This window comes from Sarcophilus harrisii, chromosome 4 (assembly GCF_902635505.1).
Source record: "Sarcophilus harrisii chromosome 4, mSarHar1.11, whole genome shotgun sequence".
NCBI lineage: Eukaryota > Metazoa > Chordata > Mammalia > Dasyuromorphia > Dasyuridae > Sarcophilus > Sarcophilus harrisii.
The window spans coordinates 258,126,936-259,280,368 of record NC_045429.1 but is presented as its reverse complement, the minus strand read 5'-3'; the positions used below and the strand labels follow the sequence as shown (position 1 = coordinate 259,280,368).

Genomic DNA, 1,153,433 nt, shown 5'->3' with positions numbered 1-1,153,433 from the left:
TACACCACCTTAGGTATGGTAGCAAAATAATATTTGATAAATGAAAATAAATTCAGGCAGACAAATTTTCCAAATAGTTTTCAGAAGAAACTGTCATTTCCTCACTCTCTTCTGAAGCGTATCCTTTGGTGAGCCAATCCATTTTATAGCCTCTTCACAGCAGAAAATTCAGTCTGCCCATAAAGAATTCAGTGTTCCAGGAGGAGGAGGAGGATCACTTTTTCATGAGGGGCTGGGGCTTCCCTTGGAAGGTTTTTTCCCAGGCCATTTTATCCACCAAGAGTAAGTGTGTGGCAGGGGATAGAGATCTGACATTAGCAGATCCAGGAAGACCCTACTCCACCCTTTTTCCCTCCTTCCCCAGATATCTTTCCTCTTTTCACTGATATCTGAAATTCCAGAACAAAATCTTTTAATCTACAAGGAGAGGGGAGAGTTATGTTTAATTACCTTATAAATTAATGGAAAGGAAAAAAAAAAACACTAAATTTGGAGTTAGAAGATTCTGAATTAGCTTCTACTGCTTCATAAATGACTTTAGACAAGACAACTAACCTCTCTGGATCTCAATTTCCAGATGGGTAAAAGCCATCTTGAAAAGAACAAGAATTCTGGCTTTGGAGTCAGACAATCTGGATTGAAATTCTATCTCTGATGCTCATTATTTGTGTGGCCTTCGGCATACATATCCTGGGCTCCAGGTTCACAACTATAAAATAAGAGATTTAGACTAGATAATAGCTGGAGTCTCCTCTAGCTTTTTATTTATGATTCTATAATTTTTATAGTAGTGGTGATAGTGAAGTTAACAATCTGGTTTGAGCTGTTGTTCAGTCATTTCAATCATGTCTAACTCCTTGTGACCCCATTTCAAGTTTTCTTGGCAAAAATACTGTAGTGTTTTTTCCTTTCCTGTTCTAGTTCATTTTACAGATGAGGAAACTGAGGCAAACAGGGTAAAATTACTTGACCAGGGTTATAGAATTACTAAGTATCTGAGTCTAGATTTGAACACAGATCTTCTTCCTGATTCCAGACCCAGAATTCTATTCATTGCACCACCTAGGTAACCCTAAAAGACTGGCTACATTTACACTAACTTTCAATATTCTACTCCCATCTTTATGTCTTTGTATGATCTATCTCCCATCCTTAGAATCAATTACCTTCGATCTTAAGGATATTAGTTTTCTTTGAAAATCAGCTCAAGGGGCAGTTAGGTGGCGCAGTGGATAGAGCACCAGCCCTGAAGTCAGGAGGACCGGAGTTCAAATCTGATCTCAGACACGTAATATTTCCTAGCTGTGCAACCCTGTGCAAACCACTTAACCCAATTTCCTCAGGTGAAAAAAAAAAGATCACCTCAAATGACATTTTTTGAGGCTTTTCCTTAGTTACTATTTACTAATGCCCCTTTTGTCAATTGTAGTTATTTTGTCCGAAGTTTGTACTCTCTTCCGTGTTTTTGTACATGTTGTCTCTCCTAATAGAACTGTTAACTGATAAACGATGGAGATGGTTTTATTTATTTATTTATTTATTTTTGTATTCTTGGTGCTTAGCATACTTGGGGATACATAATAGTTATCAAATAAATGTTTGTTGATTGAAACTATAAAAAGCTCTTTTAATAGAAATGAGGGAAACAGGTAATAGGCTTGGTATAATAATTACATCTAGCATTTATTTGACCCTTTAAGGTTCGTAGAGCACTTTACAAACATTATCTCCATTAATCCTTATAGCACTGTGTGATAAACCTAAAAAGTACTATTATTATCCTTAATTTACAGATGAATATACAGGACTGAGAGAGTTTAAGTGACTTGTCCAGGGTAACATAGCTAATAAGTATATATCTGGAAGGCCCTGGGGTTGGAGAAGAGATGGAGGAGTGGTTAGGGAGAAGAGAATCCATAAATGTGATGTTATGAATTCCAAAGACAAACTTTATCTACTCTACAATTTCACCTAGGGTAGCTGCTGATTGTTTCCAGAAATCTGATTACTTTGGTGAACTCTTAGTAATCCACATCTCTTGGTAGAATAGAAAAATATGGCCTTATATATTCCTACAATTCTGATATTCTGAAGAGCTTTGGTCCAGAAGTACTTCTAAAGGCAAGATGTAAAGGGAAAGGGAAAGAAAGTTAAAATCTGCCTCTGATTCTATCTTAATAATTCTGTGTATTTGGTCACACATAATATTTTAGGGTAACTAAATGGTACAATACATAAAGCACCAGACTTGAAGTTAGGAAAATTCATCTTCCTATGTTCAGGTCTGTCCTTAAACATTTACTACTTTTGTGATCCTGACTGAGTCACTTAACCCTGTTTGCCTCAGTTTCCCCATCTATAAAATAAATTGGAGAAGGAAATGGGAAACCCCTTCATTATCTGTGCCAAGAAAGTGCAAATAGGGTCATGAAAAATTGAACATGATGAAATGACTGAATGATGATATTATTTTCATTGTACCCTATAGCATAATACTATGGGATCGTAGATTTAGAACAAAAAGGAATATCAGAAATTATCTAGTCAAACTTCTTTATTTTTACATTGAGGAAACTAAAGCCTAAAGTGGTTAACTGCTTTGCATGAAGCCATAAAAGAAGGAAATAATACTATTGGCATTTATATCCAGTTCCTTTGCCTACAGATTTAGCATTCTTTCCATTGTACTACACTGTCTTCCCAGGAATCAGCATTATTTATCAGGGTATCCTCACCACATAACTGAGAAATTATACTAAAGTGCTTTGAGATCTGATGTGGAAAGGAGGATTCAGAAACTTTCCCCCAATTTTGATCTTTGCCTTTAAGAACAGGAATTTGGGTTACAATCCATCTGCAATAATAGTAGACTGAGGAATCTACTGAGTGAAAGCCACTTGCCATTGCCAAGGAGGGGATGAAACAACCAATCACACACAAATCATCTTGACACAAGAAAGAGGCAACAGGTAGTGGTTATCCCATTGTTCTTGAAATTGATCCTTTCCATTAAGCTTCGTCTGCCACACATCATCCTAAGAAAACAAAAGTAGAAAACACTATCCTTGTGCTCCCAGAGCAGCCAACTATCCTCTCCTACAAATCAGAAAAGGCTTAATTGAGAAAGTCCCATTTCATAGTACTCCCTGGAGGTCTGTAAACTAATGTTTAGCTAAGAGAGAGGAAGGATGTTTAAGAATTTGGAATAGGAAATCTACAAGTAAGAGGAATTGGTAGTTAATGGTGATGAAAAAAAAAGAAACACAATCTCTAGAGTAGCCAGTTTCCCCTTATCTTTACACACAAAGATCATAATCTACAATTATATTTGAAAGTAAAAGGGGGTTGATAGAAAAATATCTTATTAAATAATTTTTTTCTTTATGTTTTCACTGACATGTAAGTGAAATCTCAACAATTGAAATCTCACTAAGTGTTTATTTATACAAGCAACATAAAGTGTTGGAAATGAGAATGATATATAAGGACATAGATCAAATGCCTTTTAGTTCTATTTGGCATTTATTAAGTACTTGCTGTGTGTACAGCACTGAACTTAGTAAACATTTAGCCCTTTTTGAAGATGGTATGATTCAATATCAGAAAACTTGGGGTCTGGATTTGCCATTTACTAATTGCCTGATCTAGGGCAAGTCAGTAAACTCTCTGACCTTGTAAAATGAAAATAATAAAACTGAAGTATCTCACAGGGCTGTGAAATGTAAATGAAATTATCTTCTATAATTGTGAAAGGATATATAAGTATTAGTTACTGTTATATCCAAAAGGATGCTAATTATATTAATATATTTTTTTAATTAACAAGCATTTGTAAGAACAAACATCTTTGAAAGATATCTCATCAATGCAATGATCAAGTATGATTCTACAGGACTGATGGTAGTACATGCCACCCCCTTCTTGACAAACAGGGTGCTCTCAGATTGAAGAATGAAACATATATTTTTAAATACAGTCAAAATAGAATTTGATTGATTTGCCTCTATATTCAGTCTGAAGGAAATCATTCCATTTTCTACCACTGGCTCTTAGATATTAAATCAATTAGTACTGATAGATATGAACTTTGGGGCACTGTACTTTCTGTTCATGAATGCATACATTCAATTCAATCCCTACTTGGACCATGTCCCTACTAAGTTCCATAGCAACAGACTATGCAAAGCAAAAAACAGTAAGAAATCAAAAAGGCCTGATTTTCAGCCTTGACTCTGACATATTAAAGAAAGTCTTTCATCATTTCACTGTATCCCTATCAGTTATTGTCCAAATATCTATCCTTAGTTACTAGAAAACTGAATGAAAGGCTCAACTCAATCTATTCCCATTCCTGGAATAAAAAAATACAGAGCATATGCTATTTTGAAAAGGGATTAAAAACTGAGTCATCTGATTCTTTGTCTTTTCTCACTCCCTCAAGTCCAATAAGTTGCCCAGTTCTTTTAATTGTACCTACAAAATATCTTTCTCATCTATCCACTCTTTTCTACCCACATGAGATATTTTCTAGCTTATTCCTTATCACTTCTCATCCAGACCATTGTAACTAATAATTCTTCCATCAAGCTTACTGGTTTTTTGCCCAGGAATTCTTTTCATGGGTCCCATGAATTTAGTTGATCTTTCTATCTATGTTTATGTTTATGTCTTTGTATAACTATAAATATAAAATAGAAGAAATAGAACTACAAAGGAAATAAACTACATTGAAATGTTTATCTAAATTATACCCACATATATACATGCACACATTTGCATCCATATATGTATGTATATATATATATATATATATATATGTATGTATGTACATACATAAAGAAATAGAGATAAATGATAGATATGACTGATCTTAATATAATTAATTTATATAACTTGATGGACACTTTTTCAGGATGTTTTCTTTATCCATTTATCAATTAAGCATTCATTAATTCATTTATTTGATTGTTTATCTGCAAGACAATAAGTATTAAATGACTTGGGTCATACAACTATTATGTGTCAAGTGTCTGAGGCTAGATTTGAAGTCAGATTCACTTGACTCCAGGACCAGTGGTTTATCCAACTGTACCACTTAGCTGCCTCTACAGTGTTTTTAAATATTAAAAAAAATACATAGGATTACAAAGGAAATTATATATAAATAGATTAGATACATAACTACTTAAATTATATGGGAACAAATTAGATTTCAACTATTTCAATCTAACCTATTCTATCTATAAATAATAGTAGATTGCTACTATTCATATATATTAGAGATACCAATCTGTAGAAAAAGATAGATGCTAGATAGATACATAAAACATTTCTCTATAGTTAGCTTCCTTTGTAATCCTATGTATTTTATTTTGCATATTTAAAAACATCCTGAGACCCAGTCCATAGACTTCAGCAGATGTCTAAAGGGCTCCATGACACTCAAACTAAGTTAAAATCTCTGTTGAATTCAATCCTTTCCACAGCTATCAAACTAATCTTTATAATGCAAAAGTATGACCACAACTCTCTCCTGTTCTAATACTTTCAGTGATTTCCTACCACCTGTTGGTTAAATTCCAAATTCTTTATTTTTGATACTGCCTTCATAGTGTGATATCTTACAAACATTTGTTCTATCTAGTCCCTGTTTTGACTTCTGTATTCCAACCAAATCTTCTATAACTAGTTGATTACTGATCTTATCCTATTATTTTCCACCTTAGGGAATGTATACAGTCAATTTCCACATGTTGAACACATTTTTTCCTTATCTCACATCTATTAAAATCTTTCTCTTTTGTCAAGAGGCAGCTAGGTGGCAAAGTGGATAGAGTGCTGAATCTGGAGTCAGGAAGATTCAGCTTTTTGAGTTCAAAACTAGCCTCAAATATTTACTACTGTGATCCTAAGCAAGTCATATAACTCTGTTTGCCTTAGCTCCTCCACCTATAAAATGAACTGGAGAAGGAAATTGCAAAAGCATTCCAGTATCTTTGCCAAGAAAATCCCAAATCGGATCTTGAAGAATTGGACATAATTGAAGACGTCTGAACAACTTGAACAAGATTGAACAAGATCCAATGTGAATAAAGTTCCATGACCTCCATAAAGCTTATCTTGACTTCCCCTATTCAAATATCTCTCCCTCTCCAAATAATCCTAGTGTTCTTTGTCCAAATTTCTCTTCTGCTCTTCCACAAACAACCATTTATGTAGCATGTGTATATATGTGACATTTATCTAATAGGAAAACAATATTTGGTATAGTGAAAAGAATGTTGGACTTGAGTCCTGGGTTTGAATCCTGCCTCTGATGATTTACTAGCACTATAATAATTCACTGAATTTCTTAGGGCCTCAAATTTTTTTTAATCTATAGAATAATACCTGTATTAGCAACCCCACAGAGTTATTGTGAGGAAATGATACATATATGTAAAGTGCCATGTAAATTTTCAACTATTATTACTGAAAGCTCATTGAGGCCAAAATTGGCATCATTTTTCACCTTTTACCCACAGTGCTTTGTGTGTTTTATTTATTTTGATATTTTAATTCTCTTTATTTTTCTTGTTTTGATTGGATTTTAGTTTTGGCTTTTTGGTCTGTGTTTTCTTTTACAACTTGTCTAATATGAAGTACATTTTACATGACTGTGCATGTATAATCTGCATCAAATTGCTTGTCTTCTCAAAGAGGGGGGAGAGATGAGCAGGGATAGAATATAGAACTTAACATTTTTAAAAGAATGTTAAAAATTGTTATAACATATAATTGGATGAAATAAATATAAGTATTAAAAATTAAAAAAAAAAACATGTCCTCATATCTACTCCAGTGCTCTTTCTACTATAACACATTGCACCCATTCAGTTGATTCATTTAAATTTTACTCTTGATATTATCAACTCTGTATCATTTTGTTATTTTTTCTTTCAACCAAAATTTTGAATATCATATTATATATGGAACAGGCATATATATATATACATATATATATATATATGTATATATATATATATATATAGTGCATTACCATTATTTTTACTGATCCCATGCTTGAAATCTGCCAAAAGTTGTGATTTAATTTCTAGCTGGACAGATTTACTGTCAAGATATCTGTGTCCAACCTAACACTCAGATGGACAACATAATTCAGATGACAATTTTTTTTAATACACTAATGGATTTACTTTAATCTTTTTGAAGATTAAACTTTCTGAAATTTGTTTTCCCCCTTTACCCAAGGAAGGATCTTTGATTCACACTTAAGAGAACTTGAAAGATGTATCTTGCATTTTGTGAAAACTGACATATTAGCATTCTGGATGAGAATCAGGTAAGGACCAAATGATTATACCTTCAGAAGATTGATCTAACGAATGGTGTCAGAATACATACTTCACTTTGTCTCTGTCTGGCTTTTGTTTTTCAAATCATTTACCCCCTCCCCACTTTTTTTTTTCTTTTCTGAAGTTGCCGAGCCCATTAATTTGAAACAGTCTAAGTTGGTAAAATTAGTCATTCCCCAAAACTGTGGGTAGAAAAAATATCCTTTGATCTTCACCTTCCTAAATTGCTAAGATACCAGAGTTATTCACACCCCTGACATCACTACTATGTGTTTGTATAACTGGTCTTTATTACATAGATTGAGGAAGGATTGTGAATTGGGAACACCCATCTTTAGTAAGTGTCTTTACTATCTTTCTAGATACACTAAGGCAGTGTGGCTCATGGTGCAGGGCAACAGATATACATAGCTGGCAAAAGTACAAGAAATATTTTGTCAGATTATTGACAAAGCCATCTGAGAAACCAAGACATTGGAGGCAGAAAGACCAGAAATGCAACTGATAGGACATCTCAAAGATTGTTTCATTTTAAAAGCTTAGTAGTTGACTTTGACCAGTATGTCAGCAGTTCAAGAATAATCCCTGAAGACAGAAAGCTGAGTTTGAAAATATGAGTTCCAGTCTGAACCCTGAGATTCCAAATTCTGATCATAAATCCCAGATTACAAGTCCAGGTTATTTCTGGGGCTTGAAGTTCCTATAACAATCTTGAGGATCTCAGTTCCAGTCTCAGTCCTGAAGTCTCATCCTTGGGGGTTTAAAGTTCCAATAGCCCTAGTACTCACAGAGTTTTTATCTGAGCCATGAGATTATAAATTCTGATCACAAGGCTGGGTGTTCCAAATTCTAATCTCAACTCTGGGGTTTTGAGTTATAATTCCAAAACAGGTTTAAGTTTTAGCCCCAAGATTCTGAGTTTTAATCTTAGCCTCGAGGTTCCTAATTCCAAACTCAGACTTGGGTTTCTGAGTTTTTGGTCTTAGTTTAAATACTGACAAATTGTAATCAAAGCATTTAAGAAAAGTGAACTTTGTTTTCCCCTTCATTCAGAGAGAAATAGATAATAATCCTGATATTCTTTATAATCATGTAAGAAATAATTCATTAATTGAATAGCTATTGCAATTAAAAATATAATGCAACCTAAACTTAATGATTGACTTCATGACATGTTAGTGCATTCCCAGCTGAATTTGACTTGTTCATAAATAGTTGTAGCATCTATTTCAAGTCTTCAGCCACATAAAGACAGAGATATGTGTCATATATGACATTTAAATATGAACATGTTTTGGGTTATTAAAGTGTTTACATATATGTACCCATTTATATATTGATACCCACATTTTAATATATAGATAGATTAGATATAGATATAGATATCGCTATACTCAGCCATTTTTCAGTAGTGTTCATTTTTTCATGACTTCATTTAGGGTTTTCTTGGCAAAGATACTGGAGTGAGCATTTTTTACTGAGCATTTTCTTCTGTAACCTACTTTATAAATCAGGAAACTGAGACAAACTGGGTAAATGACTTACCCCAGAATCACATGGGTAATAAGTACCTGAAGGCAGATGTGAACTCATAAAGAATCTTCCTAACTCGGTCCACCACTCTGTCCACTGCACTACCTAGTTGCTATGTATCTGATGATATCCAAATAGACCTTTGTTCATACAAGAGTTGTCTTGCTTAATATTTGTATATAAATGGAATTTTCATAAACAGAATCATATTTAGACTTCTGGAAAGTGGGGACCATGTTTTATTTTTATTTGATGGTTACAATGATCAGGAGAATCTTGCTAAACAAAAGAATCCTGTAAGAATCAGCTTATAAAGTGAATTGCCCCTTTCAAGTGTACAGAAACATATCTTAACTTGTATGAATCCGAGAATCATAGAATTTGGACCTGAAAAATCCCTTAATTAACACATGAATTCAATCTCCTTATTTTATGCAAGAGGAATTTGAGGCTTCTAATGAGGAAACAACTTTTTCAAAGTTACATAGGTAGTGAGTAGTAGAGTTAGGATTTAGATCACCCATTTTCAAGTTCAGACTTTGGTGTAGAATAATTAGCAGTTACAAAGCACTTTAACATTTGCAAAGGATTTTAAATATTCTAGCTCAATTGATCCCCTCAGAAATCCTGAGAAGTAGGCAATATTATTATCCCTACCTTAAATAAGAATAAACTGGAGGCTGAAAATTTAAATGACTTCTCCAGGATTATACAGCTAGTGAGTATCTTAGGCAGAGGTTGAACTCAGTTCTTTATAATTTCAAATTCGATATTTTATCCCCTAGTCAATTCAATCTGTCCTTAGTAACAATGTTAATAGTTTCTTAGAGAATCTGCCCATTTCTCCTACCTTCAAAAAACCCAAAAACAATAAATATAAATAAACAATAAATATTGTGATGTACAAATAAATAAACAACAAATATTACAATACAAGCAACCATCATTGTCCATTTGTACAGATCTTAAAGCCCCAAAAGTTGGCCCTTCTAAATTAAAATATGATGAATGGTCACTGTGTCTCTACTGATTGTTCAAAGGAAATCACTCCCTAACAAGGTGGCAATAAAGATGTCTTCCTACAACTCTCTATTCATTGTTTCACCAAGTCTATCTTAGGGATTTCAGAGTTTATTGATTGTCACAAAAAAAAGAGAGAAGGTAGTAATGAAAACCTCATGCTAAGCCTCCTGAACTTATTCATTTTTTTTAGCAACTTTCTCTTAATTCTTAAAGATGTTACCCTGCCCTGAAAAACCATTATTGATTTCACTAGTGACTTCAACATACTAACAGTTGCAGACTAAGGGGAGCCAAAGGGAACAATAGTCAGTTTTGTTTTTCCAAATATTTCCTGGAGCTCTTCCCTCCTCTTCTCCATGGAAATCCTTCCAAGCTGCTCTACAAATAACTACAAACCATTTAACAACTCTTTCAAAATACTTATACTAGCACAGCCTTCTTTCATTTGGTAGTAACAAGAGGATTAAAAAAAAAAAAAAAAAAAAAAGGCAGTGAAAGCAGTCTTTTTTCCCCTATTGGCTAGGAGACTAGCCATTACTCATCCTAGGCAAGCAAATAGGAAAGTGATGATTAGAAAAGAAGGCCGGAACAAGGAAGCATGGAACCTTGTTGGAAACTTACAGTTAAATTCTATCTACATGCAGATCACTTTTGACTAAAGTCATGAAGAAAAACGAAACATATATTTAAAAAAAGACTGGAATAAAGAAAAAAAGATAATTACACCCATAAACTCTTCCACTTCCACACCCCCTCGTTTTATGTCTAAAGTTGCTTTAATTTAACTTTAATTTTCAATTAGTTATTTTAGTGTCATACACATGGCCTAATTGTATGGTACTGGTCTGTGTTTGCTACTGCCCTCTAATGGATACTTTGTGCAAGTGCATCTTTACTTCATACTACTCTTCTCCCACCCTCCATGGAAATATGGAACATTTTGTTGTTCATCTTTCTTTTTTGAAATAGACCAGTGATCTTGGGTGATGTCAAAGGCTCTTTGATCACATCTAATTCAAACAAAGGTATGCTGGTCAACATGACAAATATGGAAATGTGCTTAAAAGTATTGCATATATTTAACCTATATCAAATTGTTCATTGTCTTGGGGAGGAGGGAGATAAGGGAAGGAGGAAAAGAAGTTTGGAACACAAAATTTTACAAAAATAAACGTTGAAAACTATTTCTATATGTATTTGGAAAAATAAAATACTATTGAGAAAAATATAGATGTAGGAAGACAATTTTTAAAACTGGTCCAAGAAAGCCTTTTATTAAATTTTCAGAGTGATTATTTAGATCTCTATCGACACAGGCAATATATCTATATCATGTATATTTATATTTATCTATATCTAAGCACACATATGTTTTACATGTATCTATATACATATCATATATATGATATCGAGTATGTTTATAGAGCTTTAAGGCTTATAAAGTTCTTTACAAACATTGTCTCAGTTCATACTCACAATGACCTTGGGAAGTAAGCACTAAAATTATCACCACTTAATTTGACAGATGAGGAAAGTAAGGCAGGTGGAGGGTAAGTGATTTGCCAAAGGTCACACAGCTAGTAACTTTGTAAGACAAATTCAAACCATGGGTTCCTGATTCCAAGTCCAGATGTGCCACATACATGTATACATACACATTATCTGGCTATTGTGTGTGTAAATGCGTGTGTATGTAATTATATGTGTGTCTATATATACATATGCATATGCATATATATATATACATATATATGTGTATATATATATATATATAAATATATATAAATAATGTGTGTATGTGGAGTTAGTAATGTATACTACCATACATTAGTAGTATGGTAATGCTACCATAATAAACTCTATGGAAGGAAGTAGAAGAAAAAACCTGATCCTGGAGTCAGAGGAACTGGATTTAAATTCTTTGTCTTCCACTTGTTACTTGTATGATTTTTAAAAATTCACCAAATTTTCTCAGGGCTCCATGTTATCATCTGTGAATTAGGACTTTAGATTAGATGGCCTCATGTCCCTTCTAGCTTTGGGTAAATGATCTTCAAAAGATGGTGGAGGAAACTGAGGCAGAAGAGATTTATGTGACCTGTCCAAAGTCTTCCAATTTGGCATGACAAAAACTCAAACTAGACCTCCAGTTTTGTTACTCAGCTTCCAGGTATGGAACTTTTCCATTCCCCTTTCAACAAAAATGGAAATGGTTTTCTATGATTTAGGCTTTCTTAGTTTCTTTCTGAGTCCTTATTCTGTTGCTATGTTTGTGCATGCGTGCGTGCGCGTGCGGGCGCGCGCGCGCGTGTGTGTGTGTGTGTGTGTGTGTGTTGTCAGTGAAGCAGATGGTTATGATGTTCAACCTCTATTGCTCATGGATATAGTCACAGGTCAATGGGAGGTTGGTGGGAGAAGCATTAATAGGATATAGTGATGGCTCTGCTAGAGTCAGAAAGGAGTGGGCCATAATAGGGAGAAATACAGAAATCATTCATTTTCACATTAGAAGCTGCTGAACTGTGGCACCTGCTCTACTATAGCAATCTGGACTGATGGCATAAAAGGCAGGGTGTAAAAAAAAATTGTAGACACTATAGCAAATGGAATAGAGCTCTCTTTGTCCTCTGAACACTAAGACAAGGCTCATTTAGAAAAGACTACGTGGCTTGGTTTTTTTTGTTGTTGTTGTTGGGTATTTTTGTCTCCCTAGAGTTTTGCCTGTATCAGACAGTTTTGCAAGGTCCAAATGTAAGCTCTTGTAACCTTCTTTAGAGTTTTGGCATTGCTATTTGTTCAGATGGCTTTTAGCTAATTAACAATTATCAACTTAGATGGGTATAAATAGGGCAATGGGCATAAATACTTTATCTGGAGATAGGAAGACCTGAGTTCAAAACTTGCCTCTGACACTTACTATCTCTGTGATGTTGGGAAAGTCATTTAACCTCTCACTCTCAATTTTCTGGTGTACATAATGGGGATAATAATACCTACTTGACAGAGTTACTGTGAAGATCAAATGAAATAATTTATGCAAAATATTTTGCAAAACTTAAACTTCTATCTAAATGCCATCTGGCTATAATTATTTATTAAAACTTTACTATATGTCAGTTTTTGTGCTCAGCAATGGGACAACCAGAAAAAAGACCAAATTCTAATTGTGATTATTCTAATGAGTTGGGAGGAAGAAATAACATACTTATACCAATATAAGTACAGAACAGACAGGAAGTTAATTTATAAGAGACAGTACTAGAAACATAGTCATTCCAAGTTATTAAAAAAAAACTGAAGATACCTATAGAATCAGAATATTGGATGAAAGAATGAAGAATTTATTAAGTAACTATACTTACTATTATGCAAAATGGTTTTGAATTATGGGGGTACAGCCAGACTTCCAATATAAGGGCACCAAAGTGATGGAGTTACCCACAAAAATGATGAGGTATGAAAATGATACCCAAAAGTATATTGAGCTTACGTTACAGGTTGTCTTAAAATAATTTACAGGTTTAAATGTTCTTCAAATCAAGGACACAGATTTTATTATGTTTCTAAAAGTAGGCTAAATCCATAAAGGTTTTTAGAGAAGAAATGGTGTTTTTTTTTTTGTTTTTTTTTTAATAACTAACAAGGAACTTAAGGCACTGTTAAGGAGAAAGACTCCATTAATATATGGCAAGTGGAGGATTATACCATGATGATGGGCTAACACTCAAAAGGAATTAAGGTTCCTTCCCTTCCCTTCCTTTCCCTGGCAGAAAGATTAAAAGGAATAGAAGGACAGAACAGAGAGAAATACATAGTTAACAATAATAATTATGAACATGAATGAAATGAACTCACTCATAAAATGGAGAAGAGTAGATGAACTTGATAAAAGAATCCAACAGTATATTGCCTATAATAAAATATTTGAGAAACAAAAATTCACGCAAAATTAACATAAGGGAATAGAATTATTTTATGCAACAAACCCAAAGATCCCAGCTTTTGGGATAAGAACTTACTGTTTGATAAAAATTACTGGGAAAATTGGAAACTAATATGGCAGAAACTAGGCATTGATCCATACTTAACGCCGTACACCAAGATAAGGTCAATGGGTTCATGACCTAGGCATAAAGAATGAAATTATTAATAAATTAGAGGAACACAGGATAGTTTACCTCTCAGACCTGTGGAAGGGGAAGGTCTTTATGACCAAAGCAGAACTAGAGATCATTACTGATCACAAAATAGAAAATTTCGATTATACCAAACTGAAAAGTTTTTGTACAAACAAAACTAATGCAGACAAGATTAGAAGGGAAGCAATAAACTGGGAAAATATTTTTACAGTCAAAGGTTCTGATAAAGGCCTCATTTCCAAAATATATAGAGAATTAACTCTAATTTATAAAAAATCAAGCCATTCTCCAATTGAAAAATGGTCAAAGGATATGAACAGACAATTCTCAGATGAAGAAATTGAAACTATTTCTAGTCATATGAAAAGATGCTCCAAGTCATTATTAATCAGAGAAATGCAAATTAAGACAACTCTAAGATACCACTACACACCTGTCAGATTGGCTAAGATGACAGGAAAAAATAATGATGATTGTTGGAGGGGATGCGGGAAAACTGGGACATTGATGCATTGTTGGTGGAGTTGTGAACGAATCCAACCATTTTGGAGAGTAGTTTGGAACTATGCTCAAAAAGTTATCAAACTGTGCATACCCTTTGATCCAGCAGTGTTACTACTGGGATTATATCCCAAAGAGATTATAAAGAAGGGAAAGGGACCTGTATGTGCACGAATGTTTGTGGCAGCCCTTTTTGTAGTGGCTAGAAACTGGAAACTGAATGGATGTCCATCAGTTGGAGAATGGCTGAATAAATTGTGGTATATGAAAATTATGGAATATTACTGTTCTGTAAGAAATGACCAACAGGATGATTTCAGAAAGGCCTGGAGAGACTTACATGAACTGATGCTGAGTGAAATGAGCAGGACCAGGAGATCATTATATACTTCAACAACAATACTATATGATGACCAGTTCTGATGGACCAGGCCATCCTCAGCAACGAGATCAACCAAATCATTTCCAATGGAGCAGTAATGAACTGAACCAGCTATGCCCAGAAAAAGAACTCTGGGAGATGACTAAAAACCATTACATTGAATTCCCAATCCCTATATTTATGCCCACCTGCATTTTTGATTTCCTTCACAAGCTAATTGTACAATATTTCAGAGTCTGATTCTTTTTGTACAGCAAAATAACGTTTTGGTCATGTATACTTATTGTGTATCTAATTTATATTTTAATATATTTAACATCTACTGGTCATCCTGCCATCTAGGGGAGGGGGTGGGGGGGTAAGAGGTGAAAAATTGGAACAAGAGGTTTGGCAGTTGTTAATGCTGTAAAGTTACCCATGCATATATCCTGTAAATAAAAGGCTATTTAAAAAAAAGAATTATTTTATGCATTAGGTGAACACACATACAGATATAGATAGATAGATAGATAGAAATATATATAAAAGTTTATATACTGATTAAATTCTTTTTTTCTTTCCCATCATTACACATAAGCATCATAGGCATCTTGAAAAACCCTAGTATAGTCTTCCTCTTCCTTTGCATGTGTTTTCTACACCATTATACACAGGACAAAAAATTATGAATGTCTGTATTAATGGAAGAAATATTGATCAGGGAAGTTCTATATTCAATATACGTACCTTCCAATATGTACCTTCCTTAATATCTTTTTCAGAAACAAGGATAAATCCTAATGGAGTCCTGGGCATGTTGCTCCTCCAAAAATAAGTAGTTTGATTTAGAGACATTCCTTATAATGTATAAGGCAGGATCTCTCAATCATGATATAGATACCCCTAGGAATGTGAGAAGTTTATCAAGAGAGTACATGGAATATTTGGCCAATATTTATATTAGCCTATGTTAATGTGGGAAGGAAATTTTTAAAAAAACTATTTTATCTCATTTTTATGTACATATACATTATAATTTATAATGTGTTTTTTTTTCATATCAGGTAGCATATAGGAATATGCTTACTGAAAGTCAAGGGATAGAGGGACTAAAAAGTTGAGAAAAATCTCTCCCTGGCAATGAATTTCAGTGACTTGACTGACTTTTGAGATCAGACTTAGTCTATGGGCTTTGGGGGGCCTGGATCATTGGTTTGACATATAGTCATATGATACTAAGACCAATATCAACTATCTACAACCTTTAACAAATAGCACCCTGAGAGCAATTTTAAATGCCTATAGAAATTATTATATTCCCTCCCAATGTATAAAACAACCATCTGTAATACCTCTCTACATGTATGGCATGGCTTTCCTAAAGTCATTTTATTTGAGTCTTTAACAACCCTTTCCAACATTCCATAATGGCAACTGCTTGAGGGCAATATGGTATATGGAAAGTTCATTTTATTTTCTGTGTTCCTGGGCCAAATATTAGACTTTCTTGGTGTAAAATGGGATTTTTGATCGGAAGCTATGGAGTATGGAATTCCATAGCAGTTTATCAAACACTCTGTTAGTTTCCTAATGGTTGTAAATGTTTTGTTTGGTGGCTTGGGAAGGCAGAGCCAAATCCTGAATAAAGATTACTAACCAGAGCCAATTTCTGCTTGTTCCATTCAGTAAGAGACCCCATGAAACCAATTTGGCACCAGGTTCTGGTTGACCTCCTCAGAGAATTTCTCCATATCTGGGGCTTATAATCTTAAGTTATCACAGGGAAATGATTATGTTTACTTAATAATATCCTGTGACACATAGTCTCTCCCCTTTCTTTCCTACCTACTCTGCTCATGGACACACTAGGCAAAGTATGAAATTCATAAAACCTTCTACCATACTGTGTGTGTGTGTGTGTGTGTGTGTGTGTGTGTGTGTGTAATGGGGATAAAACTTGATCAAGTGACAAACTGTACTAAGTACTAGGAATTCAGATAGAAAAAGCAAGAAAGTCCCTGCCATCTAGTTCATAGTCTAATAGGGGAAGATGGTATTTATAAGAGAGTTTAGCTACAGGACAGATAGAAAGACTCTATAGTTCTTAAGGGACAGTAAGAGAGCAACTGGCAAGTCCTAGAGATACTTAGGGTGCCTTGTGCACAAAAAAAGTTCTTGTAGAGGCCATTTGGTACCCAATAGTTATGTCACAAGGTATTGGTAATATTGTTTTTCTGTTCCCCTTTGATATTTTAGAATTCTTTGGCATGACAACTTCATTCAGTGGCTTTCTCTCTATCCATTATACAACAAATTAGCAAGTATTTTTGTGCCCACTCAAGTGCCAAGAATTTCATCTGAGCCTGGAAGCCTTGTTCTATATTGCATTATCTCTATTTTCTACCCTTGCAAAAAAGATGCCAGCTCATTTGTTTATGAATCTGTCTAAATATGCACAATCTTCCAAGTATCATCCTTGGTTTTCCTTCAACACAAACTATGATAAGGTCAGTTAATGGGGATTATTTGTCTTCTTCTTTACCTTATATTATCAAACTAGTGAGGCAAACTAGTGGTTGACTCCTATTTATTGACTGGTGATTTCTTTCACTCTCCAGGAAGGCATGGTTTTCACTTCTACTTTTTGAGAAGGATGGAAACTCTATCACCCTCTACTTCACACAACCATTCAGAGTGGTGCTAACATTGGTTAGGCCTTCTTCAGGAACAAAAGACCATCACTATCAATAAGGAGATCAATATAACATTTATTCCAATTATTTCATATGCCTATTCCTATAATACATTAGGAGGCTAATGAAAGCACTGCAGGGAGCCCACAGATCTTATGATTAAGCAGACTTTCATCATTATTTTGTTATGTATCTAGTGTTCAAAAAGTCCTTAAACATCTGGTTGGTGATTTCCACTTTATCCATTTCATGTTATCAAAGATCTACACCTGGAAGGGACTTCAAAGTCCATCTATTCAAACTCCTCATTTTCTAAAAAAAAGAAGTTGAGGATCAAGGAAGCTAAAAACTCGTACAAAGTCACATAGATGTTAAATCCAAATATCAAAATCCTTCTTAATCACATAATAGACTATGAGTTCAGAGACATGATGTGACAGCTAGGTGGAATAATTGTTAGAGAACCAGCCCATGGAAGACCTGAGTTCAAATCTGACATCAGAGATCTACTATCTTTGTGACCCTGGGCAAGAGACAATCTCTGTTTGTCTCAGTTTCCTCATTTATAAAATGATCCAATTGTGAGGATCAAATGAGATAATATTTGTAACATGCTTAATATAGTGTCTGGCACATATTAGACATTATATTCATTTTATTGTTATTCCTATTGTTGTCCTTCATTATTGAAGAGAACCATGTTATCAGGGAGGTGATGCTATGACAGGTAAGTGAATTGGAGTTAAATGAGGGAACACTGGATCCAGTAGCAAGTTAGAGATCAAGGCAACTAAAGACAGCCCTGGCATAAGTTAACTTTCTTTTATATGTGTTTAAATTGATTTTTTTGAACTTACAAAATTCTATTTTCTCTCGTTTTTTAAAAAGAGAAAAAAATCCTTAAAACAAATATACATAGTCAAGAAAAAGAAATTATCACATTAGCCATGTCAAATATTTAGGCATATATAAACACACACACATATATACATGCACATACATACATACAATTCTCAATCTGGATCCTGAGTCCATTATTTCTTGGTCAAGTGATGAGTAGCATGTTTAATGAGCTCTCTAGAATTAAAGTTGATAATTGAATTGTTCAGAATTTTTAAATCTCTCAAAATAGTCTGTCTTTATAATGTTGTCATTACCTAAATTATTCTCCTGTCTCTGCTCATTTCACTCTGTGTCAGTTCATATAAGTCTTCATAGATTTTTCTGATACCATTCATTTCATCATTTTCTTTAACACAATTTTTTTGCATTCATATGCTATATACCATAATCTATTGAGGCATTCTCCAATTTAGGGATACTTCCTTAGTTTCCAGGGTTCCATGGTACTATAAAAAAGAAATACTACTATTGTGTGTGTGTGTGTGTGTGTGTGTGTGTGTGTGTGTGGTACATGTTATTTCTTTCCTTCTTTCTTTGTTCTCTTTGGAGGATACAGAACTAGTATTGGTATTGCTAAGTCAGATGGTATGAACAGCTAACTTTTCTTTGGAATGTAACTCCCTTTATTGATGTGCACAATCCAAGCACAGAAATATAATCAGACCATTTTCAGCAACCACCAGAGATTCCTGCAAAATTTTCCCTTAATGTAGTCCTACTTCCACTCCCTCTGCAGTTTACTTGGAGTACTGAGCAACAGACAAGTCAAGTCCACATTTTCTGGGCTTTTCTTGTTAACAACTTTCTCAGGAAAAACCATTATCCGCTCCTATTCATCCTCTCCTATTCACGTGAGTATCTCCTTGAATCCACAGAATCAGAGGGAAGGTCACTCCAATATGCTCCAAGAAAGATGGCTCATTCAGTACATAGGATATTAAAACTGGAATCAGGAAGAGCTGAATTCAAATACAGCCTCAGACACTAGCTGTGTAACCTAAGAGATATTGCTTAATTCTCCTTCTGCCTCATTTTAACTCAAGTGCAAAATGAAGATCACAATAACACCTACTTTTCTGGGTTATTTTTATAAGTATGAAATGAGATAGCATGTGTAAACTACCTAGCACATAGGTGCTTTCCATAAAATGAGTGGGTGGTCCTCCACTACAAAACTAGAAGGTTATCTTTGATCTTTGAACTGGCTTTGAAACAGCTATTGTAGCATATCATTCCTGTGGTATCTAAGGAGGATACTCTTGTATCCAAGTTCATCATACAAATGATCTTCAGCTAGAATTTCTGCGCAGCTACCTTGGACACCAATATGCCTTTCTCTGGAGGTAGAGCTTCCTTCAGGTTAAGTCATCATGACATGCATCTTGTATTCCAGGAAATTCTAGGTCATTATGGAACTAAATTGTCATGGCATTCCTCAAGTTCTTGAAGCATCCAACTGGTCTTTTTGATCACTGTGTTTTATTTACTTGCTGATACTATTTCTGCCATACTTGTGGCAGATTATGAGAGCAATGGAGAGAAGTCAACTGAGTGAACTCCTACTAGTAATCAAAGAGACAAAGGCCTCAGTGGGATGCCACTAATTGATAGAGAAGGAGCAGAATGAATGTAACAAGCATTGTATAGTAAAAATCTGTTTAGTTAGTATATTACGTGATATACATATATAAACTCACATACATGTGTGTGTGTCCCTTCTATTTAACTAAGGAGAATTTTATTTAGTGAAATGAGTGACTATAAGTAAATTTTGATCTGATGGACCATTCAAAATAGAAGTCAAATTTTGTGTAAACAGTTTTGGAGTAAAGGGGAGGATGTGAAGTTGCTTACTGATAGTATGATTAAGAGGAAATGAGGGAAGAGAGAATGGAATAAGCATTTATGTAGCACCTACTATATATGACATTGTTTTAAGTACTTTACAAATATTCTCTCATCTGTTGCTCTCAATAACCCTGGGAAAAAGAAGTTATTTATTATCCCAATGTTATGGATCAGGAAATTGAAGCACATGGAAATTAAGATTTGCCTAGGATTACAGAGCTAATAATTTTCAGAAGCTAGATTTGTACTCAAGTCTTCCTGGCTTTAACCTGGAATTTTGTCCAGTGAATCACATAACTGCCTCAGAAACAGAAAAGATCCCAAATTTTATAATTGCTTTTATAAACATTAACTTGTATGTGATTCTTTTCATTCCTCCAAAAATACAAAGACTGAAGTAGATTTGTTGGTAAACAATTTGAAGCTTTATTTGTTTTATGTATGGTGCAAATAAAAAACATTGCCCTATAAGCTTTGGAACTTTGATTTTAGTTCTGTCTTTGCAAATTACTTCAAATTTTTCGATTTTCTTTTTTTTTCTTCTATAAAATGAACAGGTTGAATTATAGATTTAGAGACAAAAGGTCCATTAGAGGTTATCTAACCCAATACCCTCATTCCTTATTTTAAAGAAGGAGAAATCAAGGTTATTAAGTTCAAGAAACTTATCTAAAGCCATACAGATAGGAAGAGGAACTAGTTTTTTTTTTTTTTTTTTTTTTTTTTATTGTAACATGAAGATCTCTCCTAGGACAATCATAACAAATCTCTTATTGTTCAGTTGTTTCAATTTTTTTCCAGCTCTTTGTGATCTCATTTGGGGTTTTCTTGGGAAAGATACTAGAGTGGTTTACCATTTCCTTCTCCATCTCGTTTTGCAGATGAGGAAACTGAGGCAAACAGAGTTAAATGACTTTGCCAGGGTCACATAACTGGTGATTGTCTGAGACCAGTTTTGAGCTCAGATCTTCTGACTCCAATTCTGATGTCTACCCACTGTACCACTTAGCTTCAAATCTCATCCTAGAATTATGATTCTCTAATTATTTCATGTATTAATTTTCTTCCCTGATAACATTATAAATTCCATGAGAACAGGAATCATATCTTCTGCTTTTTTTCCATATTCCTCAGAGTATCCCTCCCCATTTCCACCATGCTGGGCTTATAACAGGTGGTCATCAAACAGTTAACCACCAATTCATTGATCTAAAATGAGAGTAGGATTGGGAACTAAATGTCTTTTCTTTGGTGCATGGACCAGATCTTTCTAAACACTGTAGAGGTTATATGCATGTGTGTATGTGTATATGTGTGCCTACCTACATTTCGGATCCCTTTTAGCTCCCGGTAATGTTGAGTCAACCCCAGACCATTAGCAATCATTCTGAGTTTACAGACATTCAGAGATGAGGATCAGACTGCACTTTTAGAAAAATTATTACTAACAAAAGAGCTTGCATCCCAAGGGCAAGAGTTGTGTTCTTTTGCGACTAATAACTCAACATGGATGGCAGGCAGGAACACTTTATAAAACATCTTCATTCTTCACAGGTGAGAAAAGTGCTAGCCGAGGTAGGCTGTAGTATTTCACTTAATTCAGGGGTGATTTGATTACTCTGATTTTTAAACATTTTAACTTTGCCCCCAACAGTTCCCATAGACAGTTGGGAAAAATGAGAAGACCCTGTGGAAACACACATCTCATTTTATATTGTAGATGTGGTAGTAATTGTACCCTAAGCAGCATTAGTGCTAGTTCTGGAGGAAAACAAAATTGCATGCAATGAAATTCTGGAGAAAATGGATTTACTACCTAATAGAAACACCTTCCTTGATGAAATGGCTAATAATAAGTACATGGAGAGGGAGAATTATTATTATTTATTAAGTTTCATTTGTTTACAAAGCAATTGGAACAGACCAATGACTAGTACATGTATGAGGTTTGCTTTTTTCTTCATGAACAAAGAGACTCTTTTCCTCTATGCATGGGCTTCTTGGAAGCATGGTAGTTAGAGGAACAACTCTTGAGATCCCTTTAATTCTAAAGATAATAGTCTTACTTAGAGACTTACTAACTCTGTGATCCTAGGCAAATCACTTACTCTATTTGCCTCAGCTGAGGAAGGAAATGGTAAACCATGCCAATATCTCTGTCAAGAAAATCACAAATGGGATCACAAAGTATTAAACACAATGGAAAAATGATTAAACAATGGTGCCATAGTCCCTTATATCTCAAAATATTAAATATATAGAATTTCGAATGGATAGCTAAATGGTGCCAATAGATTAAATAGATTGAATTACTCCTAAGCAGAGTGAGCAATGCAACATGCAGAGCATTAGACCTGGTATTCGAAAGATTTGAGTTCAAATCTGACTTTGGATACTCATTAGCTATATGACTTTAGGCAAGTCGCTTTATATAAATATGCCTCAGTTTCCTCAATGGTAAAATTGGGATAACAGCACCCACCTCTTAGGGTTGTAGTAAGAATCAAATAAGATAATATTTGTAAAAGTGCTTAGCATAATACCTGGCATAAAGTAGAATGCTATATAAATATTCATTCCCCTTTTCTCATTTACAGAATGCTTTAAGATTTAGTGAATATGATACCTCAAAAGATTATTTCATTTGGATCTAGGTAACAATCTTGTCAGATTAGTAGTACAAATATTATTATTTCCATTTTTCAGATGAAAAGAAACTTGAGGGATAGTGAGGATAAATGACAAGTGCCCAAGTTCATAGAACCAGTAAAAAACAGAATGAACTGAGTCCTTATGACAGTTTACATTCCATTAGATATGAAACCAAAATAAATGGACCTAGACCTAGTCTACTTAAGATGACATTCTTTTTTTGATATTTTTAAGCAGCCTTCTGTGGGGGAACAAGATAGTTTAAATTGTTAGATTATTCTATGCAATCATAGATGTACTTAGAACCTGTTTAATTTCTTCTTAATAAGCTAATATGAAACTTTTATCCTTACATTTATCTAAATCCTTTGTACGTATAAATATGTATATATATATGTATATATTCATATATTCACATATATACATATGTAGATACACATTTACATATATATAGATATAGATATAATTTTCTCCTCTAATTGTGATAGTAATTTCCTTATATTACCTTTTGAATAGAAAAGTGCTTTCTTTTATTTGTATTTAATGTTTCAAAGGTTAACCTATAATTTTATCATTATAAGATTGGGTCTATCATTTTCACCTTTTCCATATCCTACATGATATCTGAGTTTTTAATTATTTCTCCTCTTAGTCTCATGTTTGCAAATTAAAAGAATCTATTTTGTTTTCAGCTTTCCTAGAACTGTAAATCTTTAAAGAAAGTGTTCTAAGAATTGCCTTTATGAAAGGCAGTTGAGTGTTTTCATGATAATGGAGATCTACTCTCCATTTATTTAAGTTACTGCTTCTATATCAAGCTTCCTTCTTTTTTCATTTGAAAAGTAAGTGCCTCTAATTATCACATGGATGGTCCCCAACAAAGAAAATTGAAAGGGAGAGTAGTCCTATAGATGTATAAGGAATTATTGTTATATAGTATACATGAAATTTGAATAGTGAGGATTTCACCTTCATATCCAATTTAGAAAATGGAGAGAGTTGTTCTACCTCTATTTCTGAAAGTCCCTCACTGTGAAAATATCTAGATTGCAATTATAGAAAGCCCTTCTAGATGGACATCATTTCCTTGGGAATTATTTAGGAATCAGTGGTATTGGAGATAGCTGAATTTGGATTTAAGAGAAAGTGAGTTCTATTCTTTCCTCAGATACATTTCATGTGACTTCTAGGCAAGTCACTTGATTTCTCTGAGGCTGTTTTCTCATATAAAAATGGGAATGATAATAGAACTTATTTAATAAAAGCCTGAATGTGGGAATTCTATGAAACAATGCATGTAAAGTCTTGCAAAACAAATTACTGTATAATGTCAATTATGAGGATAATGATGTTTTAGGATACTATCCATAGGTTACAACAAAAATATAACTTGACAGCACGTCAGTGTCCCAAATGTTAATCTCAGAACAATTATACCTTAATTCAATAAAATTATTGAGAAGACTGGCAGAAATGACCCAAACAAAAAGAGATAATGGGTAAATTTCCTAAGAGTGACTCTAATAACATAATGACCCTATCTTTTGTACTCTTTGGGAAGTTACAAGTCACCCCTGGAACATCATGAAGCTTTTAACTCTTGCATGGCAGAGCTCACTGCAGGAAAGTCCTGAACCTAAGATTTAGAGCTACAAAGATCCTCATAGAATAAGTAGTCTTCATGTTATATATGAGGAAACTGAGAGTGCAAGAATTTAAATTACTTGATAGCTGGATAAAGTTCTGGGCTTGGAAACAAGAAGATATTTAAAATCAAACATTTATTATCTGTGTGAATCTGGGAAAGTCATTCTAACTCTACCAATACCATTTTCTTCATTTGTAAAATGGAGGTAATAAGAAAATAGTAGCTTTGTAATCCTTTGCAAGACATTTAAATCTTGTCTGCCTCAGTTTTCTCATCTGTAAAGATTATAATAACGTTATTGTAAGAATTGAGATAATAGTAATAAAGCACTTAGCAAAGGGCCTTGCATACAGTAAGTACAATGTAAATGTTAACTATTTTTTTAACCACTACATGAATACTAACTACTTTAAAATATAAGATTTGGGGCCAGAATATCCTGCTAGTTATACCCTTGCTAAGACTAAATGTAAGGAGACTGATGTATTCCACCTTGATATGCCAATTGTAGGAATGCAGATCCTCTAAGAGAATATCAGGATACTGAAGAAAAAAGGGTACATGCCAACTTGTTATAAAATATATGTAGGTTTTTTAGGGTTTATAAAGTTAATTGAGTTGTTCGGAGAGTTTACTTGTGAGACCCACTCTTTTGTGGCAGGAGGACAAAATGATGAAAGGGATCACTGAACCAATCATAGGCTAGGTCAACTATTATAAAAAAATAAAACAAAGAAGGCATAGTACCAGAGATGACTCAAGGTAATGGGCAAATTCTCCCATGGATAATTGGAACTTCTTTTGCTATTTACATTTACTCAAGTTAGTTTACATTCTCTGTGAGACTTGAAATCATGTTCCTGTCAAAGTGTTCTTATTGTTTTTGTTCTTATTGTTGCTATTCTTATTTTTATTATTGCTCAATGAAAAATAAATATGAAGTGGCAGACAGAATTTCTCTATGAATCCAAACCCATATCCCTTTCCACTGTATCATGTTATTGGGCTAGATAGAAATAACTGAAATTTCCTCTCATCATGATATTCCTTTGAGCAATACTAAAGTTATCTCACATCTACCTTTCCCCTGCTAAATTTGCATGATTAATGCTTTGCATCTTCTAGAAATAAGTCTAATAATATTAAGCTGTTTGCTTATGGTCACACAAGCAGTTGATGAAAGAAAGTGACTTTTAGGCTTCAGTGATTGATATTCCTTGGAGAGCAACTTTAGACTCTTCCAATGTGTTAGATTAAATGCATACTGAAGGTTGTATAAGAAGTAAATTCCCTGAGGGAAAAACTATTTTGTTTTTTCTCTTTATATCATGGGTCTATGTGAGTGTTTTATATATAATAGGTTCTTAATAAATACTTACTGAATGAAACAAGAAAAAAAGAAAAGACATGTTTTGCTGGGAGTCATATTCATGACCAGACAGCCATATCTGAGAAATGTAAATGTTAGAAGTAAAGACATGAAGTTGGTTTGTTAACTCTAAACTTAACATATGCCATTCTGCTATTATTATCATCCCATCTGAGTCTATTTATTAACTGTGTGACATTGAACAAGTCAGTTAACAAAAGCTGTGCTTGCCCACAGAAAGATGGTTATATGGCTGATATTTGAGATATAGGAAGATTCATGCCCAAGGCTCTAAAAGTAATATACATAGATTAATGGAGTTATCATGTCTGTATGGGGTCTTGGAGCAAGTCTTATTTCAGAGGAGGAAACTAAGTTCTAGATAAATGAAGTAATTTGCCTCAAAATCATAAAGTTAATAAATAGTACAGGTGGAATTAGAACCCATGTCACCACAGCTATTTCTGCTACTTGTTTATGGCCTCTTTCATGAGAAGAGGCAGAGTTATGCAAAGTCATAAGCCTCATTCTCTCCTCCAGAGTCATCAGAGTCCATTGTCAAGACAAAAGTCAAAATGACTGCCAATGTCTCACAATGATCTTTATCATCAGCCTAACCAAGATAATTCTCCATAATAATGCCTAGGATCCTTAAGAAACATCCCTACTTTGACAAGGTACAGAATTAGAATTAAACCAAAAATATAATAAAGTGACCAGAAGGAATTCAGGTAATTTCTATCTATTTTCTGGGAAAAGAACACATGAAAGAAACCAGAAGAAATTATTTTTAAACCAATGTAACAGGTTTTTGTTTTTCCCTTTTAATTTCAGGGTCCTTTAGTGTACTTCAGTTAACCCCAGTATAATAAAATGACAGTTAGACAGAACTTGAATTGATTGTAAAATGTAACCATTTGAACAAACTGTACCCTCTCCAGTCATAAATAGAATATAATTGCATAGAAGATAGAAGATCTTATTACTGTCACTTCTTTTTATGATCCTCTGTATAGTCATTGACTGTTTTAAGTTTAAACATCAGACCGCAGTCTAATTTCCTTCAGTTGCCCCACACCAGTTTCAGCAGCTGGTTTATTCCAGCACAGAGCCATTTTTCCCCCTTGTCAACTTCTATTAAGTCAAATTAATTCTAATTTCAATACTGACAAAAATTTTGTTTGACAGTCTCTGTGACCTCTGATTTCCTCACAAGGACATGGTCTTTATCTAAATAAAAAAATAAATAAATGGACTATCTTTGGGAAGACACCAAAGAATAAGGTGATGATATTCTCTATTTTCACAAGACAAAGCGATAAGACTTTTACGACATTATGAAATATGGGAAGCCAAAGGAAAAATAAATTGCCCACTATAATGGAGGTGAGAGTCTAGAATTTGTTTCTAATGATTCATTTTCTCAGGAGACTTTTGAGAAAGATATAGACAGTTATTCTTTGGCACAATAATAATAGGTAATATTTATATAGCACTTAGTGTGTGTCAGCACTACTAAATACCTTAAATTTATTTAATTCTCACAACAACCCTGGGAAGTTAGTTGCTATTATTATCCTCATTTTACAGATGAGGAAACTGTGGCATATATAGGTTAAATGACTTGCCCAGGTTCAAAGAGCTAGTAAGTATCTGAGGCCAAATTTTATCTTAGATATCCTGAATTCTCTCCCCAATGTACCACCTAGCTTTCCCTGGCTCAGGAGTACTATATTGACACTATGGAACTGACTAGGTAATCTCCTGTTTTTCCTTCAAGTTCTATTTTCTTCTAAAGTGAATCATGAAGATTTTATGAGACTATAGTGGAGAAAGGGGGCAGGGGAGGAGGAGGATGGGATGGATGGACAGAGAGACAGAGAGACAAAAAGAGACAGAGGCAGAGTCTTATCATCTACCATAGAAATTAACATTAATTTTCATTGCAATTTTATTTTATGTTGAGGTCAATACCTGTGATTTCATTGGTGTGAGAAACCCTCAGAGTGGAAATTCTCTCTATTGATACAGATTGGCTTCACAACTGTGTATAATCCTAAAAAATTTCCCAGAACTATACCAGGCCCTTGGGATTGACTTGACCAAGGTCACATAGTCAGTATGTGTTAAATTCAGGATTTGAATCCAAGTAGCCCCAGGGCCAACCATTCATTATTACATCCTGCTAAGATACTATCCCTTCATAAAAATTTTAATCAAATACCTGATTATAATATAGAGGTGATTCTGAGTTTCTGTCTCTGAGTTTTTTTGCTGGCTGTCCCCTGTGCCTAGAATGCTCTTCTTTACATATATCTTTTGGAGTCTCTCTTTTTTCTTTTAAACTCAATTCAATTATCATTTTCTATACAGTCTTTTCTAACTACCCCCTTAACCCAGTTATAAATGTGATTCCCCCCAAAACCTATCTGGCATTGTGGTGTGTGTGTGTGTGTGTGTGTGTGTGTGTGTGTGTAATTATATACTATATATATGTAAATATATGTATATTGTGTATATGTGTGTGTATGTATATTTGGGGTGCAAATTGTCTCCCTCAACACAATGTATGTTCCTTGATGTCATGTCCTTGTATTCCCACCCTTCCTAGTATACAATTTGCTAGCATAAAGTAAGTACCTGATAAACATTTGTGGACTGATCAATTAATTGGCTGGTTCTGCCTTCTATATTTTCTGTGTGACAATAAAACAGTTTCAGATATTTCCAACTTTGTCTTTCCATCAGGCTGTCTATTCCTTCATCATGTTCCTCTTCCATCTAAGCACCCGTCCCTCCTGCTGTCTCTTCTGTGACTATCCTCTCTCCCCACAATATCTAGAAATCTCTATACTTGAAAAAATTAAATTTCTAGCTTATTTCAAGGTTCTTTACTAATTTCAAGAGTGAGAAACTAATCAGATTCATCAAATGGGACTCCTCCCTTCCCTATAAAATATATGAAGTGTTCTGATTCAAGTGGCGATGATACCTAAGCTGAGTCAACTGTGCTAACCCCTGAAACCACCCAGAAATCCTAGAACATAGTAAATTTTGTCATGTTGTGATTAATAGCAATCATGTTGTGAGGCTGCCATATCTTTGAAGTTATTCCTCCTCTTCCCTTTCTCAGTCTTGTTTTAGTTTTAGTCTTATCCCAATATAAACAGAAAGCTAGACTTGGAATCAGGAGACCTGGATTCAAATCCCAGCTTTGGCTCTAAATATTTATGTGACCTTAGACAGGCCATCTAATCACTCTAAACCACCATTTCCTTATCTATAAAATAAAGGGATTAAACTAGATGATCTTTAATTTCCATTCCCACTTTTAATCTATGACTCATGGTTTGTGCTGCTTTTCCTTTACTCTTTGATACCTCTATCTAAGCCTTCACTTTTGACCCTTTCCTCAGTTATGCCAAATAAAATTGCCTGTAGTCTTTACCATTCATCTAATTCTTCTGTGAAACTTCTTCTTTTCTCAACAATGATCTCTAACAGTGTTCTTCTGTTGATCTCCATTTGTTAATAACCTGAATAGGGTATGCTACATTTTAGGAAAGAAAATAATAAGGGTTTTTTGAACATAGGTGTTCCACTTTGTCCCCAAGTGGAAGTCCCATGGATTAATTTGAGGATAAAATAGTCACACTGTGTGATATAAATTATATATGCAGATTAAGATTACATTAATAATATGAAGTCCCTTCAAAATATGATATTTTAAAAATCCAAATGAAAATTATTCTCATCAAAGTAGCCCTCTTAGAAGGATGTGCAATTTTCCAGAAATGTCACAATTGATCAAAATATTTTGAAGGTGCAAGGGAATGAATGGGTAATAGATTTGAAGTGAGATAACTGAACTTGGGTTCAAATCCTTGTTGTAATGATTATTATCTATGAGATCCTAGGACTGGATAATTGTTTTCTCATGTGCAAAATAGATAATCTAGATAAATTTGTTGTTGTTTTTGTTCAGTCACATCTAATTCTTTGTGACCATATTTGGAATTTTCTTGGCAAATATATTGGAGTGATGGTTTGCTGTTTCCTTTTCCAATTTACTTTATAGGTAAGGAAAATTGAGGCAAGCAAGATCAAGTGACTTGTCTAGAATTATACAACTTGTTAATGTCACTCTAGATTTGAACTCAATCATGCAATGCTATGCTTTTACTAGAAATAGTTCACAGCTTGCTCTTTTCATTTTCACCATCATTGTCTTTGACTATTGATTGGTTAAAAAAAAATCAAATATATTGTTAGAGAAGGCATATTTGCCAAAATTGAGTTTATTAAATATTGCAGTGTAGACAAAGGGAAAGGCTTCTTAAACTTCTTCACAATCCCTTTTCATGTGATAAATTTTTATGTGAGCCTGAGTATAAAAATGAGAAAGAACACAAAAAGCCTTTAAAAAAAAAAAGGATGGAAATTTGAGGAGAGATTGGGCAGCTTTTAGCAAAATGATTCTATACTGCACATTATTTCATTGTATCCACATAAATGATTTGAGGATAAGGAAAATACAAAATTTCTATCTGTTTGGTGATTTTAAGAAAGTGACTCAATAGCGCAAGATTTCTGCCATTTAAAATCAATTTTTTTTTTTAATCAGACAATTTAAGATCACACAAGAATCTATGATAATGCAATGGAGATAACTTTTTCAAATACCCTCTAATACAAATGAAACATAAAATCAGGAAAACATGCTTGACCAAGATATTTTCCATTGTCATGAGAATTTCCTGTGTAAAGTTCACTCAGAATGGTACTTTCCCCCAAAAATGAGGAGGCTCTCTAAAGACTCCTATTTGCTGATGACATTCAATGAATTATATCAAACTTTAGAAGACTCTGGACTCAGTGAAATCTATAACAATGGAAAAGAGATTGATTAAAACATTTCTAGCACAAAGTAAATGGAAAAAAAAAACAATGCATGATACTCATAAATGACAGGCATCTGGAAAAAGCAGGTCATTGTATTTGGTACATTAATATGTGTGTGTATAAATATACACACACAGAGACATAGACACAGACACACACACACACACACACACATATATATGTGTGTGCGTGTATTTATGTGTGTATGTCTTCAAGATATGCCACAAATAGTCACTAAGTAGCACAGTGACTAGAGCTCTGAGCATGGAAATCAAGCAAGAACTGATTTCAAATCCTGCCTCATTTGGAAGCAAATAAGTGACCCCATTGGGCAAGTCAAATAACTGATTAAAGCTTCAGTTTACTCACCTATAAAATGAAAGGATTGAACTAAAGTTTAAAGTCTCTTCCAAGTTAATTTTATGATCCTTTGATTGAAAACCAAAATTGAGTAGGAAGATATCAAAGAGAGTTTCTCCCACAGCTTCTTTTATCATCGTAACACATACGTGGGAGACATCTTGTTGAAGAGCTTTCAAAACTGTGTTTTGCTCTATTGAGTCAATTGCTTGAGTGGTGGGAGGAAACTTAGGAAATATTAGAGTATGATTTTGTATTCTCTATATCTCTGCATTAGTGAACATGAAATTTGTGAAAATGTGAAATGTGGAAAAGTGCTCAATAATGCAGAAAAATATGCTAAAGTCTATAGGTATCCTTTTCATATTGCCTACCCAAACAACTACTCTAGAAATAAAAAAAAAAAGAAAAGGTTTTGAAGTAGAACATTCTAATCACCATGGCAACTTCATAGAAAAATTTGAGCAGGAAAACATTTTGAATACTTTAGAACTCCCTCCTTCCCTTTCCTCAATTTTGTGGATTGTTTTTGTTTGTTTGTTTGTTTCTTAAAAAGGCAACCTTGGAGTATTGTCATTAGACTAGCTTCTAACACATATTGGTTTTCTCATCCAAGCCAGTCATTTGATCTTTTAGTGCTCTAGGATGCTCCCTAAAGCTTACAGAGAAGGTGAATATATGCATTGCTAGACAGTTTCCTCTTCTGAGTGTTCCTATGTCAGTGAAATCATGGGATCTGACTCTTATCTTTACCCTGATCCCTATCCAACTAATTAATTAATTTGCCAAGTAAGTAATTTTGAAAATCATCTTTATATGTATAATAAAACTTTAAAAATAAGAGCAGAATCTACAATCTTCTTTGCAGAATTATGAATTCGTGGATAGTAGTTTCCTTTAAGTCTCAGCTCAAGTTTTCCTAGCCACTAGTGCATCCTCTCCCAAAAGTATCTTATGTTCATCCTTTATATATTCTGTATGTATTATTTTGTGTACATATTCATCTTTCTCATTAAAATGCAAAGGTCCTTCAGATGAGGAACTATTTTACTTTTTCTTCTGTATTCAGATGACAGCATAATATTTGGCATATAGTAAGTATTTAATAAATGCTAGCTGAACAACTGATTAAAGAACATTGCATAGGCTGTGACATTTTTTTGCTGCATTGGGTAGTTTTCTGAACAACATTTACCTGTCTCTTTTTTATTCTTTGTCACAAAGAATAGCTTGACAATTGGTGGGGGGGGAGATATAATGTAAACATACACATGTATAAAACCCAATACTTAAAAAAACACAAATACTTATTAAACATAGAGTACCAAGGCTAAAAGATCTTCCTGAATAATGAAGTTATCCTAATAATGTCATTCTGGGGTATGATGAAGAGTTAGTTAGAAGTATTATATAATTAGGGGTGGGGAGAACAGGCTAGAAGTATGTGTGTGTGTGTGTGTGTGTGTGTGTGTGTGTGTGTGTAAGGGAAGGGATTAGGAGCCAGGTACTACCAACATGAATCTGACTTACCTTGAGCTCCCTGCGTTGCTGCACGTACCAGTTCTTGTGCTGAATCATGTGTTCTGAATCATGTAGATATCGACACATTTTTCATTTTTTATATTTTCTGTTACCTGTCTTTTCCTTCAATTTTAGTTGTGTTACTCCAAAGCTGATTGTGCCATGTTTTACTGAAAAAGGGTCCAGTGAACAGGAAAATAGGGCTATATAAACAAATAAAGAGGAAATCAGATGTTTAGTATTAACCCCCTGCTCTGCTTTCATGTAAGGATAGAATGACTCTATAGATGCATTGTGCCTACATTTCCCAGAATGCATAGTCTTACTCAACTGTAGGCTGAATAGAAGCAAAGGTTTGCAGGAAGCATGTAGCTATAACTATTCTATTCTAATGAACTCTAGTGTCCCCCCAAATACATAGAGTAAGCTCCAAATAAGCTTTCTTAAGCCTATATAAGAGAAAAATCTAAGCCTCTTGGTGAAGCAACTAAGACTGTGGTTGTAATAACAGTCCAGGGATAAGCTAAAATTCTTTTGAAAATGGGAGGGAGAGAAGTTGAGAGAGAAGAAAAGTGTGGATATGTGTGTATGTATGCATATGTGTGCATGTATGTATATGTATACATGTATGTATGTGGGTAGGTGTTTGCTGGGGTGGATAAGCTCAAATAGGTCAGAAATGATTTGAATGCCATATGGGTAATGGTTTTAGCTTTTCATTTTACTTTGATGTTTCATACTAAGTTGGATAATCATATCATAAATTGCCGCACCCAATTAAAAATGGTTGTGTTTATCTTTGTCTTCAGCCTAATGGCAGATCTAAAAGAAAAAAAAAAAAAAGAAAGACAATTTATATTATCTCTTTCTTTTCTAATCTCCCCCAAACTCTGTCTAGATCTCTCTGTAACTGTTATCATAGTCTACCTTTTAATGATTTTTGCTTCCTTATATGTTGTAATATCTTTGTGTTTCCTCTAGCAATATATAAACACATACCTTGAGTCAGAGGCCATATCCCCAGTACTTTGAACACACAGTTGTTGGCCAGTCATTTAGTCATCTCCAATTGTACATAACCCTATGGAATTTGTTCATTTCATAGCATTTTCTTGGCAAAGACACAGAAATGGTTTGCTGTTTCCTTCACCAATATGTTCCCATTTTACAGATGAGGAATTGAGGTAAATAGGAGTTAAATGACTTACCCGTGGTCACACAACTAGTAAGTCAGGAAGGATTTGAATTCAGATCTTCTTGATTCCGGGTTGTGTATTCTATTCACTGTACCACCTAGCTGTCCCCTGTATCCAGAGTAGGTGCTTGCTAAATGTTTATTACTATCGTGCTCAACTACTATCTGAAAAAATACTTTTTTTTTAATAGATGGCAATAGACTATATATTCTTTAGTCTCCTAATAATAGTTTACATGGACAAGGTGATTTCTATATATAATCTAACTTGTATCTCATCATAGTCATATAAGAGTGGGACAGATATAATTCTATCTCTTTGAGCTAAGGCCTAAAGGAAGAAAATAATGTGCTTAAGGTAACAGATGGGAGAGAATCATATACAGTGAAGTTTTCTGATTCTCATTCAATTTTTTCCCATGGTTTTTCTTTTGTAGGCACATTGCTACTGAAGACAAATAATTCTTATTAGAATTTAGCTTGTACAGAATTATAAGTAACCTGTGTCTACATGATGAGAAAACCAATGGTGCAGGGAAAAGTGTATTAGTTTATGGAGTCAGAGGACCTGGATTCAAATCCTGCTTCAATTTTTCCACCTACATGACCTTAGACAATTCATTAACTCCACTGGCCTTAGTTTGCTTTTTTGTATAATTGTATAATAATAGAGTGGTTTACTCTATATAGCCTCTGTGATTCCTTCTAACTCTAAATCTAGGAGCCTATAAACTCTGGGGAAATGACCATGATTAGATTGGTCTAATGAATTCGTGGACAAGTCATATACTTTTCTCCTCTTATCAATTTAATTTTAGATCTTTATCACCTCTAATTTAGATTATTTATTGCAACAGCCTCCAAACTGATCTCCCTGTTTCAAGTTTCCTATCATTATAATCCATTCTATAAATACTGCTGCTGAAATAATTTTCTTTACACAGTGATCTGACTTCATGTCTCTCCTATGGCTCTCTATGTAACCACTAATTTCTCATTGTCTGTAGAATAAAATTGTCAGCTCTTCAATACAACTAGGCATCATCCTACTTTTCCAATTCCATTGGATGTTACTCTCTCTCCTGCACTTTGGGATTGAACCAATGTGACTTTCTTTCTATTCCTCACCTGCAAAATTCTATCTCCTGTCACCATACTTTTACATTGAATATTGCCCATGTCTGGAATGCATTTCTTCCTCATTTGAACCATATCAAGTCCCATTTTTCCTTTTAAGATGCAGCTTAGATACCATCTTCTACACAGAGCCTTTTCTGATCTCTCCCACATTACCAAACTGCTTTATATTTGCTTCCTATGTGTTTGTATTCATTTACTTTATATTTAAGATACAGGAGATATAACTAGATAGATATAGACATAGTTTTAAATGTATTTTTTGTCTTCCCTACTAGAAAATAATTTCATTGTGAGTAGGGATTGCTTCCTTCTTTGTAATTTTATATCCACCTCCCAGAACAGTATCTAACATATAGTAGGTGATTAATAAATACTTGTCACTTGACTTCTGTTAGAGCAAGCATCTTGATAGTTATATAGTCCCATGAAGACATGATCCCTAAATTTTTATGTCTATCAATTTTTGTCTATGATTATCACTAAAATGCAGTTCACATGTTCTCCCCTGCCTTCCAGCTGGTGTGTTTTTCTAAGACAAATCAACTTGAAATGTAATTCTTGGACAATTCTTTCAGGAATGTTTAGCCTGTTGCAACCTGTTAAATTGCAAGAGTTTCCCAGAAGAGTCAAAATGTATCTTCCAACTCCAATAGTCTCTTTGTTGCCTCCTCAGACTAGCTTCCCTAAAATAGATTAAATAAAACCACAACCATTAGCTGGCCCTCCATCCCTTTGCTGCAATGGTAAGTGGATTGAACAAGAGTCTGTCAGCTCTGTGGTGAATTAGCCATTCCACCTTGGGATAGTTGAATATTTTTGAATGAATCAGAACAATCATACTGCCTGAGTAATTACCAGAGGTCAAGTCTGCTGAAAGTATTTTGCCTATCTATTTCCCCATTAAAACGGCAACTCAAAACCATAGCTACATGGTATGGAATCTATTCCCAGATGTTTCTGAAACCTGACACCATGCAAATATCTTAGTAACTTAATACAAGCTTATATTGAGCAGGTTCAAAAGCAGCTTCTTCTCAATTGCTCCTAACTTAATTAATATTTTCATAATTAGCCAGGAGACTTCCTGAGTGAAGATGAGATACTTGGATACTTTCAGCTATTAGTGAATTATCTGGGCACCAAAACATCCCTATGTTGCTTTCAAGCAGAAAAAAAAAAATGTTACTTTCATCTGCTTCTAATTCTAAACTAGACAGGATGAATTTGCTTTAACTTTTTTTTTAATCACCTTTTGGCTGAGATCATACCATGGAAAAATTTAATCCCAGAGTATGGAATTTTGGGGCATTCTACACAAGTGAAAAGGGGATAGGGAAAACAAGGAAAGGATGTCTGGTTGAAATCAGTAGATAATATAACTTAGCCTATTAGGATTTGCTTCTGCAACTATTGTCTGGAGAAGATTTGGGCAGTCAGTAAAGTCACCTAGGGATATTCTTACAATACTTAAACTGGAGAAGCTTAGTGAAATTTGACCAGTTTGCCAACTTTGTGGTAACCAGTGGCCATATTTCTCTCTCCTCAACCAAATTGAGCCTAATGTCAAAGAAAAGAAAATGATAGCGCAAGAGATGAAACTTGTTTATAATTTATAAGTTATAAACTTCAGTTTTATTTCTTGAGCCCCAGGGGTCACAAGCATTATGTTCACCTAAATCTGAAAGGCTAGACAAGCTTCTTAATCCTATTTTAATAGGAAACTCTAAATATAGAGTAGATCAAGTGCTAGAATTAGAATAGGAAGACCTGGATTCAAAACCTCTCTCTGCTACTTTCTATTTTGGTTTTGAACAAGTTACTCAGAATCTCCTAGTTAGAAGGGACCACAGAAACTGTCTGATGCAATCTTTACTTGAACAAATGTTTTTTTCCCATAACATATTTTACAAATGGTTATTTAATTTTGCTTGACAGTCCTCAGTGAAGAGGAATTATTACTTCCCAAGACAGCCCATTCCACTTTTGACTTTCTTTATGATTAGTAAGTATTCTTTATATTGAACCAAGATCTTAGTTTTCACATCTTACTTCCATTGCTCCTTGTGATCCTGGATCATCTCTAATCATCTTGACTTTTGTCTTGACACTGAGCACACATGACTCTGGATGAACGAGTAAGGCTGATGATTTTGCAAAGCTCTACCTCATTTAATCCAATTCACATGCAAAACAAGACATCATCCTTGTGATGTCATTGTTCCTCTTTGAGAATGAAGGACAAACAACAGCAGCAACCCATTACTGCTACCTTTGCCTTCTAAGACTAAGCTGAATGAAATGAAGCTCCTTCTTATTGTAATAACCTTTGTCATACTTGAAAACATGCTTGCTAGATTTTCTTCTCTTCTCCAGGCTATACAACACTAGTTGCCTCAACTGATATTCAAATAATAAAAATCAATGTGCTTTATCAATCTGGAAACCTTTCTCTGACAATATTTTCCAGTTTATCAGTCAGCTAATAAGCATTTATTAAGCAATTTACTATGTTTCAGAAACTTTAATAAGCTCTGGAGTTACCAAAAAGAAAAAAAAAAAAGAAAAGAAAAGATTTAAAACATAGTCCCTGACCTGAAGGAGCTCATTTTGCAATGGGAAAGATAACATGCAAACAACCATGTATAAATGAGACATAGATATGAATATAGATATAGATATGTATATTCCTATATTCTGTTCTGTATTCACTTTTCGTTCTTGCCAGAGGTTCCAAATCAAAGCACTGAATCTGCTTGTGTAATTGGTTTGTTCCTCTTCTAGATAATCTGTACCTCTATAAGACAATTAAGTGGCACAGTGGGTAGAACTCTAGTCCAACCTACTTAATCTCTGCTTGCCTCAGTTTCCCCATTATAAATGTGGATAATATAATAATAATAATGCCTTTTTCCTAATGTTAATGTGAGAATATGAGATAATGTTTGAAAAGTGCTTTACTTATCTTAAAGCATCATATAGTTACATTTGTAACTATTACCATCATGATTATGATATTTATCACTGATTATATAACATTAAATCATTAAATTACATATGACATGAATTATTGGCCATGGTATTCAAGTGTAGAACATGTGGAAATGGCCATGCAATTGTTCACTTTTCTTGGTTCTAAAGTCTCACTGAACATGCCAGCGTTCTTATAAAATGAACTGAAAAATCACCCAGAGAGTGATGAAAAAGAACTGGGGAGGGGAGGAGGAGTAGGTGCTCCCAAGAAGGAACACTTTCCAGAGAAAAAAGAAAAAAACTGAATTAGGTATATGCTTCCATTGCAGGCTAGATCTTACACAAATTAAAATTTGACCAAAAGGTCTTTCTTTTGTAACCCAAATGTTTAAACACAGTGCTTGGCACATATTGTGAGTAAGAGGGGGGGAGTAAACAAGCATCTGTTAAGCACCTATGTGCCAGGTACAGTGCTGAGAACTTTACAAATATTATCTCATTTAATTCTCACAACAACACATACAGGGATCATTTAATAAATGCTGTTGGCAGTTTTCATTTGACTATTTATTGAACATTTATTTTGTTTAGATAACTACCCTCATAAACCCTGTACTCTGGTAATCTGTCAGATTAGAAAATGGCTCACATTCTGTGATTTGAAGAATCTTTAAGGATTTGGCCAAACACATAACCCCTGTTGACTTTCCATTGTAGCTATATGACTTGGGTCAAATATCTGAGCTTCAGTTTTTAAAGCTACAGTATGGTAATCATATCTGCCCTTACTGTTTTAGGTTGTTGTGAGGATTAAAAGTGGTATGATTTAAAATTGTAAAGTGCTAAATAAACATAAAGCATTTATTGCTCTTGTTATTCTTTCTTCATAAAAACCTTAAACCATTGATTACTTAAACCTTAAAATCACTAAGTACTTCTATATCTTAGACTTAAAAAGTAGGAACATTGTCATACTGCATTAAATAGAGACCTATAGTTGCAGCCAAGAAGACCTTATTCAGAATACTGTTTCAGATATTTATTACCCATTTGATCCTAGGCTATTTAGTTTTAGAAATTGAAAAAAAGGTAAAGAGTAAATGATTTTGCTAAGGTCATACAATTGGTAAGTGCTTAGGATCGGATTTTAATTTTGATCTACTGACTCTCAGACTATTGGCCTATCCACAATGTCACCAACTGTCTTGTTAAAAGCATTGAAGGGTCATGAGATTATAGACCTAAAATGACCTTCAGAATTCCTCTAGTCCAAGCCCCCTCATTTTATAGATGAGAGGATGATAGGTTTGGAGCCAGAAGACACCTAGAAATCAAACAACATTTTATGGATGAGAAAAACAAGGGCTAAGAAAAGGTTAAAGTTACTTGCTCAGGATCATATATGTAATAAGTGACAGAGGAAGGGCAGAACCAAGATGATAGAGAGAAGGCAGGAGAGCCTGAGCTCTCCTCATTTTCCCTCAGAAGTAATATAAAATCAAGTCTCTAAAAGAATTCTGGAGTGACGGTATCCACAAAAAAGATGAAGTGAAACAATGTTCCAGCCCAAGATACTTTTAGAAGGATTTTAGGAACCATCTGTCTCACTTGGGTGAAAGGAGAGTGGAAGCCAACACTGGTGATGTCTGGGCAAGTCAGTAGAAAGTGATTAGCCACAGTATAGATCAGCAACTGAGGCCCCATAGTTCTTGCTCAGGAGGCCAGTAGCATAGCAGGTCAGTTCTGAGGCCTGCAGCATAAGAGCATCAGTTCCAGAGGCTCTGGCACAGAAAGCCAGGGCCTAGTTCCTTAGGCCCCAGTGCAAGATGCTTGGGACAATGTTGCAACCTCCCACCAAGGTTACTATTTGCCAGGGCCATACATGCCAATATTCCCCAGATACACATGAAGATGAGCCGATTTTGAGGTGCAAAACAGCCTTTCTTTATTGGTAATCTTGGCAGGAGTTACCAGGAAGCAAGAGCAAGTGTATGTATGTCTCTGCATTTCTCTCTGTGTGTATCTCTCTACATCTCTGCCTCTCTCCCTTTTCTGAACTCAAAGCTGGTTATTTATATTTACTGTCCTCTGGGAGTACTCTGCATAGGTGGATCTGCAGAAGGAAGTCACCTGGAGTTAGTGCTGCATCCTAAGAAGAGATCTAGCAAGAGGACACACTCCCTCATCATCTCAAGGAACCTTTAATGTCTGTGAGATACAACCTCCTGACTCAGAGGCCAAGCCCCTTTTTACCTCTTGAGCTCACCCTACCAGCTGACATGGCATACATGGCAATTCTCAGAGAAGGAGAAATGTCCCTAATGCAATATCCCCTGTACCCCCGGAACAGAACTCAACTTTTTAAAAAAATGAGCAAGGAGGTTGAGCAAAGGTCACAAAGGCAGGGATTCATCTGAGTTCTCTTCCAAACCCTTTCAAATACTTTTAAATAATCACTCTAAACATATTCTAGAGCAAGATCAGCAGGGTCCACAAAAAGACAGAATGAAACAATTTTCCAACCTAAAACAACTTAGACGGTTGGCAGGAAAGATCTGTCACACCAGAATCAGAGTGTGGCAAAGTCCAGCACAGGCAGCATCAGCATAGCTCTGGCCTCACAAACCAGGAATAGGCCTTGGGTCTACTGAATCAGTGACAACAATGGCAGTTTCCAGATGTCTCAGCCCACAGATGCCAAAAACACTTTAGAAGGTAGGAAAAGGTTTGTCATACTGGGATGAGAGTGAAGCACAGTTCAACACAAAATATGCTAGCACAGGCCCAGCCCCAACAAGTTTGGAGCAGGACTTGGGAGTCACTGAATCAGCAGCAAGGAAATAATGGAGGTTCTCAGATCATAGATGTTAAGTGAATTGAACAACTGCTCTGAAGGAGACATCAGAAAGATATCTCTTTGCTAGCATTCTAGTTTTATCCATACACAAATCCAGCTTGCAATCCTGTATGGCAGTCCTATGGTAAGAAGGGAGCATTAAAAAACCAGAGGTTGTAGTTGCAGTGGGGCAGGGCCTCTTCCCATAGGATTAGGGCAAAAAAAAGTTCTTGTGGTCACTCATAGATCAGAATATGGACTGAGAATTGTAAGCACATCTCATTAGATCATACCAGCTGGGAAAAAATGAAAATGTATAGTCCCCTAGAAGTAGCTCAGAAAAGAACTGCACAAACCCCCTGAATTTTGTGACAGTGCACCCTCCACCCTGGAGGCAGAGCCCTGCCTTAGCAAAGAATTAAAAAAAAAAAAAACAATTAATAGGCTGGCAAAATGAGTAAACAACAGAAAAGGATTCTGTTACAAGGAAGATCAAAACAAACGTTCAGAAGAAGAAGACAAATCTCCTATATCCAAAGGCTCAAAGAAAAATACAAATTGGTCTCAGGCCATGGATGAGCCTAAAAGGAATTTTGAAAATCAAGTAAGAGAACGAGAGGTAAAATTGGGGAAAAAAATCGTGAAAAATAAGTCAACAACTTGGTAAAGAAGGCACTCACACACACACACACACACACACACACACACACACACACACAAATGCTGAAGAAAGTAATGCCTTGAAAACAGACTAGTTCAAATGGTAAAAGAAGTACAAAAAACCTGTGAGGAGAGAAATGCCTTAAAAAGCATAATTGGGTAAACAACTCCTTTAAAAGTAAAATTGGACAAATAGAAAAAGTGGTATAAAAGTTCACTGAAGAAAATAATTCCTTTAAAATAAGAATTGAGCAAATGAAAACCAACGATTTTATGAGAAATCAAGAAACAGTAAAATCAAAAGAATGGAAAAATAAAAAATAATGTGAAATATCTCACTAGGAAAAAAAAGAACAAACTGGAAAATAGATCCAAGAGAGACAATTTAAGAATTATTGGTCTACCTGAAAACCATGACCCAAAAAAGAGACTAGATATCATCTTTCAATAAATTAATGAGGAAAACTGTCCTAGTAGTCTAAAATTAGAAGAGAAAATAGAAATTGAATGTATGTGGTGGGGAAGGGGGTTCTGGGGAGTTGAAAGAGTGGGGCATTAACTTGCAAACTCTCCAATTTTCCCCCCAACAGAACAAATTTGAGCTTCAGGTGAACATAAACTGGTAAACAAACAAACAAATTAACAAAACAAAGAAGACTTGAGGCAGAACAGAGTTCCTCCTGAGACAACCCAGGAAGATTGGAAGGAACACCTCAGACTGGAGATAAACTAGTGTGAAGTGCAAACAACTGCAAGCTAGCTCCACAGAAACAGCAATTGGAGATCCCTGAAGCCAGCTGAATTTGCCTGGAGCCTCAGTCCTAACCTAGAAATTTTCACCTCCTAAAGATAATAGAGTAAGGGTGGGGTGAGCTGAGCCTGGGAAGACTCGGGGAACCTCCATTGATTAGGAATGGCAGGTGTAATTGTGCTATAGAGACCCAGACCTGGGCAAGAAGGAACCAGCAAACATGATGAGTGCAGAAGCAACAGAGTAATGAGCACTTGCTGGAGGGTGGAGCTTTTGGTTTGCAGTTGCAAGTCAGAGGGGTGAGCTGAAGTGAAGCTAGAGACACAATCCCTCCAGAATTAGAGGTATTTACACCAATACTTCTCATTTTAAAAAAAAGCAAGTGACAAAGAAGAAAGAACCCAACCATAGAAACTTACTATCGAAATAAGACAGACTGGAGTTCATCTTCAAAGGATTACACGGAAGTATTAAAAAAAAAAGACTCTTCTACCCCACAAAAAGTAACATTGAATGACTACTTGCTCAGAGAGAATTTCTAGAACTCAAGAAAGACTTTAAAACCCAAATGATAGAAACTGAGTCAAATTTTAAAAAACTGAAACAATCAAAGGAAAACAAGATTATGAAAAAAGTTATTAAGCTAGAAAAGGAGATTCAAAACCTTAAAAGAATAAAATAATTTGAAAATTGGAATTGGGCAGGGGAAAGCCATTGAAGCTATAAGAAAGCAAGAAATACCAAAATGAAATATAAAGAATGAAAAAATAGAACAGATTCTAAAACATCATATAAGAAAAATAACTGATCTGAGGAATAGATCAAGAAGAGAAGAGAAGAATTATTGGACTACCTGAAATCTATGACCAAAAACCCCTCAACAATCTTGATATAATAATGCAAGAAAGGGACAGAGGCAAGATGGCAAAGAAGACACACACTTCATTCTGAGCTCCCTTCTATCCTCACTACTGATTACCAAATTCAATCTCTGAAATAGTGCTAGACTGGTAGAATCCACAAATATTGGGAGTACAACAAATTACCAGCAGAAAATAATCTGAAAGATCACCAGAAAAGGTCTGTCTTGATCAGGCAGGAGGAGGCCAGTGCAGGCAGGGAGGCAGAACACAGAGGCTAGCCCAAGCTGAGTGGAATGGGGAAAGGGGCAGTCTCTATGGGTGGAGAATTTGCAGGAAGGACTCTACCACAGGTGGGCTGCTATATTTTGGTTGCGAAGCAGTAGATCAGCAAAGAAGTTACAGAAATGCCAAAGGGAGGGTGTACCTCAAAATACCAGACACAGGACCTGGCCATACCCACCCAGCACTGGGAGCAACTCAGCATAACCACAGTGCAGCAACATTCCACACCACAGCCACATTCCACAGCTTGGGCTCTGCCCAGGGCAGTCACACCTCCACAGCGCTGCTGCTCTTCACATCCATTTCACAGGACAGCTACTGTTCATCTGTCCTGTTCTGTAGAGGAGGCTGAGAACCTCCTTGCCCTGAAGCCAGACCCCAAAGATTTTCAAAAAATGAGTAAAAAAGCAAAGCGAACTTTAACTATAGATAGCTTCTATACAGAAAGAGAGCAGATTTCCAACCCTGAGGAGACAAATAACAGAGAGTTTCCAGACAAAACCCCAAAGAGGGATATAACCTGTTCCCCATCACACAAGGCCCTTCTAGCAGAAATTATAAAAGATCATAAAAGAGAGCTAGAAAAATAAAATAGGGAAAGGAAAGAGAAGCTCTGCAAGAAAGTATGGAAAAGGCATATAACTTATTAAAAGAAAGATTTGATAAATTGGAAAAAGAAAACAACTTCCTGAAATGTGAATTGAAAAAGGTAAAGAACTCACAGGGAAATAAAATTTGTGAATTGGAAAAGATAAAGAACTCCCAGGAAAGTAGGATTTGTGAATTAGAAAAAGAAAAGAACTCATTTAAAAACTAGTAAAATGGAGAAAATTCCATAGAGCAAAACAACTCATTTAAAAACTCAATTAGACATATACAAAAAGAATTTTTAAAAGTTAATGAAGAAAATAACTTATTAAAAATCAGAACTGAACAAACGGAAATGAATGATTTGTTAAAACTTCAAGAATCAAACAAAACCCAAAAAATGAAAAAATAGAAAAAATGTTAAATATCTACTTGGAAAAACAACAGATCTGGAAAATAGATCCAGGAGCAATAATCTAAGGATTATTGGGCTCCCTGATAACCATGATGAAAAAAAAAAAAAGCCTAGACATATTTTTCAGGAAATTGTCAAAGAGAACTGCCCAGATGTAATAGAATCAGAAGGTTTAAAAAGGCATTGAAAGAATTAGAATACCTTCTGAAATAAACCCCAAAATAAAAACTCCATGGAATATAGTGGTTAAATTTCAGAACTATCAGACTAAGGAAAAAATATTACAAGAAGACAGAAAAAAACAATTCAAATACCAAGGAACCACAATAAGGATCACTCAGGATCTAGCAGCTTCCATATTAAAGGATCAAAGGGCTAGGAATCTGATTTTCAAAAAGGCAAAAGAACTTGGAATGCAACCAAGAATAAACTACCCAGCTAAGCTGAGCATTTTCTTCCAGGGAAGAATATGGACATTCATTGAAACAGGTGAATTCCATTTATTCCTAATGAAAAAAACAGAGCTAAACAAAAAATTTGACCTCCAAATATAGGACTCAAGAGAAGCATTAAAAGATAAAAAGAACTCTTGAGAACTGTATTTCTGTTATGGGCATACATAAAAAGTGCATGTATAATTTTATTTTACTGTTATAATATTTAAAAAAGGAAATTAGAAGTGGAAAGGGGATTCTATCAGAAAAAAGGGAAAAGTGGAGATAAAAAGAGGGAAATTACATCTCACAAAAAGACAAAGGAAACCTATCATATCTGAGGGAATTAAGGGAGAGGAAGGAATATTTTGTGAATCTTATTCTTATTAGATTTGGCTCAAAGAGAAAATATTAGACATATTTAGTTTACAGAGAAACTTCTCTCACCTCATTAAAAAGTGGGAGAGGAAAAGGGAAAAGAAAAAGAGTAGACTAAATAGAAGGGAATACAGAAAAAATATGGGAAAGGTATAAGAAAGGGAGAGGGACTATAAAAAGGGAGAGCTGCATGAGACAAATGATTCCCATAAGTTTAATACTTGGGAGGGGAGTAATGGGAGAAAAAAAATGAAAAGTATAATCTGGAGATAATAATATGGCAGGAAATACAGAATTAGTAGTTTTAACTGTCAATGTGAATGGAATGAACTCTCCCATAAAGCAGAAGCAGATAGCAGCCTGGATCAAAAGCCACAATCCTACAATATGTTGTTTAGAGGAAACACATTTAAAACAGGGTGATACATACAGAGTAAAGGTAAAAGGTTGGAGCAGAATCTATTATGCATCAGGTGAAGGAAAAAAAAAAAGTAGGGGGAGACATCCTGATCTCAGATCGAACAAAAGCAAAACTTGATCTAATTAAAAGAGATAAGGAAGGAAACTGTATCTTGCTAAAGGGTAGCATAGATAATGAAGCAATATCAATACTAAACATTTATGCACCAAGTAGTATAGCATCTAAATTCCTAAAGAAGTTTAGTGAGTTGCAAGAAGAAATAGATAGCAAAACTATAATAGGAGGGCATCTCAACTTTGCACTCTCAGAATTAGATAAATCAAACCACAAAATAAATAAGAAAGAAGTTAAAGAGGTAAATAAAATATTAGAAAAATTAGGTATGATAGATCTTTGGAGAAAACTGAATGGAGACAGAAAGGAATACACTTTCTTCTCAGAAGTTCATGGAACTTATAGAAAAATTGACCATATATTGGGACATAAAGACCTCAAAATTAAATGAAGAAATGCAGAAATAGCAAATGCATTCTTTTCAAATCATCATGCAATAAAAACTATATTCAACAAAAAGTTAGAAGTAAATAGAGCAAAAAGCAATTGGAAACTAAATAATCTCATCCTAAAGAATGAATGGATGAAACAGCAAATTATAGACACAATAATTTCACCCAAGAGAATGATAACAATGAGATGACATACCAAAATTTGTGGGATGTAGCCAAAGTGGTAATAAGAGGAAATTTTATATCTCTAGAGGCTTACTTGAATAAAATAGACAAAAAGAAGATCAATGAATTGGGCTTGAAACTTAAAAAGCTAGAAAAGGAGCAAATTTAAAATCCCCAGTCAAATACTAAACTTGAAATTCTAAAATTAAAAGGAGAAATTAATAAAATTGAAAGTAAAAAACTATTGAATTAATAAATAAAACTAAGAATTGGTTTTATGAAAAAACCAACAAAATAGATAAAACTTTGGTAAATTTGATTAGAAAAAGAAAAGAGGAAAATCAAATTGTTAGTCTCAAAAATGAAAAGGGAGAACTTTCCACCAATGAAGAGGAAATTAGAGCAATAATTTGTAGTTATTTTGCCCAACTTTATGCCAATAAATTTGATAACCTAACTGAAATGGATGACTATCTTCAAAAATATAGGCTGCCCAGATTAACAGAGGAGGAAGTAAATTGCTTAAATAGTCCCATTTTAGAAAAAGAAATAGAACAAGCTATTAATCAACTTCCCAAGAAAAAATCCCCAGGATCAGATAGATTTACATGTGAATTCTACCAAACATTTAAAGAACAATTAAATTCAATGTTATATAAATTATTTGAAAAAGTAGGGAATGAAGTACTCCTACCAAATTCCTTTTATGACACAGACATGGTACTGATACCTAAACCAGGTAGGATGAAAACAGAAAGAAAATTATAGACCAATCTCCCTAATTAATATCAATGTAAAAATAATAAATAAAATATTAGCAAAAAGATTACAGAATATGATCCCTAGGATAATACACCATGACCAAGTAGGACTTATACCAGAAATACAGGGCTGTTTCAATATAAGAAAAAACTATTAGTATAATTGACTATATCAATAACCAATTTAACAAAATCATATGATCACCTCAATAGATGCAGAAAAATCATTTGATAAAATCCAACACCCATTCCTATTAAAAATACTTGAGAATATAGGAAAACATGGACTTTTCCTTAAAATAATCAGTAGCATCTATTTAAAACCACCAGTAAGCATCATATGTAATGGGAATAAACTGGAACCATTCCCAATAAAATTGGGAGTGAAGCAAGGTTACCCACTATCACCATTATTGTATTAGAAATGCTAGCTTTGGCAATGAGAGTTGAGAAAGAGATTAAAGGAATTAGAGTAGGTAATGAGGAAACCAAATTATCACTGTTGGCAGATGATATGATGTATACTGAGAGAACCCCAGAGATTCTACTAAAAAGCTATTAGAAATAATCCACAACTTTAGCAAAGTTCCAGGATACAAAATAAACCCACATAAATCATCAGCATTCTTATATATCACTAACAAAATCCAACAGCTAGAAATACAAAGAGAAATTCCATTTAAAGTAACTACTGATTGTATAAAATATTTGGGAATCTATCTGCCAAAGGAAAGTCAGGAACTATATGAGTAAAACTACAAAGTACTTTCCACACAAATGAAGTCAGATCTAACAAATTGGAAAAATATTAAGTGCACTTGAATAGGTCAAGTGAATATAATAAAGATGACAATACTACCTACCTAAACTAATTTATTTATTTAGTGCTATACCAATCAGACTCCCAAAAAACTATTGTTTTTTCTTTTTAATAACTTTTTATTGACAGAATCCATGCCAGGGTAATTTTTTTACAACACTATCCCTTGCACTCACTTCTGTTTTGATTTTTCCCCTCCTTCCCTCCACCCCCTCACCCAGATGGCAAGCAGTCCTATACATGTTAAATAGGTTACAGTATATCTTAGATACAATACATGTATGCAGAACCGAACAGTTCTCTTGTTTCTCAGGGAGAATTGGATTCAGAAGGTAAAAATAACCTGGGGAGAAAAACAAAAATGCAAGCAGTTTACATGTATTTCCCAGTGTTCTTTCTTTGGGTGTAGCTGCTTCTGTCTATCCTTGATCCATTGAAACTGAGTTAGATCTTTTCTTTGTCAAAGAAATCCACTTCCATCAGAATATATTCTCATACAGTATTGTTGTTGAGGTACCTAATGATCTCCTGGTTCTGCTCATTTCACTCAGCATCAGTTCATGTAAGTCTCTCCAAGCCTCTCTGTATTCATCCTGCTGGTCATTTCTTACAGAACAGTAATATTCCATAACATTCATATACCACAATTTACTCAACTATTCTCCAATTGATGGGCATCCATTCATTTTCCAGTTTCTAGCCACTACAAACAGGGCTGCCACAGACATTTTGGCACATACCCTTTCTCTTCTTTAGTATCTCTTTGGGGTATAAGCACAGTAGAAACACTGCTGGATCAAAGGGTATGAACAGTTTGATAACTTTTTGAGCATAATTCCAAATTGCTCTCCAGAATGTCTGGATGTGTTCACAATTCCACCAACAATGTATCAGTATCCCTGTTTTCTCACATCCCCTCCAACATTCTGCGTTATCTTTTCCTGTCATTCTAGCCAATTTAGCAGGTGTGTAGTGGTATCTCAGAGTTGTCTTAATTTGCATTTCTCTGATTAATAATGATTTGGAGCATATTTTCATAAGGCTAGAAATAGTTTAGATTTCTTTGTCTGAGAATTGTCTGTTCATATCCTTTGTCCATTTATCAATTGGAGAATGGCTTGATTTCTTATAAATTAGAGTGAATTCTCTATATATTTTGGAAATGAGGCCTTTATCAGAACCTTTGACTGTAAAAATGTTTTCCCAGTTTATTGTTTCCCTTCTAATCTTGCCTACATTAGTTTTGTTTGTACAAAAACTTTTCAATTTGATATAATCAAAATTTTCTATTTTGTAGTCAATAGTGATCTCTAGTTCTTGGGTCATAAATTCCTTCCTCTTCCACAGGTCTGAGAGGTAAACTATCCTATGCTCTTCCAATTTATTTATAATCTCATTCTTTATGCCCAGGTCATGAATCCATTTTGAGCTTATCTTGGTGGATGGTGTTGTGTGGGCCAAAAAACTAACTATTTTAATGACCTAGAAAAAATTACAACAAAATTCATCTGGAAGAACAAAAAGTCAAGACTCTGAAGAGAATTAATGAAACAAAAAATCAAATGAAGGTGGCCTAGCTATACCAGATCTAAAACTATATTTTAAAGCAGCAGCCACTAAAACCATTTGGTATTGGCTAAGAAATAGATTAGTTCATCAGTGGAATAGATTAGGTTCACAGGACAAGATAGTCAATAACTATAATAATCTAGTGTTTGACAAACACAAAGACCCCAGCTTTTGGTATAATAATTCACTGTTTGACAAAAATTGCTGGGAAAATTGGAAATTAGTATGGCAGAAACTAGGCACTGACCCACACTTAACACCATACACCAAGATAAGGTCAAAATGGGTTCATGGTCTAGGCATAAAGAATAAGATTATAAATAGATTACAAGAACACAGGATAGTTTACCTCTCAGACCTGTGGAGGAGGAATGAATTTGTGACCAAAGAAGAACTAGAGTTTATTATTGATCAAAAAATAGATAATTTTTATTATATCAGAATAAAAATTTTTTGTACAAACAAAATTAATACAGACAAGATTAGAAGGGAAACAATAAACTGGGAAAACATCTTTACAGTCAAAGGTTCTGATAAAGGCCTCATTTCCAAAATATATAGAGAATTCACTCTAATTTATAAGAAATCAAGCCATTCTCCAATTGATAAATGGTCAAAGGATATGAACAGACAATTCTCAGATGAAGAAATCTAAACTATTTCTAGCCTTATGAAAATATGCTCCAAATCATTATTGATCAGAGAAGTACAAATTAAGATAACTCTGAGATACCACTACACACCTCTCAGATTGGCTAAGATGACAGGAAAAGATAATGATGAATGTTGGAGGGGATGTGGGAAAACTGGGACACTGATGCATTATTGGTGGAGTGGTGAACAGATCCAACCATTCTGGAGAGCAATTTAGAGCTATATTCAAAAAGTTATCAAACTGTACATACCCTTTGATCCAACAGTGTTACTATTGGGCTTGTATCCCAAAGAGATCTTAAAGAAAGGAAAGGGACCTATATGTGCAAAAATGTTTGTGGCAGTCCTTTTTTGTAGTGGCCACAAACTGGAAATTGAATGGATGCCAATCAATTGGAGAATGGCTGAATAATTATATGAATGTCATGGCACATTATTGTTCTGTAAGAAATGACAAGCAGGATGATTTCAGGAAGGGCTAGAGAGACTTATATGCTGATGCTGAGTGAAATGAGCAGAACCAGGAGATCATTATACACTTCAACAACAATACTGTATGATGATTAGTTCTGATGGATGTGGCTTGCTTCAAAAATGAACCCAATCAGTTCCATTTGTTCAATAATAAAGAGAACCAGCTACATCCAGCAAAAGGACTATGGGAAATGAGTGTGAACCACGACATAGCATTTCTACTTCTGTTTTTGTCTGCTTGCATTTTCTCAGGTTATTTTTACCTTATTTCTAAGTCCGATTTTTCTTGTGAAGCAAAATAACTGTATGGATATATGGATATACTTTAATATATTTAACATGTATTGATCTACATGTCATCTAGGGGAAGGGGCAGGAGGAAAGAGGGGAAACAGAAGGTTTTGCAAGGGTCAGTGCTGAAAAATCACCCATGCATATATCTTGTAAATAAAAAGCTATAACAAAAAAATAATAATGCCAGAAATAATCCAAGAAAATTGTTCTGTAGTGATTACAGAGTGGATTAAAAATTATTATTCTACAATATGTTCTTTACAAAAAACACGTTCAAAGCAGAGAGACACATAGAGTAAAAGGTTGAAGCAGAATCTATTATGCTTCAGCTGAAGTAAATAAATAAACTAGAAACAAGTACAGCAACCCTGATCTCAGACAAATCAAAAGAACAAACAAACAACAGTGGCAGAGGTTAGATTTTAACCCAGTTCCTCTAAATCAAGTGTTTTTTTTTTCCACTGTAGCATGATACTCATTTCTCATAGAATTAGATATTTGTTCCTTGTCCTTTGTTTTTGAAGAGAATCCCTGATATCAGGGTTGATGTCTTGACATATGTGAGAATTTGATTTAACTGAGGTAAAGTTGTACAGTCATCAATCTCATTTTCTCTTCCCAGAATTATTGATATAATGACAAGAAAAAAATCAAGACAACTGGTGATGATCCAGCATGCAGTGGATGATCTTGGCATCTTTGATGTGTGACTAAGTTCTTAGCACTTCATAGTGCCAGTTGAGTCACTTCCATGGCCACTGAAACAATTTGTTCTTATTTGCCCATTCCAGTAGAGAGAAATTTTCACATACATGGGGTAGACATCTCCTAATTCACCAAGAATTTTAAGGTTTGTTAGTTACCCTTAACCTTATTTAACCCATATGATAAAATGGTTTTACTTGGTTGTAATCACTGTACATGCTACAGCTTCTTGGAACAACAGGTGAGTATTAGCTGAAGGAGATTAAAAGGAAATAAGTTTATGAAAGAGAGGAAAAGGAGAAAAGAAGAAGGGGTAGAAATGAGGGAGGAGAAAGAGGGAGAAAAAGATAGAGAAAGGAGAGAGGGGAGAAGAGAGACAGACCTTGTTAAGTCTACATTTTAATAGAAGGCAAGACATAAAGGAGGGAGATGGGGGGGAGAAAGATTGAACGATTAAACTTCAATGTTGATAAAGTGCTTAGTTTAAGTGAAGTATGTCAATTTATCATGAAATGGACAGTTTTTAGTTATGTGCCAAGTATTGGATGTACAAAGGCAAAATTTAAAACAAACAAAAAACAATCCTTGTTACCAGGAAGTTTACATTGCATCAGGAAAGATAAGTACTTTTTGTACCTTTTCTATTCAATACCTCTGTTTTCACCCCACTCTTATTGATACCACCCCACCCCAAACACCCAATCATTTTATCCTCACAACACCAAGAGTTAGCTTCTGTCCTTATCCTTACTTTATGGATGAGTAAACAAAGGCTAAGACATTAAATGACCTTTCCAAGGTCCCACAGCTACTAAATGTCTGAGACAGGATCATAACTCAGGGCTTCCTGACTCCAAGTTTAATGCTTGATCTACCATGTTACAATTCTTCTCTTAAGGAATACCTTGAAACTAATTTTTTAACCAATTGGGTTAAATTCACATGATACAGTGGAATAGTTCTGAATATAAAATTAGGGAGACCTTGTTGTGTCCTGCTTCCTAGAGTCCCCAAGTTGGGGTGACAAAATGTATCATGATTTCTAGAGTTCTCATACCTGGGTGATTAAAATATACTGTCTTAGTGGAAAAGTGATGAGGCTGGATTCCTTAGGATGGTGGAAATATGGAATATAATGGAATTCTTTTCAGTTATGTTGTAATATAAAGAACATTAATTTGGTATCAAAGGACCCATGAGACCCACATTCTTTTTTTCCAAATCCATCACTTCTCTGTAATGAATAGCATGTTTCATCATGTATCTTTTAAAATTATGAATAATCATTATACAGCTGTCTAAGTTGTTTGTTTTTAAATTGTTAGTATGAATTGCTGTCCTAAGTCTATTTATTCCATTCTTCATCATTTTGTAAAATGACTTCAATATTATTCATTTTTATAATGTTAATGTTATAATAAAGGTGTTTTTAGGAAACTTATTTCATTATACATGTTGATATTAGTTCCATGCCTTTTTGAAATCACCTGTTTCCATATGTCTTACAATACCACACTTCTCTATCATATTTATGTATGACTACTTACTCAGTAATTCCTTAATGGGTGGGCATTCCCTTACTGCAGTATCTTTAGCATTTTTGTCAACACAAAAGAGTGACTTTTGATATTTTTGTACATAAAGGATTTTTCTTCCTTTCTTTGATTTCTTTTGAGTACAGGCCTGGTAGTTGAATAATTGAATCAAAAGACATTTTTTGTCTTTTGTTTAGTAATTTTTTAATATTATTCCAAATATCTTTGCAGAATAGTCGTACAACTTCAGAAAACAATCTATACTTGGTGTCTCCACTTCCTCTTTGTCACTCCTAAGCTTTCTGCAATTCAACCTCATTATAAATTTAAACTGCTTTCTTCAAGGTACCAATGATCCTTAATTACCTAGTCTAACTGTCTTTTTTTTTTTTTTTTAATAGCCTTTTATTTACAGGTTATATGTATGGGTAACTTTACAGCATTAACAATTGCCAAACCTCTTGTTCCAATTTTTCACCTCTTACCCCCCACCCCCTCCCCCAGATGTCAGGATGACCAGTAGATGTTAAATATATTAAAATATAAATTAGATACACAATAAGTATGCATGACCAAACCGTTATTTTGCTGTGCAAAAAGAATCAGACTCTGAAATATTGTACAGTTAGCTTGTGAAGGAAATCAAAAATGCAGGTGGGCATAAATATAGGGATTGGGAATTCAATGTAATGGTTTTTAATCATCACCCAAGTCTAACTGTCTTTTATCAATCCTAATCATTCTTGACTTTTCTCAAGACTTTGATATTATTGATCACCATCTTCTCCCAGATACTTCTCTTTAGTTTTCTGATAACTCCTCAGTCTCCTTTGCTATATGCAAATTCATGCCATACCCAGAAACCTTGGGTACTCCTCTTCCAAAGACATGTTCTGGTATTATCTTATTCTTTCACTGTAGTACCTTGCTCGATGATATTATTAGCACTCCTGAATTCAATCACCATTGACACATGCTTCCCAAATTCATATATCTAGCCATAACCTCTTTCCTGAACTACAATCACTTACCACTTGCTTTTTGAACATTTCAAACAGGATGTTACATGGGCATTTGGAATTCAATATATTCAAAACAGCATGTTCATTCTCTTTCTCCTTAAACTGTATCCTAAATGTGTCCTATTACTGTTGAAGATATTACCATCTTCTCAGTCTTAGAACCCTTGGTATCTTTCTTTAATCTTCATTCTCACCATACATATCTAATTTTTTTGTCTAATCCTGTTATTTTTATCTCCATAATTTGTAAGCAACTTCTTTTTCTTTACTATTACTAACTACAATTTTAGTTCAGTTCCTTATCTCTGGCCTAGTATCCTGCAAAAGCTGCATCATTGGTTCTTTCAGTTTTTCCCCTTCTCCCTTCCATATTTTCATGGAAGACATTTTCAAAAGTGCAAGGCTGGGTGCATCATCCCCTTACTCAATAAACTCTAAAATAAAGCTTTAGTAGAGATTATTTATTGCTTCTAGGATAAGATATAAAATCTTTTATTTGTAATTTAAAACCCTTTATAATTTGGCTCTTTAGGAATTTTCACTCTTCTTATATTCTTCTTTCCTATATGTGGTCTGCTATCCAGGCACACTGGCCTACATACTGTTCTTCATACACAGCTCTTCAACCTCATCTACATGTCTTTGCACTGGTTCCCCTCCAAGTCTGGAATATTCTTCTCACCTCCACTTCTTAACTCCCCTGGCTTCCTTCAAGACTCAGCTAAAGTTTTACCTTCTGCTTTACCTTTACTAGGTGCTAGTCTTATTTTCTCTAAGAACTTTCATGTTCTCTCTCAGTCTGTCTCTCTCTCTCTGTCTCTTTTTCTGTCTGTCTGTCTCTCTTTCAATATCCACACATATTTTATGTAAATTGTTGTTTATATATTGTCCCCACTATTAGAACATCAGCTCCCTGAGGGCATACATGGTGTTTTTGCCTTTCTTTAAATCCTTAACACTTAGCATAATGCCTGTCACATAAGAAAGACCAAACAAAATACTTCATCATTGAGACTTCAGTTTATCATTGTCCCTTCCTAACTGTAATGCTTCAAACTGGACATGATATCCTATAAGTGTTTTGACAGGCGTATAGTACAATGGCATCACTCCCTTGTTCTATAAATGTGACTGGTCTACTTTAGCCTTAGGTCATTTAGCTGCTACATCAAACTGCCTACTCCTAGTGTACTTGTAGCCTACTAGATGCCCTAGGCTTTTCTCATATAAATGACTGCCTAGATAAAACTTCATTGCATTTCTTTGTTGGACTTTTCCATTTGGGAAACAAAAATGAATTCACTGTTCAAGTTAATGATGATAGAACCCTACCATCACAATTTCCTACCACCAAATTCCCTAAGCATGTCAAATTATATCCCCAAAATCCTTGTGCATAATCATTCTTCCCTCTTATTTTCTTTTTCAATAATCAACATTCATTCTGTCCTTTTACCCTTTACTTAAACACCTGTCCATTGCAGAACAGGTGTCTTTTTTTCTTTTTCTGATCCAGCTTTAATTTCTACCTCAGGATATATCCCCAGATGTTTTCTATTTCTAGTTCAGTGATGCTATCTTTAGACATATAAGTTCACCAATAGTTAGCTCTAAGTTTCTAAGGTTTAATTTTCTTTGAGTTCAGCAATATGCCAAGTGAATTAAATTCAATTCAAAAAGCATTTATTAGTTATTGTAAAATTTAAAGCCAAAATTTAAATTATGAAATTTAGAGGCAACTTTGTGATGCAGTGGATACACTACTGAAACTGTAGTTGAAAAGACTTGGTATTCAGCTGGCTTACTATAGCTAATCCTTAGGGAGTATCTATAAAGGCTAATAACAAACTTTGTACACATTACACTTTCCATATTAAGTTGCAGTCTACAAAATAAGTACCTAAACAGACACTAAACTGTCATAATTGGCAATGTTTTTGTTTTTTTATGATGTCATTGGTAAAAGGAAACCCCAAGTGAGCAAATTATACATTTTTTATAATCAGAGAGATTTTGGGGGGAAATGGGATGTTAAATGATTTACCCAGTATCACACAGTCAGTACATGTTGGAGCTGGGACTTGAACCTAGATCTTCCTGATTCCAAAGTAGGCTTTCTATTCACTGCTTCACACTGCTTCTATTTAATTATAATACCTTCAATGTTTACAGTACCTCAAATATCATACTTTGAAATATAGTGCCTCAATAAATCAATAACCAACAATTATTTATTAAACTCTTACTATAGAGGCATCATGCGATAGTGAATTAAAAAGCCAGCTTCAGTGATACTGAGAACTGGGCTCAAATTCTCCTTATTAAATATACTGGCTGTAGGTCTCTCAGCAAGTTATATTTTCTGAGAGCCCTATCCAACTCCTTAGGACTATAAATTGAATAGAATGTGTCAATGTGCATTGGCAGATGAAAATAGTCAACATGAATTGCCCATCTCTTTTCAATTTTTGTTGTGCTAAGTGTGGGAATACAAAGTAATCCCTGACCTTGAGGAACTTAAATTCAATGGAAGTTTAGAATTTATGCACACAAATAAGTTTATTTGGAAAATATACAAAATAAAAAACTAATATATTTTGGAGAGGGAGAACATTGAAGGCATAAACCTCAATATTAAAATATAGTATGCCTTCATACTCCAAGAAGAAAGCAATCTTGATGATAATGGTGATGCTAACTATGCTAACTAATATCAATATAGAAAATTGAGACTTCTTATTAAGTACTAATTGATGATTGTGACTAATAACAATCTATTCCAGTTAAGGGGTGATACTTCTTTAAAAATGATTCTTTGGGTGTTTCCTAAAGGTATTTTCTTTGTTTTCTTTTCTTTTTTTTTTCTCCTTTTCTTTTTTTTTTTTTTTTTTTCTTTCTTTTTATTTATTTATTTATTTGGTCTTCTCTTACAACCATTACTGCTTGGTCTTAGCCAGTACTCTTGTTTTATTCAAATGTGTTTGCCCCCAAGTCAAACAGCCAGCTGTGCTCTACTGGGTGATGATGTATGAAACAGAAAGAACACAATCTAATTTTTAGATCCATTTAAGCTTGAAGAACCTCAAGATAAGGTGGTGTGGGGGAGGAGTGGGATCTCACTGAAGCTCAGGAATTAATTTTTGTAGCCAGCACTTATCAGTAAGCCCATGACTCCCCAAGACTGGTTTCTTCTCCTCCCACACCCTCAATTAACCCCTCAATCACTGAATAGTAAAAGTAAACAGGAGGGACTTCATTACCTAATTAAAATTAATTGGTCGTGTGCCAATTAAGAAAGAGATAGGTAGGTTGGTCTTTGGGTATGAGTGTGTGTGTGTGTGTGTGTGTGTGTGTGTGTGTGTGTGTGTCTTCCCTCAGCTTGGAGCAATTGCCCTCTGGTCCTTTTCCTGTACATTTCTTTTACTTTTAACTTAGTTGTAACAGTGGCAGGTATTGGGGTTAAGTGCTTATGCAAATGAAAGAATGTCTCAGACTGCTTAGTTAGAAACCTCCTCAGGTGGAAATCCTCCTTGAAAGAAAGATGCTTCCATCTGGACCATTTAGTTCTATCAATATCCCCTGGCTTTTAGATTTTATAATATTCTTTTTGTTGTTATTGTTGTTTTTAGTTTGTTTTTTACCTTTCTCTACCCACTTCAAAAAAAAAACACATACATATTCATGTTTAAAGATAATTGTGGTAGAACCAAACATAATTAAAACTCATAACCTAGTGGTGAGTCAACTGACCTTGGATTTAGGAAGGGTCCAAATCTTGTCTTTGGAACGTAGTACCTGGGTGACAATGGGCAAGTTATTCAATCTTTCAGTGGACTTAAAAAAATCTCTAAAATAAAACTTTACAGATGAGTTAACTTATCTGAATAGTGGAAGAAGGGTGTTTGCACATTGAAAATTTTCTATACCAGTGGACTTTCAGGACTGGACCACCACCAACATCAACAATAAGAAAACCAAGAACAAAAACAGAAATATATGGAGAGAGCTTACATGCTGGTATAATATCCTTCTGCATCCAAGCAAAAATCAACAAACAAATAAGCAACAATGAAATACCAGACATGGAATGGCGGTCTCATTTATGCTGAAAAGATATCAAACAAAATATTATTGGTGGGAACTTCCATGCCTAGGGACTATTGATAATTTTAATATTATCCTTATTGACTTTTGCCTTATTTGAAGTAGCATTTATAAAACATCTCTGCATATTCCATATAATTTAAAAAGGGGGTAGGTCATATCTATAAAATTAGAAAATCACTCGGCTCCAGAAACTTCCATCCAGTAAATTCAGGATTTTTGTTGTTGTTGTTTTTGTTGTTTTCTGTTTTAGTTTGGTTTGGTTTGGTTTTGTGTGTGTGTGTGTGTGTGTGTGTGTTTTAATGAATGACTTGATAGCATTATACTTGATCCAATAGGTAATGCCTTTGGAAAATGTGCTCATAGCTCTTCCAATGGAAATAGACCAAAACACTCAATTCCCTGACCACCCACAGATAAGGCTTTAGAATGACACATATGCCAAAGAAAAGGTGACTTAAAGAAATTTAAACAAGCTTAGCTACTTTTCCAGTTCACCAGTCACCAGAAATGTGATGCACCTTGTTGTGACCTCAACTGCTCTCTTTGGAGTTGGAAGGTGAAATAGAAGGTAGGAGTGGCCTATGATAGTATTTTCTTTGCACTTGCCTGAAAGCAGTAGGTATCTTGTAGAATTCCTGGCAAAGCTATTTCCTTTATTTATTTTTTTTTTATCACAGCCTTAAATAAGACTGTAAATACTTTGTCTCTGATTTCTCCTTTGCCTAAAAAAATCTAACCCATGTTTAAAGGTTATCATAAATTCCCAACTTTTATTTGAAGCTTTCACTGATAACTCAAACCCTCATTAACTTACACTAAATTACAGCATTTATAATCTATAATCTATTATATACCATTCTTATTTATTTCTTTCTCTTTTAGATATTGATTTCATTTCTCCAATTAGATTGCAAACTCCTTGAGGTTCAGAAAAAATGTCTTTAAAATATCTTTGAATTGAAGTGATATCAGAAACTATAATATTTCAACATAAAAAGGAATTCCCAGTATTATGTCTTCACTGAAGTTATTTAAGTTCCATTGGAAGACCTCCACTAGGGGACCCGATACTTCTTAAGGCAGAACATTTTACTTTTGTAATTTTTAGGAAGTTTTTGTTTTTCATTATATTCATTCAAAAGCTCCATATCTACATCTATGCTCCATTCTCATCTCTGGCTTCTAAGGTCAAAAGACCTAAGTCTAGGTGCTCTTTCATATGAAAACCTTAAAATATCTGATAACAATTTGCTCTTCTTGAAGCTAAACATCTCACCCAAAGCATTTCATACAGTGATAGGCCCATAGTAATGAATTGTAAATCCCCCTGAGGGCAGGCATCATATCTCATTCATCTTCATGACTCAGTCAGCACTTTACACTCTGTTTTGTACAACATTTGTTAAAAACTCAAGTGGAGTTCTCAATAAATGCTTAGAATTAAAGAAACTCAAAGCTGGAAAAGATCATCTATGAATAAGTATGAATTGTCTCTTTGATATTCTTGATGTGGTTGTTTAATCTCTACCTGCATAATCCATTAATGAATAAACAAGCATCTATGTATTTTGCCAGCCATTGTTTTGGTACTATAAAGACAAAAATGAAATGCTCCCTTCTTCTTAAGGGCTCTGGTGATGAAGAATTTCATACCTGACAAAATTTTATACTTGCCATAAATTAACACAACCCTTTCCATTTTTATACATCTCTTCTTCACATGCTTTGGACTCACTTTTGCCTTCTCGAGCAAAGTAGAATAAATCTAATTCTTCCTATGTCACAGCCTTTAAATATATATAAATATACATATATATATATATATTTATCCCCTTTTATTCAAATTTTACATCCTCAGTTTCTTTGGATTGTATAATAATTTTGATTTCCCCATCCTGATTATCCTTCTCTGGATATTCTAGCTTGTCTAAGTCTATTCTAAAATATGGCTGAGAACCAACCATAATCCTTCAGATGTGATGTGACAAGGACTGTCCTTTCAGAATACACAATTCTATCATTTCTCTCTGTGTCTCTCTGTCTGAATGTTATTTTATTAAAGCACTCTAAGACTAGCCATTAAAGCAGTTTTATATAGTAGATTTTAAGTCCCACCTTTGACACCTATTACTTCTATGCTCCTGATAAGTCCCTAACCATCTCAGTGGCTCCAGGTAATTCTCTAAGGTTATGAATTGGAGAGCAAAGCAAATATGGCTATACATTAGTAAAGAAGGTTTATTGACAGGTGATCCCTATACCAATAAAAACATCAATCTACTTCCCACCTAACCTCCCAAAAGACTGAAAAGTTGCTTTTTCCTATCCATTTTGATTCATATTACTTTCAAGAAAGAGTAGTGACTACTGAGTCTGTATCACAGAGAGATAATACAATGGGGAAAAGGACCTACATTTTCAAAAATGTTTGTAGCAGGTCTTTTTATTTTGGCAAAGAATGCCCATCAATTGAGGAATGGTTGAGTGAGTTATAGTATGTGAAAGTAATGGAATGCTATTGTTCTATAAGAAATGAATAGGATGATTTTAGAAAAACCTAGAAAGAATTACATGAGCTGATGCTATGTGAAGTTTGAAGAGCCAGGAAAACATTGAAGCATTGTACACAGTTAGAAGATTGTGTGGTGATCAATTATGATAGGCTTAGCTTTTCTCAAAAATTCAGTGATCCAAGGCAATTTCAATAAATTTTGTATGGAAGATGCTATGTACTTCCAGAAAGAGAACTATGGACATTGAATGCAGCTCGAAGTGTTTTTTTTTTTTTTTCCCTGTAAGGCAACTGGAGTTATGTGACTTGCCTAGGGTCACACAGCTAGTAAATGTTAAGTATCTGAAGCTGAATTTGAACTCAGGTCCTCCTGACTACAAGGGTAGTACTCTATCCACTATGTCATCTAACTTCCCCCACAGCATAGTATTTTCTCTCTTTATTTCCTTCTGTTTTTTTTATTATGGATTTTCCCTTTTGCTCTAATTTTTATTCCCCAGCATCTCATATAGAAATATGCTTTTAAAAATGAGATATATAAATTTAAAAAATATTTAAATACAAAAGAAAGAGTAGTGAAGTATAGACAGAATTTACTTCACAAATTGATGACTATTGCCAGTAATCAATTAATCAATCAACAATGATTAAATGCCCAGTGTATGCCAGGCACTGTGCTAATCAGGGATGCAAAGGGGGCAAAAGAAAGTTTATGATTTCTAGGAGCTTATGATCTAATAAGTGTTATTTTTACATCGTATTCATTATAGGCTAAATACTAGTGAAAGGTAGAGTAGGGAAAACATAACAACAAATGCTATTATTCTGCAGAAGTAATACATTCAGCTACATTCATTAACTCAGTTTTAGAGATTATGCTATACATATTTATACATATCTTTCTATTAATTTATCATCTCTCTTTTTCTTTCTCTTTTCCTATCTCTCTGCCTTTTTCTGTCCCTGATATATGTGTGTGTGTGTGTATCTATTTATCTATGCATCCATTTATTTATCTATAACTTAAATCCTCAGACTAACTGACTGTCCACTTGTAGTATCTAGTATTTACACTAATGGATAAGCTCTGTAAGTTTTCTTTTTTATGGTAGTAAATTTGTTTATTTTTAATACACAATGCTTTACAAATCAGGTTGAGAGTGAAAAATCAGAGCAAAAAAGAAAGAAAGAAAGAAAGAAAAACCATGGAAGAGAGTAAAAAACAAACAAACAGAAAAAAGAAGTGAACATTGTAAGATTCTGACTAGCTTTCTGAAGTTTCTCCAGATGGGCCTTAGTCTTAGCAGGATAGTCACCATGAGGATGGATAGGAATAAAGTCTAAAATCTTTATTGTCTCCTTTACAGTCTGTCTCCTTCATGGTCTGTGTCTGTCACAGTCTAAACTAGTTTTGATCTCAGTGGACAAAGTGCAGGAGGCAGGAGAGCCATCAGGAGGGTGGTCAAAGTTGGAATGTGTCATTTCTAGTCCTCTCAGCCATTAAATACCTCAGTATAATTACATCATTACAGTGCACCAATGTATTATTGGTTCTGCTTGTTTCACTCAGCGTCAGTTCATGTAAATCTTCTCAGGCTTTCTATAGGCATCATTTTTTATAGATCAATAACATTCCATTACCTTCATGCACCACAACTTGTTCATCCATTTCCCCAGTTGATGTACATCCACTCCTTTTCCAATTCTTTGCTACCACAGAAAGAACTGCTACAAACATTTATGCACATGTGGGTCCTTTTCCCTACTTTATGATTGCCTTGGTATATAGACTCAGTTATGGCACTGCTGGGTCAAAAGGTATACACAGTTTTATAGCCATTTGGGAATAGTTCCAGATTATTCTCCAGAATACTTAGATCATTTCACAATTCCATCAACACTGCATTAGTGTCCCAGTTTTCCCATATTCTCTCTAACATTTATCATTGTCTTTTCCTGTCATCTTAGCCCATTTGAGAGATGTGAGGTGATACCTCAGAGTGAATTGTTTTAATTTGCATTTCTCTAATCAAAAGTGATTTAGAGCATTATTTCACATAACTATAGATGGCTTTAATTTCTTCATCTGAAAATTGTCTGTTCATATCCTTTAACTATTTATGAATTGGGGAATAACTTGTATATAAATTTGACACAGTTCTTTATATATTTTAGAAGTGAGATCTTTATCAGAAATACTGGCTATAAAGATTTTCCTCAACTTTGTACTTCCCTTTTAATCTCATTTCTGTTAGTTTTGTTTGTGCCAAAACTTTTTAATTTAACGAAATCAAAGTTGTCCATTTTGCCTTTCATAATGTTCTCTATTTCTTCTTTGGTGTTCTGTAGGTTTTATATCCAAACAACTAGTAGTACTTCATGGACACAAGGTACTCTTTATCTACTTTTCCCCAAAAAATGTCTTTGGGTGATTATCTAGGAAGCTCTGCAATATTCTGTCAGGAGGAAGAAAATTGAGTGGATTATCTTTAGGAAATGATAAAAAAATCTTTTAAGTACCCTAAATTTAGCAGTTATGTAAAGCTGAAACATGGTATATTTTGAAAATGAGCTGCATTGGACAGTCTAGTAGACCATCAGATGAGTAGGCAGCAACATATTACATCACAGTGCAAACCAACAGTCTTAATGGAAAAAGGTTAAAAAGGAAGTCATCAGGGATGTGAATAAATTAAAAAGATAGTGTGATTATCAAGGAAGGGATAACTGATAACAGCTCATATACTGCATTAATACCTTCTTAGCACCAAGAAAAATTAAGCATATTGAACAGACCTTCTATGGTTAACTCAGGGGAGAGTTTGGTGTACAGTATGACACACACTGAATCATCCTAAGAATAGAGGGAGAACATTTGCCATAGGCCCGGCAATTTGGAGCTGGGGTGCTTTTTTTTCTTTCATCCTCAGTTTCTACCATAGTAATTGTCACAGAGTAGGTGCTTTAAAAATTTATTGATTGATTTTAACTAAATATCAACTCTGCTAACATTTTATATGATTTACCCATATATATTGTCTTGATTTGCAAGAATGAATCAGATTTGAGTGAGGTAGAACTAGGCAAGACTATTAGTCCCATTCTCTCCTCCAGAGTCATCCATGAGGAGAAAGCAAAGAAATCTCAAGGAGGACAGATTAGGTTTGAAATAGAAAAACTTTCAGTCAGAGATATGTGGCAGAGGAAGAGACTTCCTTGGGAGGATAATGGATTATTTCTCACTCAATCTTCCATCTAAATGGCTGATGACTTTAAAAATTTAATGCAGCAACAGTAAAAATATAATACCTATGTAGTTACACAGAAAGAGATTTTTATTAGCTTAGGGATCCTCCAGGTGACTATCATCCCTCTAACAATTCAGTTTGGTATAGTCTCTATAATTTATAAATAGTTTTATAGTGTTACCAATCACAGCGGTATCCAACTTAAATATTAATTGGGTCACTAATTTAAACATAGGAATCCCTGTGAACCACATAGTGATTCAATTATTTAAATTGATTTTTTTAAAAATGAAATAGTATCTATTGTTTTATAGAATCCTTATTTTTGTCAAATGTTTACCAAGTAAATTTTAATCTGGTTCTAGAAGCATTCAAAACTGTTTCAGGCCTTAAGTTTAACACCTCTCAAGGTAAATTATTAGTTTTGGGTTACATAGACAGTATGTCTAAGGGGTAGACTAGAATTCGTTCTTTAATTTGATTTGCTTATATTTGGAGGGGGTCATTGATCTTCCATATCCTTTAGTAATAGGTATGGGATATATTTTCTTTAAAAGGTGGAATCAAGCTTATTTCTAAGAGAGCATTTTTACCCAGAGAAAGGACTGTGGGAATTGAGTGTGGATCACAACATAACATTTTGACTCTTTTTGTTGTTTGCTTATATTTTGTTTTCTTTTTCATTTTTTCCCTTTTGATCTGATTTTTCTTGTGCAGCATGATAATTGCATAAATATCTATATACACATATATTGGATTTAACATATGTTTTTCTGATATAATTGACATATATTTGGAGTACTTGCCATATTGGGAAGGTGGTGGAAGGAAGGGGGTGGAAATTGGAACAAAAAAGTTTTATAAGAGTTAATATCCATATATTTTTTCTTCTTTTTTATTTTTTATTTAATTATTTATTTTTTAAATAACTTTTTATTGACAGAACCCATGGCAGGGTAATTTTTTATAACATTATCCCTTGCACTCACTTCTGTTCCGATTTTTCCCCTCCCTCCTTCCACCCACTCCTCGAGATGGCAAGCAGTCCTAAACATGTTAAATAGGTTACAGTATATCCTAGATACAATATATGTGTGCAGAACTGAACAGTTCTCTTGTTGCACAGGGAGAATTGGATTCAGAAGGTATAAATAACCCGGGAAGAAAAACAAAAATGCAGTTTACATTCATTTCCCAGTGTTCTTTCTTTGGGTGTAGCTGCTTCTGTCCATCATTGATCAATTGAAACTGAGTTAGAGCTCTTTGTTGAAGAAATCCACTTCCATCAGAATACATCCTCATACAGTATCATTGTTGAAGTATATAATGATCTCCTGGTTCTGCTCATTTCACTCAGCATCAGTTCATGTAAGTCTCTCCAATCCTCTATGTATTCATCCTACTGCTCATTTCTTATAGAACAATAATATTCCATAACATTCATATACCACAATTCCATGTATTTTTTGAAAATAAAAAGCTTTAATAAAAAAAATAAGCTTACTTCTGAGAGTAAGTTGGTCAAGTTTCTTGCCAGTGTGGCACATGCTCAAAAGATACTCTTTCAATGCCTACTCACATTATTTGGGTGCATCTCCATAGGGAGATCTCTCTAGACCTCTGCAAACCCCTACTACATCCTCTCTCAGGGTTCTAGGAGTAGGCCCAAGGGTCTAGAAATTGTTTCATACTATTTATCTATTCCCACTAGTGTGTTTCCCCTAAGAATAATTATTCACTGATATCAATCAGATAGACTTAATTAGAAAAAGGTATTTGCTATAATAGTAGAATTAAAAACATTTAGTACAAAACAATCCCCTCCAAAAAATCAGTACGTACTTTCTCATCAATACAGAGAGCCATGAGGAAAGTAACCTCAAATTCACAAAGCACATGGAGCAGAAAAGGTAAGTCACAGCTCTTAATTTCTGAAAAAATTTTTCTCATCTTTCATTTGATACTTATGCAAAGAATATCTGTTATATTTGTCTCCTTAAAGACCATTGAAGTTTATTTTCCTTGGTGGGTTTTATTTGTCCTCATCTATTGATGCAGACACTGTGTCAGCTGCTTTAACAATGCTGCTAGTATCAGAAGACTAATGGGAAGTCCAAAATCCTCCAGGCCCCTGAATTTCACAAAGTTCTTCCCTGGTCAAAGAAAAGAAAAGGAGACCAAAACATTCATTCTCATGGACTTGGTTGAAAAAGCTCCATTGACAGAATTTAGTACAATTGAATTTGCTAAGAGGATCATGGGAAATATATGGGCCTTATCCTGTTTCCACATTATCTTGATATTAGTCAATATTCTCTTTTATTTTACTTTTGTTGTTGTTGTTCTGAACTTCTGATAGAGAGAGGGAGGGAGGGAAGGAAGAAGGAAGAGAGGGAAGAAGAAAGGGAGGGGGGAAGAAGGAAAGAAGGGAAAGAAGAGAGGAAGGAAGAAAGAGAAGAAAAGAGGGTTTCATGGAGGGAGGAAAGAAGGAAGAGAGAGAGAGAGGAAGGGAAGAAAGAAGGAAGGGAGGGAGGAAAAAAGAGAGGGAGGAAAGGAGAAAGGGAGGGAGGGAGAGAGGGAGAGGAAGAGTACATACATACATATACAAAAATAGAATGGAAAAAGAATTATCTGATACACTATGTATCTCTATTATGTACAGTTTGATAAAAATGTTTATATTTATTATATTTGTAAAACATTCAGTATGTTATTTTTAAAGCTGTTTTGCTTCTCTGTGTTTCTTTCTTAACTTTCTTCTGATCTCATATGCACATTTTGAAAGCTCTGTTTTTTTTTTTTTTATCTTTTCTTCCTCCTCCTCTTCTTTCTTTGGGGAACACTATTGCTAGTTTCCCTTTCACAATTTTTTTTTAAAAAGTAAACCTATTCTTGCAACAAATAAGCTTGATCAAGCAAAACAAATCCACAAGTTGTTCATGTCCAAAAGAAAAAGCATTTTGCATTCTGTACCCTATGTCACACTTTACTTTTGTCCCATATGTTCTCAGTGGTCATTGTTCCTCTGGTGCTCAAAGTGAGTAGTCTGAGCACCAAGTTAATATAGGAAGATGGAGGGTGCCATCCTGTTACATATATTTAGAGATTCACAAACTGTCAGAGCTAGAAGGGACTCTAAAGATCATTAATTCTAATCTCCTCATTTGGAAAATGAGTAATCTGAGACTGAAAAACCTGAAATGACTCATTCAAGATCACAGTGATCACTCTTCCTTTGACCATAAAAGGAAAAGTTCTGTGTACAGGGAGAGACCCAGGATAATCTCTTTGCTTTCACCAACCTTGATGGCCCCTGAATTTTAGCTGCCCCTAGGCATGTATCTGATGAGCCTGTTGAATAATCCAGGACTCCCTCTTTGGCTATATTTTTTTTTTTTGTATGAGGCTGGTACCCAGAGATAACTAAAAATTTGCATTTATGTGCATGATTTAAAAAAAAATCCAGTTTTGTATATATTCTTTTTCCTTTAAGTTCAGATAATTTGGTGATAGGTACTAAGACTATATCTTAATGATATGTGTTTATATAGATTTTTAATATAAAATTATATATTGTATATATAGAAACACATATCTATCTATCATCAATAGTCTATCTGTCTAAGTCTATCATCTATCAGTTTATCTATCTCTCTGTCATTCTATCATTCTGTCTGTATCATTCTGTGTATCTATTCTATCTATCTATCTATCATCATTGGCAGTCATGTAATCAGTCATCACCTGTGTTACATAAATCTCCAGTACCTTAAACATTGTAAATGCAGTTACACTTACCTTGTATTATACTCCTAACACACTTTCTGAGGCTAAGAGTTTTCTGTAGAAAGCACAATATTAAATGCTCCGTTTTACATATTATACATCTCAAAACGGCAGATGCCATGAAAGATATATTTTTTTCCCCATGAGGAGAGGGAGGGGCCCAGAGAGAGATTCACCCGAAATGATAAATCACTTTCTATCAAGGGGATGTTCAGTTAATTCGAGTGACATTTTGACAATAGCATGCTGTCAGTCCAATGGTTTGACCTATACAACAACCTCTAATTATTGCTAATTAAATAATTAATTATTCATAGAAGTGCGTGCCATTAGCATAGCAGAGATGTGTTAGAATATGAGTTATGTGCGGTTTATGAATCTTCAGAAAATAGATTCTTTAATAAATTAATAAAGGGGCTCTGGGGTTTCATTAAAAGGTGGCTGGAGGGGGTGCTTGCCTGTTTCCAAGGAGACCACAGGTGGTTCGCTTGCTTTTTTTTTTAAGTTAAACTTGTTTGGGCTAGATGATTTTTTCACCCTCTTCTCCCTACTCTGTCCTCAGGCAGAGAATGGAACATTTTAATGAAACCCCTGTTGTCTTCCTATCCCTTTGATCCCTCTGTGTTCTTGCCAGTCTACACATTGGCCAGTTGGATAAAGGGTTTCGGGGTTTTTTTTTCCACTAGTATTAAAAACTGTGGCATGTCCTCCATGAATAAACAACATCAGGATGGAGACCCTTTGAAATAGAAATATAGAGCAAACAAAAGGAAGAAGGAACAGGCACAAATCTGCACAACACCATTGTCATTTAGCCATTTAATTATTACCCACTCCTCACTTAGCTACTTCAGTTATTTTTTTTTTCCATTTAAGCTTGAATGAGGGAAATTACTGGATTTCAGGAGAAATGATAGTCTCATCCATTCCCCCCCCCCCAATACTGCCAATGTTCTCAATGCCACATGGAGTTTAGTTTCTTCGTTATCTCATGGTAATAATGATAATGGTAATATGAATATCTTCCAGCACTGTTCACTAAATAGTGATATAAATAGTAATTTTAATGTTTTTCAACATCCATTTTGATGCTCTGAGGCACATTATAAATTCTGTCTTTGTTTAAGCAGTGGGGGGGCCACAAAGTACCATTACTGTTATCATTAGAACTCAAGGGCACTGTCTAGAAGTTGGTGTCTGAGTAGGAATCAGCTAGCTGAGAATTCCAAGGGCCAGTGATGGAAAGAAGATATTGAAAGTGAAGACCTTTTTTCTTCTTCAGTGCTCAAAATTGGTACCAAATTAGTATTAGAAGTAGAATCATTTTTGCATGAGAAATATAAATTTGTTTACATTTTAAGATAATTATAATTGATTACTTAGAAATATTAATTATATGTATCTGTATATATATATATACATACATACGTATGTATATTCACTAATGAGCTTGTCATTTGACTTTGGAGTCATGTTTCATAATATCCCTAAATTTATAGTTGGAAAGGATCCTAAAGACCATTCACTGATTGATCAACAAATATTTATTAATTTCTGTTTCTGTTATTCAGTCATTTCAATTATGTCTGATGCTTTCTGACTCCTTTTGCGGCTTTCTTGGCAGAGATATCGGAGTGAATTACAATTTCCTTCTTCAGATCATTTCATAGGTGAGAAAACTAAAGCAAATAGGATGAAATGACTTGCCCAAGGTCATACAGTAAGTGTCTAATTCTGGATTTGAATTCAGGAAGATGTCCTCCTGACTCTAGGCCCAGCAGATAACCATCCAGTTAACCCTTATTGAATAATTATGTTTTACCAGACACTGCTAGGTAACAGAGATAAAAATAAAATAAAATAAAATAAAATATCCTCTGTCCTTAAGAAGATTAATTTTTCCCCAATGAGAGCTATATACATATAAAAATAAATGCAAAATACATGGACCATAAGATTCTAGAGTTGAAAGGAATTTTAGAGATGATCTGGGTCAATCTTACTTTACAGATGGTGATCATGATGATGATATGGCATTAATATGTTTCTTAATGGATTATAAATGGCTTACTAAGAATGTAACATAACCTACATAAATAAAAGCTCTTTGGAGTTCTCAAAAAATTTTAAAAATATAAAAATTTTTGAGACCAAAAATTTTTGGAAGCATGATTTGCACCCATCAAATCATTGGTGTTAGTATGTCTACTTGTTTGTCAAAAATATTGTTAAGTACCTATTATGTGCCAGGCACTGTACTGGGTATTAGGAATAGAGTATTAAAAATGGGGGGAAAAGTCACTACTTGTAATGAGCTTAACTTCTAAAGGGGAAGAAAACAAGTTAATAAGATATAAAAAGAAAATATAAAGTCAATTTCTATCCATCTATCTATCTGTTTATCTATCTATCTATCTATCTATCTAACATCTATACATCTACCTATCTAGGTAGAGCAAGTTGTTAGAACTCCAGAAGCAGACTTTATAATATTTGAATTCAAATTTAAGTAAAGACACTTACTAGCTGTATAATCCCAGACAAAACATGTTTGCCTCAGCCAAAATGAATTAGAGGGGAAAAAAATGGCAAAGCATTCCAGTATCTCTGTTAAGAAAACCCTAAATGAGGTCACAAAAAACCAGAGAGGACTAAAAACACCTGAACAACAAAAAGCTAACTTTTTACTTAATATTTATATAGCACCTAAAATACATTTGGAACTGTGTGCTAAACATTTTGCAAATATTATCTCATTTGAAATCCAATTTTGGGATGTAGATGCCACTATTATTCCCACTTACAGTTAAGGAAATTGAGGCAGAGAGAACTTAAGTGACTTATCTAAGGTCACATACCTAACAAATATCAGAGACAAGATTTGAACTCAGGTCTTCCTAACTCCAGACCTGGCACTATATTTACTGTGCCACTTGGATGTCTTTTATTATTTCAGATGAAAATTAATAAATTCAAAGCACTGAGAAAATAGATGAAGTATCTTGAGTGAGATTTGGAAAGAAGGCCAATTTGGTTTTTTTTGCACTGTGGGAGGAGAAGTAATAGTCCATTACATCTGAGAGGTAGCTTGGTACCAGACTGTGTAAAGCTTAAAGATGAACAGATATTTTTTTCTTCCTAGAGGCAATAGAAATCTACTTGTATCTATGTATCTACTTATCTGTCTGTCTGTCTCTTTCTGTCTGTCTGTCTGTCTCTCTCTTTCTTTCTCTTTATCTCCCTCCCCCTTTCCTTCTTTCTTCCTTTCTGTCTGTCTCTTTCTATCTCTGTCCACTTATGACTGTGAAATTAATTTTCTTAAAGTTTCTTCACCATTATCCCCTCTGCCAATCAGTCTGATGAACCAATTATAAGATTTAAAGTAACCAGACTTCAGGGTTTATGACCATCACTTATCAGTAAGATTAGATATATTTATTTTCCAGTTGAAATTCAATGTTAGATGACCTTAGTCTTACTCTGACACCTTGTTTTTTCCTTTTTCTTTTAAAGATCCTTGACTTTTTCTCCTCATCAGCTTTCACATACTATAATATTCTCTTTATGTATCATGGATCTATTATTATATATGTACCTGATATTATCAGCATAGAAAGATCTTCTACAGATGTAATAGTGCAATTTTTCTATAATTGAGAATCATAGAGAATGGTCTGGGAGCACTGAAAGTTTAACTAGCTTACCATGGTCACATAAGCAGCATGTTGCCAAAGTAGAACTTGAACCCTTTTCTTAGATCCAAGGCAAATTCTCTACTTATTATACCATAATTTCTTTTCTAAAGTACTTGTATAAATATGAGTTAATATTGTTATTCTCATTTTTTATCTTTGCTTATATCCTAAGAGAAATGGTATTAGAACAAGTTATTATCATGCTACAATTCTTTTATATTTAATATTGTGGTCTATTAAACAAGTGGATAAAATAATTGCTTTAGATATTTGAATTAGCAAAAATTTATTTTCTATAAATTCATTGAAAGCACATTGCAGATAATTCTAGTTGCAGTTACTATAACAAGATCGATTTTATCTTAACATGCTCCTGTATAGTTTTGATTTTTCCCTATACATGTCAATTTTGAAAGCTTTTCTTTCCTTAGAGCTTGTAGATTATATATTTGGTAAAATGACATCTATTGGAAATGTTGTTCTTAAATTTTTACGGTTCAATGTTATATCCAGGAAATTGTGGTTAAAAGTTTTGTCTGTCATAATGTTCTGATTTCAGTCCCATTTGTTGACACATTTAGGGATGCATACTTGTCACCAATATTTGCCATTATTCAGTAGACTGATATCTATTTCTTCTAAAGTCTTTCTGTAAGTTTTTAACTTTTTCATTAGGTGCTCAGAGAAAAACCATGAATCCTCTTGCTTCTTTTTTGGTGAGGAGGTGTTTTCTTCTTTTTTTTTTTTTTTTGTTCTTAGGAAGTGTTAATGTTTCCATAGTTGCTTTAGATTGATCTTCCTGTGTTTCATTAATTTAATATCTTAATAATTAATTTAATTTTTTTGCTAAGATACATTCTAGAACTATTATTGTCCATTTCATATTTCCAAAAAAATGTTTTTTTTTAACATTGGTATAGTATAGTTGTTAATTACTTTAGTTGTCATTCCTTATCTTTAAACTTTGATTTCAGAATGTCAGTAAATGTGTTGATGGTAATATTAATATTTCTTCCCTTATATGTCTGTTTGGATATTTTCTTAATATTTTTTGCTGAGAATACAGTCTTATTTTGTTTAGTTTTGCTTTTAAATTCAGAAAGAATATAATATAGATGGTACAAATAGTTTCACAGATATCTGGAATGGAGCATACAATCAAGAGAGGTAAAATAATATCAACCCATTAAAGTTAATTACAAACACAAACGGATGTTTACTAATATATATTATAGGAATAGGAATCATTTTTGGAAAATATTATCAACCCCTATGGGCATTCAGTTTCCCCTCCCCCTTTTAAAAACGGGCTCAGGGAAGATGAAAGCCTTAATTAAACACATACTTTATTTCTGTATTTAGTTTTCATAAACTGCATCCTTTTAATGTAAAACTGACATTCTGGCATTGCTTGTATGCCCAGAAGAATCAGATAATCAACAACAGTTTATAATAACAGTGCACTGGAATAATTAATAAAGTATGAAGTTCAATAAAAAAAAAACACACGTGTGTGTTCCTTAATAACATGGCAAGGAGATATCATTTTCACTTAGGATTCTTAAAAGATTTGAAGAAACAGAAGGTGAGTGGTAGAGATGGGAGAAAAAAAGAGACAAAAAAAGAGTTTCCTGTGTCCACTTTTTCTATTTTTTTTTCTTTCTTCTTTTTCCATCCTGTATTACTCCCTTTCGAACTCACCTACTAGAAGACAGAGTATCAGTTTTCAATTTTGGAGTTTCAAAGTTGTGTGACCCCTAAAGCAGAATAGTGTTTGGAAGTATAAAAGGACATGACATCACAAAACCTTATCAGCTTAATGAGGAGCAAAGATTTTTTTTGTTAATTTCTTAAAGACATTTCTCTATAACAGTGGTGAATATTCCAAGGACTCTTCATTTGAGACATTGATGACACATCTTTGATGATTGGGGGCTTATTGAAAACTGAGCCTAAGATTAGATAGGGGTGGTAGATAATTTATTGAATAATAATTATGGATCTGAGAAGAGAGATTTAACAAGAAGTTAAACTGAGCAGGGTTAAAGAATAGAGAGAACAGAAATGCATATAAAAACTATACCTTCTTCACAAAACCTTCCCCAAGAAACCTCTAAGCTTTCTAGGCAGGAGGCAGAAAGTGATAAGTCGCAGCTGGGGAAGGAGGGATAAGGAGGTGCAGTGACCTAGGGACTAAGGACAAGTCATTATATAGAAGAGTACCTGAAGGCATTTTCCTACAGAAGGAAAAAAAAAAGAGAGGGTTCCTCAACCAAACCTCCAAAAGAGAAGACCAAATAGCAAAATACTCTTCATACAGTATCAAAATTAAGAATGAAATGAAAACATCCATTCCCATAATGTACAAAGAGCTATCTTCAAAGCTTGGACAAAAATCTCAATCCTTAGTTCTATATGGTTTATCAGAAGAATAAAATTAGGTTTTATCTAGAAAACTGATCTACTTCCCCTTAGAAAATAGAAATGTGTTTATCGATCTGGAATTATTTAGTAGGTAGAGGAATAAACTAGATGCCCTCGTAATTCATTCTATCTCAGAATACCATTTTCTACCAATGCTAAGGCCATGACTATGCAATGTCTCTATATCTTACCATTTTCCCTTAAAATCAGATTAACTGTGGTTCTGCACACATATATTGTATCTAAAATATACTGTGACATATTTAACATGTATAGGACTGCTTGCCATCTGGAGGAGGGGGTGGAGGGAAGGAGGGAAAAAGTCAGAATAGAAGTGAGTTCAAGGGATAATGTAAAAAATTACCCAGGCATGGGTTCTGTCAATAAAAAGTTATAATTATTAAAAAAAAATAAGATTAACTGAAGAATCTTGAAGGCACATAGAATTTTTGGAACAGTGTTTCTTAGTCTATGTAGTAGAATTGTAGAACTGCCTCAGGAAATTATGAATCTCCTTTCTGGTGGTCTTCAAGAAGAGATTGAAAGAACATTTGCTGGTTGTGTTACAACAAGGATATCTTTTGTTTGATTTGATAGCTGCCAACAAACTGTCATGCTCAAAAATTTTGTACTTCTATGACTGACTTTATATATCATCTTTCCCCAACACTGTCATTTTACAAATGAATAAAAAAAGCCTTAAAAAGTGAAAATAACTCAACCAACACATATGAACTTCAATCATTAAGATGACTGTAGAAACATCAAGTCACTCTTTCTGCAACACAGTGTTTTTTTATTTAGATAGTATAGCTAATAACACTTTCAAGTTTGTAATATTTAATATTTCACTTTATCCTTCCAATAACCCTGTACTGTAAGCATTATAATCATTCCCATTTTTTTTGCTTCATTTTGTGACCTCATTTGTGACCTCATTTGGGTGTTTTCTTGGCAAAGATATTGAAGTGATTTGTCATTTCCTTTCCAACTCATTTTTACAGATGAGGAAATGGAGGTAAGCAGGAGTAAGTGACTTATCCATGGTCAAGTCTAGAGTCAAGAAGATTTATTTTCTCTAGTTCAAATCTGACCTCAGACACTTACTAGCTTTATGACCCTAAGCAGGTCACTTAACTGATTGCTTTAGACTTCTCATCTGCAAAATGAGCTGGAGAAGGAAATGGCAAACCACGTAAGCATTTTTGCCAAGAAAATCCCCAAATGAGATCACAAAAAGTTGGACATGACCAAAACAACCTAACAAGAAGATGTCACTTGAGGGTAGATTTAAGGAAGCTAAAACTACTAAGAGATGAGACTCAGAATGGAGTAAATACCATAAAGAAGATAGGATGGTAAAGACTCTGCTATTAAATAAGTTTTACTGGAATTTAGATTGTGTGAGAGGAAGAAATGTGAACTAAGTCTGAGAAGGTATTTTTTTTGTTAATCATATCTGAATTTTTATGACCCTCATGGATAATCCTTTGTGTGGAATTTTCTTGACAAAGACACTGGAGCAGTTTGCAATTTGCTTCTCCAATAGATTAAGGTAAAAAGAGGTTAAGTGCTCAGAGGCACCTAGATAGTAAATGTCTTGGGCCCAGTTTCCTGACTTCAGGCCCAGAGCCAGAATCATTTAGCTGCCCTGTTGTTGCTGTTGTTTGTCCTTTCTAGGAAGACCAGAGAGGTGAAGCCATGACATGCAAATGAATTGGATTTAAGTGAGGGAGAGATGTGCAAGCCTCACTTTCCTCTCCAGAGCCGTCTGGATCTAGTGGTCAGATATAGATCAGGTCAACTGAAGATGACCCTGGATGAAATGGGAGACCTTGACTTTTTTAAGCTAATGTCTTCAACAGGTCTCAGTTTAACTGTATCATACCCTGCATTGATTAAGGTTACATAGTAAGTGAAGCAAATAATCTCTTCTTTCACCTAGTCAAAAAAAAAATATAAATATATAAATCTGGAAGGAGAAGACTTTCATAGTTTCTGGCTGAAGCAGAAATGATTGCTATTTACATTTAATCTGAGACAATAAGGCCCCAGACAACAATTAAATGAAGCTTGGCCTGCGACCTATTGGTGGCCATCTATGAGAATCAGACTGGTTTTGGTTCAAGTTTTGGTTCAAGTTCTTAAGAAAGAAATCTAGCCAGTAAACCCCAAGATACCTTGGGAAGGTTCAGAGATATCCTTACCTACAGGTGCTATTTAAAAAAAAAAAAAAAAAAACCAAAATTTTTTTTTAGCTGCTCTGAGAAGGTGTGTAGGAATCAAAAATTTTACAACTTTAAATACCATGCTGAGGAGTTTATATTTTTCCTAGGGGTAATAGGGAGACACTGAATGTTTTTAAGAAGGAAAGTGATAAAGTAGAATCTATGTTTCACAATTGTTACTTGATATTTCTGTGGAGCATGTATGTCTGAGAGGGGAGAGGAATCAAAGGGAAGGTAGAGAGATGATACACTAACACATACTATTTTCTCATTTTTAACAAGTAAAATTTGGGGAAAGTTTATTGTCAAGGGCAGACTCCCTGGAAGACTGCCACTTTTAGGTTTGTCAAATTTAAGGAATATAGCTTCTAGGGGTAACAATTAGTAAAGAGGTCCCCCTGACCTCTGGGACAATCTGTCAGTCTTCTAGCTTTGGTATCTGTGATCCAAGGTGCCCCTCCCCAACCTTGGAGTTCTACTGTTCTGACAATCTGTCCATCAATGATTATAAAAGTCCTCTGACCTAGGAATATATATTTCTTCCCTTAGACTTTAGGGAAGATATATTAATGATCCTGAAGCCCTCTGACCTAAGAATGTTATTGTTCTAACAATCGGTCTGTGAGTGATTTCAGAGTCTTGTGGCTTTATAATAATCCTACAAACATTACTGTCAGATAGATAATCTGTTGATCAGTGATAACCAAGTTCTTGAGACAATAGATCACTCTTCAAATCTATTTGTAAGCCATGAAATTAGCAAATAAGTAACATGAACCTCTTATCAACTTTGCCCTATAAATCTATCTCTTTTCGCTTGGGTCCTTGCTAGATTCTTTTGGAACTTAGGCTGTTTCAATTGGCATTACAATTACAATAAATGTTGTACTTGACTTAGATATAAATTCAAGTATGCAAATTCTTTTGAGACACCTCCTGATACTGGTCTGCCACCACCAACCTCTTGGTGTCCAAACTTCCCAACCTCACCATAATCACTAAGTAGTAGTTAGCACTTAGTCTTATAAGAAAGGTTAATTGCATTCAATGTATTTTACAATGACTTAGAAGTCTAAAGAAGTACATTTTCCACAATCATCATATCTGGTCCATATAGTTGGATTTCTTTGGGGCATTGGCAGCTGTACTCTTCCTAACTTAGAGCAGGGACTTCTGAACCTGCTCTAACTCCCACACAGAGAAATAAGTTCATCTCACTAATTTCAACAACAATTCTTCTCCTGCTCACTAATTTCGGCAAGAATCCTTTTCCCTGTCTTTGGGCATTTCTGCTGCTTGCCTTAGTTGGATATAGGAAATTAAATTACGTGCAAATGTGAAAAATTTAAATGAGAGTCACCAGCACATTTGAAAACCTTTGCCTCTGGCTCAGTTCCTCAAGTGGGAGGGCACATGAATGTGAGCAAAGTTGACCATTTTCTCCTTTCCAAATCAGGATTTTTGTCCTATAGTTGCTGGTGAACCAATAAACATTTGGGGCATTTTTGCACTTTTCTTTCCAAGTCTAAAATTTCTTTCAGAGTTCTTTTCAAAGAAGACTTAACAATTCAAGATGCCTTCCCCCCCCCCCCCAATTGTTCCTGAGAGTCAAATAAAAGTCCCAACAATGGTTTAGGGAAGATATCACATCATGAAAGTTGTTATAGCAATGCTTCTCTAGCCCCTTTCCTCCTACAATAGTACAAGGGTCCTAATTTTCAAACGAAAAGGTTTTGCCCAATCTCCTTGGATGAAGTTATGTGAATGAATGTATGAATGTATAGTGAATGAATTAATGAAAGCATTGAATAAGTGCTTTCTCTGTTCTAGACTTTCTCTGCTCTAGATGAGCATTTTATCAAGAACTTTACTGACTCCCTAATGAATCCAGGAAAAGAATTTATGTTCCTGAAAGAGCAGGTGTCTTGCTAGTAGGTATATTCTTGAAGTGCAAAAGCACAGCCTTTTATTCTCTATCCCCAAAAAGCAAATCTCTCCCTCCCCCATTTCTCTTAACCTACAAAGGTTACAGACTATCTGAAGTACCTAATTCTGTGACCTTAAGTCCCTACCCTTAATTACATTTCCTTTGGTGTTCACATTATTTATTCATAGTTTCCCTTGAGTGACTGACTATATTGACAATTCCTCTGTAAGTTTGGTTTCTTTTGTCAGTCTAACCTAAACTTTCATTTCTTAGTTTTTAGTTTCATTTCATTAATTTGTTTCATTTCTCTGATTTTTTACGGAACTCTGTGGAAACTGAATCGTCATCCAATTCTCATAAGACTTAACCCCTTTCACACTTAAGTCATTTAACTTAATTTGCCTCAATTCTTCATTTGTAAAATGAGAACACAAAAGGAAATGGCAACCACTCTAGGACTTTTGCCAAGAAAAACCCATGAAGAGGTATATGGAGTATGAATCAGTTATGACGGACATAACTGAACATCAAATGTTCCAGACACTATGATAAACTAGGGATACAAAAGCAAGACAATGCTTACTCTCAAATGTCTTCTATTTTAGTGGAGAGAGACAACACATAGAAAAGGTATTGACTTTTATTTTTCAGTTTGATTATAACTTTAAAAGCTTTTGTCTGTTTGTGTGTTTTAAGTTATGTCTCCAAAGCTGTCAAATTAAATGAGATTGAAAGAGTAATTAAACTTGACTTGGGGTCATGAAACTAGAGCTGAAATAAATGGACCATACATAGAGAACATCTAATCCAATCTTCTTTTATCAATAAGAAAATTAAGTCTCAGAAAGGTAAAGTGATTTGGCCAAATTTACTTAGGTTGTGTGACACAGTTGGGATCTGAATTCAGGTCCTACTTATGATAACAAGTTTTGATACTCAACACTTTCACTGTACCATGCACTGCCTATTTCATAGTGATCCTTGCTATGAAGGCCAGAAATATCACCCACATGTGGGACTATCCAAACCACATAAACACAGACATTCTGAAATGAAGCCTAATTGTTTGGATAATGTGACCAATATGATTTGATCCTTAAGGATAACACACCTCTATATTTTCTCAAGAAATGATTTTTCATAAGTTATATAAAGAAATGATATTTTTCAATCATTTAACAGTATTCTTGGTAAGAAGTATGTGCTTAATTAATGTTTGTTTCCTTCCTTACCAAGTTGTGAATATCCTAAAAATCACTGAACTTTTTGTCTTCTGTTATCACTAGGTAAAAAGTAAGTGATATTGCTTCCCCTTTAATGCTCCTTTTCTGATGCTACATGTTTTTCTGTTCATGATTCTCTTTTACTTTGGGTTGTTTTTGGCATTGTGACCTTATTTCACCTGTATAAAAATATTATATGAAAAGGTCCAGACTTCTTTACTCTTGTCACATCCACCCCACCATGATTGCTACATTCCAGTCAAACTGACCATTTTATCCCCTTTGCATACTTATAATCCCCTGACTTCATGACTTTGCATAGGCTGTGCCTCCTACCTGGCATGCACTCCCAACTCATCTTATCCTTTTGGACAACCTAGCTTCAGGAAAACTCAGTTCTAACTGCTACTTCCTAAATGAGGTTGCCTGATTCCTAGCACCCAAATGAATTACTTCTGGCTTATTTTATATATGTACTTCTTGCATTTCTATTGACATCTGTGTATATGGTGTTTTCCTCTTGAAAAAAATGTAAGATCCTTGAACCACAGAAACTTTTTTCATTTTTATCTTTGTAACTCAGAGGCTACCACAGTAAATGGTACATCATGAGGAAAAAGACTAAGAGACTACTAGATTTAATTGAATTCATTTTTTTCCACTACCCATCATAGCCCTCTCTTAGTCATTATCCAAAAATGTTTTCTTTCTCTTTATCCCTTGAAGTTCAGGATCTAAGGTGAAATTGCAAATATTCTCTAAACTATTGACAACTTTGGCCTTATATATCAGGAAAAAAAATATTCTTGTTTATTTTTAGTCTGAACTACCAATAATATATCAAATTTGTCAATATTTCAAGAACATAGAGGGGAAATAAGGAATGGATCCCATTTTGTGTGAAGCTGGATTCTTTCATAAAATATCAAGGATAGCACACATTCACAGAGTAAACTCCTTGGGATGTAAGATGAAAGTGTATCAAATCCACTGATTATTGGTGATTTAATCATTTTCTATCACCAATTCAGAATTCTAGACTTTATTCAGTAACTTTCATATTTTCTTTGTCTCTATATCAGACAACTCAATGAATGTATTATTGTATTTAAAGAAAGGCAGGAACACCTATTATAAATTCCTACTCCAGCATTTAAGGAGATTATCAGAGAACTCATGGGAACAATGAACATAAACTTGGACAGATCTTGAAAAAGAATAGATGATAGAAGAGTCTGCTTTGGTACAGGAGATCATGGAAGAGTCAAACATAAATGAATGACAAAACAATAACAATGGGATTTATCAATTCATTCCAGCAGGAATTTTTAAGTCAACCTAGAAAGGAGTTTCTTAGGGAATAAATTCTATTCTATTCAATTGGGGGGAAAATATTATATATAAGATACTCTGCAAGTCATTGAGGTTTAAAAGGGAAAAGATATCATAGGATCACAAAATTATAGGTCAAAAGGTACTTAAAAAAACAATTAGACCAATCTTTTCTTTGTACAGGTAAGCAAACAAAATCCTAGAGAGGTTAAATAGAGTGGTTCAAAGTTACACAGGTAGTAAGTGATGTGCTAAGATTTGAGCTCCTGAGTCCATGCAAGCTTTGTTTTTTCGGTTATCAAATTCCACATTCTAACTGCTCGTCATCTACCCATTTTAAAGCTAAGAAGGGCCTTTATTGGTCTAAGTCAAAGCACTCATTTTATAGATGAGGAAATGGTATAATGGTGAATTAATTTTCCTCAAGTCACAAAGGTAATAAATCACAGAGGTGGATTGGGAGCACAAATCTATTACTACTACAACACACTGCTTTTCAGGGTAAAAAGTTTGTAGGAAGCTATGTATTTTCTAAACTAGGAAATTAATACATAAGAGCTAATATTTACATAAGTGCTTCAATTTTGGCAAAGCACTTGTCTAATTTTAAACTTCCAGCAATCAAGGAGGTACGTGCTATTATTATCCCTATTTTATATTTTAGGGAACTGAGGCTGAGAGAGATTAAGTGACTTGCTGTGGGTTTCATAAATAAGTGTCTGAGGCCTGTTTTGAATTCAGGTCTTAGTGACTCCAGGTCTAGCTCTATCCACTCCAGTTCTTTGATATTTCTAAATACTGCTGAAAAAAAGGGTGGGTGGGGGAAACAAAACACTTCCAATTGATCCTTGCATGTATTCAGCACTACAAACTGGAGGTAGAAAATGTAGTGTAAGAGAGATTGGGAGAGAAGTAGGATCCACCCAATTCCAATTTCACCTTTTTTTTCCCAACTACCATTTATTAAGCTATTATTTATTAAACACTATTTATTATAGTGTTATAGTATAATAGTATACTATTATAGTATAAAAGTATATTATTATAGTATAATAAACACCATTTATTAAACACTATGCTGGGGGGAATCTGGGGGACACACATATTAGTCAAAGTCTGTTACCACAAGAAGCTTTAGATGAGGCCATAAGCTAATAAAAGACATGCTGTACACACAAATACACACATACAAATATAAAATATTCACCATAATTAAGGTGGAAAAATCACTGGTTAAGATCTAGGTCCAAATCAAACCTCATATGTTTGCTCTTTGTGTGACCTTACACACTTTTTCACTTAACCTAATCTACGATTCAGTTTCCTTCTGTCAAAATAAGGATATTGGAATATCTCAACTTCTTAAATTGTGGATCATTATCCTATCATAACTGAATGTGTTGTGAAATTATGATTTATTTTCAGTAAATGTTTGAATTGTATACCTATTTTTATATCTATATATACAGAGTCATGTGAAATTTTCTCAGTTAAAAAGGGATTGAGAGTGGAAAAAGTTTAGGAAGCCCTGGTCTATGATATCTGGAGTCCTTGCCATCTCCAAATCAAGGATCCCATATAATAAATATATAATGCCTCTAATTAAAAAAAAAAAAGCATGATTTTTTTGATTGTCAAGACTAACTCATTTTTCATAACCTCATTTGGCATCTTCTTGGCAGAAACACTAGATTGGTTTTACAGTTTCTCTTCCAGCTCATTTTATATGAGGAAACTGAGGCAAACAAGCGTAAGTGACTTCTCTCTCTCTGGTTACAGAACTGGAAAGTGTCTGAGACTGGATTTGAATGCATATCATCCAACTCCAGTTCCAGTGTTTTATCCACTGTGCCATTTAATTACTCTAGAAACTATGATAGATCCACATGAAAATCTATCCTTTTCTCCTGCTACTAAAGGTTTTGAAAAGTACATAAATAGCACTCCATCTTCACAAATTTTCTTTCTTTTCTTATGAGAACTAGTAATGATTAAATATCTCAGATATTACCTGATTATCTCCTGCTTTCCTCATGCTAAATTAGACTCCCTCTTCACATCTACCCTGTGCATTGCATGCTCACTGAAAATTCTCAATGGACCTGTTGTCTTCAGTGAGAGACAATGAATCTCATTTAAAGGAATTATTTACAATAGGAAAAAACAGCTTAAAAGAGAAAGAGAGAAAGAGAGAAGGGAAGGGGGGAGGGAGGGACAGACAGTTATAGCAAAAGGCCTGATTGTAAAAGCATTCTTCTAATGGGTATCTGGCACTCACCATCTCTTTTCCTGGCAATTTGCCAACCTCCTCTCCAGTTCAGAGATGGCTAAAGAGTTTTGTTACAGTTTCCGCTGATGTTGCTGTGGTGTGACTCATTTCCGCATCAAGTGTGCCCGGGTACATTAACAGCCATGTCCTCTTTGATCAAGTGACTTCATGGCATCCGCTCATGGATGCCCTGGCCGGATTTTGCAGAGCCCTCCGTTCATTCTCAACCACACCCAAGCCGAAAGCAGAGCATCCTTGTTCTTTGGAAGCTGCCAAGACTGAGCCCATGAACAGAAATGAGATACTGAGGAAGGTCGCCAGGACTGAGTCCATAATCAAAAATGAGAAACCCAAGGGAGTTAAACCTCAATTCTCAAACCTGGCTTTTTATTGCTAGTTTGTGCAGTTTCCCAATTGGCATGGTACCTTGGACAAAATTGTGAAGGAAGTGACATGATGGCTAGACTTTCTCTAGAAAGGGCATAGAGAAAGAGCAATCACCCTCTCTTACCCACTCTGTAGGAGCCACTCACCTCATTCTCTTTGTATCATCACCCTGAAAATCCTGCTTTTAAGAAAACATTTTGAAAGTCATTCATCTAAGGTAAAAATTATAAGTTCTTAGATCTATAGCTAGAAGGAGTTTTAGAAGTCATCTTTTCCACTTTATTATATCTTACCTGGTGGTTTACATTAATAGTTGTATTATTTTTATTGGATGATTCTCGGGTCATCCAATAAAATATATGATCTAATTCTAGCCTCTCTATGGAGCTAATCACACATCTTCGACCGCCTTTTGAACATTGCAAACTCAACAAGTTCAAGGAAAAACTCATTATCTTTCTCCAATATTAATTCCTTTTTTGAACCTCCTTATCAAGTGTGCCCCGCCCCTTCCATCACCTAGACCAAGGGTTGGCAAATTATGGCCAAAAGGCCAATTTGCTGGTATCTGTGTATAACCAGCTTCAAGATAAGAATGGTTTTTGCATTTTTAAATACAAGGAAACTGAATTTTAAAATGTAAAACCCATTATTAAATCACAAAGATAGAATGGAAAGGATTAGCCCTCAGGCTATATAGTTTGTCAGCTACTGTTGTTGGTAACAGTGGTGTTATTCCCAAATCCTAATTGTCATTTACCCTATATGTATAGTTTATGGGCAATTGGGGTTAAGTGACTTGCCCAGGGTCACACAGCTAGGAAATATTAAGAGTCTAAATTCTGATTTGAAATCCCCATCCTCCTAACTTCAGGGCTGATGCTCTATCCACTGCGCCACTTAGCTGCCCCAATCTTTATTCTTTAATCTAACCTTATAATGTCTTTGGTATATATTCTCTTCTCTCTACTCATAGAGTCACAACTCTTATTAAAGCTCTTATTTCTTATCTTGGCTCCTACAATAACCTCCTTTTCAATCTCTTCAAGTATTTCCCCATTTCAATTCATTCTTCATTCCTAAGCTTCCAAGGTAAGTTTTCTAAGGCTGTGATAAGTCTGATCAGTTATTGGCTTGTTTGAGAAGCTCCAGTGGTTCCATATTGCTATCATGATCAAAGATAAATTTCTCAGCTTGATATAGTGTGGTTTTCTGGAAGTCTTGGAGCAGTCTTCTTTTCAGTAGAGTAATCACTACAAGAATAGCCAGGTGTTAAAGTCCAAAGTCTTTATTTTCTTCTTCACAATCTAGTTTCCTTGCCTGGGTCCTGGGCCAGCTTTCTTAGAGGCCTTCCAGAGTCTTGATTTCAGTGGAGAAGCTAAGGAGGAGAGCCTGCCACCAGGGTGGTATGAGATGGAATAAATGAATCTGGCTCTGAATACGAGGGCCTCCAGCCATCACAAAAGTGGACGAGGTAATGAATCTGTCTCTCCTTGCCTCCAAAAGCTTGAACTCCTGCTTCCAGTCCACTTGTCTTCTCTGGTTCTGTCTCCTAGTCTCTCGGTCCCCAAGAGAGCCACCAGGAGCCTGACTGAAAATGGAATGAAAGTATCTCTGAGTCCCTTTTCTGTGTCTGGCCCTTCTGAATCTCTCTCCAAGCCCTTCTGAGTCTGTCTTTGGCTCTTTTAGGCCTTGGTCTCAGTGGGGGAAGTGCAGGAGTCTAGTCCAACTATAGTGCTGATGAAGATAGAATGAATCTGGCTCTGAATTTGAGTCCTAGCTTATATGCTCTACACTGAGTATAAACCAATCACTAGGAAACCATTTTGTTGTAATATTAAATCAATCATACTGAACTTAGAGAACTTTTAAGCATCTTGCTAAACTAGATAACCATTTTCTTTATCAATTCCACTGACTTAACATCATTTAAGAATCCTTTTTCAGAGTTCTGGCCCATAACAGTTTGACATTTAAAGCTTTTCATAACTTGGTCCTATTCTACTTGTCTAGTCTTCCTACATCTTCTTCACCTCACACAATTTTTGGCCTAACTGCATTGAAATGATCCTACCTATTCTCTCTCTGCCTATGTACTGGTTGCCGCCATCCCTGCAATGTTTTACTCTTCACTTCTGCCTCTTACTTTCCCAAATTTCCTTCAAAACACAACTCAAATTCTACCTTTTGTTAGGCTGCCTTTCTTGGTATAAGTCAAGTCATCATCCTCTTGATGTCCTTGGTTCTCTTCAAGAACAAAAAATGAAGAATAACAATTGTTAACAGCTGGCTTTTCCCAAACTATTCTCATAAATTCTGTATCAAAATGTTTGCTAAGCATCTTAAGTGATGTAATGAATAGAATGAAAGCCTGGAGTCAAGAAGTGTCATCTTCCTGAGTTCAAAGGATATTTTAGTTGTGACTCTGAGAAAATCACCTAACCCTGTTACTTCAGTTCTTCATCTATAAATCTGTAAAATGAGAAGGGAATGACAATCCACTCAGATATCTTTGCCAAGAATATCCCAAATGGGGTCGTAAGAGTCAGTAACTGAAAATGAATGAATAACAATAAATGTTTATATATTGTTTCTCCTTTAGAATATATGTTCCCTAAGAGTGTTGTGCCACAGTTCCTTTTAATTATCCTAACTTAGTTTCCCCAATTGCCCTGACTCAGTTTTCCTAAAATTGTTCTGCCTCAGTTTCCTTGAATTGTTCTACCTCAGTTCCTAATTATTCTGCTCAATCCTGCAACACCACCCCTCCCTCTTGTCATCAGGATGTTTGATAAGAAGAAAGACCTTCTATCTTAGACATCATCAGAATGTCCAGTGCCTCTCACCATCCCAATCTATCAGAATGTCCTGTGCCTCCCCACACCCTGTCAGAACCAGATTGATGGTCCATTCCTGCTCTCAGTGCTCGAACTCTGCCCCTCCTTCAGTTTACCCCAGAGCTGAGCCACATGTGTGCGTATATATACTTCATGGGTAGCACACATGAGCTGCTGGATGCTTTGGACATCAACCCTGGAGGCAGCATGCCCCAGCACAATCTTTCCCTTTCAAATAAAATATTAAAAACTCTCTAATCTCTATTTTGCCTCAATTTCTCCGGCATTACAAGAGAAGGGATAATGTATCTTTTCATTAGGGAAAAGAGAGAGAGAAAGGTGCTTTTTGGTCGTGTGTGTGTGGGTGTGTGTGTGTGTGTGTCCTTAGGGCTTAGCACAGTGGTTGGAACAGCAAATAAATAGTTGGTGATCAACTCACAGGAAAGAAAAGAATGAATCTGTGTAATTTCATATGTCCTCAAACTAGGAGTAGGTAAATGAGAGTCAAGAGACCTTGTTGCTGTCCCTCTATTCACAGTATTGTAATTAGCTGCACATCCTGCCTTTTTGTAAGTCTATCATTTCAGGTACATTGGCCAAGTCACTAAAAAGATTCACAGCATTTGAAAACAAAAGTATGGCTTTGCTATTAGTCTGATTCTTATTTTCATCTCTTTACTGGACTATTGACTTATTTATTTCCACTTTTATTTTATTTATTCAATTTGTTTCAAATTGTGCCATTTGCTACTCTGCCTCAGGGGGCACAGGCTATTAAAATTACCCTAATAATTTTAAATGGCTTTTAAATGATTTGAAAATAGCACAGCTGCCAAGAACTGCAACACCTAAGTTGGTGAATGGAATGGTACTTTAGCCAAATTAAGGCTTTGCTGTATGGTTCTGTCCCATAAAACTTAAAGTAGGACTTTGTAGAGGAGACAAGACATTCTTTTAACAGTATAAATTCAGCTAACACTCTCTTTAAGTTAAGCCATTATCTGAAAATCTTAAACTATAAAACAGATGGGACTGGGTCTTTGACTTACAAAAGGATTCTCTATGGAACTAATTTTTCAATTTTTCTTCATCTATCTCTTTTGCCTTTGTGTTTTCTCTAATCATTGTGTCTCTACCTATAATAAGTGTCTAATAATAGTTGACATTTATATTTAACTTTGAGATTTACCAAGAGCTTTACGATATTCTCTGATTTAATCCTCATCATTGAGGTGGAGATGGTTATTATCTTTGTTTTACAGATGACAAAACAGAGGCAGAGATAACAAGTTTCTTGCCCACTATCAGCTATTAAGTGTTAACTGATTCACTAGCCTCAGCCTTCCCCAAAAGAAAGGATCATAGGCATGTATCACCATGCTTGGATATTTTATTTATTTATTTATTACATTGGAGCTGTTTGCACTGGACATTGCTTCCTTGGGTTAAAAAAATCTGTATTCTCTCCAACTGTAATCCTGATTGCTTTTCTATTGATTAATGACATCAGAGTCCTGAATTTCTAAAGACTCTCTAGGTGTAACCTCAGCTGCTATCATGCCCCACCTGTCTTTTGATTGAAACTTAGGAGCTGGGCCCTGCCTCTTACTTCTCTGGGTCAATCTACATTCAGAGGCCCAGTGGAAGCCTCGGCTGCATTTTGGGCATGGGGTTTTGGGTTTTCTCTCACCCTGTCTTCTCATTCTATCTCTCTGTATTATCATCAGGATAGAGAAATCCCAATGAGAAGCTTCTCATACCTAGGCAGATAGACATTTTCTTTGCAACTTACGGAAATACATTTAGGGTTAATGGAAGGTTAAGTGACTTGTCCAGGAACCAGGGCCAATATCATTTCACTTTCATGCCCACTTCTTTACTCTGCCATGTTTCCCCTTACTCAATCAATAGATACAGTTTCTAAGATTTTCTAGTTAAACAGCTCCCAAGATCTAGAACCGAGGGAAACCTTATATTTTCTTCAACCTCATTTTTGCATATGAGGAAATAGTCCCAGAGAGAGGAAATAGTTTATTATTATTATTATTTATGAAAGTCATTCAGGTAGTAAGGGGAACCTACTAAGCTACTGCTGCCTATCAACTCTGGCTGATTAGGAAATATTCCCCTAGGGTATTACATCTTAACCAACTAGATTGCTGAGGCCTTAACCATTTCAATATGGTAAAGAATCGAAATAAAGCCAAATTTCTACTCTGCTTCTTAAAAAGCAGGCCTCAGGCCAAAAGGTGTGTGTTTCCTGCTTTGTGGCTGGTGTAGTGGAAAAAAGCATAGTCCTGCTTTTAGGAATTAGGAGGCTTGGGTTCTATACTAGAATCAGAATTTTTCTGGGATTCTAAAAATTGTGTGAGCTGAAACTGAATGGTACAGTAGAAAGAATAGTAACTGTAGCACCAGAAAACCTAGGGTCCAATTCTATAACACTAATCTGCCTTTTCTGGTTATCCTTCTGTGACGTTGGAGAAATACTTTAACCCTCAACTGCTAAATGAAAGGACTAGATGGCTTCTGAAATCTCTTCCAACTTTAGAGTTAAAATCTTCTATCTTAATCTTATAATCTCATTACTTCATAATGTACCTATAACTTATAAAATTAAATGGTCTATGCCATGCCTTTGTATTTCCACAAGTATTCTGCAGTCACCAGAATCATAAAAGTCTGCCCTGAATAGAAAAAAAAAATAAATACATACCGGATGAGTCCCTGTCAAAAGATAATTATGACCCCATTTCTAATATCAAAACTACAGACCCAAGTTACAGTCTCCAAGAGCCACCTGTGAATGTGGAAATACCCCATTTCCTGTCTAAAAATGACCCTTTTTAGACATGCAGAATCTCGTAATAGACACATTTGTCTGGTTGATGCATGAGTCTGTTTCTGTAATTGACCAAGAACTTACCATTAGCCCTAGAGTGATGTGATGGTCCTCACAAAGTCTTCATTTGTACTTCTCCTTCATCTCAGGTTTCCCATAAATTCCAAGGGACAAAGCAGTGTGAATGACCTATTGTTAAGGGGTACTTGCCACAGCTTGAGTTTTATAGAAGCTGGCACTGGATGACAGAGGAAAACCATACAGCTGTGGAGTAGTTAAATGCTACACATCTGTCTTGGCTGCCAACACTAATAGACATGTACTGATGAAGGGGGTGGGTCCAGAGGGAAGAAGATATATGGACTCTCTTTGGAAGGGAAAGGATTAGTGGAACTGGAAATTTAAGTCTCAAGTCCTTTGCATATTGTAGCACCTATCATTGTCACATTTACCTGACTTTCCAATGGTTTCATATTATTTCTTTTCGCTCCCTTTCATTTTAAGATAACCTTGCTGACAAGACACCTGAATTCTTGCCTTAATGCTATTATATCCTGGGAATACCCTTGCCCTCTTCCTCTCTCTTCTTACCTCTCTCTGCCATTCAGAATTCCTTTGTTATTGTTGTTGAGTAATTTTCAGTCTTGTCTGACTCTTTATGACCTCATTTGGGATTTTCTTGGCAAAGATACTGGAATGGTTATTTTAAGATGAGGAAACTGAGGCAAATAACCTTAAGTGACTTGTCCAGGATAGTGATAAAAGTGTGTGAGGCCACATTTGAAGTCAGGAAAATGAATTTTCCTGACTCCATGCCCATCTGCTTTATCCACTGCACCATTTAGCTATCCCCTTATACAAAACAGATACTTAATAACTGTTTGTTGAATTAACCTCGTCTTACAAAAGAAGACTAAAACTTAATCACAGTTAAGCAAAAGATCTTACTTGGCTGAGACTGTCCCTATGACTTAACAAGACATCTGGGACTACAACACACTGATCTTGAGACTCCATGTGATAATCATTGTGCTACATATATACCCTCCCCTGACACAAAACTCATGAATTCAAAAGAAGAAAACTTTGTGCATATTCTCTACCTCATAAGATTATAGGGATGCTTTGATTTTGCGAAATGCTGGGAGATCTTTGAAAAAAAATAAGTTTGCTCAAATTTTGTGTGAACAAAACCTGTTCATTCATCTCTGCCCATCCTTCCAAACAAGTTTCAACTACAGAAACATTTCCAAGAAACTTCTATAAGAGAAGCTGTAAATAAGCAGATGAATGGCTGTTTGCAGCCGGAGGTTTCTTAATGTTCAATTATTTGAACAACTGCCTAGTTTATTATGAATTAGACAAAGTATGACTTTACAAGATGACTGATAATCTTTAAGGAAGAAAACATATTTATTGTCGAATATTAAAAGAGCCATGTTGGATGAACTGTTTTATTTGGATTGGACAATTTGTTGTAATACAATGTTGATGCAACTTCCGTTGGAAGGCAACTCTGAAAGAGAGATAGACAGATAGAAAGATAGATGATAAATGATAGGAATAGAGATAGATGATAAATGACAGATATAGCCAGAAAGATAGATAGATAAATAGGACATTTGTTATTTACTATGTGCTAAATGCTAGGGATACAAAAAATAAGATGAATCCTATTCTTGAACTTACTAGTTCAAGATATACAGGAGAGCTTAAGAATAGAGGAGAGTGGAAAGGTAGACATTTGAGACTATTTGAATGGTCTTTTTTTCTTAGAAGTAACTTCTAAGTATTATGTTTTTCTGTGAGTGTTATGGTTTTCTGTGATATTCATTCTGTACATGCATATCTGAACATAAGCCATGAAATGAGAAATATTATAATGCTCTGCTAGGACAAAGGAAGTAATTATAATCTCCTTTTCATTCACTTTTCTTTTTGCTCACCTCACTCCAACATTCTGTACACATTAGGTATTTACTAAATGCTTGTTGAATGATAGAATAAATGAATGAATGAAGATATATAAGGTTGACCTTTGATTACTCAAACAAAGTAGCATTGGCACTCGGGATGCATGATGCACCTGGAACCATTCATCCCTGCCAGTGTTACAACTAAGTTCCAAAAGCTAGGCAATAAGAAAAGAAATGAGGTAAGCAAAGAAGCTCCAGGGAGAATGAATAAAGGGTTGTATAGGGGAGTGAGTAGGAATTGCTTCTTTTGTTGGCTTCCTTATAATAACTTCTTTCATTTTCTTATCTTGTACCCCAGCATGATGATAAGATTCTGAGAAGTTAAATGGAATAAGTCTGAACATCTAACAATAAACAAAATATTGCATAAAAGTGAAAATATTTTAACATCACATCTTTAGACTTCCCTTTTTTTGGCTTATTATTTATGAGTGTTAAAATTATATTCCATAAAAATAAAAAAACTAATTTGGGGAAACAATAGGTTAGAGGGTATTACAAAAAATTTTCGGGAAAATTAACTGATTATCAGTCTTCAGAATGGTTGTCCAACTACTTTATTAATCTAGAACAATTGAGAAAAAAACCACAGAATTTTGTTAGGTAGGAAACAAATATAATCCAAAGATAAATAGCACATTCAAATATAAGATAGCTATATGATAAACTAGGTAGCAGGGATCTGAGAATGTGGTTTATTATTATGATGGTAAAATACTTCTTTTAATGATCAATCACAGTATGATTCTGCATGGATATAAATAATAACCAATTCCTATTTTATTATTCTGCATGGTTCTTATTATATCTTTTCAATTTTTTAAAATCACTTTCAGTTTTTATGCCATTTTCATTTCCCCTTCCTCACAATGCTAAACTTTTTCTTGCAATTAAAAAAAAACATTTAATAAATGGCAAAAAACACAACATCATGGTAGCTGACTATGCATTATAATTTTCTTTGTTTATAGTAATATATCTAACTATATGTAGATATAGTTATATTAGCACCCTGATAAGAGGCAAATAATTCCTTTTCTTTTCTATTCTCCATTGTTATTGTCTTTTATAAATCCTCTATTGAGAAGCACTTTGATGAGCAAAGGTCTTACTCTGGTTGTTTTAATTTGTAACGCACTTGTGTAACTTTCAATTTTTCAGTCCTTTATCCCTTGCTCTTATGACATGACCAAACTTAATTGCTTTTCCATTTGTCCCTGCATTTGATGTCTCTATACAGTTCTTAAATTGTTGGCAAAATGTGATAGCATATTTCATCAGCACTTAGGTGGCTCAATGGCCTGGAGTAGGGAAGACTCATATTCCTGAGTTCAAATGTGATCTCAGATATTTACTGGTTTTGTGACCCTGGGCTCTTAATCTAGTTTGCCTTAGTTTCCTCATCTGTAAAATGAGTTAGAGAATAGAGTCATGAAGAGTTGGACACAACTGAACATATATTAGTTTCCATTGTCCTTTGAGTCATCTGGATTTTGATTCCTTGAATAACTTGTAGTCAGATATCATGATTGATAGCAAATTGGCACAAGAGAAAGGGACTTTGGCATAGTGAACAGCATAGGCTCATTGAAAATGCTGTAAAATTTCTGAAATTTACCTCAGCTTGATCTCCTATTTAACTGTGATAGTCACTTGAAGTGGGAATACAAAATATAGTTGCTTTCAAGCTTACTTTAGCAAAACATAAACATAGGTAGATATTGTGCACAGTAACTCATGATTAGTACATAAATGGAATACAAAGATGAAAAAAAAGTCATGAGATTTGAAAGACTTCATGGAGAAGACATCGTTTGAATTGGACTTTTAAGGATTGATTATTAATTTTATAATTTACAATATATACATATAATATAATATATAAAATAATAATTTTATAAGAGAAATGAAGGACTAGGGAAACATTCTAGCAAAACTATGGAAATGGGAAAGCAGAGCCAGGACTATATTTAAAGGACTGAAAATAATCCCGTTTGACTGCAGTGTAGATTACAAGAGGAAAAACTGGATAGGGAAGGATAATGCCATATTGTAGAGGATCTTGAATACCACTTAAAATTTGAACTTACTTTGGAAGTCAATGAGGAGATACAAGTTTTCTGAGCAAAGGTGTGGAATGACTACATTTATGCATAAGGAAGATTATTATGCTTAAGCTTTGCTTCTTTCAGCAACTGGAGGGAAGTTTTTTAGGAAATTATGATAATAATCTAGTCATGTAATAATGATGGTCTTTACTAAGTTAATTTCTTAGAAGTTGTAGGTAGAAATGGATAGAAGATATATTGTAGAAATAGATTTAAAAGACCTTGTAAACTGACATTTCCGTTTCTCATCTTTCTTATCTAGTAAAAAATAATACCAAATATGCTTTTACCTGGTGAAAGGTGGTGTTATTGATCTCAAAAACAGAATTGATGTGACTAAATCTATATGTAAGAATGAATCAATATCACATGAAGAAGAAGAAGAAGAAGGAGAAATAAGAGGAGGAGGAGGAGGAGAAGTAAATAAGAGTGCATTACAGTTATAGATTTCATGGGAGAAAGAGAGAATTTCTTAAACATATATCTTTGATTTTCCTTCTCTAACAGCATAGGCAGTGACATTTTTGGGCCAGTTAACTACAAGTAGAAGTCTAACTAGAAATAAACAATAATTATTGTTTTGTTGAGTTGAAGTAATGATCCAGAAGAAGATATTCTTTAGGCAGTTGGATATTGAAGTCTGGAGCTTTGCAAAACTATTAAGGTGATCAATATAAATGTAGATGTGATAATTGAAGATGTGAATGACCCTCCATTTTCCTGACTCAGGATATTTTCAATGACTGTCTCCCATGCTTATAATTCTCTTCTTTTCTAGGTCTCCTGTATTCTCTGGCTTTTTTCAAGTTTTAGCTAAAGTCCCATTTTCTGCAAGAAATATTTCCAAAGCTTTCTTAATTTTAGTTACTTCCCAAGTTCAAATCTAACCTCAGACATTATTATCTATGTGCCACTGAGCAACTTAACTCTGTTTGCCTCAGTTATTCATCAGTAAAATGTGCAAGAGAAAGAAATGGGAAACCATTCTAATATCTTTGACTTCAAATGGGGACATTAAGATTTGAACATGACTGAAACAACTAAACAACAACAATAATAAAAAAAAATGTGTGTTTATCTATCTGTCTGTCTGTTTGTCTGTCTATCTAGTCTCTCCCATTGGACTGTGAGCTCCTTAAAAAGCAGGAATTGTTTTTGGTTTGCTTTTTTTTTTTTTTTTTTTTGCTTCCACAAAACTTAGCACAATGCCTGGCACATTATAGGCACTTAATAAATGTTAATTGAATGAATGAATATCATTGCCAAGGAATATACTTCTGGGTGAAAATAAGCCTAGGACAAAACTTAGGTTAACATCATGTTAAGGTGTCAGGAAGATGAGAAAAATCTAGCAAAAGAGAATGAAGATTAGAAAAAATTAGAAAAGTAGGGGAAGAAACAGAAGGGTGCTATCTCAAAAGTCAATGGATGTAGTGTGTATATAATATAAAGTATTAGTAGACTGTCAAAATTTGCAGAATATAAGAAAGATGGAAAATAACTAAAAGCCATTAAATTTGACAATAAGTTGGAAACCACTGCTTACCTGAAAGAAGTTTTACTAAATTAGAAAAAAGAGAAGCAAAATTACCAAACATTGAAGAAAGAGTAAATGTTGAAAAAGTACAGCTCTACCCTGCCAAACCATTCTTCAATATCCTTTAAGAGAGCCAAAACTAAGTGATTTCTTTGATTCAATATGAGTTATTAAACAAAATTACTTACTTGTTGCTCTGTGCCTGATACAAAGTAAATGATGAATAATAGAGTGCCTGGCATTTAGTAAGTGTTTAATAAATGCTTGTTGATTGATTGATTGCATGACTAGCAGCAAGTTTGTGACTATTTTGCCAGGCATACAATGATTTTCCAAGTATATCAGCTACACCCTGATTGTTTAGATCATCATTACATAAAGCATAAATCTGCCTCAACTTTATTCCTGGCAAGTCCCTGGGAATAAAAAGGAGTTGGCAGGCAAGGCTGGTGCTTGTACATAAAAATATCCCAAGGAGGACGAAAAGCTAAGCGTGCAAATCTGGCCACTGGCATCACCAAAGCCTACATTCTGAAATCTCATATGAATGACTTCCAGTCTGATTTCTTGGCCTTGGTTCCTGTTTTCTTCTTCCCTGAATTCCTCTGCTCAGTTAACTTTACCCAACCTGTTTGTTGTCATTATGATTATCTATCCCATGTCTGGACTTCCTTGTTTCCAGTTATTGGTTCACAGCTTCTTGATTTCTTTTATTGGATTCTAAGTAGGTTGTTCCATACCTTTGGTGAGAACAGAATTCTTGATATGATGTGACCTGTGAAAGACTTTGCTTTAGCTTTATTGAACATATAGCATATGTTTCAAGCCTCCCTAGTACGTCTTCACACCCCATTAAATTAATTAATTTTATTAATATTGTAACTCTACAGTTACGATAAGAACAATACATTAATCACCAATTGTTCAGTCCTATCTTTTAATCTTAACAAGTTAAAATATTCAGATCTCATATTGGCTGCCCATACAATCCTCTAAAAACTGTGTCTGATCAATTTTATAGACATAAACATAGGAAAATAATGCTTCTGAGAGTACTGGTAGTCTAATACACAATGTTCTCATGCATGGAAAACATGTTTTTTTTTTGTTTGTTTTTTTTTACCTATATGTATAAAATATTTATAGCAACTTTTTTATTTATTTATTTATTTTAATAGCCTTTTATTTACAGGATATATGCATGGGTAACTTTACAGCATTAACAATTGCCAAACCTCTTGTTCCAATTTTTCACCTCTTACCCCCCCACCCCCTCCCCTAGATGGCAGGATGACCAGTAGATGTTAAATATATTAAAATATAAATTAGATACACAATAAGTATACATGACCAAAATATCATTTTACTGTACAAAAAGAATCAGACTCTGAAATATTGTACAATTAGCTTGTGAAGGAAATCAAAAATGCAGGTGGGCATAAATATAGGGATTGGGAATTCAATGTAATGGTTTTTAGTCATCTCCCAAAGTTCTTTTTCTGGGCATAGCTGGTTCAGTTCATTACTGCTCCTTTGGAAATGATTTGGTTGATCTCGTTGCTGAGGATGGCCTGGTCCATCAGAACTGGTCATCATATAGTATTGTTGTTGAAGTATATAATGATCTCCTGGTCCAAGCTCATTTCCACTCAGGATCCAGTTCGTTAAAAATCTCTCCAAGGCCCCTTTCTGAAATTATCCTGATGGTATTTCTTACAGAACAGTAATTATTCCAAATATTCATATACCATAATTTATTCAGCCATTCTCCAACTGATGGACATCCATTTCAGTTTCCAGTTTTTACCCACTACAAAAGGGGCTGCTACAAACATTCTTAACATACAGGTCCCTTTTCCCTTCTTTATAATCTCGGGATATAATCCCAGTAGTAACACTGCTGGAGCAAAGGGTAATCACAGTTTGATAACTTTTTGAGCATAGTTCCAAACTACTCTCCAAAATGGTTGGATTCGTTCACAACTCCACCAACAATGCATCAATGTCCCAGTTTTCCCCATCCCCTTAACAATCATCATTATTTTTTTCCTGTCATCTTAGCCAATCTGACAGGTGTCTAGTGGTATCTTAGAGTTGTCTTAATTTGCATTTCTCCTGATTAATTGACTTGGAGCATCTTTTTTCATATGACTAGAAATAGTTTCAATTTCTTCATCCTGAAATTCTCTGTTCATATCCTTTGACCATTTTTCAATTGGAGAATGGCGTTTTTATAAATTAAGTTAATTCTCTATATATTTTGGAAATGGGCCTTTATCAGAACCTTTGACTGTAAAAATATTTTCCCAGTTTATTTGGCCCTTTCTAATCTTGTCTGCATTAGTTTTGTTTGTACAAAAACTTTTCAGTTTGTTATAATCGAAATTTTCTTTTTGTGATCAGTAATGATCTCTAGTTCTTTTGGTCATAAAGACCTTCCCCTTCCACAGGTCTGAGAGGTAAACTTATCCTTTCCCTCTAATTTATTAATAATTTCATTCTTTATCCCTGGGTCATGGCCCATTTTGACCTTATCTTGGTGTCGGCGTTAAGTATGGATCAATCCTAATTTTCTGCCATATTAGTTTCCAATTTTTCCCAACCAATTTTTATCAAACAGTAAGTTCTTATCCCAAAAGCTGGGGATCTTTTGGGTTTTATCAAAAAACTAGGTTGCTATTTTTTAAACTGTTTTTATCCCTTAACCTAATCTATTCCACTGATCAATAATCTTTCTTGGCCAATACCAAATAGTTTTGGTAACTGCTGCTCTATAATATAATTTTAGATCTGGTACAATAAGGCCACCTTCATTTTGATTTTTTTTTCATTAATTCCCTTGAAATTCTTGACCTTTTTTTCCATAGAACTTTGTTTTATTTTTCTAGGTCATTTAAAAATGTTTTTGGGAGTCTGATTTTATAAGGCTAAAATAAATAAGATTAGTTTAGGTAATATTGTCATCTTTATTATATTTCTCGCTCTATCCAAAGACATTTAATATTTTTCAATTGGTTTAGATCCAGACTTAATTTGTGTGAAAAGTGGTCGGTAATTTTGCTCATAAAGTTTTCTGATTTTCCTTGGCAAGATAATTTCCTAAATATTTTTATAAATTATCAATGAATTTCTTTAAATGGAATTTCTCTTTGTAACTCTGACTGTTGGTTTTTGTTAGTGATATATAAGAATGCTGAATGACTTATGTGGGTTTATTTTTATAATCTGCAACTTTGCTAAAGTTGTGGATTATTTCTAATAAAACTTTTGAGAATCTCTGGGGTTCTCTAAGTATACCAATCATGTCATTCCAAAAGTGATAATTTGGTTTCCCTCATTGCCTATTCTTATTCCTTTAATCTTTTCTCAGCTCTTTTTTGCTAAACCTGGCATTTTCTAATACAATATTAAATGTAACGGTGATAGTGGGCAACCTTGTTTCCTCCAAATCTTTATTAGGAATGGTTGCAGTTTGTCTCCATTACATATGATGTTACTGATGGTTTTGAATAGATGCTTGCTGATTATTTTGGAAAGAATCCATTTTATTCCCTATACTCTCAAAATTTTTTTGACAAGGAATGGATGTTGGATTTTTATCAAATCTTTTCTATTATTAAGGATGTCATATGGTTTTTGTTAATTTGGTTTATTTCTTGGCCAATTATATTGATAGTTTTCCTAATATTGGAAACCCCTGCATTCCTGGTATAAATCCTACTTTTGATCCATAGTGTATTATCTTGGAGATGATTTTCCTGTAGTCTTTTTTGCTAATATCTTATTTAAGGATTTTTAGCATCAATTTCATTAGGGAATTGGTCTATAATTTTCCTTTTTCTGTTTTCAAACCTACCGGGTTTAGGTATCAATTACCATGTCTTTGTCATAGAAGGAATTTGGTAGGACTCCTTCCCCCTATTTTATCAAATAATTTATATAAGCATTAGGGCCAATTGTTCTTTAAATGTTTGGTAAAATTCACTAATAATAAATCCAATCTACTCCTGGGGTTTTTCTTAGGGAGTTGTTTAATTGCCTTTCTATTTCTTTTTCTGAAATGGGACTATTCAAAAACTTCCTCCTCTGTTAGTCTGGAAGTCTATATTTTTGGAAATTAGTCATCCATTTTCATTAGGTTATCAAATTTATTGGCATAAAAGTTGAGCAAAATAATTTATTATTTCTCTAATTTCCTCTTCATTGGTGGAAATTCTCCCTTTTCATTTTAAGACTACTAATTTCATTTTTCCCTCTCCTTTTTCCTAATCAAGATTTACCAAGGCTTATCTATTTTTTGGCTTTTCATAGAACAATTTAGTTTTATTAAATAGTTCAATAGTTTTTTTTTACTTTCAATATTTTTAATTTCTCCTTTTAATTTTAAATTTCCAATTTATTATTTGGATTGGGGGTTTTAATTTGGTCTTTTTTAGTTTTTTAGTTGCAAGAATTCATTAATCTTTTTTTTCTCTGTTTTATTCAAGTAAGCCTCTAAGGATATAAAATTCCCTCTTATTAACCTTTGGCTGCATCCCACAAATTTTGGTTTATGATGTCTCATCATTGTCATTATCTTGTGAAATTTTAATTGTATCTATAATTTGCTGCTTCACCCAATCATTCTTTAAGATGAGATTGTTTAGTTTCAATTACTTTTTTGGTCTATTTCCCCCTAACTTTTATGTTGAATGTAGTTTTATTGCATCATGATCTGAAAAAAGCATTTACTATTTCTATTTTCTTGTATTTAATTTTGAGGTCTTTATGTCCTAATTATGGTCAATTTTGAATAGGTTCCATAACTGCTGAGGAAGAAAAATATTTCCTTTTCTTCCATTCAATTTTCTCCAAAGATCTAACATACCTAATTTTTCTAATATTCTATTTACTTCTTTAATTTCTTTCTTATTTGTTTTGTGGTTTGATTTTGTCTAATTCTAGAGTGCAAAGGTTAAGGATCTCCTACTTTACAGTTTTGTTGTCCATTTCTTTCTTGCAACTCTCTTAATTCTCCTTTGGAAGTTGGATGCCATACCATTGCATATATTTTAATATTGATATTTTCGTTTGTTTATGCTACCCTTTAGCAGGATGTAGTTTCCTTCCTTATCTCCTTTTTAATTAAGATCCAATTTTTTTTTGGCAGTCTGAGATAAGGATGGCTTACCCTTTCCCCAAACATAATAGATTTTGCTCCGGCCTTTTACCTTTCTTATTATCTCCTTGCTTTAAATGTGTTTCTTGTAAACAAATTTGTAGGGGTTCTGACTTTTGATCCAGTCCTTCCTTATGCCTCCTCTTTATGGGGGGTTTCATCCCATTCACATTTACAGTTGGAATTACCCTAAATCTGTTTTTCCCTTGCCATCCTAATAACCCCAGATTACTTTCTTTTATTCTTGCCTCCCCAACCCTCTTTCCCCCTTTTAAGGTTTTACCCCTCTTGTATCCTTGATGCTTCCCCTCTTTATAATCCCTCCCTCCCCTCCTTTTGAGTCTTTCCCCTTCCTTTTATTTTTTTCTTTCCTTTTTCCTCCCCCGTTTTTAAATGGGGAGGAAATTTTCTCTAAAACAAGTGTCAATTATTTTTTCTTTGGGCCAACTCTGATGAGGTAAGATTCCCTGTTCCTCCCCTCTCTAAATTCCCTCAGATATGATAAGTTTCCTTTGCCCCGGGGATTTGGTTTCCCTTTTTTTTTCCCTCCTTCCCACCTTATTCTGCCATCATCCCTTTTTCCTATCTCTTCCCCTTTTTATGTTATATCAGTACAATCAAATTATACATGTATTCTTTTTGTATACCACAAAAAATACAATTCTCCAAGGTTATTTTTACCTTTTTCTGCATCTCTTGAGGTTCTGTGGTTTTGGAGAATCAAATTTTTGTTTTAGTTCTGGTTTTTCTTCAAAACAAATGGAATTTCATTTGTTTCATTAAAATTTTTTTTCCCTGGGAAAATGCTCCAACTTAATGGGTGAAATTCTTGTTTTAAAAGTTCTTGTGCCTTTCGGAATATCATTGGGCCCTTCTTTTCCTTTAATGTGGGGCAGCCAGATCTTGGGTAATCCTTATTGTGGCACCTCGGTATTTAAATGTTTTTTTTTTTTTTTTGCCTTGTAAAATTTTTCCTTAATCTCATAGTTCTGAAATTTGGCCCACTTTTCCTTGGGGTTTTTATTTTGGGTTTCTTTCAGAAGCTGTTCGGTGAATTCTTTCAATGCCTATTTTACCTTCAAATTCTCTTACATCTGGGCAGTTCTCTTTGATGATTTCTTGTAAAAAGTATCTAGGCTCTTTTTTTTTGTCATAGTTTTGGGAAAATTCCAATAATCCTCAGATTATCTCTCCTAGATCCTTTTTCAAGGTCTGGTCCTTTTTCCAAGTAGATAATTCATGGTTTTTCCAGTTTTGTCATTTTTTTGTTTTTTCTTGGCCCATTCTTTTGCTTCTTAATGAATCATTAGTTTCCTATTTTCAGTTTAATTTTAAAAATTATTTTTCTTCATTGGCTTTTTTTTTCTTTTGTATAAAATTTGGGTTTTTAAATGTATTGTTTTGGTCCGTGGAATTTTTTTCCATTTCACTAATTTTTTTTTTTTTGGTGATTTTTTCTTTTTCAATTCCCGGATCCACTTTCTTGGTGTTCTTTTCTTTTTAATTCCCAGATCCTACTTTCTTGTGGTTCTTTTTTCTTTTCAATTACAAATCCTCTTTCTTTAAAGATTCTTTTTTTCAAATTCCAAATTCTTTTTCCAAAGTTTTTTATTTTTTAATTAAATTTTGTTTCCCTGCACAAATTTTTTCTTTTCCAATTCATATTTCGGGAAGTTGCTGCTCTCTTATAAGGCTTCTCTTTTTTCCCTTTTATCTTCTAACTCTCTTTTTTGGGTTTTTTAATGGTCTCTTCTTAAAGGGGAGGACAGTCGTGCATTTTGCTGTTTGAGGTCTCTTCCAGGTTTGCTGACCTGCTCTTTTTTCTGTAGGCTTGGAGTGGTTCTTTTTTCTTTTTATTCATGTTTTAAAGCCTTTAGGGTATGTCTCCTGGGCAAGGGGGTTTTCCAAACCTTCCCTGCAGGCAAGGGGAGATTAAACGGTTTCCGGCTCGGGTTTGGGGTGCTCCTTGGGGTTTTCCCTTCCCCCAACAGGAAAGGGGATTCAGCCTTGGCCGACTATCAAGGGTGCCCAGTAAGGGCTTGTGGGTTGGCGGTGCCCTCGGAAACTCTTGCCCAGCGTTCTGCCTGATGCAAATCCACCCTGGAAAAGCTCTTGGCCCCAAGCCGGCTCCCCACTCCAAGTTGGGGTAACCAGGGCCCCAAGTGCAGGATCCCAACTGCCCCAAGGGAAAAGCCCGTCTGCGGGTTTGGGGCTGCAGGCTTGTGGGGATCTGTCCCTTTCACTTTCGGTTTGAGGGCTCTCCCCTCGGAACCTAATTTCTCCCAGTCCACTTTGGTCTCCCCCCCTGGCCCTAAAGGACCAACCTTTTTTGGGAGACTTGCAGTTTTCTTTGGTTTTGGCGATTTGTTCTCTTCTTATCTTTTACGAATTGTGGCAGTCAAGACTTTTTTGAGGGCTCGATATATTTTGATAAAGAGGGGTAAAGAAAGAGCTTAAGAGAAGGCGTGTGCCTTCTCTGCCATCTTGGCTCCGCCCCCAAAAACATGGTTTTCAAAGAGATGCAGATCCACAAATTATAAAATTTGTTTCCTTGTTTTTGGGTTTTAATTGGGGGGGTTGGAAAATTTTTGGGATTTCCTGTTGGGAAAGAAATATTGATGCGGCTTTAACCTTGTCTGTAACTTAGATTTAAGAGAATTACCAGAGACATTGAAAGGTTTTAAGCGGATTGCCCATGGTTATATGGCCAATGTGGAGCAAAAACAAGAATTGAATCTGAGACTCCTTAAGGAAAGTACTGGTGCTGTATCTATTGGGTCCTTCTATAGTCAAAACCCAAAAGGCAAGAATCCCCAAATACGAAATATCATTGACATTGGTGTCAGAGGGACCTAATTGGGAACTTACCCTTTCTATCCCACTTATCTGACCTGGATCTTGGTTTCATCCTCTGTTGAAATGAAGGGATTAAGACTAAATGATATATGAGGATCCTTCCAGCTCTAACCTATGAGCCCATGAAATATGGATAAATGTTTCAGAAGCTTATTGTGACAAGAAGAATAAGAAAAATCTAGAACTATTCTTTTTTTTTTTTTTTTTTTGGTGTAAAATTTCCTGTAATTCCATACATCTTCCTTAAAGAAAGAAGGCCTTTAAAACCAAAAAAATTTCAGGTTGGAAGTAGGTTTTGTAAACCCAATATAATCTTTCCAGTGGAAAAATGGAAACCAGTTTAAAAATTGGAATTTTTTTGGCTTCCCTTTGAATACGGGTTTTAAAGTAACCAAAGGGATTTTTTTGGCTCAAATGCCAATAGGAAATTAGTTTCTAATTTTTTTCTTTGGGATTTTTTAAAAAGTTTTAATTTTTCATAAGTCAAATCAAATTTTTTAAAGGGGATTTTGGAGGTCTAAATAACCACAATTAAGGCCACCTTTATAAAATTGGAATTAGGAATAAGGAGGCATCTTTTGGTTTTAAAGGAAACTTTTTGGGTTAGTAAGTCTCCTTTCCATAGGATGTTAATTTTAAGCTTTCCTGGTCCTAAAACAAACTCTTAAGTTTAAGGGACCTTGGAGGGTCTTAATCATAACCAACAATGGAAATTTTAGGCCAAACTTAATTAATTAGGATGTAAGGAAATGGAAAAGTTCTTTTTAAACCTTTTAGAAATTGGAGGTTTTAAATTAAAATTCTTACAAGAAAATCTTTTTATTAAAGAAATTTATTTCACCAGTATAAAATTAATAAAGAGGCTTTCCATTAAAACAAATTATTCCAAACAACTTTACCAATGGTTCCTTTAACAATATTTACTAACCAAATTAAACTTTTTTAATTTATTAATTACATTTAATTGTCCAAAGTTATTCTTTTAAATTTCTTAAAAATGAAATTCTTAAAATAAAAAATTTTTAACAAAATGAAAAACACCAAGGAATTTAATTTTTAAAGAAATTTATATTTCTTTTCATAAGTCATAAATTTATTTCTTCCCTTATTTAAAAGGGAAATTACTTTTAATTTAAATAAGGAAAATCAACAAAACAATTGAATGGTTTAATTATTTATTTGGGAAATTTTTATTTTTAATTTGGAAATTCTTTTATTTAAAAGCCAAGGTTATTCTTTTAAAAATTTAGAAACCATAAAAAAATGCCAGAATACTTAAAATGGAAAATCCAATTTTTAAAAAATGAATTTTGTTGGTAGAAAGGGGTTTTTTTTGGGAAGAGGAGGTTTTTTCTTTTAAACTTCATAAAAAAAATTTGTAATAATTTTTCAAACTTACTTAAACCTTTAAAAGGAAAATTAAAGCCAAATTTTTATTTATAAGGAAAAATCAAGCATGGATACTGATTGACTATGAATTGAATTATTTGGGTTATTTTCATTTTAGATGTAAAGGATGAAGATTCTTTTTTATTTACAAACAACACAGGTCTGTAACTTGTTAAAAAAATTACTTCTCCCCCCCCCCCCGACATGCTCATGCAATTAGAGACACAGGAAAGTGTCTAGTAGAGATACTGTAAGAAATGGAAAAGTCAATTACAATGATTAAAATGTAGTTTTACAATCAATTTTACATTTATTTGAAATAGATGATGTCAAAAGTTCATGGAAAGGCATATGAACTATTAAGAAGTGAAGTAAAGTGAACCAAAAGAGCAATTTATACTATAACATCAATATCATAAAAATAAACAATTGTGAATACTTTTACAAACTACTGAAAAAGAAATGAAGAGAACTAGGATGAAGAGAATTACACAATGACAATAAAAGTATAAAAAACAAACAACTTTAAAAACTATGACCAATAAAATGACCATCCATGATTGCAGAGGACTGATGATGAAACACTGTCAATTTCCTGTCAGAAAAGTGATGGATTTAGTATATAGAAGGAGACATACATTTTTATATACATCCAATGAAGAAATTTATTTTGCTTGACTATGCACATTTTGACAGTGATTTTTTTTTCTTTTCTCTTCATTCAGTGAAATGGAGAAATAGTAGTTTTCTGTTAATTTTTCTTTTTTTTAAGCAAAAATTTTCATTTTTATTGTACTTTAGAAAAAACAAAATAGAAAAAAAGAAAGACAGAAAAGGAAAATTAAAAAAAAAAAAACAGAATGTTCTCATGTACTCAGCAAAACATCAGGAAGGATTCAAAACATTATTAAAGTACCCATCTTACCTCTTCTTCCTTGTGGCTTATTCTTTTGTTCTTTGCTGTGTACTTTCTTTTTATTTTATTCTTTTTTCTCCTTTTATCTTCCCTACCTCCTCCAAGCAGACTACAGTTAAACACACATATATTTATTTATATATATAAATACACACACATTCACATATACATAATATACATTCCCTCCCACTCACAATATTTCCACAAAACACATACATAGAGGTGTATGCATACATACCTGCATATGTTCATACTTACACATACACACATACATATTTACTCATATGTATACATACATCTAAAATATTAATATGGTTGACATAATGTAGATTCCTTTCTTGATTGAATTTTTATGTTTGACTTTGTCTAAGATCAATGATTACTAGTCCTACTTTTTTTCCCCTAATAAATTCTCTTCCTAATTCTTGTTATACTGTGTATGTATATCTCTTTATTTCCTATTCCTACTAACTCTTCTATTTCAATGCTGCTCCTTAACTTGCCTTGCTATTACTTAATCTCCCCTTATCTATGCATCCCTCACTTATCCTCTCTCACTTTTTCCTTCCTTCTCCATTCCCCCTTATGTCTTTATAGATTTTGGACGGTGCTATACTTTTCATGGTATATATGTGGTGTTACCTATTAAACCCATTCCTAATGTAAGTAGGTTTTCAGAACTATGAGTCTCCTCTCACCAATTCTTGTCTCTGTATCTATTCTTCCTCTGCAACTCATTTGTATAACATGATTACTATTTTTACTTTTTCCTAGACAGTTTTGCTTTTTAGAATCAGATCATTCTCAATTCTAACCAATCTTTCTTTTGAGTTACCAAATTATTGATGTCAATCTTTAACATATGGTATACATTTCCATCTAAAAAACCTAAACAATTTGTCCACTTAAGTTCCTTGAAATTAATTTTTGATATTAGCTTTTATATATTAAATTTCTATTAAGTTTGGGTTTAGTTGAAAATTCTGAAAATCTGCAAGTTCATTGAATGTCCATTTTTATCATTTAAAATTATGGATAATTTTGCTGCATATGATATTTTTGGCTGCAGGCCTAGTTCTTTTGATTGCTGGTATATATGATTCCAGGACCTATGTTCTTTCACTATGGCTACTGATAAGTCCTGTATAGCTGCTGATAAGTCCTATGTGATTGTAATTGTAGGTCCAGTATATTTGACTTGTTTTTTCTTGTTTCTTTCAAATTTTTCCTTTGGTGTGGGGATTTCAACATTTGGCAATAATATTCCCATATGTTTCCAGAAATGATTTTTTTTTCTGTTCCTACTTTTCCCTCATATTCTATCACTTCAGGACAGTTTTCTTGGATTATTACTTGCATTTTTATGTCAAGATTCTTTTTTTTTGGTCACAGCTTTCAGATAGTTCAATTATTTTTATTTTTTTTTTTCTTCCTGGTTTGTTCTCCAGCTATGTTGATTTTCTTATAAGATGATTTGCATTCTGGTCTATATTTTCACTCTTTATATTTTGTTTTGCTATTTATTGGTCTTATAGCTTCACTGACTTCACCTTGCCCAATTCTAATTTTCAAAGAATTATTTTTTTCTTTAAGATTTTGTCTATGTCTTTAAGACAGAGTAAAATAAGGAACTTGCTCAACATCTCCCTCAAACTGCTCCAAATTCCCTTAAATAATGATTGTAAACAAATCTTAGAGCCTCAGAATACCCAAAAAGACAAAGCAAAACATTTTTCAACTAAAGACAACTTAGAAAACCAGCAGAAAAAAGTCTGTGACATTAAAGTGGGAGTCCAGCATAGTCTCAGTGGATGTCTCACCAGTGTAACCAAAGGAGAAATAAATCAAAGGATCTCTGAACCAATAGCAGTACTGATGGCTTCCAGAATTCTCAGTACAGAAACACCAAAGAAGACTTGAAAGGTCAGCACAAAAGATCTGTGGAAGCAGGATGGGAATATAGCACTTAGTCTCAGAGCAGTATTAATGCAACTCTGGCCCTATCAAAAGCAAAGTAGGAGTCGTCTAGAGACCTCTGAAACTTTGGCACTGATGATTTCTAGACCTTTCAGCCCAGAGATACCAAAGATGACTTGGAAGATCAGTAGGAAAGATTTGTTAGTAAGGTAAGAGGGCCTTAGAAAACCAACAAACCAAGATTGGGAGTGGGCAGTGGTGGTGAGGGCAGCTTCCTGAGGCCTCAGCTCACAGAAAGACTATTTATTACCAGGGAGGAAGATCTCTCGTGCTTAAGCACACTAGATCATACCGTTTCAGTGAGGCAAGCACACTACACATAATTACAGGGCAGAAAAGAGTGTTTGTTTTTCAGGTCCCTAGAAGTATTTCTGTAAACAGCTGCACAAATCTCCTAAAGCTTGGGACAATACATCCTTCACCCTGGAAATTGAGCCCTACTTTAACAAAGAGTTAAAAGACAAGTAATAGACTAGGAAAGTGAGCAGACAACAAAAAAATATTTCTGACCATAGAAAGTTACTATGGTGACAAAGAAGGTCAAAACACACACTCAGAAGCTGTTAACAAAGTCAAAGGTCTTATATCCAAAACCTCCAAGAAAAATAAGAATTCATCTCAGGATATGGAAAAATTCAAAAGGGATTTTAAAAATCAAATAAGAGAGAGCAAAAATCAGAAAAAGGATTGAGAAGTGCAAAAGCAAATACAAAAAGTTAATGAGGAGAGAAAAAAGTCTTAAGAAGTAAAATTGGCCAAAAGGGAAAGGAGGTACAAAAGTTCATTGAGGAAAAAAATTCCTTAAATTAGAATTGAGCAAATGGAGATTAATGACTTTATCAGAAATCAAGATAAAATAAAACAAAATGAAAAAGAAGAAAAAGGAAGAAGAAGGAGAAGGAAAAGAAGGAGAAGAAGGAGAAGAAGAAGAAGAACAAGAACAAGAACAAGAACAAGAAGAACAAGAAGAACAAGAAAATAGTAAAAAAAAAAAAAAAAAAAAGTAAAATATTTCATTGGAAAAACAACTGACCTGAAAAATAGATCCAGGAAAGATAATTTTAAAATTACTGGTTCTATTTGAAAGTCATGATAAAAAAAAAAAGATCCTGGATATAATTTTTCGTGAAATTATCAAGGAAAACTGGCCTCTTATTCTATAATCAGAGGGTAAAATAGAAATTGAAAGAATCCACCACTCACCTCCTGAAAGAGATCTCACATTGAGACCTCAGGAATATATAGCCAAATTCTGGAACTCCCAGGTCAAGGAGAAAATTTAGCAAGCATCCAGAAAGAAACAATTCAAATAGAGGAGAGGCACTTTCAGACTAACATAAAATTTATCTCTTCTACATTAAAGGACCAGAGGGCTTGGAATATAATATACCAGAGAGCAATGGAGCTAGGAATTACAAATTACAATGTAGGACTACAACCAAGAATCATCTATCCAGCAAAACTGTATAATCCTTTGATGGAGGAGGATGAAAATCAGTGAAATAGAGGACTTTCAAACATTTATAATGAAAAACTGAATACAAAATTGATTTTCAAATATAGGGCGCAGAAGAAGCATAAGGAGATAATCAAGAAAGTGATATCATGAGGGAACTAATAAGGTTTATGTGCTTATATCCCTACAAGAGAGATGATACTTGTAATTCATTAGAACTTTCTCATTTTCACGGCAATTAAGGAGTATATATAGACAGGTATGAGTTGAATATGAAAGGATAATGTCTTTTTAAAAAATGAAATTAATTTTGTGGGGGAGAAATGTACTAGGATAAAAGGAAAAGGAAAAGTGGAATGGTATAGATTATCTGCCAAAAAAGCAGCAAGAAAAAACTTTACAATGAAGGAGAAAGGGAGAAAAAAATGAATGAGTGAGAATTGGCTCAAAAGGGAAATAAGATATACATTCAATATGAGTACAGAAATCTATCTAACCCTGAAGGAAAATAGGAGGGAAATGAGAAACAGGATGGGTCGAGGGTGATAAAAGAGAGGACATATTGGGTGAGGGAGTGGTCAGTAGCTAAACAGTTTTGAGGACAGGGTGAAAGGAGACAAAAAAGAGAAGAAATATAGGAAATGCAGTTAGAAATAATAATTACAAAAAAAATGAAGCAAATTTCTCTGATAAGGCCTCATTTCCTAAACATAGAGGGAACTGAAACAAATTTATAAAAAAATAAGAGCCATACCCCAATTGATAATGATCAAAAGATATGATCTATGTCCAAAGGACTACAAATTCATGCATATCCTTTGACCCAACACTACCACTACTAGGCATGAATCCCAAAAGACATATTTTTTTCCAAAAGAGATTTTTAAACAAGAAAATTACCTTTAAGTACAAAAATATTTATAGCAGTGCTCTTCCCAGGATAAAAGTTGTAAATTGGGAAATGGCTGAATAAATTGTGGTAACTGATTGTGGTGGAATATTATTGTTCTTTGGGAAATGATAAGCAAGTTACTCTCAGAAGAAAAATCTGGAAAGTCTTCCATGAACTCAAACAAAGTGAAATGTACCACATCCCTGACTACTCTGAAGGACTTATGATAAAAATCCTATCCATACCTAGAGTAGGAATTAATAATTGATTGTATTTGAATATAGATTGAAGGATTCTCTCTCCCTCTCTCTCTCTCTTTCTCTCTCCTAATTTGGTGGGAGATTCATGTTTTCTTTTAAAACATGACTTTTATGGAAATGTTTAGCGTAATACCACATGTGCTTTCTTAATTGGGTGATAGGGAGTGAGGATAAGGGAGAGAATGTGGATCTCAAAAGTTGTAAAATCAAATGAAAAAATTGTTTTAAATCTAACTGGGGGAAATGTTAAATAAAAAACAATACACAAAGACAAAAGACTATCTTCTTTTCTAGCTGATTAACTTTTTTTTTCATAATCTTGTTTCTTGGATGGTTTTTATTTTAGTTTAATTTAGTTTAGTTTTCCCTCAATGTCTCTTATTTGATTTTTAAACTCTTTTTTAAATTCTTCTGTAAATTCTAACATTTACAAGGAACCATTTAACATTCCTCTTTGGAGTAAAAGAAACGTTTTTTACTTTATTGTCTTCCTACAAAGATGAACTCTGATCTTCCCTATTCCCATAGTAAGTTTCTATTAATTGAGTTTTCTTTTGCCAGTTCTTTTTTTTTTTTTTATGAGAATTGTTAGTATATGCATCTCTAGTTGTGGGGATGGCAAAATGGTGCCTCTAGATTCACTTTAGTTCTCACCTCTTATTTAGAATCCCAAATCAAAAACTCCCTCTTCCTGCAAGTGCCTGCTGCCCCCTGCTTCTGTAATCACTGGGCATAGATATCCATGTCTCTGTAACACAGCTAGGCCTGGCATTTCTAATCAGCTAAAGTTTTTTTTTTTTCAGTCTTTGTGGACTTGGATGTCCAACTTCACAGTATCTGAAAGATGAAAGTTTCTATGGTTCCTGCTGAGTATCTAGCCAAACCCAGCTAACTTCAGGGTCTCCACATATTATGGATGTGGAGCTAGCCTGGACGTATTTGCACTTCACACTGGATAATCCTGGCTTGGGATCTTTTTTGGGGTCTTCTTGAGTTGTACAAGGAAGACCCCTGTTCTGCTCAAGTTTTGTTTTGTTTTGTTTTGTTTTGTGTGTGTGTGTGTGTGTGTGTGTGTGTGTGTGTCTGTATGTGTTTCACCAGTCTATTTTTGCCCTGAGGTACAAATTTGTTCTGTTTGTGTGGAGAAATGTGTAGGAAATGTGGAAATCTTGAAATTTAAAAAAAAAAAAAAGAAAAAGAAGACAGTAGGAGTAATGGCTATGGAATTTTGCATGTCCTTTTAGATGAGATCACAGTATAGTATTTTGGTTTAATTGTTTTACTTTGTTAGGGGATGTCTCATAAAGTAAATTGTAGATGTTTAGAAAGTAAAAACAAAGCATGTCAATAAAACTTAATTTTAAAAAGAATCTAATTTCCAATTTTAAAAATGGAGACATTCAGTTTTTTTTTTAATAGCTACTTGAATTGTTCTTGAGGGCATAAATTGTCAAACTTTGGTCTAAAGAGTCTATGAAAGTCTGTCATCTGCTCCATAGGCTGCTATAAGCACAAGCAAATCTATAGATTTGCTTCAAACATCTATGAAATATAATTGTGTGATAAAAACTGCTTGTCCAGCCATTCTCAAATTGATAGATGACCAAAGAATATGAACAATTTTCAGACAAATAAGACTATTTCTATTCATATGAAAAATGATTTAAATCACTACTGATTAGAGAAATATAAATTAGGACAACTCTGAGATACCAGTACACACCTCTCAGATTGGCTAAGATTAGATGTGGGAAAACAGACATTATTGGTGGAGTTACGAACTGGTCCAACCATTCTGGAGACCAATTTGGAACTATGTCTGAAAGGTTATCAAACTGTGCATATACTTTGACCCAACAGTATCTAAGAAAATCATAAAGTAGGGGATATGACCCACATGTGCAAAAAATGTTTGTAGCAGCCCTTTTTTGTAGTGGCAAGAAACTGGAAACTTAGTGAATGCCCATCAGTTGGGGAATAGCTGGATAAGTCATGGTATATGAATGTTATAGAATATTATTGCTCCATAAAAAATCATCAGCAGGATGATTTTGGAAAGGCCTGGAGAGACTTGCATGAATTGATGCTATGTGAAGTGAGTAGAACCAAGAGAATATTGTACACAGCAACAACAAGATTATGTGATGATCAACTGTGATGGATTTGGTTCTTTTCAGGCCAATTTCAGTAGATATGATGGAGAGAGTCATCTGCATCCAGAAAGAGGACTATGGGGACTGAATGTAGATCATAATATTTGGTCTTGGTTTCTTGGTTTCTTTTTCTTTTTTTTTTCTTTTTTCTTTTTCTTTTTCCTTTTTGATCTGATTTTTCTTGTGTAGCATAATAAATGTGGGAAAATGTTTAGAAGAATTGTACATGTTTAATCTGTATTGGATTACTTGCTGGCTAAGGGAGAGGTGGGGGCAGAGAAAGAGGGAGAAAAATTTGGAACACAAGGTTTTGCAAACGTTGAAAGCTATCTTGGCATATATTTTGAAAATTAAAATTTATTATTAAAAAAGAGAGATGAGAAAATCTGGCAAAGTAAAACAAAACAAAAGAAAATAAAATATTTATCTAATGTCTCCTCATGGTGTGAAGATCTTGAATGCTATCAGGAGAATGCAAGCTCTTATCAGAGTTTGCCTATCAATTGATCAGCTAGCTAGCTAGCATTCAGTTATGGGGTGTAGTAGAGAGAATATTGCCTAGAAACATGCAAACCTCATTTCAAATTCAGCCTCAGACACTTCATAGGATATGTGATGCTGGCCAAATCACCTAATGGCTGTCTGATTTCCAGGGAGGGAGGCAAAGGGAAGGAAGAGGTGGGGGAGAGAAGGGAGAGACTAGAAGAAGTGAGAGAGGGAAGGAGAAAAGGAGAGGAGGAAGGAATAGAAGTAGGAAGGGAAAATGGATGAAAGGAGGGGAGAATGGAGGGAGGGAGGAGGGCTAGAGGGAAGAAGGAATGATGGAATAGAAGAAAAAAAAGAAAAGAAGGAAAGATTAAAAGATTTGAACTTTTAACAGCTGGCTGCATTTGGGGTGTTTATTGATTTGAACTGAACCTAGAGCTGCCTCCAGAAGCCCACCGAGAAACCTGCTCCCAGAGAACCATTATATTTTAAAAGAAGAGAACACTACATTTTGGCGCCCAACATGGGGCAGACACGATCCTGATTTCAGTGGAAAAGCCTCTGATCTTGATCCAGTGGAAAAGTCTCTCTGACCCAGAAATTAGGGTGAGTACAACAAAGACACTTTGTTAAAGAGCTAAAGTAGAATTTCAGCTGAAATGGGACAGATATTTAGAAAACAGCCTTCTCTTCAAAGAAAATGTTTAAAGAATATCATCAGGGTTATGAAAAGCCAAGGTTTGATTATAATTTTGGAGCAGATCACTGAACTTTAAAAAACTATACAGTATATATCTCCTTGGTTCTCTATGGAAAAAGAATTAGATCTAGAGAAGTGGAAATTAGTAGGAGAGCAATTATGTCAATTCTACAATAAAAATGGACCTGATTCAATTTCCAGACACACTTAATACATATGATTTAATACAACTGGCTTTAGGAAATTATATAAGTGTTAGAATAAGGAAAAAAGAAGAAAGATCAGGAGGGGGAGGTGCCAACTAAACTAGGTGAAAAGGATGAACAATCAGATAAGAATTCACAACTGGAGGAATTAGATTATTCCCAATCATCTGACCTACTTCCCTCAATTAACTCTTCATGAGTGGAGGGAGAAGGAGGAGGGGGAGAGGCATTAATGCAGTCAGAACCACCTATTAAGGAACCTGTGACAAGATTAGAAAAGGCATTAGTTAAGGCAAAAAATGAAGGACAGGATGTATCTGATTTTATAAATGCATACCCTGTGATTGAAGAGCTTGACTCTTCAGGTCAAAAAAGGAGAAGATACACTCCTTTTAATTTGGAAAAAATTAAGGATTTGAAAAAGGGTTGCACTCTTTATGGGGCTACATTGTCTTATATTAAGATGTTACTAGATAGTTTGGTTTATGAAATCTTAATCCCAAGTGATTGGAAATCCATAGCTAGGACATGTTTAGAACCTGGACAAAACTTGTTGTGGCTTTCAGAGTATCATGAATTATGTAGGATTCAAATCCAACAACATAGGCAAATAGGAATTAACATACAAATCACTTTTGACCAACTAGCCGGCGAAGGTCAGTATGGAGAGAATTCTGAACAGATTAATTACCCCACAACAGCTTATGAACATATCGCAACTGCAGCTACAAAAGCTTGGGGTTCTCTCCCAGGACAGAAAGATAAAGGTAAAGCCTTCACAAAAATAGATCAAGGTCCCAATGAACCTTTTGCAGCTTTTGTGGGACATTTGCAAACAGGTGTAACAAGAACCATTGGAGAAAATTCAGCTACAGAAATAATGACCAGATATCTAGCTAAGGAAAATGCTAATGAGATTTGCAAAAGAATTATATGGGGACTACACAAAGATGCTCCTTTAGAGGAGATCATAAAATGCTGTGCCACAGTGGGCACAAATGCTTATTATACCCAGACTATGATCAACATGAGAAGACAGGATCCCTCTTGGCAAGGGACTTCTAGAGAAAATTGTCAATGTTTTCAGTGTGGAAAGATTGGACATCTGAGAGCCCAATGTAGATATGGACATATAGTAAGAGGGCAGGGTGAGAGAAAACCCAAAACCCCATGTCCAAAATGCCACAAGGGCTTCCACTGGGCCTCAGAATGTAGATTGACCTAGGGAAATGAGAGGCAGAGCCCAGCTCCAAGGTATCATACAAAAGACAGATGGGGCATGATTGTAGCTGAGTTTACACCCAGAGAGTCTTTAGAAGGTCAGGACTCTGATGTGATCAATCAGGAAAAAAGCAATCAGATGGGAGAAAGGGATTATATGATCAACCAGCAGAAAAGCAATCAGATAGCAGAAAGAGATTACACTTGGGGAGAATACAGGACAACCAACAGGGAGTGTCCAGTGCAAACAGCTCCAATGTAATTGCCAGATGATGATAAGAAATCCCAAAAGTGGTCAACAGAGGGGAATTAGATAGGTTAACGGCTTGGGGAAGAGAGTTTGCTTGTATTTCTACAGATGGAGAAGGAATAAGATGGGTGCCAATGAGCCATATTCGCCTTGTCCATCAGAGAGAGACAGAAAAAGAGAAAAATTTGGAAACAAAGGAGAAGACCTAAGAACAAAAACCAGCAGGAATCAGTGAATTCCTTGAGATGAAAAATTGTTGATGAGACTATTGCAAGAACTTCAAAACTTGCAGGAATTATTGGATTCCTGGCACAAGAACAAATGGACAATGGATTTCTTTTGGACTATTTCTAGGACTTATGGACATGTATAAATTATTCATGTTGATTCATGTTGTTATATCACTCCTAGCCTGTGTTATATTGCTATGTGCTTATGTAATTTATGTAATTATGTATAATATCTCCCATATTGGTGGATTTGTATATACCTGTTTTAAAAGTGAGCCCCTTCAGAAACTGGATAATCTGATTTGATTTCCCATTTTCTTTGGTGTTTTCATCTCCCTTCCTGAGAAGTCAGGGAGAGTGTGACCACCTCCTTTTTATGGTGTTTTCACTTCTTTTTTGAACAGTCAGGGAAGGCATGATCACCTTCTTTTTGGGGATCTCATTTCCTTGAGGAATCAGGGAGGTCATGACCACATATGTTCTAAATCAAAAGAATGCGGGATATGTTAGTAGTCATTCAAAGTGATGTCAGTTGTCTAATTTTAGCATTGTGCTTAGCAGTTCTCTAGTTCAGAGTTCACATCTTTCATATCTTTAATAGTTCCCACATTAGTTCACATGTAGTGTTTTCTTCTTTAAAATATAATGGTTCTCTGGGAGCAGGTTTCTTGGGGGGCTTCTGGAGGCAGCTTTAGGTTCCGTTCAAATCAATAATCACTTCAAATGCAGTCAGTTGTTAAAAGTTCAAATCTTTTATTGTCTCTTCCAAAATAGCCCAGTAAGCTTTCCTTGGTTCCAAGAGCTCTTGCCACTAGTCCTTTGTCTCTTCCAGCTTCAGCTTTAGCCTCCAGCTCCCTCTGAATCCTGGCTCTCTCAATCTCCTCAACTGACTCCTGGCTGAGGCTTTAAGAGCTTCTTATATATGATCTCTTAAAAGTGTGAACTCAAAGGTTGACTCCTTCTCCAAGAGAGTGGGATTGTGGGTTCCTGACTTGTGAATCTCCTGGACTTGTGAATCTCCAGCACTAATGTGTGAACTAATGTGTGAACTCTTAAAGGTGTGGAAGGTGTGAACTCTGAACTAGAGAACTGCTAAGCACAATGCTAAAATTAGATAACTGACTTATCACTTTGTAAGAATCCTAACAAAAGATTTATTCAATATTTAATATGTATCAGACACTGTGCTAAATGCACTCTAGTTTCTGATTTGAGTCTCACAAAAATTCTGTGCTATTCATTTTAAAATTGAAGTAATTGAGGCAGGCAAAGGTTAAATGACCTGCCGAGGACTTTACAGTTATCCATATTTGTTTCTGATGTCATTTTTGAACTGGGTATTTTGGACTTCAGGCTTAGCACTCTTATCTATCCAGTATCCAACTGCTTTGCTACCACAAAAATGGAACTAGTCCTTGACTTTAAGCTTACATTTCCTTATGCATATGCATAAAAAAGTATATGCAAATATATATACAAAGTAAATTCCAGGAAGAAAATTTTATTGACCAAAAGGATTCTGAAAGTCTCAAGTTGACAATTCTTGAGCTGAGCTTTCATGCTCCACCCCAACCCCTCCCCTCTCCAAGATTCTTAATGAGCAGAACTGAAAAGATTTCTGTGATGGTTTGTAAATATTTTATCTGATGATCAACCTAGCTAGGTTTAGAAAGATTTATTTATATAATTTCATTAATTGAACATTTCCATGTATCTTCATGTGACTGTGATTCTTAGTAGAACTTATAGAGATGTCATCTTCCTTTTTGCTATTCAAGAAAACATTTCAGGGGTTCTAAATCCTTTCTTGTAATATAGATCCTTTTGATAATCTGATTAAATGTATGTATTCCTTTGCAGTGTAATGTTTTTGAATGCAAAAATAAAATACATAGAATGAAAAGTAAACCATTATTTGAATTAAAGTTTTCTTTTTTTTCTTATCCAAGAAATCCTGAAATCTACTTAGGACCCCTGTCCTAGAGGGTATCAAATGTTATTTTTTGTCCATAGCAATTAAAGAAGGTAGCCTACTGAGGTATGGTGATTTTCGTATGGTGATTTTATTATCTGTGTATTTTCTAGACTAAGTTTATTGGGATTGCTTTGGATCACTGAGAAGAACCAAGTCTTTCATCATTGATCATTGAATAATCTTGCTGTTACTGTATACAATGTATTCCTGGTTCTGCTTGTTTCACTCAATAGCAGTTGACGTAAATCTTTTCAGATCTTTGTAAAAATCAGCTTGTTCTCATTTTTCCATTACTTTCAGTACTCATAAATTATCCAGCCATTGTCCAACTGATGGGCTTCTACTCATTTTCCAATTCTTTGCCACCACAAAAAGAGCTACTACAAACATTTTTTGCCCATGTGGGCCCTTTTCTCTCTATGATTTTCTTAGGATATAGACCCAGTAGTATCACTGCTGGATCAAATGGTATGCATAGTTTTATAGCCCCTTGGGCATAATTCCAAATTGCTGTCCAGAATTGTTGTCTGTATCATGATTTTTATAACCTGTTTCAGTGAAGGGAGTAGCCCACATTGAATAAATCAAGAATTCTTGAAATACTGAGATGAAATACTTCATCAAAAAACAATGTCAGTTTTCCCTTTAATCCTGATTAGGATTTTTGGTAACCACGACTGGATTTGGGGTCAGTAGAGTCTTTTGTTATTTCCATAATGATAGATATTTAAAAAAAAAAGATTACAAAAATATTTCCACAACACTTTGTTGACTATGCTGATTACTAAAGGGAAAGAAGAAGTCTCATTTCCACTAAGAGGTTAAAACCAAACACCATTTCAAATGTATTTTCAATTAATAAAGTCCTATTGTAAGTGATGAAACTTTACCTATTTCATCACCTTGGAAACTCTGGCTTTCCTTCCTAAATCCATTCACTAGACTTTGTACTTTTCCTTCTGTTTATGTCTTTGAGTTTCTGCAATTAGTTCTTGTCTTTTGCTATGTTGTGAAAGAAAATAATTTCTTAGCTTAAGTAAGCTCTTGTGTTTTTTAGAGTATTATCATTCTGCCAAAATATTGGCCTGAGGGTGACTCCTGATAGAAAACCTAAGAAGTTCTTAAATTCCAAATGACTGGGAAACTCAAGCACATAATCTCTTATTGATAGGCAGCAATGAAAATAATCAACTAGGAGGACTGCAGTCAAATGAATGATAGTTTCTAATAATAAAAGTGACCCTGATTTGTGAATTTGCTAAAGAAAAAAAGTTCCTTATTGCTTATACAGCTGACTTATCCATTCTATTCCTTACTCAATATATTTAATAAGATTTATTTCTAAAGTGGTTTATGACTTCTTTATATATAAGTACAAACTTATTTTTATATATAAGTACAATGAACATATCTATTTTATATTGTAAACCATTATATTTTTATACATTTTTATTTTTATAAACTATTTTATATATTTTATATGAATATTATTATTTATATATAAGTACAATGAACATACCACACACACACACAAATACACATTGCCAAATAAGTTAAATCATGCAAATCTCATTTCCATTTTACGGAAATAAGGAAACTGATTCTCAAGGAGATTAGGCAACTTGATCTACTTCATAACTTGTAAGGAGTAGAACTGGGACTGAATCCCAGATCTTTTGTTTTCAAGTCTAGTGTATTTCAAACTATACTATACTACTGTATCTATGGTCATCATCTACAACAACCAAAAAAATATGTGCTGTCTGTAAGGCATTGTGCTAGGTACTAGTGACAGAAAACTTCTCACTGATTTTTGAAACAAATTGCCTGTACTTTGACCATCTTCCTCACTTCCTTCTCATCAAGACCCTGGACACTACCTCTGGTGAGCTTTCTTCCTATTTTGTGAGGAACTAGACCTTTTGTTTTTTATTTTATTTTATTTTTTTATTTTAATAGCCGTTTATTTACAGGTTATATGTATGGGTAACTTTACAGCATTGACATTTGCCAAACCTCTTGTTCCAATTTTTCCCCTCCTTCCCTCCACCCCCTCCCCCAGATGACAGGATGACCAGTAGATGTTAAATACATTAAAATATAAATTAGATACACAATAAGTATACATGACCAAACCGTTATTTTGCTGTACAAAAAGAATCAGACTCTGAAATATTGTAAAATTAGCCTGCGAAGGAAATCCAAAATGCAGGTGGGCAAAAATAGAGGGATTGGGAATTCAATGTAATGGTTTTTAGTCATCTCCCAGAGTTCTTTCACTGGGCGTAGCTGGTTCAGTTCATTACTGCTCCATTGGAACTGATTTGGTTCATCTCATTGCTGAGGATGGCTAGGTCCATCAGAATTGGTCATCATATAGTATTGTTGTTGAAGTATATAATGATCTCCTGGCCCTGCTCGTTTCACTCAGCATCACTTTGTGTAAGTCTCTCCAGGCCTTTCTGAAATCATCCTGTTGGTCATTTCTTACCAAACAATAATATTCCATAATATTCATATACCACAATTTATTCAGCCATTCTCCAATTGATGGGCCTCCACTCAGTTTCCAGTTTCTGGCCACTACAAAGAGGGCTGCCACAAACATTCGTACACATACAGTAGACCTTTTATTTTTAAACCATTCCATGTTACCAATTTCATACCTCTTCTTGTTTCCCTTGCTGTATATAAGAGAAGGTAAGCTTCTTAATGATAGGGATTATCTTTCTTGCTTATATCTATATCATTAATACTTTAGGATAGTGTCCACATACTAAACGTTTAATAAAGCTTGTATCATTCATTATTTTATAGTACTTTCTCCTCAGTGATTTTCAATCTAGCTGGAGATATAAAATATGAAAATAAAAATGACAAACAATAATGTTAAATATTGCATTTAATTCAACAAATATATGTTGTGTTCACTATATGGAAGATACCATGTTTGGTTCTAGAGTCCTTTTCTTAAAAAGTGTTTGCATGAGTTTTATAGAGGAAAAATGGTGTATATAAAAAGCAATGTAAGTTAGGACATAAAGAAAGCAAAGAACTGATTTATTCCAAAGCTTCTTAAACTGTGGGTTGCAACTCTATTTGGGATCATGTAATTGAATGAAGGAGTTTACTAATAAATGTTTGATTTGCATATCCATTACACACACACACACACACACACACACACACAGGATCTTGTAAAAATTTTTCAGAAGAAAAGAGGTCATGAGTGAGGAAAAGCTTAAAAAGCTCTGATCTAGGCAGTTTTCTTTTTTAAAAGAGATGCTAAAGAGATTCTTTATAGTTAGAAGCATCAGAGAAAATTTCATGGAAGCGGTAGCAACTGTGTTGTGTCTTCAAGAAAAAGAAAGATTTCAAGAGGTAGAGATGAACAGAAAATATGATAAAGGAATTTATATTGAAATACATAGGCAAAAGAATGAAGGACAAGAATGTAGAATAGTCACCAGCCCAGTTTGTTTAAAATATAAAGTATATGACAACAAATGATCTGAAATCACACTGAAAAGATAATATAGAGCCAAATTGTAAAGGATCTAAAATTTCAGATTAAAAAATTTGAATTTTATTTTATAGGAAATAAAAATTGACAAACTTATTGATCAAATTCAGCTCAAACTCCCTTAACAAAAAAGTTCAATTTTATTCTGTCAGATTTATGAAAGAGGGGTTGAAGACAGGAATGAAAGAGTCACCAAAATCAATTAGGAACTAGTATAAAAGTCCAAATCTAAGATGATAAGGGTAAGAATTAAGGTAGTAGATATATAAGAAAGAAGACAAATAAAAGTTATAATTGTCATTTTATAAAGTATTTCTCTCTATCAGAAGTAATGTGCCCAAGATTAATTTTGATCTATGAGATAAGCAATGGAGAAAAAAGAGAACATATGAGAAATACATTTACATTTTCATAATTGATAAGGACATGTCCAAATAGAACTCTGGATTACCATAGAACTTGGAAGGATAAGAATAAATATGGAATGAGTCAATTGGCAGAATGAGGGATGATTTACAGGTTGGCATGGTATATCTTAGATCCTTTTAAGCCTGTTCAAATAGTATTACGAAAGCCAAGAGAGGAAAGAATATTTTGATAGGGTAAGAAATCATGTGCATCCAAAGAGTTGAGAAATGATGTGACCCCTAGAGTTACTTAAATCACCCTGTGTTGTTAATATGAAACAATATTGAGTTCCATGGTGGTTGTGGTAGGAGATATGTAGAAGGTAAAAGATTTATTTTTCTCTAAGAATGAAAATAAAAGAAATATCAGTACTTCACCATATCATCTTTCTTGGTATGACCAATGAAATGGTTTATTTTGGACTATATTGGGATGAATAAAGTTGTCATGCTCATCACTACAGCTGAATAATGGAGACACTGAGTATAGACAAATTTCTGTTAGGAGTGAAAGGGAGGAGAGAAGGCTTTATATGTCTCAGATTTCCCATCAAAACAACACAGATATTTGGATTATCATAGCATATGTGAAAATTTTAGATATTCTGTATAGTACATCATTAGTAAAACTGAAGAAATTGCTTTCTTAGGTTTTACCACTCATTGATGGAATACTCAATTATATTCCCTTTTAGTATCTTCTTCTGTAAAATTATATTTTCTTTGAAGACATAAAATTGACATTTCTTTTGTAGTATTCCAACACACCTAGTGGATAGCAAATAAATGGTAATGATGTCTTGAAACATATCCTGAATCTGTAGCAATAATGTTCTGTAGATATTAGGTAACATTGACATCATGCTTCTAAAGTTTGGTAAAAGCTTAACATATATTACTTTATTTTATTCAGACAGTAACCTAATGACAAAGTACTATTTTTATGCCCATTTTATAAAAAAGAAATTTGAGGCAGAGAGAGAGATTTAGTGTCTTGCCTAGAGACTCACAGCTAATATGTGAGTCAGGTTTTAACCCAAACCTTTCCAATTAATTAGCTATATGATGACTCTGTATGGTGGCAAGCCATTTAACTCTGTTTACCTGTTTCCTCATCTATAAAGGAACTGGAAAAGAAAATGGTCCAGCACTCCAATTTCTTTGACAAGAAAACCCTAAATATCACTGAAATGACTAAACAATAAGAGCACCAACTTCCCAGACTAAACATTGTAACCTTTATCTATTCTACCACACTGTTCCCCAATAAAAAAAATAAGGACAAAGGCTTAGGTAAGTATTCAGAAGCAGACACAAAGCTATTTTCTTCAGGGATTAAGTTTAGGCCCTTATTTCCTAAGAAAATCATATTGGAAGCATATGGTAAATTAAAAATCTTTTCATCTCACTACATATTCCAGATAAATGAACACAACCTCAAACAACTGAGGACCTCTCTCAGAGGTGAGAAAGTGACAGGATTAGAACCAGGATACAAATGTCTTTATATACTCCTTCAATAATTGTTTGTTACTTCTTGTACAAAGTTGTTTATATGTTATCTTCCCCATTATAACATAAGGTCCTTGAGGATAAGGGCTTTTCCCTCTTTTTTTTGTAGCCTAAGTAATTAGAATTATACCTAACACAAAGAAGGAACTTAACAAATACTTGTTGATTTGATCTGATGATTTATTGAGCACTTATTATATGCCAAGCACTATGCTAGATGCTAGTCATGATCTCTTCCTCTGCTCCATAAGGCAGGAATTTTCAAAGGATAATAGAATCATAGATTTAGAGCTAGAAGATACTTCAGAGAAGAAAGTTATGGGTGATTATTTTTAATGGATTTTAGTATTTGTCAGAACTACCCAGAAAGTACTAACATTAAATTTTACCCATTGAGAATGCAAGGGTTTTTTTTTTAAATAAATTAGATTTATATGAACATGAGCAAAATATCTTTAGTACACAGACTCAGCCTGAATGATTTTTCATAGCTCTACCTCACCAATCTGTGAAGTTGGCTTATCTCCGCTTGAAAAAAAATCACATATTTTTGCCTTATGATGGCTCAAATTTTAGCAAGAAAATAGATATAAAGTGCCAAGTATATATATATATATGTATATATAGTGCTTAATTCTTGGCAATTAAGCCTGGTGATAATTGTTTTTGTGCATTAGTCATAATCACTTTTTAAGCAGCAAAGCCTATTACTGCTGTAGAGTGAGTTTCAGATGCCCTGCAGATTTGAGTCATTTTGGGTAATGCAGCTGTGTGTGGTAAAAAGATTTTACAATGCCTATAAAATGTTGCCTCATGACATATTCAGCAGTGAATCTGTGGCACCGTATAGCAATTTCAGTGCTTTTCATTAAATACCAGATACCATTTACATTGTGCAGTTCTTAAACAAGAGCCATCCTCTTAGAATGGGGGAATCTGGGAGCATGTGAATCTTGCAGATAGTTTTCAGGAATCTTGAACTGTGAGAAACCTATTTGGATTATGAAGTTTGCATTGGTTTCTCCAACAATAATTTTTGGCATCTCCTCTCCCTTCCATCCATCCCTGCTTTCTTTTGCTGCTTCACACTTTAATAGGTCATAACTGACTGAGGACTCATCAGTTACTTGATGAATATGACTTCCAAATCTTGATGACTTTAACTCTCAAATATATATTTAACAGTAAAGTTAGACTCTACAATCAAGAAAACATAGTTTCTCTACTGTTTCTGTTCTATATTGGTCAATATTGGCTTAAGTCTTGTCTCCATCACTGACAATGGGACACTGACCAAATCTTTATGTCAAGTAAAAGGACATTTGGGAAAGCACAATAAATCTTTTGCTTAGCCCCCATGGAAAGAATTAGGAACAACATAGTAGATTTTATAAAAAAAAATAGATAAATGTAAGATGGAATAAAGGAAACACATCTTGTTAAAGCTATCTGAAAATGGAATGGGTTAAGCCCAGAGGTTGCAAGCTACACATCATAGCATATATTAACGAAAGAGGGGGACAACCATTTACTGGGTATGATATATGCAAATAATTGTTCCTATATAGGTTGGAATGGAGGACATGAGGATTCTTAGAGATTAATGAGATTCTATGATTCAGAGACAGTTCAACACAAATTACCCTTTCTACACCTGCTAAAATATTTTACTGATTGCTTCTGCTACATGCTTGTTCCTATTCCACCTTCATAATCTTACCTATGACATTACCTCTTTCTGAAATGCCCTTTTCCTTGATTAACATATGACTGAATGCTACCCAATCATCAAGGTTCAGTTCAGTTCTCATTTCCTTTGAAAGCAGATCTTGATCATTCTATTTTAGCCCTAGAAGACCTCGCTTTCACCTCAACCAAAAGGCAATTCTTAGTTGTAGCATTCATTTGCCACTTAATTTCTCCCCCCTTCCCTTCTCCTTCTCTCCTTCCCTCCCTCCTCTCCCTCCTTTTACTCCCTCCTTCTCCCTCCCTTCTTTTCTCTCCTTTCCTCCCCCTCCCTCTTCCTCCCTCTTTTTTTTTCCTCCCTTTCCCTCTCCCTTTGCCTTCCTCCTCCCCAGCTCTCTCTCTATCATGCTTCTAAGGTTTGGTAAAGGCTCTGTTGGTGTAGGAGGAACAGGAATTTCTTCTACTAATGTGGATCAGCAGTGTCTCTGCACACAGTAGCTACAAAGTAGCCCAGGGCACTCAGAAATTTAAAGACTTGCCTGATTTCAAGGCATTGATGTGTCAGGAACTGGACACAAACTCAAATCTTCTTGAATCCAAAACCATCATGGTGAATCTTGTACTTAGCAAATACTCCCTGGTACTGTTGGTTAGTTTTTCATGTATGTTTTATGTCCCTTACTGGATTGTGATATGCCCAAAAGCAGGAATTTGTACACTCTATTCCTAGCTTCTTAAACTGTGGGTTATGACCTGATATGGAGTCTCATAATAGAATGTAGAGGTCATGAAATTATAATTTATTGTCAGTAAAAATTTGATATGTATATCTATTTTATATACCTATATACCCAGGGTCACATAAAAATTTCTCAGGCTAAAAATAGTCATAAGTGAAAAAGTTTAGGTAGTACTGCTCTATACTACCTATCTCATTGTAGTTATACAATAAATGATTGTTTTATTTAGTCCTGTCACTTAATTTTTTTTATTAAAATCACCCTCCATTCTTGAATGCCCAAAATAGTCAAGATATATACTTAACATCAATAGTTAAGAAAAATGATATGCACTTCATTCACTTACTCTTTGACCAAGGGGTGCATATGATATCCAAATGTTGTTTGATTAGAAATTAAAACCCTTATTTTTCTCTTCTCTGAAATAATTTATCTTTATGTGCTTCCATGAGTTTTGCTAGAAACTCAGAATCAGAGAGTTCAAAAGTTCTTTCCACCTCCAAATCTCTATATCCATAAATCCATTGGTTTCTACTTTTGCAGCTAAATTTGAACCACTCACAATTAGTAAGATGTTCATGGGCAAAAGAATGAAATTGTAACTTTTAATAGTTTCTGTTCCTGGAAAGAGGTGTGTCCTATACTATTAATGTCCTTCATGGAAATTTCTGCTACTATAAAGTCAATCCAGAGGAAGCAAAAATGATGTCATGGAGAGAGATGCCCGAGATAAGGCAAGTATCAGGCTGCAATGTAGAACCTCAAGCATGTCTTACTCTAGATATAAGTGTGATTCAAGTTTTCAAAATTCTACTCATTGGCTCCTGTTGGTGGTTTTTCTTGGGGGCCAGCCTTAGTAAATTAGCCCGGTTAGTTGATGCCCATCTCTCTGTCTGGCTCCAAGAGATCTTGCCGCTTTGTCCTTGGCTTCTGCCTCTGCTTTCTTCAGCCTCCAGCCAGCTCCGACTCGTGGTTTCTCCATCTCCAATCTGTGGCGAGTAGTCTATTCTTCCAGAGTGTTCTGTCTCAGAGCCCTGTTGATGTTCCGGAGAAATTCCTCCTTTGCTCCAAGAGCTTCCTTCATTTATGTGATCTCCCAAAGGTTAACTCTGCCTTCTCGAGGCAGGGATTATGGGTTATCTCCCAGAGTGCTCTCTGGTCCTAAGGGAGGTGTGAATTCAGCTCTCATACTATCCCTGAACTCTCATGTGAACTCCATTGAGTACTTAGATACTTGAGCTCTCTAAAGGTGTGAACACAAGCATTGTTCAATCAGTTCCACCTAATACCTTGTTTCAAGTTCTGGCCCAAAATCAGATCAAATCAACTCCAATGTCTTCACACTTTGTAAAAGATTCCAACAGGCTCCAGTGTGAGTAGTCTAACACTGACTCTCAATCCTCAAAACCCAGACACATTATTCCATAATTTTTTTTCTTATGCTATGTTTCTTGTCACAAAGGATAAACTTCAAAGGATATATAGTGGATTACAATACTACATGCAGAGTTAGAAGACCTGCCTTTAAATCTTGTCACTGCCACTAGTTTACTTGTGTGGCCTTAGACCAGTCACTTTTCCTGTAAGCCTTATTTTGAAGGGCTTAGGTTACATGACCTGAAAGGTTCTTTCTACCTCTAAATTAAGGATCCTATGATCTTAAAATTAAGACTAGGGGAAAAAATTGTTAATGGTTTTGTATATTACATGTGCCAGAAGAATATATATGTTAACAAAGGATCTCAAGACTAAGGCAATAATAGCACTGAATGGCAATGACAAATTCATAGAAGACGCTCTCTTCAACACATTGTCAATGATATCAGTGGTAGTGATGAATGGTAGAATTTTAGATACCAAGATACCTGAGCTATAACAGTTATCATTTTATAATTTTACTTTTTATCATTTTAATTGCCTTAAGTAATTTTATTTCTGTAGGGCCAAGGACTGGAGGAGTGATTTAACAGTTTAGGGAAATCTCTGTGGTAAAAGAAGTTCCCTTGACTACATACAACACTGAGAGCTTAAGTGATTTGCCAGCAGTAACACAGACAGTCCATATCAGAGGCAAAATCTGAACTCAGATCCTTCTGCTTTCCCTGCCAGCCCTCTATTCAGTACACCCCATTGCTTCTTTTTTTTTTTTTTTTCAACTCCATCTCTATTTCTAGATTTCTCTCTCCCTCTTTGACTTTCTGTCTACTACACTATCAGAGTGGATAGACCAGCAGGCCTGGATTCAAATCTAGCCTCAGGGATTTACTATCTGTGTCACCCTGTGCAAGTTACATAGACCCTGTTTGTTTCAGTTTCCTCATCTAAAATATGTATAATAACAGCACTTAATTAGCAGGATTGTTGTGAGGGTCAAATGAGATGTTAATTGTAAAGTACTTAACACAGTGCTTGCACATATGAAGTGCTATATTTTTGTTATTATTCAGTTACTTTTAGTAGAATCCTACTACTTGTGCTCCATTTTAGATTTTCTTGGCAGATACAGCTCGTTTAATAGATGAGGAAACTGACGCAAAGAGGGTTGAATAATTTGCCCAGGGTCACAAAGCTAATAAGAGTATAAAGGCAGATTTAAACTAAAGAAGATGAGTTTTCCTAACTCTAGGCCAGGCACTCTATCCACTTAGCCACCTCGTTGTCCCAAGTACTATATAAATATCAACCTATTAGTACTATTAGCTGTAATAATGATAATGATACTTATGTACTTCTTTAAGGTTCATGAAGTGCATATATCCAGTGTATCACTTGATGTTCATAACAACATTTTGAAGTAGGTAGATGCTATAGTAATAAATATGCCTGCTTTATTGATGAATGAACTGAAAATGAGAATAAGTGACTTGCCTAGCATCAAATAACTAATAAACAAAAAATAAGATGTGAACTCGACTACTCTTTGCTTCAGGTCCAGAATAGTCCTTGATATACTGGTCTATTTTTCAATTGCAAACAAGAAAAATGTATTTACTGGTAACTTTCTCTATGTTTTGGAGTTTTTATTAGATTCCTAAGAACTGACCATCTTCTAATCTCCAGATATATACTTTATTATTCCATTGATATGATTATTATAGAACAATCAACAAGCAAACAAAAAATCACTAGGGAATGATATCCTATTTTTGCAGTAATGATTTCTGATACTCCATAAATCTTTTAGTAAGGGAATTATAGCAAAACACCTCTTGCCCAATTTAAGTCTATTTTACTGGTTGCAAAACTTGAAATTTTGCAGGAAAATGATTGTTCTACTTTACATGCTATCTAAGGCAGGTATTACATTTCAACATCAGGTCAGTTCTGGATTAATGAAAACAGTGAAAATTTCTTTCAGTCTAATCTAAGACCAAAATAATTGAAATTTCTTTAATAAATGATTGGTTTCAGCCATTTTGCCTCTACCTGAATGTCCCCTCAGTGGCACTAACCAGGTAGAGGTTAGACTCCCAAAGATGATGCCTATTCTTCTAAGCTCCCTCTACTATAGTTATTATCATTTGGGAGAGTGATTTAGTGGTCATGTGAAAAATTAAATCAGTCCTTAGCTTTCATTGTGTAGGATTACATTCTAAATTACTTGGGAAAGAAGGTGAAGTCCACTTGTTTTAATAAGATGCTTTGGCAAGTAGGAAAACAGACAGGCCTAATTCTTTGCTCTGTTTTCCCCAGTGCCACCTACTAATACTCTTCCCCCTCCTTGCTGCTGTTTGCCAGCTACCTATTGTCAACTGCTGTGCTCCGGTGAAATTAAGGAAAACAATAATGGCTGCTAATGCTGTCAACACCTTGGCAATATCTGCCTTTCTTCAATTACTTTTGTTTACAAATTACTCCTAATTTTGTTCTTAAAAGCTAGTTAAGAACAAATGCTGGTAGGATTGATGGGAAACTAACTGCATGATTAAGTAATTACATTTTTAAAGCTTGCCTTACACTAGGACTAATGATATGTCACCCAGTAGCAGAAACCCCAGATAATGAATGAGAAATGTTTATATGTACTTAGTTGCTTTTAAAGCTCCCTTCACGCTAGAGCTGGTGCCATGCATGGGGTAGCTGGGTGGAAGAAAGGGAAAGTCTGGGCAGCTTCAATCACCTTTGTGCAAAGTGGCAAAGTCCCATAAGGTCTCTTTTCTACCCCAGTCAACATTTTATTTTGCTTACAGGGGGCTGTTCATTGTTTGACTTGTGCACCTATCAAGATGTAGCATCATTTTCCTGACTAAAAGGGTGGAGGATGGGGGAATTTGCCCAGCAGGCAGTTATGCTTTCACCACAGGGACCAGATTTAGCTTTGCTCTTCTGAATACATAGAATAATACCAGAGTCTGAGCTAAAATGACATATTTGGCACTATGACATCCTCCCCAGGCTTCAATACACTTTTTTTTTTCTTATCCTCACAGTACTAGGAAGGGAATAAGAATTACAATGTGTGCGAAGGCATGCAAGGCATCCCTACAGGACCTTATCTTAGGTAGGTGAAACGGGGCAGCTGACACTCCATTGTTCAAATTAGAGGCCATCCATAGGGAGAGAGAGTTGAGAGAGGAAACTTACATATTTTTAAATTATATAATCTCAAATAGGGTCAAATGACAGTGTTAGCTTGGCTGCAAAAGAATTTGGAACTACTGGGCAGCTCCTCTGTCAATAAAGAACATCTACCACTCAAGGTCAAAATAAGTGGATTCCAGTTTCAAAAAATGTGCTATCTTCCTTTCTATGTTAGTAGAGTGATTTTTCTTGGCATGGTGAAAAGAGTATGGAAGGCTGAAGTTTCAGTTTTAGGTCAGACACTTGCTAAATGTATAATCTTGGGGAAACTCACTTTTTTCCCGTTTAACAATAGGCTGCTCATTATACTAGATAGCAATTAGATAAGGCAATGGATAGAGATTTGGAACTGAAGTCATGAAGATGAGATCACATTAACCTCAGATGCTTACTAGCTGGGTGATCCTGTATTGGCAAATCACTTAATTTATGTTTACCTCAATTATAAAAAGGGGGTAAAGTACCTCTTTCCCAGGATTGTTGCAAAGATCAAATGAGATAATATTTGTGAAGCAATTAGCATGATCTTTATTAGTAGATCAATTAGTAGTGCAACTGAGTCTAAATTTGAACTCAGCTCCTAACTGTCTCCTGGGTCTCTGTACCATGCCATCTAGCTGCTCATTTTCTCTGGCTCTAGTTCCAAAAATGTTTCACTTGAACAATCCAACCATTCTGGAGAGCAATTTGGAACTATGCCCAAAGGGCTATAAAACTGTGCATACCCTTTGACCCATCAGTGCCATTACTAGATCTGTATCACAAAGAAGTGATAAAGGAGAAAAAGGACCCATATGTGCAAAAATGTTTGTAGCAGCTCTTTTTGCGGTAACAAAGAATTGGAAAAGGAGTGGATTCCCCATTACTTGGGGAATGGCCAAACAAGCTGTGATACATGAAGCTAATGGAATTTTATGATTCTATAAAAATGATGAAGAAGCTGATTATAGAAAGGAAAGATTTACATGAACTGATGTTGAATGAAACAAGTAGAACTAGGAATACATTGTACACAATAACAGTAAGAATTTGCAATGATCATCTATGAAAGGCTTGATTCTTCTCAGTGCTTTAGTGATCCAAATCAATCCCAATAGATTTTGGACAGAAAATGCCATCTGCATCAAGAAAAAGCTCTAAGGAGACAGAATGGAAATCCATATATGCTATGCTCACTTCTTTTTTTTCTGTTTTTTTCTCTCTCCCATGGTTTTTCTATTTTACTATGATTTTTCTCTTCCAACATGATTCACAAAGTAGTGTGTATTAAAAATAAATAAGCTTACTACAAAAAATTTCACTTGAAATTACTAGATTAATAGATTCCTTCCAAATAATCATTCAGCAAGCATTTACTTTTTGTCACTTCAGTCACGTCTGCCTCTTTGTGACTCCATTTGGGATTTTCTTGGCAAAAATGATTTGCTGTTTCCTTTTCTAGCTTTACAGATGAGGAAACTGAAGCAAACTGTGAGACCCAGTATCGTACAATTAGTAAGTATATAAGGCCAGATTTGATTTCAAGATTTCCTGACTTCACTAACCCCAAAACTTACTATGTGCAGGGAATTGTACTGGGCATCAGTGATACAAGTACAAAAAAAAAAAAAAAAAAAGAAATGATTCTTACCTTCAAAGACATTATATTCTAAAAAGATATGAGTATAGAATATAGAGTAGAGTATATAATAAACATATTCTATATATATAATTCTCTATATATAATAACATATATATAGAATAAACATATACTCTATAGACTATAGAATAAACATAAAATAAACATAAGAATAAAAATAAATGAAGAAATGGGATCAATCAGGAAAGACTTCCCATAGAAAATGGTGCTTCGGCAATATCCTGAAGAAAGGCATTCTATAGGGCGGAGGTAAAAAGACAGTGTATTTCAGGCATGGAAGATGGTCAGTGCAAAGAAGAGATAGAATTGTATGTGGGGGGAAGAAAACAAAAGTTCAGCTCAAAGTGCATGATAGTGGCATTGTCCAATGATATTAGAGAGATAAATTAGGCACAGGGTATGAAGGGCATTTAGAGGCAAAGATGAGTTTATGTGGATAAGCTAAAATGGGGGTATTAATGTCCTACTTCAAAAGTTGTGAGGAAAATTCTTTGTAAAATACACGTGAATTATTGATATTTATATAATTCACTTCAATTCAACAAGGATCAAGTTCTACTATCTGAAGAGTACTGTATTATATATACATATACACAAAGATGTTGATATAGATTTAGACAGAACACCTCATCCTTAAATAGTAAGCAATCCACAAGCATTTGTTAAGGGTTTGCTCATTTGATTTCAGGTCTTCCTGGTCCCAAGGCCATTCCTTTAGATGCTACAGCTATATTGATGCATAAAATCTCTAAAAGAAGAAAAACATTTTTAGAACTAGAAGGGAGATGCCAAAGAAGATGGGGAAAATGGCACTGCAAATAGAGCCCTGGGGCATGGAGACAGTAAGGATCTGAATTCAAATGGAGCCACAGATAATTTATTATTTGTGTAATCCAAGGCAAATCATTTAACTTCTGTTTGCCTCAGTTTCTTCATGTGGAAAATTAGGATAAAAACAATTCCTATATTGTTGTGAAGATCAAATAAGATAAATGTAAAGTACTTTGCCCAAGGCTTAGCACACAGTAAGTGCTATAAAAAGTTATCTATTGTTATGTACTTACTATTTTGAACTCAGATTTTCCTGACTCCAAATTCAATATTCTATCTATTGTATCACTAAGAGAGACAAACACACACAGAGAGACAAATAGAAATAGAGAAGCAGAGACAGACACAAAGAAACAGAGACAAAAAGATACAGAAAGGAGACAGAGACAGAAAGAGACAAAGAGAGACAGACAGACAGAGACAAAGACAGAAAGACAGACAGAAAGACACAGAGAAAGATAGCAAAGAGAGACATAGACACAGACAGACCAACAGAGATAGATAGAGACTGATAGACACCAACTGACAGAGAGACCGACAGAGTGAGACAAAGACAGAGAAAAAGACAAAGAGAAACAGAAAAAAATAGAGCTAGCACATAGCCTTCGAATATACACACAGTCTTGGAATATGTGTGATGATTAAACAAAGGAGAAAGGCAGCACTCAAAACAGAGAGAAGAGAATGGGGAGAAATAAGAGGAAGTTACAGTTAGTTTTAGTTTTAAATTGGATGGGGGAGAGAGGTAGAACATAAAACTGAAAGTTATTCCAAAGTGAAAAGGTCTACAATGAGAGATGCTGTTTGCTCTGTTTACCCCTTTTCTGGTGTTTTCAAGGATGAATGATTACTTATCAGGGATGCTGTTAAGTGGACTCCTGTTCAGCTATCGATTAGAATAGATCAAAAAATTCTTAAAAGAAAGTTATTCCAAAGTGAAAAGGTCTACAATGAGAGATGCTGTTTGCTCTGTTTACCCCTTTTCTGGCGTTTTCAAGGATGAATGATTACTTATCAGGGATGCTGTTAAGTGGACTCCTGTTCAGCTATCGATTAGAATAGATCAAAAAATTCTTAAACTATGCATCATGATCCCATATGTGGTTTTGTAATAAAAAGGGAGGATCATGAAATTATGATTTATTATCAAGAATATTTTATATACCTATATACCCCAGGTCACATAAAAATTTCTGTGTGAAAAGGGGTTGCAAGTGGGAAAAGCTTAAGAAACTATGGTCTGGACTTAAGAAATTGAAAAAAATAATATGTTAATGATGTAAATTAAATGTAGAAGCTTGTGGGAAAAGCTTAGGAAGCCCTATTCTAAATGATCTTTGAGATGCTTACCCACTTTGATATCCTATAATGCACTCACACAGACATATATTGACACAGACAGATATGCACACAAACATACATCTTTCTTTCTATAGTCTGCTTGAATTGAGACTGTTGGAAACAGGGAAGGACAAAAAGGAAATTCATGAATCTATCCACAAATGGAATACACTAAATTAAGAATAAGGAGACCTGGATTCTTTGTACTCTTGACTCTGTCACAATGTACTATGACCTCTTAAAAGATATTTCCTCTCCTATCCAAACTCAGCATTTCATTAGCTACTCTGAATTTTCCTAAGCTGACTCCTTTGCCTTCTCAAAGCCATCTCTCAGAATTCTTACCTTTAAGTTTTTCTTCAAATTCCATCATCTATAGGCAGCCTTTCCTGATCTTCTCAGTGATTGATACTCTTGCCTTCTTCAGATTACCTATTTGTTTACTAACATTTAAATATAGTGTTCCAGAAGTAGAATATGAATTCCTTGAGATTAGGCATTTTGTGTCCTAAAACAGCCTTATATAGTACCTTACTTCCATAAACAGTTAATGAACACTTCATTTCAAATAGAGATTATAGAAGAAAGAGCATTATATTTGAAATTAGTTTAATATTGAAGGAGTCTTTAAATTCCACCTGGGTCTTACTTTGCTCATCTGTAAAATCAGACAATTATGCAACAAAACCTGAAAGATCCATTCTAGCTCAAAATCACTGATGCAAGGAATTTCTCTTTCTGACCCTCATTTTCCTCCTCTGAATGAGAAAGATGTTGAATAAGGTGAAATCTAAAGCTCTTTCTATGTTTAAAACCCAAGGTCTTAAAAATCTTTTTTTCAATTTCCAAACTTGAAAGGGTAATTGTTCCTTGTCTTTCATGATGTTAATTTAATGATAATCATATTGCAAATATCTAGCATCCCCACCAGGATTAAACATTTGCAGGGCTGACCTTACCACAGTAAGAAAAAAGGCAAATGTTCTGGGCCCTCCTGTGTACTAAAACCTTTAAATGAGCTAGTGTGGATTCTATGAGGCAGATAAGTGATACAATGGATACAATGCTGGGCCTCAAGTTAGGAGGACGAATTTTCCTGAGTTCAAATCTGGACTCAAACACTTAGTAGCTGTCTGAACCTGAACAAGTCCCTTAACCCTGTTTGCTCAGCATTTATAAAATCATCTAGAGAAGTAATGGCAAACCACTCCAAAATCTTTAGCAAGGAAATCCCAAATGGGCTCATGAAGCATTGGGCATAAATGAAAAATGAAATAACAAACAGCAATTCTATAGCATTCCTTAAGTCAGTGAGTGATAAACTCAAATGGTATTTAAAGTCAAAATTGCTTAAGAAGATTCAAAATGGCAATGACTGACTAGAGCAGACTTTTCTAATTCTAGTTCTAATCTAAATTTCCAAACCTGACCTGCTAGTCATAATACCATATTCTACAATTCAATTTACCTCCTCTTCCTTCTCTGATTGTACTTTCTAGTTGTTCAATACTTTTAGAAAGAAGTCAGAAATCCCATGATGATTAATTTTTCTATAAATGCATGCTATTTAATCTCAAATGGACTAATCACTACTATATTGCCATCCTTTTATTCATTTCTAACAGATAGGATCAATGGATACACATTTATGAACAACCTACATCAGGCTTTGTTCTAAATTTTTGTGATGCAAAAAAAAGGCAAAAAAGAGCTCTATGGGTTTACATTCTAATGGAAAAGAAAAAAATTGAATAGATGCATGTAAGATACACACAGAATAGATAGAAGAGGTGACTTCATTACTTTCCTTTCAACAGCTATTCAGAACTTTCTCTTTCCTCAAGACTGCAATTACTCTTAACAGAGATTATCTGGTGCATAGTAGGTATTATATGAATGCTAGTTGTTGCTGCTATTATTATTATTTTACTGAAATGATTAAGTACATTCTACTAAAACTCCTTCAACTCCTGTCCTGCACTTCTTTAAAGCTCTCATTGTTATCAACCATCCTGTCCTCTTTCCCTCCTTTCTCAGATGAAAAGATTTTCATCTAAGGTTAGTGCCTTAAATCACATCCTTGCTTTGTGTTTTTCTCTACGTCCTTCTTGATCTGTTTTATCCCTGTTACACATATCCACAATGTTTCTTTATATTCTGATTTCAGCTCCTAACCTTCTCCCTGTCCCTTTTTAATTAAAAAAGAACTAATCCATTTAAATTTTTTTTATTATAGTAATTTTTTATTGACAGAATCCATGCCAAGGTAATTTTTTTACAACATTATCCCTTGCACTCACTTCTGTTCCGATTTTTCCCTCCCACCCTCCACCCCCTCCCCTAGATGGCAAGCAGTCCTATACATGTTAAATAAATTACAGTATATCCTAGATACAATATATGTGTGCAGATCCAAACAGTTTTCTTGTTGCACAGGGAGAATTGGATTCAGAAGTTAAAAATAACCTGGGAAGAAAAACAAAAATGCAAACAGTTTACATTCATTTCCCAGTGTTTTTTCTTTGGGTGTAGCTGCTTCTGTCCATCATTGATCAATTGAAACTACGTCTCTTTTTCAAAGAAATCCACTTCCATCAGATTATATCTTCATACAGTATCGTTGTTGAAGTGTATAATGATCTCTTAGTTCTCTCATTTCATAGCATCAGTTCATGTAATTCTCTCCAAGCCTCTCTGTATTCGTCCTGCTGGTCATTTCTTATAGAACAATAATATTCCATAACATTCATATATACCACAATTTACCCAACCATTCTCCAATTGATGGGCATCCACTCAGTTTCCAGCTTCTAGCCACTAGAAACAGGGCTGCCACAAACATTTTGGCACGTATTGGTCCCTTTCCTTTCTTTAGTATCTCTTTGGGGTATAAGCCCAGTAGAAACACTGCTGGATCAAAGGGTATGCACAGTTTGATAACTTTTGGGGCATAACTCCAGATTGCTCTCCAGAATGGTTGTAATCCATTTTAAATTAAGATTTATTTCTGAGTATATTCTTTTTTAGTCTAATATTATGCATATGTATATATATGTGTGTATATATTTAAACAAGAATAAGATGGAAAAAGAAAAAATAAATTCAGAAAAAAATTAAATACATCAACTAAGTTGTGACACATAGAAAAAAGTTCCACACTCATGGTCTTTCACATCTGCAAAGAAAGGAGAAAGGCTGATTTTTCATCTCTTCTTTGAGGTCAAGTTTTCTCTCCTTAGCTTTAATTTTTTCCTTTGATCTACATGTCCTCTCAAGCTGTTACTTTATCTTTCCCATCAATGGTCACACTATTAGAAAAACTAGTCTATACTTGGAATCTCCACTATCTCATCATCTACTCATTCTTCAAACCTTTCAAACTGCCCCTCCCAACCCTGTTGAAATAGTTATTTACTACATTGCTCATGACCTCCTCCAGTTGCCAAAGGAACTGTGATGGAGGAAGTATGATGGAATGGTTAGAGCATTCATCTGGTAATCAGAGTAACTTTTTCTCAATTCTTATCTCTGATACCATATAGCCATAGAAAATTTAAGCATCTTCTTGATGGGTGTGCTTTGGTTGAAGGAGGAAGTTTCCTGGGAGTTCTCCCTATCAAATCAGAAGTCTGAATAAAAATAACAACAGCAGCAATAAAAACAACCACAGACATAAATTTTAATGTGTTCTTATCATTATCCTTGACTTTTCATTACAATTTAATAGTAGTGATCACTTCTGCTTCATGATACTCTCTCTTACCTAAAATTTGACTATGCTGTCTCTCTTCCTACCTTATATCAATTCTTGATCTCTTTTATTGGCTCCTCCATTTTGCTCCTTAAATATGAGAGTTCCTCAGTCTTTTCTTTTGGTTTTTCTTTATTTCTTCCTCTCAAGGTTGAGAATTCTTGGAGTTTTCATGAACTTCAGTTTTTAAAAATTATTATTTCTATGCAGTTGACTCTAGTCTCTCTCTTTCCTAGGCATCTATATGCAGTTGCCTTGAGAGAAGCAGATTCAAAATGATCCAAGTTATGATACAGCAGAGAGAAGGCTGAATTTGGAGTTAGTAGGGCAGGAGTCCAGTCATAGCTCTGTAACTTACTCCCTGTATAAACTTAAAAAAAGTCATTTACCCTCAATGAACCTGAAGAGTAATTGGAGAAAGTTAGCCTAAATAAATTAATAATCAAGTTTTTATTAATTACTTATTATGTATCAGTCACTGAGTTAAGTCTAAGGTTGGAAAAAAAGAAAATAAAAATCAATCTTAGTCCTCAAGGAGTTTACATTCTAATGAGGGAGAGGAATGATAAATACATGTGTGTGTATGTGTATGTATATATGTATGTATATGTATGTGTATACACATACATACATATATACATACACACACATATATAATTTGTTTCCCCCATTAGAATGTAAATTCCTTGAGGACCAAGACTAATTTTAGGAGAGGCAAGAGTGGTACATCTTGCAGCAATCAAGGGAAGAGAGAATATGAAGAATTAGAAATGGTCAAGAGTATGAAATCAATTAAGCTCCTACTATGTGTCAGGTATTTGCTAAACATTGGGGATATAGCAAAAGATAGTCCTGTCCTCAAAAAGCCTATCAAATGAGATCATGTTGAAAGGTGTGTTGAGGTAAAGGTAAAGATGTTGAAAGGTAAAGAATAAAGATAATTAAATTTGGTGATTTGCTGTTGTTCCAAATCATATCTTCATTGATGTAATAATAGTTTTAAATTTTTTTTAATCTTATAACTTTTATATGCTTTAAAATGATTAAGGATCTCCCCAAAGAGCTTTTATTTACAGAAATTATATCTCTATTAACTACATTGGAAATTCCAATATCTTATTTGCAAAAGTAGTTTTGATCCCCTGAAACGGACTGGGAGATTCCCAGAAATCCCCTCACCATGCTTTGAGGACATACCAGTATGGAAATGACAACTAAGACAAAGGATAATACTCTAAAATATATAGTTTTAAAGAACTGCCTGGAGATTTTGAAAGGTTTACTTTCACCTGAAATCACCAGGAAAAGATTTTTTTTTTTGTTTTTTTAATAAATTCCACTTTCTTGAAGGAACAGAAACACTTGAATAGGTGGATCCCGGAGGAAATCTGTTTCAGACATGAACCATCATCAATTTATCAACACTTAATAAGTACCAATATATGACAGGAACTTGGGCCAAAAAGTAAAAATCTCTGCCCTGATAGAGATTGCTTTGTATTCCATAGATGAAGACAACAGATACATGAATATAAAAAAAAAAATTTAAAAGTAAAATTGTCTCTGGGATGGAGAAACTAATGAGTGATGAGATCAAAGGTTTTAGTTTGCTTAGAATATGCAATATTTGCAGGCTAATAGTATGAAACTGGTAAATTTTGTGTACTAAACATGGAAATTTTTATTGTTTCTTTTTTGAGAAAAGGTATAATATTGTTAAAATAGAATATTTTTAAGATTGCATATCTTAAATCTGTGTAACCCCACTGATTTTGGCTTTCTTGCCTACATTAATATAATAGCTCCCTAATTAGTTTCTAAAATTCTATCAATTACTAGTTCTGAATACTTTCTTCATACCATTGATCAATTAATCTTTATAATTCACTGTTCTGAACATATAAGTACTCTGCTTGAATATATTTCTGATCTTTTTTGTCTCTGTGTCTCTTCTCACACTATTAATCTTCTTTTGGTTCAATCTACAGCTCTTTGTGTTGTAATTGAACCAAGAAAGATACCACTATATATACATATATGTATGTATGTGTGTATATATTTTCATTATTACCAAGTCATAGCAATCTGTTTATTAAGCAACAAATATGAGGCGGAAAAATACTTTAGAAATTTTAATACTTATTCTTTATTTTTCTTGGGTTTCTGTCTGTCGTTTCTCATATCATGGTTTACATGAAAAGATGTTTTGTATGATTGCACATATAAAATATCTATGTCAAATTACTTGCCTTCTCAATGGTGGGGGGAAGGGAGAGAGGAGAAATAGAATTTTAAACACAAAATTGGGGGAAATAATGTTAAAATTGTTTTGATATGTAATGGGGGAAATCAAATGTTAAATTAAAAAAAGGAAATACTAAAGATCACTAAATGATATCATGAATAAAATTCTAGGCTTAGAGTAAAGAGGACTTGATTCATATATTATCTCAAAAACTAACCAAATGGACAATTCACTAACCTTTCTCAACCTCATATTTTTCTTTTCTAAAATGAATTGGGGCATGGTGCTTTTAGGGTTCTTTCCAACTTTAATCCTATGAGTCCATATTATGTAAATCATCCAGTAATCCCTAGGTCCCTCTAAAGACTATGTGAGCTATATTATAACACTAAATTAATGGATGGGCCTTGGAAAAGAAAGAAGTATCTGCTCTGTTATGTGCGGTTATCGTTCAGTTGTTTTTCTGCCATGGCTGATTCATAATGACTCCATTTGTAGTTTTCTTGGCACAGATACTGCAATGGTTTATCATTCCTTTTCTAACTCATTTTATAGTTAAAGAAACTAATGCAATCAGGATTAAATGACTTGGAGTCACATAGCTAATAAGTGTCTGAAGCCAGATTTGAACTCAGGAAGGTAAGTCTTCCTGCCTCCAGACCCAGCTCTTTATCAATTGTGTCATCCAGCTACCCTTCTGTTATTGTATTTGCTAGTCTTCCTTTACAAATTTCCTAATCTCTCTTGCTTCATAAACTCTATCATCATTTCCTATCCTTGGAACAATACCTGCTCATGAACCAGCAAAGGTGTTCTTATTATGAATGAAGAAGATATGTAAGTATTTTGATCTCATTTGGTAAGTCTTCCTCCTTCCCTCACTCTTTGACCTCTAATTCCATTGATGGAGGCATCTCCTAGTGAGCAAATTCCTTCAACTAGTGCAGATTAGTGACTGTTCTGTAATTAGCTGAAACACTGAAAAATTAAGTCCTTTTTCCAGGGTCACTCAGTTTATATATATATATCAGAGTCAAGATGAGATTTGAATCTGTCATTCTTATACCAAGGCTGGCTCTTTATCTGCTCTTCCACCTTGTCTCTTTTTGGTAATTTACACTATACAGTACAGTTTCTACTCCCCAGGGATTGTCCTTAAATTCACCCCATTCAGAGAACTTTTTCTTTGAATGCATAAGAAGAGGAATGAAACAATGAATGAGGAAACATGACCTGACAACATAGCCTGCTCCCAAATGTCAATGGCAGCTAAGCTTACTTTGTTTAAGAGCAGAGGAGAAAAAAAGAAACAAAATAAAGCAAAAACAGATCCACTGTTACCATGCTTTGGGACATTTTCATGCAATATAAAAAAATCAGTATCAATAAGATTCTCATTTTCTTGGAGGCTTCAGCCAGAGTAGAAGCCTGAAGCATTTAAACAGAGACTGCTGAGGGTTTTAATGTTTAGCAATATTAGTCAGTTCTTCTCTCTTTTTTTTTTTTATAACTCCTCTGTTAAAAAATAATGAAATATACAAAGGAATGTAGTTTCAACTGATCATAGTCCTCTGTCTAGAGTGAACTGGCTTTAAAGTATAGATTAAACAATGAATTATGAACAAACAAAAAGAAATTTTGGAATACATATTCACAGTCATGGGCTGGAGGGAGTTAAAACATTGTCTCATCTTTCTCATATATCCTAGTGAAAAATGTTCAATGGGCCTCAGTCTATTGCCACTTCAGAGTCTTGACATACATAGACAGGAACCAAACTGCTGCAATACCTCAAACTCTAATCCCTCCTATTTGCTAACACTCAGTTGACTCCCCTTGAATCCTATATTTGTCCAAAAATAAAGGCAAAAATGTCAAACTGCAACCACTCTTGCTGCCAACTCTGCACCTTGTATCAAGCTCACAATAGACCTTCAGTGCCTCTCTGATAGATGGATGGAAAGAAATACACAGTGGCACTGCATTTCCTAGAAACTCACACAGCTAAGCTTTGAAAATACTCTACTCCCAGAAATTTATCTCACAAATCCTGCTATACAAAAACATGACCCCTGTTCTCATAGGGTTCATACACTAAATGGGAAATGGAGAGTAAGATTAATAACTATAGAATTAAGTAATTACTTCCTAAGATTGTTTTAAGGATCAAATGAGATAATATGTATAAAGAAATTGACATAGTGCCAGGCACAAAGGAGGTACTATTTAAATATAATTGTTATTATTATCATGATTATTTCTAGGGATTCAATTTTCTCTACTAGTCTTCCTCCTGCCTGAAAACTCCTTCCCAATTTCCTTTCCTAGATACTTTTCTAGATCATATTTTCAAATCATAAGTGTTCCCCAAAGTTCTTCTCTTTTTTTTATATAACACTTCATTTGATGATATCATCAGCCATTTCTATGCTGATGATTCTCAAATTCATCTATCCTTCCCCAAACTCTCTGCCAGTCTCCAATTTCATATCTCCAACTGTCTTTCAGCATCTTGTACTGAATGTCCCATATATATCATAAACTTTACATGTCCAAAATACAATTATCTTTTTTTCTAAATTCCCTCTTCTAAACTTTCTTATTCTGTCCAGAACACTGCTATCCTCTAAGTCCCCCAGGCACCCAACATGGGTGTCATTTTCAAGTCTTCACTATCTTTCACACTTCCCCCTTCAATCTTTCTCCAGTGCCTGCAAATTTCACCTTTGTAATCTTGCTTCAATATATTCCAAGTCTCTTACTACTCTTATACAAGCCTTTATTATCTTACGCTTTTATTATTGAAATAGCCTGCTGGTGGATCTGCCCACTTCATCTTATGACCCTAATCTATCATACAGTCAACCACCAAATTTGTGATGTTCCTGAAACAGTTCCAACACTCCTCCCCAACTAATAACAGACACATACACATACACACAGACACTCAATTAACTCCAGTGGCCTTCTATCACCTCTGAGATCAAATACAACATCTTTTCTTTTGCTTTCAAAGCCCTTCATAATATAGCCTTCTCCTACTTTTCCAATCTTCTAACATCATACTTCCTTCTACAGTCTTTGATCCATTACTAGTTTCCTGGCTGTTCCATGAATAAGACACTCTATCTCTCAGCCCCAGGCATTTTCTCTGAGTCTCCCAGAAGCTTGGAATGCTCTCTCTTCTCTTATTGCCTACATTCTTCCCTGGTTTTCTCTAAGTCTCACAAAAATATTACATTCTGCAAAAAGCCTTTTCCAATCTCAATTCTAGTATATTCCCTCTGTTAATTATTACTGATTAAACTTGTATATTGTTTGTTTGTACCTACTTCTTTGTTATCTTACTCATTAGACTATGAGCTCCTGGAAGATAGGGGCTATTTTTCCCCTCTTTTTGTATCCTCAGAGCTTAGCACAGTGCCCAGTAAATAGGAGACACTTAACAAATGTTTTTAATTAATGTATCATCAAATATTTATTTAATTAATTTGATTTGTGTGCATATATATACACATATGTTTAAAATTTTCAATAAAAATTCAACAAAATTTTATATAGGATTAAAATAAAATATAAATAAATATAAATACAAAATATAAATTCCCTAAGAGCAGAAATTGTTATTTCTTTGTATTTTTAGTACCAAATATTTTTAGTACCAAATATTTTTAGTACCAAATAACAGGCACTTTATAATTTTTTACTGATTTATTTATTTATTCAAGAAGAAAGGAGAGGCTATTTATAGTTCAATATAAAGGGATTACATAATCAAACAAAATCTTGAATTGAACCTTGAAAGAAGGAATGATATCACCTGGCAAAAATATAAGGATTGGCAATATAGGATGAGGGAGAAGACCTTAGACATGAAGGAAGGCTTTGTAAAGGCTTGGAGGCCAAAGAAATGGTATGTCAAGTTTGTAAAGTACCATTATTGTGATTTTTAAAATTATCTCTCATTCCATTAATTTTTTCACATTTCTTTTCCCATAATAAATGATCAACATGCCAAATTGATATGAACATCAAGTTGAAATTTTGGGGAAGAAGATGGATTCTCCTAAAACTATGTCTTTTCTTAGTAGTTAATACAAAAGACAACTCCACTGATATCCAGTGAAGTTCTTGTTGCTCTGTCAGTTCTGGGACCATCATCCATGACAGATATGCTCCTGGTAATTTTACCCCTCACACGTCACCATTTTCATGTCAGCAGTTCTATGTCAGTTTTCCCAGATCCCTTCTGTCAGCTCCCATTCAATTTGAGAAGTCAACCTTACACCTGCAAGCTGGGGCCCTGCCAGTATTTTAGGAAGGATCTGTCACAGTGGGATAGTCAGCATGCTCCATCAGACAGCAAGCTCAGTCAATGGCAACTTTAGTCAGAGTCTGGATGGCTTTTCTGACTATGACTTGTGCCAGTATCAGACATCTGGAATACAGGATAAATAATACCATTATTCAGTTGTTAGATATAATGCTTTTGAGGAAGAGGAATAGGAATGAGAATAGGAATATTAAAAGGTTACTTGTATCTTTTGGAGCTACTTCTACTGACAGATTGGTTTTTAGATAGGAAGACTAGAACCACAAATGCGTACTAAAATTTTTTAGTATTGCCTTGAAAAAATATTTATAAATCACAAGGCTTATTACTTTCCAAGACAATGGGAAGAATTCTTTTTTTTTTTTAGTTGAAATTTTTAATAGCTTTTTATTTGCAAGTTATATGCATGGGTAATTTTATAACATTGACAATTGCCAAATCTTTTATTCCAATTTTTCTCCTCCTTCCCCCCACCCCCTCCCCCAGATGACAGGTTGACCAATACATGTTAAATATGTTAAAGTATAAATTAAATACAATATTAGTATACATGTCCAAACTGTTATCTTGCTGTACAAAAAGAAATGGACTTTGAAATATTGTACAATTAGCCTGTGAAGGAAATCCAAAAATACAGGCAGACAAAAATAGAGGGATTGGGAATTCTCAATGGGAAGAATTCTAAAGTCAAAGAAGAAAGGCTTAATACTGTCTCTAAGTTTACTATCAGTATCATACTGATCCAATTAAGTCCTTAGCTTTCTTAAGTCTCAATTTCCTTATCTGTAAAATGAAGGATTGGACCAGATGGCTTCTGTTGTCATTTCCAGTTACCAATAAAAAAGAGCATTCAAGGAATAGAAGGCAAACAATATTTTGGAACAGCATATATTACCATAATTCTGAATATTACTTAAGTGACTTTTCCATTCAGTTAGGTCAAGGTCCTGTAAGTGAGAAAAGACTGAGTCAAAATGGTTTGAATAGTTACCACTGAATATTATCAGTTGGGTGATCTTAGTCAAGTCATTTCATTTCTCTGAGGCTCACCTCATTTGTAAACTTGAGAAAATAATACCTTGAGTTATTGTAAGGATCAGCCATATTGAAAATGCTTTACGAATACAAATGCTGAGTAAATGTAAGCTATATAATTTTTCCCAATGAATAATGTTTGTCTTATAAAAATAAGAATAATTTCCTAATATACTCTAACTCACACACAAATCTTTCCTCTTAACAAAGAAATGCTTCAACAAAACTCAAAATTCAACTCTATTCTGCATTCTACATCCATAAGACCTCACCTCTCTACTGAGAGAGAAGAGGAAAGGGGGAAGGGAAAAAAGTTTCTATATAGTATTTATTGTGTACCAAGTACTGTGTTAAATGCCTAAGCACTGAGAGAAGGAAAAAATGTTTTTCTTACTTTTTCCCAAGGGACCAAAGATTCTTCATAGCATTTTCATCTCAAATTGAGTAACAAGCTATTCTTAAGGAGACATAGGAAATGGACAGGTTTATTAGTATATACACTACTCAATAGAATTATTTGGAAGCTTGGTTCTAATTCCAAAACATTTGTAATTCAGGTATGATGTTGGAATAAAATGAAACACTTTCAAGTCATTGAACATTTAACAAAAGGAGTCTTACTTTGTCCTAACAAGGATATGCAGCAAGGTGTTCTTCTCCTTCTCCCTCTACCCTTACAAAAACCTATCTGGTCAGTAAGGAAGTATAAGGTGATTCATATGGACTTCAGAAATCATCAAATCCAATAAGAATCTATGTGGCCAAGACTTTTATGTCCTTTAATGATAGAAATCAAGTCCAATCAAATCCTGGGAATAGTTTAGCCTTACTTTATGTAAAGCTACCACCATCACCACCCATTATGACCATCAACTTGAGAATAGAAGGAAAGAAGTTTTATTAGGGGAATGCTGGAAATAATAAGCCACACACAAATTCATTTGGGAAGGCAGGGACCAATCTTTATAGGTAGAAGTAAGAAGACTTACTGGCAGCTACTTATACCAATGAAATCATAACTATGGTCTAAAAAGGGAAGGAAAAAAGAGGAATTTTCCTGAAGAAGCTGAATCCAGAGATGAGTATTACATTCTAACTCCTCCAATACCAATACTGGTCAGAAATGAAACCTTCAAAGCAAAAACGGCCTTCCAATCCCAAGTACTAACTTTAAGATTGATATTCCAAATGGAATGGAAATTGACATTTCCAAATTGTACTGGGAAGGGCAGCAGAGGAAATGCAATATAGTGGGAAGCACATTGTGGAATTGTAGAAAGGATATGAATTCAAGCTATTATTCAACATGGGCAGCATATAAGAGTAGCAACCAGCCCATTTGATTAATTTCAAAATTACCCACTTGCTTATGAATGGCTTTCCCAGTAGTCTCAGAACATTTGTCTTGAATGCTTTATTAAGTAGCTGTTCCTTGTCACCAAACAACTGCAAATGCATGTAAATATACTAAGGCTGCATGTGTTATGGAATTGTCAATGACTCATTAAAACTATGCAACTATATACTTCTAACATATCCATATATATAGCTATAGTTATAGTTATTATAGTTATGTATGTGATCTTGGGCAAATCACCTAAATTTCTTGGGTCTTTTTATAAAGTAAGTTGGTAGAACTAGATGGTTTTTGAGATCCTCTACATACTACGGAGCCAATAGAGCAGACATGGTTAGAAGAGGGGACCCATAGTAGCTTAGATGCATCCTCACTGTAAGATTGCTGAAGTGTTTCATAGGGAGAGAATGAGTCTCAGTTGGATGGATCTGATTGGTCCCTTATCCCTGAGGTCACAAGAAGGGAATTGTCAACACCATTTTTGCAAGGACACTGTGTTTTCAGCTTTGGAATGTTCCAAATATTCCCATTATTAGGAATTCTTAAAAAAAAAAAAAACAAGTGAGGGAGCAAGTCTGTAGGCTGGAAGCACCAGGAAGGAGAACAGGAATGCCTAAGGAATAGACAGCTGGACCTGGTAAAGTCTAGGCCTAAAACAAACGAGCTTTTCTACAACAATTTCCTTGTTTCTTTATTTTTATAAATTAGCAAACACCCAGAAAATAAAAAGCTACAGGGCCTTATAGCTAGTAAGCTTTCAATAATATTTGTTGAATGAATGAATGAAGGAGGGAATGAAATTTAAAGGCAGTTATTCTAATCTTATTAATTTCTGTCTTCAAACATCCTTGGATTGTATAATTGTCCTAATGAGAATTCCTTGGTAACAGTTTATTTCTGGCTTGTCTATATGAGAGTACTAAAGCATTGATCATTTGGCCTAATAGCTTTTGTGTGTATTGCAGATTGTTAGAGTTAGAGATGGAAATATATGGCAGAACCGACTGTTCTACTTGTAAGCTATTATTCAACGTGGGCAGCATATAAGAGTAGCAACCAGCCCATTTGATTAATTTCAAAATTACCCACTTGCTTATGAATGGCTTTCCCAGTAGTCTCAGAACATTTGTCTTGAATGCTTTATTAAAGAGCTGTTCCTTGTCACCAAACAACTGCAAATGCATGTAAATATACTAAGGCTGCATATGTTATGGAATTGTCAATGACTCATTAAAACTATGCAAACAGTCTGAAAATTCACTATATCCTTATAGACTTGACTCAAAATCAGGCATTAAATAAATCTCTTACCTCCTTCTCCTACAAATCTTCCCCCTAAATATAAACTTGTTTTATATATCTGATGACAATGGCACCTTCTTCTCCTTTCCTGAGATTTTAAAACACCAAACCATCCTGCTTAACCATAACATCCAAGATCAATTTCTAATTGGACTTCAGTCCATCTTTTCTCTGATTTATTCTTTATATCACTACCTCACTTCCCACTTCCTTGGAACCTGGCTTCAAACAATAGCACTTTAATAAAACTGTTCCCTTCAAAGTTATCAACAAGGTATTTAAACTTATCTTTATTTTTTTCTACAAAACGTTTATTTTTCTCTACCTTCCACAATTTTCCTATTAAAAACAAATAAAACCTTCAAAACAAATACGCAGTCAGACAAAACAAACCCAATTGCCTTTTCTCACTTCTCATCTTAAAATTGACCTCTCTAGCTTTTGACTTTTGAACATTCCCTCTTAATAAATGTCATTGCTTCTCTGAGCTTCCATAGCATTTTTTATCCCTTTTCAATCTTCTTTGTTAAACATTCATTTTTCCCATTTGTTAAACAATCTCTCAGTACCTTCCCACTAATGGCAGACGTTTCCTTTTTCCCTTCAGTTTTACATGTGAAATCATACAAAGCATATTTCTATGGTAGCCATATCACAAAAAAAGAAAGTTATTCTTTGATTTGCACTGAGTCCATTGATTCTTTCTTGGAAAGCATTTCCCCCCATCATCACTCCTTTAGAATTGCCCTTTAAAATAAGGGCAAAACAAATCAATGCCCAGATTGCATTCATCAGAGTAGCTAAGTCTTTCACAGTTGGTCATTATTACATACTACTTTTACTGTGCACAATGATCTCCTGGTTCTTCTCACTTCACTTTACATCATTTCATATGCTGCTGTATTTGTTTTGTTTTTGAAACCATCTTCCTTGTCATATAGTATTTTATCCCAATCATATGCACAATTATTTAATCATTCCCCAATTGATGAGCATTCCCTGAATTTTCAATTCTTTGTCACCACAGAAAGACTTGCCAAAGTATTTTTATAGGTTCTTTTCTTATTTTTTTATCTTTTTGGGGTACAGACCCAGTAGTAGTATTTCTACCAAAGGGTATGAACAGTTTTATCATCTATAAGCAAATTGTTCTCCAGAGTGATTGAATCACTTCACAATTTCACCAGGAGTTATTAGTCTACATATTTTTCCTCATGCCCCCAGTATTTATGATTTCTGTTAGGATTAAAGTGGTATCTCAGAGTTGTTTTAATTTGCATTTCCTTAATCAATAGTGATTCAGATCACATTTTTTTCATATAATAATAGATAGCTTTGAATTCTTTTTCTTAATTTCCTTATTTATCTCTTTTTGTTTTTGTTTTGAGATCATGATTGTTACCCCTGCCTTTTTTTTTTAACTTTAGTTGAGGCATAATAGATTAATTTCCCCCTTTATTTCGACTCTGTGTTACCTCAAGTGTGTCTTTTATTAACAACATATTGTAGTATTCTAGTATCCATCCATTTTGCTATCCATTTCCTTTTTATGTGTGAGCTCACCCCATTCACATTCAGTTATGGTTACTAACTGTGAATTTACCTTCATTCTTTTTTCTGCTGTTTATCTTCTTTCTTTTTATCTTGTCCCTCCTCAAAAGTCTGTTTTGCTTCTGACCCCTGCCCTTCCTTTTATTATCCCCCATTAAATTTCTTATCCCCTTCCCTTCCTATTTCCCATGGATAAGATAGATTTCTATTCTCAACTAAGGAATAGTTATTTCTTAATGCTTTATCCTTTGCCTTTTTTTCTTTCTAGATTCTTTTCCTTGATGATCTCATTGTGACCCATGTGAGTTAAGTTATCTTTATGCAAACAATATCCATAACCCTCTGTCTCTGTCTCTGTCTCTGTCTCTCTCCCCTCTTCTCTTTCCACCTATCATTTATATGTAGGTGTTGTCTTGGATCATACCATGAGTGGCTACTTTACTTCCAGCTTTAAGAAAGTTGTAGAAATCTTGTCTTTAAAAAAATATTTTCTGAAAACATTAACTTGACAAGCATCAATTAATATGAACATCTCCATAAATAATAAAGAAAATAAAAAGGATCACATACAAACTTGTGAATATCCAATATGTGTAAATTTATAAAGGGACACATGCTGTTGGCAAAGCATGATGCTTTGCCAACAGCGTGTGTCCCTTTCTGAATATACTTGTTTCCTTATTTACAGTTTTGTTTCATTAAAACTCTTTTGTTTTTGTAGGATTGTCATCTATTTGTTTATTTATTTTAATTATAGCTTTTTATTGACAGAACATATTTATGGGTAATTTTTTACATTATCCCTTGTACTCACTTTTGTTCCAACTTTTCCCTTTCCTCCCTCCACCTCCTCCCCTAGATGGCAGACAGTCTTATACATGTTAAATATGTTATAGTATATCCTAGATACAATATATGTTTGCAGAACCATACAGTTCTCTTGTTGCACAAGAATTGGATTCAGAAGGTAAAAATAACCTGGGAAGAAAAACAAAAATGCAAGTAGTCCACTTTCATTTCCCAGTGTTCCTTCTCTGGGTGTAGCTGATTCTGTCCATCTTTGATCAATTAGAATTGAATTAGATCTTTTTGTCAAAGATATCCACTTCCATCAGAATGCACCCTCTTGTATGATTGTCATTATACACTCACTTCTTTAAAAATAAAATCCCTCCTTTGTAATAACTGGTCAAAACAAATTCATACAGTGTTTATATCTGGGAACATGTCTGTACCTATTTTCCAATATCTTTTTGCTAAAAAACAGCAAATATATGATCAGTTTTCTGATTGTAATTTGTTATTGCATCAATCAGAGTCTTAATCATGTCTTTCAAAGTTGTTTTGCTCACAATATTATATTATAATCATTATATTGTATTATGTATAATATAATATATGATATAATATAATATACATATTATACTATAGTCATTGCATTAATTGTTCTCTTGGTTTTACTCCATTCTGCATCAATTCATAGAAGTCTTCCCAGATTATTTGCATCTATTCCTTTTGCTATTTTTTTCTGGCAATAATATGTGGTTACATTTCAATGCCATAATTTTTTTCAGCTATTCCCAAAATTGATAACTACTCACTTTACTTTTAGTTCCTTGTTGTTGAGTTGTTTAAGTTGGGCCTGACTCATCTTGACCCAATTTGGAATTTTCTTGGCAAAGATACCAGAGTGTTTTGCTATTTCCTTCTCTGGATCATTTTACAGATGAATTTTCCTGACTTCAAGACCAGCACTCTATCCATTGTGCCATTTAGCTGCCCCATAGTTCCTTGATAAAATAAAAGGTATTGTTATAAATATACATTTTTTTTTTACTTCATTGTTTGAGTTCTTGGGATAAATACTTGTATTTATATTGGTGAATAAATGGGAATATGTGTTTAATTTAGCTACTCTGTAGTATGTACTTCCAAGTTGCTTTCTAGAAGATTAGGTTTCTCAATAGAATATAGAGAAACTGTCTTCCTAGACCCTTACTAACAATTTCTTTCTTAATTCTTTCCCTCTTCCCTCTCTCCCTCTGATCCTTCCTTCCTTTCTTCCTTCCTTCTTTCTTCCTTCCTTCCTTCCTTCCCTCCTTCTTTCCTTCCTTCCTTCCTTCTTCCTTCTTTCCCTCCTTCCCTTTCTTCCTTTTTTCCTTCCTTACTTTTCTATACTCTTTAGTCACTATCAAAAAATTTAATAATTGTTACTTTGTATTATAGTTTAAGATATGGCACTGTTAGGTTCCCTTTCTTTCTGCTTTCCCCAGCCCCCCCCAACTTATTTCTTTTGAGATCACCATATTTTGTTTCTCCATATGAATTTTATTATTATTTTGTGTTTTTCCTTCTATAAATTAATCTTTTGGATTTGAACAGACAATTTTCAAAGGAAGAAAACTCAACTATCAATAGTTATGAAAACATGCTACAAATCACCAATTATTAGAAAAAATGAAAATGAAAGTGATTATGAAATTTTTTCTCACACCTCAGCAGTTACTTATAAAAAGGAAAATAATGGGACAGCTAGGTAGCACAGTGGATAGAGCACCAGTCCTGAAGTCAGGAGGACCGGAGTTCAAATCTGATCTCAGACACTTAACATTTCCTAGCTGTGTGACCCTGGACAAGCCACTTAACCCCAATTGCCTCAGCAAAAATAAAAAAAGAAAGAAAGAAAGAAAAGAAAAGAAAGGGAAAAAAAGAAAATGACAAATGTTAGAAGCCTCCTAATGCATAATGTTAATTGATAAAGTCATTCTGAAAAGCAATTTGGAACTATGAATCTAAAGTCACTAAATCATAGTTTTCAGCCTAGCAAAGCATCACCAGGTCTATATCCTCAAAGAGATATAGTTTTAAAGGGACCCATAAGTACAAAAAATATTTATAGCAGTTGTTTTTATGATAGCAAAGAATTAAGGTAAATGAATTAAGGTAAAGAATTATGGTAATGCCCATCAATTGAGGATTGATTGAACAAAATATGGCATAAGAATGTAGGAATAGTTTTGTGCCATGAAAAAAAAGATGAAAGGGATGATTTCAGTGAAACCTGGGGGGATTTGAAACAGTGAAGTAAGCAGAACAATTTATTCAATTAAAACAACACTGCAAAAATAAAAACTAAAACTTGGAAAAAATAAGTAACTCTGATATATGCAATGACCACCATGATTCTGAAAGATAGAAGAAAAAAAAAAAAGAAAAAAATCTCCTTTTATCTTTTGTTAATGAAAGTATTTAGAATGTATATTTTCTCCTAAGGGCTGTTTTGGTTACATCTCAGAAATAGTGACAAATTTTTTCATTGTCATTTTAATACATTTGATACATGTAATACAATACAATACATTTAATATATTAATACATTTTAATACAGACATTTTAATACTTTAATTGGAAGTTATATATTGTTTTTATTATTTGTTCTTTCACCCACATATTATTTAGTTTTAGGTCTCCATTTAAGTTTCTTTACATGCTCTTTAACAATTATAATTTTAATAGTTTTTAATCATAATTACATGTTTAATATGTCCATTTTTCTATATTCGTTTATGAAACTTAATAAAACATATGGCCAACTTTTGAACAGATATGTGCACCTAAAATTACACGTATTCCTTATGGTTCTTATCTAGTAGTTGCAAGAGGCATATATAACTTTTAAAATATTTTTATAGCATTTCTTATTTATATCCTTTTTAAATGGGGCTACATCTGAATAGAGTTCATTGTTTCCAACTATTATATGTTTGCTGTTTATTTTTTCTTATAATTGAATTGTCTTCCTTTTAAGTACTATGTTTGGTGCACATATATTTGCTAGTATTATTTCATTACTTATAGTTTTCCAAACATTATATATTTTCTCTTCTAATCTCTTTGAATGCTACCTTTTTCATTATGATTTTTTTTTCTGAGATCAGTACCACACATCTTACAAAGATCAGAGGCAACATTTGAACTTCTGAGGTAATTATTAAGCAAGTCTTCCCCTTTATAACTTTTTAATAGGGAAGAACATTGGATAAGACACCAATAGGTTTTTTGTTTTTGTTTTTGTTTCTGCAACAATTGTGATTAGAGTTCTTCATTAAACATACTAGGTTGAAAACAAATGTGTAAAAAAAGCTCTTGTTCTCTAATAGTTTTCAGCATAGTAGAATACATGATTAACAGTGCCAAATGACATAAAGGAAGAGTTGTGAAATAATAAACACTCTAAAAATTCCTGATAATTTCTACCCCACCATATTTAACCCAGATAAATACCATTTGTGTGGATACATAAAAATTCATATGAATGGAGCTATAGTATGATTTTCTGTGGAACTCTGTGGTTTTTTCCTTATCTCTTCCTCTTAGAATACTCAGTTCCTCCAAAGATCAGTTCCAGAGGCATCTCCAACATAAGGCCTTTCCTGTTTCCTTCAGCTGCTAATAACCTATTTCCTGCTAAAATAATTCTATTGAGTTTGCATAAATGTTGTACTTACTTATATGTATTATTTCCATTGTTATAATCTTTAAAAAATATTTCTCAGCCCAATGTACTGAAGTATTATGTACATGTTCTCTATCTTAAGAGACATTTTTCACTCTGAATCTGTAAAAGGAATGAGAGAGTTTGTGACTCCTTTGGGAGTCAGAACTCTAATAAGAAGATTTAGGCTCCCTCTTCTCACACACTTTGTCTTGTTATGAGAGGAAATTGCTTAAGGCTTAGGTTTTGGCTCATATCTCTACAAAGGGCAGAATATAAAGATACTCAATATATAATGGAAGTGAGAGTGAGGCAGGCATTTATTTTTCAATATTTTTATTTTCTAAAAAATAGTATATCCAAAATACTTATATGTGAACATTGGCAAGAAGTCTTAAAACAAGATTCATATTATCTTGGGAAACTGACACTTCAAAACTTAAAGCAGTTTATAGGACTTATGATGAGGCATTACTATATTTCATTCCAATTTTACACTGTCTGCTCAAAGTCCTTTCTTCTTTGGCCACAGATTGTTCTTTTTCTCTTTTGGGGGGTAATTTTTTCTCTACTCAGTTCCAATCAAGGCCACCAGGATTTATCAGATTTATAAAGTCTTCTTTAAGCTGGACACATCCATTTTGAGATTGATGTTCAGTCACCTATGCTCAAGAAAGAAACACAAAACAAAAGAGTCATCTAGTGATCTAATATCTAATATCAGCCTCCCCTAGGAAAGATGGGTACTTTAATAATCAAAAACTCATAGCCACATGGTGACCAGAATTGTGAAACTGTAGAGTTGTTCTTCCTCCATCTCTCCTTTGAAGTTGTAGATTAATGCAAGACCACCTGGAAGGTAAAAGGAATAAAGGGCTAGTAGAATCATTCCTCTTTTTATAGGTCTACTGATTTGCAAGATTTCTCTGCTCAGTGATTCATTTGTTACTTCATTTATCCCCAAATAGTCTAAGCACTGAATTAGCAAATACCACTGGCTTAAACAAAGCAAAGTGACACTACATATGTAGAGTGTTTATGCTTCTATATGCTGTCAGCCATCCCCACCAACTACCAACCAAATGGCAGTCAAGAGCAGGCATGCCAGCTTAACTGAGGGAGAGAAAAGAGATTCTGTAACAGGCAAGTTGAACCTCTGCTACCTTGACTACCATCTTCCCTTAAATCCTGGTACAGACAGCTCAGGGCTCTGAACCCAAGAGCCTTTGTAATAGCAATGCCTTTATCTAAGTACTCTTAACCATGATAATAAGAAGTAATGCCTAGGGAGATGCTGTTTGGCAACTGTTCCTGCAGATGCTGCAGTCACATCAATCAAAGATCAAGAAAAGAAAGTTCTTCACATCAAAGTCCTTGATGTTGTCATGATATCCGAAGCTGATATGATTTTATCAATAGAAATGACATTAAAGAGGAATTAACATCTTTTTTTCATCTTCATCCTACATACAATGAGACTTTTCCATCTGACTTTCAACTGAAACTTTGAGTCCCTTGAGAGTAGAAGCTGATGTGATTTTCTGTATACCCAGAGCTTAGTACACACCAACTTCTTTCTAATGCTTTATTCATTCCTATGCATATTTATATGTATCTCTGTGTATATATATATATATATATATATATATATAGTTGTATATTTACACACATGTGTATATACAAATATACATACCTGTACACATATATTTGTAGACATACTCTTCCACATGGTACTCCTGTCATAAATATCATTCAATATTATTGGTGAATCATCCCAAGAGAATAAGGTTCTAAGATTAAAGGTACATATTCACATATTAGTGCCTGAAAGGAAGGGGAAGAGAACAAGCATTTTATATCTCCTACTATGTTTCAGGCACTGTGATAAATGCTTTCCAAATACCATTCCATTTGATCTTCACAAAAGCCCTTGAAGGAAAGTGCATTTATTGTTCCTACTTTATAGATAGGAAACTGGAGGATGCAGGTTAAGTGACTTGTTGAGAATCACACAAGTAATAAGCATCTGAGTCTAGTTTTAAACTCAGGTCTTCCTAACCCCAGTCCCAGGAAACTATCTATTGCACCACCTAACTGCCTATAAGTCAAATGTCAGCCTGAAGCCAGATGGACAAGAGAAAATCACCATGAATCCATATCCTTGGCAACTCAGGGAGCTTAAAAAAACTCTAGTTCTTCTGGACCATCATATGCTTATTTATTTCTCCAAGTTCTTATTTTCTAATTGCTTTTTTAAAACCCAGTTTTAATCACTGATTGGGCATTATCTTAGTCAAACTGATACGTGTTAAACACCTTAGCCTAAAAAAGTCAAGGTCTCACACTGGCTCCGGGTCATCTCCAGTCATTCTGATCTATATTTTGCCACTTAACCTAATAGCTTCAGAGGAGAAAGTGAGGTTGGTGATCTTGCACAGCTTTCCCTCACTCAAGTCCAATTCACTTGCATGTTATGGCTTCACTTCCCTGATGTCATAGTCATCTGTTCTTGAAACTGTACCCAACTGTATCAATAAAGAAAACAAAACTATTTACTTCTTTAAAAAAAAAAAAAAGTCCTAGAAGTGTATTGTTCAACTTGATGCCAGAAATTAATGCTTTCCCCCACTGTGAGAAAGATTTTTATTTCATTCCTCTCCTCCCCCATTGTCTCCCCTGCTTTAAAAAGACGGGGGATTTCTACAAAATTTGGATTCTGCCCTTTCTAATTACAAATCACCACCTGTGGTAAAATTATTGAAAAACAGATGAGCTTTTCATTCTAGCAATAGCCTTAGAACAAGCAGCAGTTCCAACTGCCAGTGTGATGTATAGACACCACAGAGGGCAGATGAGGGATTAATTAGGTCTGTCCTTGCACATTGCCAGGGGAGCACTTCTGTAGAGGTGATCGAAAACTAGAAAGAGTGGCATTAGTCTTCATTGTTGGTTAAAGGCAACAAAAACAAAGATGCAATTGAGTTGACAGAGCTCGAAGGTATGTGGCTGAGTCATTTGGAGGTGTCAAAACGATCAAACCATAATTAATTAGCTAAAGTGCTATATTTAATTCCTCAAGTTTAATGAAGAATTCTGCAGCCGAGAACAAATAGAAGGCCATCAGTTTCTGAGATGGGAGCTGGGGGCAGGACGCCAAAGTTTCGCTTGGCTGAAATAATCAACCCCCCTACTCTTAATCTTATTGTCATTTCCCTCTTATTATAGGAAAGGGGGGAGGCATACTCTGCATTTCTATTACAGGTTGCAAACTTTCATTATGGAAATTCATCCTTTCAAGGGGCCACTTGATGTATTTTTATAGTAAATCAGAAGATCTTTTGGCATCTCCTTTGGCAAGTGTTCTTAAATTGGGATGTAAAGACTACCAGGGGATCCATGGATAGATTTCAGGAAGTGCATTAAGTTTCATGGAATAAAAATAATATATCTTTATTTTCAACAACCTTTATATTTCTTTATAATCCTATGTATTTTGTTTTATGTTTTAAAAATAATAGCTTAATAAATGAGCCATAAGTTTCAGTAGACTGCCAAAAGGGTCCATGAAAGACATTAAAAGGTTAAGATCTCTTGCCCTAGGAATTCCCAATATGTGTATATTGTGAATTTCCCCAGAGTTTAAGCTTTATCAGCTTAAAACTAACCTAAGATTTTTAAGACAACTTCTATATGCCTATTAAAACAGCTCCAAGACTTTAAGGACATTTTCTAATAACTAATAGTATTCCAATTATCTTAGTTTTTAGTTCAGAGATTCAAGACTAAGATTCTAAATAGTTTCACCATCATCTTCATAATAATAAACAAAAGCAAACCTACAAAACTCTACTCTTAGTAGGGCACTACCAGAGATTCTTGCCCACCCCTAACCAGATGCATTTATGCTCACGTGATGCATCTCTATTTTCCTTTTCTATATTTTTGGTTGTCTTACGCTCTTATCCACATTATCATCATCTACTTAGATACAGATGCAGCAGATGTGTCCAGATAATTCTAGTTTTAGAAACTTGTGCTGGACCAGATAATACTATTTAGATATAGAAACAGAAAACAAAGAGAGAGAGACAGGACAGAGATGGGAAAAAAGGTCAGAGACAGAGAGACAGGTATTTCAGACATACAGAAAGGCAGACAGACAAGCAGATTAACGAGTAGATAGATAAATAGATGGATATTTAAATTGCAAGATTAATACATACATATATATAAATAAGTAGAAAGACAAAAATAAATATTTAAAATATTTTTTTGATATTTTAACAGTATTTATTTGTGAAGGTTGATTTGCATTCTCCCTTATGGCTTAGACAAGGTAGGGGTAGAGCACTGGTGAGCAGCAACTTCTAGGAATGAACCATAAATTTTGTTCTGACAGATTGGGGGTAAAGAAGAATCATAAATTCTGATAAGTTGGGAAGCTAGGAGCCAGGATATCTGAGATAGAATATATGCCCACCTATCTTGAGATAAATCATCTACATTTTATGACTCTTTGGAATACTAGTGGTCAGAGCTCCCAGCCCTAATAATCTCAGTCCCAATGGCCAGGAAGGGAGGTTGCCACCAAGGATACTGAGACAGAACAATTTAAGGAAATTGTGGCAGAACAATTAGGTAAATTGAGGCAGGGAAACTAAGGCATAATATACTGACACTGACAGAACTTTTTAGTAGCAGTAAAGTATAAAAGGAAATGATTGTAATGTCTTTCCCAACTCAGAAGTGTTTTTTTGTACATTTATTATCAGTTTGGTTAAATATTTCATGTAGTTATTAGTAATTGAAAGTCATTCTGGAAAACTTTATTAATACTCTTTGATCACTTCTGTATTGGGGAATGTAATTTAATCTTTTATGTTTATGTTTTTATTTATTTATTTTAATACACATTGTTTTATGAATGAAGTTGGAAGATAAAAATCAGAGCAAAAGGGAAAAATCATGGGAAAGGGAAAAAATGGAAAAATGAACATAGTATGTATTGATTTACATTCAGTCTTCACAGAGTTCTCTTTATGGATACAAATAGCATTTTCTGTCCAAAGTCTATTGGCATTTCTTTGAATCACTAACCCACTGAGAAGAACCAAGCCTTTCATATTTGATCATGGTACATTCTTGCTGTTATTGTATACAATGTATTCCTGGTTCTGCTTGTTTCACTCAACATTAGTACATGTAAATCTTGCCAGGCTTTTCTAAAATCAACTTGTTCATTATTTTTATAGAATAATAATATTCCATTATCTTCATATACTACAACTTATTCATCCATTCCCCTATTGATGGGCATCTACTCCTTTTCCAATTTTTTGCTACCACAAAAAGAGCTACTACAAACAATTTTGCATATGTGGGTCCTTTTCACTTTTTTATGATTTTCTTGGGATACAGACCCAGTAGTGGCACTGTGCTATTTGGGCATAGTTCCAAATTGCTCTCCAGAATGGTTTGATTATTCAAGTGAAATATTTTTTGGAACTGGAAGGGATATGACAGAGAAGATGAGCATTTAGGTGGCACTGTAAAAATTGCTCTCCAAAGTGATTGGATCATTTCACAAGTCCACCAACATTGCATTAGCTTCCCAGTTTTCCCACATCTCCAACATTTATCATTATCTTTTCTTGTCATCTTAGCCAATCTGAGAAATATGAGGTGATACCTGAGAATTGTTTTAATTTGCATGTCTCTAAACAATAGTGATTTAGAGCATTTTTTCATATGATTATAGATGGCTTTAATTTAATCATCTAAATATATTTTTAATATCCTTTATTTATCAATTGAGGAAACACTTGATTTCTTATAAATTTGACAGTTCTTTTTATATTTTAAAAATGAAACCTTTATCAGATACACTGACAGTAAAAAATTTTTCCCCAGCTTTGTACTTCTTTTATCTTGTTTCTGTTGGGTTTGTTTGTGTGAAAACATTTTTAATTTAATGTAACCAAAAGTTGTTCATTGTGCCTTTTATAATATTGTCTAGTTCTTCTTTGGTCATAAATTCCCCCTTCTCCAAAGATTTGATAAGTAAATTATCCTCCTTTTTCTCCTAATTTGTTCATAGTGTCACCCTTTATGTCCAAATCATGTACCCATTTTGAGGTAGGAAATGTAGGTCTATCCAACTTTCTTATATATTTTCTAGTTTTCCCAGAAATTTTTGTCAAATAGTGAATTCTTATTCCAAAAGCTAGAGTGTGGAGCTTTATCAAATACTAGATTACTATAGACCTTGATTATTGTGTCGTGTATCTAATCTACTCCACTGATCCACCACTCTATGTCTTAGCCAGTACCAAATAATTTTGATGACTGCTGCTTTATAATATAGTTTTAGGTTTGATACTGCTCACCTATCATCCTTTGTATTTTTTTTCATTAATTTCCTTCATATTCTTGACCCTTTATTTTTCCAGATGAATTTTATTATTATATTTCCTAGCTCTATAAAATAATTTGGTAGTTTGATTGGCATGGCACTGAACAAGTAAGCCAATTTAGACTGACTTGTGTTTATTATTATTATTAGCTCAGCCTAGCCATGAGCAACTGGTATTTTTCCAATATGGTTTTACATACATTGTATTTAATATTTTAAGGAAAGCTCCCTGTATCCCTATTCTCCCTCATGTTTTTTTTTTTTTTTTAAATAGGAATGGGTGGTGTATTTTTTTTCATCTATTGAGATTATCATATGATTTCTGATCATTTTGTTATTGATATGGTCAGTTATGGTAATAGTTTTCCTGATACTGAACCTACAATCCAGGTATAAATCCCACTTGGTCATAATGTATTATCCTGATAAGTTGTTGTAATCTCTTTGCTAACATTTTATTTAATTTTTTTTTGCATCAATATTCATTAGGGAGATTGGTCTGTAATTTTCTTTCTCTGTTTGGCTCTTCCTGGTTTAGGTATCAGTATCAGATTTGTGCCATAGAAGGAATTTGGCAGGAATCTTTATCTATTTTCCCAAATAGTTTACATAGTATTTTGTAGAGGGCTGAAACTCTCGAGTCGACGCACTGAGGTCAGGACAGCTGAGCACTTGAGGCTAACTACCGATTGGACAATATTCTATAGGCAAATGCTTGGAAAATAGCCCTCCCCACTATCCTGTGCTGGCTCGATGATTGGTGTATACAGAGGATTGTAGGAGGGACTAGGGGGTGGAATAAGATGAGCCAGACGCACTTTTGTGGAGGATGAAGAAGGTGGTTCTGGAGATCCTACTTCCATCCCCTTCACTTCTACCCCTAAAGACCAAGAATAAAGACTAAGGACTTTTGCTTATCCTGACTCTGGCTGATTCTAAGGTAAACTGGGTACTAGTGCAGTTGTAACAATATTGGAATTAATTGTTCATTCATGAATCCATCTGATCCTGGAGACTTTTTCTTAGGGAGTTCACTTAGGGAGTTTGTTGAATTTCTTTTTCAAAAATGCAATTATTTAAATAGTTTATTTCCTCTTTTGTTTATCTGGGTAAGTTATATTTTTATAAGTATTCATCCAATTCAATTAGATTGTTGTATTTGCTGCTATATAGTTGGGAAAAATAGACCCTAATTATTGTTTAATACTTTTTCATTAGTGGTAAGTTCACCCTTTTCTTTTTGATGCTGATGATTTAGTTTTTTTTAAGCTTTTTATTTTCAAAATATATGCATAGATAGATTTCAACAGTCACTCTTGCAAAATCTTGTATACCAAACTTTTTTCTCCCTCACTTTCCCCACCCCCTTGCCTAGACAGCAAGTAATCCTATCTATGTTAGCATTCTATACATATTTCCACAATTATCATGCTGAACAAGAAAAATCAGATTAAAAAGGGAAAAATGAAAAAAAAAAACAAAAAAAATGCAAGCAAACAACAAAAAAGTGAAAATACTATGCTGAACATACTCAGTCTCCACAGTCCTCTTTCTGGGTGCAGATGGTTCTCTCCATCATAAGATCATTGGAATTGGCCTGAAATTATCTCACTGTTCAAAAGAGCCATATCCATCAGAATTGATCATCTTTTTATCTTGTTGAATATATAACATTATATTTTGGTTCTACTCACTTCACTCAGTATCAATTCATGTAAGTTATTCTGAAATCAATCTGCTGATCATTGTTTATAGAAGTATAATATTCCATAACATTGATATACCATAATTTATTCAACCATTCTCCAATTGATGAGCAATCACTCAGTTTCCAATTTCTTGCCACTACAAAAAGGGCTGCTACAAACATTTTTGCACACATGGGTTTTTTCTCTTTTTTATGATCTTTTTGGAATACAGGCAAAGAAGAGGCACTGCTGGATGAAAAGTTATGTACAATTTGATAGCCCTTTGGGCATAGTTTCATATTGTTCTTCAGAATTGTTGGATCAATTCAAAACTACACCAGTAGACTCAGTTTTCCAACATCCCTTCCTGCAAATTAAGTTCTTATCCCAGAAGCTGAAGTCTTTGGATATATCAAACATTAGATTATTATAATCATTGACTATTGTGTCTTGTGACTAATTTATTCCAATGATCAACCTTCTATTTCTTAGCCAGTTCCAAATGGTTTTGATGACACTGGTGTATAATACAATTTTGTCTAGTACAGATAGGCCACTTTCATTAACATTTTTTTTTAATTTCCTTGAAATTCTTGACCTTATGTTTTCTAGATGAACTTTTTAATTACTTTTTCTAGTTCTGTAAAATAATTTCTTGGGAGTTTGATTGGTATGGTACTGGATAAGTAGAATAATTTAGGTAGAATTGTTATTTTTATCATATTAGCTCTGCGTATCCATGAATACTTGATATATTTCTAATTGATTAGATCTAACTTTATTTATGTTGAAAGCATTTTGCAATTGTATTCATATAGTCCCTGATTTTGTCTTGTCAGGTAGACTCCCAAATATTTTGTGTTATCTACAGTTATTTTAAATGAAATTTCTCTTTATATCTCTTACTGCCAAATTTTGTTGGTAACATATAGAAATGCTGAATATTTATATGAATTTATTATGCATCCTGAAACTTTGCTAAAGTTAAAAATTGTTTCTAGTAATTTTTTAGTTGATTCTCTAGGATTCTTTAAATATACCATCATATATCTGCAAAGAGTGATAATTTGGTTTCCTCATTGTCTACTCTAATTCCTTTAATTTCTTTTTCTTATTGCTAAAACTAACAATTCTAATACAATATTGAATAGTAATGGTGATAGTGGGCAACTTTGTTTTACCCTTGATCATATTGGTAATAGTTCTAGTTTATAACCTTTACATATGATTCTTGCTGACGATTTTAAATAGATGTTATTGATCATTTTAAGGAAAATTCGATTTATTCCTATACACTCTAGTGTTTTCAATAGGAATGGATGTTGGATTTTTTCAAATGCTTTTTCCTGCATTTATTGACATAATCATATGATTTCTTTATGATCTATGATCAAGTGTATTATCCTAGTGATAACTTGATGTAATCTCTTTGCTTGTAATATTCTTTCTAAAATGTAATGTTTTCTGTTGAGGTTTTCTTAAGGTCTCTGGAGGCAGCCTTCATTTCAGCTCAGTAATCACCATGAGAGTAACCAGGGTTAAGTCCAAATCTTTTATTGTCTCCTTCAAAGTCCTATCTCTTTCACTTGGGGCTCAGCTAGTTTTCTTAGAGGCCTATCTCTCTCCTTAGTTCCATGAGCTTGAGCTCCTGCCTCCTCTGCCCTCTGAATCTCTCCAAATCCAAAGGTTTATGCTTCAGCCTGCAGTCACCACAAAGGTGGACAATGGAATGAATCTGTCTCAGCCTCCGAGAGCTTTTTGTGCATTTGACCTTTTTTGGTCCTGAGAGCTTCTTCCTTATATGTTCCACACTCAGTATAGACCAATCATATCACTAGGAAACCATTATTTGTTGTAGGATTAAATCAATGCTAAACTAGATTTAACCATTGTCTCCTCAGTTCCACTTCGTACCTTGTAAGAATCCTTTGTTTCAAGTTCAGAGTTCTGGCCTATAACATCTCCCACTTTCTTTTGTTTTAGAACATAGGTGGTCATGACCTCCCTAACTTCTCAAGGAGGTGAGAACCCCAAAAAAGGAGGTGATCATGCCTTGCCTGACTGCTCAAAAAAGGAGTGAAAACACCATAAAAGAAGGTGATCACACCACCCTGACATCTCAGGAAGGGAGATGAAAACACCAAAGGAAATGGGAAATCAGATCAGATTAATGGGTTTCTGAAGGGGTTCACTCTTAAACAGGTATGCACAAATCCATCAATATGGGAGGCATTACACATAATTACATAAATTACATAAGCACATAGGAACACAGCCTAGTAGTGATGTAACAAATAGCATCAATCAACATAAGGAATTATATATGTCCATAAGTCCTAGAAATAGTCCAAAACTAGTCTATTGTCTATCACTTGATATGCCAGGAACCCAATAATTCCTGCTGGTTTTGAAGTTCTGTATCAGTCTTAACAATTTTTTTATCTAAGGAAATCCAATGATTCCTGAGGATTTTGAAGTTCTGTAACAGTCTCATTATCAACCATGGTCTTTTATTGTCAAATGTTTTTTAGATCTTTTCCTTTGTTTTGAGGTTTTGTTTTTTTTTTTCTCTTTTTCTGGCTCTCTCCAGGTACTCGTTGGCACCCATTTTATTCCTTTTCCATCAAATAGAGATATAAGCAAATCCTTTCTCCCAAGCAGTTAATCTATCTAGTCCCTTCTATTTATCACTTTCTAAATCTCTTCTCATCACCTGGCAGTCACATTGGAGCTACTCGCACTGGACACTGCCCTTCTGTTAGGTTAAAAAAGCCTACATTCTCTCCAATTGTAATCCCTTTCTCCCATATGATTGCTTTTGGATTGATTGATCATGTAATCCCTTTCTGCCATGTGATTGTTTTTTGGCTGATTGATTACATCAGAGCCCTGAACTTCTAAAGGTATAATCTCAGCTGCCATCATGCCCCACCTGTCTTTTGTATGAAATCTTGAAGATGGGCCCTGCCACTCATTTCCGTGGGTCAATGTACATTCTGAGGTCCAGTGCAAACCTTGATTGTATTTTGGACATAGGGTTTTAGGTCTTCTCTTACCCTGTCCTCTCATTCTATCTCTATACCTAAACTGGGCTTTCATACGTCCAAGTTTTCCACACTGAAAGTATCAATAAGTTTCTCTAGAAGTCCCTTGCCAAAAGGAACCTGTCTTCCCATATTCATCATAGTCTGGGTATAATAAGCATTTGTGCCCACTGTGGCACAGCATCTTATGATATCCTCTAAAGGAGCATCTTTGTATATTCCCCATATAATTCTTCTGCTAACCTTATTAGCATTTTCCTTAGCCAGTTGTCTTATCATAATTCTTGTAGCTACATTTTCTGCAATGGTTCTTGTGACAGCTGTTTGCAAACGTCCCACAAAATCAGCAAAGGGTTCATTGGGACCTTACTATATTTTTGTGAAGGCTTTCCCTAGATCTTTCCCTGGGAGGGTGCCCTAAGCTTTTATTGCAGCAGTAGCAATTTGCTCATACACTGCTTTGGGGTAATTAGTCTGTGCTGAATTGTCTGCAAATTGACTTTCACCTGCTAGTTGATCAAAAATGATTTGTATGTTAACTCTGCTTTACTTATTGTTTTGGACTTGTATCCTGCATAATTCATTATATTCAGAAAGCCACAAGTTTTGTCTAGGTTCTAAACATGTCCTTGCTATGGATTTCCAATCATTAGGGGTTAAGATTTCATAAGCCAAATTCTCTACTAACGTCTTAACATAAGACAATGTAACCTCATAAATAGTGCAGCCCTTTTTCAAATCCTTAACTTTTTCCAGATCAAAAGGAGTATATCTTCTCCACTGCTGATATGAAGAGTCAAGCTCTTCAATCACAGGGTATGCATTTATTAAATCAGACATATCCTGTCCTTTTTTTTTGCCTTAATCAATGTCTTTTGTAATCTTGTCATAGGCTGCTTCATAGGTGGTGCTGATTGTGTTACTGCCTCTCCCCCTCCTCCTTCTCCCTCCATCCATGAAGGGTTAATTAAGGGAAGTAAGTCAGGGGATGGGGAATGTCCTAATAGTTTCTGCTGTGAAACACTACACTCAAAATTGTACTTAACTCCATTCTTATCTGATTCTTCATCCTTTTCACCTAGTTTGTTTGGATGCTCCCTCTCCTGATCTTTCTTCTCTTTTCTCATTCTAATACTTATATAATTTCTTAAAGCCAGTTTTATTAAATTATATGTATAAAGTGTTTCTTTGGAAATTGAATCAGGTCCATTATCACTGTAGTATTGACATAGTTACTCTCCTACTAATTTCCACTTGTCTGGATTCAATTCTTTTTCCTTAGAGAACCAATGAGATGTGTACTATACAGGTTCTAAAAGTTCAATGATCTGCTCCCAAATTACAATCAACTTTGGTTTTTCATAAGTCTGAGATAAAAAATGAAAAGGGAGAACTTTCCACCAATGAAGAGGAAATTAGAGAAATAAAAAGGAGTTATTTTGCTCAACTTTATGCCAATAAATTTGATAACCTAAGTGAAATGGATGACTACCTCCAAAAATACAGACTTCAGACTAACAGAGGAGGAAGTAAATTGCTTGAATAGTCCCATTTCAGAAAAAGAAATAGAACAGGCAATTAAACAACTCCCTAAGAAAAAATCCCCAGGACCAGATGGATTTACATGTGAATTTTACCAAACATTTAAAGAACAATTGGCCCCAATGCTATATAAATTATTTGATAAAATAGGGAATGAAGGAGTCCTACCAAATTCCTTCTATGACACAGACATGGTACTGATACCTAAACCAGGTAGGCTGAAAACAGAGAAAGAAAATTATAGACCAATCTCCCTAATGAATATTGATGCTAAAATCTTAAATAAGATATTAGCAAAAAGACTACAGAAAATCATCTCCAAGATAATACACTATGATCAAGTAGGATTTATACCAGGAATGCAGGGCTGGTTCAATATTAGGAAAACTATCAATATAATTGGCCATGTTAATAACCAAATTAACAAAAACCATATGATCATCTCAATAGATGCAGAAAAAGCATTTGATAAAATCCAACATCCATTCCTATTAAAAACACTTGAGAGTATAGGAATAAATGGACTTTTCCTTAAAATAATCAGCAGCATCTATTTAAAACCATCAGTAAGCATCATATGTAATGGAGACAAACTGCAACCATTCCCAATAAGATCTGGAGTGAAACAAGGTTGCCCACTATCACCGTTACTATTTAATATTGTATTAGAAACGCTAGCTATAGCAATAAGAGCTGAGAAAGAGATTAAAGGAATAAGAATAGGCAATGAGGAAGCCAAATTATCACTCTTTGCCGATGACATGATGGTATACTTAGAGAACCCCAGAGATTCTGCTAAAAAGTTATTAGAAATAATCCACAACTTTAGCAAAGTTGCTGGTTATAAAATAAACCCACATAAGTCATCAGCATTCTTATATATCACTAACAAAATCCAACAGTCAGAGTTACAAAGAGAAATTCCATTTAAAGTAACTACTGATAATATAAAATATTTAGGAATCTATCTGCCAAGGGAAAATCAGAAACTTTATGAGCAAAATTACAGACCACTTTTCACACAAATTAAGTCTGATCTAACCAATTGGAAAAATATTAAATGCTCTTGGATAGGGCGAGCAAATATAATAAAGATGACAATATTACCTAAACTAATCTATTTATTTAGCGCTATACCAATCAGACTCCCAAAAAACTATTTTAATGACCTAGAAAAAATAACAACAAAGTTCATATGGAAAAACAAAAGGTCAAGAATTTCAAGGGAATTAATGAAAAAAAAATCAAATGAAGGTGGCTTAGCTGTACCAGATCTAAAATTATATTATAGAGCAGCAGTTACCAAAACTATTTGGTATTGGCTAAGGAATAGATTAGTTGATCAGTGGAATAGATTAGGTTCAAGGGATAAAACAGTCAACAAATATAGCAACCTAGTCTTTGACAAACCCAAAGATCCCAGCTTTTGGGATAAGAACTTACTGTTTGATAAAAATTGCTGGGAAAATTGGAAACTAATATGGCAGAAACTAGGCATTGATCCATACTTAACGCCGTACACCAAGATAAGGTCAAAATGGGTTCATGACCTAGGCATAAAGAATGAAATTATTAATAAATTAGAGGAACATAGGATAGTTTACCTCTCAGACCTGTGGAAGGGGAAGGTCTTTATGACCAAAGCAGAACTAGAGATCATTACTGATCACAAAATAGAAAATTTCGATTATACCAAACTGAAAAGTTTTTGTACAAACAAAACTAATGCAGACAAGATTAGAAGGGAAGCAATAAACTGGGAAAATATTTTTACAGTCAAAGGTTCTGATAAAGGCCTCATTTCCAAAATATATAGAGAATTAACTCTAATTTATAAAAAATCAAGCCATTCTCCAATTGAAAAATGGTCAAAGGATATGAACAGACAATTCTCAGATGAAGAAATTGAAACTATTTCTAGTCATATGAAAAGATGCTCCAAGTCATTATTAATCAGAGAAATGCAAATTAAGACAACTCTAAGATACCACTACACACCTGTCAGATTGGCTAAGATGACAGGAAAAAATAATGATGATTGTTGGAGGGGATGCGGGAAAACTGGGACATTGATGCATTGTTGGTGGAGTTGTGAACGAATCCAACCATTTTGGAGAGTAGTTTGGAACTATGCTCAAAAAGTTATCAAACTGTGCATACCCTTTGATCCAGCAGTGTTACTACTGGGATTATATCCCAAAGAGATTATAAAGAAGGGAAAGGGACCTGTATGTGCACGAATGTTTGTGGCAGCCCTTTTTGTAGTGGCTAGAAACTGGAAACTGAATGGATGTCCATCAGTTGGAGAATGGCTGAATAAATTGTGGTATATGAAAATTATGGAATATTACTGTTCTGTAAGAAATGACCAACAGGATGATTTCAGAAAGGCCTGGAGAGACTTACACGAACTGATGCTGAGTGAAATGAGCAGGACCAGGAGATCATTATATACTTCAACAACAATACTAGATGATGACCAGTTCTGATGGATCAGGCCATCCTCAGCAACGAGATCAACCAAATCATTTCTAATGGTGCAGTAATGAACTGAACTAGCTATGCCCAGAAAAAGAACTCTGGGAGATGACTAAAAACCATTACATTGAATTCCCAATCCCTATATTTATGCACACCTGCATTTTTGATTTCCCTCACAAGCTAATTGTACAATATTTCAGAGTCTGATTCTTTTTCTACAGCAAAATAACGTTTTGGTCAGGTATACTTATTGTGTATCTAATTTATATTTTAATATATTTAAACATCTACTGGTCATCCTGCCATCTAGGGGAGGGGGTGGGGGGTAAGAGGTGAAAAATTAGAACAAGAGGTTTGGCAATTGTTAATGCTGTAAAGTTACCCATGTATATATCCTGTAAATAAAAGGCTATTAAATAAAAATAAAAAAAAATAAGTCTGAGATAATGCTCTCTACACATTTTCCTTGAATTGGAAAAGAAGGCTGTTTTCTAAATATCTGTCCTATTTCAGCTGCAATATTACTTTTAGCCTTTAACAAATTTTCCTTGTCTATTTTTGTACTTACCCTAATTTCTGGGTCACAGATGAAGGTTCTTGATCCCACGTTCTGGTGCCAAAATGTAATATTCTCTCTAAAACATAATGCTCTCTGTTCAGGTTGTCTTGTGGTTTCTAGAGGCAGCCTTCATTTCAGTTCAGTGATCACCAGAAGAATAGCCAGGGGTTAAAATCCAAATCCTTTATTGTCTCCTTCAAAGTCCTTTCTCCTTCACTTGGGGCTCAGCTAGTTTTCTTAGAGGCCTATCTCTCTCCTTAGTTCCAAGAGCTGGAGCTCCTGCCTCCTTCTCTGCCCTCTGAATCTCTCCAAATCCAAAGGTTTGTGCTTCAGCCTGCAGCCACACCAAAGGTAGACCATGGGATGAATTTGTCTCAGCCTCCAAGAGCTTTTTGCGCATTTGTCCTTTTCTGGCCCTGAAAGCTTCTTCCTTATATGTTCCACACTGAGTATACACCAATCATATCACTAGGAAACCATTATTTGTTGTAGGATTAAATCAATGCTAAACTAGATTTAACAATTGTCTCCTCAATTCCACTTAGTACCCTATTTCAAGTTCTGGCTCATAACATCTCCTTGAAGGATTTAATCAATTATACTGAACCATCCTAAATTAGATAACTATTGTCTCTATCAATTCCACTGACTTAGTACCTTGTAAGAATCCTTTGTTTCAAGTTCAGAGTTCTGGCCCATAACATTTGCTAATATTTTATTTAAGATTTTTGCATCAATATTCATTAGAGAAAGTGGTCTATAATATTCTTTCTATGAGGTCACATGCACAGACAGAGAGGGAGACGTCTCCCATTATTAAGCTACCTCAATGCAGCTAACATGATACGGTCTCTTCTGGCACACAGAAGTTACTTTCGGGGCTCTCAAGTCCAACTTCCTGGTTGCATTGAATGTGACCTTTTCTTGACCCTAACAATTCCCTTCTTTTATAAATCAGGAACCACTGACCTTATCAAGCTAACTTTAGCATCAGCAATAGTTCACTTGATCCATGAGATCACAGAGTATCTGTGGTAGGTAGGTAGGTAGGATGAAACAGAACAACAAACAAAAGTATGACAGTGAGAACTAATGCTCAACAGTGGCCAAGTGTTCAACCCATTCAATAAAGTAATAAAGTCATACTCAAGGAGGTAGGATGCCAAGAAGTAGGATGTCAACGAGGTAGGATGTCAATGAGGTAAGGTGTCACAATTCTATAGTTACAATTGTATACATCTTTTGAAAGAAAAACACAGAGAAAAGTGTACACAAGCAAAGACATTCCCTGTAGCATTGCCTCATTAGCTTTGGCAGGTGGGCATGCTGGTTTTTCATGCACTAATTTAGAGGCATAGTCTATAAATGAAAAATAGGACAAAGCCTCTCCCCAGGCCACCATATGGCAAGTAGCCATGGAAGAAGCACATAAGCTCATTGTACATTTAACTGTCTGTTTGTATTGCATATCACCCAAGAAAGTCCAATTCAGCTGCTACACTGGAGCTGTATCTGCTGTCTCTGGTGTCATGGTCAGGAGGGACATGGCTCCATCAGGTCTGCTAACGCCATCGTCTGGTCCTTCTCTTTTTGGATCCTCAGGTCACAGATGTTTCTGATGGGGATCCACTCCTCTGCTGTTGAATCTGCATCTAGAATGATAAGAGTATGCTCAGGGCCCCAAATCCTGACCCAACCTGAGCCCTTCCAGATGCCATCTAGGCCTTTCCACATCACTGTGGAGAAAAAGTTTTTGTCTTTGTCAGTCAGTCTGTTAGTTAGATGCACTTTCTGTGTGTGCCAGGAGCACATTGCTGGGGTAAAATCCAAAGAATTTGAAAATTGCAGGCAATTACATGTATGTATTGCCACATCTTGTGCAAATCCCAAAATTCCCTTCTCCTATATGGACGGGAACATCTTGGGGGTATAAATAGTCTGTCCAGTGATGGCTTGGCTAGTAGGGTTATATGAAATGCCAATGGAATGGGCAATGCCAAATTCAATGCAAAAAGACCTAAAGGCAGAAGATGTATAAGCTAATCCATTACCTGTCTTAAGTGCATATGAGATTCCTACAATAGAAAGATGGTGGATGACATACCTAATTGCTTCTCCAAATTGGAGTGAAATGTATATCTACAGTTACATGGATGCTCTGCCTCTTAAAATGAGTGATGTCCATTTGCCTTAAAGCATTTAATCTCAAACCACAAGGGTTTTATCCTAGAGGGAGCATAGGAGAGTGAAAAAGAAGGCAAACTGCACAGCCCTTTTCCATGCTCCTAGCTTCCTCTTTAGTTGTCACAATTTGTAAATGTAAGGCTCTAGCAGCCTGATGATAAAAGATAGAACTTGAAAGTCCACTATGAAAATGGACATGCAGGATATAATACTTACCTGAGTGCCTTCTCACTTGCTCTTAAAGTTCTTTAAAGAGCTGATGATATATATTAAAAACTACAAATTTTATTTAGGCTCTGGCAATTCTTTGTACCACATCTACTGAATAAGCTGAATCAAAAATTATTTTTACATATCCATGTGCAAAGTTTGGAGCTGTGGCCAATAAATTTTTCCACTCTGGGATGATTTCACAACACACATCAATTTGTGCATTGATCTTGTACCAGATAATTTTCCTATTCTCTCAATGTGCTTTTATTGAAATTCTAGCCATAAGCACTGGGTAGAAAATAAATTTTTTATCTGATTATGATGGGAGGTTCACCCACTTCATCATACTGTCTCCTTGATGAAGGATTGTTGTGGGTACCTTTTTTGTAACAAAATTTGATATTTCCAATACTTTTTGAGTTATTTTTTCAGCCATATTGTTGAGGTGTAGACCACATGTTGAGGTCTACATTTGAGGTACCTAAATGAAATTAGGGTTTAGTTAAGGTCTAGTGGCAGGTTTGGGGTACAGGGAGTCAACAGAGTTCCCCTGCAACCCCCTTAGATTCGGCGCAAGGATACAGTGGTATATGAGGTCTAGTAGTGGCGCGGAATTCCCAATAAAAGCATTTATTGGCCCAGAGAGCTAGATTAATAAAAGAGGTTTATTACTGAGTTTAGAAGTAGGAGATAGGTGAAGATAGAGATAAGGAGGGCACTGGACAGAGGGTCCAGTGGACAGAGGGTCCTCACATAGTGACCATGTTTGGAATCTCTGCAAAGAAGGGTTCCCAGTGTGGTCCTTTTAAGTCGGAGACTTAGCTCGAGGGGCTTTGGGGTGTAGCCCCAAAGTTGGCTCAGATCCGGGTGGGACTGGGACAGGTCCAGATCTTCTATTGGAATTCAAAGGGACCAGGATTTGTGAGTCAAAGGGTAATTTACATTAGCTAGGGGGGGGTGGGAATTTAGGGTTACAGATAATAAGCAAAGGATGCTCAGCTATAAAAGCTTTGGTCCAGCATATCTCTAAATTCTGTTGCCTGAAGTTAAAGTTTGAATAACTATCACCAAATTGTACTTCAGAGGCATGAGTCAATAAATCTAATGTTACTTTTCCTCTTGGGTCACAGATCACACAGTGTCTTACTAGTGATTGGGACACTGTTTTATAAGTACTCTCAGAGGGTGGGGCAATCAAGTCAACAGTGTATGGCAATGAAAAGTTCACAAGGTGAACAAAAAAGAGTTCCAGCTCCCCAGAGACTAACTTTGCAGTTCTATAGGTATAAAACTCCACTCTCTCTAACTTCAATGTCTTACCCCAGTAGGCTTGCTTAGAAACTAGTTGATCTGCATTTTCAAAGACTTTCTGAACACAATAACAATTGCTGTACTCAGGATGCCAGGAGTCTCCTTTGCCTCTGGCCATGAAGCTTATTCCCGCCTTTTGAAATTACATCATAGGGGGTTGTATTGGTTAATGGGTGGTGCTGAAGATATCATCACCTCTCCTATTCTTCCTCCTCCTCTCCCACCCAAGAAGGTGGAGTTGAGGGAGGAGGATCAGGAATTGGAAAATTTCGCAAAGGCACTTGCTCCCTGGCAGGCCAAATTAAAGCCCAAACCCAGTTTTTGCAGAGTTCCCTATGTCAGGGTAGTCAATAGATTCCCTAAGGCAATAGTCAACCAACAAAATGCTAAGGAGAATTTCTCCCACTGATTTTTACATGGCTTGCTCTTCAGCTTTTTCCTTGTATTTTTCCTTGTCAGCTTCAGCCAGTAGGCTGAACTCTTTCTGTTCTAACTATTGTAACCCAAGTTTTTCTCCTTTCTCTAACTCAAACTGTAATTCAACCTATAATTCTATTAACTCTTTTTTAATTGTTAGTAATGTGATTTTTCATTTTTCCTCTAACTCGACTTTTAACTGTTGTATTTTATGTTTTCTCAACTCAATCTCTCTCAATATCTCAATCATCTCTATTAGCTCTAGATTTTTCCCTTGCTGAGCTATTCTTAATGGGTGCAGGAATAGCCTTCTCAGACCATACAAGCTTCCACCTGTTCTTCAGAAGTGATCTTTATTAAAAGAACATCCATCTGGCTCTTTAACCTATTAATATGCACTATATGCACAGATATGTCCTTGAGCTTGATCATAGGAGTACCTAGATCCATGTTGCCTCTCTGCCTTCCTTCCTAGGCAGGGTTTCTACCAAGTCTTCCTGAATATTAATTCCAAATATTACTTTTTGGGGATCTAGCAATCTTTGATGCACTCACGTTGGCACCATTTATTAAAAAAAAAGTTTGACCCTGAGCATTCACTTCATTTGCGAATGCCCTAGTACTACTCTACCTTTTTTACCAATGTAAAAAAGAGTAGCAATCTAGGCTCTCCTAATTCCCAGGCCCTCAGAGAATCTTCTGGCCATTGTCTTTTGTGGCGTATAAACCAATTTTATTCAGCTTACCTTGTTCTGGGGTCTTCAGAGGTCTCTGGCTATAGTTTCACAAACTGTAGTTTAAAAACTGGTAGTGGGCTCAAGAACAGCTACATGCAAGCTTAAATTCTTTTATTCATGTGTTCATAATCTGCCTCCAACCTCTCAGCTACTCCCAGATTAAAGAGACAGACTTCCTCCTCCATAGAGCTTAAGTAGGATCTACGAGGTCACAAGCACAGCCAATCAGAGAGGGAGACATCCCCCGTTATGAAGCTACCTCATTGCAACTAAGAGTTTCTGCTTATGATATAATCTCTTCTTCCAGTACACAGAAGTTACTTCCAGGGCTCTCAAGTTTAACCTCCTGGTTACACTGAATGGGACCTTTCCTAGACCCTAACAGATATCTTTAACAAAATATAATTTCCTTCCTTATCTCTTTTAATTAGATCAATTTTTGCTTTTGCTTGATCTGAGGTCAGGATCGCTACCCCTGATTTTTTTTTTTTTTACTTTAGCTGAAACATAGTAGATTCTGCTCCAGTCTTTTACCTTTACTCTGTATGTATCACTCTGCTTTAAATGTATTTCTTGTAAACAACATATTGTAAGATTCTGGCTTTTAATATAGTCTGCTATTTGTTTCTGTTTTATGGGAGAATTCATCCTATTTACATTATAGTTAAAATTACTAACTCTGTATTTCCTGCCACTTTATTTTCTCCAAATTATCATCTTCTCTTTCCTTTACCCCTTTCCCTCCTCCCTAGTGTTTTCCTTCTAATGACACTTCCCTCAAACAGCCCTCCCCTTTTATAATCCCTCCCCCTTTTTTATCCCTTTTCCATTCTACTTCTATTCTCCCTTGTATTAGCCTTTCCCTTTTCTTCCCCCTTTTCTTTCCTACTTCCCTATATAGTTAGACAATTTTCTCCATGTAGCTAAATATATTTGATATTTTCTCTTTGAGCCAAATCTGATGAGAGTAAAGTTCATACAATGTTCATCTCCTACTCTTCTTTCCCTCAATTGTAATAGGTCTTTATTGCCCCCTTCATGATATGTAATTTATCTCATTTTACTTCCTCTTTCCTCTTCTTAAGGTACAGTCTCTTTTCCACCTCTAATTTTTTATATCATCACAATAAAGTCTAATTATACCTATACTCTCTAAGTATGCCCCTAACAGAGATACAGTTCTCAATAGTTAAATGTGTCATCTTCTCATATAGAAATGTAAACTTTTTAATTTTTGAAAGAAATGTAGTTATTTTTTTCTTCCCTTTTTACTTTTTTATGCTTCTCTTAAATTCTATGTTTGAATATCAGATTTTCTGTTCATCTCTGGTCTTTTCATCAGAAACAAATGAAATTCACTTATTTCATTGAATATACATTTTTCCCCCTGCAAGATAATGCTTTATTTTTTCTGGACAGGTGATTCTTGGCTGCAATCCTAGCTCCTTTGCTCTTCCAAATTTCATACTCCAGGCCTTCAATTCTTTAAAATGGAAGCTGTTATGTTCTAAGCAATTCTGGTTGTGGCTCCTTAGTATTTTAATTGTTTCTTTCTGGCTACTTGCAATATTTTCTCATTGATTTGATAATTCTGGAATTTAGCTAGGGTATTCTTTGGAGTTTTCATTTTGAAATCACTTTCAGGAGGTGATCAGTGACTTCTTTTAATGGCTATTTTGCCCTCTGATCCTAGGTCATCAGGGTAGTTTTCCTTAATTATTTCCAGAAAGATGTTGTCTAAGCCTTTTTTTTTTCAATCATGGTTGTCAGGTAGTCCAATAAATCTTATATTGTCTCTTCTAGATCTATTATCTAGTTCAGCTGTTTTTCCAAAGAGATATTTCACATTTTCTTCTAACTTTTATTTATTTTTTTAAAATTTTGTTTGACTGATCCTTGATGTCTCATTAAATCATTCCCTTCCATTTGTTCAATTCTAATTTTTAGTAAATCATTTTCTTCACTTAGATTTTTTATCTCTTTTTGGATTTAGTCAATTAAACTCTTAAATGGGTTGTTTTGTTCATTGGATTTTTTCCATTTCACAAATTCTTTTTTTCAAGTAGTTGATTTCTTTCTCCATTTCAACAAATTTATTTTGTAAGGAGTTATAGGCTTTTCCATTCCACTAAAACTATTTTAAAGACTTTTCTTCAGATGATTTCTGTGTTTCCTTTTATAAACTCTTCTGCAAAGTTCTAATTCTCTTTGCCCATTTTTCTTCTAATTCTCTTTTAAGATCTTTTTGAATCCTTCCAAGAGAGCCTTGTGAGATGGAGACCAACTCATATCATCCTTTGGGACTTTGTCTGGATACATTTTGCCATTAGTATCTTCAGGGTTTGAGGTCTGTTTTTTCTGTATCCATAATAACTATCTATTATCAAAGCTCTTTTTGCATTTTTGCTCATTTTTAAAGGTTGAGGTCTGCTTTTAGAGCAAAGAGGAGACTGTCTTAAGCTTCCTCTACAGGCAACAGCAGCTTCAAGCTTCCCTGGATCAGATGCTGCCAGCTTCTTTCCAGTGCTTGGTGAACATGGCCAAGTACTGCTTGTTTTGCTGGGATTCAAGAGCTCACTATTTGCCTTTTGTAGTTGCTTTGGATGTCTCACACCTAGTCTGATGATTCACTGGCTTCTGAACTAGGACAGAGTAGTCAATGCTGCTGTGTTTTGGCTAAAGAGTTTCCCAATAGACTACCCTACTGCCCAGAAGCCACTCTACTCTGTGTCCCCACACTGTGTCTGTGCTTGGCTGTCTCTCCCTGCGTTCCATTGAAGTAGACCTTTTTCTGAAGTTCTTCCAAAATACCTTCTGCTGAAATGTTGTTATACTCCAAATAGTTGTGGGTTTTGTTGCTCTAAAACCAGTTCAGAGGCTTGATCTTGTTTTGATCTGAGAGAAGCCAGGAAGAGCTCAGACAAAGACTTGTCTATTGTGTGCCATCTTGACTACATCTCATTATGCTATCCTCCTAAGCATAGTTTCACCATTTTTTAATTTTTGTTCCTACTTGACAGATGGTCTCAGTGCAAAGTTAAATTGCCAGTCACTCTCTGAGGGACAGTGGGTCTTCTTATTGTCTTAGCCAGAATTCTAGAGTATAGAAGTTTTGTTTCTAAGGCAAACATGCATTGGTACTCTGATTTTAATCCTCACCCAGCATAATCATTTTTTTTTTTTTATTCTTAAGCTTTCATGGGCAAATTTGTGTCTAACACAGTTGGCATTTTTCTGTACCTTGCCTAGTACATCTGAAAGCTCATTAGCAGCTTCTGTATCTTTTTTAAGTCCATCAAATGAAATTTTTTCTCTTTTTTCTTTTTCTTTTTCTTTTTTTTTTTTTTGCTTCTCAGTCTTTCTCAGTCTTTTAGGGTTTTTATTATAAAGTGAGCAAGTTTGATTACATCTGGAAGACATTAGAGATCAATAGACATAGGATACCCCAAACTATCAAACAACATAAACCCCAAACCACTAACTCCTGTTTCCAAATCCCAATGCTCAATTCAAGTACGGCATAGTATTAAACTGCATAAGATGAGGAGGGCATTCAACAAGAGATACATTAAGCAGGGGACACACTTAATCTAATTTGAAAACATGGTACACATATTTAGTCCATCATTTTCCTTCCCTGGGAAATTGTTAAAATTTCCACAAGCATCTTTTTCCCCCAGAGAGTTAAAAAGAATGACTGGGAATACAAGAGGGATTTGGATGGAAGTGAGTTAAACATTTTTTTTTTTAAGTGAGTGAAAGCTTCATTCATTTTTCAAGTGATTTTGTCTGTAATAATGAAATGTTTATTGATGATTCATTTAAGTCAGCAATCTGAGTTTACATACTGGAGGGTAATATGAGAAGGGGCCTGGGTAGTCCAACAATTAGTCTGCTTGGGAATAAAGATAGTATTTCCAGGGCTACTGCCAGTAGCTGAGTCCATGAAGACTCATAATAATGATTCTGAAGCCAGCCAATCATACAAAATAAGTTGGTTTTGATTGTTGTTCTCCTGCTTTGTTGTAATTCAGTCATTTTCAATCATGTCTTATTCTTCATGACCCCATTTACAATTCCTCATTTAAAGAAAGTGAGGCAAACACTGAAAACTTGCTCAGGATTGCAAGTATCTGTTGTGTCTAACACTGGATATAAACTTAGGAAGAAGAGTCTTACTGACCCCAAGTCTAGCACTCTATTCATTGAACCACCCAATCACCCCTCTTCTCCTAATAGTTAAAAGAAAAACTAATGTAAATGTTATTTGGAAACCCCAAATGTCCAACATACAACCATGATGATACATGTATATGTATGTGACATTTATTTTTTATTGATAGGACAACTTGGATATTGTAAGCACTTAAAAATTTTACAAATGAATTTTTGAAGGCTATCAAAGTACTTTGTATGAATATGCTTCATAAAATTTTATAGTTACAAGAGACTTCTGAGATTATCCTCTATTCACTCATTTCAGTCATGTCCTACTCTTCATGACTCCATTTGGGATTTTCTTGCCAAAAATACTGGAGTGGTTTGCCATTTTCTTCTCCAGCTCATTTTACAGATGAAGAAACTGAAGCAAATGAGGTTAAGTGACTTACCCTGGGTCACAGAGCTCCTAAGTATCTTGAGGCCAAATTTGAATTCATAAAGATAAGTCATCTTGACTATAGGTTCAGCACTGTATCCACTGCACCACCTAGCTACCCTGAGATTATTTAATCCATCCCATAATGAAAAGAAAAAGGATCCTTTCTCCAAATTACCCAGTCTCACAGATGGCATCATCAGAATCTGAAAAGTGGTCCCCAGATTCTAATGCCAATGCTCTCCCATGAACCCATATTATATCTTTTCTTAACCCAGCAAACAAAAGTATACAATACAATTTTCCTGGGACTTTTAAATTGTTCAGAATAGTTTAGATCGTATTCATAGCTAAAAGTTCATTAAATTATAGAACTTAAATGTCATCAAGCCCTAAAATTCTTATTATAGATAAGATAATTGAAGTCCAGAGAGAGCTTTTTGACCATTTAGACCTTTCCTATTTCTCCCTGTTCCCAAGATGCAGGATCTTGTAAGCTATAACAAGGTCTATCTTCCTGTGCTCTTTTGCTAAAATGAAAACTAATTGGTTTGCTTTTGTTAATGGCCCACAGATTTGAATTTCTGAGGAATGGGAAGAAAATTTTTCTGTCTAGGATTCTCTTGCCCTTCAAGTTAGACAAATCCATGTTTGTCTACCTTTAAGTCATAGTATGAAATTCATACATTTTAGTAAGGGAACGTATATTTGTAAGTTCTCTCTCTCTCTCTCTCTCTCTCTCTCTCTCTCTCTCTCTCTCATTGTGGTTTACTTTGATAAATAGACCCCAGGGTCCAATGTATATGTTTTCACAAATCTAACAAATAATTTCACCTAGAATGCCAGGCACTACACTCAGCTCTCATTAGCTATGGTTGGATTTGAACCAGTGACCTCAAGGTGAGAGGCCTTTGCATCCCATTACCAATGCCCTAAGCCATGCAGTTCCTTAGTTGACTGATTCTTTAATGTAATTGCCAACAGCAAGATCAGCTGTGGGAATTCTTCCCAGTCTGAGGATCCTAAGGTCTTAGAAATGCAGCATTTGACTCCTCTTCTAGTTGCTTTCCAGTTTGGACCTATTAACCAGCCACATTGCTAGAGAAACTGCTGAGGGATAAAGGATGGAGTATATTCAGCACTGTTCTCCTCGAGAAAAAGTGAGGGTATCAGGTAATAACCATCTGATTTCCTGTCAGGCTGGTTGATAGCTTGAGTCACCACTAGCCGTGTTAAAGGAAATATTTGAGAGCATTAATGATTTGCCAGTATCAAGAGACGCAATGCACAGTTTAAAAATACTGCCCCTCAATGGGAGAAAATGTATTTCTATTAAGGGACTAGAATTGTGCTACGCTTGTTGGAATTTTTGCTTGTGCACAGGAATTTAGCTCGAGGTCTATGTCTGTCACTAAAATTGACAACTGCCTATGGCTCTGTACAATTGAAACGTAGATCTTAAATTTCACATCATTATCCAAATAAAATATATCTGCCAAGGGGGACTGGTATTACACAGTTAGAGAACTGTGATACCAGTTGTCTGATTAACATATTGAGAGGAATATAAGAATTTCTCACCTATTTTCCAGAGGGAGGCTAACTGGGGAGTTCATGCTAAATGGACTAATTGAGCAGGCTCCCTTGGCTAAGTACAGGGCTGCCCTGAAACGTCTGTTTCTTTCAGGAAGGGTTTTCCCCATACATGCAGGATTAGCCATAGACTTTGTAGGAGAACCAGAAGAATAGAAGAAACTGAGCCAGACATTGTCATCCTAATAGTTTCTTCCAAAGGGGAGAACACGGAAACTAATCAGGAGAAGTTTTCAAGTTCTGACAGAAGACATTTGCTTCTGATCTATAGCATGGAAGAAAATTATTTATCCTATAGAATCTTTTTAATTGTTTATGGGTTCCTAAAGACCAATGGGAAGAATTCATAGGATCAAAAATTTAGAGCTAGAAGGGTCCTTATAGGGTATCTAGTCCAGTCTTCTCATTTTAAAATTGAGGAAACTGCGGTCCAGAGTGATCAAGTGATTTGTCCAATGTTATATTGGCAGTAAGTGGCAGAGATGAGATTCAAATACAAATCTTATAATTCTGAATCCACTGTTCTTTCCACTAAACTGTAGATTCTTAACTTAGGGTGTTTGAATGGTACACATACACATACACACATAAACACACATGCACATAAAATATATTATATATACATATATCCTTTATTTAAATATAATTGTTTTCATTTGTAATTCTAAGCATCATATTTTCTGCATTAATTTTTTTTCTGAGAAAAGGTTCCTAGGGTTCACTAGACTTCCAAAGTAATTCATAAGCATATAAAAGGTTAAAATTTTCTTCACTAGTCCATGATGCCTTCCACCAAAATATTCTATTAGTACAATCATGATAAATGCAGAATTGATGTATCAAGTGTTGCAAAAGCATTCACATGTTAATTAAACCTTGATGAGACTATTTCCTTGGGACCCAGCTGGGAAGACAAATAACCACTCATTGGAACACCCCTCTTGTTCATTCTTGTTCTATCAAGGTTGATTATTAATCTGAGAAGAACTCAGTTCCCCTCTGTAAAATGGGAATGGAAATATTCCTTTCTTTTGTCTAGCTCAGGAATTCTTAAACTTTTTCATCTTAGGACTCCTTTAGACTTAAAAATTATTGAGGATCTCAAAGTGTTTTTTTTTTTTTGCATATTGTTATATTCAGGAGTATGTATTCCAGAAAGTCAGCTCAATTGACTTTTGGTACTCAACTTTTAAATTTTCACTCAGAGCATATATACCTTAAAATAAACAAATGCTACAAATAGAGCCTTTATTTACTAATTTATTGATTTCTAGACTTTAAAAAGAGTTGGAAGAAATGTTAATAATATGAATTAAACTTAAAAGTGTGTTATTTGTACTTTTTTTCTCAAAAGAACTCATTGTTAACCAAGACACCACTGAATGTATCAATTGATATTTACCATATTAGAAATTAAAATAAATTAAAATGTAAATACTTATTAATCTGTCTAAAAATGATAAGCATAATCCCATAAAGATATTTTTAAAATAAAAAAGTGAAAATTGGCATTGTTTTACATATTTCTTCAAATTTCTTTGTCTTAGCTTAATACCAGTTTTAGCACAGTGACTGGATACATAGTAGGTGTTTAAATAAATGTATATTGATTGATTGATGTCTTTCTTAGTTGAAGAATACTGGATTCTTATATCTGTTTATGCATTCAATTTTCTTATGCTTGAAATATAAGATAAGAATCTGACCTCCTACAGACATGTGTGAGAAAGAAAAGAGTGTTTTTAATAAACAAATAATAATACCTTTGTATTTATTATCAAAATAGTTTTTATTTTGAGTATGAAAGAGTCTTAGGAACTTCTTGGGAGAACCATACCTTGAGAATTAATAGTCTAGTTCACAGAAGCAAGTAGACAGACAGGTGGTATAGGATATAACAGGGAGCAGGAAGCAATAAATATCTGAGTTATGATATAAGCTGGCCAGGTCACTTAACCTCTACCTCAATTTCCTCACCTATAAGCAGAGATCATAAAAACTTATATCTCAGAGTATGTGCTGAGGACAAACAAGATAGTAATAATAACTTCTATAGAAACCTTAGAGACTATCTAGTCAAAGCTGCTGATTTTGTAGATGATGAAATGAGTTCCAGAGGTATCAAATGATGTATAGCTAGAAATATATGTATTGTACATTTTAATTTATATTTGTATATACATAAATATATTCATTTGCATATATTGCATATATGTGTATCTACATATACATACATAACTTTAGTGCAGATGGGCTGGCCACATCAATTGAATGCCAAACATATGTTTGTTTAAAAGACTATTTTACTGAGTATTGAACACAATTTAAGTGCTCACATGGAAGAAGCAGTACATGAACACTTTGAAGGACTCTATGAAGAACATTGAAATTAATTGTTTGACATGAGTGATACTGGCTCAGAACTGCCGAGAATGATATGTCCATATCAAAGAAGGTACTATATTCTATGAACAAAGCAGAATTGAAGTAGCTAAAAAACATGAGATGTACAAATTAAGAGGTATCTCCACTACAGATATTCATGTGAACGATTTGTACCTGATGTGTGTAGAGTCTTTTGAGCTTAAATTTGTCTGACCAGTCATTGATGGACACATTGTACATTGACTTCAACATAGTGCTGTCATTTTGGTTCACTTTGAGAACAAATTACCATAACCAACCAATGCATAAGCACATATACACAGACATGTGCAGATGTATACAGATACACATACACATATACAAACAAAAGTAAACCTGTAATAATTATTCATCTGCACCTGAAATAAATTACTGAAAGCTTTAGCTTTCTATAAAATAATTGTCTATAAAATTATTAACACATTTCAATTTTTTCCCAGTCTACAATACTCCCTCAGCTCTTCTATAGTTTGTGGTGTCCTAAATGACACAACTTTTAAAAAACATGGATATCTTCAAAGAGGCAGCAAAGAATCTATGTGTTACCCAATTCTTTTGACATTTGGCTTGGTATCTTTGAGTCTGTGTTAATTCACCTGACTGAGTTCAGCTAAGGATGAGAATTACAGACTACAAAGACCATCTTTGCTCTCTAATTAACTGACTGTATGACCTCAGGTAAAACAACTTTTTTTTTTTCAGAGTCTTACCTCCATATTGTAAGGGATTCTCTCTCACTCCCTTCTCAGTCTTGCTCTGGGCCAAGACTGACAAAACATTCCCTGCATATTATATAGAATATGGATTTTACGAATTCAAAGGATAAAGGCAATTAAGGAGTTAATTCCTCATCTTTGCTCTACCTGATGACTTATACTGGGTTGTGTAGCTCAGTAGTGTAGGCTGTTCCTGGAGCTCTTTCTCAGAACTTTGAATAGAAGAGGATGGTGGGAATCCTACCATCCACTGCATATATGTTCAAATAGAAAGTCATTTGCAGGAATGGCAAAGCATAAGAATATAATTAGCTTCCAGAAAATAATATCACCACCTTAAAGCATCTTTAAAGTTTATATAACACTTAAAAATATTAAACAGAATATGAAATGGATAATACAAGATTTATTTTCCCTATTTTTAAGAAAAGAAAACTCAAGGGAAGTAAAGGGAAGGGAATAAGTAGTGTTTATATATAATATTTTATTTTATATATATAATAATTTATATATATAATTAATAATATAATAATACAGTGTCTACTCTATGCCAGGCAATATGTTAAATATTTGTAAATAATTATTATCTCATTTAACTCTCACAACAGCTCTATGAAGAAATTTACAGTTGAGGAAACTGAGGCAAATAGATTAAGTGACTTGCCTAGGGACACACAGCTGGTAAGTATTTAAGGCAGAATTTATGAAATTAAATGACTTGCCTAGTGACATTCAATTAATAATAATTGTTATAATCACAATATTGTTATTAATGATAATAACTAACATTTATATAGCAATTATAATGTGCCAGACATTATGCTAAGCATTTTACAATCATTATCTCATTTAATCCTTATGACAATCCTGGAATATAGGTGCTATTATAATGCCCTTTTTATAAATGAGGAAACTGAAGTAAATATAGGTTAAGTGGCAAAAGTTACATGGCCAAGCAAACTTCTGAGCCAGTGAATTTTGTCTTCTACTTCCAAGGTCAGTGAACTTTGTGCTTTAGCACATTGCCCTTAAAACAAGCATGTTATGTTTCAACTATTTTTTTTTTTTTTGGCTAAAACAATTAAATAGATTCTGGTGTCATATTATTCTTTTACAGAGACGTTTAGGTAATCAGGTTAAAGTGGACAACATTCCACTTTACATCTGCTATCCTGACTGGTTTCAACTTTATTTTGATTGATTATTTGTCTGGCCCTAGCTTACAAGCATTAATATGTAGTAATCACCACTCAAAGGTTCATGATGATAAGGTAAAGGGCAAATAGGACCAAGTCAATCACATGACCCTTTATATGAACACAACTTTAGTCCTTGCTCTCTATTTTGAATACTTGATGTCCTAACTTTTGTTCTAAACTTGGAGAATGCATGTTTCTCTGGAAGAATGCTGAAAGTTTTGAACTGAACAGTTAAGAGGAAATAAAGAAAAGTAAAAAATGAAAGAGGATGCCAATCCCCTGAGTTCTTTGTTGACTTTGCTTGTTCTCCCCTCTCTCTCTGGCCTTTACTTAAGCTCATCAGAATTTTTTTTTTTAATCAAAAAGGGTGTCAACCTCTTCAGGACCCAAAGAGTTTATACTCCATATAACTTCCCTGTGGGTCTTAAATTCAGTCTGATCAGTATTCATCATTCCTCTGAAGAGCAACACAAACACAGTCCCACTGGGAGAAAACGGAACTCAAGCATGAGTTGGACTGTTTTTGTTCTCTCTCTTTCTTTCTTTTCCTTGAATCCACAACTGACAAGCAGCATGCACTATTAAAGCATTAGTCCTTCCAAGCTTCTTTACTAAATGTGCTTCTGTTGCATAGTGGGGGATGAGTGAGGTAATAAAATTTTCCTATTTGACAAAGTACTTGAAAGAAAATATTTTTGGAAAAGATAACTCTCATGAGAAAAGAGAAAGCAGACAGAAACAGAGACACAGACAGAGATAGTGACAGAAACAGTGATGGAGATATAAACAGAACAGGCAGAGAGTAATATGGGAAGAGAGAAATAGAGATAAACAATCACAGAGCAAGAAGGCAGGAAAAAAACAGAGATAAAGAGACAGAGAAAAAGAGATAGGAACAGAAAGAATGATGGCAACAGAGAAACAGGAACAGGGACAGAAACAATGCATGCAAGAAGTCATGAATATGCTTATGATTTTTAGGTTTTTACAATATTCCCCGTGCTCTCACATATATACTTTTGAAGGTTAGTAAAAGACAAAGAAGAAAAAACCCAAATGAGAGATTCTTGATTGAATATATCTGTATGCTGAATATCGTGTGCTGTTTGCTAGCACAACTGATTGATTAAAATATGGAAAAAAGAAAAGCCCAAAAGGACTCTTATTCTTTGAATTTTTAAGAATCATTTCTTTCCTGTACATATCTAAGACAAAGAGGCAACTTGCATCACTATCTGTTTTTCCCTGATCCACGTAATGGACTATAGAATTGAATTAGTCTGCATAGATTCCAAAATCACACAAGATTCTGTGACTGGGAGTAAACTTATGGTACAATCCATTCTTAGCCTTCAGGAAGTATTGGAATAAATTATATATATATTCCATTTTAAATGACCTTTTGGGTGAACTGGCATATACCCTTGTGACCTTAAAGACAGATTTAGCTGACTTAGAAATGGAGTTGGAGTCAGGAAGATCTAAGTTCAAATTTTACCTTAGATATTTACTAGCTGTATGACCATAGTTAAGTTACTTAATGACTCTCAGATTCAGTTTTCTCCTCTGTACAATGGAGATAATAACAGTACCTGCCTCAGAGGTAATATATGTGTAACATTTAGAATAGCTCCTAGATCTAAGGGGATAGGATTCTGTGCCTTCTTCTTTATTAAAAGATTCTTTTTCTATGGGACTATCCAAGTAATTGTCAGATTCAACTATTTACTTAGAAATTAGGTTTTCTTCTCTCTCTTTCTCTCCCCCTCCTTCCCTGTCCCTTCTTTCTTCTTCTCTTTCTCTTTGTCTCTCTCTCTCTCTCTCTCTCTCTCTCTCTCTCTCTCTCTCTCTCTCTTTCTCCCTTCCTCTCCCTTCTCTCTTTCTCTATTTGGTTCTTTGACACCTTATCTAAAATGAAGAGTCTAGGGAAAAATTATTCAAAGCTTTCCCTCTACTTACACAGGGAATAGAAAGATATTGAATAGAAAATAGTTGCTATTTAAGTCCTCCAGACAAAAGAAAAGCTAAATCCAAAAAGCTCTCTTAAATTCATATTAAAAAATATTTGAAGTAAGATATGGTAAAATAACTACTCTTACATACTCCTGGAAAGTTGACTGAAAAATATCATAGCAGATTTTCACTCTGTAGTATTGCTCACATATTGAAGTATTGCTAAACAATGACATTTCACATATGTATGCATGGATATAGATAGATTTTATATATATATATATATATATATATATATATATATATATATATATATATAAAGAGAGAGAGTAGCTATATATATATATATATATATATATATATATATATACAGAGAGAGAGAGAGAGAGAGAGATTAATCTTCCACAAGGTAATGATGAGGTTTACTTACTCTTTCTGGGAATGCTAGCACTTGTGAGAATAGTAGTGAATTATCTTCCAGTTTAACAGAACAGCAGCCAAATTCTGTTGAGTAAGCACCTTTTCCCACAACTACATTACCATTGGCCACGCTTAGGATACATAGGCAGGTAGTCAGAGCTAGCAGTTCTATAGAGTGACGCTCAGATAAGGAAGACATTGGACAACTCCCTGGTCCCAATCAAGAAATCTATTTTTAACCTTATACATATGCATAACCCAGAATAAAAATTGGAGTATAAGAGCAGAGTTTATCTAAGACTAGAGAGAGAGCTTTTATTTCACTAAATAAAGATGACTTAGAATCATTAAAAGAAATGTAGATGTTTCTAGTTCAATAGCTTTTTAAATTGGAGCACTGGGTTCAAATTCTAGTTCTTTGGCTTACTATACTAGTCCAGAAAGACTGTACTTTTCTCAGCTGTTTAAAAAAAAAAAAGAAAAAAGGTAGTTTGTATTTTAGGCTAATAAGAGTAAATGATAGAAGAGACTTTAGCAGTCATCTAATCCAACCACCATTATTTTTGTTACATGTGAGGGCACTAAGACTCAAAAAGACTTATGTAATTTCTACAAGGTCACAAAGGTACTATGTGGCAAAATCCAGAGATAAACCCAGGTTCTCTGACTTCAAATCCAGTATTCTTTGTACTACATGAACTGGATGATCTCCAAGGTCCTTTCTATCTCTTGGTCCTATGAAACTATGAATACCTTTTGTGGCAGCCCTGGTATACAGTTATTTGATTTCTTCTGGATATATGATCAGTGAATGAGAAATCTCATTACTCTCACAGGTATCTAAATTATTTGGGGAAAGCCATCGTGTGGCTTCAACATTGAGTATTCAACATAGAGCTGAAAATTTCCTCCATGTCATGCCAATTGAGACAGAATTTTATTCTCTGGAACTGTACAGACTAATTATTTTATATAGCAATTTTTCAAAAGTTTGAAAATATCTATATGTCCAAATTAGGTCTTCTTTTCTCCAAACAAACATATATATAGATAGAGAGAGATATAGATATATTTTCTTAAAATTTACCTCACATGAAATTTCAAGTCCCCCTCTTATCTATCAATATTCTTTTGACATACACAAGTTTGTCAGTAATACTTTTAAATGTAATCAAAGATGTCAGAATACAGTCAACATCTTCCTCCAAATAACTTTAAACCATGCCTCAAATCAAGGTTTGGACCAATAGAGAAAAACAACGATAAGGTCAGACTTTTTTTCAGTTCAAGATAACTTAGGAGATTGACAAAGAAAGGTCAGTTCAGAATGCAGCTCATGCCTTGGCAACACCAGTAAAAGGCCTTGAAGATGGCTGTTATGGGGAGCTCTTAGTTCTGAGAGAGCAGTTAGAAAGAAATAATAGGTGGCCCTTTGGTAGCACTGGGTATAGGATTCCATTACATTGTCTCTCTGCTGGATCATGATTTAAAAGCAAAGAAGAACACTAGGATTTGCAGACACAAGGTTGCAGGAGTCTGTTCACAGTTCAGTGGTAGAGTAGAGAGGACTTATTGTTACTCACAAGAGAGAGAGTAGTGTTCATATTCTCAGTTCAAAGAAGAAAGGAATACTAGCATTTGTGACTGCAAAAGAACAGAGGAACCTGGTGACAGTTTCAGGATCAAGAGGAGCAAGAGACCAGTAACTATTAAAAAATCTTGAAGAAAATAATGCCTTAAAAAAACAAATTGAACAAATGGAAAAGGAGGTACAAAAAGAATTACTTAAAACTTAAAATTGGGCAAGTGGAAACTAATGACTCCATGAAACATCAAGAAACAATAAAACAAAGTTAAAGGATTGAAAATAAATGGAAGAAAATGTGAAATATTGAATTATAAAGACAACTCATTGGAAAATATATTAAGTAAAGATAACTTAAAATCATTGAACTACCTATAAGTCATGACCAATAAAAGATCCTAGGCATCATCTTTCAAGAAATTCTCAAGGAAAACTGTCTTGATAGCCTAAAAATAGAAGACAAAATAAATATTAAAAGAATCCCATGATCACCTCCTGAAACATTCCATAAAGAAAATTCTCAAGAATATTATAGCTAAATTTCAGAATTCCCAGGTCAAAAAGAAAATACTTCAAGCAGCCAGAAAGAAATAATTAAAATAATATGAAGCCACAGTCAGCATCACAAATGATTCAGCAGCTTTTATATTAATGAGGGAAAGACTTAGAATATAATATTCTTGAAGGCAAAGGGACTGGGATCATGATTTAGGATAATGTAACAGCAAACCTAAATATTCAATGAAAGAGGATTTTCAAACATCCTGATAAAAAGATTAGGAGTGAAAAAAATAACTTTCAAATACAAGACTCAAAAGAAACATTAAAAGAAAAACAAGAAAGAAAAATCATAATGGATTCAAAAAGGTTAAATTGTTTACATTCCAATATGTAAAAGTGATACTTATAATACCTAAGAACTTTATCATTTTTAGGACAATCAAAATTATCCAAAGATAAAGATCATGGATATGAATTGACTATGATGAAATGATATAAAAAATAAAGGGACAAGAAAGAAGAATGTTCAGAGAAAAGGGGGAAAGGAGAGGGAGAATGGGGAAAACTATCTCGCATAAAAGAAGATTGCAAAGAAGTGCTTTTAGAGTGAAGTGGGAAATGGTGAGGGGAGGGTTTCTGTGGTAGTGATGCTTGAACTTTACTATCATTGGAATTGGTTCAAAGAGAGAATAATATATATTCATAGTTGGATAAAGAAGTCTATCTTGTCCAACAAGGAAATAGAAAAGGGAGAAGAGAAAGGGCAAGTAGGGATGACAAAAGGGGAGATATATTGAAGAAGGTAATGATAAAAAAGAGAGCTTTAAGGAGGGGTGAGAGGAGAAGAGTAGGGAGTATAAACTGAGGAGAAATAGAATAGAGGTAAATAAATAGTTAATAATCGTAAGTATGAATGGAATGAACTCACCCATAAAAAGGAAGGGGCTAGCAGAATGGATTAGAAATTAGTACCCAACAATATGTTTGTTACAAACAAACAACAACAATTAAAAATAATAATTGAAAGAGAGAAATATTTACAGATTCATATATGGAATTCAGGGCTGATTTAATATAAGGAAAATTATTGTTGTAACTGTCCACATCAGTAATGTAAACAACAAAAATGATATATCATCTCAATAGATACAGAAAAAACTTTTGATAAATGCAAAATTTATTCTTAGGGAAAAAAACACTGAAAAACTGAGGAGAAAATAAAACTTGTCTTAAAATAAGTAGTTTATCTAAAATCCTCAGCAAGCATTAACTTATAATTGGGATAAGCTAGAATAAGATCTGGAGTGAAGCAAGGATATCTATTGTCACTACTGTTGTGTTAGAAATGCTATTTATTGGTCAAAAGATATGAACAGACAATTTTCAGATGATGAAATTGAAACTATTTCTACTCATATGAAAAGGTATTCCAAATCATTATTGAACAGAGAAATGCAAAGACAACTCTAAGATAACACATACCTGTCAGATTGGCTAAGATGACAGGAAAAGATAATGACGAATGTTGGAGGGGATGTGGGAAAACTGGGACACTGATGCATTATTGGTGGAGTGGTGAACAGATCCAACCATTCTGGAAAGCAATTTGGAACTATATTCAAAAAGTTATCAAACTGTACATACCCTTTGATCCAGCAGTGTTACTACTGGGCTTATATCCCAAAGAGATCTTAAAGAAGGGAAAGGGACCAGTATGTGCAAAAATGTTTGTGTCAGCCCATTTTGTAGTGGCTAGAAACTGGAAATTGAATGGATGCCCATCAATTGGAGAATGGCTGAGTAAATTATGGTATGTGAATGTTATGAAATATTATTGTTCTGTAAGAAATGACCAGCAAGATGTGAGGCTTGGAGAGAGTTACACAAACTGATGCTAAGTGAAATAAACAGAATCAGGAGATCATTATACACTTCAACAACAATCTTATATGAGGATCAATTCTGATGGAAGTGGCTATCTTCAACAATGAGAGGATCCGATTCAGTTCCAATTGATCAGTTATGAACAGAACTAGCTACACCCAGCAAAAGAACATTGGGAAATGAGTGTGGACCACAACATAGTATTTGCACTCTTTATATTGTTATTTGCATTTTTGTTTTTCTTCCCAGGTTATTTTTACCTTTTTAAATATGATTTTTTTCTTGTGCAACAAAATAACTGTATAAATATGTATACATATATTTTATTTAACATATACTTTAACATGTTTAACATGTATGGGACTGCCTGCCATCTAGGGAAGGGGGTGGAGAGGAGGGGAAAAGTTGGAACAGAAGTGTTTGGAAGGATCATTGTTGAAAAATTATCCATGCCTATATTTTGTCAATAAAAAGGTATAATAATAAAAAAGAAATACTATTTATAAAAAAATACAAGAAAAAATGTTGAAAGAATAAAAATAGACAATGCAGAAATAAAATAATCACTCTTTATAAATGATATTATGATATACTTAGAGAATCTTAAAGAATCAACTAAAAACTAGTTAAAACAATTAATAGCTTTTAGCAAAAGATATAAAATAAGACTACATAAATAAAATATCAGCATTTTTGTATTTTACTAATGAAGTACAGCTGGAAGAGATAGAAAGAGGAATATTTAAAATAACTTCAAACAACATAATATATTTGAGAGTCTGTTTACCAAGATAAGTTCAGGGAATATATGAACACAATTACAAATAAGGAAAGATCTAAATAATTGAAGAAATATCAATTGATCATGGACAGACCAAGCCAATATAATAAAAATGACAATTCTACCTAATTAATTTATTCAGTGTCATGTAAATTAAACTACCAAAATATTTTATAGGCTAAAAAAATTACTAAAATTCATTTGGAAGAACAAAAGGTCAAAAATACATAAAGAATCAATGGGGAGGAGTCAATGTACAGAAAGGTAGCCTAGCAAAAACAGATTTCAAAATGTATTATGAATACATTTGATTATAGTAATTATAAAAACAATATGGTATTTACTAAGAAATAGAGTGGTGGGTCAGTGGAACAGTTAAGATACACTATACAAAATAGGAAGTAAATATAGTAATTTAGTGTTTAGTAAACCCAAGATCTAAGCTTTGAGGACAAGAATTCATTGTTAGACAAAAATTGCTGAAGAAACTGGAAACCAGTTTATCTTAAACTAATATCTCACACTGTATAATAAAGTCAAAATGGGCACATGGTTTAGACATAAAAGGTAATATTATAAGTTAATTAAGGGAACACGCAATATTTTACCAGACCAATCTATGGATAAGGGAAGAATTTATGATTAAACTAAAAATAAAGAGCATCACAGGATACACAATGGATAATTTTAATTACATTAAATTAAAGTTGTTTTCACAAATAGCATCAATGCTGCCAAGATTAAAAGGAAAGCAGGATCTGGGAATTTTTTTTTACATTAAGTTTATCCTAAAGTCCTCTTTTCACAAATAGAGACCTGAATCAAATTTATGAGACTATAAGTCATTCCTCAATTGATAAATGGTCAAAGGCTACATACAAGAGGTTTTCAGAAAAAACAACTCAAACCTAACTTATAATAATATGAAAAAATGCTCTAAACCTTAATGTTGATTAGAGAAATGGAAATTAAATAACTCTGAACTACCACCTCAAACTGACTAAATGACAGAAAAGAAAAATTATAAATATTGGAGGGAATGTGGAAAATTAAGACACTAATGCACTATTGGTAGAGTTGTAATCTCATGCAATCATTTTAGAGAGCAATTTAGTACTACACCCAAAGGACTATAAAACTGGATATACTCTTTGACCCAGAAATATTAGGTCAATATCCAAAAGAAAGCAAAGCAAAAAGCCCTATATGTACAAATATATTTATAGTAGCTCTTTTTGTTCTGGCAAAGAACTGGAAATTGAGAGGATATCTATCAATTCAATAATATTTGAACAGTTGTGGTATATAACTATGATAGAATGCTATTTTGCTATATGAAATGAGGAACAGGATGTTTTCAGAAAAACCTGGAATGAGTTATGTGAACTGATGCAGTGAAGCCAGAAGAACCAAATTATCATTGCACACAATAATAATATTGCATGATATTCAAATGTGAATAATTTAGCTATTCTGATCAGTAGAATGCTGTGAGACAACTCTGAGGAATTTATGATGAAAATTGCTATCCACTTCCAAAGAAAGAATGATGAAATTTGAATTCAGATTCAAGCATAATTTTTTTTCCACTTTCAATGTAGTGAGCTTCTGTCTGCAAACTCCTTCAAACAGAAAACACATCAGACTGAATCCTGATGAGGAAATCCTCAAAAAATTACAGTAAATTGTTTATCCAGCTAGTTCAACATAGAGAGATAGTTGGGAAAGTCTGAGGATCTTAAGAATAGGGACAGCCAAGAGGATGCATTTTGTAATACTCCAGAATTCATGGAGAGACCATGTACCTAGGCAAGAAGAAATCCTAGACTCAGCATTCTTAGAGACATGTCTGAAACTGGCAATTTTGTTTCCTACTACCCAATCTTGAATCATATATTCAAGGTATACTGAGAACAGAAATTGGCAAAAGATATAGTATTCCAGGGTAGAAAACCCTGGGTGGTATAAGAAAGGATGGAAGGAAGTTTAAAAAGCTATTAGCAACAGTAACAGCAGTGTCATGGCTCAGATACAGAAGTGGAGCAATTTCTAATTCACAGTAGCTAACTCAATCTGCAGAATAACCAAGGCAAAAATTGTAGACCAAAAAGGAGCCTATACTTCTTTCACTCTAAACTGATAAAGCTTTCTAGTTGATTCATAGAGATTCTGCTAATATTATACTATTGCTCTGTTAGAAACACAGGTCAGAAACTCAAAGAACTCAGGCTACAGTAAGCAGTAATCAGACTTTGATATGATTCAGATGACTTTGGGAGCCCTGAAAGTATATATGTCACAAGTTTGTCTCTGAAATCCTAAAATGGTACAATATAAGTACACCAAGTAAGCATCAACAGAAGTAACTCAGATTTTCCCTCCAGAAGAGTGGTAGGACTCAGACCTAACAAAATATTCAAAAATAATAAGGAGGCTGAAAGAATGATCATGCAAACAAAGAATTCCTGACTATTATAATGGCAGATTTCCCCAAGATACACACACAAAAGAAGAGATTGGCTGTAAAACATTTATAAACAATGTCTGAGAGAAAAACACAACTTGGACAAAAACTCAGCTAGGATTTCTGATAGAGATAAAGCAAGAGTTCTTTTGTTTTTTGGAGTTTTTAAATTGTTTTAAAGATTTAAAATATTTTTATAAATCAGAGAAAACATAGAAAAGTAATGAGGGCTATGGAAGAAAGAATTGGAAAGGAAATTAGCACTTGACCAAAGAAGTGTAAAACCTTACCCAAGCAAGAAACTTACTAAAAATGAAAATCAACTAAAAAAAGAAGCAAACAATTCCATGAAGCAAAAACAAAACAAAACAATATTAACACAAAGCCAAAAGGCTGGAAAAAATTAAAGAAAATATAAGGTATCTCATAATAAAAAGAACCGAATTGAAAAGCAGATTTAGGAGAACTAATTTTAAAATCATCATCTGGCTATATGCAAGCCATGATAAAAAAAATATCTAGACATTCTCTTTTAAGAAATCTTTTTTTTTAAATGCCCAGCTCTTTTGGAACCAGAGGGCAAAATAGAAATAGAAAAAATTCACCAGCCACCTCCAGATAGAAACCCCCAAATGAAAACTCCCAGGAATATCTTAGCCAAAGCCTGAAGCTTCTCAGTCAAAGAAAAATGCCATAAGAAGCTGTAAAGAAAGAATTCAAGTACTAAGGAGCCACAGTTAGGGTCATGTATGATTTATCAGTCATCATTCTAAAGGAATGAAGTGCTTGGATATTATATTCCAGAAGGCAAATGATGTGAGCTTCCAGCCAAAAATAACTCAGAAAAACCAAGTATAATTCTACAAGGGGAAAATGAATTTTTAAAGAAAGAGAGGGCTTCCAAATATTCCTGATGAAAAGATCAGAATTGTGGAGAAACTTTGAAGTTTAGATATATAACTGAAAAGAAATATAAAAAAGTAGACATGAATGAACAATGATTAAGAACTAAACATGATATACTGCTTACATTCTAATATGGAGATAAGATATACATGTCCCCTGTAAGCCCTATCATCATCAGAGTTCATATAAAGAAATCAGCTGCATATACAAAGTCTGTGAATAACTTTGTTGTCTTGATCTTGAGAAATAAGTGAAAAAAGAAAAGAAAAGCAATATATAATCAAGTGGAGAGAGAAAAAAGGAAAGTTAGGGGAAATTATTTCACATAATTAGGATGAGACCTCTACACAAATGAAGATATGAATAAAGGGAATATCCAGCAATCTAATTACTTTCATTGCAAATGATTAAGGGAGAGGAAAATGAACATATATAGAGCTGGTATGAAAATACATTTTACAAAACAGTGAATTCAGGAAAAAAAAAGACAGAGAAGGGAATGGGGAGGAACAATTAGAGGGAGAGTAAATTAAGGGAGTAAATAGTCCTAAGCAAAAAAAAAAAAAAAAAAAAAAAACCTCTAAATATATAAAAATAATTATTATTCCTTCTGAGAAGGAAAAGAATAATTTAAAAGAGTATCTATATGTTGAGGAATATATGAGGATATGTATATGGTATATAAATGTGATGGAATCCTGTGAGGCTAAATTCTCTTAGCATAATGATCAACTAGGTACTAGAAGATTAATGATGAAACATGTTTTCCACCTGTTAAAAGAGAGGTGAAAGCCTCAAATATGGAATGAAATAGAAATGTTTTAGACATGGTCAATGTAGAAATAGGGCAGCTTGCTACTGGGAATACTGAGCTTGGAATCAAGAAGATGCATCTTCCTGTGTTCAAATTCAGCCTCAGACACTTACTAGCTCTGTGATCCTGGACAAATCCCTTAATCCTGTTTGCCTCAATTCTTCATCTGTAAAATGAGCTGGAGAAGGAAATGTCAAACCATTCCAGTATTTTTGCAAGAAAAACCCCAAATGGGGTTACAAAGAATCAGACATGACTGAAAAATGACTGAACAAGTAAAGCAAATGCAGAAATATATTTTAATTGACTATACAAGTATGTAATACGCTTTGGCTTTTTGTGTTCTCTTATATGAGTCAGGAGAGCAGCATGAGAAAGCAGATAATAGCTGACTAAAATTAATAAAATTCTAAAATTAAAATAAAATCTAATAGCAAATGCAGAATATATAATATTCATAAATCATATAAAACAAGACTATAAATATGATCAAAAACAAAGACACATTAAATCTAATTGGTTTCATTGGCAGGATATATACTAATCTTTGACAAAAACTTCACTGAGAGAAAAAATAGTTTCTTGGAAATTGCAAAGGATTTTTTGTATAAAGCCTATTAAGACTTTATAAAGGGAGGAGATTAAAATTAAAGTGGAGCAAATTAAGGACAGTGATGGACATACATAGAATATGTGTGGAAACATTTCCCCCAATTAACTGAATATAGTCTTTGTGAACAGAAACATTAAACCCTCTAAATCTTCTATTTATCCCAAAATAAATACTACATGGGAAGAATAAGCAAAAAGCTTTCTGTACCTTAGTCCTCTTTTCAGCCCCCAATCTGAATTCAAAACTTTGAAATGAACTTTAAACCTTCCTGTTTCTTTTACTACATGCTAAGTGAAGATTATTTTGAGCAATACTAGGTGTTGAACTTAGTGGTAACTGATCACATCAAACCATTACTCCAAATCTCCTTTACTTTCATTATTGTTTTAATAGGAATATAATTTTAAAATATATATGTGTGTACATGGATGTTATAATATTTATAATCCTGATAAAAATAAGAGATTCTTTCCTTTGCAAGGATATATGTGTATATGGAAAGAAAGGGAGGTGATAGGAATAAGAGAAGAGAAGAGAAGAGGAAGAGACAGAGAGAAAGAAATAGACAGAGACAGACAAAGAGACAGAGACAGTCAGATAAAGAGAATCAGAGACAGAAACAGAGGAGATCTGAGTTTGAAAATCAGTCTTTGACACAATGACTGGATAACATTAGGCAAATCATAACCTCTGTTTACTTCAGTTTGCAGTCCCCAATCCTTATACTGGACAGTGTGACCCATTATAAAGAGTGCTGGAATTTTTAGAAAATCTCCTCTGTTTGAATCTTAGCTCTGACACTTATTATCTTTGTGAACTTGGGTAATTTTTAGGATCTCACTTTACCCTCTACACAATGAGTACATTAGAGTACATAATCTTCAAGGTTCCACCTATATAGGAGTATGCTGGTAAATGTTTAATGATCAGCTCTCAGAGTGGAGAGAGGAAAGGAAGGAAGGAGGAAAAAAAGGGAGGGAAGGAAGGAAGGAAGGAAGGAAGGAAGGAAGGAAGGAAGGAAGGAAGGGAGGGAGGAAGGGAGGAAGGAAAGGAGGGAGAAAAGAAGGGAGGGAGGGAGGGAGGGAGGAAAGGAAGGAGAGAGGGAAGAAGGGAGGAAGGAAAAGACACATTTTTAATCTGCATTATCAACTCTGAGATATAAATACTCATACTAGGTTTAACAATCATATCTTTATATCCTTATTTGTACTTAAATCCCAGGACTTGGTACAATGCTTGACACACAGTAAAACTCCAGTGAAGGAGAATCCAACACCTTGAGAGGCAGACCAGCTCATCATTTAACAATTCTGTGAGACCTTTTTTTCTTAACTTGAACTAACATCTGGTTCAATATAAAAGAAACTGAAACTCCTTGCAACCTCGTTTCTAATCTCATCACTCAAAAAACTGTTCTCTCCAGTTTCCAATGATCTCTTACCTGACAAATCAGATGCAAGTCTCTATCATTCTTTATCCTTTGTGACATCTCTGTAGCATATGACAAGATTAACTATTATCTTCTCTCTTTTTTCTTGTGCTGGATTTCTTTGATTTCCTTTCTCTCCTGGTTCTCTTTCTACCTATATGATTGCTCTTTCTCAGTCTTCTTTGCTGAATTATCATGCACATCCCCACCTACCCAAACATGGACAGATATACTCAAAGCCCTAGGCTAGACCTTCTCTATTTCTATCTCTCTCTTTTTCTGTCTCTGTGTGTGTGTGTGTGTGTATCTTTCTATGTCTCTGTCTTTCACTCTGTCTCTATTTCTGCTTCTCTCTGTCTCTGTCTACCCTGTATCTCTCCATTTCTTTGTCTCTGTCTATTTCTGTCTCTCTTTCTTTGTCTCTCTCTGTTCTCCCTTTCTCTTTTTCTTTCTTGCTGTTTCTCTGACTCTCTCTGTATCTCTTATCTTTCTCTGTCACTCTGTCTTTATTTTCCTGTGTCTCTGTTTTTGTCTCTGTGTGTCTCTGTCTCTTTCTCTGTTTCTTTCTCTTTCTTTGCACTCTTTTTCTCTCTGTGTGTCTGTCTCTTGTCTATCTGTCTCTGCTACTCTGTGTCTCTGCCTCTATCTTTCTCTGCCTCTCTCTGTCTCTCTATGAGTCCTTGTCTGTCTCTGTGTTTCTCTATTTCTCTCTGTCTCTGTTTCTCTCTTTAGCTCTCTTTTTCTTTCTGTCTCTCTGTTTGTTGTCTATATCTGTGTCTCTGTTTCTCCTCTCCTCTCCTCTCCTCTCCTCTCCTCTCCTCTCCTCTCCTCTCCTCTCCTCTTCTTCTTATCTCTCCCTTTCTTCTCCTTCTTTCTGTGAATCTTGTTCTTGTGATTGTAGAAATCAGTTCTTGTGATTGCAGTTATCTCCTTAGAAGTAATTCCTAGATCTATATAACTAGTACTATTCCATTTCCTGAGTTCAATCCTGCGCTTATCAGATATTTTGAATAACTCAAACACAACATGTCCAAAATACAGCTCATTTTTTGATCCAAAATAAATCCCTTTTCTATCCTTTTAGCCACTCTAGTTAAAAACCTTGTTTCTATCCTGCCTCATTTGTTCTATTCCTCACCCCATATATTTTTTAAAAATTTTATTTATTTTTAATGCACATTGCTTAATGAATCATATTGGGAGAGAAAAATTAGAACAAAGGAGAAAACCCCATGGGAGAAGGGAAAAAAGCAGAAAAAAAGTGAATATAGTATGTATTGATTTACATTGATTTTTCTGGATGCAGATTGCATTTTCTATCCAAAGTCTATTGGGATTGCTTTGGATCACTGAACCGCTGAGAAGAACTTTCATAGTCTTTCATAATGGATCATTGTTTATTCTTGCTGTTGTTGTGCACAATTTATTTCTGGTTCTGCTTGTTTCACTCAGCATCAGTTTGTATAAATCTTTCCAGGACTTTCTAAAATCAGTTTGTTCATCATTTTTATAGGACAATAATATTCCATAAATTTTCATATATCATAACTTATTCAGCCATTCCCTAATTGATGGGCATCTGCTCATTTTCCAATTCTTTGTTACCGCAAAAAGAGCTTCTACAAACATTTTTGCACATGTGGGTCTTTTTCCCTTTTTATGCAATGGCACTGCTGGGTCAAAGGGTATGCACAGTTTTATAGCCCTTTGGACACAGTTCAGATTGCACTCGAGAATGGTTGGATCATTTCACAATGCTACCAACAATGCATTAGTGTCCCAGTTTTCCCACATTCCCTTCAACATTTATCATTATCTTTTCCTATCATCTTTGACAAACTAAGAAATATAAAGTGGTACCTGAGAATTGTTTTAATTTGCCTTTCTTTAATAAATAATGATTTAGAGAATTTTTTCATATGACTATAGATGGCTTTAATTTCATCATCTTATCATTATATACTTCAACAACAATACTATATGATGACCAGTTCTGATGGACCAGGCCATCCTCAGCAATGAGATCAACCAAATCATTTCCAATGGAGCAGTAATGAACTGAACCAGCTACACCCAGCTAAAGAACTCTGGGAGATGACTAAGAACCATTACATTGAATTCCCAATCTCTATATTTTTGCCCACCTGCATTTTGGATTTCCTTCACAGGCTCATTGTACATTATTTCAGAGTCCGATTCTTTTTGTACAGCAAAATAACGGTTTGGTCATGTATACTTATTGTGTATCTAATTTATATTTTAATATATTTAACATCTACTGGTCATCCTGCCATCTGAGGGAGGATGGGGGGGGGGAAGGAGGGGAAAAATTGAAACAAGAGGTTTGGCAATTGTCAATGCTGTAAAGTTACCCATACATATAACCGGTAAATAAAAGGCTATTAAATTTTAAAAAAAATTATCATCTTAAAATTCTCTGTTCATATACTTTGATCATTTACCAGTTCTCACCCCATATATTTAATCATTTGACAAATCTTGGAAATTCTATTGTTACCTTTCTCATCTGTGGATTCTCAACTTGAATGCCCACCACCTTAGTATAAGCTCTCAACACTTTTCTATTGAACTATTGCAATAGAGTCCTAACTACATTCGCTATTAAAGCATCTCCCTTCTCTCATTCATTCTCCTAGCTATCCTAGAGCAGCACAGATAAAAAATTAGTATTAAAAAGATGAACTTTTGATTTTACAAAAAAACTTGAGGTCACTAAAAAAAAAAACCTTTGCAATTTCTTCAAGTAATTTCTTTATAGCCCAGTTTATTGTCCATTTGTATTGTCTGTCCTACATATAGAAACCATTGGATAAGTTCTAGAAAATATTCAACCAAATGCATTTTTTTAAAATTTGTGCAATAAACATTCTTCTCCCACTCATTCTTTCCTCCACAGACAGGTCATACTCCTTTGAGTGATTATGGAGCATTTCTAGAAGTTTCTACAATGTCCTGAGGCTTGATACATTCAGCACAATGTCACAAGAAATCCTTCTTCAAATTGGATTCTGCACTCTCTCCCATCATAGTGGCTAATAACTTTGGCCAGCATACATCTCCCTGTTTTATGCCTCAATGATATTTATTATTTCTGTCATTATGTCTATTAAAGACTTCTAAATAATCTTGATTTGTGGATTGGAAATATCCTGCTGTACAAGAGTGTATAAGGTGACATTTTATTCTTTCTAAACAAATGTTTTTTCTTAATTAACAAACAGTAAACTCAATATGTTTTTATATTTCCAATATTCCCTTTATACTATATACCACAAAGATGTCCATCTTGTCTCTGCTTGAGGATCCATAAGGAGCAGCAACTCACCATCTCTCAAAAAGATCATTCTACATGTTGTTATTTTGTTTGGTTATTATTTGGGGAGATTAGAGTTTTTGTTTTTTTGTTTTGTTTTGTTTTTATTTTTCATTCATTAGTTTGTTTTTCTCCCCAGCATTGAGATTAAATTTGTCACTTGCAACTCCCATGTATTGTCTTTGGAGACAAAAATAATAAGTTTAATTTCCCTTCCCTATGATAGCTCTCCAAGCCTTGAATATCATGTTTTCCTCGAGTCATCTTTTATCTAAGCTAAATGTGCTCAGTTCTTTTTGTATGAAAGGGACTCAAAACCCTTCACCCATTCTGATTACTTTTGGACAATCACCAGTTTATCAATGTTCTTTTTAAACTATGGCATTTAGAATTGAGCACAATACTGCACTTGAGGCCTGTGCACACTGGTGCTTTCCTATTCCTAAAAGTTATGCCTCTCATTGCAACCTGAGATCACACAACCTTTTTTAATTAAAGCCCTATCTCACAGATTGTCTCACTTTTGAGGTCACTATTCACTAAAATCCCCAGATCCCTTTCAGAATAACTTCTATTTAGCCGTGCCTCAACAATACTGAATTTAAAAAGGTTTTTTTTTTTTTTTTTTTTTTAATACTCAACCACAGGTCTTTATATTTTTCCTTACAGAAGGTCATTTTATCACATTCAGTTCAGAACTCTAACTCTATTAAAATCTTTTTGGATTTTGACTCTATTACTTACTGTTTCATGCTACCCAGATATAAAACCTACCCTGTCAACTTCTATGGAGTTTTGTGTGTGTGTGTGTGTGTGTGTGTGTGTGTGTGTGTGTGTATATGCAATGAGTAATCTGGTTTTTCAGATATTTTTATTTACCCTTTTAGAATTCACAGAAAGCACACAGGGAGATCGAATTTTTGTCTAACTTTTTAAGGAAAGAAAATAAAGGGAAACATGCAATCATGGCTTCATGAATTTAACTCATACTTTCTGTCATCTACTTCAACCACACAATCTTCTCATGAGACATTTTATATCTATGTGAAATTTCTGTTTCCAAATTAAATAAAAATGTGTTAAATTTTAAAGAAATTAACACATTGTAAAGGCCTATGAACAACCACCACATTAGATTGCAATTTTTAAAATAAATTAAATTCTTCAAAACTTTAACTAGAAATTGATAGGCAGAAGACTATCCTCTGAGCCAGACATAGCCCTGCCTTGTATGTTCAAGGATTATTCCACTAACAGTAGTTTATTATAATTAATATATTATTAAAAATAATGATCCCTGCCATAACACCAAGTGATAACTTCTGCCCTTTGGGAAACAAGTTGAGTTGTCTATAAACTTCTCGACTAGAAGTTTAGCTTCCTGTTTGCCTTGTGGTCATAAGCCATAAAGTTTTCATTCAAATTGAGTGAACTGCTGGGCTGTCTGTTGCTATTACTAATCAGGTGTCCCTGTGATTGCCTCATTCTTTCAGCTTGTCCTCCAGTGAGCCCTTGAAATATTTTTCCTCTCTATCTGGATTATTGTTCTTAGTTGATGAGCAAAGAAACTATCCCTACTATACTCACACCAACACCAAGGGATTCTGAAATTCTTCAATTCAACCAAAAATGTCCTTTTAAGGCCCGTCAATATTTAACACAAAACAAAACAAAAACAAAAACAAAACCCAAAGCTTCTGAACTCTTAAAACAATGGCATTCTCATTAAAGAATGGAAATTCTGGATCATTTAATCATTTTTCCAGTTAGTAATTAACCACTTTCAGAATCCAGGATAGCTGGGCTGAGAGAGAGAAAGCAGATAGGGATTGGAATCCATTATGTGTCTGGGGCTTCTGTCTGGTCGATCTTTTAAGCAGATTGTAGCAGAGCTCTAGTCTCACATAACCGCCCTAGGTAAGAAAGCCTATGTTCCTGTGGGGTTATCAAGCAGATCAGGCCTTGAAGGCAGAGCAAAACCCTTCCACTGGGGAAGTTCTTCCTAAATGCTTGCATGGCATCCCCCGGATTATCACACCACACTAACGCATCATCTGGCTTTAAATTTCAGCCCCTCTGGCTAAGGAGAGACTAAACCTTCTATTCTTCCCCCTCCTACCCCTTCCTTCTTATCCCCTAGTTCTGCCTTTCCTAGCCTGTTTCCTAACAGCCGTTGGCCGAGGCCTGCCCTTCTCTGCCAAGCACCAGGCTGGATTAGCTGCAAGCCAATAGCTGGGGGTCAGGATTAAGAGGCCAGCATGCACTTTAATACAAGCTGCCTATAATTAATGGCATTATTAATAGCTTGACTGAAAAATTCATTAAAAAATCCATTAAAAATAAATACCCTTTTACAAAAGGCATTGCCTTGGGTAAGAAAAACAGAAAAAAAGATAAAGGAAAATTGATTGGTGGCTTTCAGTTCACAGAAAGACAGACCATAGTTCAAACTGATTAAAATTGAACATTTTAGATTAAGCACCCGTGCCAAAATATTCTCTGTAGTTACCCAATATGAAAATATTATGAGATGTCACATATTTACATTTTTTATATATTAAGGACTGGGATAGAAGACAGGCAGGTAGCTACTTGTAATAACTTCATACTGGTGATATGCTTTCCCTGCAGGAATAGCAAGACTCCCTTCTGAAACTGAGGTTAACTGTAACTGATAAACTCAGAAACTCCATAACTAAGTGTCTGAAAGAAAGGCCAATTGCTACCCACAAGCTCATGACTTCACCAATCTGTCTTTAGACTTGATAGTTGTCCAAGAGGGCAAAAGAGTTTAGGCTTTCAGGAGAGCTATCCAACTAGGAGGCAAATTTAGGATGATGTCAAGAGAAAAAAAAAAAAAAAAAACATTCTCATCATTAGAACTATCTCAAAGTGGGAAGCACTGCCTTGGGAGGCAATGAATTCCTGTTACTAGAGGGATTTCAGCAAAGATTTAATGAGATACTCACTTGCACGTATGGCAAGGGGAATTCTTTTTCAAATGTGAGTAGGGATAATTGGCCACTGAGGTCCTTTGCAACTCTGAAAGTTTGGGATTCTGTAATTTTGTGAACCAGGAATCTAATCAATTATGTTTTGTTTTAGCCCAAGTAAACAGTTCTGGTGGTGATTAGTATGTATGAGTTATTAATACATTGTGAAAATCAAAGACCAACTGTGTGGGGGAGGGGGGAAGGGGAGGTCCCACCATGACCTTCCTTCAGATTCACTGATAACAAATGACCATTAATGTTTGAATTAAACTGGACTTTTTGAGAAAATATTTCTCTGGGAAGAAGCTAATTACTGGTATGAAGTGAACAGTATCTTCTAAAGGCATGGGAGACTATGTTCTCAAGAGAAGGATCAGTTTATGAAATGGTGTGATAGAAGAGAACATTCACTCACTTCACCTGAGTGAGCACTTTAGTCTGAAGCTGGGTGTACTGAATACAAAATGAAGTGGCTCTTAGGCATTGATCTAACTAATAGAATTAGCATGTTCCATGTATCTGTTCAAGATCATAGGAGCATAGATTAAGAGCTGGGAGATATTACAGAGGTCATTTATTCCAACTCCCATATTTTACAAATAAGAAGCCAACTGAGGCCCATGGAAGTGAAATGAATCAAGGTCATACAAGTAATAAGAGGCTAAATTGGGATTTCAATCTAGGTCTTTGACTCTCAATCCAGCACTTTTTTCATGATAAACCATTCTTCCATTACTAGATATTTAGATCATGATGTATCTTCCCAATGTCCTCTGGCTGATAAGCAATTTAATTTCTCCATGGTTCATGGCCTCATTTCGACAGTGGGAGAATATCAGCATTTGAAAGATGGGCTTTTCATCTTGAGTAGTTGATGGTGTTGTATCTTTCCAAGTGTGAGTCAACCCATTGTCTTACCGTTGAATTATGGGCCCTGAATGGAAGTGGCCTCAATCAAACTGAGATTTCTTGAAGACCTTAGCTTAAAAAAGCCAAGGTCTCCCATTTCATCCAGAGCCATCTCTCATCATCCTGGTCTATATCTGGCCACTTGACCAGATGGCTCTGAACAGAAAAATAAGTCAGATGACCTTTCACAACCTTCCATCACTTAAATCTAATTCACTTTCATGTCATGGCATCACCTCCCTGATATCATGATCCTCTTAGAGAACAAAAGACAAACAAAAACTGAATATTATCTAGGGCAACCATTGTCAAAATTTTTGGTCTCAAGATTCCTTTGCACTTTTAAAAATTATTGAGGAATCCCCCAGCCAAAAAAAAAAAAAGTATTTGTTTATTTGAGTTATATCATTTATTGATATTTATCTTACTTGAAATGAAAATGTCTAAGTATTATTATGAAAATAGTTTTAATACTATGGACCACCTACAAGGATCTCACCAACTCTTAGGGGTCCTTAGAGAACATTTTGAGAACAACTGAATATCCACTGCAAAGCACTATACAAAATACTATAGAAGATATTTGTTAATACAATCATAATCATGTAACAGAGAAAAGGCAACAACAGAGGAAGCAAATAAAATATGATTTCAAGGTAATATATGAATAAACTTACAATGGTACAATATTATTTGTATTAGTTCTAAGGAAATATAGGTAAGGGAGAAACCAATGTGCAGTCATGTATATATATATATATACATATTTATCAATATACTTATCTGTTATTTATATTATTTTATCTGCAACTATGATTAATACAGGAAATTCCTCCACCAATTCAGATCAGTACCTCACCTACAACTTATAGCCAGAGAGAAATGCCTGGTACACTGGAAGATTGAGTGACTTGCCATTACTTATATAGTTTATATGTGTCAGAGGCAGAATTTGACTTCTGGTCTTTCTAACTCCCAGGCTAGACATTATGCCAAATCATCTCATTAATAGACACAGGGTCAAAATATGTGTACATATACATATTGAGTGAGCATATGAATACATATCTCTCCTAAATTCCATACTTTTCAGCTTCAAAATGTAAATGTTCCTAGGAATTAGATTAGATTCTTTTGCTGGAACCTACTGGAATAAATTTTAATTTTAATTCTGTAGTTTTTGAGGAATAAGAGAGTTTCTAAATCTGGGAGGTTTTTATAAAAATGAAATCACAGAGCCCATTCCTATTCCATCCTAAAAAGTAGGGGGGAGAAATTTGGAGAAGGTAAAAGGGAATAATCTAACACATCCCATGGATGACTGGACATATATTGAGCTTGTTCTCAGGATCTTGACTATTGAATGAGAAAGTGCCCTAAAAATTAAAGTCCCAGACAGCTATAATTCACTTAGTAAAATAGGAAAAATAAATAAATAAAATTAATTAAATAACATGAATGAATAAATACATAATAAAAGTAAAATAAATGCTTGTCTTAGAAAATGAAAAAAAAACAAAAAAAGCGACATTAAATTTGTTTGAGAACAAATTTTTTACTAAGTTATACTATTAATCTAAGTGTAATAACCATTAATATTCACTCAGGGCTTTTCTTCTATATTACATATATTGAGGTATCTTTCTTTTATTGGATGAATCATAAGATAAGGGCCAGCACTAGAACAGGTCCTCAGGTACTTACCAAATATTCTGTGTCCCTAACAGACTGAAGCTCCACAATATAGATCACATTTCTTTCAGTTTGCATTTAGCTCTTAGAAATAGTTGTTGAGAGAACAGTTTGTTCTGGGTATTTCAAAGGCACTTATCTGAATGAAATGAAAGCTCATTGATTCAATAGCAATTTTTTTTTGTTGTTCTTCCTTCTTAATCAGTGTGGAAAAATTGATAAACATTAACCACAGCTCTGAGGTCTTTAGAAGAAAGTGGTTCATAATTTATGAATAATATGATTGATCCTTGAAAAGATGAACTTCTTCAGAAGCAGAATTAGGACAAATCAACATTTCACATTTCCTTCAATTCAATATTAAAGCCATTGTTAAATATCTCTTATATACAAACCACTATATACAAACCATTCCTTTATGGTTAGGCTCAGGGTGTTAGATCATAAGTCATAAGCCTATGGACAGATTTAGGGGCAGCTAAATGGTTCAGTGAAGGGACTGCCAGGACTAAAAGTCAGAAAACTCATCTTTCTAAGATCAAATCTGGCCTCAGACACTTTCTGGGTAAATCACTTAATCCCATTTGCCTCAGTTATCTCATCTGTAAAATGAGTTGGAGAAGGAAATGACAACCCCTTCAGGTATCTTTGTCAAGAAAAGCTTAAATGGGATCATGAAGAACAGGAAACAAGTGAACAACAACATGATTCCAAATGTTAAATATGATTAAGTGATAATGATTATATATAATAATAATGATTATTGATACATGGTTCCAAACATAAGCAGATGTCTGAGATAATCTTTCTTTAAGTTAATAAATGGGAAACGGAATTATCTTAATTATGATTTATATTATTATTATTAATGATTTGGATATATCTGCCCCAATGGCCAAAAACAGTGGAAAAGTCATATAAAAATATCTATAGCAGCACTTTTGATTGTAGCGATCATCCTCACTTTTATGCCCCAATTCACTCCCATTCTGTTTCCTCCCACCATTGGGCAACTGACCTAATAAACTTTCTGTATCGCTCTTTTTCTATACAGCTGTGTTGCTGTTTCTTTTCCAAAACATAGCCAGGTGATAAAAGAGTTCAGATCTTTTATTGGGTCCTTCAATATAGCCTGGTTAGCTCAGAGGCCCATCTCTCTGCTTGGTTCCAAGAGCTCCCTCCGAATGTCTCCAAATCCAAAGGTTTGTCCTTCCGACTCCAACCAGCACCAAGGTAGAAGATTCGATGAATCTCTCTTGCCTCAAAGATAGCGCTTGTAGGCTTTCTTCCAGAGTTATCCTCTCCACTCCTGCAAATGCTCCCAAGTAACTCTCCCAAGTAAAAACTCTTTCGAGTGACTTACTGGAACTGTATTTATGCTACTTCTCCAAGAGTAGGATTGTGGGATATCTCCCAGCATGCTCTCTGGCCCTAAGGGAGGTGTGAATTCAGATATCTCTTTCTAAACCCTGAATTCTCCCAAACGTGTGAACTCCATTGAGTACTTAGATACTTATGAGCTCTCTAAAGGTGTGAACACAAGCATCATTTCTATTAGCTGTACTTAGTACCTTGTTTGAAGTTCTGGCCCAAAATATCTCCTTCTAAGATCAAATCAATCATACTGAACCATGCCAAATTAGATAATTATTGTCTCTATCAACTCTAATGGTTTAACACTTTGTAAAGATTCCAACAAGCTGTCAGGACAATTATACTCTAACCACTATTCGGGTACCACAGGAGTACCTGTGCAGGTATATTCTCCTGTCTTCTAAGCACACACACTTTTTATCCTCCAGAACAGTTCATGAGTAAGGCAGATTTTCTTCTTAGGGGAGGCATGAGCCTGCTTCTCTTTTCATTGAATGTCACAGAATGAGAATGAAGAAAGGATTTGCAATATGCATCATATATCTAATGTTTTCTTCCAAAACCTTTTGTTTTCTGAATATCAATATTTCTGTGAAGAGTATCACCACACACACTTTTGTCCAGCTTCTACCATATTTACAATTACCCACATCTTCTCATCTTTTTCAGTATTACATTTACACTTTATTATCCTTCAAATCACATCAATCAACTTTCAAATGTCTTCATTTCTTCCTTTACAACAATTCTTGCAGCTGTCCTTTTACTGTTCACTCACAAAATCACTCCACTCAGGCCCTCATCTCATTGTCTAGATCAGTGTAATTGCCTCCTATTCTGCTTCCCTTCTTCATCAAATTTCTTCCTTCTCCAATCTGTCCTCCATATAGCTATCAAAGTAATTTTCCTAAAATGCAGAACTAACTTTGTTACTACTCTACTCAAAAACCCTAGAGGCACTCTTTTGACTTCAGGATAAAAAAATATTTCATCTTTATCTTATCCCTTTGTTTAATTTTTTTCCATTTTGTGTAAATTGTTAATGTACACGATTATTAGTTCAATTTAGAAATACATACATATATATTGGAAATCCATACGATTTTTTTTTTACTGTAAACCATGATCAAAAAAAATTGAAGCAACATTGCTCTACTCAGGGTTTCTTAGCTTATAAACTTATATTAATATAGATAGATATAGATAGATAGATAATTGTTTGAATATAATTCACTTACTTTATAACTCTATGCATTTACTATTATGCATTTTAAAACATTGTTCTGAGAAGAGATTCATAGATTTCACTACTCTGCCAGAGGGGAAATGACATACACTTAGAAGGATAAGAGCTCTTGATATTAGGGCAATTGGATGGCACAGTAAATAGAGCACTGGCCCTAAAGTCGGAAAGACTTCAGTTCAAATCTGGCCTCAGATATTTAATACATAATAGCTGGATGATCCTGGGAAAGGAACAACCCCAATTTCCTCACATACATATATAAGAAAAAACTCTTATTCTGGATAATTCCTCAAACCTTCTTATAACATTGTTTCTATGATTCTACTGTTTGTGGAGGCAAAATGATATATGAAGTTCTTGACTTAGATTTTCAAAGACACATTTAAAAATAACACTTTAAGATTTGTGAAGTCTTTTATAAATATTGTCTCTCATTTTGTCCTTATAACCACCTTGGGGGATAGATGCTGTTATTATGATGTAGGCAATATTATTATTCCCACATTTACAAATGAGGAAAAGAGCATAGAGAGGACACAGAAAGTTTGTGTCTGAGCCTGGATTTGAATTCAGATCTACCTGACTATCCCAGCACCACTTAACAGTCTTTTTGATTCTCAGTTTCCTCATTGATAAAGATAATAATAGCAACTAACTCACAGAATTATTGTGAGGATCAAAAAGGAAAAAAATTATGGGGAAAAAATTATAAGCTGAAGAACTTAATAAATATTACCTATCATGCTTTTTTCTATAGTGTTTGTTTATATAGCAGAGGCATATAACATTGAATGGTAAGTAACACAAAACATGATATATAATAAAGAGTAATTGGATTTGAAGTCATGGAATTATTCTCTCTCTCTTTTTCTCTCTTTCTCTCTCTCTTTCTTTCTGTTGATAGTCGTATCCATCCATTCAGTGATCTATCCATTTGTCTGTCTATCTATCTATCCATCCATCCATCTACCTACCTACTATCTACCTGTCTGTAGTTCTATCCTTCCATCCATCTATCAATCCATCTTTATGTCTGTACATCCATCTATCTACCTATCTATCCATCTATCTCTAGATGTGTCAATTCTAAACATCTCTAAATCCACCTATCTTTCTACCTATATTTATTGATATATTATCTATCACCTACTTCTAGTTCTCTCTAGCCATCTTTTTATCTCTATTCATCAAACTATTTATCAAAATATCTGTCATTCACCTCTATCTCTATTCACCTCTATCTATCTGTCTGTCTAAATATCTATCTAATGATATATTGGAGAAAATGCTAGACTTGTTATCAGCAAGACCCAAGTTTAAATTCTCCTACTCCTATTTTTTAGCTTTGTGACCCAGTGCAAATCATTTGTCTTCTCATCCTCAGTTTTCTCATCTGCAAAATGGGAATCATAATAGTATCTACTTTATATGGATTACATGAGAATCACATGAGACATCACAAATATCAGGTGTAATAAAAATGTTCTTATATGTCTGTGTGACTCAAAAAGTAATTTCATATCTCTGATCCTCAACTTCTTCTGTAAAACAAGAATGTTAACAGAAAATCTTTAAAAGTCTCTTCCAGGTTTAAATTCAATATCCAGGATGTGTGGATTATGATCCAAATAATAGGATTTCAGGGAACAGAGTCTTCCTGTGCAATATAGAATCTTGGAAAAGATGTCTAGCACAGCTTTTGTATTTTATGATTCTACCTCAATGTTTGTATCTAGGTCACACTAATACTCACACAGCTTTGTAAAACTTGCCAAGTGGGGCATTGATGTACACTAAAGGAAAAGAGGTATACACAACTCTGAGTGCCCTAAAGCAGGGTCAGGGGTTATAGATAACTAGATTAAGGAGTTACCTACAATGTGTAATTTTATCACCAACAAGAAAATTGGCTTCCCCTAAAAATATCACCGCTGCTACTACCATGCCCACATGCATATATAGGTACACATACATCCACTGTGTGATGCCTGATATCATCATTTCTCTCTGTTAGTTTAAGCTTTTTCAAGCTTAAGCTTTTTACAGTCACACCTGGGAGGGGGTAATAGCTCATTTCTCCTTCAATGCCCTCTCTTGCCATTTTGTGAATACCCTCCTTGACGCAGTAGGGGAGATGGAATTTTTCATGCCCTTCATGGTATTCTCCACTGGAGACATACCAGGCCAGAGCAGCTGCTGCTATGACTGGGGGATAGCTATGCTTGCTTTAAGCTGAGAATAGTTTTTCCCCCTGCATTAGCCACCTGGTGACTAGTCACCATAGAAGATTCTCTATAGCTATGCTAATGGCAGCTCTGTCTGGTTCAATGTCTCCGGGTACTTCACCCACCTACAATGTAGGCCATAGCCCTCTTTTTAGGCCTCATATATCAGTAGGATTAAAATCATTCCCAATAAATGGCTGCTAGGCTCTTGTGGTATAGAACATGAAGGAGTGATCCTTTAATTAGACCTGAGTGACCCCGATCAAGTCATCTGGTCTCAGGTTTTGTTTTTATCTATAAAATGAAGAGGAGAACTTTTATATAGGATACTGTGTTTGGATCTGTGATCTCATTAATGATAGCACTCTATTAGTTCAAACTATGATCCATTCATGCAGGCTTATCTTTTTAATTTTCTCCTACAAGTCCTCCATGGGGTTCATCCAATGTACTGAGAGCCTTCTTCTAGTTCTCTTGACATTGTGTAAATTTACACACACACACACACACACACACACACACACACACACACACCATATAAAATGAACTACTTAATTTTGAGTGCTTATCGCAGTGGTTCTCAAAGTATGGTCTAGAGAATCCTGGGGATCTCTGAAACCCTTTTAGAGGGTCTACAAATTCAAAAATATTTTTTATTTCCAATATGGTAAATGTCCATAAATATAATCCAGATAAACAAAAACACTTTGGAGATATCCTCAATAATTTTTAATAGGATAAAGATACTGAAAACAAAAGTTTGAGAACCACTGGCTTATTAGGTAAGAATATTTCTATTTCAGATAATGCCTGAAGAATATTCAGATATTCAGATAAGGGATGCTTAATGCCTTTGTGACCATAGAGAAATTATGCTTCCTGAAGTCTAAATCTAAGACTATATCATAGTCCCAATGCTTATTTATTGAGACAACATGAGCAAACTACAGAACTTCTCTGCTCCTCATTTTTTTCATTTGTTAACTAAGACTACCTTCTTCATAGAATAGTGGTTAAGGATCAAATGAGATAATACATGTAAAGTACTTTGTAAAACTTATAGCACTATATAAATATTAATTATTTTTATGGAAAGCCACAATGTAGTATGAAATAAGGAGCTGGCCTCTGGGTCAGGAACACCTAGATTTAATTGCTGTCTCTAAGATCCAATGATTCTTTGAACTTGGGCAAGTAAGTTACTTAACTTCTCAAATTCTCTAAGAATACAGGTGGCAGAGAAACTAGCAACCTGCATAGGTAGGAGTTTCCTACACTGAAGAAATAGATCTGATCAGCAAAACAAAACTATTTTATTTCCTTTTTTTCTCCCTTTGTCCCTCTCTTACTCCTTCCTTCCCTCCCTTCCACCCTTCCTCTCTCTCTCTTTCTCTCTCTCTGTTTCTGTCTTTATCTCTGTTTCTGTCTCTCTATCTCTCTCTCCTCATCCCTCCCTCTCTCCTTTTGCTTTATTTTCTCCCTCCTTTCCTCCCTTTTGTCTTTCCTCCCTTTTTTCCTTCTTTCCTTCTTCTCTCTTATTTTGTCCTTCTCTTCCTTCCTTCTATTCTACCTCCCCTCTTCTATCTCCCATTTTCCTTCACTCCCTTTCCCACTTCTTATACACTACTACTCTTCTCATCTTTCTCCCTTCTTTCTTCCTTCCTTCCTCCCTTTTTTTACTTTCTTTCTTCTTTCTTTCCTTGTTTCCTTTTTTCCTTCCTTCCTTCTTTCTTTCCTTCTTTTTTCTTTCCTTATTTATTTCTTTCCTTCCTCCCTCCCTCCCTTCATCTCTCCCTTACTTCTTTTCTTCCTTTCTTCATTCTTTCCTTCCTTCCTTCTTGGTTTCTTTCCTTCCTTCTTTCTTTCCTTCTATGTATCTTTTCTTCTTTGTTTCTTTCATTTATTCTTTCTTTCCTTCCTTTTCTTTTCCCTCTCTTCTTTTCTTTTTTTCTGCCTACCTTGACGTTTTTCTTCCTACCTACCTATATTCCTTCCTTCCTTCATTTTCTACCTTTCTTCATACCTACCTATTTTTTACTTATTTACTTTCTTCCTACCTTCTTCTTTCTCCCATCCCTTCATTCTCTCCTTCCTTCTCTTTTTATTTACTTCCTCTTTCTCTTTCTTTCCCTGTCTTTCTCAGTGTAATGATGAGAATCAGCAAGATCTGAATTCAAATTCTCTTCTGATTTCCTCTTATAAGCTTTATGACCCTGAGCAAATCATTTAGCTGATAAGGCTCAGTTTCTTCAGTTTCCTCCTCCTCATAACAGCATCCAGGTTCTTGTTATCAAGTGAGATAATACAAATAACACAATATATGAATGTGCTTATCTAATTAATTTTGCTAGCTATTTTTCTGTCTAGTTAGCTAGCTATTTTTCTGTCTGTCTAGTAGTGATCTTTCTATCTGTCTATCTAGTTAGCTCTATTTATATAGTTAGCTACCTTTTTATCCACCTATTTAGTTAGCTACCTTTCTATTTAATACAATCAAAATAGAGGAATTGGTCCATTTGTATTCTCAGTGGAGAATTCTCAGTATTCTCAGTGGATATAAATGGGAGTTACTTAACCCTAAAGTGTGCTTCGTTATTTTAGAAACAGCATTATAGAACCAAGAAAAAAACAGAACATGAAATTTAAAGCTTTGATACAAGGAGGGAGGGAGGGCTTAAATTGGAAGCTTAAGTGAAACCAAGGCAGAAAACTTCACAAAGACAAATGGAATAAATCTTGGTACTAAGAAGGTTGGTGTTCAAGGAACAAGAGTTTCTGGACTATTTCAACAATCACTTCTAGCCCTGCTATTCAGACAACATGGAGCAGGGGCTCTCCCTAGAGTGTGAACTTTCCAGTTTGAGGTTTTGTGGGGGGCAGAAGGTAGGCCAAGAATGCAACAAGGGAGGTTCACAGAATGTAATATTTCCATGTTCATTTTATTTCAAGTTGTACATGCCACTTTGTAGTCTGTACCACTCACTTAAGCATTAGGCAGGCAGACACAGCGCTTCAATCGGCATGTGTGCTATTCTGTATGCAAAAGATATCCATGAGTATTAACTAAGTTTGCAGGAGGAATTAGGATCAGTAATAAATGGTTTAGCAAAGAGGCTTTTGGGAATCAAAATGTGTCTTCAGGCAAAATTCTCATAAACTAGACATCATCTTTGATTTACAGTTTATAGTATTTTCTTCACTGTATCCAATATCCCCAGCTCCAGGGCTCCTGCTCTGTCTGCTATGATTGACTGCTGAAGGTGGGAGGGCAGTCCCATGGATTGAAGTTAAGTCAATGGAATTAGGAATTGGGCAAAACACAAAATTTCAATTTTATACAAGTTGGATCAAACAGTTTTCAGTTCCCCTCTCAACTGCCAAGAAGAAAGTCACTCTCCCAAACACTGCTGCTATATAGAGAAGAGGTTACTTATCTTACTTTTTTATACTATCATTTTGTAGCAGCCAGAAGATGGAAGGTGATGCCTGTGAAGCCATGTGCCTTTCTTATATCATTCCTGAAAAGTATAGAATCCTCAGCAATATCTGACAGCACAGCTGTACTTGGAATATTTTTAATACAGACAACCAAAATAATTATTCATATGTGATATAATTAAAGTTTTAATTCCCAGCTAGGATTCAGAAAATCCTTGTAGGTTCAGAGAGTATCTATACAGTACAGAAGGTGATGTGGCAGAGTGTTCTAAGTGTCACATTTGGAATCACAAGACCTGGGTTCAAATCCTGGATGTTCCTGGGCAAGTCATTTGAACACTGTAGGCCTTTGTTTCCTCCTTATAAAACTAGGCATTTGGACTAGATAATCTCTTAGTTTTCTTTCAACTCGAGATCTGATAAAAATCATTTTACAAAATAATTGTAGCAGTAAAAACAGAATGACAAACAACCAAAGTGTAAGTGGCTATTGCCATTATTTTTTTTTTCATAGCAAATTGGGAAAATCTTTATAGAATCATACAAGCCAATTAAATAGAGATAGAAGAAAAATTCTTATGATAAAATCATTATAGAGAAAGACAACTTTGGAAGACTTTAAAACTCAGATCAGCACAATGATAAACCACAAATCCAAAACAGTGGAGATGAAACACCTACTGCTAAAGAGATAAACTTAAAATGCAAAATGAGATACATTTTTGGATGTGTCCAACATGGGAATTTGTTTTACTGGATTATGCAGAAATAATTTAAGAATTTTATTCATTGATTTTAAAAAAATGGCTTGATTGGTGAAGTTGCAGAAGAGGGAGAGATTAAAACATTTTTAAAAAGAAAAAGAATGCCATAGAAACAAAAAGTATCTCTCTCTCTCTCTCTCTCTCTCATATATATATATATATATATATAAAAGTATTTTCAGTCTCTTCAAAAACTATTCTGAATGATTATAAACTCATTTAGGAGGCTTTATAGTTCCAGGTTTTGTTATAATGAGGCTATCATCCATAAACAATGTTTCTAAGGTTAGAAAGTAATGTTTGTAGTGGTACTATGTATTTATAACTGACTTGTTTTTTTGTGTGTGTGTGTTGTTTTGTTTTTAATAGCCTTTTATTTACAGGATATATGCATGGGTAACTTTACAGCATTAACAATTGCCAAACCTCTTGTTCCAATTTTTCACCTCTTACCCCCCCAACCCCTCCCCTAGATGGCAGGATGACCAGTAGATGTTAAATATATTAAAATATAAATTAGATACACAATAGTATACATGACCAAAACATTATTTTGCTGTACAAAAGAATCAGACTCTGAAATATTGTACAATTAGCTTGTGAAGGAAATCAAAAATGCAGGTGTGCATAAATATAGGGATTGGGAATTCAATGTAATGGTTTTAGTCATCTCCCAGAGTTCTTTTTCTGGGCATAGCTGGTTCAGTTCATTACTGCTCCTTTGCAAATGATTTAGTTGATCTCGTTGCTGAGGATAGCCTGGTCCATCAGAACTGGTCATCATATAGTATTGTTGTTGAAGTATATAATGATCTCCTGGTCCAGCTCATTTCACTCGGCATCAGTTCGTGTAAGTCTCTCCAGGCCTTTCTGAAATCATCCTGTTGGTCATTTCTTACAGAACAGTAATATTCCATAATATTCATATACCATAATTTATTCAGCCATTCTCCAACTGATGGACATCCATTCAGTTTCCAGTTTTTAGCCACTACAAAAGGGCTGCCACAAACATTCGTGCACATACAGGTCCCTTTCCTTCTTTATAATCTCTTTGGGATATAATCCCAGTAGTAACACTGCTGGATCAAAGGGTATGCACAGTTTGATAACTTTTTGAGCATAGTTCCAAACTACTCTCCAAAATGGTTGGATTCGTTCACAACTCCACCAACAATGCATCAATGTCCCAGTTTTCCCGCATCCCCTCCAACAATCATCATTATTTTTTCCTGTCATTTTAGCCAATCTGACAGGTATGTAGTGGTATCTTAGAGTTGTCTTAATTTGCATTTCTCTGATTAATAATGACTTGGAGCATCTTTTCATATGACTAGAAATAGTTTCAATTCTCATCTGAGAATTGTCTGGTCATATCCTTTGACCATTTTTCAATTGGAGAATGGCTTGATTTTTTATAAATTAGAGTTAATTCTATATATTTTGGAAATGAGGCCTTTATCAGAACCTTTGAGTGTAAAAATATTTTCCCAGTTTATTGCTTCCCTTCTAATCTTGTCTGCATTAGTTTTGTTTGTACAAAACTTTTCAGTTTGGTATAATCAAAATTTTCTATTTTGTGATCAGTAATGATCTCTAGTTCTGCTTTGGTCATAAAGACCTTCCTTCTACAGGTCTGAGAGGTAAACTATCCTGTGTTCCTCTAATTTATTAATAATTTCATTCTTTATGCCTAGGTCATGAACCCATTTGACCTTATCTTGGTGTACGGCGTTAAGTATGGATCAATGCCTAGTTTCTGCCATATTAGTTTCCAATTTTCCCAGCAATTTTTATCAAACAGTAAGTTCTTATCCCAAAAGCTGGGATCTTTGGGTTTGTCAAAGACTAGGTTGCTATATTTGATGACTGTTTTATCCTTTGAGACCTAATCTATTCCACTGATCAACTAATCTATTCCTTAGCCAATAACAAATAGTTTTGGTAACTGCTGCACTATAATATAATTTTACATCTGGTACAGCTAAGCCACCTTCATTTGATTTTTTTTTTCATTAATTCCTTGAAATTCTTGACCTTTTGTTTTTCCATATGAACTTTGTTGTTATTTTTCTAGGTCATTAAAATAGTTTTTTGGGACTCTGATTGGTATAGCGCTAAATAAATAGATTAGTTTAGGTAATATTGTCATCTTTATTATATTTGCTCGCTCTATCCAAGAGCATTTAATATTTTTCCAATTGGTTAGATCAGACTTAATTTGTGTGAAAAGTGGTCGGTAATTTTGCTCATAAAGTTTCTGATTTTCCCTTGGCAGATAGATTCCTAAATATTTTATATTATCAGTAGTTACTTTAAATGGAATTTCTCTTTGTAACTCTGACTGTTGGATTTTGTTAGTGATATATAAGAATGCTGATGACTTAAGTGGGTTTATTTTATAACCAGCAACTTTGCTGAAGTTGTGGATTATTTCTAATAACTTTTTAGCAGAATCTCTGGGATTCTCTAAGTATACCATCATGTCATCGGCAAAGAGTGATAATTTGGTTTCCTCATTGCCTATTCTTATTCCTTTAATCTCTTTCTCAGCTCTTATTGCTAAAGCTAGCGTTTCTAATACAATATTAAATAGTAACGGTGATAGTGGCAACCTTGTTTCACTCCAGATCTTATGGGGAATGGTTGCAGTTTGTCTCCATTACATATGATGCTTACTGATGATTTTAAATAGATGCTGCTGATTATTTTAAGGAAAAGTCCATTTATTCCTATACTCTCAAGTGTTTTTAATAGGAATGGATATTGGATTTTATCAAATGCTTTTTCTGCATCTATTGAGATGATCATATGGTTTTTGTTAATTATTTAACATGGCCAATTATATTGATAGTTTTCCTAATATTGAACCAGCCCTGCATTCCTGGTATAAATCCTACTTGATCATAGTGTATTATCTTGGAGATGATTTTCTGTAGTCTTTTGCTAATATCTTATTTAAGATTTTAGCATCAATATTCATTAGGAGATTGGTCTATAATTTTCTTTCTGTTTTCAGCCTACCTGGTTTAGGTATCAGTACCATGTCTGTGTCATAGAAGGAATTTGGTAGACTCCTTCATTCCCTATTTTATCAAATAATTTATATAGCATTAGGGGCCAATTGTTCTTTAAATGTTTGAGTAAAATTCACATGTAAATCCATCTGCTCCTGGGGATTTTTTTCTTAGGGAGTTGTTTAATTTCCTGTTCTATTTCTTTTTCTGAAATGGGACTATTCAAGCAATTTACTTCCTCCTCTGTTAGTCTGGGAAGTCTATATTTTTGGAGGTAATCATCCATTTCACTTTGGTTATCAAATTTATTGGCATAAAGTTGAGCAAAATAACTCCTTATTATTTCTCTAATTTCCTCTTCATTGGTGGAAAGTTCTCCCTTTTCATTTTTAGGACTACTAATTTCATTTTCCTCCCTCCTTTTTCTAATCAGATTTACCATAGGCTTATCTATTTTATTGGCTTTTTCATAGAACCAACTCTTAGTTTTATTAATTACTTCAATAGTTTTTTGACTTTCAATATTTTTAATTTCTCCTTTTAATTTTAGAATTTCCAATTTAGTATTTGATTGGGGGTTTTAATTTGGTCTTTTTTTAGTTTTTTAGTGTAAGCCCAATTCATTAATCTTTTCTTTCTCTGTTTTATTCAAGTAAGCCTCTAAGGATATAAAATTCCCTCTCATTACCGCTTTGGCTGCATCCCACAAATTTTGGTATGATGTCTCATCATTGTCATTATCTTGAGTGAAATTGTTAATTGTATCTATAATTTGCTGCTTCACCCAATCATTCTTTAAGATGAGATTGTTTAGTTTCCAATTACTTTTTGGTCTATTTCCCCCTAACTTTATGTTGAATGTAGTTTTTATTGCATCATGATCTGAAAAGAAAGCATTTACTATTTCTATTTTCTTGTATTTAATTTTGAGGTCTTTATGTCCTAATATATGGTTAATTTTTGAATAGGTTCCATGAACTGCTGAGAAGAAAGTATATTCCTTTCTATCTCCATTCAATTTTCTCCAAAGATCTAACATACCTAATTTTTATAATATTCTATTTACTTCTTTAATTTCTTTCTTATTTGTTTTGTGGTTTGATTTGTCTAATTCTGAGAGTGCAAGGTTGGAGATCTCCTACTATTACAGTTTTGTTGTCTATTTCTTCTTTGCAACTCTCTTTAACTTCCTTTAGGAAGTTGGATGCCATACCTACTTTGTGTCATATGTTTATATTGATATTGCCGTTGTTTATGCTACCTTTAGCAGGATGTAGTTTCCTTCCTTATCTCTTTTAATTAGATCAATTTTACTTTTGCTTGATCTGAGATAAGGATGGCTACCTCTTTTTTACTTCACCTGAAGCATAATAGATTTTGCTCCAGCTTTTACCTTTACTCTATGTATCTCCTGCTTTAAATGTGTTCTTGTAAACAAACATATTGTAGGGTTCTGACTTTGAGTCAGTCTGCTATCTGCCTCCTCTTTGATGGAGTTCATCCCATTCACATTTACGGTTAGAATTACTAAATGTATTTCCTGCCATCCTAATAACCCCAGATTATGCTTACTTATTCTTGCCTCCCCAACCCTCTTTCCCCTTTTAAACTTATGTACCTCTTGTATCACGATGCTTACCCTCTTTTATAATCCCTCCTCTCCCCTTTGAGTCTTTCCCCTTCCTTCCTTATTACTCTTTTTCTTTTCCCTTTTCCTCTCCCCCATTTTTAATGAGGCGAGAGAGAATTTTCTCTACAACAAGTGTCAATTATTTTTTCTTTGAGCCAACTCTGATGAGAGTAAGATTCACACAATGTTCCTCCCCCTCTCTAAGTTCCCTCAGATATGATAAGTTTCCTTTGCCTCTTTGTGGGATGTGGTTTCCTCTTTTTATCCTCCTTCCCACCTTATTCTGCCATCATCCTTTTCCATATCTACTTCCCCTTTTATGTTATATCAGTACAATCAAATTATACATGTATTCTTTTTGTATATCATCAACAGAAATACAATTCTCAAGAGTTATTTTACCTTTTCTGCATCTCTTGAGTTCTGTGGTTTGGAGATCAAATTTTTGTTTAGTTCTGGTTTTTCTTCAGAAACAAATGGAATTCATTTGTTTCATTAAATGTCCATCTTCTTCCCTGGAAGAAAATGCTCAGCTTAGCTGGGTAGTTTATTCTTGGCTGCATCCCAAGTTCTTGTGCCTTTCGGAATATCATATTCCATGCCCTTCTTTCCTTTAATGTAGAGGCAGCCAGATCTTGGGTGATCCTTGTTGTGGCACCTCGGTATTTAAATGTTTTTTTTTTTTTTTTTTGCTGCTGTGAATTTTTCCTTAATCTGATAGTTCTGAAATTTGGCCACAATATTCCTTGGGTTTTCATTTTAGAGTTTCTTTCAGAAGCTGTTCGATGAATTCTTTCAATGTCTATTTTACCTTCTGATTCTATTACATCTGGGCAGTTCTCTTTGATGATTTCTTGTAAAATAGTATCTAGGCTCTTTTTTCATCATAGTTTTCGGAAAGTCCACAATCCTCAGATTATCTCTCCTAGATCTATTTTTCCAAGTCTGTCGTTTTTGCAAGTAGATAATTCATGTTTTTCAGTTTGTCATTTTTTTTTTGCTTGACTGATTCTTGCTGTCTCAATGAATCATTAGTTTCTATTTGTTCAGTTCTAATTTTTAAAGAATTATTTTCTTCATTAGCTTTTTTTAATTCTTTCTGTTTATGTCCAACTGAGTTTTTAAATGTTTTGGTCTGTGGAATTTTTTCCATTTCACTAATTTTTTTTTAGTGAATTATTTTCTTTTTCCAATTCACAGATCCTACTTTCTTGAGTGTTCTTTGTCTTTTCCAATTCACAGATCCTACTTTCTTCTGAGTTCTTTGTCTTTTCCAATTCCAAATCTACTTTCTAGTGAATTCTTTATTTTTCAATTCACAATTTCTTACTTTCCTGAGATTTTTTATTTTTTCAATTCACCAATTTTGTTTCCCTGCACTTCCTGGGAATTTTTAACTTTTCAATTCGTATTTCAGGAAGTTGTTGCTTCTCTTGTAAGGCTTTCTCTTTCCTTTCCCCATTTATCTTCTAACTCTCTTTGAGACTTTTAATGGTCTCTTCTATGAGAGCATCATGTAAGGAGGACAGTCTGATGTATTTTGCTGTTTGAGGTCTCTTCCGGTTTGCTGACCTGCTCTTTTTCTGCATAGAAGCTGTCGATCATTCTTTTCATCTTTTTATTCATGTTTTAAAGCCTTTAGGGCATGCTTCCTAGGCAAGGGGGTTACCAGCTTCCTCTGCAGAGCAGGGAGAGATGTAAACCGATTTCCAGCTCCGAGGTTTGGGAGTGCTCTGAGTGAGAGTTTTCCCTTCCCCCAACAGGAAGGGGATTCAGCACTGGCCAAGCTATGGAAGTGCCCAGTTGGGCTGTGTGGGTTAGCGATTGCCCTCGGCTAGAGACTAAGGGGTGAAAGTGTCACTGCCCCAGGGCGGAGCCTCTTGTGGGACTGTGAGTATTAGCAGCTGACCGCAGACCTCCGCAAACTCTGCCCAGCGTCTCTGCCTGATGCAAATCGGCCCTGGAAAAGCTCTATGGCCCCAAGCCGAGCCCCCTACTGCGCAGATTGGAGGCTAACCCGGGATGCGTCCTCCTGCAGTGCAGGATCACAGCTGCCCCAAGGAAAAGCCCGTACTGCAGGTTGGAGCTGCACGCTTGTGCTGAGATCTGTGCTTTCACTTTCGGTTTGAGACTCTCCTCGGAACCTAATTTCTCTCCCAGTCTGCGCTGATCTCCCCCCTGGCCCCGGAACCAACCTTTTTTTTGGCGAGACTGCAGATTTTCTTTGGCTGGTGAGTTGTTCTACTTCTTATCTTTTAGAATTGTAGCAGTCAAGACTATTTTTGAGGCTCGATATAATATTGATAAAGAAGGTAAGAGAAGGCTTAGAAAGTCGTGTGTGCCTTCTCCGCCATCTTGGCTCCGCCGGCTATTGCCATTATTAAATTAAAATCTACAATATAATAAATATTTATTAACTATCTATTGCATATAGAGTACTATGTTGAGCAGAAAATAATAAATTTAGATAAAATATATCTATGCTTTAATGGGACTTACTTAAGGATATGTGGGGATAGGAGAGAATGGTTTAGATCAGCAGAGATAGCTAAGTGGTATGGTGGACAGAATGCTGGGTCTGGAGTCAGGAAAATGAGTTCAAGTTTTGCCTTAGATAATTTATTAACCAGTACGACCTTAGGCAATTCATTTAACTTCTGATAACATCATAAGATTTTACGTTAAACCACCTTGGTCTACCTTTCCATCCCTGGTCAATGCAGGAATAATTGAAGGTCTTGGGTCTAGGAGTGGAGTGAGTTGGAGTGGTATTGCAGGAAGTGACAATTGGGGATTCCAGGAGGTCTAAGGCAAGTAAGATAGCAGTCAAGTCTTCTATATGGTTCCCACCAGGGAGCTAGGTAGTACAGTGGATAGAGTGCTAGATTCATCTTCCTGTGTTCAAATCTGGCTCAGATTTGAACATACTTCTAATAACTTACTACTTCTACTACTAGCTTACTTCTACTACTTACTACTAGCTAGTAAGTGATTTTTTGAAATCACTTAACTCATTTGTCTCAGTTACCTGATCTGTAAAATGAGCTGGAGAAGGAAGTGGCAAACCAATCTTTGATAAGAAAACCCCAAATAGAATAGAATAGAAAACTCCAAATCCAATCATGAAGAGTCAACACAACTAAAAATGACTGAACAAAAACAACAGGCTTATACCAATGTGGGCTAACCAGATACCATGCTGGAAGAGACCTTGATTAGTATTATAACATGAGAACAGTTAATCACAAAATCAGGTAACTACATGGGCCTGATACAACCTGGACTTATAATCATTCTGGTAAAAAGAATAATGGATTGTATCATAAATATCCAATCAATATTTGAATGTGTGCTAACTTGCTAATATAGTGACAGTATTTATGTGGGAAAGATTCCTATCTTTGATTCCCAACAACTCCCCACCACCACCACCACCACCTTGTTAATGTAATCACCCTTTAACTCACAAATCCTGGTCCCTATGAATTCCAATAATTGATCCGGACCTGTCCCAATCCCCCTTGGATCTGAGCCAACTTTGGGGGCTACACCCAAAAGCCCCTCGAGCTAAATCTCCCATTATAAAAGGGAGACACTGGGACTCCCTCTTTGCAGAGATTCCAAACATACTAGCCATGTGAGGACCCTCTGTCCACTGGACCCTCTGTCCGGTGCCCTCCTTATCTCTACCTTCACCTATCTCCTTACTTCCAAACCCAATAATAAACCTCTTTTATCAATCTGGCTTTCAGGCCAATAAATGCTTTGGTAGGGGACTCACACCCCTACTAGACCTCATTTACTGCCATATCCTTGCGCCAAATCCAGGGAGATTGCAGGGGAGCTCCATTTGGCTCCCTGTACCCTGAACCTCCCACTAGACCTCAACTAAATCCTAATTTCATTTAGGTACCCCAAATCTAGACCTCAACAGTATCATTGCAGGAGATTATCGTTTAGAAGAAAGGAAGGAAGGAAGGAGGGAAGATAGGAAAGAAGGAAAAAACAAAAGGAAGGGAGGGAAGAAGGAAGGAAGGAAGGAAGGAAGGAAGGAAGGAAGGAAGGAAGGAAGGAAGGAAGGAAGGAAGGAAGGAAGGAAGAAAGGAAAGAAGGAAGCAAGGAAAGAAAAAAGGAAGGAAGGAAAGATGAAAGTAGGAAGAAAGGAAGAGAGGGGGAGAGAAAGGAAGGAAGGCAAGAAGACAGACAGGAAGGTAGGCAAAAAGGAAGGAAAGAAGGAAGGAAGAAAGGAAAAAAGAAAGGAAGGATAGAAGGAAGGAAGGAAGGAAGAAATAAAGAGAAAGAAGGACAGAGAAATAAGGAAAGAGGAAGTAAAGGGAGAAAAGAATGGAAAGAAGAAAAGAATATAATAAAAATTAATTTCTGTTCTGAGCTATGATATGTATTCTCAGCATGTGATACATTTTTACAATAACCCAGAGGTCCTTTATTTAAAAAGACAATAAGATGGTTAGCAGCAATGATGAGTGTTTTCCACTGAGAAACCTGATGTTATTATCATTAAGTAATTTATTTTATTCTAAATGACTTCCTTAGAGTTGCAAACATTGTATTCCTCTTGTCCTTCTCTCCTTCCTTTCCCTCCAAAGATTTCCATTTTTGGCCTGAAGCTATGGGAAAGCTCAAGAATGTTATGTGATTATTTCCAACAAGATGTACTTGTTAGTAAGAGAATGTAAGTTTGTAATAAACAATATGAGGAAATAGAGAAGTAGATAGCAAGACTGTGTTGGAACAATGACATTTTGAGCAGTGATGACTACTTTCAGGTATGTCTCCTGAGTCAACAACCCACCTATCGACAGACAGAATGAAAATCACTTTGGGACTTGAGGACTTTGAAAAGTGTGCTCCATTAACATGAAATAATGCAGAAAGGCAGAACAAAACAGTTCCATAAGAGAATTGCTTAAGCTATCCCCTAAAGGCTAAACATTTTTTTCAGGGAGCTTTTCACTATGTTTTGAAAGGGTTTATGTGAATTTCTTATGTATATTGGTTCCAGATCACCAGCTTCACTTTTGAATTTGAGATTTGCCATCTCCAATAACTTTTCCATAAGTTTCCGGGATAATCCTTACAATTATAACCTTTAGGTTTTCTCCAAGATATAGCAACTCCCTGAATGAAACCAAATCTGAATTCAAACTCTAATCACTGCTTCATAAATGGAAATGTATCAGATAAACATGTTTCATCTCTGCTAATTATAATTTATCAAATGTAAAATATTGTTAGATTGACAAATACACTACTTTTTGCTTTTGTAACTTTTAATTTTCCCTTCTCTCAATTTTATTTTATGATTTGATATTCAATGACTTGCAAATACTCTCTATTTTATGACTTGAAAATAACATGGAAACTTTTATTGGGGATATTCTGAAATCACAAGATTCTTGAAACAAATGCAATAGTATCATCTTCCAGAAAAATAGACCTAAATTTAAAGAGCATTCTCAGAATTCATGTAAACATAGGGATGAGGCAGCTAGAGCTTTTTTTATTATTGTTATCACTTACACATTAATATCACCCTCTAGGGGCAACATGAGAAGATGGATAGTGTTGGGCTTGGAGTCAAGAAGCACTAGGTAAAAATCTTAAATCTGATACTTACTGTTAGTATGACCTGTAATGAGTCAGAAACTAAAAGAATCAGAGTTGGAAGAGGTGATCTAGTCTGACTCTCTCATTTTACAGGAAAGGAAATGAAGACCATTGAGATTAAATGATTTTCCCAACATCACATAGATCAAGTGTTAAAGAATGGCTCTGAGCCTAGGTCCTCTGATGCCAGAAACAGTAATTTTGCAATTTACCATTTAAAATTTTTGTGCCTCAGACAGTTCCCTAAGATCATCTATTAATTTATAGCGGTTTTTAAGGCTACTTTAGTGTAAGAATGAGAAATAGCATAGGATAGTGACTAAAGATTCATTAGGAGCATGTATATTCCTTTTATTATTGCAGGGTAGTACCATTTCTGTGACTTATAATTGTAAAAAATTGTCTAGCACACTGAGAAGTTAAATGACTTGTTTAGGGTCATGCTGCAAGTATTTGCCAGAGATAAACCTTGAATTTGAAACTGACATTTTCAAATGGCCTGAAGGCCAATTCTCTGGCCACCCATGTTGCTTTCAAGAGCTGAATTCACCTTCTGCTTGAAGTCATTCCCAGATTCCTTACTACTCTCACCCCATTCCCCCAATTGCATTATATTTATTTTGTATATATCTATGCATATTCTTTGTTGTTTCTCAGGATAGAATGCAAGCTCCTTGAGTGCAAAGAACATGTCATTTGTTTTCTTTTGTACTCCCAGTATCTGGCACAGTGTCTATAATTCTGTAGTTAATAAATGTTTTTGGCTTGATGTATTATTTGCATTCTCTGATGATATAAGTCTATACAACATAAATAAGCATGGGGCAAATTTTCCCTTCACATAACACATAGAACCCATTTAATAGATTCAATATTTATTAAATATTTCCATTTATAATAAATGTAGAGGGATTGTATTATCTAATGAATAGTGCACTAACCTGGAATTAGGAAGATTTGAGGGACAAACTTTCCTCAGAAACATACTGAATGATTAATGAATGAAAAACATTTGTAAGCACTTGCTATGTATCAAACATTAGATCTAAAAATACAAAAAGAAGACAGCTTTCACCCTCACGGAACACACATTTTAGGAGAAAAAGACAATACATGTAAGATTATGATGCCCAAGTAAGAGTGTCTTGGTTTGGAAAGTCACAGGAACAGGAAGTGGAGCCACAAGAAAATGAAATGACATGCCCATTCCATAAAACAATGATAATATTGGTCAATTACTGTTTCTAGAGTATGAGGCAGAAAGGGGAAGGAGAATGTATATCCAGACAGGAAGGGTGACTAGGATGGACAGTTAGATGGGATGTCACTTAACTTCTGTGATAATGGTTGCTTATCTCTAAAATGGCAATAATTTGTTGCCACATCATGTTTTGAAGATCAAATAAGATAATAGGAATGCTGTGTAATCCATAAAGTAATAACATCTATTACTTTACATAGAACATAGTGAATGTGCCTCAACACATTGTAATTAAAGAAGACTGTTTTCTTGGTTAATTTTCCTTTGTTCCCCGATATGCATTGTACTATACACATAACATTCAATAGTTATGAAAGATTATTAATAACAACATAAATAAGATAAGCAGAAACCACATTTGGGACATGAAAACATGCAAGAATTTCTCATTTGTAAATTTTTTTTTTCCTTTCATAAAAGGGGAGGAGAAAGGGTTTGACTTGATTACTTCTGGGGTCCCTCCTGGATCTTAATCTGTGATCCTAAGACTTGTTTCTGCTTCCATTTCAGAGCTAATGACCTTTGCCTTACCCTTTGCCCAGCAGATTCCACAAAATAACAACAAAACATATTGGAAATTTTTAAGAGATTACATAAGGAACTGAACTTTGAATAACAGAGAAGAATACTAGTCCTTGAAAACAGAGGAGAGGTGAGGGACTTTAAGGGCAAATTATTGTATATATTAGTCAAACTTGGTCACTGTTTGACTTTTTCTTTAAATTTTTGATAGGGTAGGGGAGTGAGGGGGTCAAAAATCAAGAAGATTGACCTTGAGTCTGACATTGACGCATAATAGTTTTGTGATCCTGGATAAATCACTGTATACTTGAGATTGCCCTATACCAACAAAATCACAGTTTTACTTAATTAAAAATGTGTGTCAATTACAAGAGAGGCAGTTTTAATAGGAATTCAATTTATCTAGAAATTAAAGAGATATAAAAGCAAAAGCCACTAATGATTTTTTTAATTGCCTAAACCTAGAACTTTTCAGGAAAAGTTGTGAAGCAATGGAACTCCCTTCTCTAGGACTTCCAATTGAGACCTAAGAAAAGGATCAACTTTGGGATGTAATGCCAGTCTTTCTCCATTGGTTCCCCATTGGCTTTCAGTATACAGTGGGACAGCTGTATCTGCAGACTGTGTCAGTAAGGGGTGGGGGTTCAGTCTCTGTTTGTATTGTGTTTGTGTTAGTCTAACACCCATGTCAAATCGCCCCAGCTCTGAATACACTTGAAAGGTTCAGTCTGTGAGGTAGCAAAGGGATTTAGAGAGGGAGGTGGAGGAGTAGGGGGGAACTCCCATTGTTTTTTATCTCATTCAAATTGGATTGTCCATCTCTGGTACCATGTGCCCCACAAAGAACCATCCCAATAAAGATAAGTGATCTCTTGGGGGACATATAGTCCCTGTCAGCTGAGGATTAGGCCCCCACAATCTGTCCCCTAGTACTTTTATCCTTCCCCATTTAAAATAACTCTAGTAACAAAATCTTTCAATGACTCAGAAGATGGTGGGGGGTGGGAGGCCTCTCAGTATGATTGTCATTTTGGTTCAAAGAAGAAGAAAGAAGCTGATTTGATGCCTTGTATTCCAGTAACAATATGTGAAAGGTTTCTTTTAAGTCCCTGATCCTTGTTTGTGGTGGGACCTAAAAGGATCTGAGCATTTAACAGTTTCACAGCACTCTGCTTTTTTGAACTGTTTTTCTTATTTATGTCCTAGTTGTTAAAGCTAGAATTGTTTCCTTTATTGTTCACTGAAGAAAAAGGGAGAAAAAAGATGACAAATTGATATCAGCCTCTTGCAAAGCAATGGCTCTGTAGTTAATTTTTTTTTTTATTTAATAGCCTTTTATTTACAGGATATATACATGGGTAACTTTACAGCATTAACAATTGCCAAACCTCTTGTTCCAATTTTTCACCTCTTACCCCCCCCCAACCCCTCCCCTAGATGGCAGGATGACCAGTAGATGTTAAATATATTAAAATATAAATTAGATACACAATAAGTATACATGACCAAAACGTTATTTTGCTGTACAAAAAGAACCAGACTCTGAAATATTGTACAATTAGCTTGTGAAGGAAATCAAAAATGCAGGTGTGCATAAATATAGGGATTGGGAATTCAATGTAATGGTTTTTAGTCATCTCCCAGAGTTCTTTTTCTGGGCATAGCTAGTTCAGTTCATTACTGCTCCATTAGAAATGATTTGGTTGATCTCGTTGCTGAGGATGGCCTGATCTATCAGAACTGGTCATCATATAGTATTGTTTGTTGAAGTATATAATGATCTCCTGGTCCTGCTCATTTCACTCAGCATCAGTTCATGTAAGTCTCTCCAGGCCTTTCTGAAATTATCCTGTTGGTCATTTCTTACACAACAGTAATAATCCATAATTTTCATATACCACAATTTATTCAACCATTCTCCAACTGATGGACATCCATTCAGTTTCCAGTTTTTAGCCATGTAGTTAAATTTTTTAAAAGAAAAGGTGACTAGATTTCTTTATCCTGGAAAAGTCTGGATTAGAATATTCTTTTTAAATAATTTAAAACAAACAAATTTCCTAGGATGACATATAACAAATTAGTATCCTATAAGGAAATATGGATTAATGAAACTCTGTGAGAATTAGCCCCCTCAAGCATCTAATTAATAAGCATTAATTAAATGTCTTATGATAAGCATTAGAGATACAAAGGACAAAAAAAGAAGCAATCATTACTCTCAGGAAGGTTACATTCTATTAGTGGAAGTGATATAGTATATGTAGGTACATACAAAATAAGTACAATGCAATTTAGGGAGTGGGTAAGGGAGAACACCAGCAGCTTGGAGAGATCAAGAAAATTACCTCTAAAAGGTAGAATTTGAGCACTTTTAGAGGTACAAAATTTATGGGGTGAACTAATGAAAAGGAGGAGGTGTGGGCTTAGCATCACTTACAGATGATGTAGCAACATCTAGTCTAACTCAAGACTCTTTCAATTCGTTCTGTGTTTCTAAAGAAGTGAAGTTCATGACTGTGCATGAGGCTCTCCTGACCCAGAATGGTATAGTAACTGACTATGCAAGATGTTGTCTGAGATTAATAATTGATTTTTTTTTCAAAATCAAGTGAGGAATGCTGGATTTTTAGCAAGAAAATCTGAATTCAGCTTCTGAATCTACATCTTCCTTTCTGGACCTCATTTTTTCTCATCTATAAAAGAGAGTTTGAGATTAGCTTCTAAAATCCACTCCAGCTTTAGATCTATTCACTATTCTCTTATCTGAGCTGGAAGCAAAAAGAATAAAAAAAAGAAACAAGGAAGACAATTAATAATAAAATTAAAATTAAATAATTTTGGTTAAAAGTAGCATAACAGGATGGAGATAGGTGAGAATTTTCTGTAGGAGAAATTGTAGCTCAAATTAATGTATGGAAATAAATAGCAGAGACTAAATGTTAACTTCAAAGAAGAGAGAAAAAAGTAAGTTAATAAAATAAATTAGATGGAGCAACAAAAAACAAATTTAGCAATTATCATTTTATATATGAATTAATTCAATGCCTCAAAAAAAATAGAATTCTATTCACCTGAGGGAAGGTTATAAATTTAACAATTTGTTACACAGAAGAAATATATTTGAAACAAAATAATATAAAATTAAGGTGCTAGAGCATCAGGAAATTTCAAAAAAAGCTACATTTATAATCACAATTTTAGAAAATGAATAGAAATAAACAGGGAAAGTATAATGTACGGCATAGGCAATTAAACAATATTATTTAGTTTATTATCAAAATTCTTAAAGGTAACTGATAATTGTAACAATATTTAGTGTACCAGTAATTATAGGAATTATATTCCCTTTTTATAGAAGTGAACTTTATAGAAAATGCTTTTTAAAGAAGAAAATTAATCTGGAAAAACTAAATGTGAAAGCTCTATGGAGAATTCTTACTATGAATATTAAAGACTTTAAAATATTGGCATCAATATTGAACAATATTACAATATCACAATTGCATACAAATATAAAATAAAAAAAATGAGTAAAAGATACATAAATGAAAACTGAAAATGCCATGAAACATAAATAATAATGTGAAAGAGAATGACAAAAATGGGGTAACATACAAAATTCATGGGATTCATCTAAAAGCATTTTTAGAGAAAAAAATATCAGTAATAGAAAAAGAGGATAAGTGAAATAAAAATTGATAATACATTTAGAGAATCAATAAATAGTCTGGTGTAATAATTGCAAAATATTCTTGACACTTATTGTAACAAATTTTTTTTTTAATTAAAAATACAGAACTGTAAAGTAGGAAGGGGTTTTTGTTTTTTTTTTTTAATTCCAGCCAAATTCAATTAAAAAATTCACCTAATTTGATAATAAAAATAAGAAGAAAATAAAATCACCAACATTAAAATAGGAGAAGGTGAATTCACAATGAATAATAAAATTAAGTATCACTAATTACTATGCAGAATCATATTTCAGTAAGCTGAGAATGTAAAAGAAACAAAAGGTGATGTATTAAAAAATCAAAATTAACACAATGATAGAGATATATCTCTACCTAATCTGAAAATAAAAAAAAATTGAACAAGCCATAAATGAACTTCCAAACAAAACAAAAGTGAATCAGGGTACAGGTTAATTTATAGGTGAACTCATTACTGATGAACTGATTAATTAAATTTGAAAATATGATTCTCAGTAACTAAGAAAAAATACATTCTTTGAAACTCTTTTTGGGGGGACAATTGTGGTCTTGACATCCTAAGTTAGGAAAGATGAGAGAAATAGTGATGCAAAAACATTAAATATGTGAACATGACAAAACAAAAATTATAGTAGTTTATTTTTTTAAAGTTTTCATTATGATTACATTGGATTGAAACCAGTGATATAACTTCAGGGGATCATTTGGTATAATTAATTAATCTGACAAACAAATATAAACAAGTCACATGATCATATCAGTTGACACCGAAAAAACCTTTGACAAAATACTTCCTTGATATTTTAATAGATCTGTGGACTGCTCAGTATGACTAATCCCTCCAACAATGTAAAATGCAAGTCATCCAAGTTTTTATCTTATGCTCTTATTTACATATTTTCTACAAATTCCTCACATAGGAATCTACTGAACATTCTATGCGACTTTGGCTGGTTCTCTTAATAGTATGTATTTATAAAAGAATTATTTAATTTGTCCTGTTAGTTAATAGATCAATAAATAAGAACTGATTGATCCTAATTTGTGCCAGACAGTGGTCTAGGTACTTGGGAAACGAGGTCTTGCTTATTCTTTTCTCTTGCCAAATGACCAGACCACCTCCTTCTCTAATTATAGATTTCTCTGATGACATCCTTTATGTTCTTTCCTTTATAAAATTCTTGGTTGGTAAAATGCTGTAGTACATTTATTCCCTTCATGTTCTTTCACATTGCCCTTTTGATGATTCAACTTTTGATTCTTCAGAGACTTTTTTTTAGTAACAATAAAACTGGAAGAACATTTTTTTTATGAAGACTAGGCTTTGTTTCAAGAAGAAAACCCCCTTGGAATATGGAGTCTAATATCATCATTCAATTGCAATTACCCTCTGCAAAGATTTCAATGATTTCTTAATTAAGAAATCTAATGGCCTTTTCTCAATCTTCATCATTCTGTCTACAGCCTCTGATATTGTTGATCATTTTCTTTTCCTGGCTACTCCTGTGTATTTTCATGGCTCTGCTGTCACTTGATTCCCTCCTCAGGCTTCTTCAAAGCTTCACCCAAATCATACCCCTAAAAGTTTACCTTAGTTCATCTTGGTTTTTTGTCTCTACTTTCCTCTCCTCTCCTCTCTTTTACCTTCTTTTCTTCTTTCTGTTTATTTTTTTTACTCTTCTCATATCTCACTTGATTTTTTACCAACTCCCATTGGTTTAATTAAACCTTTGTGTAGATAATTCTTATGAGGTACAAGTTAGGAAAATGGTGAGTTGTCCAGAATGAATGTTTTATTATGATGTTAAGGAAGCCTGCAACTTAATGAACTCTGTTCCCAAGAAGGAAAATATAAGGTTTTTGTTTTGTTTTGTTTTCTTGTTTTTTTTTTTTTTAATGGGAAAGGGCCAAAAACAAGGTATGTTACCTATGTTAATTGCGTACACCAGTAAATCACCTCCAAGTTCTGGCTTCCCTGGCTTTATTTAGGACTCAGCCATAATTCCTAGTACAGAAAGTCTTTCCCTGTCCTCCTGAAATGATAACACCTTTCTTCTGAGAACACCTTCCATTTAAATTCTATATACATCACAAACACACACACACACACTCACGTGTTGCATTGTTTTGTTTTTTTTCATTAGAATGTGATCTCCTTGAAGAAAAGGACTATATTTTCTTTTTCATATCTTCATATTCATAGGACTTATCTTCATGCCTGGTACATAATAAGCACTTAAATTCTTGTCAAATGACTGATTGTAGTCAGTAAATATCTGCTACAATTTTTGTAAGACAGTCTGGTACTGTCTGAATATAGTTCATTGTCCATATTCAATGTCCACTTAAGAGATATATATTATATAGATATATGAGGATACATCAATATTAATATTAATATAGATATATAGCAAGACAATATAACAATGTGATTTCAAGAAATCTCTTCTGCCATATAGTAATTTTCTGACTCTGACTAAGTCACTTAACCTCTCTCAAACTCTGTTTCCTCATTTGTAAGATAAGAAGATTGGATTAGATAATTACTAAAATCCATTCTAGCTCTCAATCTGTAAACAACTGGTACAAAGATAAAATGGCTCCATACCAGCTCTAGCTCTATTCATTTATTTTGAAACACTAAATGAATTGGATGCAAAAGGCCTTCTTTAAAATAACCAAAAGTACATCTCTTAAACCAAAAATTTGCATTATGGGCAAAAGAGAAATATTGGAAGTTTTTGTATTAGAAAAAATGTTATTGTTAAAATGAGAAGTTAAAAACATAAACATTGGGGAAGAATAAACAGTTATTTCTATAGGGAGAGACATGAATATGTACATAGAAAACCCAAAAGAATTAGCAAAGGAATTAATAAATGCTCAATAGGTTTAGTAAAGAAACAGATTCATAATAATTTCACAAAGCTCCTCATAATACTAACAAAAACCACCAGGAAAAGATAAAAACAAATCCATTCAAAATAAACACAACAGAATAAAATTTCTAGAAATTAACCTCTTGATTCAGGGTTCATATGAATTCAGCTACAAAACACTTTTTATAAGATTAAAAACACTTAAGTATGATCCTAGTTTGATTATGGTAATATATTTTTAATAATTATAAAAACATTTAATAATAAAAACAATAAAATGTAGAAAATAAATTTAATAAATAACAAAATAGCATTTTAAATAATATTTATAATAATAAATAAAATATGAAAGTCTAATTTTATGCCAATCAAACTAACAAAGTGGTACTTTATCAAACTAGACAAAAATGATATTTTAAAAATCATTTAGAGAAATGAAAAGTTCAAGGATTTCAGTGTAAATTAAAAACTAATGATGAACCTAATCTAGCACTACCAGCTATCAAACCATATTATAAATCAATAAGTATCAAAGCTATTTAAAATGAAAAATTGAAAGGAAGATCCCTGAGAGAAATGAAATAAAGAAATATAAAAACTATCAACACAGTAGGACAATGTTTGATTTTTTAAAAAGAGTACTAAAGGAAGGAGTCCTTCTTAGACAAGAACTACTGACAAAACTAGAGAGTGATTTGAGTTCATTACCTTATACCACTTACCACAGTATAGATTGATATGTGATTAAAAAATACAAAGTCACAGTATTTATGAGAAAAAAATAGACAACTATAGGGTATACTTTGTCACAACTGTGGTTAGAGTTTTAGAAGATAACATACATATACACACACAACAAAAGAAAATACTTAAATTATATACTTTTTTAAAAATAGAGCAACTAGGGTTTTTTGTTTGTTTGTTTGTTTGTTTTTGCTGAGGCAATTGGGGTTAAGTGACTTGCTCAGGGTTACACAGATAGAAAGTTTTAAGTGTATGAGGCCTGATTTGAATTCAACTCCTTCTAACATCAGGGCCAGTGCTCTATCCATTATGCCACCTAACTGTCCCACGAGTAGTATTTTTAAAAAAAGATGTTGGAAGAAAATTTCTTTGCATCAGACATCTCAGATAAAATTTTGTTATTTAGGTCATGGAAAGCCTGGCTTCTTAAAACTATAGGATTGCAATCCCACATGGGAAATCAAAACTTAATGTTTGGGTCGTAAAATTATGTTTTTTTAAAAAATTAATCAATATTTGGATTTTTTATATCTATATACCTGCATCACATAAAACTTTCTCAAATGAGTAAGAGTCATTAGTTGAAAAAGTTTAAGAAGTTTTGAATAAATGTAAGCAAACAATAGTCTTTATACCAAATCTAGCCCACAGCTGGTTTTAAAAAAAAATCATGGGTCATGAAAAAAACAAACTGACAATGAATTGAATTTGGCCTTTAGGCTCTAATTTACCTTGAGCTAGAATATTGATGCAAATATATAGGAAAAGCCATCCCTCATTAGCTAAGTGATAATAGAACAGAAATTGTTTTTGAAAGAAAAACAAATTATAGTCACAAGAAACAGTTCTCCAATTTAATAATAATAATAATAACTAATAATAACAACAGCTGAAACAACTTTGAGATTTTACCTCATATCCAGAAAATTACCAAGGATTAAAAAATATGGAAAGAGTAAATGTTGCAGAGATTGCAGGAACAGAGGCACACTAAAATCTGGCAATTTTCATAAACTACCTAACATCCAGTTGATTTTACTTAAGTGTTTTTCGTTGTTATAAGGAAGGATTTTATGTAGGAAAATGGCTATTGGGAAGTAGCTATGATGTATAAAACAAAAAAGCATCAATGAAACTTTAAAAGAAAACAAAACACGGTCATTTATGCCTCTTCAAATGTTCTAACCAAGTATTCAGAACATTTCTTGTTTACAAACCTTTCAAAGCACCAGGGGAGGAACTACAAAGAGAAAGAGAAACATTTGCATATTTTCTCCTTAAAATTTCAAGGTGAGCTTTAATATTTGGGGTTATAGGGATATAAAGAAGGACATACATACATAGGTATGATATTGAAGCATTTTTTGCATGCACACATACACACATGTATGTATATAAAAGTCTTCATTCATATATGCATATACATACACATATATGTATACACATATGTGAGGATGAATACATCTATCTATCTCTTCCATATACATACATATATACTCATGTAGATGATGTGTATAGAAACATTTTAAAAATATACATCCTTCATATAACACAAATATATATTCACACATTTGTGATTTGCATATATTTTACTACATACCCCTTTCACATACATCTTTTATATATACATACATATAATTTATATCCTTCATATGTATTCATATATACATATGTATGTACATAAATATGTATGGTTTGCTTGTATGATTTCCATATTGACATCCTTCATATATATATATATATATATGAATGTGTATAATATACCTATGTGATACATCTATATTAAGATTATATCTACATTCTTCATATATACATATTATGATGCACATATGCATTTTCACATTTTTAATTCATTCATATATAAGTACATCCTTTATATATTTACATCTACATATACACAACACAAATGTGCATATATATGTATATGTATTCAGACATAAGTGCATAATGCATACACATGCTTTTTCATGTGTATATCCTTCATAGACATATGAATGAGACTTTCCCCAGTAGTAAATAAGGATTTTATTTAATTATTTTTATTAATATTAGGATTTTAATTAATTAAAATGACTGTTGTGATTTCTAAATTAGGTGCTTTATAGTGCAGAAGTTGAAAGGCCTAGTTTAGTGGGGTATCTGCCTTTTCCTGGTTATGAAGGAACAGTTTTCTAGATATACACCAAGCAATTCAGCAGTCAATGGATAAATACATGAATCAAATAAGAGTAAACAGCTGCAGCACATTCCATTGGAGAGCAATCAGATTGGGGTCCATGGTCAACTCAAGTAAAAAAAAAAGACAGCTGAAATCTACCATCCTTTCACTTTTAATCTCATCATATTCCAACACTGGTCAGAGAAAAGCTCCCAATTCACTTATATCTTAAGTTTAGTGCTTAAAGTGAGCCCACAAAATCATAAAAACAAATACCATTACTCCTATTTTACAGATGGTAAAAGTGATGTATAGAGAAATTCAGTGATTTGTCTAGGGTCACATAGATTTTTTAAGTTTTGAGTTTTGAAGTCAGTGAATATATATTTTTTACTATGACTTGCTATTCCTCATGACAGCTGCTGTCTTATATTGAATCTTCTACTTAAAAAAGGAAAAAAAAAAAAAAAGACAAGTCCATATAAGGCAAATATAAAAAATAAACGCAACCATATGGAAGATAATGTCACATGCATCACAGCCTTATGACCTGCTTAAAAAGCTGGGGTGTGAATTGCATTCTCCAATAGTCCTTGTCAAAGGAAATAAAGGGTCTTTTTTAAGGCCTTAAGCTATGCAGAATATGCTTCCTATTCTATAAAAGGACAGGAAGAGACCAGATGATCTCCTTCCCTCTTTGATTTGCTATGAGCCTTTGAAATACTCAGTTATAGAAACCAGACTAGTGAGAGAGACTATATGCTAAGTTCAATGCTGACCTCAGAAAATAGCATGTTACCCCTTGAATTTCTAACACTGATTTCTTAAATATTGAACCTGCAGGAACAAGTCCAGATCCATGCTCTTTGTAATTTTTTTTAGATGAGAGAAATAAACAGATTCTTTCTTTGGACCTCATAGTCTATCAATTCCACCATGTTGGCATCTCCCCTATCTACTTTTTCTTTACCCAAAAATCCCTTTATCAGATAAACATGTTGGTGTGGGATCAATCTGCAGCAAATATGGTAACTTTATGGAATGGTGTAATTTGTAGGTCATCAGAAAAGCCCCCAGCTCCCAATAGATCCTTAATTGATGCTTAGATTTTAACTTAAGATTTCTTTCTTTGTGGCAATTGTTACACTCTTCTTTAAACCCCTTTAAAATGAAATACTCTATAAATGGAACATATTGAGTTGGATACATTTAACAATACTTTTCTCCAAGGTGATAGAAGATACCAAAACAGCAAGAAAGTATTGGAGATAGGGAGAAGTAGAGTCTTGGGGAAAGTAGAAAGAGCAGAGATGTTGGTAGTGAAGAGAAACTTCTATTTATTTTAGTCTACTATAATGAAATAGGCCATGGATCCCAAGACCACATAGGATCATAGACTGAGAGTTAGAGGGGACCTCTGAAATCATATAGTCCCACAATTTCATTTTATAGATGAAAACCATGAGACCCAAAGAGATGAAGTGGTTTGCTTGAGGTCACACATGTCAGAAGAGGGATTTGAATCCTGATCCAACTCCACAGTCCTTGATCTCTGGAGAATTTGCAGCTTATCTAGTTCCACCAGGTCTACATAAGAATGTCTCTAAAATATCTTCAATCAGTAGCCATCTAGTTTTTACTTGAAGATTTTCAGTGAAATGGAAGGGAATGCCTATCTGGATAATCTCCTTTTGGGCTTGATAGGATTCAAGTCAAATCAATTCAGTTTAGTGCAATTTGGTTCTATTGAACTACTGTCGTTCATTCATTCAGTTGTGTCCAACTTCTTGTGACTCTGTGGACAATAGCATGCTAATAAACCCCATGGGGTTTTCTTAGCAAAGTTACTAGAATGCTTGGCTATTTCTTCCTCTGAATTAAGGCAAACAGAGGTTAATTGACTTGCCCAGGGTCACATAGTTAGCAAGTATCGAAGACTAAATTTAAACTCAGGTCTTTCTGGTTCCCAGCACTCTGTACATTAAGTCACCTGCTGAGCACCTACTATGTGTAAGATGCTGAGCTAAATAATAGAAAAACAAAGATAAGAGCGAAACAATCCTTGTTAATGAAGGGACCCTGAAACTCTAAAACTCCCTGAAGGACAAATTCTTTTTGAATCCTGCCATTATGGGAACCGTACCTGAGGATAAGCAGCTTCATTCTGTTATCTAGGTGGGTTGGTTCATTTCTGAGCTAAAGAATTCCAACCCTATTCAATTGAAGATTTTCTATTCAATTCCAAGTTGGGATAGCTAGCTCAAGCTGAAATCCACCTTGTAAATAAAAAGAGCCAACCTGGAACTCCACCCATTAGCCCAGCCCCCATGGAGCAGGACTAGCTTGTAGCCAAAGCTCCTATTATGAAAGAGACAATTTTAAACTCATTTCCTTGCAGAGGATCTGCCATGCCATGCCATGCTATGCCAAGGAAATTTCTGCTCACTGGGATAATATTCTCTTCCAGCACTACCCTCTCTTTATCCTCACCTATTTCCCTAACAAGACTTTATGCCTGTTGGGATTTCTTTAGACTTTACTTCTCTGTCGACTTTGCCACTAAGAAACTCAACCTTTCTATCCTTGCATAGCAAAGACTGACTTCCCAATGCCTATAATAAGCCTCTTTTATCAACCTAGGTTTTTGGGTCTGTAAATTCCTTTACAGAGAATCTCTGTGCTGCCAGAAGGGGCTTCCCCAAAACTCCCTACCCTTGTGCCAAATCCCAAACTGGTGTAGGGGAGCCAAACTACTGCACTTGGTTCCCTGAACCCTGAACCTCCCACTAGACCTTATCATTTAACTCCCTGATCACCAGGAACCCTAATCTCATTTTGGTTCCCTAAATCTAGACCTCATCATTTGGTTCCCTGACAGATGGGAACCCCAAAACCTAAACCTCATCATTATCATGGAGCTTATAAATTGTGGTGGAATGGGAGGAAAGGGTATTTGCAAAAAAGAAGTAAATTCAAGAGAAATTGAAAAGGGGAATCAGGAAAGACTTCCTAAAAGAATTAATCTAAATTGAACCTTAAAGAAGGCTGTAGATTTAAAGATGCCAAAATGAGGAGGGAGGGCATTCCAGATAGAAAACAGTTTATAGAAAGACTGGGAGATAGGAGATAGGGAGCAGAGATTTGGAAAATATTCCACCAAAAAGATTGCTCTTCTAAAATCTGTTTGATTTACATACAAAACACTGGTATGGAGTTTCTTTCTGTTGATGAAGTGTTAAAAAAAAAATCCTTCAGGGAAACATTCCAATAAACTAAGATCAGAGAGACAGATAGATCAGATTCCAAGCACTCTTTCTCTCATGAGAAAGCCACAAATAAAACCCCACAAACATAACTTTTAAGCACAAAATGACCCCAATTCTCCATCTTAAAAAAATATAATCTAAATAATCTCAGAATTGTAGACAATGAAAACTTCATATGATGGTATATGTCACACTTGAGAAGGACCTTAATAATCAACTGAATTTCCTTAATTCTAAAAAAGAAGGAAAATTTATTTTTCCAGTTAGAGGACTCATATTCACAGCTCAGTTCTGTCACTTAACAGCTCTGGGTGCTTGGGAAAAAGACTTTCTTTGAACCTCAGTTTCTTCATCTATAAAGTGAAGTCAGGCCCCCCTAAAAAGTATTGAGGCTCTCACCACTCCAGAGGTTTTGTTTATATGTATTTACATCTATTAATATTTACTGCTTTAGAAATTAAAAAATCTTAGTGTTTATATAAAAATAATTTTGACTTTGAGTACTTCATGAAAAGGCCTCAGGAACACCTGGTCTATATTTTGAGAAGCACTGATCAAGATGAACTTTCTAGTGCTGTACTGCTCTAAATTTTTGAAATTAATGACAAAATAGGGGCCAAAATCAGTCCCCTGCCTTCTCCTTTCTCCTTGTGGTCTCTCATTTTAACAAGTAGACAAACTTTAAGGGACTACCTGAAACATATTGTTGAGTAACTTTCTTATTTTCTCCAAGGCCTTAAACCCAAACTATTGTCACTCATTATAGCTCTGGCCACTATGATTTCTCACCCTAACCCCTTAACCTACTTAGTCTCTACCTCACCCATCCACCTCCAAAGCTCCCCCTTAGGAAACTTATTCCAAAATAATTTCTCAAGTGTGATAGTCACCCAGTCGTGCCCCAAGCAGCACCCATAATTAAAGCTTGTTCTTGGCTTAGTTTAGTATTAAAGTCTTTTGTATATTTGCAGAATGATAGTGTCCTCATCTTGCCTGAAACAATTTGCAAGCTCTACCTGGAAGTATTTACTGGAAGGATATTTAAAATATCAGATCTCTCTCTCTCTCTCTCTCTCTCTCTCTCTCTCTCTCTCTCTCTCTCTCTTTCTCTCTCTCTCTCTCTCTTTCTCTCTCTCTCTCTCTCCCCAGAACCACTAAATTAAGTCTAAAGAAACAAGTAGCATGATGTAGTGAAAAGAATACTGAGTTTGAAATTCAAGTATTAGACTTTGAATGCTGGAAAACTCATATGGAAGTTTGGGCAATAGTTTAGCCTCTCTAAGCCTCAATTTCTTTGTTTAAAATGAGAGGTTGTGATAGTATGGCTTCTAAGATTCCTTTTAGTTAGAAATCTATTATCTAATGGCCTGGATTCAGGCTCTGATTCAAACTGGCAAGTCTCTCTGAGTACATAAGCCTATGAGGAAAACACTGTAACTCTTAAAAATCTATGTAAATGAAATCATAGATTATTTTAACTAGTACTACTGTATTAGTAGGTAATCACAGTAACAATAGCAGCAGCAGCAGTAATAATAGTAGTGATAGTAGTAGTAGGAACATTAAACTGAAACAATAGTAACTGTAACAGTAGTAACATAATAGTAATAATTTTAATAGTAATAATAATAGCAATAAAAGTAATAGTAGCCACAGTAGTAACAGTACTAGTAGTAAGAGTAGCAATTATGGCAGTAATAGCATCAGTGGCAAAATTGGCACCAGTAGTAGTAGCAGTAGTGGTGACAGTAATAGTAGCAGCAGTAGTAGTGGTAGCAATAATAATTGCAATAATAGTAGTAATAGTGATAGTTGTTATGGCAATAGTAATCACAGCATCAATTATAAATAGTAATAGCAGCAGTAGTGGTAATAATAATAGTAATAGTAGAAGGACAACAGTAGCAATAATAGTAATAATAATAGTGGTAGTAGTCATAACAATAATAGTAGTAATAGTAATAGTGGTAATAGTAGCAGCATTAATAGTAGCAATTGAACAAGTAGTGGTGGTGGTGATAGTAGCAGCAGCAGTAGCAATAGCAGTAGCAATAGTAGCTGATCAGCTCTATTCTTTACTGTAGAGGAGCTAGTGGCACAATGCATAGTCAGAAAAACTCTTCTTCTTGAATTCAAATCTGGCTTAACACATTTGCCAGCTGTATGAGCTACATGGTTTCAATTTGATCATCTGTAAAATAAGCTAGCACCAACTAAATGGAGAGTGGATAGAGCATTAGCCCTGAAATCAGGAGGATCTGAATTCAAATTTGGCCTCAGACCCCTAATTATTATTAGCTATATGGCTCTGGGAAAGTCACTCCTCAAAAAAAGAAAGAAAGAAGAAAGAAAGAAAGAAAGAAAGAAAGAAAGAAAGAAAGAAAGAAAGAAAGAAAGAAAGAAAAGAAAAAACAAGCAAAAAAGCCAAACAAACTCAGCTGAAGAAGGAATGGCAAATCATTCCATTATTTTTGGCAAGAAAACCCCAAATAGCTTCTTTCAATTTTTTTCTGCCAATTTGGCAGAGGAAAGGCAGGGATTTACCTGAGTTCTCCCAAATTCAACTCCAAAAAATTTTAAATAATTTTCAAAAAAAATTTTGGAGCAGCAGAATTCATAAAAGGATGACATGAAATCATTTTCCATCCCAAGACAACTTAGAACTTCAGCAGGTTAAAAAGGTACATTCAAAGTCTTAAAGAAAGTTGTGATTTGGTCTCAGACCCACAGAAATAAAATCCTAAAAGAGCTCAAAAAGAATTTTAAAAATCAAATGAAAGAGGCAGAGGAAAATGTTGCAAAAATAAATGACAGGGAAGCAAGAAAATCATGGGGAAAGAGTCAACAGCTTGGTAAAGTAGGCACAAAATATATGAGGGAAAATATTACCTTAAAAAACAGAATAGACCAAATGGTAAAGGTGACACAAAAAAATCCATTGGGAAGAATGCCTTCAAAAGCAGAATTAACCAAATTGGAAAAGATATTAAAAAACCCACAAAAGAAAAGTACTCCTTTTAAAAAATAGTATTTTATTTATCCAAATCAATGTAAAAATAGTTTTCAAAATTCATTTTTCTAAGATTTAGTGTTCTAAGTTTTTTCTCCCTCTCTTCCCTTCCTCTCCCCAAGAGAGCAAGCAATTTGATATAGGCTAAATATGTGCAATCCTTCTAGACATATGCCCATATATGTCATGTTGTATGAGAAAAATCAGGCCAAAAGGGAAAAACATGAGAAAGAAAAAGACAAACAAACCAAAAAAAAAAAAAAAAATGAACATACTATGATTTGATCCACATTCAGTCTGCATACTTCTTTCTCTGAATGCAATTGGCATTTTCCATCCCAAGATTATTGGAATTGCCTTGGATCATCACGTTGTTGAGAAGAACCAGTTAGTCACCACATAATCTTGTCATTTTCATATACAATGTTCTCTTGGTTCTGCTCAAAGAAGGAGAATTTGTCACATGGGAAAAAAAAGAAACAAAAATTCACCTAAGAAAAGAACTCTTTAAAAAGTAGAATTGGATTACATTGTTAGCAGCTTCTTAATGAAAGAATTGGAGGTCTTAGAATGTGATTTTTCTAGAAATCAAAGGAGCTTGGATTACAATCAAGAATTACCTATTCAGAAAAACTGAGTATAATCATTCAGGGGGAAAAAATAAGTATATTTAATAAAATAGAGGACTTTAAACCATTTTTTATGAAAAATCCAGAACTGAATAGAAAATGTTCCTTTCAAATGTGAGATTCAAAAGAAATATAAAAAGATAAACAAGAAAGAACAATCATATGATATTCAATAAGGTTAAACTGTTTGCAGGTTACATGTAACATGGAAATAATAACTATAATTCTTAAAAACTTTCTCATTATTAGGAGAGTTAGAAAAAATATGCATAGGCAGACGGCACAGGTTTGAGTTGAATAAGATGAGATGGTTATCTAAAAATATAAAATTAAGTGTGAGAAAGAGGAATTCAAAAAAGATTTTCAAATTCAAAAAAAAGAAAAGGGAAAGGAAGAGGTATATTTGCATAAGTTATTTCACAAAAATGAGTCACAAAAGAACTTTTACAATGTCAAGAAAGAAAGGAAGGGGTGTGTCTGAACTTCACTCTCACTGTAATTAGCTAAAAGAGGAATATATATATATGTATATATATTCAGTTGGATGTTGAAATCTATCTTATCCTACAGAGAAGTAGTAAAGGAAGAGATTGGGGAGTGAAAAAAAATTTTTACAGAAACTTTCTCTGATAAAGACTTTATCTCTCAAATACATTGAAAACTAAAATAAAATCCTTTCCTTAATTGCTAAATAATCAAAAAATACAAATAAACAGCTTTCAAAAAAAATCAAAACCATATATAATCATATGAAAAATACTCTAAATTACACAATCCATTAGAAAAATGCAAATCAAAATAAGTCTGAGGTACTACCTATCTGATTGATATGACAGAAAAAGAAAATGACAAATGTTGAAAGGATGTGAGAAAATTAAAACACTAATACACTTTAAGTGGAGTTATGAACTAACTAACTCTGGAAACTCTGGAAACTAACTCTGGAAAGCAACTTGGAACAATATTCAAGATCCAGAAAATGATGCATAATTTTTGACTCGGCAAAACCACTATTAGGTCTGTATTTCATAGAGATTTTTTAAAAGCTAAAGTAAGAGAATTTCTATGCACAATAATTTTTGCAGCAGCTCGTTTAATGGTGATAAAGATTTGGAGAATGAGGGGAGGTCCATCAATTGGGGAATGGTTGAACAAATTATGATATGCAGTTGTGATGAAATACTATTGTGCTACAAGATATGTTGAGCAGAAGAAATAGATTAGTTGATCAGTGGAATAGGTTAAGTTCAACAAGACAAAATAGTTAATAACTATAGCAATCTAGTATTTGACACACCCAAAGATCCCAACTTTTGGGCTAAGAATTCATTATTTGACAAAAACTGCTGAGAAAACTGGAAAATAGTATGGCAGAAATTAGACATGGACCCACACTTAACACTGTACACCAAGATAAGATAAAAATGGATCCCTGATTTAGGCATAAAGAACAAGATTATAAATAAATGAGAGGAACATAGGATAGTTTACCTTTCAGACTTGTGGAGGAGGAAGGAATTTGTCACCAAAGAAAAACTAGAGATCATTATTGATCACAAAATAGAAAATTTTAATTATATCAAATTAAAAAACCTTTGTACAAACAAAATTAATGCAAACAAGATTAGAAGGGAAGCAACAAACTGGGAAAACATTTTTACAGTTAAAGGTTCTGATAAAGGCCTCATTTCCAAAATATATAGAGAATTGACTCTAATTTATAAGAAATCAAGCTATTCTCCAATTGATAAATGGTCAAAGAATATGAACAGACAATTTTCAGATGATGAAATTGAAACTATTCTCACTCATATGAAAGAGTATTCCAAATCACTGGTGATCAGAGAAATGCAAATTAAGACAACTCTGAGATACCACTACACACCTGTCAGATTGGCTAAGATGACAGGAAAAAATAATGATGCGTATTGTAGGGGATGCGGGAAAACGGGGACATTGATGCATTGTTGGTGGAGTTGTAAACGAACCCAACCATTCTGGAGAGCAATCTAGAATTATGCCCAAAAAGTTATCAAACTGTTTATATGCTTTGATCCATCAGTGTTACTACAGGGCTTATATCCCAAAGAGATACTAAAGAAGGGAAAGAGACCTGTATGTGCCAAAATATTTGTGGCAGCCCTTTTTGTGATGGGTAGAAACTGGAAAATGAATGGATGCCCATCAATTGGAGAATGGTTGAGTAAATTGTGATATATGAATGTTATGGAATATTATTGTTCTGTAAGAAATGACCAGCAGGATGAATACAGAGAGGCTTGGAGAGACTTACATGAACTGATGCTAAGTGAAATAAGCAGAACCAGGAGATCATTATATACATCAACAATGATACTATATGAGGATGTATTCTGATGGAAGTGGATTTCTTCGACAAAGAGGTCTAACTCAGTTTCAGTCGATCGATCAATGATGGACAGAAGCAATTACATCCAAAGAAAGAACACTGGGAAATGAATGTAAACTGTTTGCATTTTTGTTTTTCTTCCCGGGTTATTTTTACCTTCTGAATCCAATTATTCCTGTGCAACAAGAGAACTGTTCAGTTCTGCACACATATATTGTATCTAGGATATACTATAACATTTTTAACATGTATAAGACCGCTTGCCATGTAGGGGAGGGAGTGGAGGAAGGCAAGGGAAAAATCAGAACAGAAGTGAGTGCAAGAGATAATGTTGTAAAAAAAAAAATTACCCATGCATATGTACTGTCAATAAAAAATTATAATTATTAAAAATATATTTAGCTAAAAAAAAAAAGATATGTTGAGCAGGATGCTCTTGGAAAAATCCTGAAAACACTTACATGAACAAAGTGAAATGAATAGAACGCAGAGAACACTGTATATAGCAACAGCAATATTGAATGATGATAACTGTGAATAACTTGGGTATTCTTGGCAATACAATGATCCTAGACAATTCTGAAGAATTTATGATTTAAAAAATGCTATCCATCTCTAGAGAAATATCCAATGGAGTATGAATAAAGATCAAAGCATATTTCCTTCACTTTTTAAAGTTTCTTGTTTTTCTTGTGTTTTTCTTCTTGCTAACTTTCAAGGATCAGGTCCTTACTCAGCATGGAACCCTGAGCAAGTCACTTATTCTTTCCAATAATATAAAGGGCTTTAAGCTTTATAAAGCACTTTACAAATATTACCTTATTTTATCCTTACAGCTAGCTTGGGAATTAGGTTCTATTACCATGTCCATCATATAAATGGAAAAACTGGCATAGACAGCTAAGCCACTTAGCTAGTAAATATCTTAGGCTAAGATATGAACTCAGGTCTTCATAACTCCACATCCAGCACTTATCCTATCCACTGTGGCACCTAAGTGCCTTAGTTTCTTTATATGAAGAATGGGAATAACATTTGTGTTACTTGTCTTTAAGAATGTTTCTGAGGATATTATTGTTCTGTAAGAAACGACCAGCAGAATGAATACAAAGAGGATTGGTGAGATTTACATGAACTGATGCTGGGTGAAATGAGCAGGACCAAGAGATCATTATATACCTCAACAACGATAAAGTATGAGGATGTATTCTGATGGAAGTGGATTTCTTCAACAAAGAGAAGATCTAACTCAGTTTCAATTGATCAAGGATGGACAGAAGAAGCTACACCCAAAGAAAGAACACTAGGAAATGAATGTAAACTGCTTGCATTTTTGTTTTTCTTCCTGGGTTATTTATACCTTCTAAATTCAATTCTCCCTGAGCAACAAGAGAACTGTTCGGTTCTGCACACATATATTGTATCCAAGATCTACTGTAACCTATTTAACATGTATAGGACTGCTTGCCATCTGGGAGAGGGGGTGGAGGGAGGGAGGGGAAAAATCGGAACAAAAGTGAGTGCAAGGGATAATGTAAAAAATTACCCTGGCATGGGTTCTGTCAATAAAAAGTTATAAAAAAAAAAAAAAAAAAAAGAATGTTTCTGAGGAAAGTGCATTGGAAATGTGAGCTGCTCTTTTCACAATGCATAGTAGAGTACTTCCTCATAATAACTTGGAAATTCCAACATCCTAGTCAGTAACATTCTTACTCTTTAGTAATGACTCAGTCACTAAGAGGATTTGATTGTCATACTTATCTTCATACTGGCTAGCCAGTCTTATGACTTCTCCCCTCTAACTCCTCAAAACTGAATGTTACTAGGATTTGCTAATTTCCTATGTAATCCTGAACAAGTAACTTCCCCTATTTGAAATTAATTTTCATGACCTGAAAAATCAGAGAGAGCTTTTCTAGATGACATTTAGCTGTAAATCAAAAATATTTTGACCATATATGCATCAAAGCTTTACAGTTTCAATTTGCTACATGTCCATCTAGTGGCATGAATGAGTAATTCATATCTTCCTATTTCTGAATACTTTGAGAGAGTATGAGTAACTATTTAATGGTTTTGAGCTCTTTAGAAGAATGGCAATACAAGTTATATCTCTTTCACAACAAACATCAGTATGATAACAACATTAATCTGCGTGTAAGGGAAAAGATTTCCAACCCAGGTTCAGATTTCCAAGGCATAGTTATCTGAAGCATATTGATATTCATATAAATTGATTTGTTAACTAATATTTTACTTATGATAATTCTATTTTTTCAAAAGTATATTAATAGTAACATTCATCATAACAGAAATGCAGTTTGTAAAAAAAATCATTGGAATTTACCCTGTGGCCCATGGGAAAATGGAATTCGGTCTACCAATAGATGGAGACTTTTAGGATTATTTAATCTGACCATTTTTAAAAAGCAACTGAACCAATAAATTCCCAAAGTCCTTGTTTTGTTATAATTTGAAAACCTGAATGTTTCTTTGTGTGTGTGTGTGTGTGTGTGTGTGTGTGTGTTTGTCTCATTTCTTCAACCCTCCACCTTCTTTTTCTCTTTCTTTTTCGAACTCCACTCCCTCCTGCCAGTTTGCTAAATCTCACTTCTCACTGTCATCAGGAGAACTGGTGAGATCATGAAGTTAGTCCTAATTGTAATTTATCAAGTGCTGGGAGAGACCATTACAGCATTTGATCAAAAAGTCAAGAAGAGAGATTCATCACACACACACACATACACACACACACCCCACTCCACCCCTATGCACAGAGACTTCTCCTGGGCCCCCTGTGTACATTAGCATTGGACAGGACAAATGGCCTATTTTCGATCCCTCCAAGTCAGCTGCCTTGCACGTGCCGCTGCCTCTCTAATTCCCCATTGTTCTCACAGCCCCCTAGCAGCAGGAGGTAGGGCACATGTGGAGCCACTCTCACCCTCTGGCCTCAAACCCAGGCCTTTTCATCACACCACAGACAGACACTGTCCACAAACCTGAATGGGGAACTGCAGCTTCCCCTCCTCTGATGGCTCATTAATCTGCCTGATCATACATTCCTCTGGCTCTTAGCCACCCTTCTCCCTTTCCCTCCCCAGCAGGACAAAATCAGGGTGGATCCTCTTCTTCTAATCAGTAAGTACAACTCAAGAACTTCTTGGCTTGTATAGGAAACAGCACAGAGTCTAGCAAAGAGTAGGTTCATGAAAATCCAATGTCCGAATGTACATGCTACATCAGGTATATTGGTGTTCTCTTTAAATGTAAATATTTAAAGACGTATATCCATTATGTATTTGGCACAGTACCTTAGATTGTTCTGGATCCTTATTTTGCACACATGTATGTATGCCATGTGTATATACAGAGGTATGTATATATACACTGCATATATACATGTATGTATATGTGCACACATATGTATATATATTCTGTATATATGTATGTATATAAATATATATGAATCATACAAGAGAGGCAGCATGGAGTAGTAACTAGAGAACTGGTTATAGGAAAGAGCAAATTTTTGTCTTTAACACAAACTGGGACTGTGATCCTAGATGAGTTACTTAATGGGCTTTTCAGTGGTCCAGACAGTTCTGTAAATTGATGAGCTGGGGAATATGTGCTGTAAAGTAGAGACAACTAGGTGGTAGAGTGAATAGAGCACTAGAACTGGAATAAGGAAAATCAGAGTTCAAATACAGCCTCATTCACTTATAGCTGTGTGACCCTGAACAAGTCAATTATTCTTTACTTCAATCTTCCCATGTGAAAAATTAAGATAATTAAAAACTACTTCTTAAGATAAAGTACTAAGCATATCAATGCTTGACAGATAGTAGGCACTACATAGATGTTATTTATTAAATATTATTATTCTTGTCACCATTATGGGAGGGTGTTTAATGCTTGGGGAAGACTATATGGATGAAATCATTTATCAATCAATCAGACTTTTACCATATGCCAGGCATGATGCTAAACACTAGGTATACAAAGAAAAATTCAAGAAGTGGCTCTTGAAGTGATTATTGAATCAGTCAAGGATTCTAGTTGACATTTGGGAGAGAAGTCAGGAAAAGAGACCATCTAGTTCATTCAGTTGACTGATGAGCATCTACTATATGACAGGTAGATGCTAGGAATACAAAGAAAGGCAAACTTTCCTTAAGAAACTTCCATTGTAATGGGAAAATAACATGCAAATATCTAGACAAAGACAAGATATGTAAAAAATATATGAAAGAATAAAGATAATCGGAGAGGGGAAGTCACTAGCAATTAAGGGGAATAAGGAAAGACTCACAAATGGTGATTTGAGCTGTGTCTCGAAAAAGCCAAGGAAACAAAGAGGTAGAGGTGAGGTCCCAGAACATTCCAAACATGAGGAATAGAGAGTGCAAGGACAGCAGATATAAGATGGAATGTCATGTACAAGGAGTAATAAGTAGACCAGAATGTCTATATCTTAAAGGGCATAGAAGTTGTAGAACTGAAAAAGACTGAAAGATGGGGAGGTGCCAGATTCAAGAGCTTTAAATACCAAATAAAGGGCTTGTTATCTGATCCTAGAAGAACTGGCCATTGGAATTTATTGACGAGTAGTAGGGATAGAAGAGACAAAAGAGAGGAGTAACAAGGTGAGATTTATAGTTAGGAAAATTATCTTGACAATTGTCTGGAAGATGGAGTGAAGTAAACAAAGAATTGAGTAAATTAATTGATTAGAAGATTATCACATTAGATGGAAGTCTAGACTATGTGTATGTGTGTGTGAACACACACACACACATATATATGTTTAGATGTGTGCATATATATTATATATAATATAGGTATATATGTACATATAGATATATACACATATGTGTGTATCCAGATGATTCTCAACTGAACATTTACTGTTTAATGAAGCAAATTCTCATGCCAGCCTTGTTTCACAGGAATTCCAGGATGCTCTTGAAGAAACTAAATGATACCCTCGTCAGCCCTGCTAGAGTACTATCTAAATACTCTGAAACAGCAGCTTCTTGAATGATACCCCAGGGGTCTGAAAGAATCTTGTTCAATTTGGGCTGTCTCCTCTGCTCTCCTACAATACATCATGACTTTTTCTTACATTCATGTCTTTGCTTTTATTGCTATCTTTACCTTTGAAATACTATCCATCCTTCCATGCCCAGTTTAAGTGCCACCTATTCCATGAAGTTTTCTCCTAACATCTCAAGCTGGAATTGATCTTCCCTTTCTCTGAAGTGTAAGCCTACTTTATATGGAATGTGGGAGATACAGAATATATAATAAATACTTATTGAACTGAATTGAATTAAAATCCTATTTAATGTAAGAAAAAGACTTTCTAGTTTAAACCTATAAGGTAGATATATTATTCTCTTCATTTTGTGTAAGAAGAAGCAAAGACTTAGTAAGATGAAAGCTATGGCCAAGGACACAGCTAATATAACTCAAAAGGAACCTATTCACTAATTCCAGATCTAGAGCTCTTTTCACTAAGCCATATTATCTCTTAATTTGTTGTCTCTCATTTCTTCAAAGAAACCATTACTCAGTCTTATTATTCAAAGAGCTACTTCTCACATACCAGTTCAGAATTCTCTTATCCTTGTATACTTGGAGGCATCTCCTTTTTAACCCAATACAAATCATGTACAATATTTCAATATTTTTTCTGTTATATATTCTGCTGAGAGGGAAAATTTAGAGTGAACATCATTTTATTTTCTCCTTTTTTTACCCTGGTCTGTTTGTGTAACTGAAGCAAGTAAACGTCTCAGTGAATAGTGCACTCACCCTGGAGTGAGGAAGTTTTGAGTTCAAATCTTCCTATAGGTCCTAGTTGTGTGATCTCTGGCAAGTCACTTAACATCTGTTTGCCTAGGAGTCAGATTGGTACTTTAGTGGAAAAGTAGACTCTTCCTGTCAGTGTGATCCAAGAGAAGTCACTTAAGCTCTGTCTGCCTTAATCTACTGGAGAATGAAATGGTGAATCACTCCAGTTTCTGCCAAGAAAACCTCATGCACAGTATGGTCTGTTGGGTCACAAGGAGTAGGACATGACTAAATGATTGAACAACTTATGTAATTAGACTTGAGAAGAGGCGATGCCACATTTAGAGTTACTGAAACATTAAGGGACAGGGAAAATACATGTAAAATCCCATGCTATACTGGGAGAAGAAGAATAGTGAATTGTAGTAGATAGTACTTGACTTGGAAACAGAAAGATAGGTTCTAATTCTATCTCTAAAACATATTAGTTGTATGAACCTGAGCAAATCACTTCATGCCTTAGCTGTGGTTTTCTCATCTATAAAATGAGGAGGAGGGTATTGGACCAGATGGTCTCAAAGCTCCTTTCTAGCTTTAGGCCTATGTCTTCTGGACTAAGATGATAGGGCATATTTCCAGATGCTCAGTAAAATATTTTAGGGATAGGAAAAGAAATGTCCATTTTACCCATAGATTATTAACATTAAGAAGTGTAAGCTCAAGAAGAGGAGAAAAAAAAAGACTGGAAGAAAATATGGCTATTACTTGACCTTCCCTTTTCCCATTCCTCTCTTTCTGTTTTCTGCTGACTCATTTTCACATGGCATGGCCCTAAAAGCCCATGAACAGCAGTGATACCAGGGATAAAAAAGTGAACACCTCTCCCATCATCCCATAGCACACATGTATTCCTCCATTCTGCAGGGACAGAGCTGATCTAACTAATCACTGGAGCCTTGCTTGGTACAAGCAAATAATGAAGAACTCAATATATGAAGATGGATTACATTTATTATCTATACCCATCTTGCATGCTCAACTTATATTCTCTTCTCTTTTTTCCTCCTCACCCCAAGCATTGTCCCAATCAGCTACTCCAAATTCTTTCCAAGTGTTGTCCAAGTAGCTACTCCAAACTCTTTCCAAGGGTTGTCCAAGTACAGTTGTCCTGATATCATCAAGTGCACAGAATAAAGCTGATATTGTTGTGAAGGCATTTGTTCTCTGTGTTTCCACAGCTGTCTTCTTCATGGTATATACTTTGGATCTCAATATTGTTTTGCTGGAGTGCTCAAGAAAGTTTGAGGTTCTTCGAGAGATTTGGATTTCTGGCAACCTCATCTAGTGGTGAATAAAATGATCTCCAGGAGTGGGGAAACTAAATAGTCTCCTGTGTTCAAACACAGACTATTATGAGGCCTTTGGGTACCATTTTGTTTTCAGTAAGAGGTTCTTTGCCAAATAGTACCCTGGTGTCTAACAAGGGTTAATGGTTTAGCTGTTTAAAGCACAAAAAATATTTTATTGATCCTGGCGCATTCTGTTTCCAGATAAGATTGTATAAAAAGAAGCAAAACTAATCCTATGATTTGATTACATTTGGAAAAAACCTCTATTTTTTTTTTTAAAGAGTTTGCTGTACTGTATGATTTAAATCTTTGTGCAATGCTAATAGAAGGTAAAAAAATTGCTATGGGAACTGAGATTTGCTACAAGTGCCCTTTAGAGAATACAAACCATCATATTTTATCCACTTGTTTTTCCAAGCTACTAATAAGGCCTACACAGCATGTACAGAGAGCTGCTCTACATAACTGGTGGTGAGATAGAGATACACGGATCAGAGAATCTGGGTCAAAAAGGAGAAAATGGTACAGACTTCCTGGACATGCACTGAGGAAGATTCATTGCTTTAGGCAATCTATGATAAGAAGTTACTAAGGGAAGAAATATGAATTGATCTCTTCCAGATTCAGGAACTTGCAGCCCATTCCAAAGGAAAGAGAAGAGAAAAAAAAAAAAAAAGGAAGAAAATTAAAATAATCAAATGTTACACTTTGGCAATTTCTTCATTATTAATATTTTATTTAATTCTGGCTTTGATAAATGTAAGAAATGAAAATAAATTCACAAAGAATTTTTTATGTGTTTTAAATTTATTGTGTGAGAAAAAACTGCTTCCTTTAAAAGTAGCAAGAAGAAGAGATATCTTGTATTGACCTCAGACTTTTGTACCTCTATCTGGAGGCATTTTTTAGTACTCATTTCCAATGCCCAGTCTGTTTACATAAACTTTATGATCATATATCATATATTTGGAGCTGCAAAATACATAAGTGCTATCCAATCTTCTCATTAAACAAAGACAACAATAGAGTCCCAAAGAGGAAAATTAACTTTTACTCAAGGTCACATAGGTAATCAATAAGTAACAGATTCAAAATAAGTACTTCTTAAAGATAGTACAATTTGGGGAGCACAGTGGAGAGACAAAGTCAGGAAGACTTAAGTTCAAGTTCTGCCTCAGACACTTCCTAGCTATGGAACTTCGGGCAAATCACTTAATCTCTCTGTGCCTTAGATTCCCCAACTATAAATAGAGATACAAATGAGATAACACATGTAACATGTTTTGCAAAACCTTAAAACATGATGTAAAAGCTAGTGATAATAATGATAATTGTGGCAGTGGTGGTGATGGTGGTGGCAATGATTATGATGATGATGGTATAGATGATTATAGTGAGTGGTAGTGATGATGATGTTGGGTGCTGATGTTGATAATGATGCTGGTGGTGGTGGCAGTGATTGATGATGATGATGATGATGATGATGATAGTGATGGTGATGATGGTGGCAATGATGAGATTTGTAAACAACATCTTGAATTATCTTTTTATGGAAGGAAGCAGAGATATATTCTGGGAATATCACTGGATGAGTATGAGCAATGAATTAGACAAGTACAGAGATGTGTCATCAGGACTCTATGGCTCTTTTTTGGGAGAAAGACTTACCTAAATGAAAAGATTATACAATATAATATTTGGAATTAAAATTAGTAAGAGATTATAGATCTCAGTGCTAGAAGGTCCCTTTCTTCCTCTAACTACCCTGTTCTCATGCTTGGTGAATTCCTACCTATCCTTTAAAGTTCAATAATATACATTACTCCATGATCTCCACAAACTAGTGCACAAACTCAGTTATTCAATGATCTCCAAGACAGCTACATGGTATAAACAGATAAATGTCTGGGTCTAAAATCAAAAAGAGACACTTACAAGCTGTGTAAACATGGGCAAGTCACTTAAACTATGTCTGCCTCAATTTCTTCAACTATAAAGTGGAGATAACAATAATACTTAGCTTCCAGGATTGTTGTGAGGATCAAATGAGAGAATAATTGTAAAATGCTTACTTAGCACAGTAATTGGCACATAATAAGTGTTATAACATATAAATCATTTTATTTGATATAAAGTCCTTCATAACCTAGCCCTATCCTTTCAAGGTCATGGCATATTCCCCTTTTCCATGAACTCTACATTTTGAAAACACTGGTTTAGTTGCTGTATACCACATTCCATTTACCATCTCTGTGCCTTTGAATAGGCTTTTGCCTGAATTGCTCTCTCTGTTTCTCCGTCTGTCTCTAGTCCTTGGTCTCTGTCTTTGTTTCTCTATCTCTCCCAGATTAACTCTTTTCCTTCAAAACTTAGCTTAAGTACTATCTCCTACAAAAAGCAAATTCAGATCCATCCATGTGTATAACTCTAAATGTTTAAAAATTCACTCTCTGGGCAGGGAGGATGGATAGGATGCCTCTGATCAGCTTTCAAGATCTAATCTATAATCTCAGTTCTTCTTTAAGCAGTTAAAACAAAACAAAAAAACCCTTTCCTTGATGCCTTCCTCCTTGATTCTTCACTATCATCTCATACACTATCTTTTGTAATAAAGAACAGTTAGACAAAATTAAATAACAGTGACTAGGACTAGCAACATGCAGCATTCTGTATCTATGGCTCCCTACCCTCTAAACAAAAGGAAAACAAATTTGCAATTGTCCTTCATAGCATTCCTCTTAGGTCTGTAGAGGGAGAGTCAAAAGAATTCTGTTTTAAAAATAGAAAAATAGAGACACGGAGTAGCTCAGTACTGTTCAGTACTCCAAACCTACATTAGTTCCCCGGCTTTTTTTTTAGTTTTTTTTTTTTTTTTCTGGGGGGGGCAATGTTCAAAATGCAAACACAAATGAATTTAATTTTGATACAGATCTAATACAATTCTAAAATTATGTAATTTGATTATGAAAATTTTGTTTCTACCAAAAGAATCTTTGTAAAATGATTACGTTGTTTTGGTACCTAGTGAACCCACTAAAGAAAGGAAAGAAATGGATTTCTTCTTGAGTTATGCTGTTGTATGAACCATAGTTTCCCAGTCCTAGTAGTGGTGCAGGTGGGAAGGGGCATCTTTGTCTCTCTTAAGTTCATTTGCAGGCACCGAATTACTATTTCTTGAGAAGGGAAAAAGCCTAAAGACCGTGGTAACCTTTCATTTTGAGAGGTGGTGGGAAATATGTCATTTGATCATCCAATGACCTCTGGCAGATGAATCTAATTGACAGGCTCAGAGGAGCAAGAAGCAATTGTTTTCAATGTTCATTGGCCTGCATTTGATCCTTACCTCAAAAAATATAGCCCATAGTTTGACACCATTTTCTATGATTATTTTATAACCCCCTTATCTGTTCAATTTTGAGACAAACATTTAAAATTTCCAACCAAAACTCTCCATGCGGAGAATCTTGATGGTCTAGGTTTCTGACCTTTTAGATACTCTAGTGCTCCATTAAAGCAGATTTGTTTAAAAAGTAAAAAGCTAATGAGGTTCTAAGATATCAAGAAATCATAAAACAAAATCAAAAGAATGAAAAAAAATAGAAGAGAAACATTTCATCAGAAAAATAATTAATCTAGAGAACAGATCAAAGAGAAGAAATATAAAAATAATCAGACTACCTGAAAATTATAATTAAAAGAGAAATGCAATGCAATATTACAAGAAATTATTCAGGAACATTGCCTTGAAGATTTAGAATAAGAAGGCAAAACTAAAATAGTAAAAAGATCCACTGACCACAACTGGAAAGAGATTTCAGGAGGAAAACTCACAGCAAAATCATAGCCAATTTTCAAAGCTTCCAGATTAAGGACAAAATCTTGAAAGCAGCAAGAGAAAAATATTAAATATTATGCAGCTACAATAAGGATTAGAAAAAACCTAGTAACTACTCCTTTGAAGTACCATGGGTCTTGGAATAGCATATCCTATAAAGCAAAACAGCTGGGGTTACAACCAAGGGTAATTTACTCAGCAAAGGTAAATATAATACTGAATGGGGGGATATGTATACTTAACAAACTCAAAGACTTTCAGGTTTTTTTGTGACAAAAATCTCATAACTTAAGGGAAAATTTGACATTTAACATCCAGGAGAAATATAAATTAAACATTAAATACTAATTATAAGGGACTCAATAAGGTTACATTGTTTACTTTCTTTATGTGACTATATTAGCAGTAATCTTATGAGTGTCATCATAATTTGGGTAGTTTGAAAGAAAGACTTGGGCTGAGCTGTGTATGATGGAGTGATTCTCTAAAAATAAATAAAACTTTATAGAGAGAGATAAAAAGGAGTAATTATTTCATGCAAATGAGGCATAAAAGAGTAAGTGCTGAAACCTTACTCTTATTGAAAACAGGTAAAAGAGACAATACATATATAACTAAAAGTGTATAAAAAACTTCTAAATTCAGAAAGAAATAAGAGGACAAGAACACAGGGTCAAGAGAAATGATAAGGGAGGGACTTTTAAAAGAGTGGGCATGTTAAGAAATAGGAGGACAAGGTAGAGGGTAGAAGTAAAGCAGAGGAGTGAGGAGAAAGGGAAAATGGGGGAAGAAGGATAGTGAAGAAAAATAGTAAGGATGAAAATATACAACAAATAATTGTCTCTTAGAAGTAAATAGGACAAATTTATCTATAAAGCAGAAATGGATAGCAAATTAATATTTTGAATCCAACAATATGTAACTTTCAAGAAACTATGACAATGAGAGACACACAAAGATAAATGGATGGGAATAGGATTTATTTTATTTTAGAACACAGGGTTAATTATAATCTCAGACAAAATTAAAGTTAAAATAGATTTAATCAAAAATGAAAAAAATAGAGAAACCACATTATGTCAGTAATACTATTCAATATTGTTTCAGACTATTCAATAAAACCCTGACAATATAAAATACATGAGCACATACCTGTCAAAACAAAGGAACTATATAAACATGAATATAAAACAATTTCTATTTAAATAAACTCAAATCTAAACAACTGAAGTAATATTTATTGTTTCATAGATATGTAAAGCCAATAAAGTTTTTAAAATAACAATTTTACTTAACTAATCTATTTATCAATGTCATTGCAATTAAATTACTAAAAGAATTATTTTACTGAATCAGAAAAAATAATAACAAAGTTTATTTGGAAGAACAAAAGGTCAAGAACTTCAAAGAAACCAAGAAAAAAGATGTAAAGGAAATTGATTCAGCAGATTCAGACCTTGAAAACTATGTTATAAGGGAAGTCATTGTTGAAGGGTAAAAAAGTTAATTTTGACTATCTTAAAATTAAATTTTTGTTCAATAAATAAAACCTGTGTAGCCAAAAATAAAAAAATGAAGAAAATTTAGGGAAAAACTTTCATAAACAATTTCTCAGGAAGGGTGTGATTGGGTTAGAATATTGCTGTGGTATAGGAAATGATGAGCTGGTTGGTTTAGGGGAAAAATGGAAATATTTGCACCTGTGGAGAAAGGTGCTATCCACTTAAAAAAAAAAGATAACAGGTGGAAATAAGCATAGTACAGTCTTATATCATGTGTATAAGTGAATATGTGTATAAATGAATATGCTTATACATATTTCTGTATATATGTGCACATTGTTTAACCCACCTTTGATGTCCATCTGGCACTCAATTCTCACCTATGAGTCTAAAAAGCTGTAGCATGCCCAGTGCCCACAACCCAATAAAACCATCTTGGCAGATGAGCTAAACCAGCTTGAGGTTAACCAATAAGCCTAATTGAAACCTGTCAGTGAGTTAGGGTGAAGTCTTCTTCAAGAATGTGAAAACTTTCCCCCAGCAGAATGGGCTGATAAGAAGAATTATGGAAGCAGCTAATTCATGTTCTATGGGGTGCTTAGAACTTGGTCTGTGATTAAAGACACCTCAGTCATCCACTGCATTCCAGCCCATTGCTAGTTATCCTGACTTTGACCCTGCCACTGGACTTTAATGACACTAGATGAGAGATTGAGAATGATGACTTTGCACAAATCTACTTCACTTAAATTCATGCGTGATATCACTGGCTTTCTTCAAAAAGGAAGGACAAAAAACATGTTGAAGTTGGACTCAAACTTGAACTCTTCCTGACTCTAGTTCCTACCTTATTCCCATCAGTTTCTGTTGTTTCTCAATGTAAATAAACTTTTTTTTGGCAAATTTTCAACTCTACATGATATACCAAAAGTTTTAGTACAGTTTTAAGTTTTAGTAACTTAAAGCTGCATTAAGCTTTAAATAGGAGGCTTTTTAGGAAATCCTGTATCTTTGTATAAATGTTGACTACTGTTATCTCTCATCAACATCATGATAAGCATCATACTATGATAATATTAACATTACAATTATTAATAATTGCTAGCATTTATATGGTGCCTTAAGATTTGCAAAATACTTTAAGTTATCTCATTTGATCCTAACAATACTTCTAGGAGTTAGCATCACCATTTTAAGAAAAGAGATAAGATAAATGAGACTGAATGAGGATAAGTGATTTGCCAAAGATCATATAGCATAAATATTTAAGGTGACATTTGAATTCAGATCTTCCTAAGTCCATCACCCTATCTACTATGTCCCGAAGATGCATGTATAAATATTTGAACATAAAACAGTTTGCATACACATCATTTTTACTATCTCCCAAAACTCTGTGATTCAGTGATTTACTTCCCTTGCAATTATTGATTAAGACACTTCATTTCCAGATTCTGGGTATTTTAGCTAGTTGGACCCCACATCCTATAATCTCCTGACAACCTGCTTACCTTCAAATACCCAATAAAATTCTACCTTCTAAAAGAAACATTTTTTGATGTCCTTCTTTCTGTCAATTATTTCTAATATACCCTGTATATAGCTGATATATCTTGCTCAATAGATGGAGAGAAAAGGGGCTATCTTGCTGCTCTTTGTATTCATTGCATTCATCAGAATGCCTGGCAAATAACAGATGCTTATTGAATGTTAATTGACTGATGGACAACTATTTCTCCCCATATAAATAACATAAATCAGATGACTGGTACTCTATCTCTATTATCTCTGCTTTTGACTCATACTTTTTCCATCACCTCTTCTGGGGACAATAGTCATTTTGAATTTTATTCTTTGGCTTTATGAAAGACCATGATGTAATGAGGGTTATGGAAGTTTAAAACTGAACTGGATCTTAGAGTTCTTCTGGACCAGGAACTCTTATTCTGGTGAAGCCTATGGCTTCCTTCTCAAAATGTTTTTAAATTCATGAAATAAAATACCCAGGATTATAGAAGGAAACAATCAAGCCAAAATATCACTATCAAGAAGCAGCTAGGTAGTTCAGTATATAGAGTATTAATCCAGAAATTAGGAAGACTCATCTTCCTGAGTTCCAGTCCGGCCTCAGATATTAGCTGACTGACCCTGGGCAAGTCACTTGACTCTGTATTCCTCAGTTGCCTCATCTATAAAATGAATTGAAGAAGGAAATAGAAAACTATGCTAATATCTTTGTCAAGAAAACTCCAAATGAGGTCATGAAGAATTGGACATGACTGGAAAAAATGATTAAATAATAAATTTATCAGACTTTTAAAAAGGGTTTAAGAACCTCTGTTTAATTTAACATCTGTCTTTTCTAGATAAGGAAACTGTCATTAAAAGATACAGGAAGACTTAAACTCATAGAGGTTGTATACTAAGGCAGAAGAACTGGGTTTCAATATGGAGACTGGGTTTATATTCATTAACTGTGTATGTGACTGACTATAGACAAGTCACCTCATATTTTTGAACCTCAATTTCCTTATCTGGCAAATGAGATTAATAATACTTGAAAGGGTTTGGTGAAGATCAATTAATCAAACAATTCATATTTATCAAGCACCTACTATGTGATTATGTAATGATGGATTTCTTAAAGCAGTAATATTAAACTCAAATACAAATGGGTATCACTGAATTGTATATAAGGACTGTTGTATTTTTTTCTATTTCAATAAATATTTCCCAATTGCATTTTAATCCTGTTACACAGGTGAAAAGCATGTCATAAAGTATTAATTTAAATGTGAGCTATTCTCATAGGATCTTAGATTTAAAACTATCAGGAACCTTAAAAGTTATTGAGCCCTGTCTTCTCATTTTACAGGTGAGGAAATTGAATCTCAAAAAAGTGAAGTGCCTTACCCAATTACACACAGATCTAAGTCAGAGAAGTAGAATTTGAATCCAGACCAATTAATCAATAAGCCTTTCTGACTTTAAATCCAATTTTTTTTTTACCCACTGTATCAAAAAATCTCAACCTGTCTCCTATGAGGCACAAGCATCATGAACACCTAATCTAAGAATCTGTCCAATCTCATACTCAAAATAATTATCTGCTCTAAAGCATCCCTTTCAGGTGTTTACTCCAGTCTGTTTCAGCAGACTTCTAGATAAAAGTCCAAATGGCATTTTATTTCTGAGACTCCTGTTTTTTCTCAATCCCTGGCAGTCATGGGATCCTCAATTTCCAGCTTGTCTATCCCTAGCCTGCACTATTACTTGACCTGACTCTTGCCTAAAGCAAAATAGAAAAATGAATAAGTTGGAGAAAGGATTAGTATCTAGCTTCTTGCTTTCCTGTCCTGTGTTCTTTCTCTTTCCCTGAATGGGATTAGATTTATGCTTACACATAGTCTGGTAGACCCAGATTTGCTGATAACACACTTTAATCAACAATACCAAATAAATATTAGCTTAGTTCATCTTGACCAAAACCCAGAACCATGTTCATTTGTATATGTATCTTCAACCTCACCTAACCTCCCATAATTATGGTAAATGATTTTCATTAAGGTTCTACCCCAAAGCTTTATCACAGTATGGACCTAGTATTAAGTTTTAAAAAGCTTTGACAAAATAGCAAAACTCTGTCAAATCCTACCATCCTGGAAGGATAGCAATTATCAAAATGCTTTTCTCTGTCATTTCAGGACCAACTAACTCAGAAATGATAATCTCTAGAGTTTTTGGACATGAGGTCTTTGGATTCTGCAACTCATGCAAACTACCTATTAAAAAGCAATTAGGGTGTTTTCACACCAATGAAATCATAACTCTTTAGAAGAATTAAAAAAAATTAATTACCAATAGAGTATACATGGAATATTCTCTCTCTCTCTCTCTCTCTCTCTCTCTCTCTCTCTCTACACATACACACACACACACACACACACACACACACACACATGTTTTATGTTCTGAACAGAAACTCTAAAGTTCTTCCCCCCAGAATGATAGTTATATAATGGTAAATTGGGGTATCTTTTATTTCAATTTTGGACATTGCTTCAGATAAACTGAGACCTGAAAAGATCTTAATTTAGAAAAGCCAAAATTATCTAAGGCATCCTGGGCCATCACTAGTGATTCATAATTATGAATGTAATGGAATATTATTGTTCTATAAGAAATGATGAGCAGGTTGATTTCAGAAAAGCCTGGAAAGACTTACTTGAACTGATATTGAACGAAGTGAGAAGAACCAGGAGAACACTATCCATATGTACAGCAAGATTATGTGATGATCAACTATGATGGACTTAGCTTTTCTTAGCAATGTGGTGATCAAGATAATTCCAATAGATTTGGGATGTAAAATTCCATTCATATGGAGATTGGATATGGATTGAAGCATAGTATTTTCACTTTTTTGTTTTTTGTTTTTTATGGCTTTTACCCTTTTGGTCTGATTTTTCTTGTACAACACAAAAAATGTGGAAATATGTTTTACATGATTGTATATGTATAACTTATATCAGACTGCCTGCTGTCTTGGGGAGAGGGAAGATTAGGGAAGGAGGCAGAAAAATTTGAAATGCAAAATCATATAAAAATGAATGTTGAAAACTATCTTTGCACATATTTGGAAAAATAAAAAACTATTGAGGAAAATATTTTTAGAAATTTGAAGAAAAAAAGATATCACTATTGTAATATAATTGGTCCTCTTTAGGAATGGAGGATGAAGAACAACATATATACATATAAGTGTGTGTGTATAAAAATGAAACAGACAAGATATCATCTATTTTCATAACCAGCATTGGCCTGTAAGCATAATTGAAATGTCCACAATAAAATACAATTCTAAACTCTAGATTTAGAAATATAAAGGACCTCAGAAGATATCTGGTCAAATGGCCCTATTTTATACAAGACAGAACTGAGGCCTAGAGAGGCAAAATGGTCTTCTGAGTGGCTAAAATCTTGTGTTTTACCTACTAAATCATAGTGCCCCACTTCTAAATTCTTAGGTTATACCACATATGTGCATATGGAATCATACACATATGCAGCAGTAAATTTACTTTGTATAACTTCTCTATATCATTTTTCAAATTTGAGAAAAGTCAACATTATTTACATAAAAGGACCATTTATATACAAAGTCAATTGTACTCTCTCTCTCTCTCTCTCTCTATATATATATATATATATATATTCATACATACATACACACATCTATAAGTATGTGTGCATATGTGTGTGTATGTTCATATATTCCCTCTCTAATTTATTTCAATTTCTGGTAACAAACATTTCTTCCTAGCTGCCAGAATGTAGGGGAAGGGGAACCACACATATATCCAAAATGACAATAATGGATATATGAAATCCTTTATTTGATCTCAAACATTAGAACATGCAATATTACCTCAATGTGATACAACCTAATTATAGCATAGAATATAATTCAGAGAAGGGCAATGAAGAGCTTAAATGTCTTTGAGTTAATGCCATAGATGGATTATTTGAAAGTACAGTAACAACACAGTTTTAATCTTAATGCATTAAGATTATTTACACATATTATTAAGATTATTAACACTCCCCCTCATCACATCAGGACAATTAATGAAACAGGAATTCAATCCCTGATTTGTATCATTTGCTAATTCTGAGGTATAAGTGTTCATACTGAAAGTTTAACAATTTGCTTTTATAAGCCAGTTCAAATTGACTCCAGTCAATTATGTTCCTAAATGTAACACTGATGTTTGTTGGAGGAGGAGAGTATAGTACACTCTTACTACTCACAAGTGTAGTTCTGGGGCACCTCTTTTATGATTCCAATTTTCATAAAAGTTAAAGCAATCTCATTGACAAACATAAAACAAGTATGACACAATAAGGCAAAACACCAATAATCATTGATTTTCCTCATTAGAAATTAAAACAAGAATAATTCAAAAAGCAGAGCTCCCCTACAGATCTGGGTCACAGTCTTCTGCCTATACTAGAAGATCCATGGAAGACCATGGCTAGGCAATTATAGAACCCTAGAAAGGATGCATATAAGCATGGTGGAAGTCAATGTATGCAGGCTTTTGATAATCTTGGAATGCAAGACTTGACGTTCCTCCCTTTGATCTAGCAGTGCTTTTACTGGGTCTCTAGTCCAAAGAAATTATAAAGGAGGGAAAAGAATCCACATGTACAAAAATGTTTATAGCAGCTCTTTTGGTGGTAGCAAAGAATTGGAAGATGAGTAGATGCCAATCAATTGGGGAATGGTTGAACAAGCTGTAGTATATGAAGGTAATGGAATATTATTGTTCTATAAAAAATGATGTACAAGCTGATTTTAGAAAGGACTGGCAAAATTTACATGAACAAATGCTGAGCAAAACAAGCAGAACCAGGAATACATTGTACACAATAACAACAGTAATGTGTGATGATTGCCTATGAAAACTTTACTTCTTCTCAGTGGTTCAATGACCCATCAAGCAATTCCACTAGAGTTTGGACAGAAAATGCCATCTGCATACAGAAAAAGAACTGCAACAATATAAATCAACACCTGCTATGTCCATTTCTTTTTTCTGTGTTTTTTTTTAATCCCTACCATGTTTTTTTTTCCCCTTTTGCTCTGATTTATCTTTCCCAACATGATTTGTAAAGCTGTGTGTTTTTTAAAAAAAAGTTTTTTTAAGTTTTTTTTTTAAAGACTTGATGTTCCTGGTCCTTAAAGAATAACTTGCACTACATAAGAGTGAGCATATTATAGTGCTTTAAAGTTTACAAAGTGTTATTCATATATTATGTCATTTGATCCTGACAGCAACTTAGGAAGTGAATGCAATTGTTCCCATTTTATAGATAAAGAAATAGGGAGTTAGAAAAGTTAAGGCACTTGTATAGGGTCATGTAGCCTGTCAACATATGAAGCAGGAGTTGAATTCAAATCTTACTAAGTTCAGTGCTCTTCACTACTATGTCACCTAGGTGGTACATTAAGACATTTCTATGCTAAGTGCTTCCCATCTAGTTCTCATAGCTCTTCTAAAATTGCTTCCCTTATGCTCTTGAGCCAATGAAGTGAGAAGCTCTTTTTCCTCACAGCCACCTTAAATAGGGTGCTGAGAAAGTGTTATGTTCTTTTAAAGGGAGAAACAATTACTATTGCCCTTATCTAATGCCCAGTAACTCCCTTAAATTAGAGAACTGCACAGTTCCACATGTTGATCCCTTGGGCAATGCAGACCAAATCAATCATCAATTCATTCAACAGGAGTCTGCTTTCTTCAATCATCTTCTACTAAAGGAAACTCTCTTTTTCACCCATATGTATGGCTCACACCAAAACCAGATACAAAGCCTTTCTATTCCCTTTCTATTCTTCCTTTCAAATCACAGTGAACAACCAACCATTCTGCCTGATTTCTTCTTTCTCTGGCTGTAGATGGCACCAGAGAGCAATAAGTTAGACAGCTGCACACAGATTTAGGCTAAGATTCTCTTTCAATCAGCATTACAACAGAACAGCTCTTGGCTGACATAGCCTTTCTTCAGTCAATTGGCAAATGACTATTCGGATCAGCAGATTCCCAGAAAAGCCGTGGAAGAGTTAGCTGTCTTAGTTCAAGCAATATATCTTCTGTCCATGGCTCTTTGTGATTTCTACTTAGGTTATTTAGCTTCTATTTATCTCTCCTCTAGTTTCTTCTCTTTATATATATATACATATATATATATATTTTTGATTGGCTTCCCCTATTTCCCAATAAGTTAAATCAGAACCTATTGATGGTTGTGATTCATTTTTACCTTATGAAATAAAATTCAAGAAATCAAGCTTTCTCTTTGTTAGGAACCCAACAATACTTTGTAATCTTCACGTGTCACAAGATTTTCATTTAATTTACATTTTTTTCAGTTAACAAGTTTCAAATTTTTAAAAATTGTCACATCTAAATGAATTGATAGAGTATAATGCCCTGCAGCTATCCCTGTATCAGTCATTGCTCTGCCTTCAAACAACTCCTCAGCATATTCACCTGAAGGGCAAAGCCTATGCCTTTATCACATTTTATCTGAGAGATCTGGTTTCTTCACTAGTTGATTTGATATACAATCGTCCTCTTTTTGTCACAACAATCAGACTCCATGTATGCAAAAAGGGCATTGCCTAATCTCACAAAAGTATTATATAACTCCCATTTTATAAATGGAAAAACCAAGGCTTATTTGGTGTTACATGAATTTACTTCAATCACAAAGATATTGAGTTTGAGATTATTATATAATAAGCAGTGATTATGTAGCCACTGCCTCATATGTATTTTGTATATTTGTTAGTGACTGTATGGGTTTAGGGTTAATACCTCAAATCAACCTATCCAAAAATAGCTTTATTACTTTCCTTCTATACATGCTCTCTTATTTCTGACAATCTTTTCTGTAAATGATACGACCAATCACCTCTTCTCCCATGTTCAAAACTTTCTTATTCTCTTTGACTCTTTTCTATCCCTGATCTCTTATATTCAAACTGTCCACATTCACTTTGTATTGATTCTACACTTACATTTATCTCATCTGTCTCTTCTTTTCTACTTTCTCTTTAGTATAAGACTCATTGCCACTTGCCTGAACTATTACAATGGCCTTCTAGCACATATCTGTGTTTTCACTCACTTCCAATCTTGGTTAAACTAATATTGTCCATGCATAGATCTGTTCCAACACAACTCCAATTAAAAAGGATCAATTAGTTCCTGTTGTCCACCGAGGAATGTCTAAACATATTTACTTGCTATTCAAGGACTTTTAAAATTTTTCATCCACTTATCTTCTTTGCCTTGTTTAATATTTATCATCTCTTCTGTATTCTATCCCAACTTTTTTTCTTTTTCTCACACATGCCTGTCAATTCTCAAACTCCATGCCCTTGTTAATATCAATCTCTCTTCTTTGAATGCTTTTCTCTCCCTCTTCTCCCATTTATAAAGCCTCAGTTCAAATACTACCCCATGCATGAATCCTGCCCTGATTTTCCCTGTGGGTGACATTCTTTCCTCTCAGACATTGCATTTCTTCTGTACCTCCCCAATGTACTTATGTAATAATTGCTTATTATACTTTTCTATATTATTTTAATATCTCAACCAGACTGTAGATTCCACAATAACAAGAATTGTACCTTGAATAAAATTTTTTATCTCCTCCAGTGCTGTCACAATGCTAAGCACATAGTACATGATTTATAAGTCTGTTCAATTAGTTGGTGCAAAAAGAACTCAATCAGTACTTTGTGCCAGTTACTATGTTAGATATTAGATATACTAAGATAAAATAAGACAGACCCTGCCCTCATGTTGCTTAAATTCAAGTGGGGGAACAAAGAGAAACAAGTTAGTAAATTCAAATATGTTCAAAGTAAATGCAATACAAAATGACAAATGGATGGATGGATGAAAAAGTTTAGATTATGTGAACTAGCTGGCACCTTGAACCCATCACTTCTTAGAGCTGGTCAGCTTCCAGATTTAATAAGATATGAATAGTAAGTCCTCCTCCTCTCCCATTTTCAGCAATAAGTTTAGGAACTCATATACTCTAGAAACTCTGACTAGTTTGCAGAATTTTTTTTTTTTTTGCATATTGAAAAGTGATTTATATACTAATAGAAACTGAAGATTCTAGAGCTTCATTCCAATGTGATCCCTAAACTTACAGTCATAGATTCCCATCTTTACCTCTATAAGTCCACTAAGCAGTGTTTGAGCATGGTTTCAATGATACCTATAACATACTTGGGATTTTCTAGAGAAAGGCACTGAACATACAAGTTGGGAATGTCCTTTCCAAATATATGTAATCCTGAAAGTGCTCTTGCTTTTTGTTCTAAATGCGCAGTTAAAAACATACTTACTATGAACATTTCTGATCTACACTATAGCACCATAAAATTACTTTGACACAGTGGGATCAGAGAAGGAAGCCTTATGTGTCTAGTTTACCCAATGCGTTCAATAAATAAAAATGAGCCCAGTTCCCTCAAGCACCATGTTCTCTTGGATGCAGAGGATAGAAACTCCTCTTTTTACTGGTTCTATATACCCCAGGAGATGATAGTTGTAAAGTACCCCAGAGAAGCATTTTGCTGCTGTCACAGTCATAAGATGATTTGCCTAATTTTCACACATACCCCCTTAACTTTTTACTAGAGTAATATTGAATTATTCATGGCAAAGAGATGAAGATAGGGCACAAGACAGAAATGAAAGCCCTCTTTCCACCTTATTTCTATATTTTTTTTGTTAGAGGTAGTGCAGAAGGAAGAGAGAGGAGAAGAATCTAACCATCTGTACCCAGGCCTGAATCCCACAAGCTGATTTCCAAATCTTATGCATTGATTCCCATCATAGCCAGGGGGTAAGATGCCGGAGCTTCTCCACCTAAAAGGGAAAGAGGACAATAGTCTTAAACATGAATTTGAGGTTATCTTAAATTGGTTCAAGTCATTCACCATTTACCCTTTCCCTCATGATCTTTTTTACTAGTCCAAATCATCTTTTTTAGAACACAGATTCAAGGCTCTCTTTCTAGACCACACTGAGGGTTGGTGAGAGTTAATGGAACCCAGCAAGGCTTTTAGAAGAGCAAGGTACACCCTTGAATTAACATGGGAAATATTAAGATGACTTAAAATGCAAATCATTCTTTCAACTCTTTCTCTCTTTCTGCTGACCAGATTTTATTCTTGTGATGAATTGTGAAAACAAAGCAATAATCAAACCAAAGGCCTGTCCCTGAGCCTATACAATCTGAAGACTAAATTCATCTTGGGTGACTAAAATACAGAAGTGTTTAGGCTGCCTTTCATTTTGTTGTTCTCAATCTATATCTATTACCATTTGTTGTAATAGAAAGAAGACAGAGTTGAATAGAATCAGATGTCAATTTAATCCCAGGCTTCAAGAAGAAAACAGAAAATATAAAAAGAAGAAGAAAGATTTGGGTCTGTTGTTTTCGTGTTTCCATTTCTAAAATTCCTGTAATTATGTACAATTACCTATTATGTCAGAAATTGGCTCTCTAAGATGTAGAGCTGACTTTGTTGTGTGTTTCTTTAAAAAAAAAACTGTACAAAATATGCAATTTTAAAAGTGAGCAGTTTGGAGTGTGGAGAAAAAACGAGGCTACAGCTGTAGGATTTTGTTATGCTTTTAGTACCAAATCACAAAACCCATTAAATTATTTATCCTACAGGCAGGCGTTGTACTGCAAACATTGAACACAATTGCAGATTCCAAGAAAAGAAATGTGTGCATTTTAATTGCCTCTGATTTAAACAACCCTTAATTTCATTAGTCTTATTTTTTTCTTCTACAGAATTAAAAGAATTCATTTTTAGTCTTGGGACACAAATCATTCTAATCTGTTTTTTTCTTTTTTTGTTATATTTATTTTTATTTGTTTTTTTTTAAAGAAGTGAATGATTGACGAACAAGCCATATAGAAACACATGTCCATATATACATGTGTGCTAACTGCATACACATACATTACACATACACACATACATATCCCTTGAAATACCCCCTCATAGATTTACCATGCCCCTTCAAATACAATGTTCTTTATCCATAAATTCATATTTGTTTACAACATTTCACTTTTATTGTTTCTACATTAAATCTAGACCAAATGAAGACATCTTCCAGGACTCCTACTTACAAGATAAAATGTTATTTCCAAATTAAAAAAAAAAATACATTGAAATGGAGCTAGAAAGCAAGACAGGGTTGGGGAGTTCTCTCAAGTCATACTTTTTGGTTCATTTGAAAAAATCTTGGCTTTGCCACACACTGTAATTAAAACTCTTCTGTCTTAAGATTTATTGGTGCAGTGGGGAACGCATTTTCAAAATGTTTCTTTACAGCAGCTATTGGAAATCTCTAACTCTGCCTCAGGCAGGACGCTGCTGTTGTACTTTTTGGGGTCTCTTCTCCCCATGATAAATGAGCTTAACTCCAAAAAGAAGTGGCAACGACTCTCTGAGGGGAAATCTTTATTACTCTTAATATACGTTGCTCTCTATCAGTGCATTTCAAACACCCTTGCATGGAAAATAGACCTCATCCCTCTTCTTAGAGCTACTATTGTCTATGTAGTAAGGTAACTTCCATGGAGAACTTGATTGAAATATTGCATAATTAGCTCCTTCAAGTTGCCACATGAAATATTTTCTCTGTATGAAAGGGAAAAGTGGGTGCTGAACAATACACAGTTTTCCTGTGGAGGCACAAATCTAAATAACAATGATAATCACAATGTCTATTTATCATATCATGATATTTAGTCAATATCAATATTCAGGCAATATCAAACTTCATTAACCATTAATATTCTGTTGAAATGAACCTTTTTCTTTTGGCCAAATGATCATGGAAACTTCACCAATGATAGATAAAATTTTAACAGGGCTATGATTATCCTCTTTTTTTTCTCCTGGTTTTTGGCTTTTACTTTGGTCCTCATATTGTGTTGCCCAATAGGTTTTGAAAAACCACAGAACAAGAGAATGGTCTGAAATAATTCCTGATTTTGTGCACATTTTTTAGGAGTATTAATTTCTCCCAAAAGGCATCTTCTTTTGCTCTTCTATCCTGAGTGTTCATGTCCTCCCTTTCTAGGCATTTTGCCTCCTCTCCCTGAGTTTATTTAGATAAAGTAACAAATAGGTAAATTCATGTATACTGAAGAACTACTCTCTTTCTCTTGTGAAAGAGTTAAAGTAATAGGGATCCTGGTGGTGTTGATGGTGGGGGAAGGGAGATGTTGGGGCTGGCTAGTTGGCAGACCGGGGTATGAAGGGAAGGAAAGAGAAGAAAAATAAAAGGTTAGTGTTTTCTGTCCATTAAAGGGAGTATTCTGTTCTGAAACCAAATTTGTCATGCATTCCAGAAGCGTTTCCTGGTAGAGGGGAGTTTGACGGGAGCACCTGCCTAGCTATTGTATACTGAGGCTGGGCCATTCTCCACCAGCCTTTTCCTTTATCCTAGGCAGAATCTGTCACTTATTACGGACAGATTGTTCTTGGACCCAGAGAGCTTATGAGGGGCTGAAGGGAAAGGAAGAAAATATTAACAGCACTATCAATCCACACAGAGCCAATCATTTAAACAGACTTTTTTTTTTTTTCCTGTGGGTCTCTTAGTCTTTTGGAGGGGGGAGGAATGTCAAAGTTGTTCACCACATGCAGTAGACTCACCAATGGACTCCAGCCCCAACTGGACCCAGGATGAGAATTCATGAAGACCAGTGTAACATCCCATGAAGGAAGAGTAAAGATAAGCTTTTGGGGTTCTGGAGAACAACAGAAAAGGGGGGTCCCATGAGTAGATTGACTGCTGCAAGTGGGATCTATTAGTTCTATAATACCTTAGGTAAATAATCAGTCTTGGCTTGGTGGATGCTAGAAGGAATTCCCTGGAGTTACAGCTGTGTTTTGCTGTACCACACAGAACATCTGCTCTCTAGGTTCATACCCTGGGTAACCTTAGCATCAAGGAAGAGGAAGGACACTTGATTCAGAAATTATGTCAGCAGCAAAGTCTGCTACATAGAATGACAATGTGTTGTTGTTTGCTGTTGTCTTCATGTTGAAAGGTATGTTGTTGAGGAATCACACATGCTGTGGACATTGTTAAATAACACTTTTAATTTGAATATCTCTTATCAAGTTCCTCTTCATCACTGACACCTACTATTTTTCCTATTTGAGGAACATATAATGAACAGAAAAAAAAACCTCCCTCTTATAATTTTTACTTTTTAAAATGCTTGTACATTGAGGGGAACTTGCTATGATAAAATCCAGTTGTGGATTTTTCACATTGCCCTGTGGCTATCTGTTCAGATTAATGAAAAGTACCCTTTGTAACCAAATCTTCCTAGCTCCAGGGTAACCTTTTTAGCCCTCTAGAACTATCCTGCTGAACATTAGACAGAAATACAGACAGACCTGAAATATTTTGGTCTTTGCTGCTCAGATTGATGTCTGTGAACAGATGTTAATTATAAGAAAAGCAATAGTAGAAATGCAGATGGTATAGAAAATGTCTGTTAAAATTCAATCTGCTCCTCCTCACCCCCCTTCTTCTCTTAATACCCAGAACTGCTCCTTTGCTCTGAGGCTGGTCTAGAAGAGCACACTGAAAAGACTTAGGCAGAGCACCCCTACCCCCTTGTGGCATAATGACACTTAGAATGGAAATTTCACTCTATTTGAGAACTATTGCAGCTTTGGAACTCAGACACATCTGAAATAGATCCCAAAGCACCACAGGGCCAATTGCTAGAAAACCATTTAGCCATAGTTCCAGGGCAGAAGGGATAAACAAGTCAGACTATAACAAACAACCTATCTCTTTACCCTGTGAGAAAAGGAGGAACATTTTGTTTTTCCATTTACAGTCATGATTTGTTTTTTTCTGTATGTGCCTGTGTGTGTATATACATACATACATATCACATGTGTATATACGTGTGTTATGTGTATATACACATATATGTGTGTTTGCTTTTTATTTTTTAATTAATGTAGCCTATTAAAGCATGTTCATCATCAGGTTTTTTGAAATATCAACATTGATAATTAGCTCACACTCTATTATTAGCACGACACATAATTTTATATTCTCATATAGAGAATCAACATGGTATGATATAGGGTTGTGGTAACAATCTCAAATAAAAACAAGGGCTACCAACACATACATAAGAATCCCTTAGAGGCTTCATGTTAATTTGGCTTTAAAATGTAATGTTACCTGTATTTTCTTGTATTTTTATTTATTTTGTTAAGTATTTTCCAATTACATTTTAATCTGATTCAGAGGCACTAGGGAATGTTATAGGCAGATGTAAACCATTGAATTCCATGTTTGAGACTTCTGGTGTTGGAGATAGTGTTGAATTTGAAGTCAGGAAAATCTTAGTTCAAATCTTGATTATAAGACCTTGAAAAAAAATCACTCAATTTCTTTGAATGATAGGAAATTCTCTGAGACAGCAGGCAAACTATGGGCATCTGTGAAGAGAATCGACCCCATAGAAGAAATGATAGGTCCTCTAGGAATCATCTTAGAGCACTTTGTATCTTTTCCCCTTTGTTATTATCCTCAAATTTACTTTTTGGTTATTTACTTATATGCCTTATTTCTCATATCAGATTGAAAGCACCTTAAGAGTAAGAACTAAGAATTGTATCTTTTTTGTATCAGCAAGGTAACAAAGTCTCTTGCAAATTCTCCTCTCTTTTGGTCCTGATTTGTGATTTCATTTTTAGGAAGAACTCTGGGTATGAAAGAAAATCCCCCCAACAAAAAAAAAAATAAACTATTCATCTGTGGCTTACAGTTATGGAGAATTATGATGAGAGTCACTGAAAGACTCACAAAGCTTTTCAAAAAAGGAGCTGTCTAGAGACCCTGGGGTCATCATCACCTTTCCTCCCAGAGTGTGTTCACTATATACTGGCATATGATCCCATTTTCTGTGTCCACCTATGAAGCAAGAAGCAACACTTGGAATCAGGTCTTTTTAACCCAAGGTGCTTAATATATGTTTGTTTAAAGTGAACTGGATTGAATGACCACTGATATTTCCATAGTTTGCTGACAAAGTCACTTAATTATGTTATCTCACATGATTCTCATAATAACTCTGGCATAACCACTCTGGGTATGATAATTTAATAGTTCCATATATTTTTATTCATTTATGTGAATATCTACATTATAAAGACTAGTGAGGTTCAGTGGATAGAATGGTGAATTTGGAAACAGGAAAACTTGATTTCATCTCATGCCTCAGAACATCACTTGATTTTTTTATACTTCAGTGTCCTCTTCTGTAAAATGGGAATAATAACATTTATGACTCAGGTCATTATGTGGATCAAATATATGTAAAGTGACTTGAAAAGCTGAAAGTGCTATATAAATACTAGTCATTATTATTATTACTAAAAGTCTCTCTAGGGACAGCTAGATGGCCCAGTGGAAAGAGCACCAGCGCTGAAGTCAGGAGGAATTGAATTTAAATCTGGTCTCAGACACTTAACATTCCTAGCTGTGTAACCCTAGGTAAGTCACTTGACTCCAATTGCCTCAGCCAAAAAGGATAAAAAAAGTCTTTCCAAATGCTATAAATGGTAACTTATCCACACTTTTTCTTCTTGTGGAATTCTTCTCCAAGCTTTCCATTCAATTGAATGGTCAAAACACAGAGTCCTTCCTTTGTGGATTTTAATATTTTATGAACTCCAATATACAACTTGGGTTGTTCTTCTATTATCTATAATTTGTTGTCTGTCTTGCTCATCTTTTTTCAATATTTCCTGACTGAGCAATACCTATATTACAAATCAGGAAACTAAGTCTTACAGAGGTTAAGAAGAAATGAATTTATCATTTAGAGAAAAGAGTGATAGATTTCAAATCTTCTACTCACAAGGTTGCGTGGTTTTGGATAAGGTCTCTAAACTCTGGACCTTTGTTTCCTCATCTGTAAAGTAAGGATGGCACTTCTGAGGGCAGCTGGTTGACACTATGGATAGAGTACTGGGCTTAGAATCAAAAAGACTCATCTTTGTGAATTCAAATCTGACCTCAGATGCTTATTAGCTGTCTGATCTTGAGAAAGTCACTTAACTATTTTTCTCAGTTTCCTCATCCATAAAATGAGCTGGAGAAAGAAATGACAAGCTCCAGTATTTCTGCCAAAAATACTCACTGGGGTCATGAAGAGTTAAATGAAAGATTAACTCATGAAGAGTTAAATATGATTGAAAAATTATTGAACAACAACAAAAAGTAAGGATAGGTTTCTTTGAAGTTTTTTTTCCATGTATACATCTATGATACTACATTTCTAAATCTGGGTCTCCTTCATGAGATTGTCCTCCTTCAGACTGTTCTGTTGTTTCTTTTTTAAATCCTACCTGCCGTTCCAACCTCACCTGAAATTACCCCTTTCCTCAATTAAATTAAACAAATTCAACATATAGTGTTCAAGACATTTTGCTTGTTTCTATGTATGTGCCCATTGATGACTTGAGATTTTAATCCCCATGTAAGAACTCCCTCCACCCATAAAGTTTGCAGCCTATCTATAATTTATAAGCAGAGCTTTACCTCAAAGGAAGAGAGATTAAAAGTAACTGGTCTATAATCATATAGCTGCTAAGTATCAGAAGCAGAACTCCACTCAAAATTTTAACTCTATATCTAGCATTCTATATATTTGTTCTCCATTCTGGATATGCAACAATGAAAACTAACAATTTCTGTCAACAAATATGTTATTGGAGGTGTTGGGGGGATAGTAACAAATAAACATAAATAAGAACATATGAGATGTCAGAGAAAGAAGATTCTAGAGGCACTGATAGGAAAGATGAATTAGACAGACACAATGCCATATCCAGAAAATGAAATAGCTTGGGGATATGCAGCCTACCATTTGGGTTTGGAAAGGCAAGTTAGGACTATTGCAACGGCCCACACAAAGGCTAAGCTGTATGGTGAGAACATAAAGAAAAGGACAAATACAAGAAATATTTCAGAGGTCAAATTAATAAGATCATACTCTTTATTTAATGAAAATTGAAGTGAATATAGAAAATGAGAGAATGAATATAACTGAATTGTTTATTCTTGATTATTGGCATCACTAATGGAAATAACTCACCTTTAAGTAACACTTTTAAAGTTCACAACATACTTTGTCAATATTATCTCATTTGCACAATTCAATTAAATTCAATAAATAATTATTAAACACTTATTATGTGTTAAGAGCTGAGCTAAAGATATGAATAAGGAAAAGAATAACTGCTCCTGTCCTTAGATAGCTTCAAACTAATGAGGGAAAAAGACATGCAAAAGAAAGTTAAAATTGGCAGGTGGGGGGCATTGGGAGGTCTGGGTGCTTCAGAGAGTATGACATTCATTGTAGTCAAAACTGGCAGAGCTTATCATCAAAAGTAGTTGCTGCACAACAAAAATTATTATTATTTTTTAAATCCTGTGATTTCATCAATATAGGGAATTCCTAGTGAACATACATATACCTAACATATTTTCTCTGTAACTTTTGGTTGTTGTCATTTTTCTCAGTAGTATTCTACTTTTCCATATACATGCAAAGACAGTTCTCAACATCCACCCTTGTAAGACTGTATTCCAAATTTTTCTTTCTCCTTCTCCTCCTCTCCACCCCCTTCCCAATACAGCAAACTATCTGATATAGGTTAAAAGATGCAATCTTTTAAAACATATTTCCATACCTGTTGTGTTGTGCAAGAAAATTAGACTAAAAGGAAGACTACCAAACCACATCTAATCTCCATAGTTCTCTCTCTGCATGAAGATGGCATTTTCCATCCCAAGTTCATTAGAACTGCCTTAAATCACCACATTGCTGAAAAGAGCCAAGTCTATCACAGTTGACCAGCACAAAATCTTGATGTGTAATTTATAGTTTTAGAGATCTGTCTGGGGAAACTATAAGGTTATTATACTCCTGCATTTTGGAAACTGAGGCTCAAAGAGGTTAAGTGGACTTTTTCTGGTTACACAGATAGAAAGTAGCAGAGAAAGGATTTGAAACTGAAATAGTTTGAGTGGAGATATCATGAGGTCCCTTTTAGTTCTTAATTTATCCTCCTCAATCCAAGTTTCCTCACAAGGAATTCAGTACTGTGTACTACACTGTCTCTTTAGAAGAGCTAACTGGAAATTCTGTAAAGCTATTTACATGCATTCTTATTTGACTTTCATAGTATAATCTTATCTATAAGCTCTTCATCCAGTGAGTGCATCAGATTTGGTAGTTATTATTCATTATTATGTTCAGTACCCTATACTTTTATGATTAGAGGACTAAGAAAAGGGATCCTCTCTAAGCCTTCATTTTAAGAGAGCTCCCAAACTTCTCTTAATTTTCCACCCAACTGTACTCCTTTTGACCTTTGGACAGGACTCAATTATATCCATCTGTTGGCTAACTTCCCTTTCCCCAGCCTCACCCTCCATTTTTAAGCTTTCTGTTATGTTTCATTTTCCATTAGATTATAAGATCCTTGAGGACATGGAATATATGAATATATTTATATTGTTTTTATTCCAATGACTTGCACAATGCCTTTAGTTGTTTAGATATGTGTTGTTAGGAATGTTTGTTGTTTAGTCTTTTCAGTCATGTCTGATTTTTTGTCATGTTCCCATTTAGAGTTTTCTTGCAGAGATACAGGAGTAATGTGTTTTTTCCTTCTCCAGGTCATTTTATAGAGAAGGAAATTGAGGCAAACAGGGTTAAGTGATTTGCACTGGTTACATAGCTAGTCACTGCCTGAGGTAAGATTTGAACTCAAGAAGATGAGTGTTTCTGACTCCAAGCCTAACACTATGACATCTAACTACCCCAGCACAGTTCCTGGTATATAATAAATCTTAACTGATTGTTTGACTAATGTAGGAAATTTGGAGAAGTAGACTGGAAAGGGGGCCTTTGAATTTGGAAATTAGGAGGTCATTGGTCATTTTAGAGAAGTGTATCTTCAGAAAGAAGTAGGAGAAAGCCAGATTGCAGGAAGTTGAGAACTGAGCGGATGATAAGGAAGAGACTGAAAATTTTGACTCCTCATTTTAGAGATTTTGCAGCTAAGAAGAGAAAAGAGAAATGATGGTATCCAGCAAAGCAGCAGGAATCATAAAAGAATTTTGGCATATTGCAAAGAGGAAGCAATTAGAAGAGAAAAGAATATCTGAAAATAAAAAGGGGAGAAATGATTGATAAATTCACATTATAGAAATGGAAAGGGATGGGATTAAGAATACAAGAAGTAGAGGGATTAGCTTTGGTAAATATAAGGCTCTTATCCTCAAAAATCTTAAGAAAAGAAAAGAAGATAGAGACAAAAAGAGGTTTTTAAGTATGGAAGAGAGAAATCTTAATCTTTTCAGTTAAAAAAAAGCCCATCTGCCAGGAAAAAATGTGAATGAGGGTTGAAGTGAAGGCTTGAGAAGAAAGAAGACTTGAGGCAATCACTAAGACTACTAGACAGATCTGGAAGAAAACCTTGGAAGTCATTGAGTTCAACTACTTCATTTAATGGATGAGGAAACCTTTAAGTACTGTCAGAGGCAAAATTTGAAAAAAAAATTTCTTCATTCTATCTACTCTGCTATGTTGACTCTAAGAAAGGTCAATAGAAAATGTTATTTAATAAGGCAGGAGAATGTCCTGGAGTTGAGGTACAAAGTATGAATAGGTAGAAGAATTAGGAAGGGTTGGTACAATCTAAAGGCAAGAAGATGCTGTTGAGTCATGGTGTAAAAGCAAGAAAGTGGAAAAATTAAAGTGGCATTGAAGAGCAAAGAGTAAATTTTTTTTTATGAGCCCAAAAAGCCAGGAAGAATTTTTAAAAGGCAGTAAAGTAATAATGGCAAGAGTATTAGATTATAAAGTCAATTCATGCCTCAGTTACTTACAAAGTGTGACCTGAAGTAGTACTGCAAATAAAACTAGACAGCTTATTCATATTTTGAAAGCAAAAGGAATATAATATTTAGCTCGCTAGGAATGTAATCTTCTTTCTTGAACTTACCCATCTCTTTCTCAATTTCAAGGGGTATACTGAATACTTCCAGCTTTTTCAAGTGATCCATGAATTTAAAATAGCCTAACATCATTTAATTTCTGGGTGATTTTTGAGGAAGTCATACTCTTTAGAAGTCTGTTTCCCAGGCTATAAAATGAGAAGGTTGATTTAGATTATTTCTAAATTCTTTTTCTTTCCAAATCTAAATTTAATTTTCCTTAGGAATGATCAGCATTGGGGAGAGAGTCAAGTGAAGTAATATTCTTGAGGAAAAGCCAACTTTTAGTTTCTGGGAGGATGTATAAGGAGCAATGACATTTTCAGCAGCATAATCTTGAACCTGTATTCAAATCCTATTAACCTCTCTGGGACTAAATTTTCTCATCTATAAAAGAGAGTGTTGAACTGGACAATTTCAAGGATCTCTTCTAGTATTACCTCTATGGTCCTTTTAAATGTAAAGAGAAAGAAAAAAAGAAAGTAAATGAAAGGAAGTTGTTGATCAACAAAACTGCAAAAGGAACCAGTGGAGAGGTAGGGCTGAGGTGGGTTGAAATGAGAACTAGAGATAGCAGAAAGCATTGTTTTCACTTTAGCAAAGTTGATTTTGTATAACAGATTAAAAACGCAAAAATTGATCAGTTGGGTTACTTGCTGGACATAGAATAAGAATATGAAATAGACAGAAAAACTGAAAAAAATGGCCCATGGTTCTAATTATTTACCACGATAAGGCCAGTTGTCCATGGCTTGACTTTTGCCTCAGAATAGCCATTCTGACCCCAAATTGATGAAATATTTCCAAGACATTTTCAGGCTTCATTTTTTGGGTCCTTTGGGGAGGTCTTTCAGAACTAGGTTCATTCCAATAATGCCAAGCCACGAGGCAGAACTGGTAAGGTTGGCAAATCCCTAGTGCTCTTTCCCTGATCCTACTAGTTATCTTTAATAGATTAACGCACAAATCATGAAACAAAAATCCTAACTGCCTCTTGCCACAGCCTGACCCTGACCCTGCCTTCTAGCACCAGCAGCATCCCAAGAGTGATAACAAACATTCCCTGATGAGTGTTCCAATCCTGTCCCCCTCCCCTCTATTATCCCATTATGCCCTAACCTAGCACTTTCAATGAATTAAGAGGTCATACAGAGCTGAGTAGCTATCTATGGGATAGCAAATAAACATTCTGAATGAAAACATCCTCTCAGCATGCCTGGAAACAACAGTTATGGTGACTCATTTCTCTGAAATGTTTTTCAAGGTCCTCCACTAAAACTTCCTTCAGAGGTCTCATCTTAACATAGAATTGAGTATTGTAGCCCCTCCACACTGGAAAAATTTCAAGCATGAGTCCAATATCTGTATTATCTATCAAAAGTTGATATTGGAAACAAAGAATGATTAATCATTTGGAGATACTTAAAAACAACATGGCTTGATATGGTAAACTTTTTGAAATGATTACCTATCAATTATTTTTTTCTTTTATTTCAAGTATCTCATTTGAACAACCTTGAAACATGAATATGTTTTTAATCTCTATTTTTAAAGATCAGGAAACCAAGGCCCAGAAAGACCTGCCCCAAAGTCACACACAAAAAAAAATTCGGTTGTATTATCAGTACTAGAATCCAGGTTTCTTGCTCTCTAGTCCACTGTTTCTTCTACTCTTTCAATTCCCACTAAAAAATACTTGGAGGATCCAGCAGCATTTCTACTGGGCTTATACCCCAAGGAGATACTAAAGAAGGGAAAGGGACCAGTATGTGCCAAAATGTTTGTGGCAGCCCTGTTTGTAGTGGCTAGAAGCTGGAAACTGAGTGGCTGCCCATCAATTGGAGAATGGTTGGGTAAATTGTGGTATATGAATGTTATGGAATATTATTGTTCTGTGAGAAATGATCAGCAAGATGAATACAGAGAAGCTTGGAGAGAATTACATGAACTGATGCTAAGTGAAATGAGCAGAACCAAGAGATCATTATATACATCAACAACGATACTGTATGAAGATGTAATCTGATGGAAGTGGATTTCTTTGACAAAGAGACCTAATTCAGTTTCAGTTGATCAATGATGGACAGAAGCAACTACACACAAAGAAAAAAACACTGAGAAATGAATGTAAACTGTTTGCATTTTCGTTTTTCTTCCCGGGTTATTTCTACCTTCTGAATCGAATTCTCCCTGTGCAACAAGACAACTGTTTGGATCTGCACACATACATTGTATCTAGGATATACTAGGACATATTCAACATATATAGGACTGCTTGCCATCTAGGGGAGGGGGTGGAGGGTGGTAGGGAAAAAATCGGAACAGAAGTGAGTGCAAGGGATAATGTTGTAAAAAAATTACCCTGGCATGGATTCTGTCAACAAAAAGTTACTATAATAAAAATAAATAAATAAATAAATAAAATAAAAAAAAAAATACTTGGAGATAACATAATCTATTTTCTTTATGCTTCTCTTAATCACTTATTATATTCTCTATTGCAAATTTTTGGCTTACGTTTTATATCCCTGACTTGATTTTAAATTTCTTATACACAAAGGTCATTTCTAATTTAATTACTCTATTATCCAATTACATATTGTCCATTATGTCCCATAATATTTGGGTCATAGTACCTCCATAATATAATCTATGCCCATTCTGTGTCTTCAACCATTTTTGAATTACTATTTTCTTCTTGGCCTAAAAAAAGATGATAATTCAGGGAGAAAGAGAATGGCAAATTTGAATACAATACCTAAGTTTTGCAAAATATCAAATGGGAAATTGCACAAAAGTATATATGGAAGATAAGATTTGTAGTCTAGGAGCTCAAGTTCAGCGTCTTCTTCCTACTGCCATTTATGAGATGTGGACTTCCTGATTGATAAGTGGAAAATTAGGGAATGAGGTAGCTGCCATTGGAATTTGCCTTGCTAGTGACCACATGAGGGTATGTAGTTGAGATGCAGCTAATACTAGGACTTCTGAGCTTACACAAGGTAGACCAGAATAGCTAGCTGAGACTGTGAGCTGAGGCTTTGAAACTATTGTGCAACATGTTCAGTTGGTGAATGTTACAGCCTAAAAAACTAACCCAAATCCTAGACATGAGAATTTAAATGAGAGAAGATTCCTGAAGCATGAAACTATTAAGAGTCTTGTACATTAATGAATGAATGAACTATTTTTTTTCTCATTGTTCTTCCCCCTAATTTTTTCTATTAGAGTCTGCTATATTAATACGTTGTCTAGGACATATTTTTATGTCTTTATTTTTTTCTATCTGTCCATACCAATAATTATTAGTGGCTTACTATGTGACAAGCATTGTGCTAGGTGATGATGATGTAAATGCAATAATTTGTCTCTGAATCGGAAATTTCCTTGACCTTGAAAACAAAACAGGTACTTTGGAGGAGTTTTGGAGATATAACCAGTAGTGAATAAAATATGTTAGAATATTTTTTCTTTTCATTTTTTGCCATATTTAATATATTATGTGTTCATAATATTTTGGAACATAAGTCTTATGAATGGAAAAGAAGGGTTATGACAATGTATGGAGAGACAAAATGTATGTCACAGGTACTAGAGTGCAATGCTGACGTTATCAATTTCATGCTTTTGATTATTTGAGCAATTTTCTGTCATTTCTTAGACAAACTCAAAGAGCATGAGTTAAAACCATTTGAAGCCAGACTAAAGGCAGTACCCAATGGCCTAGCTGTATTCAGGCTAAGCACCCTCTAGTTTTCTAAGGGTATATTGCTATCTTTTTGGAAGCTTATTTTAACCAGGAAGAAGAGGAATTAAGATATATCCTGCAGAGCACCATCTAGTGAACACTCATATTATACTCTTTTGCTAAATACAATAACCTTATGTCATTCTTTAAATTTAAAGAAAACAATTTTTGAGTTGATTTTTATTGCTGCCACTACTGAAATGCTTCAACTACCATATGCAAAACAAAAATGTTTCACTTTTTTAAATAGTTTGTTGAATGTTTAAACATAATTTATGTAAAGGATCATTTGACAAAATGTGTTTACTCTTGCAAGAAATAGTTACTAAGCTTGACTATTTGCACTAGGTCTTGCAAACCGAATTTAATAATGTTGAGAATATGCTTGTGAGTAGAAATAAAAAAAAATTTAAGCAACTAATATGATAAGTGACAAGCACAAAACAAAACAAAAGATAGTCCTTGTCCTCAAGGGATTTAAATTCTTTATTATTATTATTATTATTATAGCTTTTTATTGACAAAACATATGCATGGGTAATTTTTCAACAATGACACTTGCAAAAACTTCTGTTTCAACCTTTCCCCTCCTTTCCTCCACCCCCTCCCTAGATGGCAGGTAGTCCTATACACATTAAATATGTTAAAGTATATGTTAAATACAACATATATGTATACATATTTATACAGTTGTCTTGTTACACAAGAAAAATCGGATATAGAAAGAAGATAAAAATAACCTGGGAAGAAAAACAAAAATGCAAGCAAACAATAACAGAAAGAGTATAAATGCTATTTTGTGAGCCATACTCATTTCCCAGTGTTATTTCACTGGGCATAGCTGGTTCTGTTCATTGCTAATCAATTGGAACTGATTTGGATCCTCTCATTGTTGAAGATAGCCACTTCCATCAGAATTGATCCTCCTATAGTATTGTTGTTGAAGTGTATAATGATCTTCTGGTTTTGCTCATTTCACTTATGTAAGTCTCTTCAAGCCTCTCTGTATTCACCCTGCTGATCGTCTCTTACAGAAAAATAATATTCCGTAACATTCATATACCACAATTTACCCAGCCATTCTCCAATTGATGGGCATCCATTCAATTTCTGTTTCTAGCCACTACACAAAGGTCTGCCACAAACATTTTTGCACATATAGATCCCTAACAAACTAACAAACTAACTAAAACAAATAAACTAACAAAGAGTTAGTATCTCTTTGGGATATAAGCCCAGTAGTAATATTTCTGGATCAAAGGGTATGCACAGTTTGATAACTTTTTGAGCATAATTCCAAATTGCTCTCCAGAATGGTTGGATCCATTCACATCTCCACCAACAATGCATCAGTGTCCCAGTTTCCCCACATCCCCTCCAACATTCATCATTATCATTTCCTGTCATCTTAGCCAATCTGAGAGATTTATAATGGTATCTCAGAGTTGTCTTAATTTGTACTTCTCTGATCAATAATGATTTGGAACACCTTTTCATATGGATAGAAATAGTTTCAATTTCATCATCTAAAAATTGTCTGTTCATATTTTTTGACCATTTATCAATTTGAGAATGGCTTGATTTCTTATAAATTAGAGTTAATTCTCTATTTTGGAAATGAGGGCTTTATCAGAACCTTTAACTGTAAAGATGTTTTCCCAGTTTATTGCTTCCCTTCAAATCTTGTCTGCATTAGTTTTGTTTGTACAAAAGCTTAGCCTATTTCACTGATCAACTTGTCTATTTCTTAGCGAATACCAAATGGTTTTGGTGATTTCTGCTTTATAATATAATTTAGAGCAGGTACAGCTAGACCACCTTCATTTGATTTTTTTTCATTAGTTAAGGGATTTAAATTCTAATGAAGAAAACATGGAAGGGAGAAAGAAGTGACCAGGAAAAAACATTTTGGTCAAAAAAAATTCATATTAGAGATATGTTTAATGGAGTCACAGAGGAATAGATTGATATATCCTTTCCAATAGTAATGATAATATTGATTTAATTGAGACTCCAGAAACAAAAAAGAACTGAGAGTTACAAGGAGTAAATGTATGTGAAATCAAGGTAGTTAAGGAAAAGATGTGAAATTAAAGGAAGAGGTAGGCATTTAGGACCTCATGCAAAGCAACCATGGGTTGCTGGTAAATGGTAGGGGCAGTAAGATGATAAATTATCTACTCTTTTTTTAAAACAAAAAGTAGAGTAAAACCAGCCAATTTGATAAATATTTATTTTATCTATTTTTTCTCCTGTAGAAGATCATACATGTATTTCTAGATGAAATCCAATGGAGACTATTACTCACTTAAAATGAATTCAGCAAATCTTTAGGCAGTATAGTCTCATAAATTAATGCTTCCCTATTTCATTAGGGATGTAGTAGAGGGGAAATTATCATCACTATCAGGAAAATTATCATCAGGTTAGAAAAATCAAATAAAACATGGTGAATAATTTTGCTTTTGTTATTACAGTCCAGTTGTGTCTGACTCTTTGTGATCCCATTTGAGGTTTTCTTAGCAAAGGTACTAGAATGTTTTGTTATTTTTTGCTACAGAGCATTAACAGATGAAAAAACTGAGGCAAATAAGGTTAAGTAATTACCCAAAGGCACAGCTATTATCTTAAGTCAGATTTGAACGCAGAGCCTCTATGCTCCAGATCTGAAGCTTTAGCCAATGTGTCACTTAGCTGCTGTAAGGAATACCGTGTCATAGTAAGAGTATACCATGATATTCAGGTGAACTATCCTTGTAGAAGTTGAAAATTTCACTGATAAGCTATTATCTTTGAAAGATCATCAACAAAGGGAGAGAGAACACAAGGAGAGAGAAAGTCAGATACTTCTATCTTCAAAAAAGATAAACAAAATGTATAAATTATAGATAAGTGAACACAACTATGCCTCTTGGTGAATTTTTAGAATATAACATAGGGACTGATTTAAAGCATGAAGTGACCTTAGAGATCATGTAATTTAATCCCTTCATTAAGAAAATGAAAGCAGAGGCCTGGAGTGTTAGACAACTTGCTCATAATTACACAGCATCAAACCCAGAATCTGAACCCAGATCTCATAATTTCCAAATCTACCTCTTTCAACTATGTTATTCTTCCAATCATACTAAAAAGACACTTACATAGAGTTAGAAGGAGCAATATAAGGACACTTTCAAAGTCTCTCTGAAGAACTTTGGAATTCACTGGTTCTGTCAAAGGACCATCCATAATGTCATGTCCATATCAGAAAATATGCTGTGTTCTACGAGCAAAACAGAATTAAAGTAGTTCAAAAGAAATATAAGATACACAAATTTAGAAAATCCACCCCAAATGTTCATATGGACTCTGCTCAATCTGTGATAGAACATTCTAAGTTTTTATTGATGGACACCCTGTAATTTGATATTAACATAGTGATGTTATTTTGGTCCTCTTTGAGAATGAAGAACAACAACCAATTTTCCAAGAGATCTTGGAGATCAAAACAATTAACTAAATTATATCAAATGAAACTTAATAAAAAATATATGAAAAGTCTTAAACTTTGGTTCAAAATTCATTTGCACAATCACAACATGAAAGAGGATTAAATATGGAACAATTTATTTTAAAAATTAGGAGAAATAATATGATTCAACAGAATGACATGCCAGAAAATTAATTAATTAATTAATTGAATCCCATGCTTAACTTTAAGAGAGAGCGTGTCCAGAACTAAGAAGACAACAGTAATCCTGTACATTGCCTTGATTAGACTTTATCTGGAATACTGTTTTCATGACACATTTTAAGAAGAACGTTTCTAATCTTGAGAAAGTTTTTAGCAAAGAGCCTCTGGAATGGTGAAAGATCTTGAATTTATGATATATGAGGATTGTTTTAAAGAATTGCAGGTATTTAGCTTAGAGAGGACAAAATCTGGGAATACAAGTATTTGATGGATTGGAATATGACAAAGGAAGTAGACCTGTTCTATTTAGCCCCAGAAGGTAAAAATAAAAGAAATGATTAGAAGTTTCAAAGAGGCAAATTTAGGATTAATGTAAAGATAAATTTGTTTAAAATAAGCTTCCAGTAATGAGATAGGTACATTTAAGAAGTAGACAGTATCCACATCTTTCAGGAAGAAAATGGATGACTACTTGTCCCAAATGTTTGTCCAGGATAATCCTAAATTGGATAAGACACCAAACTTTTTATGTGTGTATACATAAGTATGTCTGTGTTTGTATACTCCTATTTTCATGTATCACAGTTATGAGAAAAAACAAACTTGTCTCTTTTTCTTCTTTCCACATTAATATATTAATTTTGCTCTCCCTTTCTTTTAGCTTCTTAAAATTTTCAGAAAAAGAAAACATATTTTTCCTTCCAATTTTCTTCTTTAATTCCTGCAATACTCTTGGCATATGTTAGATCCTAAAAGGGCTCATGTTTCTTTACCTTCTTTTAGCATAGTAACAATGCATCATCATACAGTCAATTGTTAAAATAAATTTATTTTTCTAGGTTCTCTTTAGTCATTTGTTTGTATTTCAGTTTCTATCCAACTCTAATCATTCCCTCAGAAATGATTAATAGTCTCTGTTTTACTAAAGATCCATTTTCCTTATAGATTATTCTCAATTTGCAGGATAAGCTATCCTTGATCATAAACCTATGTGTTTTAACTTTATGTAATACTGTATTCCAAGATCACCTCTTGTTTTCATGGCAGCTGAAAGATCTTGTGTTCTGGTTCCTTGATAATATTTGAATTTTTTCTGGAGGTTGCTTGATGTATTTTTGTTTTTGTTTTTGATGTGTAAATGCTGGAATTTGATTATGGCATTTCTGAAATTTCTTTTTTTTTTCAGGAGACAATTATTGAAATATTTCTATCTTCATTTTGTTGTCTCCCTCCACCCTATCCTTTTACTTGATTCTCATAGATCTGGGCACTTAGCACTCTTTTAGAACTTCTTTCTTGAAGTATAGTATCTGAGTTTGTTTGATTGTTTGTTTAATCATTGTTTTCAGGTAATCTGATGATTCTGGCTTTACCTTTCCTCAAATAGTTTTCTAATTCAGTTGTTTTTTATTTTGTTCTGCTATTTTTTGTTGTCTTTTTGAGCCATTAATTTCTATTTGGTCTATTCTAAGTTTTCATGGATTCCATTGATTGAATAAACTGTATCCCTCCCTCATTTAAGATTTTTATACTCCTTCAATTTTTTCTCTCTATCATTTCTTTTTATCTATTGCTTAATGTCTTCTAATTTTTCATGTAATCATTGTGGGAAAATCTCCTTTTTTTCCTTTTGAGTCACTACTTACAATTCTTACAAACTGTTTTTTCTTCTTCTTGGCTAGCTATTTGGGCTTCTCTTTACTTTTTAAAAATACTGATCAGTATTTTCTGGTTTGCTCATTTCTCTATCTTTAGTTCCCGAATTGGACTTTGTGCCAAGAACAAGCTCTTCAGTAATTGTACTTTTTGTGGCATGTTAGTATCCATGAGGAATCACACTAAGTCACCTATAATGATATGCTGATTTCTACTTCTTGAGGTTATACCATATCTCCAAATCTTTGAGATTCTTAGTACTAGATCTTCAGGGGTATTATTCAACTATTGATTCAGAGTATTGTCTTGAGTTCTGAGTACATTTTTGGAGGAAAAAGTGGAAAATATTCCATTGAAAAAGTGGGAAATATTCATGGAAAGGTCACTATTATATTAAAAACCCTGAAGAATGACTGCAATTGGTCTCAGACTTGAATTTAGTGTTAAAAAAAAACTGAGGATTCATAATATTTTTCAAAAAAGAGGAAAGGATAGTGCCATAGATTTCATGTATTATAAAAAGTGAATACTGTCTGAAACCAATTTGTTTTCTTTTTTAATTAAGATATTAGTACAAAAAGTCACAGAATTTTAAGGAATTGGGAGTAAGAAAAAGTGTTTTTCATGTTAACAGTTTTATTTTGTGCAACACATTTTGTGGGTTATTTCACGGTTAGGAAAAATGCATATTATCAGAATTGTTATTTTGCTAAAAAGAATTATATGCAGTAAAGTGGTTTTGTGGTTGTTTTTTGTCATTGTTTTAGTAATCTCTAGTGAAAGATTAATGTTGGATGTTGGGTTTTTTGTTTTGGTTTTTGGTTTTTTTGGTTGTAAGAAACTAACCTATTTCCATTAGGTTCAGTGTGTCAACATTTCCATTTTTTTCACATCATTTTCATGAAAATTTAAGGTTCTTTATATTATAATAATAATAGTAATTCACATTTATATAGTACTTCAGTGATTTCAAAGTGCTTTTCTCTCACTAGTCCTTTGGGATCAGTAGTACAATTACCATTAATATTATTTTGTAAATGGAGAATCAGAGATGATATATAGTTAAGTGATCTCCTCCCCAAATATGTAGCTAGTAAATATCTGTGACAGTATTCAAATTCAGGCCTTTATTACTCCAATTTTATCACTGTGCCATGTTAACAAATACAGGTTAGAGTAGATTATCTGAAGTCCCTTTTAAGGGTAAAGCTATAATCCTATGTCACTTGGGAGCTTTTTGTTTACTTGCTTTTCTTTTTCCTGTCATATGGTAGATGCCACTAGACTTGCCATGAGGAAAAATTACCTTTGAATTCTTTGAAGTCAGACACATAGCAATGTGTGATTCTGGACAGATCATGTAATTTCTCTGAATTTCAGTGTCCTCATTTGTAAAATGTGGCTAATAATAGTATAGTACTTACCAGGTCAGTTGTTGTGAGGCTCAAATGAGATACTGTATGGGAAGCACTTTGTCAATGGTAAAGAGCTAATAAAATGTGAGGTGTTAATATTATTACCAAAGATGGACTTGTGATCATAGTATCCACATTTTCCTATTCTAATCCATTTAACCAAAGACAGGTGTTTGTATGATATGCATTTACAAACAGACTGAGGTTAGTGGGTATGGGGTAGAACAAAGTTTGCTGGTCTTTGTGAGGACTGACCTCAAGACCTTCTTCTCATTAGTACCATACTTTATGCCATTGGAGTAATTGGACACAGACAGATTATTCATTTTATGTGGGTAGTCAGGATATTTTAACTGACATAATCTGGAAACTACTTCCACTGGAATTTTAAAATTATACATCAGGATTGAAAGGATAAAGCACTTTTTCTCTAGTCTTCAGGCTTTATATAAGGCTCCATATCAAACAGATTAAGGGAGAAAATATACATTATGTTACTTTATTTTTCAGCAAAGTGGGGAAAAAAACAGTTAATCATAAGTCTTCTCCCTCTTGAAAAATCAGAAGTATTTGCTATGAAGGAGCAAAAGTCTATAGTACATATTCCCTTCACATATGCCTTTTTCTGAACATTTGATAGCTATTTAAAATAAACACTTCTTTTCCTTGTGGATAAATTGGCATACATCTTAGCAATACAAAAAAAATCATGAAAATAATGTTGGAAAATGTTAGCAAGGAAAATTTCTAGGTTTTTAAGAGGATAAATCATGATTGAATTTTAGCTATGTAGTAGTTGAAATAAAGAATCAGTATGATGTCTGATAATCTCTCTCTCTCTAATACCCATAGTAGACTATAATTTTTGGTCATAAAAAATAAAAGCGTGGTGGAAAATGGGAGAGGAGGAAAGGAAAGAAGAATTTTCAATGTATAGGAAAGAAGTAAGATAATGTAACTTAACAGGACAAGGATAAGAGATACTATTTCAATATGACAATTTTAAAAGAAATACTCTGTTCCTTATACAAGTCAGTCAAAGGAGGCTATTTCCACCTACATGGTAGAGGAATGCAAAGAATCAGGGTATCTCCATATTAGGCAATCTGGGAATGATCCAACGCCCCATTACAAAGGGAAAAAAGAAAAAAAAAGGTCAAATTTAGAGCATGATTCTATCTATTCACTGGGGGCTGGGGAAGAGACATAAAAACAACCTAGACCATAGAGTCTTTCTCATTGTCTAACAAGACAAAAGAGGATACCTTTTGGAAACAAGTTTGTGAAACCAAGACCAGAACAAATCTTATTTTCCCAATATTTTACACTAAATTTCTTAACCTTATTTTTGTTTTTTTAATATCCAATGTGATTTATATCCCAACAGTTCAAGCATTTTAAAAAAGAACAAAATTAAGAGTTCATGAGCATTTTTGGAGTCCTTATATGTTAAGATGAAAGTACATACTAGGTATTATCATCAGTATTATTATGTATTATTATTCCCATTTTTTTCAGAGGAAGAAATTGAAGTTTTGAGAGATTACCATATTTGTCCATGTTTAGTCATCTAGTAAATGGCAGAGTTAGGACTTAACATGAGATCTACTTTATTAAAGATCTATGGTATTTCCTCTACACCACTTTTTTCAGCTGAGGAATTTGACAATTTCCTGATCTAATAGCTCTTTTGATAGTATATCTATCATAAAGCAAGAATATGCTTTATCACTCCTTCTTAGATATTTGTAGCTCAGCCATCTCTAGGTAAGGTAACTACTACCAGAAATCATAGGTCAAAAATATATGGAACTATGACACAGTTCACAATCAACCTGGATTCTTTCCCTAGCAGACACTTGGGTCACATGGTCAAATGATCTGAGACTGTCAATACTATATTTCTAGCCATGCCAACTGTTTTAGATATGTTGCAATCTTCATCACGGAAAGGACTATTCAGATCAATGAAATTCTAGATCCATTGATTTAATTATTTTAGTCCATATGAGATTTTTATCTCCTTGAAAAGGCCTACCTTCTTTGTAATCTATATTTATATTCTCCATGTTAGCACAATGACTTGCACAGAGTAGGCACCTGAATAATTTTTTTAATTGAATCAAAAGTAATCAAGACTAAAACAATCAGTCAGGAAGGAAGTAGAAATATGCTTTTAAAAAATAGGCTCTATGGAAGTCACAGTCAGGGTATCCCATGCTGCCAACACTGCCAGATACATCAGATTTTGTGGGCTGGTAAGCAGTTGTATTGGCCTGAAGCCTTTCTGAACCAGTTGCTAAAGCTAATAGATAGATATCCAACTAGCTGGAATGGTTTAGGTGCTGTCTTGCCTAAAGGTACACTTCCAGATGAGCTCCTGGGATCCTCTCTAGAAAGATATTAAGGTAAGAAATACTACAGAACAAAACAAAAACCCCATTTGCCATATTTATGCAGTCATTCAATGAATTCTTATTGAGTCATACTCTATATATAAAATGCCCCCAATTCAATATCCTACTGGATACTGGAGGCTGTAGTAACTTCAAGTCCACTCTTCCTACTGAGATATCCCCTTCCTTAACAAAAGTTTCCCAGATAAGTACCAAGTGACTTGAATGCTATGCAGTAGTCAGTCATTCAGTGAAAAACCAAATTACCACTAATTATATTATGGCATGCTGTGGTGCAGCCAGTATGACTCCACAAAGGGAAATGGGCATCAATGGCACTAGGTGGCACTTTTTGACACATTTACAGACCATTACCCAGGGCTAATATCATTTCACAGGGGCTTGTGTGGAAAAGAGGAAGGATTTCTTGCAGCATCAGTCAGCTGCATGTGATCTATGAATGGAAACTGTCTGCTTCCAGTGGGCACAATGCCAATTCCAGCTCTATCCAGAAGGCTTGAAATTAGTAGCAAACAGCCAGCCATACACCTCAGCAAACAAGGTGGCAATTCTTGAGATGGGGTATTCAAGGAGGACAGAGGGAGAGCAGAGACAAGAACATAATTTTTGCTCATCTGGGAATTCTGCTTGTAGGCAGTCTCTCTCTTTCCTCAAATATACACCATTCTAGACCATGCAGGGTGATTTACCCTTTGGAGTTTGGAACTCATCTCAGAAGTCTTTGGGGAATATCTTCTATTTGGGGAAGCCCATGAGGAAGGGTGCTGAATTCAGTCAAAGAAAGTTATTTCACCCAGCAGATAGTAAGTGCCCAATAAATGCTTGTTGACTGATCTCCCTGATCCTCCATTTCATCTTCAAAATAATAGCATTATGCAAGAGCCTCTCAAAGTTCTGATAGCACTTGATCCAAAATGATCCTATCATCCTAGGAATGTCAATGTTTCTTAGGAGATGATGCCACTATATTACTTCAAAGAAAAAAGTTCCTATCTCATTTTGTAAGGATCCTGGTGGTCACACCTCACATAAACTCATCTAATAACAATTGATTTAAAAGGAGATTTCTGTGATTTGGGCCTTGATAGCTGTTTCAGGAGGAAGACGAAATAGTAAATGAAGTTAGCATTATACTGACTTTGTCAATGTGACACAATGGAAAATGGACTGGATTTAGAAGACAAGAATTTGGTTTTGGATTCTAGATCTTACCACTTATTCCTGTATAATCTTGGCAAATTTACTTAACTTTTCTAGTCCTCTATTACCTCTTCTATAAAATGAAGAGATTAAACTAGATGTTTTCTAAGGTCTTGCTTAGGTCCAAATCTACATTCTTCCAACTCCCATCCCATACTACAACTTGGTGAAAGTTGTCTATATCTTTCCTGAGCTAAATGCAAGACACTACTTTCTTATGATCTTTATGAAATATAAAATTTTGCTTGCCCTCTTCACCTCATATCCCCCACTATCCCTTGTCCCCATTATCCACTTCTAGAATCAAAAATCTAATTGAGCATTCCTGTGTCCAGGAATTAACACATTATCTATTAATTAGTTGCCTTATGGATCCATTCACCACTCCTATGATTTTTCAAAGTGAAATCTCTTGGGGCATTACACTGAATTTGTGTTGTTCTCCTAAATTAGAATGTATATTCCTTAAGGACAGAGACACTTTCTTTTTATAGTTCTATCATCAGGGCTTAGCACAGTGATAGACACATGGTAAGCAAATTCTGAATAACTGCTTTTTCATTCATTCATTCATTCATGTTATGGGCCAGAATTCTGAACTTAAAACAAAGGATTTTTATAAGGTACAAAGTGGAATTGAGGAGACTATAGGCCAGAACTCTGAACTTGGAAACAAAGGATGCTTACAAGGTACTAAGTAGAATTGAGGAGAAAGTGGTTAAATCTAATTTAGCATTGATTTAATCCTACAACAAATAATGGTTTCTTAGTGATATAATGATTTGTTTATACTCAGTGTAGAGCATATAAACTAGGAGCCTCAGCCAGGATTGATTTGGAGAGATTCAGAGGGAAGAGAAGGAGGCAGGAGCTCAAGCTTTTAGAACCAAGAAAAACATTGCATATTCATTGATTCATTCTTTCATTCTTTTATCCATGTATTCTTATTATCTTAGATGATCAATGACTGATAGATTTCACAACATAATTAAGTCCTGGGGAGTTAGTAAATAGAACCAGAAATAACCAAATTTGTCCTCATGATTTAGGCAACCATCTCATATTGATACATATACATACATACATAAGTATGGCTGTGTTTATATATATATATATATATATATATAGTTATAGTTATAATTCATCTTCAAAATTATAAGATTGAGCAAGAGAGCCTCCAAGTTTCCTTATAGCACTTAATCCATGATGATTCTATCATCCTACTAAAGTCAAGGTTTCTTAGGAGAAGATGCTATCATATTACTTCAAAGAATAAAATTTATGGGGACCCTAATAGCCCCACTCCGCATTTACTTACTGAATATGTGTGTGTGTGTGTGTGTACATATATATGTGTGTGTGTGTGTTTATTTGTATATATATATATATATATATATATATATATATAGTTCCATATAGTCATATATAGTTATAGTTGTGCATGTATAGTTATATGTATTTTTATATTTATATATGTATGTGTAAATTCATGCTTTCTTCAAAATTCTCCAGGAAAGATTCTACAACTTCTATCAGCAGTTCATTCTGGTATGGAAGCCAACCCCACACAGAAATATTTAACTAAGATTCTGATCAATGACTCCTTACCTCTGCATTTTCTACTGTTGACTCCTAAATTAGCATACATTCTTTCCAAATTCTCCAAAACATCAAGTAGCTTCCTTGAGGCTGCTCATATGTAGAGGCATAAGTAAGAAATGTTGAACCCAGGGCAAAGACCACAAATTGTACCTAAGGCACCCCAGCCTGCCATCTGGTAGTTTCCAATGTTCACTATTTTGTTGCTAACTAGGTGATAAGATATGCTATTTCCAGGCTGCTAATGGGGTTTGCATACTATAAGTCTGCACCCCCAATTCAGTGCCCCCTATACTTGGTTTCCTATGAATTTAGAGCCCTAGAGGAAAGTGGTGATGTCTTTACCTAGTTACAATTTTGGTCTTACATATTGAGAAAATAGTTACTTCCATGGTATGTTGTTTTGTTTTGTTTTTTAATTTCCCTATGAGGTGATAGGAAGGTCTTTTTGATCAAGAATGACTTTATGTATTATCCTAACTCAAATGAACATTAGAAAAGAAGGTTCTGGAGATACAATGCTTTACCTGTGAGGAGTGACTCCGAAGATGGGAATTCAGGAGCAGATATCCCTGACCCACCTGCTAGTGCCTCAAGTCTTACAGTCTCAGTCACTGCTTAGCTTTCTCAGGCACTACTGTCTCCAGGAGTCTTTATTAAAAATCAGGATACTCATGGTGTTAAGGCACATTAGTTTATCACTTATTTACATCTTATCAGGGATTAGCTTATCAGATATTGGCAGATAGTTGACTCAAAGTGATTTACAGGAACAACAGGTAAGTTTTACTAGTGAGAAAGTGAAGTAAAATAGCGAAAATAATGTCGAGCCAAGCAACAGCACTGAGGCTTTAGTAAACCTCGGGATTAATAAAAGCATTAGAGAGAGAAGCTTTAGCCGACTAGTATGTAATCTCTCTGATCTTTGCCACTCATTCAGTTGGTCATCAAGCATTTATTAAAAAGCTTATTCCATGACAGAAATTGTACTGATCATTGGAGAAACAACAGAAGGAAAAACAGTCTCTGTCTTGAAAATATTCAGATTCTAGTAGTAGAGGAGGGAAAAACAGCCTGAAAATAACTAAGTACACCTAAAATATTACACCTAAAAAAGTTACCTAAAAAGGTAACTTGAGAGGTAGGTCTGGGAAAGATCTGCAGAAGGTAGAATTTGAACTGAGTCTTAAAGGAAATCAGAAAACTGAAAGGGTAGAGATGAGGGAACAAAACATTCCATACATGGGATATAGTCATTGAAAAAACCCAGGAAATAAAGATGTGTCTTCAAACATAAGGAACAGCAAGTATTCTGGTGAAACTGAATTGTAGAGGTTGTAGAAAGTACCAAAGTGTAACAAAGACTAGAAAAATTGCAAGGGACCAGGTTTGGGGGAATGGGGGGGGGGATTAAAAACAACAACAAAAACAAAAACAACAACACTTTAAATAACAAATTAATGACTTAAGATTTGATCTGGGAAGTAATTGTGAGTCACTGCCATTTATTGAGGAGGGTAATTATTAGTTTGTTCATGCAACATGAAAGAGGAAAAGAGAAAGGTGCTTAACTTGCTGGGCTCCTATGGTGAATATGTAGGAGGACGTAGACAAAAGCTAAACAGAAATGACTTTCAAAAATAGGTTGTAATCTGCATCATTAGAAGGGCTATAAATCTATTGGAGCATCTGTTTATTGCATTTTAAATATGAGAGGCTTTAGAAAAACTCATTGAATTAACAAATGAATTTGTATGGCCTTTGTATGAATTTGTATTTATACTGAATTTTATTGTTTTCAAACCACATTATGTACATTATAGAATTTGAACCTCACAGTCACCTTGTAGATGTAATGATTACCATAAGTTGTCTTGGCCAGTGTCACAGCTAGTAAGTGTCTCAGTTAGGAATTGAACTCAGGTGTCCCTGACTACAAATCTAGCCTTCTATTCAGCATAACACATTGCCTCTTTATGCCTAAAATGGACTCACCTCCTCTCTATCTTTTACTGTTGATTTTTTTCTTTTCTCAAGATACAAGTTAAATAGTACAATTTTCTTTATAATTTTTTTTCCTTGATAAACCAGCCCCCCTTTAGAAATGATATTTCCCTCCACCTTGTTTTTTGTTGCTCCATCAAAGCTGACTCTTTGTGACTCTATTTGAAGTTTTCTTGGCAAAGATACTAGTGTTGTTTTTATTTCCTTCTCCAGCTCATTTTTCATATGAGGAAATTGAGACAAACAGGATTAAGTGACTTGCCCAGGATCACACAGTGAGTATCTGAGGTCAGATTTGAATTCAGAAAGATGAGTCTTACTGTTAGCAAGCTTAGTACTCTATTCATTGTACCACTTGTCTCCTCTAATTTCTCATATTATCCTGTTTATCCTTTCCTATGTCCTTACTCAGAGCCATCATACCATTTATTTTCTTGATTGGTAACTCCTTTCAGACCACTATTTTAGGAAGGGTCACAGGTTGTTTTTTTTACTTCATTCGTGCCTTGACACCCTCTTGTTTTTTGCTCTTCCTCTTCTCTTAATCTTCCTCCCCCTCCTTCTAATCCTTTGAAGCTCATTTATTTCATACCCTAAAGCAATCACTGAAAATGGAGACCCAGAACAAAAATGTTAAATCAATGTATTAAAAAGTATTCTTATCTAGATTATATGTGATTCAAAGATAAAGTACATTCAAACACATTTTCATCATATCATAAGGCCTGTATTATATAAAATGATTGGTTTTCATTGACATTAAATAGATTCTTTAAGGATATGATTTTATAATTTACTTAATAGGCAGGTATAGTTTCCCTAAATAATAAATGCAAATGGAAGATTTATTGTGCCCAAAACTTTAATTCTAGGATTTGATCTATTTTTGATTTCCACTTGATATGCCCAATCAAGGGAATTTGGGTTTATAATATCCAAAAGAAATATCTTTCATCTTGTAGAATATAAAACTCAATGTGTTTTTTTCTTTCCAACTGGCTTGTTGAGTGTATTCCCTTTCAACCACCTTTCTTCTAATTCTGTTTCTTTCTCTGGGCCAGTGACTGTTACTGTCCTGAGATCTCTTTCTATTCTAGTCTATCTCTATTGAGTTATTTTCTACCTCTTTCCCCAAACTGATGCATCTTTTCTATGGTTATTGATATCACAAGTCACCTCCACCTCCAACATTTCTTTGTTTCTCCTCCTCTCCTGTGCTCCATCAATGTTCTCTTTCCATCTTGGTCCTTAAGACTTAGAGAAACTTTTTGGATTAGATGTAAATTCTCACTGGTTACTATAAATTGTCTATCCAAGCCATCCTTTCATCCATCCATCCATCCATCCATCTATTCATCTGTCTGTGCATCCATCTGTTCTTCTACTCATCTATCCATCCATTCATCCAATTATCTATCTATCCATTTATAGTTATATGTATTTGTCTATCCATGAATCATCTATTCTATCTAATCTATTCTAATATCAATGTAAATCATTAGATTTATAGTATTAGCTGCCTAGAATTATGGATAGATGAAATAACTTGCCTAGGCACACTCCAAATATGTTTAGAAGTGAGATTTGAATCCATGTCCTCTTGATTTTAAGGAAATCTATTTACAATATGCTGTGAACTGCCATAATATTCCATGTGCTTCTACTCCTCTCACTCAATATCCAAGCCAGTTCATTTAGCCATAGTCATTTGGCCCTAAACAGAAGCAAAATAAAATTCCAATCTGAATTGACTGATTACTTACAGATTAAACAATACCATTTCATATTTTGAGGATGTGTGAGGTAACTGGTCTAAGTCTTCACCTTAGTAAAAGATGGCATTATAGATGCAAGCTGATTAAGAAAGAATAAAAGAATTTCTCCTTTCCCCTGGATATCATAGATGGTCCCAGCTGGAATTTCAAAAGTCAACTTAGTTGAGCCAAGATGGCAGAGAGGACACATGCTTCATTCTGAGCTCCCTACTACCCTTACTTACTGATTACCAAATTCAGCCTCTGAAATATTGCTTGACTGGTAGAATCCATGAATATTGGGAGTACAACAAATTACCAGCAGAAAATAATCTGGAAGATGGCCAGAAAAGGTCTGTCCTGATTGGGTGGGAGGAGGTCAGCGCAGGCAGGGAGGTAGAATACAGAGTTAGCACATGCTGAGTGGACGGGGGCAGGATGCAGTCTCTTGTCTCTGCGGGTGGAGAATTTGCAGGGAAGACTCTGCCACAGGTTGGCTGCTCTGCTTTGTTTGCAAAGCAGTAGATCAGCAGAAAAGTTACACAAATGCCAAAGGTAGAGCATACCCCAAAATATCAGAGTTTAACAGGACCTGGCCACACCCACCCAGCACCAAGAGTGACTCAGCATGGACCATAGCGCAGCTGCAGTCTGCAGTGCAGGGCTTTGCAGTCACACTTCTGCTGCCTTCCCAGGGCAGTAGCACTTCTCAGGGCAGTCATACTTCCACAGCTCTGCCACTTTTTGCAGCCCATTTGCTGGACAGCTACTGTCTCTCTGTCTCTCTTCTATAGAGGAAGCTGGTAACCTCCTTGCCCTGAAGGCAGACACTAAGGACTTTTTTAAAAAAATGAGTAAAAAAGAAAAGGAAACTCTAATTATAGATATCTTCTATACAGAGTGATTTCCAATCCTGAAGGGACTAACAGCAGATAGTCTCCAGACAAAACCCCAAAGGAGGATATAGTCTGGTTCCCATCACACAAGGCTCCCTAGAAGAAATTATAAAAGATCTTAAAAGAGAGCTAGAAGAAAAATGGGGAAAGAAAAGAGAAGCTCTGCAAGAGAGTGTGGAAAAGGCATATAACTCATTAAAAGAAAAATTTGATAAAGTGGAAAAAGAAAACAACTTCCTGAAATGTGAATTGGAAAAGGTAAAGAACTCCCAGGGAAACAGAATTTGTGAACTGGAAAAGATAAAGAACTCCCAGGAAAGTAGAATTTGTGAACTGGAAAAAAGAAAATAACTCATTTAAAAAAATTATTGTAATGGAAAAAAATTCCATAGAGCAAAACAACTCATTTAAAAACTCAATTGGACATACACGAAAAGAAGTTAAAACAAAAGTTAATGAAGAAAATAACTCATTAAAAATCAGAACTGAACAAATAGAAATGAATGATTAATTAAAGCATCAACAACCAGTCAAGCAAAATTTAAAAAAGAAAAGAAAAAATAGAAAAAAATGTTAAATATCTACTTGGGAAAAAAAAGACCTGGAAAATAGATCTAGGAGAGATAATCTGAGGATAGTTGGACTTCCTCAAAATTATGATGAAAAGGAGAACCTAGACATTATTTTACAGGAAATCATCAAAGAGAATTGCCCAAATAATGGTTTGGTCATGTATATTTATTGTGTATCTAATTTATATTTTAATATATTTAATATCTACTGGTCATCCTGCCATCTGGGGGAGAGGGTGGGGAGTAAGAGGTGAAAAATTGGAACAAGAGTTTTGGCAATTGTTAATGCTGTAAAGTTACCCATGCATATAACCTGTAAATAAAAGGCTATTTAAAAAAAAGAGAGAGAGAATTGCCCATATGTAATAGAATCAGAAGGTAAAATAAGCATTGAAAGAATTCATTGAACACTTCTGAAAGAAACCCCAAAATAAAAGGAATATTGTGGCTAAATTTCAGAACTATCAGACTAAGAAAAAAATATTATAAGAAAATAGAAAAAACAGAAACGAAAACAATTCAAATACTGAGGAGCCACAATAAGGATCACTCAGGATCTAGTTCCACATTAAAGGATCAAAGGCCTGGAATCTGATATTCCAAAAGGCAAAAGAACTTGGAATGCAGCCACGAATCAACTACCCAGCTAAGCTGAGCTTTTTCTTCTAGGGAAGAAGATGGACATTCAATGAAACAAGTGAATTCCATTTATTCCTAATGAAAAAACCAGAGCTAAACAAAAAATTTGACCTCCAAATATAAGAATCAAGAGAAGTATAAAAGAGAAAAAGAACTCTTGAGAACTGTATTTCTGTTATGTACATACATAAAGAGCACATGTATAATTTGATTTTACTGTTATAATACAAAAAGGGGGGAATTAGAAGTGGAAAGGGATTGTATCAGAAAAAGGGAAAAGGGGAGATAAACAAGGGAAATTACATCCCATGAAGAGGCAAAGGAAACCTATCATATCTGAGGGAATTAAGGGAGGGGGAGGAACATTTTGTGAATTTTACTCTTATCAGATTTGGCTCAAAGAGAAAATATTAGACATATTTGGTTTACAGAGAAACTTCTCTCACCTCATTAAAAAGTGGGAGACAAAAAGGGAAAAGGAAAAGAATAGGTTAAATAGAAAGGAATATAGAAAAAAATAAAAGAAAGGTATAAGAAAGGGGATGGGACTCAAAGGGAGTGGGAGGGATTCTAAAGAGGGAGAGCTGCATGAGGCAAGTGGTGCCCATAAGGTTAATACGGGGGAGGGGGTTAAGGGGGAAAGAAAAAGAAAAGCATAATATGGGGACAATAAGATGACAGGAAACACAGAATTAGTAGTTTTAACCATAAATGTGAAATGGGATGAACTCTCCCATATAGTGGAGGTGGATAGCAGACTGGTTCCTACAATATGTTGTTCATAGGAAACACATTTAAAGCAGGGTAATAAATACTGAGTAAAGGGAAAAGGCTGGAGCAGAATCTATTATGCTTCAGGGGAAGTAAAAAAAAAAAAAAAAGCAGGGGTACCCATCCTTATCTCCAATCAAGCAAAAGCAAAAATTGATCTAATTAAAAGAGATAAGGAAAGAAACTATAGCTTGCTAAAGAGTAGCATAGACAATGAAGCAATATCAATATTAAACCTATATGTACCAAGTGGTATAGCATCTAAATTCTTAAAAGAGAAGTTAAGAGATTTGCAAGAAGAAACAGACAGCAAAACTATAATAGTGGGGGATCTCAACCTTACACTCTCAGAATTAGCTAAATCAAACCACAAAATAAATAAGAAAGAAGTTAAAGAGGTAAATAGAATATTAGAAAAGTTAGATATGATACATCTTTGGAGAAAACTGAATGAAGACAGAAAGGAGTACACTTTCTTCTCAGCAGTTCATGGAACCATACAAAAATTGACGCTATATTAGGACATAAAGACCTCAAAATTAAATGAGAAAGACAGAAATAGTAAATGCACTCTTTTCGGATCAAGATGCAATGAAAACTACATTCAACAAAAGACTAGGGGTAAATAGACGAAAAAGTAATTGGAAACTAAATAAACTCATCCTAAAGAATGAATGGGTGAAACAGCAAATTATAGACACAATTAATAATTTCACCCAAGAGAATGACAACAATGACTCAAAATACCAAAATTTGTGGGATGCAGCCAAAGTGATAGTAAGGGTAAATTTTGTATCTCTAGAGGCTTACTTGAATAAAATAGAGAAAGAGAAGATCAATGAATTAGGCTTACAACTTAAAAAGCTAGAAAAAGAGCAAATTTAAAAACCCTAATCAAATACTAAACTTGAAATTCTAAACAAATGTCTAAATTAAAATTAAAAGGAGAAATTAATAAAGTTGAAAGTAAAAAAAAAATTATTGAATTAATAAATAAAACTAAGAGTTGGTTTTATGAAAAAACCAACAAAATAGATAAACCTTTGTTAAAATCTGACTAGAAAAAGGAAAGAGGAAAATCAAATTGTTAGTCTTAAAAATGAAAAGTGAGAACTTTCCACCAATGAAAAGGAAATTACAGCAATAATTAGTAGGTAATTTGCCCAACTGTATGCCAATAAATTTGATAACCTAAGTGAAATGGATGACTACCTGTTATGAAAAGCAAAATGGACAACTTTGATTAATTACATTAAATTAAAAAAATTTTATACAAACAAAACAACAGAAACAAGAGTAAGAGGGATGTATGAAGCTGGGGAAAAAATCTTTACAGTTTCTGCTTCTGATAAAGGTCTCATTTCTCAAATACATAAAGAACTGTGTCAAATTTATAAGAATACAAATTATTAAGGGCAGGTAGGTGGCACAGTGGATAGAGCACCAGCCCTGAAGTCAAGAGAACCTGAGTTCAAATATGACCTTAGACATTTAACACTTCCTAGCTGGGTGAACCTGTGCAAGTCACTTAACCTCGATTGCCTCAGCAAAAATAATAATAATAATAATAATACAAATTATTACTCAATTGATAAATGGTCAAAGAATATGAACAGATAATTTTGAGATGATGAATTTAAAGTCATCAATAGTTATATGAAAAAATGCTCTACATCACTATTGATTAAAGAAATGCAAATTAAAACAACTCTGAGATACAATCTCATACCTCTCAAGACTGGCTAAGATGACAGGAAAAGATAATGATAAGTGTTGGAGGAGATGTGGGGAAACTGGTACACTCATGCATTTTTGGTGGAGTTGTGAAATAATCAACCATTCTGGAGAGCAATCTGGAACTATGCCCAAAGGACTATAAAACTGTGTAGTCTTTGACCCAGCAGTACCATTACTGGGTCTGTATCCCAAGGAAATTATAAAGGAAGGAGAAGGACCTACATGTGTATAAATGTAGTAACTCTTTTTGTGGTAGCAAAGAATTGGAAAAGGGGTGGATGCTCATCAATTGGGGAATGATTGAACAAATTGTAGTACGTGAAGGTAATGGAATATTATTGTCCTATAAAAATTGATCAACAAGCTGATTTTAGAAAGGCCTGGGAAGGTTTTCATGAATTGATGCTGAGTGAAACAAGCAGAACCAAGAATACATTGTACACAATAACAGCAAGAATGTGCGTTGATCAACTATGAAAAGCTTGGTTCTTCTCAGTGGTTCAGTGATCTAAAGTAATACTAATACATTTTGGACAAAAAATGCTATCTTCATTCAGAAAAAGATCTAGGGAGACAGAATGGAAATCAGCACATGCTGTATTTACTTCTTTTTTTCTTTTTTTTTCTCTCTCCCATGGTTTTTCCCTTTTGCTCTGATTTTTCTCTCCCAACATGATTCATAAAACAATGTGTATTAAAAAATAAATTAATTTACTACAATAAAAAAAATCTTAAGCCAGTCCATTGCTCCATGTTCTGTTTTGTTGCTTCTTGATCACATACAGATTTCTCAGGAGACAAGTAGGATGATCTGGCACTTGCATCTTTTTTGAGGACTTGCCATATTTTGCTGTAATTCACGTCAAAGTTCTTAGAGTAGTCCATGAAGTAATAATAGATGTTTGTCTGGATATTTTTCTTTGTTCTTTTTCAGTAAATCAGCAAATATTGGCAATTTGATCTCTAGGTTATGCTATCTCTTCAAAAACTTATTCTCAGTCCACATATTGCTGGGGTTCACCTGGAATTCATCACTTCCACTAAACTTAATGTTAACAATATTTCTTAAGGCCCACTTAACTTTATTAACTCTTTAAAGTCTGGCTCTAGATCAGTAACCACAGTATTATGTTTACTATTGATACATCTGACTTTGTTTTGGTTATCTGTTATTCTTCTCTGAATGTGCCCTCACTCTTTTTACCTTTCTCTCCCTTCTCTTACTTTCTCCTATTTTCTTATTGAGTTGAAACTATTTCTTTTTCCAAACTCATTGTGTATGTATATGTTCTTTCTTTGTTCCCTCCATTCCTTCCTCCATATTTATGGTCTTCTACTTATACATTCAAATTATATAAGATGATAAATTTTATACCTTCTGCCTGCCTTTTTTCTTTTTTTCCCTATATTTTCTTTCTATCCTTAAAATCATCTGAACATAGCAAAATCACTCAAACTTATATAACTCCCTCTATGACATTTGAAATTAGAGCTTAAAGGGACATATTTTCCCCCCAACTCTTCCTCATTAAGATATATAGACTCTCATAGTCTTATAATCCTTTCCAATTACTCAAACATATTCACCTTTCAATGTTTACCATAACCTTTTCTTATAAAAGTTTCTAATCACCAGTGGTCTTTTTCACCTGTGAAAGTTGTAAATTTTCCATTTTGTTAATGTCTTTGTTTTCTCCTGAAGATTTCTTCTGAATTTTGTTGGATAAGTTGTTCTTGATTGTAAATCTTTCTTTATCTCTTGGCATTTGAAATGTCATAATAAAAATTCTCCTCTCCTTTTAAGTGGTAACTGTCTAGTCTTATGTCATCCTGATTATGATGCCTTGGCATTGAACTCTTTCTTTGTGGATACTTGCAGAATCTTTTCATTGACTTTTAAGCTTTGAATATTAGCTATAATGTTCCCAAGAGTTTTCATTTGGGGATAGCATTTAGAAAGTGATTAATGAATTCTTTCTATTTTCTCTTTGCCCTCTGGTTTCAATCATTCCAGAGAATTTTCATTCATGATTTTTTGAAATATAATATCCAGGCTTAATCTCTCTCTCTTTCTCCCCCCTCCCTCCTCTCCTCTCTCTTTCTCTCTTCCTCTCTCTCTCTCTCTCTCTCTCTTTCTCTCTCTCTCTCTCTCTCCTCTCTCTGTCTCTCTTCCCATATAATTTTCAAAGAATCTATTTCTTGTTTAAGAGTCCCATGATAAAATGTTTATTCTCTTTCCCAGCTTTTTCCTGTAGAACTCTCATTTCTTTTCTATTTCTTTCCTCTAAAGTTCTCATTTTATTTTAATATCATTTTTTAAAACCTCTTCTAACAGCTCCCTTTTGCCCTCAGAAATTTTAATGGATCTTTTGTTCAATCTGTGATTTTATTGATGACTTTGCTTATAGATGTTGTGGAGTAAATTTCTTCTTTTATATTGCAAACTATAATTTCAAGGAACAAGTATATACTTTTTTTCTAAATATGTATGACTTCCTTTCAGTCCCTGATTCACATTTTTCTCTCTAAATAACATTATTTTCTTCATCCCTCATCCTGTTAACTAAAAAAAAAAAAAAGAGTTTAAGAGAGGGAGATGAACGTGGCTAACATATAGTTACCTATGGCTAAGCTATATTACACAAGTGACTTTGGCCTCTAATGGTTACCAAGGAGGTTCCTTTGAATTCTTAGTTGATTGTTTCATTTATATAACATGGGACAACAACACAGAATGGACTTCTATTATTGCCTTTTCTCTGTGATGAATATTTTTTAAATTCAGATTTTCTTGAGGCCAACATTCCCCCAGCTGTAGCTTGTGGCAAAAGATACTGTTGCTCTCTGTCCTTATACTCTATTTGAGAAATAATAACAGATTAACAGGCATGGCTTCCGGTGACATATACTATTTTCACCTTCTATTGCTTGAGAGGGAGAAGGGATAGAGTGAGGGGAAGATAGAGAGAGAGGGGAAAATAGATATATATATATATATATATAGAGAGAGAGAGAGAGAGAGAGAGAGAGAGAGAGAGATATTTTTGATTCCTTACATTCATTCTGCCAGATGCTTAATTTCTTCTGTGTGTCTCTCCATCTCTCTTTTTCTCTCTGTCTCTCTGTGTCTCTGTCTCAGTTTCTCTCTGTCTCTTTGTCTCTATCTCTATTCTGTCTCTATCTTTCTGTCTCACTTTCTCTTTCATATACACACATATACATTGTTTATCTCTCTATTTATTAAACTTTATTTGAATCCAGTATATAAGGCAATAAGTGAATGAATGAAAAACAATCATTTATTAAATATTTAACTATATGCTACCATGAGTGAAACAATTCCTACTTTAAAGAAACCTGTGTTTTGATTAGGGAAAGCCACAAGAACACATATAATTATATATATATATATATATATATATATATATACATACATAAATACAAAGTCACTAGGCTACAATGAAGTTTGGGGTGCAGGAATTAATAATCAGGAGGATCAGAAAAAAGTTTTATGTGGAAGATTGTAATGTTCTGTTTTAGCTTTTTGGAGGTCTTGGGACCAGCCTTCATTTGAGCAGAGTAATCACCACAAGAATAAAGTCAGGCCTTTGATCCAGCAGTGTTACTACTGGGCATTATATCCCAAAGAGATTATAAAGAAGGGAAAGGGACCTGTATGTGCACGAATGTTTGTGGCAGCCCTTTTTGTAGTGGCTAGAAACTGGAAACTAAATGGATGCCCATCAGTTGGAGAATGGGTGAATAAATTGTGCTTTATGAATATTATGGAATATTACTGTTCTGTAAGAAATGACCAACAGGATGATTTCAGAAAGGCCTGGAGACACTTACACAAACTGATGCTGAGTGAAACGAGCAAGGCTAGGAGATCATTATATACTTCAAACAGTACTATGTGACGACCAGTTCTGATGGACCTGGCCATCCTCAGCAATGAGATGAACCAAATCATTTCCAATGGAGCAGTAATGAACTGAACCAGCTATGCCCAGAAAAAGAACTCTGGGAGATGACTAAAAACCATTACATTGAATTCCCAATCCCTATATTTATGCCCACCTGCATTTTTGATTTCCTTCACAAGCTAATTGTACAATACTTCAGAGTCTGATTCTCTTTGTACAGCAAAATAACGTTTTGGTCATGTATACTTATTGTGTATCTAATTTATATTTTAATGTATTTAACATCTACTGGTCATCCTGCCATCTAGGGGAGGGGGTGGGGGGTAAGAGGTGAAAAATTGGAACAAGAGGTTTGGCAATTATTAATGCTGTAAAGTTACCCATGCATATAACCTGTAAATAAAAGGCTATTAAATAAAAAAATAAAAAAAAAGAATAAAGTCAGGGATATAGTCTAAAGTCTTTATTATTTCTCCTTCACCTGGAGCCCAGCTAGCTTTCGGGAGGGCTTTCAGATGGACCTTAGTCTCAGTGGAGAAATTAAGGAGGACAGGCCAGCCACCAAGATGGTGAGAGATGGAAGGTCTCTCTCCCAGTCCTTGTTGGCTCTTATATACTCTACTATAAGTAAATCATCTTAGGTATCAATTTTGTAGAATAGGTGTCAACTTGTAGAACTATACTAAGTACATATAAACTAAAGAATCATTATCTTAATTCCACTGAGTTTATGCCTTGTTTTTGGATTAAATGAATTATACTGAACTAGAGAACTATTAATCACCATGCTAAGCTAGATAACCATTGTCTTATCAATTCCTTTGAGTTAACACCTTGTTTCAAGTATACTTTTCCAAAGTTCTGCCCTTTATAGAAGGTGATTTTTGAGTTGAGATTTCAACTCAAAGAAGAACTCAAGAGGCAATGGATGAGCAATGGAATGAAATTTGTAAGGAACAAAATGAAGACCAGTTTTGCTAAATTATAGTGTGGAAGGGGGAGAACTGTTCAAAGAGAAATATTGTTCCTAAAAAGATTGGTATAGTAGTTCATGAAAGCTACAAACAGAAGTTTATATTTTATCCGAGGCAAATTAGTCATAGAAGTTTATTAAATTGGAAAGTAACATGGTCCTGTTTGACCTTAAGGAAAATCACTTTGGCCTGTGTAGTATGGATTGGAATATTAAGATTTGAGGCAGGGAAACCAATTAGGATCTGCTGAAAATACTGTAGGTAAGAGTCCAAAATAGTGTCTACTAAATGAGTAAAGAAAAAAATTCCTTCCTACCTTCTCCTCTTCTCTTCTCTCTTCCTCTTTTTTTTTTAATACCCTTTTCTTTTTCCCTCTGCTCTTACTTCTCTTTCCTCCATGTCTCTTTTCTCTCTCTTCCCACAAATTTCCACTTTCCTCTTTTAGATTATTCTTCTTATTATTGGTATACTTCAGTATTCACAAAGAGGCAATCCTCTTGCAAAATAAAGCCTGTAAAAAAGGGCAGGAAGATATTACCAAGGATTGGGGATTTTATAGTACAGTGCATATATGGGAATCAGAAATTCAGTCCTGTCCTTGAGGCTGTTTTAGAAGTTCTTTCAGGAAACTTTGGGTCATTAGTTACTTTCTAACTTTCCATTACTCTTTTAGCTAATGTAGCCACTGAGCATCATCCCTAGCATAAAACTAGGAGGAAGATGATTTATGGAACAGCAGCAGGCAGGAAGAGTGAGATTTTTGTGAATTAAACTGATGAGATGGTTCTGAAAATACTTAAAATTATAAATTAGTTGTAACAAATGGCAGGAGATGCAAAGGAAATATAGTCATTATTAGAGCCCCTGCTCTCCAATCTCACTTAAAGGCTCATCATCTGCCTATGTAATCCACTTGGTATTTCATTATATTGATTCTTTGTTCTTGAGTATTCACTATTCATTTATTAAATGGTTAAAAAATAAATTCATCCAAACACTTGTTAAGCACTCACTGTGCATTCCTGTAAACAGATAGGGATAATTTAAGGAAGTTCTAGGATCAGATCTGAAGCCCTTTCAAACAAGTTGATGAGATTGTAGGATATGGATATTCATCTGAATGGCTTATTTTAAGGAGGTAACCAGTGTCTAATCCCTTCCTTAGAAAGCAAAAGTAATTCCTCTCATTGATACCTAGTGAATAGAATTGCCCCCAAGATTATTAGCAATTTACAATTCACAGGGGTTTTTGTCAGCAGAATCATCTCTTCCAAATAGTCTATAAAAGCAAACTGCAGAAAATCTCCCTAGATTTCTGACTAATTCATAACAAGAAGAAAATGGAGGGATTTTTTCTTTACCTCCCCGACATACAGGTTAAAAATTTAAAATGGGGAATTGCAGTAGAATATGCGCCTGATATTGGATCTTTGGTTTTTTAACTGCTTTCTCCTACTTTTTTTGTTTCATTTTTGAACTCAAGCTAGAGAGACCAGAATTCACAATCAGCAGCAATCAATAAACATTTCTTAAATCTTAGATCACCCTCAGCATCTGTTAATCGGCAGCTAGTTGGCACAATGGATAGAGCTCAGGGGCTGGAATCAGAAAGAATACAAATGGAGTTTCAAACCATTTATTAACTGTGTGACCCTGGACAAGTCACTTAACCCTATTTGCTTCAGTTTTCTTATGAGCTGCAGAAGGAAATAGCAATGCTTTCTAGTGTCTTTTCAAGAAAAGCTCAATTGGGGTCAGGAAATGGATAAAATGACTGAACACACACACACACACACACACACACACACACACACACATACACATTACAAGCCGGTAGTATCAGTACTCAGTTTTGTAAAGAGATAAAAGAGGTAAACATGTGCAAAAATGTTTGTAACAACTCTTTTTGTGGTAGCAAAAAATTGGAAAATGAGCAGTTGCCCATCAATTGGGAAATGGCTGAACAAGTTGTGGTATATGAATGTAATTTTAATTTAATGAAATCCAAATTGTCCATTTTGCATTTCAAATGTTCCCTAGTTCTTCTTTGGTCATAAATTCCACATTCTCCAAAAATCTGAAAAAAAAAATGATGACAAGCAGATTTAAGAAAGGTTTGGAAAGACTTACATGAACTGATGCTGGGCAAAAAAAGCAGAATCAAGAATACATTGTACACAGTAACAACAAGAATGTGCAATGATCAACTATAAAAGACTTGGTTCTTCTCTGTGATTCAGTGATCTAAAGCAAAAAAAATGTCATCTACATCTAGAAAAAGAACTAAGGAGACAATTTTAATCAACACATCTATGTTCACTTTTTTTCTGTTTTTTTTTTTCTCTCTTCCATGGTTTTTCCCTTTTGCTCTAACTTTTCTCTCCCAACATGATTCATAAAGCAATATATACTAAAATAAATAAAAAATAAAATAAAAAGCAAAAACTCCCAAAAATAAAAATTAAAAAACAGCAATATTTGTTAATGAGAAAACTTTGCAAACAAAAAATTTGGTTCATCTCTTTTTTATATCTGTTCTTTTTCTTCTTTCTTCTTCATTTCCTTTATCTGCTTAAAATACAGAGGTGAAAAGTAAAAGATATTTCTAAATTCATTAAGTAGAGTTTAATGTACTATATATGTATTTTTAAATATATATTACTTTATGAATCATGTTGGGAGAGAAAAAATCAGAAAAGGGAAAAACCATGAGAGAAAAAAAAAAAAACAGAAGAAAAAGAAAAAAGTGAACAGCCTGTGTTGATTTATATTCATTCTCCATAATTCTCTCTTTGATGTAGATGGAATTTTCCATCCAAAGTTTATTGGCATTGCCTTGGATCACAGAATCTCTGAGAAGAACCAAGTCTTTCATAGTTGATCATTGCACAATCTTGCTGTCACTATGCACACTGTATTTCTGATTTTACTTGTTTCACTGAACATTAGTTAGTGTAAATGTTCCCAGGCCTTTTTACAACCTGCTTGTTCATCATTTTTATAGAATAATATTCCATTACTTTTATATAGCATAACTCATTCAATCATTCCCCAATTAATGGGCATCTACTCATTTTCCAATCCTTTGCCACCAATAAAATGGCCACTACAAACATTTTTGCGTATGTGCAGATTCGCACATTCCCTAATTTATGATTTCTTTAGGATACAGATTCAGTAGTAGCACTGCGGAATCAAAGGTATGCATAGTTTTTTAGCTCTCAGGGCATAGTTCCAAATTGCTCTCCAGAATGGCTGAATAAAGTTACAACTTCTCGACAATGCCTTAGTGCCCTAGTTTTCTCACATCCCCTCCAAAATTTATCTTTATCTTTTCCTGTCATTTTAGCCAATCTGACAGGTGTGAGGTGGCTCCTCAGAGTTGTTTTGATTTGCATTTTTCTAATCAATAGTGATTTAGACAAAAAAATGACTTTTCATATGACTATAGATGGCTTTAATTTCATCATCTGAAAATTGTCTATTCATATGTTTTGACCATTTATCATTTAGGACTTGCATTCTTATAAATTTGGCACAGTTTTTATATATTTTAGAAATAAGGTCTTTATCAGAAGCACTGGTTTAAAAAAAATTTTTTCCCTAGCTTTGTACTTCCCTTTTAATCTTGCTGGTGCTAGATTTGTTTGTGCAAAAACTTTTCAATTTAATGTAATCAGACTTGTCCATTTTGCATTTCATAACGTTCGTTACTTCTTTGGTCTTAAATTCCTCCCTTCTCCAAAGATCTGATAGATTAACTATCCTTTCCTCTCCTAATTTGCTTATGGTATCACCCTTTACATTATATACCCATTGACCTTATTTTGGGTATGGGGTGAGATGGAGGTCTATGCCAAATTTCTGACATATTTTTTTCCAGTTTTCCCAGAAAGATTTGTGAAATAGTGAGTTATCCCAGAAGCTAGAGTTTGGGGAGTTATCAAATGCTAGATCACTATATTCATTGATTACTGTGCTATGTGCATCTAACCTATTCCTTAATTGACCACTCTATTGCTTAGCCAGTACCAAATGTTTTTGATGACTGCTGCTTTACAGTACAGTTTTAAGTTTGGTACTGCTGGGCCACCTTTGTATTTTTTTTTTATTAATTCCTTTGATATTCTTTACTTTTTATTTTTTCCAGATGAATTTTGTGGGTTTTTTTCCCTAGCTCTGTAAAATGATTTTTTGGCAGTTTGGTATGGTGTTGAATAACTAGATCAATTTAGGTAGAACTGTCATTTTTTATTATACTAGCTCAGTCTGTCCATTAACAATTGATATTTTTCCAATTGTTTAGATCAGAATTTATTTGTGTGGAAAGTGTTTTGTAATTGTTGATATAGTTCCTAGATTTGTCTTGGCAGATAAATGCCCAAATGTTTTATTTTGTCTACAGTAATTTTAAATGGAATTTCTCTTTCTATCTCTTGCTGATGATGGCTTTTGTCAGTAATATATAGATATACTGATAATTTCTGTGGGTTAATTTTATATCCTGCAATTTTGCTAAAGCTATTAAGTTTCAAGTACGTTTTTCCATGAGTCTCTAAAATTCTCTAAATATATCATCATATCATCCATAAAGAGTGATAGTTTTATCTTATTTCCTATTCCAATTCGTTTAATGTCTTTTTATTCTCTTACTGCTAAAGCCAAAATTTCTAGCACAATGATGAATAATAGTGGTAATAATGAGCATCCTTGTTTCACCCCTAATTTTACTGGGAATGTATTCAGTTTTTCTCTATTACAAATAATTCTTGCTGCTGGTTTTAGATAGATGCTGCTTATCATTTTAAGGGAAACTCCTTTTATTCCTATGCTCTTTAAGTGTTTTTAGTAGGAATAGATTGTTCTATATATCTATATATACACACATTGATATACATATATAGGTATGTGTACTGTATATTGTAAATGCCTTGAGGATAAACACTGTAGTCTTGTTGTTTTTTTTTTAACTTTCTTTGTATCCCCAGTACTTAACATGTTGCCAGGCACACAGTTATGTATATGTATTTGTATATACACATTTGATATTGCCCCTCATAGACTATGTGCCTGGAACATGTTAAACTTTTCAAAAATGTTTGTTAATGATTGTTGATTAGTGGCTTAATTGTAATGCACCAAATACAAAAGGACAGGCATTTATTAAGTACTTTATGATGATTATTGTGATTTGCCTTTAGTTATGATATGAAGCTTAGGCAAATTTCCTTTTCTACTAGAGAATACAGTTTATTAAAATGAAAAATCTAAGGATTATGTTTATATATCTATTGCCAACTATGAACATTTCTTTATTTAAATTGAACCTTCCTTGTTTATAATAGTTAACACTGCCTAGTGTTAGGAAGTAAAGGGGCTGAAACTCATAGCTCTTAATGCATTTAGAGCCCCCACATTTTCTAGCACTGACCCATTATGAGACAAAAAGTTTATGACAGGTATCAAGATTATTCTTTATAACAGAACTCCTAATTGTACTTAATCTACTAATGAATACATTTTCAAATAATAGCTCACAAGAATTAGTACAAGTGCAAATATTTACCATGATCAATATGAACTTATAACAGTTAATTTTTGCATAACTTTATGCTAAAAAAGCATTTTTTCTCAAAACAAGCTAGTAAATAATGTTATATATGCATATCCATATTTTATCAAAGAGAAAACTATAGCTCAGAGAGTTGAAGTAATGTGTCCGAGAATCAAAGAATCTCGGAAGTGGGAATGATCTCAGTAACCATCTAGACTACCAGTCAACCACACACCTGAACACAGTGCTGTTCAGCCTACAATTTATTAAATAAGAAGAGATCCAATTTCTGCTGGAAATTTTCCACTATTATTTTCCCTTCGGGGATAACTCTAAAAATTAGAATATTTAGCCTAATTTGCTTCTCTGTAACTTCAGCTGATTGCTCCTAGATCTTCCTTTTGGAACAGAATAAAACAAATATTATCTCTCTTCCATATGACAAATCTTCAAATTCTTTAAGATAAATCATGTCCTCTCATTAAGTCTCTTCTCCAGACTAACCCTCCTCAGTTGAAACAACTAATTTTTATATGGCATAAATTAGACACTCTTTACTATCTGGTTTTCCTTCTCTAGATGTTCTACATTATCAAAGTTTTCTTGTTTGTGTGTTGTTGTGTTTTTTTGATGTAGTACTCCCTTGTGGATGATTGAAGGGGTCCTCCCCCTTCTCTCAAATTACACTGTCTTCAGAGAGGTACAGATGGCCTCTATTTCTTATCATCCATTAATAACAACTAATTATCTGCCAGGTTGTAGTCCTATGAATGTGATAATGCACCTCACTAGGGTTCTCTTCTTTGTTGGCTTCAAGGTGGAGTGATGACTTTGCAAGCTCAAAATGGAATGATGACTCTGTGACCTCCAGTGGGTTTGTAGGGAAATGGCCTTCCCACCAGTGGGCCACAAAATGTTAAATACTGATTTCTTAAACAATTAAGTATCTATGACAGGGCTACCTCCTGTTTTTTTTTTTTTTTTCTTTTCTAGAAAGCTTTGTGAGATGCCAAAGTCAGATGAAATTTCCTCTTCCTGAAGACATGGGAAGTGAAGTTTCAATACTGAAGCAGTTACAATAGCAATATTAGTGTCACAGGTAGAAAGAAGTAACCCAACTAATAGGGAAAGAGTTACCCACAGAGGGACAAATCATCAAATCACTGAATGAAAGAACCTACCTAAATTTGATCAGATTATATTTTGTGGAGGTAAAACAGAAACGAAAAAGTTACTCTCACTTGCTCCAGACAATACTTGAATATTAGCACCTCAACTGGTTATAATCATTCTATTATTATTTATTATTTAGCTCTTCCTTTGTTGTATGTGGGAGTAAAACTTCCTCTTCCGTACCTAATTTACATTTGTAATCTGGTTACCTTATTACACATCTCCTCACACATGTGCTGGGAAGGATTCTTACATTAGAGGGTAAAATAGAATTGTTCCTCAGAAATCTTGATGAAGAGAGGTAAGAATTAAAGCCTGGGAGCCTATTTCACTATTTTGAGGAGAAAGACAAACTCAGAGCAATGAATATAGGACAAAACTAAAGATCAGGGACTGGGGAATGTCATCAGCACTTATAGCATAAACTGAGCAGTGCCTGGAAAGTCACTGGCCTAGACTAAATTCAGCACCATGAATACAACACCATACTAAATTCAGTTGCAGTCTAATTGGCATAATACAACACTATACCAAAGCCTTACATCTTGTATAAAGATTGCCTTGCTATTCGTTGTATTTTTTTACCCTGAGTTTTATTATACTCCTTTCAAGGAGGGCTAATACTTGACTGATTGAGTGATAGCTTATAAACCAATATAAGCCCAATGCCCAACTATCCCTTTCCTTATAACATGTATCCCTATAGTTCACAAATATAGCAATGAAAAGTAGAAAAGTGAATCATTGTGATGACAATGATTATCACTGACAATTAATCCTAATCATTTAAATCATGATGTTCTTGAAAACAACAGCAATGTCATGAAAGGGGAATAAGATGCCTGATGATATTGATAATTGTCTCAATTTTTGTTCCATCTCTGTAGTGTTGCTTTAGGCAATGAAACAACCCCTTCAGAATAAAACCTATTTTTAAACTATTCATACAATTTTCTGGATAGATATCAAAGTGAAAATAGGGCAGATAATCATAAATTTAGAGTAGAAAGATATATTGGGGGCCATGTAATTGAAACCCTATGACCCCATTTTACAAAGAAGGAAAATGCTGATATTTAAGTAATTTACATAATCAGAGAAGTTAAATGATTTACTTAAAATCATTCACATAGTAAATGAAAGAGTAGGAATTTGAACCTATATTTTCTGACTCAAAATTCAACACCCTTTCCACTAGAGTACTAGAATACTGTAGATGATGCTATGAAATGGTCCAATCATTCTAGTTGTGTGTTTGGAACAATTTGAGAAGTTACTAAACTATTCCCATTTTTTACCTAGTGATCTGACTACTGTATATATACCTCATGGAAATAAATAACAAAAAATCTTACATGATAAAATATTCTCAGCAGCACTCTTTGCAACAGAAGGGAGGAAAACTAGAAGTAAAATAGTTTCCTATCAATTGGGAATGGCTAGAAAATTTGTTCTGTGTGAATATAATGTAATGTCATGGTACCAAAAGAATCCAAGAAGGTGAAGAACACAGGAATAAAAACAAACAAATAAATAACATGGGTAGACTTCTGTGATTTAATCCAGAGAGGAGTAAAGCAGAACCAAAAGAGAAATGTGTAATAAATAATAATTCAGCAAAATTCAATTAAATAATAAGAAATGTCAGAATTCAAATTATACACTGTCTAATCTTGCTTCAATAAACTGTTGACATAGCATACTTTTCTCCTTTCATTGGCTATCTGTAGGTATTGTTGCATTTGTTGTCTCTAGTAGACATGCCAATTTATTTTATTTAACTATTTTCCTTGTTATAAATAAGAGTTTTATGAGGTAGAATTGTTGGGAGTCGAGAACTGTGTAAAATACAAAAAAAAAGCCTAAATAAAGCATTTTTATGATGCCCAGATAAAGGAAAATTCCATTCACATAAAAATGTAAGCCTTTGGACGTAAAAGAACGCTAGTAATTTCACTGCCCTCTTCTCTCCCATCACTCTCTAAAGATGAGGAAATGAAAGACCCCCTTTTAGAAAAAGATTAACCTTCAATGTTGAATTGCCCAGGTAATTTTACACAGTCTGCTCTGAGGTATATTCAGAAATAACACCAATAAGAGGCATTATGATACTGACTTCTTTCACATATCCTTGGTTTTATAAAGTCTTATGGAAGGCAAAGAACCATATTTAGGTAAAAAGAAGAGAATCCACTGATACTGCTTGTATTGTTCTTCTTTGTGGATCTCCAGAAAGGGGGGAAATACTCAGCCTGGGTTTTCAAAAAATGGTTGTCAAATTAAATTTATAAAAAGATGTTTTGCTGACATCTAGAGGCATTTGGATACTAATACTTATTAATAATGATCCTTTGGCACTCAGAGTGCCTTGCCAATGCAGGGCAATCCCATAGCTCTTTACAAACATTAATTAATTACAAATCACAAGACCCCTGTGAGGTAGAGTAGGTAAGCATTATTATGTGCAAAGGATTTATTGATTTTTTCAGAGTAATATAAACCTGAGATACACTGAGAGGGGAAGCCATAGGAGTAAAATTTTAAAACAAGGAAACATATATAGATAAGCCATTCAATAGAAAACAAATTATATGGATTCTCCCATCCCCACCCCATGTCTGTCTGAGGAAAGGTATTCTGAGGACTTGAGACTCATTGGGATGATAGTGTATTTTACCAAGTCATAAAGAAAATTAATAGAAGGATCTCATCAGTATTACTTCAAGGTTATCATTTCTTTCACTATATTCCTTGCAGCTTAACTTGGACATGAATTCCCTCCCAGTCAGACAGCTACTATAACCACTAGAGGGTTTGGAGAGTGGGAATTGGGGAGATGGATTTGTGACAGAGCATTTCTGAGAGGGACTAGGTGTTGGTAAGGACTGAGTGGCAAAATTTTGCTTGTGCTCGTCAATTTAAACTCTGCCAGTGAGGAGAGCTATATAATTTGAATGGCTTCTGTAATTTCTTTTCTTTGTATTATATGCAATGGCCCTTTTGTAAATTTTGCCTTTTTAAAATTTAAATACTAATTTTATAAAATTAATCATTCCATAAAGCAAAACAAAACAAAAATATTATTCATCATGTTAAAATTCTTGATGCTAACCTATTCTAGATCTGAAAGGCAATACATACTGTATTTAGAAAAGTATAAAATTATTAGATTGCAGACATGAAGATATGGTCAGTTTAGGGGAAAAACACTCTTATAGACTGAATAGACTATTGAAATGCATTTTGATTGTTAATATTTTGTTTTCTCCATTTACATATCAAGACAATTTTTAGCGTTCATTTTTTTCATTTTTTTATTATAGCTTTTTATTTACAAATATATGCATAGGTAATTTTTCAGCATTGACAGTTGAAAATCCTTTTGTCCCAACTTTTTCTCTCCTTCCCCCAACCCTTTCCCCTGGATGGCAGGTTGATGAATACATGTTACATATGTTAAGGTATAAGTTAAATAAAATATATGTATACATGTCCAGTTATTTTGCTGTATAAAAAGAGTTGGACTTTGGAATAGTGTACAATTAGCCCTTCCCACTATTCTGGCTGGTTTGATCTTTTGCTGTATACAGAGAATTGGGGGAAGGATTAGGGGGTGGAGTAAGACAAGCCAGAGTCACTTTGGTGGTAGAGGAAGGGAAGGAAGGTCATGGAGATCCTGCATCCATCCCTTTCACTTTTACCCCTAAAGACCAAGCACTTTTGCTTAGCCTGACTCTGGCTGATTCTGGGGCATCCAGGGTGCTAACTCAGTCTTCACAGTATATGATTTAGAACATAGATGTTTAGTGTTGATATTATTTCATTGTCTATGGCACCTTTTAGCAAAATGAAGTTCCCCTCCTATTACTTTTAATAAGGTCTATTTTTTTTTTCTTTTTCTCTGTCTGAGAATGATTTCTACTCATGTTTTACTTTACTTCAGCTGAACCATAATAAATTATGCTTCAGTCCCTTACCTTTACTCTGCGTATGTGTTGTTGTTTTGCTTCAAGTGTGTTTCTTGTAAGCAACATATTATAGAATTCTGGTTTTTGATCTACTTTACTATCCACTTCTGTTGTATGGGAGATCATCCCATTCACATTCACAGTTATAATTATTAATTATATTTCTCCACAAACTATTTTTCCTCCTGTTTATCCTCTGTCTCCTTTCATCCTTTCCCTCCTCAACAATGTTTTGTTTTTATCACCTTTCCCAGTATACAATCTCTTCTGTCACTCACCCTTGTTCCTGACCTCCCTAGTCTTTAATCAATCTCTTCCCCTTCTATTTCCCTGTCAGGAAAGATAGATTTCTATGCTTAGATTATTGTGTATATTATTCCCTCTACAATCCAATATTGATGAGAATAAGGTTCAAAACATGTCCATGCCCATTGTCATACTTCCATCTTTTTCTCCATTGTAAAGTTTTTTCATACCTCTTTGTGTGAAATAATTTACCTCAATTCTGCCTCTCTCTTCTTTCTTCACCCAGCATATTTCTCTTTCTCATTCCTTTTATTGTCATTTCCTCAAATTTATCTTATACCTGTACCTTCTCTCTCTCTCTCTCTCTCTTTCTATATATATATATATATATTTCTAGCTATACAGTTAGTGGTACAATTTTAAAGAATGAAAAGTATCTTCTTACAAAGTAAGAATGTGAACAGTTCAGTTTTGTTGAATTCCTTATTTTTTCCCCTTTTTACCTTTTTTAGGCTTCATTTGGATCTTAATTTTTGAAGTTTAGATTTTTAGTTCAATTTTGGTCTTCTTTTGAAAGCTGAAAATCCTCTATTTCATTGAATGAACTTTTTTCCCTTGAAATGTTATGCTTAAATTCTCTCGTTAGGTAACGCTTAGTTGTAATTCTAGCTCCTTTGCCTTCAAGAATATTATGATCTGTGACTTTTGATCCTTTAACACTATAGCTGCTAAGGCATGTACAAGCTTGATTGGGGCTCCCCAATATTTGAATTGGTTTTTTTTTTGGCCACTTGTTTTTTCCTTGACCTGACAGTAATGTAATTTAGTTATAATCTTCCTTAAAGATTTTATTTTGGTATCCCCTTCCTAAGGTGATTGGTGAATTCTTTCAATGGCTATTTTGCTCTTTTCCTATTTTTTAAAATTGTTTGGATTTGTTTGATTCTTGATGTCTCATAGACTAATTATCTCCCACTCTTCCAATTCTAGCTTTTAATTGTTTTCCTCAATTAGTTTTTGTGCTTTCTTCTTCCATTTGGCCAATTCTACTTTTTAATCAGTTGTTTTCTTTTTACAAGTTGTTGACTTTTTTCTTAATTCTATTGCATCACTCTCATCTCTTTTCCCAGTTTTTCTTTTAACAGTTTTCTATGATTTTAAGCTCTTTTTTGAACTCTTCCATAAGTTCTTTCTGATCTTGAGATCATTTTCTGTTTTTCATTGTTTTTTTTTGCCCAGAAGTGTTTTGACATTGCTGTCCTTCTCTGAGTTTATGTTTTGATCTTCCCTCTCATCACAATGATTTTTTATGGTCAGTTTCTTTTTTAAAATTATTTTTGCTCACCTTTTTTGACCTTTTTCCCTTTTATTTAAATTTGAGCTTAGCTCCTAGGGTAGAAGGGGCACTGTCTCAAGCTTCTTGAGCCAGAGTCTGCCAGAGCTTATTTACGTGGGACTTCATTAATGTTGCCCTGAAACCCACTCAGGACCTTCATGTGTGGTGTTGTATCAAGGAGCTGGGGTAGTTTATGGCTAGTATTGCTTGAAGCTGTAGGAGTCTGGTAGCTAATATTTAGTACATGCTTTCTTATGTCCTCAGTCAATAACATGATGAGAAAACATGACACTTTTAAAAAAGCAATGAATTCAAAGTAGACAAACAAAAGAAGATATAAAAATAGGAAGAGTTTCAGGATTCTTACCCTAGCAGTAGGTTAATATGGGATTTCTTTATCTAAGAATATTACCTGAAATTCAACATGTTGGAAACATTTATGTTAGCAAGCATATGCTTTTTGAGATACTAAGGAACCTAGAAGGTTTGAAGTTTTATTCACACTTAAGAATGAATCAGTTTTCTATCCTTCTAGGGAAGTTTAGACTAAAGAAAAAGAATTGGTATTAGGTAAGTGAGAAGTAAATTGTTGGCAAGGGAAGGGAGGTGGTTAGATAATGAGTGGTAGCAAAGATGAAGTGTCACAATGACCCATACACAACTGTTTAGAGCAGTTGATTGGGAAAGAAGATCCAACTGCAAGGAGTTGGAAAAAGGAGAACAGGAATTCAACAGAGAAAAGCCAGGGATTTCGCCTTTTTGCCCAACCCATGACCAAGACAATGTTGAAGGAGTTCTCTATCTCTTTTTCTTTCCTTTTAGATCTCTTAGCCCAATTTTCCCAGACTCAAAACTGAAATAAATGCTATAGCTGTTTTTTTAACTGATCTGGGAACATAATTGTTATACAAAATATGAGAAAATATATTCTAAGTTAAAAAAGAACTACCCTAGAAGTGAATTTTGTATTACAGCCTATTTGTATATTTACAGATAGAACAGACTATAAGAAATTTAGATGCATTATGCACTATCCTATTGTCCATGGATAGTAGTATCCATGTCCCCAGTTCAGCCAGAACCAGATTGAAATGTAATTGAGAAATATTTAACAAAATAAATAAAAATACAATAGAACGTAGATAATGGTAATTAGATTTTCCAAGTCAATAATAGCCCCCATAAATCTTTATGTGTAGTTTGATGGTCCCAATGAAAAAACTGAATCTTAGAGAGATAAAGTGAACAAAGAAACACAGTTAATGATGATGGAGCTGGAATTTCAACCATAGTCTTTTGACTCAAAATCCATTATCTTTCTACTGCAACAAAAGGTGTCAATTTCAAGCTGTATGAGGAATTTATAGAGAACATATTTTTACTTGTTTTTATACCTACATGCCTCCTAAGTAAAAAGGTGAAAAGACATGTTCATTGTTCTTCAGTCATTTCAGTTATGTCTGACTCTTGATGACTCCATTTGGATTTTCTAGGCAAAAATACTGAAATAGTTTGCCAATTCCTTCTCCATCTCATTTTATAGAAGAGGAAACTGAGGCAAACAGGGTTAAGTGACTTGTTCAGGGACACACAGCTAGTGTCTGAGGCCATTATGCTATTACTAAATGCTATACTAGGCACTTTTTATGAATATTTTCTCATTTGATTTTACTTATAAGTATAATAAGAAGAAATTACTTGCTGATAGTAATACATGGTATAGGCAAGATTATTGATAACGTACTTTGTACATCTTAAGATGCCATATAAATGTTAGCCATTATCATCAATGGTAATAGAAGAAGGAGCAAGAGGAAGAGGAAAAAGAAGACAACTAGGTGGGTTGGTGCTTGGAGTGCTAGCTCTGAAGTCAGGAAAACTTATTTTCAAAAGTCCAAGTCCCAGATACTTACTAACTATGTGTGGGTGGGTAAGTCATTCAATCCTGTTTGCCTCAGTTCCTCATTTGAAAATGAGCAGGAAAAGAAAGGGGCAAACAACTCTAGTGAGTGAAACTTTGCATTCTAAATTGTAGAATTGTAAATACAATGTCCTAAGTGATGCAGTAGATAAAGCAGTTAGCAGCCAGAAAAATGTAAATTCAAATCCAACCTTAAATGCTTCCTAGCTTTGGGACACTTAACAAGTTACTTAACCTCTGTCAGTCTGTCTTCTCATCTGTAAAATGGGAATAATAATAGCACCTGCCTCTCAGGGTTGTCATAAGAATTAATGAGATAATATTTGTTAGACGCTTTGCAATCCTTAAAGGTCTATATGAATGCTACATATTATTCTCTGCTCTACCTTGCAGTATCACCATTGTATTATAGAACAGTATCAGTATAAACATCTTTATATTTTCCAATTTCTGCTTCATTCTGTTAAATTAGAGGACTGAACATCTTTTATCTTTTGTAGTAGAAATAAACAGGCTACCAAAATGTGACTCTCCTAAGTTCCAGTTCCAGTTAAAGGGCATCCTTTTTTTTTTTTTTTTTTAATTGGCTTCTCCTTGGTCTCTCCCTTTGAATTCCTGCTTCCATTCTCCTAATCATCGCACACCATATGAACATCCTAGTGATAAGTTAAGCTTTTTTTTTTTTTTTTAATTCAGGTACTCATGTTGTAAGTTAATAACTTTCCAGGTGGGGAACTTTATACTGTCTTTGACTCACTATTTTTTGTCATTGAATTTTTAAGTTAGAAACACTAAATAAGAGATGAGAGTCTCACAGAGGGGAAGTTTTCCTCACAATAAATGCAGTAATTTTTTTTTTCAATCATCTGTGAATTGAAGGCAAAATCATCCTTACTTTCAGGTTTGTATGTACATGAGATAGGGAATTTTAGCTCATTTTGTGAATGCTATGTTGATCATGTATGTACTAAATAAGTAAAATTGATATAAATAATTTTAAGCAACTAATTTTTTTATCTCCAACATCCAAAGTTTTGTGGAATATTAAGTAAAATTCAAATAAAATGCAGACTATTGTATACTATTATATCTTTTAATAATAATAATAGCTAACATTTATTAAGAACATATTGTGTGCTAAGCACTATACGAAGCATTTGCAAATTATATCTTAATTGATTTTCATAAGAATCTAGGATTTAAGTACTCTTATCATCACCATTTTACAGATAAGGAAATTGAAATAAACACAGGTTAAGCTATATGTCCTGTGTCATATAGCTAGTAAGTATCTGAAACTGGATTTCAACTCAGGTCCCCCTGATTTCAAACCCAGCCCTCCAATCACTGTACCCCATCAACCACCTCTTCAGACACCACATTAACTTATGTGAATTTTTAATTATATGTCAGGATGAGTTTTGAAAAAAAGATTTAAGTACATAATTTTGCTTTAAGTGTTTAATAGATATTTGTTGATGAGAAAGGTACTAGATGTATCTACGCACAAATATAAGCAACTAAAAGGAACTTAAAACTGTCTTCATTGTGTCTATTCATTAGAGCCTTACCAGGAGGTATCCAGGTACTACTAAGATAAAATGCTTATTGTTTCAAAGTCCTAAGACAGGAGATCATAGGATTATAGCTTTAAGTAGAAAGGTACTTCAGAGGATTTAACTCTAAGGTTTTGAAAATAAAGAAGTTGAGACTCAAGCTGATTGTGACCTGCCAAAAAACAAAACAAAACAAAACAAAAAAAAATTTATATATATGTATATATATATATATATATATATATATATATATACATATATATATATATAGGTTGTAAGCATCAGTGGCAGAATTTGAATCTATATCCTTTGTCTAGAAAATCAAGGTTATTTCTACCCTACTGTGCAGTTCTTACATACTTCATATGTGACTACATGATCCTCAATTGGTAAGTTTAAGTGTGTAGAGAAATTAACTTCTTTTAAAGTGGCCAGTTGAACAAATTGAAATCAAGGATAAAATTATGTCATCAAGTATTTAATGAAACTGCCACAAATTCACTCAAGGCTGGCCAGATGATTTCAAAAGCAATGTGGCAAAGTGTATCTATTTTTGAGTGATAAATGCATATTCAACTGCTAATATTTCCCTTAGAAATTCTGGTGTGTAGCTTCACTGAAGCCAATTTATAAACCTTAACTACTGTAGCTAATTTAACTCACTAATTTCAGACAATGTGCCAAATTAAAATCTGCATTTTATCGTATATCAGTTTGTCTACTGCTGGCAACATTAATATACATTTTGTAGTGTGGAACTACAGACTTTTAAATTTCCTCTTATTTATGCTTTAAGAAGATTTTATGTTTACTGGATCTTTTTTTTTTTTCTTTTCTTTTCTGAATTGTGAATGCTACTTAGCTTATATAGATATCAACTAGGAAAATTGTGCACAAGGTCTGAGAAGGTCCAGCAAAGCCAAAAGAAACCAAGGTAAAGAAATAAAAAGCATTAGCAAAGCTTTTAACCAGCAAAGATGTTAAATGGTCTTTGTTCAAGGGTGTCAACTTTTAGGGGGCATCCTTCTTCATGCATTTGCTCCCAGAAATAACCTTTCGGTACAATCTTCCCCCCTGAACACACACACACACACACACACACACACACACACACACACCCATGCACAACTCACCAAGAAAATTTGGGCTAGCACACCATTGCCACATTCTCCCTCAAATGGTACTCCCTCCTGGTATTTATTCTCTCCAGCTCCCAAATCCTAAACAGATTCCCTAGGAGACAGACTACATTTTTCTACTGTATCTTTTCTTGAAACCAGACTGTCTTTTCACTAATAGACTGACTTCTCCCTTCCTAATCTCACTGGAGTTTTTGTTTTGTTTTGTTTTAATTTTTTGTTCAAGATGTAAAAATGTACTCTATGTAACTCTGTCCTTCATTTCTAGTCCCTTGTTGTTGGGGGGTGGGGGGTGGAATGCATTTATGTGAGTACCAAAAGTGCTGTTTATGATTAGGTAACTTCTTGTAACCATTTAGGTTAGTGATAGGAAATTACTAGTGGATGTTGTAATGAGAAGATAGAGAGTTATGGTAGAGGGAGAAAAGTCAGAATAAAGTTTACTAGCTTTCTTGTGGAAAGCTAAGGTCCTTCTATTCCACTTTGATTATTCTATAACTCTCCATCTGTTCAACATCAATAAAATAAAATAAAATCTAGTTCACATCACTTGGCAATTATAGGACCCAAAAATTTACTCCTGGAAAAGACTTCAGAAACCATCTCATCCAAAGTCCTCATTTGACAGCTAAAAAAACTGAAGTCCAGGAAGACTGTAAGACTCACTGATGTTCTCACAGATCATAAATATTAGAGTTTGAACCCAGGCCCTTTGACCACAGAGTATGTATTTTCTTTTCTTTTCAATATGTGACTCTTTAAATTGTTTTTATGCCATTTCCTCTGTGTGTGCTCACTCTCTTTAAGTAGGTTGTGAATTTCTTGAGGTCAGGAAATTTGTCTTTGGATTTTTATTCTTTAAACTTCTACTCTCCCCCACTTATCCCTGGCCACTATTTTTATCTCACCACTGAGTATGATGTCTACCTGGTTACAGGTGAAGCTCAGTTATACATACATATGCACATATGTATATAGCATGTGTACATACATACACATATACATGTATCCATAATTTTTGTGTGTTTATTGTATATGTATCCATGTGTTAATGCATGCATAAGCATGTATATATGTATATATAATGTTCTTAGTTATTTGCATGTTGTCTCCCCCTTAAAATATGGACTTCTGGTAATAGGGACCACAGTTTTGCCTTTCTTTAAGTAACCATTTAATAGGTATTTATTCATTGATCAGCCAGCTGACTGTACAATCCTAACAGTCATTTCACTTTCCAAACTTTGTTGGTATGATGGAAAGAGAAAATACAAATTGTACATGGTAAAGGAAATTGACATAATATTTCATATAACCTCAGGTTTTTTTTAAAGTATATTGATGAGTTTTGATGTTTTTTTCTTCTTTTTAATTTTTAAACATTTTCAATTTTTTTCCTTTTAGAAATCTTTTGTTATAAGGGATTATTTCTTAGAGGAACAGAAATAAAATGGGAAATCTAAGTGATATAAAGCAAAATATAGAAATAATCTGATTTTATTGGGGTTTTATCACCACCAAAAAAGAGTAGTAGAGGCAGGAGATAAGGAAAAAAAATCATTTGTAATTGTTTTCATTAAAGATAATTACAAAGGGGAGATTTCAGAAAGTGGATGCTAAAACAAGAATAGAATAATGATCAAAATATTGCTTCTAGAACCATAGATCTAGAGCTTGATGGGGACTCTTAGACTCATCTAGTTTTATTCTCCCATTTTATAGATGAGCAACCTTAAGTCAAGGGGTATGATGTTCAAATCATATAGGGAATAAACATCACAGATGGGATTTGAACCTAAATCCATTGAAACCAGGACCTGTACTCTTTCCTCTATATTATAATAACTGTTTTATGCCTTTTTGAGAAACCAGTATATATAGCACTGGACTTGGAGAGAAAATGGACCTGAGTTCAAATCCTGATTCAGGCAGGAGTTATATGATCTTAGGCAAGTCATTTATCTTGTTTGCCTCAATTTTTTCATTTGTAAAATGAGAGGATTAGGCTACATAAATTGTAAGATCCTTTTCATGTACAAATTTATTATTTTTCTAAATTATTTTATAAAGCATGCACCAATATTTATCACTTGATTCTCATAGTAACCTTAGTGAAGTGGACAAGTATTATCATTCCAGTTTTACAGATGTGCACATTGAGACTCAAGAGTTGAAATGTGAGCTTATTTAAGGGAAAGACTATTTTTGACCTTTCTTCATATCTACAACATTGTGCATAAAGCACTGCCCATAATAAGTACTTAGTAAATGCTTATTGATTAGACTCTTAGTAAGTGGTTAAGTCATCAAATGTAATCTTTCTAACTCCAATTCAAATATCTCTTCTACTATGACTCAATTAAAAGATAACCAACAACATCTTAAATACCATAAATATCTTTTATTTAGTAATCAAAATATTGCCCATATCACTAATTTTCAAGTTTTTCTACTTGCCCAGGAAATTGTGCTTGGCACTCCAATGTAAGCCAATGAATATTTATTGTATCTTACGATCAAGACACTGGGTTAAATTGTAATGATTACAAATGATGAAAACAAGCATCCTCAAGGTTCTTGCAACCCAATAGGGTGGTTATTAGGACATGTTTATAAATAAATAGGACAAAAAATTGAAAGTGATAAAAAAATGGAAAGAGTCAGACAAGGAAAATTTGAATAGGGTAAGATTGGTTTAAGCTAAAGGAATAAAGGCAAGTTTCATGGTGGAGGCAATTCTTGAGCTAGGTCTTGAAGCAAGAAAAAAATTCCAACTGAAAGAGACAAAGAGTAAATTTATTTGATACAGAGTAAAGGATAGAATAAAGAGTTTGTATTTTAACTTATAGGCAACATAGAACAACATGTTATTAGTGTGAAGAAACTAAAAGTTGATCAAATTAAGTGGTCTAATACCATGACAATGTGAGTGATAGGATGTGGGTGATTTGATAATGATAATCAGGATGAAGATCCACAACTGAGATAACTTATATGCCAGAAGGATAATAACAGAGATCAGGTTTAAGTCTGCAATGAAAGAGACTTGCAGGTAACAGGTATTAGTCAGGCATTATTAATATATTTTTAGCCTGGGTTATTTTTCAGGTCCCTTCTCACTCCAATCAATAAATGTAATAATTTATATTTTTATTACAATGTAAGATTTCTAAAGCACAACAAAGGGAGAGGATTAAGTACAAGGACATAACTTAAGGTAATAGTGTCAACAAGAGTGTAAGGGCAAGAGCAATTGAGGAATCATGATACCACCCTGGTATCAAGTATCCTTGATTTTTGAAGCTCTTTCTAGATCTGGCTTCTGGATTTTCCTGTGGTTCCTATGGGGCCAGAACCCGTACCAGGACTCTAGATCCTACAAAAGAGGAGCAGGCAAATGGTGGCCCCTGGTGGATATGGAGAACATAGGGGCAGGAAATCTGCCACAGCCCCTGGTGAGCAATCCTTGAAGTGGGAACAACAAAGTAGAAGTCTGGTTGACAGCAGGACTTAGAAGTCCTGGCTCCCAGTCATCTGTCCTAACCACAAGATAAATCTCTATTGCACTCAAAGACAGGGAACTGGAAGATATACGGCCTTTCCAAGGGATGTCAGCAGCACCAAGAGAACCCATCTGTCAGGAATGCCAGCAAGGCCCAGCAGCAAATAATCAGTGAATTGTTTTGTGGCTTTTAATTTCCACAGGACCCTCCAATGATATTCATGTCTTTTGTCTAACTAAATGCACCAACAAATATTCACAGAATACTTAATAAATAAAATGTACTAACAAATACAGGTATGGCTTGGGGAAAAAAAAAACTGTTAAGAAGCTAAACATTTTTTTGTATTTCTTCTTCCCTATTCTTCCAACTTCATTATCTCTCCCTACCCCCAGAGACTTTAAAACAATTAAAATATGGCTTGGTCCAATCATGTGCATTTTCATTTTTTCATTAGAAATTATATTTGTGCATTTGTATGTATAGAAATCATATGCCGTGTATTTATGTATGTATATGTGCAGGTGTATTTGTTTGTACAAAGCAGCAAAAAAAAAAAAAAAAAAAGGTAAGGCTTTTCCTACAAATGTCCCTAATGGGATACAATCAGGGAAATATCCACACATAAGGCATTCTTTAAAAATGAAAATTGTCTTCCAGCCCAGATTGAGTCCTTCAGCACCAAGGGGAGAGGTGACAACATATAAAGGAGGAGCTTGGCAAAGATCTGGGAAGGAGTCATAGCTGCAGCCAGCAGTCACACAGAGAGACTGAGTTACACTTATAATATGTTACAGAAGTATAAACAGAACAGTGATAAAAAATTCTTGCCACTTTCATGTTTTTCAAGAACCATTTCCTTTATTTTGTTATCCACTCTCTCCCCCTTTCACTTTCTCTCCTTTACCTCTATTTCTCTTTTCATCTCTTTGTCTTTCTCCTTTTCTCTTTCTCTGACTCTCCTCTCCTTTTTGCTCTTTCCTCTTCTCCCTTTCTTTCTTTCCTCTTTCCTCTTCTCTTTAACCCTTCTCCTCCAGCCCCCTCTCAACTCTGCCTTTTTCCTTATACTTTCTCCTTATTCTTTTTCCTTCTCTCCTTTCTGATACCTTTCTCTCACATATCTTTCCCTTTCTCATTTTCTAGTTCTCTCTCTTGATTTTCCTTTCTCTCTTTTTTCCTCTTTTTCTCCCCCATATCTATATTCTCTTTGTCTCTTTCTCTCTGTGTTTCCCTGTGTATCTCTCTCTGTCTCTCAGTTTCTGTCTATCTCTGTCTCTCTCTGTGTGTATCTCTGTCTCTATGTCTCTGCTGTCTGTCTCTGTCTCTGTCTCTACTTCTCTCCTCCTCCTCCTCCTCCTTCTCCTCCTCCTCCTCCTTCTTTTTCTTCTTCTTTTCTCTCTCTCTCTCTCTCTCTCTCTCTCTCTCTCTCTCTCTCTCTCTCTCTCTCTGTGTGTGTGTGTGTGTCTTACATCCTCTTCCCCCCACCTTCCTCTTATTTGCTCTCCCCTCTCCAAATATTGTTGTCTTCTCCCTCTCACACTCTTATTACAGAGCCTTTGTCCCCTTGCCAGAAGCTGGCCTCCAGGCTACATCCACTTTTCTAATAAAGCAGCCCCTTTGTCAATGACAGCAATGATTACCTCTTACAGCTGCCCATGGAGTTGCATTTTGTAACACAATTTGGTCTCCTTTGGCCCCAGTTAGTCCTATTTAGCGTACTGCAGGGGTTCCCTGTTTGATCTCTAATTGATATAATTGACTGGGAATAATCAGAGAAGCTTTATAGATTTTTATTGATAGCTAATTTTCCTTCGTCCATTGTTTAATTCGATAAGAGCATAACCTAATTTATTGTCACTCCAATAGGGATCCATTACCCTTTTGATAAATGCTTCTGGGGCCGACTTGTCAGTAACTGATTTCAAAGAGCTGTTAAAGCCTACAGAGCCCATCATTAGTTAATGGCAGTTTAGAAAGCTAATGGTGTTATAAATTACAATCAATAAGTACATGGAAATTACAGTTGTTGAGCAAGATAGCACTATATTATTAAACAAACATAATCCTGTACTTTTGCTTAATATACATGTAGGGAGTTTCTGAATCCATTTAAGAGTAACTCTGATTAGCCCAAGAAACCATTGCTTGGGATGAAGATTGTCTTCCCAATGATTAAAGGATAGCATAGGAAATCTAGGAGAGGGAAGAAGAAAAATGGGGGGTTTTGGTGGAATGGCAACCTGAAACAACAATGACAAAATTCCAACAGTATCCTTTCTACACACAGGTAAAAACAAACAAATAAACAAACTCCTTTGCCTCCATCTAGTCCAGCAACACATTCACACCAAGTCATGCCAATTAGCAAAGAGAACATTGTTGTATTCATCACATAGCATGCTCAAAGGCAAACCCTTGGCAGTCTCAGACAACTTCCTCTCATTTTCTTTAAGTGTCTGGTTGTCACGGATAAAGTTTTCTAATTGAGAAATACCATGGTTGTGTGGCGTGTTACTGTACAATTAGCCGTGTCCAAATGCTTATTATCCACAACATCCTTTCAGTATTTGTATCTTCACTCAGTGGTATAGCCAGCAAATAATCTACAGCTGTGGGCTTCAAAGGACATAAACACCTATTACATTACTTCCTTACTGAGCTAGAATTGATTCATAAGATAGAATTGGGTTTCTTCTATTCTACTCTTGTGATAGCCTAGTTCTCTTTGAAAAGATGGCCTGATTCTAGTTTGCTCTGACTGGTTCGTTTTTTGAGTGATTCAGAAGCAAGCTTCAGAGTAGTTTCTAAAGCTTGATGATAGATTAGTCAGTTGGCTAAGGCTTTCAGAGTTGTTTTCTAGTGCTCAAAAAATATTCTTTCTAGCTTGTATTATAAGATGTTGGGATCATTAATATAGAGTTAGAAACTAGTATAGAAATCATCTGGTCCTTCCCCTTTATTTGAAAGATGACAAAACAGAAACTGGGAGAAATGTATTAACTTGTTCAAAATCATAGTCATATGAATAAGAAGTAGAAATTTAATCCTGTTCTTCCTGGCTTCAAGGGGTCAGTTCTCTTTCTACTATGTTAATGATGCTTGGCTATAATCTAGAAAAGGAAAAATGGAGTTGCTAAACAAAAGTGATTCTCAAAAGCTAGTTCTGTTAAAAAAAAAAAAAACTTAATAGAATTGAATAAATGTCCCATTATCTTCATTCCCCCCCCCAAAAAAAAGAGGAAAAGGGCACATATTTACAAACAATATGAAAACTAATAATAACATTTGTCATAGAAGAGTCATCAATTTCAGAATGGCCGAATAAATTATGCTATACAAATTTAATAGAATATTATTGTGCTGTTAGAAATGACACAGTAATAGAGCTTAGTGCTTTAAGTCAAAAAGACATGAGTTTAAATGTGACCTCAGATACATATTAGCTGTATGTGACCCTGGGCAAGTCACAACCTTTATTTGTTTTTGTTTTCTCATCTATAAAATGAGAATAAAAATAGCACCTGACTCCCAATACTATCATGAGGATTAAATGAAATAATAAGTTTGAAACACTTAGCATAGGCTCTGGCACATTGATAAGAACTACATTAATTCATTCATTTATTTATTCATTATATCATGGAGTCTGAAAAACATAAGAAGACTTGTATAAACTGGTACAGGGTGAAATAAGCAGAAACAGTAGAATAATTTATATGATGCACAAAATAATATAAAAGGAAATACTGCTGGAAAAACTTTAAAGTCTTATGGAAAAACCAGTTACAACTAAAGAAGATTGATAAGTAAGCACTCTTCCTTCTTCTTAGTAGAGCTGATAGACTATAGGAGAAGATTGAGAGAGATATATTCCAATCTGGATTACATTTTGATTCACTTTACTTGAATAAACTTGTTTTTTGTTTTGTTTTGGATTTTTGTTTGTTTTTTTTTTTTAAATAGATTTGTTTTTCACATGAGGGGTTTCTGAATAAAGGGGAGGATGATTTGGGAACTGGAATAGGGATACAAAAAAAAAACTTCAAAAAACACCTCCACTAATAAAACATTTTGTTAAATGCAGAAAAACAAAGAAGAAATTGAAAGAGGGAAGAGAAAAGATGGGGCAATTTTGTCAGTATTGTGATAAGTTTACTTTTTAAAAAACAATATATTCAACAAAAGTTCATACACAATCTACGTTTGATCTTTGTTCATGTGTGTTGATAATGGTTAAATTCATATTTTTTTAAAGTTAAAAAAAAGTCATCACTGGAGATATTTTAAACTAAATAGAACTCCAGTCCTACAAGACTTTAAACAACTTTGTAGCAAATATCTAAAATATGTGTTCATTTGTTTATTTCGATACTAATTTCTGCCCCTTGATAGAATCTTATAATTATTGTTAAAGGCCATGGGAGAAGTACATGAATAACACAAAACCCAAATTTCACTTTCCAGGAAAATTTGTGATGATTTCAAAAGCCATTTTCCCCTCTATATAATCAGCCTTTGATCATTCAGCCTTTATTGTCACCATGGTGAGGAATCATATGGAATATGTCATGGGGTTTGGACTGTGGCTCTCTCCTAGTCCAAGTGAATATATTTTCTATGAATAGGAACAATTAAATATTTTTTCCATTCAGGCTGAAAACTGAAGATAAGGTTATTCAAATAGCGTCTTAAGTCAATTACCAAAAACACAGAATTGAACCCATGGTGATGTTTTTCAGTCATGTCTGATTCTTTGTGATCCCATTTGGAGTTTTCTTGGCAAAGATACTAAAATAGTTTGCCATTTCCTTTTCTAGCTCATTTTACAGATGAGGAAACTGAGGCAAACAAGGTTAAGTGGATAGGCCAGGGTCCCTTATCTAGTAAGTGCCTGAATTCAGGTCTTCTTAACTTCTGGTTCAAGGTACTCTATCTGCTACACTGCCTAGATATCTCAACCTGTGTTTCAGAGGCTAAAAAGATGTCTAGATTCAAATCTACAGTGAGATTCAGAAGGAAGCAAATATGAAAGAAGGTTAAGCCAAAGGATCCAATGCTAGCAGAAAGAAGAAAGTCTAAATTCTCTATCATGTTGAAAACAAATTATGGCACTCAATTTGATAGATGCATGAAGTATTTTATGCCAGAATATGTGTGGATTGGATGTCCCTCAACTTCCCCTAAATTTGTTGCAGGTGGTGAATTTCCCATTATTAGTTACGCTATTACACTTAGGGTAAATAGTTTAACTTAGAATCTATGAACCTTTTTCATATTTTGAAAATCATTTCAATATAATTAGTTTTATTTATAATTCTATGTATTTTATTTTATGCATTTGAGAATATTGTTGTAAAAGGGGGTTCTTGGGTTTCACTGGACTAACGAAGATATTTTTGACATACTCACAAAAAGTTAATTATACTTAAGTAATAACCACATTCTGTCCCCACTAATAGTGCGATCATAGGTAAATCACATAACCTCTCTATTTTCTCTTCTGTAAAATGAGGTTTTTAGTCTACATCTGAATATTTGTGTTCAGTTTGGGATGTCATATTTTTAGAATAAAATTCAAGAACTTGAAAGTATACAAAAACAACTAGGATGATTAAGGACTTGAATTCAGAGCAGAGGAGGATTTGATGAAGGAAATGAATGTGTTTTACCTGGTAAAAAAGAAGGGTGTGGGGAAAATTTAATTTAATCAAGCATTCAAATGTTTTTTGTGTAGAAGAAGGAATGGTTTTATCCTATTCCGTGCCAAAATTTAAAAATGACAACTTAATGGGCTGCCTCAGGAGATATGAGTAATCCACCTCACTTCATTGGAGATAACACACACAGATTTATTGACTACTTGTCTGGATATTATAGAGAGAATACTTGTTCAGTTATAGGTTGGACTTCTGAGAAGCCTTTAAAGTTCATTAGAGGAAGCTAAGTGGTACAATGGTTAGGACAGGGGGATTGAAGTCAGGAACAGACAAGTTCAAATTTGGCCTCAGATATTTATTAGTTATATGGCTCTGGGCAAATCTCTTAGGATCAGATTGTCTCAGTTTCTTCAACTATAAAATGGGTTTAGTAACAACATCTGGCTTACAGAGTTATGAAAATCAAAAAAGTTATTTGTAAATACCCTTTGACCAGCAGTTACATTACTGGGTCTGTATCCCAAGGAAATCATAAAGGAGGGAAAAGGACTCATTTACGCAAAAATGTTTGTAGCAGCTCTTTTTGTGGTAGCAAAGAACTGGAAAATGAGTAGATGCCCATCAATTAGAGAATGGTTGAACAAGTTGTGGTATATGAAGGTAATGGAATAATATTGTTTTATAAAAAATGATGAACAAGCTGATTTTGGAAAGGCCTAGGAAAATTTACATGAACTGATGCTGAGTAAAACAATCAGAACCAGGAATACATTGTACACAATAACAAAAACAATGTGTGATGATGATTGTCAAAGACTTGGTTCTTCTCAAGTGATTCAATGATCCAAAGCAATTCCAATAGACTTTGGATTGAAAATGTCATCTGCATTCAGAAAAAGAATTAAGGAGATTGAATATAAATCAACACATGCTATGTTCATTTCTTTTTTTATCTCTTCCATGGTTTTTCCCTTTTGCTCTGATTTTTCTCTCCCAACATAATTTATAAAGCAATGTGTATTAAATATCAATATTTTTTTTAAAAAAAGAAATAAACAACTTAAGTAGCTGGGAAAAAATAAAATAGAATGAAGACAAATATATTTGTAATGTGCCTAAGCACAGTGCCTGACACATAGCAGGCATTATATAAATGGTTATTTCCCTTTTTCTTTACCCCATTTAAGTCCGGACATTCTGGTATTCTTTGATTCTGTTACTGGATATTTTTAAATTTTCTTATCACTCTAAAGTTCTATCAGTCAAATATCAGAAGTTCAATACTAATTTTATATATTGTTCTAGCATATTATGGTGGTTTAATTAAGGTCATAACTATCCAGCAAGATAGAAAGCTCATATACATTGAAAGACAATGAAAAAATTTTTTGACAAAAAGATTATCCTGGAGGAACAGATGGTAACAGTTCAAGCTCGAAATGTATTCTTACCATATTTTAATAAGAAGAGCCCCAGTTTCCCTCCCAATATGGTAAAGGTTAGACTAGAGGTTCTGCATCTGAAAGTTTGTGTATAACCCAAAAGATCTTTTTGCCTGTGCATTAACTTATTTTTAATTTTTTTTTTTACATTTTCTTTGTCTGGAAGCCAACTCAAAGTCCAAAAGTGAAGAGAAAGTTTGATCTTTGACATATCAGTTTCCATTCCTTCCCTTTCTATTTCCTTCCCTCAAGCATCCAGTGCTCTCTATCTGCTTCATCTCCTCACAGTGTGTGCTCAAAGTGCCTGACTCTGTCCTATCCCCAATTCCTGATGATGCTCTTTTATGTTTTGCTCCCCCTTCATCAAAATGTATCTGTTTTGTAGTCCATTCTCTTGAGGCTACCCTCATTAATCCAGTAAACTAAGAATGGCTGATGTGTTAATAGGTCAATATCCTATGTCCCCAGATATATATTTGCATTTTCTTCATCCTCCCCTTCCTCCTCTTCTTTATTATCATCATTACTATCGTCATCATCACCATCATAGTTAGCATTTTTATGGAGTTTGAAAGTTTATAATATGCTTCATACATATTATATCATTATTGAACATTATATATATATATATATCATTATTACATATTATACACACATATATATCATATCACATATTACATCATTTTATCATCACAATGACCGGGGCGGGGGGGTGTGGTGGAAGGTGTATACTATTATTACCTCCATTTTGCTTATGAGAAAATGGAGGCTTTAAGGCTTAAGGCTTAAGGACTGAGATTAAGTGTCTTGCCCAGGGTCAGAGTAACTATCGGATGTGAAGTCTCAACCAAAAGGACTATAATAGTGGGAATTTTAAGCACGTGGGCACAATGTGACAGGAGATACTTTTTGGCAATAGTGGCTTTTCAGTACAAATAATTTAGTCAAGAACCTATTATACAAAAGAAATAAACAGAGTTGAAGAGAATCTGTAGCCATATAGGACTGGGCAAAGCATCCTTCATCAGCTCAGTTTTCTAAGGTCAACATATATAACCCATGCAAATGATCCAAACTGGACTCATGCATATGGCCATCTGGATTTCTGATGAGGACCATACAGGAGATCAGGGTCTTTATTCTCATTTTTATTTGTTTCAACACATTTTCACATTATTATGGATCATGGCTTGGTTCAGAAAAGGAAGGAGTATCATAGAACCTAGCACAAGCACTCCATTAAGGTCACAAGCCAGATATTAAGGAATAGCACCTGGAAGGAAGCACAGGGGTTATCTAGCATAATCCCTTCATTTAACAAAAGAGGCAACTGATGGATCAAAGTGGTTAAACAACTTGTCCAGGGCCAGACAGGTGGTGAGTAACCTTTGTCTAAGTTCAAAAAACAAGTTGACTTATGGTTCAAAATCCTACTAGCTGTGTCATCAGAGATGAGTAACTTTTACTTTCTAAATCTCATTTTTCTCACCTATAAAACAGAGATAATACTATTTCTACCACCTATCTTATAGATTGTGGGGTACTGTGTAAACCTTAATGTTTATTTATTTATTTATTTATTTAATAGCCTTTTATTTATAGGTTATATGCATGGGTAACTTTACAGCATTAACAATTGCCAAACCTCTTGTTCCAATTTTTCACCTCTTACCGCCCACTCCCTCCCCCAGATGGCAGGATAACCAGTAGATGTTAAATATATTAAAATATAAATTAGATACACAATAAGTATACATGACCAAACCGTTATTTTGCTGTACAAAAAGAATCAGACTCTGAAATATTGTACAATTAGCTTGTGAAGGAAATCCAAAATGCAGGTGGGCATAAATATAGGGATTGGGAATTCAATGTAATGGTTTTTAGTCACCACCCAGAGTTCTTTCTCTGGGCGTAGCTGTAAACCTTAATGTTTAATACAAATATAGTCATTGTATTATCTGCCTTTCAGTAAGCTGCATTTATACACACTGTAAATTAAAAATTCCCTCTAGATTATTTCTCCACCTTGTATGCTGAAACCCTACAGAACAGCCTCTACTTAAGAGTTCTGCATGTAAAGTGCCTAGAGGTTTCCATCTAGAAAATTCATAAAATCAATATTTGAAGGGAGACAACTTGTATATATTCTTTTTTATAAGGAACAAATGATAAGAGACAGAGTGACAGAGAGAGAGAGAAAGAGACAGAGAGAGAGATAAAGAAGATAGGAATAGATAGAAGATATCTATCTATAATGTTCAGTTCTTCATTTGGAAGAGGACTAATAACATCAAGAAGTAATGTCTTGACTTGTATGTGATATAGATTTAAGTGATGCAAAGTTGTACAATGCCATCAGCCTCATACTCTCTTCCAAAGTCATCAAAGTCCAGTAGCAAGACAAAAGTCAGAATGACTGGCCATGGCCCAGTGGCTGGCCATAAATGACTTTGGCATCTTCTATGTCTAACCAAGTTCTAAGCAATCCATAGCACCAGCTTCAGCTGCCTTCATGATTATTGGAACAAATTTTTCTCATCCACCTGTTCCATGAGGGAAGACTTCACATCCCCTCAACTTACCAAAGGGTTTGAGCCCTATCAGTTATCCTCTAGTCCATATGCTGAAATGGTTTTTACCAGGGTATGGCCTTATCACATGTTATAGCTTCTTGGAATCACAGGTGAGAGTTGGGTGAAAGATGGACACCAAAGGTGTCTACCAAAGGTAGAAAAGGGCTGAGCAAGCCCTTTTACAAGATGTGCTAGTTCTTTTTGAATACCCCATATATTCCATTTATAGATACCTTATTGATATAGAGATTGATATAGTCAATAGGAATAGATAGATGACATATAGATGGAAACATAATAGCAACCTGATAGATAATAAATTATATAGATGATAAGTAGACAGTTAGATAACACTAATTTCCATGTTGTTTCCAAGGATTCAATACACATTAACTCTAAGCTCCTATGTCTATCACATCTACAGCCATGGAATTGAAAAATGAGAGTAGATTAAAAAAAAAAAAAGAAGTCCCTGAGGCATTTCAAAATCCTAAAATATCTTCCTAATTGTCAAAAATAAATTATATCATGCACAATATAGTCTTGACATTGCGAATTTTATTTCTCCTGGTTCTTTGGAAGTTGGTTATTTGACATTTGTTCCAACTCTATGATTCTTGAATGAATAGCAATAGTAATAATTAATTAATTGTTAATTAACAGTAATAACATTTATATAGTGATTTAAGATTAACAAAATACTTACCCAGATTATTTTTTTATCCTAAGACAACTCAATAAGGTAAGTTTGGTTATTATCCCTATTTTGTTAAAGAAAGAAAGAAAGGAAGGAAGGAAGGAAGGAAGGAAGGAAGGAAGGAAGGAAGGAAGGAAGGAAGAAAGAAAGAAAGAAAGAAAGAAAGAAAGAAAGAAAGAAAGAAAGAAAGAAAGAAAGAAAGAAAGAAAGAAAGAAAGAAAGAAAAGAAAAGAAAAGAAAAAAAGAAATGGAAATAAAGTAGGAAGTATAAGAGCAGATGACCCAACTGACTTCTACCCAGCAGAAATACACTAAAGTAGGTAAGGCAGAACTCTAGAAGATTATCCTAAAGAGGCCTCAGACTTTAGGGTGTCATTAGGTGCAATCCTGCCATCTTCCTTGCGGAATTAGTGGAGAGGGAGAAAGTGGGAACTGGAGTATAGTAATTGGTGCTACAAAAATTAGGGATTTCTAAAAGCTGTCCCTGCCTCTTTGAAGATCTGGAATGATATGAGAGTTTGGAGGAATTATTGGAAGAGGGCTTCTGACAAATTAGAGTAGAGAAGGCACACTAAACACATCCCTTATCTGTGCCTATAGTTGGAGATAGGATTTGAATACAGTCTTCCTGACACCAAGTAAAGCATTACTACCATACCATAAAGTTTCCCATATGGTTAGGTAAATAAAATATTCATTTAAGCATGATATCCTTTTCCTCACCCATTCATGACAAATATGAGTTGTTTATGGCATTATTATTTAATTGAAAATGACACAATTATCATGTTTCTCTCCCCTCACCTAAACCCCCCCCCCCAAATGTTACAATTGTGTGCTGGTTAAGGTTTATCAACCAGTTCTCCAAAAAAAGTACCCATAATCCACTTTTTATTTTAATCTGCAGTATTACTATTTTCTCCATCGCTTTCTTAAGTCTAGACAATCAACAGAATAATAAATGAAACTGATTTACATTTACTGATTTCTGAAATATGTGATCACTCTAAAATTTTAAGAAGCTAGCTCCAGCACTCTCCTGCACTCACACTGCCTCCATCAATGTAACTTTAAAGTATGGGTTGTGATGGGGGAAAAAAAAATCAAAAGCGGAGAGTATGTGAACAAATTGTTTCCTATAGATATTAAGTCATTACCTTAATATACTAGTTTAATTACTACTACTTGAATTAAGTTGATAAGTAAAGAAGTAGATTCTCTGCCATGATGTGTGCAAAGAAAGTGTAACAATCAATATTTGTGCTACCTTCATGCTTCACTTGGCATACTACATATAAATTCCCTTTTGATGTACCAATATGGATAAATATAAATAAAGTTATTTTGCCCTGTTGTGCACTTCTGATGCATTCTAAGTGCTTCCATAAATGTATAAATTGTGTTTGGTCCTGGAAGATCAGGAAATCAAGTACTGGGGGACAGGGCCCTACTGAAGATCTGTTTCTTTCTTGTTCTCCTTCCCTAGCATCTCACTGTACCATCCTAGTATCCACTTTTAATCTGGAGGATAAGGGGGGGGGGGGAGAAGTTTATTATGATGTTAAGTTTAGGATAAACAGCAGAGCAGATGAAATCTTTAAAAATAAATGAAATATCCTGTGTCCAAGCATGGGCCATTAACGGTAAGTGAGGGAAGAGAAATACAAGTCCCACAGAGGGAGATGGCTCCAAATAGACTATTTATCTGTGTTCCATGAAGCATCACTGCTTTTAGGTTCCTTCCATTCCTTGCCACTTCAAAGATGCAGCAGAGGGGTTAGCGACCAAATCGAGGAGCCATTGAAGATTGATTTCATTGCTTCAGTTGCTGCTGGATACTGCAAAGTTGGGGCCCTGTTCTGTCCAAGAAAATGACAGTCCTGCCAGAGCTGAGTCTCACCACCCATCTACCACGCCCAGCTGTGAATTAATCCTAGCTGCCAACTAGCAGGGGAAAGCATTGTGATCCTAATGTTTCCTGATGATGTTTTCACTGCCTGGAAGAAGGAGAATTTGTCCTTAAGCTGCTTATTTCCAAACTACATGTGAAGACAACAAATTGTATGGCATGTTTATCCAATAAGCCATAGCAAGGAGACTGAAGAATCTGACGGGGAGGGAGGGAAAAGAAAGAGGGACGCTAACAGCCAGCATGCGGCAAAGAAAGAGGGCGAGATTACGAGACACATGTACAATTCTCCACGGTCCCTACAGTCTCTTGCGAAAAGGTAGAAATGAACTAATTTATTAGTAAAATCACATCAGGGCCAGTAATTTCATGTTAGTGAATTTACATGTAATAACATTAGGCTCCCAACCTCCATTTCCACGCAGTGTGGCCCTCTCCGATGATGAATGAGCTGCCTAAAGAAAGATGATGGTTTGATTGTTTTCACAGCAAACAGATCAGCATTTTAATTTCTTGCCTCTGTGTTTATTGCTTATTTGGCCCCTTGCTCGGCTTGTAAAAACTTGGCTAAATGGAAATGAATAAATGTAATTACTGCGGGTGACAGTGGTAATCTGTGTGGGTTTTTCATATTGGCTTTGCCAGCGTTAATCTAATCACTGGAGAATATGTGTCACTGCACAAACGCACTGACGGAAAGCAGAGGCCTCAGTACCAAACATACGCGAGCTAGAGAACACAGCTCTGGACTATAACTCCGGCCCCACGCCCCCTTCTGCTAAGGGCAGGAGAGAACACCCAGTTCAGAGGAACAATATGTTCTACTCAGGGGCAAAAGGGACCCTGAAGGTAACGTGGGGTGCGTCTGGGGCTTGTACAGACACCTCCAAATAATACTGAAATATAATAAATATAAATAGGAAAGACATGCTTTCTTTAGTGACCGAGGGATGGTTATAGCTCCGTGCATAGGCTCTAAAGTACAAAGACATCACTAGCAATTTCTACACTTGAGGCAAAAAGGCGAGGACCACTATACAGGGCATGGAAGAAGCAGATAATATGAAATGTGATCATGAGAGGACGAAATAAATTTTTAAAAAATGAGAGGATAAAATATACCTTGGTATAATACAGGATTGCTAAACTGCTGAACAGGGAGTAAATGTTCCTGAAATGAGGCTATTGCTGTAGCAGGGGAAGGGTGGGAAGCAAGTGCCCTTCCGTTGATATTATTGTGCCCTCTAAATTTCCAGCATCAGAACAAAACCCTGGTCACCTCATCTTAGTTGAAACTCTGCCAAAGTTTTAGTCTCTCCCACCACCCCCATATATCTTTGTTTCTTCTCCTTTCTGTCTGTTAACCTATCTGAAACCTTTATTTTCTAATTATAAAAATGAGAATGGGACAAATATGCTTGTTTGGTGATTGTATTATAGGAGGTCTGGATCATGGAGAAAATATGTGAGACTAAAGTTTTTAGTCCCAAAAGAGCTTACATAGGTGAAAGTCCTTTAAAAAGAATAAAGTACTATAGAAGAGGAAAAAGACTAGAATAAAAAAAGCACTAACTTTTGAGTCCACAGATCTGGTTCAAATCCTAGCTTTGTTTCTTACTATCTATGTGATGATGACTAAGTCAAATGGCCTCTCAAGGTTTCAGTTCATTACCTATATAATTAAAAAGTTTCAGAAGCTGATTTCTCAGAATCTTGACTCTAAATCCTATGCTCCTTTGAACAGTGCAAACAGACAAGAAATATAAAATCTGATGCACAAATCCTTAATATGAGTATGAGATAATGTGATATAACCTAAGAGCATGCTACATTAGTTATGCAACAAAATGTCTCATCATAGCCTTTTGGACAAGATGAGAAGATGTGGTCTTTGTAAACTTGCCTAATGAATTACTCACAAAACAGTAACCAATGCTAAATTAGAGGAAAGTTCCCAGTAGACTGTTCTATGGGACTATACTTATTTCTGTTCTTCTTTCAATGTAAGATCATAGATTGAGAGCTGGGAAGAACGACAGCAGTCATATGGTCCTATCTCTTCTTATATCTGAGAAAAATAAGGCCTATCTGAATTGAGATTTGAATCCTTAGGCTATCATTCCAGAGTTAAAGTTTTTTCTACTCTATCATATTTTTTTTTCAGTGATTTGAAGAAAGTCAAAAGTAACTTACTTATCAGAATTGCAGATGGAAAGAAAGATTAAATAAGCATTTATTATGTACCTTCTTTGTGTCAGGTATTATTCTAAACACATTAAAAATACGATCCCATTTGACTATCACAAGAACCTTGAGAGGTGGATGACAATATCACCTTTTTATAGATGATAACTCTGTCTGAGGCAAACAGGGGGTAAGGGACTTACCAAAGGTCACGCAGCTAGTAAGTGACTGAGATAGGATTTAAACTAGAGTCTTTCTAATTACAGCTCTGGTAATCCATTCACTGTGCCACCTAATTGCCTCTAACACATTAGAAAACAGAATCAAGATCCCAAAAGGTTTTGACTGGCTAGAAAATTAGGCAGATTCTAATCAGATGAAAATTTACAGAAATATAAAATTTTATCTTTAAGTACAAAAATTTACACAACTCTAGGTTGTAAGGAATAATACTAGGCAATGATTAACAGAAAAGAACCCAAGGGATTTAGGGGACTCCAAATTCAATAAATCAATAGTGCTTCATGGCAGCAAAGATGTTAACACAATCTTAAGCCTATTAATAGAAGAATTATTTCTAGGATGAAGTAGAAAATGGTCCCTTCTATGCTTCCCTAGGTAGCCTACATCTAGAGTATGTATTTGTTTCTGTGTGCCACATTTAGGAAGGACTTTGAGTTGTCCAAAAGCCATCTGAAATGAAGAATGGAATTACAGATTTTTAGCTTGAGAAAAGACAAACTTGAGTGAGTTTTGAATGTTGTCTTAAGTATTTAAATTCTGTGATATAAAATACTTGTTCTACTCTATCTGAGAAGGCAAAACTAAGAAAAATAGGCAGAAGTTGCAAAAAAACCCAAAAAGGTTAAGTTGTAACTCATTATAAGGAAAAAGACTTGTTAATGATTTAATTCAGTCATAAGTTCAAGGGGTTGTTTTAATGAGTGGTTGTATTTCATTCCCTAGAAATCTTCTAGTGAAAGAGAGATCATTTATCAAGAGGGAATTTCTTTTGAAGTATGAATTAGAGTGCCTGATTTTCAAGATTTTCATCTATCTCTGAAGAGCTAAATTTGTAAATATATAGCACTTTGTGCACACACGCAAATATATACACATATATGAAATGAATATTATATATATATATACAAGCACATATATGTATGTATATATTTTACATACATATAGATACATTCTACTGTGCGTATATGTGTAAACAGATATAGATCTCCTACTTTGTATAAATCATGATTCTTTTAATGTTAAACCCCCCATACTGTTCTTTATAATTATTAAGCTATGTTACTTATTAGGAAAATGAGTTATACATTTATATTTATGTATTTGTTGCCTTGACTGTCTATTCATCTATCACAAAGTGCCTTATTTTTGTCTCTTTGATCCAGAATTGTGACCTCATCTTTTTAGGAATCATTTTTGGTAAATGCTCCCTCTTTCCATCAAGATAAAATTGCAACTTATTCATAACTTATACTTCTCTTTAATTCTCTCTATGTTTGTATATATATGTGGGTGTGTATGTATACTTGCATACATATATACATATAATTTTTCCCAGTTACATGTTAAAACTATGAACATTTTTAAGTTTTGAGTTCCAAATTCTATTCTTCCCTCCCTTTCTCTCTTCCCCCTTTCCTGAAACATAAGCAATTAGATACAGGGTATACATTTCCATATTGATAATTTATATTTTTAAAGAGACATCTGAAAAGCCAAGTGCTTTGCTCAATGCTACATAATTTTGTTTTCTTTAGTACTGTGAAACACTATGTATTTTTAAGATGGATTAATTATAGGCAAGACTTGACAAGACAGGAATTCCCAACACTAAGTTTGGCCCTCTATCCATTATACCATGCTGGTTATTTAAAGTATTATATTTAAATAGAGTATTATTTAAATTATTCAAATAAAGTATTTAAAGTAATATTTTCTTCTCTTTGACCTAAATTTGCCTTTTTAAAACTTCCAGGATTACTACCTTGTTCCAATATACCAGTCATAGTCATTAATTTATTTTGCTCTTTGTTCTAGTTAATCTGGGGACCAACTGATCAGTGGCTAAGTATACCAGAATACCTAGTTAAGCAATAATTGGCCATGATGCTCCTCCAGCATGTAAGGTTACAGCCTCATCCTCTATGCACGCTATGCTGAGGACATTATCTGAGTCTGTCTTTGCATTTCAGTCCCAAGTTCTTTTAGAAGAAGATAGCAAAAAACTTAGAGATCAAAATAAAACCCACCTATCCTGATTTGTAGTTTTTGTTGTTCAGTTATTTTGATCCTGTTTAATTTAATAATCTGGGATTTTCTTCACAAAGATACTGAGTGGTTTGTCATTTTCCCCTCCAACTCATTTTACTGATGAGAAAACTGAGGAAAATAGGATTAAGTGACTTGCTCAGGGTCACACAACCTAAGTATTTGGGTCCAGATTTGAACTTAGGTCTTACTGATTCCAAGCCTGCCACTTATTTGTCCTGATTTATAATTAGCAGAGTCCAAAGAAAAACTCTCACTAAGGGATATTTGGACAGATTATACAAAGTAAATTTCCATTTACTAGCAAATTATTTTATCTAGAGTAGGCAATTATTGATTTAACTTGAATCTAGTTAACTGAGTTAACAATGGTTCTATAAGGCCAAAACTAGGATGTATTTCCTATTTGTACTAGGCAAAATGCCATAGTGAGCAAGAATTGAGTTGTTATGCTCCCCAAACATAATTCAAACTAGGTTTGTTTTTCCGAAGCAGTTATTGTGATAATTTGAGTTTGGAGCAACTACTAAGTTATTTTTATACACATTTTTATTTATATAAATTTTTTAATTTATCCATATATCATGTGTATCTTTATTGTACTTTTAAAATTTTTGATAATAGCTTTTTATTTTCAAAATACATGGAAAGATAGTTTTCAAAATTCACCCTTACAAAATCTTGTGTTCCAAATTTTTCTCCTTCCCTTCCCTTTATTCCTCTTCCCTAGAGCAAATAATCCAATATAGGTTAAACATTCATGCATATTTACCCAAGAAAAATCAGATTTCAAAAAAAAGCAAGAAAAAAACAACAACAAAAATGGTGAAAATATTATGTTGTGATTCACATTCAGTCCCTATAGCCCTCTCTCTGGATGCAGATGACTCTTTCCATCACAAGTCTATTGAAACTAGCCTGAATCACCTCATTGTCAAAAAGAGTTGATATTTCTACATGCTTACTTAAATAGAGAAAGAGAAAATCAATGAATTGGGCATGCAACTAAAAAAGCTAGGGGGAAAAAACAAATTAAAAATATCCAATTACATACCAAATTTAAAATTCTGAAAATAAAAGGAGAGCTGAAGTGAGAGACTTACATGAACTGAGTAGAAGTGGAAGTAGAAGTCAAGGGAAATGAGTAGAACCAAGAGAATATTGTATATAGCAACACCAAGATTATGTGATGATTAACTGAGGTGAACTTGGCTCTTAAAGTCCTGATAGTCTTAATGGAAAGGCACATGGATTAGAATGTTTGTTTTCCTTAATTGAGAGTAGAAAAACAGTTTGCAGCCCAAAAGAAAGAGTTCTGGTTTTGAAATGAGAAGTCCTGCATTAAGTCCTGATTTTGCTATTTATTAACAAGCTGTGTAATCTTGGACAAGTCATATTGACTCAGTTTCTTCATCTATTTGTTGAAAGTATGGATTAGATGATCACTAAAATCCCTTGATAGGGACAGTGTAGATGGGGCGGTGACTAGAGTAGCAGGCCTGTGTCAGGAAGACCTGAATTCAGATGAGACCGAAGGCATTTACTTAGCTGTCTGATCTGGGCAAGTCACTTAACATGTTTGCCTCAATTTCCTTATTAATAAAATGAGCTGGAGAAGGAAATGACAAATTACTCCTGTATCCTTGACAAGAAAGTCCCAAATGGGTGCATGAAAAGTTAAACATTTCTGAAAGAAGAAGAATAATGGACTAAAAAGTGAAGGAAATTAAAACCATTAATTATGGGGAAATATGGGGATTTTTTTGCCTTATTTTTTTTGTTTTGTTTTGTTTTTTGGGGGAGTTTTTTGGTAAATAGAAACAAGGACAAGGACCAGTTGTCTAGTTAACTACAAGAAGAACTTGGGAAGGGGGCTTTTAAAAGGAAAATAAAGATAAGGGGTGAGGAAAAAAGTTAAAGGATTGCTGAATATTACCATACTGAACATCTCTGATCTAAAATGAAGATATCCATCAAGATTCTTTCAACCTGCTGGTGTTATGGTAGGGCTGTAAGGGATGTAAGGCCTGAGGCAATCTGTCAGGAAAGCTGGCTGACAGAAGGCAAGCTGCTTCTGAAACTTAAAAGAGTTCAGGAAACCAAAGTGAAGCCCTCTCAAAGAGGAGGAACATAGCATTCAAGCTGACCCAAACCACACTGGGTAGGCCTCTACTTCTTAATAACAAAAAAGGTCAATCAAGTTAAATGTGGGGAGGTTGAAGTTGTCAGACCCAGAGAATAGCTTCAAGTTACAGCATGGCAATGAGTGGAGGCCCCCTCCCAGGGAGTATCTCTCTTTCAGGTTTTGCTTTTCCCAGTTGGAAAAAGAAGGGGTTGGGGAGATTACAGAATCATAAAATCCTCAAATTGGAAAGGATCTCGGACATCATCTAGGCCACCCAAAGTATGGGATTACTTCCAATTAAATCTAAATCCCTGTCGTTCTCTGTACATTAAACTTGAACAAAAGAGTGAAACAGAAGTTTGGGCAAATCTACACCCAGAGAGATAACTGTGGGAACTGAATGTGGATCACAATATAGTATTTTCACTTTTTTTTGCTGTTGTTTGCTTGCATTTTGTTCTCTTTCTCACTTTTTTTTTTTTTACTATTGGATCCGATTTTTCTTGTGCAGCATGTTTGTGGAAATATGTATAGATGATTTGCACATGTTTAATATATAATGAATCATTTATCAACTGGAGAAGTGGGTGAAGGGAGTAGAAAAATTAGAAAATAGGCTTTTGTGGGAGTGAATGTCAAAAATTATCCATGTATATATTTTGAACATAAAAAGCTATTGTTAATTTCAGACAAGATTAGAAGGGAATCAATAAACTGGTAAAACATTTTTACATTTAAGCATTCTGACAAATGTCTCATTTCTAAAATATATAGAGAATTGACTCAAATTTAAAAGAATTCAAGCCATTCTCCAATTGACAAATGGTCAAAGGATATGAACACGCAATTTTCAGATGAAGACATTAAAACCATTTCTACTCATATGAAAAGGTGCTCTAAATCACTATTGATCAGAGAAATGCAAATTAAGACAATTCTGAGATACTACTACATACCACTCAAATTGGCTAAAATGACAGGAAAAGATAATGACTAATGTTGGAGGGGATATGGGATTAATGGAATTGTGAACGGATCTAGCCATTCTGGAGAGCAATTTGGAACTATGCTCAAAAAGTTATCAAACTGTGCATACCCTTTGATCTAGCAGTGTTACTACTGGGCTTATATCCCAAAGAGATCTTAAAGGAGGTACCCACATGTGCAGAAATGTTTGTGGCAGCCCTTTTTGTAGTGGGAGGAACTAGAAACTGAATGGATGCCCATTAGTTGGAGAATGGCTGGATAAATGGTATATGAATGTTATGGAATAGTATTGTTATATAAGAAACGATCAGCAGGATTATTTTAGAGTCCCAGAGAGACCTATATGAACTAATGCTAAGTGAAATGAGCAGAACCAGGAAATCACTATACATAGCAACAAGACTGTATAACGATCAATTCTGATGGATGAGACTCCAACAATGAGATGATGATACTGTATCAATGATCTTATAACAAAGAGAGCCATCTACATCCAAAGGGAGGACTGTGGGAACTGATTGTGAATCACAACAGAATATTCTCATTCTCTTTGTTGTTGTTCCCTTACATTTTGTTTTCTTACTCATTTTCTTTCCTTTTTGATCTGATTTTTCTTGTGCATCAAGATAATTGTATAAATATATTTACATATTTTATATATATTTTAACATGTATAACATATATTGGATTTTTGCCATCTAGAGGAGGGGGTGGGGAGAAAGTGAGGAATTTTGAAACATAAGACTATGCAAGGGTCAATGATGAAAAAATTATCTGTGCACATGTTTTGAAAATAAAAAGCTTTAATAAAAAATAAAAAAAAGCTATAGTTAAAAAAAAAAAAAAAAGAAGTTTGGGTGAGTCAGAGTAGCTAATTTCTAAGGATATTCCTAGAATCAAATGCCATGCATGTAGTGTTTTCTCCTTTTAGTGTAAATATAAACTCTTTGAGGGGAAGGTCATTTAATTTTGTCTTTGCATCCCCGTGGCTGAACACAGTGGCTGGTAATGTGGGGGGATATAATATTAATAATAGCTAGAATCTATATAGCTCTTTAATGTTTTCAAAGTGCTTTACATATGTTTAATTCATTTGATTCTACCAACAGCTATAGGAGGTAGGTGTTATTATTCTCCCCATTTTACAAAAAAGAAAACTAAGGCAAACAGAGATAAAATGAGTTGCCCAAGGATATGCAACTAATAAGCATCTCAGGCTGGATTTAAATTTAGATCTTTTGTGACTGAAGATCCAGTGCTCCTCTATACCCCACAGCCTCCTCAATAAGCTACGTAAATTTTTGTGTCCTTATTAATTGGTTTATTAGAGTGTGAATGACACAGTTTCTTGAAAAGTCACATGATTGCTGTCCCTTCCAGCAAAAGGATATTGATCCATACTTTATGACCCCCTTATTTCTGTCTTTCTGCAAGCATGATGCCAAGGTAACTTTGGATATGATAGAAACAACAATACTGCAATATTTCAGTCAAATCTATGGAATCTTTGCTGTGTATATTCCTTGAAGAATATAGCTCTTATTCGGTTCTTTTGCCATGTTTTCTTGGAAGAATCTATTCCTTGGGGAATCTATTCAACATGATGAAAGCTTTTTTTTTAGTATTTTAGAATTTCATTGGAAGAAGTATAACATTTTTTGGTCTTATCTATTATTTTTGCTATCCTTATATGTTCTACCTGACTTTCTTTCCAAGCATTTTCCAGTGATATTTTTTAACACTCAGAGGCAATTAGGTGGTACAGTTCATAGAGCATTGGGCCACAATCAGAAAAACCTCGGTTCAAATATGGCTTCAAACACTTAAATCTCTGTGTGATCTTGAACAAGTCACTTAACCTGTGTCTGCCTCATTTTTTTTTCATTTGTAAAATTAGGGAAATAATAGCACCTATCTCCCAAGATTGTTGTGAGAATCAAATGAGATAATGTTTCTAAAATGCCTTGCAAACTTTAAGATGCTGTGTACAAGCTGTTTCTATCATTATCACCATCATTATTATACTGCTTCTCATGCATAAGTTATTGTTAATATGTCCTTCAGCCTACATACCCTGAGAATATTTTCATTGTCCTATAAATTAGCAACAGATCCAATTCAGGATTATTGTTCTTTAATCATTTTATTCATGTCCAACTCTTCATGATCTATTTGGGGTTTCCTTGAAAGATATTGGAGGTTTTTGCCATTTTCTTCTACAGCTTATTTTGCTGATGAGGAGACAGAAGTAAACAGGGGTATATGATTTGCCCAGGTTCACACAGTTTCTGAGGTGGGATTTGAACTCATAAAGATGAATCTTTCTGATTCTAGGTCTAGCGCTCTATGCATGTGGTGTCCCCTAGTTCTCTATGATAAATGATATAAAATTCAAATGGAAATAAAGTCCACTAATCCATACTTAAGGATGCCTGTTACTATATGTTAATCTAGTGTTAACATATAATGCTATTTGTTTATTATATTTTTATTTATTTTGTTAAATATTTCCCACTTACCTTTTGATCTAATTTGATTGCCGTGGAATGTTGTAGGCTACCAATGCATCCTGCAGGCTACATGTCTGACCCATCTGCTGTAGTCTCATTTATATCCTCATTTATATCCAGTCATAAATATCCTCATCATGACATGCCCTTTGTTGCATATTTTGTGTGCTTTATTAAATCCAAGTCAACATTAATGATGTTGTCTATTTACAACAACCATATTGTGATACCAATCACCTGTCACTCAACTCTAACTTGTGTCTCCAAGAAACTAGCAATGTTCACTCTTTAGTAAACCATTTTCACAAATGGAATAAACAAGATTATGAGTAATAATTTCTTCCAATGGCCATGAAGGTGGCTGAAGCAGGCATTGCAGAGGAGCTTAGAGTTTGGTCAAACGTTGAAAATGCTGAGGTAATCACTGCAGCCTGGGCTACCACCAACTAACCTGATTTTGTTCTTGCCACTGGACTTTTATGATTCTAGAAGAGAGAATAAGGCTGATGACTTTGAATAATTTTGCCTCATGTAAATCCAATTTATGCACAAAATCAACATATTACCCCATGATGTAATTGGTTTTCTTCAAAAATGATGAACAGCCATGATTCTTTAACCCTAACCTTGACATCTATCTCTTTCCTTACTTATCTCTATTAATTAAATGTGTTTTTACTTTTGGTTTATCTGAGATTGGAATTGCTGCCCCTGTTGTTGTTTTTTTTTAACTTCTGCTAAAGCATAATAAACTCTATTCCAGCCTTTTACTTTTACTCTGCATGCATTTCTGTATCAAACATGTTTCTTGTAAAAAAAAATATTGTTGTAGTCTCTTTTTTAATCTACTCTGATATTGGCTTCTGTTTTATGGGAGAGTTCATCCCATTCAAATTCACAGTAATGATTACCAGTTCAGTATTTCCTTCCATCCCATTTTCTCCCTTGTATATATTTTGTTCTCTCTTTCTACCCAGTGCTTAGAAGTGTTTCCCTTAAACTGAGTGGATGCCCATCAATTGGAGAATGGCTGAATAAATTGTGGTATATGAATGTTATGGAATATTATTGTTCTATAAGAAATGACCAGCAGGATGATTTCAGAAAGGCCTAGAGAGACTTACATGAACTGATGCTGAGTGAAATGAGCAGGACCAGGAGATCATTATATACTTCAATAACAATACTATATGATGACCAGTTCTGATGGACATGGCCCTCTTCAACAATGAGATGAACCAAATCAGTTCCAATAGAGCAGTAATGAACTGAACCAGCTATACCCACGGAAAGAACTCTGGGAGATGACTATGAACCACTACATAGAATTCCCAATCCCTCTATTTTTGTCCACCTGCATTTTTTATTTCTTTCACAGGCTAATTATACACTATTTCAAAGTTCAAATTTTTTTGTACAGCAAAATAACTATATGGACATGTATACACATATTGTATTTAACTTGTACTTTAACATATTTAACATAGATTGGTTAACCTGCCATCTGGGAGAAGGGGTGGGAGGAAGGAGGAGAAAAGTTAGAACAAAAGGTTTTGCAAATGTCAATGCTGAAAAATTACCCATGCATATATCTTGTAAATAAAAAGCTATAATTTTTTTAAAAAGTGTTTCCCTTTTGTTGGACCCACCCCACCCACTATCTTATTGTTTATCACTCCTTCCTCTTCTCTTAGTAGTGTTTTGTTTTTTTAACCCACCCCTCACTACTTATCTTCTATCATCTCTCCCCACTTCTCTTACCTTTTTTCCTAATATTTCTATCCTTCTTTCTTTCCTTTTCTTTTCTCTTTATTCATAAGGATGTTAAATATTATTGTTATTTTTATTTACATTGTCATTATTTTTATATTTCCTTTACCTGTACCCTCAGGATTTTCTGAATAGCCAGATTCATTTATTTGTGTTATCTTCTCTAATCAGAATTCAAGCTATTGAAAGCAGGAAGTGTATTGCTTTTTTTTTTCTTTTCTATTTGTAACTAGAGAACATATCATAATGTTTGACATATATTAAGATCTTAAATTTTTTTGTCAGTCAGTCATTCAAGTCATAGAAAGATCATGATCTGCATCAATGGAGAAAACACAGCCAAAATTTGCAAGCCTTTCTGGACATTATAAGCATTTCATGATACATGTCAAAAAAAATTATAATAGCATTAACCATACTATAGATCTATATAGCACTTTACAATGTTAAAATGTTTTCACATGTCATTTCCTTTGATCCTCACAATAACCCAAGGAAACAGGAAAAGCAAGTTATAATGACTATTGTAAGAAAAATACCATAAAGAACTTTTCTGGTAACTTCTGATAGGAAGAAGAGGAGCTCTTTGTCCCTGGAAATTTTTAAAACAATAAGCTTTGGCAACTAACAGCTAATTAACTAATTAGCTCTCTGCCCTGTCTGCAGGCCTTCTCCTCTCTACATATCTTCATACTCTTTCCAGCTAAAACTGGAATTTTATTTTGGCATTTGTTGAATTTTCCCCCATCTTTCAGCATCTGGTTTCACTTTCAACTCCAGGAAACCCTTTCTGGTCCTCCAAGTCAGAGGAATAGCCTTTTTTTCTTCAGACTTTTTTTTCTTTTCTTTTTCATATAACGAGCAGTACTTTAGTCATTTCAAGAAGGGTTTGCAATTTTTGCTATTTTCTACACTGATGGAGATCCTGACCTTACTGAATTGAATGAATGAATGGGGGAAAAAACATTTATTAAGGACTTGGCATATACCAAATACTGTGATATATTCTCTGGATACAAATAGAAAGAAAAAATAAAAATAAAAGCAACACAGAACCTGCTGTCAAGTAGGTCAAATCCCGATTAGAAGAGACTATTTTGTCTCTTTAAAATTTTGAAATTTAAAAATCAGCTACTCAAAAGTCCTAGGGTGCAGATTAGGGAAACACAAAAATAATGATATTAGAAACAAAATTAAAAATGATAACTAAAACTCTTGTAGTACTGTTAAATTAGCCAATAGAACCTTTTATAAATATTATTTATTTAATCTTACCAATGACCCTATGAGGTAGATATTATTTTTATACCCATATTATAGATGAGGAAACTGAGGCTAAGAGCAAGGTTAAGTGACTTGCCCAACATGACATAGCTAAGAAGTTTCAGAGGCTAAATTCCAATCTAGGTTATCCTGTATTCAAGCCCACTGCAGTAATCTATATAGAACTATTATTTATGGTATTAGTGATGATGTAGAGTTAGAGGACTGGATTAAATGGTCACACAGACATCTTCCTAAGGTTGTGTTTCTAAGGTTCTTTGATTCAATGAATCTGTTCTCAACTTTACAAATTAAGTAATGCAAAACCACCTCAATTATTACTCTGCTAGAGGTAGCTCTGTAGCCCAAGGGTCAAAGACTTTAAGAGCATGGGTTCAACCCATCTACTTTTACACTCTATGGGCAGTGGGAAAAATTAAAGAAATTTTATTGCCTCTGGTTTTTAACAAGAGAACTAAAGCACAAACAGAGAACTCTCACTTGGAAAAAAAAAAATAAAGATGGGAGAGAAAGTTTCTTTTATGTTTCAGGAAATTATTACATTTGGTGAAGTGCTTAGAGGTATAATATGTGCTGGATAATTTTCAGAGCATTTGATGTGGAGAGTGTTGTGGGGCTTTTCCATGACACATAATCAGTATTAAACCAACATTTATAACATAAAAAATGAAACCAAGTTTCTCACCAGGAAAATTGGTTTCCATTCAACATGATATCCTACGGCATCCTTATAATTTTGAAGTTTCAGTTCCTGATACTCATTTTACCTTCAGAGATAACTATCAGGAAGTAAAGTGTCTTTGAGGTCCCATAAAAGCAAGTAAAGTCAATCCTTAAGGAAACATCTATATGAATATTGGAGAGCCTCTATAATTCTAAACTCCAGGATGCCTATTGATTTGGACTTTCTTGTCACTTCTCTTCTCCATTTCCCCCATCCTTTTTGGTAGCTGTTATATACTAAAACCACCTAAGAATAATCTTTTCAGTATTCTTCCTATCCTAATGATTGATTTCCCCCCCCAATGTTATTTTACTCTTAATCTCTTTTAGAAAACTCCTTTTCAATCAGAAATAAATTCAATCTGCATTGGGAATAACACTTTACTTGTCTGAGAAGTGCTACATTAAGCAAGTCATCAATTCTTTGTTGAATATTTTCCATATGTAAAGTGTACTTTGAGAGGGTTAATTTTTTTTAAAGTATAAGATAAGATTTCAATGTCCCAGAAATTTATAATCTAGTATGGGAATGAAGAAAATACAAGTTTCAAATGAACGATAATCCAAGGGAAATTATGACAAAAGCCAAAGAAGAAATCGTAGTCCTCAGAAGACCATAGAGATACAAGATCAAGAAGTGTTATAAAAACTTAGGACATGAAGAGATCTTTGTTTTATGAAGTGATCAGAGGAGCCTTTGAAGTTTTTTCCTGTTAACATTTTCCTTAGATATTTATTTGCTTATGTTCAAGATTTCTGAGTTTTCATTTTCCTGAGATCTTTGATAATTTCAGTTTTTCCCCTTATTTTTTTCCTATTGTTCCTTTTCTGACTCCCTCCCCTCTGTTTTTGAGACATGGGTCTCAAAACATCTTAGTCTTTTCATACACTGGGTAATTCATAGTTCACCATCCTAAGTTTCTCTCTCTCTCTTTTTTTTTAATAGCCTTTTATTTACAGGTTATATGTATGGGTAACTTTACAGCATTGACAATTGCCAAACCTCTTGTTCCAATTTTTCCCCTCCTTCCCCCCAACCCCTCCCCCAGATGGCTGGATGACCAGTAGATATTAAATATATTAAAATATAAATTAGATACACAATAAGTATACATGACCAAACCGTTATTTTGCTGTACAAAAAGAATCGGACTCTGAAATATTGTACAATTAGCCTGTAAAGGAAATCAAAAATGCAGGTGGGCAAAAATATAGGAATTGGGAATTCAATGTAATGGTTCTTAGTCATCTCCCAGAGTTCTTTCGATGGGCGTAGCTGGTTCAGTTCATTACTGCTCCATTGGAACTGATTTGGTTCATCTCATTGCTGAGGATGGCCAGGTCCATCAGAACTGGTCATCACATAGTACTGTTGTTGAAGTATATAATGATCTCCTAGCCTTGCTCGTTTCACTCAGCATCAGTTTGTGTAAGTGTCTCCAGGCCTTTCTGAAATCATCCTGTTGGTCATTTCTTACAGAACAATAATATTCTATAATATTCATATACCACAGCCATTCTCCAATTGAGGGGCATCTACTCAGTTTCCAGTTTCTGGCCACTACAAAGAGGGCTGCCACAAACATTCTTGCACATACAGGTCCCTTTCCCTTCTACACCATCCTAAGTCTCTGCCCCAAATGACTTTTAAAGGGAAAGAATTAGCCCCAACTGAGTAGAGTTCTTTTTCTGAGCCTTAGTAGATTGCCATACAACCTTCCATCCCTAAACCCTTTCCCAACACATATACATGTATTCTCTTCTTCTCCTTCTCTTTCTACATTCTCTGATCTAGTAAGCTGCCACACTGGTTATATAGGGTTCATTTCTATACCTTGATTTCTTGAGGCTCTAGAAAAAGAGGGGGGTGTCAGAGAGAAGGCTATGGGAACTGAGTGTGGATCACAACATAGCATTTTCACTCTTTTGTTGTTGCTTGCTTGCATTTTGTTTTCTTTCTTAATTATATTTTCCTTTTTGGTCTCATTTTTCTTGTACAGAAAGATTATTGTATAAATAAGTATACATATATTATATTTAACATATATTTTAAACATATTTAACATATATAGGATTGCTATCTAGGGAAGGAGGTGGGATGAAGGAGGAGAAAAGTTGGAACACAAGGTTTTGTTAGGGTCAGTGTTGAAAAATTATCCATGCATATCTTTTGAAAATAAAAAGCTTTAATTAAAAAAAAAAAAGAAAATGTTCAGGGATTGTTGAGGGATAGGCACATGAATACATTGTTGGTGGAGTTATGAAATGATTTAGGTATTTCATAAAGCAGTTTGCAATTATGTAAATAAAACAACTAAAATGTCAAAAAAAAAAAAGTATTTAAGGCCATTTCACAAGTTTGGTAACATAAAATGTTTGGAATATAGTAGCAGCCAGGGCAAAAATAAAACATCTCAGGGAATGTAATTATCCATTAAAAAAACAAAAGAGGGGGAATAAGAGAATGCCATTGAACTTCATTTTGAGTCTAGACATATGCCCTCCCCTTTTTCGTCTGTTCCTCTCTGCTTTACTGTAGAAATATTTTCCAGAACTGCTCCTGTACTAGTTATAGTAGCCCCAGCAAGCTTCTATACTTGTACTATATCTGTGTGATACTGCTGTAGAGTACTACTGTGATACTATCTGACTATTATGACCCGAGTAAGTTTCCTCCACAGCCTGGAACCATAATCTCAAGAGTTCTGGGAAAAGCGAAAGGGGCCTAGATCTTGTTGAAAGTTCATTTGTCAGGTGCTTGGACTAAGTGCAGAATTAGTTACTGGTAGAATGGTAGGCAACGGGAGAGTAGTGCAGAGAGAACTCACAATAGTCGTCAATTCATTAGACAAGGGGAAAGTAAATTTTTGGAGAGAGCAATATGAACAAAAGGAAAAAGTAAAAAAGCTTAAGTCATATTTGTAGAGTGGGTTAGACCATTGGGTTGACATTAGAAGTAGAAGTAGGAGGAGAAACGTTTGATAGTTATGTTATGGAGGTATTTGAATGTCAGACCAACAATTGTTGCCTTTCCTAAATAGGAGGTTATTAGCAAGTTAAATTTCATCATGTGTTAGGTTTCAACACTACACACCATACTCAAATTCCTAAAATAGTCTAAGCAAGATAAATTCTAGAATTTTTTTTCAAAACAGAACATCATTATAAATTCTAATCCTAATTCTGAAGCAGTATGCCAAACAATTTGAACTTTTTCTTTACTTTTTTCCCCCTAAGCCTGGACTAAATTTTATGCATCTGGCTTTCCCTTTCTTTCCTCTGAGCTCCTGTGAAAACTTCAGACTTGGACCTGGACCTTCAAAACTGAGAATTTGTTTCTTCTCTGAAATAATTGGAGGAATACTACTCTATTTATTTAGAATTCCCTTCTTACTATATTTTACATGGAGATTGCTCTCTCTGGGCAAGTAATGCTCAAGCTTATGCCCTAACTGTGATTGTGTCTCTGAACCCCCCAAATTGTTGTTATATAAATGTGTGTCCAGGAATTTATATCCAGTCCTTACTTACCATAGTAAACTCATTACATGTGCTTTTCTTATGGTGTTTATTTACAAGAGAAATGAACTTCCATAGAAATATGCTTTTGTTATCTTCTGGTAGAATACTAACCCCTTGAGGGTAGAGATTTTTCATTTTTGTCTTAGATCCTTTGCATCTAACATAGAACCTGCCACAAAGTAGACACTTAATAAATGCCTTTTGATTGATTGGTAATAATTGTAAGGTTCAAGTAATGCATCCAGTATTTACTATATGGTTCACAAGCATTCTAAATTATTTCACATTATTAACATATCCACAGGGCGAAAACCACCTGCTATAAGTTCCCCCATCATTCTCACAGTTTGTCTGAGAAAAAAATTTATCCTTTTTGCTTCAAACAGTTAATGATGACCTAACTCATATCTCTGAATGAAAGTTTATGTGTCCATAGCTAAAATTGCTTAGCCAATCAGGAAGCCTCTTTATTAATGGCAGGTGTTTTAATGCTCCAACCCTACCCAGTACACTTACCCACTGACCCACTATCTAATTACACAAATGACATATATCTCCCTGAGAGGGATGTGATGAAGGATATAACACTGGAAACATTCTGGTTAAAGCTTATAAAGACACTCCCTCTCTTTTTTGGTTGTTTCCCCATCTTGGACCATATAGCTTTCTAGAACCAACTTAATCTCCTAAGAAAAAATACTTTCAGGCCAAAATTTGGAGGAATACTAAAGTTCATAGGCCCTTAGAGTAAAAGTCCCTACATTCCCAAAAGCCCAAGACTTCCAAAATCAATCTCTATTAGTCAGTTAATTGAAACATTTAATAAATTCCTAAGTGGAACTCCAAGCAAGTTATTTAACTTCTCAGGTCCTCAGTTTCTTTATGTGCTGGGCACAAGGAAGGGAAATAATCCTTATTCTCAAGGAATTTATAATCTCATAATATTTGTATGTAAGGCACCATATAAGAGTTGGTGTTGACATAAACTTTTTTTTTTTTGGTGTTCTTAGAAACAGAGGTGAAAAGGAGTCTATTTCAGTCATGATACAAAAAAAAATCAGTGAAAAGTTAGGAGAAATGGAGATGGATGTTATGTGTGAAGGATAGTAGAGAAAGCCATTTAGACTGGATTAGTTGAAAGGTATTAATTACAATAAAATGCCAAGGTAAACTGAAGTCAAATTATGAAGAACTTTTAATAGAAAACAAAGGAATTCATATTAAATTGTTTCTGTATCTCCACTTTTCCTGCTGAAGTTTTCTATTCCTTATCTCCTCCTCACCTCTCCTAATTTTATGACTTTATCACCTATGGCAAAAAGGGATAGAAAGAAAACACCATCTGTACCTCTCCATCCCAGAGATGAAGGTTGCCCTACTTCTTCCCAATTATTTCTTCTCATTGAGTGTATCTCTTTAACCATTCTTCAGTCTGATTGCATTTCTGTATTTGTTCCTTAAGCTCTTCCTTTATATTCTTCTATTGGATATGTGGTGAATAGGACAGCCTATGGAGCCTATACATAGCTATAACGATGTATGGGAAGCCAGTGTGAGACAATGAAATAAGGGATGCTTTCTATTTAAAGGGATTAGTATGACCTTGCACAAGTCAAGGTTTTCCTGGGTTTCAGTTTCCTCATCTCTCCAAATAGAGGATTTAAATAGAAGACCTTCTCAATTTTTATTTGACCAGGATTTGAGACAGCATGCAATAATGGAAGGAAAACTAATTGGGTAGTCATTTCACCTGGGTTCAAATACTAATTCAACTACCTAAACATGCATAATTTCAAGGGTTTTTTTTTTTAATTTAACCTCTCAGGTCCTCAGTTTCTTTATGTATAAAATTAAGGAACTGAACAAACAGACCTCTAAGGTCCTTTCCTATTCCATGGTCCTATGGTCTATGAATCAAATCTCTGTGGTTTAGCATCTATATAACTTTAAATACTCTGTGATTTATCTATAAAGTGTGTCAGGTTAGGTGATTTCTAAAGTAACTTTTGATTCTCAATCTATAATCCCCTGATTTTTCTCAGGTCCAGATGTCCAGCAGGCTGTATAATTTTCTATAGTCAGCTTAATCAGAATGAAAGGGATTTGGTAGAGACAAAGTTGTTCTCTCAATCTTTCTCCCAGAAAGGAAAAAAAAAGAGAAAACACAATGACTCCCTGCAGCTTTAAAAATTTGATGTTATTGTTGTTTTGTTTTGTTTTTTTTTTTTTTGCTGAAAAGATTTCCATCGATTTAAAAAATGAACAAAATAGATGTTTCTGTGTTAACAGAATGGAGACTACTTTAGAACTATCCCTGGTCTGTGCAGAGCAGTACTCAGAGCCCCATTCTGCTTTCTCTTATGACTGTTAGTTCAGCTTCAAAGATATGAAGAGTTGTGGGGGATTGGGGGTCAAGGAAGGTGGGGGCAAGGAGGGGAATTAAAGAAAGCATTGCTCTTGTTTCAGGAACTGCCAGTTTGGTGGATAGCTCCTCTATTTTCTATTTTTAATACAGAAAATTCTGAGCATTTACCAAATCTTTCTGGTTTCAGTCGATTCTAATGCATTTCATCTCTTATAAAAGAACGGTGGGGGTTGGGGAAGGAAAAAAGGAAAGAGAATATTTTGGCAATGAAAGCTTGAGCCCTTCAGTGCAAAACTGATTATCAGAAAGTTTAAGGCACCTGTGCATCCTGGGCTGACTTAACTCTCTATTAGTCAACTATATCTGAAAAAAACTGAGGATGAGAGGAGAAAGGACCTTCTTCCACACACATTTATTAATTGCCATCTATATTAAGAATTACTAGGCTTAAGTGCAGGGGTTACAAAGAAAAAGGAGGAGGGGAAAGCAAGGATCTCATCTTGTAGGGCTCACATTCCAATGTACATCCAAAATATATCCTCTATAAATAAGTAATCTTAGATATAATGAACTAGTTGAAGTGAAGGACAAAGGAATAAAATCTTCTAGAACAGGGGTGGGGGAGATATGACCTACAAAATTATTTGATCTGGTCCTGCCAAGGCTACTATAGGTGATGATAAGCTAAAAACTGGAAACAGCAAATTCCCACTGCTTGAGTTCTTTAAGTTTATAATTTTGTATGGTCCATGAATGATGTTATAAATATAAATATAAATTTTATGTATACTTATTCTCATTTTCTCTGCTCCAGAGAGGCTGATGTTAGATGGAGAAAGACAGAAATATATTAAAAAGAAAGCAATCTCTTGCCTTCTCTCCTCTTGTTGCATTCCTCCCTGAAAGTAGAATGATGGAGGAGAAAAAAAGTATACAAATTCTCTGCATTAGTGGAACTGAGTCTATAAGTATATATATGTATATGTACACACATATATTAATATAAATGTTATAAACATATATAAATATATTTAAATGGCTTTTGACAGAAAAAAAAAAGATTCCCTATCCCTTTTCTATAAGAAGCTAGTGAGGGGGAAAAAGCAGAGAACTAGAGGCTTGGTGGCAGATATCGTAAAGGCTTAAAATTGAGAGATGGAGCATTAAGTGTTAGAAATTAGAAAAAGACCAGTGTACCTGGATCTTAGCCATGAAGAGGGACAAAGTGTTAAGTTTGGAAAGTGTTAAATTAAGCAAAAAGAAGCAAAGAGATAAATTATTATTATTTTTCTAGATCAGATATGTTTTTTTCAATTGTTAGAGAACAACAACTTAGGAAGCATCCTTTACCAATACAGACTAGTACCTGCTCTACAATTTGTAGTCTTAGAATGTTACCTAAAGTTTCTGAGAAGTTAAATGACTAGCTCAGGATAGCACAGCTGGTTTGTGTCAGAAATGGGAATTTAAGCCAGGTCATCCTGATTTTAAGACATAAGTTAAAGAAAAACATCCTAAGTCCACTTTTTTTTCATTGTTTCTTACATGTGTACACAGGATGTTTTAGACTGTGAGATAGGAAAGGGAAATTACAATGAGGAATAGAGGAATGAAGAAGAGCAAACAGAGATAGAGAAGGAAGGAACAGAAGGATGAAAGAAGGAAGGGAGAGAAACAAATGGGGGTGAGAGACTGACCATTCTTAATACAATTATGGAACTAAAACACTACAACTAAAATTATAAAACTAAAACTATCAGACTAAAACACACCTGAGGAAGATACAGCTACAAATAAAAGTACAGTATTTTAAAGGTTTCTTCTCTTTCTCAGGATATGTATAATGTTCTTTTCACTATAGCTGCACTAGTGAGCCGCTGCAAATCAACTTAAAAAAAAAAAAAGCTTCAGACATATTTCTAAAATCTACACACAGATTTCTAAATTCTGCAACATTAGCAACAGGCATGAAAAATTACACTTTTTCAAAATCTTCCTCCTTTAGGGAGGGGAGAGGGAGAGAGACAGAGACAGACAGAGAGACTGAGAAACACAGAGAGATAGAGAAAGAGGAACAGAGATAAAGAGACAGAGACAGAGAAAGACTGAGAGAGACAGAGAAACAGAGAGAAACCTTGGAGTATGTCCTCAAAGCCTTTGTATTCTACTATGATGTTTTGGAATGAAAAGCAACTTAAGATTTAAAAAAAATATCTCTTTGTATATACTCACACACCTGCTGTGTACTCTTTTCCTACACATCTAAAGTAGTCTCCCTTTTCCCCTATGAATCTGATATGCCCTTCTGGGCACAGATGGACTAATTCATTTGGACTTATTCTCATTTTTTTCTGCTCCAGACAGGATAATGCTTGGATGGAGAAAGGGAGAAGTGTCCTTTCACCTGGCAGGGGAGAAATAGCTTTTTAAGCTATATATTTTCTTTTTAAGAAAAGAATTTCTTACCCCCTCTCCACTGCATTCTCCCTTCAGCAATATAAAGCAGAATGATGGAGGAGAAGAAAATGTGCAAGTTCTCTGTATTATCAGGATTCAGTCTTCAGGGAAGGAGAGGGTCAGTGCCTGTTAACCCTTTAAGGTTTTTTGTTTGTTTGTTTTGTTTTGTTTTATTGTTGGGTAAGAGGGCAGGGTCACTATGTGTTAAATCTGTGAGTTAATCAGGCAGAAGGTAATATAGAAGACAGGAAGCTGACTCTAGAACCAATCATGACCCAGTCCTGGTTCTGATCCCACCTTTGCCACTTATTACCTAAATGACTTTGGTCAAGTCATCTAACTGCTTTGGACCTCACTTTTCTCATCTGTAAAATGGGTGGGTTGGACTAAATGGCCTCTAAAAGTCCCCGCTCCAAATTTATGGTTGTTAGAAATAAAAACATCAAATATAATTTTAAATATACCTCACCATTTGTTTTCTGAAGAATCTAGCAGGACAAGATTTCTATGTTACCCATAGCTATATGTAACACTCCCTACAAATTTGTTGGCTACAAATGGGCTATGAAGTTAAAAATGAAGAATGGAACATGGGGCATTAATGGATGTCTAGAGAGGAGGGGTGATTCAACAACTGGAAGAAGTTTCTTCAGATAAAAGACTTCAAAATTAAAACGAAATTGGCAAAAAGAAGTAATTAGAAATAATACTCTAATCTAATTTATATATTAATATATTTAACATCTACTGGTCATCCTGCCATCTGGGGGAGAAGGTGGGGGGAGGGGGTAAGAGGTGAAAAATTGGAACAAGAGGGCTGGCAATTGTTAATGCTGTAAAGTTACCCATACATATAACCTGTAAATAAAAAGCTATTAAATAAAAAAAAAAAAGAAATAATACTCTAACCCTCTTCTACCCAAACTTTCTAAGCCACTGAAATCTGTCTTTTGGAGATAGATACACAGGTGGTCCAATGAACACCAGACAGGAAAAATAAGGAATGGAAACTCTCAAGTGAGCTCTGTTGTCTAGACTAGAGATTAAATTGATTAGCTGAAATAATCAAAAAGAAATTTGCCAAAGAAAATAGATTTGGCAACCAGTCCAATGATTCCTGTCCCATATTCAAGTTCAGTAACTTCTAATGGGTGCTAGGAAGAGTTCAAACTATTATTACTTTTGATCTAGTCTATCTTTCTGTCTGTTCTTTATGAATGGAAAAAAACTAAGCCCTATCCTTATTACTTAAATCAGGATAATATCTTCAAACTTTGACTGACAACTAACTAATCTGAAATAAGAAGTGTGAGTGGAGAAAGCAATGAAACAATAGAGAAGGAATGATATAACTTTACTAACTAAACTTTTTTTGTGTAGTATTTTGAAAATTTTAATGTATTGAATTCTATAGGGCCTTACATTGCACTAAATTTTATTGAGGAGAGGAAGTAGAAATTTTTGAGGATAGGTCCTTGAAACAAAACAGTCAAACCATTCATACAAAACCACAAATTTAAATCACATTAAGGCAGCCTTTTTACAGTAAAAACAACAAAATTTATTTTTTTATTATTTTTTGACTTTGTCTTTTATTTATTAAAGCCTTTTATTTTCAAAACATATGCATAATTTTCAACATTCACCATTGTAAAATCTTGTGTTTCAAATTTTCCCTCCCTTCTCCCTACCCTCTTCCTCAGACAGCAAGTAATCCAAATATTTACTAAATATGTGCAATTCTATACATATTTCTACAATAATCATGTTGCATAAGAAAAATTAGATCAAAAAGGGAAAAATGAAAATAAAAAACCAAAATGCAAGCAAACAAAAACAAAAAGAAGGAAAATACTATGTTGTGATCCATACTCAGTCCCCACAGGCCTCTCTCTGAGTGCAAATGGCTCTCTTTATCACAAGACCATTAGAACTGGCCTGAATCATCTCATTATTGAAAAGAGCCATGTCCATGAAAACTGATCATCATATAATCTTGCTGTTTGCCACAACACTAAATTTTAAATCAAAGTGTTTGAGTTCAAATTCTAAGTCTATGTATACAACTGTGGACAAATCCCTTAATTTCTTTGGACCTTAATTTCCTTATCTGTAAAATGATAGGGTGAGACTAGGTGGGTTCTAAGGACCCAATTCTAGATCTATGAACATATTTTATTCTCAATTCTTCACATATATAAAGCTATGACTTACTAACTACTGTGTGATCCTGAGCAAATTACTTAATTTCTCTGGGCTTCAGTTTTCTCAACTGTAAACTGAAGGGCATGTGCAGCTCAGCCTTCAAAACATAAAGCCTTTGGTATCTAGACCACCTTAGAAGACTTGGGTATTATTTGAGACCCTCATACTTACTACCTTTTATTATCTTGGATATTATGTTTCCTCTCTGTGTGCTCCAATTTCATCGTCTATAAAATGACAACTTTGGACTCAATGATCTCACAGGTGACTTCCAAAACTACATCCTCAGAACTCTTCCTAAGAGGAAATAATAAATGTATTACATTAAGATCTCCGTTTTAAGAAATTATTATAGTTGACAAAGGAGAAAGATGATCATAATTAAGGAATTAGATCTAGTTAGCCTCTGGTTAAAGACATCAATTCTAGCCATTGTTCCATATTTAAGCATAATATTTATAATTCAACAAGAATTTGATTCAACAAGAGAGAAGCAGCATAGCAAAGTGGATGGAGGGCCAGTCTGAAAATGAGGAAGGTCTGGCCTTCAAATATTGCCATTTACACATACTGTCCATGCAACCCTAGGTAAATAACTTACTCTGGACTAGAGCAGAGCTTCCTAAACTTTTCCCATTCATAACTCTTCCTCCCCCCACCCCAAGAAATTTTTATATGTCCCTGGGTATGTAGGTACATAAAATAACTATACAAATCAAACATTTACTGATAATAAGTTCCAATTTTACAACCTCACATTCAATTATGTGACCTCATATGGGGTCACAATTCATAGTTTAAGAACCTTTGGCACAGAGGTCAGGTAGGTGATCCAATGGATCACACCTGGTTTGAGTTAAAAAGATCTGAGTTCAAATTTGATCTCAGATACTTATTAGTTGTGTGATGCTAGGCAAGTCACTTAACACTGTTTGCTTCAATTTCCTCATCTATAAAATAAACTGGAAAAGGAAATGGCAACCCATTCCAGTATTACTGCCAAGAACATCCAAAATGGGGTCATAAAGTGCCAGATATAACTGAAAAGAAGAATTTTTTTTTAATTTTTAAATTTTTAAAAGGGAAAATGAAAGAAAAAATATTTTGAATGATCTAAAGGAGATTTGTTTTCATGAGAGAAATTAGGGAAAGCTTCATGGAGGAGATGACATTCATTCTGGATTTATAAAAATGGAAAGAATTTCAACAACTGGCCATAGTAGAGACAACATTCTGAGCACAGAAGATACCATTCATAGTTGAAGAGGAAGAGGATGACATAAGACTAGAAAGATAAGTTGGAATTTTTTGAAGGCAAAACTAAGGAATTTTTGCTTTATTGGAAAGTATGGTGTACAGATATAATAATAACATTCATATAGTGCTTTATGATTTGCAAAACATTTTAGTGATAGTGGTAGTAGTAGTAGTAGTAGTAGTAGTAGTAGTAGTAGTAGTAGTAATAGCAGTAGTCGTAGTAGTCATAGTAGTAGCAGTAACAGGAGGAAGAAGAGGAGGATGAATAATAGCTATTAGTTACAAAGCACTTAATATGTGCCAGGAACTATGCAAAGTACTTTATTTATTATCTTATTTGATATGTGTACTAACCTGGGAGAAAGATGCTACTATTATCTCCACTTATAGATAAGGAAACTGAGATAATCAGAGATTAAGTGGCTTGTCCAGGGTTTTATTTAATTCCAAGTCTTTCTGATTCTAGGTCCAATGCTCTGTTCACTGTGTAACTCAGTGAATAGTGAATAGCTAGGTGCAGAAACTGAAAAACATTTTTCATGTATCAAGGTAAGAGCACAAGAACGATTCTTTTTCCATTATGACTTTATTGAAGTATGATGCAACTGGATTGAGTTGAAAATTGTAAATCGCAACCTATAAAGCACCTAAATAAATGTTTAGGATTAAATTAAACATCAATGTTCAGCCACTAAAGGCAATTTGGAGGCCAATTAAATTAACTGGACTTAATGCCTCGTTCAGAACTCAGTCACTGATATAGTTGCTCAATCACAACAACAATGATATGAGAAATACTGGAGTTATAGGAATAAGAATTTAGGGACAAAGTCAAAGAATGTCATTTTGAAAACTTATAACTTGGAGTCTAGATGCAAAGGGCCTTGAAATCTCTTCATAATCTTCTTACCCACTGTGTTTAATTAAGACTCAAACCATCATTAAAAAACACAAGTGACATTTCTTTTTCATCTGCTCTGCACATATCAATTTCCAACCCTCCCTACCCATGCTGGCCAAAGGAAATAAAACCAACTAATGTGGCAAAACATTTGTCTTACTTTCCCTTAACCTAAATTTTCTTGAATATTTTTTTTTCTTTTGGTGAGACAATTGGGATTAAGTGATTTATCCAGACTCACCCAGCTAGGAAGTGTTAAGTGTCTAAGGTCACATTTGAACTCAGGTCCTCCTGACTTCAGGGCTGGTGCTCTAAACCACTGTGCAATCTAGCTGCCCCCTTGAATGCATTTTCACAACTGAATACACATACACATAAGAGTACTATGTGTTCTTATAGAAAATAGACATCAAAAACTTTTAAATATATAACAAAATAAAATAAAAACAAAAATAAATTTAAAACAATAATTAAATTTTCTTTCATTTAGTAGAGGGGAATCATCGGTTCAAATCCTTCTCCTTATCAACCAAAAAAAAAAAATTTACATTCATCAAGTGCCTACCATATGCAAGGCAGCATGCTAGTTATGAGTGAATTGCTACTAACCTTGAAGTCAAAATCCCTTAGATTCAAATCTGTGATTTGGCAATTATTAGAGTGGACAAGCCCCTTGATGTCCTTGAATCTCAGTATCATCTGCTTCTCCTCCTGTTCCTCTCCCCTCCTACTCCTATTTTTGAGGTAATTGGGATTAAGTGAGTTGCCCAGGGTAGTTACTCAGCTAATAATTGTCTGATGCCACATTTAAACTCAGGTCCTCCTGACTCCCAGGGCTGGTGTTCTGTCCTCTGTGCCAGCAGCAGTCCCTTGTAAAGCACTTCTAATAATATTTGTATTATCAGGGCTGATTAGAGTGCCACATCTGGAGTCAGGAAGACTAACTTTCAAATCTGGCTTCATATACTTACTGGCTATGTGACCCTGGGCAAATCACTATTTGCCTCAGTTTCCTCATCTGTAAAATGAGCTGTAGACGAAAATGACAAACTACTCCAATATCTTTGCCAAGGAAACCCTAAAAAAGGTGACAATCACCTATGACTGAAAAATGACTCATCATCATCATCTACCTCATGCAGTTATTGTAAAGATCAGATAAGATACCACATATAAAGCACCTTACATATATTAAAATGAATGTTATAGGGTAATCTATCTTGTGTGTTGGAGGAGGGTGCCCCCATTTGTTATAGACTATTTTATATTACTCTTACATTTTAAATACTTTACAATTATTTTCTCTCATTTGATTCTCACAACAACCCTGGGAGGAGATATTATTATCTTCATTTTACAGATGAGGAAACTGAGGCAAATGATTTGGCCAGAGTTACTTAGCTAATAAGCATCAGAGATTGGATTTTAATTCAAGTCCCCCTGATTTCAGGCTTTCTCTCATACTAAATCCACATATCCAGGCATTTGCCAAATCTTGTAATTCCTTTCTCTACATTCTCTCTCACAAACTCCCTATTTTCTGCACTTGTATAATAATCCTGATTCAGACTCTTTCCATAGACTACTATATTACCCTTCTAATTGTTCTCTGCATCTCAAATCTTCCCCCAATCCAACCTATCCTTTAATCAGGTGCCAGAATGATTTTTTTGAAACACATATCTGGCCACATCAGTCCTACTTCTCTTTTTTTTTTCTTTTTTCTTTTCTCTTTTTTTTTTTTTTTTTATTACATAGCTTTTTATTTATAAGATATATGCAAGGGTAATTTTTCAGCATTGACAGTTGCAAAACCTTTTGTTCCAACTTTTTTCCTCCTTCCCCCTTATCCCCTCCCCCAGATGGCAGGTTGACCAATACATGTTAAATGTGTTAAAGTATAAGTCAAATACAATATATGTATACATGTCCATACAGTTATTTTGCTGTACAAAAAGAATTGAACTTTGAAATAGTGTACAATTAGCCTGTGAAGGAAATAAAAAATGCAGGTGGACAAAAATAGAGGGATTGGGAATTCTATGAAGTAGTTCATAGTCATCTCCCAGAGTTCTTTCCCTGGATGTAGCTGGTTCAGTTCATTACTGCTCTATTGTATCATCTATAACCACCTAAATTTTTCCAAGTTGTTTTTCTCTATAATAACAATATTTGTAATGCTTAGCCCTTTGTCTTCCCTTATATATGTTATTGCCATTATATACGTTGTTCTCCCAGTCCTATTGTGTCACTTCATAAAGATCTTCCCAATTTCCTCTGAAACTGTTCATTCTGTCATTTCTTATAGTATACTGATTTTCAATTATATTAACATAATTTGTTTAGCCATTCCCTGATAAGTTCCCACTTAATTTCCAGTTTGGATAAGTTCTGTCTATCTGTCTGTCTGTCTACGTATATATCTATTTGTATTTATATAGATATATCTATCTATAAATATAGATATATATAAATAAATATACATACATATATAAACAGATTTTGCCCTATTTCCTTTATCTTTTGGGGATATAGTCCTAGTATTCATGTAGCTGAATCAAAAGTGATGCATAATTTTGTAACTTTTTGGATACTACTACAAATTAATTTCTAGAATGGCTTGATCCATTTTAATTTCCAGAGTCTATTTTACTTGGGTAATATTTTGTACCTCTTGTTAATTTTCTTTCAAAGTGTTTCTTCCAACTTTCTCACTCCTTTTTCAATTTTTTTACTAGCACTTTCATTTAAATTATAAAATCATTTTAATTTTTAAACAACAACAAAACCTTTTGCTTTATTTCTTCTGGGAATTCTAGGTGGTCTTGTGATCAAGGTATACTTTTCTTTGAAGTTTTATTTACAACTGTTTTAGAATCTTTCTCTTTTTCTAGGCAATATTTAAGTATAGCTAGCTGTGGATCCAGTAGATTCCTACTGTTCTCAGCCTCTGTCCAGTAACTGAAAGGTTCTGCAGATTCAGAATTACAGATCCAGGATTACAAATGGTTAAATACAAAATCCAAGATATCTTTAGGGTCAGTCATACAGCTGCTGATTATTTCTGTTTCTGCTCCTTACCCTAATAAAGCCTCAAGCCTTACTACCATTCATTACCCTGGAATAGAACATAGGCTAGTCATTCCTCAGCACAAGCTGAATTTGAGACCCACTTCTGGGTTGAAAGTGTTACAGGGGTCTGTTTCATCCTGTTCTTGCTCCATAAATAATTTCAGTCTTGGCTCTTTTGGATCTGCAATTGCAGGCCTTCCTCATTCTCTTCTTTCTCTGGACTAGAAGACTTTGCAAAATACCTTCCAGATTAGACCCAGTCATCAATGATGCAATTTAACCACTTTTGGTTTCCCTAGTCTTACCTCAGCTGGAAAAAAAAAAAGTGACAATGTAAATTTTACTTTTATTTTCTGATCATGACTTGATTTAGTGATCTTTCTAGGTCTTTGTTACCTCAGTTGTAAGGTAAAGAGAACTGGGTTGAGCTGTTCCCTTCTGTTCCACCATTTTTGATAGTCTATTTAGCATAACATATTATATATTATTACTTTCTAAGGTTTATGTGTGGATATATAAATCCTTGAAAATGGGTTAACTGACTATAAAACCTCCTTATATTTGTTGTTCTCAGTCTGGGAAGAGAAGAAACTAATGGAAGAAAGATTTCATATGCCTTAAAAGTAGGGATTTAGTGATTCTCAAGGAGAACTAGGAAGGGAGGGGGAAATGACAATAGTAGCACTATAGTTGCTCTACTAGGTCAGCATATTGTTTCTGCCACTTTATCATCCCCCTTCTTTAATATCATGAAAAATGATCTCTAGTGAGTAGTATGTTGTTATTTAGTTAAGTTATTTTAGTGTATCTAACTCTTTGTGCCTTCATTTGGGGTTTTCTTTACAAAGATACAAGAGTGCTTTTCTATTTCCTTTTCCAGCTCATCTTACACATAAGGAAATTGGCAAATAGGATTAAGTGACTTGCCCAATGTTGTATACTTATTAAGTGTCTGAGCCCAGATTTGGACTGAGATTTTCTGACCTAAGCCTAGCATTCTTTCTACTGTGCTATCTAGTAGTATACTGGAACCAACTTTAACCAGCTTGAGAGAACCATTGTCAAATTTTTCAGTATGAACATTTATACCTTAGAAATAAAATCATTATAAATTAATCCCTTATTTTTTTTATTTTCTAGGCTTATGAAAATGTTAATAATGTACATTCAACTTAAAAATAGACTTTTAGAAAGCCTAATTGCTTTATATTTACTAGCATTCTCCTATATTACTTTATAAACATTTCTTGAGTTCATTAGAAGTACAATAAAATTAGACTCAGAGAATGAAATCATTGTCAAACAAAAGTCTGGTAATCATAGAATAATTATAATAATAATTAATAAATAATAGTAGTAGATAACATTTACATGTTTTTATTGTTTTCTTTTTCTATAATTACATATAAAAACAATTTTAAAATATTTGCTTCATAACTCTTATGATGACCTCAGGCACATACAGGTAGGTGAATAGAATGCTGGGCCTGAAATCAGGAAGACCTGAATCCAAATCCAGCTTCAGACATTCACTAGTTGTGTGACCTTTGGAAAAACAATTAATCTTTTTGCTTCCATTTCATAAACTAAAAAATGAGTGTGATAACAATATCTACTTTGTAGAGTAGTTATGAGAATCAAATAAGATAACATTTGTAAAGTGTTTTAGAAAGCTCAGTGCCTGGTACATAGTAGAGTCTATAAAAATTATTTCTTCCCTCCTAATACTACAAATGGACACTCAGTAATATAATAACAAGGGTGACCACAGATGTTTAGGAGAAGTATTTATTAAATCCACCAGATAGGTTTTTTTCCTTGAGTAAATTTTTAAAAAAAGAAATAAAACTAGGGCAGGGTAGAGCATGTTAATTCCTTTCAACTAGCTTGTGGCAGCACTCCTGTAAACTGGTGTGCTACAGCTGGAAATAAAATATATACAATCACTTTCCCATCTTAGCTTGTTCATTTAGATGGAGGTAAGAGTGTTGTGAGGCTCAAACAGGGAAACTGGTGTAAAGCACTTTGCAGACTTTAAACTGCTATATAACAGATCAGAACATACTTTTTAAAACTTTATTTTTCTTATGGGTTTTTTGTTTTGGTCTATGTTTTCTTTTACAATATGACTAATAAGGAAATATTTTACATGATTACACGTATATAAGTATCAAATTGCTTACCTTCTCAATAAAGAGGATGAGGAAGGCAGAAGAGAATTTGGAACTCAAAATATTAAAAACAAATAAGGAGAAGTTTAATAGAAAATTTTGCTCTAGGAATGAATTGAACCAGCTACACCCAGCAAAAGAACTCTGGGAGATGACTAAAAATCATTACATAGAATTCCCAATCCCTCTATTTTTATCCACCTGCATTTTTTATTTCCTTCACAGGCTGATTGTACACTATTTCAGAGTCTGATTCTTTTTGTACAGAGGTTTGGACATGTATACTTATTTTGTATTTAATCTATACTTTAACATATTTAACATGTATTGGTCAACCTGCCATCTGGGGGAGGGGGTGGGGGGAAGGAGGGGAAAAAATGGAACAAAAGGTTTGGCAATTGTCAATGTTATAAAATCACCCATGCATATAACTTCTAAATAAAAAGCTATAATAAAAAAAAAAAGAAAAAAAAAGAAAATTTTGCTCTGTAAATAGGGACAGAATTACAAGCCATAAAAAACTGGAAACTGAGTGGATGCCCATTAATTGGAGCATGGCTGAATAAGTTATGGTATATGAATGTTATGGAATATTATTGTTCTGTAAGAAACAATCGTCAGGATGATTTCAGAGAAGCCTGGAGAAACTTACATGAACTGATGCTAAGTGAAATGAGCAGAATCAGGAGATCATTATACATGGCAACAAGACTATACGATGATCAAGCCAAGACATAGCTCTCTTCAACAATGAGATGATTCAAACCAGTTTGATTGTTCATCAATGAAAAGAGTCATCTACACCCAGAGAGAGGACTGTGAGAACTGAATGTGGACCACAACATAGCATTTTTGCTATTTCTGTTGTTTGCTTGTATTTTGTTTTCTTTCTCAGTTTTTTTTTTCCTTCTTGATCTGATTTTTCTTATGCAGCAAGATAAATGTATAACTATACATACAGATATTTGATTTAATATATATCTTAGTATATTTAATATGTATTGGACTACCTGCTGTCTAGGAGAGGGGGTAAGGGGAAGGAGGGGAAAATTTGGAACAGAAGGTTTTGCAAGGGTCAGTGTTGAAAACTTACCCATGTATATGTTTGGTAAATAAAAAGTTTTCATTAAAAAAAAAGTGCAAGCTATTTCATAACTATCCTTCTAAGTGCACAATTACTATGAATGTAGGCCCTATTTTATAAATCTATCCCATAGACAATAGTCAGTAATTTGACTTTTAATAGCATGCATTAATTACCATTTAAATATCATCTATTAGCATTTAATAACATATGTTAAACATTTTGTATACCTACCTAAGTTGTAATAATTATGTGGTATTCTTTGTATCCTTCATAGTGTTAAAAGATCTTCAGTAAATAATTGTCAAATGATTATCATTTTATTAAGAATACTATTTTTTATATCAGATCATCTGAATCTCATATAATCTTTGACAATTCACAGATGCCTTTACCTTAATAGTGACAACAACAAGGCCTATTCCTTACAATATATTAAATTTATCCAATAACTCACTTTCCATTTAAGTTAAACTTGCATAGTTTTTAATATCTCTGAGATGTAAGATTATTCCATTCATATTGGACTTTGTTGTTCTTAGTATTTCCTAAGTATAAAGTTCCCATAGAGCTTTTTTTCCCCAACTTTTTATCCTTTTTATTTCAAGTTTTGACTTCCATATTTTAACCCTCCCTTCCTCTCCTGCCCCTCTTGGAGATGGTAAGCAATCAAACATAGATTATACATGTGCAATTATGTAAAACATTTTCATATTAGTAATTTTGTACAAGAAGACATGAACAAAAGGAAAAATATCAAAGAAAGTGAAAAATATAATGCTTCAATGTGGATACAATCGATATCAATTCTTTCTTTGAAGTCAGATGGGATGCTTCATCATTAGTTCTTTGAGATTGTCTTGGATCATTGTATTACAGAGAATGGCATTCACAGTTCCTGCTTAAACAAGATTGCTCTTAATATATACAACATTCTCCTGGTTTGGTTCATTTCACTAGGTAGGTCATTTTCAGGTTTTTCTGATATACTGCTTGTCATTTCTTATGGCACAATAGTATGCCATTATAGCTTATATCCCAGCTTGTTAAGTCATTACTCAATCAATGGGCATCCTTTCAGTTTCCAATTCTCATCCACTACAAAAAAAGATTTGCTGTAAATATTTCTATAAAATAGGTCTTTTTCTCTTTTTTGTGTGTTTTTGGAATATAAACCTAGCAATGGTAATGTTGGTCAAAAGGTATGCACAGTTTTATAGCCCTTTGGGCATAATTACAAATTGCTCTCCAGAATGACTGGATCAGCTCACAACCCCACTGACCATGCATTAGTGTCCCAATTTTTTTTTCCCATATTCCTTTCAACATATAACACTATCCTTCTCTGTCATATTAGCTACTGATAGAGATGTGGGGCAATATCTCAGAGTTGTTTTAATTTGCATTTCTTTCATCAATAGTAATTTAGAGTATTTTTTCATGATTACAAATAGCTTTGATTTTTTTTATCTGTAAACTGCCTGCTCATGATTTTTCAATTTGGAAATGGCTTATATTTTTTATTTATTTGACTTGGTTTTCTGTATATTTAAGAAATGAGGCTGTTCCTCATTTCTAAAATATACAGAGAATTGACTCAAATTTATAAGAATTCAAGACTTTCTCCAATTGATAAATGCTCAAAGAATATGAACAGACAATTTTCAGATGAAGAAATTAAAATCATTACTAGTCGCATGAAAAGGTGCTCTAAATCACTATTGATCAGAGCAATGCAAATTAAGACAGTTCTGAGATACCACTACATACCTCTCAGATTGGCTAAGATGACGGGAAAAGACAATGATGTATGTTGGAGAAGATGTGGAGTTGTTAGTGGAGTTGTGAAGTGATTCAACCATTCTGAAGAACAATTTGGAACTACACCCAAAGGGCTATCAAACTGTGCATACCCTTGTGTTTCTACTGGGCTTATATCACAAGAAAATTTAAAGAAGGGAAAGGGACCTACATTTGCAAAAATGTTTGTGCCAGCCCTTTTGTAGTGGCAAGAAATTGAAAACTGAGTGGATGCCCATCATTGGAGAATGACTGAATAAGTTATGGTATATGAATGTTATGGAATATTATTGTTCTATAAGAAATGATCAGCAGGATAATTTCAAAGAGGTCCGGAGAGACTTACATGAACTGATGCTAAGTGAAATCAGCAAAACTAGGAGATCATTATATACTTCCACAACGATACTATATGGGGATGTATTCTGATGGAAGTGGCTCTTTTCAAAAATGAGATTATTCAGTCCACTTCCCATAATCTTGTGATGAAAAGAGCCATCTACACCCAGACAGATGACTGTGGAAACTGAGTGTGGATCACAGCATAGCATTTTCAATCTTTTTGTTGTTGTTTGCTTGCATTTTATTTTTTCTCATTTTTTCTTTTTTGATTTGATTTTTCTTGTGCAGCAAGATAATTGTATAAATATATATACATATATTGGATTCAACATATAGTTTTACCATGTTTAACATATATTGTATTACTTGCTATCTAGTGGAGGGGATGGGGAAAAGGTGGGGGTGGGAATTGGAGAGCAAGGTTTTGCAAGGGTTAATGGTGAAAAATTATACATGCATATCTTTTGAAAAATTAAAAAGCCCTAATTAAAATAATGGGGGGGAGAGAAATGAGGCCTTTATCAGAGATAGTTGTTAGAAAAATATTTCCCCAGTTTTCTGCTTTTCTAATAATTTTGGTTGCAATATTTGTATTGTATGTGTGCAAAAAAAGTTTTTTTTTAATTTTATATAATCAAAATAATTTATTTTACATTTTGTAATGTTCTCTATATTTTCACTGGCCCTAAATTCTTCCTTTATGCAATAATCTGATAAACTATTCTATGCTCTCTAAATCTGCTTGTGGAATCATCCCCTTGCAGGATCATACCCTGTAATTCATGTACTTTCTTTCACATTTATATTCATTGACTCCCTTAATATTCTTTTGTTCTTCCAGATGAATTTTGTTATTTTTCTAGGGTTTTTTTTTTTAATAATCTGATTGGTATGACACTGAATAAATAGATTAATTTTAGGTAGAATTGTCATTATTATTATTATTATTATTATATTGGCTCAGCCTACCCATGAACAATTAATATTTTTCCAATTGTTTATTATAGTTGTATTTATATAGTAACTGGGTTTGTATTTTGTATTGTTTACAGATATTTTAAGTGGAATTTCTCTTTCTAGCCCTTGCTGATATATATATATATATATATATATGTATATATATATATATACATATATATATATAAATGCTGATGATTTGTGTGTTTATTTTGTATACTGCAGCTTTGTTAAAGTTGCTAATAATTTCAAGTAATTTTAGTTGATTATCTTTGATTTTCTAAGTATATCATCATATCATCTACAAAAAGTGAGTTTTGTTTCCTCATTGTCTATTCTAATTCCTTTGATTTTTTTTCCTTGTCTTATTGATATACCTAACATTTTTAGTATAATAGTAAGCAATATAAGTGATAAAGCTTGCTGATGGTTTTTAAATAAACATTACTTATCATTTTAAGGTAAGCTTCATTTATTCCTATTCTTGCTAGTGTTTTTAATGCAAATGGATATCTTTTGTCTAAATTTTGTCAAAGGCTTTTTCTATATCTCTTGATATGATTTCTGTTGGTTTTACTGTTGGCATAGCCAATTACAATAATAATTTTCCAAATATTGAACCAGATCTGTATAACTTGTATAAATCTCACCTGGTTATAGTGTATGATTTTTGTAATATGTTGCTGTAATCTCTTTGCTAGTATTTAATTTAAAATTTTTGCATCAATTGTTCATTAGGGAAATTGGTCTATGATTTTGTTTCTTGGCTCTTCCTGGTTTGGATATTAGCACCAAGTTTATGTTATATAAAGGAATGTGGTAGGACTCCTTCTTTGCCTATTTTTCCAAATAGTTTACATAATATTGGGATTACTTGTTCTGTATATTTTTATATTTTGCCTGTGAATGCATCAGAACCTAGATATTTTTTCTTATGAAGATTATTGATGGGTTGTTCAATTTATTTTTTCTAAGATAAAGTTATTTATTTTATTTCTTCTTATGTTAATATGGGCAATGTATATATTTGTACATATTCATTCATTTCATTTAGATTGTCAAATTTATAGGTACATAATTGAGCAGAATAGCTTCTACCAATTTTCTTATTTTCCCTTTCCTTGATAGTGAGTTCATATCTTTCATTTTTGATACTAATAATTTGGTTTTCTTATTTTCTTTCCTTTTTGATTTGATTTTTCTTGTGCAGCATGATAATTATTCAAATATATATTGAAGAATTGCACATATTTAACATATTGATTGGTTGCCATATAAGGAAGGGAACAAGGGGAAGGGAGGGAGAAATTTTTGCACACAAGGTTTTGTAAGGGTGAATGCTAAAAATTATTTACGCATATGTTTTGAAAATAAAAAGATTTAATTAAAAAATACATAAATTTTATTTAATATAATAAAAATTATCCATTTTGCATTATATGATGTACTCTAGTTTTTCTTTGGCCACAAAATTTTCCTTCTCTGCAGATTTGAGAGGTTGACTATCCTTTGTCCTAATTTTCTTATAGTATCACTCTTTATGTCTAAATCATGAACCCATTTCCCTCTTATCTTGATATAATGTGTGAGATGTGAGTCAATGCCTAATTGCTGACATAATAATTTCCAATTTTCCCAACAATTTTTGTCAAATAGTGACTTCTTATCCCAGATGCTGGGGTCTTTGGGTTCATCAAACACTAGATTATATAGTCATTGACTATTGTGTCTTGTGAGCCTAACTTATTCCACTGATCTGTTACACTATTTCTTAGTCAGTACCAAATGATTTTGATGACTACTACTTTATGATATAGGTTTAGTCTGATATATCTTGGCCACCTTCATTTGCATTTTTTTCATTAATTGTCTTGAAATTCTTGAGCTTCTGTTCTTCCAGATGAACTGGGAGTTTGATTAGTATAGCACTGAATAAATAGATTAATTTAGGTAACATTGTCATTTTTATTATATTATCTCAGTCTATCCATGAGCACTTGATATATTTCTCACTGATTAGATCTGACTTTATTTGTGTAGAAAGTGTTTTGAAATTGTGTTTATATAGTTTCTGACTTTACCTTGGCAGGTAGATGCCAAATATTTTATATTATCTACAGTTACTTTAAATGGAATTTCTCTTTACATTACTTTCTTCTGGCCTTTGTTGGTAACATATAAAAATGTTCATGATTTATGTTGATTTATTTTGTATTCTGTAACTTTATAAAAGTTGTGAATTGTTTTTAGTAGGTTTTTAATGGACTTTCTAAGATTCTCTAAGTATACCATCATATCATCTGCAAAGAGTAATAATTTGATTTCCTCATTAACTACTCTAATTTTTAAAATTTCTTTTTCTTCTCTTATTGCTAAAGCTAACATTTCTAATACAATATTGTGTAGTACTGGTGATAGTGGGCAACCTTGTTTCACACATGATCTTCTTGGAAATGATTCTAATTTATCCTCATTACATTTATGCTTGCTGATGGCTTTAAATAGACGCTACTGATCATTTTAAGGAAAAAACTCCATTTATTCCTATATTCTCTAATGTTTTAATAGGAATGGGTGTTGGATTTTGTCAAATGCTTTTTCTGAATCTATTGAGATAATCATAGGATTTTTGTTAGTTTGTTTACTGATACAGTCAATTATGCTAATAGTTTTTCTAATATTGAGCCAGCTCTACATTCCTGGTACAAATCCTACTTGGTCATGGTATATTATCCTGGGGATAACTTGCTGTAATCTCTTTGCTAATGTTTTATTTAAGATCATTGCATCAATATTCATTAAGGAAATTGGTCTATAATTTTCTTTCTCTGTTTTGACCCTACCTGACTTAGGTGTCAGAACCATATCTATGTCATAAAGGAATTTGGTAGGACTCCTTCTTTCCCTATTTTTTCAAATAGTTTGTATAATATTGGAATTAATTGTTCTTTAAATGTTTGGCAGAATTCACATGTAAATCCATCTGGCCCTGGAGATTTTTTCTTAGGGAGCTGATTAATATTTTGTTCAATTTCTTTTTCTAAAATGGAACTATTTAAGTAATTTATTTTCTCCTTTATTAATCTGGACAATTTATATTTTTCAATTAGATTATCAGATATAGTTGGGCAAAATAGCTCCTAATTATTGCTCAAATTTCCTCTTCATTGGTGGAAAGTGCACCCTTTGATAATAACAATTTGATTTTCTTCTTTCCATTTTCTATTCAAATTAACTAAAAGTTTATCTATTTTGTTAGTTTTTTTTTTTTTTTTTTTTAGAAAACCAACTTTTAGTTTTGCTTATTAGTTCAATAATTTTCTTACTTTCAATTTTTCTCTCTTTTTTTATTTTCAGAATTTCAAATTTGGTATTTAGTTGGGGTTTTTAAATTTATTTTTCTTCTAGCTTTTTTAGTTGCATGACCAATTAATTGATTTTCACTTTCTCTATTTTATGCAAGTAAGCATCTAGACATAAAAAAAAAAAAACTTCCCTTAAGAACTGCTTTTGTGCATACAATAAAGTTTGGTATACTGTCTCATTATTGTGATTTTCTTGGATGAAATTATCAATTTTATCTATGACTTGTTTCACCCACTCATCCTTTAGGATTAGATTTTTTTTAGTTTCTGACAAATTTTTGGTCTATTTTCCCCTGGCCCTTTATTACATGTAATTTTTACTGAATGATGATCTGAAAAAGATGCATTTATTATTTCTACCTTTCTGAGGTTTTTAATGTCCTAATACATGATCAATTTTTGTGTAGGTTCTATATGCCACTGGGAAAAAAGTGTATTCCTTTCTGTCTCCATTCAATTTATTCCAAAGGTCTATCATACCTAACTTTTCTAAAATTCTATTTACCTCCTCAATTTCTTTCTTATTTATTTTGTGGTTTGATGTATCTAGTTCTGAGAGAGCCTGGTTGAGGTCCCCAACTAGTATAATTTTGCTGTCTAATTCTTCTTGCAGTTCTTTTAACTTCTCTAAGAGTTTGGATGCTATACCATTTGATGCATATATGTTTAGTATTGATATTACTTCATTATCTTTGGCATCTGTTAGTAAAATGAAGTTTCCTTTCTTCTCTCTTTTAATTAGATTTGTTTTTGCTTTTGTTTGATCTGAGATTAGTATTGCTACCCCTGCTTTTTTTTTTTAATTTCAGCTGAAGCATAATAGATTCGGCTCCAGCCTTTTACCTTTATTCTGTATGTATCACTCTGTTTTAAATGTGTTTCTTGTAAACAATATATTGTAAAGTTATCAAACTGTGCATCCTTTGACCCAGTAGTGTTTCTACTGGGCTTATGCCCCAAAGAGATACTAAAGAAGGGAAAGGGACCTGTATGTGCCAAAATGTTTGTGGCAGCCCTATTTGTAGTGGCTAGAAACTGGAAAATGAATGGATGCCCATCAAATGGAGAATGGTTGAGTAAATTGTGGTATATGAATGTTATGGAATATTATTGTTCTGTAAGAAATGACCAGCAGGATGAATACAGAGAGGATTGGTGAGACTTACATGAACTAATGCTAAGTGAAATGAGCAGACCCAGGAGATCATTATATACCTCAACAACAATACTGTATGAGGATGTATTCTGATGGAAGTGGATTTCTTTGACAAAGAGATCTAACTCAGTTTCATTTGATCAAGGATGGACAGAAGCAGCTACTACCAAAGAAAGAACACTGGGAAATGAATGTAAACTGCTTGCATTTTTGTTTTTCTTCCCAGGTTATTTTTACCTTCTGAATCCAATTCTTCCTGTGCAGCAATAGAACTGTTTGGTTCTGCATATATATATTGTATCTAGGATACACTGTGACATATTTAACTTGTATAGGACTGCTTGCTATCTGGGGAAGGGGGTGAAGGAAGGGAGGGGAAAAGTCGGAACAGAAGTGAGTGCAAGGGATAATGTTGTAAAAAAAATTACCTAGGTATGAGCTCTGTCAATAAAAAGTTACAAAAAAACAAAACAAAACAATATATTGTAGGATTTGGGCTTTTAAAACCAGTCTTCTATCTGCTCCACATAATGAGAGAATTTATCCTATTCACATTCACATTTAGAATTGCTAACTTTGTATTTTCCACCATCTTATTTTCCCCAAGTTACATTTTTCTCTTTCCTTTCTCCCTTCCTCTCCTCCCCAGTGTTTTGCTTCTGACCATCACCTCCCTCAAACAGTACTCCTCTTATTTATAATTCCTCCCCTTTTCTTATTCTTTCCCCTACTTGCCCCTTCTATTAGCCTCCTTCTTTCCTTTCCCCTTTCCTCTCCTACTTATAGAGTGAGACAAGATTTTCTGTGAGTTACATATTCTGAATATTTTCTTGTTGAGCCAAAAATAAGACTAAGGTTCACACAATGTGAACCTTCCCTTCTTTCCCTCAACTGTAATGTCTTTTTTGCTTCTTTGTAAACTGTAATTTACCCCATTTTATCTCCCCTTTCCTCTTCTTCCAGTATAATTCCCTTTCCAACTCTAGTTTCTTTTTTATATCACCACAATAAAGGCGTTATACCTACATTTTTTTGATATACTCATATCAGAGATATAGTTCTCAAGAATTAAATATACATCTTTCCATATAGGGAGGTAAACTTTTTAACTTTTAAAAGAAATGTAGTTTTTTTTTTTTCTTTCCTTTTTACTTTTTTATCCTTCTCTTGAGTTCTGTATTTGAAGATCAACTTTTCTGTTCAACTCTGGTCTTTTCATCAGAAATAAATGAAATTCATCTGTTTCATTGAATTCCATCTTTTCCTCTGAAAGATAATGCTTAATTTTGCTGGATAGTTGATTCTTGCCTGCAATCGAAGTTCCTTTGCCTTTCAGAATGCTAGATTTCAGACGCTTTGCTCCTTTACAGTGAAAGCTGCTAGGTCCTGAGTAATCTTGATTTTGGCTCCTCAATATTTGAATTGTTTCTTTTTGGCTGCTTGCAATATTTTCTCCTTGATTTGATCATTCTGAATTTTAGCTATTATATACCTTGAAGTTTTCATTTTAGGGTCTCTTTCAGGAGGTGATCACTGAATTCTTTCAATAGCTATATTATCTCTGGTTTTAGGACATCAGGATAGATTCCCATAATGATTTCCTGAAAACTGTTGTCTAGGGTTTTTTTTTTTTTTTCATCATGGTTAACTTCCTGAAAACTTTCCTGATGATTCTTAGTTTGTCTCTCCTAGATCTATTTTCTAGGACAGTTGTTTTTCCAACAAGGTATTTTACATTTTCATCTATATTTTTCATTTTTTTATTGATTCTTGATCTCTCTTTGAGTTATTCACTTCCATTTGTTCAATTTTAATTTTTAGTGAATTATTTTCTTCAGTTTGCATTTTTATCACTTTTTGCATTTGGCCAATTGAACTTTTAAATGAGTTGTTTTGTTATATATATTTTTTTACATTTTGTTCATTTTTGTTGTTGTTCTTTTATATATATATATATATATATATATATATATATATATATATATATATATATTGCAATTTCTGCTTTTCAATGAGTTGGGGTTTTTTTCTTCCCATTTCATCATATCTATTTTGTAAGGAGTTATATGCTTTTTCCATTTCTATAAATCTATTTTAAAGAAGTTTTCTTCAGATCATTTCTGTGTTTCCTTTTCCAAACTCCCCTGCAAAGTTTCATTTTCCCCCATTTTTCTTCTAATTCTCTTTTAAGATCCTTTCTGAATTCTTCCAAGAAAGCCTTGTGAGATGGAGCACAACTTATATCACCCTTTGGGGCTTCATCTAGAGACCATTTGCCTTTTAAGTATCCTCAAGATTTGAGAATATGTTCTTCTCTGTCTCCATAAATGCTATCTATAGTCAGAGTTCTTTTTGGTTTTTTGCTTATTTTTAAAAGTTGAGATCTGCTCATATAGCAAAGGAGAGATTGTCCCAAGCTTCCTCTATATGCAACAGAGGCTTCAAGCTGCCCTGGAATTGAAACTGCTGACTTCCTTCCTGTGCTAGGTTGCCATGGATTATTCTGGGGTTCAGTGCCTCACTATTTACCTTTTGTAGTTGTGTTGGATCATAGCTAGTCTGCTGATCTACTGGCTTTTGAACCAGGACAATGTATCAAGACAGCAATATTTTGACTAAGAGCCTCCTAGCAGAATCCCTTGGTGACTGATTGACACAGACATTTCCTGAAGCTCTTCCAAAATATCTTCTGCTAGAAATTTGTTACACTCCAAATATTTGTGGATTCTGTCACTCCAAAACCAGTTCAGAGGCTTGATCTGGTACTGATCTGAAAGAAACCAGGAAGAGCTCAGAAAAAAAGCCTGCTAATCTCTGCTAGTTTGGCTCTGCCCCAGATTTATCTATTTCTAAGAAGGGAAAGTTAAGGTTCCCCCACTGGCATAGTTTTGTTATCAATTTCTTCCTATAATTCATTCAGGCCTACTCTTTCCCAAAGGAAATAGTGCTTGAAATGAACCGTGAAAGAGTGTTCCAAAAGGTAGAGGAAATGAGAGAGGTAATTCAAGGCATGAGTTCAAGGGGAGAAAGAGCAGCCTAGCAAAGGCTCAGAAGTGGGAAATGCAATGTCATTTTCAGAGAATAACAAACAGATAGGCAGAATTTAATCTGCAAGGGTATGAAATCAGTCTGGAATAATAAGGTGGAACCATATTGTGAAGTGTTTAAAATGTTATAGGTAAGATTATATTTAATCTTAAATAGGGAGCCATTCAAGCTATTTGTATAAACCTATCGCATACCTGTGCTATTCTAATATGAGTGCATAATCCTTTTGGAAAATATAAAAATGAGAAAAGATTAGAATCTCAAGGAGGAACAAGACAAGTTATAAGTTATTATAGTTATTCACTTGCCAACATAAAACCCAAACTGAGCCATTAAAGGGAGGGCTGGTAGCTGCTGGACACAAGCAGCTCCCATCTAATTATGTTCAAAAGGATTTAGGGCTTAGGGCTCCTAAACTCTATGCTGACTTGCATAGCTATTAGAGCTGATACATTAGATATATTAGAGCTTAGAATACCATCTGATCCCAGTAGAATATATCAAAAATGATTACAGAATATATCTTAGTGATAGAATTTATGAATGAATGAGTGAATTAAAAGTGTTTATTAAATACTTACTATATGCTAGCACTGTGCTAGTACCCACACTGGAGATACAAATATAAAAAGTAGGCAATCCCAGCTATCAAGACTTGTATTCTAGTAGGATATGACAATGCACATGATGGAGTAGTGCCCAGAAAAGATTGGTTTATTTGTCTGTTTTTAGAGTAATAGGACAGTAAATAGAATCATTGGAGGCTGTCTTGACATATCTTATCCATAAACAATTCTGATGTCAATTTGATAACAGTTTCCTGGACCCGAATTAGAAAGCCAGAAGGGGAGGTACATTTATAGCCACAGAGAAAGGAAAGGATATGGCTAGGAAGAATAGTTGGATGGGCTGTGAAACATGTTCTGGATTCTAGGTATGGCAGTATATTAGCCATTTTTGTGTTCATACTAACTGACTCACCCATCAAAACTGCATGGGCCCAGGGCCCAGGGCCATGGTTCCAAGGTTATGTTATTCAGAAAATGACTGATATCAGGAGATTTAAGAATTCATGTGATCTAAAGAAGAGAAAGGGACCTGTATGTGCAAGAATGTTTGTGGCAGCCCTCTTTGTAGTGGCCAGAAACTGGAAACTGAGTAGATGCCCATCAATTGGAAAATGGCTGAATAAATTGTGGTATATGAATATTATGGAATATTATTGTTCTGTAAGAAATGACCAACAGGATGATTTCAGAAAGGCCTGGAGAGACTTACATGAACTGATGCTGAGTGAAACAAGCAGGGCCAGGAGATCATTATATACTTCAACAACAATACTATATAATGATCAAATCTGATGGACCTGACTATCTTCAGCAATGGGATGAACCAAATCAGTTACAATGGAGCAGTAATGAACTGAACCAGCTATGCCCAGTGTAAGAATTCTGGGAGATGACTAAGAACCATTACATTGAATTCCCAATACCTATATTTTTACCTGCTGGCATTTTGGCTTTCCTTCACAGACTAATTTTACAATATTTCAGAGTCTGATTCTTTTTGTACAGCAAAATAACAGCTTGGTCACGTATACTTATGGTGTATCTAATTTATACTTTAATGTATTTAACGTCTACTGGTCATCCTGCCATCTAGGGGAGGGGGTGGGGGAAGGAGGGGAAAAATTAGAACAAAAGGTTTGGCAATTGTCAATGCTGTAAAATTACCCATACATACAACTTGTAAATAAAAAGTTATTATTAAAAAAAAAAAAAGAATTCACGTGATCTAGAAAGAATTTCAGCAAATCAGAAGGTTAAAAAGCTGATCAACATGGACAATCTAATAGGTGGTAAAGTCGGTGTAAAAAAATTATTTCATATGATATTTCATAGGAACCTCCCTCTGTAAATAACAGAATCAGAAATCTGCTGGGATACAAGAAAAATATGATTCATCAGATTTGATTGATTCAAGACAACCAAAAACACTTTTCTTTTCTGTGCCTAAAACCATTATTGTTTGAACAGAGAACCTAGTTAATCCTTTTATGAAATCAGATGTCAATGAGAGATGCAACATTGATTTGCCATTATTATCTACACGGTGTTCATAATGGCAGAAATACCAACTCCACTGCTTACAGGGCCATCTGAGGGAGATATAGGCTATTGAAGGTACTGGATTCTGGTTCTGCTACTTACTGCCTCTTTGACTTTAGTCAAGTCATTTTGACCAAGTTTTTTGGTCTCAGTTTGCTCATTTGTAAAATGAGGAAGTTGGATTAGATTGTCTCTGCTATAATGATGATGGTGGTGTGGTAGTGGTGCTAAGATCTTCCAGAATTTTTTCTTCTTTGTAGATATGTATATTAGAAAAGCTAGGTATCACAGGAAGACTCATCTTCATGAGTTCAAATCTGAATTCAGTTACTTATTAACTATATGGCCTTGGGCAAGTCACTTAACACAGTTTGCCTAAGCTTTCTCATCCAAAAAAAATGAGCCGGAGAAGAAAATGGCAAATAATTCCATTATGTTTGCCAAGAAAACCCCAAATAAGGTCATAAAGAGCAAGACATGACTGAAAAAAAAATGATTGAACAACATTTATAGATATATTTCCAGATTGCTGGCTAGATTCCAATTTATAAGACAACATCTTATCCTTATTGTTAGGGAAGTAGGGTGGGTGGCAAGAGTCTCAGTTTTTAAAATTTAGTCATTATAATAATTTTACAGAATTGATTCCATTTGTTTTCATAATCCTTTGCAAAATCTATTAGAATGGCATTTAAATCTGATGAGATTTGGAGCTAGATTGAGCAGTCACATCTTATCACGAATATATTAGAATAATAACAGTGATGAAATTGAAGCAACAAGATGACATAGGACATGGAGTCAGGATGATCTGAGTTCAAATCCTGTCTCAGATATTTACTGTATAGTCCTAAGTCAATTAACCTGTCTCTATTTCCTCAACTGTAAAAAGAGGATAATTATAGTACTTACCTTCCAGAGTTCCAAATTGTAACACATTATAATATTCATTAAGTGCTTAGTACATTTAGGCCTTGTATAAATGCTAGTGATGATAATGATGATGATGAAACAATGAAGGCAGATCTTTGCCTGGTGATGATTTAAGATTTGTAGAATTCTTCCTTCACAATAATCCTGCAAGATAGGTAGTGCAAGAATCATCATTATCTCATTTTTCAGTGAAGGAATAAGCTGACTTACCCAGAATCAAACAAAATGGTGAATAAATATCAGAGCTAATCTTTGGTCTCAAGTTTTCTGAATCCAAGATCAGTATCCTTGCTTCCTTCCTTCTTTCCTTCCTTCCTTCCTTCCTTCCTTCCTTCCTTCCTTCCTTCCTTCCTTCCTTCCTTCCTTTTCTTCCTTCCTTCTTTTCTTCCTTCCTTTCTTCCTTCCTTCTTTCCTTCCTTCCTTTCTTCCTTCCTTCCTTCCTTCCTTCCTTTCTTCCCTCCTTTCTTTCTTCCTTTCTTCCTTCCCTTCTTCCTTTCTTCTTTCCTTCTTTCCTTCCTTCTTTTCTTCCTTTCTTCCTTCCTTCCTTCTTTCCTTCCATGATGTATTTTTGGGTTTGCAGTTTACTAGCTATATAAATCATTTCACTTTTCTTAGCCTCAATTTCTTCATTTGTAAAATGAATATCACTTATATTAATGATTTCCTAGGTCTTCTGGGAGAAAGACACTTCGAAAATTGAAAAGCATTATATACTTTTAGAGACAAAGTGACATACTTGATGGTGCTTGATACATAGTAGGCATGTAATGGTGTTTGTTGTTGTTTGTTCTTCCTTTTTGTAACTTTGTATAGGATGAAGGATGGTAGCATAAAGAAGATTAGTTAAATAGCACTTGACAAGGTTAATGAGATAAAGCCCTTGTAGAGACTCTAAAGAAAGTCTTGGAATGGTCATGTTTTCTTCTTCTAACCTTCTTGTTGCTGTTGTTTCTTAAGGAGAACCATGACATTAGGGAGGTGATGCTATGATATACAAGTGGGTTAGATTAAAGAAAAGGTGGGCTGTGTGAAGACCAAGCTCACTTTCTTCTCCAAATGTGAAGATCGCGTATTTTAAAATCAGCAGGAGCCAGGAATTCAGGTTAGGGGAAAATCGTCAGTCTTTATTCTCAGTGAAGAAGGATCGGAGGTGGAAGAGAATCGGCGATAGCAATGTGTGCAGCTGAGTCAAGAAGCTAGCTAGACCAGCAGCCACACGACCAGCAGCTAGGAGTATGGAACCCAGGCCAATCTTTCCCAGCTTCTCTTCCTGTCTCTCTCTGCCTCCACCCACCAAAATCGTCCTTTCCTATACAACACATCAGGACTTGCATGGAGAGTGGGCAGGGACCATTCTTTATCCAATCATGTATATTAATTACTATTTAGCCTCAGGTACTTGGGACCTCAGTGCATCAACTCAAACATCAGCCCATTACACAGAACCATCTCGGTCCAGTGGCAAGATCAAAATGAATGGAGATGGACTTGGATACAGTGGGAGACCTTGGATTTTTTAAACTAAAGTCATTAATGGTCTCAGTTTGACCCATTTCTTGATTAAGATTAGTTAAGAATTGAAGCAAAGAATGGCCTCTTTTACCTAACCAAAAAAAAAAAAAAAAAAAAAAAAAAAATCCAATCTAGGAAGGGAGGACCCTTAGGGTTTCTGGCCAAAATAGAAACAATTGCTATTTATATTCACTTTGAGTCAATCTGAGCCCAAACAAAGACCAATTGGGGCTTGGCCTGGAATTTATTGTTGGCCAATTGATTTGGGATAAGTCCTTAAGAAAGAAATCTAGCAGGTAAACCCCAAGATATCTTGATACTTAATAAAGATTTGTTGATTGATAGCTAGTCCTAGACTCAGGAATGCTTTGCTTCATATCACACCTCTGACACAAACAAAAGATATGTTTCTGGTAATGTCACTTAATCTCTAAGTGCTCTTGGCAATTCTTAAGACCATAAGTGTCAAAGATATCCTCCTGAATTAGTAGAATTTGACATATCTGGTAGTTCCCTATGCCAATAAAATCACAGATCTCTATCCATATAATTTATATGTTAAGATTCTTATTTTTCATTATATAGTATGGTTGTATGTATATATGTATTTGTGGGTCCCTATTTTACTATGTTATTCCTAAGGGTATAGGATATGTCTCATTTTTCTTTGCATCTCCCAATGCCTTAACCATGGTATATTGCTATTAAATATTTGATATATGAATGAATGAATGAATGAATGATCAGCCAAAGGAACAGTGTACCTTTGCTTTTATTTAGGCCATCTGTTTGGAAAGATAGATGATCCACAAATTAGCATCAGGAATATATTGCTCCCAATGCAAGTATTAAAATCCCATATCACTAAATGTTCCAAGACCCTCCTCCCTTAGTGAATTTGAAGCTTGGGGGATTCCTTGACCCCTTTAAGCATTTTTTTTTCTAATCAGGACAAGTTAGAAGCAGCTCATTTCCGCGGACATTATGCATTTCCAAAATGGTCATTTGGGACATCACCAGCATTAGCCATTATACCCCTTTCCTCAGTAAGGAGATCCATCTTTAGACAATATCATGGAATATTGTATTGCAGATGTGACAACACATTATTAAAACAGCAAAATCCCAGCTTCCATCTGCCAGTTGAGATGCAAGGGATTGCTCTTTTCCCTGTAATGTTAGACTTTATTGGGTTTGTCAGCAGTACACTCCATTTTAATATTTGATAAATAGATACAGGAGGAGTTGTTTTAAACTACAATCCTGCTGTTTCTGTTATTCACCTTTCTCCAACTCTGTCTCTCTTCAAACTAATATCCCCACTCCTTCCAAAAAGAGAAATCAATTTTAAAATGACTATGAAAACAAGTTTATTTTTTTTCTAGCCCTGGGATTGAAAAAGCTGAGGAATGATTAATTATTTGCTGGGAAGATAATGCAGGCATTTGGGGGCATAGCAATTTTACATCTTTAATTTTCATCAGGTCTAGCATTTTATCATTAAAACTGCATGACTATATATGAATATATAAAGAGTCTGTGTGTTTGAGAGAGAGAGGAGAGAGAGAAAGGAAAGAGAAAGAAAAAGAGAAGAGATAGAGAGAGTAATACCACATATCTTTTAGGCAGTATTTCCTGTGTTTCAGATTTCTACATTGTCTGACCCCATTTCAGTCAATTTTCCCTACCCTGCCTGTCTCCTATCCTCTGAGGGAGAGCACACACTCCTGCTCTGTTTATGCTAATTTTATGCTCTCTGAGTTGTGTCTGTTATTCAAAGCAGTTGAAGCAGTTATTGCCAGTAATCTTATTTCTGTTGGAGCCCCAGGGCAGACTAGGCCTCAAAATCAGGCCTGCAGACCTAGGCAGAGCCCATCATAGCCTGCTGGTAAATGGCAGTTCTTTTCCTCAGAATCTGATATCAGTTACTTCGCAAACACAGTAATAAAATGAAACAAATCAGATTTTCAAGTAAATAAACCAGACTTCAGTAGGAAGCGACAATGGTCAGGACAACAGGAGTTTAATAAGTGATACTGTATACATAGGGAAAAAATAAAAGGCCATTGTACACTCCCTACTCATCTCCTCTTCCTCTTTAAACATATTCACTTCAGTCACCCCCTCTCCATTTCATCCCACACACAAAGTTGTTTTATTCCCAACAGAGAAAAAGGAACAAAAATCTAATAAAACTGCTACTGGAGTTGATAGTGACTTTTTGCTTGCCTAAAATAAAACCCCAATGCTGAAATGTGTCTCACTGTTCATGGAGCAGCTGTGGATGAGTTGCCAGTGATAAAGTACTTACTCATCAAGCATGCAAGAAAGAAAATCAAATAGTCCTTTCCCCCCATCCATTAAGAGAAAGAAAAAAAGAATCTTAACCCAGGAGACTATTAAAGACCCCTTATGGAGACAGAAACAAAGCCAGTAGCTATGATTTGTTGGGGAAGGGAGGTTTGTGCAAAGGTAACAAGGGAACGATGAATGGTTTTGATTTTATAATAGCAGTTGTCAGTAAGCCAACAATTTTCTCTCTTCATTTTGACTTCCAAATAATGTTAATTTGTATTTCTATAATCCTTTAAGCTTTAGAAAACACTTTCTATATTTTAAATTATTTGACTCTTTAACACACATTTAACACACAGATTAACATCTATTAGTCTAGAAGCTACAGGTGTTAACTCCATTTTATACTTAGGAAAACTGAGGTTAGTAAGGGAATATAAGTTTTCTATAGTGACACATTTAATGTGGAAGGAAGGATTCAGATTCAGGTATTTCTTCATTCTAAGTCTCACATTAAACCACTCAATCTCTCAAAATAATAATGAAAATAATAATAGCAGATTATAAATTCAGGATTGCAAAGTGTTTTACTTGTATTATGTCATAGAATTAATTCTTCAATGACAGGACTATTCACTTACAATTCTCCAAATGAACATTATCCTTTTAAATGGTGACCTTATTTGAGAGCATTTCAGGAATTTTCCAAACCTAAAATTATATGATTCTAAAATGTTTTTTTTTTTTTTTTAATAGCCTTTTATTTACAGGATATATGCATGGGTAACTTTACAGCATTAACAATTGCCAAACCTCTTGTTCCAATTTTTCACCTCTTACCCCCCCACCCTCCCCTAGATGGCAGGATGACCAGTAGATGTTAAATATATTAAAATATAAATTAGATACACAATAATATACATGACCAAAATGTTATTTTGCTGTACAAAAGAATCAGACTCTGAAATATTGTACAATTAGCTTGTGAAGGAAATCAAAAATGCAGGTGTGTCATAAATATAGGGATTGGGAATTCAATGTAATGGTTTTTAGTCATTCCAGAGTTCTTTTTCTGGGCATAGCTGGTTCAGTTCATTACTGCTCCATTGGAAATGATTTGGTTGATCTCGTTGCTGAGGATGGCTGGTCCATCAGAACTGGTCATCATATAGTATTGTTGTTGAAGTATATAATGATCTCCTGGTCCTGCTCATTTCACTCAGCATCAGTTCATGTAAGTCTCTCCAGGCCTTTCTGAAATCATCCTGTTGGTCTTTCTTACAGAACAGTAATATTCCATAATATTCATATACCACAATTTATTCAGCCATTCTCCAACTGATGGACATCCATTCAGTTTCCAGTTTTTAGCCACTACAAAAGGGCTGCCACAAACATTCATGCACATACAGGTCCTTTCCTTCTTTATAATCTCTTTGGGATATAATCCCAGTAGTAACACTGCTGGATCAAAGGGTATGCACAGTTTGATAACTTTTTGAGCATAGTTCCAAACTACTCTCCAAAATGTTTGGATTCGTTCACAACTCCACCAACAATGCATCAATGTCCAGTTTTCCTGCATCCCTCCAACAAATCATTATTTTTCCTGTCATCTTAGCCAATCTGACAGGTGTAGTGGGTATCTAGAGTTGTCTTAATTTGTTTCTCTGAATAATAATGACTTGGAGCATCTTTTCATATGACTAGAAATAGTTTCAATTTCTTCATCTGAGAATTGTCTGTTCATATCCTTTGACCATTTTTCAATTGGAGAATGGCTTGATTTTTTATAAATTAGAGTTAATTCTCTATATATTTTGGAAATGAGGCCTTTATCAGAACCTTTGACTGTAAAAATATTTTTCCAGTTTATTGCTTCCTTCTAATCTTGTCTGCATTAGTTTTGTTTTGTACAAAACTTTTCAGTTTGGTATAATCGAAATTTTCTATTTTGTGATCAGTAATGATCTCTAGTTCTGCTTTGGTCATAAAGACTTTCCCCTTCCACAGGTCTAAGAGGTAAACTATCCTGTGTTCCTCTAATTTATTAATAAGTATGGATCAATGCCTAGTTTCTGCCATATTAGTTTCCAATTTTCCCAGCAATTTTTATCAAACAGTAAGTTCTTATCCCAAAAGCTGGGATCTTTGGGTTTGTCAAAGACTAGGTTGCTATATTTGTTGACTGTTTTATCCCTTGAACCTAATCTATTCCACTGATCAACTAATCTATTCCTTAGCCAATACCAAATAGTTTTGGTAACTGCTGCTCTATAATATAATTTTAGATCTGGTACAGCTACCTTCATTTGATTTTTTTTTCATTAATTCCCTTGAAATTCTTGACCTTTTGTTTTTCCATATGAACTTTGTTGTTATTTTTTCTAGGTCATTAAAATAGTTTTTTGGGAGTCTGATTGGTATAGCGCTAAATAAATAGATTACTTTAGGTAATATTGTCTTTTATTATATTTGCTCGCCCTATCCAAGAGCATTTAATATTTTTCCAATTGGTTAGATCAGACTTAATTTGTGTGAAAAGTGGTCTGTAATTTTGCTCATAAAGTTTCTGATTTTCCCTTGGCAGATAGATTCCTAAATATTTTATATTATCAGTAGTAATTTTAAATGGAATTTCTCTTTGTAACTCTGACTGTTGGATTTTGTTAGTGATATATGTTCCCTTCCTACTTGATCTTAACCTTCTTCCTAGATGAAGATAGCTAATTAATAGTAAACAACTTCTACCTAGAACAAATTCAGAACAAAAGAACATTTTCCTTTAACAGTGTTTTAGAGGAATGGAATAAACTATCAAGTGATATGGACCAGATAGAGGGAAAAGTTTAAAGTGGTTTGAGTAGAGAAGTATTAAAATAATCTTCTTCAAAATAATTAGTAAGTTAAAAGAATGGAAGGGTAAACTAATTAAGCATCTTTTGGTCTTAGCAAAAGATTGGAAACAAAGAAGGTGCCCATCACTTGGGGAACAGTTAAGTTAGTTGCTATGAATGAATTTAATGGAATATTATTGTATTGTAAGAAATAATGAATAAATTAAATAAAAAAGCATAGGATGTATTCTCTTTAGGGTTGTTTTCCACCTCTCTTATATTGCCATTTTGGGTCTCCATAGTGAAATTACTACTGTTCTTCTCAGGGTTTCAGGGGAAAAAAAGACCAAAGAGAATTTCTGCAGTATTGTGACTTTCTAACCCTCATCCACTTTGCTCCCCCATTGATTTTTCAGTCAGTCAGACTTAATTAGATTTTAGAAAAGGGTATTTACTAATGTGATAAGAGCAGTTAGTTTTAAAAAAGAATCCCTCTTTACCTTCCCAACCTCCTTACCAGCTGTTGAATTGAACAGAGTATAGTGAGCTCAAGTTAAGACTTACATGTGGCAAAGGGATACTTTACAGATCCTGATTGAATGAAATTCCTTTTCTTTCTTGCTCAATTCTTCATTAATTTTCTTTTAGCCATAGGTCTCTGCTGAGATGCAAAAGTTGGTGCTTTTGTAAAATCTATAGCTGCACTTCACTCCACCCCTAAAGAGATCCTACTGTCACTCTACTCCATGGAGCTGCCTTTTCTTGGTGTGTCCAATTTGTCATCTCATCTCTTGACTGGACGCATTGTTTGTTCCTAGTTTAGTTTCTTTAATGACATGTTCAGTATTGGGGGAAGGAGGGATATTCTTTTTTGGCTTGCTTCTCTCTGGTACAAACACATGGGATTTGCCTCCTCAGGGAATTCCCCAAAACTCCACTACTGATCTACATAGGCCCTGAGGAATTTCTAATACTTTAAACCAATCCTAATATATTTTCTGTGTAGTTCATTTGACATCATCCAAAGGCTAACTGATTAAAGACTTGTTTGCACTTTGATCAATTCTATAACTCAATCAAAGAGGCATTCTCACTTACTAAAGTTATCTAGGAATAGAACATTTTGCATCTTAGTAGTTTTATTAATTAGGTTTGAAAAGTATAGTTTACTCCTTTCATACATGGAAAGATTTATATAAACTAATACAAAGTGAAGTAAAATCCTCAAAGTAATATACATAATAGCCATCAAAATATACGTGGAAACATAACAATCAAAATCCAATGCTTCAAAATTATAAGGACCAAGCAGAACTCCAAAAAAGAGAGAAGAGAAGGGACTTCCCATCTTTTTATTGCAGTGGTGATAGATTATAAATATGTAGAATACAATATATATAGCCGGACTTTTTCAGTATGTTGGTTAGTTTTGGTGAACTATTTTTTAAAATCTTTATTCTTTGTTATGAAGGATAGACACTGGAGAATGTTGGTAATGTAAAACAAATTGATGATATTTAATTAAGCTTAATGATCTTTTTAACTAAATAAAAATTCCTTATACTTTTACTTATTTTGATCTTAATGTCTGTTATTAACTCAGTGCTTTAAATATATATATATATATATATATATATATATATATATATATATATATATTTGCTATACATTGGTTTTTGTTTGACTTTGATATTACGCTTTTAAGTAGGTCTACTGGCTGATTTGTAAATGAGATAGTTTTTATATCCTAGTCTTAGATATAAATGCCTAATGACTATGTGAAGATTTATGTATTTAGGTATGGGTTAGTTGAATGGTGTAATGGATAGCTCAGTGGCCCTAGACTCAGGAAGTTATGAGTTCAAATCCAACCTCAGATGATTACTGGTTATGTAACTTTGCGCAAATTATTTAATTGATGTCTGCCCTGATTTATTCATCTGCAAAGTGGGGATAATAATAGCATCTACATAGGATTGTTATCAGTTTTAAATAAGATTAGATTTATAAAGTCCTTTATATAAAAGCCTAAATCCTTATATAAATGCTAGCTATTTATTATTATTATTTTGTGTGTGTATATATGTATATGTGTGTGTATATATATATATGTATATATATATATATATATATATATATATATATATATATATATAAAAATGTGTGTGTATATCCCTTCTGAAAGTTACCTATTTTTATATAGACACATCCTTATTCTACTCTCTCATTCAACCTCCATAACTAAATAGTTGCCAAGACTTGTCAATCCAACTTTCATAGTCATTCAAAATGTCTATCCTACTTTCATATTTTTTTTCTGCTCAGCTTCAAACCTCAGTTGAAACCCTTTTCACCTCTATACTGGATTATTGTAATAGCCTCTTAATTGATCTTCTAGCCTATCCAATCCATCCTCAATGTAGCTACCAAAATGATTTTCTGAAAATGCAGATATAACCAGGTTATCCTTTGTCCCCACACAAAAACTGTCAATTATTTCCTATTGCTTCTAGGATAAAATATAAAATCCTTAGACTGATCGTTAAAACTGTATGCAACTTCCTAACTACCTTTCTGGTTTATTTCATTTGATTACATTTCTTTCTTCTCCACTATAACAAAACCATCCTGCTTACTATAATTTAGATATGTCATGCTGTCTCCTTTCTCCAATTCTTGTTTCCCAAGTGGTTCCCTATATCCAGAAAACATTCTATTTCATAGAATCCTTAACTCTTTTGAAAGTGAGGTGGCACTTTTAAATACAATTTAAGTGTAATTGTACCCAAGACCTTTCCTAATTTTCAACTCCCTCCAATTATTTGAATTGCATCCCTTTCAAAATTGCATTATATATTGTCTCTAAGTCTGGCCTATTGTAATGATATTTTAATCCATCTCTATGCCATGAATCTCTCTCTATACCCCAATCCATCTTCCATTTTGATGTCAAAAGGATTTCCTAAAGAACAAGACTGATATCAGCACCTTCACCCATCCACATACACACACACACACACACACACACACACACACACACACACATTCCAAACCAGTGGCTCCCTATTAACTCCAAGTTCAAATGTAAAGTCCTCTTATATGAAAGGAGTGAGATCTCATTCTTCCCATGATGCTACAGCATATTGATCAACAAGATAAACTTTCTTAGCAAAGAAAGAGTCTGACAGATTCCAGAATAGAGAAAGAACAGGTGAGAGAAGGGGAAGTGGTTAAGGCAGAGGCTGCCAATTAGGAAGGATTTGCAACCCCATACTATATTAGATACCTTATCTTTGTGACCTTATTTGAAGGCAAAACAAAATTATCCTAAAGAAACAATGAAAATAAACATGGGCCCACGTAATAATAGTCTGAAATTAAGAGAAACATAATTCAAAATAGACAGTGAACTTCTAATTTGATCTGTTTCTTTGGAATATTACTCTAAAATTCTTGTTTTACCTATCCTTAGTTGTAAATTAATAATGCTTCATATTTCTATAGAAATAGAACTTTACTCAGTACCCCTGCAAGGTAGGCAAAAACAAACAAAACCCCATCATACCAAATCATCCACATTTTATGGAATTTATAGAATGACAATGAAGATCAGAGAGATCTCATATATTCCCTGGGCTCACATTCTTAATACAGTTCAAAATTGGGACTTTAATCCAGTTTTTCTGATTGTGGGATTGATGTGCATTCCATAATCACACTGCTTTTCAAAGATATTCTTATTACTGCTGTATTGAATCTAGTCCTTTAATAGAGACTTGAGGACCATTATGTAATGAATCAGGGGCCATAACTCAAAACACTGATGTTCAACCTCCTGATCTCTTTCTGATGTGACAAAACACTTCTTATAATATCAGTTGGATGAAGAGGAAAAATGTCATTTCTACTATCCTCACAGTGGCGGTATGGAGAGAGATTAAGATAGTAAGACCAATCAGGAGACTATTATAATTGTAAAGACCTGAGAGAAAGCTTTTTTATTGGTTGATGAGCCATGCTCATGTGTACTGATAAAGGCATGCTGAAAGGAAAGTTCTCTGCCTTAGCTCCCAGTAAGGAAGAATTGTTGGGGTCTTCTCTGTGGGGAAAGGCTTATAGGCTCTTTCAAGTAGTTACCATGTGGCTTGGAACTCCTAGCATTGGTCTTTTTAGATTTTTTTTTTTCAGATTTCATGCAAATGAGTATTTGAGAGGAAATAGACCTTAATATGATCTTTTGAACTTCAAAAATTCAAAGGTTAAGGTTCTTTTAATATTTAGAATTGATAGCTGCAGCAGCCAAGCCTGATAAATCAAGATCCGGCCTATGAAGAAATGTCCTTGACCCAGTAGTGGATAAATTCACAAGTCAAAGTTCTACTGTCTAAGTAACTATGGACTCATGCATGAACTATGTCACAGCCAAAAGTGGTAGAGAAATATTTTGTAGGCACCATTTCCAAGTCTGAGATTCATCCCCAACTCCTACCCTCAGTTTATTATTTGGCAATGTAATTCACCAAATATAACAAGGGAAGAGGAGAATTATTCTCCTAAGAGGATAATTATTGGAAAAACTGAAAATTAGTTTTCAGAAGACACATACCCCAGTTCTGACTTTATTCCTACATTGCTGTGTAATCTTGAGCAAATGTTAACATCTCTCTTGTCTAAAAATAATACTATTCCTCCCTCTTCCTCCTCCCCCATGGGAAAATCACTTATGAATAAAGGTACTTTATAAATGCAGGCAATTATTATAATTATTATGAAGTAGCTTATTAGATCAGACTTGTGATAATTTTTTCTTGAAGTCCACTGGTAACTGCATATCCTTCTTCAAAGAAATAGACAAGTCCTTCAGAGTTCACCTACACAATTAGAAGGAATATCAACAAAGAAACCCCAAAGGGGGAAAGGAAATATTCACCAGCAATGGTAATATCCTGACTTCCATGTGAGTACCATGATAAAAGCCACCTTGACTGAAATATTCAAGAATTTAAGAATACTTACTTTTTTTTCCTGTTGAGTGAGAGGGAATACATTGAAAAGAGTCATTATCAGGCTTAAATGTGTTACTGTCCTCATGAGGAGAAAAAAAATTTTTTTCTAACACATCTCTAGATAGTTCTGACACCTTTGAATTATGAGGTCTCTCACCTCTCTCAAAAATGAATTTCAGGTCCCAGAGATGTCAGTTATTCTGTACTATGTGGAATCCTTCCCTCTGCTTCATTATATATCATTTAAAGGAGATGCCTTTGAAAGGCTTCTTTTTAGACCAGGGTTGGAATAAATTTTTTCTGAGATTTTGGTCCAGATAGACACATCTTGTTTTAAGCAAAAGCAGTACACAAAAGTCTGTCTTTCAAAATACAATATATTATATTTTGGGGAAAGCCTGGTACTATTCATTTCACCAAAATGTTAAGCTTTAGCAACATTCAAAGTGGTATTTGATTTACAAAAATTCACTTTTCATGTTACTTTGGGGGACACAATGATTTCACAAGGGGGATAAGGATGTTAGCTTCTCTCATGGATGAAACCACTCTTCCTCTTCTGAGACTATAGTAAATTTTGTATTTTCAGCTCCTCAATGCTCGTCTGAATGGTACTAGTCAGGGTAAATGGTGAATTTGGCCCATCAGCCAGTGCTGGTTTCACATGGGTTGGGATAGTGTATAGAAAAGGAAGGATGAATTAAAGAGAGAAAGAAGCTGAAGGTAGAAACTAAAAAAAAAAAAAAGTAAAAATGTTTTCATTTATTTTCTTCTGAAATTGAGGGGAAAAAAAATGAGCCTAGGAAAGACTATAAGAAAGGGCTTTTCATTGAAACCAATGAAGATTTTTTTTTTACTCTCCCTTTTGGGGGTGGGGAATGTACTTTATTTGTTTTAAGTGTCCTGAGAATTAATACTCAAAAATGTTCCTTCCTTGTTTCCTGATCCAGGCATAGAAAAGTTTTGTCTTATGACTTCTGTTTCTCTCTTCCAGCTAAATAAAGTCCATTGCCTCATCTAACTATAATAAGGCAGAAAATATAATATTGAATGACTTAAAAAATAATAGAAAAACCCTCCAAATATTGTGTGTTCAAACGTTTCTCCCCTCACTCATATAGAGAGGCTGGGGAAGAATTTAGTGCTAAATAAATGCTGCCTCAAACCAGGCAAGATAAAACATAAATCATTGCATTAAAAACCTCTAACAAGTCTATCTGCTTTTTGAAATGACTGGGAGATGAAAGAGAGGAGTCTCATTTAAAAAGGCCCAACGGATCAGTTCTGCATTTATATAGCTGTTATCAAAAGCAATTCATTTGGAGATCAAATAGACTGACAGATAGGACAAGCGGGGGATCACTACTGCCTAGAGGCAGCCAAAAGCCAGGATGGCTTCCCAGCACCATCACTAATATTGGGTGTAGTCAATGCTCATGTCTATTACTACTTTCAGCCCCAGCCAGATGAATGTTAATACACACTCAGCTCCCAGGCCAGTGGACTTATAGGGAAAAGAAGAAATAGTAGTAGCATTCCCCATCTGGGCTGGTTGGGAGATCTCTGTCCCATTATGTTGAATTGCAGGCCCTGTTAATCCTGACTCTAGGCAAAGGGAATAAAAGGAAGAGAGGGGTAATAAAAGGGGCCCTTTCTCCAGGCCCTGAGGCTCTACCATTGCTTTGTAAATTGCCAAATCTAAAAGAATAATAGCCCATATTTACATAGAACTTAACTATTTCAAAAGCACTTTCTTTTTGAAAAACAAAAATAAAAAATTTAGGCAACCAGTTTTCTGCTAAAATCCAAATTTTGACACCTATTGTCAGTTCCTAGTTCTATTCTAGGCCATTCAAATATTCTCAGCTTCAGAGAAGGTATCGACCTAAGTTTGCAATAGGAAAATCTAAATCAAAGAGTTCTACTTAATTCAAGGGAATTCTATTATTTCATCTCACCTCTGGCTCCAAGAACCTGAAGAACGCCCAGAAATCACATGGGTAAAACTATCTCAGCTGACAAACCATACCAGTTTGAGGGTAACTGAAAGGCCTCAAACAAGTCAGTGAATTAGGGCGATGTCTATCCCAAGTAAGTAAAGACATCCTCACCAAAATGGGTAGATAAGAACATTTTTTTCCCAATAGTCATGAATTTGGCTGAAGCAGGCTTTGTGAAGTCGTTAGAGTCTGGTCAGATATCAAAAATGTCAAGCTCATCATTGCATCCCAGGCCATTACTAGTCTTCTTGACTTATGTCTTGCTACTGGACTTTGATTATTCTGGAAGAGTGAGTGAGCTGATGTATGACTTTGTGCAACTCTGCCTCACTTAAATCCAATTCACATTTGAATTAAGACATCACCCCTTTGTCCTTGGTCCTTTTATAAAATGAAGGTCAAACTGTTGTGCCAAAGTTCCCTTTTTAATGTGGTGACCCAGTTTCTCCAATTGTCCTATTTAGTTATTCTGCCTTAGGTTATAACCTTTCCCTCTTAATGTTTGAGATAAAGGTTTTATAGACATTCCTTCTTAATGTTTGACAAGATAAAGGTTTATCCATTTTAGATGTCATTAGAATATCAGTAACCTCCCCCACCATTAGGTTATCCCCATCTAGGTGCCTCCCCCACTATGTCATTGTTCTTGTTATTCTATAAAAAGCTTGCTGTCCCTATACTTGGGGCTAGACTCTCTGAGATGATAGTTTCATCTAGCCTTGGGATCAACCATGGATCCATTGGTCCCAATATTTCTCTCCATTTAATAATCTATTGAATTGGTCTCTAATCTCTTGTCTTGCTCAGTTTCTTTGGCATTACAAAACAATTGAGTACTATATCTTTAAATTCACAAGTTGGGTTTTTATAGTCTTTTAAGTAACACTTTACAATTTACAAAGCACTTAAGGACTTTGTAGTGACTCTGGATTCCAAGAATTGAATTATAATCCTGCCATAGATGATTAAAACCTAAGGGACTCAAAACGAATTATTTGATATTTCTTGTTTTCAGTTTTCTCACTCATAAAATGAAGGGGTTGGACTAGACAGCCTCTGAGATTCCTATGAGTCATTGAGAGTGATACAGTGAGTCAACAAGAAACAACCCATAAAACTAGATAGGAAAATATTTTTATCCCCATATCACAGAAAAGGAAACTGAATGGTTGTAGTAGTCTAATAGACCTAAAGTTTATGGGTCCCCTTAGTGAAACTTATAAAATTCATTTTAACAAGCCCTGTCCATTGTGGAAATTGAATCTGACTCTTATTTTTCTTTGCTTAATTTTATTTTTTTGATTATACATCACTTTGATTCTAAATATGTCCTTCTTTGCCCCATCCTGACTCCACAAACTGTCACTTATAATGAAAATATGAGAAAGAAAAAAATATCAATTCATCAAAATCATCACTTTAGATAATAGACTAAAAGCTTCAAGAAATGGTAGAGGCCATGACTTCTAATGACTTCATTTTACAAATGAAAAAATTGAAACACAGAAATGGTAACTGATCTATCCAGGACTATATAGCTAATAAGAGTCTTGAATAAATCAGGTCTGAACCAGGGCCATTGCCAGTTGTCTTGACCTATGACTTACAATCTATAGCACTGGACTCTGATGGCTGGAGGAGGAAATGAAGCTGATAACTTTGCATAGCTTCTTCCTCACTTAAATTCAATTCACTTGCAAGTCAGAACATGACCTTTCTGATGTCATTGGTCCTCTTCAAAAACAAAGGACTGTGAACAGCACTTACAAACCTTAAGCCAGGACTATCAAATACAGTAAACCTTTCACTACAACAAAACTTTCTGCAAAATGGGCTGAAAGAGAATTGAGAGGCCATCTGACTCAGTCTCTTCATGTTAAATATGAACCATTTCTGACAGTATATATGCTATGGAATATCCAAAGTCTCCACAAAGAATGGAAAGATCTGCTTTTTAATTTTTTCCCATTTCTCAGGAAAAAATTAACCCCATCTTTCAGGGTTAATCTTGTTTATTATAATTGAACCACATTCAATATCATATTAGCATTCTTTCTATTTACATTATCAAAGTCACTAAGAATATTTTTTCCAAGTTTAGTTTATTTCACTCTATATTATATCATATAAGTCTTTCTATTCTTCTCAGAATTCTTCATATGTATGGTTTCTTTACAGAGCACTATTATTTCTTTATATGTCATCATTGTTTAGCCATTCTTAAGTCATGTTTTCAATATTGCTTCCAGTTTTTTGTAACTATAAAATATATTTCTACAAATATTTTGGCATATTTGAGGACTTTGGTTTTTTTGTTTATTTGTAGGTATAGATTTAGTAAGAATGCCCCTACTCCTTTTTTTTTTCTTATCACTTATATACTTCCCCTCTTTGGAAAACTCTATGCCCAATATTATGATTTTCTAGCCAATTCCAAGCTGTTCTCTGCCTGTAACAAAGATGACATGAGATGAGGAACTAATAAGACATGACTATGTGAGATTTTGCCCCTCCCTATCAAACTTGTGATTTTTAGCTGCCTCTATTACCGGTACCTAAAGATGTCTAGTATTCTACTAGGAGGATTGATAAAAAGTCTGATGAAGAGGTCTTTTTCCACATCAGAATTCAACTTTTCTAAAAGACCAACAGTGATATTGATGTGTCCTCTGATGTGGAATTTGTCACCAAATGATGGCAGGCAAATGATGGGGTTCAGTCATGTGAACAATTCACGATGGCCATTCTCTTTGGCAAAAAGAAGGGTTATTTAGAGAAATAGGTTACAGGCACAATGAAAGAATACAATAAATACCGGGAATGGTAAATATAAAATAGAGTAGGAAAGCATATGAAAGAGAAGCTCCTCAATGGAACTCACAATTACTCAGTAGAAAGGAAGCACCCCATGAAATCCTGAAAAGTATTTAATACACTAAAAGAGTTAGCTGTAAGGAGAAGTGAGGTTAAGAAGCATAGTGGAGTTAGGAGAGAAACCATGTGGCATGGTGGGAGAAGAGGTAAAGAGAAAGACACCAGGAGGAAGAGTGCTTTGGTGAACTGACCCAAAGGAGGACAAGCAAAAAGCCATGAGCCATAAATTGTTTTATAGGAGAAATTTAGCTTCAGGGTCTTGACATAACTTGGATTTCTGTCTGGATTGCCTTTAGAGGGTGGGACCAAAGAATTTAAGTGATCTCCTTTATATGAGCTTTTTTCCTGTATGCCCCCAGGGAACATTTATCAATTCCTCTGCTAACCACACCTAACACTGAAGACCTCATCAAGTTCTTCCTATACATACATACATACATATATATATATATATATATATATATATATATATATACCTACCTTCCTCCTCTTACAGACTTGAAGACTCTGTAAGAAAGAACACACACACACACACACATACACATTTTGTTGTTGTTCAATTGTTTTCAGTTGTATCTGGCTCTTTGTGATGACTTTTGGGGTTTTCTTAGCAAAGATACTAGAACCTTTTGCCATTTCCTTCTCCAGCTCATTTTACAGATGAGGAAACTGAGGCAAACAGAGTTACTCAGGATCACACAGCTAGTGTTTCAATCCAGATTTGAAATCTAGATGCCTTTATCACTGTACCATTTTGTTGCCTTACATACAGACAAAGAGACAAACAGAGATTACCAACAGATACATAGACATACAGGCACACACAGACACACATACTCTTTCAGCTTTGGGGATTGACTCATCCTATTGATGGGGTACAGCTTCTAGGGGAAACATAGCAGTGATGAGGTCCCCTGATCTTAGAGATCTTTTGTTCTAACAATCCATCTGTTAATTATTCTAAACTCTTCTGACCTTAGGATAGTTCTACAAACATTGCTGACTGGTCAGTGATAACCAAATTCTTGAGACAATAGTGAATAGACCACTCCTCTAGGCCACTTTTACCTCTAGGCCATAAAATTAGCATGTCAGTGACAGAAGAACTACATAAATTTGTCTCCTTGATTCTGGTTCTTTGCTAAATTCTTTTGGAACTCAGCCTGTTTCAATTGGAGTTACAATTACAATAAACTTTGCCCCTTGATTTGGAGATGGGTTAAAAGCCTATAATTTTTTTGAGATACCTTGCGACACCAATCTGAGATCCCCAACCTTTTGGAGTCCCTTCTGAACCTCAGCAATATGAGACTGAACTAGTTGTATGCTTTGCCCCAAATTGCTCTACTTTCCTTGCTCCTGTTCCCCAATGTTCTTGTCCTTTCCCCTACCAGGTGTTTTATGTTAAACTTCCAAGTTCCCTTTTGTGTGAGTTTAAAATAGAAGCAATTTGTAAATGTTTATAATGTAAAAACAAAACAAATTTGAAAAGACTTTAATCATTAATAGAAACTTGACTTCTAAGTTCTATAACTAGTGGGGAAAGGCAGGGTTGGGGGAAGTGACTTCTCTGAGGCCATATAAACAGTAAATTTTGGAAATAAGACCTGAATTCAGATGAACAAAAGCCAAATTGCTCTTCTCTAACTGTATCTCAATAGACTAACAACTACTTTTAAAACATTCTAATTGATATCGCCTCACTTGAGTTTCTGCCTTACTTAAATCCAATTCACTTACAAGTCAAAATATCCCCTTTCTGATATCATTGGTCCATTTCAAGAACAAAGGACTGTGAGCAATACTTACAAACCTTAAGCCAGGACTTTCAAATACAAAGAAACCTTTCATTACAACAAACTTTCTGCAGCATGGGCTGAAAGGGAATTGAGACCCCATCTGAGTCAGTCTCTTCATCTTAAATATGAACCAATATAGAATGGGCTTAGATAATTGTAAATATATATGTATATAGATGGTACATTGACTTTTGCAGAAGCAGAGGTTTCCAACTCATGATCAGGAGAGAACTCACAACAATCTTCTGTGTAACCCAAAGCAATTTAAATGTAATTGTGATGACCATGTTAGCATCCAGGATACCTTAGAATCAGCCGGAGTTAGGATAAGCAAAAATCCTTAGTCTTTATTCTTGGTCTTTAGGGATAGAAGTGAAGGGGATTGAAGCAGGATTTCTGCAACCTCTTTCCGCGTCCACTGCCAAAGTGATTCTGGCTGGTCTTACTCCACCCCCTAGTCCCTCCTACAATTCTCTGTATACACCAATTATTGAGCCAGCACAGGATGGTGGGAAGGGCCATTTTCCAAGCATATGCCTATAGAATATTGTCCAATCGGTAATTAGCCCTAAGTGCTTTAATCGACCTCAGTGCAATGACTCAAGAGTTTCAGCCCTCTACATCTAATAGGAATCTATTTAATTATTTAATAAAATAAAGATATAATAAAACAAAGATAATATAAATATGAATTTTTCTAAGTCATATAGCTCACAAGGATCCTTATGTATAACTTAACAATCCTTGTTTCTATTTCAGTTTGACATCATTGGTCTGGAGGATACAGTGAAATTTGCCACTCCACACTAAGCCTGATTATAGAAGTCTTACCTCATACCTTATAATCCTACAGGATCCCTAAAAGTATATTCTAATGTTGGATTGTTTAGAACATTAGGTTAGGCTTTCAATTCCTAAAAAAGGACAATCTAATGATACAAGACAATTTTGATTATAGGAACTATCAGACTTAAAACTCAAGATTCCAGACCCTAAAATAGATATTTGCAAACTATGATCTGAGTGTCAGATCCAGCTCTTTGATTGTTTTTGTACTAGCCCGTGAACTAAATAGCTTTTACATTAAAAACCATTCTTACCTCCTGGCTAAACAATTATAGACAATTGAATTTGGCCCTCAGTGATAATTCATCTACCCCACTACTACTACAACCCCTCCCCTTCCATCTTCCCCCCCCCCCCCCTACAGCCCCATTGTAGATAATTAGCATCGGACTAGATAAATTATGACCATCCAGCACAGTAGCTTCTACAAAAAATGTTCAGGGTCTGATGACACCAGACAATTGGTACTTAAGGAGCTGCTTGAGGCTCCTTTAAGAATGTGACTTGCCCAGGGTCACAGAGACAATAGATATACAACACATTGAGAGAAACTATATAGCAGTGGTTCTCAAACTTTTGTTTTCAGTATCTTTATCCTATTAAAAATTATTGAGGATCTCTCCAAAGCATTTTTGATTATCTGGATTATATTTATAGACATTTACCATATTGGAAATAAAAACTATTTTTGAATTTGTAGACTTTCTAAAAGGGTTTCAGAGATCCCCAGGATTCTCTAGACGATTCTTTGAGAACCACTGCTATATAGGCTTAGTTTTCTCTCTTACCCCTCCTAAATAATGATGATGGCAAAATTTGGGCTAGTTACAAGATGACATTTTCCTCATCAGCATGGGTCTTAGTCCTTTGCCTCTTTGTATTGCTTCTTTTCTATTTTAGATGAAAGAAACTAGATATGGTTAGAGCTAAGTGAGCTTGAGAAAAGGTCAGGCAAAGAAGGCACCAGAAATTTCAGACCTGGAGTACATGTACAGATCTGCTAGAAGTCAGACAATGAAAAATAAAGTCTCTGAGGACCAGATACGTCTAGCAGTAGTAGAGAGGCAGACTCATCCATCCATCAGTCAAGCTGCATTTGGAAGTGGAGCTAGTATGGTTAATGCTATATAAAAAATTCAGTAAGTCTGAGTATAGAAAATAAAGTGGCATAAAGGATAATATGCCTTCAGATATCGTGTGGGACAATCTTTTGTAATTTCTGTTCTTGCTCTGTCTTTAATGTAAATATATTTTGGTAAAAGCTTAAACAACAACAACAACAAAATAAATTAAAAAACATCCTATATAATTTGATCCATTTTCCTAGTCTTTGAGATTATCTTATATTTTGACGGTCATCCAATATATGACCTACCTTTCCTAGCTTCATGTCTTTTTCTTCATACCCAATTAACCTGTCATCCATAACATTAAATATGCTATTGAGGTCACTGATAAAAAAACAACACAAGACCTGAAGACACATTCCTGGAGCACTCCACTAGAAACATCCCTCCAAGTTGACATTGATCCATTAATCACTATTGGAGACATAGGACAATAATGTAAAGTATAAATTAGAGACAGAAATATAACATTTGTTGGATATGTGATAATGGGCAAGACAGTTAACCTTCCTCTTTTTCAGTTTCCTCATCTCTCAAATGTGGAGAGTAATATCTTTAGTATTTCTTTCACAAGGTTATTGTGAGGATCAAGCAAATAAGATAAAATACGTAATATACCTCACAAACCTGTTAATGTTGTCATTATCCTTTTCTTTCTCTACCTAGGCACAGTCAGCAAAGTCCTAGATCTGGCACCAGAAAGATGCTAATTAAAATCTGGCCTTGTACACATACTATGTATTACTAATCCTGGGCACATCACTTAGACTCTGTCTTCTTTAGTTTCTTCATCTTTGAAATGGGGATAAGAATAGCACTTACTTCACAGGGTTGTTGTGAGGATAAAATGAGATAATATTTGCAAAAACTCTTTGTAAAACATGGAGTGTTATATAAATACTATCTATTATTATTTTTTCATATTTTTGTTGGGGTTCAGATAGAAATGGCCTGAGGACAAGTCACAATTATATTATTATCCTTTTATATTCAGTGTTCTGCAGACTATTATAGATGGATAAAATGATTGCTTTTTGTAATTCTAGAAGTGCATTGAGATGCAAGCTCATCTTTTGTAGAAGTATATTCAGAACAACTCAAGTAAAAGACAAGATGACAGGAATAGCAAATATGTCAGCATATTTCCACATAATTTTAATTTTTCCCACTAGCTCTTTATATTTTGAAAGCTTTTTTATTATGTGCACTTTGGAGATTGAATATTTAACATAGTGACATCTATTTAAAACATTGTTCTTAATTGGAGGGGAGGGAGTAACAACATCTTGGCAAACCTCTGTAACATCTCTGTCAGAACAGCCTCAAATGGGCGTCAGAGAGAGTCAAACATGACTAAAAATGACAACTGTTTTCACTTCTTCTGTTCTCTTAATCTTTTGGATTTTTAAATTTTTGATTAAGAGCATTAAGAATTTCTAATAGGTTTTTGTCTTAAGTCAATTCTGTAAACTTTTCTTATTGCTTTTAAGTGAGGGATACACTGTTTTAGTTTTCTTAACTTGTTGCCATAACGATATTTATATAATCTTCTACCTTGATATTTCAAAAATTCATCAATGACATCTTTAATTTCAATTAATTTAATCTTAAGGATGAAAGGTCTTTCTTTTTTTCTTTTGGCATGTACTAGTCAGAAGTAGATTGTTGCATGACATGAAATAGAGGGCATAAGTGATAAAAATAGTATGACACCTTTGTCTATACCTGGAAAGATTGTTTCCAATTTTGCTATGATGTTTAATAAGTATAAAATCAAAATATTTATGATTTCTATAAATTTCAGCCATATTTGGAGTACCAAATAGGATTAGCCAACAACTCTATGCTACCTTATCTCTTTCTTTGACTTTTAGGAACACAGTGACTCAAGTGTTCATTCAAATGGATAGCTCAAATGCTTAAGTAACCAATCTTTGTGGATTCCTACTAAGTTTCCATAGTTATAATAGTATCAGGACAGATAAAGTCATTGTATATTGCTTTTCTTGGTATTCCTTTGCTGAAGAAGCATTGAAATTTCTTTGAAAGTTTCTTCCTCCTTCTTTTTTCCTCCTTCCTCCTGTTCCTCCTCTTCCTCTTTTATCTCTTCTTTCTCCTCTTCCCCTCCTCTTTCTTCCTCTTTCTCCACTTTCTTTTTCTCCTCCTCTTCCTGCCCCTACTCCTTCTCCTCCTCCCCCTTGCCTTTCTCCTTCTCTTTCTCTTACTTATCCCCCTCTTCCTTCTCCACTACACAATATTTGTGTAAAACATTATAGAATATATATTAGCATTTGAAGTCATATTCCTTTGCCCATAGTATTCAGACTACTTTCTTCTCTATTGAAATTGGAATACTGGATTTTTCTCATGTCCTGTAACATCTCCCCATACCAGCAATCCTTAAAAGATCACTGACAGTGACTCTATAATTATATCTACCTTGTCATTCAGAACTGTGGGATATACTTTGTCTGGAGAGCTAATTCAAACACATAAAGGGTACTTAGTTGTTGTGGGGGTTTTGTTTTTGTTTTTGTTTTTTACTATATTCTTACTTCTCCTGGGTGTTGACTTTATATGAATCAATCTTCTTTGACCCACTCTCATGCAAATATCACTTTTCTTAACCAAGAAAACAAGTTCAGTAATTTTACTTTCATTTTCCATTTTCATCACTTCCATCCATTTAACACAATATTCCCTCTCACTTTATTATATTCTCCTCTTTCTTTCCTCAGTATGTTAAGGTCACCCTTAATATTGTCCTTAGCATTAATTGCCAGCTTTAACTTCTTCTGAGCTTTAAAGTTCAGATACTCTAGTAAAAAGACCATATCATGCATTTGTATTCAATATCACTTACCTGCCCTGATTATGTTCTTCTATACATATTTTTTCAAAAATCTAAACTGGTCGAGATAGTCTTTGTGCAACCACATTTGTGTCCTTTATAGATTCTCTTTTCCTGCCTATTGGCATTTTTTATTGTTGTTATCATTTTTAGAGTTTTATTCTTATAAACTCCCTTTTCCTTTTTGGTCTAAGTTGCCTTTTTTTTTTTTTTTTTTTTTTTGCATTGTTATAATAAACTTCATTTTTCAGCCAAAACTGTATTTCAATTCAATATAATTTTCCTTGCATTTTAGCATTATTATTATTATTATTATTTAATCCTTTGTATTGTCTGCCTTCACATTTGGATAGTTTCAGTGAGCTATTTCAGATAAGGTAGCAGTTGGTTAGATAGTCTGAATGTAACTTAGAGATCTTTAATGCTATTTCAAAAGCAAATGTATCAGGCATAAGATCACTATTATCTTGAATAAGGACACCATGTAGATAAATGTCCTGGTGAGCAAAGCTTTCAAAAGATGCTGCCTTTTATACCATGGACATGCATCTCTGCACAGCCATCAGACACCAAGAAATCACAAGGCAGTGACTGAATAAAATGCATTTCCCCTCTTTGCCCCCATCTTCTATCCACCAATTTCTCTTTCTCTTCTTTTTCTTGCTCTTCTTCAAATGTTCATTCTGAAGACATACTTTTGCTGGGATTAAAACAGGGTTTGCATTTTAAATTTTCATTTACCAAACAGAAAAATATTTTACTAGAAGGGAATGGTATTAAGGAGAAATGATTTTCCATGTGCCCTGAGGCCTGGCAAAGACAGGATTTGATTTGCTATGTTTGGCTGGAATCTGGATTGATACACAGAGATGAGAGGGGGTGTTTAATAAAATTTACATTTCATTTTCTCACTTGACACAAGTCTCCTGTCACTCATCGGACTGATGGGAATGCTGCAAATAACTTTTGTCAGACCCAAGATGGGAAAACAGGCTGTGAAAAGAAAGCTAAGTTAAAAAAAAAAAAAAGAAAGAAAGAAAGAAAGAGAAAAGATTTGGGTTATTTTTATCTTGTATCTCTGGGATGACTGTCCAACTGGTTGGCTCTGAGACCTAGAGGGCATGCTGTTTCACTTTGACATGAGCTTGATACACTGATGTGCCAACCTGAAGAACACTTAATTTCAGCCTCATTGATTGGAAAGACCATAACAACAGCAGACTCACATTACCATAAGCATTAGTTAGCACAGAATGGGCCTTTTCTTTCCCTCTATATCTTTTACCTCTAGAGCAAAGATTCTTAATCTTTTTTTATATCATAGATTCCTTTGACAGTCTAGTGAAGCTCATGGACCCCTTCTCAGAATCATGATTTTAAAAGAAATACAGATTTTTAAAAGTATAAAAGAAAACACAGAGGATTACAAAGGAATTGTTATATTGGAATATAATTTAAAGCAATTAGCAAAATATATATTTTAATAAATCATTACATTAAAAACTTCTACATTTAGAGGGAGAGAAATTGGGAATTCAATCAATTCAACTGAAGTATATTAAATAATATATTTAGTGTATACCTCTATTTTGCCCCATACTATGCTAAGGATTGTAGTGGATGCAGAAGTATAAAGTCTTACCTTATGAAATGTATAATCTCATTGGGCAGATAATACAATCACAGGCAAAACAGCTAATTAAAACCAATCATACTGGACATTATATGATTTAATATAAAAATTAGCATTATAGACATAGAATTTCATAGGTGTGAGATTAATGAAACTTAGAATGAGAGATTTCTTTCAAGGGTACGGGACCTCCTTGAAAGTAGAGAAAATAGACAAGCTTCAGTTAGGTAAAGAGAAAGGGAAGGAGGAAATTCCAAGTAGCAGGAGAAATTCTATATAGGAATGAGAATGAATAGGACATATTCAATGGCAGACAGAATAGGGCAGAAAGTTCATGTTGGAGAGAAAAAGGAAATAAGAATCATAAATTTAGAACTGCAAGGGCCTTAACAATTAATCAAGTCCAACACCATCCTTTTACAGAAGAGGAAAATAAAGATGCCAAGAGATGCAGTGACTTGCCCTGATAAGGATCCTAGGCAAGATTTGAAACCAGGTTGTTAGGATAGACCAACAAGCCTGGAATAAGGAAGACCTGAACTCAAACCTAGTCACATTTGGTAGTTATGTGATCCTGGGCAAGAAATTTAACCTTTTGTTTACCTCAATTTCCCTATCTGTAAAATGAGGATATTAAATGTCTCTATCTCACAGAATTATTACAGTACTTAGCATAGTGCCCAGTACATGGTAAATGCTATTTAAATATTAGCTACTGTCATTATTGCTATCTTGAAATCCAAAGGAGGACTGAGAGGGAATATCCTGGGTAACATTTAACAAGAAACTTTCAAGATCATTTTTCCCATACTGAAATTAATCTCGAGTCTATCACACATACAGTGATTGCTCCATTATATAGGAATTTCTAAGTTAGCTGAAAACTGAATGTTTATATTTATACATCCACTGTCTCTGATGGTGTTCCTTATGGTTAAGGACAGAGTCCTTGTCCCCAGTTCTTTTCTCTTCTTCCCACAACACTGCATACATTTATGGTGGCAGGTTAGAGTTAACAATGAAATCTATGACCACATATGAGAACAAAAGGAACTTCCCCCAAGGGGATTATGTGGCCTTGGCATCATCATAAGAACATAAAAACAGAAAGGACTTTAAGGAACATCTTGTTCGTCTTCCTGCATCTAATCAAGATTAAATTCCATTTCAGAAAGTAGTTATCTAGCCTCCTCTTAAAAAGCTCAAACAGAAAACTGCTCCATGTCATCTTGATTATGCAGTCCAGCATTTATTCAATAGTGAGAATGTTATTTTTAAATGTCTGGCTAACAAAGTATATTTCTATCTTATTGATGTAGGTCAGATAGACAAGGACACTTTTGCTAGAGAAACAAATCCCTCAGCCTATTGTATTAAATATTACTTAAATAATAATTAAATAATGTATAACAATGTAATAAATGAATACTCATTTATTATACTCATAACTTGTATCTTCTGTGACATTTTGTTTTATCTTTCCTACTGGACAGTAAGCTCTTTGAGGACAGGGACTACATTTAATTCTGTGTATTTTTCATAATTTCTACAATAGCATCTTGAATGTAAATATTTGTAAAATAAATGATTGAGTGAATAGATTTCCTCGGGTCTGATTTTAGTTGAAATGGTCACCATTATCTATATAACCACTTAAGATATATATATTCCATATATTGAGTACATTTTAACCGCTTGCTTTCCTAAATTAAATTATTACAATTCCAGTAATTCTCATAGGCCTTCTTGCTTCCTCTTGTCCCAATAAAATTCATGCTAATTCCTATCTCCATGTCTACCCAGAATGTTTAAACCTTATTCTCTCTGCCTATTCAAAGAATGTTTTAACCCTATCCTTTCTGCCTGATCAAATTCTAACTATGCTGCAAGACCCTCTCAAGTCCCATCTATGACATATTGATATATCTATGCCTACCCTTAGAAATATATCCTCTGGGTTATGGTACCAAAAGGTTTTATTATATAGTTATTAACTAGAAGATATTAAATATACTTTCTAAAAGTCCACTAATAAGACCAAAAACTCTTATTAAATTGCAATTAGATTACCAGACTAGGCCATTAAATTCCATTAACTCATACTATTACTGAATTTAACCATCTACCAGTACAATTCAATTAAGTCGCATCTTACCATATCCTCTTAAGGTATTAATCTGGAGCCCATGAACTACTTTAAAAAATTGGTAACTATTTCAGCATGATTTTTTTTCCTTTCAAATTCTATATATTTTATTTAAAATTTTTAAAAATATCATTCTAAGAAAGACTTTTTAGGCTTTACCAGACTTCCTTGATACAAAAAAAAGGGTTAAGAGTTTGTACTTTATTTCTTCCTAATTCACATATATTCTGGGTTAAATAAGCTTTGTGTTGTGACATAGGAATCCCAAAACAACATATGTAGAAAAGTGTCTTTAGAACACCCTGAAGTGGAATGGGAATACTAATACTTATGGCCATATCTCCACTGTACCAACTGCTCATTATTTGTGCAAAAAAAAGCAGAAGACTCTATGCCTATGACATTGTTCATTTGATTGTTGTTCATATGCACAAAACTTGTACAAAGTTGGTTACTGGTCACTCCATAGGGTCTGCTCTTTTCATCTTGCTTAAGACAGGATATGTCTATAGTCACTTACAACTTGACGTGACTTGCCTTCTTACTCTTCATGTACCTCCCTCCTATTACTTTACAGCCATTCACAGCTACCTGGAAACCTGGGACAACTCTATCTGAGAATGAACTCTTGGATAATGATAATCTACTGGAATTCATTCCTCAATAATTATAAAAAATAAAAAAAATCATTTATATACACCTTCCCTTTATATATACCTTTATATATAACATCCCAGTGATTCTGTATTCTCTGTTGACGTTGTTCGAATCCTGGTCTCCATCTTCATATTCCACTGACCACTTGTTTCCTTATTCCCATCCTTTTCAATTCAATTGCTACCCATACCTCCCACTCTACACCTAGCTAAACCCTCACTATGCTCTCTTGAACACATGCTCTATAGGTAACAAACGAGATTTTATCTTGGACTTTTTTCCATTCTCACTACCTCTGTCTTCTTGGATTTACTGAAACCTAGATCCCTTTTGATGACACATCTTCAATAATGACTCTTTTAAACATTGGTTTCTATTTTCACTTATTCTGCAATTCACTGGTTCTGGTTTGCTTCATTTCCACTCCTAGGCTCTCCTACTATAAGCACTCAAGAACCTCTCCTTCTTTGCAGTTCATGAAATTCATATTTATCACCCAATCAAGATTTGGATATCTATAGATCATAGGAACACTTTCTCCTATCAGTGATCCTATTCTTCTCTCTGTTCTCCAGCATATTGCCTCCCTCTATTAACCCTGTGTTGTTCCATCACCCAGTATGTTCAGCTCTTCATATCCTCCTAGATCATAGCATGCCAATACTATCCATGGGTTTTTTTTCTTTTCTTTTTTTTTATAGCTTTTTATTGACAGAACATATGCATGGGTAATTTTTGCAACATTATCCCTTGAACTCACTTCTGTTCCAACTTTTCCCTTCCCTCCCTCCACCCCCTTCCCTACATAGGAGGCAGTTTTATACATGTTAAACATGTTAAAGTATATCTTAGATACAAAATATGTGTGCAGATCTGTACAGTTCTCTTGTTGCATGAGAAAAATTAGATTCAGAAGGTAAAAATAACCTGGGAAGAAAAAAAAAATTCAAGTAGTCTACATTCATTTCCCAGTGTTCTGATTTCTCAGTGTAGCTGATTCTGTCCATCATTGATCAATTGGAACTGAATTGGATCTTCCCTTTGTTGAAGATATCCACTTCCATCAGAATTGATCCTCATACAGTATTGTTGTTGAAGTGTATAATCATCTCCTGGTTTTGCTCATTTCACTCAGCATCAGTTCGTGTAAGTCTCTCCAGGCCTCTTTGTATTCATTCTGCTGTTCATTTCTTACAGAACAATAATATTCCATAACATTCATATACCACAATTTACCAAACCATTCTCCAATTGATGGACATCCTTTCAATTTCCAGTTTCTAGCACTACAAACAGGGCTACCACAAACATTTATGCACATGTGGGTCCCTTTCCCTTCTTTAAGATCTCTTTGGGATATAAGCCTAGTAGTAACACTGCTGGATCAAAGGGTATGCACAGTTTGATAACTTTTTGAGCATAGTTCCAAGTTGCTGTCCAGAATGGCTAGATCCATTCACAATTCCACCAACAATGCATCAGTGTCCCAGTTTTTATCCATGGGGTTTTCTTGACAAGAAATTGGAGTGGTTTGCCATTTCTTTCTCTAATAGATTGACAAACAGAGGTTAAAAGTCTTGCCTAGGATCACGCAGTTAGTTAATGTCTGAATTTTGACTCAGGTCTTCCTAACTTCCTAACTCCTAGTCACTGAGCCATCCAGCTCTCTCCAGTCATTAATCTTTAATTTCTCCCCATCTATTGGCTGTTTCCTTCTTGTCTATACACATTTGTATTTCTCCCATCCTCCAAAAAATCTTTGCTTGATCAACCCATTCCTGCTAGCTATCATCCCATCTCTCCTCCATTTTGTAGCTAAATTTCTTTAGAAAGCCATCCATAATATTCACTTCCAGTTCCTTTACTATTACTCTCTTCTTAATTCTCTGCTGTCAGACTTTTACCCTCATCATGCAATCAAACCTGTTCTTTCCAAAATTTATAATAATCTTTTAATAGTCAATTTGCTACAAAGTTTTGTCAGTTTATAACCTCTCATATATAACTTCTCTTGTATATAACCCTTTTTCTCTTCTGACAATATAACCACTCTGGTGCAGGGCTTTCTTTCTTCATAGCTGGAATATCACAAGAGCACACTGAACTGTTCCTTTGCCTCAAATCTCTCCCCATTCCAATGCATCTTCCATTTGGATATCAAAGTGGTCTTAAAGTGAAAAACTGATCATGTCCTATATTCACTCCAGCAGCTGCCTATTGCATTTAGAATCAAATACAAAATTTTCTGTTTGGATTTTAAAGTCCTCTATAACCCATCCCCTTTGTACTTTTACAGTCTTCTTATACCTTAATCCTCTCTGTATTCTCTGCAATCCAGTGATTCTAGACTCTATATTATCCTTAAACATGACACTCCATCTCCTGACTCAGGATTTTCTCTGGTGGTTTCTCATGTCTGGAATGTTTGCATAATATCTCTCTCATTAGATTGTGAGCTCCTTGAGAATAAGGACTAGTTGTTTTAATTCATTTTTGCTTTTTTTCCCCATTCTTTGAATTCCCAACATTTAGCAGAATGCTGGACTATATTAAGAACTTAATTAATTCTTGTTGGGATTTGGACCTTGTGGATCATGAGCTATTTATTATTCAATAGGATTTCATGTGTTCTGATGCTAAGATAATGAGTTAGTACAATGGATGATAAAACATTGGGCTTGGGGTTAAGAAAACTTGAGTTCAAATTCTACCACACACACTTATGAGGAGAGTGACCCAGAGCAACTGATTCAATCCTGTACCATACCTTCCAATTCTAAATTTATGATCCTCCCAAAAGCTATGTACTGCTTGAGAATAGATGTTATTGCCTTTTCTTCTCTTCTCTTCTTTTTCTTTCTTCCTTTTCTTTTCTTTTAAAATTCCTCTTAGTATGTGAGCTATGGAAAACAACTTTAGACCCATATCTTTATACACAGAGATAAAAGCTACAAAAATTGAATTAAGATAGGCTGAGACACTTAGCACTCTTGCCAAAGTGACATTTAGAGCATAATCTAGCATCTAGCCTAGACATCTAACTGGTCTCCAAGGATAAAATATACAAGAAACTCAGCCAGGCAAGAATTAGACACACACACACATACACACACACATTTGTATGTAAGATCAAGAATATAATGCTCAATTTGATTTGAGAGATGAAGACTCTGTAGAGTGGTATATTTTTAACTTCTTTTTAAAATTCTAGAGTTTTGTTTTGTTTTTTTTAAATAGGTTCAGGTAGTTATTCACAGTAGAAAAATTCAAGGGGTAAAAACTGCAGTTTTCTACATTAAGACCTACTGTTGAATAACAATTATTGATGTTTTTCTTTCATTTTAGAAGAACACCAGTGACATCACTGAATTTAAGTGAGGCAGAATACACAGTCTTCAATCTCATTCTTTCTTCCTGAATCATTAAAGTTTAATGGAAGAACAAATGTCAAGATCAGATGGTATTAGTCCAGGATGCAATGGATAATGTTGGTGTCTTACTAAGCTCTCAGTGCTCCACAACAACAAAAATAATGAGTTGATGGCATATTAGATAGAATATTAGACTTGAAATGAAGAAGACTGATTTTGAATCCTGCATCAGACATTTACCATTAGACTAAGTCATACCCTTTCAGATTTATTTTCCTCATCTATAAAAAGGTCCATAATAGGAGAGTTGCTGTGAAGCTCAACTGAGTTAACATTTGTAAGGTGTTTTGCATACCTTAAAGAACTATGTAAGTAGGAAATGTTGTTGTTATCATTAGCTCATTGAATCTAGCAGTTCTTATCTCTTGGATGCCTATTGCAGATGGACTGGAACTGAGGACAGAATTTAATGGGAGAAGGAAATTGACTTGGATCACATTTGAGAAAGTTTAATGTCTTCAATTATGTGAATACATTTTTCAATGCAAAAGCTGATCTCTAATTCCATGGTTTTTCTGGAGTTGCTATAGAAGATATCCTAAAAGTCTTAGTGCAGTTTTAAGTTATTAGAGTTCCAATGACTCCTGGGAGTACAAGTTATTGACTGTCTTCCATGTTGTTAATAATAAAAGACTAAGGTTATTGCTTAAACTACCCTGATTTTCTTTAATAGCTCATCAAAACTATTAAAGTTTGAAATTTTGTCAAGACTTGAGACATCTATGTTAAGTGCTGCTGAACCAGAAGAATAATAATAGAAAGAAACCTGGTGACTGCTATATATTACCAAAGATGAATGCTTAAATAAGTAGTATAAAAGACATTAAGTATGTATATAATAAGAAAAAGAAGGAGACTGTAAAAGCAATGAGAATGATAAAAGATGGACAGTCTTAAAGTTGCACTGTAATCCATAAAATAGCAAGGAATTTTAGGGAGGTTTCCAGCCCAATGGGTGGATCCTTGTTAAAGGATTTATGGAAAGACATAAATGAGAAAACTATTGCTCTAGGGTCATATGACTCAAATATAATCTCTGACTTTAATAGTGACCTTGCGTTTCTATTTCTTCATCAGTAAAATGTAGGTGATTGGATTAGATGGCCTCTCAGGTTCCTTCCATTTATAAAATTATGATCTTGTTTTATTATTAAATATAAATAGTCTTAACATGGAAGAGAGTTAGAGAATGGTGGGCAAGTTGTACTTTACCCTTGTGGAAGGGGTTCCCAAGTTGATGAGATGGTACATTGATCAGAACTCCAAAATTCCATATTTCCTTTTATTCCTTAGAATATGCTGAAAGAATAAGAATACCTAAAACAAATATCAAGGGCTACTTTTCATGGAAAGCACAAGAACAAGGATTAAAGAAAGTTCTATGTCTTAAATTCAACTCTAAAGAGAAAGTATTGGCAGTCAGAAAAAAAAAATCTGTAAAGGGATCAAGGAGTCAAGCCCTGGCATATGTATAGTATTTGTACTGGCCATCTGCCATGTCTCAAATGAACTTCATTTTCACTTTAATTTCATAGGATCTTCGTCTTTCTTCAAGAAGCAGTTCAAATACCATCTTCTATATGAAGCCTTTCCTGATATTTTTAACTACTAATACCCTCCTTCTGAAACTATAGTGTGCTTAATTTATATTCATATATAATCATTCTGTATATGCTTAGACATGTCCTTGTCTCCCCGTGAAATTGTAAACTCCTTGTGATCAGAGATTATTTTGTTAATTGTGTCTGTACCACTGGAAGGCCTAGTAGAGTGTCTGACACATAGCAGATGGCAAATGCTTATTGATTGGTTGAAAGAAGTAAGGAGTCATCCTGGTAGAATGGGTACGTGTCCTAACAGAACTCAACAACTTTTGACTTGAATATCTTCTGGAAATGTAATTCTTCAGTCTTTTTTAGGAAACTGTTCCGGGTACACCTCTCACCCAAAATGAACTATAGTTTCTTGCTGCCAGTGTTCCCCCAATTGCTTGTTATCATCATTTGTTCATCATTTAAATTCCCAAAGTCATTTTTCTACATTTATGTTTTGAAAATCACTTTCTGGAAACAGAATTTGTCTAAACTATATCTGTAAGTGAACATAGTCCTACAGTATAAGCAGAGATCAAGTATACTACAGCTCACTATGGTTTATTTCTTCTACTTATAGTTCTCATAGCAGGCACAGGAGACATTATATATTCTGTAAACAAAATATGGAATAAATGCATGAATTTTAAATGAAAGAATTAATTAAAATGCTTAACTGTTATTGATATATATAATTTTATAGATGCAAAGCTGTATAATATTTGCATGTGATTTACATTCAATATTCAGATACTACTTTTGCATGCTGTTTGCATATATTTTAACATATAGTAATTACATATTTTTGCATTTAGATTGTTCAGATGTGACAGTCACTTAACTGAGTAAACCTAGTTAAATGGTAGTGTTGCGGACAATTATTGAATGTCAATATTTTGCAGTATTCCTTCTGTAAGAGCACAGGCATTCCCACTGTGCATCACACTCATGTTCCATCCGGTCCAGTACTCCCTCATTCATGTAGCCATCAAGTTATTTATTGAAAGCCTGGTTATCTTACCAGGTATCAATAATAGAAGATTAAAGATATCACCCAAACTATTTTAGTTTTTCTTACTAGCTTATTAAGGAGTTTGCATTGAAAAAAAATGTCCTATTTTCAACTACCAGTCTAGGGAGTTGTGTTTGGGATATTATGGAACAGATGTAAAACACTGCATATAACATCAAATTTTTTTTTGATGTATTGATTGCATTTACTTTTTTTTTTCTTCTATTTAAAAATATTTTTCATAAGGGATGGCTCACTGGGAAAGAGAGAGGAAATCTAGGTGGTATAAAAAGCAAAAGATGTGAATAAAATATTTTGATAAAAACACATGAATTTGTGTTATTTATTCTATTTTATCTTCATTTATTTCACACAGGCTTTGGATAAATTGGGTTATAATTTTCAAGAAAGAAGACTCTTCAATGGAGAACCAACCAACAAATAACTCTGCCTTCTGGTCTTTTTAAAGGTTTTCTAATGTTCTTCATACCTCTCTTTTTTCCTGTTGTAAATTCGATCTATTATTGACTGAATTGATCAAGTGAACACATTTAGTCCAGGGATGATTATCTCCCTATATTTCCTCAAATCCTCAAGCACCAAAATATCAATTGTAACATGCTGGTTTTCATGAGGAACAAACAGCTCTGGACTCAAAATAATCATTACATCCCAATCTAAACAAGAGATAAAATCAGCTTGTTAAAAAAAAAATAGTAAGTTACCTTAGTGCTAGAAAGGTTAGCTCTGACAGATAACTAGAAATTTTATCCCCTCCTTCAAATACTCTTACAGGATATTCCAATATTTTAGTATGTGCATACATCTGCAACATCAACAGAGTCTTTCATAACTCTTTTTTATGGTTATACTTATATATTAACTTTTTAAATACACATTTCTTTGTGAATCATGTTGAGAGAAAAAAACCAAAACAAAAGGGGAAAAACCACAGGAGAGGAAAAAAAAAAAAAAAAAAAAAAACAGAAAAAAGAAGTGAACACAGCATGTGTTGATTTACATTCCATCTCCATAGTTCTCTTTCTGGATGTAGATGGGGTTTTCTATCCAAAGCTTATTGGGATTGCCTTGGAAACAATTCTTTTGAGCTTGTGTGTGTGTGTGTGTGTGTGTGTGTGTGTGTGTGTGTCTGTGTCTGCCTGAAGTACCTAACAAGCCTCCACAGAAATCTGTCTTGATATGTCAACATTACTCCAATTTTATGACACATAATAGTCATTTAATAAATATTTGTTGACTTGTTGGGGGAAATGTTATTTCTTTCTTGCTAAAATCATATATGATGTTTCCATCAATTGATTAAGTAATTAGTGTATCTGTTATAGGCCCAGAATTGTTTTGGCTATAAATTGGACCATGGTAGAATAGGAGAGAAACTATATAACTATTTGAAGCCTTCCCTGCTTGCCATTTTAAAGAAAGTACATGTATGTACACATGTACATGACACCTTCACCCCCACACACACACACAAACACACCCGTGCCAATTTATTCCCTTCCAGGCACCTCTCATATTTCAGATTTTCTCTGACCTTGATCTAAATTTGAAGAATTTGCAACATTTTTTATTTTAATACCCAAATGGTTAGGCTTCTATTTGATCACAATTGTCCCTGAATAGATGCCTGCTGTAATGAATGTGGGTGAAAAATCTCTGACTCTGCTTGGGAAGTTTTCCTTTCCCAACAGAAGTCCAGGTCACCATTTTTTTTTGCCAGGATGTCTCTGCTCCTGTAGCCTTTGACCTTCTTGATGGAAGCCAGGATATAGCACTAGTAATTGATTTTGTTCTGCTAATTCATACCCAACTAACTGTGCTTGAGCATCCTTCCAATTTCTGACTTCCTGGATAGCTACTTGATGAGCAGGAGCACTGACAGTGAGAATATGGTCTTGAGATGGAAGGTAAGAAATGCCATCCATTGGGGAAGTGCCTTCTTCCTTGATTTCTCCTTGCCTATGCCCAGTCCCGGCTGTTCGTCTTGATAATTCATTCAGTGACTGTTGATGAGGCAGATGGTTCATTTTGCATGGTGTGTTCTTTTGTCTCATATCTATGAAATGGAATAAAAGAAGAAATGGCTTTATAGACCGTGTATTTTAAAATCAGCCGGAGTCAGGAATTCAGGTTAGGGGAAAATCGTCAATCTTTATTCTCAGTGAAGAAAGATCGGAGGTGGAAGGGAATGGGCAATAGCAATGTGTGCAGCTGAGTCAAGAAACTAGCTAGACCAGAAGCCACACGACCAGCAGCTGCTAGCATGGAACCCAGGTCCAATCTCTCCCAGCCTTTCTTCCTGTCTCTCTCCCTCCACCCACCAAAATCGTCATTTCCTATACAACACATCAGGACTTGTAGGGAGAGTGGGCGGGGGCCATTCTTTATCCAAGCATGTATATTAATAGAGTGTAGTCCAATTACTATTTAGCCTCACGTGCTTGGGACCTCAGTGCATCAACTCAAGCCTCAGCCCATAACAGTCTCCAATTTACATTTCCAACCTTACTCCACAATATTCACCTTCATGCATTCTGTGGTCTAGTCAACTATTCCTTACTCTTACTGTTCCTTATGTATGGTATTCTGCTTCCTATTTTTATGTCTTTTCATCACCTCTCCTTCATACCAAAAGGTACTTCTCCCAAAAGACTTCTGCCTCTCCTTATCTCTAGTTTCCTTCAAGATTCAGTTCAAGTTATATTTTTTTTAGATATTTCCCTTATCCTTCAAGTGATAATGCCTGGAATCACATTCTCAATTGTAAATGCACCTATAAGTGCATATATACACATTACATCCCCCGATAGAATTTAGGCTCCTTGATGATTGTTACATTTTTGTCTTTGAATTTCCAGGGATTAGAACACTGCTTGCTATATAGTAGGTATTTAATACTTATTGATTATTGATTAACTAATTGATCACTCAGAGTTTTAGCTTCCCTCTATCCCCACCTTTTTTTTTTTGCAAGCAGATATTCCTGAAAAGTTGTAAAGCAATTTTAAAAATTGTATATATGTTTAACTTTCATTAAAATTATAGACATGTCATCAGAGAGAGGAAAAAGCTTTTGACACATTCATATAGTGGGGAAGAATCATGTTAAAATACTAACTTTTGTTTCAAGGAGGATTGAATCTGCCATTATCAATGTTCAACATCTATGTATTACATTTTTCCCTATATCCCCTTCAAGAAGTTAATCAGGGAAACATTTAGATAACTTGGCACATTGACTAGTTTTAATGGATACAGACCTAAATAAACATTTAGTTAACTCTACCAGTTCTTGGAATTACATTTGAATTTATTTCAATTCAAGAGGATATACAAAAGGCCCTTCAAATGTCTTTCACATTTTTAGCTGTATCCAGAAAATAAGAGGTATATATATATTATGTTCTGAATCCAAAAAGATTCTTTAAAGGATTGGGAGTGATAAGACATATGCAAAAATAAATGGCTCTTTTTTTTATTGTCATAAAAGAAAAAAAATATTTTAACCCTTCTATGAGAAGTTCAAGACAAATACCTAAGAAGGCCATTAAAGGAAGAATCATCTTTTGATTTGAGAGATTAGGGAAGATTTCATGAAGTAATATTTAGATTAGATATTAACTGAAATACATAATGTCAAGATGTATGGACATTTTAAGGAGAAGGAACAAACTGAGAAAAGTCAGGAAAATATTTAACAGATTAAGGGAATAACAACCCAGTTTGGCTGGAATATAGAGACCGCAAAGGACAATGCTGGAAAACAATGCTAGAAAGTAGGTTGAGAGCAGATCTTTAGCAGGTTCTGAACATTCACCAATGAGTTTAGACTTTATTGTGAAGGAGGGAGAGAAGAGTCTTTGGAAGGTTTTAGACAAAGGTAAAAGTAGTAAAACTTGTAGTTTGAAAGATTAATCTGATAACACTTTGTATAATAGATTAGACGCAAGGTGGAGGGGAGGCAAGGGACAAAGTTGCTATTATTATAATAGTGTAAGCACTAAGGGATTAGGGTCTGAATTAAATTAGTAGCAGAGGTAGTAGATAAGGAATTGATTTTAAAGACATTTCAGAGATATAAATAATATAAAGGTTATAGTACCATGCTGGAAAATGGGGATACAAATTCAAAGAATGAAACAACCTCATCTCTCAAGGAGCTTACATTCTAATGGTTGGGGAAGAAGAGAGAAGATCATATATATAAATATATATAATAAAATGTAAAGATCATATATATATATATATATGTAAACAAAAAGGAATTAAATACAAGGTAGTTTGAGAAAGGACAGTAGCAGTTGGGGAGGAGATCAGAAAGGGTTTCATTTAAAACAGGAGTTCTTAACCTTTTTGTATCATGGATCCCATGAGCAATCTAGAGGAACTTATAAACTTCTCAAAATATATATTTTTTTTAATTCAGAAAATAAAATACAAAGGATTACATAGGAAAATCTAGGGTACTAGATGTTACTTAGCCAATGAAATTAACACTTATTCCAATCAATCAATAATCATTTACCTGAAGCCTATCATCTATGTCTATTTGCTCTGCCACAGTACAGACTAAGCAACTTTTTTCATCCTCCCACTTCCCCTTCATGTTTCAGAATCCTCTTCACCTCCTTCTTAAGCCACAGAGAATGAATATTCAATGGCTCCAATGAATGACATTTGATTCTCATTGACATGACTTTACTTAAAAAGTTCAAGATGGAGGCATTTTGTTTAGAAAGCATTTGCTTATTGGCATGACACAGAAAAATATCACTTCTTCAGTCTCTGGAACTATTTCCTCAAATTCAAGATACAGAATTACAATCTTTAAGAATCCATTATCATCTTCATATCACAAATGAAACAACAGGATCAGGTGTAGTAGAGGAAGCCTTAAACACTACCCAAATTTCTTCTCCAAATTTTACTTCCATTATTCCACAAGAGTGATCCCAGTTAAATAGGCCAACCACCTACCTTATTTTATAGTTGAGGAAATAAGATTTTTAAAAAGTGGAGTGATATAAGGTAACAGGTAATAAACTGATAGGCAAGATTTGAATACAATTTGTTGATGTTATTCAGTCAGGTTTTTAGTCATGTCCAACTTTTTGTTGAGTTCATTTGGAGTTTCCTTGGTAAAAATACTAAAGTGGTTTGCCATTTCATTCTCCAGCTCATTTTACAGATAAGGAAACTGAGGCAAACAAGGTTAAATGACTTGGCCAGGGTCCCTTAGATAGTAAGTGTCTGAGACCACATTTGAACTCAGGTCTTCTTGACTCCTAGCCAAGGCACTCTATCTGCTGTGCCACCTAGCCAAATTCAAGAGTCTTGCCTTAATCTATACAAAGACAATGATTTTCCACCACACCTGATCCCATTTTTTCAGTTGTGATATGAAAAAATGTAGCTCCCTTGTTTGCCTTTTACTTTGTCTCATATCTAAATTCAAGCCCTTTCATTGCACTTATTGTTAATACAGGCATACCATACAAGTTTTCCCTGACTATTATAGCTTCTTTAATACTTCATTAAAACCAAATCCCACAGTAAGTTGTAAAACTCACTTATAATATTACTTGGCCATTTACTCATTTATATTATTTATAATACTACTTCTTAAGCCCACTGCATGTAGAACATACTCTCCATTTCATATATAAATAATGATTAGGCCATCATTTTCTGATATATACAATTCCTATGATTTTCTTTTACTTTACCTTATTATTTTTAAATACAGGAATATCCTACAAAAGTTTGCCTGACCAACATGGTTTCTTAAGCATTTCACTAAAATCTAGTTTCACAGTAAATTGACATGTCATCATTTGGTCAATTGATCATTTGACATATTTATAACATTGTTTATAAAGTCCATCATGTGTTGAATGTTTAAGTTCCACTTTATATAGAGAAAGGCTGGGCTGATCACAACTACAAGAACAATGTTCTAAATAGTTGGCCATATCACAAAGTCTACTGAACCTGTAGTGAGAGGAGAGGTGTGGAGTGGGTAGATTATAATTTCTGTAAATACAAAAATTTAATTTGCTGGGATTCCCCCATGTGTTGGTAGTGACCCTAGACTTTATTTGTGGAATACTTTATTGACTATACAGCAATATCCTTAGATCATAACTCCTTTCGATTTGGGACATTTAGCCTTCTTTCCTTGATATGAAAATTTCAAATTCCTTGGTTGGGCACCATTTTTCTCTCCTAATAATTAAGTACAATTCTCCTGAATACAATAGTAATCAGAATTATTCTAGATACAAAATTGCCTCCTCCTCTAGCTATGCCCAAGTGATTAGCCCATGAAGACATCAGGTGTAAAATGTGAATTGGTCATTCCAGGTGCTCATGTACCAATTGTGATGTCTACCTGGCACCAACTCCAAAACTGCTAACAAATCAGGATTATCTAATGGTCAAAGGACAAAAAAAAAAATAGATGCAACCCATTAAAAAATGACCAGCTCTTTAATTTTTCCTTCAATAAAACCAACTCATTCATTAAGAAGAATCACATCATAAACCATCCACATTCTAACTTTCAATAGTTTATATTGAGGCATTGTTCTCCTTGTTTAGAAAGCATTTGAAATTTTTTCCCCTTCTTTCTTTTCTTCTTCAAATCAGAAACTATTCATAAAAGACCAATATAGGATTGGATTTCCTTTGCACACCAAAAATAGTTTTTTTTTTTTTAATCTCCCCATGAATTATTTACATGGCAGCTCCAATCAGCAACATACCTGACAGACTCCCCAGCTGAAATGAAAGTTCACTATGTAAAGGTGCCAAGGGAGAATGGCAGCCTCCCACTGCGAGTTTATAGACAGAACTAAGTCAGCACACATTATATGTCAGAGCCAACATCAGAAGGAATCAGATCCTTTGATCTCAGACTTCCACAGGAAGCTTAGATCTCAGACAAATTAGATAAAAAATGAATTTATAGCAGATATGTGTCCTAAGGCACACAGCTGAACACTTGGGTTTTGGGGAAAGGAGGATAGTGAGTATCAAAACACAGAAATCAGTAGCATGTTTCTCTCTCCTTCTCCCTCCCATCTCACCCCATCACTGCCTTGGGGTTACATGCTCATTAAAATAAAAAAATGGGATTCCAACTTACCTCTTCCTGTGTCTTATATAATCCTCATTTTTTTTTCCAAGTCCCAGAACAACAAAACAAATCCCATCTATGGGAATGGTGTGATGTAACCTGGCCAAGTCTTAGAGATGTAATGATAAAGGAGGTTGGGGCTTCCTGAGGGGAAAAGATGTGGGTGATCTATTTCTACTCTATCCAGGAAGGCAGTGGCTCAAATTGTGAACTCTCCCATGACCACCCAGTATAGCTTGTCGGTTTCCCACATCTAGACATAGCCAAGTATTGTAGAAAGAGCTCTTGACTTAGGATCAAATTGCGTAGGGTTGAATCTTGGCTCTGCTATTTGCTATCTAGGGAACCTTAAGGGATTATTTTGCTTTTCTGGACATCAGTTTCCTATGTATGAATTGAGGACTTCAGGTGAACTCTAATGTCACTTCCATTTCTTATAACCCTTACCACTTTTCAGGTACAAACACATATATTATGCATAGTATCTTTTTTGTTGTTGTTTTGATTGTAGTAATTTTAGGTTTTTTAAACCAATAAGAATATTTACATGCATACATATATATATATATATACACATATGTATATGTACATATACATACTCACAAACACACACATGTGTGTATATGTATGTATGTGAAACCACTAGATTGTTTTTTAAAGATATCATGTTTGCTTTATCTGCAAAATTATGTTGAATTTCAATTTCCTTGGAAGGGGCAGTCAAGATGTTTCAGGTGCCTTCTTTTGAACCCTAGGTTCAAAAGCCACAAAGTGGCTCCCCAGGGAAAAAAATGTACACAGGACTCTTTAATTTTTTCAGTTGTGTCAGATTCTTTGCAGCCCTAATTGGAGTTTTCTTGACAAAGATATTCAAACGGCTTGCATTTCCTTCTCCAGCCCATTTTACAGATAAAAAAAATGAGACAAAGAAATTCAAGTGACTTGCCTGGGGGTCACACAGCTAGAATGTGTCTGAAGTCAGATTTGAATGCAAGAAAATGAATCTTCCTGACACTAGATCCAACACATTATCTACTGAGTCACCTTAGTTTTATGTTTAATCTGCATTATTAATATTTCTCTCCATCCTCTTAAATCTAGGCAATTAAAATAAATTACTCTCTGATTTTTAGCTTTTGCTAACATTTTAGGTGTTAAGCTGAAAATTTAACAGCTTTCAAATCTTTTGGAGCTGGCTCTGGCACATCATTGACCAGACAAATCAGTTTCCTGCTAAGAGTCTCAGTTTCTTCTTTGTAATCATAATTGTGATCAAATTGTGATCATAACACCTGTTCTGTCTGTGTCATAGCAATTTTATGAAGATTTAATGAGAAAATATAGGTAAAAACATTTGATAATCATAAAAAGATGCAAGTATAGTTATCATTATTTTACTAGTGTTATGCCACTAGCAAGTGATCAATAAATATTAGTTGAACAAACTACAATACAAGTGAATGTCACAAGCAGTATGGCATAGTAGATATCTTGAGTATATTTTCCCACCAGAATTTATTTCCTTTATAGCAAATGAAATAACAGGTATACCAGAATGGCTTTCCAAACGAGATATAAGAATGCATTTCCCTCTCTTTGTTGAAGTGGAGGATTCTGGATGTATAGTATGGAGGAATGAATATAATGTCAGACTTGGTTGAGAAGTTGATTAGTTTTGCTGAACTATTTATTTTCTTCTTTTTATTTTATTTTTTATCCCTTCTCCCTGACCCCCTCTTCTCCTCAATGCTCTATTTGTTTTTTTCCTACTTTGTACTATTTGTTATTCCTTTTAAATATAAAATAAAGTTATCAAGTAAATTTCTTTCTTTTTCCTTTCTTTCTTTTCTCTACTCTTCCACCCAGAGATGGCTACCAAACACAAATATGCATGTGTATGTGTATCTGTAGGCTTATATATGTACAATCATGCTATACAGATTTCTATCTATCATTTCTTTTTCTAGATGCAGATAATATTTTCCTTTATATGTTCTTGGTAGTTGATTTGGGTATGTGATACTACTCTCTCTTAGTTCTCCTCCTAACTGATCAATCCTTGATGACTCTTCATCTAGCTCATGTCTGTAAATTATAGGTATCCTTCAAGACTGCATTCTGGGCTTTCTCTTCTCTCTCTATTATATATTGCTTGGTGATCTCATAACTCTCACATATTCAATTATTAGCTCTGTATTAGATTAACATCTAAAATTAAACTAATTCTCTTTTTCCTCAAAACTCTACTCTCTTACTAACTTTCCAATTATAATACCATTAGTATTCCAGTCACTCAGGTGCACCAGCCTAGATGACTCTGAATATCTTCCTTTATAATATCTCCCGTCTCTTTTTCTCATTTGATGCTGTCACCACCTGGTATACATACATATACATATATCATGCCTTTATTACTGCAATAACCTGAAGTTAGGTCTCCCTCTTAGTCTTTCCCTACTTAAGCTCATTTTCCACTCAGCTGTTAAACTAATCTTCCAAGTCATTTGATAATTTTATACCCCTATTCAGTAAACTTCAGTAGCTCCCTATTACCTCTAGGATGAAATATAAAAAAATCTATATTTGGCTTTTTAAAAAATTCACAAATTGGTCCCTTCCTATCTTTCCAGATTTCTTGCTCCTTACTATTTTCCAAGTATTCACATCTCTTCTCATTGTGACACAGGCATATCTGGGAACTATGCTGTTAAGATTAGATGATGTTTAGGAAAAAAACAGGAAACAAATCTACTGTTTCCCAGGGGAAGATTTAGATAACAGATGTCTTCTATCTGTAATTCTATCTTCTGGTAAAATGGCCTCTTTGATCCCCCAACCCTCTTTAATTCAAAAGCTTCTACAGGAACCCCTCCCCTTGTTTCTTCTCTAATCATTTATTAATAAGTCACCACATAAAAAATATAGCTTAATAAAACACCAAGGCATTGTTGATTGTTTAACATAGTTAACTTAAGTGGCATCGATAAGATTCATGTAGATGGCCATATTAGATTATCTAGGAGATTAGCATCACTCCAACAGTTAGCCAAGGAATGTGACTGGATAACTTTCTCTTTATGGAATCTAGGGCCAAGAGACTATTCTAAACATCTGTCCTGCATATAGATAAAGTAAATTATACCAGGGAGGCTTCACAAAAATCAAAATCAAAATAGCTCTGAGAACAATAAAGCAGGAAAGGACATCTAAGGGAACGGTGTGAAGCATATATTAAATGGAATTTTCAAGGATTTCAGATTTGGTACATTATATTTCTCCTCTATTTCCTTAAAACACTCCATACCATTATAATAATACTTGACATTTTCAGAATATGCTATCAGGGGTGCTAGAAAGATACCCAATCTTGAAGTAAGGAACAAGACTCAATTTTTTAATCTCTGATACATACTGACTGAGAAGCCCTAGATGTGTTACTTTGCCTATATGAGTCATAGACAATTACCCCAAACTGGAAATAATAGAGAAGATATTTATTACATTGCTAGAGGAAAGTCCATGTAAGGAATTCCCTATATTGATGAAATAATAGATCTGGTGAACACCTTATGCAAACATACAAATATTTTTCTATTAAAAGGTACACACATATGTGTATATATGTATACACACATATATGTATATATTCACTCATATGTCAAATCCTGTGAGAAAGAAGCAAAGAGATTACTACTTCCATTTCATGAAACTGAAGCTTTAGCACTTGATGGGATTTGCTCAAGAACATTAAGTTAGTAAAGAATCCTTAGAATCCAGGGATTCTGAATATCATTCCATTTCTATGATGGACACCAGAAAAAGTGGGAGTATTTGGTAACTGTAAAAAGCTATTCACTTTCTTATTTGAAAAACTAAAATAAAACCTGGGACTTATTGTGTAACATAAGTCATGTTACACAATGTTGTTCTTCAATAGACACTCCAACCTTATGATGTTTGTTGACATTTCTTTATCACATGGAAATATGGTGATGTTTGACTACTGTTTAGAATTATCAGGAACATAGATTGTTTTTGTGAATAGCGATAGAGATTCCTAAGTCCCTAAAATACTTTTAGGAATCTGTAAAAAATTTTATTGACTCTATCAATAGTGTAATGAGCAGAGAATGCTGGCAGATTTTTGTGAAGACATGAACAAAAATTGCAGAGAGCAATACATATTTATTAAATACCTACTATGTGCCAGAAACTATGCTATGTTCTGATGATAAAAATACAAAGAATGAAACAATCTCTTCTGAGACTCAGTTAATATCCTAATGGAGACAGAAAGACTAGATAGGAGACAGATACAGAGACACAGAGAGAGGTGGAGAAGAACAAAGACAGATGAAGGGAGAGATACAGAGACTGAAGCAAAGCGACAGAGACATCTATAATAAATACAAAGTAAATAAATACAAAATAGCCAAAATAGCTAAACATAAAGTAGTTTGAGACAGAGCACATAGCAATTGTAGGACAAGAAAAAAGGCTTTATTCTGATAGCACTCGAGCTATGTTTTCAATGAAGGGAAGAACTCTATGAGGTTCAGGTAAAGAAAGTAAGGATACTTAGGTGATTGGGCAGTGTAAAGACACTAATGTAAGAGATGGATTGAAGAATAAAAAGAATGTCAGCTTGTCTAAATTGCAGAATTTTTGAGGGGAGTAATGTCCCATTGATTTGGAAATATCAGAATAAAGTTGTGAAGATCTTAAAACATCAATTGATTACATATTATCTTAGAAGAAATACCAAGTCAGATTTGATCGAATAAGGTAGTCACAAGACTGAAATGTATCTGAAAGAAATTCCTATATCACATCTATCAAAGCATGCAAATGCTCACATTTTTCAGTTCAAACCTCAATTTATGCCTTTTGTCCTTGTTTTGATGTCATGGGTCAGAATTATGAAACCAGGATTCTTACAAGGTGTTAAGTCAGTGGAATTGATAATACAATGGTTATCTAGTTTAGCATGATGATTAATAGTTCTCTAGTTCAGTACATGTACTTAGTACTTAATATACTTCCACAAGATTCACACCTATGATAATGTAATTATAATAGAGTATATAACAGCCAGCAGGAACTGTGAGCCAGATTCATTCACTCTATCTCACATCACCATGGTGGCAGGCTCTCCTCCTTTACTTTTCCACTGAAACCAAGACTCCAGAAAACCAACAAGAGCACTTCATTTTGGCATCTGAACATGGGATTAAGGATTTACAATCAGGTTTGTAAAAGAATTATTCTGGGACTACACAAGGATGCTTAGAGATCATAAGATGCTGTGCCATATTGGGTTCAAATGCCTTTTATACCCAGGTTGTGATGCAGAAGATGGTAAGACAGGGTCCCTCTTGGCAAAGGACTTGTCAAAATTTTCAGTGTAGTAAAGTGGGACATCTGAAAGCTCAGAGTAGGTATATAGACAGAGTGAGAAGACAGAGTGAGAGAATAAGACCCAAAACCCCATGTACAAAATGCAACAAGGGCTTCCACTGGGCCTCAGAATATAAATTGACCCAGGGAAATGAGAGGCTGACTCCAGTTCCAAGACATCAAACAAAAACCAGGTGGATCATGATGGCAGCCAAGTTTATACTCTGAGAGTCTTTAGAAGTTCAGGACTCTGATATGATCAATCAACAGAGAAGCAATCTGATGGAAGAAAGCGATTACATGATCAATCAGCCAAAAAGCAATCAGATGGGAGAAAGGGATTACAACTGAGGAGAATACAGGCTTTTTAACCCTACAGAAAGGTAGTGTCCAGTGCAAGCAGCTTCAATGTAATTGCCAGGTGATGAGGAGAAATCCCAAAAGTGGTTAATGGAAGGGACTAGATAGGTTAACTGCTTGGGAAATAGGGTTTGCTTGCATTTCTACAGATGGAGAAGGAATCAGATGGGTGCCAATGAGCACCTTGAGAAAGACAGAAAAAGAAAAAACCCTCAAAACAAAGAAGACCTAAGAAACATCTGACACTGAAAGAGCATGGCTGATAATGAGATTGTTATAGAATTTCAAAACCCACAGGAATCATTGGATTCCTTGAAATGAAAAATTGTTGATAAGACTATTACAGAACTTCAAAATCTGCAGGAATCATTGGATTCCCTGAGATGAAAAATTGTTGATAAGACTGTTGTAGGACTTCAAAATCTGTAGGAATCATTGGATTCCCTGTCACATGAAGTAATGAATAATAGATTGGTTTTGGACTATTTCTAGGACTTATGGACATGTATAATTCCTCATGTTGATTCATATTGTTTGTATGTAATACCTCCCATGTTGATGGATTTATGTATACCTGTTTCAAGGGAGACCCTTCAGAAACCCGCTAATCTGGTTTGATTCCCCATTTCCTTTGGTGTTTTCATTTCCCTTCGTGAGATGTTGGGGAGGGTGTGATCGCTTCCTTTTTTGATGTTTTCACCCCTTTTTCTGAGAAGTCAGGGAAGGCGTGATCACCTCCTTTTGGGGATTCTCACCTCCCTGAGAAGTTAGGGAGGGCATGACCACCTATGTTCTAAAACAAAAGAAAGCGGGAGATGTTATGGGCCAGAATTCTGAAACCAGCAGTGGAATTGATAAGACAATGATTATATAAACTATATAAGACAATGGTTATTTAGTTTATCATGGTGATTAATAGTTCTCTAGTTCAGGACATGTACTTAGTACTTAATAGAGTGCTACAAGATTCACACCTAAGATGATGCAATTAAAACAGAGCATATAAGCTGGGACAAACTTAGCCAGGGTGGGACTCAGAGACAGATTCATTCCATCATCCACCTTTGTGGTGGCTGGAGGCAGAAGAACAAGCCCTAGGCCTCAGAGACATTCATTCATCCCATCTCATACCACTGTGGTGGCAGGCTCTCCTCCTTAACTACTCCATTGAAAGCAAGACTCTAGAAGACCTCAAAAAAAGCTAGTCTGGGCTTCAGGCAAGGAAACTAGATTGTGAAGGAGATAATAAAGAATTTGGGCTTTAACACCTGGCTATTCTTGAGGTGATTAATCTGCTGAAAGGAAGGCTGCTCCAAGGCCTCCAGAAAACTACTGAGAAGATTACATTTCTATATTACTTGTTTGAGTGGACATTATTTGAACTTCATGTTCATCTAAACAGTTAAAAAAAGGATGGAGTGCATAATACATACATACACAGAATTTGATGTAGAATTTCATACAAGTGATACAGAAAGGAAAAAGAAGAAAGAAAAGGGGAGTTAACAAAGAAAGCAGATTACTGACAGCATAAGTCATTAGAAAAAAAACACGCTAAAGAGAATCTTGAAGAGAAGTATGAAATGAAAAGAAAGGGTAACAACTTGTAACAAAGAATGATGAGCAGAGAAACAAAAAATAGATAAAAATAGATAATTGTAAATGTGAATGGCATCAAATTATATATAATAGGGAAGAAGATAATGGAGTAGAGGAATCCAAAAAATCTGTAATTTTACATGAAACATATTTGAAACATAAAGATTCACACAGTATTAAAATAAATTGTAGCAAAATCTAGAATCTTTCACTTGAACTATAGAGGAGTAACAATAAAGATTTCAAACAAGATAATAGCAAAAACTAATTTAATTAAAAAAGAAAAACAACATTTTGTACTTCTGTCATTAAGTAATTTCCATTCTTAACATATAGGAATAGAATTGAATAACATCTAAATACATTTTAAAATTATAATAAAAATATTTTAAAAAATAAAAATATAACACCCCTTTAAGTTCTAGATAAAGCTAACCAATTTTAAAAAATCATAGAAGAATACAAGGTTCTGAATAAACTTTAGAAAAGTTAAATATGATAGACAGCTAGCAATTTTTGGATGAGAATAGGAATGTTCAAGGCACTTTTATAAAAACTGGACAGTATTAGGACATAAAAATCATACAAACATATAAAAGCAGAAGTAAAAAACACCCTTTACTATCACTATACAATAAAATTTTATCAAAAGGCTTCTGCAAAGTTTCAAAAATCAACCAGGGACTAACTCCCAAAGAACTGGTAGATCAAAGAACAAATCATAAGGAAAATAGAAAATTTCATTTAGGAAAATGACAACAATGAAACAACATACCAATAAATGTGCCATGCAAACCAAAACAATTCTTAGGGGAAATTTCATGTCATTAAACATTTTTTATTAACAAAAGAGGAAGGATTTACAATTAAACAATGGAAAAATACCACTAACAAAAAAACCAACTAAATACCAAAAGAGAAATCCTGAAAATAAGAGAGAAAATAAAAATGAAAGAAAAATAAAACTAAAAATTATTAATTCATTTTACATGTAACTTTAAAGAGCTTTCTCTCTTGTTTATTTATCAATTGTTCTCCTATCCATAAGACGGATGAGTGATATGTTTCATGTTCTTCTCATTTTTTTGTAATATCTCTATTTATAACTAGGTCAAGTATCCATTTTTGGCCTTTTTTGATAAATACTGTAAGATATTAGTCTATGCCCAGTTTCTGCCATTCTGCTCTCTATTTTTGAAACTTTTTTTTTTTTTTTTTTACCAAATAAAGGATTCTTATCCCACAATCTTAAGTTTTTATATTTGTTAAGTATGAGGTTATTTTGCTTATTCGCTTTTGTAAACTGATATCTGCTCTATTTCATTGATCTATTTTACTATTTTTTAGCCAGTACCAGATAGCTTTGATAATTGCTAGATTATAATATAGTTTATGATATGATATTGCTAAACTTCCTACACTCACATTTTTTTTTATTATTTCCATTGATATTTTTGACTTTTTGTTTTTCTAAATTAATTATTTTTTCTAATTCAATTAAATATTTTTGGTAATTTAATTGTATAAAATATATTTTAAATTATAGTATAAATTAGTTTAGATAAAACTGTCATTTTTATTATATAGGCCCTGTCAATTTCTGAGCAAATTTTATTTTATTTGTATAAAAAGTTTTTTTTTAATTCTGTTAATATAATTCCTGGGTTTGTTTTGGCAGATGTGCTCCCAGATATTTTATACTATCTAAAGTTATTTTAAATGGAGTATCTTTTACTATCTCTTTTTGCAGAGTTTTGTTTTTGACATATAGACATGCTGATGATTTATGTGTATTTATTTTATATTCTGCTACTTTGCTAAAATCATTGTTTCAACTAACTTTATAGCTGAGTCTTTAAGATTTTTCAAGTATATCATCACATTTTCTATAAAAAGAGATAGTTTTATTACATTTCTTATTCTGATTGCTTTTATTTCTTTTTCTTCTCTTTTTGCTATTGCTAACATTTCCAATACAATACTGAATAATATTGGTAATGGTGGGGCATCTTTGCTTCATACTGATCTTACTGAAAAGACTTCTAGTTTATCTTCATTACAAATAATGCTTGCTGGTGGTTTTAATTTAGGGAAAAATCCATTCATATTAATGCTTTCAAGTATTTTTTAATTGAAATGAATGCTGAACTTATCAAAAACTTTTATATCTATTGATGTAATCATTTTTTACTTTTATCATTTATGTAATCAATTATATTAATAAGTTTTCTTTATATTAAACAAACCCTACATGCCTGGTATAAATTATACTTGATCATAAAGTATATAATCTTTGTAATATATTTTTACAATCTTTTAGCCAGGATTTTATTTGAGTTTTTGCATCCATATTGATTAATGAAATTGGTCTATACTTTTCTCTTAATTAAAAAAATAAATTATGACAAAATTAGGCTTATATAAACCCTTATATCTTATGCCAGAATACTTCTAAAAGATACATGTCATAAATACAAAAAGGCAAATCGAAACAAATGAGAGAAACAAAGAAGAAATTGCTTTTCAGAACTATGAAAAGAAAAAGGAGGAGGGAAAAAAAATAAAAAGGAATGAAGAAGGAACTGTGCTACTTGATTTACAAATATTATCTCATTAGAATCTCACAGCTTTCTGATGTAGATACTATTTTTATCCAAAGACAGATTAAGTAACTTAGGGATTTGACCACATCTTCCTGACTATAAGCCCAGTACTCTATCCACTATGCTTCCTATTCTACTAGGTGGAGAATTTATGATCAAATGAAGGATAGAGAATAACATGCATGATAAAATAGATTATTTTGATTATATAAAATTTAAAAATTTTCCCCTCTACAAACAAATCCAACAACAATAAGAACTGAAGGGATAAAATTGACTGGAGGAAAAGTTTTGTAGCAAGACTTTCTGGTAAATTTTCTGGTCCTGTTTCTAAGATATATAAAGAATAAATTTAAATTTATAATTAATCTAGTACATTCAATAGATCTCAAAGGAACCAATCTAAGCTATTTATAGTCATATGAAAAAAAATTCCATCATTCCTTCCTTCTTTCTTTCTTTCCTTTTTTTCCTCTCTCCTCCCCTTTTCTTCTTCTTTCCTTCCCTTTCCATCTCATTTTCTTTCACTTTTTATTTCTTTATGTTCAGTGGATTGGGGAAGTGGGAAAAGGACAAAGTAAAAATTACAATAAACTTTTTAAAGATAATTAATTACTGAAACTATGCAACAGTGCTGTGCACATCAGTAGCATTCAAGATGATAATTGGTGAATCAAAAAAATGAATGGCAAAGTAATGCTACTGAAACTATTTTACCCTTGCTATCTGACTTCTATTAATTTTGCCACCTCATTTCTTCTGGTTCTAATTTACTTGACTGGTAAAGACTACCACTGCTATTTATTAAGATGTGTATTCAGTAACATTATGCCTTTGTCAATTTACCAATCATCTTCCCAACTCAGGCATTTCTGTAACAGTTGAGAGAAATATTGCTAGGGCTATTAAATTAATTATTTTCATTTAGAGACATCATGGAATAGTGAGTTGAGCTTAGTATCAGGAAATTGTACTCAAAGATAACACTTCAATGCTGTTTTAGCCTTAACTTGTCAGTCATTTACCCTCTTAGTGCTCTAAGATATTCCCTAAAACTTATGTTACTAAATCAAAGGCTGGATGCGATATCTCTTGGTAGAAAGCATCAATCTGTTGTGACATTCTCTATGCTAGTCAAAATTATCTGAATTTGCATCACCTTCTGGTAAGGTAACTTTTAAAAAAAAATAATGAAGGGGGACCCATAATATGTGACTTAAGAGCTGAGATAAGAGAAAACCCACATCATGTGCACAGTTGTTACAAAAAAACCCTCAATTTTAATACTTACATTGTTGTATCATGGTGGCCTCTTTTTCAGACTCTTCCAGTTTTCCTTGAAGCCTCATGTGATGTATATGATGTTGAGTTATGTTCTGATGAATTTTCTTTTTGTCATCTTCCTGAACTTCAGAAGTCTCATCAGTTTTTGTTTCTGTGCCAATGAAAAAATACAACACATTTGGCACTTTGGGGGATGAGAACTATATATCTTAGCATAGAACATATCATTTCAGAGTAATGATTTCTTCTTTTTATATACGCCTGCCCAGGAAAGGGATATCACCTAAATTCTGATGGACAAACAAAGCATAAACTCAAAGTATAACTATGATGGTTTGCTCATCTAGATTTTTAGAATAGCAAAGAGTAATTCATCTGCATATCTTCATTTTATAGAGAAAAAAAAAAACTGAGACAAAGAAATTGAGCAATTTTCCCATGTCCTCATGACAAATAACTCAGATTCAAAACAAGCACTAAACCATGCAGTGTAAGAAAGCAGAAACTATTGCCAAAAAGCCTAAGCATAGCCATCAGATGCTTTCCTACCTTTCAGGTGCTTGTAGGCATATTTTAAAAACAGGGAGATTCTGAACTATCATCACTACTATTTTTAGACTGGCCAATTATACTGTGGCTTATTGCTTAGTCAACTAGTCATCTCTGACTTTCATGAACCCATCTGAGTTTTTGTTTTGTTTTGTTTTGTTTTGGGGGGGTAGTTTGGCAAAGATACTGGAATGCTTTGCCCTTTCCTTCACCAGCTCATTTTATAGATGATGAAACTGAGACAAATAGAGTTAACTGAGTAACTTGACTAAGATAACATAACTAGTAAGTGTCAAATCAGATTTGAATGCAGGTCTTCCTTATTCTAGACTGAGCATTAGCTACTATGCTACTTTGCTGCCCTTTATGCTAAGGTAATTGATATTTGTGTTTTTAAAAAGCAAGGTAAATAAGATGTTTTGCTACTGAAGAGGTATCCAGTGATCTAGCTGACTTTTCTGTTTATCTATATTTGTGTTTCATTATGCCGTGTCTTAGGCATGTCATGGATGAAATATTGAAAGGTCAATAAGAGCTGCATTCTTTACCATCTTTTGAATAATTTTCTAGTTTCACAGGCAAGCTTGTATCAGAGAATATGAAATACTTGTAATTAATGGTCATTGAGTATATGTCCCAAGAATATACATGGTTAGTCTTATCCTTGCTTCACTCGGGTCGTAAACTTAGGAAGGTTAAGTGATCTGGGATAATAAACAAGTACTCAGAGGGCAGCTGGGTGGTTCAGTGGATAGAGCACTAGCCCTGAAGTCAGGAGGACCTGAGTTTAAATCTGGTCTCAGACACAATACTTCCTAGCTGTGTGACCCTGGGCAAGTCACTTAATTCCAGTTGCCTCAGCAAAAAAAAATAAAAATAAAAAATAAACATGTATTCAGGTTGACTGAATAAAACTGTAGAAAGTCTACAGAGAAAGATAAGATAATAACTTACATGAAAAGTAAGAATACTATATATTATCTACATATTATCTCATTTAAGACCATGTAAGGTACATATATATGTAAACAGTCAGGTGAGAAATGTACTATAATTCCCTACATTTTCAGATAAGAAATTTAAAACTGAGAGCAATTAAGTGATTTTTGCCCAAGATATCTGAGGTAGGATTCAAAATCAAATATTACTAATCCTAGGACCAGTGCTTTATCCATTTCAAAACATAGATTCTACCATGATAGTATCACATCTATCTCTTAATTATTTAATGAGTACATTGTTTTGACAATCAGATCAAGTTACTTGAATACAGAAAAAATTTCATAATGTCCAGTGCCCAGTACTGTCCAGAGACAGAATAGTTTGCTAATATATATATTTGTTGGCTGATTGATAGTCAGAAAGATGGAATATGGTATAAAAAGCCAAGTGGCTTATCCAACAGCAGCCCTGATAAAGCAGCACAAGTCACTTTAAAAAGTAGGGGAATGTTGAGAATAGGGATAGGTAGCATAATTAAAGTTTTAGTAACTAATGCTGGACATTAGGAAGATTCCTGGATACCAATTTGACTTGTTCTGGGAGTCAACTCAGATTTTTTTTTTTTTTTTTTTTTTTTTTTTTTTTTTTTTTTGGCAAATCAGGAATAAGGACAGGGAAAAAAATCTGAGAATGAGAAAAACAGACTGATAAGATATATTAGTGGACTGGTCAATTTTGTTTTCTTCTTTCTTTTAAGACTGTACTAGACTTTTATAGAAACAAATGTCATTTCTACACTAGCACCTTGACACTTATTATCTGAGAAAATGCCAGAGTGCTTTGTATCTTTGCGCCACTGGATTTTTGGAAAATAAAATAAAAATCTGCTGGGTCTGTGTATTTTCTAGTGATTATTTCAAATAATCTACTTTGCTGTGCTGGGGAAGAAACAGCCTAAGAGAAACACCTGCAATCACGCATATAAGGGCTACCATTAGAAGGCCTCTAAATGTGCTCATGTTTCAGAGCATGAAGTAAACACATTCTCCACACATAGCCTTCAGCTCCATCCCTGTTGCCACTGAAGACTTGCTCATATTACAGTGGAAACTGTGTTACCAAGAAGTGAACATCGTTCTCATTAAACAGGCGGCTGACACAGTTTCCCTAGCAAAAGTAGCGAGACGGCTATTTTCAGTGATGATGGAGCTGTTAAAGCCAGCTTGAAAATCAGCAAGGGACTGACACTTTTGCTTTTCCACATGCTAAATGCTATATGATCCAGCTATACCTACAAACAATAGACAAGGCCCCCTAGTCTTAAGTTTTTCTATCAGAATGTCTTAGAGGGAAGGTTAAAAAATGACATGAAAATAAAAATACTGAACCATTTGTCTAAAATAGTAAAGCATACTTGGTGCTCTGCTCCTTCATGCTATTGACTTTTTAATTTTTTTTATTTATTGTTGTTTTTTTTTTTTTAATGGAACTAATATCTATAGGAGTACTTGCTGTTACTATTGACAAATGCTGGTTTTCTCTGATTAATATGGGAAGAAAACAGAATTGGTGTTGTATAATAAGTTTGGAAAAAGGCATAAGTAAATATAGATGAAGATAAAGAGAATGTTGGAGAATCTAGTAATTTCTGAAAACTATTGTCAAAGTTGGATTAATAGCCTTTAAAAGTGTATGACAGTGACTTGGTGGGGCTCATTCACAAAAATCTGGCAAATTGGAGTCATATCTTCCCTACCCTTTTATAGTTTAATCTTGGCTTTGAAAACAATCCAATATGTGCCCTGAGAAAAGTCATAGATTTCCAAGGGTGGAGCCAACATGGTGGAATGAAGCCAGGAAGTTTCTTGAGCTCCCCTAGTTTACCTTGAAAACCATATGAAACCAAGCCTCTGAACAAAGTCTGATGAAATGAAAGCATTCTCCTAGTCAAGATAGTTTGGAAAAACTTCAAGATAGGTCAATCTCATTGGAGTGGAAGGGGTGTTTAGCCCACATCAGACAGAGTGGGAAAACTGATGAGAGTATCTTAATCACAGCAGATCAGCAATTGAGACCCTTGGTCCTGACTTAGTGGTGGAACAAACCAATGGGGCAGTCCCCAGTGCCAGTTCAGAAGAATAATTCTGGGAAATCAGGTTGTTTCCTGGAAAGAGCAGATAAAGCTACCCCCTGCAAACACAAGGAGCCCCTGTGTTCAAAGCAAAGGCTCAGAGTTGCACAGGATGGAACAATGCCCCCTTTATTCCAGGAAGAGAAATACCAAAAACAACAACAACAACAAAACAAAACAAAACAAAACAAAAAAAAAAAAAGAAACAAAACGAGCAAGAAACAGAAAAGAACCTTGATCATTGAAAGCTACTATGGTGACAGAGAAAACCAAAACATCAACTTAGATAAGGACAAAATGTCTACAGAGAAAATCTCAAAAAGTAATATCAATTGGTCTCAAATCCAAGCATTCCCAATAAGATTGGGGTTAAAAAAAAAAAAAAAAGTATGTCCATTATCACCATTGTTATTCAACATTGTCCTAGAAATGCTGGCTTTAGCAATAAGAAAAAAGAATCATTCATAGTCTTTGACCAGAATGTTAAAGATTCCATGACACCTAGAAGATTAAGAACCCTTGCTAAAAAGATATATGGGACCACATATTTCTAATTTAGTGATGTTGAAGCTGGTCATTGAGTCCATTCCTTTGCCTTCAGGCATCAAGGGATCCTATTCTTAAAGGATTCAATGTCCATTTCAGCTGAGATATATTACATGATTCTGTTACTGTACAGGTATGAGAAAGAAAAGGTATGCATATGGTAGTAAAAACTAACCACATTTTCAATATATTTTTTTGAATTTAATTTTTGAATTATGCTCATATGCATCCTCAGTTCATCTTTACCAACCACTGCAATTATTAGGGCAAAAACTGAAAATGAGGAAACCAAGGCTTAGGAAAAAATAAGTGACTAGCCTGAAGTCACACATCTGGTTAGTGGAAGAGCTGGGATTTTAGAAGTTCTCTTGTCTTCTAGTGCTGTATTCATTCTCTTGATTGAAAGGATACAACACTTTCTTGGAGAGATATTTCAGTGTCATCCAACTAATGATTTATCTTCACACACATTACAAACTAGTTGTTCTAAACAACAATAATAAAAAATAGTGTCTTTATACATAGAAATATTTACTAAGTATGTGGAATTTTCTCATTTGGTTTTCATAACAATCTTCTGAAATAGACAGGAAAATATATTATTCTCATTTTTCAGACAAAGAAATATAGAACTGAAGTGACTTCCCAAGGATAACAAGTAGAAAATCAAGATTCAGACCTGAAGTTCAGACTAAATTAATCCATTAAAACAATTCTGCATGCCAGATACAATGTTAGATGCTGGTAATATAATTCCAAATGGACAACAGTTCCTGATTTTTGGAAGCTTATGTTCTTTGGGTAGGAAACTCATTCATAGACAACTAAATATAGGATATGTACAAGATAAACACACAAATACTTGGAGGTACTGACATTACAACTTGAGGAATCAGAAAAGACCACTATAAACCTTAAACTGCTTACTCTACTAGTGGTAGTCAGGAATAATTAAGTTAATGATCTATTTTTTTCAGTTTTCCCCCTCTGTACTAGATACCATTCACATCTTGAGAAAAAATTAAAAGGGACCTTCTTTGATTCTTCAGCACCATAGTCAGCAAAGATGACAGGTATGAAAGCAGTCATTGCTGGTGGAGTTGTAGGAAGTTAGACATATCTTTTGTAGAACTGTTTCTGGAGATGAAAAATACTACATACAGTCTCACCATCCTCAGAGAAAATAATGCCTGTTAACTTGCACAGGGTGAATTTTTATTTTTAAGTCAGGAGTTTCTAAACTTTTATGTATCTTGGACCCCCTTTCTTAATCTGGTAAAAATCTATGCACTCCTCCAAATAATAGATTAAATAAAGTATTTAAGATTACAAAGAAAACAATTATATTGACATATAATTTTTAAAATATATTTTCAAAAAACAAGTTGATAAATCTCAGATTCTCTAAATCCATGAAATAGGCTTCGGGAGCTCTCTATGGCCAGTTATCAATACAATATTTTAAGAAATCTCATCAGTGAAATAAATATTTTTACTTATAAGAAAACAAGACATTTTAATTAATGCTTGCATTCCACAGATCAAAATAGGTATTTTCTTCTTTTGGTAATGCAAACTTACTTTTGATTTTTCTTTTCTTAAACCAACAAAACACCAGAAAGCACAAAGCAACCCATGAAAAAGCTGAACACAAAACAAGAGTCATAAGGATGGTAGATTTTTCTCCCTTGTTAACAGGAAACACTGTAAATGGGCCAGATCGAGCAGTAAATTTGGCACCTGAAAATAAAAACAAATAATTAATTATATTGTTCTGTAAAAGAGGCAGAAAAAAACAATATAACCATGATGAAAGATTATTATTTCTAGGAAGCTTTCATCTTTTAAGTAGAGCATTTGTTCATTTATTCAACAAATATTAATTGAGCACCTCTTGTGTGCAATACAGTGTTCTACATGATACAGAAGATATAAAGTTAAGATATGCCTTGCTTTCTGCCTTTATGGAGTCTATTGTCTAAAGGACAGGGAATCACTCTGATTTTCCATTTCTGCATTTGAATAAAGTATCTTCTCTTCTCTACCTCTTGTATAATAATTGGAAAAACCACCTGGTTTGAACTTCTCTGAAACTCTTCATTTAAACTACTTTTATGTATGATTAGCACAACATTTTTTCTCTGCCATGTGACTTGCACAGTTCTTGGCTTTGACATTTAAAAACAATCATTTTAAAAATGGAAAATGTTCCCCAGTACATATTTGCTGAATGAAGTAGAAAAGCATATACAAATAAAGATAAAGGAATCAATGCTATACATACTAAAAATAAAACAAAATAAATTAATCTTGTACATGTTTCTGAAAGAGGCAAATAATCTGTTTTCCCAACATTCAATAAACATAAAAGCATTAACCACAAGGAGAAAAATTTCATATTGACAAGGAAAATGGAAAATAGTTTTGTCTAGAGTAAATCAAAAACTATATCTTACTTTATACACCATCCACACTAAGCCTAAAAAGGAATAAGCATATCATTAAAAAAAATTAGAAGAGGAAAAAAAAAGGACCTTTCACAAATATAAGTGGCAGGGGGAGATAATCTGTAAGGGAATAAGTGACAAATAAGAACATTATCCTGAGTATAAGGCAAACTCTTAAACATTTGAAAATTTGCATAGAAGTCAAATAAAATGTATTCTTGAAGATCTCAGAATTGGAATGCAAAAATACAATATGACAATATGAAATAAGTGCCCTTTTATTTGACTCTAAAGATGTGAATGGTATCTAGTACAGAAGAGAGAACTGAATAGGAGAAACAGAATTTAATTTTGATTATATAAAATTTTAAAAATTCATTTATGTCTGAACAAAATCAATGTATCTAAAATAAAAAGAAAAGCTAAAAAAAGTCAGCTTTTTTATATGACACTTCTTTGATAAAATTCTAATATTCAAGATGCATTGAAAATTGACAAAAACATGTAAGACCAAGGACAATCTTCTGATATAACAAAACACTTTTAAAAAAGAGGAAATATAGATTATCCAGGTTTTTGTTAGTGGATACTACTTCTAGTTTGGGTAAGATTAAGATTCCCCCATCTCAAATATGATGTGTGTGTGTGTGTGTGTGTATACACACATATACATAATACATATATGTATTTATATACACATATATGTATATAGCCACACATATATACATAATATACTATATGTAATATGAAAAGTAATTTAATTTAAAATATTCAACATACAGCAACAAAACCAATAAAACTCTTTTTCCCCTGAGGCAATTGGGATTAAGTGACTTGTCCAGGCTCACACATCTAGGAAGTGTTAAGTGTCTGAGCTCAGATTTTATTTTATTTTATTTTATTTTTTATTATTTTTTAAATAACTTTTTATTGACAGAACCCATGCCAGGGTAATTTTTTTACAACATTATCCCTTGCACTCACTTCTGTTCCGATTTTTCCCCTCCCTCCCTCCACCCTCTCCCCCAGATGGCAAGCAGTCTATACATGTTAAATAGATTACAAGTAGATCTTGGATACAATATATGTGTGCAGAACCGAACAGTTTTCTTGTTTCTCAGGGAGAATTGGATTTAGAAGGTATAAATAACCTGGGAAGAAGAACAAAAATGCAAGCAGTTTACATTCATTTCCTAGTGTTCTTTCTTTGGGTGTAGCTGCTTCTGTCCATCCTTGATCAATTGAAACTGAGTTAGATCTTCTCTTTGTCGAAGAAATCCACTTCCATCAGAATACATCCTCATACAGTATTGTTGTTGAGGTATATAATGATCTCTTGGTTCTGCTCATTTCATTCAGCATCAGTTCATGTAAGTCTCGCCAATCCTCTCTTATACCAACAATTATTGATGGAACTAAGAATTTATTCCATATTTTAAAAAACAACTTTGAATTTTATGAGAATACTGTTAATATCTGACCTAGCAATCCCACTCCTACACATTTATTTGAAGGAAGTAGAAGACAGAAACATATTTAAGTGGGCATTGTTTAATTCAGGAAAAGAAATGGAAACAAGTTGTATGCCCATCAATTGAAGAACAGGAAAAAAGTATGAGTAAATTGTGATAGATGAAAATAATAGAATATTATTGTACCATAAGAAATTATGGATATGAGGCACTTAGAGAATCCTAGAAAGCCTTGTCTGAACTGATGCAAATCAAAAAAAAGACAACAATATTCATAATGGCCATACTGGTTAAACACACATACACAGAGCAAAGATAACACTCAAAGCCAAAATTATTCAAATAAAATGTCATTATCAGTTATGAACCCAGAGACCAGTGATGATTTTTTACTTTAACTGGCTACAGAGATGTTGAACTAAAAGTGAAAAAAAAAGTCGTATCTAATCGGACAGGAGTGCTGTATTTGTTTGTTTTGTTTAACTCTTCTTTTTTCTGAGAGAGATTTTTAGATTGAGTATTTACTGGGTAAGTATAGCAATGTAAAAATAATTTATATCAATAAATATTAAAAAAATAAACACATGAGCAGAATAAAATAGATGTAGATTGTCAAGTAGTCACTGAACAGAAGTTGAGAGACTTAGACTCTAGTCTCAACTCTGGTAATATGTAACTTTGCCTTATATATGTTTTGTCTTTTGGGCCTCAGTTTCCTAATCTATAACTTGATGGAATTTTATTTGGTGATAATGTCCCCTCTATTTCTTTCTGCTTATGTGAATGAGGGAATAAATATTCTCTGCATAAACTCAAAGAAAGATCTGGAATTTACCAAGGCCTTGTTTCCAATCAATAGATAAGAGATCCAAGTTCAATTTCCCTACATTAAAGATAACAAAGGTACAAGGATATGTAAAAATTGACTATGATCATGAGCAGTTATAGTCAGAATTCTTTTGGAAACCAAAAAAGAAAGAAAAAAGCAACTGTGTTGTTACCTGAAGAATGCAGAAAATTCAGTTAGGAATAGAAAGTTTGTTTCTTTCAAGTTACTCAGCAAATGCACTATTCCTGCAAGATCCTATTAGTACTGGAACTCATACTTTGGCAGTACTCTTTGCCTTGGGATCCCTCTGATTGTCTGGTGTAAGCTTCTCCCCAAATCTCTTTTTAGGGAGAACATCTAGGCCAGTCATCTCTTCATTCTCCATTTGGCTGCATTCCTCTATTCTAGCCCTTGTGCTAGTCATCTTTACCCATTCCCCTTTATTTTCCTTTTCTGTGTTTTTCCTCCATTATATTGTTAGCTTTTTGAAAGCAGGAATTGGTTTGTTTGTTTTTTTAATTTCAAACATTTGCATTTTACAGTGTCTGACACATAATAAGTTGCAGTAATGTTTGCTGACCAGTTCTCTTATTTAGCTGTGTTGGCCTAGGAAGTTAATAATGGGATGGGTTGAATACATAAATTGTTGTTCTCTTTCAATATTATGCTGTATCAAATAGAATTGAGTCTTGTATTGATTAGTTGGTTTTTTTTTTATTACAGTGCATGATAACCTAATATTATTTCAAATAGATATCTCATTCTGAGTTTTCATTTGATTTGGTTACTGAAGAATACATGGAAGCATTTAAAAAAAAAGAAATTCCATGTTTTAAACATCAGCATTTTTCTGGTGATGCTGAATGGTTGCAGATCATAGAATACCATAATCTCCAAGAAATCAAAATTGCCAGTTTCCCAAAAGGCAAAGAACATATAGAGGAAGTAACTAGGTGGGAGCATATTAATAGTGGTAAATAACATGTATGAAACTCAGTAAGGCATATTCTCAAAGCAATATAAGCCTGAAAAAGAGAAAACCTGGTCAGGAGATGACTTTAGCAGAAATAATTATAAAAGAACATGATATGTAGCAAACACTCAATAAATGAAACTTGTTCAGAAAACTGTAAGAATTATAGAAGCACAGAGAGGGGAGAATTTACTTTTGCCAGGATAATCAGGTAAGGCATAATGAATGAAATAGCATTTGAGCTGGTAAATGGACAGCACTAATTTCCATTTATTAAAATTGACAAAACACATTTCTCCCACCAATATTATGAGGCAAAAAGAACAAGGATTATTATCCCCAATTCAGAGATGTAGAAACTGAGGCTTAGTGAAGTTAATGGCTAATCTTTAATCAAATAGTTAATATATGTCAAAATGTTAATATATCGAACCAGATCTTGCAATTCCAAAGTCAGTATTTTTGGTACTAAACTGAACTGACTTCTATAATTAAAATTTATATATATAAAATAATTAAAAAGTATATGAGGAGAAAAGTGTTCTGGGCAAAGAAAATGTCATAGACAAAGGCACAGAGGTAAGCAGGTAAAATATCAATTTAGGGAAAAAAAAGTAATCTAAAGGCCAAAACCAATTTGGCCAAAGAATAGCATGAAGTAAGGTTCAAAAAGTAATCTGGGGAAAGTTTGCAGAGATTTTTCAATTCCTGGTTAAAAGATTTCACTTATATTCAGAAGTATTAGAAAATCTTTGAAGATTTTGTTTGCAGAAAATTGCAGGGATGAAGGGCAAGAATCTGGAATTAGGAAAACCAATTAGAGTAATATTACAATATTTTGTGTTTGAAGTGACAAAGAACTAAACTCTGATATTGGTAGCGGAAATGGAAAGGATAAATGAAAAAACAGTGCAATACTATTATCCAAAAAAACATCATTTTTTTTGGCAGTAGTTCAGGAAATGAAGAAGCTATTCATGGGGTCAGATTCCTGAACACACAAGAAAGATCTAATTTTTACTTTGAGGATGACCTTGGTTGAATCATTTATAATTTCTCTAGCTTTCAGTTTCCTGATAAGCATAAAAATGAAAAGTAGCAAAAAAATATTAGTCCTCATTCTAGGGACACTGAGGAAGAAAAAAACAATAAAAGTGATTATGAAGCATTCTTTGCCATGCAAGAGCTGAAGAAGAATAAATAAAAATTATGGAAGTATATAAAATTATAGAAAATTTATAGATGAAATTTACAAAAGAAATTATAGAAAAATTATAGAAGTGTATGAAATTAAAATCAAAAAGACTCATTGGTCAATGGTTATCACTACTACAATTTTAGGTCTTTTTCACAAGAGAAGAGAAGATGGTTGAGTTTTGGGAACAAAAAGGACATAACATTATAGGAAGAAGTAATAATGTGAGTTAAGTTAAGAAAGTTAAGAAAGCAAAAAGCATGAAGGTGAAAAAATAAATCATCCATTTTCCCCAAAGCATATATTCTCTATGAATATCTCCCATTTACATGTGAAAATCTTATAAGATTCTTTGAAAGATATCAGAACTGATCTAAGTTCTTTTGAAGACTTTCTAATTGTAATTATTAAGTGAGATATAAAGCAAGGAAATATATGCTCACCCACCATGATTGTCATCATCATGGAGGATGCCCAGCATTGAAATAGAAGAGATTCAGTACAGATAATGAGGATCTCCAGATACTCTCAGGCTGTGAATTGTACTGTTTGTTGAATCAAGTTTATGAATACTAAATACCATCTTAACTATCCACATGGGGGGAAAAGTGGGTGAAAAAAATGTCTATTATCCAGTCTATTGTATACAATTGAATAGTCATAAAACTGGTACAAATCATGCAAATGAATCTGAATATGGGACATTAGTCTGGATTTCATTTAGGAAATCACATCATCCAGTGTTCAAAATATCAATCAAGTACCAGAGAAATGAAGGCTTCCTGAAAGAAATGTGATTATTTTCATCTTTCATCTACATTTTTCCCATGTAACATTGCTCTGAAGCTAGTTCTGATAATTCTCAACTTATATCAGTCCCTTCTGAAAAGTTATAAATAAGAACTCTGGCGAAAGACACATGCAGAAATTCTTCATCTATTTCACTAACAAAGTTCTTTGAAGATTTAGAAGAGAGGGGTAAAATTGCTCAATAACAGTTTCCTGAACATTAACAACAAGCATAGCCCAGAATTGGTACTTACTTAGATCCCAGATGGTCAAGAATTTTCATCTACAAGGCAACTTACATTCTACTTTGTTACTGAGTCCTTAAAATGACCTTTATAATCTAATAATATATTTCTAGTAATAAAGCTTTAAGTTTTGCATGTCTTAGTTAAGCCTCACCACAACCCTTTAAAGCATATGCTGTTCTGCAAAGGCAGGATATGAATTCAGGTCTTCCTGACTCCAACACTAACCTATATTATCACCTAACTGCCTATCTTTTTTTTCATATTTCAGCAAGAATGAAATTTGGTTACAGAGTGAAGGATAACTGTCAATATCATTCTAGTTAGAATACTAGGATGAAATATATAGCTTCTGTACATCTTACACTGAACCCTGGAAATTCTCCAAAATAGTGTAGTAAAAACATTAGATTTGGTGTCAGAAAATGAGGACTGAAATTCTAGATCTCCTATACTCTGTATTTATTACTTGTATGTAATCAAGGAAGTTACTTTACCTCCTATATTTCCTCATCCATAAAAAAGAAATGTCAGGCTTACGTGTCCATTCAAACTTCAACAGCATAGGAAAACTACCTATGAAAACTTATAGGCCACCAAAAATTATGTATTGAAAATAATTGATCCATTTATATATACTGGGAAACTCACATGCATAATTTAAAATTTATCTTTGTCTTATAAGTCAACTGTTATTTATTTCTCATTGATTAAAGTTCAGTTCTAGGAATGAAGAGATGGAACCCTTTATATATTTAATTCAGTTGTATTATAACTAATATTAATGTATATTTTAAAAAACTGTTCTAAATCTTATGATCTTACATTTTTGGTAGGAAAGGGTAATGTAATAACTGCTAGACTTAAAGTTCGAAGAAATGGATTTTCTGGCTGTGTTATCAGTATATTTGTACTCTTAGGCAACTCACTTGCCTAGAACTGAGTTTCTACATCTGAAGGACTCAGAAGAGATTACCTCTAAGATCCCTTTCAACTTTAAATCTGTGATGCTATCTTCTCTAAAGAAAATTTTGAGCAATTAAAATTCATTTCCATTTTTTCAGGATCTATTTTTTTGTGTATGAATGCATAAATTAATGAATAAATAATCATTTATTAAGTATTTCACTTATACCAGGCACAAGGGGTGAAAGACCAGATATAAACAAGATTTTACATTCTAACAGAATAAAACAATACACTGAATAATGGTGGCCAGGATTGAATGTTTTGATCTGGAAAGTGAGTGCAGTGATAGGGTCCTTGACTAACATCCTTTCCAGTAATGGCAGTGCTGATTTGATTGTTGTTTCCAGAGAACAAGGTGGAAAGTAGAAATGTGAAGTGATATATGGTGGCAGAGCATGAAGTATGATCAGAGTATGCTGGGTAAATTTTGGAAAGTATAAGTGTAGTGAATTTTCACTTATCAGGAGTGCAGAGTCCCTTGATAAGGTAGAGAGTGCCAGTTCAAAGGCAGAGGGTACAGTAATGGAGAATGACAAGAAGATGGTTGAAGTGGACTGTTATGGGTCTGGAAATACATAGTTATAGTATTCCTACACCAATGCACATCACAACTCTTTTTATTGTGGAGTAGATGATATCAAATAAGTAGATCAACAACTAATAACTAACCATTTAGGAATAAGTTTTTCTGAATTTAATTAGCCTGGTCCTTAGATGATAAAGCAGTCCATTACCAGATAAACATCAGATAATATTAATATGTTAACTAATAAAAGCAGATGTAGACTTTAAATACATATAAGAGGTATCACAATATGGATTTTTTAAAAATCTAGATTAGAAATTTATAGTCAAATAGAGCTGTAAGAAATTAGACATAGTCTAGTTAAAGTCTCATTTTATACTTGAAGAGACAGATCTATGCAACTGAAGTGATTTGTCCAAGATCACATAGGCAGAATGTAGCAAGTCACTTGAACTCAGATCACTTTGAATACAAATATGGAATTCTCTTCACTATATCATGATGTTTCTCAGTACAATGTTCTTAATTGATGATGATGATGATAATGATGAAATTTTTCAAGCTTAATAGACAGATTTTTGGAGAAATTAGGATTGTCTGCATACCTCAAGGGATAAGATCACATTTAAGCCAAATATCAGTTTAAAGACTACAAAACAGAATTTTTTTCAAGAAACATTTTTCCAAAATTATTCATTATCATTTTATATATACTGGACTTCAGAATGTTTTCCCTCAAAACCCCCCAAATAAACAAAAGACCCCAGGATATAAATCTACTTTTCCAGTCTAACATCTATCAATGTTGCTAAGAACTCTAACTTGCAAAGCCCTAAGAAATATACAGTGAGAAGCACAATTGCATTATTAGAAATGATGATATAGTTTTGGATTATTTTTATTTCCCATGTTAAATAAAGATTTCTGAAGTTTCCACTATAATATTTGAGAGTATATTTTAAAATAATTATTTTTCTCAGTGAATAAGCATTTATGTCAATAACTTTATCCACTTTGAAAGGGCATCTCCTTAAAGCAGTTAAATCAAAACCTTTACTTAGATCAAGAGGATAAGAAATAAAATTTTCAATTGTCCAAGACCAGAAAGGTATAATTCAATCAATTTAATAAACACATATAGTAATATACTGAGCACTAGAGATAAAAAGAATAAAAATGAAACACTTCTTATTCTCAAAAACCTTATTCTACTGGAGAGAGATGAGATAGATAGGTAAAATACATCTTAAAAAATAAAACAACATCATTTCAATTACTTCAGAGCACTAAAAACTGAAGGTTGTTTCAGAAAAGGCTTCACTTAGCAAGTAGTACCTGACTTTTGCTAAAAAAAAAAAAAAAAAAAAAAAACCTTGGGTTTCTAAATGCATCTCAAGAATTGGAGATATTTTGTGTAGTCCCAGATAGACTTTCTATAATGTTTGCCATGAAAATACCAAAATTGGTGATAGAAGTTTCCCAAAATAGAGGAAACAATTATAATGACTTCCCAAAGTGTTGAAAACATGAGAAGAGTTGTCTGCCCTCTCCATCTCATTTTCCTTGAAAGGGATAATCGAGGGATAAAATTTATACATACTTTCAATATAGAATTGAATCTTAATTATTTTATACTTGTAATCTTATGGAGCAAAGAATTCTTCGAATGCTCTCTCAAGGCTCTCTTCATCAATAAAAATATATCAATAAGTCACAACTAGCAATGTCTTTGGAACTAAAGATTCAGCTCCTTTATCAAAAATACTAGAATCTAAGTCAAGAGTTTATTTACGCTTTTATCTGTATTATTGTTTATTATGTGTCACACTAGTTACTTCCTATAGATCCTGCTTCCATCTTCCTTTTTCTGCTTTCTCAGAGATAGACCAAACAATGTCTCTCTGTGAAATAAAATAGGTGAGCTTCCTATGCCTGCTATTGACTGAAACTAATTCCATTATAAGGAAAGTGCTTAGTTTTTAGGAAAGAAGCCCAAAGCTTAAAATGACAAATGTAAAATAATGCTTAAGTTACCTGGTGGGGATATCACAGTGAAAAGAAAGTACCAGTTTGACCCGGAGCTTGAGACAGCCAGATTGGAGAAGCTTACTTGGCCATGGTGAACTTCTGATTGGGTCTGCCCTGTATATACAAAAACAACTATGAAAATAAAAATAACAGTCTTAATTCCTACCAGTCCAAGAAAAAACTCCACAAGCCATCTCCTTAGCTCAGAGGTGATTTTTAAATTTTCAACCACCCCAAAAGTAGAGCTGGAAATACATTTATATTATATGGTCCATCCCATTTCCTTCAGGCAAAACTTGGAACTAAACCATCCCAGATAATTGAATCCTTTTCTTAAAGGGCTTCCAGTAAAGACATTCTATAAGTTCCCTAGAGAAACAATTTTAAGGGTCCCTTACAGCTGAGGGATTCATTATTCATACATTCAATTCTTGCTATTGTATTACATGATAGAATAGTCAGGGTTCTGTTTTAAAGTTCACTTACTTAATAATGATTAGAAGAATTGAAAATCACCTTAATCTTTTTTATTCTTCTAATCACTACTAACCAGGTGACCCTGAAAAAGTAATGCTTGTGACCTATTCCTCAGTTTTTCCCATATGGAATAATAAGCATTTAACAGATATGAAATTCTAAACAGTAAGGCTGAAAATAAGCAACATTGAATGGGCTGTGAGTTAATAGGCACATGATTATACTATCTCTAGAACTGCCAATTGATCTAACCAATCTAAAAAGCAACTTGGAGTATTATAAGTACTGAAACTATTTTATATTTTTTTGATATAGTGAACCCACTATTGAACATATACCTAAAGTAGGTTAAACTCTAAAAGAAAATCCCCATATTAAAAAAATCAATAGTATTTATACAGTACTTTTAGGTTTATGAATACTTTATATACATTATCTCATTTGAGCTTCACAACAATCCTGTTGGATAGATGTTACTATTAACATTTTCCCCATTTTCCAGATGTAAAAAATGGAAATAACTTATCCATATAGCTAGTTAGTGTCTTAGGCAGGATTTGAATGAAACTCTTTCTAGCATCTAGCCTGGGGATCCATCCACCATACCACTGTAGGTGTCTATACATCTGAAAAACATTAATAACAATAGAGGAACTCCTAGAAGAATAAAGTAGGTGGCCAGTTGAAAAACGGCTGGACAAATAGTGGTATATTACTGTAATGGACTATTTGTATCCTTATAAGAAGTCATAATTATGAAGAATCCAGAGGAATATGTAAAGATATATGAACTGTTGCAGAGTGGAGAATCAGAAGAATAGCACACAAAATAATAATATTAATATACATGAAAATAATATTACAAAGATATTTATTTAATAAGGGCAATAACAAAACTCATTTCTAGACCACTGGTGATAATGAAACATTTCCCTCCTGTCAGTAGAGGGGTAGCGATAATAGTTGTAAATTATGGTGTAAATATGTTGTCAGATGTGATCTGTTGGCTTTCCTGATTTTTCATAATAAGGGATAGTAAATTGGATGGGGGGAGTAGTAAAAGACAATTATTTTAATGTAAAAACAAGAGATAACAAGAGCACATTAAATAAAAATAAATAGTAAACCTTCTATCCAACAGGGCCTAAGAAGATGGAACTTAAATGACACCAAATTTAGAATCACTTTCACATAGTTGTTAATTATTCTTATGATTACCCTGCCTAAAAGCATCTATAGGCCTATAAGCCTATAAGCATGACTAGTTGTATCATTGTATACCAGAAATGACTATATATTTGATTTGGGGAATATAGTTCTAAAAGTTTATAAATTGGTTTGAGATCTATATAGCTGAAAGGTTCTATAAAGATATAGCATGTCTAGTACTACATTTTTCAATTCAATAGCATAATTCTTTTTGGAAAAAATATTGCCTTTTCTCATCAATTTTGCCAAGATAACTAAAACTTCCTTTTTGGGAAACATATTTTACTTTATATCCTCTGAGCCTCAAAATAAATAAAAAGCCCAGAAAATGGAAATAAATAAGCCAAGACTCAAATAAATGATGGCTGTTCAAGACAAATGCAGTTTATACTCTTTAAAACCTATATGCATCAAAATTATGGTCAATAAACTCTTACAAACAATGAACCACAGAGTACAGATGTTCAACGTGCAATCGTTTGCTGCAATTTTTCCTTTGACAAATGTCCTTATTGTACTCGTCTTTGGAGGAATACAAAACAGCATTTAATCGCAATGTGTCCGTCAAGCACAGTGAGTCTGCCTCATAGAACAGCAGCCAAACTGCCTAATGCAAAGTGCTTTAGCTTCAAATGGGTGTGCTTTTGCGTTAAATACCAGCTTGCCTCAGAGATCTCTGAGAAGATCCCCCTTTTCTCTATATATATCTATGATATTCTCAAATTTGAAGCATATGTGCCCAAGAGCTGAGACAGTTGCTACAAAGTACAGTACATTACTCCAGGGTTCATCATATCCTTGGAATAGCAATTATAAAATATACAAATGCTGTTGACAGGCTCTTCTATAAAAATGGAAGTAAACAATGAGCTGAATGGGGGAGCTTTTTATGCCATGGAAATTAGGTTTGAAGGAGTATTGAGACTGATTAACTGCCTGACTACGAGAAAGATGCTTCTACTTGCTACCTTGATGCTTCTTGGCAGATTATGAGTCCCTCAAACATCTTCTAAGTCATCCTCATACAGACACAATCATGGTACTACATAACTAAATACATTTTTTCCAATTATTTGGAATGTTTTTCTTCCATAAAGAAATGTAATTTATGACTGAATTTTAAAAGAAATAGGTTAGCTCACCTGGAAGAACCTGAAATATGTCTAAGTAAATGAAGTGATATCATCTATCAGTTTCAGAATATAGCTTGTTATAGCTTCCATTAAAATCAGGACAAAAGAAACCCTCATCTAAAGCTCTCCTAGTCTCTATCCCTATTTAAGTGGGATTAAACTAAAATAAATAAATAAGTGGATAGATGAACGAATAGATGAATAAAATAAATGAGTGAATAAAAAGGTATAAGAAATTTGGAATCTTTCTAAATTTTTTTTTTTCTAGAAGCTCTTTTTATTGTTCAGATATTTTTCAGTTATGCCCAACTCTTCATGACCCCTTTGGGTTTCTTAGCAAAAATACTGGAATGGTTTGGCATTTTTTTTCCAGCTCATTTTACAGATGAGAAAACTGAGTAAAACAGAGTTAAAGTCACTTTATTGTCACACAACTAATAAATATCTGAAACCGAATTTGAACGAGGTCTTTCTAATTTCAGGTGCAGTACACATCCCATTATATCACTTAACTACCCTAAGAGATGTTTAGAATAGTTTAAATAATAATATTTTCAGCATAGTTTTGGTATAATACTGATTATACATAAGGGGAAAGATTTTCAGAATACTCTCTAGATAAGATACAGTATATGGTTTGGAGGCAGAAGGGAACTCCTTACAGATTTTCTAGTATAATGTCCTCATTTTACAAACAAAAAGAAAGATAGAATGATTTGCCTAAGATCATACAGATAATTCATAAAAGAGCAAGGATTCAAAACTAAATTCAATGAAATCCAAGATCCAGATGAATGTAAATGTTTTGATTGCAGGGACTAACTCATATTTGTTTGCATTTTTAATTCCTAGCACAGTGCCTTGCATATTGTAATCACTTAGGAAATATTTGCCAAACTTAATTTCTAGTACAGCATAGATGCATCTTGAATTGAAAGTCCTTCACAATCTTGCTTGTACTTTATTTCTTGTTAAAAATGTACTTTCAGAGATTTCCATGAATAGACCTGGAGAAATAAATCATTGTATCATGACCATGAAATAATTTGGCAATACACTCCAAGTAAGATAAGTGGTCAAGCAAAAGGAAAGTCAAATTCTGAAACTTATATTGTGAACAGGGTATAGGAAAAAAAAACCCAAAAACCTAGAGGGCTGGTTCACCAAACTGTAAATATGTTAGCACTGTAGATACTATTTTCACAATAGCAAACGTGTATCTAGGGACTGTAAATAGAAACATGGCATAAAATATTATGAAATAATCCTCTGCAAACACAATATTCATTGAGGTTTTTTATTTGTTTCTAACTTAGTGACAGTTGTAAGTTTTGTAAATAAAACAAGGAGAGACTATAGAGAAGTGCTATGAAGTTTATGAAAGAGTTACAAAAAGTATTAGAGCACATATCTTTAAAGAAAAGACTAGAAAGCTAACTTGAGTCAATAAGAAGTATGATAAAGCAAGAGAATTTAAAAATCAATCTGAAGAGAGAAGCAGTAAAAGAGAGAAGTTATTGTGTGAATCTAAGAAAGGAATAACAAGATAGAATGAATAATTGAAGATGAGACCTTTAGTTTAAACTTTCCAATTTGAAGGAGTGTGAAATAATGGAATTCATACACGAGAATCATTAAGCCAGGGTCTCCCCAGAAGAATTTTTAGAGAAGAGGACCAGTGTTTGAATCCCAGTTCTGCTATTTACCATCTATGTGTTCTAGGTTAGGTCATTTAATTACTTGGTACTCAGTTTCCTGATCGAAAAAATTGAAAAGGTTGGAATAGTTGGTTTATAAGGAAATATATTTATATAATACCCACATGCCAGGTGTTGTGCTAAGTATTGTTTAATTGTTTTTTTGGCAGGTCTAAATCTCTATGAACCTTTTGATATTTTCTTGACAGATAATAAAATTTTTTTAAGAAAATTGAGACAAATAGGGTAAAGTGACATACAGAATCACATAGTAAGGGACTGAGGCCAGATTTGAACTCAGAAAAATGACCCTTTTTGACTCTAAACTCAGTGCTCTAATTACTGTGCCACATAGCTGTCCAATTATTATCTTATTTGCTCCTCACACTAGGAAGCTGATGTTATCTCAATTTTATAGAGGAGAAAACTGAGGCAAACTAATGTTGTTAAGTGACTTTCCCAGATCACACAGCTAGTGTCTCTAGCTTAATTCAAACTCAAGTCTTCCCAACTCCAGGCACAGTGCTCTATCCACTGTCCCAAAATGATTAAGAACTGGTGAAAACTTCTTTTAATGAAGTATATACTTGAAACACTTCATGAAATGACTATTTTGGGGCAAACATCAATCTACTGGCAGAAAAAGATATTTAATATGTCTAGGATGCCTTCATCCTACTTAGGACAACATTTCATATATATTAAACAGTTATTGGAGGAACATAGGCATAGAGTCTAAAAGAAATCAGCTCAGTTTATAAAATCAAGTTATAGTTGTTCTACCTTGACAAATATTTGGAATATTTCAAAGATAGATGAGTCTGTTTTGGACTGGGCTGATCAGTCTGGCCCAATTTTAGAAAAATATGAAGGGTAAATGAAATGTCAATACTGATTTAATCTTATTACAGTTGCCATTTTCAAGTATTCATGATTTGTGATAAATACAATAAATAAAATATTGAAATCTAATAGAAGATATGTGTGATAGTTTTTTTTCTTTTATTTTTAATTTATGGAATGAAACAAGTATTTCTGTAACATTATAAGAAAAAAAAGATTATTGGACATGAAACTGTGAATCTACAATAAGTTATAACTTGCTATTCCTTTTAAATATACAATAAAATTGACATATAAATTTCAGTTTTTTTCTTCCCCCCACCATAGAGATGGCTACTATCAGATATAAATTGGTATCTCTGTGTGTGTTTGTTTGTTTGTGTGTGTGTGTGTATAAAATTATTCTATGAATATTTCTACTTACCATTTCTTTCTCTGGATGCACATAGTATCTTTATATGTCCTTTATAATTAATTTAGATAGTTTTTAATTGACCAAATAACTTATTTGGTCAAAGTCAATCTTAAAACAATATTGTTGTCATTATATACAATGTTTTCTTGATTCCGCTTATTTCCTTCTTCATTATTTCATGTAAGTCTTTCCATGGGTTTTCTAAAATCATTGAGCTTATCATTTTTTATAGCACAGTAGTATTCTACTACAATCATATACCACATCTTGTTCAGTCATTTCTCAGACGATAAGTATCCCTGCAATTTTTAGTTCTTTTCTACCACAAAGAGAGCTGCTATAAATATTTTAGAACGTATCAGGTTCTTTTCCTTTTTCCCCTAATCATATTTGAAAATAGACCAATTAATGGCATTGCTGAATCAATGGGTATAGGTATAGGTTCCTTTCTATGATTCTAGCCAATCTGGTAGGTATAAAATGATATATTAAGTTTGTTTTAATCTTCATTTCTGTAATCAATAATGATTTAGAGCATTATTTAATATACCTACAATTTGTTTTGATTTGTTAATTGGAAAATTTTCTATTCATGTCTTTTGACCATTTATCAGTTGAGGAATGACTCATATTCTTATAGATTTGACAGTTTATTATATATTTTAGATAGGAGATGTTTATATGATATCACATTTTGATGCTATGCAGGAAAAGCATTAAAAAAAACAAAACTTACTATGTGAAAGGTACTATGATAAGCAATAGAAAGACAATAAAAGCATACAGAGCAGTCCCCAGACTGAAAGAGCTTCCACTCTATTGGAGGAGACAAAAAAAATTGGAAAATGGAGGGAGGGTAGGACCTGAGTGGAAGCATGGTAAAAAAAAAAAGATTGCAGGAAGTGATCTAGAAACTTAGTTCTCTAAAAAATAAGGCAAAGGGTTCACTTTCTCTAGAACTAAGGGTAAAGCCAGGGATGGAATCAAAAGTTCTGGTGGGGTATAGAAGTTCAGAGAATAGGACCACAATAAGAAGATAAAACAAGTTAGAAAAGCAGGTATCTATTACATGTCATCTGCCTTACCTAGAGGCAGAACTATTTATCTTATCTCAGAAAATGACTCCATATTTGAGCAGAATTGATTACTTTGCAGAAATATAATTACTAATCCCAACTGTTATTATGTGTTCAATTTTTTCAGTCATGTCTGACTTCATGACCCTATTTGAGGTTTTCTTGGCAGAGATACTAGAGTGATTTGCCATTACCTCTCCAATTTAGTTTACAGATGAGGAAGCTGAAGTAAATAGGGCTAAGTGACTTGCTCAGGATCATACGACTTACTTACTTATTTACTAGTGTCTAAAGCCACATTTGAAAACAGGAAGATTAGTCTTCCTGACCCTAGATACTGTTCAATATTCACTATACCACTTAGCTATCCCTATTAAAAGTTTTACATAATTAACATTGGGCCTATTTTTTCTCTCTACTGAAGGCAGGATCACTATAACATAAAAAAAGTATGCAAAGAGCCAATATTCCTAAGAGAAAGGGTAACTAAAAGATTCAAATGTATAACAAATGGTTTCCCTGTTTTTCCATTATTATTAGTTAGGAACATTATGCCAATAACAGTTTGTTGCACTTTGATTCATCCATAGAGAACACTATTATTTTTCATTTTTTTAACCAAAAAAAAGCATGTGTTTATTATCTCAAGATTACATTCAGATTCTGCAGCCATTTTAAATTTTAAGATCATACTTGAACCAATATTTAGCAAGTGTGTATTTAAAAAAAAAAAAAAACTATTGACCTGTTAATTTCTGTGGAGCACTGCAGAATTCAAGTTCATAGACAAGATAAAATGCATGTACTGAGTTAGTTCTATCTCATATCTCAATAGTGGTTTGATTGTATAATTTTTGCTTGTTGTTTGGAGGTACTTTTTGAAGTGTACTTTTAAAAGAAAGATTCCTATGTCTATTCTTAAGAATATTAATCTCTTAGGTTGTTTATTCACATTCTGCACTAACTACCTTGGTCCATAGAAATAAGTTACTCAACTTCTCTAGGCAATTACAATTACAAGTCACTATTTTTAAGAAGCATAAATGATGAAGGAAAGCTTTTAGGTTGGATGGTAAAGAAATGTTGCTGGATCCTGCAATCTCTTCCTCAAGAGTATATTCTCAGATTTAAATAAAAAAAAAAGTTTCATCTTATTTTGATCAAAGTTCTCCATTGCCAAGTAGGATGTTATAAAGTGTTACTAGCATTGATTAGATAAAGAAAATGATTAGGTAAAATGATTTGCTTGTTTTGTTACATTAAGCCAATAGCATAAAAAAGAATAAAATTTACTTCTTCATTGCTTCTAAACCGTTATTTAATTTATAAGGCTTTATAATCCTTCTGACAAAGTAGTGGAATATTATGTAAAATACTTGTAAGGCTTTAAAAATTTCTGTTAATTCTGAATAAGAGAACTATATCAGCATCATTTCCTAATTCCTTGTTGTTGTCTAGTCATGTCTGACTCTCAGTAACCTTATTTAGGGTTTTCTTGGCAAAGATACTGAAGTGTTTTGCCATTTCCTTCCCCTGGTTATTTTACAGAATAGGTAACTGAAGCAAACAAGGTTAAGTGATATTTGCCTAAAATCACATAATTGATAAGTGTTTGAGAACAGCTTTGAACTTGGGTCTTCCTGATTCCTGGCACTCTATCCACTGCTCACCTAGCTACCTTTTACTTCTTAATATCAAGTTCCACTAGATTCCTCTCTTAAAACAAAAATATAGTTAGGGAGAACAAACTGATACATGAACTAAGTCAAACAGAATACACCTCATGAGAAATCTATCATTTACCATTTGTCTAATATCAATTAATCTACAAATCAATAAACATTTATTAAGTGCCTTCTATGTTCTAAGCATTGTGCTAATCACTAGGATATCCCTCTACTTCCCCCCCCAAAAAAGACAAAATAGCCTAAAAGAATTTACAATCAAATGGGGAAGATATATACAAACAAATAAATACAAAGAAAGTTATATACAGAATAAATAAGAAATCATTAACCTGGGGAGGCGCCAGAATTTAGAAGGGTTGGGAAAAACTTCCTATAAAAGATGGGATTTTATTTGGGACTCAGAGTAAGCAAGAGAAGTTAGTAGGCATAGATGAGGAAAAATTTAATTCCAGGCACAGGGACAGCCAGAGAAAATATCCTGAGCTAAGATATGGAATGTCTTGTTTATAGAACAAGTAGGAAGAGAGTTTCAGTAGATCAAAGAGTACATATATGGTGGGGAAGAAGATAAGAAAGTTAGAAAGGTAGGAGGGAGCTAAGTTATAAAAAGCTTTGTACTCTAAACAGAGCATTTTATATTTGATCCTGGAGACAATAGGGAGCCACTGTAGTTTATTGAGTAGGGGGTAACATGATAAGACTTTCAGTTCAGAAACTATTTTGGTGGCTGTGAGGGAAAAAAAAAAATATGTTTCATTATCCATTCTCTGAAGCATTTTGGTGTTGTTTTCCTTTGCATTATTGTGGTCATTGGTAAGTTGCATTCTTAATTTTACATTAGCTCACACAAGTCTTCCCAAGGGTTTTTCCCCTTCTGCATTCTTCATATATGTTATTTCTTTTGTTGTAAATAATATTCTATTTTATTAAAATGTCAAAAGAATTTTCAGTCATTCCTCAGCTGATGGACACACACTTTAGTTCTAGTTTTATGCTTCAGTACTGCTATAATTTTTTTTTCTTTTGATAGATATGAGACCTTTCCCTTTGTCTTTAGCCTTTTTTATCATAATTCTTTGTGACCAAAGTAAAATTAAGAGTTACAAAAATACCATCAAATTTTTTTTCCAGATAATTTAGGGGGAAAATGGATTTTTTCCCTCCCTCTCTCCCTCCTTCCCTCCTTCCATCCCTCTATTCCTTCCCTCCTTCCTTTCTTCCTTCGTTCCTTCCTTTTCTTTTTTCCTCTTCCCCTCCACAGGCCTTTATTTGAGTCTCCCTATTTTGACTAGGTTGCTAATGTAGTGGTCACTCACAAGCCCATTTGCAGTACTGACTGGCATAGAAGTTTTAACTTGTCTTTTCCAATATAGACCAGGTTGCTTCTCCTTAGGTAGGCTGATATCTTGGTCCCCAGACTCATTCACCATGCTTGTATCAGTCTTTGTATAGGAGCTATTTTTTTTAGTTCTATTGTGTAGCTCAGAACTCCCAAGATCAAGCAATCCATCAGCCCTAGCCTCTCTCCCTTTCCCAGCAAGAAAAATTATATGTGGGCAATCCCACACTCAGTTAATACAATTTTTTAAGCAGATGTACAAACTGCAGATTTACATAAGCAACACCATACCTTTCAATACAGTTTCTGCTGCCCCCTCCAGAGAAACAGTCACAATCCAAGGTTCTGAAGGAGGTCCTAATGATTCTACTACCCAACCCTAGAAAGGAAAATGAAAAGGATAGTTTAGAAGAGATCTAAGGAGATGCTGTGGAAGGATTTTAAGGTATTTCTTTCTCAGGACACCAAATGAATCTAGGATCATAGATTGAGTTGAAAGAGATTCCTGATTTCATATATATAGTTGAATACCCTCACTTTACAGATAAAGAAAATGAGGTCAAGGAGTTATTATGAAATGCCAATGATCACATATGTAGGAAGCACCAGAAGCATGTTGTGAATCTAGGTTCTCTTCTTTTAGAATCAGAGTTCTTTCCACCATACCATGCTGCTTCCTTCAATGTCATATCTTTTCATTTTTGTGTTGATTGTATCCACTATGTAAGTGCTTTACAAACGTTCAAGAATTACAAAAATGCTAGATATTATTATGAGATAGCAAGATGGTGAAGCAGATACAGCACTGGACATAGAATCAAGGAGATCTTGAGTTCAAATCTAGCTTCAGACACTTACTAGCTATGTGACCTTTGTCAATTCACTTAATCTCTGCCCCAATGTCCTCAAATATAAAATTTGCCCAATAATCTTCCTCTCAGGATTGTTGTGAAGATAAAATGGAATAATATTTTAAGTGCTTTGCCTGGCCTGTCGTAGATATTAATAAATTCTTTTTCCTGCTTTCCTTCTTTCTACTAGTCCTATCTCAGTGCCCCTTGTGTTTTAAAGGTGACAAATTTTTCATGAGCTGTAAAATGACAGGATTGGATTAGATCTATTTCTTTTTTTAACAGAGATTTGTATGATCTGTATCTCAGCCATCTTGCCTTCTTCTCATTGTTACCAGAAAGAAAGCCTGCTTGTTTGCTTTTTTAAGGAGAAGAAAAAGCAATTTCATTAGTGTAGTTTTTTTTCATAGTTTTAGTAAAGATGAGAAAGGAGGAAATAGAAAGAAGTAATGATTTTAAAGAAAGGGCAAAAATATTAATGTTTTAATAATAATAAATATATGTCTATGTACTCATAAATAAAGATATGTCTATGTACTCATAAATTGTTCTAAATGAGCAAATAAACTTTGTCAATCTCTGGTGATATAAGTGACTTGGCTTGGCACCCATTGTAAGGAGGTTCAAAACTACTTTCTTTGTTCCCTGCTCAGAAAGCAAACACATTGAGCTTATTGTTTTTTCAGTATTTTGGTTATTGCAGAAAAGCAAGAATGTGAAATGAAAGTTAACCAGGAAAGAAATCAAGAAATAAAAAATACAAAAGCAGCACCTTGTGCTGAGAAGGTAGGTGTTCACTAAATGTTTTCCTATGCTGATGCTGAAGTGTAAGACACATAAAGAATTAAATGAGCAGGTCTGATGATTAGCATGTCTGTTGCCAAGCTCTAGAAAATGATCACCTATGGAAAAGCTTACCTGTTTATCCAGAAAGACAAGGTGTGGTTGCACTGGAAGCTGTATTCCCACTTCTCCATTAGATGGTTGAACTTGGACCGAAAGTGTATATGGTCGTATATATACCACACCACCAGTTTCAAGACCACTTGAATTTCTTGCCCAGGGAAGGGGAAAAAAAGGAAAAACAATGGGGCGGGGGGAGAGTATTCATGAGATAATATATTTTGTTGAAATCATTATCTTTTTGCTATGCAAATATGGCACTAATTTAGGAATTAAAATTTATCTGCAGATTGAGGGAAACAGAGGACAGTGAATTTAAACTAGTATCATCCACATTTTTTTTTCAATAGCATCTCTTAGACTTAGTAAAAAAAATAGCCTAATTAATTTTTTTTAAATAACAACTATAAAAAAGAACTATTAGTTGATACATTCTGTATTCTGTAAACTTTGCTGACCAATATCAATTATCATTGCTGCAATTTATTGGAAGAGATTCTTCCTACAAAATCAGGGACTGAACTGAATTGCAAGCTTCTTGTGAAAGGACTATATCTTATATTCAATAAATATTTATTTAAAACATACAGCATAGCAGACTCTATGTCACAAAAAAGATAAAATAGGACAAAATCTCTTCTCTTACAATCTAAAAGAAGAAAGAGGTGTCAAATACTCAGAGATACAAGAGAGATTAAGTATGGGAGAAAAAGGAAGGAGTATAGAAGGATGAGAGAAGACTTTATGAAAAAAGCTGCACTTATTTTAGGCTCTGAAAGCAGGTTTTTCAATAAGTTATAATGAAGAAAGAACTATACCTCGAAAAGAACAAAGGTACAGAGCCAGGTAAGTATATATATCCACCCTTACCCACATCATAGTATCTTACATATGAGAGACATTCAATATATATTTGTTGGTTAATGAATGAGGAAATGAATAAATTAATGAATGAACTGATTTACCTAGTACTAGGAAATGACTCACACATTGGGGAGAACCTAACTTAAGCTTATTAACTACTGGCATAAATGAAATGATAAAATAGATAAAGCACTTAGTAAACCTTATAGCATCAAAGAAATGTGAATTATTATTAATAGTCTCATTTTTTCATATTCTTATTCTCATTATTTGTTGGAAAATCCCATGAAGATAAAGAACATTTCTAACTTACGTTTATATGTTTCCCAGTATTTAGCAAAACATAATATATAAAATAGAAATTTAACATATTTTCATTGAATTAATGAGTAACTAAATTAATACGTGCATGAAAAAATGAGTGACTCAGGAATTTCTAATAACTAAAATTTCCCTTTTATATTCAACTTCAAAAATGGTAGGCACAAAAGTTACAGTTTTTATAAGCTATAATCTTAAAAATGAGCACTATTCCAAAACAAAAATATCCAAAAAAATTTATGGAAATGATATAATCATTCACTTACTATATATTAGGGATCCTCAATATTTTGGATAGAAGAAAGATTTTTCATTTCACCAAAGCTTTGAGATCAGGAGGTGAGAAATCTGAATCTTTTAAAAGATGAGTAGAGGTGGTAAGGTAAATACTGTATTCACAGCTGAGTCCTAGAGCAAGAGGGCTTGTTTCTATAATTTTTTTTTCCCCTTCTGCAAAAGCAACTGCAGAAGAAAGTGGAGGAGGTGGGGTGGATGAGATGGAGTTGGGGTATAATGTATTATGGTTGGGACCCTTAGTTTGGAATTTTATGTGTCAGAGAAGATTGTGAGTGTTACCAATTGATTTTTATAAACATGTTGGAAATCCTAATGAACAAATATCTTACTGCCCCATTGACTGATCCTAATTGCAATTCATTAGTAAATGTAGAATAAGTAGGTAAGTCAACTTTCTTTTTTATTAACCAATGTGAATCAAGTTAAAATTTAAGCTATATAACCACCATTGCTTCTAGCTCCGTCAATCTTTACTCTTGACTGTACTCCTGCTATGGGTCCTAGGCTGCTGGGAGATTCTAAATTCATTTTCCAGTTCAAATTCTTCCCCTAACCTAATCCTTGTATACCTTCCCTGAAGAGCTGCAAGTAAGAAGGAACCATTCAGATAGAAAAAGCTGACAGCCTCCCATCACAGAGTCTGACATATCATCTGTGATACCAAGAGACCCAGTGACTAGGGGAAAAAAAGTCTGAGCACTAGCTAAAAGCCCCTTTCTTGACATACTTTTAAGTTTATTGTGAGCAAACATCTCTTATTAAATGTAAACAGCATCTCACTGGAGGTCAGAGACTTGCTGCTACAGCATATCCCAAGGTAATACCACTTTAAGCTCCACATAAACTCTTAAGCAGTTTCTATCCTAAAACCAGACCGTAGGTGGTACAGTTTTTTACGATATGTTATAATAGTGCAATAAATCTGTTAGCTTAAAATCGAATCTCCGTGGCCTTTTAGAGAAATCATCATTAAATGCAGGGTCCTGTTAATGATGCCATCCAAGTGAAATTGTTTAATCTGCTAAGGGGGTGAAAGGTCACCAAATGAATTTTTTATAATACATCAACTTGACACGCAATAGGGAAAACTGTAATAGATAAAAGCAAAGGAAAAGGGCACTGTCTTCTTCTGATAGGTCAATAGCAGCCAAGAGAGTCACTCATCCACTTTCCCTTCACTATGGTGCTCCTTTTCCATTTAATATGGACACCCAATTAATACCCCAGCACCACAGACAACCTCATTTTAGGTGACTTATAGCAATTTCTTCCCCTTCCCTGAAATGAAAGTGATCACAATACATCATAGCATTGTGCGAATTAACGTTAATTGATTCGAGTTACCAAGCAATGATGGGCCACTTATATAATCTAGGCGTTATTGGGTGCTGGAAGGGATGGAGGGAAGATTAGATTCCAGTGTCCGTTGCTGTGACGACGGGAGTCACCTGACACCTTGTTAGACAGTTGTAAGGTTCTATTGCCGGCCCCAGTGGGGTCGTCAGTAAACTGGAGTGATGTCCAAACATCATTACACGCTGCTCCGATATTAAAGCAAAGGGATTAGCACCTTATTGCAAGCAACCTGGATTTGTCATTGTGCTGTCGTTATCCAATTTCCAACTGCTAATGTAACTTTGGCCTGCAGGCAGAAGGACCCACAGTCAAACTTAAAAAAATAAATAAATAAAAGGGGAGAAAGAGCTTACCAAACCCCTCCCCCAAATTTAACCCTTCATTTGACATCTTCCAATAACAAGTGAGGAGTGTGAAAGAATTTTTTCTCCTACATTGTTTTAAGCATAAGATAAGGAGCAAGAAGAACAGTAAAATCCCCAATTCAGGGAGTTCTGATGCCTTCTTTATCTCTTGCTTTTTTGGCCTGTCAGATACAAGATGTTAAACTGAAGGGAGGAAGTACAGATGAAGGAAATGTACCAGAGAGCATCTACATTCCTCTTCCAGAACCAACAAACAAATATATCCTGCCTATGGCAGCTGCTTTTTAAAAAGGAAGACTTGCATTGAGAAAGGGTTTGGTGATAACATCACCCCTTTCTGTCTAAGGCTTATTAAAACAGATGATTTTAAAATATATTTAGGCTTTATAAAAGTATCCCATGTTCTTTCTATCTCTATTGTTTTGTAAAGGTTACAAAAGACAAAATAGGTTATTGGGTAATGATTAAAGAAAAAACAGTTAATTCCAAAAGGATTTTGAAGTTTTGGTTCTCTGAAAAAGGTTCAGCACTTTCAGTGATTTCAAGTTATTTCCTCAAGCCAAACCTCATCCTTTTAACATTATCTATTTCTACACAGGACAATAATTTCCAAAGGATCAAAATTGTGAAAGACCCAAAAGTCAATAAAGTCACGTACTGTGGGAACAAGTAGATTTTAGAATAGCACCAGCAAGAGAAATTTTGGGAAAAGAGAAGCACTAGTTCTGGAATACTTCAGTTCAAATTTCACTTCTGAGATTTACTACCAATATGGACATGAATAAAATTCTTAATTTTTCTGAGTCTCAATTTCCTCATCTGCAAATGAAAGGATTTCTGTGGTCCTTCCCAGATCCTAATCTATGATCCTTAAGTGATAAAAGCTATTATCTGAGACATATGATTGGAAAAACAGGTGAGCCTGACAAGTAGAGAGAGCAAAAGATAATAGATACATGGTCTGAAGGTGCCTTGATACCTATGTACTGTTAAAATGCCTAGTCTAAGGGAAGGCTTCCAACAAATTGGGTGAACTCCCCAGGAAGGATTTATGGGAGATTATAAATACAAGTTGTATAAATGAGAAGGCATAGGTGGGTTTCTATCTGTAGTATCCGAGGGAATTTCCAAATCAATGAGATAATGGATTAATTAAAGTATTAGAGTAAGCATTTTCTTCTCCTTATGTTCAGTACAATGGAAAGGACATGACTAAGAGTTAAGTGATTTTAATGTCAGCATTAGTTCTGTTAGGAGTCCATTATTCATTAATCGCTTTTCCTATGTGTTTGGCTGATTTTATTTTTCCAATTACACATTTCTCTTACAGCATTCCTTTTGTAGAATTTATGTGTCTCCATTTGGTTATCACTGTCAGGCAAGTCTCCATTATCCTTTGGGGGATAATTCATTTTTCTTCTGAAAATTTTAGAATCTTTTGACTTGTAACCATACCATATCAGTGGTAGAAGAAAAAAAAAATAAAGGTTGGACTTTTGTTGAAAGCAGTAGTTTGAGGCCATTAAAAGAACGTTGTCTTTCCATATTCCTGCCATTCAATGTTGAGATAGACTCATCATTCTAATTCAATGTCTCTCAAAGTTGTATGTAAAAATGAATGCACTCTATGGGTTGCACATTCAACTGTATGCTGTAGTTGTGACAAGTTTGTCAAGTCACTTTTCAGTTGTCTGACTCAGTGAATTTTGTTTTTTTTTTGTTTTGTTTTGTTTTGTTTGCAAAGAATCTGGTGTAGTTTGTCACTTCAGCTTAATTTACAGATGTGGAACTGAAGTAAACAGGGTTAAGTGACTTGCCTCCATTTGCACTGTATCTTAGGCCAGATTTGAACTCATGAAGATGAGTCTTCCTGACTTTAGCTCCAGAGCTCTACCAGTTAAGCTACATCTAACAGTGGCTGCTGGAGATCCAACCTAGACCTGCAGAATGACTCTCCTCTGTGAGATGATGATACAAGGAGACTGAGAGGCAGTTGCTGTTCTCTGACCTCTCTGACTGAGAGGCTGTTGCATTATCTGACCTCTCTCCTCTTCCTTCTGCCTCCAATTTATCTCATTCCCAGTCCACAACACCTGTGTCAGTAAAGGCTGCCTTGCAACTCCTTCAGATATTATGATCCACAGCTGTGGAGGTTCTCGGAGAATTGATCTGTCCCTTAACAACTGTGCTACCTCTCTGCCTAGTTGGGAAAGTAGATTTTCTTTATCCACCTGCCTTGTTTTACATGGATGGTCAGGTTGAATTCTAGGTAGATACCAACAAAAGCAATTATGTTCTAGACTACACAAAGAGGGGAAAGCTATTTATTGAGGTGAAAATAATAAATATTAAGAAAAATACACTCCCAATTATAATCTGTGACAAAGGAAAGAGAAGCCAGGTATAGTTTTACTTGCACCGTGGATTTAAGGAAAGCAAATTTCAATATGTTGAAAAGAAGTAGGATAATATAAACTCAAAATTCAGTCATGAAATTAAGCTTCAGAGAGATGGAAAACTCAAGAATGTAATTCTAAGGATACACAGAAAAATGATTCTACAAGGAAAAGAGGAGTGGTCTGAAGGGACTGATGTGGGTTTACAAAGAACTCATCAATCCATTTAAGATTCTAAAAAGATATTCAAAGAAGATAGACAAAAACAGTTAATAGAGGAGATATCTGAAAGTGTGGCACAGCACTGAAAGAATATTATGAGGAGAGAATGTTGTAGACAGTAGCAGCAATCACTCTGAGTGATTAAGTCATTTTCACCATTATATATACTTAAGTGAACTATAAATGGCCTATTAAGGAACATATTCTTTGCTTTCAGAAAAAGACCTGATAAATAGAAATATGTATAAGATGATTTTACATAACATATAGGTGTATATATATAATATATATATATATTATATATATATGCAGAGAGAGAGAGAGAGCAGAGAATGAGAGAAGGAGAGAGATTTGTATCTAATGGTAGTCATCTGGGGTGGGGGGAGGAGAAAAGGAAGTTAAATAATTAATTATATATATATATATAAGAAAAATGAAGTTGTACATAATAGATTTGCAATTTCATGTGCAATATTTTCTTATTCTCTTAGATTATGGAAATGCTTGTTTATTTAATAAAATATTTTGTTAAAGGATAGCATAAGCTAAGGATGGCAAGTAAATCAAAGGACAACAATGTTTTTATTTGAATGTTTTTCAGGAGAAAATCTAGAACACTACAGTGCCTACTGGAAAAGATATGTGATCTATTTTAACTTATATTGGATTGCTTGCTGTCTTGGGGAGGTGGGGAAGAAGAAAGAAAAATTTGGAACACAAGATTTTGCAAAGGTGAATGTTGAAAATTATCTTGGCATGTATTTGTAAAAATAAAGTTGTGTTTTAAAAAAAAAAGAAAATGGTCTATTTATGAAAGACAAATTGGATGGAAGATTATCTATTGCCAGATTACAATATTCATTTGAATAGGAAACCTTGGAACTTGTACATCAATATGCATAGCTGGGATAGACAGCATCAGTGAACAGCAATTTGGGTACAGTGTTGAACAGAATGAAAACAGACTTTATTGCCTTTAAGAAATTTCACCATTCCTTCAATCGCCCTGAGCTTCCCACAAAATCAAACACTTCTCTTGATAATACTAATGTTATATCAATGTTGTTCTATGGCAGCAAAATATGAAATACCATAGTGTCTGATACATTAAATGCTCTTTTCACATTGAGGGTGATGGAGAGCTGCATGGAATAAAAAAAAAATGCGAATAAGAAATTGTATAATAGTAAGGGGACATGATATGTTCATATAGTAAGAGAAAAGGATCATGAGTAAATAGCCAGAACACTCCACTGATATTCTCAGAATACCAGGAAAAAAATGTGGATTTATGACAAAATTGTGAAGATATGGAGAAGAGTATCACAAGACCTGTAGGACACGCACCAAAATGATGAAGTTGGAGTAACAATTTCTAATTTGAAATAAACAAGTGAAAAATTCATAATGGCCATTCTCTTTGGCAAAAGGTGGGTTTATTTAAGGAATAGGTTACAAACTAAAAGTAGGGATACAATAGACACCAGGAATGGTAAATATGAAATAGAGTGGGAGAGCATATGAAAGACAAATGTACCAGGGGAACTCACAATTATTCAGGAGAAAGGAAATAGTTTGTGAGGTGGAAGTAAGCCACTGACTAGCAGGTTAGATCCATAAGGAGTTTAGCAGACTAATCAGAGTTAACTATAACAAGGAGAAAAATAGCCAAAGAAGGAGGGGGAGGAGAGGGAGAGAGGGAGAGAGGGAAAGGGAGAGAGGGGAAGAGGGAGAGAGGGAGAGAGGGAGAGGGAGAGAGAGAGAGAGGGAGAGAGGGAGAGAGGGGGAGAGAGGGAGAGGGGGAGAGAGGGAGAGAGGGAAAGAGAGACAGGGGGAGAGGGAAAGAGGGAGAGGGAGAGAGGGGGAGAGGGGGAGAGGAGGAGAGGGGGAGAGGGAGAGAGGGAGAGAGAGGGAAAAGGAGAGAGAGAGGGAAAAGGAGAGAGAGAGAGACAGACACGCATCCCATAGTGTTAGTCCTTAAAAATTCTTCGCAAAGATCTTCACTTATGAGTAGCTCTTTTTACAGGGGAAATATAGCCTTGCGATTTCTCAGAGAAGTAAAAGTGGGAACTTAGAGAAGGAGGGGATCAAGGAGGAGAGGAAGTGCCAGGAAGCTCAAAGATGGGGATCAAAGAAGAGCCAGATTGAATGCACCTGGCCGACCAGGTCTCAAGCCTGTCTAAAGATATGCTAATCAATATCTCAGAAGTTGTTTAAAAATGGAGGGGTTTGATGGATAGACAAGAAAGAGTCCCTTCCTCATAAACACTCTATACAAATAGGATAGTCTGGGAATTGGTTTTATATAATAATAGCCATTTGGACTTCTTGACAGGGGAAGAGATTAATCCACAACAGATAGACTATGAGCTTCATTTTGAAAGAAACCTCTGAATCAGTGAGATCACAAATATAGTTAAATATTGATTATATAAGAAAAGGAAATGCTCAAAAAAGGGGAAAACCTTCCTTGAAGAAAATGACATTTGGAATGGAAATGATATGACAAAATTGTCAGTATGAAGTTGATATTAAAGATAAAGAGATAGTAAGAAAGCACCATGATGAATCAATGAACCAAAAAACATTTATCAATCATCTCCTATGTGTCAAACATTGTAGAAGGTGCTGAAAATAGAATTTTTCAAAATCTAGAAATACTACTTATGTGAAAAGGTTAGCTCTTTATTGATGACAAAAAAGGGTGAATTATGTTAATGATGCCACATATCCAAGTGGATACACAAAAGGGGCAAGATGAAATTAAAAAATTTTCTAAAAATATGAAATGCTATACACTTTATAAATCCAATTTCTCTCAGTTTGGGTATTCATTAGCGCAATAGCTCTCAAAACTTTTTCATCTTGGGATCTCCTTACACTCTAAAATATTATTGAGGATTCTAAAGAGTTTTTTTTTTATTTTTCAATATTTACTATCTTAAAAATTAAGATGTATTAATGCCAATATATTTATTAATTCATTTAATATAATGATAATTTACATGTTAATATTTCCCTAAACAAAAAAGAAGGCAATTGAGAACAGTGAAATTGTTTTACATATTTATAAATCTTTTATTTCTGACTTAAGAGAATTGGACTCCTATACCCGCCTTCATATTCAGTCTGTGGGATATGTTGTTTTGGTTAAAATATATGAAGAAAATCTGGTCTCACACTGATGAGTAATTAGAAAAGGCTGAAATATATTAATAGGCCAATAAAATCATAATATTTATTGTGAAAAATATTTTAATCCCAGTAACCTCATGAAAAGTGTGTCAGGGATACTTAAGGGTCCATGGATCATAAATACTTTGAGAACTAATGCCTCAGAAATAAACATTTTTCATTTCCTTTTACTTTAGACTTTCATTAGCAAGTAAGAAAGAAACTACAATGTTTTCATCACCCAAACAAATAGTATTCTCTTTGAAAATCAAGTACCTGTCAGCTAAAATACCTAAAAACACATTGTTACTAAGGAGAACCAAATGTCTCAAAGAGAGCCTAGCCCATAATATAAACAAGCCAGCCTTCTTGCCTCACTTTTCTCTGTTGGATGCCTGAGGCTAACTCTTTAACTCATCAGTTTCAATGGTAAGTCCCAACTCCCAATGGTTAAAGTTGGCCAAGGGGTCTGGGCAAAACTACAAGGCTGTTCACCATATCATGAAATAATTAAACCCACTGGAGAGCCTTTGACAGGTGTTTTGTTCTTCAGGATAGACTAGCTCAGGCACAAATAGTGAATCAGAAATCGGTTTTCTGCCTGAAAATATTACTTTACTTCGTGTGCCTAGATCCACCACCTAGATTTTAGATTCATGGAAAGAAACAGGACACAGAAGATATTCTAACCACAGATGATATGATTTACAAAAGTTAGTTCCTTATTACATCACAAATGTCAATCAAGAGTGAGTTCAAAATGCCTATGACAGATGGTGGCCAATAAATGTAAATAATGATATGGAAGCCATAACCTATTAATAAAATAATGTGTTGTGCATTTGTACTGCCTCTATTATCAGCCATTTCTGTCTGTTAAGCCTCTTTTTGTCTCTTTTTTATTTCTGTACTCTTTGGATTTGATTCCACCTTTTTCATCATACCCCATCCCAAAAAAGCTTATTCACACTTAAACAGTACCCTCAGTTAATTGCCTTTGCCCTTGTGACTGGAGGACTATAGGGAAGTAGGGGAAAACTCCTCCTAAAACTTAAAAAGGTCAAGCCAACTCTTCATTTTTCAGACTAACACCTTTCCCCTTCATTCTTTGGACTCCATTATTTTCATGTCCCCAGTACTCCTCCCCAACCCTTTGTAGCTTTTTATCTTATCTTCATCCCTGAGATGGTAAACTCCTTAAGGTAAGGAACTATCTTCTTCTTCTTTTTTTTTAATTTGTAATCCCAAAGCTTAGCACAGTACTTAACAAGTATTAAATGCTTAATAAATGTTGGTTATATTATGTTTATTTTTTTTAAATGTTTATCAGTTGTATTCTGAGTACCTATAATACCTTTTAATACTCCCTAAACTACCCCCTCTGGAATGATGTCCCATTGAGAGGAGGGGAGAACACTCAATAAAATTTAATTTTGAAGCTATAATTTTCTCTTACTTATCCATATATATGAACATAATCTATAGATTTAAGACCCCCCCCCCATGACCTTGGGCTAGATGAAAAAGAAATGAGGCTGAGGGAGGAGTAAGTTTAATCACAAGTGAAGTGAAACCTACATCCACCCAAATTTTATGATTTGGACCATGGATAATTTTTGAGGCTTACTTGTTTGTATGTGTTTGGGTATGTGTGGTACATGCACATTTATGTACATATACACATAAAATATACATAGAATTAATAATATCTAACATGTAATGTTTTACAATTTGCAAAGTGCTTTACTAACATTACCTCTTAAAATTCACTTATTCATTTAAAATTTAAATAACAATAGAAAAAGAAAAAAATTGCCATATGCGCAGCAGACCATGAGAGGATTCAAAATATAACACAATAAATTTCTATTTCAAGAAAGTCTATATAAAGAATACTATACATTGTGTTCAGAGCTGCCCATCTTTTTTTTTTTTTTTTTTTTTTTTTTTGCTTCCTTGTAAGTTTTCTATTGTTCACAGCTGTGCAACATTATCTTTTTTTGAACCTCACAACAATCCTGGGAGGTAGGTAATATTGCATTGTTTAATAATTTTCAATCCTGTCTGATTCTTTGTAATCCCATTTGGGGTTTTCCTTGCAAAGACTGATTGGCAATACCTATCATTTTATAAAGAAACAAACAAACAGAATTTAGTGGCTTGACCAAGGTCACACTTACTGAAGCAGTATTTGAGCATGTCTTCCTGACTCCAAGTCAATTACTCTTGATAGCTATTTATCCACATGTACATATAGAGATACAAATATACACATATGTACATATATATGTAATGATAAACATATATCATTCATAGGTATATGTGTATATATAGGTAGGTGTATGTATCTGAATTCCTGCAATTTTATTGATATATAGAACTTGAAGTTCTACACTTAAATAGTTGACTCAAAGGTTGTTACAGATCCATAATAATGTAGCCATTTCATATCAGAAAGTAGGCATTTCTGGATTTGAGACTTGTGCTTTACCCATTACTCTATACTGCTTTGATAATGTGTATGTCTCTGTATCAGTTTGTCCCTTTTTCTAGTTGCCTATATGCCTCTAACAATTTCTTTCTTTTTTCTTTCCCTCCTTCCCTCCCTCCCTTCCTCCCTTCCTTCATTCCTTCCTTCCTTCCTTCCTCACAGTCTGCTTCTAACTTATCTTTCCAGATTTTTTGCATACTATTTCCCTCAGACATTTATTAGCTGTGTGACCCTGATTAATCACTTAATCTTTCTCAGCCTCAGTTTCCTTGTGTATAAAAAACAATAATAATAGTACATAACCCAAGAGGCTGTTGTGATAATCAGTGATATAATGTGTGAAAAAGCACTTTGCAAATCTTAAAGCACTATATTTTGATTATTGTTTTATTTTTATTACACAGTTTCTGCTCTAGTTCAATGGTTCTCATACTGTGACCAGCAAATTCCAAGGTTTGTATGGAATGATTTATTGCAAAAGGTGGGGGGCAGTAACACATATTTGTATCATGTTTTATACTTGATTTTTATTGAACTATAGCAAAATATACATAATGAATGCAACTACTATGAATATTGAAGTCTGTAAATTTTTTTATCTTAAAAAACTATTCCTGATACTTGAAAAATTGCAGACCATACTAGCAATTGTTTCCTAAACTCATCTTTCCCCCTTTCTATTTCTATTTAGCCCATCTCCTTGCATAGAATCAATAAACCAGCAAGTATTAAGCATTTATAGTTTGTCAGGTACTCAGAATTCTCTCCCTTCTCCAAGAAGTCTTTTCTAAATCCTTCAGTGATTCTTCTCCTTCTTCAAGATTTTCTAGAGTATATTGTTTTTATTTCTTAACACTTATCACAATGTGTTTGCACTACTTTTATTTGTGTGAGTGTCATAAACCTATAAATTATAAGAGCCCTGAGGGTAAGAATTGCCATTTTTTTTTTTTAGCTTTCTAATCCCAGTCCCTATCACAATGCCTTGAGTTTTATCATCATTTAAGTGATAAATTATATTTGTCCTTTAATGTATGATAGGCAAGACACTCAATTACCTCAGTTTAGTAGACTGAGAAACAAATTGTTTCATCATCCCTTTCTTCCTTTAGATAGGTAGATACTTTTGTGGCACAGTATTCAACTAATATACAATCTTAAACAGAACTAAACAGAACTAAAGATTCCTCTCCTGTTTTTAATTGTATTGAATATTGGATCCATTTGAGATGTTAGCATAAAAGTAATTAGTGCCCATTAAATATTAATTGATTATTTATTAACAGCAATACCAATGAAATGAGGAAAAAGGTATGGCCTAATTGAATTGGATGCTCAATATCCAAAATACTTTTAATAAAGTATTCCAGATCCTAAATATTATTATTTAACCTTGTTTTGTTTTTATCAACAAAGAGATAGTGGACCTAATAGGCAAAGACATATGCCATTTATTTATTTATTTAGTAGGGATGATGAGTTTCATAAATTTATTTGTATTTTTTTATCCAGACAGATATATAGATATAGATAAGTGCCTCTATATTTCTGTTTAGGTGATAGAAAACAGGTAACTTTATGAAAAATACAGGTAGATAGAAGAATGGATGAATAGATAAGAAAACATGATGTTCAGGCAGAGTGCTTATTTTAACTTATTTAGCATCACTTTTTTTCCAAGTAGGGACATGAGAAAGGAATTTTGTAAACTAGAGCTAGAAAGGAGCACCTTTCACTCATTCATTTATTCAGTTTAAGTGACATTTCAATGGATCAATCAACAATTCAAATCAATGAGAATTTATTAGGAGTCTACTAAGTGTCAAATATGGTGCTAGGTCTTGGAAATACAAAGACAAAAGTGAAACAGTCCCTGTCCTTATGAAGCCTACCTTGTATATGACACTCATGTCCTCTATTCCTGCAAATCTCTTGCCCCAATTTTTTCTGCTAATGTTTTGATTTGACCTTTTAAAGATTAGTACCTAAAAGTTGTATTTGTCATAAAATGAGGGAAATTTTCTAATTGCTGATAGGATATGTACTATTATACATTTGTACAACCACTTTGTTGGAAAAAAAAATCAGTATTTAAAGATTGTTGTCCATTGAGCCTTTGCTATGCTTTTCCAGAGCCAATAAAAACACAAAAACAAGTATATTTTTCATTACAAATAAATAACTGGAAGGAAAACCAGGCTGTTGAAAATTATCAGGTTATGGTATAAATATATGTGAGTTTTTCTATCTGCATATGTCATCTTTAGAAAGAATGAATAGAAATTCTAAGAGTTCTTAGTGATTGATAAAAGTTTTCTTTTGGGGACTATGAGTGTTTGAAACATATTTTTATATGGTTTTATTTATTTGCAAAATGAGCCTAAGCTCTTAGGAAATAAGAAGTATTTGTCTATTTTAAAACATTGTTTTATTTTTTTTTTTCCATTTTCATTTTGTAAAAGATGCAAAAGGATAGCTAGGTAGTACAGTGGATAGAGTGCCAAGTCTGGAGTCAGGAAGACTCATCTTTCTGAATTTAAATCCAGCCTCAGATACTCAATAACCATGTGATTCTGGACAAGTCATTTAACCCTGTTTTCCTCAGTTTCCTCCTCTCTAAAATGAGCTGGTAAAGGAAATAGCAAACCATTTTAGTACATTTGACAAGAAACCCCAAATGGAATCATGAAGTAAAACTGAAAATGACAACAACAAAAAGATGAAACCTCCTTTTAAATAAATTTTTGCTTTGTGCTAACATATGTATATATGTATAATGATAATATGTAGTTTTGTATACATTTATAAATCACATATACACACATATGTCTGCTTATATACGGTACCTTCTTTCATTCAGCTTCATAGATTTTCTCTCTTACCACACATACACTTAATCACTCCTTCAGGATTAGAAAGTTTGCTTTGCTGGAGGCTATTCCCTTCCCAGTAGTATTCTCCTTTTTGTATTATGGTTTTCAGGGAGTCCTGTGATTTTTAAATCATCTCTTTTTGACCTATTTCCAGGTCACTTGATTCTTATGTTAGATATGTTATATTTTTTCTAATCTTTTAATTTTGTTTAAATATACATATACATAATGTTTTGGTCATGTATACTTATTGTGTATCTAAGTTATATTTTAATATATTTAACATCTACTGGTCATCCTGCCATCTAGGGGAGGGGGTGGGGGGGGGTAAGAGGTGAAAAATTGGAAGAAGAGGTTTGGCAATTGTTAATGCTGTAAAGTTACCCATGTATATATCCTGTAAATAAAAGGCTATTAAATAAAAATAAAAAGAAAAAAAAAAAGAAAAAAAAATAGAAAAAAAAAAAGAAATAACTCACCTAATCCTATAAAAAAAATAAATAAATATACATATACAAACATATATACATATGTAACACACACATATATATCTCAGGAGGTCAATGATTTTTGTTTGATTTGTTTTAGTTTCAGGGACAACATTACTTGGGTAAGGTTTATTACTTTATGTTCTAAGTAATCTATCCTTCGACTCAGAGCTTTTTTTTTTTTTTTTAATCTCTTGTTTCATTTCTTCTAGGTGGTTTTGTAGTCCTTGTAAAAAATTCATCTTTTCCCTTGAGTTTTTGCTAGCAGTTTTTACAGTTAATTACTTCTTCTTTGGAAGTTAACTTAAATGCATGTACACATACACACATACACATATATTAAATGGTATTTTATATGCTACCCAGTTTATATAACTATATATGTGTATATATTATATGTTTATATAATATATATATATGTGTATAAATATATTTTATGTATATATATGTATATCATACACACATACCCCTCATATTTACTTATAACTATGTACATGTATGCATGTGATGTCTGAAATCTATTTTGATATACTAATCAATAATCTCTTCAGTCTTAGTTGCTGAACTGGGATTTAGTGCCAAGCCAGGCCCTTCTCCCTGCTGTATTCTTTCCTGTTAGGTCCCCTGGGTTCCTGTAATAACATCCACTTCCCAGGATTAGCCTCCCCCCCCGCCCCCCAGATCTTTAAGGTTCAGAGTTCAGGTTCTTCAGAGGCTTCTATGGCATCTCAGGGGCAAATGCTAAGAACCTTGAGGACCTTTGTGCCTGAACTGTAGCAGTCTAAGTGCTTCAGTGTTGTTATGATTGCTACCATTCCTCACAATGTCTTTTTGACCACCCTGGAGTTTGTTTGTTTTTAACTTTCCTGTGTCTTTCTTGAGGGGTCCTCAGCTCTTGCTACACATGGATGCAGAGCCTTGCAGACCATATGTATTGAATGTAGGATGCTGACTTATTTGTCCACACTAGGGCTAATTTTGTTCCACATATAATGTTCACTAATGCAAAAATGTTGAGATAAATTAAAGCAATATTCAGTTAGATATACAACCTAATTATATCTTCTGATATAGAAATTCAAATTTAAATTTTATACTAAAATATAATAAAAAGAAAAAGGGACATATTTATACAAACATTATTTATAACACATCTATAAAATAATGATTATAATAATAATAATAATAATAATAATAATAATAATAATAATGAACATTTCTATAATACTTTCTATATGCTAAGTGTGGTGTTAAGTGCTTTACAATGATTTTCTCATTTGGTTTCTTATAAAAATCCTGGAAGAGGAAGACTATCATAGTCCCCATTTTATAGATGAGAAAACAGAGGCCAAATGGGATAAATGATTTGCTAGCAAGTGTCTGAGGCTAAATTTGAACTCAGGTTATCCTAACTGCAGGTTCAGCACTCTATCCACTGCATCATCTATTTAAAATGAAAACTTATATGTGTGTGTGTGTGTGTGTGTGTGACTCATTCAAAACCCTCTCTGATTGTTAGTCAACTTTTTTGAAAAATAGGACATCCTAAATTTGATTTTTTTCACATTTTTCTTGAGAACCTGAAGATAATTAATTATAAATAGAGTACATACACACAAAAATTAAAAGATCATGAATGAGAACTTGGATAATAATCTGAATTCTCATTTTGATTTTAAGGTATGATTTTATTTGTGTGATGCAGGGCAATTAGTTTAATTTCTCAGTACCTCAGTTTCCCCCTCTGTAATTAAGAGACCAACAAGACTTGACTGAATTTGCTAGCAAAACCCACAGCTTTTACTTCACAAACACTTACCCAGAAGTAACTACTCCAGCTGACTGACTGATCATCAGGGCCTCAATTGGCATATCCAGGGCTTCCTGCAGTTCCCCAGTCTGTTGAGCAGTGATAATGCGGCGAGCCAAACACTGCAATGTGTTAATGGATAAGGATGGAGTCACTTTGACACTTCCTATAGCTGATAGATCACCAATTTCAGTGACCACCACTTTTGAATTGGTTTCTGAATCAGTTGGTGGTGGGATCCATGGTTTCAACTTCCTTTTGAGTCTTCTATGCTGAACCATGCTTTGGCAACTAGTGCAAAAGGTCTCAGTTGGGCAGTGGTGTTTCCTTTTGGTCACAGCATCTGCAATGGTTTTTAAGGTCCATTCACCACCTGGTATTATATGAACAATTCTTATATCCTCTCGGCCAACCTGTAAGAAATGAGCCAATCTTTGCTGAATGGCTAGTTCCCAGCCTTCCACTGTGATTGATAATGTCACCGTGAAGGCTACATGGATAGAAACTACAGAATGCACTTCAACAGGCTCATCCCCTCGTAGAAGGATATACAACAGATTGTCCATGAAACTGAAGTGGTTACTGCCAGCAGCCCCACTCTCTTGCCAAGAGTCTGATAGAACTGGAGTAGGTGGGATAAAATGTCCACGGAAGAAAACCAGAGGACTCTGAAGCTCAGGGTAGAATATAGCCAGAACTTTAGAGGACTTTTCACTCCCACTAAGATAAAAACGCATTGCTTGGGGAGTCCAATTCACAAAGCAAATTTTGGTGACTGAGTTGGTTGGCAAAACAGAATAGAAAGCTGGTATAGGTAAAGAAGCAGAGCAGGAGGGATAAGCAGCTACACTACTGAAGGTTTGCACAAAACCATTTGTCACTGAAATCACTGGAGATAGATTTTTCATCCCTGGAGCAATGGTAATTCTGTCAAGAATTAAAAGTGCATAATCCATCTGTTTGCAGACATAGCCTTGCATCCATGGTCTATAGGTACATTTCCGGTCTTCTCTATATATACCTGGCATATTAAAAAAAGATAATAAATTATTATTATCCTGAGTCCATCACATCTATGTCAAGAGGTAGTCAACATGTTTCACCATCATTTTTCTCAAAATGTAGTTAGGTATTGTTTGTCTTTTTTCATGTTTTACTGGTTCTGCTTACTTCACTCTGAATCAGTTCAGGAAATTCTCTACAGGACTGTATGAAATTATCTTTTATATCATTTCTTATGGCACAAAAGCATTCCATTACATTCCTTTACCATAATTAGTCCATCTATTCCTCAATTAATGGGCATTACTTTAGTTTACAATTCTTTACTAAGACACACATATGTATACATGTACAGAGATGTTTTAAATACTTTAGCATGAAATTAATCCTTTCCTATTTCTTTGATCTCTTTTGGATATGAGCATAGTACTGATAACCCTAAGTTAAAGGGCATGAGACATTTAAATTCTAGATTTATATAGATGATAGAAATAGTGAAAAATATGGTTATTTATATCTTTCTTGCCTCTCAGAAAAAAAGGTGGGGAGTTTATATTATACAAAGGAGCTGTGATTCAATCACCATGGGGGAATTCTAACCATGGGAATTCCTTCCGATATCAAAAACATTAAATGCACAATCTTCTCCAGTTTACAAACAAGGCAAAAACTACTAAATGAAGGATATGAGTTGTTATCTAGTATTCCTTCCAATTTAATCTCAAGCATCTAGGCATATTTGTTGTACAGCTCATTTAAACTTGAATTTCATTCCTAAATGTATAGGTCTTTCTGATGTAGAATATTGTGATTTATTCTTTCATTTATCTCAAATTAATGAATGAAATGGATCAATCAGTCAAAGGACAGTTATTAAGCACCTATTCTGTGAAATTACCATACTAAGTGCTGAAAGTTAAAAGATAACTCTTGCCTTCAAGGAGCAAATTCTAATGGGAAAATACCATGTAAATGATTATGTACAAACAAACAGTAGAAATATTCTACTATGGCAAGACATAAAATTAGAGGATTAGAACTGATGACCATTTGGGTGTCAGCTCTGAAGTTCTAAAACCATTGAGTGTTTAAGTACTAGCTTGTAAATTGACTTAGATGATCAATCTCTAGTATGTAAGACATTTAACTAGTCTATATGAATTCAGTCTAACTGCCAATATGATAATTGAATTTATTCATATTCCCACACATATAATTTGTTTTATCTCTTCTGCCAGTCAGGTACATGTTTCACTTTCCCCACAAAACTTCAAATTGCAATAAAATTTTGCATTTTCCTTGTTCTGGCACCTTTTCCTGCCACTAATGGCAAATTCAGAGGTGAACAAGTGAAATTTAAATAGTTATATAGTGGAACACAAAACATATTTCTAATAATCTATTAATGACTGTGTGTGTGTGTGTGTGTGTGTGTGTGTGTGTGTGTGTAGTGAACCTATCTGTAGATGGGCATTTCCCACAATGCTAATGTCTATGGGATCCTTACTCAGGAAAGGAAATTATCTAGACTATTATTTCCCAGAGAACTGTGAATGAACCTATCACATGGTGATGGCATCTAAATATGATTCTGACTGGATGAGGAATACTCATCCTGTAATAGATTTAACACACAAAAAGAAAAATCAGTCTTGTGAAGAGGAAAATATGGATGCAGGGATGGTAAGAAGAGAAAGAATCATAAAATAAGATGTTTGTCTTTGACACCCTAAAACTCATCTCTTTGATAAGAAATTCCATTGTTTATCTGTGCAACAATAAGTCAAATGTCAACATTCTGTGGCTGTAGATAGGAGAAATCAGCACTCACTGGATTGTCTCATTTGTATTGAAAGAGACATAGTTAAGCAAGAATAGTTTGGATTATAATCTTCAAAACCCATGTATTGAGTGATCTGTAAATGTTCCTATTGCACTATATTTGAGTGAGAAACAGATTAATTAGGAATTTTATCTTACAGGGAATGGGAAATGGCATCCATTTGTTATAGATACCAAGAATATTAACCACTTTACACAACTTGTTATTTATCATTTGATTCAGTTTCATTAAATAACTCTTGCTCTGAATTTGTATTTTATGTGGCATTTTTTTTTTTTTGCAAGGATACAACAGTGGACTCGCAAAACTTTCAATTATAAGAATTGCTTACATAAGTAGTACATAAGCAGATATAACCAATGGTGGTACTATATATAAAATATAAGGCTATATGATTAAAAATAAGATGAATCCTTCAAAATGTGAGTTTTAGGTATAACAGTAATCATATTACCAATCAAGTCACAAAATTTTTGTAATGAGTATTTTACATAAAAATTTCTTCAGTGAAAAAAGCATATATAAATGTTATGGCTATTCATTAGTATAAAGGATTATGCAGATTTGGTGACAACCAATTGACTTTCCCTACTGTTTTCTTTAATATTTCATGATGTCATCACAAGAATGTAACAGTAAAGTCATCACTTTACTTAATACTTTCAAAGCTATTCTAAATTCTAGGATACTTAATAATCTGGATATAAACATCAAGCAATAAATTATTGACCAAGTTTATATAAATAAGTTAGAATATTAATCATTTTATAAATCAGTCTTTCTCTAGTAGAAACTACCAATGTCTTAAAGAAAGTTTTGCCAATGCTAAACAGAAATACTAACATCTTTTAAAGTTCTATTTGCATTTTTTCCTCTTAGAGTTAATTAGAAAGGGAAAAAAAAAAACTGCTGGAGCAATGTATTTAACTTCAACTCAAATGCCCAGAAACTCTTCTTTACATTGGCAGGATATAGGTGACATATACTGAAAGAAGAGCAAAATATACAACCTGACTATTATAGTTCAATCTCTAAGGCACCATCTCCACCAGAACTCCCATTGATATTTGTCTCTTTACCTCGGACTAGTTTTTTAACTCCTCAGTCACCTTTTAGAGTTTCTTTATTTTTGCTCCTTCCTCTTTTTTTGGAAGAGGTTGAATCCAGAACAGTTATAGCCAATTCTCTTCTTCTTGTTTATATCTTTTCTTTTCCTACCTCCCTAAATGGTCTTATCTGCCAGTCACAATTTCTGTGGTCTGCAATTCTGATCACTTTTAAATGAAACCCATGCTGGCCTTGGTAATCATAATGTCATTTACAATTTACCACCAAACACGTTTATTCAGTTAGTAGCACACTGGAGAAAGAAGAACTCCATATGAACTCACCGCTGAAGGCCTAATCTGATTATTTCCTCATGAAAATCCAGGCAGGGGTGCTTGTAAGAGGGGCCAAGAGAAGAAGGGGGAAAAAAAAAAAAGCCTAGGTCTGGCCACAGCTGACTCTCATAATCAATGTGAATAGATAAGTGACACAGCCTGTGAGGGGGCAGTAGCCCAGGTGCCCTCAGGGCTTCCCTCTCAAAAAAGGCCAGAGTGGACAGGACTTAATAAATACTGAGTGACCAGTGAATATTGACTTGACATATGCTATTTGCATTCAAGATGGACAATAACAGTGATAAAGTCCAGAAACTCTTTTCTAAATGGAGGAAATTAGATTAAACAGGTTGTATTTTTGTTTGTGAGCATGTGCACATGAGCACTGCTTTTGTGTACATCTCTAACCTCACAAGCCCCAGATAATCATTACACTTTATTCTCCTTTCCCAAGACTGGAAACCTTAGAAATATCAACTGAAAATAGGTGTGTGTGTGTGTGTGTGCGTGCACGAGCGAGTCTATTACTCTGTGGATGTGTGTGTGTGTGTGTGTGTGTGTGTGTGTGTGTGTGTGTTTTAAAATACTCAGGTTGCTTCCAGGGTTCTGACAAATATTAACTTTGTGTCAATATTTGTCCTTCCTGTCGTGAAATGAGGATTTTCCACCTCATTTCACGTTTGAAAAGAAAATACGCCAAAGGGTTCGTCTTTACTCAGAAAAAAAAAATAAAATAAAAAAAACCCAACAACTCATATCCTTTATTTAGAAAAATGGATCAGAAGGGAAGAAAAAAAGTATTTTTAAAATAAATGTTTTGACTCAAAGGCACATAGAATCCTTCCATCTTCCCTTTTTCCACAAAAGAAAAAAAAAGTTATATGTTTAAAATTGAATGAAATACATCAACATTAATGATTTTTTTCCTTCAGGTTAACACCACCATTTCCCTCAGTAATTTTTTTAGCCATTTTGTGATGGATTCTACAATTCATGGTAGAGTAAAATATAGGAGATTTTTGACAAAAACAAAATACATGACTATTCTCTTATTTTCAAGAAGAAAGAAAAAATATTTTCTAATTTATTCTGTCAAACCTGATTTACACTTCATTATTTCTAATTTAACAAAAATTAATCACCACAAGATAAAATAAAGTGAGGAAAGGTTGAATTTAACCCTATTTAGATATGTTGCCCTGTTGCCTCAGGCTATCAGGAGTAAAATCTTCAAGGTCTCCAAGCAGTCCTTCTAAAATTGCAAAGAGAATAGTTGAAATTGCAAATAAAAGTTTAAGTAAGATATACTCTTGAGCTATTGGAAAAGGGTGGAAAATCATTATTATAATAATAAAATATTGATGATTATCCATTTCTAATTGCTGCTTTAAAATTTAAGGATGATTGTTTATCAGAGAATTTTATCAGTAAGCAAAAGATGATTTCACAGGGAAGAGATGCTAAATGTGAATAAAATATGACTCAAAATTGTTATTTAAAACAGCTTTATAATTTGGAAACTATTGGTGATGATCTCTGCTGAGTGCTAATAATGCACCAATTCTTATTTAAGACATAAGAATAGGAACCTCCATTGTAAAAAGCAGCAAAGATAGCCTTTGAAAAATAGAAAAAGCAGTGTACCTGAGTACAAACCTAGACTCTCATAGTTACTACTTATATAACTTTCTAAGATAATCAATCTGTCAGGAAGTATTTGTGAAATGTATTAGTTACTGCCAAGTAGCAAGTTCTCTATGTTTCCATTTTCTTCATCTATAAAAGAAGGGCATTGGACTAAAGAACTTCAAGACAACTTCTAATTATAAATCAATGATTTTATGAATATATGTCATTTATCTATCATTATAAAAATGTGTTCTTTGGAATTTTTAATTTTTGAAGTGAAGGTAGAATGAATAAATGAAACATTCATAAGTGCATTAAGCACTAATTATGGACAAATCTCTGTACTAAGCACTAGAGACACAAATAGAATAGAAATAAAATCCTTTCTTTCATGTAGATCACATTCTACAGGGAGAGACAACACATATGGAAGGTTCCAGCTTTAAGTCAAATGGAAAGGTCCCCTGGTTCTTAGGGCATAGCAGAAAAGAAGGTGGTAATGCTATTGTTCATCTATGTCTGAATTTTCATGGCCCTGTTTGGGGTTTTCTGGGCAAAAATAATAAAGTAGTTTGCCATTTACTTCTTCAGCCCATTTTTCAGATGAGGAAACTGAGACAAACAGGGTTAAGCAACTTGTCCAGAGTCACACAGGTAGTAACTGGGCCTGGACTTGAACTCTCAGAAATGTCTTCCTGATTCTAGGTTCAACAGTAGCCCCTGTGCCACCTAGTGCCTGAAGGTGATACTACCTCTTTTTTTTTTTTTTTTTTTTATCTTCTTAAACTTTTTCTACTAATAGTCCTTTTCCACCAGAGGAATTTTTATATGACCCTGGATACATGGGCGTATAAAATACATATACAAATCAAACGTGCACTGATAATAAATAATACTTTTGCAACCAACTCATTCAGTTATGGGATCCTAGCTCCCAGTTAAGAATATAGAAGTAGAATTGCAACCCTTTCTAATGTGAACCATAGAATAGTGCCAAGGACTCTGGTGACAAGATTGTCTTGAATAAATAGATAATGACTGAGAAACCAAAGCAGTTAGTTTTATTTCTGGCTCTGCACCTACAGTGTGAGACCTTGGGTAAGCCACTTAATTTCTGTAGACCTCAGTTTCTTTATATGTAAAGTAGAAGCGATTAGACTATAGCTTCATATCTCTATTAACTCTAAATCACAAAACATTATGTCCCAGGGACTTAAAAGTTGTAGAATTTTCACATTGTCATCAAATTATTAAATATTATTACCTACTGATTAAGATGATATTGCAATTTTCTCTTTCCAATATTTTGACAAAATAAGGAAAGGATCAGAGTTCTAGAAATTATAAGCTTGAAGCCAGGAGCTTTCCAAGAAATACTTCTCTGGGTTTTGTGGTTCGATAGAAGATCAATAGAAGGTAGTAAAGAAGAGATGACAGCATCAGGAAATCAATCAAACAGCAAGCATTTATTAAGTACTGACTTTATGCCAGGAGCTCTGTTAAACCACGTAGAAATAAAGGCAAAAGGGTAATAGTTTACTGCTTTTAAATAGATTGCCTTTTGACAAGGAAATTGTTGCACAAAATAGAAAGTGTTGACTGAGAAAGTCAGTTGCTAAGTAGGTCCTACAATTGATTACTGGTTGGGGAGAAAGTGTAAAAGAATGTATGCTGAATACACTTTTAAGACTAATCTGACTAATTAATATTTTCACCATAACTTTCTTAAATCAAAACAACCAACAAAACAATAAATCAAGCCCTGATTTTTAAGCTTTGATGATTTCTTAGATGGATAGAGTAGTGGGCCAGGAGTCAGGAAGATCCATCTTACTCAGATACTTTCTAGGTGTGTGAATCTAGGAAAGTACTTAAATCTGTTTGCCTCAGTTTTTTCATCTGTAAAATGAACTGATGAAGGAAATGACAAACTACTTGAGTATCCTTGGCAAGAAAACCCCAAGTCAGGTTGCAAAGGCTCACACATAATTCTTAGGATTAATTTATATAGTCTGATGGTTTCTATACAATTCAGAAAATAAAAATAAAGAAGTGTGAGAGTTTTCATCTAAGTCTAGGAGTCAGTACTGAAAATCTAACAAAGAATACTTGAGAGGTAGTTTGAACTGTCCCCAGCAGACCCTCTGACTGACTCCTAATAAAAATGGCACACAACTAAGTTGCTACATTAGCCAGCATGAGTTGTTTAGAATTGTTTAGAGCCAATAGAATTTAATTGAAGATTACTAGAATCATTTCTGCTGTACAGAGATTTCTAGAGTAGCATGATTTTGCTTATAGACTTAGATGAAAACTCTCACAGTTCTTTATTTTTATTTTCTGAATTGTAGAGAAACCATCAGACTATATAAATTAATCATAAGAGTTGCTAAATTTTCAATTTAGAAAAAGTTTAGACCATAAAGTCCTAAAGTTCAAGAGTTATTATCCCCCCCATCTTTTTTTTTAACTTCTGTGTTCCTAGGACCTAGAAGAGGTTTTTTCATATAAAAGATACTTAGTAAATTTTGTGTTGTAGCCTCCCACCATAGAAAGTAATCTGAAAGCAGAGATTCTTTCATGTCTTCATGTCCTCACCTAGCATATGTGCTTACCATTTGACTCTTGAAATGGATTGGATTAGACTGGATTGTAAAAGATTAAAACTCTAAATAACAGATGCTCATGATCATGTACTCACAATAATACTAAATACCGGATAGGACCTAATCACTCAATCTAGTACAACCTGGATCATTTTACAATTACAAAAACTAAAGCCTGGATGAGTAAATTGCTCACAATGACACAAGTACCCAATGATAAAGTTAAGTTTTGAATCCAGGTCATGAGATCATAGATCCTATATCCTAGAAGGAACCTTACAAGTCATCTAATGCAATCTCTTCATTTTAAAGTTGAAGGGTACTAGAGAGATTAAGTTACTTGCCCTACTTGTAAAAGATTACTGAGGCAGCAAGTGGTACTATTATTTCCTCTTCAGTTCTTTGATTCCAAATCAATGATCTTTCCATTGCTTCAGAAAGTTTCTCACAGAAGGCTGGGATAAATCTTGGGCATGAGAATTCACTTCTTAAAAGAGATATATGAAAGGGATAAAGACAAACAGGATACCTCTATACTTCACCTAATTAAAAAAAATACACTGTAAAATTCATGGTGGGTTTTCCATTTAACTTTCCTTATTTCCTCCCTAAAGTTCTCATTCCCTTTATATCCTGTATTTAAAACCAACCACAAGCCCTATCCTCCCTCCTCCATCTCCCCTTTTTTTCCTGCTAGTAAACCTTGTCTGCCAGCTTCAAACAAAGCGATGCTCATGGCTTAATTTAAAGGCAAGGGCAGCCAACAGCATTCTTTACAAATACAATTCCTGGCTCACTCTCTCCCTAGAATGATAAACCTATCACCTCTCCAGCCCTCGATTTGAAGCTAGAACGGTAATTTTGTCGGATGCCAGAACGAAAATGAATGTGGTTGTGCCATGGCCTGCTCTGAGCTGTGGATATAATGAGATTTGAATGGGAAGCCCCGGACACAATAAATCTGCGCCATATGTGACCATTTCCTGTGTCAGTTCCTTTCTCATAACCAGTGGAGGCTTCCCCCCCCTCTTTTTTTTCCCTTTCATGACCCCACACCATGACTCTGAAATCTTTCATGCCTGCTTATGGGCCTGGGGCTTTTCCACAGCAGTTGCATAAATAAATGAGTTTGACAGCAAACATCATAACAGTTAGCAGTAATGTGTGTTCACCACAAGTGCCCATACTACTCACTAGAGAAATGGGAGAGGAAAGAGATTGTTTTGTTACCGTAAACAAAAGTATGTTCTTTTGACAAGTGGTGAAAGAATTAGTCAAATAAACTTGAAATCTATTCCTGACGATTATTGCCACTTCTCTCTACGAAGAGAAATGTTCCCATTCCTTTATAGTCAGGACTCATAGACAAATCTTGGTGAGATAAATCATTCTTTCTCTTCAGAAAAAAAAATTATCTGAGAAAAAAATCAGTGCTGGGAATAGGAAACTTGGGTCTCTTCTCATTTTTATCTCAGTCTCTTCACAAACATGGCTGCCAATTTATGGGAACTCAGGTAAAGCAGAGAGCATTTCCCAGGAAGCCTGTGGGTATCAGGGCCATTAGACATGATATTTAAAGAAGGAATAATATTTGTTGTTGGCATTGTTCAGTTATTTCAGTTGTGCCCTAATCTTCGTGACATTATTTGGGGTTTTCTTGGCAAAGGCATTGGAGTGATTTGCCATTTTCTTCTCTAGTTCATTTTACAAATGAGGAAACTGAGGGTAAAGGGGGAGGATTTGCCCAGGGTCGCAGAGTTAGTAAGTGTCTAGGACTGGATGTGAATTCACAAAGATGAATCTTGCTGACTTCAGGCCTGGCACTCTATCCACTGTGCTACCCAGCTGCTCTGAGGAGCAACACAGACATGACAATTGATGACCAGATCTATTTCCCCAAAGTTGTCTTAAGCTCTCAGGTTTCCTGAAGATTCAGAGTGTTTTGTTCCCATCCACAATTTTTTTTATTCCAAATTTGTATCAACTTGCTTCAGATAAAATGGAAAATAACATTTTTATTTAGATGTTCTCATAGACCAGTTGAAGGGTAATAAGAGACAATGAAAAGGAGCATGGGATTTGAAGTCAAAAGATTTGATTTAAAATCCTGCCTCCTCCACATATTTCTTGTGTGATTTAAGACAAGTAACTTCAGCTCTCTGTGTTTTAGTTCTTTATCTGTAAAGTGAGGTGATTGGAATAGATAATTCTTTTTTTTATTTTTTTTTTATTTAATAGCCTTTTATTTACAGGTTATATGCATGGGTAACTTTACAGCATTAACAATTGCCAAACCTCTTGTTCCAATTTTTTACCTCTTATCCCCCCACCCCCTCCCCTAGATGGCAGGATGACCAGTAGATATTAAATATATTAAAATATAAATTAGATACACAATAAGTATACATGACCAAAACGTTATTTTGCTGTACAAAAAGAATCAGACTCTGAAATATTGTACAATTAGCTTGTGAAGGAAATCAAAAATGCAGGTGTGCATAAATATAGGGATTAGGAATTCAATGTAATGGTTTTTAGTCATCTCCCAGAGTTCTTTTTCTGGGCATAGCTAGTTCAGTTCATTACTGCTCCATTAGAAATGATTTGGTTGATCTCGTTGCTGAGGATGGCCTGGTCCATCAGAACTGGTCATCATATAGTATTGTTGTTGAAGTATATAATGATCTCCTGGTCCTGCTCATTTCACTCAGCATCAGTTCGTGTAAGTCTCTCCAGGCCTTTCTGAAATCATCCTGTTGGTCATTTCTTACAGAACAGTAATATTCCATAATTTTCATATACCACAATTTATTCAGCCATTCTCCAACTGATGGACATCCATTCAGTTTCCAGTTTCTAGCCACTACAAAAAGGGCTGCCACAAACATTCGTGCACATACAGGTCCCTTTCCCTTCTTTATAATCTCTTTGGGATATAATCCCAGTAGTAAAACTGCTGGATCAAAGGGTATGCACAGTTTGATAACTTTTTGAGCATAGTTCCAAACTACTCTCCAAAATGGTTGGATTCATTCACAACTCCACCAATAGATAATTCTAAGGCTACATCTAGCTCTAAATTAGACCAGTTCCAAGGATTCTTGTATTTATTGGTTTGAGAACAAATTAGGAAAATCCTGTTTAAAGTACAAACAAAAAAAATTTTTTTTGCCTGAATCACCTCATCTAACTACTTGGAAACCTTTCCTAAATTTTGTGGAGCATAGATTTCTTCATTTTGGTTGTATAGATTCTGTTATTGGATGCCAATTGGATAAAACAGTAAGAAAAGGAGAAGAGAGGTGACATTCTATTAGAAAACTTTCAGAACTTTCTTTACAATGATCTAATCCTGATGTTCATGGATATGAAAGAAGGATATTATAAGGATATAAAACACAATTCAGAGTGAAGAAGACCTGAATTCTATTCTTGCCTTAGGTATACACAGATTGTATGAACACAGGGAAATCATTTGATCTCTTTATTTCTTTAGGCAAGCCTCTAAAACTCCAATTTCTACATTTGAAATTCTTTACACTAATGAAATCATAGGTGAAGGACTACTGTTCTTTACTTCTTCAATCCCACTTCCCCCTCCAAAAAATGAAAGAAAGAAAGAGGAAAAAAAGAGAGAAAGAAAGAAAGAGGGAGAGAGAGAGAAAGAGAAAGAAAGAAAGAAAGAAGGAAGGAAGGAAGGAAGGAAGGAAGGAAGGAAGGAAGGAAGGAAGGAAGGAAGGAAGGAAGGAAGGAAGGGAGGGAGGAAGAGAGGGAGGGAGGGAAGGAGGGAGGGAAGAAGGAAAGGAGGGAGAAAAGAAGGGAAGGAGGGAGGAAAGAAGAGAGGGAGGGAGGAAGAAAGAAAGGAAGGAAGGAAGAAAGGAAGGAAAGTGGAAAGAAGATACATGGAAGAGTAGTAACAAATTATTTAGGAGAAAAAGGTTTGGCATGTGTATAAAGGTCATAGCTTCAACTTTGAAGCTGTGACCTAAATAAAAATGTTAAATGAAATTTCTTCTTTTTTATTTCTAAAGAAAAAATTTTTGTTTACCTTTAAAACCTTTTCCTTTTTCAAGCTTTCTTATTTCTTCATAAGGCATAGTGATCTATAAGGTCATTCAAGTCGGTTCTTGCATCTTCACTTTTCCTTACCCAACATGTCATAAGGTGTGAGATCTCATTTCTACCCTCTCTTCCCTTCTTTCCACTAACATGGTCACTACCCAATTTAGGCTTTTATTACCTCATGATTGGATAGCTTCTTAATTCTTCTTTCTGCCTCTAGTCCCTTCTCTTACCAATCAATCCTCCACACAACTGCCAAAATTATATTTCTAATCTGGAAAAATTTACATGAGCTGATGCAAAGTGAAGTGAGCGAAACCAGAAGAACATTGTATACAGTAACCTCATAACTGTGCAGTGAAGAACTGGAAATGATTTAGCTATTTTCAGCAATACAATGATCTAAGACAATTTCAAAGGACTCATGATGAAAAATGCTATACACCTCCAGATAAAGAATTGATAATTGTCTGAATACAAACTGAAATATATTGTTTTCATATACTTCTTCTTTCTTTCTTTCTTTCTTTCTTTCTTTCTTTCTCTTTCTCTTTTTTCTCTTCCTCTTACTTCATTTCTTCCTTTCAACTGAAATATGCTGTTTTCATATGCTTTCCTTCCTTCCTTCCTTTCTCTTTCTTTTTTCTTCTTTATCTTGTATAAATATGGACATGTTTTAACATGATTGCACAAATGATGCATAACCTCTATCAGATTGCTTTCTGTCTCAGAGAGAGGGGAAGGGAAGGAAGGAGGGAGAGATAGAATTTTGAATTCAAGATTTAAAAATATATATATTTTAAAATGTTTTAACATATAATTGGGGGAAAATAAAATACAAGATAACAATGACATTTCTACAAAGAAAGTCTGACCAATCTTGTCATTGCCTTGCTCAGTAAATTTCAGTGGCTCCCTATTATCTCTATGATTTAATGCAAATGCCTCTGTTCACATTTAGAACTCCTTACAATCTGACTCCATGTTAACTTCCCAGCCTTATTATGCATTACTGTTCTTTAAGTATTCTCTGTTCTAGTCAAACTTCTGTTCCTCCACAAAACTTATCATCTTATGCTGTCTTATCATCTCAGCCTCTTTTAATCTTATGTTGTTGTTCAGTCCTTTTTCCATTGTGACCAACTCTCCATGACCCCATTTGGGGTTTTCTTGGCAAAGTTACTGAAGTGCTTTTCTATTGCCTTCCCCTTGCTCATCATACATATGAAAAAATTGAGGCAAAGGGTTAAGAACTTGCCCAGGATCAAACAGGCTAATAAGCACCGCAGATTTGAACTTAAGAAGATGAGTCTTCTTGCCTCTGTCTTGTACTCTATTCACTGTGTCACCTAGCTGTTTCCTTTGTAGATTTAATTTCCTATAAAGCTCAGCTCAAGCATTACATCCTATAGGAAGACCTGACTGATTTCCTTTCCTATCCCCAATTCCCACTTTGTTCCAAGATTTTTGTGACTCTCTTCCAAAATCATATTTTATGACTTATTTTGTGAGAAGCAGTTTACATTATGGATAGATAGCTGGTCTCAGAGACAGGAAGACTGAGGCTCAAGTTCTACTTTTTTTAAATACTGACTTTGTGACCTTAAATGAATCTCTTAAACTTTCACTGAACTAGGCTCCTCTTTAAAATGTTTAAGTTTATCTTCACCAATGAAGATGAACCAAATCAGTTTCAATAGAGCAGTAATGAACTGAACCAGCTATACCAGGAAAGAATTCTGAGAGACGGCTATGAACCACTACATAGAATTCCCAATCCCTTAATTTGTCTGCCTGCATTTTTGATTTCCTTCACAGGCTAATTGTACATTATTTCAAAGTTCGATTCTTTTTATACACCAAAATAACTGTATGGACATGTATACATATATTGTATTTAACTTATACCTTAACATAAGTAACATGTATTGGTCAACCTGCCATCTGGGGGAAGGGGTGGAGGGAAGGAGGGAAAAGGATTTGCAACTGTCAATGCTGAAAAATTACCTATGCATATATCTTGTAAATAAAAAGGTATAATGAAAAAATTTTAGATTTAGAAGAAAAGGACATGATTTACCTTGATATTATTAAGTGTTTTTCACCTGAGAGTTCCTAATACCAATAAATTCTCAGGTTCAGTCCCTAACCCTCTTTATTCTATATATACTTCTCTTTTTTCATTGTTGTAGGATTTTTTTTTTAATTTTTTCCCATTTACATGGAAAAACAACTTTAAAATTCATTTTAAAACCTTTGAGTTCCAAATTCTCTCCCTTTTCCTTTCCACATAATCCCTCATTGAGAAGGTAAGCAATTTGATATAGACTATACATTCATGTGTAATAATGTAAAACATTTCCATAAAGTCATTTTACCATATTTTACCATTTTACCATATACTTCCTTGTGCACATGCCTTTGCCCATATCATATAAGCTCCTTGAAGGCAAAGATTGTTCTGTTTTTGCTTTTGCATCTTCAGTTCCAACAATGGTACCTAGCATATAATAGACACTTAATAAATGCTTGTTGATTGATTCACCATCATCATTATGTTTCTGATCAATTAATTGTTATTTTTCTCAATTTATCCATTATCAAATGTGTGTAATAACATTTTTTACTGCTTCCTTTGAAAGGATGTTTATATACTTTATGTGAAATTGTTCTGATTTCTATAGGTGTTCTATATAATTTGAGTAATCAGCTAACAATGTTTATTGAGTACTTACTGTGTACAAATTAATAATTAGACTGTCCTTTCTACTTTCTGTCCCTATTTCTGTTTTAAGTATTGGTCTATTTTCTTTCTTAGTAAGCTGCTTGAAGAGGAGTTTTGTGATTATAAACAGTAATTGAAAAAAAAAATCACACGTACTAGGAAGAACAGGTAGAGCTGGTCCTCTGCAACAAATAGAGTGTTGGGCTTGGAGGCAAGAAGACTGATCTTCCTAAATTCCAATTTGTCCTCAGTAATTTACTAGCTGTATGACTGAGCAAGTCATTTAACCTTGTTTGCCTAAATTTCCTCATCTGTAAAATGAGGTGAAGAAGGAGTTTTTTTATTTTTTTTGTTTTATTTTATTTATTTTTTTTTTTTTTTTGCTAAGAAAACTCCTAATGCAATCGTGAAGAATCATATTGAAATAACTGAACAAAAACAACTAGGAGAAAAGTGGAGGGTATACACAGATCCAAAAAGTTTACAGATGAAAATGAAAATGAAAACTAACAACACAATCGGTAGAATCCACTTGTGGTGAACTAGGCTAAAGTGAAACCCCATTTGTAATCAAATGGAATGAAAACCTCAACTTGTCTCCATTGATCACCACATACAAGCTTTAATGATACATTGGGGGAACTTCTATTCCAAGAGAAATTGGTCTGTGAGAAAATGACTTTCCCCTTAGGCCTTTTCCAACTGTTATCTGACAAACTCCCTCCCTTGCCACTTTCAAAGCCCTTCTTAAAATCTCCTACTTCCAAGATGCCTTTCATGTTACTCCAATTTCCCAAAGAATTAATTCTGTATCAGGACACTTCTATACGGTATTATCATCACTGATATTGATGCAACAAAGTTTAAAAGTGTGCTACTTAAGCAGCTACATGCTAACTACTTTGAGGTTAATTAATTTATTTACATCATTTTCTTTTTCTGATTAAAAAATCAAAGGGAAGGTGATATAGAGAATAATTATCTTTTCAATATTTTGTAAAACATTTTTAGTCACTAAGAAAAAGGATTTTTAAAAATTTGCATATGGGGTCATATAATTCTGAGACTTCATGTGTTTGAGTATTTATGTGTTTGTGAAGATCCAGTTTAACTTGGACTATCAAGTTAATAAGTGAATGCCAAATTCCATATTATAAATTATACCCAGCACATGTTATTAGAATGCAAGTTTCTTGAATGCAGTAATTGTTTCATTTTTGATTTTATATCTCTAGTGCCTAACTCAATACTTGAGACATAGTAGCATTGAATAAATGCTTGTTGGCGGACTGATTAATTAGTTCTACTCAATAACATTGAGAATGATTTCCCTTTGGATGTGGGAATATTGCATAACATTTAAATATAGGAACGCGTGCTTATCTTTTTTCGTTTTCTTAAGTCCTTTCTGGGAATAGCAAAATAATTGCTAATTTGCACAATAAAAACAATGAAAAAAGCCCTATGCATTTTGCCCACTGTTTCATCAGTTATTAGAGATTCTTTCTAAATATATCTGTAAGCAATGGGGTAGATTTAGCATTCACTATAATTGAGGCAAATGAAAGGCAAATACATATAATTTGTATATGTATATATATAAGCACACATATATAAATATATCTATCTAAATCTATAGGCTATCTATCTATCTATTTATCCATCTATCTAGTATTCCTCTCTATTTAACTCACTGAGTTCCTGATCCAAATTTCTAAGCCCACTACTTTACTGATAATGTTTTCTCTTGGATAACTAATAATTGGTTTATTACCAAAACCAATGGCTTTCTCCTCTCCCCACCCATTACATTTTTTTAAATTTCTCTGCAGCACTTGGGAGTTTTTTAAAGTAACTTCTTAGTGTACTTAAACCAAAACTGCCTTCTAAAATGAGTGGATAATCCTTTGAATTCTCTATTGGCTTCATATCTTCTTCCTTTCTCTTAAGCAATAATATTGTTCCCCTACTCCCCTATCCTGGACCTTATTCTTTTCTCTCTGTGTTCTCTCTGTTCCTTCATCCATTCATGTATATGGTTTTATCACTTTTTACATATTATCTCCCAAATCAATATCTGCAGGTCTGACCTCTGCCCAGAGAGATGGTGGTATCTTGTCAGTTGCCTGTTGGAAATTTCCTCATAGATGTTTACACACACACACACACACACACACACACACACACACACATCCCAAACTCAACATTTATTTGTTCCAAAACAGAATTCTTCCTAATATTTTCTGTCCTTTCCCATCAAACCTTCCTTATGCTAATTTATCCATTTCTGTTACTGCGATAAACTTTCAAAGAGACCACTCAGGGGTCAAAACCTCAGAGTCAGTCACCCACAAAACAAACACATATTAAAACAAAGAAACTTCCTTAATATTTGTCAAATGAGAAGACAGATCTTTTTGTTTACAAGTCCTGGCAATAATATTAGCAATTATTTAACCAGCATTTTAAAGTCTGCAGAGCACTATACATGAATTATCTGTAAATCAGATTCTTTCAGTTCTTTTTAGCCCCATTTTACAGATAGGGAGACTGAAACTCAGAGTTAAAATGACTAGTGTAGGCCACACAGTATCTGATGAAGGATATGTACTTATGCTGTTCCAACTCCAAGTCCAGTGTCCTATCCATAAAAAAGTATTTTAATTCGGCTTGCACATATCTGTCATACATTGAAAGTTTTTCCTAATTTGAAGAACCAATAATATCAAATTTAGCATTTAAATTTCTTTACAATCCAGTCCTTTACTATTTTTCTAGCCCTTTAATTCATCATTCCTCTCCATGCACTCTAAAACCTATTTGCTCTTTCTATCCCATGATGTTACATCTCTTATCTTCTTGCCTTTGAACTGGATACCCCTAATGACTAGAATGGTGTCATTTTCTAATCTCTGCCACTTAAAAACCTTGACTTCCTTTAGAACACAGTTCAAGCATCATTTTTTGTTAGAAGTCTTTTCCCATCACCCAAAATCTAGTGCTGTAACTTCTACGGCTATCTTCCTGTATATTTCATGTGTATTGGGTTATGTATATGTTGTATTCACTGTTCGAATGTAAGCGACTCAATGGCAAAAGCTGTTTTTGCTTTTTTCTTTGAATCAACACAGTGATAGAAGTAGCACAGTGTCTAACTTGTAGTTAGTACTTAAGAAATGCTCATTGACTGATCCACTGATGGATGGAAGGAGGGAAAGGAGAGTGAGAGAGGAAAAGGGAAAAAAAAAAGGGATTGTCTTTATATAAGATTGTACTAAGTACTTTACAATATTACCTCATTTGTTGAGGTGATTCAGACCAATTCCAATTGACTTGTGATAGAGAACATCATCTGCATCAAGAAAGAAGACTATAAGACTGAATGTTGATCACAACATAAGATTTTCACCTTTTTGTTGTTGTTTGCTTGCTTTTTTAATCTGACTTGTTTTTTCCCTTTTTGATCTGATTTTTCTTGTGCAACATGATAAATGTGGAATTATGTATAGAAGAATCACACATGTTTGACATTTATTGGATTACTTGCTATTTAGGGGAGGTAGTATAGGGAAGGGAGGGAATAGAGGAAAGGAAGGGAGAAAAATTTGAAACACAAGGTTTTGCAAGGGTAAATGTCAAAAACTACCTTTGCATAGATTTTGAAAGTAAAAAGCTGTTATTAAAAAATAAAGATATAGCTAGAAAAAATTAATTATTTGATCCTCACAACAAACTGAGAGGTGGGTGGTATTATAATCATCATTTTGCAGTTAAGGAAACTGAGATAAACAGAGGTTGGGCAACTTTTTCAATGTCACACAGCTGAGAATGGCAAGTTTGGATTCAAGTCTTCCTGAGTCCAGGCCTAGTGTTCTATACACTGATTCACCAACTAAGGGAGAGAAAAACAAATGGGCAGGAAAGAAGGTATTTAAATTGGATGATTCCATAAGTTATGAACTGAAATTCTGGGAAACATTTGAGGGTAAGGGAAAGATTTGGTAATCAAATGATAGCTCCTGCTAAACTATCCATTTCCTCAAAATAAGAATTGTAGCAAAACAAGGGCAACTTAGTTTTTTTTTTGGAGTTTTCTTTTCTTTTTTTTTTTTTTAATAGCCTTTTATTTACAGGATATATGCATGGGTAACTTTACAGCATTAACAATTGCCAAACCTCTTGTTCCAATTTTTCACCTCTTACCCCCCCACCCCCTCCCCTAGATGGCAGGATGACCAGTAGATGTTAAATATATTAAAATATAAATTAGATATACAATAAGTATACATGACCAAAATGTTATTTTGCTGTACAAAAAGAATCAGACTCTGAAATATTGTACAATTAGCTTGTGAAGGAAATCAAAAATGCAGGTGTGCATAAATATAGGGATTGGGAATTCAATGTAATGGTTTTTAGTCATCTCCCAGAGTTCTTTTTCTGGGCATAGCTAGTTCAGTTCATTACTGCTCCATTAGAAATGATTTGGTTGATCTCGTTGCTGAGGATGGCCTGGTCCATCAGAACTGGTCATCATATAGTATTGTTGTTGAAGTATATAATGATCTCCTGGTCCTGCTCATTTCACTCAGCATCAGTTCGTGTAAGTCTCTCCAGGCCTTTCTGAAATCATCCTGTTGGTCATTTCTTACAGAACAGTAATATTCCATAATATTCATATACCACAATTTATTCAGCCATTCTCCAACTGATGGACATCCATTCAGTTTCCAGTTTCTAGCCACTACAAAAAGGGCTGCCACAAACATTCGTGCACATACAGGTCCCTTTCCCTTCTTTATAATCTCTTTGGGATATAATCCCAGTAGTAACACTGCTGGATCAAAGGGTATGCACAGTTTGATAACTTTTTGAGCATAGTTCCAAACTACTCTCCAAAATGGTTGGATTCGTTCACAACTCCACCAACAATGCATCAATGTCCCAGTTTTCCCACATCCCCTCCAACAATCATCATTATTTTTTCCTGTCATCTTAGCCAATCTGACAGGTGTGTAGTGGTATCTTAGAGTTGTCTTAATTTGCATTTCTCTGATTAATAATGACTTGGAGCATCTTTTCATATGACTAGAAATAGTTTCAATTTCTTCATCTGAGAATTGTCTGTTCATATCCTTTGACCATTTTTCAATTGGAGAATGGCTTGATTTTTTATAAATTAGAGTTAATTCTCTATATATTTTGGAAATGAGGCCTTTATCAGAACCTTTGACTGTAAAAATATTTTCCCAGTTTATTGCTTCCCTTCTAAATCTTGTCTGCATTAGTTTTGTTTGTACAAAAACTTTTCAGTTTGGTATAATCGAAATTTTCTATTTTGTGATCAGTAATGATCTCTAGTTCTGCTTTGGTCATAAAGACCTTCCACAAGGGCAACTTAGAATGAGGGACATACTTGGATCAATAAGTAACCTAATTTTTTTTTCTAGCAGAGCCAGGCCATATAAACAATTTGCTCTAAATGTTAATTAATTTAATTTAATTTTGCTGGTCACTAGAATATATTAGAAAATAGCAAAGTACAATAGGCATTGTAGGAAATGTTACTTGAGAACATTCTGGAGTACAGCTTTAGGCAATGAAAATTAGTTGAATTCCTGAGAAGTACTAGCAGACAGATACTTCAAGCATACAACATTGAGAGAGAGGATGAGATATTTAGAAAAAAGATCTGTTGTTGCTTTAAAAAGCTTAGTGGATAGGTTTGGGTGGACTTTTCTGCTTCCACCTCCAGAAATTTACAGATTACTAAAAGGAACTTTGAAGATTATTGAATTATCTATTACAACTATCTAGTTCTATCCATGAAATGTATGAGAAACTAGAAAGTGTTCATACAGTTTAAAAAGTATCTAGAGTCACACTCTTGAAAGTGGACAAGATGATATGGTGTTGGAATCCAGCTTCAATGAACCCCAAGTAAAGAAGACAAGACTTTCAAGGAGACAATAAAGTATTTGGACTTTAACTCCTGGCTGCACTTGTGGTGATTACTGAACTGAAATGAGAGCTGCTCCCAGAAGCCCCCCAAGAAACCTGCTCCCAGAGAAGATTACATTTTAGAGAAGAATATTACACCTATTGAAATTGTTTCTAGACATGCATGTGGGTATAATCCTAGGATATATCCTATCTAGATATGCAGAGAAATTGTGTATCATCTATCACTGAATTGCTAATCTTCTACCACCATACATATTTCTATTTTCTGGCATATGAAACTGATTTTTTCCTGAAACAAAGGTTATTCCAGATGAGACCAGCCACTGGTCTTTTAAGTATAGTTCTTTAGGTTAATAACATCTGCCCCTTGGGAAAATCTCCCCACAATGCAACTGGCCAAGTTTTCAATACCATACATGGTGGGGAGGGGTGATGATGAGGGAATTCCTTCCTGCCCTCTATGGAGATCATTTTATGCCCTGAAGCTTCAGACTTCATTATCCTTATCTTAGTGCATAATTACAAATGTTATTATTGGTCATAAAATTAACTGGATCTTTCTTCCCTTCCCTTCTTCTCATCCAGTTCCAGCATTTGACTTCTTGACCTCCTGAGGCAGAGAAGTCCATGGGCTGATTACATGCTAAATGAAGAAGTATTTCCTTTTATTTGTTTTAAATTTACTTGCCGTTAATTTCATTGAGAGAGTACTTGTTCTCATATTATGGAGCAGTGTAAAGAGAGAAACAAATTAAGCAGTCAATCCATTTTTCTCTTGTCCTTTCTCACACTCACAAACCTTAACTATCTCCTTCTTGATCTACTCTTTTTCACATATGTCTTGCATATCTCACTAAGTTGGAGTACTCCTTTGCCTTTAAATCGATAATAGGACTAAATTCTTGTGACATTCATCCAAAACCATATTTTAATTGCATTCTTAATTCTCTGCCTCTTCACATGCTTATTAAGATCATCTTTCACTGTCCAATATAATGTCTCTGTTCAGATCAAGCCATTCCCTTTCATATCCTTTGCAAACAATTTGGTACCATTTCTATGATTGTTCTCCTTTTGTTCTATTCACTCAGAATACACATTCTTTGCCAACCCATATGTCTACTTCACCAAGATGGTGAAGATCTCAAGATAAGGCTAACTAATAATTAACAGAAGTAAACAGGAATGTTTGATCTTGAAAAATGAAGACAGGGCTATAAGGAGATCTATTGCTAGGTAACATCGTGGGAAGATAAATTGGACTTGCCTTTCTTAGTCACATGGGGCAGAACTGGGAGAAGTGGGTAAAAGCTACAGAATAGCAGATTTCATTGTCACTTTCAAAAAGTAGAGTGGACTGCCTGAGAGAAATTTGGTTCTCCTTGAGTACAAGTTGTCCAACAACTTATTGGACTGACTATTTATTAGAAATGTGGTAGAGGGAATTCTTGTCTAGGTAGACTAGATAGTCTCTGAGGAAACTTCTAATTCAGAAATTCTGGGATTCTTTTAAGTCTCTAAGACTTAACTAAATACTAATCATCAATTGCTTTGCTTGTCATTCTTTTCTTTTACCCATCCTACAAACACATGATTAAAAGCATAATTTGATTTCAGATAGTAAATCACATATTGTATATTGTGAGATAGTGTTGCTTATGACAATAATATAACAATAAGACAATGGCTTCCCATGATGTTACCTGGCAATAGATCTCCTTATAGCCCTGTCTTCTTTTTTCAAGATCAAGATTGGAAAGACTTCCAATAATCAGGGTTGAGAAGAAAAATATATACTGAAATCATTAATCTATAAACCATTTGCTCAGGTGGTTGATTAGTCAAATAATCAACAAAACATTTATCAAGTATTTTCTATGTGCCAGGAACTGTACTAAGTACTGGACATATAAATATAATAATGAAACAGTCCTTTCTTTTAAACTGTTTACATTATAACAGGTAGATATTTATTTAAATAAATAAATAGACAGTATAAGAAGAAATACAAGATAATTATGAGTGTAGCAATTGGAAGTATCAGGAAAGACTTTTCGCAGAAGACAACATTTGAATTCAATTTTGAAGGAAACTAGGATTTCCAAGAAACCAGTGAGAGATAAATGCATTCTGAACATGAGTAACAAACTAGTGCAAAGGTATGAAGATGAGATGGGGCATGTGATATGTGCAAAACAGCAGTCAAATGTGTAGATTTCAGAGTCCATGAAGAAGAATAAGTAAGGAAGAAGATGAGAAAATCAGGAAGGATTCAGGGTTTTAAATGCTGACTATTTGCTCCTAGAGATAATAAGAAGGGACTTGAGTTTATAGAATGGGAAGAAAATAATATAATCATACCTGTGTTTTAGAAAAATTACTTTGGCAGCTATGTGGAGGATGAATTGGAGAGAGGAAACAATTGAGGAAAAAAGACTAATTCTGAAACTATTAAATACAACAGGGAAGCTAGGAGTGATTAAGACCTACACTAGGGTGTTGGTTATGTGGGTAGAGAGGAGATGACATACTTGAGAAATATAAAAATAGAAATAAGAATTGGCAACTGATTGTTGTAATGGCAACTGATTGTAAAATGAATCAGAGCAGTGAATTGAAGATGATACTGAGTTTTTGAGCTTGGCTAACTAGAAGGATGTCATTTTAATAACAGGGAAATTCAAAGGAAGGGATGGGGTTTTTTTGGGGAGGATATAAAATTGTTTGGAACTTGTTGAGTTTGAAATGTCTATAAGTCATCCATTTTGGAATGTTCAACAGACAATGAAATTATTCTAAAACAAGAGCCCTAGTATTAACAATTTTTAGAGCAGAACCAGTTGTATACAGCAACAACAAGATTATACAAATATCAATTGTGAGGGATATGGTTCCTTTCAACAATGAGATGATTGAGGACAGTTCCAATGATCTTGTGGGAATTGAGTGTGAATCCAGAAAGAGGATTGTGGGAATTGAGTGTGAATCACAACATTGCATTTTCACTCTTTTTGATGTTGTTTGCTTGCATTTTATTTTCTTTCTCATTTGTTTCCCTTTTTGATCTGATTGTCCTTGTGTAACATGATAATTGTATAAATATGCATATATATATTGGATTTAACATATATTTTTAAACATGTTTAACATATATTAGATTACTTGCCATCTAGGGGAAGGGTGGGCGGAAGAAAGGGAAATTTTGGAACATAAGGTTTTGCAAGGGTCAATGATGAAAAATTTTCCATGCATCTTTTGAAAATTAAAAAAAACTTTAATGAAAAATTAATTAATTAACAAGAAAAAAAATTTAAAAAAAATCCTTAAAACCAGACTAAGTAATAAACTGCATTATGGAGAACTGGGGATAACTAAACATCCCAACTTTTTACTTTTCATTTTAGTGATTTTGAAGTTTTTTTGGCTGCTTGTTTTTACTCTGGTTCACTTCTATTCATACAACTTTGAAGTACAATTCTGGTTTCCATTCATTCCCTGCCAAAGTTTCTCTATTCATAGGAGTGTGTAGATTTGAAATCTACAAGGAAGTCTTTTAAAAAAAAATGTCCAGGAGGGACTGAGTATTTGGCAAACTACACATCTTCAAGGTATCAGATATGAGCTTACATTTCCTCAGATGCTCTTTTCCTCTAGGGTTCAAGGAAAGCTGATATTCTTGGCTCCCTGCAACCCCAGTACCAAAACATGAAGCTATATGGTGGAGGCAAACCTACAATTGCCTGAAGTCAATGAAGAGGAGTGAAAGTAACAGGGCAGAGAAAAAATAGACAATAATATTTCTATTTTCCTTACTTTACAGAGCTAAATGGAGGAAACGTTCAGACAAGGAAGTCACTAAACTAGATATCTGAATTTAATAAAAACTGTCAGGAGGAAGGGGGAGTAAAGGTGGGGAGTTGAGCAAGATTTCAAAAATAAGACTGACAAGAGATAGGAGAGAGCAGAAAGACAATTATAACTGATCAATGAACACTCTATCCATCTAAGGTCAAGTGGCCGCACCAGAAATATTTGAAAGCTACTACAAAGAAAGAAAATCATACAATATTAAGAAATTCTTCAAACTTGATTACTTCCTAAGGGAAGAAAGGACTATCTCCTCCCCCATCCATAGTCTTTCCCTACAGAAAAAAAATCCCATATTCTTTTTAAAAATATAAATGTTATATGTTCAAAGGCTATTTTCAGAATTAAAAAAAATAATGACTCTAGATTTTTCTATTGCATCCCTGAACCTCCTTGCCTCACAAAAGAATTCTTCATGCAATTGAATGTATAGATATGCAAGATAGGGTTCAAGCTTAAAGGCATAGGCCCTCTCTTCAGAAGCCACATGGAGTGAAAGATAAAGAAAAGTACTAAAAAGCTGGAATTTCATTTTTGTAGAGTATATTTCTGCAACATTAATTCATCTTTCTGGGGATTTAAGAACCTTGGAAGTTTTCACATTAATTCATCTCTCTGGGGATCTAAAGACCTTGGAAGTTTTCATTAAAGGAAATAGAATTTATGAAACATGAGGAAGCTGACCACCTTGAGTATGTAAGTGTTAGGGCAGGAAGTTTCCAATACAATAAAGGAGATGGATTTTTGATCAAGAGTTTGGCACTTGAAATTGATTGCCTTCCTTTTCATCCATTTTCCTTGAGTGGAATTATTTTTCCAATTATCACATCAGGAATTGTGAAGGATGGATCACAGATCTGAGGATAGTGTAGATATTCTGTGAGATGATTGGGACAGTAGCCGCTGCTACTGCTTTGGCCATAATCAGTGAGCAGTGATTGAGACTAGGTTTGTTATTTCATTAGCATAGGAATGACGAGGAAATTCCATACATCTTTCTCCCAGTTATTTCTATAAAACCTATATGACAATTTAGCTAAATTTTCAACCCATCCAGGGCAGTAATAAAGCTTAAAGCTATGGTGATGTGGTGGGAGGAGAGCCCTCTGGTGGCCAGAGTGGAACATGCTGCCTTTGGGGAGAGCAGCTGATCTAAATGACGGACAAAAATTGAAGTGGGTTTTGGACCCTTGGTCCATAGAAATCATCACTTGCTGGACAACTCAGACCAGTGAACTTCCTTGCTGGATGATGGTGGCACATATCACCTTCCTGCAATATTAAGGAAGACATAATGCAGAAACCTATTCAAACTAGGGCACTAAGGTATCCTATTTCATTCTGCCAATTCAGCACATCATTTTAATATGTCTGCATTTCCACATAGACTTGAGGAATACAGGGTAGACAAGTCTATGTCCTCAAGTTTATGTGAAAATGCAGACATATTACATTGACTTAAAAACAACCTCACAAACAACCAATGCACATTCCACCTTTCTGATGTTAGAGCTCTTCCAACATTGCTGAGAGTCATAGTTGGAAACCTTTGGTAATTCCAAGAGAAAACACGTGATAATAAGTGGGGGAAGGAGAGAAATATGAAATTTAGAACAGTTTAAGGAAGCTAATCTTCAGGACAAATTTTCAGGCAAAAAGAATATCCATATCTTAAACATTTTTATAAGAATTTTTATTGTATTTGGTTACATTGCATTAAATTCTACCAAGATAATTTTGATTTGATTGAAAAATCAATATTTTGATTAACAAAGCTTCCTTTTTTTGAAAAAATGCACATATCTCTTAAGAAAGTCATAATGGTCATATATTAATATAAATTACCTTAACTGATTTATTTTCTCCTAGCCACTAGCTAAGATAAGCCATATAGAGAGAATATGTTTTAATTGTGTGTGGTAGAAAACAAAGATAATTCTGGAATATAAAACACTTATGACCAAGAAAACTGGTCAAACCTACCTACCCTACCAAATTGGAGTACTAGTAGTGAATCTCTTATGGAAATTAAAAACATAAAAAAAATAAGAGAAGGGTAATAAAGCAAACTAGAAAGATGCCAAAGGTGAACTTCAGCTACATCAAAAAAGATGGGTAAGGTTAGCCTTGCCCCAAATAGAGGGAATTTTCTTATTTTCTCAATCTATTCTTCCCTCACTGTTAATGTCATTATCTTCCTCATCATATAATTACATATAACTTGCAGTAACAGCATTTTCACATTCATTATTACCTCTGATTCATATGTTAACCCTGTCTTGTAGGTGGTATGAGTATTATTATACTTATTTTGCAACTAAAAAGAGACTCAGAAATTAAATAATTGGTTATTATTATTAAATTCACATAAATGAAAAATGGAAAAGTCAAGAGTTGGTTTTCAGAAGTGAATTTCAGAATACATTTTATTATATCCCATGGCCTCCTGTTTTCTATTCTTTAAACTTAGCCAAAACTATGAATATTTTTAAATTCACTTACTTTATATAGGATTTACATGGGGATCTGTGAGGAAGCCAATCTGGAGATTTAGTAATTATTTGTAAAATTGTTCCCATGGGAAAATTTATTCAGGATTACTTCAGAATCTCAATATGTACAAATGTACAATATATGACAAAAGTCAACTAATAAAGAATAGCTAGAAAACTGGAAAATAGTTTGGTTAGCTGAAATTAAGTTTGAAACAACATCATTGACCATATGTCACAATAAAGTACAAATGGATACATGACCTAAATAAGAAGATCATTGTTAAAAAAAAAATTAGAGGAGAATGGAAGGCTGCACCTTATATAAGTATGCCTCAGGGAAGAATTATTAAATAGCATATGGTAGAAGTAATGATAGAAGTTAAAATGGCCAATTTTATGACATAAAATTGAATTTTTTTTGCACAAAAAAAGAATGTATGTAGAACTGGAAGAAAAGTGATTAACTGTAGAAAAATATTTTCTTCATAAAGAATCTGATAAAAATCTGATATCCAAAATGTTAAATGTATTAATAAAAATATGTTAGAGCAAGAAGTCATTTCCTATTGAATAAGTGGTCATGAATATCCAATTTTCCAGTGAAGAAATGTAAGCTATCATCACCTATATAAAAGATCATTCAAACTGACTAATAATAAGAGAAATATAAATTAATCATGTATTGATCATAAATTGGTCATGTATAGTGATATCTGTAGATAGCCCAAAGAAATTAAGACAATTAAAAATTCAGAAGAAAAAACTCAGGAATACATGGAAGAACAGAAGCATGACAAAATAAACAGAACCCAACAGAACAGAACAATTTATATAATGTAAAAAGAAAACAAGATTGGAAGATTTTAGATGTCTGACTAATTCAGACTGGAGGACTTGATAAACTAAATCAAGTAAATCTAACCATTCAGGTTCAATGTTTAAAAATTCTATGAAGGCAAGTGCTTGTGAAAAAGTAAAATCCAACCAAAATCAATTTTACTTATGGTACCATTTCCCTCTATAGTCATCAAGTTGAGAACTTTGGTAGATGATCTTCAGAAAGTTGGAACTCAGGAATAACATCTAATAACAATTTTCTTAATGTTTGGCCTTTTTATACATTGTATCAGTATAGGCAAAATTACTTTTTTTGCCCTTTAGAGAAATGATCCCATCTACCTAATGTTAAAGTAACTACCTGGGATATAAGATACAAGGAGGGAGAGGAGGGATAGTGAGGAGAGAGATGAATGGAAGAATGGGAATAAGGATTAAGGAAAGAATAGAGAATTGTCTCCTGCAAAAGCCAAGCAGGGGTGTGATACAACCTCCTCCCTAGGGATGTATGGCAGCCCTGTTTTTTCACCCTATACCAACCCTCCAGAACCCTATCTCTGCACAACAAGTACATACCACAATAAGAATATATCTACTGCCTTTTAGTAAATAGATAGTTGATGATAATAGCAGAATGAAACATACATTTTCAAAAATGGCCAATGTGTCAATTTATACTTTTTGACTATATATATATTAATTACACAGTAGAGTTTGATGTTTCAGGGCATGGGAAAATTATTGGAATAGGGGTGTGTGTGTGTGTGTGTGTGTGTGTGTGAGAGAGAGAGAGAGAGAGAGAGAGAGAGAGAGAGAGAGAGAGAAACAGAGACAGAGACAGACAGAGACACAGAGAGAGATAGAAAGAGAGAGACAATCAGAGTGTGAGACAGAGAAAGACAGAGACAGAGAGAAACAGAGAGAGAGTGAGAGAATGAGAGTGAGGGAGCCAGCAAGTGCAAGAGCAAGAGAGAGAGAAAGAAAGAAGGAGCAAGTGAAAGAGAGAAAGGGAGAAAAAAAGCATTTTAAAAACAGCAGCAACAAATTGCCTGACAGGTTTCCCCACATTCAGTCTCTCACATAAATCATTCTTACACATTGATGCCAGATGAGTCTTCCTAACACACAGCTCCAATCACAGAAATCCATTGTTTTAAACCTTTCAATATCTCCCTCCTGTCTCCTGAATAAAGTCCAAATTCCATAGCATAACACTCAAAGTTCCTTACAACACAGCTCCAGGCTGCATTTCTAGCTTTAACTCACACTTCTCCCTTATATATAGGTCTTTCCAAAGAAAATTGTGCATAGCTCTGGAAGATATTTACTTTTACCACTTCCATGCCTATATTAATGCTATTCCTTATATATAAAATGTCTTTCCAAAATTACCTGTCTAAATTCTACTCATATTTCATGATCAAGATCAATATAATTTTCTCCAAGAAGTCATCCCTGATCCTTCCCACTAATAATTTTCCTAAACTTTTTTTTTCTAAACTAATTTGTACATCTGTGACAATTCTACTTTGTACTATGATTATTTATGTACCTGTCATTTTCTTTACCAAATTGTAAACTACTTGAAGGATAGAACTGGTCTTATTTCTTATTCACCTTTGTAGTTCTCTATCCCTCAACAGAGTAAATGTTTAGTAGATGTTTATTTATTTAAATTCAATTTAATTATTCCAAGTAGGATCATTCATGAGTTAAAACTGATTGTAATACTACTTATCTTCTATTCCTGATCATTCATTTCTATGCCAAGTAAGGGGGATGGGGAAGGGAGTTCACTAATACTCTAAAAGGAAAAAAAAAACACTGACAACTATAAAATTTGATTATTTGGTGCTGGAAGGAGATCCTCTCATATGTCATTAAAATATATGTGTTCTAGTTTCCATCACACACACATACCTCAAGATGAAAACATGAAAAGGAATAAATGGAGGACTTGGAGATGATACCTGCTTTGGGATATCAATTAATATTAAAATACTATGGCTCTTATTATGTGTTACATGCCATAGAATGTTTCAGAAGCATAAAACTAAATAGTTGGAAGAAACTTCAGATAGAAGTGAGTTCGACCTATAACGATCAGACATTCTATGCCTTCCCAAAAAATCAGTTACTCAATCTACAGTTGAAGTCCTTCATTGATGGGGAATCCATGACTTCTTGAGACAACTCATTATCTTTGTATAGCTCTGCTCATTAGGAAAATTTTGCTTACATAGAGACATCTGTCTCTCTGCATTGCTCCTAATTTTGCCCTCTGTGGTCAAGAAGAACAAACTCAATCTTTTCTCCACAAGAAAATTATTGAAATGCTTCAAGAGAGCTATGATGTTCTTCCAAAACTTCTCTCCTCCAGGCTAAGTATCTTTAATTCCTTCAGTCAGTCATCAGATGGCATGATGCTTAAATCCACAATATATTAGTCACTCTCTTCCAGACACATGCTAGTTTATCCATACTCTTTTTCAAATATGGTACTCAGAACTGACCACAGTACATCAGATATATTTTGGTGAAGGTACAATCAGACTACCTAGTATTACCTTTCTAATAATGTAACATCCACTTTTCTTCAGTTTTCATGATATAATATAGACTATTTTGAAAACCTCTACATTCCAAGATATCTTTCTCTTCATATGAGTTTTGTCTCTATTTCAGATTGTTTTTGTGCAGTTAATTTTTTAAAAACTGTAGTAGAAGACTATATTTAGTCCTGTTAAACTTGACCTTGAGGCCCTAGGGAACTGAGAGTTAGTCTTGATATGGTCTAAACTCAAAACTCATTTTCATCACATAATTGTTTTGTAAACCAGGTAATACTAGCATGATCACTAATCATAATTTAGAGAGGGAATTTCTTCAATACAAGATCCTTAAACCAGTGGGGGAAAAAAAAAAAAAAACAAATGTGGTCCTTCAACTGGATCTTATGTATTTGGACCTATCATTTTATCTTGTACATCTTTGGAGGAAAGGAAATCTGGATATAATCTGACACACATCTTAGATTTGATTTTAGAGTTCAGCAGAAATGTTTAAGAAGCTTCATGACATAGTGATAGAGGAGTCAGTAAGAATCATCTTCCTGGGTTCAAATTCAGCACCAGATACTTATTAGCCTTGTGATCTTGGACAAGTTACTTAATCCTGTTTGCCTCTGTTTCCTCATTTGTAAAATGCTCTGGAGAAGTATATGGCAAACCACTCTAGCTTCTGCCAAAAAAAAAAAAAAAAAAAAAAAAAAAACAATGAAAAGACAGCTAAAATGACTAACAATACCAACAAGATGATAAAGGGAAAGTTGCCCCAGAAGGGATGCAAAGTTCTCAGGAACAACATTCTCAAGAAACAAATGGAAATACTTAGTAGTAAGAAAAGATAAGATTAATCTCCAGAAATCCATGTGGATGTATATGAAACTTCAAACTGTAGAATTAAGCCTCTGTTGACTTTATTTTTGCTCCTAAATAGCTACTACCTTTTTTTTTACTCAACATTTGTTGCCAACTTCAATTATATATTCACTCTAAAACTTTTTGTTTTACTGCTTCTGATAATATTCCTACATGACAATGCCTCTCCTTTAAAATAATCTCTAGTTACTTATGCCTTCATTTTCTATATGCCTTTTTAAATTTGGTTTTTTCATTATTAAAAACCCATTTCTGTAACTCATATTCTCTCTCACCACTAGAAAAACAAAAAGAAAAACATTTGATCAATATAATGTCCAAATATAATTTCAGAGAATTAATACAAAAGCATGCTACTGACTCCCTGACAGAGAAGTGGTGAATACTTAATATGCAGAATGAGACATGCATTTTTAGATATGGTCAATATAAGAATTTGTTTTGCTTGACTACGCTTATTTGTTACAAAGATTTTTATTTCATATCCTCTAGTATATCTATCATCCTCCCTCAGTCTTATACAAGACATCTAAGATTTGAAGGGTTATCCTGTGGTTTGGATTCTTCCCAGAAGGCAAATAAAGTTTGGAGTAGAAGATCCTATCAGACCTACATAATCTGAATAATTTACTGACTCTACTCTTAAGCAGAAGGCTACTCAGGAACATGTGGGTGATCCTTTTCCTTCTCCAAGGAGAGTGAGACAACAGGAATTCCTTTTGTTTCTCTGGAAAAGGAATTAACTTTTTTAGTATGTCATCTACTCCTTTGGCCATCTGACAAGGCCTGTGGATCCCTTCTCTTAATGATGTTTTTAAATGTTTAAAGAAAATCTATTAGATTTAAATATAATACATATATGTATATATGTATTCATATGTGTATGCACAAACACAAACATTCACATAAAAGCTTATGTATTCCAGGTTAAGAATCCTTATTCCAGAAGGTCTAATTCCTGAATTTTCCAATTTAAGGTTATCTTTAGCAGTTCTAAAGATAACTGCCCAGGAAAGCTCTTTTTTTTATATAAGCTGAAATCTTAGATCATGCTTAGGAAATTCAAAATTTTGTCTTTCACATATTTATTTAGGATTCATGGACATTGTATATAAACTAATTTCTTAGTTTGAATCAGTATCCATATACCTGTTTTTGCCACATATCTCTGTAAGAAATTTTATTTCTATTTACTTGGAATGAGAAAGTTCATTCTCAAGAACTCTCTTCTTTGATTGCCTCCAAACTTACATATTTTCAAGTTAGACACATCCGTTTCCTGAAAGAAAGGATTGTGCTAAAATATATGGTTAGAGGAACACAGGATAGTTTACCTCTCAGACCTGTGGAAGGGGAAGGTCTTTATGACCAAAGCAGAACTAGAGATCATTACTGATCACAAAATAGAAAATTTTGATTATACCAAACTAAAGTTTTTGTACAAACAAAACTAATGCAGACAAGATTAGAAGGGAAGCAATAAACTGGGAAAATATTTTTACAGTCAAAGGTTCTGATAAAGGCCTCATTTCCAAAATATATAGAGAATTAACTCTAATTTATAAAAAATCAAGCCATTCTCCAATTGAAAAATGGTCAAAGGATATGAACAGACAATTCTCAGATGAAGAAATTGAAACTATTTCTAGTCATATGAAAAGATGCTCCAAGTCATTATTAATCAGAGAAATGCAAATTAAGACAACTCTAAGATACCACTACACACCTGTCAGATTGGCTAAGATGACAGGAAAAAATAATGATGATTGTTGGAGGGGATGCGGGAAAACTGGGACATTGATGCATTTTTGGTGGAGTTGTGAACGAATCCAACCATTTTGGGGAGTAGTTTGGAAGTATGCTCAAAAAGTTATCAAACTGTGCATACCCTTTGATCCAGCAGTGTTACTCCTGGGCTTATATCCCAAAGAGATTATAAAGAAGGGAAAGGGACTTGTATGTGCACGAATGTTTGTGGCAGCCCTTTTTGTAGTGGCTAGAAACTGGAAACTGAATGGATGTCCATCAGTTGGAGAATGGCTGAATAAATTCTGGTACATGAAAATTATGGAATATTACTGTTCTGTAAGAAATGACCAACAGGATGATTTCAGAAAGGCCTGGAGAGACTTACACGAACTGATGCTGAGTGAAATGAGCAGGTCCAGGGGATCATTATATACTTCAACAACAATACTAGATGATGACCAGTTCTGATGGATCAGGCCATCCTCAGCAACGAGATCAACCAAATCATTTCCAATGGAGCAGTAATGAACTGAACCAGCTAAGCCCAGAGAAATAACTCTGGGAGATGACTAAAAACCATTACATTGAATTCCCAATCCCTATATTTATGCACACATGCATTTTTGATTTCCTTCACAAGCTAATTGTACAATAATTCAGAGTCTGATTCTTTTTGTACAGCAAAATAATGTTTTGGTCATGTATACTTATTGTGTATCTAAGTTATATTTTAATATATTTAACATCTACTGGTCATCCTGCCATCTAGGGGAGGGGGTGGGGGGGTAAGAGGTGAAAAATTGGAACAAGAGGTTTGGCAATTGTTAATGCTGTAAAATTACCCATGTATATATCCTGTAAATAAAAGGCTATTAAATAAAAATAAAATAAAATAAAATATATGGTTAGGCCTACTTTGCTACACACTGGTCTTTTAAATACAAGATGATAAAAAGCAATCATACACAAATACACATAGAGCTAAATTGGTTTGCTATTTGACTTTTATAAGTTATAAAGAGACAGTTTTTTTTTCTGACAAATGTCCATCCATCCGAGGCCCAGCCTCATCCAGGTGTGAGTAATTTTATGCATTAAAAACCAATCAAGAGTTCTGTGGGCTTTCAGAAAGATATGAATGTGTAGAACCACATTTAATAATATTCTGTAATTATCATTACATATCTCCAAATTAAGATTCATACCTTTTGTTCTAATCATTTAGCCTATCCCTTCCCATTTCCTCTTTCCTCTTCCACTTTCCTATAAGGTGAGAGAAATTTCTCTGTGAAACAAAATATGTCTAATATTCTTTCTTTGAGCCAAATCTGATGAAAGTAAGATCTCAATGTTCATTCTTCCCTCCTTCTTTCCCTCAATTATAATAGGTTTTCTTTGCCTCTTCATAAGATGCAATTTCCCTCATTTTACCTCCATTTTCCCTTTTTTCTGGTGGTTTATTCCCTCCTCTAGTTTCTTTTTTATATTATAACAGTAAAATCAAATTATATATGCACTCTCTATGTACATCCATAAAAGAAATACAGTTCTCAAGAGTTCTTTTTACCTTTCTATACTTCTCTTGAGTTCTATATTTGGAGGTCAAATTTTTTGTTTACTTCTGGTCTTTTCATCAGAAATAAATGGAATTCACCTGTTTCATTGAATGTCCATCTTCTTTCCTGAAAGAAAATGCTTAGTTTAATGGGGTAGTTTATTCTTGGCTGCATTCCAAGTTCCTTTGCCCTTTGTAATATCAGATTCCAGGCCCTTAGATACTTTAAGGTAGAAGCTACTAGGTCCCAAGTAAATCTTATTGTGGCTCCTTGGTATTTGAATTATTTTTTCTGGATGCTTGTAATATTTTTTTTCTTGGTCCAATAGGGCTGAAATTTAACCACAATATCCTTGGAGTTTTAATTTTTGGGTCTCTTTCAAGAGATGTTCAGTGAATTCTTTCAATGGCAATTTTACCTTCTGTTTCTGTGACATCAGGACAGTTCCCTTTGATAATTTTGTGAAAAAATAGTGTCTAGGCTCTTTTCTTTCATTATGGTTTTCAGGAAGTCCAATAATCCTTAGATTGTCTCTCCTAGATCTATTTTCCAGGTCAGTTGCTTTCCCAAGTAGGTCTTTTACATTTTCTTCTATTTTTTTCTTTCTTTTTTTGGGGGGAGAAGGGGTTTGCTTGACTGATTCTTGATGTTTCATTGAGCCATTCATTTCCATTTGTTTAGTTCTGATTTTTAGTGAATTATTTTCTTCATTTACTATTTTTACTTCTTTTTGCATTTGTCCAATTGAATTTTTAAATGAGTTGTTTTGTTCTATGGATTTTTTTCCCATTTCACAATTCTGTTTTTCAGGGAATTGTTTTCTTTTTCCATTTTGCCAAATCTATCTTTTAATGAGATATATGCTTTTTCCATTTCACTAAGTCTATTTTGTAGTGAATTTTCTTCAGATCATTTTTGTGTTGCCTTTTCCAAACCTTCTTGCAAAGTTTTCATTTCCTTTCCCCATTTTTCTTCTAGTTCTCTTTAAATATTTTTTAAATTTCTTTTAAGAGAACTTTGTGTGATGGGAACCAATCTATATTACCCTTTGGGGCTTCATCTGGAGACCATCTGCTTTTAGTCTCCTCAGAGTTTGAAATCTGTTCTTCTTTTTCACCATAAAAACTATCTATGGTCAGGATTCTTTTTGCTTTTTTACTCATAAAAAAAAGTTGAGATCTATTTTTAGGGCAACGGAGGTTGTCCAAGCTTCTTCTACAAGTGGCAATGGCTGTGCTGGGTCAGTACTTACTGATTTCCAGTTCTGGGTGGGCATGGCCAGATCTCATAAAATTCTGGAGTTTGGGGGTTCACTATTTACCTTTTGTGTTTGTGTTGTAAGTTTTACAATTTTATATTGATCTATTGGCTTGCAACCAGGACAGAGTAGCCAACACTGCTATAGATGACTCCCTGTAGATTCTCTGGCTCGTGGAGTGCTCACCACCCATGTCTGCACTGTCAGCATTCGGCATCTGTGCTCAGCCTGCTTGTGTGTGGCCTGCCTCCCTCCATGCCTGACTGAAACAGACCTTCTCTGGAGAGTTTTGAAATTATCTTCTGCTGATAATTTGTTACACTCCCAATATTTGTGGGTTCTGCCAGTTCAGAACTAATTCAGAGGCTGGATTTGGAGGAGGTCAGAAGAAAACATTTGTCCTTTCTACTGTCTTGGCTATGCCTCCCCCCTTATCTAATCATGATAAAAAGTAAGTCATAAAACTGATCAAAGCCATTTTTGAACAACCACTTTATACATCTGTTATGTATATATACATATACAAGTATAATATACATATTTATATGTTGAAATATCTAAATAGAGAGTAAATTAAAGCAATTATTAATTACCTGGATAAGTGGTCTAAAGCAAAATTCTTAATAAACCTATTTTCAGGAAAATTTTTTAATATAAATATTGTTTCAAGTCTCCATTTTACTTTTCATGTGTAGATTTAGCCACACATATTTTTTCCCCTCTGTTAGTTCTTTCTTTAGCTAAATTAATGTTTTTAAAATTGGTATTTCAGCTGAAATAATTAAATAACTGAAAGAGTAAAAGTTCCCATTTGGACTCTAAATCTAAAGGGGAAGAGAAGAAAGGGAGATCTAAAGTAAATTGCAAACTAGGATGTTTTGAATGCCCTACAACTCCTATTTCCTGAAACTATCTCTTCTTTACTCTCAGAATACTTAAAGTTCCCTATAATATTACTATGATTAACTTTACCACATGCCCTTCATGTTGTTTACCTTTTTCTTCTAAGTATAGGATGGAAGTGGTATAAATGAATATAAATAACTCAGCATATAACTTTTTTTCAAAGTGACTGCCATGTCTGTCCCCAGACCTCTTCTATTTCTTATCATATACTTTTATATTGCATAATTAGATACTTTTTTCTTTGATCTAATGAATCCTCTGAATGGCTGGTTTAAAAAAATACATTGGTCAGTTTGACACCTGGAGTGAAGCACATATAAGCACATATATAAAGATAAAGATAAATTCTTACTCTTAATTTCAGAAAATCAACTTCATAAGTCCAAGATAGGTGAAGCATATCAAACGACATGTTCATATCTTTGACCCAGAGATTTTAATGCTAGGCTTATGTCTAAGAGAAATGATTAATAATAAGAAAGGTCTCATATACATCAAAATATTAAGAAGCACTTTTTTGTGGTAGCAGAGAACTAGAAACAAAATAGATATCCTCTAATTGGGATATAGTTAAGCAAATTGTGGTGGATAAATGTAATGGAATAGCATTGTTGTAAAAAAAAAATAACTAAGATGAATACGGAGAAGAAATGATATAAAGTGAAGTGAGTAGAGTCAAGAAAAACATGATACACACAATGATCTACAATAATATAAAATGTAAAGGACAATAACCACAAAATGATTACAATCAGTGTTACAAAATTACAAGGAATAAGCTTAGCCCTAAAGAAGATATGAATCCCCTCACTCCCTTGCAAGAGGAAGGCCTTTAGACATAATTTATTAGATTGGGGGGAGATATATTTATTGGTTTTGCTGATTTTTTCCTTTTCTTCCTCTTTTCATTGTTTTTCCTTTTAAATTCTTTGTTATAAGGAATAACTTTCTGGAAGGAAGAAGGATATAGAAAAAAATCTAAGAGATAAAAACAAAAGATAGCAATAAAATTTGTTGTTGTTTTTTTTTTTTTTTTAAAGAAAGTGAATATTACACAGAGGGTAACAAAGAGGCACATGGTAGGTATGAGGGAGCTATAATATATAGTAAATATGTAAAGGATATCATTAGTGAAAAATATGATTAAGAAAAATGATAGCCTTCATGTGGTGAAAGTGATGCTGATTATTCCACTGGTATAGTTTCAATGTCAGAAGAAAGTGAGGAAAGTATCCATTATATTAGGTGGATACCCTGTGTGAAATTTGAAAGGATGTGGCCAAGAGTCATCCAGTTTTGACAATTATGGATAGAGCATTGCATGAACATCCAAACAATTAGAATATAAAGTTTTTTGAATAATTGTGTATAAGAAAAACTGTCATCCATTCAATTAAATATTTCTATAATACTTTAAAGATTACAGAATGTTTTTTTCTCAGAAGAAGTCTGATAATTTGGTAATACATATCTCCCTCTCATAAAGAAGAACATAAAGACTTAGCCATGATTGTATAGTTAGTAAATAGTTAGTAAATCTTGAATCCAGATTTTTTTGATTCCAGGATCAATACATTTTCCACTATACTTACATGGCCCTCTTCTTACTAAATGGAGGAAGTTATTTTGTAGGAGATTCCATCATGAGAAATGAATCATTTACTGTCTTTCTAGATAACCCCACTCCTACCTCCCTAGGATCTTACAAACAAGTCCATGACCCCAAGTGCCTGTGATGTAATAGAGTAGGCTCATTCCTTTATGTTGAGTCTCTAGAACAGCATGTTTAGACCTTGAATATCCAGAGGCTAATTATCCAGTTTGTGGGTTACCCAGATTTTCTTTTGTTTTTTCCTTTTTGCCAATAGATTTTGGTCATTTCATTATTTGTTTTCATTTTTACTAATTCAGAGAGGCAGGGAGTAGAAGGGAAGCCAGGAGCAAGAAAAAGAGGAAAGTAGAAAATCAAATCAACAAAGTTATTACTCAGATAATGATAATGAGTCCTAGTGCCATGGGAGAAGGTTAAATTTTTAGGCAAAATGAGGGCTTTGAACTTTCTATGATGCGATCACTCCATGCCTCCTCTGTATCCCATCATTTGTGGTAACAGGGTGTTAGGTGAAACTCCAATGTAACATTTCCCAAAGACATAAGTGGGAAAACATTAGGTTTGCCAAACACCAGATGCTTAAAAGAAAGTCATTGGGTGTGAAACTACTGTTGAGAAAGGAGTACACTGCTCAATTTATGGAGCCACTGGGGTATCATTTAGGACAACAAAGAGGTGATTTACTAAATGGACTCTTGACTGTTTCAAAAAAATCTAATGGAAAGCTCTCACTCTCTGAGGAAGGTATATACATCTTCAGAATCCTGAGTGGAAAGTGATAACCCTTTGTTATTTTGATGTTGTCTCCAGGTAAATAAAAGTGGTTTTCAAAGGAGAAATACTACCAACTCATTCTTGAAAATAGCATTTATATCATATAACTTTATATGCAAAATACCCAGTCTAGTGCCCCTGAATTTTATTATAAATCTTAATAATAATTATATTGAATTTGAGAGTAAAGCACCTGAGTTAAAACCTGGTCCCAGACACTTAGCAGTTAATATCTGTATGATCTTGGGCAAGTTATTTAATTCCAGTTGCCTCACAAAATTAAAATAAAACACTTTAAAAATTTTAGAATGTTTCCACAATCATCTGATGAGATCCTGAGAGATACTCTTTGATTTAAAGCAATGGTGTCAAAGTCAAATAGAAACAGATTACTGAAATCTGCACATTAAGTTAGGAAACCACAAATGAATATTATATATTTTGGATTCTATTTTCATTATTTTCTTAGATACTTTCCAATTATATTTTAATTTGGCAGAGTAATGAGGGCAGTTTGCCATGAGTTTGATCCCTTTGATTTTAAAGAATCAGTTCAATCTCCTTCTTTTAGATAATAATTTAGGGCTCAAAAAGATTAACTGACTTTCCTAATATCATATATGTAGTAAGCATGAGAAGCAGGATGAAAAAATAGAGATAGAGAAGGTAGAGAAGAGGTGGATGCTAGGGAAAATGAATAGTAGAAATTTGGATAGAGGAGAAAAAATATTTTATGTGCAAAGTGGTAGCAGACTGTGCTTTATGGGGTAATAAAAGAGGATTTGAGTAGGGTTATGAGTGGCATTATGAAATAAGTACTTTTAAGAATGCAAAAATATAATTCAACCAACATTTATTAAACACCTATTCTGTAAAAAGTCCTTGTGGAAGACTCTGGAGCAAAAAAGGGCAAAAATAAAAAAATACCTAATGATGATGATGATAATGTTATTAAACATTTGCATAACACCTTTTACCTTTTAGATATTGTGTTTGGCAAATTTGCTTTTAAAATATTATCTTATTTGATCCTCACAAAAACCCTAGGAAGTAGGTGTTATTAGTATCCCTATTTTACAGTTGAGGAAACTGAGACAAACAGAAGGTAAATGACTTGTCTAAAGTCATACAGTTAAGTGTCTGAGGAGGATTTTAGGGTGAAGATCTTCCAGACTCCAAGCCTCACAATTACTGTATCCTTTGTTCTGTCTAGCTCCCTTATGAAGCATATCTTCATTGAAAAGTAGGCTAATTTTATTCATCATTGAGGAGGAACCAGAGAGGTAAAAGGTAAATAGAAAAGCATGAGTGTGAGGTCATGAGATCCTAAGATAGCTGGTAGCAGTTCATCAGAAAGAAATGCAAGAGACTTTTTGAAGGAAAAAATTAAATAACTTGATATCTAGTTTGAATTAAAAGAGAAAAAGAAGAATGGGGAATCACTGACTTCAAGACTGTGTAACTACTAATGATGGCACTTATATTAATAATAGCATATATTTGTATAGTGATTCAAGATTTATAAAGCACATTTCTCAAAATAGGCCTGTATTATTTTTAAATTTTATTTATTTATTTAATTTTATTTAAATTTCATTATTTTATTATATTATATTATTATAATTATTATTTTAAGAAGGGAAGTTAAGGTTCATAGATGTTACATCTGGCGCAAGATCATGCCTGTGATATATATCAGAGGCCAGATGTTAAGTTGTATTTCCAAACTATAAGCAATCATTATTATTATACATATACACGATATAATAATTATGTATTTTATTATAGTATTATATGTTTTCAGTATAAACTTTAAAAAACAATTTACATGTGACCTTCACAAAACTCCTGTGAGGTAGGTGCTATTATAATCCATTTTACAGTTAAGAAACCTGAGACTGATAGGGTAAGTGAATTTGTCTAGTTACACAGACAACAGATTTCAAATTCAGGTCTTTCTAATTTCAAGTCTAGCAATCCACCCACTGAACTATGCAACTATGTCCTCAAGTTTTCTTTATGTTACACTGCCCTTATTTTAGTAAGGGAAAGTGACTGCTTGCGGTGAAATCAGATTGATTTAGGACTTGTTCGAGGGCAGATTCTCTACAAAAGTGCTTTTTAAAGCTCCAAAGTTTTGGAACTTTGGCCATCCAATAAAGTGCATAAGAACAAAAGTCCAAGAGATCAGGTATGGTTTCATAATGGATCAGATTCTATCTTATGTATATGATACAATCAAATTTATTTCTGGTGTTTGAGAGATGGGATATATAAAAGGAAAATATCATTAACTTAGTTATTTCGTGACATCCTATGTCATCTTATGACTTAAAATCAGGATATATTCTAGGCACTGAAGAAAGATGATTTACTTGTTTCTAGGCATAAAATCAAGACTATCTATTCCCTGGGGCATACTCTAAGGCAAAACAAGAACTCATTCTCAACTGTCTGTTCTGTCAGTCATTCCGAGTCATTCTTTTTTCCCCTGTTTATTCATCTATTTATTTATTTTTGGTTCTGCTATACAGCATGTATGCTACTTTATTCACTGTGATCAAAAGATGGTGGCCTGTTTTATATAGAGATTGGGAGGTCAAGTTCTTTTTGGAGGCTATCAATGTCCCTATTGTTTCAAGTTCTAAGACAAGATTAGGTAGTCCAATATATTAATCTCTTTCTGGTTTTAAGGCATGAATTCCCTGAGAACATCACTTCAATCAAAATGCTAATTTCTACTCCCTTTTCAAATTTAAGTATTAACTTTCAAACTATTAACTGTAGTTATGGTAGATCTATATTTAATCAGGCATTTACTTTTTAAGCATTTATTAAGTGCTTATACTGTGCTAACTGTTGGGGAAAGAAAGAGAAGGCAAAAATAAGGTCCCTGCCCTTAGGAATTCACATTCTAATGGGGATACAAATACAAAAAAATAGATAATGGAAAATATATGTACTGTAAGTTAAAGGTATTCGTAGGGGAGGAAGAAACTGCAATGGCATAGTAGTAATGGGGTGAAGTTAGGGAAAGAGTCAGAAAACAGCTTGTGCAGTTGGTGGAATATGATTTGATTCTTCAAAGAACCAGGTGATAGAGGTGAAGAGGGATAATATGCGAATAATGAGGAAGGGCCACCAAAAAAACACAGACATGGAGTAGCAATGTGAAAGAAGGCAATGTCACTATATGATAGAGTTTGTGGGTAGAAATAAACTCCAAAAGGATTTGCAAAGGTAGAAAAGGTCTAGATTGTGATTGTGAAGTCAAACAGGATTTTATATTTGATTCTTATGATAACTGGACTTTACTGAATAGGTAGATTCCCATGGTCAGACCTGTTTCAGGAAATTCATTTTGGCAGCTAAGAGGATATATTGGAGTGAGGAGAGATTTATAACAAGTAGACTTACCAGAAGATTACTAGAATAGTTTGAGTATGAAGTAATTTGGGCCTGCATCAAATGAAAGAAGGAGACATAGAGATATAAAAGTAGGAAAGATAAGTAGGGGCAATATATTGGAAATATAGTGTGAGTGCAGGGAAGAGCTGGAAATGGAAATAAGGAAATAAGGGCTTGAATGACTGGGAGAATGGTGTTGCCCTTTGATAGGAAAAGGAGAAAGCTTGGGGAAAAATAGAATAAGTTCTGTTTTGGACATAATGAGTTTGAGATATCAATGGGCTATCCAATTCAAGGTATCCAAAAGGTAGCTTGCTGGTAATTAAAGACTGGAGGCCAGGAAAGACATAAAGAATAAATATGGATGTCTGGGAATCATCTACATAGAGATAATAACTAAATTCAGAGAACTTGATGAGTTCACCAAGTGAGAAATAATATTTCTCACTTGGTGAACTCATCAGTATTTCTCACTTGGTGAACTCATCAGTGTACAGAGTCTGGCTTAAGAACTAACCTGATTCTGATGGAAGTGGATTTCTTCGACAAAGAGAAAATCTAACTTAGTTTCAAGTGATCAAGGATGGACAGAAGCAGCTACACCCAAAGAAAGAACACTAGGAAATGATTGTAAACTGCTTGCATTTTTGTTCTTCTTCCCGGGTTATTTATACCTTCTAAATCCTATTCTCCCTGAGCAACAAGAGAACTGTTCTGTTCTGCACACATATATGGTATCCAAGATCTACTGTAACCTATTTAACATGTATAGGACTGCTTGCCATCTGGAGGAGAGGGTGGAGGGAGGGAGGGGGAAAATCGGAACAGAAGTGAGTGCAAGGGATAATGTTGTAAAAAATTACCCTGGCATGGGTTCTGTCAATAAAAAGTTATTAAAAAAAAAGAATTAACCTGATCTTATTTCTCAAACACCCCCATTGCCCACTCCCCAGAAGCAATAAGGAAACATAGTGGAAGGAGTCTTTGATTTAGAATCAGAAGCCCTAATTTTGAGTCCTGCTTCTGATACTTATTCAGATTTTTTGGCCTTGTCACTTAAACTTTGATATTCAGTGTCTTCCTCTGTGTCTGCTTAACTGCATCCCCCTATTCCCACTCCAAAGAGTTCTAGCAATGAAAGCACTCTATAAATTTCAATTGTTCTTTGTATTGTTGAGTCATTATAGTCATGTCCAACTCTTCATGATTCCATTTGGGGGTTTCTTGGCAAAGATGCTGGAAAGGCTTGCCATTTCCTTCTCTAGCTCATTTTACAACTGAAAAAATTGAGGCAAGGTAAAATTACCTTAAGTAACTTGTCCAGGGTTATACAGATAGCAAGTGTCTAAAGCCAGATTTGAACTCAAGAAAAGCAGTCTTCCTGACCCCAGGCATGGCATTCTTTCTACCAAACCACCAAGCTGCCCTGAAGACCTCAACAAATAAACCTATTTTCTGTCCTGTAATGGCATTATTAGTGGGATAACTAGGTGGTCTAGTGAATAGAAAGACAAGCCTGGAATCAAGAAGACCTGAACTCAAATTCAGCCTCAGATATTTACTAGCTGTGTGACTTTCAGTAAGTCAATTAACCTCTGTTTACCTCAGTTTCCTCATTTATAAAATTGGGATAATAATAACACCTACCTCCCAGGATTTTTTGAAAGATCAAATGAGTTAATAATTATGAAATGCTTATCACAGTGCCTGGTATCATATAAGTACATCATATAAATGTTAGTTATTATTATCATCATCATTATCCTTATCATCATTTTCATTAACGTCATTATTTATTACAGCACTGTTGACAAAAGATGGAAAAATGTTCCAGGCACTTTAGGATAAGTAGACTAACTTAAACAGAATGGAATCATGCCAAACTTTAAAAAATGCAGAAGAAAGCAATAAAGAATAAAAGTTAAGCTTCCAAGGAGACATTATTCATGAAAAGTATACATAATAACAGAATCCCAATAAAAATTATTTTAAAGTACTCAGCAATGTCCTTTTAAATGACTGATGTTTAAAGAACAGAAGTCCTCCTTTTTAAAGGGCTTTCAATGAAATCCACATCATAATCTCATTGAAAACACTCATTTCTTACTAAATAAACATTATCTGATGAACAGAGGACTTCAATAAAATCCTCTCATATCTATCTTATTATTCCAAAGTTTAGATAGAAGCTTTTAACTTCTCCTCATAATTCAACCACAAGATCAATCCTGTTACCCTTCTCCTTATCCTTTCACTGCCCTGATATTATTTCTGTAAAATGATGGCTCCTAAAGAGAAAAACAAAATAAAAAGGAAAAAAATTAAACCCTCATATACATAGCTTGAACTAAATTTGTGGTGCCCATGACATTGTTCCATTCTGATATTTTATATATGTAAAGATTAATATAGTTGATATTGTGAGGGAAAGGAAAGGAAAGAAAGGGAAGGGAAGGGAAGGGCGATTTGCGTCCGTGAGAACACAGAGTGTTCCAAACTAATTAAGAACATAAATTTAATATTTCCTTTGCTATAAGCATTGCATGAGTTTCTTGGACTATAGTTACACCTATACATCAAGTAAAGTTCTATCTATACAACCATAGGTCTTCACTAAAATAATATAATAATTGAATCAAATCATTAAATGAAAAGTTACAAACTAAAAATATATTAAAAGTTAAATAATCTTAAATATCTTCTAGTCCAGGGATTTTTAGCTTGAACATCTTGTTGTTTTTTTTTAAGTTACAACTATTTCAATGTAAATGATTTCCTTTGTAATCCTATATATTTTATTTTATGCATTTTAAATATTATTCTCTAAAGGAGTCCCTAAGCTTTGCCACGCTGCCAAAGGGGTTTATAATGTACACAGTAAGGTTAAGAACCTCTTATCCAATCCAACCTAGCTTAGATGGCACAGTAGAGCACCAGCCCTGAAGTCAGGAGGACCTGAATTCAAATCTGGTTTCAGACATTTAATGTTTGCTAGCTGTGTAACCCTGGGCAAGTCACTTAACCCCAATTGCCTCTGGGGGGAAAAAACCTTTAAGAAGGTAAATGATTTACTGAAACTTATACAGCTTTCTGGTAATCAAGGCAGAAATAGAACTCGGGTCTGGAAGTCCAATATGACTTAGCCTATCCTATGCTATTTCCCATCCTGAGCAGAGGTCTAGCCATCATCCTCACAAATGACTTTAGAAAACACAAACAATAAAACTGTGGTCACTGAACTAATGCAGAAGAACATTGTTATATAGTTGCTTATTTAGTTCTAATATATATTCCTCTTCTATTTTTCAAAAGTGGTCAAATGCACTGCAATGAAGATTTAAATGCTCCTCAAAAGCATCAGATAATTACCTAAGCCAGAAGCAAAATGTTAGACTAGGCAGACTAATGATCTGATGGAAGATGGCAATTCCTCTGGTTCCTAAGGAGCATAAACATAAATCATTGAATAAATACATGTTTTTAGTTGGACCTCAAACTGGAAAAAAATTATGCCTCTCTAGTGAGGAAATTATCAGAGTTTTCTTAGCATATCAATGTTCATTTCCCTTTAAGCAAAGTCCTTATGCACCAAAAAAAAAAAAAAAAAAAAAAAATTCTAATCTTTCTTTCAAGTACTGCTATATGACTCACCAGTTCTAAATAAACACCCTAGTAAGCACTAGAGGGGAAAAAATCCATATAACTGGACAGTAAAAAGATGGTTTTTTTTTTTAAACAAGTTCTCTCAACTTTTCTTCTTGAATAATTATTGGAAAGTTTACTTTTTTGATCACAGAGTTTTTATTTTTCTTTCTATTTTTTAAAACATTTTAGCTGACTTTTCCCACACTTTCTCCTGAATAGGCTTTATATCATGTGAATTGTGAACTCCTTGGGGACCTAGTTAGTGAAACCTTATCAGATGTTGTAGAAGAATATTTCTAAGTTGGATAAACAATGAATTGAATATCAAGAGCTGAATTTTAATCCAAGAATCATCAGATTTAAAGCTAAAATGAATTTTAGATATCATGTCATCCAACTTTCCTTTTACAGAAGAGCAAACTCTGAGAGAGGTAAAACTACTTACCCAAAGTCACACAGTTTACAAAGTGAGCAATTAAATCCAAGTAGTTAGACTGCAAATCCAGTAGTCTTCCAACATATATCATTCACTTTTATTGAAGTCACTTTATTTAGATAAATACTTCTAATGCAAATTCTTTATAAAAATTTTCAATAGATCCACTTTGGAAAGAGCCATTTATTTTCCTCTTTCTAGAATGTATTTTAAAGTCAGTAAAATGTTTTAATCAATGATGACAGTTAAAACTTTTGAAAATAAGAAAAAAACTTTAGAATGCATGGTCATATATGTATGCTTTTTGATGCACACTATAATGTTCAAGGGTAGATTTTAATTTTTGTTTTCACTGAAACTGCTATGAAATCCCCTGCATGCTTTTTTTGGGTAGAATCAAAGAGTTGCAGTAGAAAACAAAAGCAAAAAAAAAAAAAAAAAAAAAAGAAATGTGACTTTAGGGAAATCAACAAATATATTAGGCTGCAGATACACTCATATTTTAATATATCAATAAATCTATTATCCTATTAGCATGGGGAATACTTCCATTGGCACAGATCTCTACCTATTCATATCGTCTTTTCTTTTGAAATTCTTGCCCATATCTTTCCATAAATCCTTATGGATCATCAACCCAACATGCTTGAGGCTTTCCTCTGATTCTTTTAACATCTTGTGGAGCTCAGTTTGATATTCAGCATGTCCACGTGCTATTTCTCATTTCTGATCTGTTACTTGCTGACTTTTCTAGCTACTTGTTCTTAATGCTTTCCTTTATGACAGATTTTCTTAAACTTTTTCCACTTGTGACTCTTTTGTCTAAGAAATTTTTGTATATCATTGGATATATAGGTATATAAAATATGTATGCAAATTGAGCATTTATTGATAATAAATCCTATTCACCACCCCCACACTCAGTTATGGGGTTGTGACCCACAGCTTAAAAAGATTTGTTTTATGGTACTCTTCTTTTATCCAAGTCTTTTGATTATCAGATACAGTCAGCTTGCATTTATTAAAAGTGCCTACTATGTGTCACGCACTGCACTATGCACTGAGAATACAAAGAAAGGTAAAAAAAAAAAAAGTGTTCCCAGATCTCAAGGATCTGATAGAGGAATTCATCTTAAATTATGATTCAGCAATAAGTGTCAGACAATTTCTACCTTTGGGCAGAGCCCTTAACCTCTATTTGCCTCAATTTCTTCAACTGTAAAATGACAATAATAAAAGCATGTAGTTTGATTATTATGAAGATCAAAAGAGGTAATATTTTTAATTGCTTAGCAGAGGATTTGGAACATAATAGAATCTATCTAAATGCTTATCCCCTTCCCCTTTCTTCCCTGTATGCATCCCAGATATATATCATCAAGAGAATATTGGTTCTTATTAGCTGTATTACCCTGAGAAAATCACTTATCTCCAAATAACCTAAGAGACAGAAAAAAAAAAAACAGACAAGAGGCGGAGACAGACAGACACACACACATACACACACAGAGGGATAGAAAGAGAGAGAGACACCGAGACACAGAAAAGACAGAGACAAAAAGACAGAGGAAACACACAGAGGGATAGAGAGAGAAAGAAAGACAGAGACAGAGAGAGTGGGACAGAGATCATTGCTTTTTACAATAATGTATTTTACAGAATATATGATATCAACTTTTCTTAGTTCTTTATTCTGAAATTTACTAAAACCAAACAGCAAAAGTATTTTAAAACAAAGTAGAATAAAAAGAGGGATCTAAAAAGCTACAAATCTGTTTCAAAATAGCTTGTCCTTCTAAGTTATGTAATAAATTCAATATATTATTTTAAAAGTTAGCCTTCCTCTCTTTGTGTCCTATGATCTTCAACCTGTTCTGTTCTACATACTTGAAATGGCTCAAAATCTTATTATTTTTCTTTTTTCATCTTGATAAGTTCACTATTATATCCACTCTTCCTCCAATTTCCCTTCTAACAAATTGAATTATAGAAAAACAAAACTGACTAATAATAGATAGTGCTTTAAGATTAGTACTTTGCAAATAGTGTCATTTTAGACTCACAATTATCCCCGTGATAGTGATCTAATATATCCATTTTACAGATGAGAAAATGAAAGCAGATAGAATTAAATTATTTGCCCAGCATCACCATGACTAGTAAGTGTTTAGGATCAAATCTAAACTAAGGACTTCTTGATTCCAGTTTAAAAGCTGCATCCATTGTATTATTTTAATTCCCTGATACTGTTTTATCTAGTATCTACATCAAAATAAAATGCTCTTGTTGCCATATCATTGCATATTTTGAGTGTATAACCTCTCTATTAGGAGGTAAACAACATGCTTCATCATTGGTCCTTTTGGAGTTGTGGATGGTTATTACATTGAATTAGCGTTCTTAAGTCTTTCAAAGTTGTTTTTCTTTACATTATTAATACTGTATAAATTGTTTTCCTAGCTTTTAACAATTGGTGAAACTGTGAATAGCTACTCTGGAAAGCTATTTAGAATTGTGCTTATAAAAGGTATTAAACTATACATACTTTAGTCCTGGCAATGATACCGGTAGACCTATCCCCCAAAGAATTAAAGAAAGAGAAAAAGAAAATGAAAATAAAAATATTTATAGTAGTTCTTTTTTAGTAGTAAACTAAAATAATTAAGTAGTGCCCATCAACTGGGGAATGGCTGAAAAAATTATGGAACATAAATGTAATGGAATACTATTGTGTCACAAAAAATGATAAAAGGGAACTTTTTTTAGGAAAAAAATGTTAAGACTTGTAAGGATGGATACAGAGTAAAGGGAACAGAACTAGGACGATAAGTTGTATTAAAACAACACCAAACACAAACAATTTATTTCTACAAGTTGTTTGGAAAGATTAAAAAAATGAATCCTGCAGAACAATAATTATTCTCTCTTCCTAACCTTTGATAGAAAAGGAAAGAAACAAACATTTTTAAGCACTTACTATATGCCATAACCATTTTACAAATATTATCTCTCTTGATCCTCACAATAACCTGAGCTGGTAAAAGCTTTTGTTATTCTCATTTTACCCTTGAAAAAACTGAGACAAATGGAAGTGAATTGAATTGACCAGAGTCACATAGATTGTAAATAATTTTAGGCCAAATTTGAATTTAGGTCTTTCTGGCTCCAGGCCCAGTACTCTGATTGCTGAGCCACCTTGCTATCTCTAGAGAGGCAGAGAAATTGTGGATTCAAGATGTAGAATAAGACATACATTTTGTTGATAATTGTTTTACTTGTATATTTATTACAACGACTTGTTTTTCATTTTCCTTTCCCAGTGGGAGTGGGGGAGAACAAAGAGGGGAGAGAAAATAAATTTGTTACTAGAAAAAATATTTTTTAAACATCTCTTTTCTTTCATCATCCCTTATATTGTAACAATATTCAACTTTAGATAGATAGATATAATTTATCCAGATCTTCCTTAAAGAATGACTATTCGTTTTGTTTCCAACTCTTTGCTACTTCACAAATGAATGCTATGAAAATTTTTGCACATATTAATTCCTTTCCTCTATTTCTCTATCAATATAAGAACAATGACAATAATATTAATAACAACTAATATCTATATAGCACTAACTGTGTGCCAGGTACTGTGCTAAACAATTTATAATTATTATCTCATTTGATCATTATCCCCATTTACAAATGAGTAAGCTGAGACAAAGTATGTTTAAGTGACTTGCCCAAGGACAGACAGCTAGTATGCCAGGTTGAATTTGAACAGTTTAATAGTAGTATTGCTGGATCAAAGAATGTGCACAGTTTGATAATTTTAGGGCTATTCAAGTTTCATTTTGAGAAAGTTTAGAGAAAAACAATTGGTGGATTTAGGGTCCTGGTAAAATCATGAATTCCTATATTTGTCTTAGCAATTAAAGGAATGAGAAAAAGGTTGCTGTAAAAAATGATACTTAGGCAGTGTCTAGAAAGAAAAGAGGGATTATGTGGTGGAGGTGATGAATGAGGACATTATATGCATGGTGAATAGCCAGAGCAAAGGAAGGGAGATGTATTATCATGAGTGAGAATCAGAGAGAAGGCTGGTTTCGCTAAATCATAGAATATCCGATGGGGAAATACAGACTAACTGATTTTTTAAATTCTTACTTGCATCTTTCACAACACCTAGATATTTCTTACCTCATACAAGGTAGACCCCCCCCCCATAAGGACTAATTAATTGATTGAATTCAATAGGTGCTCAATAAGTATTTCTTAAATGAAATGAAGAAGAGTTTCAGAAAAGAGAAAATGAAGGCTGACATATGAATGAATTCAAAAGCATTCATTTCTTACTGTTCAAAGTAAGTGTCCAAGGCCTTATAAAATTTGGGGATACAAGTAAAAAAAGAGCAAGATCATCCTTAATTTCAAGGACCTCACAGTTGAACTGCAGAATACAACAAATTAAGAAATGTGCTGATAAAAAGTACAAAAGTCCAAATATTACAAGAGTAGATTAAATGATGGGCCACCTCAGCAAAATAAATAGAGTTGGTGATTCTTATTGTATCCAAACCATCTTAGTAGTCAAGAATCCTTTATAGGTTCTAAATGGTTGGGGCTTGAGAGATAAAAAGAAGGCAAGAGGGAAGGCCTCTAGTCTCCCTGACATCTTAGAGGAACTTTTCACTAAGACAGTGGAGGGGTTAAGAGGAAAAAGCAAAGAGTCAAAGACTTCTCTGACAACTATGATTTAAAGACTGAGAAAGGAGTGTATAACTCCTAGTAACATGTAATCATCTTGCAGGTATAAATTCCCAGCATCTAGAACAATGTTTTGGACATAGTATATGATTAAAACTGTTTACTAAATTTAATATAATTAAACTAAAACACTCTATAATCCCAAAAAGTTTATGAAACTTTCAAAAATATATAATTCCATAAAAAGAAAGTATACTCTTGGAAAATCTATTTTTGCTATAATTTAACAAGAGAACTACAATGAAAATCCCTTAATAGTTTTTATAAATGCTGACTAAATAGTTAAATCTCTCAGGAATAGAAAATGACACCCTAAACTTCCTCTTTAGAGCTAGTAAAGCACACAGTAAGAGCCAGCTTTATAAGGATACAAATGGATATAGAATCCACTTGTAATATAGAAAGATTTAAGGAAAGCCTACTACCCTCAAAAGTTCTCATTCTTTTAAAAATTTCACCACTATGTGCTTTTCAATCTGGAATCAAAAATCAGTTTTCTCATGGTCATGCTCATGGTTTGCTCAAACCATTTCCATTTCCCTTTGTGTCATATTCATATTTAATTCTTTGGAGGCAATGAAGTTCTATATCTTTTTGTCATATAGTAACATTAGTAAAATACTTGCTTTGAAAAGATAGGCCTTTGTTTTTATAGGAAAGGCGTCAGTAAAAGAATCTTAAAATGTCCCAAAAGCAACCCAGGACTCTTCCTTTTTCCATTTCAACTCTTCTCCATATCATTATCTACTTGTAGTGTCAGACCAAGATCTCTGTTAAGACAGTCTTTAGGATGTCTAGGCAAATGCACATTGAAATCTAGACAATAGATAATTTTTATCCACCTAGTCTTTCTTGTGTGGATTGATAGGCTAAAACTGCTGTCAGTGATTAATGAAATCATCCATGTTTTTTTTAATATACTGGCATTTGAGACAGTCATCATAATGTCATTTTTGGAGTAGAAAACCTGGAATTTTTTCTTGAATTACATGTCCTTGAAGTCTCACAATGGCAAATACATTTCCCTCTTGTATTCCTTGTTTGAGTTTACTAATAGAGAGTAATTGAATAGCATTATTTGCTTTGCTATATATTCCAAGAATTGCTGAATGGCAATTTATATAAGGATAGGAGACATTTTGCTGTAAAAGAGTCTATAAGGCAATATTTTATTCTACCAAAAATTCTATATGTATACAATGAGAACTTATATTTTTTGCATCTTTCAATTAACTATGATAGAGTAAAGATGTGATCAATTATTGAATATCATTTATGAAAGTCTGCTTGGTCTTTAATAATACTTTCAGCAATGATGCCTTCCAATTCATATGTGGATCCCTCTTTATAGATTTTTAATAGAATAGGAAGGAGTCACATAGGTTCATAGATTTTAATGTTCTTGGAGCTTTGAGTCAGCTTTTTAGGTATAAATAAGGTTTGAGTTTTTCCTATACCTTTTATATTTTGGGTTTTTTTTTTTCAGATAAGTTGATCCTTCACTCCTTCATAATTATATTGTCTCCAGCACAGATCTTTGTGTGTACTATGTCCACTATGGGTGCTTCCACCCCACTTCTTTATTCTTTTGAGTGTCATTTGTACCTCTTCTATAAGCACCTAAGGGATTGTGATGTTACTTTGTAAATATAGTGATTCCACAGTCCTTGGAAGAGAAAATGATTTATTAAAATACCTTTTTTCCATTTTTATCTTTAAATGGTTAGGTATGATGGCTTAATCAGATATCTTGTCAATCTATTTTTCTTAACCACCTACTATTTTTCTCTTCTTGATGAGATGACATTAATCATAATCATCTATCATTTGTACCCATAAACGTTTTAAAACTGTGCTTATACTTTAATCTGATTTTGCCTTTGGAAGCCCCATCTTTTTCCACAATAAATCAATTATATGCTGACTAAGGTGTTTCTTGACTTTGTTTCCTTATTGAGACAATTTATATTAAATATACTAGATAAAAAGTCTCAATAAAAGAATTATAGTTAGTGTTAATAAAATTCATGCTGTCTTCTTATTTATTAATAAGATAAAAGACACATTTTACTATAGTTAAACCCATCCAAAAGTGGATGGGTTACTTAAAAAAGTACTAAGTTTCTCATCATTGGATTTCCTACTAAGGTCAGGTATAGATTGGACTATTTGAACTTACAGATATCTTTCTATAAATTTAAGTTTACTTTATTCTATGTTAAATTTTCACAATTTTTGATAATGATATATTTTTGTCCTTTATTAATTTTATAAGTACTCAACTACAATGATTCCTTATTATTTCTAGAATATATATTCCTATAGTTCCTATAGTCCTCTTATAATTTGTAGCCCTTCACAAACTTATAAACTACTTCCCTTCAAATACTTTATGATCCAGCTAAATTAATCCTTCTGATATTCACATTTTACACTTTATGCCCCATTTTCTCCTTTTGCATACATTATCTTCCATGCCTATAAACAACTCTCTTCTTTGACTCCTAAAATCACTAAATCCTTTCAAAGCATAGTTAAAATGTCATGTCCAACATAAAGTTTTTCTTATTTCCCCAGCTACTGGTATCTCACTCCAATAAATAAATAAACAAGCAAACAAATAAATATACATATGTACATATAGAGAGACATAAAAATTATATATATATATATATATATATATATATATATATATATATAACAGTAGTAGTCAGTTAATCTCTGGCTTAGTATATTACATAATCCTAATAGGAAGAGGAGCAAGAAGAGGAAATGGCAGAAGAGAAGAAAAAGGAGGAGAAAGAAGAGGAGGAAGAGAAGAAGAAGAAAAAGAAAGTAGTTTGCTCTTTGTTTTTGATATTACCATTTTTATTTTTGTCTGGTTCTGTGATTTCATTGGTATAGATAATCTCTGGTAAAGAAACTCATATATAAAAGTTAATAATAATCCTGTGATTTAGATTTAGAAAATTATTTGGAATAGTGAGTTTAGTGACTTTAACAGAGTAAAGATGCCAGAAAGTGATAGAAATAAGATTTCAACATGTCTTTCTTTCGCCAAGATTACTTTCCTATCCATAATGTCATACTTTTTAAGAATAAAAATAAAGCATCAGTTTTTATACATTTACTGTAACAATCCTGACACAACATTGTATATCTGCATTCATCTTGTCTTTCTCCCCAATCTCCACATCACTATTATGAAACAATTAAAATTTTTTATATGAAACATCCACTGAGGAAATCCTCTGTCTCTGATGAATTTGACTTCTTTAATTTCCTGTGGCTAGCAGAGACCTTTGCATTTGAAGGTTTCGTGGGCCATGTTGAGAATATTTGTCTACTTCTGCTGGAAGCTCTTCTGATTAGTCAGGCTCCTTGAGTTAGAAACATAAGGATTTATAATGAAAAAAAGAATCACACAGCAAAAACAGAGAGAATGAAAAGAAAACAAACCAATAAAGAATCTATCCTATGATAACATTTGAGGTTCTGGTATTTGCTGCCTTTGGAGGGAGTTCAAAATAAATGAAGAAAATGTGTATTTCATTAAATGCTAATATTTGGAAGACAGAGGGGAGGGAAGATGAAGTGTGTCTAACCATAATTGTAAGGACACAGTCCATAAGGAGTTACCCACTGATACACTGCAGATGGTCCCATGTTCTCTTTTGCTAGGAGCTACTGTTACTTTCAGAAATGTAGCAGTGGAATCTCAAGGAAGGAAATTGTGTTCTCTTACAGACACATTGGGCCATAAAATTCAACTGAGAAGTTCCATGAATCCAATCCACTGAGATAGACACTATTACATACTTTCAGCTGAGATCACAACAAAATAATGTGATCTTTCCGGCCAAACTCCAGCTGCTCAATGTACTTCCTCATGAGGAAGACCCCATCACTTCTGACCTCAACCTAGAACTGCCTGCCATAAACTACATTCTGACTCCCCAACATCTGTGATTGTTAACTTGATATCTGTTTGTCTTACAGTATAAATAGTCTATAAGAATATAGCTGGGTTCAAGATGCTCTGAACCATGACAGCAAAGTTGCTTCCTTTCCTTCTTGGGAAGGGCCTTGCCCCTCTATTGAGTTTTAGATACTGCTCACTGTTATAATTTCCACGTTTTTTCAAATAGAAACTCAGCAAATATTTATTAGACTTCAACAATTCTTTGTGAAACCCTACCCAGGTAAAATGAAGGGGAGATTTAGAACAATTCTTGAGAAGATATGTCCATCAAGGAGAGTATATTTGGTACCCCACCATCTATATTGTGAATTCCTCCAAAATTTACATTCATTAGGGGATTCCAAAAGCTTTAGGTTCATGGGCATGACCTAAGAATTTATCTAATTCAACCACCTTATTTTTCAAGTGAAGCAAAGCTCAATGATTTGTCTAAGATCAGACAGAAAGCTAAGACTGCAACTGAAGGACTGTGACTCTAAACCTGATGGGTCCCTCCCCCCCCCCTTATTTTCCACTCTTTATTTAGATATGTCAATATTGTGGAAAGAAAACTAAAATTGGAGTCAGAGGATGTGGTTTTCAAATTAGATTCTGCTTTTTGGTATTTCTGATTCTGTTGGCAATGCATAACTTTACTCAAGTGGACATTAGTTTTCTCACCTATAAAATAAATGAGAGTTTAGAGCACATCATGTCCATGGTCCATTCCAGCTTTAAATTCTATCCTATGAATATTATACTAGGTAACACCTTTCAGTGGAAAGATACCCAAATAATTTTACATAGTTTAGCTATAGAAAGGAAACATTATGATATGCAGCACAGGGAGTTGCACCAGCCTCCATACTTCCTTATCCTCTGTGTTCATTTTGTCTTATTTATTGCACCTGCTCCTACACTGACATTTAGGGATGGATTCCCCATAGAGGAAACTACAAAATCATAACTCCTTCCCAGAGTCCTATGTATAACCTTGGAGTAGTGGGAAATATGTACTACTCAAAAATGAAGTACTGAGTCCTCACTGGTGTGAGTCCTATTTCACCACATCAGACAAGATGATTACTATTAATTCCTAAACTTAAAATGTTTAATACCAGAAATGATAAGGATCATTACTTAACATTAGCCATACACAAACTTGGGTCACTATCTCACACCAATGCACACATGGTATTCAGTGAGAAAGCAGGAGAGAGTGAGCATAAAGATATAGAAACCTGAGTTTCATTACTAATGTGCCCAAGACAATTCAGATTTCTGAACTGAAAACTTTGTGATCTGTGAACTATTTAGGAAATAGTTTGTCACTCCTCTTCTAGCCCTATCACTTCTTCTATTGAATGAAAGTATTTCTTTCCTATTATGGGACTCCTAAAGTAGTATTAATCTTTTTATTGGGGTACAGGTGAGGGTAAAAGGTCATTTTGATTTTATATGTGGCATTTTTAATTCTGTGATGGTTTCCCAAATCTGTTACCTCAGTTGGATTCTGAAGCAATAATACTTTTTTTTTCAGCAAAAAGCATTTATCTTATTCCTAGGAACTACATAACTGTTCAAGCCTACTTTCTGGGCTTTGAGGAGATTCTCTCTCAAGGCACTGAAAGCAATAAAGAAAAACAAAGGTGAGCCTTTGAGGTGTTTCCCATCTTTCAAGCTAAATATGATTCTAGCAAAGTAAGACTTTTTCCTCAGCCAACTCTTCAGAAAGCAGAGTATCCAGACTTCTCCAGGTAACTCCCAGAATTAGAGCTTTCCTCTAATCACATAAGAAGCTCACATCAAATGTAGATCTTGCCTATTTCTAGTCAACTGATCTCAAGAAGGTTTGGATTCTGTCTCTACCTCAGTTCCTGCTTTTCAGTTTAAAAAAAAATTTATTTAAAAAAATTAAAAAAAAATTTATTTTAAAAAAATTTATTTAAAAAAATTTTTTTAAAAATTAAAAAAAATAAAACTCCCATGACTATATCAATAAATTTAGAAAAAACAATTGATAAAGTAATACCTATTTATCTTAAAATATGAGAAAACATGGAATAAATATCTTTCATTAAAAAAAGTAAACAATATCAAAAATTGAGAATTAGAATTATCGATATAAGAAGAAATTGGTTGAGGCCTTTGCAGTAAAATCATGTATAAAGTAATCAATTGATATTTCATCTATTTAATCTAATTCCATAAATATCTATAGCAATAAGACATGAAAAAGTTAGATAATAGGAAAAGAGGGGAAATATTGCTGTTTGTAGATGATATAACATTTTATATGGAAAAGACTATATATTCAACAAATAATCAAAATAATAATTTCAGTAAAGTAGCAACATACAAAATTGATATTCAAAAATAGCAATACTTCTGAGTACTACTATGTAACTCATCAGAAAGAGATCGAAAATTAAAATCCATTTAAAATAATTGTAGTATACACCTGTCAGATTGGCTAAGATGACAGGAAAAAATAATGATGATTGTTGGAGGGGATGTGGGAAACATTGATGCGTTGTTGGTGAAGTTGTGAATGAATCCAACCATTCTGGAGAGCAGTTTGGAACTATGCTCAAAAAGTTATCAAACTGTGCATAGCCTTTGATCCAGCAGTGTTACTACTGGGCTTATATCCCAAAGAGATCATAAAGAAGGGAAAGGGACCTGTCTGTGCACGAATGTTTGTGGCAGCCCTCTTTGTAGTGGCTAGAAACTGGAAACTGAGTGGATCCCCATCAGTTGGAGAATGGCTGAATAAACTGTGGTATATGAATATTATGGAATATTATTGTTCTGTAAGAAATGACCAACAGGATGATTTCAGAAAGGCCTGGAGAGACTTACACGAACTGATGCTGAGTGAAATGAGCAGGACCAGGAGATCATTATATACTTCAAAAACAATACTATATGATGACCAGTTCTGATGGACCTGGCCATCCTCAGCAACGAGATCAACCAAATCATTTCCAATGGAGCAGTAATGAACTGAACCAGCTACGCCCAGAGAAAGAACTCTGGGAGATGACTAAAAACCATTACATTGAATTCCCAATCCCTATATTTATGCCCACCTGCATTTTTGATTTCCTTCAAATTGTACAATATTTCAGAATCTGATTCTTTTTGTACAGCAAAATAATGTTTTGGTCATGTATACTTATTGTGTATCTAATTTATATTTTAATATATTTAACATCTACTGGTCATCCTGCCATCTGGGGGAGAGGGTGGGGAGAAAGGGGAAAAAACTGGAACAAGAGGTTTGGCAATTGTTAATGCTGTAAAGTTACCCATACATATAACCTGTAAATAAAAGGCTATTAAAAAAGAAAAGAAAATAAAAAAGAAAAATAAAATAAAATAAAATAATTGTAGTATTCATAAAAACCATGAGCTCATCTACTAAGAAACAAATACACAAATAAAAAATGAGAAACCACAAGACAGAAAAGTAATAAACAGAATTACCAGAATTCAATATATACAATTATATCAACCAATGCATTTCAAAAGAAATTAAGGATTGATTACAAAATAAAAACACAAATGTAATAGATTGTCAAAATCTTAATTCAACATCAGCAAAAGAAACAGATGGATTTGCATTAGAATTGATCAATCCCATAAAGAAAAAAATAATACCCATACTATTAAAATTATTCCTAAAAATTGAGAAAGAACTTTTTCCACACTCCTTTTGTGAGAAAAATATAGTTCTAATACCTAAGTCACTGGAGAATAAAGCAGAGAAAGAAAATGATAAACTAACAGCTATATTGAATATTGACTCAAAAATCACTGCATTTAGGGCCATTTCCAGTCATCCTGATCTATATCTGGCCACTGAACCTAGATAGTTCAGGAGGGGAAAGTGAGACAGGTGAACTTGCACATCCCTCCTTCACTTAAATCCAATACACTTGCACATTATAACATCACTTCCCTGATTTCATGATCCTCTTCAAGAACAAAGACAAAAAAATAACAATAATAAAGTATTTTCCAAAAGACTAAGGGGAGTTTTTAGAGAAGAGAAATTCCTTGTGATTAAGTTTATTTCTAACAGGAATACCAAAATAGTGAAACACCAGAAAAAAATAATTACATGACTGTATCAATAGATCAAGAAAAACTTGTTGAGAAAATATAACTCATTTATATTTTTAAAAATTACTAAGCACATGCCCAGAAAGATCGATTTTCAAAATATGGTAAAGAGCAGTGGTTCTCAAAGTGTAATCCAGAGAATCCTGGGAGGTCTTTGACAGCCTTTCAAAGGGTTTACAAATTCAAGATTAGTTTTTATTTCTAATAGGGTAAATATCTATAATTACAACCCACATAAACAAAACCTTTTTCAACAGATCCTCAGTAATTTTTAATGCCATAACGATACTAAGGACTAAAGTTTGAGAACTACTGGTAAAGAGTATCAATATGAAACCAAAAGCTACCATTATATACAATGGCACTACACTAGAGACATTCACAGTAAGTACAAGAGTAAATCAACATTGCCACCTTTCACCACTGTTTTCTGTCATAGTTATAGAAAAGCTAGTAATATAAATAAGGCAAAATAAAGAACCTAAAGGCATAGAAATAGGTAAGGAAAAAATGAAATGCTTTTATTTATTTATTTGCTAATAATTTATTTAGAAAATGTAAGGAATCTATTTTAAAAATTGAGACAGTCAATAAGGTAGCAAGTTACAAAATAAGTCCATAAATCTTAATAGCAAAATCTATTAAGAAATAATAAAAAGGAAATCTCTGTTTAAAAATAACTATAAAATATATAATGTTAGGCACTGAAATTATCAAAATACACTCCATGTCTGTAAAGATACAGTTATAAAAAGCACCTTGAGAAAATACAGTTGAAATAGGTGTATGGATATTCAGTACTTATTGCTTGAATATTCTAATAAAAAATTACAATGCTAGTAGAATTAATTTGTAAATCTAGTGCTATGCTAGTAAAATTTCCAAAGGGATTTGTTACAGAGCTAAATAAAACAAAATTCATTTAGAGGAACAAAAATCTATAATAAAAAGGGAAAAGTTAAAACAGGAGGGATGAAAGGGGAACATCATTTCTTAAAATATATTGCAAGCAAATAATCATCACAACAATCCGATAATGGTTAACAAATAGAAAAGTTGGTCAATATTATAGGCTAGTCTAAGAATCATAATTACTCAAATTCAACAATCCATTGTTTTATATATTCTGCATAGTTAAATCATCTAGGAAAGAAAACATTATTTGACAAGAATTTCCAGGAAAACTGGAAGGCAATCTGACAGAAATTAGTTTTAGATCAATTCTTATACTAATATATAATCTAAATATTAAATGTCAGATCATTAAAAATTAGAAGAAAAGATAAACATATAGCTTTTACAGGGGATAGAATTTATCACATAAAAAGAAAATATTATTTAAATTATATAAAATACAAGTTTGTGTGAACAAATTAAAGGGTATCAAATGAATATAATGGAATGTTATTGATTTGCAAGAAATAACAAATGTACTGAATTCATATAGACTAATTGCTAGACTATATAGTATATAATATTGAATATTCAAGGATTCTTGAACTCAATGAATACAAATTTTCTGCTGTGATGCATATCACAACTAACCCTCCTATTGATCATCTATGATTCTTGTTTACATCCTCCCACATATTTAAGAAAGGGGAATTAAAGTAGATCCAACATTGCAGAGTCTTCTCTGACAAGAATGAAATGACAAAAATATATCCAAAATATATGGGTTGTGATAGGTTTTCTTTTCCTTTCTTGATATAACCAATCCAACTTTATTTGTCAATTATAAATATCTTTAATTAAATCCCTTAATCCAATTATTCATAGTTTCTTATTTGTTCTGTTCTGCAGATTGGTCATTCATACCCTGAGCCTCTCCATTTTTCTTTGAGTGATATTTTTAATTCTTCAAGAATAGGATTTCAAGAATGACTCCTCACAATATGAAAACAATGGTAGTATAATATCAGTATTTTAAAAATGAGCCTATTACTATATCTATATCCCAAAGAGTTCATAAAAAGGGAAAAGAACTTACATGAACAAAAATATTTTTAATAGCTATTTTGTGGTGGCAAACAATTGAAAATTGAAAGGATACATGGGCATTATTGATGAACGTTTAAACAAGTTGTGATATATGAGTATATTGGAATATTATTATTCTAAAAGAAAGGAAGAACAAGAAGATTTCAGAAAAACCTGGAAAGACTTACATGAACTGATGCTGAGTGAAGTGAGCCGAACCAGGAGAATATTGTATACATAACAGCAATGTAGTGAGATGATCAACTACGATATACTTTGCCCTTCTCAATAACCCAATGAATCAAGAATAATTTCAAAGGATTTATGATAGAAAATGTTGACCAGATTCAGAGAAAGAACTAAATGCAGATCAAATCACACTATTTTCACTTTCTGTTGTTGTTGCTGTTTTTTTTTCTTTCTCTATTATTTTTTTCATTTTGAGAAGGAAAGTCTGAGTTTCTTCTTTCACAGCATAACTAATGTGGAAATATGTTTAATGTGATTGTACCTGTACAGTCTATATCAGATTGTTTGCTGCCTTGTGAAGAGGGAAGGAAAGAAGAGGGAAAGAAAAATTTGAAGCTCAAAATCTTACAAAGATGAATGCTAAAAAACTATATATTCATGCAATTATAAAAAAATAGATGTGGAGCAAAAATAATGGGAATGGAGAAAGATGATAAGGTTTTGTTAAAGAGAGAAGTTCAGGACTTTATAGAATTGCAATTTATTGAAGGTAATATAGCCTACTTTCCTTTCCTTTTCATATTCAATTCTGGGTCCAGTTTAATCTCTCTCTTTTTCTCGCTCTGTCTCCCTTTGTCTCTGTGTCTGTATGTGTCTCTTTTGTCCCTGTTTCTCTGTCTCTCTATCTCTCTCTGCCTCCATCTCTCCCTCCCTCCATTTTTTCCTTCCCTTCTTCCTTATTAGTCCTTTCAATCTATTGCATATCACAATCTGGACAATAAGCCTCTTTCATCTACTTTTTTTGCTTAGTTTATTTTTTCTTCTTTGATAGACTCACTCTGTTGTGTAGCTATGAATGTCATCCAGGAAGTTCTACAGTGTTTCAGGTTTGATGCAACCAGCATAATATTATCTACAAACAAAATCTATGTGAATTCCTTCTCCCTGGAGACAAGTTTTCTTCAAGACAGCTCAAGTGACAATTTCTCCTTTGCCTTTCCTTATTTATCCAGTAATTCAAAGTTACTTCTCCTTCCCCTTCTAAGAACCTTAGATTTATTTTGTATTTACCTATATATGTATATATTTTCCTTATGCATGGAATGTTAGGTCCTTGGAGATAGAAACTATTTCACTTTTGTCTTTATATATTTAGTGGTTAACACCAGACTCGATATAAAATATGTTCCTAATCAATATTTACTGATTGTTTGACCCTGGGACAAATATCTTCCATATATGTGACCTTTTTTTTTAAGTGTGCTTACTTTTTATTTTATGCCCTGCATGCTATTAATGATCAGAAGTTCACCAAACTGATTATCTATTTATACATTTCAAAGAATTTTGCATAATTCTGATATATGAAGACAAGAGTCTTTATTGGAATGGAATGCCTTTTAAGGCAATGTTTAAGTCTAAAGGATCAAAATCTTTTCACCATCAAATATAGTGAAATTTTATATTTGGACTCTGAATTTAATCATGAATATGTTTCTAAAGAAGGTAGAGAGGGCACTAACAAGAACAAAGATATGAAAAGTCACTGAACTAGACCAAGTATAAATAATGGCAATGCATGCTGGAGGTAGTGTGGTTATGAGTCCTTTAAGGAATTAATTCAGAAGTTGTTTGAAGAAGAAATATTAAAGGCTGAAGAAAATCTATGACTTTAATAACAAAAACAAAAAGTGATTGAGAGAACATAAACAATTACCAAGTTATATATTCATTTCCCAATTTAAATGAAAATTTTATTAGAATAAACTATACATATGTCTGTGTGTGTTCATCAAGAGCTTATCATTTGTTGGCTGTGTTCTCACTATTAATGTCATTTGATTATCAATGACTGATTTAAGCATATTTTTGTCTTTCTTGATAACATTCATTTTACTATTGCTTTAGTCAAATTAATAATTCTAATTGCTGAATTTCAAAAAATGTAGTTAAAGCATAGTAAATGTAATTTAGAGGGTCAAAAAAAGTTTTCAGATTTTAGAAGAACTCTTGGTAGCCATTTACTCTCAGAAATCCAAGGAATGTGTGAAAAGAATCCTGACTAATGATACTGTTGTTTAGTAATTCAGACATATCCAACTCTCTGTGACCCCCAGGGACCATGCCAATTCTGTCCATGAAGTTTTCTTGGCAAAGATACTGGAGTGGTTTCCCATTTCCTTCCTTAGTGGATTGAAGCAAATAGAAGTGAAGAAACTTATTTATCATCACACAACTAGTAAGTATGTGAATTCAGGTCTTACTGACTTCAGGCTCAACACTCTATTTAGTCACCTAGCTGCCTACTGTAATATATCCAATATGTAATCATATATCCTTTCCATTTAAAACCCTCCAATGTTTTGTGTTGTTCTTTTAGGAAGGAAGGAGAAACCCACAACCTCTCACTTTTGAACATTTCTGATCTTTTCCTGACATTTAGCCTTCATTTACCAATTTTCTCTAATTCTCTCATCAAGTAGTTGAAAACACTTATTATTTTCACTCATACTATTCCCTTCCTTTCCCCCAAACACATATACCTTAATCTACCCTTTTCCAGAATACCCATTTCCAGTTCCTTCAACTGAGTTTTATATAGCATGAACTTAAGGCCTTTTACCATTCTCAATATCTTTAAAGTTACCAATATCCTTCCTATGGGTACCAAAATTGTACATAATATTTCAGATGTAACCAAAAAGAGAAGTCAGATCATCCCTTCATATCACTTAAAGCTATGACTCTGGACATAAAACAAGAGCAATCCGTTAGTTTTTTTAGTCATCCTGTACTGATTCATATTAGGTTGTTATCCATCTAAATACCTAGATTTTTTTAAGATAAACTTTGAACTCTCCTTTTCCCATTTTGTAAGTGGGAAGATAATTTCTTGAACCAAAGCATAAATATTGATATTTGCCTACTATTAAATTTCCCCTTATTAAATGTCCTAGGTTATATCCTCTGTGATATTATTTATGTGTTTGTGTGCATGTGTGTCTGTGTGTGTATGATTAGTAAATATTTCTCCCAGATTTGTGCCATCTGCAAGTGTTATAAAGCTATTGCTTATGCCATTATCCAAGTCACTGATAAAAATGTTATTTGATAGAGAACCAAACACAGATCCATGAGGTACCATAACTGAGATCTCCTGTCAAGTTGATATTGAACCATTAATGACTATACATTGAGTCTGGTCAGTCAGCCAGTTCCAAATCCATCTAATGATACTATTATTTAGCCAACGGTTTCTATCATCATCATCATCATCTTCTTCTTCTTCTTCTTCTTCTTCTTCTTCTTCTTCTTCTTCTTCTTCTTCTTCTTCTTCTTTCTTCTTCTTTTTTTAACAAGAATAGCACAAGACAATTTATCAAGCATTAGCACTTAGCAGCCAATCTCTTAACCAAAGCTGCCGCCTAGACCACTGGGGTTACATGAGATCTTCTTCCAGGCACAGCACTTGGTTAGAAACCAGACCATCTGGACGACCTCAAATTTTTCTTCCAACTCAGACAATCTCTAATTCTCTATATTAAAAATTTAAATAATCTTCTTAAAGAGTTCACATCAATTTTCAGTTCTTCCATTTCATAGAATACTTTTGAAATTGTCCTCACAGAGTCTACATAAAAGCTTATTCAGTGGATTAATAGAGTACTTGCCATTGGAAGTTTTGGGGGATTTGCTGAATGAGACAATTACATGGTATATCACCATCATTCTTCAATAATATTTATCATCTACCATCTAATCTATAAATAAATAATGTTTCAAAGAAAATGATTTAATTTTCTAGGCCTCATTCACATGAAATGCCAACAATCTCAATATAGATATAATCAAGTAAAAACAAACATGAAAACGGCATTTTAAGTTTGATAAGACACAGTGTGATAATATCTATAAACATATTGTTTTGAGGAAAAGTGAATTATAAATGGAAGACATGCATTTTGGTTTTATTTCATTCTTATTTCTGTTATGGCCAATTTGAATTTAAGTACTTAAGAACAGAACTGTAACTAACAAATGTGGGCCTCAGGGCAAACATAAAAAATATCCCTGAATCCAGTAATAAGAAGTCTTTCAATGTTTTAAGACAAATGCAGCTGATGGGGATACCACTATGAACAGAGACACCAGAACAATCTATGATTATTGAAAATTTTTGTAGAAGAGATCACTGTTGGACAGGCTAAGGATATGGGGGGGTGGGGAATTGACCTTGGGTACATAGGATGGTGGGGAGGAGCTTCCTCCTAACCAATTATTCCTGGCTAATTAAATGATAAACTCAATTGTTTTTACCAGCTTAATGAGTGGTCAAAGCTCTCTAAATTTTGACACCTCAAGTGAAACCCCTAATCACTTCACTCTAGTTTCATTCATATTTTTAAAATGATGAAAAGGTAGTGATTTTAAATTCAGTTTGCTTTTGATTTTTGTCTATGAAATAGACAGTATTGATACAATGTATAGAACAAACAAAACTGTGAAGAAGTAAAATTAGTATTATATTGCCAAAGACATGTATGGAAGATGATTCAAGGTCAGCTTGTTGATTCGTTCTGATTTAATTCAAGAAATATTTATTAAGTGACCCATCATTTGCAAATGGCTTCACCACATATAAGGAATACCAAAATAAAAATGATACTTAGCTTGATACGTAGCTTTTTTTTTTTTTTTGCTTTGCATACTACATTACTTGAAATTTTTGCAATGGTGGCCAATTTTTTAAAATTCCTCAAGGTACATTATTGTAGTATGACATAAAAAAGCAGCACTCTCCTGAATCACTAAATACTAGTATAAGCGCTTGCTCCAATTCTGTCATTACTTTGAAGGCTGTGATAATAAGATATTGATGGGCCAGGAACTTATAAATAAAATCACAGTGTTTTCTTTGTATTTAGAATATTTTAGATTCATCAAATCCCAGAGAACTGAACTGCTATGTCTTTCTACATGTAAAAGTTGGGGAGGTGATTATTTTTAACACCTCATTATCCCTTATTCTTCATATTCATCCAGTTGCAATATCTTGTGTTTTATATCTCCTCAGTATCTCTCATATACAACTATTATTCTTTAGTCACACAACTATTAGTCTCATTCATACCCTTATCACCACTATCTTACCTACATTATTGCAATAGCTTCCTAATAGGTCTCCCAGTCTCGATCCATCACTTAATCTATCACTCCAATAGATCTTCCACAGAGCTGATTTTCCTAAAGTGTGGATCTCACCATATCTCTTCAACCAATAAATTCAAGTGGATGGATCTCTTCTGATTTTAGGATCAAATATAAATTCTTCTCTCTGGCACTTAAAAGCCTTTCATAAACTAACAACAATCTGCTTTTCTAGCTTTCTCACTTATTTTTCCCCTTCCTGCTCTCTACAATCCAAACAGACTGGCCTTTTCCTACACAAACACAATGTCCCATTTTCTACATTTCAGGTAATGTTTTACCAGGAGTCAGAGAGGCTCACTTTAATCCTTTAAAAAACTAGTCTTAAAACTTAAGATTTTAATTTAATCTGGTCTCCATTGCCAGAAATCATATCTCACTGAGTATTTTTATAGGATGTATCAATCAATCAAGTATCTATTGTACACTGATTATATGTCAGATATTGAGCAAGGTATTGAGGATACAAATATTATTATTTATTATAAATTATATTATCCTTGCTTTCCATGAACTCCTATTTCTAATACTAAGAAATATTTAGTATATCATCTATGGGAAAAGAAGATTACCAGAAAATCTTACTCAAATGTAAGAAAACTTGAATGAAATTTAATGGAATTTTTTCTTTGACTGAGGGAGGAAATAAAATTTAAAACCATCTAAGAAACTTAGATATCTACATTCCAATAGCATTTTGTATTTACTTCAGATCAATAAGGGCAAATATGTATTCCTAAACTTTGAATCCTTTTAAAAGTATATACATTTATATTCATCTAACTAAGCTATATTTAAGACTAATTAGGTATTGAAATCAATCACTCAGTTAATTTTGTTAATGGCATTAACACTTTGTGTTGAACATCATGAGTTAGGATCTGAATAGAAATGTTAAACAAAATTTTCCCAATGCTTCCCTGGCAAAGTATTTAATTTATCTTTCATATTCCACTCTATCCATAATAATCTTATATTCCCATGAAAAAAATTTCCCCCTTGGATTACCCTTAACAGAATCATGAGAGTTGGAATAGATTTTAGAGATCAGCCAATTGACTCCTTATCTAATGGATAATTTATGTTCACATCCTAAGAAATAAATAAGCCTCTGATCAACTACTTCCAAAAACAGAAAGTTATTATTACATGAAGAAGTTCCTTCTGTCTTTGGTTGTTCTAATACTACATACACACACGCACAGAGTTTATATAGTATATTGTGCTGTAATTTTCCTCCTTATAACTTCCACTTACCACCAGGGGATGAGATATAGAATTACTTAGATTTTCCTTCCTTGTTAATCTCCAAATATTTGGAGATTTTTTCACCTAAGTGTTCTCTTCTCCCCAGATTTCTTCCATGAATCCTCACAACATGACTTTAAGGCTTTCTCCCTATCCAAATTTCCCCTCTCTGGACATAATATCATTTATCAAAGTTTGACCTATAACAGAACAGAATACTTTGTATTTATCAAGTTTCTATGCATAAATGCACTGCATATGACTCAAAATATAATAAAATCTTAATAGATATTGTTGAACTGAAGGTTCTATGGAGGTTTCAAAGTGAAAGCTATGACCTCTATTCTCTGGAAGATCATAATTAAGATAAACCCAAGAAAAATAATGTAAAGCAATAGGTTAGAGCTTAATGAGTGGCATAGACAAAAAATTATGTAGGAATTCAGAGGAAGAAGCTAGTCCTTATAGCTAGGATGGTTAGAACAGTCTTCACAGAGTTCAAACTTTTCCTCCCAATAGTTAACTAAATCATTTTGTAGAATCTATTGCTTTATCTTGAATGATAAAAATTATGTTTTTCATTTACTTTCACAATTTTAAAAAGGTATCTTATTTGAAATGGGTCATTAATTATTTAGTTAGTTTGCTAATTACTTCACTGATTTCTTTTTAATTACATTTTTATTAAAAAGGCAGCTTGATTTAAGGGTTGAAATATCATTCTAAAAATTAAGAGAATTAAAGTCTTGTACCATTTCCATTACTGATAAATTCTGTGACTTTGGGTGAATCACTTTATCTGCAAGGGCCTCAGTTGTCCCAGATATTAGATGTGGAAAATGAATTCCAAATGTCTGATGTTCATGATACTGGAGAGGATTCTGGGGAGATGACAGAATAATATAGGAAACATGATGCTTTCTAAAATTCTCCCACAAACATGACAAAAATATGGCCTCAAAGGAAATTCTGAAAAGCAGAAATAATTAAGAGTTGGAGTAAAGTATTCCTCAGACAACTTGGGAAGGACCTTAGGAAAACCCAACCAGATTAGAGACCTGTCTTAACTAAAATGTAAAAACCACCAGGCATTCTCTATAGAATCTACAAATCCTAAATCCTGGAGGCAAGAGACAGACTTAAAAGCAGAAACTTTCCTCTCTTGGAGAGAGTGTGGATTGGACTGCTAAATGAGGGAAGATTGAAGAACTCTCCATGGTTGCCAGATGCCAAGGTATTTTGACCAGACACAGTCCTGGGCTATGGGTATGGGTGGAGAAGAGTAAACATATGTCCCAGAAGAGGAGCCGGACCCTGCTGGCTATGGGCATTTATTTGTAGGAGAGCCAAATCCCTGGTCTTGGTTTGTTTTCAGGGAAGAGGGATAAGCTGAATTTTGCACCTGGGGAGAGGAACTGAAGGGAGAAAGAGCATTTGCTGTGACTTTCTTGCTGGAAGCTCCAAGCATGGTTCAGAGGTACAGAAAAGTAGGTGAAGATGGGTTTACAGAGAAAGCCTAAAAAACAATAGTACATAAAACTTTCAGGCTGAGATATTATTACCCACATATGGGGACCAGAATCTCATTATAATAATAAGCCACTAAGAAAAATAATAATAACAATAATGAGTAAGCAAATAAAAAGAACCCTACCATAGATAACTACTGTGGGGACAAAGATCTGGGTTTATATTCAGTCCATCATGATCTGAAAAAATGCATTTACCATTTCTACTTTTCTGCATTTGATTTTGAGGTTTTTATGCCCTATCACATGCTCAATTTTTATATAGGTTCCATGAACTGCTGAGAAAAAAGTAAACACCTTTCTGTCTTGATTCAATTTTCTTCAAAGATCTATCATACCTAATTTTTCTAATATTCTGTTTAGCTCCTTAACTTCTTTCTTATTTATTCTGTGGTTTGATTTATCTAGTTCTGAGAGAGCAAGGTTGAGATCCCCCACTAATATAATTTTGCTATTTCATCTTGCATTTCTCTTAACTTTTCTAGGAATCTGGATGTTATACTACTTGGTACATATATGTTCAATATTGATATTGCTTCATTATCTATGGCACCCTTTAGTATGTGTGTACCTTTTCTTTACTTCCTTGCAGATTATTCTTTTGTTCTCTGATTTTTTTTTTACTTTATTTTATTTTTATCCTTTCATCTCCCTCCATGTCTCCCAAGCAGGCTGCATATACACACACCTTAGACAAAATCAAACTTAAAGATTCAATCAAAAGAGTTTGTTAGCCATTATATTATATGTTATTATGTTATATGTTGTATATTAGTCATATTAAAATTGTTTTAGACACATGTTTATACATTCATAAAGGTGTGTGTATATGTGTGTCTCAGTATATGTATGCAGACATGCAGTGCTATGTATGTATAAATAGATACAGGCATATATGTGAGAGTCTTTGAGTAGTTCTGAATGTATATGTATATATGTGTGTGTGTGTGTACATGTATATATCTACATATAAAAATATATCTGTACTTAACTATAACCTGCTTCAGGGACATGGGGGAAAATGAAAGGTAAAAAACAGTAGGGCCCTACTTTTTATTTCTAATAAATTCTAGTCCTGATCCTTGTTATGGTGTTTTTGTATATATTACTAAACCTCCCTCTACCCATGAAACCATCTCTCGTCTTCTTTTCCCACCCTTTCTTTTCTTCTTTTTCTCTTGTCCCTTTATCCTAGTCCATCCCTCTGCATTTCCTTTTACATTTTGAAGGGTACTATACCCTTCATGGTATATATGTATGTATGTATGTAGTGTTGCCCATTCAACCCATCCCTGATGTGAGTAGGTTTTTGGAACTGTGAGCTCTGCTCTCCTCTCTAATAGAGCCTCTGAATTGGCTCTTCCTCTGCAGCTCATTTTTTATAAGATAATTGCTAAGAATAAGAATAAGAATAAGATCATACTCAATTCTGCCCCAATCTTTCCTTTGAGCTATCCAATTATAAATGTCACTCTCAAATATAGGGTATATATCTCCATGTACAAAACATAAACAATGTGTTCATATGGAGTTCCTTGACATTAATCTTTGATATTGGCTTTTATAAGTTAAATTTTCTATTAAGTTCAGGTTTGTTTGAAACAAAGTCCTCAAAACAAGTTTGTTGAATGTCCTTTTTTTCCATTCAATATTATGGATAATTTTGCTGGATATTTCCTCAGGCCTAATTCTTTGGCAGTTACTGTCCATATATATGATTCCAGGACTATGTTTTTTTTTTTTTTTTAATACAGTGTATGTTGCTAAGTCCTGTAAAATTCTAATTGTATATTTGATTTTTTTTTTGTTTTTTTGTTTTTGCAAAAATTTCTTTTTGTTCTGGGGGGTTTCAACATTTGGCAATAATATCCATATGTGTTTTTCACAACAGATCTCTGATCTGGTGATGGTAGATTTTTTTTTCTATTTCTACTTTCCCTTCATATTCTGTCACTCTAGGGCAATTTTCTTTGATTATTTCTTGCATTATTGTGTCAAGGTTCAGGTAGTCCAATTATTCTTATATTTTCTCTTTTTTATATGTTCTCAGGATCTGTTGTTTTTCTTATAAGATGTTTCACATTCTATTCTATTTTTTCATTCTTTATATTTTGTTTCATTATTTCTTTGTCTCTAATTTCACTAGCTTCCCCTTGCCCAATTCTAATTTTCAAAGAATTATTTTCTTCTTTAAGATTCTGTATCTCCTTTTCTAATCAGTTAACTCCCCTCCCCCACTAATCTTATTTTTCTTGGATGGTTTTTATTTTTATTTTAGTTTTTCCTCAATTTTTCTCATTTGACTTTTACATTACTTTTTTTTAGTTCTCCTATAAATTCTGTCTGGGCAGATAGCTATTTAACATTACTCTTTGGGATAGAAGAGGCTTTCTCTGAAAATGAGCTTTCCTATTCCCATAGCAAGTTTTTATAGTTCTTTCTTTTCCTGTTCATCTTTTTTTTTATGATAAGTATTAGTGCAAGCTCTTCTAATCCAAGGGTTGAGTGGATGGTATCTTTAGCTTCACTTCAGCTCTTCCCTTGACCTGAAACCACAAACCAAAAACTCTACCTTACTGTAAGTGCTCACTGCCAGTAGCATTCTTGCTACTGGAAGTTAGTGGAAGTAGGTTTAAAGTGGAAGTAGGTTGGGACTGGTAGTGCTAGAATCTTACTCATATCATAATGGATTAAAGAAGTAGTTACATGTATTTCTAGAAGGATATATGTCTCCTAAAATTATAAAGAAATAGAAGAATGAGAGATTAGGATAAAGGAAGGACTTTTAGTGGGGTGCTTAAATCAAGAAGTAAGAATGAGGTGAGAGGATAAGAAAGGAACTCTTAGAAGAGTACATAGGTAAAAGGACTAAGAGGGCAAAGGGAGAGGATAATAGAAGGTTTCTTTTGAAAGGGTGAGGATGAGGGAGGTAGTGGTTAAAACTAAATTAGACTTGTGAGGACCCATAAAGTAAAAAGAGAGTGAAAGAAATACAAATAGTGAGTAAAATGGCCAGCTAGCAAGGGCAAAAGTAGCAAGAAAGCAAGAAAGATAGAGGAAAAATTAGGAAGCAAAATGAGAATGATGCAAAAATATATACAAAAAGCTAACAAAAAGAAGAATGACTCAAAAAGCAAAATTTGGCCAAACAGGAAAAGAGGTACCAAAGGTCACCGAGGAAAATAATTCCTTCAAAATTAGATTTGAGAGAAGATAGTAGAATAAGTTGGTAAATTTCAAACTCTCTAGTTTTCCTCCACAAATAGAACACATTTCTGCTTCTGGGCAAACACTGATTGGTGAAAAATCAAGACGGAACAGAATATGGGTCCTTCAGGTATAATCCGAGAATATTTGAAGAAAAACCTAGGCTGGGGATTAACCCATAAGAAGTGTAAACACCTTATCAGTAGCTCCAGCAGAAAAACCAAGTGGGAAGCCCTGGAAATAGCTGGATTTGGCTGGGGCCTCAGCAAGAACCACAGAAACCTTCACTTCTCACACAGTGTATGGAGTCAGGGTCTGAGTCAAGAGAGCTGAGTGAACTTCAACTAATTTGGAATGCTAGACCCAACTGTACTGCAAGAATGTGGCCCTGAGTTAATGGACCAGCATACCCAGTAGTGAAGAAGCAGTGAGGTAGGGATGCTGCAGGCAGTGGGCTCTTGGAGATTTTACTCTGAGGTATCAAGTCAGAGTGGAGAGCTGAGGTGAAGCCAGAGGTGCCATGTCCTACCCCACAATTAGAGGGGCTTACACTAATACCTCTTATTTTAAAAAATGAACTGGAAAAGAAGAACCCCATCATAGGAACTTACTATGGAAACAGGGAAGACCAGGGATCATCTTTAGAGAAGCATACTGACGTAAATAAAAAACTTCTTCTACCCCAAAGAGTAACATGAAATGGCTCTTCTATAAAATGGAGGGAGGATGCCCAAAGAGAATTTATAAAAGAACTCAAAAAAGAATTTAGAATTCAAATGAGAAACATCGAGAAAAAACTAGTAAATAAATAAAACCAACTAGAAAAGGAAATACAGAGTCTCAAAGATGAAAATAACTCTTTGAAAATTAGAATTGATCAAGGGGAAGCCAGTGAAGCTATGAGGGATCAAGAAAGACCAAAACAGATTCTAAAGAGTGAAAAAAAATAGAACAGAATGTGAAATATCTCATAAGAAAAATGATAGATCTTGAGAACACATCAAAAAGAGAAAATATAAGGAGAATTGGACTTCCTGAAATCTGTGACCAAAAAAAAAAAAGAACCTTGACACAATAATGCAAGAAATAATTCAAGAATATTGGCCTGGAGTTTTAGAACATGAGGGAAAAGTATAAATAGAAAAAAAATCCAGTGATCATCACCTCAATGAGAACACATAGGAATATTTTTGTCGAATTTCAAAAAAAACCCAGATCAAAGAGAAAATTTTACAAGAAAAATGAAAAAAAAAAAACAATTCTAATACGCTAGAATTATAATTAGTTTTGGACAGGACTTGACAGCAGCCACAATAAGAGACCACAAGTCCTAAAATCATATCTCTGACAATCAAAAGAACTAGACCTGAAGTCAAAAATATCATCTCCAGCAAAATTATCTATAATATTGAATGTAACAAAAGGACATTCAATGAATTTGTAGAATTTCAGGATTTTGTCTCAACCAAACCTGACTTAATAGAAAATTTAACATGTAAGAGCTAATATCAAAGATCAGTTTCAAGGAACACAACATGGACAATTTTTTTTACATTTTTTTTTTTGTTACCTATATGTTTAAAATTGACATCAACAAGAGGATAGTTCAAAAGAAAGATTGGGGCAGAGTTAAGATAAAAATAGCATCATGTCATGCAAATGAAGTGCAGAGAAAGAATAGAAACATTCATTAGAATGAAGAGGAGAGCTCATAGTTCTAAAAACCTATTCTCATAGGGAACTGTTAAATAGGCAGTTATATATATATATGTGTATATAAAGATATTTATATATTAATAATAAATAAGAATATAATTATACATATAACATAATATAATAAATAAAATTATATATATATATGTATATATATATATATATATATATATATATATATATATATATATATACCATGAAGAGTATAGTACCCTCCAAAATCCATAAAGAAATAAGGGAGAAGAATGGGCAGGCAGGGAAGCAAAGCATGAGGGAAGAAGACAAGGGAAGGATCTATGGATGGGGGAAGGTTTAGTAACAACAAGGAAAGTTTAGGAACAGAATTAAAGCAGAGTCAGCAGCTATAAGAAATATATATGTGTGTACGAGGAGGGAGAATGAGGAAATATTACTTTTATCAGAATTGGCTCAAAGAGCAAATAACATACACACTCAAAATGTGTATAAAAATCTATCTTATTCTGTAGGAAAGTATGAAGGGAAGAGAATGTAAGAAAGAGGGAGGATGATATAAAGGAGAACATATTGGGGGAGAGAGTGGTGAGAAGCAAAAAAAAATTGACTAGGGACTGGGATGAAAGGAGAAAGCGAATAGAATAAACAGAGGGAAATAAAATTAGCAATAGTAACTGTGAAAAGAATTTTGAAGCAAGTTTCTCAGACAAGGACCTCAAATATATAGGGAACTGAATCAAATTAAAAAAAAAAAAAGAACCATTCCCCAATTGATAAAATAATCGAAAGATATCAACAGTTTTCAGATGAACTAAGCAAGCTATTTATAGCCATATGAAAAAAATACTCTGATACACTATTGATTGGAGAAAATGCAAGTTGAGACAATTGGGTTATAAATCAGGAGAGGAAAACAAATGTTGGAGGGAATGACACTGATGCAATGTTAGTGGAATTATAAACTGATTCAGTCATTCTGTAGGGGATTTTGGAACTATGCTCACAGAGCTTTAAAATCATGCATGCCCCTTCACCTAGAAATACCACTGCTAGATATGTGTCCCAAAAGAGATTTAAAAAAAATGGAAAAGGATCTATGTGAACAAAAATATTTCTAGCAGATTTTTTTCTCAAGGCAGAGTTGGAAATTGAAGGGATACCCATCGATGTGGGATTGGCTGAATAAGTTGTTGCATGTGCTTGTGATAGAAAATTATTGTTCTATGGGAAATGATGAGCAGGATGCTCTCAGAAAAAAAACATGAAAATCCTCCATGAACTTATGCAAAATGAAATTTATTGTGTACAAAGTAATAGCAAAATTGTGGGATGATCAACTCTGAATGACTTCACTATTCTCAACAACACAGTGATACAGGACTACTTTGAAGAATTTATCATGAAAAATGTTTTCCATACTCAAAGAAGAAGCTGTTTGTGTCTGAATACAGACTGAAGCATACTTTTTTCATTTTATTTTACTTGAGAGGTTTTTGGGGAAGGATAGGGAGAAATCTATGTTTTCTCTTGCAACATGACTTTTATGGAAATTATTTGCATAATTTCATATGTGCCTTCTCAGTGTGGGTGAAAGGAGAAAGAGAAGAGAATAAACAGGGGAAAATAAAACTAGCAATAGTACCTGTGAAAAGAATTTTGAATCAAGTTTCTCAGTGTGTATGGGGAGGACAAGGAAGAAGGAAGAGAATCTGGAACTCAAGTTTTAAGAATAAATGTTTAAAAATTGTTTTACATGTAAATGGGAAAATAAAATTATAAATACTAAAAAAAAACAGCTCAAAGCGGGGAAAAGAATTGATGAGCAGGATGCTTCCAATAAAAATTTGGGAAGACATATGAATTCATGCAAAGCGAAATGAGCTGAACCAATAGAACATTATATACAGTAACAACAAGGTTGTACAATGATCTTCTGTAAATGATTGAAATGTTTTCTGCAATACAATGTTCCATGACAATTAATCCCTAAGGACTTGTGATGAAAAATGCTATCCAATCTCCAAAGAGAAAATTGACAAACTCTGAAAGTAGATTAAAGTATACTTTTAAAAACTTTCTTTTTATTTATTTATTTGGTTTATGTTTTCCCCTATAACAGGGGTAACATGGAAAATATTTTATATGACCTCACCTGTATAATCAAAATAAAATTGACTTCATAAGATAAAGGAGGAATGGGGGGGGGGAGGAAAGAATTTGAAACTCAAATTTTAAGAATATGATTTTTAAATTTTTATATATAATTGGGAAATATGTAATTTTTTAAAAAATTAAATGGAATCAATACATAGATCTTACAGTTGTTTACATAGAAATGTTATAATTAAGAGCATGGTAGCTGAAAGGAAAGAGTATAGAGAGAAGAGAAGATCCAGGGTAAAACCTTGAGGTTCATAATTATTTCATATTTTTTTTCTTTTCACTCATTCTTTCTTCTATTCAGACTGGTTAACTCAATATTCTCCATACTGTAGTCCTACTATGTACAAAATCTTGTATTAGGTGATAAGGAAACAAAAATAAAAATAACCATAACTCTTGACTCAGGAAACTTGTAACCAATAAAAAGAGGGATGTGTGTGTGTGTCTGTGTGTCACAGAATTAAGTGTGATAAAATACAGAAAGTAAAGATGCCAAAGATAAATCCAAAGGGCTACTAGGAAAATTTGAGGGGAAAAAAAGAATACTTTTGACAAACAGTTAAGTTCTTATATAAATATTAGGAGTATTTTGGGATAAAACAGACTTAAGCAGTAAGACTCCAAGGATTCCAAGGCAGCAACATGAACAGTAACAGTAAGAGAAGCCACAGCATAGCATCAATGCATAGCATAAGGAAACTAAATCTATAAACTACAATGACCATTCCAGACTTTTGAATTACCTATAACTATTTACCCTGATCCTTTCAAACATAAGCAAACATTTTTTTTCTTTTTTGGTACTATATTTATTTTCATCTCCCAAAGAAACTGAAAGCCAGTCTGAGGCTCAGCAATAAAAACTGCCCTAGTTTTGGAGGAAACAGTGACTGCCACTCAGCATCCACAGATAGACACTTCCACTATGCTCCCCTTGTGACCATATACCCATCAGTCAATGGCAGTTATGTTAAGAGGAGCATCCAGGAAGAGGGCAAGACAAGAGGAACAGGAATATAGGCAGGAGAGGAGGAAGGGAAGGGAAAGAAGGGAAGACACAACAAGAGAGGGGATAAGGAAGTTTGAGACAGAAAGAAAGAGACTATCAGTTGCTTGTGCGTGACTCTCTTTCATATGGAATTAATGGTGGTTTAATGGGGTATGAAAGGATGTTTTACTGGAAACAATGAGGAACAATTGTCTAGCTCACGTTTCATTTCACAGGTCATTATTGCATTAAGAAGTAAATCGACCAAGTCCGGTAAATAACAGTCTGTGTATTGCCGAAAGCTTCAAACCAACAATCTTAGCCGTCACCAACTAATATCTCTGTCATTTTAACCCTTGCAGGGTTGTGCTGGCGGGCTAAGCAATTACAGTCTTCACCCAATCTTAGCAGGTGAGTTCAATTCATTGCCTCTCTTGTCCCTCCTTTTGCAAAATCCACAAGACCATATTTTAACATTGTTGTTTTGTTGATAAGCCAGCCTTAGCCAACTGCCAGCTCTGGTGGCCTTGAAAAACAACCCCCATTTTTAGTGAGCGCTGCAGGCGTCTTTAAGCAGACTGCTTCCTCTGCAAAATTAATTGCGGCAAAGCACAGTGTTCCCCCCTTGAAGCTTTTTGCAAGCTAACACTCAGCAATTTGGGTGGGCCACAGATATGCCTGATAGAACCAAGGAAAATGAGCTCCATTATGCTTTATAATAAAGTTCACCTTTGTCTCACTAAGCATTGTTCTAGGCACCAGAGATCCAGAGTATATACTGCCTGAGATGTCTTCATGTTTGTCTAATTAACTCTTTGGGAATTAAGGGTGAGGCCTTGGAACAGGTTATGTTTAAAAAAGTTTATGCTTAGACAAATTGCAGTTTTGACACTCTGATGGAATTCACGATGTATCAGTGATGGCACTCTACCAGTCAAACTTACATTTGATGATTTCACATCCAGTATAATTCTTGCCTTACCAAAAATCCTTGAATGAGGATTCACCCCATTCTTCGGGTTTTTGGAATATTTAGGATCTTTATGTAGCCATTGCTTGGGCTGTTTATTTGTTCTCTCTCATTCTCACATGTTTAGCCCTCCAGTTTTATTTATATATATCCTTTTGTCATTTGGACAAATTAACCTCCACAGAATTAACAATCCATAGGAGACAGGAAATCAAAGAATGAAAATGCATTTCTGTTTCTCATAAAAGAAGGGCACATATTGGACAATGTTCAGATATCTTCTACATATTTACATAGGGCAGGAATAACTCAAAATACTGTGTAGCGATTAATTCTTTTAATTGTTTGCTGAGTCAGAATTCCATATAGATACTGAAGTGGTGATTCCTGCTTCTCAGGTTCCCTCTTCTTAATGGCTTTGAAGTCCATAGATGACCTTCTGAAGTTTTGGAGAATCTGGTGGGAGATGGAAATCTTTTCCCACCTGTCCCTAGCTCTGAGATTTCCTGCTAGATAAGCCTCTTCTTTGATTAGAGCCAGTTCCTTTTTGTGTCTTCTTTCCTTTGGGATGTTCCCAGTAATTATTGATCTGAATTAGTAGAAGGAGTTTCCTCATTGGGAATTCTCTGCACCAATAAAATCAAAGGTCTAGCTAAACAAAGTAATCTCTTATTACAAATTACTTGAAAATAGAGATTGTGTTATTTTTTTCATCTCCATATCTCTAGTATCTAGATTGTACAAGGCATATGGTGACATTTACTATTTATTCTATTAAATTGAAAGGAAACTAACTACTCATATCCCTCTGCTTTCCATTGCCAATTTCCAACCTGAATGATTTTGTATATGCTAGGGAACAGTATACTTAATCATACACTCTTATAAATCAAAATGAGGTTTTAAATAGCAGGATATTATAGCAAATCTCACCTTTGATGTATTTCTGATCAAAGAAAGATAAGGGGAGTAGAATCCCTATTTCTAAAAATTTGTTAATTATTATTTTTTTAGCATACATTACTTTATGAAACATGTTGGGAGAGAACAATCAGACCAAAAGGGAAAAACCATGGAATAGATTTGAAAAAACAGAAAAAGTCAACATAGCATATATTGATTTATATTCAATCTCCTTATTCTTTTTCTGGATGTAGATTACATTTTCTGTCCAAAGTCTATGGGGATTGCTTTGAACAGGATCTCTATTTTTTATACTACATTCACAAATATCACTAACAGATTCTAGCTCTCATGACTATTCAGCAAATCTGGCTGATTCCTGAAGTCTTTTAATAACCTAATCAGACTGAATAGGGCTTTGACATCTTCTACAATTAATGTAGTGAAGCCATATTGTTCTTCAATCTTTGCAGGATAACACATGAAAATAGCATGGAAAGGTCACAGATATGCATCACTATAGAAATATAATATCATCAGAATACTATATCATCATGATCTTATTATGATTCTGTTATTCTGATCAGGTCTCATGGACAAAGGATATTAGAATACTGAAAATAATTTTCTCTAACTAGCTCTGTATCATATCATAGGACATCTTGTACTACAAAGAGTCAGTAAAGGTGAACTTCAGGGGATATAACATCTGCCTCCAATCATGGGAATCCGTAGTAAAAACACTTGCCACATGGTGCATTCATGGCATGCCATAACTCAGTCCAGCTATTTGAACATCGTCACTTCAACCTCAAAATGGCCTCATGGGCCAGTGAGCAGCAGGTGCTAGGTTAACAGCAAAGTTTCAGGGTTAAAGAATCAGGTGGTTATTGCACAAAAAGAGATAGTAATGAGCTTCAGCTTCTGAAGAAGCATATCATCTGGAAATGTGCTGACTGTCCATGACCTATATTGAGAACCCATTATAAGGGCAACTTGTTCTTTCAGAAGCTGAATTGAAAGGAAAGAGAACTCTCATGCTTTAGACCAAAATTCTTTCTAACAAAGGACAATTTTATATTACAGATATTATATTTCTGCTTTTATAACACCTTCCAATATCACTTACTGACTCAAATCAACATTAAACTTCAGAATATGATTACTAAAAGCAAATTTCCTAGGACTCACCCTTTAATAGAAAACAAAATGACTATTATTTTAACATCCATTGTCTTCCAGGGATGTTCTATGATTCCAAATCATTGAATGTCATACCAAAAAATTAAATTTTCAGAGTACCCCAAAGGCAATGGAATGATATACAATAAATATGAATAACTTACAGAATATTTTCCAAGAATAACTGCACTAAAGAAGTGGCATAAAGGATATCCTTAAAGAGATGTATGATTACAAAAGGAGATAAGTGGGTTCATAGTGATAATCTGTAAAAAGTCTACAGATTTTAATAGTATCTATATAATGTCAAAAGATCTAGATCTAAATACATGGCATAGAAATTTTATTGGAGAATGTGGACAAAAGTAGCATAGAATGAGCAGGTACAATTGGATTGTTATATGAAAGATTGAAGGGGATACTTTTATTGATAAGATCACAGAGCCATTAAAGAATCAAAGTAACTTTGCACATACTAAATGATGAAGCAAGATTTGTTTCATCACAATGAATTTAAGTGAAGTAATAAAATTAGAGAAGATGGACTTTGAAGATACATTAGATTAGAACATTACTTTGAATAACATGCCATAGGAGCTGATAGGGGTGGGAAGAATGTGTATTTGCATGTATTCTAGTTTTAAGGCATAAAAGAACCCTTTCTTTTGGTACAAAATTTTCTGATTACTACTTATATACAGAGAAAGGAACAAGAAGAAAAAAGGAGAAAGGAAAGTGAGACACAAAGAAGAAATCAAAGTGCCAGAAATGAACTTGGAGCATATGAGAAATTTAATGGATTGAGTTTTATGAAAACAAAGGATATGTATTTGTGAGAACTACATAGGCAAGGTGGAGTCAGATTGTGAAATCTTAGAATATGTTTACATTTGACACCTTAACAGGAAACCCTTTTATATTTTTGTGGATTAAGCTAAAATTATCAGAATGGCTTTTTTGGAAGAGTTGTGGGCTAGTAGAATTCAGATAGATTGAAGGAGAGGCTAGCAATGTATTTAAACAGTTTAGCTCTGATGCCATGATTTGTCAACTGAATATATTTACAAGATTCACAAAACAAAGAGTTGGAGGAACCAAGCATGGTTTTGAGTCTGGAAGTTCAAGAGAATCATGATTCTATTGACAGAAACTAAGGAGTAAAAGGAAAAATAATTTCATTTTTGATTGGGAGCAAGTAAGTTTTGATTTATGCATGGTGCTTCTAAGATGATGGCATAAGTTACTGATAATGTTTTCTAGACAATAAAAGTTCAACTGAGAAATCAAAGTTATTGCTATAAATTTGTTTGCCACTGGTATTGAAGTAATAACAGATGAATTCTCTTAGTAAAAGAAAACATGGTGGGAAATAAGTCAGCAGACAGAATATTAGGGGAATGGCTGCAGTTATAGGGGTAAAGAAGAAGATACAAATAGAAGAGGACATTGATAAGAAGAAAGAGAAGTTTTTGATCTAAAAGAGATCTTGGAGATGATTCTAAATTCCTCATTTTGCCTAAAAGGAAACTGAGGCTCAGAGCTCAATTATTCAATCAGCAAGTATTTATTAAGTATTTACTATGTGCTGGGTACTAAGTTTGCAAAGAAAAAGAAAAGCAGCCCTGCTCTCAAGGAGCTTACATTCAAATGTTTAGGAAAAACACATAAATAAATAAATAGCTTCACATATGATGTATAAAGAACAGATACAAATTAACTTTGAAGAGGAAGATACTGGCAGCTGGGTGGAAAAGAGAACACTTTTTAAAGAAAATGATATTTGAGTTGTCTTTGAGGACACAAAGAGTGATTCCAAGAACAGAATCTAAGGGGAAAAAAGTCAATAGTATACTAGTAGTTAGTAGAAGTTATTAGTCAAATTAGAATAAAACCTAGGTCTCCCTTAATGCTGCCTATTCTATATAATATCAGAGAATTCAGGTTAGGAAATATTTTCAAGGAGACAGTTATCAACAATATACATATATAAGTCATTAGAACTACTATGCATTATTTTAAAAATCAGAAAGATTCAGAAAGAAGAAATTTCATTTTAAAATAACTATAGAGCATGTAATATTTGGAGTCTACCTACGTATATATAAATAGAAAATATATGAATAGAGTTAGAAAAATAAGACTCAGAATTATGAAGGAAGATGCTATCTGCCTTCAGAGGAAAAAAAGCATAGTACAATTTTATATAGATGCATATAAATGTATATGTCTATGATTATCTATTTGCCTACCACCTTATCTATCATCTATCAACTTGTCTATCTGTCTGTCTGTCTCTATATAAGTATATGTGTTTGTGTGTGTATATGTGGCTGTGCATTATAGACTTCTTATAAGGAGAGTGGGGAGGAAGAGCAAAAAAGAATAAAGTAAAAAGTACACAGCAGAAAACAAAAGAAAACCTAAAAGGAATCAAAGAAAATATGGACAGTTATGAACACAAGGTATAGTTTTTATTATTAAGTTTTCTTAAAATGAAAATTTGTTGCTTTATATTTTCAATTGTATCTTATATTCCACTGCATATGGACACTTTTTTCTTTTCCAATTTTATATTTAAGTTAAAATAAATAAATAAATTTTAGAAAATAAAAAGTTGGGAAAAAGAGAAATTATATAAATAAAATAAATTCATAAATACCTTTTTAAACATATATACATATAAATTATTAGAGAAATATTAGTTATTCATGGGTAGGGAAAAACAATATAAGAACAATAGTACCTAAATACAATTACTTATTCAGCACTATACTAATCAAAAAACCAATGGGTTACTTTGAAGAAATGGGGAGAAATAATGAAATTGATGTAAAGGAATAAACTGTCTAGAATATCTAAAAATAATGAAAAGAACTGGTAATGATGAGGGAATTATCCCTATCAGATCCCAAACTATTCTACGAGAAGATAATTCTACAAATTATCTGGATATTGGCTTTAAAAAAGAAAGAGCAAAAAAGGAGGAACAAAGAGAGACAAAGAGACAAACAGAAATACAGAGAGAAGGGGAAAGAAAAAGAGAGCAGAGAGGATAGGGGAGGGAAGAGAAAAGGAGAGGAGAATACAGAAGAAAGGAGAGGAAAATGAAGAGGAAAGGAGAGAAGAGAGGAGAAGAAAGAACTAATACTAACATCTAATAAGAAATGAGGCAAAGATCATCTTCAAAAAATATTGGAATGCCTGAATGAACTGATGAAGACTGAAATGAGCAGAACCAGAACAATATACATAGTATAATAAAAACATTGTAAAAATGAAAATTTCTGACTAAAGAACTCTGAAAATGCAGCGCCCAATCAGATTATATAATAACATTTATGAAGAAATGTTGCCCATCTACTGACAGAGAGATGACAGATTAAATAATTAAACAGAGAAACACAATTTTGGACATGGTTGATGTATGGATTTGTTTTGCTTGACTATCCACATTTGTCACAAGAGTTTTGTTTTTCTCTATCTTTTTTTCTTTCCCCAATTTTCAGTGCCAGGAAAGAGTGATGTGGAAAGGAGATATGATCAATGAAAAAAAAGAGTAGCAAATTAAGTCATCAACATTGTGATACTATTTTAATAAAAAACAAAAACTTTTTTTTAAGTGAAGTACTTTGTAGAAATGAGGAAAACAAATATTTGGAGAGTGACTTAATATTTGGGGCATATCAAAATAACAGAAATAATACTTTTTAATTTGTCATAGATTTACTATGAGACTTATCAAATTGCTGTGGAAGTTCTTTTTAAAATGACAAATTAATTATATAATTCACTTAGAAGAGCAAAGTATCTGGAATTTAAAAAAATGAAAAGAATAACAACATGAGTTACAGGGTCTTCAAACTCTCCTATGTAAAGTAGTTTTCATCAAAACTATTAGGTACTGCATAAAAAATAAAAAGAAAATAATCATAGTAATTAAGTAATTAAGCAAAAAAAAAAACTGTGATGTCAGAGTTTGACAAACTCTGAATACAAATTACTACAGGAAGCACTCAGGTTTTGACAAAAAGAATGGATATTAGACCAATATCTTAAACCTTATACCAAAATAAAACCTCAATCTGTATGTCAGGTAAACATGAAAGACCATGTCATGCACACACACACACACACACATATCTATATCTATATATATAGATACATGTGTATAGAAATTAGATACTTTTTACAATTTTGGCTAAGGAAAGAATTTTTAAGCAAAAGTTAGAAAAGATTATATATGATCAATATAGATAATTATACTATGAAAAAGCAAAAAAGTTTTTGTACTAGGAAGGTCAATTGAGATAGAATGACAGATGTAAAGTATAAGAAAAATATTTTCATCAAATGTCACTGACAAAAGAATGATTTACAAAACATAGGAGAAAGTGACATGAATTTATAACATAAATTTTATCTGATAAACAAGTAGATAAAAAGTAGGAACATATAATTTTTAAAAGAAAAAAATAACAGTGTCAATAACCACATAAATATGTTCAAAATAACTAATGGTAAGAAAAATTCAAATTAATACAACTCTGAAATTTAATCTCATACCATACAAATTGACAAATATAAAAAAAAAATCTGGATGGATAGTGTTGGGGGCAAAGGGGAAAATGCCATGGTGATGTAATTATTAGTGGAGCTGTGAAGTGTCCTAACCAAAGTGGTTTCAATTAAAATAGATAGAGATTGATTCTTTTTGTACAGCAAAATAATGTTTTGGTCATGTATACTTATTGTGTATCTAAGTTATATTTTAATATATTTAACATCTACTGGTCATCCTGCCATCTAGGGGAGGGGGTGGGGGGGGTAAGAGGTGAAAAATTGGAACAAGAGGTTTGGCAATTGTTAATGCTGTAAAGTTACCCATGTATATATCCTGTAAATAAAAGGCTATTAAATAAAAAAATAAAATAAAATAAAATAGATAGAGATAGGGGTTCAGGACTAGACCTATGAATTCACTGGTAGAGGAAATTCTAGGTTGAAGAAACTCCCTTTATCAGTGAAGTTTGGAATTTCTTTATAAATAATAATCTTAGAGTTGCACTGAGATATTATATAATTTTCTAAGAGTTTCCAAGTGCATCATTGTTCCTATTTTCCCACATCCCCTCATTTGACATTTTCCTTTTCTATCACTCTATCAGTTATAAGATCACCTCACAATTGTTTTTAATTTGCATTTCTCTAGTGAATAGTGATTTAGAGCATTTATTTTTCTTTTTGACTATGAATGGTTTTTGTTTTTTTCTTCTGAAAAATGCTTGCTCACATTCTTTGACCATTTATTAACTGGGCAGTGACTCATATTCTTTATATATTTGACTCACTTCCCTACATATTTGGGAAATGAGGCCTTTACCAGAGAAACCTGCTACAATTTTTTACTAGTCTCCTGTTTTCCTTCCAATCTTGATTACATAGGTTTTGTTCATGCAAACACTTTTTAAATTCAATGTAATCAAAATTATCCATTTTATTTCCTATGGTCTTTCTATGTCTTATTTGGTCACGAATTCTTCCCTTATCCATAGTTCCCATAGATAAAATTTACATGTTCTTTTAATTTGCTTATATCACTTTTTATATTTAAATCATGTGCCCATTTTGACCTTATCTTGGTGTAAAGTATGAGTTGTTTTATACCTACTTTCTGCTGTTTGCCAAGCTGATCTTTTTTTTCTTTAAATCCTAAAAGATTAAAAATTCATAAATACATATAGACAACATCACTTCTCATGAAGTAAAAGGATCATAGCAAACCAATTCAATCATATCAATCATTTTTACAATTTGCATTTTCCATGATGACACATGCCACATCAGTTACTGAAACATCTTAAAAGATTGAATTGACTGGATAATAGTCTATTCACTCACAAATTGATGCAACTATGTTTTCACTGTGTCTATGCAATCAAGTGTGGTGGATGTTTGCTTGTTTGCTAATGGGAAAAAATTATCTTTTTCTGTTTCAAAGTTCCAAAATTGTTGATTATTTCTATCATAAAGAAAAGTAGAGACATAGTAATACTAACTAATTAAATTAATCGATGAATACAGTCCTAACAAATAATTTAGCCTCTATAATAGTATTTTTAAGAGGAAAATTATCCATCTTAATTGTGTAGATTAATCAAATTAATGTTGACATGATCAAAGAATAATTATCCAGTTAAATTCCTTATAGTGAACAGAGCAATGGGTTAATTGCCAAATCATCACCTGGCTTTGTGCTATATGAGTATCTGTGTATCTATACATATATATGTGTGTGTCTATCTATGTATCTACCTATTTATACACACACATATATGCCATTATATTATTATATTTACATATAATATTATTCAAAGGAAAGTGGGGGAAAGGGGAGGAGGAGGATGTGACCACAATAAGGAGGATGAAAAATACAAGGAGGAAGATGACAAAGACAACAAGGAGGATGAAGATGAGAAAAAATTTTATTATGATTAAGAAGAAAAAGTGGTGAAGATAGGAAGGAAAGATGAAAAGGGGAAAAGAGAAGAAAAAAGAAGAGAAAAGAGAAAAAAAGAATGGGCATGTTCTAAAGGGAGGTAACCTTTTAAATTAACCACTCAAATACAAGAAAAGAAATGGAAATTGCTGCCTTGGATTACGTGTCCTTCCATATCTTCCTTTACAAATCAAGCATGGAAATCCTTCTGACTCACAGTATATATTCTTTCAGAATGTGATCACAGATTGTTATGCTTCCACTCCATTTGAAGTCAAGGCAAGTCAGAGGGAGGGAGAAAATAAGGTATAGAAAAAAAGTTCGCTTTGGAATTTACAAAGTGGTACTGAAAGCTTTATCTGTCTCTGCTTGGGATAAAAACCCTTGCAGTCACATATCCCAAAGATTCTAATATTTTCTGAGCCTCCACTATGCCTTTATATTTTAATACCCTGACATCTGGAATCCTAAAAGTCTAATGTTTAACCATAAATATCTGCTGAGATTAAAGAGCTATATACCAAGTTTCAATCTTTGGGGCCTATAATTGCTTGGGAAAAGAGAATGGTATTTCCCCCTCTAGCTAGAAAAAAAAAAGACCTCTGCACACAGAGATATTGGCAGACAAATTTTCTAACAACCGTTTCTTCTCTTCATTTTTCCCTCTCATTCCCTACCCCCTCCCTTTTCCACTCTTCCATTTTATAATACCATCGCACTGTCATTCCCAGGACAAATGGAGAAAATAGAAGCCTAGACATTTTTTTTTAAGATACATTTCCACGTATAACAGCAAATAGTGCAGAAAATGCTAGTCACTCTAGACTCTAAGCATTTAGAGCATCCACCCCCAGTGATATTTGGGCTTTACCATTATTCACTCACAAACCACTTCATCATTCCCTCGGCTGACAGGTCAATGGCAGCTTTATTTTCTTTTTTGTCAACCCAATCTTTTATTTTTGATTTGAAGCAACAGTCTCTCGTAAGCCCTCCAGTGTGGTAATGATATCTTTCTCTCAGAAAAGATATTTAAGAAGTATTTCACAAAGAGAATAGAGTTTCTGGTGAGTGCAATAAAGGTGGATCAAGTAAGAAGTCCTACCTCAGTTATGATAGTTTTAACTGCAAGAAAGTATTAGCAAAGTAGAAAAAGGTTTATTATCTTTTTTTCTTTCATTACAATGAACAAATATGGCATCTTTCCAACACTGAGTAAAGCTTTCCTTTTCATTAAGAAGCATTGTAGAGGAAGAGGAAAAATTCTTGATTTGGATTACAAAGACAGAGTTTTTCAAGAACCAGCTCCTAAGGTGAAGAGCTATAGTATAAATGAGTAAGTGATAATCTTTGTGCAACTTAATGCAATCATGCAAAATGGAGATACTATAATCATATTTTTGCTTCTTATATGACAGAATTGGGATGAGGGAGAGGGGGAAAACAACTTTGTAAACTTTATAAGTCTAGTGGGAATCTAGACTATTATACAATTATAATGGTGTTTTAAGGTTATTTACCATTAGAGTAATTAGGGAAAATTAAGGTATTAGGAAATATTTTTGGTTCTATATTAATGCAATAAGAGCCAGTTTGGTATGGAATAGATGGCCAGTTGGCTATAGAACCAGGAATATTCATCTTCAAATCTTACTTCTGACACATACATTGTGTGACCTTGAATAACTCACTTCTGATCTGACTTGTACACAAGTTTTTATGACTATAAATTACCTATGTGCATAGATAGAAGGAATTTCCTCATCTAGAACTTTCCTATGCTAATTAAATCAGTCCTTACTATATATCAGCAATTCTTAGTCTAGATATTTTTCTTTTATTTTTTTCCATCTGAGATATAAAGAACAAATGTCATCAGCCAAAGATTCCTTTTTCCTCCAATAACCTCCCCACACCATGTTGCTCATTTAAATTTTCCCACGAAACAAGAATGCCTATCTTTTAATTAAGTATTCAAAAATAGAGATTTTAATATTTTGACAAATGGCATACTACCCAAAAGTTGAAGCAAGAAAAAAAAAAAAAAAAAAAAAAAAAACAGGATTTCTTTCATTACCCAAGATAACTAGGGGTAAAATATGCAAGTACGGACTTTGTCCTTAGTGGCAAAGTAGAAAGAGAAATGTGGTTTATTTATATCACCTTTCTCTGCAAATAAATATGGAACATTGTTCATGAGTATAATTACTAAACCTGGAATAAAGAATAACAAACAATAACAAAAATACCTTCCATGGCTATTAGACTACTTTGGATTTCCTCTTATGCCCATAGAGTAGCTATACAATAGACAATATAATTGGCAAAATCCTGTCCTAATTCCCTTCCTAAAATTTTTTTAATTAGTTTAGCTTAATTTTGTTTTGTTTTGTTAGCATGCAGATTACTTGAACTCTCTTTCCCATATATACACACATCTCTCCCAATAATCACATTCTAGACTTATCTTAAGATGCAACTGACCTGTGCTGAAGCAGGATCCAACACTTTCTGACTTGGATTTTGGAAAAACAGAAATTGGTGGTGGCAGATCGAGGGCACTGCCATCTAAGTCTTTAAAAAGATACTTTATTGAACCTTCACAGTCCAATTCAAGACAGACCATTTTCCCTGTTTCCTTCCTATGGTAGAAAATAAGAAGAAAATGTGTCATTTAATGAAAAGAATAAAGAAAATCTCATATTAGTGTTGTCATTTTGAAAAAATAATTCAGGATATCATATCTATTATATCTATAGTAGATGTTATTTTAGTTTTAGAAAATATTCTAAAGTTTATGTTTTTGTCATAAAGAAGAAGATCATCTCCTTTATACATTCTGATTGAGAATTACCATATATTTATATGGAAGAAGACCAAATTTTAAAAATTAGAATATGACAAAATATACTTAACACAAGGGGATTCCTAATATCAGAGCTATGAAATATTAAAAATTTCACAGCAGTATTTCAACATAATTTATTTTCTATGTTATTTTATGTATTTTATTTTATTTTCATTTAATAAATGATTCTCAAATATATAGATTTCTTCATGCTGTCAAAGGGGTCCAAAAAATAAAGATTAAGAACTGCTGCACTAAAAGTCTTAGGAAAATAATTTAACTTTTCTTGATAATTCTGAAGATATTTCTGGCCCTAATAGTCTTTCAAGTTAACCAATAAATATACATTATTATTACTAATATGAGATTTGGAGAGGCATCTAGTACTACTTAAATGTGTTTGGGCAATTATCACTTCATTTCCATAGGATGAAAGTAGTACCTGAATTGAGTCAGAGAGAAGTAGAACTTGTTCCGATCTTTGACCTTGAACATCTTTGTCCTCTGAGCTGTGATTGGGGGCATAATGCCAGTGCTATCAGGATTCGGCAGAATGCAGACATCTAAGTCATTGCTATAGCAGCTATTCACAAAGTCAGAAAAGGTGACTCCTAAAATGGACAGATAAAGTATTGACTACATGAGAACATCAAGCACAAGAGAACTAAGCCAGTGTTTTGTGATTGTGATTTTTTAAAATATTCCATCATTCAGTATTCTCCTATGTAAATTTCTATGGTACAGAATATTGTACCATATCTTCTGGTACAATTTCTGAAAACAGATTACCTAAATTCCAATCTCAACTCTCTTGGTTACTACCTATGTAACCATCCACAAGTCATTTCATTTTTCTGGGTCTCATTTATGAAGTGAAAGCCAATGATGATATTTATAACATCTAGCCTTTATGTACTGCTTTAAGGTTTTCACAATACTTTACATACATGATTTTGATGCTCACAATGAAAAAGCCAAGACTGAGAGTAATTAAGTGAGTTGTTCTGAGTCACACAGTATCTGAGGATTAGGATCTGAGCTCCAGTCTCCATATTCCACATCCTACTCTCTAACTATCTAGATGCTATCTTGCTGTCTTTTAATTCACCAAATTAATTTACTGAATCTTAATTTACCTAAATAATGGCTCCTTCTAGTTCTGGACTTAGTATAAGAAAGAAAAATCAGAATATTTCAATGTGTCTCTCTTACTAGAAATAGAATAATGTTCTATATTCTCATGTGGCAATCATTTTCTTCAAAGACTTGACTCATTTATTTTACAGATGGGCAAACCAAGAAAAAAAAAATTAAATACTTTCAGAGTGAGTCAGTAGCAAAAACAAAACAAAAAAAAAAAAAAAATCTGCCCATTAGACCAAGAAAAGAACACGGGGCAGGAGTCAAGTGACCTGGATTCTAAGCCCAGCTCCCCTAATACTAGTCTTTCTGACTACAGGCAAATCAGTTCAGTTTGATGTCTTTGTGTCTTTATTTGCAAAATGGAGGTCATTCCATTTGCCCAACCTATCTCTTAAAGTTGTAAAGGACAAATGAGAAAATAGTTATGAAACTAGCTTGGAAAAAATAAAAGCATTTAGACATAAGAATTTTTCCTCTATTTATGCAAACTAGAATCCTGGCAGAAGGCTTGAGGCAATCTACTGATTAGGTTGCATTGCACTGACCATGCTTGTAAATAAGGAAGGGGAATTTAAGGAAGGGGAACCCAGTGAACCCAAATGTTTGTGCCAAGTGGCTGAAGTAAATCCACATGGTCAACTAACCGTCAAGCTTCATGATTCCTAAGACAGAAGGATAATTCTTCACTTTGTGCCATGCATTTTGAGGCCATTGATTTGGTTCCCCAGTGAATCCAGGCCACAATATGCCAACCCGACCCCCTCTGAGATTACGTGGGGCTCGATCTCTTGATGTGAGGTCAGCAGAAAGAGGTTTAATTCTGTCTTCTATGCAGTCAAAAGAAGAGCTTGTGGCAACAATGATTGAATTCCTGAGAATTATCTGTTTCTTTTCTAAGGCACACTGTTCAGCAGAGGATGTATATATTAATGGAAGAAGGCCAACAACATTGTCCACCAGGGTCACATTATCTATCTCCAAGTTGCTTTTCACGTGGAACATGGCCCCATAATCAAAGTTCTTGTATGAAAGGAACCCAGAGATCCTAGTACAGTTGTATAATTCATCTCCTTTATACAGATGGAGTCCATGAAGGCTTGAATGGACCACATTTCCAATCCAAAGATTTTCAGTCATTGAACAATTATGGCCCCTGATATGGAAGCCAATTCTCTCTGATCCTGCTATAGCATTCCCCACAAGGTTGACATCATTGGCCCGGTTCAACTTGATTCCTGTTACCCAGTCCATTGCTTTTTGTGGCTGCTTTGTCAGGACAATGAGGTTCTTGATGAGGGAGTGATTTTGACCTTCTAGATCAATACCATGGCCAATGGTATTAAACAAAACATTATCATATAAGAAAATACTTTTGCTGAAATATACATAAATACCCCCTCCACAGCTCTGGTGCACAGTGGAAGAGATGATCCAAGATCCCAAAGATACATTATTGAATTCAATAGATGGATAGGACAAAGATCCAAAATTCTGGATTTCCACATTTGAAAGCTGAAGGGTACCTGAAAATAGAATAGACATTATTATAGCACCCTCTCCAAAAAAATTATAAGGAAAGTTATGTTTAAAAGCAGTAGAAAATGAAGAATTTTAATGAAAATATTTTTAAAATCCCACTAGTCTCAGGTATAACACATTCTTATGGGCAAAATCTGAATAGAAAAAACTGGTTAAAGGTTCAATAAATAGCTCACCAAAAGGTCTTAATATCATGTGCACTTATCTGTAGGTCTAAGCTAGACTCCTAGAATAAATATAGAAATAAAGAGCCCCAATTCTATGGCCCATTAGCATTTATAAAACACTCCTGTCCTGTCCTCTCCAGGAGAATGTAAGCTCTTTGAGAACAGGGATTATTTATAGTTCTGTCTTTGTAGTCTCAGTACCTAGCATAGTTCCTTGTAGTATAGTTACTCAAAACAGTCTTTTTTAATTGAATTAAACATTTTGAGAAAGGAGTCAATGATTATTTATTACTCCCATTTTAAATTTAGACACTGAGGTTCAGAAAATAGAAGTTATTTGCTAAAGGTCATACAATGTTAAAATTAGACTAGAAAGCCTTTTCTTCTAACTTCATATTCTGCCTTCTTTCTATTATACCAAATGGACGTGGAAGAGCTAAATCCTAGACCTGGATGCTTGAGGTAATTTTAGACTATGCCTTAGGAAGTTGTCCAATGTAAAGGAGAGGGTAGACATGATAAACTTTGCCTCCAATTCCACTGAGTGAAAGAGATACTGAATGAAAACATAAGATGACCATATCAGTAATATGCTTCAAGAAGCATTGAAAAAGGAAAGGAAAGAAATATGGAAACAAACATTTATTAAGTACCTACTATGTGCTACAACACTGTACTAAGCATTTTAAAAGAATTAACTCTTTTGATTCTAACAACAAATTCATGAAATAGATACCATTATGATCCCTATTTTATAACTGAGGAAAATGAAGTAAATACTGGGAGGTAGAAAGCATTAAATACAAATGAACTTGTGCCAAGTCACTGGGGCTTAATTGAATGAGGATGACAATCAGATTTTAATAAACATTTGTTGATTGACTAAAAGATATTAAATCCATTGTTAAAAATCCCTTAAAGAGCAAGAGAAACTTTGTTTCTAGCTTTCCTCCAATCCATAGTAAGCCAATATGACTTGAAAAGGCTAGAGAATATATACCTGTCTTCAACTTCAGGAGAAAGAATGAAAAATTGTTTTTTGATCAAAGGATTTTGGTTTTTTATAATGATTGGTGCATACCTAGGGTCTCAATTTTATAGCTAGAATTCACTTTTTTGAAGAAAAAAAAAAGAGTGAAGTTTTGCCATAAGTGTATTTTATTTGGGTGTGTATGAAACAAGGACTGAAAACTAGTCCCCAGCAAATTGTTAATCTTCTCAGGGATCTGAAGCAAGAATTAAAAAGTGATTTTGTGCATAGCCACTTTGCTGTTTCTTCTTTTGGAAACTGCACTTACAGCAAATATCTTAGTTCAATGACTCATAGACTTTGGGATAAAACTCCTGATATTTCTAATTCAAAACCTGGAATTATTTAAATATGGTCCCACTCAATAAGATTGGGAAGGGGCTAGAAAAACCATTCTAAAATAGCACTAGGAGAAAAAGATTCTCCTTTCTTCCTTTCCATTTCCCCTCCTCCTTTATACAAATATGTCTTATTTGTCTTTCCATATCAGATTGCTGTATCTTCCCTTTCTCATTAAGATGATTTTTCTGATAGTCACAAATGTGCATAGAGTTTATTTTTCACTTTAACTATAACAGATAGAAAATAGCAAAAAGAAAAAAAAAGAACTATTTCAGATTGAAAACAACTATAAAGACAAGGGTTAATTTAAACCACCACAAATGATTAAATAGCACAGTGGTTATAGTAATGAACTTGGAATCAGGAAGATCTGAACTCAGATCTTACCCCTGATTCATATAGACCATGTAACTTTGAGCAAGTTATGTATTCTCACTTAATCTCATTTTCCTTATCTATGAAATGAGGATCTACTTCATAGAATTGTTGTAGAAATGAAATGAGATAATACTTGTAAAGTTCTTTGAAAACTTTAATGCTCTATATACATACTAGCTATTATTACAAAAAAAAATGAACATTTATCCTATTTTGTGGGTATTTAATCAGACAGCATAAAAGAAAACAATAAAACTTTGTTATGATAGTCATTCCAGTTTTTCCCAGCATATAAACTCTGTTTTAGGAACACTGCAAAGTACCCAATCATATTTTCTTTCTTTTCTTTTTTTTAAACAATCATTGTTTTTCTAGGTTGAATTAAGCAAGGGCTTGCTCATCTGCAAACCAAAGATCAGCCTCAACCACCCAATGAACCTAATATAAGTAGATTATTTGGACAGGAATGGGCCTTGGATCATATCTTACACATCATTAAAGATCCCATTACCTGGGCCCACACCAAAAACCATCAGAGTAAGAATCTAGCCTCTAGTATGGAGATTTCTAATCAATGACTTATGACTAAAAGACAACAAAAGATTAAATGATATTCTACATCAGTGACCTGAAAAGATACTCCCAAAAGTGTGCCTAAAAATAAGCAAAATCAATCATTAAATAAAAGAATCTGCAAGAAAAAAAAAAGATTTTAAAAACTTCCGACGCTATAAACTTGCCATCATTGACCCTGGAATGGCTAATGGAAACTGCAGAATGCAAAGAAACCATGCAGGGTTTAAGTTATCTGCAAGTTTGAAGAAACTGCAAAATATAGCCAATCAAAGCTCATAGAGTCAAAGGGATTGGTTCACATCATCTCCATTTTACAAATAAGGAAAATGAGAGTCAGAGGATACCCAACATTATACAGGCAGTTAATGAAAGAGACACGACTCAGGTCATCTGACTCAAAAGCAGCTAGAGAATGCAATGAATAGAGTGCTGGGCCTGGAGTCAAGAATACGCATCTTTGGGAGTTCAAATCCAGTCTTAGATACTTGATAACTGTGTGATCCTGAACAAGTCACTGTTTGCCTCAGTTTCCTCATTTATAAAATGATCTGGAAAAAGAAATGGCAAACCACTCCAGGATCTTTGTCAAGATGACCCCAATCAGTCAAACTGAAATGATTCAAAAATAACAAACAACCTCTAACTCAAAGTCAATATTCTTTCCACTAATACTGTGGTGCTTTTCTAGGAAGATATTTTTTTCTGAGCTAAAAATGTATGTCCTTATTGTTCCCAGCTATATTGCTTTAACATAAAATTGATAAATGGACACAGATTAAGATAATGAAATCAGAGAATTGCTGATCTGGATGAAGTCCAGCCCCATCACTGGACAGATGAGGAAACTCAAAATTCTGTTACTTAGTAAGAGTCTAGTCTGTGACTAGAATTACTGAACCAGTGCAATATCACATACCTGAAAATTCTTCTCCACTGGGCTTTTGAAAGGACCCCACGACCATTCTTCCACCACATGGAACATCAGGCTGGATTTTAATATTTCGAGTCAGGAGGCCCACCTCAGCAGCCAGAGAAATGTGCCTGCCATCTTCAATTGAATGGGAACTTCCTGTAACAGAGGGGGACAAGGGGTGAAAATACAATTTTAAAGTCCATTTCGGAAATCACCAGCTAGGGACCCAATGAAACTGACAAATGAAAACACTTCTCCCCCTCAGAAGTCCTACCCACATTAAGGCTCTCTTTTCCTCGGGCATTCTCTACAAGCATCAACTGAGAAATGAAAAGGCTGCTCACTTGTCTCTCTTTGGGATCAGAGTGAGTGTTAGAGCAAGAATTCATTTGTTCTCAATAAGGTAGGTACTGTCAGTGACAACTGGCGTCCAGAAACCAGGGCAGAGCTATCCAATTAGTGGGGTCCCCATCCTCCTTCCTTAAGTTTATCAGCTCTAGACATCAGAGTTTGTTGGTACATTGTCAACTGACCACTTTCATGGAAATGAGGAATCCCAGATCAACTAAGCCAGCAACAACACTGAGATAATTTCTAACTGTAAAAAGAAAGTTGAATTTGAACAGAGAACAGAATACTCACATGCATACAGTAGAGCAACAAACCTATTGCTCCCCTAGCAAGGTCTTTACAAAGCTAAATTGCATCTATTCTGGATTCTTTGTTTTTTCTCACATAAGACATAACCTTACGTGTTTTCACTGACTGGTTCCTTTTACCAGAAATTTCTCCCTTCTTGTCTCTGTCTCTTGGTTTCTCTGGCTTCCTTTAATCCTAACAACCCATTTTCTATAAGAAGTCTTTCTCAATCCTCCCTCTGAGAGCATTTCGAATTTTTCCTATATATATTTTGTTTCTACAAAGTAGAAACATAGTCAAACATAGAAGATACCTTTGATGATTCTAGCAGAATGACTGAAGTTGCCAACTTTAAGGATCTCTGACTCACATCTGATTAACAAGCAATGTTAATTAACAAGGTAATGTCCTTACCCTATGATGTCATGGGTTCTCTTCTAAATGAAGGTTGAATAACAATTCCCTTGATACTTAGCACATTACCCCTATATGAATGCTTAATGAATGCTTGCTGATTGATCGCCCTTTATGGAATGATTCAACTTTTCTCTTCAAATTTCTCATAGCACTTGGTATGGATTTGCTTTCCTTTGTAGTTATTTCAATAAATGTTTATTGAACAATATTAAATTCATTCATTTTATAATAAAATGCATTCACATTTTCAGTGGTCAACAAACAAAATGTTCTTTGTACAAGCATATTTCATAAGAATCAGTTCCATGGTGATGAAAAGTAAGTAACAATTTATAACAAACTTTCTCTTTATGATTCACTGTCCAAAGAAATGAATTGTAAAACTAGAGACTGGAAATGAATTCTGGTTAGACTGAAGAACTGATATTTGAACTTGGAAAAGGATTTTGGTTTGGGGAGGGTTTTTCCCCCTGCTTGTTAGCTTGCCATTATTAAAAATACTAATATTTACTTCTCTAATATAACTGTAAGAAATAGAAAGTAATATTAACAGCATCATGGGAAATGCCTTTCATTAAGCATTAAAAAAAATCCAGGTTTGAAGTCTGGCTCTACCACTTACTAGATGTTTAAATTTGGACAAATCATTTAATCTCCCTTTGGTTTTTCACCATGTTTGGGACAAAAAGACCGACCCAAATTGACTATTCAGAGATTACTCGTAGAAAGCAGAATTATTTATTGGAATCTCGAGAAGCAGACCCCCATCCTGGTCTGCGAGCCAAAGCCCCAGCAAGACAGAGAGCCACTCCCTTGAAAATGTTCACAGTTTTTATACATTTTATACATTTATATATTTCAGACAAAGAACCCCCCAAATCCCATCCTCTATATAGTGTGATTGGTCACATAAGTCTGTATTCCTCTATTTGGTCAGTGGAATGCAATAGATAAGGTGATGTATAGCTTCTTCAGCCATGTATACTTTTTAATTCCTTCTTTGGACAATGGAATGTAGTCCAGGCCTCATCAAAAACCATGAGACTCCGGAGAGGCAGAATCTGAGGCCTTAAAGCTTCAATCAATTTACCTAATAGTCTCTGATCAATATGTGCTTAATCTGTAAGTTCTTCACCTTTTCCATACGATCATAAGTAAAATATTACTTATTTTGTCTAAATCACAGAGTTATTATGAGACTCAAATGAGAAAACATATTTTGCAGGATTTGAAAAATATATATCATTATACAAATGTAGAGTATTAAAATTGTTTACTTTCTATTTATGATTTATGTGACTGGGGAAATTATTTAATACCATTATGCATTAGTCTTCTCCTCTTTGAAATAAGATAATTGGGCTAGATGATCTCTTAACATCTTAACATTGAGTTCTTATGACTTTCATCACTGCCAGAGAAGTAATGGCACTTATCAACTCAGATAATTAATCTTCATATGACTTGATAGCAGAGCTAAGATTAGAATTCATAGAATTCTGAGATCAATCTGCAATATAACTTCTTAGACTATATAATCCTTTCAGCAAGCAGTAGGGTCATCAATTCACAAAGGTTCATCAATTTTTTCATTGTCAAAGTCCTTACCAAGGTGTCGATGGTTGAGATATTCATGGATTCTAACACTTTGACCTATAACTTCCTTTATAGTGAGGATTTCTGCTTCATGAGGTTCATAAGATGAAGAACTTAGTACAATCTTGTCTTCTGGTCTCCAATCAACTGCATCCTCCACTAGAATCCTATAGAATCATAAGGAGTGGAATAGAATTAATCAATCAACATGCATTTATTAAGTGCCTATTATATGTCAGATACTCTGCTAGGCACTGGAGATAAAAGTACAAAGAATGGTTGGATATCTAATTACAAGAAGCTTGCATTCTAATGTAGGAGACAAAAAATACATGCATACATATGTATATATGTATATGCAACATCAGTATAAAGTAAATAAATACAAATACATGCCAAATACTTAAATACCAAGTAGTTTCTTGTTGTTTGGTCATGTTTAATTATGTCTAACTCTTCCATAATCCATTTGTGGTTTTCTTGGTAAACATACTGGAATAGTTTGCCATTTCTTTTTCCAGCATCAGGTAGTTAAACAGATAGGAAATAAGTAGACAAGGAAATTATGAAAGACTTAAGGCAAAAGATGGTACTTGAGCTTCATTTTAAAGAGAATAAGGGATTCTATCAAATGGAGGTAAGAAAGTAATACATTTAAGGCATGTGGCATAATCAGTACAAAGATATGAAGACTAGAGATGAAGTGTCAGATGTGAGGAAAACTGTGAAGGCCATTTTGGCTAGATAGAAAAATGGGAGGGGAGGATTATATAATGAGACTCGAAAAAATAGGTTACAGCCAAGTTGTGAAAGGCTTTAAAAGCAAAATAAAGTTAAATTTTGTTCTAAAAGCAATAGAAAGCCACTGGGGTTAAATGAGTAGGGAAATTACATGGTCTCATCTGTGCTTAAGAAAAATTACTTTGACAGCAGCAGGATGTAGAATGGACTTATAAGGTGCAGTGAACAACTTAAGGCAGGGAATCCAAATAACATCATTGTGTGTGTATGTGTGTGTGTGTGTGTGTGTGTGTGTGTGTGTTTTAAAAGAATGAGCTTTTTAAAGAATGTGATTTAAAAGATGTTAGATTTCTGATTAATTCAATGATTAACCATGATTTCAGAGCACTGATAATAAAGAATGCTACCTAAATGAGAAGTGATAGATTCAATATGCAGAATGAGACATACAGTTTTGAATATAGCCAATATAGAGATTTGTTTTGGTAAAGTGCATATATCTGCTAAGAAGGTTTTGTTTTTACTTTCTTTTTTCAGTGGTAGGGGAGAATTGGGAGAAGTACTAAATGGTTTTGTTAATTAGTTGTTGTTGTTGTTGTTGTTTAATAACTGGGGGAAGTTAGGTGGCATAGTGAATAGTATAAGCCTGGAATCAGGAAGATTCATCTTTCTGAATTCAAATCTGACCTCAAATGATTACTAGTTATGTGATCTTAGATAAGTCTAGTAATCATGTTTGCCTCAGTTTCTTCGTCTGTCAAATGATTTGCATATGGAAATAGCAAACCACTCCAAAATCTTTGCCAAGAAAACCCCAAATGGAGTCACAAAGAGTTGGATACAACTGAAGTGACTGAACAAAGCTTGAATTTAGATAGAGGTTGTGTGAACAGAAAAGATTTTATGTTTTGTAAAGTTTGTGAGATGCTGGAGAGACAGAGACATCAAGATTTGGTAAGTAATTGGATATTTAGGATGAAAGAGAGTAAAGAGTTGAGAATACTGCCAAAATTACGAATCTTGGGGACTGAGGGGAAAATTCAATTTTTGGATATAGTGAGTTTGAGATGTCTTTAGGACATTATATATATATATATATATATATATATATATATATATATATTTTTTTTTTTTTTTTTTTGAATGGGGCTAAATAACTTACCCAGGGTCACACAGCTAGGAATTGTTAAGTATCTGAGACCAGATTTGAACTCAAGTCCTCCTGACTTCAGGGCTAGTGCTCTAGACACTATGCCACTTAGCTGCCACAGGACATCCAGTTTTTAATAGGCAATTGAGAATATGGGAATGAAGCTCAGAAGATATCTGGGACTAGATGTGTAGAAATAGGAGATTATATAACCCACTGGAGTTTACAAAGTAAGAGTGTGTACTATAAGGTTTCTTTAAAAAAAAAAAAATTAGAACGTACCCTTTGGCAGTTTAGTGAACTTACAGAACCCTTAAAGATCATCAAAATGATGATCTTTAAAATAGATGATGATCTTTAAAATAATTTATGGAAATGCTAAAGTTCAGTTAGAGGTTGGTTTTCAAAGAAAAAGTAATGACTTTTTTTTCTCATTGAAATTCACAGACTCTGAAATCTATCTCTTCAGAGGTTTTTGGGCCCCAATTACAACTCATAGTTTTAAAACTGGGACACATATCACCATCTTCCTAATTAACTGGGCTTGTCAACTAGGTGTCATTATTAACTTCTTATTCTCTTCTTCACCTATCTCCTTATCTAATCATCAATCAATTGGGCTATCTTTGTGACTCGTCTTTTATATGCCCTCTTCTCTTATCTAATAACCTATAGTAACCTATTATAGTAACTAATAGTAACCTATTATCCCCTCCTGGGATTGACTTATACCATCTTACATCTGAATTAAAGAAAAGATAGAATAGAACAGAAAATCAAGATGCTATACTAGTTCTGAAGAAAAGGAAACTGGTATCCATCTATGACTAGTCCTTTCCACCTTGAAGCCTTATAAGGTATGAACTGAGGTCATTGAAAAGTGAATTCCCTAAATTAGAGGAACACAGGATAGTTTACCTCTCAGACCTGTGGAAGGGGAAGGTCTTTATGACCAAAGAAGAACTAGAGATCATTACTGATCACAAAATAGAAAATTTCAATTATACCAAACTGAAAAGTTTTTGTACAAACAAAACTAATGCAGACAAGATTAGAAGGGAAGCAATAAACTGGGAAAATATTTTTACAGTCAAAGGTTCCGATAAAGACCTCATTTCCAAAATATATAGAGAATTAACTCTAATTTATAAAAAATCAAGCCATTCTCCAATTGAAAAATGGTCAAAGGATATGAACAGACAATTCTCAGATGAAGAAATTGAAACTATTTCTAGTCATATGAAAAGATGCTCCAAGTCATTATTAATCAGAGAAATGCAAATTAAGACAACTCTAAGATACCACTACACACCTGTCAGATTGGCTAAGATGACAGGAAAAAGTAATGATGATTGTTGGAGGGATGCGGAAAACTGGGACATTGATGCATTGTTGGTGGAGTTGTGAATGAATCCAACCATTTTGGAGAGTAGTTTGAACTATGCTCAAAAAGTTATCAAACTGTGCATACCCTTTGATCCAGCAGTGTTACTACTGGGATTATATCCCAAAGAGATTATAAAGAAGGGAAAGGGACCTGTATGTGCACGAATGTTTGTGGCAGCCCTTTTTGTAGTGGCTAAAAACTGGAAACTGAATGGATGTCCATCAGTTGGAGAATGGCTGAATAAATTGTGGTATATGAATATTATGGAATATTACTGTTCTGTAAGAAATGACCAACAGGATAATTTCAGAAAGGCCTGGAGAGACTCACACGAACTGATGCTGAGTGAAATGAGCAGGACCAGGAGATCATTATATACTTCAACAACAATACTATATGATGACCAGTTCTGATGGACCAGGCCATCCTCAGCAACGAGATCAACCAAATCATTTCTAATGGAGCATTAATGAACTGAACCAGCTATGCCCAGTCATAAGTGATTCAAGAGAGAACTAAGATTTTTGAAAATGAAAGTTAGAAGGGAATCTATAGCAAAATGTGTGACTTTTACTGAAGAAATAATTAGCAGAACAATAAAAATTGAATCCATGGTGTTAAATCTCTCAAAAGTAAAAGAGAAAACAACTAATTGCCATAAAAATATATCAAAGTAAAGGAAAATCTGTTAGAAGAGTAGATAAGTGAATGAAAAAAAAATCTTAATTAAATCTTACGTTATGCAAAATATGTGATTTGAAGAGATGTAAAATCCAATTTTGCTGAGCATGTAATCTCTATGCAAGCAAAACATTGATCTCAGAGATGAAATGAATAAGGAAATCATAGATCTTCCCAAAAGATAAAAAAAACTAAATAAATACCATAATCTAAGAAATAATATTTGAAATCTTCCCAAAACTTAAGAATATTGTTATTTAAAGGTTTTACTCATTTCTACAATATTCAGCCCAGATCACAGATTCAGAATTGTAAAGGACTTTAGAGCCCACTTGATGAGAAAGCTGAGTGTAAAAGAGGCTAAGTGTGTCACCAAGGGTCCTTTTGCTGGCAAAGTGTCTGAAACATGATTTGACCACTCTATTTCCAGACTCTCTAAGCCACAAAGTACTTCCTTTATAATAATATATAAGATAAGTGGTATAAAGTTGATCCTCATTTTATCAATAACTAATTTTAAACAGAGACAGAGAGAGAGAGGAGAAAGAGAGAGAGAGAGAGAGAGAGAGAGAGAGAGAGAGAGAGAGATCAGGTGATTTGAACCAGACTGCTATAATTAAGAATGTTCTAAAGTTCTATTGATGCCATACACCATAACTAAATGTGAAGGTTGTGAAAAATTTGACAACAGTAAAAGGAATCAAATATTCCACCAAGATTTAATTCTTTATGTAAACATAAACAAGCCTATCCATCTCAGTATGCAAATTTGCTTTTATCTTTAATAAATGGTACTGCAGAGATCACAATTCCATTGGGCTGGCTATATTGTTTGAATATCAAATGTACTCTTCTCAACAATTTTTTTTAATGGAGCACCCACACAGGGCAAGTTCTTACAAGGTGGTCAGAAAAAACAATATAAGAATACTCTCAAAATATCTCTCAAGAACTTTAGAATTGACTAAATGACATGGGAGATACTGGCACAGGACCACCCAACATGGTGTACCATGTACCTTCAGAGAAGGTACCATGTACCAACATGTACTTTCAGAGAAGGTACTGTGCTCTATAAGCAAAAAAGAATTGAATTATCCCCAAAGAAATTCAAGATTAAAGAAGTCACCCCAAATGTTCATAGGACTTCTTTGTATCCAAACTGTGGCAGAGCATTCCGATCTCATATTGGTTTGATCAGCCATTGTCAGATACATTGTAATTTGGCTCTAATATTGTGATGTCATTTTGATCCTCGTTGAGATCAAAGGAAACCAACAAATCAAAATAATATGTATACCAAAGAATTGTTTTAAAATAGATTTATGATTTATTAACAGTGTATGTTTGATTTGTATACCTATTTTACACATCTAAATATCTGGGGTTACATAAAAATTTCTCAGGAGAAAAAGGGTTGTGAGTGAGAAAAGTTTAAGAAGTCCTACCAGACACTGTCTTATACCTGATATCTGTCATAGTGATATGTATATCAAAAAATTTTGATGAGATCTATAGAAAACTGGAGTGAATCTCAGAAATCAATTCAGCAAATATTTTAAAGTACAGTTCATGGCACATAAAAGGTACTTAATAAATGTTTGTTCCATTTTCCTTTCCTTTCAAAGATTATTTAGCTCAACTCTCTCTTATTACAGATAAGGAAACTGAGGTCCAGAAAGTTTAAAAGTCATAGAGTACATAGTAGTCCTGGGACTCAAAACCAGATTCTCTGAGGCTTAATGCATTGATCTCCCTACCAAGCCACTGAAATGAAACTTGGTCAAGTTGTCCAAAATCACACATCTGGAAGTAGCCTGATTACTGAACTGGCAAAAGCTTGAATTTTTCAAATCTTGTTTCAACCACTTGTTAGCCATGTGGCCCTGAAGAAATCATTTAGTCTTTTACCCTTAACTTCTCATCTTTAAAGAGAGGATACTGAACCCAATAGCCTCTAAAGTTCCTTTTAGCTTGAAATCTATGATCATGGATGAGTATTACAGAAATGAGAGAAGTTAATAGACTATGTGCATTTGTTTTTCTGATTCTTCTCTTCAGGTCCTACATTCAACGTGCTTTCCATTTAAGGAATAGTTGGTCACAAAGTCCTTGGCCTTAAATCTCTGTTCAGCACTCAGAGATAAAGAGTATCTCAAAACAGGAAAGAGGGAGTTTCTCACCCTGGGCAATAATATATTGGAAATCCCTTGGGCTATGCTTTTGCCTGGTTAATGAAGCAGTGTTTGGGAAATATGTGTCTTGGGAATTCATTTGTTCTCTATAGGGAAGTACCTTAAGGAATTCATAAAAATAACTTGATTAGAGGTTGTGAAGAAGAGGAACCAGACAGAGAAATCAAGTGAATAAACAAGCATTTACTAAACTAACTATATGAAGGGCACTGTGCTGGACACAATAAAGTACCTCCCTTCACACAGCTTTTAATTACAAAGGGAGGAGGAAGCTACAACCTATGCATAAATAACCATAATATCAAGTAAAAGATGCTGTATGAAAAAAGCACTGAATTTGGAGCCAGAGAATATGGGATTAAATCCTGTTTCTACTATTTTTCCTGTGTGACTAGCCAGGATCACTTGGCTAGCAAGTGTCTGAACAAGATTTGACTATTCTACTTCCTGACTCTCTAAGCCACTGAACCACCTGGCTGCTTAGGTTTACAAAGTGCTTTCTCCCTAATATGCCTTACAAGGTAAATAGTATAAGTTTGATATTCATTTTATCAATGAATAACTTTAACTCAGATAGATTAGGTGATTTGATCAAGTTGATATAATTAAGAATATAGGAAATGAATGAGATGAATTTTAAAGTCCCTTCTGTCTCTAAAGTTTATGATCTTATTATTCAAAGTGAAAAAGTCAAGGAAGTCCAGACTAAGGACCATGAACAATTTGAGGAGAGATACTGTTAATCATTCCGTGGAGATCCATGGATATTTTTGAGGCATCTGCTATTGACCAGATACAATAGCTCCAGGAATTAGGAATATAAAAACAGAAATGAAATAGTTTCCACCATCATGGGGTTTATATTCTATAGGCAGTCCAAAAAAGGATATAGTGCATTTTTTTTTCCTTTAATGTGTGCACTTTTATTTGAAGTGGTCTTAAGTCAGCATACACTTAAAGATCCTCTGCACCCCAATATGCTAACACCAATCTAATTTCCTTCGGCAACCAGAGAGCAATACCTAGCTACATACAATATGATATTGGCAAACAGATCCTTATAGATGTTAACATCACACTTTATGATTGAGTTGAAGATAGTTTCATGGATCCCATACTTAAGAAAGATGGTTGAAAGAGAGCTTCTGGCATCAGATAACCTGTTTGGTTTGGTGATAGCCAGACCATGAAGACTCTTTTCTAGAGAAGAGTATACATCTCCTAATTGAAGTCTAGAGTGATGTAACACAACTTCTCACACAAGATGTTATACACAATTTTCATCCCAGTGGTGGTGAAACTGTACCCTTTAAATATTAGTTTTTATTTTACTCTCATACCATGATGTCCATGTCACCTGGTTCTATTCTCACTTCCCCAGTTTCTACCTTCCCCATTTCAAAGAATCCTGCCTTAATGATTGTTCCAGTCTTTGATGTATGCAGTATCTTTGATTGATGTTAATGAGCATTATACAGGAGAGAGAAGAGACCTCAATTGTTCTGAATATAAAACTAGAAAGATGAAGAGTTGTTTGTGACCATAATCGTAACCAAAAATGGGAACCAGATGGGAAAAGAAAGGGAGGAAAATATGAATAATCACAGTGGAACTCTCCTGAAAGATAACTTTTTAAAAGGATAAATAAAATATCTGCACATTTTCCATTCTCTTGCCATTAATACATTACACAGATGAAAGAAAATATATCTCCAAAGTATAAAGGCAGCATAATTATATGCTTCCTAAATCACCTTTAAAACTCTTTTAAAACCATGCATGAGACATATATATATATGTGTGTATATATATATATATATATATATATATATATATATTTATACATATAAACACACAATTTAAACTGTCTTGTTAACTGAACTAAAATTCTGCTAAAGCTAAATAATAATGGCTGCATATAACCCCAGGCTTTTAGGCTATTCTAGGCATAGGACTTTTTTTTTCTTATAAGAAAAAGATGGTTATGGGGTGAATGACTTATGACTTTACAAGAGATTTGGTATTTTTCTTCTATAGCTAATCATCAGCCAATTTTATTTAAATTTATTGAATAACATCAATAGAAACACTTAGTAAATGTGATGTAAAAAGCACAATGCTAAATGTCTACTTTAAATAAGACATAATCCCAAATCTTATAAAATTTATATTTTCAGATTGTTTAAGACAACATTAATTACTTCAGTGCTTAGTCCCTCTTTACACTTCCATTCAAGGTGGAACAACATTCTTCTATACAAGAAGTAGTGGTAACTTTCTTATACCAATATATCTAGAGGTAGTCAAAGCCCTGAATGGTCAGGTAGGTGGCACAATGAATAGAGAACTGGACCTGGAATCAGGAAGAACTAATGTTCAAATCTGTCGCCATATACATACTAGTTGTATTACTTTGGGAAAGTTGCTTAATCTGTTTACCTCAGTTTTCTCATCTATAAAATAGGAATAATTTGTCACCTACCTCCAATGGTTGTGGTGAAGAATAAATAAAATAATAATTGTAAAGCATTTAACACAGTGCTCTGGCACATCATTATCATAATAAACATTTATATAGCTCTTACTATATATATGTTTCTAATCATTATTATCATAAAATTCTTCTTTACATGAAAAAATCAGTTTGACACAAATTTTCATTTAGTTACATTTTTTTTATTGTTTTGTTTTGGGTGTTGTTTAGGAAGATTTGGTTATTATCTGTTTCTTTAATTGGCAGATGCTTGAGTTTTTTGTTTCTATGATAAACATTTGAGAGAATACACACACACACATACACACACACACACACACACACACACACACACACACACATATATAGATCCTGACCTCTAGCAGCCTACAACATAGCTAAGTATTAAAGTCTACCTTTATACACAAAAAAGTCAAGCAGAAATACAATCCAATAATTATTGATAAAGGTACTAAGTGCAATAATTAAGAACATGGGGAGATTGATGGTAGACTAATGATTCTCAGGTCTACTTAATCTGTCCCAATCTTTCTGATGATCTCAGATCACAAATCTCCAATAGCATGGTGTCAAACTGGATGTCCAGGAGACATCATAAACTCAACAAGTCCACAATGGAGTTCATTATTTTTCTCACTAACAACGGCCCCCACCCATGCTTTCTTCTTTTTACAGTAGAGGGAAACACTTTTTTCTCAGTCCCTTAGTCTCCTATCTTTGGAATCGTTCTCTATTCCCCATTACTTATCTCCATATTAAATCTATTGCCAAGGCCCATCAATTTTATCTTTGTAACGTCTCTCAGAAAACTTTCTTTCTCTTTTCTGATGCTGCCACATTTTGGTAATCTTGTCACCTCATATCTAGATTACTGTAGTGGACTGCTTGTGGATCTCCATGCCTCAAGTTTCTCTCCATTTTCATTCAGTTACTAAAATGATTTTTCTAAAGCATAAGTCTGATCAGGCTATCACTATCACCAATAAATTCCAATGGCTTTCAATCATCCCCAGGAGCAGATACAAAATGCTCAGTTTGTTATTCAAAGCTCTTTTTAACCTAGCCTTCTTTTATTTTTCCAGCTTTTTACACTTTATTTTCTAATACATACCCTTTCTTCCAATAACACTGACCTTCTGACCATTCCACAAACAAGACATTCCATTTCTCAACTCCAGAAATCTTCTCTACCTATCCCTCACACTTGGAACACCCTCTTCCTCTGCTCCACCTCCCTAGTTTTCTTTAAGTTCCAACTAAAATCTCATGTTTTACTGAAAGTTTCACTAATCCTTCTGAATTATAATGTCATTTTGTCTGTTAATTATATCCTCTTCCTTCTTTCTATATAATCAGAGCTTATCACAGTATCTGATATGTAGTAAGTGATTAATAAATGTTTGTTAATTAATTTATTTAATTTTATTATCTCCAATCCTAATATTTTCTTTGAGCTTTAGTCTTGTGTTTACAGTAACTTGTCAGATATTGCTACCTAGAGATTACAACAGCATCTTACCTCAAGATGTTTAAAATGGAAATTATGCTTGCAAAAAAAAAAAGTGACCCTTTTTCAAATTTTCCCATTTCTACTCATAGTACCACCAAAGAAAATTTATTTTGTTACAGGATGTCCTTTTCTCATTTCTCTGGTTGATTCTGTAGGTAGGACATTTACAAAAGTTCAAGTAAAAACTTTTCTAACCAAACATTAGTCTCCACCAAAAAAATCCCTGATATAGGAAATAACATGAATTCTGAGTTGTCACTAAGTAAAATTAATACTAGGGTAAAAAAAGAAGAATCAAAGAGAAAACAATTGCTTAGCAAACCCTTATTATAAACAAAGTTGTAGGAAAACTTATATGCTACTTAAAGAATAAATAGTTTTCAACTAGTACAATAAGTTGAGAAGTAGAGATTTCAGAGGTCATTGAGTCAAATACACTCATTTTACAAATAATGAAAATTAGATCCAAAAAGTAAGTTTGTTAGCACAATTGTACCTAAAATTAATTTGCTAAATATAAAGCATTTGTATTTTCATTCAAACAAGCCCTCTAAAAATTTTTTTGCTAACAGTTTTTGCCTAGTTCAAATAACCCTATGGTTTCTAAGTAATACAATTAATTTTCCTTTAGATTTGTCTATAATTCATGCTTTTCAATTATTCAGATAGACTGGCATCTCCCCTATTTAGTCTGAACTGGTAAGGTTTTTTATATAACTCTAAAATGCATGTCTCTGAAGGAATTCCTTCAAACTCTAAGTTACTAATCTTTCATTAATAAATATTTCTGAAGGTGACTTCATTTAATAATTAACTTTGCATTGAAATAACACTTTAAGGTGAAGCATTATTAATAGCAAGCATACATACTGATCCAAACTAACTTTGGCCTCTCACCTCTCATTTCCTGATGCAATGTCAGCTCCAAGATGTGTCCAGGCCTTCCTGGGGTATGCACTATGGAGCTGCACCTTCCCATAAACCCCTGGAGCAAGTAGAAGACACAGGAAATTAATAAGCATAGCAAAAGATAACTACAGAGGATAAAATGAAAAAAAAGGGTAAAAATGTAAAAAAGGATTTTAAAAAAAACTTTTATTACAGATATTTAAAATTTTACATGTAATTTGATAAGATCAATGTGCATGCTCTAAATATCTTTATATTGTCCCATGTGTACCCAAGTGGCAATGATACTGATAAGCTGTGAGCCATGTAAGGAAACTGAAACATTGTATAAAGCTTATGTAAGGTTTAGAAATAAATCTATAATCAATCAGTTCATAAACATTTTTTAAATACCTACTATGTATCAGGTACTGTATGAAACAGTGGGGATATAAAAAGGAGGCAAATGACAATCCCTGTCCTTAAGGAGCTTACAATTTAATGAGGGAGAAAATATACAAAAATATACAAACCAAATGGCATACAGGACAAATAAGAAATAATAGGGAAAGCACTAGAATTAAGAAGGATTGGGAAAGATTTCCAGTAAAAGATAGGATTTTATTTGGTTCTTAAAAGGAAGTCAAAGTGGTTAAGGAAGGCAGTAAAATCTGTAGAGAAAAATACCATCATATTTTAAGACTTGTCTACTAGAATCCCTCTGAAATCTCTGCTCTTAATATATAATTTGTTTCTTTGGTGTTTTATGCTATTTAGTATGCATGGAGTAGGGGCAGGGCTAGGGTGGGATGCATTTTCTCTTCTAGAAGAAAAGGATTTATTACCATTGTTTTGGTTTCCAGTAATTTACATCATTCTTTTATCCTGTTAGACTTATCAAAGAAAATGTCTTTAGGTACTTGATTTCAGAATATGATTCTCTTCAGACAAAAGGGTTAAAGTCTTAACTGAGATTTACTTGATGTAGTCCAGCTATATTCCTTCAGGTCTTTCTTTCATTATAAACATAAAGTGGCAAGCTCCATTTTAAATATAATTCCCAATTCTCCAGAACTCACATTTCTCAGCAATAACTTTCCCAAGAGAAAGAAGGCCAAAAAAACTTATTTGTATAATTAGTCCGCTCTCTGTCTCCTACAACATCTGGCATAATACAAGTACTTAAAGAATGTTTACTAATTAGCAAGTATAGGAAAACCTCAATGAACTAGAACCTAAATGAATGGCACACTAAATGGTAAGAGATTTTTCTTCACTGTTGATTTATGAGAAAAGACCAATTTTAAAAGTTGATATTAATTTTTTTTGAATGGCAAAGGAAGAAGCAAAAAAGAGTAAATACAGAAGAAAGAGAAAAGGAAATGGAAAGAAAAAGAGAAATTAAAAAGGAGGAGAGATAAAAGGGAAAAACTGGAGGGAAAGGAGAAGAGAAATGAGAGAAAAGAGGAGAAAAGAGGACATCTTGAATATAGCCTGGGTTATGGCAGATTTTTTTTCAGTCTCATACACTTATTTATTTATTTTTATTTTAGTATTTAGTATTTATTTTAGTAAGTTTATTTATTTTTAATGCAATTGCTTTATGAATCACATTGGGAGAGGAAAAAATCAGACAAAAAGGGGAAAAACATGGGAGAGATAAAAAAATAAATAAATAAACAGAAAAAACAAGTGAACATAGCATGTGTTGATTTACATTCAGTCTCCTTAGATTTTTTTCTGGATGCAGATGGCATTTTCTGTCCAAAGTCTTGCTTTAGATCATTGAACCATTGAGAAGAATTGAATTGTTCAGTTGATCATCACACATTCTTGCCATTATTGTGTACAATGTATTCTTGATTCTGCTTGTTTCACTCAGCATCTGTTCACATAAATCTTTCCAGGCCCTTCTATAATCAGCTTGTTCATCATTTTATGGAACAATAATATTCCGTTAATTTCATGTACCACAGCTTGTTCAGCCATTCCCCAATTGATGAACATCCACTCCTTTTCCAATTCTTTGCTACCACAAAAAAAGCTGCTACAAACATTTTTGCACATTTGGGCCCTTTTCTCTCCTTTATGATTTTCTTGGGATACAGACCCAATAATGGCACTGTTGGGTCAAAGGGTATGCACAGTTTGATAGATCTTTGGACATAATTTCAAATCGCTCTCCAGAATAGTGGGATTGTTTGACAACTCCACCAACAAGGCATCAGTGTCCCAGTTTTCCCACATCCCCTCCAACACTTATCATTATCTTTTCTTGTCATCTTAGCCAATCTGAGAGGTATAAGGTGGTATCTCAGAGTTGTTTTCATCTGCATTTCTTTAATCAATAGTGATTTAGAGCATTTTTTCACATAACCATAAATGGCTTTAATTTCATCATCTGAAAATTGTTAATATACTTCAATCATTTATCAATTGGGGATCTCATACACTTTCTATATCTATGGGTTTTACATAATGAGAATTGGCCTTCAAGGTGCATGAAAGTATACTGATATATTTTGGAAATTTAAAGCAGCAAAAAAGCTTTTACTTTTTGCAAGCAAAATTGAAAAAAGTTTGCCATTTAATACAGAATTAGTCCAACATTTCCCTTAATCAATTAATGCAGTATTTCTTTGAACATCCTTATTAATGAAGATTAAGAGAAGCTAAATCTATCATTTATGTTGCAATTTTATTTGCTTCATGGTAGATAATTATGGACCCAGCATGATAGAAGGAAAAAAGCCCTATTATTTCTTTGTTCATTTCAGTCTATTATCACAAAAACTTGAAAGAAACTGAATTGTGGGATATTTAAGACTACATCTTATCATCTTTCTAGCCCTATATACCTGGCACAGTAAGTTTTTGTTGAAAATTAGAAGGTTGGTGATGATACTAACTGAATAAACTTCACCAGTCTAGTAAATATCATTGTTTCTCATTATTTTAATGAAAATGAGACATGACCCAAAGAGGGCATTTCTGAGACTTAATTGAGAATCTAGAATATACGAGGTACTACCAAAAAACCTCTGTACAGATCATGGCCTTTGATTAGAGAGTGGATAGCCCGATTTTATGAGGGAACCCAGGTAGATACCTCATGATTTCCTATCTGGCGATAGGATTTCATCATTCCTGTAGACATAGCACCCTCTTTTTCTTCCCTTCCTGCACTCCTCAGCTTTTCAGCTTCTTTCTCTGCTTTTTCTTCCCCAGTAAACTTTTGGACCTTCTAGGGCAATGAATGTTTTTTGTCTACTGAATTATTCTAAGACACGATTTATATGACTGAGAAGCCATTTTAGCTTGTGTTTCTTCTATAACACCCTTTTTAGTCATATCTATCATTATAACATCATCAGATGTAAAGATTGGCTGCCCAGTCTGTTTCACTGGGATATGATCAATTAGAAAGATTTCACAACTAAGAAAAATCCATCCAAAATTATCTTTTAAGCACACATAAGAGCAGATTCACAGCAAGACTCCTTCCTACTTTCCACACCCACAAGTATGTGAATACAGCCTGTGTATATTTGAATTGATTTGATTTTAATCCAAATGAATGATGCAAGCAACTGCTACTACCACTGAAGATCAGCACCAGATTAATAATTTTAAAGACTTGCCCGGGAGATTGAAAGATTGAAAGTGACTTGTCCAAGATCACATAACTAGTATGTGTGAGGGGCAGTGAACATAGGGCATTCTGATTTAAAAAACCAGCTCTTTATTCAAGTATACAGTGGTACTTTTCTACATTTTATTTACTTAATTTTAAAATATAGGAACACATATTCATACCAATAGTTCCTGAAGCAACATTAATTCCATCCAAACGATCACAATAGATTCCCTCAGAAACTTGAAGCTGGATCAAAAGTTTTTGCCCTTTCTGTAAGGGCTCAGAAAAAGAACCTGTTTAAAAAAATAAAAAAGCTTTCCAGTTAATTGACCATTAAGGATTATGTTAAACTTTAAAGAAAACAAATGCAAGTGAACATATTAGATTATATAGATGAGTTACTAATAATACACCTCTAAATTATATGCACATGCATATTATATAACATTATTCATGTTTAACATATTTGTGTATAAATGATGCAGATACCTATAATCATATAATAAATTAGCTTGTTAAGAATATTTACTAAGAAATATTTTAACTTAGTTATTATATTATTATGTGTACACATATATCAGCATATAAGCAATTCATGTATAGATGTTATTTTATACAATTTACATACTTAATATGTGTGTGCATACATATGTATACCCAATATATGTAAATATGCCAATATTCTTTTGAGTAGAAGACCCTATATGGGCCTACTTTTTTGTCCTCAACTATAAAATGCTTTTGTTTCTGCAGAGCAGTATCTCCAGATTTACTAGATTTGAGTCATTTCCACTTATTATATTTTTATCATCTCTTCCCTGATAGAAACAAAAACTACAAGATGGGGAAAGCATATGTAGTTCTCCCAAGGATCTCACATAAATATAGCCATGAAGTTGGAGTTATTTTGCAAATGCCAAACTCAATACATTAGACATTGTCCTACAGGTACAAAGCATGACTTTTTACATTATGTGAATAATAATTCTGGACTGCTAAAACATATCCTGCCAAGTAGCCAAATACCATATCCTTTAAGGAGTATGTTCATTTCCAAGCCTAACAATGACTCATTCATTCAAAAAGGGTTTTTAAGTGTCTACTGTGAGCCAGGTGTTGCACTAATCAGTGGAAATATAAGTATATCAAAATAATATAAATTGGTATACTCCCTAGTAGAAATTGACAATAACCATCCTCCAATTTTACAGGTAGGAATGGGAAGTTTTATCAGATTTAGCCGAAAAATTCACATCTTTGCCAAGACTGGCAGCAAGAAAAAGTCCAAGAAGGATTACTTCCTTCTGGAGATTTTTCCCTATTCTTTTGAACCTGATGGTTTAGACATGCTTTCACTGAAATTATGCATCCTATGAGGAAGAAATAGAGGATAAGAAGAGGATGCAGTAAGAAGAGAGAAAGAAATAGTCAGCATATACAAAGTGCTGCAAACATGCTACCTTCTTAGCTTTTTGACTATTGAAAAGTGAAAAATAAATTTGTGAATACATAGCGTACATAGCTATATTGTCCTTTCTTTACATTAAAAATGTATTTCACCCTATCATCTAAGTTGCAATTTAAATATTTTACTGCAAAGTCTTCTATTTCATAATGGGAACAACAGAATAAGAAAAGTATAAATTATCCTAGAGATTTTCTAGTCTTTCCCCCGAAATGTGATTTTTTAAAATTTATGAATTTTGATTTTACAGTGCTTAAATTTCCACTAGATTTTTCTGCTTACCTCAGAGAACCACGTCTTACAACAAAATGTTGTAAATGAACCCTCTTACAACAAGGCTTTCAAATCTAATGGAAATCTTGAGAGGTTTCTAATATATGTGAGTAGTCACTTTGTTGAGGCCATTCATTGGATGTAGAGAAACGACAATTACAAAATTATTACCAACCAACTTCTATTAAGCTAAGGTAATCAATAAATCCTCCATCAGTTATTTGTAAATACTCAATCTCATTGCATGGTTTTGGAGAGCCTCCAAACCTCTATAGGCCATCTCTTAAGAACATGGTTTAGTCAGGAAGGTTAGCATTTTAATCCACGGGATTGCAGGGATGAAGGAGAGAGACAAAAAGAGAGATATTACATGAATCTGGCTAGCATCCCACAGCAAGTGAATAGGAGAGAACAAGGATTAGAACTCACAACCTAAGAATTTCCAGCATATGGCCTAACCCATTAAGTCACGCTGCCCCTCTGTGTAGGTAATAGCATTTATGCTATCAGCAGTACTACTGACTTATTCTTTCAGCCAATATGAAGATGTTGCTAGAGCAGAAAGAAGGGGAAAAGAAAGGAGGGGGGACGTTAAAGCAAATGCGTGTGGTGTAGCCCTTATCTTGTGGTGATAAGTCTGTACAGTAAGCTGTATTCCAACTGTGATTTCATTTATTTCACGGAGGGTAGTTTACAGTCTTAGAAAAAAATGGCCTAGCATTAAACAGATACCAGGGAGGGAAAAGTAGGACAGTTTTTGCCCTAGAGAAATGTATGCAGAGTCCAGCAAAAAAAAGAGTTCAGCGTTCCTCTAAAATTAGAGATTAAATCAATTATGCAACACAAAACTGCAGCAGATGTGGATTTTTTTTTTTATGTCTGTGCAAAATTAGCCAGCTTTCCATGATCTTTCAGTATCTGAAATGACCAGAGTTTTGATTTTGTTAGTTTACTTAGTCCAAGAGGTAGAAAGATGGTGGGAATGGATAGTAGAAGAAAGGGAATGGGTGACATAGATGAGAAATCCTAGTAAAGTGTCCTACCAACTTTAAAATGAATCTATTTTTTTGCATATGTAAAAGGGCCTAACAAGCTCTAAAGGCCAGAAATCTCACTTTATTCTCAGACTGAGGGGAAAAAAAAGAACAAAAAGAGGTGAAGGTAGTCTTCTCCCCAGCATGTTCTACAATCAAAACCTAGAGTAATCAGCTACAACACAGAAGGTTCTTTTATATAGGATAATTCAAACAGTCCTTGGTTTTTATTCTCCTACTCAATCACCCACAAGAAACCTTTTAGAATAAATGAAGATTTATATAACTACATTGTATCTTCTTTACCCAAAAAAAAGTACTTTGCCAGATATTATCTAAGTTGTAACTTACATTAAGTTGCCATCCCAGTACACTGAGTAATGAATAGAATCTCCTATCTCACAATTGGAACAGTAGAATAATAAAGATAGAAAGGATCTTAGAAATCATCTAGTGTCTTCCACCTCAATTTTTTTAATTGATATCTTTTGACTTTCTATTGCCTATATTTCCAAATATATTTCTGTTCCTCCCAAAGAGTCATCACTTACAACAGTATGTAAACTAAGTAATATATCAACCAAGCCTGATAATATGTGTATGGTATAATATCCATTGTCCCTCATATTCTATTCAAAGCTAAGTTTGGTCATAATTTTGGGCATTGAGTTCCATTTTTTATATCATTTGTTTTTAAATTGTATTTGATTTCTTCATGATGCCTTTTGGAATTTCTTGACAAAGATATTAGAGTGGCTCTCCCTTTCCTTCTCAAATTCGTTTTATGAGGAGAAAGAAAAAAAGGGAGGTGATTAAATGATTTACTTAGGGTCACAATAAGTGGCTGAGGCCAGATTTTAATTCAATATATCTTCCTGATTCCAGGCCTGCTGCTCCTTCTACTTTACCCTCTCACTGCCTCTGAAATTGTTTATTGTTATTTTCATTTACATTTTTTATAGTTGGTAATGCATTGGAGCTAATCAGAACAAGCTAAAAAATCAATTGAAATTTTCAATGTGAGCATTTACACCTAGGGCAAATGCTACACAAAGAGTTTGATGCATTCTGCTAATTATCTAAATTTAAGCAGGAGATGGGAAAGCATGCTTTTGTTATCCTACATTCTCAAAGAAGACCAAAATGACATCACTAAGCCAAGTTCAAAGTACGATGTGTTCCACTGTGGGTGATCTGACCCATAAAAACTTGGAAAGCAAAAGATATTATGGGTCACAAAAATTGAGCTATAGGGGTTAAATTGCAAAAAAGAAATCGATAATAAGAGAAGAGAAATAGAAAAGAATTAGTGGTTATTTTCCAATGCTACCTCCCCAAAAAGTCTGAATTTATTTTATTTATTTATTTAAGAAGAACTATTTCATTTCACCCCCCACATCTGGCATAGTATCTGAGTATTTTAGAAAGATTCAAGCAAATACTGCAATAGTCTTTGCTGCTAAATAAAAACTATCTCTAGTTTTCTATAAAATCTATGATTGCTTTCAGAACCTATGTGAATTTTTGAACAGCTTAATTGATGCAAAATATCTTTCTTTCAAGGATAAAATTTGAAAATAATCCAAAGTTATCCAAAGCCACATCTGGTAAATGAAGTGATCAATGCATCAGATATCTCATTGATAGACATCTACATTGATCAAACATGGAATGAAAGTTCCTATATACACCAAAATGCTTACAGCAGCATTTCTTATAAACACCAAGAATGCGAAACAAATAAGATGTATATTGACTAGGGAGTCAAAAAAGAAATTGTGCCTATGTGCCTATAATGGAATATTCTGTCATAAAAAGCAAGGAATATGAACTATGTAGAGAAGCATGGCAAGCCTGATGTAAAGTGAAATAAGCAGAGCCAGGGAAAAAAATCACTATGACAATGTAAATAGAAAGATCAAGAATTATTTTACAAACTGAACATTTTGTAACATAATAATCAACCTTGTGCTGAAGTAAAGATAACATTACTTCCCTTCCTTCTTTGCAGATTTGAAACATGAAAATAAAACATTGAATATATTGTTATATTCTTTATATATTAGTTTTAAGGAATTTCTTTTCTCCTATTTTTTAAAATTCTTGGGTAAGAAAAAGAAATGGATATAGCTAAAAATAAGTTTTATAAAAGTAATATATATATATATATATATATCAATGAAATTAAAAATAATTAAGAATCTGATGATTAAATAATGAAAGTGAATTCATAAATTGATTATAAAGCAATTTTAAATACAATTCCAAAAGATAAATTTCAAAAGCATCTTAAGTAATGGTAACACTACTGAAATAATTAAATAGTCTATAAAGTTAAAGGTATGAAATATTCTTTGATCTACATATGTAACTGCCACAGCTTTGCCAATGACCAGAGAACCAGAAGTATCTTTAAAACGGGAAACTGGGCTTCAAGGAGAAGGATATCCATATGTTATTCTAGGGAATAGATGAAAAAGTCAAATCTTTTAAAAAGTTAGAACCTGAAATAAGTCTCTAGCAAATACTCAGGGAATGAGTCAAAGGAGAATGAGAATTTTCAAATTATGGAGTAACTAACATATCAAAGAAGATTAAAAAGGTAACTGCCAAGTCATTATATGATTGGCTGCACGGGGAAGCAATCTTTGGAAGCCACATTAAGAACAGTCCTTCTCATTCAGATAACCAAGGATGATGTAAGATTTTTAAGGGATAATAATCAGTGGGGCCTCATGTATGGTCCATTGCTGTATTTCCAATTATTTAACTTAAAACTTAAGGGAAAGAATCTTTAAAGGCCAGAGAAGAAAAGTCCAGTCTCAAGCTATATTTCCTTTCTTTACTATCCTTCAACTCACTTCTACCACGAACCAAGATTTTGGAATCATAAGATCTCAGAATTAGAAGGACTCTCTAAGGTCATCTGGTCCAACCAATACCTGAACAAGATCCTACTCTACAACTTACCCAAAAAGTGTTCATGCAATTTTGCTTGCAATCCTCAAAGGAAGGAGAAACAACAACATCCTGAAATAATCTACTGCACTTCATAAGTCTATAGTTTTTGGGATGTTTTCTTTGCGTCATTTTGCCTCTGTAACTCCTATTCATTGTTCTGAGTACTGCCCTCTAAGGTCAAAGAGAACAAGTCTAATTTTTCTTCTAAAAGCCCTCTAACTGCTTAAACATAGTTATTTATGGTTTGCCTCCTTAGTCTTCTGTTTATTTACAAAGTTAAATATACCTTTGATATACAATATTCCCTTAATTAATATACATGTAACCATCCAATGACTTTCAAATCAGACATTCTCTAATTTATAAATATTCTATGTAACATATAGTGCCAATGTGAACTGGTCAGAGCAGAAAATAGCAGGGCTATCACCAACTTAGTCTTGGATCCTTCATCACCCTTATTTCAGACTAAGATCACATAAGCTATTTTAATGGTGATAGTACACTGCTGACTCATATTCAGCTTTAGTTCTTTAAACCATCAAGTCTCTTTTGTTTGTTAAGTTGAGCCGTAGGTTAGCCATAGCTTCATCAATTTGGACTTATGGAGTTGATATATTTTTTTAATCAGGATCTAAGAATTTATATTTATGTCTATTTAATATTTTCCCATTCAATTTGGTACAATACTTTTGGCTTTTAGGGATCTTTACTTTGTCATTTGTCTTTTTCTCCTAGCTTTGCACCATATACAATTTTTTTCTTGGTTGGATTTTCTAAGCCCTTCAAAACTGTTATCCCAGTCTATTTTTCCAACCTCATTATGTATTTCTGTACGCTATAATCCAGTCAAACTGATTTCTTAATTCTTCACCCACTTTATTTTCTTCTCTTGTCTGTTCTCACCAGTCATCTTCCTGCTTGAAATGTTCTTCCTTCTCATTTCCTACAACTTTACCTAAAAAGCCTGATTTGATGGTCCCAGTTGCTAGTGCCTCCTTATTGTCCTGTATTTAATTACCTCCTGTTAATGTTCTATGGAGGACTCTAAAAGTCTTAGTGCTAATCTATAGAGATTCCTGGGGAACTCTGCTGGATGCCTTCAAAGTTGACATCAATCATCAATAATAATTCTTAGCTTTTAGGTAGCTCAAAATCCACTAAATAGGATTATAACTACTTCATATATTTTCTTTTATAAAAAAAAGTATAATGGAGCACTATTGTCAAATGCTTAGGTAAAATCTATATAAACTGCATTTTTTGCATTTCCTTATCGACCTATGTAGTACTCTGTCTCATACACATATAAATAGCACCACTCTAATCAGTTTAATTAGACATGTGTTCTTAAGGAAACCATTTAGGCTTTTTATGATGATCTATTTCTAGATGAACATTAGTCAGTATTTTACTAATATTCAGAGAAGGCTGAACCAATTTATTCTCAAGAAAGATCTCAAAAGAGAGCCCTGTTTCATCACGACATCAAATAATAGTTTGGAGGAATGAGTAGAAATATCCAGGTCTACCTAATTACCTGAATATTTACTTTGAAATCCAAAGTTACTTTTAAGAACTTTTTATTTAAAATTTTCCCCTTTATTTTATAGTGTAAGCCTTTATTATTCTCATGTCATGATAAATAGTAAGAAATTGTAGTCCATGGGGTTGTAGAAATCATGTAGTGCCAAAGAAGTAATAGGTTGATGATGATGAGTATGGCACAATGGGAGAAATAAAGAGGAGGAGGTCCCAGTAAGAGAGAAGATTCAGAAGCACTAAAACAAAATCTAAAAAGTACTATAGGATAATAACATCCAGGAGGTAAATCTTCTGTTTGGGGCCTTGTGTAGAATAAGAGAACTGAGATATCAGAGGTTTGGTGGTCTTATGAATGTTGAGATAATGAGGATATCTAGAAATACAGTAGAGGAAGAAGGGAGTGGGAGTAAGTATGCTAAATGCTGCAATCATTCCCCCCCACACCAAAAAAAAAAAAAAAGAAAGAAAGAAATAATTCTTGGATGAGTAGTAAGAAATAGTAATAATTGAGAGAAGGTGAGGTATAGATCTTTAATGACAAGAAGAAAAAAAATCTTTTTTCATTAATTAAATATCCTGACATAATATTCAGAATTAATCTGCCTTATAAGTAAGTCATGACATTATACTAGGATTCTCACACAAAAAGGTTCCTAATTTTCAGGGTGCTAGCCTATCATCACCAAAATGCATGATTTGCCATCCTTTTATTTGTGTTGTATAGGTTAATTTGAATCAGAAGACAGGGACTAAATATAGAGCCACTTTATACACAGTTTAGAATGTCATTAGTGTTCAATTAAAGGTAAATGACAATAGTATCCAAAGAAGGTATCAGATCCTTCTTCTCCCTAATGAGTATTCATTTCTCTGGTCCTATTCACTGAATTCAAAATAATAAATTAACATGTTAGCTATTCTGTTCTATTGATGCTTTAGATTACCATAATGCATTAATTCAATTCAATTAAACAAATTTATTGAGCACCTACCACGTGCAGAGTAAGGTAGGCACTGTGATACTTTCAAGATATACTGGGGAAAGTATAGCCCAAAGGCCAAATTCAGCCACTTGCTTAAATTCATCTATCCTGAGCAGTAGAGTATGAGATGATAATACTGTGGCAGCTGAGCTGGAACTTAGAATGTTATACTCCTACTGATATATGGCTGTAGTGATTCTCTTAAATACAGAGCCTGGGAAGCTTTGATAAGAGTGATTCAAAAACCATGAACAGAATTATTTTTTTCCTGTAAGGATTTCACACTATGCTTCATTCCCCCTACATGTTTGACCCTACTAATACCCAAGTCTCTCAACAAATTTCTTTTTGGATGCTTCATCATGTTGTAGAGGTGACTTTGGGTTATCAATGGATATGCAAATGGAATATAAACTTTTTTCAAGTTCTAGCAAGCTATAAAGATTATAAGTCTGGATCCAGAAATGTTCTGCAGGTTGGTTGAGATACATGTATTTCTAAATGGAGAGAAGATAATCTCCAAAAGGTTTTCCATCAAAATAATTCATAAACACTGAATAATAAGACTTACAAAGATTTTGATCTATGTAAATGAAGATAATTCCTACAAATAAAGAAATTATAGAGTATTGAAGATTCAAGTGACAAAAAAATTAAATGTGCCATAAAGCATGTTGGCTGGCACAGAACAATAAAATGAATATTGCTGCAAAGCAGAATAGGGCTTTTCTAATCCCACAAAGGAGAAGCATAAGGCAATTGTGTGAGTTTTGATTACTAGTTTTGCCTATAAAGTTCCAAAATAGATGTCTTTCCTCCTCCTCTTTTTCCCTGATCTTTATATTTTCTTTTTCTTTTTTCTTTTCTTCTTTTTTTCTCTTTCATTTTTTGCCTCTATCTTCTCTCTCTCTCTGTCACTTTTAACTTTGTTTTGTTGTTCCTTAATGTCTTGTGAAGTTACTACTTTTCATTCTAATTTTTAAGAAATTATATTCTTCACTTAAACTTTTTGTACCTATTTTTCCATTTGGCCAATTCTGTTTTTAAGATTTTTTTCCAGGAATTTTTGTGCCTCTTTCCCAAGCTGTTAATTGCCTTTTCACAATTGTCTCCCTTTGTTCTTATTTTTTTTATCTAATTATTCCTCTGCTATTCTTATTTGATTTTGAAAATAGTTTTTTAGATCTTCTAAAAATTTTTGTTGGGCTTTTGTCCAATTCATAGTTTATCCTCTTTGAGGCTTTGCTAGTAGCTATTTTGACTTCATTGTCTTCTGAATTTGTGTCTTGATCTTCCCTGTTACCATAGTAGATTTTTATGATCAGATTCTTTCCTTGTTGGAGAGAATGAGCTCAAGGATATAAATTGAAAATAGATAGCTTTGGCCAAAGAGAGGGACAATTTTTTTTTTCAGAATTAAAAGTTAAGGAGTCCACGGTAGATGAGGATACAGATAAATTTTGAGTATGGAAAAAGGGATTTGAGGAAGCAAAAATCAGATGGACTTGATCTCAATGAAATATTTAGATGAGACTGTTTTTGAATCCAAAAATCTATTGAACATTTCAAACAGGTGGTGACTCTAATGTTCATTTCCCAAGGCAATAGGAGAGTATAAGACAAATGTTTTATTTCAGGCCAAAATATTCATGCTACTAAAGGGGGAAAATAAATGTTTTCCTATTTTTCTGGTATTAGATATATAAGAATAGGAAAATGTACTATGTTGCTAGTCTCATATCAGGAGAGAAATCTCAAGGAGTTGTACTAAGTCTACTGATTTTCACGAAGATAATTTAATATCTAATGTGGAAGACTTTTTAGAGGGAAGATATTAGCAACTGTGGAGGTCTTCTGAAGAAGGTGAGTTGGTGAATTGAATCCTGAAGGAAGGCAGGGATCACTTAAAAATTAGGAGACAATTAATTAGTTAGTTAAAAATTTAATTAATTAAAAAATAATAGATACTTTCTAGCTGTGTGACTGTGAATAAGTCACTTAACCCCAATTGCCTCAGCAAAAAGTGGGGAAAAATAAGAGAGGCCATTCTATCAATAGAGCAAGGAGAAGAGGAGGAAAATTCAAGGGCATGGAAGAGTATATGTGAAACACTTCAAGCAGGATAGAAAGGCTAGGTTGTGGAATATATACAAAAGACAACTATATAGGATTGTAAAGATAAGGAAAGCTTTAAAGCTTTATATGTTGAACACAATAGTTATGTATCACTCTTAGCATAATAGGAAGCTACTGAAGGGAGGTGAAAGGAACATGGTCAGATCTATACTTAAGAAAAATCAGGTGAGTGGTTTTCTGTGATTAAGAGTAGATTGCAGTGATCAGAAAACTGAGATAGTAAAACCAATTAGGAAGCCATTGCAATCATCCAGGCAAAAAGAAATAAGGTTTGAACTAGAATCTTAGCTGAGTTAATGGAGAGAAGGGAGCATGTATAAGAAAAGTTGCAGGAGATTGAAAGAAGATTTTACAAATGATTGAATATATATAATATTTTTAATTGGGACCAATCCAGGCTTATTTGGAGCTTTGGATAATGGAGGAGGATAAGATGCCAATGGATGGTTTAATAGTTGCAAAGGGTATTTACTTAGTTATCATAAGAAAAGTCTACTCAGCAAGAAGTAAACAATGGCTAAGGTGAAAATGGCCCCTTTACATCTCCAAACAAAAATAAATCGAGTCATCAGGCAGTATTGCATATGGTGTCTCTCAAGGTAGTCTCCTCATGGGTTCCCTTACCTCCATTTTCTCACCCCTCTGATCTATCCTCCATTGCTACCAAAAGTGATTTTCTTTAAGAGAAAATTGAATTGTTTTTCCTCTATTCAGTCAACTCCCATGGCTAGTCCTTCAAAACCTGGTCACAACTTATTGAGTCTCATTCAGTATGCTGAAATCTGTTCTGTATGCTGAAATCTTGCCATACTGGTCTTTTTCAGTTCTTCAGAAATAATGCTCCAATATCTATATTCTTGCCACTGCACTGGTTCACTGTTTTTCCTGAAAATGCATTCCTTTCCCACTGTCACCTCATAAAATCACTGTTTTTCTAAGATGCAGTTTGAGTACCAACTTCGACATAAAACCTTTCTTGATGCCCCCAACTGTAGTCATCCCTAACTTTTTAGCATTTAATTATATTACATATACTTGTATTTATTCTTTATATGTTTATATAAATATACATAAATGTACATACATATATGTCTGTACATATTTATATGTGTTCTTGTCTTCCTCATTAGAATGTAAGCACTTTTAGAATAAGAATAATCTCATTCTTTTTTATTTTATTTTATTTTTTTTTTTTGAGGCACTTGCTACCAGGGCTCATGCAGCAAGTATCTGAGGCCAGATTTGAATTCTGGTGCTCCTGACTCCAGGGCCAGTGTTCTATTATTCATTATGTCACCTAGCTGCCCCAGTAATTTTGTTCTTTGTACTTTATATCCCCTCCACCAAACATATTGCATGACACATAGGAGGCACTTAAATTATGGTCAATTGACTCACTGATTGATAGATATTCACCAAATCTGAAAGGCATTGTCTCCTCCAGAAAGTCAGTAATTATTAAAAAGTGGTGATCATTAAAAATATATATGGTATAGGTTAAAAATAGACAAGTAAATCAGTATAAGGGACTATAACAACAGAAACAAGAAGTAGCTAAAATAAGGACAGTATTTAATATATTCAATAATATATAAACTATTTAGAAAAGTATATCCTTTTTGATAAAAACTATAAAAACAACTGTATTCCAGTTTGATGGAAAATAGGTTTAGGTTGGTATTTATTCTGTGTATCTCAGTAAATTTTAAATGGTATTTAATTTAAATACACAAGGTCATTTATTTAAAAAAATAGAGTGAATGAATGAATGAAATTAAGTATCTTTAGAGAAACAAAATAGACATTTCAACAACATAAATTTTGAAAAGACTTTGCATGAACTAAAGAAGGGAAACTATCCATTTTGGAGAGAGGGAAACTTTATATCAAATATATCTGGTTAATATATCCAAGACATATAGGGAACTAACACATATTTAAAATAAAAAGCCATTATCCAAAAGATAAATGGTAAAAGAATATGAACAGGTTTCAAAAGAATTGTCACTCTCCAGAACCTTATGGACAGTTATCCAAACAATGAACAATAAGAATAATGTGAATCAAAATAATTTAGGGTTATCCAAAAAATTGGCAAATTATAATAAGCAAAAAGTCAACACTGGAATGTTGTAGAAAGGAAGGGACAGAGCTGAGAAAAGACCTAACCATTCTGGAGGAAGAGGGAAGAATTGAATTATACAAGCAGAATCATTAAATTATTCATGCCCTTTGATTTTGAGGTCCCAGTACTAAACATATATACCCAAAGAGGTCAAAGATAGAAAGAGTCCATCTGTATAAAAATCTTTGGCAAAGTAATTTAACTTTTCTAGCTCAGTTTCTTCATCTGTAAAATGAAAAGGTTATCTAAATGACTATGAGATTCCTTCCAGCTCTAAATCTATGATCCCCTGATGTTATGAAAAGTTAATAGAAATATTTTTGTGGTGACAAATCTGGAAGCAAAGTGGGTACTTATTGCCTAGGGTACCATTTTCCTTAGGTGTTTTGTATTTGTTTGGCTAACAAAATGATAGGGCAACTGAGTGGCACAAAGTGCACAGAGTGCTGAGCCTGGAATTCGGAAGATTCATCTTCCTAACTTCAAATTCCTCCTCAGACACTTATTAGATGTGGGATCCTAACTAAGACACTTATCCCTATTTGCTTCATTTAAAATGAGTTGGAGAAGGAAATAGCAAACTAGTCCAGTATCTGTGGCAAAAAATCTTCAGATGAGGTAAAGAAAAGTTGAACATGACTGAAATGAGTAAACAACAGCAAAATGATAAAAAGGTGACTCTATGTTGTTGTGCTCACCAAGATTTATTTAATTGAGGGGAAGAGAGAAGGAAAGGAGAAGATGCCCCAACTATGTGCTAAGGATAATAGTTATCAAACAAATAAACCAAATATTAATTTCAGACTAGAAAATATAAACATTGGTACAATATACTAATTTATTATATGTTGAAGACTATTTTATTTACATATGCATTTCTAGACATTTGAAAACATATGTACAAAATAATATGGATTATTTGATTGTGCTCTATTTTTAGAAGGAAGGAAGAGGAGGAAGAGAAGGAGAGAGGGGGGGGAGGAGAAGGAAGGAAAGAACAAAAGAAGGAAGAAAGAAATTGAGAAGGAGGAATTTCTGTAACATATTTTAGCAATAAAAATAGTGTTTCTAAAAATATATTCTCACTCATGATACCCTGTGGTTCTACAACCACTAATTCCTGGTGTTGCAGCATGAGACCCCAGGATATGTTTTAATCTACACTGTCTTGGGTTTGTCTTCTTATTACTTAATCATCCAGTGGATCTTTTGGAACTTCCAGTTTGTGAAGGAGGCAATAAACTGTGTATGGATTTTTCTTTTTCTTTAGGATTAAGAAAACTCCAACCAAGAAAGCAATGAAAGATACTTCCAAATGCCTGGTACTTCATTTCCTGACAATCAAAGTCATGTGCTAATGATGACCCTAGGCTCCCGTCTGAGAATGAGACAGGGCTGACAAGTATCCATCACTGGCCATGCAAAACAATATGTGACAAGTTTTTAAACTAAAAACCCAAGTCTCCTGTTTAATTACTGAGCAACTAGGCACTGCTCCATTTTACCCTGTTGTGACAGCCCAAACCAAGAGTGAACATCTGAATACAGTCAAGGACCCTGAGGAGTACTAATGGATGTGACATATACTTGCTTTCTTAAGGACAGAATAGGGTTTTCCTAGTAATATTTTAAAACTATTAGTTTGTTCTACTCATTTCATCTAAGTCTCTTTGCAAAGTATTACAGATATTTCAGTTGCTATTTCCATGGACAAAATAAAAAATGGAATAAAATAAGTGTGCCCACTGATTCTACATGGGTTTAACACTTAGGTCAATAACATCTTAACTCAATTGACTGATGAGCTAAAAAAAGATGCATGTTGGCGTACATGAATGATCTCCCACCTAGGGCAACACTGAATCAGCAGGTAGCATTCAGGGAAGAAGTAAATTTAAGCCATTTTGCAGGAACCTAAAGAAAAATAATAATACTTCTACAACAACAACAACAACAACAACAACAACAAAAAAAAAAAAAAACAGAAATGGACTAAAATTTTCTTTTCCTAGTCAGGCTATCCTTTGTAAGTGAACTGCTTTATATGTGACCTTTATTGAGGACTTAGTTCTTTTCTCATGTACTTTTCTCATTTTCCCACTTATTTGCCCATTCTTTTAGACCCACTATTGTGACAGTCACCTCTTGCCATGTCAGTGAGCTGCACCATCTACCTGGCATTTCTATTCTGCCTTGAAGCCCTGAATTATTTAACTAGGTATATCCAGATCTACCACTCTAGATTCAGGATATCTCCCTGAAATGCTTCAATAATCCTAGATGCTCCCTTCCCTCCTCTCCCCAGCCCTGCTTTTAAATGCTTATTTCTGGAATGATAATCAAATAAAAACTGCTATTTTTGAAAAAAAAAAAGTTTGATACTGCTTGCATTTTCTGACACTTCAAAATATCTTTCTCCTACGACTATTACCCATAGGTGTTATTTTTCCCTTTTAGAATGTACCTTGAATATAAGAACTTGCTTTTTTGGCTTTGCATATCCAGAATAGTATATAGAAACTGGCACACAGTAGTTGCTGTTCAATTGTTTAAACTGTAACTGACTTTGTGATCCCAATTGGGGTTTTCCTGATCTTCAGTTTCAACTGTTCAAAGCTGAACTCCAAAGTGATTTTTTTCACTGTGCCATCATCTGACCCTTTTAACTCTGAAAGTTGGTAAATTCATGAGTGTCTAAAGTCACAGATTTAATAGTGAAAGTATAAGTAATTTCTCCCTCCTTTGAACTATTGGAGTAATTTGTATATAAATATTCTAATGCTCCAAAATATTTGTAGAGAAGGGAAGGGGAAAGTAGCAACCATTTACTAAGCATGTTATGTGTCAGACACTGTGTTAAGTGCTTTACAAAAATTATTTCATTTAATTCTCACAACAACCTACCTGGAAGGTAGGAGTTTGTTGTTAATTCAATTTTACAATTAAGGAAACTGAGGCAGATGGTGACTTTAATAGAAATAATAGAAATGATTTATAGCATCACAACAGCATCAGACCAATAAATATTAAAAATATGGGTTTTTATTTCAGGGCAAAGTTTGAAATTATTAAAATTTAAACTTGCAATATCTGAAAAGCAATCTAGTCCCAATCCATTTTTCATCTTTTCAATTACAAACCTAATTCATTGTCCATTTGTATTATCTATCTATGTATGCCTATCCATATATAAACAACTAAATCTGTATATATATATATATATATATATATATATATATATGTGTGTGTGTTTGTCTGCAGATACATAGAAATCAAAGAGATTGAAATCTATACAATTTCTTCCATTGTTCTACATAATCCACAAAACATATACTCCTTATGTTTATTTTCTTTTCCATAGGTTTTCATCATATTGCTCTATTATGGTTGTATTCATCCTCCTTGTAGGATTTATCAACATTTTAATTTTTTTATATAAATGCATTCCACATCTTTCTCCTGGGTCGTCTTTGTATGTACTATTTTTCCCCCTTGTAATTTCAACTATTCCCACAAATTTGATTATTATTGCTCTTACATGTAGTTTAGAAAAACGTCCATATCCAGGCTTTATACTTCTCCTGATCCCTAATCCCATACTTCCAAATGTCTCCTGCATTTCTCCACCTAGACCAATACCTTAAACTCAATATGTTTGAGACAATCTCAATAAACTCTGGGTTAAAAAATGCCATCTGCACCCGAAAAAGAACTATAGAGATTGAATGTAAATCAACACATACTATGTTTACTTTTTTCTGCTCTTTTTCTTCTGTTGTGGTTTTTCCCTTTTTTTCTTATTTTTCTCTCCCAACATGATTCATTTAAAATGTGTATTTAGAAAGTTAATGTATATGTACAACCAAGAAAAAACTCAATATGTCCAAAACTGAACCTATTATTTTTTTCTTAGACTGATCCCTCCTCCAATATCCCTATTTCTAGAAAGAGAACCACCTCTCTTCCACTTACCTGGGTAGATCTTCTAGAGATCATGTTTGCATTTCATTTTCATTCCCCTCTTTGTATCTCACCCCAACCCACTAAATTCAGGTCAAATCTCAAGAAATCGAGTTTCACAAATATCTTGCCCACCCATCCCCTTCTTTCTATTCACACCACACTCATTCGGGTTTATCACCCTCCATCTGAACTTTTACCTCTCAACTAGCCGCCTTACATCAAGCCTCTCTCCTATCCCATCCATCCTTCACATATAACATTAGCATTATCATACCATTCTCTTGCTTAAGAAGTTTTAGTGAGTACTTATTTGCCCTCGAATAAAATAAAAGCCCAATAAGGAATTTAAAGCACTTTATAATTTGATTCAATCCTATATTTCCAGGATAATTACTCATTACTCCCTGTCATGCAGTCTGTGTTCTAATTCATGAAATTCTATCCTTTGCTGTCATACCTTTTTAACACATGTATGTGTGCAGATCTACATGTGTGCATATATACACAGTATATTACACATTCATATATATATGTGTGTGTGTGTGTATACAAACATGTATATGTGTATCTTACACTTACTCATCTGTATACAAGTTATAACCCACCCTCAGGTAGTTTACAATACCCTTAACATCAGGTTATGTTTTGTATTTGTATGTTATGTATGTATTTGTATTTGTTAGTTCATAAAAAATAATGTTAGGAAAATTAAGGTTCAAGGCTGATTTAGGTGAAATGAATGAAACATCATTCAATTCTGTTAGAAATTAGTCTACTAAATTGATTTTATTTGTGTTTATGTTTTTAATAGTATGCCCACAATTGGCATGTAGGACTTTGATTTTGCCAAATATGTTGAAAGAAAAGTTATATACCGCCATTACACTTTACCAACAATCATTTTTTTGGTGACAACATTCGATCTTGATAACAATGAAAAGAGTATTAAGAATTAATTAATTCTGGAAGTAAGAGGATCTGGATTTAAAGCCCTCCTCTAATAGTCACTTTACATATGTCAATGAGTTATTTAGTCTCTGTTGGCCAAGCTGCTTGCTCACCCTCTCTCAGTGCCTGAAAAATCTCTCCACCCTGCTAGGCCCCTTCTTCTGTTGGTGAATTTCTTCCAGTGGACTCCATTTTGGGGAGCAGTGGACCATGCTTTATTTCCTTCCTTAATATGATCCCAACTTTCTCTGTACTTGCCAACATGACAAAAGTTTCCATCTCACCTTGGAACTTTCCTTAGTATGTGGATTCTTTTCATACTTAAACATTCTTTGGGCATGATCTGACCTCCTTCTTCCATTGGTGAGTTTCTTCTGGGGGGAGGGTCTCTATTGTGGAACAGACCCATAATGGCCATGTTCCATTTCCCTGATGTCTATAATTATGATTCTACATCTAAAGACTTTGCTACCTTTTCCCTCATCCTCCTCCCACTTTCACTTTTTTTTTTTTTTTTTTTTTTTTTTTTTTTTGCTGAGGCAATTGGGCTTAAGTGACTTGCCCAGGGTCACACAGCTAGGAAATGTTAAGTGTCTGAGACCAGATTTGAACTCTGGTCCTCCTGACTTCAGGGATGATGCTCTATCGACTGCACCACCTATTTTCACACTTTCACTTTTTAGCTCTCTTTTGTGTTGCCTTCTCCCATTGGACTATAAGCTCTGTGAGGACAAAAACCATTTTTCTGCTTTTATTTGTATCCCTGAACTTAGCAGCATAGTACCTGGCATGTAATGAAAGCTTAATGAATACATATTACCTGAAGGGAATAGGAATTGAGTTTAGTGGCCTTTGAAGCACCTATTGGCTCCAGATCTATGATCCTGTGGTACTTTGGACTCAATTTGTATGATAACATATTAGAAGTGTTAAAGACTTCAAAAACACCATCAAATATATTAAAAGAGAAACATTACTGGGTAATGAAAACTGGCATGGGAATTAGAAAATATGTTGTAGTAATCTTTTTCTGACTTGTTTATATTTGCTTTAAAAATGAATTCTCTGTAAGCCTTAATTGTACTTGTACAATTACACTTGTACAAATAAATAATATATAATAACAATAATACTTAGCTGCTGTATCGCACTTTGGATTTTACAAAGAACTCTCTATATATTTAATGTAATTTTGTGTATTTAAATGTAACCTGCTTATTTATACATACATATATAATGATATATATGTGTGTGAGTATACACATATATTTATAATGAAGGGATTAAACTAGACCATCCCTCCCAGCACTAACATCTTATGATCTATTTTATAAAAGCCTAAAAAAATTCCCATCCCAGCTACTATTTTCCCATGTGTTTGCTCCACATGCAATCAAAGTGGCACTTTGGGTGAAACTCAGTTTACTAAAAAGCCATGATCAAAAAAATCCTATGTGAAACAATCTAAATCTAACATATTCTTCTTTTACCAGGGTCTTACATGACCAATGAGACTACTATTGCATAGGGGAATGGAAATGAAGCTGGCATCTGTCATGCAGATGTAGAGCTCTGAGCAAAGCTAGCCTAGTTAAAGCTGATATCTTCTGCCAGCACCGGGTGCCCTCAAAGCAAGGCCACCAAGAAATTCAGCTCCAGAAGGTTGGGCCTTGGATCAGATGGCATCAGATATCAGATCCTCTCCTGGCAGCACTCCGTGCCAATGTCCACATCTATTAAATCTGTTTACTAAACAGTCTCATTATCTATTTCATGTCGGGATTTCTTTAGGGCGTGGTAGAATTGGACAGATGGGTTGAAAGCCTTCCTTCAGGCATGGTATACACAGGATTGGACAGATGGGTTCCAAGAAGCTACCTCGAGGCCTGGAACACACGGGCAAAGGAGAAAAACCACCACTATTTTCTATAAAAGTTTTTTTTTAATAGTGGGGAATATAGTAAACAAAGAGAAGAGAAATGATATCACAAGTTAAATAGGAAAGTAAAGAATGCTACTCTTTAGGAAACATCTATACCAACATAATAACGTATGTCACCTTCACTTACACAAGTTCACATTCATTAGGCAAGTTGCATAGGACAATACTATGTAATTCCAAGAATCTAATTATGATTATAAGTAAGGATAGCTTTACCTAATATATATATATGCATATATACACATACACATATCTGAAGTGATACAACTAAAATCTCATTTTCTACCTTCTGCAGTATTCTTTTACATCTCATATTCCCACAACTAGAGATTTATTCCTTTGGGTTGAGTAATTTCTGTCTCTGAGACTCCTCTTTTAATAAAAATCTATTCTCAAGAGGAAAAATACATTAAAGAATTAACATGATATCATTAGTTTCTCTAAAAATTGAAAGATGGATAGTCTTATACAAGACCTATAAGAAACAATGAAGTGAAAGGTGATAATAATGGAAATAATGCCTTATAGAGAAAGAGAGAGAGAGTTTATGGTTAGCAAGCATTCTGCACAACTATTATTGTTTCCATTTTATAAGTGAGAAACTAAAGCACAAAGAGAGTTAATGAGGGAAACCAAGATATAGAACGGATGTCCTTCTAATGAAAAGACCAGTCCTTTTTTATTTCATTACTATTACATTATTACTGTATCACAGAATCATGTGATTTAGGAACTTTAGAAAGGATGTAATACAACTTCCTCATTTTACAGATGAGGAAACTAAGACCTGGAGGGAAAGATAAATAGTACAACTAGGATTCTATCATTTCTCTGATTCCAAATCCATTTATTTTACCACTACATGAGAGAATGAAAGAGAAAGTAGTGCTGTAGAATGGTATTTCCCAGAATGCAGGCCTAGGGTAGAATATTTCAGACCCTAGACACAGTGAAAGTACTGTACACATATGATCAGGATGAAAATGAATGAGAGAAAGTGGATGAGGAAAAGAGAAGTAAAAGTCTAAGGATGACAAGCTGCGTATGTCATGATTTTCCTTAGGGCTAGTCCTGTTTATGAACTAATTTATTTCCCTAGCCCTCAAAAAAAATCAATCTAACACGTGATTTAATATGGGACTATCTATTTCCCAGATTCCTTTACTTCAAAGCACAATTTGGCTACACTCCCCAAATCCCTGGCAATCTTAGTATAAATCTTACCGACTTTCAGCTCACCACCTGCAACAATAATACAAGCTACATTTAAAACATTGCTCCGGTTCACAGGAAATTCTAGGGTTCCCAGCACGTAGAGACCTTTAAGAAAAGGGAGATCGGTGTCTACGAGGATGGTCCTGTCTGAGGAAGAAAAGATAAAAGCCATTTAGAATAGAAGAACTTGGTTGTGAAAGACCAAAACAATCATCACTCCATTCTCAGAGACAAACTTTGTAATGTGAAAAGATTTCATTTGAATGCCTTTCTTTCTTTCTTTTTAAAAGAATATTTATTGATAAGTTTTTATTTTATTTCACAATTATTTTGGATATAACCCATTGCATACTTGCTATGAGCTCTCACTGTATGAGTGAATATGCATTAAGTAAAACCAACTGACACAGGGACTATGTATGATGGTTCAGAGAATATTCTCATCTCTCTACCAAAAGAAATCATTTGTATGTGATCATTTGCACTCCAGGGCCAAGACTGGTCATATGATACTTTTTTTAGGACTTCCATGTTACTTAAGCATCATATATATGATAGGTTTATTTTGTTTCATTTAATTGTTTTTCCCCAAAGAAAAATTCATTCTATGAACAGCTGAGAGAAGACATTCCTGAAGAGGAAAAGGGCTAGATATATAATCAGATGACCTGGATTCATAACCTGTCTCTGGCAATTTTCTCTGTAGTACCTAGAAAAAGTCATTATTCCTCTCTGTGCCTCAGTTTCCTCATTTATAAAATGGAGATTAATCAATCAGTATTGATAACATGTGACAAATACTGCACAAAGCATTAGGGACACCAAAAAAAAAAAAAAAGATAGTTCATACTCTCATGGAGTTTACAATCTAATGGGGGATGATAAGATTTTTATGAATATCAAAAGAAAATATTTAAAAGGCATTTTGAGAATCTTAAAATGATACATGAATTCTAGCTGTTATTCATCATTATTATTACTATTATCAATTTATTATAGTAATTTTATTGGTAAAAACATTTTCAAAACTGTGACCAAAAGTAAGTCAACCTTATAATCCTTGTCTTCATGAAATTTATAATCCAATGATAATAATAGATTTGTTGTGAGGATCAAAAAAGATATCTGTAAAGCATTTTACAAACCTTAAAATGCTATGTAAATGCTTGCTGTTATTTTTTATTGTTATTACAATTATTAATTCACTAAAGGAATTTTATTAGTTAAAAAAAATACAAAAAACCCCACCTAGTGTGAATTAGAGCCAGGTACTTGAGGATATTAAAAAATAAAGGCAAAAGACAATCCCAGTCAATTATAATCTAATTTGGTATGAGGGGAAAGGAGGGGGCAATAAAAATAGAATTATTTTGAGGATAAAAGTATTTGAGCACTTTGCAAACCTTAAAGTGCTACTCAAATTCTAACTTTTTACTATTATTTTGTTACTCTTATTATCATTAATTCACTAAGGGAGTTTTATTAGTAAAGACACACCAAAAAAATTCTGTGTAATCTAAAGCAAGTCAGCTAACTTCTCTGACATCCATCTGAAAAATGAAGAAAATTACCTAAAATAATCCTGAAGATCTCTTCCAGTTCTAAATCTATGATCTTCTGCTAATTCACTAAAGGATTTTTATTAGTAAAAATACAAAACTAAAGTCAATGGTTAATGATAAACAATACATGAATTGTTTAACAAGAAGAGTACATAAAATAATTTCATTCTAACAGTTGCCTTGTACTTTAAACTCACAGACATATTCACTCTTTTTCATTATTTCACTTCAAATCGAGTCTATTTCTTTTTTTAATCATCTGGAGAGGATCACGCAGCTCATGGGCTCCCTAAAACACCTGTTCTTCATTTCCTCTTTCATCTCAGCAGCTTCCTTATAACTTCAGTAGCTAGAACTTGTACTCATTGACTTTATAGCAAGTTATAGAGCAGCAAATGATGAATAATAGATATGTATTTTAAAACAATGTCAATATTTCATGGACTCTAAAGCACTACTCTCTGAAGTCTGCTGTAATTCAATAAGAATCAAGGGTTTGCCTGCAAAAATCTAGTACTCAAAATCATCAACATCTGCAAGGCTTTTTCCGATAGTGATCTTGTTACCTTAAAATTAATTCTTTCTTCAATGAACATTTTTTTCCTCTTTAACATTTACTGACGTATATTAGCTTCCCATGAATTATTTCTCAATAGATTTATTGGTTCTTTGACTGTTTTTAGGCACTAGGCTTTATCCTTTCTTCCTAAAATTCACAAGGTTGTAAGTGATTGATATGAAGTTACAAAAAGGCTCATATTCTTCCTTTTCTTCCTTTCCTGTTTCACAAGAGCATAGATTTAAAGCAAGAAAGGATCTTGGAGACCTTCTTTTCCAACTTCCTCCTTTTACAACAGGGTAAACTGAGACCCAAGAAGGTTAAGCATCTTGCAAGGTCATTCAGGTTATAAGTGTCCGATTTGAGATCCTGGGTACAGACCTAATATCCAGAAAATATTAAGTCAATGGACTTAAAGAGAGCTGACTGGCAGGATTGGCTGACCCAGCGGCTATTCAGATAAATGGACAGCAGAGATGGACCTAAACAATGAATCCAGGAATTGTGATATGCTCTATAGGGAAAGATTAGGCAAGAGTCCCAGGTTTGAATTTAAAGCTGTATTTCTTCAAAGACCTCTTCTATTAAAACTTGCCCTATAATTGCCTCTGACCTCAGCTTAGCCAGGAAAACTGACCTCTCGCCATTTCCACTTTTGACCTATCTCATTGTTCTTTGTCTGTTCTTCCTGATACTCAGCATTGATTTCTCCTCTCTAAAATCTACCCCCCCCACCTCATTCCTGGTTTGACTATCTCTTTTCTTTCATCATATTTTCATTTTTATCTTTACTTGGATCTATCAGTCTCTGACCACATATCATCTAAGTTCTAGCCTCAGCAGTCTATTACATTACCACCATGTTGTCCTTAGCCTCCTGTTATATTCCCATTATTAATAATAGCCATCCTGACTAGTTACTCAGTTAAAGTAGGACAGACTAGGTCCAAACTCAAGCCTTTACTGAAACTATTAAGGCAATGTAGGAACAATCAGTTAGATGACATATTAGTAGAATCCACTTGTAGAACATACATAAGGAAATCTCAGATGAATGATTGATTAATCATTAGGGAAGATTTTCTTTTTCATTCTCAGTAACTCATAAAATAATCTAACAAGATATGGTGGAGGTTTAGTGCTCATGATAAAAGGGAGTCACCACATTAATGAAATCCCGAATGCTCAACATACTTGGAAGTATAAGTGCATTCAAAGGTAGAAGTGCCTATAAAAGTCAAGGTGTCCACCATATTGCCATTGCCACTTCTTAGTCACAGAATTTTACTATGTCAGTGACCAATCCCTTCTCCTTAGACCAATCCTTTCTCCTTAAGGAATTGAACATTGGCATATGGAGGGAACCATCTGGGCTTTCTGTGACTCAATGGGAGGTTGATGAGGGAGATGATCTGGAAAGGGGCTAGCAAAAGAACTAATGAGCTCCAGATGTAATTAAAGATTGACGTTCACCCTAAGGGGCTCAGGACAGGACATGTTGCCTCTTGTTTCTAAATCACATCCTCTTACCAGTTGATCAATCCATCAAGCAATAAATAACCAATCTCTTTCCCTACTATCTTTTGCATTCCTTTTCTAATGCTTTGGGTTTTTGCCAGTAAGGCTGTACCTGACAGAGGGGTAACCTTTGGGAGAGGGGAACAGAGAATAAAAATGTAAGTTTTAAGACAAAGCAATTTGAATAATTGCTAGCATTTTCCAATTATTCATCTTCCATATACAAAGGAAGATGGACAAAATGACATAGCACCCTTGATTCTGGATCTAGAGATATGAAGATTCTCAGACAATTACAAGTTCTGTGACTGTACAAGTCACTTAAGTTATTTCATCATTAGCTTTTTCACCAGTAAAATGGATATAATTATAGCAATTACAAGATATTTACTTGTGAGAACCAAAACATTTAAAGTATTATACAAATTTTAAATTTCTGTGTCAATATCAGATTTCTTATTATTATTACTTACATTATTATCATTATAATATGAAACAGAAGCATTTTTTTTCTCAGACAACTTGATTGTATCAATATCAACCTCCATATAAATGGGGAATAGATCATTGTCCAACAATGGAGACCATGATATGTGCCTCACATAGAGCTTTATAACAAACTAACATTGGAGATGTCTCTTTCAGAAACCCATGGCCTCTTATAGTATGGAAATCATTTGGATACTCTAGTAACAAAGAACTCAATATATTCTCATTAGGTTTCAACTCATTTCTTTTCTCAACCAAGTTGGGAAATCAAGGTCACTATTGTGTAACATTCCAAAAATCTGACAATTCCCTAAATCTTGTTGCAAAGAGATCAAGAGCAAAGGTCACAGAGCCTGGGAATAATGATAAGGTCATATGTACATGCGTAATTCAAGGCAGCCTTACTGTTTATATGACCATCATTGGAGCAAACTCCATAACTTAGGTAGAAAGGCACTTTCTACTACAACCCCTCCATTGTCATTGCTGTGTCCTAAGTCTTATCTTAACACAGGAACAGAGAGCTCTGAATACCAAGTTAAAAAAATTAATATTAATATTAGTCATTCAGAATTTCTTAAGGTTTCTCTATATAAAGTGAAAATGTCAGAATTTATTATTGACAGAAGTTTAAGGTTTGATTAGTGCAGATTATAAAAAAGTCACAATATTCCAAGTGACTGAAAAATTCCAATATTTCCTACTTCAAAATACTGTTTCTTTTCTATAACTGTCATAAAAATAATTTCCACACTGAGAGTTAGGGCATATTATTATCTTTAAAAGAGACATCTCTTGTTAGAACAATGTTTTTATTCTTAGGTTTGTGAACTTGTGCATGTATGTGCATATATGTATTTGTATGTTTGTGTACATACATGAGTTTGTATTTTTCACATGTGGATACATGCATATGTATACATAAGTTTTTGTGTCAACATATTTACATGCACATATATTTATACAAGTATATATATATATATATATATATATATACATGTGTACAAGTTTACATTATGTGTTGATAACTATATTTTCATATCAGTAATTTCCTTTGTAATCCTGCATATTCTACTTTGTGCCTTCAAAAAATTACTCTGAAAGGAAATCCTTGGGTTTTACCAGTGTGGGGAAAAAAATTTAAGAACCTCCTGCTTTAAAGAATCTATTTGTTCTTTCAAATAAAGCAATGTCTTAATTTATGAGTAGGGTAGCTACTTCCAGACAACACTATTCTAAAAAAGGATGACTGCTTCTTGTATATAAATAGCCCTTAAAGATGAAAGGTTAAATTGATTGATAATCATTTCAAGTCACACTAATTTATGGAGCTGTTGGAATTTGATCTTCTGAGGAACTCACCCTCTTATAGATCTAGTAGAACAAATAACAATTAAGAAATAGGAATTTCTTTTTATAACCCTACTCTTTTCAAAGAGTTGCTAACTTTATAGCCTGTCTAATTCATAGTGGTCATTTTCCTGTCATCATCTTTGTAATTATTATTTTTTCCAGACTAGCCCCTGTGTATGAGTTGGATAATAAAAATCTTATTCACTACTCAGAGTCAATTTTAGGAAAGGACCACTGTTACTATGGTTATGAAGAGAATGCATCAAGATGTGGGGAAAGTCCCACTCTATTTGCTGACACAGATTGAATAAATTAAACTTAGAGCTGTAAAAAGTCAGAAAGGGAACAAAGTTAGCAGAGGAAAAGAAGAATAGACAAAGCTAGAACTGTATGAGTATTCCTCAAAAACTTTTTTTTTTTAATCAAGTTTTGTGAATACAATGATTAAGTTGAGGTATTTCTATATTGATGATGGCTCTTAACTTTCCCAAAAGTTTTCTCAATATAATAGGAAGATTTATATGTTAAACTTTCTGAGCATCTTATTATTATAATGCTTACACTGAAGACAAGCTATAAAAAACAAATATCAAATGTAAGAATAAGATGAATTGTGTCTTTCAGAGAGTGTTAGCATTTTTGCCTGAGAAAGGAGACAATGCTCTCTGGGCTTATGAGCTTCTTCTTACTGACTTTGGATTTTGAAGTTGAAAGATACATTCTTGTTTTCCAGAATTGGAATGAAACTCCTGAGATTGGACGATGTCAGTAGCACTCATTCATTCCTGAAGATATTTATTAAAAGGAATCTGTCACTTTTTCTCAAATATCAGAGGATAAAGGAGAACAAAACTAAACATTCCAAAACTAGAAGTTAGAACCTGGCTCTACCTTTCCTTTTGAGTTTGAGATCCTTAAAAAAAAAAGAAAACGTGCTTAGGAACAGATTAAAAAGACTTAACAAATTTATATAAATTCAGAATAAAAGAAACAATTTAGCTGTATTGACATATTTATATTTTTAATATAAACAATCTGATTGCAATGCTTTTGTTATCATTTATACTCCAAATGTAATCATTAGCTGATTTCTAATATGAGAATGAGTCAAAGTTAGATTGATCTAAAGATAACAAAGAGATTCAATTTTTTTCTTCAAAAAAATAAATCCTTGATCTAGACCTGGAAGGAACCTTCAAAAGCCATATAGTCTAATATTCTCAGATGGGAAAACTGAGGGGAAAATTAAAATTAACTTGCCTAAAGTAACAAGGACAATGACTGAGGAGAAATTTTGAACCCAGATCCTCTGCCTCCAGAGTGACTTTGTAAATCAAATATAGTATAATAACTGCTGTAAACAGGGCAACATAATAGAGTAGAAAGAGCAATAAAACTGACATCAGAAGAGCTGTGCTATTCTAACCAACATAGACATCCATCTCTCTCTCTCTCTCTCTCTCTCTCTCTCTCTCTCTCTCTCTCTCTCTCTTTCTCTCTGTCTCTTTCTCTCTTTCACTCTCTCTCTCTTTCTCTCCCCCTTCCTTTCTCCCTCCCTCCCTCCTTCTCTCTCTTTGTCCCTCTCTCTGTGTGTCCCTCCCTCTCTGTGTCCTTTTTTCTCTATTTCTCTCTGTGTCCCTCTCTGTCTCTGTCTCTCTTTCATTCTTTCTTTTTCTATTCTTTTTCCTTCCTTCCTTTTTTCCTTCCTCCCTCCCCCGCCCTTTTCTTCCTTCCTTCTTTCCTCTCTTCCTTCCTTTCTTACTAATTGTGTGACAATGAGCAAATCACTTAACACCTTTAAGCCTCATTGTTCTCATATACAAAAAAGGAGATAACACAATGAATGCATAGGATGGTCATGAAGAAAACATTATATAAACTATAGAATGTTATGTGATGTGAGTTATTAAATCATCTTCTTAGAGATCCCTAATCTAAAGCATGATATGATATGACTCATATCAACAGAGTGTGAACTCAGGCAGGACTAATCAAGATGCATATGACTAGAGCATATGACTAGCAATTTACTGTATTGCTTTTGTCTTAGCACCAGCCTAGCTAAGTTCAAAGGTTTTCTTTACCAATTTGGTTCAGGGTTATAAATTATTTACTTAATGGCAGGAAGATCAAAATCTGCTTCTAGGAAGTGATCACATTCACAAAATCATAGTATGGCAAAAGAGAAATTATAATGACAATCCAGAGTTTTCTGAAATATCACCTAGTTAGATTATGGTTAACATTGATATTACTAATATGGATCTAGATAGTCAGGGTACTCAAATCCTACTACTAAACTGTAATGAATCACCCATTATTAAATTCACACATGATATAGTTTAATATTCATATTTAAATGATTAAAGCAAGGATTCTTAACCTTTTTGTGTGCAATAAGTTTCTTTATCAGTCTAGTGAAATCTAGAAACTCATCTCAAAATATTGTTTTAAATGCATAAAATAAAATACATAGAATTAGAAAGGAAAACAATGATATGGAAATATAGTTACTAAAATGTTAAAAAGAAAAACTCAAATTCATAGACCCCAGATTAAGAACCCTTGCCAACTGAAGAATATTTTTCTTTTTATAATTTTCTCTGAGAAAACAGTTGCTTGAATATAAACTATTCCCAGACTCTAAGTTATTCTTAGAGGGAAAAATTGTGATTTTCAAATTCTGTCAAATGAGGCAAGCATTTCCAAGTGAGAATGATGAGAGATAGTTCCATGTATCAATAACCTTAGTAGATGAGGCCCTTTCCTTTTTGTCTTTAGCAATTTTCAGAAAATGAGAACTTTCTGTTTCTGCTTGACAGAAAAGAACAATAAATCCAGACAACATCACAACTATTTTTAATAACACTGACAGTTTCTTCAGTTCTCAAATTCTGTTTGCTTCTCATGAGCAGGCAAAAAAAAATTATGACACACTGGATTTCTTATAGTTAAACAGCTGCTGTTCCATTTGTTACAAAAAAGTAAAAATACTTAGAAATAAGTTCAACTCCATTCAACAAGAATGTGTGCACTTACTATGTGCCAAGGAGTATATTAGAGGATGGAAGGATAAGGAGACAAAAAATGAAATTGTGCGCTTACTATTTATCAGGGACTACATTAGGTCATAAGGCTATCAGGAGACAAAAAATGAAAAAGTTATTGACTTCAAGTAGCTTAGATTATACTACAACTTGGCAATTTTCATCTCATGTCTAAATAAACTATAAATCAAATATTGTGTATTCTATTCAAGCCCTATTTTGTTGCTCATAGTAGTGTAAAGCCTTAATTAATGATTGTTCAATTTGACTTGATTTCCCCTTCTCCCCTACTTTCAACTAATAAAGGGTTTCCTTGATGGTTTCTACAAAACTAGAAAGGCTTTGAGTATGATACAAGGTTCATAAAATCAAAACTTTAGACATAGAAAGATCTTAGAAGTTGAGTCAACCCATTGATTCTATAAGCAGTCAATGAATTGCCTACTAAGAACTAATATGCTCAAATCCTGAAAGATACAGTCTGCCAAATGATAATGAAATTTTTTTAGCTATGACACTTTACTCATAAGTTTTGTCTTTATTTTGTGTCAGAATATATATCACTTTTACTTCTACCTTTTGCTTATACTTCTGTCTTTTGGAGCCAAACAAATGAATTTAAACCCTCTTCAAAATGATAGTCAATACCAGAAGATTGATGATGTACCTATTATGTTTTATCTTCCCCAGATTAAATAGTTGCCTTCATACTCCATAAAAACTCATCCTTTGATATGATTTTGAGAGTTTTCATCATACTGATGAATGCTAGTTTAAGGATCCCAACTGATTATAATATGTCATATATGATATTTAATAGAATGATGTTAAATTCAGATCTATCATGAAAGCCAAAGAGCTCTTGGGGACCTGTATTGATTATTCACAATATCTCAATAATAATTGGGTTTGGTTAATAATAATAAGGGCACCACAATTTTCCATATGTCTCTCTGATACTGTACTCTCCAGGTACCTGAAATTACCATACCTAAGATTTCTTTGGGTTATGCCATTCTTAACTCTTTTTTGGTTCATGGTTTCTGTTTACAATTTATAAAACCTATGGATCTCCTCTCAGATAAATGTTTTAATATATCAAATAAAATGTAGATTTTCTAGCAGAGATAGCAATGTAAAGGAAGTAACTCATCTGAACTCTCTCAAATTTCCTTACAAGCACCTTTTTTTAAATGTCTCAAACTGAATTCTTGAATGTCAGCCTAACAACAGGGTAAAATGAAATTATTATCCAGTTCAAAACAATTCAGGAGATCAAAAGGAAAAGACAGTCTCACTAGGGTAGTAGCTGGGTTTCGAGCACAGTGTAATGTAGGAGTGCCTGAGCAAAACAGTAACAGGCTTTGGAGGTGGCAGCAACAGCAGCAGCACCTTTGGGAGCTCTCAGCTCATAGATGATTAGGAAATTGGACAACTAGTCAGCAGTTTACAAAGAATCCTTTGCTGGTATATGGTGCAGGACCTTATTATTTTGTTCAAACACCATTTCAGGCTGCAGTAATAGAACAAAGAAGAATACTAGCACATTAATGCTTGTGACCACAGGGAAGCAAGAGCTCCAGTCACATTTCCAGGAACAAAAGGAACAATAACAAAAATTGTGACTGCAGGAGAGCAGGGGACCTGATCACAATTATAGGACAAAGAGGAGTGATTATGGTTGCTCACAGATTAGAGCATAGGCCAAAAGAGCAGTGACTGTACCTTTTCATAGCTTATAAGAATAAAAACTTACAGGAATCCACAACTATCTATCCACAGCTACCAACAATCAAAAAACAAACAAACAAACAAAAAAAAAACTGACCATAAAAAGTTGCTATGGTGACAGAGAAGATTAAGACAAATTCAGACAACACAGTCAAAACAGCAACATCAAAAGAATTAAAGAAAAATATGAATTGGAAACAAGTCTCACAAGAATTCCTGAAAGCATTCAAAAAGGATTTTGGAAATTATATAATAGAGGTAGAGAAAAATTATGAATAGAAATAAGAGTGAAGCAAGAAAATCATGAGGAGTCAGCAGCTTGGGGAAAGAAGCACAAATACAGAAAAAAGTAATATCTTTTAAAAAACAGAATTAACCAAATGGAAAAACTGAGACAAATATCCACTAAAGAGAACTCCTTAAAAAAGTAGAATTAACCAAATTTGAGGGTGGGGGAAAGCCCACTAAAGAAAATAATTCCTTAAAAATGGAATTAACAATTGGAAGTTAATGACTCCATGCAACATAAACCAAATAATAAAAGTAAATTTCCCTATCCCCTAGAAAATGAAAAAAAATAGAAGATAATGTGAACTCTCTCATGGAAAAACAACTACCCTAAAAAATAAATCAAAGCCAGATGTTGGACTAACCCAAAGTCATGAAAATAGTCATGACATCACATATCAAGAAATTGTCAAGGAAAACTAACTTGATATCCTAGAATTAGACACTAAAATGGAAATTGAAAGAACCTACTGATCACTTCATGAAAGAGTTACCAAAATAAAAACTGCTAGGAATATTACAGTCAAACTCCAGAATTCTCAGGTTATGGAACAAATTTTGCAAGAAGTCAAAAAATTTCAAATAACACGAAGCTACAATAAGGATAATACAAGATTTAGCAGCTGTTATAGTAACTGATTGTAGAGCTTGGAGTATAATATTCCAAAAGGCAAAAAGATCTGGGGTTACAACAAAAATAATCTACCCAGAAAAAATGACTACAATAATTTGGTGGGGGGAGAAGGAGAGAGAGAATGAACATTTAATGAAATAGAGGACGTTCAAGCATTTCTGTTGAGAAGACAAGAGGTGAATAGAAAATTTGACCTTCAAATACAAAACTCAAGAGAAGAATTAAAATGTAAGTAGTAAAGAGAAATCCTAAGGGATTCAATAGAATTAAACTGTTTACAATTTACTATACAAGAAGGTTATGCTTGTAACTCCTTAAAACTTTATCATTATTAGGACAATTAGAAGGAATATTTACAGGCCAAAGGTGTGAATGATGGAATGATTTCCAAATAAATTAAGGGGTAAGAAGGAAGGATCCATTGGGAAAAGGGGGAAGGGGAAAAAAAGAATTTGAAAAATTATCTCATGTAAAACATCAGAAAAACAACTGATTTGGAAAATAGATCTAAGAGAGATGATCAAAAAATTATTGGACTACCTGTAAACAACAATGAAAAAAGAGCCTAGACAACATCTTTCAAGAAATCATCAAGAACAACTGCCCTGATGTCTTAGGACAGAGGGGAAAATAGCCATTGAAAGAATCCATCAATCACCTCCTGAAAGAAACCCCAAAATGAAAACTCCAAGGGATATTTCATCTAAATTACAGAATTATCAGATCAAGGAGAAAATACTTCAAGCAGCCAGACAGAAACAATTCAAATATCAGGAGCCATAATTAGGATTACCGAAGACCTAGCAGCTTCCACTTTAAAGGATCCAAGGGCCTATAATATGACATTCTAGAGGGCAAAGGAACATGACTATAGCCAAGAACCAACTGTCTAGCAAAATTAAGCATAATCTTTCAGAGAAAAGGTGGACATTCAATGAGTTAGGGGATTTTCATTTATTTTGATGAAAAAACAAGAGCTGAACAGAAATTTTCATCTTCAAATACTGAATTCAAGAGAAGCAAAAAAAGGTAAAAAGGGAAGAAAAATACTATTTTTTAAATATTCCTATAGGGTAAGATGACATGTTTAACTCTTGAGAAGTATATCTTTGTTATGGGTATACTTAGAGGGTATAGATATAATTTGACTTCACTGTGATGATATAAAAATAAATAAGAAATAAGTTAAGGAGGTAAATAGAATTTTTAAAAAGTTCAGCATAATAGACTTTTGGAGAAAATTTAATGGAGACAGAAAGGAATATAATTTTTTCTCAGTGATACATGAAACCCACACAAAAACCGACCATGTATTAGGGCATAAAATCCCTAAAATCAAATGCAAAAAGGCAGAAATAGTAAATACATCTTTTTTCAGATGATGATGTAATAAAAAATTACCCGTAATAAAGGTCCAGGAAAAAAAAAGATCAACTATTAGGTGGAAACTAAATAATCTAATCCTAAAGAATGAGTGGGTGAAACAACAAATCATGAACACAATAGATAATTTCACCTGAGAATGACAAAAATGACAGAACATACCAAAATTTATGGGATGCAGCCAAAGCAGTTCTTAGGGGAAGTGTTATATCTCTATACATTTACTTGCATAAAATAGAGAAAGAAAAGATCAATGAATTGGGAATGCACTAAAAAAGCTAGAAAAGGAACAAATTAAAACAAATTAAAATCAATTAAATAATAAATTTAAAATTCTGAAAATAAAAGGGGATATTAATAAAACTGACAGTAAGAAAACTATTGAACTAATAAACAAAAGTAGTAATTGATTTTATGAAAAAACTACATAATAGATAAATATTCAGTTAATTTGATTAGCAAAAAGAAAGAAAATAAAATTATTAGTATCAAAAAATGAAAACAGTAAACTTTCTATCAATCAAGAATAAATTAGAGCAATAATTAGGAGATATTTTGCCCAAGTAGATGCCAATAAATCTGATAATCTAAGTGATTAACCCAATCTGTAGATTGCCCAGATTAAAAGAAGGGGAAATAAATTAATTATATAGTCCCATTTTAGAAAAAGAAATTGAACAATCTATTAATCAGCTCCCTAAGAAAAAAATCTCCAAGACCAGATGGATTTAAGTGTGAATTCTCCCAAAATTTAAATAACAATTAATTCTAATACTATACCAACTACTGGAAAAATAGGGAAATAAGAAATCTTATCAAATTTCTTTTATGATGCAGACATAATGCTGATACCTAAAGTAGGTAGAGTCAAAACAGAGAACAAAATTTATCAGTTTCCCTAATAAATATTGATGCAAAAATCTTAAATAAAATATTAGCAAAGAGATTATAGAAAGTTATCACCAAGTAGAATTTACACCAGAAATACAATCCTGATTCAATATTAGAAAAACTATTAGAATAATTAACTATATCAGTAACCAAACTAACAGAAATCATTTGATTATCTCAACAGATACAAAAAAAGCTTTTGACAAAATCCAACACTCATTCCTATTAAAAACACTATAATGTATAGGAATAAATGGAATTTTCCTTAAAATTATAAGTAGCATCTATTTAAAATCATCAGCATCCATCACATGTAATGAAGATAAACTAGAACCATTCCCAATAAGATCAGGGTGAACAAAGTTGCCTACTATCACATTAATATTTAATATTGTATTATAAATATTAGCTTTTAAAAATTAATAAAGAAATATTAGCTTTAGCAATAAAAGAAGAAAAATAAATTAAAGGAATTAGAGTAGGAAATGAGGAAACCAAATTATCACTCTTTGCAGATGATATAATGGTATATTTATGTTTAGAGAATTTTATAGAATCAACTAAAATATTCCTAAAAACAACTCACAACTTTAGCAAAGTTGCAGGATACAAAATAAATCCACATAAATGATCAGCATTTCTATATGTTACTAAATACAAAGAAAAATTCCATTTAAAATTACTAATAATATAAATTATTTGATAGTCTACCTGCCAAGACAAAGTCAGGAATTATATGAACACAGTTACTTTTCACATAAATAAAGTCAGATATAATCAACTGGAAGAATATGTATTGTCTGAACAAATAATAAAAATGACAATTTTATCTAAATTTCATCTACTTATTTAATGTCATACCAAGAAAGTTCCAAAGAAATTATTTTACAGATCTTAGAAAAAATTACAAAGTTCATCTGTAAGAACAAAAGGTAAAGAATTTCAAGGGAATTAATGAAAAAAAAATCAAAAGAAGGTGGCCTTGGCTGCACCAGAACTAAAATTATATTACAAAGCCGTGGTCATCACAACTATTTGGTACTGGTTAAGAAATAGAGTAGCTGATAAATGGAATAGTTAGATTCACAAGACACAATAGTCATCGACTATAGTAATCTAGTGTTTCATAAACCTAAATATCCCAGCTTCTGGGAGAAGAACTCACTATTTGACAAAGGTTACTGGGAAAATTGGAAATAAGTATGGTAGAAGCTAGGCATTGACTTACAGCTAACACCCTATATCAAGAAAAGGTCAAAATGGGTTTATGATTTAGTCATAAAGAGTGATACTATAAGCATATTAGAACAAAGAATAGTCTATCTCTCAGATCTGTGGAGAAGGAACAACTTTATGGCCAAAGAAGAAACAGAGTACATTATGAAATGCAAAATGGATAATTTTGATTATATTAAGTTTAAAAGTTTTTGTACAAACAAAACCAATGCAGACAAGATTAGAAGGGAAGCAATAAACTGGGGGGAAATTTACATCCAAGGGTTCTGATAAAGACCTCAATTTTAAAATCCATAGAGAATTGACTCAAATTTATAAGATTTCAAGCCATTCTCCAATTGATAGTCAAAGGATATGAACAGATAATGTTCAGATGAACAAATTAAAACCATTTTTAATCATGTGAAAAAACATGCTCTAAATCACTATTGGTCAGATAAATGCAAATTAAGACAAATCTGAGTTATCACTCTACACCTCTCAAACTGGGTAGGCAACAGGAAAAGATAATTATGAATGCTGGAGGGGATGTGGGGAACTGGGACACTAATACATTGTTGGTGGAGTTGTGAACTGATCCAACAATTCTGCAAAGCAATTTGGAACCATACCCAAAGGGTTATCAAACTGTCCATATCATTCGATCCAGCAGTGTTGCTATTGGGCTTATATTTCAAAGAGATCTTAAAGGAGGGGAAATGATCCACAGATATTTGTTTAATTTTATTTTTAAAAAGAGAGACAAAAACAAATTACCATTATTAAAATGAAAAAGGATTAATTCACCAGCAATAAAGATGGAATTAAAGGAATTATTAGGAGCTATTTTGCCCAATTACATATCGATAAATCTAACAATTTAGATACAACAAATGAATATTTACAAAAATGTAAATTGCCCAGATTAACAAAAGAGAAAATCAAATATTTAAATAACTCTATCTTAGAAAAACAAATTAAACAGACTATCACTGAGATCCCTTAGAAAAAATCTTTGGGACCAGGAGGAATCACAAGTGAATTCTACCAAACTTTTCCAATGAAATATTTTACATTTTCTTCTATTTTTTTTCATTTTTTGGTTTTGTTTGATTGATTCTTGATGTCTTATTGAGTCATTCATTTCCATTTGTTCAATTCTAATTTTTAGTCTATTAATTTCCTCAGTTACCTTTTTTATTCTTCTTTTGCATATGGCCAATTGAATGTCTAAATAAGTTGTTTTGTTCATTGGATTTTTTTTCTGTTTCCCAAATTCTGTTTCCTAAAAAAAAAATTTTCTTTTTCCATTTCATCAAATCTATTTTGTAAGGATTTATATGCTTTTTCCATTCTGCTAAATCTATTTTAAGATGTTTTCTTCATTTAATTTCTGTGTTTCCTTTTCCAAACTCTCTTGCAAAATTGTAATTTCCTTTCCCTATTTTTCTCTAACTCTCTTTTAAGATACTTGTTGAATTCCTCTAAGAGAATCTCGTGAGATGGAGAGCAATTTATATCACCCTTTGGGGCTTCTTCTGGAGATGTTTTGCCTTCAGTGTTCTCAGAGTTTGTTGCCTGTTCTCCCCTGTCTCCATAAGAGCTATCTATGGTCAGAGTTCCTTTTACTGTTTTTCTCATTTAAAGATTGATGTCTACTCTTAGGGCAAATGGGGGATTGTCCTAAGCTTCCTCTATAGGCAACAAAGACTTTATGCTGCCCTGGGGCTAGAGCTGCTGACTTCCTTCCTGGCTGCCTGGATGTGGCCAAACCCTGTATTATTCTGGGACTCAGCAGCTCACTATTTACCTTTTGTAGGTGTGTTGGATATCTCACAGCTAATCTGCTGGTCCACTGGCTTCTGAACCAGGGCAGAGTAGAAAACACTGCTGTATTCTGGCTAAGATTTTCCCACTAGCATTCCTGTGTTGTCTCTCTGGCCTGGGCTTCCATGTGATGCACCTGCATTGGGCTGCCTCTCCCCTGTGCCCAATTGAAACAGACTTTTTCTGAAGTTCTTTGAAAATATCTTGACAGAAATTTGTTACACTCCAAATATTTGTGAGTTCTGACATTCCAAATCCCATTCAGAGACTTAATCTGTTGTTAATCTGAGCAAAGTCAGGAAGAGCTCAGACAAAAACCTGTCTACTCTCTGCCATCTTGGCTCTGCTCCCCCCCAAACTTTTAAAAAACAATTAATTCCAATAATATATAAATTATTTGGGAAAATAGGCAAAGAAGGAGCTCTGCCCTATTTCTTTTACTCATCTTCCTGAATTTAAATCTGACTTCAGACATTTACTAGCTGTATGACCTTGGGCAAATCACTCAATGCTATTTGCCTCAAAATAATCTGATGCTGGGTAAGAAATATTCTGGTGGCATAAATTAGGTATGCAATACATAATAATAAATAACCATAGTATGTTTGTGTTTGGAAAACCCAAAAATCCAAACTTTTAGGACAAAAACTCACCATCTAATAAAAATTTCTAGGAAAACTGGACAGCAATTTGGCAGAAGTTGGATATAGACAAATATCTCACAAATCAGAAAAGCAAAGGATATTTTACATGTTAGATCATTGGATAAGGGAAGAATTTATGACCAAATATGAAATATAGAGCATTGTGGGATATAAAATGAATAATTTCAATTATATTATACTAAAAAGAGTTCACAAAACAAAACCAATACAGCAAGATTAGAAAGAAAGATGGAAAGTGGAGTGGGGGTAGGGGAAACTATTTCATAGCAATTTTCTGTGATAAAGGTTCCATTTTCAAATATGAGTCAAAGTTATAAAAATAAGTCATTTCTTAATCAATAATTGGTCAAAGTATATGAATGAGAGAAGTTTTCATTATCTATAGTCATATTTAAAATGTTCTAAATCACTACTAATTAGAGAAATTAAAACAACTTTGAGATACCACTTTATACATATCAGATTTACTAATACAACTAAAAAAGAAAGTAATAATTGTTGAAGGAGGTGTGGAAAAATTGAAACACTGATGTATTATTGGTTGAATTCAATCTGATTCAATCATTTAGGAGAGTGATTTGGAACTATGCACAAAGGGCTATAAAACTGTGCATACCCTTGAAGTATCAAACCTAGTAATATGACTAGATCTATAACCCAAAGAGATCAAAGAAAAAGGAAAAGAACCTATATGTACAAATATAGCAGGTCTTTTGTAATAAAAAAGAATTTAAAAATTGAGAGAATGCTCATCAATTTGGAAATGGATATATGATAATAATGGTATTTGTTTTTAATGGATTTTAATGGAATACTATTGTGCTACAAAAAATAAAGAGCACACTGATGCCAAGTAAAATGAACAGAACCAAGAGAACATTGTGCATAGTAACAGCAATATTGTATGATGGTGAACTATGAGTGACAGTCATTCTCAGCAATATAATGATCCAAGACAATTCCAAAGGGCTCATGATGAAAAATGCTATATACTTCCCAAGAAAGAACTGATGAAGCCTGAATGCAGACTAAAGAATTCTTCTATTTTTTTTTGTCAGTTTTCTTTTGCAACATAGCTAATATGGAAATATGCTTTGCATTACTTCACATATATAATGTGTAGCAAATTACTTACATCCTCAAGGAGGGTGAAGAAATAGAAAGGAGAAAATTTGGAACTCAAAAATTTAGAAAATATGTGTGTGTGTTTGTATGTATATGTGTGTATGCACACATATAAACAAACACACATAGGAACAAGAGGGAATTCACCTATATTGAAATACTTTCATCATAATATTTTTTGAAGTTCATATACTCCCAGTTAAGAACCTCATCTTTAGCTCTTACCTAGAGAGGATTTACTAACAAGGTTAGTAATTTAACATTCCTTTATCAGATTGCATAACAAAGAAAAAACTTGAGCAAAACTCTTCAGCTTGGTGAGTTGAACAGAAAAAAAAGATGAGCAAAACTTGTTGCTATATTGTCTCTACATGGAGGGTAGAGGAGGGAATGGAAATAAAAAAACTCCTTTGAAGAATGTTTGTCTTTGATTTCTATTTTTCCTCTCTTCTTCCCGTTTCAAATTTCTTCCCTAATCTCTTCTTTCCAGTATCCACAACTGAACTAGAGCTCCAATGTTGCTTTCAAATTGTCAATCTACCACTAATCCCCTTTCTAATCCCAAGAAATCAATTAACCAACATCTATTAAGCACCCATTATGGGTCAGGTTTTGTTCTAGGTGTTAGTTTGCACAAATGCAAAAATAAACAAAAGTAAATAATTCCCAATGTCATGAAATTTACCTTCTGAGATACCACCTTATATCTATCGGATTGCCTAATATGATGAAAAATAGAAATCTTGGATGGTGAAGGGGATGTGGGAAAACTGGGACACTAATACATTCTTGGTGGATATGTGAACCAATTCAAACATTCTGAAGACCAATTTGGAACTATTTCCAAAATGCTATAAAACTGTGCATAGCCTATGATTTAGCAATAGCACTGTTAGGTCTGTATCTCAGACATTCCCAAAAAAGGAGAAAGAATTTTTTGTACATGGTTATTTAAAGTAGTTCTTTTGTGCTGGCTAAGAATTAGAGATCCAAAGGATGCCCATCAATTGAGGAATGATTAAGCAAGTCATGATATGTGATTGTCATGGAATATTACTAAACTATAAGAAATGACAAGCAGGATAATTCAAGAAAAACCTGGAAAAACTTATATGAACTGTTGCACAGTAAAGTGAACAGAATCAGGAGAACATCGTATACAGTAGCAGCAATAATGTACAAACAAGAAATGTGAGTGGCTTAACTGTTCTCAGCAAGACAATGATTCAAGACAATCCCAAAAGATTATTGATGAGGCTTTCAGAGAAAGAAATGAAATTGTTTGAATACATTTTAAGTTTGCTATTTTTTTCAATTTCTTTCTTTTGTCCTTTATTTATATTTTTATTCAAATTACCAATATGAAAATGTTTTACATAATTGCACATGTATTACCTATATCTGATTGCTTACTATCTTGGAGTAGAGGGGAAAGGAAGGGAAAATGGAGGGATAGAATTTGGAACTCAAAGCTTTAAATTAAAATGTTATCTTTACTGTTTACATTCCATTGGAAGAGATGACATGTTCAAATGAATGTGTATTCAGCAGATCTACAAAATAAATATGAGGTGTTTAGGAAGGAAAGACACCACTAGAATCAAGGAAGACATTTGATAAAAAGGAAGTCATCACCAGTCTGGAGGAATAGTGACTTTAGGCTAATAATGATAATTCTGCAAAACAATTAGCATTTGTAAAGTATTTTAAGGTTTACAAAGTTCTTCACATTCATATTAATTAAGCTCTGATTTTTCTCTCCCAGCATGATTCATAAAACAATGTGTATTTAAAAAAATAAACTTATTACAATAAAAAAATCTCCTTAGAGTTTCACATTTTAATATATCTACCAATAAAAAAGATTAGCAGTCAAAAACCCCATTATCTCAATTGAAACTTCTAACACCCTTGTTTCTCAGGTATTCTGGAAACAGTATTGACCAGAAAAGTAAATACCAGAAAAGCATTTATACAATTATTTTAGTGGCTACAATATTTCCATAGTGGCATAGTGGTACTTAGTGTACCTCCTAAATTGCTAGAACTTCTTACCAACATCTCTGCACTTATTTTATTTGTGAAGGGAATTCCCTGGTAGAAAACATCCTCCACCAATACATACCTGCAGAATAGCAACTGTTCTCCAATTTATAGTCTTGTGTCACTTGGGTTACAATTTCTTGCAACAATGATTTGTTCAATGATTTGCCCAAGATGACATACCTTGTATGTGTCAAGGTCAAGATTTGAAAACAGGTCTTTGTTCCTCGAAGACTGGCTATCAATCATAAGATATCACACATTGGGTATAATTAGCAAGTCACAGCTCTACACCAAATAGCTTAATTTAGAGTTCTCCACAGTCAATAGTCTAACTCTAAGTAGACAATGCCTTTCTCTCACTGCCTTTCCTCTGATAATTATGTATACAAAAAACAAAAAGCAGGTGCTTGAAAACTATGCAAATAAGAGAAAGTAACCCCTGAAACCATTTCACTGCAAACAGAAGATCCAGCAAGCTGCTTCAATGCTAAAACCACAGGAGGTCTGTGAACTGCTGTGGTGCTAAACCACAGGAGGTCTATGAGCTGTGGAAGGTGGTAAATCCCAGGAGAGCCATCAACTGCTTAGTTGGCAAGCCACACCAGGTCTATCAATTCCTCAGGTGCTAAGCCACAGGAGGTCAATCAACTGCTCAGGTGGAAGGAGAAAGGAGGAAACAAGCTGTTCTGAAATGAAAGGCTACCAGCTCTCCAGGGGGGCCAAGATAATGAGGTGAGCCTACTGAGAATACTAGATGGCAGAGAACTCTATTTAAGAGGGGAGGGAGCCGCCTCTCTCCTACTTGATGTATCTTTTCTCTTAGATGAGTCTCATAGCACAGAGAAGTTTCTGGAGCACTGTGATTCTTAACCCTGGTTTTATCAACTGAATCAAGACGATTACAATGGAGAGCTCCAAACCTATCTTGTAGGACAGTGATCTCATATCCCATTGGCAGCCAAGTTATGGAGAGCTGGGCTTCTTAAGTTATTTTCATTCGACTCCTTTTTGCCTAAGAAATTTTTACATGATTCCAGGTATATGGGCAGATGAAATAGGTATACAAATCAAACATTTACTGATAATAAATCACAATTTCTTGACCTATCCATTCAGTGGTGAGATCCAATATGGGGTTGCAAGCCACAGTTTAAATAGTGGGTGAAGCACAGGGTTTGAGGTCAAGAAGATCTGACTTTGATTTTGTCCTCATATACATTTACTGTCACCACTGTTTGCCCAAGATTCTTCCATTGTAAAATTGAGATCTTAATAGTCCCTATCTTCCAGGGTTGCTATGAAGATCAAATAAGATAATATTTGTAAAGTGCTTAGCCCAGTACCTGGCACATAACAAGTACTTAAAGGCTAATTTCCTTCCTGCTCTTGTGTTTTAGCCTACCAAGACTATATTCTTAGGATGTACTTGAAAACCTTCCCAGTACCCCTACTTATTATTACTTATTTTTTCCTCAAATTATTTTATTCTTTTTCATTTATAGTTATACCTTACTCATCATGACTTTGCCCATCATGGTTTTGATATATAGCAAGTCTGAATGAGAAATTAAATTGGATTTTTTAGGGAACTTTTGCAGAAATCACAGACAACAACACATAAAGACCAGCATATAACATAGAAATAGTTTAGAACTGTTTTCCATACAGTATTTTTACTTAATATTGACCTATATATAGCCTATGACCAAATACATAACCCAAATTTTATAATAAGGTACTGTAAACACCTCATAAAAGAAAAAAAAAGTCTAGATTTCTTCTCTGGTACAAAGAGAAGCCCAAAAATTTTTACACAGATTTTCCAAATATATTGTATTTGTATATTATATCCCCTCAGAGAGAATGTAAGGTCCTTGAAGATAAGGTCATTTTTAAAAATTTTTATCATTTCCTCTCCAGCATATAATATTATATCTTTTCATGTGGTTTACCTGGACTCTAAGCAGGAAATAGAATACAGATACTCCCATGCCTGTCTGTTAAGAAGCTCTCCTTTCAGTATCTTCTTTCTCTAGAACTTTCATTCTCTAATGATTTGAAGATTTAAGTAAATAGCAAGAGCAATCTCTTATGTTTTATAAGAATAAGGACTGGACCTATGATTTTTTTAAATTATTCATTTGATTTTTAATTTGTGTTTTTTTTAATCTATTATTTTTATGGGCACAAGCCTTAATAGTATAGAAAAACTCACAGACATTTGATTTGCTGTCTATTTTTGTACAGCCATGAGCTTTCTAACTATTCTTTGCTTCCAGGTTGTACAAAAACAAGTGACAGACCAGACTTGGCCCACAGATAGTAGTTTGACAATCTCTAATAAAGAACACACTTTACTAATGCAGATTAGCATCTATTCTGAAATTTACAATTGTATAGAATTGCCTAGAATATTGAGAAAATTAAGTGATTTGTCCAGGATCACATAGCCAGTATATGTCAAACTTTCTTTCATATGGACTTTCTTAATTTATAATAAACCTTTCCAGTATATTAGTCCAATTTCATTCACACAACAGCCTGAGGAGTTAAGTACTTCAAATATTAGATCAGTTTTACAGATGAAGAAACTGAGGCTGAGAAAGATGATTTGTGCTAAATGCAATAAACTAGTCAGACAATTTAACACAGAGTTCTTGACTCTACATCTGGTAATTTTTCTATAGATTTGATTTCACCTAGAAAAGTAACACTTATTAGTTTTGTGGAACTTTTATTTTTTTTATTCTTTTTAATAAGAGATAAAAATCTCTTAAAGAGGGGGGAGTCATATATTAGGATATGTAAGTAATGCAAAAATAAAAACTATCAATAAGAATTTTGTAAAAAAAAAAAAGAATATCTTTAAATTCTCAAACAAAAATATGTGTATGTATTTAATATAGTTCTCTCTCTAGTAACTGTTTTCAGATACCAAACTTCTACTTGTAAAATTAATTTTAAAAATAAATATATGCAATGTATCCCCTAAGGATGTGGCAATAGAGGGCTATTGCAAAAACAAATCAGCACTAATAAGCTGTCACAACTCCCAGAAAACTAGAAATCACTGTCCCAAAAAATGAACAAATCCATATAATATCCTCCTCAGGATGGATTCCTGTGTCTATGCTCATATGACCACATACATGACTTATTAAAATTAAAATTCACATCATAGTGGTAGGGAAAAGGGAGGGGAAAAACAGGAAAAAAACTGTAAGGCACCATTGGTAAAAAGTGAATGAGCCAACGAGGTATATGTATGCCAATGTCTGGCTAAAAAAGGTTAGAGCAATGAACCTAATCTAGATGGCAGAAAACAACCACTATGTTAGATTTTGACCTGGTCTAGGGAATTGTGGGATACTGATAAATCAACCCCAGAGGCCTTGGCCCATGTCATCCCAAGTATTTGTATTATCAAAGCTTTATACCTTCTCAGAATGTACTCGATAGCTTTTTTGGTTTCTGTAGTAGACAGAGCGCTGGACATTAATCAGTAAAATTGAATTCAATTCCTCTATCACAGACTTACTTGCTGTGGAACCTTGGACAAGTCCTTTACTAAGCTTCAGCTTTCTCATCTGTAAAATGAGGTTAATAACACTAGAACTTCACAGGATTATTATAAGAATTAAATGAAATACTGTATATAAAATATTTCTGTACTTGAAATTGTTTTATAAATGTTAGCTATCTTCTTATTTTTTGCTGCTCTTTTATCTTTTCAGTAGAACATAAACTCTGAGCATAATCCTTTTTCTAACCTTTAGTTTTGTATCTCTAGCACCTTGATCAGTGCTTTGTACATAAGTATATAATAAGTTTTTGTTGTTTTTCAGTCATTTCAGTCATATTGTGACCCCACTGGGATTTTTTTGGCAAAGATACTGGAATGGTTCGCATTTCCATCTCTAGTTCATTTTGCAAATGAAGAAACTGAGACAAACAGGATTAAGTGATTTGCCCAGAGTCACACAGCTAGTAAGTGTCTGAGAGAAGATTTGAATTCAGGTCTCCACGACTTCTGGTTCAGTGCTATCTATGACATTAGTTAGGTACTGTTAAGGTATAATATTGTGCTTCATATACTATGTATATAAAGTTTTTGGAAACCTAAAAGAGCTAGCTATACAATTGCCAGCTGTTATCATCATAATGGTGACTGTCCCAAGGAATATACCTTTGGATAGGACACTATTATTATAAAAAGGCATTAAGATATCATGGAGCAGACCATGGATTTTAGGATCATAAGACCTTTGTTTGAATTAAAGTTCCAGTACTTAGTTGTGTAATCCTAAAGCAATTCATTTAATCTCTTTAAACCTCAGTTCCCCCGTTGTTGAAATGGGGATAAGAATAATAATTGCTACATCCAAGGGTTATTGTAAAGAAAATGACTTGTTAATCTTAATGTAGTTATATAAATGTGAATATTATTGCTATTTCCTTTGAGTAGTAATGGTGTAAAGAGATTAACATTTGACCAGCATTTGATTCCTCATTGGTGGTGATATGGCAGGTCTATTCTCTGGAAAGCAGTAGCAGTGATGGCCTGTAATTCCCATTTCTAGTCACAGATCATTGATCTATATTTAATGCGGTATGTCCAAGTGTCCTCATCCTTAAGAGGCTTTATGGCAGTCCAGTATCTCTAAAAACATTCATCCTGCTTGGGAAATACATATGATGGCTATATGTGCTGCCATCAAATTGAGGATAAGAAAACACAGCTCAATCTAGGTAAGATCAATGTTTTTTTGTTAGGATTGTTGTTTTAATCCAGACACCAAATTGCTATCAGGTGAAGTTATCATGTAAATAAACAAAGAGAAACAGATGGCTCCAGACTGAATCCCAGGATTTCAGAGCATTGCTGATGTTATAAATGAAGAAAACATAGGACAACTCATTAGCAAAAGAAGCAGGGCCCTGGAGTAAACAGCAGCTTGACAAACAGGGCTCATGTTTTTTAACGGTGCATCAAAAAAAAAAAAAAAAAAAAAAAAGTAAAACAGGCAACATTGCCTCTACTGTTAGCTTTTGTTTAATGGAATGCCATTGATTCCAGACTTCTGAACACACCTGTATGAAATATGCACTTCCAAAATGTTCTAAGAAAGCATTTTATAGTAACATTAAAAGCAAGACATCACTGTGTCCCTTTTATAACTCTTTTATAATCTCACCCTTAAAATGCATATGGATATATACTTGGTTTTTCCTTTTGAGCTGAATAATATCTTTATGGCTGTCTATCTTTCCTAACAACATATCTAAACAGGTCCAGCAAACAATTTGGTCCCATTACTAAGTGCTAGAAAAAAGAATCCCTATAGAATTTGGATATTGTCTAATTCTTATTTGTAATTTCTGTAAGATACCACATAATAACAGTAGAGAAACAATTCACCTTCATATCTTCTCTTTTAACCCTAGCCTTAGATCTATATGGAGCTAAATACAGAGGTTATGTTGTTGTCTAAAGTACTTATCAGTATTGTGCAAGGATTAAACTGGTCTAGGTATAATTTACTGTATACTCCATAAGAAAGTGTGGGGTATGGAACACAGAGGGAAAGGAAGATCTTATTTGCACAGTTTTTGTGGATCAAGATAAGTAGATAATCATTAAAAAATTATATTTTCTAGCCACTGACATACTTAAGGAGTGATATTATGAAGTGTCATGTAAGTTAAACATAACCCCTGATCTTTAAAAGCTTTACTTGGGGGCAGCTAAGTGGCTCAGTGGATAGATCACCAGCCCTGAAGTCGGGAGGTCCTGAGTTAAAAATCTGAGCTCATGGAAAATGAATGGATGCCCATCAATTGGAGAATGGTTGAGTAAATTGTGGTATATGAATGTTATGGAATATTATTGTTCTGTAAGAAATGACCAGCAGGACAAATACAGAGAGGATTGGTGAGACTTACATGAACTGATGCTGAGCGAAATGAGCAGAACCAGGAAGTCATTATATACCTCAACAACAATACTGTATGAGGATGTATTCTAATGGAAGTGGATTTCTTCAACAAAGACAAGATCTAACTTAGTTTCAATTGATCAAGGATGGACAGAAGCAGCTACACCCAAAGAAAGAACACTAGGAAATGAATGTAAACTGCTTGCATTTTTGCTCTTCTTCCCAGGTTATTTATACCTTCTAAATCCAATTCTCCCTGAGCAACAAGAAAACTGTTCGGTTCTGCACACATATATTGTATCCAAGATCTACTGTAATCTATTTAACATGTATAGACTGCTTGCCATCTGGGGGAAGGGGTGGAGGGAGGGAGGGGAAAAATCGGAACAGAAGTGAGTGCAAGGGATAATGTTGTAAAAAATTACCCTGGCATGGGTTCTGTCAATAAAAAGTTATTTAAAAAATAATAAAAAATAAAATAAAATCTGAGCTCAGACACTTAACACTTCCTAGATGTGTGAGCCTGGACAAGTCACTTAATCCCAATTGCCTCAGGGGAAAAAGAGTTTTATTGGTTTTGTTGCTGTATGTTGAATATTTTAAATTAAATTACTTTTCATATTACATATAGTATATTATGTATATATGTGTGGCTATATACATATATGTGTATATAAATACATATATGTATTATGTATATGTGTGTATACACACACACACACACACATATTTGAGATGGGGGAATCTTAATCTTACCCAAACTAGAAGTAGTATCCACTAACAAAAACCTGGATAATCTATATGAAAACATTGACCTGTTCCATTTCCAACTTCAATCAGATTGCCCTTCCTTAACCATTTTAGTGGTCCCTCACCCCAAGGATTATCATTGTTATTGTTATTAATCATAATAATAGTAATATTATTCTTCTCTATTTCAATATTTCCTTTGAAAATGGTTCTAGGTTAAATCACTATCCTTTTAAAAATATTTAATGTTCCATGAAATAATTCACACTGGATGAAATAATAGCTTTTCAAACCAAATAAGAAGCTCCCGTTAATTGACTGAGAGAATCTGAAAAAATATCAGTAGCATACCGGGCAAAGGAATAATATGCACCTCATCCTCTTCCCACATGTTTTTTTTTTTTTATTTCTTCTATAGGGTTTTCTTATTTTCAAATGTACAAATCATTGTACATGGTTTGGGAATGATAAATATTGAGTATGGAAAAATCTATTAAATGGTGTTTTTAAATTTTTATGGATCAAAGTTATAGCTGGGAAATTGTAGGTCATATTTCTTCCTCATTTTCTGCTTTAATGCCATTACCACCAAATATGCTTTGCATAATTGTCAATTAAATATAATATCAGTACCTTTGACCCTATTGCTGATAAGGGATTCAAACATCCACTTTCAAGCTAGAATAAACACATAATTTGTTGAGTATCATTTGGAGAATTCAATCTTTTAGTGTAATATCTAAAAAGAATTTCATACAGTTACATAATTTACAAAACACTTTATTCACAACAATTCTTTGTGGTTAGGAGAACCAATGCTATTATTCTCATTTTATAGATGAGAAATTTAAGACCCAGACAGATTATATGTCTTTTCAGTGGATACGTAGGAAGGCAGCTAGCTAGGTGGTCAAGTAAAACAAGTATTAGACCTGGAACCAGGATGATCTGAGTTCAAATCTATTCTTTTATACTTATTAACTGTGACTCTGGGCCCACAGAGTTTAATTCTCTTGGGACTCTGTTCGTCCATAAAAGAGGAATAATAATAGCACCAACCTCGCAGGTCTATTGTGGGGATAAATGAAATATCTATAAAATGCTTTGCGAACTTTAAAGCAATATGTATGTGCATATGTATATATGTATGTATATGTTAACTAGCTAACTGTAATAATAGCAACAACAGCAGTAAGTATAGTAGTAGAGACTGGAATCCAAGTTTTCTAACTCCAAGCATTCTTTCCACTATACATGCTGAACCTAATGTAATTTATCTAGTTTATTTCACAAGTAATACTGATATCTTGGCCCTAAAACAGCTTCAGGAAAAAAAAACGAAATAAATAGGCTAGACTTAGGGTCATATTAATAAAATTCTGCATTAGAAGAATTCTCAACCTCATTCTGGGATAATTTATACTCAAAAAAATTTCAACCATAACTAAACAAATATGATTTGGGATTGGGAAATCATGAATTATTTAAATCTACATTCCAGAAACACCTGGTATGGAAAACAGGCAGATCATAAAGTAAGGAACAAAAGAAATAATTGAATTAGAACCAGTAAGAAAGTCACTGGTCTGTATTAAGGGCCTTTAGTAGGCAGTTGTTCCCAAGTTAGCTATTTCTTTTCTGACTAAAACCATAAAACACATATGCAATCACTCACATTTCCTTTTCTTTAAAAAAATGTCATTACCTCTTAAAATAATATTAATTCCATAGGCAAATTCTTTAGGTGAAAATTTTTATTAGGTAAATATATTAAAGTTGCCATGGTTAAGTCAAGAAATAACTTCAAATCTCTGTAAAAAAAGAATTTTATTTTTAATTTCTCTCTAAAAATATTTTAATTTAAAGTAGATTTTAGGTGATTAATTTCTGAACAGTGTTACCAAAAGAGCAATAAAAGAGGTTTTTTTTTTTTTTAATCTACACAGTCTAGGAAATTGTTGTTAATGGGAGAAAGTTAGAAAGAATCAACCAATGTGTATTGATTCTCTAAAACATATTTTTAAAAATGATCTGTGATTCTCATCTTACCAAAGGAATTGCACACTTTATATGACTTGTACATATTTCTTATATTTCAGCATATACTTTTTAGCATATTTTCAATTTGTATGACCATGCATGACCATGACCATGACTTTAATCAGAAGAGATTATAACTTTTATCCTGTCTTCCCAATAATATTATAGATTTATTTTGTTCCATTCATATACATTTTCTTCATTCTCCCTAGAACTAACAGCATCCATACAGATGATAACTAGTTATGGCCAAAAGTATAAATTATGATAAATGAATAAATCTAGGCCAATTGGCCCACAAAGTTGCTAAAGCAATAACCTTGTTTCATTAGCACACATTAACCAATTGAATAGCTGATCCTCAACTAAGCTGGCCACAAAAAAAGACAAGTCTCTGCCACTGGAATAATTCTTTTACATTGTATTGCATTGAGATTATATGTGAGAGATAGCTTGGGATATAGGCTGATGGTCTGGGTTCAGGAAGACTTTAAATTCCTACCTCTGACACATACTAAATATATGAGCATGGACAAGTCACTTAACCTCTTAAGGATACAACTAAAAAAAAATAATAAATATGGAATAAAATAAAAAAGGGGGAAAAAAAAAGATGATTAGATCAGGAGTTATCCTAGAGTCCATGAACATTTTTCTAGTTTATTTTTTTACAACTGCATTCAACAAATTAGTTTTATCATCTTACCTATTTTGATGTAATTAAGATACCATTCTGAGGCTCCATGTCACACACAAAAAATTTCTTTAGATGCTCATTTCTTAGAATGTTTTCAAAAAATTGTGATTCAGGTATAAGGAATACTTGGTCTAGAAGTTTCAAGATGGCCAGAGTTGTGACTTATTTATCTTTGCAACTCTAGCATGGGCTATCACATCATTCTATATATAATGGCATGTAACAAATTTTCATTAATATGAAATAAATTGAGGACACAAACATTTATTAATAATATTAATTGTATTAAAATTTGTTTATGATTTGAGACTACATAAATACTAAGTTTTCTCTTTTCAGAATATTGTCCTAACTAAAATTATATTAGATCAAACAATGGATGATATTTTTAAAGTCATGAGAAGTTGTAAGAAATAATCATAGGAAATAAATGTTAATGAATCAACCATTACTTCCACTAATGCTAGATTACCCATGAATTTTTAACTCTTTTAGTCTAACAAGGAACCAGAAGAGTTTAGTCCCAGTGAATTCCTTGAGAAAAAAAAAAAACAGTTTGGAAGAAGGATCAGAAGAAGACCACACACACACACACACACACACACACACGCTTTGTCCAGAGGAAAATTTTGAAAGAACAAAGGACGTGGGCTTCTCCTTAGTATTATAGTGAATTCCTTTTTTTTTTTAATAGCCTTTTATTTACAGGTTATATGCATGGGTAACTTTACAGCATTAACAATTGCCAAACCTCTTGTTCCAATTTTTCACCTCTCACCCCCCACCCCCTCTCCTAGATGGCAGGATGACCAGTAGATGTTAAATACATTAAAATATAAATTAGATACACAATAAGTATACATGACCAAAATGTTATTTTGCTGTATTAAAAAGAATCAGCTTGTGATTCTTTACATTGTACAATTAGCTTGTGAAGGAAATCAAAAATGCAGGTGGGCATAAATATAGGGATTGGGAATTCAATGTAATGGTTTTTAGTCATCTCCCAGAGTTCTTTCTCTGGGCGTAGCTGGTTCAGTTCATTACTGCTCCATTAGAAATGATTTGGTTGATCTCGTTGCTGAGGATGGCCAGGTCCATCAGAACTGATCATCATATAGTATTGTTGTTGAAGTATATAATGATCTCCTGGTCCTGCTCATTTCACTCAGCATCAGTTCGTGTAAGTCTCTCCAGGCCTTTCTGAAATCATCCTGTTGGTCATTTCTTACAGAACAATAATATTCCATAATATTCATATACCACAATTTATTCAGCCATTCTCCAACTGATGGACATCCATTCAGTTTCCAGTTTCTAGCCACTACAAAAAGGGCTGCCACAAAACATTCGTGCACATACAGGGTCCCTTTCCCTTCTTTATAATCTCTTTGGGATATAATCCCAGTAGTAACACTGCTGGATCAAAGGGTATGCACAGTTTGATAACTTTTTGAGCATAGTTCCAAACTATATAGTGAATTCCTATGTAAGAGTCAATGACAATGTCTACATTATGACAAAATAGACACATTAAGGAAAGGTAACTTTGGACTCTACAAGAATCCTGGTAGAATGCAATATCATGCCTACTGGAAATTTCATGAGTAACACACAAAGGGAAGAAAGGGAATTTAAAGCAAGGAGCTTTGAGTTATTACTTCTATGCCACATATTGAGAACATATTGAGAAAAGAGTATGTTGCAGATTTTTGGAAGAAATGTTCTATACCAACTGTCTTTATTATGCATTGTCTTAGTAAATACTTTTTCTCTAAAAGCTCATTAAGCCTAGCTGACTCATTGATATCAACTGTTAATCAATGAGAGAAACACATCAGTGGAGTCTCATGAACAAAACATTCTCTCTCTCTCTCTCTCTCTCTCTCTCTCTCTCTCTCTCTCTCTCTGTCTCTTTCAATCCTCAGAGTCTTCTAGCAGTCTCAAGAAAGAAGTAGTAGTCTTGTTTTATTGAACTACTCTGCCCAGTGATGTTTAGGAGAATGAGCCCAGAGTATGAATTATAAATGTAAATTTACATGTATGAAAACAAATATTTTCCTCCCTGTAAGAAAAGTCACACAGAATTAACACATTGGATTTTATGGTTAGTTTTTGCATAATATGTTATATCTAAAAAGTTCAGAAGGAAAAATGGCAGGAGCTCAACAAATGAAGGATTTTTACAAAAGTTAGTTTTGAAATTACTTCTGGAACCAAATAAGAATCATTAAAATGTAGTTGTCACCACAGGCAACAAAGGAGCTGTAAAAGCAAAAGAGGAATATGACAATGGGATAATAGGGAAAATATATATTTTATTGATAGAAAATGTTCAACAAAGCTATATTACATATGTGACCAACACATCAGATAAGCATTATCTTCTCCTATTTAGGGGTCATAAATATAAAGAAAATGGATTGTCTTAGTCAATTTTGACAATTATACAAGACTTCCAAGCTGTTTTAATAGAGAAGACGCCCAGGTATATAGGGTGCTAATGAAAGTGATTAGAGTAAAGATCTAATTAAAGGCTTAGTATTTCCAATAAGGTTGAAAACCATGAACATATAACTTCTAATTTGAAAAGAAGATTTAGTGTAAATGCTAATTAATCTCAAGAGATAGCAGGCTGATAGCAAATTAAATAGGGATTGATAAATGGATATTAGTAGGATGTAAGTGTTTATTTCTTTTAAATCTTGCTCCTTATTATAATTCTATCTTAATAATTCTTATAAAAATACAAGATATTTATATTTTAAAAATCATTTTAAGCTAAATTACATCCAAATATGGATGAGTGTGGTGGTCTTTTTTCTCCTACTCCCTCAGTTACCCACTAATGAAGAAGATGTTGTCTGGCTTGGATTTTTAACTCAGGATCCCAGTGTTTTCTTGTTGTCAAGTACCTAAATTGTAATCATCATGCCTACGCGGTAATAATCAAGAGCTATGCCTCAGGAATTCTATTCCATGTCAGCGAATATCACAAGAACTAGATTAGTATTGTTATTAATAATTATCATATAAATGAATATATAGGCACATGTGGTATATATGTATATATACATGTATGTATACATGCACACAGAGAAATTGATTCATTCATTATTCCTTAGGATGAAAATTCTGACAACTAATAATGATCAGAAAATCAACATAACACAGTTCTTAGAGGATTTCCTGTTAAATTAAATTAATTGCCCAGAGTCAAGAATGAGTTTACATCTGAGACAGAATTTGAACCCACATTTTCTTGATCCAATACTAACCCTTTATCCATTATGCCATGTTGCCTATTTAAAAAAAAAACGATAAATTAGAAAATAAAATTATATGAAAGATGTATTAAGGGAGAATTATTCATTTTGCAAAAGTATTCAACATAGAATTTCATTTAAATAGCAAACTGACCTACTGCATTGTAAATGGTTTAATATACAAAAATTAAATTCACATGCAACTTTAAAAGGAAAACAACATACACCTGTTGTATAAAGTGAAGTCTACTTGCCTTTAATAAAAACCAGCTGTCACATCTTGAAGTAATATCAAAAGCAGTCATTTTTTCCATTAATTTCAATGAAGAGTACTTCTTTTTTTTTCCTCCACTACCCTACCAACCTACTACTAATGATGAATGGGAATAGGTGGCCTCCATAATCTTATTTTGGAAATTATGGCTCAAAGAAAACAATGTTTAGAAAATTAGTTGAGGCTCAAAATTTATTCCTTTAGATGAAGAATTTCTAAGCTTCATATCTATTGTCAGATAGTCTCTTGAGCTTTAATCTCTAGAGCCCAACTTCTTAAACTGTGGTCCATGACTCTATATGGGGTCTCATAACTGAATGAAGAGGATTCCAAAATTATATTTTATTTTTATACTTATTTTATAAATCTATATATCTGGGACCTCATAAAAATGTCTTGGCAAAAAGCGGACATGAGTGGAAAAAGTTTAAGCCCTATTCTAGTGGCCTAAGAAAATACTTCTCTAGAAGTATAACAAAAGACAGATTTGAGAGAGAATGACCAACCTAAAATGAATACATTTGAAGAAATGACCTTTCATAAAAAAATGCACTTTTACTATGTAAAAAAGGACAAAATAATCAGCATCTTCCAGTAGGTAATAACCACCAATCTTAATACATTTCTATTCGACACAGAAACCTGTTAATGATGCCAACACTAACATCAAATGGCTTTGATCAGCTCCACTGTGATGTAAAACTCTCTAACACAACCATTGAATGGAAATAAGGACAAAACAGAAGAACTATTATGAGAGAAACAGTAAGATAGCATTCATGTCTTCAAATAAGGAAAGTTCAAAGAATACAGAAAATGAAAAACAGTGGATTCCACTACTTTAAAAAAAGGTTGCCAGAGGCTACATGATATCATATCTACACCCTTCAAAACAGAATCCTATCATTTTGAATTTATAACACACTTTTATTCTTAACCTGCTGTGCTCCGTCAAAAGATTGTCCTATGTCCCAATGTCTCCACCAGAGACCAATAGGTAGATTACAGTGACATCTCACAGGTCATCTCAGGACAAAGGATGCTGTGAGAGTTTAGGGATTCCTGAGGCATGGCTATGTTTATAAAGGCTTTTTCTATCTTGGTAGAGGTAGCTTTAGAAATTTGCAGAGAAAGTTTAAAAAAAAAAAGCTAGATTCCTATGACTTAAGAGATCTTTGTGGTTGTTCAGTTATTTCACCATGTCCAACTCTTCATGATGCCATTTACAATTTCCTTGGCAAGGATACTGGAGTAGTTTGTTATTTCCTTCTCCAGGTTATCTCAACAGATGAGGAAGCTGAGGCAAGCAGTGTTAAGTGACTTGCCCAGTCATACAGTTATTAAGTGTCTGAGAGATTTTAACTCATGAACAAAAGATGTACTGAATGAAAAATAGTAAAGTCAGATATATGGACTTCAAAACACATTTTTGTCAAAAAATGAAAATGAAGCAGTGGACTGTTTATAATTACATCACCTCCGCCCCAATATGATACTGTAGAACAGAATTTACACATCTTTCAAATTCTAGGAACACTGAGTTCAATGTCTATAAAACACTCTGAGCTCTTCAAATGAAAATAGTATAGCACTTTACTATGGTGATACCTTTTATTGGTATAGTAAAATCCCATTTTTATGGAATAGGTTGGGACCAAGGTCATTCTGTAAAAACTGATTTTACAGAAAATGGAAATTGGCCATTTACCCTAATAATTTTATTGCAAAAAATATGCCATTCTACTTGAATAATGTTGGGAGAATTTCCTCTTTTTTATTTTACTATTTAAAACACAAAAAACATAATAAAGTATTATATTAAAGTCTTAAAAGCTGTCACAAATCTTTTTTATCAACCACTTTTGTGTAGTAATATCATCTTTCTATTGGAATTTTTATGTGAAAATGTTTTTTCCCCTGCTATAATAATTATTGCCTATTTGGCTTCACAAGGTTGCTACAAAAATTAAATAATGAAGTACTCAAAAGCAAATGCAAGTTATATGTTCATTCTAGAGGTCAGAAAATATAGTTAGGTAGAAAAAGGATGAGAAAATATAGTTAGTACACTAAAAATAGCAGTCTATACCTCCAAATTAATATACATCAGTTAACTACATTATAATACTATGCATTAAACTTCAGCTAGTATATTACAATGGTTTTATATAATTTGTTATTGCCACATTCCCATAAAAGACCATAGGTTCATAGATTTAGAATTCAAGGTAATTTCAGAGGCTAGATAAACCAACCCCTCATTTTATTGTTGAAGAAACTGATGCCCAAAGAGAATAAGTAATTTGTCTTAGTCACAGAGATAGCATCAAAAACACTATTAATATAGGTCCTCTACTTCTAGACCTAAGGCTTTTTCACTATAATAAGTTTCCTCCACTTATTCATTCACTCATTTATCCATTGATGTGTTTATCCAACAAATAGTTATTAAGAGCAAAACATAAATCCTTCACTCATTCATTTATTTATTCATCTATCAAATTAACTTTTAATAAGCCTACTGAAGCAGAGAAATAGAAAGTTCAAATAATCCTTAGACCTTGCTGTATTGAGTAAATCAAGAACCTTATACCACCAGGAATATCTGTCACTACCAAGAGCACCGGCATTGTAAAAATGGTCCAGTGAGGCCTTTGTTTGGTTCTACTTCTTTGGTTCTTTAAATCACTCAACTGCTACCTAAATCTGGACCTTTCCCATGAATATCTAATGTCTCCATATTCCTCCATAAATCATTGTTTATTGCTTCTAAAATACCTGAATTCCCTGAAATTATTCAGATGGCTGGTATTACTCTGGGTTATTGATACAGAAAGATTATTTAAAGGACCCCAAAATGCAAATAATTTATTTTCTGTACTTTTCAATGGTTTATCCTTTTTCTTCCCTCATCTTAGACCCAGGAGCTATAGTTTAGCTCCTAACAATTTTACTGATCAAAGTTATCTTAATATTTATGGTCTTGAGAGAGCAACTTTCTGTTATGAAGTTTCTCTATTCTACCTATGCTGTTGGAATTCTAAATCCTTCGAAAGTAATATTGTGTTAAGAAAACCACCAACAGGCCAATAGTCTAAGATGAACTACAGATTTTTAATCTAAAGAATAATAAATACAGAAATCTGATATCCAATCACCTTTACTTCAAAGATACTACTAGGGAGCCAGATTTCTATGATAGCACTTATGAACAAACTCATGTAAGATTAACCCTGGGGAAATAAATCATCCAAAACCTAGATGTATTTTGTATTAGTATAAGTTACACCTAATCTAAGTTTTATTATTTGTGTTTCTCAATTTCCATGCTTTTCATTCTGTTTATATGTTCATGTATTTCCTTTGTTTACTCAAAACTCAAGTTGGCAACTTTTTTCTAAACAATTCTTTTTTTTTTCTTACTTTAACAGCAGACTAAAATACCTTATTAAAATTTTCTGAACCAAATTAACATCAAAACTTGAAGAATGACTATTATTTTATACATTATAATCTGTCCAAGTCCATTTACTTTGAACTTGCAGAGTTCAGTGCTACTAGTAAAAAAAGACAACATAAGGACCCAATAATAAAAACTTCCATCAAGAAACAGCCCAATTAAATTGAAAAAGGTTTGTAACCTGTTGGACCACCAGCCATTGACAGTTTTTTTGAAGATGGGGCAGGGGGAAGGAGGGGTATAAGCATAAGAATTAATTTACATTGCCTACTAAGTCACAAAACGGTTATTGTCAATTTTACCAGTGGAGAGAATACTCAACATTATAAACTAAGGCATATTTTAAAATATGGAATAATTATTATTAAAAATAATTTTAAAACAACAATAGAGACAATAAAACATAGGGGCTAGGGATGAGCCCCAAAAGACCTGGGTTCCAAGTATTACTTCAAAAACATGTGTGGTAATGCTAACTCATTTGACCCCTCAATGTCCCAGGACATTTTCTATGAAAAGCATCAGATCAAGTGCTGATTTAAGAGAATATCTTCCCAGAGAGTTCCATATTCCTTTTAAATCACAGGTCCAATGCAAAAATGATTATTAATTCTCATAATATTTAAATTTATATAGCATTTAAAGCATTTCAAAGTTCTTTGACATATATCCTCTCATTTTATATAAATTAACTCATTATTTCAAAGAAATTACATTCATATGAACTGATCTGAAAAGCATTATCATGGTGGTTTTATCTAATTCATTTTACCACAATTCCCTATTATGGTAACAAAGCAGATAAAGTAGTACATCTCTGATGTCAGAGCCTTGAACTTTAAAACACTGACTTCAAGGAAAGCCTCATACTTCCAAAAATGTATCCCTGTCTTTCTATACAACCACACCGTCTCTGTTGTTAATATCACTTTTTCTTGGAGGGTTTTTACATGTCCTGTAAGCAGACCATGAACAAAAGACAAAAAGCCCAGGGCCATGAAGTATTCCAGGGGGTCCAGAAATCCAACCCACATGGGCACTTCAGTCAGAAGCAGTGCCAACAAAGATAGCTAAGATTTTTCCACACTGTGGCTGAGTCCCAAAGGGTACTGGAAGCTTGGTCACAAGTACAAGTTTCTCTTCCTTCCTGCAGCAGGAGGGCTAAGGGTTAGGCAGCTTCCTTACTATGAAAAAGACAAATCATAGCTTTTAAGTCACTGGCTAGATTCATCAAACAAATATATCATACCTGAAAGATTTTGAATTGTGGAAATTTTTTCATTGTTGTTTTGCTTTTAAATATTTATTGGAATGATCTGGATATAATAATATACTGTTCAAGTTCAGAGTCACCAATTCTATCCCAGAAAAGAAGATTTAGAAGGATTGTCAATGTTTAACACAAAAATAACTGACATTCCTATAGCACCTCCCACAGGTCCCCAAAGCTTCTGAAGGAAATAACATATGTATTCTAATCCCCATTTTATAGAGGAGGAAAGGAAGTCTCAGAAGGCTTCAATATTTTTCCCATGATTACACAGTGAATATTGGAGATTTGGAAGATCAAAGAAAACATATACATATATATGCATATATACTACATAAGAGATATACAAATATTTGTTATATGTTATCTATTTATATATTTATGCCACATACATATAAATAAATAACTATATGTTATGTCACTTATAATACATATATACACATACATGTAAATATATACATTTATGCTGTATTATGTACATGAAGGGAAATGTATGAAATTTTTCCCCAAACCCTTCAATTTCTTTTCATAAGTAGAAGTTTCAGAGAAAAGATTTTGACCTGATAGAAAGGGGGAAAACTTTCTAACAACTGAATGTGCAGTAGCAGAACTGGTTGCCTCAGGAGGTAGTTTATTTCTGATTACTGGAAGTCTTTGAGTGAAGGTCAGATGGCCAAGATCATCCACTAGCTCATAGATAAGAACTGAAAGTCACATTTGAGACTTTCAAGTCTAGCCTGCTCTTTTGACAAATTAACAAAATGAGACCCGGAGAGGTTAAATGATTTGGCTAAAGGGAACCAGATCAAGAATAGCAGAGTGGAGATTTAGACTCAGTCTCTGTGACGTCATACCCCACATTCTTACTTTACTTCTATGCCACATTGCTTTTGTTGGACAGAGAAGAATAATTCTTGTTCAAAGAACAGCAAAAAAAGCCAGTGTCACAGAAGAACAACTAACAAATATTCTATATTATGTTACAATATACCTTTAAATCAAATCAATTTGATTGGCCAATCAAACTTAGTCATCATTTTGGATGAGGCTATTTTTATTATAAAAAGGGCATTTTATAATAACTCAGAACATGTTTACTTACTGGGTAAGATCACAACATCATCACCTGGTGCTGGGGTGGTATGATTATATCCACCCCAGCCTTCTTCAACATCTTTCCATGTTGTAGGATGGGACCATTTTAAAATGGATTCAGGTACAGCAGATGGAACTACAAATCAAAAGGAACATGACAACAATTTCAATGCAACTTTTATTCATTATAATAACTTCCTACTTTTACCTTATTTCAAAATTCTATTGCTATCATCACCTACCCAAATTTTAAACCAGCACGTATCCAGAGTGTCTCTTAAGAAACTACCATAGTGCAGGTATAAAGTACAGAGTAGCTCCCTGGAGGGCTTCAGGGTCAGACAAAGTCAGGATAAATCAAAGTCCTTGGTCTTTTGGGGGAGAAGTGAAGGAGGCAGACAAACTGCCATGCGGCTTGCCAAAGATGTATCCTTGATTCTGGAGTTGGGAGTCTCCAGCCTCTCTCCTCCTTGTCCTGCCACCAAGCGACTCTGGCTTCTCTCTCCCTACCCTCCAATCCTTGCCTATGATTATCTCAATATATTCAGCAAGCACCAATGGCAAGGAGAGCCATCATATCACCATCTCATCTAAATATGTATATAAAGTCATTGTCTCACATAGAATAGGTAATTAGCCTTAAGTTTTCTATTGTCTGATTTAAGCATACCTTTGGAGTTTCAGCTCTCTACATGTAGGTACTCATCACTTTTGACTTGAACTATTGAAATTGTTTTCTAGTTAGACTTCCTATCTTAAATTTCTCCCCAGAGCAGTCTCTCTTCCATTCAAGCTATCAAAATGACCATTCTAAAATGCAAGTCTAATTATATTACCTCCAGTTGACTCTAGTGGTTTCCTGTTCCTTGAGAATAAACCACCCATAACTTGACTTTTTTCTTCCTACCTTTCCAGTCTTCTTATACCTTATACTACCTACATATTGTACCATCCCAATGATACCAGCTTCCTTGCAACTCTTTGAACAAGACATTCTACTTCCCAACTTCAGGCCCCCAGGTTTGGAATTTTCCCTCTTCTCATTTTCTCCTCCTAGCTTTCCTGGCTTCTTTGAAGTCTCAGTTAAATTCCCTACTGCTACAAGAAGTCTTCCCCATTCCTCTCTAAACTTTGTGATTTTCCTCTGAGATTATCTCCAACATCCCTGATACATATACTGTTTGTACATAGTTACTTGTCCTTAGACTTTTCCTTAAATTTCTTGAGAGCAGGATTGAATTGTTTGCCTGTCTTTATGTACTCTGTACTTAAGACAATGCCTGGGTCGGTGTTTATAACAACGATCACATCCATTTTCTTCTCTACATATCACTAAGCCTCCAATCTAAATGATGCTGTCTTTTGCCTCTTGAATAAACAAGTATAATAGCTCCTCCACTGGATTTTCTCTCTTTCCAATTCATTTTCCATGTAGATGGTAAAATGAGCTTTCAAAAACATAGGGTTCTTGAAAACTCACTTGTTGAAAATTTTTTCATTGGCTCCTTCTCGCCTCGAGGATATAATCAAAATTCCTCAGTTTGCTATTTAAAAGCATACCACATTCTGGGTCAGACTTAATTTTAAATTTTATTTAATGTTACTCACCTTCATATGCTCTGATTTTCAGCAAAGCAGTCTTTTTGCTATTTTACCTAAACTCTTAAGTCTAACTCCAGTCTTCCATTATATTACCATCCTCAAGTAATGGAACACAATGTTTCCTCATGTCTTTGCTTCTTATTTAATTTTCTTTATGATTCATTATCTTTTTTGATCACTCCAGTTGCTAGGGCTCCCTCCTTTCTTAAAGTCCCTTTGTAATAATTTTCCTGTGTACATATTTATTCCATGAATGAGCATGTTGAGAATGTAAGTTCCTTCATGACAGAGGCCATTTTATCCCTGTATTTGCATGTGGAGAGTCCAGCACAGTCCATGATATCTAATAGGTGTTCAACAAATGCATGTTGATTGATTGATTGATCTCTGATTTCAAGGGCAACCCTGTAAGCTGAACTGTTTCCTAAAGTAAACAATGTAAACATTATTATCCCCATTTTATAAAAACTTTTCAGAACTTGAAAGTCAGAACAGCTGGATTTTTTTTTTTAAATAATGGACAATTCAACTAATTTCATTAAAATGTGTATTATATATCTCCTATAAAATGAAGATTACCTCATCTTATAGCAAATCATTGCTAACAAAATCACTTTTTCACTTATCTATCCCTTGTTACCTTAGTCCTTATGGACATACACTATTGCTTTACTCTATACCAAGAATCCATTTAATTTCAGGAATAATTTATAAACTTAGATGGGACAAAACTATAACTTTGTTTTCATTAATCTTGGGTCTCCTTTGTAACTTTATTTTATTTTATGTCTTTAAAAATATTATTATAAGACAGAATCACAAAATTTCCAAAAAGGTAAAAAGAAGATTAAGAATCAATGCACTATATGCACTACAATGTTTGGTTGATTAAGAATTCTTATTCTGTTAAACAAAACACCATCCCCAAAAATGACTCATATATTTCATTCATCCCAAATGGTTTGCTATTATATTTGTCTTTTTACATGATTGTTAAACAAGTGCTTTATGGTTAAGGGCTGTTTATTTTTTTTAAATGGAGTAGATTTTCCCTTATTATACTGAAAAAAGAATCGACAATATCTAGATTGTTTGAAACAGATTGCTATGTGGAAAATAGGACACAGAAATTGCAAAAGAAGGGTAAGCATAGATAGGTTAAGAACTGTTTCATCAAAGGAGACATCTACATTGAAGGAGATCCATTTGAGTTTCTGGAGAGTGTGTGCCAGTATCTAGCACAATATCTGGTATAAATATTTATGTGTAAATATAGATAAGTAGACAGATAGATGGATGGATAGATAGATAGATAGTAGATAGATTTTTGAAGGATGCCTTTCTTTCCTGCTCTAATGTTTTATGACACATTTTTAATATTCATTTTACTGATATGGTACATACACTCCTATGATACTGTTTGACTATGAGTGTACAACTTATGAAAAGAAGCAAACAGAAAGGACAAGTTTCAAATATTTCATTTGAATTTCACAGACTAATGATGACTCACAATCTTCCTGTGTTTGAATCTATGCATTAATCTAAAGGCCCATAAGTTTCCTTCTAACTAAACTGATTTAGCTGAACATTGGTATTAGAGGCAAGGAACATGATAATACAAGAGAAAAATGTTTTGAAAATGAAGATTAGAGGGAAAAATAAATAATAAAACCTTGAGTTGTCTGATGATTATATATTGCAAAACAATAGTCTAGATACTCTTTGACTTCTGGAGTTTAATAGAAACCTCTTTGACTGATTTGATATGAGTGATTGATATAGATTTGAATGATTCATCTAGCTTTAAGGCAGTGAAATAAATAAAATAAATGACCAGTGCCTTTATGCAATATTGCTGATTCCTTTGTGGAACTTTCCTAAGTCCAAAGTCTATGAGAAAGAACTGAGACAGAGACCAGTTTTGAGTACATTTTTTAAGCCAAAAAAAATGGAAATGGCTGATCATAAAGATAAAAGATATAGAGAATAAGAACAAAAGAATCCATTTAATTTACTTGGAAAAGGCACATCTCAACAATAGGGTTTGATACTCTGTTGGCTGAATAGAAAGAGCATTGGTGGTGAAGTCCAAGGACCAGCTGTCAAATACTGTCTTTAATACTTATAACCTGAGTGATCTTGGATAAGTCACTTACCTACCCTCGGCATCAATTGTTTGTTTGTTTCATGTATAAAATGAGGGCTTTGGAATAGATGGCCTCTCAGGTCTCTTCAAATTCTACTTTGATCTACTTCTATGATATTATGATATTTATATATCCATACAATTATTGAAATAAAAAAGAAAACATGTTACATCTCAGATAAAAAGGATTTCATCTCTAATTAGAACTAGTGTTAGATGTCAAGATATCTTAAGAAAAAAAAATATTAACCCCTATCAACTCTTTTGATTCCCTGGCTAGAAAATCATGAAATTCTTCAACTTCCTACTTTATCTAATTGCTATCTCTTTCTTCTATCCCTGAAGCGGTTTCCATGTACTGGTCCTATGGGAAGCTATTTATGTTCTTGTTTTGCCTTGTTTCTCTGTTCTGGTTGGATCTTTGAAGATGATTCTATGAGCAAAATATTTCAGCTAGTTGAGCTGAAAAAAAAATTGCCTCATGTATCTTTGCTATAAGAATAATTGGACCAAAAGGCTCTTCGTGGATGTAGGCCTCTATATCATTCTTCCATGGCTTTTCTCCCTGATCTCTAGTTCTGAACCTCAATCCCAAGAGAGCTTGTACCTGACCCCTAACAGGTGAATAAATAAGCTGAAAGACTTAGAGTTTCAATAGAACCTGTATACCTTGTCCTTGTGCTCAGCCAGGAATATAATGAGTTTCTCCTGCCAGGGTTGCCAATCACTCTTTCCTTCCTAAGAATGGAACAGGAGACTATTTTATTATAATCCCAGTAATAAAAAATGCATGGAGATATATTATTATCAACAAATTCTCAATCCTCACTCTACCCTTTCATTAATTGACAAGTCATTCCCCAGCATGGCTCATGGAGATGTTTGTTTCATTCTCTATTGTAAATGAGATAGCAATCTTACATTAGTCTTTAAAATAGACCCTGGAAATCATTGGCTTTATCTATATTCATGCTAGATTTCCTTAATGGAAATTAATCCACCTATAGATAGATTCCAAAGTAAAACTGAAGAAACATTAAAAGTAGACTGACTCTTTTTGACATTATTTTCAATAGTCCTAGAAACTCTAGCAATGGTTCTAAAGACAGGAGAACGAAATTAGAAGCTTATAAAGAAGGAGAAGATAAAACTATATTATCTGGTGATATGATAGTTTACATAGAAAATCTTAGGGAATCAGGAAAGAAACTAATTAAGATTATTAAGAGCTTTAGAAAAGATGTATCCTGCCAAACAAAAATTAACATATATAATGTGTCGACATATAAAAAATGAAATCCAAGGGACAATAAGAGAGGAAAATTATATTCAAAATAATTATTAAATGTATAAAATATTTGAAGCAAAAGCTAACAAAATCTCTTAGAAAGAGGTTTATTAATAATGAAAATGCAGTTTCCTGAACCTGGGGATAAATACATGGAACAATGAAAACATTATAGAATACTTATGATACATCCAGCCTTTTGTAAATTTCACTTTAGTAAATTCTAAGCTATAACTTTTAGTGGAACATGTATTTTTTTTAACCTATTTAGTTGAAATTAAAATCAATAATTGATTTTGAATGACTCTAAGGTTTTCTTTCTAATTGATTAGGGTTCAGAAGTCCCTCTGAAGATACACATTCCGATTTATAAATGACTCAATGCCCACATATTATCCATGATATACGTGTGTGTGAAAAATAATTATTTGTGGTTTTCCATTCATGCTTGCACAGTGTTTTAAAAAATAACTTTTTTTCTCTCATTGCTGTTATTGATATCCCAGCCATATAAAATAAGGCTATGTTAGATATGGAAATGATAGAACTGGTATTTGAAGGCTGGGGTCAAGGTGCAGAAAGTGAGAATGTAAATGATTTATTGAAGGAGACTCCCTCTTCTTGCTAATGGAACAGAATTTACCTGGAGTTGTTGGAATAATTGCTTCCTTCACCAGGAGGGTAAGCTGAACTTGGCCTTCACCTGAAACTGAAACAAGGGTGTAGGAATGAAGCCAATGACCTCAGGAACACAAATATAATTTCAGAGAATAGTAAACATGTGATCAATTCACTATTCTTTTCTTTCCTAATCTTTGTTCTTCTATTGTTTGAACAAACAAGCAAAAACAAACAGACCAGGACAACAACAAAACCTTCAAATTCCACTTTCAATTTAATCCCTAGTGGTTAATCTAATAATTGGCTCTCAACATTTTCTTTTTATTTTAGCTGAACAAACTAAATTGCCCCAGGGTCTTCTAGACAAATAGCCCCAAAACAATAAAAAACCTTTAGCCATATGTTCTTTGAAAAGCCAATGGTGGCCAGCAGGGCATGCTACCCATCCTATTATTTTTCTACCAACCAGAAGGTTTTGTTTTTGTGTCTAATGTACCTTCTACCAATGGGAATCTAGATCCCCCATAAAATGTATTCCCTTTACCTTTAACCAAATCATCCTCTCTAATGAAGGCTCTTACTTCTTCCTTTACCCCCCTTTCTCCTCATCTTCCAAACTAACCAAGCACATTTAAAAGGCTTGAGGTTCATTAATTTTAAGTGTTCAATAAATTAGTGGAAATAATCAAAAGGCCTGATTCTTTCTGATAATGGCAATTTGATGTCAGTATAAACCAGTAGATTAAGTTGGGAGCATATGCTTCTTTGCCAAGTGAGGCTGCTATAATTAAATAGTGAATGCATCTACAAGGTGCTCTCACGCCTGATTAATTAGTAATCAGGTGCTCAGTCTTCAATAACACCTTGTCTCTCATTGGTTAATTACATCTCTACCTTGTCAGAAGTCATGGGAAGCAAGATCTAACATTTATGAAGGTGCCAGAGTTACTGGGGCAAGGCCAAGTAAAAGATCCATGTCACTTTATACCTATCCACCACCACAAACTCAAAGCTCCCCTCCACTAGAGCACAAAATAGGGAGAAGACTGTTTTCAGATTCTTATGTGTGAACTTGTGAACATTAAATTCAGTGAAAATTTAATTAAGCTCCTTGAGTCAGAAGAGATCCATAGTGAAGCTGTCCAAGGTCTCTATCATATTACCTTCAATACTCCCTCCCCTTTTTTCACTGTTTACATTTTAAACAGTTTTATTTTAATGTAAAAGTGTTATTGTATGTGTGTATATATAGTTTATATGTATTAAATATGTAACATGTTATATATTATATGTGTGGGGAATAGATAAGGTGAAGAACTTACAGAAATGTATGAATTCTTTTTATGTATTTTGTTATTTCTGTGTTTCCCCTATGACCTGTATAATGAACCGATGACATTTATTGATATTTGGCATTTATAGATATTTAGTCTATTAACTGGACCACTATCTGCTTGATTAAGCCTGAAGGCCTGACTTTCTGTTTCCCTGAAATCAGGAGATTTCAGGAAAATAGAAACCTTCCATTCCAATCTCCCCAAATAGCAACAACCAATTAGATGCCTCCCCCTCCCCTTCTCAATGCTCTCTTACTTGTGATGAAATTTCTTGTATAAAAGCTATGTATCTTTACTACTTCTTTAGCTCTCCTACCACGAGCTTTCTCTTTCTTATCTTGCGATGGGATGGCTCATCCTCTGGAGGTTTTCAATAAACAACTTTTCTGCCTTCTACTGAGTGATCTCTGAGTAGTCATTTTGGGTAAGGGTCTTCTACATCCTTCACATATGCATTATAAATTTTTAAGATTAGGTTAACTTGTCTTTCAAAGATCTCTTCTGTATATTATTCTTCCTACATTAGAATAATTCAGGCTTTAGTCTTAGCATTGACACTTATTGTACATATGACCATAATCACATGTTAATCTCTGCTCATTGAATGCTTAGTCCACTTTTCTACATCCATTCAAATCCCATTAGTCTTTCAGAACCTAAGTCAAGTTCTGCCTTTTTCATGAAGCCACTCAAATGAGAGACAGGAAAGTATAGTCGGCAATTCAAGTGATTTGTGTTATAATCCCGACCTTATTAATGACTGTGTGACCTTGAACAGTTCACTTAACCACTGCTCTAGGATAGTTTCCCTCTTTGTATTATGGTCATATTAATAATTCTTATCCTCTTATGTTTAAGTTTTATGTAAAAATCTTTGAAAATTACAAAAATTTATAAATATAGGATATTCAGAAGAAAATTATATACATACATGCCTCCACATGTGCCTATATGTGTATGTAATATCTTTCTCATAGAAATAAATTACTTTTAAAAATCAAGTAATTTAGTTTTGACACATAGCAGGGAGGAGAAAATGTACGAAAGAGAAAAAAACATTAATTTTTGAAATGAAAAAAGGACAAAAATTAAAAGAGAAACTAAAATCACATTGAGAGGAGTGATATCATAAACCTTAATCCAGTGATCTTTCCAAATGGATTATCCTTTAGATGATCATTTGTCTCATCATGTGAGCCAAGTTCCCATAGAAATCTGTCTGGTCATTAATCCTATTTCTGCCATCTTCTTTTGTGTGGCCATTGTGATGCTTCTCATCTGGGTCTAGAGAATATTACTTTCCTTTGCCCTTGATAGATGCATTCTTGTTCACTAACCTGATCATTGTAAAACTATAACGACAGCAAGCTGACCCTCACATCTTGGATTCAGGGCTATTTTTTCCACACAATCTGAAAAGTTAATATCTTTCTAAATGAGTAAAGGGAAGAGGAATAGAGTGAAAAGGAAGATAACTCTGACTTCTTATATCTCTTCCATGTCCTCTGAAAGACATTTGTGTAGTTGGAAAATAGGTCGCTAAAATGCCCTTTTTTCCTAGCCAGTTTTTCCTGAAGTGAATTCCTCAAATCCCATTATCAGAGGCCAAGAACTAAGGAAAGGCCCAAAATAGGAATCCCAAGAAATCTTTCTATAATAACCACAGGAAAGTCTGGTCGTCACTGGAATCACATGCTTTTGCCAACAACTCAAATCAGCTCAACTGAGGTTTAGACAGAGCTTTGAACCTACAAATAATGTATGTCCTTTACAATTTGGAAAGAGAATGAAAATCAGAGAGTAGAGAGGTACTGACTACAGGGGAAAAGTTTAAAGGATTATACATGTTTTGTGATATGTATATGTTTTCTTAATGCTAGTGATTTCTGATTTTGTATTTGTAACGTGAGAACAGTTAATCTACCTTGTTTATAAAAGGAGCCCCAATGTAGTTGATCCATCCCAGAGACTGTAAGAAGATCTATTCCTCAAAAAATAAAAGTAAATCTCTGGGCCAATTAGGGGCCTAATTGTTCTTAGGAGTTCTATATAAACTAAGACAAAGGTAAACATAGACTTCCAGGGAGTTGAGAGTTTGGGATGGGAAGAAAACATGCCATAAATATAGTCTTCAGATGCAAATTAGCAATAGAGGTGTTCAGTTAGATATGATGCTGGTACTTAAAAAGGCTATATGTAGTACTTTTACTTTAAATGGTCTACTTTAGGAAAGAGAAAAAGAAAAAGGAAATATCTCTATGAACCTTCAGTTTAAGTCCCAGCTCACCATTTTGAAAGAAATGAATACCTTTCTGTGGAAAAAAAAAAAAAAATTAAGGGGGGAGGGGTAAATGAGCTCTTTGAATATAGTGGCAAGAATTCAGAATTTCAAGCTCCAGTCTTAGCACTGGCACTTATTTCACAAATGACCATAATCAAGTCACTTCCCATGTCTGGATCCCAGTTTCCTTGCTACAAAATAGGGAGACTGTACTGAATATTCTCTAATGTACCTTTCAACTCTAAAATTCAAGGATTTTGAGACTCAATTGAAATGCAAATCCAAGTTGAAAGATCTTAGGCTCACAAGACCTTTGTATTTTGAGCTTTAGAAGTCATTTAGTACAATAGCATCATTTTATGGATAAAAAAATTTAAGTCCCTCATCTCCACCAAGTAAAGATACTTTTTAAAAGTTCCACTGGTTCTAAGAGGCAGAGCCAGGATTTTAAAATGTTCTCTGAATCCAAAGCCAGTATTAGAGAGGAAAAAAAACCTATTTACCCTTTATAAGTGTTTCCTTCTAATTTTGACACAGTAATTTCTACTATGTAATTGTAAAGTACTCTGTCAACTGTTGGGCCACTAAAAAAAAGTCAAATAAACAACTTCAGTGTAAAAAAAAATTAAGAAATCAATTTATGAAGAAACAATTTCTCAAATAAAATGAGAAGAAACATACCAATTGAAATATAAAGAATGCAAACAGCTCCACAATAAATACATGGTCTAATGATATGACTTAGTGCTTCCCCAAAAAATATAAAGATGCTTATAAAGATCAATTTGAGAAGAGTGCTTCCACAAAATTTAATTTAATGATCTTTCCAACAGATCATTCTTTTAGATGATCATTTGCTTCAAAATGTGAGCCAAGTTTCAAGAGCAAGCTAATTATCACATCCTGTATTCAGAATCACAACATTGTACATAGTAACATCAATATTCTAAGGATGACCAATTGTGACTCAGGTAGTCTGATCAAGACAATGATCCAAGGCAATTTCAAAAGGACCTATGATTAAAATCTACCTTTAGAGAGAGAGAGAGAACTAATAAACTCTAAATTCATATTGAAGCATACTTTTTAAACTTTATTTTTGTTTTATTTTTGTCTGTTTTCTTTCACAACATGGCTAATATGGAAGTTTGTTTTGCATGATTTTATATATATAATAAGTACCAAATTGCTTGCCTTCTCAAGCAGGTAGGAAGAGGGCATGGTAAAAAGAAAATCTGGAACTCAAAATTTAAGGGAAAAGAATAAAAAGATGTTATATGTAATTGAAAAATATTTAATGAAAAAATAAAGTACATATTTTTAAAGTTAATAGAAGTCTTTTTGAAAGAGACTATAATAATGAAAAGAAAAGCAACTTTGAAAGATTTGAGAATTGTAAACAAAGCAATTACCAAACATTAAGGCAGAGAGCTGAGGATGAAGCATACTTCCTACTTGAGAAAATGGTGATTGGTCAGAGATGAAGAATGATACAAAAATTTTCAGACAGACCAAGGTATGAATTGTTTTTATTTGCTGATACTTATTTGTGAGAAATTAGGTATATAATTATTGGTGGAGTTGTGAACTAATCCAATTATTGTGGAGAGCAATTTGGAACTATGCCCAAAGGGTTATCAAACTGTGCATATCCTTTGATCCAGCAGTGTCTCTACTGGATCTGTATTGCAAAGACATTATAGAAAAAAAAGGCAAAGGGACCCACATGTGTGAAAAGTTGTAGCAGCCCTTTATTGTGGTGTCAATGAACTGGAAAGTAAGTGGATACCCATCTGTTGGGGAATGGCTGAATAAGTTATGGTATATGTATGTTATGGAATATCATTATTCTATAAGAAACAATCAGAATGATGATTTTAGAAAGAACTGGAGAGGCTTATATGAACTGATGCTGAATGAAGTGAGTAGAACCAAAAGAACATTTTATACAGCAACAAGAAGATTATGTGATGATCAACTCTGATAGACATAGATTTTTTCAACAATGAGGTGATTCAGGTCAATTCCAACAGACTTGTGATGGAGAGAGGCATCTGCATCTAGAAAGAGGACTGTGGAGGCTGAATATAGATCACAACATAGAATTTTTACTTTTTTTTTTTGTTGTTGTTGTTGTTGCTTGCTTGCTTTTGTTTTTTTCTCATTTTTTCCCTTTTTGATCTGATTTTTCTTGTGTAGCATGATAAATGTGGAAATATGTTTAGACTAATTGCACATGTTTAACACATATTGGATTACTTGTTGTCTAGGGGAGGGAGGAGGGAGAAGGGTGAGAGAAAATTTTGGGATACAAGATTTTGCAAGGGTAAATGTCAAAAATTATCTTTGCATATATTTTGAAAATAAAAAGCTACTATATTTTTTAAAAGTCGTATATATATATATATATATATATATATATATATTTCTGTCAAGGGGAGAATAGTGACAATGATTCATAAATGGAAAGAATATCAATTAAGCATTTTAAAATGCATAAAAGAGAAGTGGAGATCCAGGAGAAGATACAGATCATCAGGACAACTTTGAAATACATGCTGAATGTATTATATGCTTTCAAAAAGGAAATAAGCTGATTGTCATGGAGCTTCATGGTTTCATAAGCAATTTTCCTTTTCTCTTTGGTGTATATGGTAACATTCTTTTTTATCAATTTCAAAATAATTTTTAAAAATGAAAAAAATTTAAAGACTTTCCAAGTATGATTATTATATAATTCCATTATTCTCAGGCACTATCCAGCCTTCTGTTCTCTCTTTTTAACTCTAGGGGAAAAGATAGAAGACATAGATAGCAGTGAGAGTGAAATATCTGAACCCTGCCTACAAGTCAGGGCCAACTCCATCAACTCTGATCACAAGCTTCTATTTGACTCCCCCTGATTGGTTTCTTCAGGAATTCAATAGCAAATATTAATAACATTTGCTTATAGTCTTAGGCTACTTTTCCCTCTTTTTAAAATATATTTTATTTAATTTCTTAAATGTTTTCCAATTATGTATATTAAAATAAATTCATTTTTTGAAAATTTTGAGTTCCAAATTCTCTTTTTTCCCCTCCTTCCCCATGCTTTGAGAAGGCAAGTACCAAATTATTTATACTCATGAAGTTCTACTGTGTTTCTTATCCTACTCACTCTCTGTCTCACACTTGGGGTTGCCTAGAACAGATAGGTTCTCTCTCTAAAAGGTAACTCCTGAGGGGTAGAAGAGGTAGGAGGCCATAGAATAAAGACAAAAAAAGTTACTTTGCTTGTTTTTGTGGTTCAAGGTTCATTCAAAACCAAGCAGTTTGCCCATGAACACAGGTTTAAACACTAAGAAATCAAGGTAGGAAATATAAGGTATAGAGCATTGGAGTAGAATGAACTCATTCTTTTATTGCCAGGAAAAGAATAAAAAATAAAAGCTATTAATAAGAGGCTCATCAATCAACATGTATTTTATGCTATTTATTAAATTTATTATATACTAAAAGAAAATGCAAATTACACTCCATAGTTTTTGTTATTATTTTTATTTTTATTAACAATTATTTTTACTGATTTCTTCCTTCTACTACCCTTTCTACAAAATTTATAAAGAAAAAAGAAAGACAATACCTCAATACCTATTGTCATAATCCAGTAAAAAATTCTCACATTAACTAGGCCCAAAAATGAATGTCTCTTTTTACTTTTTAAACTCATCACCTGTCAGGAGGTGAGAGGTATGTTTTATTTTCATTCTTCTGGACTTCTGAGTCAACCAGAGATCTAAAGTCTTTCAAGATTGTTTTGTTCTCTATTTTTTTTTATCATTTTATTAATTAATTACTTCTGCTCACTTGACTCTATAAGAGCAGAGATAACTAAACAAATTACAGTAGATGAATATAATAGAATGTTATCATGAAAAAATAAATAATGAGATAGACAATTTTAGAGCAAACAGATCTTTATGAACTAATGCAATTGTTATATAATATATAAATCATGATCTCATCTGAGTAGTCTGTTTGAGACTGCTTTCCATTTGGTACTTTGCAGAAAAGAGCTCTCCCAAATCATGAAGTACCTGACAAGATAGGAACCTGTCAAGCAAACATGATATCTATCTTCTCCATTTTGCTTTGTACTACACCCTGACACCATGATAGATGCTTGACTAGAGATATGGAGTGTGGCTTCCTTCCCCTGTGCAAGATATATAGGTATAGCATTTCAGTGCTAAGGGTGCTCTTAAACAAGGGGAAAGCAAAGGATCTTATAAATGGAGAAAAATATAATAGATATCATTGTAAGCAATGTCAACTATTCTTTTATGTAGTAATTCCTCATCCCTTTACACTTTATTCCTCCTCCCTAAAGATTTTATTTTATGTAATAAAGTAATGAAAGGCTGAAGAGACCATGCCATACAAAAAAAAAATTGAAGGAATTAAATCTACTTAGACTGAAGAAGAGATGATATAAGAAATGTACAGTTGTCTTTGAGCATTGAGACAACGTTTCTGCTTTTTTTCCTATCCTCAGTACCAGCACATTGTTTGATATATAGTAACCATTTAATACAATTTAAAGGTTTAGTATACAGAAGAGAATCAAACTTGCTATTTCAATTCAGGTTTCACGTCAGAAGACAGAACTCAAAGCAATAGGTAGAATAGGCATATAGAGGTAGATTTTGATGTAATGTAAGGAAAAGTTTCCTAATTATTATTACTATCTTAATGTGGATTGGGTTACCTTGAAAAGTAGTAGGTTCTCTCTTGTTAAAAGATACATGATCACAGATCTAAAGCTACAAGGAATCTCTAAGGTCTTTCTTCATTTTAGAGAAGAGGGAAATGAGACCTAAGAAGTAAATGTCAGGCATGGGATTTGAACATATGCTCCCCATTTCCACAACTAGTACTCTTTTTTGCTGAACCAAGAACAGAAACTGTGTGACTGTTAAAGAGCAGTCATTTGACCTCTCTTTAAAATGACCACTTAAATTCCTTCCAATTGGAATTCTGCGAGTATCTGATTAGATTTTGTAAACCTTTCACAACTGAAAATGGCAGATAAGATTAAGGAATTCATTTCAAGAGCAAGTAAAAACAAAGTTGGGCTTGTGAGCATTGGGAGTGTAGAGGAATAAATGTCACACACACACACACACACACACACACACATACACACACACACACACACACACACACACACACACACACAAAACAGAAAGGTCCTTTAGTCTACATTTAGAGCTCTCTGTTCTCAGTTCTCAGAAAGCAGACATGTGACCAAAGTAACAAATCCGTAGTATTACAAAGAAGGAAATCAGGGGAAAGTATTAAGATGAAAAGAAAGTCACAAGTTAAACTAACCACAACTAAGGGTGAAGTTTTTGATGATGCTCAGAGGAAAAAAAAAAAAATAAAAGAGAGAGAACACTACTGGAATAATAAAAATGAGATGTTTTCTCTTCTACAATGTTTGGAACATAGTAAACACTTAAATGATTTTTCATTCATTCATTCATTCTTCCAGTCTTGCAACTCTCTCTTTCTCTTTACATGCTAACTCCACAATAGGACTCCCACATATGCTTTTTTTTCCAAAGGCTATCCTCATATCCAATGTCTTTATTACATTCTTCCTTCTAACCTCTGATTTTTAAAATCCCTAGCCTCTTTTAAAATTCAGCACAACTGACATTTGACATCTTTCCTGATTCCCTCTCTCCTATACTCCCTATTATTAATTTTCCTCCCTGAAAAATATACTTTTTTATACTTTTATATTCTTTAAATATATTTTATATACTTTGAATATATTTTGTATACAGTATATCACATATACATGCCTCTCTCTGTTGATGCTAGAGGACAGGAACTTTTTTTTTTAATCTTTGTATCTCCAGTATTTAGCAGAGTGTCTGGCATATGATAGGTGCTTAATAAGTGCTTGTTGATAGATTGACTGTTTAAGTAAAAAGTACCAAAATAACAAATAACTAAGTATGTCTTTTGGCCATTATATTCACACTCTACTTCTCAGAGTTGGAATCAATTAATCTACAAATGTGTTAAATACCCACTACAATATATGCCAGGAATTGTGGTGGGTTAGGGAGGATACAAATATAACATCAAAACTATCTTTGCCTTCAAGTTAATTATATTAACTTGAAATAGCATTCAGGAGTGAAAAGTCATTGTAAAAAAAGAAAGATATTCTTTACTGCTCATTACCCATGTTGTTACTGTCACAAAGCTACTATCAGAAAATCTGTGTTTTTTCTTTTGCATTGTACTAGAGTTGTCCAAATCTGGAATTGGCATGTAGGCATCTAAGGAAAAGACTGGAAGGGATACCACCCAGCTCCTCTCAGTTATTAAAGCACTGAGCTTTTGTATTCTGGTCATGATGTCTAGTAAATTTACTTCTGCTAGTTCTATTTTAAGTGACAATAGGGATTTGAGAAATACAAAAAGGAAATTTCTCAAAACTAAATATTTCCTTTACAATCACCCAATATCACACCATGCTCTGCCTGGATCTTCAATTAATCTTAGTGTATGATTATGATGAATATCATATATATATGAAAGACCTGATTTGTTTATTTAGCATTTTCTGAAAATATGGAGGCTTTAAAATGTTCCTAAACTTAGTCTTATGGCTCTGGGGCTGGAAATTCAAGAAGAAGAAAATCTTTATGTTTTATATAATTCCTACATTTTGGGGGGAGGGTCTTTCTACCCTATTTCAAGGGATAGAGTGATAAGCTATTATCTACAATGGCAACATTTATATTGTACTTCATACTTAAGGGAAGGGAAATCTTATAGGAGAGGGCTTACTTTCAGGAAGCTTTTACTGAAGCAAAGATGAACTGCTGGATATAGAATGAACACCTAGATATCTGAGTCCTGAAGAATTCATCTGAACTATACTTCCATGTAATTTTCATTTTTGTTTTCCTCTTTCCTCTTTTTTCCCAATAGAGAAGTTTCTCTTATGCCAATTAAGCAAAAGCCTTCCATATATTCCAAGCTCTGTCCTGCTACCTATATTTTTGCCTTAGAGGTTGGTGTATTTCCCTTAAGTCAGCCCTTCACATGGCTGGTAAAGTGCTTGGGGATCCTTAGGGGATGAACTGTGCTATATAAATGTAAATTAATTTAGTAACTAGAATGCTATGGATTGCCTTAGGGGACCTCTGGACGAGAATGGCAACAGAGGAATGAATAAGATTCACCTCTCCCTACACTCCTCCCCCTACTCCATCCCAGGAAATCCTCCCAAAGAGCTTTAGGAAACAGAAGCAAAATCCTAGAGTCTTCAGTTTGTTTCAAAGAGCTGCATGGAGGCTAGGAAACAGGATTAAATACAGAAGATTGAAATTGGTGATGTGCTCAGTCTCCTTATCCATAATTCTTTGAGAAAGAGAAAGTCTAAAGAATGGATGCTCATGCCCATCTCTATCCTCTAGAAAAGTTAGATCCTAGGAGACAGTCCTTAACTGGGAACATCCTCCTAGATCCCTCTTTCTATTGAGGGTTTTGTTTTTGGGGGTTTTTTTTTGCTTTTTTTCTAAACAAGGAAACCAGATGGGGAAAAAACCATCTGTCTTCCAAGCCAAAAGGGTTCCTGCCTCCACAAACATCAACACCATATTCTTTCCCTATCCAGCTTCCTTCTTCTGTGTGCTTGGGAGAATTCAGAGAGAAGCTTTGGCCTGGCTGTCTGGATATTGTTTCTTTTTTTCTGTTTGGGTCAGAAGAGAGTAGCATGTCAGAAGCATCTGAGCCTGATAACTCCATGGTAGATCTGCTCAGCTGCCTGCTACCACAATGCCTCAGTTCAGCCATGTGCCACTGAGTAAGAGGAGACTGTGTGAACTCTAGAGTTCTCTTATGAATGGCCCGGCATCTGATGTAAATTTATCACCCGGTGCTGGTTGGCCAGGGGGGAACTGAGGGTGTTTAATGCACTCCTGCCACAACCCAACAGTTTGCCCTAAAGAGTCTTTTACTGGTACAAAAGGATGAGGTCAAAAGTAAGTTGACCCCTGACAGAATGTACAATTATTAGAAAGGGGCTATGTACGAGCAGCTGCTGGAACCCCACTGGTCTAGCAATGGGCCTCCAAGAGTCAGAATATGAATAATAAACTCAAGATTGTTTTCTCCACCCCCACTACCTCGCCCCAATCTTCTCCCCCTGTTTTGGGCAGGACCTATTACTTTTCTACAGGAAGAATCATGGCCCTCCCTAGCAGCTGCAATAATTGTGTTCCTATTGTAAGGAAGACCTCCTCCTAACCACCCCCCTACAAGTGGCCATTGTGAATGGAGAGTCAGTGATTATACGCTCTGACTGATGCTTTGGGGGACCCAGCTGCCTAACTGCTGAACGTGTGGAAAGCAAGAGATGGGGGGGTATGGAGCGGGGAATTGGGGGGAGTCTGCGTCTGGGAGATGGGACTCTGACATACCAGACCTTTTGCATAAGTCAAGCCCTGAACAAACGGAGCTTTATTGGGCCCTACTGACTGGGGAACTCATCTCTCTTTGAAGTAGCGGCTATGCATGGGGCTGAACAGCTTTTCCTCCTTTGGACCAAGCAAACATCCTTCTTTTGATATGCTACATGCTCATTATCTCTGCCCCATTTAATGATTTTTGATTGAAGGGTGGCGGCTTGGATGCCAAGAGGATAGTTAGAACGGCTCCATACAGCTAAGGCCTACAAGAAAGACTTGCCTTGTCCATGGGACTAAATTTGGAATTTCTTAACAGTGTGTGCTTGTTCTTAGAGGCAGATAAGGACTGAGCGTGAAATTCTTAATTAAGCAATAAATAGAGAGTGGGGTGTCAGCAGATGTAGCTGGTAGTCATAGCAACGAGAGTCACATGGGTAAGGGAGCTGAGACTAAATGTAGGCCTCAGGCCTAGGTCTGACTGACAGCTGAAGAATCCGACAAAGCTTGTAAACCAGATTAATTAGCTGACTAATTATTTCAGAGCATTAATGTAACTAAAAAATTAAAAAAAAATTGTTCCCCTCAAACTGAAGCATTATCTTTATGAAAGACAGGAGGAAAAGTAACAATTGGAAACTGACTCTATGTGACTGGGACACATATTGGGGGAAAAGTAGAGTCAATATAGGATGATATCAGTTCAGAATTTTGCAAACATGAAAGAATGATTGTTCCTAGATCATACTCGCTTCTGAGCATGATATAAAAGTAATAGTTCAAATTGACCAAACTAAAGTGTGACATTTTATTTCTGTACCTTCAGTTTCCTCATCCATAAAATGGGAGATTGAGACAGGCTGACCTCTGACATCACTTTCAACTCTATAGGTATAAAACTCTGAAACAAAATTATTTCTAGATTCCACCAAAGGGCATCATAGTAGGCATACTTATAACTAGATTTAGTCTCAAAAATCCTTCTGCTACTTATTATTCCTATGATTTAGGGCAAATCATTTAAACTTAACTTCCTCAATTTTCCCATCTGAAAGTAACCTCTTTGAGGACAGTGTTCTATTCTATTCTGGTTTTTTGTATCCTCCATGGTTAATGGTTCAAACTTGGGCCCAAACGGCTTATTATATGGTGTATAATTCATTCATTTATTTACCTGTAAAAAGAGAATTGAACAAGAAGGCCTCTGTGGGGTCTTGTTCCAAGTCTATGATTCTGGTTCCTTGCTTCCTCTGAATTCTTAATAGATTTAGGACATTCTGAATCAAATCTCCAGCCTTCAGATAACTATATTTGTTAAATTAGCCATGATGTTCTGTTGAGACTAATCACTGAGAGGATAGTAGTCTCCAATTAAGAAAACACATGTCATGGATACTTTGTCACATGCTTCTATTGGTCTTAGTTGTAAGTTCTAAAAAGATATAATGATGTCCTTTCAGAAATGCTTGTTGGATGTATGCTTGGTTTGAATCTCGTGATATTTCTGATCCTCTAGGCAAATAAAAAGAATTTCTAATGAGTTCACTTAAAGCAGCCTCACTGAGCAACAAACAAATTTATAGAAAGGTAAGTTAGCCATGGTTGGTTTAAAGTATCATGCACCACTATATCCTGAGGTAAATATATTTAACCCCATTTTACAGATGAAGAAACTGAGTGGGAGAGAGAAATTAAAAGGACTTTTCCTCAAGGGATAAAAACCACAAAAAAGTCACAAAGGAAAAGTCTGTCTTCAAGTAAAAGGAAGCTGAAAGCTGTCACTGAGGAGGGGGAAGAAGAAGGAAGCCAACACAATGCTTGACTGAAGTACTGAGTTTGCTGAAACTGCTTTGTGTGATGAATGAGGTAAGGGCAGTTCTCCACCCAGCCTACCCTCAGCCCACCTCAGCAAAGTGATTGAATCCAGCAATTATCTAGTAGGCAGCACACTCTAGTGGAGATAAGTAGTGGTTTAGAAGCTGGAACACCTGGGTTCTTTTAGTCTCAGCAATCACCCTATTCAGAGTGACATTAGACAGAATTAACAGTTCAGTTGACCAAATTAAAAATGGTGATTCTCTCCAATTCCTGACTTGTAAGAGTAAAACAAAGCCTTTGGAGAAACAAAACAATGATATAATCCACTATCCTAAAATTGGTCTTCCAATAGGAAAAAATCCAGAATTGGATCAGTGGGACTTGCATTCAAATCTCAACCTTATTCATTATTATCTGTGTAATAGTTTAAGACATTTACTGTTTGGACCTTAGTTTCCTTGCTTATAAAATAGGGAAATTGAACTAGGTGATTCCATGGTCTTTTCAAGGTCTAAATTTATGATACATGGAATACATATAACCACCACAGCTAATGAAAAAACCATTTTAATGACCACCTCTGCCTAAGAGGTCAATCTTTAATACAAACACAAGCTAGTCTTACATCTAAACAAAAATGGGGAGGGAGGAAATCAAGTAGCTGGCCTAATGAAAATTATACAATGGGTCCAAAGATTATATATTAACTGGTTCCCCTTTCTACTCCACTTTAGTCTATTTTCCATAGGAATCTTTGTTTTGGGGTGAACACTGCACATTACTGCTACTCTCCATCCCATATTTGTTTCTTTAACCTACCTATCCAGCAAGCAGCAAAGGGATGAACAGATAATAAGAAGGGGCAAGACTTAACGTAGGAAATTAGAGTAGAGTTAAAACAAATTTAGTAAGATAAGTGATTTTCCAAGGACACTTGACTGGTCAAAATTTTATTTTCAGGGATCCATAAAGTAATTTGAAGGGAACTCTAGAAACCTTTCTGAATCAAACAATTTCAAATCTAATCTTCAAAAACATGGGCATGATTCTTCACAGAAATGGCACAAATTTAACTATAGGTCTTGATTGTGATTCTTTTCCTAAATGGAAAGAATTTCAAAGAAATTAGAGTTTTCTCTTAGTTGTTGTTATTAGATTGTAAGCTCCCTGAGGGCAGGAACTATCTTTTGCCTCTTTTTATATCCCTAGTTTAGCACAGTGCCTGGCACATAGTAGGTGCTCAATAAATATATTGAATTGAAATACTTTAATACACTTAAGTTCATTAGTACATGGAGCTTCTCAGTAAAGAAAGTCCTTCTACCAATACAAATGAATATCTGCTCAAAGAATCCCTAAGAATTCACTGAGACATTGAATAGCTTTCTCTAGGTTATATAATCCCTGGCTAATTTCAAAATTTAGATCAAATGCCACCTTCTAAAAGAGACCCCTCTCCCTCAAGCTGCTAATACCTTCCCCCTAGCTGTTTATTTACATTTTATCTCCCCTATTGGAATATAATCTCATTGAGAGCAAGGATGATTTTTGCCAATTTTAAAAAATCTTCATTGCTTAGTGCAATGTCTAGAAAGTAATAAGCACTTACTAAATGGACTGATTGGTATGTTAGAAGTAGAACTTGAACTCATGTCCTCTAACTGAAACCAACTTTTCAGCCACTAATTAATAATGCTTTTTAAAGGTTTAATAAAAACTCAAAACTAATTGTGGAGAAGTGGAATTTTTATGTCTTTGGGCCTGTTTCAAAGAGAAGCTGTGTCAACATTCTCTATCATCAGTAGAGCACCAAATTAGAATGAGAAAGACTTTTAGTCAGTAGATCTAAAGATTTTTTAAAATACTCCATATAGCTGCTTTATATAGATCTCAATGTGCTGCAAGTCTTACAAATCATAATGAATCCATAGAAATTAACTGGTGTTCCAGGAATAGATAGCATGAGTTTTAATATCTCCTGCCTCCTCAATTCAATTCAATCCAACTCAAAAAATATATGTTAAGTATCTACTATAGGCAACGCTGAACAGAAGATGGAAGAAGGGCATTGACTATTGGCCTTAGGCAAAGTTGAGATCCCATCCTCTTTCCTTTCCTATCTTCTTGATTTTTGTCTAGACATGGGATTTTGAATGCTCTTCCAGATTCCATGAGTCTGGCAACTCTGTCTCACTTAAATGCAATTCACTCACAAGTCAAGGCATTATTCTATGATTTTACTGATTCTCTTCAAAATCAAAGGATGAACAATTCCTTCCCTGTACATATACCATATCCTTCACTGAACATTCATCATCTTGCAATTTATCCCTGTTACCCAGTGATCTCCCTATTTATTCTGAGTCTTTTCCCCAATTCAAGTTTTTTTAATGATGTGTTTAAAGTGATCCCTTTCCTGAATGGATCTGTATTTATTTTGTCTATATTTATTATCTTCCTTAAAAGTGTGAACTTCAAAGGGGGCATTTTGTTTTTATCTTATGTACTCAATGCCAAAAATAATGAGTAGGTTTTTAACAAATGCTGTTGGATTTATTTATTGTCCAACTCCTTTTTCCATACCAGTTTACCAGCCTTTCTCTGGAGTGCTACTCTCCCTTCACACACCTGCACTGGATACCCTTCAGATATCTTAAGTTAATATCTCATTCCACCCCTTCAAAATTTTCTAACAGTCTGTCATTGTCGAAATCTATGCAAAAATTACTGGTGCATCCTTTCACTTTTAGGAAAAAATCTTTATTTTTCAATTGCACCAGTTCTGTACATATCTGTACAGATATTATACTCAGTAAGATCAGAGTTCTCTAAAGTAATGGTATCTATCTCAAAAAGAAACCAGGCCACTAAACCATATATAAAGATTTCTGGGGCTTCATATTGACATGGAAAATGATATGTTAATATTACATATATTCTGCTATATTTTTGTTGTTTGTTTTGTTAAATATTTACCATTTCCATTTTCATTTGGCTTGGGCTACCAGTAACATACTTGACACCTCTACTCTAAAGTTCATTTTCTCCCCAGTATTTATTATTTTTACAAATATTTTTTCCTGAATTAATAAAAAACAATATGCATACAAAGAAAATCAAATGATACTCAGCTAATTGAAAGCAGTAGTATACATCCACAGAACATTCTTGATCATACACTTACCCAAATAAGTAAGCTCCCCCAACTGGCTGTTGAAGAACCAATCACACGCCTTGTCATGAGTGACAGATGGAGGAGATAAAAGGGACTGGCCAGTTCTAGTCCCACACATCAACAGGATGTCAGCATGTGGCTGCAAGTCTTTGTGCACTACCAACAGGTAATTTCCAGAAGTAAAATTATCAAATGTTGCTGAATACTGTGGAAAACAGATAGGTCACTAACAGCACATCCTAACAGCACACTGGTTTTCAGTCATTTGGAAATAACATTCCATCAAAATGAAGAGTGATACAGTAAAAAGAATGTGGATTTTGGAATTAGAGAATCAAGCTTCAAAATCCCCACTCTTGAAAGTCACCAGTGTGAGTGGGGCAAATCACTGAGCCCTTCTCAGTGTCAGTTTTTTCTATGGAAAATGATTTGATGCTGCCAAGAAAGGTAAGTCATCATCATATCATATCAGCAGCATTCTTTAAATTGTGCATCCATAACTAGAGATTATAGATCTAAAAGTAAAAGGGGTATCAGAAGTTCAAAGCCCTTAAATTACATTTGAGTTTGAAACTGAAACAGGCAGAGATTTGCTAAGGTCATTGAATTAGTTAGTAACTGACCTAGAGACTAAGATCCAGGGTGCAGATTGATAAGTCAAAGCTTCCCCTGTGTATTACTTACTCTTAAAAGACTCAGGCAATCACAGTAACAAGTCTCAGAAATTGTACTGAGTCTATGGAAACTCTTTTCCATATCTCTATATGGAAAAACTGGTAAAGGGAAATCAAACCCTCAGAAATTCAGGAAAAGATGGAGAAAAATGTGGCTAGTATCATTTTTGTTCTCTAAAAGAAAATATACACGGTGAAAGAAGAATTAATAGAAGAACCAAAGGATAAAGAAAGATCCCTGTGATTACCTTCCTATAGTAACCCACCTGTTGTTGTTGTTGTTGTTTTGTTGTTTTTTTGCTGAGGCAATTGGGGTTAAGTGACTTGCCCAGGGTCACAAAGCTAGGAAGTGTTAAATATCTGAGGCCACATTTGAACTCAGGTCCTCCTGACTTAAAGGCTGGTTCTCTATCCACTGAATTAATAAAACCTAGCTAAAAAAAACCTAGCTGCCCCCCACCTTTCAAAAAAAACAAAACAAAAATAAAATTTCCCACTTAGTACAGGAACTCCCAGAACGTTTATTTGCATTTTAATGGATTGCCACAAGATGGCAATGTGTCAGTGCAGAAATACATCACTATGGAATTTATCTGGCTGCAAGTATTTTCCAATGGGAATAATTTGGTTTACTAATCTAGCAAATCATGATGCAGTTTCTTCAGACAAGTTTTATGGTGGAACTGCTTCCTGGCATATTCCAATTGCTAAATTCTTCAAGCACAAGAAATGTGATGAGATGAGATTTAATGCGATTCTAATTTTTTTTTCCACCTAAAAGATCATTATACCTCAATGTAAGATGTGTTCTAAGAAAAGACTTGGAAGAATGATTAGAGGAGGAGGAGATTCAGGTTTCTAAAGAGACTGCTGAGACTAATCAATAGTTGTCCAGGGTTACCTGAAGATTTGTGTTGATCCAAGGAGCCTCAAATCTCAGCAAGTAGGTGTCTTGATCCAAAAGTAGAGCCATCCAACCATATAGGTTTGACAACGTGTCATATACAAAATTGACAGTGGTTGTCTGATTTCTACTGTCAGTCAATGTCAAATCATAAACAACATCTGGTGCTTCAGCACTGGAGAAACAATCAGGGAAGGGAAGAAGTATTTATTAAGCACTTCCTATATTCCAGGTATTGTACAAATATTACCTTGTGAGTCTTCACAACTATGAAAGATAAGCACTATGATTACCGTCTTTTTACCACTGAGAAAAAAGAGACAATCAGTGAGTAAGTGATTTGTCCCTGATCACACATCTAGTAAATGTGTGAAACTAGATATGAATTAAGGTTTTTCTGATTCCAGACCCAACATTGTATCTACTATACTACTTAGTATACCACAAAACAGGTTTCAGATCTTTATTAACCAATTCTGAATCAAGAATACTTGATTTCTCTGTTCATTTCTGACTCCCTCTTTTTCTTTGGAAATATTTCTATAGGACCACCCATTAAAGAAAGCAAAAACTAATGAATAGAGCAGATCTTGATTCTGGAGAGTTTTGAGTTCAGTTTTTACCTCTAATACTATATGACTGTGTGACAAATGATCAAACCTCTCCCCACCTCACTTTTTTCATATATAAAATGAGTTTTATAATAGAGTCTTGTAGAGTCAAGGGTCAAAGTATAAGGGTCAAATTTGTTCATATATGTAAAATACTTCATAAATGTTAAGGCTCTTTATAGATACAACCTATGATCTATTATAAAACCTTAAGGAAAGGAAGACAGTCTTTGATACACAGAAGTATAATTGGGCAAGTCACATCTCTCAGTGCTTGAGGTAACTATCTAAAATGATAAATTTCAGAGAAAGTGGGGACACATAAGCAAAGAGAATTTTTAATCTGGTAGTTCCTTACAACAATAAAATCATAGATCAAATACCTATTCTTTCTTCAACTAGATTCTTGATGTAGCTGCCATTTTTATTTCTGTAAAGGAAGCTAGGGTAGACCCTGTGAGCTCCAAAAATTTCTGAGGAAAGTGTCTTTTGACATTCCTGCATCTAACACAACTATGATGTACTGCAATATCCTCAGAGCTCTCTGACCACTAATAAATGTCATTTTAATAATGTTACATGGACTAGGATTTTTACTATTAATTAAACAAATGCCCAAAGCCACAATCCTTAAGCAGGATCATCTTCTAAGCTCCAAATAGTACATAATACTGGTAATAACATCTACCTATTGACTAGTGACTGAAACCCAGGTTCTGGCAACCTTTCTACTCTGAAGCATGACTGAGATTCCCCAGTAGAAATTATTTCTACTGTAACAGAAGGGATAAGTTATGATGATGATCTCATCCAATAAAGAAGGCACCTCATCCCCAAATTTCATGATTAGTCTAGGAATGACTAAAAATTCTTAAAATTCAGTATTATGATAACAATGGTTATAATTTCCAAGTTATATACAATTTGTAAGATAGAAAGGGTATCAGGTTCCATCAGAGAACTCGGGTTTGAATCCTCAGTCAGTGAATTCACTCTCTATATGACCTTATATAAATCAATTACTATAGGAAGGAAAATAAGGAAACTACATTAGACACTCTACTATGTACTCAGCAAATATTATCTCATTTGATTCTTACAGGAATCCTGACAGGTAGATGCTATTGTTATCCTCATTCTAAAGCTGAGAAAACTTAGGTATAGAAGTTAAGTGGCTTGCCCAGAGTCAAATGATTAATAAATGTCTGAGTCTGGATTTAAATTCAGGTCTTCCTGACTCAAGGTCCAGCACTCTGTTCACTCTATACTACCTAGTTAAATGTAAGAAACTCTCTGAGTTTCAGTTTTCTGGTCTATAAAAGGGAAAATTATACCAAATGTACTCTAAGTTCTCCTCCAGATCTAAATTCTGTGAGCAAACTTTAGTGTTTCCATTGCCACTTGAAGGGGGTAAATAAATGATGATGAAAAAGAAGAAAGAGAAGAAGAAGAAGAAGAAGAAGAAGAAGAAGAAGAAGAAGAAGAAGAAGAAGAAGAAGAAGAAGAAGAAGAAGATGCTGCTGCTGCTGATGTTAATGATATTGAGATTCAGAAATAGGCCATGGCTACCATAGGTTAGAGTGGAATTATCTTTAAGAAGCCTGGATTAAGTGATGAATGTAGAACATGCAAGGATATGACAGACAATACATAACACATCAATACAAGCTGCATAAAGTTAGCACCTATGTGCAAGGAACTAGTAACTAGATTTATAGATCAAAAGCTCTCATGAATTGACAGGTGACAAATACCCATTCTGCAAATATTACATTGAAAATATTCTGGAGGACCAGACCATTATCTCACAACAAAGCATGGCCCACAAATGCCCAGACATAATGTTCCTTTAACAAAATTTTAAATGGTTTCATAATGTCACAATACCAAACACACATAAATTTCCAAACAACATGGAATTTAAAACATTCAAAATATAGAGATCTAGCAGCAGAGATCAGAATCATGTGAACACAAAATAAGATGGCTTACTTCATTCTTCTCCTATCTACTACCATAGTTGTTCCTAGAATCTTTTCAATGTGCCTACCCAGAAGGAGTTTGCATCCAAACACTTTTACTTAACTACTAAAAAAAAATGGTTATTTCTCTAGTGTCAACTCAACTTGAAACAAGGTGAAAACTCAAGGGAGATGTCAGAATCCTGGTGTTAACTCAATGGAATTGATACAGTGCTTATTGGTTCACACCTTAGAGCAAATCCTTACAAGGTGATAAGTTGCTAATACTGATAGACAATAATGCTTGTGTTCACACCTTTAGAGAGCAAGAAGTATTTAAGTTATTGGAGTTCACACATTTGGGAGATTTCCGGGTTTAGTATGAGATATCTGAATTCACACCTCCCTTGAAACTCTTAGGGCCAGAGAGCACTCTAGGAGATAACCCATAATCCCATTCTCTCAGAGGTTAACTTTTTGGGAGTTAACCTTTGGGAGATCATATATATAGAGGAAGCTCTTAGAGAAACAAGAGAGTTACTTGGGAACATTCCCAGGGGTTGGAGAGGAGCACTCTGGGAGGAAGCCTATAAGCCCTCTCTCGAAGGCAAGAGAGATTCATTGCATCTTCCACCTTGGTGCTGGCTGGAGTCTGAAGGACAAACCTTTAGATTTGGAGACATTTGGAGGGAGCTCTCGGAACCAAGAAGAGAGATAGGCCTTTGAGCTAACCGAACCCAAAGAAAGAGACAAGACTTGGAAAGAGAAAATAAACATTTGCATTTTACCAGCTGGCTGCATTTTGGGTGATTATTTACTTGTAACTGAAACTAAGGCTGCCTCCAGAAAACTTCCCCGAGAAACCAACCTTCTCCCAGAGAGAACCATCATATTCATATATTATTTTAAAGAATAAAAACACCACAATTTCAACCACCTGAACAACATTCCATAGAATGTTACATAGAAAGGAATAACAAAATTGCAACTTTTGACTTTGAACATACCTTCATAAAAAGAGGAGAATTACATAATAAATAATAATAAAAATAAATATCATATGGAGAATTATGAGAAGGGAAAAACTATGTAGGAACAAGAACATATTAATCTTATCATCTTGACTATTACTAAAATTATCACAAAAATATTTTCATTAAGTCTACCAAAGATAAGACTGAATTCCAATAATCCCCCCCAAAATTTATTCACTTGTACAATGATTCTCCCAATATTAAGCATAAATATAAAGTAGAATAGACATGGCTCAAGACCATTTCTACCTAATAATAAAGAGAAATGTGCTATTTGTATAGCATTTTTAAGTACTTTACAAATATTATCTCATTTGATACTCATAACAATTCTGGGTAATAATTGCTATTGTTATCTTCACTTTATATATTAGAAAAACTTGGGTAGACAGAGGTGAATTGACTTGCCTAGCATCATATAGCTAAGAAATGTTAAAGTCTGGATTTCAATTTAGATCTTTTTGATTCCAGATGTAGTGCTCAATCTACTGTACTTTCTTAACTACTTGAACTCCATCAAACATGATAAGATTTTTTTTTTAAGAACTTATAATTTTTCAAAGCTTTAAAGTTTTTTCTATGCATTATTCTATTTGATCTTCATTAAAACCACTGAGGTAGATACTAATATCATTTGAATACACTTATTCTGTATGATAAAATTATACATATTTAATATATATTTGCATATATATCATATTATATCTTATACCCCATTATTATACAGAAACTAGTCACAGAATAGAATTGAAGCTAAGTTTTAAAAATAGCTTAATTAAAAAAAAATTATACAACATCTTTGTAAAGTATCCAGTAATTCATACTCTTTACCTCTGAAATTCCTGACCTAGAATCTATGATAAAAGAAATAACCCACTTTATCTGACTGGCTTCCTGACTCTGGCCATCTTTTTTTTTTTTTTTTTTTTTTTTTTTTTTTTTTTGGCATCTGATCTGTAATGTCCAGGTACTTTCTGTATTCCACTCTCCCCATTATACTCCTTCATTTCCTAAATCCAGAACAACAATCCAAGCAACACTGCCATTAGAATTAGGATATGTCATTCTGCTTCCCTGTACCTCTACTTTACCATTCTGGTATCTTTTCAAATCAAAACACCTTTCCCTGCTTACCATTCTTCAACCCGATGTTGCTTCCTTGTATGTTCCCTGAACATACAAGACAGTGTTGATTTTTTATTTATATAGTTATCACATTGTAAAGTGCTTAGTGCATGGAAAACACTTAATAAATGTTTTTTATTCATTCAAAAAAGTGATTTTCCAGAGCTTTGTTACTACAACGTATATATATATATATATATATATATACCCAACGTTGTATATATATATATATATATATATGTACAACGTATATATATATATATATAACGTATATATATATATATATATATATATATATATATATATACCCAAAAAGTCATTAGATGAACTTAAAGAATATCGGGCAATAGCTTAAAAAAAATTAAATGTGTTACTCTTTAGTTCTAAATAATAATAATAACATAAAAGAAAAATCCTTAGAATTCAGCTAAAATATCCCTAATACAAGTTCAATCTATTCTCAACAAATAATTCAACTTATCTTTTTTGCAAGGTTACTGAAGTTGTGACTTGTCCAGGGTTACATAGCTAGTAAATGTCAAGTATCTAAGTCTGTATTTGAACTTAGATCCTCTAGACTCCAGAGCCAGCACTCTATCTACTGCAACATCTAACTATCCCAATAATATAATTTCAAAATTAAGGAAGGTACTGGGTTTAGTGAGTAGAGTACTGGACTGGGATTCAAAAAGACCTGAGTTCAACACTCTCTCCCAACACTTACTAGATTGTGTAGTAGATAGAATTCCAGACCTGAAGTCAGAAACACCTGAGCTCAAATCTAGCCTCAAATACTAGTTCTATGACCTTGAGCAAGTCATTTATATTCTACCTTAGTTTCCTTATCTGTAAAATGTTAACAATAATAGCCTTCACCTCCCAGAGTTGTTGGTGAGAGTCAAATAAGATAATATGAAAAAACCACTTAGTATATAGTGCCTAGTATATATACACATACACACACACACACACAAACTCATATATATATATATATATATATATATATATATTGCTATATAAAGTACTATTGTCATTATTATGATTATGATTTCTATTATATTGGGACTCTAGGCAACCTACTCTACCTCTCTGTGTTTCAGTTTGCTCATTTGTAAAGTGTTTGTATAGGAAAAGATAGAATATCTTTTAGAGACTCCATGATCTCTAAAGTATCTTCAAGCTCTAAATCTATAGTCCAATAAATTAGTATCCTATGACCTCCAGTGATAAAGAACTCATTACTTGATCAAGATGCTTATTCTTTTTTTATGGCTCTAATTGAAAAGGTTTTCTCTTATATTGAACTTCTACCATAATTTCCATACATTGGTGTCAGTTTTAACTTCTGGAACCAAATAAAGTGATTCTATTCTCTAATATGCCAGCCCTCCAACTATTTGAAAATTGCTATTAAATCTTCAGTAAGATAAAACATTCCTCATTGTAGCACCCAGTGACCATAAGATTTATGCGTTTAGTCTTCTATCTGCAATTCTGGGTATATTGCAGCTTCTGTATGTTCTTGCTAAAATGGAAAGTCTGAAATTGACTGTAATATTCCAGACAAGGTCTGACCAGAATGTTCTTTTTACATATACATCTTTTAATTAAACTTAAGATTTCATTAGCTCTTGAGATTGCCAGATCATACTACTGACTCATATTAAGCTTATAAACCAATAAAGATCCCAAGTCCTTTACATACATACACACACACACAAACTGTTTAGCCAAGCATCCTTCATCTTGTTCCTGTATAGCTGAGTTTTTTTTTTTTAATTTTAACAATTGTGAGATTTTATTTTGTTAACTTTAAATTTTATTTACAGTTAGGTTACTATTCCGGTTTGCTGAGACCTTTTTACTTCTAATTTTAACTCTCTTTTCCATTGTCTTTATCTTTTTAAATAGACATTTTAAAAATTACAATGACCATAGTAATCTGGTGTTTGATAAATCCAAAGACAGCTTCTGGTATAAGAATTTTCCATTTGACAAAAATAAGGTCAAAATGAGTTCATGATTTATACTTAAAGGGTGATACTATAAGCAAATTAGCTGGACGAGGAATAGTATACCTCTCTGAAAAAGTGAGAAATTCATGGCCAAGGAAGAACTAGGGAATATTATGAAATGCAGAATGGATAATTCTGATTACATTAAATTAAAAAAGATTTTGCACAAACAAAATCAATGCATCTAAGATTTAAAGGGATGCAGGAAACTACTTAAAAATACAGCCAGTGTTTCTGATAAAGGCCTCATTTCTAAAATACATAGAGAATTAACTCAAATTTATAAGAACACAAGTCATTGCCCAATTGATCAAAGTATATGAACAATCAATTTACAGACAAAGAAATTAAAACCATTTGTACTCATATGAAAAAAATGCTCTAAATCACTATTGATTAGAGAAATGCAAATTAAGACTATTCTGAGTTACCACTTTACACCTTTCAGATTAACTAAAATAACAGGAAAAAACAATGAAAATTTGTTGGTGGGTGGGAAATTATTCAACCATTTTGCAGAATATTTTGGAATTATACCCAAAAGACTATCAAACTGTGCATACCCTTTGATCCAAAAGTGTCTCTGTTAGATCTGTATTCCAAAGAGATCACAAAAAAAGAAAAGGGCCCACATGTGCAAAAATGTTTTAGCAGCCCTTTTAGTAGTGGCAAAGAATTGGAAATTGAGTAGCTGCCCATCAGTTGGGGAACAATAAAATAAGTTATGGCATATGAATGAAATGGAATATCATAAGAAATTATATGCAAGCTGATTTCAGAAAAGCCTGGAAAGACTTACATGAACTGACACTAAGTAAAGTAAGTAGAACCAAGAGAACATTGTATATCATAACAACAAGATTATGTGATGATCTGTTGTGATAGACTTGGGTCTTCTCAATAATGACAGGATTCAAGGACATTTCAATAGACTTGTGATGGTAAGTGCCATCAGCATCCAGAGAGACAACTATGGAGACTAAATGTGGATCAACACATAGTATTTTCATCTTCTGTTGTTATATTTGTTTGCTTGCTTGCTTGGCTTTATTTTCTTTTTTGTGCTTTTCATCCTTTTTGATATGATTTTTCTTGCACAGCTTGAACAATATGGAAGAATTGCACATGTTTAACTTGTATTTGCTTGCTATTTAAGAGAAAGAAGAAGAGAGGAGAAAGGGAGAAAAATTTGGAACATAGGTTTTTCATGTATCTTTGTCTGTATTTGGAAAAAATTTGGAAATTTGGAAAAAAATAAAATACTATTTAAAAAAGAAGCAGGTGCTTCTGTTCAAGTAAAAATTTTTCAAAGATTTGCCCAGGAGAAGAAACTGGATTTGACAAGAAGTTAAGGATATAAGTAGTGTCGTTGAAAATTATTCAGGACAATGAGAATTGTCAGGCCCATGAGAATTAGTGGCTAAATTTTCATTAAAAATACTTGTACCTCAAAAATAGGCAATGCCACAAATCAGACCTTGACTTATTGGTTTGTTGATTTATTAATTTAAGAAAGTGTTGTTAGAATGTGTTAAAATTATCTTTTTTTTTTGAGGTCTGGTTATTAAGCATTTGTGGCATACTTTTACCAGATCTACCTTAAACACATCCTGCATCAGCAAAAGAAAACTCCTAATTCTTGTCTAATTTAAGTTGTAAAAATGTGACCTGGTTTCCAGTAAAATCCTATGTCTCATTACAGTGTGCGCAGGTAACCCTGTATTCTTATAGGTGATTTCAGGAATCTCAGTCTCTAAAACATCCTACCAAGCTTAAAAGTCTTTAATATGAAACCTGGGTAGCAAGCAGACAATGCCTGTTGTCCAAGAGCTCACCTACCTCAATTCTGAAAGGCCCATCACTAGATTAGCCACAATGCAAGTATCATGACATCTTGGAAAAAACACAGGATTTGGTCCCTGAAAACCTGGCTTCCAATCTTGATCTGAGTCTTCCTACCTGTGTGATCTTAGAGTGGTCATCCTAGCTCTTGGACCTGGGTTCCTCACCAATAAAATGACACTTTCCAATTCTAAATCTATAATCCTATGATGAGTAATGTTAGGAATCCAGAAATTTATTATAAAGATAATGTCAGATTTGGCTTTCATCTGCTTCAGTATTATCCATATGTATGAAATTGAAGATATAATGAATTACAGAAATAATTAAGCATAGATATTTTAACCTGGATCTCTGGTCAAGCTCCCCTACTTTGCAAAGTATCTTTCACTCACAAATACTCAAAGATTTTTTTTTCACAGTGGGTTATTTTGCTCCTGGTAAATTCATATTTGATATGAATCTCTTGCAAGGTTTAAAGTGTTCTTATGTTCTGACCCCTAATGGGATGAAAGGGATAAAAAAAAATAGGGACACTTGAGAATAAAAGAAATAATCTTCAGATTTCATATCTAACTTTAACTGAATGTTTTGAGAAGTTTTGTGTTTTTTTTTTTCAGGGAACGGTGGCATTAAGCAAGGAAAAAATATTTGATTCATATTCTCTTGCTTTTTTCCCTTTTGTTAATTTTGAATTTTGAACAATACATAATTTTAAATTTTAATATGATGAAATAATAACATGCATTTATATATCACTGAATCCTTCTAAGAACTCTAATGCAGGCAGAGCAGATATTATTTTAATATTTTACAGATGAGAAAAATGAAATCCAGAGAAAAAAAGGAATTTACACAGGATTATATGTATAGCAAACATCAAATGTAAGATCCAAGCCCAACTTTCTCTTGATTTCAAAACCTACACCATATTCCTATGACACCTTCTATTTCTACCCTCTGTGTTAGATAAAATAAGCTATTCCTACTAGAATTGCTTGCTTCCTTCCTTATTAAAAGGTCCAGAAAACAAATACAAGTTATTTGATTACAGGGGACTAAATAATTCACTTCATGGTAATAGCAATAGTATAGAAAGGCTCAACTTGAGGTGAGGAGACGTGGAGCTTACTACATTACTAAATTTGAGTAGATATAATTGGGAAATAGCTAACAACATAAAATACAATAGAACATATATAATGTTAATATGTGGTTTTCTAAATCAAGAGGCAACATTAGAGATCCTTAAGGACAGTTTAGTGGCCTTGGTCGATTTTTATTCTTGTTGCTGGTTTTTTTTTTTTTTTTTTTTTTTTTTTTTGTGGTCTAGATTTAGAAAGTGATAAATAAAATGATAATAATTCAGATTAAATTTTAAAGTATTTCATGTGCACATTTTTTCAGAAGGTTGATTATTAAGTGTTTACCGGTACACTTCTATCCCTTCTTGAACAAACACAAAATATCATTAATGATACTACTTATACTTAAATATCATTAATACTACTTAAACTTTATAGTACAGACTTTCTGATACACTTGCTCTTCCTCATCCTCAATTCTCATTCTCCCATTATCATATTTTTATAATAATCTAGAAGGAAGTTTCTTAAACTGTGGGTCACATACATCTGAGGATCGAAAAAAATTTAGCAACAATAAAATATTTCTGAATTCAGTGACCAACAATTTATTAAAAATCAAACACATAATGAATCCAAGATGTTTCTAGCAGCTCTTGCCTGTGTTATATCACCCAATTTCACTCCAGCTTTGGTTCTGAGCATACAATGAACACATTTTGCACTGCACATGCACAAACACTACCAGAAGTACTTCAATTCAGATTTGAGATAGGGTCTATACATTTCTCAGGCAAAAAGGGTCACAAATATTAAAAAGTTTAAGAAGTCGTGGTTTAGAATATTCTCCTTCTTCACTACTGAATCCTTAGGGATCATTAGTTTGCTTCATAATTTAACTCAAGTATCACCTATTATTACTAATATAACATGTCAAGTTTTGCAAAAATAATTTACAAATATTATTTTTTTATACTCACAACAATTCTGAGTGAAAGGTTCTATTATTTTCCTCATTATACAAATGAGAAAAATGAGGCAGATAGCAATTAAAATGACTTCCCCAGTGTCCAAGGCCATATGTGAACTTGAGTCTTTCTAATTCAAGTCCAGTTTTCTACCTACTCTGCCACCTATTTGCTTTCATGACACCTTTCTTGATCCTCCTAACTACTCCCTCTCAGTTATTATATTTGTAGCATAAATGCTCTGTCGTTCAGTCATTTTTCTATCATACCCAATACTTTGTGACTCCTCTGGGAGTTTTCGTGGCAAACATTCTGAAATAATTTGCCAGTTCCTTCAGCATCATATAGCTAATAAGTTATACAGTAAGATGAGTCTTCCTGACTTCAAGTCTAGTATGCTATCCACTGCTTCAACAGCCACACACACTTTGTAGCTAACCCCCATTCTACTATCCCTGACTTGTAATGATAGATCAAGTTCCCACGGAGTGGTTGCTCCATCTCCCTTCAGGGTTCAGGATTCTAGAACGGGTTTGGAAAGGTAGTGTATCTCATAAGTTCTACCACTTTTCTGGCTATAAAACTTCATTTTTTTAAGCTTATTTTCATCAATTAGATTTATCATACCATTTCCAACTACTTTTACCCATTTATATTTCTTTTACTTATTTCCCATAGTTGCTCAATATAAAATTTTCTAGGAGAGAAAAGAAGGAAGAGGCATAGTGAACTGCCCCATTTGGTTTATAAATATGATCCAACTTATTTTAGTAGGAATAATTTCTTCCCTTCCACTCCTAGCCCCTGCCCTGCTCTAAACCCCACTTGCTCAAAAAATGAAATTTTATAGCCAGAAAAGTTTTAACATGTAGGCTAAATCTCTCATTTCAGAGCTGAGGAAACTGGGTCCCACAGGGAATTAAGTGACTTACTTAAGGCCACATAGTATCAAGGCTCAAATCCAGCTCCTTATTTCTGGTCCAATTCTCCTTGGATGGGAATGATATTGTTTCCTTCCTTGGAAGATAGTTCCTTAAGGGCACAAATTGTATTTTTTTTTATCTTTGTATATCTAGCATTTAACCAAATATCTAAAATAATCTAAGTCCTTAATAAACACTTGTTGATTTGACTTGACTAATATGGAACTATTAACAAAGCTACTCTCCTGCAAAGTCTAGGCCAGCTGCAGACTCTAGATGGTTGACTATTGCCCCTCATTCTCTAAGATGACCAAAATGACATCATTACATTAGAGTTAAATTACAATGTATTCAGCTGTGACTGATCAGACCAATATAAGCTCAGAAGTCTCTGCCATGGGTCAGGCACAAAGAGTCCACATGAACATTTGGGGGAGATTCTCTAACTGTAACTCATGATTCTCTTGAACTACTTCAATTCTGAGGGGCACTCCATGCTGGAAAGTCTGCCATGTTGTACAATCAGTTCTAAAGTTCTTAAGAGAGACCTTGATTACATCTTTGCATTTCTTTTTCTGACTATCAAATGAGTGCTTGCTCTGTGTAATTTCTTCATAAAATAGTCTTTTAGTAAGAACACATTTAGCATTTGAACATTGTGGCCAGTCAAATGGAGTGCACTCTTTGTAGTAGAGTTTGAATATTTGGCAATTTGGTTCAAGAAAAGACCTCCATACCTGGTATCTTATCCTGCTATGAAAAGATTGATTAGATCATATAACAAATGGTGTCATCTTTAACATTACATAATAACCTTTCTTCCTCCCAGAATAATTTTGAATGAGATGAAGTTTTTCAGGAAATCTGTATTGGAACTTTTTTTTTAATACAAAGGGATAATAATAAGGAGGATATCAAAGACTTCTGCATAAACACTGGAAATGAGAAATACCCAGTATATCCCGAAAAGCATTCTTTAAATTAAAAAACCCCTCCCACTCTATTCAGAGTATTTCAGTGATTATTAAGGGGAGTATAGGAGTTGGGGATGAGATGGGGGTGGGAATGGAGCTTGAATCAGCTAACATTCTTCTAGGCCAAACTGTAGCAGAACAAGCAAATAGTGGGGAATTTCTGCAAAGTGCCAAAGGAACATCAAAAGTGGAACCGCACCACGAAGAGAATTTCCCAACCATAATTAGTACAATTTTCTTTTGCCCTAAATAGCCACCAATTTCACCGTGCCCTAAATAGCCACCAATCTACCTCTCTTTACTGTTAATGAAGCAAAGGAGCACAAAAGTATTTCTAATTTGGAGGAGCCAAGGGAGTCTGCATGGGCCATTAGCAGCAGAAAGCTTCATTACTGAGAGAAGACGTCTCTCCCTGAACTTCTCCTGGCTTTATGTGCAAAAAATCAGGAGGCAACCAGTCCATTTGCAAAATTAACTCTTTACTTTGCATTCACAGCAGCTTTTGTAGACTAAGGTGGTGGGGAGGAAACTAACTATACTGCTTTATTTTTCTCTTTTCTTTTCATTTTTTTGGTGGGGTAAAGAAGCTGGGGTTGGGGGGAAGGTCAGATAATATTATGACCAAGAAGATTTCATCTGGAGGACAATTTGCCTTAGAAATATGGGGGAATTACTAGCTAATACCTTCTTGTTTCAGCATCAATTTGCCATACCAGTTGTGTAAATAGTTATGTAATTTAGTGCAAGTGTACTGTGCAGAACTGTTGCATGTCTACTGCCCACAAAGGATTTGCTAAACCAATCAACAATACCAACTAGAACAAATATTAACTCCCTGGTTCATGTTTACTATTAGCTTACTTATCCTGAGGGTCCATAACTCTGTGTATCAAGACAAACACTACATTTAGCTCTAAATGCTTTCAATTTGGTACAATTGTGGAATAAGCCCATTATAATTATGCGTCTCCTAAACCAGAGCCTATCGTAATAGCTAACCGCCAAATGGTGCTGCAAGCATCTACTGGATATTAGTACTCATCATTGTTCCTGTTCTAATCTATTATCAAGCAAAAGGGGGAAAATAGAAATTTTGAACACTACAAATTATTTTTAGTGACGTGACTGTGTGTTGGCATGTATTTCCATTCCTTTGACTTCTTTACATTAACTCTTTCATGAATAGGACCATAATCTCATCAGGTTTCCTGTCACAGAGATATTTTAGTTTGAGCAATGACATGTACAGGCACCTACGCTTATCTATTTAATAAAAGTGAATTTTACTTCTATACTGGACCAGAAGGCCCTGAACATAGGAAAATACAACATCCAAGAAGTTTTTTTCCCCCCAAAGCAACAAATTCCCATTTGTCTGAAAATTAAAAAAATAAAAATTGCCCAATATCATAGAACAAAGGTTCTTAACCTCTGTCTGTGGACAGATTTCATAGAATCCTCAAGTTGGTTGGGAAAATAAATGTACCTTTATTTAACATGTCCTTCAATTATGATTGTAACCCCAGTATTATCAACAACATTTGATGATGGCTTTGTCACCAATAGAAATCACATATGTTTTCATGTTACATTACAACTGTTGCAGATATTTAAAATACTTTTATGTCCATCATTACTTCTACATTTCTATAATTATTTGATCCTCCTCTGGTTCACAGATGATTACCATCTTCTTTGCTCTAGATCAGTGGTTCTCAAACTCTTTTTCTCAGTATCTTTATGGTATTAATAGATATTTATCATAAATAGAAAAAAAAACTAATTTTGAATTTGTAGACCCTCTGAAAGGATTTCAGAGACCCTCCAGGATTCACTGCACCACACTTTGAGAACCACTGCTCTAGATTGTATTTAAATATAATTATTTTCTTTTATAGTCCTATGTATTTTAATTTGTGCACTTAAAACATTGTTCTAAAAAGGGGTCCCTCAGTTTTACCAGGCTGCCAAAAGGAGCAAACTACAAAAAAGATTAAGAACCCTTTTATTAGAATAAGTCATGAAAGAGAGAGAACAGGACTTATATTGTTGCAGCATGGCTTTTCATATTCTTAGCTAGTCTGTGGTATAGTTAATTAATGTTTCTGCTCATTCTAATGATTTCTCCTGAATTTCTCAGTTATTGGAAGGCTGGCCATAAATCAAGTCACTTGAAACATCTAGGCAAAAATGGCACCAAACTTCACACCACCTATGATACGCTAGGTTTTTATACCCTTTTAGACTGTGATGTGAGAGAAATCCTTCCCCATTTCTTTTTGCTCAATGAAAATAGAAAACAGATGTTCAGCATTTTCTCCCTATGATAATTGTCATTACTCAAAATATTTGCATTCTGTCCTGTTGTTTGGATACATGCAATTCATGGAAACTTTCCTTATGAATTCTATTTTTTAACTTTTTGATTATTTCAGTTGTTTTCTTCTAGGTTAAAACTAGTTTCCCTGGATTTCTTATATTGTCACTTTTTGTGGTAATAGCTACAAAGTAAAGAATATTTCCCAGGGACTAAATGTTATTTATAAGTAAATTATATTACATTCTTTTAAAAATGAAAACATTACAAGCTAACTCATGATCAGCTTGTGGTCCATTATGATTTCTAGATTATTTTCTACTTGATTTTATTTCTGCAACTCTAACTTAAACATGAAGATCATACCTCTTTGAACTTTCTTGTCTCACAGGGGTGTTGTAAGAATTGAAGAGATACCATTAGTGATGCTATGACTGCTTATCCCTAGGAAGGAGAGTTAGGCGATTATTAAAGGAAAAGCTAGGCCAAAATTTCCATTTGAACTCTTCTCTACTTTTGAATTCGCAGAAGCAGGGGGTGTCTCATACTTTGAACACTGACACATTAAGAGCTGCTACATAGGTAAAAACTGAACGCATGCACTACAGGAGAGGATATTAGGCAAGATCTAAGAATCAAGGTGATAAACAAGAGCATTAACCTCCTCCTTTCTGGCAGAATTAGGAAGGAAGCTTACCAAAATTGGTATAAGCAAGCAAATCAAGGAAATTTTTCAGAATAAAAATGACTTTGTTTTTGTGTTTAGTTTTGAACACCTGCCTGATATTTCATGATGTAAATTAAATTAGATCATTTAAATTCTTATCTCCTTGTCTCTAAAATGTATAATTCATAATATTTTGAGATAATATAAGTAATATGGCTTAGTCTATAAAACACTAGACTTGAAATTAGGAAGGTTTAAATCATGCATTCAATATTTAATAGCTACATGAGCCTGGGACAGTCTCTAATGCCATCTCAACCTTAGTTTCCACATCTGTGAAAAAGAGACAATAAGTAGAATCTCCTTCATAGAGTTGTTATGAAAATCAAATGAGATAATATGTAAAAACTTTGCAGATCAAAGCACCTCTGTCTACTTGGTACTTCCACTTCCTCTTCTCTCATTCTCTTCTAAGCTTTCTATAGTTTGGTTTCTGAGCTAATAATTTAACTGAAACTGTTTTTTTCCAAAGTTTAGTTTTAATGTCTTTATTTATTTAAAACAAATACAAAATAGAAAAAGAAAAGAAAAATTGAAAAAGAAAAAAAATGTTGTCAAGGTCCCAGCAGAACATAAGAGAGGATTCAAAATATGAAATAATAAATTTCTATTTCAAGAAAGTATATAGAATAAATACAACAAATTTTATTCATAATTGTCCATTGCTTCTTTGCTTCCTTGTAGGTGTTTTTTGTTCTCTGCTATGTAGTTCTTACTTTGTTTTCCCCTTTTCTTATATATCTATATATCAATGTATATGTATGACATAGTATACATACATGTGTACATATATATACATAGATATAGCTATAGTATACACATATATACACAGATATATTTGTATTTGTTTTCTATTTTCAGATGAACAGAGGATAAATATCATCCTTCTTAAATCCAAGTCTTTCCATTTTTTTTCTAAATCCATCAACTCAGCATTTCCCACACCATAGCAATGTTCTAGCCTTATATTATCTAGTTTTAAATAGTCTAAAACAATATTGATTAATATGGCTAACATATAGTGTGGTTTCCCTATTTTTTCTTTTGATTGGATCTTTAACTTTGTCTAGGATCAATGGCATGACTGATTTTTCTAGCAAATTCTCCCCCTGATCATTATTATTGTTTATGAGTATCTCTAATTTTCTATCCCTGTTGATTTCTCTATTTTACTTCTACCCACTATCTTGCTTCCTATTACTTAACCTACTTCATCTTCAAAGATCCTCTCTTACCCTCTCCCTCAGTATCATTAACATACACACCTTATCCCATTTACATTAAACTACACAGCCTTCTGTATCCTTTTTATTTTATACCCTTCTCACTTATTTCTCAATAAATTTAGAAGACTTTTACATACATACATACATACATATGTATGTATGTATGTACTGGTCCCAATGTAAGGAGGCTTCCAGAACTACTAGCTCTCCTCTCCATCTAATTCCTGCTTTTTGGTTCTTATTCTCACACTACATTCATATAACCCAATTACTCTTTTTATCTATGTTTCACATAGTTTTGCTTTTTAGGATCACATCATCCTCATCTCTATCCCAAAAATTCTTTTGAACTATGTTCTTACTAATGACAATCTTAGACATATGGTTTACATTTCCACATATAAAGCATAAATAGTGTGTTCTTATTTAATCCCTTGAAAGTCATCTTTGATGTTTGGCTAATGTTTCTCTTGAATACTATATGTCAAATTTCCAATTAAGTTCAGATCTTTTTGCAACAAAATCCTGAGTCTAACAATTCATTGAATTTTTTTTAATTCAGGATTAGGCTTAACTTTGCTGGGTATGATATTTTCACTCACCACCCCAAGATCTGTGATCATTTATTGTTGCCAGTGCTAGCTCTTATGTGATTCTTATTGTGGCTCCATTGGATTTGAATATTTTTTCATGTTGTTCATATTATTTTCTCCTTAATCTGGAAGTTTCAGAATTTAGCTATGATATTTCTGTAAGATTTTCATGTAGGATCTCTTTTAAATGGTGCTTGTATTTCTACTTTTTCCTCCTTCTTCTAACAGTTCAGCACAATTTTCTTTAATTATTTCTTGTATTATTATATCAATTTTTTTTGGTCATAACTTTCAGGTAATCCAATTATTCTTATGTTTTCTCTTCTTGAACTATTTTTAGATCAATGTTTTTCTTATGAGATCTCACTTTTTTTTTTCATTCTTTATATTTTATTATTTCTTGGTCTCATAACTTTTCTGGCTTCCCCTTGCTCAATTCTAGTGTTCAAGGAGTCATTTTTCTTCCTTAAGTTTCTGGATTTCCTTTTCTAGTTAGTTGACTTTCTTTACATAATCCTTTTGCTTTTTTTAGACTGTTCTTATTTTATTTTATTTTTCCCCCATATTTCATTTGATTTAAAAATATTTTTAAAATTCTTCTATGTATTCTTTTTGGGCATTTATTGGGCAGCCATTTGATATTATGCTTTTTTTTTTTTAATTTCATCATCCTTTGAAGATGTACCCTGGTCTTTCTTATTCCCATAGTAACTTTTATGATTGGGTTCTTTCTCCTTTGACTGATCATTTTGTAACAGATTTTTGATTTAATTACTTCTTGTCCTAAGGGATGGCGGGTGGTGCCTTTGGCCTCAGTTTTCTCTTTAGTTCAATACTCTGACTGGAACCCAAAACTAAGAACTCCATTCTCTTGTAATAAATGCCCATAATCAGTTGTGTTCCTGACCCATTGCTTTTTTCACTCATTAGTTCCTTCTCAACCAGGGTCATCAACAGTGTTCAACAGCACAACTGAGCTTGGTGTTCTTTATCAGCAAAGGTTCCCTCAGCCTTCTCTGACTCAGATGTCAGATTCCTGCACAGTTGGAGAGATGAAAATTCCTGTGGCTGGACCAAGGCTATCTCCCAACCTAGCTAGCCTCCGGGCTCTCTGCTGGTTATTTCAGCAAGCTACACTTCACACTTGTAGAATCTCCTTCCTGGGATCTTTCTTCAGATCTTCTCCAAGAATCTAGGAGGAGCATTGTTTAGTTCCAACTCTTTTTTAACCATTCTATATTCACCTAGAGGCAGAATTTTGTCTCCTTTGTGGGGGAAATCTGGAGAGCTTGGAATTTTCTGATTTTTCTGTCATCTTCCCCAAATCCTCTCTATTGAATATCTCTTGTCAAATATGAGTCTTTTCTCAGTTTTCTCAGTCTTAATTTATCTAGCATATTTGACTCAGCTGATCACCTTCTTCTCCTGGATACTTTTTCTTCTCTAGGTTTTCATAATATCTCTGTATTTGTCTCTCTCTCTCTCTCTCTCTCTCTCTCTCTCTCTCTCTCTTCTCTTCTCTTCTCTTCTCTTCTTCTAAGGCTTCTTCGCTAGATCTTTATGTATGTCACACCTATTATCTATAGATGTATATCAAGGTTCTGCCATAATCACTCTTCTCTTTTCTCTAGATCACCAAATAAGACAATGTAGGGAGGGAAGGTATATATATATTTTTCTTTCAGTTGACAACTTAGATCCCATAAATTCAATGATCACCTCCATATAAAGAACTGCCAAATCTATATATTCTGTCTTTGTCTATCTTCTGAATTTATTATCTATTAGAAACTTTGAAATGAATATGTAATAGTTATCTTAAACTCAATATATCAAAGACATACCTTACTATATTTTTCCTAAACGCATCCTTCCAAATTTTATTTTACTGTCAAAGATACCACCCTCCTTTTAGGCTCTAAGGTTCTCAAGCCCCCTGTCATTCTCACCTTCTTCCTGTCTTTTGCCCTTCATTTCCAATCAATTCTCAAATGTTCATTTTCCAATTCTTCAATATATCTTAAAGTGGAGAACTTCTCACTTTGCTCTAGGCCATCATCATCTTTCACCTTAACTATTGTAATGGTTTCCTAATTGTTTTCTTTACCTCACATTCTCCTTATTGCAGTATATTTTGCACATTGTTAACAAAGTGATTTTCCTTAAAAGCAAATCTGACTATGCTATTATTCCTCTACTCACTAAAATCCAGTGTTTCCTATTGATTCTGAGACAAAATTTAAAAATCTCTGTTTGGCGTTTAAAACTTTTCACATTTTATTTCCAAGGTATCTCTTATTAGCCTTATACATCTTTCCCTTTCCCTTTAGTACATTCAAATTGGTCTTCTCTTTGTTCCTCAAGGACAGAGATCCTTCTCCCATGAATGGAACTTTGTGCTATTCATTCCCCATACTTAAAAGGCATTCCCTTCTTACTTATATTTCATTAAATGTCTTCAAAACTCAGCTGAAAAACCACCTGCTATACAAAGTCTTTTCTGATTCCTAAATGTCCTCCTTCCCTAAATGAATCATATTTATTTTTAATTATATTTCATGTGTATGTATATATGTACTTATTCTATATAAACCTATATATGTAATGCTATCCCTCTAAAAATGCAAGCTTATGAGAGTAGTTATTTTTTCATATTTTATCTTTAAATTCTTCAAGCACAGTGCTGGGAACATAGTAGGTGCTTAATAATCACTTGTATTGATTAATTAACTTAAATATTCTATAGTCTTTTTCTTCTCTAAATGAGAGAGCCCATAAATTGAGCTTCCGTCTTCCAGCAGGGAAGATTATGCTACCTTGGCCATTGAAGATGAATGACACTTGTGGAAACAAACTGGGATAAGAAACACAGATTTGAAATCTGTAGTACTCATGGGAGACATATGTCAGTGTCAAGAAAAGATGGAGGCTTTTGTAGAAAGAGCAAAAACAGCAGTACTTGTGCCAGTGAAGCATTTTATTATTTTAGTGAGGCATAGAACATGCAATGCCTTTCAACAGGTAAGTGTCATCTCTTCACCTCAAACACTAACCATTATGAACATCACTTATTTACATTTTCTCTGACAAGCTGGCTGTCAAAGTGAAGCCATACAAAAATAGTAAATTGGAAAGAAATACAGAAGCATGTACTAACCTGGGAAAGAAGCAGAGGGAGAAATATTTTTTCTATATTTTTCAAATATTGCCTATACTTTTCAAATGTCAAAACTGCATTATGGAGAATGATTTTTTTAATTAAAAAAAGAATTCAAAGTAAAGCATTGATCAAGTGCCTTGGATTCAAAAGTATGATACAAAGGTTTTACACAGCTATTTGAAGACCAACCAAATAACTGCTTCTTATAGAGCACCTCTTATATGGAAGGCTCCATAGTAGGTACTGGAAAAGTGAAGACATAGTTGCTATCCACAAATATTAGTTAAGATAGGGAATATACATAAAAATGAAATAATGCCATGCTGATCAGGCTAAAATGGTGAGTGGGACATGAAATAGGGATTATAACCAAAAAAAAAAAATCCTAAAATAACAGTACTTGCAAGGTGACCCCTACTTCATTGCAAGTAGGCCATGATATTTAGAATTCAAAGAAACTTTATGTCATGTTTAACTTTTTATTTTATTTTCAATTAGTAAGAATTTATTTTCTTTCCCTCCTATCCACCCCTAATTTAAAAGAAAAATTTTTTTTTTTTATATTTAGTCCAACCTCCATCTTTACATATGAGGAAACTAAGGTCCACAGAGATAAAATGCTTCACTACTCCAAAAGACAATGGCATAGTAGAATAATGTTGAACTGAGTCAAAGAAAGATCTGATTTCAAATCTCATCTCTAATGCTTATTTATATTGTGACCATGGATCAGTCAAAACCCTCTAAATTTCAATTTCCTAGTTGATAAAATAGAGATAATGGTACCTAATAGCTCAGGGTCTTATTATTAGTATCTAACACAATGATATATGTAAAGCATTTTAAATTTTGGGCTGATTAATAAATTTCAGCTCTTATTAATAATTAAATAAGATCACATAAGTGCAGAGGTGTATTAGAGATTAGCTGTATTAGGGAATGCTGTAAGAATTGATTTTTATATTTTTCATTGTAAGCATTTATATCTAAAAAAACTAGTAAATACTAAAAATCATTGATTTTTGTTTTGTTGATTTAAGAAATTTTGAGAAAGTAGTGCATAAACTATTATTAATATACTTTAAAATGATTTTGAGATAATCTCAATATAATAGACTCACACTCATGCCAAGTGTTCAAGTAGACACCTGCTATTGCCATAATCATGCTATAGATAAAGACTTTAGGTGTTATATAAATCACCTTTCCATATAGGAATGTAAATAGTTTAATCTTACATCCCATATGTTTTCTTATTCATATCTACCTTTGTTTGAATATCAAATTTTCAATTCAGTTTTAGAATTCTTGGAAAACCTCTATTTCTTTAAATGTCTGAGCTTGTTTTTTCCCTATAGGATTATATTTAGTTTTTCTGGGTTAATTATTCTTGCTTGTCATCCTTGCTCCTTTATCTTCCAGAATATCATATTCCAAGCTCTCTGATCCTTTATTGTGGTAATTGCTAAATTGTGTGAATCTAACTGTGGTTCCATGGTATTTGACTTTTCTTTCTAGCTGCTTACAGTATTTTCACTTTTATCTTTGAGCTCTGGATTTTGATTATCATTCTTTGAGAGGTTTTATACAAGGTGTGATTAGAGGTGATAAGAGGATGCTTTCAATTTCTACTTTGCCCTTTGGGTCTAAGACATTTGGGCAGTTTTGTAATTTCTTGAAATATGTGTTTAGGCTCTTTTTGTGATTATAACACAATTTTTTTTTCTGAGACAATCAGGCTTAAGTGACTTGCCTAGAATCACACAGTAAATCCTGAAGTCAGATTTGAAGTCAGGCCATCCTGACTCTGAAGTCAGTGCTCTATCTACTGTGCCACCTAGCTATCTGATTGTCCAATAATTCTTAGAATATATTTCCTCAATCTATTTTCACATTGTTTTTTTTTTCCTATGAGAAAATTTTTCCTGTATCCTAAGAGAGATGCATTTTATCATATTTTGAGGTGGAGACTTTGTATTCCTTTCATTGTTTGTTTCTTTTTTACTTAGTTTCATTTATTATTTACTTTTTTAATACACAATGTTTTATGAATCATGTTGGGAAAGAAAAATCTGAACAAAGGGAAAAAAAAACAGAAAAAAGAAGTGAACATAGCATGTGTTGATTTACATTCAATCTCTGCAGTTCTTTTTATAGATGCAAAAAACATTTCCTATCCAAAGTTTATTGGGATTGCCTTGCAACTTTCACTTCTTCTTGATTCTCATTGAGTCATTAGTTTCCATTTGTCCAATTCTAATTTTAAGGAGTTATTTTCTTCAGTAGTTTTTCTACCTCTTTTACCAAGCTGCTCTCTTCATCCAAATTTTTTGAATGCTGCTCCTTTTTTTCACAGTCTTTCCTCTGCTACTCTAACCTGATTTTTAAATTTTTAAATAGTTTTTGTTCTTTTATTTATCATCTCTTTCTTTATGTCTTTTTAAAAAATTCTTCCTGAACTTGCCTTTTTTTTTCTTTTGAGGCTTTATTTGTAGATGTTTTTCAAGTTGTTATCTTCTGAGTTTGTGTTTAACTTCCCTTAAGACCCCCTAGATTTTTTTGGTCTGGTTCTTTTTGTTGTTGTTGCTCATTTTTCCAGTCTATCTCTTAATTTGGGAATTTGTTAGACTCTGATCACCTCTGGAAATGTGAGGGATATATGATCTAAGCTTTTGTCTCATGTCCTTCTGACTCTTTCATAGATCAGTGAGGTTCTGTAAGTTTTCAATGCTTTTAAAGTAGTCTGATATGTGGAGGTGGTTGGTCATTACATTCCTTGTCTAGGCTCTGCTTCTTCTCTAGGTAAGATCCCTGCTCTTTCACAAAACATTACTCTCTGTCCTGGAACTGCAAGTGAGTGATAGCCCTAGCAGATGACACTTGTTCTACCTCTCAGTCCTGAGGCAGGTATCCTGGGATCTCTTTCTGAACTAGTCACTTATCATCCCTGGGTGCAAAACTGCTTCCAAGGTCACTGATGCCATAGCTAATGGCTAGTTGCTATTGCCATCCACATTCCAGTCAGCCCCACATCACTGTGTCTTCAGACCTGCCTTTTTGTCTCTCTAAACTACTCTGGGCTGAAAATATGATTCATTGTGGCTTTTTCTTGGTTCAGAATTTGGTTTGGCATTTTTTTTAAAAATTATAGAAGAGATATATCAGAAGAGTTCTACAAAATACTGGCTTCACTCCACCACTCTGGCGTCAGCTTCATTGGTTTTCTAGGGAAAATATTCTTTACATTCAAGCAGGGATGCTCTAGAATGGGTTGTCATCTCTCTCTAACCTCACAGAATATGTCAATATATAAGCCTTGAATACAAGGTAGGAAAGAGGAGAATTGAAAGGAGGGGAAAATATGTATTCATAAAAGTTAAGGCGGTAGAATCTTCTTTAGCAACACATAACTGAAAAGTTACCTTATCAACCTCATTCTCCCTGTAAAGACTTTGGAGATAATCTTTCAATGTATTTTTGTCAAAACAATACATTAAATTAACCTTTTTCCCTCAGTGAAAATAAGGAAATATACATCTTTCCATAAGAATGGAAGCTCCATGAGAGCAGGTAAATCTTCAATTTTTTTGTTTTAGTTCTTGTATGCCCAGTACCTAGCACAGGACATGGCATATGGTAGGTACTTAATATATGACTGTTGATTGAACTTTGTTAAATTTCCATTACTTAGATATTCTGATAAGTTAAGAAAGACATTTCAACATTTTCTATAACAAAACTGCCACACAACAGGAAACTAGAAGTGACTGGAAGCAGGATAGGATGAACTCAGAGGGTATTTAGAGAACTACTAAAGCATCCAACCCAATTTAATACAATTGGCAAATATTAACTACTTTTTATGCACAAGATTGACAGGTACGATACTGGATAGTGCACCAGCCAAGGAGTCAGGAAGATCTGAATTCAAATCTAGCCTAAGACATTTACTAGGTGTGTGATCCTGAGCAATTCAATAAACTTTGTTTGCCTCAGTTTCCTCATCTGTAAAGTGAACTGGAGAAGGAAATGGCAAACTATTCCAGTATCCTTGTCAAGAAAACCTCACCTGAGGTCATAAAAAGTAAGATATGACTAAAACAACAACAAATAAACAAGATATCACACTCAAAGAACATACAATAATAAAATGGAAGGATACTCTGCCCTCAAGGAGTTTTATATATAAGTGCAACCAGGATCATCTCTGTTAGAAAGGTTTGTAAAGCTTATATCAAGATGCATTACATGAACATGAGTACTGCTAATCAAATGATGGGGTTTCTAAACCTACTTATTTTGTCTCTTAACCTTACAAAAATCCTATTAAAAAAACTATCAATTTAATATTAGAGTAACTTTATCCACATAATATTTTCCATAGAGTCTGTCATATAACCATATAAATAGAACTAGGTCACTAGATTCTGACAGAAGGCAAGCTTCAGTCAGGAATTATGATAGGAATTATGGAAAAAACCTTATATTGGTGCTGCATATCTTCACTGGTGTTCAGTAATATTAGATGTCACATGTATAAGCCTTCACAAACTCTTACTTCAATACTATAAATGTAGTCTTAAGATTTTTAAAGACTATAGAAGTAAAATAATATCTGTCATATTTTACCAAGACAGGAACACTTCAATTATCACCCTGCATTTAATAACCTGAATAAGCTGTCCAGGGACCAATTAACTCCATTTGAGAAGATTCATCCCCAGAAGGTTAGTTTCTAGATGTATTCTTTGACCATGGTAAGCTTTTGACATTGGTCATAAGTACAGAAATAGATAATGAACATTTTTCATTCTGATAAAACTAGAATAAAAATAGATACTTATTAGTAAAGGCTACTCAAACAATCATTCTGTGTCTATCATGGCAGCATGGATTATTATTATTTTAGATTCATCTATTCAAAAAAATGTTAGTGATACCATAATTGACTCACTTGATTTAAACAGGTCACAACACAAGGAAATAAGACACTTGAAAACAAAGGGAGAAAAGAAGATAAAGGGAGAAATATAAAAAAGAATATGAAAAAGATAGAAACCAAGTCATTTGGCAATCATCAGCTGCAAGTTTAGCAGAGCTGTAGCCACCCTATTATATATTATAAACAGCCTGGCTGCTGATTTAATGGTAGTCTGAGCAGCATAATCAAGAAATGCTTTCTTCCATATTAATAGGAAATATATTGTATGAATCCAATAGTTCATGAAATTAACAAGAGAGAAACGAATTGAAGGGAAGCAACTTTGCAAGTAATGGGAGACTGCAGCAATTGCTTCCCTGAAGCACAGTGAACATTTTGGGTGCACTTGGGCAAAGTGAATATAAATGAGAATGGACACTGCTGGAAACTTTTTAAACCACATTTTTAATTTAAATCTATTTCAAATTTTCTGTTAGTCAGAAGGTTGTAGTAGTAAATCCTGTTAGTCCAAAATGCCAATTAGAGTTTAGGGATTCTTGGCCCATTCCCAAAAACATCCAAGGTTAACTGGTATAAAAGATAACTTCAAATCATAGCTTAAAACAGAGTTTGAGCAAATGTAATTCTTAAATATTCTCTGTCCCCTGCTGTATCATTCTTGTTTATCAATCATCTCAATCAGAAAGTGAGGAACTATTTCTCTTTAGAAAAGTCCCAAAGTAGTATATGCTTGATATGTTGTCCTGGGTGAAAATGGAGAGATTTCATACTTACAGTCCAATAGACATGCGATGAAAGATTACATCTGGGCCACAAATACTGCCCCTGAAAGTCTGACCAAAACTTTGGTTGGCCTGACAGGATGAAGCAAGATTTTCCACAGAGGCAAGAAGGTAACTTTCCTTCTTCCCAGAAATAGAACCATCCAGGTCTTTGACAATAGCTGCATGAGGAAATGGGAATGCTACTCTATTAGGAGAGTTTAGAAACTTCAGTTGTTCAGTCTTCACAGTAAATCCACCTGAAAATAGAAAAGATATTTTTAAAAACTCATCAGATCTCACAATATCAACTAATCAATCAATTGATTAGCAAGTATTTATTTATATTCTAGGCGCATTACTAGAAGCTGAGCAAAGACAAAAATAAAAAAATCCTCTAATTTCAAGGAGCTAATAATCTAATAAAGTTCATTATTACTGTACCAGTGATTTTATTTGAAAGAAAATGAAAATTTCAGAAGAGAGGGAAGGAAGAAAATATAGAGATGTCCTAGTCTGCTAACTCAGAACTCTCACTGGCCAAGCATAGTACCAATACAAATAATGATCCTTTATTAAAACTACCCAGATACTGGGAATTTCTAAACAGAATGAAGCTCGGAAAAGATTGTTGAATAGATTTAGAGGAGTTCAGTTCAATTCTTTATTGCTTACTATGTACCTTTAGCAAGTTATTTAATCCTCCTAGGCCAAAATTTCTTTGCCTGTAAAAGGAGAGGTTAAGTGTAGATAGATGATGTCTGTGGTCCCTTCTACTTTTGAGTCTACTTTTCTATGATATCACTAAGACTTAAGTTTCTCTTTGTAAATGAGCAAATGAATTTTATTTTTTCTTCTGTTTCCCAAGTTATTAGCACAGCACCTGGTCTTTAGGAGCCAGTTCATAAATGATTATTAAAATGAATTTAATTGGGGCAGTTAGATGGTATGGTGAATAGAGTAAGGACCCTAGAATCAGTACAACCTGAGTTAAAATTATATTTCAGACACTTAATACTTACTAGTTGTGTGACCCTGCTCAAGTCACTTAACCTCAAGTGCCTCAAAAAAATTAATTGCAAATATGTCCAGGGGTTTTCTAATACTCTGAATTTTTTCATGAATTCTTTGAGCGAAGGGTCTGGTCAAATGCATTTTCTAAACTGTAGGGACTTCTCAACTGCTGTCTGTTTCCTTTAAATTTTGATGTAGGCAAAGTGATAGATTCAAAAATAAGGGCCAAACTCTATGTAAAAGAAATCTTGTTGAAATAAAGACCTTATAGAGTATCTATAATAGTTATCTTGAAAAGCTGGGATCTCAAACAGCATTCTGTTTTAAATAACATGCTTCCATATTACATATATTGAATTTAGACAAAAAACTGCAACTATATCTGTCCACAAAGAATAAGTCAACAAGCACTTACTGAACAGTGATTATGTGCCAGATACTATCACTTAGCATAGTGGTTCAAATACAAGCAGAAAGGATAACTATGATCATGTTATTTTATCAATTTTCCCCATGACATAATAACAAATGCTCTCTTAAAGTCAGAAACTATACTAGACAAATGAAAAACAATCAGTGTACAAAATTTAGGTAGGTACAATGGGTAAAGAACTGAACCTGGGGTCAGGAAGATATAATTTCAAATCCAACCTAAGATATTTACTAGCTATGTGACCCAGACAAGTCATTAACCTCTCTCTGCCTAAGATTCTTTACCTGTAAAATGGGAAGAATAATCTCCTAGAGTTGTGAGAGGGAAAATGAGATATTTATAAAGTGTTTTGTAAAGTTTAAAGCACTATACAAATGAATAAAAGATATGTATAGTCACAAATAATTATGGAGTGTAAGGCTCAAAAAATACCTATTTCCTCCTTCTATAAAAGTTGTTCTTATCTGACCAATTGGGTTTCCAATTCTTATGCCAAGCAGTCTTGGATTCATTTAGTGTAACATCTGGATAAATGTTATCCACATCAAGAGAAAGAATTATGGAGTCTGAATGCAGAACAAAGCATACTAATTTCATGTTTTGTTTTGTTTTTTTTTGTTTATTCTTTCTCAGTTTTTCCCCTTTTGTTCTGATTTTCTTTCACAAAGAAATGTGGACTAATGTGGAAATGTGTTTAATATGATTGCACATGTATAACATATATCAGATTGCTTGTCTTGGGAAGGGAGAAGGGAAGAAAAAATGGAAATCAAAATCTTATAAAAATAAATATTGAAACTATTTTTACATGTAATTAAAAATACTATTAAGTGGAAACAAAAATTTAAAGCATAACATCTGGATCCAATTCATTGAATGGCAGCAATGAAATGGCTCCTAACTTTCCCCATATACATATCTACATTTATTTCATCTTTTTCTAAATCTGTATCTATATATTTATCTTTCCCTTCTCCAATATATGTGGGTAATATTTCATCAGTTTCTTTTCTTCCCATTGATTCTAGGGTAATGATTGCTGGTATTATCTGCTATTCCTATTCCCAAAGCTTTGGATCTTTGAGAATTATAATTGGTTGAGGGAGAGAAGGAAGGGAAAGAAAGTCTGGTTCACCCCAGGGCTGACCTTGCTAATGCATTATTCACCTCATAGAGATGGGCCTGCTCTCATAGCCTTGGGCTGGGGTCTGAGAGACCTTTCTTATCAATGAATTCTTAAAGCTGAGGGAAACAAATAGCCACAAAAAAAATCCCCAAAAACAACAAAAAAAGAGGTCATTAATTCTGTCCGTAGTTTGAATTTCTTAACTCCTAATTTAAGCCAGTCTTTAAACTTTAAATACAGACAGACAGACAGAAAGAGAGACAGACAGACAGACAGACAAGAGACAGGGAGGGAAAAAGATATAAATATGTGTGTGTATATATCTATATATATGTTCATCTATCTAGAGATAGATATATTAAATATAGATAATAAACATGTAATCCATTTGACCAAGTGTTTTTTTTAATTTGTTAGTTTCTTGCACCTGTGAGAAGGATCAGTAAATGAGAACTAGAAAATGCTTCCACTATAATTGTCTCTAGCCTCTTCTCCATCTTCATGGCCCTATACAATATTTTTCTCTCAATGCAACCTAAGATCATGTTCAGTTTCTTTGATTGGCATGTCACACTCTTTGACTCTAGAGATTTTTCAAATAAACCACTATCTATTTATGTGCCTCTATATCTTACTTGTGTACTATTGTGTTTTGTTACTGCTGTTCTTTTCTTTTTTTCTTTTTAACTCGGTATTAATTATATAACTTCATAGTCATTTCTGTTTAATTTCAGGCCTAACATTGTAGTCAGCCAAGCTTTTTGTTCAGTCTTTTTTTCAGTTATGTCTGACTCTTCATAATCCCATTTAGGATTTTCTTGGCAGAGATACTAGAGTGGTTTGCTATTTCCTTTTCCAATTTATTTTACAGATGAGGAAACTGAGGTATACAGGGTTAAATGGCTTGCCCAGGATCACATAGCTAATAAGTATCTGAGGCTGGATTTGAACTCAAGGTCCTCCTTACTCCCAGTCCAGCATTATCTATTGTGCCACCCAGCTTCCTCAGGAAAATATCTCTAGCAAAAAAAGGTCACCAATATTTTTCCAATGCACACCTTGTCACTTCGTTTTTCATGTATTATTTAACAAATGCTGTGGTATTGAATAAATTCCCTATAAACATCAAAAGAAAAACTAAAAAACTCTCTTGACTCTGGAGAGCATTTACTATCTAAACCATTCATTTGGCACTCCCTTTATTGTTTTGTACTATTAATATTATTTTGTGTATCTCCAACTCGATTTTAAACCCTTTGGGGGAAGAGATTATGACCAAGAATCCAGTACATCAGAGACTATTTAGTGAAGATGTGCCCAAGCATATAATTAGCACAAAAATTCACAAATAAGGTTTTGATTTAGGGTTAAAATTTGTGCAATAACTATGTCACATAGTGATATTATTTCATGTTTTACAATGATTTTTTCCTCATAAAAACCATGAGATAGAGCAAGTATCATTATACCCATTTTACAGATGAGAAGCTTGAGGCTAAAAAAAGTAAAATGTCTTTCTCACTGAAGGTCATACAACTAGTAAGATTTTTTTTTTTGATTCAAAGATCAGTCTTCTTTTCATTATACAGTCGTATCTCTCATTGATTTATCTCAAGAAAACTGAATCAGCAAAGCATTTTCTGTTTCATAACTTGAAATACTGGTCTCCGAAAAAGTAATTTTGAAATTATTATTATTTCTATGACATCAATAGAATATGAATGTGAACTCCATGCCACATTAAAAAATGGCTGTCAAAGGAGCCTTAATGCTAAGTGAGCAGAATTTACTTTCCTCCAAAATTGACTCCTTCTCACTGAATAACTTGGTTGATTTGTCTACAATGGTCAGATTATCAGTTTTCACTTTGCTGAAATAACATTTATGTTTCCCTAGGTTTTTATTTGTTTGTTTTATAAAGATGGGCTGGGAATAATAGTTATACTGAATTTGAATAGTTCTATCCAATAATATTAATAATACTAGAATTGTGAGCTAGAAGATCTAGGTTACTGGTTCATAAGCCTTTCATCTCTACATTGTTTAGCAGGACTTTCCTTTCTTGGGACTTCAACTGATGTCTCTGTTGATGTATTTCCATGATTAAGAAGTAGTTATTAGGTACAAATAGGTAGTTCAGTGGATAGAGCAATCAGCCCTAGAGTCAGGAGGACCTAATATCATATTTGATGTCAGGCACTTACCAGCTATGTAACCCTGGACAAGTCACTTAACCCTAATTGCCTCCAAAAAAAAGCAATTATTAGATTAAAAAAAGCAATCATTAGATAACCTCTACTCTTTTTAACACCCTATTGCATTTTAGTCCAGATTCCTTCCTGGACTATGTATTCTTAGAACTTACCTTGTCCTCTATAACAGCTTGAGCAGGTTCTTATAGCAAAACAGTTGTTTCTATCAAAATTCACAAAGGTTGTTTTGGACACCAACAATTCCTGTCTCTTAGGGGTTTTTAATCCGGTTGACATATATGAGATACCTTGCTGATGATAAAAAGGAAAAGAAAATATAACAACTAGCCAAATGACTGATACAGAGATAAATAAGCAGATCCAGAAGGACAATTTGTATGTTAACAACAACAAATATGGAAAATAAACATTGAAAGTCTTAAGAACCCTGATGAACATCATTACCAGTCACTCTTCTAGAGTACCAATGAAGAATACTATACATCTCCTACTAGAGAGGAGATGCATTAAATATTCAGAAAGAAATGCACATTTTTGGATTTTGACCAATGCAGGAATTTGTTTTGTTTGGCTCTGCATATTTATTACAAGGGTTTTATTTTCCTTCCTCCTCCCCTCATCAGGGTGGGAGAATGAGGTACAGACAAAATAAATTTTTATTTATTTTTGAATATCAAATAAAATTAAGTTGATAATTTTTCTAATATTTTATTCTCACTCTTAAATGAACTAAGAGTAGATAGGAAGTATAAAGATTGTTTCCAAGTCCTGCCTCTATCTGCCCCTTGACTGGGAACATTTGCACCTTCAACCCTGGTGGCCGGGTTAGTTCCTAGGAATGTTCTCGGGAAGGACTTCACTGCCCTGAAGAACACCCCAAAAAATGTAAGGAAGTTATTATTAATTCTGAAATCTGGTGGAATAAACTATACTTTTACTAGTTCGAAAACTTTGAACATGTCACCTCATCACACTTATTTACCTTAAAAAATAACCTTAAAAAATCCTAAAAACAAATAAGTAATAAGGTGTGTTTGAGTTTTATAAGATTATGTGATGATCAACTCTAATGAACTTGCATCTTCTCAACAATGTGGTAATTCAAAGCAAATTGGATCGAAAGCAAACTTGGAATAGAAAATGTCATCCTACATAATCTTTTATATTTTTGTTTGTTTGTTTTCTTTCTTATGATTTTTCCCTTTTTGTCTGATTTTTCTTGCACAACATGACAAATATGGACATGTGTTTAAAAGAATTGCACATATTTAACCTATACCAGATTGTTTGCTGTCTTGAAGATGAGAGAGTTAAAGGAGGGAAGGAGAAAAAAAATGTTGAAAACTATCTTTAAATGTATTTGGAAAAAATAAAATGCTACTGAATTTTTTTAAAAAAAGAATTTAAGACCTGGGACTAAGAAGATGGGCATCTAATCTAGCTCTGATATTTAGTGACACCCTAGGGGTGTGACCTTGAGCAAGTTAATTCTCAGTTTCCTCATCTGAAAAATGGGAGCATTGAATTAAATGACCTTTAGAATCTTTTCCAATTCTAAATTTAATATATATGTTCTGATGATCCATAAAATTGGGGAAAGAGAAGACTAGATACTTTCTAAGATCCTACCCAGTTAAGTGTCATTGTGGATAGAATACTGGCGTTTCAGTCAGGAAGACTTGAATTTAAATCTAACCTTAGACATTTTTTAAAATAGCTTTTTATTTACAAGTTATATGTGTGGGTAATTTTACAGCATTGACAATTGCCAAACCTTTTGTTCCAATTTTTCCTCTCCTTCCCCCCACCTCCTTCCCTAGATGGCAGGATGATCAGTAGATGTTAAATATATTAAAGTATAACTTAGATACACAATAAGTATACATGAGCAAACTGTTATTTTGCTGTACAAAAAGAATCAGACTCTGAAATATTGTACAATTAGCCTGTGAAGGAAATCAAAAATGCAGGTGGGAAAAAATATAGGGATTGGGAATTCAATGTAATGGTTCTTAGTCATCTCCCAGAGTTCTTTCGCTGGGTGTAGCTGCTTCAGTTCATTACTGCTCCATTGGAACTGATTTGGTTCATCTCATTGCTGAAGATGGCCAGGTCCATCAGAATTGATCATCATATAGTATTGTTGTTGAAGTATATAATGATCTCTTGGCCCTGCTCGTTTCACTCAGCATCAGTTCGTGTAAGTCTCTCCATAACCTTAGACACTTTACTAGCTTTGTGATTCTGGCAAATCACTTAACCTCTGCCTACTGTGGCTTCATCATCCGCAAAATAGGATACCTCCCTTCCAAAGTTGTTGGAAGGTCAAAGAGATAATATTTATAAAATTCTTTGCAAAACCTGAAGTACTATATACATTCTAAATAGAAGCATATTATTATGCTTCTAGGATATGATCTCTTAAGCTTCATCTGAAAAATGAGAAATATAATTATACCTATTCCATAAATAGGGCACAAGGAAAGTGTTTTTCAAACCTGAAAATGCTAGGTAAGTGAGTTATTACTGTTACTTTTCTTCTGGATATTAAACCACAAAATTGAATCCACCCATCTAACCATCAAGATTTCATTTAGTACACTAAAACACAGATATATCTGAATAAGATATAAATAACTTGGCACAGATATAATTTACATATCTGTACATAGAATGTAATATATTCTCTATAGGGTCAGTCTATTAATGATTGGATGCTTACAATTTTAGATGGTTGGTCTAAGAATGCCCACTTTGAAAAAACTTTTTGAAAATTCCAACCCCTAAAAGAATGAAACACATGAAAGATAGTGATTGAATCCACTGACATGGCCAACAAAGAAAGCCACATTCTCTTTTTTATAGTATTCTACATCAATTTATATAGCTTTTGAATGCTCATATGTACACATTAACTTCTCACACACATTTGCAAGTATTATCTTCAATAATTGTTTTTTTAAGTGATCCATGAGGTTCATATAGAGCTTTTCCGCTGAAAATTTTGATTCCTAAGTTTATCTTTTTCTATTTCTACAAGACATTCAGGCAAAGGCAACATTTTGGCAATGAGACTAGAACTTTAATTCCCAAATCAATTCTCTGTTCACTAAATTAGGAACTAGATTAGATTACATATAGGACGACACCATATCCACTGTAAAGTGTTATTTATGCTGATGCTACAATTGTTATTTGTTTTCCCATCAATTAAAGAAATTCAAAATATGAGTATAAAGTAATATTTGAAAAAACTGAAGTAATTTATAAACCAACCTCACATGGAACACTAATCAGACCTTATTCACATTTTCAGAAGCATCACCTGGGATAACAGGCCATTTAAATAACTAAAACAACAATAATAGACCACAATTGCACCATCAGATTCTACAATTTACCAAGCACTTTAAATGTCTAGGAAATAGTAGAGCCAAAACTTAAATATAGGTCTTCTGATTACAAATCATTGACTGTTCTCTCCAACATTCCTCACTATCATTCCATTATGAAAGATTTATAAAACTACAACAGAAGCCCCAAGGTAGCCATATTTTGTTGCTAATCCATATTATTCATGACCAAATAAAAAGGAAGGACTTGAACCATGATTTTTTTTGTCATATAGAGAATTCCCAGGTAAGGAAACCCACTTCAACAATGCAGGTTTGTGCCTTCTCTGCAAGTTAAAATTATGAAGTACTTAGAGTACTGTGAAATTAAAGGATTTGACTAGGATTGCCCAGCTAGGATTTGAACCCAGGTCTTTCTGACTTTGCAGTCAGATATATCCATTAAATATTATGCAGTCTCTTTATATAATAGGAAGTACATTAGAATGATAGCAAGAAAGTCTAGGCATTTCTCTTGGTTCTGTCACCAACTAGTTCTGTGTTCTTAGAAAAATTATATCTTCACTTCTGGGGCCTCAGTTTCCTCAACTATAAAATGGTGGGAAATAGATGCTAGACTTGATAATTTCTAAGGTTCTAAAATCTGTAGTTCTGTGATTTAAATGACTTCCCTGGTGTTAGTAACAGTCTAAAGATCCATCTTTGGAGAGTCTAGCAATCAGATTTTGTCCATAAGAGACATGGGGAATTTTGTTTAATGTTTCCCAACAGAGAACTCTAGTGGTATACTTGTTAAGGGATTTAGAGGCATTCAAGTGCATGTTACTAGCGGCACCCCAGGGTGTGATTATCTTTGATTATCTCATGATAAGAACCCTTTTGTCATAATTTACATCTTAATTTATGTAATTTTCTCATTAATAACTATGTCTAGTTAACATCAATTAAAATTTTGTGACATCAATTTAACAGTAAGGTTGGTTATTTGGCTCTATGGTCCTTCTTTTCCTTTTTTCTTTTCCCTCTTTCTTTTTGATGGGGGAAAGTGTATAAGGGTTAAAGGAGATTTCTGGGAATATTCATGGTCTTTGATCCACTGTTGCCATAGTTCTTAAATCTGGGGAGCATCCTTTCCTAATAAATATATAATCCAAATAATCACAACATCTCACAAGTATTAACTCTTTGAAAAGAAGGAAAGATTATCATTTATTTTCTCTCATGAGGATTATCCAAAAGAGGTTTAGCAAGAATAATAGAACAGGATTAAGTACAGGGAAATTTAGCTTAATATAGTGACCAAAATAAGTCCTTGGAAGTATGAATATCTATTAGCCTGTGAAATAGTCCCTTAAGAGAAGTATTAAAAGGCATTGTAATCATTGATGGTAATGATGACAATTAGTGTTTATATAGCACTTTAAGATTTAAGATAAGAAAAGTACTACATGTAAAACCTAACTGGACAAATCATTACAAACAGAACTATAGATGCTTCTTTTAAAAAGTTAGCTTGCCACAGATGGAGTCAATCTTATTGAAAATACTTAAAAGACATTTAAAGGTTGGGTTGTGAGGGGACACCTGGAAGAAATGGATTGAAGTTTTAGGAAAGAAGGTTTTAGACTGATTTAAGGGAAAAAATGTCCTAACCATTGGTACTAAGGGTACCATTTTCCATATTGGCAACTTATCTGTCACTTAGAGAATGCCTTGCAGTACTGAGAAGTTTAAATAGTTTACTCATAATTCTACAGCTAGTTTGTGTCAAAGGAGGGATTTGAATACAGTTCTTCCTGACTTCCTACACTCTACTGATTATAATCATGCTATCTCCTTCCTGACATTTAAAAATTTCTAAAACTGAAATGGGTTATTTCTTTTTTTAAAATAGCCTTTTATTTACAGGTTATATGCATGGGTAACTTTACAGCATTAACAATTGCCAAACCTCTTGTTCCAATTTTTCACCTCTTACCCCTCCACCCCCTCCCCCAGATGGCAGGATGACCAGTAGATGTTAAATATATTAAAATATAAATTAGATTCACAATAAGTATACATGACCAAACCGTTATTTTGCTGTACAAAAAGAATCAGACTCTGAAATATTGTACAATTAGCTTGTGAAGGAAATCAAAAATGCAGGTGGGCATAAATATAGGGATTGGGAATTCAATGTAATGGTTTTTAGTCATCACCCAGAGTTCTTTCTCTGGGTGTAGCTGGTTCAGTTCATTACTGCTCCATTGGAAATGATTTGGTTGATCTCATTGCTGAGGATGGCCAGGTCCATCAGAACTGATCATCATACAGTATTGTTGTTGAAGTATATAATGATTTCCTGGTCCTGCTCATGAAATGGGTTATTTCACAAAGTAGTACTATGAATTTAGGTCTCCAGATAGAAGCTAAACATATAATAGAAGGGATTCTTACTAAGATACATACAAGTTGGATTAGCTAAATTCTGAGGTACCCTTCACCCCTAAATGTAAAGGGCTGAAATCCCAAAAAGTTATGCTTGAATCAGACAACCGAGCACTTAAGGCTAACTATCTATTCCACAATGACTCTATTAGCATATGTTTGGATAAATGGCTCTTCTTACTGTTTGGTGCTAGCTCAATGTTTGATGTTAAGATAATCGTAGGCAAGGATTAGAGAGTGGGGTGAGACAGGCCACAGTCACTTGGAGGTAGGACATGTAGGAGAAAGGTGGAGATTCTGGACTCCAAAATTGAGAAGAGATCTTTGGCAAAACTCCTGGCAGTTTGCCTGCTTTTCCCCCTAAAGACCAACGACTTTTACTTATTCTGACTCTGGCAGATCCTGAGGCCTCCAGGGAGCTAGCCCAGACTTAACACCTAAATACTATAATCTTTCTATAGTGGATAGAATGGATAACTAGTTTTGTTGCTATTTTTGAACAGAGGCTGTTTTTTAAAATGCTGTCAATTAAGATTAGAAAAAAAATAGAGTTCCCTTGCTAAACTTGTTTGAAAAAAAAAGAGAAAAGAATTTGGTGGGGTTTTGAACTCTTTAAAGTTTGTTTATCTAAATGATGAGCACCTTCCTACTTATTACTTATACCTAAAATGTACTAAATAAATCCTGTTACAATTAAGACTTTCCACTTTTCTTATACTTTGTTGCTGTGTCATTTCAATTGTGTCTAACTTTTCATGACCACATTTGTGCTTTTCTTGTCAGAAGTACTGGAGTAGTTTGCCATTTTTTTTCTCCAACTCATTTTGGTGATGAGAAAACTGAAGCAAACATGGTTTAAGTGATTAGTTCCAGGTCATATAGGGAGTAAATTTCTGGAATTAGATTTGAATCCAGGTCTTCCTGACATTTGGACCTGGAACTCTATCCACTTTTCTACCTAGGTCGTTTATTCCTTCCTTTTATTTGTATCATGTATCATAAGTGCTTGGAAGTATTCCTAGAACACAATGGACACTTAAGCATTTGGCAACTTGATTTGATTCAACTTAACATATACAACACATCCCACTGAAGTACTGCCTAGATGATATTATCAATGAACATCCCAAAGAGATCGTACTTACCTTAGAAGCATAATGACCAAGCAATAAGCTATCAGTAACTGAAGACTTTGCATCACTTTCTAAGATGTCAATCCCAAAATCTTTGCATGGATAAATATGGAAATTTTTAAGCTGAAGATTGCTGCTTCTGAAAATCTATAAAACAATAGCATATGTTATAGTAATCGACTATATAGAATGATCATCTTTTCAGCACATTTTGTTTTTTATAAGTATTTACTGAACAACAACAACAAAAGAAGTATGGGTTATTTTTCTCTATCCATCAATTAATCAATTGTAAGTAATTGTTTAAGAACCTTTTGTGTCCCTGGGACAGGTCGAGTTAATGGAGGTATAAATTAAAATTAAAATTTTAAATTAAATTAAGTTAAAATAAAATAAAAATAAAAAAATCCCTACCCTTAAGGACTTTATTTTCTATTGCTCCTGCCTCCACCCTATACAGAAAGAAGAAACCATTGAATCGCAAGGGATATAAAAGAAACTTGTACTAACTACTCTAGCACAGTTGTTTCTGTCCTGCTTTTTATGTTATTATTTGGGTCAGCATCATTTGGCAACAAGTTCTATAAATGTATCATTACTTCTCAATAAGTAACATTGTATGAGGTCAATGTGAAGTCCCCATATACTTAAAACATCTCAAATAAGTTCATGATTCTTATACAGTGCAGAGAAAAATAAGTTTCTGATCTTCATATCTTCTTCCATAGTATAGTTTTATCATAACCAATCTTATTGTTGTGGTTTAGTCAATTAGCCATGTCTGATATTTCATGGCTCTATTTGGAATTTACCATTTATTTCTCCTGCTCATTTTTCAGATAAGGAACCTAGACAAACATGATTTGCCCAGGATCACACAGCTAGTAAGTATCTGAGGCCAGATTTGAATCCTAGTCCTCCTGACTCCAGGACTGATACTCTATCCACTGCATCACTTAGCTACCCTTAACCAATCTTATTAGCAATCTATAAATAACTAAAACAACATAAGCACAGATTCACTGTTTGTCTCAATATGTACCTATCTCAATTAGATCTTAAGTCTGAGCATACAGACTGATATTAGCATAAGTAGAACAGGGTAGGGGGCAAAGCATTGGACTTGGAAGTCTTTCCCTGTTTAAGCCATTGACTCTGCAAGTCATTTAATCTCTGCCTTAGATTCCATATCTTTAAAGAATAGGCAGTAGACTAAATGTTCTCTGAGGTCTCTTCCAACTCTAAAAATTTCTGATTTTGTTTTTATATAAGTATTGACTGAATAACAACAACAAAAATAAATGTGGGCTATTTTTCTCTATCTGTCAATTAATCAATTGTAGGTGTTTAAGAACATTTTATGTTCCAAGCATAGTGCTAGGTAATAGAGATATAAATTAAAATTAAAATTTAAAATTAAATTGCTGGTTATTTTCAAGGGGAAAAAGTCAATGCAAAGTAAATAGTAACTTATTTATTTATTTTAAAAGACAAAAGAACCTGTATGTTCCAAAAAAAAAAAATGTTTGTAGCAGCTCTTTTTGTAATGGCAAGGAAATTGAGTGAGGAAGGTTTGAATAAGTTATGGTATGTGAATATAGTGGAATATTACTGTTCTATAAGAAATGATGAGTACCCCTTCAAAGGGTAGTACATATTTAATCTATATCAGATTGCTTGTTGTCTTGGGAAGAGGGGAGGGGAGGAGAGGAGAAAAATTTGGAATACAAAGTTTTATAAAAATGAATGTTGAAAACTATCCTCATGCATTTGGAGAAATAAAATGTTATTAAATATTCATTTATTCAACAATTATTTACTTAGGGCACTACATATACATATACAGAGATATAATTATATGTATTTTGAATATATATGTGTAAATTGGGATATGAGTATGCTTATATTCACTCAATTACCAACATTCACCAGAGTAACTTCTTGTCAGTTTCTTGACAACCAGTTATGTATAGTGGAGGAAAAATGAGAGGTATGATGCATACAAATTTGTGAAGTATCCTACTAAGTGGTTCACCATTCTTGTTCATCCTACCAGTATAAAGAGTACCCCATGTACTCTTGTACATTGTATATTTCTTTTTTTCCATTGCTGATTTTTATTTTGCATTTGTTAATTTCAAATATTCATTACTATATGATAGCACACTTAAGACAGAGAAAGCCTAGGAGTGAACTCCTCATGTAAGAGGGTAGTCAATTCAGTGAAGTCCATTGAGTTGGGGTAGGGAAGAATCACTAAGATCAGTAACCTGTTAATAGGAAGCTTTAAGATTACACATTAGTATGGTAAGGGTCACAGATCAGACCAGCCAAGATCAGAACAATTAGAAGAAGAAAGCTTAGTAACATAATCATGGATTCAGTGAAGCAAATTCACAAAGCAAGGATGGGAACAAGCTAACTGATAGTGCCTAGTTTTAGGACTGAACAAGAGAGACAATCAAAGGTCCTTTAACACAGGAAAAACAATTCTGAGGTTTCAACTCTTCCTCTTCAATGCAGGCACTCCTATACACCACCAGGCACATATAATACCTACCAACTGTGGCTCTGGCCTTGCAAAAAAGGGTAAAGTCACTAAAGTGTGTGAAAGGAGGATTCAGTGCATATTTCATTGCCTATTGAGTCCCATTTAACCTTAAGGTTAAATGACTCATTTCTGCTATGCTCCTCTACTCTGAGATTCTTAAGGATCTCAAATGGGGAAAGAAATATCACTGACAGATTATTTCAAGCTGGCATATCCTTCATGATTTCTAATGCCATTCATCAGGCATAAAGGACAAAATGTTGGGAGTGATGCTGAGACTTTACCAGTCTAGCAACTAAAGGCCCAGAAACTTCTCCCTTGGCTTGTTCAGAGAGGAGGGCCAGGGTAGAGAAATATACAGTAGTAAAAGTACAGGACCATCACATTGCCATCTGGCACAATGAAAGGTAAAATTCAGGTTAAAAATGTTTTAGTTTTAACAATTTCATTTGCTGTATAGTATTTATGGCACTATAGATTTCATGTGTTCTGAAAAGTGAATATTATTTGAAATCAGTTTTTTAATTGAGATGGCACAAAATGTCATATGATTCTAGGGAAATCACAAGGAAGACAAATGCTTTGCATTTTTCCAATTTTATTTTGTGCACTGTGTTTTATGAATTATTTCATGTGTTAGGAAAATGTATATAATCAGAATTAATGTTTTTATAAAGAATTATATGTAGAAAAGAATATTTTTAGCAATCTCGCAAAAGATTATAGTCTTTGTGGAACCTAGTTCTCTATTTTTCATAGGTTCAATATATCAACATACTCTTTTTTACATTCAGACCATTTTCTAAAAATGTTGTCCCAACAAAAGGTAAGGAAGAAAAAAAAGAAAGGAGGGGATGGGGGAGAGGAAGGCGGGGAGGGGAGGAGGGAAGGAGAGAGAAAGAAGTGGAGGGAAAGAGGGAGAAGAAGAGGGAGAGGGGGAGAGGGAGAGAGGAAGACAGAGAGAGAGACAGAGAGAGAGAGAGTAGGAAAGGGAGGAAGGAGTCAGTGAGAGCACTATTCTTCAACTGGGATTGTTACACCTCTCCATTAAATACCTGGCATAGTCTATTACACATAACTGGTAGCTAATAAATATTTATTGACTATTGAATTCAAAGAATATACTCTGAAGTTGGCCACTATAGGAATTTGCTTTCTCTCATTATACATATATATTATAACAATTTCTGGGATTTTTTCCTTTTTTCTCTAATAAGAGGAGGGGGAGCGAGTTAAAATATGATTTTGTTCATTTTAATTAAAAATACAAAAAAAGAAAGTTGCTTAAAAATAAAAGATATGATCTCTAGCTTTGAGTATGTAGGATGGAGAGAGAATATATTTTTCTTCATTTTTAAAGAACAAACACAAAAATAAAAGATATAGCCTTTGCTTTGAGTAATTTATAATCTAATTCTAAATTATAATTCATGCTATCATTATAATTGCTCTTCTCTTTAGTAAATATTTAGTAAATATGTTATCAGAAAATAGAAATATCTTTACAAACTGTGAGAATAATGAAGGATATTCATAGAAAGCTAACTTGGATTTTACCTGAACACCACCTTGGCTTCCCCAAACTGTGAAATTCTGGAACAAAGTGGGACCAGTATCATTTGCTTGTGGAGGTTCAAAACTGGGATATACCAGGAGACCATACCTATAAAAGAAAATTATCAGCAACTTTCTGATTTGAAAACTTCTTCCCTTTTCATGGTAGAAGAGAACAAAAGTTACTCACAGAAATTGGGAGTCTTCATAATCATTTATCTGTTATTTTCCTAATGAACTAAATGCTACCATCCTCATTTTTAAAACACCCTCCATTATAGTTTCAGAATGTAGACTTTAATTTGGTTGGCACTATAATTACCATTTTGTTTTGTTTTAAACAAATTGTTCAACTTTTACATGATCTGATTCAATAAAAATTGTTCTTTCCATCAACAAGCTTAATTTATACTCAGTTTTATTTCTGTCCTTCTATGAGATACTACTGTAAAATAATTTCTCAAGACCCAAAAACTGTGAACATTAACCACCAACAATGTAGAACAACAGGAATTTTCTACAACTTTACAGATATTGTGCAAACATAAAGCATCTTAACCATCAGATAGTTTTTTGCAAAAGGTTGGACTTTTAATGATTTTAGCAAGTTATTATATCAGTTAGCCTCAGTTTTGTTCCCTATAAAATGCAAATTATAATATCTCCTTCACAGGATTGTTTATAAGATTCCAATGACATAATGTGTGCAAAGCTATAGAATTACAAGCTACTAATAAAAAAAATAACTAAAAAATAAAACAAAACACCAAGAGTTAGGGCTACAATAGAGCTGAGAAGCTTTTGAGAAAACATGAATATTAAAAGACCTATCCAAGACCACTAAGATAGGATGAATCAGAAGCAAATTTTAAAATCTTCAGATTGAAGTTAAATGATCAATTACCAGAGATATTATATAGGGAATTTCTGTATATGCATAGGTAAGATGGAAATGTTAGCTTTTGAGATCTCTTCAAACTCAGATTTCAATACTACTTAAACATAGGCATTGAAGTAAAATCCCACTAATTCAAGATAATTAGTTAGAAAACTCATTCAAATTAATAGAATGTCTGAAGTGAATTATAATTTTAAAGAAATAAAAGTTTGTTCATTTCAAATATAGAATTCTTTTAGCTTCCATAATGCTCTATAATTTGGCTCACTCTGCCCAGCTATTATGATGGCCTGATGCTTTTGTATATATCCTTCACTACAATTATGCCAGTTTCTTCACTAAATTCATACCTTTTCCATTTATTCCATAATAATTTCCATCTTTGTACCTCTATTGACTTTGCTTCTTTCAACCTATAAAGTCTTTCCCCATCTTTTTCCAAGTATTGAATTTCACCTATTCTTTAAGACAGTTTTCTATAAACCTTTGCAACTTCCATCTCATATTGATCTTTCCTTTACCCTAAGCATAAGAGCATCCAATGTATGGGGATGCCCTCAACCAAGACCTATCTTTGGCTTAGTGGATAGATCCTAGAGAGTTGTTCAAGATACATAAAAGGCATAGTCTAGAGATATATCAATATTAAATTAAAGGGAAGATATTTAAAATCAAATCTCCCTAATTGTAAGCCCACTCTGCCTACTCCATTTTGCTTTCTCTAACACTAAATTATATATTATTTTATATTGGGAGTTCTTAACATGAGAACTTTTAAAAAATACTTTTGTAATTACTTCAATTTAATCAATTTTCTTTAAAAGCTTATGTATTTTATGTATTCAAAAACATTTTGAAGAGATAATAGGCTTCACTAGACTTCCAAAAAGGTCTACAACATAAAAAAGATTAAGATTTCCTATTTTATATTATACTTTGTTTGCTTCATGTTTCCAAATTTTGTCTTCCTAACAAGAATTTAAAAAATATAAAAAGCAGAGTCTATTTCTTATCTTTTTCTCAACATCTGTACCATGCCTAAAATAGTAGAAGCATATACTAATCATTCATTTATAGTAATTTCTCTTGATTGACTTGTCACAGTGAATACAATAAATGTTGTAAATATAAATGAAAAATATTAAAATAGTTGAAAAACTTTTATTGTCTCAATAAAGGACATCTCCTATATTCTTAGTTATGTTTCTAATTGGTTTGGAAAATTATTTAATAATCAGTAGAATGGATCTTCCCAAGGCAACTTCTGCAGAGAAACTTTGTAGAGGAGGACCCTCAGGTATGACTAATTGTTGTAATTGACAGTGAATACAGGGATACAGGTAAGATTAGATGACTACTGAGATCCCTCTCAATTTTGAATTCTCTGTCTTTCAGATTCTGTGAAATTCTGAATTAGTGGAGTCTGAATTCAAAGGTTTAATGCAAAGGTTTAATTCAAAGGATTAATAATATAAAGTAAATATACGACCAAGAAAGTAGGTATCACTAATTAGTACTTCATTATACTAGAGTATGAAGAAACAATCAATTCAATGATTTATCAAATTCTAATAACATGGACAGTCAATTTTAAAATTATACACTAGCCTAGGTATCATTTTTTTTGTTAATTCCAAACTATCGCAAGCAAGTCTGGATCTAATTAATAGTTGCTAAAGGACCATTCAAACTGAGAAACAGCTAAGCTCAAATTTCTAAAGGCAAAAACCACAACTGAAAAGGAGAAGCTTTATCAGCAAATAATTTCATTCTATAATACAATTAGGGAGTATCAAAATGGCAAATATGAATACCATTTTATACTATCATAATTTATTTTGTTGAATGTTTGCCCCATCTAACCCACTGAAAAAGAGCAAAAGCAAGAAGTTTTTTCACTCTCAAAAAAAATAAATAAATAAATAAAGAAGAAAAAGAAAAACCTGGAAACTCTGGGGATTTTTTTTTCATAAACAAGCTATTAAGAGAAGGTAATAACTAGAATTATTTTCTAAACTGAAGTACCATAGATACCAACTGTGGAAGATGGAAGAGAACTTGATACCAAGGAATAAGGTAGATAAAAATGACAGTCTGAATCAATTAGGGAAGGATTTCTAACTTTGAGTTAAAAGATTCAAGGTGAAATGAAAGCAATGATTAATTATAACTAATAATCAATTAGAAAGGCAACTAATTATAATTTTACAATTTGATATCTTTAACTTTTTCTCAAATTGTGCATTAGTATTACATAACTGTAACTAGTTTGATAGTTTTGCTTGGATATTTAAATAGATCTATTTTAGTAAAACAAAAAAAAAACATTGATTTAAACATTATGATAATTATCTCACTCATTTAGCAAAACTTTAATTACAACAAAAAAGCCTGTGTTTGTTTTGGGGGGACTGGGGGAACCATATATCTAACACAGAAGCATCTCTATGATGCACTTATAAAAAATTAATTACTTTTTTTGGTATATAGAAGAAAATAAATACTCTCTTGAATATTGACCTTGAAAATCCAAATATAAAATGTTATAGGATAAACAAAAAGATACAAAGAGTAAAACTGTAAATAACCGGCATTTGTATAATGCTTTAATATTTATAGTTATAAATAAAATATATATGTACATACATGTTATATATGCATATGCATATATATATACATATTTATACATATATATATATATATATGAAATCCTATTTGATTTCCATAACAACTCTGTGAAGTAGGTACTATTCCCCTTTTACAGAAAAGGAAATTGAGGTTCTAAACAGTTGCCCATGAACATATGTAAAACATCCAAAGTGGACTGTGAACACAAGTCTTGTTCTCTCCAAGTCCAAATAACAGGAAGTGAAGTTAAAAGACAGATAAAATGTGTAGTCACTGTAAATGAACCAAGAGCTTTAAGATAATTAAAAGCAAGGGCAGCTAGGTGGTGCAGTGGATAGAGCACCAGCCCTGAAGTTAGAAGGACCTGTGTTCAATCTGGTTTAACAATTCCTAGCTGTGTGTGACCCTGGGCAAGTCACTTAACTCCAATTGCCTCAGCAAAAAAAAGAGGGGAAAAAAAAGATATTTAAAAAAGATATTTAAAAGATATTTAAAAAAAAAAGATATTTAAAAGCACCATGGTTTAATACTTTAAAATTTCTTGATATTCATTAATTGTTGGCACTTTTAGAAATACAAAGCCAAAACCTGTTCAACCCCTTTGTCCTTGTGCCCCAATTTTAATCTAGCATCCCCAATACTATAGTTACATTTATCAGGAGCCTCACCATGAGTTGAGGCTTTTCCCACTACCTTTTCTTTTTTATGTTGGAGAAGTAAAATTGCTAAAAAGGTAAGTCTGGCCTCAAATCAGGAATGACAAAATGATAAGAATCTCTTAGATATAGGGTTAGAAGAAAGAAACATCAGAGATAATCTAATGCAACTGATTCATTTTACATATGAGAAAACTGAGGCACAGAAAGATTCACTGACATAACCAAGGTCATATAGGTAATAAATGTCAGATTTTGAACTCAGGTGCTATGACTCTGAGTTCAATGTTCTTTCTACTATATCAATCCCTTCCTCTGACCTTAAGACTTGGATTCAAATCAAATCTTTTCTTTGTTGTATAACTCTGACCAAGTCACTTATTCTCTCAGTAATTTAAACAAATGTCTAAGATTGTAAAATGCAGAATAGATGCTTATCTGCATTAGTGGAAGGCTTTGCTTCATGTGTATTTCTTCATACCAAGGAAATCACAAGTTGTTATGGTATATTTTTTGTGGTATGTGTGTTTTTTTTTAATTGTTGAAGAAAAAAAAGTATATTAAAAAATCTTTAGCACGTGACCGCTCAATTGGACAGATGACTAAGCTTGAAATGAGAACCTAAAATGATCAGGTTCACTTATTTTCTACTATGCATGTTCTAGTTTCCAATTTACTTTCACATGCCTCTCCATACTACTAAATGTCAAAGAAAATACTGTACTATGAACTTTCTCCTCTTTATCTTTGGCCAAGTTATCTCACTTTCCCATTGCCAAAACAAAAATCAACCTACATACCTCCTTCTTGGAGGTATTTTCCCCAAAAAATAGTGTAAACAGAAATTGCTTAAAACATTGGAAATGACTAGTAACCAAAATAATTCATTAGTCTTATAAATTATACAGCAAGATCAAGCTAGGCAGTCCTTTGTGATACTCATTAACTACAAATGAGCTCTGAATTTTATATAAAAAGTTAAAGTTTTATATATGCATAATTTTATATACATACATACATAGTTCAAACAAAAATCCTGTTGTAAAAATATCTATGAGTTTCCAACAAAAGGTACCTTTTGCAGGAATGGGCTATATTTTGAGCGAAGGAGAGAAGAGGAGCTTTCGAAGTTTCACTGGTTGCAAGATGAAAGAAATAACCATATCCAGCAGCACACACCATGTTTCTCTGCAGGAAATAATGTGATTGTAAGAATAGTTATCCCTCAGATGCTAAGATTCCTGGGGGAAAAGAAACTCAGGTTTCAAGGTACTATTCCTCTGCTCAATCTGTTCTTATCTATTTTCCTTTTCCCATTAAAGTATGCTGTGATTTCCAGGCAATAGCTGAACTATTTGCCAACATTAAATTCTAGGGATGGAAAGGACTTCTATTTATTCCCCTTCCTACAAGCAGAAGTACATTCCAGATAGCTGGACTTGTGGTTTTTAAGTTATCCTAAAAAGATTATAAATTGTTTCTCCTGCCATTACTTAATGAACCTCACAGAAAATACATATAGATAATAGATAGATGATAAAAATAGATATAACAGATAAGCAAATTATAGATAAATGATCAAAGAAATATAATAGATGATAGAGAAATAGATAGATGATAGATCAATAGAAGATGAATGAATAAGTAGATAGACAGTTGTTAGGTATATAGAGAATAGGCAGAAGAGGAGATAGAGATATTGGTAGATAGGTAGATAAATGAATGGATAGATAGATAAATGGATAGATGATGGATGAGAGATAAATAATAGGTAGATAAAGAAATAGATGGATAGATAGGAAGGTAGATAGATAATAGGTAGGTAGATAAAAATAGATTGATGGATGATAGATAGACAGACAGAGTCTGTCTGGTAGATAGGTAAATATGTGGATGATAGGTAGAAAAATAGATAAATAATAGGTAGGTAAGTAGATAAATGGATAGACAGATAGAAGTTACACATTTCTTTACTGCTTTAGAAGAGTTAGATCCATAAGAGAGAATAAAAGATAAACCAAACAATGTGAACAAGCATGCAAGAACAACATAGACAGACTATCCAATGGATTTCTCTAATAACATACTTCTTTATAAGGAAAGCAGTAACCAATGACTTCATATCCTGAGCTATGTCAGCCTAAGGCAAGTTAAGATTTTAGACACAATCTAAGGACATGACCAGTAGAGCACAGGGACACAACTCAATAGAACTCACCAACCTGCTAATTAAACTATTTCTTAAGATATGAATTTTCTGTAGCCTACATGCAATTGCTTACTTATTCTTCATCTTTCCATTGTACTGAATGTTGTCTCGCCCTGTGTACCATCTTACCTAGTTATCTCTCCACTTCATTTCATTGATTTGGGTTGTGTGTATGTATGTGTGTGTGTGTGTGTGTGTGTGTGCGCGCGCGCATGTGTACAGTGTATGGGTGTGCATGAATGTGTGTGTTCATTTTTAGGAGCTTTTGTTTTGTTTTGTTTGTAATTTTTCTACTATATCTAGATCACTTAAAAGTCTAATCATGAATTTCACCTATTCATGGAATCCCCAAATTTTCAGAGCTGGTAGATATTTTAGACATTATCATACTCTAGCATCATCACTCTATGAAAACAAAGACCTATAGGCAGGGGAAATTTTGCTCAAGGGTCAGTTCATTAAAGAGACAATAAATGAGTTTGAGTTTTCTAAATGATGCAGAGGGAAGAATACTGGGATTGGCATCAGTAAGACCCGAGTTTAAATCCACTCTTAAATACTTATTGCTGTATGACCCTAAGCAAGTCATTTAACCTCTTTATGCCTCAGTTTCCTCAGTTGTAAGAATGGATGTTAATAAAATTATCTCCTGGAGTTGTTGTTAGGATAAAGTGAGATATTTGTAAATATCTGTGCCTTATAACAGATGCTTAATAAATATCTATCCCCCTCTCCTTCCCTACTCCCTTCTCATGGTTCTTTCCATTATATCAAATTCCCTGTTGCATAATTAAATTTCTATAAAAATTATATATTACTATTCTAAACAAATAAATATTAAATCAAACCCTTAAATCCAGTCATATAGTGAAAGCAAGGACAAGCCATAATACTAAAAATGTCTTTGATACTATGTAGCCTAGAGCAAACATGTTGATTCAGGAAGACTTAATATCTCCCTCCCCTCCATTTCCACTGAAAGGCCATCTTTATTATGAAATTAAAAACATAATTAAGCCAAGAAAACAATATGTACAATGACTATAGTATTATAAATGGAATTAACAACAGGAAAAACAAACTTACATTGTTTATTTATTGTGATCAAGCACAAAAGACAGATATGGATAGTCAGAGAGAGACAGACAGACAGACAGACACACAAACTAAGTGAAAGACAGAGAGAGAGAGACAGGGGAGGAAGGGAGAGAGAGAGAGAGAAAGAGAGAGAGAGAGAGAGAGAGAAAGAGAGAGAGAGAGAGAGAGAAAAGGAGGGAGGGACAGAAAAGAGGGAAGGAGAGAGAGATGCCATTCTCTCTTTGGTTGAATGGGTGGGAGATTATGGATATCTAATATTATATAAACTCCTAGACTTGCTTAATGCATTGGTAAGTTTTGAGAACTAATTTATTCTCTTCCTTTATTTTTTGTTACAAGAGAAGGCTCTTGGTATAAGAGGAAGAAAAGAGCATATTTGAAAAAAAAACAATACTTTCCTAAATAACATGATTACACGAAAAAACACAGATGATAGATATCAGGGGAATTTGGTGCCACAGTGAGTAGAACACTAGAGTGAAGATCTGAGTTCAAATCTGGCCTCAGATACTTACTAACCTGACTCTGGGCAGGTCATTTAGCTTCTCCTTCCCTCAATTTCTTCAACTACAAAATAGATATAAGAATAGCACTTAACTCCTAGGTGCAATGACCACATTAGCACTCCGGATACCTTAGAATCAGCCAGAGTCAGGATAAACAAAAATCCTTAGTCTTTATTCTTGGTATTTAGGGGTAGAAGTGAAGGGGATGGAAGCAGAATCTCTATAACTTCCTTCTTCCTCATCTATTGCCAAAGTGACCCTGGCTAGTCTTACTTCACCCCCTAGTCCCTCCTACAATTCTCTGTATACACCAATTATCAAGCCAGCACAGGATAGTGGAAGGGCCATTTTCCAAACATATGCCCATAGAGTATTCTCCAATCAGTAGTTAGCCTCAAGTGCTCGGCTGTCCTGACCTCAGTGCATCGACTCAAGAGTTTCAGCCCTCTACACCTAGGGTTAGTATGAGGATTGAATAAGATAATATTTGTAAAAACATTTTATACAGTGTTTGCAAAAAGTATTATATAAATGCTTATTATCTCCCCTTCTTTAAAAGTGCCTTTAGTCTTTTTATATTCTGGAGGGTACTTAGCACAATAGATAGAGTGTAAATCTGACCTCAGATACTTAGTAGCTGCTTGGCCCTGGGTAAATCACAGAACCCTATTTGCCTCAGTTTTCTCATTTGCAAAATGAGCTGGAGAAGAAAATTTTGAACTAAAGTGACTGAACAACAACAGAAATTAAGGATTCCTGATGAATATTGGTATTAATAAAAGTATTTCTGTTTTTTCTGGAGTGGATAAGTAATAAAATACAGAAGTCAGTTCAAATTTTCTCTTATAAATCAATTGTATTCAATTCAATATTAAGCACTTATTTTCTATATAGTCCAATATAAAGTAATCCTTGTCCTCAGGAGTTTAAATTCTACCAGGGTAAAACAATATTAACATAGATAAGTAAGTACAAAATATAATTTTTTTTAATTAAAAGCAAATAGGAGGGTTATGGGAAGGTCAGAAAATTCCAAGTTTTCCCCACACAAAGAAAACAAAATTGCAATGCACCCTGCATACTCAGGGTGAATATAGACCAGTGGAAATGAATAGGACTTGCAGCAGAAAAGAGATCCTCCTAAAACAATTAGAGAAGACTTAGAAGAAAGACCCTAGGACCAAGGTTTAACTGGCAGTAAGTGTAAATACCTCCAGACTAGCTCTGCTGAAATAGCAAGCAGGAAATGTCAGGGCAAGCTAGGTTCAAAGATCAGCTGAGATAAGGAATGCCAGGCCCAGCTGTGCTGTTGAGATGCCCTGGGCAAGAAGAAAACAGCAAAGATGATAAGTACAGAAGCAGTGGGAGAAGGAAGCTGTTGGCTGTGGATACTTACAGGTGAGTGGAGTTTTTGATCTGGGGTTCTAGATAAGAGGGGGGAGCTGAAGTAAAGACAGAGGCACCACTTCACCAAGATTAGAAGAGGTTACAATGATAAGTTAGGGTTTAAAAAAATGAGCAAAGGAGAAAGAATCCACCCATAGAAACTTACTATGGAAATAGGGAAGTCTGGGTTTCATCTTCAGTGGAAGACAGTGAAGTAAAAAAAAAAAGCCTCTCCTACTCTCCAAGAGTAACATTAAATGGTTGTTGGCCCAGAAAGAATTATAGAAGAACTCAAAAAGACTTTTAAAAAATCAAATAAGAGAACTGAGGAAAAACTAGAAAAAAATAAGAATAATCCCAGAAAAACAAGGAGATTATGAAAAGAAAATCAATCCACTAGAAAAGGAGATCTAGAGTCTTAAATGAGAAAATGATTATTTAAAAGTTAGAATTAGACAAGAGGAAGCCAGAGAAGCTATAAAAGAACAAGAAATAGTAAAACAAAATATAAAGAATGAAAAAAGAGAAGAGAATGTGAAATATCTTATAAGAAAAATAACATATCTGGAGAACAGATCAAGAAGAGAAAAATATAGGATTAATTGTATTACCTGAAAGTTAAAGGACCATGACATAATAATACAAGAAATAACCAAAGAAAAATGTCCTGAAGAACTTGAGAGAAAAGTAGAAATAGAAAAAAACGCCACTAATCACCACTTCAAAGATATCCTACATCTCTTTGTAGAATCTTATATGTAGCATCTTATATGTTTCTGAGAAAACATATGAGAACATTATAGCTAACTTTTAAAACAATCAGATCAAAGAGAAAATTTTACAAGAAATGAACAAACAAAAATTCAAATATGCTGGAGCTACGAATATAATTTTACAGGATTTAGCAGCAGCTACAACAAAAGACCATAGGTCCTGGAATACTATATATTGACAATCAAAAAAATTAGACTTGTGGCCCAAAATATCATATACAGCAAAACTAAGCATAATATTGAGTGGGGAAAGATTTTGAGGATTTTGTCTCAACTAAACCTGAACTCAATAGAAAATTTAACATATAAGAGTCAATAACAAAGACTAATTTCAAGATATTCAACAAAAATGAACCATTATGTTTTATATGTGGAAATATAAATCATATGTCTAAAATTGACATCAGGAATCAGGTAGTTCAAAAGAAAGATTTGGACAGAGTTGAACATTAACTGTAAAAAACTTAACTGTCTAGGATAGTAGTAATTATGCTATATAAATGAAGTACAAAGGAAAAAATGACAGAAGCATTAGATGGGGGAGGAGGGCAGGTAGTTCTGAAAACCTACTTGTATCAGGAAAGGGTTAAATAGCAATAGATAAATAGATAGATAATATATGAAGTGTTTAGCACCCTTCAGAATCTATAAAGAAATAAGGAGGAAGGCAATAGGATAAAGTGAGATATAGAAAGGTGGATAGATAGATAGATAGATATAGATATAGATCAATGGGAAAGGGATAAATAGTGAGGGAAATAGTGAGGGGAGATGATAAGGGAGGGATCCATAGGTGAGGGGAGGTTAAATAATGGCAAGGCAAGTTAAGAAGTAGGACTAAAGTAGTGTTACCTAGAATAGCAGGGATCTGTTATTGCTATTGTTTGTCCTTAATTCTCAAAGAGGACCATAACATCAGAGAGGTGATTAAGTAAAGGAGGGATATACAAATTCCCTCCTCTCTTTCCTTCCTGAGCCATCTGAGTCCAATGGCCAGATATAGATCAGGATGATTGGAGATGGCACTGAATGCATTAGGAGATCCTGGCCTTTCTAAACTAAGGTTTTCAACCGGAGATACATACAAACACATTAATGAGGCTCAGGAGTAGAATTTATTAGTTTAAAAAAAGTAGGATTAGTAATCATTGAACTCAGGCAAAGCCAAGAAAGATTCAATCAAGAGATAAATCTATATTATATGTCACCAATATTAATATTGATTTAGTTGCATGTCTACATGTGTGTAAAAGTGTACATATATGTGTGTATATGTGGATGTATATAGATATATGTATTGTATGGGTGTGGGCATAAATGCATATATACATACATATATATATATATAATATATGTGTATGCATATATATATACATACATATATATATAATATATATGTGTGTATGTGTATGAATATACAAATATATCTGTGCTTAAGTATAGCTTGTTTGGGGAAAGTGGGAGGGAACGAAAGGGAGGGTAAATAAAGTAAAAAGTGCACAGCGGAGAACAAAAGAATAATCTACAAAAAAGCAAAGAAAAGATGTACAATTGTTGTCACATGAATTCTTCCTAATGTTCTACTGGGCACATGACATTTTTTTTTTATTTTCCTTTTTCTATTTTGTTTTTTCTTATTTTGTATTTAGCTTTAAATAAATAAATAATTTAAGGAAGGCAGCTTAATGGCATGACACAGTGCAGTGGATAGAAGACCAACCCTGGAGTCAGGAGGACCTGAGTTCAAATATGATCTCAGACATTTAACACTTATTAGCTTTGTGACTCTGATCAAGTCACTTAACCCCAATTCCCTCACAAAAACAAATATATGTATGCGCAAATAAATTTAGGGAGTAGAATATTTTTGCAGTTGTTTTTCAATCCTCTCCAACACTTCATGACCTCATTTCAGATTTTCTTGGTAAAGATACTGGAGAAGTTTGACATTCTCTTCTCCAGCTCATTTTACAGATGAAAAAATAAGCAAACAAGGTTGACTTGCCCAGAGTCACCAGCTAGTAAATGTCTTAGGCCAGATTTGAACTCAGGAAGGTGACTCAAAGTACACAGCTGTACTTTGGGCTATCAGAAAAGGTCTCTTAGAGCAAATTATCCTTACACTTGCTGACCCTTGAATGGAGATATGTTTCAAGAAGAAAAGTAGGGGTGATAGACTATTAGACATATCCTGAACAAAGATACTGAGACAAGGATTAGGATATTGCCTATGCAAGATAGGGAAGCAGACCAGTTTCATTATAACATGAAAATTAATGAGGACCACAGATTGAAATAGATGCTTTAAAAGTGTTTATTTGTGGGGTTTTGTTTGTTTGTTTGTTTGTTTTATCCTAAAGACAAAAAGAGCCATTGAAGCTTCTTGATTAAGCAAATGATATGGTCACATATGCATTCTAGAGGCAGGACTGGAAAGAGAGAGGGTGGAAACAAATCAATTAGGAGGCTATTGAAATGGTTGAAGTGAGAAATGATAAAGTTTTGAACCAAAATGTCTAAATTATGATCATTTCACTTGGACCAACCTACCTAAATAATTGAATAGAGATCACTATCTCCTTCCCTAAATAAAGTCATATGGTCTTATTACTAAGTGATTAGAAGTAATATATACAATCAAGATAAGGATGCTTGCCCATCATGTACTGTCTCCCATTCCCAATTCCTATCCCAATCAACACTGGCATTGATGAAACATCTTGTGCTAATGCAAAACTGCCTCCAAATGCTGATCCAGATGAGGAAAGTTATCTGATGAGGCTCCTAGTTACTAGAATAGAAACTCTTGAACATTTGAGCTCCATTGCTTACCAGACTATTTCCCTCTCAACTTCAATTGTGTATGCTAGGTCTGATTCATGAGGAAAAACCACATATTTATGCAGGCAGCTGGTGGCTTTAGGGGAAAGGTTTAAGGCAAGCAGGGAATTTTGTGTGGAAATCAATTCTTTTCGGAAGTCAATGTATTATGGACGTTCATGCAAGAAAAATTCCAGAGAGAAATTAGCTGCCCATGTATGGCAGATACCTTAAGGTAATGCATCTATAGTCACTGGAATAATGTTAGTTAACCCTTCAGGCACTGCTTAAATATACATTACCAACTGAGTAGATATAATTAGAGACATAATGTTGGCCCTTTAAATATATATTTCCTTAAAGAATTGATTCAGGATCAACAACAATACTAGATGATGACCAGTTCTGATGGATCAGGCCATCCTCAGCAACGAGATCAACCAAATCATTTCTAATGGAGCAGTAATGAACTGAACTAGCTATGCCCAGAAAAAGAACTCTGGGAGATGACTAAAAACCATTACATTAAATTCCCAATCCCTATATTTATGCACACATGCATTTTTGATTTCCTTCACAAGCTAATTGTACAATAATTCAGAGCCTGATTCTTTTTGTACAGCAAAATAATGTTTTGGTCATGTATACTTATTGTGTATCTAAGTTATATTTTAATATATTTAACATCTACTGGTCATCCTGCCATCTAGGAGAGGGGGTGGGGGGGGGTAAGAGGTGAAAAATTGGAACAAGAGGTTTGGCAATTGTTAATGCTGTAAAGTTACCCATGTATATATCCTGTAAATAAAAGGCTATTAAATAAAAAAAAAAAAAAGAATTGATTCAGGAGACCCAAATAAATTCCAGCAAACTATAAGTGGGCATTTCCAAATTGCCCTTCTGGGGACTTTCTGAGCAGTATACAAAGCCAAGGACCTACTCATAAGAAACCCTGAAAATCAACTAATCTGCTTACTTACTTTTAAATGGAGAGGGTATTGGGAGTGTGGTGGGAGTAGGAAGGAGAAAACTTAAGATCTTTGAGGGTGAACAATATTCCTTGTTTATCCTGAATTGATGAGATAAACTTCATTCAGTTTAGCAATCTTGGACAAGTGTGATTGTAAGATAATGATCTAAAAATCATATTGAAATGAGTTGGAAGTTTTATGTTGTATATGCCAAGGTCAGAGTAAAAAAATATATCATAGGTCAAACCAATGCTCTAATCATGGAGCAAAAATTGTTTGCCCTCTCCTGAAATCATTTATATAGTTAACATTACAAAGTTGCTAAAAGCCAGAGCCAGGAGAATATTAAGAACCCCCAGAGACACCATCACCCAAAGGAATAGTTTCTTTGCTAAAAGAAGCAGCCTTGAACTTGCCTCATCTGCAGCATAGCCTGTAAGGGAGCGGGTGGGCTGGGACGGAGGACATTTTTTAAGCTGTGAAAAAAGCAATTTCACAACTGAAATGCCCGAGCAACATGAAGAGCTAGAAGGTGAGTTAACTGTAAAGGTGACTGAAAGTGGGGAAAATTTATATATACTGTGACCAAATATTTGGTCATAGGATCCTGGGCCATGGCAATTCTAGGATAATAAGCAACCAAAAAGTCCCTGCAGAATCTTTCAAGTCTGCTCTTCCCCTTCCTCCTGAAAGCTTGCTCCTATAGGTGGACATGTTCAAGGTCAAGGTGATATTTGTTGGCTAATAGAACAACTAGATGGTACAATGGAAAGAATGCTGGACCTAGAGTAAAATAAGGACTATTAATGGTATGACCCTAACCAAATCATTTAGCTTTAGTCAGCCTCAATTCTTTTCATATGTAAAATGGGGATAATGATAGCATCTATCTTCCATCTTGCTGTAAGGATTGATAAATATAATATATACAAATCACTGAGTATATACTGCATACATGTCATATTATGTATTTAATATAAATACATTTATTGGGCAAATGTGTATTATACATCATATGAACTCAAACATTCACAGACATCATAACTACAATGTATCTTCCATTTCTGCATGTCTGCCACCTAATATCATCTGTAGCTTAATCATCTATATTTGAATCTGCAATCATCTGTATCTATCATTGTCATGTATATTTATGTCGGCGTCAACTATATTTGTATCTGCATCATACTGCATACATATGTCACATATATATATAATATAAATACAAAAAATATTTATTGTGTATCTAAATATACATCTATATATAATGGCAATTCATACATTCATAACCACAATGTATATTCAATTTCTACATGTCTGCTACCTAATATTATTTGTATCTATATCATCTATATTTGAATTGGCATCATCTATAGCTATCATTGTCATGTATATTTATGTCTGTATCTGCATCTTCTATATTTATATGTTTTTATGTATTTAGATGATATAATGGATAATGCATTGATCCTGGAATCAGAAAGATCTAAGTTCAAATTCATGCAGGAACACTAGCTGTATAACCTGGGGTAAATCACTTAATTTCTATCTGCCTTGGTTTCTTCAATTATAAAATGGGGATAATAATAGTGTCTATCTCACAAGGTTGTTATGAGAAAGTAAGGAGATAATATTTGTAAAAGTAGCTAGCATAAAGTTGTTATTAATCATTACTTGTTTCATTCTTCCTATTTCTATATTTGTAATCTCTAGATATTCATATGCTAATTGTTTTTTTCAACTTCTCACCCTTTCTTTGCTTGGATTTCATGAAAATCAGTTTGCTTGGGAACAATAAATCTATCTGATGTTTTCTTGCTTTAAAAATAGTATTACCCTTTGTTGCTTATATCACATGTTCCTCCGTATCTCTTCTCCTCCTACATCCTTTATAAGAAATAATTTTTAAAGTTCACTAAAATTAAATAATACATCAATAAAGTATGACATTATAAATTGTATTCAATACCATGTTCTCAATCTCTGCAAAGAGAGGAACATGTATTATTACATAGATTCCTTTGAGGCCACCTTAGCCATCATAATTTTATAGCATTCAATTTTGATTGTTTTGCTATGTTTTCCATGTATGTTTTTGTGGTCATTGGGTGTACTATTTGATTTGCCCTACTTACTTGATTTTGTATCAAGGGACTTGTGTGTGTGTGTGTGTGTGTGTGTGTGTATAAACCTAAGAATGAGATCTCTGGAATAAAAGTATGAACATTTTGATGTGCTTTTTTTTTCTCCTTGTAAGGGGTAGAAGGAAATGAGAATAGATGTAAAGAGTTTGTGGTCTCTAAAAAAGCAAATCTTATTTATTTATTCAGTATGGTTGGGATCAAAAATTAAAATAATTTTTGAATGTTTTCTGCTAAAATGAAACTTAGAACCTCCTATTTCTGTATTTATAATCTCTATGCATATGCTAATTGGTTTCTTCAAGTTCTCATCTTCTCTTTGTTTGAATTTCATGGAAATCAGTTTGCTTGGGGACAAGGAATTTATCTGATGAGCAATGACTGGGTTGAGGAAGAGTTCATCCAAGACTTGTATATGTTTTCCTTAAAAAAGTTTCCAAAAGTAATTGGGCCCAAGAACCCACTGAATTAACAATATATTGATGTAGTCTATAAATTCAGATTTGGGGATATGGAACACTCTTAGGACAAAAGAAAACTAGACAAACAAGTCAAAATAGAGGAAATTAAATCTACTTCCATATTTAATTAAACTTACATCCATATCTGGATGTAACTTATAGTTTGATATAAATATATTTTAAATATAATTATATGACTACATAATTATATACTTAATATTTAAGTGGAAATATCACTAACAATTATCAATAGAAATTAATATTTTCTTAGTAAGTTTATGTTTAGCATAATTTGGGAATTGTAATTTTGCCTTGAAGGATATTATAACTCTAAAAGACATACATACCTGGGACTCAACAGGACCAATCCACAAATCAATCCCTTTTTGTTCAGTCATTTCAGTTGTACGCAACTATTGTGACCTTATTTGTTTTTGTTTTTTGTTTTGTTTTGTTTTGTTTTTTGGTAAAGATGCTGAAGAGATTTGTCATTTCCTTTTCCAGATCAGTTTACTGATGAGGAAACTGAGGCAAATGGTGATTTGCCCAAAGTCACACAGCTAGTTAGTGTCAGTGGCCAGATTTGGACTATGTCTTCCTAACTCTAACCTATCATTTTATTCACTGATCCTCCTAGCTGCCCATAAATCATCCCCAGAACAAACAAATCTTTGTGCTTGTTATGCCAGACTGAAACTAGCAAGTAGAAAACGACAAATCATTTTAACTCCTCTGCTCAGGTTTCTCTGGCATACTCTATTCTGCTCTATTCATAAAATTCATTTTTTCCCCAGTAGCATTGGATTTGGAATTAAAGGACCTGTGTTCAAATTATGAATTTGATAGATATACAATAGCATGTGACCTTGGCTAAAGTTATTCTATCTTTCTTGGCCTCCTTTCCTTCCATTTGTAAGATAAAGTGGTTTCAATATCTAAGCTATGAGTTCCCTTCCAGCTCCAGATCTATTTAGTACCTTTTATATAAAAGCATCATACTGTTTCCTGATGATACAAAGAAGATATCTCAAAGAACTTGAATTTCTCTTCTAATTTTGAGGAGAGGTACTTGAAGACTTCATGTTCTTAAAAGATTTTCTGCTGTAAGTTTCCCTGAAATTATGTAATATTTAATAAAGTATTAGAAATATGCAAACAAATATTTATTGTTTGTACAATTAATATTCTCTGATTTCAACACTTGCTAGCTGTGTGACTTTGGGCAAGGCATTTGATTTCCTCAAACTTTAAATTCTATCTCTGTAAAGTGGAGGTAATAAAAAGAAAATAGTAATAGATGATATTTCATTATTCACCAAACAAATCTGCTTAGTAAAGCTTAAAAATCTACATAAGTATTACCTACTGTGAAAGTCAACTGTGAAACAAAACAACCTTAATGTCAATGATAGCAGATGGAAATCAATAGCATTAGACAGATGATGCTCACATGAAGTAAACGAGGCTAGACACACTGACTAGGACAATAACATCAGGCAAGCCTGACAAGTCATAAAGGCTATAATTACTAATAAAGCAAAGGACACATGGAAATGAATGCAAAGAAAAAGGTCATAATATTGTTTAGAGTTGCTAATTAAAGACATTCCAACAGAAGGGACAATATCAATAGGTGTTAACGAAAATAAGCAAGGATGGAGACAGGTATATGTATATGTATATTCACATATAAAGTCAGCTTGGGAGACATCATTCCCTAGTTAAATAGGTATTGACCTAATATAGGATATCTGTATTATCCTTCAATTTCTGTTACTAATATGAAATATGATATTGACCATCTCACTTAATTTCTCTGTTGTCAATATGACCTTGAAAATGAGGATAATATGATCTGCTTTAGTGAACTCATAAGATTATGTGAACAATTAATTGATGAAATATCTGTGAAATCATTCAAAAAACATAAAATCTTCCACAGTATCTACAAAAATCACCACATGTCTCCTAAATTTTAAAAAAGACTCCCTACATTCTAGGTCAATAAATCATCCTCTCTCTCTTGTTGAAGCCCAAGCTTCCCACTACTTTTTCATTTCTTATCTAATGCAATCTGGCTTCTATTACCATCACTCCTTAAAAATTATTCTTGCATGCACATCACCTGATTGTTCCTAAGTTTTGTCTTCCTCCTTCACCGCTCTGAAGTATTTGATACTCTTAGTCACATCATTCTTTTTTAAACTTCAAAGAAGATTCAGAAATACCAACTAAAAGGCTACTGAAATATTCTACAAGACAGTTGAGGGCCTGAATTATGATAGTGACCATGAAAATAAGAGAAGGGAACAAATATAAGAGCTATATTTAAAGTAGAATCAAGAAGACTGAATAAGTGATTGTATATGTGGAGTTAGAGAAACTGGGGAATCAAGGATGGCTCCAAGGTCATGCACCTGGGTGACTAGAGAAATAGGAAAGTTTGGAATAAGGTTAGGGGGAAAGATAATGAGGTCTGTTTCATACCTATTGATTTGAGATGTCTGCTGGAGATTGAGATGGGAGTGTTAAAATAGATAGCTGTGATATGAATCAGACTTCAGTGAGAGAAAAAAATATGAGGGTCATCAACATAGAGAAGATGATTAAAGCAGTGGAAGAAGATGAGGCTACTAAGAGAAAGAAGTTAAGAGGACAAACCCAAATCAAATGCCTGCAGTGCGTAGCCAAAAAGGGTATGGGACATGGGTGATGATTCAGCAAAGTAGATTAAAAAGGAACAGAAAGAGCACTACTAGAAAATAGTGTCATGGAAAACCAAGAGAAGGAAGTTTCTAGGAAAAATCATCAACAGTGTCAAATATTACAAAGAGGGCAAAAGAAATGAAAATTGGGGAAAGGCCATAGTATTTAGTAATGAATTATTATTATTGCTTTAATTGTAAAATTCTATTAAAATGCAAATGATCCTGGGTTCTTGAAGGCTATGGCAGCAGAATCAGTAGGCCTACCTTTCTTACATGGTTTGGAAAAATTACAATTTACTTTATTAGAGCTCATACTGTTAAAATCTTCCCATCACTGAAGTAAACCCAGATTTGGATGAATTTTCATCACAACTGGTTGTTATCCAGTTATATAACAAAAAACCATCATCATTAATGGAGATAAACAATAGAATGGGGAAAATACAGAAAACTAAAAATATAAGCAGATAAGACAAAACATAACATTAGGTTCAACAGAACCTAATCACCTTAAAAAATAAATGAAACTTTTTCTTTTTACTTTTTGAAATAATTTTGACATCATATTGTCTTTTCCAACTTCCTACCAGTGTATTTTGTTGTTTTATGAATGTCCTTCCATTATTTAAATATTTTTCTATTTGCTTTTGTAAATATTTCATTTTCACAAAATTATATGTACAAAAAATTTTTAACATTCATTGGGTTTTTCTTTCAAGTTTTGTGTTCTAAATTCTATTCCTGCAATGTTCTCCTTATTCCCTGAGATGGCATTTTTTTTTCATTATTCCTATAGCACTGAAAAAGTGGAGTTACAGCATATTCAAATTTATACTAAGCACCCATATCAATAGTAGGAAATAAAAATATACATATATATGAAAATAATATGCTATACTATACAATATAAAAAATGTGTGTGTGTGTGTGTGTGTGGAGAAGGGGGAAGAGAGAGTAAAGAATGCTACCAGTACTGAAGTAGAAACAAAAAAATGTCATAGATTTGGAAGAAAGGGAAATGAGATATTGAAACAATTACAAGAGCAGGAAAGGAAACAAAAAACAAAAAGATTCTGACCAAGATATAATGAAGGCAAGAGTGTCTTCATGGGCCTCTTAACATAATAAATTGAGAGTTGGAAGAGACCTTGGAGATCATAATTCTCATTTTGCATGTCAGGAAACAGTCTAGAGAAGGACATAGCTAATCCAGGTATATGTAAATATTAAGTAACAAATCTGAAATTCAAGATTAGGTTCTCTGACCCCAAATTCACTAGAGAGAGAATTAATTTGTTTATTTCCTTATGTGTTGTAAATTGAAGTACAAATTGTTATATATCTGAAATGTAAAGTATGTTCTAAGATCATGGAAGAAATGAAAAGGATACAGGAATTTCTCAAATGCTTTTGGACATTTTCATAGGCCATTTCTAAAGTGAATGTTTTCTCTCTGATGATTGAGTCTTGCCTGAATTGACAGTCAATATTAACCCAAATTGACTGAAGAGATTTTCACGCAATCAGCTTTCTCCAGTTGAGGACACTATGGATATCTGTCTCCAAAAGTGTTACTATTTAATACAGATAAAACCAATGTTACCCATGGCTTGCAATGCTTGGTGTAGATGTGGTCATGCCTAAAAACAGAAAGATGTGACTCTGATGTTATTCAATATATCCAAGATTCGATAGCTACATGATTCCCAAAGCATCCAAAAATGGGATGCTCTTTGGATCTAAACTGAGAAAAAATAAATGCACAAGATATTCTGCAGTGTCTTACAAGCCCAATGCAATTCCAATGTTTTCAGGTACAGGAGTTTCCATTTCCTAGGATCCTTGCAGTTCTGCCTGCTTTCCTCACAAGCATATTAGATGCCCCCATTAGGTACCTAAAATGGTGTCTAAGTGCTGTACTTGGAATAAACATAATTAAGAGTCTGGAGGAAAGTTAAAGAGATAACCACAACTTTTATTAAGGGTTATTCAGCTGAAGGTAATTGAAAACATACGATCAAGAGCAGAAAGGAAAACAAGAAGCTCATTCTATCTGCTCCTCAGAAACTTCACTGGCTTTATATCCATGGACACAATAACCTCTCAGCAAAGGATTCTGAATTTTTTTTTTTGCTTTAACCCATTCATGGACAGTCCATTTGTTTCAGTCACAGAAAGAGGAAAAACTAGACTATTAATCTACCATTATCCCTCTTTACAAACCTAACTATCAAATTGGAACCAAGAAGCTTCTGGAAGTTCCTCCTTACCTCAAAAATAAAATACAAACCTTACTGTTTGGATTTTAAATCCCTTTAATAATCTGGTTCCAACATATTTTTCTAAGGTTCATACTTGTTTTTCTCCTCACACTCTCTGCTCAAGTCAAACTAGCTTACTTGCTATTACTTATATAAAATATTCTCTCTCATCTGTGAATCTTTGCACATCCTTTCCCCATGTCTGTAATGTATTTGCTCCTCAACTGTACCTCTTAGAATACCTAACTTCCTTTCATATAGTGTTGCTTTCCTCCAATAGAGTATTATCTAGTTCCTTAGAGATCTGGTATTGCTTAATTTATTTGTTATTGTTTAATTTTTACATAGTTTAATATTATTCCTTGGTATAATTTAATTTTTGTCCTTGGAGTACTACTATAATGGTTGGTACATAAAAAGCACATCATCATTGTCATCACTTACTATATGCCAGGCACTGTGCTAAATACTTTCTAATTATTATTTCATTTGCTCCTCACAATATCCCTGAAAGATGTGTTATTTTTATACCTGTTTTACAATTAAGAAAATTGAGGCAGACAAGAGAAATGATTCACCCAGGATAACAAAGCTAGTAAGTATCTGAGGCTGGATTTGAATTCAAGTCTTCCTGACTCCCATCTAAGTTTTGGGAGCCAAACCTACCATTGCAATTAGAGGTTTGGGGAAAAGGTTCATAGTGTGTGTTGCATATTTTAATACAGGAAGGAAATGCACATAGGGAAGTAGTGGCCATGAAAAGATGTTCTGCTTCAGGAAGTCACAGAAATGGTAATGTGAGCCATAGGGCAATTGATTGACAATTAATTGGTTATACTGTTCTAATGTACAAAAAACTTCAACTCCATTCCTTCTCACAATTGCTATTATTCAATTGAATTTTTTCTACAAATGAGCCTCTTGAGAATTCATGCCTCCTCAGTTGTCATCTTTCTCTTAACAAAGCTTATAGCCTTACCTCTACAGCATTGGTTGGATCTTGGATGTAGATGCCAGCTGGTGACAATACCTCAATATTAGAAAGACCTTCAGTTCCCAAAACTCCAATTACCACATTGTTTCTTACTATATTGCCCTGTCTTGAGAAGTCTACATGCAAAAAAAAGAAAGAAATCAAAAGGAGAAGCTTTAAAACAATTAATAATCATCTTTACTGGTCAAATCCTCTTGATTTTACTAATTGATTATATGTTTGACAGATTACACAGAATATATATATATATATATATATATATATATATCATATGGTATGCATATGTAGGTATAAAATATACACAGTATAGACAAACTGTGCTGAGCATATTTAAGAATACTTAAGACATTATACATTATGCCATCGGCTTACTGTGTAAAATACTTGACATCCTAAATTTATTATAATATATTTAAAACAAATTCATCTATTTACCAGTTTTTCTTCTGGGGACGGCCTTCCAAGGGTGATGTCTCATTTCCATGTAAGTCCCTGAGGAAAAAAATACAGTGTAACCAGAGCACATTTCATGCCACTGAACAAAACAAGACATACCAACCATATTTCCTTTTTTTTTTTTTTTTAAACTTTTTAAAGTTAGGAATTACACAGAAAAACTGAGATTTTCAGGACCCATGAATTGTAAACATTGAAATTGGGAGAAAGACAAAGAGACAGAGATGGCCTGAGAGATAAACTGAAACAGAGGAACAAAGAAACAAACACTATTATCACTTTGTTCCTAGGATAGTCAGAAATTAACTACCCCCAAGAAAGAAGACACCACCATTTCATGCTGTTTTTTGTTATTTTATGGGTCAGATTTTGTGAGTCTAGTATGCATATTTCTGTGATTTTTTTTTTACAGATGCAGGTGGATACTGGTGTCAGAGATCTCAATGGATCTCACAATCACTTTTCATACAGTATAGGCAATTGAAAAAACAAAGAAGATTATACTTTTCCACTTGGTTATACTTTTTTCAGAAGTCAGCTAGGTGGCATAGAGAACACAGCACTGGGCTTGGAGTCAGAAAATCTTAAATTTAAATTCAGCTTCTGACATTTACTCCCTTTGTGATTAACAAATCATTAAACATCTTTCTTCATCTATACAATAGGGAAAATAATAATACCAACCTCACAGGGTTGTTGTTAGGACCAAATGATATAATAGGTAAAAAGCTTTATAAGCTTATTTCTTTAAAAAGTTTTAAAACATAAATTTGGAATCCACTACTCCAATTAGCATAGAACATTTCTAAATATGACATGTAATTCAGAGATTTAAAGAAATGTAAACTTGTGTCCCTTTCCCAATATAAACTGTTAACATAAAGAAACTTTTAACTCTTGGATTTCTTTAGGTGGTTAAAATTTGTGGCCTGATATACAGCTTTCTTAATTCCAGTCTTTTACAGATTTTTCTCAGTTGTTCTTACGTGTTCCACTCTAACCCATGACTAAGTAACTTCTTTCTGTTAAAACATGCCTAAAGGCTGCTTTCCAGATTCCCTCCTCTAGGTCCCTAAATTTTTTCACTTGTAAGGTTAGAGGCATTAAAAAAGAATGTGATTTCATCTAGAACTACAATATCTTAGTTGAAAGGGAATGATTACTAGGTGATGTACCTGAACAAGAATGACTAATTAATCATTCAGAATTAATTACATCTCAGTATTAAGTACCAGGCAATGTTCTAGGTGCTGTGAATACAAGTCCAAAGAATAATATTTATCCCTGGCAAGTGATCAAATCAAGTCAAATCATTAACTTCCAAGGGTCTCATTTTCTTCATCTATAAAAAGAGAGCATTTATTATCTTACTATGTGCTAATCACGATGCTAAGTAATAGCAACATAAAGAGAAAGAAAAACAAAAACAAAATCTATCTGGTAGGGAAAAAAAGGAAATGAAGAATACTTAGTCTTTGCTCTTCCTCAAAATGGAAATCACCAAAAGGAGAAAGGAGTTTGAAAAATGGTTGAGGAAAGTGAGCTATGATGAAGTCTAGGGAATAATCACCTCCTTTTTGATTAAAAATCTTTCTAATCAAGAAAATTCAGCAGTAGAAATCACTATGACAATCTGAGGGATCATATGTTTGATCCGGAAAGAACCTTAAAGATCATCTACTCCAATAAGGAAAATAAAGTTGGAGGTTAAGAGACATAACCAATGGTGCACAAAAAATGGCAGAGACATAGCATGAACTCAGGTTCTCTGGCTATTTTTATGTAACACTGTCAGGACTTTTTCCCTCTTACATCAAACCCAAATCTACTTTTGCATAATTCTACCTATTTCTTCTTTTGGGGGTCAGTCAGAATATATCCAATGATACTACCAATAAAGAGTTTGAAATATTTGAAAAAGAGTAATTATATTCATCCCCTGTCTCACCCTTTAAGTTTTCTTAAGGGCAAATATTTCTAGTTTATTCAGTGCTGCATGTGTTCTTGCTCATTAGTGTTAATATCCAGAAATGAATACTGTATCCTAGATGTGATCTGAATAGGGTACAGTATAGTGGAACTGCCTACTGCTACATATTTCACATCAGATTTTTATTATAAAACCTAAGCAACCACTAGTTTTATCAGTTACCAAATCATTCTGTTGATTCAAATTCAACTTGTAATCACACAAAAAAGACAACACCTTTTCACAAGGAATGTTTTCTATCTACATCAATCACATCACATTTATACAGTTGAGTTTTCAGTTTTAATTGAATTATTTTTTCAGTTAACAAGAATTCTTTCTCTTTCTCCCATCCCCAAAGCTAGAAGGAAGAAAAAAAGCAAAAGTCACAAATATGATAGTCAAGCAAAATGAATTCCCATATTGACTATGTCTATATAGTTAATCTATCTCCTCTCTGTCAGGAGATGGTAGCAATTTACAGTATATGAATGTAATGGAATACTATTATGTCATTTATGATTTGGTCAAAGAGAATGGTTTTAGATAAATCTGTGAAGATTTGTATGAATTGATCCAGAGTAAAATGAGCAAAATCTATTCACTTTTTGAATATAAGTATAGCACTTTTCACTTCTCTGTGATAAATAATATTTTATTGGATTCAATCCATATTTCAACCAATAGAAACCTTTTTGGATTCCAGTTAATCCTCCAGCATCTTAACCACCATGTTAAGATTTATGTCATCTAAAAATTTGATAAGCATATCACTGAAGGAATTATTCAAAATATCTGATATAATAGAGCCAAAAAATGTTGTGGCACTCCATTAGTCATTCCAGAAATTATGAAACCACCTAATTATATTATCACCAGTTCTACATCTTTTTAATTTATTCACAAGGCTACCATACAAGCCTGCTGGATGCTAGGTACCCTGTGCCTTTAGCATTTCCCTTATCTGTTAATCTAGGATTTAAATATTTCAATGGCATGATCTCATGGTGGAGGGTAAGCCCTTTCACCGAGTAAAATGTTTTTTTTTTTTTTTTAAGGTGCTCTAACTGAAAAGTTATTAGCCAATATTTAGTCACAGGAATCTCAAAATTTCTCTGGACTGACCTTCTGAAAATAAATATGAAGTTTTTCACTGAGCTTGTCTTTATTATCTATGTTTTATCTTAATAGTATTTTATTTTTCTGAATATATGTAAAGATAGTTTTCAACATTCATTTTTGTAAGACTTTGTGTTCCAAAATTTTCTCTCTCTCCTTTACCTCTCCTCTTCCCAGGACAGCAAGCAATCTAATATAGGTTAAATATGTGCTACCCTTTTAAATATGTCACATTATCCAAGAAAAAATCAGATCAAAAGGGAAAAAATCATGAGGAAAACAAACAAATAAGTAAAAGTGAAAATACTATCCTTTGATCCACATTCAGTCTCCATAGTTCTCTAGCATTTTCCATCCCAAGTCTATGGAATTGCCTTGATAGTTGATCATCACATAATGTGAATTACTATTAATTATGTCCTCTTAGTTGTGCTCACTTCACTCAAGCATCAGTTCATGTAACTCTTTCCAGGCTTTTCTGAAATAAGTCTTCTGAGCCTATCTTTAAAGCATTTCTCACTTAATAGGATCTACCAAAGGCTATACTCTGTCCACATAAACTCTACTAAGTCCTGTCTGAACCACTTTTTTGATTTTAGTGAAAATAACTCTGTCAAAAAGCAAGTGACATTTATCTGCCATAACTTTTTTTATATAAATTATGCTTATTCAAAAGAATAAGAAGCACCCCTTAAATAATTCATACTCACATTTTCCTTAAAGTAGATATCTAGTTTACTGACCTATATAGTATGAAGGATAAATTTTCTTCCTTTTTTTTTTTTTTTTTTTTTTTCAAAATTGAGGTGTAATTTGCCCAATCGTGTTCTTCTGGACTTTTCCTATTCTTTATGCTTTTTATTTTTGTAAATAGCTGTAACAACAATTCATCAATAACATTGTTTTAGATACCCGGAATATTGTTGACCTTGTTCTATTTTCCTCAAAATTCATTATCTTTGTTCAGCTCATTCTAAACTTGAGTCTCTTTAGTTTTAATAATAATAATAATAACTAACATTTATATAGCTTAAAGTATGCAATATACTTCACAATTATCTGATTTGATCCTTGAAACAATTATGAGAGGTAGATGCTATTATTATCCCTATTTAAAGATGAAGAAACTGAGGTAGAGAGAAACTGGCCTTGTCCAAGGTCACACAGCTAGTAAGTGAGACTAGTTTTAAACTCAGGTCTTCCTGACTCCAGATACAGTACTCTATCTACTCCACTACCTAATTGTCTGTATTCCTATAAGGCCATTCTTCTCTTTTGTATTCATCTTCAGTGCTTACCTAGCTCTTACTTCTATCTTCTTTGTCCAACTTTAAAATCTTCTTTAGTCAGAAGCAGCTATGTGGCTCAGTGGATAGAATATTAGCCCTGAGTAAGAAGGACTGGAGTTCAAATTCAGTCTTAGGTAATTACTAAGCTATGTGACCCTGGGCAAGTCACTTAACCCCAATTACCTCAAAAAAATCTTAATCAAGTGAAGTTTGTTAACATTACTTTAGACACTCAAAATCTTGTAAAAATGAAACTGCAAAACTTGAAGATCTGTTAAATAAAGTGTTTAATGGGGAAATTTTAGTATTAGATTCAAATTAAAATTCACCTGTCTGGGAATCAAAGGGAAAAAAAAAAGTTGAGACATCAAATAGAACTAAATCTGACTAGAAAATGAGAAGCAAGAAGCAATCACAAATGTAGGAGTACATGTATGGAAGGTTACCTCAAGAAATATCAAAGACTGTCAAGAATCAAACTCTGAAGACACACTTAAATGATTTTGATGAGAACAAGAGGAAGAAGGTGTCTAAAGATTTTTCTCACTTGCTACCCTCTTCTACTCCCCAAATCGTATATATATATATATATATATATATATATATATATATATATATATACGTTATATATGTACTAATATGTAAAACCATATTCCCATATTTGTCATAGTTGTAAAAAAAGAAACAGATAAAAGGGAAAAAAAACATGAAAAAGTCTAAGTGAAAAAAGTATGTTTCAATTTATATTCAAAGTTCATCAGTTTCTAAATCTGTATATGAGTAACATTTTATTTCATGAGTCCTTTATGCTTGTTTTGGATCATTGTGTTTCAGAGAAAAGCTGAGTCATTTATAGTCATTCATCAAGTTTTCTGGGTTCCATTTATTTCACTTTGCATCAATTCATACAAGTCTTGCCAGGTTTTTCTGAAATCTGCCTGTTCATCATTTCTTACTACACAATAGTATTCAATTATATTCATAAAGCTAAATTGTTCAATCTTTCCCCAATTAATGGATATCTCCTTAACTTCCAATATTTTGCCACTATGAAAAGGGCTGCTATAAATATTTTTGTACATGTGTAGGTCTTTTTCCCTTTTTTATGATGTCTTTAGGATACAAAGCTAATTGTATTACTCTATCAAAGGGTATGTACATTTTGGTTGTCTTTTGTTTTTTTTTTTGTTTTTGTTTTTTTTTTTGTTTTTGTTTTGTTTTGTTTTGTTTTTATTTAATAGCCTTTAATTTACAGGATATATACATGGGTAACTTTACAGCATTAACAAATGCCAAACCTCTTGTTCCAATTTTTCACCTCTTACCCCCCCCCCACCCCCTCCCCTAAATGGCAGGATGTTGGTTGTCTTTTGACAACAATTTTCAAATTGTTCTCCAGAATGGGTGGATCAGTTCACAGCTCCACCAATAGTGCATTAGTATCTCAATTTTCCCACATCCAGTCTAATATTTTCATTTTCCTTTTGTTGTCATCTTAGCCAATTTAATCTGTATATTTTAATTTTCATTTCTCTTATCAAAAATGATTTAGAATCCCTTTTTGTATCCTTATACATAGCTTTTATTTCTTATCTGAAAACTGTCTATATCCTTTGACCATTTATCAGTTGGGGAATATCTTGCATTCTTATAGATTTGACTCAGTTCTCTATATATTTGGGAAATGAGGCCTTGATCAGAGACACATGCTATAAAGATTGTTTCCCAGCAACTTTCTGCTTTCCTTCAAATTTTGGTTACATTGGTTTGTTTGTGCAAAAGCTATTTAATTCAATACAATCAAAATTATCTGTTTTATATTTTGTAAAGCTCTCTATCTAATCATGAAGCTGTAACTCACTCAACTTCTTTAAGAATGTATACATTAAGATTGTGTAATTATCAATATGACAGACTTTTCAGCAATACAGTCATACAAGACAATTCCAATATATTTGGGATGGAAAATGCCATCCACATCCAGAGAAAGAACTATGCAGACTGAATGAGGATCAAAGCATAATTTTTCAAAACAAAAGTTTGGAGGAAATATGAGAGTTATGGTATTTTTTGCTTACTACATCATCTTGGCTTCTGGAACCATAGGGTGCTATTATTATTTGCATTTTACAGATAAGGGAAATGATACTTAGAGGTTAAGTGTCTTGCTGAGAAGCACACAGGTAGTGAGTATCTGGGATAGGACTTAAATATAAAAGTAAATTTGAATATAAAACCTATGGTGTCCTAAATTGGTACTTCTTTCCTTGGACTCAAAATTCACATGTAGGGTCATTCACTGGCCCAAAATTCTGAATAACCAATTCTGTGAACCACAAGCATGTTGTAGGCACCAGAGGTTAGCACATAAGCAAATGGAAACTTTGAATTTTGAAATGATAGATGTCACTTGGAGGAAAACAACAAAATGTTGTGCTCAGGATTTCTGATGGTGACAAACCTTTTTTAACTCACCAACTAGTATTCCATGGCCTAAAATGTTATAGAACACGTTTTTCTCCACAATGAGATTTGAGGTCTTGGACAGGCTAAGGCCCCTGCTGAAGGAATCCCACAATGAACATCCCCGGATATATGAATCTAGAACAAGAATGGAAATAATATGTCAAGAAGAGAAATGTTGTTTTGTTCATGGACCTACTGCCTCTGCTAAAGAAACCAAGAAAACCATGTTGTGTAAGATATCATGCACTCACTGACACAGATAAGTTTGAGGGAGTGACAACACCAAGAGAAGTCAACTTGGCTAAGATGAATTTCCAAGGAAGTGGGACTCAAAAATGTTAATGCAAAAAGTACAACTTGATTAAAAGCAAATCAAAAACTAAACTATGAAAACTATATTAGAGGATGGGAAAACATTTTAGGTGATACATGAATATGTGACTATTACAAAAGTTATTATTATTTGTCCCACAGACTTCACAATCTGCCTAGAATATGACAAGATTTCTTTAGACTTCAGGAGGGAGTAAGGAGTATAATTTGACAGTTGACATAAAAGTTTGGATCTTTTTTTTATTTTTTTAACAGTATTATGTTATATGAGGTAAGGGATAAGCTATATTGTGAATGCAAATTTTCTTGAGAGATAGCATAATTTTAAAATGCTAGCAAAGATTTTTCTGTGATGAATAATAGGGCTCATAAAAGCATGGATTGAAAGTTTGAAGGGACAAAAGAGGCCATCTAGTCCAATTTCCTCATTTTACAGATAAGGAAGCTGAGGATTAGGAAGGCGCAAGCCAATACTTATCCCTAGTCAGGACAAAAATTGAATGCAAGAGTTTTATTTTTAATTTGAAAACTATTTTAATATAGGGGAGCAATCACCAGAACAAACTTTGAAAAGTAGTATGTCAAGGTCTTACAATCATACATTCAGAGACAGAATAACCCTTAAAGTCTATATAATTTAATACCTCATTTTATTTCTTTTTGTTTTTTCTTTTTTCCATTTAATTGTGATTTTTTTCCCCAATTACTATAAAAGTTAAGAACCTATTTTGTTTTATTTTGATTTTTTAGTAAGGCAATCAGGATTAGGTGACTTGTCCAGGGTCAAATAGCTAGTAAGTATCAAGTGTCTGAGGCTGAATCTGGACTCCAGTCTTCTGACTCCAAAGCTGGAGTTCTATTCATTGAATCACCTAACTGCTCTCATTTTATAGATGAGGCAACTGAGGTTCAGAAATTAAGTGGATGAGCTACTGAAACTCCAGATCAGAGATTCTAAGTTCAACAGTAGCCTCCAACTTTTAGCTAGTAGGAGAGTATCTTGAGTGTGGCCACTGTAACTTTTTCACAATGCTAGGGTCCTTCAAGTTATCTTGAAATTCTAGAATCTGTAGCTTGTATGCTAAGAATGCTTTCCTCCTCCCAAGAAACATATAATTGCATTTTAAAGAAGGCATGAAGACTAGGAGGAATTCCAGCATCATCCTTGGTTAATCAGGACAACAATGTAGGCAAAGGGACCTTTGGGTGGTACTGAAATCAAAGCATATAAAAATGCATCAATTCTTTTTTCTGGTCTCTCATACATGTAATAGAAATCTATTATTTCTCCATTTTAATGGAAAGGGAAAATAGTAAAATAGAAAAAAAAAGTGAGGAAGCAAAAAGAAGTACATGGAATATCATAGTTCTAACACTTTACTTTTCATAGATCCAATCACATTTAGTGCACATAAGTGTCTCTGAAAGGCTTGTCCCATGTACTGAAAGTGGACTCCTTGTAGTTGGACCTGGCTGGGTTCTCCTGGGAAGGACTGCATAATAACCACAGCCCCCAGATCAACGAATCCAAAATTCTTTTTGCTCCTTGAATACAAGCAGTGCTGGAAACCATCTGAAACACAGTAAAGGGAAGTGTCACAAAAATAGAATACTCTTGACAAAAGCAAGCATGATGCAAGTATATCTCCCTTAGTGTTAGAGATTAGCTCCCAAAAATGCATTTTGTAAGTCAAGTTTGATTCTGTGCTTCATTTTAAAATGCATTTTGGAAGTTTATAAATAGTCTATGTGATTTCTTTGTAATTGAGATTGGAATTCTCCTTGAGAGATAGCACAATATTTGGAAAGATATTATTGTTCAATCATTTAACTTGTGTTCTCCTCCTCACAACCCCTTTTGGAGTTTTCTTGGCAAAGATACTAGAGTCGTTTACCATTTCCTTCTCCAGTTTATTTTACAGATGAGAAACTGAGACAAACAGGGCTACTTGCCCAGAATCACACAGCTTTCAAGTGTCTGAGGTCAAATTTGAACTCAGGATGATAAATCTTCCTGACTCCAAGTCCTCTTTTTCCTGTTCAATATCTTTTTTCACTGTTTTGTCCTTCCATTTTCTGAATTGCTAGAAAGTTCCTATATTCACTTTCTATGGGAAAGGACAATAAAATAACTTGGGATACAGTTTGAACATCTTGGAAGAGGTTTAAATATGGTCATTTCAGTCTAGCATTCATCTTCTGGATAGAATCCTCTGTAAACATTCTTTTTAAACAAGGAAAGAATACTATGTCCAATTCCTTCTAGTTCTAACTAAAAAGAAACCTAACTACCCTTTAGAGTATGTGGCAAGATCCATAATCATAGCAAGATCCCTGAATAGATTCAGAAGACCTAGATTTGAATCTCCACATTAATTAATAAAAGGAAAATTCTCTTAATCTATGTGAAACTCATTTTCTTCATCTATAGAAGGGAGATAATCATAATAATCTATTTCATGGATTATTAGAATCAAATAATATAATACATGTAATACATTTTAGGAAATATGAAGTATAAATATAAATAATTATTAATGTTGTCATTAGTTTCCTTAAGTCCTCACAATTTTTCCAGAGAAGTCATTTATACCACTAATGAAATTGGGTTAAGTATATGAGAACAGGAGAAGACCTGATTCCCCCAGAAAATATGGCAGAATTTTGGTCACTTAACTCAAATCACTTATATCAGTTAAAATAAAAATCACACAGATCAGTGAATGTGAATCAGATAAGAACTAGAGTGGGAACAGTGATTAAGACTACTTAGTCCAGGCCCCACAAGGCAACATAATACTTGATTCTGAACCATGATTTCTGAATTCAATTCTTACTCCCTATCCTTAATTTTATTTAACTTGAATACTCATCCACAGAATGGAGAAACTACTACTATAGTTGGACCTGAAACATTTACAAAGGCTTGTGATATTTCTCCAGCTAGAGAGGATTCACCTGTACAGAACAGGCTTATTATTTATTTAATTTAAAAACCTTTCTTGAATTGAAGCAGATTCTCCAATGTAAAATATTAATTAAATACTTTCAATAAGTAGGACACAAGGCTGCCTTCACTCAGTTATTTCCAAAAATCCACAAGTCAATTTACTGTAACAAAGATGCAGATTGTAACCTACAAATCCAGGCTAAATAAATGTTTAATTCAACTATAACCCCTTCCCACTCCTAAAAAAAGCCCTGGAGGAAATGTTGAAGAAAATGATCTTATCATAACTGATCATTGTAAGAATTATTATGTAATCACAGCATGCTTTATTCTTCTACTATTATCATTTATTCCTTAGCCTCTATCTGGATGGTTTATAATTTGGAGACATTATTATAGGGGAGGGAGAGATAGTTTGTCAGAATGGTACTGCAAAAAGGTCACAATGGTTAGCACAAAAGAGAAATAATAGTATGAGTTTTTCTGGGTTTTTGTAACTTACATTTCACAGTTGGATTTTTCCAGCTAATTGTGTGATTAGCACAAAGTGAGTGGAAAAGGATGAGGATGAGGAAGAAAACAAGAGAGAAAAGGAGACAAAATAGCACAGCAGAATAGCTACCAAATAGCTGCTCAGAGTAACTCAAAGATAAATCCCATGCCTTTGAATATAACTTGGAATACATATATATATACATATATATATGTTTGTGTGCATATATATATATATATATATCGATATATGCCAATATGCATACATGTAGTCATACTAATAGAACATAAGTTAGTTGAGGGCAGCTTCTATTTCTCTATTATCATTGTATTTCCAGAAACCTAGCTGTCAATTCAATGACTCCCAAAGACTATCTGGGGCTCCTCTAACACCCTAGCCCACCAAACCATTCTTGCTGAGTTGTCCTTGGCCTCTATGGGCTGAGAGGTCTGCAGATCACTGCCATTTTCCTGTTTCCAGAGTCCCAGACTCTGCTAGCACAGCCCGCATTGTAATTGCACTCCAGACCAACCCTGATGCAACCAATAGACCCCTACTTACAGATACTTCCAAACTGCCTTTGGCTGGAAAATTGTACCATTCTGCTTTTTGTGGGTTCTGATGCTCTAAAATTTTAGAGTCATTTTGGAAGGTATTTGGAGTAGTCTGGAGGAGAACTTGGGCAAGTTACTATCTTTACCCTACCATCTTGGATCCTTCTTTAAAAAAATTTATACTTAAATGCTTTTTATTTCAATTTTTATTTGTCATATTGGCATTCCCTAGCATTTTTAGTAGAAACATTTTGTTGTTAAGGGACAAGTCAATTCTCTGAGAGCCTCCACAGCTGTGGATCATAACATCTGAAGGAGTTGCAGGGCAGCCTTTACTGACACAGGTGTTGCAGATACCTGGGAATGAGATAAATTGGAGGCAGAGGGAAGAGGAGAGAGGTCAGACAAAACAACAGCCTCTCAGTCAGAGAGGTCAGAGAACAGCAACTTCCTTTCAGTCTCCTTGTCTCATCCTCTCACAAGAGGAGATCCATTCTGCAGGTCTGGGTTGGATCTCCAGCATCCATTGTTAGGTGGCTCCTGTGTCTTCCAACAGCTCTCCCATGTATTCCAACACCTTGCCATTGTTTTATCTTGCTGTTCCTTATTGATGTGCACAGTAGCTCTGAAGGGCACATCGTGCTTTGCAAAATTAAAGTAAGCTAAAATTAATTTTAGTTTGAAAACTTTGTAATACTTTTGTTAAATATTGTCAAAACCCTGAAATAGTATAAACACTTGTGAGATTGGTAGTATTAGATCAAACAGGGACTTTACCTCGATAGTTATATAATCTATTCGTTCTCAATCTTTTCTGAGTAGTTATTTGTCTTTCATTTTCAAAGAAAATCAATGACAGCACAGAATGATATCTTGATTTGCACATGAATTGAATTTAAGTGAGGCAGAGTTACATATAAGTCTCAGTTACATCAGCCTCGCTCTCTTTCCCAGAATCATAAAAGTCCAGTGGTAAGACAAAAGTGAGGACATGAGATGATAGCTCAGGATGCTGTGGATGACCTTGGCATTTCTGATGACTGATCAAGCTTTTAGAGTTCCACAATGCTTGCTTCAGCAATCCTCATGGCCACTGGAACAAATTATTCTCATCTGACTGTTTATTTTATTTTAAATTCACAAACAAAATAAGAATTTCTTTTTTCCCTACTTATTTTATTATTTTTTTTCTTTTTCTAGTTATACATGTATATTAAATTTTTAAATACACATCTCTGTATGAATCATGTTAGAAGAAAAAAATCAGAACAAAAGGGAAAAACTATGACAGAAAAAAAGAGGTGGGGATGAACATACACATGTATTGGTTTAAAGTCTTCATAGTTCTCTCTCCGGATGCAGATGGCATTTTTTATGCAAATATCGTTGAAATTGCCTTGAATCATTAAATCACTGAGAAGAACCAAGTTTGACATAGTTGATCATCACACAAGCATACTGTTACTATGTACAATATATTTTTGGTTCTGTTAATTTCACTCAGCATTAGTTTCTGTAAATCTTTTCAGGCCTTTCTAAAATCAACTTATTCATTATTTTTATTGAACAATGATATTCTATTACTTTCATATACCAAAACTTATTCATCCATTTTCCAACTGAGGAGCATCTACTCATATTCTTTTTTTGGATGATTCTCTAAAATATTCTAAGTATATCATCATAAACTGATAATTTTCTCTCTCCATTGAATATTATAATTTCTTTAATTTCTTGGTCCTTTTATTATTATTTTTTATATATTCTGTGTTATTTCTATATATTTCTATTATTTTATTATTTCTAAGACAACTAGAGGTGGAAAGGGGATTCTATTGGAAGAAGAGGAAAATAGAGTTAAAATGGTGTAAATTGCTTCTCATGAAGAGGCAAAAAAAGACTTATTACAATAGAAGGGAAAAGGGAAGGATGAGCTTTGTATGAATTTTACTCTCATCAGATTTGCCTCAATGAGAGAATATCAGACATATTTAACTTCACAAAGAAACATCTCATCCTATAGGGAAGTAGGATGGGAAAGAGGAAAGGAAAGGGGAAGACTAATAGAAAGGAGAACAGAACAATATTTTTTCTTCGAAGTGGTGTATAGCCTGCAACAAAGGTACCCATGACACACACACAAATGTTAAGAATTGTAGTTGAGAAAGAGCATCAGTGGGGTTCAGGACCAGAATCACCCTGCCACCTACTTACATGATGTTCACAAAACTAGAGATTATCAGTGTTTAAAGAAATCTCAAGAGTCATATAGACCAATTTGTATCAGGAGAAAAACTTTCTCCACACTCTGATGATCATCAAGTAAAAAGGAACTCACTACTTTCTGAAATGGCTCATTCTACTCTTGGCTTATTTTAATTATTAAAAAGTTTAGTTTGTCTTTGTTTCCTGATTTTTTGAAGAAAAAAAAATTTTTTTCTCTTGACTGAACACTTGACTGAACACTGTGAGGTTGACTTTTTTTTTTAACTCAAGTATAATATTTCACATTTATCCTAATTAAATTTTATCTTAGACCCAATATTCATATCTGTTTTGATCTAACTGGATTCTTACCTATTATTCTAACTATCCCTCCTGTTTCATCTGCAAATATGAACAGCTTATTATCAACACTCTTATCTAAGTCAGTAATAAAAATATGAAGTAGCCCAGATCTAAGCATAAATTCACTGGGGCATTCCCCTGGATATTTTCCTAGATGGCATCAAGGCACTAGTAACTATTCAACTATTTAAGCAGCTCAGAATACACCTAATTCTACTATCTATCATTTAGCATATGAATGCCCACATTAACATAAAGATGACATTAAGACCATTTTCAAATGTTTTATTAAAGTGTAGTTAAACTACAGCTAAAACATTCCCTTTATCTACCAGTCTAATAAATCAATAAGAAAGATGTGAATTGCATAAGATGTTCTTAATGAAGCCAAGCTGTGTGTGTGTGTGTGTGTGTGTGTGTGTGTGTGTGTGTGTGTGATCACTGCTTCCTTTTCTAGATATTAACTAATCATCCCTTTTGTATTATGTTCTAAACACTTTCCAGGAATGCAAATCAAGCTCACTAGCCTATAATTGTGAGGCTCTGCTTTTTTTCCTAAAAAAAAATTCAAGATATATGTTCAGTCAGTACCCCTGTAGCACCTCACCTTTTTATTCATAAAGATCATTGGTAAGAAAAATCACTGACAAGGGTTCAGCCATCCCATTTGCCAGATGTTGGTCATCTGGGCATGGCGAATTGAACTCACTAAATAGCTAGACATCCCCTTACTATTCCCTATTTATATTTTTTTTGTTGTTGTTATTTTTTTTATTTAAAAGAAATAGAATAGAAAAAAGAAAAACAGAAAAGGGAAATAAAACAGAACACAACAGAACACTGTCATGTCCAATATAATATCAGAGACGATTCAAAATATATAACAACACATTACCAGTTCAAGAAAGGATATATAATAATAGACGAAATTATATTCATGAATGTCCATCTCTTCTTTGCTTCCCTATAGGTTGTTCTTTTGTTTGTTGCTGTATATATATTTTTTACTATTCTTTTTTTCCCCTTTCATCTCTCCCACCTCCCATAAGCAGGCTATAGTTAAGCATATATATACACACATTCACACCCACCCACAGATCCATACACACAAAATATATACACATAGAGCAACATGCATACACATCTACATATACTCATACATATATATTTATAACATGTATTTACTCTTACGTAAAATGCATCTAAAACAATATTAGTATGGCTGAAATATATTGTAGTTTTTTTTCTTGATTTAGTCTATAAGTTTGGCTTTTTTTGGATTGATGATTACTAGCCATGTTTTTTTTTCCTAACAAATTCTACTCTTGATCCTTAAGATTTGTTGCTTTTCTTAAGACATTTCACATTTTGTTCTCTTTTTTCAGTCTTTATATTCTGTTTTGTTATTTATTAGCTTCACTGGCTTCCCCTTGACCAATTCTAATTTTCAAAGAATTATTTTTGTCTTTAAGACTCCATATCCTTTTGTAATTGGTTAACTTTTTTTCATAATCTTATTTTTCTCAGATGGTTTTTTTTTTAGTTTTTCCTCAATGTCTCTCATTTAATATTAAAATTCTTTTTTAACTTCTTCTACAAATTCTCTCTGGCAGGGAGCAATGTAATGTTACTCTGTAATTAGGGTTAGAAGCTTTTTTTTTTAACTACTGTGTTTTCCTCTGAAGAAGAACCCCAGCCTTCTCTATTCCCATAGTAAGTTTCTATGGTTGGATTCTTCTTTGCTAAATTCATTTTTTAAAATGAAGTATTTGTGAAAGCACTTCTAATCATGGAATGTGGAGATCATGCCTCTAGCTTCACTTCAGCTCTCCCTTCTAACCTGGAACCCTAAATCAAAAACTCCACCCTTTTGCAACTGCCTGCAGCAGCAGAGTCCCTGCTCCCCTGATTTTGCATTCACTAATGTGCTGGTTCCTTCTCATTCAGACTGCATCTCTGCAGCACACCTGGACCTTTGTTCCTAATCAGCAGAGATTCCCTCAGTCTTCTAGGACTCAGCTCCCCAACTTCTCATCCTGTCTGGGAAGTGAAAGTTTCTGAAGTTCCTGGTGAAGCTCAAAAGAAACCCAGCTCTGCCCCCCCCCCCCCAGGTCCCATTTGGTGTTTCAGTGGAGCTAGCCTAAAGGTGTTTGCACTTCACACTGATTAATCCTGGGCTGGGGTCTTTCTTCCAATTTTCTTGGGTTGTACCAGGAGGACCCCTGTTCTGCCACAAGTCTTCTTGATTTTTCATCTATCTGTTTCTTCTAAGGCAAAAATTTGTTCTGTTTGTGGGGAAAATCTGGAGAGCTTGAAATATACTGACTTACTACACTATTTCACCTCCCTATTTATCTTGACATAAGTAATCTCATATCCATCAATTCCATTCTCACTTTTAGCCTGTCAGTTTTTTAGTCAAAACATTCATAAAACATAAGAAAGGCATATGGGATTTTTACACATTCAATCCAAGAGAATTTAATCTGAGTTCCCTGTTATAACATTCTAAGGAACTAAGAAGAGTATAACTAAAGCTACTAACTAAGATAGCTGCCCATAATACTAAACCATATATCTAAAAAGTAAAAATGAAATTAACTTTAATTTCCAAATTTTAATATTTCAAGATCATGTACTACATAGAAAAAAATGATGTAATTAAAGAATAGATAAGCTTCGATGTTATCCTACTTGGAAGAACTTCAAACCTGGTGATTTGATAATATCATGACAAAATAACCTTGTGGTATTATTTTTCCACTCCATGTTACTTGTTACCAGAAGACTCTCTCACTTTCTGAAATCTTGGCTTCAGTACACAGATCAAGGTGTGCCACCCTCTCACTGGTGAGATTTCCTTTGATGGCAATGTTCCTGCTGAGTAGAGCCACTATAGCCCTCAAAGTGAAATGATATCCAGCTACATTATGTTCTATAAAGCCATGAGAATATCTGAAACAAAAAAGAAACACACCATAATATACCAAACTACAAGGATTATTGTGATTGATGTCACATATATTTTAAAAACCTCTAGATCTAAATGATACCATTTTGGAGTAAATCTGTTAGGTTAAGATTTATGATTTGCTCCTACAGAATGGCTCACTTCCACAACAAGACCTAAGATACCAGGTTGTATGAAAATGTTTAATAACAATGAATATAATAACAATAACATTAAAAAAGCAAAATAAGAATTGACAATGTAGTTCTTACAACAAAAGTACTTAATGCATCTTATAATTAATATAACTAGTATAATACAAACAGATACATAGACTAGAGGAGGAGAGAAGAAAGAATACATCAACTTTGTTGCATCTGGCTGGGGAATCCCATAATACAGCCCTTCAAGTCCCAACCAGGAGGGTTCCAGGCAGAACATCCTCTCCATGAGTGAGATTCCAATTTGGATATTGATCTATCATGACTTAAATAGCCCAGGGAACAAAGATGGCTAAATGCTAGCAATACTGGCTTCATTTTCTTGAGCAAATCCAGAAGGGGGGCCAGTCCTGCCAGAGTCCTTCAAGAGTGTAGCTTTACTCCTGGAGTGGCTAGTTCCAATATATAGATAACGCATCCTTGGTGGATTTGGCCAAAATCCGCCAGGGACAATGTTCTTTTAACTATAATTTTTCCCAGGGTTATTCAGCAGCTTCAAAATAGTAGTGAATAATAGTTCACCGTCCTGTAATTACCCCATGGACATGGAGGGAAACTGAGAGCAGAGGCCTCCAGAATCTTGTTTTTATATCTATATCTTTCAATATCATATTTGGATCTATACATTAGAAAGTATTAAAAGTTCAACTAAAATCTAGAGTTTGTTATCATATACAATGGTAACTCAATCAAGAAATATGGACATCTAAAGATATATTCTAGTTTGGTAGATAGAATGTTGGACTTCGAACTAAAAAATATTGGATTCAAATCTTATCTCCAACATTTTATTTATTTTGTCCTCAGTTTTGTCATCTGCAAAATTAGGGTGTTTTTAGAATACTATAATTTACCACATTTTGTGAAACTTCCATGAAATAATATGGATAAAATATTTTACAGTCTTTAAGACTAAATATAATAAGACTATAAATGTCAAGTGTTGTTTTCTTTAAACCTATGGTTTCAATAGATCAGGAAACTTTCTTTGACAATAGAAAATAGTTACACTCTTTTTGCAACTAATTAAGAGAATTATCAGCAGCATTAGAGAGAAATTGATTTGCCCTTGATCACATGGCCTGCATGTCTCAGAGACAGAACTTGAAGCAGGTCTTCTAGCCTTCTCAAGGTTAGCTTTCTATCTACTATATCGTGTTATCTCTATTTAAAAAAATATTATTGCCATTATTACTGTCATTACTGCCATTATCACCATCATCATCACCAAAACTATCACTGCCATCTTGGAGTCTTTCATGCTTAAAACACTTTTATCAAGGCAGCATTTAACTAGAATAGAATTAAACAAATGGAAGACAACACATTCAATGTATCTATGACTTCATCTTTCATCTACATCAGGCCAACTTAAGTTCCAAGCCAACTTCTACATCTGGCCAAGCTTTTTACCTCAAAGGTGAACTAAGGTAGAGGTCTGCACCGTGCACACTCTCTATGATAGCAACTTCTTCTTGCTCTTGGGAACCTTCCAGGGTGAGTCCACTAATGATGACTTCTTCCCCAGGAAGCCAATCCACAATGTCCTCTAAGGCTAACATGGTATCATTGGCTTGAACTGCAGTCCGTAGATAAGTGAAACTCACCTCTGGCATCAGGCCTAAACCAGGTCAAGAAAGAGAACATATAAGAATCTTTCCATAAAATGGTTAATAGAAAGCTTATTTTTAAGTGAGAATTTAAATAGTTTAATCATACTAGTACTTATTTAATAATGCCTTTCTTCTGATTTTTAAAGTCATATTAGCTGAGTAAACTGAAAAACAGTGACACAGTCATTATTTGATTTCCTCATCAAAAATAAGTCAAAGTAAAACCAAGTGCAACCGTTCTCAATCTTAATCATAAATAGAGATGCAGGGATGAAATGGGGAAAAAGAAAGAAAGAAATGGAAAGGCATAAGTAATATAAAGTAATAAAGTAAGTGCCATAAACAATGGTTTTAGCTGATTATAATCGTATTCTAATGGTAGAGTGGATTGAGCTTGGAGTCAAGAAGATTCATCTTCCTGAGTTCAAATCTAACCCCAAACATTTACTGGCTAGGTGATCCTGGGCAAGTCACTTAGCCCTGTTTGCCTCAGTTTGTTCCTCTGTAAAATGAGCTGCAAAATGAGAAATAATAATAAAAATAAATAGTAGCTCATATATTCTAGTACCTTAAGGTTTGTAAAGCATTTTACCTTGAAAGTTTACATTAGCTCATTCAGAAGAAAACTGAACTTGGCTTCAGAGGATCATAGATTTACAACAAGAAGGATCCCCAGAGACCATCTAGTCCAACTTTCTCAATCCTCCCTGCTTTCCTTCCTTATCTTGAGTTGTTTCATACAACAGGAGCCTTACCAAATATGTGGACCTGAACTGGGCCTTGAAGAAAATCAAAGAATTCTGAGAGGAGGCAGAGCCAAGATGGCAGAGTAAAGACAGGAACTCCTCACCTCTCTCTCCTAAACTGCTCCAAATCCCTTTAAATAATGATTCCAAACAAATTTTAGAGCATCAGAACACTCAAAAAATAGAATATTTTTCCAACTGAAGGCAAATTAAAGGTCAACAGAAAATATCTGTGGAAACAGGGTGGGAGCCCAACATGCAATTCCAGTGCAGGCTGCACCAGTGCAACCCAGCCTTGGCCCCAGTCCCAGCCCAGCCCCCAGCATTAGCGAGGCAGGACCTCTGAATCAGCGGCAGTGCTAATGGCTTCTGTATTGCTTGGCCTAAAGATAACAGAGAAGACTTAGAGGGTCAGCAGAGAAGGTGTGTAGCAAGGGTTAGGAATTTCGTGTGCAGTCCCAGTGCAGACTGTACCCGCACAGCCCTGATTCCAACCCCTGCATGTTGCTTTAGTACAATAGATCTTATAGCTACAATGGGGAGGGGACATTCCTAAAAGCTCCAGAGCAGTTTAGAATGCTTGTGGCCAGATTCCTAGAAGGATTTGTGAAAACAGCTGCATAAAAACCCCTGCAGCTTGGGCCAGTGCACCCCCAAACTTAAAAATTGGGCCCTAGTTTAACATAGTTAAAAGCCCAATAGTAGGCTAGGAAAATGAGCAGATGACAAAAAAAAAGTTTCTGACCACTGGAAGATTATTATGATGACAAGATCAAAATGCACACTCAGAAGATAACAAAGTCAAAGCTCCTACATCCAAAGTCTCCAAGAAAAAGCAGAATTGGGCTCAGATCATGGAAAAGCTTAAAAGGGACTTTGAGAATCAAGTAAGAGAGATAGAGGGAAAAGCTAATAAGGAGAAGAATCCTAAAAAAAAAGAAAAATTGGCCATTTGGGGAAAAAAGCACAAAAGTTCACTGAGGAAAATAATTCCACAAAAATAGAATTGAGCAAATGGAAGCTAATGACTATATGACAATTCCAAGTTTTAATAAAACAAATCCAAAAGAAGGAAAAATATAGAAAACAATGTGAAGTATCTCACTGGAAAAAAAACTGACCTAGAAAACAGATTCAGGAGAGATGATTTAAAAATTATTGGTCTACCTGAAAGTCATGATCAAAAAAAAAAAAAACCCTGGACATCAATAACTATCAAAGAAAACTGTCCTGATATTCTAGAACCATAGGGTAAAATAAAAATAGAAAGAATCCATCAACCACTAATCACCAATCATCAGATCCCAAAATGAAAATTCTCAGGAATATTATAACCGAATTCCAGAATTCCCAGATTAAGGGAAAAAATATTGCACACATCCAGAAAGAAACAATTCAAGTATACAATTCTATAGTAATAGAAACAATTCCAGCCATAGTCAAGATAATATAAGATTTATCAGCTTCTACATTAAAAGACCAGAGGGCCTGGAATATGATATTCTGGAGAGCAATGGAGATAGGATTATAGCCAAAAATCACTTACCCAGCCAAACTGAGTATAATTCTTCAGAGGAAAAGTTGGTCATTCAAGAAATAGAAGATTTTCAAGCATTTGTGATGAAAAGACAAGAGCTGAATGGAAAATTTGTATATGAAAATATAGGACTGTGGAGAAGCATAAGGAAGTAATTAGGAAAGTGATATCATGAGGGACTTAATAAGGAGGATGATACTTGTAATTCAGAATTTTTTCATTATTATGGCAGTTACATAGAGGGCACAGCTGTGAGTTGAATATGAAAGTTTCGGGGATGAAGTCAAGATGGCAGAGTAAAGTCAGAAAGCTGATGGAATGAAACCACTCTCCAACTCAAGATAGACTGAAAAAACTTCAAAAAAGGTCTATCTCACTGAAGTGAAAAGAGTGGTCAGCCTAGATCAGATAGAGTCCTGGGAAAGCCTGTGAGAAGGTTTTACTGCCAGCAAATCAGCAGCTAAGACACTCAATCCTGGATCAGTAGAGGAGCAAATTAGGGGGGCAGCTTCTAGTACCAGCTCAGAAGGCAAATTCTGGGAAACCAAGCAGTTTCCTGAAAAAAACAGCAAAACTACCCTCTCCAAACACAAATGGCCCCTGTGCTCAAAGCCAAAGCTCAGAGATGCATAGGAAGCTTGGGACAGTGCCACCTAAACTCGAGGACCAGAGCTCCACCTTAAAGTAAAAAAGAGGAAATACCAAAAGAAAAGCAAAGAAAATGAACAAGAAACAAAAAAGAACCTTGACCATAAAAAGCTACACAAACTCAGATGGGGACAGAATATCAATACAAGAAATCTCAAAGAGTAAAATAAATTAGTCTCAATCCCAGAGAGGCTTCTTGGAAATGCTCATAAAAGACTTCAAAAGGCAAATGAGAGAGGTGGAAGAAACATATGAGAAAAGAAATGAGAGGTATATATGAAAGAATCAATAATTTGGAAAAGGAAGGGAAAAAATTGAAGAAAACAACTACTTAAAAAGTAGAATAAAGCAAATGGAAAAAGTTATGCAAAAGATAACTGAAGAAAATTACTAATTTAAAATTAGAATAGCAAATGGAAGCTAATAACTGTAAGACAGCATGAATCAATCAAACAAACTAAAAAGAATGAAAAAATGGAAGAAAATGTGAAATACCTTATTGGCAAAATAGCTGGTTTGGAAAATAGATCCAGAAGAGATAATTTTAAAATTATTGGCTTTCCTGAAGGCCGTGATCAAAAAAAGAATCTAGACAGTATTCTACAAGAGGTCATTAAAGAAAACTGGCCAGATATTCTAGAAAGAGAGGGGGAAATTCTCATTGAAAAAAGCCATCCATTACTTAGGCAAAGAGATCCCACAAAGAAAACCCCAAGCAACATTCTTGCAAAATTTCAAAACATAATTTCAAAGAAAAATACTGCAAGCTGCCAGACAAAAACAATTCAAATATCAAAGAGCAACAGTCAGGATTATCTAGGATCTGGCAGCTTCTACAATAAAGGATCACAGAACCTGAAATACCATATTCTGAAGGGCAAAGAACTTGGGGTTACAACCAAGAATTAACTACCCAAGGAGACTCAGCATCATCTATCAGGGGAGAAGATGTATCTTCAATAAAGTTAGAGACTTTCAATCATTTCTAATGGAAAAAATCAAAACTAAACAATAAATTTAATCTACAAACATGGGATTCAAGAGAACCATATAAAGGTAAACAGGAAGGAAGAGAATATATATTTAAAGATTAAACTTTATGTCCCTAGATAGGAAAACAACATCTGTAACTCTTACAAACTGTATCTGACACTGGGGCAGACAAAGGGGGCATCACATGGACTAAGGGTGTGGGTGTGAATGGACACTGATGTGAATGGACTTTGGTGATATCAAAGAACATGACATTAAGGGGTGGGAAACAGTCTGTTCTGGAAAAACAGGAAAGGGGAGGTATAATGGGACAATTAGTTCACATAAAGAAATGCAAAAGACCTATTATAATTGAGGGAAAGAAGGAACAGGGATAAGCATTATCTGAAGCTTGGTCTAATCAGTTTTGTCTTTAAGAGGGAATAACAATCATTCAGTTGGGTATAGAAACTTATCTAACTCTATAAAGAAATTAGAAGAGAAAGAGGAAAAGAAAAGGGAGGGACAGGGTAGAAGGGAGGGCAGAAACACTATGGGAAAAGGTAAGGGAACTGGGAAGGGGTGATGGAAGATAAGGTAGTGATTAGGGTGGATAAAAAAAAAATCACACTAAGGGAAGGGTGGAAAGAGAAGAAAAGTATATACAGAGGAGAAAATAGGATGGAGGGAAATACAGAGTTGGTAATCATACTTGTTAATCATAATTGTTAATGTGAATGGATGAACTCTCCCATAAAATGGAAGCAAATAGCAGAATAGATTAATAAACAGAATCATACAACATGTTGTTTACAAGAAATATACATGACAAAAAAGACACATACAGAGTAAAGGTAAAGACTAAAGCAGAATTTATTGTGCTTCAGCTGAGGGGGAAAAAAAAGCAGGAGTAGTAATTCTGATCTCAGATGAAGCAAAAGTAAAAATAGATTTAAATTAAAGAGATAAGGAAGGAAAATACATCTTGATAAAGGGGTACAGTAAATAATGAAGTACTAATGATACTAAATGTGTAATGGTAGAACTGGCAAATTCCTAGAGAAGATTTTAAGCCAGTTACCGGAAGCAATCAGCAACATTTCTATATATTACTGACAAAGTTCATCAGCAAGAGATAGAAAGAGAAATTCCATTTAAAATTACTGTAGACTTGGGAATCTACCTGCCAAGACAAAATCAAGAACTATATGAACACAATTACAAAATACTTCTCACACAAATAAAATCAGATATAAACAATTAGGAAAAAAAAACAATTTTCCATGGCTAGATTGAGTTAATAGAATAAAAATGACAATTCTGCCTAAATTGATTTACTTGTTTGCCTCGGCCCGCAAGGCAGAGTGTGTGGACCCTGGAAGAAAAGAGATAAGGGCAAGAGAGAGGGGACGCAAAATGGAGGCAAGTCAAATCATTCTGATCAAGCCTCATTTTAATGGGTGCAATAGTACAGATATATATAGCAGTAGGAAAGAAGGCAGGGTTGTTCAAACACAGTACAGGGTGGGGGTCCATGACAAAGGGTTGGTATCCCACCCAAGGATGAGCTGCTCAGATGTTTCTGGTGGCAGGAAGCTCTATGATATGATTAGGGGATGCCTAGATATCTGCCTATTCAAAGTTAGGATGTGATTAGGAGATTCCTATTCAGGAAGTCTTTGGTATGATGCGATTAGGAGATTCAACCTATTCAAGGTTGGCCTTATGTGGCTGTAGATTAGTGCCGGCTCCCCACACTATCAGATCTTTGGAAAAGGGAGGAATGTATGAACAAAGAACTAGAGAACATTATGAGGCAAAATAGACAACTTGGATTACATTAAATTAAAAAGATTTTGCACAAACAAAACCAGCAGAAATAAAATTAAAAGGGAAGTACAAAACTGGGGAAAAACTTTTTACAGGCAGTATTTCTGACAGAGGTCTCATTTCTAAAATATATAAAGAGCTGTGCCAAATTTTATAAGAATACAAATCATTCCCCAATTGATAAATGATCAAATGATATGAACAATTTTCAGATGATGAAATTAAAGCCATCTATAGTTATATGAAAAAAATGCTCTACATCACTATTGAATAGATAAATTCCAATTAAAACAACTCTGAGGTACCACCTTACACCTCTCAGATTGGCTAAGATGACAGGAAAGGATAATGATAAATGTTGGAAGGGATGTGGGAAAACTGAGACATTAATGCATTGCTGATGGAGTTATGAAATGATCCAACCCATTCTACAGAGTAATCTGAAACTATGACCAAAGGGCTATAAAACTGTACATACTCTTTGACTCAGCAGTGCCATTACTGGGTCTATATCTCAAGGAAATCATAAAGGAGAGAAAATGACTCACATGTGCAAGAATGTTTGTAGCATCTCTTTTTGTGTTATAAAAAAATTAGTAAAAGAGTGGATGTCCATCAATTGGGGAATGGCTAGACAAGTTGTGACATATTATTGTTTAAAAAATGAAGAACAAGCTGATTATGGAAAGGCCTGGAAAGATTTACATGAACTGATGCTGAGTGAAACAAGCAGAACCAGGAATACATTTTACATAATAACAGTAAGAATTATCAACTATAAAAGGTTTGGTTCTTATAAGTAGTTAAGTGATCCAAAGCAATTCCAATAAATTTTGAACAGAAAATGTCATCTGCAACCAGAAAAAAAGAAGTAAGGAGGCTGAATGTAAATCAACACATGCTGTGTTCATTTCTTTTTTCTATTTTTTAATCTCTCCCTTGGTTTTTCCTTTTCCTAATTTTTCTCTCCCAACATAATTCTTAAAACAATGTATATTAAAAATAAACTTTAAAAATTTTTAAAGTTAAAAAATAAATAAAAATGATGAAATTATTAAAGGATGAGAGAGGAATGTACTCAGAGAAATGGAAAAGGAGAAGTGGAATGGTGCAGCAAATTATCTGCCATAAAAAAGAAAAATCTTTTACAGTGGAGAGGAAGAGATGGAGTAGAGGGACAGTAAGTGAACCTTAATTTCATCAGAATTGGCTCAAAGAGGAAATAACATACGTACTCAATAAGGGCATATAAATTTATCTTACCCTGTAGGAAAATTGGAGTAGAATGAGATATGGGACAACAAGAAAGGTGACAAAAGAGAGGGCATATTAGAGGAGAAAGTGGTCAGTAGCATAATACTTTTGAAGAGGGACAGGGTGAAAGAAAAGTGAGAATAAATAGGGGTGAATACGATTATCAATAGTAATTGTAAAAAAAAATTAGAAGCAAGGTTCTCTGATAAGACTTCATTTCTCAAACATAGAAGTAATCGATTCATTTATAAAAAAAATAAATAAATAAGAACTATGCCCCAATTGGTAAATGATCAAAAGATATGATCTGTGATGAAAGGGCTATAAATTAATGCATTTCCTTTGACAACACCACTACAAGCCATGAATATTAAAAGTGATTTGGAAAAAAAATAAATAAAAAGGAAAAATGACCTATATGTACAAAAAATATTCATAACAATTCTTTTCTCAGTTCAAAATAATTGGAAATTAAGGGGATGCCCATCATTTGGGGAATGGCTCAATAAAATGTGGTATGTATTTGTGATAGAATATTATTCTCTAGAAAATGATCAGCAGAATGCTCACAGGAGAAAAAAAATCTGGAAAGTACTCCATGAACAAAGTAAAATATAATGCATACAAAGTAATATCAATGTTCTGGGAAGACCAACTATGACTTTGCTGTTCTCAGTAGTGTAATCATCCATGACTATTCTGAAGGACTTATAATGAAAAATCCTATCCATATCCAGAGAAGGAACTGATCATGTCTGAATAGAGATTGAAGCATTCTTTCTTTCTCTCTGTCTCTCTTTCTTTTTAACTTAATTTGTCTTGAGAGTTTCTGTAGAGGGCTACAACTCTGAAAAGGTATACCTGAATCAATGACCGCAGAGTGCACCTATTAAGTGTGAGATAATGATTCTCTAAACATATACTTAATGTGATATGGTGATGTAATGGTTGCACATTCTCAGTGTGTTGTAGTGATGTAATCATATTTTCATTAAGGAGGCAGATCTATGTTTTCTTTTCCACTTCACTTTTTTTTAATGGAACATTTTATGGAAATGGTTTCCATAACTTCACATGTGGTTTCTTAATTGTGAGTAGGAATGAGGGAGAGAACCTACAACTCCAAAATCTTAAGAACATAAGTGAAAAAATTGTTTTGAATGTAACTGAGGAAAATATTAAATAAATAAACAACATATGAAAAAAAAAAAGAATTCTGAGAGCTAGAGATAACAAAGGAATATATCCCAGGCATAGGGGAAAGCTTATGCAAATGCAAAAAGGAGGAATATGAGATGTTGAGATTACTTTCCACCTGACTCACAAAGTTTCCCATATTTTCCTTCTCCCTGACTTCCCTCTCTGAATTTGTACAGCATTTGTTTCTATTTCACACAATTCATCACTTAGTCATGGAATATCTAGTTCTATTGATGAATGTCTTAGCTGCCAAACATCATATAAATTAATCACTCACAAGTCCATGGATGGGATAGTTTACAAAGCTGTAGTACTGCTTCCCCTTATAAACTCTTGAAAAAGCATACTAAACTTTCTGAAACCAGTCCCTGGGGAAGTTAGTGGAATTGACTTTGGAATTCCAACCCTGGGGTGGATCTATATTCATTGAGGGAAGAAGTGCAAACTCATCCATCTCACCATATTTAGTGAGTCCTAGACAATGTTTCACATCCCGTTCTCCCAAGCTCATGTCCTAAACATTGCTCCCCTTTTTTCATACTCTAGCTCTGGATACAATAAACAAATAAATCTTAACATTATTTTGGGGAAGGATGTGTCAATTGACTCACGTCTCCTATAACATTACAAATCAAGATTCCCTTCCCTGCGCATTACTCCTTATATGTGTAGTCTTCAATATTAGAATATAAAGCTTATTGACAGTAATATCTATTTGTTCTTCATTCTCAAAGATGATCATGACATCAGGAAAGTGATGCTATGACTTGCATGTGATTTAATGAGGGAGCACTATGTAAAATCACTTGTCTCATTCTCCTTTAAAGTCATTTAGGTCCAGTAACAAAATATAGATAAGGATGCCTGGAGATGGCTTTGGATGTAGTGAGAGACGTATCTTTTTATTTAAGGTCTTTTCCCAGCTCTGTTTGACTGAGGCAATGCTCATTCTATGATTAAGGCTAGGTAAGAGATGAGGCAAAGAATGACCTCTTTTACCTAGTCAAAAAAATCAATCTGGGAGTAATAGACCCTCAGAGTTTCTGACCAAGACAGAAACAATTGCTATTTACATTCACTCTGAACCACCAAGGCCTTAACAATGACCAAGTGACCAATGAGGATAATTTGGTTTTAAAGCATGATCCTTAAGAAAGAAATCTGACCTATAAAGTCCAAGATAACTTACAAAGTTTCAGTGATCAAAATGTATCTTCTTTGTGGCAAGCACTGGAAAATAAGGGTAAGGAAAAGAAGGAAGGAACGAAGGAACGAAGGAAGAGAGAGAGAGAGAGAGCTATATTGCCCAATTGGAACTAGCCAGTTGTGTTCTCGGGGGGCAACTACTACTACTATTTTTTATTTCTCCTTTGTTCTCAAAGAGGACTATTATATTAGGAAGGTGATGCCAGGTCTTGCAAGTAAACTGGATTTAAGTGATAGAGAGCTGTGTGTAAAGTCATCAGCTTTACTCTCTCCCAGAAGCCATTTGTGACAAAATGTTTGTATCACCAATATTTAGCCCCATGTCTCCTATATAGTAAGCTTTTAATAAATTTTTTCTGTAATTAATTTATTCATTCATTAACCTGCTCAAAACTTAACATACTACTAAACATAAATGCTTAATAAACATGATTTATTGAAGAATAGATAATTTGGTCATCATAAGATTGGCTAGACAAACAATTTTGAAGGCAAGAAGACTTGGATTCATGTAACAACCTTGAATTACACTGGCTATGTGAACCTGGGCAAAAGGTCTAAACTGTCAGAGTGGCCTAGGCAATTTCCTAAGAATATAAATTTCAGAGAAAGTGCTATCTTGCATTGATACAAGGAGTTTTCTCACCTGTAAATCCCTTATTTTTAGATTTTTCAAACAGTTCCTATCCTTGTCCTAATTTGATCCACAACTTAAGAAAATAATTCCATCTCCAAAATACATTTCTTGTATTTTGAATGGTTATATTAGATTACACATAGCATATTCTGTTCCACAGGTGGTAGATTTATCCTTGTCTCAGTAGATTGCTATAATCTATTACTGATTACATTACTGATTATTACAGTAAACAAAATAGGCTTAAAATGTATATTCATTAACACTGATTACAAGGAGAGTTGCTCATCAACATTAATATTTCATGATAGTCCAAGGTCTCAATTTACTAAAATAGTATAAAATAGGACCACCCAACAAGGGTATTAGATAATTTGAAATCTAAGAATGTTCTGACTCTCAACTGTCTGAATTCTGACATTGGTCCAACTCATTTCCTATACTGAATTCCATACTTTTCTCAATGACTCAAAAAATTGATCCATTTCATATTTTATCTCTGCTCTTCACAGAAAGTTTCCTAGAAATGAGTGATATTGGAAGTAAGTCCATATAAAACACATATTCATTCCCAAACCATTCTCTTCTTGGTGCTTTTCCATCCTCCTTTGCAATAGATCATAATTTACCTTTTGCCCACAGCAAGTTACTGTCCTCCCTTGTGCTTAAAAAAAGTAATAATACTCAAATCACTAAGTACAGAGATTGCCCACAATAAATCATTTTCAAATTATTTTTAACTTTCTTTTTCATTTACTTTTTGGTGGAAAGGGAGAAGAAAGATGGCTGTACCATAATGAATGCCCTATGCTTAAAAGGTCTCTAGATTTCATTGCATGGATTATTGGTATGGTATCTAAAGTTGACTTGAACAATAATTTAATCTTTTTTAAAACACTACAAGTTTCCTAATTTCAGGGCAGGTGCAAATTAACTCATAAATCATCCAAATAATAATAATTTTAGTTCCATTTATTGTTGGATTATTTTAACCTCTGGGCACAGTTTTTAAAATTTGCATTTTACATGCATATATAGACACTCTACCTTTAAATATGCATCCAACTTTAGACATTTTTTAAAACTCAAGGAAAAAAAACTGCAATTGATGACAAGCTTTCCATTACTGCCACCATTCTCCCTTGACCCTGAAATTTTCTATTGTACTGACCTTTTCAATGAACTGACAAACAAAAATGTATTCTTAATATTCATCTTGCACTAGATACTTACTAGAGCCATAGCACTGAACTGAGGAGTATATTATATTCAACAAAAGCCATACAGTTTGCTCTTCAAATGGACAAGTGACAGAGACCATTGAAAATCACAAATTATCCTCTAACTTTATTTTAGCTATTAATAAACCATTCCCTTTCACAAGTTGAACAGAGCTTCTAGGGAAAAATATAATTATCTGAGTGATCTCATTCACTACCACAATAAGTAAATTACTCTGAAATCTTTATCTCTAGCACTGACCCCTTCTTGGATCCAGTCCTATATTTTGTACTCTACTAGATATCTCCACCTGGATATCTCACTTTCACCTCAAACTCAACATGTTTTTAACATGTTAAAAAATGAACTCATTATCTTTGTACACAGACTACATTCCAATCCCAATTAATTATTTTTCCCTTTCCTTGCCTAGAAACCCTAGAATCATTTTTGTAATTTTCTTCTTTTATCTCCTCTTACATGTCCCAACATTTCTTTCTTCAAAATGTCTCCTAGATTCACAACTTCCTCTTCATTCTTGCTATTACTTCTCTAATTCAATCTCTGAAGACCTGTAAGAGATTTCCCTGCTTGTTTCCTGTTACTCTTCTCATTCATTCTACACAATGCTACTAGGTTAATCTTCTTAAAACACAGCTTCCATTCTTTATCTTTATTCTATACCTTTGCTCAATGGTTCCTTAGTTCAAGTTTAAATTCATCTGACTAATATGCAAAGTTTGCCATATCATTCATATGTTGTCATAGCATATCATATGTTGTCATAGCATACCTGATTTTCTAGACCCACTATCCCAACCTCCCAATTAACTAATTGTGTATATACAAATATATATATTTTATCCCCCTAAGGCCAGTTTCTTTCCTTTTACACCCTCTTTTATAACAGATTTGTTCTCACTCCTGTCATTGTTTATAATATCCCATTTAGAATAGAATGTTCCTTGATGTCCTGGCCCTGCCCTTTCCAAACTCAAAAATTCTAACCTCTCATCTAACCTCCAGAGTTCAGTTCTTTTCTCTTCTTTCACTCAATTTTCATAGGCTAATCCAGAGCACAACTATCTTTTCCATTTATGTGCTCTTATTTTATTTGAACTCTGAATTGCTGAATCTAATACCATCCTCATATAATTGTTATATACGTTTGTCCTATCTCCTTTACTCATTTGAAAACTCTTTGAAGACAAAGTCTCTAATTAGATTTCTTAACCTAAGCAAAATTGTACTTCTTAATCTAACAGAATGCTTTATAAATATCCTCATTTGGTACACATAACATTCTTAGGGAGTACGTATTATTTTAATTTTACATAATTTTTTGTTGCTGAGTCAGTTTTCAGTTATGTCCAACTCTTCATGACTCCATTTGGTGTCTCCTTGGCAAAGATACTGGAGTGATTTAACTTTTTTTTCCTCTAACTTATTTTGCAGATAAGGAAGTTAAGGAAGTTAGACAAATAAGGTTAAGTGATTTGAGCAGATGACATAGGTAGTGTCTAAAACCTGACAAACTCAGAAAGATGAGTCTTCCTGACTTCAGGCCAATATTCTAGCCACTGTGCCACCCAGCTGCTCCTCCCAATTAATAGATAATATTAATAATAATAGTACTTATGTAGAATCTACTATGTGCCAGGAACTTTACAAATATTCTCTTTATTATTAGATGAGGGAACTGAATCTGACAGAAATGACTTGCATTTCACATTCTTAGTAAGTGTCTGAGGTGAGATTTGAAGTCAGATCTTCCTTATTCAAGTCAAGAGTTCCATCATTGGGCTCCTAGCAATTAACAATAGACATACTTTATCCACTTAGTTGTTTTCTTTGTGAGATGGCTAAGCCAAATTCTTTAAAGTGACTTCAATTTTCTTCCAGAAAGATCTGTAGTGTTCCATTGCTTGATGCAATCACATGTGGAGGACCTCACCATCTATAGAGAATTCTTCCTCAACCTAGAGTTATTTCTTATATGACTATGATAAAAACTTTTACAAGTATATATCTCCCTGGGGATCATGAACACAGTTGTTTCTGTTAATATAGCATTCAAGTAATCTTGCATAACACATTTTTGCAAATATTTTTTAATGACCCAAGACTTCTCACCAAAAACAAATATCTTTTTTAATATGACAACATTTCATGTTACTATTGGGCTACTGGTCATGGAATTATAATCAAAGATTTATAACTCTTTGCTCTTCAGAATATAACTCAGAAAGCAATAGAAAAGTGTACACTGTGTGTGAGCAGGCTTCAATACATAAACAGGAAACTATGAAGAAATGGATAAAAGGATGACATTAAAGAAATGTATGATAAAACATTTTTTTTGTTGTTTACAGGAGAAGAGAAAAGGATTACTTATTGATAATAAACTCCATCTATGCCCTCAAAATTCCACAATTAAGTCCCCTTCCTACTCTACCCCTATGCGGCAAACTTATTGGAATATTTAGATTCTAAATCTTACAATTTGGGCAGTACTTTATGGATTGTAATCTGCATCATGGGATAGGCTCTCCATTTCAATGAAGTTATAGAACCGCTTGAGTTTCTAATCTAAGAAATTTAATAAAACATATAAATATTGCTCAATATTACTTCAGTGTTACCCTAAGTGGATTTCCTTTGATGGAGAGTATAATCCTCAAAATTTCAATTAAAAAGTAATGCATATTTTATCCTATGCAATTCTCTAAAAATATAGTCATTGCTATCCTGGGACACCCACTTCCTTTCTAAGCCACAAGACAATAAAACACATGAAAAGCTATTTAAAACACTCAATTGTTTATGAATATTCTGTAAAGAAAGAAAGCTGTGTTCCTAGCTAGCAATTTAATACACCACTTAACCACTTTAAGTTTTCCAAGTTGGCCTGTTAGTTAGCAAACTTTTCATTAACTCTTCCTAATGACTTCTGGTCATAATTATATTTCCTACAAATGATTGTTCAAGCATATCAGTGTCATCCATTCATAATTACCCATGCCTGAAGAACCAAATCTACTGAATGGAAGCAGAGAAAAAGAAAAAAACATTGTATAGCAACAACTTTTTAAACTGATTCAACATTTTCTGAGCAGAGTGGGCATCTACCCACATTCAACCTTCAAACTCAATCTATCTAACCTCAACCAATCTGATCTGGAATCATGAAAAGCCAACAACCTTTGATGAAGAGGAGCAACTGTTGTGGTCTTCAGAACAGTCTGGTGAAAACAAAAATAACATATATGCATGAAAATTTTAAAGTTATTTGTCCTAAGAGGAGACATTGGGAAACATACCAAGAGATCTGGAAATTATTATTTTTAATCATATATATTGAATCAGCTTCCTATTTTTCATAGCTAGAGTTCTGGACCTGGAATTGGAAAGATTTTCATTTTCTGGAACTGAAACTGGAATGATCATAATTATGACAAGCATTTACTAGTTGTATAATTCTGGGCATGTCAGTTTGCTTCAGTCTACCTCAGTTTCCTCATCTAATAGCCCCTATTTCTGAGGGTTATAAGAATATAATTAGATAATATATAGTGAATCTTAAAGTGCTATATAAATATTATTGTTTATGAAATTGATCTCACCAATGACCATAAGGGGAGAAATTTTTTAAAATATATGTACCCTTTAGGGTCTGGGCTTGGGAAAATATTTAATGTGGTAAAAAGATACCATTGATAGATAATTTCTTTTAACTATTGCCACAGTTAATAATTGCTTGAAGTATTGGCGAAGTCATTTGATGATAAAAACCATGTAGACCTGAATTCTAACTCCAGCTCTGCTAATAACTCTGTTCTTTTGAATAAATCACATAATCTCTAGAGATAGCCATATCTTCATAGGGCAGGAAGGGAATAGAGATTCAAAAACTCATTATATATAGTAAAAATGATATATAAATGTTACAATCATTTCTATTAAATTAAAAATTAAATTAAATCTCTATTAAAACATGAAAAAGTTTATTAAAAACATTAATTAAGTACTTACTATGTGTCAGACTGTACTGAGGATACAAAGAAACAAAAATAATCCTTGCTACCAAAGATTTTTAGTGGAAGGAAAAAAAAACATAAATAAATCAAAACACATACTAGATAAATGCAGAGTAGGTGGAAATTATCCTTAAAAGAGATGGAACTATTAGCTTAGGGGACTAGGAAAGACCTCTTAGAAGAAGTGGTATTTGAGCTGAGTCTTCATAGGGATGCAGAGATTCTAAATGACAGGAGTGGAGAAGAAAAGCATTCCAGGAACAGGAATAGCCAGGGAAAAGACACAGAGATGGGACGTGAAGCATCTTGGGGACAGAAAATCTAGCAGACCAATGGAATTGAAAAATTGAGAAAGTAGAAGAGAATAGAATTCAAGAATATTGGAAAGGAAGGAAAGGTCAAGTTATGAAAAGCTGTAGATGTAAAACAAAAGAATAAACAAATAAATTGAGGAATAGATAATAGCATAGAATTATAGCATAGAAATATAATGGAATATTATTATGTTAATTTCTTATGACTGAAATGACCAATCAAGTTCCAGAGGATCAATGAAACATCCTACCCATCTCCTGATAGAAGGGTTTAGAATTCAGAACGCAAAATGAGATATTTTTTCAGGATATGGACAACTTGTAAATTGGTTTTGATTGACTAGTGCACTGAGAGTTGACTTGCCCAAGGTCACAAAGTATATAGTTATAGATAGATAGACACAAGCACACAAACACACACACACACACATATAATATACATATTTGTATATACCAGCATATGGTTTCCTACAATTTTATATATATATATATATATATATATATATATATATATATACACATGTGTGTGTACATATGCATGCATGCATACTTGCGTATGCATACATATATGTGCAACACACATCCCCCATATAGGGGTAGGGAGCTCCTTGTAGACTGTAATATACATATTTGTGTGCATACATCAATAAAGCTTAATTGAACATTAGTCATTGGTTAACTCGGCTTTCAGCAAAGAGATATAGTCAATATCAATCTTGCTTAATGCACAAAGAGGTTTTTCTAGTCCCCTAAAGATTGATAAAGAGAACAGGAAAAGGATTTGCTCATTAAGCACATTGACAGGAAGGTCACTTGCATATTTGGAGTATTTAATAACTACTGCTCATTGCTGGCCATAAATAGCATTACCATAGGGATACTATGAACATTTCATTCTTAACAAGATTAAGCACTAACTATTCCCTATTGACCAATGCTGACATTACCTGGGATTTGAGTTTTAGCCAGATTATCCACGGGCATATTTTTCTGCAGCAATGTTCTATTCTCAGCACAGCTGGCAGCCACAATAAGAGAAACCGAGTATCCCCTTATCCCAAAGATTCATGACTATTGGGAGTCTTAAATACAACAAAATCAGTTTGTTCAAAAGGGTTTTGTTCATACGGATATGTGTTCCTAAACTGGGAATTTATAACTCAATTAAGCTGAAATCCAAACACAATTTTTTAATATGAATTTTTGAAGCACAAGAGAACCATCTTACATTTTCTTTTAATATTTCTTACACTGGCCATATACAAATACTTTGTAACCTGTTACAGATAACAATTATGATGTTTGCTTAATAAAAGTATGTTACTTCTGAAGACTTGAATGTGACATTAGGAACAGCTAAGCATGAACATAAGATGATCTGATAGACCAATGAAAGAGTAAACCATTTTAAATGTATCATTTCCCTGTACCACTGAGAGCCACCAGCTATGATACCTACTACCTGGATGGGAGCGAAACCCTGGCAAGGCAAAGCTTGTGTGTGCTTGGTGTTATCTGCATGCAGCTGTGAGCCTTTTGCATCATTGCCAGTTAATCTCTGGTGCTACCGAGTGAAACAGGGAATGTATGCCTGCAGGAAGGAGAATGCAGGCTGGAGCAATCATTTAAATGCTCAGATCAGCTGGCTACATCCACAACTGATCAGTGTAAATTTCCAGCACCCGTGATGAAAGGGAATTAGGCACAGAACTCTGCTCCCGTCATTGAGAATTGGAATCCTCATTTCCCTTGGCAGTGGGGCTCGGGCCAAGGCTAAGAAAATTCATTTGGATGTTGTAACAATTCATGCTTTCTTTCAAAGGCCTTCATCCAAAATCCTGTGAGCCTTTTCTGGAGGTAGAGAAAGTAAAATTAACTGGCTTTCCCCTCCTTTCTTTCCCCCATCTCTTATCCAATCAGGTTCTCTTTTTACTCCTTCATTACAAAACAGGTTGCCAGAAAGAATCAAAGTAGAAAGGTCAAAATACCCAGGAAATAGTCTTATCAGGATGCAACTAGAACCATATGGAACATCTGTTCCTTGTTCCTATGAGAACTTCAGGCCACATTGACAGACCTGGAAGATTATCCACATTTTAGAAATATAGAGCTCATACAAAGGGGCTCTCAACTTTTTGTAATGAAAAATCACTTCACCTAATTACTATCACAATGTTTGACTAAATACGCAAGCATCACTTTGGATATGACTGTATGCTTTAGTTATGTAGATTTAAATTGGCATAAGAAAATATGTTTTAAAATTTTATTATGATTCTTGTGTTTTATACTAGCACATAATTGCATAGGAACTCTCAAGAGTCAGTAAGTGGTACACAGACCACACTTTTATAAATTCAAAGCTGAACACTGAGATATAATCCCTGCCCTGGTTTTTACTCTCTGAATTAAACTAACTATAGGCATTTTCACAGTTTACTGTGTCAACTTCTGTTTTGGTAGCATACCTGAGGTGAAAAGATGGATAGATGGATGGATGCATGGATGGATAGATATATTAAGCACCTCTTAAGTGCCACTGTATTAAGTGCTGGCAATACAAATTCATAAGAGAAATAGTTCCTGAGATCTGATGGCTATAAACTACAAAAGTATAAGAAAGCAATTTAGTCCCTAATGCCCCAGCTACATAGACTTCTGACACAGCCTTATGGATATCTTGGTAGCCTTTTTTTTTAATCAGTCTTATTTTGACTGCTACTGCTACTGCCATCTCAGAGTTACTGAATGTATGGATTTCTTCCTCTAGAAGCAAAGCAGAAATAATTTATCATGCCAATATTATTGTTGCTTTTGTTATTTTGTTATCATTTACTGTTTACCTTATCTAACAGTACAAACTCGATTTGGGGAGATGCCTTTCCTAAACAGAAGAAATTTCAGTATTTATTGTGATTGCTTCAATATTTTTTGATTGCATGTTAAGAATTCATAGTTTTATTTGAACCAGGCTGCTTGTAGCACTATAAACCTAAATATCAAAATGGTAACTTTTATTTCAAATTTCTAAAAGATTCTTGACTTTTCTGCCCTGCTTCCAACCACTCTTAGATAATAATAGTTTCCCTTCAAGATCATTCTTAGGATATTTTGGAATATCCAAACTAAGCAGACTACCTAACCTAAAATAACTATGACTCCATGTCACTGATTGCATGTTATTTTTAGTGTAATTACAAAAAGCAGCCTCTCATAGGTTTTTAACTCCAGTGCTTAAGTACAAGGCCACTGAGAATCTTGAATATGTAGCAAGGCCAAGTTTCATCAACAACCAATCACAGGTTTCAAAAAGATTAGGATCATGCTAATCAATCTACAGAAAAAACTTTCCAAGACCTGAGACACAAGGTCAATCAGCACTGACCAATTAGTGCTTAAATTTTCAAGAACACTTGAAGGAATCCTTATATGAGAACTAAGATTATAAAGAGAATTATTTCTCTGTTTTATATAGTTATTTATATGTGTGTATAAATATATAAGTATATGTGAAGGTGGATGGATACTACCTAAGTATAATATGTATGTATATATATAATATATATGTATGTATAGCTATTATACATAAAGAGAACCCAAAATTCATTCATGACCAAGACATATGGTACTAGATCCATATAAAGTAAGCTGATACAGAACTAAAAAAAAGTCTTATAGCCTAAAATAATATGTTCTTCATCCAGAATCATGAGTAAATTAATCACTCCCAGCAGTCTAAAATTTCTATATTTACTAATGCATATTTTTCAATAAATCTAATCAGTTTATATAAACATTGGGCAGCTAGGTGGCACAGTGGACTGGGCCTGGAGTCAAGAAGACATCTTTAATGAATTCAAATCCAACCTCAGACAGTTACTAGCTGTGTAACTCTGGGCAAGTCACTTAATCCTATTTACCTCAGTTTCATCATCTGTAAAATGAACTGAAGAAGGAAATGGCAAACCACTCCAGTATTTTTGCCAAGACAATGCCAAATAAATTCATGAAGAGTCTGACACAACTAGAAAAGAACTGAACAACAATATATGAGAGTTGCATGTTGGATTTTGCTTTGTCCTTTTAGTGGTTATATGATAACGTAGTCATTCTTTCCGAGAACATTAACTGATAAATTTAGGGGCAGAGAAGAAGAGCCTTATCAATCCTTGGGATATCCTCATGGAACTTGAGCAAAATGATCTTCAAAGATAGTCTAATACCACCACCACCGAGAGAGAGGGGAGGAAGAGAGAGGGGATGGGGAGGGAATGAGGGAGGGAGAGAGAGAGAGAGAGAGAGAAGAGAGAGAGAGAGAGAGAGAGAGAGAGAGAGAGAGAGAGAGAGAGACAGACTAGTAAATCCAGACATGACTGGAAATGAATGATTACCAAAGAGAAAAATAGAATGTTGTGGATCTTGTAGAAAAGAAAAGACCATTAGTAGAAAATGAGAGAAATGCTACCAAATTAGAGAAACAAAAAAAGAAAATCTCCATTTAGTATCACATGGGCTGCTCTCTCTTACCAATATGCCTCATTTTATACAAAAGATATATTCTTAAATTCCATAGTGCCCATTATGTGAATTACTATTGTGAATTGAGTCATGTTTTCAAAACAATGAGAAATTTGCTATTTAAAGGAAAGCTATAATGAATCTTTTTTTTATAAAGTGAAGTCACTCCCTTATTTATTGTTTATACATTATCATAGCCAAGATAATGCTATATATTCTTTCTAACTATGAGTTCAGTGTCTGAGAAACCACCTCCTTGTTGCCATTTCTCATAATTTTTAACTTACACACTTCCTGCCTCACTCCCTACTGGCAGCCAAAATCCTGCCATGCTGAACAAAGAAGGAGAGACAGACAAATGCAAAGTAGAGCTACATATCTTTTGGTGTGAATCTGGTTTTATTCCCCTCTCCATGGAACCCAGCAATAATTATATTCTGATTTCCACATGGATTAATAATTTGTATATGACAAAACTTTAGATAACATTTCATAGGTATCTTACCAAAAGCAAAGCCATTCTTCTGATTAACTATTAACTTCTGATTAACTGATTCACTATACCTTAGTGAAGGTATGTTTTTTCTAGAAGTAAGTGATAGCAGGTGGTCTACAAGGACTTTCCCTCTGGCAAAGGGGCAGGAGAAAAATAAAGTTTTGAAAAATCACTGGTTTAAAGGTTGAAGTAAAATATGACTACCTTGCAGTAATTTGGGGGCAGTTCAATCTAAATTAGTGAAAAGCCTAGATTATAGAGCATTATAAGTATAGTGTAAATCATTTCAAATACATGGATGAATTACAAATGCAAACAAAATATTTTCGAGTAGAGTTACTGATAAATTTATTTTAATGAACATTTAAGACTATTTTGTGATTAGTAACATTAATTTGTATATTAGGATAAAGTTTTAAAATTCATTTTGTATAAATGAGGTTTAAGCAACCTACTTGAAATAGTATTTATATGCAAAATTTATCATCAAGTATTTCATAATAAAAATAATAGAACATATGCAAGTTTTTATTAGATGTATTTGTTTTATTATAATCAGCAATTATAAATATATATAAATAATATTTCAAATGGGTTGTTTAGACCTAATTTATAGTGAATAATTTTAAAATTACATATTTAGTATTTCAAAATTCTTAGAACAATGTGAAGCTTTTAAGACATTTGTATGTCTGTGTGCATATAAATGTTTTCAATGTCTTTCCACAAAATCACCTCATAAGGTAGACATTGTTCTGGATGTCACAGCTAGTAAGTCCCCATCTTCTGTCTCCAACACCAGTGAGAGCTCTTACTGTCATACCATGATGCCCTCATACCTAATGCAAAAATAAACTTTGTCCCAGTTTGGATCTAATGATAACAAATTCTAAATTATTAACATCCAACTATAATATTTTTCCCATGATGTTCAGAATAGCTTGAATGCCTTCAGGATTTTGAGTTTATTTTTCTAACACCATCATCAGACAAAACAAAGAAAAATAGGAAGGAATTTGTGCATATTTTTTTGAAGTAAAGGTGGGAAAAAGTGACAACTAAATTCTAGGCGAGAGTTCTTAATCAAGAAAAATTAAATTTACAAGGAAAAAGAATTTTGAAAGTCTAGAAAATGTTCAATTAGAAATATACAAATATTTATACATATTTCTATATATATACATATATGCACATATATGTATACATATATAAAACATAAATTTAACTATACTCTTACTTCTGTATTTTAAATATATATATATATATGCATGTGTATATATATATTTAACTATACTCTTAGATCTTTATTTTAATATCATACCTTTGTGTATTATTCAACTCCAGCCTCCTAGTAGCCAACGGCATAAGAAATTTCAGTCTCACAAACTGAATACATACTGTAGTAAATAATAAGTTGTGAATTTATGCCTCCAGGTTTCAATAACCTTGGGAAGAGTGGATGAGCACAACTTATGAATTTGAAACATCCCAGAAAGCCTGTCATGGAGGGATGGTAGCTACAGCCCTAAGCTGAGAGGTTAGGGAGATGAGGTCCTCCCCAAGGCCTACAGCTCTGCTATGGTTCGTATGAAGAGCCTCAGGATCAGAACATGAAGGAAGGATCATGATCTTGAAGAAATGGGTAGATATGCAATAGGAACCGGAGGAGATACTCTGAAGGGAGAAGAACAGAAATGGGTAATTATTTTCTTGGTTGAAAAGCACATCATAGATCTGTGAAGGTGATGCCTAGTGAGGGGAGAGAAGAGACCTGAAATTAAAATAAGAGGCTCTAGGGAATATATTCCTGGGTCAAATAGGGGAGACTCACAAAGAATATCCTGGAAAAAAACTGGAAAATATAAGAGCTATCTTTGCAAGATTCATTGTATACCTCATAAACATTTTCCACATTATAAAAATAAAAGCTACATTTACCAGGCTAAAAGCATATATGGTTTGCAAATATTCTCTTAACACAATAATTCCTTTCCTATTACTGGGGTTAGGAAAATAGCACCCTCACAATCTGGAAAATCTGCATAAAAATTTTGGCCCTCTCTTTGTACCAGAGAAAAAGTCTGATTTTTTTCTTTCTTTTATGAGGTGTTTACAGTATCATGTTGTAAAATTTAGATTGATATCATACAATACTGTACATGTGCTTTATGGATTTTTGAGTTTCTAAACTTTTTCTGTGCCATCTGTGGCTTCTGCAAAACTCCCTCCCAAAATTCCCATTTAATTTCTTATACTAATGTATAATATATCAAAATTATTGGGAAAAGTCATGATGTGGAAGGAATAACTGTATATATTAATAAGGTTAAGACCTGAATCTCTAATTTCATTGATATAGGAAACTTCCAGAAGAGGAAACCTCTTATCAAAAAAAGATCAATTCCTTTTCTGTAAGATAATCTATGATGATTATCTGAAGCAAAGTGTCAAGCAGGGGATCCATGGATATGGTGGCAGCTTGCAATGCTTACTACTAAATGTCTCTCAACCAAATGAAAATCCAATCAGAAAATATTTAATAAAAGAAGTAAAAATGCAATAAAACATAGATAGCATTACATTTTAAAACTAAGTTAATATGGAGCCTTCGGGGATTTTTATATGTGGAAAGTGAACCCCTTCTTTATTTGAGTTTGACACTACTGTTCTAAAGCACTGATAAGTTCAGTGCCTTTTACAAAATCAGCCAGTATGTATCAAAGGAACAACTTGAAGTTGGGTCTTCTTAATTCTAAAGTCTCTCCACTTCACTAAGTCATCTCTTTTTTTTTTTTTAACCATATGTTAATAAGAAGAAAAACTGACATTAATACATCTCTTCACAGGTATCATTTCATCTACTGAAACCTGGTAAGACCATTGGAGTCAGGATTTGAATCTACTTCTCCATTCCAAAGTCTCTGCTAGTGACAGAATTATCTATAAAGCCTGTTTCTTTATAGGAAGAATATGAATTGAATATAAGATCTGAGCCATTTTAACAGAGATTCCTAACAGCTCAGGATAAAATTAACCATTCAACCATCTGCTATGTATACTTTTTCCTTTTCCTCTTATCTTTTCTGTACTTCTGGTACTCAAAATTACTATGTTGGCCTTGTTTTCAACCCCTCCCTATTCCTTTTCTCAAAAACTTTCAATCTGCACTTGACTTCTGTATCTTTTAATTTTCTGAAAAGGACAAATGCAGGAATCCAGACAAGGCCAGGAAGCTCATTTTCTCCTAGAAAACTGTCAGGCAACTTTCTCAGGGAGGTAATGGGAATGGAACAGAAGACATTGATAAATTTCCCTTCTGAACAATCAATAAAAACCCCCTCAATCCTGCTCAGACTCCCACTGTGGAAGCAAGAACCATAATTACATTGTCAAAAATTCAAGTTGCCCCAGCTGATGGCAACCCCCTTTAAAAATGACGTGTGAATGGCAGCCAGTTTATGGGTGGTGCACCCTGATTGGCAGTCAGGTTGGCTAAAGCCAAAGGCAACTGTGAAATTTCCCCATTGACTCCAGCTACCTAAGCACCAAACTGCCATTCACATGGAATTCTAGGACTTTTTAGTCAAATTAACGTATCACTGTGAGTAGTTGACAGAACTTACTAAGCAATCTGAACTCAACCATGGCTATAGAACACTCCCTATCTTAAACCATACCAAATCAGGGAAAGGGAAGAGATAGGAGGAGTACCTTACAGAAGGGAGGGAAAGAGGGAAAGAAGGTCAACAAAGAAGGGAGAGACAAAGAAAAAGAGGAAGGAAGAAGAGAGAGTTAAGGAAAAAAATGAAGGAAGGAAAAAATAGGAAAGGGAAGGAAAGGGAAAAGAAAAAAAAAGGAGGGAGAGAGAGCTATGAAGAAATTAAAGGAAATAGGAAAAGGAAAGAAGAAAGGAAAAGGAAATAGAAACATAAAGGAACAGAGAAAGGGGGGCAGGCAAAGGATGGGAGGAAGTAAAAGGCAGAAAAAGGAAGGGAAGGAGAGGAAGTAGAAGTAAAGAGAAAAGCAAAGAAAGGAACTAAAGAAAAAAGAAAAAGAAAAAGGGAGGAAAGAAAAAAGGAATGAAGGAAAGAAGAAAGAGAAAGAAGGAAAGAAAAAAGAGGAAAATAAATTTAAATCTGGCTTAATTCCATCCTTTCTGTGAGCTGAACAGTTCAAAGCATATTTGTTTAGTGATGTTAATCTATGATTAGATATTTTGAAGGGAGAGGGGTAAGGGGACCAAGTGTTAGAGATGAGGGAATGGAAGGAGGGAGAAGGTGGGAAAAACAACAATGCTGACATGCACTCCAATTTGTGCAGTTCCATACAACTCAAGCTGGGGCTAAATTAGAAACAGTCAGAAATAGTTCTGTTTGATGTGAGGGATAAGATGCCAGCTAAAGGCCTCTAGCCTTCATTTCATTGGGCATTTCTCTGCTTCTGGCTATGTTGTGGGCTACATAAAGAGTTTCCAAGAAGTCCTGATTACAGCCATGCCCGGGAATGGCCTTTATATGCTGCTGAGGAGCAAATGAACCAAGAGCAAGGATTTTTTTTTTCCATTCAAGAAAACTGATTTCAATCAAAAGGTGTTTTCTAGTTGGTGGAAGAAGAATCTAAGTTAACTTAAGAACTCAGAAACAAAGAAGTCTGTTTCTTTGAAGAAGAAAATTTTAGTTGACTCTAAGCAAATTAGAGATAGATATATGGACAGGAGTTTCTTGTCCTTTGTTAAAGAGCAAATACAAGCAGATTTTTTTGGTTACTATTCTTGTCCTTCCCCTGTTAGATGATTAGACTGTCAAAAGGAATTTGCCACTAAGCCAGGTACATTAGCCCAATCCATTGCCCTTAAAAGAAGTGACTCTACCCTCGAGGGTCCTTCCTTCTGGTCTGCTAAGTGTAAGGAGAAGAATCTTTATTTCCTTCCCCATAATCTATAGCTATGACAACTGTGTACAATGACACAAGAATATGTCAATAAGCTAACACTTATTAAGCATGTACTATACCCCTAGTACTATGTTAAATGTTGAGTAACTTTGAGGTTAGGTGATACTCAATTTTAACCTTAGGACCCAGTGCCTCCTCTGCTGATGTTTCTTTCCCCAAGTACACCAAGTACAGATGACCAATTAACAATACTAAGAGATCAACTTTTTGAATCTATGGATAACCTGGTGAATTTAAGAGTACTTGGCTTCCTCAATAGTACTAATTAGCAGCAGCAGGAGTTTTCTGCAGATACTACAATGTCTATTTCTTTTCTTTTCAAGATAATTGGGGTTAAGTGACTTGCCTAGAGTCACATAGCTAACAAATGTCAAGTTGGTTGGATTTGAACTCAGGCCCTCTGGCCTCCAGAGCTCTAGCCACTATACCACCCAACTGCTTTTTACTACAGTGTCTCTTAAAGAAGATGTCCATTAATAGCAGAAGCCTAAGCCATGCCCTGGCTTGAATAGCTGTTCAGACAGTAGTGCCAACTCAAGGTGAAGGTGAAAAAGAAAAGTCCCACAAAATATTTTATGTTTCATATCCATCTATGAGAATATAATAGGAGTTACAGTTTCATATTTTAAATCTTTGTCAAAGGATACTTATGAGTGCTCTCTTTAAGGCAGTTTTTTTTTTTAATGTGGAGAAAATGCAGTCCTATACATCATCTATTCTGTACCTTGAATAACTGGCCAGAAAGAACTTTGTTGATAATATAATCAGAGAATCAACCAATTTTCACAAGAATTTCATACACTCATAGAGAATGAGCACCCTATGCTCTGTGCCTAAGTAAGGAATGGAATTGGCAAGAGCTAAGAAAAGAGAGCTTCTATGTTTTCTGATTTTCTGGCTTCACCACACAAAGTTCCTATGTCTCCATTTGCAGAGTTCTCTGGAGGGAGAGAAAGACTCAGGGAACAGGCTAATATGTAGAATGGTCAAAATCCCTGTTCCCAGTTTACCTCTTTTAAAACAAATGAGGAAATTTCCCCTTGAATTCTCTCTCTCTCTCTCTCTCTCTCTCTCTCTCTCTCTCTCTCTCTCTCTCTGACTATGCCTACTAAGTGTACTGTAAAGTACTGTAAGAGGAAAGAGATCAGACAACACGGACCTCTCAGTGGGGAGATCAGAGAACAGCAATTGCCTCTCAGTCTCCTTGAATCACCATCATGCTCTCACAAGAAGAGAAGAAAAAGTCTACCAGAGATAAACCAAAGTTACATATTGTGTCCCCAACACACACACTCACTCTCTCTCTCTCTCTCTCTCTCTCTCTCTCTCTGTCTCACACACACCCTACAATCCCTTTTAGAGACTCTCTAGACTTGAACCAAATGTTAGCTTAAGTGATTTCCCTCTAGGGTCTGGGGTGGGAATATAGAAAACCAGAGGCTCCCTCTCTTTGGAGACCAGGCTCACCCAGGACTTATCTGAGTACATGTGAGCCTAGGGCAGGGGCTCCTTAATGAAAACAGGCATCTCACCTCAAACTACCCATATGATGTCACACAAACAAAACCTAACCCTAGCAAAATAGAAAATAACATTAAATTTTGCACATATTTTGCATACACCAATAATACTTCTCCCTCTCCGTATTTCCTTGTATTCACATTCTTCTTGTGCTTTTAAGATTCAATTTAAATACTACCTCCACCAAGAAACCTTCTTTAACATTCCTTCTCTTCCCAGTAATTTTTTTCTTTTCCCTCGGATCTAACAGAACACTTTTTTCCTGTCCCTCACATGTTCTTATTAGGTCCTGATTTATATTCTGTTATTCAGGGCACAGCTTAAAGACATGTTCTTCCAGAAAGCCTCCCTTGATATCCTTTGGGAATTTGAAAGGGAGACATGGGATCATAATATTTCTTTGCATATTGGACAATAGTGAATCATTATTTCCCCTAAATTCATAAACCATAATTATTCTGGATATGCTAGCCAAGAGACCAAAGAAATTCCAAAAAGAGGAACAATGATACTGCAGGTTATCAACGGGGGAAAATCTTTTTTTTTTTGACCTTCTCTCTTCTGATTTCGATTCATCCTTCACTCAGCTGTCAAATTAATTTTTCTAAAGCAGAAGTCTAAATATGTCACACAGACATATCTCTTTTCAGTAAAATCCATTGAAATCCCATCAACTCCAGAATCAAATGTAAAATTTTCTGTTTGGCATTCAACGCCTTTCATACCTTGCTCCCTTCCTACTTTCCTAGTCTTTTTATGATTTACTCCCTTTTATGTACTCTGAGGTCCAATAACAAAGACTTTCAAGCTGTCCCTTATACGATATGCTACAACTTTTAACTGTAGGCATTTTCTCTGGCTATTCTCCCCTTCCTATAACTATCTGAATCCCTATCTCTGGCTTCAAGATTCCCTGGCTTCCTTCAGATCCTGACTAAAATTCTATCTTCCTCAGAAAAGTCTTTTCTGATCTCCCTTATTTCTATTGCTTTCTCTCTGATGATTATCTGCAATTTGTCCTATTTGTACAAAGTAGTTGGCATTTTCCTTCCCCCATTAGATTGTGAGCTCCTTGAGAGCAAAGACTGTTTCTTCCCTTTCTTTGTTTTTTCCATCTTCTACATTATACCTGGCACACAATGGTTCAGTCATTCCGCCTTCTCTGACTTGACTCTTCTTGACCTCATGAACCATACATGCCAATACTGTCTATAGGGTTTTCTTGGCAAGAATACTGGAGTGGTTTGCCACTTTTCCAGTGGATTAAGACAAATATGGGTTAAGTGACTTTCTCAGGGTCATTAATAAGCCTTTAATAAAGACTTATTGACTTGAACTCAGATTATGATCTGCTCTTGCAGTAATAAATGAAGATTGGATTACTCAACTGGTATACCTTCTGATTCTATAAGTATTCAATAAATTCAATAATTATTATTCAATTATTCAAATAAAATAAAGTATCTCTTTCACAGAACACTTGTGCTTCTTAATCACAGACCATCCAAATAAATAGCACACGTATCTGTACATTAGGCACAAAAATATTTGCATTCATCTATCTTTATAGTACTGATCTTTTGTATCATTGAGTTCCTAGTTCCTCACATATGGGGCCCTGGGCAATTTCTTATGTAGTTGCTAGCAATATGGCCCCAGGGAAAGTAGAAAAGGAGGTAGGAAGAAAAATATTAGTAGCCCTCTCTGCTTGTAGCTGCCAGAACCACCACCGTGATTGTCAAGTAGCAATATCTATTTTTAATTTCACAAACCTAGACATGTATTTAGGGGGAGGGGATGACTTGCTTTTATTGCCTACTATTGATTGTAAGCCATTTCAGTTGAGCTTTCCTTTCCAGGATGTTTTAAGTACATAGATGCTTATAAAGAACAGTGGATACTGGAAACACATATACTAGCAAAAATTTGGGGACCGTTATTTGTGGTCCAGTTCAAATATTGTCAGACTCAAATGATGTTTTTGTAAGTTTTGCTATACTACTTTTCCCCTCTACTTTTCCTTTCTTTGCTTTAAGAAATAGTTATGGGGGCAGGGAGGGGAAAGCATATATTTGGAAATTAAGATGAAAAAACAAAAGATATAAATGAAAAGGCATTAAAATAAATTTCAAATTTTTATTTTTATTATTGTTATTTTACCAATCTTTATTGTTATTTATCAAAAAGTGGGATGAGGTGAAGCTGTTAGTGTGTAGCATGGGCTAAAGAACCACTCTTGAAGCCAGAAAGACCTAAATTCAAGTCCTGCCTCTGAAACATCCTGACTATGTGTCAGTAGACAAGTTATTTGACCTCTCAGTTCTTTAGGCAATTCTCTAATGCAAAAAATTAGTGTACAAGGTGCATTGGTAAAAGGTTTTCAATCATCTACAAGTTTTCCACAGCAAAAAAAATCACAGGTTCACTCCCTATGCCTATTAATTAAAATAGAGGGAGAAATTGTGATAATTACTCTCTAGTAGATAAATAAGAATAGATTTCATCCTTAAACAAAGAGATAGCATAGGGAGAGGAAAGACAGAAGAACAGAAATGAAGGTCCAGATCTCCAATTTCCTAGCCTAGTAATTATAAGCAAAACAACTAAATTCTGTTTTCACATCTCAAAAATTTGTTTTACCTATCCCAAGGAGTTATTGTGAAAAAAGCTCCTTCTAAATTGTAAAGCACTATAAGATGAGTTATTAATATTTTTATTTGAATTTTAGATTCCAGCAAAAAATATACCAGAAGTACTCCTTAGAACAGTGATCATCAGTGTAGAGTCAATGGTACCTAATTAGATCCTCCCAATGTACTAGGTAGTTCATTGGGTTGTACCAAAATGTCAGGATAAGGTATGATCCAAGGCAACCAGAGAGAGAAGAAACTGTTCATTTTACAAACTGTTCATTTTGACTAATATCTTTATAATTAGTAACACTGCATTTTGATGGTACCAAATATTGTAACAATGCTGCCACTAATGCCAATTTCAATCAGCCATTAGCAAATACTGATTAGGTACCAATTATATATGCAAGACATTTGTATTACTTGCTGTACAAGATCCCTAGTTTAAGACAGGGTCCCTTCCCTTGAGATACTTTTAATATATTTATATCACATATCCTTAGACTTTTGGATAGAGATAAGGGAAGTTTCTCACATATACAAGGATGGAAGAAGTATGATGGAGAGGTATAGAAATCCTTACTGATACTCTGATCTTATGCCCATTCATCTTTATTATCCAGCTTTAAAGGGCAGCCTATAAGGTCTGTTTACCTAAGTGGTTTGTTAATCCCAAATTCAAAATCCAGTTATTGCTCTCAAAATAATTGAGGAGAATTCTTCAAGATTATTGGATTTCAAAATTATATGAAAACCTAGGTGATAAGAACACAAAGAAAAGAGAATTAGGGAAGTGAAAACAGTGATCCTACAATATGATCATTAAACATCTGTTCATTGAGAAAGCTTTTGTCTTGAATGATTTGACCTATGACTGACGATAAAGCAAAAGGTTTTGAGGACTTAAAGATAGACATTTTAAAGTACTAAAGTGAATGTTTTCTTAATGATCTATATATAAACTGCCAAACTTTTATATTAAGCATTCACTTCCTTATCCTTTCCCATCTGTTGGTTTCCTAGCACTCTATAAATGTATCTAACATCACAAGAAAAATAACGTTGTGCTGACAAAAACACTGGACTTGGGAGTCAGAAGATCTGAGTTTAAAGACGAGTTTGGGATTCAAAGATCCAAAATAGACTCTGGGGGTGGGGGAGGGATTTGAAGATTAATTCTCTTTGAGACTAACTGTACCCATCCTCAAATGACCCAACTCTACCCTACTCCCTCCCCAGCAGTAACTCCTAGATGTGTGGAATTTGAACAAATCAATTAATCTTTATAAGTTTCAATTTCCTTTTTGCAAAATGAGATGAACTACTCACCTGAAGGATAAGATCAAAGATCATACAGTATGTAAAGCATTATAGAATGATAAGTTAAGAGCATCACCATGGTCTCTTCCTAAAAATTCTAACACATGGGCTAAGGATGGGGGGGGGGGGTAAATAAAGAGAGGAGTCAGGAAATAAGACTCAGTGAGAGCAAAGATACAGACCCTGGAACATCCTAAAGCTACTTCTGAATAGGGTGTAGGGTGGAATTGGGCCACTTGAGGTCATGGAGGAATATCTCTCTCCCCAAAACTCCAATTCCTGTAACACATCTCTGGACCCTCCAAACCTAAGGAATAGTCTGGAGCTGAGGCAGGGGGATGGCATGGAGGACAAATAAGAGGTTAGTGGGAAGAAGATGATAGAAGCAACAAGGTATTATTCCTTTGGAGGCATAGGCCACTATAAGTAGGAGAGGAATAGAATGTGATCAAGATGGTACATAGACTCTATATGGTACAAAATTGAATTTTATGAAACATGGGAAAGCATAGTCCCTGATATCTGGCACTTTAAACAAACTCTCAGTTTCTCCATAAAGGTCTGGCTAATTGGTTCTAATCTGGTTCTAATTGTTTGGAAGGCTGATTTTATACCAAATATAAATTTTACTTCTTTGCAACTTCTACCACTTAAAAGATTTCCAGTTAATTTTTTTAATAGACTAAAGGAAAAACTTTCATTTTAGAAAGTTGGAGAAAGTTGGAGAAAGTTGTATCTGTTGATCAAAGGCCAGATTGAGGTATTGTAGGGTAGAAAAGTATATGTAGTTCGTTACAGTTGTATTTGTATCCACAGTGCCAAGACTATAGTAGGTGCTTAATAAATGTCTGTACATTGATTGATCCTAAGTCCTTTCTTTGATCTCTGGAAATAACCTTCTCAGCACATTGGGAGGGGTGGTCAAAATTAAAACAGAGGTTTCTCTATGACTGGTTTGAAGCTGAGTTATAGAAGTAGGAAAGAATCAATAAGTATTAAATAATCATGATAGCAAAGGTTCTATGGTTTCATCAGTAAGGGGGAACTCTCTCCACCATTGAAGATCAGAGATAGTAGATAAATCCTAGGGAGCTGCCTGAGGCTCACAGATGTAAGTAATAATGACAACACAGAGATATTATCTGGTTTAAAGGAATAGCCCCATGCTGAAACCAGACTGGCCTTTCTTCCACATCATTTAGCAAGCAGAGGATTCGCTAATAATATTCCCTAGTATACCCAGATTTAACAGGCACAAGTGGTGGCTGGAGAAATTGCCTCAGTTGGGACACTATGTGATTTAAGTCTTGCTTATGAGACATACTGGCTAGGTATGTGATGTCAATTAACTTCTCAATGCCTCCAGAGAACTCTAAAACAAAGCCAATAAGCTTTAGTGGGGTGAGTTCTCTCCTGGGAAGGGAACATGAAGACAGATGAAATCACAGTCCAGACCAAAAGTAAAATCTCTACCACACAAATTCTGCTGCTCACTGATCTGACTCACCATGCAGAGACAGTGTCCCATTCCTCACAGCGAGAAATTTGGCTCCATATGGAAAGAAGGTGGTGGAAGGAGAATTCCCATGGAGGAGAATCAAAGCTTTGCCATGGTAAGGTTCATTCTGGGATCCTATCTGGAACACACCACCATGTGACACAAGGATGTAGTGAGCATGGAGCTCAATGGGTCCTGGGCCAGTAAACATCAGCTTACCACCTAATTGTCAAAAAAACAAAATGTTAGACTTTCCAACAAGATGTGTTTTCTCTTCTTTTTAGAACTCCAGGGAAAGAGTTTTTTTTTTTTTTTATTTAATTCCTTAGTAATACAGTTCAGCTTTATTGTCTCAGGAAATTGTTCCTCTTGTCTATTATCCTGCTAGAGTTTGAGCTTATTCCCTCTTGGTCTGCTCTCTATAAGTCAAATTATAGGAGTCAGATATAGCAATGAAGCTGTCATGTTAAGATTAAAGCTAAAGATGGCTATGAAAGTAGGTAAATTGGTAATTAAAGTTTGTGCAAAAAGGAATTCTGTAGCTGTATGTTTTAAAAGGCTTTAAAATAATTTCTTTTAGTGAGAGAAATACTTATTTTAGCTCTCCTGAAATCCCACATCAACATGTCTTGTGCATTTTAGCTCCAAGTTATTTATTATTTCCCTCAAATTTTGCAATTTTCAAATAATGATGGAATATTTATGCTATTGTAAATAAAAATTTAGTGTGCTAAAGAATTAATATTACTAAATTCTGAAGTCAACAGCTTTATTGAGAAAAAAGCATTCAAAAAGATCCATTTGAAAGAGAAAAACAGGGAAGGTCATAGAGGGAAGGGAGAAAAGGAGAAAAAAAGAAGGGAAGGAAGAAGGGAGGAGAGAAAAGAGAGAAAAAGAAAAGGAGGGAGAGAGAAAAGGAAAGGAATGAGACAAGAAGGGAAGGATGGAAGGAAAAAGCATCAAATATTTTAAATATGAACTAAAATATACATTAAAAATCCAAGATCTTCAAAATGTCTTCATATAGTTTTAGACCACTAAAGTTTAAAAGTACTCTAAGATTTTGGGGAAATTCAGTTCTCATTTGTAACAATTTTTAAATTTTAATAAATAGTGAATTGAATTCTTCCATTTTGCTTTAACATTTCCCAAAACGTAGTTTATCCCACATTTCATCCATGCCCTAATTTGTCCCAGATAAATTCATTGTTTCCAACAACTTGTTTCCAATCTCAGAGTATACTATGGCTAGAAAAATCTAAAAACTTAATGGTAAAAATTTTTATGGGAATAAATAGATTACATTAAGAGAAACTCAAAAGACATTCCATTGTAACTAGGGAAAGTCATGGTAGCAATTACTTTAACATGTCTATCAATGATTGTCTTTGTTTCCTACACACCTTTTACATTTAATCTAAGCTAAGGGTAGTGATTATGTTAGTGCCTTGTTCTTAGCTGCCATTTTCAATCTTAGAACAAAAAAAAGTGTGTAAGAGAGAAAATTATTATAGGGGTTCATAACTTTTTTGTCATGAACCCCTTTTGGCAATTCAGTGAAGACCATGGACTTCTCTTGAGAGTAATGTTTTTAAATGAATAATATTTATGGATTTTATGTATGGTATTATTAAAGAAACCAATGTATCAAAATACAATTATCAAAAACAGTTTTAAAGTTCCTGAAAAACAAGTTAAGAAACCCTGCACTGACATTATAAAAATATAAACATTCAAATTAAAATGTTGTAAATAACCTCATTTCAGAAAATGAAATTGAAAATACTAAAGAAAATTTCTTCTCCAGACAGGTTTACAACTGAATTCTATCAAATATTTTAAATGTCAAATTATTCTCAAAAACTGAGGAAGAGAGCACTTGAATAAACCCCTTTTATAAGATGAATGTGATTCTAATAACTAAACCAGTGAATAAAAAAGTAATATATGAAAAAGCTATAAACAAGGTCACAAATAAGTATTGATGCCAAAATTGTAAGTGAAATCCTTGCAAAATGACTATAATAATACATCAAAAAATATTCAATATGACCAAATTAGATTTATGCTACTATAGAGGCAAGGGTCATTCAATATTAAGAAAACTATTAAAATGATTAATCAAATTAAGACAGAAACAAACAAAACCATATTTATATAATTAGATGCAACAAAAGCTCAATGAGAGAAAAAGACCATTTCGATATGATGGAAATTACATATCTAAAACCAAAGTCAGCTTTATTTTCAAAGGAAAAATACCAGAAGTTTTCTTAATAAATATAGAGACAAAACAAGAATGACTTCTTTTCATTATATGATTTCTTTTTACTTCTTTAAATCAAATCTGTGATTTCATGTGTTATGAGATCCTATTTAGCACCTTCTACTATCAATGTGTATCAGCATCATTCAGGAAAGTTAAGCTTTGTATCCGTGGATAATTTATTTAACCTTACTGTCTACCTCAATTTCCTCAATGGTAAAATGGAGATAATAGTATCATTGTCACAATGTTGTTGTGACAATCAAATGAGATATGTGTACAATATTTCACATGGTATATAAAACCAATAAATAGTAATAATTATTTTTGGAAAGCACACTTACAAAAGAGCTCTGAGTTCTGGTTTGGAATGCCAACTTAACAACCAAGTCATTAGGAGACCCTTGAAAAACTCTCTTAACACTTAACATGCTCCACATGAAATATATTCTATCTGCTTCTTGTGAATTGAGAATTTTGACCAAATGTAGGTAGGTCTATATAAACTAAACAAATCAAATTAAGAATGAAACATTCAGCCTCCTCAATTTCTAGGTTTGGTCTTGGCATATAACTGTGATTAGTTTTAAATTCAAATAAAGGTAATAAGCTAATAAGTACTATATTTATAGTTCTATTATAAAGAATAATCATTTAGTAGTCTAAATGAATTACCTAATTCCTTTAATATAAATGTTGGCATATGAAAATATCTCCTCAGGCTCCCTAAGAAAAAACATTAAATGAAATTTCAGGCAATCAATCAATTAATAGTCTTGTGCAGCAAAATATTGTTCTAGGTTATGGGGTTGTTCTTGTTCAGTCATTTCAGTCATGTCTAACTTTTAATATCCTTATTTGGGATCTTCTTGGCAAAGATATTGTAGTAGTTTGCCATTTCTTTCCCCAATTCATTTTACAGATAAGGAAACTGAGGTTAAGCAACTTGCCTAGGCTCACAAAACTACTAATTATCTCAGGCCAGATTTACATTTAAGAAGAGACATTTTCCAAAAATCACACCCAGCACTCTTTCCACTGTCAAGTTTTAGTTATACAATGAGAGTTTCTGCTTTCAAGGAGTTTGCATTTTATTGGAGGAAAACTTAGACAAGCAATATGGTACATTGAGGGAAAAAACACTGATTCTAAAGACAACAACCTGAATTTAGATACTACCTGTTTCATCATAAGACATTAATCACCACCACTCTAGTCTTGTTGCATCCCCTCCCCACTCTCAGAAGGCATCATAGGATTTCAAGAGGAAGAAATGAAAAGTGAATATATTTCAGGCATGTGGGCCAGTCTACTAGTGCCACAAATAAAAGAAATGACATATTGCATATAAGGAAGTACAAGTCAACCCATATGATTGGAATTTAGAAAACATCAAGGGGGGAAATCTTTACTAATCCTGAAAAGATGTTGGAGCCATAGTATAAAGATCTTTTCAATGCCAAAGGAGTTCTCCTTGGCTCCTACAGGCAAAAAAAATGAGTCAATAGCTTCTGAGAAAAAGAGTGAAATGGTTAGAGTCCATTTAGGGAAATATATGTAGATATTTTAGGGAAAGGGGGGGACTGGAAGCAAGGGGGGAAAAAAGCCTTTGGAGGCTATTGCAATAGTTTAAGTGACGGGATAAAGGCCTGGTTTAGATTGGTAGTTGTGAATATGAGAGAAATTGTCAGATAATCAATAAGATTTGGAGGTCTAATGAATGGTTGTGGGGGACTTAGAAGAGAGAATAAAGAGTTTTTTTTTTTCCATGACCAAACCGTTATTTTGCTGTACAAATAGAATCAGACTCTGAAATATTGTACAATTAGCTTGTGAAGGAAATCAAAAATGCAGGTGGGCAAAAATATAGTGTGAAGACCGTGTATTTTTAAAATCAGCAGGAGTCCGGAGTTCAGGTTAGGGGAAAATCGTCAGTCTTTATTCTCAATGAAGAAGGATCAGAGGTGGAAGAGAATCGGCGATAGCAATGTGTGCAGCTAAGTCAAGAAGCTAGCTAGACCCGCAGCCACACGACCAGCAGCCAGGATAATAGACCCAGGCCCAATCTCTCTCAGCTTCTCTTCCTGTTCCTCTCTCTGCCTCCACCCACCAAAATCGTCATTTCCTGTACAACACATCAGGACTTGCACAGAGAGTGGGCAGGGACCATTCTTTATCCAATCATGTATAACAATAGAGTATAGTCCAATTACTATTTAGCCTCATGTACTTGGGACCTCAGTGCATCAATTCAAGTCTCAGCCCATTACAATATAGGGACTGGGAATTCAATGTAATGGTTTTTAGTCATCTCCCAGAGTTCTTTTGCTAGGCGTAGCTGGTTCAGTTCATTACTGCTCCATTAGAAATGATTTGGTTGATCTCGTTGCTGAGGATGGCCTGATCCATCAGAACTGGTCATCATCTAGTATTGTTGTTGAAGTATATAATGATCTCCTGGTCCTGCTCATTTCACTCAGCATCAGTTCGTGTAAGTCTCTCCAGGCCTTTCTGAAATCATCCTGTTGGTCATTTCTTACACAACAATAATATTCCATAATATTCATATACCACAATTTATTCAGCCATTCTCCAACTGATGGGCATCCATTCAGTTTCCATTTTCTAGCCACTACAAAAAGGGCTGCCACAAACATTCGTGCACATACAGGTCCCTTTCCCTTCTTCATGATCTCTTTGGGATATAATCCCAGTAGTAACACTGCTGGATCAAAGGGTATGCACAGTTTGATAACTTCTTGAGCATAGTTCCAAATTGCTCTCCAGAATGGCTGGATGTAGTCACAGTTCCACCAGCAATGTATTAGTGTCCCTGTTTTCCCACATCCCCTCCAACATTCCGCATTATCTTTCCCTGTCATTCTAGCCAATCTGACAGGTGTGTAGTGGTATCTCAGAGTTGTCTTAATTTGCATTTCTCTAATTAATAATGACTTGGAACATCTTTTCATATGGTTAGAAATAGTTTCAATTTCTTCATCTGAGAATTGTCTGTTCATGTCCTTTGACCATTTATCAATTAGAGAATGGCTTGATTTTTTGTAAATTAGAGTCAATTGAGAGAATAAAGAGTTAAGAATAATGAGAATTCAAAACTGAATGACTGAAAGGGTGTTAGTCCTCTTAAGGAAATTTGAAAAAAAGAATGGGATATCCAGATAAGAAAGGTGGAGAGGAGAATGTAATGTCTGACTGGAATTTCAAAAGGGCAAAATATAAAGATCTAGGAATCAACTACATATAGATGCCAACTGAAATTAGTGATTCTCTGTAATCTCCAGTTAAACTGTTTTTAAAAGAGAAAAACTTACAATTTGAGCTATTATCCCTTTTGTCAAAAATATAAAACTATATATGGCATAAATGTACTGTGTTTGATGTTGTTACATATTTTAGGGAAAGAAAAAAGTAAAAGAACCAAAAAATGGTATGAAGGTTAAATGAAAACAAATTAGAAAAAAGACCTATGATCTTGCTCTCAGACAACCTACCTGCCAGAATAATTTAAGGAGGGAACATGAAGAAAGATATTCATCAACATGAACAACAAGAATATATACAATACTTTGCTTTTCAAGAAGTAAAGAATAGAATATTTTGTCTCAATTTATTTTTCCATTTCTTAAGAGATAAATTTCTAATTATCTCCTGAAACTTAGTTGGGCCTCACTTTCTCCACTGGTATAATCATTGTATTTGCAACTAAGAAATATTTAAATAGAATTTGAATATATTAACAATGACTAGTTCCCATTTGGGGTAGTTAGGTGATAGAGTGACAAGCCTGGAGTCAGGAAGACTCATCTTCCTGAATTCAAATCTGGCCTCAGACACTTACTGACTATGTGACCTTGGGCAAATCAGTTTCCTCATCTGTAAAATAAGTTGGAAAAGAAAATGGCACACCCTTTTAGAATCTCTGCCAAAAATAAATACCAAATGAGTTCATGAAGAATCAGACATGACTGAACAAAAGTTAGCATTTACATCATTTTTTTAAGTTCTGAAAAACAGTTTACTAAATATCGCCTCCTTTTATACTTACAACAATCCCCGATTTGGAAATAGCTACAAAATAGAGATAATAGCATCCATCCCATAAGGATATTTGTGAAGATCAAAAAACATAGCATATATAAAGTACTTGGCAAACCTTAAAGTGCTATAAAATTTTCACTATTATTTTTGTTATTAACAACTTCATAGGATGTTTAGGACAAATTTATTTTGCACATTTTAAAATACTGAATTAGCATGAACTACATTTATTATTTCTCTGTGAGGTACATAACATAGAACAAATAGAGAGCCACAGGAGGGAAAAAGCTTTGATAAGTCAGTCAGTAGTTCTAGTTACTTAGCTTGTATTTACTATATGCCAGATGCTGGGAGAAAAAGGGAGAAAGGAAGGAGGAAAAGAGAGAGGCAGAGAGAGAGGGAAAGGGAGAGGAAGGAGAGAGAGAGAGAAAGAGAGAGAGAGAGAGAGAAACAGAGACAGAGACAGAGACAGAGACAGACAGAGAGAGAGAGGAGAAAGGGGAGAGGAAAAGGGAGGGAGAGGAAGAGGGAGGGGCAAGGAAAAAGGGAGAAGGAGAGGGAGAAAGAGAGGGAAAAGAAGAGAGAGAGAATTCTAGGCATGGAGGGAAAGACACTGCAAAGATACAGAGATGAAGGTACAATAATCTCTGTAAGTCCCTGAAGTTAGTACAGCATAATAAAAAAAAAAAAAAAAAATACAGTGGGTAGAGCAGAGTCAAGTATAAGCAAACTGGAAAGATAGAAAGGGTCAGGTTATGAAAAACTTTAAAAACCAAAGAGTTTATATTGATCCTTAGGGTAATAAGAAGCCTTTGGAGTTTGTTTAGTAGAAGAGTTATATGGTCAGAACCTCATTTCAGAAAATGACTTGGCAGGTAAGTAGTAGAGAGACACCTGAGACAGGGAGACCAATCAGAAAGCTATTATAAGAGTCCAGGTGAAACTACTACTGAAAAGTATGAAGTATTAAAATTCTACTGACATTCAGGTAGAATTCTAGCTAATGAACATTACCAGCCCCAGTTTAATAATACAAACCAATTCCATGTTGCTCTAACAGTCCAAACCACTAACACTTCTTGGCTAATAAACTTAAAACAAATTCTATTTGAAAGAGTAATCCTGAATCATAAATATTCTCATAAGTTTCTGTCTGTTCATTTTGCCTTCAATATTCTTAAAAATGTTTTCCTCCTGGTACTATATTCATAGATAGCTAGGTAACTCAGTGATGCTTAATGGAGTGCCAGGCTTGGAGTAAAGAAGATGTGAATTCAAATCCAGCTTCAGACACATACTAGTGGTGTGACCCTGAGCAAGTTACTTAGCTTTGCCTCAGTTTTTTCATCTGTAAAATGAGCTGGTGAAGGAAATAGCAAACCATCCCAGTATCATTGCCGAGAAAACTCCAAATAGGATCACAAAAAGTTAGACATGGCTTACCAACAACTGTATTTGTGTACATAATAGTTTTTCTTATTTAATACATGTAATATTAAATATTTGTAATTAAGTTTCACTTTTTTTTTCAAAATGCTAGGCAGCTATTTTAGTTTATAGGTTTTTTTTCCCTCTTTTCTATTTGTTTCTAAAAGGAATACTTTCTAATTTCAGTGCTGTAGAAAGAGTGTTGCATTTGGAATCTTGACTATCTAGGTTCAAATCTCTGTTCTTCTATTAACTACCTTATGACCTTGGATAAATCATTGCTATTTTAAGGACCTTTTTCTCTTCATCTGTTAAAAAATTACTAGATTACATGATTTCTAGGATCCCTTTCAATTCTAAGTCTGTAATCATCTGATACAGTGATGTAATGAACACACTAAAATAGGCCAATGTCTAAATCCCAGTTCTCCCATTTACTATTTATATGACCTTGGATAACTTAATATTTCAGTTGGGTATAGAAATTTATCTAACCCTATAAAGAAGTAGGAGGAGAAGATGAAAGAAAAGAGAGGGACAGGATAGAAGGAAGTGCCTTTTCTGCCGAAACACTAGGGGAAAATGTAAGAAAAGGAAGGAAGAGCTGATGAAAGTAAGGTAATATATGGAATAAGTTTTAAAAAATCACTACTAAGAGAAGAGGAGAAGGGTGATAGGAGATAAGGTAGTGGGAGGGGAGGGTAAAAAATCATTAAGGATAGAGTGGAGAGAACAAAAGTACATATAGGGGAGAAAATAGGATGCAGGGAAATACAGAACTGATAATCATAATTGTTAATGTGAATGGGATGAACTCTCCCATAAAATGGAAATGAATAGCAGAGTGGATTAAAAAACAAAATCCTATAATATATTGTTTAAAAGAAATACATTTGACACAGAGAGACACAGAGAGTAAAGATAAAAGACTAGAACAGAATTTATTATGCCTCTGCTAAAGTAAAAAAAAAATAAATAAAAAAAAAAGCAGGAGTAGCAATTCTGATCTCAGTAGTTGGAAGACTTCAAAACCATGCCTCCTTAACTGCTAGCACAACCTGAAATTTCCCTCAATTTCTAGGGCCTCCGTAGCCTAGAGTAATAATCTACTACTGGGAAACCCACTCACCAAGGAATATACCTCTGTAAGATCTATTCTACTTCTCCGGAAGGTAAATGTCTCCTGGACATTTCATTTTGTGGAGAGGCAGAGGCTGAACTGTCTTCCTTCTTCTCCCAACAATGATGAATCCCTCAACTTCAAAACCTTGATGCCAACTAGATACCTTCATCGCCCCCTTCCCTTTTCACTTCATTTACATGTTTTGTCTTTCTTCATTAGAAAGTAAACTCCTTGAGAGCAGGGTGTATCATTCTTTTTGCTTATATGCATATCTCCATACAAGTGTATGTACACTTAGCACACAATAAATACTTAGTAAATATTTTTCCCTTGGTCCCTTCATTTCCCCTTCCTTCTTTCTTTTCTTTCTTATTTCCTTCCTTGCTTCTGGAATAAGTGCCAGATTGGTACAATAAGATAAAGGAAGCTTCTCATTCCCTAGGCTGATAAAATCACAGATCCAGTCCAAAAGAAAAAAGTCTATCATTCTGGTGGTTAAAAACTCATAACTGGAAATCAGTTTGCTACAATGGGGGTAAGTATTGATTTTGGAATCCTCTGACTCCAGACTCTAGGTAGGCTCAGTTCCATTTCTGATGCTTACTATCCTTCTGCTTAGAGGCAAGTCTCCTCAGTTTCCAATCTAGACAAAAATAAGTGAACTCCCAGATTTCTTCTAGCTCTAGGTGTAGAATCCCATAACTCTTTGTAGAATTTCTTTTCTTTTAACAATTATAGAGGTCACTATCCATTCAGAATGATCTAAGTACTGTATTTAGTTTTTGCCTGGAGAAAAGAAAAGAAAGCAGGGGTGCTCTAGACCTCCCTCTGGTCTGAGCATTCAAGGACTATCTGATCTACCCAGGGTTGGTGGGAGAGTACTGTTTCAGGAAGTAAGCTTAAGTCCAGAGCTGAGCTCTGATGGGGATGCATGCATCTCCCTTTTGTTAGTGGAATCCGGATTAGGTTTGCTCCTGATCCAGTGGAGCACAGCCTGGGAAGCCTTCGAGGTGGGCTTGTCCCCGGCCAAAGATGCGGAAAATCAATTTGGCTGGCAAACGAGAGCCCCCGAGAGCTCAGTCCACGCTCTATAATCCTATCCACCAGCAGCTCAGGAAATAGATGCCCGAGCCCTCACATATTCATGGAGGATATGAGGCATAAATCAGGCTTTACGGTTTGGGGGCAAAGGAATGGAAGCTCTGCCTGGCTACTAATTAATCAAGTCTGGGTACACCTAAATCCCCACAACCTGGGACATCAGCCATGCATGTATATAAACACTGCTACTTTTTTTTTTCATTTCAATTAAAATAGATATCAGATGAAATTTTTCCCATTAGCTGGTACTGCTTATGCATCTCCCCTATTTTTCCTTTAATTAAAAAACATGCTTATTGTAATACTTGCCAGAATCACTTTAACGGTATTTTAATTGTAATGTCTTTGCCTGATTAAAAAAAGAAAATATGAACTAGAAATTGCCCATAAATGTTCTCAGCATATATATGGAAACATATAGACACATGCACACACACATATGTACACACATATATCTCTCCTCAGGATGGAGGTCTTGCAATATTTTATTAATTAACCTGGCATTCCCATCAGAAATGGGCAATATAGGAAAATCCCACAATGGAAACAAAACCAGTGGTCTGAAACTCAAGCTCTCTTAACAAATTGCACTTAGGGGAAACATTTTTGGCCAGAAAAAGTTCTCTGGTAGGAGAAAGAGCCAAGCTCAGTTAAAAACACACAGTTCAGGAGGAACCCTTATTCTTTGAGGCCAATCAACCCCACCCAACCCCCAATCTGGACCTTGAGGGAAACAGAACCCAAAAGAAAAAGTAGTCGCTGGGATGGTAGATGAATTGAAACCTAATTCTAGCTCTGTCCGTGTAGTTCTAACTTTTGTGAAGACAGTTTAAAGTTAGTTGATCAGTCTCCAATGAATTTCACTGCCCTGGGAAAGCTATCCTGTTCTTTTCTCCCATTTACTAATGTCATAGCAATGACAGTAGAAGAGCAAATTGTACATTCAACTTTTCTGGAAATTCCAACTTGCCCTCAACTTAATTTCCTTCAAACTCCAGCCTAATATCTTTTCAGCCTTGAACCTATAGGCATAGGTTAATTTGCCTCGCCAACATACAGTGCCTCAATGCACAGGGAAACAACAAATGCTACCTTAGGGAAGTACTCTCTGACAACATTTCCAGATCAATGAGTTGTAAAGAGTTATCTAAAGTAAGCACCTGCTGTTTCTGATGTTGGTTCATTACTAACTAGAAAGTAAGAAGTGCACACTCATTGGGTTAGAAAAAGGCTATACTGTGCAGAGCACTCACTGCTTCTATGAAAAATCTTGAGTCTCTTCCAAATGCTGCAAACTTCTATCCTCAACCTGAAACCCATGAGAGTATTAGAAAAGTTTATTTTGTTTTTGTTTTATTTTTCATCTCAATGTGAGAAAAAATCTAAACAGCTGTGGCCAATAAGCTGACACAAGAGTTCTAGAATGACCTGTGGCATGCCCAGGACTATGAGCTCAAAATAAACTTGGTGAAGATGGAGTCTATACACAACTTATATGAGAAATCCATTTCTTACCTGCTATGTCTATGAAAGCCAAAAGAAGTGAGGAAGTGGGATCACCACTCAAGGAATTCTACACAATTCTCCATACCTATTTCAGATCAGTCTCTCTTTCCTAACATTACCCCCAATATTCCATATATACACGTATATGTATATACATGTATATATGTACATTCATAGAACAATATATTAATAGAAAAACACATATTATGTGTGTATTCGTTATATATATGTATATATATATTCATGAAAAGAAATTAAATTTAGATGTTTAAATGATTTGTGATTAAAAGAGAGGGAGAGAGAGTTGATCAATAAACATTTATTAAGTACCTATGTGCCAGACATCATATTAAATTTTGAAAATACAAATGAGGCAAAAGACAATCCTTGCCTTCTAGGAGTTCACAATTTAATGAGGGAGTTAAGCAAACAAAAATGTGTAAATAAGATTTCATATACATATATATGTGTATGTGTATGTATATATCTATATATGTATATATATATAAATATTTAAAAATTAAAGAAATAAGGCACTAGAATTGAAGGGTTGGGAAAGGTTTCCTATAGAAGATGGGGTTTTAGTTGGGACTTAAAGGAAGCCAGGGAAGCTAGGAGGCAGAAATGAGAAGGAGAGAATTCTAGACATGGGGGATAGTCAAGAAAATTCCTAGATCTGAGAGATGGAGTTTTGGACACTGTAAGGAAAAAAAAATCTGAACAATTAGAGCTGTCCAAATAGGAAGGAGTTGTTTGGAAAGATATCCCTCAGAGTGTGGATGACCACTATTCAGGAGTATTCTTACAAGACTCCTATGAAGGTTCAGGATGACCTAGTTAGTAAGTCAATAAGTATTAAGTGCTTATACTATGTGCTAGCTACCTCGAAAAACACTGGGGGTACCAAGAAAAAACAAAAGATGGCTCCTATCCTCAGGAATTTACATTCTAATAGAGGAGGTTATATGTGGAAAATTATACATACAAGATAAATGCAGAATTATCTTTTTAAAAGTTATCTCAGAGGGATCGACTATCAGCTAGAAGGGAGAGGAGACCAAGAAAACTTCATGCAGAAGATAGGATTTGAGCTGAGTCTTGAAGGAAGCAAAGAGAAAGAGCATCTCAAGCTCGAGGGTAGGGAGGAAGACAGAAAAAACAAAGGTAGAAAGAGAAGAGGCAAAAGGCAGAAGAGAAAGTGTGAGAGATAACAAATGCTAGATTTCAGAATATGTGAGAATATAAGACTAGAAAGATAGGAAGAGACCAAGTTGCAAAGAGCTTTATCATAAGAATTTGATCAAAAGGAGCTATTGGTCTAAGAGAAGGAGAGAGTCATAAAATGAGATCTGTACTTTAGAAAAAATTACTTCTGGTAGCTAAGTAAAGAAGATAAATTGGAGCAAAGAAAAACTTGAGGCAGGAAATACTCCAAGTGATTAGGATCTCCAAGGGTAATGGCTGTGTCAGTGGATATATGTTAAATATGTTAAAACATAACATAAAAATATGTTTTAAAAAAAAGATCATAGAGGTAAAAACAATAAAATTTGCTAACACATTGGTTTGTAGGAAAAGTGAAATTAAGATGAGGATGATGAAGATGTTGTGAGCCCAGGTAACTGGGAAACAATTATAGGCTATTCAGAACAGAGGGAGATTAATGGAAGTCATGGAAACATAGCCCATACTTTAATACTCAACAAGGAGCTTAGTCTTATAGAGTATTTCCTCCAGTAAAGCAGATCACATCCCATCTGTGCTAATGTATACTTTTTTTCTACATTCTTTTATGACTATACCATGGGAAGATTTACTCAATGGGTCCTAAATGGGCTAGAGATCCTCCTTTCTTTCTCTCATCAGTATAGGATACCAATGAAGCTTTCAGTCATGAAAATAACACTTAAACAAATGTCATTTTTTATCAGGCATTCTCACTAACCACAATCTTTAAAAGTTGAGTGAATATGAAGTAGAAAATTATAGAATTAATTCATTTATGATACACACACATCTCAGAATCACAGCATAATCTCAGAAGAATCAAACTTTTCAGTAACCCAAAGGCAATGTAAGGACACAGGATAGGTGTAATCAGGCTAAGACAGGTTTTCAGTAATGACTTACATGAAATGAAATGAAAGAAAAGAGATGAATGGCCCAAGTGCTAAACTGGAAGAAAGATTTCTTTTTATTTTGTAATTATTCCTAATTTCTTTAATTATTCTTCATGAAACATAGTCCCTAGAGTAATATTCCAATAGCCTGCCTATATACATACTCAGATTTCCCCATGACCCTCTCAAACTACAACATACAGATGTGAAAACAATATTTAAGTATGGACTGACCAGCATAGAATACAGTGGAGTTATTGCCTTCCTTATATAGGATAACATCTATTCATGCAAACCAATAGCACATTAGTTTTCAAGGGCTGCCAGGTGCTAGGTCACATGCTTATGTTTAGATATGGATATAGATATATACATACAGAAACAGAGAGAGAGACAGAGAGAGAGAAAATGGGGGAGGGAGAGAGAGTTTCTGATGCACTAAAACATTAAGCTTTTTTTCACATAAAGTGCTTGCTATATAGTCATATCACTCTTTTTCTGTATTTATATAGCATTTTTATATTCATACAGTATTTTTTAATCTTAGGTATATAATTTATGGGTATACCCATTATATTTTATTTCAAAGGATTATAGACCTAAAACTGGATGAGCCTTTATATGTTTTCCAGTAAAGGACCGTCAATTTGTAGATAAGAAAAGTGATTGATTTTGATCTACTCTTTCAGTCTTGTGAGACCTTTTTAGATCCTTATTTTGCCTTGCAGGGTTTTTACATTAGCTATAGGTTAGCAGTCTAACCTATTCGCACCCAACTCTTTGTGACTGTAATTTTTTGTTGTTGTTGTTGTTTGTTTGTTTGTTTTTTGGTTTGGTTTGGTTTGGTTTGGGTTTTTTGCAATGATATTGGAGTAGTTTGCCATTCCTTCCTTCTTTTGTCTCCCAGATTCAAAGCAAATGAAAATCTAAAAAGCTAAACTTCTATATATTTTCCCATCGTACACACTTAAAAATATTTATTGATTGATTTGCGATTAACACTAATTAATAAGGTATAGAACTTATTTTTCTTTTTAATTTTACTTCATTACATGGATTGAAGTAGGACAGTACAAAAAAAAAAAAAAAAGGAGAGGGGTCTTTGTTATTCTTTCATTCTCATTCCCTATTCACCTTTGAGCTTTCCCTAATCTTGGTTATGTAGTCCTTCAGGCTTCTCTTCTGCTTTTTTGGTATCCCTGTATAAATCCAGAGAGGTAAAAATGACAAAAGCATTATTGTTATCAATGTTGTATATTTGCCCCAGTAACTACAAATCATATGCCTAAGGTCTCAGTTTAGGATCCATTTCTTAGTCCAACAATATGATGACAATCTTCCTTTATAGCTATGGGCTCATCATAATTACTAGGAATAAACATAATAAATTTTCATTCTGAGAATGGCCATCGGCCTATGTCCATTGGGCATCTGAACATAAAAGAAAAATAACAACAGCATATATATATATATATATATATACATATACACATATATAATTAAGGAAATATGTCTGATTCTATCACAACTCATTAGTACTAGTTTATTCGGTTAATTAACTTTTGTATTTAACAGCCTTCCCCCCAATAAAAAGAAAAAGACATAAGGACTACAGAGGGCAGAGAGAGAATAGTTTCTGGATCCTAAGTTAATAAATATGAAATAATAATAAATGTAGCTGGACCACTTATCATTAGTTAAAGAGTAAACTGGAAATTTTTAATAAAGTTCATGAATCAGTGTACATGGCATTAAAATATGAGTCCAACTCCAGATTTTATTCTGTTTTTTTCCCTTATTGCCCTTAAGAAATTTACACACAAAAAGCTTTCTCATTAATCTTTCTCTTCTACTGAATTACCTTTTTTTTGGTAAGACATGCCAATTCCATTATACAAATGGGAAAAACTGAGGCACTAAACGATATCAAAGTTTCAAGGTTAAACAATAATTCAAGATAGAACTGAAACCAAAAAGTCTTCTGATCTACAGATCCTCTCTTCAATACCCTACCCTTAACCATTTACATACCTGGTTTCTGAGAAAGGGGAAATATAAGGTCCAAATCCTGTCTCTGAACCTAGACGAATCACTTAAATTTCTTGAACCTCAGTGATGTCTTGCCACTAGATAACTCTGGAGGAAGGTAAAGCTGATGGCTTTGCACAGCTCTGCCTCACTTAAATACAATTCACTGGCAAGACATCAAGAACAAAGAATAAACAATAACAAACCTGAGCCTCAGTTTTCTCACCTCTAAGAAAAAGAGATTAGACTACATGACTCCTAAAGACTGTTCCAGCTCCAGATTTGTGATGCAGGGTGACACAATGCATTTCATAAGATTTACTTCAGGAAGGATCTTGCAAGTCATCAAGTACAACCCTGTCATTTTGCATATGAAAAAACACTAAGGCAGGTAGAGCTTATAGAAGCCCACAAATGGGGGCAGCTAGGCGGTGCAATGGATAGAGTACCAGCCTGAAGTCAGGAGGACTTGAGTTCAAATCTTACCTCAAATACTTAACACTTCTTAGCTGTGTGACCCTAGGCAAGTCACTTAATCCTATTGCCTCGGGGTGGGGGAGGCCATAAATAAATCCCTCAATAGCCTAGTTTTTTTGTTACAATTAATTTATTTTAACACATGAAAAAAGTAACTGGGCTTTCTAGAATTGGTCTAAAAACAAGGAAAATGTGAATTCTACTTTGACATGTTGAGCAAAATGACTAGAAAACACTGGTAGAATCATTTTATCCCAAGAACTCTTTTAGAGTATAGGCTGCAGATAAGTTGTCATCCTGCATTTGTAGAGGAAGTTTCCTCATCTGGGACTTCTCTGTATCAATGAAATTGTAAGTTCTATTCCTGTCTGAGGCAGCTAGGTAGTGCAGTGGTTAGAGCTCTGGGTCTGGCGTCGGTAAGACTTGAGTTCAAATTTAATTTCACACATTTGCTCCCTGTAGGATCCTAAGCAAGTCACTAATCTGTTAGTTTCCATTCCTCAGCTATAAAATGTGGATGGCAACAATATAGCAATTACTTCCCCAGGTTGTTACAAGGATTAGATAAGATAATGTTTATAAGATACTTGATATATTACCTAGCACATAATAATAAATGTTTTTTTTCCCTTTCTGTAAACATGCATCTGTTTAGAATAAAGCAAAAGCCTCATAATAGTGTGGATAATAAATAATACCTAATAAATAAGAATAATAAACAAATAATAATAATAGCTAACATTTATGTAGCACTTACTATATGCTGGTTATGCACTGAGTGCTTTATAATCATTATCTCATTTAATCCTCACAACAACCCTAGGAAGTAAGTACTTTTGAAAGATAAGGAAAATGAAGTAAGCAAAGGGTTAAATGACTTAGTCAAGATCACATGGCTAGTAAGCATCTAGGGCCAAATTTGAACTCAGGTCTTTGTCGCCAGGCCTGGCACTTTATCCACTACACTACCTGGCTGTCCCTCTTCAATAAAGGTATAGCTCCTAGTGAAAAAAGGAAAGATTTATCCTTTACAACATCCTATCTTTCAATGGTTAAAACCTTCTAAAAATAACTTTTGATTTGGCATTTTTTCATGTTTGTACTCTGCCTGAAGGTATATTTCTTCAGAAAAATTAAATAAAATCCCATTCAATTAGTTTTATGATGCAATGTGGTGGAGAAAGGCAGATAAAAAGATGGAGTATAGGTGACAATGATAGTGATGGAAATCATCGCAAAGAGGAATCATATAGCCTTTATAAAACACTTATACATGTATTGGAGAGAAATAGGGGAATTAATGGAGATATTTTAAAAAAGGCAATTATTAACCAGAGCCAAGAGTGTACATGAGTGGGCTCTTTAATTAATCAATCATTTTAACATTTACTAAGCACCTACTATGTGGCAGGTACTATGATAAGCATTATGGATACTAAAAGACACTATTCATTAATGAAGACATTTTTTCAAAGGTAGACATATAAAATTCACAGACAAACTTCATTTCCTCATACATTTTTAATTTGATATATACATGATTTTTGTTAAGCCATTTTTTAGCTAAATCCAATTATTCATGATTCCATTTGAGATTTTTTGACAAAGATTCTGAGTGGCTTGCCATTTTCTTTCTCCAGTTCATTTAACAGATAAGAAAACTGAAGTAAACAGGCTTATGTGACCTGTCCAAAGTCACATAGCTAACAAATGTCTGAGCCCAGATTTGAATTCAGGAAGATGAGTTTTTCTGACTTCAGGCCTGACATTCTATCCACTGTGCCACTTAGCAACCCCAATACATACCATATGACAGATATGATATCATTGTCATATCATTGCAAAGGGATTCTCTTCCATCATAATAAACAGTAGATTTTGGGAGAAGATTATTGATGGATAACATACATATTCACATTACATATAGTCATAAAACTTAGTAGATTATTGTTGTTTGTTGTTGTTCAGTAGGATGATGTGCTGATTTGCAAGTGAATTGGATTTAAATAAGGCAAAACTGTGCAAAATCATCATCCTCACTATTTCCTCCAGAATCATTGGGGTCCAGTGACAAGACATAGGTGAGGATGACCAGCAATGGGTAAGGATGCAATGGGAGACTTTGGCTTTTTTAAGCTAAGATCTTGCCCAGGTCTCAGTTTGTCTGAGGCAACCACACAGTGGTTAAAGACTAGGTAAGAACTGAGGCAAAAGATGGCCTAATTTGCCTTCATAAAGAATTAATCTGAAAGGGAATGACCCTCAGAGTTTCTGGCCAGAACAGAAAACAAAACCAATCAATTACCTACAAATTTCAGCAAGATAGAACCAGAAATCTGGAGGAGAGGTTGTGAAGAAAAGAGGGGGGAAAAGTCTCTAAGAATCAGAAGTCACCAAGACCAGTCATGCTCTTTATATGTGAAATCATAGACTTAAGGCGGGAAGCTTTAGATTATCTGGTTCAATGGTGTCAAACTTAAATAGTGACATAAGAATTCCCATGAGTCTCTTATTAATTGTTTTAAATAAGATAATAACCATATTCCAAAAGACTAGTTCATTTGTGTACAATTCAACAAGATCTTTCATAACATTCTATTGGAGGAACCTTGGAGAATGCAGGATCACCTGCAAGACTTAATGAGACATTAGATTTGGACTTTGGAGAGAGGTACTCCTTGTCTGCTACCATCCATTTAAAAGGCAATAAAAGACAGCAGTGAAGAAAGTTTGATAAAGGAAAAATAATACTAGCTCCAGAGTTAGGGAAGTTGGCTTCCAATTCCATCTCTGAAACATCCTACCAAATGATCTTAGATAAGTCATTTAACTCCCTCAACCCTATTTTTTCTTACCTATAAAATGAGTTTTTGATTGAATGGCCTCTGATCCTTCCACTCTTACATGTATGTAATCATTCAAATAAGCATGCTAAGGCTTAAATAGCACCTCAGAGATGTAATATCTCTTTTAAGCAATTTGACATTCCTAAAACAACAGTACTATCTAAATCTATGACCTATTATCAATTAATCAATCAGCAAGCATTCATTAAGTGACTACTATGTGTCAGGCATATGCTAAAAAAAAAAAATGAAATAATCCTTACCCTCAAGGAAACTTTGGGTCATGTTTTACAATTAGAGGATATAACTAGGAGTAATTCTTCTTGCCAATTTAAAAGGTTAAGACTATATCCCAGGACTTACCATGATAAATTATGAGAACTTTTTGTATCCTTTGATCTTCTCATTACCCAGTTTTGTTTATTTTGTCTATATTCAAGAATTGTTACTGATTTCACTATCATGATATTTTTATCTGTGTCCCTTTCACACAATTAAATATGTAAACGAGATGGCAATTTGGACTTCTTTACCCAGGTACCTTGAGATCTCTAGCCCTGTGCCTCATTAGTCTTCCAAAGCTTTACATTCCACAACCTAACATATTTCCTGGCACACAGTAGGCAGTTGATAAATGCTTATTGCTTGACTGACTAGTTGATTCTCAAAAGGAATTGGGGAAAATTAGGGCCCAGGAAGAGGTAAAAGGGCAGCAGCATTTCTAGGAGGAAGGAGTTCCAGTTTCCAGAACAATAATAGTCAGTCTGACTCTTCCAGAGTTTACTTGTACTGAGGGTAACCTCATTGAATTTTCCCCAAATGCTGAGATTCCCACTTGTGGATCTACTGTGTTAGCCTGATTTACTTCACCATAGTCTGGACTCCTCAGCACCATATACTCTGAGTCCTCCATAGAAGACTCTTTGTGTCCCTTTGTGTCTATTCTCATAACCAAATTACAATCCAAACAAAAATAAATCAACTCTTTTGAAAAACTCTAGACCCCCACATGTGGGGGTCATGAAATTATGACTTATTATCAGTAAATGTTTGATTTGTATGTCTATTTTATATATCTATATACTTGGGGTCACATAACAATTTCTCAAGGAAAAAGGAATCATAAGTGGAAAAAGTTTAAGAAGTCCTGCTCTGGCATAGTAAAAGTTTAATGTTCAGAGATTAGATAACTAGGTAGCATAAAATAGACAGCATTGAACTTGAAGGCAGAAAGATCTGAGTTCAAATATGACCACAGACCCATTAACTGTGTGATTCTGGGAATGTTGTTTAAACCTCTGTCTGCCTCAGTTTCTTCACCTGTAAAAAAGGGATAATAAAAGCACCTACCTCCTAGGGTTCTTGTAAAAATCCAGTGAGATAATATTTATAAAATGCTTAAGATGGGTAACTGATACACACTACGTTAATCAGCTAGGTGGTGCAGTAGATATGGTGCTGAATCTGGAGGCATGAAGACTCATCTTCCCGAGTTCAAATCTAGCCTCAGATATTTACCAGCTGTGTGACCTGAGCAAGTCACTTTGTCTCAGTTTCTTTATCTGTAAAATGAGCTAGAGAAGAAAATGGCAAACTACTCAAGAATATTTACCAAGGAAACTCCATATATGATCATGCATTGTAGCGATTAAACAACAAAAAATTCAATTCTCTGTGAATTCCTTCATTCTTCATTCTTCATTCTTCATTAGGAATTCCTTATCTCAAGAGTTTAGTCCAAATAATTTTCATAGGCACAGAAATGAGGATCTGTTATTTCTTCTATTCCTTAAACTTCATGGCTCTGCCATGAACATTACCAACCAGAAATATTTGAATGCCAGATGTAATAACTTTTACTACCAAATATTATCATAGGATCAGGCTAATTAAATTTTGAAAATGCCTCTATAGAGCCATCCCATTTAAAGGAGTACCATTTGAATCAATCCTGAGATTTTCTTATATTTTCTATTCATATATGACTCAATCTTCCACTCTGCTAATTGCAACAATATCTTTTCACAGACAGGTTCCACATGTCTAGAATTTTCTTCCCACATGATCTTCATCTCTTAAAATCCAAAGCTTGGTTCCTATGGAAGTCTAATTCAAGTATTTCCTCCTCTTGTTGTTTGTCATTTTTCAGTCATTCATGATTCTTTTGGGGGTTTTCTTGATAAATAAATTGGAATGGCTTGCTGTGTCTTTCTCTAGTCTATTTTACAGATGAAGAAACTGAGACAAATATGATTAAAGTAACTTGCCCAAGGGCATGTAGTTAGGACGCATCTGATTTTAAACTCAGGAAAATGAATTTGTTTTGATTCTAGGCACTTAGTCACCTAGCTGCTACATGTTTTCTTATAAGAAGTCTTTACTTATTTTTCCCGGTTCTTAGGATTTACTTCTACTCTACCCTACTGCAACTACTTTATATTTCTTTTCTGTTAACTTTTTTGTGTTCCACTCAATAAAATATAAGCTTCTTAAAAGCAGAAACTATTTCATTTTTGCCTCTGCTTCTCCAAGTACTTAGGAGAGCACCTGAAATGTAGGAGACACAATAAATGAACTACATTGAAATCCATTTTAAGTTCTTTCTTCTCTGCAACTCTCCCCAGTTGTGTATCAGCACTGTCTAAAGAGGAATAATTAAAATGGCCAAAGGTCTAAGCAGATGGACCTTGAAGGGAAATGATGTGCCTAATATTGAGTTTAAAGAAGACAAATGCTTAGCTAAAGAACAGAAGACTGACAAGTGACAAGTGACTATGTGAGAAGCAAGACTCTTCAAATACATGACTGGCTGTGATGGTAACTGAGTAAATTTTGAATTAGAACTAGGGAAGTGAATTTAAACACAATAGCTACAAGGAAAAGCCAGAGGGACTATAAGGATTGGAAAATGAAGAAAAGTTATAAATCTTTAAGGATAGGACAATAGATAGTCTTATATGTGGAATGGTTCACCTGAATTCCTGCTTAGAGAAAGAAGAATGGCCAATATGATCTCAAGAGGTTCTTTCCATTACTATATCTTATAATTACCAAAACATGATAGATATCTATAACTAGAGTATTTTGTGTCAGTCTGATTTGGGAAATGCATTTTTCTTGTTTTCTTTGTTCTTTTAAAGTATTATTTGTAGATCTATGACATAATTATTTGCCATGTCTTATGAATAGTTAGTATATATGCTCGTGCACACGCGCACACACACACACACACGCACAGTGTAGTGGAAGCACCATGGTGTAATAGAAAGAATTATGGATTCAGAATTTGAAAACCAGGATTCAAATCTCAATAACTGCATGACTTTAAGTAAATCACTTACCCTTGGTTTTATCATCTGTAAAATGAAAAGACTGAACTAGATAATGATAATAATACTAATAATAAACATTTGTATGCTATTTATCATGTGCCAGGTACTGTGCTTATCTCTTTACAAAATATTATTTCATTTAATTCCCATAACAATATTGGGAGGTAGATGGTATTATTATCGTTCCCATTTTACAGCTGAAAAAACTGAGGCAGAGGTTACAATGATTTACCCAAAATCACACAGCTAGTAAATGTCTGAGGTCAGACTTGAACTCAGGTCTTGCAAACACCAGGACTAGTGTTCTGTCCACTGAGCCAGCTAAGTGATCCATAATAAACAAGCTCTCTTCTAGAATAATAATAATAGCAGCTAACATTTATATGACGTTTTAAAGCTTGTAAAGTATTTCCATATATTAGCTCAGTTAATCCTCATAACAACTCTGTGAAGTTGGTGCTATTATTATTCTTATTTTTACTTTGAGAAAACAGAGATCAAGTTTTTACAGGGTCACATAGCTAGTCAGTACCTGAGACAGGATCAGAGCTCAAATCTTCCTTCCACCTTATTCTTCACTTTAAATAATAAACTATCTAACACTCTGATTATATGCTTTCTGGTTGTCTCTCTATCTATCCAAATCCTAAGAATCTTTCAAGGCCTAACTCAAATCTGCCCCTCTGCTTGCTCCTTAGACTACTCTTGGCTCATGTATCAACTCCATATAGTTATATGTAGAGCAAATAATTGGTATAGTATAGAGATGCCAGTTTTTGAATCAAGAAGACCTGACTTAAAAGCTAGTCTCTGACATTTGCTAGCCCTGTGATGACAGGTAAAGACATTTAATCATTGTCTTCATCAGTTTCTCCATCTGTAAAATGGGGATAATAATGGCACCTATCTTCCAAGGTTGTTGTGAAGACAAAATATCTATTAGGCAGTTTTCAAACACCATATAAATATTAGCTATTATTATTACTATTAGCATTTATCTTCTTGATACACACATAGGCATTTGAATATTAGCTGTCTTGTATCATTCTTTACCAGAATCATGTTTGTGTGTTTTGCCTTCTCCCTTGACATTATAAGTAACCTAAGACAAGTGACATATATTTCTCTTGTGTCACCCCTCAGTGCTTAGAACAGCTCTGACCATTTACTGAAGATTGGATTAAGTCCACATGCTTGCTTCCAGTCAGAGAGCAATGACCATGATATTATGATTCTACCTATTTCTATAATAAAATATCAGAATTCTTTCTGTTCTTTACATTCCTATATCTGGTTTCCACCTTTCCACTTTCCCCTATTTTTTTGCATTCCTTCCAACTTCAGTTCACTAATTATTTCATTTCCCTTTCATGAGATCCCCAAACTTCTTAGTCTGATCACAGTCTATTTGGGGAACATTTCATTTATCTCTGAATTTGAAATTGAAAAGAATTAGAGACAAAGGTGAATTACAGTTCTTTTCAATATTTCCCTGGTTCCTCATTCCTGACCTTTTTTATTTTTTTTCTACTTCTGTCTTCTCTGTATCTGTTTCTCTGCTTCTCTGTCTCTCTTTCTCTCCATCTCTTTCTCTGTGTCTCTGTCTGCCTCTGTCTCTCTCTGTCTCCCTCTCTCCTTTCCCCTCTCCTTTCCCTCTGCCTCTCTCCCTTCTTCCCTCCCTCTCCCCATCTCTCCTATACACATCCCCTTTCTTCTTTCACTTCATCTGAATTTGGTTGTCAAATCGGAACATGACTAGGCAACTTTTGATTGAAAAACTTCTCCCAAATAGCTCCCTAAATGCAATCCAGAGATGCTTGAACTCCAGAAGTCACCCATACCCTTTGGAGGGATTATACTTCTTTAAAAGGAAGAGCCCTGTGGCTAAGGGTCTCAACAGACTTTCTTTTCTCTGAACTGCAGTTTCCAGGGGGTCACTTAACTCTATCATATATAGCCCCTAGGCAGTGGGCAGCTGTCAACAAGGCAAGAATCCCTTAGCCACTGGCTATACATATGCAGAGGGTTGCAAAAAGAGGAAGGGCCAGAACTCAAGCTGGCAGATTTCTTTGGTTGTCCTAATGAGGTCTCATTAACCAGCTTGGCTGAAAAAATCTACTTGTTATTTAAGAATATCACAGTTTTAAGGACATAAATTGATAAAAATCACTTGCCATATAGGCTATATTTAAATCTTTTAGCGATGACTACGGCTTTACATATTATACAGAATGCAAATATTTTCATAAGTACTGCATATGAGTATATTAAAACCTCATACCTGGGTCCTAGTTTTATCATGTTGTCATAATCAACCAAATTTCCCAAGCATTTTTTTTTTTATCTGCCAGCATTTCATAAAGAATGTAAGGTCCTTGAAGGCAAGGACTGTTTCAATATTGTCATTGTATCTCCAGAGTCTAATCCAGTACCTGGCACAGAATGGGTCCTTAATAGATATTTATTGATAAAAATGACATTTAATTGATTCAAGACATTTTGAATAACTATTCTTCAAAATGGCAGGCAGATATCTATCTATCTATCTATCTATCTATCTATATATATAGATACTTATATAACTGAGATGAGAAAACTGAGGCACAAGGAGGCAAAAATCACAAGGAGGCTTTAGGAGAGGCAGTGACTGAATTCAACTTTACATTCTCATACTCTTCCAAGTTTCTAGTCTCCTAAGTTCTGTTGCTCATTTTGTAATACGGAAGCATACTTATTTGCTTTTTTTATGGGATCAAGAAATCAAAACCTCAACAGAGTAAAGGCAGGAGGAAGTTGTTCTCTTGGCAGAGAATTTCAAAGGCAGCAATACTATCTAATTTTAGGGTCTCCGGCTATGTTGTGGGAGCCATCTAAGATAGGCATGTCCACAGTGTTTTCTGGGAAACAATGGCACTATTTAAGGATGCTGCCCACATTGATTTTCTTGTCCTTGAAAAGTGAAACTAAAGAGACAGTGAGCTCCAGAGACTCAGGAAGGGGGCTCCTAACTTTGATGCCCCTGGGACCTCATCTCTGGAATCAAAAAGCAGGCTGCTCCTCTTCCCAGTTTCCCCACACACTTTGGACCATTCTCCTGGACGGAAGAATTCAATTAAGTCCTTCACCTTAAAAAAAAAAAAAATTAAAAGTAACTCCCACCCCCTGGCTCACATGGAGAAAATTAAAATCATAAAAATACCGCCTACCCCCCCAACTCTACAGACCTTTAATATGCAGCATACTGAGAACACTAGTAGTGATGTCAAGTAGCAGGGTTTGACCGCTCTCCACTGTGACGTTGTCGCCATCTTGTGGTCGACTTTGGGGAATCCAACTATAAGCTCTGGACCATCTACGACAGACCTGTACATGAAAGTGGTCCTAGAAAAGAGAAAGTCATTTAATTTTTAAAAATTTGGTTTTCCAATAAAAATCAAAGGAGTATGGGTGTTTCTGTCGGAGAAGGTGCACTTGTGGATCTGGAACAGACCAGAAAATTAAAATCAAGTACAAATTCTTTGACACTATGAATCACTCCTCCCTCCTTTTTCTTCTCCACCCGTCAAAGCAGAGAGTAAAGTGAAATTGAACCTGAAAATGCCCAATACAAGTTCATGTACCGCAACACAATTTTGGCCCTTATCAACTTACAATGTTATATGGGGAGTGTTTCTTATTTTTATTCTCAACAGAGGATCTCTTCCTATCTAATAGTGGTAGAGATGGATCTAAAGGTTTTATTTTATCTTATTTTGAGGAACATGTATTGAGTCTTGTGCAAAAAAGTAATAAATAGCTGAGAATAGTGAGAATTAAAATGTTCTGCTTGATGGGTGGCATTTTGCTTTATATAATTGCTATCATTTTTCACTGATTCTACTGCCAAGTGTCCCTATTTTATAGAGACATTCCTCTTTTCAAGTGCTTCCCCACCCCCATCCTCCAATTGTACCTTATTTGGTATTATTATTGCTTTTTCCTCTCTGGTTCATTCAGTAGTGCTGAACAAAACCCATACAGACAAATAACTGATTGACTTCAGGATGACAAGCAAACAGCCTGGAATATTATCAGTGAGAAGAGCAAAAAGAGAGGCAGAGATATAAAGGTAGAAAGAACAAATCACCAGCTACCCCTCCCCATCTTATCTCTACCTCTCAGAACTTTAATTTTTTCTGAATCAAAAGCCCTCCATGAAAATGTACTTCCATGCAATCTTTGTCAAGTACAGACAACATGGATGAGGAATATTGCATATGATGTCAGAGTTTTTCAATTATTTTTATTCTTTGATAGAAGGGATACCTCTCTAGGAAGAAGGAAAGTTACATAGGAAATGCTGGTGTTGTGAAAACAAACCATTTAGCTGAATGTGTTGGTACACATTTGTAATCCCTGCTTCTGGAGAAGGCAGAGGCTAGTGGATCACTGGGGCTTAGAAGTTCTGAACTGCGAGAGAGCTTAAAGCCAACCATATGTCTAAATTAATCCAGTATCAGATTGGTAAATCTCTTCGTGAAGGGGCCACCATGTTGCCTAAGGAGGAGAGAATCAACCCATGTCAGATCAGAGCAGGATGAAGCTTCTGTTTTGATCACCAGTGTGATCAGGCTATGATTCAATATCATACTTCCAGTCTGGATAATCCAGGGAAACCAATATAAGAAGGGGGAAGCAACAATAGATATCAGAACATATAAGTTGTCTAACATATGGAATAATAGATCTTGGTTGAAATCCCCACTTTGAATATTTATTAGCTATGCAGCCCTGGATGAGAGAGAAAGGGAGGGAGGGAAGGCAAGGGAGGGAGGAAAGACAAGGGAGACAGAAAAACAAAAACAGAGACAATTAGAGACATATACAGACAGAGACAGAGACAGATGGAGATACACACACAGCGCTGGGAGGGGGGAAGAAGGACGGAGGAGGAGAAGGAGGAAAGAAGAAAAAAATGAGGAAGAGATAAAGCAGGAGAAGGAGAAGAAAGACAAAAAGGAGAGGGAAGAGGAGGGGGAAAAAGGAGAAGGAAGAGAGAAAAGATGAGGAGGAAGGAAGAGGAGCATAAAGAAGAGGAAAAAGAGAAGCAGGAGAAGAAAGAGGAAGAGGAGGAGGAAAAGGAGAAGCAGAAGGAAGAGGAGGAGGGGGAAAAGGAAGAGGAGCAGGAGGAGGAGGGGGAGAAGGAGGAGAAGGAGGAGGGGGGAGAAGGAGGAAGAGGAAGAAGAGAAGAAGAGGAGGAGGAGGAGAAGGAGAAGAAGAAGGAGAGGGAGAAGGAGGGGAAGAAAGAGGGGGGAGGAGGAAGAAAAGGAGGAGAAGCAGGAGGAAGATGCTGGCAAATGTTATTGTTTCTATGCTGCTGAAAAAGTACAAGTGCTGTCAAATCCCTCTAAATTAGGCTTCTTTTGAATATAACATCTTAGCTCAATTTTCCAGTTTCCCCACCCGACTTATCTCTGTGAATAAGACACAATTTAAAATTCACAGAACATACAGTCATGTGATCTGCTTCTTCCTCAGTAGATCTCAAGGTGCTTGGAACATGTTTTTGTGTCTACCTTTGGATAAATTAATTACTTCACTCCCATTTTGCAAGTTAAAAAATCATTTTCCCAAGAACACATTGTAGGGAATACAAGGAAGACTCATAACATATTCAGTCCTTGATTAGTCCATGAATTCTGTTGAACTAAACTCCAAATAAATAGTTAAAGTTTTGCAAAACCAACATGCTGAAACTTTCCTGCCTTAGAGAAGAAGTTTGTGCCATTTGTTTTCTTCCTTCAATATGTCAGTATTTCTCTGAACTTTAGGGAATGTGCAATATCTGCAAATCTCCCATGTCACTTTAAATGGAGTGGCAACACCACCAGTTATCTTGAAAAAAGCCATTGATCAGAAAATTGGGACAATAAGCAAAGCAAGGAAATGTTTGTGTGTGCATGTGATACAGTGCTGAGTCTCTATTTGCAATGGATCCTGGATAAAAAAGATATAGTGGTATTGCCTAACACTGAACCACAAAGTATCTATAACCTGTATAAAAGTTCTAAACTTTATAAAACTTATCACACTTTCAAAATTATTGATTGTTTACTTCTCTGGAAATTTTTACCCCAACTCTATCTCTAAATATCCTTTCTTCTATTCCTTTCCTTGGAGTAAGCATTATAATACTTAAGAATTTCCTGTAGCTCAGCTGTCAAAACAGGCAGGATGTGGAGCAACTAGTGACAATGGATAAAGTACAGGACCTGGAGTCAAGAAGATTCATCTTCCTGAATTTAAATATGGCCTCAGGGATTTACTAGCTATGTAACTTCAGTGTAAGTCATTTAATCTTATTTGCCTCAGTTTCCTCATCTGTAAAATAAACTGGAGAAAAATGGCAAACTATTCCAGTGTCTCTGCCATGAAAATGGGCTCATAAAGAGTCAAATATGACTAAAATGATTGAACAACCAAAAAAAGGCAGATGTGATGTACCTGACGAAACCCCACCATCATTGCCACCAAGTACAAATAGATTTTTTTGATAAGTTGACACATGATTTGGTAATACTGAGTAGATTTCTCCTAAAGAACACTTTCCCTTCTAGGGAGAGTTCTTGCCCTCCATAAATAATCTGTACCCAACTTATCTGACTCCAATAAAATCCTATGACAAGAAAATGAATATGGAAAAGTATTTGGTTCCTTCAATGCCCATATGAGTACCTTTCTCTAAGATAATTTTCCATTTTTTATATTTTTATATTTATATTTATAGATTGTCCCTCCAAGAAAAAGACTATTTTTGTCATGATAAGATGAGCACTCACTGATGAAGCCATGGTAATGCTCTATTTATCTGTGATGAAATACTACTGTGCTATAAAAAAAAATGACAAGCAGGATGCTTTTATGTTATTTTTGTTTGGATTTTCTTTTTTTTTTTTTTTTGGTATTTTATTTATTTATTTAGTATTTTCCCTAGTTACATTCACAACAATTATTTTTACATTTGTTTTTAAAATTTTTGAGTCCTAGGTTCTCTTATCCCCACCCACAATAAAGAAATCACATGTAAAGTTATACAAGTTATGAAAGAAAACATAGATCTCTACCCTAATGAAAATAAAAACCTTCATGAAAAAGTTAAGTTTTAAAAAGTGAGATTGAAGCATTCTCTCTTTTTGTCTCTATCTGTATTCAGACACAATCACTTCTTTCTCTGGGTATGAATAGGATTTTTTATCATAAGTCCTTCAGAGTAATCATGGATAATTGTACTACTGAGATTAGCAAAGTCAATTATAGCTGGTCATCCCAGAACATTGCTATAACTTTATATATCTCCCTTCATTTTGCTTGAATTCATAGAAGACTTTTCAGGTTGTTGTTGTTGTTTTTCTGAAAGCAAAGCAGGATGTTTTTAGAAAAATTTGGAAAGATTTATGTGAACTGATACAAAATGGAATGAGCAGAATCAGGAGAACACTGTACAATGTTATCGTCCAACAATCAATCATGAATGATTCAGCCATTCTCAGCAATATAAAGATTTATACAATTCCAAAGCACTCATGATGAAAAATGTTGTCAGCCTCCAAAGGAAAGACTAATGGAGACTGAGTGCAGTTTCAAGCTGCTTTTTTTTTTTTTTTTTGCTTTATTTTTCTTGGTGTTTTTATTGGAAAGGAGGGGAAATCTGTGTTTTCTTTTACAATATAGCTAATATGGGGAAAAAAATGCTTTATATAACTGCATATACATAAGCCATGTCAAACTGCTGGATGTCTTAGGGGTAGAGAAAAGAGAGTGGGAGAAAATTTGTAACTCAAAATTTATTTTTAAAAAACTATTGTTAAAAGTGGTTTTACATGCATTTGGGGGGAAAAAAAGATTTAATAAAGAAGTTTAATCCACCAATGGCTTATATCAGTGTGAGTTTGTGAGCTAACAGTTTTGTTTCCATCATCTGTATAATAGTAAACAAACCTATGAATTTCTGGAACTAGCTATATTCTTTTGAGAAGCTCTATACAAGCCATGGGATATAATGAAATGAATCTGTATTCCCCCCCCCCCCAAAAAAAAAGACCCAAGAAAAAATTATGCTTACCTGTATTGTTTAAAAAGCTTACGTGTCTTCAGGATATAGAACTGACTGAGTTCGCAGGTTCAATGATTCAACTAGTTCTAAAGTCAACTAAATGAACTATTATTACTGTCTTGCCTGCATCTTTTCATGTTATTCATAAGATTAACAGGTGAGACTTTGTGGAATGCTTTTCTGAGATCAAAATAAACTGTACATCATTCCTCTAACCTATCTATTAGAATTTTAGGAGTACATAACAGACATAACAATAATTTTTATACGTCAGTGAAGAATAACATTACTTAAAACTAATTATAACTTAAAACTTAATAAGACACCAAAATGTACCTAAATGTTTTAAAAGAATATTCTAGAGATAATTTACTTGTTCAGTTTCATCTTTTTAAATAGAAATACATTTATTATTCCAATGAAAAGCAAATTGTGGAAGTTATATTTGTCATAATAAAAACATAAATCTTTCAATGTATGTAAAAATAATAGAATTTATTAAATACTTATTATGATTTAGGCATTGTGCTAAGCATTTTGTAAATATCTCATTTAATAAAAATAATAACTAATATTTTTACAGCACTTACTTTATGCCAAGCATTATTCTAAGTGCTTTACAAATATCTCATTTGATCCTCATAACAACTCTGAGAAGTAATTATTATTATTACCCCCATTTTAGAGATGAGGAAATTTAAATGAAAAGAGATTAAGTGAATTGTTCAGGGCCACAGAATTATAGACTTGAACTCTAATATTCCTGCCTCCAGGTCCATAACTACATTCACTGTGCCACCTACCTGGCTTTGTTTCACAGAATTTAGATTTATGCTCCCATTTGGCAATAGTACTACATGTTCTCTTCTTTGGAGTGGAGGAGGAATATAAGTGTTGATTGATATAAACAACTCTAAATGTATTCACTTAGCACAATTATGACAAAAGGGGGAAAAAATTGAGAACCAGATACCATACTTGTATCTTCTACCTCCTCTTCTCTAATGGTCATTTTTACTCCATTATTTCTCACCACTATTTATGTGCTAATTCAAAGTTTTATGAACCTTTTCCTCATAATGTGTTTTCCATAAATAACAACATAAATTTTGGTGTTTTTCAGTCACCTATCAATTCATTTGCTCCTAACCACCTGGACATATCAAGAATGACAAAAGGGAATTTTCAGGGTAGAGACTAAAGTATCACTTTCATTCTCTTGGGATTCTGTTTCCAGCAGTAACCCAGTATTCCCCCACAAAACTGAGAAGACCTCTGAAAGGGACAACACAAAAAGGAATTTCATCAATTTTTCAAGAAAGACTAAAATATCCTTCTTTAAATGTAACTTTGAGACAAGAAAGTGAGTTACTACCAACCAAAAACTCATCTTGGCTTAGAAATTTCTAATGGGCAGTTCCGTAGCTCAGTGTAGAGTGCCAAGCTGGGAATCAGGAAGATGGCTCTCCCTGATACTTACTAGCTGTGTGACCCTGGATAAGTCACTTAACCCTATTTTACTCCATTTCCTCATTTATAAAATGAGCTGGAGAAGAAAATGTCAAACCATTACAGTAATCTCTGCCGAGAAAACACCAAATCTGAAAAGTCAGATGTGACTGAAAATGACTCTGACTGACTCTTACTGAACTTCTTCTTTAGAGGTGAATGATCTACTTTTTGGACAGTTTCTCTTTTCTTTTTCTGATGGCTAAATTTGATGCCAACCAAACCATCTGGCAGTACCCAGGGTGTGGCAAGTATGTCATTATTTACAAGCTAAATGCTTGAGGCAGCTAACCTTTCTTTAACAAAGTTAGATTATGTTAGTCTGAACCTAATCCAAGATGATTTTAAGAGAGCTACTAGTAAAGGATCCTATAAAGCAGAACTTCTTAAACTTTTTTCCACTCGCCAGCCCTTTTTGCCTGAGAAATTTTTACATGAATGCAGGTATATAGGCATATAAAGTAGATATATAAATCAAACATTTACTGATAATAAATCATAATTTTGTGACCCCTGCATTCATTCCATATGGGGTCACTACCTACATTTTAAGAAGATTTTTTATAAACAGTATTTTTCTTCTAATTCTAGCCAATGTTTGAAAGCAGAAAGCATATCCTGAAGACTTGAGGATTATTTTAAAATAACACAATAAAGTAATATGGAAAAGAGAGAAGAATGCTTAATATTAATTCTATGTCTCATGTGCAAACTGTTAGTACAAAAAAAGATTAATTTGCTTTTAAACCATAAAGCATATTTCCATGTTGGCATGAAAAATACACATGGAAAATACTATTTTAAAAGCTTGTTTTTAAATATTCATTACCTAATTTCCAAAAATATAGCATTTAAAAGTTATTTATTATAAAGTATAATTTTCCTTCTTTGAACTCCCATGTACTCACTATCTGTATTTCACTTTAGCCCTGTAACTCACCAGTCAGTAATGCCCTTTTCCCCTAACATCCTACCTCTAATTATATGGCTTTTCCCAGAAGCTCTGTTTAAGGAAGGTACCCAAACTGGCCATCACTTAATGTCCCAGGAGGGCACACTCCTCCAGAATTCTCTATCATTATCCTGTACTAGGTATCGTTCCCTTGCTTTCCTCTCCAACTTTTCAACTTCCTTTTATGTATAAGTTTTTCTTTGCTTATATTTGAATTCCTAATACTTGGCACATAGTAAGCATTTATTAAAACCTTGTTGACTTACACTTGTCCATTTCATCTTAAATTATTTCTTATTTTATATTACAACAGAAGCAGAACAAAGAGTTCTGGTTTAGAGGAAAGGAAAAACAGACTTAGATCCTACATCTCATACTTGCTAGGTATGGGACCAAAGATAGCTAATGACTCTCTCTCTCTTTCTGTCTCAGGCAATCATCCATGACTTTTCTACTAATGCAGAGATGACTTGGTGGTGGTAATTTCTACACTGGTGATCACAGATTCTCCCGATAGTCCCCCAAGAGACATGTGCCAGGCAAATCAAACCAGTATCATATCCATCTTGATGAATCTCACCTTGGAACCTGAGGGCGAAATTCCAGGATTCTGGAAATGTTAATGCCTCCAGCACAGTACGCACCTACATTATCTTGGGAAATATGGGATCTTATCCTGCCAAATGCTCCTTCGGGTAATATAGTCACAACTATTAAAGATGCAGAAAGGTCTTTTCCCCCCAAATCCTTAGTATCATCAAATGATTAAATATCAGAAATTGCTATGATTGCATCAGTAAAAATCATTTTTAAAAAGTCATTGTCATTTGCTCTGCAATATCTTAAAGACCATGAAAACTCTCCTTTTGATTTCCAGATGAAACCTTTCATATATGGCAGCTAGTACTGCAGTAGACTGTGGAGACAGAAAGACATGAGTTTAAATCCTACCTCAGACACTTCTCAACTAGGTGTCTCTGGAAAAAAAAAAAACACAACTTCTAATTGCCTCAGTTTCCTCATCTATAAAATGAAGATAATAACAGCACCTACCTCCTAAGTTTTGTTATGAGGGAAAAAAATGAAATAATTGTAAAGTGTTTTAGCACAGTGCTAGTCACACAGAAAGCACTACATTAATGTTAGTGTTGTTGTCATTGTCCCTATAGTCATCATCATCATTGTTGTTGATGATTTGATGTTTTCCCCCATTAGAATGTGAGCTCCTTGTGATTAGGGACTGTCTAACTTTTCTCACAGAATCCCCAGTGCTAGTATAGTACTTTGTTCATATTCATGCAAACAAATATTGTCTCCTTAGTTAAATTATGATCACCTGTAAGATAAGAGACTGTGATATATATATATATATATATATATATATATATATAAAATCCCTTACAGTAGCTAGATACATTCTATATGAGTTAAGTTGCATAGAAATATATTTTAATTGAGAGACAATGTGAATTGGCTGGCAATAGCTAGATAGCACACTGAATAGAGCACTAGACCTAGAGCCACAAAAATCTAAATTTAAATTTGGCCTCACTTACTTATTGTGTCACATTAGGCAAGTCATGTTACTTTAGCCTCTGTGTACCTCAGTTTCCTTATCCACAAATAAGGATAATTACCCCAACTCTCAGAATTGTGAGGACAAAATGGAATAATATTTATAAAGAGCTTTGTATATAGTTATCATTAAACGTTTGTTATTACTATGACTATTACCACTATTACTAGCACTACTTCCAGTACCACTAGCATCCCCTACACCATTTCTGTTGTCGTTGTTGTTGACATCAAAGGAGATGGAACCCTGAGGTTAAAGTCAGGAAGATATGGATTTGGATTCTACTTCAAATACTTCCTGGCTGAATGACTCTCAGTAAGTCATTAAACCTATCTAGACCTCCGTTTCCTCATTTGTAAACTAAGGCAATTGGATCTGATGACTTCTAATGTTGTCTCTAGTTCTAAATCTATGAACTTATTCTATGAATCAGTGCTGGGAAGAGAAAAAAGGAAGTGAGCTATTCTGACCCATCATTCAAAGAATGAAAGAATCAATATAATTGAAGTAAGAGGCAGATGGAGAGGGAGTTAGGGGAAGAAGAGTAACAAGAAGGGACTCAAAATTAATTTCTTTCCTAGTCTCAGAATTCTAGTACCCTTCAATAGCACATTTTCCCCAGTGATTTTGTTAGATTATATTTCCATAACAAATAACATGGTAGAGACTATCATATGGGCACACTAGACCTGGGAAGTATAGGCAAAAGCAACTCATAAAAGAAATAAGAATAGCTACTAGATTAAGAAACAAAGTTGGGAAATCAAAAGTTAATGTTACCAAATATAAGGAATAAACAAAGACTACAAAATCAGAATCACAGAACCTCAGAATTAGGAGGGAACTTACAGGTGATCCAGTCTAACTCTAGGGTAGGAATTTCTTCAAAAACATCCCATAGTGAGCCAGCCTCTGTTTTGAAACATCCTGCAACACACTATTGAATCATATTGAAATGGTGAGCAATTAAATGGCCTGAGTTTATTTGTTTGTTGGGGGAGGAGGGGCATTATTTTTTGCTGTTTGTTTTTTGTCTCTTTTGGCACAGGTATTACAATGAAGTTGCCTTTCCCTTCCTGCATTTATTTAATTATTTGTAAATTACTGATCTTTTTTTTCTTAATTTAAAACTAAGTGCAGGTTTTCACATTTAAACCTATTGCATTTTATCTTAATGGTTATGGTCATTGGTCCAACTTCACAAATTGTTTTGATTTTATCATCAGAGGTATTAGCTGTTTGGTCCAACTTTGTGCCATTGGCAAATTAGATTTAATGTGACTTCTATGTCATTGCCATATTAAATTCTATATCCATGACTAAGTATCTGAGTCATTAATAAAAACACAGTATATAAAAAAACACTGCACAGGACAGAGCCAAAACAGATTTAACATGGATTTAAAAAAATCAAATAATAATCTCAATGAAATCTTGTATTGTCTACATTTTTAATCAGATGTGTAAGATTGATAATATGGTTTGATATAAAAATTATTTATGAAAACTTCATATTTTCATCAAGGTCACTCCAAAAATACTTAACATTAAAAATTTGGGGGCCCAGGTCTGCAATTTCATCATGTGGAGATATTCTAGTGTGAAAAATCCCTCTATCAGCATATTAGCTGACACTGATGCAAACTCTGAATAGTGTTATTCTAACTATAGTTAGGTACTTATTCATCTTCAGCCTACATTTCTTTTCCTTTTTTTATTTTTATTAATAATTATCAACAAAAGCAAAGTCAGATCTAAAACAAAGGGTTATTATAGGATGTTTCCTACTTCAAACCCCTTATCCTTGAATAAGAAGGACCAAACAGACTAATTAACATTATATTAGCTAAATAAAATAAATAAATAAAAGCTGAGATATATATATATATATATATATATATATATATATATATATATATATAATCTCATTTAATTTTCAGAACAACCCTGTGAGGTAGATGCTATTATTTTCCTCATTTTACAGTTGAGGAAACTGAGGAAAACAGGTTATGAGGCTTTTGCACAGTTAAATAAATATCTGAGGCAATATTTTAACTCAGGTTTGCAGGACTCTTAGGCCAAGCAATGTCCTGCCTCACTTAGCTGCCTACCAAAAAAAAAAAATTAGAATACCACTCTTCTGATTCCTCTTTCAATCCTGCTCAAAGTTTAATTACCACCCCAATCCTTTTCAGTGATAGCTGTTCTACTTTTCCTTCTGGTTAGAAGCATTTATGTTTATCCTCATCATAAAGAATGTCTCTTAAATTTAGACAACCTTCATGACACTGACAAACATCTTTAGTAAGAAATTCTCACATTTTATTTCTCATTTGGCACTGATAGAATATTATTTCTGGAGGATCATTTGCCAAAGAACGGTGGATGATCTTAACATACTATAGGATTCAATATTTTGGAAGACAAACTTTACAACTGTGTTTTCCCTACCATATCTAAAATTTTATTTTTTTTAATCCACAAATAATATTCAGAATGGGATCTAGTATAAACCTAAAGATAAAGCCTGTTATAGAAAATTATCTGTGAAAATTTTCCCATACTTTAATCAAAGATACTCTTGATACATGTTTAATATTTGGTCCAGACCTGTGATTTCATAATTTAGCAAATTCCTACTATGGAAATTCCATCCAACAGTGCACATCAGAAGCCCACAAGTTAACTCTTAAAGAATTGTTAAAATACTGAGAGATTAAGTTACCAGCTCATGGAAACGTAACTGATTTGTGTCAGAAGAATTTCAATCCAAGTCCAACTCCAAGATCAAATTGCTACTGTGTCATCCTTTCTGATGATAATTATAATAACAACAACAATTATAGCAATTGACAACTACATGTTGTTTTAAGATTTGTAATGCACGTTAAATGCTTTCTCTCATATGGTTGCTAAAACAACTCTATGTGTTTGGTATTATAACTATTATTGTCCCTATTTACAGATATGGAAATTGAGGCTTCTAGGCATTAGGTAATTTCCTCCTTGGTTTGGTAGATAGATTGGTGAGTCCTAATGTCCTCTCAATAGCCTTTTTTAGGTAATGATAGCATTTGTGGTTTTGGTTTTGGTTATTACTGCAAACATTTTCACACTGTGTTAAGTTGTTTTCAGTCATGCCCCATGCTTTGTAACACCATTTGGAGTTTTCTTGGCAAAAATACTGGAATGGTTTGTCATTTCCTTCTCCAATTCATTTTATAGATGAAGTAACAGGGAAACAGGATTAAATGACCAGGGTCATATTGCTAGAAAGTGTCTGAGGTCAGATTTGAACACAGGAAGAAAAGTCTTCCTGACTGCAGGCCTGGAATTCTATCCACTTTATCCAACGCACCAATTTCTACATTACTATCCTAAAACTATGTAGGCAAGTGACCTTGCACAGCTCTCCCTCACTCCAGTTCAATTCACTTGTATCATGGCACCACCTCCCTGATGTCATGGTCCTCTTCAAGAAAGAAGGACTAACAACAACCTCTATGAGTAAATCTGGCCTACAAACTGGAATTATTGGTTTGTCGGAATTCCTTCCATGCTTTCTTCCTCCCATACTTCTTTCTTTCCTCTTTCCCTCCCTCCCTCCTTCCCTCCCTTCCCTCCTTCCTTCTTTCTTTTCTTCTTTCCTTCCTTCCTCTCATCCTTCCTTCCTTCTTTCCTCCCTCTCTCCCTCCCTCCCTCCCTTCCCTCCTTCCTTCTGTCCTTCCTTTTTTTCTTTCCTCCATCTGTCCACATAGATTATCATATCCTAACCTACAGATGCTCTTAAAAGCATTTTTTTCTCTTTTGCACCTCTGAACCCTCCCAAGATACCTTGGGGTTTACTAGCTAGATTTCTTTCTTAAGATCCTGCCCTTAAACCACAACCAATCTAATTCTCATTGGTCACCAAAAGGTCCTAGGCCAAGCCCCTTTTGGTCACTGCTTCAGTCCTGATTGATTCAGATTAAGTGTAAATAGCAATTATTTCTGCTTTGGCCAGAAACCTGGTTATTTTATTTATTTATTCATATATCCTTATTGTAGTACAGTGCCTGGAACATAGTATTTATTTATTGAGTGAATAATGAACATCTTTCCTGAATATGGCAACAAAGAGCATTACTGATATACCATACCTACATTATGAAGGAGAATCTTTGCATTCATGAAGATCTATGGGTCTATTTAAATGTTGAAGTATAGTAATCAATCAATAAACATTTATTAAGTACCTGTTTTGTATCAGACACTGCCAAGGTAGTGAAAAAAGAAGAACAAAACTGACTTTAAGGAATATATATCGTATATGAAAGAAACAACCTGTGCAGCCATAAGTACAGTTATCTCTTCCACATAGTGGAGGTTAGGGTGTAGTGCCTCAGAGATGTAGAAAATTTTTATACAATTTTTTATCTTCCCTTAGTACCAGAGATTGTCTGATTTTTTTCTTTATTTTAATGTGGTGTTTACAGTACTTTATTATAAAATTTGGATTGATATTATCTAATATAATACATATATTTATTAATTTTTATTTGTAACTTTTTCTGTGTCATCTTCTGGCCTTTGATTATCATCTGGGGCTTCCACAAAATTCCTCCAAAATTTCCATTTAATTTCTTATACCAGACTATGATTGGTCAAAACCATGTTGGAGAAAAGTACAATGTGGAAGAGATAACTATATTTACAAAATACATACAAAGTTTACTTACACCCATATATGTAAAGTATATATAAAACACAAAGTAAATAATTTTGAAGCAGCTGCTAACAGATAGCAAGATTAGGAACAGATTCAAATCAAAAGTGACAGTTAAAGGAAATTAGGGATTAAGAGGCAGAGATAAGGAAGCACATTTTAAATATGAAAGGAACACATCACAAGTAAAGAAGTAGCACAGGGCAAGTATGGTAGAAGCACATTACAGTAATGGAAGGAGCATATTACAAGTATAGAAGGTGCATGCTACAAGTATGGGGTAAGAACTTGTGAGAGAGAAGCTATAAAAATTAGAGATGGAGTTTGATGTATGAGAATTGCAAGAGGGCCTCTTGTTTTCTTTGACCATGGAATATATACATGGAGGAGAATGATGATAAGCTTGAAAATGTAGATTGGTGCCATACTGTGAAGAAGTTAAACAGTTACATAGCTACTAATTTTGCAAGGTTCTTTCCATATTTTATCTCACTTGAACCATATACCAACCCTATGATGTATATGTTATTATTCTTCCCATTCTATGGATGAGAAAACTGTTGCTAAGAGATTCAAACACCTTGGAAAAGTTACAAAACAAGTGTTAGAGGCAAGATTTGAACTCAGGTTCTTCTGAATCTAAGTCCAGTTCTTTAGAAACTATGCTTCCTTTCCACATGTATAGCAGCAATTAACCAGAGAAATTGTAATTAATTTTTTAAAGGAATTAAGTGTTACTGTCATCTGCTAATATTATAACATAATCCTTTCTTTGTTCATCTTCCTATAAATGAGCATTTAAAAGCATCCTTTTTATCATGGGCTACTCCTACTATCAGCCTGTTTATCTGCTACTATGTAGGAGAAACAAAGTCATATAATCTCTTTCCATTCCTAGGAGTAAGGAAGAAGGATTTTTTCCATAGTAAATAAAATCCTAGGTCCTTGCTAATGTAGTTATGACAATTTTGCTTCATCCTACAGGGAGGGACAAACCAACCAAAATATGTTCTCTATCCTATTCCAAATAATTACAATAAAGAAATAATCAAATATAGACTTATCAAAAGAGCAATGACATTTGACATTTCTTAAATGCGTGTGACATGCTAAGTGCCATAGTCCAGAATTACCAAAAATACATTTTTAAAAAAAAGACATTGATCCAGGACCTGTACTTTGACAAGTATCACACACACATACACACACACACACACACACACACGAGAGCAATCCAGCCAAACTGGAAGATTGACACACACAAGGTAGCCTTTTTCTGCCGTGTTGACAGATTGCCATTTAACTGGCGAGTAGAGAGCAAGTGTTTCTGTTTCCAGTCACTAGTAAGAGACAAGGTTAACATTTTAAGTGATGGACTACAGCGTGTTATTTCCCCATGCAATGGACCCATGACTGCACTACATTTGAAAACACTTAATTTTAGTGATGGAATACATGGAGTGTACTTTCCAGGCTGTGAACCTTTGACAGCTCTTCTGTTTCCTACACCAAGAAAACCTTTTTTTCCTTCCCCTTTACACCTGAAGGAAAACAAAATGAATATATGATGGAAAGGAAAGAGGAGGTGGAGGAGAGACTAGGAGAGGGAGAAAGCACTTTATGAGCATCCATGTATTTTACAATAGAAGCATTCACTGCCATCTGCTCTCATTATTCCTAATGTTGGGGCCACCATCTTCATACAATAGAAATAATGATCTCCTCAAGGGCAAAAAAAAAATTCTTTACAGAAACAAACAAAAGTTGATTATGTTTAGCTCCCAGGCTGAAGGAGCAACAAGCTACTTTGTAATGAAGAATCAATTAGGAAAGAGAGTAGGATTCTGATTAATACAAATAAATTGGTTCCTCCCTTGATACCTATTTCCCTTCTTCTCTAACCCTTCCTCTTTTGAGGGATATCATATCCAGTGACTATAGTAGGGGGTGCTAAAAATGCATTAGATGAATGACAAAGGCTGATTCTGTAAATATATATTCATAGGATGATAAATTGAGAACTGGAAGGGATCTTGGAGATCATCTAACCCAAATCACTCATTTTATAGATGAGGAGACTGAGGCCCAGAGAGGTTAAGTTTCCATTTAAATCAGAACAAAGCCAGAACTTCTTCTATAAGTTTATTACAATACAACATAATCCATTATAATATATTATCATATAATACATTAAATTGGATTATTTATGTATTATATAACAATTATATAATTATAATTGTTTACTGTGTGTCAAAAACTGTATTTGGCCGTTAAGGACACAAAGACAAAAGATAAACAGCTCCTGTCCTTTATGTGCTTATATTCTACAGTGCCTACATTTGACTTAAATTACAAATCCAGCACTTAGCACAGAGCCTCACACAAGCACTTTATAAATGCTTTTTGATCTGATCAACATAATGACGGCCAAACCTCCAGCGGATTCATCATGAAACATGTTATACACCTCTAGACTGGGAGTGGGGGATAGTGGTGATAGATTTAGAGTGATAGGCATTTGTGCATATTTATTATTGCTGTTTGCCCATTTTCAAAGATGATCAATGACATAATGATGTGTTTATTTGTGTATGAATTGGGATTTAAGGGAGGCAGAGTTACACACATTCATCAGCCTCACTGTTCCAAAATCATCAATGTCCAGTGGCAAAACAAAAGTCAATGTGACTCGTGGATGACCTGGAATGTAATGGATGCCTCCTTTAGATGCATTGTTCTTATCTCCTTTTCACCAGTGATAATCTTCACATGATTGGGGTAGATATCACCCTAACTTACTGATGGGTTTGAGATCTGTTGGTTACCCTCAACCTGATTTAGCCCATCTTCCAAGACTACCAGGATATGGCCACTGTGCATGCTACAACTTCATGGAGCCCCAGATGAGAGCTAGGTGAGTCAAGTGGACACCAAAAGTGGAAGAAAAGCCTTGTAAAGGGCTCAGTAAGCACTCACACCAAGGCTATTATTACTCTGAATTTTTTTTTTGGATGAGGTGAAAGAGGAGATTCTTTGCCTCAATTAGTACCTAGCCTTAACCACAAAATAGGTGTAGTCTCAGTCAAACTGAGATTGTTGAAGACCTTAGCTTAAAAGAACTAGTTTCCCATGTAGTCCAGGATCATCTCCAGTTGTCTTGATCTATATCTTCTCATTGGACTCAGATGGTTCTGGAGGGGAAAGTGAGGCAGGTGGCCTTGCACAGCCCTCCCTCATTTAAATCTAATCCATTTACATGTCATGGCATCCCCTCCCTGATGTCAAAAATAAAGGACAAACAACAACAATATAAAAATACACATAAACATACATATATTTCTGCATTTGCTATGTCTCTATCATCCAAATATATATGCTTATGTTCGTGTATATATTGTATGAATATGCATATATATTATATTTGGACATGGATAAGGCAAGAATTTGTTCTTGGCAATACATTTGTAATAAGGTTTGTTCTTCTTGGATAAGGCAAGGGGAAGGAAAAGATTTGGAGGTGGGGGAAAATATATATATATATTTTATTTAATTTAAAATAAATAAATGCTTGTTGACTTGACTTGACTTGGAAAAAGCATAGATAATCCTCTGTTCTGAGTATTCTAATGTTTACAATGGACCCTGTGCCCAGCCAAAGAATTTGAGACTTTCTTAAGAAAGTTCAAAAATCCTGTTTAGTCAATTCTTTTGAAGCCATACAATCATCTTAGCCTTCCTAGAGTCCTCAGATATAGGGATGACCCCCAGTTGGCTGCTGTTGCTGCTGATGATGATAAAATTATGATAATACATTTCTATGACATTTTTAAAATGGCAAATAATTTTCCACACAACACCTGACTGAGCTAGGTAGTGAAAATGTTATTATTCTCATTTATGCACAAAAGAATAAACTGAGATACAAGAAAGTTCAGTGACCTGCCCAATACTATTTTAAGTCAGAGACAGAGTCCAGATTCTAAATTAGGTCTTCTGGTCATAATTATAATATTATTTCCACTTCATTCTATTTTCTGAGGGGATCAAGTTTCTCCAAGACTACTTACTGAGACAGCATGGAAAAATCAAAAGAATACTAGCTTCAGAATCAGAGGATCTGTGTTCAAAACCTTGCTCTTTCACTTACTAACAGTATGGCCTTCCTCATATAAATTACTTAATTTCCCTGGGCCTGAATTTTTTCATCTATAAAATAGATTTAGAAAATAAGAAAAAGATTAGCTTCTGAGATCCTTTATAACTCAAGATCTATTATCCTATAATTGTTTGATGGATGGACATCTGGAGAAAAAGACAACCAGGATTAATGATCAGATGAAATATATATATATATGTATATATATATATATATATATTGTTTTAAAATTCTTAAAGCACTACATAAATGTTAGCTACTATTGCTATTATTAATTATTGCTATGTTTGAGATCTCACAATCATCAATGCCATCTTCTATAGTATGACAGTGGATTTAATTGGAATATGTGTGGGGGGTTATATTGGGAAATGATTAACATAAATCAAAAGGACTTAATAAATCTGCAAGGAAAAAATCATTAGTTATCAATGTCTTATTAGACTATAAATTCTGGTTAGAGACTATATTTTTGTTAATCTTATATCTCCCCTGGCAATTCTGGGTGAAGTATGCCCACTGGATATTTGTTGAATAAAAATTAAAAATATGAAATGACACTTTCCATACATAATATTTCTGAAAAGTTCAACAGAACTTTAAGTTCTAGTTGCTTTCTTTATGTCCCTATTAGGATGTGAATGTAGAGTGGTTATAAGCACTCTTGTACATATGAACAGACAATTAAATTTTGGAGCTTTTAGAGTCCAGTTTCAAATGCAATGTTCTGTTTAGTCCAAACTCATCCACTCCATGCTGTCCCTTGTCAGCCAAACTCTGTTTATTACCTCCAGATGCAATGAATCATCTACTGACTTGAGCAACATTAGAGGTAAACTGTAAGGTTAAAATGTAGAAATAATTGAATAACACCAGCTAACAGTAACAACAAACCAGACAAATAAGGAAATGGACCCGGAGATTTCAGATAGAACAGCATGCTTAAAACCCTCGACCTTCAGGATCAAAACCACATGTCAGGTTTCCACGATGGAAAAATATCTTATTTTATCCTTCTTTTCAAATATTCGTGTATGAGTTGTCAATATGAGCAAGGATGAATGCCTGAAATAAGGTAATGAACCAACAAAGAGTTAGACAACATGATTTTTAAAAATATCTCTTTGATCCACAAAAAGAAAACCTCCAAAATCTATGACACCCAATTTAGTCTTTCAAATATAGTATAACATGATTCAAAAAATACATACCTCCCTACTTAAACATTGCTACTAGTTTACTGTTTGGGGAAATATATTATTCCCTTTTGTAGCAAAGTTCCCCTTAGGGAAAAAACACATGCATAAAGTAAAAGGGCCTTCTGAAAAGAAATAGAATTTCATACCATTTCCATGAGGTCAAATCCTTAATTATTCATTCATATGTACTTAATTGTATCTAACATATAAACATTTATGTTATTGCATCAAAGCTTTAGGTTGCCATTCTGGAAGAAGAAAGTTGTGGACATCCCAAGCATACTAAAGAATGCATAAGTATAACTACCATTCAAATAGCCCCTGAAAAGTTGAGAGATCTAAGTCTAAATGGTCTCAAAAGACTGACGTGAGAATGGTATTACTTCAGCTACCTAAAAATTCAACAAGAGTAGCATCAAGGACTTCAGATAACTTGACATTTATATGTAGTATTCGTTCAACTGCTAAACTTTTGAAAGTTACTCCTTTACTAAAAGTTATTAATGATGGCTCTGTATGGATAATGTAAAGGTCTTTCTTTTTGGTTTTCTTCCCATAGCAATAAGTACCACCCAAGTATTTCTTTTGTAACAAAGGATATAAAAAGCAAAGTTTTCAATCTGAGAAGGATCTTAGTGATCTAGTCCAATTCACTCACTTTTCAAAAAAGTATACTGAGGTCCAATGTGTTTGAGGAAGAGCCCACAAAATATAAGGCAGTCAGTCAAAAAGTTAGGTGAAACAATGATAACCCTGGAGTCAGAAAGACATCTTCCTGACTTCAAATCTAAAAAAGCTAAAAAGACTCTCAAATACACATCAGTACAATGTTAAGAGAAAAATCAATAGTTAGAAATTCATTGTACCTAGAGAAACTTCAAATGGGGACAGAGGATTTATAAACCAGTTACCAATCAGGCTCATTATCCAGTAGAGAGCACCATGATATTAATTCAAACTTAATTCACCAATCAAAAAGGACTTTTAGAAGTAGATATCACTTTTAGAAGTCAACAGGGTTCACTATAAAATCTCTAGCTAACCTCCAACTAATGGGAGCCTTGACAATTTTTCAAATATTTAGGATTTATAAATATATGTGGAGGGAGAGAGAGAACAAACAAATCCACACATATACTTATATTACCAGGAAGACTACATTTTTCACCTTGCAATTGGCATTTAAATTTACCTTCTATATAGGTATGAGAACATAGCAAAGACTGCTGCATTGGAAAATGTGTGTTTCTTGAATGGTAAAAACTTAACACAGTGATTTGATTGTCCCATTCTAGTTATGGCTCTAGTTTAAATGATGAAACTCAAGGAAATTACTGAACTTAGTGGAAGAAACTGAGCTTTCTAAAAAGTGAATTATCCTAAAAAAAAATTTATATCAGAAAAAAGGATTTTCTTCGCACTTAAAAAAAATTAAGTCACCAACATACTTGTGTACCTGTTTATATGTAGATCTGACCAAAAGATTAAGACTCGAGGAAATGTTATAGACCTGGATTTCAGCAAAGTATTTGATGAAATTTTTCATAATATCTATAAAAGGTGAAGAGATGTGAAAAGAAAGACAATAGATAGAAAAGAATGTTTATATATCATAGATCTGGAACTAGAAGTGACCTCAAAGGTCATCTAGTTCAACAACCTCATTTTTCAGATGAGGAATCTAAAAGCTAGGGAAACTTGCTCAATACCTCATTAGAACAAAGTGTCTTTATTAAATTCCAGACCCAAAGAGTATTACTTATTGTATCCATTCCAAGATGGAAGCATACTAGAATGTTGGAATGACCTATGACTAGTCCTTGATTCTGACCTGTTCAACACTTTTATCAATGTTTTGGATAAAGATATCAAAGACATTTTTGTCAAATTTGTGGGTGGCATCTAAAAAAGGGGAGGAGTGAGGAAAATAACAAATACATTTTTAAATGAACAAGAAAATATCAGCTGCAACTGTTCCATGAGCCTCTTCTCTTATTTCTTAAAAATCCAGACATATATTAAGAATATTTCTCATGAAAATATGAGAAGGAACACAATGATTTAATCCACTTATGTTTAGAGCTATTGCCTATCAAGCACTGGGGGGAACCTATTAGAGCTAGCTAATAGGATTATTCAAAAATCTTCAGCTAATGGGAAATCTTGCCAACCTTTCAAACTTTCAACTGCAATCTGTATGTGTTATCTCTCCTTACTAGAATGTGAACTCTTTGAAAGCAGAGAATGTCTTCTTTTTCTATGTGTAACCTCAGTCCTTTTCATATAGGGAGTGCTTTTTCATAGAGTTTTTTATCCATTGTCTAAAGAATTAAAGTTACCAGTTACTCAAAAGGTAACTAAATAGGCTTCAACATGTTACTCACAAAGAATTACTACACAGGGTAAAAAAACCATGTGAAAAATGGCACTAAGAAGATTATATAACTTATTTTGTATTTAATTTATATTTTAATATATTTAACATATATTGGTCATCCTGCCATCTAGGGGAGGGGTGGGGGGAAGGAGGGGAAAAATTGGAACAAAAGGTTTGGCAATTGTCAATATTGTAAAATTACCCATGCATATAACTTGTAAATAAAAAGCTATTAAAAATAAAAAAAAATTTAAAAAGAAAATTATATATATATGGAAGAGGTGGGCTAGAAAACCTTTTGCTCTCCATTGATAACTGCCTAACGTCAAGATTAAAATCTGCATCAAGATCATACATCTAAGTAGGGAAGAAAACCCAGCTAACAATTATATTCCCAAATATATTTAAATGGATTCCTTTTTTGAGATGCATATGTTTCTGAACAAATGAACCCCCAGGGTGATTAGAATAACCTTTGGAAGTCCTTTAAACCATATTAGGGGCATGCCCAGAAATGCAAAAAAAAAAAAAAAAGTATGATAATTAGCAAATACATTCTATTTTTCCCTATTCTACAAAGAAGTTCCAAGAAATTCAGTAAAATGATTCTTTTAAAATCCATTTATCCTGAATCATCAGGAACATAAATATTAAAGTGGCTATGGAAAGACTTCACTAGAATATCCAAATAATTGCTACAAGTATCAAAATTTCTACTCAAGGGATCAAGCTACATAGTGCTATGTACTGTGACTGACTGATTTCCTTGTACCTTTTTTCCCAAGAAACTTCTTCCAAGAATCTGTTCCTATGTGTGAAACAGAGAAAAATAATGTTAATAGATCCAAAGCAGAATTCATTATCTTTTCTTCCAACTCCATCCCTGTTCTAAAGTTTCCTCTTATCATCAAGGACACCTATACTCCCCATTTCTCAGACTCACTATCCTTCAAAATCATCTTTAACTCCTCACTCATATTCACTCCATGAATCCAATCAGTTGTCAAATCTTCTCATTTGTGCTTTGACATCTCTCACTTACATCACCATCTCTTCACTCCCAAAGCCCTCATTCTAGTTCTGGCCCTTATCACCTCTAACATGAAATCACAATAGCCTATGAACTGGTCTTCCTAACTCAAGTCTTTCCCTATTCTAATATATCTACCACAAAATCCCCAAAATGATTTTCCTGAAATATAAACTCCAGGGATACACTATTATACCTCTTAGATTGACTTGGATTAGACTTCCCAGTCTAACACAAAGATCTTCATGACCTAGCCCTTTCCTCCATTTTCTCTTCCCTCTAGCCTCCATATATTCAACAATCCAGTCATACTTGTCTACTTGCAAATCTTCTCATTTGTGCTTTGACATCTCTCACTTACATCACCATCTCTTCACTCCCAAAGCCCTCATTCTAGTTCTGGCCCTTATCACCTCTAACATGAAATCACAATAGCCTATGAACTGGTCTTCCTAACTCAAGTCTCTCTTCATGCTTTTGTTCCAGCTATTCTTCCAGCAAGCACCTCCTCATCTCTATCTCTAGATTCGCTGGTTTCCTTCAAGTTCCATCTTTCACACAAAATCTTTTCTGATATCCCTACCTGGTAATCTCTAAACTACCTTTCATTCACAAAGCACATATTCTGGTTATACCTTTATTCTCTAGAATCCTACATTCTAAAGGAGAAACACCTATGGAAGTTTTCAACTATAAATCAAATGGGAAAGTCCCAGCTACTTTCAGATGCCTCTTTTTAATATCATTTCTACTGATAGAATCCTTTTGGTTTCTGACGTAGAACTATTTGAGAGTATAAAGGATATTAGCATTTACTAGGTCTCTCCCTTCCCAAGATAATGGTTGTGGGTCCTGTGCTGGAAACACTGTTATTCCCAAGACTCTTAAATTCAAGATCCTGAGCTGTCTTCATCATATTCTAAGGAAAAATATCAAACAAGACAGTGATAGCAATTGTTTAATGTGGCTAGCATAGGCTGTCTCTCATTTCTCCCTCAGGATGACTTGCTCCTAAAGGATGCTATCTTCTCATGTGGAATATAATAATGTTGAGGTCAGAAAATATTTCACTTTTGGCTTGGTATCCTTGATGCTTAGTACTGTGCAAATGTCTAGCACATAAAAAATGCTTCATAATTGCTTAGTGATTGATTGATTATAGAGACCTTTAAAATTATACAAAGAACTCAGCATGCATTTTCCCATTTGAAACTTTTAGCAATTCCATTAAAAGTATTATTAGCCTCATTTTACTAATAAAGAAACTGAGGCTGAGAAAGGTTAAACAACTTGAATGAAACTTGCTCCTTATTTTGTTGTTCATTTGTTCAGTCATTCTGACTCTTGGTAATTCTATGAAACATAGCATTCTAGGTTTTTCTGATATTCCACTATTTTCCCAGGTCTGTCCAAGTTCATAATCATTGCTTCCATAACACTCTCATCCATCTCATCCTTTGCCATCTGCTTCTCATTTTGCCTTCAATCTTTTCCAATATTAGGGTCTTTTCCAATGAGTTATTATATGGCCATAATATTTAAGTTTCAGCTTCACTATTTGTTCCTACAATGAGTAGTCTGAACTAACTTTCTCTCCTTGTTGGTGGAGATCAATATCCTGTAATGGGAGAGAATTGGTCAGAGAAAGGAGAGTAAGTACTTCAATTCTCTTTTGAGTCTTTTTCAAGTTGGAGAAGCTCTTCAAGTCTCCTCATTCACTTTGGATGCTTCTGGCTTCCAACTTCAAGAGAGAGAAGGTAGACAAGGACAACCCTACTTCTGTTTGCTGAAGAGAAAATAAGACTCTGGGGAGAAGCAGACATGAGAGGAACTGGCAGTCCCCATTTTGTCCCTGTCCTTAGCATGCTAGGACTTCAGTTAAAAATCTTTGTCTTAATCAAAGAAGTCAATCTATAATTGCAGGATATCCAGCATCAGGGGGCAGGAAGGAAAGGTATTTTCTTAAATCAGATATCAGACTCTCTCTTGGTTGAGTTGAGTTATCTCACTCCCAGTAAGAGATCCTTCACTCTGTATTGTCTAGTATATATTCTCCAATATATAGTTTTTCTAATTTCTGTTTTGCTTTTGAATTAATGAATATGTTCTTGACTAAATGCTTTCTATGTTCATTATCAAATTAGTATTTGATGGGAAAGGGATCAAGTCCTGAATGTAAAGCAGAATCCTCCTGTTTCCTCTGCTAATGAAATAATAATCAAAAGTTAGTTTGAACCTGAAAACCAAATCCCCTAGAACATTTAAGAGAGAAGATAATTCTAGCCAAGCACTTCCTTTCTCTGAGGAGAACAGAATGTCAGCCTCTGGTTCCAGCTTCCTACTTCCCCTCCTGGCAATAATTAGTCTCCCTTGGAGAAGGAGGATGGGGGAAGAGAAAAGGCTAGAAATATCTCTACTACCTCTCTTTAAACCACACAATGACCCATATGCTGCATGTGAGAAATAGTCTTCACTACAAAATTGAACATATTATTCAGAGAAGAGTCCTCTTAGGCTTCCCCAGATTGCCAAAGAGATTCATGACAAAAAAAAAAGTTAAGAATCTTTGCCTTAAAGAAATAAATCTATAATTACAGGATATCTAACATCAAGGGGCAGGAAGCAAAAAGTATTTTCATTCAGAAGGGGACCTTCCTGGAGGCTTTCAGATCATACTACATTAAATTCATTAGAACATCTCTGTTACTAGTCTACTAAAACCCTAACCAGTGCTCCATACTTAAGAAAAGCATCAGTCGTTCTGGTCTAGTAAGTAGTGGGACATCAGCCTTATGTGTTTGCAGGTGTATAAAAAACTCTTCCCTATGTCCCAAATTCTCCAATACAGCTCCCCATGCATGAATTGCTACAATCTCTTTGTGCTCCAGTAAAATTATGTAATATTTCTAAAGAAATAGATTTGTATTACTTTCAATTATATAGAATCATTAATCAAGAAATAACTCGAACTAACTGCTAATGAATTGTTTCCAAGTAGAGTTCCTCCAGGCCTGCTTTAATGAATAGATAAGACTCATCTGTAATTAGCAGCCTGCATTAGCTTGTAAACAATTAATGTGCTAAAGTCCTTAAAAATGGATTTTTTTCCTCTCTGACATTAAATATGCTGCCTCTAATTTTGTTCCTAATATCAAGTACTAAGATTTTACTATATAGTATTCAATAGTGTCTATTTACTTATTTTAAAAATTACAAAATTAGTTATGATAGTGTCTTGAAGGGAAAAATTTAAGGAAACTTTAAAGGAAAAGGGAATGGATGGGCACAAGTTACAGAACATTGCTTTCTAGCCCACACTATCATGGCCTGGTAAAATACTTAAAATACCCCTCAGGAGCAACCACTCCACTTTCCTCAGCCTTTACATATTTTTTGTCAATAATTCAGGGTGGTAGGAAGAAAGATAGAACTGAGAGAAGGTAAAGGCTACATGATGTCATCTTGTTGTATATATGTTGTATATATATATATATTCATATATATAAAATGTATATGTAAGATATGTCTTTCATAGTATACATGTTGTAATACTTGAACATTTTGACAAACATAGATTAAAGTTTCTTGGCCTGGGTTCTATTAATCCTCAAGAAAATCATGTTTAGATTTCAGGAAGTCTCTGAACTCTGATGGGAAAAAAATTACATCTTTATTTTCACGAATTGTAACCAATAGCTAGCATTCCTTCCATTGTGTATATGTAGGTGTGTTTGCATTTTAAACACATTATCCATTACTCATCAAACTATCAAAAGGGTCCCTGACACAAAAAGCATATTAAAAATTTCTGATGTAGAATCTCATCAGTGTAGTTACCCATTCCATCTGTGCAGATTGTCATTCAAGTACAGTTCATTCTATGTAATTTTTGTCCAGACACCCACCCTACCTAATCCATTAGAAGCAGTTTATAGATCTTTAAAGGTCTTGTAAATACTAGGGAGCACTTGAGCTACATATATATTGCTACAATATTATTTTAAAATAGCTTGAAAATCAACATCTCAGTGACTCAAAATTGTGTTGTATCCAGCACAAATTTCTGTGATGATAGTCATTTATCCCAAATTCATCTTCATATTTCTACTTTCTAATATAGTACATCTAGTACTGATGTGTTAGAATCCAAATGTTATAGTGCTACTACTATTTTTGCTGAAAACATACCTCTAATGAATTAGTGATAATCTGTTCCATTTTTCTATTTGCTGTCCTTCTGTTTTCATCTACAAATGATTTTGTGATGACCTGTTTTTGTTCAGTTAATGCCAAGCTTTCTGCAGCCTCATTTCCTTCTCTAATGCTTTTTAATGTTTCATTAATCAATATTGCTCATAATCTTCTGCCATTCTCCATAATTTCTTGCAAATGGATTTGTATTTAAAACTGGAGTTTCCCCTTGGCTGCCAATTATTCTTTTCTTTAGAAGGAAAAAAACAAAGCTTTTCAATAGGTGAGGAAGTCTCTGAGCTCTTTTGACCTTCTCATTATGGCAACTGTTTTATGTTGCTTAAACTTCTCTAAGAAATATTGATAAGCAGTCTCCATCTTTACTTTTATCCATTTCCTTTTTTAGACTAAATAGATCAAATAGGATATAAATGCACATAAAGTTTTCTTATCTTTATTATTTCTTTTATTTTGGACTATGATTCTGGACAAAGGCCTTAACCTCTCCAAACCTAAGTTTTCTCATCTATAAACAAGGATAAAACACTTCACCAGATTATGTGAAAATAAAATGATAATGCATATAAAACATTTTATAAGCCTTAAGGTAATATATATTTGTGGGTGTGTACATGTGTGTATATATGTACATGTGCTATGAAGTTTCAAGTAATCCATAAACTGTGTGCCATTCATATTCCTGAATATATTTTCTCAATATATTTTTGCTATCCTCCCCTTTACTACTTTTTACCTGGAAGTTACTGAAGATCAAGGTATATGACACATCCATTTGGTTTATAGTATTTTGTCAAATCTTTAGACTTTTAGAATCCCTTCATCTTGTTAGTGAATATTGGTGCACAGGATATAATTGTCTTAAAAGCTGCTCTTGTTAATGTTTATTACCATGAGGATCATGTTAATAGAGATAAAGACAGAATCTGTGCCGTTATTAGTTTAAGGAACTCCCAGGTAAGAAAACTCCCTCTATCAATACAAACTAAAACCTTCTCCACAATATACAGTCTTTGAAAGATTACTGTGTTAAAAGAAAGGAATAGACAGATTTCAGAAAAACCTGGACTTATATGAACTGATACAAAGTGAAGCACAGAATCAGGAGAACACTGTACACAGTATTAGCAATAGTATGTGAATTTCGATTTAGCTATTTTCAGCAGTACGGTGATCCAAGAGAATTCCAAAGGACTTAAGATGAAAAAAGTTATCCATCTTCAGAGAAAGGACTGGAGTTTGAATGCAGATTGAAGCATTTTTTCCTACTTGCTGCATTATTTTCCATTTGAATCTGTATCTTCTTTCACAACATGACTAATTGCAAATGTGTTTTGCATGATTGAATCTATATCAAATTGCTTACTATCTCAGAGAAAAGGGAGGTGGGAGAAGGAGAGAAAAATTTGGAATTCAAAAAAAATTTAATGAATATTAAAAATTCTCTGTTGGGGCAGCTAGATGGTGCAGTGGATAGAGCATCAGCCCTGGAGTCAGAACCTTAGTTCAAATCCAGCCTACTAGCTGTGTGATCCTGGGCAAGTTGCTTAACCCCAATTGCCTAAACCAAAACCAAACCAGAACAAAATAATCATTCTGTCTCTGTGCAACTCTGGGAAAATCATTTTTTAAAAGAAAGAAAGAAATTTTCCTGAGGGGCTAAGATGTTGAGTAGCTTTACCAGAGTTATATAGCAAGAATGTACGAGTCAGGATTTGAATCCATATCTTCCTGACCACTAGACAGTTAACTTTTTTTTCAATTTGTTTTATTTAATATTTTCCCCAAATATATTCAAAACAATCCTTTTTGTATTTTCTTCTAAGATTTTTGAGTTCTAGATTCTCTTCCTTATCCCCACCCACAATTAAGAAACCACATGTGGTTATGAAAAAATTTCCATAACACTCAAATTGTGAGCTTTTTTCCCCTTCTAAACACAGATCTTCCACTCTAATGAAAATAAAAACCCTCAAGAAAAATTAAATTAAAAACAAAGAGAAAAATAGAGTAATAGAGAATGTTTTGATTTATATTCAGACTCGATCATCTCCTTCTCTGATTATGAATAGGATTTTTCATCATAAGTTTTCCAGAGAAGATGTGGATGATTACACTACTGAGAATAACAAAGTTATTTACAGAGGTCATTCCAGAACATTGCTATTAATTTATATAAAGTATATTTCTCTTTGTTCATGGAGGACTTTTCAAGTTTTGTTTTTTTTTCTGAGAACATCCTGCTCATCATTTTCCAGAGAATGATGATATTCCATTAGAGAAACTTACTCTGAAAAAAATTTTACAATTACTATTGTTAATTGTATTCCCCCCAATTTATTCTCTCTCGTCTTTCACCCTTTCCCTCCTCAAAACTGTTTTGCTATAGATTATTCCCTCCCCCAATATGCCCTCTGTTCCTTTCCCTCTTCCCTCTCGCTCCTTCCCATATTTCATTCCTCTCCCATTTACCTATAAGGTGAGATAGAATTCTATACCCCTATTGATGAGGATGTATGTTATTTCCTTTTTTAAAGGCCTCATTTCCAAAATATATAGAGAATTAACTCTAATTTATAAAAAATCAAGCCATTCTCCAATTGAAAAATGGTCAAAGGATATGAACAGACAATTCTCAGATGAAGAAATTGAAACTATTTCTAGTCATATGAAAAGATGATCCAAGTCATTATTAATCAGAGAAATGCAAATTAAGACAACTCTAAGATACCACTACACACCTGTCAGATTGGCTAAGATGACAGGAAAAAATAATGATGATTGTTGAAGGGGATGCGGGAAAACTGGGACATTGATGCATTGTTGGTGGAGTTGTGAACGAATCCAACCATTTTGGAGAGTAGTTTGGAACTATGCTCAAAAAGTTATCAAACTGTGCATACCCTTTGATCCAGCAGTGTTACTACTGGGATTATATCCCAAAGAGATTATAAAGAAGGAAAGGGACCTGTATGTGCACGAATGTTTGTGGCAGCCCTTTTGTAGTGGTAAAACTGGAAACTGAATGGATGTCCATCAGTTGGAGAATGGTTGAATAAATTGTGGTATATGAAAATTATGGAATATTACTGTTCTGTAAGAAATGACCAACAGGATAATTTCAGAAAGGCCTGGAGAGACTTACACGAACTGATGCTGAGTGAAATGAGCAGGACCAGGAGATCATTATATACTTCAACAACAATACTATATGATGACCAGTTCTGATGGATCAGGCCATCCTCAGCAACGAGATCAACCAAAACATTTCTAATGGAGCAGTAATGAACTGAACTAGCTATGCCCAGAAAAAGAACTCTGGGAGATGACTAAAACCATTACATTGAATTCCCAATCCCTATATTTATGCACAGCTGCATTTTGATTTCCTTCACAAGCTAATTGTACAATATTTCAGAGTCTGATTCTTTTTGTACAGCAAAATAACGTTTTGGTCATGATACTTATTGTATCTAATTTATATTTTAATATATTTAATATCTACTGGTCATCCTGCCATCTAGGGAGGGGTGGGGGTAACAGGTAAAAAATTGGAACAAGAGGTTTGGCAATTGTTAATGCTGTAAAGTTACCCATGCATATATCCTGTAAATAAAAGGCTATTAAATAAAAAAAAATGTTATTTCCTATTTGAGTCAAATCTAAAAAGTTACATTTACTCACTCCCCATGCGCTTCCTCTCTTCCCCTGCACTGAAAAAGCTTTTTCTTGCCTCTTTTTTATGGCAGATAACTTGCACCATTCCACTTCTCCCTTTCCCTTTTTTCCCCAGTACATTCCTCTCTCACCTCTTAATTTCATCATTAAAAAAAAAAAAAGATATGATCTCTTTATATTCAACTCACACCCAGGTCCTCTGTCTACAGAAACTCCTTTTAACTGTTATAATTAGGAGAATGTTCTAATTAATTACAAGTATCATCCTCCCATGTAGGAATGTAAACTAATAAACTTTATTAAGTCCCTTGTGATATCACTCTCCTGATTTCCTCCTTATGCTTCCCTAGAGTTCTGTATTTTCAAATACAAATTTTCCATTCAGCTCTGGTCTTTTCATCATGAATACTTGAAAATTCTCTGTTTCATTGAATAACTGCTTTTTGTTCTGAAGGATTATACTTAATTTTTCTGGATAGGTGATTCTTGGCTGCAATCCTAGCTCCATTCATCTCCAGAATATCACATCCCACGCCCTTCAGTCCTCTAATGTAGAAGCTGCTAAATTTTGCATTATCCTAGCTGTGGCTCCACTATATCTGAACTGTTTCTTTCTGGATACTTGTAATATTTTCTACTTGATTTGGGAGTTTAGGAATTTGGTTATAATATTCTTGGGAGTTTTTATTTTGTGATCTCTTTCAGGAGGTGATGACTGGATTTTTTCAATTTATATTTTACTCTCTAGTTCTGGAATGAATACCAGGACAGTTTTCCTTAATAATTTCTTGAAAGACGATGTCCAGGTTAATTTTTTTATCATGACTTTCAGGTAAACCAATCATTTTTAAATTATCTCTCCTGGATCTATTTTCCAGGTCAGTTGTTTTTTCAATGAATTATTTCACATTTTTTCTTTTCTTTTTCTTTTTGGTTTTGCTTTATTAATCTTCATTTCTCTTAGAGTCATTAGCTTTCATTTGATCAATTCTATTTTTTACAGAATTATTTTCCTCAGTGAGCTTTTGTACCTCCTTTCCCAAATGGCCAATTTTGTTTTTTAAGACATTCTTCTCATTAGCTTTTTGTATTTCTTTTTGAACCTTTCTCAAGTCTTTCCCTAGTTTTTTTCTCCATCTCTCTTACTTGATTTTCAAAATCCTTTTTGAGCTCTTCCATGGTCTGAGCCCAATTCTTATTTTTCTTCGAGGTTTTAGATGTAGGAGCTTTGACTTTATCATCATCTTCTGGATGTGTTTTGATCCTTCTTATCACTAAATTAACTTTCAATGGTCAGAAACTTTTTTTTTGTTTTCTGCTCATTTTCTTTATTACTCTGCTTTAAACTCTTTGTTAAAGTAGTGTAATGTTCTTTGTTCAGTTTTCTTGGAGGTCTCTGGGGGCAGCCTTCATTTCAGTTCAGTAATCACCACAAGAACAACCAGGTATTGAAGTCCAAATCCTTTATTATCTCCTTCCTGGGGCTGGGCAGCTTTCTGGAGAGCCTTTCAGACAGGCCTTGGTCTCAGTGGGGGAAGTGCAGGATGCCAGGCCAGCGACCAGGAGCCTGAATGAAGGCAAAATGAATTTCTGTCTCCTTGGTTCCTAGAGCTTCTAATGTGCTTGTCCTCTATGACTCTCAGTCCCTGCTTATATGCTCCACACTGAGTATAAGCAATCATTATATCATTAGGAAACCTTTATTTGTTGTAAGATTAAATCAATCATACTGAACCATGCTAAACTAGATAACCATTGTCTCATCAATTCCACTTAGTACCTTGTAAGCATCTTTGTTTCAAGTTCTGAGTTCTGGCCCATAACAAAGGAGAGCTCTGTTTCCAAGGTACAGGATACACTAACCAAATTTCAACAGTTTTATACAACTGTTTTCAGAAATTCTTCTAGGAATCTGACCACAAATACTCTTTTCTGGTCTGGATCTTTTAGGTGTGCTCCACCCCACTATAATTGTAAGAACTAGTGTGCTGGCTGGGACTGGAGCTCTGCTCATCGGGACTGCACTGGAATTGCATACCAGACCCCCAATCCATTGCCACAGACCCTCTCCACTGACCTTCCAAGTCCTCCCTAATGTCCCCACCTGAGAGGTCCAGAAGCCTCCAGCACTGTTGTGGATTCAGAGGTCCTGTCTTGCTGATGCTAGTGACCTGCACTGGAATTACACATGGGGTCTTGATTTAGCATCCCACGCTGGTTCCACAGACCTTTCCAGCTCCTCTTTGGTGTCTCTAGGCTGAGAGGTCTGGAAGCTACCAGTACAGCCATTGATTCAGAGGTTGGGTCAGGTTGGACTGGGTCTGAGGCTGGGACTAAGTACTGGGCTGTGCTGGCACTGAGCCTGCACTGGGACTGCACACTGGATTCCTACCCTGGTGTCACAGACCTTTTCTGCTGAGTTTCTAAATTGTCCAGATAGAAAATGTTCTGATCCATTTTGGGAAGTGTTCTGATGCTCTAAAATTTGTTCAGTCATTATTTAGAGGAATTTGGAGCAATTTGGGGGAAAGGTTGGACAAGTTCTTGCCTTTACTTGTCTATCTTGGCTACTCCCCAGCAGTTAATTCTTTAGCCACTACACCATGCTGCCTCTCATCATGAAAAGGAGGAAAATGAAATAACCAAATATCTTATAAAATTATGTACCTTGGATGTCAAATGAAATTCCCTTTGCCAACTCCCTTATTTCCCCTCTCCAAGAAGAAAATGTGTCATCTTTCCATTTAGTGGAAACATCTTAATATCTTTTTTGTTTCTCTTACAATGAGATTATTGATATCATTGTGGTTCAGTTCCTCTAATAGTTTATCAACTCATTTATCATTTCAAGAATTTCAAGTTTAAGGTGAAAACTGTCAAATTCAAATTTATAGATAGATGGTTCAGAAATTACAATTCCTCATGCTCTTAGTCCTCATTTCCCACACTCTATTATCATGCCCACAGAAGCAGATTTGGGACAGAAGACGAAAAGTCCTTTTTTATTTTCCTTTGTTTCCTGGATCAGCAATAAGCATGTCTATACTTTGCCAAGCTTGTCTGAACCCAATAGGGACAGCCTATTGCTGAATCTATACGCAAATCCTATTGATTTGAGTATAGTGGGCCCTGCTAGTATAGGAGCCATTTATGAACACCAAAGCTTTTTCACTTTTTCCCAAATGGAAGAAAGTCTCAGTTTCAACTCAGCTACCTGGCATTTCCTGTTGTCTATTTGCACTGATAACTTTATCAAAATTGGATTTTTTTCTATAAAGAATTAATGTATATGTTTATGCACCATAGATTTATATCCCTTTTTTGGTCTGTGGGCAACTCCAGTCTTTGCTTCTTCACCGATACAGTCTTCCATAACTCATTTATCTTTAGAACTTAATACCCCAAAAGAGTAAGACCTTTGTGAACCTTTTAAAATTTGTCATTGGTCTAGTTTGTAGAACATCTCATGCTAAGCCTTCCTTGTGTAAACAAGAGAATTCAGGGTTTGGGGAAAAGGGTCAGATCAGTGATTTCACTAGTATACAGCTCCAAATAAAGAACTTCTTTCAGTGTGGATCAATATCCTTCTGCCTAACTTATATCCAATTTATGTAGGAGTCAAGACATTACTTGTTATATCATTGGTCCTCTTCTGAGAACAAAGAAAAAAACAGCAACAACATTCCTCTGTGGTTAATCTTAAAGGAGTTGATTGAGAGCAGTCAGGGGCTAAGTGATTTGCCCAGGGTCACACAGTCTATAGGTATCAGAGATGGATCAAGTTTTCCTGACTCTAAGACTCTCTATAGATTGCAATGTCATCAAGCTAAAATAGAAATGGAGCCTCTACATAAAGAGTGGTATGTGCCACAGGGGCACACTTGATGCCTCTGCATAACATCCTTGCTGCTTTTCATGTGTCAGATTACAATTTTAAAAATTGTTAAAAAAAAAAAAGTTCATACTCAATACAATTTTTCTCAATCATTTTTGAGTATGAGGACTCATTTTCATAGTAAAAGTTTTCATTATCCACGTGAAAGTAGTTGAATTAATATCTATTGATTTTAAAAAATACATGATGATTATATATTTTGAAATTACAATATATTGATGTGTGAAACATTTTATACTGTTTCACTGTATTTTTACTAGAACGAAATAAATATCAAAATAACAATACCATTAGATTATGAACTTTTTGAAAGAGGGATTGTTTTTGCCTCTTTTTTTGTATCCCTGGCATATAATGTTTAATAAATGCTTGTTGATTTGACTTGATAGTACTGGTATATTTATTGATTTATGGAACACTTATAATATTACTCCAATCCCACTATCCCACACGTGGGAACCACTTGTCTAGTAACAATAAAAACACCTAATAAAATCATATTTCTGTACCCTCTTATTATTGTTCAGTCATTTCAGTCTTGTCCAACTCTTCATGACTCTATTTGCGGTTTTCTTGACAAAAATACTGGAATGGTTTACCGTTTCCTTCTCATAGCTCATTTTACAGATGAGGAAACTGAGGTGAACAGGAATAAATGACTTACCCAGGGAGACAGAGCTAGTAAGTGCCTGAGGCCAGATTTAAATTCATTAAGGTGAGTCTTCCTGACTACAAATCTATCAGGGAAAAGAATTACAAATTTGGAGTAAAAAAGCACCAGAAAGGCCATCTAGTTCAATCCATACCTCAGTAAGAATCACTTAACAAATGATCATCCAGTCTTTGCTTAAAGACCTCCAGTGAGGAAAGACAAACATCCTTTCCTGCCCGTCCAATATTGAATAGTTCTAATTGTTATGAAACATTACCTAACATTAAGCCAAAATTACCTCCTTGTAATATCTAACCATTTTTCCTATTTCTGTGATTTTAGGGAAAAAAGAACCTGTCTAATATTTCTTATCATTTGATATATGGCATATACCTGTCATAAGGTAAATACTAGGTATGGTAAGTACTCCTGCCAAGATAAACATTATCAGTTCCTTCAATTGATCTTCATATGGTATGATCTTGAGGCCTATTTATCTTTTGGATATTCTCCAAACTATCCAATTTTCCTAAAATATGGTACCAAAAATGAAAAACAAGATTATGGCCTGACCCCATATGGATAGAGCAAGACTGTCACCTCTCTAATTTTTGAAACTGTATCTCTCTTCATATAACTTAATACCATATTAGCTTTATTGGCTAATATATTATAAACCAGATATTTTATATTTAGGTTGTTATACACTAAAATTCTTGATTCATTTCAAATGAATTTTTCTCCAGTCATGTCTTACCTTCAGTATGTATGTGTATGTGTATCTCTCTCTCTCTCTCTCTCTCTCTCTCTCTCTCTATATATATATATATATATATATGAACTTAAATACCAGAAAATTCATTCCTAATAAACTTTCTCTTATTAGATCAGGTATAACATTCTAGTACATCAAGTTGTATTAGGATTTTGATTCTGCTATCCCAATGAACTGATAACTAATGCCTGCTTTATGTATTTACAATTGTATTATTATGCCTCCTCTACCTTTATCCAAATATTAAATAATACATAATCTAGCATATTCCTAGGACATTCTATTAGATGATTTTGGGGGTCAGGCTATTCAACCAGTTCTGAATCCTCCTGTCATATAGCTACATTTCCCCATCTTTCCACAAGAATTACCTAAGAGAATTTGTCAAATGCTCTCTTAGAAACCTACATAAACTATACCTGCAGCATTCACTTGATCGACCATTTTAATGACCCTGCCAAAAAGGAAATGAGGTGAGTCTGACATGACTTGCTCCTGATGAAACCATGCTTGCTCTTTGTGGTAACTGATGCTTTTTCTAAGATTCAGGACAGAAAGGCTCTGAGAGACTGACACAAGATAGACTTTAACAAATGAGGCTTCACAGAAAGCAAAAGGACATATTACAAAACTACAATGCACAAAAATACATGTTAATGTCACTTAGAAATGTACTCAGTATGGTCAAAATCAACTTCCTCTTATAAGTAATCATGGAGCAAACAGAAAAATCAGAATTGTCATGTGATTAAGACTGTTATGTTTTTTACAAGCCCAATTTCTCACACCTACTGGATGAAGAATGGATGGTCATAAATCTACAGATTAACATTGATTATCATTTGTCCATACCTTAGAAATGTAGTCACATAATCATAGTCCCTATACCCTGAGCGTATCCCAAATCAGAATCATCCCAAAGAGGTTTAGTCACTAAGGAGGCATGAAGAACAAATCCATATAAGAAAGCTTCAATACCTTATGACTCCTTGAATTGTTCAATAGAAATATATGAATAGCTTAGTTGTTTCCCAGAGTCTCAGTAGAAAGGAGCTCAGGAGGATATAGGTGATAGAGTTTTCTTCTCACTATCTTTTGGGGGAGCATGTTAAACAGAAAAAATAATTGTCTTAAAGTCAATAAACAAGGATTTAAGTCTCAGCTCTGATATTCACTCTGTAGGGTGGTTCATGTTAATATGTCTGAGCCTCAGTTACCCTGTCTATAAAAAATGATAATATTATGTGCATCATGTACCTCTTAAGCCTGATTGGAGTAACATCTGAAAATTTTGCTCCTATAACCTATTACTACAAAGAGTCCAGCCCATTTAGACACATAACTGATACTTCAATTAATTAATTATTGTTATTGATAAAATACTAATGTGAAATTCTGCTAAAGTCAAAACTATCCAGAAAATTCAAAGTGATAATTGTAAGTATACTCTATTAGTTCAATACTCCACTGGATCTATGATCTCATTAATGTGTTAGTCCTTCTAGAGAATTAAATTAAAATTTAGCTATGGAAGTAGTAGATAGTGCAGTAGCTATGTCATTATCTCTAGAATTAAGAAAACCTAAATTCAAATCCACATTCAAACAATTCCCAGTTGCATGACTTAGGACAAGTCACTTTATCTTAGTTCCCTCATATGTAATATGGAATTAATAATATCTATCTCTCAAAGTTATTGTAAATAAAAAATGATATAATATCTATAAAATATGAAGTACATTGCATGGCACATAGTAGACACTTAATAAATTAAATTTTCCTTCCTTCCATAACTGCTCATCTTTTGTGACTCTCACCCATGTCTACCCATAAAACTACGACCAGGAGTGCTCCCAACATTTTGAGGACTTTCCTGATATTGTCTTGACATGACATGGATAACAGTGGAACACATGAGCTGTCCATCAATTGTGGTTCATTCTTTATATGTGAACAGTCCATCATTTTTCTAGTTTCATATTTCTTTAATGATTTCATTTGCCCAATTTCTCCCATAAGTCCTCATTAATAATGTACTGGAGCTTGCTAACATTAGCCACACACATTAGGGTAATCCTCAACTTAGCTTCCTCAAAGTTTGAAATATTATATGAATGTCATTCAATTTCAAAGGAAGAAAATGATGCTAAAAAGATAAACCATAGTTTCAGAGAGATCATTGTGATTATCAAAGGCACTGTTCCCAGGCTTTATTCTTACTCCTCTCCAACTCTAGGCTAAGTTTATGATCCATTTGCAGAGCCTGTCCCAGTTATCTCTTCTGATGGATGAGCGCTATAGATTGTCTATCATGCAACACATCACTATCTGGACAATAGTCATCCTTTATCTATTTGGTTTTTCCCACTTCAAAGGTTAGGTCAAACTCTTTTGATTGATTATTGATCTCACTCATGAAGCTCTCTAACATTCCTGCATTTTTTCTCATCCAGAGCTATAAAATCACATGTAATTTGAATGTGGAAATACCTGCTATCATTGTATATCAATAAACTCCTCTGTAACTTTTAGTATTAAATTGTTGTCCAGGGCAAAGAGAGGCTGATATAATTGCCCTCCAGGATGACTATGTAGCTGGGGCATAATTTGAACTCAGTTCTTCCTGACTCCAAAGATGGCCCTGAATTTAACTTTTTAAGAGATTATGAAAACTAAGAACTGGGCAACATTCAAAAAATCACTAGCCTGACTTACACAAATATTTTCATTTGAGACTTGAATGTAATACAAATAAAATCTTGTTTACCATTTATATTTACATTTGATAAGAACTCATATATTATGAGTGTGTGGCCACAGAATGTTTTCCCCTCTCCACAGTCCAATCTATTTACTTTCTTATAGCTTTTGCACACTCTTTCAAGACCATTCATGCTTCAAAAAACCCAGATCCTGTTTCTAATACTCAAAGAAACATCACAACACCTTTTTAATAGGTCTTTTTCCCAAGGGAGAGATAAAAGGACAAGGGAAATTAAGGGAAATACCAAATATAAACTTGAAACCTACTGTCAATAAAACTGAAAACAAACCCTAAGTGGAGGCAAAGAAAGGAGGGTGTGGGAGGAAGAGAAACTTTAACTGGTGATCTCTTTCTCTCTTTTATTTGAGGAAGTTAAGTTTGTACAGCTCCTTGCAAGCTGTCTTTGGCTAAAATCATTGTTAATGAGCTTTGACATTTGAAATTTAACTGAGCATGAGCTAACAGCTTCCAGCACTGCACCACCCATGAAGGCAACTGGAAATACTTTGCTAAGGCCAAAGACTGGCTAACAGTCTGTTTATTGAAAAGACCCTGCTCTCAAGAGAAAGTGTTTATAGCAACCACTTTACCTACTGCTTCTCAGCCTTGTGATGTCTGCTTTGCTTTTGGGTCTGGGGTAAAGTATTGCATGGGGGTGAGGGGTGTACTCTTTAACTCCTTCTAGTCACAATTTTAATTGTTTTCTGTTTTAAGAGGAACCCTTAATGATGTTCTTGCGTCTACAGCAACCTGCAGCTACAAGGACAGGCTGGAAATTTCAAGTCAGGACTTAGGTGAAAGAGTGAAAATTACACAGAGTACTTAAAGGAATTGCTATTTAGCTCTGTCTATCATATGCCTCTTAGAAAGGCATCTTGAAAAGATTTCTGTCTCATTGGTCATCCTGGAAAATGAACCTTTCCTGAAAAAGAAGATGGCAAATAGATCAACTGTAGCAAAGATATTTCCTTGCTTGGGCTTTTCCTTCTCTGCATGAAATTTGCCCCTCTTTTTTTTCTATAAGCTGATATAATATTTAAGCTTTATGTCAACAAGGAGATAGTTATAAACTGAACATAGCATATCTCCTTAGCACTAGATGACATAAAAGGAAGTTGAGGCATAAAAGCAGATTTCTCTTCCCCAAGAGAATTGTGGACTGAGAAACTCCTTACTTTTAAGCCCTAAAATTGAGCTCTGGATATTTTCTCATTCAGGCCTTTCGATAAAATGAGAGTAACTCTTTATAGTCCATTGCCTGGGATAAATTTTTTGACTGTAAAGATCTCTATGAGAGGAAAGAAGACTCAAAATTTAATGTTAGTTTTTGAGCTAGGATATATAATTTTGAAGAAAGAAGAGTCTTTTAGTCTATAAACTACTGTCTACCTTCTACTTCCAATTTCCTAGAAATAAAAAAGTTATAAATATTTTATACATAAAACCTTGACTCAAACAGCATGTTTTGAAAACAGCTTTGACCTTGGAAACATGGGACCCATGTTATACTTCTGCCACTATTTGTATGACCTTTACTAAATCATTTAACTTCTCTAATTCTGAGTTTCATCAACTATAAAATAAGAATGTGGAAACAAACAATTTCTAAAGTCTTTTCTATTGGGAGCTAGGTAGCACAGTCAACCCCAAAGCACTTACCCTGGAGTTCAAATCTGACCCCAGACACTTAATAGCTGTGATCCTGGACAAGTCACTTAACTCTGTTTATCAAGTTTCTTCATTTGTAAAATGAGATGGGGAAGGAAATGTGATCACAAAGGGTCAGATGTGACTGAAAAATGACTGAACAACAACATCAGTCTCTTCAAGACTAAACCCATGATTTTGTAACTTCATTATTACCTAACTGATAGTTTCAAAGACAAAAGAAATTTAGAAACCATTATAAAATTTGTTCACCTCATCACTGCTAGGCAAAAGTCACCTCAGGAAATATCAGGGAGTGGAGGAAAAGACCCTGATGATGAAAAGGACAAGTCAAAACTGCAGCAAACAGATCCTGGTATATACATTGCATTTCCACAAGATTTCTATACAGTGTTTTTTGCATTAATTATTTTTTTAACTATAGAAGTTATGTGACATGACAACTGGTGGTACAAGGGATAGAGTGCCAGGCCTGAAGTTAGGAAAGTTCATCTTGCTGAGTTCAAATCTGGCCTCAGTCACAAAGGGGGTCACAAAGAGAGAGAGGCTACTGAAACAACTAAACAAAGAAAATAAGCTCTATGACATTGTAGGTAGGAAACTGAGGCTTAGAACAAAAAAAAAATCTGACTACTTCTAACACATGTCAGCTATCCAATCTTAGGTAAGTGATTTAACTTCTCAAGACTCCAGGCAACTAAATGTCTAAGACAATAAATTATTAGGAAGATGAAAACCTGCATTGAATGATAGAGTGACTTTTATAATTCAGGAGTTCCCTTTATAAATGAATCACAGATCCAGTCCTTATCTCTGTTATGATACTATGAAAGGCAGCATGGTGGAGTGGTTAGAGAACTAGCTTCCAAATCAGGAAGAACTGTGTTCCTACTCTTCAGGGGATAGAGCACTGAGGCTGGAGTCAGGAAGATCTGAATCTAAATCTGGCCTTGGGCATCTACTAGCTATGTGGCTCTGAATAAGTCATCTCTGTCTCAGTTTCCTTAACTATAAAATGGGGATAATCATAGCATCTACCTCCCAAGATTGTAGGAAGAATCAAATGAGGTAATATCTGTAAAACGTTTAGCATAGTGACTGGTATATAGTAGGTGACATGTAAATATTATCTTTATTGCTTTTGTTATTGGTATGAGGTGCTAGGAAAGTCATCAGTAACCCAAGAAACTCTATAAAATTAATACCTACATAGAAAGTGGTAATGTTGATTAGAAGAGGGACCTCTCCTCTGAAGGTTTCCCCATGCTAATAAAAGCATTGGTTGAGTCAAAAACTCTGTGGATATATTATATATTGAATGCATTCAGTTCATTTATTTTTCAGTCATTTCTGACTCTTTGACACCCCATTTGGGGTTTTCTTGACAAAGATATTGAAATGATTTGTCATTTTCCTTCTCCAGCTCATTTTACAGATGAGGAAACTGCGGCAAATATGGTTAAGTGACTTTTTCAAGTTCACCCAGCTAATAAAACTCTGAAGCTAGATTGAAATTCAGGAAAATGAGTTTTCCTGACTCCAGGGAAATTCTGAATGACAAAAGTCACTCTATTAGCACAAGGTAACATATTCCTGGTAATTTATAATTTAGAGAATTAGTTACCCTGAGAAGTTAAATCACTTGTCCAGGATTGTATAAATAGAATGAAATAGAAGCAAGAGTTGAATCCAAATCTTTTTGACTCCAAGGCCAATTTTCTATCCACAATGTCAGAGTTTTTATAATTCAAAAATAGATGATGCAAAAAGGATATTATAGAAATTATATATATATAATATAATATGTAGATATGTATATAGATATAGACACAAGTATACATACATGCACACAAATTATATGTATATACACATAACCCTATCAATATTATTGTAATTTATAGATTACATGTGCTTATGTGTAAGTATATAATGTATAAGGATATACTTATAGATAATATATACTTATAGTAACATATGCTCACATATAATTTGTAAACTATATATACATACTTATCAGTAATTATATCTTTTAATTATATACTTATAAATAATACATACATATAATTTATATACACATATATATATAAATATATGCTTCAGGTTTTATACTTTTAGATAATATATAAATATACTAACTTATATAGTAACTTATAGTCTGTATATTAATAAAGGGTATATGTATATATGTAAGTCTATATATGTATGTGTATTGTATAGAACAACTTATAGACTCAATACATAGTGTATGTGTATATATGTGGGTATTCCCATTACCCCTCAGAATGTATGTACACACACACGTATATACATATACATATATATATATATATATATATACATGTGTCTGTTTATTTTAAAAAGCAGCTTAATATAATAGATAGAAAAATGGCTTTAAAGTTATGAAGACCTGAGTTCAAGTATTGTTTCTAATATGTACCAACTTTGTCATCCTGTGCAAGTCACTTAAGTATTCTTGGCAACTCAAAAACTATAAAATTGCAGAGAAGGTGATAACCCACATTGATAAAAGCAGTTTCCTCACACTGGATCTCTCTGTATCAGTCAAATAATGTGTCCAGTTTCTTTCTTATTTTTCAATGGGAAAGAATAGTGATTATTTTAATGATAAATAAAACAGAAACTTTGAGATTTTTCCTTTCCCAGATTGATTCTTCTGAATGACTCTGGAGAAGAGAATAGGACAGTGATTTTTGAGGCTGAAGAAGTTTATTATTATAAATATCAACCAATACAATTAATTCTACACAAGCAGCTCTGAAGATTTCAGGACATTTCCTTTTGGGGAAAGGAGTGTCTGAAGAAAAACTAAGATTCCTGGATATGGCATTGAATGGTCATGTTGTCAGTTACCATGTTAACAAATGGGAGCATTTCTGATTGATCTTTTTGGACAAGAGCTCATTGTGATATGTTATTCAATTATGCCAGGCTAAACAAGATTCATAAGATGTTTCAGACCAAGAAAATAGCTGGCAAGACCAAGGTCTCTCCAAGCATGAGGCAAGGACTGGTAACTTTGCCCAACCCTGCCTCACTCAAATCCATTTCATTTGCAAGTCAAGACATGACCCATTTAATGATATTAATCCTCTCCAGAAACAAAAAACAAACAATAAAACAATTGTGAAATTATGTGAGAAGCAGCATCTTTTTACTAGAAAAGGAACTAAACTCAAGACAGGAGAGGATTGGGTGTGAATACCATCTTTGGCCCTCTTAATTAGCTAATTGACCATGGATCAGTCCCTTAAATTCTCTGGGTCTCTGTTTCTTCATCTGTGAAAGCATACCTTGCTTACCAGTAGTTCCTTATGCTGATTAAATCACAGGTCTAATCTAATTCCTAGGTATTTAAATATTCCTTTTCAATCCTTGTTGTCTGAGTGACTTTGATAAATCTCTTAAATCTTTTTGGTTTTCAGTGTCATGACATGTAAAATGTTGAGGTCAATCTACATGATTTCTGAGTTCCTTTCCAGCTTGTTATATGTATTATTGTATAATCAGATTGTGCCCTTCTGTCAGATATCTGTTAATAAGTGGTTGTGGTTAAAATGCATTGGATTTTGATAGTTCAGATTTTTTTTTGCTTATAGATCCAGAAGAAAATTGAACAAAAAGGTCTATAAAGAAATGAGATGAATTTTCACTTCTAACCTGTTCATGCTGCTACAAATCCTTTTTGTACAAGATTCATAGGCAAATATATCAGTAATATTGTTCCCATTTGGAATCGGATTACAAAACTAGCAAAACACTTAAGAACCAATGTAGAAAAGGTGTACTAACATCATACTTTTGCCTTCTTATACAACACAAATGCAAATCTTGAAGCCCCCCCCCCAAAAAAATCTTGGAGTCACAAAACACAAAAACAAGTGTGCTATTGACAAGAGGGACTCTGGAATATTCACTGAGAGACCACTTACTCTTATTTTAGATAAGTGTAGCAAGTGACTACAATAGAGTACAGGACCTGGAGTGAAAAATCCTAACTTCAAATTCCATCTCAGATAATCACTAATTCTACAATCCTGGATAAAGCACTAACTCTGTGTCTGCCGCAGTTGCCTCATATATGAAATGGGTCTAATACTGGCACCTACCTCCCAGGGTTATTTTGAGGATCAAATGAAATACTCCCAAAACAATCTGCAAATCTTTTTGTAGCTGAATCATTTCAATCATGTCCGGCTCTTTGTGACAGTTAAAGGTTTTCTTGGCAGGAATAGTGGTTTGCCACTTCTTTCTCCAGATCATTTTAGAGATGCAAAAACTGGGGCAAATAGGATTAAGTGATTTACCCAGGGGCATATAGCAAAGAAGTGTCTGAAGCCATATTTGAGTTCCAAAAGGGGAATCTTTCTGACTCCCAGCTTGGCTATCCATCTACCTGCCCCTACAAGTCTTAATATGCTATGTTAATATACTTTAATATTTTGTAACATTATTAATCAATATTTATATTATTTGATATTATATAATAATATTAGAAAGGGATAATCCTGACCCTTTACCCCAACCCTCAGCCCTTTCCTAGATGCTTCCAGAAATGGTCCCAAGAAATCTGTCCTGGATGCCCCTAGGGGAAAATGAGACCTGACAGTCAGAGAGAGAGAGATTAGGATATTCCTTTTCACCCCACCTCAAGCAAATCCTGTGAGAAGCTGGTGCTGTATACAGTTCTAAGATACTAAAAGAAAAGAGCAAGGAAATGATAACATGTTACTATAATACTAAATGAAACTTGATACAATAACCTCTTGGTGAAGTACAAGAAGAGATTACTTCTATGGGCCCTGAAAGACCTTTCACAGAGGAAGCCCAATTCTAGCAGTGGAAAATAGAAGACTTAAGAATAACTGGCATGGATCTTAAATTAAATACATTTAACATTTTCCCCATATGGGTTAGTCATTAGGGAACTATTTTCCTAGGAAATGAATGAGTGTCATCTACAGCAGGATGAGGAAGAGAAAAAGAAAGAAAATAAGCATATATTAAGCACCTATTATGCACCAGGTTCTTTACTGTGCTAAATTTTTACAAATATAAACTCAGTTGATTCTCTCAACAACCCTATGAAGTAATTATTACTATTATATCCTTTTTACAATTGAGAAGATTGAGGCAGATAGCAGTTAAGGGATTTGCTAGGTTTTCATAGGTAATAAATATGGGAAGCTGGATTTGAATTCAGTTCTTGACTCCTTTCAGCTAAGTGCTACCTTAAATAGAGCACTGGGCTTGACATCAAAAAGACACATTTTTCTGAGTTAAAATCTGGCCTCAAGTACTTCCTAGCTGTGTGATACTCCTCAAGTCACTTAAACCCTGTTTGTCTCCATAAAATGAAAGAAGGAAATGGCAAACTTCTTTAGCATCTTTGCCAAGAAAACTCCAAATAGGATCACAGAAAGTTGAAAATAATTGAAACAACTGAACAATGACAACAAAACTTCCTGTATTATCGACAATCTGCCCTTTATCTTGGACCTCTTCTCATATCCCTTCCAGACTTTTGTTTTGTTTTATTTTGAAGTTTTGAAACTTAACTTTCTCCTGAAGATACCAAATATTTTATCATCCTCTCCCAGGCTGCTGCTTTTCTCCCTCACACCACAAGATCAGCAAATTCTGTCTTTGCTACCTATCATTACTCAGCAAACAGCTCACTTTTTTAATGTGCATCCCAATAATTCCTCTACCAATTCTAGAACTGACTTTCCAGAATTAAAAATCATGTGTCAGCAGTTATATTATCACAGAACTTACTTCAGTACCTGGGCCTTCCTCTCTCTCTATAACATGCAATTATCCCCAAGCCTTCTTACCCTCGATATCTCTCTACCTGGATATCTCTTCAAACCCCTTCTTTCAATGCCCAGTTCCTCCTCCAGCCTCCATTTTTGTGGAGGACCCACATTGTCAATCATTCATTCTCTTCCTGTTCTGCTTCTTGCTCCAAAGCCATATCTCATTCCAAATACCTTCAATTCCCCTCCCCATCTTTTCTTCCATTCCCTTTTCTCCCTTTTGTTAATGATTTTCCATTGAATACGAGCTTTCTGAGGCCAGGGGTGGTCTTTCCTTTTGTTTTTATTTGTATCCCTAGTGCTTAAGTGCTATACAATTGTCTGTTACTTACTTTCCCATTCTCTCCAGATCCATGTTGTCATCTATAGCCACAATTCCTCTTTCTAATAAGTTCAGTTCCTTCCTCACAAGTTTTTTCTCTATACCATTCTTAGCTCCCTGAGAACATCCTGGCCTCTAGGTTTTTCAACTTTCCCATCTCCTGATATCTCTATCTTCATTTCATTTCAACCTTGCACAGAAAAGATCATCATACTTTAGACCAGTGATCACCAAAATGGGAACCAGAACCCTTTGCCAGCTAACTCTAAAGATTGTGTAATCAATCAGAGAGCAAGAAAATTGACCATATCCCACCCTCCTCTCCATTTTAGACAATGGATATGTTTGTCTCTACCATAAGGACTCCACATATCTCCAAACTGCCCTACTCCCCACTTTTCCTTCTACTATGCAAGTTCTTAATCTCTCAATTTCTGAGCCTGAATTGGCCTCTAAGGGCAGTTACAACCTAGCTACTATCTGAGACCTATAGTAGCAGTCTATTAAGAATATCCCACTCTGCTCCAAACATATCAATCCCTAAGCAATACCAAGTATATCAACCTCACAAATCACCTTGTGTATTTATCAAGTGTCCCTCATAAGGTGAAACTGAAAAATAGGAGTTATTGCTAATGTTCTTGGTTTTTGTTCAATCACTCAGATACATTGATTCTACATGATACCATAGATTTTTGGCCATGGGCTTTTCTTGGCAAAGATACTGGACTGGTTTACTATTTTGTTTTCCAGTATACCACAATTTTACAGAGGAAGAATTGAAGCAAATAGGAGTTAAGTAACTTGCCCAGGGTCACACAGCTACTAAGTATCTGAGACTAAATTTGAACTCAAATCTTCCTGACTTCAAGCCTTGGGCTCTATCTTCTTGTTATTTATCCTTCATTATCAAAGAGGATCATGACATCAGGGAGGTGATGCCATGACATGCAAGAGAATTAAATTTAAGTGAGGGCAGGCTGTGCAAGGTCACCTACCTCACTTTCCCCTCCAGAGCAATCTGGGTCCAGTGGCAAGATATGGATCAAAACTGGAGATAGCCCTGGATGCAATAGAAGATCTTAGGCTTTTGAAGCTAAGATCTTCATCAAGTCCCAGGTTTGAGGTTGCACCTATTCAGTGATTGAGGCTAGATAGCAATTGAGACAAAGAATCTCCTCTGTTACATAGTCCAAAAAAATCTAAATAAATAAATATACCACCTACCACTCCCAAAAGTAGGAATAGAAGCCTTTACAAAATGTTTTGGATGATTTGCAGTGAGTTGAAGAAGTTGAGGAAAATGGATGGATTACTATAGATCACAGGTCTCATTGTATTAACTTTCACTTGTCCTAACCTGTTTCTCTTTTAAACGTTCCTGTTCTTATTGAGGGGATCATTCAATCAAACTCACAAACATTGTGTCATATTCCACTTCACATTTTCCTCTCATCCCATATATCTAATCAATTGTCAAATCCCATCATTTCTACATATCTACTTTTATACCTCTATTCACACAACCATCATCCTAGTAAAGGCCCCTTTATCTGGGTCTGGGATAGACTTCTAATTGGTTTTCCTCTCTTCATTTTATTTGCTATTACACTGCTACTAAGGTGATTTTCTAAAACATGTATCTGACCATGTCACTATCCTAATCAATAAATGCCAATGGCTCCCTATTGACTCATTTCAAATATTATTTCATCTCTGTTTCTTTCTTTTTTATTTTCTTTTTTTTTACCTAACTTTTATAACACATCTTAAAGTTTCCAATCATTTTTTGGTTGTGACTGACTATGATCTAATTTGAGATTTTATTGGCAAAGATAATAGAGTAGTTTGCCAGTATTTACTCTGGCTCATTTTACAGATGAGGAAAGTGAGACAAATGGGGTTAAGTGACTTGCCTAGGGTCACACAACTATTAAATGTCTGAGTCCAGATAGGAGCTCAGGAAAATGAGTCTTTTTGATTCCAAACCTGACATTCTATCTACTATGCTACCCCGCTGCATAATAAATGTAATAATGTATGTAATTTATACAGGAAGTTAGCACAGTAGTAAATGTATATAATTTACAATTTAATAAATATATATGTGGGAGAATTACTCATTTTACTCTTTTTTAACTAATCAAAGATGTATAATAAAAAAAAATAGGTACTTTGGCCTTAGACTCATCACCTCCATGTCCCCATATCTCAGAATTACTAATTTTGGCTTGGTAGAATACAGAGTAATTTTTTTGCATAAAATTACTACAGTTCTTTGATACATATATATGATCAGTGATTCTGAAAAGGTCATTTTCACTATAACACTGCCGCAGAGAGTATGAACCACACAGCCTTTTATTTTGGCTTGTTTCTTCCCTACCTCAGATTCCTCTGTCTTCTGCTGCTTAAAAAAGAAATTGGTGTTTGTTTGGAAATAATACAAATCAAATAATATGTCAGCATTATTTATAAAATGGAATAGAGAAATCTATCTCAATTATCAGAAACCTTCAGTTTGAGGAAACTCAGAGCATCATAAAAATGAAGCATCAGAAGAAATTCAAAATAGTCCATAGTGATAGCTTAGAAAATGAGACTGATCTATTTCATAATGCTTATGTTATAGTTAGTGATTTTGTTTATGTACTAAAATAAGTGGGAGTCTGTGGGGTAGGGTGGGAAAGAAGGAGTAAAAGGTAGACCTATCTTTTTTATTCTTACTTTCCTTCCCAGAAATAAGTATAGCTATTTGTATTGTGTTATATAGTGTTTTTTATTGTGTTCCATTGTGTTGTATTGTATTGTACATTAACTATTTGACACAGTGTGTGCCCTAAATTAGAACAGCATCAGTATTTTACTATCAAACTGATAATTTCATCTGTTCTTGTATATTCTGCCTGTTTCTCATCAAACAATCAAAAACAAAGGCTAGCTTCCTTAAAGTTCAGCCGTGTGTAGCTTCATTCTTCACAAAATGAAAAACATTTCAAAATAAGCTTAATTAGTAAATCTATAGTTATTGTCTGACTGAACTAAGCTTTTAAATTTAGTCTATAAAACATGATAATTTTATGAGCAAATCAAGCTTAGATCTATAACACACTTTTATTTTCTGAAATTAGCAAAGTAATTTTAAATCTCTGAAGAGTACAAAAAACATATATTGCATGTATTTCCATTCCTTCTGAAGATTTTGATCCTCTGTTAAACCCTTTCTCCCAAAAAAGAATTGGGAAAAGAGAAAAGGCAGGAGCTATTCCAACAACTATAATATCCCTGAGAATCAGCATCTGGAAGCAGACAACTACTGCCTGGTCCCAACTCTAAAGGTACCAAATTGCAGGTTTCTCTCCAGACACTCTGGGGTAATTTGACCCTGCACTAGACTCACAAGAAAAAAAAACATGAAAAATGAATGAATGTCACTAGCAGTCTCCATTATCATCAACAATCACCACATTGGTGCTACCAAGAGTTACCCTGATTGGCTGGCCACTATAGAACCAACAATATTGTGAGCCAAGTAATTTCTTCCCACTCCCTCCCTGTGAGGGAGATGACTGCTCAGTGGCAGTGTCTAATGAGAGGTGTAGTGATCCAGGGACAGGTGGTCAAAGTTGGATAATGTGGTCTGACTTTTTTAAAAGGCTAGAATCAGCTAATTTCCACAGAAACCCATTGCTGCATTTGAGCTACAGATTGGGGACATTTCCATATGAGGCATGGCAGTTACTTCTGAAGGGTCAAGAATGGAGGAAGCAACTATCTACACTCATATATGCATCCCAACCTTCCAGAATGACCATTTAGCCCCTTGCTGAGGCAATCAAAAAATCTCCTTGTGAAAAAAAATCTGAAAACGCACAGGAAAGCAGAGACATTTCCAGGTCAATAAAAAAAGGAGAAAAATGTAATAATTGAAGCCACATTCTTCAGTCACTGAAACCATGTCAGTTATCTCACTGCCCTCATTTTTCCCTTCTTCAGAGCTTCTTCAGTGCAAAAACAGCCAATTAGAGTCTCTCTAAAAACAGAATAGAATACTGACAGTAGAGAGATACATATCCTGATTGAAATTACCCCAAAGGGCATGGGTCTGTGCTGTGTATACCTTGTAAGCATGGGGGTAGCTGATGTTAAAGAAACACTAATAGGATGCCTTTTATATTTCTCTGAGAGACAAAGAGACACAGAGAAGAGACAGAGGGAAAGAGAGGAGAGAGAGAAAGAGAGACAGATACAGAGACAGAGAGGAATAAAGAGATTCATCGAGACAGAGACAGAGAGAAGCAGGGAGGGAGGGAGAGAAGGATGGAAGGAGAGACAAAAAGAGACAGAGAAAAGAGGAGAGAGAGAGAGAGACAGAGACAAACAGAGGGAGGGAGGGAGGAAGAGTGAGAGAATCAGACAGAAAAAGATAGAGACAGAAACAGAGACAGAGAGAACAAGCAATGGAATGTTCTTTATTTTCCTAGTTGGCTGAGACGCTAATGAAAAACCTTAACTTTATCTCTCCTGGAGAATTCTTAGGGGGAGGGAAGGGGGGAATAAAGACTCTCCCTATTAAACTAAAAAAGTTCAAATTAAGAAAAGAAAATACTCCTAAATTCCCCAGAATTGCCCAAGGCTCAGGGTTTTTTTTTTTAATTCTTTTAAAGAAGGAGAAATTTCACTGATCCCGTCCTGTAATCCAGCTAACTGCAATTTTTATTGTTATTTCTTTATTTCCTCCCCTCTCAAAGCCAGATTTTTTTTTCTCATTTAGTCCTACAGAGATTGTCCTGGAGTGTGACCTTTTCTTCCTTCTTTCTTCTTCCCCCCTTCAGGCTATTGCCCTCATGCCAGTAACTAGATAACACACTCTATCAGAGATTTAAAAAAAAAAATCATTGGGAAGGCACTAGGGCTGATGGTGGCATCAATCGTAGCCTGACACAGACCGGGGTCAACCATTTATCTCTCCTGCATAGCCTGTGGTTACTGCAGCAGCCATCTTGGCTAGCTACAACTTAACAACCTGGTGCAGACGTTACCTCTCCTTGCTTGCACTGACAATATCTGCACCCTGAGCCCTGGTACTTTATTGCCTCTGTTTGGTTTCCTTAGTTTCTTTCTCTGTCACTCTCCCACTGTTACTCCCCACCAATCCTTTTTTTTTTTTTTTTTTAATGCAAAATCCAAGTGAAAGTCAGTATTCTCCCTGCATCCCTCAGGGTCAGTGAGAAAGGAGTTACATTAACCTATAGAAAATAATCTCGTTTTGCTGGGCCAAGATTTACAAAATAAAATTTGGAAGAGGCTTTGTTTGTGAGTCAAGAGAGTACTGGAACTACTCTCACAGAATGACTCTAAATTTCACTTGATACAGAGCTTTAGAGAAATAAACCTTTCAAATGTATTACCTTTTCTCTGTGCTCCTGTCCCCTTAACTTCATAGGACCAGAAAGCTAAAATCAGAAAGGACCTCAGAGGTCATCTAATCTGGCCACTTTATTCTGAAATGAGGAAACTTGTTTGTCCTTCATTCTCCAGAGTTCCATGACCTCAGGGAGGTGATACCACGACATTGCAAGTGAATTGGATTTAAGTGAGGGCGGCTGTGCAAAGTCACTAGCCTCACTTACCCCCCAGAGTCATCTGGAAATAAAGATCAAGATGATTGGAGATGGTGCTGAATGAAATGGGAAACTGGTCTTTTTAAGCTAAAGTCTTCAGTTAATCTCAATTTGATTGGGGCTGCACCCATGAGTTAACTCATACAAGAGTTATATACCTAACATCCCACAGTAGCAGAGGAAATATCCCAAACTGGAGTCCCTGACCCCATTTCTTTCCACTATATTTCATTGGCAACTACATGGTACAGTGGATACAGTGGTACCAGGGAAGTCAAAGAGATTTGTCTTCCTAAATTCAAATCTGACCTCAGATACTTGCTAGCAGTATCACTCTGTAAGGCACTTAACACTGTTTATTACAGTTTCCTCACTGTAAAGTAAGCTGGAAAAAGAAATGGCGAACCATTCCAGTATCTTTGCCAAGAAAATCCCAAATGGGGTCACAAAGAATTGGCATTACTGAAATAAATGAACACCAACGTACTGCATTGCCTCCTCCTCTATCTCTACTTTACATAATAGTACTTGTCTGTTGAATTAATGCTTTGTATGAAGGACGAGAGTTAGGGCCTTATAAATTTACACAGTTCGATTTGAGGGGTGCCAGAATAAAATTAAAATATCTACCTCCTCACTTATTTCCAGAATTATAACTTTACTTCTTGGGAACTTAAAGAATTCCAGATTATCATGCAAATATATTTGGGAAGAGCTGAACCTTTTCTGCTAACTCGTTAATTACAGGGGAGGGAAGATATGTCAGAGGGGAAAAGGAGAAAGGAAAAGCTAGGAAAAAGGTACTGATTAGGAAGATGGAAGAGCCCCAAATTTTACCTACTTCACAATTTTGCCTAAGGCTGACAGTGCCTACAATAATAGATAATAAAATTCCACTTTCAATCTCAAAACCAATCTACATGGTGAATTCTTGCCCCCATTGTCCTCCAGATGCTATTTGCATTAATGATTTTAACCATCTCCTCAGTCTAGACCTTATACTCTAAACTCCAGCGTCATAACAGTACTGACCAAAGAATGAATCACTTCCAGATTCAAATCATACCTTAATGATGAAAAATATTTTTAAAGAGTCATCTCAAAAAAATTTTTGTTGCTCATTCTTTCCTTTCAGAGGAGCAATAACATCAAGGGATGATGTTGACTTGCTGGTGAATTGGATTTCAGTGGGACAGAGTTTCACAAAGTTGTCAACCCCACTTTTTCTTCTAGAATCATTGAAGCCCAATGGCAAGATAAAAGTCAGAATGACTATAAGCCATTTACAAGAAGCTCTTTAAATAAATGCAATGTCACTTTACATCAGATGGCATCATCTTCCAAGGATGTCAGAAGTATACATTGTTGTTCTTCACTTATTTCAATCATGTCCAACTCTCTGTGTTTTCTTGATATTGGAGTGTCTCCATTCTCCTTCTCCAGCCATTTTCTTCTTCTCTCATTTGAGAAAACTGAAGCAAACAGGGTGACGTAGCTTTCCCTGGCTCACAATAGTAAGTTTATGAGGCCTGATTTGAATTCAGGTTTTCCTGACTCCAGGGCTAGCATTCTATACACTGAACCACCTAGCTGTCCATTTTGCTCCCTACCAGGCAGCTAAATTATAATGTGGTAAATAGCTTGTGAATAATGACCAGTTTCTTTTAGTTAAAGCAGGGATTCTAGATCAAAAATTGTAAATACTTTAGAGTTCATGGTACAATAAAATTCCCATGGGATTTGTAAGCAAAGGGCTTAAGTTGAGTTGACTTTGGAATAGTCATTTCACTTATCTCAGCCTCATTTCAGCATCTATTAAATGAAGAGATTGTACTCAATGACCCTTTAGGTCCTTTCCAACTCTAAACCTATAATAATTCAATTTAATCTGTTGCGTTTTATAGATTCTGGCTATGCTTTTGTAGTCTATGCTTTTGCCCTTTGCAATGTCAATACAAAATTCACTTACTCTTCTAAATAAGGGTGATGTCAGTTCATAGAATAACTCACTTTCCTATTTCACTTTCCCTGAACTCACAAGCCTCAAGCCACTTTATACAGTGGTCAAAATGACAAAATAGCCTTGTCCATCTACAACAAAAAAGGGTTTGATGGTTGAAATATGAGGTGCCAAGGAATTATTTTATTGACTCATTACATCACTAAACATTTCCTTGGCCAAAGTTAAAAGCTATTAAGTGGAATAAATGAAGAGCCAGAAATGGTGGGGGGAAAGAGATAGAATGACACTAGAACATTTTAATATGTTAAGAAAATTATGCAAAAACTTAAAAGCTACTAAGACTTCCCTTTCTTGTATCCCATCTCTATATTCCAAGGCCATGGAATTCTAGATTTAGAGCCACTAGGGACCTGAAAGTTCAATTCTCAAAATTTACAGAGGAGGAAACTAAAGCACAGAGAGATTAAAAAACTTTCTCAGAGTCGTAAAACTAATAAGTATCCAAGGAAGAATTCTAACTCAGACATAACTGAAAAATGACTGAACTGAAATGAAAACTATTTACCAATAACTGTGTTAGGTAATGAAGATACAAGTACAAAGAACATTACAATTCCTACATGAAAGAACCATATAGTCTCATGGACGAGACAAATGCATATTTTATTTATTTGTTTATTTGCAAGGCAATTAGAGTTGTGACTTGTACAGGATCACACAGCTAATCGTTAATTCAAGTCTCCTTGACTCCAGGGCCAATACTCTATCCCTTGAATCACCGAGCTGCCCCCAAGTACATGTTTATGCAGAAATGCAAAACACTGTTCTTTTAAGTTGCTCACAGTATAATGGAAGATTCGCTGCCCAAATAACTATATACAAATAATATATAGACTGGATAAATTGGGAGTAATTCAGAGAGAAAGCACTAATATTAAGGTAGCACAGAAAAGACTTCTTGTAAAATTTAAGATCTTATCTAATACTTAAAGGAAACCAGGGAAATTAGGAGACAGAGATGAAGAAATCTGAGTTAAATAAAGGTTGTTTGGGAGGGAAGAAAGGTAGACACAAGTAACTGAGGATTTCAGGGAAGGCTTATTACAAAATATAGAACATGAATATCTTAAAAGAGGGACTCTACTGGCCACGGTGCATAGGATGGACTAAATGTAGGGCTTCTTAAGCTGTAATTGGTTACTTTAAAAATATTTTAGTTAACCATATTTCAATATTATTATTTTCTTTTGTAATTCTATGTATTTTGGATGCATCTAAAAATATCATTCTTAAAAGGGTTACATGGGCATCACCAAGATTGCCAGAGGAGTACATCACACACACACACACACACACACACACACACACACACACACACACCAGCCCCTGCAGGAGAGAAATTTTATGAGGCAGAGGTAAGAAAGGAAAGATAAGGATGAATGAGTCAAGGTAACCAATTAGGAAGCTGTTAAAATAATGTAAACAAGAGGTGATAAGTGCTAGAACTTATGTGGCATCTGTAGGAATAGAGATATAAGACTGGAGGAGAGAGATATTTTGGAAGTAGAAGCAGCAAGGTTTAGCAATTGATCATAAAATTGGGTATTGGGTAAAAAAGATTAAAAGTCAAGGTTATGAAACTAGTTGATTGGGAGGATGGCAGTGCCTTAAACAAAAATAGGGAAATTTGGAAGAGGGTAAGAATTAGGGGGGAAGATAATTAGTTCAGTTTTGGACATTTTGAGTTTAAGGTGTCTCCAAGATATCCAGTGTGAAATATTAAGTAAGCACTAATGATAGAGGACTTTGGCTCATAGGAAAGACTAGAGCTGAATATGGGTGTAAGTACAGGCAATTCCATTATAATTCAACATATGTGTTCTCCCAAAGCACTCTAGTATGCAAAATTGCACAAAGCTCCCAAAATCATGGAGCTTTGGGGGAAAATAGGGTTAGGACACAATGCTCAAAAATTGGACTGGTAACATTTTTTTTAAAAGATGCAAAAAGTACCCACATCCACAATTATGTGTGTGTGTGTCTGTGTGTGTGTGTGTGTGTGTGTGTATGTTGTATGTGTTTAAAATACATAAATACTACAATAAAGAGTAATTGCCTCCATGGCCATAGGTAGCTACTTTGCCTGCAACCCAAGCTCTATGAGCAAGTTAGACAGGTCAAAGGTCAAAATTACTGACCTTGGGGTGGAAGGTCATGAGAGAAGGTAAGTCAGGGACTGACCCAGCCATTCTTCACACATGGCTCCTACTGCAACAGGAAAAAAAAATGTGTTGACATATTACTGTGTCAAAAAAGCTGAAGTTTGCTTGTGGAAGTGGATGTCAGAAAGGTTGAAGCTTGTGACTTATTGTGAAATGGTGCTGTTTTCTTGCAGAAGCAAATTTAAAATTCAAGTTATTGTCAAAGTGTTCCCTATATATCAATCAAATTGGAAAAAATTCACGTTTTCAAAACATGTGATAGAAGAACATACATATATAAATATATATACACATATTTATTTCATCTTCATATAGATGACAATTAAAAACAAAGGAATACATGCAATTACCAAAGAGAGACTGGGTAGAAAAAGAAAAAAAAAGGATATAATGTATAACTCTAGAAAACACTTACATAGTGGGGGTATGAGATGTATGATATGCTACCAAAGGAAAATGAGAATAAATGGAAAAACAAGCAAAAAAATCAGAAATGTCACAAAAATACAGAAGAAAGAATGGTCAAAAAGAAAGTACCTTCAACCAAGACAGCCTGGTGGCACAGTGGACAGAGCACTGGGCCTGGGGTGAAGGACATGAGTTCAAATGCAGCTTCAGACAATTTCTAGCTATATTACCTAGGCAAGATCTCTATCAACCTCAGTTTCTTGCTTTAAAAAATGAGAATAACAATAGCATTGACCACACAAGATTATTGTGAGGATCAAATGAGATAATATATAGAAAATATTTTGCAAACTTTAATAGTCCACATAAATGCTACTTACTGTTAACCATAGAGTCAAATGCAACAGGTAGATGCAAAAGACACGATAAGGGCTGAGGAAAAGGCCTGAAGTATTTGGTAATTAGGAATTATCTGGAAACTTTATAAAGAATAAATTCAGTTGAATAATAGGACCCAAAGTTAGATTATAAAGAGCTAAGAAATGAGTGGCAAATCAGCAGGACTTGACTAGGAAAATAGGTAGAGACAGGGTAATAAGTGGAGAGGATAGTAGAATCAAAGATGGGGTGATTTGGGTATATTTGAAAGAATTAGGGAATGAAACAGCAATTAATGAATGATTAAAGATTTTTAATCTTCCTGTTGGAGAAAAAAAAGAAGGAATAGGATCAAATGTAAAGGGGTTACATCAAAGCCTTCCACAGAATCCAAATCAAATTGTGGTTTGATCATCTTTTTTTTTCTTTTTAATTCAATTTTTTTAATTGTAAAGTTCACTGCTATAGGAGAAATAACAGTGATATTAACAACTTCTTTCCAGAAGTCAGAGGATATAGGTCTTATGCCCTGTAGAGCTTTGATCAGGAACAACTTGGAAAAAGATGCAATAAATCCCTCTTCCCTATCAGAAAGAGCAATAGAACCATGAAAATACTTCCATCACTGGGAAATGGGTATAATTAAAATATATAGAAACTATAGCCCCAAAATAAGGCAACTAGGTACAGTGATTGGAGTGTTGGGCTCAGAGTCAGAAAGACTTGTCTTCCTGAGTTCAAATAGGGCTTCTGATCCTTACCAGCTATGCAACTGTGGGCAAATAACTTAACCCTCAGTTTCCTCATCTGTAAAATGAGCTAGAGAAGGAAATGGCAAATCTCTCTATTAGCTTTGCCAGGAAAATCTTAAATGGAATCATGAAATGATTGAACATGGCCCTAAAATAGCCAAGAGGAATTTTGCTGCCCTTGAGTTTGTCCAAAATATCCATCCAGCCATGAACTCAGTTGGCAGAGCCATTAAGTGGAAGGAGAGGTATAGATAGTTATTACTGTATTAGACTTCACAAAGTTTTGGTGGGAAGAAAGAAAGGAATGAAATACTGAAACAGGTTTTCCAAGAAACTTCCTGGGAATTTCGTACTCTCTAGACAACATTACAACAGATAGCTTACTTAGAATAGTTTCAGTTTGACCCAAGAGCCAAGGAATGGACAAAACAATTCAAATTCCTTTCCAGACCTAGTGTTTAAGGTTTTTGTCGTAATAACTCAATTACAGTGATTCTCAGATGTCATGGACAGGAGACACAATGCTGCTGCTTAGGAAAAGTTAATGGACACATTGGTCTCAGATGTAGAAGATGGAGAAGCCTTGAATTCAATTGGTAGATAGTTCCAGTTCTGGGCTTGGAAAGAGCTGCCCACAATGTAACTGGCACAGGAACCTGAGTTCAAACTCTTAGTTCTTGCCCTCCATTAAAATTTAAAACCGGATTCAGCCCAGCACAGAATGGCACCAGAGGATTGCAATTTCATCCAGCATGTGATTTTTATTAGCCTTGCAATTTCTTAATGGGATCCCCTGAGGGCTGGTAGGTAGAAGCATTGCACTACCAGTCAGAATTTGCTACAGGCAGCTTAATAAATATGGCACATGCCCCATGACAATGATCCTAGCACTGGCAGGGGCACAGAAGGAAGAGATAAGGGATAGCAAGGTCAAGACTCTGGCCTCCAGCTTCAGGAAAGTGAAAACCAGGGGAGTGATTTCAGATTCTAATTCAAAGATTGAGGCCACACAGTGGGTCCAGACTTCCTCCAACATGGCCAGGTCTCTGCTGAGCCTAGGAGGCAGCCTTTCTGTCGCTTGCGATCAGTGTGTATCACACATCTCATCAATGTCACTATAGCTGACATCTCATTATGCACCAGAAGTGGACGTGGACAGGTACTGAATACCAGAACTTTTACTTTTTCTTATTATTACTCTAGTGTGCCATGAAGCTGGGAGTTAATTAAGTCCTGTGGGACAGACAATCAGTGCCTTTTGCTAGGTTAAATTACATTATATACAGATGCAAAAGAGAGGAAAAAATAATTCCCTAGATTTTCCCCTTGTTAATAGAGTAAGTTAGAAATATGATGATTCCAAACTGGAGGCTGTAGTCAGACTAGCTCTTTATGCAGGGCTAATTAAGTCATATAGCAATACCACAAGGTATTTATAGAGTGACTTTTTTTTTAAAGGATCTCCAAGCACTTTAAAAAGCTCTCCTTAACAAATTCCCATCACATCCCTAGCAGATAGCTTTACCAACTCTACATTAGCAAATGGAAAAATTCATAGCCAATATGGGCATATAAAATGATGTTAGAAGCACTTAATCCCAGACATAGAAGAAATCTCCCGAAGTCATATGGAGTTATAGAATGTTAGGGCTTAAAAAGATCTTAAAATAGCATCTAATGTGAACCAGGTCTTCACAAGATAGGGAAACTGAGGCTCAAAGAAATGAATATTATCCCAAGTTACTATTAAACAAGTCCATTGAAAGCCGGACTAGAAACCAGGAACTATATATTGTATATACATACTATATACATACTATATAGTTTATACTAGTCTCTGAGAAGGAAGAGGAGGAAGAGAAAGATAAAATAGCTAGTATTTATATGATAGTTAAAAGTTTACAAAGAGCATTCAAATATTATTTCATTTTATACTCATAACAATCCTGGAAGGTAGGTGCTATTACTATCCCTATTTTATAAATAGCACCTTATCCCTATTTTATAAATGAAGAAATAGGCTAAATGACCCCTCCAAGGTTATAACACTAATAAATGTTTTAAGGTCCCTTTGAATTCAGGTCTTCCTGACTCCAGATCCAGCATTCTATCTACTGCATCACCTAACAACCTTTTACTATATCTAAAAATTGTATTTCTATATCCCTCAGTAACTTATTCTTTTCATCCTCATATTTTCAGAGGGTACTTTATGAGGGGAGGAAGGTGAAGCTGGGTTCCCAGAAAGTGTACTAGCAGATTAGAAGTTCAGATAGGTATTAACTAAGCCTGCTTTCCAAGGATAAGCCTAGATAAGTATAGATCAGCTTATCACCAATAGGCTGGCCACCTTGGTGATGGATCTTTGACTACAAGAACCCATGAAATAATATATGTAAGCATGTGTTTGTACGTCTTAATGCATATGGATGTATGCATATGTTTATGCACATCAAAACATGTGTATATGTATTACATTATTCATGCACATGTGTATACATACAGAGCTTTCAGCTCTGTGCAGCTCCCTTATCCTTCTGCAATGCTAAGTGAGAGTAACAAGAAAGATCATGGAGAATATTATGAATCATCCAATTTTTAAATTCTCTGCAAACTATATCATTCCAAATGTGAGATTCTTTTCCAATAACCAACATGCCACAGGAGGAATTGAATTCTATGAATTCTTACTTTTGTGTGTGTTATAAATGAAACCAGAAGAAAAAAAGAAGTTACAGCTAATTAGATGAGTGATTCACAGGTTCTCCAAGGCGGGACAAATAAAGGAGTTCTGTTAGCATGTATACAAAGGTAAAATTAAACATCTTTTCATGGGACTTGTGTTTATTTCTTGTTGCTGTATTCACAATGTGTCTGTAAAAAGACTACCATGAAAAATAATTATAGCTTATATAGCAATAGCTTCTACAAAGGATAAGATAGAGAAATTCTCCAAAAATAATTGATATCAACTTTGATACTCAATGGTTTCTGTGCAAAGGTGACCATAGGCAAGGACAGTGAAAATTTTGAGACTAAAGAATGAGTGAAAGCAAAGGTAACAGACATACAGATACCAATACCATACAGATATCTCTTCTTCATTTTTCATATATTTTCTTCAAGAAAAGAATAAAAAGCTTCTGGTAATGAGATCAACAAATAATATCATGAAAAATAAATCAATTATACATTAACAAATTACATTACAGATGAAGGAATTTGTCTGGAATCAATCAGCTATGTACAATTAGAACATTGACTTGTTAGAAAAAATAAAAAAATACACCATAAAAAGAATAAAAATTAGAAAAGAAGAATGATATAGAATTGAATGACTCCAACCTGATTTATTTAAGTGGGATTTTGATTCTCAAAAGCAGAAAATAAAGAATATAAATATTTTATAACAATTTCATAAAGAAATCCACTATAAACCAACTGTCATAAAGAGAATAAAAAAAAAAAACTGTCTTAGTAAGCTAGCAATCTGATTGCCAAGCAGTGAAATATAATAGCCAAGGGCAACAATTGGTTAGAATATATGTTCATTTGTAAAATCATACAGAGAAAGATGGTAGAAGATCATAAGTATTGTCACTTCACAAAACAGAAAAAGTCAGTGGAAAGAAAAATAAATTTAAGGAAAGCTTGGTAAAAGACCCAACTAGGCAAAGTTATCCAAGGGCATCTAAGGATGAAACTGTAAGGAGGTCAACAGATGAAAGATAGAAAAAATCTGTAAAGAAGGAAGGCCAGAAGGAGCTGATAGACAAGGTTTGAAAGTTATATGTTGAGTTTGTTACATGCTTAAAAAAGAATCTGTACATAATAGGGATCAAAATTACGTACAATGCACTTTAACTATATTTGTGATATATATATATATATATATATATATATATATACATATGTGGAAATGCTTGTTTTGTGTTTAAGTTCAGAATAAAAAATAAAAAATGGCAACAAAAGGGGAAAATCTGGAAAGATCTTTATAACAAACTCTTTTCACCATCAAGGACAAGGGAGCCATCACATTTGAATTCTAACGTCATGGTCCCAGATGTACATCAAGTTGAAATGACATTCAAGAAGATAAAGATAAGACAAGCCCCTAGTCTACACCAAGTAAATACAAAGAATAGCTGTGCTAATGGTGCTAAGATTTTCAGGTCATTAAGGGGTTATTTCTCAAGGTACCTATGAGCAAGAGAAGTCACCAAGAGCATTGAAACAAATCTAAAATCATATTTTAGGGAAAAGAAAAAAAGAAGAGACTATTAGACTACACAAGTATCAAGATAATTCTTAATGAAAGTATTCAAATAGTCTGTTACCATCTATATTCCACAGTAAGCTCTATTTTTGTCATTACCCACTTAACTGAAAAATGCAGAGAAAAGATTCCACTATACTGTCTGATTGTTGAGTATAAAAAAAAATCTGTTGATTTAATAGAACAAAACAAGTTGTCTATAATTCATACTAATATTGGCAGGTGTGGATATGATTGTGGTCAGCCAGTATTCATAGTACACAAACATTTTATTCCCTCTATCCAATTCCCATAGAGGGAGGGCGAGGGACCAGAATGGAATATTTCTTAGAACTTTATTATCTTCTTCTTGGGGGTGGTTTTGGGTGTGATCTTTTCTCAGGTCACTACCTTTCATTCCTTACCTCTTTTCTCTATGATTTAATCAGCCATACCCAATTACAACAATGCACTTACTTTTTAATCTAAGGATAATATGACAGCACCTTGCGTCTACCCTTCCTCTCCTCTTTCAAGAATTTTTATCAATTGGAAATTAGTAATATAATTGCAATAGCTCATTGCTTCCAAATAAGAAAATTCTCAACATTCAGGCAATGGTTTAGATCTCTACCTTAATTTAAATTTACATTCATCCCTACCTAACCCTTTGTCTCTTTAAGTTTAAAGCAAAAAAATTAGGAAATATTCATAGTCTAATGAGGGACACAAAAATGAAACAATAACATACAGGCAGAATAAATTAAAGATAATCAACAGAGAGAAGACACTAGAATTATGGGGGATCTGGAAAGACTTCTAGAAAGAGGGATTTTTGGTGGTATTTGAAGTAAGCCCGAGAATTCAGGCCACAAAAAAAAAGGAGGGCGAACATTCCAGGCATAGAAGACAACCAGTGAAAATGTATATAGTTGAAAGATTAAAGTGTCTTATTTGAGGGAAAGCAAGGAAGACAGTGTCAATGGATCAATGGAAGGGAGAAATAAGATGCAATACTACTGAAAGAGTAATAAGGAGCCAGATGATGAAAATCTTTGAAAGCCAAGCATGGTATTTTATATGTGTTTCAGAAAATGATAACATGCCACCAGAGTCTGTAAAAGAGGGATGTGAAATGGTCAAACCTAAGTATTAGAAAGATCAATTTAATGACTGACATGAGTCTATATTAATTTTATCCATGGCAAGTTTATATATTATTTATTTAGTCCCAAAATATAGTCCTCTGGGTGATTTCAACAACTAACATCTATCTACCTAGGACGTATATTTATATATGATTATAACATTATTTATATCATATATATAACTATATATTTGTCTGTCATGACATGCCATAACATACATATATGTATGTGTGTGTATGTGCATGTATAGACATCTGAATTCTCGTAATTTGTGTCTATATGTGTCTATACACATACATACACATCGTGGGTACTCAGAAAAGGTTATTCAGTAGTCTCTTCTTTGTCCAACTGCTTTATTAGAATGGTAATGAAACTGTCACTTTATTAGACTTTCAAATTTGACATTAATTAGTGCCATGAAAAAATAAAATAAAATCTTTTCACTCTAGCTTGTCTAAGTTAGAAAAGAGAAAAATAAAAAGGTGAAATTCTTAAATAGTTGCTATTGTATCCTACCACAGTAGTTGCTTCAGTAGCCTGAAAATCTGAAATCCTTTAATTTAATACTGGATTGTCTTGGGATCTTGGCCAATTCACTTTGGTACCCCAGAAAGTTGTTTCTCTTGTTGTTGTTTAGTCACTCAATTAAGTCTGACTCTTCCTGACCCCGTGACTTATACATGCTAAGACTGTCTATAGGGTTTTCTTGGCAAAGATACTGGAGTGGTTCACCATTTCTTTCTCCAGTGGATTAAGGCAGAGATTAAGTGATAGGCAAAGGCTCTTATAATTAGTAAGAATCTGAGGATATATTTGAGCTTAGATCTTCCTAACTCGGGGATCATTGCTCTATCCAGAACCACTTAGTTGCCCCAATTTGGCCAATTTGCTCTGGTATCCAGCAAGATTGTTTCTCTACCTTTCCAAAATTAAAGGGAATTGTAAAATTAGAAAGAACTTTAAGACATTTGGTCCAATTCATCTCTTAAAGTCATCTACACTGCAATGCATTCAGAAAGTCACCATCCAGCTTGTGCTTGAAGACCTTCAAAAAGGAAAAATCAACCATCTCCTCAGGCAGAACATTCCGCTTTTGAACTATCCTAATTATTAACAAGTTTTTTTCTGCCACCAAGCCTGCATTTGTCTTCTCACAATTATCATCCATTGTTCCTGGTTTTGTCTCATCTGGACAATTAGAAACCTATTCCATCCTCTATAGAATATCATTTAAATGTTTGAAGACAGCTATCATTTCCCCCCGAGTCATCTTCCTTCCTTGTATGACAGGAATTCCAGGTCTTGGAGGTCCACTCTCCACGTTATCAATGTCTTTCTTAAATTATGCCTCCTTATAACTAATTCCAGTACTCTGGAAGCTTTCTGATGAGGAAACAATACAAAGGAAAATCTTCTTCCTATCCCAGGAAACTATATTTTCTTCCCATAGCCCAAGATCCTAATTTTTTTTAAATGTTTGTTTGTTTTGTTTTCTTTTTACTATCATGTTACATTGCTAATTCATATTAAGTTTGTGATACTCCAAGATTCCCTGATCTTTTCTACACAAGCTATTTTCTAACTATGCTTCTGTCATCCTGCACTTGTAAAACTAATTATTTTTTAAAATCAAGTACATTTTATAAGGTAGGTTAAGTAGGTGATATATGATACGAAGTTTGGATGCAGCAAGATTCATCTTCCTAACAAAGCCAGTCCATGTCCCTGGGCAAGTAACTTAACCCTCTTTGCCTCAGTTCCTCATCTGTAAAATAAACTGGGGAAGGAAATGATAAACCATACTAGCATCTTGGCCAAGAAAACCCCAAATGGGGTCATGAATTATCCGACATGACTACAACTGAATAACAACAAATAAGAATTTACACTTAACCAAAATGAATATCATCTTATTAGCATAAGATAAATACTTTAGACTATCAAGATATTTTTGGATTATGATTCTGTTATCTAATAGGTTATCTACTTCTCTCAGTTTTGTGTCACCTGAAATACATAAACCACCTACAGCTTTATCCTAGTTATTGACTAAAATTTTAAAAAACAAAGGAACAAGTACAGACTCCAGTTACCATCCACTGGATAGATCTAGCCAAGTTTGTGTAAGCTATTAATAGCAATATTTTGAATCCAGCCAGACATGCAGTTTGAAGTTCACCTAATTATATGATAATCTAGTTTATGTTTTTCCCATATTTTCCACAAAAAATAGCATGAGATAGGAAAGATCAAGTGCTTTGCTAAAATTTACATAAACTAAATCTATAGCATTCTTTTCAACTAGTTTTGTAACCTAGCGGGAAAATAAATTAAATTTATCTGCATTGACTTGTTCTTGATGAAGTCATGTTGACTCTGAAATTACCATTTCCTTTTGTAATTGTTCTCTATCTCTTTGGCCATCTGTTCTCTAATACTCTCTAGAAATGAAGTGCACCTCACTGACCTATAGTTTTCCATCCCTGTTTACTTTCCTTTTTATAAATTAATCAGTCAGTAAACTTTTATTAAGCACCTACTATGGGCCAGGCACTTTGTCAAGGGCTGGGGAATTCAAAGAAAGATAAAGACAGCCTCTGCACTAGAGAAATTTCCATTCAGTGAAGGAGAGGTTAAGATCTTCCCTGTTGTAGCCCTGAAATATCTCCTCCATTCTAATGATCTTTCAGATATCATTGACAATGATTCTTGGAAAATATCCATCAGTTCATTTGGTACCCAGGGATGTACCTCACCTAGGATGTTGACTCAAATTCATCAGGGCCAGTCAGATTATCCCTTATTATTTCCTTGTCTCAAACTTCAACTCATGATAGTCATTGTTGCTTTGTCATTCCAGCATTTCCAAAACAATAGACTATAGTTAATACCAGGATGCTAGAAAGAATAATTAAAGAATCAATGCCATATTCATTTATTCCTCTTAATGAACTGCTTTTCTCTGTCACTATAGGAGAGTTAGCACAGAATGCATAGAATTTTTCTTCCACAATATCATCCCTATGTATCAATCAATCAATAAATATCTATTGTGCCAACTTATGCCAGGAGGGGCAGGTAGGTGGCCCAATGGATAGGATGCCAAGCTTGAAATAATAAGACTCATCCTGCATTCAAAACTGGGCTCAGACACTCACTATGTGACACTGGGCAAGTCACATTACCCTGTTTGCCTCAGTTTCCTCACCTGGAAAATGAGTTGAAAAATAAAATGATAAACCACTCCAGGATCTTTATTAAGAAACCACACACCCCTGAAAGAGGTCATGAAGATTTAAATAAACATGACTGAAAATGACTGAGCAAGAATATATATCATGAACTGTGCTAACTTGGAAGTTGCACTTCACAAAAAAACCTTCAAACTAACTTGTAATCCTTCAAGCTACATGAAGATGTATGTTTAGAGATTGTTTTATAATCATAAAAAGGAGGAAAGAACCCACATGTGTTTTTTTCCTTTTTTTCTTTTTTAACTTTATTACAAGAGAAGTTATATTGGGTGTAGGTGGTGGTATAATCAGAAATCAATATGGTACAAAAACAAAAGATTTTGATAAAAAGGAAAAGAAATACCTCTAGAGTCATAAACCATTTCGGGTAAAAAGAACTCAGAGATTATCTAGTTCAACTGCCCCCTTTTGCAACTGCCAAAAATTGCATTTCAGAGAAATGCGACCTGAATTACCCAAGAATCAGAGAGCATGCTTATGAGTAACAGAGCCAACACCACAACCTAACTGGAATCTGGATCCTTACTCATTCTTTCACCACTTACTTGCAAGATTCCTCAAATCAGTAAGTTCTTGTTAAGCACTTACTATAGTCAAGCTCTGTGCTAAACACTAGGAATACCACCCAGGTTTCATGACTCCCAGACTAGTGTCCATATCCCTATTGGAAAAGAATAGGAGGTTTAAGATTTAGAATAGGAGACTTAGTCTAGTCCAAATAATTCATTTAACAACTGAAGAAAAAAAAAATTAAGTGATTTGTCTAAGACTATTCTGGTAGTGAGCTAGGATTTCAACTTATATTTTGATGACAAATTTAATGCTTTTTACACTAAATAAACTCACCCAACTATACTTATAAAGATATTATGTCAGGGATGCATTCAATTCTAGCTAATATATACAATCAGCGAAAAGAATTCTAAAAAAATACTACAACAACAAAAACAAAAACCTTAAACACACAGTCTCAGATAACTTACCAAAGTTCTGTTTTGATGTCCTGACTTAGTTTCCCCAATTGTCCTATTTAGTTATTCTGCCTCAGGTTATAACATTTCCCTCTTAATGCTTGAGATAAAGGTTTTATATCTTTAGGTTATAGACATTCCTTCTTAATGTTTGACAAGATAAAGGTTTATCCATTTTAGATATCATTAGAATATCAGTAACCCCCCTCCATTGTGTCATCCTAGGGGCCTCCCCCACCATTAGGTTATCCCCATCTATGTGCCTCCCTGACTATGTCATTGTTCTTGTTATCCTATAAAAAAGCTTGTTGTCCTGATAGTTGGGGCTAGATTCTTTGAGATGATAGTCTCCTCTAGCCCTGGGATCAACCATGGATCCATTGGCCCCAGTATTTCTCTCCATTTAATAAACTATTGAATTGGTCTCTAATCTCTTGTCCTGCTCAGTTTCTTTGGCATTACAAACTTAGATGGGTTCTTCCTAGAAGTAGAATTGAGTGTCCCTTAACAGTTCCCTCTATGTCTAGGATTCAGCATCTCTGAATAAATACAGTCCCTAGAGGAAACATGCCAGCAGATGACCTTACTCCAAGAAACACCCCAATCTGTTCTGGCAGAGACCCCTATGGCAAGACAACAAAATCAGGTCATTTCTGTCCTTTTTGAACATGCACAAATCCAAAAGCAATATGTTCCCTTATTAAAAGGTTGTTTCTACCCACTTGTTTCCTTTCTTCTTTGGAAAGAACACATTCCCTTCCTTTTGGGGCAGCTGAGAAAATCCTTTGGTGTGTTTCTTATGGAAAAGTTTCCACTCACCCACACATTCCCGTGACCCTTAAAGGCTGACTTGCATTTATTCTGGCTCTTTAGAAAAGGTTAACTAAAGAAATCATGCCAATGTGTCTTGGAGCCATAGGCACCCCAACTTCTGCCTCCTAATCTTAATGCATTTTGAATCCCATAATCCATCTTTAAGCAAGTTCAGCCAAAGGGCTAGAAAATAACCACATAATCCTCAAAAAAAAAAAAAAAAAAAAAAAAAAAAAAAAAGGTCAACCTAACGGTCAAACATGACCAAGAACCTAGTAGATAGGAAGTTACCAAATCACCATACCCTTCTGAAACTCAGCACGGATTCTGTTTCATTTCTTCAGTGCATTTCACAAGCCTGGATCTGTCCTTTGCAAAACTATTGAAGAAATAATTCCTCAGGAAATATATATTCTCTCAGAGAAGACAACATGTGCATTGTAGATATAAAGGATCATAGTGTAAAAGGGATCCAAAAAACATCTAGGATAAATCTTCCATTTCATAGATGAGTAAACTGAGGCACAAATGTTTAATGAGTTGCCCCAGACCATATAGAAAGACTAGTAAGATTTGAGCTTGTGTTCTTTGTCTCTATAGCCAATGCCTTTTTTGCTGTTCCACAGACATCTTGCCTACACATAAAAAAATACTTAGAAAGAAATTTGAAAATGCATTAAGAAGATATGAGAAATACTTTGTAGCTTTTGTTTAAAAAGTATTTTAATGTTAGATATCATCATTAAGTGAACAATATTTTAAAACTAATATTTTAGCACATAGAATTGACTATATTGCCTACTGCCTCTTAAATCTGAAATGATAATTTGCTGCTACAAGTAAAAATGTCATATTAAATTCAGGAACTCATGCTATTTAATGGTTTATAGCTATTAAATAATGAAGAAGCATGGGGTAGAAATAGAGGGGGGAGAGAGAATCACATTTCCAAGCCTATGAAAAAACTTCTATCATATATCCTCTTGTGAAGTGGAGTACAAAAGATACTAACCTAGGAGTTGTCAAAAAAAAAAAAACCTGGGTTCAAAACCTGACTGCTACATATTATTTATTTTACCTTAAGCCAATAGCTTTACTTCCCTGGGTCTCAGTTTTCACATCCTTAAATGAGAAAATGGAACTAAAGAAACTATAAAACATCTACTGATGACCTCTAGGGTCTCTGCTAATTTTTTGATTCCCTCTTTCATCTCATCCTCCTTTTTCTCAAAACATTTGAACCAGATATTTGTTTTCCATTTCTTCAGAATTTTCACACTGACTCCTTTCTGAAACTCATTTCACCTAAGGGAAGAAAAGATCCATGGTAACTCTTTTTGGTAAATATGTAAATGTTGAATTCCAGTCAAATCCTATTCTGATGCTGTAGCTAGGTATCACAGTGGCCAGTGCCAGGCCAGGAATCAGAAAAAATTGTCTTCCTGAATTCAAATCTGGTCTCAGACATTTACTAGTTTTGTGACTCTGGGCAAGTCACTTAACTCTGCCTCAGTTTCCTCATCTGACAAAGGAGCTGGAAAAGGAAATGGCAACCCATTCAATATTTTTGCCAAGAAAACCCCAAATGAGGTCACAAAGAGTCAGTAACAATATAACAGTAACATAGCAATAGAGGACAAGCTCTTATACTGGTATTGAAGTGGAAAAAATTTTGAATATTAGCACAGTGATGGGCTACATGTCTGTCACCCAAAAAACAACCACTAAGTTACTCTCAAGGTGATGAATTTGTCAATCACCATAGATTTTTTTTCTTTTTTAAATATTTTTTCAGTTATATAGTTAGATTAATATATTTTTTTAAATTTTTAGTTCCAAGTTCTCCCTTTTTCCATCCCTTCCTCCCAAATTGAGAAAGCAAGCACTTTAACATCGGCTACACATGAGACACCACAATTATTGAAAACTACCTAATAAATTATAGATGATTTGCTTTCTGATTCTCTATCAATAGAGAGGGTTTCTTGAAATACTGAAGGAAGTTATCTCTATCCTGCCCCTGAAGGCAGCAATTCAACTTGAGGAATTAAATAAGAAACTTTTTGAATACAACCTCCTCATTCCCATTCTTCAAAGGATCACAGATCTAGACCTGGAGGTCACAGAGTCTACTCTTCTCTAATTTGCAGATCAGGAAACTATGACCCACTAAGGCTAGGTGAATTCCTCAAAGTCATACAGGCAAGAAAAATCAGAGGTAAAGCAAAGTTTTCCCACTGTTTGAAAAATAATGGACTTAAGATAGCTAAGTGATGCTACAGTGGATAGACTGCTGGGACTGGAATCAGGAAGACTCATCTTTCTCAGTTCAAAGCTCACTTATTAGCTGTGGGACCCTAGGAAAGTTACTTAATCTTGTTTGCCTCAGTTTTCTCATCTGTCAAATGAGAAGTGGAAAAGAAAGCAGCAAAGCACTCCAATATCTTTGCCAGGAAAACTTCAAATGGAGTCACAAAGAGTAAGATATAACTGAAAATGACTAAACCACAACCTCTTGAAATGAGGAAGACCTGAATTTGTATCTTGTCTCATATCTTTACCACCTTATCTCTGTCAACCTATTTCCTCATTTATAAAATGAGAACAATAATAATCGCACCTACCTCATGGAGCTTTTGTGGGAATCAAATAAGATAACATATATAAACCTTAAAATGATATATATGGATAGCTATTCTTATCATTTCATCAATAAACACATATTATGGATGTTTTCCATGTTCCATATTATTCTTTATATTTCCTAGATACGGAAAGCAAGGTAGAGCATAGCAAAATTATTCATCTGACATCATGGCAAAATTTGTAGGAAATCTTCTATTTTTCTTCCCTAACCTTCCACCTTCAGGCTTTATTTCTTTCTATTACCCAAAGGACCTCAAAATGACATTGTAACACCACCCAAAACTATTCCATAGAATTCTTAACTATCTTTAGCCTATCTAAAATTCCTTATTTGGAAAGACTTAAAGAGGCAGATATGATCATTCCATTTCCATAGTCAGACACTTAATGATCCAGAATGTTTCTACAGAGTATTAAGTTTCCCTGAGAAAATTCCACATAGCATTTTTCAGACACCAAAGGCTTGGATTTATGAAGTCTTTCTTAAGACCAAGATAATCTTGTCAAGTCTCTAAACTATTGCTACTATGCATCTCCCAAATAGGACCATTTTCACAGTTACTGACACATGGCTCAGTTTTTCCCTGACACAAAGACGATTATCTATAGATGAAAGGTAAGCCTAAACCATCTGGAACAGTTCAATCTCTGAAACACATTCTGGCAGAGAAAAATGACAGACAGAGGCAGACAGACAGACAGACAGATAGATAGATAGATAATAGGTTGAGAAAAAGATAATAGGAATACAAATAATAGGTAGATGATAGAGAGATAGAGACATTGATAGACAACAGGTAGGGAAATGGATGATAAATAAATAGACATACAGCTATAGTTATATATTTATTTTTCCTATGTGCCTGTGATTTCATTGTATTTCATTGGTATTGGGAAGTAGTAGTGAAGGAATGCTACCAAAGCAAATGGAAACTTTCTCTAGGACGTATAATCTCAGTTACCTAACACACTGAGAGCTTAATTGACTTAACACAATCAAACATCCAGTCTGTGTCAGAGGTAGATGGCCAACAATATCCAATTACATTATAATACCTTCAATTTATACTGACCTTGTATTCAATGTCACAAAAAGTACATAGAATTATGAGCTCATTTATCCTTTACATATATTAGTGAGAGAGAAAAAGGCAGATGTGATTAACCCATTTTGCAACTAGAGGCAAGAATGCAAAAGGAAATACTATTAACAAATCAAATTTAATGTATATATGGTAATGCTATTACAAAGCATTTTGCCTCTTGTTTCAACAGCCCTCCCTCACTTAAATTCAATTCACTTGCATATCATAGCATCACCTCCCTGATGTCATGGTCCTTTTCAAAAACAAAGGATAAACAACAACAAAGCATTTTATATATATTACATCTCAATAATAGTGTGAGGTAGTTACTACTTGAGAGTCAGACTAGCAGAGTAGAAAGAGGGTTAAGTGAGCTACCCAAGACACACAGCTCATAAATGTTGGAGGAAGTAACTGGACTCAGTCCTTTCTGATTTCAAGTTAAACGTTCTATTATATCACACTATTTCTCAAAGATCTCAGCTCCAATGGCACAATCCTAAAGATATGAGTCAGAATGGAGCCCAATGAAACTAATCCCAAAATACAATGGAATATAATATATGTAGCAGAAAAGATGTTAACTCCTATTTTAAAAAAAGTTTTAAGGAAATAATCTGAGTCTGACAAGTGGTTAATCATCAATCTGATCATCTGATCAATATTATCTCCTACCACTAGTCATCATCAGTATTTTAGTCATGTGAGAATAATATATAACTTTTATATAGTATCTACTATGCACTCTATGCCTTACTTACTGTAAATTCCTTACATACTACTATACATTTTACAAATATTATCTCAAAACATTATCATTCTTTGCAGATGATATGATGGTATGCTTAGAAAATCTTTGAGAATCCGCGAAAAAACTACTAGAAACAATTAACAACTTTAGCAAACCCACATAAATCTTCAGGATTTCTATGTTACAACAAAGTCCAATAGTAAGAAATAAAAAGAAAAATTCTATTTAAAATAGCTGTATATAACATAAAATATTTGGGAGTCTATCTGTCAAGATAAAGCAGGAACTATGTGAACACAAACCACTTTTCACATAAATAAAGTTAGATCTAAACAACTGGAAGAATATCAAATGCTCATGATGAGTAGGCCAAGGTAATACAATAAAAGTTAGAATTCTACCTGTATTAATCTACTTATTCAGTTCTATACCTATCAAACTCCCCAAAAATTACTTTGTCAAGCTAGAAAAAAATAAAAACAAAATTCATCTGGAAGAACAAAAAGACAAGAATTTCAAGGGAATTAATGGGAAAAAAAGGCAAACAGAGGTGATCCAGCTGTAGCAGACCTAAAACTATATTATAAAGCATTATCAAAACTATTTGGTACTGGCTAAGAAATAGAGTAATTGATCAGTGGAATAGATTAGGTTCACAAGGCACAATAGAGAATGACTTTAATAATCTAGTGTTTGATAAAACCAATGACTCCAGCTTCTGGGATAAGAACTCATTATTTGACAAAAATTGCTGAGAAAATTGGAAAATAGTATGGCAAAAACTAAATATTGACAAACACCTTATACCAAGATAAGATCAAAATGGGTTTATGATTTAGATATAAAGGGTGATACTATAAGCAAATCATGAGGACAAGAGATAGTCTATCTCTCAGATCTGTGGAGAAGGAAGGAATTTATGGCCAAAGAACTAGAAAACATTATGAAATGCAAAATGGATAATTTTATTATATTACACTAAAACATTTTTGTACAAACAAAACCAATGCAACCAAGATTAAAAGAGAAGCAGAAAACTGAGAAAACATTTTTTACATCCAAAGTTTTTGACAAAGGCCTAATTTCTAAAATATATAGAGAACTGACTCAAATTTATAAAAATACAAGCTATTCTACAATTGAGAAATGTCAAAGGATGTGAACAGACAATTTTCAGAAGAAATTAAAGCCATTTTTATTTACATGAAAAATGTTCTAAATCACTTTTGATCAGAGAAATGCAAATTAAAACAATTATAAGGTATTATTTCATGTCTCTCAGATTGGCTAAGATGAAAGAAAAAGAAAATGATAAATATTGGAAGGTATATGGGAAAACTGGGAAACCAATACATTGTTGGTGGAGTTGTGGATTTTCCAACCATTCTGGAAAACAATTTGGAAGTATACCCAAAGGGCTATCAAACTACATACCCTTTGATCCAGCAGTGTCTCTACTGAATCTGTATCCCAAAGAGATCATAAAAAAGGGGAAAGGACTCATATGTGCAAAAATATTTGTAGCAGCTCTTTTTGTAGAAACGAGGAACTGGAAACTGAGTGGATGCCCATCAGTTGGGGAATGACTGAATAAGGTATGGTATATGAATGTAACGCAATATTATTGTTCTATAAGAAATGATAAGCAGGCTGATTTCAGAAAGACCTGGAGAGACGTCGATGAACTAATAATAAGTGAAGTGAGCAGAACCAGGAGAACATTGTACATAGTAACAAGAAGATTATGTAATGATCAACTGTGATAGACTTAGTTTTCTTCAACAATGAGTTGATTCAGGCTAATTCCAATAGACTTGTGATGGAGAGAACCTCTGCTTCCAGAGAGAGGACCATGGGAACCAAATATAAATCACAACTTAGTATTTTTACCTTGTTGTTTGCTTGCTTGTTTTTTTTTCCTTTTTCATCTGATTTTTCTTGTGCAGTATGATAAGTGTGGAAATATGTTTAAAAGAACCACACATGTTTAACTTATACTGGATTACTTTATTTCTAGGGGAGGGTGGAGGTGAGGATGGAGACAGAAAAACTTGGGGCACAAGATTTTGCAAGAGTGAATGTTGAAAATTATTTTTACATGTCTTTTGAAAAAATTATTTTTTAAAATCACCTCATTGGATTCTCACAACAAACCTGGAAAGTAAGTGTTATTATTATCTCCATTTTATATATAAGGAAACTGAGACAATCGGAGATTAAGTGATTTTCCCAGAGTCAGGGACTTTCTTGAGACCAGATTTGAACTCACTTCTTCCAAATTCCAGGTCCAGTACTATTGACCTATTCAATGTTAGTGCTACCAAGAAACCTCTTGTTCTTCCTCAATATGGCCTTCTTATTTTAGCTTACTAAATTTCTGGTTTGAATACCCTTTCCTTTAAGGCAGGGATTACTTTTCATCCACACCTAGTACTTGTCAGGACAAAAAATGACAATCTCTTAGCCATACAACCCAGTTTCCATGAGGTTATATAATACCTTGTATTATTAATTAACTTATCTCCCCTAAATGACTTACTCCTTAGGGTAAAGTTGATGTCTCTCATTCCCCACCCCCTCTGTACATACATACCCACTGAGGGTCTATCACAGTGCTATAGAAACAGCAAGTAGTCAATGAATATTTTTTGAATGAATGAACCACAGCTTGATCTGAGTTTACCCATAAATTGCATTTTTAGAAAATGGAAATGTGTTGCTTTGAAAGTTTAAAAGAATTCTTAGATCCCTTTTAAGTAACATCAACTGAAGCTAGTGTTCTATTCCAAATGTTTCAAGAACATAGTTCAAAACAAAATCAACGTGAAGTCCATATTTCAATTGCCATCACTGAATCATTTTGACTACTAAATACATGTGATTTTATCAGGATCCATACATGGGATCAAGACTTAGGTTATACAAAGTCATAAACTTCAAGATATCAAGTACAATTTCCAAGCAGATCTTGAAAGGACACATTTCAATTCTAGAATATATCTCTCATTTGTTTATTTTTGAGACAGCTAACTGGCATAGTAGATAAAGTAATATTCGAAAGTCTTGAGTTCAAATTCCATCTAAAACATTTACATGATATTGGGTTTTCACCTTCAGGTCTCTCATCTGTAAAATGGAGATAATAATAGCACCTACTTCACAAGGCTGTTTTAGGGATCAATGAGGTATTATAAGCAAAGTGCTTTGAAAATACTAAAGTGTTTTATAAATAAGTTATTGTTTTTATTGTCCCATAAGCACCATGGACTTTAGCACAGAACTATCCCTCAGAAGAAAAGTAGCTACATTCTTCTATTTAATTCAAACTTTTTTTGGAGAAGCAGGGGATCTAGATCTGTGATTTTATTGCTATAAGGAACTCTCAAAGACGAAATTCTTTCTACCAATGCAGACCTATATCTTCTTTGCACTTTATAGCTTTAAAGTGCTGCTTAGAAGTTTGAAGGGTTAACTTGCTCAAGGAAACACATTCACTTTGTGTCAAAGGTAAGACTTGAATCCAACTCTCCCTTGCTTCAAGGTCAGTTCTCTTTGCACTATTCCACATAGTCCTCTTTGAATATATTTTTTAATTAATCATAACAACATATAGTATTTATATTTATCAAAAACTATCACAAGAATAAATTATCACTTATTAGGTATCTACATGGTATCTGGTATTTCAACTGATGCTACAACACAACAAAAAAGTAAATATGTAAATACATCCCTGAGAATTAATGAGACAATCCAAGAACAATCCTGATTCATCAGGAAAGTTTTCTAAAATATGTGAATCATTCTAAAGCTGGATAGTCATTTGATTTCTTACATCTACTGTGACAATCCCCACTTTTCACTACTCTTCCTCATTAAGTGACTTAATAGTAACTTAATCAAATATAGAAGATAAGGTTCTGCCACATGGGTCTATGATTTCACTAATAGAGGAAATTTCCAGAGTGAAAACTCCTTTCACAAAACAGATCAATAACTCTTCCTGAAGGCATGAGATACTAAAAGACTTTGGCACCAAGACTATGGTACCTAGGACTGCAATGGATAGAATTCCAAGTCTAGAGTCAGAAAGAGTCATTATCCTGAGTTGGAATTTGATCTGACACTTGCTAGCTGTGTGACCCTAAGTCTTTTAACCCTGTTTGGCTCAGTTTCCTCATCTGTAAAATGAGCTTGAGATGGAAATTGCAAACCATTCCAGTATCTTTGCCAAGAAAAAAACCCAAATGAGATCATAAAGAGTGGATATGATTGAAACAACTGAACAAAAATACTAACACTTTGCAAATACTACCCTTATTTTTCTGCTTGCTGACATCTTTTCTTTTTCTCTTATCTTTATATGCTGACTAAATTTCTGTAGGGAAGACCCTTGAAAGTCAAGCATTTAATCACTCTTCTGTCCCAGAAAAAAAAAAAAAAAGGAGGGGGTGGATAATAAAAGCTAGATCTCCCTTAAACAAGTTTAGTAATCTGACTGAGGAGCTGTCCAATCCTAGCACAGGATAGATTATAGGAAAAAGATGAACAGGAGCCAAATTAGGAAAACCGCCTAACTTCCCAGGTCTTCCATTATACTATGACTTCTGGATTTAGTGTGAATTGAACTCCTTCCAAATAGCACAAGTGATTAAGAGTTAATTATGAAAAATGAGGAAGCTTGAAAATAAAGTAAAAAATATTGATTTAAGCCTTTGAAATCCTAAATTAAGAATCTGACTGCTATAATGGGATGGTTCTGTGGTTAAAGCAGGAAATAAAATAAATGAATCAATGAATAAAATAAATAAATACATCAACAAACACTCAAAATAGATTACTACTGTATCAAAACAGATACAATTGAAGTGGATGTTTATTATTAGGTCAATGTTCTGATTGGTTTATTTGAAGATTTGGGTATTCACTTCAGATGAGATCAGTCATATTATGAAGACAAAAGAGGAGCAGTAGAATGTAAGCTCCCTACAGACAAAGTCATTATCCTTTTCATTGTTGCCTTTTGCATCCTCACTGCACATTGTAGCTTCCACATAGTTATAACATGTAAAATATTAATTGACTTGAATTAACTGAATGAGTGAGACAGATTTGAAGTGTGGGAAAGGACATTATGCTAAACAAAATGACAGGATTTGGCAAATACTTGATATGAAGGGTAAGATCTAATATAACATCAAAGTGTCACATGGACATAGAATAGACAATGATTTCCCTCACTCTTGAGAACAAAAATATACAAGGAGACTACTTTGGGGGAAAAATGAAGAGTTTGGTTTTTATGTTCCTTTGTTTTTAATGCCAGTCAGAAATTCAAACAAAGAAGGGATCATCCTTTTCCCTTTTCAAATAAGAACTGGACTGTTAGAGAAAGAATCAGTCAAAAGAGAGTTAAAGATCATTCTTTTTCAACTACCAATATTCTCTGGTTTCAACTCCAGAGAATTCCTTGGAAAAGTTGGGGGAGATGTTACACTGGTTGTCTCTGAAGATTAAGTCATTCTACAACCACTTAAAGAAGCCGATTCAGAGGGTCCTAATATTCATGAATTGAAATAGGAGTGAGGAAGGAGTAAAGAATGATGATGATACTAGGGTTCTTTTCTGTTCTAGTTTCACTACAATTAACTGTTAGGCCCAAGTTTCTAATCTGCTCCCTACAGAGCAGAGATGTACCAGATGACATATGCCCAGCAGTAAGTGGATGTTCTCCTGTCATACTGAAGATAGCTTAAACGATTTGGAATCCTTCCAAGCACAAAGGGACTGGCCAAATCATTTGACATTTATTGGAGAATGGGACTGGGAGGGGACATAAAGAGTTCATTTTAAAATATCCACCCAGAAAATGGGACCAATGCCATAAAGATTATCTGTATAGACTTTTTTCCCTAAGAGAGTCCAGGCAGCTCTCATTTGTATTTGAAAAAAATATATGATTAACCATAGTTAACCGTGAATGCAGATGTTTTGCATTAGAACCACTAGTCAAAGTTTGAAAGCATTTAATATTATATATTGGTACCATTCAGACTAAATTGTTTTTTTAATGTACACAATATTACAAATTTAATTTTGAGCTGTTTGGATCAGTCTGTAAAAAAGATTTGATTATACCTGAGTGTTCTGGCCCCAGTTTTTCCGTATCTCAGTAATCTTGGCGGTAATTGGCTGATTAGGTGCCTCACACTCCATCTCTGCCTCAGTTTCCATGGTAATGTTACAGGAGCTATTATAGATGAGAACTTCATCTCTTTCCACTTTAGGGCTGAAACGAGAGGGGAGGTTAAATGGGGTGTCATCAATCTTAATGAAATGCAATTATTTTTACTCTTATTAATCATTGCAAGCCATTAGCTTGTGGCAACTACAGGCCACCATTTGTCAAATTTTGCAAATTTCTGTAATTTTGTTTCCATTCTTTTATTGTTTATTTGTTTTCCCTTTATCTGCAACCCCTGCAATGAAAATATATGCGGTAAATATCATTCACTAAGGCTTAGCTCTTTTCCAGATCTGTAAGGAACATTAGCAAAAAAGCATCTTTCTCCCACTCCAAACTAACAAGCAAAGCAGGGATGACACGGCCTGTTTTGAAGATGGAAACAAACATTGGGGAGAGATTTTTCTCATTCCCCCTTCCCTCTTCCTGCTCTTATTCACACTTAGCACTGGGGGAGTGAATAGCCTTTATCCCCCCCAGGGCAGAGGGAGAAATTGGAAAACCCACACAACTGGCTAACTGGTCCCTAATTCCAACTGTGAAAAAATGAGCTCATTTAGGCTTTCAATTCCCTCTCCCCAGCTGATGGCAATGAGTCTCTGTTGCTAGGAGTGGAACATTAACTTAGTAAATTAATTAAACTTACTTAACAGCCCAGACTAAGGAGATTCGATATATGTGCCAGTTATACTCCCAGCCAATGCTCTAAAAACCCCTCTTGCAATGAGCAAGAGAAGTCAGAAGTTGGAAAATGAAATATAGAGGCCTGATAGTTTTACTAAGAAAAACAAAACACTTGGACACATTGGAGGCAGGTTAGGAGGAGAGTTTTTAAGGTTATTATGCCCAATACTTATTATATTCTCTCAAGCTTAATCCTAGTTGTGGGCATTGATGTAATTAACTTATGAATAATTTATATTATTGATAAGTATATCACCATCTTTATACTTGATATTTGCATCATTTTTTATATTTTGAGTTACTTCTGTAGCATTATTAAATTCCATCCCTTGTTTTACAAAGAGGAAATTGAAAATCAGAGAGATTATGTGATTTGTTTAGGATCACACAATTTAATAGGAGAACTAGAACTAGCATCCAGATCTTTTAACTCCTTCTGCAATGATCTTTGAAGTACCTGGTCAAATGTTAAGTAATGAGTTACCTGTCACTGAAAATGTTCCTGAAAAAGTCCAACAATCAATTAATCAATATACATTTATTAAATTACTTTGCACTAAACATAGCCACCTAAAAGATGTGTTGTAGTAGATAGAACAATGGGGTATGGAGTCAGGAAGATCTAAATTCAAATCCAGCCTCAAATACTTACTAGCTATGTGACCTTGGGCAAGTTGTTTAACCTCTCACCAATTTATCATCTGTAAAATGGGTAGACAACCAAGAAGGAAATGGAAAACTATTCCAGTGTCTTTGCCAAAAGAATTGGTGCATAAGGTCACATAGTCAGACACAACTGAACAAAAAAGATATCAAACATTATGCCAAATTCACAAATGAAATAATCACCATTCAAAGAGCTTACATTCTATTGTAGGAGACATCACAAATGAGTAAACAGAAGAGTACAGGTGAATATGAACAGCTTCAGTGCAAAATGTATATATACAAAGCAGTTGGAAAGACTGTCTCTTGGGAGAAGGTTAGCAGATCACCTATCACTAATATTAGAGAGGGCACTCCTACAGAAAGCTGGACTAAAGTTCTTCCAACTCTTCTTGAAGCCTAAGATTTTAAACCTGACCAGAAGCAGCTGGTAAATATTTTTCCTACTCAACAACTCAGATTCCTACTGAACCATAGTGTCTCATTAATTAATGTCAAAAATGTCCCTTTCAGACTTACATGAACTTACATGAAGCTAAGCGAAATGAGTAGAACTAAGAGATTTACACAGCAACAAGAAGATTATGTGATGATCAACTGTGATGGTCTTGCCTGTTTTCAACAATGAAGTAATTTGAGGCAATACCAACTGACATGATGGAAAGCACCATTCAGATCCAGAGAGAAGATTGTAGATACTGAAAGCAGATCACGGCATAGTATTTTCACATGTGTTGCAGTGGTGGTAGTTGTTTGTGCGCTTGCTTCTTTATTCGTTTGGTTTTTTCCTCATTTTTCCTTTTGATCTGATTTTTCTCATATAGCATGATAATGTGGAAATATGCTTTGAAGAATTGCACATTTTAATCTATATTGGATTATTGTTGTCTAGGAGAGGGTACAAGTGAGAAGAGAGGGAGAAAAATTTGGAACACAAGGTTTTCAAGGGTAAATACTGAAAATTATCTTTTCATGTATTTTGAAAAAATAAAAAGCTATTATTATTATTATTTTTAAAATGTACCTTTCAACCAACATTATAAAATCAAACACTGGGTGTTCAGAATCAGAGTCTGAGGCTACTGAAAATTTTACTTAAGTAATCTTGATGCTAACTCATTCTGCCATGTGTATGAGATCAAAAGACATGAATGGATAGTTTTCAAAAAACAGCAAATAGAGCACTGAACTTGAAAGACCCGAGTTGAAATCCTACCTTAGATACTTAGTTGTTACATGACCCTAAACAAGTCATTTAACCATTCTATGCCTCAGTTTTCCTCATCTACAAAATTGGAGAGAGGAAACAACTTAATGGCTCCTAAAGTCCTTTACAAATCAATCATCTTCTGAAAACTGCTATCCACATCCAGAGAAAGAACTGATGGAATCTGAATACAGATCAAAGCATAGTATTTTCCACTTTTTTAAATTAATTTTCCCCTTTTTGTCTATGTCTTCTTTCACAACATGACTAATATGGAAATATGTTTTGTATAATTACACATGTTAAAAAAAAATAAAAAGATATAAATCTGTAATTATTCAAATCGTTGCTTTCAAACTCAAATAGAAATAGTTCTTTATGGGCCACATATTGACACAGAAAATGACAAATTAACATCATCTATGCTATATTTTATTTTTATTAAATTCCAATTACATCTTAATCTGGTTCTGGCCCACTCAGGAGTTATTGCAGACACCTCTGTTCAAAAGAACTACATGGAATTGTTAAAAATGAGTAATAATAAGAGAAATCCAAATTTAAAAAAAAATCCTCATTTCACCTCATGATCAGAAAATTAATCAAGCTAATAAAATGGAAACCACCAATGTTAGAAAGATGGAAAGAACAAAGCAACAAGATCTGACACTCTTGATGAATTCATAAATGCAGACTAGAAAGCAATTTTTAAGTGACTGAATTGTCCATATCCTTCAGATAATTGTCTGGCATATATTTCAAGGAGGTTGAAGACGGAAAACAAAAAGTCCAGAAGATACCATGATGTTCACTGCAACCTCCTCTCTGAGATTTTAAGCTGTAGCACAACTGGAAACTTCACTGATAGAGAGAGTTTATTTATCAAGGATTCTCTAAACTAACAAAATCACAGAACCCAGTCCTATCACTACAACTTTCGGGGTTCAGCAAAATGTTGAAAACAAAGTAGATATCCACCACTTAATGAATGGCTAAACAAAGTATGTAACATATAAGAATACCAAAAAAAAGCATTTAGAGATGATTAGGAAGACATAAACTGATACAGGATGAACTAACTAGATACAGTAAAACAACATACACAATGATGAAAACAATGAAAATGAAAAAGAACAAAAAACTAAAACTGAATACTGTATAATTACAATGATCAATGTTAGTCCAGAAAGAAAGGAAAAGAAAAAAGGAAAGAGGAAAGGAGGAGGAGGAGGAGGAGGAGGGGGGAAGGGAAGGGAAGGGAAGGGAAGGGAAGGGAAGGGAAAGGAGAAAGGAGAAAGGAGAAAGGAGAAAGGAGAAAGGAGAAAGGAGAAAGGAGAAAGGAAAGGAGAAAGGAAAGGAGAAAGGAAAGGAGAAAGGAAAGGAAAGGAAAGGAAAGGAAAGGATCTTCTGTCCAAAGGAAAAAAATTCATCATAAAATTCCACAAGCTGACATTGAAACTCTACTTGAACATTTAAACTAATGGAAAGTTTAACACTTTGAGGTGGTCTCCATTCATTATTGGATAGATATAATTATTAGAAAGTGCTCCCTTATATGATATGATATGGTATGATTTGAAATTTGCATCCCTCAAGTTTCATATCAGTCAGATTATGATCTCTGAAACAACAGAAATGAAGTCTTCTTCCTCTTCCAAATAACAGATCATCAACTCTTTGTTTTTCTTTTCCAAATATTTAAAGAAAGCTGTTATGTGTCTCTCTCCCTTTCTTTACATATTCTTATCTTTCCCAATTAAATATCCTCAGTTCCTCATATGAAATATCACCAATACCTTGACTATCTTTTTCAACCTAGTTCTGGTTTGTCAATGACCTCTTAAAATCTGATGCACAGAATTTATCAGAGTACTCCATCTACAATGTGAGTGCAGCAGATTATGGTAGTATATTCCCTTTTGTTATTTTGGATTAATGCACCCTAAGATTGCATATGTTTGGGGTTGTTTTATTAGCTGAGGGTGGTGGTGTAGTTATATTCCATTATTTTTAGGCTCATATTGAGAGTCAGCTAATATCAACTAAAACCCTCACACCATTTTCACACAAAATGATATTAAGACTTGACTTTATATAGTTGAATTTCTAAATGTAAACATAAGACTTGGCCTTTATCCTTATTATATTTCATCTTATTAGATTCTAGTCCATTGTTCCAAACTGATGAAATCATTTGGACTCTTAATTTTACCTTGTATTTCTAGCTATCACCTCAGCTTTATGTCATCTGAACATCAATTAGTATGCCTTCTGTGTCTTCATCTAGATTGCTGATTAAAAAAAAAAAAAAAAAACCAGAGCCAAGAACAGAGACCTATGATATTCCACTAAAGACTTTCTTCCTGCTGAAATTTATCCATTAATCAAAAGTCCTTGGATTTGCTTGTTGAATTATGAATCCATCTACCTTATAATCTGCATTTCTCTCTCTAAAGCTTAGGAAAAATCATCATAGCTTTTATCAAATGTATTGATAAAAATCAAAATACACTATGTCAGTAGCTTATCCCACGTATACTAGTGTGGCAACCATATCATACTAGGAAATGTGATTCATTAGTCATAGCTTCCTTTTGGTAATTCCACATCTCTTTCAACTTTAATTATCTTCAAACTATATATTGGAATTAACAATGAATGTATTCAGTAGCCAAAATTTAGCACAGTATCTGGTATGTAAATTCTAGTTGAGTGATCACCAAGATTTATGTTTCTATGAGGCAACTTTTTCTCCTTTATAAAAATTGGAAGAAGGAGATAATTTGATCATTTCCAGTCTTCTAGCACATCCTTCTTCTCCATGATTACTGAAATATTACTAATAGTGGTGTTGTGATTACTTTCAGAACTCTGCAATACAATTTATCAGTGATTGGAAATGAATTAATTGTAAGCAGCTAAACGTTGTCTATCTTTATACATCATGCATTTTCATTTATAAAACTAAAGAATCTCAAAACTTCAGAATTGGTTGGAACTTCAGTGGCCATTTAGTCAATCCCAACCTAGAAAGGAGTCTCCTACTCCAATACATACAGTATCAACTCTATTTCTCCCTCCAATGAGGAGAAACTCACTATCTCCCAAGGCAGCCCTTTTCCATTTTTGGAAAGTTCTAATTGTTAGGCAGTATCTCTATACATCAACTTTTATCTATTGTTCCTGTCTCTACATCCTGGGAGCAAATAGAACAACTCTAATCTTTCTGCTGAGCTTTAAGGTAAACATCCTCAGTTCTTTCAACCACTCTTCATATGGAATAGACTGGAAGCGCTTCATCATTCTGAGTGCTCACCCCTGGGTGAGCCACTTTAACAAAGGCATTTTAAAACAGCAGTTTGACAAATAAAGGAACCAATAGCTGTCATCTCCTATATTCCTTTATACTTATCCCAATGCAGCTCAAGATTTCACTAGCCCTTTTGTTTCCCATATCATTGATTCATTTTGAGTTTACAATCTACTAAAATTCCCCCAACCTTTTTCAGATAAAATGATACTAAAGATTTTTCTCACAAAGTCAATTATTTTGAACTTATATATGAGTTTATATTTACTCTGATAAAATTTCATCTTTTAAAATCATATTGATCTAGCCTATCACTATGTTTTTTGCCTCAATTATCCACTGGGTTAGCTATCCATCCTAATTTGGGACCATATGTGAAATGGATAAGTATAACAACTATGTCTTTATCAAAGTCATTGATAAAAAGATAAAACAACAAAAGGCCAAAACAAGTCACTGAGGCACTTTACTGGAGATCTCCTTTCAAGTTGACATAAAATCAAGATTGCTCCTTGAAATAGCTATTTGGTCAATTATAAATTCTTTTTATTGTACTATTGGTCAGCCAATATTCCTCCATTGCTTCAAAGAGAATACCATGAGATACTTTGTCAAATATGCTGCTAAAACTGGATAAAATATATTTATAGTACTCTCCTAATCTAACAGCCTGACAGCAAAAGAGAAGAAGAGAACAAGGGAACAGAAAAAGAAGTTATTCTGGTATGATTTCTTACTGAAATTATGCTTGCTCTTTAGCATCCATTCTGTTTTAATCCAATGTGTTCTACTCTTAATAGTTTGGAAATCATTTTCTGTGGTGGAGATTTAAGTCATATTAAAAGAATCCTACTGCTTCATTTTCATCATTTAACATTTTACAACCTTTTCCAACTAGCATATTTATCTATTTCTTTTTTATATTTATAAGCCTGAGGTCATTTAAAAGTACTTTGCAAAACTTGAAGCACAAAATAAATATTAGTTAGTATTATTATCAGTATTATTATTAACTTTCCTGACACTATTCTTACATATTTGTGCTATTCTTATATCATCTGTTATTTCATTTCATTTTATTTTTGTATTAATATTAAATTATATTTAAAAGTTATAATACAAATTAACATAGACATAAGGTCTGAAACACTTTACATCATTTGTACTTTGATTCTCTCATTAGGTACAGTAGACAGAATGCTGAAATTTCAATTAAGAAGACCTGGATTCAAATTGTACCTCAAACATTTGAAGCCTATACTTAAATTTTAGCCATCCTAAGAGATAGGCAGGACTTGGACTAATCCTTGAACTGAGATGAAGAGAAATTAATGGCAAGTAGGCATCTAGAAACTGGTCTCCTGACTCCCATATTCATATTCTTGTCACTAGATTGGTAAAGTTTTGAGGAAATTATACATTTAACAAATATTTCATTTATATTTCACAATCAAATCTGAAGTGTATACCATGTATAAGAAGTTCTGATTGCCTTTCATAACAAATGAGTAAGGCACAGTTCCTGCCATTTGATAGCTTATAATCTAATGAAAGATATAAAACAACAATCCAGATGATTCCAAACAGAGCACCACAATTGTCATAAAGAATATACAAAACTCAATGGAGCTTCAAAGGAAAGAGTTAATACAATTATCCAGGAAAGACTTCTTAAGAAAATATAATTTAAGATGGATCTTAAGGAGTGGATGAGATATAGCATAACATAATAGATAAACTGAGGAACCATCATTACAAATCTAAAAGGGACTATGACTTCTTCTCTGGGGCAAATGCACATAGCAATTATATGGGCTCCTCCAATACTTTCCTAGTAACCCAACCTGAGAGAAGAGTTCCTAAGAGCTTTTCTAGTCCAAGTTATAACAGTATCCCAAGCAGTTGAGCAGCATCCTTGAGAAGAGGAACATATGCTCAATGTTACATGTCTTCACATATGTGACCCGAGAGGAAGGTTCGTATAAAACATTCCTAAATCCTTGACTTCTGTTGGAAGAAGAAGGAAATTGATAGTGTTAATCAAACCAAACTGGTATCTAATCTGTGGATGACTAGAGCTGAACAACAGGCTAGAGGCAGGAGAGGCAGGATTCAAATAGAAATTTAATTTCCAAATGAGGTAAATGGCTTGTAAGCAAGGACCTGTGTGCCAGAGACCCTGCCCCCTTGGGAGGGTCCTGCTTTAGTATAGGCAGATCTCAATATCTATACTAGTGGCTACATAGTAAACTGTGATCCTGCCAATGAGGGTAACAGCAACAACGTGACAAGCTTGATTCATAACAAGGCTTCAAGATCAGAACTTGTGCAAGCTTGTCTGGTGCTTGTCCAAACTCAGAGAATACCGGGTGCTGGTCAAAACAATACAAGAACTATGTGAGATTTTGCCAGAGGGTGAGATCATCTAGAGGGTTAGCAAAGGATTGTTATTATGCCATCTTCAGGGCACATTTTGCTTGCTAGGCTCCAAGTCTGAAATACAGTGTTTCGGTTATCTTGTCACTAACAATCAAGTTTTCTAACAGATAATAGAGCTTTCATGGGCATTGGAGACTGTATCAAAAATAACTCCTAGTTTGAGAGTGAGGGGATTGAACTTTCCTTAAGAGTTGGGTGGTTCCGTACACCAAGATAAGGTCAAAATGGGTTCATGACCTAGGCATAAAGAATAGAATTATAAATAAATTAGAGGAACACAGAATAGTTTACCTCTCAGACCTGTGGAAGGGCAAGGACTTTATGACCAAAGCAGAACTAGAGATCATTACTGATCACAAAATAGAAAATTTCGATTATACCAAACTGAAAAGTTTTTGTACAAACAAAACTAATGCAGACAAGATTAGAGAAGCAATAAACTGGGAAAATATTTTTACAGTCAAAGGTTCTGATAAAGGCCCTCATTTCCAAAATATATAGAAGAATTAACTCTAATTTATAAAAATCAAGCCATTCTCAATTGAAAATGGTCAAAGGATATGAATAGACAATTCTCAGATAGAAATTGAAACTATTTCTAGTCATATGAAAAAGATGCTCAAGTCATTATTAATCAGAAATCAAATTAAAGACAACTCTAAGATACCACTACACACCTGTCAGATTGGCTAAGATGACAGGAAAAAATAATGATGATTGTTGGAGGGATGTGGGAAAACTGGGACATTGATGCATTGTTGGTGGAGTTGTGAAACAATCCAACCATTTTGAGAGTAGTTTTGGAACTATGCTCAAAAAGTTATCAAACTGTGCATACCCTCTGATCCAGCAGTGTTACTACTGGGCTTATATCCCAAAGAGATTATAAAAAAGGGAAAGGGACCTGTATGTGCTCGAATGTTTGTGGCAGCCCTTTTTGTAGTGACTAGAAACCAGAAACTGAATGGATGTCCATCAATTGGAGAATGGCTGAATAAATTGTGGTATATGAATATTATGGAATATTACTGTTCTGTAAGAAATGACCAACAGGATGATTTCAGAAAGGCCTGGAGAGACTTACACGAACTGATGCTGAGTGAAATGAGCAGGACCAGGAGATCATTATATACTTCAACAACAATACTATATGATGACCAGTTCTGATGGACCTGGCCATCCTCAGCAACGAGATCAACCAAATCATTTCCAATGGAGCAGTAATGAACTGAACCAACTATGCCCAGAGAAAGAACTTTGGGAGATAACTAAAACCATTACATTGAATTCCCAATCCCTATATTTATGCCCACCTGCATTTTTTATTTCCTTCACAAGCTAATTGTACAATATTTCAGAGTCTGATTCTTTTTATACAGCAAAATAATGTTTTGGTCATGTATACTTATTGTGTATCTAATTTATATTTTAATGTATTTAACATCTACTGGTCATCCTGCCATCTAGGGGAGGGGGGGGGGGGTAAGAGGTGAAAAATTGGAACAAGAGATTTGGCAATTGTTAACGCTGTAAAGTTATCCATGCATATAACCTGTAAATAAAAGGCTATTAAATTTAAAAAAAATTAAAATTAAAATTAAAAATTAAAAAAAAAGAGTTGGGTGGTTCCTAAGCTTGGAAGAGGATCACCAAGATGGCCTTTGCAGCTAGAGAATGAGCAAAGAAATAACAGTGGATCAAAAGACTTTTACTTTATTCCTCACTGTTTCTAAGTTATTAAGAAAGTTTGATCCAAAGGGAAGGAAATTGTTGTTCCAGTAGCAACAGAATGTGTTAGTTTTTCAGGGTATCATTAGAAGAGGTTTTGTAGGACCACAGGGAAAAGGATTACTTCACCAAAATGTCAAAATGTTACTCTAGTGGCAACCTCCACTTCTATTCCCTTCCGAAAAGTCTATTATGTTTATTGGCTTACTGTATTTTCCTGTATGTCTCCTTATAAACTTCTGTGAGCCTTTTTCACTTTGGTATATAAGAGAATAGGTAGTAGGAGAGGAGCAAAATAAAAATCATCCTCTACTTGAAGTATATTTGTTTCCTTGAGTACTGGTATGAGAGCTGGGAATCCAGTTATTTTTGTAGAAATTTAGGCATGCACCCAGCGAAAGAACTCTGGGAAATGAGTATGAACTACATAGAATTCCCAATCTCTTTATTTTTGTCTGCCTGCATTTTTGATTTCCTTCACAGGTTAATTGTACACTATTTCAAAGTCTGATTCTTTTTATACAGCAAAATAACTGTATGGACATGTATACTTATATTGTATTTAACATACATAGCATGTATTGGTCAACCTGCCATGGGAGGGGAGGGGAAGGAGGGGAAAAATTGTAACAAAAAGTTTTGCAATTGTCAATGCTGAAAAATTACTCATGCATATATCTTGTAAATAAAAAGCTATAATAAAAAAAGAAACTTAGGCATGAATTATACCCAAGTTATATGTGAATATTTCATGGTATAAAGTCTGGAGAAATAAAAATGATAACTGATCTTTAGAAGCAGTCTATGCAATTGGATACATTCTGTGTAAACTCAAGCCTTGGAGAGCTCTAGGTTATAGATTCTATAGAAAAAAGAGTGCTTTAGGTCAGTTGATTTCCAAATTCCTTTCTAGACAAATGATCTATGGCTCTAATAGGCATGTACCCAACTTATGTACCCAAATAAAAATATGATCCCAAATCTCCACCAAGCAACAGAAATATTTTGTTTACTCTAAGAAACCAAAATAAGTTCTCTATTAGCAGATGGAAAAATGGTGCAAGAAAAAGAACATTAGACTGAGTCAGAAAACTTGGGTTCTATTTCTGTTCCTGCAACTAACTAGTTATATAAGCTTGATTCCTAAGTAATTTCTCTAAGTCTCATTTTCCTCATCTGTAATACTGAGACACAGTCTAAATAATCTCTAAGGTCTTTTCCAGTTCTGCCATTTTAGCCATGAACAGCACTTAAATAATACCACTGAAATGAGTTAAAGCAGCCATGAAAAGAAGCAGATGTCCGCATACTTAAGTCAGAACCTAAAGGGAATTAGACATCAGGACTAATGAAAATTATTAATCACTTTAGGAAACCCTAAAGAAATTTACTAAATTCGTTTGTGCCATTATATTTTTCTTTTCTATAGATTTCCTACAAATCTGTAACTCAGGTAAAGACTCATCTTTACAGCTTGTTTGACACAAGATAGTGAAGCAATATCCAAAGCATTAATATATATATTCAATTGAATGTGTTATTCAATTCAGTTTAATAAGCACCTACTATGTGCTAGATGCTGTGCTAATATCAAAAAGAAACACATATACAACACACATATACATACCAGTTCTTGACCTCTAGAAGCTTGTTTGGGATAGACAGTATTTATATAGAAAATCAAATACAAATACAAGATTTTTTAATTAGAAGGTAGTACTCATACAAAGGAGAGTAAGTGAGGTGATGCTCATTTGTTGATATAGTAAAAATGATAATGGAGCTTTGTGTTTTACAGTCATTTTTTAGTTGTATCCAATTCTTTGCCACTCCATTTCAGGTTTTCTTGGCAAAGATACTAGAGTGGTTTGTCATTTCCTTCTTCAGTTCATTTTACAGATAAAGAAACTGAGGCAAAGTTAAGTGACTGATACAGGGTCACTTAGATAATAAATGTCTGAGGCCAGACTTGAAGTCAGAAGAGTCTTCCTAACTCTAAGCCTGGCAATCTTTCCATTTTAAAACCTTATACAAATACAGTATATTTCTTTTAGATAGGCTGTTTACTACCAGAGTTCCCTTACTTACTTACTGCCAAATTAGTGAATATTCTCAATACCCCTTGCCTTTGAGTATTTAAAAAGATAAATTCTTAACTAAAACCCCAAGTAAATAAGTAGACCTAATTTCACTTCAACAACTGAAGTAGCATTCTTAAAAGAAGCACTGGGACACAAAAGAATAAGTCAAAGTTAAGGATGTCTTGTTGTTGAGTCATATCAGACATGTACATTTCTGCATGACCCCACTTAAGGTTTTCTTGGTAAAGATACTAGAGTGGTTTGCCATTTCTTTCTCTAGTTCATTTTACAGATGAGAAAAATGAGGCAAATAAGGTCACAAACCACTAAGTGTATGAGACCAGATTTGAACTCAGGTCCATCTGACTCCAGAGCTGGGATTCTACCCAATGCATCACCTTGCAGGTTCAGTTGTCCCAGGTAGTACCTCAACTTGTAATTGAAAAAGACCTTACATTCTACTAAAAGAAAAAAGGCTTCCGAAAGAGCACAGATTTCTCTTAGAACATGAAGAAATCAGACTCCTGAAATACAGTGATTGTGTTTCTCTTTGATTCAGTGTGATATGCTAGATTTGTTTTGTTTTGATTTCATTTTTCTAAGCTGTAAATAAGGCCTCCATGAAATGATCAAAAACAGCCATTCCAACTAGGTAGGCAAAAGAGTAGTTTATGCCTAAAATCACAAGAAAAAAAATGATGCAGCATTATGTGCTATTGACAAAGAGAGAGAAACAGAGATCCACACAGAGAAAACAGAGAGAGAAGCCTTGAAACACAGTAGTGTGTGGAAAAAAAGAGCTAAAAGTGATCTTTTTTTCTTTTTAAAAACCTAGGCAATCTCAGAGCACCCCACATTGTCTTGTTTTCCTCATTTATTTGGGAAGAAAATGAATTTGAGAAGAGAACCTGGGAAGTTTCAGTTATGTATTTGTTCTTTTGAGGTTAAAAAAAAGTAAATCCACATAAGCTTATGGTTTCCAAATCCTAAATCTAGAGTAATTTTGTCTATGCTTCTCTCTTCCTTTGAATAAACACTGTACAATCTGCTGGATTTCTCTGTGACTTTTTCTTTTAAAAAAAATGCATGAATCTGTTTGGAGAGGAAAGAAACGAGAAAGGGGGGGGAAACCCTTCTGTTTTTCATAATGTCTAATCTTTTTCCCCATTGGCATTCACCAGATGTTGCTTTGGATAGGAAGATAAATATTAAAATCTAAGAGAGAACAAAGCAGACTGTTTACTGGGTAGATTTTTCAGATGTTCTCCTGAACACTTGAAAAAGACAGAAGATGCTTTGATATCCAGGCTGGGTGGAATTCACAATGGAATGCCCCCTCTGGACCATCTGAAACATGGGCCACTCAGGTACCCATTGGATTTGAATTACTGAAACATCTGGGGTTATTCCTCCTACCCTGCAATTCCTAATTCCCATTGATACCATAATGAAAATGAGAGGAGAGAGGGAAGAGAGGAGAAAGAAAAGAGAGAGAGGGGAGAAAATAGAGGGAGAGGAGAGGGGGGGGAGGAAGGGAGAGGAAGGAGAGAGAGGAGAGGAAGAGGGAGGAAAAGAGGGAGAGAAAGGGAGAGGAAGAAGGAGAAGGAGAACACATTTGAATGGGGGTGTGGTGGTTCATGGATTTAATTACCTCATGAAAAATCCAGAGAATAATCTCAGGGATGAGGCTACCTGATGGTCCAGAGTTAAGGTACACCAAGGACTTTCTTCACACATGTAGATGTAACACCAAGATCTTAACAGACTGTTGGTCCCTATGGTGATAATCAATTCACACTGAATATAGGTAGCCTTGGTAGCATCACAGTTTTCCTCCAAGGGCCTTAGGTTGCACAGGAAAGCCAAGGAGTCTGCAAGGGAGAATTAACAAAAAAAAAAAAAAATACCAAGAGAGCTAAGTTATGGCTTCAAATTAATTTTGATACATCAGAACTATTTACAAGAGCTAAGTTTGCTTGACCAATCTAGAAAGGAAGGGAAGGAAGGAGGGAAGGAAAGAAGGAAGGAAGGAGAGAAGGAGAAAAGGAGGGAAGGAAGGAAGGAGAAAAGGAAGGAAGGAAAGAAGGAAGGAAGGAAGGAAGGAAGGAAGGAAGGAAGGAAGGAAGGGAGGGAGGGAGGGAGAGAGGGAGAGAAAGAGAGAAAGAAGGGAGGCAGAAGGGAAGGAGGAAGGGAAGGAGGAGAGAGGGAGGGAGGGAGGGGTAAAAGAGGGAAGGTTGGAAAGGTGGGTGGGAAGATGAAAGATGAGACATGTTGTTTCAGGAACATCAAGTTGCCAAGTATAATTTGGACAATTATGAGCAGAGACATATAAGAATAGAGGAAAGGATGGAAGAAGCTAGATTGCAAAGATCTTTAAATACAAGGCAAAGATTTTATTCTTGATTCTACAGATGATGAGGCCATTGAAATTTATTGGGTAAGACCAGACAGAGGAGGAGTTCTTACATGGCTAGACTTAGACTTCAGGAATATCACTTTGGCAATTGCATGGAGAATGGAGAATAAAGTGGAGTGGGAAGACACAACAGCAGGACCAGCCCTAACAATTCTAAATCTGTGGTCTTATGAGCCCATTATCTGATAACTTCAGAGACAAAAATCAAAGGCAGTTAAGTATATGCCATAACCACATCGTTGTAGGGCGTCTAGTAAGGGGAAGAATGATTGTGAAAGTAATGATACAATCTTGAATCCTTTTCCTATGAGGGTAAGGGAGAAGATTTCAAAGATGGTTTTTGTGGCAAAGGGGAGAGGAAAGTTAAAGCATGAAAAAACTATATGAATCATGTTTTTACCTGCCTATTTTGGGCAAAACAATAGCTATTCCTATGGTAGTTTGCACACAATGAGGACCATGGACAAAGTACAATAACATATTGTACCTTATGAGTATGCATTTCCCAGGAAACAGCCATGGTCCCCACACACCTAAGATACCCCAACCACTGGATTCAATGATCTATTAGTCAATCAATCATGGCTAAGCTTCATTTCTTATCATGTTCTCAAAGTCATCATCTTATCCAATTAATTAGATAGTCTCCCACATAGAAAAGTAATTCTTGGGACTAGACATGGGGAAACACTGTCCTGATTTTCAAATAGAACCAAAAATAATAATAATAATAATTCATTAAATGATAGTCCAGAGAGCTTGAATTCAAATCCTGCAAAAATTCTGTAACTTTTATCAAATGACTGGAATGAGTTCATCAAGAATAAGTCACACCAGGCTAACTTCATCTCTTTTTGGGATGCTAGCTTCATAGATTAAGAGAATGTTGAAAATATAGCATATCTATATGCTATAGAGAAAGTCTTACAATAATGTTATTAACAAAATGGACAAATGTAGGGTATTAGTCCTCAATCAAATAAGATTCCTAAAGAGGTTAAGGGAAGTGGGACAAAAGGGGAAAGTAGAGGGATAGGGAAGTTATTTCAAGAATCCATATCCAATCACCTGTTTTTAATTAATAGATATCAATAGGACAACTGCTATCATATAAGGATCCACAAAATATTTTGATATTATAAAGGAGTGCACATACTTAAATCCAAGACAATATAGTTGGGTAGATTTCAAACAGGTTGAAAGACCAGGCACAAAGCATAGTGACTAATGCATTGATGTCAACCTGGAGGGAGAAGCTAATCGAGTGCATGAAATCTATATTTATCTGTATTCTGTCAAAATTTTCATCAATAACTTAGATAAAGATATAAATGGCATACTTATCAAATTTGTGGATAAATTGAAACTAGAAGAGATAGCTAGTGCATTGCATGACAAAATCAGTTTGAATACTAGGACATTATACTATATAAATTCAATCCATTATTTGATGCATATTAAGGAACAAGGCAAATCCTACACTTGCATTCAAACAATATAACTGCTTTGGTGCAAAATAGGATCTAAGTATAGGATAGGCTGTGGCCAAACAATAAGCTATTATAGAAAAACAAAGCAGGAAGTGAACTAATCATCCAATATTATATCAATTGCTCATATTATAAAGCTAATACTTTAATAGGATATTATGCTGAATGAATAGAGGCAAATACTGTTCAGAATTAGAACACTTTGCTTTGATTCAACACATAAAATTTTGTGATCAGTTCTCTGCATCAAAGAGAAGCTAGATGGTAGAGTGGATAAAATACTGGCCCTAGAGTCAGGAAGCTTCATCTTCTTGAGTTCAAATTCAGTTTTAGGCACTTATGAGCTGTGTGATCCTGAATAAGTCACTTAACCCTGTTTGCCTCAGTTCCTCATTTGTAAAATGAGCTAAAGGAGGAAAGAGCAAACCACTCCAGTATGTTTGCAAAGAAAACCCCAAATGGGAACACAGACAGGTAGACATTATCAAAACAATTCAAGAATAATAATAACTGAGCATCAAGCTTTAAGAAGGGTATTATCAAGTTAGAAAATGATCAAGGAATGGTAACCATAATAGTGAGGAGGCTTGAAAGTATGTCATATAAAAGTAATAATAAAAGTAGTTAAAATTTATATAGCAATTTAAGGTTTACAAAGCATTTTCCCCTACACCACATTTGACCTTTATATCAATCTTTTATTTAGATATTATTACCTTTTTACAGACTTACAGGGTTATATAGGTAATGTCAAAGGTACAAGTTGAATCCAGAGTTCCCCTGACTCTAGGTCCATATTCTTTTCATTATTCCACAAAAGAACTGAAGGTGGTTTAGACCTAAAGAGACTTAGGGGAGATATGATAGTGCTCTTTAAATATTTAAAGAGCCACAATGTGGAAGAAGGAGCAATTTTGTCACACTAAATCCCAGAAGACATAGTTATAACTGGGTGGAATTTACAAAAGAAATATTTCATAGCATTCTATATGACAAAGATCTTCCTAACAATTAAAGTTGTCTAAAAGTTTAAAATATTATCTTAATACATAAAAAGTTTTCCATCATTAAAAGTATTCAAGGACAACCTGAATAGCCATTTATTAAGAATCCTATGGGGCAAATGGGTGCCACAGTGGATAGAGTGCTAAACCTAAAGTTAGGAAGATTTATCTTCCTGAGTTCAAATTAGGCCTCAGATACTTACTAGCTTTGTGACCCCGGACAAATGATTTAACCCTGTTTGCCTCAGTTTCGATCTGTGAAATGAAATAGAGAAGGAAATGGCAAACCACCTAAATGGGGTTACAAAGACTCAGATATGACTGAATAACAAGAAACCCTATGAAAACAAAATCCTTTTCAAGTCTAAACTAATTTAGAGAGAACATTTAAAGGTTCTTCAAATTATGAAATTCTAGAATTTTATTATTCTGTATTAAGAATTAACATTTTTATATTGCTTTAGAGTTGGCAAAACATTTTGCATATATTATTTTGCTTGATTCTCAGAACAAATCCCATTGAGTAGTTACTGCCAGTACTATATTTTAAAGATTCAGAAAAGTTGACTGATTCACTGGTGACCACACAGGTAGCAAGTACCAGAAATGGCTTTTAAACCTAATTGACTTCAGTTCACTATGCCATCCTCTATCACACCAAACTGTCTCTATAATTAGAGGGCTGAAAAAAATTACTTTAGGATAACTAAAAAGCAGGGATATGAAGCTAATTTTATATGAAAACATGCTTTAAAAAAAGACTAAGGTTCTTTAGTTTAAAAACAAAGTTTGAAGAGAGCTGTAAAATCAAAGTCTATAAAATCTTAAAGGGTAATGGAGCCAGCAGTGACTGGGGGTGGCCTAATAAAAAACACATGGATCTAAGAAGGCAGGCAATATGGACTCTCCTTCCAGTTCTTCTACTAAAACCTGTTTGACCTTACTCCATTTAACCTTTCTCTATATCTTAATTCCTTCATCCACCAAGTAGGAATGATGATCCTTTCTACAGAGTTGTGAGGAGTAAATAAAATCACACTGGGAAAATGTTTTGAAAAATTGGGAGTTCTAAATAACTGGGAATGGCTAAACAAATTGTGATAAATTTAACATAATGGAAATTGTTGTCCCATAAGAATTGATGAATATGAAAGTCAAATGGGAAGAAATGTGAACTGATTCAGGGTAAAGTAAGCAAACCAGGAAAAAACAATATACATGATGACTAAATCAGTGTCAAAGGAAGAAACAATAAGAACAGAAACTAGATGTCTCAAAGAAGAGCTGAGAAAATGGGCATCTCTCCTTTCTTTGTAAAATTATGGGGCTATGAAAGTGGAATATTTCAAATGCAATCAGATATGATTGATGTAGTTGATTGGATTTGTTGAACTGTGTTTTCCTTCTTTTCTTTTTTATTCTATTATACAAGGGATGGGTCTCCAGATAGAGAGGCTGAAGGGAAATAATCAGAAATAAAGATTAATGTAAAAATAAAAGATATCAAAAAGAAAAATTGGGAATGAGACAAATGTAAAGCATAATTATTGAAAATATACTGGAATAAGGTGTTTTCTCTTGAAGACTGAAAGAGAGTTTTAGGACAAATAAAAGGAAGCACAGGGTCACAGAGGAGACAATAAACTAAAGGAAATCAGTGATTATGCCAAGAATTGTTACAGGCTGAAAATAGCTTCAAGACTTTATTGTTTTCTCTTTGGTACCAAAAAGAAAATCCCCAAAATCAATAATGTTATGTCTACATAGGACACAATGAAAAAAGTAATATGGAAATTAAATAATTGTGATCACTATCTCAGTCCACACCTCCAAATGGATTTGTCCTAAATATCATGGTTTCTCTCAGGTGTAAATCAGTCAAATAATGACAAATTTTCTCCTCTTTTTGCACTTTTATAGACTTGGCCTTATAATAAGCTACCCCAACTAGACATTGTATTGACATAACATAATAATAATAATGTATACCATTTATATTTCACTTTAAGGTTTGCTAAGCCCTTTACAAATACTATCTCATTTGGACCTCACAATAGCCCTGGGAGGATAGCATATTGTTATCCCCATTTTTTGTGGAAATCGAAGCAGACAGCAGCTAAGGGATTTACCCCACAGTCACACAGCTATAGTGTTCTATTTAAGGTTAATAAATTGTAGTATATGAATATTATGGAATATTATTGTTCACTAAGAAATGACCAGCAGGATGATTTCAGAAAGGCTTGGAGAGACTTACATGAACTGATGCTGAGTGAAATGAGCAGGACGAGGAGATCATTATATACTTCAAGAACAATACCATATGATGATCATTTCTGATGGACCTGGCCATCTCCAGCAATGAGATGAACCAAATCGGTTCCAGTAGAGCACTAATGAATTGAACCAGCTACACCCAGCAAAAGAACTCTGGGAGATGACTATGAACCATTACATAGAATTCCCAATCCTTCTATTTTTATCTGCCTGAATTTTTTATTTCCTTCACAGGATAATAGTACACTATTTCAAAGTCCAATTCTTTTTATACAGCAAAATAACTGTTTGGACATGTATACTTATATTGTATTTAATTTATACTTTAACATATTTAACATGTATTGGTCAACCTGCCATCTGGGGGAGGGGATGGGGGGAAGGAGGGGAAAAATTAGAACAAAAGATTTGGCAATTGTCAAATCTGTAAAATTATCCATGCATATAACTTGTAAATAAAAAGCTATTTTAAAAAATAAATAAATAAAAATAAAAAATATATCTAAGATTAGATTTTAATTCAGATTCAAGCTTAGCTGATAAAACTAAGAGTCTAGAAGGCAGTACATTAAAAACAAAGAACCCAGATCATAATTTTAGAACTTTAATTGATCTTGGGAGTTTATTTGGTCCAACTCGTTTATTTTACAAATGAAGAACCTGAAGCCAAGAAAAATTAAATGATTTGCTCAGGATCACATAGTAAGAGACTAAAGTGGGATTTGAATCCAAATTTTCCATTCCAAATCTAGTTGTGGATGTTTTGGGTTGGGGAGAGGGAGTTGTTGTTGTTATTGTTGTTTTTTGATTGGTTGTTTTTTGGTTGTTTTGTTTTGTTTTGTTTTTATCTTAGGACCTAGAGGTCTTTTAGTTCAGCTTCTGAACCCATACAAGATATTAAGGAATCCACAAAATTATAAAGCTAAAAGAAATCACCTAGTGCAAGGGTTCTTAACCTTTTTGTTCATGTGATGTTTGCATCATGACTCCTTTGGCAGCCTGTTGAAAGCTCATTTATCTCAGAATGTTTTAAAATGCATAAAATAAAATATAAATAATAACAGGAACCATTTTGAAATCATATTATAGACTTCTGATCGAGGGCTGCCACATCATTTTACAGATGAGGAAACTGAAACTAAGGAAACTCAGATCATCTGACTTTGAAATCAATGATCACTATACATCTATATATCATTACATCTATTTATGTATTTATAGAGAGATATAGATGTATAGATGGATTTAGTGATATATAGATATAAATATATCTATATAAATATAAATATATCTATATACCCCTACACATCTTATCACTATATTCTGTCTTTACCAGAACCTAGAGAAAAGTGAATTCTGCAACAGCAGAGATTCAAATTAAACAGAAAAAAAAAAAAAAGGTTTTGCATCAGTGATCATTTTTAAACGCTCGTATGTTTTAGGAAGAAAAGTTATGAAACTGACTTTTCTGGAGATGTTTTTAAAAGTAAAAGATACAACAGATTTTCATCACCTTCAGAAGGTGACATATAGGAATATAGGAAGCCAGGAAGTGGGGTAGATGAACATTCAACTTCCTTTCTATAAAATTGTAGAGCTAAATACATTTTTCTCTTTATTTCTTTTCTCTTCTTTTCCTCTCTCCCTTCTTTATTTCTTTCCTTTTCCCTCATTTTCTTTCATTCTTTCCTTCCTTTTCTCTTCCTTTCTTCACTTCCTTCTTTACTTTTCTTCGTCTTCATTCTATGCCTTTCTTACTTTGACTTATTTTTCTTTCTTTTCTTCATTTCTTTGCTTTCTTTTTCTCCTTTCTTAGTTTCCTTTTTCTTTATTTGTTGACTTCTTTCTTTTCCTCCTTTTTTCCTAGACCATGCTAAATTATCTTCTTGGAATAAAGGTTTCTGCATAAACTATGTGTATTTACCGTCACCTAGTGGCTATTTTAAGGATTGCTATTTCCATTTCTTTACCTAATCCCACTGATTTTGAACAACCTCCAATATTATCTGGAGTTTGTGGAAAGGACTCTCTAGATTGGTTTTGCTCTAAAATCAAATACCTAGTGTGAATATTTCCTTATCTTTTTTCAGAACTGAAAATTGTCATTTTCTTCAGTGTCATAATTTACCTAGCCTGAATTAGGATGTCCATCTTTTCATTCTTCTAAATTGAACTTAAACTTTTTAAAATAACAAGCTGCTGGCTAAGACAAATATGAACTCATCCTTTTAATACCAATATTCTTTTGCAGCTACTATCTATGATTGATAGATACATAGATCAATCATCTATGATGCAGGCTATAATCATGGAATATATAATGTAATGGGGGAGGGGAGTGAAAATTGTAGGTGGCCTCAAAGAAACATTGAAGAGATGGTGGGCAGCATATTACTGAAAATGATTCTCATGGAAACAGTAATACAAAAGTTATCCAGAAAACATATGATTGGAAAAGGAGATGAACTGGTCATGCTGTAAAAGGGAGATGGATAATAACCTGAGTGATTCCCAGAAAAAAAAGAAGAGAAAGAGGAAGAAGAGGAGAAGGAAGAAGAAGAAGAACAAGGAGGAGGAGGTGAGGAGCAGGAGGAGCAAGAGGAAAGGAGGAGGAGCAGGATGAAGGAGGAGAAGGAGAAGGAGGAAGAGGAGCAAGGAGGAAGAAGAGAAGGAAAAGAAGGAGAAGGAAGAAGAAGAGGAGGAGGAGGAGGAAGAGAAAGAAGAGGAAAAGGTCCCAGTTTTCAGGACATTAATTCACTGAAGAGCAGGATGACCAGTATAATTAGGGACCTGAAAATCACATGATTCTCTAAAATAAGTGTTCTTAAACTTTTCTCACTCATTACTCCTTTTAACCCAAGAATTTTTAATGTGATCCCTCATATAGAGATATAAAATAGGTATACAAATCAAACTTTTGCTGATAATAAATCATAATTTTGTAATCCCAACATTCAACTATGAAAATCCATATGGGGTTGCAAACCACAGTTTAAGAAATTGAGTTCTAAAGGATCTGAGGATGTTTAGAAGAAAAACAGAGTTAGGAGACAAGAAAAGTCTATTCAAGCATTTTATATGTGGAAGAGAAATTCGCTTGTTATAGCTGTAGTGGGCAGAATCAGAAACTGAAAAGAGGCAACTGATTTTATAATCAAACTCTTCTGAATAATTGCTTATCAAAAGAGGGAAATGGGCAGGTCCATAGCAAGGTTCTCATAACAAGAATTCTTTAAGTGGAAAAGCACTTATTGGAGTTGTAAAGATTATAATTAAAATGGTGATCGAAAAGGATCGCTGGGTGGCACAGTGGAGCCAGAAAGACCTGACCTCAAATTCAGCCACCGACTCTAACTGTGTGATCCTGGGAAAGTTATTTAACCCTATTTGCATCAGTAACTCATCTGTAAAATGAGATGAAGAAGAATACAGCAAAGTACTTCAGAATCTTTGCCAAGAAAACCTCAAATGGGGTCATAGAGTTAAACACAAGTGAAAAATGATTTAATAGCAAGTGATTAAACAAATCCTTTGAGTCTCTAACTCTAAAATGCAATAATTCTTTCGCTTTTATTATTGTCTACTAATTTGAAGTACTACATAATGAAAATTCCCCCCTTCTTCCCTCTGCAAAAATGGAGTGTATGGTTATCAACCATGAGACCCCCAAAGAGTGTAACAGAAAAAGACTTTGATCCAAAAGATTTGGGTTGAGCTCTAGTAATGAGTATGTGTAAGGGTTTGGGCAAACCTTTAAACTCCCTGAGATTGTTTCCTCACCTGTAAAATGGGATAATAATACTTGCACTATCTACCTCACAGGGTTTTATTTTGTTTTATATTTTTAGGTAAATAGTTTGTAAAGAATAAAGCCCTATCGAAATTACATTTATTGTTAAGATACATAAGTCCTCATTGTCTGGATCCACCAAATGGCTCATTGCAGAATCATAAATTAATTACTCAGACTTTCTGAGCCCAAGTTTTTCTTGTGTATTCAATAAAATTAGGAGCCTACCTCATCATTTCAAGAAGTTTAATCAAAAAATGTTATTCTCTTCTAAACTAGAATAGCAAAAACGCTTTTTAATATATACTCTTCTTTTTTCTTTCCTCTCTCCCAATTCTTCTTCTCTACTGACTCACTCTCTTCTGTCTTATCTCTCCTTTCCTTTCTCTCCCATCTTTCCTCTCCCCTTCTTCTACCCTGTTCCTGTTCTCCTTTCTTTCCCTTCTCTCTTTCTTATATTTGTCTCCTTTCACTTTCTCCCTAATATCCCCCCTTTCCTGTCATCTCCCTTTCTCCCTTCTTTTTCCCCTTCTCTCTTTCTCTCACTCTCTTACTCTTTCTTTCCTTCCCTTTACTTCTGTTTATCCTTCCCTCATCCACTATCTCTCTCATTCCTTTTTCTCCCCTACCTTTTCCTCTGTGTCCCTTTCTCCCATTCCTGTCTCTTCTGTTTCCCTCTCCTAGTCTCCCCTCTCTACTCTGCCCTACTCTATTTCTGACTCCCATAAAAAATCTGTTTAATTGAATCTCGTCTGCATTATTTGGTGACTCTAATAGTCCCACTGCAGCTACACTCCATAGGAGGACTGGGCAGCTAAAAGACCTCCATAGAAAGGAGATCTGATAAACTTTGTTGTTAAATGCTTAGATAGCTTCTTGATCTGTGATTATGCAAACAAGATAATCATCTGGCTAAGCTCATCCTGCAGTTTAGGCAGTAATTAGGTCTGGACTTTACTTGAATCACTATGTGTAATTACTATGCAATTTGCCAGCCATCCTGATGAATAGTAAAGCTATATTTTTCCCCACCAAAAACAGACTTATCCAAAGCCTGTTGAATAGCTAAAGGTAACAGAGATGATGTATCCCTAAAGATGAAGCCTGTTAAAACCTGGTAATTCCAAAATCAAGACGTAATGTGAGCTGACAAAAGTAACCACTGCTCTAATTACAGTAAGGATAAGGGATATGATCAAGTAGAGACAGTCAATATTCAGAAGCTGTTATCTCTAGCATGGTACTGCCCTGTACTGCATTGAGATGGCAACAGACAGCATTCCTCAGCACTCATCAATCTCACCCTAGTGACAAAACAAAGCTAGTAACAGTGCTGGGTCCTTTAGATGGCAACTTTCCATAAATCCCAGAACATTTTTTCACTAAACTATAGCCAATTAAACAGGGTACATTGCTAAGTGGTTAGTTGATTTGTCTGTTTTTTAATATTTTCTATGAATTCCATAACAATTTCTACAGAACCAATATTAAAATGGATTAGTCTGTATTTGAATGACAGTTTTCAAATGTAAAAATTGAATTTCAGAGAAATTAAGTAGTCTTCTAAGTTAGTCTTCTAAGTTAGTAGTAAACTACTAACAAAAAAATGTAATCTTATCAAATGAAGTAGAATCATAGAACTCCTGAGCCGGAAGGGCCTTCAAAAAATAAAACCTAGTTCACCCCCATTTTATAGATAAGTTTATAAACTGAGGTAGCCTAGAAAAGTGAAATATCATGCCCATGCCAATAAATATAGTCCTTGATTCCTGAAACTTGTCTCCATGTCTTTTGACTGCAAGTCAAGGATTTTTTATGATTTCTTTATTAATTAGATAACCCTAGGCATGAAGATTTAAACTTCCCTAAATTCTCCTTAAAATAGCACAAATCCTATAAAATAAAATAAAATACCATTTGTCCTATTTATATCCAGTTTGGTTTTGTACTGGGATACATGGCAATGATAGCAGGACTCTCTCTTAAATTTTAATGTTAAATATTACATATTTTCTTTCACTTTAATTTTTCACCAATCTGCTGGGAGAGAGGGGGAGCAGAAAAGGACTCTTTCAATTATATCACATTGCTCCTCAATAATCCCAGTACTATATATATGGATATTTTCATTTAACTGACCATCTAATGGTAGCACAAGGCAGCTGAAGCTGGTCACCGTAGCATTGTCCAAGATTTCGCAGGGGACACCACAGATAGTAGCAGATATGTTCCCTGGAGAAAAACCACTTCCATGAACATGTAGTAGTCTTCCCTCTAGACAGCCTTTAAAGAGAAGAATTACACTTTGTTAACCATAGCCAAGACTACTATGATGTGAGTTCATCCCTTTTTTCCTTATATAAATCAAAACCCAAATCACTGATTTCCTAATACATACCTTCTAATAGCCTCACTGAAGAACCCACAACAAATCATTCATTCTGGCTCCCTTACAAGCCAATTGTCTTGTCTAAACTCACAGAGTAGTTAGTAACAGAACTTAGATTCAAACGATATTAAATCTAACTTTTTTTCATTATTCTACAATATGGATGACAGAAAATTTCATTTTATACCCCCTTATTGTGCAGCTAAGTGGCTCAGAGGAGAGACTGTTAGGTCTAGAATATAGAAGATCTAAGTCACTTTGCCCTGTTTGCCTCAGTTCTCTCATCTGTAAAATGAGCTGAAAAGGGAAATGGCAAAAAATTCCAGTGTTTCTACAAAGAAAACCCCAAATGGAATCACAAAGAATTTTATATGACTGACATAACATGATATGACTACAATTCTGCCAACAACAAAGAATATTAGAAAGGATCTGAGAGAGTACTAAGTCCTCCATTGTACAGATAAGGAAACTGAGACCTAAAAAAGTTAAGCTACAGCTAATGAGACAAACTGGGATTGGAATTGGCAACATTCCATATTACTGTAGTTGGGTATATATAAGAAATAGCTCTGGTAAGGCCTTAAGGTATTATAATTTTCTTTTTTAAGTTACAACTGTACTCTATCCTCTCAATTATTTTTTAAAGCTTTTGTATCCTGTTAAAAGAAAGCAAAGAGAATAGAACCAAAAATCAACATGGCAAAGAAATGAAGAGAGTATTTTAGAAAAACTAAACTGAGATGGAAGATAAGGCAAATCCAACAGCATAGGGACTATAATTTGGCCTCCTGTAGAATCTTATCTTCCTCCCTATTGTGGGACTGTAATAATTATTATATAATGAGAATTAACACCATATTTAATGTATACATAATATATCCATGCATATTACATGATCTTGAGAGAAAAAGTGGGTACAAGTTATTATAGTCTATTTAAATAATGAAGTAATGAGTTCCTGTAAATTACACTACTTTGAGGTTTTTTTAAAAAGAAATTAAATCAGATTAGTTTGGGAAATTAAAATACAATCACATGTTTATAGAGCATGCACTCTAAAAATACAGCCCCTTCTATAAAAAACCAATCAAAGATAGTCATAAATTCAACATCACAAAGAGAACTCTAGGGAAAAAATCGGAGAAATAACAAACCCAATCTCTTTTCAATCTTCCCATCTCCTTCTCCTCTCATCTTTCAGATTGGTGTTAATTTTCTAACCATTTGAAGTTACACATAGAAATCATTTAACCTTCACTATTTTAGTTAATCCACTCACAGAGAGAGTTTTATCATTTTTACTTGACTTACCAAAGTTACTATAGATTGATGTAATGATTACTTTAGAGGTGAACACCAATGTTGAGGAAGCCCAACCTCTGAGATGGTCATGACCTTTGACTTGATATTTTCCAGCAGGAAGCTGAGAAACTGTGCATTGTAAGACTGTGTGGTTCCCCAAGATGCCTACACATGGTGATGTTCCAATAAAAATCCGCATGTTCTTAGCACCGGTGGTTCGGTCTACCATGAAGGTTACAATCAAACCATCAATTTGAAGAATGGAAAGTAATTTCGGGGTGAAGATATCACTGTAACCAATCATCCCCACTTCATATAAGTTACCATCTACTTCTATTTCCAGGACAACTGTCCCATTGCCTGGGGGAACAATACACTGGATGAGCACAGAACTAATAATATTCACAGTGAGGCAGGCTTGGTGTCCTACCAAGACTAAAGTTGTGTTCTGTCCCCTCAGCATTGTGCCCTCAATGGTCAAGAGACCTCCACCATTGACACCAAAATTCTGAGGGTGATACCCAAGCACCCGAGGAGCAACACTGAAATGGGAAGGTAGGGTGGGTAGACAAGCAAAGCCGCTTCTCTTATTAAGAAGTGAAAAATGATGTAGACCAGGTCCCAAGTCACTCAGTTGACATTCCACCTGAGTTGCATTATAGTAGGTTATGTCACAGGAAAGACAGTCATCAATTAAAACCACCAGCTCATCAGTGGCTGTGGCTAACTTTTGACCACCAATCCACATGGTAGTCAAAGTTCCACTGACGCTGGTAGTCATTGTGTCTATAATGGGAGTTGCCTCTTCCTGCAAATAGAATGTACAGTTTCCTTGGCACTCACTGCTTATCCCATTAGCAGTGATTGTGACATTCAGGGCAAATGATGCTTTAGGGAGGTACCCCACAAGGCTAACCTGGCAGAGGATCATTTGGTCATCCCAGTTCCAGATGGTACAAGTATGAGGGCCAGAGAGGTCAACCCGCACTAAATTCATTCTGGACTTGAAAGCCAAGCCCGTTATAGTAAGCATTGTCCCTCCACATACTGATCCATGGGTGGGAAAGATGTCAGCAACCTGGGGGGACACTGTGAAACTGTAGGGAATAGCAGATATATTTGCAAATCCCATATCCTTCTGAAAAACCTGGATGGGATAAATCCCAGCTTCCACATTTGCTAGTGGTAAGGAACAGAAATACTGAGTTCTGTTGAAACTGAAGGATTGTAGCTCAAGGTCACACTTCATATCCCCCAGGAGGACAATTGATTTAGATATGTTATTTCCTTCCACATGTAGCTCCAGGATATCACCTCTGATTTGCCCTTGCATGGCAGTCACATAAGGAGTTAAAGCTGTGTGGTATATAAAGGTAAAGTCCTTCTTTCCCAAGTCAAATGAGGGATCATGGGGGGCACAGATATTGCCAATTGAGACTTCTATTGGAAGCACGACAGCTTGAGGCTCTGTACCAGGCAAGCGAGGAGCTGATAAAGTCTCACACCAGATGGTCTCTTCAGTTGAGTTCACAATGCTGCAGGTCTGGTTGCCCACTGATACTGAAACTAGAGATGAATCCTTGCTGAAGCCAATTCCAGAGATTGTAAGAGTAGTTCCACCTAGAGGAAAGGATAATGAGAACCAAGTCAGCAACAACAGATATTTAGAAATGGGCAATCTAGACCACCTTAAATTTAGGCAACCATAATAATAAAAACAGGGCAAAAATTTTATTAAGTATAGTAAAAGGTCATTAAAATTTACATCAAATTTAAAGAACTTGGGGGCAAATCTGTGATTGGAACTCCTAACAAGAAGCTCTTTCCACTGATACAAATCATGAATCATATGTCCAGAGTAACAGCTGATATCAGAAGTAAAATATGAACCCGGAGTTTCTTGCCTCCAAATAGTTCTATCAGCTAATAATAACAGGCTGACTTTAAAAAATTAAGAGGTACTTTTATATATCTTTGAAACACACTCTCCCATACTGCTGATATTGGAATTACAAATCATTCTTAACTATCTGTAAAAGCAGGCTTTCCCCAGGTCAGATGTATTTGTATTCCTTGAGTTTTCTCACAGTTCTGTTCCTGAATCTCTGAACTTTACTCTCTCCCTTTTATAAATGTAACCTTCTTGAGGGCAGGAACTGTCTTTTTGTTTGTTTTGTTTGTAGGTGTATCCCCAACATTGAGCATAGTATTTGGCAAAAAGTAGCATTCAATAAATGCTTACTAACTTAGCTTGTTGATCTGACAACTATCTAACAGAAGCCCTGTATATGTAACCATACAAAATATATCTTAAGTAATACCTGTCCTTTCTGCTATGTTCTTGCACTTCATTCTTCACAGACCAAAACATAGTGTAGTCAAATCTCATTATAATATAGTCAAGAGATATGATACTTCAAAGGTAAGTTAAAACAAGAAAATTCACTATAAATCACTATATAAATGAGGAAGGTTTCGATCTGAGTGTAAGAAAGCAGTATAGTACAGAGGAAAGAGCCTTGACTCTAGAATTATTTGTCCTAGATCCAGATCCTACCCTTACTATTTGTGTGATCTCAGAAGATCACTTAACTATCCAGTTTCCTTATCTATAAAATGAGGAGCATTGGATTAGATGGTCTCTGAGGTCCCTTCCAATATTTATGATCCTACACTAGAGTAAGGTGCTTTATAACAAAATTTCCCAATTTATGCAAAATAAAGTCACATTGTTGTTGTTTGTCCTTCATTCTTGAAGAGTATCTAAATATCAGTGAGGTGATACCATAACACGCTAGTGAATTGGGCTGTAATGAGGGAGGACTGTGCAAAGTCACCAGCTTCACTTTCTCCTCCAGAGCCATCTGGGTCCAGTGACAAGATGTAGATCAAAATGACTTTTGTACCTAATAGAGGTACAGTGGATAGGATGGAGGCAGGAAGTTGTTTGGCTGTTTCCCCTCTTCGTTGACCCCATTTGGAATTTTCTTGGCAAAGACACTGGAGTTTTGCCATTTTCTTCTCCAGCTCATTTTATAGATGAGGAAACTGAAGCAAATAAGGTTGAGTGATTTGCTCAGAATCACACAGCTCTTAAGTGTCTGATGCTGGATTTAAACTCAATAAGATGAAACTTCCTGACTTCAGACCCAGCACTCTATCCACTGCACAACCCAGCTGCCCTTAAGGAAGTCTAGAAAATCTGAGTTCAAATTCTATCTCAACAAGTGTGTGACTACAGGCAAATCAGAAAAACCTAAATTTGAATCTTGCCTTAGAAACCTACTACTGTGTGACCCAGAAAGTTAGGAAAACACGAGTTTGACTTCTGCCTCAGACACTTACTAGAATATAGTCCTGAAAAGCAAGTTCCCAACCCTCTCTGAGCCTCATTTTCCCCATTGGTAAAATTGGAACAATGGGATAATAAGAGCACCTAATTCACAAAGTTGCTGTGAGGATCAAATAACATGAACATATAAAAGTGCTTAAAGCTTACTTGACACTCTATATAAATGTGATCTGTTATTATTAGTATTATTTTTAATGTGCAGCGAATTTTCAGAGGTATATGGCTTCCTGTATGCTTGTTGAAAAGCACGAGGTTCAAAAACATGTTCATTGGTATAATTTTACTGACCTCTTCCTTATATTGCTAAGTCATGTGATCTATAGCCTGAGAGGATATTAAAGGCACAGAGTAGTCTAGGAGAAGGAATTCTGGATTTGGATTTCTAGGACTTGGATTCAATTCCTGGCTGTAGCTTTAGGCAAGTCACTTTGTCTTGGCTGCACCTCAAGTTTCTCAGCCATTACAGGAGGGAACATGATGTTCAATATGATCCCTTCCAGCTCTAAATATACAATCTAGGATTGCCAGGGTATCCTTGCTTTTTTGTGGTTTGCCTGTGCTTTCTCTGCCTAAATGGAATCCTTCCTGAACTTTTCTAATATCCCTTCAAGAAGTCTAGACATTATATTTCTCCACTTTTTTTTTCATTAAGGAAAAAGAAACTCAAAAGCTTTACTTTTATAAAAATCCTTGAGTTTATTTGCTCATAAACTTGATGAACGTTTATAAGTAATCAATCAATAAGCATTTAATGACTGTCTATTACATTCCAGGCCCTGTACTAAGTCTTGAAGAATAAAGAAAAAGAATAAAACAATCCCTACTAGGTACAGAGTATGTACATCACAGGCAAAAAACTAAAAAGTGGGTAGATCGACAACTCTGAAGATCAGAATCACACAGCTCTTAAGTGTCTGATGCTGGATTTAAACTCAGTAAGATGAGACTTCCTGACTTCAGACCCAGCACTCTATCCAGTGCACTCACTTCCTTCCAATTACTCAGACACTTACTAGCTGTATGATCTTGAGCAAGTCTCTTAACTCCTTTGCTTCAACAACAGCAATTAAAAACAAAAAACCTGGCCTAAAACTAAAAATGATATGGTAGAAACTTACCCAAAAGGGACCCACAACAAGGTTCAGTCCAAAGGACTTTGGTAATATACTGGATTTGAAGATCAACTCTATAGAAAAAGATATTTTAAAGGAAATTAAAATAGATTTGGGAAGATTAATGAAATTGGAGTCAAACGTCCTGGAAGCTCTGCCACCTGTATTACTTAGGACAAGTCACTTAAACTGTAGGCCCCAGTTTCAGTTTTCTAATATGAAAAATAGGAGTAGAGTTGGAGGGAACTCCAGTTCCCTTCTAGACTGAAATCTGACATTATAATGACCTCTAAGGTCCTTTTCAGCAATATCCTTGCATCAGGTTAGCCATGCAAACTTCTTCAGCCATATCCATACCTCAGAATGGGAAATTTCTACCTTTCAGGAATGGCCTGAAGTCAGCTTATACTGCCTTTCTAAAACCAATTGTGAACTTTTACACTTCAGAAACCAGGAAAGGCTGCAAAATAGGTCTTTATTTTTTGTTGTTGTTGTTGATTGTCTGTATCTAAGAAAGCACCTGAATTAAGTTTCAAAATGTGTCTTTCATACACACACACACACACACACACACACACACACACATATATATATATAAAACATATATAGATGGAGAGAGAGGAAGAGCCTCTTATTAAATATTTACAAATATGCACTTGACCTTACCCCTCTGAGCTGATGTTGACACCATTCATTGTGACTGAAATGCTGTGCCACCCTGTTGGCAAGGGAGGCAGTGTCACCTCCAGACCTTGAGGCTCTTGTTTTAGGACCTGAGCCAAAGTATCCTGAATATGAACTTTAACATCCAAGTCTGTATAATTCTCCAGAGATGTAGTTCCAATGAATAGTGTCTGATCTCCTGCAATGAGAAGCATATATTAAGAAGCATAATTTGGGATATATATATATAGTCTAAGCTTTCTAATTTCACATGCAAAGCCATATGAATGCTATTAAATCTGTTGGGTCTGAATCTATACTATCTAGATTTAAACTGGGTTATGAAAGAAAAATATGTAGTGGATAGGGGAGGGTGCAGAGAGGTAAGACTATAAGCAAAACTGAAAAACTATTTTAATAGGACTAGGAATGATGAGGAAGTAATAAGAATGGCAAGTAGGAAATTGGGATTCTAGTTTGAAATGATTACCAAATGTAGAAAGGGGAATAATAGAAGCTGAAACTAGAAAAATAAGTTTAGATCAATTCTTGCAGGGCCTTAAATATCAAGTAAAGAAATATGTGATTTATTTAGCTTGTTGATGCTAGTAATTCAAGTAGAAATGTCCTTTTTTTAAAAAGATAGAAAAGCTGAGTTCCAGGAAGATTGTGATTTACCAACTTATCCTAAGTCATTCAAGTAATAGTAATGAGAGACAGACAGACGGATAAATAGACAGACAGACAAATAAGAGATGGATAGACAGATAAATAGAGGTAGATAGAGCTAGAAAAAGATAGCGATAGGTAGAGATAATTAGATGGATAGAGAGAGACAGACAGACAGACAAAGAAAGAGAGAGAGATAAATGTAGATAGACAGACAGGGATACAGGTAGATAGACAAAAAGACAGATAACTAGCTAGATAGACATGGACAAATAGATAAATAGATACATAGATGAATAGACATATGTATAAATACATAGATAATAGAGATAAAGATAGACAAATGGAGGAAGAGAAAGAGAAAAGAGAGAGAGGAAGATAGATAATAATCAAATGAGAAAATAAGTTTATAACTTGTAATAATAATATAATCATAATAAACACTTTGGAAACCTTAAAGTGCCATATATATTTTATCTATTTTCATTATACGGTGCTTAAAGATTTATAAGACATTTACTCACAGAAATTCTAAAAGAAAGGTAGTACTGGTGTATGACTTATCCTTGTTTTACAGATAAAGTAGAAGTTGAGTGATTAATCTGAAGTCACAAATCCAGTCAATGTCAGTGGTAGGATTTGAACCCATTTCCTGCTTCCAGCTCTTGCATTCAACTCACTATCTATACCATATTGCAGAGAGCTGGCTAAAAAATGTACTTTAAGAAGAAAAAGCTGGTATCTGTGATGGATAGTTTGGAAAATGAAAAGCCTGGGGACATTTACAAGGCTACTCTAATAGTCCAGGTATGAGTAACAACCTACTCATAGGTGTTCTACCTGTTATTTATTCCCATTATCTTCCTCTAAAAAGAAGGATTCCTTTTGGCCTCATGTAATAAGCCATTTCTCCCTTCCCCTCCCCTGTTCATCAAAGCAAAAGTGATTCATCTTGTAAAATATCACCTTTTGTGCATTTTGTAATATACATTTTCCTATCCAGACCACAGAAAAATTCAAATTGAAGTTTTAAGCTTTGAAAATAACACATCTCGTGGTATATATTAATCATATGAATTCTTTAGACTTTTGGTCAATTGTCAACTTATTCCTAGATGCCTTTAAGGCACTGATGTAATATATTTATACTTTTCATTATAGGACGGAAATTTTATTAAAAGTCGACTAGAGTCAGTGAGCCTGCAACTGAATAGAGAAGTGACTTCCTCATCCCTCTTTCCTTCATGCTGAAGAGTCTGTACCACAGAGGAATTCCACCTACTTTGGTTGCCAGAGGCAGCAGATTCTTAGTTTATATTATGCTACCTGAATAATATGGAAAAGCTGAAGGACCCTTCCTTTTATTTATGCATTCTGGTACCTTGGGGAGAAAAAATGAAAAAGACACCAAAGGAAAGAAACTAGGAACTGGGTTATCTTAGGGAAAGGAGTTGGTCTTCCATAATAATATATTAGATTTGTATATAGAGACACTCTCTGTTTATCTGGTATTCTATTGGCCCAGGGTTTGTTATCTGGCAACTGCTCACATTTATATCCTTTGCTCTCACTTCCCTGTTTTCCTTTACCTCCCCCCAAATGCGCAAACTCCTTTCCTTGATATTCAAGGCCTCTACAATCTGTCATTTCCCTAATTTTTCCTTTATGGGAACAAGCACCTCTGAGATTTGGAAAATCAGCCTAAAAATGTTTGGCCCTCCCTTCATAACATAGAAGTTTGAATTATTATAATATTAAAAGATAAAATATGTTGATTTTATATAATATTATACATATATTTTATGCATTTTTGAGTTTCTAACATTTTTCGTTTATCTGCTGACCTTTTCATGTTGTCTGAGGCTTCCACAAAACTTTCCCAAAATGCTCATTTACTTTTTTATGCTGACCCACAATATATCAAAACATCACTGGGGAAAGTTGTGATGGAAAGGGATAACTGAACTTCCTTCAGTGCACACTATACTCCAGGCAGACAAGACTATTCATTATACCTCACAAATACATACCAATTTCCTATCCCAATGCCTTTGCTCACCAAGTGCCCATCTTTTCTCCCTTTCCATCCTCGCTATACCCATCTCCATCAACCCTGCCTTTTGAAATTCTATCCATCCTTCATAGACTACCCAATGGTCACCACCTCCATGAAATGTCCTGAACCACTGCAATTGGAAATTATCTTTCCTTCCTTGGATCTTCTACAATTTTTTGGAGTCCTCATGTTCAGATCATGTTCAATTCTGCATTATAGGTACTGCATAGTAATTTAATATTTATTACAAAGTATTGTATATTTGTGTTTGTGCTATATATCCTTTAAATACATTGGATTGTAAATTTCATGAGTCTAGGGATCATATACTTAATATTAATGGTTTTGTTTCAGTTAAACTTCAGCAGAGCTTTTCCCATACTAGATACTTAATAAATTATTGTTAAATGGATGCATGCACAATGGTAATTAATGTTTGCAATAATGGCATTAAGGCACTTCTAGTTGGCACAGTAGAGAGTGCTGTGCCTAAAGCCAGAAAGACTCATCTTCATGAGTTCAAATCTTATCTCAGATATTTATCAGCTGTATGACCTTGGGCAAGTCACTTTGGTGGGGGTACACCAAAAATGTTGGGATTCCCATGCATGTATTATAGTGTTGTCTCTGAAAGAATTCAGCTCCAATTCTCCAAATCAAGCAATGGCACTTATTGGGCATTTACTTGGGATAAGGAGTGATATACCTGAGGGTCTCCTCATTCACAGATAGGGCAATCCAGCAGAGTAAGGTGAAGGATTATATAAAGAAGGGAGAGTAAAAAAGACAGGAAAATTGGGCAATCTCATATAAGATTGGCACAAAATAGGAAACATCCTATGATTAGATATATATCAGATAGGATATAGTTAGAAAAGTTCTTTTGTTCTAGATAGAAAGAGTGGGGATATAGTAATTAGATATTGAAGGTAAAAGATCCTTTTGTAGAATCAGGGTATTGGGGCTGGGGCAAGAGCTAAGAGTCCATCAACTTAACCATGTTTGCCTCAGCTTTCTCATTTGTAAAATGAGCTGAAGAAGGAAATGGCAAAGCACTCTAATATCTTTGACAGGAAAATCCTAAATGGGATCGTGAAGATTTGGACACAGTTTAAAAGAACTGAACAAGTGAAGATTTGGACACAAATAAAAATAACTGAATAATAATGTCTGGTATAATTTATAGCCAGAGACTTTATAGAGGAATTTCTCTCACAGTTTCTTACTATGTGTGTGATCATAGGCCAGTTACAATTTCTCAGAGCCTCACTTTCTTCATGTGTAAAATGCAATGCTTGGATTGTTGATCTCTATGGTTACATTCATTTCTACATCCTGTGATGATATGATATAATGATTTCGATAATGATGTCTTTTTGACAAGGGGAGCCCCAAAACTCTTCCTCTTTCTCTCTCTCTGACTTTGGGAATGAGCCATGAAGTAGAGCACTTGAGAAGCTCCTTCAAGGAGACTTTCTCTTTGAATCCTGCCACTGTAAAGACTCTGCCCTAGGACAAACAGTTTCATTTTGTTACCTAGGTGGGTCTGGTTGAGTCCTGAGCTGGAGAATTGTAATCCTATTCAAGTGAAGATTTTCTTTTCAATTCCAGCTCAAACTCCACCCACCAGCCCCCATCAGGAGGAGGAACAGGCCTCAGCTTGTAGCTAAGGCTTCTATTATAAAAAGAGCCAATTTTAAATCCTCTCCTCACAGAGGACCTAATATGCCATGACATGCCAAGGAAACCTCTGCCTGCTGGGATGATATTCTCTTCTGGCATTACCCTCTCTTTATCCTCATCTATTTCCCTAACAAGACTTTATACCTCTCTATCAGGATCTCTCCTACTAGAAACTTTACTCCCTCATCAGGACCTTGCCACTAAGGAATTCAGTCTTTCTATCATGCATAGTAAAGGCTGACTTCCCAATGCCTATAATAAGCTTCTTTTTATCAGTCCAGCTTTTTGGGTTAGTAAATTTCTTTTTCAAGAACCTCTGTACCACCAGAAACTCCCTACCCATAAACCTAATCCCAAGGAGATTTAGGGGAGCCAAACCTCTTCATTTGGTTACCTGAATCCCAATCCTGCCACTAATCTCATCATTTAAATCCCTGACCACTCATCATTTTGGTTCTCTGAATCTAATCTCATCACTTTTGTAATATGGTTTTTATCAACAATATTCTCACAATATAAAAGCAATATGAATATTGTTAGAAAGCCAGCCTCAGAGCCAGAAGGACCTTGATTCAAGTCTCACCTCTAACACATATTGACTTTGTGATCCTGGGTACCTCTCAGTCCTCTAGGCAGTTCTCTAAAATGAGAAGATACAGACCTGTACTAGTAGAGTGAATTTTAGAGTGAATTTCCTTACTAGGGAAGTCCTTGTATCACTTGTATCAGTGAAATCACAGGTCTAATCCATACCCTATTCTATCCTTGCAGTGCCCACTGAGGAAGATGGGTGTAGGTGAGAATAGCTTCATGTTATTCTTCCTGAAAAGGATCAATGATATCATGAGGGTGATGGCTTAGCTTCATTTTACTGAGAGAAAAATTGACTCCAAGTTTGCCACGGTCAAACAGTTAGTTAATACAGGTAGGCTGAAAAACCAGGTTTCCTGATTTCTAGAAAAGCTCCTATTTCCTGTGTTTTTCTGCCTTTACTACAATTTATCCAAGACTCATCTCTTGGCTTTTTTCTGGACCAAGGCTCTATCAAGAGAAATTTTTAAAGTGTCATTTATTCTTACCTGCTGTGTTGCTTCTGTTTCTGCTCAGGGACATGATAACTGGATTTAAAGAAGGAGTATACTTGAATGCCTCAAGATAAGTTAATGTCAGGTTCCTGGTGATGATGGTCACATTCATAAGCATTCCACTACCATTCCCCTGAAAATCAGTCTTAAAAAAAGAAATAGTATCAATCCTCACAAAATATCTTTGACTGGGGGAGGGGAGTAAGGGATGGCAGATTTGGAAGGAGAAAGTATGAATTGTAGGAAAAAAATTAAAGAAATACATGCTAATTGGTTTAAAATATGTATATATAATCATTGAACTAAGCAATCCAAAAGTGGCCTAGGAAAAATCCTTAGGGGACCAGCTTTAAAGAATAGATAAGAATGATTTGTTATTAACATATCAATTGTTTTTATGTAAATGAAAACTACTAATGTGTTGGGGAATGCTTGAAACAGTCTGTTCTCTAAAGTACAGTAATTTAAACATCCCCTGGGGCAACTTTGTTTCTACTCTTAATTTGTAAAGCAAACCTTTTCTTCATTGATAATGCTAAGGTAAACTTCAGGCTAGTTTTTTCCAAATTATCACAAATTATCCAAATATCACAAATTAATGAACCATTTGGTAAGGTTTTGTTGTAATTTCAAGAAAAAAAAAATAAAGATGAGAAGATTCTATTTTTCTTTCATTTTGGGTAATTCAAAAGTTTTCCTTTAGAGATTCATCTATTTGGAACTGCTTGCCTTGATTTAAAGCAAGGAAATACATAAAATGTCACATAGAGATCCATTACAAAAGAGCAAAATAATATAACATGTAGGTTGATTCAACTAATGGCTCAGCAACATAATTGAAATGATTCTTTGTGGAAAGAACAGGAAATTTTTTTAATCGTAAACTCTTAGAGGGCAGGCAGAGACTATATATATATATATATATATATTTTGTAGGGCCTCCAGAAAAGAGCTTTGTAAACACTAAACTTGTAAACATACAATTGTGGTTTGTTCATTACTTTGTGTATGTGATCAAGTAAAAAGTTTTTCTCAGTTTCTCTCCTCTTATACCTTCCTTCTGAAAACATCTTCCACTTACAATGTATATCTTCCTTTTACAATGTGCATACACACACACACACACACACACACACACATATATGTATATATGAGGGGCACATTTTAGTGCTTATCACTATCTGGCACATTATTGATGCTTAATAAATGCATACTGACTAACAGTTTCTCTGTCTCTACACACACACACACACACACACACACACACACCATCCACAATCACCGCCAAAAGAAATATGCATTATATCTTTTATTAGTGTAAATGTATACGACCTATATAATCTTTTAATTTTATTGTCTCTAAGAAAATAAAAAGAGAGACACAGAGTAAGAGACAGGAAGACCTAGAGACAGAGAAAGGATATTGTATGCAATTGGGACATGGTAGATAGATTGATATTTCAATAAGGAAAATAAGTTCAAATTTTATTTTTCAACAAATATTAACCCTGTGACTGACTCTTAGTAAATTAATTATAAACAAATTACAGAACTTAATTTATGCATGAATGGATGAAGGGTACGGCATATAATCAGGAATGGGTATTAGGATTCATAGAGTTAGTTAACCTTATTAATGCCATTAATTAACTACACTTAGGAAATTCAACCATTCAAGAACTGGATCATTCCCACCTGAAAATTCCAGAGAACCTAACAGGCATTAAAAAAAAATGACCCTTTCTTTAAAAAAAAAAAAATTATCTTTATACCTTTGGATATCTCTGGATAGGAAGGCCTTACCTACGATAAAGTTCACCAATGAATTTATTATCTTTTACCTGTTTGTTCAGCACCTGTTTGAATGCAAGAAGATAGATCATGGGATCACAGATGTCTCATTTTACAAATTGGGAAACTCAGACCTAGGGAGGTTACTTAATTATACTGAGCCTCAATTTCTTTCTCTATAAAAGTATTGGTCTAGACGGAAAAGGAGGGAAGAAGGGAAGGAAATGATCATTTATATATATAGTAGGTAAACCTACTATGTTTAAGGCATTCTTCTAAATGCTTTATAAATATCTCATTTGACTTTGATAATAACCTTGTAAGGTAGGTGCTGTTATCCTCATTTTTATAGTTGGGAAAATGGAGGCAAACAGTCATTAAGTGACTTGTTCAGAGTTAGAAAAATCAATTATACAATTTATGATATTAGGCTAGAAGGAAGCTTTTAGCACCTCCAGTTTCAAAGCAAAGTATGAATTCACAAACAAAACAAGAAAAAGGTCATGCATATTCAAGTTCACCTTGCTTTCTAAGTTTAAAAACTGCCTTTGCTGAAGACAGCATTTTATGATGTTGGACAATTCATTTAACTTTGCTGATGAAGTACACTTTGATCCAGCAGTGTTACTACTGGGCTTATATCCCAAAGAGATTATAAAGAAGGGAAAGGGACCTGTATGTGCACGAATGTTTGTGGCAGCCCTCTTTGTAGTGGCTAGAAACTGGAAACTGAATGGATGCCCATTAGTTGGAGAATGGCTGAATAAATTGTGGTATATGAATATTATGGAATATTATTGTTCTGTAAGAAATGACCAACAGGATGATTTCAGAAAGGCCTGGAGAGACTTACACGAACTGATGCTGAGTGAAATGAGCAGGACCAGGAGATCATTATATACTTCAACAACAATACTATATGATGACCAGTTCTGATGGACCTGGCCATCCTCAGCAAGGAGATCAACCAAATCATTTCCAATGGAGCAGTAATGAACTGAACCAGCTACGCCCAGAGAAAGAACTCTGGGAGATGACTAAAAACCATTACATTGAACTCCCAATCCCTATATTTATACCCACCTGCATTTTTTATTTCCTTCACAAGCTAATTGTACAATATTTAAGAGTCTGATTCTTTTTGTACAGCAAAATAATGGTTTGGTCATGTAAAAAAAAAAACTTTGCTGATGCAGGAAATTTTCAAAAATACAATATAATATTACAATGTTGTTGTTGGCACAGTAACATGACAGATGTGACAAATAGATAAAAATTCAGAATTGGTCATAATCAGTGTATGATTCAAATATGATTCACAGCAAATAATTTTGGGATACCAAAAGAAATTTCTTTTTTGATACATTGCTTTCTCTACTTTCTATCAAAGATATATACAAATATGTCCTGTTAAAATATAAGTGCTTTGTGAATGGGGGGTTTTTAATTTTTGTATTTGCACCCTTAGCATCTACCAGAGTATCTGGCCCATAGTATTCATTTAAATAAATATTTAATTGAATGATATTGGTCTCTTCTTTGCCATCAGGACACTAATCTTCAGCAAAGTCCTACCTATGATTTTTACAGTTGAGTCTAAATGAAAATTTTTCTCTCATTTATTTCTTCAATTTCATCATCTATAAAACCAAGGGATTGTATTATATGGCTTCTGAGATCCCTTTTTAGGAATTTGCCTATAACTCTAAATTTATGTTCCTAGGGGGATTGATTACCTTAGACCAAAATCATTGAATATTGATGTAATGGATTATTTTTGGAACCATCCCCAATAAAATGATGTGGTACTCATTACTTCTTTGTAGAGGGGATCATTGAGTAGTGCAGTAAGTAGAAAAGTAAAAAGTCACTCTCAAGAAACTATTTTGATATTCATTCCCAACATCCCATAAAACAAGAGAACTTACAAATAAATACTCCTTTCATACTTCCACATATTGAATAGTGAAACAATAAATGAAAGATAACTAAAGGGCAGAAATCATCAAAATACTCAATCTGTCAATCAGACAAAAATATTTTGTTTGTAGCTTTTTGGAGGCAATAAGGTTAGGTGATTTGTCCAGAATCACACAGCTAGTGGGTCAGATTTGAATTCAGGTACTGTTCACTCCAGAACCAGTGAGTGCTCTATCCACTGCACCACCTAACTGCCCACTGCAAGCATTTATTAACCCCTACTTAATGCTTAGTCCATTGCAGAACAACTCTAAAGTTAAAATAGAGATAGATACTAGGACTCAAAGTATAGTTTATGGATTCATCTTTATTGCTGCCTTAAATGTGAAGTGATAGTGAGTGATAAGAAAAGACATACTAAAAGGCTTTGCTTACCCAAGGTGGGACTTTGCATTGGATTCTTTCCATGCTCCTGGAGGAGATGTTGATGGGACAAGGTTGAGATCCAAATAACACCAGGTTTACTTCTTCCAAACTTGTCCCTTCAATAGTGGCCCAAAATCCTCCTGCAACATCAGTGATATCATCAGCTAAACAATCAAGTAGAGATCAAGTGGTACCCAAGATATGGGAAATGGCTGAAACATGGAGAAATTAGTATTCATCTGAATTCTAGAAAATATTAAAACTGACATAGAAAGGACAAGTTAAATGTCAAAATCTTCTATGAGAGTAAGATGGTGCAATGGATTATCCCTACTGATGAGATATGTCACCAAGCAATTGAAATATCAAAGGAATGCATGCTGTTATCTGGGGGGGAAATGAATGATAAATACCTATTAAAATTCTCCCTAGAAGAGAGATAGGGAAAGATAGATTAAGAAATTAAGCTCTTATAAAATTGGGATGGTTTTTAAACAGTAACTTTTTTTTAATACTCCCTGGAATTTTCTCCTACTTCCTAATTCTATCTATTGAAGATCAATCTTCAAAGATTAGTTTTAGGACCTTTGAAATTTTCCTTCCCTCAAAAACCTTCATTGACTCCCTCATGCCTTTAGGATAAAGCACTAACTCCTCAACCTGGCATTTAAAGTCCTCACAATCTTCCTCCAACCTACTGTTCCAACTTTCTTTTACTTCATGTACTTTGCCTTCCATCAGAACTGAAATATTATCAGTTCATCTGGGTACCCTTCAACCTCCATGCAACATATCATTTCTTTTTTTACCTGTGGTTACTGAAGTTCATTTATTACAGAGTTCAATTCAGATGTTACTTCCTTTATGTTGCTTTGACCTCCCAGATGAGAGAGGTTTCTTTTTTTTTTTAATATTCCTAAAATATTTTGTCTAGATCTCTCCTTTAGCCCATCAGATATTGCCTTGATAAGAATCATTTGTGCACATGACACACTCTTTTCCCTTCCTTCTTTACATTACAAATTGATTGAGGAAGATGTGTCATTTTCACCATTTTACCCTATCACAATGCCTTAGACATATAAGGTATTACCTTGCCCAATGTGTTTTGTTTTATATGCAGAAAAGATGCAACAAAATTGAGGGAGGGCTTGCTTTTTGGGAAAAGGCAGATCAAAAAGAAACTGTATTCCTTTCTATTCTTGTATTTATGATTTCAGGTGGCAGGTCTTTTTTGGCTAATAATGATGAAAGGAAGCATCATGGGATTTAGTACCACCCTTTTGTTTTATAGATGAGGAAACTGATATCCGGTAAAGTAAAGACTACATACTATTTGAATACAGATCTTCTGGCTTTTTTTAATCCAGTTTCCTTTGTATTGCCTCAATTTAACAAGAAGTTGAAAGTGGATTTGCACAGCCTGGCAATAGCAATAACGACCTAGGCAAATAAAATTGTATGCCAGATCCAAGGTCATCCAGTTAGATCCAAACTCTAGCCTCCTGACTTAGGGCTCAGTAATTTATTATTATTATTATTATATCTAAGACCCGTGAATGCTCCTTCAAAGATCTTTCCACTAGATCACATCATCTTTCATACCTCCCCCAGGCACCTGGGGTTATGTGACTTGCCGAAGGGTCACACAGCTAGTAAATGTTAAGTGTCTAAGGCTGGATTTGAACTTAGTTCTTTTTGAATCCAGGGCCAATGCTGTATCAGCTTTGCCATCTAGCTGCCCCTATCACCTCATCTTAATAAACTAAGATGACTGATCTGGTTTTGCTTAATAATCATTCTACTATAAACACAATTTATTTAGTGCTTACAGTGTTCATAGCAAAAAGTTAATAACTCTGATAGATGCAAAAATAAATAAGACAGGGAGGGTAGTGTTATGTGGTGGCCCCACAAGGATCATTTTTAATTGATCTTTGTGCCTCAAATTACTCAGAGAATTAAGTTCTGTATACATTCTTTTATGCATAACAGGAAAAATAGAATATATACATAAATACCTACAAAGTTAATATAAGGACACAAAAAAGGTTCAAGCAAAATGATACCATTTGAGGTCTAAGAAAGGAAAAATCATTGAATACCAGATGATTCAATGAAATGATACATCAGCTATGGAGCCTATATTCAATCTGTTGCCTGCCTTCCACAGTGGCTCTCAAATCCATACCCTCTTTCTTCTCATATGAGCTAAATTACTACTCTAAATCAAGTCCTCATCATCTCTTAGCTAAACTATTGCAATCACCTCCTAATTGCTCTTTCTACTTCAGGTTTTTTCTCTCTCCAAAATATCCTCCATATAATTGACAAATTGATCATCCTAAAGCACAAATCTAACTATATTACCCTTCCTCCCCTCTCCACTCAAAATACAATGACTCCCTATTACCTCTAGGAATAAATAGGAATTCCTCTGTGATACTTAAAAATCCTTTTACAATCTGGCCCCAATTTATCTATCTAGCTTTTTTTTTTTTTTTCACATTACATCATTTCACTCATTTTCTGATCTTTTCAAACTGGCCTTCTCTTTGATCTTCACACATGTCATTCCAAGTCTTATCTTTTTGCCTTTTTCCTGGCTATCCATAATGGCCCGAATATACTCCCTTGGGGCAAGTAGGTGGTTGAATGGATAGTGCACCACCAGGCCTGGAGTCAGAAGGACCTGAAATCAAATCCAGACTCAAACACTTACTAGCATGTGACCATGTGAAACTCCAATTGCCTCAGAAACAAAATTAATGATGATGTAGTCCCTCTTCCCCTCTACCTCTTATAGTCTCTAGTTTTCTTTTCAGTTTAAAACCACTTTCCTCATGAAACCTGTAACAATTCCTCTTCATTGGCAAATGCCTTAAAGCCTTTCCATATACATTTTGGTTTTGTATTGTATATTTTTACAATATAAAACTATTATTTATTATATTTTATTTTATTGCATTATATATATTTTATATACTTATGTATGTATATGATGTCTTCTCTGATAGACTGTAATCTTCTTGAAGATAAGAACTATTTCATTTTTACATTTCTATGCCTCAAGACTCATAGTAAGTAGCACAAATACTGCACAAATAGTTATTGATTTGGTTGATTGATTGATTGATTGTAGGCTTCACAAAGAAGGTGACAATTGATCTACATTTGGAAGCATGGGTAGAATTTCAAGAAGGAGAATTGGAGGATGGGCAGAAAGGAAAATTTAAATATAGAAGAATCCTAGACAAAAACCTGGAGGTAGGAAGCTTTATTATATGTATAGGGTAAAGGATTAGGGACATGGACTAGCTACTGGTTAGGAAGGAGGGACCATTAAATAATCCAGCTTGCCTAAAGCATGTCATATGTGAAGGGAAATAATACAAAATAAATCTTGAAAACCAAAGTGGTGACAGATCTTTTAAAAAAATCTTAAATGCTAGTCTGAATGGTTACCCAAGTGGAAAAGCATTTTAAAAGGCCTACCAAGATGTGTTTAAGGGTCTAAATGTTTGCTGTTCATTTACACAATCATTTATTCAACAGACATTGACCGTATGAGGTAAAATTCATTAGAAGAAATGCTGATGTTAGTAAATTAAAAGTTGCAAACCACAGCAAACATTAGGGTGTTTGAAAGCATTTGCCAATGCCTTCTAGTTCTCTCAGAACAGCCCAAAGCTCTGTGGTCTGAATATCAATTTCAGGGAATTGAGTGGATTCTTGTCTCTTCTTCAAACTTACCAATCTCTGAAGCTACAGAAGGCTTCACTACTTTCAGTTTGGGTTCAATGTTGAAGTAGATGCCCTCTCCTCCACTGACATTGAGTGCAAAGCCAATGTGCTTTATCAACATCACCACCTCATAATTTCCAATTGGTAAGAAGTCGATCTGGCAGGTCACATAAGTTTGGTTTGAGAACATGACTTCACAGATCTGTTGATTCACCTCAATCTTCAAAGCTTCAGAATCTCCAGGAAAACCAGATCCCATAATATAGACAAGCAGGTTACTGTTATCACCTGAGAGATGAAATGAAGCAAATATACCAAATAATAAATCTTTGGAGTCTTCCTGACTCCAGACCCAGCACTCTATCCACAATTTTACCAGAAGTGTTGTAGATAACTAGAGAAACTTTCCTCTTACCTCTATCCCTAATTAATCAATCTTTTAGTATCCACTAAGCACCTGATATGTGCCAGAAAGGTAGCTAGGTGACACAGTGGGTAAAAGAGTTAGATTTAGAGTTAGGAAAAACTGAATTTAAATTATGTCACAAAGAGTCAGATAAGACTGAACAATAACAAAAATATGCCAGCCCACTCTCTTAAGAAACTGCTTTTGAGTCTAAAACTTATTTTCCCTAAGATTCAATGGAAAGAGTCCTACCATAAGAGTACCAGGCAGCTTGAAGTAATGGGGTTGCTTCTTGGTGGTATTGGAAAGAGCATGAACCCAAACAATGAGCAGGTATGTCATTGACTCTCACTGTTACCTGAAGAAACACAAGAAACAGCAAACACAGCATGTATGATTCAGATTTTTTTATGTGTGTGAAGCTGTTTGCTTGTTGGAAAATCCCAAACTAACAGCTTTTTTCTTATATTCTCTTAATATATTTATATAGATGTAGAGCATAAGATACTTAATGTATCTTATAATTGTTAAACTCACAAAGTGAAGAACCATTCTGTCCCCTGTCCTGAGATATTTCATAACAACAACTATCATAATAATAATGACAATAATAACCAACATTTATATAGCATCTTAAGGTTTACAAAATTTTTTGCAGCTATTATCTCATTTAACTTTCATAAAATCCTTATGAGGTTTGTGTTATTATTATGCTTAATTTACACATAAGGAAATATCTGTAAATATTTACAAACAGAGATTAAATGACTTGTCCCAGGGTCATTCATCTTGTAAGTATCTGGATTTAAATTTGAACTCACTCCAAGTAAGCCCTGGGCTCTGCCTTGGCTACCTATGATCCATAATACTTTTGATCTTATGGAACTAAAAACTTTAGGTGGTGTTATTAACAACTATTATTAATTAAATTATGTAATTACAAATTATATGATTTTAAATAAATAAAAATTTCTTAGGCACTGTGTCAAGCACTGGGCGTTTTTTTTGAAAAAGTCAAAAACAGTCCCTATCATTAAGGAATATGTCATTTGAGACTTACAATGACCCCTTAAGCAGGTTGTATAAATATTATCCTCATTTTCTAGATGAGGGAACTGACATTCAGAGGACTTAGTGACTTTCTCAACTTATAAGTGACTTGCTCATTCCTAGAAAAGCTAGGATTCCAATATGTTCCCTATGACTCCAAATATCATTCTTTTTCTTTAAACTGTCTCACCTACTAATTTCATTCCTATTAAGAAAAATATTCAATGACTCCCTACTGCCTGTAGAATAATGTTCATTCTTTATATTTTTAAAAGTTCAGCTTTTAAAATCTCTCCATACTCCTATTCCAAGCTACTTTTCTAGTTTTATTTAATATTACTGTTTTTGTACTGTATGCCATACCTAAAATGTTCTCCCTCCTCACTTTAGGATTCTTTTGTTTCTTCAAGACTGCTCAGTCAACCTTTTGTATAGATCTTTCCCAGTTTTCCCCCCACTATCTTTCACTTACTTTATATCTTACAAGTACCTGTTTATCTATCTGCTGTCGGCAGCCAGTAGTTTTTCCTATATTTGTCATCCCTATTACCTAGTACAGAGTTTGGCATAATAGTCCTGAATAAATGTTTATTGATTGATCTATTGATCAAATAGATCAAAACGCTACCTCTTCAAAAATGGCTTCCTTGACTTTCCCAGACAGAAATGATCACTGACTCTCCCAAACTTCCACAGCATTTTTTTTTTCAATCAACCAATATAAACATAAACCTATCAAGTACCTACTATAGGGGTTTATGTATACAATTTATCTAATCCATCGAATTATAAACTCCAAGAAGACAAGAACTATCCTTTGTATTTCCCACATCCCATAACACTATTGATGTGGACTAAGAACTTTAATCAGTTCATTGTCAGAACTTTAATCCACCTATCCTATTTCCACAGCTTGCTAAATCATAACTGATTCAAACTTGTTTAGTAATATTTGATTAGCCTGTGAGCTGTAATAAATGGCATCCTTTGTGTCCCTATTACCTGGAGTAAGGTAATAGGGATGACAAATATAGGAAAAACTACTGGCTGCCGACAGCAGATAGATAAACAGGTACTTGTAAGATGTGAAGTAAGTGAAAGGTAGTGGGGGGAAAACTGGGAAAGATAGACAAAAGGTTGACTGAGCAGTCTTGAAGGTTTATGTTTATGTTGGTTGATTGGGAAAAAAAAATGCTGTGGAAGTTTGGGAGAGTCAGTGATCATTTCTGTCTGGGAAAGTCAAGGAAGCCATTTTTGAAATGAGACAAATCTCATTTGTCATTTGGAATGACAAAGTTCTTCACTTTGTGAACCACTCTCCCACTTGGTATATGGATACTTCATTTATATTATATTCTTCACTGTATTGCCTACAGTTTGAGCACAATTATATTTGTGAATAAATTAACAAATTCATAAACATCAGTGAACTACATTTAGATCTGTTTTGCTAATAGAAAACAGGTTTTGAGAACTAAATCAAAATAGCTAATTTTATAATCAGTAAAGCAATCAAATTAAAGATTAGAAACCACTTTAGGAAACACCTTCATTCTCACCTGAGGATATATATTGGGAGTAACCAACATATCTCCAAATATGGGTCCAAGAAAAACACCACCATCATAAACTACCTGGGTGTTCACAGTTGGATTCACACCAGTTAGGTTTTCTGCAGAGACCTGAAATGGGGGTAAACATTTATAATAATACAGATTATTGGTTTCCACAGTGATTCAGATTAGATTCTATAATAATGAATCTTCAGACATTCTATTTAAGAAATTGTGACCAATTAAGGGGGTGGAGAAGAATTGGAGGAAATATTAGATGCTTGATGATATAAGAAGTGACTCATGAAAATCCCAGTAATACTAAGGAATATTTTGTTTTAAGGGGCATTACAGTTTGCTCAAACCACACCCATTTTTCTTTAGATCTTTGTAATACTTTTAGTAGTAGATTGGTCTTATTGTTGTTGTTTTTTTTTCTTTCTGTGTGAAATTTATTTCTTTTTCTAGTCCCCTTAACCAAGGCTTCTCAAACTTTTTCCACTCACAATCATTTTTATATGACCCCAGGAATATACGTATACAAGGCAGACATTTACTGATAAAAAAAATCATAATTTTGCAACCTTTACATTAAATTATAAGACCCCATATGATCATTGACCCATAAACTGGCCCATAGACCACCAACCACCCCATCCTATCCCATCTACCCCCAATCAGTATAATATGTAAGGTTATAATGTAGCTGGTATAAAAGGGCAATAGCAGGAAATAAGATTGCCAAAAGGAACCTTCAAGTCTCATACGAATTGTTCTAAAGATCAAAGGAGAATAATTTACAAATTATATCATATAGTAACAAAAATTCACATCCTGGTAATTGTGCTAATTCAGCAAAAGCCATCTAGGCATTGCTGCCAGGGTCTTTTGTTCTAATGATATGTAAATTCCAGAAAAATTCCAGAGCTCCACAATTCTAGAGCAGCAGGCTATCAAAAGATTCAGATAACTTTGAAATGTGGCTTAGTAGTTTTAGTGATAACTTTGACATGATTTAGATAAATTAATGAACTAACTCCAAGGTGATACAGATAAAAGTTGATCTATTTTTCCAAAATAAAAATGAGACCTCAATATCTTGTCACCCAGTATTCTTTCATTTCTATCAGGCCCATGCTGCCCAGTACTCCCATTTCTTATCAGTGGTTACTTAAATGATACTATCTAAAGCCCCTTCTCTTCCTTTTCCATCTTCTCTGATGTATTTCTTACCTATTTCATTGTTTCATTCCCCATCCCTACACCATTTGTCTCTGAAATCCTTTTTTGTCCTTTGTCTTTATGGACTTTTTGACTCCATACATTCTATGCCTTATTAAAATGGGATTGCCACCCAATTTCCTGATCCTATAGTGATCTTTACCACAAAATACCCAAACAACTGGATGTAAGTGCTCATAATTTTATAAATTAATTATCAATTCATTTTTAAAGCCTATAATTTAAATGTTATTCTATTAGAATCAATAATTCTCTCAACAAACATCATATTTGAAAATCATGCTAAGGTCTAGCACTCTAGAGGTTACAACCCAACAATATCCTCTCCATGATATAAAAAGTCTCATGTTGACATGCCCAGTTGTGATATAACTGATAAATTATTTTTATTTTAAAATCTAAACATTCTCCTCTAGCTGATTTTGTTATCATCATTGGAGATTCACAAATTATTTCTCTCTGTGTCTGTGTCTCTGTGGCTCTGCCTTTGTCTTTCTGTCTGTCTGTCTCAGTCTCTGACACTCTCTCAGTGTGAGTCTTTGTCTCTCTCCATCTCTGTTTCTCTGTGTCTCTGTTTCTCAGACTCTGTGTCTCTGTCTTCTGTCTCAAACTTGCTCCCTCTAAAATATATTCTTCTAAGATTTCTATATTTTTTTTAACAGGGATGGCAATCTCAACCTATAATTTCAACATGTAGAGAAATGTCAGCACAGAAATTATCTTTGATAATGAAGTCTGAACAACTTGTCTATAACTTACAGTTTTAGAGTGCTGACTGACCTTGACTTGCCCACATCCAGGGCCATCTTCAATAGTCCTGATCTATATGTGGCAGCTGGACCTAGATGGCTCTGAAGGGGAAAGTGAGGCAGAAGACCTTGCACAGCCCTCCCTCACTCAATCCAATTCACTTGCATTCTTAGCATTACCTCTCTGATTTCATGGTTTTCAAGAAGCAAGGACAAATAACAATAATAACAATGACTTGCCCACATTACACAATTAGTGAATGTCAGAAGCAAGACTCAAACACATGTATTTTTTACTTTTAGTCACAATCATAGAATACATTCATATCTCCTTTCCCCCACATAAACATATTTATGTTTAATTGGTACCTTCTTATAGCAATTGAAGCTCATTTATGGGGAAAAGGAGATATGATTTCATTGTAGAAGGGAGCTCCCAATAAGAAAATTTCCTCTACCAATGAAGATCTAAAGCTGTTCTGTAACTTACAATTTCAAGAATTGCCTGAGATGTTGAAAATTTAACTTAGAAGGTAGACCAGAAACACATCCATTTTGTGTCAGAGGCAAGATTAAAATCCAGATTTTCAGGGCAGCTGGGTAGCACAGTGGATAGAGCACCAGCCCTGAGTTCAAATTTAGCCTCAGACACTTAACACACTTCCTAGCAGTGTGACCCTTGGCAAGTCACTTAACCCTAATTGCCTCTGAAACCAAAAAAACAAAAACGAATCTAGGTTTCCCTGGCTTCTCTTATCCCAAAATAAGCTCTATCCACGATGTCAATTTCTTTCTCTGTGAAATGAAGGAATTGGTGATTAATCCTATAGCTATCTGAAAAAAAATAGGGGTTAGAATTCCCTATATGAAAGATACCACAGTGAATCATCAAATTATTAGCATTGAAAAGGCCTCAGAAAAAATTTAGCCCAATCCATACTTAAACAAATATCCTCATTATAATATACCCAACAAGTAATTGTCTAGATTTTATTTGAAGACAGCTAAAGTAATGGTTTCTAAATTGATTTGATCATATACCTCATCAGATAAAAAATATGTGTTTGTGTGTGTATTGAGCAACCCCCATATATTTGTATTTACTTGTTTATAAATTATACACATATACTACCATAACTGGAATTATATATATATATATATATATCATATAAAAATTTATATACTTGTATAAAATACTATCTGATGTTGGACTCAATAGAGAGTCACTGAAGTTTTTTAAGTAGGGGAGTGACATCATAAGAGCTGATCTTTAGGACAATCATTTTGGCAGATAAATGAAAGATGGATAAGAAAAGAGAGAGACTTGAGACAGGAAAGTCAGCTAGAAGAATCTAAGTGAGAAGTGAGGAGGTCTTGATCTAAGCTAGTGACTGTGTGGGTAACAATAAAGAGACAGAATGGAAAGATGTTATAAAAGCAGAAAATATAAGCTTTAACAACTGGTTGGCAATATTGGAATGAGTGAGAATGAGGAGTCAAAGATGAAACTGAAGTTCTAAAGTGGGGTGTCTGGGAAAACCGTGGTACCTTGAACAGAAAAAGGGACATTCAAAAGAGGGACTGGTTTCTAGAGGAAAGGTAATGTAATGGGATTGGTAATTCAGCTCAGATAGAACTCATCCATCCCTGCTCATCTTGTAAAATTCCCTCAGACTTACTCAAAATAAAAAAGTGATATGGAACTCTTAATCACTTGTCTTGTCCCAGAGGGCCAAAACTTGCTGTCAAGGTACATCTCCCAAAGCCACCAGGTGATCTGAGGACAGAGAATGAGTATAATGGCAGGAGAAAAGCCTTTGAAATTTTCCCATTCTACACAGCTGATGCTATGAGTGGCCAGGTAGAAGTTAATTTATAGCTTCCCTGAGGCTATAATACCTGGCTCAAAAGAGGGGAAGTTAGGAGCTTGCAAAGAAGAAAGAGCAGAACAGAAATGGGAGTAAAAAAGTAGTGTTGTGCATAAAGGTAAGTATGATTTGTTGGAAACAAGCCACATATTTGGCTATGACAAGGAAAATAGGATAAGACCCATCTCCCCATCCAAAACAAACAATTTGAGTCACATACTACCTGACCCAAACCCAACTTTTAGAGACCTCTGCTTTCAAGAGAAGGAACTTGTGAGAGAAACCTTTAGAAGTTGGCCAAGTATTTTTCACTGGTCATGTCAAATTTCCACATTTAAAAAGGAACATCATACATACACTGATGATATTGGGCAAATCTCCTGTTTGGGACATCCAGGTGAGGGTCCACACATGTTCATAGCAGGTGTTTAAATCTTTCTGCACCTTAAAGTCACTGACAGTGAAGAATTGAGCTGCAAAATCATCATTGCTGCCCTGAAGGAGCTCACGAAGGTCATGAGCAGAAATGTGTATGGGGATGCCTATAGGAGGATGTTTACAACAGTAAGCACACAACATGAAATAACTCACTGCAGAGGGGAAGGGCAGCTGAGAACAAAAGCCAAAGACTCTTGCGGGAATAGATCCTGGGTCTTTGAAGTGGAAATTCAAGAGAACCAATGAGTATTATTTAGAATTCCTTCCCATCAAGAAAATGTCATTTCATAGTGATATTAACTCAATGTCTTTAATCAGTTAGGTAGTGCATTGTATTAAGAACTAGGCCTAGAGACAGGACAATCTGAATTCAAAACCAGCCTCAGACATTTACTAGATGTGTGACCTTTAGCAAGTCTTGGTTTCTCTTCCCTAGGTTTCTCCACCTGTAAAATAGAGACCATAATTGCATCTACCTCCTAGGATTGTGAGAATCAAATAAAATATTTTTATAGCTTTACCCAGGATCATACACCTTGTAAGAGGTAGGATTTGTTCTCAGATTTTTCTGACTTCCAGTACAGGATTTAATTCACTATCTCACCTCTCTGTCTCTAGGTAAGCTATTATTAGTAAAATTATGAGTATACAATATCTTTAAATTAGACAGATAGATGAGATAGATATAGATGATATAGCGCATTTATTCAGCCTTTAGTATGTGATGTGCCAATTTCTAAAGCAAAAACACCCCACATGAAGTTTCCTCTTTACCAGGTATCACTGTCTTAGGAAGTTGGATCTGAAAATGTCCTCTTAAAGGTGGACTTATACTTTGGAGTCTCTGGACTGTCACACTGATCCTTCTTGGGTCTTCATTGGCTTCTTCTGGTGCTAAGTAGCTATTGCACATCAGAGAAAAAGGAGAATCAATAGTAAGCAACCTGAAGCAAGAAGCATTTCCTCCTCAACAAACCAAGAAAATTCCCATTATCATTGGGTATAAAACAAACCTGAACCATGGTGATGCCCTACAAAAGTACCAGGGGAGAAATAAAGTGATTAAATAACCAAGAGTCCTTCTGACCTTCACCTCAACTTAAGTCAAATGGAAGATGTTAAGACCTTCTCCAAGAGAGGGTAATTTAACATGGACCCTGGAGTTGGGAGACCTATGGAAAAAGAATGACTGCCTCAGTTAATTTGGAGTCAGGGACATGGAATGTTTTATTTGAAGCACAGGAAGGAAAGACCTTTAAAACTCTATTTTAGTCAGTCATCAAGCAGGCACTGTATTAAAAACTACAGATACAAAGGAAGACAAAAAGCTGCCCTTAAGGAGTTTATATTTTAACAGAAAAAACAAGTAAAAAGTAAACAAACAAGATATATACAGTGTAAATGGAACATAATCTCAGAGAAAAGATGTTAACATTGGGGTAGAGAGAGTCCTGGAGGGTGGAAGTGGGGAATAGATTGAAGGGAAAAGCTTTTTGTGGAAAATGGGATTTAAATTGAATCTAGATGGAAGCCAGGAAGCAAGTGGAAGTGAGGAAGAAGAACATTCCAGGCATTATGGAGTTGGGAGTGAGTTGGACAGGAAATGCAAAGGCATAGATTCAGGAGATGGAATTCATATGAGAGGAATGGCAAGCAGACCAATGTTACTGAATTGTAGAAGGGAATAAAGTATAAGAAGACTAGAAAAGTAGGAAAGGACTGGGTTATAAAAATGCCAAACAAACAGAAGAATTTTTATTTAATCCTGGGAGTAACAAGGTTATCATTATGACAATGATTTATGTTAGATTATAAAAGTTATTATTTCTAGCCTGAACCTTTAAATAAAGCAGTTCCCTGCTCTGGGAAGCTCAGTTCCCTTCTCTGAGATTCCGTTTTCTCATCTGAAAGATAAGATACTTGATCATAGATCTGGAACTAAAAAGGAACCTCAGAGGTCATCTAGTTTAACCTTCTCATTTTAGAGATAAGGAATCTGAATTCAAGGGAAGCTTAATGATTTGGCTAAGGTTGTACAAGCATTGTGTTAGAGGCAGAATTTGAACCTGGGTCCTTTGAACCCAGAGCCAGTGTTCTTTTCATTGTACCACTCTAGATTAAAGGAATTTATTAACTTTGGAATTTAAACAAATATTTAATCAAATTTATAATTTTTAAAACTTTACTTACAAATATCCATAGCAACTAAAAAACAACTAATTCCTCAACTTCTTTCTATTTTTTGATTAAAGAAATATATATATTTTATACCAAATTAATCACTTTTTATAACAATATGACTGACTTCCAGGTCACTTGCTACTACCCTTTAGTAATCTGAATTCCTTTACTCTTCCCTTTATTTTGGGATATTTGTCATACCAAATGACATGAGGTTAGAGTGAATTCAACATAGACAGTTATGCTGTCTATGCTTCCCTATAATAGTTAAGTGGATGTGGAAGGTAAGAGAATTCCTTTTGGTACCAAAAAAGGGTAAGGCATCTGGGTTCTACTAGGGATTGGGGAAATCATTGTCCTGTAGTGGGGAAAACACTGAATTGAGAGTCAAAAGTCCTAAGTTTCAATGCAGGCTCTTTCATTTACTTCCTTTGTGACAATGGACAAGTTGTTTTACAAAGTTCAGAGAGAGCATCCTGATAATGGACGTAGAGTTGAAAGACTGCAGTTTGAATCCCCACTCTGCATGTATTGCTTGTATGTCCCTATGAAGCCTCTCTGGGCTTCAGTTTCCTCATCTATAAAATGAGGAAATTGAACTAGATGGCCTCAGTTTCCTTCCATCTCTAAATCTACAATTCTATGAAAAGAGAATCCTTAGCTCTCTCTTAACAGTATTGTTAGGAAAATAAAGTGCTTGTGGAGTTCTGGAGCCATCTAGTGGTTATTGTAAGGAGGACCAGCTTTTTTCTCATTAAGTAAAATGAGTTCAGAACAGAAGACCTGAAAATCCCATTTAAGAAGTAGTTGTGTGAGCTTCTTGTAAGTCCAGGATATTAAAAGAATGGATTTTACTTTATAAATAATTGCATCACAAAGTAGGAGTCTCCAAAGTACTTACAAATGCAATGATCTATCAAGATTCCAGAAGACCAATGAAGAAATGTGTTTATCTTTCTCCCGATAGAAGAGATGAATTCAAAGTATAGAATTGGATACAATTTGTTTGAGAATTCATTTTGCTTCACTGTTAATATTTATTAGAAGAGTTTTGTTCTGCTTTTTTTCTTAATTGAGTTAGAGGAAGAGAGTTGGGAAGCAAAGGCAAATAGATTTGCCACACACACACACACACACACACACACAACCAAAAAAGAAAAAAAAAAAGAGAATTACTGAAGAATTTTAAATAAACAGAAAAGAACAGAAGGAATTATGGACCAGCAGGACAGACTTGAAAATAACATGTTGAATTTATTGTATACTTAACAAGAAAAGAAAACTGCAGATGATAGAAATTTATAGTTTCATGTGAAAAAATAGAATAGATGATAGGTAGATAGGTAGTTATATAGATGATGGATAAATAGGTAGAGAGATAGATCAATAGATAGATGAGAGATGGATACATTGATAGCTAGATGATAGAAAGATAGGTAGATAGATGATGGATAGAGATACAGAGAGACAGAGAAACAGATATAGACAGAGATAGACAGAGAGATAGAAGGATTGATTCCCCAGAAAATAGAAGCATCTATTGGGAAGTGACTGGGTTTGAAAATGCTCTACAACCATTTCTTGATTATATTTTTGAGGCGATTATTTTGAAGCAAAGTTGGAGTCATTGGTCTCTGAAGTTCCTTAGAACTCTGAGACTCTGCGATTCTACTACTTCTGTTACCTTAGGCAAATCAGACTCCCACAATTTCCTTATGTATAAAGTAAACTAGATTATTTTATCATCATAAATTTAAGCCTGAAAGTGACTTGAGGTTCTCTAATGCTCATTTTACGCAATTAGGTGTGATGGTGAATAGTCAAGTACACCTAAGTTCAAATTTAACCACAGACACTTAACTATGAATGCTGGGCAAGTCATTTAACCCTGTTTGCCTCAGTTTCTTTGTAAAATGATCTGAAGAAGGAAATGGCAAACTACCCCAGTATCTATCTTTGCCAAGAAAATCTCTCAAAGAGTCATAAAGAGTTGGATGCTACTGAAACAAATACACAACAATAATATGCATTTTATGAGTGAGAAATGAAGCAATTTACACAAGGTCACACAGACAATGAGTAGAAGAAAGAGAATTGGAACTCATGTTCTCTGACTCCTGGAAATTTGGCTCCCTTTCCATTGTTACATACTACTGTCTTTGGGTTCCTTTGAATTCTAAATCAGCGATATTAGTGGTGACCAAGTGAGTCAGTTTCCAGAGGTGGAAAAAAAAAAACTGATTTCTATATCAAAAGAACCAGAATCATAGAATTTAAGAGATGGGAGGAATCTCAGCTGTCCCCTAGTCCAACCCATTGACAAAAGAAATCTCTACTATAACATGAATGAGAAAATAAAGACCCTTCCTTACCAAGGCTGAATGAGAGGAAGTTCACTGCCACATCCTGCCAGCCATAGGGTTATGTTATAGGTTGGTGGTATTCCAGTCACAGAAACAGTTTCGATGAGTTTCCCCCCTGGGCGAGCTGTCCTGGAATTGACTTGGGAAACTGAAAGAAAGAAAGAAAATAAGCATCACAAATCAAAAAGTGACTATAGATTGAAATGCCATGCAGTGAGAAAGCCCCTCATGGGGAGACTGAGTTCCAAAACAGTCAATTTTAAAAGCATTTAATAAGGATACAAAGAAAGGGAAAAGGTAAAATATTCACATAAAACATGAGTGTTCCGCCATATATAATCCTTCTTAAATGCAATGAGAGAACAGCTTAATGGTGCAGTGGATAAAGTATCTGGCTTGGAGTCCTTGGGCAAGTAACTTAACATTGTTTGCCTCAATTTCCCCAACTGCAAAATGAGCTGGAGAAAGAAATGACAAACTATTCAAGTATTTCTGCCAGGAAAACTCCAAATGGGATCAAAAGGAATTATTCATGACTGAACAATACAAAAAAAATGTGAAATTTAAAAAATATATGTATATATAAATATAACTTGGGGACACATAGAGTAGTTTCCTTCTTTCTGAATACAGGTTGGGAGATCTCATATAGCTCATAAGGCCTAAATGTTTATCACTAAATCCAACCAATTGATATGAATATCTCAAAGCAGAGGCATTGATTAATATGATAAAATAAGAATAATCCTCTAAAATATTGCTCCCATAATCCCACTGTGGGATGTATTCTCCCACAAATACATGCAATATCTTTGAGGAGACGAGACATAAACTAAAAGTCCCTTGTATCAAGGGCTTCACAAGGTCAAGAAAATTCATATTTCTGGTACTGCAGAGTCCTAACACCTTCGCTTTTCTTGTATCATTCTTACACTTCTCCCCACTAAATACAGTGTCTCTGTGGGGAAGATTGCCGAGAAGGACTCTCTTGCTTTGCTTCTCTCCATAAGTCAACTTCCAGCTGCCAGACCTAATTTTCCCTTTAATAGATGATTGGCTCTTTTCTCTACTGACGGGAATTATGCTTCTTTTTTCTACTTAATAGTATTTTATTTTTTTTCAATTACATGTAGAGATAGTTTTCAACATTCACTTTTTTAAGATTTTTAATTCCAAATTTTTTCTCTCTACCTCCCACCCCAAAACAGCAAGCAATATGATATAGGTTATACATGTACAATTATATTAAACATATTTCCACATAAGTCATATTATGAAAGAAGAAACAGAACAAAATGAAAAAAAAATCATGAGAAAGAAAAAACAAAAGCAAATTGAAAATAATATGCTTTGATCTGCCCTCGGTCTTTGTAGTTCTTTCTCTGGATGTGAATAGCCCTTTCCATTACAAGTCTTGGAACTTTCTTGGATCACTGTATTGCTGAGAGGAGCTTAGACTATAATAATTGATCATCACACAATGTTGCTATTACTGTGTACAATGTATTTCCCATTCTGCTTATTTCACTCAGAACTACTTCATCTAACTCTTTCCAAGTTTTTCTGAAATCTACCTGTTCATTATTTCTTTTTCTTTTCTTTTCTTTTTTTTTTTTTTGGCAAGACAATTAGAGTTAAGTGACTTGCCCAGGATCACACAGATACTGCTCATCATTTCTTATAGCACAATAGAAAAGAATTATGCCTCTTGAAGTTGCTTCCATTCCTAGTAACTTTTCTTGCTCACTCACTCTCATAGTAGATACAGAGAGCTTCTTATTTGTGGATCATCCTTTCCATTGCTGGCTGTCATGGCCAATGAAGGAGAAAGAAATTTTCTTTTCCCTTGTTGCTCTATGGGACAGATTCAGAGATCATATTCCACACAGGTGATTCCTGTTTCAAATAACTCCTGACTCTTCCTGACTCTTCCTTCCTCAAGGCTAACAAATCAATTTTTTTTAAATGTCCCCCATGGATATAACCAATTTTCAGCCAGCCATTGACCAGCTACCCTTCTAACTACTTTGAGAAAACCTCTTAGAACTCCAAAAGAAGAGAGCAAAGTAGAGGATATTAATACCTCATTTTAAGTAACACCTCACTACAGAAAACAAATCTGCACTCAATTGTTCATCTTTTAATTGAAAAACTTATCCTAGAAAATCCTGTTGATAGCTCAAGATTATAATGCAATTCTAAATTGTGTGGTGTAAACCAGTGGCAATGTTCCAGCTAATTTTTTTTTGGTTAGGTATGAGCACATGATTGACATGTCCAGTGTACTATGAAGACTAAATCAATATGTAAAGAGTTTACTGTATAAATCAAATGCAATTTCAGACAAAGTTAATCCAGCATATTTAATGAGATGTGTTTACACATTTACACACGAGATGAAACAAAAAAGAATAGAGAAAGGAGGCAGAAGAGCAGGAAAACCAGAATTGCCTTTTGTCAGAAATGCCAAGGGAGGTATGAGGTTTCTTGTAACTGGATCTAGGGGATAATTGTGCTGTTCAGTAAATAGACATAAATAGCAAACATAATGACTGTAATTAGTATTACACAACCCAAATAACCATTTACTTAATCTCTTCTCTTTGTGTCAGTTTTCCTTGTATGTATGTATGTGTATATATATATATATATATATATATATATATATATATATATATATAATTAGTGACAAAGTTGATAGTCTCCTTGATTTCATTTAATTTTCAGGGTCAAAATCGCACAAATATTAAGAGTCAAATGTCCTGGCATGGTTTCTATGTTCCTGATTCAACTCTCTATAGGCCCTGAGTGAAATGCTATTCATTTTCATTTGGACTCCTTACCTTAGCCAATCCATCCTACCCTATGCCCTGGACCAGATGTCCTAGGGACCAGAAAGTTGAGGCAGCAGAAACTTCAATTAAGAAGGCTCTACTCTGACCACTAAGCATAATCAACATAGTTATGGATATGGGAAGGGCAAGGGGAGAAGGTAATTGAGCAGAGATAGGGTTATGCTGGTGAATATATGACAACCAACTCTGGGGATGGTGGGAGAATGTCATATTGCCATACTTTTAAGTTTAATTTTCATTATTAATATTTTCTTTGCTTTTTAAAGACTAGACCAGTGGTTCTCAAACTTTTTTTTTTCAGTATCCCTTTATACATTAAAAATTAATGAAAATCCGTCCAAAGAATTTTTGTGGATTATATTTATATTTATTAGAAATAAAAGCTAATTTTTAATTTGTAGACCCTTTGAAAGGACTTCAGAGATGCCCCTGTGGACCAGTATTCTGTGGACCACACTTTGAGAACTAGTGGTCAAGACAATCAAGCCCTGATTTACAATATTTCTAAATGTTTAGTTTAAATGTTTAAATGTTCATACTAAAAATTTACCAATCAATGCATCTCTCCTGATTTAGCAAAAAGATGTCAAATTCATGTTAGTATATGACTTGGAAAAACTCTTGAGTGCTTCTGGAACCAGTTAAAATCTGGAAATGTTTAACAAAATAGATAAAAATATAATACTATATATAATGTTAAAGTTTGGTTTTCTAAGTCAATATATAGTTGGAAGGGATCTATTTGTATTTTACTACACTCTAACATATCCCTGGGAGTAGGGGGAGAAAAGGGAAAAAACTCAGGATAGGATATTAAAGGCTACAGAAGGAGAGGTCCCAAAAAGGTGCTAGTATTTATCTATCATTTGAGGAAAGAAACAAGATTTAGAATTTGAAAAGGAGCAAGGACAAAGAAAAAAATCCAGGTGGCCCCTAGCTGTTCTTTCTGAACAGTTCCTCTTTCTCAACTTTCAGAGATAATAAGCCAACCAAAGCAAGTTTCATCAGTTAAGGTTTAGCAAAATTCCCTATAAAGAAAGATTGATCTTTTGTATTGGATTGGATCTATTATAGCAAATGCAACAAACAAACCAGTAAAGACAAAAATATTTCCCCATCTGAGTGGGAAGCAGCTTTGCACTGTGGGTAGCTTCTGGGCTAAAATTTAAGAAGACCCTGGTATGGGTGCTTCTTTGGCTATTTACTAGCTACATGTCCTTATAAAGCCTCTCTGAACCTCAGTTAGCATTTACCTCACACAGTGTTAAAAGGATCAAATGAGATACAACATATAATGCTTTGCAAACTTCAAAAGGCTATGTAAATGTTAAGTAGTTATTAGTATCTGTTCTAGGCTACCACAAACTTATTTAACAGGATTTAATCCCACAATTAAAGATTTTGAAAGTTCAAAAATGTACACACCTGGAGAGTGAACACATTGTTGTGAGTGAATTTCAGTCAACGTGTAAATAACATCCACCATTTCCTGCTTGGAAAAGAATTAGGAAAAAAAAAAAAAAAAAGGGCAAGAATCCAGTGTCTGAAGTGCAAGAAGAAATTTCACTGATGAAGAGATTGGGAAAAGGCAGAAAAGAAACACTAATGATGAATTTGAAGGATATTATTCAGGACTTGATTTATCCTCAACTACAACCACCTGTTTCTCTTCTTTTCTTTCTTTTTTTTTTTTTGGTCTTTGAATTCCCCTTGCCCATCATAGTGCTTATGCATAATAAGCTCACAAATGTTTGTTAAATTCAACTGAACATGTTGGAACATTTTTCTTCCTTTGTAGTAGTAATTAATAGTAGTAGTAATTAATAGTAATCTATTAATCTATTAGTAATATCTCTATAGTAATCTAATAGTAATATCTCCAGGTCCAAAACTGTGGCTGGATATATACCCATATTCATGATAATGTCAAATTTCTAAACTAGAAGGATCCTAAAAAATCATCTGGGACGAACACCTCATTTTTCATTTGAGGAAATTGAGGCACAGAGACATTGTGATTTGTCTAAGGCCACACAAGTAAAAAGATTCAAATTCAGGTTTTGTAATGTCAAGTTCCTTTTATTATGTGAGATCATTAAAGTTATCTGTATCATCAGCTAGTCACTTTTTAGGTAATTTTGTTTAATTGTTTTAGGGAATATAATTTAGGAAGAAGAAGTAATTTGAATTTGTGAGGTGGTGACTCCTCTATCAAAACAAATCCTATAGGTAAAAGAAAAGAAAGTTAACCAATAACAAGTATGGCAGAGAAAAATGTTTGACAGACAGGAAAAAGATGGGAATTAGATAATCACCTGTTAGGTTTCTATCTGCAACAATAATTTCATCTATGTAGAATTGGCTCTTCTCATGTACTTGGGGAAACACATCAATCTGATGCACCACCACAGGAGAGTTGTTCAGACGGTCATGGAGGTCTTCAGAGTGATGCACACATGTTTCCCAGAGGTCTTTACAAACAAACTTCCAGCTGAAAAACAACAGGGTAAAAGCTGATCTCATCTGATTAAAAAAAAAGCAGAGGTCACTTACGGACATTTCTTTGGGAATGAGGAGACTGAGTTGGAGTTTGTGGGATTTGAGCAATAATTCTTTTGTTCTCTGGATTATTTAGGTGGGGAAAAGATCCCTGACATAAGTTAACCTACCAAATGTTTTATCACTGGAGAAAAAAAAGTCTTATTCTAGCAAGGTTTTTAACCTGGGGTTCATAGATCTATAATGGAAACATAAATAGATTTCAAAGGGTATCTGTGAACTTGGATGAAGAGAAAATCACATTTTTTATTTTCACTAACCTAACTGGAAATTTGGCATTTTTTTTCTATTATGAATTAAGGAAAATGTTTTGAGAAGGGATCCATGGGTGTCACTAGGCTGTCAAAAGGATCCATGATACCAAAAAGGTTAAGAACTTTTACACTAGAATAAATAGAAAGAAGGCATGGATTTTAAATGAAATGCCACTTAACTATTCTCTTAAGCTAGTTATTACTGATTCATCCCTGAAACAAGAGTGAATGCCTTCATGCTACATAGTATAAGAGAGCATAAATAAGCAATTACAAAATCCCAACTCCCATAATATGTGAAATATTCTTGAGGACTACACTTTGGAGATTCTAGATCTCCTAATTTTTCCTGCACCTGGCTGTCTCACTCCTCTGTGAATATTACGAAAAATAAATCAAGTAAATATGTATTAAGTACTGTATATATACTGGACATTGTGTCAGGTGCTAGGTGCTAGGAGATGAGAAAGCCAAAATAATCCTTGCTCTCAAGAAGCTTCTGTGCTGTTTAGGGAAATGATATTCGGGGTCAAAGAGTCTGGAATCACAATCTTGACTCTCATTTACCACCTATGTGATCTTGAGAAAGTCACTACTTCAGTCAAGAACTTGGTTTTGTCATCTTTAACATAAAAAAGTTGGACTAAATGACCTCTAAATTTTCATCCAATTCTAAATTTAAATACTATTATCTTATGATCCTATGTAAAATATCTAAAAGGTAAATGCAAAGAGAGTGAGAGAAAGAGGTACTAACAATTGAGAGGTTTGGGGATAGATTTCATGGTTGCTGAGTTAAACTTTTGAGGAAACTAGAAATTCTGGGGAGCAGCTATTTGATGCAGTGGATTGCCAGACCTGGAGTCAAAACAACTAATCTTCCTGAGTTAAGTCCTAAGCTCAGACACTCACTAGCTGTGTGATCCTGAACAAGTCACTTAACCCTGATTGCCTCAGTTTTCTCACCTGCAAAATGAATTGGAGAAGGAAATGACAAACTAGTCTAGTATTAATGCCAAAAAAAATCTTAAGTGAGGTTACAAAGAGTTGGACACAACTGAAAAAAAAATGACTGAATTCTAGGAGGCAGAGTAAGGAGAGGTGTGCTTTTCCATGAGGTATGCTGAGGAGTCCCACTATACCACTATCACTGATAAGTCCAATTAGGGGGACTACCTGTACAAAGTCAGGAAAATGGGAAACGAATCCTCATGTTTAAGGAATAGTAAACAGACAAGTTTGGCTAAAAAGTAGAGTTAATGAAAGAGATTATTGTTTAATAACCTTGGAACATAAGGCCAGAGATTGATTATAAAGGACTTTAAACATCCAAGAAATGTTTACTTCATTCTAGAAGCAATAGGGAGAGACTGGAATTTTTGAGCAGAGGAATGACATGGTCAGGCTTTTGCATTAGAAAAATCAGTTTGTCAGCTGTTTAAATAGGAGAAAGACTAGAAGAAGGTAAAGCAAGTTAGTACTATGGAAATGCCACCAATGAATAATATCATTTATGTTATAGACATATCCACAATTACTACAAGGGATAGAAATTCACTGCTTTATGTTCTCACCTTTATTCTGTCACCAACTCACTATGTAATTCTGAGGAGGGTCCTTCTAGAACTCATTTACCTTATCTATAAATTGAAGGAGCTTGAATAAATCAGGTCTTATCTAGCTTTAACTTTCTTTAATTCCATGTATATAAGAAGTGATGTCATGCTCTAGGAAGGATTCTTCATCTCAAGATTTAAATTTGTTATATATTATTAATGATAATTAATTTCTCTTATTTTGACCCTCTACTAATCTAATGGGTTATGAAAATGCCTAAAGTATAATTAGATATTATATAGAGTAGTTAAAACCTAGGTGTATTGTTGTCCTTGTATTAAGGAAACACAAACCCCAACTCTCTGAATTCAAACAGTTATCATCTCCCAAATTAAGTACCTTTCAGTCCTCAGCTGCTCTGTATTCCATCGACAAGCAATCTTCTTCTTTACAATCTTATGAAATTTATTTTTGAAGGATACTGAGATGATCATGGTATCATTCAAGTGGCCTTTATATGCAAAGCACAACTATAGATAGAAAATATCCTTTTGTTGATTAATTCAAGCATTGATCATTCAAAACATATTTACTGAGCATCTACTATTTGACATAGATAAAAAGAGATAAATAAGTAGATAAAAAAGAGGTAGTTGTGGGGGAGAGAGAGAAATGATAGATAATAGCTAGACAGAAAGTAGGTAGGTAAATGAATGGTAGATTAAGTAGTTAGAGATAGAAAAGGAAAGAGATATGTAGGTAGATAGATGATAGATAACTAGAAAGACAGATAAATAGACAGAATTTTTACAATGATGTAGTTATGGAAGGGACAGGGATAATAGCATTAATAACTAGCAATTTTATAACATTTTAAGGTTTACAAAATACTTTATATGTTATTTTATTTGATCTTCACCACAACTTTATGAGGTAAATGCTATTTTTAGCCTTATTTTATATATGTAAAAACTGAGGTTCAGAAAAATTAAGTGACTCATCCAGGATCACACAAAAAAAGTAGTAAGTGACTAAAGTAAGTGTCTAGTAAATGTCTGAAGATAGATTTGAGCTATTTTTATAATAAGGCTAGTGCATTACAGAAGCTAACAAGATAGGGGAAGGATAAATGATTTCACTGGTATATAGCAGCAGTTTTCAGACTATGTTCCTGCATACTCAAGTATTCATTCACACCTCCCTCAACCAACTCTCCCCTCAGATTGGAGGGCTACAAGGCAGAATACTAAGCTCCTTCCAATGTCCTTTATTGAAAAAAGAAACTAGACTCTCAGCTCATTCCACTTTGAAACCCCAGCTCTGACTAGTTTGAATTCCAGGAAACCAGATGTCCTCTGGCTAGGTACACCCTTGTGTCCCACCCCAATTTTTTCCCTGCCTCTTTTTATGTATTGTTATTGCTGTCCAGTCCTTTTAGTCACATCTGACTCTTCATAAGCCCATTTTCTTCACAGAGAAACTGAAGTGGTTTGCCATTTCCTTGTCCAGCTCATTTTACAGATGAGGAAACTAAAACAAATAGGATTAAGTGACTTGCCTAAAATCATATAGTTACTAAGACTCCAGTCTGAAGCTGGATTTGAAACTCAAAGATGCCTTTTCTTGACTCCCAGTGTGGCATTCTATCCACTTTGACACCTAATGTATTATCTCTCCCATTAGATTTTTAAAATTAATTTTATTCTCATTGTTTGGCACACTTCCTGGCCTATAGTAGATACTTAATAAATGTTTACTGGACTGGGTTATTGAATTGTATATATTTATATCTATGTCTATCTATTTAGAATGGATTAACAGGAAGGAGTAGCAGAAGAGCGGAGGTAGAAAAGGTCATTGTATTAATCAGTTCATCATGCAATAAGGACCAAGACTCAGGAAATAATAGTGAGAATGCAGAGATAAGAGCAAACATATTTTAGAGGGAGAATTAAAAGTATTTAGGGATAAACATGATATGTTCATGATCTGTAAATATATTGTATATTACATGTAGTATATTTTATATTGTTATATAGTTTACATAATTACAATGTATATTATATTATATATTTTATCACATGTAATGTTTTTAATTTAATAATATAAGTTTATATTACAATATGTAACATGTTATAAAATACATATAAATTGTATTATTATAAGCTTAATTTTTCTGGGTCTCAGTTTTCAAATCTGCAAAGTGAGGAGTGTAAACCAAAAAAAAATTTTCACAAAGTCTCTTCCAGTTCTAAATCTATAATCCTATTTTTTAACTAGTTATGATCGGGATTATAATTATCATAGCTGATGTTTACATAGCACATTAAGATACAGATAAGCCCTTAATACTATTTTATTTGATTCTCACAAGAATCCTTTAAGATAAATACTGCTATTCCCATTTTTAAGATGAGGAATTCGAGCTTACTTCTTGGATGATTTTAGGCAAGTTGCTGAACCTGCTTCAGTCTTAGTTCCTTATCTTCAAAGGAAGAGTTTGGACAAGATAATGTCTATGGTCCTTTCTAGATCTAGTTCTATGACAATTGTGCAATATATAAAGGGTTTCCAATAATGGTATGTAAAGTTTGTGCTAAAAACTCATTGATGATACCTTAAGCAGTTAAAAAAAAAAAAAAAACTCCCCAATTATGTTACAAATAAATTTTCCTTCCATGATGATAAGCATATACATATTCATTTCTGCAACAATTTAAAACTCTCATGATTATTATGTTGTGTTCATGTAGCAATTACATCAAGCTCTAATAACAAAATTGCTGTTACTGGAGGAAATTAATGAACAAATCTAAAAGAATATTGTTAGTAATGTAAAATTACTCAGGGGGCTCACAACACATTTTTGTTGTTTTGGGTATCAAAAGGAGTTTGACAAATGAAAAAAAAGTTTTGGACTCATCATCCTATAAGTTAAAATTGAGGTTCAGGGAAATGAGCAAATTTTCTATGGTCACACAGTTATTAAGAGTCCAAGAGATTTAAACCCAAGTTTCATCTGACTTCAAGTTCAGAACATGGTAATCAGTGATTCCATGATACATTGGATACATCTCTATGGTAATAAATAAGCTGGATGTTACTATTGCCAAAAATTCTTAGCAATGATTACTTTGTGCCTCAGTTTCCTAACCCCTCATCAGGAAATAATGTCTATTCTGGTGACTACTTCACATGGATATTTTTAAAGGAGAAGTGAGAAGAAGCCTGAAAAAGATTTTGCACTATGACTTACATGTGTATATTGACCAAGTTGGTATCTCATCCGCATGGTTTCTGATATTCTAACAATTTGTTGAGGCTGGTGGATGCTGAACCGCCCACAGAAGGGCTCTGTCCCACTACTAAGGTCCCCATCAGGACCAGAATCTTGTTGACCTGATAATAGTCATAGTACAAAGAAAGGATGGGTGAGTTTAAAGAGAAACGGGACATCAGAGAAGACCAGAAAGAAGGGTTGGGAAAAGGTTAGGAAAAAATAGAATGTATCTCTAAATTCAAACATGTTCTCTCACTCAAATTTACTTACTTTTTTTTTTTTTTTTAGAATTTCTCATTTGTATTCATACTCTTATCTTATACTTATTTAATCATATGTTACATACTCCCATAACACATTTAAGTTTAATCTGTACAGTAACATTTTCTTCATCATTTTCAAGTTTAGATAACCAACAAAACAATAAACCAAGATCTGATGTGTAACATTTGCCAATTTCTGAAGTGTAAAAGTTTACACAGGGCAGCAGTAGATAGAGCATTGTTCCTGAATTCAGGAAGGTTCATCCTGAGTTCAAATCTAGTCTCAGGCATTTGCTAACTTTGTGACACTGAGCAAGTCACTTAATACAGCTTTTCTCAAGTTACTCATCTGTAAAATGAGTTGAAGCAGGAAATGCCAAACCACTATAGTATCTTGGCCAACAAAACCCCAAATGGGGTCACTAGAAGCTGGACACAATTGAATGACACTTACACGGAAAATTAACATCTGTCTCCAGTTATGTAAACACTAGCTTGCTCCAGTACCCCCTTGTATAATACTCCCTATTAGAATATAATTTCCTTAAGAGCAGGTAACAAATTCTTTTTCATATATATATATATATATATATATATATATATAGCCTAACACAATAAACTCATAAAATAAAAGTTTGTTGAACACCTTAATTCAACATTTTCTAAGAGGACTGACCTAGGGATAGATTTGGTGGCAAAGAAATGGACAAAATTATATAATATTTTCAAGTACAATACTTTTTTTTTCAAGTACAATACTTAAAGGAATAGATCCATATTATTCAACAAAAACAAGTTTAAAACAAAGTCTCCAAAAGTGAAATCAATATGGTGAATTCACTCCATGTGACAGTATATACACCCAAAGAGTAAATAGAAATAAATTACATTTTAATATGATATACAAGTCAAAATTGGGTTTGATTATATCAGCTCTTTATGTAGCTGATAAGGCAACTAGATAGCATAATAGATAAGGCACCGGGTTTAGAATCAGGAAGGCTTTATCTTAATGAGTTCAAATCCAACTTCCAACATTTACTAGCTATGTGACCCTCAAAAAGTCAATTAACCTCACCTATAAAACAATGCCTAGAATGCCTTTTTTTCTGAGGTTGTTAATAGGTTCAACTGAAATAACATATAGAGAGTACTTTGCAAAATGTTAACTCATATATGAGAATTTATAGCACCACAGCAATATGTATGTAATAGCTAACATATATATTGCTCAATTGAGATAATATATACAGAATACTTTGCAAACTTTCAAGTAATCTACAAGTATATTAAGACAATATGTATGTGATATCTAATGTTTACATATTACTTGAAAGTTTGAAGAGTATTCTGGATATGTTATTTTAATTGGATACATGCCTACATAAAAATTTTTATATCACCATAATGTAGGCATGTATCTTTTAAAGATATAATTAAGTGATTTGCCCATGGTCACACATCTAATAAGTGATAATGATAGGATTTATATTTATTATTTCCTGATATTAGGTAGGAGAAGGGCAGGAGGAGGAGTTAAAGGGTGGAAGTACCATGTGCTCACAGTTAAGATGCTATATACAATAATTAAATTATTACTTCCTGATCCTAGGTGAATAATTATTCTGAGAGGAGAATGTCCAGACAATCATGAGGGCTTTGAAGACCTATTCAAGTCACCAGAGGATTCAGGAGGAGCCAGAATCAATCACTGACAGTCTCCCAGAAGCAATAATTAATCAACTAATTAATTACTAACCTGTAATACCAGAAAGTAGCCAATGAAAAAGGAAGTACAAAAGATGGATAAAAGATGTTGAGAAAGTCATCTGACAGTGTTATAGCTTCAGGGTCTGTTACCCCTTCATAAGAGAGATAAGTGATTTATGCCTAATTGTTGATACTGAAAAGAAAATTGCACTTACAAATAAATTGCATGAGATCTCCACAAAAGGGACAAAAAGATTCTCAGGGGAAGGAGTTTAGAGATACTTTTTGGGTCTGGGTGTTCTCTACATGTGTGATTCATTACATAGATATAGACATAAATTTTTTTTTTTTTTTTTTTTACTTAGGCAACTGGGGTTAAATGACTTGGCCAGGGTCACACAGTTAGGAAGTATTAAGTATCTGAGGCCAGATTTGAATTCAGGTTCTCTTGACTTCAGGGCTGGTACTCTATCCACTGCACTACCTAATTGCCCCTACATTTATATTTTAATCTTGAACCTAGTCTCCCAGAGACTGTGTGTGTTCAAAGGAAGAGTGTGCCTCTGATTTAAAGAGTGTTTTGTGGTGATTATTCTAGCTATATTTTTTCATCAAATCCTTTTTCTAAAAGCCAAGTTCAAGCAGCTGATTTATATAATAAGAGGGAAACTCCAGTTCCTTATAGTAATGTCTAGAACTCTCTGGGTCAGCCATGTCCTACAATTTGAATGCAAGTTGTGGGTATAAATATAGAGAATTACAGTTAAAGAGTCAGGTTGATGATTTAGCTATCATTTCTAAATGCAAAGTTTAAAAACAACTTTCTTACTTGTTTAAAAGTACAACCCCAGAATCCACACAATCTGATAATTATAATTGTTTCTTTTTATAACTTTTTCCTTTTTACACACAGATATAGGAAGAATGAATTGGAGAGGAAATGGTTCATAATTCACCAAAGTCAAGAGAGCACCTTGTTCAAATCCAAACCGGAGAAGTATTTGAGCTGAAAGTGGTTCCAGTTTGCATTTTATTGTGAGCAGTTCCTCTATCACTCTTTGGATCTGTTGGGGGAAAAAATAACACTTGGAATGATGACTATATCAAGAAAAATCAGTAGAAAATCTATAAGTGTAATTAAGGAAGGTTCCAGTGTTGGAGGAAGAATAGGCTCATACCTGGGCAGCAGTCGCATTTACAGTCACTGGCAGGCTGGAGACACCATCCCAGGTGAGACAAAATTTTCCTGTGCCAGTCACTTTTAGCATCTGAAAATTTAAGAAGGCCAAGAAGAAATAATTCATACTAATTAATTCAGTCAGATTTCACCCTTATCATTTCTTTTTCAGAATACTGTTTTTATTTTCTCCATTGCCTAGTCCATTTCCCAGCCCATTATAAACACTCAGTAAACATTTATTGAATTTAATTGAATTTCAGTATTTAAATTTATCCATAATTTAGAAACTAAGAAGCAGTTTTTAGCAGAAAGGTAGTGTAGTATATATCCTGACCTGAAGTCAGAAAGATTCATCTACATGGTTCAAATCTGGCTTCAGATAATAGCTAAATCACTTAATCTCCTTTGTAACTTTGTAAACTTAAGTTTTCTCACCTATAAAATGAGCTGGAGAAGGAATCTGGGTGACAAATTACTTTAGTATCTTTGCCAAACAAAATGTAAAGGGGATCATGAAGAGTCAGACACAATTGAAAGAACTGAGCAATAACAAAAAGGGGGAAGTTTGGCTTTTACCCATTAAATAAATGCTGTTCTTGCCATAAATATGAGTCTATCTTTATATTCCAAATGTCTATTTAACTTGTCTTGAGAAGTTCAAATGATATTATTCAAAGACCTCTTTAAACCTTGCTAAATAAATGTTCTTACTCAATCTCCTTTGTTGAAACACCAAAATTGCAGGTCACAGATTTAGGGCCAGAAGTTAGACTAAATCAAGTCCAAGTTTTTCATTAACAGATGAGAAAACAAATCAAAAAAGGATTGAGTGACATGTCCAAACTCATACAGTGGTAACTGAGCTCAGATTTGAGATGAAATACCCTAACTCCAGAGCTGTTCTCATTTCTTTTAAACTACCTCATACCCCATTCTCAAGCCTTATCATTGACTGAATATTTAAATCTCACCTTTGATGCTGTCTATGTGACTTTCAGTAAATCATTTCATTTGCTTGGGTTCCATTTTTCTCATCAGAAAAACATGAGCTATTTTATTAAATTTCTTCTGATGTCCTAGGTCTAAATCTAGGCTCTTAAGGTCCTTTAAGATGAATGCAAATAATTTACATACTGACTCTTTTCCTATGGAATAAGAGTCCTTTGCTTTTTGCAAGATGAGGACAAGCTGAAAGGACTAAGGGACATAGGAGCTGGGTGCTAGTCAGAAAGCAACAGCCACAGATCAAGGAGCCTGATGAGTGATGGGTTTCAGACCTCTGTTCTTACTCAGTGAAGGCAATGAAAATTTACCAGGAATTTAGTCTTAAAACCAAGGAAAGCCAACCAAAACAGAACAACAGTCCTGTAAATAATACTTTTTCTTTTTTTTTCTTTCATTTTTCTTTTCCTTTTTTCCTCTTTCCCCCTTCCTTTCTCTCTTCCCTCCCCCTTTTTTCTCCTTTCTAATCTCTCTCATTCTCTCTCAGTTTCTCTCCTTTGTTCTCTCTCTTACTCTCTTGTTTGCTCTCTCTCTCTCTCTCTCTCTCTCTCTCTCTCTCTCTCTCTCTCTCTCTCTCTCTGTCTCTCTTCACATGGATTTCCACATCTTGCTCATAATAGAATTTCAGAGGCTATTCAAGAGTCAGTTCCACTATTGATCCACCTAAGACCTCTTCTTAGGCAACTTGGTAACCCCTCTCTCAGTCCCCATTATTTTCTAAGGCTTATTAGACTGATACCAAGCTTAGTGCAAACACACGATCAACACAGATCATTGCAATTCAGAATAAGTGAGTGCAGGAGATCTGCCAGTTTCGGCCTTCCCTGGTAGCTGGAATTACAGACTTGTGCCAGTACCTCATAGAGAAATAATATTTTTGCAGGATATTTTCAGAACTATCACCCCATTTGTCTTTATAACAGATCTATAAGGGAGATGAAGTAGGTGCTCTCTTTTTATATCATCAGGAAATTGAAGTTTAAGATGAGGAGATGACTTACTCAAAGTCACACAGCTAATCTGCACCAGGAGTGGGACTCCCTGTACTGTGTCATTTCCACAAGATCATGGCTACCTCACTTTTAGAGCTAAGTTACTGCTTTAGCTTAAGCCTCAGTGCATACCAAAGGTAAAATTCACCTGTATCTCTGGGAGCCTCTGAGCACTGGCTCGGATCTGGAGCTTCTCCCGGTGGTAGGTATTGATCACATCAGGATTCAGCCAGGTGTTGTGAATCTGGACCCCAATGCTCATCCCACGACTAGGAGTTATGCCATAGTGTTCAGCTTCCAGGTAGTACTTTGTTCCACCCAACAATTCCAACTTTGGGGACTTCTGTTGCCAGGTCTCCAAATGCCCATTCATCTCCCAGGAATCAAACCAGTCAGCTATGCCATCATGAATGAAAGCTATTTTTACCTGTATCAAATAAATATCCAATGATAAAAACTCTTGAGTTTTCAGGTCTATCCTCTTATCCCAGTAAGGAAGTGGCTAGATAACCCTTAAAAATTGTCCTGTCCTTAAAATGATAAGAAAATCAGGTTATTCATTCATAAAAGAGTTGACAGAGGCATCCCTGACAGAGACAGAGGAAATTATAGTTAGGTGTATCTCCATTTCTCTCTGCTACTCTTTTTCATTTTCATTAGAATGCCAAGAACACTATAAAGAGGCATTAGAAAATGACTGTCACAATGCAGAAAGAATATTCAATTGGGAGTTTAGAGTCATGGAACCTCAGTTCATATTCTAGGTCTTCTCTTTACCATTTGTGTCACTTTGGACAAGTTCCTTAGTCTTTTGGAGCTCTTTTTCCCATAAGTTTTCCCATCTTTAACATTGGGCTAACTTTCAAGTATTTTCTGTCTCCAAATATAATCCTATGTGATATTAGACAAGTCCCTTAGCTTATTGGGGCTTCAATCTCTCCATGTGTAAAATAAAGTTTCATCTGGGGTGAGTTTCTGGTTCTTCATCTATCTAAGACAAAAATCATGTCATTTCCTGAGTACTATGGGTAAAGCCTGGGATCTCCTACCTAGACCATACCATACTGGTCAGAACTTTGCTACAAAAAAGCTCAAGTATTCTCATCTATGCTCTCTGGTCCTGAACATTTTCCAAGCTTTTGATAGAAATGGGCAAAGTACAAAATTGCCAGGAGATAGAATTAGGTAAGAAAAATTTTCCTTCCAATTAGAACTATCCAAAAGCAAAAGTAACTACATCTGGAAAATATGGCTCTAGAGTTAAATGAGACCATAAAAGTCCCTGAATCTCACCCTCTCAGTTTACAGGTGAGGAAACTGAAGTCAACAAGATCAAGGAATGTGCCTAAGGTCACACAGGATCTGAGATAGGATTTGAATTCAGTTCTTTATGAATACTAGTCTAGCATCATCTGGCTATATAGTGAGTTGATCATCACCCTCAAACTTCAAGGAAAGGTTAAATGAACATTTTCTGGACATGTCATTGAGGGTATTTTTGTTCATGTATGGGTTATATTAGATAGCCTCTAAGGTTCCAAATATTCTGTGATTCTGGGTTTGCTTTCTTTGGTTGCAAGCATAGCTAAAAGCGAAACTGGGTTTATAGATCTACCAAATGAAGAATTCAAGTATTGATAGTTTGGGTGACCCAGAATAATCCTACAGCTGTATATTCTTTAGAATTTCACTCAAGTAATGAAAGCAAGACTAGGGGGGGAAAAATGTCATTGTGAATTGTATAGATGCTTATATTACATGGTAGAAACACATGAGGGCACTCTAACCAACCAGCAAAAAATTTTAGACTGAGACTTTTAAAGGCTTGGAAGATAAAAAAAAAAAAAAAAATCATAGTTTTATATTTAAAGAGGTCTCTAACCCAATCCTCTCATTTTACAAATGAACAAACTGAGACTCCAAGAGATAAGTCAACTGCCAAAGATCAGACAAGGTCAGATCATAAAGTGACAGAGCTAAGATTCAAACCCAGGCCCTTTACTCTTTATCATTCTGGTTTAAAGATTGGTTGGTTTCCATAGCAGCAAATTAAAATTTTAATTCAAAACCAAAAACAAAAGAAAATTGAAAACACCTTTTGTCAATGACAGTGAATTTCTGTTTGTACTTCTATTGAAGATAGTCCCTCTATCTGGCACCATTTCCCAAAGAGGGCTTCTGATGTTCTCAGGGCACAGGGGGTGTAGCAAGGGGAGAGCTGCCAAGATTTTCTTTCTGAACCAATTTCAGATTATACCTAGCTATCCAGCCATCAAAAGTTCATGAAAGTTCGGTGGCCTTTTTTTGAGGCATGGTGATGGGTTAATAGAGATGGGGGAAGAAAGAGAAGAGGTAATATGAATAGAATACCTTGGTCCCTGGATCTTCTGATTGACTGAAGTATAAAGAGGCTGGGCTATCTGCCTGGATCCAAAAAGTATAGTTATTTGTCTCTGGGGCAACAAAGAATCCACTGAGCCGAGCCCTGGAAAGTAGAGGATACACTAGTCATGGGAAAAAAACAAATCCTAAATAATTTTACAATGTCTCTTTTTGCTTATTTGACTTGATGGTGATAAGGGAAAAAAAAACTTGGTTCCTGCCTCCTTTGACTGGGATTCTCTTAAAAAAATCATTCATATAAAATGGACTAGGCTCAAAGTCTCCATGACTGGTCTGGAGGACCTTCTGGAAAAAAGGAAGGAAGGAGAGAGAGAGAGAGAGAGAGAGAGAGAGAGAGAGAGAGAGAGAGAGAGAGAGAATATGAGAGAGGAAGGAAGAGAGAGAAGGAGGGTGGGAGAAAGGGAGAGAAGAAGAGAGGAAAGGAAAGAAAGAGAAAGGGAGAAAAGGAGAGAAGGAAGGAGAGAGGGAGGGAAAGAGGGAGGGGAAAAGGGAAGGATGGAGGGAGGAAGGGAAGGAGAAAGAGAGGGAGAAAGGGAAGGAGGGAAGGAAGAGAAAAGAAGATTATGTTGCTGCCTTTTATTTTTATATCACAGTGATACATTCCACTCACTATACTAAAAGTGAATCTTCTCTTATAATCAGTTAATTAATATTAAGTGTGCTAGGCACTGAGCTAAACACTGAGGATATAATGAAAGGAAACAAACAAAAACAAACAAAAAGAGTCCTTGTCCTCAAAATCTCACTGTCTAAAGGAGAAAACAAATATATTACTACGTACAAACAATCTATAATCAGGAAAAGTTGGACATAATCAATAAAGGGAGGGTATGTATTAGAATTAAGGGGGATCAAGAAAGACTTCCTGGAGAAGGTGGGACTTTTGCTGGAACTAGAAGGAAACTAGAGAAGCCAGGAGGCAGATGAGGTGAGGAGAGAGAGGCTTCTAGATGTAGGAATCAGCCAGTGAAAATGATCCAAGTCAGGATAGAGAGTGTACAGAGTTCATGGGCAAGAGGGAGAAAGGGAGGGAGGAAAGCAACAGAAGGTGTAAGAAAACTGGAAAGATGGAGGAGGACAAGTTATGAAGGTCTTTGAATGCTAAAAAGAACATTTTATCTTCAATCCTGAAGGTTATAGAGAGCCAGTGGAGCAGATTGAGTGGAGAGGGAAGTGGGAAGGTCACCAGGAAGGACATGATAAAACCTGTATTTTTGACAGCTAAGTGGAAGATGGATTGGAGTGGGGAAAGATTTGGGGCAGGAAGAACAATGAGCAGACTTTCACAACAGTCCAAAGGTAAAGTGATGAAGATGGTAATAGTATCAGAGGAGAGAAGTGGGCATATTTAAGAGATATTAGAAAGGTAAAATCAACAGTCTTTGGCAACAGATTGGCTATAAACAGTGAAGAAAATAATGATTTGAGGATAATGCCTATGTTGTAAGCCTGAGGTACTAAGTGGATGATAACAAGCATTTATTAAACTCTTACTGTGTGCCAGGCACTGTGCTTTACAATTATTTTCTCATTTGATCTGCACAACAGCCTTGGGAGTAGTTACCCTTATTATTTCTATTTTTGTTGTTTGTATTCAATCATGTTAACTTCGTGACCTAATTTGGATTTTTCTTGGCAAGGATACTGGGGTAGTTTTCCATTTCCTTCTCCAGTTCATTTTATAGATGAAGAAACTGAAGTAAACAAGGTTAAGTGACTTTCTCAGCTACTAAGAATATAAGGACAGATTTGAATTCAGGAAGATGGGTCTACTTCATTCTAGACCTAGCACTCTCCACCTAGCTTTCCCTTATATCCAATTTACAGTTGAGGAAACTGAGGCAAACAGAAGTTAAGTAAATTCCTCAGGCTCACACTAAGAACAAATAATTGAAGTTGAACTGAACTCAGATCTTCCTGATTTCAAACCCAACAATCTACCCACTATGACATCTAGTTTCCTACACCACTGTTATGATATCCTCAATAAAAATCAAAAAGTTAAGAAAAGTAGATAGCTTGGGGGTCATAAAAAAAAGAAAAACAGTTCAGCAAAAAATGTAACCAAACCAGTGGTCTCAGCCCTTCCTTTCCACTAAGAGGAAGGAAGTATGTATCTTTAACCATCTAATTGAAAAACTATTTTTGGTGTTTTACTGGCTTAGAATTCTACTTCTTTTTAATGATTTTTTTTCATTTACATTGTTGTGGCTATACATTGTTCTTCTTAATTCACTCTACATCAGCTTACATAAATTATCCCACATTTCTCTGAATTTTTCATATTCATCATTTCTTATAGCACAATGATCTACTAATAGGCCATATAGCATAGTGGGTAGAGAGAGAACCTGAGGGTCAGAAAGAACCAAATTCATAGGAACTTAGATCTAGAATTTAAAAGCCATTTAATCTAATTTCCCTCAGTTAATGGAAAAGAAATCCACAGAACAAGGAAGTTCCATTACTTGCCCAAAATTATATGGGTGATAATCTTTAGCAATGGCATTCAAACTAAGGGCCTATAACTCTCTCTAACTTACCACCCTGTCTTCCCTTTAACACATACTAAAGCTATGTGATCCCAGGCAATTCATTTTCTATAAATAACAGAACAGTTGCTGATATGCTTTGGCAGAGAGAGTTCCCTAAATTAATAGTCACAGATCTAGACAAGAATAATATTCCATTACGTTCATGTACAACAGTACAACCATTCCCCAACCAGTGACATCCATTCACTTTCACTGGTTGCTCATGCCAGATACAAATGAGTCCAATTTGAGTATTGTGGATAGCACTGTAATGTGACCCCTCCTATAGATGGGCTAAGAATAGTCTGGACCTGACTATTTTGTTCATCCCCAGTGACAAAAAAAGAAAGAGATACAGGAAAAGGAAGATGATGATGGTGTTTCCCCCACATACCCATCCCCCACTCTTCATCCTTCACACACTCACATACTAAGAATAAAATCAGGGAAGCATTTGTGGAAATATGATCAGACCCTCTCCTCAAACCTATGCTACAGGGAGTCTGAGAAAAGAAAGCTTAAAAGAAGACTTTTTATCAGGATCATTCACAAAGGTGATTGTAGTAATTGAATTAAAAAATAGAAAGAGAGGAACTGATGGTTCTTATCCCTTTCTTCTGTTTTCTATTAGCTAAATGAGAAGGGTACCTGTTCATAAGGGTATTTTTTCAATTCTTTTAAAGACCATATCTGATTGATCTAATCTGCTTTTTCACAAACACCTATGGTTGACTCTGCCTTGACACTTTATTGTGTTCCTGTGCTCAGGGATATATAATAACAGTTCTGAGAGCTACATGAGAGTGATTTTTGCCAGCAAAGGACTGAAATCTCAACTACCCACCCTATAGCTAGACTTTTTTTTTCTCTGAGGGCATAATCATAAGACATTCATATGTTACAAGAGCAGAATGATTATGGATGTGGACACTTAGAAATGTCCTATCAGATCACAAGCTGAACATAAACAATAACTTGTTTAAATGGAAGAAAGTCTTAGAGGACATTGAGTCTAACTTTCTCATTTTATAGATGAGGAAAGTGAATCAGATAGAAATTAAAAGATTATTCCAGAATTACATAACTAGTAAGTGCCTGAGATGGGAATTAAACCCCAAGCCTACTGACTCCAAGTCAAGTATTGAAACTTGATTATGTGTGTATAACAATGTCTAAATTTATGTTTTATATAATGAAGATTTGTTGTCTCAAGAAAAGCTGGGCTCTCCCTTTAGCTGGAGCTTTAGTTTCTTCCCTATAACTACTTCCCTACAGCTGGCACCTTCTGCCATCCATTCCTTACTCTCATTGCTCCTCTCAAATCTGAACCTTGCTCAGGGCAAGATTCAGGAAATTTTAATCCTTTCCCACCCAATGGTACCTAAGAATCCATTCCTGGTTTTTTCTTCCCTTGTATTGGAGAGAAGAAAGAAGATAGAAAAGAGAGAGAGACATAGAGACAGAGACAGAAACAGAGATAGAAAGAGACAGACAGAGATAGAGATACAGAAAGAGACGGGGTAGGGCAGTAAGGTAGAGAAGAAAACAGACAGCAGACACAGAGACAAAAAGACAGAAGCAGTGACAAAAATAGTGAGAGAGACAGAGAGATTGAGACAGACAGAGACAGAGAGACAGAGATGGAAACAGAGAAATAGAATGATTGAAGATTGGAATTGACTTGTAAATAAGAACTGTTCCAAATTTATGAATCTTTGTGAAAAACATATGGATTCACACAAACTGTACAACACTCTACCCAAATCTACCTAACCTCATCTCCCAAAAATTGTGAATGCAATACATTCACTCCCCATCTCTACTTCTCATCATTTTTACTTTCCTTACAAGCTAGAGTGCTACCTTCTTTATGAAGCATTCCCAGAATAATTTCTTTACAAACCATCTCCTTCCTATCTTCCCATTATTCCTACATTACTGCCCTCCATTCATTCTATGATCCAGCCATGATGATTTACTTGCATTTTCTCATACTTCAGACTCCATCTCCATCTGCTATCTTCATGTCTTGAAATTGGCTGTGCCTTATGCCTGGAATACTTTTTATTCCAAACAATTAATTTTAGTAATCTTGACTTACTTAAAGAAAATCAGCTCAAGAGAAATCAAGAAAAAAGGAGATTTTCCCAGCAGCTAGTATCATTCCCTCTAAAGTTACTTTCCATCTATTCTGTATTTATCTTGCATTTATTGATTATTTATTTACAATGTGTATATGTGTATACATATGTGTGTATATATACATACATACAAATGTATATGTATATACATATATGTGTATAGGTATAGAGATAGAAACAGATATAATTTCTTCCATTTGAATGCAAGTTCTTTGAGGGAAGAAATTGTGAGCTCCTTAAGACGGGATGCTGGTTTTGTCTTTCTTTGTATCCCCTAGCCTAGCCTGATGCTTAATAAAAAGCTTATTCATTGATTTCTTGATCTACTCTCTATCCTCAAATTGCTTTGCATTTATTTCTTCATATAATTTTGGACCCCTTCCCCAAAGAGAATATAATATCCTTGAGGGCAGGGCTACTGTTTTGTTTTTGTATTTGTAATTCTGACACTTATCATGTGATTTAACTTTTTTTAACCAATAATCTCAGAAATCATGTATGCATCTTCCATATTTTACAGATTAGGAAACCAAGGCCCCAGGAGGTTAAATGGCTAGGCATTTGAATCCAAATTCTCCAACTCTAGACCTATTGGTATTTCCTCTAATGCACAGGCTCCCTATAGTATTCACTTATTTAAATGGTGATTTTGAAAATTGTTAATTGCTAAATGGTTTCATTGTTCTCCCAACCACTGACCACCCACCACTCAGATTTCACATGCCACACTGAATTAAAACATTTGGGGATAACAGGTGTAGGAATGAACACTACTACTGTATCACAGCAAAGGGAGAAACTCAGATTTGGCTATGGGGGACACAGAGAGGTTATATCTGAGATTTTTAATCTTTTTTTCATGTCATGGTCCCCTCTGACAGTCTGGAGAAGCCTTAGTCTGATGAAATCCACAGATCCCTTCAGGACAATATTTTTAAATGCATAAAATAAATATAAAGAATCATAAAGGAAAACAATTATATTGAAATGTAGATATCAATTATATATTTTAATTAACCGAACAAGTTCATAGAGGCCAGATTAAGAAATTTGCCAGAGTCAATAATTAGTCATTAAGTTGAGATTTGAGTCCAAGTCCAGTGCCTATCCACAACATCATGCTACCTCTCAAGGACAGATATTAACAATTTAATTACATTCTTGAATTAGTCTATGAAATTTTGACATCAAAAGATCCTCATTCACAAAAATGTTGGCAGCATATAGCCTAAGAAACTAAATTTTACTGCTATTCAATTAGTTAATGATGTGATGTTCTGGAAAATATGTAACCAGGTCCTCCAGAGTGGGGCAAATGTATGGTATCACATTTTTCAGTTTAACCTGCATTATTGTTAATGATTTCTCCACTTTAAATCAAGATAATCAAAAATATATATCAAGTCCTGATTTGTGGAATTTGCTGATTTCCAAAGTATAAATGCTCACATTGAAAATTTAATAATTATGTCTTAGTCCAGTAGGTGCTGGCTCTAGCACAGCCCACACTAACGACCAATTAGTATACCCAAGACTAAGTGGTATTCTTTCAAGTAAGTTTAAGTAAGTTTTTTTAAAAGTTTTTTCAAGTAAGTTTCTTTAAAAACAATTCTTTTAAAATCTTACTTATTCTCCCCTCAAAAGGACATATAGTCTGCTTTCTCAGTGCAAATCTTCTTGCTTATAATGTCATGGTTCTTCCACCTTTTCCCAAAATCTATCACATACCTGTAATGTTGCCCTTCCTCTGACCAGAATCCAAATGGAGAACTAGCATTGGGAACAATCTGCCATCTGTAGCCAGGAGTAGAATTGGTGAGGTCGAGGCCTTCCTGAACATTTCCAGCTTCAAAGAGAAGTCCTCGATTGCCTGTAAGATAAATGCCACTAAAAGAATTGGAGAACTTTTAGACTTAAAACTGAAGGTTTAAGGAAACCATTTAGCTTTCACATAAAGCTAATAGTTAAACAGAAAGAACGGTTATTATTAAATTATTATTAAAGTATGAACTCTACCCAATCAGAGATCATCACAAGGCACCAGAGAGCCCTGACTTATGGAACCTTCCCCAGAAGTCCAACCCTTCTCTTGCTCCTTGAGATACCACTAGAACCTTAACAACCCCATCAGTCTTGCTATTTGCCCACTGATAAACCCTAAAGAAATCTGGGCATTTACATTTTTCACACAACTTAACTATCCTATTTGTGTTGTCTTCCCAAATTGTGATTTGAGCTCTTTCAAAGCAGAAATTCTAATGTTTCTGTTTTCAATCCAGTGCTTTTCCATTCTGCTATCTAGAGCCATTTTTGAGACTTTTTTTTTCTCTTACAGCTATCTATTAGGAAATGACAGCCTAATGAGGGCAAACATCTTGCCATATGTCCTACTACTACAATCCTTTCTCAATACCAAGAACAGAAACCTCTGGCTTCAGAAACCAAGTTCTCTATCACCCATCCAACCTGGGGGAATTATTCCACTACTTTGAGACTAAAGTATCATGTCTGTTGAATGAAAGAAAACCCCTCTATCTACCTTATATAGCTGGCCCATGACTATGCTTTACAAAATTCCTTCTAGTCATCCACCACAAAATCACAGAAGCCATGTCTACTCATTCTGGGTACCATGGTCATCATAAATAGGCATTATATGAAGCCTTCTACTTCTTGTTCTTGCTCTTGCTCTGAGAACAACAATAAAATCAATGCAACCATTGCCATTAGAAAGAGATAATAGTTGACTGTCCTGTGGCTGCACCTATAATCACTATGACTTCCTTTCTGAAAGAGCATTGGTTGAGACTCTCTTTTAATTCCAAATTTATGATCCCATGATCCTACATTCTATCTCCTCTAATAAGTTCCTTGTGGCAAAAATTTGTACTCCCAAACACCCAGCATAGTGCCTGGCACATTGTACATTTGTTGTTGTCTAGTGGTTTCAGTCATTTCCAACTCTTCATAACCCCTTTAGGGGAATTAACTTGGCAAAGATACTGAAGTTGTTTGCCATTTCCTTTTCCAACTCACTTTACAGATGAAGAAATGGAGGCAAACAGGATTAACTACTGTATCCAGAATCACATAATTAGTATGTGTTTAGATAGGATTTGAACTCATGAAGATGAGACTTCCTGATTCCAAGTCCAGTGTCACCTAGCTATCTCACATTATAGCTGCTTAGAAATAAATGCTTGCTCATGCATAATAACAACTTTTCATCAACAACACAATATGAGAGAAATAAGGAGAGAGACTGAGATGAAATTAGACCCAGAAAATGTAACTGGTAGGAGAAGTTCTATAGATCATGCAAAAGGTCAAATGGGCTGCTTAATGTACAACTTAGCAGGCTAGAGGGAATAGCTAAAGAATATTAATTTAAAAGTTTAACTAAATATATTAATTAAAAAATTTATTTTGAAAAGAGTGGAAAATTTCTCTAAAGCGTCACTTCTGAGTGGAGAAAAGGGCAGAGAACAGAGGAATAGAGATAATGTGCATGGAAAGAAACACTTGTTAGCGTTCAATAACATGAGACTAAAATAAGGAATGGACACTTGGTAAGAAGCTATCAAATATAGTCACATAGGAGAGGAAGATTCTAGTTGGGAAACAAATGTATGGCTATTTTTGATAGGGGGACTACCTATAGATAGACAACATCCCTGTCTAGAGGCAAGATGCCAACTTCACAAGTACAAGACAGCAGGTCATCTTTAAATATATCTGAGGATTTTACTGGACTACAAGATTGATATGACTCAACAGTGTAATATAACAGCCATAAATGTCAAAGCAATCTAGAGCTGTATTGAGAGGCATAATATCCAGGAATAGGAGGTGTTATCCCTCTGTCCTCTGACCTGGTTAGAACATATCTGTAATGTTATATTGGTACCATCTTTTAGGCAGGATCTTATAAACTGGTGAACATGAACAGAAAGGCAACAAGTTTTGTGAAGTCTTTAAGATAGTGTCATATAAGGACTGAAAAAAGGAAAGATGCTTATCCCGAATGAGAGATTTGGGAGGAACATGATTTCTGTTTCCATATATTTGAAGGGTGGTTATAGGATCATTGATTCATATACATATAGAGAGTTAGAAGGAGCTTTAATGGCCATCCAGTTCAACTTTTATTTCTCCTTACATGTGAATAATGAAACTAAGAGGTCAAATTACTTGTCCAAAGTGACATAGATAGTGAGACAAAAGTGTGATTTGAACCCAGATGCTCTGATGCCAAATTCAGTGCTCTTTCCATGTCATCATGCTATGGAAGCCAAATGGGGTCATGAAGAATCGAACATGACTGAGATGACTTAATAACAAATCCTATGGAAGAAGGATTTAACTTCCTCTGCTTGACCCAGGAGGACAAAATGAGAAGCAATGGGTAGAATTTGCAAAGCTAATTTAAAACAATAAAAGTATAAGATTGAAGAAGTTAACATTTAGTATGTGACAGAATAAGTTAGACTGGTTCTGCTTAGTCTAGGACAAAATAAGGAGCAATAGGTAGAAGCTGTAGAATCATATCTATGTTGATTGAGTTTGTAGGGAAAAACTTCCTTTCAATAAGCCTCACCCTGACCTGGACTTTCTCAGTAGACAATATGTTCCTCCTAAGTGAATGTCTGTAAGAAGAATGATTACTTCTTATGTATATTGGGATTAGTGATTGGGTGTGGATTGGACTAGATGTACATGAAGGTTGCTTCTAGTTTTGAGAGTTCCTTCTACCTGAAGATTCCTTAAGGTAACCTCCCCTCTTCTGGATGATCTATGGTGCAAGAACTTTCTCTGTAAGATTGAAGATCCAAAAACTTGCATAAGTTGACGCAAAGTGAAGTGAGCCAAACTAGAAGAACTCTATACATAGTGAAGGTAACATTGTATGATAAAGAATTGTAAATATCTTAACTATTCTAAGCAATACAATGATCCAAGATCCAAGGATTCATCATAAAAAAATGCTATCCATCCCCAGAGAAAGAACTGATGTCTGAATATAGACCAAAGCTTATTTTTATTCATTTTTCTTCCTTCCTTCCTTCCTTCCTGCCTGCCTTCCTGCCTTCCTTCCTGTCTTCCTTCCTGTCTTCCTTCTTTCCTGCCTTCCTTCTTTCTTTCCTTCCTTCCTTTCTTCTTTTTCCTTTCTTTTATTCTTCCTTCCTTTCTTTATATTTCTTTCTGTCTGCCTTTATTTCCATTTGTCTTTTTTTCTTTCTTCCATTTGTCTTTTTTCTTTCTTTGCTTTTTCCTTCCTTTTTCTGTTTTTAGTCTTCTTGCACAAAGTTACTACTATTTTACATGATTACATACACATAGCCTGTATCAGATCGCTTACTATCTCAGGAAGGGGGAAGAGGTATTGAGAGAGAGGAATAGAATTTGGAGCTTAAAACTCTTTAAAAAATGTTAAAAAAAAAAAAAGTTTTTACATGTAATTGAGGAAGGAATAAAATATTTTTAAAAGACTGTACATCAAAACAATGAAGCATTAATATGCTTTTGCTATTTTTGTTTAATTTTTAGATATTCCAGAGTCAAAATGAACATTAGCAAGAAATTAGTCAATAAGCTTGTAGTAAGCATATCTTATGTTTTAGGCACTGAGCAAAGGCACTGGGATTACAAAGAAAATCAAAAGACAATCTGTTCTCAAGAGCTTACAACCTAATGAAGGAAAGACAAGTTTCCTCAAAGAAGCTATATTCATCAAAAGTTGGAAATAGTCAATAGAGAGATGACACCAGAATTAAGGGTGATCAGGAAGGCTTCTTGTAGACAATGGGATTTTAGTTGGGACTTGCAGGAAGCCAGGAGAGTCAGGGGCAAAAAGGCATGAGAGAAAACTGGTTAAAAAAAAAAATGAGCAGTCAGGAAATAGAGTGTCTTATTTTAGGAATTGCAAGGTTATCCTGTGTCACTTAATATCAGAGTATGGGAGGAGTGTAAAAAGGCAGGAAAGGTCTGGGGAAGGGGGACACACAGATTATCAAGGGCTTTGAACATCATCAGAAAATTTTGTCTTGAAAGTAATAGTCACTAGAATTTATTGAGTGTGTGGTTTTGTTTGGGGTTCTTTGGGGGGGACAGAAGGAACATGTTCAAATGAGCATTAACAATTCAGAAAATAGCTTTTTAAAATGAACAAAACTTGATGATTACATTTACCACCTAAAGAGGGGAGGGGCACAAGGAGGTGGGCACTACTATGAAATCTACTTCAAATCAGGGATTCTAAACTTGGGACCTAAATTTTAAAAATAAAACTTTACCTTTTCAATTATCAAAAATGTATTATTTTTTTCCACCTTCCATCTTTTCTGCCTCATGAAAAAAAAACCAAAATTCTTATATATGTGATAGATTCATTTATCTATCTATCATATTTATAAGGATTTGGTATTTCTTTTCTTCGAAAAGAATATATTTCTTTGGAGTGCTTGTATATTTATACATATAGATAATTTGTTTATAAATTATATAATATCTCATATATTTAAATTACATTTTTGATTTTATGTATTTCACTTTATTTTATGCTTTTAAAATGAATTTAACACAGTGCCTAGCACATAGTGGGCGCTAAATAAATGTTTGTTGGATTGGAATGGATTAAAAACAGTATATGAGAAAGGGTCCATAGACTTTACCAGACTGCCAAAAGGGGTCCAGAGAAAAAAATGTTAAGGACACCTGCTTTAAGAAAAGTGTTTTGTCCTCCCACAAGAGAGCTATACAGACCCCTGTTGAGTCAAGAGACATTGTTAACTTGTCCTCTCAACAGCTGCATTCAGCATATCATACCACTGTTACCCGAGCCGCCAGCACAGGGATTACTCACTGACAGAGGGACCCAGTACTCTTTTCTTACACAAGCAAGACTTGTTGCTTTCAATCACTCATTTCAGTGGTTTCCTTTCCTTAGATGGGAGTCAATACAGAGGAATTGGGCCCTAGGGAATCCCTAAGCAGGAGCTTTGCAGCCATTTCCACACCTGAATGACCTTTCCTTAGTAAGGTGTCTTCTCCCACTGAGCCAATTTCCTCTAAGTACCCTGCACTCTGGAGACAACAGCTCCTGCCAGTTGTTAACTATAAAAGGAAGCACCTCTGCAGTTAGTTCCCTGTTGTGGAATCCAAGGGTATCTCCCCTGGATCCAGGGGCAGGTGATGTGCCACCTGCCCTGTTTCTAACTACACCTGAGCCTGTTGTTCCCAAAGGGAAACAGCAGTGAGGACTCCAACAGGGTTTGGTAAACTTGAAAAGTTTTGACCTTTTCATCTCAGAGCCATGAGAAGGTGGATTTTTAAAACTTTGAGGGCTCAATGGAGGAATAGACTGTATTTTCCTCTTCAGCTTATGCCTGTTTCATTTACAGTAAACTAATGGCAAAGTCATTTCAAGGCAGAGAACAGCTGCTCATAAAGGAGAAGGAAAGCCATTTGAATGACTCTTCTTGTGCTCCAATCTCTACGTTCTAATAGGCTTTGATTATAACTGACCTGGTATTTGTTACATAGAGTGCAAGACTTGAAGTGGAGATACTTCCTCAACACTTGTAAAGAGACAGTGTGGTCTACTACACTGACCCTAGAGTAAGAGGATCAGTTCACATCCCAGTGTTGATGCTTACTACATATATGATTCTGGCTAAAGTCCTTTCTCTTTTCTAGGTATTCAGCTGCAAAAGAAATAGGACATATAAGAAAACTTTTCATAATCCATCTAAATCTCAAGTTATCATCCCATGATTCTCAGCTATGTGACTGGTAGTCATTTAAATTCTCTAAAACTCAATTTCCTCATCTGAAAAATGGGGATAATAATGGCACCTCTCTGGCAGGGTTTTTGTGAGAATCAAATTCATTCCCTCAGACTAGTTGTGTGATCCTGAGTGATTAAACCTCTGTTTGCTTCAGTTTCTTCATCTATAAAATGGGGATAATAATAATATCTATATCACAGAGTGATTGTGAAAATCAAAAAATAAATGTAAAATACTTAGCACAGTAACATAGTAAGCCCTATATGAATGCTAGTTATTATTAATCAAGTAAGACAATGGAGACAAAACATTTTGTAACCTTAAAGCACTATATAAACATGAGCTATTATTATTGTTTATTAATATAGATGAGAGCAACTAAGTCTCTCAGTGAATAAAGTGCTGGGCCTGTGGTCAGGAAGATTCATTTTCCTTATATATTTACTAGTTCTGTGAGCTGGGGCACATCACATAATCCTGTTTGCCTCAGTTTCTTCAAATGTTAAATGGGCTGGACAAGGAAATGGCAAACTACTCCAGTATCTCTGCCAAGAAAACCCCAAGCAGAGTCATGAAGAATAACACATAACAGAAAAATGACTGAACAACAAAATAACATTAATGAGGTAATAATCATAGCATTCTTTGTACATAAATTTGAGACTGCTTATCCACTATCAGTAGAGCATACACTTAGAGGTATATCTCTAGTAGCTGTGGTAAATTGTCTCTCTTTTTCTCTAGTCCATAATCATGTGAATCAGTAAGAGAGCTGGTCAAGATCACGGATGTAATTCATAGCTGTGGAACAAATCATAGTTAGCTGTCCTACTTAGAATTCATGCTCAGAACTTTGGTTTCACAGAGTGCTACTTATCTGAGTAAATTATCTGTTGAGTTCATGGCTGAGAGATTAACTCAAAAAAGTTCAAATATTCTCTTTACCCTTGGATCTCCCCTAAAGAAAATAACAAAAGGTACACTGCTACTTCCTTACCTGGTTGAGGAGATGCGAGTTTTGTACTCTGCTTCAGGGGTCTAGTGGTACACTCAATCTTCCTTGGAGAGATGTATTTGATTTCACATGGGATACCTAATCCAACATGAGAGAAGAATGGAATAAATCAAAAAATCTGAAATGAAAGAATGATAATTGGGAGGAGCCATCTTGAGCTTGGGCTCTGGAGTCAATGAGCCTGGGTTCAAATCTCATCTTGACTATTTACTACCTGGGTACCATTGGTTGATTTGCTTAATCTCCCTGGGTACCACCTTCCTTATCTGTAAAATGAGTCTAAAATTAGCACCTATTTCCCAGGATTTTTATGAAGATTAAACAGGATAAGAATTGTAAAACACTTTGTACATAGCAAACTATTGTTAACTATTATGATTATTCCAGAAATCATTTATTTTAATTCCCCCATTTTATGGACAGAGCCAAGACTAAAAACCAAGTTTCTTGACATTTGACCAGGTATTCTTTCTACTATACTATCCTGAGTTGCTAAAACATTGGTAGGAGAGGAAGAAGTCAAAAAAGGAAAAAGACACAAAGAAATACCTATCCTCAAAGCACTTTTCTACATCATCCTATCTTTAAACCTTTGCTCCCTCCTGCTAAAATGTCCTTTTTTACCATCCAAATCTAATTCATTGTCCAACTGTCCAATTCATATCCAATTTTAAAAGGTCTGTTTAAAGACTTTCTCTTCTATAAACACAGTGTCTGGAGAAAATAAAATTGGATTTAGAGTAAAGGAATAAAGCTTTATATTCTGCCTACTACTTACTACCTGAGATTGTTACATTTAGTCACCTAAATTCTTTAAGCCTTACTTTCTGTTTCTATGAAATAGAAATATTGTGGATTAGGTGAACTCTAAATTTTACTTTTGCATTTCTGAATCCAAAATCCTGTGACCCAAACCCCTCAGCTTGAAATCATCTTTTTCTCTTGTTCTGTACTCATAAAGTTAGATAGATAGATAGATAGATAGCATTTCCACATTCTATCTTTTATTTATATAGGCTACATCTCCTGCCCTGGAAAGACAGTATGACTTAATGGATAGATAGTTGGCCTCAGGATCACTTGGATTCAAGTCTTACCTAGGTTATATACTGGCTGTGTGACAATCTTGTCAAGAGAAATGTTTATTTTTCTTTTATGTTAATAATCAATTAATATCAGGGGAATCAGGGTTTTTCCCTTTTTCTTTATTCAAAGCCTTGCCCCTGTGAAGGACATTGCTGATAGAGGAAATTGGATTAACTTTCTTCTCAATCTTAGTTAAGATTCCATCCAACTGGGATCCAAGTGACTTGGGTGAAGGTATATTTCTTTGTCTATATTGCCCAGGAGTGGGTTAGTCTGGGTAGAGAAGAATAAAAGTGACATAATCAAAATCATGTCCCCCCCCACCGCCCTTCATTAGGATAAGCCCACCTTTTATTATTCATGCTCTCATTAATTATTAACTAAAGAAAGTTGATTTCTACCTTTTGGGAATACCCACTCTTCATAAGGTATTAAAACTCTCAGCAGCCTCCAAAGTTCATCTTTGATTTACAAGGGAAAGCCATTGACCACATTTTGTTAATTATTCACTAATAATAGTTCATAAAATGATTGTAAATTACAAAATTATCCCTCTCAGGCTTTTCATATGCCAAACCTGGAAAAAATCACTTTATTTTTCAGTGCTCTAGGACAGAAGTGTCAAAAACCTGGCCAACAATATTCTTGAGTGTGGCCCAAACCAGATTAAAATGAAAGTGGAAAATATTTAACAATAACAAAAATAATAAAATATAGATAATATATGGTTTTCTAAGCTAATATGAGACCTGAAAGGGTCCATATGTACAGTTTAGTGGTCCCTGTTTCAATTTGAACTTGACACCATCACATTAAACTGTAATCATGACTGCATAGTGGGTCATGTAACTGAATGTAGAGGTTGCAAAAAAATTGGCAAAGTAAAAGGTTTCTGAATGCAACAACCAAAAATTAATTCAAGATAAAACATGTAATGAATTAGAGATATTTGTCGGACTGCTTGCTTGTGTTACATTTTGCAACTTCACTGCAGCCTTGGATCTGACTGAGCATACAACATGAGCACTTTATATTAAGTATGCCCAAAAGCTGCCAAAAACATCTCTGCTGATATTCAAGACAGGATTTTATTAAAATTTCTCAGGTACAAAGGGGTCACAAGTGCAAAAAAGTTTAAGAAGCCCTGCTCTAAGGAAGTCTTTAAAACTAATTTATTTTCATTCCACTTTTTATTTTTCCTCAATGTTAAAACAATTTTTTTTTAAGTTTTGAGTTCTAAATTCTATCCATTTCTCCCTCCCATCTCTCTTGTCTAAGACAATAAGCAACCTGGTATTATGAAATTATATTTCCACTAAGGTTCTGATCTATACACATAGAGGGGGTTTCCTCATTGAAAAGTTCCCTATAGCAGTGAAATCTCAGTCCTATTTTTATCCCTGGATCTCCTCTACTGAACTATAAGCTTTGTAAGACAGAAAGGAATTCTATTTCTATTTTTTAATATCCCCAAGCCCTAGCAAAGTCCTTTGCACACAGATGCTCAAGAAATTTTGTGAGATTGAATTCCAAATCAAAAGGGGAGGGTGGGAAATCACTACCCCCAAACAGCACTACAATGAAAGACAATGATTGTATTTTAGCTACCTGCAACAGTAACCTGGGCAGAACTATCAAAGAAGTCTCCTGTGATGGTGATGTCTGTTCCTCCACCCAGGCTCCCAGTTGTTGGAAACACAGATAATATTTCTGTGAAAGACATAAAAAGTCAGCTTTGTGATCTGGATTACCATAGAACCAAGCAATGTGTTTGGAAATCAAGAAAGTCGGCAAAACAGTGACTCTGGGGGGGAAAATAGACTCTCTCCTTTTAAAACTAATTCTAAACAGAAATAGAGAAGGAAGACAAACATGGAAAGACAAAGAGAAAACAATGAGAAATGGAGGAAATTGGTCAAAAGTTTAGGAACAGTAGAGAGATGAATGAATTTGTAATAAGAGGAATAAGAGGACTTCAGAGAAGTCACTAATCCACTGGGTTTGTTACTTCATCTATAAATATGGAGCTGGATAAGAAGAATGAGATTTACTTCCAGCTCCAAATTACGATAATAAATTCCTGTAAGCTGGATTCAAATTCCAATACCACAGTTTGTTACTATGTTACCTTAGTCAATCCACATCTTACCAAGGTTTCAGTTTCCTCAATTAAATTAGAGGAAAACTTGAGGGCAGCTAGGTGGCACAGTGAATAGGGTGCCAGCTTTAGAATCAGGAGGACCTGTGTTCAAATCTGCATTCAGATCCTTACTAGCTGTGCAACTCTGGGCAAGTCACTTCACTCTGTTTGCCTCAGTTTCCTCATATGTAAAATGAACAGATGAAAGGAAATGGTAAAGCACTCCAGTAACTTTGTCAAAAAAAAAAAAAAAAGTGGGGTCATAGAAAATCAGACATGACTGAAATAATTAGAGTGGAGGAAATGACAATAAATGATCACTGAAGTCCTTTCCAGCTCTGAATCTGATTCTATCCTATTGTTTCTAAGCAACAATTTGGGGTTCTGAGAGCAAAATGTAGCTCTGTGTAGCACCTCCTAATAGGCATATGGGCATCAAGATACCCATCTCTTTGCTGATTGTACTTATGAAGACAAGCACAAATGTTTTTTCTCTCTTCTTACTCTCTTTGAAAGTTCATATCAATTAAATTAAAAATAAAGGAAACAAACTGTTCAAGTATATAATATAAAATAACATAGGAATAGAGAAATGTAAATGAGGATGATTCAAAGTTCCAGATAGCTCAAGATGTTTTTTTATTAAATCCCTCTAAATATTTTCATTTGAACAAGGACCTTTTGAAGACAAGGCTTTTCTACACAAGAGTAACTTGAAGAAGTAATTTAGATATAACTGATCTTATCCATACCTCTCAAATATCATGTGTGAATAAATGGATCTCTTCCCTTCTATGGATCCTAGAAATAAGATTAGATTCCAAGGATCCTATGAGCATTAATCTATGAAGACACTTGGAAAATTGGAAAATCTTCTTCAAATAAAGATAGTAATTATAGTGATCTTAAGCCTAGTCAAACTCCAATGCCACTATGTAACACTGATTCTGGTCCTTGGTGAGATCAGTTAAGTACAAATTATAGTAGATCCTAACCATATGAAAGGCTGGATATGAATCCAGGGATAAATTGACATTTGACTGAAAATCAACATAGAAAAATTTATAGATGGACATTACCAAGCTGGACAAAGGAAGGAAGGTAGGAAGGAAGGAAGGGAAGGAGGAGGGGAGGGAGGAGGAGAGGGAGGGAGGGAGGAGGAGAGGAAGGGAGGGAAGGAGGGAGGGAAGGAAAAGAGGGAGGGAAAGAGAGAGAAGAGAGAAAGGGAAAAGGAGAAAAGAGAGGAAGGAAAGAGAAAAGAAAAGAAATTTCCTAACATTTGCAGCTAATCAAAAGTATAATGGATATAATAAGGGCCGTTAGGAAAAGATTATTTGTGGGTTCTATTGTAGGCTTCAGGTGGGTGAGCAAGGCTTTGAATTCATAGTTTTAAAAAATGATTTTCCAACTTTCAGCATTTATTTCTATGACATAAGGGATTTAGCCACCAGGTGGCAATGTAAGAGCTCAGAGTCTATATTAATAAATAAGTTGTTGGAAATGTGTTCATAAGTAAAGTAAAAGAAAGATGGGCTATTGCATGGATAAGTTCTTCTTTTTCCCCCAATACACTTGCAGGAAGAAGGAGGAAAGACTAAATATACCCATTCCAGAATCCTTAATTTATCTTCCTTTAAGCTGTAACCACCAATATCAACATCTTCTATCAACTGTTAAAATGAGGAACCTGGGCTAAATATCCTTTGAGATCCTTTTTTAAATCTGTGATCCCACCCACCCTTGAAAATTCTATTCATATTTACATCTACAATGCACTGGGGCACATACTCACCATCTAATGGTGAGATAATAAATTGAACAAAGGATAAGAGGATCCAGATCTTGGGGTGAGATATAAAAGCAGGGATGGAGGAGCAAAGGCATTAGTATATATCAAGAAAGGTCATACCTGAGTAAGTCTGAAACAAGAAAAGCTCCTGCTTGGCACTGATCAGCCATGCATCCTTGTGTACAACTGACCTTCAAAAGAAAATACGGTTACAGTTATAGTTAGGGCCAAAGCATCCACTGAATTATCTAAATTCTATTTTCCTTAATCCAAAAACTCCATTTCATTTGGGGGCATTTACAGTCTCAGTAAGCAAAGTAAAATGAACTCAAGTTTTGGAATAAAATTTTAAAAGAGCATTTATATAGTATCCTAGTTGAAAGAACTAGTAGTATCAAGTCTGGAAAAAAGAATACTAGGGGGAGGAAGTATGACAGTCTTCAAAAATGTGAAGAACCTATTCAGGGCATAGGGATTGGATTTGTTCTAATGGACCTCAGAATGCAGAACCAGAGTCAATGGGTGAATGTTTTCCAGAGGCAGACCATAAGTAACACGGTCCCTCCAGTCTCACCTGGGCCCAACTGCAACTTTCAATAAGAAAGAGTCTTATCTGGGTCTCAAAGCTTCCTTCCCTGAAATTTCAGGCCTTATTGTTTCCTTCACCTTTTATTTGTAGATGCCATGCCATTGTAGATTTGTAGATTTACATGTAGATTGCCAATTTGTAGATTGTAGATGCATCCCTTGATGCATCTCTCTTGCCTCAATGCCTCCTTTTTGTTGTCAGCTTAAATTCTACTTGCTCATTAATTCATTCTTTAGTTCTGACCCTGGATCATCACCCGCCTCACCCCCATTTTGTTATTGTGAAGTATAGAATAGGATATTTAAAATAATTTGGAGTTCTTTTCTAAATCTCCCAGTTATGGATACAAGTGTAAAAGAAATACAAATCAAAAGCATAAGCCATTCATGTAACCCAAATACAGAAAGGTTTTAATGCTTCCCAAGACTTACCTTCCTTTGTTAAATATGGAGAAGCTAACATTCTGTGAACCTGTTGGGCAGGGGGGAAATGATATTTAGCACAAGTCTGAAATAGATTATAGAGTTAGAAATTACTATCCTAGATTCAAGTACTTGAGAAAACAGAAAAACATTACCTAAATCCAAACTTTTCTTAGGGCAATCAGATGACATAGTAAATAGAATGTCCAGTTTGAAATCAAGAAGATGCATCTTTCTGAATTCCAATTTGGCCTTAGAACCTATTAGCTGTGTGACCCTGGGCCAGTCATTTAACTCAAAAATGAGCTGGAGATGAAAATGGAAAACTACTCCATTATTTCTACCAAGATGATACAAAGAGTTGGACAAAACTCAATAACAACAGAAAACTTTTCCTAGAAATAGCAAAGACAAGTAGACTAATTAATTAGGACCATAAATACTTTCTAGATCATGAAGTTGTGACTTAACCAAACCATTCTGAAGAGCAATTTGCAACTATGCCTAAAGGGTATAATACTACAATACCATTTGATCCAGCAGTGCTACTACTGGGTCTGTATCCCAAGGAAATTATAAAGGAAGGAAAAAGACCCACATGTGCAAAACTGTTTATAGTGACTCTTTTTGCAGTGGCAAAGAATTAGAACATGAGTAGATAACCATCAATTGGAAATTGGCTGAATAAGTTATGGTAACAGAAAGTTAATGGGATATTATTTTTCTATGGAAATGATGAATAAGCTGATTTTAGAAAGGCCTGGAAAGATTTCAACTAACTGACACTGAGCCAAGAATACAATATACATAGTAACAGTAAGATTGTGTGATGATCAACTACGAAAGATGTGGTGCTTCTCAGTTGTTCAGTGACCTAAGGCAATCCCAATAAACTTTGGATAGAAAAAGTCATCTGCCTATAGAGAAAGAACTATGAAAAATAAATGTAAATCATACACACTAGGTTCACTTTTTTCCTTTTTCTTCTGTTTTTTTTCCCCTCTCATAGTTTGTCCCTTTTGTTCTGATTTTTCTCTTTCAACATTATTCATCAAGATTTGTATATTTAAAAAATTAATGTATATGTATAATCAAAAAAAAAGAAACAATAGAAACATTTTTTAAAAGAGTAACAGCTCATTCTGGGAAGCAGCACAATCTTGATTTGTCTCTTCCCCCCCAAAAAATTAATAATAACAGCTGGTATTTAGCACCTGCTAAGTGTTGAGCACTGTTAAGTGCTTTACAAATATTATCGTATTTATTCCTCACAAAAACCCTAAAAGGTAAGTGTTATTATCCCCATTTTACAGTTAGGGAAACTAAGGCAAACAGATTAAGTGACTTGTTCAGGATTACACAATCATTAAGTATCTGGGGTCAGATTTTAATTCAGATCTTCCTAACTCCAGGCCCAGCACTCCATCCATTGTACCATCTAGGCATATGCACATAGTACATTAAGATTTGGAAAGCACTTTACACATATAATTCCATTTGGTCCTCACAACTACCCTTCAAAGTAGGTACTGTTACTTTTTATTTTTTTATTCATTTTTTTTAATTTTAAAATTTTATTCATTGTTATTCAGTCAATCAGTTTTGTCTCAGTCTTAGTGACTGCATGGATTATAGTTTCCCTGGGGTTTTCTTGAAAAAAATAATAGAATGGCTTGCCATTTTCTTCTCCAGTGTGTCCCCATTTTATAGATGAAGAACTGAGGCAGACAGGATTAAGTGTCTTTGCCCAAGGTCACCCAAGAAGTAATTATCTGAGTCTGAATTTGAACTCAGCCAAATCTTCCTGATTCCAGGTCTACTTAGCTGCCTCCTATCACCATTTTATAGATGAAAAATGAAAACTAACAAAGATGAATTGGTTTGCACAGAATCACACAGAGAATATATCAAGCAGAATTCAAACCCACATTCTTCTGATTCTAGCACCACATTTACTACACTACACTACCCATATAAAGATGGAGAGATTGGCAAAAACTCTTGAAACCAAATGTCTTTTTTCCAACTGACCAATGTAGTGGCCTTCTACCCGACACTGCAAAGTTCCTAGGCCAAAGTTCTCCTCAACTGGATACCTGTGAAGAGAATAAAGAAATGAGAAAATGAAATATCAGCAAACAATGCAGTAGTTAGTCCAGAAAAGCAGAATTCCATTTAGGAAAAGGAAGAAATACTTGATTTAATGCCAGAGCAGCCAATTTTAAATACCAATACTATCATTTACCAACTATAAGACATTGGGCAAATTCTTTTATTTCTCTAAATCTATTTCTTCATCACTAAAGTGGGAGGCCATAAGAGAAATTATTATTTTCTATTATATTAATAATCCATTATTAATTAGGATCTGGTCTTTTTATTTCCTCATTCAGAGACTAGCCCCTGTAAGTCAGTCAGTCAGTGTCTGAAGGGCATGGCTAATATAGGAGATTGTACTAATCTTCTGGGTATGTGATCCTTTATCTTGGACAGGATTCCACCCAACTAGGAGTCCCTACTTCTGTTTTAAATGTAAATGTAGAGATGGATTCCTTTGTCCAGATTTCTTGAGTAGACTGAATCTCATAATCAAACCATGTTCTCAGCAGGAGAAGCTAAAGACTTTTTTCATTAATTGTTCCCTTTTCAAACCACCTTTTCAAACTTTCAGTCCCTTCATGTCTTTGTCTTTGGTTAGGGAAAGAAATCATTGGCTATCAATTTGTTGATTTATTAGGCAGCCTAATTAATACATTGATTAGTAATTATTCAGAAACTCTATCTCTCAGGCTTTTCATTCATCATAGTTATAATACCTATATTCCCATAACAAAGTTATAAGGATCAAAAAAGATCATGGAAAATGCTTAATAAGCCCTAAAATATGATATAAATGTAAGTTCATGGTTTTATACACTAGAAAAAAGGAATGTGTGTGTGTGTGTGTGTGTGTGTGTGTGTGTGTGTCCAAACTCTGTATATAAGGTATACTTATACTTATATTTAACAATATGCTCTTCTGGAGGGAAAGAGCATATGCACTTCAATTTTAAGTTGAATTTGCATTATTGTCATTTCCCCCAACATTTTCTTAAATTTAAACAAGCCACAATATGTTAAATCAAGGCTTAATGTGTAGCTTTACTGATTTCCAAAGTGCAACTGCTGAAAGTTAACTCTCAAGAGTCAGCCATAACAGAATCCAACCTGAATATATGCCTCTCTGGGCACATTTTTCCAAGAAAAGGAAAAAAATAAAATGCACCTGTTTCCAGTCTCTCTGTCCACAAGAGAGCAGGGTGTATTCCATTTTCCTTCCTGGGCCTGAAGAATGACTGGGCTAGGTGAGAAAGGCAAAGAAAAGGAAAATGTTATCAGAATATAAGGCTTTGGGTGATTTCCATTGCCTTCCCTGAAATAAATACTGAACTGACCTCCCTGATAATTCACTCTTTTCTGGTGCTTCTAGAACAGAGATCTTAACTTTTTAGGGGTCATGGAACTCCTTGACAGTCTGATGAAGCCTTTGGATCCCTTCTGTAGAATCATGTTTTGTTTTGTTTTGTTTTCAACTCATAACTGAAGAAAATGATCACTAGATTTCAATAAGAGTTGAGTGAAAATAAAGATGTAGTTATTTTTTCCTATCCGAGTTCATAGACCCCCCCCCCAAAAAAAATTTATTCACAGATACCTGTGGACTTCAGGTTGAACCTTCTTGTTTTAATAGGACATAGGATTGTGCATGATTATAGGAAGGTAAACTCTTGTCCCAAAGAATAGTGTTGAGCCTATTTCTTAGTTCCTTTAAAGTAAAGATAGAAGTAGGTAGTAGATAGTAATCAGTAATGTCAGTAAACTGACATTGATGTTAGTCTGAGCTGTATAATCTGAAACATGAGTAACTGTACCATAGACTGGGAAACATACCCTCATCAATCCTACTTTCTATTGGATGTATTCTCTACAAATCAGAAATGTGATTACACGGCTCTGCTCCCTCTACATATTTTCCATCTCCTTATTAAGCTATGAGTCCCCAAAAACAATGTGGTATCCTAAAACAAATTACTAATCATCAACAAGTATTTATTAAGCATCTCTTATTTGGCAGGCATTGTGACAGTCTCTTGGGAGACAAATAGAAAAAAATCTTTATGCCCTCAAAGACTTTCCATTCTATTGTTACTTTGTGTCAAACAAGTACAGTATCAGTAAAGCAGCACCTTGGGAGAGAAAGGTACCTGATGTGTTTTTTTCTTCTTCACTTTTCATTAGGCACTAAGTAAAGATGCAAGTTAAAATCAGGAGGAGATAAGCAATATTCCTGGTTTATATAAAGAACCAAATCACAGGGCCATAACAAAGTTACTTTTACAGGGATCTTATAAGATAAATGCAGCACTTTGTACCTCCCCTATCTGTAGGGGGACCCCCTTTGGCAGTATGGTGAAGCTTATGGAGCTCTTCTCAAAATAATGATTTTAAGTATATAAAGTAAATTGCAAAGGGCTACAAAGGAAAGGAACTATACTGAAATTAAATAGGTAAAAAAGAAGTATTTTTATCAAAATATTTAAGAAATCAAGTTCATGCACCCTAAGTTAATCCCTCATACTCTGAAGAGACTCTCTCTATGTCTGACTGTCTTTGTCTGTCTCTCTCTGTCTTACTATCTCTCCATCTCTGTCTTTCTGCCTCTCTGTCTGTATGTTTCTAATCTATATGTGAATTAGCAATCCTTTTAAAATCATCCAAAGTGGGAAAATCTTTAAAATTCTTTAGGAATGTGAGCTAGAGCCAGCTGATAAGTTATGAATTATTATAAAGAATATCCATGCCCCTGATAGGATAGGAGCTTGGGTAAGGGAATAGAAGTTGAAAGACATGTGTATCAATCAAGTCCCATCCACACATATGCAGTTTAATCAAGCTAATAGCCTAGACATAGCTGAGATGATGAGTTCTGTCTCTAAAGTTAAATGAAGCAGCCTGAACTTAGAGAACCACCTGGCAGCTTCCATGGATATTGAACCTCATATCGTAGTATTAATGTAAAGGATTGGTCCTGTGTGTGTAGTCTCTTGCACTTTACACAAATCTTGTATGAAGAAAATAATTTGGGTATTTTAATGACATCCTAAAAAAATATATAAACAACTCAAAGGCTTTCTGCTCCTATTCCCATTCTCCTTCCCTCCCCCGCCCCCCCCCCATTATAATAATGCTTCTAAATGTGCAAATTAAGGACAAGAAGGAACACATTTATAACTAAATTGCAAATTTCCCAATTGTTTTAGCTTTCACTTCAGCCTGGGAAAGTGGATGGTGGTGGTGGGGTTAAAAAGACTAAAGGAGAAAATCAACTGATAGAATTACAATGCAATTCACACTGAGCCCAGAGTGACTAGTTGCCAGTAAATAAATGGACCCGTTTAATCGACCAGTTGCAATTACATTAACAAAGTTTGCTGAAGCCCAACTCACTAGAGAACATAAAGTGCAAAGAAGAAAATAGCAATTCTGTGCCAACTGCTTTCAATTTATTGTTGTCAAAGAAACCAGTCTCCAAAACCATGTGTCCCCCTTTGAAAACACACACACACACATACACACACACACACACACACACACACACACACACCTACCTATCAATGTATTCAACATCATTATCAAAGGTTTCAGTCCTTCCAGTAATAATCCAGCCATGGACTTGTATTAAGTTTCCTGGTTATAAAGTAGAAAAAGAGGGAGGAAAAAATTATTAACCTTAAAAACTAGACTTAAAGCAGTGACACGTTTTGTATTTCTTTTAGTTTCTACCATTTATCTCCACATCTTTTTTATGGTCATCTATTAACCTACTAGACACTACCCCACCTCCTTTGATAACTCCATCCCCATGATTTCAGAAAAACCTGGAAAGATTTCTATGAGCTGATACAGAATGAAGTGAGCAGGACCCAGAAAACATTGTACACAGTAATAGTAATATTGTAGAAAGATCAATGGTGAAACATGTAGCTATTCTGATCAATACAATTATTTCTGACAATTCCATAGGAGTCGAGAAGAAAAATGCCATTTATGTCCAAAGAGAGAACTGATGGACTCTGAGAACAGATTGAAGCATATTATTTTTTTCTCTTTAGTTTTCTTGCTTCTTTTTCTCAAAATCTGGCTAATGTGGAAGTATAATTTGACTGACTTCATATGTACAATGAGCATCATCTTTCTTACTTTCTTAGTGGCTGGAGGGCTGAGAAATGGGGAAAAAAAGAATGTAGAACTGAAAATAAAAATTTTAAATAAATTTTTAAGAGGATAACTCCATCCCTAGACTTATATCCTCTCTATCCCATCACTGAAAGCATCCTTCAGGATTTCAATGACTATGTTTATAACCATTCAAACATCTTTCCATCACAGTTTCTGTATATCCTTACCTCCAGCTGCCATATTCTCTATTCTATTCCTATTACCCACAAATAAATAACCACTTGAAAACCTCCCCTTACTTAGAACTTTTCTACCTCCTATAACTTGAACTCTGAAATCCTTGCCTTTAAACACATCACTGTCTTTCCACCTCTCTCACCTTTTCATTACTATTAAACTTTCTCTTTATCCTCCTCATGACTGACTTCTGTTGTTGTGAATCCTCCATGTCTAATAGACCACTAGGATAATTTTGTCTTCCTTTAATTTTTCACCAAACCTGGGCTAAGATTAGTGAGTCACACTATTTTACCAGAAACTCTTGAAATCTGTTCAGATCTTGTTCTTCTGGCACACCCTTCCTGACAATTTTAAATCCCATCATTGTCCTTCTCCATTCTTACTGGGTGCCAGCCATGTGTTCCTAGAAAGTCACATAAACATGTCAACTGACTCCATTATGCTACCTCAATTATACTGACTTCACCTGGGACTACTCTTCAACTATCCTTTTGCTATCTCCTACCTGTTTTCCTTTTGTATTCTTCATGAAGATTATTCCAAACCTTTTCAACTTTCCTCAAGGCTCCTCAATTTCCAAAATCAACTTTCCATTTCCCTTTCATCAGATATCCTTGCCTTCTACCTAACTAAAATCAAAACTCATGGTAGTCACAAAGGCAGAAGATCATGCTGGAATGCTGATGAATTGATTAACTGTGGATAATAAAAAAGCAGTGGGCAGCCTAAACCCCCCTGACGAACAATTCCTAGCAACCCTAGAGTTTGAATTCATTGTTCTTCACCTTAATTTCTGCAAGGTTCCCTTTGTATAGGATCTCAATCTTGTTAGTTGTCCTTGAACTAAAATATCCATGTCCTTCCTCGTCATTTTTTTCTTTTGGTAATATGCTAGGTAACACAATAGATAGAGTGCTGGATCTGACAACTGCTTCCTTTCATTCACAAAGAAAATAAAGCATTGAATTTCTTTTAAAAATTTATTTCATTTTTAATTTATGGAATAAAACAAGCATTTCCATGACAATATAATTTTTTTAAAATGATTGTATATCAAACTACAAATATATTCAACTTGTTACTCTTCTTAAATATATAATAAAGTTATTATTTCATACTTCTATTCATCCATTTTTTCTCTCGATACAGATAGCATCCTTCTTCATATGTTCTTTATTTTTAATACTCAATAGTCATTCAAAGTCATTCTTAAAACAGTATTACTATATACAGTGTTCTTTGGTTCTTTTCATTTTGCTCTTCATTATTTCAAGCAAGTCTTTCCATGATCATCGAGCTCATCATTTCTCATAGCACAGTAGTATTCCACCACAATAATACAACTTGTTCTGCCACACTCTCACTGGCTGGGCATCCCTGTAATTTCCAATCCCTCACTATCACAAAGTAAAAGAAAAAAAACAATAAAAGTCCTTTTCCTCTAATTTCCCCACCACATTAATGTACTTAGTCTATTTTGACCTTGATTCTAAATTCTCTCCTCAGGGATTTGAATATCTATATTCTAAAGTCTGTGGAATTCAACAGAAATTCTTCAGCTTCCCTCTCTCTCAGATTCTTTTTGCACTACCTCATTCTTCTTAGATATATAAATATTAGATGTCCCTTTTCATACCCTTGCACTGAGCACTTGATTCTATCCTCTTCTGGAACCTTGCTATACTAATTATCTTATCTCTTTCTTACAACTTCACAGTTTCTCTTTTAAATGGATCCTCTCCTTAGTCTACAAGCATAATTTTAGATTTAGTTTTGGAAGAATCTATAAAGCTTCTCTTGTCTAATTCTCTTCATTTTTTTCTAACACAGGTCAAAAGAGGTTAAGGGAGGTTAGTGTGAGGAAATAGTAAGAGTCTGAGATAGTATTTGAACCCAGATTTTCTAGGCTTTAAGTCCAGTTCTCTATCCACCCCACAATCCTGTCTCTCAGATCACTCAGTCATGACTTTCAACCAATTTTTCTACCTTATTGAGACTTGGTGTATACATAAATGCTTGCACACATTATGCTTGCTAAGTTAATAATGCTACAATTAATTTATTAATTATCAATAAATATAAAAGCAAATGAATATTTTCTGATTGATAAGGAACAAAAACAAATCTTTCAACTCTAAATTGATCAATAAAACTATGATTCTATCTCCCTACTCCTTTTTTATTCCATCATTTTCAGTCATGACCAACTCTTTGTGATCCAATTTGAGATTTATTTTGGCAAAGAATACTGAAGGAATTTGCCATTCCTTCTCCAGTCCATTTTACAGTTAAGACAAATGAGGCAAACAAAGTTAATGGACTTTTCTAGGGTCACACAGTTACTAAGTGTCTGATGCCAGATTTGAATTCAGGAAAATGAGTCTTCCTGATTCTAGGTGTGATGATCTATGTGTTACCTAGTTACCCTTTTCTACTCCTCCCTGTCACAAAAAATCTAAGCTACTTCCATTCCCTCCTTATTCCTTGTAACCTGGCTTCTCTATTTCTGCTACTTTAATGAGACTCCTTCATAAAAGTTCACAATAGCCTCCTAATAGCTAAATCCAAACACATTTTCTTAGTCCTTATCCCCTGGATCTCTCTTCAATATATGCCCATGCTTTTCTTCTAAAAACCCTCTCACTCTTATAGTTGGTGATATTCTATTCTGTTGCATTGTCTCTTACTACTCCTGCTTCTTTCACTGGTTCCCCTTCTTCCACTTACTCTCTAAATGGGAACTTTCTCTGAGGTGCTGACCAATACTCTTTCCATTCCTCTCTATATACCTTTCCCTTTAATGATATCAACCTATCATCTCTGTTAATTATTCACTCTTTCCTTCTCCCAAACTTGAATCCTAAATTTTATCCCAGTCTGTATTTCCAATCAAACACCTTGCTAGGCATTTCTAACCTGGATATCCCATCAATCCATACAATATAATACAATAGAACAACAAATACTTATCGATGTTCTGCTAGAATCTGGTAAAGACTGAAAGCATGAATTAGACACAGCCCCTGACTTTAAAATCATACAGTGCTCACTTTCAAATCCTGCTCCTCTTTCTAACTTCATTAATTTTCTTAATAACATCACCATTCTCCAAACACTCAGACTGGAAAAACTCACGGTCAGCTTGAACTTTTTTTTTCCCTTCCTTGTCCCATACCTCCATTCATTTACTTATTATTATTCTAGAGAGACTGTTGAGATCAGATAAATTGATATTTTTCTTAGCACTTGAAGGTTTATGAAATATTTTATATATTTTTTCTAACTAGAGCCTTATAACACTTGTAAGAGATCTCATAAGTATTATTATAATATCTATTTTACAGAAGAAAAAACTGAGACTCATATAAGTTAAATGACTTGTTCTAGATTAGATAGCTAGTAAGTATTGGAGACAGGATTTGGACCCAGGTTTTCATACACCAAGTCTATCACTCTATCCATCAGGCCATTCTTATGTTTACTACCCTACCTCAATCTCTCATTATGTTTTTTTAATTATTTAAAAATTAACAAAAATTTTAAAAACTTTTTTTAAATTTAAGTTAAAATTGCTTTGAATTTACAAATATTTATAAATTAGTTCTACTTTATGAGAAGTCTATAGTTACCAAGGAAAAATTGGTAAATAAAACTAAAAATAAAGTGACCTCATCTGAAAGGGCAAGCAATACCAATCTTGCCCCATTTTATTTTTTAATTAATAAAAAAATTTTTTTCTCTTTCTCACATTCCCCACACTATTGGGGGCAAAAAAGAAAAAAAATTTTCTTGTAATATATATGTATAATCCAACAAAACAAATTTCCTCAGTGGTTGTATAAAAAATAAATGTTTTTCATTCTGATTTCAAAAAGACAGAAAGTGTTTATAGAAGTGAAACTAGATTTCATAGTAATCAAAGACACAATACATAGAAAGAGGTTTCAGGAAAAAAAGCTTTTTAATAACGATTTTTGTAAATGCACACATTTAATGCCCTCAAAATTTTATTCTCCATGACATATAGATACTTAGTGATGTCAGGTCTCATTTATCACAATTTTTAAATCTTGCATGAGGCAAACAAATCTTTTATCCCAACTCTAATCTGAGGAGGAGGAAAAGAGATGGTACAGAAAGGAAAAATATGGGTCCAGAATCCAATTTTATTAACTTATACAACTCTTGTCCTTGGTCAGTTATTGAGATGTCTTACACACACCAAATGGTGTAGCATAGGTTCAATATAGTTCAATGATTCAATATAAATTTTAATAGACTTTAAGTTAGACGAAGAAGGGCAGAGAAAAGACATATCATATTGTTTCTTTGTTTTTGATCCAATGTCCAGTTTTGGTAGACATGAAAAACTGTAATTTAAAGCTCTGAGTATTGTTTTTGTTTTAAGCTACCAAGGCAGATTAACAGTTAAACTGGACTAAGGTGCCAACAGGGAATTAATTGTCACAGTGGAGAATTGTTAACCACATATTGAAGTGCAAATGCTCATAAAACTTCCCCTGGGCTTTCCCCATCTTCCTCCCCCCCCCCCCCAATACACACACACACACACACACACACACTCCTCCCTAGTTGCTAACTCTGGGAAGGCTTCCCAAATGAGATGAGTGTAATTGTCTGGAAAGACATTGCTAAGATGCAGCCTTGTGGATCTCACCCAGGGGGACCTTTCCGACAGTGCCAACAAGCTGATCATTTACAGAGAAGGCTGAAGAATCTCCTGGTAGAGGGGATGGTGGTAGAAAAAGAGAGAATTCAAACTTGGGTGGAAGAAATGGAACTGGCAGATCTTAGTACAAACAGACATCCTACTTTCTTGAACCCCAAAGATACCACAGCCTCCTTCATTCTGAGAAAGGCATCTATATCCAAAGTTTTAAATAAAAAACAAATATTAAAAAGAGTTTTGCATGTAACTGGGGAAAACAAAAAATATTAAAATATTTTAAATCAAATAAATAAATAAACAAAGGAAGGAAGGGAGAGAGAGAGAGAGAGAGAGAAAAGATAGGCCTCCATCATCTAAATTGACACTACATAACTCCCAGTGAGTTGGAATCCATACTTTTCTACATAGCTCTCTTATGGACTTTGTCTTTTTTCAAGAGTTATCAGTTGTTGATGGCCCACATAAAGAAAGGAAAGCAAATGTATGAACAATCCCAAAATGAAAAGTAGTCTCAAAGTCATTTATATTTTTCATTAGTGAGAAACATAATGAGTAGGCAGGGTGGTATGGTGGGAAGAACAATGAATTTGGAGATAGAAAACCTGTATTAAAAATCTGTCTCTATCTTATTTTACCTATATGACCATGAGAGAGCATTCAGCCCTCTGGGCTTCTGTTTTCCTGTATGTAAGGTTAGAGAATTGCATTAAGTTCTCTAATGTCCTTTCCAGTTCTAAAATCCTATGACATTACAAACTTGAAATTACCATCAAGTCACTTCAAGCTGTGGAGAAAAGTAACCAAAACACTTATTTTATGACATTTTTACTTTCTTGACTAATCAATATTCTTCAAAATAAATCAATAAGAATTTATCATAATATCTTTCAATTTATTACATATTTATCATCACTCCTTGGGAAAGGATGCTCTAGCTTTCCATCCTTTCCCTTTTCATTCATCCAACAAAAATTTGTGAAGCCCTATTTGGGGCAAAGCAATCAAATTCAACTTGTATTTATTCGGTTGCCTACTGTGCTTGACATTAAAGGATACAAAAACAAAAACAAAACAATCCCTGCCCTCAATGAGCTTCCTTTTCTACAAGGATTCCCTATTGCCTTTAATATAAAACACAAACTTCTCTGCTTGTCAAAGTCCTCCATAATTTGGTTCAATTTATCTTTCTAGGCTGATTACATAGTCATTACTTCTCAGATGATTTATGTTCCAGCAAACATGGCCTATGTATTGTTCCCCATAGATATCAGTCTATATTTTGTGTCCATGCTTTTGTATGAAAAAAGCTACACCTGGAATCATCTTCCTCTATATTTTTTATCTTAGAATCCTTAATTTCACTCAAAGTTTAGCAGAAGTGTCACTTTCTATAAGAGGCATTTTTTAATTTCCTCTACTTATTCGTCCAGGCTAGAAGTATAAGAGCCTTTCACTACCCAGTCCCATTGCTGGTCATCATATACGTTTGGAAATCATGGACAAGCTTGCCACTTCTTAGATCCTATTGCCCCCCCCCCCTCCAGAGCCTCACTCCCAAAGGCTCATCACATTAGTGCTTTTTGTTGTGTTCATCCTTCATTCTTAAGGAAGAGCAATGTCATCCCAGCCTGATGTCTTGACTTACACATGAATTGAATTTAAGTGAGGAGAGCTAAAGTAAAGTCAAAATCCATTATGGACATTCAATTAGCTTTAGTCATAGTGCAGCTCAGCACTATAATGCTCAAGTAATCCACCAGCCTTGGTTTCTCCTAATAGCAGGGATTATAAATATAGGCTACATTGTCAGAACCAGCTCTCTCGTTTTATAGATGAAGAAACTGAGGTCCTGAGAGACCAGTGATTTTCCTAGTGTCTCAAAGGCAATAAATGGCAATATCAGAATTTGAATTAAGATCCTCTGACTTCAAGTTTAGTGTTGTTTTGACTACACTAGACTTTTCCTTCTAATGAAAGCACCTTCAAGGCAGACATATTTTATCCTTGTCTTTGAATCCTGAGTACCACAGGGTGTCTGGCATGTAATCGACACTTAATAAATGTATGTTGTATTGAATATATATTTTATAACAATAAATAAGTAAATACAATAGAGACATAATAAATGAAGATGTACAATAGAAATACAGGATAAATACAAAGTAATTGATCTCAGGCAAGTCACTTAGCCCTGTTTGCTTCAGTTTCCTCATCCATAAAATGAGCTGGAAAAAAGTGGCAAATCACTCCAGTATCTTGGTCAAGAAAACACCAAATGGGGTCATAAAGAATCAGACAGAACCCATCAACTAAACAATAACAATAAAAAATATTTTGTTGAGAGTATCAGAAAAATGTCCCAAATGGGAAGTGGTAACTGACAAACTTTGAAAGGAGCTAAGGATTCCAAGAGTTGTAAATGAGACATGGGGCAAAGCCTGTGCAAAAGTAAACAGGCAAGAGATGAAATACTGTATACAACTATGCTAGTTTTACTGAAGCATAAAGTGTATGAGTGGGATTAAAATGATCCAGTCTAAAAACATATATTGGACATAGTTTTACTTTAAATATCAAATAGAAAAATATCTATTTTATTTTTAAGGAACAGGGAGTCACTATTGTTACAAGACAAAGAGATTAATGTAGTTACACATGTTTCTAAATATGTTTGGCAGCTGCATGGAGGATGGATTGGAGAAGAAAGATACTGAAAGCAAGGATAATAATTAGAAAACTAATTGTAACCCTAACCCATGCAGTAGTCCAACGAAGAATTGATAAGAGGCTGATGTCCAGTGGTATCTGTATTAATAGAGAGAAGGGGATGGACATAAGAGCTGTAGAAGTGAAAATGGTAAGATTTGACAACTGATTGAATGTGACAGATGGGGGGATGGAGGTTGTACAAAGGTTGTGATCTGAGTGGCTGAAGGTGTGTCCTCAATAAAAATAGGAAAGTTAAGCATATTGGTAAGTTTCAGGGGTACAGGAGCCTGGGAGACACAATGGATTCTACTTTGGACAAATTGAATTTGAAATGCCCATATGAAATCAAAGTAGAGATGTACAAACATTGGTAGCACAGGACTGAAATCCAAGAAAGAAATGAGGGCTAGATATATAGATTTGGGAGCTATTGCACTGACATGGTGATTGAGACCATTAATGCTGATGATCTCTCCCAAAAATAGAGTACAGTAAGAGAAGGGGACATAATGCAGAACTCTGGAGTACATTAAGTTTCAGGGGGTAGGGGTGGGACACAGATGGCACTGGGGATATAAAGGAAAAAATAAAATCATCCTTTGTCCCCTTTCCACTGAGACTATTCTTTTTATTTCTTCATTTTGTATGTTAGTCTAACTGCTTATCTCTAAATCATATCTACCCCCCAATCTTAGGAAAGAATGACAGCAAAAGATATTGGTTGATAGTCCTAACACATAGCTGGTAGTCAATGACCATCTATTGTTGATTAACAATTAACAATTAACAAAAAAATGATTAACTTTAAGGCTTCCATTCCTTGGCTGAATCACACAGAAGATTTAATTGCCTTGATCCTATGTAAATGTCTTTAAATGTATCCACTGTGCAAAGACACAGCAAAATAGTCCAGGAGAAAAGAACAAACCAAACTAAAGGCAAAAGTTTGGGGCTAAAATCTATTCTCCCAGCAGACATGGAGAAGACACCAATTTTTAAGCAACAAAAAAATGATCAGGAGTAAAGAAACAAAAACAAAATTCCATTCAAAGAGAGTAAAAATTACATCATTGATCATGGATTATATAGATTTAGAACTACAAGGTATCTTACTGATCCAGCTTCCTCATTTTATAGATGAGGAAAATGAGGCCCTGAAAGGTCAAGTGACTCAACCAAAGAATAGACAGTTAGCTAGAATCTGAAGTGAGAATTAAAACTAGATTCAAAAGTCTCTGCTTTAATACGATATTACTTACCTGGTACTCCAACCCGGGGGTTAACTTGGTAAACAATGGGTGTTTGTGTCTTGGAAAACTATAAGGAAATAAAGATTCATGTGAATATTTCCATTAGATTCACAACAGGAATCCCCAGGCTTTCCCAGTGAAAAATGAATTGGTCCAGTTATAAATGGTTAACTTTTTTCAAAATGATTTTACATCTATGATCTCATTTATCCAAATAACTTTCTGACCTTGGTTGTAAGGCTAACATTAGTATTTGTTTCTTGGACAAGGAAAATGAGACAGAGAAGTAGAGTCACACAACTACTTAGAGGGTCTACCCAGGTCTCCTAACTCCCATTCCCATGGTCTTCCACCATTTTTTATTCACACTTCCAAATCAAAGGGCAAAAATCTTTCAGAGAAAAGTCTTTATTCACTCACTGGTAGGGGTAGGGGGAAAGTAGTCACAATCCAGATAACCCTCAAAAGAAATCCTCTGACCCAAGTCTCCAAGGGAAACTCATGGGCAGAGAAATAGTTGAAGATATCCTAGGACTGGTCATATAAAACTCAGATAAACTAGGAGCCACTAACTCTATGGAAGGATTCCTTTGGGCTCATATTGACTTAGAAATTCACATATTAATATTATCTATATTTTATGCTAATTTTTATTTATTTTGTTAAATATTTCCCAATTTCATTTTAATCTGGTTTGGCCAAATTTAGGAGTATTATGTGAACTGCATATTTGACACCAGTGATTTAGTCCAAACCTCTCATTTTTCAAGTGGGAAAATTACAATGAGACAACATACCAAAATATATGGTATGAAGCTAAAGCAGTACTCAAAGGAAATTTTATATCTCTGAATACTTATATCAATAAAAGATAGAAAGCAAAAAACAATGAAGTTTAAAAAAACTTAGAAAAAGAACAAATTTAAAATAATCAATTAAAAACTAAAATGGAAATCCTGTAAATAAAAGGAGAGATTAATAAAATTGAAAGCAAAAGAAACCAAAGAAGTAATAAATAAAACTAAAAGTTATTTTTATGGAAAAAACACTAAAATAGACTATTGGCTAATTTGATTTTTTAAGAAAAAAGAAAATCATATCACCAGTATCAAAAATGAAATGTGGGAATGCCCCACCAAGGCAAATAAAATTAAAACCATTATTAAAAACTATTTTGCCCAATTATATGCCAATAAAACTGGAAATTTAAGTGAAATGGATGAATATTTACTAAAATATAAATTGTGAAAATTAACAGAAAAAGAATTAGAGTAATCACTTCATCTTAGAAAAAGAATTGGATTTTAAGCCATAAATGAATTTCCTATGCAAAAATTGGTAGTACCAAATAGATTCGCAAGTGAATTCTACCCAACATTTGGATAATAATAAACTATTTGAAAATAGTTTTTTTTAAAAAGGAAAACTACCAAATTTCTCCTGTCACAAATATTATTGTAATATCTAAATAAGGGAAGAGCAAAAACAGAAAGAAAAGTATAGACCAATTTTCCTAATAAAATATTGATGCAAAAATGTTAAATAAAATAATAGCAAGGAGACTACAGCAATATAGCACAAAGATCATACACTATGATAATATGGGATCTATACTAAAAATTTAGGTCTGGTTCAATATTAAAAAAAAAAAACTACTCAGAATAATTGACCATATCAATAACAACAACAGTTATATGATTATAGCAATCGATTAGAAAAAAGATTTTGACAAAATAGAAACCCATTCTGATTAAAAAAAAAAAAGACAATGGAAAGCATAAGAATCAAAAAAGCTTTTCTTTTATTTTTTCTTTAAGGTTTAAAAATTGATAAATATTTCTTGAAGTGAAGGCTAACCAGACTTAGTTATTAAATGATGAGAAACAAGGAAAGAAGAAAAAAGACAAGAAGAAGAGCGGAAAAAAGGAAGGAAGGAAGGAAGGAAGAAAAGAAGGAAGGAAGGAAGGAAGGAAGGAAGGAAGGAAGGAAAGGAAGGAAGGAAGGAAGGAAGGAAGGAAGGAAGGGGAGGGAGGGAGAGTGGAAAGGAAGGAGGAAGGGAGGGAAGGAGGGAGGTTGGGAGGGAGGGTGGAAAGGAGGGAGGAAAAAAGAGAGAGGGAGGGAGGAGGAAAGGGAGGGAGGAAAGAAGAGAGAGGGAGGGAGGGAAGAAAGAAGAGAAGGAAGGAGGAACAAAGGAAAGAGGGGAGGGAGGGAGGAAGGAAGGAAGGGAGGGAGGAAGGAAAAAAAAAGAAAGAAGGGAAGGAAGGAGGGAAGGAAGGAAGGAAAGAAGGAGAGGAGGAAAAGCAGGAAAGAAGGAAGGAAGGAAGGAAGGAAGAAAAGAAGGAAGGAAGGAAGGAAGGAAGGAAGGAAGGAAGGAAAGGAAGGAAGGAAGGAAGGAAGGAAGGAAGGAAGGAAGGAAGAAAAGAAGGAAGGAAGGAAGGAGGGAGGGAGAGAGGGAGGGAGAGAAGAGAGAGGAGGGAGAGGAGGAAAAGAGAAAGAAAGGAAGGACTTTTGTCTTAATTTTGTTCAATTAACAAGCATCGCTGAGCAAGAATTTCTGCCGGAGCATATGCTTAACTTGGTGACCATGCTGAATCTCCTGCCTGCCTCTTCTGTTTCTTCTTTCTTACCCTTAACATCAATGATCCTGAGGTGAGTGTTCCTAGCCTTGGCATCAATTTATGAGTTTGAGAGATTGAGAGTTCCTGACTCTGGATGCTAACCGGTAGGAGGGGATGTTTCCTATTACCACAATGATTTCTAAAGGAGGTAACCTCTGACAAAAAAAAGAAAAGAAAAGAAAAAAAAAAAAAGACATAGGCCTTGAATAAGTTGCTCATTTGGTGCAGATGACTCAAATGTAATTCAGTAATTCTACAAAAATTTTCTCTTTAATGTTCTAAGTATGTCTTCTGAGACAGCATAACAGGAATTATGAATTACTATGATGTTTTAACTATTTATCATTGTATGCTTATGAGTCTTTGGTGTTTTAAACATTTCTTTTATAGTGAAAGAACAAAAAAATCTGTCCTACACATGATCTATTTTGATCACCAAGAAAGGAACTTATCAATCTCTCTTGGGGAGAATTTACACATAAGACAAGTTTATTTTAGAGATTTTTTTTTCCCTCTGGGTTCAACTCTGGTATGGTAGTGTAATAAACCATAAAAGTTTGATCCTTCTCTTTGGATGTCAGGTTTCCTAAAACTGAATTTAATCCATAGGAGCCCTTGACCAGATGTTCTCATGGTCTCGGAACAACATGTTTAATGCTCTTTTCATTATGTCATACTTCTTGCCTCTTCTTCCCAAATTGACTGATACTAGGAAGAAAGGAAACAGTCATTTATTAAGCAGCTACTATGTGCCAGGCATTTTGCAAAGTGCTTTACAAACGTATCATTTGATCTTTACAACCTTGGAAAATAGGTTATTATCATCGCTTTACAGATAAGGAAACTGAGACTGTTCTTGGTTAAATGGCTTGCCTAAGATCACACAGCTAATATATGTGTAAGACTAAGTTTGAACTTAAATCTTCCTGAATCCAGGTCCTGCACTTTCTCCATCGTTTCACTTAACTGCCTCTAGCTAGATTACTTCCCTGTTCCGTAAAATGATGAGACCTCTTTCTCTTTCACATTTATTTGCGGAATTCTTTCATTTGTGAAAGAAACTCCAGCACACTGTTTATTTTGGTTTGCTTCCATCACCCCTGGAGTCCACCTTCCCAGAAAGAATTTCAGCAAAGAACTATGTGTTGTTAATCAATACTTCTAATCAGTCATCAAAAATTGACAGGTACTGTAACAAAGGAGAAAGCTATTTGACAAGTATTGATCCAGACAGTAACTACTCACTGGAAAGACTGCTCCCCTTTTTAATGGAAAGGCTAGATAATTTGTAACTGGTGGATAATGTTAGCATTCAGGGAGGTCAAAGGAATAATAATCTGACCTCACCCTTTTAGAATTGATTCTGATCTCACCAAAGAGAATGGATCAATACATTTATTCTTCCTCTTTCCCTTTTCTACCCCATATACACATGCATTCTCCTCTTTTTTTTCCTCTCCACACCTCTAGTCCTCTGTTGCCATTGGCACAACCCAGGGAAGAAAGTTTAGAAAATTCTATAATAGCCCAAGAGAAATTACCCAATTATTGCTGAAATATATGCATAATAAATGCAGGAAAGAGAAGACTGATTTTTTTCTTTATCCTTTCATTCTTGACATTAATTTCATATTCATGCTAATTAGTCACCATCATGAGAGAATTGGTATATCACAGCCCTAACCACTCCTGAATTACTTTTTTTTTTTTTGCTGGGAGAGACCCCAAAAATGGTTTTTAGGGACACATTGATGGTGAGGAATTCAATGATGTATAAAAGAATTTTCTAACTCCAAGTCAAATAGTTCTCTAGAGTCAAAGATCATAAGGTAATATACTAAGGGGAAAAAAAGGTCATATAAATTAATCCAAAGAATAAGTTCAATTAGGATAGCTAGATGGCACAGTGGATAGAGCACAGGATTTGAGTTCAAATTTGACCTCAGACACTTAACATTTCCCAGCTGTATGACTCTGGATAAATCACTTTATCCCAATTCCAGAAGGAAGAAGAAAGAAGAAAGAAGAAGAAGAAGAAGAAGAAGAAGAAAGCCACATATTTAGGATCATCTGTTGGACTATAACACTAGTAAGGTTCCTCCTAACAAGTACAGACCAAGAAATTTAATGTTCTTTTATCTTAGCATGAAGAGTAACTATATTGGAATATCTAGTTTACAGATAAGGAAGCTGAAGTATGTAGTCAGAAAAAAATCATGTTTAGCTATTTAGTTAGTATATATATTATGTATATATATAAATTTCTATATTTATAGATATATGATTTTTTGGTTCTACCGAGCAGTGTGAAACAATCATTCTAACTATAATTCTCATTCCAAGTCAAGCATTATTTCTAGTACTCCATTATTGCTTCTCTACAAATAAGAAATATTTAATGAAAAATGATTCTATCTTATTCCTCTCTGTATGTCTTCTCCTTCCCTCCAGCCACCAGATCCCAATCCCTCTCTCAACAATAATCACATTACCTTATTCACATGTTTTTATGGATTTAAATAATTAGATTATTAATGAGTTGTTTGATAATACACTTTCAAAGGAATAGAAAAAAAAGAAGTAGATTGGAAGTCAAGAGAACTGGATTTGAATTCTGGCTCTTATTACCTTTATAACTGTGGACAAATCACTTCACCTGTATAGGCTTCAAATTTGTCTTCTGGAAAAAACAAGTGTTTGAACTAGATTAGTAATTCTTTTTTCCTTTTAGTCTCAGAACTTGTTTCCACTCTTAAAAATTATTGAGGACTTTCCCCTATTCCCCATTAAGAATCTTTTGGTTAAGCGGGCTATATCTATAGTATTTACTATATTGGAAATGAAAATATCTTTATATTATTATTATCAGAAAAATCCACATAAAAATGTTTAGCCTTCTCTTCACAACAGAGAAGAAATCTTAATTTTTTTCTCTTTCTTTTATGGAGTATATACTGTACCTTATTGTAAAATTTGGATTAAGTATTACCATTGGTCTTTGTGTGTCATCTATTCCTTCCACAAAAGTTTCTAAAAATTCCCTTTTTATTTCTTATGCTAACCTTTGATATATCAAAACTGTAATGGGGAAAGTTGTGATGTGGAAGGGATAATTGTAAATGGTCTTAAGGTCCTTTAGAGCTCTAAATTCTGTAGATCCATAAACTATATTCTACAGATGAATGAAGGGAGACTCAAAGTACTTAAGGGATTAGCCTCAGATCATTCAGCTAATAGTAACCTAGCCAGAAAGGAAATCCAGTTCTTATTTTTCACTAAACTGATGTATATGTATGTAGTATACAAAAGAGGTGATAGAAGTAATCTGTTATTATAAGCTGTATTTTATCTAAGAGTCATTCATTCATTGTGAACAAACATTTAATGAGTGTCTACTACATGCAAAAATGTGTAGTAAGTGCTATATAGAAGACGAAAATGAAAAAATGATCTGAAGCTTATCCCAGCCAGAAAACAACATCTAGGATCTTTCCCCCCATAATATCTGGGGGTGATTGGGAGGGTAGTTCAACCCAGAAGTCAGTGGCAGTTATAATTAAACCTCCAAAAAAGATCTCACTTGTGATTCTCTCCCTGTTGACGTAATAAAAAATTATACATTTCTGACAGATTCAACCCCCTGCTTTCCTACCAAGCTAGAGACATGGCAAGTAAAAAATTAATGAGCTTCCAAATCAACTTCCCTCATGCTGATCAGCTGTGCTGAAGTAAGGTCAGGGGCAGACAAGCTTAGGGGGAGGCAAAGCAGCAGATGAGACTGATAAAGCCACCACCACCAACTGATAGATAAACCTTCTGTGGGTTGTTCAAACTTGTCAGTGCCTGCAGCAGGCTTTTTGGAGTCGACTGGAGAGATGAAATTAATTTTTAATACTCAAGGCTCCCCCAGTCCCAATCCCAAAACAAAGAGACACACTGTGTTTTATTTAGCTTAGAATGCCTCTCATTAACTGCATCCCCTGGTGATTTTTCATCAACTTGCTAGTTGAACCACTACAAGACTTGTTTACTTTAATGTGCAGTTTCAGGAGGTTTGGGCTCACTGTCTCCTGTTCAATCACAGAATAAGCTAAGAGCCTGATTACAGAGGCAAGAGAACTCCAAAGACAATTATTTATGCTAAGGATCATCTTCTGGCATCTCCAGAATTGCATGTCAGATAGATAAGCAAAATAGTGATAGTATGGCCATAAAGGAAGAAAGTGTGAAAAGCATTTTCATCCTTCTACTATATATAGGTTGTTGGGTAACAGTGGAGAGGAAGAAGCCAGACAGTCCTATCAGAGCTCTCAGGCCAAAGGATTGGTTAGTCCTTAATGAACCATTTTATCCAAGGAAAAAGAGAGGAGACAGACAGACAGACAGACAGACAGACAGACGCAAAGAAACAGAGATAGAGACAGACACAGACACAGACATAGAGAGAGGGAAGGATAAAGAGAGAGGTGGGAGAGAGGGGAAGAAGGAGAGAGAGGAAGGTAGAAGGAAAGAGACAGGAGGAAAAGAGAGAGAGGAAGGAAGAGAGAAAGGGAGAGAGGGAGGGAGAAAGAGAGGGAAGGAGGAAGAGAGGGAAGGGGGAAGAGAGGGAAGGGGAAGAGAGGGAAGGAGGGTAGAAAGAAGGGAGGAGGAAAGAAGGATGGAAGGAGGAAGGAAGGAAGGAAGGAAGGAAGGAAGGAAGGAAGGAAGGAAGGAAGGAAGGAAGGAAGGAAGGAAGGAAAGAAGGAAAGAAGAAGGAAGGAAGGAAGGAAGGAAAGAAGAAGAAAGGAAGGAAGGAAGGAAGGAAGGAAGGAAGGAAGGAAGGAAGGAAGGAAGGAAGGAAGGAAGGAAGGAAAGAAGAGAGATAGAAATCAGGAGAAAGGAAGGACTTCCAGCAACTTTAAAATAGTATGATAGGGACACAACCATAAAGTTGAAGCTTTTAATAAGAAAGATAAATGGTCTAATAGAGTGTTGAACAGAAGTAAAATATGAGTTCAAATCCTCCTTCATATACTTACTAGCTGTGAGACCGTAAAGTGACTAAAGATTTCAGTTTTCAATTTCAATGAGCAGTTGGATTTATAGTTGTAGGTCCCTTGCTAACTGTGGTACCCTGGGTAAGTGATTTAACTCTGTTTGTTTCAATTTCCTCATCTGTAAAATAAGTTGGAAAAGAAAATGGCAAAACACTCCAGTATCTTTGCCAAGAAAATCCTAAAAGGGTCACAAAGAATTGGACATGACTGAAATTACTGAATAACCAAGGTCCCATGTAATCATCTTATGAAATATAAATTGTTGGCATTTTGCATACAGTAAGCATCTAATAAATGCTTATAGATCGTCAGATTGTCAATTCTATCTCCATAGTGACTCTAATATATGTACCCTTCTGTCAGTACCCTTTTCTCTACACAAATAGGGTAGTGACTACCATCCTCATTCAATACTTCTTCACTTGGACCAGATATTCTCTTTTCCAATACATCCAAATTAATTTTCACAAAGCACCTTGTCATTTCTCTGCTCACCCTTCAGGTAATTCTCCATTAACTCTAGGATAAAATATAAATCCTTTTGGTTGGTATTCAAAGTTTTTCAGAGTATGACTGTAATCTATTAATACTTCACATAATTACCACAGCACACCATACATAACATATGCACATTCTCTCTACCTTTCAGTTAAATAGATCTATTTACTATCTCACATCCTTAGACACCTCCTCTCTACACTCTGGCATAGGCTATCCCACTATGTTTGCAATGATCACTCTCCTAATTTTTAAATCTTGGATTCTGTAACTTCTTTCAGTTCAGCTTCTATGTCTTTCTTGAACCTCCCAGTTATTGTTGCTTCCAATTATCTATCACCCAAATTATTTTATACTCATATATTTGACATATATAATTAATATAACATAAATTTATGTAATATACTCTAAAATATATGTTATACACATATGTGTATCTGTGATTATATATTCAGAGATATGAAGGGAAGGAAGGAGACAGAAAGATGTAGACAGAGGCAAAGAAAGAAAGAAAAGAGAGATGGAGGGAGAGAGAGAGGTACACAGAAAGAGGGAGGAGCAGGAGGAATGGGAAAGAGATAGAGAAGACAGATACAGAGAGGAGAGAGACAGAAAGAAAAAGAGAGAAAGAGGATAAAGAGGGACAGAGAAAGAGAGAATGAAGGGAAGAGAGAGTAAAATAGAAAAGGAGACAGAAAAAAAGAAAGGGAACAAAATAGAAAGAAGGGAAAGGAAGGGGAGGAGAAGGGGAGGGAAGGGAGAAGGGAAAGCTATATACCAAAATTATACCATAATATCACTTCAGCACCATATAAGCTACTTAACTGGAAAATTTCATTTTTGTCACTGACATTGCTCCCATACAGTCTTTGGACAGTCCCCCAGAACATTGAGAGACTAAGTAATTTACCTTGGTAATGTCCAAGTCCTGTTCTCTATGCACTCACTATACCATGCTCCTTCATGTGTAAGTATATACAAAAATAAATACAACGTAAATAGAGGGGGAGAATGAAAAATAATAGCATGTGAGTGGAGTAAAAAAAAAAAAGACTAATGTCAAGAAAAGCCTCAAAATAGCACTGGAGCTATAGTTTTTGAAGGATATGAGCTACTAATAGGAGAGGTGAGGAAGGAATAGATTTCAAAACACTGTACAAAGGCATTGGATATGTTTGAGCTGAGGGACCTACCTTGTCAGCAGTCTCTTTATTTATAGTGTTAGAATGAATCAGGAAATCAAGGAGAGAGTTTTGTTATACTATAAGATGAGTAAAAGAAGAACAATTCATATAACAAGAACAGCATTATAGAGACATATAACTTGAAAAGACTAAAAATGAAGCACACTATCCATCCCCTAACAGAGAACTAATGGTTTCTCAAAACAGAATGAAACATTCATATGGCCAATACTAGAATTTGTTTTGCTTGACTGTGGATATTTGTTACATGAGTTTGGGTTTTTTTCCTTTCCTTTTCTTCTCCAATGGGCAGTGGAAAGGTGGAGAGATTAAAAAAATATATATATGTCAACTGAAAAAATAAATTAAAATGTTAAAATAATGAAAAATATATTATATTCTCTTGGTAATAATGTAAGGCTAGGGCCCTCTTCTAAGCAGATGTTTACTTCATTCTGCAGAATAAGATATTATGGACATTACCTTGGACCAAATTTTTCTGTCCAAGAATTTACCTTGAAAGTACAGTTATCCCATGAACCATCACTCAGATTGTTCAACAACTGCCCGTCAGAACGAACTTCCAGATAGTAAGTGCCTTCCTGTGCCTCCCACTGAAGAGACCTGAAGGTGTAAAGACAGTAATATCCTGCAAGTGAGTGACAAAACACGATCTTCTAAGTCACCACTTCAAATTTCCTCATCCATTCATATATTTATGCTTTATTTTTTGACTTGCTAATCCAATGATTTTAATGATCTCGACTAATAGAATTTTAAAAGATTGCTGTTTTGAATTTTTGCTTTTGTTTATTTTTGCCAGTGAGAATGATTAGAAATGAAGAGATGGCTATAAAACAAAATTACCTTAAAAAATCAAATAAAACTGTCCTCTGCTTAGACACAATGCTCAATATCTCCCCCCCACCATCATCTGTAAACTCCAGAGGTAGATGAAAGCATGTTTCAGAATCATAAACCTTCAGCAGAGCAGAGGAGTTTGTTGCTATGGTGATCCTGCCCCAGCACTTGTTGGATCTCTCACTGCACTGAACTCCAGAACTGACCTCTATTTACATGATGATTTTCCAAAGGTAGGAAGGACCCAGCTGGGAGTTCAGCTGCAGGAGTAGCTGATTGATTGACCAGACTTAGCTTAGGTGAGAAGCAATAAGAAAGCAGAATGAAATTCTTCTCTCTCTTGACCTAGTAGGGTGATGGATCTGCCCTTTCAAGACAGGAGGACAGAGTCATTGCCTTATCCAGAGAAAGAACTGAAATCTGATTGTAACTCAGGAAAAACTATGTTTCCAAACACAGTCCATATTCTCCGATAGAAAAATTGGACTTGCCAGGGCTTTATTCGGTTTTTCTTTCTTTTAACCACTACCTAAATTTAACAAAACATTTTTAGCTATTAGACCAGAATAGCAATATGAAATAAATAATAAAAATTCAGTAGTGGGTTGTCATGCTCCAACAAACACTAATATATTAATATTGGCACCCTAGCCAAATGAAAATATTTTGTAAAGCAATATGACAGTATGTAATGTCATTAGATTTTTTTTAGATTTAATTCTTTTTGTTTTTTTTTTTTTTATTCCCTCACTCCTTATTTCCCTTCTTAGAGAAGGCACCATTTGACATATATGTGTGGGCATCCATACATACATATATAGGTGTGTGTGAATATATATATATATATATATATATGTCTATGAAAAACTGTACATACTTCCACTTATCAGTCTTTTCTCTGGAGATGGATAGCATAGGTCTTTTATAGTTGACCTGACTATTCATAATACTCAGAACAACTTAGTTGGTCATAGTTGCTACTTGAACAACATTGTATTATTGTATGAAACATTTGCTTGGTTCTGCTTATTTCATTCTTCAATAATTCATTAGATTGATCCTTCAAAGGATCAAAGGATGAGTCAAAGGATTCAGTCAAAATTTCATTGTGAGGACTGAGGCCTCTACTCCAAAAAATAATAATTAAAAGGAAAAAAAAAAGACTCATCTGAACAAAACATTCAATGCTGTTCTACTTGTAACAACAAACAGAACAAAGTAGAAACCTTTAAGTCCAAGAATTATGGAGGACTGAATCAATTAAGGAGGAGCACTATAATAGCATATCAAAGGATTACAAAAATACAGAGCATACAAGAAAATACAGAACGATCTAGATAAGGTGATATACAACAAATGCAGAATTGCATATGCCCTGACTATAATTAAAAAGAAAAGAAAGAAAGAAAACATTTTTCCAGGCCTAGAAAGGCACCCAGAACAAAAAAATTTTATTTGTTAAGTTTGTTGTTTGTTTGTTAATGTACTTGATTCTTTCTCATTAAAACCAACAGATATGGGATAAAATTTTCTCACTTGTTTTACGTGATTATTTGATAACTTTTTATTATAATTCTTAAGTTAATGATAAAAATTAATTTTAATGGGCCATGAAAGAGCTGTTACTCAAGATCTCTAATGAATTGAGATTTTTAAATAATAAATCATTTTTCCCAAACACCAATTCATTTAAATCACTGGGGACTAAATTTATTTATTCTAAAAATGAAATATTTGTTAAATATTAGGTCACCATTTAAGTATCTGAGCTGCAAGATACTAAAGGACACATGGCAATTTCCTCCAAAAATTTACTGGTTCAGTTCTGTCATCAAGTTATGATGACAAATTATGAAAGCAAATATATGATTAGGAATTCTAATATATATATATATATATATATATATATATATATATATACATATTCTAGCGGATTCTGGGTAATATCTTTCAGACTTACAATTATTACCTAATTCTTCCCACAAAGTCTAAAAAAGCAAATGCAGGTACAGTCTTGATTTTATCGCATTGCAATTTAATTCTTTGAAAAAGTACTGAAAACTTGTTTTTGTTTTGTTTTTTTTTTGTTTTATAAGTAATAAGGGTTAAGTGACTTACCCACACAGTAAGTATATGAAGTCAGCTTTGAATTCAGGTTCTCCTCTCTACAGGGGCAGTGCTCTAGCCATTGTGCCACCTAGCAAACACTTTTTGAAGTAAGGAATATTTCATTTTTATCTTTGTATCCCCAGTTTTTAGTATAGTATTTTACTTAATCAGTGTTCATTATGTTCATCTGTTCAACACTAAAAAATTGATTGACTATTTTTCAGAGATTTTCTTGAAAACCTCAGGCTTCATAGATGTTTTCTTTCTAAATTCCGCTAGCATTTAAAACCAATACCATAAAATTTGGGATATAATTATATGTTGTATTATATTTTTCACTATGGGCAGCTAGGTGGCATAATGGATAGAATACTTGGTTCAAAGTCATAAAGATTCATCTTCCTGAGTTCAAATCAGTCCTCATATGCTGAGTAATCAATTTAACCTCAGTTTCCTCATTTGTAAAATGAGCCGAAGGGGGAAATACAAACCACTTCGGTATCTTTGCCAAGAAAATCCCTAATGAGGTAACAGAGAGTTAAATATGACTAAATGTTTGAAATAACTAAACAATAAAATTCTTCCCTACAATTTCATATTTCTTGTCTCCCTTTTCATACTATGTCTCATATTTTACTTTTATTACACCCAGCTAGAACTATGCTTGCTAGGCTGGTAACAAGCATTTAATTAATACTTGTTAATTGATTAATCAGCAATCTTTCTTGCAGTGCAGAATTTGGGAATGACTATAAAAACTGGAAACCATGGAGCAGGAAACTTCTAGGCTACCTCCCCACCAGGCATGGTTGGTTTTCAATTGTCAAGAGAATTCCCTTTCAAGAGTTATTTAAACTTTCAGGTTCTCCATGGAATATCTTTGGCTATAGAGAGAAGCCACTGATCATCAATTTATTGATTGTCAGTTAGCCTTATTAATAAATTTATTATTAATCACCCAAAAACTATCTCAGGATTTTTCATTTGTTTCAATAAAAAAAGGTGCAAAATCTGTTCAGGCAGTAGCAAGTAACTTAATGTTCTGGCAGAACATAAAAAGCCATAATTTAAGATAAGACTGAAAAAGACTATAGAGAGAGCTTTGAATACCAGTCTTGGGAATTTGGCATATATTCAGTAAGTGATTGGGAATTACTAAAGACTTTTGAATAGCGGAATGATAAGAGTAATATTCATTAGGAAGTTTACTCTTTTAATGATATGTAAAATGACTTAGAAAGGTGAGAAAACTAAAACAGGAATTAGGAATAATGATAAATCGACCGGAGAGAGAATGTCTTTTGACTCTTTGGTGTAGCAGGGTTTATTGATATCAATCTTCAAATAAAAATAAAAAGTGACCTGACATTTTAAGATGCCATAAGTTACATTTTCAGTAGTCACTAATAGTGATATGCTCAGACAAACCACTACCATTTCTTCCTAATCAGTTTGTAATATGGAACCATACCTAGTTTGGCATCTGACCACAGAAAAATCTTCATAGACAGGAGACACATCACATGGGACATGTGGCAGCTGCGGAATTTCCACATTTACCAGACTTATCTCCAATTGGGAGCCATTGGTGGGATAGAGGAAACTCCATTCCAAACCTAAACACCAGTCCATTAAATAAAAATCTCATTAAGCTACTCAGTAATCCAATCATGGCGATCTATAGATGAGATTTCAATAGCACAGAAGTCTGTGACCTCAAGAGGAGGTTCTCACATTTTAAATAACAATTCTCTCAATCTAAGCATATAGTAAAAACAAAATAAAATAAAACAAAACAAAATTTAGCTTTTTTTTGGTAAAGTGGAGGGCAGGGGGAGAGACCAAATCTATAATTTCACTAATCTTGGGAACTCTCAATGAAGAAATACCCTTTACCAAAATCAAATCCATAGCTGCTTTGTTTGACATTTAAAGCTCTTCATAACCTGCCCCTCTAATACTTTACTCTCTACCCTGTGCCACATACACTGGGATGCATTCACATAATTCGTCAATGATTTTCAGACAAGACATTCCATCTCTAGCCTCTGGTCATGTTCACAAGCTATTTATTCCCCAAGCCTTCTCTCTATTTCCTGACTTCCCTCAAGTCCCAAGACCCCACATTCTACAGAAGTCTTCCTGATTCCCTTTAATTCTAGTGTCTTTCCTATATCAAAAATCCCCAGGTTTTCCTGTATATATCCTATTTATACACAATTGTTTGTGTATTGTCTCTTCTGTATCCTGTAAATTCCTTTAGAGCAAAGATTCTCTTTTACCTTTTTTTTTTTTTTTTTTTTTGGATCCCCAATGCTTAGCACAGTGTCTGAACATTATGTCTGACTCTTTATGATTTTATTTGGGATTTTCTTGGCAAAGACACTAGAGTGGTTTGCATTCCCTTTTCTAGTTCACTGTACATATGAAGAAACAGACAAACCAGGTTAAGTGACTTGCCCAAGGTGACATGGCTGGTGTCTGAGACTGAATTTGAATCCATCTGGTGCTGTAACCACTCTGCCACCTTCCTGCCTATCTAACACAAAGCAGGAACTTAATAAATGTTTACTGATTATATAATTTATACTCTTAGCTGCCTAGATAGGCTAAGAGATTAAAAAAATTAGTACAAACAGAGACAGAACTTGAACTCAAGTCTTCTTGATTGTAAGACAAGCCCTTTATTCACTACACCCCACTACATCTTAATAAATCACTTCTAATAAGATGTATCAATCCATATTTCCATATCAATAAATGCTTTCCCAAAACAATCCTGTGTGTTAAACAGTGCAACAATTATTATTCCCTTTTCTTCAGATACAGAAACTGAGGCTTAGAAAATGTACTGATTTTCCCAGTTAGGGATATCAGAGTTAGTAAGCATTAAAGCTGGGTTTCAAATCTTCATGTTTCTTCTGATTCCATCTATACCATCATTTACATGATGACCGAATGAGATGACATATATGAAGCATTTTGCAAACTTAGAGCTAGATACCTATGAGTTACTATTAATATCATTATAGAACACTATTATATTTCCTTGTATGATAAGGAACTGGTAAGGAAGGAAATATAGTCATTATTATCCCAATTTTACAGAAGAAATGGAGGTGGAAGAAAATTCCTTTGGATCATACAACTAATAAATCAAGGAAGCCAGACAGATCTTAGAACCCCAGACCTGTTAATCTTCTCACTACATAGACCCATTTAAGTCGCTTATTAACTACAATGGCTATTATTCTAAATTTTGTTTTTAGGTCTAACATTTTACACTTGGGGAAAGAATAGTCTTGTCTTTTCAAAGAAACTATAGCATGATCTTGGTTTATAGAGAATAAGTATCAGGCCCATATTAAATACTGGGGTCAGAAATGTGGATTATCTACATATATATATCTTATATCTACATATCAACAACATTGTTGTTGAATCATTTAAGTCATGTGCAATTCTTTGTGAACACATTTGGGATTTTCTTGGCAAAGATACCAGAGTGGTTTGCTATTTTCTTCTCCAGTTCATTTTATAGATAAGGAAACTGGGGCAAACAGGATTGAGTGACTTGCTCAGGGTCACACAACAAATAAGATTTTGAGACTGAACTAGATCTTTGGTCTTTCTGACTCCAGATCCATCATTCTATCCACTACACCACCTAGATGCTCCAGATATATACACAACTTGTTATAAATATTCTTCCCCCCAACCTTTCCTAGTTCTGGCAGAACTACAGTCTCACCATGAGGCTTTCTTCCTCCTCTCCTCATGTCTTCTATTAAGCATTCTCTCTATGTTATCAGTACTTAAATATGCTAACCGCAAATAGAAAAACAAATTCAAAGTCCTATTTCCTTTAAGACAGTCCTCTAAGACCCACTTACCATCAAAAATAATGGTGATCCATGTTCCTCCAGCAATGCTGCCCTCTTCAGGTATGATATGCCATTTTCTACAAGATGCTGAAAAGAATTAGGAAACACATTGGAACAGAGGCCACATCAACCCATCATTTTTTTTTATCTCTCTCACAATCTATGATTCTAAAATGATTACACATCTTGCATTAGGCAAGAGAATAGACAATTTTCTCTTTTTTGACACTCACCAATCCCTCTGTCATTCATAGGATCATAGATTTAAGTTGGAGGATACCTTAAAAGCCATCTAGTCTGAAACCTTAAACTGACAGATAAGGAAAAAGCCTTAGAAAGATTAAGTGGCTTGTTCACTTAATCATTTTGAGGTTAAGCTAATTCTTGAGACAGCTGGGTGGTATGGTGAATAGACAGCTAGACCTGGAGTCAGAAATACCTGCATTCAAATCTGGCCTCAAAAATTTAGCAGCTGTGTGACTTTGGGAAAGTCACATAACCTGTGCTACTTCAGTTTCCTCATTTGTAATATAAGGATAATAACAGGATCTACCACTCAAGGTTATCATGTGGCTCAAATAAGATAATACTTTTAAAGCACTTAGCATAGTGCCTGGCACAATGTAGATACTGTATAAATGTTTCTTCCCTTTTTTTTTTTCCCTCGCTCAGTCACTCAGTAAGTAACAGAACTGGGATTCAAAGCCAGTTCTCTGTTCCAAATTCAATGATCTTTCCTCTCTACTATACTGCCTTCCAGTAAGGATCCTGGACTTTCAAAGGGTACACCAATGTTAACCCATCATCTCTATGAGAGTCTTTGCTTGTTTGTTGTCAAAGTACCAGTCTCGCCAAGTTCCAGACAGGTCACAGAGCAATTAATTTTTCAGCTACAATATGCTCCAAAAAGGGCAATTATATGGAATAGTGGATAGAATGTCAGACCCAAAGTCCAGAACACTCATCTTCTTGAGTTCAAATCTGGCCTAAGACACTTACTAGTTGTCTGACCCCTGGAAAAATCACTCAACTCTGTCTCAGATTCCTCATCTGTAAATTGAACTGGAGAAAGAAAGGGCAAACCATTCCAGTGTCTTTGTCAAGAAAACTCCACGTGGGATGATAATGAGTTGGACACAACTGGAATGACTGAATAACAACAAAAATTCTCATAGAACATCTACTAAGCTGTAGGGGACTTGTAATCTACATCAGTAGAAAGAGTATCTATACTAAGAAACTCACAACTTCTAAATACTGACATTAGTTCCTTCTAACAATATTTTCTCTAAACTGTGCCTCTATGGTATACTATGTTTTTCACTAGTCTCTGTTATCTTTATTATTTTTCCTTACTATGTCACATATTTACTATTAAATGGGAATTCTTAAATTGAATTTATTTCCAGCTCTCCCACTTGGCTCATACTTCCTTTTCCTCCCCCTACACAACTCTGTCAGTGAATGGGCTCCTACCTCTGAGTAGATGGATTGCTTCATCAGCTTTGTATCCCTATACCCTACACTTCAAAAGTATTTGTTCCAAGCTTACCTATCTTTGCTGGAAAGAGGAAAACTTTTAAAATTTCATTTAACTTTTCATCAAACAAGAATTTATTTTTTCCCTCCCATCCCACCCCTAATTTAAAAAAATAAAGCTATTGTAACAAATATGTATAAGAAAGCAAAAACAAATTTCCACATTGTTCATTATCAAAAATATATGCTTCATCCTACATCTTGAATTCATTACCACTTTGTCAGAAACTGGATAGTATGCTCCATCAATGTTACTTTGAAATCATGATTAGTTATTCTATGGATCAAAAATATCAAATCTTTTCAAGTTCTTTGTGCTTACATACAAAATGTAAGCACAATATATACATTGTTTTCCTGGTTCTGCTCATTTCATTTCATTTTACTTCATACAAGTCTTCTCAGGTTTCTTTGAAACCATTAACTCTAAGGCTTAGAACATTACTAGAATTTTCTTGGTTGTTTTTGATGAAATCAAATTGATGTCTTTCTCAGAGTTGTCAACAGGCAATCTATACCACTCTCAGAAATAATAGAGTAGAAGAAGAAATGAGAAATTGAACTATTTCTGCACCAAGGAACCATGAAAGATGAAAATGTCAATCAAAATAACAAAAAGAATGCGAGAAGCAGTTGACTAAAGGAAAAACTGAATGCAAACATTGACTAATCACTAGCAAAGGAAAGATTTACCAAAAACACTGAACCATAGAAATCATAAGAATCTAAAAACAGGGAAGCTAGACGATCCAGTGCCTAAAGCACCAGCCCTGGAGTCAGGAGACTCTGAGTTCAAATCCAGTCTTACTTAACACTTACTGGCTGTATGACAAGTCACTTAATCCCAATTGCCTCAAAAAAAAAAAAAAAATCCTGGAAATGGAAATGGAAGTCGTTTTTTCATCATTCCCTAGGGGGGAAAAATCTTTTTCTTTTTTTTTTTTTCTTTTTCTTTTTTTTTTTGCTGAGGCAATTGGGGTTAAGTGACTTGCCCAGGGTCACACAGCTAGGAAGTGTTAAGTCTGAGACCAAATTGGAACTCAGGTCCTCCTGACTTCAAGGTTGGTGCTCTAGCCACTGCACCACCTAGCTGCCCCACTAGAAAAAAATCTTGCCCAATATAAATCCCACTCTATAATCCTTGATTTACATTCAAGTCATGGGGTATTCATTATTTCAAGAATTCTTTACATTTGTAGATAGCCCCTATTATCAAGAAAGTTCTATTTATACTGAAGCAAAATGTACCTTCCTATAACTTCTACCCATTATTCCTACTATCCTTATTCAAAAAGAAGCTTTCAAATATTGGGAAATATCAATCATGTTCCTCTCCTAAGCTTCTTTTATCCAAATTAAATATCACTACTTCCTTCAAATCTTCCTATCATGGTTTTCAGATTCCTTACTAATTCATACACTTTCCTCTGAATGTTCTCTTTTGTTCTTTCTAAAATGTGGCTCTCAGTACTGAATAAATACTCTAAAAGTGATCTGCTCTTGATGACATACAGTAGAACCATCATTGTTTTTACTTGGTTTTGTTTTCTATTCTGGAGCTTACATTTACACAAATGGCCCTCTTAAATTTGAATTAACTTTTTTTGATAGGTTGTGAAAGTGAAAACTTGAGATAAAGTAATTAACTTCATCCAAAATAAAAAGCAAAAGAAATTGTTAGATTGGATTAAATAGCAGGTTAATGGATTTAGAGCTGGAAAGGATTTTATATGCTAGTATATCCAACATCCCTTCCCCATTGTGAGGATGAGAAAACTGAGGTACAGAGTAGTTAACTGATTTTCCCAATATAACACAATTAGTATCTGAAATGGGATTTAGGAGCTAAATCCTCCTGATCTCAGGCATAGTACTTAATCCACCATGACATTCTTCCCCCACTTTCGACCATAATTCATTGTATCATATGTTTTAACTTTTAATTTTGACAATTCATAGCTTAGTGCAAAAAAGACAAATTATGATCATGCTCCATGTGGTTTTGTGGAGTGAAAGAATGAATTATGGATACATTTTCTAGTTCTGATATACTTCAAACCAGGTAGAGCAAGGTAATAAGGAAAATTGGGCCACAAATTTAAGAAAAATAACCATGTTGTTCTTTTCATGGATAGGCCAGCTCAACTAGAACCTTGTGAAGGAAATTCTTAAGCTTATTGAGTCCCTGGCCACTGATAACCAAATACTCCAATAGTCATACAGACTACCACAATAAAAGCTCCATATTTATTGAAACAATGAATTAATTGTCCAAGTCATCTACTGAGAGTTCTCAGCTGACAATATCCATACCTGAGAAAGAACCACAGAATGTCTTACCTCCCAAGAGGAACATCTCAATATTCATCAATGAGAGTATTAAAGTAATCATCTTATATACTTAAATGAAACATCCACCCTAAGATCACTCAGTAATTATAAGCATCATCCATTTTGATTGAAGTATCATGATTTCTCTATTCTGAAAAGTGAGGTAAGAAGTTAGTATTATTTTTAATAATACCCTAAGCTATTGCCACACATTTAAAAGAAAAAAAATTCAAATAGGAAAATCACCAATGAGCCTTAGATTTTTTTTTTAAGAAGTCCTTACGCTCTGCAAAAAGAAAATATCTAAATATGTTGGATCTAACTCTATTTGGACTTTAATATCCATAGTTGTGGATCAAGTAGCAATAATAATCTCAGGTCATGTTCATTATAAAGAAAGAATTTCCAAGAATAATTTCTAAAAGAAAGGAAGGAGAAGAGAAAAAAGGAGAGGGAGAAATGGAAACAGAGATACAGAGAGAGGGGAGGAAGAAGAAAGAAGAAAGGAGAAGAAGGAGGAGGAGGAGAAGGAGGAGGAGGAGGAGAAGGAGGAGAAGAGGAGGAGGAGGAGAAGAGGAGGAAGAGAGGACGAGAAGGAGGAGGAGGAGGAGGAAGAGGAGGAGGAGGAGGAAGAGGAAGAAGAAGAGGAAAGAGAAAAAAACAAAGAAACAAAGAAAAGTAAGAAAGAAAGATTTCACACAGGGATACTTTTCTCTATCCATTACAAGTGTTTCTGAAAGCAAATATTCTTTAATTTGAATCATGCCTTTCCAGGTACTGATGTCCTGAGTGTACTAGCCTTTGTTCTTTGAAATTGATCACCCCTCTCATCTGAGAAAGTGCTTTTGGCTCAGGATGATCTTTTTCCATACTGCCTCTGCTGCATCATCATTTAATTTTGCGACCTAGTCCCTAAAGCTTCAAATAGTATAAACAATTATTTCCCACCCCATGCCTTTCTTTTTTAAAAACCTGAGTCCAGGTCTTTCTCTCTTGTCTTCAACCCAGAGCACTAAAATCAATACAGAAATGCAATATTTTTTGTTTTGTTTGGTTTTTTAATGGTGGTTTATCCATTGGTTCCCCTTTGGGAAAAATTCTGCTTTCAGAGTTTGTGTATTTGTTTTGTTTTGCTTTTTTCCTACTCCTTCCCTCACTCCAAGATTTTCAGTTTTTCAAAAGAAACACTTTGATTCAGCTCTCATCTCCACTCACCTCCCTACCCACCCTCCACTTTCTCTCAGAAACATTTGTGTCAATGAAATAATTATCATTTTCCTTTACTTGACCCACAACAATGTTAAGGCTTCACTTCATGCTTGGATGTTTGACCTTAAAAATAGACAATGAGGCAAATGCAATTCCCCCTTTTCCCTTACCCTGAAAATCAAGAGTCAATGGAGAAATTGTCTTTCCTTTCCAGGTGATTTTGCTTCTCACAAGGTTATATTCTTCTGCAAGAGACCATATAGCCTTATTATCTGTTTAAAGCCAAGCCTGCAACTGCCTTGCAGGTAACTCATTGATGTCAGATTGTAACTCACCTAACACGTTTGTGCCCTGGTCAAATAGTTCCAAAGTAAAAGTCCATAGTTGTCCATAAGGCAAGCTTAATGATTAACACAATCTACTTACCCTTTCTTTTTTTTCCCTTGGGGTCTTTTATTAATGACCAATGGAAAAGTAACCTGAGATTTTTATCCACTTACGGCATGTGCTCCTGCAAAGAATTTCAAATATATTCACTCAAATGGCTACACAAGCATTCAGAAAAGCATTGGAATAATTGTTAACTATATCAGGCATAGAGAGGAAGGTCCAGAACCAGGCAGACTGTTGCTAATCCTACAAAACTCTCTGTTTATGTATGGAAAAGAGAATTGTTTTAAGATTGGCCCTGGTGGGTTTGAGACCACCATGATAATTTCTTTCCCCTTAAGTGAAGCTTTGGAATACTGACAATAACATTTTTAAAGGTTAGTATAGTTGTTCCCTCCAAATAATATTTTCCTTAGCATCAGCTTGGGGTTTTTTTTCTATCTGAGAACAACCACCCCAAAAAAATACTAGTTTGCCCTGACCACTGATATACAATTTGGCTAGCTCCTGGGAGGTCATCCAAAATCATAGCACAAGAACTTTACTCTCAGATCACTTTGGAATGCTCCCTCCCTTTTAGCAGGAACATAACTTCTCTGGTACATTTCTTTTCTGGTAAATAGATTCATATGTCTGTATTCCTCAATAACACTGCCCAGTTATATTCTATGTTAGTGTGTATACCTGACTTATATATTTGGTCCCTTTTTCCTCTCTCCTCTTCCCCTCTTCTTTATTTCTTGCAATAAAGCTTTGCATTGAACTGACTCCTTTTTACATGTCATTCCCAACACTACCTCAACATCTCTGGCTAGCACAATGGCTTTTCTTTAGATATAAATGCCTGGACTAGGACTTACCTATTGACAGCCTCACCTATACTGAGGTAGTATAACACTGTGAGCCCCTGTGAGCCCAGCTGTAGAAAGCAAGAGGCAATAGAGAAATCCTATATCCTTCAGGGAGGGAACACTTATGTCAGAGGACTGTCTCAAAACAAAAACCTTCTTAAACTCTTTGTCACGGAGAATCATTTCTTCTTCTTCTTCTTCTTCTTCTTCTTCTTCTTCTTCTTCTTCTTCTTCTTCTCCTTCTTCTTCTTCTCCTTCTCCTTCTTCTTCTTCTCCTTCTTCTTCTTCTTCTTCTTCTTCTTCTTCTTCTTCTTCTTCTTCTTCTTCTTCTTCTTCTTCTTCTTCTTCTTCTTCTTCTTCTTTCTTTTTTTTTGCTGAGGCAATTGGGGTTAAGAGACTTGCCCAAGGTCATACAGCTAGGATATATTAAGTGTCTGAGACCAGATTTGAAGTCAGGTCCTCCTGACATCAAGGCTGGTGCTCTATCCACTGTACTACCTAGCTGCCCCATCACTGAGCTGCCCCCATTTCTTTTTTACCACACCATAACCACTGTAATCAATGAGCTGGATGTTTTTATCTCCATTTTACAAATAAGAACCTTAAGAGGCAGAGATAGGAAAGACTAATCCAGAGTCAGAGCAGTCTAGACTTCCTGACCTGTGTTTTAGCCTTTGTCTCCTATCCAATTTTCCTCAATCAGGTTAAGTTGGATTGCCTGCATCTATCTGCCATTATGAAGATGGGGAGACTTCCAGTGCCAAAATAACAGAATGAAGAAAGAATCCCCCTCACAAATTCCTCTCCAAATAACTTGAAAACATTTTGAAGTAACTGCTTTTGTTCTCCATTGATAAGGACATGAAAAACCCAATGAACCTAGTCAATTAACAAGCATTTGTTAATTAGCTGCTATGAATTTGTTTAGATTGACCAAAACTGGATTGGTCTGGATGTGAAGATGTTTTCTTTGTCCAAGTGGAACATGAGAACTTTCTCAGACTCTCTTTGGAGTGAGCCCACTTCTCATTGTAATATTCATTATCTGGTTAATTATTAACCAGTCAGAGTTGGTTTCCACCCTCTGGAACACTTTTCCAAGAGTTTATAAGTTGTGAGACACCATCATTATTGTCTTTGGCATTTCAGAGTGCCACTGATCTCTTTTATTAATGAAATATTATAATTATTAATAAAATATCTAATTACACAGAAACTCTCTAAAACTTTTTAAACATATCATACAGTCAACATGTATTTAAGTTGGGATTTAATTCTAGATCAAAACTGGACTCCCATTTCTATACATAATAGTGTACCAATGCCATATCATCTTTTCACTGTAATATAAGGCATATATATATAAAGATCTAGATAAAAATTCTCTAAAAAATTTGGAAGACAGGTTATTTTTCAGCTGGGGATAGCAGGAAAGGCTTCATAGTGGATTTAACAGAGGTTTTGGTCCTTAAAAGAGTTCAATTCATTTCAAAGATTTAAATGCAGTGCATTTTGCTAGACACCCAAAAAATAATAAGTTTAGATAATGTGTGAAGCTTTTTCTCAAGAACTTACATGATAAGACACAATCACAAATAACTACAATATTAATATTACATAAGTAAATTCTTGTTCAGTTGTATCTGATTCTTTGTCACCCTGTGGATCATACTGCCTGTGGGATTTTCTTGGGAAAAATATTGGAGTAGTTTACCATTTCCTTCTCCAATGTGTCCCTATTTTATAGACAAGGAACTGAGACAAAGGGGTTAAGTGACTAGTCCAGAATTGCATAGCACGTATCTGAGTCTGGATTTAAATTCAGATCTTCTAAACTCCAGGCCCCATGTTCTATTCACTGCACTCATAAATACATTAGGGAGATGCAAAAGGTTCATCACAGCCAAAGATCTCTTCTCATTTCCCATCCAGTAGCATTTATTTTAGCCTTTCTTTTTTACTTCTCCACCACACCCCTGGGTATCTCCTTTTGCCTTCTTTTCAGCATCTTTTTTGTGTATATATCTTTCCCCTTTAGATGATAAACTCTTTGAAAGCAGGGACTGCCTTTGTTTTTTGAATTTCTATTCTCAGAACTTAGAAAAATGCCTGGCATATAGTAGATGTTTAATAAGTGTTTATAGACTAGTAAGGTTCAGGAAAAAAAAAAAGATAATACTTAAAAGAAGTCAGGTGGAAAAGCCCAGAGTGGTCTTAAAAACATCAATGTTCCAATATGTCTAATATAGTTAAAACAGGATAATAAGAAGTCCTTCTTTGATCTGCCATCTCCTAGTGTTGTTCTTCTCAAATTACCTTATATGCATATATATATATATATGTGTGTGTGTATGTATGTGTATGTGTTTATTAACTTTATACTATGCTTTGCTTCACCCAAAATATAATATTTTGATAGTGTATATAAATATATACATACATGTGCATATATATTTATTTTATTAAATATTTCCTAATCACATTTTAATCTTATTCTTGACCTACTTGACTGCCTACCTACTAAGTGGTCAACATCTAGAACATTGAGATATAAGTGACTTTTCCAGAATTACACAGCTAGTTTTTGTTAGAGACAGGATCTGAACTCAAATCTTTGTCTGTGAGACCAGTTCTTTATTCTACTACACTATCTGTCATGATAACTATAATACAAATATTTCTTGAACTGAACTGAATTGAACTAATGGTAAAGAAGTCCCTATATTGGAATATAGACAAAGAAGATATTAAAATAAGCAATGATGATCCTGGCCCAGAAGGTCCTTTCTTAGTCTTTCTGACTCCAGTATAGTTATGCCATATGTGGTGTTCCTGACCTCAGCTAGGATCTGGTGACTGACCCTCCCCTGACATCCCACCCATCCAACTTCACTACCACCAAGGACAGTTTCCCAACTTACAATGAACCATCAACAAGGAAAGGACAATGTTGTTTCCTGCTTTCTAGAACCCCCAAGTTGAGGTGACAAAATGTACCTCATCACTTCTCCACTAAGACAGTATATATTTTAATCACCCTGGCATGGGGACTCTAGAAAGCATGGTATGTTTTGTCACCCCAACTTGGGGGCTCTAGAAAGCAGGACACAACAGGACAGGACCCAGTAAATATGATTCCCAGATTAATTCCATGGACCCACAATGTTAGGCAGAGAGGCAAAGTGGCAAAGGAGACAAAGTCCTTGTGTTTGGAGTTAAGAAGACCTGAGTTCAAAATTAGCCTCACTAGTTGTGTGACACAACCCCGGACAAGTCACTTGACTATTGTCTTCCTCAGCTTCCTCATCTGCAAAATAAAAGAGCAACAATAGCAACTACAACCCCCCAAGTTTTTGTGAAGATCAAATAAATATTTGTAAAATTTATAGCACAGCCCCAGGCACATAATAGATACTTAATAAATGTGTGGTTTCCTATGTATTTTTAAGACTAATGAGAATAATAAAATCTAGTAACAAAGAGTCTCTTTTTTTTAAATTAGAAATCAGCAATGCAGACTAACAAGTTGTTTGCTGATGGCATAGATGTTAAAGCAGTAGAAATATATGTATACAGATAGGAGGAACTAAAATTGTAGGGTTCACACAAACACTATTAGAAGAAAAATTAAAGTTCTGAATTCAGTCATTTTTTAGTCATGTCTGACTTTTCATGACCCCATTTGGGTTTTTCTTGGCAAAAATATTGCAGTGGTTTGCCATTTCCTTTAGCTCATCATACAGATGAGGAGCTGAGGCAAACAGGGATAAGTGATTTGCCCAACCACATAGCTAGTCACTATCTGAGGTCAGATTAGAATTCAGGAAAAGAAGTCTTATGAATGATTGCTAAATCAGTCATTCGTTCTGAACATATTTGTGTAATGTAACAGTAAAAGCAATCACATCCCAGTCAGTGTTCTTGTATTGCTGAGTAGACATAAAAACACATAGGAAAATAGTACTCTACTTCTTGATATGTATATATGATTTAGGAAAACTCACTGAATATGAAAACTTCTCTTTCCTTTTCTATAAAATGAGATGGTTGGGCTTGATGGTCTTTGCCATCCCTTCCAGTTATGGGGTCTATGAATCTGGAATATTCCCCTGGATGCCCAAGAGGCTTTAAGGTGGAAAGATTGATCATTATGCCTTCCTTGGTAAATGGGAGCACAATACCTGCTTCTTCTCCATACCATCTTAAAGTCATTTTTAATGTCAGGGGTCCTGAGAGCATCTCTTTTCGCAGGTTCATGGCTTGGGTTCTTGTCACTTTCTCCTTCACTGTCTTTCCCTCTTCCCTTGTTTATTAGAGAGTGAAATCATAGCATGCACTTCAGAAAGCTTACTAACTCCATGGAGTTGGCAGCAGAGCAACAATGTTCAATTTGTTTTCTCCTACTGATGGAGAAAGATATTGTGGTTTAATGGAAGGCAGGGACAGCTAAGTTATGGCACAGTGGATAGAGTGCTGAGTCTGTTGTCAGGAAGATTTGAGTTCAAATCTGGCTTTATATACTTACTAGCTGTGTGACATCAGGCAAGTCACAACCTTGTTTGCCTCAGTTTCCTCATCTGTAAATGAGCTGAAGGTAGAAATGGCAAACCACTCTAGTAACTTTGCCAAGAAAACCCCAAATGGGGAAACAAAGAGTATAACATGACTGAACAATAAATAAGATATTTATAGCCAGAAGATATGGGTTTGAATCTTACCTTTTCCATTTATAACCTAAGTGACTATCAGGAAACCATCTATCCTCTGCGATTCTGAATTGTTAGAATGAGACTGGCCTCTAGATCAGTGGTTCTCCAAGTGTAGTCCAGAGAATCCTGGGGAATTCTATAACCTTTTCAGAAGAGCCACTAATTCAAAATTCATTTTTATTTCTAATGTGGTAAATGTCTATAAACATAACCCACATAAGCAAAAACTCTTCAGTCAGATCCTCAATCATTTTTAATAATGTAGATCATTTATTAATGGTTCTCAAACTTTTGATTTCAGTATCTCTTTACAATATTAAAAACCCTCTGGCTTTCTGTTTTGTTTGACAAAAGCTAGAGAACTACTGGGCTTCCACTAAAAGCTACACTTTTCATCAAACAGGTTCAAATAACCTCTGGAGAAAAAAAAATATCTCTTTTCTGTGGTGTAATGGAAGAAGCATCATAGCTTGAAATAGAAACTGAGGTTTGAGTTCCAGCTCCACTTCCTAAGACTGTATATACTTGTATCTTTCTGTGATTTAGGATTCTTATCAATAAAATAGGTCTAATAACATTTGCGCAACCTTCATCACATGGTCATTTTGACAAAAGAGCACTTTAAACTCCCCTAAATACAATATAAATATCAAAATATTATTATTCTAATTACTTTTTTCATTTTTAATCATCCTTATTACTCATATACCATAAGGATAAGCATTTAAAAAAAAAAAAAAACTCTGAGCAGCATTAGAAGAAAGCTACATGACCAAATAGAAAATACCAGAGGAATTTAGCCAATAAATTTTCTCCTAAGTTGTACCTTGTCATGGCTAATTGCCAATCAAGTCTTGGTATCCCTGTCAGGCCAGAGCCACAGAAAACCTGAGCATGGACTGAGAAAAATTATCGCCATTCCGCTATTATGTTGAACTGTTCCCACATACACATAGCTTCTTAGAAATTCTAGTTTTTTGCAAAGCTCAGCTCAAGGACCACAATTTAACTATGGCCCTGATATCTTCACCCATTCCTGATTGCTAGTGCCTTTCCCTCTCCTAAAAACACACATACACACACACATGTGTATATATTATTAAATATACAATACATCATGTATAAAATTTTATACATGATGTATTTTATATTTAATAATATAAATTTATTATATAGAATATATATAAATATAACCATATATAAAGATATATCTAACTAAATATTAATTAATTAATACATTAATTTTATATAATTATATGTTAATATAACCATATAATTAATTGATAGTGGTATATTAGCTGTAAATATATTTTAAAATTAACTCTAAATTAGCTATGATTAGCTATAGGTATATAATATATAGACAAATAAAGAACATCCCAAAAATCTTAGTACACTTTTGTTTTAATAACAGAAGTATAATGAATACAGTTACCAAAAAACAACATTTGAAAGACTGTTTACTTTAAAATTTTAAATATTGATAGAATTCTTATTAAAATTCAATATAGCTACTATCTTGTGGTCTACACCATTCTAATCAATTATTAAACTTTATTAAAAAAAAAAAAAAAACTTTCATCAATGGCAGCTCAGACACCAAAAGAACTGCTAGCCTTAAGATCATCCAAAAAAAAAAAAATGAGGTTTTGATGTATACTGGACAGTATAGTAAAGAAAATCTAATGGAGAGAGATAAAGTGATCAAGGAGGCCAAATAAAAGGGCCTTCTCGATTAAACTACAAGTCTGAGAAAAAGCCATCCAATGACTGCCATATACACAATATATAGTGGCAGGATATCATATCTTGTTAAAATTAAAATATGCTATTCAAAATTCATCAAACTAAATAAATATAAAAGAAATTCAAACAAAATTTCCAATTATGTTGCTGTAAATTTGCAGAATTTATATTTTTGATTTTATTAACATTTAAGACTGCACTAAGAATTTTGGGACATTAAATTTTTATATGTGTGCGTTTATGCATATATGTGTATATATGTATTGTGTATGTGTATGATTATGTATGTATGAATGTATACACATATTTCTTGTCTTTTCAATGGAATGTTAATTCCTTGAGAGGAAGAACTATTTTCATTTTTATAATTCTAATATCTAATACAGTGTCTGCCATTTAGTGGGCACTTAAAAAATGTCAATCTAATGATTAGCTAATTAATAATAGTTAATAGTTTTCACTCAGTTTACTCTATTCACTCTGAATTGTACAAGTAGAAAATTTGAAATATCTATAATTTTTTTAAACCAATGTATGATTTACATATATTTGTGTTTGTGGGTATATATATATATGTGTGTGTGTGTGTGTGTGTGTGTGTGTGTGTATGCACACACATAGACATATAAAACTTTGATATGTGTTGTACAGATATTTATAAGTATTATAAAGGAATTCATTACCAATGGAAAGTCCCTCTCGTGCAGTTAAATGACTAACCCAATCTAATTTACATACTCTTCTGGGAATAGGTCTATTGACTGTGATCTTAAGAAAATCACTTGCCTCTCTGGGCTTCTATTTCCTTTTCTACCAGATAAAAAGGATATATAAAATATCTCCAAAGTATTTTCCAAGGCTACTGCCTAGGATCTTAATATTCTATTATGTAGTTTTGTATTTATTCCAGATATACATGTGTGAGAATGAATTGTTTCACCCAATAGAATGTAAGGTCCTTGAGAGTAGCAATGGTTTCATTTTTAACTTTGTATCTACTCAGATGTCAAAGTTTCCAAAATGCAGGTCTGATCATATAACTATTCTCTTCAATAAATTCTAGTAGTTTGTTATTAACTGCAGAATCAAATATGTAGCCTTCAGTTTGGTTTGTAAAGCCCTTCATAACCTGGTCTCTTTCTACCTTGCAGTTTACCTATTTCCTTTCTTTGTTATACTTCTCAGTGATGCCTTATGTCACTTCAATGAAACCCTATCCTGTATCCTTAGCAGTATCCATAGTTCTGTCCCAGCACTCCCTTCTTTGACATTTTTTGTATTCCCTAACATTTAGGACAGTACCTGGTACATTTATTAAGCATAACAGTTGCTTAATAAGTGTTTATTGCCTTGTTCTCCACTTTCAATTTATTGAGCCTTCATTTCCTGTCCCTCCTCTTTGAAACCTAAAATCTCTCAATCCCTCAGTAATAAATAACTCTGGGTTTTCCTTCAACACTCCTTAAATCTCCTGGTGTATGAACTACTTCTTATCCAGTTCCACTTCACTCATCTAGTTCTCCACCGTGCCACATGAACTGGTTAACTGTCTAGGCCACAACACCACTTGTTCATTTTCTATTTAATGTAATAAGTTATGGTCTCAGTTGGATCAGGTAGGTGATACAGTGGATAAAATGCTGGACCTGCAATCAAGAAGGCCTAAGTTCAAATTCAACCTGTGTGATTAAAATCATTTAATTTTCTTTGCCTCAATTTCCTCATCTGAAAAATGAGCTGGAGAAGGAAATGACAAACTACTCCAGCATTTTTGCCAAGAAAACCCCAAATAGTAACATGAAGATTCTGACACAACTGCAATGACTGAACAACCACAAATGATAATAATAGATAATATTTATGTAGTATTTACCATGTCTAAACACTGTGCTAAGTACTTTATAGTTATTAGCTCCTTTTGTGCTCACATCCACCTTGAAAGATAGGTAAACCAAAGAAAACAGAAATTAAATGACTTGCCCAGAATCACACAGCTAATAAGTTTTCTGAGGCAGGTTTGAACTCAGGTCTTCCTGACAACAGATTTGGTGCTCTATCCACTTTGTTGCCTATCTGGCAACATTAATTGTCGTCTCATTTGAACCTCACAACAACCCTGTGGGTAAGTGCCTAACATCTTAATATTCTATTGTGTAAAGATTTCTATTTTGTGTTACCCCCATTTTGCAGATAAGGGAAATGAGATTTAGAAAGGTTAAGTGGATTTGTACAAGAATTTAAATTCATCTTCCCAATTTTAGATGGAAAGTTATATAAGAGGGAGAGGCATTAGCAGTGGAGGTAACAGGAAAAGTTCTCCTGCAGAAGGCATGATTCTAACTAATATTTGAATGAAGATAGGAAAATCAAGAAGTGGAGATGAGGAGAATGGGTAGAAGGAATAAATATATAAGAAGACTAGAAAGTTAAGAGGAAATCAGGCTGTAAAGAGCTTTAAATAAATAGATGAGTTTGTATTTTATCCTGGAAGTCAAAGAGAGACAATAACCTGGAATTTATGGGGTAAGAGGGTGACATGGAAATCTATGCTTTAGGAATATCACTTTGGCAGTTGAGGAGAGCATAGATTTAAGTGCTGAGAGACTTGAGATGGGGAGATCAATTAAAAGACCATTACAATAGTCCACTTGATAAATGACTATCTAAACTAAGATGGTAGCTGTATAAATGGAGGGAAAAAAACACACATGATAGCTGTTATAAAAATAGAAATGATAATATTAGTCATTATATTATATATATGATTTTATAGATAGATAGATAGATAGATGGATAGATTATAGAGAGAGAATGATGAAAGTAAAGATTCAAAGATGACACCAAAGATGCCTGGTATTTACTTAATAGAAAGTAAATGCAATAATCATAATTAATACTCAATGGGAAAAGTAGGAATAATCAAAATGAAATAGTCCATCCATAAACCTGGGTCACACTATCCCAACAATGCACAAAATGTCTAGTAGAAAGAATGGGTAGATACATTAACCACAGAAAGATACCTTAATAGGGAAATACATGTTCAGGACAACTCATGACTCTGGATATCAAACCTTAATGTCCTTGATCTCTTTAGAGGATGTACCACATATTACTGCTGAGCAATACCATTTCTCTTCTATCTGTTCATCTTCTGGTCATCATAAGTTTATCAAAGTCATTTCTCATCTATTCTTAGGCTATGGCAACAGTAACAAGAACTTTTAGCACATAGCCATTATTGGTAGGGTGCTGAGAAAATATTCTCTTTCTCAGGCAGAAATAGCTTGCTCTAAACCAGAGAAGTCAAAAGTTCTTCCATGTCTGCTCTGAATAATTTCTATCACAGTTTCAGGGAAATTGCTGTTTTCTTTGTACATTAGATATTGAAGTTCGGGAGCAAAAATACAGTAATTCTAAAACACTGAATAGAATAAATCATCAAATTATAGAAATCATAGAAATGCTGACAAATTTATTCTCTTTAAAATCTATGAGTTTCCTGCCTTCTACTTTATCTCTAAGTACTCTAATCATACTCTGACCCATTTAATAATCAAACCAAACTCACCACAATTTTTGACCACTTTTCAAAGTTTTATAAGCTAACATTACTAATAATATTCAATCATTTGCCAGAATATGTGTATAAGAATGTGAGTGATTTCCAAGTGAGCTAGTATTCTAAACAATATTTCCCTTGGCTCCCATGTTTTTCCATGTGACAGAGAAGTTTGTTAATGGAGGCAGGTTCTAGGTTTCATAGTGACTATTTTCCTTTCATTAGTGTCCTAAGAAATGGTGATAATCTGAGCCAATACCTTCACTTTTATTCATTTCCTATTTTCTGGAGTCAACAGCTTTGCACTAATTTCAAAGGTAATTACAAATAGTGTTGACTTCTTATCTTTTATAGTTTTTTTTTTATTTGACATTAATTTTAGCCTTTTTTTCTAACCTTGCAAATGATCCACCTATATACAAACAATTAATTATGAAGTTATTTCCTTTTTAAAAACTGTTTATTTTCTATTAAGATGTAGTCAATTTCACTTGGATGTTTATATTTGTTCTATGTTCACTACATCTAGGATTTTCTGACTTTCTCCATATAAAGTTTCCACATTATATAACTATGAAACTTCTGAGAAGTGCAAAGAAGAAATAAGGTAAGTTTTCTCATTTCTGCTCTAGAACTAATTTCAGTGATTATAATCATATAATATTCACTTTGGGCTTTTTAAATTTCTTTTTACATTATTGCAATCATTATGCATCTTGTTTTTTCTGATTGTTTTCTTCACTCTATCAATTCACTTAAGTCTCATGTTTCTCTTAATTCTTCATGGAATATTATTTGAAGTATAGTAATACTTCATTATATCTATGTAACTCAATTTTCTTAACTTCTCATTTCTTGATCATAGGAGGTAACGACAAAATGTTAAAGATCTTCCATATTCAGAATATTTAGAAACATTTCCATTAAAATAGTTAACTTTTAAAAAGTAATTAAAGGCCTAAGCTTTTTTTATCTGGAAAATTCACTTATGTGGAATACTTGACAAGGCCTAATTAATAGGTTGTTTTACTGTTGTTTTTTGAATCCCAAGGATGTTCTTTTCCCTGAAATTAGAGTTTTCTTGGGCACTTCAGTATATGCCAATCATTGTACTGACTAGAACTTGCTCTCTTCAAGTTAACAGGAACCTAAAATAAATCACACAATAAGGGAGCAGCACCACTAAGGCAATTAATATTTTTCTTGTTTGGGATCCCAGCTGAGATTTCTGAAGCATAGCCTTCATTTTTTAAATACATGCTACTTGCATTAAAGTCACATGTGCTTGCAACCCAGTAGAGTGCTGGATTTAGCACTGTAGAATGTCTTAAAGCATTTTGAGCCTTGAAATGGAAAGATTCTGCCCCACCCATGCAGACTAATGCGGAGCAGCTGGAAGGATCTAATTCTCTCTCTCTCTCTCTCTCTCTCTCTCTCTCTCTCTCTCTCTCTCTCTCTCTCTCTCTCTCTTCTCTCTCTCTCTCTTTCTCTCTCTCTCTCTCTCTCTCTTTCTCTCTCTCTCTCTCTCTCTTCTCTCTCTCTTTCTCTCTCTCTCTCTCTCTCTCTCAATGTTTTGTTTTACCATGTATATATACAAAATATGTACATATGTGTGTGTATATATAGACATATAGATGCATGTTTGTATATATACATACAGATACTTGTGTTTCTGGGTAAATATACATATCCACATTTCTACAATAAGACATTAACTCTGCTCTGCAACACAGGAAGAGAGTAATAAGCACAATAGTAACAAATTATATTCAATCCGTCTACAAGTATTTATTAACTGTGCAAGGCATGGTGCTAGGGACTAGGAATTCAAAGACAAAAATAAAATAGTCCCTGCCTTCAAAAGCTTACATTTGTACATGGAGACAATGTATGTGTCTCTGTATAACATGCAAACACACACACACATATACAGTCATTCTTTATATTACATTATAGCCTTTTGATATATTGAGAATCAGCATAAGAAATTAAATGGGAATTTTGGGGAAGTTTTGCTAAAACTGCAATTGAAACACACAAAGGTCAGCAGATAACACAAAAAGTTTGGAAATTCATAAATGTATAAAATACATATAGTATTGTATAATATCAAGATGTTTTATCTTTTAATACCCTAACAATTCAGACCTCTTCTCTGGTATAAAAGAAGGGCTAAAAATATTTAGGTGGGTTTTCCAGTTCATGGGAATGCCATTCCTCAGGATGTGGAAGGGATAACTGCATGTTATATATATACAGATATACATATGCATGCATACACACACACACACACACACACACACACATTCACATGCAGAGAGAGAGACGAGAGAGAGAGCTGCTTTTATTCCATTTCAAGCTGAGATAAGGCAGTACTAATGAATAGATTTGAAAAGCCCTGGAGTGAGAGCTATAAGACGACTTGGCAAGGCACAACATTCAGAATCAGAGGTGTCAAATGAGCCACATGCAACCCACAACTCTCCTGAGAGTAGACTATCAAATTAAAATAGAATTGGCAAATATGTAGCAGAATAAATAAAAATACAACAAAATAATAATATCAATTATATGGTTTCTAACTCAACATGAGAACTATGGGAATCTTTATAAATAGTCTAGTAACCCCTATTTGTATTTCAGTTTGATTGCTCCAAATACTCTATCATCTTTGATGGGAACATTTGAGCAGTTTAATTAGAACAAAGTGTGGATAGACAAGTAGAATATCCCTGAGCTTATATATCTGAAAATTCCTTTTCGATTCCAGCTTCTCCAAGTTCAATTGAATCCAATAAAAATTTATTCAGTATCTACCAGTTCCAGACTCTGTACTGGCTGCTGAAATTGCAATGACAAAAGTAAAGCAGTGTCCTCCCCTCATCAAGGAATTTATTTCTACTAGAAAGACTAGCATTGAATAAACTGATGATCCAATAATTTAGTGTTTTTCAGAGTAATGTGAACCTATTTCTGTTGATGATCCCCAATAGGGAACAAGAAAAGGAAACTATTGGCTAGATAGGAAAGAGTGAGGCCTGAATTAAGAGATTACAATAATATTTAGGTCATCTAAAATTAAACCAAATAGGGCTCAAAAAGAACATCATTTCTGCTATGGGAGACCATAGATAGTATTCAATGGTGCAGATAACACTATCCCAATTTCACTGAGGAATAAATAATACAAGCTTTAGATGTTTGGGTCTAATATTCCTCCTATCTTTCCAGGTCTTAGTTTCCTCTCCTATAAGATAAAGAGTGTTAAATTAGATGGCAGGGAAGCTAAGTGGCACAGCAGATAGAGCAAAAGCTTAGAATCAGGAATATTATTTCTGTGAATTCTGTGAATTATCTGCCTAAGATACTTATTAACTTTGTGACTATGGGCCAGTCACTTAACCCTGTTTGCCTCAGTTCCTCATTTATAAAAGGAGCTGAAGAAGAAAATGGGAAACTATTCCATTAGCTTTGCCAAAAATAAATGGGACCACAAAGAGTCAGATATGACTGAAAAACAATAGGAAACACATTCAAGATCCTACTTCATTTGAAAATACTTCAGAAAGAAAAGGAGCTAGAAAGGATATTTGGAATGATTCTTCTAGTCCTCCACCCATTAATTAAGAAAGAGGAGAGAGAAGGATCTGCAGAAAGAAGGCCTGTGTGAAATAAGAAAGAGACACACAAAAATAGAATCCCATTGGATTTGTTCTACATAAACCCATCAGCATAATGAATGACCACAAATCCCAGCAGATTCCCTGGGCATCCCTGGAAGTGCTGAACAATTATTCCTGCTAGGACATGTGAAGAGACAGAACATTCCCCTCTCTTCGGGAGAAAAAAGGGAGAAGGGAAAGGATGAACCGTAGAGGGAGGGTAATCAGGTGACTATGTGCTCAAGAGGCAGAGAGGTCTCTGAGACCACAACTGAAAATACAGAGGAAAAATCCTTTCCACCCCTCTCACCACTTTAAGAATAGTTGAATTGATCAAGAGGCATTTATTTAACAGTTAAGGAGAGCCTTTGATTGTACTGGGACTGGGATGACACTACAGGGATATTTAAGGTTTTCAGGGAGTACAAGAACGTGACCTGATGGAACCAGCAACCAGATATTATTTGGAATGAAGAGGAAATATCTATGGTAAGTAGGTATGTGCTAACCGCAATGAAGAATGTCAAGAGGAGTGAATATATGGGAAGAGATTGTAAGCATAGGCAATCAATGCTTGCAGGTTTGGTCTCAGATATCTCTCTTGAAAGTCATTGGGATATCCTCTCAGTTTCTAGAATCTTCTTCTCATAGTACTTTGTATGTAATTATTTTGGATATATGTATTGATAGATGGATAGGTAGAATAGATCAATTATAGATTAAAGGCAGCTAGGTGATTAGTAAATGAAGCACTGGCCCTGGAATCAAGAAGACCGGAGTTCAAATTTAGCCTTAAACATTTACTAGTATAACCCTGGGCTAGTCACTTGACCCTATTTGCCTCAGTATCCTCCTCTGTAAAATGAACTGGAGAAGGGAATGCCAAACCTCTCCAGTATTTTTGCCAAGAAAACTTCAAATGGGGTCACAGATTCAGACACAACTAATTGACTAATCAACATTTATAGATCAAATAGGTAGATTGACTTAATGTATAAATATATATCACATACATAAACAGTTAATATATTTATATACTAATTTTACATTTATACTACATATGTTTATATGTACTTATTTCCTTCATCAGAGTAAAAGCTAATTTCAAGTAAGGATTATTTTATTCTTTGTACTAGTATCCCCAGAGCTTAACACTTTGCCTGACATATAAATGATTGATTGATGACTAGAAAGTATTGATGAGCATTCATGTCTGACTCATTCATATCTCATACATATTAATTCACGGATCATAGATTTAGAATCATAAGGAACTTCAGAGATCATCCAGTTTAACACCATTTAACAGATGGAGAAATTGAGGCTCAATTTATCTAATATTATCTAATAGTATTTGCCAGACACTGTTCTAAGCACAAGGGATATAAAGAAAGATAAAGATATTCTGTTCTTTAGATGCTTACATTGTAATCAGAAAGAAAATATGCAAATATCTAGTACACACAAGAGTAAATAGGAGGTAATTTCATTAAGGAAATCGTGAGCATTTGGGGGAACTAGAAAAAGCTTCTTAATGGTTGTACAGGTGGGAGGGACACAGCTAGGTTCCTGTCCCTTGTTTGTTACCAATGGTCACAAGCATGGTGTCCTGGAAAGACAAAACATTTTAGGGAACAAAAACCTGAATTATTTGGTTGAGGAAGAGGTCTTATCTAGAGAAATGATGCAGAATGCAAGTTTTCATTGATTATAAGAGCCTTGTGGGCAAGCATGATTTGATTTTTCTCTTTATTGCAATCACCTGGCACATAATAAACACTTTTAAAATGGTAATAGCAATGTATTGAACTGACTCAAGAAAAGGTTTGAAAGGAATTCAAGCCAGGTTTAAAAGTGGTCTGAATGTCAGGTTAAAATGATTAGACCAAGGACAGGAGTAATAGTACCAGACATTGACTGATTGGAACAAATAGAAAAAAAAAAAGAAGATTGACCCAGAAAGGGATGAATTTAGAGAAGTTAAATTCTAGAAACAGGAGATTCAGAAGATTCAACTCAGTTTCCCCAGGGACTGTGACTATTAGGCAAAATTCCCAAGAGGATGGACTTAATTTGTTTTAAATGTAAGAGTAATACCATCATCTCAGTGGGTGAATAGCTGAAGTGCTTTGTTCCCTGTGGCTTTTAGATATCATTGTATCAATTTGGAATCTTGAAATAAATGAGTTGAAGAAACAGATCTAATTTAGTGTGGTACTTCCATATTCTGATGGATCTTAGGTCTCATCAGAATGAATAAACTTCCTTTGTTTCAGAGAGAGGGTTTGGGTCACTGAAAGCACTGTAAGATTACCCAAAGGCAGCCCAACCTGTTCTTCCAGTTCCTTGTATATACCTAGGCTGTCTATATTTTGTCCAAGATATATGTACTGATGGACCAATTCCATGATTGATCCATTTAGCTACATATCATTATCTTGACAATAAGCATTTGAAGTCATTTAATTTTTCCTTTATAGACTGTTAGCTTGAATTCTTTTGAATGAATATGTATCTAATATAAGAGGCTTTCCAATGGTAGAGGGCTTTATGTAATCAGCACAGTGTTACCCATTAACAGACAGCATAATAACTGGCAACTGGGGCATCCTCTCCTAGGTTCAAGTCTTTGTTCATAGTTTCAGTCATAGGGAAGCCTAGCCTGTAGAGAAGCTCTTTTTTCATTGTTGCTGGTTCTTTATACCTCTACTTGGAGTCCCGAGGAAAATAATATGATTTAATAGGGATTTTCTTCATGTCTTTGGCTTTCCCCAAAGGGAACACAAAGGTATACATTGTATAGTATAAATCAAATATAGTATATCTATTTCTTCCAAACAAGAAACTAATAATTATGACTGACAAAGATTTAACAGAAAAAGTCACTCATAATTCCTATTCCCCCCCCCCAGAATCTAACGTTAAATCATTAAATACTTAAAATGTCTGCTGACTAGCCATTTTACCTTCACCTCAGCTTTGCACTGTCCAAATAGCTTTCTCAAGTTTCTGGCCTTCTGGATGAGTGTCAGTCTCCTAGTGGAGTCATCTCCTTTGAGAAGGGGGTAGTTACAAAAAGTTCCTTCTACTTCCCATCATCTCCAACTGAAAAACTTTGGAACCTACAAACTCTGGAGATAACCACTCCCCAAAAGTTTACCTTTCATGATTGCTATTAGTTTATCTTGCTCAGGAAAAGGAAGATAAGAGATGCTTAAGGCTCTGAGGTCAGACTTAGGCTCCCCAGATAGCATATATGTTCACTGTCACTACACTGTTCACTGCAAGTACCCCACTATGGGGGCTGTGAGAAGGTAAATTCCTCCCCCTTCTTCATAGGAAACAAGGGGGAGAATCAAAGAGTACACAGACATACAAACATACAGACAGATCATGCAGACATTCTCTTCTCTCTTCTTCATCCCAGATTTCTAGTTATAGAATCATAATCAATTAATACTGCCATGGGTATTAGACCTATTAATACAGAATTTATGTTAATCTATTCCCTTACAGCTTTGACATTCTTAAAGCTTTCCAAACCAAAACATCCCTTCCTGTTATATATGTGTATGTATGTATATATAGACATATATATGCATGTATATATACATATAAACACGTGCACATATTCATGTGTATTCTATTATTTTGTATGTATGCAAATGTAGATATGTATATATACATAACCACACACAGAAAGAGAGAGAGTTTCCCTTTATTACAAAGTAAGCTCTTTGAGGGCAGCTACTGTTTTGTCTTTTATATTTATATCCCCGGAGCTTAGTCCAGTATTTGGGATAGAGTAAAAGCTTAATAAACACTTATTTTCATTTAAGGCAATTGTTCATAGGAATTGGTTATAGAAAGAGGGCCAAAAGATAATCACCACTTTTGAAGTCCACTAATTAGAGCCATTCTTCCTGGTTTTAATATAATTCTTCCACACCATCATGATGCGGTTCAAAGTTGAAAAAGAGAAGAGATCGGAAGAAAGAAAAGAAAAGAGAAAAGAAAAGTGATCAGGGAATCTTTTTTAAAAAAAATTCAGAGAAAAGAACAGAAGAAAGGCCAAAAAGAAGCACAGACAAGCAGGACAGATTTGAAAACTATAGATTGAATTTATTATATAATTTTAAAGAAAAGCAAACTGTAAATTATAGGGATTTACAATTTCATTTTCAATAAATGGCCATTTTGGTTAATGTTTGTTATGTTCAGAATAGAAAAATTAAAGGAGCACAAAAAGCTTTGCCCATGTCCAAGGTAGATTGGAATAGCAAGGTCAGAGTCAGGATTGGAACTCACAGTCTCAGGGTTCTTATTTAAGGACAATTTCTGAGAAGTACACTCCTTCTCTTTGTTTTATGTGATCTGGGAATCTGTGAACCAAACTACTTTGGGTTGATATTCAAATGCTCTCTTATTTCTTCTTGTTAGAAGAAAATAGAAGTCAGCCAAATGTGACAGGACTTTGATTATTCTCTTTGAGACTTTCCTATATTTTTTTCCTACAGGAATTCAAGAGAAGATTGGCAAGAAGAAGAAATGTGGAACTCAAATATTTCCATAACTTTGTTCTCTACTTTCAACTTTCTTGCAGTTGAAGCAGTACCTTTTATCTAGGTTCCAAGGAGGCATGGGGCATGCCTTATTTATGGAGAACAACTGGTGCTGAACTTCAAAAAGGGAAAGAAGCCAAGGCAAGGATGTAGAGAGAAAGACTTTGAAGTTTTCTATTCTTCAACATGCAATGAAAAGGACAAGAAGCAACAGCTTCAGGGGCCAAACTTCACATTACCCCATGGCTTCCCACTTTTTCTCATTGCTGTTGTAAATGTTCAAAGTCCTGTGTGCCGTAGCTTAAGTAATGCAACCCTGGCAGCCGTCACAGATAGCTTCCTGCCACCATCTTCTCAACAATCACATGTGTTTAATCCAAGGTCCCCTTGGGAATATGGCCTCAGGATATTGAGTTTATAATTCTGGCTTCATTAAGTCTTTGGCAGCCCAAGAAAACAATCTGGAAAAAAATAAGGCTATTTAAAAGGGCCATTAGAAGTACTTTATTTTCTTCTTGCAACTTGACTAAGCTCATTGAGCTATGAGGTATTTAGAGGAGGGGTGAAAGCGGGGCTATGATTCTCCATATTATACTTACAGTATATAATATTTAGATTTCCCATTCATGTGCAGATAAGCCTAAAAATGTTTTCAAAGAATGATGTGTCAAGATTTGAGGATCTGAATTTTGGAGGAGTTTAAGATATAGCCTGGAATTTCCATGGAAACATTATCCAATATCCATCAGCCAATGAAGGCTTTGAAACAAGGGTCAATGAAAAGACTGTTTGTAGGAAATCCTTAGAAATAAAGAGATAGAGAGTTCAGAGAGTAGGGTGTGTGTGTATTTTGCCCATTTAGGTTATTCAAAAGTTGTCATGGAGTCATACACCCAGTGGAGACGCTCTACTATGGTATTCCCTAGCTAGCTTAGATCATTAACAGAAATAGCATTATTAATTAGTAATTATAATTAGCTAATAATAATATAATAGTAATTAGATTATTAACCTAAAGCAGAATAAAGGAAACAAATACCCATCCACTAAAGATATTTTGAAAGTTATCTGGAATGAAGAGGGAAAGTACCTTCCATAAAGATACTACTGGATCCTTTATTGGGTATATAACTGGGCAGTATTTACCTCTTATGAAGTTCAATATTGAAGACAATATTTGAGTCGTAAAAGAGTTGCTTATAAAACTTCAGACAAGTCATCCCACCTTTCTGAGCTGGTTCCAAGTAGATCATTATTAAGATACCTGCTAACACTAAATCCTAATATGACACTGGAAGACCAAATGTGGAAAGTGGGATCAGAAATACCAACTACTTTGCCTAGGTAATGGTGCATTCACCACAAGGGTTTCAGAGACTTGAAGGTCTCATATGAATGACAGGTCAGCAGCAGCCCTGAAAAAAAAGCTTGGTCCTGGAAGCAATATTGTGCAATAGAAAACATGCTAGTTTTAGAGTCAAAAGATTCAAACCCCTGCTCTGCTACTGACTATTGCATGACTTTGGACAGGTCTACCTATCTACCCCACCTGGGTCTAGTTACCTCATTTTTAAAATGTCAGGGCTGAACCAGAAGACCTTTACAATCTCTTTCAACTCTGATTCTATAATCCTGTGATCCTTTGGGTGAGATCAATGACATACTTAATTATGAAATAAACTAATATAGTGGAAAGAGCACCAATTTTGAAATTGTGATTCTGAATACTAGCTTTTCTAACCTGTGTGATGTTGGGTATACCATTCACTATCTCTAATGCTCAGTTTTCTCCCCCTAAAAAGGTTGATTTAAAAGACTTGTAAGTTTCCCTAGAATTGTAAATCTATAATCCTATGATCTATACAACAAGGATCCCTTTTTTTAAAGTTTTCATTATGTTCAGATTAAACAAAAATAAAAATAATGGAAAATGAGACTACAATGCAGTTCTTATTTTATATAAATTCACATTACACAAATTCAACTTCACATAAAGAATTCTGAAGGATAATATTGCTTATTATCATCAGATACATGATTTTACTGCCCAAACATTTCTTTTTAGCTTCAAATAAGAGTTGTGCAATCAACCACCCATAATAGGTGCAGTGGATAAGGAAGGGCCGAAATGCTTGAACATCTATGTTGGCCTTACTGTATAGTATTGTGCATACTTGATCATTAATTTTAGTGTTGTGCATACTTGATCATTAATTTTATATTTCATCTAATATTTGTTATTTAATATTTAATATGTCTGCATTTTAGTATACTTTGTGGCTTGCATATTTTGTCTATACTTTTGACATATAGACTAAGTTATATAGGCTAAGTGAAGTAAATAAAAAGGGGCAAATTTGCATTACACAAAAATTGCTTTACATAAAGAGCTGCACAATGGTTTACTTACATGAAGCAAGTACTGTCTATATTGGACTGGGACACCTGAAAATTTACATCTAGTTCTAAGAGGATATGAACCTATTTATTTTCAGGATATTCTCATCTCTTTTCAGTTGCATTCTACTCTTTTATGGCCCAAGCCATAATTCTTGCTACAAAAGAAGCATTTAACTTTCAGGCCACATACCCAAGTAACTGGAAAATCTGCAGAAAATTGCCCCCATATAATCTTATGCTATAATACCAACTCATCTGTGGTCATGTAGATCATCTCTTAAGAACAATTCCTTTTCCATCATTGTAACCTTCAATTTATGATAATTAATTACTACACAGAGAAAGATGTTATAGAGAGACCAGTTTTTTCTGATCAAAATATGAAACAAAATTTAAGAGGAGGGGGAAGAGGAAGAAGAGGAAGAATAAGAGTAGTTGTCATAGCTGTAGTAATAGTAGTAGGAGAAATAGTACTAGTAGTAATGGTAGTGGTGATAATATTTGCAGTAATTTGCTGTTAACAAAGATACATGATAAATACAGAAATTTGGTCCAGAAAGATTGAGGATAAATAATCTTTTTACATTTCTCTTGTCTTTTGTGCTGGCTTGGATTTTTTTGTATATGTGGCAGTGCACCTCATAATGTGTTTAGGAAGCACAGGACTCCTATAAGGGATTTAATTATAGTTACAAGGAATTTCTGATCTTAAGTCATATAGTTTACTCGGACAAGACTGCATTTCAGCCTATAAGTATAGTTACCAAAATTAAAAAAAAATAAAAAGACGATTTCATCTGGAGGACATTCTGCCTAGATTTTTTTTTCTATATTTCCTTAGCTGAATACAGTGACTTAAAAGCTATCAGGTTTCTTTTGTAGGAGAGAAGCTATCTGAGAGATGAGATGACCAGAAGAGAGCCCTGAAGAGATAAAGCTCAGAAGCTGGAATCAGAGAAAAGCTCAACAATACAATGATAGTACAAAGTGGTATTACCAGGGGACATAAACAGCTCTGCAGAATCAGTTTTGAGTTATCCTGTCTTATGTGTGTGTAAGCCAAATGTGTTTCTAGTTCAATGACTACACTTCAAGGATTCATGATTACATGAATCTTCTGTTTGTGTTTCCTCAATATCTTGTCCCTGAACATACATGTTCTATATGTATGTATCTTCCATGTATGTACCCTGACCAATTGTCCTTCCCATTGGCATTGTTTATATGTGAGAGTGTACTTGTTGTGTGCACTTTGGGAATTTTCTCTGTTTTATTGTGTTATTTCATAAAAACTATTTTTTTGCACAATTTGTCCTCTGAATGATTGATGAAAGTAAAACTATTAATGAAAGTTCATGAAATATGGTTTTGGCAGAATATTAACACAAAAAGTACTTCAAATCTGGGGTAAATTTTTTCTGGGAATCCCAGACAAGAAGCAAGAATGCCTCAGGGGATAGATGAATTTTTGTTTAAAGTATTTATTTAAAATATATATGTACATATATTCATATATACACATATAACATATAATACATGTGTGTAAATAATATTATATATGTATGTATATATAATATTATATGTATGTGTATTTAAATGTTCTTTGAGCTACACACTTAGCAGCCAACAACCCTTCTTTTCAAGGGCAATGGGAGAATCCTGAAACATGATACTGGGCTTGGTGCCCCAGGGACAGTTGTTCTCAGTGGAAAAAATTCCCCTGTGGTATTCATGCTGATTGGCAGCCTCTGCTGAGAAAGGGGAAAAGAATGAGGAGGGAGATCAGGGGATCCTCTCCTGCCTCCCCCACCTGCTCCCTCTCCTTCTTAAACCCAGGCAGCTGGCTGTGAGGATTTGCCTTCCAAAGCACAATATCACCACTCCAGGACTGAAAAGGATATCTGACTTATCAACTAGGTAATTTTCTTCCCAAAGGAACCCACTGAAGCACTAAAAGGCAGGTGGCTCCATGAAGAGAGGCCATGACATTCTACTAGGACCACTGACAAAAGGGGAACAAAAAGATAGAGTTTCACATTAGTTAATGCCCTATAACTTCTTATTTGCCCCATGAATCTTTGCAGCTGCCTTTTTTGGAGGTCATTAAAGGGCAGTGAGGTGGAAAAGAAATGAAAGAAAATCTCAAGAGGAACCAACTGTATTGGGTAGGGCACGGTGAGTTGGGGTGGGGATGAATAGCTAAAGACTGGAAAAAGAGGCAAAAGTTCAAGACTTAAATTATGAGAGCAAGAGATCTCAAGATGTACAGTTAAACTATCATGGTTAATTGTCCTTGAAAACAGGGTCAAGCTAAGGAAATAATAACTGTGTAAAATAGCTTGCTTTTACATAGTACTTTAAGATTTGTGACATACTTTACATACATCTCATTTGATCCTCATGACAATCCTGTAAAGTAGTTGTTGCTCTCATCTCCATTTTACAAAAGAGAAACTGGGGCCCTCTTTCTGCAAAGTTAAGCAACTAGTCCATGATTTGGAGACAAATAAACTTGGAGACTTAATACTTCTTTTACCTCCAATGAGAAAATGTCTTTTATTATTTAACTCAGGGTGAAGTTTCTAAAGGTGGGATAAGACCAGTAAACAAGTCTCCTTAAACTTCATTTACTTAGGACCTCTTTTCGCCCAAAAAATTTTTATGTGACCCTAAGTATGCAGGTATATAAAATAGGTATATAAATCAAATATTTACTAATAATAAATCATAATTTTGTAACCCCCATCACAAACCACAGTTGAAAGGAGCTAGGTCCTAAAGATTGTCTAATTCAGTTTCCTTATTTTGACAGAAGATGAAACAAAAGACTAAATAGGAAAAGGAATTTTTTCAAGAGGACATAAATCAAGTTCACAAAGAAGGTAACTAACTTCATCCAGTAAAGATGGCATCTTTGTGGGATTTGTAAAAAGGAAATTAGAGCAAAAATATAAAAGATTTAAACTATCAAAATCAAATAAACATCTTACAATTTCACATTACAATTCTACCTCAGAAAAGGAAGTAAAATTGGATATAAATGAACTATCAAAGGAAAAAAATTGTAAGTCCTATTGGATTCACAAGAGAATCTATCAATTTTTTAAAGGACAATTAGTATCAATATACACAAATTTTTCTCAGTAATTGAGGAAGCATCCTACTAAACTCCTTTAAAAAACAAATATACTATACTATATAAACTATATAGTATATACTATACTAATAAAGGCTAAGGCATAAGAAGAGAACTATAAATATATATATTGTTAATGAATTCAATTCAATTTTGAGTAACTATAAAATGCATAAAATATTTTGGAATCATTCTACCAAACTACACAAAATACTTGTATAGATTCAATTGCAAAGTGCTCCTTAAAGAAATAAAGAACTTAAAATTAGAAGAATATTCAATGCTCATGGCTAGGCCATGCCAATATAATAAAAATGACAATATTAGCCAACTAACTTACATTTTTAATACTATAACAATCAAATTGCCAAACTTTATAAACTTGATCGAATAATTTTCAAAATCATTTGGAAAAATAAAATATCTAGAATATCTAAGGAAATTGTGAAAAGAATGGAGAGAATTATACTTCCACCTTTAAATTATAATTTAAAGCACGTTATCACAACCATCTAGGATAGGTTATAGGTTAGTAAAGATGTAAACTAATGGAATCAGCTAGAGAAGGGAGAACCAAAAACAATGGAATTCAATAACCCAATGTTCAATAAACCAAAAAACACATATTACTTTAGAAAGAATTCTATATGTTTTTAAAAGCCAGGAAAACTGGAAAGCAATATAACAGAAATTGGACTTGGACTGAAACTTTATACTATGTTTCATAATACATTCTAAATTGAAAAGTAACCTTAAAAACAGCTACTCACGATCACAAGAAAGATAATGAAGAGTGGTATTCACCTTATAATAGATCTTCAAGCAAAGGTTAAATGACCACTTGTTGAATATGTTGTGATAGGAATTTTTTTCAGCTACACTTTGAATTGGATGGTTTGGGGCTTATTCAGAACTCCAAAATTCTGTGATTCTGCGAAGATGAACCAATGGAAATCACTACCTTTCAAGACACAGATCAAAATATGACTTATTGATGGTGGATGAGAAGCCTCATCTTTGTATATAAAGCATTATTGAAAGGAAAATTCTTAATTTAGTCTCTCACCCTAGTTAATAAGGCAAAATTCAGAACAAAGGGAATTAAAGGATTTTATTATAAATGAGTCAAGGTAGCAAGAAGAGGGCTGATCACTGAAGATCAGCAATGGTTTCAAAGTGGGGGCAATTTTTATAGGTAACTCTAAGATAATTCATATAGGTTTACCTCAGTAAAAGAGATTGGGCCAATTTTCCTCCCCAAGGCAGCAAGACTGTGCCAATTTGTAGGTAGGGTGAGTGCGACAAAGGGCAAGTAATACAAAAAGCTATAGACCTCATGTATCCTTCCCCACCAAAACCTTCACCAAGATTGATCGATAAGCAGAATGGGAATAATAGAATACTGAGTCATTATAACTTTCAACAGCATGTTGCTACCTTATCTTTTAGAAAAGAGTCTCTGAGCTTGAGGGAATATCTCAGAACATGTCAATGGCTTAAGGAGGGAGTTTGTGTCCACACCTGAAATAGGTGAACCATTTACAAATTGTATATATAGTTATACTGCAGTATAAAACACAAATAGAGATTTTTAAATAGCTAAGATTAAGATCAAGTAGATGATATTGGTTATCATAAGGAGATTGAGATGTGACACATTTTCTCACCTGATTGGTTCATCATAGGATTGTAGATTTGAAAGTAGAAAGTACCTTAAGAGTCATCTAATTCAATTATCTCATTTTACAGGTCACACTTTTAAGTTAGAAAGAGACTTTGGCAGCAATCTAAAGAAACTATTATCCCTTTCAGTGGTCTAACTTTCAGTACTATAAAGAAAGATCCATGCTGCTCACAGCCTCCCCCAGCTGAATAGGGATATTGTAAAGATGAACAGATAAATGAGAACCTTGCTGTGACATGAAGAAAGATGGCCTTATAATGATTGAGGTGTGGCAAATGAGAGCTTATTCAAATCACTACATGGAAATTGGAGTTAACCCAGTGGGAATCTGACACCATCCAAGACAGTAGCACTATTTTGTCTTCCATCCAATAATACCCAAAGAAAAATCAGAATTAATCCTGCCAGTGGCTTTTTGACTTTGTAAAAGGAGCAGATCTCAGAGGGGCACTGATGTAAAAACAATAAAGAAATCTATCTTGGCCCAAGGCTGCCCTGACTCCCTTCCTTCTCTGTTAGACAGTCTTTAGATTTGCTTGCACACTCAATTTATGGCTTATGCAGCTGCTTTCACAACAGGTTTAGGGCTTCTTTGGTTTCAACCTTCAGTTCAGCTCCATTCAAGACCTCCTGTGTTAGCAGTGGCTCTAGGGTATGCTAAAAGCCACCCCCCCATCTCAAGGGTTCCAACTCAGGCAACAGATGTTCTAAAGAGAGATGGAAAACCCACTGGAAAATTTCACCCCTTCAGGCCCCTTAGGCCAAATGATTTGGATCCTGCCTTCTTTGTGAGGATTGTCACCTAGGATTAGGCTAGAAGGGTGGGGAAATGGGGAGCTCCCCACCTGTCCTGTGTGGTAAAGTAAATCATCAATTGCAACCACCATTTTTTAGTCTAAAACACACAAGTGTTGAAGGAAAAGTGGTCTCTAACACATGTGAGTGGTGGAGGAGAAGCAGCAAAGGGCAAAGCAGAACTATTCAGCTTCCCATTAATATCTCCTCCAACTCTGTCTCTGACTTTCTGTCATTGTCTCTATCTCTCTCTTTCACACACATACATACTCACACACAATAAGGAGATAGATAGATAGACAGACTGGCAGAAAAAAAGGAAAGGAGAAAAGAGCAAAGGAGAGGAGAGAGAGGAAAGGAGAAGAGAGGAGAGGAGAGGGGAGTCAAAGGAAAGGAGAACAGAGGAGAAGAGAGGAGAGGAGAGGAAAGGAGAAGAGAAGAGAAGAGAGGAAAAGAGAGGAAAGGAGAGGAGAGGAGAAAAAAGGAGAGGAAGGGAGGGAAGAAGAGAGGAGGGGAAGAAAGGGTGATAGTAACAATTGTGGATATGTTTTGACAAAAACTACAACCCCTATCAATCACCATAATACACTTCTTCTCACAATCATGATTAACCTCACCATCCACCCACTTGGTCAAAAATGACAAAGGGGAGCAAGGAAGCCAGGGGCATCCAGATATTTCAGACAACATCATTTTGCACCAAAGTGCCAAAGTGCTGCACATGTTAGGAAATAGGGCTGAAACCAAACTAAAAACTGAGAAGTACTACATTGCTTTAGGGAAGTCAGCCTAATATATAGTACAACTTAGTGGAATAAACTCTTACTGGATATTTTTTTATCAATCCAACAAATATCTACCATTTGCAAAATACTGTGCTAAATGTTGAGGGAGGGGTGATTCACAGTCTGCCTTCCCACAATTTATAATTTATTAAAAAGGAAAAATAGTATATGAACAAACAATAATGAGACAAAAAGATGCTAATGACATGAGAGACATAAAGGACCAGGTGAATTATATAGATGAAAAGATGATAAACCACTAAAGGGATCAAGAAAATTTTCATGGAGCAGAAGGTATTTGAGTTTGGTCATAAAAGGGGTGAAGAGAAATGGAAAACATCCTATATAAAAGTATAAGAGTAAACAAAGGTATAGAAGTAGGAACACAGAGAATATATAGGGGACAGTGTACAAAGGGTAATTGGGAAAAGTCAAGAATAATGATGATCAAAAAGATTCCATTAGACCTGGCATTTATAGATCATTGGTAACTGGAAAGAAAAGTTTCAGTTGAATCATGAAGTCAAAAGCCAGATTGAAGAAGGTTTAGCAGAGAGTGAAAGGAAAAGAAGTAGAGACACCAAGTATAGATAGCTTTTTTAAGCAGTTTAGCTGAAGAGTCAAGGAGAGATGGTGGGCAAAGAAAAGATCTACTTGAGGGTTATTATTTTTGTTTTGTTTGTTTGGGGGAAGTTAAGGATGGAGAAAGGATTTTGTAAATAGCAAAAAAGGATCCAAATAAATAGTAAGAGATTCAAGAGGTTGTGGGAACAGTGATGCAGACAACCTGGTGGAAAAGGAAGTGAGGAAAGGATCAAGGTTATATATATATATACATATATATATAGTAGATTTGGTCTTACCAAGTAGAAGTGTTACCTCATCATTAGAAATAGAAATAAAGAAGATAGTAGGGGCAATGATACCTTGAGCTTTGAATTGAAAAGGAGAGAATTAGATTCTCCATGAGTGACTTTAATTCTTTCAATGATATATGAGTAAAACTCCTGAGGAGAAAAGAGGGAGGGAGTGATATGGGTAGCTTGAAGAGAAAAAACAAAGGTTTGGAACAACTGCTGTGGTAAGTGTAATTAGGAATCAATTAGGGAGGAGGAGAAAGATTGTTTTGCTGTAGGGAGGGCTCAGTTGAGATTATCTAACACAAATTTATAGTTCATTGTTGTCTAGAAGAGGGGATAGAGGAATGGGAGGGGAAAAAATTGGAACACAAGGTTTTGTAAGGATAAATATTGAAAACTGTCTGCATATATTTTGAAAATAAAAAGCTATTATTTGGAAAAAAGCTAACTTATAGTTCATCCAATTAGCACAATTTTAGTTCCTTCCATTCTATTGAATAACACATGAATAGGAGCAAAGGAAGTGGATAGTAGGAATAATTTAAGGTCAGGGTTCAACAAGACATGATTTTTATTGTTGTTCAGTTGTTTCAGTCATGTCTGATTCTCTGTGACCCCATTTGGGGTTTTATTGACAAAGAGTCTACAGTGGTTTGCTCTTTTCTTCTCCAGTTTATTTCACATATGAGGAAATTAAGGCAAACGGGGCTAAGTGACTTGCCCAGGGTCACAACCAGTTAGCTCCTGAGGTTAGATTTGAATTTATATCTCCCTAATCCAGTTCCAGTGCCCTATCGACTGTGCCATCCAGCTGGAAGGCATGATTGGCAATAGGAAAAGGGAATTGAAAAAAGGATAAGAGTAGAGTTGAACTCATTCACCAAAGGGTTAAAATTAGGAAAGGAACAAAGTATAGCCAGAAGGATAAGGGCTAAGAACACATATGATGAATGGAGGGAAAACCAAAACATAAGGAGACATAGAAAGCAAAAAAGAAGGTGATCAGATCAAAGAAATTCAGAGATTTTTTTTAACATGAAGACAGAACATATCATTGATGGCAAGATAAAGAATATGGCCATCCTTATATGTACTTAGGGTAGAATGAATAAGTAGGTCATGGGAGCAACAGGAAAAGAGACCAGGAATTTTTTGTAGTAGCAAAAATACAAAAATAAAAGAGTACTCTCCTATTGAGGAATGACTAAAAGTACCATTTGTGGATGTAAAGGAATCGTTGTCTATAAGAAATGACAAAATGGATAATTTCAGAGAAAACTGAGAATATCTATGTGGAGTGATACAGAGTGATAGATGCAGAATGAGGAGAATAATTTATACAACATTATAAGGAAAAACAATTTTGGGAAACTTAAGGACTCAAGTTAATACAATGAAAAACAACAATTCTGGAAGACTACAAATAAAGTACATAACTGCCCTCCTGAAAGAGAGGTGATGAATTCAATATGCAAAATGAAGCATATATTTTTAACATAACCAATGAGATAATTTGCTTCACTTGACTCTGCATATTTGTTATGTTTTTTATTGTTTTGTTCACTTGAAGGAAGAAGAGTAAATAAACACGCCATAATTAAAAAAATAAAATATTTTTTAAAATTTTGAAGAATTTGAAACTTTAAAATATCTTCATAATTAGTTTATCATACTTTCAAAATTATGACATTTCTTGTAAGACTTTCTCTTTGTATGTTTGGTCAAATGTAGATAACTTTATTCATAAATTACTGATATCAAGCAAGCCATAAAACAAGATGTGTATGCAGCAAAAATATTTGCCTCAATCACAGAGGTTGCCCTGTCTAAATACATATCCCTGTCCAAATCAAAAAGGGTTTCTCTTTGGATGATAAGACCTAAATGACATGGTTTGATGGTTTCAAGTTTTGAAAAGAATATAGAGCATCCTAAATAAGAAAAATAAAACAGTTGAAAGATTTTAGCCAATCTACACAAGAAAAACCAAGTTGATGGAAAGTGCCTTTTGTTCAAACTATTTTATATGACTGAATGGATAGCCTCTAAAGAGCTTCCCTCAATATATAAATCTATGACACAGCTCACAAACAACGAACTGAAATTAGAATTGAACAGAACACACCTGATTTTCTTTGGGAAACTTCACAGCTCTTTTAATGACCTCAGGCTTATCCCTGAAACAAAAGTTCAATTTTTTAACACCAATATTCTTCTGGTGATCTTATATTGCTACAAATCATGGTATACCATAGTCTCTGAAGAATTAGCATTATAAATCACTGAAGAGATTTCTGTCAATCAAAAATACACTTCACCTTATTACCAACAAAATCTCTGTATTCCAGAAAGATGGTGTAAAAGATATTATCAAAGAGGCAGTATGATTATTCCACTGGTATCTATATAATGCCAACTGACCTTGAGGAATGCCTCTCCATACATTCTCTGCATTCCCTGTGTGAGACTATAATTTATGGGAGAACATCAATGTGCTGAGCCAGCTCTAAACAGCTCATGAGAGAGATTGTCCAATTTTCAATGTGAATATTTACATCTCAGAAGTCAGTAAATGCTACAAATCGGAGCTTGATTTATTCATTTATTGATTTTTTAGACTTAAGGAAGTGATGGGAAAAAGTTGATATTGTAAATTAAACTTTAAAATGTTTTATGGATGTATTTTTCAGAGATGTTAAACATTTACCAGTACACCTTTGCAAGACATGAATAAATATAATTCAAAATCAGAAGGCATGGATGGGCTGTGGTATACAGCTGTTTTAATGAGGTCCCAGATCCATCAAAATCATCACTTTCCTGCCCTACTTACCTCACCAGGCCTCAGTCCAGCATCATTAGCCCTAATAAAAGATGTAAGTTCATTACTGGGCCTCCTTTTGTGGTTGCAGAAATGTCATCTCATTATACAAAAAAATCCCAGAGACATAAGCTTTTTGCTAAATAATTATGAGAAGAAGTTCAGACCACTTTTCAATAGAGTGAAAGATGGTTTCAAAGTAAAATACAATTTTATTGAGCAGGATTTTAAATAAATGGATACTGAGCTACAAAGTAATATTTTCATCAAATCTGAATTGCTAAATATGACCTACTTGGTAGAGTAAAAGGAAAACTGGTTCTAGAATTATGGGAACTGGATTCATATCCCAGCTCTGACACTTAATGTGTAATTTTAGGACAGCTATTTAATCTCTCTCTGGGTTTCAAGTTTCCTCAACTGGAAAATGAGGGTGTTATATGAGGGGACCTCTGAGACTCTTTCAGGTCTATGATCACATGACTCTCATACTTGATAGGCCTGGAGCCTTAAAGACATGAGTTCAATCCAGCCTCAGACACTTAAAGCAGTATGACTCTAGGCTAAATTACTTAAATCTCAGTTTCCTCAGCTATATAATGGATATAATAACTGCACCTACCTTGTGGGTTATTGTAACAGCATAATAACGGCATGCAATTGGTATTATATAAATGCTTATTTCCTCCCTCCCTCCCAAAATTTAATAATTGGTTCAGATTTCTCCTTGTAGATTTTGCATTGGTTTCTTATCAAAACAACTATATCTTTCCACTGAACTATGAGGCAGGTATAATGGATAAGGTAATAATCTTGTCATCAGGAAGATCTGAACTTGAATTCCAACTTAGAGACATCTTAGCTGTGTTCCCTGACATCACTTAACTACTCTGTGCCTCCATTTCCTCATTTATACTATGAGAGGGCTAGATTCAGTGGCCTCTTAATATCCCATTAATCTCTCACTTCCTCAGATTTTCCTTATAATCTATCAGATTCTGAATTCTCTTGCTCCCTTTCTCCCCAGTGTCTCCAACTTTCAGCCAGAACATGAAAGAAACAACTAGAAACAGAACATATTCCCCTCTGGTTTTTGCCTCCTAACTTTCCTGCCCTATTTACCTCACAGTGCCTCAGTTCAACATTATTGATCTTAATGAAATACCAGGCTACCATGCCATCTCTAGTGATAGAAGTGTTACTTCACTATACAAATTTTCTCAGAGATATAAACTCTTTGCCAAATAACTACAATGTGGGATTGAAACCTCTCCAAATATTTGCCAATTGATTTGCTTTCATTTAATTCTGGGAAGAAAAAGAAAAAACTTTAGATAAAAGAAAGGTTGGGCACAATAAATAAATACTTCCATGTCAAACATTTACTTTGTTCTTTGGTCTCCTGCTGACATTTGTCGCCCATTCCATCTGTACTTAACCAGAATCCACACATTCTTTTAGAGAAGTTAAGATTCGTTAATGATTGTCTTCCCATAATACAAGAGAGTTGACAGACTAGCCTTGCCCTCAAATCTCCCAAACTCCCTTTAGCTCCAAGGTCATGACTGCACAAAGGAACATAGAATATTAGTGCCTCCACCAGAATATCATGGTTTGAAGCATTGTCCTTGGGACAGAGTACTGAATTTGGACCCCAAGGACTCAAGTTTGAGTCCTTTATTTTTACTATATGTGGGACTTCTCAAAGTCTCAATTTCTTCATGAATGAAATTGAGGGGTATAGATTCCAGCATTACTAACATTCTATCCAGCTTGAAATCCTATGACCCATGATTAATAAGCATTTCAAAGTCTCACAAATTCCCAAGATCTTTCTCTCCTAAATATATCCAGCCTCCATGTTTTAACTCTTTTAGGGGGAAGGATTTTTTCTCTCTCTTATTTGTATTATATTTATTTCTGCCTATTTGTGGTCTCCCATCCTACCCCTGAGGTAATTAAGTGGTACAGTGGTTAGAATGCAGGATCTGTAATCAGAAAGACTCCTGAGTTCAAATCTAGCTGTGTGACTCCAGGAAACTCACTTAAGCTTGTTTGCCTCAATTATCTCATCTGTAAAATGAGCTGAAGAAGAAATCCACAAACCATTCCAGTATCTTTGCCAAGAAAATCACAAATGAAGTCATGAAGAATTGGACATGACTGGACACAAAAATTGTCCCTTAATACTCACTTATAAACTCCTTGAAGGCTGCTCTTTCTTATGACATCATTCTTAAATGATGGCATCACAAGATCATACATTAAGAGTGGAAAGAGTTTTTGGAGACCATTTAATCCAATTTTCTCATTTTACAGCTAAGAAAACCAAGACCCACAGAGGTGAAGGACTTTCCCAAATTTACATAGATAAGTATGGGTCAGGATTTGAACATAAGTCTTAACATCAAATTCTGTGCTTTTTCTACTTCTACAATTTTTTTAAACTAAATTCCAAACAAACCCTCAAAACACTTTTATACAGCAATGATATTTTCCCCTGGATGGTATAGTTGTCCTCTCTCCTAATAGTATCTTCAATTTTAAAAATATTTTATTTTTCTGTAGTTATGTTTAAAAACAATTTTAGCATTCATTTTTAAAATTTTGAATTCCAAATTTTCTCCCCCTCTCCCTTACCTCTCCAATTAAAAAAAATTAAACTCCAAATAAACTCCCAAATACTTTTACCCAGCAATGATATTTTCCCCTAGATGGTATAGTTATCCTCTGTCCTAATAGTATCTTCAATTTTTAATATCTTATTTTTCCCTAGTTATGTATAAAAATCAATTTTAACATTCATTTTTTTAAAGTTTTGAGTTCCAAATTTTCTTTTTCTCTCCCTTATCTCTCTCTTCCCTAAGACAATAAGCAACGTGATATATGTTGTGCATGTTCACTTATACAAAATATATTACCATACTAGCCATGCTGTGAAAGAAGACATAAACCCAAAGGAAAAAAATGGGAGAAAAAAAAACAGAAAGTGAAAAATAGTATGCATTGTCTTGCTTGGAACATTGAATTACTGAAAATAGCTAAGTCTTTCACAATTGTTCATCTTAGAATATTGTTACTGTGTACAATGTTCTCCTGGTTCTTCTCATTTCACTTTGTATCTGTTCATATTAAGTCTTTTCAGATTTTTCTGAAATCCATTTTCTTATCATTTCTTATGGCACAGTAATATTGCATAACAATCATATACCCATTTGATGGTTATACCCTCAATTCTCAATTCTTTGCCACTCCAAAAAGGGCTGTTATAAATATTTTTTCCACAAAAAGGTCTTTCCCCTTCTTGTCAATATTTTTTACTCATTAGCCCACAGGATGAGCTCTGTTTGTCCACATTGAAATTGTTAAGAGTAAAGGAGCATAAGGGTCATTTCTGTCTTTCTTATTTGATGGTTTTATTTTTCATGCCAACTAGATAATTCCTCCATCCCTCTCTCACCAACTATCCACTTGTCTTCAAAGGTTCATGCCTAAGCTGAAGGAGACAGGTGGGGCAGCTGATTTCTTTGAATTAAAAAAATGTCCAGTTGTCTTCTATTCACCCTTCTCCAAGAGCCTTTTGCTGTTATGTGAATACCCTCTCCTTATCCTTTTAAAATATGTCAAAAGAGACTAGGAATGTGTCACATTGAAGCATCAAAAAAAATTCTAATCTTTACTTTTAATCAAGTCAAAGGGAAAAGGACTGGAATTGGCCCAAAAATATGGTAAATCGCAGACCTTGGTCTTTAGGGAGACCTCTGTTACTAAGCAGTAACTTAGAACAGCAGTTGGTGGGCAAGAAGGTAGTTTTGCCAGCTGTTGCTTAAGTTTTTTTTAAAAGACCTGAGACTCATGGATACAAAAATGATCCAATAACCACCCTCCCATCACCATGGCAAAAAAAAAAAGAAAAAAAATGCACCTCTTTTTTCTACACATAGCCTTTGAGATATATATGTTTCCTTAAAATTTTATTTTTCCCTTTGAAGTTGTCAAATTGTCCTTGATATTCACTGTACCTATATTTTATATGTAGAAAAATGAGAAGGGTGGGGTAGAGGCCATTCACTCTGAACTTTGTATCCCCTTAAAAACATGCAGGGATGGACACATAAATGAGACTGCCCTAAGACACAGAAATGTAGGAAGTATAATGATTTCAGACATTTTCCCTTTACAACCACGAAAGCCAATATAGCAACAAATTCGTTCTCCCAATCAATTGTATTTATCTTTTTATTTCTTAAATTTTTTAATATCATAAATTTAAAAATGGATTTCAGGGTAAGTTTCATGGTTCATGCCTTAGATATTCTATCTACTGATTATTCAGGGTTACAAAAATGCTAGTCACAACCCTGCACTTGGCCAATAACAGTCCATGGAAAGTCCCAGGTTCTAGTATCAACTTCAGGATGTGATATAAGTAGATTATTCATAACCATTTATATATATAAGTATAAACATGCACATATATATGTATATATATATATATACATATATATATATATATATATATATATACTTATATGTACTTATATATATATAACAACTAGGAGATGCATCGAATGTAGACCTGAGCTTAGAATTAGGAAAACTCATTTTAATGAATTTAAATCTAACCTTAGACAGGTAACTCTCTGTGTGACTTGTTTTATTTGTATAAGAATTTTCTCTGTACATTGAAACATTTTTTTAAAAAAACCTATTTGTAAGCTCTTGAATGACTCCAATAAAATGCATTCAATTTTAAATAAAAGGGGGAGCAGTTGGGTGATGCAGTGAATAGAGCAACAGCCCTGAAGTTAGGAGGACCTAAGTTCAAATCTGGTCTCAGACACTTAACACTTCCTAGATGTGTGACCCTGGACAAGTCACTTAACCCCAATTGCCTCAGTTTAAAAAAAAAATCACTTAATCCTGTTTGCCCCAGTTTATTCATCTATAAAACGAGTCAGAGAAGGAAATGGCAAACCACTTCAGCATCTTTGCCAAAAAAAATCCCAAATGGGATCATGAGGACTCAAACATGATTGAAAAATGACAATGTTACAATTTGATATTAATGATGTCATTACTTAATTATCACTAATTTTGATATCAATAGTTAATTTTTTTGAAAATTTATTTAAGAACTGTAGGGTTTTTTCATCATAGGTAGGGGAACTATTTCCTCAAGTAAACATTAGTAAATGATTTGTAACTTATGATGAAAGAGAAATCTTGGTCACTAAGAGAGTAAAGAATTTGCCCACAGTCACATAGCTAGTACATGACAGAGGGAAAGACTTGGATCTATGTTTTCTTGACTCCAAAGCCAGACCTCTCCATTATAATACCCTCTCTAGTGACAATAATTGCACCATTATTGGGACAGAGGAGAAGGAAGTAAACATCCAGACATTCAAAATGGTGGCTGGTATCTACTCTTTAAGCTATATAGATTTTTTTTTAACTGCTAATGGAAAATGGGGGAGAGTATAGCGGGTAGCATACCAGGCCATGAGTCAAGAAAACTCATTTTCCCAAGTTCAAATCTGACCTCAGATACTTAAAGCTGTGTGACCTGAGCAAGTTGCTTAACCAACTCATTTGCCTCAGTTTCCTTATCTGTAAAATGAACTGGAAATATAATGGCAAACCAAGCCAATATCTTTGCCAAGAAAATCCCAAATGGAGTCTCAAAGAATTGGATAGAACTGAGACAACTGAATAGCAAAAGTAACAACAAATGGAAAATAATAAGTGGAGTGCTTGATGGTCCCCTCACACCAACCTCCCCTTTCTCTTGCTCTCATGCCTTCATGTCTTTCCACTTGGGCAACCTTATAAATACACCACATTATTTTGCCCTGTTATATGATCAAAAATATGGGTAGATGAATTTGTCTATAATGGATCATTCTCAGTTACATGGAAGTTGATGTTTTCTTCCTAAAATTGCATATCATGATATTCCAGCTTAAAATCCGCATATACTAGTTTCTAAGTTTTGTGTGTTTGTGTGTGTTTTATTGGCACAGTAATTCTAGGAGAGACCTAGAAGAACATACAGTGATGAAGTATTAGACCTTCTAAAAAAGATGTATATGTAATTTATACTTTTCAAAAATGACAATTTGACCTTTCTGAGTTTTTGTTGAGAAACTTCTGCTCTACACCCTTACCAGATGTCAGAGACTGAGATAAATCTGAAATCAAATAGCATAAATGAATTCTTTCATTTATTTGTTCAACAAGCATTTATTAAGTATGAGACAGTAACCTAAGCACTATAAAAATACAAACCAAATGGGAAATATAGTTTCCACCTTTAAGAAATTTCTAAGATAGCTGAGCTGAGGAGAAAAAACAATTATTTATAAAATAAGAGCAAACTGAAGAAAGTCATGTTAAATCTGCACATGAATATTATAGAATGAAGGATGGTTTCTGGCAGGTGAACATGGAGTGTGGTTTCTTCTTCACAAAGGGAATCAGGAAAAAGAGGTCTCAAAAAACAATGACTCCATTCTCCAAACTCCCTAAAAGGAAAAGGGAGAATGAGCAGTCGTCTTCAGTGATTTAGTCCATTCAATTCAATTAGACACAGTCCAGTGTATTTGACTCACTATGCAGTGCAGATCACTATAGACAATACCGAGTAGATGAATAGACAAAATATACACATGAATGACATGGCAAGAAAATGACTGCCTATTTTGGACAAATCATTTCCCCCTCATTGAGTCTCAGTTTTCTAATCTATAATATAAGAGGACGTGACTGTATGATCTTTAACTTCTACTCCAGTTCTGACAGGCTGGGATCTGCAAAAAGGATTCTCATTCTTCTGAATATCATCCTGAACATCTTTAGATTATATTAAAGATCAAATAAGCATTGACTAAATTGTGTTGGAATGGACTGGATTAGATTGAATTGTCAAGAGGTTTGGCAATTGTTAATGCTGTAAAATTACTCATACATATAACCTGTAAATAAAAGGCTATTAAATAAAAAAAAAAGATTGAATTGTCAAAAATATAGTGCAAATTGTGTCATAATTTTGCACTTCTCTGGAATGGATATGACTAGTTGTAACAGATTATAAAGGAGCAACACAAAAAGCTACCAAAATTAATGGAAAACTTTCATTGGTTTTCTATTTGGGTTGAAAAATATTTTCATTAGTTTTCTATCCAGTTTCTTTTTTTTCTGAGAGGCATATAGCATAAGAGATAAAATTCAAACTGTGGAGTTATGAAGACTTGAGTTAAAGCTCCACCTCTGATAACTTTATGAACCTGAAAAATTACTTAAACAAATTGAACCTCCTTTTCTGTAAAATGGAGATAATAATACCTCACAAGGTTGATAAGAGGCTCACATGAGACCCTATGCATGTAAAATTTCTTGCAAACGTAATGATTATATTTTAGATTAACCATATCTTTAAAAGAAAATAATAAAATGGCCATTCTATGTTTCTGGACTAAACAGCTAGCTGGTTGATTCTTTTTTCATTTTACATTGAACCATTTAGGTTCAAAGTAGAGCAGATACAGTTAATTTTTTGAACAGAAGGCTTAAGCTTAGATTCTACTTTAACATCCAATGGGAGATCAAGTCACCACATCTCTCTGTTCCTTCATAAACAGGAAGATGGCCAAAAAGAAAATATAACTGACTTCAAAACTATTAGAAAATATAAAATAATTATAATTATAATAAAGCTGCAATTAAAACTGAAAGTAGGAAACAAAGTCCACAAAGTGCATCTTGAAAGTTTAGAAAAGACTGAGAGGCATGAGATACTATAGATTTTTCTTGTCTGGATCTAAAAAAGATTTCTAACATTCTCTTTAGTTCTAAAATGCTATTAATATACAGGTAAATGTGTCCTAATTAGAGAACCAAATCTGAGAGAGTCTCTCATAACAGAAGATAGGAAATCTATCTTATCCTGATTTAACAGCACCTGAGAAAATTCCAGGCAAGAGAATGTACAAAAATGGAATCATTGGATTTTAGTCTCCCTTCTGAGGCCAGAAAAGCACTGGCTCCTTAATATAAAGTTCTTGACTTGTCATACCTTTCTCAGGCTAGGGTTATACCCTAAGAAGCAAATTCAAGTGACAAAGATGTATGATCTATATACTCTGTCTAAGGCACTGCCAGTGACCACTTGCTTTTCCCATAAAGACAATTGCTAAACCATTTCTCTTTTCCAAGGTCTACAAGGCCCTATTCAATCCCCAAATGTGGAAGAGCAGATCTTTACACTATCCACATTGTTGTCTGAAGCCAAGCATCTGTGACCATTTTATTGTTGCTGTTGAAAAAAAAACTTCTGTTTTGGCCCAAGAACAACCAAATGATCCCTCACTGCTTCTTTTGTTTCTAGAGCCCACCTGTTCTGGGTGTGATTTTTTCTTTAACAAACTTTTTTTTTGCCATCAATATCCCCCATCCCAATCCTACAGGAATTGGGCTTTTAGAATACCCGTTTCACTTCTCCTCCCCCCACTTTCCTTTAGCCTTAATGGCAGCTGGAAAAACCTCCAGGGGAACAGCTGGTGACTGGCTGAAGGTCACAGACAACTCTTCCATTATCTTCCTTAGTGGACCCCAGGAGGAAGGATCTGGAGTCTGTCCAAAAGAAAATGGTCTGCAAAATGAACACCAATTTCTTCTAATAGCAAAATTATTTTGTGCTTTGGAAACACCTCTAATAATAATAAGAATAAATAGCAATGCTTTGTATTTGAAGAGTGTTTCATTGCTTGCAAAGTGCCTTCTATTCTTTCCTCACATTAGCCATGGGAGGATCAATCCAAAAATACAAACCTGGGCAGTCTTGATTTCATTTCATTTCCTCCAGTTAGATGCATCTTTTATGGAATCTTCTCCAGAAAGAGTTCAGAATCCTGGGAAGACTCGTATAAACTCATGCAAAGTAAAGTGAGAAGGACCAGAAAAACAACTTAAACAATTACAAAAACATTGTAAAGATAAATAGTTTTGAAAGATTTAAGAACTCTGATCAATGAGATGACCAATGATGTCTCTAGTAGATTGAAGATGAAGCAAGTTACCCATCTCCTGACAAAGAGTATCATGATAGGGTCAAGATGCAAAATGAAATACACATTTTTGACCCTGGACAATGTAGGAATTCATTTTGTTTGACCATACATATTTGTTATAAGTGTTTTTTTGGGGGGAGGGGATTGATATTTTTGTTAAATCGATGTTAGGAGTCAAAATATTTATTTGAAAATGAAATGAAAAATAGCCCCTCAAATTGAGGATTTGGAGCTGGACTTCAAAATCACCCATTTCAAATCTCTCATTTACTAATGAGGAAACTTAGAAAGATGAAATAGTTAATAACAGAACTAAGTCTTGAAAGTAGATTCTAAAATTTACAATCCATTATTTTCTCCACCTTGGAAAGCTGCATAGCTTAGTAGAGAGAAGGCTAGCCTTAATTTCAGGTAGCCCTAAATTTAAAATCTACCTCAGACACTTCTTTGTAGGGCTGTGCTGGAACCAAATGGTAAATTCATGACTGATAGACCTAAGAAAATGATGGAGAAATTATTACTTAATGCAGATTAAACTTGAAGATGTGTCAAGCTTACTTCTTTTTCATAAAATTGAAAAGAACTAAACTTATTTCTTTTTCAAAGAGCCAGTTCTCAAACATTTAACCAGCATACCCCTGCTATGATGTGATTCTGGGTAAGTAATATAACATCTTAAGAATTTCATTTTCCTCAATCCCTAACTCACTTGAATGTTGTGAGGATCAAATAAGATAATTCATGCAAATTTTAAACCTCAAAGATTATAGCTATAGGATGTATTAAGTAAAGAACAATTCCTGGAGTTAGGAAGTCGAGTTCAAATTTTGCCTCACACATTTACTAGCTATGTGCCTCTGCTTAAGTTGCTTAATTTATCAGCTTTCTTTTCCTTATTTTGCAAATAAAAATAGTACCTACTTCACAAGTTGATATGAAGACTTGATATTGAAGAAAATGATATATTTTATAAATTTTATAATATTATATTATTCTAACCTATCCATTATTGCATCATTAGCTTAATAATCCAATTTACCTCCTCTTCTCAAAACACTATTGTGTTTTGTTACTAATTGTACCAAAAAGATATTAAAAGAAACAAAAAACAAGTCTTAAGAACAAGAAAGTTAATCTACCTCCAGAGAAAAACTGATGACATCTATTTACAAACCAAAGCACATTATTTTTCATTTTCTTTTATTTTTCTTTCCTTCTTTCTATTTTTTCTTTCTTTTTCTTTTTTAGTTCAAGTTTTCTTCCAACAAAATGATTCATATGAAAATGTTTTTACATGATTACTAATGGATAAGCTATATTAGATTGCTTACCATCTCAGGGAGGGAGGAAGGAAGGGAAGGAAGAAGAAATAGAATTCGAAACTCAAAACTTTTTTTTTAATAGTTAGAAAACGCTTTTATGTATAATTGTTGGGAGGAAGGGAACAAAATAATGTTTGAAAAAAAAGAGCGCTAGAATAAGCATTGCTTATTTCTTATAGCATTTTGATGTACTAATCATCTTCAACTAAGGATAACACTTTAGATCAATTTTTGTAAGCTATTTGTTTAAGAACAAAGTATTTAAATATGTATTTAAATACATATTTAAAGTATTTAAATAAATAAAAAATAGACCTGCTAACTCACTGATCACTAGCATTTACCCAAAACTCTTCTGATGATAAGCCAGCAGAATTCAAGCTCAGGCCACTCCTATCAAACTGGGGAAACTTTAAGGATGGGCCCTGGGCTGGATTATCCTGCTTTCAAAGGACTAGCCTCACTAAGGGCAGAGAGGCTCATCATTGGTATTCTGGTCACTAAGGGATGAATTCTTTAAACATAGCAACCTCTGAAATAAAAACAAAAACAAAATGACCCTTAGTCCCATATGACCCCTTTTTGTTTCTGCAGTGATAGTGACATAGATGCATAAAATGGGAGATAGGAATTCTAAGAATTATATTTCATAGATCATCTATAAACAGAAAACTAGTTTATCTTTTGAATTCAATTCATGGTCCTCATTCATTGACTGATTTTCATCATCAGTATCATTAATATAATAATAACAGCTGCATTTACATAGTGTTTACTATGTGCCATATACTGTGCTATGTGATTTACAATTGTTATCTCATTTGATCCTCACAGCAACCTTAGGAGCTAAATGTTATTATTATCCCCATTTAACATATGAGGAAACCAAGGAAAACAGCAGTTAAGTGAGTTGCAACTAGACCAAATTTTACTCTCCACCACATCTCCACTGTAACTAGTTGCCACCTCCCTGAGTGACTTTTACACCATAAGCTCCTTGAGAACAAAGAGTTTAAATTCAATAGTGTCAAATTATACTACATAGATAATATTAATATATGGTTTTCTAAGTCAATATGTACATGCAGGAATACTTATGTATAATTTAGGGACCCCCACTTCTATTTGAATTTGATGCTATTGTTCTGGATGCTTCACTCTGTCTCCTTTTCCTTAGTACACAATCATATGTCTCATCTGTCTGTTATCTTCTTTCTTTCATACATTGCTTTTTTCCTTCCCCTTTTTCTTCTTGCCTTTTTTCCTTCCTGCCTGCTTTAGAAAAACCACAAATTAACTGTTATTTTGTGTTTTTATTTATTTTGTTAAATATTTTGTTTCTCTATTTTTTGCATCTATTCTTTCTTAATATTAGGTGAATGAGTATCTGGAAATATTTTCTAAAAGTCAGGTAATCAGCAAGCAGAGAGAAGGAAAAACCTCAAGGACTAGCAGTGAGTACAGTGAAAGAGCTGCATGAGCTGCTTGACGCCATTCAAAAGTAAATTGAGTCATGAACTGAGACAACTGGTCCTGGAAGGAGCCAGCAGATCTGAGTTTAAAAGGGTTGGCAAATAGTAGGAGCTTAATAAATATGCACTGACTGGAACAATGAAGTGATTTGTCCATTTCCAATTATTTACACCAAAACAAACTTGATGGGAAAGTTCACTAATGCCCAGCTTCTTAAACTGTGGTTCATGACCCCATATGAGATCTCATAACTGAATGTGGGGGGCACAGAATTATGACTTATTTAGTTAATATTTGACTTGTATACTTATTTATATACCAACATACCCAGGGTTATTTAAAAATTTCCTAGACAAAAAGCGGTCACAAATGGAAAAAGTTTAAGAAGCCCTGCTCTAAAAAAAAAGAGGACTCCCAGAATTGATAATAATGAGCTACCTCTCTGCCCCACATTTTCCCTCCATATGTTCTTCATTATCATGCTACTTTAAGTTTATTCCTACTCTTCTCCACCTTGGATTCTGTGTAGAGCCAGAGGAGGTAAACTGGAACCCTAGCTTGAAGCAATTGTTCTTGTAACTTCAATCCTTACCATATTTTTTCAGTGAATTCCCTTTTGTAAAAGCTAAGTGATTCCAATGAGCTGATCAATATTGAGGAAAGCATACTGGAACAACACTAATGACCCTTTTCCTTCAAGATTACATGATGATAGAATTGTGGGGGGGGGTTAATTAAATCCTTTTTTTAAACATAGGCATGGATAATTCTGAGACACTAACCCTTGCAAAAACATTATGTTCCAATTTCCCCCCCCCTTTACCCACCTCCTGCCCTAAATGGCAAGTAGTCCAATATATGTTAAACATGGTAGAAATATATGTTAAATCCAATATATGCATACAATTATCTTGCTGCACAAGAAAAATCAAATCAGACTGGAAAAAATGAGAAAGGAAATAAAAAGAAAACAAACAACATTAAAAAGAGTGAAAACGCTCTCTTGTGAACCACACTCAGTTCCCACAGTCCTCTCTCTGGGTGTGGATGGCTCTCTTCATCATGAGATCATTGTAACTGGTCTAAATCATCTCATTGTTAAAGAGACCATGTCCATGATGATAGAATCGTGAAGGGAAATGCAGTCAGTCAATCTTAGGGATTTCAAATTTCCTGTATAAGTGGGAGTTGGGAGAGTGAATCCAGAGAGAGAGCTACACTCTGATATAAGACTTGGTCTTTCCTTATAACAACTAGGGGCTACATTTAGCTGCCCTGTGGTATTTATGGCTTTGGTCCTATCTCAAATTTCTTATTGGTATCATCCCATGATCCAAGATACATGAAAGATACAGTTTTCCCCTTCTAAAATGCAACTCTCCATTGACAAGGCTATTGCTTCCTTTTTAGACTCCATTGAATATTAAGCATTCTAAATTTGTGTCATCTGTTGTTGTAATTGCATTTTAGTATAAAAATAAAGCAACTGGGCTGCTATAGTTTCTCAAGAGTTTCCATGGTTACATTGGGAGTAGCCTAAGACAAACCCAGTCACCCAAAACTTAGACTCATGGTCTCCAAGTTTGCTTTTTTAAAAAATTTGATTTGTAAGTGCTATACATTTTCCATACATTTAGAATACTGATGTTCCGCCTTCAGATATCTTCAATTTAAACACTAGAATACTAAAAAAAAATTACTAAAAAGAGAATAACTAATAATTTTTGATACCTCAAAAAGCAGAATAAGCAACAGGGGAAATACAACATTGTATCTGTTTCTCATTAATAGGAAAGAACTAGTTGATGGGATGGAAATGATGGAAACTTTGAAAAGAAATGACTGTTACATTCTAGAGGGCATGATAGAGAAAAACATAAAGGTGAGCATAGTTGGGCAAACATTGTAATTTTGAGAAAGAAGATTATAAAGGGAACAGAGGAAGGTTGTGTTGGATCCCATGGCATAAAATTGACACTGAGAATGTCAAACCAAGAGGCATGGGAAACTCTCAAAAATGGAATTTTGAAAACAGAAAAGGAATTTGAACCAATGAGGTAGGGAAATGGAAGCTCCCTGGATGTGCAAATGTGGATGCACAAGGTTGTTATTGTTTATCCTTTGTTCTTGAAGAGGACCATGACATCAGGAAGATGATGCCATGATTTGCAAGTAAACTGGATTTAAGTGAGAGAGGATTTTCCAAAGTTGCCAGTCTCATTTTCTCTCCTGGAGTTAGCCAGATATACAGGGAACTCATTTACCAACTTGATTTTTTTTTAAAAGATGTAAACAGAAAACAGAAGCAAAGGAAATAACAGAAAATGAATATGAGTGTGGTCAAATCCTAAAAAGTAGTGTCAAAACTGGGCTGTTGTCTGGGTTGAAGATAACAAAGAAGGTAGGATTATACTAGGGAAAAGAGGAAGTTCCAGATAAGGGAATAGTGTATTTTCCCTATTTGGGAAAAAATGGGGTAATGATAAATGATCCCAGAGAAGGTAATAGTGATGAGTTCATTTTTTGTTACTGTGTTTCTTTTTCCTGCCAAGAAGAATAACCATTCTATTGGGGAAATAAAAATAGTTAACATCATGTTGATTCCCACAACCAAGTACTCTCAGTCAATACCCTGTGAACTTTGTTGAATCTTAATTAACTGACCTAGATTAACTATTGAAAGAGTTACTCAGGTACTGAAAGTTATTGAAAGAATAGATGAATGTGATTGGTAAACCACTAGACAGTGAGTCAGTGGAAACCAGGAGTGGTATCATGGGAATGGAGAAGAGAAAACATGCAAATTCTCAAAAAAAAAACAGTCTACTAAAACCGAATGAATTTTGTTTTAGTTCCTGAGAAATGGATTGTTAAATAAGTGGTAGGTGAAGATCTTAAAAAAAAAAAAAAAGAAAAGAAATTGATTCCATGAAGAACAGATCACATCTAAGTCACCATATAGCTTTTTTTATATCATTACTAAAATGAAACATCAAATTAACAGTAATATAGTTTGCCTAGATTTTAGTATAAAGTGTTTGATAAACTATTCTTTTGGAGAAGATGAAAAGATGAAACCTACATCAATATGGAACAAATGAATTGGCTAGACTGAGTGTCAATCCTCTAGCACAAATCCATTGCTTTTTCTGCACTGCCTCCCATGTCTATCATTCTTTCTAAAAAAGATCTGTGGGTTTTAGTGGACTGAAAGACTACTCAATGAATGAGCAGTAGAATGTAACAGCTAAAAAAACAAAGCTAATGTGACCTTGGGCTACATTAAGAAAGGCACAACTTTCAAAAATAAGGAAATAATCACCCTTATATAGTCTACCCTAGTCTGATTTCATTTGGAGGTTTTGTGTTCAGTTCTGGATAGCACAATTTAAGAACATAGATAAACTATAGAATGTCCAGAAAGGAAAACAAGTGCCTTGAGCTCTCATTATATGAGGTTCAATTGAAGGAACTTGAAATATTTGGTATGGAGAAGAGAAGGTTCAGTGGAAATAAGAGGAGATATCTTCAAAATCATCTGAAGAATTGTAATGTGGAAGGAAGGCTAACTAGCTCCAGAGAGTAGAAGCAGGTTCAAAGGATGGAAATATATCTGGCCTCAAACACTTATTGTATGACCCTGGGCAAGTTATCTAACCCTGTTCGCCTTAGTTTCCTCATATGTCAAATGAGTTGGAGAAGGAAATGACAAACCACTCCAGTGTCTTTGCCAAGAAATCCCCAGATGGGATCACAGAGAGCCAAACTTAACAGAAATTATTCAACAACAACATAAGTGAAATTAGTGACCACAGCAAGTAATAGATTCCTCTCAAATGAAGATCTTTGCTGCTGAAGAACTATTTGTTAGGTTATAGTAAGATTCTGTTCAGATTTGGAATGAACTAGATGTCCATTGAATTCCTTTCTAATTCTGTGAAAGTTGTAAAGATCAAGAGAAAGAAAGAAAAACAAGAAATTAATTGGAGAAAACAAATACGGTATGTTGGGAAAAAATGTTAGAATTATGAAAAAGCAGAGTTTGAGTTTACACCTTTATCACTTTCTAGTCATGTGACCACAGACAAATTAGATCAAGCTTACTTGCCTGAATTGCAAAATAGGAATAATAATACTATAGTGCTCATTCGATAAGGTTATTCTAAGAATCAGATAAGACCTAGTATGTAAAATATCTTGCAAATCTAGAAATGCTAAACAAATATCAGCTATTATTTTTCTCCTCTGAAAGAATGCTTATAATTCATAGAGTTGCTGATTGACTTGCTATGCATTCTTTATCTTTTTTACATATATACCATATCCTCTAGCTAGATGTTAAGTCTTTCAAGGACAAGAATTATATATTTTTTTCTTCTTGTATCTCCAGATTGTGGGATAGTGATCTATACATATAGACATGAACACATTATTGTTTTTTCAGTTTCTAGAGAAGTTTAACAGATACAAATAAGGAAGCCAAAAGAGCCCCAAAACTATCTTAACTCCCTCAAAAATTTAATCTCCATGTCAAGTAGAGAAAAATGACAGTCAAGAGTTACAGGAGTTGAGATAATGTTTTTTAACTTTAAAAACTCTAATTGTTTTGATTTTTCTGACATGTCCAAAATTGACCTTTTTTGAAGCATCTATCCATACTTCTGGTTTGCCTTTCTTGGGGCAATAAAATAAATTTAATATTTCATCCATATGAAAACCTTTTTAATTTTTCCAGCTAGCCATCATGTCAAGTCAATTTGGTAAGCATTTATTACTCCCCTATTAAATTCTAATTATTGTGTTAAGCACTGGGGATACAAACAAATAAAAAAAATAGTCCCCACCCTCAATGAGCCCACAGTCTAGTGGTGGAGACAATATGGAAACAACTTTGCATAAAAAAGAAATATACAGAATAAATTGGAGTTAATCTTAGAGGGAAGGCACTAAGATCAAAGGATTTTATTTGGGACTTGAAAGAAGCTAAAGTAAAGACACATAGAGAATTTTCAACATTATAAATAGTGAATGAAAATGTATTTTAAGTCTTCCCTTCTTCAAGGAAAAAGTGCCTAATTTCTAAACATGGTATCAAGTCTTTTACAATGCTGGTTGTCCTTTTCTTGATACATTCCAGGATATCAATGCCTGCATAGTAGAATGAATAGATAGAATGCTAGACTTAATCAAGAAGTCCTGGATTCAAATTTTACCACAGACACCTATTAGTTATATAATCTTGACAAATCATTTCTCTCTATGCTTTTAGTTTCCTTAATCATAAATAAAGGAATTTGACCTGATGACCTCTAAGATTTTATAATCCCATATAGCCACCCACCAGGATGCTAGGACCTAACTAGCACCAGCAACTTTCCATTTGTCCTGCTTTCAAATATTTATCTTTGTCCTATCCTTACTTTCCAACTCTCTCAAGGAATAATAATCAAATTAATAATACATTTTTACCAGGAAAGATATAATGATCTATTATCCTATTGCTCTCATAAGCCCTGTAACTAAATAGGTTTAATCTCCCTTCTTTTAGCAAGCACTCCTTACTATATATATATATATATATATATATATATATATATATATATATATATTTTCCTCTTAGTGGAATATAAACGCCTTCAATACAGTGACTATGTTGATATATCATACAGTTCCCATCACATAGTAGATGCTTAATAAATTCTTGTTAGTTAATTAAAATAGATCAGTCTAGCCATCCACACTGAACAAATGAAATGTGTGAAGAATCTAACAAATACGGGATGAAGGCAGACAGACAAACCTAATAAGTCCATTAATATATATATATATAAGTTGGACAAACACTATAGCCAATTAGTACAGTGGGATTAGAACTGAGTAGAAGACTAAGCTAAATCACATTTGGAATATTTTTAATATCATTATTTTCCAAGTAATGGTATGTAGCTGCAAATTATGAAACCCAAACAAGAAACCCACTATATTTTTGTACATGGAAAGATGCATAGTGATCCATCATGTTGGCAATAATGACTTGTAATTAAAAATAATAGTGTTTTTATAGTGCTTTAATATTGGAAAATAATTTAGGGATACTGTTTGTTTCATTTTCACAACAATTTTGAGAGATAAACATTATTCTTAATTCCATTTTACAGCAGAAGAAATGGCGTAAGACAGAGGCTAAGTTAAGATTTGCTCAGGATCACACAGCGAGTGAGTATCTGAGGCTGGATTTGAATCCATGCCTTTCTGACTCCAGATCCCATATGGTGTCCATATTAGTTAGTACCACTTAACTACCCTTGATGCCCTATGAGAAATAGAATAAAAGACATCATTTAGCACATGTACGTCTGGAAAAGGAGATAGCCCAATCATGGGATGAGAATAAAAGCCAACAAATGGACACTCTAAGATACCAAAATAACCAGAAGAAGCCCTTCAGATATTGGGTAGATTCTCTATGGAGAATATATGGGAAATAGAAATAAAAATAGAACACAATAAGAAAAAAGCTAGCATTTACATAGCACTTAAAGATCTGCAAAGTACTTTAAAAAATTATGTCATTTTATCCTCTTAACAACACTGAAATCTAATCTTTCCATTTTTACAGATGAGCAAATTGAGGCAAACAGGGATCATATAGACTGGCCCAAATTTATGGTTACTAAGGATCTGAGGCTAGATTTGAACTCAGACCATCTTGGTTCTGTTCCTGCCTGTAGCTAGCTATCTAACCACTGTGGCTCTAAAAAAAAAGCAAGGTGAAATTTCTATCAGTGCTAGTAGAGGGCGTATGTAACCACAGTGATGAAGGTACAGATCCCAAGTAACAAAATTGATGACCTAACTTAGCTTATTCTTTCAGATTGGGGGTGGGGAGAGAAGGGTACAGAAATGGCATGCACCTTTAGCTCCAGAGTATAGGAACCCTCCCAAGATGACCTTTATACATTCCAAAGTATCCCCATTTGGGGTATGGATATCTGGCCACAACCTAAGTGGACTACAGTGTCAAGACTGATTTGTTGGAAAAATTTACCCTTCTTTAAGAGGCTGCATTTGTCATTGCTAATACAGAGAAGTGCTAACACAGATTTGCTCCTCTGAAAAAGGATATAGCAGAGGACATTCCCCCTTGTGATGGGACAGCTGAAGAGGTATAATTTAACAACTCTCAGAGGCCCCGTCACCGTGGTGATTGAGGTGGACAGGAGGTATGGAAATGGCCAAGTCCTGTAAAGGACACAAACAGGTGGGAGTTTGTGCTGGGGGGTGGGTTGAGGGCCGGGGGATACAAAAGGGAGGCGGCCAGCCTTTTGGGGGCATAGACCAGGAGATGGGAGGATGAGACAGAACCCTTGGGACAGGCATCCCTGAAGTTTTGAAGCCAGGAGCAGAGAGAAGAGATAGGAGGTAGAGAAATAGTTAGATGAAAGGTAGAGAAAAAGAAAGAAGGAAAATTTATTGGGGGAGAAAATTTAAGAGAACTATTCAGTAGGCAGCAATAGACTAGTATACATGGGTAAAGAAATAGTTGATAGAAAATCAAGGTGATTTGTCAGTATAAGACTAGTAAGATAATGACTGAAACGAGAAAGGCTGGGGAAGAGGGAAAGTAGAGGGGGGGGTGGGAAAGGACAGAGAGATGACAAATCACAATTATACAGCTAATACTCAAACTATCTTGGATAAAAGATAAATAAGTATGGTTGCTATAAATCTTAATCCTTAAAAAAAATATATCAGATGGGGCAGCCAAAAAAAAAAATATATCCAAAGCATTCTGCTTTTCTGGAAGATCAGAACGTCAGATAGACTGAGGCAGGCAAGGAAATCTAAGGAGTAACTACCAAAGTCAAAATGGGAGGGGGGGACAGAAATGTAGGAGATGGAAAAGGTGAGAAATAGGAGGGGGAAAACCCAAAGGAGAGACTGGCCCAGAAACCTTTTTAACTTTCTGCAAGAATCTTCAAGGCCCCCAAACTAGGCCAATCCGCTGACTGACATTTCTGAGCTCACCAGCTGCCGTTTCCTTGAGAGAATTCTGACGGGAAGGCAGCAGAATCCAAGCCAACACAGCCAGCTCAGAAAAAAATAAATAAATAACCTCCCCTCCCCCGAAAATCACAACTCAGACACCACCATGGGGGTCTGAGCCCTTCCAAGGGGAAAATGCACAGAGAGAAAGAAGATCCCGGCAACTTCTTCCCAGGTAATTTCTTGAGCTTTTCCCATATGCTCTTCTCTCCTCTAATTATCCTCTAGCAATTCCTTTCTTGCCCATCTGTCTTTCTTTCCTTTTGTTTCCTTTCCTTTTTTGGTTTTGTTTTGTTTTTCTAAACTCGAGATGATCTGTTATTCTCATCTGACACCAGAGAGTCCATGTCTGTATTAGCAGGTGAAGCACCATGTACTCAGTTTCTCATAAGGAAAGGGGAAGGAAGGGAAAGTGAGATTGCTGACTTAGTCAAAAGCGTTTACTATGATTAGGATGACTTGGCTGAGTCAAGGTCCCCCTCTCAGAGCTGGAAAAGGGGAAATGGAACAGGGAAACCACTTTGGCCCCATGACAACAATGGGTGCAAATGAGTTAGTTGTTTGTGACAAAATGGAAAAGTTTCAAAGAATTGGGGGATGGGAGGAGGGAGAGACTGCTAGCTATAAGGAATAAGGGGAGATGCCTTTAAATTGAATTGAGAACTGAGTGGGGAAGAGATTTTGCAGTGGTAATGACCCTGAGTCCCTGGAGATTTAGTCTACTTATTTTTCCTGAGTTTGTCCGGAGGAACTTGGAATGGGGTGGTATGAGGGCTGTGCAGCTAAAAGATGTGAAATTATTTTATTTTTCTATAAAGTTGTAAAAAAACTTTTTTCAAAAATCTGTCTCATCAGAAAATTTACAACTTCCATGATACTCAAAGGAAGCAAAGTGTCACAGAAATAGGGCCAACTCGAGTCAAGAAAACCATTTCACCTCTGGCATAAAGTAGGAGAATGTGGAGACCAAGGGTAAATCCCATAACATCTCCATTTATAGAAGGAGTTACCACATCAGAATTTTCCATATGAGTCCAGAGCAAAAAACAAAAAAGTGGCTTATGTATATAAAGTAGCATTCACTATTGTAGAAAGAAGTTGTTGTTGTTTGTTCTTTGTTCTCAAAGAGGACCTCGACATCAGGGAAGGGGATGCCATGACAGGCAAGTGAATTGGATTTAAGGGAGAAAGAGTTGTGCAAGGTCACCTGCCTCACTTTCCCCTCCAGAGCCATCTGAGTCCAGTGGCCAAATATAAGTCAAGATGACTGGACATGGCCCTCCATGAAATTGGAAACTTTGGCCTTTTTAAACTAAGGTCTTCAAAAGGTCTCAGTTTGACTAAGGCTGTACCCCTTCAGTAATTAAGACTAGGTAACAATTGAGGCAAAGAAACTCTTTCACTTAGTCCAAAAGCAAATCTAGATAAATAAATGAATCTAGAAGGGGAAGACCCTCAGGGTTTCTGTCCAAAGCAGAAATGAGTGCTTTTTACATTCAATCTGAGTCAATCAGGACCCTAACATTGACCAAATGGGGCTTGGTCTAGGACATATTGGTGGCCAATTTGAATCATATTGATTTTGGTTTAAAGCTGGTCCTTAAAAAAGAAATCTAGCAAGTATAAGAGTAGGAAAGGAGACAAGACCCTTCCTTAAACAAAGATGTAGAAAATGGAGATTACATAGCTTTTATGTCTTTTCTATACAATAAAGTAAAAGTAAAGACTGAAAAATAACTCAGAGATCCCCAAGAATCAGTTTTACTTGATTGATTATTCCTTTTTTATTTTGTCCTGGGACAATGATTTCACCAGTATTGGGCACTCTGGTGAAGTAACTCCCACTGAGAGTAATTAGTACCTTCTCAGCAATAGAGAATTGCCCAGAATACCAAAAAGTTATATACTTTGCCAAGGGTCACACAGTCCACATGTGTCTAACTTATGGTCTTCCTGACTCCAAGGCTGGCTTTCTATCTACAATAACAGACTATTTACCCCATTTTATATTAAATATGGAAAAGAACCCTACCTGACTGGGACCAAGATACCTTGTGTTTAGGTTCAAGAGTACTCGTGACATAGTATGTGACCTGTCTTGTCCTTTGAACATTACAGTAGAATAAAACTTGAAAGGTATACTATCTCACTCTTCAAGGGTTCAAAGTATTTAACATTTGATGTGTTACCTGTTGTTTAAAATGTTTAATTGTCAATGGGAGCAGGGAAGGTAGAGGGGATATAAAAATGTCTTAAATGACAGTGAAGACTAATATTATCCCCATTTAACAGAGAAACTAAGGGAAGATGGAGTGAATTTTTCTAAGATCAGTGTTGATTACATAGCTGAGACTGAAATAAAATTTTTCTAACTCTCGTGAGAAACTCGTTCTCTTGGACAAGACACAGTCATTATTTTTTAGTTATTTGAATCATAGACATAGAGCTGAAATATTAAAGGCCATCTGCTCTAATCCCTTCATTTTAAATGAGAAAATCAAGGCCCTGGGGAGGTTGTGACTTATTCAAGGTCAAAGGCATCATTCGAATCCAAACTCTGATTCCAAAACCAATGTTCTTTCTACTCTGCCACACTTTCTCCTCTGACATCAGGGAATGGGGAGAGAGATAAGAAGAGGAGATACAAAATTATAACATATTAAAAGTTATAGTTTTGGAAAAGTCAGTATAATTCTGCTAAAAAGACACTTTCTCAGTGTTTCTGATGAGATAATATGAATCAGCAAAGCTAATATCTTTTTATGTACTCTAAAGAAAAACACTGGACCTCAGTTTACTTCTTTCCTATACTTTGACTTTTGGGGAAAGAAAAAGTAATCAAAGAATCTATTCCTAAAGATACATGATGTCCAGGAGCCCAAATATTCAGTAATCTCTTCATCCATGGTTGGATATATACATCTCTGCTGGATATATTGCTCTACTGTTTATATCATTATTGGCAAAATGACCCATAGCTACCCTCTTAGATATAGATTGCAACCTCCCTGCTTCCCTGTGATTTTTATTCCTTTTTCCTGCTCCCTTCCTATCCCCCCCACCCTCCACTTCTAGGAATATCAAGATATCAGTGCCAGGCTGCCCCTGCAAATTCTAAAAATAAGAATTATCTCATGGGTAACATGAGTTTGGAGAAGCGTGACTCCCTGAACCAAGGACTGGAAGGCCTCAGTTCTCTCTCCAGATGCATTTTTTTCTGGGATGAGTAATTCTAGTTTTATAGAGTTGAGAGGGTTGGGGGAGGGGAGGACAGAGACAGACACAAATTTAATTTGGAGTCAGAGACCCCAGGTTCAAATCACACTTCTGCCATTCATTGCGTATGTGGCTTGAGTTGGAACAAATCTTTGAGTCCCTGATTCACTGGGTCTCAGTAAATTCATATATAAAATAAAAGGATTAGAGTAAATGGTTTTTCTGGTCTCTTTTCTAAAGAGACTAAACTAAATATTAGTTTAATTTCTAGTTGGGAAGCAATTGACATTCACCTATAAGTAGAGGGGATATATCTCCTACAGATTTGTTTAATATTAATAGAAACCCTCTCTTCCTTCCCTTCAATTCCTATTTTCTAGTCCACCTTTTATATCAAAATATTTCCATTCAATAATCTCTTCTTTTTCATCCAATCTAAATTCCTAAAATCATGGCATGTTAGAAGTGAAAGTCACTGTAGTGATCCTCTATAGAGAATCACAGAGATTTGAAATTGGAAGGAATTTCAGAAGCAATCTAGTCCAATCTTTTCATTTTTAAAAAACACAGAAATTGAGACCCAGAATATACCAGAAAATAGCTGAGTTCATAAGCATAGTAAGTGGTAGAACTTGGTTTTGAGTCCTAGAATCAGTTCTCCTTTGATAGCACCATTTAGCCCAACCTCCCTATATTGCAGGTAAACTGAGATCCAAAGGAATTAGATTATTTGTCTAAGGCCACATAAGGAATCATCAGTAGGATCAGGACCACAATTGCCAAGTCTAATTCCAAACTAGGGCCCTTCTGTTAATATCCTAAAAAATAAGTGACTCCTTTCTGATTTTCCCATGATTAGTTTTTCCAGATTACTCTAATTTGGCTTTGTTCTCCCCAATCCTGGAGAGTCTCATTTAGATCAGGGATGTTCTGCAGCTCCCTAATAAATACCCACCCCACCTATAACCTTCTTGAGCTGAGAAGCAGGTGCAGGATGAAGGGTGATGATAGATGTCACCACACCATATCACTTCTAACAAAGATGATGCACTGCATGTTTGGCAGGACAGTGGCTTCCACCAGTTGCTTAAGGATTGCCCTATCTTAGAATGTCCAAGAACACTTTTTAAAAAAGAAGTGGGAGGAGAAAGATTCACATTCATTGACTCTCAAATAGCAGCACTTTCTGGCTGAGCTTCAGGAAAAATATGATCACCTACCAAAATGTTGCTGTCCTCTGGATAACTTTGAAGGGAGGACATGGAAATCCAAGTCACTTCCTTCGATAGGTTCTGTAACATTGGTTGGCTGATTTTAGGACTAATAGGACATTTTACTGCAATAAATTCTAGGAAGGTTTTTGTTCTGTGGAAGAACACCAAAAGGGCCAGCAATAAAGATGCTAATGCCTTATCTCATTAGCCTTAGCAAAGAAATGTAGCCTTCATAACAAGAGTTTACATATCAACTATGTATCACAGAGGACAGAATGCTGAACCTGGAGCCAGAAAAACCTGGATTCAAATTCAGCCTCAGTCAATTACTATTTGTGTGATCCTGGACAAATTATTTAACTTTTTTTGTCTACCTGTAAAATAGGGATAATAATAGCACCTACCTCCCATGGATGTTGTGAGAAAAATGAAATAACAAAGTATATTGCAAACCTCAAAGTGACATATAAATGCTAGTTACCATTGTTATGATTATCATTATCATCATCAGAGAGGGAATGGCCAAGTTCTAATTACACCTGAAAATAAGCAGCTCAGATGATTTTCTAAGTCACTTCAGAAAGTTTTCAAAAATTTTGGAATCTAATATGTGACTAAAAGATGGCTATGTATGATAAGGAAAATGGAAAGTAAACAGTATTTCTTTTTTTTTTCCTTTTTCTTTTTTTTTCCCCTCAGGCAATGGGGTTAAATGGCTTGCCCAGGGTCACACAACTAGGGAGTATTAAGAGTCTGAGGCTGGATTTCAACAAAGTCCTCCTGATTTCAGAGCCAGTACTCTATCCACCGTGCCATCTAGCTGCCCCTAAACAGTATTTCATTGGAAATTCAGAAAGCTAGAAATCCAGGTTCTCTTTAAAAAAAAAAAAAAAAAAAAAAAACAACTACTTATGATTAGAGTAACTAACATTTACCTATGAGTCTGAGGTACTCTTTTTACCTAACCTCAGACTCTTAGGTAAAAAAATTTTACTAACTAGGTAAATTTTTACTAACATTTACCTACAATGCACTAGACACTACGCTAAATTCTTTGTAATTATTATCTTATTTACTCCTTACAACAACTCTGGGAGCTAATGTGCCATTTAGCTGCCCACCATTCAAAGTTGTCCTCAAATCCATTTAGAGGAAGTACATTTGGGTGACATTTTTCGGGACAGTCCTACCACCTCCACGAAATAAAGGTACTAATTCTGAGATTTGAGAAGCAAAATCATAGCATGTCAGAGCTAGAAGCTATTACTCTAATGCCTTCATTTTGCAGAGAGGAATCTGAAATTCATAGATATTAAATTACTCTTCCCAGGTCACACAATTAATGGCTTTAAAGCCAGAACCACTGACTTCCAGTCAAGGTACTCATGTCCTTTCCTTGGACTTAGCACAATATGTGGCATACAGTAACTGCTTAATAAGTGCTTGTAAGACCTATAATTTTAGAACTGGCCTTATGGATCATCTGAAGTTTAACTCTAAATCTAGAAAGGCTAAGAATCTTTGTATACATATTTGAACCTAAGACCTCTGACTTCAAAAAGAGGATATTTTCTACTGCACCATAATGTCCTTTCTATATTATTTGAGAATTTAAAATAATTTCTGACCAGGGACTAGACTGAAATTTACCTTTTCTTAGCAAACATTTTCTTAACTGATGATACAAAATTAAGAATACAAACTATATTATCGATAGAATAAAAATACATACACTTTCTAAGAACTTTTAAATTCTTGGAAACACCTAAAATTAATTACATGAATAGTTACAAATCATTTCATCTCAAAGCAATTTTCATGCAAGAAGGAAAAAAGCATTTTTAAAGTGCCAGATACTAAACTAAACTCTTTCATAAATATCATCTTATTTGGTCCTCAATCTCTTGAGATAGGTACAATCTAGCCCCATTTTAGAGTAAAGGAAACTGAGGGAGACAAAAAAAATGTCCAGTTTGATCTGAATTCATCTTCTAGACTACAAGACAAGCCTTTGATTTGCTGTGTCACCTACTTACCCCTGGTAGAAATAGTAGACAGATATGAAGTGACCTGCCTACAGTAGTATAGCTAGTAAATGTCTGAAGTGAGATTTGAACTCAGGCCCAGTATTCCATATGGCTTCTTTGAATGAAAACTCCTACCAAAACTACTGTTGTTCAACTTTTGTACTTACAATTGCCTTAGGCACTGAGAGGTTAAAAGTGACTTGACCATTATCGCACAGCTAGTATGTATCAGAGCCAGGATTTGAATCTCACTCTTCTTAAGTCTAAAACTGACTTTCTAGCTACTGTACCATGCTGCCTCTTCTTATTTTGTAAATTTTATTTTTTTTTATTTTTAATGATATCTTTTATCTTGACATAATTTTTATTTAATAAATATTTCCCCTATTCATTGAGCAATCCTTTATAAAAAAAAAAAAAAAACAGAGAGAAAAAGTTCAACAAACTAACCAACATAGCAACCAAATTCGACAATATGTATAAATTCTTTTTTTTTTTTTTTAATATAAAGCATTTCTTAGGAAAATGAGAGATCTAAGTTTACCTTGGAGCAACTAAATAGCAAAGTGGAAATCAGGAAGACTCATCTTCCAGAATTCAAACCATCCTCAGACATTTAGTAGCGGTGTGATCCTAGGCAAATCACTTTAATTCTATCTCAGTTTCCTCATCTGTAAAATGACCTGGAGAAGGAAATGGCAAACTATTCCAGTATCTTTGTTAGAAAAATCCAAATGGAGCCACAAAGAGTCACATACAACCACAACAACTCAACAACAAAGTTTTCTTTGGTACAATGGTCCTTAACCCTCAGATCTATGAAGGAAAAGAGGGAAAAATTGTATCTGCTGTTATTATTTACATGTTGAATATTCTTTTCTTTTCACTGTCTTGGTTCTGAATAATATTAAATTGGTGCTCCTTATTAGCATCAAAAGAAATATCATTATGAAAATTTAAAGGCTTTCTGAACCCTGGTCAGACTTAAGTCCTGGATAGATTATTTAAGGAGGGAAAGATTCTGTTTTCATTAAGGTTACAAGTGGCACTTCGAAGTGAAACAGCTCCTTTCCTCCATGAAATTCAAAACTCTTCGCATATGCTATCTTTTAATCTCTTTAATCTTCAACCCCCCACTCCTTACTAGTTACTATTACAGGACTGCCTTTTACAGAGAGCAGGCAAAGGATATGGGGCAGGAATAAGATGTAGAAAGGTCAAGTGATTTATCCAATATCACACAGGGAGCAAGTGGCAGGTGGAGATCATTGCATGATGGAATCACAGATTTAGAGTTAGAAGAGACCTGAAGTCATCTAGTGCAATCTTCTCATTTTACAGAGAAGGAAACAGAGGTGCAGAGAAGATAACCCCACTCCAGTATTCTTAATAAATCTTCTAAATCAGTGATTCTGAAACTTTTCTATCTTTGTATTATTAAAAATAATTGAGGATCTGTTCAAAGAGTTTTTGTTTATGTAGGTCAAATTTATAGATATTTACCGTATTAGAAATAAAAACTAATTTTGAATTTGTAGACCATCTGGAAGGGTTTCAGAGACCCTCAGTAATCTTTGGACCTCACTTAGAGAACCACTAATCTAAAGCATTCCTTCTAATGAAATAGAAGGAAGAGGTAAAGTAGGAAAATATTTGTCCTCAAAATAATATGGCTCATGGTAATGAACAGTTAAGTCAATATTAGTACTGTCCACCATGTACAATTTCCATTTGCAAAATTTTCATTTAGTAATTGCCTTTTGGACCCAGCCCAATTTCATCTGTCCCCTTTTCTAATCTATTTTATTAGCATGTGCCCCTTAGCTTAGAGGATATGGGAGAGAGGGATTTGATTCAGGCATAGAATTGTGACTGGTGGTCAGATCTTCTATTTTGATAAGTACCTTTTTCCCTTGGGATCCAAAATCCTTTGCACGTTTTAAAGGAAATTAATTCTGCTATGTTGTTGGCTCATTTACACTTGAACTATCCTCTTACTGATTACTAAAAATCACATAATGTTTCAGGGGTTCTTAAGTTTTTAAAAAATCTTTTGATCAGAAGAGCTTGTCATTCTCCCCAAAGGTAAAATCTAGGCTTTGGGAAAGGGGAGGAGGAGATGGCATAGTCTGTCTAGTGTTAAGCACAATTCTTTGGGGTCCAGAATCTGTAGACCTTGTATTGATTTTGTATGTGACCTTAGGTGAGCATATTGCTTTCTGGTCACTCACAAATTTTAAGTGACTCCTAGATATGAATCCTTTATTCTTTTCTTATGGTATGAGATCCAAACCTTCCTTGTTCTGGAAAGCTGGTATTTAAGAGGGCACATGGAAGTTGCTACCCATGATGAATATTGAGTGATTTTATTTCTAGATAGGAAGCTTTAAATAAATATTTGTTGACTGATTAAGAGATATTGTATTTATGAGGCTCTGTGGGTTCACAGGATATGTCACCAAACACTACCCCCATCTTTCTATACACTCTGTGGGGCAAGTAGGTAGTGCATTGGATATAGAGTTTCAGGCCTGGAGGCAGGAAAACCTGAATTCAAATCTAGACTCAGACAGTTATGAACTATGTGACCAAATCATTGGTCAAGCAAGTCATTCAACTTTTGTCTGCCTCAGTTTCCTCATCTGTAAATGAGAATAATAAAAGTATCTATTTCCCAAAATTGTTGTGAGAATAAAATGAGATAATATGGATAAAGCACTTTGTAATCCTAAAGCACTATATAAATGCTAGCTATTGTTATTGTTATGGGCACAGGGAGGCTTTTTAAATATCAGGCTTTTCTTCCATAAAATGAGTGTGTTGACTTCTAAGATCCTTTCGAGTTCTAAATAAGCTTATATATCCAAAGCTTTTTATAACCATTTGAAGTTAATTTAAATTTTCCCCATACCAAGAAAAATATAATAAAATGTTGGCTCTAATTCTTTTCTGGAAGATTTCTAAAGTCAAACAGAAGAGCATGGAGCTTGTAACACCAGGACTTTTCCCCCCTACATTCCTAAGAGGTCAACATGAGCATGTCCCTCTTCAGCATTCCCGGCAGGTCATTATGAGCATGCATGGCTCCTACTTATCCAATATTCTTGGCAGACCATTATGAGCATGGCTTCCACCTACCCAGCATTCCTGGAAGGCTCTTATAAGCATGTATGGATCCTACTTATTCACCATTCTTGTCAATCCAATATAAGTTTGTATGGTTCCTGTTTATCTAGAATTCCTGGAAGGAGGCCATCAGGAACATGAATGGCTCCTACCTAGCTAATACAAAGCAGCCAAAAATCGGTCATCTCTATAGACACTAAAGATATAGAAGCTCATGCTCACTTTGCTTATGCTCAGAAGTCTTCCCTTCCTATATTTCCCAAAACTTTTCTCCAATCTGATGGGTTAGGCAATCAAGGTAGATCACCTACTTGCAAAAAAAATATTTAATTAGCTACCATTCTCAATGCTGTGCATAGATAGCAAACCAAAAAGTTTCATTAAGATTGCAATTTTTTCTCTCAGAATTTCCTGGCAGAACACCAGATTCTTCTCTCCATAGCCAAGGGTTGCCCTTCCAGGCTCCCAAGAGGCTCAACAGCTGCTAACATCCTTTGCTTTTCCCTGATTTAGTCATCACAGATGGGTTTGGCTATGGGGAAGAGTGGAGGGGAAGGAAGAGAAATGAGTAAGGGGAAAAGTAATAGGAGAAAAGAGATGCCTTCACTGAATAACTGTGCTTGAAATACTTCTCAGTGACTACTGCATTCTATTGAGAAAAGACTAGACAAAAGCATACCAGAGAATATACTGTAGGAGGCACTAGGAATGATTCTGTATCATATGTGGTACCTGGTCATTTGTGAGATATATATTCTTCTAATTCATTTTCTTTCCATTTTTCTTTCATAAGGAACAACTTGTGTTGCCAAAAACATTTATCAACCTGAATAAAATAGCTACAGTAGATAAAATCTATTGTAAAAGTTTGTTCATAGATTAATGATTGATTTTTTAAGAAAACAGTTAAAATAGATTTTTAAAAAGCAATTAAAAAAGCTTGAGCCTGACATGTTTTATGAAGCAATATAAAAGAAGTATATCCTCATTTTCCTCCTTCATCCTCTTTCTAACCTTAGCTATTTTAACTATTTTGCTAACTTTTAACTTTAAGTCTGGATATTAAACCCAAGAAACTTCTTTAGGAGCAAACGTCAATAAGATCATAGTTCTAGAGTTGGAAGAAAATCCTGATCCATCTAGTCCAATTCTCTCATTTTACAGGGAAAAAGTGAGGCCAGACAATTTATCCATGGCCATACAGGTAGTAGGAGCAGCTAGACAGAGTGCCAGACTTGGAGTCAGGAAGATACCTTTTCCAGCATTCAAATTTGACTTCAGACATGTAGTAACTGTGTGACTTTGGCCATGTCACTTAACCTAGTTTGTTTAAGTTTCTTCATTTGTAAAATGGTTCAAGAAGAAAATGGCAAACCACTCCATTCTCTCTGCCAAGAAAACCCCAAATGAGGTCACGAAGAATTAGAAACAACTAAAAAATTTAAAAATGAACAACAGCATACATGTAGTAAGAAACAGAGGCAAAATATGAATCCAAGTCCTCAACTCTAAAACTGATGTTCTATCCACCAAACTATGCTACTTCCCTCTTTTCAAGTCCAGAATATAATGATTAGGATTCAAGATGGAAATCAAAGTTCTAGTCCCTCTTCCGAGGATGAATAACTGTGTGACATTAGGCAAGTTCAATGGTTTAATGATTCACTTCTTTATCTATCAAGTAGAAATACTAATACCTTACTTACCTAAAATCTGGTGGCTTTACTAGATAAATTCTTAAACACATATGTATAACTAAGTTCCAAATTAAAGCCAGAAGGGGAGTCCCCATGTCCCAATTTTTGTTCAACATCTTGCTGGATTCTAGGTATAGAAAGAGAAGAACCAAATGGTCTGGTTAAGAAAAATACATTTTACATTATGTTTATGAGGACAGGAAGTATCTTAAATGAATTTTGTTTCACTCTTAACCCCTAACATAGTGTTCTGCACATAGTAGGAACAATGAACAAATGAATGAATAAATGACTTATCCTACAACAAGAAATAAGGAATTAAAATTAGATCCTAAGTTCTTGTCATTTATGAGCTTATTTTCTTAATTTTGCAGGGTCTCAGTTATGTCTTCTCATTGATGAAATGAAGATAGACTGCCTCACAAAGGTATCTTGAAAGTGACCAGTATCTATATTATGGGCCAACAGATGCTTCATGAAACAGTAGAATATATATAATATATATATATATATATATTAAAATGTGAATAATAAAAATTAACTGTAAGAATTAGCTTCCATTTGAATATTCTTAAAATAGACCAAGTCAAGGAGCATGGTGGAAAAATAACTGGCCTGGAATCCAGGAAGAACTCTGGGAAAATCTTTTTTATCTAACCTCTCAATATTCTAGGCCATTGTCTCTAAGATTACAATTGTATATTAGGCTACACAGGTAGAAGTTTCTTCACCTGGGAATTACGAATTCCATTAAATGACAGATCAAACTCCTATTCCTCTTCAGGACCAGTCTTCTGAAAATGTTTAAAGTAGACAGTCTTCCTTTGGGCCCTGAGTTTCACCTTCATACCATAAGTGATTCTTAAAACTCAAGAGGTTCTGGTTTCAAATTTTAGTTTTTTCATTTACTAATTTGTTGACTTTGGCAAGTGAATTCCCCTCTCTGGTGCTTAGTTTGTTTATTCACAAAATCAGAGGATAGGCGTAAATGACTAAAAAGGTACTTCTAAAAGCTGTGGAACATATGCAGAATGTCTGAGCTTTCCTAATTCCTGGAACTTTAATAGCCTATGTAGTCCTTGTAGAAAAGAAATAAGCATCTAGAAATGGAATTAGGACCAACAGGTTTTTAGCAGTAGACTTTTTTTGGCCATGGGGAAAGAAAGGGGACTTTCCTGACAGTCTTAAAATTACAGAGTATTCATTTGTCACCCTGATTCCATTTCTTCCTTTCAAATGCCAGTGAGTCAATAACCTAGATAAAGCCATCAACAGGAGTTCAAGGCCATATACTGGGGCAGAACTGATTCTACTAAATATATTGAAGGTGAAACACACTGTAGAGAAAAGAATAGTGAATTAAAAATCAAAAGTTCTGAGTTCTAGTTTTAATACTATTACTACTTTATTTCTCCTGAAATTTCTGTAAAATTTGTGGTTGTGTGACTCTTTATGATTCCATGTGGGGTTTTCTTGGCAAAGATACCAGAGTGGTTAGCCAATTCATTCTCCATAAGAGGAAATTGAGACAAACAGGGTTAAGTGGCTTGCTTAGGGTCACACAGCTAATGGGTATCTAAGGCTACATTTGAACTCCAAATCTCCTGGCTCCAAGTGGGATACTCTATCTACTGTACCAACTAGCTTTACTTTCTATAAAGCAGGAGTTAATTTCTAGCTTAGGTTTGCAGGCATGCTGACAAGATCTACAACAAAACATAAAACACTATGAATTCCCTAGAGGTAAGGGATCTTCACTCTCAAGGTATTGATTTTTTTAAGGCTTATGCTTAATAAATATCTGATGATGTTTAACATATGTATAGTACTGTTCTAGATGCTACAAGTTCTAGAAAAAGGCATAAATTAATGTTACTATTTGGGAGTTTACTGTCTCATAAAGAAATGCATGAAAAACTTAAGTAAATAATATGAAGCAGATAAAGACAGTCGGGTGCAATAATCAATAATAGTAATAACAATAGATCAGATGTATATAGCACTTAACAGTTTGCAAAGTGTTCTATTTCTCATAATCCTTACAACTCTATGAGATAGGTACTATTATTTCCCCCATTTTATAGATGAGAAAGCTGAGCTCCAGAGAAGTTAAAATGATTTACTGAGAACCACATGGCTAGTTGTTGTCTGAGACCAAATTTAATGTGAGGTCTTCCTGACTTCAAATTGAATACACTTCATCCACAATTGACCACTGTGTTTGGAATCAAAAACTTACTTTCAAATAGCTCTGTGAACCTGCTCAAGTCATTTAACCCTATTTGCCTCAGTTTCCTCAAATATAAAATAAAATGGAGAAGGAAATGGCAAACAATTCCAGTATCTTTTACCAAATGGGGTCACAGAGTTAGACATAACTAATCCACTAAACAAAACACTTCTTGTGGAACTCAGAATTTTGCTTAACCTCTTTTCCTTGAAGCATAACTTATCTTCTACTAAGTCAAGGTTCCAATCTATTTGAAAAGTTTCCACATTGCTAGCTGTGCAGGTTGACACAAGACAAAATCATAGGACTTTCCTTCCCATAACTCCATAATACAAGGCAAAAAAATGTGGTGAAACACTCATGAAATTCAGAGCTATGAATGGATGAGGAGAGATTAGGGGTGAGGAGAGATGCCATTTCACAGAGAGAGACTGCTTTCTGAGGCAACATGCTTCTTTATATCCCCATATGAATTATGCTGCTATGGAATGTAAGGAAGTGTGTGGTTTCGGGAAGTCTACCTTCTGATAGGTCCAATGCATAATTTCTATGCTAATTAGGTAAATGATTGATAAGGAATTGTGGTCAAGTAGGTGTTTCAGTCACCAGAAAAATAGACTATTTAGATTCTTCCACATTTTGTTCTTCTCTTCATCAGTCTTAGTTTCTTTCCAGTGTCATAAGACAATAAATTCAAAATGAGGTGACATCAAAGATCATCTTCTGCAGTTCATGTTTTTTTTTTCATTTAAAGAAACAAATACAATGACTTGCTAACATAAGTAACAGACTGGGGACTACCAAGTATCCTTGTTCCCTTCCTAGAATTGGATAATATTAGTATACTCTTCAAGAAAGGGGGCTACATCACCTTTAAATGTGCATTCCCACAATCTAGCGTGATTCCTGCTTAGTAAAGATTTGCTGATTGACTGGAAATCTGAACGGACTCTTAGAGAAAGTCTGATGATTTTGTCTTGTATCAGCTTGAAGAACTACTGATGTAGAAACTTCTTCCAAACAGATTGGAACTTCAAGTTTTAGCCACATTAAATGAAACTTACTCAGGGTCTCACAAGTAATTTGTTGTTGTTTTGACTTTTTCTGATCCCATTCGAAATTTTCTTGGCAAAGATACTAAAATGGTCTACTATTCCCTTCTCCAACTCATTTTACAGATGAGAAAACTGAGGCAAACAGGGTTAAGAGATCTAACCAGAATCACAGATCTGGAAACAGATCTTCCTGACTCCAGGCCTGGAGCTCTATACACTGCACCATCTAGTCAAAAGCAGTTACTATTTACAAAACATCTAATCCAATTTCATTTTAAATATGAGAAAACTAAGGCTGAGAATAGCTAAATTTTTTACTTAGGATCATAGAGCTAGAAAGAAATGCAGAGGCCATCTAGTCCACCTCTTTCACTTTACAGGTGAGGAAACTGAGAACCAGAAGATTAAATGACTTGTAAAAATCAAAAAGATAGTAATAGAAGCAAGAATTGAACGTGGGTCCTCTGATGTCCATATAAGCATTCATACCATTGCACTAAGTCATACAGGTAATAATTAAATAGCAGCACCAAATCTTCAGACCTCCAAAGATATTGTTCCTTCTACTACACTACTAAGAAGAAGGATGTGAGGAGGGCTACTTTAGTAAGTTACTATAAAGTTTCATCTTTCCATGTAAGTATTTATTTTGTGATATCAAGTCTGATGTATTAACCTAAAAGCTCAAGACCTCTTGTGGATGGTGACACACAGGAGGCAAAATGTTCCAAACCTTGCATAAAATACACAAATGCTTTATCCCAAAACTTTATCCTTCTGAGAATTCTTTCACATGTATCATCTCATCTGATCTTCATAACAAATTTATATTTGTCTGTATACATATACAAAAGGATCAGAGAGACTTAGATAGAGAAAGACAAAAAAAGGTGTATAAAAAGAGAACAACCTTTGTTTTCAAAGATCTTATACTCCAGTGGGAGAAAGTACCTAAAGGAGAGCTGGAAAGTAGAGCTAGAGAGAGGGGTCTAGTTTCTATAGTGCAAATAGGTTGGTGTCCATGGAAGGTAAATAACCCAGAAGAAGTATGGAGGGCTTGGTTTTACTCAAGATGAAGGAACAGCTTGCTTTTCAGAGCCCAGGGTATTTCCAGGCCAGAGGAGAAGTTGAGGTATTCAGAGTGAAGGCAGCCAGGTGTTTAAATAACCAGGTAGACAGTTGTTATCATACCTATTTAAGAGACACAGAAAGTGAGGAAGAATAAGTAGATTAAGTCACTTGTTCAATGCAACATAAATCAATGGCAGTGCTGGGAGTCTGCTCACTATATCACACTGCCTTCCAATATGGTTGGCACACAAATAAGAATGCCCAATGAGTGTTACTCTGATTGATTATCCTGTGGGAACAGTTCTGATTTCCTTTAGTCATCATTTATCAACTGGAAACAATTCCATTCTGTCTATGTGCAGGGACATACTCACACATTCCCCTTGGTTCACCCTTTGGGCATCTCAGCACAGAGGACCTATAGGCTTTGACTGATCTATGGGTAGTAATTGCATACTTAGCATTGTAAGAGCACTAAGCATGGGTAGGGAAGAGCCAGAGTTCAGTGTACAAACTGAGAGCCATCTGGCAGCAGGAGACTCTCCTAGCAGATGTTTTTCTCAAATCTAATGTACTCAGTGCCACATACACTCTGTCTAGTAGCAAGTATGTAAAGAGCACAAGAGACTCTCCCTTTGCCTCATCTGGAGCCCTTTCTTTTATAACAGAACAAATTAGGTTAAATACTCCAAATATGTGTGAATATTTGATCTGAGAATCAATGGAAATTCTTCCTTGTTGTGTTTAGAAAGGAAAGTGGGAATAGAAAAACAGAAAACCTATACAAGGAATTGCTAATTAAATCAATTACAGTGGGGAGAAAAAAGTCATCAGAGTTTAGCCAATGGGTGGGTAGATGTTCAAATGGGAGAAAGAAGAAAATGAAAAGGCAGAGTAGGAGAAGGTGTAAGAGATACTCACAAAGGAAAAGGAAAAGGAAGAAAAAGAGAAAGGGAGAGACAGAGACAAAGAAAGAGGAAAGAAACTATAGATGATGCATATTACACTATGAATAATGAGAAGGAATAGAGTGAGAAGGGCTGAGATTTAATACAGCATCACAGTTACAGTATCACAGAATCTTAGAGTCAGAAAGGACTACTATCTACTACTTCAACTACTGCCACCCTCTCAGAATCCCTTCTATATAACACCTAGCAAGGGGTTAATCGACCTTTGTTTGAAAACCTCACTTCTTTCTAAGACAATCTATTACATTTTTGGATAAAGCAAGTTGAATCAATTCCTATGATATCAGAACCATAATAATAGTATCCAGGACTGGTGTACATCCTCCCTACCTAGGGGGAATAAGCATAGAATATTTCACAGCCTTAAGTGTGACATAGTAGAGTCTTTAAGACTTGTATTCAAGTTTTACCACTGACACATACTGGCTGAGTGATCACTTTTCAGTACCTCCAAGCAAGCATCTAAAAGTTATAGATAAGTTACCAAGCTAGAAATATAAAGAAATATTTCAGGGGCAGCTAGTTGGTGTAGTGGACAAAGTACTAGTCCTGAAGCTAGAAAGTTCAAATATGGCCTCAGACATTTAATAATTCCTAGCTATGTGACCCTAGGCAAGTCACTTAACCCCAATTGTCTATTATAAAAATAATATATATATATATATATATATATATTCACTGAGATGTCCCCAAGATGATAATAATCATTCTGGAAACTCCTCCAAAAAATATCCCATAGTCTCTCAGGAAAAATGTATTGCTAATAATTTAGAAAGACCTTCCCATAGTCTTTTTGAGTTAATGTTTTACAAGAATTTCTAAATACAGGATTAAGATAACAAATAAAAAGGCACTTGGAGGGAAGGAAGAGATAGAAATTGATGTCATGCAGGTAGAAGAGGGACTGTCACCCTCCAGAGATCATTCTAAAGGGTAAATAAAGCAGGTTAAGCAAGTAGTCGCAACTTTAGCATATGTCTTAGGAAATATCTTTTTAAAAATTGCCACCATAACTAGTCATTGTCTTTTCTTTTCTGTATTTCTTGTGCCTTAGTCCTTCGAATAAAAGGAACAGACACTTAGTTGCCACTGATGGACAATGGCATCCATTTTCCCATTGGCAATCATCCCATTTCCAAAGATAGGATCCCAGAATCACTGATTAGAATTAGAATGGAAATCAGAGCCCATCTAATACACACCTTTATTTGACAAATAAAAAAAATCCCAAAGTAGTTAAATGACTTCTCCAATGTTACATAGGTGGCAAATGGCAACTTAGGTCATAGATTTAAAAGGAAACTCAGATGAACCCCTTCATTTTACAGATGAGGAAACCTGAGGCCTAAGGTTGTTATATGGCTTGCACAAAGATATATAGTAGTAAATATCAGTGGTGGTTTTTGAACCAGATCCTGTGGTTATAGAGTCACTGTTTTTTCCACTACATCATACAAAGACTTTCCTCTTCATCCCCTGCATAGTTGATCTGAGTGGGTTACCTGATAACTGTCTTCAAGCAAAATTATAATGAGGTAAGGGAGATCAGAGTTTTCCTCATTTCCTGACATAAAAGCAATGATTTTCAAACTTGGCCAGCAACAACGATTTAACTTGGAAGCTATGGAAAGGTTTACTTCTTCCTTCAGATGGTTTCCTCAGAATGCCAAAAGATGATTTCAAGACACTTTTCGGCTGCTTGCCCTAGGTACCAACATTGTTGTTCAAGTAATTAAAGGGCTGGCATGTTGAAGTGGCATGTTTTAACTGCAGATGGAAAAAAGAGAAAGAGTGGGCAAAGATATAACTTTATATCTTATAGGTTTGATGTTAAGGATAGGCTTTCTGACAATTAGGGTCATCTCAGACTGGAATCCACTGCCTGAATAAGCAATAGTTTCCCCTTCTCTGAAGGTCTCCAAGCAAAGGCTGACAGATCACTTGTCAGGATTTGGTGAGGGGATTCTTATTCAGGTGTAGGTGGGAAAAGGTGTTCTCCAAAATTCCCTCTAGCTCTGAGAGTCTGGATATTTGGCAAAACTTGGCATTTAACTATGAGAAAAAGGGGCTGTCAAATGAAGGAAAGAAAACAAGTGTATATTAAATATTAAGCACTTCATCAGTGTTATCTTATTTGATTCTCAAAACAACCCTGGAAAGGAGGTGTTACTACAACTTCCATTTTGCAACTGAGAAAACTGAGGCAGGAAATAGTTAAGGGATTTGTCCAGGTTCACAGACTTCTAAATCCAGATGATGGATAAAAGATAACATTGTGAATTACAATGATCCCACAGGAATCCAGTGAACTTGCCTGGTTTCAATCATCTTGCATTTATTAAGTGGCTACTATGTGCCAGGAACTGTGCTAAGCATTGGGGATACCTCCTTGATCATTCCTTCTTTTTCCCCTTCACTAGCTATTGTGCTATATCTTCTCTTATGCAGCTATATACCTTGAGAAGGCTATCTAAAATAGATGTCACCACTTCCTTCCTCTGGCTCTCTACTTAACTCTCTTCAGTTTGGATTCCAATTTCAACTGTGTCAATTGGAATTCAACTGACATTGTGCTTTTCAAAGTTACCAATGATCTCTTTATTTCAAAATCTAAAGACTTTCTCAATTCTTATCCTTCTTGACTTCTGTGCAGTCTTTGACACTATCAATCATTCATTCTCTTCTCCATGGTACTCTCTTCTGTATATGTTTTCATGACTGCTCTCTCCTGGTTCTCTTCTCACCTATATGAACATTTCTTCCCAGTCTCTTTCATCAGATCTTCTTCAAAGGCAGACCTACTAATCTGTGGCTCTCCCTAAGTTCTATTCTGAATCCTCTCTTTTTCTTCCCACTTTATTACTCACTTGGTGAATCAGCTTCAGTAGCTTCAATTACTGAAGATGATTCTCCGATTTATCTGCCCACTCCTAACCTCTCTCTCCACTTCATTCTCGTATATCCAACACTCTATTGAATATCCCATACTTAATACCCCATAGAAATTTAAAAGGCAACATGTCCAAAATGGAGCCCATTATCTTTTCTTCCAAACCCTTCCTTCTTCCTAACTTCCATATAAACAGTACCATCATCCTCCCAGTCACCCAAATTTACAATCTGATGTCATCCTCAAATTCTTGCTCTTTTTCACCAACCATATCCAATCAGTCATCTCTACCTCTTGGATATGTCCTCTACTTTCCTCTGATCTGACACTATCTTGATGCAGGCGTTCATCACCTAATATTTAAACTATTTCAATAACTTTGTGTTTAGTATCCCTATCTCAAGTCTCTTCTCATTCCTATCTATTCTCCACTCAGCTGTAAAATTGATCTTTTAAAATGAAGATCTGACCATGTCACTCATCCCTCTCCATTCAATAAACTTCAGTGGCTCCCTCTTGTCTCCCAGATCAAATACAAAGTCCTCCATTTGACTTGTAAATCCCTCCATAAGCTATCCCTTCCTATATCTTATTCCTCATCATGTGCTTTGCAATCCAGAAGTTTTCTTCTCCCAACCTCTCTGCATTTTTATTGGCTGTCCCAAGTGCACTCTCTCCCTTCTTTACCTCTTAGATTCATTCCCCTGGCTTCCTTCAAGTATCAAATCAAATCCTTCTTCAAAAAACCTTTCCCAGTCCTCTTTAATGTTACTGTCCTTCCTGTGAAAATAATTCAAATTTATATTAGCAATATTTCTTGTTTGTACAAAATTCTTTGATATTGTCTCCCTCATTAGACTGTGCATTCCTGAGAGTAGAGACAGTTTGTTAAAATGTGCCACATATGTGGTCATGGATAGCAAGACCACTAACCAAAAAGTAAGAAGTAAAAAAAAAAAGAGTAAAAAAAGGTTTATATGCATTTTGCAAAGTCAATAACCTTCTCAGAGTAATAGTTCCTCTGTCTTTCTAAAGATGACAGAATCATAATAACATCATTGATTCAGAAATGAAAAGGATCTTACAGATCACATAGTTCAAACACATATTTTATAGATCAAAGCTTCTTAAACTGTGAGTTATGACCCCATGTGGGGATCACATAACTGAATGTGAAAGTTGTGAAATTATGATTTATTATCAGTAAATATTTAATTTGTATACATATTTTTATGCTTATATTCCTGGGATTACGTAAAATTTTCTCAGGTAAAAAGGGATTGCAAATGAAAAAGGTTTAAGAAGCCCTGTTATAGATGAGTAAAATGAAACCCTGAAAGCCTCAATGAATTCTAGAAGATTTTCTAATCTCCCTGGTCACTAAAGGCCTTCCTTCTCATACTTCTATTATGTTTTTCTCTAGTGTACTCTAGTGTACCTCTAGTAATATGTGTCTCTCACTATCCATATATTTATTCCCAATGCCTCTACATGCCATCAACACAGAGATTATCCCTTATCTAAATTTCATAATCCAGTGATGTATATGGAGTAGGTGAATAAAAAAATATTTGTGTTATGGAGTGCTGGCTATGGAGTCAGGAGTACCTGAGTTCTAATTTGACCTCAGTCATTTTCTAGCTGTGCAACCCTACACAAGTCATTTAACCCTATTTGTCTCAATTTCCTCACCTGTAAAATGACCTGGAAAAAATTGGCAAATCCCTCCAGTATCTGTGCCAAGAAAACCCCAAATGGGGTCATGGAAAGTCGAACATGATTGAAATGCCTGAACAACAAAACAACAATAAAAAAAGATTGAACCATTTTCCCCAGCAACCTTCTCCCTCAAGAGTCTTGCCTAGTTATAAATCATGTTACGAAGAAGGAAGAACTTCAAGTTCTTCAAGTCAAGTGATTGATATGGTAATAAATAAATAAATATATAATAAATTTTTTCTTCATGTATTGGAGTCAAGTCATTGATATGGTAATAAATCAATCAATAAATAAAAGATCTCTTCTCCATGTGTTACAGATAAAAATGGAATGAAATTAAAGGCAAACTGAAGTCCTTAAGAGCTGGAGCCACCCTTCCAAAGTTGCTACACCTTGCTTTGGCTGGTCAAACGGAACCAAGTCCGTCTGACTGAGAGGTTTGGTCCCCTTCAACCAGCTACAGCAGGGCTGACATCATCCAGAACTGGGAGCCAAGAGAAGAAGCTCACTCATCTCAACCACTGGGCCCTGATCTCAGCAGCATCTTCTCTAGTTACCAAGAAGGAAAGGACAGAGGGATTCTGGGTCAATACAACATCAAATGAAGCTTCATACTTAAGTACTGACAAATTTTATCTATACACTGTATGTACAATCAACCCATCAAGAATTATTTATTGCATCTCTATCATGGACAGCTAAGTAGCACAATATCATAGAGTGCTGAATTCAGAGACAGGAAGACCTGAATTTGAATTCTGCCTCAGACTTTTATTAGCTATGTAACTCTAGACAGTCTAAGTTTCCCCGTATGAAAAATGGGGGTAATAATAGCACCTACCTCAAAGCAATGTTTTGAGTGTCTGAGATAACAAATGTACTATGTTTTATATTATAATAATAATTATTATTATATTGACACTATCTCAGGGGCATTAAGAAATACAAGAAAAAAGGCAAATAGTATGTGATTCTATCTTTCATGAATTTGAAATCTAATTGGAGAGATAGGGAAGCAGTTAGGAAAGCAGTCAAATAATAATATAAGACCATCTGGGGTCAAGACAAAAATGAGAAAAATAAAAATCTAAAGAAGGGTGGATCATTGGAGGCTAGAATAATTGGAAACTATTTCATGGTTAGGTTGGATCTGTGTAGCATATTGAAAAGTGGTTTGAATTATCAGGTAGAAGAGAGAGGATAAGAAACCAATAAAATCAATTTATAAAGCCCAATGATCATATCTAGTACACAAGTACTGTTAACTCTCTGATGAGTGTATTAAAAGTTAAAAGACCCAGCTTTATCACCTACTAGCTATGTGACCTTGTGGCAAGTCATTTGATCTCAATGAGCCTCAGTTTCTTTATTTATAAAATTAGTTTTGGACCAAATGACTAAGGTTCCTTCGATTTCTAAAGTCCTAAATGATCTAATAATAATCTAATATAATAATAGCATCTAGCCCAGAAGTAGATGACTCTGAAGTTAACTTTTTACCCACTATATTTCTCAATATTATTGTTACAGAATTTATATCTGCTATATATAGTACATTCAGGACTTGAATATATACTTTCTGAATATTGTGCAATCAAATAATATCAATTCAACTCAATGAATATTCATTAGGTGTCTACTCTGTACAAAGGAGGTTCTGAGGACAAGAAGATTTAAAAGTTATACTCCTGCCCTCAGAAAGCTTGCATTCTACTGGGCAAAGGGAAAGAATAGAGTATGGTGAATTAGGATTATAAGGCAACTAGTATTACATGTATATCATTTTCATAAATGTACACATCTATAAATGCTATAACAATAATACTGAGAAATAACATGGAATAAACCTTGAAATCAGAGAGACTTGGGTTCAAGTTTCACTTCTGTCATATATTGGCAAGTTACTTAATTTTTCAATACTCCAGTCAACATTCTAAAGCATCAAGTTGCAGAGCTCTGTATTGGTAGAAGGATTCCTCATCAAAAGTTACCAGGAATGTGTCTGGAACCCGCTCAGTAAGAGAGCCAGATTTTCAGTGTGACCATTTATATCTTGGAAATGGACAAATGCTATTGCTCAGGGCATGATTTACTGATTTTCTAAACATAAGAAAGTGATGGAGAAAATGTTAATAAAACAGATTAAATTTAAAACTGTGTCATGAATACAATTTTTTAAGGAAAAAAGCAGTTGTTAAATATTCACCAGCACATTGTTGCAAAATCACAAGTCCTATAGAAAACAATTACAAGAATAACAGCAACAATAGTAACAAATCAAAATGACTTAGACTAACACTAATGGTAAATTTATTAATGACTATAATACACATTTGAGCCATCGTATCCCAGGCCATTGTTCTATCCATAAAATATAAATATGGAAGTGAAGGCAATAATGGAGGTAGATAAAGATGGAGTTATGGTCCATGAAACTCCTTACTATAAGACATATTTTATATAATTATAACCAAAACACTTAGTTTAGTCACTGGAAAAAAATGCCCCAACAAAAATCCTATAACTTTCCAAGTTGCCTTTTTAAACAATGTATAGTGTGGTTTTTGTCAACCAAATGGGAAATTCTGACAAATTGACCTTCCTACGTCCTCCTGAAGAATTTTTGTTACTCACAATGAATTTCTGCTCATAATTATTAATAACTCCAAAAGTACCAAACTAATATAACATTCATCAGATTACCAATTCTACTTATCTACTTAAATATAGTAATTGGGAAGGGTATGCTCATTTGCATAGATCCTATTATGTGCTAGGCATTATGCTAAGTGCTTTACAAATATTATCCTATTTGATCTTCAGATTGAAATAGGTGCTATCATTAAGGAAACTGAAGTAAAGGTTAAGTGACTCTGTTAGGGTCACACAGATAGTAAGTATCTGAGGCTGGATTTGAATTCGCGTCTTACTGATTCCAGGCTCAGAACTCTTATCTATTGGGTCACCAGCTCTCTTGGGTTTTAATCTCTCCTTTCAACCAAATCTCTACTTACATCTCAGGAAAGAACATAAAGGAGTAGACTTGAGTCTTCATAGTGTTCCAAAGTTGGTAACCAGAAAGATTGCAAGTGGGAGATGGCATAGAATCATTTAATGAAAACCTGACATTTACTTTCCTAAGTTTAGGAGGGATACCCAAGGTGTCTTTCCAGGTTTTGATGGTCATATCTTTCTTTTTACATATAACATCTCTAATAACAGATACCCTTTCAATCTAGTTCTCATCCTTCACAACCTTGTAGGAGCTATATCACAGCTCCAAGGATAAATCTTCCTTTTACCCTGCTTTTGTATGCTTCAGCTGCTACTAGATTCCTGCCCAGTAGCAGCTGATGGATTATCTGCTACAGCTAAGGGTTGTCCTCACCTCTATGTGGCTGTAACAGCTGGTAATACGAATCTTCTCTTCACTTCTGTCCCCCTCTGAACTTCTCTCAGACACACAACCATACTGAAGTAGTGAACAGGCAAACATCTGGACAAGGATAACTTACAGGTTGTCTTGCTCTCTCCTGCTTTAGGCCAGAAATTGTAGTCTGAGTGCTATAATAGGAAGGTCAAGTTGAAGAGCATTCAGAGAGGATAATCAACTTGGTAAAGGTGTTAGGCAATACATTGGAGAGGAAGTAGACTTGGAGTCAGAAAGATCTAAATTTTAATCTTATCTCAGATACTTACTAGTTGCATGGCTTTGGAGAAGTATTTCTCTATTTGCTTCAATTTCCCCATCTATAAAATGGGGGACAATAATAATACCTGCTTCATAAAGTTGTGATGCAGATCATATCTTGAAGTACAAAAAAAAGTATAATAGTAGTAACAGAAGTAGTAGTAGTAATATTAGTGGTAGTAGTAGTTGTTGTTGTAGTTGTAGTAATAGTGGTGGTAGCAGTAGTTATAATTATTTTTGTTGTTATAATAGTGGTAGAAGCAGTAGTAGTAGTAATCATAAGAATAGTACTAATAGTTGTTGCAATAGTAGTAACAGCAGAAGCAATACTAGTAGTAGTAGTAGTAGTAGTAGTAGTAGTAGTAGTAGTAGTAGTAGTTGCAGTAGTTGTTTACTGAAGAGATTGGAGAATTAGTCAAAAGATTTGATTATAGTTCTCTTCAAGATTTTGAAGGGTAATCTTTCCATTACTCTAACCTATCTCTCAAATGACAATATATATAAAGGACATTGTATACTTAAATCACTATGTAAATACAATGTATAGGTACTGTTATTATACTCATGACAATAGCTTATACCCAAACATAGGCAGTCAAGAAACAAAAACCACTCTTTTTCATGGTTCATCTCATCCTTGCCCTCCATTTCACAGAGATTTTTTGGATGGGTCTTTAAGAATGTGATAGCAATGAAGATATCAATTCAGTTTTAAACTAGAACCTAACCACTACCATCCTTCTCTCACACTTCAGCAATATCAGAAGGAAGATACTAGAGAAAAAGTAAGCAATATAGTAATTCTGCATGATCCTGAAATCAGAATTCAAATGTCCCTTGATTCTCCCACAAGACCACTGTGGGAGGGATTAGTTCAGTCAGAAAGTCATGCTGCCCCAGGTCTGGTTTTACTCATCATACCACAGTTCTTCCTCAAAAATGTAGGTTAGGCATTTCTGGGGAGAATGTGGCTTTGCTTCTGCCAGGCTCTCCCCTGACACCATATATATCCTGTAAATATCTCTACAATCATTTCACTCTTGCCAGTAAAAGGCTGCATGATTACACTGATTTTTGCTATCAGCTTCGTGTAGCATCCTCCTCCCATCCTTAAGCCCATGATCTTAGTCAAATGAGAGTGAACAAGAAAGATAAAGACCATTGAGACCACATTCACAAACATTCAAAGAAAATATATATATATATTATAACTGAATGTCAACATATTTGTCTTCTTTTATACTCCTATGTATTTTATTTTAATAATTAAAAATGTTGTGACAAGGGGTTCATAGGCTTAACCAGACTACCTACCAAAAGATCCTATGATATAAAAAAGATTAAGAAACAAAATTTAAAAATTTAAAGAATATATCTTAAATCCTTCCATATGACAGGAATTGTGCTATATTCTGAGAGTACAATGACAAAAATGAATCAGTCCTGTTCCTGACAGAGCTTATATATCAAGGATGTACATGTACACATATAAGTATTTGGGCAGCTGAATCTAGAGTCAAAAAGACATGAATTCAAATTCAGCCTCAAATAATTACTAGCAGTATGATCCTGAGCAAGCCATTTAACTCTGTTTAGCTCAGTTTCCGCTCCTGTAAAATGAGCTGAAGAAGGAAACTACAATACCCTTTGCCAAAAAAAAAAAAAATGGGCTTACAAAGAGACACAAATGAAACAATTGGACAATAACATATAAGTATTTATAAAATGAATGCAACATAAATCCAAGGTAATTAAATACAGTATTGCTTAGGAGGGAGAGCACTAGCAGTTCAGGTATTTTGACTAGAGAAAGTTTTGCCAGGAAAGGTTTTTTGTAAGAATGGACAGCTGGGATAGAATTTGGAAGAAAGTATGAAGTCTATTAATTGGAGGTAAGGAGGTACTAGACATGCTAGAAAGTCAGTGACAAGTTGTAGAAATGAAAGATGGAAGTTTATAGGAGGGAAAGAGAAAAGATAAGTTTGGCTAGATCATAGAACATGAAAAAGAAAGGTTGGGATAAGTAAGGAAGAGCTGCTTTTTATTATGTATATTGCTGCTACTGCTGGTGGAGCTCCTGCTATTACTACTGTTATTATGGCTACTGTTACTCTTGCTACTTGTGCTGCTATTACTATTATTATGGCTACTATTATTATTTTTACTATTTCTGCGGCTATTGCTATTATTATGGGTAATATTATTATTACTGCTACTGCTGCTACTATTATTATTTCTACTGCTATTGCTACTATTACTGCTACTATTATTGTGGACACTATTATTATTACTACTGCAACTGCTGCTGCTGCTGCTGCTACTATTATTATGGTTACTATTATTATTATTAGTGCTACTGCTGCTGCTACTACACTACTATTGCTACTGTTACTGCTACTAGGTTATGTTTTAACATACTATACAATTTAGATTAAGTTTACCAATGTTCAAAGTAAGAAATGAGAAAACAGTGAATTTAGTATGAGAGAATTTGGGTCCAATCCTAGTTTTACTATGTGTTAATGTATAACCTTTAAAAAGTTATTTAATAACTCTAAGCTTCAATGACCTCATCTTTAATATAAGAGTGACATAATCTCTAAATTCTCATCTATGTAAACTCTATGATGGAGGTAATGTGATATCATGGATAGTATACTGGGCTTAGAGTCAGAAATATTTGTATTTAAACTATACCTCTGACACTGATTAGCTTTGTGACCCCAGACAAATCATTTCTAATCTCTCAGTCTCATTTTCATCATCTATGAAATGAAAGGGTTGGCTTGGCTGGGTTTTAAAGTTCCTTCCAGGTTTCAATATAGGCTTTCAAGATTGTCTTCTGTTTTTGGTGACTTGAAACAGTCTCTATTCTTCAAAAATCTCAGAAATAAAAAGAAGCATGGGAAACTATGTGAAGTTTTGTTTTATGTTACTGTTTTAAAAATCTCTTGTCCTCCTTTTTCACTCCAGATTTTACAAAACCAGAAAGTCCGTATAGATCCCAAAGTGACCAAAGAGGCCCCAAAGTTACTGAGTGTGTACCATAATAGATATTGCATTATTTCCACAGAGACACTGAATATTTACCTGTGAGCTTATATACATTTTGACAGATAGAAGACAATGTCATTGTCTTTATTCCCACAAGATTTAGCCTGATGGGAATTTCCCCTGTGAGGATCAAATGAGAAAAAATTATAAATTGCTTAGCACAGAGCCTGACATTATATGAACTATATAAATGTTAGCCATGATGATGATGGCTATTTCTTTACTCTAATAAAAGTAAAAAAAAAACCAAACATCTTTTTAGCAATATACTTAAGAAGGTATGCATCCCAGACATATTTGAAGATATTTCTTTGCAATGTAAGATTTTTAAAAATATAAATTTATTCTATTGAGCTTCAGAAAAAAAAGTGAACAAGTGATGGTAGTTAGCACAATAAAGGAAAGGGGTAAGGGTCGCAAGAGGTAGAAGTTGGTCAAAAGAATGAGAGGTTTGGTTGAAAGAGTTGAAGAAGAAAGAAATCCATTCTTTAAATTGGACATCAATGAGCATCAAATGTTCCCTTGAACTAAGGATTTCAGTGGTTCATTTTATATGCATACTGTTTTGCCTAGACATCCTGACAGTTCTAGTATATGCCCTGCACTCCAAGAAACTCCAATAAAAAAACAAAATCATATTCTTTATTAGTTTGTAGGAAAAGAAAAGAGCTAGACCAGTTGACATTGGAATGAAAGGTGCTTTGGTTATGGTAAAGGAATTAGAAATGATAGAGTAAAGCTTCTTAAAGTGTGGATCACAACCCCATATGGGGGGTCACATAATTGAATGTGGAAGTCACAAAATTATGATTTATTATGAATAAATGTGTGATTTATATACTTATTTTATATACCTATATACACAGCTGTGTAAAAATTTCTTGGGTGAAAAGGGATGATGAGTGGAAAAGTTTAAGCAGTTCTGAGATAACGCACTGAATTTGGATTCAAGACCTGGGTTTAAATCCTGCTTAAGACACTCATTAGCTCTATGGACTCAGTTTCTTCATCTCTTAAATGAAAGAGTTGGCCTTCATGGTCTCTAAGATCCAGCTCTCAATCTAAGATCTTATAAATATTACGCAAAGTTTCTATTAATAGAAGACTTAGGAAGGACAAGATACCATATAAAAACTGTGGTATTAAAGATGATTAGAAAATGAAGGCATTAGATGAACCTTCCTTTTTCTTGAAATGAACAAAAGAAGGCTGAACCACGATGAAATTTGTATAGAAATATATCAAATTCAATAAATATATCAAAAATGTCAACTTCAAGCAGGGATAGTAAAAGGAATTAAGAGGAAAGATAATAGGGAAAAGTGTTGAATATAGGCTTACTATATATACATACATATGTGTATATATATATGATAAATACATTACATATATGTGTGTATATGTAAAATGTGTATACATACACATATATGTGTGTATATATATAATATAAACACACACATATATATGTATATATATATATATATACATATATATGTGTGTGTGTATATGTCCTGATCCTAGAAGGAGAGTTAAAAAGAGAAAATACTTAAGTAAAAACTAAAAATGAGTTGCCCATCATTTGGGGAATGGATGAACAGATTGTAGTATATGAAAGTAAAGAAATATTATTATTAAAAAATAAGAAGAGACTTGAGTCAAAAAATCTTGGATAGTATGAAATGAGGCACAATAAAGTGAGCAGAGCCAAGACAACAAATAATACAAGGACACAAGCATTATTTTAAAAAAATTGAAAGATTTAAGAACTATGATCAAGACAATGACTAAATATATATGTCTCCAAAAGATATATGATGAGGCATGCTGTCTACCTATTGACAAAGAGGTGATGGACTCAAGGTGAAGGAAGAAACATACATTTGTGGACATACCTACTGGATAGGTTAATGTTATTTTCCTATGTTTATTTGTTATAAGTGAGTGTTTCTTCTTTTCATTGGTTTTTAATTGGAGGAGAGAGTTAGCAATAGTGACAGTCATTGAAACAGGTTTTTTTAAGGCACAGAAAAGAAGGAAGTTTAAGGGAACAGATAAGAAGAACAGCTTTAAAAATAACATGGGATTATATACTTTTTTTTTTTTTTTTTTACTGAGGCAAGTGGGGTTAAGTGACTTGTCCAAGGTCACACAGCTAGGAAGTGTTAAGTGTCTAAGACCAGATTTGAACTCAGATCCTCCTGAATTCAGGATTGATGCTCTATCTACTGTGCACCATCTAGAGGCCCCAAATTATATACTTTTTAATGTTTTATTTTTCCAGTTGCATGTAAAACAATTCCTTTCATTTGTTTTTCAAAACTTTGAGTCCAGATTCTCTCCCCCCATCCCCCCACTCAGAAGGCATATGTAAAGTCATGCAAAACATTTCTATAAAAATCATGCTACAAAAGAAAATATAGATTTCCCCTCCCCAAAAAAGAAACCTTCAAGAAAAAGGAAGTGAAATAGTATAATTCAATCTGTATTTAGACACAATTTCTCAGTATGGATAGCATTTTTTAATCATAAGTTCTTCAGCCCTAGTCTTGGATCATTGTATTGCTGAGAATAGAAATCATTCACAGCTGATCATTCCACAGCATTGCTTTTACTTTGTATATAGCACATTTCGCTTTGCAGGAGCTCATGAAGAATTTTCCAGGTTTTTCTGAGAGGATACTGTTCATCATTTCTTTTTTAATATCTTTTTATTTTTCCAAATACATGCAAAGATAGTTTTCAACATTCACCTTTGCAAAATTTTGCTTTCCAAATTTTTCTTCCTACCTCTCCTCCACCTCCTCCCATAGAAAACAAGCAGTCCAACACAAGTTAAACATGCAATTCTTCTAAACATGTTTCTTTATTTGCCATGCTGCATAAGAAAAATCAGATCAAAAGGTGAAAGAAGAAGAAAACATGAGAGGAAAAAAAGCAAGCAAACAATAAAAAAGATGAAAATACTATGCTTTGATTAATAATCAGTTTCCATAATCCTCTCTCTGAGAGCTGGATATCATTTTCCATCACACATCTTTTGGAATTGCTTTGAATCACCTTGTTGTTGAAAAGAGCCAAGTCCATCACGAGTTGATCATTACATAATTTTGTTGTTACTGTGTACAATGTTCTCTTGCTTCTACTCATTTCACTCAGCTTCAGTTCATTAAGTAGTTTTAGCTTATTTAGCTCATCATTTTTTATAAAACAATAATATTTATTGCATTCATAAACCATAACTTATTCAGCCATTCCCCAACTGATGGCCATCCATTCAATTTCCAATTTTGCCACTATAAAAAGGCTACAAACATTTTTACACATGTGGATACTTTCCTTTTTATGATCTCTTTGGGATACAGACCCAGCAGAGGCACTACTGAATCAAAGGGTATGAACAGTATGATAGCCCTTTGGGCATCGTTCCAAATTGCTCTGCAGAATGGTTGGATCAATTCACAATTCCACCAACAATACATTAGTGTTCCAGGCTTCCCACAGTATTCCCTCCAACATTTATCAGAAGTGTGGACACCTCAGAGTTTTCCTAATTTGTATCTTTATAATCAATAGTGATTTAGCTGCTCATCATATGCCACAATTTATTCAACCATTCCCCAACTGATGGGTATTCCCTCAATTTCCACTTCTTTGCCCTGAGAAAAGAGCTGATATAAATATGTTTGTACATTTATAGATCCTTTTCCTTTTTAATCTCTTTTGGGATACATGCCTAGTCTGGTATTGCTAGGTCAAAGAATATGCATGATTTTATAGCCCTCTGGGCATAGATCATATCTTTTCATCATTTATCAAATGGTAATTGGCTCATTTTTAAGAATAAATTTGACTCAGTTCCCTATATATTTGAGAAGTGAGGCCTTCATAAGAGAAACTTGGTTCAAAATTCTTTTCACAATTACTATTGTTAATGTATTTCTCAACTATTTATTCTATTTTTCTCTTTTTTTATCTTATCCCTCCTCTAAAGTGTTTTCCTTCTAACAACTCCCTTCTTCAATATGTTCTTTCTTCTATCACCCTTTCCCCTTCTTGAATCTCATATATATATATATATATATATATATATATATATATATATATATATATACTTTTAACTACCCTAATAATGAGAAAGTTCTTATGAGTTACAAGTGTTATCTTCTCATGTAGAAATGTAAACAGATTAACCTATATTAAGTCCCTTATGATTTCCTTTCCTGATTATCCCCTTATACTTCACCTGATTTCTATATTTGAAAATCAGATTTTCTATTTGTCTCTGGTCTTTTCATCATGAATGCTTGAAAGTCTTCTATTTCACTGAATGTCAACATTTTCCCCCTGAAGGATTATACCCAATTTTGATGGACAGTTGATTTTTGGTTGTAATCCTAGTTTCATTGCTCTCTAGAATATCATATTCCAAGCCCTCTGATCCTTCAATGTAGAAGTTGTTAAATCTTGTGTTATCCTGACTGTTGCTCCACTATAATTGAACCATTTCTTTCTGGATGCTTGCAATATTTAGTCCTTGACCTGAGAATTCCAGAATTTGGCTATAATATTCCTAGGTGTTTTCATCTGGGATCTCTTTCAGAATATGATCAGTAGATTCTTTTAACTTTCTGTTTTATCCTCTGATTCTAGAATATCAGAATAATTTTCCTTGTTACTTTTTTAAAGATGATGTCTAGGCTTTTCTTTTGATCATGGCTTTCAGGAACACCAATAATCTTTAAATTATCTTTCTTTGATCTATTTTCCAGATCAGTTGTTTTTCCAATGAGATATTTTCCTATTCTTTTGGTTTTGTTTTATTGTTTCTTGATTTCTCATAAAATCATTAGTTTCCATTTGTTCAATTCTAATTTTTAAGGAATTGTTTTCCTTAGTGAGATTTTGTACTTCCTTTCCCATTTAGCCAATTTTCCTTTTTAAATAATTTTCTCCTCATTAGCTTTGTATTTACTTTTGTATCACTCTCATTTCTCTTCCCATTTTTTCCCTTCGATTCTCTTACTTGACTTTCAAAATCTCTTTTGAGCTCTTCCATAACCTGAGATTCATTCTCATTTTTCTTGGAAGCTCAAGATGTAGGAGCTTTGATTTTATTATCATCTTCTGAGAGTGTATTTGTCACCATAGTAAATATCTATGGTCAGAATATTTTTCTGTTGCTTGCTCATTTTCCCAGTCTATTACTTGGCTTTTAACTCTTTGTTAAAGTAGGGCTCTGTTTCAATGGTGGAGATTGCATTGTGCCAAGCTGTTTTCAGAGATCCTTCTAGAGATCTACACTGTGAGTGAGCATTGCAATCCATATTTGAGCATGGGCAAAGCAACAAAAACCTACCTCAGTATTAGCAAAGAGACCCTGTAATTTCCTGACCAGCTGTCCAGTTCTCTTACCTGGCCTAAGACCCTGGGAAACCACTGCAGCTGCCACCACTGCCCCTACTGCCACTATTGATTCAGTAGCTCCCAAAGGCTGCTCCTGGATTGCTGTTTCCCAGGCTGTACTGGCACATTTTCAAGGCCACAATTGCCTTCAATCCCCAAGTGCAACAGACCTTTCCTGCTGACCTTCTAAGGTGTCTTCAACTAAAAATTTTGCCACTGTCTTTTTGTGGATTCTGATAACCTAAAATTTGTATAGAGTCATTATTTAAAGTATTTGGAGGGATTTCTGGGAGAGCTTGGGCAAATCTCTGCCTTTATTCCAACATCTTAGCTCTACCTGAATTATATACTTTTTTAAAACAGAAAAAGAAGAAATAGAGATTCACAGTTTCATGTTTCTTTTTATATTCTGTTTTCTTTGTGGAAATACTCTTTAGGCTATGTTTATGTTCTGAAAAAAAAAAACAAATCATAGAAGTGGCACAATTATGGACAATAACAATAATTTTAACATTGATGTAGAACATTGAGGTTTGAAAAGCATTTTACATTTGTTATCTCATTTGATCCTCAAAACATCCATGTGAATTAGGTGTTATTTTTTTATCTCAACTTTACAGAAATTGTAAATTGATTTTGAGAAATTAAATCACTTGCCCAAGAGTGAGGTGGAAGGGGGAGGGTCACTCAGCTATTGTCTGAGGAAGGTTTTGAACTTAAGTCTTCTAAACTCTATGTCAAGCCTTATGTGCACTAGCCTTTGTCATACTGAGATCTAAAGTATAACCACAAATAAATAAATGAACAAAGTATTTATTAAATATTTACAATTTGTCTAGAACTGGGTATACAAAAACAAAAACAAAGGCAGACCTTCCCCTCAAGAAACTTACATTCTACTATGAGAAACAGCAATAAAAGTAAATGGTGGCCAGAAAGAGACACTTTAATTTGAAATTTTATAGGTTCGACTCTAAGGGAATAAGCACTTCCCATGCAGAAATTATAGCAGAGATTAAAGGGATGAATTCAGAGAAACCTGGGAAGACTTACATTAATTGATGTAGTATGGAGTGAGCAGAGCCAGTAGAATAATTTATATAATAAATTATGAAGGAAAAAAACCAATGGAAGACTCTGAACTATAATCATCGAAGTGATCAACCACATTATTAGAGGACCAGTAAAGAAGAATGCTACCTATCTTGGTCCTGAACTCCAGATACAAAATGACACATACATTGTTTTAACAATGTATAATAAATGCAAGAATTTGTTTTCACTGTGTAAATTTGTTACAATATTTTCTTTTTCTCCCAATGTGATGTAAGTAGTAGAAAGAAATAAGATAACACTTGTACATTGAAAAGATAAAATAAAAGGGTTGTATGTGAGAGAAAGACAGAATCAGAGAGAGTCTTGAATTTTTCTATCTCACCTACACTTGATGTTTAGAGGCTATTATTGAACCCAGTTGTGTTCTGGCTGGCACAAAAACATTGATCTGCTCCATTTTCCAAGGTGAGTGAGTTTGCCCCACCTTAGGCAAACCAGTTTCTCCCCTCCCCCAAATATTTGAGGGGCTCACCACATCAATGCCTTCTGTAATTCATCAGGGCAGGGGCAATTCCATCAGCTAAGATGTCTCATTAGAAAAAGATTCAGCAGTCTATGTATACCTATGCTAACAAATATTAACAGTGTATTCATCTGAGCCCTCTGCTTTCACTTGTTTCGATAGTCTTGCGTCAAATTTTTAACTTATTCTTTCACTTACTTGCTTGTTCCCTTGATATAACTATATTAATAAAACTCCATTTTCCATTCATTAAACCATATAAGTTGTGCAAAATAGACATCTCAAAGTCAAGTAAAAACTTCTTTTGTTTTAGCCTTGGTTTTCATCATTTATTAAGGCTATGGTGTATCTACAACGGTAGCCAAAACTAATTTACATTGTGTGTCTGTGCTCAAAACTTGCCACTAGATGGTAGCAGTTCCTAAGCATGACTCAATCCAAAAGTTGATTTAAAACATTGTTAACAGCAGTCGGGGATCACGGGATTTATAGTTAGAAGGGAACAATCAGATCACCTGCCCCACAAAGTGTGCATGTTCTGGCCAGGTCCTAATGTGGTCACCTAGATCCTCTTCTCATTCTGTATTCTGTCCCACAGTGATGTCATCAGCTCCCATTATTCATTAATTCCTTTCTGGTGGTGGCGGCTCAATCCTGCCCAATTTTTTGTGACCCTTTTGGAGGTTTTCTTGGCAAAAATACTGGAATGGTTTGCCATTTTCTTCTCTAGCTCATTTTGCAGATGAGAAAATTGAAGCTCAGAATCACACAACTAGTAAGTGTCTGAGGTCAGATTTGAACTCAGGGAGATGTCTTCCTGACTCTAGGACTGGCCCTCCATCCAGTATACCACTTGGCTGTCCCAGAAGACAATTTGTGAATCTCCATAAATTGCCCAGATCTTTCTCCCTTGTTTCAGGCCTGAGCATACTGAATTGGAAAGGAAATTGAACAGCTTCTGAAAGAAAAAGATAAAGGCGATCAATCATAGGATAGAAGGAACATAGGAAATAGAGCTGGAGGGAACTAAAGTTCAAGCCATTAGCTGGAAGGGGAAGAATACAGAGAGAAGAAAATATACTCATAATGCACTTCAAAATTTAATCTTTTTATTAATATTTTCTCCATCGCTTTTTAAAGTCCAGATAGCCAAACAATAACTCAAACCTTGATTTGTAGCATTTGTTAATTTCCAAGGTGAAAAAAATAGTTTTGAAAAATTTAACAATCGACTAGAGAACTGGCACAAGGTGGATCCAGCATACAACCTCATCATTTTACAAAGAAAACTGAAGCACATGAGCGTAAGGGGAATCTCTTGAGCTCACACAATTAATCTCTACCCAACCCTAGAGAACCTGAGAGGCCTTCTGTAACTTTCCCCTAATTGCCCAACTCCACCCCATTTTGTAGTTTAAGAATATACGATACTGTAATAGAATATTATTCTGCTGTAAGAAGTGATGAGCTCAATGATTTTTAAAAAAACATGTACAGACATACATAAAATAATGAAGAATAAAATGAACAGAACCAAGAGAACATTATGTACAGTAATAGTAATGTTAAGAATGATTTTGAATAAATAAGCTATTTTGATTATTAAAAATACCCAAACTAATTATAAAGGATATATGAAGAAGCTGCCTGCATCCAGAGAAGAAACTAATAAATAGAAGTATGTATAAAATAATCTTACATACACACATAATACACTTATGTAGGCACATACATATACACATACACACACACATATACCTATTTGTGTCTAATGATAGCTATCTGTAAGATCGGGAATGGAGGGCAGGGAAGAGAAGGAATAAATTTTAATTTCTTTTAAAATTATTATAATTTTGTTGCATATTTGAAAAGAATAGCAAGTTGTACATAGTAGATGTACAATTTCATGTGTAATCATCTTTTTATTGTATTATGTTATAGAAATGCTTGTTTTAGTCTATAAATTAAAAATAATTTTTTCTTTAAAAAAATACAACTGAAGTTATAAACCTGGATATCTGGTAAAATAGTAGTGCCTTTAATACAAAGAGAGGTATTAGGAAGAACAGCTGATTTATGGAAGGGGAAAGGAATTTTGTTTTGGACAGGTTGAGTCTGAGAAATGATGGAAGATGCAGATGAAGATGCTTAACAGGGAGTAAAAATCATAGGATCCCAGATCTGGAGTTAAAAGACTCCTTAGAGTTCAAATATAATTTTCTTATTTAACTGATGGGAAAAGTAGGGCCCAGAAAGATTAAATGACTTGCTCCCCGCTTTTCCCATCACACAGGTAGAAAGTGACAGAGCTGGGATTTAGACCCACGTGTTTTCACTCATATCTAGCATTTTTCCATGGTTCCAATGAAAGTTTTTGTCTTCCTTAGAAGCTAAACTTTGACATTTTCTCTCTATGAAATCTTCCCTGATCCCCTCAGTTGTTAATGCTTGCTCCCTGCTCAAACTACCTTGTATTTATTTATCTACAAACATACTGAATCCCACCTCCAGGGAGAATAAAAATTGCTAGAGGAGTTTCTGTATTTATCTCTCTGATAACTGTATCAGATATTAGTTCAGTGGATGAAACACTGGGCTTGGAATCACAAAGATTCATTTCATGAGCTCAAATCTAACCTCAGATACTTACTAGCTGTGTGACACTGGGCAAATCACTTAATCTTATTTGCCTCAGTTTCCTTAGCTGTAAAATGAGCTGGAAAAGGAAATGGCAAACCACTCCAGTTTTTTCAAGGAAAAACTCAAAAGGAATCACAAAGATTGAGACATGATTGAAACAAATGAAAAACATCTCTGGCATCTGCAAGTCAATGAACACAGGAGGTGAAATCAGCTAGAATATGTCTCTGATACTATCTATGTGGTCCTACACAAGTTATTTCTTTTCTCTGTGAAGACACAGGGAATGCCCTAGGACTTATCTGTTATGGGCCAGAACTCTGAACTTGAAACAAGGATTCTTACAAGGTACTAAGTGGAATTGATGAGACAATGGTTATCTAGTTTAGCATGGTGATTAATAGTTCTCTAAATTCAGTATGATTGATTTAATCTTACAACAAATAATGGTTTCTTAGTGATATAATGATTGGTTTATACTCAGTGTAGAGCATATAAGCTAGGAGCCTCAGCTAGGTTCATTCAGAGAGGCAGAGAAGACAAGAGAACTGCAGACAGGAGCTTAAGCTCTTAGTACCAAGGAGAGAGATTCATTAGATTCTCAGTCAGGTTCCTGGGAGACTGAGAGGCTCAGAGAGAGAGCTAGAGAAGACAAGTGGACTGGAGGCTAAAGCACAAGCCTTTAGGCTCAGATTCATTCATTCCATCTCACACCACCTTGGTGGCAGGATCTCCTCCTTAGCTTCTTCACCAAAACCAAGACTCCAGAAGACTCTTAAGAAAGCAAACTGGGCCCCAAGAAAGGAGACATGACTTTGAAGGAGATAATAAAGGATTTGGACTTTACCCCCTGGCTGTTCTCATGGTGATTATAAGGCTGCCCCAGAGACCCCCAGGAAAACTGAACTAAGAACATTACACTTATCTGATAAATCAAAGATAAATTTCAACCAGTGCCAGCATCAGAACCTTCCAGTAGGTATTCAAGAGTGCTTTCCCCATAATAGGTGGTTGATAGATATTAATTGAATAATCCAACACCATCATTTTATAGATGAGGAAACAAACTCAGTGTCCAAGGTCACATTCAAATGCTCTTTATTATGTATCCACCTAAACATGAACACTATTCAATACATATAATGATCCCAGTTCCCTGTAATCAAAATCTAAAAGAATGTACTGTTCAAATGTATGTTGTTAAAAATGTGTGATTATTATGCTCAGTGATGAAAGAATGGCAAGAATACATATACTACATAAGTAAGAATACATATAATAACATACAATAAAAAATAAGGAATATCAGTATTTATACAGAACTACAATTTCCAAATGTCCTTAATTGTAATTGTGATTTTTAAAAATAAGTTCATTTAAGAGAAGGCTTCCTGAATTCACTGCAGCTTTTTGATGTATATTTTCTTAGTCAATAAATACTAATATTACATTGGGGAATAGCTGAATAAGTTATGGCATGTGAAAGTAATAGAATATTATTGTTCTATAAAAAAATTAGGAACAATCCAATTTTAGAAAGGCATGGAAAGATTTACATGAACTTTTTGAGGATCACAAGCAGTGATTACAAGGAGGTCACAGTATTTCCCTCTGACCCCTACTGGAATTGCTGGCATGCTTGGATTGGTTCTCCATGACGTCTATTTACTTCCAGAGGCTAGCACAAATATATGCATACATCTACAATAATAGGATGTACCTGGAACCATAAATTTGATATGGTCTTCACAGGGACTACTTGACATAAACCAGAGACATAAGGCAGGAATTGCTACATGGCACAAATATAGGACAAAGAAATTCCTGAGTTGTACAAGTGCTGTGTACAGTCTATTATGTAAGTATATTTATGTATATAAGAATGACCAATAAAGTGGCTCCATTTTCATGAGTTTCAGTGTCTCTCCCCTCTTTTTCCTAGCTCACTTCAGAGACGTACAGCAAGACTCACGTCTCCAGATACACTGATCTGGAAGTGATGCTGAGCAAAATACCACAAATACAGTATACACAATACCAGCAAGATTGCAATGAGCAACTATGGAAGATCTGGTTCTTCTCAGCAGTTGAGTGATCCAAGACAATACCAATAAATTTTGGAAGAAAATACCATCTGCATCCAGAGAGAGAGATATGGAGAATGAATGTAAGTCATCATAGGCCATGTTCACTTTTTTTTTCTTTTTCTTTTGTTTTTTTTTTCTTTCATGGGTTTTTCCTTTTGTCCTGATTTTTCTTGCCCATCATGATACATAAAGAAATGTATATTGAAAAAAATTGATACACATGTATAACCAGAAAAAAGAAAACAATAAAAAGCAAAAATAAATAAATAAATACTCATATTATAACTGTTAATCATGTGGGAATCCAAGAAATTTTGACATTAAGGAATTGTTGGATCATATATCTAGAACTAGGAGGCACCTTTGAGGTCATTTGATCCAACCCCATTATTTTACAGATGAGGAAACCGAAACCTAGAGAAGATGACTATATTGTCCAAAGTCTTATAGTAGGGTAAATGACAGAAGAGGGGATTCAGCTTCCCATTTAAGGTTCTCACTCAATTAATAAGAATTTATTAAGCATTTATTTAAGTTCCAGGAACTGTACTAGGAATTAGATATATAAAAATGAAAATGGAGAAATTTCTGCCCCTGAGAAGCTTACATTCTATCCAAGGAGATAATACATGCATAAATAACTACATACAAAACTAATACAAGGTAACAGTAAACCGGGTCCTCCTTACAAATTTCCCTGTTACTCTAGAAGGCACCTATCATCCTGTCAATCATGAATCTGGGTCTCATCTTACTTACTCTTTTCCCAATAGTATCTGTTGCCAAGACCTGTAAATTTTACTTCCCTACTATCTTTGATCTACTCTTCTTCGTCTCCACTGACATTGCTACCTCTCTCTTTTGAATCATTTTTCAGTCATGTTCAACTCTTCATGACCCCATTTGGGGTTTTCTTGTCAAAGATACTGAAATAGTTTACCATTTCCTTCTTCCACTCATTTTATATATGAGGAAACTGAGGTAAACAGAGTTAAGTGATTTGTCCAGGGTCCAACCCAGAGGTCAGATTTGAATTCTAGTTTACCTTATTCCAAACCCATTACTCTATCTGCTGTGCCACCTAAGTGTCCTGACATTGCTCCCACTCAAGTAGAGCATCTCCCCATAATCACCTCACATCTAGATTAGTACAATAGCCCCTTGGTCAGTCTGTCTGACACAAGTCTCTCCCTCTTCCTCTCAGCTGTAAAAATGATTTTCCTAAAACATGTCTGACTATGCCAACCTGACTCAGCTAAGTTCATTACACACTATCTCTCCAGGACCAACTATAAAATCCTGTTTGACATTCAACGTCCACACCTATCCAATCTTCTTTTACCTTATTCTTATCTTCAACCACCATATACTCAAAGATCTAATATACTGAACTCCTGATGACAGTTCCTTGAAGAAAACATCATTCCCAGACTCAGAGAATTTTCACTGACTACATCTCTCCTTGGAATATTGTCTTTCCTCATTTCTATTTCCTGGCTTCCTTTAAATGTTAGCTAAAATCCCATCTTTCTCCAGAAGCCTTTCCTGATTCTCTTTATTTCTAATGTTTTCCTTCAGTTAATTATCTACAATTTATCTGCTATTTGACTTATTTGTATATAGCTGTTGGTGTATTGTCTCTGGCATTAGTCTATGAGGTCCTTGAAAGCAATAACAGTAATGTCCTTTATCCTCAGTATTAGCACAGTACTTAGCAAACAGTAGGCACTTAATTAATACTTGCTAACTGATTAATGGAGAGGATACTTGCAGCTGTAGTATTCAAGAAAGGTTTCGATCCAAAAGCTTGGGAACCACTGTCCAGTGTAACTAATCACCCTCTTACTCTTACAATGGAGGGAAAGACAGGGAACCAATAGCCTAGGCTTTTTCCTAGCTTGACTCAGAAGGAAAAGGACTTCCCTCCCTTCTGTCTTTGTTAGTTAGGTCATCTATTAAAAACTAGATTAGAGAGGAGGCAAAATCAGGGCAATTTCATATCAGGCTACTTTCATCTTGGCCCCCTGTGGGTGGGGGAAAGAAAGGGAGTCCCTGAATGCTTTTGCTCAGAAAGTGTGCTACAGTGGACTAGTAAATATTCAGTTTTTCCATAAGCATTTTTTTCCTTTTTCCTTAGTCTGGTGATTCTCCTAAGGATATTCTGTAGTGGGTAGAATTGGTAATTGATAATACAGAGCCCAGCACTTCTGTCTAGAATCCTATGAAAATTGTCTTTATTTTACAAACATTTACTGATCAACAATAACATAACTGGCAAAACTATAGGTTATATGGGACTAAAAGTACACTAATACACTGTTCTTGGAACTTACAATTGGCCCAGTTGTTATCTTTCTTCCCACAAGAGGAAGTTCAGGTATTATCTTCTATATGAAGCCTTTCTGGAACCCACAATTGCTAGAAGTTTATTGTCTACCATGGACTAGAGTAAGGTCCCAGTAACACAAAGATAAAAATATAACAGTCCTTGATCTTAAATAACTTTTGCTTTATTGGAAGAAAAAATATATATAGAAAATTATACAAAGTAAATTCTAAAAAGAAGATACTATAAATTTCAGGAAGAGCTTCCTGTAGAAGATTCCTATACTCAATCTGAGCTTTGAAGGAAATTAGGATTTCTATGAGTCAGAAGTGAGGAGAGACTACATTTCGGTCATGAGAGACAGCTGTCTCCTATAAACGTTCAGAGCTACAAGATAGAATTTTATCTATATGGAACAAATAGCCAAGTTTGAGTAGTATATAGAATATGTAAAGAAGAGTAGTGTGCAATTGTCCTAATAAGATTAATTGGAGCCAAATTGTGAAGTCTTAAAAGCCTTTTTTTTTTTCATTGCTGAATACTTTATTTATATTACAGTAAATAATATTGGGAAAGGGGGAAATCTTCATTTTATCCTAGATCTAAGACTTGGAAGTCACTAGAGTTCCTTGAACAAGAGAATGATGTGATTGGATCTCTGCTTTGGGGCTATCAATTTGACAATTGTTTGGAAAATGAATTGAAAAGGGGAAAGACTGGAGACAAGAATACTAATGAGGAAATTATTCCAATAGTTCAGGTGAAAAATGATGCATTCCTGTGGCCATACAAATGAAAAGAAGAAGGAAGAAGGAAGAAATGTAGAAAGAAAGAGCAGGTATGACTTGGCAATTGATTAGATAGGTGGGGTGAAAGAGGATGTTTGAGGCTATAAAACTGGAAGACTGGAATGATGGGGTATCTTCAACCAAGACAGGGAAGTTAGGATGAAGTCTGTGTGTTTAGGAGAAGGATAATAAGTTTTGTTTTAAGTATGTTTAGTATGAGATTCTATGAGACATTAGAGTTGTCCAACAGATTGTTGATTATCCAGAACTAAAATTCAGAAGAGACTGAATTTATGTGTATGTATATATGTATGTGTATACATACATGTATATATGTGTGTGTGTATGTGCAAACCATCTGCAAAAAAAGATGTTAAAAAAGCCCACAATAGATGAGATCAAGTACAATTATTTTTAATTCATTTATTCATTTTTATATGCCATTATAATTTATCATTCCTGTTTCCCCCACTCACCCATGGAAGGGAAAGGAAGTCAAGGCAAGGGAAAGGAAGGGAAGGGAAAACTAATCACCTCATCATAAATGTGCATAGTCTAGCGAAACAAATTCCTACAATGGCCATGGGCAAAATATCTTTCTCTTTCTATGTTGTAAATTCATCACTTCTCTGGCAGGAAGAAAAGGGTTTCATCTTCACTCCTTTGGATTCATGGTTTATCACTGAGATCAAAGTTATTATGTATTGTTAGATGAAACTAATTCTCATCTTAGATTTTTACCTCAGAACAAATAAATTATCTTTTGCATTTTCTGCTTTACTTACAACTGATAGGTACTAAGTAATGAAGAAGATGATTGATGAATAAATAAATGAATAATGGGATCTAGAGATGAGCAGTGTAACCCTGTGCTAGAGGCTACAGACCTTCCGTCAACAAAGTCAGAAACTGGGTTATTTTCTCCTCTCTATCGACTAATGTCAGCTTCCCCATTATTTACCAGATTGCTGCTTAGTCATCATATCCGGATGCTTTGTGGGTTTCCATGATCTGTTATTAACCCTCTGTCTGTCACTTTCATATATTAGCTTCACCAAATTTTGCTTTAATGCCTCATATAGCAACTTTTATTTTAAAAAGAAAAAAGAAAAATCCTTTGTACTTTATTACAACTCATTCTAGGGTATATAGGAACTCAGACCAGAACTCCAATAGTTCTGAAAGACAATGATGGTGCTTCTGCCTTCTTCATAGAGTATTCTATGAACATGGCAGCCATACTTCACTAATATGTCTAAGGTGGGATCCTACAAAGCCAAATTTCAATTATTTGAAAATTAAACATTTCTAGATCTTTCATCCAGCAAAGTCACTACTCAGTCACCTTAGTCCTTTAAAAATATTTATTAGACCCACCATCCCCTCAGTCTTTTTTCTTAATCTCTCCTCCTTTCTCAGCCATTTTATATTTTTTCTCCTTTCTTAATGAAACTTCTTAGAAAAATCATCTACATTTGCTACATCCACTTCCTTACCTCTAAGTCCTAGTGGTTTCAAAATTTATCATTCAATTGAAAATGCCTTCTCCATCAGTGATATCTTAATTGTCAAATCTGATGATTATTTTCTTGGTTCTCAACCTTCTTGACTTCTCTGCTGTATTTGACCTGTTAACACTCTTTCCTCCCATATATTTCTCCTTTCTGTATTTCTGTGACAGTATCTTCTTTTGAGTCTTCTCTTGCTCGTCTGACCATTCCTCAGTCTCATTTGTTGGTCTATCATCATTGTTATTGTCTCTGATTTTCAAAGAAGACCAATGATAGAACAGAATGATATCTTGAGTTGCACATCAATTAGATTTAAACATAGAGTTGCACAAATTCATCAACCTCATTCTCTCTTCCAGGGTCAAAATAAAAGTTAAAATAATTGGTGATGGTCCAGGATAGACTGGCTGACCTTGGCATCTTTGATACTAGTTGACTAAACTCTGAGCCTTCCATTGTTTTGCTTCAGCTATCTTCTTGGCTATTGGAATAAATTGTTCTCATCAACCCATTCCACCAGGAGAAGCCTTTGCGTGCTTGGTATTAACAGTCTCTTAACTCTCTGATCGATTTGAAGCTTATGGTTTAACCTCACCTTGATTTAACCCATCTGAGACAGTTTTACCAGGATGTGGCCATTGTGTATGGATGAAGCCCCAGAGAAGAGTTGGGTGAAAGGTGGATAACTTTGAGAAAACCTGAAAAGAACTCAGCAAGCCCTCCTTCAAGAAATAGTAAATGCTCCTTGGGCAATCCCTACACTATTATCTGTATCACACAGCCTAATTGTAGGTGTATCCTGAGGCTCTTTTCTAGACCTTTTTATCTTCTCCTTTTAAAGCCTCTCTGGGAAATATCATCTCCCATTGGTTTAGCTATAATCTCTATGCAATTAACTCAAAGTTCTTTATATCCAGCATCTCATCTGAGCTTCAAGTTCATATTGCTTATTTGGCATTTCTAAATATCCCAAAAACATTTCAAACTCACTGTATCCAAAAGTGAACTCTTTCTCTTCCTCCCTTCCTCTCTTCTGGGATATAATGCTGAGTTCCTCAACTTCTCACCATCCCTTACCCCATATAGTCAGTCATTTGCCAATCTACCTCCGCTACAATCTTGCATCTTCACTCTACTCTCAGAGTTCAGTTGAGATCCTTATTATCATCTTTCACCTACATCTAACAGTAATCTATTGATTAGTTTTCCTACTTAGTCTTTAACTATCTATTCTATACCCTTCTGCCAAGTAATTTTACCTTATAGCCAAATTGAAATTTCAGCTAGGTCCATATCTGGCATCTATCCACTGAACCAAGAAGCATCATCATCTCAATAGAGAGGTGGATGCAACAGGTGTAGAATGTGGCCTTTTCTTTTGGACATAGAATAGAGTCAGTCACTGGAATGGAGTCAGGAAGACCTGACTTCAAATTCTGCCTAATATATTTACTGTTTATCTTTAATATGGGGATGATGAGAATCAAATGAGATAACTTTTATAAAGTATTTTACAACATTGAAAACAATGATTATTATGTTATTATTACCATCATTATTAAATATCTTGGTATTAAACAAAAATCATATGATGATCTCAATAGATGCAAAAAATTTTTTATAAAATCCAGCATCCATTCCTATTAAAAACAGTAGATAGCATAAGAATAAATGGACTTTTATTTAATGGACATTTATAATATAATATTATAAATGGACATTTATTTAAAACCACCAGCAAGCATCATATGTAATGGGGACAAACTAAAACTATTCCCAATAAGATTTGGGTGAAACAAGGTTGCCCACTATCACCATTACTATTAAATATTGCATTAGAAATGTTAGCTTTGTCAATAAGAGAAGAAAAAGAGATTAAAGAAATTAGAGTAAGTAATGAGGAAACCAAATACCAATGATATGATGGTATACTTAGAGAACCCTAGAGAATCAATTAAAAAACTACTAGAAAGAATCTACAACTTTAGCAAAGTTTCAGGATACAAAATAAATACACATAAATCATCAGAATTTTTTTTATATTACCAACAAAGTCCAGCAGCAAGAAATACAAAGAGAAATTCCATTTAAAATAACTATTGATAATATAAAATATTTGGGAGTCTGCCTGCCAAGGCAAAGTCAGGATCTATATGAACACAAGTATAAAATATTTTTCACACAAATAAAGTCAGATCTAAACAATTGGAAAAATACCAAGTGCTCTTGGATAGGCTGAGTGACAATATCTCCTAAATTAATCTACTTATTTAGTGATATACCAATCAAACTCCCAAGAAATTATTTTACAAAGCTAGAAAAAAAATCATAACAAAGTCCATCTGGAAGAACAAAAGGTCAAGAATTTCAAGGGAATTAATGAAAAAAATGCAAATGAAAGTGGCCTAGCTGTAGCAGACCTAAAACACACACACACACACATATATATTCATCAAAACCATTTGGTACTGGCTAAGAAATAGAGTAGTAAATCAGTAGAATAGGTTAGGTTTACAGACAAAATAGTCGATAACTATAGTAATCTAATGTTTGACAAACCCAAATGTTTAAAAACTCACTATTTGCCAAAAACTTCTGGGAAAATTAGGAACTAATATGGCAGAAACTAGGCATTTGCCCACACCTAACACCATATACTAAGATAAGGTCAAAATAGGTTCATGATTTAGACATAAAGAGTGATACTATTAGCAAATTAAAAGAATCTAGAACAGTTTATCTCTCAGATCTGTGGAGAAGAAAGGAATTTGTAACCAAAGAATAACTGGATCTCATTATTGAGCACCAAATAGATAATTTTGATTATATTAAGCTAAAAAGTTTTTGTACAAACAAAACTAATGCAGACCTAGCAGACAAGATAAAAAGGGAAGCAATAAATTAGGAAAACATTTTCACATTCAAGGGTTCTGATAAAGGTCTCATTTCTAAAATATATAGAGAATTGACTCAAATTTATAAGAATTCAAGCCATTCTCCAATTGATAAATGATCAAAGGATATGAGCAGACAATTTTCAGTTGAAGAAATTGAAACCATTTCTAGTCATATGAAAACATGCTCTAAATCATTATTGATCAGAGAAATGAAAATTAAGACAACTTTGAGATACCATTACACACCCCTCAGATTGGCTAAGATGATAGGAAAAGATAACAACAAATGTTGGAGGGGAATGTGGAGAAACTCAGACACTAATACATTGTTGGTGGAACAGAACCATTCTGGAGAGCAATTTGGAACTATACTCAAAAAAGTTATCCAACTGTGCATACACTTTAATTCTACTGGGCCTACATCCCCAAGAGATCTTAAAAGGGCGGGGGGAGGGAGAAGAAGGGAAAACACGTGCAAAAATTGTTTGTGGAAGCCCTTTTTGTAGTGACAAGAAACTGGAAACTGAATATATGCCCATTAGTTGGAGAATGGCTGAATAAATTATGGAATATGAATATTATGGAATATTATTGTTCTATAAGAAAAGATCAGGAGGATGATTTCAGAGAGGCCTGGAGAGACTTACATGAACTGATGCTAAATGAAATGAACACCAGGAGATCATTGTACAGAAAAATTATATGATTATCAATTCTGATGGACATGACTCTTCTCAGTAGTGAGATGGTTCAGGCCACTTCCAATGATCTTATAGTGATCATTTACACCCAGAGAGAGGTCTGTGGGAATTGAGTGTGGATTGCAACATAGAATTTTCACTTTTTTGTTGTTGTTTGCTTGAACTTTATTTTCTTTTTCTTTTTTTTCCTTTTTGATATGATTTTTCTTGTGCAGAAAGATAATTGTATAAATATGTATGCCTATATTGGATTTACATATATTTTACCATCTTTAACATATATTGGATTACTTGAGATCTAGAAGAGGTGGTGAAGGGAAGGGGCGGGGGGAAATTGGAACATGAGGTTTTGTAAGAGTTAATGGTAAAAAAAATTATTGAAAATAAAAAGCTTCATTAAAAAAATAAGGAAGAAAAGAAAAAAAAACAAATATTTGGGTATTATGACTTCATGAAGGTCACCCCATTCATTATTTGAGCATATATTTCTTGTTCTCCCTCTCTCTACCACTGCGTCTTTGTGGCCTGAGGAAACTGGGATAAAAGTTCAGCACTTAGTTATAGTCAAATTTCCTCACCTATATAAGGTATCTCAGGAACTAAGATTCCAGCAACAGTCAACACTTACAATTCTAAGTCCACAGCTGACTGGAGAAAAACTATTAGTAAATTGTTCCAGCTATTGAGACTTTCCTTTTAAGTATATTCTGTGGTTCCCTAAATCTTCATTATTTTTATAAACACTAAAAAAAAAAGAAAGAAAGAAAGAAAGAAAAAAAGAAATGAAGCTGCATGACTTATTGCACAAACCACAAAGCCTGTCATTTGGTAGTTTAGTCTCCTCACTGTTTAATTTTAGACCCTGTCTTTGGGTGGCATCTGTTCAGATTTTAGTCCCTCACTGACCTTGATTCCACGAGGGTCAGCAACTGTCTGTTGGCGGTACCCAACATAACGTCATCAACCTAGTGTCAGCCAAATTAGCATCACCTAACTCAGTGTCACCCCAACAAAGCGGAGATTTGCAATTTGACCCACTTTAAAATAACATTTCAGTAAAAGAGGAAAGAGAATACCCAACTGGTAGAGTAACGTGGTTAGTTTCCATGAGGTTAATACTTGCAGGGATTGGGGAAACACATTCATTGATTATGGGACATTATTTTAATATGATGTGTCTTCCTTCTCATATAAGCAAATCTCCTTCCAGGCAATGCTTCTCACACTTTTTACAGCAATTTTTTGGGCAAAGAAGATTCTTCTTTTCATAGATGGAAATTTGGCCCATACAAGCTACTATTTGAACTATTTTCCAGCACATATTAGACACTTAATACATGATTATTAATTGATTGAATTAAATTAGACAGCTACCATTATTTTAAAAATTATTTATTTTACCCACATGGCAGATGATCAAACTTTTTTTTTTGTTTTCCTCATGTAAAGTTGATATTTAGATGTCCCTTTATGGATTTCAAAACACATAATACATGCTGTCTCATTTGATCTTTACATCAGCACCTGTGAAGAAGATGCTATTATTATTTCATTCTACAAATGAGGGAGCAGGCCAAAAAAAGTTATTTGTTCAGGATTACACAGCTAATAAATAGTATCCGAAACAGGATTTGAACTCATGGCTTCCTAACTCGAAGTCCAAAACTTTATTTACTGTGTCACATAGCCATAACTTGAACAAAAGTTCACCAAAAAGCAAAGCTGAGAAAGGAGCCCCATTGGCCAGTTTTAGAGAGAAACGATGTATCAAAAGTCAGAAATGGAAACAGATAAAACCTTAACAAAAGGGAGTAAAGTGAATATCTCAATCCCAACTTTAGCAAGCATTAATATAATTAGGAGGTTTTGAAAATAAATAATCTAGAAAATGATTCCCAAATGGCTTCACATTAGAAATTACAAATGCCCTCATAGTATAGATTATTCTAATTTTTCACTTTACCAGGTAAGAATAAAGGGCTTTGTCCCATGACAAGTGACTTTCTTCCTTTGGCAACTCCCGTCCCCCCACCATCACTTTGAGTCTCTAGGTGCTACTATTCAGAGAAATTGCTCACAGGTAGGAACTCCTAGAATCCAGGTACCCACTTCAGCCCCAATTCTTCCAGGGATAGAAGTCAGGAACTGCTCTCCCCTCATAGCATTCATACGGATCTGTTGCCACAATGTCCTCAGTGGCCAATATCCCCCCCACATCCTCGGCCAGTGAATTGTTTTGTGCCTGATAGAGAAAATTTTCTAGATATTCTAGATATCTAGAAATGAGCAACTATAAAATAATCCTAGCAAGAAACCAGAGAACTAAATGATTGTTGACTGCCAAACTGGATGCTCAGGGTTAGAATTTTGGGTGAAAAATTGACTGAAAGTAAATAATCAGCTTTCTATGCCAAAGAGATTAAGCAGGAACCAGCAACAATAGAAGCCTCCTTTTTGAACTGCTTAAGGAGTTCTCAAACCACAGAACCACAAAGATCTTAATTACAAGATTAAATAGCTAAGAATCTTTATCCCCTAAAATGAAAGCAGCTGATTAAAAACATTTTAAAGGTTACCTTGATCCATAAAAGATCTATTATTTGAAGCGATTTTGGCCAATTCCAATAGGTTTGTGATGAAGAGAGCCATCTGCATCCTGAAAGAGGACTATAGGGACTGAATGTGGGTCACAACATAGTATTTTCATCTTTTTGTTGTTTGCTTGTTTTTTTTTCTTTTTCACTTTTTTCCTCTTTGATCTGTTTTTTCTTGTGCAACACGATAAATGTGGAAATATGTTTAGATAAATTGCTTATATTTAACATATATTGCATCACTTGCTATCTAGGGGAAGGGAATGGGAGGAAAGAAAGGAGAAAAATTTGAAACACAAGTTTTGCAAGGATGAATGTTAAAAACTGAAATGCTGAAAATAAAAAGCTATTATTAAAAAGATCTATGATTTCTTTTTGGAGAGGAGGGATGGTAGAGGATGGGGGAGGCCTGATGCTGAACTGACAAGAGATCTATTTTCAAAACCATTATTTTGATAGTAGGATGATAGAAGCATTCAATCCTGCCTGCTTTATGAAGTTCTCCAGAAGGATCAGAAAACTACTTCTTGAGCCATCTAAGGCATAGAAGATGATGGATTTTTTGGCAAAAGATGTGACAGAACTTTCTTTTTCCTTTTTTGGAATAATTATGTCAGCAATTTTTAAAGAATGTTTAAAACTGTCCGATTATTAAGTTAGTAATCATAGTAAATTAATGACTGAATTCTAGGAAACTTCTATACAAAGGAAATTAGTTTCACAGCAGCATTATGCATGAAAACAAAGATAAAAGGAGAATGTGTCCATATAGGTTAAAAGGGGGAAGACAAGAATGAACTGGGCTCCTTGGCTTATTAACTCTTGATACTGTGATGAGGTTATGAGATATGCTCAGGTCACCCATGTGAAAGATGAAAGGGATATGTTTCTGAGAGAAGAAATCCTTCATTTCCTTACCATGTAGAGAAGAGGAGTTTCTCCCCCTCCCCCCCATTGGTTATATAGTCAGAACTCTAAACCCACTTAAAGGAGTCACAATATTTCTCTTGTCTGGTGGTCACACATAGAATGGACACTGTGTATCAAGTTAGGCAGGAAAGGCCACATCCCCCTGTCCCCTTAGGCCCTATAGCCCCTAGAAGGACACTTACCTCTGACCCCTTAGGCTCTGAAGCTTCAAGAAATGGACTTGAAACTTCATTTGTCCTCCTTAGTTGTAGGTATAAGAGATAGAATTCCCAGCCCCAGAGCTAAGTAATAAACCTGGAATTATGATTCCAGATCAGATGTGACACAAGCCCAGTCATGTATGATTCTTTATGACGCCATTTGAGATTTTCTTAGGAAAGATACTAGAGTAAATTGTCATTTCCTTCTTAAGCTGATTTACAGATGAGGAAACTGAGACATATAGGAAGTGATTTGCCCAGGAACAGCAAACAAATGTCTGAGGCCAGATTTGAACCCAGGAATTTGAGTCTTTCTGATTCCAGTCCCAGAGCTCTACTTATTGTACCACCTAGCTGCCCACTAGGATCAAAGTCCAATCAATCAATAATCATTTATTAAGTGCCTGCTATGGGCAGGTCCCTCATTCTTCCCTGTTCTCCCAGCACCATTACTCTGACATTATTTTTCTCTTTACAATCTGGATGCCATAGCTGACTAGTCTAACTACATACTTTCCTTGTTTTTGACTTCCCTATTCTAGAATCATTTACTCTCAGCCAGTCTCTAACCCCAATTCACCCACACTATCCATAGTTTTCATTCTCCTTCTGTGCTGCTAATCCCCTTTGCAAAAAGTCAGCCACCATGCTATCTGGGTCTTGAAAATTCATGAATTCTAACTTCAAATGAATCCTGATGGACGGTAAAACTTATTCCTTGATTGACTGTCTCACTCTTCTCAACAGCTGTTGCACGTCTTCTTTTTCCTCTATTCTCCCTATTTCTCAGTAGATGTCCTTGTCTCCTACTTTGCTAAGAAAAATAGAAATCTTCCACGACAATTCCATCTTCTCTCCTGCCGTGAATCTCAAAATAGGTCTGCATCTTCCTTACTCATGTTTCCCTCTACTACTCTTGTCTCTACTAACAAAAAAGACCTTTTTCCTTGCAAAGCTCAATCCTGCGATATGTGTTCTTGATCTCATCCCATCCCTTCCTATCTCTTTCAGAAACTTTTCCTCTTTCATCTTCAATCTTTCCTTATGTATTGCTCTCTTGTCCATACTTACAAAGAGACTCAAATTTATCCCATCATTTAAAAATTTCACTTTATCCTGACATCCCCTCCAGCTATCATCTTATATCTCTTTACCTTTCAGTGCTAGACATTGGAAATATCAACATCCACTGCTTATACATTCTCATCAGTCACTCACTAATGACAATACCTTAACTATTAAATTCAATTACTTTTTCTCAGTCCTTGTATTTCTTGACCTCTAACTGCAGTTTTTGAGAATGATAAAAATCTTTTCTCCTAAATTTTTTTTCTCTTGATTTCAGTGTTTCCATTCATTCTGTCTTGATTCTTCTCCTAATTATGTGTTCACTCCTTATTTTTTTTGCTAGATAAACATCCCTCTTTTCCCGAATGTTCCACAAGGCTCAATTGTGAGCCCTCTTCATTTTAATCAAAGAATTCCCAAGTCTTGATATCCAACCTCTAATTTTTTTTCTAAATACCAGCCACATATCATCAATTGCTGAATATCTCCTATTATAAGGACCATAAGCATTTCAAATTCATAATATCAAATTAAGTTATCAATTAAGCATTTACTATATGCCAGGCACTGTGCTAAGTGCTAAGAATATTAAAAGAGGCAAGAGATAGTCTCTGCCTCAACAGACTTACAATCTAATGGAGGAGACAACAAAGATGTATACATAAACTATATATAGAATAAGTAGGAAATAATTAACAGAAGGAAGACATTTAGAAAGATTGGGGGAAAGCTTCCCCAATGAGATTTTAGCTGGGACTTGAGGGAAGCTAGTAGACAGAGAAGAGAAAGTATGAGAGACAGTCCCCCACAGATAGAGGATAGCCAGAAAAAGCATCTGGATACGTGAATATGGAGTTACTTATTTGTGGAACAGCAAGGAAGCCAGTGTCACTTATTAAAGAATATTAAAGAATAATCTATAAGAAGCCTGGAAAGATAGGAAAGAGCTAGATTATAAAAAACCCTTTATACAATTTTGGACACTAAATGGAGGACTTTGTATTTGATCAGGGAGGCAATAGGGAGCCACTAGAGTGAGTAGGAAGATGATGTGATCAGGATTACGCTTTAGGATGATCACTTTGATGGCTGATTGGAAAATGGATTGGAGTGGGGAGAGACAAGCCCACCAGATTTGTGACAATGTTAGAGGAGAAACGGGGTTGAATTCAAGAAATGTTATAAAGATAAAATTGGCAACAACTTGTATCTGGGGAGAAAGAGGGACAGATATTGGGGAGGTAAAGCTATCACCTAGGTTGTAAGTCTGAGGGACTGGGATAACTTATGCAAAACAGAACTTCTTAACTTTCCTTTTAAACTTATTCCTTCTTAAGAATTCCTGATCTCTGTTGAAAACATCACCATTCTTCCTTCCATCCAGGTTCATTACTTTATAACTGTTCTCGATTATTTCCTCTGTCTCAACCCACCCCATATCCAATGAGTTGCCAGGCTTGATTGAGTCTTCCCCTACAACCTCTCTCACATCCTTTTCTTTCTCTCCACTCACATGACCACATACTAGTTAAGGCTGTTATCACCTCTCACCTGAACTACATTTTGTCTACCTTCCTCATGTCCTGTAATAACCTCCTAATTTGATTCCCAACTTTTAATCTCTCACTTCTCCAATTCATCCTTTACATAACTAATACTATAATCTTTCTAAGATTCATATCAATACTCCTAATCAAAAATCTTCAATGACACCCCATTCTATCCAAGATTAAATATAAACTCCTCATCCCAGCACTTAAAGTCTCATGCAATCTGGCTCCCACCTGCTTTTCCAGTCTTATTTCATAGCACTCTCCTTCATGAACTTCATATTTTAGTCAAAGTTGGGAAGGAAAGAGCCCCTCTAAAAGATTATGAAGAACCCATATACTATGTAGTTTGTTGAAGTTTTAGAAATTTCTATGATGAAGAATCAGGTTGGGATCACAAGATTAAGAGCTGAAAGTGATTGGAGAAATTATCTAATCTAATGTGTTGATTTTACATGTAAGTAATTTAGGGCCCTGGAAAGTGATTTGCCCTGTCTAATGTTCTCTTTTCTCAAATATAACAATGTTCTCTGGGTGCAGGTTTCTTGGGAAGCTTCTGAAGGCAGCCTTAGTTTCAGTTCAGATCAATAATTACCTCAAATGCAGCCAGGAGTTAAAAGTTCAGATCCTTTATTGTCTCCTTCCAAATAGCCCAGTTAGCTTTCTTAGAGGTCTATCTCTCTCTCCTTGGTTCCAAGAGCTCCTGTTGCTAGTCCTTTTGCCTCAGCCAGCTTCAGCCTCCAGCTCTCTCTGAATCCTTCATTCTGCCCAAGTGAATCCTGGCTTTTCAATCTCCCAAAAGTTTCTAGTTGGCTTGTGGGAGTTCCTTATATATGATCTCTTAAAGGTGTGAACTCAAAGGTTGACTCCTCCTCTGACAGTGGAATTGTAGGAGCTGTGACTTGTGAATCTCCTCCACTGAACTTGTGAATCTCCTGGACTTGTGAATCTTGTAGAACTCCAATGAGTAATAAATACATTAGTGAGCTAGAGAACTTGTTAAGTACCATGCTAAATTAGACAACTTATTTATCACTTTGTAAGAATCCTAACAGTCCAGGATCATTTAGGCAATAAAGAACAGAGTCATGGTTTAAAAGTCAGGTCTCTTGATTCCAGATCCAGTGGTCTTTCAACTAATCATACCATACATGGCATACTAATTTTATTTTCCCCATGTGATAGGAGGGGAAAAGTGAATCCTTTCAAATATTTAAAAGATCTTTAATTCTGTCACTGTGTGTATATGTGTGTGTGTATGTTTCTGTATGTACTACAAACTCTCTATGTAAGTAGGTATAAATCCCTAGTAGGTAGTCTTTGAAAGTTCTGGAAGCTAAAAAAGTCTGCATGCTGGAAAAGAAGACTTTCCAGATCTCTCAGACATTTCAGACATGCTAGCATTCTAATGGAACCGACTTTCAAAAGCCCTCAGGGAACTCTTTACACTATAGTGAAGCATTGAAGGATATCCTGAGTGGTGGATAGATTTCAGATTTTAGTAATGTCTATGCATGTACATAGAAAATGAATACCTTCCCCTTTTTTGTTAGATTTGTATTTTCTTTGATATATAAAATTCAATAAGGAAATTCTCTCAACCTTTATAATGGATAGACATTAGCTCTAAGTCCCTGCAATCTTAAAAGAATTACCTGGGACACTGAAATTTTGGTTGACTTACCCACGGTAATACAATCAGAATCTATGTGAGGCAGTATCTAAACTTTGGACTTCTTGACTTGAATATCCACAATCCATCTGCTATGCTGATTCTCTTTATATATTTATACCAATTTCTTGGTATACCATAGGGCAAGTTAGATAATTAGCAGCATTTTAAAAAATTAGTCAATGACTAGAAATGTACAATATGCATTTTATTATTCTTCCTGATTCTCTGTGAACCCATGGACCATATTTGTCCATTGGGATTTTTTTACCAAAGATATTGGAATGGTTTTCCATTTCTAGTAGGCAAGCAGAGTTAAGGGACTTGCCCACTGTCACATAGCTAGTAAATGTCTGGGGCCAAATTTGAACTCAGGTCTTCCTGACTTCAAGCACAGTGCTCTATCCATTGTACCACCTCGCTAGCTCTGTCACACCCATTAGAAGGGAACTGACCATCAAAACTGAGACGCAGCAAAGTTTAATTGAAAAGATACTGCATATTGATCTAGAAAGTCTTCTCTAATCTATAATTTATGGGAATTGGAACAGACTATATGTAAAATCTCCTCTAGCTCTTAATCCTACAATCCTAAGTGACTTAACCATTCTCTGCCCTGAGCCACCTTACCTAGAAAAGAGGTAAGCTTTTTACCTCTTTTTAAATAAGCTTTTAAACTCTACAAGGCATTTCCTTCATAATAACACTGAATGAATCCTAAGTAGTCAAAACATCATTATCCCCATTTTTGAAAAAAAAAAATTTAGGGCTTTAAGAGATTAATTTATTTTCCCAACATCAAAATGCAAGTTAATGTCAGAGCCACGATTCAGATCCAGGTCTCTCCTAATATCAAGTCCTGGGCTCTTTTCAAATTTGCACCAGCTACTCCCCATGGCTATGAAAGGGAAACCATATAATATACTTTAAAGTGACATAAAAATGTTCATTGTAATTACAAGGTATTATTTTATTGTTCTTAATCTTGCTTTCCTCATATGCAAAAAAAGAGGTTGGAATAAATGATTTCTATGGTCCCTTCCAGCTCTGAAAAATGATAATCACATTGGTTACTATACGTATTACGGGGCAGATAGTGCATTCTTTCTTTCCATCATACAATTTGACCTGCTTAGAGAATGGAATTTCTGAACTAAACTGTCAAGTCAGCCTAACCACAAATGACAGGTATGAAGAGTGACAGGCTATAAAAAGCTAAGGTGAAATGACAGCACCACATATCATCAGCCTGTCAACAGAAACATACCCATCAATCCTAGATCAAGGAAGGGAAGCCACCATGTCTTCTCCGAGCAACTTGCCAGTGGTGAGTACAGCAACCTGAATGTCTTTCTTTGCTCCCAAAGACCCAGAAAATACTTCTGGCACAGACGGGTATGCAAGAATATCTATGGGAGATAAGAGAATAATATATATTTTGAATGGGAAATTCGGAAAATTATATGCTATGTGAATGAAATAATGATCAACATGAAAAATTAGATTAAAACTGAAAGAGACCTTTGCCTAAGCTAAACCACATGGGATGTGTCATATCATGTCCCAGTATCTTGTTCTCAGGTTGTAGAGAGAACTTTAATATGATACTTCTGTGGCTGTACTTGCCTTTAAAATGGGTCATTCTATCTTAAATGGGTTTTTCAAGTGTGCCTTCTCAAGCTTTCTGTCTTCTTTCATCATATTGATACAACAAACATTTGTATTCTAACAAGATGGATATAGCTGTTGTTCCCATATGGAATTCAAATTCAAATTCCAAATATTTAGGAAAAATTTTGTGTTCAATTAATTGGGTGTTAATTCCCTTAAGCTGATACTCCATTGCCCAGTTCCATGCAATGGCCAAACTATTCCCTGTGCCTAGAAAGGACTTCCTCATCATTTCCCCTTTTCAGAAGCCTTTTTTTCCTTCAAGATGCAACTTAGTATTCTTGAGCTCAACTCCTCACTTATACCTGCTCAGTGAAACTGTATGCATGTTATTTCCCTTTTAGAATGAGAAATCCCTGGTGAAAGGCTCTGAGTATAATGAAAACTACAAGTTATTGTTATTCAAAAGCAATTTGATAATGAGGATATCACCTTTATCACCAGGATAAAGGAAAATTGGTAGTTTGTTAGTATTTTGTTGAGTTTAAAGGTTTTGGAGGTTTTATTGATATACATCTAGTCTGAAACTCATCTTGGTAACATCTCAATAGCCAGCTAGTCCGATTAATTCAGTTAATCCAATTGTTCGGTATTGCCATGTCAAAAATGACATTTTCTTTTTTCAGTAGGTTGCGGTGAAAAGTAATATAGGTATAGCCTCAGCTTAATGTTGGGTAAATGGATCACAGATCTAGGTCTGAAAGGAATTTTATTCTATTTAGCCTAACCCCTAATTTTATAGATGAAGAAACTGAGACTTAGGAAAGGGTAATGGCTGCGGAAAGCCATAGAGATAGTAAGCATTAAGAGATAAGATTTTGAACCTTTCTCTTCCCACTGTACCATATTGCCTTACTTTGATCTCATCCCCAGGCTTTTGTTTTCCTCTAGAAAAGTGAAGCCAGAAGAGATGGCTCTATTATGCATTTGACAATATACATCAGGCACTCAAATTAACACAGACACAACCACCCCAACTCAGTTACTGAAGTAAGAATACATTCTGTAAGCAAGCAAGAATTCCACTTAAAATCACAAAATAGGCTGTTTAGTCATTGTGCTATTCTTTAGGCTACCAACCAATGTTTTCATTATCATCTCTAGGAATATAGAAAATATGGAAGGAAAGTCTATGGTCCCTTAAATTGTATGATGGTAGATTTGTTCTTTATTTGTTTCCTCACTTATTTGAAAACTTTTTGTAACTCTTCCTGTGGGATTGAACATAAGAATCATGAGTGATCATGAGTATACTAGTCAACCAGATCATTTATTTACCCCTTCTTCCTCACACTTTCCTTCCTTTTTCTCCTCCAGTTCAAGTCACTCCTGCTATTGCTGATTCTGGCAGTCATGATGAAAACAGGAGTCTCCATGCCAAAGAGATCTGGCTGTCCCAAAGCTGAAAAGAGTGACTCTTATCAGAATATGAGGATCAACATGAATATCATTAACAGGAACCCAGGCTCAAAGATGTCCCCCAATTACAAGAATCGTTCCACCTCTCCTTGGGATGTATTGTAAGTAAGACACCACCAGCACCACAATTCTCTTCTGAGAGTGAACGTTGTTCTTACGCCAAATGTATTCAGAGATATTACATATAGGCAATACAAGTTTTCTTGTCTGTAAAATGTCTTATTACTTCATTACCTTCCACAAGGAGCCTTTGGTAGGGAGAAGGGCAGCTTTAATAATCACAGCATTTATATAAGCACTTGGAAGTTTGGAAATTTCTTTACATGTTATCTCGTTGCAATAATTCTAGTAATAGGAGCTATTACTGTGGCCATTTTATAGATAAGGAAATTAAGTTAGGCAAAAGTTAAATAACTTTCTCAGATTGATGCAGCTATTAAGTTTTGAAACAGAATTTGACCTCAAGTATTCCTAACTCTAGGTCCAGTGTGCTATTCATTATGATACCTCGCTTCCTTTTAAGTATTAAAGTCTCAAAACATATGCTATTACTATGGCCTTTCTACTCCTACAGAATATGAATATGTGTCTTAGAATCAAAAGACCTGTGTCTGAACTCTTACTATGTGCTCCTAAGCTAATAAATTACTTAACCTCTCTGAGTCTCAGTTCCTGTTTCTGTAGGGGAGAATAACAATGCTTGCCCCCCTACTTTATAAAGGCATTATGAGGTAAATGGCTATAAATTGCAAAGTACTCTATTAGTGAACTACTCGGGAGAGAGAAGAGCATTGTTGAGAAAAAGAGGAAAGCTTTTTCTACAGATCTCAGTTCTACAGTACTCAGTTGCCAGAATATTAAGCCTCTTCTTAACTACTTCCCAGGAATCCTGCCTCAAAGATAATGAAATGACTTGAGGCAGCATATTTAATGAGAAAAGTACTAAATTGAGAATCAGGAGACTTAATTCAAGTCTCACTTCTGTGTAACCTTAGGTAGGACTCTATCATTCTAGAATTAATAGGATCATTAATTCATCCCCTGTCTCAGAGAAGATGTTTCATCAATCAGATGAGTATCTACTCTAAATCTAAAACATTCCAATGGAAAAGTGTTCCACTATCTCATTGGTCTCGATTTACTTTCTGATAACTATTGTTGTTGTTTAGTTGTCTGACTCTGTGACCCTATTTGGGGTTTTCTTGGCAAAGATATTGAAGTGTTTTGCTATTTTCTTCTCTAGCTCATTTTACAGATGAGGAAACTGAGATAAACAGAGTTAAGATCATATAGTTGCCCAAGATCATATAGTTTTTAAGTGCCTGAACTGCTCTTGATTCTAGTCTTGGCACTCTATCCATTATGAAAAATACCCCTTGTATGTAATCTAAATCCCTGTTACAATGGTTTAGACTCATTTCATTTCTCTTTTTTCTCCTCTAGTCCTAATGAGGATGCCAACAGAGTACCTCGCACAATCTGGGAGGCTAGGTGCCGTCACTCAGGTTGCATCAATGCTGAGGGGAAAGTGGACCACAACTTGAACTCCGTCCCCATCCGACAGGAGATCTTGGTCCTCCAAAGAGATATTGCAAACTGCTCCACTTCCTTCCGACTGGAGAAGATGCTAGTGACTGTAGGATGCACCTGTGTCACCCCACGCACAGTGCCCTGAAATCTAAGAGTCAGCTCATTGCAGAATGCTTTGGAGGCAATGAGGCATTCTCAAACCTGACTTCCAGCAACAGATACCTCCCTTTAGCCATTCGCAAACCCTCAGGGAGCAATCCAAATTTTATATAGAATCTAAAAGACATTCAATCTAATTAATTTTAAACTTTTGTTCAGAGAAGGACCAGACCATCTGCTATCTCTATTGAATTTAAATTATGGTCCCATGGTTTTTAAGTTGAGTTTTGGTTTTTGTTTTGGTTTTTTTTTTGGTGGTGGGGAAATTAAAAGTTGGTTATATATCCTTAGATCAAGGCAGAAGCTTAATTTGCTATGAGCTCCCATTATTGTTTTTTTTCAATGTTTCTTGCCCTGAAAAATAAGTGACTATATGTGTGATTTATTTTATTATTTAAAAAGGTGAAGCTTATATTTATATTAATTATTTATGGATCTATTTATATGGAGTTAAGTGTATGGAAAGAAATGAAACAGTCTGATTCTCAGATTCACCAAGGGAAACCTGTCTTCTGGTTCTGGACTAGCTGACCTATAAAGTCACTTCCAGATCTCAATCTGATCCTAGCATCTTAACATCAAATGACCTGAGAACAAGAGAGTAAAATGAATTCATCTTCCAAGAGTGGAATAAAGAATTTTCTCTTTCATAGCTTCTCATTGTTATTCCCTATTAGATGAAAATGCTGACTGAATCTAGTTTCATATTTATTCATTTAAATTTATCAGATATTGATGTTATTTTTATAAGATAGACAAGTCTAATTCTATGTTTGGCTCACCAGTTTATAATTATTATATGATAAATAAAAGTTTGTAAGAAAAAGTCTGCTTGTTTCCATTTTTTTTTGTTAAATTACTTTTCTTAAATCACTCAATTTTCCCTATTATATTCTTCCCTATATAATCATCTTCAATAAGTTTTTATTATACAACTATCACATAAAATGCACTTTGCTAGATTTTAAAGACACAAACCAAAAAGGGGAGGGGAAGGGTATCACTTCCTCCAGGAGTTTACATTCTAGTCAGGGAGGAGAATTTACGAGTACTGAGAGTTAACTGTTAGAGGGATCAGGTAGGGCTTCACTTGGTAAATGGCATGAGAGTTGAGCTTTAAAGAAAGTTAGGGCTTGGGGGATAGATTTGCAGAGATACAGAGGTAGAAATATAGATGCAGATATAGAATATATATGATACACATGCATATATACACATATACATATACAAATATGTATACATACACATACATATATTATACAAATAAATGTGTGTATATGTGTATTATATTAAGTAAGACAGCTTGACTGGTCTTCAATATACATGAAGGAGAAAGAAGGAAGGGTGGAATCAGATTGTGATCAGTTTTAAATGTCTTTTGGTTTTTTTTTTTTAACAAAAAAAAGGAAAGTCATCTTTTTAGGGAGCAATTACACTATCGCTTTGAACAAATTCATGCCACCTTTGCTCCACCCAAGGCCTAGAGTCTATTCTGAATGATAAATTGTGATCAGCATCCAGCTAAAGAATTTTCAACAGGTAGAAGGAATAAAAAAAACATAAAAGGTAAACATAACAATGAAGTTAAAAATATTACTCCATTGCCATATCTAGGGAAATGAAATTTTCCCCAAATATGACCAAAGGAGTCATGGACTTCATGGTAGTCAATACCAGAAAGGTACCAAAAATTCCACTGGCTGGGCCCCATTTTTTTTTCTCACCTTATTTCCTCTTAGGGCTTCTTGGGCTTCATTATATCTTATTTAGAGTCCATCTTCTACAAGAAGCCTTTTTTAGTCCTCTTTATCATTGTGGCTTTCTTCTGAGATTGTCTCCAATTATCTCCACAACTATTTCTTGTCTGTATGCATTTTATTTGCATGTTGTCTTCCAAGTGCCTCTCTGCCACTTTAAGACTTTTATCAACTTTTTTTTATCTACTTTAAGACATTTATCAAGTTCCCTACCCCAAGTTTTTTTTTTAATTCTCCAGACTACACTAAATGAGAAATACATCACTGAAAGTGCTAGTTGGAGTCAAAATGATGTGATTTCAAATACTACCTCAAACAATTACTAATTATATGATCCTGCACAAGTCACTTGAACTTCTATCAGCTTCAGTTTTCTTTTCTGAGGATGGATAGATAGATAGAAAAATAGATGAATATAAAGATAGGTATGTATAAATAGTTGGAGAGATAGAAAGGTAGAGAGATAAAGAGAGTTAGATATAGGGAGAAAGAGAGAAAGGAGGGCAATCAGACAGAGAGAGAGAGACATACATGGATAGAAAGAAGGAAGTAGAGAGAGATAGAGTTGGAGAAAGATAGGAATCGATATTGATGTGTAGATAGACAAAGAGCGAGACAGACAGAGAGAGACAGCGAAAGAGACAGACAGAGAGACAGAGACAGAGAAAGAGAGAGAGAGACAGACAGAGACAGAGACACAAATGTTGACTATTATTGTTGTTATTAATATTGTAACAGTGCTGCTATGGCATAGACTATAGTCCTCTTCATCCTCATCACCCTCTTTTAGGACATGCTCTAGGCTGTCTCTCATGAAATGTGATGTCCAGTAACAAAGACACCAATCTAAATGGGATTTGATCAAGGTGCAACATAATGAAACAATTATCTAATATTTTCTAGACTCTAAATACAGTCTGGAATAACATTGACTTTTTCAGCCTAATATTGCTTTGCTAGTGAATTTGTACACTAAAACTTTCACGTCTTCCCCCCGCCAAAGGAATTCTCCCACTTTCGATTCATTCCTCCGTCATTCTGGATTTTGCAAGACTTATTTTTTAAGCCAATCAAATAGTTTTACTTGTATTTCTATTGAATTTTAGCTTGTTACTTTAATTGTGATCTCCTTAAGGGCAAGGGTTATCTTTGGTCTTTCTTTGTAACTCCAACACTTTGCACAGGTTTTCAGGAGGACCCTCATCCTGCCCCAGATCTCCTTGATTTTTCACCAGTCTGTGTTTCCTCTGAGGCATAAATTTGTTCTATTTATGGGGGAAATCTATAGAGCTTGAAATTTACCTATTCACCCGTCTTCCCAGAATCCTTCCCCTATTTTTGGAACTTTAGATGGAATCTCTTACTCCTTTCCAGGCCATGATTCTGGGTAAAGAACATTTTCTAATTCTCCAGCATCCTTTTTCCAATGCATTTCCAAACATATATTCCAGGAGGCTTGTGCAAACTAACTTTACAAAATGATGAGAAAAGCTCATTAGATTTTTTTTAGACTAGAAAGAATACATATCTGTTAGGAACATGTAGTTCTCATTTAAAGTCCTAACTGTTTTCTCCCTTGCCACACAAAATCTGCCTCCCCCTACCTAACTGTTCTTTGTGCCTAGAATGATACCCTTCACTACTTCCCAAATATTGAATTATTACCTCTTCTTTAAAATTAACTCAAAGATGACTTCTTCCATGAAATTTTTCTTCCTCTCCATCTCTTCCCACCATGTAACATGAAACGTTACTTCTGTTGGTGTCTTCTTCCACCATTGTTTTATACATCCCTTAAGAGCAGAAATGCATCTTATCTAAATTTTATATCTCTTCTGCTAAGATCCAGCACAATGGTTTTCATACTTGGTTGCTGTTGTTCAGTCATTTCTGACTCTTTGTGACCCTATTTGAGGTTTTCTTGGCAGAAATTGGAGTGGTTTGTCATTTCCTTCTCCAGTGGATCCATTTTTATCAGGCAATCAGTGACTTGCCAAGGGTCACACAGATAAGAAGTGTCTGAGACTGGATCAGAACACACATCTTCCTGATTCAGGCTCAGTACTCTATCCACTGTGCCAATAACTGCCCCTGTCTTTGCACAGTAATTGTTTAATAAATGTTTGTTGAATGCAACTGAAGAAAAGGATCAGGAAAAAGAGGGATAGGGAGAAATTCCATTGGGTTTTAAATGAAGATATATGGAGCATCACAGTAGCATCTAGAATAAGATACACACAGGTGAGAATATTTCCAGGAAATCAGACTTCTACAGAGAGATTAAGAATGTACTCTGTGTTCCAAGACTAAGAATTTGTTTTATTTGAATCCAGACACTAATTCCCACCACTTCCATAAACACCACTTCTTTCCTGTTAGATTGATTCATATCCAATATAGAATTATCCCTTATTTGTCCTTCCACTTTTTGAAGGATGAAATTAATAAAGCAAGCCAAGAAATTTCTAAATAAAGACTTCAAATTTTTGAGATAAAACCAAAAAATAAAGAAAAGGGAATATGGCATCTTTAAAACCCACCCACCTCCCAAAAAAAGATTTTATTTGTGGAAGAATTTCCCCATGCAGTCATTGTGAAACATGAATCCCTTCCCCTCAATTAGCCAATTTGACTTCTTTAAAATGTGTAAAGGGCTGAAACTCTGAATAGGTGCACTTGAATCAGACAACCAAGCACTTAAGGCTAATTACCTATTGGACAATAACACTATTAGCATGTTTGGAATTTCTCTTATCACAGTTAATGCTAGCTCAATGCTTGGGGTTAAGAGAATTATAAGGAGAGATTAGGGGGTAGAGTGAGACAAGCCAGAGCCACTTTGGAGGTGGACAACAAGAAGGGAGGTTGTGGAGAGCTTGTGGCAGTCTTGTCCATTCCCTTCACTTATCCCCCTAAAGACCAAGGACTTTTGCTTTTCCTTACTCTGGCTGATTCTGAGGCCTCTCCCAGATTTCACATTTGGTGCCCAACATGTGAACCAAGGACCCTAATTGCACTGAAGAAGTCCCAGGTAGCCAGGAAATAGGGTGAGTATTTTAATAGACAAACAGAGAACTTACTTTGTTAAGAACTAAACTAGTAACTCTCATTTTCTGAAGAAATGGGGCAGATATTAGGAAAAGATTCTCTCCCACCCCCACCCCTAACTCCACCTCAAAGGAAATCTACAGGAAGCATACTCAGACTGATAAAGAGACAGGGTTTAATTGTAACTTGGGAGCAGATTGATGGACTCGTGGATACATTAGAATGTACGTCCCCTTGGTTCTTCAAGGAAGAAGAAATAGAGGTAAATAATTGGAAACTAGGAGGAGATCAACTATATGAATATTATAATGATAATGGTCCTGATTCAATTTCCAAAGAAACATTCTATATACAACTTAATACAATTGGCCTTAAAGAATCCTGCAAGTTATAGAAAAAAGAAAAGTTTTCAGAACAGCCAGATGAGGACATATGAGGAAAAAGAGGAACACAATGGATAGATTAATGGCAATATTGCCAGGGAGCATGAGGAATTAAGTGAACTTGAAGGACGTGGTGATTCTCACTCTCACAGCCTAGTTTCAACCCCACCTACACAGGAGCAGGTCATTGACACCTCCCCATCAACTTCACCTTCTAGGATGAGGGAGGAGGAGTAGTGGGAAGGGCAGTGATATCACCAGCACCTCCCCCCAGCAATCACCCCCTCCTATGATTAGATTGCAAAAGGCATTACTTAAAACCACAGAAGAAGGGCAGGATTTAGCTTATTTGAAAATAGGAATGTATCCTGTGATTCAACAGTTTAATTCTTAAGGTCAAGAAAGTAGAAGATACGCTCCTTTTGATCTAGAAATCCTCAAAGACCTGAAAAAGTCTTGCACTGTTTATGGGGCTACATCATCTTATGTTAAGATGTTATTACAGAATTTGGCTTATAAAGTCTTAACCCCTAAGGACTGGAAATCTATAGCAAGGACATGCTTAGATCCTGGACAAAATTTTCTGTGGCTTTCTGAATATAGTGAGCTCTGTAGGATATAAGCCCAACAAAATAGTAATAGTGGAGTTAATACTCCAATCACCTATGACCAACTAACAGGTGTAGGTTCTTATGCAGACATTTCAGTACAGATTAATTACCCCATAGCAGCATATGAGCAAATTGCTTCTGCTGTTATCAAAGCATGGTTTTTATCCCAGTTAAACAAGACAAAGGAGAAGTTTTCACAAAAATAGCACAAGGGGCAAATGAACCCTTTGGTGATTTTTGTGGATTGTTTGCAGACAGCTGTCAATCAAACTATTGGTGAAAATGCAGCAACAGAAATTATGATAAGGCAACTTGCTAAAGAAAATGCTAATGAGGTTTATAGAAGAATTATACTAGGACTATGCAAGAATGCTCCTTTAGAGGAGATAATAAGACCCTGTGCCACAGTGGGCACAAATGCCTTTTATAGCCAGGCTATGATGCAGACTTCCCAAGATCCAAACATGGGAAGACAGGGTTCCTTCTGGCAAGGGACTTCCAGAGAGACTCATCAATGCTTCCAATATGGTAAAGTAGGGCATCTGAAAGCTCAATGTTGACATAGAGACAGAGTGAGAAAACAGAGTGGAAGAATAAGACCCAAAACCCCATGTCCAAAATGCAACAGAGGTTTCCATTGGGCATCAGAATGTAGATTGATTCAGGGAAACGAATTGAGGGACCCAACCCTAGGGCCCAAAGCAAAAAATACTTGGGGCATGATGGCAGCCGATGGTACACCCAGAGAGCTTTTAGAAGTTCAATACCCAGACATGACCAATCAGCCAGGAAGCAATCTGATGGGAGAAGAGAATTACAATTGGGGAGAATAGAATTGTATGCAGCAGGGACAACTAAGATACCCCCTGGAGAGGTGAAATCTGTTCCTCTCCAGGCATAGTAGGCTTGACTATTTCACCTCCTGAGAGTACTTACAAAACAGTGATCATCCATACACTGATGTGGGAAACTGGGGAATGTGTAAATAATATCCCAGTCACTAATACAGGTAGATAATGTGTGATTTATCACCCAGGAGAACCAGTAGCATCAAGTTTACTGACACATACTCCTAATAAGCAATCTGGTGATAGTTGTCCAGGTTATGACTTCAAGCAACAAAATCCAGGAATATTCTGGATAGCAGCTGTGACAGCTGACCGAACCTATGCTCATGATCTATATAAATGGTATACCATTAGAAGGATTGGTAGACACAGGTGCAGATTATACAGTCATTAGAAGTACCAACTGGCCCAGACACCTACATGTCTGGTGTAGGAGGATCAATAGCAGCTGAAGTTAGTGCTACCCCTTTGAAATGGATTTTTGAAGGGGAAACAGGAGTTTTTACTCCTTTTATAGTTGAAAAAATCCCCATCAATCTATGGGGAAGAGACATTTTACAACAATTAGGATTACAAATGAGTACTTTGGTTTTTTAGGCAGGGCTGCTGTTGAAGACCTGCCAACGCTTTCACCTGTTCTTATCCAATGGAAAACTGATACTTAGCTAGCGATAAAATTCAGGCCTTATTAGATATAGTACAAGAGCAACTTGACCAAGGACACTTATAACCTTCTTTAAGTCCTTGGAATTCCCCTGTATTTGTTGTAAGAAAGAAATATGGAAAATGGAGGATATTGACTGATTTAAGAAAGGTAAATGAACAGATGGAAACTATGGGAACTCTTCAGCCTGGGTTTCCATCTCCTACTCAATTGCCTAAACTCCAAATACCATGTTGATTTATATTGTTTGTTATATCACTACTTGCATGTACAATTCATGTTTGTTATACCACATTGAGCCTGCAC

At 34.3% G+C, this 1,153,433-nt stretch overlaps 2 protein-coding genes across 2 annotated transcripts; one reads left to right on the top strand and one right to left on the bottom strand.

The window, feature by feature from the left end:
- Positions 1-422,567: 422,567 nt before the first annotated feature.
- Positions 422,568-1,033,718, bottom strand: PKHD1 (PKHD1 ciliary IPT domain containing fibrocystin/polyductin). The gene is given in 69 exon segments (XM_031964731.1): positions 422,568-423,197; positions 423,199-423,533; positions 439,866-440,009; positions 445,608-445,766; positions 455,506-455,613; positions 465,668-465,755; positions 467,146-467,281; positions 483,797-484,808; positions 574,064-574,221; positions 574,870-575,038; positions 576,215-577,093; positions 580,519-580,671; positions 583,180-583,334; positions 594,223-594,310; positions 598,030-598,143; positions 618,450-618,587; positions 657,569-657,697; positions 663,244-663,309; positions 680,313-680,576; positions 681,057-681,063; positions 681,879-682,056; positions 708,159-708,405; positions 713,084-713,222; positions 719,860-719,994; positions 723,956-724,061; positions 729,210-729,322; positions 746,448-746,578; positions 746,898-746,954; positions 753,771-753,896; positions 755,476-755,667; positions 763,457-763,614; positions 765,244-765,451; positions 797,994-798,206; positions 823,495-823,651; positions 902,078-902,228; positions 915,950-916,169; positions 927,415-927,558; positions 928,979-930,589; positions 933,440-933,507; positions 934,100-934,295; positions 939,584-939,734; positions 943,736-943,866; positions 947,480-947,758; positions 948,129-948,234; positions 950,486-950,608; positions 954,696-954,880; positions 955,551-955,678; positions 959,330-959,468; positions 964,491-964,666; positions 966,945-967,075; positions 969,802-969,944; positions 972,772-972,862; positions 972,977-973,066; positions 975,121-975,399; positions 977,343-977,457; positions 983,779-983,920; positions 990,835-990,930; positions 993,547-993,648; positions 995,988-996,058; positions 996,888-996,927; positions 998,910-998,974; positions 1,000,144-1,000,218; positions 1,002,527-1,002,605; positions 1,011,996-1,012,053; positions 1,021,838-1,021,946; positions 1,025,764-1,025,908; positions 1,028,186-1,028,263; positions 1,032,056-1,032,197; positions 1,033,426-1,033,718. Coding segments are annotated over 68 exon segments (12,348 nt in total). The 5' UTR covers positions 1,032,108-1,032,197; positions 1,033,426-1,033,718; the 3' UTR covers positions 422,568-423,080.
- A 108,619-nt stretch (positions 1,033,719-1,142,337) lies between these two features.
- IL17A (interleukin 17A) lies at positions 1,142,338-1,145,802 on the top strand. The gene is made up of 3 exons (XM_003769159.2): positions 1,142,338-1,142,364; positions 1,144,026-1,144,228; positions 1,145,571-1,145,802. Exons 1-3 carry the CDS (start codon positions 1,142,338-1,142,340, stop codon positions 1,145,800-1,145,802), a joined length of 462 nt encoding a protein of 153 aa, XP_003769207.2.
- The last annotated feature ends 7,631 nt before the right edge of the window (positions 1,145,803-1,153,433 follow it).

Coding starts and splice junctions, on each gene's coding strand:
- IL17A (XM_003769159.2), top strand. CDS start 1,142,338: ATGTCTTCTCCGAGCAACTTGCCAGTG. Junction 1,142,365..1,144,025: donor CTCCGAGCAACTTGCCAGTG/GTGAGTACAGCA, acceptor TTTCTCCTCCAG/TTCAAGTCACTCCTGCTATT. Junction 1,144,229..1,145,570: donor ACCTCTCCTTGGGATGTATT/GTAAGTAAGACA, acceptor TTTCTCCTCTAG/TCCTAATGAGGATGCCAACA.